Source organism: Ambystoma mexicanum, chromosome 11 (assembly GCF_040938575.1).
Source record: "Ambystoma mexicanum isolate Mex_15411 chromosome 11, UKY_AmexF1_1, whole genome shotgun sequence".
In the NCBI taxonomy this organism is placed as follows: domain Eukaryota; kingdom Metazoa; phylum Chordata; class Amphibia; order Caudata; family Ambystomatidae; genus Ambystoma; species Ambystoma mexicanum.
In genome coordinates, this window is record NC_090934.1 from 1479264439 (window position 1) to 1480215502 (window position 951064).

General features: G+C 48.4%; 2 protein-coding genes across 9 annotated transcripts; one reads left to right on the plus strand and one right to left on the minus strand.

The window, feature by feature from the left end:
- The first annotated feature begins 53476 nt into the window (after positions 1–53476).
- RCCD1 (RCC1 domain containing 1) lies at positions 53477–100949 on the plus strand. 5 transcript variants are annotated; one of them, XM_069625196.1, is made up of 8 exons: positions 53479–53832; positions 61334–61552; positions 69563–69698; positions 70638–70759; positions 80633–80995; positions 85527–85682; positions 89984–90013; positions 100576–100949. In XM_069625196.1, the coding sequence occupies exons 1-8, from the start codon at positions 53631–53633 to the stop codon at positions 100776–100778; spliced, it is 1431 nt and encodes a 476-aa protein (XP_069481297.1). In that variant the 5' UTR covers positions 53479–53630; the 3' UTR covers positions 100779–100949. The 5 variants fall into 5 exon arrangements, with proteins under 5 accessions (XP_069481298.1, XP_069481297.1, XP_069481296.1 ...); XM_069625195.1 differs by having other exon boundaries at positions 53483–53832; positions 69545–69698; XM_069625199.1 differs by lacking the exon at positions 53479–53832 and adding an exon at positions 60364–60694 and having other exon boundaries at positions 69545–69698.
- A 110159-nt stretch (positions 100950–211108) lies between these two features.
- On the minus strand, positions 211109–837940 carry PRC1 (protein regulator of cytokinesis 1). Of its 4 annotated transcripts, none has more exons than XM_069625201.1 (14): positions 837726–837940; positions 756734–756866; positions 733525–733647; positions 673493–673726; positions 631569–631739; positions 631333–631482; positions 600750–600897; positions 552064–552200; positions 525513–525608; positions 428772–428918; positions 376087–376197; positions 375460–375567; positions 270449–270551; positions 211109–212221 (listed from the first exon to the last, which is right to left on the minus strand). In XM_069625201.1, the coding sequence occupies exons 1-14, from the start codon at positions 837734–837736 to the stop codon at positions 212193–212195; spliced, it is 1701 nt and encodes a 566-aa protein (XP_069481302.1). In that variant the 5' UTR covers positions 837737–837940; the 3' UTR covers positions 211109–212192. The 4 variants fall into 4 exon arrangements, with proteins under 4 accessions (XP_069481302.1, XP_069481304.1, XP_069481303.1 ...); XM_069625203.1 differs by having other exon boundaries at positions 270372–270551; positions 837726–837929; XM_069625202.1 differs by lacking the exon at positions 270449–270551 and having other exon boundaries at positions 837726–837910.
- Positions 837941–951064: the final 113124 nt, after the last annotated feature.

Genomic DNA, 951064 nt, shown 5'->3' on the forward strand with positions numbered 1-951064 from the left:
GCTTCTTCCACACAGGCTTAAGCTTGATATGATAGGTTATTTATAACACACTTATTACCCAGAGGTTTCTAAGCGCAAACCGGGGGATCCAACCTGTGTTGATCCATGTCGTCTTGCTTCCAGAGCGAGCATGTTGCCCCTGAGCTATCCTCCCAAGACTCCTTGGACAATGAAAGGCAGTTTAGAATGCCTGTGAAACCTTGAAGAACACCTGTCCGCCAATCGGCTGTCTGTTCCGTCAACACCATGATGGATTGGTGAACTCTCCTTCGGAAAGGTAAGGTTAAGGCCAAACCAAAACTGCCAAATCACCCTACAAAGTGTTTCCTACCCAGAAACTAATAAAGAAACTGTTAATTACCCATGCAGTGTATAATTTACAGATAATCTGGCCCAGACCTGACAACATAATCAACCTTTTGTTTGTTTTTGGCCATTGATATGACTCTACCGCAGAAGTTATTGATTCCATTAACGTTTCATGCAACAAACCCAAGCTCGTTGACAACCAGTATTACTTGTGATGGAGAACTTAACTTTCAGTAGAAACTTCCTCACTTTAGGCTGATGTCAAAGGCATACGCATCAATGGATTTGGCTGCTGTGTTACCACAATTGGAACATTTGGGAGAATACATGGCGTTCCCCAACCTTTATGATTTGATACTCAAGACTGCGCATAGTGGGCAGCTCAGTAATTCATTCGTATTCCTGGAGCCTACGACTCAGATGCAAGGTGAGTACAGACCAGAGGGAAAGCCTGTGTAGCAGTAACGCTGGAAAGGTGTTAAGAACTTGTAAACGTGCAGCCCTACACTAGCTCTTCTGTCACTTCTCAGTGTACATCTCTTATGTATCACTGTTCTAGGTTTGTCCCTTTTAGAAAATGGAACTTGCAGTGCTTCTTATTTTCCATCTGCATCACCTCTGAGATAATCTCTCCCCTTTTGTGTGCAGAGGACTTTCTGAGTGACTGTGAATTGTTAAGCTTTACTGAGAGTGGAACACGGAGTGCAATTTGCACACTAAACATTCAGACTGTAGGAACAGCTATTGTGTTTCAAGCATTACGTTGTCTTTTTGTTATTTCAGCAGTCTTGTAACTATCCATAATAAACCTGTGTTTCATTATACATCAGAGTCTGATGCCTGTTAATTGTTCCTGTCTTGACATAGGGTGTCAGAAGTATGATCAGGCGGGCCTGAGAGGAAAGCCCCACCCTAGCCTCCGAACTCTCTGTTAAAGATTGTAAGGGATACCAGAAGGGTCCACATGCTTTAGTCATAGGACTCTCCAGTTATTCTGCTTTTTGATGCCCCATACAACTGCTTTAGGGACAGTCCGAATTGCTGCCTGTGGTAATACCGCATTGACTGTGTGGAGAGCTGAGCTTCGGTTCTTTATTTGGCAGAGTGAGAAAACATTTGCTTTTGAAAAATGGAGGTTTTACTACTCCACTGAGTTTGTTGCCGAAAGACCAGAGAAAGAAATGGTTGGATCAATGTAAAACCCCAATTTGTATGTATTGTTAGATGAAATTTGGAAGGGTTTGAAATGTTGGATCTCACTTCATCTTTCGCTGATGGATAGAATTTCACTTTCTAAAATGCTCTCCATTACGACACATGCTGTATTTGTTTACTGTGTTACCCATGTCTGTCCCTGCAAAATACTTCAAAAGGATGTCCAGATGTCATCTTCAATTTCTGTGGCGGGGATGAAAAGCAAAAATGAAGTTGGTTACGCTTTTCTGAGACAAGAGCAGGAGAGAAGTGAATGTCCACAGCATTAAAACATACCACTGACCCTCAAGACTCGCTCAACTGGATGAATCTGAAATTGAAGGCAGGGAAACATTGTTCTCTTCTCATTATAAGATTTAATACCTTTAGCACCATTTCCTGCTCCAATGTGACTGCCCTCTGAATGTTCCTAACACATGACTGCTACATTCTAAGAGGGTTTGGCTGCCGTTTACAAAATAGGTCTTAAGTGATGTCTTACTGCCCAAGCCCCACTTTGGCAAAATAGTCACCTGCTGCTGATTGATGAGAAACCCTTCTGCTAGACCAATTGGAATGCCATATTCAATTTGTTTATTTATTTATATGGCGCTCCCAACCCTAAGGTATCTGGGCGCATTACAGTTGTTCGTGGTTACAGATGCTTAGTTCAGGCAATAAAAACATGGCAAAGTACAGGTTGTAAGGTCATACATAGTCAAATAAATGGTTAGGCACAGTAACATAAGGCAAATTACATAAAAGTTAATTAACAGTTCTCGCGATAGGAAAGTTATTTACAGGCGGGCATGATGGTATATCCGAGAGCGTGGGTGTTACTAGGGAACCGGTTAGAGGTCCCGAGAGAGGAGTCAGCTTTTGTTTTTTTTTTCTAAAGCTGAAGAAGGAAGGATCTGATCTTAAGGTTGTAGGCAGGGAGTTCCAAAGCTGAGCCGCCATGACAGGAAGGCCGCTGCCCCCTACTTACTTGAGTTTATATCTTAGGACCTTGAAGCAGTGTAGTTGCGCAGTTCTAGTAGGGCGTGCAGATGTGGTTTTAGTAAACTTGTCAACTAAGTATTTGGGGGCAGAATTCATCAAGCATTTGTGGGTGTAACTCACTGATAGCTGAACAGGCCGGGGCGTTGCTCAACCTCAATGCACAGATGAGAGGGAGCTGCTCCGGATAATAGTTCAGCCCAAGCTGTGGTGTTTTTCGCAAAAGGGAATACACCCAGAACCAGGCCACCTCAACTTGAGGAACTCTTTTTAGCAATATACCCTTCTGCTGTGTAGGATGACAGACAGAATGGTGGTTTACTCAAAAGAGCGGAGATACCCACTCCGCTACGCTAAGACTGTAAGGAAAAAACGACAACAGGTTAGTCAGATGAAAAGGAACTACCTTCAGAACAATTGAGGGTTGAATGTTAATCTACCTGTATGCCCCTAAGCAGAAACTTGGGATTCAATAGGAATGGATCTCTACCAAATAGCCAACAACTGGAAAAAAGGAGACAAAAACAAGAAGAAACCAGTCAACCCCTTAGGTGATAGAAAAATGCCTAAATAAGTACCCTATTGAGTTCTTACCCTTGGTGAGGCAAGAAGGGTAAAGTGGTTGAGAAACGACGACAGGCGAAAATAACAAATAGGAAGGTTATTAGCGAGAAGTACCCCGGACGACAAGCGGAACGCAAACTAGAGCCGGGATGGTGCACTAACAGGATAGCGTCCACAGTGCACAAGGGTTCCAAGGCGTAAAGTTCCACACAGAAAGAGTCACTACTAGGCGAAGATATCAAAAGGTCCACTTGGAAGCAGGCGCGTGGATTTCAAAAGGAGTGCCAAGAAACAAAGGCAAGCCACCCTTTGGTTTGCTAAGCGGTAGTATGAATGTATTGCATGGTTAATACAGGGGTAATACAGCGTTGACAAAACAGGATTGAGATCTCACCTTGAGGCTGACAGGGCTGTGTCTTGAATTCCAGGAGAGAAGTATTGGAGGTGATGTTAGGTTGCCTGTTGCCGCGGGAGGTGAGAATGAATGAAGCGTACTGATGCTCCGAGTGGAACTTTAACAGCGGAAAAGGCAGCATGCAAAAAAAGAAAGTCCAGAACGCTGCAGTAGGCAGGGAAGACTTAAGGAGGAATTACCTCCAAAAGACCGGTACGGAAACCGGAACCAGTTCGACAAATCCAAGGGAGTAGACAAGCAGCAAGGTCGGGTCGAGGTCCGAAGTCTGGTAAACAGGAATCAAGGTTTGTATAAGAAAAAGTGAGGAACGCTAATTAGAAGCAGCTTTCTGATGCGTGATTGGCGTTTATGAATGCCTTGCCGGAGGGGCGCGGCCTCGGTGTGTCGCCGTCAGCTGACTTACACGTGACTCGGCGCTGAGGTGAGAGGCGAGCCCTGCGTCTCCACAGCAACCTCCAACGTTGGAGGAATGGAGACGCACACCGCCTGAATGTATTTAAACGGGCCGTGCGCCTACAGCGCGGGGCCCGAAATGTTACAGTGGGTGAGGGTGAAGGCTTTGAACTGTTTAATTTTTTTCATTTTAGTAACTTTTATTAGAATTTTATAATATAACAATAATGTATCTTTCAACACAGTGCAGTAATCCATTGAGCATCAAAGAAATAGAAGAAAGAGCATCGAGATGCTCCTAGAAACTATTCTAAATATGATGATTAAGGTTAAAAGATGTGTAACCAGATACTGTAGGAAAAATTACAACGAAGGATACTGCAAAGCTGGTAAGTAAATAGGGGGAAGACAAACAAGGAGACCAACAGAGAACAGACAAGAAACAAAGGGAAGAGGGGCGAGGGATAGGGAGATAAATGAAGATGGTTGTCAAGGATGGCACTCTGTCAAGAGTGGCACAGGGCCCCCAGGTAGGGTTTGGGTGGCTGTGCTGATGTAAGGTGACAGATAAGTACAGACACAGCAGGAAACTCATCAAGAAAGAAAAGTAGGCAACTGTAGTTGTAAACAGAAAGGGGCATGAAATACAAAGATACAAACAAACTGGATTCCCTCTTGGGGTGTATGCAGATATGGAAAAAGAGTGTTCCACGGACCTTTGGAAACTCCAGCCTTCTGCACGGATTACTATTACAGAGGCCCACTCTGTCTGCTCATGGCTGGGAACAACAGCTGTGGGTGTCTGTTAAACAGAAAACGCGACAAGGGAAGTGGCAGAGGTTGCCTGCCGGAAACCAACAGTCAAGCTCTGTACAAAGGATCAACATAAAACACAAGAGAGACAAGAACAGAAATAACCAGGGGCAAGGAAGTCTAAGAGAAATCTAGCAGAAGGGAATGAAGGAAGAAACAGTACAATAGAAATGGGTAAACTAAAGGGGAGGACAGCAGAGTCAAGGAAGAGAAGGACAGGGTTCAAGAACAAGGGGTGGCAACAAGGAAGAGAGCAAGGGAGCAGCAGCCAGGAAAGAGGGGGGCTGCAAACAAGGAAGCAAGGCTGCAGTACCAAATGGTACAAGGTACAGAAAAACTGTAGTGGATTGCAGAGGACTGTAGTAGGCTGCTAGGCAGAGAGTCCAGAGGAGCAGGACTGAGAGCTGTAGTAGGCGGCAGACAGAGAGCCCAGAGGAGTAGGGCAGCAAGGAGCGAACCGAAAGGAACAGGGCGTAGAGGCAGAGAGACCCGAGGGTCAGGGCTGAAAGCAGAAGAGAGTAGCAGGCTGCAAGGCAGGGAGCCCAGCGGAGCAGAGCAGCAAGGAGCGAGCTCAGAGGAGCAGAGCAGCAAGGCAGGGAGCCCGGAAGGCTATGGCTGTAGGCAGCGGAGTGTAACAGGCTGCAAGGCAGGAAGCCCAGAGGAGCAGGGCTATGAGGCAGGGAGCCCAAAAGGCTAGGGCTGTAGGCAGCAGGGTGTAGCAGGCTGCAAGGCAGGAAGCCCAGAGAAGCAGGGATGTGAGGCAGGGAGCCCAAAAGGCTAGGGCTGTAGGCAGCAGGGTGTAGCAGGCTGCAAGGCAGGAAGCCCAGCGGAGCAGGGCTGTGAGGCAGGGAGCCCAAAAGGCTAGGGCTGTAGGCAGCAGGTTGTAGCAGGCTGCAAGTCAGGAAGCCCGGAAAGAGCACTGGAACAAAAGCAGGAAAATGCAGCAGCAGGAACAGCATACAAAATAGAGACAAAAGGCAAAAAGGAGCTGGGAGGACTGTTGATGCAAGAGACTGAGCTCCTGCACGCAGCTGCTTAAATACCGCCCTGCCCTGTACTGAGGCAGGCTAATTGGCAGCACCTGGAGCAGCACACCTGAAAACAATCTGCCTCCTCCCTCTCTGGTCCTGAGATGGTGGAAGCAGCACTGATCCCTAGGGCTTCTAGGGATTGTGGTTCCAATGCTGACGAATGGGAATGGCCAGGAATTGATAGCTGTAGCAAGGTGCATTGTGGTACATGTAGTTAGTTGAGTTATATAAGAAGGCACCAAAGTCACGCAAATGGGAATTAAGTACCAAAGTATGAATAGGGGTTGTTCCAAGAGTATTCTGAAGATAAATGAATTACAAATAATCCATGATGGTTGCCAATGTGTGCGCCCATGGCGCAGGCATGACAGTATGCCCCTCTCCAGGCTCCCTGAAGACTGACCAACAAGAAGAGCAAGACCCAGTCCTGCCACACCGTGAAAAAGTCTTGTACCAAAAAGGCACATCATGAAGCTCCAAAAACTGTTTAAAGCTGCAAGGTGAGAGTCTTGAAGGGAGGAGACAATACCAATGTTCTGAACCTTTGAGGTAGAAGTCATAAAGGACAAAGTCTTAAGGGCCCAAAACCCAACAGTGCGTTCATGAACTGAGAGACTGTGAAGATCTGCTGCAGGCTCCATGGCATATATTTCTTTGAAAGTAGTGGTTTTCCTTAGGGCTGGCAACGGTACAGTGCTGAAAGGTGGAACCAGAGATACAGCTGAATAGGTTGCTCTAGGAGGGTCTGCCAAATATTCAGAAGCAGCAATAGCAACATTAAGATTTGCAGCAGGGACTTCAGGAGTCACAAATGTTGCAGGGACTTCAGAAGCCACAGCAGCTGGGAGATCATGAATGGCAGTCGGAGGTTCAGGTGCTGTAGCAGCTGGGAGTATAGGTGCCACAGGAGCACCAGCGGGCAGGGACGCAACTGAGACTGAAGGAGTACAGTCTGGTAGTTTAGGTGCTGCAGAGGCACCAGCAGGAACAACCGGAGCTGTAGCCTTAATAGGAGAGCTGTTAACTGGCGTTGCAACAGGTATTGTTCTTGCAGGCAGAGAGGAAGGGGGTGCTTCAACTGCAGTAAGAGTGATTTGAGATGCCGCTTCAGTAGCAGATTTAGGAGTACTAGCAGGAGGAGCAGCAGAGATTGGGCTTGCAGATTCTGTAACAGGTAGCATGGCTGACAGAGGATCAGGGAAGGGTAGGCTTTCTGATGGCTGCCCTTCAAAGTCTTGTGTGCTCCGGTGGATAGATGGGTCTGGGATATTGACTGTTGGCAAAGCTGGATTCCAGACAGGTACTGGGTATAGTTCAGGATCTGACGCATGGTCTGGTGCACAAATGTCCATAGAAGCAGAGTACCTCTCTGACCTGGTCACCTCTTTAGAGGCTGTAAGTGTGAGTAAAGGACCGCCATCATGGGTAAGAACGGGACAATCCTTTGACTCAGCAGGATCTCCAGCCAGATGATTACACTTGATTTGTGGTGTAAAGGCAGTGTGAGTGATTTGGCCCACCGAAGGAGTTAATTCTTCACTATCTGAGCAACAGCCTGAGTTACTGTGGCTAGTAAGTGAATGAGCTAAGTCAAACTTTAGAAGGTATGCATATGCCAAGTTCAGGTCTTCCATCTGCTCTGTATAAGTCTCTATCCTTTTCTGTATTACCCTTCCAGGCCTTATCATACCAATCTCTAAAGACAGAATGTCGGGTGTTGGGCATAGTGCCAGATGGTCTGGTAAATTGTGTCCCTTTGCTAGATTCTTACTATGCAAATAGACAAATTCATCATAGAGGTCTTTGGTTTGTCTTTTAAGGCGTAAGAGTTGTTCTTGTAACAGGTATGTTCCATTAGCCTGTTCTATAGCTTCAGAATCTGGTGTAGCAGAAAATGTGGGTGTTGCAATAGGAAGACTGACCTTCGAGTTATCATGGTTAGTAGTTACTGGGGAAGCATTAAGACAACCGATGGTCAGTATTGGTCTTTTGTACCCAGGACCAGCTGCACTAACCTCAGGATACTGAATGCCTTGTCCTGTTAAATGAGTATTTCCAGCAGTCTGGGGAGGTTGTGTAGCTTGCCAAGCTGATCTTGAGCATATCACTTTGGCAACAGCGTACTCTGGTTGAGAGTCTGCCAGAATGAGTGCAATATCCTTGGCTGTAGCAGTGTTACGACATTGGTCCTGAGACAGGGTTGCCTGGGATAAAGGAATACAAGGTTTGTGTACCGGCTGAATGTCGAATGCAGTGTCAGAAGAAATGCCAGAAAACGCATGAGTGTTTTCCACTGGTTGGGCTAACAAAATCTGCAGGAATTCATTTTCTTGCTGTAGTTCTTCTACAGATAGAGACTGTGGATCATAGTTGCAAATGTCATAGTAGTTACACATAGAAGGGTCAGCGAGCCAGTGAGTGTAGTACTGTGCTTGTAAACCTTTGTTTACTAGGGCGAGTCTGTCTTTTAAACTAGGGTTTTTGTTTGCAGTCCTTAAGAAAGCTTTAGATTTTTGCAGACGTTTCTTGAATCGAAAGGAAAGCATCCTTGGTCTGTGTGTGCCTGTCCTGCCTATAGAACAAGAATTTTTTAGCTCTTGCATTCTGTCAAGGATAGCACTCTGTCAAGAGTGGCACAGGGCCCCCAGGTAGGGTTTGGGTGGCTGTGTTGATGTAAGGTGACAGACAGGGACGTCATTTGGGGGTCGCCAGAGGTCGCTACTGCGACCTCTGGGTCCATGGGCTGCGACCTCTGTGGTTCCCTTGCGACCGCTGTATTTTCTTTTTTGAAAGCATTTTTTTTTTTACGGACCGAAGCTCCAACTGAAAAACGTGATATTTCAATGATCACGGGCCATGGCGAAGGCAGGCTGCCCTTTCTCATCGAGAGGAAAAAGGAAGAAAATGCCTATTCTTCCGCGTGGTCGTTCTTTTTTTTCCAATTTCACAAAAGCTGTGTCTACAAGTGTCGGACTGCAGCTGCCGGGCTGGCGCCACTGACTGAGTAAACATCTCTGCCCTTCCGGTGACCCTGCAACAAAACTCCTGGGAGGGGAGATGTGAATCCTGGTCTGTGCGCAGCTCATTAAGCTCCTCTGAGTATGTAGCAAGTTAGATATTCACAAAAGGGCCATTTAATCAAGCACGGGCAGGACAGACTTGCAATGAATTTCCTTTCCATTAACAGAGTACATGTGCACATAATGTCCAGGCAGAGAGAGGACACACGGCATGCTGCAGCAGGCAACTTGCAGTGCTTCAGTAAGTACGCTATCTTTTAATACTATTGAATCAATATGTGAACTGTGTCACATCCAAAACAATTGGAGGTTCTTGCGTTGGCACGGACATTGGGAAAACTACACCATGTGCATTCATACCCCACTTGTGTATAGGCGCGTTATAAATAACATATCATATCATACCCAACATACACATGTCCTTTACCATCCCCCATCCCGCCGCTTAAAGTCACACCACACATTCGAGCAGCAGGCATAGTTTGTGAGCGGGCTATTAACGGCTTTTCATAATTGCACAGAAAGACCCTTGATAGCCCAGACAGTCATCATCTGCTCCCACTGCGTGGGGCCGGGCGAGACCCACGGCAACAGCAGTATGCCTGCCCAAGTGGGCCTTGGCCCATTGGAAAACGATGTTGTTTAAAGTGCCCTGTTAAAATAGTCGGGTTTGCACCAGAACTGTGACGAGTGGCACGTGCGTGGCCGCGTTAACGCCCTAGAGGTCACTGTCACCCAAAAAGTGAGGAGTGGCCGAAAGACATGGGCGCAGCGGCTGCGTTGCATTTTAATGCATTTATTTTGCAATGTGTATAGCGCACCTAACCTGAAGGCATCTAGGCGCTGTTCTTACAAAGGATGGCAATAAATACCAGTTGTTTTTCATTTCTGTAAAAGATGGTAGAATGACAATTATTGCAAAAGTATCACTTTATAATTTATCCGATTTAAAAATGCACCAAAACTGCACTTTCTTAGGTGCTTTCAGTTCAAAAAGCGTAAAGTGCTGTGACTATTTCTCCGTTTTTGTCTTATTTTGAATTGAAAGCGGGCATGCGTGCTTTCGATACCTGCGGTGCTCCTGGCTATGCGGGGATGTGGGTCTTGCCTTCAGCTCGGAGTGGGTGTAGTGCCTGGAGGGCGGGATAGTGACAGTGCCCAGGGGATGCCAGGGGAGGGCAGCTCCTCTGACACGTGGGCCACGGGCGGGGAAGGGTGCCAGAGTCTCACCCTTAGCCCCTCGCTGTCTGCCAGGGTATTAAGTGTTAAGCTCCCTGTCTGTCCCTCCAGGAGCCCTGCCAGAAACTCTAGCGCGCCAGCTGCAAGCCCCGACTTGCCCGCAGCACATGGCACAACGGCATCCCTTACACTTCTTCCGCCATTGCGCAACCTCGGGGCGGGGGCGCCTGGCCGGGAATGGAGGGCAGGAATGCCAGGCACGCTGCTGGGCGCTAGAACGGGGGCAAGCAGGGTGAGTTTGCTGAGCACGGGACGTAGGGTGGAGAGATGTGCACAGGGAGTGGCTCTTTACTGTGCAAGCGTTTACGCGGTGAGGTGGACTAGCACCTTGAATCCGGGGGATTCAGCTCGCAGCGCTGCTTTTAATCACCATTCAATAATGCATGCCTGCGAAATGGTTATTCAATGTAAAGGTGTGCACAGAGAGTGGGGGTGCACACAGAGGGGGGTAAGTTGCTATTTCCAGCCCAGGGAGGAAGGGAACAGAGCCACTTATCCACAATTCAATCATTCATCCACTCTCTTAGCAGCTACTCTTGGTAAATCTGCCTGGTGGGAGGATGGAACAGTGCACCCAGGTCTTTTAATTTTGCAAGGAGCTGGGCTAGGGCATGGTGAATGGCAGCAGGGGGATATGCCCGGGCATGTCCCACGATTACTGAGGGGGGTGGGGGGGAACTCTCAGCAACGCGCACAATCCAGGCTCGAATCCCGATCGTGCGCTTAGAGGCCTATCTCCGGTATTAAGCGCGTTATAAAAGAATTATTATAATAATCCATGCGGCCTCCCCTGTGGGTTTATCCCCTCAGAAAGCCCAGTGCTGTGAAAGGCTGTGGCATATCACACAGAAGCACAGCGGTGTGCCCCCAGCTTACCCGCTGTTGGCACTGTCTTATTTGGTTTGCTTATCTCCTACCATCAGGCAATACCAATGGCTTTGAAGGGTGCTGAGGGTGTGATAGTGTTAAAGGGGATAACTCCGTGGTCGATGCTGAAGTCAGCTCGGCGTGGGTTGTGCTGGGATCCCCCAGCTTATCTGCCCTTACTTCCCAAAGAGCCTGCGCTGACCCACACGCAGACAAATGCTTCAAAAATGTATATGATATGATATGGCATTTATAAAACGCCTATACACAAGTGTTTCAAGGCGCGTTATAAATATATTTATATGGAAGGATAAACACATTGGTGAAATGCCAGTGGCACCAAAGTGGAAGTTAGGGGTAGCAGAAGCTACCCCTATATAGCGTCGCTGGTTAGCAATGCCCAAAGGGTTTGCACTGAGTTGCGTGGGAATTTTTATAGGGGTACAACGGTGCATTTTTCGAGTTATTGGAAGGGGTCCCTGCTGGTTAGGTGCAGCGATGTTACTGGTTTGATGGTATTTGGCTCCGCGCTGGCTGAGCACAAGATAGGGTGGTGGGGGGAACTTGCATTTTTAGATTAGTGTGCTGGCCGCCACACCTTAGGTTAAACAGCTTTCCAATGGGGCTTGCCAACTAGTTAAATCTTTGAACCGACGCCGGCATTGTTCCACTCACCTGACTGCCACGGTGCTGCAGGGCTTAGCTAGTGTTTGCAAGGTTATGCACAATGTCCGCGAAGGATGTAAAACTATGTTGTTGTTTGTAATGTTGCTGTGTAAGCTAATGGGGCCTGTAGAGAGTATTCCTGCTGGAACCAGTACAGTGGGCGCTCGGTGCTAGATTACATGTAGGTTTTTTAACGATGGTTCCCGTAATGTCACTTTTTTGGGGGGAGGGGGTCAAATGACATCACTTTCTGTGATGTCATCAGAGGTCGTGTGATGTCACTTCCGCGACCCCTGGCATTTTGGTGAAATGACGTCCCTGGTGACAGATAAGTACACACACAGCAGGAAACTCATCAAGAAAGAAAAGTAGGCAACTGTAGTTGTGAACAGAAAGGGGCAGGAAATACAAACAAACTGGATTCCCTCTTGGGGTGTATGCAGATATGGAAAAAGAGTGTTCCACGGACCTTTGGAAACTCCAGCCTTCTGCACGGATTACTATTACAGAGGCCCACTCTGTCTGCTCATGGCTGGGAACAACAGCTGTGGGTGTCTGTTAAACAAAAAATGCGACAAGGGAAGGGGCAGAGGTTGCCTGCCGGAAACCAACAGTCAAGCTCTGTACAAAGGATCAACATAAGACACAAGAGAGACAAGAACAGAAATAACCAGGGACAAGGAAGTCTAAGAGAAATCTAGCAGAAGGGAATGAAGGAAGAAACAGTACAATAGAAATGGGTAAACTAAAGGGGAGGACAGCAGAGTCAAGGAAGAGAAGGACAGGGATCAAGAACAAGGGGTGGCAACAAGGAAGAGAGCAAGGGAGGAGCAGCCAGGAAAGAGGGGGGCTGCAAACAAGGAACCAGGGCTGCAGTACCAAATGGTACAAGGTACAGAAAAACTGTAGTGGATTGCAGAGGACTGTAGTAGGCTGCTAGGCAGAGAGTCCAGAGGAGCAGGACTGAGAGCTGTAGTAGGCGGCAGACAGAGAGCCCAGAGGAGTAGGGCAGCAAGGAGCGAACCGAAAGGAACAGGGCGTAGAGGCAGAGAGACCCGAGGGTCAGGGCTGAAAGCAGAAGAGAGTAGCAGGCTGCAAGGCAGGGAGCCCAGCGGAGCAGAGCAGCAAGGAGCGAGCTCAGAGGAGCAGAGCAGCGAGGCAGGGAGCCCGGAAGGCTATGGCTGTAGGCAGCGGAGTGTAACAGGCTGCAAGGCAGGAAGCCCAGAGGAGCAGGGCTGTGAGGCAGGGAGCCCAAAAGGCTAGGGCTGTAGGTAGCAGGGTGTAGCAGGCTGCGAATCAGGAATCCCAGAAAGAGCACTGGAACAAAAGCAGGAAAATGCAGCAGCAGGAACAGCATACAAAATCGAGACAAAAGGCAAAAAGGGTCTGGGAGGACTCTTGATGCAAGAGACTGAGCTCCTGCACGCAGCTGCTTAAATACCGCCCTGCCCTGTACTGAGGCAGGCTAATTGGCAGCACCTGGAGCAGCACACCTGAAAACAATCTGCCTCCTCCCTCTCTGGTCCTGAGATGGTGGAAGCAGCACTGATCCCTAGGGCTTCTGGGGATTGTGGTTCCAATGCTGACGAATGGGAATGGCCAGGAATTGATAGTTGTAGCAAGGTGCATTGTGGTACATGTAGTTAGTTGAGTTATGTAAGAAGGCACCAAAGTCACGCAAATGGGAATTAAGTAACGACGTGTGAATAGGGGTTGTTCCAAGGGTATTCTGAAGATAAATGAATTACAAATAGTCCATGATGGTTGCCAATGTACATTGTACGGAAGAGTGAACGGAGCTGATGAATGCAGAACTGACAAGTGGCGGATGAGCATCTGATGCGAATGAGTGCGTAACAGATGAGCCTGGGGAGCGGGTGAACGCACGAAACAAATGAATGAATGGACCAGAGCGCATGATTATGCTAGATGAAGGAGTACGCTATACGGAAGAATTCGCTGACCCGATGAATAGTGCATAAGAGCAGATGAGAAACAAAACACATCGCACGGACCGGACCCCTCTGAATTGCGTAATGTGCAGACTTTGATGTGGAACGCAAGGAACCGTTGTAAGAGCATACTTCATTTCACACCCCACGCTTACTCTCTCCTTACACCACCACTCAAGTAGAACACAGTGATACTATGACACCATTCGGTATAACTGTTCTCATATCAACATCCGCCGCTCACTCCCCGTCACTCTAAGTAAACATTGCTGGTTTCTCACCCCCAGCCAAGCGTTCTCGTCAGGCCTAACGCTGCCTCACTCGGACTGTATAACTCCTGCCAGACCGAACACATACTCCTGATTCCTCAACCACCACACCTATCGCTAGGAAGCAGCTACCACAGAAATTCCGCACCAGCTGCACACATACCTGGTGCGCACACGCACCTTTGACCCTCTCTCTCTCCACTGACCCGAACCTCGGTTCCCAAGGGCGTTCAACCTACCAGCGCCTTCAGACCATACCAATGGTATATAAGGCGCTATATAAATGCAAAATAACAATAACAATAACAATGTGTGCGCCCATGGCGCAGGCATGACAATGGTATGGCACTCAAAGGTTTCATGAACGGAGTCTATGTGGTATCAGGCATAACTTACAAGTAGATATATCCATAGAACATCGGAAGAATTTAATATACATGTGGAGGTTCACATTCCATGTGTAGTTACTTTAAAACAATCCAAATAGCGAATGAAAAAAGACCATTTAGCATTATGCTTAGGAATAGAGTTTAGATTGTTTGCCATGCATAGTTCCATTCTGTGTGTATGGCAGATGTTATTCCACCAACTCCTGACAGATGGGGAACGAAAGTCTTTCCAATTGGCAGTTATCATTTTCTGTGCAATGATGATGAGTAGATCATAAAGTTTGGCAGCGTCAGGTGACAAGTTGGTAGTGATAACAAGGCTTCCCAGGAAAATATTTTTTTTTTTTTTTTTTTTGTATTTAATCACTAAGGATTTTTACAAAAAAGAAGGAACAAGTAGTTGGTATTGAAGGAAGTTTCAAGGACAATGTCTAATGTTCAAGAAAATAGATGTTTCACCATGTCGATGATGGATGAAGAAGGGTCGTCCGAGATGGTCCGATGGGAACGACGAGGTCTCACCAAACGGCACCGTGAAGGCGAGTTCTAAGGTTTTGGCGATTTCGCCAGTTTAGACCCGTCTGTAGGAGGTAGGTGGGCGGGGATTAAGGTTTGAAGCTTCTTAAGGCGGTGTCGAGTTGATGATGTGTTGCATGATGTTAACCGTAGCTAGAGCCCTACCAGGTTTGTCGCCTGCAATCAGCTTGTTCCAACAGTTTCCCTCGTCTAACGATACAAAGTCAGAGATGATGCTCTTCAAGTAAATGGCACGGATGTCACGTGTCTTTGAGCAGTTCAAGAGGAGGTGGCGAATTGTCTCTTTTTCTGTAGTCGATTTGCAATACCGGCAACGATTAGTTTCCGATAGCCCTCTGGTTGCCAAGATTTCGTTTGTTGCCAGAGGATTCAAACGTATTTTCAAAAAGTATAGACGCGCTCGTCTGCTTGGAAAGAGTTTGAGATAAGTTTGCAGTGAGTCCAGCTTGTTGAAAAAAGGGGGAAGGTGGCTGGTGAGCTTATATTTGTTACCGGTTTCTATAGTTTGTATCCAGTCCCACTCTTTTATTTTTTTCAAGGTTTTGGTAGGGTTGGTTATCAGTTCTTCTTTGCTACTTTCAGCCAGATATAGAAGATTGTGCATATTTGATTCCCATTTCTGGAGTGAGTTGCACGATTTCGATTCAAGTTCCTGGTTTATCAGTTGATAAGCGTGGGGCGACCCAGGCGTTATACATTTCCTGTATAGTTGGACTCTGTTCAGTGCGACGGAGGTTCCCAGAGATAGGAGGCCTAATTCTCTCCTAATCGAAGCTATTGGGGTTGATTTAGGGAGGCCAAGAATTTTCCTCCAGAACAGGGCTTCCAATTTTGGCCATAACTCTGTCGGAAGGTTAAGCATGGCGTCAGTTCCATAAGTGACCGAGGGAATCACCTTCTTTTTGTAGAAGTCTCTTACGGGGATTAAGGAGTAGCGACCGAATTTGAGGTCGATTGCCTTTCCCTGTGTAGATAACTTCTTGACTTTGTCAATGAGGGATTCTTGCATTGCTTTGTCCTTTAAGGATGAATCAAACGTGGCTCCCAGGTATTTAAAGCTAGAGACCATTTCGATTCGAGTAGAGCCAAGGTAGAGATGTCGTTTTTCTGTTTTCTTAGATGTTTTTTGGAACTTCATTATTTTAGTTTTGGACTCATTGATTTCTAAGTTGTTTTCCGTCATGTACCTTTGTAGGTTGTTTAGTTGCCGTTGGAGACCTATAGGGGTATGGTCTAATAGAATGAGGTCGTCGGCATACAGCAGGCGGCTAATCTGGGTACCTCCTAGCTTTGGAGGGAACGAACGGATTTGTTTCCCAAAGTCTTGAAAGTCGCCTAGATAAGTCCAGAATAATGCAGGAGCTAGCGGGCAACCTTGCTTAACGCCTCTAGATGTTTTTATCTCTCCCGAAAGTGACCCTTGTTGGTTTAACCTCACCCTCATTGATGTGCCAGAATGTAAAGCTTTGATTGGGTTCAGAATCTCGGGTGGGCGTTTCCAGGTCGTTAATTTCTGCCATAGTCTAGCGCGGTCCACTTTGTCAAAGGCCTGGGTTAGGTCTACGAACGTGATGTAAAGTGCGGGTTTGCCTTCAAGAATCTTGTTTTTCAGCGTATTTAGTATCAAGATGTTGGCGTTCGTGCCCAGGTTCTTCTTAAAGCCTGTTTGGAGGTTATCATGACAGGGGGCGTTGTTGGCCCACTTAGTGAAGTGCTGTAACAGAAGGGATCCGAATAGTTTGCCTATTGAGTCCAGGAGGGCTATAGGGCGGTAGTTGGCTGGGTCGGCCCTATTTCCTTTTTTGTAAATTGGAACTATGTTCGCTTTGGTCCATGATGGAGGTATGGATCTAGATGCTACACAACGGGCAAAGATGATGCTCAGAAGCTGGGACCACGCTTCAGGATGGGTTTTTAGATCTAGGTTTGTTATCCCGTCTGGGCCAGGAGCGCGGGAGGGTTTTAGCTTCTTTATTTGTATTTGGATTTCTTCCTGGTCAGTAATGTCTATCCATGGCGAGTTGGTTTCGATTGTTTTGCCCTGAACGGGATCTGTTTCTTTGAATAGAGCTTCGAAGTGGGTCTCCCAAACTGAGGCCGCAATCCCGTTTAATTGATCGGGGAGGGTGCCTGGGGACGCTGAATGAATGAGGGCCCAAAAGTCTCTCGCGTGATTGCCGTTTATTGCCGTGAGGATGTTTTCAGCGTCTTGTTGGTATAAGTTGTGTCGATGGCCTCTCAGCCAGTTTTTGTAGGCTTTAACAGCTATAGGGACGGCTGATTGTGTTGCGGGGTCTTTGCTTTTTAGGGCAAGTCTTTTGATTCTCCTTAACTCTTTCTTTTTTTCTTGTATTAGTTTGTCAAAGGTGTGAGACCGTTGAGGAGGGTTCTGACTGGTCTTTCCACGTGGAACTCTATATACTGTCAACAGCGGAGTATAGTCAGTCGTCGACTGCTGGTTTCGTGGGGTGAGGTCTTTGTAGGCAGCAGTTAAGGAGGTTATTGCTTTTTTGGTCATTTTCAATCTTGTGCCTTGCGTTGTTAACTCGAGGCTGGTTGGCATCGAGATGTTGTTTGGAGCTATCGAGACCCAGGTGGTTTCTAGAAGGTTGTGGTCACTCTCCTCTGTTCTTTGGACGTTGAATGATGTTATTAAATTTAGCAGCGGCTGAGAGACGAAGATATAGTCAATTGTTGATTTTGAGTTGGCTCTCTCCCAAGATGGATATCTCTTTGGGTCGTGGAAGGTATGATCGAGGTTTGAGAAGGCTCTGGCTTCCATTAACTTCTGCCATTTGGACGCCCTTAGGTCGGTGGAAGGGCCTTTCGGATTGCCAGCGGGGGGATTTTCCGGGTTGTGACACTTAATGTTGAGGTCACCACATATAAGTATGTGGTCTACTTGATGTTTTAGAAGAATCCAATCAATGTCTTGTTCCATTTCTTTGATGAATTTAGAGGTGTTTGTTGTGGCCGGGTTCCAATATACTGTAATGATGATCATCGGCTTTGGTTTAGTTGGAAGGGTCTCTGCAGTCGGGGACCAGTTTAGCTTCATCATTAACGTATTGTCAGACTCTTTTAGTTGTTCTATGTTCGTTAGGCCTCGGCAAGATCGAATCGCTACAAGTAGGCCGGCGGTTGGTCTGCCTGTTGAACCTTTCTTGGCCGCGACTATGTTGGTCACATACCCGTCTATAGTCGGTGGTTGAAGGAGCCAAGTCTCTTGAAGGCAGATAATATCGTATTCGTGCCAGTTTACGGAGCTCTGGGAGAATAAATGGTGAAAACCTCTGGTGTTCCATGAGCACAACTTTATACGGTCGCTCGTCAAGCTGTGCGTGTCTTTGGTGATGTCTCGGTAGGGCTTGGGTTTTGATGGCTATTTTATCCGCCGGGGCTTCAGGGCCTTAGGAAGCCATGACCATACTGTCTCGAGGGTGGAGGCTGGAGTGGGTTTGGCCACGTTAGAGTAGAGCTCATTTTGTACCGTCTTTTGGATTTTCATTGGATCGACCGTTTGTCGTTGTTTAGACTTGTCTCTTTGAGGAGCATGGGGGAGCTGCGTGTTTGAAGAATGGCCGCCTAACATGGTCAAGTGGGCAATTTGTTTTATGGGTGGCGTCAAATGCACTTTATGAGTGGTCAGGTTGGCAGGTTCTTCCCGTGGATGGTTCTCTCAGTCGTTTTTTGTAAGACGATGTTGGTATTGACTAGATTGCTTTGATTCAAGTTCTCTCTTAGAGGAGTTTGCAATAAGCATCGGCGCCTCATTTTTAAGTGTTTTTATTTTCCTTGTCGATTCTCTTAGGCAGTAGCCCAGTGTTAACAAGTCTTCAGCCGCTGATCTAAGTAATTTGTTCGTAGACGAACAGGAGATGTACAGGTGGGAAATCGCCTTGTGGTGAATGTGGCTTGGATCTACTATTCGAATATCCGCAGATTTGACTGCGCGTAGTTTTGGGATATAGCTGAAGAGGTCGATGACTCCTTTTCTATTCAGAGTTACTCTGTCTCGGTTTTCTTGAATTTGCGCTAGCTTGAGGATCCATCTAATTTGAGGTCTTTTTTGTGAAGGATCTCTGATAGTTCTGTTGTTTGTAGGAAATCTGTTTATGGGTCTTTGCGGGTGGTTTGGTAGTCGAACAGGATCCAGGGTAGAGCGTTTGGTGTCTTCGTGATGTTCTTTCGAGTTGCTCGGACGGTTTCCACTTTTTCTAGCTTCTCTCTGTTGATGAGAGGATCTTTTATTAGAGTTGTAGTTAGGGTAAGGAGAAGAGTGCTTTTTCATGTCTTCCTGTCTCCTGATGGCTGACTTTCTACGGTTCGCCAGGGTGAGAAATGGCGAATCGGAATCAGAGTATTCTGGATTAAACCTCGTGTATTTGTAAGTAGGCGACGTAGCTAGGTCTGGTATGTAGGTTTCGTTCATTGAGTTGAGTGTCGACCTCTCTGTTAAGTGCTGTGTTAAGTTCATCAGGTCTTCTTGGTCTAAAGATGCCTGGGCCCCTCTTGGCGAGGGGTTGGTAGGGTCGTTTTCTTCGCGTATCGGCCTTTGCTTTGCTTCGGGTTTGGATGTTGAGGGAGATTGAGTCTTCGGGAGTTTTACTGATGGTGAGAGTTTCCCTCTGGTCGGGTCCTGGAATAGAAATACTGGTTTGAAGGTTGGAGCTGTCGTAGGTCGTGTAGTGCTCTTTGGGGGGTCTATTGTAGGTTTTTCAGTCCTAATTAGTGAGTTGGACGTGATAGTTAGGTCGATTAATGCTGTTGTTTGAGTTGCTGTAGATTTTTGCAGGGTATGATTTGGCCGCGAGACCACTACAGTTGTGCTATCCTTTCCTGTGACTGTGGGTGATGTCGGTGGTTGAGATCTGGAGGTGTACTCCTGCTTTTGTTTCGGGTTTAGGGCCATTATGTACCCTTCAAGGAAAGTCAGTTTGGTTGACATTGCCGCCTGGATTGAGATTTGGTCTTTCAGGGTGTCTCCAATTGTCTCGTAAAGTTTGGTAAAGGGGGCGAGGGCGATTGTCAGGGCCGACATCAGGGTACACATGTCGAGTTTTTTAGGCGGGGGATCTTTTAAGGCTGTGGAACTTTGAGAAGAAGAACGGTTTCGTGAAGGGGATAATAGGCGGGTGGGGGTGGAATCTGTGTTTAGTGATCTGATTGGGTGGTCAAGCGAGAGTCTTCTTTGAGTGTTGTAGTTGTTGAGGTTTGAGTAGAAAGAGTCTAAGGTTCTCTCAATTGGGGGATTTGGTTTAGGGGGTTGAAAGGACGTCTTGTTCCGTAGACTGTCGATTGGAGGTTTGTTTGTTCTGTTGTGGGGGTCCCATGCCTCAGGAAGGGACGTTTTCGCTGGTTGGTTCTTGTTGGTTAACTCCACGACTGTAGGGATGTGGATTTCTTTAGAAATTAAATCCTGAGGTAGGGTTTGGGAAGTCAATGGACTTCCACCGGTGAGGGTTACGCTTTGACAAACCGTAGAGTAGTTTAAGGATGTCTCGTGAAGCTCTCTTTCCGGTTCCCTCGAGTCTGGGGGGGCAGATTCACTCTCGTTGCTGGGCAGTATTTCACTATCTACCCGCTCTGAGACCAGGGCGTCCGTGGTAGTGGCAGTGTTATTTGTGCGCCCAGGCGCTTTGTCAGGCATTATGTCGGGTGCGTTGTTGGGAGCTAGGCCCATGGACTGTGGAGCAGTTGTTAGTGAAACGGTTGAAGCTGAGAGTATGTCTGCGCATGGCCCCTTTTCCTTGGTTTGGGGTTGCGTGGGGCTGTCTGTTCCTTTAGGATTAGACAACAAAGAGGGTTGGTGTTGCCGGCTCAGTCTACGTTGTTTAGTAGGAGGGGAGCATTCGCTGGCCGCTTCTAGGATTTCCTCGTCGGTCAATTCTTGACGTATTCCTTGGAGGACCTTTGGGTGCTTGAGAAAAAAGTCTGTTAAAAGGTTTAATGGTTGTTGGTGTTTCTTTGTTGTCTTTATAGAGGTTTTTGTTAAAGCCAATCTGCTTTTCTTATTTGTTTCACCATGGTTAGTATTGGTCGCTTGCTTCGTCGATGGGTTTGATGTTTTCTTTTTCTGTTTTTGAACTGTGTTTTTTTTGGTAGTTGAGAAGGCACTTGCAAGTCGTGACCTTTTTTTCTGGTTAAGCACTGTACCTTTGCCGTCTGGGATGGTGAGTGATGGAGATTTCAATTCAGCAGCAAGTAGAGGCTGTGAGTTAGCCTCTTGTATTGAGGCTTGCATTGCACTTTTGTGAATCTGGGCTGTTACCGTTAGTACGGTGGGGGGCGGCGCTTGGAACTGTGCTCCCTCCTGGGAAGCCGTGTTGCGCGCTGCTTCGTGTAGCTGTAGTTCTGGAGGCGCGGTTTGAAGGCCCCCAACCATTGAGTCCGTTGCAAACGAGGGCCCGCTCCCCTTCTGGGCGGAGGTGGCCGCTACGGACGTCTCGGCCACGGCATCCGTACCGACGCGAGCGCCCGTCAGTCCGTCCAGAGGTCTCAACGCCATCTCCCCTCCGGGTGACGGCGGAGCTCCGGTCTCGACTGAAGGAGGCTGCGGGCGGGCAGGAGTCGCAGCTGGTTCCGGGCTTTGGCTTGAAGGTGGATGGACGTCGTCGAAAAGCGGAGCCTCAATCAACGCCTCAGAGGGCGGAGGTATGGCCTCGGGCGAGGGCCGGGGACGACTGGAAGGTCGAACTGGTGTTCTCTTTTCTCGAGAAAGTGGGGTTGGTGTTTTAGGTAGTGCAGAGGTTATGATCGCTGCACCTTTTAGGGAACGTTGGTGTGTGTTCTTAGAGGTGGAAGAAGTGCAGGGCTGGTTCTGGGTGACGAAGAAGTCTGTGAAAACTGGTGCTGTGCTTCTTGTGGTGGCCGTTGAGCTTCTCAAACAGCGGCCCAAGTCGACCACTTGATTGACTGGTGTGGTTGGTGGAGTGGTCGTCCTTGCAGGCTTAGCCGGCTTGCCTGGCATGACTGCAGGACTGCCACTCGCCGCCACTCTGCGTCCGTTCCGCGGAGACAATGAGTTTTTATAATAAGTGGCTGGAAACACGCCTCTCAGTAGAAGCTAGCACTGTAGAAAGACTGAAGTGATGATAGCAAGCTGCAGGACTGCCACTCGCCGCCACTCCGCGTCCGGAGTGGCGGCTTTTTTTAATATTTAAAAAATTATCTTTTTTAAATATTTAAAAAAGATAATGGGACATCAACAGAAATTTTACGGTATTTCCATGTATCCTGCCAGAACCTGAAAGTAAAAGAGCAGTTAAAAAGCATATGTTCATATGAGCCTGGAGCAAAGCCACAAGACCAACATTTATTGTTGTTGTCGATCTTGGATTTTGATAATTTTTCAGGAGTAATAAACGCTGTGTGTATAAAGAGGAAGAAATGTTGCGTGATATTATCTGACACAGATATATATTTAATTTTAGAGAAAAGGAGGGACCATGTTTGGTCATCAAAAATGCAACCAAAATCATTTTCACATCTTAAATGCACAGAACATATCTTAAAGGATGAGGTGAGAATGCTGTAAAATTTGGAAGCCTTGATATTGCAGAGCATGGTTAACTGCAGTAATCCCAAAGGGGTCAATATCATGTTTGAGAAAATAGGGGTTTAGAGGCATAATTTCAGATTTGTCTTTAAGTTTATAGCCTGAGACTTGGCCAAATTGATATAGTGCATTGAGTAAGTTAGAGAGGTGCAGTTTAGGATTCTTTAATAAGAATAAGGATGTCATCGGCATATGCTGCAATTTTAATATGTGATGCTCCTCCTGAAATTCCAAGGATATTTTTGTTGGATCTAATTAGTTCTTATAGTGGTTCTAATGAGAGAATGTATAGGATTGGTGAGAGGGGCCGCTCTGTCGTGTACCTCTGAGGAGAGGAAAGAAGGAGGAAGATAGACCGTTGATACATATTGAGAATTTACGGGAAGAGTAGAGTAATTTAACAAAGGAGATCAACTTATCACCACAGCCATGCCATTGTAAGGACCGAAACATAAAGTCCCAGTTGACACGGTCAAAAGCTTTTTCTGCATCTAATGCAATGGCCGCGTAACCCTGCTTGTCCTTTTTATCCTTGGTCGATAAATTAATGGCATCCAATAGTAGCCTTGCGTTGGAAGAGATGTTGCGTCCTTTTACATAGCCCACTTGATGTGATTTTATTAGAGCAGGAAGTGAGGATTCAATTCTGTTAGCTAGGATCTTCGTGAAACTTTTACTCTCAACATTAATAAGGGAAATGGCCCGGTAATTGCCAGGGAGTGTGGGGTCCTTATCATGTTTGGGGAAAAGTATAAGTAGGGCTTCAGAAAATGAACCTGATGAGGAATTTTGGATATAAAATAGGAAAATAGATTTTTAAGCTTGGGACTGAGGGACTGAGATAGGCTTTCAAATAATTCTGTGGAGAGACCATCTGGACCTGGGCCTTACCTTTACCCAAGCCTTTAATGGCTCTGGTGATCTCTAAAAGGGTGATGTCATTATCTACGTGGGAGAGATCTGATTGAGGGTATGAGGATCTGTTAATGTTATCAAGAAATGAAATAATATTATTATGGGTAATGGAGTTCTCAGGGGTGTATAAATCAGCATAAAACCTTTTAAAACTGTTCAGTATATCATCGGGATGATGATGTGATGTGCCAGATGCATCTTTGATATGGGAAATGAGACAGTTTTCTTTTTTTGTTTTCAAGTAAGAGGCTAACGCTTTGCCGGCTTTAGTGGATGTTTGGTAAAAAAATAAAATATATTTAAGAATGGTCCCTGCAGCCAGGTCAGTAATCTCGTTATTGATTTGGAAGCGTAAGGCATGACCTTATGGAGATTAGTTGAGTTCGAATCATGATAATAATGTTGCTCAGCTAGAGTAAGCTGGGAATAAAGGTCATCCGGATGTTTTCTGCGTAAAGTCTTTTTTTTTCCTGAGAAAGCCATAATGTGGCCTCTAAGGGCAGCCTTGAACGCATCCCAATTGTTCACGACTGAGGTATCGTGGTCTGGATTATCTACAAAGAACTGTTGAGCAAGTGATTTAACAGATTGAATAAATTGCGGATCTTGTAATAGAAAGTTAAGTTTCCAACTAGATGATTTGTGCACATATGAAAGACTAAAGGAGGTACATACCGGGGCATGATCTGATTATAATGATTTTAGCTATCTTAAGAGTCAACAATGGAACTTGTAAGGGTTTTGGTATAGAAAATGTAATCAAGGCGTGAGAGAGTGTTATGTGGGGGCGAGTGAAAAGTATAGTCAAATTGAGTAAGGTGGGATAGCCTCCAGGTATCTATAAGGCCCATTTCAGCTATACATCCCAAAAAGGATTTGTGAGATTTGGTAGTTTTGAACATACAGCTGGATTTCCTATCCGGAAAAGGGTCAAGGACCTGATTGACATCACCACACATAATTAAATTAGTGAAGTTATTTTTAAGTATAATTTGTTTAATGGAGACCCAACCTTTGGGATCAGGTATAGTAGGACCATGGATGTTCAGAATGGAAATGTGTGTAGATTCAATTAAGAGTTTAACCCATACCCTCCTCCCATTGATATCAGCACACTGATTTAGAATTTTGAAGGGTAGTGTCTTACTAATTAATATGGCAACCCCATTTTTCTTAGCGACTGCCGCACTAGAAATTATTTCTTTGACCCAGAGGGATTTAAGTTTCAATGCTTCTTTGTTAGATAAGTGTGTTTCTTGTATAAAGGTGTGAGGATGGAAGCGGGGTTGCCAGCGGGTTGCAGGACGCCCGAACGGAAGAGCATGCTGAGCCTCGGGCGAATGCGGCGAAACCACTGCCGTGAGTCGCGCTGACTGGGAGCGCCGGGGAGGCGTCCCTGAGAACAGGGATGCCTTGCCGGCGTTCCGCGGCGGTGCCGGCTTCGTGGCCGCAGCGCCGGGTACTCTCACGAGGATCCAGGTCACTGACACTGCGGCTGAGCAGTCCGCGGACACGACGTGCCTCGGAGGCCTCCGACGGCGAGCGGCGGCAGGGCTTGGGAAGTTGGGAGCCCGGCTCGTGCCGACCGCTCGGCGTCGGAGGAACGCCATACACATGGCCAAGCAACAGCAAGAGGGGGCAAACCAGAACCCCCTCCTTACCTTGAGCGGTGTAGGCCTCCAGGGAACAAGCCTCCAGTGAGACACCAAGTTGTGGGGGCGGGGCCTGTGGGGAAGGCATGTATCAGGCACGACCCAGGTGGGATAGTGACCAGGGAGTGGCTGACGGCAAGGAGGGGGAGCCGGGACCAGGCAACCAAGGGAAAGGAGGAGGAAGGGAGAGGGCAGCTCTCCTTATAGAGGATGGGTGCCTACAGACCCCACCAATCGGAAGGGGTGGGAAGGGAAGATGTCCCTGATTGGCCCTTTTTCCCTCCTAGCACCGGGTATAAAGGGGACTGGCCTAATGGCAGTGTTGTTGTTTTTTGCAGGGAGAAGGAGAGGAGAGTGAGAGCAACTGGTGGGCCTATCCGGGTCCGTGAGAATAGGAGACACTTCAAGAGGAGAGGGAATCCTGGTGCCTTTACTCACAGTGAAGCAACTGTGGGACAACCTGGACTCCGATTATCGTGGTTGAGACAATACATTTAACCAGCGTATAATAAAGGTCTTTCAAACTCCACATCGGCTTCTGTCCTGATTCTCACAAGTGGCGTAGTCGGCAGGATTTATGAGAACGCAATGGAGGAAATAATACAAACGCTGTCAGAGGGGCAACAGCAGCTACAACAGCTCCTCCAACTTCAAGCCCAGCAGGCGGCCGCTGATCGCCAAGCCTTTCAGCAGGAAATACAGATGCAGAGTACCCTTCAGTCCACGTCTCAGGACAAACATCAAGAGACTATAAGACACCTGACGGATGCCGTGACCGGCACCCGAAACCAGCCCATGGTCCCTTCCACAGTGTTACAGAAATTCAAGGAGGGCGAAGACCCGGCCTTCTTTTTCACCACATTCGAGAGGATTGCCCGATACGCACAGTGGCCGGTGGACCGCTGGGGCCAGTATGTCCGTTAACCCAAACGGAACCACCCCTTACGCTGAAATTAAGAAGGCAGTGTTGGACCGGTTGGGACTTGACGAGGAAGCCTACAGAATGAGGCTACGCGACACCAGACTCAAACCCGGGGAGAACCCCCGACAGCTCTTCTACCGCGTTAAGGACCTCACCGAGAAATGGCTGCAAGCACCGGGAACCGGCCTACAGGATGTGTTGGACAAGGTCACCCTTGAGCAGTTTATCGAGGCCCTGCCCCCTCCGATGCAGAGATGGGTCGACAACATCACCGACCCACCTTATCTGAGGCTGTGGACATAGCATCGGCCTACCAAAAGGCTGGCGTAGGGGGTAAACCCTTCGGAGCTGGTTCTTCCAATCGCAGCCCGATGCCACCGTTGGAACCCTTCGCAACCAAGAGCCTGAGAGTAGTGCCACCCAGATGGAGATCAATGGAAGAACGCCCTTCTAGAGTAGAAGAGAAGAGAAGAGAAACAGTCCCGACGCTTGACCCACCCCGTTATCCACAGGATACCGGCAACCACAATGTTGTGACTGTGGTGAGTGGGGCCATATAGCCCGGTTTTGTCCCCAGAAAAGAGGCACCGAGCCGATGGAGATCGGATTCATGAAGATGGAACAAGGACCGCGATGCCAGGGTCTCTACGACATGGACATCCGGGTAGACGGGAACCCGACCACGGCCCTACTCGACAGTGGAAGTCAGCAGACGGCGGTGCTACCAACCGTAAGTGATTCTCCTTACCTCTCCAATGTTAGTATCCCGATACGGTGCATACACGGGGACGTGAGGACATACCCCATGAAAACCATAACGGTAGAGGTGGGCCCTAACATTACAGAGATGAGAGCTGCCGTCCTCCCTTCCTTACCCGCCCCGGTGGTGATTGGAACCAATTTTCCCCACTTCCACCAGGCTCTCCAGGCCCTAGACCAGGGATGGTGAGAAGAAGCACCCTTTGCCAGGGAGCCCATCCCCCCCGAACACCCAGGAGAGGGAGAGAATCAGTAGGAAAAGAAGGGAAGACCGACTTGCTAAATGCGCATCCATGTATGCCACCCAACGGATAGCCTGGAACCCCGAGGACCATGAGGACTCCATCCGGGGAGAAACCCTGACGGACCCTACCTTAAAACTTGCCCGCGAAAGAGCCATCATAGATGGGGACCCAGACCTGACCAAGGGAGCCGGTTTTTCATCTAGACAGGGTCTGCTCTATCGGGTCTACCAGGAGGAGGGACGAGCGTGAAGGGAACAACTACTCCTACCCAAAACACACAGGGGTATTGTCCTCCAACTGGCACACAATCACCCGTGTGGGGGCCATATGGCCTCCCTAAAGACACAGCAAAGTATCCTAAAACTCTTCTATGGGCCAGGGATCTATGGGGAGGTGGCAACATTCTGTAAAGGGTGCAAGACCTGTCAGTTGACAAGTGGGGAGAAGCCAGCCAAGGCACCTCTACAACTGATGTCCTTGATCACCATACCCTTCCAAAGGATAGGTATAGATCTGGTAGGCCCGCTCGAGCCAGCCAGTCGTGGATACCGATACCTGTTGGTCATTGTGGATTATGCCACCCGGTATCCCGAGGCCTTCCCCCTAAAGGGGACGTCGGCTAACCAAATATGCGACCAACTCATCCCGTATTACGCACGGGTAGGCCTACCCACCGAAATCCTTACCGATCAGGGTACGAACTTCATGTCGGCTGTCATGCGACAAGTCTGTGAAAGACTACAGATCAGACAGCTGCGCACCTCAGTCTACCACCCCCAGACGGATGGCTTGGTGGAGAGGTATAATCAAACGATAAAGAAAATGATGAAAAGAGTAACAGGCCCGGAGGGGAAGGACTGGGATAGGATCATACCCCTGATCCTAATGGTATTGAGGGACACTCCCCAATCCTCGACAGGGTTCTCCCCATTCGAGCTGCTATTTGGGAGACAACCCAGAACAATTCTAGATCTGGTCAAGGAAGACTGCAAAAAACACTAAGGAAACGTCCCTCACCGAGTATGCCGAGGACCTTAGGGAACATCTGTCTACCTTGAGGGGTTTAGCAGAAACCCATCTAGGTATAGCCCAAGACCAGCAGGAGAGGGTGTATAACAAGGGCTGTCGTCTAAGAAAGCTAGAACCAGGGGAGAAGGTACTACTGTTGTTACCCACCAGTATGAACAAAATGTTGGCTCGGTGGAGGGGCCCATATGTGGTAAAGGACGTGGTGGGACCGGTGAACAACCGAAAACACCAACCTGACCGGTCCCCATCGCATAAAATCTACCATATAAACCTACTGAAGAAATGGACCGAACCTGCTCCGATCAACGTTCTGACCACCCAAGGTACTGGGGTGGTTTATGCGACAGGCCATTTGGATGCGGTACAGTGGGGGGAATCACTAACGGAACACATGAAGAACGAGATTCAGGAGACGCTCAAACCCCACCGCAACGCCTTCTCCCATTTACCTGGAAGGACCAGCCTAATAGAGCATTGTATAGAAACCCTACGCGGACACATAGTCCAGCTGCGTCCTTACAGGATCCCGGAGGCCGGAAGGTTGATCATCAAGAGGGAGATCGAAGAAATGATCAAACTGGACATCATTGAACCTTCGACCAGTGCGTGGTGTTCCCCAATCGTACTCGTGCCCAAGCCAGACGGGGCTGTACGGTTTTGTATGGATTTCAGACAGCTAAACAGGATATCACACTACGAGGCCTATCCCATGGCCAGAATGGATGAACTGCTGGAAAGGCTAGGTGCTGCCCGTTACCTCAGTACCTTGGACCTCACTAAGGGGTACTGGCAGATTCCTCTACGGAAATCTGACAAGGAAAAGACGGCCTTTGCTACACCCCAGGGGCTCTTTCAGTATAAGGTACTACCATTCGAGTTACATTGGGCTCCAGCCACCTTCCAGAAACTAATGGACGTCCTTCTGCAACCACACGACCAGTATGCCGCAGCCTACCTGGACGACATTGTGGTATACAGTGTATCATGGAGTGATCACCTGGCCCATCTACGCGAGGTGGTCTGTACCCTGACCCGGGCCGGACTTCATATCAACCCAGGGAAAACAGTCCTAGGGGCCCGGGAAACCAAGTACCTCGGACATGTCGTTGGTGGCAATGTGATTCAATCACAGGTGTCCAAAATCGAAGCAATCCAGGGGATCCCAGTACCAACCAACAGGAAACAGATAAGAGCCTTCTTGGGGTTTATAGGGTACTATAGACGCTTTATTCACGGTTTTTCTTCCCTAGCTGCCCCACTGACCGAGGCATTGAAGATCGGAGGTTCCCCAGACCTGTCGACCAATCACGCAGCCATACTGGCCGTGGAGGAGTTCAAGCGCAGTATATCATCCCACCCGGTGTTGGTGTGTCTCGACTTCCAGAAGCATTTCTTCCTGCAGACGGACGCCTCTGGCATGGGGTTGGGGGCAGTCTTGACACAGGAGGTGGACGATTTCCTTCAACCGATCTGTTTTGTGAGCCGGAAGCTTCTTTCCGCATGAATTAGCGTATTCCACGATAGAAAAGGAATGTCTCGCCATCAAGTGGGCGGTGGACACCTTACAATATTACCTGCTGGGGAGGAGGTTTACGCTGTATACCGACCATGCTCCATTGCAGTGGTTGGCGAGACACAAGGACACCAACCAGCGGGTGCTACGGTGGTTCCTGTCCCTCCAGCCCTTCGACTTTGTTACCTTACATAAACCTGCCAGCTTCCAGTTGGTGGCGGATTACTTATCCAGATGTACGATCCGGCCCGACCGGCCTGGATCTGTGGTGGGGGTATGAGAGGATGGAAGCGGGGTTGCCGGCGGGTTGCAGGACGCCCGAACGGAGGAGCCTGCTGCGCCTCGGGCGAACGCGGCGAAACCGCCGCCGCGCTGACGGGAAGCGCCGGGGAGGCGTCCCTGAGAACAGAGATGCCTTGCCGGCGTTCCGCTGCAGTGCCGGCTTTGTGGCCGCTGAGCCGGGTACTCTCACGAGGACCCAGGTCACTGACGCTGCGGCTGAGCAGTCCGCGGACACGACGTACCTCGGTGGCCTCCGACGGCGAGCGACGGCAGGGCTTGGGAAGTCGGGAGCCCGGCTCGTGCCGACCGCTCGGTGTCGGAGGAACGCCATACACATGGCCGAGCAACAGCAAGAGGGGGCAAACCAGAACCCCCTCCTTACCTCGACCAGGGCAGGCCTCCAGGGAACAAGCCTCCAGTGAGACACCATGTTGGGGGGGGCGGGGCCTGTGGGGAAGGTGTGTATTAGGCACGACCCAGGTGGGATAGTGACCAGGGAGTGGCTGACGGCAAGGAGGGGGAGCCGGGACCAGGCAACCAAGGGAAAGGAGGAGGAAGGGAGAGGACAGCTCTACTTGTAGAGGGTGGGTGCCTACAGACCCCACCAATCGGAAGGGCGGGAGGGAAGATGTCCCTGATTGGCCCTTTTTCCCCTCCTAGCACCGGTTATAAAGGGGACTGGCCTAATGGCAGTGTTGTTGCTTTTTGCATGGAGAAGGAGAGGAGAGTGAGAGCAACTGGTGGGCCTATCCGGGTCCGTGAGAATAGGAGACACTTCAAGAGGAGAGGGAATCCTGGTGCCTTTACTCACAGTGAAGCAACTGTGGGACAACCTGGACTCCGATTATCGTGGTTGAGACAATACATTTAACCAGCGTATAATAAAGGTCTTTCAAACTCCACATCGGCTACTGCCCTGATTCTCACAACAGGCTACGGATGGATTGAATTTATTATGGTGAGAAATTATCTTACATCTTTTGATGGAGTTATTGCAGCCTTTGATGTTCCATGTAACACATTCAAAAATCATTTAAGGGTTTGAATAATTATAGAAGTATAGCCTAAAACCATGTTAAATACAGATATTTAGTGCCATAGAAATGTAATTAAAATCACATATATTCAGTGTAAGACACATAAGGAAGACACATCGGGAATCAGTGAGGGGAGTAGGGAGTCTGATCACAGACAGATTATTTAGATACCAGAATTAAAGACAGATATATAGATCAGACTAGGATCAGGGGGGAAAAAAAGAAAAGAAAATGCAGGGATGGGTGACGCCTGCTGAGTCGTCAAAAGGAAAAAGAGCGACTCAGAGTGGAAGAAGGACACTGCAACGACACTGCCCCCCCAGATTATAATAAAAGGATAATCAAGGCATGAAGTGGAATACAGCAGAGCATGAGAGAGGATAACACATTCATGTAATGGAAGAAGTAGAGGTACTAGCAGGAGAAGATGTGTCCATGCCTTCGTATTTGATGGAGCATATAAAAGCTCTTAGGTCAGCAGGATCATCGAACATGGCGGTACGACCTTCATGGGTAACTTTAAAAGAGCATGGGTGGTATAGCCCATACCAAATATTGAGCTGCTTCAAAGCTGTACGAAAGGACAGGAATACTTTCCTACGTTGGGCTGTACTTTTGGCAACATCTTGTGTAATAAATATCTTATTACCATTCCAAATGAGGGATTTGCGTTTCTTGGCAGCAGATATGATGAGCTGAAGTTGGGAGTATTCAAGCAGGTAGAAAATCAGTTTTCTGGGCGATGGATGCAGAGAAGTGGAGACAGGTGATTGACCAATTCTATGAGCTCGTTGCATATTGAGTACTGTTTCCGAGGATAGGTAAAGTAAGGCTGGAAGGAATTTTTGCAAGCAAGCAATGGTATGAACTCCTTCGGAGCCCTGTGGCAGACCTGAAATTCTAAGATTGTTACGTCGGCTCTGGTTTTCTAAATCTTCATTGTGCCTCTGAAGATGTTTGATAGACTTCTCAAGTTGCGCCACTCTGGGGGATACATCTTCCCTAAGAACGACTCTTCTTTCCACCTCGTCCATTCTGTTTTCGAAGCCCTTCCATCTGTCATCTAATTGTTGTAATTTTAGATTTGTCGTCTCAATGAAAGGTTTAAGTAATCTGATTTATGATAATATGGCTTCGATAGCTAGATCCGAGATACTAAGCGATGGTGGTGAGTCTTTTAAGGTTAGCAGATGTGATATTAGATTCTTTTGTAGTAGGCACGCATCTTTGAGTGTTTTTACTGGTGGCCATGCTGGCTACTGAAATAGGTAGGAATATATACAATGTGGAGACACTAATATGAGAATATTGAAGCTTGAGAGCAGAGTAGTGCGTACGTAAACGAGAGCTAAAGGCAATGTTCAGCAACAAAGTGGTACCACCTCCATCAGAAGTAAGGAATAATCTTCAAGAAAGCATAGAATGATGTATTCAATTCAGATCTGACTCTTGGTGATTGGTTGATGTGACGTTATTACCTATAGTATACAATTTTTATGTTCATATTATGCAGACTGCCTTTCTCCTGATAAGGGAGATCAAATGGAAACGACAGAGGATAATAAGGAGTAAACTAAGGGAATGAGTTATGAAGCACCACCAGTTACGTCTTAGCAGTAAAGCACCAAGCCTCCGCACTCTGATGATTAAATTAGAGTCAGTGTAAGTTTATATTGACTTCAGCATAAGAGCACAGAAAAATAATCCAGGTATATTCAGTAATGGCCGAAAAAATTATTCAGGTATATTCAGTAGTGGCTGAAAGGTAGTCTGGGTATATTCAGTAATGGCCAAAAGATAGTAGGAGAAAAAGTGGTAATTTATTGCATTGCGAAATGTCACCATACATCCAACAGCTTGTGTTAAAATACTAATGTAAGTACAGGCTGCCACGTGATAAAACAAAATCCTTAACATGTGGAGAAGCATGTGAATTAGCAGAAATAGTCTTATTCGATATATAATATAGTGAGAGGTGATGCTATGAGCAATGCTATTTTTCTACTTGAGGTGTTGTGAGGAGAAATGGCGCATTAAAGGCGTTTACAATAAAAGCGTCCCGTACCTGATATAGCTTTTATAAGTTTAATATATATTAAGAAGCTTTGTGTTACGAAAAAAACACTCACTTTTTTGTTTGTCTGTGCAGTTGCATCCAAGTACCAATGGCAGTGATGTTGCTGAGGAGGGGCCGACCAGGCTGCGGCCGGCACGTCACAGTGGGTGTGACACCGGATGTCTCCACATGGAGGGCGGACACCTCAGGAAGCAGCTATCAGTGTTGAAGAGGGGGAGAGCAACACAAGTTCAAAAAAAGGCATAAGCGCCAGAGCCTAAGCGAAAGCCAGCATACTCGGTACAGCTCGTTCAGATAAGCAAAGGTTGGAGAAAGAAGCAGCGGAAAGCAGATTTAATGCTGTATATAATTATGAGTGGGACGTTTCGACCACCCCCCCCCCTCTGAACTGTATTCTATCCTTGACTGAGAGCCAATTGGAGTTACATCTGGTCTCAGAGATATGTTGCGTTTTAGGGATGGTTAGTGCAGTTCTGAGAGCGTTGTTTTGTAATGTTTGGAGTTCATTGATATTGCGTTTGCTTGACCTGACATAGAGTGCATTACAATAGTCAAGTTTCGAGAGAATAAGAGCTCTGGCTAGAGTAATACAGCTGGTTGTGGAAAGGAAAGGTTTTACAAGCATGGATTAGCTTGCAGGTGTAGGCTGTGGTGGAGGAGGTGGCATTAATTTGTTTTTCCAAATTCAAGCCTGTGTCTAGGTAGAAGCCCAGTGTTGTAACCTCCTTGGGATCCTTTTATATTGATGCTCTATATGTTGAAGGACGGAAATTGGATGCTTAGTTTTGTTAGTCTAGTTAGAGCTCCTATGAGGAGGAGCTCTGTTTTTCGTTGTTTAAGCAGGGGCCATGTGTGGCCATCCACGCTTGTATAATGTGGTAGATTTTATTCACCAGGGTGGTATCAGTGTCATAATTGCCTGGCTATGAGGAGCTGGGTGTCATCTGCGTAATTAGTATAGATGACACCCAGGTCATCTAAATCGTCGAAGAGAGGCTTTGTGAAAATATTATACATGGTAGGTGATACACCTATAAGCCTTGTGGTACTCCACAGGCAAGTGGAATTGGCGCTGGTGACGCTGAGTTGGAGAAGACTCTCATGGAGCGATTGTCCAAGAATTATTGAATCCAGGATGTTGCTTCCCGGGAGAAGTGGGCAGCTTTGGACAGATGCTTGCAGAGGACTTTATGGTTCACTAAATCGAAAGTGGCAGAGAGGTCTGACAGGAGTGGGAGAGCCAGTTTTCCTTTGTCCCTTAGCTCATCCATCTGGTTTTTCAAGTCGATAAGAGCCGTCTCCGTTCCGTGTTTGGGTCTAAAGCCTGACTGGCGGAGCCCCAAGAGGCTGTTGGCTTCCAGGTTGGTCTGAATCTGTAAGTAGGCTTGTGATGCCGGAAATGCATCTGAGGGACAGGGCCTCTGAATCCTTGTCCTTTTTCTGTTTTTACCGTGTGTTCTGTCATGTTTTCTGCCCAGGAGTCCATGAGGGACTCCTGGCAGTGCAGCTCTCTTTTGGTTTGGTGAACAGACCCATGGGATACCCTTATGGCGCCCATGGGTAGGGGTACAACCCTGTGCCCCTAGTGTATGTTTTTGGGCACCTGTGGGTGGCCCACAGAGCAGGGTATGGGCTGGTGGCAGCTCCATGCTAAACTTGACAGGTGCTCTGGGTGTCCTCCATTTTGGGATACCCAGGCCCTGCCATTGGGATCAGTTGATTCCTGATAGAAACAAGATGGCCCCTGTGGCCTCTTGCTTTCTATTGCCTGTTGTCTTGTTTTTCCCAAAGTCCTGGGAAGCCCTGGCTCTGTCCCTTCCCCCTGGCTGGCTGTTGGGTGGAAGTTCCATATATGGTGTTGTTGTGAAGGCCCAGCTAGACTGACTGGAGCCTTCCCAGTGACTGTATGTTATGGGTACCTCCTGTGGGTGGGACCTGGGTGAATGGAGTGTGTGACCAATATACACTCCTTGTTGTGGTTGTCTGGTTTCTGGCATGAGAGACAAAGACTGAGACAGCCCTGCCCGAAACTGGCCTGAATGCAGTGTGTAGTGTTGAATGGCTGGGTACTTGTCCCAATCCACATTCCTTGTTGTGAGTGTCTGAAAGGGAGGAGTGTGGCCTGAATGCACTGTGTGCCTGATTGGCTGACTGACTGCATGAATGCCCTTCTGTGTGATTGGCTGCTGTGTGTGTGCCAGCAGTGTGGATGAGAGACAGAATAGTATATCTGGGGACCTCTCACCACTGGAAATTGTTCAGAAGCATTCAGAAGCTGAGTCTCCACTCAAGAGTAACTGGATTTGCTGATCCTCGACGTCCAGCTGGAAGAAGAAGACTTGCTGTGGCATTTGCTTCGACGGAACTGAAGGTTGTCGAAATCGTCGAGGACTGACCCGAGAGAGGACCTGGCTAGGCGCCCTCTTCCCGTGCTCCGAGGGACCATCGAGCACCGCTGAATCTTCGCCGAAGCTCCCTGGACGCCAGACCATCGAAAGGTTGCCGACCGGAGAAGGGGACTGCCGAGGAGACCGAAGTAAAGCACCCGGACATCGACGCTGTCGAAGTCCATTGCCGTCGACCAGGGTTCGCAGGTCTGTGCAACCGCTGGAGGCCCGTCGAAGTTGTGTTGCCCAGCCGTGGGAACCACTTGACGCCGAGCCGCCGACGACCGGAGCCGTCCGCTCCTTGCCTAAGAACATTTGACTCGAAGGACTCCCTCGTCCGCACCGTCGACCGCTTTTGTCCTGCCGGAGAAAGTCGAGGACGACCAACGCGCCGAGGAGAATCCGCCGGTGGGTTTCCCGCCACCTCACGACCCCAAAGACTCGAGCGACTCGACGCCCTTGCTGGGCTCCCGTCTCTACAATCTTTGCGGTCCAGAACTATTGTCATCGAGGTGCCCCGCACACCTCCGCCTTGCAGGACGCCGACGCCCCGACGCCGACGAGCACCGCTCGGACGAAGCTGCCGCCTCTTCGACATGGTTCTACCTCGTTTGTCGACGGACGTTCGACGCCCCGTGCCTCCCGCTTGAAAGGGAAGGCATTCAAGAAGGGCCGCCGATTCCCCGTCGCCGAACCCCGAGGTCTTCGACGTTTCTCGACGCCTCTCGACGATCCGTGACTCCTGCTTTAAAGGGGGTCATTCAAGAAGGATCTGTCGACGCCTCTTCGAAGAACTCGACTCCACCAGGTACATTGGGGGGGTAAAAACATTGTAGGAGAGAATAAGACTGTTGAACAATATATGGACTGGGCTTGTGTTATATCTCTTTATTTTACAGGTTGCCCAGGTGGGGGGATCTCCACACAGAACTGTGTCCAGTAGCAAGGGCCAGTCTTCTGCCTATTGTTTCAACCCTCTGGTATCTCTCCTCTCTCTATTGCTGGTTTCCTTCTTATTGATCCGCGTGCCATTGCTACAGTATTGTGAATGCACTGTTATGAGGTCTAATATTAGTGGTACCACTTTAGAATTGTAGATATTTATCATTATTGGTTTTCCTGAGCACAAAGTGCGTTGTTGTGATAAGTGTACATAACCCTTGAATATTAATTATATAAAGACTGTGTTTTCAGTAATACAGTGTGTGGACATTCCTTTGTGGGGGCTTGGGGATACACTGTACTTAAGAACCAGCCTGCATCACCTCCTGAGAAGCTAGGCCTTGATTGCTCGTCCATTGCTACCACAATCGAGAATCTTGGCTGGGGTCCTCTGTGCCTCTCCTCTACCATATAGAGAGCGGAAGTACAGACCCCCCCACCGGTCTTGACAAGCTGGTGGCAGCGGTGGGATGCTTATGGTTTTAAGACTCAGTGTATAACCGTGCCACTTACAAAATATCCGCACTTTATTAGATTAAGGTTTGGGTGTGTACCAAATAACTGCATTACAGGCAATGGAGCCCATTGCAAATGGTAAATTGACTCGGATGAGCTTAGAGGCTCTCCAGAGTGCTTGTGAAGCCAGGGAGTTAGACTTTGTGGATAAGTCTAGGGCTGAGCTGATAGCTGCCCTGGTGGACTACCAGACTGATGGTGAAACCCTTGATGAAGGGGGGGATGCAACCAGTGAGGACTCTGCCCCTGGGGTTGTCGCTGAATCTGTTTCTGGGAATGCCACCATTCCTGCTGCCTCTGTTCCAAACCCCAGCAATTCCATGGAACTTGAGTTATTAAGGATGAAATTGGCCTTTGAATATCGCAAGTTGGAAATAGAAGCTGAGCTTAAGAAAGAGGAGCTGGCACAGCAAGTGGAACTCAAGAATAGGGATCTTGCGCTCAAAGACAAGGACACTGAATGTCAGAGAATCCAGCTAGAGAGAGCTAGAGTGGAGACTTCAGCTAGACCAATTGAGAGTGGCAGGTCCCCAGCCACCAAGTTTATGAAAGATTTGGTTGGTGTGTTTGTGGAGGGTTCAGATATCCTCCAATGGATTGAAGCGTTTGAAATGGCTTGTGCAATTCATGATGTAGATAAAAGAGATTGGGCTAAGTGTTTGTTAAGCAGAGTGCCTCAAACTGGACATGACTGTATTCTGAAGCTGAGTGTGGAAGAAAGGGGTCAGTATGAGTGTATGAAGTCTGCTTTGATTGCCAAGTTTGGCAAGACACCTACCCAATACCTTAAAAGGTTCAGGGATTTTAAGAAAAGAGAGAATGTGTCTTGGGTTGACTGGGTGAGTACTGCGCACATGAACATGATGGGGTGGATTGACGGTTACAAGGTGAAAACTTTTGTTGAGTTGTCCCACCTCTTGTTTTTTGAGCATTTTTCTGAAGCCTGTTCACCAGAGCTGCGTCAGTATGTGGCTGACCAGAACATTTTGGACCCCTTTAAGCTGGCTAGGTTGGCTGACAAGTGGGTCTCCCACCGGGTGTCCCCTAAGGACTCCAGTGGGAAGGACAAGGACAAAGAAAAGGGGACCTCTCAGAAAGCTGAGGAGTCCCAAAAGCAATCACAGTCGGGTAAACCAAAACCTTCCTCTCCTAAGACCCAAAAATCTAGTGGGGATAAGTCCTCTGTGGGTGGGAATAAGAGTAGTGGTCCACCTGCTGCAAAGCAGGTTCCCAGTGGTTCCAGTACCGTACCCCGCACTCCTGGCACTTGTTGGGATTGTGGGGCTCTGGATCACAAAAGGGGTGACCCCAAGTGTAAAGGTAAGGCACTTGGAGTACAGGCTGTCAGCCTGACCTACCCTTACCCCGTGGCTGAGGTGGAGGCCACTGTCCTCCCCTCCTCTACAGGAATCACATTTGGTGCTCCGGTAGAGATTTCCTTAGTGTCCCTTGGGGCCTGGGACCAGTACGCAGAAGTACTGGCAACTATCCCGCAGAACACCCGTAGGTTTTTGAGAAGTGTCCTCTTGAATGGCCAGCCTTCTACTGGTTTGAGAGACACTGGGGCAAGCATGACAGTGGTGGACAGGACCCTGCTCAAGCCAGAGGACTATGTAGGTGCTCCTCTGAGAACCACCAGGTTAGCTGGTGGGCCTCCCAAATTATCGCCTGTAGCCCTAGTCACACTCATGATTGGAGACAAGACAGCAAAGCTTCCTGTCCTGGTTCAGGACAATGTCCCTGCTAACATTCTGTTAGGAAATGATCTAGTAGAGTTGGGGTTGATCTCGGATGGTCTTCCCATGACTGCTGCTGCAGTCACTAGGTCACAGGTGACACCGGGTCTGGCTGTGAGTCAGGTACCCGAGCCAAAGGCGAGGCCTAAGGCAAGAAGAAGGAAGACCAAGAAGGCCACCTCTGTGGAGGGAACACCTTCTCTTCCTGCTGTTCCGACAGCACCCATTGGGATCCATGCTCCGGACGGGCTGGGTCCAGTGGAAAACCCAAACTCAACTCCTGTGGGAGAAGAGACAGAAGACTCTCCTGTGGGAGAGGTTCTCAACCCGGAGGATCATCCCGACCTTCAATGCTTGTTAGCTGAAGGGGGACCCTCCCGGGCAGACTTCTGTAAGGGACAGAGAGAGTGCCACTCTCTCGAGGGCCTGAGGAAACAGGCCCTGTCCCAGGCACAAGGTGAAGTGCCTAGGACATTCAAGATTTATTGGGAGGGTGAGCTCCTTGTTAGTGAGCCCACTAAGCCCGAACCTGGTGCCCGCAAGAGGTTGGTGGTACCCCAGGTTTACAGGCCCTTCCTACTGCAGTTGGCGCATGAGGTGCCCTTGGCTGGTCATCTTGGGACCAAGAAGACTAAGCAGAGGCTCTCTGCCCATTTCTACTGGCCACGGATGGGAGTAGAGGTGGAGTCCCACTGCAGGACCTGCCCAACTTGTCAGTTGTCTGGCAAGACTGGAGGCAGGGTCATTGCCCCACTGCAGCCATTACCAGTGGTTGGCACACCATTTGAGAGGGTGGGCATCGACATCGTCGGTCCCCTTGACCCTCCCACTTCAGGTGGACATCGGTTCATCCTGGTCTTGGTAGATCATGCCACCAGGTACCCTGAGGCAATACCCCTTCGGACTGTTACTGCCAAGGTGGTTGCCAGGGCTCTCCTGGGCATTTTCACCCGTGTTGGATTCCCCAAGGAGGTTGTCTCTGACCGAGGATCCAACTTCATGTCTAGTTACATGAAAACCATGTGGAAAGAGTGCGGGGTAACCTACAAGTTCTCCACCTCTTACCACCCCCAGACCAATGGTCTGGTTGAGAGATTTAACAAAACTCTCAAGGGCATGCTAGGTGCTTTGGAAGAGCCCCTAAGGAGGAAATGGGATCTCCTCCTGCCATGCCTGCTGTTTGCTTACAGAGAGGTACCTCAAGAGGGTGTTGGTTTCAGCCCCTTTGAGTTACTCTTTGGACATCCCGTGAGGGGGCCCCTCGCCTTGATCCGAGAAGGCTTGGAAGCCACCCCTCCAGGTCCCGCCAAGCAAGTGGGGGACTATGTGTTAGGCCTCAGGCGGAGGATGACACAAATGATGGGTCAGGCAACAGCAAATCTCAAGGCCAGCCAGGAATTGAATAAGTACTGGCATGACCTGAAAGCTTCGCAAGTGGATTGGACTCCGGGACAGGAAATCCTTGTGATGGAGCCTACCAAGCCTAGAGCTTTGGCAGACAAGTGGACTGGACCCTTCAGGATCATCTCCAAGATGGGCGAAGTCAATTATCTGGTGGACATGGGAGCCTCTGGGGTAGCCCCCCAGGTATTCCATGTCAACAGGCTCAAGCCTTTCCACAGGCGAGCAGAGGTCTCATGTCTCTAGCTAGCTTCAGGGCAAGAAGAGGATGAGAGTGAGCCCCTTCCTGATTTGCTGCATAGCAACCCTCAGGATGGCTCAGTGGAGGGAGTACAACTCTCTCCAGATTTGACAACAGAGCAGCAGAGGGCCTGCCGGGCTTTGCTCCAGCAGTATGCCCCTCTGTTTTCACTGACACCGGGCCTTACACCATGGTGTAAGCACGAAATTGACACTGGTGACAGTGTGCCTGTCAAAAGCAGGAGCTATCGTATGTCAGATACCGTCAAAAACCACATCCAGGCTGAGGTCGCCAAGATGTTGGATCTGGGTGTTATTGAACCCTCCACCAGTCCCTGGTCCAGTCCAGTGGTCCTTGTCCCCAAGGCAAGTTCCCCGGCGGGTACCAAGGATTGGAGGTTCTGTGTGGACTACCGAGGAGTCAATGCCGTCACCAAAACTGACGCGCACCCATTGCCCAGGGCTGATGAGCTCGTGGACACTATAGGTGCTGCCAAATTTGTGAGCACCTTTGACCTTACCTCAGGCTATTGGCAGATAGCTCTGACGGACCATGCCAAGGAAAAGACGGCATTCTCCACACCTGAGGGACTCTACCAGTTTAGGGTCATGCCCTTTGGGTTGAAGAATGCCCCTGCCACCTTCCAGAGATTGGTCAACCATGCGCTCAGTGGGCTGGAAGCCTTTTGTGTGGCTTACTTAGACGACATTTCCGTCTACAGTTCCACCTGGGAAGAGCATTTGACACATCTGGATAAGGTGTTGCAGGCCTTGAAAAGGGCTAACCTCACTATCAAGGCCACCAAGTGCCAGATAGCTCAGGGGAAAGTTACCTATCTTGGTCATGAGGTAGGAGGGGGTCAAATCCAACCTCTCTCCAGTAAAGTACAGGACGTACAGAACTGGGAGACTCCCACTACTCAAACCCAGGTGAGAGCCTTTTTGGGCCTCACTGGGTACTATCGCAATTTCATGGCAGACTATGGAACCATAGCTGCACCCCTGACAGCTCCAACTTCACCCAAACAGCCTAGGAAGGTTAATTGGACTGAAGACTGTCAGAGGGCCTTTGATGGCTTGAAAGAAAGTCTGTGTAGGGCACCTGTGTTGAGTGCGCCTGACTACAGCCGACCCTTTATCGTCCAGACGGATGCCTGCGACACCGGAATTGGAGCTGTCTTGTCCCAGTTAGATGACAAAGGGAGAGAACATCCTATCATATTCATCAGTAGACAACTCAAGGGTAGAGAACTTAGGTGGGCTACTGTTGAAAAGGAATGTTTTAGTATAGTTTGGAGCCTTAGGCGTTTTAGGCCCTACCTTACGGGGTCCACCTTCAAGGTCCAAACAGATCATAAGCCCCTGAAGTGGCTTATGCAGATGAAGGGTGAGAATCCGAAATTGCTCAGGTGGTCGATTAGCCTACAAGGGCTAGACTTCACCATAGAGCACAGACCAGGGAAGAGTCACGATAATGCAGATGGCCTTTCCAGAAGGTATGTTGACCGTCTGGATGAGGGTGTCTATCCCGTGGGAGATTAGGCACCCTCCACCTCAGTCTGGGGGGGGCGACTGTGATGCCGGAAATGCATCTGAGGGACAGGGCCTCTGAATCCTTGTCCTTTTTCTGTTTTTACCGTGTGTTCTGTCATGTTTTCTGCCCAGGAGTCCATGAGGGACTCCTGGCAGTGCAGCTCTCTTTTGGTTTGGTGAACAGACCCATGGGATACCCTTATGGCGCCCATGGGTAGGGGTACAACCCTGTGCCCCTAGTGTATGTTTTTGGGCACCTGTGGGTGGCCCACAGAGCAGGGTATGGGCTGGTGGCAGCTCCATGCTAAACTTGACAGGTGCTCTGGGTGTCCTCCATTTTGGGATACCCAGGCCCTGCCATTGGGATCAGTTGATTCCTGATAGAAACAAGATGGCCCCTGTGGCCTCTTGCTTTCTATTGCCTGTTGTCTTGTTTTTCCCAAAGTCCTGGGAAGCCCTGGCTCTGTCCCTTCCCCCTGGCTGGCTGTTGGGTGGAAGTTCCATATATGGTGTTGTTGTGAAGGCCCAGCTAGACTGACTGGAGCCTTCCCAGTGACTGTATGTTATGGGTACCTCCTGTGGGTGGGACCTGGGTGAATGGAGTGTGTGACCAATATACACTCCTTGTTGTGGTTGTCTGGTTTCTGGCATGAGAGACAAAGACTGAGACAGCCCTGCCCGAAACTGGCCTGAATGCAGTGTGTAGTGTTGAATGGCTGGGTACTTGTCCCAATCCACATTCCTTGTTGTGAGTGTCTGAAAGGGAGGAGTGTGGCCTGAATGCACTGTGTGCCTGATTGGCTGACTGACTGCATGAATGCCCTTCTGTGTGATTGGCTGCTGTGTGTGTGCCAGCAGTGTGGATGAGAGACAGAATAGTATATCTGGGGACCTCTCACCACTGGAAATTGTTCAGAAGCATTCAGAAGCTGAGTCTCCACTCAAGAGTAACTGGATTTGCTGATCCTCGACGTCCAGCTGGAAGAAGAAGACTTGCTGTGGCATTTGCTTCGACGGAACTGAAGGTTGTCGAAATCGTCGAGGACTGACCCGAGAGAGGACCTGGCTAGGCGCCCTCTTCCCGTGCTCCGAGGGACCATCGAGCACCGCTGAATCTTCGCCGAAGCTCCCTGGACGCCAGACCATCGAAAGGCTGCCGACCGGAGAAGGGGACTGCCGAGGAGACCGAAGTAAAGCACCCGGACATCGACGCTGTCGAAGTCCATTGCCGTCGACCAGGGTTCGCAGGTCTGTGCAACCGCTGGAGGCCCGTCGAAGTTGTGTTGCCCAGCCGTGGGAACCACTTGACGCCGAGCCGCCGACGACCGGAGCCGTCCGCTCCTTGCCTAAGAACATTTGACTCGAAGGACTCCCTCGTCCGCACCGTCGACCGCTTTTGTCCTGCCGGAGAAAGTCGAGGACGACCAACGCGCCGAGGAGAATCCGCCGGTGGGTTTCCCGCCACCTCACGACCCCAAAGACTCGAGCGACTCGACACCCTTGCTGGGCTCCCGTCTCTACAATCTTTGCGGTCCAGAACTATTGTCATCGAGGTGCCCCGCACACCTCCGCCTTGCAGGACGCCGACGCCCCGACGCCGACGAGCACCGCTCGGACGAAGCTGCCGCCTCTTCGACATCGTTCTACCTCGTTTGTCGACGGACGTTCGACGCCCCGTGCCTCCCGCTTGAAAGGGAAGGCATTCAAGAAGGGCCGTCGATTCCCCGTCGCCGAACCCCGAGGTCTTCGACGTTTCTCGACGCCTCTCGACGATCCGTGACTCCTGCTTTAAAGGGGGTCATTCAAGAAGGATCTGTCGACGCCTCTTCGAAGAACTCGACTCCACCAGGTACATTGGGGGGGTAAAAACATTGTAGGAGAGAATAAGACTGTTGAACAATATATGGACTGGGCTTGTGTTATATCTCTTTATTTTACAGGTTGCCCAGGTGGGGGGATCTCCACACAGAACTGTGTCCAGTAGCAAGGGCCAGTCTTCTGCCTATTGTTTCAACCCTCTGGTATCTCTCCTCTCTCTATTGCTGGTTTCCTTCTTATTGATCCGCGTGCCATTGCTACAGTATTGTGAATGCACTGTTATGAGGTCTAATATTAGTGGTACCACTTTAGAATTGTAGATATTTATCATTATTGGTTTTCCTGAGCACAAAGTGCGTTGTTGTGATAAGTGTACATAACCCTTGAATATTAATTATATAAAGACTGTGTTTTCAGTAATACAGTGTGTGGACATTCCTTTGTGGGGGCTTGGGGATACACTGTACTTAAGAACCAGCCTGCATCACCTCCTGAGAAGCTAGGCCTTGATTGCTCGTCCATTGCTACCACAATCGAGAATCTTGGCTGGGGTCCTCTGTGCCTCTCCTCTACCATATAGAGAGCGGAAGTACAGACCCCCCCACCGGTCTTGACAAGGCTGTCTTGGCCAGTATTTTTAAGAGAAATGGGACCGTTGTTATCGGACGGTAATTAGTCGGGTTGTTTGGATCTAGGGAGGTTTTTTTAAGAGCGGGAGCACCCAGGCGCCCTTTAGGTTTGGAAGGGCAGTACTAGAGTGAAAGGAGGCATTAATTAGATTGAAGATGAAAGGGGCTAGGTCAGTGGCTGCTTCTTTGATTATGGTGGCTATGCATGAATCTCCTTGGCATCTGGTTGTTTTGGGGGGGGGCTATAATTTCTTCCACTTCCTTGGTAGAGACTGGGGCGAATTTGAAGCGAGTAATAGATTTGGTAGGGTCTGATTGTGAACCCTGAGTGGGTGGGCTATTGGCGAGGTTTAATTTTTTTGCTTCTATTTTGTCTTGAAGGAGAGAGATTTTGTTGGGTAACGCTGTGCTTTGAATATTGGTGCACCATACTTTGTCCTTGGTGCATGAATCAGTTGGAGGGGTGGGGGGATTCCAGTTCTCTTAGAATTACAAAGAGTTCTCTGGTATTGGAGCTGACTTTGTTAATCCTATCATTATAGAGTCACTTTTTGCTTGTTGGATTGCTGATTTGTATTTGGCTGCAATTTTGGGAAAGTTGGCCTCATTTAACTCTGTAGGGTTCTTTTTCCAGAGGGAATCGGCGTTGCTTTTTTCTAGCTGTAAGGTTTTGAGAGTAGGGGAGAAGCAAGAGTTGAGGTGAGCTTGAGGTTTACCTTTGCGCATTTTTAGTGGTGCAATTTTATCAATCGCTTCATTAATGGTAGCAGTGTACAGGTCTACTAGCTCAGTTGGGTCTAGATTAGCAGGCGCAAGCTGCGTGATAGGGTGGAGTAATGGCAGTAGGTTTTCCCTTCTTATGTTTCCTTTGTTTCTGGTAAGTAGTGGTGGCACCATGAGGGGCATCCTGACAGGTTGTGAGCAGTCTTGAATGGTAAAAGAGATTAGGTGATGATCAGTCCAGGCGCACATTTCATTGCCTGATCGGTTGATCTCACAGTTTAGGTCGGCTAACCAGTCTAAAGTTCTACCTTTAGCATATGTGAGTGTGATGACCCTTTGAGTAAAGCCTAGTTCAGAGATAGTGTCGGCAAGGCATCGTCATCATTGGGGTCATTGAGTCCCAAGTTAAAGTCTCCCAGTACTATAATTTGAGAGATAGGTTTTGTGTTAGTGGCGAGTAGAGAGGTGATGTCTTCCTCGCACTAAGTAATAGGACCATGAGGTCTGTATATAAGGTGCAAGGTTATGGTACGTGAGGCTCAGAGTGGCAATTTGACTGACAAGAGTTCCGCTGATGGGAACGGCGCGTGAGCTGAGACCCTTAGACCTAGCTTAGTTTTGGCTATGAAGGCAATGTCCCCACCTCTTGAGGATTCTCTCTCTAACCTTAGTAGGGAATAATAATCTGGAATAGCGATAGAGAGGGAGGGACCTGCAGCGGCGTGGAGCCAGGTTTCTGTTAATGCTAGAAAATCTAGTTGTTTGGGGGTAATTATGTCAGTAATGTCTAGCGCATGGGCAACCATGGATCTTGCGTTGATGAGGGCACCCTTTATATGTGATGTATTGGTGTCTGGCTGATTAGAGGTGTGAGCAGGGCTATTCTGAACAGCAAGGGTGTTCGTTTTTAGTCTCAGATTGAAGTGAGGTATTTTCTTTGAAGATATTTTTTTTATTTGGTTGGTCATTGAAAGCCGATACGGAGGTTTGGCACATTCTTGAACCCAGTCTGATTTCTAACCTTGGTGGAGCAAGGTAGGTTGGGTAAAGGCCTAGTGGCATCTCGTTGAGACAGTAGGTCTGGTGATGGGGTGCCAGCATGACTATGACTAGGGAGGTCAGTAGTCGAGGAATTGTTGGCTAAATGTCAATATATGTGCTATTGGGTTCTTGACTCTTTTGGCGCGCACACTGCAAAATTGAGTCTACCCAAAAGGGATTTGGGAAATACCGCCAACTTCGATAATGCTTGAAACTGTTTCAGAAAAATGGCCTAGAAGACCTGCCTAAATCTTATACGTATAATAATTTGCTTACAAGATTTTCTACAGCTAAAAGGGCCATATAGGTTCCATTCTCCCTGCTTCAAGAAAGTTGTGGGGAGCAATTCTGCAAAACTTAAAATAGTATGGGGAAAAGAGCTGGACAAGCAAATCAAGAAGGTTCAATGGTTAGAAGCCTTGGGTAGGTGGTCTGTGTGACCCTGTAACTCTGTTGGATATCCTATAAAACTATGCATAGGGCATACTGGGGTATTAGCATACTTGATCGAAAAATATTTGACCTTTTCAATCTGACCAAATTTCTTTGATCTTTTTTTCGGTCAAATTAAATAAATATATGGGGAGGGGTAAGGGAATAGGTTAAAGTGGCGGGGGGGTAGCAGGGGGGTCCCCTCTCCCTCCACCCCCTGCATTTTTGAATAGAATAAAATAGATAAAATTGGAAAGGTTAAATATTTTCGATCAAGTATACCTAAACCGCTTACCGGCACTCTTCCCTTACGGAGAGGGCGAACCAGACCGTGTCAGACCTATGTTGGAGGGGCGATTTCATACACATGATGTGGGCTTGAACTGCTGTCAAACTCAGTAAAAGTCGCACCACCTATAACCCTACCAACAACTTCAACTATATGCTCATGGGATAAAAGCTGTTCCGGGGAGGGTAAAGAGAGCGATAGCCAGAAGACCTTACATATTGCATACACATCCCAAAACATAATGTATTAGCACCTTCAGCTTGAACGAGCGTCACAGGCTTCTAGCCACCCCACCTCTGAAAAAGATAAGTTAAACAGCCAACAATTTACATATGCCTTTGCAAAGGTGCACAGTAAATGCAAACCAGTATATGCGAAGTGTATGATCCACACCCACTGCCCTCTTAATGTCCAGGCAGCAGAAACTGCGGCCTCATTCCTCGTCTCAGCAAGCCAGCTCGTCACAGTCTCTGCTACTAATGGATATGTTTTGGACCGTTTCCAGCTGGCAGATGAACTGATGGCTTAATCCCCGTCTTTGTCTAAATATATTTGTATTAAAGTGTTACTGGTGCCCATTACAGAAGACCCTGAATGTCTCCCCCTCTACAGATAGCGACCACCAAAAGCCGCCTAGAACCCAGAGAAATGATTCCCAGAGCGCCACCCGTGTTTCCGCAGCCAGCTCATGCTTCGTCAATAAAGATTCCTCACCTGCCGCATCTATCATTGCCTCTTTCCATTCCTGTTCCAGGCCTTTAGAGCCTATTTTCTAGTGTTTTAGGATATTTATTTATTGTTCTTTTTAGGTGTGGACTTAGTTCGAGAGCAGCAGAGCACTGTACAGAGTGTGGGTAGCCAACATTTGGGCTGGCATCTTTTAAAAGTAGCCAAGGTCTGTGCGTCCATTAGAATTAGTGCTTGGTCATGTGTTGCTGAAAGAGCAATATTTTGAGAGATTTGTGAAGCTGGAGAATTGTACATTCCGAGCTGACACCTGGATCGAGTTCCTGAGGGTAGATGTATGACAAGAGAAGGATTGTTTGCGGGTCCTCTCTTTGTGGACGAGTTGTGATTCAAGCCGGTTGGTCAATTTGCTGCGCAAGGAGCATGTGCGACCAGATATGTGGAGCTTAGCCGCCAGGTACACTGCTGTGCTACTTGTGACTGCTTTGTAGATGATACATGCAGTCTTGAACAGTATCCTGGCTTGGAGTGGAAGCCAATATAGTTTGCGTAAGATGGGGTTAATTCGTCAAATTTCCATGCTTCCGTAATAAGACGTGCTGCAGCGTGGATAACTCTTCCTGCATTTGCTCTCACTAGCAAAACCCATTTAACGTGCTGATTCAGTATGTCCACTTTTTGCAATACGGCAGCCAAGAATACCAAAGTAGGAAATGTCCCCAGTGTGATACCCAGGGAACTTCCTATAACACATGTTTGCCAGCAAAAACACATTTAGGACTATCCCAAATCTTGCGCGTTAAAGAGCTTCTAGACCTGTACACCCCAGCAATTGTCCTGTGTCACCCGGGTGGTCTTTCAAATACGGATTGGCACCAGTATGTGGATATTAAAAAAATAAAGTGTCTAACCTAGGGAATGTCAAATGCCAAAAGGATTGAAATATATAGTCCTGTGTCTCGGGGTTCTATGTCCATTTGCCGACGTATTGTATTTTTTTTAATCGAAGTTTTGCTGAAAATATTTTTTATATATTTGGGCAGTAGGGGGTTCCCCCCAAGGCCTCCCTTCCCTATATTTGTCTCCCTACCCCAGCCACCTCCCTCTATATTTCAATGAGTTTTTTCAATGTAAAAATTCCATCGAAAAAACTCTTGTCGGCAAAACAATTCTATACCGGGTCTCAGGATGTATATGTGTCCAAGAATGCAGCATACCCATAGAATGAACCATCCTGCAAAAAGCTTTTCTTGACCGGTTAAGGACCTCACGAGGAGACCCTGCTCTGTCCATGGGTGGGTCTATGACCTCATTGCAATCCCAACAACCAGCCGATGGGCTAGAAATTGGACCCGTTTTTCTGTCATTGCTTTGAAGAATTGTATGTCTGTCTAGTTAGACCACGTGTCGAAAGCGGCAAAAAATGCCCACCTGCTAATGCCCCTTCCACTGGGATTCATACAGCATCTGGAACGGAAGCCACATCTTTCATATGAAATGTCGGTTTCTTGCACCATTTTTCTCCTTTTGTGTCGGTGTGCAGAAGCCTTGACCTTTCCAACTGCTCAGTAACTTATCAGCTCCAAAGTGGTCACTTGCTGGGTTTCCTCTAAAAAAAACCATGTCCATGTGTTTCTTTCTCAAATATGAGAAAGGTTTGGTTCTCTGTGTGGGGTTGTTCTGCTGTCAATTAATGGTCCATTCAATAGTTGGTATGGTGAAAAGTGGAATAAGTCTTATCTAAAGCCGGGATCTGGAGACCACGGGATTCTGCTTCATATCCCACTAACCAGAACTTCAAGTGGTATGTTTTTAGCAAACATTTCTGGAATTTTCTAAGATAGTCCCACAGGTCGTGTATTCATTTCACCCAAATTCAACTGGAGACCAGGATTCCTATCTTTCGGAATCTCCATGGTTACAGGAGGGAAAGTAGATGACATGGTTTCTTTTGTTCCAGAAAATTCTGAGTGACATTGAAGAGAAACAAGATGAGTATTTTATTGTCCTTTCACAGGTTCCCTCTTCACCGCTGCAAAAGTCTTCCTCTGGAGTAACATCCCTGGAGCATGGTCTTTAAAATGATCTATTTCGTGGCCATTTCAAGTAATGTTAGGTTTATAAAGGTCCAGTTGCATGAAAGTTTTTCTCACCATGAAGCACACTAATTGTTCGTTGATACGTCTTAGGGGTTTATCAGGTTTGGTAGCTGTCTAGAGACTTTGTGAGCCCTATCCAACTGCGTGGGATCTTCCATCATGATGCCCACGATTTCTCAGAGCAGCTGTAGAAGGGAGGCCTTTATGTACTGTCCTTTAGAGCTCTCTGGGAGCCCTATAAATCGGACAGTATCACATCTGGAGTGGAATTCAAAAGTCATCACTTTGTCCCCGAAGGTCCCTAGTCTTTTTATCAAGTGGCTGGGAGGCTCTTTTTATGTGTGCAGACCATCTTCCAGCTGGGAGATCCTGCTTTTGGCTTCTTCAATCCTCTTAGTTATGACCCCCAGATCAGATCTCGAGTCACTCAAGTCCGCTTGAACGGAGGCCATGTCCTTGGCCATACTTCGCATATGGTCAAACATTTCTTTAGGTGTTGGCTTTTTGTCTTCTGTCATGAAACCAGCAAATATGTTTGACATATTGGCCCTCATTCCGAGTATGGTGGTAGCCATGGAGCAATTAGCTCCATGGCTGCCTCCCATACCGGTACCGCCTCCGGTGTTGTTCAATGGGGATTTACCAGTCCATTACGACCCTGGAGGGACCGGTAAGTTTCCATTGAACAAACCATTCCCATTTGAGCCGCCATAGGCCTCAAATGGGAATGGGGAGGGAGCAAATAACAGGCTCGGGAATGGCAAGCCCGTTATTTGGGCCCTGTTCCCCTAACAGTCCCTTACGGTTCCCGTTAGGGGACCTCGGAATCGGGCGGTAGGGGATTACCGGCACCGGTCTCCTTACCGGTGCCCGGTATCCCCTACCGCCCGACTCGGAATGAGGGCCTTTGTCTTCGAAAACCTTTTTTCTTTTATTTTTCTGTCTCTTTGAATATGTATTCCTTGACTGACTATGTGCCATTCGATCTCGCGTCCTTTGAGTGTGCAAAATCAAAGCAGAACACCCAATAAGGGCCAAGGATTTGGGTCTGTGAGCTCTCCAGTCCAAACAAAATAACATGAAGATGAAAGTCCCACAATCTCAGCACATTTTGAAGCACAGTGAAAGAGCACTCTTTAAAGTCCCTAATGAAAGAGTTGTTAGAAGGTGCACAACCATAGGTTGAGCTAATTATACCCCAGAATTAGTATCTAGCAACTGTGCAGGCCATGCAGAGTGTTCCTCGGGGAGCGGCATAAACCGCCCCCTCCCAGCTGAACCCGAACGCACTTGCAGAACATTGTCGCAGCATCCTGTCTACCACTCATACTGCAGGACACGGCACGCCCACCATGGCTGCCAGAGCAGGGAGTTGGGCTTCATTAGTCCGTGGATTTGAACCGTCATTTGTCTGCCCTATAAGGCAGAGGGGGCCCTGGTGCCAGGAAAGGTTCAGGGTAGGTCACAGTCGTATGCCGACATTCTAGGCAGATACACAGGGAGTCTCTCAGTAGGACCATTGCAGGGCAGCTACGTGGGCCGACCCAAACTCTGTGTTCTGAGATGGACCGAGGGAAGTGGATGGCTGTGGTGTGTTAATGGGGTGTGAAACAGCGTATATTTTGTTTGTGTGGTGTTTCCTAGGGCCTATCATCGCTGTACCTGGTCTTCTCCAAAAGAAAGTACTGAGACGAGAAAGAGGCACATGGAGGTAACACACTGATTACTTATGGTAATCTTCATTACTCCTAGCCCTGTATCCTTGTTAAAGCATTCATGACCTGCTCACATTTCCAGCATAGAGTGTCAAAGGCCATGATTCTATACAGGAAAGGGTTAACTGAGGATTGTGAACAAAGGGAGGGTTGGTATCATAGCGCCAACATGGAGGGGTGGAACCCTTTAATTGGATAAGGTGGGCATGTCGGGAAGGCAAGTAAGTCCTGTGATATGTCGACAACACATACATGCCAACCCTCCCGATTTAGGCAGAAGACTCCTGTTTGTATTGTTTTTTTAATGCTATTTTTTTTACTTTCTCCCTCCTAAAAATGTTATTACTCCAAAGCAACCCTATGGGAGAATTCAATGCATCTGCTTTCTGGGCAAAACAAATCACTCCCACATACATGCCAACATTCCGTGACCAAAAATCTGTAGGAATCTTAAAGTTTAAAAGATAGTAAGTAGCATAATGAAGGCAAACAGGAAATGATATCACATCAATGTTACCCAATGAACTGACAAAGAAATACATCTGGGGGTTAACAGCCGCCGATGATCACTAGAGGGCCAGGCAGCAGGGAGCTGAAATAGGAAATACCCGCTGAAAAGCTATCTGTCAGCATATGCCTGCTGTGGAGGAACCGGTGTGAAAAGGCAACGAGCTGATAACACTTCTGTATACCCCAAGGGAAGTGACTGCCGCATGGCTCCTGCAAATGCAGCCTGTAAAGCAAGCCCCAGAACAAAAGTAACGTAGAGAGCAATATATTGCTGTGTTATAAGACCGCTAACTGGCAACAGGGGGCAGTTGCTGGGGCATGCCTGAGACTCATGGCCCCTTTCAACTGAAAAAGCCCTGATGCTGTCCCTGTCCTTGACACATGAGCTTCTTGTTCCTTTTTCCTGGAGCTGTTCTTTAGCTTAACTTCTTTTTGTGCATCAAGCTACACGCACAGTACCAGAGAGACACTTCTCTGGTGAGTGAGGAACTTGCAAGATGCACAGGAACAGGTCTAGAGTAGGTCTGACTAATGGGGAACAAAGAGCTATAGAGCAGCAGCCCCCCCTTATTTCAGGGACACTCTGCTCTCTTCACTGTACTGGTGGGCTTAGGGTATTCATGTAGCACCTTGAGGATGCACCTGATTCGGTATCACCAGGGTGGGGGTAAGAGGACATTCTTAGCAGTGTCCTTCAGTTAGGTGCTGAGTTCACTTGCTCAGACACACCGAAGGCAGCCATTTGATGGCAAGTGGTCAACAGGGTGGTTCGCAGTTTTTTCAAATAGTGTTAAATGTATTTCTCTCATGGGCCGAAGTGTTTCCATTAAAACCAGGTGATGTATCAAAGTTAAATAACCGCACATACATTGTAAACCCTCGATGTACACAACATGTTTTGCATCATTAGATGTACAATTCCATATGTTATCCTTCACAATGTATCATTTCCATTGCACAATAAAATGTGTTTTACAATTTCACTGGTGTATGTAGTCTTCATTCCGGGCATAACATAAAATGGAGCAGTTTGCTCGTTATAATACTCATATTATCACTCTACTGGGGCCAAAGAAATGAACTATTTTAGTGCTGATTATCATTAATGGTGTTGGAATAATGATCTAGTGGAAAGTAGCATTAGACATAAAAATGAAAACCAGACTCTTCCCCCGATCTAAACTCAAAGGAGATAAAAAAAATAATCACATACAACATTCCTTGACATTTCTAATTGCATACTTCTCAACTCACATGCTTTTGACGGATGTCACCCGCCACTTAGGCACCTCTCTCACCCGCCAAGCCTCTTAACCGCCCATATAGAGCAATGGGCTTTCACCCGCCAAATAAAAATGTGGGTGTTTTCATGCACCACAGGGCCACGAAAGGTTGAGAGCTATGTCTAAATGTTGCTACTAATTTTTAGAAGCACACATGTGCAAACAACATACCTCATGGTGCCCAGGCCATGGACGTTGTCTTTGGTCAGGCATACATCCATCAAATGAATGGGTCATTTAACACTGACTGTTTGTTCTTTCTGTTTTATGTTTTTTGTGGCCCGGTGGATCGCGCCCTGATGCCTGCGGGCTAGGGCGCATTATAAATAAATAAATAATAATAACATGCCCACTTTCTGAATGCTGGGGATGGTTCTCTACTCATGCTGGGCTGGCTGGGCCAGAGGCAGGCAAGCCTGGAAATCGGTTGTATTGGACACTGAATTCTGTAGGCGGTAGGACTGCGTAAAGCGCAGTAGCCTACTGCCGAAATTGTTAGGGTTGGCAAGTATACTCCCAGGTGCTCCAGAATGTTGGCATGTGTGCAAGCAGCCTAAGAAATGAAACATCTAATGTTTCTGGTGTCCCCCCCCCCTATTGCTCCAATTCCATCAGCGTTGCTGGGAACTGTGCGTCACTTCTGGCTGCAGGGACAGGCGAGGCCCTGCTTCATTGCCTGTGATTGCTCCCCTAAGATGGCGCCCAGCACCGGCACATTCTGCGCAGGGATGTTAGCGCTCTAGTTCTTCTAGTGAACGCGAGCCCTCTCCAGCCTGCAGTCCTACTTTTATTTCTACGGCAACAGCCCGTCTGGCATGGCCGCAGCAGTATCCCCTTTGGCGCGCCACATCTTTATGGACTCCAATTCCCATCGGCCCTGGGCAGCGCCGTCAGTGGAGGGGCGTCATGGGAGTTGTAGTCCATCGCTCGCTCCTAGGCTGCAGGTTGCGGCGCCTTGCTTCTGGCCCGGCAGAGGGGTCTGTGGCTGGGACGCCGGTGTCAGATGAGCGGATGGCGGCCGGGGGGCCCCCCTCGGGGGCTGTGGGTCGGCTTTGGCTTCGGGGGGTTCGGCCAGATCGTCTCCGGGGAAGCGCCGGAAGCCTGTGCCCCCTCCCCAGCCTGGCTCCGCCCCAGGGGGGCAGGTGGCCACCCACCCGAGCTCCGAAGGCTCAGCCCCGCCTGGAGCAGCACTGGGGGGCTGACAGGTCAGAGCCGGGGCTGGGGAAGGGGGGGAGGGTTCGGGCGGAGGGGGGCTCTCCAACCTGTGGCTCTAGAGGTTTTGGACTTCAACTCCCAGCATCCCTTGCGCTGCTGGCTAGGGCTGATGGGAGTTGTAGTCCAAGACGCGGAGAGCCCAAGTTTACAGATCTGGGATCATGGCATGGGTTTATGTGGATTCCGAGGCAGCCAGGGTGCAGGAGCCAGCAGAAAGGGGGGGGGATTACCCTGAGGGGGCAGTGCCATAGCAAAGTGGGCTAGACGATAGGGGCCCCAGCAAGGATTGCACTGCAGGGCCTGGCCCTTGCCTGGGGAGTTCCTCGTCTACAGGCACCCCTCGACCATCCACCCTTATCTTTTCTTTTTACATGCTCACTCCCTAGGCAATATTTTGCATATGCTGGTTTTTAGTTCCTATTAATTACACTTCTTATGATGTACTTTTAGTATTTGTCCCTCCTTTGTAAATGTACCTACAAGTATCCGAATGATGCAACGTGATGCAAGTTTAAAATCTAGGACTATCTGAGAGGTTCACACATGAAAGAGGCAACTTGAGATCTCCATCAACTCTCCTCCTCCTAGTAGCACCACAAAGGGGCCTGTGCGATAGCCCCTTCCTGTGGGCATTCCTTCACACTGGCATGTAGTTTGCTGGCATGCTTGATGAGATTAACGGCCCATTTGAAACATTTTTGGAAGCAAGTGCAGGGGTCTGCAACCTGTTGCAATACGGTTCCCGTGACCTCTCACCGTTGACTGTGCTGGCTAGGGCTGATGGTAGTTGTAGTCCAAAACATCTGGCGAGCCAAAGGTTGCAAAGCTGTGATGTAGTGCATGTGGGCATTATTCATGGGACAACCCTTCAATGGCCTGTCACTGTTACATATGGCCCCGCAGCCCTCGCATGCATACTCACACGCACTCATGTAAGGAGGACACGGGACGCGATGTTGCTTGCGACGCGTCCCGGCGGCAACTGCCGCACGGACGCAGTTTATTCTTACTGCGCATGCGCGGGTCCACAACGAGGCCCGCGCATGCGCGCTACCATAAACTGGGACGTCACATCCCTTTTTAACTTTAACCAAAACAGTGTAAACTTTCGGGGTGTGCACACCCTGCACAACTGGTGACCATGTGGGCGGTCGCATTAACAACTTGAAGTCTCACCTCACTTTCTCATGTCAGTCACGTGAGTCCAGGACGTAGTCCTTGAGATGCCCTGGTAGCCTCCGCTCCCGGCGGACCGGGTACCTTGGCGAGGTGGTGGGCGGAGTGGCACACTCCCGTTCAGAGCCAGTGGAGTCCCTGTTCTGCTCACCTTCCTGATCTCCAGGTGGCTCCTCCCGACTCACGGATTCCTCCGGAGCCCCGTTCTCAGCGGGCACTTCGAGTCTCTTGAAGAACGATCGGTTGCGCGTGACTCTTCCTCGGTCGCAGGCTGCCGTCACCATCGTGCCTTTCACATGCGTTACCTTCCACGGGCGCGGCTCAAATGGCAGGGACAGCTTCCCTTCGGGGTGCCGGTTTCTGACCAGCACTGTGTCCCCTACTCGCACCTCCTTTTCCTGCAGACCCCTCCGTTCACTTTCTTTGTCGTTACGCCTGGCCCGTTCATCCTGGACTCCCTCATTGTTGATTATCCCTGGCAGACGGCCCTCCTCTTCCGGTAGCATTCCCCTCGGGCATCGTCCAAACAATGCTTCGGCGGGAGCCACTCTCGTGGACTGGTGGGGCGTCGTGCGATATTCTCTTAGAAACTCCACTAATTTTCTCTCCAGGTCTTCACCGCCACTGGCGGAAATTCTTAGGACCTTGTTAAGAGTCCGCATCATTCTCTCGGCCTCCCCGTTGGCTCGCGGCCAGAGTGGGGACACTCTGCGATGCCGGATCCCCCTTTCCCGGAGGTAAGTTGCGAACTGGCTGCCCGTGAACGGCGGCCCGTTGTCTGAGCACAGGAGGTCCGGGAATCCATGTGTGGCGAACATTTTGTCCAACGCCTTTGTCGCGAACTCCGTCGCCGTCGACTCTACCACTTCCACCTCGGGGTACCTGGACCATTGGTCAACTGCTACCAGAAAGTACATGCCACGACCAGTCGAACCGAAATCCACGTGGACAGTCCCCCATGGTTTGCTACTGCGCTCCATCGACCTTAACGGCGGGGCTCTGTCTCCTGGGGCCGCCGCCTGGCATGCCACACATCTCCTCACGAAGCTCTCCACTCTCCCCTCCAAGTCCGGGAACCATATTTTGGGTCTCAGCCGAGCCTTCGTTTTGACAACACCCTGATGACCAATGTGGGCGAGTTCGAGCACCCTTGTCCTCAGTGCCCGTGGGATGACGATTTGTCTCCCTCGAAGTATTAGCCCATCGTCTGAGACGGAGAGTTCATCTCTCACTTTCCAGAGTGCTTGGAGGTCTCTCTGGGCCTCTGCTTGTCGGCGCGAGTTGTTGCGCAGCACCTCCCTCCAATCACCGCTCCTCACGGCGGTTTTGATGATGCTAAAGACCTCGTCATTGGAGCATTCCGTCGCTATTGTAATTCTTGAGAGTGCCATTGGAAGGGACCCATCCACCACCTGACACAGCAGCCCGTGGCATTCGTTCGCCCCAATGTCGGTGACGGAGATTTCCTTGCTGGGGTGGCGCGACAGGTAGTCGGCCGGGTTGTTCGTTCCTGGTCGATAAATTAGTTTCACCCCATACTCCATCAGGGCCAGCATCCACCTTTCGATCCTGGGGGGCGGCTTAGATGACACGCCTGCCAGTATGGGTAGTAGCGGCTTGTGGTCGGTCACCACCACGACAGGTTTGCCCAGGATGTATAAACGGAAATGGCGACAGCCCCACAGGATGGCCAACGCCTCCCGTTCGATCTGCGAGTATCTCATTTCCGTGTTTGAAAAGGCCTTACTTGCATAGGCTATGGGACGCATGTCCCCGCGTTCATCGGGTTGCAGCAGCACAGCCCCTACTCCCACTGGACTCGCATCGACCACTACCTCCGATTCCACCTTGGGGTTGAAGTATGCCATGGTGTCCCCATCGGATAGGGCGTTTTTCAGGGTCTGGAATGCCTCTTGTTCACCGGCACCCCATTTCCACGCGGCGTCGTTCCTTGTTAGCACTCTGAGCGGTTCTGCCAGCGACGCCAACCCTTTGATGAAATGCCCGCAGTAAGTTACCATCCCCAGGAAGCTCCTTACTTCCGTGGGGGACTGTGGGGGGGCGGCTTGGCTTCCCTAATGTCCTTGACTTTGGCCGGGTCAGGTGATACACCGGCCGCATGGAAGATGAATCCGAAGAAACCAATGCGGTCCTTGAAGAACTCGCACTTTTGTCGATGTAGGGTGAGCCCTAAGTTCTTCAGTCTCTGGAGCATATTCTCCAGCCTCTTCATGTGCTCCCTTTCCGAGTCCGCGAAAACTAAGATGTCGTCGCTCATGTTCAACACACCTTTAAGGCCAGCCAGCGCCCCCCTGATGGTGTTCTGAAATACTTCGGCAGCTGACGAAACACCGAAGCTCAGGAGTTTAAATTGGTATAGGCCGTCATGCGTCGTGAAGGTTGTTATGAATCTGGAGTCCGGGTGCAGTTCAAGCTGATGGTAGCCCGCTCGTAGGTCCAGCTTTGAGAATACTCTTGCCCCCTGAAGCTCTCCGATAATGTCATCTAGAGTTGGAGTAATGTGCCTCTCTCTCTTGATTGCAGCGTTTGGGAGGCGCATGTCCACGCAAATTCTCACTGCCCCGGGCTGTTTCGGCTTGGGAGCCACCACAATCGGTGACACCCAGGGTGTCGGCCCCACCACTCTCTCAATAATGTCCATATTCACGAGTGATCGGAGTTCCTCCTCCACCTTCTCCCTTAGGTGGAACGGAATCCTACGGTGCTTTAGGGCTGTCGGTCTGATGGACTCATCGATATGTAGGCGTACTGGGGGTGCTTTCAGCTTCCCTATTCCCTCGAAGATGCCCGAGAACTTGTCCAGCAGCGTTTCGATGTCAATCTGGTATACTCCATATGCAAAGTGAACCAAATTGAGGGCCTCCGATGCAGCGCAGCTGAGTAGCGAGTGAGGGCTAACGTTCGTGACAAAAAATGTTGCCTTGATGGTGTTTTCCCCTTTCGATACCGGTGACACGAACACACCCTTGAGTGGCAACGGGGTGTCTCCTCCAAAAGTGAATATCTTCGCCATGGACTTGTCCAGTGCCGGCGGGCCTGGGAGTCTTAGATAATGTTCCTCCGCCAGCACGCATACGGATGCTCCGGTGTCGATGATCTGTGTCGGCACGCCCAGTATGTTCACCACACACCTGGGTTGTCTCCTCCGTTTGCTTTCTGAGGCAATGTTTGAAATGAAAAACACTTCTTCTTCGTCCTCGTCCTCCTCCTCCTCTTCCTCTTCTTCTGCAAGTTGCAACCTCCGTACCTCTTGTTCGAGAGCTGCGATGCTGCGCTGCCTTCTGAAACCGCTGCCCCTTGCTCTCGCGGGGCCTCTCTGTGTAGGCACAGGAGCAGGGGCGCGACACATGCGGGCATAGTGCCCCGGTCTATTGCACCATCCACAGGATCTCGTTTTAGCAGGACACTCCTCTACATGTGGCAGGTCATATCCGCAGTCTTGGCAGAGTGATCCGGGAGTTGTAGGATCTCTGTCCTCCGTTGTCTTCAGGACCCACTTGTCCTTCAGCTTTGTCCTTTTGTTTATGGCAAAAGCTTCTTCCCAGGCGCTTGGCCTAACCGCTGCGTCCATGCTCGCTCCTCTGGATTCTGCCAGCTCGTACGTCCGGCCACTATCTAGTATCTGCTGTAGTGCCCACCCCGGCTCGCTCAGCACTTGTCGCCGCAATTTACCTGAGCTGCAGCCCTGGAGGACCTGGTTTCTTATCATCAACTCGTCGTTGTCCCAGCGACATGTGCTGGCCATCACTCTCAGTCTGGCACAGAATTGATCGAGAGATTCTTCCTCCCTTTGCTTCTCTCTGCAGAACAAAAATCTTTCATAGTCGACATTCGACTGTGGAATGAAGTGGTTTTCTAGCGCAGTCTTGACAGTGTTGTAAGTAACTAAAGGCAGGGTGAGTGATTCGTAGATGCGCATTACGTCCAGCCCGGCCGAATACAGAAGGGTCGCCCTTTCTGCATCATCGTTGGTGGTTCCGGTCGCTGTAAAGTACATCTCGAGCTTCTTAACCCATAGTAGCCACCTGGGTCCTAGTTTGGACGGGGGCCCCGACGTGTGAAACTCCTGCATTGGCAACAGCGACCCCTGTTGTGTCCTCACCGCTCTTGTCGCAACTTCTGTATCTTCGTCGCTACTGGCCATCTTCACAGGTTGCACAGGCACCTCTGGGTGTGTTAGAGGCCGCAAACCTGGCTGGTGTAAGGCTCAACGTACCTCCTGCTGTTGTCTGTCACCTTTTTCCCTTGTGTCTGGCTTTTTTTTCTTTTTTTTTTTCCGTGGATTGTCCCCAGGTTGTTGGGGACAGTCAAATGTTCCAAAAATTCACCCTCTCTTCTCTGGGTAGCAGCGCACGAGCACCTTTTCAGGCCGCTACTGCTCTGAGGAGAAAAGGACGTTCACGCTCGGTCCGCGTCGTGTCCTCGCGTAATGATGCGGATTGTGCGCCCACGTACGTTGGGCGAACGCTGTGGCGGCAATCCCGCCTCGTCGCCAGTTGTTACATATGGCCCCGCGGCCCTCACATGCATATGCACACGCACTCATGTAAGGAGGACACGGGACACGATGTTGCTTGCTACGCGTCCCGGCGGCAACTGCCGCACGGACGCAGTTTATTCTTACTGCGCATGCGCGGGTCCACAACGAGGCCCGCGCATGCGCGCTACCATAAACTGGGACGTCACAGTCACTAAAACATGTTCTCTGATCCCCGATGTGTGTGCTGAGAGCCTGTCGTACATTCCTTTTGAGAGTAGCGCACCACATTACTGTATGCAAGGGAGCTGGCTAGAGCATCTTTTGGCTGGCACACAGCCCCCTGCACATGCACAGGTCACCTAGGTGAATCAGGGGGCTGGCACATTTCTTTAAATTGAGCATCTCGACAAAGTGCGTCCACGCTGCTATTTTTAGGCGACTGATTTTCTGTTAATCAAGCCCTCAGTCATTGGAAAGAGCAACTATGTTCCTTTTTGTATACATCCTATGGAAAGGGAATAGACTACTTTGAACGGCTTATTCTTTTTAGTTGATCTTTTCTTTCATCTGAGGGTAATGTGGAGCCAGCTAGAGATGTTTGAGGGTTGGGTTTGGTGTTCCTCATCTCATGCAGCCGTAGCTGCTCTCGGCCCAGTCTTCACATTGGCAGATGACAGCAAGGGCGCCAGTCTGACACCTTAAATTCGCTTCTTGAGCTGATCGAACAGTATAGCGTTCTTTTGACACTCATCAAAATATATATAAGGGGTTTCAAGGGCCTGGGAGGGTGGTGTGGTAGAGATACTAGTATAGGGAAGGGTGTGGCTTAGGGGGGGGTTCCTTGCAAAATATTTATTTAACAAAAAGTTAATGAGTTTTTTCGAAGTAATTTGTTCGAAGAAAATTACTTAGAAAAAAACGGGTGTCGGCAAAGGGACATGGAACCCAACAAACAGCGCTCTCCAGCAAGGTTTGGAGGTTCAATCATTCATGTTCTGTTAACTGGCGACAATCCCAAACTCATGCAACCCAGGGATCTGCTGGCCGGGAACTGTTGACGCCTTCTTCATGGCTGGTCTGCTAAAGGCTGAGCACTTTTTTGCAGCTACAAGATTATCCTTCGAAGGTCCTGTTTGTCCCAGGACGTGATTGTAGAGTGTGTTTATTCTTCGCAGGTGAGCGAGAAATTAGATACTTCTGTGCAGAAGGAAGTGAGGATGGAAGTCCCTGTAGGGCAGTCATTGGCTGCTGTAAATATAGAAAGTGGAATTGAAGGAGACGGATATGTGGCTAGAATTGCCTTAAACTAAACGGTGTTTGGAATCCGTCACCTACCACTAGCAGGACGCTACAGTGGGTGGGGGGGGATTCCAGGTGAAGACTGGCAAGGATTATGGAGGCAAACTCATTGGGGGTTGCTTCATGGGGAAAACCTGAGGAAGGCGTGGGGAGAAGACTGACGGGCGCGTGGAGGAAAAACACCCTGGGGTGGGCTGGTGGGGCTCTGAGGATGGTGGCAGACAGACTGTGAGGTAGGGGCAATCCGTACGATTGATGAGCAGATCGGATGTGGGATGTGGCATAGTGGAGAGAGGGAGACTGACCAGAGAGACTTGATAGGGAAGTCAGGAGGAAGAGATAGAGGCAGCGCTAAAAGGAAAGGTTATAGGAGGGACTGGAGAGCCAAAGCGAAGGAGGAAAGGAGGGCTCTGTATGGATTCTGCAGATCTGTTTCATAAGGCAGTCTATATTACTTGTTGAGCTAGAATAGAGTGCTCTCATTCGTAAACCATGTTCCATTGTGTTCCCCTTAGTCGATGGGCAGCTGGTGCTGTCTGGTTTCCTGGGTGGTTGTCCTCAGCAGTATGTGCAGCTCCCCAGCCATGGCTGTCTGGATATTCTTGCAGCAGAGAAGTACTTGCTGTTGATGTTCAACAACTGCGTAGAATGTTATGACACGGATGCTCTGCGCTCTGGACGTTCCCTTGAAGATCCTGTTTGGAAAATGGATCTTCCAGCAGAGACGGGAAAAGGTACATTCATTCGGAAACCTGCTGTACTGTATCGGGAAGTTGGTAATGATGTGTGGAATTTAGGATTATATAATGGGCAGTGGGACATAACGTATATTAGGTTTGGTGATGGTAGAGGTGTGACCTCAGGGTGGGGGTGAATAGGTGCCAGACGAAGTACATGGATGCTCCCCCTTTCTGCCCTGTCCATCACCAGCTCTACGTCTACTGCTATCTACCTAGACTCTAACAAGTCCTGTCCATGGGTATCTGAAAGTATGGACATTTTCCAATAATCCATGTCCTATTACCATACATGATAAACTAGAGATACTGTGTGAAACAATGCCCAAGCACTCCGCCACGACGCTCTGTGGGGCTTCAAACCCAAATGTAGAGACTTGCTTCACAAGCAGCACTTGTGCGCCTGCTGCTAGTCTACACAGTCGGGCCTCACACCCTGCACAGTTCCATGGCCCCCCTGCTGATCCACCTGGAAACAGCCAGTCCATTGCTCAGTGGAAGACCACACAGAAGGTAGCCCAGTGATGTCTGCATGAAAGATGGCCCCCGCCTCAGAGCCCCTGCTCGCACATCGGGCACATGTGGTGAAGTTCTAGGTCTATATAAAGAACACCAAGGACTGTTTCGGGATTACCTACTGTGGGTTGCCCAGTTCAATAGTCACTTAGGAAACGCACAGTTTCTTTGTTAAAATAGATTTGGATGAGCACATGTCTGTGGCTTGGCTTTCAAGCGCATGTGAGTGCACTGTGTCATGCTAAAAAACACATATTGGGCCACTGTGAGTGGGCCATGTGTCTGCTGCTCTCTAGATGAACAAGACTGAAATCTTTAATAGGTTTTCTCCGTCAAGCAGGTGCAAAAATGTTATAAAAATAAGAAGAAGAATATTCTTTGGTGGATTCCTCTCTTTCGATTTCTTGGTATTGTTGGACCCTCAGGGTTCATTGATACAGGGATCCTTAGTCAGAATACTCTGACTCTGCGCAATCTTGTTAAGCGCTAGGTCAGGTCATTCATCAGACGACCATTTTCTGTGGTACAGGGTGGCTAAACCACGTTCATCAGGGCTCTATCGCGGGCATGTGGATGTGTGCCCTCTTGGTTACTAATGCAGCGTTGTCTGCGTTAGTTTGAATCGTCTACCCTTTCCATGTAGATAGTAGTTTTTGCACAGATGGGTGAGGCGGCCTGAGACCGTCTGGATGAGGTTATCCGATGGGTAGGGGAGTCTGTGTGTTTCCTAAGTGTGACTGAAGTTCTAGGTCTTCCAAGTGAACACCAGTTGCATCAGTTGTTTGCAGGGCACCGTGGGCTGTTCATGTTTAGTGCACTTTGGTGGTCCTGTGTGATTATGTGGAAAGAAAGAAAGAGCGAGAGAGAGAGAGAGAGAGAGATATCGGAGGCAAGTGGAGTTGGGCAGAGCATGGTGGAGTGATAGTAAGGGTGACAGGAGGCCGAGAGGCACAGTGTTTAGGACAGGAGAAGACTAGCATGAGGTGACGGAGGAGGGGGAGCATTTTGTTGGGAAGGAGGACACCATCCAAGGATGTGGAGAGCAACAGTTGAGAGAGGAGGAGTAACCATCACTAGAGGGAGGAAGTAGAGTTTCTACAATTGGAACTCGGAGGAGATGCGCAGAACAGGGAGGATTGGGTGAGAAGACAATAGTAAGGGTGCCATCCAAACGTACAGTGTATTCTAGTTACAAATATAGTTCCTTTTTATTCAAACACATAGCAATTACATATTTTCATTGTGAGCAACAACCAGTCAAACATCTCATTTGTGTAAACGTCTTCTTCATGCAAGACGAGGGGATGGAATAAACGTGCAGCTAAAGGGTGAGGGCTGTTCCCAAACAACATCGACCCAAGTGCCCGCAAGTATCACATGACTTACTACAATCCTAATGACCAGCTAAAAACATATATAGAAAAGTATTTCCAGTTCCTTAACCCAAAAACCAGTACATTAAACATCTACATGCACGTTCGAACCCTAATACGCTACTCCAGGGTCTTCATCAGGACCACTCTCCTTGTTTTATCACAAAATCTATTTTCTAACCTCTTCATTGATATTCAGTCGGCCATGTACATATTACTTTGGTTCAATTTAAATATGCACAATGTCTTCACAATCCTGTGTGTGTTTTGCTCTATTCAAATCTTCAATCATTGTGTTACTTTTCCCATGTTGCTCTCCTCTATGGTCGCTTCTTCTGTTAATGCTAATGTTTGTTCCCCCTAATGACTGTGCACTTCCTTATGCGTGCGCTTGCATCTGCATTAGAATGATCAAACACTTATGCGTGCCTCTCCCTTATAATCATACACATCCTTATGCGTGCCTCTCCATTATAATCACACACTTCCGTATGCGTGCATTTCCATTATAGTGATCATACACTTACGTATGTTTGCGTGCATCTCCATTATAATCGTACACTTCCTTAAGCGTGCCTCTCCATTCTAATCAAACACTTCCTTATTTAGCCAAGCAGCTATTGTTGCTGTATACATTCCTGCAGGCTGCATCTTGGCGCGTCAATGACTGCAGAAGGCATATGTGGCAGATTAGCAGCCTTTGGGTGCACCACTGTGATGCTGGAAATGCCTTGGAGGGACAGGGCCTCCCTGTCCTTGTCCTGTACTCCCTTATGTGTGTTCTGTGTTTTCTGCACAGGAGTCCAGTTGGGACCGCTAGCAGTGCAGCACTTCCTCTTTTTCGTTCCGGTGAACAGAGACCCTTGGGATGTACTTATGGCACCCATGGGTGGGGTACAACCTAGCTTATGTTTTTGGGCACCTGTGTGTTGCCCACAGAGCAGGGTATGGGCTGGTGGCAGCTTCATGCTGATGTGCCAGGAGCTCTGAGTATCCTCTGTTTTGGGATATTCAGGCTCTGCCATAGTAAACATCGGATTCCTGACAGGAGACACGGTGGCTCCTGTGGCCGATTGGTTTATATTGCCTGTTACCTTGTAAGTCCTGGGAAGCCCTGACTCTGTCCCTTCTCCTGACTGGCTGTTGGGTGGAAACACCATACATGGTAATGTGGGGAAGTCTAGGCTAGACTGGCTTGAGCCTTCCCAGTGGCTCTATGTTGTGGTTACACCCGTGGGGTGGGACCTGTGTGAATGGAGTGTGTGACCAATATGCATTCCATGTTATGGGTGTCTGGTTTCTGTGTGTGTGACACAATGAACGAAACAGTCCTGCTTGGAACTAACATGAATGCAGTGTGGTGTGCTGAAGGACTGGGTGCTTGCCCCAATCCACATTCCTTGTTATGGGTGTCTGGGTGGAGTGAATGGCCTGGATGCCTGTGACCTGATTGGCTGCCTGCCTGCATGAATGCCCTACTTTGTGATTGGCTGACTGAGCCTGGCTCAGCCAGAGTGAATGAGGGACAGATGTGTATATCTGGGGACCTCTCACCTACCAATTTGTTTAGAAGCTGAAGTCGAAACTTGAAGCTGATCCTTGAAGCCCAGCTGGAGGAGAAGTTTGCTGCTACATTTCTGTTAGGACTGATTTTCTAGACTCTGGCCTGGTGGACAGATGTATAGAAGGCCAACCTATATTGTGACGGGGACAACTCTGGGGAGCTGTAGCCAAACCAGTTTTGGTAGCAGTGACTGGCGGTCTAGGATAAGTTCTTCAGAGGTGGTGGGCTTGTAAGGGGTCCACAATGAGGTCAGACAATGGGAATCACAGATTACACTAAGACAGGATGCATACAAATACAGTTATTATTTATTGGCCAAAGCACACTATAGAAAAATGACTACTAGCAAGTAGAATTATCACACAACACTAATAAACAATAGATACATATATGCAGTCACTTATTATAGGGCATAATACACAATGGAAACTCCTGCAAAGAAAGGTTAGGTTGGTATTATGCACATAAGGTCCACATAGATGATCCCTAACTAAAATTGTCCAGCCCTAAGTTGTCTGGGGCCTTTTGCCCAATAGTTCAGGTTCAAGTTCCACAGAATCTTTGAAACAGGAAAAAATGCAGGTAGGGTCTCGGAGGTCCAGTGAAGGGTTCTTATGGTTAGCATGCAAATTAAGTAGCCCCAACGTTTAGAGATCTTGCGCAAGCAAGTCATGGCAAAGCCAAAATTGTTAGAATAAAGGTTTATTATAAACCCATTGACTTACAAGTGGAGCATAGAGGCAGGTAAGCAGCTCTGTAACTTACCTCCCATACTCTGATTCTTCCCCAGGCTTGGCAGGACAAAGGAAGAGGGTCAGAGGTTGCTTTTCATGCCGCAAGTCGCAGTCCTCGTTTCACTGGGGTTGCAGGTTCTAGCTGATCTCCGGTTGGTGTCTTTCACTGTTGCAAGGACTCTCAATGGAAGATTGCAGCAAAACACGATGCAGGACTCTTCTCAGGACTGGACTCGCGCCAGGTAAGTGATTTCGGACGATGGTCACCGCTGTATGGCGACGCAAATGGACTCAGCAGGCACAGTCGGACTTTCCCTCCTATCTCGGGACCCCTCGATGCTAGAATGCCGAACTCCGTAGAGGTCAGTCTCGTGGGGCCAGCTGAGGATCCCCCAAGTTCAGATCGAAACGCGGAACGGTGCCGCCGGCAGAAATGTAGCCCAAAATTGAAAGGATGATCTCTCCACTCCAAGGGTTGCAGCTCCTTTGTAGGACTGCTAAAGATCACATGCAAGACAGGGCTCCTCCAGGACAGCAGAAGAAGTTGGTCGCCAGGCCTCCTTCAGTCAGGTCTCAGGTTTCTTCGCGGGTCTTGCAGCTGTATAGGATTCTTGGCTCCTTCAGGTTGCTCCAGGATTTCTGAAGAATGGGTGTAGGGGTCCTCTTCTTTTCCTAAAAGCCAGGTAAAAGCAGCTGCACTCACTAGCCGATAGCAGCATGAGCCCACACACACACCTCAGCACTGGTGGTCCAATCAGGACCACTGGTGGGAACATTCATGCATACCACTCAGACACACCGAAACCAGTTTGTGGATTGGGACCAGACCGTCCCAGCCCACATCCTGCCAGCAAACGCACACATCCCTCCAGCAGCCTGCCAAAAGCTTGTGCTTTCCCGGGCACTGGAAGTGCTTATACAGATTTTTCTGGCATCTCAGGCCAGGGAGAAGGCTAAAGAATAAGATGGAAAAAAGGACAAGTGAAAAATCTCGCGGCACGGCCATGTTTGACCAGTAGCCACAGTTAGTAGCCACACGCGGTAAGAGTAAAATGAAAATTCACCAAAAGTGGGAAAAAGTCACTGCTGCCACCAGCTTATCCTTTTAGCACACCTAGAGTAACCAACAATCCTCTGAGTGTTAGTCTAGGGCAAAACAAAAATGCACCCCATTGTACTGCAGTATAAGCTGTATTGTACAATGATAAAAAGTTAGTACAAGGGTTACAAAACTAACCAAAAGTAGTAACACAGTAACGCGACCAAGGCAAACCAGGTTTCCCAGTACTGACAGCCTGAAGGGCATGTCAGTTTCCCCATGACATATAAGCAAAAGCCAGTGTAGTGAAGCTTAAGGCTTCTCTGCAAAAAGTACAGTTCAGATACAAAAATAAAAGCAAAAGGTTTGGGGGTTCCATAAAGATGGTAGGAAAAGTGCAGTAAAGAGAAATCTTTCCTAACATTTTCCTTCAATGTAATCCACGAGCTGTAGAGTCTGTCGAGGACTGATTCAGAGAGGACCTGGCTAGGAGACCTCTCCCCAAGCTACGAGGGACCATCGTGCAAAAACTGCTGCTCTTCATTGAAGCACCCTGGAAGCCAGTTCTGTGAGTCTGACGTCCGGAGAAGGGGTCTGCCCAGAATCCTGAAGAGAGCGCCTGGACATCGAGGGTCGTCGAAGTCCATTGGTGTCGACCGGGGTCAGAAGATTTCCGTGACCGCTGGAAGCTAAGTCGAATCGTGTCACTCAGAAGCGGGGACACCTTGACGCCATACTGCTTGACGCCCAGAGCTGAAAAAGCTCCACCTTGCCTAAGAACATTTGAAAGAGGGCTCCCTTGCCATCACTGTCAACCACTTTGTCCTGCCGGAGACAGTCAAGGTCGCTGGCTACTGAGGAAAGTTGTCCGGTGGGTTTCCCGCCACCAGAAGTCAACACAGACGTCTTGAGGACACTGACGGAGTGACGATCTGAGGTTCAGCCCGTGGTCTAGTCGCGATCGCTGACGTTATCCTGAGGTAAGTCGAGAGTCTTATTTGCGGCACTGAACATTTTGCATCGAGGCCTACCGCACGCCTCATCTTCCCAGGACTTCCACCATCGAGGGAATGATTCATCGTCAAAGAGAACCACAAAGGTCGAAGCGGCTGTATCACCGCAAGTGTTCTACTTTTCCTTGAGGATCACGATGCCCAGTGGCTCCTTCTTCATGTGGGGTCCATCCTCGAAGGATTCGGTCGAAGAACCGTCGAAGAAACTCTCCCACTTCAGGTACAGTGGAGTGGTTGAACTTCTTAACCAAGAAGCAAGGCTTATTGAGCAACTTTGGACTCGGCTTGTTAAATCTTTTATTACAGTTTGACCAGGTGGGGATCCTCACTCAGAATTGCGTATCTCTCTCCAAAGAAAGCATTCTGCCATTGCTAGATGTTACCCTGCCTTGCCTCCCTAATTCTATACTGTTGCGCCTTACCAAATGATTTGTATGCTTTAGTATAACTGTCAGCAGCTGATGCATTTTAAAGGAATCAAAAGTCTAGGTGTGGGACTACATAGAATTGTACAGATTTCTCATTATAGTATTACCACAGTACACAAAATGTGTTATTGAAATGGATGCATCTTCCTTTGATGGTGCTTGGGGACTCACTGTACTTAAGAACCAGCCTGCATCACCTCCTGAGAGCTTAAGCCTGGGTTGCTTGTCCATAGCTACCCGATAGAGAACTTTGGCCGGGGTGTTCCTTGCCTCTACCCTGCCATATATAGGGCGGATGTACAGATGGCCCCTCAAGTCTTTACAACCATGAGATACCGAAAGTGTAAAGGCTCTACCAAGCTCAACTCTATATATGTCTGGGGAGATCCTTTCAATGGTTTTCAAATGAAAAAAGTAACACATTGAAAAATGTAACCAATACAAGTTTAGCAGAGCCTGTGGCACCCAGGAAAGGAAACGAGCGCATTGTCGGTCAGAGGCAGGAACTCATGGTTTAGGGTCAATGAGAAAGGTCTTTACGGGAGCGTTTTATGTTTGCTCTGGAACAGGGGTGGGGGCTGGCGTAGACCCACGGGCTTTATGCTCCGTATTCTGCTAGTGCAGACCAGGATTGGTGAAGTGTTGGCTGTCATGTGAAACTCCTGGTTGAGGGACATAGACCCCTCCCCCCCCCTCTCACCCCTATTACTACGTTTGGTAAAAGTGCTTCCCAAGAGTCTGAGCTTTTTGGTATACTTTTGTGGTGTCTTTAGATGACAGCTTTGTGCGCTAGGACACAGTGGGCTTAGATGGAGACTCAGTGAAGGTGGATAGGGATGTTGCCATGCCTGGAGTTCAGATTTTGAAGTAGTGGCTGTGTGGAGGTCTGCCCTCATTAGGGAGTGAGTGAGGTTTATGTGATGCCCAGTGTAGTTACGGTAAGGTTTTGATTAGCTGAGTAAGCCAGCTAGGGATGCCCATCTGTATTTCCAGTCACTGCTCCCAGTTGGTTGGTGTAGAACAGGGGTCTGTAACCTTTGCCTCTCCAGATGTTTTGGACTACACCCCCAGCCATCTTAGTCAAAGGTGAGGAGGCATGGAAGTCGTAGTCCAAAACATCGGGAGAGCTGCAGGTTGGAGACCCCGTATGTAGAGTTAAGGCAGTGGGAATAGATTGGGCTTTAGGGGACTTTACATGGCCTTGGCAGGCGCGATCCTTTGCATTTGGAATGCTTCTGGTTTAAGATGTAGAAGACAGAACCTTTACTTTCATTTCCTGAGTCATTACTGCATTGATAATTCTGCTCTTGCAATATTCACAGCGTTCCCTTTGGTTGCAGACGGGCACGTGATGCCAAAGCCGCCTTTCTTCCGGACACTCCCCTGCGATATCAAGGCGCAGAAGCTGTCCCTGGGAACTGAGCACGCGCTCCTGCTCAGCTCCACCTGGGAAGTCTTCACGTGGGGATCCGGCAGGTAGGCCTCTATACGTGTCTTCTCACCTTGTAATAGATTGATCATGGCTGTGCAGTGCTGGACTCCAAATGTATTTTGCAAATAAAAAATATTACAAATTGGCAGAAAGTCAAGACATTGTGATCCGGCCTGAATATCAGCCACACGTTAGTCTCCCCTCGTTTTCAGTGCTTCCTCTGTACACATTTCCTTTCCCTTTCGCAAATGTTTTACCACCTGCTCTGACAATAGTCTCCGTCTGATCTCCCCTTTCCCCTCATACCTTTAGAATCCCATCTCCGGCCCACACTCTACAGCCTGTTGGTGACTTCTGTTACTCAAAGTTTCAGCACAAATCTCTTGTTTTGATGGACTTAACTTAAACGGATGCGTCTTGCTCATCTTCAGACAGCATTGCCATCCCTCCCTTGCTCCATGTCAATGCAATGAGGGAAGTGTGTTTAACGTGCAGAAGAATGCGTCAACTAGAATGAAGGTACAGCACCTTTACACAATATTGTTGTATACTACATATTTGGGTTAAAAATCTCGCAATTGGTTCAATTTCACATGACCAAACATAATCAATAATTATGCTGTGCTTGAATCAATATCTGAGACTTGTAGACGGTCCAGCAGTGTAAATATGTGAGGAGGGGCAACTTATTAGGATTAGTAATCTTCCCATGCAGCACTGCAACTCATTTATCATAGGATATAGGGTGTGGGCATACGACTATTGGCTACGCCACCATGTGTTGTAAGGGGTCAGTTTGATGATGAGTTGGCAGCAGAGAGAGCAAACTAATAGACAGGACAAACACATTGGAACTACTCCGAAACACAGCATTTAGGCACGTGCACAGTGTCTCATAGGTGGCAAAACTATGTTACTGAGCTGATCCATAAGTTTTCACAAAAAGCTAAAAGTATTGTGTTGTACATATTTTCTCTCATTAGACATGGACAACTCGGACATGGCGGACTCGAGGATGTGTCTGAGCCACTGGTCGTAGAAGGTCTGCGGGGGATTTCGATGAGTGATGTGGCAGCTGGAAGTTGGCATTCGGTCAGCATCAGTGGTAATGTCCGTTATTTCCAAGGACTACTTTCTTTGCGAAAAATGTCTGTGAGGGAATGGTTGTGACAAGGATTGCGTTGTTTGTTTGCAAATTAAAAATAATGGGGCTGTCACAAGACTGTGGCAATCCACGGACAGCTCAATCTGAAATAAATGGTAAAACAGTCTTTATTAGTAAAGAAATAACTAGGGATGAATGAATAGGAGACGGTGTACACAAACCATTGTGAAGAATGGCTTTTCCCTTAGGCACTACAGTTTTAGATCTGTCCCCATCCCTCTGCATGATATGAAAAGAGTCACTCACGGTCCTGGAGTTTCAGTGGTCCCTGCACTTCTTTCTTGGTGTCGAGATGCTTCTCATCTGCATCTTTCTTGATTTCCTGACATACTGCCGCCACGGCTTGCATCATCCAACTGAACACTTGCACATCAGACCCTAGCAAATCCTTTCAGGGTTCATCTTTTGGTCGTTGTCCCGGCACAGTCCATTGAAGGTGCTCATTACGTGAGAGACCATCTTAGCCACTTGGCTTTGCACCACTTTTGAGCTTCTGTTTCCTTTCCTGTCTTCTTCTCTTTCTAACTTCTCCCTCATCCTCAATGTTAAACCCTCCTGTGATATTTCTAACACTATTCTTTCCTTGTGTAGTGTCTCCCTAACTTCTTCCTCTCTGAGCCTCCTTCTGTGCTCTACTCCTTGGTTTCTTCACACACCTGTCCTTTCTCTCTCGCTCTGATGCTCCTATTTCCCCCTGATCGGCCCTCTTCTGTATTGCTTTTGTGTTTTATTTGCTACTTCAGCCTCTGCTCACCTCTCCCTTCCTCCTCCTGTTTCTTCTCGTTTCCTCTTCTCTATTTCTTTTTTTCTCTTGCTTGCCTTGACATTTATTTAACCCTCCTCTCCTCCTTTATGTCTGTCCCTCCAGTAAGCCTTGCCTCCTTCAATTTCCTCTCACCCCACCACCTTGCTACCCTCTAACCCCTTCCCTTTGCTCCGCCTCTCTCTCCAACTACTCCTATTCACTACGACTCTGCTGCTTCTCTGCTCTTCCTTCCCAGCAGCTGCTTCTTCTCTCCACCCCTCCTGTCCACCCCTAACACCTTATCCTCCTCGCTGCTCTTCTGTGCACTGTCTCCACCTGCCCCCAACTGCTAACGCCTGTGGTGGTACGTCTGATGCAGGAGTCACACACAAAGGTGGTATGTTGGTGATATTTTAAATAACAAAAACAGCACCTACCTTTCCCTGGCTCTAAACGGAAATCCCTCCCTAAAGTAAAGATAACTGGGTGCTTGTCGTCAGTATGAATGTCCAACCAAAATAACCGTCCTCTGTCCCCAAAATCCTCTTCTATCCCTGCCTCTAAATGAAAACAATACCTAAGAAAGAAAGGTCAGGAGGATGACTCCCTCCTGCTGAAATAGTGCATCATAATCACGTGACAATTAACTAGAGAATAGTTCAAATTCAAATGAAGGGCCTGGAGAATGACTCCTCCCTCCTGGTTTATCAAGTTCCAACCGTGATGTCCGTCCCTAATACACTGCTGGTAGTTCAATCTAAACGGCACACTTCTGCTCTTGAACCTCCTTTCAGGCTTGGCTCTGTATTCTGTTGCTTTAGTGTCTCTCAAACGGGCACTGAGATTCAAAGGCCCACTGGGACTAGAAGGGCCAGCCCTGATGTGATCTTCTTCCTTCCGACTCTTAAACCAGAGAGACCAATCCCACTGCCCTTATATCTTTCTCTCTTAGATCACTTGCATTGATGTAGGCAATCGCTCCAAAAGTATTTGGTACTTGAGGTTCTGCGACCACAGTCTCTCTGAGGAGGGAAGTCGCTCCTGTAGCTTCTCCCACTGGCTTTACATTCACAACCCCCTCTGAGACAAGTAGATCCTTCTTATTCGTATTCACACTTGAGGCACTTTGTTGGTAGTCACTGAGACGAGGAGATTACTCCTGAGGTTTCACAGACTGATCGAATTTCTGTGTTCATCACTGAGACGAGGGAGATTACCCCCCACGTACACTCTCCCCTTTTCATAGCTTAGGCTTGTCTACAGGGGCGAGGGAGATTGCTTTGGATGCTGCTCTTACCTGGCTTCACTCCCTTACCAAGTGTTCCATGTTCCCCGTTACCTGTGTTAGTAGCGGGACATGTCAGGCACCTCTGCAGCTCAATGGTATCGGCACCGTCCCTGGATCAGCCGGTCGACCTCCACGAGGTCACACCACTGTTTTCCAAGTTCAATCTTCCAGGTAAGCTCTCGCTCAGTCAGATGACAGCAGACTCCCTCCGGTTTCCCCTGGCTTCTTCAGCCGTTCGGATCATCTACGCAGCGTTCCATCTTCTCGCACATTTCGAATCTTCTGGGCTCTCTAGGCTTCACACCTGGTGCTTCTCATTTATTTCATGCAGTCCTTCATCTCTTTTTATACATATAGGCTGGGTCGTCCCCAGCGTACGATCACAGTCCTTCCCCCTGTTTCCTTTGGCCCATCTTCATCCTTCCTAGTGGCATTTTTGTCTCAGTACTTAGAGGGTGAACACTCAGTATGCTTCCTTGAGTGCTCTTCCTCATCTCAGCAGCTTCCGGAAAGACTTGTAAATGCCCTGCATCTTTATTGCTTTTACTGCTCGACCTCTGAGTAAATATTGCCTGGAGAGTTACAATCAATAGCAGTAGTGCGTTTATATGGGCTGACCATACTTTCAGGAGGTCTTGAAGTCTCAGGGGTGAGAGGTTAAGGGGGTTCCTGAACAGAATGGGAGTCCCTATCCCTGTGAGGTCCTCCCCCTTATTAGCACCCCTAGGGGGATTATTGGGTAGGGACTCACCCCCCTAGCCTCACAGGGAGGGGTTCCCCTCTGGGGAGAAGTGGCAAAGTCCCGTTAATCGGCAGAACTGTTGACCTTGGCTAGTGAAAGCCAGCGGTGTGGGTTGCACACCCTTAGTCTAGCTAAACAGCCAGAGAAATATACGTCAATGGTGTCAGTGATCTTGTTGTGTTCGTAGGTTGAAAAAAGTACATAACTAAAGATTCTTCTTGAGACAAAACAATGTTGTATTCAATGTGTTGACCGCTATACTGCGGCCAATGCCAAAAAGCTACAATGCCTATGCATTTCGGGCCAGTGGTCCATCGTCGGAGCATATATCTGTGCATGTCATTAAGAAGGCCATCGGGACCCCAAACAAACCCTTGCCGATAACAGAAAGAAACATCAATAGTGAACCGTGTGGAAACGTCGCAAAATGCATATAGTGGTTACATCTCGCCACTGCAATTACATATTCGATATGTCAAATAGCATGGTTAAAGAGACAGAATTTTGCGAACTTGTCAGTGATCACATGGTCCAATAAGACAATATTGTTGTGTAGTGGGCATCAATAAATCAAAGCAATGAGAACAATGGAAATGGGAAGAAAATGAGAAGGGAGAAAAAATAAACAAACTGGAAATAGGCAATAAACCGTGCCAATGTCGGTGCTGTAACTGATTGGAATGAAATGCACCACAACTGTGGCCAATGTTTCTCAGTAACACATATATTGCAAAATTCCATCTACCCGGCACATAGAATACGCATGGTGCTCAGGGTGTCTCAACGTGTCGCAATCATCAGCTGCCCACCTGGCTGCGCACCTAGTGGCGTGTGCTTGCCAATGAGAGCAAAAAGTTAATCAACGCATATGTAGCGGCCAACCGCTTCTACTGGTGGAAGTAAGGTAACAAAATACCACAATGTTATCACTACAGTGCAACCTGCACTCAAAACTAATGACCCATCCCGGGTCTGACGTTGCCTTAACTGTGAAAGCAGTGGGGGTGTGCTCATCTGACTCGCCTAGAGACAAGTGACTCACCTGTAACCTGCTTTAAGTCTAGCATGTGCCTAATCACGTGATGAAGAGGATGACTCGGTGGTGGCTGCAAGGCCCCTTTGAGGGTGTCCTCAGCAGTGACTGCCCTTTGTGCGCATGTAATCACAAGGCTGACTCAGTAGAATTGTCCCACTCCTCACATAGATACTCCCCAGCAACATTTATACTGGTTTGGCCACGCCTCCAGGGTCCCCTGCAGCCCTGTACTCCACTGTGTTTGCTCCTGAGCCAAGTACAGTGAGTGGTGAGCTGCCAAGGACTTCATGATGTTTAGTAATGACTTCTTCCGGGGCACTTGGGGCTGCAGTGCAAGCCTACACATGGGGAGGTGGGGGGGGGCACTAAATTGCTTTTTCTGTCAGTATTGTATGTGCTGCAGAGGATTGCTCAGGTGTGTGCGTGGTTGAAGTGCCCAGGATGACTTTTAAGCAGGCATGGTGTCCCAGGGTCTTTGGCGGTGACCGGCTCACTTGTCCATTCCTGGGCATTTGGTGGACCGTGATGTTCTGCAGGCTGCATGATGAGGTCTCCACATAATTCTGAGTTCAGGAAGGATTCCTACGATTAGCCATGGTCTCCTGGTACTTGTGTCCCACTAATCGGCACCTCTTGGGGGGACTCCCCGGACCCTAAGCAATGTTGTCAGTAACTGGAGCATGTTGTACTCCAGAGCTTAATGGGAATGGATAGGAAGGCCAGGAGGAACCCCAGTACACCACCTACGGGCCAGCGCCACACAGAAGGTGGTGGTACCCGGCACCTGTGGGTTTGCACCCTCATTTCTTGGAATCCGGTATGAGACATCATCAAAAGGCCCATCTGCCAACGTGCTTGGACATGTTACAGACATGCGACAATCAATTCTTCAGCCAAGCATGTTGACACCCATATTTTCAAATGTCTGTGGAAGCAGAAAGTAGTCGGCAACAGTAGCATGTTTACCACAGACAACCCGCTTATACATTCTCTTTTCCATCTGTCATGTCCATGTACTGGCTGTTCCAATACAAAGCTCTCAGACAATATTAGACCATTAAAATCTGTCATTTGAGCTATTCAGAAACGATTCTTAGTCATTAGCGTACACTAATAACCGTTGCTACTGCAGCTACGTCAACTGGACAAGCCTGAAGGATTACAATAGGATTAAAAAGGTATTTTAAGACATTCTGTCTTACCTCTTTAAGATCGTTGAATCGTTCTTCAAGAGGTAAGACAGAATGTCTTAAAATACCTTTTTAATCCTATTGTAATCCTTCAGGCTTGTCCTGTTGGCGTAGCTGCAGTAGCAACGGTTATCTGGTCAGTGACCAACTCCTAACGCCTTTAAGGCAGAAGATTCATCCTTGCATGTTCCAGAGGCATTGCATCATGTCTGCACATCCCCACGAGCTGTACCTGGAGAACTGATGGATTAGCTTTCAAGCTTTAATTCAGTAACCGTTTGGCAGTCTAAACATTTTGATGCTTGTCATTTTAAGAGTGAATTAATTTAATTTTTAATAAATGGGAATTCGGCAATTGGCCTAGGTGGACAAAATTATTTTGCACATTTTGACAGTCCTGTTTGAGAGCACTCTTATGAGACTGAAAGTCCTATCTTGGCGTGAGACGTATGTGTATCTTTGACTATTCTTACCCGGTTTACCCAACTCCCTCCCCTCTCCCCTCCCAGCCCTCATCAGTGACTATCATTTGTGGCCCCTGATGGACTACAGGGCCAACTGGGTACGCTGGTTACGTTGTTTCCCTATGCAAGTCCCCTCGGATGACTAGTATTATGGGTTGCACTGGTAGATGGTTATCTTTTGTAATTCAGGTGAGGTACAAGTTGCTGTACCTGGGGGCGTTCCTGCCAGGAACCTTTGTAAAATCCAGTATCTAGTCCACAACATTTTTGTTGCGGATGAGTGGGAAACAGGCGTGGCTGCATGTGGTGCTAGCTACTGCCTGATAGAATGAGACCTGTTTGCACAGGCGTGGCCGCATGTGGTCATAGCTACTGCCTGCCTCAGAGAGCAAGACCTGTTGGTACAGGCAACCTGTCTGTGAATGAAGACTGTGATTGAAGCCTAAATCCACATGTTTCTTGTCTTGTCTGACCACTCCTCTCTCCTGGAGCAATCACTCCCTCCTCTCATCTCATCTCTCCCTCTCTTCCCCCAAGCCAAGCCTACTGCCACCTACCTTCTCGGACATCCGGCCCATGAAGCGTGTGTCAGTTGAGGCTTTTGCCGCCACTTTCTCCCCCCCCCCCCACACCTTTGGCTGGCTCACATCCTGACAGCCCTTTCTCTGCCCTACTCTTCAATTTCTGATACGCTTGATGCTCTTGCCCCTGTGTATTGCTCTCCCAAAGTGCACGGACGGTCATAAATCACCAGTACAATTATGGAGCCAATACTTGCAACCACACACTCTTAGAAAATAATGAGCACTTATACGGCTATTTATTCAAAGCTTAGAAGCAACCAGTGATAACAGAAATAAATCACAGAAGAAACAGAGAATTCAAAAGAAAATACATCACCTTGAGCCTAACTGGATTCCTCATCTCGCCAGAAGCGGCTGGAAGACCCCGATAACAGCCAGGCCGAGAGCACAACAGCCCACAGGTATGCCGGACAGAAGTGTCCCCTCTCTGGCTGAAGTCTCACCTGACCGCTCAGGGGTTCCGCATATATGCACCCTTCAAAAAGGGGTGGCGATTTCTCGAACCTTCTGGCAACGCACGTGCGCTTTGATGAGCACCCGTTGGTTGCCAGCTGGGTCAACCGACAGTACCCTCAAGGAGCAAAGTGCCTCCCTCCTCTAAAAACAAGCACCACGGAAAACAGTCCCATAGCTCATAACAAGACATAACAAAGTTAGCTTTCCCAGCAGAAATGTCCTTGACTGCATACCAGGTTTGGAAAGCATGTTTTCTTCAGCATCGTGAATCTAGCTCTCAGCAAAATGAGTGCAGCTTTTCACTGCGGCATGAAGTAAATATCCATCATGGCTCCGAGCGCTCCCAGAATGCACTGCACATCAGCGCCATGTTTTAGCTCAAGCATAACACCCTGTCATGAGGATCCGTTTGAAGTCCAAAGCCAAGTGCAATTCCTGGTATGACTCTGACCTAGCTACACTTAAACGTAAGTGTAGGGCAGCTGAGAGGAAATGGAGGACTTCCTGTTCATCCTCTGACAAACTGGCCTGTCGCCTGCTACAAAGGCAATACTGACTCTGTCCTCACCAAGAACAGAGTCCACATTCAAGCTTGTGTCTCTGCGGCATCTAAAAACTCGGCCAAACTCTTTGAAATCTGCAAGGAGCTGGCCAACCGTGCTACAGTCTCTACCCCTCCTGTTGCCTCCCAGGCTCTTTGCAATGCCCTTGCCTCTCACTTCATTTAAAAAACCCGGACATCCTGTCCACCCTCTCCACCCACACCCCTCCTCTCCCCTCTCCATCTGTGCTTGCTGACCCTCCTTTACCCACCCTTCCACCATCCTTCTCGTCCTTTCCTCTTTTCACCCCTGACGAGGTCGCCAGACAAGTCCGATCTATGAAAGCCTCGTCAAAACAGGTTCATCCCTGTTCCTCTAAAACCATCAAGGACCACATTGACACCCTTGCTGCTGCCCTTGCTGATTTTTGCAACCACTCCTTTGCCTCAGGGTCCTTCCCCTCCCCTCTGAAGCACTCCTGTGTGCATCCTCTTCTCAAGAAACCCACAGCTGATCCTTCTTGTCCAGCTAACTATCACCCAATTTCTATTACTCCCTTTCTTGGCAAACTCCTGGAAAAGTTGGCCATCTCTCAGCTTAACCTTCATTCCAATTCTGTTGGCTGTCGCCATGACCACCAGTCTGGCTTCAGAGCTGCCAGAAGCACAGAAACACCTCTCCTGAACATCCGTGAGGATCTGCTCTCCAACCTTGACTCTAACATTCCCTCTGTCCTCATCCTCCTTGATCTCTCTTCTGCCTTCGACACCGTCAACCATACCATCCTACTCAACCATCTCCGTGAAAACCTGGGTATCACTGATCAGGCTGTGGCCTGGCTGACCTCTTTCCTCTCAGATCGACCCTCCCAGGTCCAACTTGGGTCCTTCCTTTCATCTATCTTCCTCTCTACCTGTGGTGTTCCCCAGGGGTCTAACCTTTCGCCCTGGCTTTTTAACCAATACCTGGCAACTCTTGCCCACTGCATTGCCACTTTCTGCTCAAATTTCCAGTGCTACGCTGACGACACTCAACTCATTTTCAGGCTGTCCTCTGTCACCTCCTCTCCCTCTCTCATCTCTGATTGCCTAACTCCCATTCAAGATTGGTGTACCACCAATGATCTTTGTCTGAATGCCAGCAAGACGGAGATCCTCCTCATCGGCACACCTTCACCATCCTTTCCCCTCACTCTCTGGCCGGCCTTCCTTGGCCCTCCTCCTACCCCCACCTGCGAGGCTAAGAACCTCGGGGGTCATCTTTGACTCCACCCTTTCTTTCTCCGCCCACATCTCTGAGGTCTCTAAAAAATCAAATTTCCGACTGCACCTCCTCAGAGGTACTGTGCCTTTCCTCTCCTTCCCCCAGAAGCTCATGGTATCCCAAGCTCTGGTTCTCTCTAGCTTGGACTATTGTAACAGTCTCTTTCTAAATCTACCTGCCTCTACTCTACGCCCTCTGCAACTAATCCAGAACAGGACTGCGAGACTTGTCCTTGGCCTCAAGCCCTGGGATCGTATCTCTCCAGCTCTGAAATCTCTCCACTGACTCCCAGTGGATGCCAGGATTAAATTCAAAACCCTCTGCATTGTCCACAAGGCTTTCTGGGGCCTGGGTCCAAAATACCTTCAGCTATCCCTCTGCAAATACCTCCCCTCTCGAGCTCTTCCCTCCTCTACCTCCAACTCCCTCTGAGTCAGTAGTTTTTCAAAGAAACGAGCTGGGGGTAGATCTGTCTTCGGCTGGGGCCTCCCTCTGGAACAGCCTCCCTGCCACTCTAAAACTTGAGGAGAACCATCTCTGGTTCCGGAAGCACCTCAAGACCATCCTCTTTTCTTCTGACTTCGCTCGCCCTCTCCCCAGCTTATCTGTTCACTCTTGGCACTGTGCACCTGGCCACCCTCTGTCCTTCGGGCCCAGGTACCTGCTCACCCTGCCACCCTCCCGCACTGCCTCCAGGCCACCCTTTGCAATGGGGTCTGTATCTGTACCCATACAGCCCCCCCCTTTTTCTTCCTGCACTTATCAGACCTACCCTGTCTGCTGCCTTAAACCTAGCACTTGCAAATTGCTGGCTGCATTACCACTGTTTGTTGCCTTTATTATTTATTTATTGTTATTTATCTGTTTCTCCTCTGCTTTGCACTTTCCACTTCTCCCTCCTTCCATGCACTTTTCCCCTCCCCCTCTCCCATCCACTTGCACTTTCCCAATGTCACTGGGCCTAGTAAGATCGCTGTTTTGTTCTCCCCTGTTCCCCTCCCTTGCCTTTTCGCTCTCTGAAACACTTGTGTTCAGGCACGATAGAAATAAAATATCAATCAATCAATCTATCTAAATGTGTTTCCCATGTTTTTGTGACAGCCCCTAAGACGGTCCTTCTCAACAGTGGATCTATTTGTTTTTCCAGTAGATTTTATGTTATATGAACTGTGTACTTTTAACAATTAAAGATTTAAAAGTCTTACCCAGTTGGAGATGACCTAAACAAGGGTTGTCCAACTCCAGACCTGGAAGGCCAGAATCCTGATGGATTATTGAGATATCCCTCATTAATATTCATGTGAAGAAATGTCCATACATTTAGAATCATTGCATGCAAATTTATCTCATGAATATGGAGTGGTGTCCCGAAAATCCGACGTGTATCCGGCCATCGAGGCTTGGTGTTGGACAACCCTGACCTAAACTGTCTGAACTTCACAATCTGCTGAAGTCAATTTGTGGATGCTATTAATGACATGGTTCTATTTTCATTCCTTTAAGAGTCTGGCGACATATATACTTGGGGTTGGAATGAATCTGGACAACTTGGGCTCCCATCCAAACGACTAGCAGAAGAGAGCAAAGGAGCATCGAGCTGTACTTCAAAAGAGGCTGGTCAAGGGAACGGCAACCTGGGTGAGAAACCAGCAAAGGAGACCAAGAACTCACCCACTCCAGATAAAGGCAACCTGGGTGAGAAACCAGCAAAGGAGACTACAAACCCATCTACTCTAGAAGAAGACAACCTGGTTGAGAAACCAGCAAAGAAGACCACAAACCCATCTACTCCAGAAGAAGGCAACCTGGGTGAGAAACCAAAAAAGGAGACCAATAACCCATCTACTCCAGAAGACTGCAACCTAGGTGAGAATCCTTTAACACAGTGTGATATACTCAACTTCTCATTGTGTAAAGTATTGAATAGCTTGTGCATATGTCTTTACATATTGGGTGCCTGGGCGTACCCTCTGCGCCAGTAATGCTTGTCTGCTCAAGGTTCCACAGTTACGCCCATCTAGGATTGGTAGCCAGGCTTTTTCAATTACTACGGCAAAAATGTAGAATACTTTGCAATTCACTCTCGGACACACTGACGAGTTTAGGAGCGTATTGAAGACTTTGTTATTCTAGATGCTTGGGGTAGGTTGTAGCTTTGCTCGATTGTCCTAGCGTCAAGATGTCCTTGGGTGGATGTGTGCTCTGTACAGTGTTTACTCCCTCTCTCATCTATGACTGTCAGTCTGCCATCCTGGTGTGTACCGCCAATTATCTCTGCCTTAATGCCAGTAAGACGGAGATTCTCCACATCGGCACACCCACTCCTACCTTTCCTGTCACCCTCGGGCCACCCTCTCTTGGCCCTCTTCCTGCTCCCACCTGTGAGGCAAAAAACCTTGGGGTCATCTTCGACTAAACACCCTCCTTCTCTCCTCACATCTATGATGTCTCTAAGAAGTCACACTACCAGCTGCTCCTCCTCGGAGGTATTCTTCCTTTCCTCTCCTTCCCCTAGAAGTTCACTGTCTCCAGAGCTCTGGTTCTCTCTAGGCTGGACTATTGCAACAGCCTCTTTCTAAATCTGCCTGCTTCTGCTCTCCGCCCTCTGCAACTCATCCAAAACAAGACTGCGAGACTTGTCCTTGGCCTCAAACCCAGGGATCGTATCTCTCCAGGACTGAAATCTCTGCACTGGCTCCCAGTGGCTGCGAGGATTAAGTACAAAACCCTTTGCATTGTCCACAAGGCCTTCTGGAGTTTGGGACCTCAATACCTTCAACTCTCTCTTCCTAAGTATCTCCCTTCTCGAGCTCTTCGCTCATCCGTCTCCAACTCCCTCATGGTCAGTCGCTTCTCTAGGCAACAAGCTGGTGGGAGATCTCTTTCCTCAGCTAGGGCCTCCCTCTGGAACAGCCTCCCTGCCGCCCTAAAACTTGAAGAGAATCATCTCCGCTTCCGCAAGCACCTCAAAACCTTTCTCTTTGCTTCTGCTTTTTCTCCTCCTCTCCCCTGCTGACCTCCTGGCTGAAACTGCACTGGTTACCTGGCCACCTTCTGAACTCTGTGCACAGGTCCCCTCCCCTGCCAGTCGTACCCCTGCACTGCCTTCCTGGCAACCCCTGCACTTGGGGACTGTTTTCTGTATCCTACAGTCCTACTACCAGCGCTTGACACCTGATGCCTGCGCTTACCCCTGCACTTGCCACCTGCTGGCCTTACTGTTACTTATTGTTATTTATTCTTCTTTACCATGTACTGCACTGTCACCTCCCCCTTCCAACGCGCTTGCGCAATCTGAATGACACCTGGCCTAGTAGGATCGTTTTCTGTCTTCCCTTTTGTTCCCCCTCCCTTGCCTTGTCGCGACTTGAAACACTTGTGTATGGGCGCGTTATAAATGCCATATCATAACAATAGCAATTCCTCTGTAGTGCAGCTATGGCTGGCCGATGAGGCTCCCCCCCCCCCTTTCACTGTTTCTTCTCTCGAAGTGGTTGTAGCTTCCTGGTTTATTGCTCCACCGCGGCGTGTGATTCACAGCATCATTTGCAGTCCCACAGTATTGTGCCTCCTTTTTCTCCTCCTCTAATTGTGCTGTCATCTATAACTCGGCTTTCTGAAACAGCCACATCTTCATGGACCCCATACACATGACTCAACAGAGACGACAGTCCCAGGCTTCAGACGCCTTACCTCCAGCGTTGCCGATACACCATAAAAGCCAGATGTATGAAAGATCACATTTCAGTTTTGTCTGATGATTTCTCGCTTGATATCAATAGTTCTCTGCAGATGGGCATATTCTCTATACACTGAACCTGCTAATTACGGTTCCATGTGTTAATATGCCCGCAAAAATATCACGATACAAAAATATCGCCATATTGTTGCAGCGATATTGAGCCATGGACCCTGCGGGGGATACCCCCGCAACCCTTGCTCCCAGAAATTATCCCCCCCAAAAATATTGCGTATGGCGAGACAGACGACCATATGTACGGCGATATTTTTGGTGAGGAAAATATGTAGGGATACCCTAATTACAGGCCCCCTCCATTCCCTGCTTCTCCATGTACTCTACCTGCTAATTACAGGCCCCCTGCATTCTCTGCTTCGCAAGTGAAATCTTGGAAGGCGAGGATAAAGCACAGTTGTCCTGTTATTTGGAGAAGAGCAAATTACTTGCTGGTCCTCATTCTGGGTTTCGTCGGATGTGAAGCACTGAGACCTCAAACTTGCTAATTTGAGAGAAATACTTAAAATATGTCTAGCTGAATGTTGATTCCTCACTGCCCCGCTTCCATTTGCAGTTTCACTGCTTGTGTCTCTGCCTGAAGCATTTGACTCTATAGTGGGGAAGAAACCCTAACTTGCCTGAACAGGGGTTTCCAGCACTATACATAGTCCCCTACATTCCTCTTCCATCGACTGCTTCAGAACTAAGTTCACGCTGGAAAAGAAGCTTTTAGGGATTCGGAAGATGATCAGCCTCCCGTAGACCAACACTTTATAGCTTCTTCAGTTGTGTCAAAAGGTGTTCATAGAGCACCCAAGTGCCCTCCCCCCAAACCCATTGGTGCGTCCTAACATCAAGTGCACTACAAACAATGGAAAATAACTCGCCCTATATGACGAAAGTAACTAGAAGGCAGCAGCGGAGAAGCAACACGTACCATTTTCTGTGCAAGATTATCAATGCAGTCTTTGGCCTGGGTCTATCTCAATGGGGCACCTAGTTCAAAGGATTTAATTCAATCAGGCATTCATTCTAACATATCTTGGAGCATATTCGGGACATATTAATCTTTCTGATTGTGTATGTTCTTTGTTTTCATGAAGTGGTCCATAAATACCTCAAACATGAACCTCATGAACATCGGACCAAAGCCGTAACATTTTCCATAGTTTTTCTCTGCCTTCGAACATGTCAAAGCTGGGAACAGAGAACGAGCGCATGGAAACCAACAGAGCGGTGTGCATGGGAACAGAGAACGAGCGCATGGACACCAACAGAGCGGTGTGCATGGGAACAGAGAACGAGCGCATGGACACAAAACAGAGCGGCGTGCATACGAATAGAGAACGAGCACATGGACACCAACAGAGCGGTGCGCTTGGGAACAGAGAACGAGCACATGGACACCAACAGAGCGGTGCGCTTGGGAACAGAGAACGAGCGCATGGACACCAACAGAGCGGTGCGCATGGGAACAGAGAACGAGCGTATGGACACCAACAGAGCGGTGTGCATGGGAACAGAGAACGAGTGCATGGACACCAACAGAGCGGTGCGCATGGGAACAGAGAACGAGCGCATGGACACAAAACAGAGCGGCGTGCATACGAATAGAGAACGAGCGCATGGACACCAACAGAGCGGTGCGCTTGGGAACAGAGAACGAGCACATGGACACCAACAGAGCGGTGCGCATGGGAACAGAGAACGAGCGTATGGACACCAACAGAGCGGTGTGCATGAGAACAGAGAACGAGCGCATGGACACCAACAGAGCGGTGTGCATGGGAACAGAGAACGAGCGCATGGACACAAAACAGAGCGGCGTGCATACGAATAGAGAACGAGCGCATGGACACCAACAGTGCGGTGCGCTTGGGAACAGAGAACGAGCACATGGACACCAACAGAGCGGTGCGCTTGGGAACAGAGAACAAGCGCATGGACACCAACAGAGCGGTGCGCATGGGAACAGAGAACGAGCGTATGGACACCAACAGAGCGGTGTGCATGGGAACAGAGAACGAGTGCATGGACACCAACAGAGCGGTGCGCATGGGAACAGAGAACAAGCGCATGGACACCAACAGAGCGGTGCGCATGGGAACAGAGAACGAGCGCATGGACACCAACAGAGCAGTGTGCATGGGAACAGAGAACGAGCGCATGGACACCAACAGAGCGGTGCGCATGGGAACAGAGAACGAGCGCATGGACACCAACAGAGCAGTGTGCATGGGAACAGAGAACGAGCGCATGGACACCAACAGAGCGGTGTGCATGGGAACAGAGAACAAGCAAGAGTGGTGAGCATGGAGTTGACAACACAAAATGCATAAATTGCCGACCTAACCAAAAATCAAGTATACATTTCAGGTTCTAAACAAATGATGAGATAACTCATCCTGATGCGGTGGGTGCTGCACGGGTGTGCAGTACTCTCCCATAAGCAATATCTTTGTGCTTCTTCAACCCAATTTAGCCACTTTTGTCATTCTCTGTGACGCTCTCAATTCCTCTCATGTCATTCAGTATTGTACAGTGTCAGACGATGAAGGCTTCATGGCGCACAGACGGGTCACTGGATGGTTTGAATGGTTGTTAAATCTGGTTGAACATGTTTATAGCAGCGTTTTCCCTTCTCTTTGTGTTTTCTCTCAGGTGGTTCTTCAGAAGGAATTGACACTCTTGAGAAGGACGGGGATCCGGTGTCGGACTTCATTTCCATTCAGGCCTTTCCTGCTTTATTAGATTTACCTGAAGAGTCGGAAGTCCTAAGAGTCAGCTGTGGCTCGCGACACACGTCGGCTGTGACACGTAAATATGTTGCATTTTCCCCAATTAAAGATTGTTTTATTTGTAAAGCAGCATCATTTCAAAAGCAGTAACTATTTATAAAATCAAATTTTTCTGGTACAAACTTCTTCTGTGCAATCACTTTTCTTTTAATGTCCCCAAGTTTTTTGTGTGTGTGTGTGTGTGTATATAGAACAGTCATTTGTTGACTGCATAATGGTACAGAGGTATTTGGCTCCGGACGTGGCTTCAGTATGTGATGGGCACCTGGCATTTGATAGTGGCACATAGGCATGCTTGACTGTCCCATGCCATACAAAGTTGTTCCTGATGAAGGATCGTGGTACATGGACATATTTGACTGTCCCTGACCATATGAAGCTGTTCCTGATGGATGATGGTGGCTCATGGGCATATATGGCTGTCCCTGAGCATACAAAGCTGTTCCTCTTGAAGGAAGATGGTACATGGCCATATATGACTGTCCCAGGGCATATGAATCTGTTCCTGATGGAGGATGGTGGCACATGGTAATATATGACTGTCCCTCCTCGATGGGGCAGCGCTGGACCCGACCTCCGGATTCCTTGGTCTGATGACGAAAGGCAGGACCATGGACGGGATCTCTTAGCAACAGTCTCGAGGGAGGACTTCTGGCACGGCTTTCCTCAACTTCTTTGGTCACTGTGCGGTTTTGGTGCCTTTTCTGCAGAACCAACAAAGGACGCGATTCACCCGCTCAATTTTCTTCACTTCTTACAGTCATGCACTCTACTGAGGGGGTCTGTGCGAGTATGATTGAATCTCTGGAGTGTCTTTGAGGGCTCAGCAAAGATTTGGACGGATTCAGCCTTTCCTCAACGATGCACCCGAAATGGGCAGTAGGTCTCCTGGTACTTGGGTTCTGCAGCTCTGGAAACTCGGAAGACCTCGGGAGATGGCTCAAAACAAAGTTAATTTTGGGACTTGTTACCACCAGTCAAAAGGAAGGAGTTGTCCTCTTCAGAGTTCCTCAGTCGCACAGCAAACTGGGTCAGGACAGCAGTGGTTGCTTCAGTGTTGCAAGGGGTCTGCAGGCATCTCTGGTCGTCTTCGGTTATTTCAGCTTCCAGTCATCGACTTGCTTTTCACTCCAGGAGCCTCACCTTTTATACATTTCCATCACTCACTCCTCTGCAATCTTCCTCATCAGTAAGGGGCGTTTGGCTGTCCAATCAGGACAGCCAGTCCCCCAGTGGGAGCTGGTCCCATTCAGGCACAAAGGACAGGGGGGTGGAAAACTCCTACTCAACTTCCTGCCTGCCCAGACACTCTGGAGTCCAGGCAAGGACACCAAATGGTTCCTGTCAAAGGCAAAATGCACACACATGCCTCCCCCTCACAAAATGGTAGAAGAAGGGCTGTCAAAGAATAACCATGGTAGTAATGGTGAAAAAAGAAGTGAGGCCCCAAGTTGGTACTTGGGTGCCCCTATTGTGTATTACCGAAGCTATGGACATTGCCTGCGGTATAAAAACTACACAATAGTTGGTAGAACACATCCACTGCCACCAGCTATAACTCGGAGATTGCCTATGTGACTAGAAAGTCACAGGAGCAAAGAGAAGGGGGCTACTAGGTATCCCTTTGGTACTCCACATAAGGTGGTGTGTCCCAATCTCTCAGACTAAAGTTTTTGGAGAGATACTAAGTATCTCTCTATCCTTAAGAACTGTAGTTATTCTAGGATAAAGAAACAAATCTCAAGGGAGGACCCTAAGGGTCCCCAGCAACACTGCCCATAAGGAGCTCCTGTGCTGCAGTAGTAAATTACAGATGCCTTTAAGAGTTATGGAGGTAAATAGACTCCACAGTGCAGGTAAAAATACAAAGATGGAGCCCATAAGAAATGAGTGGGGAAAAAAGGCTCCACTCATTCAGGATTTCAGATAAAGTTCCAGAAGTCCAGCAAAAAGTGCTGGGGGTGTCACTAGGAGAGGGGATGAAGCACACACATGATAAATCTCCCTAACACTTCAGAATGTAAAGCAGACTTTAAAGGTGCCAATCATGACGCTGGTTGGCCCGACAAAATGCCACTAACACTGTCCATGTGAGATAAAACCCATGCCAGGCAGCTGTATGGAAATCCCTGAGGAGCAAAAAGCTTTTATCTTCCTAAGAAGACTCAGCTGAAATAAACAAGACTGGGATAAGGCAGTAACATGCAACTTGGAAAGAAAGACTCCTGATCACCACCGGGTGCACCTCTAGGTCTCGCAGTTGTTGTCCAAAACATCTGAAGAGCTAGAGGTTGCAGATCACTGGTTGCATGCGTGATGGGTTATGGTTCTCTGGATGAGATGGTGGTAACTTAATTGGTATTCGGGGATTTTAATGAAAATGGTTTGAAGCATTTTTTACCAAAACAAAAAGCACGAAAAATCACCTCATTTTTAAAAATATGTATATGGGGCGGGATAAGGGGCTAAAACTGTTTGGGCGGGAGTTGCAGTGGGCTATTAAGGGGGGGGATACCCCCAAATAAAAAGAAATTCAGTGAATTTTTCCATTATTTTATTTTAGGTAAACACTACTTTGGTTAAAAACAATCTGTAAAATCACATAGAACCAACTTAATAGTATTCACTTTTTGCCCCACCCCCCTCCAGATGTTCTTCACTGGGAGCCAAGCCCTCAACACGCTGGTCCGCTATCTTTATTAATATTTAAATAGGGAAGAACACTGCTCTTCTGATCACTAAAGACCATCCCGTAGATAAGATCTCTTGAAACTCCTCATTGTGCGCCTTCAGGACATCCCTGGAGATGGCAACTGTTCTATGGTCTGCAATCACCTTGCAAACCCAAGTTGATAATCCTGACCCCGTCGCTGCCAATCTCCAAGCCCTGTAGGTCTGCATGGACTCGGGGTGTAGGGGGTGTCTTTCTCTCATGCAGAGAAGAAATTAAAGGGCCAGTCACAGTAGTAGAACTAATGTGGCTGTACTGTCCCCCAGGCATTGTGGTGTCTCGCAGGAGTGCGTAGGGTGGGATTGAGGTTAGGCACAGGTTTTAGCTGGTTAGGTTGCAGACGTGGAGCTCGACGTGCAGGACTAGTAGTCAGCAGCCAATGAGTAGAATCATTTTTTGAATGTTCAAGCAAGCCTGCTGTTCTGTGTGGCTTGTCTAGAAAAACATTTGGTAAAAGCAATTTAATGAGCAACCACAGCAGCACCTTCAGAGCCAACTTTGTTTGAACTGTCCATCTTCTTAAGATTAATACGAGACAGCTCCTTGCCTGCAGTAGAGGTTAATTTTTGAAGAGCCTTAAACTGAGGCCACTGCATCGGAGTGTGGTAAACTGATGTAGGTGGAGGCTGTCATGAAAGGTGTGTAGGTAGTAAGTAAAGAACGAAGCCTCAAAATGAATGTACGCCTCTAGCCTCGGTAAGTGGGTTTCTTTGGTCAGTGAAAAAGACATTGAAGGACCTTTTAAATTCAATCTCAAAATTATGCCGAGTGGTAATTTGGTCATTGTGCTAATGAATTTTATGTGAGTCGAACATTTAGAGTGATTTGAAGAGGGTCAGTAATAATACCTACGTTGGATATAAATGACACTGGCATCTGATCAGTTTGTGAGACAGCACTGACTGATGCCAAGCATAAAGTGGACCAAGACTGAGGTAGACCCAGGCGCGGGAACCTTTGCCAGTCTATCTCCACCACCAGCTGTGTTTTTGAGGCTCAGTGATATTGGGAGCCCTTTGATGGCTTATTCCTGAACGTCACAAGTCAAATACAGAATCCCTGGCTCACGAGGGGGGACTTTCTTGCTCCGAGGAGAGTTTGAAGATTGGAGGGCTCCAAACCTTTTTCATTCTCTCTTTTGCTAGAACATTTTTGTGCAAATGCATTTGATTTCGTACTTTTCAGTAAAGTAAATTTGTGACGCATTGCAGGGCGCTTGACCTCTTTAACGATGGGATTTTGGCAGAGCCTTCTCAATCCCACAAGCAGGGCGGGGGGGGGCACTCTAATAACCTCATCAAATGAAGAGTCCGAGATTGCCCAGAGTCTTAGCCTTGTGACCGAGTCTTTCCCATAGTAATACTCAACTCACACGTAAGAATGGGGTGATTACCTTCAGTAATCACTGGGTACTAGTTAAAGATCCTTGATCTCAAAGGAATTAAAGGATTTCAACCTGCAGCGAATACTCGAATAGTGCAAATTCACGTCGAGAACGCCATTGGATTAGAATGCTCAAATGTAACCACAATGTAGGTGCACTGTTCATTTGTCTGAAGCCTACAACTGATATTTTCCTTCTCTTTCAGGGGATGGATGCCTGTATACCTGGGGATGGGGTAAGAAACAATTAAATGTCATCTTTTTTTAGATGTAAGGGAAGGCCAGGTCTCTAAACAGCGTTAGCAACAAAGCCAGTACGTATGTCTCATCTCGCGGGTCAAGAGAGCAATGAAGCGGTAAAGCCTTCTCTCTACTGACCGTCTTTCTCACTTTGTCTCTGCGTTAAAGACTGCCATGAAGCTGAGTAGACTCTACAGAGAGCGTAAAGCATGCATTAAGTTCCAAAGGTTTTATTTGTGACTTTACACAAAAGTTTGGAAGCTCAAAAGAATTGATCCGGAGGACAAACTAATAAGAAGAAAGTCTTCACTTCAGGTGCTGTAGTCTTGCACTGTCCTAGGGGCCTTGACCTCATTTTGTACCTCCACCCCGCTCTGCACCTCCAGCTCCTCCTGCTCTCCGTTCTTTCTACACCACCTCCTGTTCTTTCATTTCTAGGCACGTCCTCCTGCATCCTCAGCACCTCTCTTCAATCACCCACACACGGTATCGTTTTTCCTGGCTGTGTTTAGAGCCTTGATCCCACCCCTAGTGCCGGACTGGGGTTTGTGGCAGAGGTCTGCAACCTACGACTCTCCAAATGTTTTGCACTGCGATTCCAATGACCCCTCAGTATTGAGTATTCTGCCCAGGGCTGATGGAAGTTGTCTATTAGGTACGTTTTTCTAAAGTCTTAACTGAGGTTAGACTTCATAAGACCTATGTCTTGTTATTAGGAACCTAACTCTTAATATAGGCCTGTACTACACAAGCCGGCAGAGTGGCCGAGCAGCCAGGCTCAGCTTAGGAGGGAGGAATGTGAGCTGTAGAGCAGTACAAAGAAATCAACACATACACAGATCCAAGGATAAACTCAAAGTTATATAAAAATTATTATTTATACACCAGGTACACAAGCGAATCTAAAATGTAGCAACTACTAATAACATTCAATAAAACATGGAATAAGATTGGAAAAGGAACAATAATCCAGGGGATTCACTTTTCATGTTCAGCACAGAGAGTGGCGTGAGTTAAGGGTCAGTAAAAGTACTTAAATGCATCGCCTCTGCAAAATGCAGTTTAAGAGGTAAGTAAAAGTTAGAGGAAACACAGCTAGCAACTGGTAAGTAACAGTGTATACCCTCTGGGATTTAGGCAGTCTGTAGCTTAAATGGAAAAGTGTTCACAGTTCAAGTTGTGGAGGAACAAATATTGCCAAAGCCAATAGGATCAAGAAGATGGACCTTTGGGAAACCAGCAAAGCAACAGTCAAATGGACAGCTCCAGTTCTGATGAAAACCTTAAGAGAACAGTTACGTAACCAGATCAAGAGGAGGCTTCCTGTAGGTATACAGGCTGCAAGGCCTGCACCATGGAGTTGAGGTGAACTCCCAAACCTGGAAAACAGCACTCCCAGAGCAAAGGAGCAGCGAAAATGGCCTACGGTAAGTGTAATCCAAGCCCCACAGTACCTGAAGAGTGTAGTTGAAAATGTAGCTGTCACCTTCCAGATGCAGCGTTGAAGACCTGGTTTTCTGCTCCTTGGTCGTGGTGACAAAATGGGGGTAGTCTTTGAGAGGGGGGGTCGTCAGCAAAGGATTCAGCTTACTCCAGCAGTTGTTTGTGGTTTGGCGCCTTTTTCTTAGCGCCAACAAAGAACAGATATCGCTGGTTGGATTCTCCTCGGTTTCTTCTTCCTGAACTCTAATGAGGGGACTTCTGGAGGGGAATTGCAACTTCTGGATGTCCACAAGGGTGCCTGCGAAGTTTCAGCGAGATTTGTTTGATCCAAGATGATGCACTCAAAAAAGTCCAGGTATTGGTGTTCTGCAGCCCAGGAAAGTCGCAGGACGTTGGGGATGGCCCAAATTTAAGAAGGTCTTGAGGCTAGTTGGTCCCAGTGGCCCAAGGGAGGACGTCGTCCTTGGCGGAGCTTCCCTGACGAGTTGAATATGGGGCTAGGACAGCTGCACGGCTTCACCGGTACTTCTGCGGTTGTTGAAGGTGCTGCTGGTGTCTCTGTTCGTCTTCTGCTTCGGATTTCCAGTTCCAGTGGTCGACTCTGCCTGTAGTCCAAAATTCCTCACCTTATATGCTGAAACACATTAATTCACTCCCATAGAGCTGTCAATCACCTGAGGGTTGAATGCCCTGAAGGACAACCAGCTGCCCAGTTAGAACTGGCTTCAGCCAGGCACACCTACAAACAAAGGACAGTGAAGCTTCGGGACCCTCCCTCAATTCCTGCCTTTCCAGACACACGGCAGCCTGGGTGGGCTTTACAGGAGAAGCCCGCCAAAGACAAATCTCACAAAGGACCCACCCCCACCTGTAATGATGGGAGAGCCCAGAAGGAACATACAAATGAAAAATGGCGAAAAAAGAAGACGGTGGGGGGGGGCATTTTGGGAAAATGGTCACCCATGAGTGCTGTATTACAGCTGCGGGATCGGCCTGCTAGTTCCCTGCACACAAGGTAGTAAAAGGTAAGCACTGCCGCAGCCATTTAAGTTAGTCAGTGATTAGTGGGAGAGGAGTTACAATATAACCCCCAGCATCCTACATAAGGTGGTGTGTGCTGGTCCCACAAAAGAAAAGCTAAAAAGTTACTGTACTACTCTTGGAAACTGTAGTTCACACAAGATAATTGTTCAAGGGACTCCTCAGTGACACTGCACAGAGGGTGCTGTGTGTCACAAAAGTCAATGACTGATGCCTGTATTGAAGTATATGGAGGAGAGCATAACTCAATGAAATTAAAGGGAACAGAAAAGCACTAACGTAAGATTCCCAGTCAGAGCAGCAGAATGAGTGAGTGGTAAAAAGTTCCACTCACTCGGGAGAATAAATCAATGAATCAGAGTCCAGCAAAAGTGCCGGGGGTCTCTCAGGTTAAAGGGAATTAGCACAGAAACTGAAAATTCTCCCTAACATTGTCCAAAACATCTGACGAGCTAAAGGTTGTAGATCACTGGTTGCATGCATGATGGGTAATTGTTCTGTGTGATGGACTGGTTGCATGCGTGATGGGTAATTGTTCTGTGTGATGGGTTGGATGCATGCGTGATGGGTAATTGTTCTGTGTTATGGACTGGTTGCATGCATGTTGGGTAATTGTTCTGTGGTATGGACTGGCTGCATGCATGATGGGTAATTGTTCTGTGTGATGGATTGGATGCATGCGTGATGGGTAATTGTTCTGTGTGATGGATTGGAGGCATGCGTGATGGGTAATTGTTCTGTGTGATGGATTGCTTGCATGCATGTTGGGTAATTGTTCTGTGTGATGGATTGCTTGCATGAATGAGGGGTAATTGTTCTGTGTTATGGACTGGTTGCATGCATGTTGGGTAATTGTTCTGTGTTATGGACTGGTTGCATGCATGTTGGGTAATTGTTCTGTGTGATGGATTGCTTGCATGAATGAGGGGTAATTGTTCTGTGTCATGGACTGGTTGCATGCATGTTGGGTAATTGTTCTGTGTTATGGACTGGTTGCATGCATGTTGGGTAATTGTTCTGTGTTATGGACTGGTTGCATGCATTTTGGGTAATTGTTCTGTGTGTGGATTGCTTGCATGCATGAGGGGTAATTGTTCTGTGTAATGGATTGCTTGCATGCGTGATGGGTAATTGTTCTGTGTGATGGATTGCTTGCATGCATGTTGGGTAATTGTTCTGTGTTATGGACTGGTTGCATGTATGATGGGTAATTGTTCTGTGTAATGGACTGGTTGCATGCATGATGGTAATTGTTCTGTGTTATGGACTGGTTGCATGCATGTTGGGTAATTGTTCTGTGTGATGGATTGCTTGCATGCATGTTGGGTAATTGTTCTGTGTTATGGACTGGTTGCATGCATGTTGGGTAATTGTTCTGTGTTATGGACTGGTTGCATGCATGTTGGGTAATTGTTCTGTGTTATGGACTGGTTGCATGCATGTTGGGTAATTGTTCTGTGTGATGGATTGCTTGCATGAATGAGGGGTAATTGTTCTGTGTTATGGACTGGTTGCATGCATGTTGGGTAATTGTTCTGTGTGATGGACTGCTTGCATGTATGATGGGTAATTGTTCTGTGTGTGGATTGCTTGCATGCATGAGGGGTAATTGTTCTGTGTTATGGACTGGTTGCATGCATCATGGGTAATTGTTCTGAGTTATGGACTGGTTGCATGCATTTTGGGTAATTGTTCTGTGTGTGGATTGCTTGCATGTATGATGGGTAATTGTTCTGTGTGATGGATTGCTTGCATGAATGAGGGGTAATTGTTCTGTGTTATGGACTGGTTGCATGCATGTGTGGTAATTGTTCTGTGTGATGGACTGGTTGCATGCGTGATGGGTAATTGTTCTGTGTTATGGACTGGTTGCATGCATGTTGGGTAATTGTTCTTTGTGATTGACTGGTTGCATGTATGATGGGTAATTGTTCTTTGTGATGGACTGGTTGCATGTATGATGGGCAGTTGTTCTGTGTTATGGACTGGTTGCATGCATGATGGGTAATTGTTCTGTGTGTGGATTGCTTGTATTGTGGTAACTTAATTGTATTCCATTTGTGCCCCCCACATGTTCTTCACTGGGAGCCAAGCCCTCAACACGCCTGTCCGCTATATTGGCTTATATTTGAATAGAGGGAAGAACAAGGCTCTTTTGATCAAAAAAGACCATCCCATAGATGAGATCTCTTGGAACTGCTCATTGTGCACCCTCCTGGTAGAGCACATCCGTGGAGATGGCAGCGGTGCTGTGGTCCGCGGCAGCCGACTGAACACAATCACCTTGCAAGCTCAACTTGATAATCCCGACCCCCTCACTGTCAATCTCCAAGCCCTGTGGGTCTGCATGGACTTGGGCTGCAGGGGGAGGGGGGTGTCTTTGTCTAATGCAGAGAAGGATCTAAAGGGACAGTCGCAGTAGTAGAACTAGTGGTGGCGCCGTCCCCCAGGCATTGTGGGGTCACTAGGCAATACTTTCCATACTGCCCCCGAGGGCACACATCACGTAGCAATTCAAATCCCCCTCATCACAAGACTTAAAAAAACTCTATTCTCCAACTTGAAAAAGAGAGTTTGGAAGATGTTCTGAGCCGCATCAAAGAACTTTATTACTCATTCACAGATTACTGTCCATGATGCAAACGTGTAGTTTATTTCTAAATCTGCAAAAGTGGGTTTTCCAAAGGGTAGCAGGAAGGGCTTAGGGCAGCGCAACATAAATGCTGGTGAAGACCCATCAAGTTGTAACTTACAAGGGTATTCATACAGAGATGCAAATTAATTTTGCAGACATATGTGCACAGCGTGCAGCAATTGTTGTCAGCCTCATTTTCAGACAGGAAGGGAGAAAGGAATTAAAACATTTGGAATTTGGAACATTTAATTTCCTTTTTTTACCCATAAGCTTTGAGTGCATTTTCAACCATACATACCCTTTTATCGGTGTATAGAATTATACATGTAATTTGCTACATGCCCAATTTACACCTAAAAATGGGCATGTTTCTTTCTCAAAGCCATCAAGGCATCTCAAATTTCACAAACTGGCTGTACTTCCATGCCAGGGTTTACTGTTTTTCTGGCCTTATCTAGAATCAATGTATCCCTAATCCCAATCCTCCTTTTCACATCTCTGGCAACCTTCACCTTCCTCTGCAACATCCCAAACGGTCTTAACTTTTGTAGGCTTTTGCTCGTCATTCATCACTCCTATTCACAGCACTTGACTTTTTATCTCCCAGTTAATAAGCAAGGGACTGTACTGGGCCTCCATGACCTTCAATAACTGTCACTTTTGCCTTGAAGCAATGCACCCTATTTCTTTTAATCTGTTTCCTTCGGTGGAAGCTTTGCTCTCACACTGGGAAGTGCTGTGCATTTTCCCAGCATGCCCTGAACTTCCTAACAGCTGGACCCATATTGCGCCAGTCTCCTAATATTTGTAAATTTAATTATCCCTCATCCTGTCCTGTCATTCCACTCGTCACACTCGTAAGACACGACACTTAGGGGTCTGGTAAGACACGACACTTAGGGGTCTGATATGAGCGAAGCGAGTTGCAGCTTATTGGGTTACCTATCACCCGAAGACCATGGTGGAAGGAGGTTAGTGGCTGCTCGCTGTTAAGGCCTAATTTAACTGGGTACAGAACCTACACAGTATGTTGGTGAGGCGCCCGGGGACCCCCACGCCCGGAATCATGACATCCCTCCTTTCATTGCTTCTCTTGGTTAATGATCCCTGTGGGTTTACACTCCTCACTCTGGCTCTCTACAGAATACCTGGCGGCGCCCAGGGACCCCCACGCCCGGAATCATGGTGACCTCACTCCTTCCATTGCTTCTCTTGGTTAACGATCACTGTGGGTTTAAACTCCTCACTCTGGCTCTCTACAGAACATCTGGCGGCGCCCAGGGACCCCCACGCCCGGAATCATGATGACCTCACTCCTTCCATTGCTTCTCTTGGTTAACGATCACTGTGGGTTTACACTCCTCACTCTGGCTCTCTACAGAACATCTGGCGACGCCCAGGGACCCCCACACCCGGAATCATGGTGACATCACCCCTTTCATTGCTTCTCTTGGTTAACGATCCCTGTGGGTTTACACTCCTCACTCTGGCTCTCTACAGAATACCTGGCGGCGCCCAGGGAGCCCCACGCCCGGAATCATGGTGACCTCACTCCTTCCATTGCTTCTCTTGATTAACGATCCCTGTGGGTTTACACTCCTCACTCTGGCTCTCTACAGAATACCTGGCGACGCCCAGGGACCCCCACGCCCGTAATCATGGTGACATCACCCCTTTCATTGCTTCTCTTGGTTAACGATCCCTGTGGGTTTACACTCCTCACTCTGGCTCTCTACAGAACATCTGGCGACGCCCAGGGACCCTCACGCCCGGAATCATGGTGACATCACCCCTTTCATTGCTTCTCTTGGTTAACGATCCCCGTGGGTTTACACTCCTCACTCTGGCTCTCTACAGAATACCTGGCGGCGCCCAGGGACCCCCACGCCCGGAATCATGGTGACATCACTCCTTTCATTGCTTCTCTTGGTTAACGATCACTGTGGGTTTACACTCCTCACTCTGGCTCTCTACAGAACATCTGGCGGCTGCCAGGGACCCCCACGCCCGGAATCATGGTGACATCACTCCTTTCATTGCTTCTCTTGGTTAACGATCACTGTGGGTTTACACTCCTCACTCTGGCTCTCTACAAAACATCTGGCGACGGCCAGGTACCCCCACGCCCGGAATCATGACATCACTCCTTTCATTGCTTCTCTTGGTTAATGATCACTGTGGGTTTACACTCCTCACTCTGGCTCTCTACAGAACATCCGGCAACGCCCAGGGACCCCCAAGCACGGAATCATGGTGACATCACTCCTTTCATTGCTTCTCTTGGTTAACGATCACTGTGGGTTTACACTCCTCACTCTGGCTCTCTACAGAACATCTGGCGGCTGCCAGGGACCCCCACGCCCGGAATCATGGTGACATCACTCCTTTCATTGCTTCTCTTGGTTAACGATCACTGTGGGTTTACACTCCTCACTCTGGCTCTCTACAGAACATCTGGCGACGGCCAGGGACCCCCTCGCCCGGAATCATGACATCACTCCTTTCATGGCTTCTCTTGGTTAATGATCCCTGTGGGTTTACACTCCTCACTCTGGCTCTCTACAAAATACCTGGCGGCGCCCAGGGACCCCCACGCCCGGAATCATGGTGACCTCACTCCTTCCATTGCTTCTCTTGGTTAACGATCACTGTGGGTTTACACTCCTCACTCTGGCTCTCTACAGAACATCTGGCGACGCCCAGGGACCCCCACGCCCGGAATCATGGTGACCTCACTCCTTCCATTGCTTCTCTTGGTTAACGATCCCTGCGGGTTTACACTCCTCACTCTGGCTCTCTACAGAATACCTGGCGACGCCCAGGGACCCCCACGCCCGGAATCATGGTGACATCACCCCTTTCATTGCTTCTCTTGGTTAACGATCCCTGTGGGTTTACACTCCTCACCCTGGCTCTCTACAGAACATCTGGCGACGCCCAGGGACCCCCACGCCCGGAATCATGGTGACATTACCCCTTTCATTGCTTCTCTTGGTTAACGATCCCTGCGGGTTTACACTCCTCACTCTGGCTCTATACAGAATACCTGGCCTATGAGATGTGTCCTGGGCCAGAGGTGCGCCAGTTGTTAGTACATAGATTCTTGTCTCGATCTACCAATTTGTCCTTACAAAAGCAGTTCTCTTCTCTGACCCAGAACCCGTGTCAGCATGGTAGGACCTTTGGAGACTTCTACCTCATCGCTTTGTACTCTGCTACGCAATGCCCACTAAGTCCCTCCCCCACCCCCGTCTCTCCCCGGGATACACACCATCCAGCGGTTTTTTGTGCATGAGCAGACGCTCTTCCTGTACGCGCTTCGCATCCCATGCTTATCCCACTCTCATCACTCCTTACCGCTGCCCCATAATGCATCCACACTCTGGCACTAGGCAACCACTCTAGGGCCACACCGTCTCTATCCCTCCCTGGCCTTATGCGTTAGTTCTAGGGCAGCAAATATAGAAGTCAATTCCCAAAGATCCTCTTGGTTTTCTCCCTATTGCTGCTTTCTTCCCACGGCATCCAGTGTCTTGAACCGTCTGAGTCTCTTTGGCCCCCTTTCACCGGGTGACTTCTCCCAGTCCAAGCTGCACATCCACCTTCTCTTCCTCGTTCTTCTGCTTTGTTCAGGAATCTTGGTCCTAGGCATCTACACAGCTAGAGGCGATCGTCTCTGTGTGTGGTCCTTCCTTCGGAAGCACATTGCTGACCGGCCGCATTCCCCTCTGGCTTCTTGGATTACATTTGTGTCTCTCCAGCCTGGGTACGAATGAGGATATCCTATCAAACTCCCAAGGGACTCTGTGCACAGCTGGTTCCATTACATTCTATAAATAGGCAACAAGAGGGCATTCTAGGTATACAACCAAGACAATTGGAGAAGTGGTGTCCCCCAGGGCTTTGCCCCACTCCCTTTGTTGGCTTCTAATTCCTCGGTTGATGTGGCTCTGTTACCTCTGCCCCAAACGTCTCTAGTGTCTGTCGATCCTTTCCTGACACCACAATGGTTTTGCTGTACGTGTCTAAGCACTCCTATTCCTTCCCCTTAGCCTCGGGTATATTGGACAGGAGATATCATTGGATTAAACAGGTGATTGCACCTTAGTGCTGGCTAGGCTGTCATTTTGGCTAGAGAGTCGGAGGTCATAGTTTGGATTCAGAACTAGTCTCTCACCCCCGGTTTACCAATCCCTCTGTCTCCAAGGTGAAAACGGCACGCCGAAGTGACTGTGGCCCTTTAAATTGGTCCTGCTACCAAGAGTGGTTTCCAACTTTACACGCTCACACTTTGCCTGTAGGAACTAAGGTTTGTCGTGGGAACTGCTATTAGCGCCCAGTCCCATATTGCAATATCTGCCCACTTTGTGTGCCCCACTGATTGCAAGTAAAACCTGCATTGTTACAAGTGTCCAATCGGGTCCCTCCCCCCAGTCCCCTGTTTCCCTATGCTTTTAACTCCACCTGTTTTAACCCCTTACCCCACCCCAAATATATATATATTTTTAAAAAGCAATATTTTTTTCGTTACAATTGTTTTGTTATATAATCATTCTCTGAAATGTTTTCGTTTAAATCACTGGATACCGTTGAAAGGTAATGAGGCTCTGGAAAAGCAGGCAATGTAGCTTGCTTCTGCCAGTCTCCTACCCTGCCTGACTCTTGAGCCCTCTAGTTCTTAGGATGTAAAACGTGGTTTCCCTCGTCTGTTACTTTCTCAGACCCCACCCCAGCATATTCTCTGACAGTGGCCTAGCTGGCCCTGCACAGGTTACTTTCTCAGACCCCACCCCCAGCCTATTCTCTGACAGTGGCCTAGCTGGCCCTGCACTATTAACTTTCATTGACCGCACTCCGATCTCCACGCAGTCTATTTTCTGACGGTTTGCCTCATGAATGCACAGCTTGGGGCAGTGGAGTCTCATCAACGAGTTCACTAGGCCCATTTGACATTTAATCCCTTGAGGGCAAGGACCAGCCTTATCGACTAATTAAAGGAGAGATCTTTTTAGCAGGAAAGCACCTAACTGGTATATGAAGAACGGTGGCGTTCCCCTTCAGAATTGGACATTGCAGAAAGAGCTATAGAAAGTTACACAGCTACTCGTAACACTCAAGAGTCAGGCCATATTGTGCAGGTTTGGTTGTCATTTTTTTCTAAAAAATAAATTTAAAAAAAGCTGAACAGTGGGCTACACTTGTTTGCTAGGTACATCTTTAGAAGGTTTCATGCACGTACTAACACACGGTGCATTCTCTCTGGCCAATCCAGTTCCTGAAGCGAGGAGGGCGGCGCTGCCGATGATGGGGAGGGGCTGGACTCTACTCTTCTGATGCAGTTTGAGGCATTGAGGATGGTTCGGGGTGGTAGGCCTTTTTCTTCTGTCCAGTTGTGGCGCGTTCCATTTGGTAATACTTGCTGTGTCTCTTCATTCCTAGGTGCCTATGGACAGCTTGGCCACAGTGATGCAAACAGCCTCGACCAGCCAAGACTCGTGGAATATTTCTTAGAAAAGCAACTCTTTGTGAAAGACGTTGTGTGCGGCCTTTGGAACACGTTTGTGTTATGTATTCCAAAAGCAAACTCCTTGGACAGGCAGCTGGACTTTGGGACCAGAGACATTCCTACATCTTTAAGCTGACGCCCAAGGAGGGCCAACACATGCTTGTACTGCAGACTCCATCCGCTGCCCTCAAAAGAAAGTGCAAGCCTTGCTTAAAAGATGTTTCGGCTCCGACTCCTCACCTGAAACGATAAGGGAAGTACCCCATCGGCCAGATTGAAAGTAAATAAAGAAAAACACCTAAAGCAATATTATATCCCTTTTTTAGGCTAACGCAGAATTTCTAAGCTTGAATATGCAGCCGGGTCTTCCTCTCTGAAAGAACTTGCGCTAGAAATGGCGCAGCTTCTCCATAAAGGGAATCATACCCTCACCTTCAAAAGATATTGTTGGCCGTCTTTACAAGGGTGGCGGCGCAGGAAAAAGTGGCGGTAATGCTGTTACCGGCACTTTTTGGGCAGAAACAGAATTTCTCCCGTTTTTATTTTAATTTTATTTTTTTTAAACTTTTGTTTATTGGCAGAAAGTTAAGACAGGTACAGCACAGATTACATAGCAATAAGCGAGCAACATAACATCATTCAAAGACAGTACAACGTGACTATATCCAACATCACAGGTTGGGGACGGTGGACGGCTTGGAGAGGCGCAAAAAGAAAAAAGGAAGGAGAGTCGAACTTCACATGGTATGTTGGGCTCTGCTGGTGGGGGGGGTAGACCTCCATTCCACTTTGTCTCTGTTGTTCAGGTAGCTACAGAATGGGCGTGATGACATTGGCAGGGGTCCGATGTATTCTTCTTCGCACATTTGTACCCAAGTAAAGGCTTTCAGCCACATCATGAGGGTGGGGGGGTGGTTATGGCGCTTCCAGCATTGCAATATACATCTTTTGGCAACAATGGCAATTACATTTAAGAATTTTGACATTTTCCTTGCATTTTCCCCAACCCAGATACCAAACAGCAGGGCTAGTGGGTCCAGAGCCACCGGGGGACCAATTATTTCGGAGAGCGCCTCCGCTACGGCCACCCAGAACGTGTTTAGATCAGCGCAGGACCAGAACATGTGTATGTGATCTGCTTCGCTGGATTTGCATTTAGGGCATGTGTGAGTCGGGGTGTGTGTAAATTTCGCTACTCTGTACGGTGTGTAATAGAGCCTATTGAGGAGTTTGAATTGTATGCAGCGGAATCTGGCGCTAAGGGAGACTTTGCGTGTGTGTGCACACATTTTGCTCCACATTTCGTCAGTTATTTCCGTGTCAAGCTCCCTAGCCCATGCTTCTTGTGGTTTGAGAGTCGTGTCCACTGTTTTCTCCAGCTGCATTTTGTACAAAGTGGATATTATGCCCCTGCCGCCTGCGGAATCTGCTATATATTTGAGTTCAGGTGAGTCTGGGGGTTCGTCTGGGTACGAGGGCTACATAGCTTGTACCGCTGCTCTAAGCCTGTAGTACTGTAGCACCTCAAGCAGAGAGTTGGAGTCTTCTGGCCGCCATGTTTGAGGGGTAACGAACGTACCATCGGGAAAGAGGTCAGTTAGGGCTCGATAGCCCAGATTTTCCCAGTGTCGCAAGAGGTGTTTGTCGTGTGTGGGGGGAAGTACGGGAAATTGCCATATGGGAAGCCACTTATAGTATGGGTGCTGCTCTTGCTCGGGGCGCAGGATGCTATTCCAAGCCCTGATCGTGGTGGCCACCGGGTCGGCCTGGGCGTCTGTTTGGAAAGTGCGGTGCAGTAATAAGGTCATGATGTTGGTCCCACCCCCCGCCAGTTTCTCAAGTTTTACATGCGGGGGCGGATTCTGGAACGTGTACCAGTGGGTGGCGTGTTAGGCCTGTGCCGCATTCCAGTACAGTTGGAAGTCTGGGGCTGTGAACCCCCCTTTATCATAAGGTAAAGTCATGTGTTGCCACTTCTTGCGGACCGAACCAGAGTGCCAGAGAAATTGAGCGCACTCCGAGTGGAGCCTCTTAAAGTATTGCTTCCCGGGCCAGACTGGTACGTTAGCGAAGATGTAAAGGAGCTTGGGGACCACTATCATCTTTATTAGGGAGAGTCTGCCCGCAAGGGATAGCGGTAGATTGCGCCATCTGGAGAATTTGGCCCCGACGAGCTGTGCCATAGCCTCGTAGTTGTCCGCTAGTAAGGAAGATTTGGTTAGCGACACTTGCACCCCGAGATACCTGATACCACCCGGGGGCCAGCGTAGGGGGTACTCGCATGACGGTTGTTGAGTTGCTATAGTAAGGGGGAAGATTTCTGATTTAGAATAGTTGATGGTGAAGCCGGAGTACGTGCCTATTTTGGTAATGTCGCTGATGATCGGGTCTAGATATGTGGAGGGGTTTCTGACGTACAAGAGTACGTCATCCGCGTAAAGTGAGACGATTTCCGGCGTGTCCTGTAACCGAATCCCTTCATTGATGTGACGCCCTCTTACATGATCAGCTATGGGTTCGATAGAAAGCGCAAAAAGGATGAGGGAGAATGGACATCCCTGACGAGTACCTCGGTGTAGCGTGAAAGGAGAGGAGGGAACAGAGTTTACAAGCACCCTGGCTAGTGGACCCGTGTATAGCAGTTTTATGTAGGAGATCATATTTGGCCCTACTCCCATTTTCTCCAGCACGGCCCTTAGGTATTGCCATGAGACCATATCAAAAGCTTTTTGGGCATCTAGTGTTACCGCCACTGCATCAGCGTTCAGATCAATTCTGGGCATCACGTTAAATAGGCGGCGGATGTTAAGTGCTGTGGATCGACCAGGGACAAATCCACTTTGGTCAGCATGGACCATATGGGGCATGAATGGGAGAAACCTGTTTGTGATTATCTTGGCAAAGATTTTCATGTCAGTATTAATAAGGGATAGGGACCTGTAGGACCCGTACTCGTCTGGGGGTTTCCCAGGTTTGGAGAGGACTGTTATTAAGGCTTCTCTTAAGGAGGGGGGGAGGATGTTTAATCGAAGTGATTCGGCCCAGACCCTGTGTAAAGCAGGTGCTAGTATGGCCACGTGCTCCTGATAGAACTCAGAGGTGAGCCCATCTGGGCCAGGAGCCTTGTTTTTGGGAAGGTCTGAAATCACCTGGACTATCTCATCCACGGTGAACGGAGTGTCAAGTCGTTCCCTGGTGTCCTGGGAGATAAGGGTCATAGGAATGCTTTCCAGCAGGTCATCCAAGTCCTGGGCTGAGTGTTCAGGCTGGGGACCATATAGATTGGCATAGAAGCTCGCGAATATGTCTAGAATGGATTGGTCCGACCAGTGCCTTAACCCTTTTTCGTCTATAATGCTATCAATTCGGGTCTTACCACCCTCCGCACGCACCAACCTGGCCAGGGTTCTAACCGGTCTGTCTCCCTCCCCATATTTACGGGCAGCAAGAGGGCGAGCATAGTATTGCACCTCACTCGAGGCATGCGACTCAAACTGTTCCAGTTCTGTTCTGATCTTAGCTAGGGTTACTGGGGTCGGTGTGGAGTGGTGCTCCTGTTCTAGGGTTTAAGCTTGGTTTCAGAGTTGGTTTAGGGCCTGCCTTATAGCCTTCAGGACTCCGGCTTCCCTAGAGATGCACATCCCTCTGATGTAAACCTTAAATGCCTCCCATCTGATCCCTTCAGGTGTGTCAGACGCTCTGTTATTTTCTAAGAATGTGGTTATGTCCGCTAGGATCTCAGCTTTGAAGACAATGTCAGATAGGGCGGCAGATTTAAAGTGCCAGGCGGGTCGTGGCGACATTGTGTTGCCGAGTTGGATCTGTAGGAGCACAGGGGAGTGGTCAGATAGCGTGCATGCGAGGATCCAACCTATTCTTGAGGAACTGTCATGTACCGTTGAATAGAAAGTGTAGTCCTTTTCATGGGGATTGTGCGTTCTCCATATATCTTGTAGATTCAGGGATTCCATGTGTATGAGGTGTCGTTTGGCCGCTCGAGTTGTGGCTCTGCGAGTGGTCGTTGTTCTGTCTAGGACATTGTCAAGTATCAAATTCATGTCGTCCCCCCCCCTCCCATATGATGGGGACGTCTAGATATTTCATAAGAATGGCAGTCACTTCGTCAATAAACTCGGGGGAGTCCGTGTTGGGCGCGTATGAGTTGACCAACAAGCATTCTTCGTGAGCCAAAGTACAGTGGAGAATCACATATCTGCCTTCTGTGTCGATGTGGGATGTATGGAATATGAAGTTTACCGACTTGTGGGTGAGGGTCAGAACTCCCCTAGCTTGGGTGGAGTATTGGGTATAGTATCTGTTGAGGTCCCAGGCCTGTGCTACGTTTGATGCTAAGTGTTTCAGGGCGTGTGTCTCCTGCAATAGGAGGACCTTAACCCTGTGTCTTTGTGCATAAGCCGCGATCCTACGAGACTTTGTGAAATTCGTCAGCCCCCGAACATTCCATGTCATCATTTTAATCACCATATAGATAACTCACAGGACATCCCTAGCAAAGGCTCTGTCTCTGACAAACGCAATGTGTGCTGCAGTGGCACAAAAGTGCCTCCCTTTAGAGCCGGTCCAAACTTTCCCGCCATTTTGTATATAACATACCCCAACTTCTTCACCCCCCTCCCTCACCGCCCTGCACAAAATAGCAGTGTGTAGATACCCACCCTTGAAGTAAACAACTGCGTGCCATCCCCAACTCGGCAGCACCTGAGAAATTGCCCAACCGGGGCTAAAACACAAACATTTAGACTTAGAGGGTATTGCAACTGCAGTGGGGGCTGCCGTTCTGCCCACATGTATTAATACAAGTTTCGGAAATGCAACATAAATCTGAAGATCGGCTGATGAAAGTAAGGTTGCAAAGCGAGGATATGCATAATCTAGGGTATCAAGGACATAGCCAGAACTGCTGCGAGCCAGTACATGACGGCAGAGCTTGGCATACAGTGTACAGGCTCCATGTGTGGCATTGTTACCAGGCGAGCTAGAGGCGCCCCCCCCCCCAAGGAGCAGCGTTTCCAATATGTTAGTGTAGGGCCACGGGAGGCTCGCGGTGGGACAATGAGGGGGGACCTTTAGCCACACGGGGGAGTCAATGGCCAGTTCACCACAGCTAATGGGGATTCACGAGAGGAGTCCATGCGTCTGGCATTAGTCGTTATCCATCGGTTCCTGCGGGGGGGTCCACCAGTGGGATCTGCGCTTCAGTGAACTTAACCGCCTCATCAGGAACCGTAAAAAAGTAGAGTTTGTTGCGGTGGGTGAATTTTAGACGCGCAGGAAAAAGCATTGCATATTCGATTTTCCTGTCCCGTAACATCTTTTTCACTCCCCCGAATTGGCGTCTCTCCATCTGCACACCCCCAGAAAAATCCAGGAAAATCCTGATGATGTTTGAGTCGAGCCTTAGTTCCCCTTTCTCTCTGGCCAAGCGGAGTATGTGGTCCCTGTCCTTATAACTCAGCAGTTTAGCGATTATAGGTCTGGGAAAGTCTCCTGGTTTAGGCCGGGGTGCCAGGGAGCGATGTGCTCTTTCTACTGTGAAGAATGGTGAGAGCTCAGAGTTGTCAAGGAGGTCTTTGATGAGTTGTTCGACCGCCGGCTCCATGCGGCCCTTCAGTGCTGCTTCGGGAACCCCAACTATGCAAATGTAATTTCTTCGGGACCTCGATTCAAGGTCGTCGCACTTAGCTTTGACCTGTTTCATGTCTCGGACGAGCTCCGGGACTGTGTTTTGTAGGGCATGAACGCAGTCTTCATTAGTACCTATTCTTTGCTCTTCCTCGGTGATCCTGGCCCCATGCTGGTCAATTTTCGCTTTCAGAGAGGCTACATTCACATTGATGCTGTCCAACTTTTCATGGAAGACTGTGAAGTTTTTCGTCATAGATTCCATCCACAGATGGGTCCAGTTGCGGGTGGCCCGGCAGGGCCCCATCATCCTCATGTGTCGCAGAAGAGGACGCCTGGTCAGTACGAGGGGCCGCCCTGGCGAACCTGTCCATAGCGCCTACTTTAGTGACAGCCCACGCCTTGCTGGGCATTGCTGTGGCAGGAACAGCGATTGATTCGCCAGGGATAATGATGGCCGGAGAGAGGGTCTCCGAGGGCCGGACAAAGGCGCAGCCCGTAGGTAGCTCCAGCTCAGTAGGATAAGTATTGACCAGGCAGAGCAGGGAAGGTTCGCGTGCAGCGCGGCAGTGATGGCGGGGCCGCCGCAGGAAAAGAGGAGCCAGGGGAGCGCAGGACGTTGGGTTCAGTGAGCCCTGTGCAAACAGTCTCTTCGAGGTGTGCTTGGGTGTACAGGACAATGAGGCATTAGGGAGACAGGAGTGGGGCCGTACACCCGCTTGTGTGCACTTTTCTAGAGTGGGGAACTCGCCCGGCGGTGGCCCCCCCAACGTCGCAATTTCAAATCAGGTGGAGCACGGCACATGGATATTCGGAGCCTCATGGGACGAGGCCAGGCTGGATGCTATTTTTCCCAAACGTAAGCTTCTGTGGGGTCGTTCCTTCAAATGGGGAGTGGGTAGCGGGTAGTTCAAGGGCCTCCCTCTTGGGTGGAGGGGCGAAGTTTAGATCACTACACCCACCTTGCAGCCTCCTGGGTGGCTGGGCCCGTATGTTTACCGAGGAGGCTGCGCTCCCCAGGCCCAGATCCGGGGCCAATGAAGGGCGGGGGCCGCAGCCGGCCAGAGGCAGGTCCCGCAATCAGCAGACCGCGGAGTCACGCGGCGGCCCAGCGGCTCCCAGCCCAGGGGCCGTGTTGGCAGGATCTCGGTGGGGGCTGAGGGTCCGCTTCAGCAGAGGGCCGCCAGGGTAGGCGGGAGGGCAGCAGCTGTTGCTGGGGGGGGGGGAAGAGCCACTCCTCATGCAGCATCTCAGAAGCAGCGCGTAGTACAGCATGAGCGGTCCCGCCTCAACGTTCGGAGGGGGCCGCTTCTATGCGTAGGCGCAGGGGGCTCCCCTCCAGCCGACCGGCGGCGAAGGGTCCTGCCCCACAGGGCCCGGCAGGCGAGCAGATCGTTCCGGCAAGGGGCCGCCACAGGGAGCCCACAGCCGGTGGTGCTTGAGGGTCAGGAAAGGCGGCGCCACCCGGCGCGAGCAGCCAGGGCAGGGAGGCCGCGCGGCGATGTGGGCCCAGTCGTTGGCAATGCGGGTTCCAAGCAGCGAAATCCCTTCGAACTTCGAGCACACCAGGGAAAGAGTGTCCGAACAAGAATCGTGGTAGTATTGGTGCAATATCCTGAGGATTAGCGCCGATATTCAGCAGATACTGGTGGGCAGGAGCGGAGCTCTCAGGCTAGGCAGCCATATTCTTCGGCTGCTCAACCGCGCCCCCCAACTGTACATCAGAATTTCTCCCGTTTTTCCCGGCACTGCCGAATGACCGTTTTTTGGCGGAATTACCGTGCACTAAATCCAACTATTTTTGATGGGGAAAGTGGAGCATTTACTACACTTTACTGCCCAGAATCGGCAAATTTACTGCACGATAATTCCGTCAGCAGTAAATCCACCCAAGATTCTCATGGAGTCCATTGATCCAAAAATGGGGAATTACACGGCCCTAGTGGTGTCAACGGTAAACAAGGTTGGCTGTTACCACCAAACTCCTAATAAGGTTCATGTCTTATCAGTGTCACAATCCATGTATGTTAGCAAGCACACAACGTTTGACGCAAAAACAGCTCATCTGTGGGTTTCCCCTATTCCAGGTCCGTTGGCGCTATTCATAATTGTATATTGCTTTGTTTTTGTTTTTTTTTAAACCATTTGCAGTCTCATCAAACATAGAATTTCTTTATTTGCAGTAAAGACGGTGACATTGCAGTATCTTCACAGCAATGTTGGGTCCAAGGAACACTCAGACACCTGTTCCCTCAGAAGCCCTGCACAACTTGCCATAACCGACATGTTGGAGTCCAAACTTTGCCAGTTGTGCATTAGTACTGCATTTGTAACCTTAACGTTCAGTTTTTCTGTTGGCATGTTTTTCTCCGTCCTCCCAATGAGAATTCCATGTAACGTTAGCAATGTTTTCCACCATCAAATGCTTAGGCGGGCTGGGATTTTCTCATGTTTCTAGTAAAGCACCTACTAAGCACGGTATTGCTACAAAATATCGCAGACCATCCCAGCGAAGCCGAAAATGCTGACTTTTAACAGCCCTATTTCTATTTCTGTTTGTTTATTAAGCGCCAAAAGCCATTGAAACAAAGACAGACTAATACTCAAAAAAGGCGGTCAAGCAGCAGCCCCAACATCAACCTACCTAGTCAAATAGCAAAGTTTTAAAGCTTTTCCTGAACTCGAGGATTTCCTTTTGGTTCACATTTTTCTGGGGAGCTCATTCAATGCCTGAGCCATTAAAACTGGAGACGGAGCGACCGATCCCTCTGGATCTCTTAAACTGGCGGATACACAGTATCGGAGGACAGTAAATTACAGACCGGCTTGTACATTTCCAATTTCTCTTTTCGGTAGGAGGGTTCATTTCTGAACAAACATTTAGGTGAGTATCTTAAACTGAGCCCTCTCCACAAATGGGAGCCAGTGAAGCTCTTTCCTGGCCCCAGACACCTGTTCTCTCCGGGCAATGTTACACACCAGTTGGACCGTGTCATTCTGGATCCTCTAACATACCAAGGCTTTCCTTGGCTTGCCCCTCCAAACAGGGAGATGCAATAATCAACCCTGCGTAGGACAATGGCTCGGACCACCTTTTCACTTCTTATTTGAGTGACCAGGGGGCAGATCTGTCTCAAGACCCTTAGATAGTAGTTAGAGTTCTTGACCACGTAGTTCACATGGGCATCAGCATCAAGCGACGCTTCCAGGCAAATATCAAGAGTTTTTACTTTGTCCACCAAAGCCATACGGCCACTGTCTACAATAAAGCTCTTATAGGCAGCAGCAGTTCTCTAGCATGTCGACCCATAGACCAGCCATTCTGTTTTGGTAGCATTTAAGTGAAGCCAGTTGGTGGGCATCCAGTCTTTGATGAACTTCTAGATATTTATTTTTATTTTCTTGATCTATCTCGTAATAACAACATAGCTCCATGGTTAGCTGAAAGTTATCAGAGTAATAACAAAGTTGTATCCCTCGGTTCTCCAGTTCAACACATAAAGGTTTAATATAAATGTTAAACAAAGGTTGGGATAAACATCCACCTTGCGGTACCCTGCAAGAAATCTGAGCAGGATCAGATGAGGCATCTCCCCAAAACACGCTCAAATTCCAACCAGAAAGAAAGGAATCCATCCGTTTGATGGCATTTTCAGAGCAATGCCCAGTGTGAGCCATCACATTTAACAGTAGTTTATGATCAAAGATTGGGATAAATCTTTGATTTCCCCCCCCCGTTCCCCAGCCCTCCCTCGCTTCCCAACTTCTTCCACTGCCTGCCTCCCACCGTCCCTGATTGGCCATCCTGACCCACAACACCGGCCCTGGTTGGCACCTGGATGGAGTCAGCTGGGCCTACCAACCCACGCTGCTCGCGCCTCCTCCGTTTCCAAGCCTGCTGCCCTGGGGAGTAGAATTATGCTTTTAAGCCCCTCTGGGCCTCTGCTCCACCCAAGAAGCAGCATTTGTGTGCGCCCCATTCCCTCTGGTGCCCCTCCTCTGCCCCGTTCCCCAGCCCTCCCTCGCTTCCCAACTTCTTCCACTGCCCGCCTCCCACCGTCCCTGATTGGCCAAGCTGGCCCACAACAACGGCCCTGATTGGCTGCCGACCCGTGCCCTCCCCCTGATTCTCCTTCCCTCCCGGCCCCCTACTCCCATTGGTCCTCTCGGCCCTCATCACTGCTCCTCCCAGGGCAGCCCTCTGCCCGTGCAGCCCTTCGGCTAAGGGCCCCAGGGCAAAGGGCGGCTCCAAGATGTGTCTGCCGGTGTCAGCAGGGGAAGCCAAGGGAGCCAGCAGACACCAACATAACTGAGTGTGGTATGGGTGGGGTGTAGAGCAATTACTCTACTCCAGAAAGTCATTGTCACTCTATCTTACCTTCCATATCGTAGACTGACATAAACCTAAACAATACATACCTAGGAAGACCTGCGACCTCTGTAAATGGATTATAAATGTTCCCTTGTATTGCATATGCTAGTGCCACGTTGAACCCTACGTTGCGTCGCATCTAGATAGAAATGTGACTGTTAGCATGTACCACACCTAGATGGAATCCCGTAATTACAAGGACAGCAATGCCAACTTAGCAACCAACTAACAATTCCACCCCTCTGCATACACCTCTAAAATTCTAACCAAACACAACCACAGGCCTAAAACGCAGCAATCCGCACAACACTGCAACAACAAAACAAACCACATATACACCTACACAACAGCACACGACGACCACGGACCGTAAAACACCCCAAGCCCAGCCAACGGACCCTCCGGCTGAGGCTGCCAACAGCACATCACTGCTCTCTTGCACTTTTCCAGCTTATTCCCACTAACCCACCCCCTCTCCTCCCCTTTTCAGAGCCGCCAGGGGACCACTTCGGTGGTGATAGTGCGCGGTACAAATATCCATTAACATCAAGTAGGTTGAAAGCTGCTGATAAATCCAACAGAATCGGCAGCCCCGACCCACTTCTTTCCAAAGCCGCCAGCATGTGAGTACGCAAATCCAAGAGGACACTCTCTGTCCCATAGTTATGACGGAAGCCAGACTGCTTCTTATGGAGAAGACCCATATCATCCATGAACTGTTAAGTGGTGTTTTATCAATAAGTTTAAAAAGAAACAAAGTACTAGTGATTGGTCTAAGGTTAGATGGATCCTTAGGATCCAAACCTGATTCTTTTAATATGGGGGTCACCCGTACATTCTGAATAGTACCCCCCATAAAGGGGGCGCAAAAATGTCATTGTTCTCCAAAATGATTTTGGAGGGAAGATCATCTCCAGGGCAGTTGGTCGGGTTTGTATCCTTTAACACACCAGCAACATCAAGATTGGATACTAGACCAAGGTTAAAGAGAGGCTGAGGGGTTTGGCAATGGTCCGTCCTAGAGTGAACACAGCGTTTCTGGCGGGATCTGTTTGCACTGATCTATTCTGATGTTGGCACATGCAGTATCACATTTACCAGCAAAGGCACTAAGGCCCTGAGAACAGTCATCCCTAGAAGCTCAAATGTTCTATTCAGAGCATTTGGGTTTCCCAGCTTTTGAAAAGTTTGAACAATTCTTTAGTTTCATTTCCAGCACTGGTGATTTGTTCATTATAATCGTTATAAGTTTATGGTGCTTCTCGGTACGTTTCCAAGCTTCTTTACTTGTCTGTGATCTTTCCTTTGAGCCAGTTTCGCTCTGCTTGTCTCTTCAGCTGTTTTAGCAGAGTGAGATCGGGTGTAAACCAATTTTGCTGATTCGGGCGGATTCTAGAGGTTTTAAACGTAAGCGGGCAGTTATGTTAAAAAAAGCCAATTGACTGAGTATTATATCGCTCGGCCAGAAGGTCAGGAGAATCCTGATCGGCCGTCAGCAACATAAGTTCTGTCAAGCAGTTAGCCAGTCTGCTAGAACAGGTCCTTTTGGAATTTATTTATTTTTAATAACGCACCAACACACCCGAGGGCCTCAGGGCGCGCACAGAACGAAACAAGACATGCCAACATGGAGTGAGCGTCAGATGGAGGAGAAGGAAAGGATTAGTATTTACTTAAAGCAGCTCCTGCTGTGAACCTGGCGGGCGGTACCATGTTTGCACTGGTAAGAAATGGGAATTCTGCCTTACAGGTGATAAAGTGATCCGACCATATACACGGAACAGTAGTCCCGTCCATCACCTTCATGTTCCTTATGGCAAGCCTATCTAGTGTGTGGCCTTTAGATGTGAGGGCCATGAATTGTACACATGGATAGCCATGTTTTTTAATCATCGTTCAGGGTCTATAGCGGGTTTATCTCTAGGATCACCCGTCCAACGAGTGAGATCGCCCAACATAATCGTGGAGTAGTTAGGTTTTTGTAGTGGGGAAAGAAGCTGACAATATGGTCATTAAAATTAGGCATCTCTGCCGGGGGGCCTATAAATCAAAATAAGGTTCGTGTTGTTATGATTAGGTGTAATTTTGGTTGGTAGGACTTCACATTCTTCACAGTCTTTATTGACCTCATACATTGCCAATTCTCTCCTACAAATCATACCAACACCATCCCCTGTGCCCCCTAATGAGTTCTTTCTGAAAAATTCATAACTTGGGGAGGGGGAAGGCTTGTTCTATCTTGGGCCCATGGGAGTCCAGTAACCATGTCGCGGTAAGACACATTATGTCTACCTGGTTTTCCACGATCTAATCGTGGACGTCGTCCACCTGCTTGGGCAGGGACCTTGTGTTAAGAAGGGACAGGTTCATTGTCGTAGAAAGGGACCCTGCTCCTTCCTTTTTGGCTTTGATAGATATACAAGCCGAGATGGAGGGGACTTCATGGCTACCAATTGAACCTTGGTCATGTTGCGTGCATTTCTCCACAGACACGACACTTGTAGGGTGCACATCGGGACTTGAAGTAATTAAGGAGTCAAGCACTAGGGATGTAGGTCTGGATACACCAAAGTCCAGTGGGTTCTGTGCTTACCAGTGGTTGACTCGGGTAATGTTGCCCAATGGCCCCATGAGAGGCCCGCTGGACAGAAAATAACGCTTCGTCCTTGGAGCCAGATCCTTGGACCGTGAAACCTGTCAGGTGTGCAGAAAGCAGCCCAGTGCGTGAAAAAGGATTTGGCAAGCAACTGCGCGTCCAACGCAGACTTGCTGGACCCTGACGCGCCTGGCAAGACATAAATGTAGGATCAGAAAACTGCAAGACTGATGGGACTTGTAGTTTAACCACCGAAGCACGTGAACTGTGCAAAGAAAAACTTTCGGAGTTGCACAAATACTTTATTTAAAGCCCCACTTCCATGAAATGCAATTTAGCAATAAAAATCTGATTCCCCCCAAATTCTTAAAACATTGCCAAATATCATTTATTTTAAAAATACAGCATGAAGTGCAAGTGTTCGTAAATTTGAATCTAGCTGTGCCTAAAGCGTACTGCCTATCAAACAAGTACGATCTGATTTGTAGTACTAACGCTATGTGTAACAAAGCTTCACCACATATATATGTGGGGGGATGGGTTAAGTTAATAACAAATGTAGGGGATAATGGGGTATACAGAGAAATGGGGTAAAAGGAAAAGAAATCAGCTTTTTCGGCTGTGCAGTAATGGATTTGAAATGTTCACATGCATCCGACAATGCATGAAGTGGTATCTGAAGGCTAACGAAGCTCGGGGGCCCAGGTGGTTTCATAATCTGCAAACTGTTTAAAAGAGGACCCCGCCCCAGTCTTAACCAGCCTTTTACAATTCACTCATGTTCTCAGGCAGCAGAATTAAATCAATGCTAGAATCTAAAATATTGACTAGCCAAGCTGGCAAAGACCCAACAGAACATAGATTTTACCTGCCAATGGCGTCGATCAATATCGATGCAAATTTGGATACCAATATTTTAGCTGTTTGGTTGGTGGCAGTCACGCCATATGTGATACACACATGTCAGTCTGTATTTATTCAGTGAAGGCGAACATTGCAAGGGTCATCCATTAGACAGAAAAAACATGTACTAGCCACCTTAGTGGCTCTAAACGCCTAGACCATCGTTCAGCAATCAATGGGGCTGGTTGTTTAGGACACGTTGGGTCATGGCATTGTGGGAGGCCCTTTATATTTGGCCAGCATCAAGGCTGAGACTGGCCAAAACCCTAGATTCTGCAGAATGACCAAAGGCACCAAGTAGAGATGCCCCTTGCTTGCCCACCTCAACTCACACTGGTGCAATTACCTGGCTTTATAGCAGAGGGCGAGAGGATCTAATGTGTGAGCACCGGGTCTAAGAATCTAGGGCGACTCCAAGGTTTAATGGCCTGAATTATGGAAGGAGGTAAAACGATATAATTGATCTTTAACACTTCGCCTAGATCATTCACAGTGTGCACTCAACTCCAGACAAAGCGCACAATGCTGTTGGAGGGTTTGTGGACTGAGGGGTGATGCCCATATCCAGTGGTCCTGTCTGGCAGATTCGGGGGGTAGGAACTAAATGCTTGACACAATGACATTAGTTACAGTCCTTCGCCCTCCCATGCTACACTGCGGTGATCATACTGGGACTGCTCGGTGGAGGATGTCCAAGACGCTGCTAGTTATGGTTCTGCTCTAGAAACTGTGGAAACAGACGACAGTCAAACAAATCGCATATTCCCTGACCTCACTGAGGGCCTTTGGTGGCGTCCCTCCGCAGACCACAATCCATAGAAGTGCCCCCAAATATTGCCCAGTTTGAATAGGAATGTTTGATAATTAGGAAGCCCTTTGTGTGGTGGATCCATCTTTAAGTTTCGTTATAACCAGTGTCACTATTCCATGGTACACAATTTACCAACACAAAAGATTGTTCAATTCATCATAACCTGTCATTGCTCTCAGTAACCCTCCAGACCACTGTTTTTCAACCTGCCATGCAATTACACATGGAGAAAAACCATATGTAAAAGGGCCTTACCATTCTCTAATGCCATAACAAGTGGAAAGAGCATGGTCTCTAGGGTCCACTCAGCAATGCTAGTGGTTATGATTACCTCTAAACATTCCAACCATCAACCTTCAGTTTTCATTTTCACACAATGTTTGGGTCTCAGGAGGCTGAAGGTCTGAGTCAGCCCTACTGGGGCCTTAAACCAATGTTCCATGGTATCGTACCGTACGCGAGCACGCACCCTGTGCTTCAGATAATTACACAACTGTGTGACATAGCAAGGGACACTTGGGCAGATAGGCTAGTTATCTACTGTTGTAATAAAAGTAAAGCAATGGACCTGGACACAGGTGGCAGGGGCCGGGGGAGAGCTTTTAGGAAAGACCGGGTCCCCACGTTGTGAAATGTTCGGTTATATTTTTTTTACCATTGCAGGATCCTTTTGGTACAAAGACACAATAGTATGTAATGCTAGGACAATTGTTATCTTGCATTCCTTTGGAATTGGATAAACTCAATTAAAAATTCAATATGCCTACTTCTAGAAACATGTAAATGAAGTGGTATGTTCCATCAAGTACACAAGTAAACTCTGCACTTGCTGATGTAAACTTCTGTTTCACTATCTGATAAATCAGTTTTCTTCAATTGTAGGTGTTCTATCCTTGCAGAAAGCCATCAGAACCTGACCTGTTTTCTGAGCTCAGCGGGTGTTTTTGAAATGACCCCAGTCATCGGCATAAAATAAAACCCCACATTTCCTGCTAGCAATTTTAAGATCTACATCTCAATTTAATAGTCTTAACTGCTGCATCATTGATATAGACATATAGACATATAGATCTCTCTCTCTTCTAAAAGAAGGAGATAAAAACACATCCCTGTCACACTTGCAATGTGAAATGAAACAGTGGTCTCTGCACTCTGACCGTATTTTTGGACAGCCTTGTTATCCCTGTACAATCTCATGATTGGGTTCAAAAGATTTCGAGACTTATTAGCTTAAACCTCCTTAACGATTTTACAATCAAAACTAGTTTTAAAATTCAATAAAGGCAATATGCAAAATGCCCTTTTTTACAATTGCAGATTTACTTAAAATGGTAACCAAAAGAAAGGCCTGATCGATCTTACTCCACGCTTTTATAAACCCTGCCCGTGCAGCCGCAATATTCCCTCCAGCCAGCCTAGTCACATTTTGCTGTGCATCTTGGCCAGGCTGTCAATCATAAGACAATTACCCGTCACCTTTTTTGAAAACCGAGACAATCTTTGCTTGCAACATAGTTCACATTATTTGTTTTATTAAAACAACAATTAAAAACGGGCCACAAATACAAGGTTCAATAAAAAAAAAAATCTCAACATCAAGGTATAATTTGTCCACCAGTTTTGTGTCTGCAACCAAAGCCGAGTGAATCTCATACAAATCGCCCCCAATTCTTCCAGAGTCATTTGTATTTTAACTGTGTTTATTGATGTCAAAACAGACATCACCAAACCATAACAAAACAATCCGAGTGCCATTGCCACAATAGAAAGAAGAACACAACCACTCCGCCGTGTCCCCGGATAGCCTTGTCCATTGCAATCTTATTAATTTGGTGAGGCCTTAACATCAGGCCTGCTGCTCCCCAAACTGTTCAGAGTGTCCCTCCTGCCGATCGGGGCCTCCCACAACTCCACTCCTCCCACTCCCAATGCTCTGCCAGATGCCACCTGGGTGCCTGATGCCTTCAGTCCAGATTGAATGGTGTTTCAGGTTCAGTTACCAAAAACTGGACGTGCAGACCCCAGATATCTGGAGGGTGTGCGTGTAGCGGTAATGCACAAATATACGCCACATCAGAAGTTTAACAGTACGCCACATCCTCCAGCCATTGCTCCCTCCTCGGTCCCGGCCCCTTCCCCTTCCGCCATGTAATAGCTATCTGTCTGCGAGCCAGAATCCACAACAGCCGTACCAGTCGCCTGCACGGTCTGGCCAGGCCTGAGGTAAGATACAGTAACGCCACCAGGGATCCATCAAAACAGCCTCCCCGACTATGGCCGATAGAGTTACGAACACCTCCCCCAAAACTGCATAATAGGAGGACATCTCCACGTCAGATGCACAAAATCTGACACAGCGGACTTGCAACAAGAGCATTCCCCCGAAACCAGCGCATAGTATTTTTGGAACTTGAATGGTGTGTAATATGTCTGGTGTATATAGTTCAAATGTATGTGCTTATACTGCGCGTTAAGTGACACGTTACGGGTTTGGGCCCTGATGTGGTCACAAGCCTCATCTCCAATCCCCACTCCAAGTGCCCTCTCCCACCTCCGTCTTGACTTATCCTCGGCTTGCGGGTGGTGGCACTCATTTTCTCATAAATTTAGGAAAGCAGCCGCCTTTCAGCTCTTGCCTCCACCGCCTCATGCAGCAGGGGAAAGGTAGACGGCTGCTGCAGCAAGGTGGGGGAAAAAGGCCCTGAATTCGTTCTTAATCCTCAAGTAGAGGAATACATCCAGGGCGATCATGCCCTCCTCTGCTTAAAGTTTTCAAGAGTCAAAAAGGTGGTGTCCACATAAAAATCACTCCCAGTTTATCCATCAGTACCGTATATACCTGCTCACTAGTGACACCCAGGCCAGGAATGTACTTTGCCGGCAGTCCCGGGGAATGCAGCACGTTCACCCCTAGGTAATCTGCCACACACCGGCATGCCATACACGTGCTAGCCACCACTCTCCCATACTCCCTCCCCTCCGGTTGGTCCTTCCCAGGATCGTCGCCCGTAATAAATGTGGGGCCTCTATCGCCCTTTCAATTTGAACTTGAGGTCTACTGGGCCTTTCCTCGTACCAAAATGATAGGAAATGTGCTTGTGCCGCCTAGCAATAATGTTCAAAATCTGGGAGTGCCAATTCTCCCCCCACCCCAATAAGGTTGTGTGAGAACCTCCCATCGCACTCTCGGGGCCTTCCCTGCTCACAGGAACCCCACCAATAATCCCTGTAGCTTCCTAAAAACGCCTTTTGGGAGAATCAACAGGAGAGTCAGAAATAAAGAAACGTGGGTAGTATCACCATTTTCATGGCCACGACGCGGCCCATGCAAGAAAGGGGGACTCCCTTCCACATATTTAGCTGCTCCTGCAACCTGTCCACTGCTCTGCCGTTATTCTCCCTAAATTGGATATCGGGGTCCCTCTAGACCTCTATGCCCAGGTATCTGGCATGAACAGCTCCCACCTAAACCCAAAGTCGTCTTCAAAGGGCTCCACCCCATCCATGAGAGGGAATATCACCAATTTGCCATAATTGATTTTTAAACCTGATATTTCCCCAAAGTGCAATACCCGCTGCATTACCAGGTTAAGGTTTTCTCTAGGGTCCTTCAAAGATAAGGCAAAGTCATCTGCAGATTATGAAAGAATAACCTAATGAGAATGCAATTGCATACCTCTCTGCAGGTGGTACTCTCAGCACCGTGGCCAGCGGTTCTATAGCTTGTGCAAAGAGCAGCAGTGAGAGAGGGCATCCCTGGCTCGTCCCCCTGTCCATCTACAGGGGCGCGGAACGCTCTCCATTCACAGCTACCATTGCCGTGGTGGAGGCATAATAACAGAGCAACATATTTCAGAAACCTTTGTCCCAGGGCCATTTGTTGAGGGTACTAAACATATATGGGCACTCGACCAAGTCGAATGCCTTCTCTGCTTCTAGCAAGACCGCTACCGCAGGTGTATCCTGATTCACACCCTAATTGATCTGCCAGGACTAGCTCATGCATAAAGGGGAGGAGCCTATTTGCAAGCAAATTGGCCAGGATGATGTTATCCACATTAATCAGGGATAAAGGCCTAAACAAGGAGCAGTTCTCCACTGACTTCCCCTCTTTGTGCAAAATCGTAATCGTGGCTTCCCTAAATGTTGGCCGGGAGGGTGCCCAGCTGGACTGCCTACTCATACTTGAAGTAGGTATGGGGCCAGTATATTGCTATAGGCCTTATAAAATTCACCAGTAAGACCATGCGGTCCTGGAGATTCAGCCCCAGGTAGGTCTTTGATCACCTACCTTATTTCTTCCAGTATCACCTCCCTGTCCAAGTACTCATCTGTTCTGGGGACAGCCAGTATAATTCCACCCCATCCAGGTATCGCCAGATATCCTCCTCTGACTGCACTCCTTTGGATGAGTAGAGGTTACTATAGTATGCTCGGACCGCCTCCCTGATGGCTGCTGTCTCGGATACAGATTCCCACTGCGAGTTTCTCATATTCTCCACCTGTGCGGGACGGTGCTCCACCATCAGGAGCTGTGCCAAGAAAGCCCCCGTCTTCTGGCCCTCCCCATATTGTCTAAATAAGCATCCTCTGACCCTTCCTGCCGTGCCATCTATCGCCCTATTTCCATCACCCCTTTCTGGGGAAGCTGCTTGAGAAGCTGGCCTTGCCCAAACTCAACTCTCACACTGAAATTGGTGGCCTCCACAACCATCAATCTGGGTTCCGAGCATCCAGAGGCACGGAAACTGCTCTTCTGAATACCTGTGAAGAACTGCACACATCTCTGGACTACAACTCCCATCTGTCCTTGTCCTTCTGGCTCTCTCCTCTGCATTTGACACAGTTAACCATTCCATCCTCATACAAAGGCTCTACGATACACTTGGTATGACGGAACGGGCACTGGATTGGCTGTCCTCTTTCCTCACTTACTGCTCTTCCTAAGTCATCCTGGGTCCCTTCTCCTCTTCTACTTCCACCTCCACCTGTGGTGTCCCCCAGGGCTGTATACTCTTCCCCCCTGGCTCTTTAACATCTACCTTGCTCTCCTTGCACGCCTCATCTCCTCTTTCTCCTCCAACTTCTAGTGTTATGCAGATGAGACACAGCTCTTCTTCAGACTCCCTGCTGACCCTCTTGCACCCTCCATCATCCCAGACTGCCTATCTGCCATCCAGTCCTGGTGCGCCTCCAATGATCTCTGCCTCAACGCCTGTAAAACTGAGATCCTTCCCATTGGGACCCCTGCTCCCTCCTTCTTCCCCTCCCCCTGCGCCTTCAGCTGAAGCCAGAAACCTTGGAGTCATCTTGAACTCCTCGCTCGCACTCAGGACATTGCCAAGAAGTCCAACCATCCACTCTTCCTTCTCAAAGGAATTTTACCTTTTCTCACTTTCCCTCAGAGGCTCAATGTGTGACCCAAGCCCTGGTTCTCTCTAGACTGGACTACTGTAACCGCCTCCTCCTGAATCTTCCTTCTTCCTCTCTGCAACCCCTCCAGCTTATCCAGAGTAGGGCAGCAAGACTTATCCTTGGCCGCAAGCCCAGGGACCGCATCTCTCCTGCACTAAAAAGTCTTCACTGGCTCCCGGTTGCTGCACAGATTAAATGCAAATCCCTCTGCATCATCCACAAGGCTGTCTGGGGCCTGGGACCATGCTATCTGCAACTTTCTCTTACTAAATACTCTACCTCTAGACCACTTTGTTCCTTTGGCACCAACTCTTTGTGTGTAAAGCGTTTTGCTAAACAGAGGGCAGGGGTTCGCTCACTCCCCTCTGCGGGCTCCCTCCTTTGGAATAGCCTCCCCCTGTGCCTTGTGCAGGATCTTCTCAAATTCCGGAAGCTCCTCAAGACTTTCCTCTTTTCCTCATCCTTCCCTCCTTCTCTTCTCTGCTAATCCCACAGTTGCTGAATCGGTGACTTTGGCCCTTAGGCATGCTCGGGGGCTTGACCACCCACACCAATTCTTCCCACCTCCTGTCTATCCACAGCACTTTGGATCTGCACACCATCCGCTCTGGAGGCTTGCACTTACATGTCCCGTGGCCCAGGCTGTGTAGCACTCAACATTCCTAGCACTTCGTTTATGGCTCATCCACAAGCTCAGACTCCCCTCTTCCCTTCTGCACTTGCACGTTCTGAATACTCACAAGGCATAGTAGGTTCGACCCTCCCTCCCACTGCTCTTAAATATTGTGTTGTAATGCATTTCCCACCCTGGCTCCCTCCCTGCCCTGTGGGTGCTTTGAAACAGTATTTTCTTATTGTATAAGTGCCTAACAAGCAAACAATAAATAAATAAAATAACCAATGCCGATCGATGCAGGTAGCGGACCTCTCTCAGCGCGTTCTCTTGGAACGTGTCCAAATCTTTCTGGAGATCTGCCAATACCACTGTGTCCCCAGTTTCCTGATAAACCTGCTCTAAATTTTTCAAAATGACCTCATTGGCTTCCGAGTCAGCTCTAATATGTTTCAAAATCCCTGCCTCCTTCCATTTTAAAGATTCCCATAATACCCTGGGGGAGTCCACAGTGCCACTATTGGTTGCAAAAAAGGCCTGTATGTCAATGCTGAACTCATCACGAAATTCTGAGTCTTTGAGCGCCCCAGACTTAAAGTGCCAATGCGCACTCTCACAGTTTCCCATGGAATGCAGCATTCCAATGTCACTGGTGAATGGTCTGATATTGTTCTCGGTAAAATCTCACTGGCGCCCAGGTGCATCTTTGTCTGCCTAGAAACCAGAATAAGGTCAATCTTGGAGGCCGTGTGATGCACCCAAGAATGGAACATGTAGTCCCGAGTGGTAGGATGTTGCACCGCCAACAATCAATCAAGTCGTAGACAGTACAAATATCCCCCACCTTCTGGCCAGCCGTGATTGTCGGTGTACCGCCCCCACCCCGCCCCAGCGACCTATCCAACTCATTCAGTGTGGCAGTGAAGTCTCCCGCACAGAGGATCAAAGAATCGTGTGCCGGAGGTAAATGAGATGTCACCTAGTCATAGAATTTCAGGGCATTCATATTAAGGAGCGAATCCCTCACCCCTTCCATAAAGCCAGTCAACAATAGTGCCCTGCCCTCTTGTTCTTTTGAGATCTCCACAAGATAAAAACTGAGGGAAGTGTAGATCAAAATGGCCACCCCCCTCGCATAGGAGTATGATGAATGGTATCTACGGCACCCCCATTGCGCTGGCCACTTTTTCTCATTCTGACCCGTTAAATGGGTCTCCTGGAGAAAGGCCACCCTGATTCTATGTCTCTTGATATATAGCAACATGTTCTTGACTTTATCTGGGCGTTCCCCCCCCCGTATATGTCAAGTAACCATTTTAACGCCCTTCAGCCCCCTCTCCTAAACCTCTCCTGTAATCATTTGGGGAGTCATTCAGATCCACCCGGCCTAGCCCTGAACCAATCTCTACCGGCCTCCCCTGCCCCGGACCTGCGACCATGGCCCACTCTGAAATGAACATATCAAGGGCACTCTGAGTAACGTAAACACTCCCGCAAGCCCCCTCTCCACTCCCCCCAACTGCCCCCCTGCCAAACAACCACTCAACTAGTACGGAATCTCCCCTACCCCTCCCCCAACAACTGAGGGGGTGGACACACAGGGACCCTCATGGTTCAACTCAGCACCAACCCTTAACCAAGTTCCCAGCCTCCAACAACTCTCCTTAATGGACGTATCACCCCCCCCTTCCTCGGCGATCTAATGTGTGGATATTGCAAGGTTCTCCCATCCCTTGAGCCACCGTTCCTGTGAGGGCTGTCCCCCAGTGGCGGTAGCACATTGGCCCACCCTTGGTTCAACCAGCCCGGCGGCGGGAGAAGAAGACACCAGAGCTCCATGATGTAAAATGTCCACCCCGAAGGACTCAACAACAGGTCTCACCGCCAGGTCCATTCTAAGCAAACTCTCCCACATGCCTGCAGTTGCCACCCCCTCTCTCCCCAGCTACTGAAGTCAGTCTTGGTTCTTGGAGGGTCCAGCATGTTACCAGTTGGGGCTCTGAGCCGACCTACATGCCCCCCCCACCCCTCCTTGCGGGGTTGCCTTGTGCAGAATCTGTCAAGGAACGCGCTGCCTTTGCCCAGCGTTGTGAAAAAGTGTGCCTGCCCGGCATATTGAATCCAAAGCTTTGCTGGGAACAACATGGCTTCCCGAATGTCCAAATCCCACAGCCTGCGCTTCATTCCTGCAAAGGTTCTCCTTGCCGCCTGCACAAATGCAGAGATTTTCAGGAATATCTGCACTCTATCTCTGTCAAAGGTAAAGGTAAGGTCTCTTTTTCTCTGGACAACGGGATAATTGTGTCCCGATCCCTGTAGTTAAGGATTCTAGCCATTATGGGACACGGAGGAGCCCCCGGAACAGCGCGCAAGGCCAGCACCTGGTGGGCCCGCTCTACCATAAAGAGTGGCGAGAGGTCCTGTGTACCAAAAAGGGTAGTGCACAGGTTTGCCATAAAATCCTTCATGCGGCCCGTTGCCTGTTGTTCCCGAAACCCCACCAGCCATATGTTATTACTGCGTGCCCGCCATCTAGGTCTTCGTTCTTGGCTGTGATTACTTTAACCGCTGCCTCCCGGGCTGCCAGTCGGGACGGGACCGTTGCTGCAGCATCCGCAAGCCCAGAGATCATGTTCTCTGACTCGTCTAGTCTGGCCCTGTGTTTATCCAGCTGCAATTGTATGAGATCCACCTTTGTATCCAGGGCATCCGCTTTGGTGTTGAGTTCTCTGTTGCCTGTCTTGAGGTACAGTAGGATCTCCCCCATGTCCATCTTGGGGGTCCTCCAGAGTCTCTGCCCCTCCCCCCAACTTTTCCAGGTGGGGTTGGGGGCTCCTCCATGGTTTTAGCCCACTTTCCAGCCGCCTGCCTGTCAAAGGAGAGAGAGTGTGTTGGCTCTTGTCTCCCAGACCCATCCTGACATCCTGGTATCGCACCCAGGGCAGTTCACCACCACCTTGGGGTGTCCCCCCCCCTCTGCTCATGTCAGGCGTATCTTTTATATTTTGGGGCACTGGTCCGGGCCGCGTTCCATGCGCTCTGTCCCTTTCGATGATTCAATGGGCCTGTACCTCTCCTGCCCCGTTCTGCCGGGGCCAACGCAGCTGTGCGCCTGTAATGCAGGGCGAACGTTTGAGCCAAAGCAACTGCGCGCATGTACTGTAGGGCTCGCTCGGCTGGGGCCGATGCAGCGGTCAGTCATCTGATGCCTGCCCTTGACCCCATCGTCCGACTTTTCCAGTTGCGTTGTCCCCGTTCAAACCCAGTATCTCCCACGCCAGCCACAACTGCAATCATTACACTCCGCCACAATGTGGTTTCTTCCTCGGCACCCGGGCCCACCTTAACGCTGCACTGCCTCGGCCGACGCGGCTCCCCACCACGCATTGTCAGGCCCCGCTGCCCGGAAGGCGGCCGCACCAGAAGATGTCTGTGGCATTGGCAATTCCTCCAACTTCACAAGTTATCGCTCGGCCCAGATGTTCCAGAGGCTGAGTGGGGTTGTTGCCTGTACTTCAGGGTCTGCCTGAATGCTGGGACTGCAGGATATTTGTCAGAATTTCGTTATAACCAGTGTCACTATTCCATGGTACACAATTTACCAACACAAAAGATTGTTCAATTCATCATAACCTGTCATTGCTCTCAGTAACCCTCCAGACCACTGTTTTTCAACCTGCCATGCAATTACACATGGAGAAAAACCATATGTAAAAGGGCCTTACCATTCTCTAATGCCATAACAAGTGGAAAGAGCATGGTCTCTAGGGTCCACTCAGCAATGCTAGTGGTTATGATTACCTCTAAACATTCCAACCATCAACCTTCAGTTTTCATTTTCACACAATGTTTGGGTCTCAGGAGGCTGAAGGTCTGAGTCACCCCTACTGGGGCCTCAAACCAATGTTCCATGGTATCGTACCGTATGCGAGCACGCACCCTGTGCTTCAGATAATTACACAACTGTGTGACATAGCAAGGGACACTTGGGCAGATAGGCTAGTTATCTACTGTTGTAATAAAAGTAAAGCAATGGACCTGGACACAGGTGGCAGGGGCCGGGGGAGAGCTTTTAGGAAAGACCGGGTCCCCACGTTGTGAAATGTTCGGTTATATTTTTTTTACCATTGCAGGATCCTTTTGGTACAAAGACACAATAGTATGTAATGCTAGGACAATTGTTATCTTGCATTCCTTTGGAATTGGATAAACTCAATTAAAAATTCAATATGCCTACTTCTAGAAACATGTAAATGAAGTGGTATGTTCCATCAAGTACACAAGTAAACTCTGCACTTGCTGATGTAAACTTCTGTTTCACTATCTGATAAATCAGTTTTCTTCAATTGTAGGTGTTCTATCCTTGCAGAAAGCCATCAGAACCTGACCTGTTTTCTGAGCTCAGCGGGTGTTTTTGAAATGACCCCAGTCATCGGCATAAAATAAAACCCCACATTTCCTGCTAGCAATTTTAAGATCTACATCTCAATTTAATAGTCTTAACTGCTGCATCATTGATATAGACATATAGACATATAGATCTCTCTCTCTCTCTCTTCTAAAAGAAGGAGATAAAAACACATCCCTGTCACACTTGCAATGTGAAATGAAACAGTGGTCTCTGCACTCTGACCGTATTTTTGGACAGCCTTGTTATCCCTGTACAATCTCATGATTGGGTTCAAAAGATTTCGAGACTTATTAGCTTAAACCTCCTTAACGATTTTACAATCAAAACTAGTTTTAAAATTCAATAAAGGCAATATGCAAAATGCCCTTTTTTACAATTGCAGATTTACTTAAAATGGTAACCAAAAGAAAGGCCTGATCGATCTTACTCCACGCTTTTATAAACCCTGCCCGTGCAGCCGCAATATTCCCTCCAGCCAGCCTAGTCACATTTTGCTGTGCATCTTGGCCAGGCTGTCAATCATAAGACAATTACCGGTCACCTTTTTTGAAAACCGAGACAATCTTTGCTTGCAACATAGTTCACATTATTTGTTTTATTAAAACAACAATTAAAAACGGGCCACAAATACAAGGTTCAATAAAAAAAAAAATCTCAACATCAAGGTATAATTTGTCCACCAGTTTTGTGTCTGCAACCAAAGCCGAGTGAATCTCATACAAATCGCACCCAATTCTTCCAGAGTCATTTGTATTTTAACTGTGTTTATTGATGTCAAAACAGACATCACCAAACCATAACAAAACAATCCGAGTGCCATTGCCACAATAGAAAGAAGAACACAACCACTCCGCCGTGTCCCCGGATAGCCTTGTCCATTGCAATCTTATTAATTTGGTGAGGCCTTAACATCAGGCCTGCTGCTCCCCAAACTGTTCAGAGTGTCCCTCCTGCCGATCGGGGCCTCCCACAACTCCACTCCTCCCACTCCCAATGCTCTGCCAGATGCCACCTGGGTGCCTGATGCCTTCAGTCCAGATTGAATGGTGTTTCAGGTTCAGTTACCAAAAACTGGACGTGCAGACCCCAGATATCTGGAGGGTGTGCGTGTAGCGGTAATGCACAAATATACGCCACATCAGAAGTTTAACAGTACGCCACATCCTCCAGCCATTGCTCCCTCCTCGGTCCCGGCCCCTTCCCCTTCCGCCATGTAATAGCTATCTGTCTGCGAGCCAGAATCCACAACAGCCGTACCAGTCGCCTGCACGGTCTGGCCAGGCCTGAGGTAAGATACAGTAACGCCACCAGGGATCCATCAAAACAGCCTCCCCGACTATGGCCGATAGAGTTACGAACACCTCCCCCAAAACTGCATAATAGGAGGACATCTCCACGTCAGATGCACAAAATCTGACACAGCGGACTTGCAACAAGAGCATTCCCCCGAAACCAGCGCATAGTATTTTTGGAACTTGAATGGTGTGTAATATGTCTGGTGTATATAGTTCAAATGTATGTGCTTATACTGCGCGTTAAGTGACACGTTACGGGTTTGGGCCCTGATGTGGTCACAAGCCTCATCTCCAATCCCCGCTCCAAGTGCCCTCTCCCACCTCCGTCTTGACTTATCCTCGGCTTGCGGGTGGTGGCACTCATTTTCTCATAAATTTAGGAAAGCAGCCGCCTTTCAGCTCGTGCCTCCATCGCCTCATGCAGCAGGGGAAAGGTAGACGGCTGCTGCAGCAAGGTGGGGGAAAAAGGCCCTGAATTCGTTCTTAATCCTCAAGTAGAGGAATACATCCAGGGCGATCATGCCCTCCTCTGCTTAAAGTTTTCAAGAGTCAAAAAGGTGGTGTCCACATAAAAATCACTCCCAGTTTATCCATCAGTACCGTATATACCTGCTCACTAGTGACACCCAGGCCAGGAATGTACTTTGCCGGCAGTCCCGGGGAATGCAGCACGTTCACCCCTAGGTAATCTGCCACACACCGGCATGCCATACACGTGCTAGCCACCACTCTCCCATACTCCCTCCCCTCCGGTTGGTCCTTCCCAGGATCGTCGCCCGTAATAAATGTGGGGCCTCTATCGCCCTTTCAATTTGAACTTGAGGTCTACTGGGCCTTTCCTCGTACCAAAATGATAGGAAATGTGCTTGTGCTGCCTAGCAATAATGTTCAAAATCTGGGAGTGCCAATTCTCCCCCCACCCCAATAAGGTTGTGTGAGAACCTCCCATCGCACTCTCGGGGCCTTCCCTGCTCACAGGAACCCCACCAATAATCCCTGTAGCTTCCTAAAAACGCCTTTTGGGAGAATCAACAGGAGAGTCAGAAATAAAGAAACGTGGGTAGTATCACCATTTTCATGGCCACGACGCGGCCCATGCAAGAAAGGGGGACTCCCTTCCACATATTTAGCTGCTCCTGCAACCTGTCCACTGCTCTGCCGTTATTCTCCCTAAATTGGATATCGGGGTCCCTCTAGACCTCTATGCCCAGGTATCTGGCATGAACAGCTCCCACCTAAACCCAAAGTCGTCTTCAAAGGGCTCCACCCCATCCATGAGAGGGAATATCACCAATTTGCCATAATTGATTTTTAAACCTGATATTTCCCCAAAGTGCAATACCCGCTGCATTACCAGGTTAAGGTTTTCTCTAGGGTCCTTCAAAGATAAGGCAAAGTCATCTGCAGATTATGAAAGAATAACCTAATGAGAATGCAATTGCATACCTCTCTGCAGGTGGTACTCTCAGCACCGTGGCCAGCGGTTCTATAGCTTGTGCAAAGAGCAGCAGTGAGAGAGGGCATCCCTGGCTCGTCCCCCTGTCCATCTACAGGGGCGCGGAACGCTCTCCATTCACAGCTACCATTGCCGTGGTGGAGGCATAATAACAGAGCAACATATTTCAGAAACCTTTGTCCCAGGGCCATTTGTTGAGGGTACTAAACATATATGGGCACTCGACCAAGTCGAATGCCTTCTCTGCTTCTAGCAAGACCGCTACCGCAGGTGTATCCTGATTCACACCCTAATTGATCTGCCAGGACTAGCTCATGCATAAAGGGGAGGAGCCTATTTGCAGGCAGATTGGCCAGGATGATGTTATCCACATTAATCAGGGATAAAGGCCTAAACAAGGAGCAGTTCTCCACTGACTTCCCCTCTTTGTGCAAAATCGTAATCGTGGCTTCCCTAAATGTTGGCCGGGAGGGTGCCCAGCTGGACTGCCTACTCATACTTGAAGTAGGTATGGGGCCAGTATATTGCTATAGGCCTTATAAAATTCACCAGTAAGACCATGCGGTCCTGGAGATTCAGCCCCAGGTAGGTCTTTGATCACCTACCTTATTTCTTCCAGTATCACCTCCCTGTCCAAGTACTCATCTGTTCTGGGGACAGCCAGTATAATTCCACCCCATCCAGGTATCGCCAGATATCCTCCTCTGACTGCACTCCTTTGGATGAGTAGAGGTTACTATAGTATGCTCGGACCGCCTCCCTGATGGCTGCTGTCTCGGATACAGATTCCCACTGCGAGTTTCTCATATTCTCCACCTGTGCGGGACGGTGCTCCACCATCAGGAGCTGTGCCAAGAAAGCCCCCGTCTTCTGGCCCTCCCCATATTCTCTAAATAAGCATCCTCTGACCCTTCCTGCCGTGCCATCTATCGCCCTATTTCCATCACCCCTTTCTGGGGAAGCTGCTTGAGAAGCTGGCCTTGCCCAAACTCAACTCTCACACTGAAATTGGTGGCCTCCACGACCATCAATCTGGGTTCCGAGCATCCAGAGGCACGGAAACTGCTCTTCTGAATACCTGTGAAGAACTGCACACATCTCTGGACTACAACTCCCATCTGTCCTTGTCCTTCTGGCTCTCACCTCTGCATTTGACACAGTTAACCATTCCATCCTCATACAAAGGCTCTACGATAAATTTGGTATGACGGAACGGGCACTGGATTGGCTGTCCTCTTTCCTCACTTACTGCTCTTCCTAAGTCATCCTGGGTCCCTTCTCCTCTTCTACTTCCACCTCCACCCGTGGTGTCCCCCAGGGCTGTATACTCTTCCCCCCTGGCTCTTTAACATCTACCTTGCTCTCCTTGCACGCCTCATCTCCTCTTTCTCCTCCAACTTCTAGTGTTATGCAGATGAGACACAGCTCTTCTTCAGACTCCCTGCTGACCCTCTTGCACCCTCCATCATCCCTGACTGCCTATCTGCCATCCAGTCCTGGTGCGCCTCCAATGATCTCTGCCTCAACGCCTGTAAAACTGAGATCCTTCCCATTGGGACCCCTGCTCCCTCCTTCTTCCCCTCCCCCTGCGCCTTCAGCTGAAGCCAGAAACCTTGGAGTCATCTTGAACTCCTCGCTCTCCTTCCTCGCTCGCACCCAGGACATTGCCAAGAAGTCCAACCATCCACTCTTCCTTCTCAAAGGAATTTTACCTTTTCTCACTTTCCCTCAGAGGCTCAATGTGACCCAAGCCCTGGTTCTCTCTAGACTGGACTACTGTAACCGCCTCCTCCTGAATCTTCCTTCTTCCTCTCTGCAACCCCTCCAGCTTATCCAGGGTAGGGCAGCAAGACTTATCCTTGGCCGCAAGCCCAGGGACCGCATCTCTCCTGCACTAAAAAGTCTTCACTGGCTCCCGGTTGCTGCACAGATTAAATGCAAATCCCTCTGCATCATCCACAAGGCTGTCTGGGGCCTGGGACCATGCTATCTGCAACTTTCTCTTACTAAATACTCTACCTCTAGACCACTTTGTTCCTTTGGCACCAACTCTTTGTGTGTAAAGCGTTTTGCTAAACAGAGGGCAGGGGTTCGCTCACTCCCCTCTGCGGGCTCCCTCCTTTGGAATAGCCTCCCCCTGTGCCTTGTGCAGGATCTTCTCAAATTCCGGAAGCTCCTCAAGACTTTCCTCTTTTCCTCATGCTTCCCTCCTTCTCTTCTCTGCTAATCCCACAGTTGCTGAATCGGTGACCTTGGCCCTTAGGCATGCTCGGGGGCTTGACCACCCACACCAATTCTTCCCACCTCCTGTCTATCCACAGCACTTTGGATCTGCACACCATCCGCTCTGGAGGCTTGCACTTACATGTCCCGTGGCCCAGGCTGTGTAGCACTCAACATTCCTAGCACTTCGTTTATGGCTCATCCACAAGCTCAGACTCCCCTCTTCCCTTCTGCACTTGCACGTTCTGAATACTCACAAGGCATAGTAGGTTCGACCCTCCCTCCCACTGCTCTTAAATATTGTGTTGTAATGCATTTCCCACCCTGGCTCCCTCCCTGCCCTGTGGCTGCTTTGAAACAGTATTTTCTTATTGTATAAGTGCCTAACAAGCAAACAATAAATAAATAAAATAACCAATGCCGATCGATGCAGGTAGCGGACCTCTCTCAGCGCGTTCTCTTGGAACGTGTCCAAATCTTTCTGGAGATCTGCCAATACCACTGTGTCCCCAGTTTCCTGATAAACCTGCTCTTAATTTTTCAAAATGACCTCATTGGCTTCCGAGTCAGCTCTAATATGTTTCAAAATCCCTGCCTCCTTCCATTTTAAAGATTCCCATAATACCCTGGGGGAGTCCACAGTGCCACTATTGGTTGCAAAAAAGGCCTGTATGTCAATGCTGAACTCATCACGAAATTCTGAGTCTTTGAGCGCCCCAGACTTAAAGTGCCAATGCGCACTCTCACAGTTTCCCATGGAATGCAGCATTCCAATGTCACTGGTGATTGGTCTGATATTGTTCTCGGTAAAATCTCACTGGCCCCCAGGTGCATCTTTGTCTGCCTAGAAACCAGAATAAGGTCAATCTTGGAGGCTGTGTGATGCACCCAAGAATGGAACATGTAGTCCCGAGTGGTAGGATGTTGCACCGCCAACAATCAATCAAGTCGTAGACAGTACAAATATCCCCCACCTTCTGGCCAGCCGTGATTGTCGGTGTACCGCCCCCACCCCGCCCCAGCGACCTATCCAACTCATTCAGTGTGGCAGTGAAGTCTCCCGCACAGAGGATCAAAGAATCGTGTGCCGGAGGTAAATGAGATGTCACCTAGTCATAGAATTTCAGGGCATTCATATTAAGGAGCGAATCCCTCACCCCTTCCATAAAGCCAGTCAACAATAGTGCCCTGCCCTCTTGTTCTTTTGAGATCTCCACAAGATAAAAACTGAGGGAAGTGTAGATCAAAATGGCCACCCCCCTCGCATAGGAGTATGATGAATGGTATCTACGGCACCCCCATTGCGCTGGCCACTTTTTCTCATTCTGACCCGTTAAATGGGTCTCCTGGAGAAAGGCCACCCTGATTCTATGTCTCTTGATATATAGCAACATGTTCTTGACTTTATCTGGGCGTTCCCCCCCCCCGTATATTTCAAGTAACCATTTTAACGCCCTTCAGCCCCCTCTCCTAAACCTCTCCTGTAATCATTTGGGGAGTCATTCAGATCCACCCGGCCTAGCCCTGAACCAATCTCTACCGGCCTCCCCTGCCCCGGACCTGCGACCATGGCCCACTCTGAAATGAACATATCAAGGGCACTCTGAGTAACGTAAACACTCTCGCAAGCCCCCTCTCCACTCCCCCCAACTGCCCCCCTGCCAAACAACCACTCAACTAGTACGGAATCTCCCCTACCCCTCCCCCAACAACTGAGGGGGTGGACACACAGGGACCCTCATGGTTCAACTCAGCACCAACCCTTAACCAAGTTCCCAGCCTCCAACAACTCTCCTTAATGGACGTAGTATCACCCCCCCCTTCCTCGGCGATCTAATGTGTGGATATTGCAAGGTTCTCCCATCCCTTGAGCCACCGTTCCTGTGAGGGCTGTCCCCCAGTGGCGGTAGCACATTGGCCCACCCTTGGTTCAACCAGCCCGGCGGCGGGAGAAGAAGACACCAGAGCTCCATGATGTAAAATGTCCACCCCGAAGGACTCAACAACAGGTCTCACCGCCAGGTCCATTCTAAGCAAACTCTCCCACATGCCTGCAGTTGCCACCCCCTCTCTCCCCAGCTACTGAAGTCAGTATTGATTCTTGGAGGGTCCAGCATGTTACCAGTTGGGGCTCTGAGCCGACCTACATGCCCCCCCCACCCTTCCTTGCGGGGTTGCCTTGTGCAGAATCTGTCAAGGAACGCGCTGCCTTTGCCCAGCGTTGTGAAAAAGTGTGCCTGCCCGGCATATTGAATCCAAAGCTTTGCTGGGAACAACATGGCTTCCCGAATGTCCAAATCCCACAGCCTGCGCTTCATTCCTGCAAAGGTTCTCCTTGCCGCCTGCACAAATGCAGAGATTTTCAGGAATATCTGCACTCTATCTCTGTCAAAGGTAAAGGTAAGGTCTCCTTTTTCTCTGGACAACGGGATAATTGTGTCCCGATCCCTGTAGTTAAGGATTCTAGCCATTATGGGACACGGAGGAGCCCACGGAACAGCGCGCAAGGCCAGCACCTGGTGGGCCCGCTCTTCCATAAAGAGTGGCGAGAGGTCCTGTGTACCAAAAAGGGTAGTGCACAGGTTTGCCATAAAATCCTTCATGCGGCCCGTTGCCTGTTGTTCCCGAAACCCCACCAGCCATATGTTATTACTGCGTGCCCGCCATCTAGGTCTTCGTTCTTGGCTGTGATTACTTTAACCGCTGCCTCCCGGGCTGCCAGTCGGGACGGGACCGTTGCTGCAGCATCCGCAAGCCCAGAGATCATGTTCTCTGACTCGTCTAGTCTGGCCCTGTGTTTATCCAGCTACAATTGTATGAGATCCACCTTTGTATCCAGGGCATCCGCTTTGGTGTTGAGTTCTCTGTTGCCTGCCTTGAGGTACAGTAGGATCTCCCCCATGTCCATCTTGGGGGTCCTCCAGAGTCTCTGCCCCTCCCCCCAACTTTTCCAGGTGGGGTTGGGGGCTCCTCCATGGTTTTAGCCCACTTTCCAGCCGCCTGCCTGTCAAAGGAGAGAGAGTGTGTTGGCTCTTGTCTCCCAGACCCATCCTGACATCCTGGTATCACACCCAGGGCAGTTCACCACCACCTTGGGGTGTCCCCCCCCCTCTGCTCATGTCAGGCGTATCTTTTATATTTTGGGGCACTGGTCCGGGCCGCGTTCCATGCGCTCTGTCCCTTTCGATGATTCAATGGGCCTGTACCTCTCCTGCCCTGTTCTGCCGGGGCCAACGCAGCTGTGCGCCTGTAATGCAGGGCGAACGTTGGAGCCAAAGCAACTGCGCGCATGTACTGTAGGGCTCGCTCGGCTGGGGCCGATGCAGCGGTCAGTCATCTGATGCCTGCCCTTGACCCCATCGTCCGACTTTTCCAGTTGCGTTGTCCCCGTTCAAACCCAGTATCTCCCACGCCAGCCACAACTTCAATCATTACACTCCGCCACAATGTGGTTTCTGCCTCGGCACCCGGGCCCACCTTAACGCTGCACTGCCTCGGCCGACGCAGCTCCCCACCACGCATTGTCAGGCCCAGCTCCCCGGAAGGCGGCCGCACCAGAAGATGTCTGTGGCATTGGCAATTCCTCCAACTTCACAAGTTATCGCTCGGCCCAGATGTTCCAGAGGCTGAGTGGGGTTGTTGCCTGTACTTCAGGGTCTGCCTGAATGCTGGGACTGCAGGATATTTGTCAGAATGTCTGGGTCGGCCTCAGAGCTCACGGAGGAGCCGCCTTGCTGCACGGGCTCTCAAGCACCTCCCCACCCCCAATTCTTCCAGACTTTAACTGAAGACTATTTGATTGGTCCATATTCCTATTTGGCTATTAAATGCCAAAATAATTATGGTTAAGACAAGCCTGCTTTCAGTACTCCCACATTTCTCTTTCATCTTCTAGTTTCTAATGCCAGATAAGATCCTTATAGGCACAGTATACCCTTGAAATTTCTCTATATTAGGGAGCCTTAAAAAAGACCTTGGTTAGTCATATGGCACCAAGAAGCCGAGGGCAAACTATTTGTCTATTGCTTTTAGCAGGTTTGGTAACAAATTGGGAGATTACAGCAACAGGCTTTGATCCGAAATTCAATGGAATTTTTATCTTGAAATCCTCTGCAGAAACACTTCTCCAAAATATGTACACCAGCATGAAACATTGGGGAGCAGTTTTAGGAAATCCGGATGAACCCATTTGAGGTACCCATTATTTATAAGCCTAAAGAGGAAGTTCTCTCAGGAATTGTATTGGCCCAATCGGGAAAAATTATTTTGAGCATACATCGATCGATTTCCCCCAAAAATTCCAATGCATCTTACATTTGGTTTTCTCACATTTACACATGCAAAACTCATGGGTCGGAAACCGTCATCTTGTGTTAATCTTATCCATTGATCCATCACCCTAAGTTCAAGTGCCCTTGTGGCAGTAAATCGGATCACACTCCCCTCAAGCTGACATCACTAGATGTTTACGCTCCTTGTCACTTAGCCAATGCACGTCTCATGTGAAAGTCGTCTGTGCGCAATCTATTGACATGTCTCCATGGAAATGTGAAGACACCTCTTACCTTGATAACTATGGACAAACCTTTCTGATCAGACAACATTGGAGTTTCTTCTTCCTAGATGTCAGTGTATTTCATTCCGAGCCTCCACAAGTTCTTCTTGCTCTGTTCAGCTATCTACCAACGACGAACAGGTGCTTACACTACCTCTAATGAATGAACTGTGTAAGCGCTTTGCCTAGATCAAACATTTCTCTCTAATTTATAAATGGGTTTAGGCCTATTGCTCTTGTCTTTGCACTATGGGTTTTTGTAACATGTCTGTTACTTCTCTTATTGTTCTTTTACATTGCATTTTAAAGTAAAACCACACTTCGTTACTTTATCCAAACAACAATTTTTTTTATTTTTCTCACTGTTGATTTTATACTTCTTCAATACTTAGGAATTATGGCGTCAACTGCGGTTGCAGAGAAAACTCTTGACTGCTTGGCCTACATAGCCGAAGAAGAGCCTCCACTACTATGCGTTACCCAGCTGCATGACGTCAGAGCAGCCTGCCTTACAAGAGTGTTGCAAATAATGATAGTCCTGGTGCATGAACTTAGAACAGTTTGCCCTCGTAAGCCAAGTAATGAGTATGTTTCCTGTTTATGCCTAGAATGCTAACAGTTTATGTTGTTCTACTACATTGCAACCACAATGGTTCACCGATGATGGCGTTTTTCTTATATTTGAAAAAAGGTCTAGTTCTGATCTCAAGCCAAAGTATTCAACATTATATTTAATGACCTAACAATTATATTTCTTTTACTTTAAAGTTAAACAAAAATATTTCCCTATGTTCTGAACTTTTATTGCTCAAAAGGGCATTCACATTTCTATATCATCCCTGCTTGAAAACAATAGTACTGTCAGTTCTTTACTAGCAAAGTTACTTTTTTTAAAGCATACCAATGCCTTCTATTTTAGACGACAGTCCATAAATGCAATTGTTGGAATCATTAAAGTAAACTATTTCAGTATCTCTTACACAGATGATACAGGCTTGTGGACTAGCAAGCCTTTACACAGTAGATTCATGGAAGACTGGGATTCCGCGTTTGACGAGTAATACCTGCCTGCGTGGTTCGAGCCATTCATGAAAAATTCCCCAGTGACTCCAGACAATACAAGGGATTCATACAGGCAGTACCTAGACTGCAGCAATATCATTTGTAGTTTCAATATGCCATCAACCTTATCTTAAAAAAATTGAATTTTTAATAAAATGTTTCTATTAAAAATATATGTATGTATATAATAATTTTACATTGTATTTTTAGAAATTATTTCAATTGGGAATGTGTTTCATTTAAAGTTTCAATGTTTTCTTTCTAATCTCAAACTGTCACCATCAACATACAACAAGGCACAAACACAACAGTGACATGTATGGTAAGATTTTTCAGCGGGTTAAACGCTTGTTACTGTGATCTGTGTTTTGATCTGCAGATTCCAATCCCGGCAAGGTCAACTCAACCTTTCATCCTTCCGAGGTCGATGAATGAGTACCAATTTCGATTGGGTAATAATAGTAATGTATGTAAATATGTCCTATGTAAGCACTTTAGATTAAAGTGCTATAGAAAAAAACAAATGAATAAACAAAATTAAAAATGACTTGCATTAAGTGCAAATCAAATTCTTATCAATTAACAACATATTCCTTTTTGCCTTCATGTACTCTATATTACATTGCATTCTATTTCTGAATAAACTACTTTTTCAATAAAAATTAACAATCGTTGCACTTTCGCTGACATACTATATAAAATCAATGGGGCAATATGACAAGTGACTAAAACTAAATTGTAAGTTACCAACACCTCGAAGCACATAATATTCTAAAATCTATGCTAGAACATGAAGATCATGAATGAGTACTGTTACTTCCATGAACAGTTATTAAATATCATTCTGTGCATATCGTACTCTAACGAAACAGTTATTCCTTTATAATGCGCTTGTGTATTCAAGGCCTTTTATTTTCTTACACTGTGTTGAGCCTGATGGCCCAATACAATTAAGGGAATGCACTAATCAATGTGTACTAACGTTTGTCAACAATTGTCCCCCTTGCTGTCTACTTACCCACCTTACAAGTCCATGTCCCTGCAGTGAACATATCTCGGTGTCCTTTAACAAGGTTCCTGGGATATTGAACTAGTTTTATCCTTATCCACCCCCCTCCCTTATCAAAGGCAGTTGTAACTTGAGCCCATGCACTCACAAGGGGGTGGTGGATGTGAACGCACAGGGTGCCGAATACCATGTACATTGCAAAAGGGTTCTTTTGCATGTTGACCTTTGGCCACCCCAGACACAGTGTCTCCAGACTCCACTTTTGAAGACCCCCTTCCCACAACCTGCATATGTCTGTGTCCTTTGATTAAGTTCCAGGCATATTGTGCTCGCCTCACCCACATCCACCTCCCCTCCCCCCGGTATCAATGGGAGTTCTCACCCGTCACCATGTGCTCACAAGGCGGATGGAAAAGGACAAGGTGCCAAATACAATTAACACCTCAAAGAGGTCTTTTGCATGGGGACCATTGGCCACATGGCCACCCCAGACATGGTGTCTCCAGTCTCCCCTTTGAAGACCCTGTGCCTGCAACCAGCATATCTCTGTCTTTTGACTAAGTTCTGAGCATATTTCGCTCTACTCACCCACATCCAGCCCCCCTCCGGTATCAATGGCATTTGTCACATGGGAGCACTTTGAGACTATACCAATGGTGAAAGGTGCTATACAAGTCCACATTAATATAACCAAGCATAACCGTGCGCTCGCAAGGGGGCTGGGTGGATGGGAACGGACAAGGTGCCAAATACAATTGATACCTCAAAGGGGCTTTCTCATGGGGACCATTTGCCACATGGATACCCCAGACACAGCATCACCAGACTCCTCTTAGAAGACCCCATCTGTGCAATCAACATATTTGTGTGCTTTGACTAGGTTGCGGTCCTAGTGCGCTTGCCTCATCCACATCCACCCCCCTCGGGTATCAATGGCATTTCACACCTGTGACGATGCCCAAGGGGACTGGGTGGATGGGAACCCACACGTCTCACACACACCCACTTTTGAAAGTGTTTATAAACACCTTCAAACTAAGCAAGAAACATCTCTGCAGTCTACAACGGATAACGTCACTGCACCGCTCATTACCTTGGTTGCTGAATCGGCTCATCTATTTTTCCAAGTACAGGTAAGTGAACTCTTGGTTTATCGCCTGTCGTGGTTTTCAGCTCTGTACATTTCAGGTGATTGTTACTCAATGTACATCCTATTTTTATTTTCATGTATCTCAATGACTTCACCATTATCAACCTTTCTATGTATTTTCATCTCTGGATTTACTAGGTCACATGACAGTGTATTGTTTGGAAATGTAATGTTTCGTAGTCCATGTTTTCCTTATGTGGCTCAAAGGATGATCAATTTACCAGTAATATGTTTCTTCTTGTGATAGACCAATGATTTTTGACTAATTTGATTACTTAGGTGGTTGGACCAGGTTACATGGCATCTTTCAAACTCCAAAAGAAGTTTCCTTTCCAAGCTATGTGATGGTTGAATTACTCACTATGATACTTTATTAATTGTAATCTTTATTTAAATGTGTTTCTAGATCTTCTGGACAGTCAATGCCCCCATGGATTGCTTTGGGGTGCCCTAATATCAGTCATGTCAAACGCAAGGTAGTTATGCACATTTTCCCGAAGGATATGATGATGATAAGAACTAATGATGGTTGTTGAACTGTGGATTTCCAGTATCCAAGATTGACAGCAGAGCCAAGGATGTCTCAGATGACGTGAGGGGCAATCGATTCTGTGTCTCCAGCATGCACTTCTCTGAAGATATGTACAAACCATCACAGTACACCAAAACGCGTCACCCCAGACTCCTTTGCAAATTACTTGCCAATGAGGTTCCAACTGCATTTCAGCACACAGTCAGGTAATTAGTGAACATTGAAAGATTTATGTGTGTTCATATGTACACAATTTGTGTATATACATATTTCGTCAAAATGGGTTACATATGATTTAATCGAATCCCAAAATAACAAATGCAATTACAAAACAACACCAAAATAACAAATTCCTTTTTTGTTTGGGTCCCCTCCCGACCCCACCCCTTTTTTTGCCTAATACTTTTCACCCACTCCCAAAACCACTATTCCCACTCCCAACCCCAACCCCATTTTTAGTTTTTTCCCAAATTCGTTCTTTTCGTTCTTTGTATCCATTGTAATTGCATTGGTTATTTTGGGATTACATATAATCACTGCATACTGTCAAAATAATCGCACAATGTATTGAAATAGTGTGTCAAAAGGTAACGGGATGAAAGGTTTTCTATTGCAACAAAATGTTAAGTAGTTTTTAAATGTAACACTTTCTGCTTGAGTAAATCCTTACTTTAGGGATACACAAATAGTTCATTGAAATGTGAGCCTTTCAAAAAAGCGTTAATAGCGTGAGCTGAACGTGGATTATTTTGGTAAATGTGGTGATTGCCATGTCTGTCCACACTGATGGAAGTCCAGACAGTTACCACGGAGGAAACGACAGACATCTCAAATATCCAAACAGTGAGCCCAACTGACATACATGTAAACGTATTTACAGTGCATGGAATTGTCATTGAAAAAAGGAACACGATTGAACTTCGACAACTAATAACATACTATTCTTCTATTGAAACACTCAGGAGGACGAGGTTTGAGATGTGATACTTTATTGAATGACTAACGATTGTTGATTGATTCATATTTTGTTTAAAAGTAATAAAAATGATAATTTATTTACAATTAATAATTTTGAGAAATCTGAGCGCAATCAATAATCTTTTTGTGTCATTCATCTGCCCACAAGCAAAAATGACAGTAATCCATCCCAAAAACTTGGATTGTAGAAGAATTACATGCAATCATTAATTCGCAGAATGGTCTATGTATGTGTTAATATGCTGGTCTACCTAAAGCACACTAGATAAATGACAACATTGCAATACATCATAGTTGTGGTGGCAATGTATTCACTTTGGTGTGAGAGTTAGCACTACACTGTCATCCTGAAAAACAATTTCCTGTGACGTCTTTGAAGTTCAACAGGTACAATTTCAAATATTTTATTTTTAAAACGTTAGATCTACTTACAGTGTTTGACTTTTTCTTCTTTAAAAAGAATTGGTTACTTTCTTACCTGGTAACGTTCTTTCGATTGGATGTTCCTCTGACGTATTCCACATCTATGACAGGTAATCACCACAGCTGTGCTGCTTCGGAAAGTTTTCTGCGTCGATACGCTGTCCCTCGAAGGTCTCTGTCGAGCTGACGTCAGCCGATGTTATAAGTAGGACGCATGACACCCGTAGCCTCAGTTGTAGTTTTTTTCCCCAGAACGTGTGGCACCAATCTTCTGCCAGTATGACTACAGAAAGCGTTGCAGAAACGTAATAAGAAATTCTGTAGAGGGGCAGGCTGGAAGGGTGTGATGTGGAATACGTCAGAGGAACATCCCATCGAAAGAACGTTACCAGGTAAGAAAGTAACTTGTTCTTCGAAGGGATTGTGTCCTCCGACGTATTCTGCATCTATGACAGACTCCCAAAGCAGTACCAACGTATGGAGGCGGGAAAATAATTTAGAATTTTAGAATGCCCAATTAAATTGCAGAATAGAGGACCGCCTTGCCAAAGGCCAATTCTTGCCCATGGATAGAATCCAGGGAGTAGTGTTTTACAAAAGTATGGACAGAGGCCCATGTGGCTGCTTCACAAATGTTACAAATGGGAACACCCCTCTGCAGAGCAGTAGAGACAGCCACACTCCTAGTAGAATGGGCCTGTAAGCCTACCGGAGGATCCTTACCCGCCAGACGGTAGCAGAGACTGTCAAGATAATCCATCTGGACAAGGTCTGCTTAGTAACAGCTTGACCCAAACGCCTTCCAGCGTATCCTACAAAGAGCTGATCATCCACTCTGACCCGGGACATGCGTGAGATGTAGAAACTTAAAGCTCTCCTAGGATCCAACCTATGGAGCCTCTCCTCTTCCTTACCAGGATGCTGAGGGTAGAACGCCGGAAGAATGAGCTTCTGGCTCAAATGAAAGTCCGACACAACCTTCGGAAGAAAAGGACGATGGACCCTAAGGACAACCCTGTCCCTATGGAACACCGTGAAAGGTGGCTTGGCGGATAGTGCCTGCAACTCACTCACTCTGCGAGCGGAAGTAACCGCAACCAAAAATACAGTTTTAAAGGTCAACAGTCTCAAAGGACAAGAATGTAAGGGCTCAAACGGAGCTCCCATTAGGAATTTCAGAACTAAGTTCAAATCCCAACCGGGCACCTGGAAAGGGGACGGCGGGAACACATTAGTGAGCCCTTTAAGAAACTGTGAAACCAAAGGAATCTTAAAATAAGAACACTCCTCAGACGAGCGCTTAAATATGGACAGTGCCGCTTGGTAACCCTTAATGGTACCCACTTGCAGGCCCTTCTGGGCTAACGAAAGCAAAAAAGACAGAACCACAGGAGTGGCACATGAAAAAGGATCCACATTCTTTACCCTGCACCAGTCGCAGAACTTTCTCCAACTGCAATGGTACATGGACTTTGTTGCAGGCCTTCTGGCCGAAAGCAACACCTCCATCACGTCTTCAGGGAGGTCCCAATCCTTGTACTTGAACCTTTCAGAAACCCATTAGACGCGGAAAAGGCCTTCGACTCTGTGTCGTGGGCCTACTTACTGGCAGTGCTTGAGGCATTTGGTGTTGGCCCTAACTTCATTAAATACGTGGAATTACTCTACGCGGAACCTGGGGCGCGGGTATTGACCAACCAGTCAATTTCGGATTTGTTTTTATTGGGAATGGGCACCAGGCAAGGCTGCCCATTCTCGCCCATACTATTTGCCTTGACAATAGAGCCAATGGCTATAGTGGTCCGACTCCAACACTCTAACAGGGGCATCAACCTTAAGGGGGCTACTCAGCTTATCTCGCTATACGCGGACGACACGCTTTTATATATCCGTGAACCAGAAAACAACTTAGCACCTATTATGGCTGAGATTCAAAAGTTCACCGCACACTCGGGGTACTCCATAAACAGAGACAAGTCAGAGGTTTTCCCCCTCACACCGTCAGCTGGTTGCCCCGGCTCCATGTTTGGTTTGAAGTGGTCTGGGGAGTCCATCCGATATCTGGGGATACTTGTCTCACGTGGGAAACACACGCTGTACACAGACAACTACGATGCCACACTACAGGCCTTGAAGACTAAATTGCTGTTATGGGACCGCCTGCCGATGTCTTTGCATGGTAGGATAGCAGTCCTAAAAATGATAGTCCTGCCCAAACTATTATACCTATTCGTGAACATCCCGATATGGCCGGGAAGACTCCAAGAATAGGGTGGGAAAAACGAACTGAACCATACTCCGCAGGCGGCTTAGCAGCACCGAACTTTGAACTGTATTATGTTTCCCAGGCCATGTTCTCGAAATATTGGTATTCCAAGGACGAGGGTCCCCCACAATTGGAGGTAGAGGAGCTCACCACTTCCCCCACGAACATACAGTCCGTAATCTTTGATGCACACTACAGGGACTCATGCGACTTCAACCCGGTGAGCTGTACAATTGGCGCATGGAAATTTAAAAGACTGGGAGTACTGGCCCCGTATAACCCCGAGGTTTCCCTTTGGAACTACCCTAACATGACACCAACACACAACACCAGCCTACGTGAGGCTTGGGATCCCAGTGGAGAGATGAGACTGGGAGATATGTTTGTAGATGGGAAGTTTGCGACCCTTCAGCTGATCTTGGGGTCTCTTGGCAGGCGCCCATTTAGGACACTGCAGTACTATCGTATGAGACCGGCCTTCCAGAAGTGCTGGGTGTCTTTCCCTGATGAACCCCCTATGCACCCATGCGTGCAGCTGATAACGGCGGGCGACCGACTGGGGGTGTCCAGTCTGTATACTGTAATACAGGCACACCCACTCTCGACCAACCTGATCAAAGGTAAATGGGAGAGTGATCTCCAAATCCCTATAGACGATAAGACCTGGGAAAGGTACTGTTCCCTTACCAATAGGGTTTCCCTGAACGCTGGGCTACGCCTTCTACAATTTAAAATTAAAAACAGATTGCACTACACACCGGCCAAGATAGCAAAGTTTGTTCCAGATAGTCCAGGCAAATGTCCCAAATGCAAGGCGGATCAGGCTGGTTCATTTCACATGTACTAGGGCTGTCCGGTGGTGGCTGACTTCTGGAGGGAGGTGGCGGATATCCTTGAGGAAATTACACAAATCCCCCCGGCATTGACCCCACAGAAATATTTATTCGGAGATATAGGCAAGTGCTCCGAAAAAAACGTAAGACTATTTAATGTCTCGTGCGCAGTTGCCAAAAAATGTATACTACAACAATGGAAGAATGCTGCGCCACCCACTGTAAAGCATTTCCTCTGGGAATTGACATATGTAAATGAGGCTGACGAACAATTTGTCCTCATCCGCCCATCGGCTAGCAGACCTAAAGATATTTGGGGGCCCTTCAGAATGTTTTTGTGTGATATGGTCTCCGATGAAGATGAAACTATGTAGATGTACCACCTCGATGAGATGTATGATATCTGTACCGATTTTCTATTTTGCCATGTTTATTTCTAGCTGTAAGGTAAAGCTGTAACTGTTATGTATCTTCTGGACCACTAATTAAAAAAAAGTGTAAAAAAAAAAAGAAATCAAGCATGAAGGTTGAGAGACTTGACCTCTGGATGGAGAACCCGACCCCCCCCCCCTCCCGGGAGAGCAGATCATCTCGGTAGGGAAGACGGCGTGGAGGGCAGATGGACATGTCGAGAAGGTCCAGGTACCACGCTCTCCTGGCCCATGCCGGAGCAATGAGGATCATTCAGCAACTGAACCTCCGTAACCTCCGCAGCACTTGTGGAATGACAGGGACTGGAGGAAACGTGTACAGCAGTGGGAAGGGCCACTCCACCATGAACGCGTCCCCTAAGGCTCCTCTTGAAGGAAATTCCCGCGAGCAGAATCTTTCGCACTTCCGGTTGACACTGGTGGCGAAGAGATCCACTTGTGGGGTCCCCCAAAGGATGAAGATCTCCAAGAGAACCTCCTGAGCCAGCTCCCACTCGAGAGACAGTGCTCTGCCTGCTCAGAGCGTCCGCCGCCCCGTTTTCGTCTCCGGCCAGAGGAACTTCCGAGATTGAAATTTCCTGCTGGATGGCCCAGAACCAGAGCTGCATCGCTTCTCTGCACAGTGGGAGTGACCCTGCCCCCCCCCCCCTTTTGTTGAGGTAGTGCATGGCCACTGTATTGTCCGTCAGAATCAGGACATTCTTCCCCCGCACAGATGGCAGAAAAGCCTTCTGAGCTAGCCTGATGGCCCTCAGCTCTAACAGATTGATATGGAGTCTGGACTCCGACGGAGACCAAAGACCGCTGACTGTCAACTCGTTGGCATGAGCTCCCCATCAGTCACGATTATTACCTCCGGCCAGGGTAGCCAAAATGAAGCACCCTTCATCAGATTGCCTTTGACGGCCCACCACAGAAGATCCTGGGCGACCGAGGGCGGCACCTGAACGGGATCCGACATCCTGCCGAAGGACTGCGACCACTGCATCTTGAGAGCCCATTGCATAGATCTAATTCGCAACCTGTCCTCTGGCACCAGTAGAATGCAGGATGCCATGAGGCCGAGCAACCTCAAGAACTCAAATGCCGGGATACTCTGGGCACGTTGAAACTTGTCCACCATCTGCAGAATGTGATGAGCCCTCACCTGGGGAGGCGAACACTGCCCCAGGGATGTGTCGAGCACTGCTCCGATGTACTGGAGCCGCTTTAAGTTGAGGGAGAAGCCCAGCCTGTGAAGGGAGTGGCAGGTGACTGACATATCATCCAGGACTTGCTTGGGAGAGCGTGCCCTGATCAACCAATCGTCCAGATAGGGGCAGATGTGAATCCCCCCCTTTCCTGAGATACGCTGCCACCACCACCATGAGCTTGGTGAAGACCATTGGAGCGGAGGTCAATCCGAACGGCAGGACCCGAAACTGAAAATGCGAGTCGCCAAACGCGAACCTCAGGTACTTCCTGTGCTTGGGATGAATCGGCACATGAAAGTAAGCACTTGAGAGAGAGTAACCATCTTGAACTTGTCCTTCCTGAGGAGCTTGTTCAAACCACGCAAGTCCATGATGGGTCTCAATCCCCCATCTTTTTTCGGGATCAAAAAAATATGGGGGAATACCATCCCTTGTTGCTCTCCTCTACAGGCACCAGTTCTACGGCGCCTTTCTCCAGCAGGGATTTGATTTCCTGCGCAAGAAGCGAATCCGGACTCTTCAAAGAGAGCTTCACTGGTGGATTGTCCTGAGGCCTCTGCCGGAAAGGAAGACAGTAGCCGTGGGCTATGATCTCCAGAACCCACACATCTGAAGTAATGGCACGCCATTCTACAAGATGCTGCGCCGGCCTTCCCCCAACCGGCGAACTGTGGGACATGGCCTCATAACTGAGCTGAAGCGGCTGCGACAGTGCCTGAGGGCAAAGAGGCAACTGCCCGAGCGGCCTTGGCACCTAGAGTACCTTTTTTTCCACCTCTGTTACTCCTGCGTTGGCCCCTTTGACTGGCAGCTCCCCTCGATCTACCAAAGGATGAGTAGTATCGAAAGGAACCTCCCCTCCATTGCTGTCCCCTAGGATGAAAAGGCAGAGGTTGGTGACCTGCAGCTCTCAACGACTTTGCTGCAGCTTTGGAGGTCTGCAACCTCGCAAGGCTCTCGTCAGTCTTGCTGCCAAAAAGATGGTCACCATCAAAGGGCATGTTGAGAAGCCGGGACTGTACATCGGGAGCAAACCCCGACTTCTGCAACCACGCAAACCTGCGCATCACGGTGCTCGCCGCCATGCACCGGTTGACACAGTCTGCCACATCCAGACCCGACTGAACGGATTCACACATGGCATTCTTGCCATCCTGAACGAGGGCAAGAAAACCATCCCGTTCCTCCCCTTCGGAAATATGTTTAGCCGCCAAAGATACACAATTCCACAAAGTGTGAGTTTGCCAAGGCACAAACGGAGTTGGCTGCCTTTAAAGCGATACCCCCAGATGAAAATACTTTCTTCACCCAACCGTAGAAGCGCTTGTTGTCCCCATCAGGAGGGATGGTAGGGTACGCCGCCTGCTTCGCTGGGGCTGTAGCCACCTGCACCACCAAACTCTCCGGAGTGGGGTGCAAAGACAAGTAGCCGGGGTCGCCACTGGCTGGACAGTATTTTTTCGGCAATGACTTATTCACTGCCGGGAGACTCTCCAGAGCAGTCCAAGCCGCTGCCATCCTTCTTTGTAAGGCCATATGAAATGGCAACACCGGGTCAGTGGGTGGACCTTGATCCAAAATATCTGTCAGGTCATCCTGCAGAAAGTCCACAGGTGGAGCAGACCACCCCAAGTACTCAGTCACTCTCGACATGAGACGCCTGTACGAAGACTCGGCGTGTGTACCAGGCCCAGGCCTGCCAAATTCAACCTCCGGGGAGGTGTCCAGACCACTGGAGTCATGCAAGGATTGACGCAGGTCTTCCAGCTGGCAATGACCAGACAACAGTTCGTCAGGAACCTCAGGAGGGACAAACCCTTCCACATCTGACCCTTCATTCACCTCTGAGATATAATCCAAAGGCTGGAATAAATCCCTAAATGAGGGTACAGAAAACGGCTCAAACACAGGCCTCACTGACTTATTCAGTGCCTTCCTCAGGGTTTCCACCGGTCTCCAGGGCACCTCCGATAAAGCCTCCTCAAAAGGCGTCGACGGAATCGGCATCGATGGCTTCGATAACAGCTTCGAGGCCAGAGCCCCAAGCGTGTCCTTCGGCCTCGGTGCCGATGACTTCCTCGGAGGCAGAGCCTCGAGAGAGCCCCTCGACGGACATGGCACCGATAGCATCGATGCCTTCTTAGAAGGCCTCACAGGCTCCGAGGGCGTCGAGGACCGGGATCAGGAACGGGCATGGCTAGAGCGATCTGCCTTGTCCGATCAGGGCCTCGATGGCTACTGATGATCGCGCTGACTGCCCAAGCCCAAAGGTGTGCGAGCGGTGGCCCTAGCGCGTTCCTTGCTGGCTTCCCTCGAAGGCGCGGACGGAACGGAGCCCTGCGATACAAAAATCACCATCATCCCCTTGCGAAATGCTTCCCATTCCGCCGGAGATGAATGCTTGCTGGGACAAGCTACCCGCCCCCTGGCGGAGTCCTCGGATGAGGACAGGTAAGGCGACCGGTGATGGCGCTTCCGAGAGTGCCTAGAAGAAGCAGAGGAATGGGGGAACCACTCCGGGACTGAGTCCCCCTGGACTTACGCCGATGCGGAGAGTCACCCCTCGAACCGTTGGTCGAAAGCCCAGTGGATTTTGACTTTCGGGGTTTGGAAACCCTGCCTACAGTCAGCTTCTTCTTACGCTCCCACAAGGCCTTCAACGTCAAAGACTGGCATTCATCACAGTCATCGGTGGCGTGGTCCTCGCCGAGGCACCAGAGGCAGACATCGTGTGGGTCCGTAAACGACATCTTGGAACTGCAGTCCCGACACTTTGTGAAGCCCGACTGCGGGATAGAAGAAGACATGACACTTCGCAAACAACCAAGTTTGAAGAACCGATTCAATCAGGAGAAGAACCGAGGCGCACCGAGATTCCGAAGTGAACACGTTCGCGGAAAAACCAGAACGGAGGCTATGGGCGTTGTGCGTCCTACTTATAACATCCGATGACGTCGGCTCGACGGAGCCCCTCGAGGGACAGCGTATTGGCGTCATTGACGCAGGAAATTTTCCGAAGCAGCACAGCTGTGGTGATTACCGGTCATAGATGTGGAATACGTCGGAGGACACAATCCCTTCTAATGAATGTTTTAAAAGTTGTACTAAAAATGTCTTCAAGTGATTTACCGTCTTTGGGTTCTATGGATAAACTTACATTGGAAAGTAGATAATAAAAAAAAGGGAGTGTACTACTGAAGTGGTTGAGATGCAAGAGACGTGGTAGCAGTGCGCAGTATAAGTCAACTTATCGCAGACTTCTCCTCAAACTCTCACGAAGGGACCGCATCGCTCAAGCGCTAAAGATGCTACACTGGCTGCCGGTCAAAAAACAAATCACCTTCACAACAATGTGCATAATGCACAGAGCAATACACGGCCTAGGCGCGGAATTCATACAAAAGAGAAATCACCATTTACCAGCTGACCAGAATACTCAGATCCAGTGACAATAGCCGCCTGGAACCTCAACCATACACATGGAAAAAACATGGTGGTTCAGCTTTCTCCTGCTTAGCCGCTAAACTATGGAACTTGCTCCCCGGAGAAATACGAACCATGAAGGACCATCTAATATTCAGAAAACTCATAAAAACCTTCAACTCAGAACGGGATGAAAACGAACAAGCAACGCCCATGCATCATGGAATGAACACACAACTGGAAGAGCCGCGGGACAAGGACTGACCGCAGGGAAGTAGAGAGGCCTCTGAATGGGAAGGAGACCCAGGTGTAACCCTTCCAATATAGGGACCCTACTGGAATCAAAGGAGAGAGATCGGACCAACCCAATCAGTCCACAGATACAGGGCATTAGGATTAAAGGGGCAAGAATGGTGACCGAGCAGACACGGGGCACAGGCGCTCAAGGGTGCTGGGAAGAAGTACCCCCTCTTGGAGGGACCTGTGGAGGCGATAGTTGCTGCACACTGGGATGTTCCAGGGGGTAAAGTGATGTGGACATCCATTAGTCAGAACACATGGCAGGAGAAGGTACCACCTCTAAACAGCGAGGTGGTACGACCACACACCTGCACAGAAAATAAAAGTGGCAATCGAATAGCAGCACAATGTACAACATTGGAAGGGATATGTGCCACAGGCAGCCAAAAATGAGGGGGTACGATGAGATATCGCCACTAACCAACCTCATCCCTCTGAATACATCTCTCAAACTCTGAACTAAACACAACCTCTACAGTACAACAAATTGCACACCCATCACTACACTGCAACAATAAAACAAACCACACAGACTCACACAGCAGCACGTGACCACTATCGACTGGAAATGAACACCTCCCTCAGCGAACGGTGTAAACTGAACTGAAGCTGCCAACAGCCCATCATAACTCTCTTGCCCTGCTCAGTCCTGCTAACCTATCCCCCACATCTTACCCTCTTGCTTTAAAGAAAAATATAATTCATCATCTATTTTTCTTTTCATGTAATTTTGATTATGTAAGAAGGGTTTTTCATATGGAAATGATGTACTATGTGTAATTGTACATGTTTCTTGAAATGGAAGAGTAAAACGCTTAGCTAACTTTTTCTAAATGCTCTTTTTCACTTGGGTGATGAAATTGGCAAATCACGATTGACTGTATCAAAGCACACTATGAAAACAATGGTAAATACCATCCAGGCATTTTCTTTTTTTTTTTATAAAGGGATTTTTTTTAGAAATTAGTTAATTGATATTAGATTTTGAGGTTGAAATTCATATGTTCAGTAAGTGTGCAATACATGATGCATGTGTTTTATTGATTAGAGGCCTAGGAAGAAGAGGAGCTGAAAGAAAACCAACTAATGATGTTGCTTGGGGGCAAATCATGTTTAAGATTCAGATTGCTCATCGCAAGGTTCAGAGTCGGGATGCAGATGCCCAGTGGACAAAATATGTACTGAATACCAGTGAACCGTAAAAAGTAATGATGGATCATGGATACAGCACACAATGTCCACCAGATGTGACAGACAACAGAAGATGTTTCTTTGGTACTTGCTGACCCGGACACACAATCTAAATGATTTCAATCATAGGACGACAATGTTCCCTGTTTCCCTAATACATTGTGAAAACCCTGAAATATTACAGATTGAAACCACAGAAGCATCTTTGGAATTGATTGACAACTATATTCAGGATCCAGACTTCACTCTTCCTAGTGCAGAGCACTTATCCACCACCATAGAATCACAAACCACTACAGCAGGACAATTGTCTATCAAGGGAGCCAATATACTTTGTAGGAGGATTTGGTGAAGTTTATTCCTGTATTCAACATCAACCTGAAGATCAAGGGTAGATATGTCCACCAACATGGCACATTTTCATGGTCCCCTCAACCTACCCTTGCAAAAGTACCTGCTGGAAATGTACTTTCTGCTTTGTTGTTCAGTTACTGTAAATTTGTAGGACTGGAGTTCCTTGCTAAAACTGCATACTACAAATATAATTGAAATTTCTGGTTCCCCGCTATTAGTCATGCCTGGAATCTCGAACAGGTATCCATGGACAATGCTCTCACAGGCAAAAGGCTCTGGCTTGCTGGTGATGGGCAGTGCGACAGTCCTAGTTTTACTGTACTTACCACTTCCAGGACATGGAAACCCAAAACATAGTGCGTTCTGTCATTGTGCAAGTGTCTGAATGTACATCTTCTGTTGCCATGGAGAAACACGGTTCCATTAAATCCATTGAACCTCTGCAATCAAGGGGAATACAAATAGAGCAGATAGCCACTGACGGGCACGTTGGAGTAGCAAAGGCCATATGAGAGCAGTTCCCACACAAAGCATCAATTTGATGTTTGGCAATATACCAAAAAGGGTACAGAAGATATTTTGAAATGGTTACAGTCCATCAGCAACCATCTTTGGTGAAGCTCAAGAATTTGTGAGGGATCTGTAGATTTTCTTTTTGAAAAGTGCCGTTCAATGCTGCAACACTGTTCAAACATGCACTATTGGGAAGAAAACAAACATTTTCACAAATGTATACATTACCTTTGAGTAAGGAGCGTAAGGAAAAAGTGGTTGGTGCCAGGCTCCCCTCCTCACAGAGCACTTGGGAATATTGTGTGCAATAAAACACCAGAGACATGAAGGGCCTCACAGAATTGTGGCACACTGGAGATTTGAAGGTGTTCCATAATATGTGCCTAAAGTGCAGGCCTACAAGTTTGCATTTCAGCATAGAGGGTATAGAAGCCAGAACAACACTGACTGTACTTGCACACAACGAGAACTTTGGTAGGGAACAAGCTAAAACTGCAGGCACCTTCGGGGTGCTTTGTTACACCATGGCATTTACAAAAAGAAACAAACAATGGCTGGCAAAGCCAATAGGACAGCCTATGGATTTTGACTCTCAGCCAATGAGGAGGCTCAGAACGGGGCCATTACCACTGGTAATCCCCCCCCGCTCCAAGCCGCCTTGCGGCTGGAGGCCCCATTTTACCCCAGTGAGGAACGTGTACGTGTGGTCCTCCCCCTCTCCCCTTCCTCCTCCCCATCCACAGAATTCACACCCTTCACCCAACTTACCTTCCTTTCAGTCCAGCACTTCTGTCCCCAACGCATCCACTCCCGATCTGCGACAGGCTGTCATGGAAAGGAAGAAGGGACTAAGTGTAGTCCCTTCTATCCTTTCCATGGCAGCCATTTTTTTGTTCAATTTTTTCAATAGGCACCAGGCAAAGGGGGAAAATGGACTTTGTTTTCCTTTCCCCGGAGGCCCTTTTTTAAAATACATTTTTTGTCTCTGTTTGTTTCAGAACAGAAACAAAAATGCTTTTAGTACCCCGGTCTTGCAGGCCAGGGTACTAATAGGAATAAGCTCCTCGCAGGGGGCAGGGGGATTACTGCTTCAAGTTAAGGCCCACGCTTCGCTTGGGCCTGTAACTATGGGCCCCGGGGTATTACCTGAAGCGGTAATCTTCTCCTCCTTGCCCGGGGCTTATTGCTTGGTTAAATTGTTTTTTTAAAATTTCAAAACAGTCTTTTCATTGCATAACCATAAATGTGACTATTAACCACATACCCAGGTGATAACTTGTGTTGCTGTAAAATGGGGGTTATTACAATTGCTGTTATTAGGCATTCGTATAGCGCCTTTTACCATTGGCATGATTCCGAAGTGCTGGGGGTTGCATGCCGTCAGGGACCGTAGTCCAGTCAGTGGAGAGAGTAATGTAGTAAAACGTGCTTTGGTGCATTTGGTATGTGTCAGCCAGTGTGGAATAAGTGGTGTGTAGCTGCACACTAGTGCTAGGTGTGGTGCAGCGACTGTGTGAGACCAGTAGAATGTGTGCAGCAAGGCCAATGGACTTGGGTATCTGCATTCTGGCGGTGCTGGAGTTTGTGAATGAGATTATGTGTGCAGCCCAGCCAATTTTGAGGGGTATAGCTGTGTTCTAAAGACTGTTGAGGTGTTAGTGGAGATGTAGAACTATGTGCACAGCTAGGCCAAATTAATCGAGGGGTATAGCTGCATTCCATAGTTCGTTGGTGCAGAGGAAATCGTGGCATAATGATGTGTTTGAGTGTGTGTGCTTTCCGGGGGGCACCCCGTTGAGCTTCCAGTGCATGTCAATGGGGGTGGTATCTCCCTTTGTGTGTTGAAGATGGAGATTCTGCAATGGAAAAAGACGGGAAATCCTACATTGCAAACCTCCATAACAACTGTAGTCAATACGATATCATGCGCCATGATCACATTAAGATTTATTTTGCACACAGAGTGACTGGTTGATCGTAATTGTGCATTATGGTCTGGCCTTATACAACGCAGAGCAAAGAGAATGACAATGTATGGATTCTTTCATGCAGCAAAGATGCATTTAATTGTAATGTTTGAAGACCATTACATCTCTGTCGCAGTCCAAATACATAGAGGCATTCAATTTGTACTGACTGACTAGCATATGCACAATACGTCTATGAATTAAAAAAAAAAACTCTTCCTTTTTAAATGTGTTCTCAATCCATGTGTCGGTCTCTATATATCCACCCATCTCTTTTTCTCCATCAGTATCCATGCATCTGTATGTCACGCTGTAGCCGTCTCTCGGTCTGTCCTTGTACATCAGTCTTTGCATGTCTCTATATACATGCATCTATATATATCGCTGTAGCCGTCTCTCGGTCTGTCCTTGTGCATCAGTCTTTGCTTGTCTCTATATAAATGCATCTATATATATCGCTGTAGCCGTCTCTCGGTCTGTCCTTGTGCATCAGTCTTTGCATGTCTCTATATACATGCATCTATATATATCGCTGTAGCCGTCTCTCGGTCTGTCCTTGTGCATCAGTCTTTGCATGTCTCTATATACATGCATCTATATATATCGCTGTAGCCGTCTCTCGGTCTGTCCTTGTGCATCAGTCTTTGCATGTCTCTATATACATTGCGCTACATCAATATAATCTATGTACATCGCTATTTATGGTAACCGATGTATATGAATCCATGCATGTCCCTATAACCATCTGTGCCTTTGCATCGTACACATACTTATGTCTCTATCAGTTTACCAAAGTACATTCACACCAAAGGATATACTCGTATTTATATGCATCTATCTTTTTGTTTCTCTGTGTATCCTTGTCTTCAGATAACCATACAGAATATTCAGAAGGATGGGCAGCGATTAACTTGTTTATATATAATGGTCACTATTTACATACATATATTCACATCTATGCGCTCATCATTGTCCATCGATATCTCTATGTACATTTTACAGAATATTTCTCTTTATGTATATCAATGTACTTCTCCATAATTGTCTGTCTATATATTTTGATCCATACGCATGTTTCAATGGCTCTATCCCACTGTACCCACTGAACTGTGTCTTTGTTTTTGTACATATATTAATGTACACATTCATTGATCTTTATCCGTGTACATGTATTCTGCTCCATGTATGCTTCTTTATAGATGCCTCTATCGATAGGTTGGGTTGAATTTCCTGGACCAGAATTCTACTGGGTGCAGCTGGTGGGTTTCTGGATCCCACTACGATAGGACCGCCCCCATAGCAACACTTGGTGCATCGGTTTCCAGCAGGTAATGAAGTTCCGGGTCTGGGTGCTTGAGTATCGGAGTGGTGGTAAATCAGTGTTTAAGCTGAACAAAGGCCTGTCGGCTTCGGCAGACCAGTTGAAGATCTTGTTTTTTCATAGCAAGGAAGTGATGGGATGAACTATGTCCAAAAAGTCGGCAATGAACCGCCTATTCAAAAAGTTGCCAAACTCCAGGAAGCTTTGGATTGCCTTAAGAGAGGTAGGTGAAGGCCATAGGAGTATTTCTGCTATCTTGCGATTATCCATTTGGATACCTTGCGGAGTCAGGATGTATCCTAGGAACTCTACTTGGGTTACATGGAAGGCGCATTTCTCAAGCTTCGCAAACAAATGGTGTTGATATGCAACTTCTCCAGGACCGCACTGACATGGTGTATGTGATCTTTCAGGGTTGCCAAATAGATTAAAGGATAGTTCCGGGACTTTTTTTTTTATTGTCCCTACGGTTCGGCCATGTGTTTTTAAGCATAAATCGGTAGATCGTAGAAAACTTTCCTATGGACCTTACCCGACTTTTCGTCCATTAACGCACTTGAAATCAGCCGCCATTTTGTGATAATCCTATCATTTCCCCCCATCGACCTGGCTCACCTGCGTTTGCGGCACTAAATCAAATCCCCCGCCCCTGAGCCTGACATCAGCAGACGCGTACCGCCCATTTCCCAACGCCAAAGCACGTTTCGTGTCAACAATCGCTGCGCCTCAGCTAATGAAGTGTCGCCATGGAAATGGCAGGACGCCTCTTTCCTCAATAAGTATAAACACACCGTTTCACAACACACAGCAGCAGATTTTCGATTCCATTCCTATCTCTGTGTTACTTTGAGTATTCTGTGACTCGTTTCTGTGCTCTGGTCAGCTACCTTCGCCGCTTCTAGGCCTTGTGAACACCTGTACCATCTCTGTAAATTATTTTACTTTCTTTACCACACAATGGCTACGATAATGCCGTATATGTACGAGCCCGAGTACACCGAGGAGGAACTACTGGAAAGGCAAGCACGCGAAAACGATGGGGATTCGGACGGCAGTTGGGAGGACCAGTCAACGGATGAAGAGCCTGGACCATGTCGCATGGACGGCGTCTCCACCTGGTGCACGTGCAATCGGTGCGAGCTAATGCCAACTGAGGAGAACTGCTGCTGCCGTGAAAATTCCGGGTGCTTGGCCTACATTTCGGAAGGCGAGCCAAGTCCGCAATGCATCACCGAGCTGCCAGAGTTCAGGGAAGCCTGCCTCTCACGGACCGTGTTGAGGATGATGATGGTGCTTATGCACGAACTTCGCGGCACTGTTCGTCCGCGTAATCCGAGTAACGAGTAAGTATACTCTGGTTGTGATGTCAGTGATGCCACTACTATTTCATGGTCGTCTCCCACATATAAAATTACATCTACATATCATTCGAACGCATGTAAATTGGTTCCATATTGTGCATTTTCTAGATAGAATTTTTTTCAAAGCAGAATGACATTTTTTACCTGAATCGACATTCATAATAAAGTTTTGTCATTTTAATACAGTTTGCATCTTTCTTTTTCACAGGTGGTACAGGCTGGTGGCCTATCGTTGCTTCACTTGGTGGCTTCACGGGAGGCTCGGACACCGCGTTCGGAGAGTAATACCTGCCTGTGCGGTACTTGCCATTAGACAACATTTCCCCAGCGACAGTGGACAATACCGCGGATTTTCCCTGGATGTGCTGCAACCGGAACTTTACAATGTGTAATGTTTATTATTTATGTTCAATTGAAATTAAGATCTAAAATAAAACCCAACATATATTTTAACAATGGTTGTTTTGATTTTTTAAATGAATCTAGTGTGTCTCCATTGAATAGTCTTCCTGTGCCTTGTCTTGTCACACCACATGTCTCCGGCCAGCATCCTCCCTCACGCTGGTCGCCCACCTTCAATCCACATAAGTGTGTCTCCATTCACAAGTCTTCCTGTGTCTTGTCTGCACGACCACCGCCCTATCCACCCCCCGCCCTATCAAAGGCAGTTCGCACCGGGGTACTTGCGCTGGCAAGTGGAGCTGTCAGGGAGCGATAAAGGCCAAGAGGTGCCAAAGACCATGTACACTTCAAAGTGGTCTATAGAGCATGGGTTGTTGTTCCCATGTCTACCTCCAGACCCCGTGTCTCCTGCCAAGCATCCTCCCTCACGCTGGCCGCCCACCTTCAATCCACATAAGTGTGTCTCCATTCACAAGTCTTCCTGTGTCTTGTCTGCACGACCACCGCCCCAATCCACCCCCCGCCCTATCAAAGGCAGTTCGCACCGGGGTACTTGCGCTGGCAAGTGGAGCTGTCAGGGAGCGATAAAGGCCAAGAGGTGCCAAAGACCATGTACACTTCAAAGTGGTCTATAGAGCATGGATTGTTGTTCCCATGTCTACCTCCAGACCCCGTGTCTCCTGCCAAGCATCCCCCCTCACGCTGGACGCCCCCCTGCAAACCGCATAATGCCACGACATATACACGTCATTCATTCACAAACACACCCCTGTTTCGAATTCTTTATAACCCACTTCATATTTCTAATGAGAACTTCTTTGCGCTTTGCTAGTCAACCCGTGAAGGTGCTGGTTATCTGCTCTTCGTCTCTGTGAACTTCCGTGACCACTTTGAGCAAACTCGTCAGTTTGCAACCTGTGAACTGCTCCCTGTTCTACGACAAGAAACTACTCTGATCCCTGCATCTAACTGTTTGTTCGTCAAGGTAAGGCCATGTACCATAATCATTTTGCGTCCAATTTTTTAATTTATATCTATTTGCTAGTAGTCATCAAATTGCATCCATGTTTTCTTTTCGTTCACGACAGTACATGCAAGGAACTAGTCACATGTTCTGAGTTTAGTCAAATTATTTTTCTATTTTTTTAAAGTTATTCAAATACTTATCCGCATGTGAATAACGTGTATAGTTCCAAGAACCAAAACGAACCTTGCATTGGACCTTTTATGTGTCATTTAATTTTTTAACACATTGGTATTCATTGAGAATTGTTGATCTTTACTTTTCAGAACTTTCCACAATGCCTGCCTGTTCCATTGGCGGTTGCCCTTCGAAGACCCATAATAAATCTGAAGGTACTATAATGCATGTTTTCCCTAAGACAATAGATCAGATAAGAGAATGGGTCCGATATTGCGATATCCACTGTCTGAGCTTGAAAGTAGAGTCCTAGAAGTCTTTGCGGACAAGAGGGGTGATCGATACCGCATCTGCAGCAGGCACTTTAGCTCAGACATGTACTCCACATCATTGCTAATAAAGAAGAAAACACTGCGAGCGACGCGAAAATTGCTCTCAACCGCTATTCCCACTCTATTCGTCCACATCCCTCCACTGGTGAGTCAAGTTTACGGATTTAGATCTCGGCCTTGCGGTAGTGTGTAGCATTAGCTAACAATAATTTCCCCATTTATGTATCCACTCAATATGAAGGCGGAAGATTCTCCATCCGTGTCGTTATTGCAGTCATCAGCCACTTCAAGCGCCTATCGGGTAATCTTACTTAGCTATTCTGCCACTGACTTGTTTTAGGCATGTAAATCAAAAGTTTTAATTTATCGTGTAATTATTTTACCTAATGGTACACCCTAGTACTCGTCCTCTAGTCTTTGTTTTCAGTTATAATTATTGTTATCCAAAATAATGCAAGTACTGTCTTTCAGGGAGATGCTGAGGAGTCCAATGCATTGACGACAACCGTTGATGTCACTCAGATGCTCGAGATACGTTTCCGGACAGTTCCATCGATGGAGATCATCAGATCTTGCATTCTTGGAGCGTGATTGTTACACACAATGTTTCTTTCGTTTTTAGCCATTGATATGTCCTTCTGTCGTCGCCCTCCTATGTGTCTTCTTTTTTCAATATTGTGTTCATTACTAATGAAAGTCCTATGTTTCAGGGAGTCGATGGAGCATTAGTCCAAGAAGAAGGGGGAGCATGCAGTTACGGGTCGGCGCAACAGCTTGCAGAAGTGTGCACCGCAGTTACAGCGTCCCTTGATGTTCTTATGCATTTCGAGGTATGGATACTGACAGTTCGATCAAGCGAGATCATATGACGTGATTACATCCGCTATACTTCCTTCTTTATTAACGCAAGTACTATGTTTCAGGGAGATGACGGAGCTTCTTCTACAAGAACATCACCCCTAGTAGTTGATGCAGATCTCTGGGTTGTGACACTTCCAACGATCGAGCAAATCGAATCATATTTAGATATCCATTATTTATTTTAGACAACTGATCATTTGTGCAGGTCTATTTAGATGAGCCGTTGACGCCTGCACAAAGTTTATGTTCTTTTTAACAAAATAGAAAACCATACTAATGCAATTACTGTGTTTCAGGGAGTTGCTGAAGCGTCATCTTCAATAATATCATCAATGGAAGTCTATGCGGAGCCCGAGGTATGGATCTTGACAGTTCCATCTAACTAGATCAACAATGCGTGAATAATTGTCGTCTGAATGTTCTACACAATGCGTTCATTCGTGTTTTGCTATTGAGATGTACGTGGGTATTGGTCCCCAAGTACATTTTGTGTTTTCAATATTATTATACATACTAAAGAAAGTTCTATGTTTCAGGGAGTCGATGGAGCGTCAGTGCGTGATGGATGTGCTTATCATGAAAATATAGTCGTTGCAGCGCAAGAGGAAGTGGAGACATGCACACACGAGTCGGAGCAACAGCGTCCAGATGTTGAAGTTCGAGGCAAGAAAGTTTCAAAGAAAAGAAAGCAAAAGAAGGTTAGTGTCCTGGTCACTATATTATGTTGTTTTTCACTGTTAATAGTTCAATACTGTAAGTTGTGTTTAAACTGAACATCCCTTTTCCAATCTGTCCTCTAGTTGCGAGTGGGTGTACGAACTAGATCTACACAGACAGTGAAGCGAACGAGAGATGTTGCTTGTCAAACCTTTTGGCAGGGACTTGAGACTGGAGATGCATTGTGCCAATGGGAAGAATATGAAGTGATTGACAACGGAGCTATACCACCACCAGCCATTGATAGTGAATGTCCTCCTGGTAGTTCGGATGCAGTCAGAGATCAATTCACAGAATCCACACCCGCAAAAACTAAGACCGCGAGAAAGTTGAAGAAATTGTTTTATTCTCCCATCGCCGAAGAAGGAACAGATGTTGCAATGGAAGAGAATGAAATGGACGACAATGAAACACCATCAATATCACTGAACATAGCGGAAGACGATATCAGAGATTGTACCTTTAATGTGAGTGACATGTCCTCAACGTTACAGGCCGAACCAGCTGGGATGCAGAGTGACAGTATAAGGAAAGAGGCCAAATTCATTGTATTCGATAGTTGTTTGATTGATATTATTATTATGATGAAATGTGGGCATTCGGTTGGTGGGGAAGTATGTGGGGAGCCATTGATTAATGTGACTCGTGCAATTCGAGGCACTAACCTTAAAATACATGCCACCTGTACACAATATCATCCGTTCTCATGGTCTGCACAACCCATGCTGGGGCAACTGCCAGCAGGCAATCTACTTTGTGCAGCAGCCGCACTTTTTAGTGGTTCAAGTTTTAAAAAGTTAGAGTATTTCTTTCAGTTTGCGGGAATCCATTTCATTGCGAAAACTCAGTTCTACAAATACCAAACCGATTATCTATTTCCAGCCATTAGCGAAGCTTGGAGAATGGAAAAAATGTCTATTGAAAGTACATTCGCGGGCAAACGGTTCAGGCTAGCCGGTGATGGACAGTGCGACAGCCCAGGATTTTCAGCCAAGTACTGCACCTACCACTTTCAGGACATGGAAAGTAAGAAAATTGTGAGTTTGGTGGTCGTGCAGGTGTCACAAAGTACATCCTCAGTGGCCATGGAGAAAGTTGGCTTTGTAGCATCATTGCAAGAACTACAATCGCGGGGGATGGTGATCGACCTGATAGCCACAGACAGGCACGTTTCAATTGCCAAGACAATGAGAGAAGATTACAAAAATATAAATCACCAATTTGACGTATGGCATCTTGCAAAAACAATCAATAAAAAAATGTCGGCTGCAGGTAAAAAAAAAGATATGCAAGGTATTTCACAGTGGTCCAAATCAATCAGCAACCATCTTTGGTGGAGCTCAAAAACATGTGAAGGGTCGCTGGAAATTCTACTGGAAAAATGGCGGTCAGTAATGCTACACTGTAGCAACGTTCACCGCTGGACCACAAACCAACATTTCCACAATTGTGAACATGGCCATTTGTCCACAGAGGAGGCACGGAAGAAGAAGTGGTTGATTCCTTCATCACCCACTCACAAAGCCATTGAAAAGATTGTATTTGATGAAACTATAACAAGAGATTTGAGGGGACTCACGGAATTCTGCCACACAGGAGATTTGGAGGTGTTCCACAATATGTGCCTAAAGTACAGGCCAAAACGATTGCATTTTGGCATGGAGGGCATGATAAATCGGACTCTTCTAGCGGTCTTGGCACATAACCATAATGTTGGCCGTCAACAAAGTAGGACGACCGGAACTTTAGGGACGCTTCGCTACAATAAGGCCTTCACTAAAAGAAGTAAACAATGGGTGATCAAACCAGTGTTTGAGGATATGCAATATGAGTTTATTGAGAGACTTATTGTTGATGTCCTAGATAGGCACATACATGGAGTTGTGAACGAACCTGTGCAGGGGACAACTGCATTGCCACCCAACATTGCCTCTGTTCCATGTCCACCTAAAGCAGAGCTCATTGAGAAATACACATCACGGTTTAAATGATTGTAATTTGATTGTCTGTTCTCTCGAGTCTCCTCATGTTGCAGGCCCATTGAATATGTGTAGCTATGTATTGTGTAAATAAAAGTGATTGCTCAGTGTACATGCAATGTGTCTCTCCACCCTTTCCCCTCCCTTCACCGTGCAGTAGTGCGAACCACCCGGGTGTCACCTGTGACTTTGCTCTCGAGTCTCCTCATGTCGCAGGCCCATTGAATATGTGTATCTATGTAATGTGTAAATAAAAGTGATTGCTCAGTGTACATGCAATGTGTCTCTCCACCCTTGCCCCTCCCTTCAACCTTGTTCATTTGCGCATTAAATTAAACCAAACAGTAATATAAATCATTTTTCAAAAAATATAGAATGTCTCCGTATTTATGGTTCTCTGGGGCTGCAAAGCACGCAGACAAAATGCAAAGATGGAGTGTAAATTTCAAGTCCTGTGAGATGGCCTTACACTGAATGTAGCTAACTAGGAATGTGTGCTCGTTCAAAGTGAAGGTCAGCTGCTTTGATTTTTTGCTCGGGTGCCGGAATGGCCCACGACTCAGTATAAGGTTCTATTGTTATTTGACCTTGACAGGCCGGGACCATCCCGAAAGACTTCTTTTTGGGGGTGTGGTGCAATAACGTAAGAAACGATAATGAATAAAATTTCAGAAACGAAAGCCATTTAATGTTCGTTCATTAGAAGAAATAACGTCGGCATAGAGGGAGTGGTATTTCGGGGCTGCCCTACGCACAGACACAATGGAAAATGCAAATATAATGTAAGTAACTCTTTAGATGAGTTTATACCGCAATTTAATTACTATACAGTAGCTTTAAAGACGGGTTAAGTTGTACTTGTTCGTTCTATGTGGCATATTGTTTTGTACCGCGCACTATCTTGAGGAAAACCATCTCCTTTTACGGAAGCACCTCAAAACCTTCCTCTTTGCTTCTGCTTTCTCTCTCCCTCTCCCCTGCTACAACTGGTCCACTGTCTGCGACCTCGGTCCTGGGCCCTTCCACTCTCCACCTGCACTGCCTCCCTGTCAACCCCTGCACTGGGGGACTGTCTCAGTATCCTACAGCCCCCCCTTCCCAGCACTTGTTCTGCACTTACCTTGCACTCGCCACCAGCTGTCCCTGCAAATGCCATATTATATCATATCAGTGACAAAGTGGTCCACTGGCGCTCAGGCTCGCCACCAGCTGGCCCTATGTATTTATTATTTTATGCTACTTACCTTGTACTCCACTTCCCCCCTCCCCTTCCCCTTGCACTTTTACCTTCCCCCTACCCCTGCACTTGCGCGATCTGAATGACACCTGGCCTAGTAGGATCGTTGTCCGTCTTCTCCTTGTTCCCCCCCCCTCCCTGCCTCGCCACGCCTTGAAACACTTGTGTATAGGCGCGTTGCAAATGCCATATTATATCATATCAGTGACGAAGTGGTCCACTGGCGCTCAGGCGGCTCTGAAAAAGGCGGAGGAGAGGGGGTGGGTTACTGGAAATTACGTATAATACCCAGTTGCACTGTCCTAGCTATGAAATAATTTCCCGACCTAATATATAAAATGAATAATTTTAATAAAGATCTGATGGTGAGACTAATTTCATTTTTTACGTTTTTAAAACAGGTACATCCTTCATTATTGTCTGCGTCACGAGTACCAGACAACGGCGGATGGCTTTTACAACCGCCAGTTGCTTCTCCGCGTGAACAACGTTACCACCCTGACCATTTTATGGGACGATCGCCAAGTACAAGTATGCCCTTACGCGGTACTAATGGCTAGATGCAACATACATACCGTTGTGGTGGCCTAGTGCCTCGTTGTTGGAACAGCCATGCGATTATCAGTGCGACCGAAGAGCTTATTTTATCGTAAACCAACACCCTGTGTACTGCACACGAACATCGCTTGCCTCAAGACGAACTATTTTGGATCGAGAGCAAAGAAAAATGCAAATCGCTGAATATTCTCTAAACATTTGATGTCCAATAAATGTACTTTGCCAAATGTACAATCTTGCGGTTTGATTTAAAAGTACAGTTTCATATTCCGAATTGTGGCGCGCTGTGTTGTGAGCTGATCTGTGTTGGTTTCCGGGTTCTGTGTGGAGTCGCGTAGAAGACGCCTGGGCGCGTTTGCCTACGCAGCACAGTCACGTCACGGATAGAGGCGGGGAATATGAATGTTTTGATAAAGTCTGTTTCAGGGGCGGGGGATATGATTTAGTGCCGCAAACGCAGGTGAGCCAGGTCGATGGGGGGAAATGATAGGACTATCACAAAATGGCGGCTGATTTCGAGTGCGTTAATGGACGAAAAGTCGGGTAAGGTCCATGGGAAAGGTTTCTACGATCTACCGATTTATGCTTAAAAACACATGGCCGAACCGTAGGGACAATAAAAAAAAAGTCCCGGAACTATCCTTTAAGATGTCATCTATGTACACCATGGCGCAAACATACAGTAATTCTCTTGGGACATCATTCATAAAGGATTGGAATGCCACTGGAGTGTTGCACAACCCGAAGAGCATAACCGTGTATTCAAATAACCCAAACTTTGTGCAGAAGGCCGTCTTCCACTCATCTCCAGCCTTCACACGAACCAGATGATAGGCTCCCCTGAGGTCTAGTTTCGTGTAGATTTTCCCCTCCCTTCACTTAGTCCAGCAAAACAGGAATCAGTGGCAATGGGTACTGTTTTTTTATGGTAATCTTGTTGAGTCCCCTGTAGTTAATACAGTTTCTAAGGCCCCCTTCCTACTTGGGGACAAAGAAAAGAGCCGAGTGACTTGGATGGCCTAATAAACCCACTGGCCAAGTACTGGTCCAGGTAGTTACACAGGTGCTGGTTCTCTTTTTCCGTGAGTGCATATGTACTTGAGCTCCTGGGACCAGATCGATCTGACAATCATAGAGTCTGTGAGGTGGTAAAGTGTTGGCCTGGTCTTGGAAGGCATCCTGGTAGGCTTCATATTCTGGAGGTAATTGTCCCATGATACCGATTGCTACCGTAGATTCTTTAGTCAGCGGTCGGGAAGCAGGCACTTGGGTGTCAGTCTGGCTGGATGTGACTGGGTAACAGGTCTGTGCACCTGCAGCGGAGAAGGTCACTGAGTGGCCCTGCCAGTCTATGACCGGGTTATGACACTCCAACCAGGGCATGCCTAATATAAGCTGCAACTTGGGTGCATTATTGAGGTTGAAGACTATGGGTTCCCGATGGCCGTCGCGGCATAACAATACAACTTCACCAGTACATTGGGTCACTGGTCCAGACGACAGCTGTGTTCCATCCACTGAGACTATGTTTTCCTCCTTTTTCCTATTCTGGATGAGAATGCCGATCCGTAGGGCCACAGTGATGTCCATATCATTTCCCACTACCCCACAGTCAATGTACTCTTCCAGGTCATACCTTCGTTGAGGCGGTTCTGAGCATAGTAGAATAACTGGTGTGAGATGCGAGACAGTTAGCGCCTCCTCTTTTCCCGACAAGCCGATCCTTACTCTTGTCGAGCCATGGAGTTTTCCGACGGCTCTTCTGGTCCTGGTACGCCGACTTCCATGGCTCCCAGTGGTTCTCGGGGTGTCTTGTTTGGGCAATCCTTTAGAAAATGCCTGGCCTTGCAGCAGTATAAACAAAGTTGTTGCTTCCTGCGTCGCTCCCTCTCTTCTTTGGTCAGAGGTCCTTTTACACTGCCCCATTGCATGGGCTTTGGCGTGTTGTCAGTGGTTTGAGTTGGTACATCCCGGGGATGAACATACAGAGGTTGCCCCTCAAAGCGAGACTGGTCAGACCGTCTTTCCTCTAATCGGTGATCCAATTGCAACTCTAGGTCCATGTAATCAGCACAGCACTCCGGTGGATTCACAACCTGTGCCAATACAATGCAGAGGCCCCAGTATTTAAATAAATAAAAAAAAGTGGTTCTCTTCTCCTCAGGCCAATTGGTCTCCACCACTAGCTGGTTGAAAGTGTTGATTATACACTATCAAGTCCTGAGACCCCTTTCGAAGAGCCAGTAGTTCCCCGTCTAGTGCATGCACCAGAGTTCCGCGAGCAAAGAGCTTATCCAACTCCTGCTGTAAACCTGCAAAATTGTACAGAATGGGATTGTCCCGGCTCACCAGCGTTACCGACCAAATGGCTGCGTGCCCCCCCCCCAGGTAGGACGGGACAAAGGCCACCTTGGTTTCATCAGTTGGAAACGCCCCTGGCCGGCACAAGAAGTGCAGTCGACATTGGTTTACGAACACCGCATACTTTTGTGGGTCCCCCTGGAACCTTTCGGGTGGGGCTAAGGGAACTGTAACTGGTTTGGTCACTTGTATCTGAGGTGGCGCAGCTGCAGCGCTGTCCGCAGGGCCAGGTAAGGGGCGGGGTCTGTCCGGCTTGCGTTCTAGTCAGGTGTTTCACCAGTTCTTCTGTTCTCTCCCTATTGACCACCAACTCTTTTCTTTTTTCCGAGTGGGCAGCATGTACCTCTGCAACTCTCCTAGAAATGCAGCTAGCTGGTCGACCTCTGAAGCCATGACACTCGGGCAGGGTGTATGCACGTGGGCTTAGCGTTCTGTAACGCTTACCTCTGGTGCCCTGCAGGAGTGCCTGGCCCGGTTCGCCAGATCATTGGTCCTGGACTGTGGTTCCAAACCACTCCTTCCCCAGCCAGTCTGCTGATGGCAATTGCCCAGCATATGGTTAGGTGGGGAGTGGTTTGGGGTCCTTGGTATGAAGACTCTGGAGTAGGACCCTCAGGATGGACGGATCTACAGGCAACTAACAAAGCAAGGGTTAAGTTACTTGGTCTAGGCTCCCTCCCACCCCCCTCCCTAACCTTCCCCAGAATGTACGTGTCTGGCAGGCTGTATGGGCAATGGCTCACCTTGGAACTCTTATAGCAGGAGCAGGACTTGTGTTCCTGTTGGCACCTGTCTCCCAGTTGCTTCACTGCGAGCGGTGGCCCAGACCTGCTGCAGCGCACTGGATGCCAGTATGTGAGGTTCCTGGTATGGTAATGCACCTTGTAACTGTGTTCAGTGCTTGCGTAATGTCCTACACCTTGTGGTAATGATCTGCGCTTGTAGTAATGTCCTGTGCCTTGTGATAAAGTTCAGCGCTGCCTCTTTGTACTTTGAAGTTGCTGAATGGCCTCAACATGTCCTTGCCTTTTATCATGCAGATCTCCTGCAACGCGATGGTTCCGGTATGCTGCCCACGCAGTCAGGTGCTCTCCGAGGCTTAAATGAAGGAACAGCTGATGGCTGTTGTCAGATAGCAGAACAAGATCGGGGCTGCTCAGGCAGCTGATGGCTGTCGTTGGTTCGTTGTCAGAGGTAAGCTTTAGAGCTGAGGGATGGCGAGAGAGCTCCAAGCACTGTTGCTGCTTACCGTGTGTTGTTTCTTGTTCCCTGGTTCTGCGGCCGTGACAGAGGTGGAAAATGCAGCCATGCAGATGAGAGGAGCCGTAGCAGTTGAGACTCCACGCCGTGATAGCTGGAAGGAGTCGTGGACATGTGGAGCTGCACAGGGCAGAGCAAGCATTACACTGCCTGTCTTTGCAACCGAAGAGTACACTAAGTGCTGGGTGTGACCACTATCCCTGGTGGTCTAGTGGTGCACCGAGCACCACTAGACCACCAGGGATGCTTTTGGAGCGGGTTTGCCAGGGGCCATCTTGGTCCTGCATGGCCACCCAATCTGGGTGCTGTGTCAACTGTTCTGTTGTAGCCTGCGCCAGCTTGCCATCCCCAAAGTCCACGGCCTGCCTACACAGTGGGTTCAGTTAGTGATCGTCACAATCTGTCACTGCCCCTTTTTGGGCATGAAGTGCTGTTGACTTTCCGAAGTGTGACGCGATATGTGCTCTGGCAGTGCTGCCCCATGTGAGGTGCAGAGAAAGCGCATACGGCCACAGTGCTGTTCATGTCCAGCTCCAGTCTGCGGTTGTACATGCAGCCAGACTGGGCAGGAATACATTGTATTTGGTTCCATATATAACTCTTTCCCCATTTGTATGGCCTCTGTGCTTTATGGTTGAAACACCCTCAGTGACTGTAGTCAATGTGCTGGAAAAATTCTAAAAAGTTTAGATTAGGAGATGCATGTGTGCAAAATAAAAGGTCAGGCATGTGGGTGGGCGCTGTTGGTGGTTTGCAGTAGTGCTATTGTTGGGAGAGTCGATGTGTGGCCAGCTACACCAAATCTTCTTTCGTTGGTAGTCGCTGTATGCTAGTGGCAGAGGTGTTGAGGTACAGCAAGTGTTTCAGTGTGGACGGCTATATGTGCTGCTAGAGTGGAAAGCATAGCCACGGCTGTATTGTATGGTGCATGGCTGGTTGGTTGGTTGTGCCTGTGCCCACAGATGTGGTATAAGGTATACATGGCGAAACAGCCGTCCTGGAGAGGATTCCCAAAGGAGAAGACATCAGGACACTGCAAGAAAGTGCTGAACTGGCATCCACTGACAGCACTACAGCCAAGCAACAACACACCATTGCTTGCCTTAAACGCAAGCATGGTACGTGTAACCACCTAGCCCAACTGGAACCGTAGGGACAGACAGATCTGAACCCCCCCCCTCCCCCACCCCCCAACCTCCAGGATGGCCTCCCTTCTGAGCACCGATCACAAACCTTATAGATGCCCAGAAGAAACACTCACAGCACAGACAGCCAGGCAACTTGTAGTAGGTTCCTGTACAGCCCCTATGGCTGTAGACCAAAGCAGGGTGGGATTGCGCACCTTGTAACATTAAATTGGCAGCAGTATCCAGTATAAATAACATAACATGGACACTTGCTGTGGTCAGCTCCCGCTGATTTAACAAGAAGCGGTGCATATAATTGCCGTTCTTCCTGTAGGACAATTTAAGAATTGGGTTGAAATTAGTCAATATTGATTGCAACAAAGTAAATTTGATTTGGAAGACATGTATTTGCATTGAAAAAAATAGTTGACCAGATGAACGCTTCCTTTACTGCATGTATTCCTAGACATTGAAATAATGTTTAAAGTTCACATGGAGAATGGGTACGTTTATACCCATATAAATACAAATGGTAAAGAACAAAGTAAATATTTTTGTCTTTGGAAGAGTTGAAATATTTCCTTATTTCCAATGCACAGCTTGCAACTGAAAGTGGAGGAAAATCTCGTTAATCTTTGTGGCTTTTGTTCCCAAAACCTTCCTTTAGCAATGTGAACGCACAATACTGGCTCTCTGTTATTTGCCCTTGCCCTTGAATACCTCGTACTAATAATTTAAAGGACATAATGTTGCAAATAAGCACTAAAAATTGATAAGATTCACTATAATGCAATCTAACATAAGAAAGTGAAGTTTCTATTAATAAGAGCTGTCAATCAAGACAGTGCTTCAACTTTGCATAGAGAGAATGTAAAGTGAGCCACTAATGTAAGGTAACTTCCATATTTATGCAACTGACGTTGGCAAACAAAAGCGTGCTGTATGCTTGATGATAAACAATGTGCACATTGATGTTCTAGTTGACACAAAGACTAGACATCATTCATGTACACTTTAGTGGAAATTCATATTTATGTACCATGTATATTATTTTGGAAAATGGCTACTGAAATAAATGTTTGCCCTCCCAAATGTACATAGTTACATCATTGGTATGTGCATTTGTCATAGATACAATCTTCCTGTTTTTAGGAGCATGGCTTCATGGGTGTTCAGGAGAGCAGTTTCCGTGCCTCTGGATGCCCAGAATCCAGATTGATGGTAATGGAGACAACCAACAAGTTCAGTGTGGAGGACCAGTTTCTCTAGAAGTTTATTGGTCAGGGAGTGGAATGATGAAGATAGGGCGATAGCTGGGCAGAACGGGTAAGAAGATGGCTTTTTCAATAGAGGGTACACAAGGGATAGAGGAAAAGGGCCAGTGGCAAAGGAACGTTGCAGAAGACTGCAAGACACAGGGCAAGAGAGGAGATGTTGTCCTTAATGGTCCTGCAAGTGCATGGGGAGCACCTGTTTACAGGAGACCTTAGAGCTCTCATCCAGTGATGTGGAAAGAGGGGAGCCAAGGGAGGCAGAGGAGCGGGGTGGGGAGAGGAGAGAGAGAGGACAAGATGTCCCGAATTTTAGATGTGAAATGGGAGGCCAAAGCAGCGCAGAGCACCTGGGAGGGTAGGAGAGCGGTAGAGACTGCAGCTGGATTGGGAAGTTCCTTTCAGATTTGGAAAAGGTCTGCTGTGTTATTAGTGGTTGTAGAAACGGAAGCTTGGATGTGGGGCCGCTTCTTGGAGCAGAACTGAGAGGTGGATGCTTCAGGGGAGTCGAGGTCTATGTTGAAGTCACCAAGGCAGAGGTGTTTTGAAGAAGAGGCTGAGGGGGAGGAGGCAAGGTCAGCCCATTCAGATAGAGAGAGACACAGATAGGGCCAGGGGGCCTGTAGATAGTGGCAAGGGTGAGAGACAGAGTAGGCAAGACCCGAAACCTATAGACAAGGCATTAAAAAGAGGAGTAGGGATGATGGAAGCTGGGACCCACTCATGGGAAATCAGGACCATTCCACCTCCAGGCCGGTTGTGCCTGGGTTTGGAGAGGATTTCATAGCCCTCAGGAAGGAGTGTCAAGAGCAGTGACAGAGCCGGCATTGAGCGAGAACATCAAGTCTTCGAGAAGGAGACAGATGTTAGCAGAAGGTTTGACAGCAGAGCAAGCATTCAGAGTGGCTAGATGGAGCTGGTACCCCCTTTGAAGGTTTTCTGAGGGGGGCAGGGTACAGAGGCATGGTACCCCAGTTGGAGATGGTAGAGGAAGGAGGAGTAGTAGGGTAAGGAAGTTAATGAGCGAGGACAGGCACCAGTCAAGAAGGAGCAGAGTAGGTTGAGTGTCTTGTGCCATTGTGGTAGACATTAATGATGCACCTAGAGGACGCGAAGTATGCCACGAGTATTTCCCCCCCCCCCCATCTAGTGCCGCCATTAATGGGTTAAGAGAGGAAAGAGTGGAGGATCAAGGGACTAGTCCATAAGTCAGGAGAAGGGACAGAAAAGAGGATGTCAGTAATAGTCTGCCTGGAAGTAGCATTGACCTAAATGTTAGCAGGTGGGCCTGGATTAGCATCCAGGAGAGCTTTAACTTTTTTCTTTGTCAGGGGGGTAGGATAGAGTAGCAGTTGGAACAGATCGGAGAGATAAAGTGAGCCATGTGTTTGGGTGAAAGGGGGGGGGGGCAGCGATGGGGTCAGACAGAAGAGTTGCACAGGACACACATAGGTAGCCTAGCAGCCAGGCAGGCACAGGAGACGGAGGTGCTCAAAGACAAGATGGGCAGGAGGTAGCAGAGGGTCAGAGCACCCCTAGATTCACCTTTTAGTAAAATACCGAAAGGCAGGCAGACGGAAGTAAAGGGGGCTTCAGGTATTGGTATAGTTTCAAGGCAAGCGCACGCAGTAGATCAACAGAGGTAGGGCACGATTAAGTGCATCTAGACTTGACCAACGTGTGAAAAGGCAGCAGAGTTCTGGGCATACAAGGTGGCTCACAGAGCACAGCACACTGGCTGCAGTTAGGAAATGCTGCTCTGAAATCGTCTCACATATTACAGCGGCGGCAATTGTAGATAGTGGTCCAGGCACTTGCCCAAGTGGAGAGGAGGCATTCAATTGAGATCCAGGGGGGGGTAAGGCATTTAATTGAGGGCAGTTGTGCATGCAAAGTCATTGGCCAGTGGCCCTTAGAATGAGAGGGGAGCGAGGGGTGGGGGGGGGGGGGTGGAGGGGGTGTCACCTGCAGCAATCCGGTGAAGCAACAGATCAAAAGTGTGCGTGGCATGGTGCTTACTCATAGTTGAGGCAGGTCAGGGTTGTTGCAGGGTGTCCTTTGGGCCCTCACAGGACTGGACAGGGAGAGATCCTGCCACTTTGAGGGGGCCAAGGATCACCTGTCCGCTCTGGGGGTTTGTTGAACAAAAACAAATGGCCAGCCAATCAGGCAGGGCCAGCAAAGGCCCCGAAGATCAGCTGTTGAATCCTCCTTACACAGCGGCCATGATGGAATGCCCTCACATCCTGCAGGGATGTGGCAGAATGCCTCCTGCTCGTGATAACTTCAGCAATCAGACAATACACCTCATTTGCATCAACCGGCAATGAATTCCATGACTTGAGCATTGATGCAGCACTTGGCACAGGCTGCCAGAGACTGGCACTGTAACCTTACAGGTGGAGGCTTATCCCAAGCATATGAGGCTTTATGCTGCCAATACTGGGGCATTTGGCAGATGGGCTTGGCATATGATGGCATCAGCTGGCCATCTGCAGATGCACTTTGTATGTGTAGACAACATGGGTTTATTTCGGATGGCATAAACCAGGATTTGAATAGGTTCGGCATACAATGGTAGCCCTATGAGGATGCATATTGTTTATGGCGACTAGATCATGCATATGAGGTATTATCTGAGCAACAGGCCCGATGAAGACGCAGATTATATAGGGCGACTAGATCATGCATATGAGGTATTATCTGAGCAACAGGCCCGATGAAGACGCAGATTATATAGGGCGACTAGATCATGCATATGAGGTATTATCTGAGCAACAGGCCCGATGAAGACGCAGATTATATAGGGCGACTAGATCATGCATATGAGGTATTATCTGAGCAACAGGCCCGATGAGGATGCATATTATATAGGGCGACTAGATCATGCATATGAGGTATTATCTGAGCAACAGGCCCGATGAGGATGCATATTATATAGGGCGACTAGATCATGCATATGAGGTATTATCTGAGCAACAGGCCCGATGAGGACGCAGATTATATATGGCGACTAGATCATGCATATGAGGTATTATCTGAGCAACAGGCCCGATGAGGACGCAGATTATATATGGCGACTAGATCATGCAAATGAGGTATTATCTGAGCAACAGGCCCGATGAAGACGCAGATTATATAGGGCGACTAGATCATGCATATGAGGTATTATCTGAGCAACAGGCCCTATGAGGATGCAGATTATATATGGCGACTAGATCATGCATATGAGGTATTATCTGAGCAACAGGCCCGATGAGGACGCAGATTATATATGGCGACTAGATCATGCATATGCGGTATTAACTGAGCAACAGGCCGATGAGGATGCATATTATATATGGCGACTAGATCATGCAAATGAGGTATTATCTGAGCAACAGGCCCGATGAAGACGCAGATTATATAGGGTGACTAGATCATGCAAATGAGGTATTATCTGAGCAACAGGCCCGATGAGGACGCAGATTATCTATGGTGACTAGATCATGCATATGCGGTATTAACTGAGCAACAGGCCGATGAGGATGCATATTATATATGGCGACTAGATCATGCATATGAGGTATTATCTGAGCAACAGGCCCGATGAGGACGCAGATTATCTATGGTGACTAGATCATGCATATGCGGTATTAACTGAGCAACAGGCCGATGAGGATGCATATTATATATGGCGACTAGATCATGCATATGAGGTATTATCTGAGCAACAGGCCCGATGAGGATGCATATTGTTTATGGCGACTAGGTCATGCATATGAGGTACTATCTAAGCAACAGGCCCGATGAGGACGCAGATTATAGATGGCAACTAGATCATGCATATGAGGTATTAACTGAGCAACAGGCCCGATGAGGATGCATATTGTTTATGGCGACTAGATCATGCATATGAGGTACTATCTGAGCAACAGGCCCGATGAGGGTGCATATTATATATGGCGACTAGATCATGCATATGAGGTATTAACTGAGCAACAGGCCCGATGAGGATGCATATTATATATGGCGACTAGATCATGCATATGAGGTACTATCTAAGCAACAGGCCGGATGAGGACGCAGATTATATATGGCGACTAGATCATGCATATGAGGTACTATCTAAGCAACAGGCCGGATGAGGACGCAGATTATATATGGCGACTAGGTCATGCATATGAGGTACTATCTGAGCAACAGGCCCGATGAGGACGCAGATTATATATGGCGACTAGATCATGCATATGAGGTATTAACTGAGCAACAGGCCCGATGAGGATGCATATTGTTTATGGCAACTAGATCATCCATATGAGGTATTAACTGAGCAACAGGCCCGATGAGGATGCAGATTATCTATGGAGACTAGATCATGCATATGCGGTATTAACTGAGCAACAGGCCGATGAGGACGCAGATTATATATGGCAACTAGATCATGCATATGAGGTATTATCTGAGCAACAGGCTCGATGAGGACGCAGATTATATATGGCGACTAGATCATGATGCATATGAGGTATTATCTGAGCAACAGGCCCGATGAGGACGCAGATTATATATGGCGACTAGATCATGCATATGAGGTATTAACTGAGCAACAGGCCCGATGAGGATGCATATTGTTTATGGCGACTAGATCATGCATATGAGGTATTATCTGAGCAACAGGCCCTATGAGGATGCAGATTATATATGGCGACTAGATCATGCATATGAGGTACTATCTAAGCAACAGGCCGGATGAGGACGCAGATTATATATGGCGGCTAGATCATGCATATGAGGTACTATCTAAACAACAGGCCGGATGAGGACGCAGATTATATATGGCGACTAGGTCATGCATATGAGGTACTATCTAAGCAACAGGCCGGATGAGGACGCAGATCATATATGGCGACTAGGTCATGCATATGAGGTACTATCTAAGCAACAGGCCCGATGAGGACGCAGATTATATATGGCGACTAGATCATGCATATGAGGTATTATCTGAGCAACAGGCCCGATGAGGACGCAGATTATATATGGCGACTAGATCATGCAAATGAGGTATTATCTGAGCAACAGGCCCGATGAAGACGCAGATTATATAGGGTGACTAGATCATGCAAATGAGGTATTATCTGAGCAACAGGCCCGATGAAGACGCAGATTATCTATGGTGACTAGATCATGCATATGCGGTATTAACTGAGCAACAGGCCGATGAGGATGCATATTATATATGGCGACTAGATCATGCATATGAGGTATTATCTGAGCAACAGGCCCGATGAGGATGCATATTGTTTATGGCGACTAGGTCATGCATATGAGGTACTATCTGAGCAACAGGCCCGATGAGGGTGCATATTATATATGGCGACTAGATCATGCATATGAGGTACTATCTAAGCAACAGGCCGGATGAGGACGCAGATTATATATGGCGACTAGATCATGCATATGAGGTACTATCTAAGCAACAGGCCGGATGAGGACGCAGATTATATATGGCGACTAGGTCATGCATATGAGGTACTATCTGAGCAACAGGCCCGATGAGGACGCAGATTATATATGGCAACTAGATCATGCATATGAGGTATTAACTGAGCAACAGGCCCGATGAGGACGCAGATTATATATGGCGACTAGATCATGCATATGCGGTATTATCTGAGCAACAGGCCCGATGAGGACGCAGATTATATATGGCGACTAGATCATGCATATGAGGTATTAACTGAGCAACAGGCCCGATGAGGATGCATATTGTTTATGGCAACTAGATCATCCATATGAGGTATTAACTGAGCAACAGGCCCGATGAGGATGCAGATTATCTATGGTGACTAGATCATGCATATGCGGTATTAACTGAGCAACAGGCCGATGAGGATGCATATTATATATGGCGACTAGATCATGCATATGAGGTATTATCTGAGCAACAGGCCCGATGAGGACGCAGATTATATAGGGCGACTAGATCATGCATATGAGGTATTATCTGAGCAACAGGCCCGATGAGGATGCATATTATATATGGCGACTAGATCATGCATATGAGGTATTATCTGAGCAACAGGCCCGATGAGGACGCAGATTATATATGGCGACTAGATCATGCATATGAGGTATTATCTGAGCAACAGGCCCGATGAGGATGCATATTATATATGGCGACTAGATCATGCATATGAGGTATTATCTGAGCAACAGGCCCGATGAGGACGCAGATTATATATGGCGACTAGATCATGCATATGAGGTATTATCTGAGCAACAGGCCCGATGAGGACGCAGATTATATATGGCGACTAGATCATGCATATGAGGTATTATCTGAGCAACAGGCCCGATGAGGACGCAGATTATATATGGCAACTAGATCATGCATATGAGGTATTAACTGAGCAACAGGCCCGATGAGGACGCATATTGTTTATGGCGACTAGATCATGCATATGAGGTATTATCTGAGCAACAGGCCTGATGAGGACGCAGATTATATATGGCGACTAGATCATGCATATGAGGTACTATCTAAGCAACAGGCCCGATGAGGACGCAGATTATATATGGCGACTAGATCATGCATATGCGGTATTATCTGAGCAACAGGCCCGATGAGGACGCAGATTATATATGGCGACTAGATCATGCATATGAGGTATTAACTGAGCAACAGGCCCGATGAGGACGCAGATTATCTATGGAGACTAGATCATGCATATGAGGTATTAACTGAGCAACAGGCCCGATGAGGACGCAGATTATATATGGCGACTAGATCATGCAAATGAGGTGTTAACTGGCAGTATGTCTCATTACTGGGCATGTGAGGATGCAGAGGCCATATGGGAGCAGCAACTGTCAAGCTACACACAAGCATCTTGACAACAAAAAACATTTAGTACAACATCCAAAGCTTGGTGTTGGCAATGCTCCTTTTCGTACATTATGTTTGTATTCTCTTACCATCCCATGCCTGGAAGACCAACATATCTGATTTGCCTTGATACCAACTGCAAGGTTGACCTGTGAAATAAAGAATTCTTCAAATATGCAGAGAAGTGCTCAACTCTGGAGGCAAGCCCTGGATCAGCTTCCTTGCTGCTGTGCAGGGCCTGACAGCAGACAGAGCATAGGTGGTGGGGTGGGAAGGGGGTGCTGGGCCCAATAATGCTTTGGAAGTCTCAGGAGTGCATCCAAACATGTTCAACAGATTCAGATGTTTGGTACTTTTAGAACAATATTTGTCCAAAGTGGAAGGAAACATTTTATAATGCAGTGATACAAGTATTTAAAGTAATTTAGTTTTATCTGTTTATTACATTTGCAAAATAACACTCAACAATAATAGCTTTTCAAACAAGTAAACAGCAAAACAAGCACAGAATACATCATCAACTGTAAGCGTTTTCCTACATACAGAGGGAGCCGTGAAGAGAAAGGGGTCTTAAGCATAAAACTCATTAAAATCGTCCCAAATGTCAGAGTACGCATTTACCTTTTTCTTAACCTGATAATTACTCTCCCTCTACAGGAAGAAACCAACACGTCATGCAGCCAGTCATCCGCAGAGGGCCTAAGTTCATTCTTACAGCATTTTAAAATGAGTTTCTTGGCCACTAAAAGAGCCAACAGACAGATGAAACCCAATCGGAAACAAACCCAACACACAAAGTAAAGGGCTACAGGGAACCAAAAGACCTAACACGAGACTCCTGCATTGAGGACATCATGCCAGAAGGACTGAATTATTGGACTTGACCAAAACATATGCAGAATGTTCCCCCACATACAACTTGTAATTCCAGCGGATATCATCCTGAATCAGTTCACACGGTTTCATTTTCCAGGGGGACCAATAAATACAATGCAAAGTCCACTAGTGGCTATAGTGCAGGTCAAGCTTAAACCTATAGGGTCTTGCACCTATACAGTTCCATTCACCATCAGCATCAGAAAGCGCAATCCCCAAATCCGCCATGTTCCGATGCAGTGTTAAGACCTGTTGGAGCAAGAAGCTTGTACAAAAAAGAAGCAGAAAGAGGCGCACTCTTGGCCAAATTTAAAACGGGGGGACATTAAGTAAAGAAGCATTCAGGGGCAAAAACAGTCTCAAAAAGATCAGAGCTCATGTTAACAGTGGACCTCTGAAATTCACAACTTACATTTAACTCTGAGGAATTCACAAGAGGAGCATAGACCCATCATCATAGACTTGTCCCAGTTTCCAAATACCTGTGGATTGCCACGAGGACCAGGAGAGGCTACGATCATCAACTTGCATAGCCAGATTTCTCCACAGAGAAGAATCTAAGCTCAAAAGAAACCTCACGCCACAACTTCCATTCCTTCAAAACATGCTTAATACAATGCAGGGTCTGGTCAACGGCTAGCTTCTGATCCATATTAAGTAGGCAGTCCAAGCAGACACAAAACACTCAATAGACACCCAGTTGGGGCGGTCAGCGGCATCACCCCTCAACCAGAAATGTAAGGTCCGTAATGACAAGGCTCTATGGTATAGACTAATCTTATGGAAACCAAAGCCCCCCAGGTGTACAGACGTCATGAAAAGATCTTTAGGGATCCTTCAGCCCCCACAATCACCCCATAATATTTCATCAAATCATTTGGTGCAAACTTATATTTGATGCGAGATGATTGAATGTGTTGTATTGCCGTAGATTATATATTCTACAGACAAACCTAAAGGCTGGTCGAGAAGTCTTTAGACATTCATCCAACTTCTGCCTGGGATGTCCATATGTCGGACTGAACAAATGTCAACCATATAAAATGAGTAGTGAATTTTAATTTGTATATTTCAATAGGTAGTTGCAGGCTAAACCCTCCTTATTACCAGAGTTGGTGTTTCAATACTGTAACCTGTATACTTTTGCCACTTAATCATAACTGGAAATAAGTTTAAGAAATTATTAATATTGATTGCAAGATACGGATTTTAACATTATAATTTTGTCAAATTGAGGCACCATTAAAGCAAGGTATTTTCTAATTAAATGTTATAGCTAAATATAGCATAGCAAGCATATTAGAGTATTTATAAAAGGCAAAGTATAGATTGTAACCCAGCTGTTAAGCAGGGCCAAAAAGCCCCAGGTATGCCAGAGGTACTGGAATTACACCAAACCATACTCCGTGATGAAGTAGACAATGAGTCAGGCAAAGTTCAGCTTTATCACGATCCAAATAAAGCAGGGACAGCAGACAAGCATTCAAATCTGATCTCTCACCGAATTCATACAAAACAACCCTTCAAGTACCTCAGACGCATCATTAATCACAATTTTACAAAGCCTACGGGGATTGGTTAAGGGATATGATATATATGGCATTTGTAACATGCCGATACAGAAGTGTTGCAAGGCGCGACGAGGCAAGGAAGGGGTAACAGGGAGGACCGAGACAATTATCTTACTAGGCCAAGTGACATTGAGATCGCGCGGGGGAGGGGGGCAGTGCTGTACATGGGATCAAAACAATCAGAAGTGCAGACAGCAGGTGTCCAAAAGTGCAGGTAGGAGGACTGTAGGGTTACAGACCCAAGCGCCAGGGTTGCCAGGGGGCAGTGCAGGTGTGCAACTGAGCGGGTAGGGACCTGGGCCCGAAATCAGAGGGTAGCCAGGTGACCAGTGCAGTAGCAGACAGCAAATCGGCAGAAGGGAAGAGGGAGGTCTTGAGGTGTTCCGGAACCAGAGATGGTTCTCCTCAAGATTCAGGGAGACTGTTCCAGAGAGAGGCCCCAGCCAAGGAAAGATCTACCACCAACTGGATGTGGTTCCATATGGATAATGGCTCCTCCCAAGACCATCCCAATAGTGCTAAAGGAAAAAAAAACATCACTTCTAAGAAAACTAATCGTCAGGCATACTACATGGTGGGCGGCATGACACTAAGATTCAGTTGGTTGTCTTTTTGCTACCCAAGCTTGGACATTTGACAGGTCATCAGGATATGTACCAGACAGGTAGTAAGGGGAAGAGAGGCCAATGAACGATCTCCTATTCATTAAAGAAATGACCATCCCTCATTCCTTAGAGCGTGAGCTCAGCCATCTCCATGTCATTGGCCTTGGGTCTGTGTGTGCTTTCAGGAAGTATCATAGGCGTCGCATCTTCTGCTGGCACCTAATAGCCAATGTTGTCCAATTATAAGTCACGTGTTAGAGGCCAATGTATGAAGTGGAATTACCTTCTATTTATTGGGATTTTAGCTACTATCAATGTGTGCCGTGTTTTCTGCTGCCTCTTGGGACTCTCTCGAGTTATTCTGAATGGGGTCCTTTGGGCTCATTGTGAGGTGGCCTTCAGCTAACAAGGGTCGGGTGCCCACTTGAATTAATTGGAGAGTATCCTGCCTATGTCCTGGGAAACACTATCTTGTGCGTTTGATCCACAGTCTCCATCCAACCCACCTCCTTCTGGCTTCAGCACCAACTGCTTCCCGAGCTCTGCACAGCGCTGTATTTTTGCAGATTCAGCCTTTGGAGTTCTCTGAAGGTCTCGAGGCTTTGGTGTATTTAAAAGCATGCTCCAATGTCCATTTTACAGACAATGGCTGCCTCATTACACTCTGGTTTCTATGTTAGTGAGCTATATTTGCAAGTTGTTTGTGTAGCATCCAGCTTATGCATTGGTTCCGTTATGTTCTTCATATCCTGTGGTTGCTGTGTTAATGTTTTCCATGTTAAAAGGCACTTTTGAGCTAGTGTACATACGGAGTGCAGATCTACTTTGTGTCTGGTGTGTGCACCTATTGACGTTGCATCAGCTTGACCGCTTCGGCCATCTTCAGCTCAGATGGTACCTGCCTGGGATGAGGGCGGTATGGTCATCGGAGTAATGCTTCTCACCTGTGCAGGATTGTATTGGGGCAGGGCATACGCTATGGATGACTTATACATTTACCTCCCATCACAGCCGGCGCAGAGGCCAACAGCTGAATATCACTGCCGTTTCCTGCAACCTAACCACCTTGGAGAGGCATGCAGGATGTAAACTACAGCCAAAATATCATTATAGTAGAAACCGCCTAGCCGCGGTGTGAGAATGCACCCTGGTTAAGCCAGTCATGAGTATGCATTGAATGTGAACGGTGGGATTATACTATAAAACATCGTCAGTCGTTTAGACACTAATCATCAACAGCCCACCCAGGATCCCCTAAATGTAGAGCTTCTGCCAAAGTTGCTGCTGATTCACAGGATCAAATGCAGCCGCATCAACCAAGGCAGCATGCAGTAGGCAGCTTAAAGTAGTGTATGCTTGCTCGCTCAATCAGTATAGACCCTACTACATCGGCGCGGACTGTCATGGAATGAACCTTCCTAAACCAGGTATGACAGATGGGCAAGATGCCGCCCGGTCATCAGTAAAGGCAAAATGAGCTTAGCGGAAGCATGCAACATTGCAAGCAGTTCATAATGTTTGGGGTCAACATTAATAAAATGCTGGGTGTTTAAGTAGTAGGGAATACACCAGTATCATCAATAGAATGCAAGGCATGCAGAACCATGGCCCACCTACTCAGAGATCATTCAAGTAGGGAAATACACATTCAATCAGGGCCAGGAGCACTTGATGTGAGATTGCTAATATATACTGCATGTCTAAATCAGAGGCAGTAGAACACCATGCAGTGTTCCAAGTCCCCAGCTTTATGTTACTATTTGACAACTACGGTACACTCGGTCAATATATTATACCGAAGCGGATTCAAGTACACTGGAAATTAGATGTCGCAGTATATCAGCTCTACGCATACTCTTCCAAAAAAGTTCTGATCATCTATGCTGAAAGTTTAAAGTACTGCGATGAAGCAAGGTTTTTCCTCGCTTCACACAAATCGCATATCTCTGACCCCCTGTGGGAGACTAGCAGCAGCTGACTGGACAAGAGGAGAGGCTGGTCAAGCCAACAGCATGCAACAAGATATGCTCGCAGCACGGCAAGAGAAGCAAACACTTAGGTGTGAGAAAGTCTGAAGCCTTTTTCCTGTAACCAAGTAGCAGCCCAGCTGAAATGGCACAGTGGTAGAGTAGTTACCTCCCATGGAAAGAGACCCAGGTTCAATTCCCCATTAAGGACCTTAGGTAAAATGAATTTAAATGAATAAAGACACGGTGAAAAAAAATAAAAGCTTATTTAACAGAGCAAGAGGAACACAGAGCCCCCCACCTACCCAGGAGGAGCAAACTTGAAAAAAGCCTTATGTAGGAAGGTTAATTGACTCAACTGATTTTTGAACTTACCAATAGGGGATGAACTACCCTGGGAGGCCCATGATGCAAGTACTACTTCCACCAATGGAGAAGCCAGACACTTCAGCCAAGCAGTAGTGCAGAATGGACTGTAGCCAAGTAGCGTCAGTTCAGTGGCAAGCAATGTTCCCTCCAAATTAAGAAATTGTTGCCTTTAATGCACACATTTTCCATGTGCGCAACTGACCAACAAGATAGCTCACTAACTATGCATGCTGCCAAAGTGGCCTATCCTATCTGAAAGGGAATTTCCCCTCCCCCAACAAACCAGTGTCAATGGTGAAACCCACAGCACGTTTTGCAGATCTAGGTTTTTTTTTTTAAAAAAAAAAAAACATCTGACTATAAAGAGCTCAACCAGTCCAAGGCGTCAAGATCTGCCATCGTTCCTAGCAAAGTATTGATGTACAGAGAAAAATAAAATGTCTATGTAACACAAAAGCACTATAGGCCAAGTATAAACCCGTTTCGTCGTAGCCATTCATTTGACACTGTACAGTCAATGCAGAAAACAATTTAATGAGGGGGGGTGTGGGGGGGCATGACATGTGTATGACAAAATCACTTCGTATAACGGATCTGGCTGCCAAACAATTCAGACAGGATCTCCTAATTTGTGTAAGGATGCTAACTGCCCCACAGTATGATCAGAATCCCTATGCTTTGCTTACTATACACATTCCATTAACCCGTGTATAGAGCTGCGACAACACTCCTAGTAACTAACCTTACAGCCAAGACTCACACGCACCACCCACTTAACTCCCTAGAAAAGGAAAACGTGTCCAACAAAAACTGCCAACAAACACACAAGCGCCGGACCTCAGATTCTACCCACAATGCGCTTGATATTTCCAAATCCGCAGCCAGCAGATAAGTGGCATCGGCAGTAACTCAAATAAAAAAAGAAATTACTGCTGGATCTCAAAAGGGTTTTTAAAGTGAAACAACATGTTTATTGGCAAAGCTAATTACTTCTATACTCCCTGAAAAATCACTTGCTTCCAGGTAGGGAGTAAACTATTTTCAGAGCCCTGCTTGCAACCCCGACATAGGAAGTGAAATGACAAGGTACACAATACAGCCTTTGGTTTTTCACTTTCTTGCTCACCACAGCCTTGAAAGAGCCTTACTGAGGTTGCTTATGGAGCTTTGTTGAAGTAAATCACATATTCGCCTCTTAAGTTAATAGCTGCTCAGAGGGACAAAAGATGGCGTGCCTTCTGCAACTAGGAACCCCTCTTCTGCAACTCCCCATCATCAGTTAAACAATATGCATTGGGATGCTAAAGGCAATTTATTTTTACGTTTGTAAAGCACGCAGGCAACTGTGCGCTACTTACATGAGGAACAGTTTAACATGAGGGTATCAAGTATCAACGAAACATCAAGGCGTTGTGCCTGGGATAAAGGCGTCCGCGAAGTGTGATGGCAGGTGGAGAACTAGTCAGTTGAAAAGCCACATCATAGGCATAGTTCTGGGTAAGTTGTTAAAGTTTTGTTCAGTGGTGCCTGCAAGATCAACGTTACAATAGTCCAGTTGTGTGCCAATGACTTGTGCAATAGCAAGGCATGTTAGGAAGGGTTTGCAGGCGGTCAAGTTTGGAGGTGTGGCCAGCAGAAGAGGATATGCCATTTACATAGTGTCATGCGGAGGGTAGCGTTGGGGTAGATGCCTAGTATTGATGACCGGGGATAGTGTTCCTGTCAATCAGGAATGATTAGTAGGCTGGGTCGAGTTTGGAAAGGGTGCTACGACTGCCGACCATCGGGATTTCCATTCTGTCATTCAAGCAGAAACTGTGATTGAGATTGGTGGAATCTTCCATATAGGCACCAGGAAGGGGTAAAATGATCTCAGTGTCATCAGCATAGTTGGTGTAGGCGATACCCATGAGCCAAGGTGGTCAAAGAGGGTTTTGGTGTAAATGTAAAGGATCGGGATACACAAGATCCTTGAGGAACACTGCAAGAGACTGGAGGAGGATGGGGGGCACAATTGCTGATGTAGATAGTGGGAACGTGCAGGAGTTCAAGGAAGAGTTTAAACACAGAATACATGGTTATATTGGAAATCCCTCAGCAGATGAAGCTAGAAAGAATCCAAAGGTGCAGTTTCCTAGACAGTTTGATAAAGGTAAGAAACTCTAGCAAGAAACATTTCCGGCGTGCAGTCTTTCCATCAAAATAATTTCCATCAAGATTCACTCATTGAAATGCATATTCATTGAATGTTTTTCATTGAATTTCCAACTCATACATTTAAAATAGATGTATGGATGTTTGGGTTTTAAAGTCAATGGGTCAAGGAAAGGGTTACATTTTGAAAATGGAGTTTGGGGGCCCTATAAACAATATACACCACAAGTTAGAGGGAGCTGTCCAGTGCTGAAATACATTATAGATTTCAGCACTTGACAGCTCCCTCTAACTTGTGCAGTGTGCACTTTAGTTTTATTTTCTAGGACTGGAGAACTTTATTTTATTGAGGGGACACCCCCCCCCCCCATTAAAAGAATAAAAGTGCATACTACGCAAGTTAAAGGGAGCTGTCCAGTGCTGAAATACATTGCAAATGTATTGAATAGATTTCAGCACTGGACAGCTCCCTGTAACGTTATGCAGGTTTCATCGAATTTCCATGGAAAAAATATAAAGTGTTTCAATAACGAAACCCTATTTGATGAAAGGGTTTTGATGCATAAACGCTTTCCACTTTATGTATAGCAATTCGATGAAACCTCTTTCAATGAAAAAGATTCAATGGAACAAAACCTTGATGGAAAGACTAGTAACCACATTTCCTTCACTGTACTTACCTGAAATGTCTGACTTGGTTTTTGGAAGTTGCCGATTTTTTTACACCCCTGTGCCCTTCCCCAGTATCCGTCCTTGGTTCCTTTACTAGCCTCCAATACTAGTTGACAGGGCTCTGTAATTGAGGGGTTGTAGCAGTAAAACACTCACTGGGATAGTTGCATACCCAAAACACTTTGCAAGCAAAACATCCTGATACTATGGGCAGTTTAAGAAAATGACATGAATGTGCACGTGCACAATTATTTGTGCAGTACATACAGGATTTTTTGCAGCATACCTCATCCTAAAATTAATAGGTAGGAGTAGGATTATACAACTATGCAGAGAAACAGTTTTAGTATATCAGAGTTACTATATAATTAGTTATAATCTATGCCCACTGCAGCGCTGAAAACCTGGAAATGATGCAGGTTCAGTAAAACGCATTCTTGCGATTTGAATTCCTGCGGCCCCAATGTCAAGCATAATCCATACCCACTGTCCCTTGCAGGTCAAGTACATTATGCTGCAACGTTGCTCTGCACTTCTAGACAAATATAAGCAATGCTAAAGTAGAAGACGCAGAGCATGAACTTTGCCTACTCAAAATCCTTAGTGGGCAAATTAATATTTATTATGGTTTTACTTGCAAGGGTACTGCTTCGAAATGCTTGTGTGACATATGTACAACGAATAGGAAGCATCCAATGAGATTACACATCCAAGTAGCCTTACTTACAGTGCATAGCCAATATTTCAGCTGACAATTGGGTTACAGGGGGGCAGGGGTGAAGCTTTTTCAAAGGCACCATGTGTCACAGAAATCTGGTGCTTCAGTGTTATTCATATTACACTTTGGGTAACCCATCGTAGAGCCAAGGCAGGCAGAGCCAAGGTTATCCACTAATAGCTAGCTGTGGCCTGGGGCACAAGGCATAAGGTGTAAAATACCCTGCGTGTCTCAGAGCGGGCATTAGACTGGCTGACCTCCTTCCTCACGGACCATCCCTCCCAAGATATCCTAGGTTTTTCCTCCTCTTTCACCACTTGTGGCATTCCCCAGGGCTAGACCCTCTCGCCCTGGCTCTAACATCCATCTCCCCCCGCTTGCTTACCTTATCTCCCGCTTTCTCCCCAACTTTATCAAACATCCCTCTGAACCTCTTCCTACTGCCTGTTTGCTATCCAATCTTGGTGCGCCTCTAATGATCCATGTCTCAATGCCAGCAAGGCAGAGATCCTTCCCATTGGGACTCCTGCTCCTTCTTTCCTCCATTCACTCGGGCCACCCTCTATGGGCTCTCCTTCCTCTGAAGCCAGAAACCTTGGAGTCTTCTTCGACTCCTCCCTATCCTTCCCCACATCCCGGAGGTTGCCAAGAAGGCCCATTTCCAACTCCTCCTCAGAGATATCCTCCATTTTCCCCAGAAGCTCAATGTCTCTAGAGCTCTGGTACTCTAGGTGGGACTATTACAACAGCCTCTTCCTTGATCTACCCTTTTCCACTCTCCGCTCCCTCCAGCTTCTCCACAATAGGGCTGAAAATGATCCTTGGCCTCAAGTCCAGGGACTATCTTTCTAGACCCAAAATCTCTCAACTGGCTCCCGGTCACTGCAAGGATCAAATTTAAATCCCTCTGCATCATCCATAAGGTTGTCTGGGGCCTGGGGCCACACTATCTACAACTTGCTCTCATCAATACTCTTCCCTTCAGATCTCTCCAATCCTCTGGCTCCAACTCCCTTCTTGTCAAGTGCTTCTCCAAGTAGCAAGCAGCCGGATGATCTTTCCTCGGCTGGCTCCCTCCTCTGAACAGCCTCCACTTTCTCTCCATCTTGAGCCACATCTCAAATTCCACAAGCGTCTCAAGACTTTCCGATTCTCTCCCCTCCACCCCCTCCCGTGCAAAACCCCACTGTCGCTGAGATTGGTGGCCTGGGCCCTTATGCATCCTTCTGGATCCTGTCCAGTCCAGTCTCCTTCAGCCTCCGCCCACCCTCTGGCATGTGTTATCTCACAGTGCTGCACTTCTTGAACTGGCAGGTGACCACGCTCCTACCAAGTGGTCACTGCCTTGCACTTACCTGTTGCCCTGCAACTGGCTCTCTGGCACAGACCCCCCTGTGGAACCTCCAGCATTTACTAACCCCTTCCCTATCCCTTCTCTCACACGTTCCAAATGTTCACAAGGCCTAGTACGACAGCCTCTGCCTTTTGCTCATTGTTAATTTAGCCCATTGTCTTGTTTTGTCCCCCTGTTCCCTCCACGTTGCCCTGTGGGCGCTTTGAAACAATTCCTTGATGTATAAACGTCTTACAAATGCATAGTAAATAAGTATGGTAGAGTCAAGTATAGGAGTCATTGATGGGAAAGGAAGGTTATTTGGTTAATGCGTGCCGGTATATCTTAGTTAAATCTTCTGTTCATAAAGCCACTTCATATTTAACTTCTTGAGGCTGTATTCTGTTTTTAAGGTCACACTAGGGGAATGTAAATAGGGTGCACCAGATTATAGGTACTAGTTAGTGTAATTTAGCTTTATTAAGAGAAAGTAACTTCTTGAGAAGGAATAGTCTGTGCACGCTGCTAAAATTGAGCGGCACCCATGAGGCTGGGCAAGCACACAGCTTCGAGGGAACATTGGCAGCAAAGTGTCTCAGCATGGGAGAGGTTCCCTGGTTTGTGGGGGGGACAGTGAAGAAGCATGACGCAGGGGAATGCAGTCTGCCTTGTGATAGGTTTCCCTCTTCAGCACAGAAGGGTTCCTACCAGAGAGCACAGATGAACCCAGAAGGGGAGAAGCAGCTTCTACCCCTCTGGTCCCAGAGGAGCTAAAAGGCAGCCCTTGCTAGCCTATGGAAGGGACAAAGCAAGCTAAGGTTACCCATTGAAGGAAGGACTGGGGCTGCCTGAGCACTCCTAGAGTGGAAGTGGTGAGCCCAGCGTAAAGGAGTCACGTAAGACTCACCCCCTTCCTTTCAATTAAAATACCCGCAGCGAGGGGGGGGGTGAGTTAAGAGATAAGATAACCCAGGAGAGAGTAAGACACCCTGGAATTGAGATACAAAATACACCGAGTGGAGTGAAAGTGTGCGAGGCCCTAGAGTGGAAAGGAAACACTCCAGAGTGGGGTAAAAAGGTGAAAGTTGGCACCCAGGCGGGTGCAGAGAAGCCAGCCCTCGGTGCACAAAGTAACAGGAATGTCATCCAGGGGCGCCTCAGTGTAAAACCCCAACAATATACGCATGTGCCTACATTGAAGCCTGCTGCGAGTAATCCTTCTATGCGTCTATTGCAGTACTGAGATTCATCTTACACATCAAAGCGATACTATGCCCACCTAAACGTTGACTCCTCATTTAAGCCTTTGGTTTTATTCAAGGAGTCGAGTCTGTAAATCCATCTAGCTTCCTTATACAGCAAGGTCTTTTGTGTATTCATGCTGTTTTTCACAACATCAATCACCCACCATTTGAGATCATCTGGAGAATGCTGTAATTCCAAAAAGTGTGATGCCATCGGAGCTGCATGGTTGCAACATCTGATTCTTGAAAGATGTTCACCAATCCTTATGGAGATGGCGCGAGTGGTCTGGCCTACATACCTAAGGCCACAAGGGCACTCAATGCAATAATTCACATTGCTTGTTTTGCAATTTGACATAAATCTGATGTCCCATTGTTTTGTGCCAATCTGGAAGTTTATAGTTTTGCTCGTGAATTTACACGCTCTAGAGTTTCCACAAGGGAAATGCCCCACAATGGGGCGTAAAACTCGTTGGCTGGTATTAGTCTTCTGTTCGGATTTAGCATGAACCAGTTGGTCACGAAAGTTCTTTGATCTTTTAAAGGCGAACAGGGGCCTACCAAGATTGGCCAGGAAGGTGGAAATCATGGGCCAATATTTCCATTAAGGTCTTTTTAACTGCAAAAGATTCAGTATTGTAGGTAGTGACACAGGCAACCCTCTCGTGTGTTGCAGTTTTAATTTCTGGTGTAAATAAGCTCTCTTGTTGTGAAGAAAGCCCTTAAAAGGGGTAGGTTTACAAGTTTTTTAGGGTAGCCACGTTCTCGCAAGAGATATGCTGTCAGCATGCTATGTATATGTGTTTGTTGTATGATACACTACTAATGGTTTTACATTGGTTTTTATTGATTTTAATATGGTTTCTGAACAAGAGGCAACTGTTTCCAACAGGCTCTATCTATAGAGGGATTGGTTCCTTTCTTATCTCCCTGTTTTCACAGACTCATGAGCCCAATGCCTTGTGGGCTTTGTAGTTGCATGCCCAAAGAGTCACGGGATTCACATTATTTTGTGGTACTCAGATTGTGATTCCGAGATTCTTAGTGGGATTAGGTTTCTTTTTCTCTCTATTATTTTTTTCTGTACCTCAGGGGTCTTGACTTCTACTGGTCCTGAGGAAGGCGGGATTGCCTACTCTGCCGAAACGTAGATTACTTGTACTTTCCGATCCACATTTGTACGAGTACGACACCCTTTAGATCCATCCTGGTGTCACACGTAGACCCCGAGTTCAGCTAGTAGACCTTGAGTCTAGCTAGCAAATTGGAAATGCCCTCAATTCAACTGAAAAAAATTTAAAATTCAGATATATATGGTTTCAACCTCTAAGAAGGGACTTAGCATTTCCAATATTTACACTGTGTTGATTGTTTCGAGAAAGGTTTTTTCCCAAATGTTCTTTTCAAAATGTGTAAATAATTGTATTTTGTTTTACATGAAGAATTGTTTCTGCACATGAATACTCATTTGTTCCATTTTTGTATAGATTGTGCTTGCTTTGAAATGTATTTTTAGCCAATTGGGCTAGGTAATTTATAGACCTAGCTTGTGAGCAATAACAAAAAAATAATAAGTCACTTTTGTAAAAAATTCTTAAACAAGAGTATGAAATGGTGGATTTGAAAGATTTATCCCAATGAAGACTTAGGTGGACACATCAAATTATAAAATACAGACCTAGGAACTGTTTCAGATAGTTTGTGCCATTTTCTTGGCGTTGAGGAGACTACTATAAATTGAATTTATATGTATGTTTAGTGAACCTGTCAGGATATTTCTATGTTTTTTGTTTCAGTGATTTCCCAGTCCTTGACAGAGTAGGGAATTACCCTCCAGTACATTACTTTCACTGTCTTCGGCAGTGGCTCAGGAAACAATCCTCAAGAAGGGGACGATAATAGAAGTATGAATATAGTAATATTGCAATTTGGTAAGAGCTCTGCATAACGCAACCAGCTAGCTGGGAGGGAAAAAAAATAAAAACAATCTGAGGGACCTCAACGTGAGAGAGGGATTGTGGGTACACGTCACGTTAGGGATAGTGTTACAGTCACGCCCATGTCGACATCCCCTTTCGATCCTCGAAAGACAAGATGCAATACTCTGCGGTTACCGATAGACGGACTATATGCACAGCACGTGATTCTAAGTAGATTAACAAGCATCAGAAAGATATTTACACCCAACAAATGTGGATACAAGGCACATACTGGCAGGTTTCACGTCCCCAGCGTTTTATAGATGACCTGGCAATGTTATGTTTTGTTGTTGGGCATTTGTATAGTGCCTTTTAGGTTATGTTAAAAGGTATTTGTACTGTTCACCGTCACCACCAGAAGTGGTCCCCAGGCATTCCGGCGGATCTGAAAAAGGAGTGGTTAGTAGCGGGTAGTTGGAGTAGGCAAGCAAGAGCGGTGATGTTCTGTTGGCAGCTTCTGTTTTCATTGTGTGCTGAGCAGGAGTGCGGTTATTGGATTTTTTTTTATTGAAATTTTATTTCCATCGCGCTCGTACGTGTTTCAGAGCGCAACAAAGCAAGGGAGGGGAACAGGGGAGAACAAAACAGTGACCCAGTGACATTGAGACCATGCAAGTGCATGGAAGGGGGAGAAGTGGAAAGTGCAGAGCAAAGGAGAAACAGATAAATAATAAAGGCAACAAACAGTGGTAGTGCAGCCAGCAAGTGGCAAGTGCTGAGTTTAAGGCAGCAGACGGGGTAGGTCTGATAGGTGCAGAAAGAAAAAGGGGGGGCTGTATGGGTACAGATACAGACCCCAGTGCAAGGGGTGGCCCAGGGGCAGTGCGGGAGGGTGAGCAGGTACCTGGGCCCGGAGGACAGAGGGTGGCCAGGCGCACAGTGCCAAGAGAGAACAGATCAGCGGGAGCGAGGGGGAGCAAAGACAGGATCAAAAAGGAAGGTCTTGAGCTTCTTCCGGAACCATAGATGGGCCCCCTCAAGTTATAGAGTGGCACAGAGGTTGCTCCAGAGGGAGGCCCCAGTCAAAGACAGATCTACCCCAGCTCATTTCTTTGAAAAAGGACTGACCCTGAGGGAGGTAGAGGAGTGAAGAGCTCGAGAGGGGAGGTATTTGCGGAGGGATAGCTGAAGGTATTTTGGACCCATGCCCCAGAAAGCCTTGTGGACCATGCAGAGGGTTTTGAATTTAATCCTTACATCCACTGGGAACCAATGGAGAGATTTCAGAGCTGGAGAAATACGATCCAAGGGCTTGAGGCCAAGGAAAAGTCTTGCAGTCCGGTTCTGGATTAGTTGCAGAGGGCGGAGAGTAGAGGCAGATAGATTTAGAAAGAGGCTGTTACAATAGTCCAACCTAGAGAGAACCAGAGCGTGGGAGACTGAGCTTCTGGGGGAAGGAGAGGAAAGGCAGAGCACCTCTGAGGAGGTGCAGTAGGAAGTTTGACTTTAGAGAAATCACAGATGTGGGCGGAGAAGGAAAGTGTGGAGTCAAAAGATGACCCTGAGGTGCTTAGCCTCGCAGGTAGGTGTAGGCGGGCAGTCAAGGGAGGCCAGCCAGAGAGTGAGGGGACAGGATGGTGAAGGTGTGCCAATGAGAATCTCTGTCTTGCTGGCATTCAAAGATCATTGGCAGCACACCAATCTTGAATGGCAATCATATGGGAGAGGAGGTGGCCGAGGGCAGCCTGAAAATGAGTTATGTTGTCAGCATAGCACTGGAAATTTTAGCAGAAAATGGCAATGCAGTGGGCGAGAGTTGCCAGGTATTGGTTGAAAAGGCAGGGCGAGAGATTAGACCCCCCCGGGGAACCCCACAGGTATAGAGGAAGATAGATGATAGGAATGACCCAAGTTGGACCTGGGAGGGTCGATCAGAGAGGAAAGAGGTCAGCCAGGCCAGAGCCTGATCAGTGATACCCAGGTTATCACGGAGACGGTTGAGCAGGATGGTATGGTTCACTGTGTCAAAGGAAGTAGAGAGATCAAGGAGGATGAGGACAGAGGGGATGTTGGCGTCAAGGTTGGAGAGCAGATCTTCACAGATGTTCAGGAGAGTATTTTCCACGCTTCTGGCAGCTCTGAAGCCAGACTGGTGGTCATGGAGACAGCCAACAGAATCGGAATGAAGGTTAAGCTGAGAGATAGCCAGCTTTTCCAGGAGTTTACTCAGAAAGGGAGTAATGGAAATTGGGCAATAGTTAGCGGGACAAGAAGGATCAGTTGTGGGTTTCTTGAGAAGATGATGCGCAAGGGAATGCTTCAGAGGGGAGGGGGGGAAGGATACTGAGGCAAAGGAGTGGTTGCAAAAATCAGCAAGGGCCGGAGCGAGGGTGTCAATGTGGTCCCTGATTTTAGAGGAACAGGGGTTAAACCTGTTTTGACGAGGCTTTCATAGACCGGACTTGTCTAACGACCTCATCAGGGGAGGAAAGTACGAGAAGGAGTGTCAGCAAGCACAGACAAAGAGGAGGGGGAAAAGAGGGTGGACAGGATGTCCTGGGTTCTTGAGATAAAATGAGGCAAGGGCATTGCAAAGAGCCTGGGAGGCCACAAGAGGGGTAGAGACTGCAGCAGGGTTGGCCAGTTCCTTGCAGATTTTAAAGAGTTCGACCGAGTTGTTAGATGCCGCAGAGACACGGTCTTGAATGTGGACTCTTCTTGGTGAGGACAGAGTTGGTACTGCCTTTGGAGCAGGCGACAGGCCAGTTTGTCAGAGGTTGAACAAGAAGCCCTCCATTTCCTCTCAGCCGCCCTACACTTACGTTTAAGTGTAGCTAGGTCAGAGTCATACCAATAATTACACTTGGTTTTGGGCTTCAAATGGATCCTCATGACAGGGGCAAGAGCATCAAGAGTATCAGAAATTGAAGAATAGAGCAGATACAATTCTGTGTCAGGATGTGAGACAGCCAGAGGTGGGAGGAGGGGGCGGGGGGAGGTCGCGGCGAAAGCCTCAACTGACAAACGCTTCATGGGCCGGATGTCCGAGAAGGTAGGTGGCAGTTTTGGGGTAGGCTTAGCTTGGGGGGGGAAGAGAGCTGAGAGGAGGGAATGATTGCTCCAGGAGAGAGGAGTGGTCAGAGGGATGGCAGGGGGGGTGGGGGTGGTCAGAGGAGATCAAGACATCTATTGTGTGTGCCCTGCAGAGTGAGCCGGGCCAGAGGGGAGGATGGACAGGAAGAGGGAGTCCCAGAGGTCACAGAAGAGTACAGAGGAGGAGCAAGGAAAGTCTAAATGGATATTGAGGTCACCAAGGAGGAGGTAGTGAGTGGTAGAAGCCAGGAGGGAGAGGTCCACCCACTCAGAAATGAGGTGATCTGACCAGGAGCCTGGTAGATGGTAGCCACAATAAGAGAATGGGCAGGAGAGAAAGAGCCTACAGACCAGACATTCGAAAGAGGAGTAGGTCTAAGTGGGAATGATAGAGGCAGGAATCCACTCTGGAAAGATCAGGGCTACCCCTCCACCGGACCAGGAGGATCTGGGTGCAGAGAGGATCTTGTAGCCATCAGGGAGGAGATTACCCAAGCTTGTGACAGGGCTGGCTGTGAACCATGTCTCAGTAAGACCAAGGACATCAAGGTGTAATTCTTCAAGGAGGTGCCAGATGTCAGGAGTGTTTGACGTCCGAACGAGAGGTGAGAGTGGCAATATGAAGAAGGTTGCCAGCCTTAAAGACCTTCCAGGGAGGGGTACAGACCAGAGGTATGCCCTGTGGCGGAGAAAGAACCCTAGGAGGGGCAGAGGAGAAGGAGAGAGAGGGCAAGGTAGCAAAGGGGGAGAGGAGGGGACAGCAGGAGACGAGGAAATCCGTGAGTGTCCCCATGTACTGTTGATCCAGATGCGTTTGTCTGTTGCAGTGCGGTGAAGTACGTGTGAGTTGTTGTGCAGAGAAGGAACAAGTTACTTACCTGTAACTGTTGTTCTCCAGCATGGGTCTGGCATGGATTCACATGCTCATGAATATTCCCCGTCGTCAGGCTGGGAATCCTCGGTAAAGAAAAAATCAGTATCAGTTTCGTTTCTGATCTGTCTTTCGTAGTAGTAGTAACCAATCACGGATCTCTGTGTCATACTGACCACAGCCAATGACTGCCCTCTACTTAAGCCCCGCCTCTGGCAGACATCTTCAGATTTGGTAGCACGTGAAGTGGCAGTATGATCAAGTGAAGAGCCGCAGAGGGGTAGGCGGGAGGGCTTGCATGTGAATCCATGCCAGACCCATGCTGGAGAACAACAGTTACAGGTAAGTAACTTGTTCCTTCTCCAGCATGGGGTCTGGCATGGATTCACATGCTCATGAATATAAGAATAAATAGCAGTACACACATGCACAACCATGGGGGGTGGCAAAAGGCTCAACATTAAGCAATACAAAAACTCAACATTAAGCATCTCTTACCTCCTCACCAGGCTCACCTTAAGCGAACAGGTTGCGCAGCACTGCTTGGCCGACCCTGGACTCCTCCCTGGAATCCCGATCGACGCAGTAGAATCTCGTGAAGGTGTGCGTCGACCTCCACGTAGCAGCCCTGCAGATGTCCAGCAGGGGCACACCAGATAAGAACGCTGTAGTAGCAGCGATCGCTCTGTTCGAATGGGCTCTCGGGCGGCCTGGCAGCGGTCGGTTAGCCAACCGGTGACAGTGCATGATGCAGCCGGAGAGTCATCTGGAAATGGAAGACTTCGAGAGAGCCTTCCCTTGATTCACAGGTCCAAAGTTCACAAACAGCTGTGATGTCCTCCGGAAACTCTTCGTGCGGTCCATGTAGAACTTCAGCGCTCTAGCCACATCCAGCGAGTGCAAAGTCCTCTCGGCCGGCGATCAAGGAGACGGGAAGAAAACAGGTAACACCAAGGGCTCGTTAAGATGGAAGTCCGACGGCACCTTGGGCATAAAGGAGGGGTGCGTCCTAAGCACCACCCTCGAGGTATGGAAAGTCAGGTACAGTGCTTTGCAGGATAGGGCCTGGATCTCTCCCACTCGTCGTGCAGAGGTAATGGCCACCAGGAACGCAGTCTTCCACGGTGCGGAGTGCATCGGCTCGAATGGGGGCCTCATGAGCCTGGTCAGCAGCACGTTAAGTTCCCACGCCGGGGCTGGGGCCTTCACCAGCGGGAACGACTGGAACAGTCCTTTCATAAACTCTTACCAGTCGATGGGACCACAGGGACGTCCGTCCTGTGGTTCTGGTATATCTGGAGATCGCCGCCAGATGAATCTTAATGGAGGCATGGGCTAGCCCAGCCTTTGCCAGCGATAGCAGGTACGGCAGCACTTGAGGGACAGTAATCCGTAGGGGGGGTGATCTTCTGTGCTCGGCACCAGATAGAGAACCTTTTCCACTTATGACCGTAGCATTTGAGAGTCGAGGACGCCCTGGCCTTTGCAAGAACCTCTCTGCAATCGGCCGGTATACCGTAGCCTCCAAACTCTAGCGCTGCAGGAGCCAAGCCTGCAGGTTCAACGACGCTGGGTCGTGGTGGAAGATGGCGCCCCCTTCTCTGGAGAGAAGGTCCGTGTCCGCCGACAGCTTGATGGGAGGGGACGTTGACAAGTCCAGAAGGTCCGGGAACCAGATCTGCCTCGGCCACGCCGGTGCGACGAGGATCATCCTGCACCGGGACCTCTTGAGCTGGCTGATGAGTCGAAGCAGCAACGGCGGGAACGCATACAGGTATAGGCCGTCCCAGGGGAATGAAAACGCATCGCCCATGCTTCTCGGCTGGGGAAACCTGCTGGCGAACCTCTTGCACTTCGAGTTCGTCGCTGTCGCGAACAGGTCGATTTGGGGTTTGCCCCATCGTCGAAGAGTTGATCCACCTGATCCTGGCGCAGTTCCCACTCGTGACACGCGCGCAGCTCCCTGCTGAGGGAGTCGGCGATGGTGTTTCTTTCTCCTGCCAGGTGGAAGGGAACCAGGAACATCCCCTGGGCGACCGCCCAGTGCCACAGATCCTGTGCCTCCTTGGATAGGGCTGGGGATCTGGTGCCTCCCTGCTTCTGTACGTAAAACATTGTCGTGGTGTTGTCCGTGAAGATCCGCACCACCTTGCCCTTGAGCGACAGGAGGAACGATTTGAGCGCTCAGAACACGGCTCGGAGTTCCAGGACGTTGATGTGCAGGAGCCTCTCCTCCGGGAGCCAGAGGCCTCTTGCGTGGAGATCTCCGGTGTGGGCGCCCCAGCCTTCCAGGGAGGCGTCCGTCGTCACTGTCTCCTGGTACGCCGGCGTCTGAAAGTCCTTGCCCGCCGTGAGGTGTGCTCGAACACCCCACCACTGAATCGCCCGCCGGAACCCCTCGTTGAGGGGGGACCCTGTCTTCGAACGTGCCCGTCGCCTGCATCCAACGGGCGTCGAGAAATTCTTGAACAGGGCGCATCCGTAGTCTGCAGAGGCGCACCAGGTAGATGCAAGAGGACATCATCCCCAGGAGGGACTTGATGGACCTCACCCTGGCCACGTCCGTGGCAAGCAGGTGCTGCACCTTGCCTAGAATGGTCTTCGTCCGTTCTTCCGACGGGGCCGCCAGGCGCCTCACTGTATCGAGCTTCGCTCCCAGAAACAGGACCACATGCGACGGCACCAGGTGGGACTTTGGGTAGTTTATGGCGAATCCCAGGTCTGTGAGTAGCTGGACAGTCCTCGCAGTGTGTTCGACGGCGAGTTCCCTCGTCCTTGAGCGGATGAGCCAGTCGTCCAGGTAGGGGTGGACGTGAATCCCCTGCAGGCGCAGCCGCGCCGCCACTGGTGCTAGGCACTTGGTAAAGACCCTGGGGGCCGACTTCAATCCGAACGGCAGTGCTCTGAATTGGTAGTGGCGTCCCTGGACGACGAACCTGAGGAACTTTCGGTGACTTTTGAGGATGGGAATGTGGAAGTATGCATCCTCCAGGTCCAACGACGATAGAACGTCGCCTTCCTCCAGCTGTCCCAGTACGTGCTGGAGGGTGACCATCCTGAACATTTGTGATCTGATGTATTTGTTCAAACGACGAAGGTCCAGGATGGGGTGCCAGCCGCCCGTCTTCTTCCTGACGAGGAAGTACCTTGAGTATACCCCGGAGCCCCGGAGCCTCTTCGGGACAAGCTCGATGGCGCCCTTCCTGAGCATGGCCCATACTTCCAACAGCAGTTGCGGGACGTGGTTTTCCTTCCTGGCCACAGGCGGAACGTGAGGGCACTTCTTCAGGAATTCGATAGAGTGTCCTCTTGCCAGGGTATCCAGCAGCCAACGGTCGGTGGAGATGGACTTCCTTACGCCGACGAAGGTCGTCAAACGGACTCCCACCGGGGTGCTTCGGGGGGGGCCCCCGAGACCATGGCCGGGTCAGTCCTGCTTGGAGGTGATGGCCTTGCCGCCCTGGCCACCTTGCCGACGGCGGCGAGGCGCTCCCTGCTTACCGCGACCCCTGTAGGCCTCCTGAGACGAGGAGCGTGCCGCTTGGCGGTAGGACGACGAGCCACCGCTGGATCCCTTGGAGGCACCCTGTCTGCCTCCGGAGCTCCAAAAGGGCTGTCGTTGCTGAAGGGCTCCTAGGTCGCGGGCCGTCTCCGTGTCCGTTTTTATGGCTTGGAGTGATTCGTCCACCGCCTTCCCGAACAAGTTGCTGCGGTCGAACGGCATGTCCAACACCCTGGTCTGGACGTCCTGACGGAAGTCGGTCGCCCGGAGCCAACCCCGTCGTCGTAGGCAAACACAGTTGCCCAGCTGGCGGAACCCGGTATCGGCAATATCGGTTGCCACCGTTATGGCGTGGTCCGACACCACCTCGCCCTCTTGCAGTATTTCCAGGGCCTCGGACCTCAGTCCAATATGGGGGCCAGCTTAAACCAGAGCTCTGTCGTAACGGGCCACGATCGCCAGGGCGTTGGCCGCTTTGATAGTCGTCGCCGCCGACGAAATGACCCGCCGCCCCATGGCGTCCAACTTCTTTCCCTCGCCGTCCGGCGGGGAATTCGACGACTAGGTTCCTGACCCCGCTGCTTTCTTCTTCGCCGCCGCCGAGACAACCAAGTCTGGCGTTGGCTGGGCCCCGAGGCACAGGGGAGCGGTTTCGGGGACCCGGTACTACTTCTCGTACCGATCCCGTTTGTCCGGAGCCGTGGAGGGGTTCTTGAGACCCGACAGGCCCTCCTCCCAGATGTCATCGATTAGGGGCACCGCGATGACAGTCTTCCTCTTGGCCTCCCGGCGCTGATAGAGGAAACCTTCCTTTTCCTGCTCCTCCGGGCAGAGCTGGAACAATTTGGACGCCCTGGCGATCATGGCGTGGAATGAGCCAATCTCATCGGGCGGCGAGGCCCGTGCGACGGGAGACCCGTTCCGTCGTCGTCGCCCTCAGAACCCGTCGTCGAGCCCAACGCACCGTCATCTCCCGACTCGTGGGAGGATGAGGGGGGGAACTGTAGGCCTTACGGGGGCGAGCGGAGGAGAGGGTTGGGTCCTCCGTCGTTTGTTCTGAGGACTTCCCGACGGGCCAGGTTGCGGGTCCTCCGGCCTGGGCCGTGGGAATCTCGTCCTTATCTCAGAGCATAAGGACTGGATGGCAGACAAAATGGCCGCCGAGCCATCCTGAGGCCTAGGATCCGGCTGCGCCGGAAGGGAAGGCCGCTCTTCCTCACCATCGTCGTCTTCCTCGGTTATCTCCCGAGGATCTTCCTGACGGGATCGAACCTTCTCGAATTGGACTTCGAGGTTCCTCACGGCCTCGGTCAGTTCCTCCTCCGAGGCTGACTCCGAGCTCGAGGAGGGCACCGTGCCCCCCCTCGCTTCTTCCATCATGGCGGCCACGACGATGGGCTGAAAAGAGGATTCCCTCCTTGGCGGCAGGGAAACTAGTCCTGGAGGCGGTCTCCGCTGGCGGTGTCTCTGCCGGCTTGGCCAGAGTCGCCGCAATAGCCTCGATATAGGGCCCTCGCCTGCTGGGTAGGGGCCTTCGCCACCTTAGGTGCGTCCCGGGCCTTCTCCTTCGGGGGAGGGGCGACGCCTCGCTCCCCCTCTTCCGAGATCGGACGGGGCTTCTCCCGAAGCTTACCCGGGGTCTCGGACTTTCTCTTCCCCGACCCGGAGTGTTGGCTCGTGGTTGACGGTGCCGGGGAAGGTGCGCCCTGCCTGGCGACCGAAGAGCCCGAACTTTCGGCGCTCCCGGAGCCAGTGGACTCACGGCGCTTGGCCTGGTGTTGGGCCCCCGTCGCCGGGCGCCCGCACAGGACTTAGAAGCCCGCTCTGACCCTTTCTTCTTCTCACCCGTCGAGCCCTTCTCCAACCAGCTTGCGAGACGGGATCGACCGTCCCTCATGGTCCGCTCCGACAAGTTCTTGCAGAACTGGCAGTCCTTCTCTACATGAGTCTTGTCCCCATGAAGACAGTAGAGGCATCGCGAATGTTCGTCTTCCTTAAACACATTCTGCAGCCCGCATCCAGGGCAGTTGCGAAACAGCTTGGGTCCGGGCGACAAACTCGCATCCTGGGCCATCTCGAAGTAGGCCGCAAATCTTCTGGAATCCTCCAAGAAGTTGATTCGACGAAATCTTCACCCTTGAGGGGCGTAGGAAAATCCCGCAACGGGTAACCGTTAACGGGAGTAGAAACGGTGGAGCTTGAGGCTCGATTAACCGAAAAAAATGTGAAAATTCACCTGAAAAAGCACGAAACACGCAGTAAAAGCTCGAGAGCTAAGCACGAGGACTCTCAACACTTGAACGTGCGGTAAAAATCTGAAGATGGCTGCCAGAGGCAGGGCTTAGGTAGAGGGCAGTCATTGGCTGTGGTCAGTATGACGCAGAGATCAGTGATTGGTTACTACGAAAGACAGATCAGAAACAAAACTGATACTGATTTTTTTCTTTACCGAGGATTCCCAGCCTGACGACGGGGAATATTCATGAGCATGTGAATCCATGCCAGACCCCATGCTGGAGAAATGGTTGCGTCTGTGTGAGACGGGTATGAGAAAGGTTGAGGTTTTCTAGTTTGGGTTTTTTTTTTCTTTACCTCTTAGTCTGCGTTTTTGTTCCACCTCTATGGTTATCCTGCAAGAATGATACTGTAGTCTGCCCATTCAGTTGGCAGGTATGAAGGGGTGGCAGTTTCCTCTGTGCTAGTTTAGTGTTGTGTGTACCTGGGTGGGGCAAGTGTGATCCCCCACCCCGGTTGGCAATGTACCTTACAGTACCCTGCTCCCTTCCTGACCATCATTGGTATGATTACAAAGCGCTGTGGGTTGAGCGTCCTCAGGGACCGTAATCCAGGTCAGTGGAGAGTGTGTAGTAAAGTGCTTGGGTGCACTTGGTATGTGTGCAGCCAGGGCAGATTAAGTGGTGTGCAACTGCATTCTAGTACTAAGCATAGTGCGGTGGTTGTGTAATCAGTGGAATGTGTGCAGCAAGGCCAAATGGACTTGGCTAGCTGCATTCTGGCAGCAGCATTTATGAATGGGATTATGTGTGCAGTTAGGTAGAATTATTTGAGGGGTATAGCTGAATTCTATGGTTTGTTGATGCAGATGGAGGAGTTAGTTGTGTTTTTGTTGATTTGAGGGGATCCTGTCCTTGGAAAGTTTCCAGTGCCTGAGGAGAGGGATGGTATCTCCCTTTGGGTTCGGCTATTAGGCTAGGTCCTCTGTCTCGTTAGGTCTGCAATTGCGATTCGCATTGTCTGTTGGATGACAGCCAAATCCGGGCCAAATCTTATCATTTCAATATAGTCACGGGATAGGCCCTCGGTCAGAAGTTCTGCTAGATACATTCCCAGAAAGGTAGGCTTGGCAAAGATATAAGTGCCTGTAGGCCCTTGGCACGGAGATTTTCTCAAAGATTTCCAGATGAGTAAGATATGCAAGGAGGGCATCTCCTGGACTGACAGCGTTCTACTTACCTGCAAGGCGTAATGATCAAGCTCAGCCATCACACTGGTACAGAAGGGCTATTAGTGCTTGGGTTACGAGTCTAGTACAGTCGGTCCAGATGATTGGAGGTATATATATCTCTCTTGGTCTCAGAGCGTAGCGCATACCTGGTGGAGGAAGGCAATGATTCAACTCTGTCATGGCATAAGTACATAAGTGCTGCTACAATTTGGGTTTCACGTCTAGGTCACTGGCTCCAGACAGTTGGAGGAAGATATCTCCTGTCCTCAGAGCCTATTGAAGGGCACGTTACTGAAGGGTTTACTAACCCATTTCTTGGGCGTGGTGTTAAGTCAGGTGGTCAGGACGGTTTATTAGGGAAGAGTACGGTTTTAAGTGCATTCTGGAAAGCCATGTAATCTTGTCTGTCTCTAATGCATGAGGCAGTGAGTGCCACAAGGTTGGCACGAGAGTTGAGTAGGACCACCCTCCGATCCTGGCCGAATTGGAGGCAGGAGCCACTACGAGGGCGGCTGAGCTTGACTTTGGGGTGCGAGTTGGGTAGTAAGGCATACTTTTTTCTTGTTGCCATTTGGGACCTGCTTTGTGCACCGCCCGGTGAGTAATACACAGGATTTTGGAAGTGGCTCTATGACCTATTGGGAGCCAGTGAGGGTGCAGAGAGCAGGTCTCTGGCAGCTGAGTTTTGGACTTTGTTGATATGACGGTGCAGCCAGGTAGAGCGTTTGCATGGTCACCTCTGAACATAACAATGGACATCATTGCAGCCAGTCTATTGGGGTAAGGCAGATATGGAAGCCCAAAGGTGGAAATTACAGGATTTGGCTGCATTGTTGATGTGGTGAGACAGGATTAAACCAGAGTCGATTGTGCAGCTGAGATTTTTGACAGTAGTGGTGGTGGTCAGGGGGGCTGGGGGAGGCAAGTGAATCCGTTGGAGGAATAGAGCAGTTTTGCCGCTCATAAAACACTAGAAGCTGCCTAGGCACTGTGCATAGAAAGAAACCAACATGGTGTCAGGTCCCAGCATCGAAATTCCTGCGGGAACAGACAAATAGCCCACCAGATCCCCCAAACCAGTTGACCAGACCAGGGGAGGGGGCGGGGGGGGGGAGTGGAGATAAATAAACTGACAGGATTCTTCTGGTTCCCTTCCATCTCCTGACGACTCAATACTCTGGAACCCCTAAAAATAATACAATGACATTTACCTCAACACTTGACGTTTAAATAATTAACTCTTCTTCCAAAACCCCTTTTACCCGTCTGCCTCTGCTAACAGCCTAGAGGCAATCTTTAAAGAGAGCGAGTTCTTCAAACCAAACTTTGCTTTACATTCTTGAAACTGGATAGCTCTGAGACTTCTGACTTTTCTTGCCAAAACGTTGCTTCAAACCCTTTCTTCTTTATTTTTTTATCTGCACTTGCAGTAAACTGGACTTTCTAATGAAATGGACTTGCTGCTCTGGAACTCTTGCTTCAAATACTAAATCATTATTTCTCTTAACTGCAGCATTAACCTTTAACAAGCTATTCTTCTACTTAAGTTTGCTTGTCATCATGCGGCTTCCTGAACTTCCATTACTTTACTTCTACTCACGAAACCTGTTAGTTTGCACCATCTTTAAAAGTACATTTCTGCATTTCTTTTTATACTTGAATATAGTTAAATGCACTTCCAATTTGCAATGACTTTAACCTTTCGCTGATACAAAAACAAAGGTGCGCCTTCACAGTGTACTTGCTGCATCTGCCTGCACTGATGGGAAAATGGCTTTCCGGTCCGAAGAGAAGAGTGCACGTTTGGAGGCTGACCAGCCCACTGCTGACTCCATTGGGAAGACTTCTCGCACGCACCGCGCACTCATCTGCTAACACCACATCTCCACAGCTGAGCATTATTCGGCGTCACAGCTGACTTCGCACTTCCTGCTTGCGGTTGCGCCTAGATCCTTTCCTCAAATGTGGCCTCCAATACTACACGCGCTAACAGCATTGCAATGCTAAACTCACGCGCTTCCCGAACACTGTCTTTGACAACGATTTCTTGCGTGTGCCTTTTCTTTACTCTATTCAACTTAAATTAAATATTTACAGTTCAAATGAAAAACTTTACATTTTCATTAGTAGCCGATGTTTTTCTTCTGACTTCAAATTCAGGTATCCTCTTCAATACTGTTTTTGCAATTTTCACTTAGTTTTAAAATAAGAAAAAGTTCCTTTTAAAAGTTACTTATCTGAAAGTAGTCTCTGGCACTATGTTTCTTCTCCCTGAAGTGTTTTTGTTTTCTGGAGTTTCTGGATTTTTCTAAGGAGCTCTTGAGCGCTGACCACTAAGCAAGTCTGGCATGAAAGGCCGTTTAGAACCTCTCCAGAGGTTCCAAACTGCATCACAATAGTCTGTAGTAGCCTGCAGCCAATTACTGAGCAGGAAGTTCACCATCTTGGGCTGGGAGAATGGCAGCTGTCTAACATGAGGTCAAGGAAGTATTGTAAACTCAACCCAAACACCACCTAAAACAGCAGTATAAAAGCCTCCAGTGCCCAGGGACCTGACACATGGCCACTACTCTGGGCTACCTCCTTTCAAAAGGACCCCGTAAAATGGGTGTTCCCCAGCAGAGACTCTAGGGGAGACTGAAATTAATGTACTGTCATGGAACACCAGAGGATATGCATCTTTTTCCCCAGGAACCAAGGAAATCGCAAATATTTAAATCATCTGAACTAATACTATTTCAAGAGACTTGGTTAACTGGTTTAGTTGGGTTGGATGGTTTTTCCATTTTTCAGCAAATGGCGCGAGGTTCGGAAGGGGGAAGGCCAATAGGGGGTTTGCTTGTGGCATGTAGTAATGAGATTTTTGAGAACTCAAAGATTGTATGGAATGTTAGAGAAGGCATCCTTGCGGTAAGAGTGATGAGGAGGGGGATTACCAAGGGGAATACTTGGCTCATTGTAAAGGTCTACTGGAACCCCAATGCCACCTCTCCCAGATTTTTTGCTTAATCTCTCGAATGCTTTGGTAGACTGCAGCAATATCCTTCCAATGATCTTATATTGCTGGTGATTTTAACTCCCAATGTGTCTCCACAACTGACCCTATTTCAGGAAAAACCCGCCAGAAGACCTCAAATGGGAAGACTGACAGACTTTATGCATGAATTGGGCCTTGAAATGCTCAATGGTAATGTAAGGGGGGACATCCCTAATGCCCCATTGCGGCGTAGAGGTCCTGCCTTCTCGACCATCGATTATCCCTTTGCCTCGCAATGTATTTTTGAATCTTGTTCAAGTTTAAGTGGGGGAAGGGAATATAGATGACCATCAAATCCTGAGAGCACTTTTGCTGTTTGAAGGGGTTCGGGATGTATTATTCTGTGAGCAGGCCCTTACAACGAATAGAGTAGGAAATGTTGTTCGGAGGTTTCATAGGGGGGGCTGGGGGGGAGCATCTAAATTCTGAATTAATGGGCCGGGTGAATCAATCATCAGATCAACAACTTTCACATATCTGTAATCCTGATTTTTTTTCTTTCTTTCTAACTCGGCTCCTGTCGATTCCAACTTCCAGAGACCTCATAGGATCCACAAGCATACTCCGAATGCTGAAATAGTGAAAAGGAAGGAGCTTAGGCAGCAAAGAACGAAGCTAAAGAGTTCCTGCATAGATTTGGTCCAACTCAAGGAGGGTATGAGAATTCTTAAGAACTATAGAAATTGGTATAGGGCTCATAGGTACCTTATATGGCAACAAGATGGAGAGAGAATGTTATCTGCTATCTCGAGGGGAAATACAAGACATGTTTGGACAATGGAAGGAGGTGAGGTAAACAGGAATCAAAAAATTGATGTGATTATTCAAGAACAAGCCTGGTCTGAGCATTTTGCCAGTCTTTATGACTCACCTAATGCCATAATCGGGGAGAGGAACAAATTGATTAAGTGGTCCCTGGACTTTACAGCTATGGATCTGGAAATACTGATAAGGAAATCATCAACTTCCAGAGCGGGGGGACAAAATGGGTTGAGTAATTCAATCCTTAAAAAGGACCACTCCCTATGGGCTGAGTGTTACGCTCACCTGGCTCCCACAGGGGTGTCGGTCGGACCTGGCCTGCTGCGGCCTCCAGCTACGTGACGCGTCGTGCAGCGATGACCGACTGGATCTGCCCTCCTAATCTCGTCTGCTTGGCCCGTAGAAATATTCTCCTTATATTCTTGAAGGATGAGCCCTCCATCCTGCGAAGCACGCAGAGGCGCGTCGATGACCAGTTACTTCACTGGCCTGAAGATATTGGAAGAGTTGTAGACGAATCCTGACTCCAAAAGGTCCTGGCGAAGAGCCGTAAGTATATAGTTCGTAAGAGTTCAAAATGTCTGGAATTCACTCCTGTCCAATTCCTCTTTTATCTTGCAGCTTTGACCCAATAAGAAGATTGACAGCTGAAAGCGCTCCGGTAAAAGTCTGTTACGCAACACTGTCTGGTAAATAATGCCAAGGGTTAAACTTGCTGCTTTCTCCTTATTTTACAGGTGCGGCATAAGATGTGGCGTGCTGATGAATTATACCTCCGGCGGTAAAATCAGATAAGCATATGGCGGCTAAAGAGATTGTCTCCGTCTGTTCTCTCTGCTCACCTTGTTGTTTCTTGTCCCCCTTAGATGCCGGGATTAGGCGATGTAAAGATGGAGACAGCGCCGGATCGAAGAGATGCTGCGTGGAACGGTGAGTATGGCGCTGCGCTGCTGCTGCGACACGTTTAAAACAGTCTTTTTCTCTGGTTTAAAGATGCGAGGAATCCGGAATCAGTTAAGAAATCAGGTAATACTCTTGTTCTAACCTTTGTTTCTTTCCTTCTTTCTAGGTGCTCTAGGTGCTCCAGGTGCACGTGTGCTGCTCTTCGGGCGTGGTTTAAATAGCCTCCAAAGTAGTCCCAGGTAGGTATTCCTCCCCGACCACACCAGAGTAACAAAATAGTCCCTAAGGTAAAGTAGTCCCTTCCAGGCCTCACATGGGCTTGGATCTTCTTGCAGCATGGTCTGCATCAGGTAAGTGTGCACCTATGATCCTGGCGCCTATGGCTCCAAGACTGATGTCCCATATGAGCCTGGCGCCATAGGCCAGGACTGAACCCAGACAGCCCCTAGCAGGGGTTGCTGGGTTTTCTCAAGGCGACATGATGCCTGCTCCCGGGGCTGATGGACGTGGTCTGGATGCCCGGGGGTATGCATCATGACAGACCCTAAAGAAACTTTTTGATAATATAATCAATCAGAAGAGCTTCCCGGACTCATGTTATGTAAACAGTACTTCTAAAGCGCACCGTCACCAACGGAATTGGTCCCCGGGCGATCTGGAGGATCTGTAAATGAGAAGGTGGGCTGGGTTAGTAAGGTGAAGAGGGCGTAGGATAGTGGGAGGAGTGGTGTACTGTTGGCAGCGTCAACTTGGTAGACACCAGGTGCTGAGCTTTGGTGCGAATATTGGATCGGTGTCAGTCCGCGTGTGCTGTGCTGTTGGTGCGGCATGTGTTGTTACAGTGTGGTGAAGTGCGTGCAGTTGGCTGTGCGAGAGATGGTTGTGCGAGATTTTTTTAAGTATGCAGAGAGCTAGAGTTTATATTGGTTAGTGGGTTATGTGACATTTAACATGCAAGCATTCACAGTTCTATCTAAGTGTGGCACTTTCTGCCCTACACTATTGAGTCTGAGTGTGGCACTCACCAATCCTAACAATACCATCCAGATACCACACAGGGCAATGTTAATAATTCTATCAAAGTGCAGGACATGCCAACATTCAATTCCTTTTAAGTGTAATGCTTGGCAATCTTCATAATTCCGTCTAGGTGTGGCACATGCTAATATTCACAATCATGTCTAGATACGGCACAGGCCAAAGTTGGGAATTATGTCTGAGTGTGGCACATGCTAGCATTCACAGTTCTATCTAGGTGCCATGCAGGCTAATCTACACAGTTCCCTCCAGGTGTGGTACTAGCAGACATTGGTAGGTAAGTTGGTATGTATTGCAGGGCAACATTTACAGGTCCATTTGCAGTGGTCACAAGTCTTTCTAAGTATGCATTATGTAAGTCTTTGGCAGTCTATGCTATGGAAAGGTAAGGTAAAGTGGCAGGGGTTTTCTGGAATAGAGTAATTGCTCTATACCCCACCCATGCCACACTCACAGTTTTTGTTGGCGTCTGCCCTCTCCTGGCTTCATTGGCTTCCCCTGCTGACACATCTTGGAGCTGCCAATGTAGGAGCCGCCCTTTGCCTCGTGGTCCTTCGCCACGGGGGCTGCCGGGCAGAGGGCTGCCCTGGGATGTCCTTGATATGGGTTATGTGGACCAATCCGGATGCAGTGGGCGGGTTGGGAGGTGGGCATAAGGGAAACCAGGAAGAGGGTGGCCCCAAGACGCAAACCACGCGCCGAGTGCGCAATGGTGCTTTTAAGCGCCATATAATTATTGTAAAGTTGGCTTTCTTGGAGGTGAGGGTCAGGAGACTCCTTACCTTGGTCGGGGTCCGCTGGTAAGGGCGGAGAGCAGCTGGTCAAAAACTCCCTAGTGATACAAATCTATAAAAAGTGGGATATATTGCTGCCAATTATCGCCAAATTTCCCTTTTAGATGCAGACAGTAACATTTTTACAGGGCTCATTTTAGGGGAATTGGAATCATGGGCAAACAAAATCGGTGTCATCCCAAGACAGCAATCGGGTTTCAGGAAGGGTTGATCTACTTCTTTAAATGGGCTGGTTCCGAGTGCCCTGACCTCCCAGTCTGTCCAAGGAGGGGGCCCACCCCCCTTTGGTGCTTGGTTAGATCTCTCCGAAGCCTTTGATACGATAGACAGGAATCTTCTTTGGAAAAAATTAGATGAATGGGGTCTGCCTCCTACTCTCTTGTCAATACTGAGAGAATTACATCACAATAATTTCATGCAGGTGAGGCTTGGTAGATCAGGCCTTTTGACAAATGCGATTGGTGTAAAGAGAGGGGTCCGTCAAGGCTGTCTCCTAGCTCCCCTTTTGTTCATCTTCTTTATGGCAGATATGGCTGAGGCGATGAAGGGAATAGGTTTAATATCTCCGATATTAGGAAAAAACAAAAATTAATTGATTGGCATATGCTGATGTCATAGTCCTTGATCATTCCAAGTAGGGCTCCAGCGCCTTCTGTTCGCCTTAGAAAATGATGCCCGAAATAATAACCTCATTATCAATCCAGTCAAGTCCAAGATAATGAGATTTAAACATCAGAAAAAGATAATTAAGCAATACGTCTGGACCCTGGATCAACTTCCAATTGAGGTAGTCTCGGAGTTGACAAACTTGGGAGCTTCGATTAGCTCCTTCCCAACGAAAGGCAACTTGGTCCGCTTGTTGGAGTTAAAAGTTGTATAATTGGGAGCACAAATGAAAAACATCAAATCCCATTTTTGCAAATTTTCTATTCTCCCCTTGGTGAAATTCTATATAGGGAAAGTAATCCTGATTCCTCCGTTTGGTCTCGACTATAACATCTTAGCAATGGACCTCGAGTGGGATTCCTGGGAAGCCAAGCTATGGAAATGTACATTGGGACTGCCGGAGTGTGTTCCAATAGTCTCTCTTTGCTATGAATTGGGCTTGCTGTCTCTTAGATAATGGCTTCAATGGAAGTGGCCGATCCTATATAGATCAGCATTAGATGCTCCTAAGAATTCACTTTTTGAGGAAATTGCAGGTGAGCTGAATCATGGTAAAAACCTATTCCTGGCTAAGCTCAAGCAAAGATGCCTGGAAATTTCAGAGATCGTGGACTGTGATTCGACCCTACTGCTCCAAAATCCAGATAGAGTAAAACAAAAGCTGAAACAAAGACTGGATTGATACGATTGACAGTATGAAGAGGACACAAAGACCTGCCTCTTTTTTGTGGTTGATAAGCCCCTCTCTTTGGTTCCCGCCCATCTAAAAAAAAAAAAAAACGCCTGATCTGAGTTTTGAATTATCTCTTCTTAGATTTCGTCTGAATCTACTTCCCACTCAAGAGATTTTGGCCTCTAGAGATAGAGAAGGGAAAATTGACCCATATTGTGATAAGTGTTGTATCAAGTTTTCCAGTTTTCAAAACATCTGTCAGGGTACCTGGAATATGAGGGTCAGAAGATTTAGCAGGTTTGTCCATCAGTTATACTGGCTTGATTATGATGCCTTCTGGGGGAGATTATCCTCCTGCCATAAATCTGCTCTCAATGGAACTTGTTAGATCTTTGCGAGAAATCAATTTAATCGGTGATCCAGTCTCGGTTACGTATGGATTAAGTTCTTAGTAACTAGCGTCATCCTGGTCAAATCTGCTATGGATTGTCTTATAATTAAACTGCTTTTTTATATGGGGGATCTTTCGTTTGTGAAATTTGGATCTATTGATTAATTTTTCTGGGAGAAGAGTTTGCTTTTTCTGAGTTTTTGCTTTCTCTTTTCCTTTTTTCCTTTTATCTTTTTAAGATGAAGATTTTACTGATGTGTATTTTGTAAATTGCTTGAAGAATTTTAGTTTTATTTACTTTTCGTATCATTGTAAATGTGTTAAAAGTCAAATGTTGGCTATTGCACAATAAATAAAACTTTTTTTTTAGAAAAAGGACCCCGTTGCCCTTTGAGGAACCACACTTGTGGGCATGTTATTCCAAATAAGGGATGGTTAGAGGAGTATTAGTGAAAGTCAAACAGACAAAGCTCTTGCCCTTGCAAACAGGTTGCATTTCTAGAACAAAATAGGGTGGGCTTTGTGTATTCAAGCAATGTCAAGTACCTGGTATGAACCATGTAGGTTCCTTACGAGATCCAAGATTAGAGGGCAAGAGTTCAGTGACCTCTAAACCCGCTGGAGTCTGTATTGGGGGAAACAGGAAGTAACACCCATTCAAGTGTTGCCCCAGGCCATGAAAACTGAGTACAGGCCTGTGACCTCCACATTCCAGTGACGGTTTGGAAATGTCAACTAAGTGTCTAGTCAAGGGGGTAGATTAGAGGACTACTCAATTCAAAAGGTACAGACTCACTTCAAATAAAGTAACCAGTGAAACCATAGAGAAATTGCTAAAATGTGTACAGGCAAAACAGGCATGGGTACACCTAGTCTGTCCAGGAGCAGTCCATCCAGCCACTTTGCTGGTGCCTTGCTGAAGTAGGCACCACAGAAAGCATCCTAGTAGAAATAGCTGAAACATTCCCTTTGGATCAGAGATCTGGCACTGACCTGAAAAAATCACCACTTCCCCAAGCGGCCTGAATCAGTCCGCGACTTGATTTGGCACCTGCAGATCAGGAACACTTTAATGAGGTCCCTGCTAAGGGGGCTGCAAGGGTTGCATACACTTCCACTGCTCTTGCCATCCAATTACATTTCTATCGAGTCCACTGGTCTCGTGGAGCAAGGGGCATGCAAGAAAGCAGTGCACCACAAAGGAGGTTACCTTCGCGAGGGGCACAAGTGTATATACTAAACTAGTGGAGGACAGACTCCAGTGGTCAGTGGACTCCATTGGCCGGTTCAATGGAAGTCCCAAAGACTAAGTAGGAAAGGAAAACCTTTGCAAGGACACCAAAAAGCCTATCCAACCGAAGGAGGAGATTCAGACTGGCAAAAGCGCACAAAAAGGAAACATTTCCATGCTTTCCTTTCCGGTCGACCCTCCCAGGTCCAAATGGGCTCCTTCCTCTCTGACATCTTTTTCTCCACCTGTGGTGTCCCCCAGGGATCCAACCTCTCTCCCTGGCTTTTCAATCAGTATCTGGCACTCCTTGCCCACCGCATCGCCGCTCTCTGCCCCCACTTTCAGTGCTATGCGGACGATACCCAGCTCATTTTCAGGCTACCCTCGGCCTCCTCCTCTCCTTCCCTCATCTCCGACTGTCTGTCTGCTATCCAGGAATGGTGTGCCGCCAATGATCTCTGCCTTAACGCCAGTAAGACTGAGATTCTACTCATCGGCACACCCACTCCCTCATTTCCTGCAGCTCTCTGGCCGGCCTCCCTTGGCCCTCTTCCTGCCCCTACCTGCAAAGCTAAAAACCTCGGGGTCATCTTCGACTCCACACTCTCCTTCTCTCCTCATATTTCTGACGTCTCTAAGAAGTCACACTACCAGCTGCACCTCCTCAGAGGTATTCTTCCCTTCCTCTCCTTCCCCCAGAAGCTCACTGTCTCCCGAGCCCTGGTTCTCTCAAGGCTGGACTACTGTAACAGCCTCCATCTTAATCTGCCTGCCTCCACTCTCCGCCCTCTGCAACTTATCCAGAACAGAACTGCGAGACTTGTCCTTGGCCTCAAGCCCAGGGACCGTATCTCTCCAGGACTGAAATCTCTTCACTGGCTCCCAGTGGCTGCGAGGATTAAGTTCAAAACCCTCTGCATTGTCCACAAGCCCTTCTGGGGCCTGGGGCCACAATACCTTCAACTCTCTCTTCCTAAATATCTGCCTTCACGAGCCCTTCGCTCATCCGTCTCCAACTCCCTCATGGTCAGCCGCTTCTCGAAGCAACGAGCTGGGGGTAGATCTCTCTCCGCAGCAGGGGCCTCCCTCTGGAACAGCCTTCCTGCCTCCCTGAAACTTGAGGAGAACCATCTCTGGTTCCGGAAGCACCTCAAAACCTTCCTCTTCGCTTCTGCCTTCTCTCTCCCTCTCCCCTGCTAAACCTGCTAAACTCCCCACTGAAGTTTGCACTAAACCTGCATCTGGGCCACTCTGTGACCTCGGTCCAGGGCCCAGCCACTCTCCACTTGCACTGCCTCCCTGGCTCCCCCTGCACTGTGGGACTGTCACTGCATCCCTACAGCCCCCTTCCTGCACTTGCTCTGCACTTACCTCGCACTTGCCACCAGCTGGCCCTTTTATTATTATTTATTATTTTATTACGCTACTTACCTTGCACTGCACTTTCCCCCCCCACCTCCTCCCCCTGCACTTTCTCCTTTTCCCCTTACCTCTGCACTTGCGCGATCTGAATGACACCTGGCCTAGTAGGATCGTTTGTCTGTCTTCCCCTTGTTTCCCCCCCCTCCCTGCCTCGTCGCGCCTTGAAACACTTGTGTATAGGCGCGTTACAAATACCATATCATATCATATCATGCACTCCGTGAACGGAGCAATGCAAGGTATCAACAAGCGCACACACACCCTCCTCATCCCCCCCTCTCCCCACGCAGACAGAATATTGGGAGAGTTCTATTTTTTGGTGCTGCCCATTATGGCCTTTGGTCCCATGGTAAAAGAAGCACAAACCAATAGTATGGACCGAGGTTCCCTTCAACTTCTTGAAAGAATGGTTTGTGAAAAATGAAGGCGTACATAGAAAACTGAAGCCAATGCAATAAAAACAAAGCACAAAAAGCAACATGATCCAGAAATACATTTAATCGTTTTTTGTCAACAACTCCTGACATTTTATATTTAATAACAAGAACATATGCTTTTGTACAGGCATTGTCGAATACACCCCCACCCCCTTCCGCCCTCTACCCCTCCAGCTGGAAAAAGGAACCTTTGTTGGACCGCTAGACAAAACAAACATGGAGGGAATAATATTAAACTGAAACATTAAAACTGCTGCGACAAAAAAGCTGGGCAAAGCCTCGAGGATCTCGGCAAAGCACAAAGTGATCCCTTGGGTGGATCTTACACACCTTGCTACTAAAAACGGTCAACTGTAAAAGTACCAAAATGCACAATATGAGCAAATGATTAAATAAATAAAGACTTCTAGAATCGTAGTGATATGAAAAAGGTGCAAATTTGTGCATGATTAGATAACCTAAAAAACAAACAAATATGTACACATGAACCTAGCTTGTAGCCTAAGATGTAAAACATGTGAACTTATTCACACTGAGTTTTAAGATACAGTAACAGGAATATACTCAATTAGTAATAGTTGAACAATTTATCGAGTGCAATTCTGCATCCAAGATTTAAATAGTAACATTCTCTAATTTATTGTTTTAGATACCTTGGATTAATACAGTGCATGAATTTTTCATAAAATCTGCAAAAGCTTGTTTAAATCGAAACTAGACTGCATTCAACAGCATTGCTGCCGCCAGTCCAAGTACATATCACCCTTTGCCAAGTAATAAAAGTAGGCACAGTCAAATATAACCCTAAGCATGAGGAGGAACATCAACCTTTCAAGATGTGTACCAGAGGTTCAGAGATCAAGAACACTCATGACGCCAAGGAGTTTGCAGAGTCGTCCGTAAAGATGGCTCACAGGTATGCCTGCCCAAGGTCGGCAGCATAGACAAGTGCAAAGCTTTCTCCCAACAATAGTTCATGGAGACTCCAGTTGCCAAAGAGGAGGAAAATACAGTATGAGTTTTACAGAAGTTGCACCATTGCCTCCAAATCCAGCAAAATGGCCAATTTACAGCCCATATGGTTGAATGTTCATCGTTGTGGAGTTTAGGATCCGAGAAGGCGTGTCAGATCTTGAAGCTTTTGAAAGTTCTCGCTGAAATAAAAGCAATCCTTGTTCACTATTGGCCAGTTTAAAAACATTGCTGCATTTAACAAAACTAACAATTTGAAAAGGATATAAAAATCTGTACACTGGTTAGAACAGAAAATGGGATATTAAACCATTGTGGATCTACAGGAGGCAGGTTTCGAGCATAGACTAATGGCATCTTACCTAGCCAGTCCTGCACGTGGGAAGCTGTTGGAGCAGCTAGGCCGTATACATCACTCCAAAAACGACTTGTCTACAGAGCCTTGGATATCCTGGCAGTGCAGTGCAACAAATACCTAACTGCACAGGCAGACAAATTGGCAGGCATTGAGGCACAGAGGACAAAGGCAGCAGATGTGGCCAAAGAAAACTCAGAAATTACTCACCTCACATAATGTCCATGCCACAAGCTCCACATGTTGAAAAATGGCTCTGGCCACCCACTGGAGCAGGCCATTGTTTATTAGCATCTGGTGCAGCATGGCAATGGTCCACATGAAGTGTACAAGAGTGAGGAGGAACTTTTCAGGGAGGAAGATCATGGTTTCTCTACAAAACATACTCCATCCACACACTGCAGACTTAATGAAAGGTTACAAAAGAAGCACATCACGCAGACTTGTAGGAACAACACAATCTAAACAAAAAACTGCTGGAAAAAAGCTGGTTCTTCACTTTAGTCTCTGCTGTACTAGTCACAATCCTTTTTCTATTGGAACGTTGTCCTGTGGCAGAGGATGGGACAAGAGTGAAACATTAACTTGGAAAATGAAGCCAAGTTGCCTCAATCCCAGGGACGACATCTCTCCAGCCCTAAAATCTCTCCACTGGCTCCCGATTGCTGCAAAGATGAAATTCAAATCCCTCTGCATCATCCATAAGGCTGTCTGGGGCCGGGGACCACCGTAGCTACAACTTGCTCTCACTAAATACTCTCCCCCCAGATCTTTACGTTCCTCCGGCACCAAATCTGTCAAGCACTTCTCTATACAGCGAGCTGGTGGCCTATCTTTCCTCGGCTGGCTCCCTCCTATGGAATAGACTCCCTTCCTCTTGATCTGGATGGACCTCCTCAAATTTGGGAATCTCCCCAAGACTTTGCTTTTCACATTCAAAAAGCTCCACCCACGCCCTCACTCTTGCTAAACTCCTCAGTCGCCGAGATTAGGGACCTGGCCTCCTACCCCCAATCTCCTCAGCCCACTCCCAGCACTTGCCTTGGCGCCGATTGGCCTGTCCCATCACAAGCCTGCACTTATCTATTGGCAGTGGGCCACTCCTACCAAGTGATCTCTGCCAGTCACTTAACAGCTGTCTGCAACGTACTCCCTAGCACTTCCCTCCGTTGTACTCCTAGAACTTACCCACTCCCCCTCATTCCTTCTCTCTCTGCACTTCGGGAGGATAGCTCAGGGGCAACATGCTCGCCTTGGAAGCAAGACAGAGCAAAACAGGTTCGATACCTGGGTCCGCGCTTAGAAACCTCTGTATTAAGCGCGCTATAAATAACCAATCATATCACTTGCACGCTCTGAATGCTCACAAGGCCTAGCAGGACTGTGTGTTTCACTGTTCTATTTGCCTTGCATTCCCATGTTCCCACCCCGTTGCACTCTGAGCGCTTTGAAACACAATTTACTTGATGTATAAGCGCCTTACAAATGCACAATAAATACAAATAAAATACATGTGGCAATGTCTGTGCAGGACTCTCCCCTGAACACCTTTTAACTTGCCCCAACAGACATTGGAGTGAAGAATGGACTTCAAGGGCTGTGGCCTAGCAACAGTCTGTCGGAGTAACCTGTACTTACTCCCACATCCATACTAATGGGTACCACCCAATCAAAATCAGTACAGAAGTCAAAGACTGAAGCGTGGACAGAATTTCCAACGACAAAACAGATTGGGGATTGAGAAGGCGGGCAGATACCGGTATACCGGATCCCCTCGTCGACGACTTGTCAACCACTCGTAGCCCTAGGTCTGCCGGGCCAGCTATTCTCCCGCTCTCGTCCTCCCCCGAGGACAGCGACACAGCCTGTTCTTGCAGTAAAGTATCCAGGGGGATCTGATCAAAAACTTCAGGCCTCCAGGCTTCCTGTAGAACCCCTGTTGACGAGGCCACCGTTGCAGTCGTTGACGGTGAGACGCTGGATACCACATGCGTCAGTGGCAGGGTGGCCGATGACTGGACCGCCGTCGACGGCGGTGACTTAGCAGGTGGTTGAGGCGGTCCCGCCTTTTCCACTCTTAGCCTGCCTTTACTGGACTCTCGACGCGAAGTCGATCTATGGTGATCGCCCGAGGAGGATTTCGGCCTTTCCTTATCCTACTTTTTTGATGACGATTTTTTCGACGAGGACTCTCTAGCTGAATGACTCCGAGATGACTCTTTTTCCGTCGGTCGATATTTCTTCGCCGGTGGTTCCGACGAGGCAGCGCAGTGTGATGTTTTCGCCGATTGTGTGGAGCCTACCTCCGAAGAGGGGTATGCCCCCGCTCCATCATTTAGCCATGCCACCAGCCGACGATTTCGGTCTTTGAGGGTCTTTTGAGAAAACCCTTTGCATATGTCACAGTTATCAGCCGAATGATGAGGGTGGAGGCAGTATATACAATCCATATGTCCGTCCCCCTCGTAAACTTTTTTCAAGCCGCACGTCGGGCATTGACGGAACAGCGCTTTTCCTGCCATGGGAAAACATTTTCCCGAACTCCAACTCCAGGCACACAACCTTGTACAAAATAGTAAGACGACGCGAGGAGATCCCACTACTTTGGAGACGGTTGAAATCTGAAGGGGAACCGCGGGGGCGGGCCTCTTAAACGGTGACGGCCTGCGGAGCATGCATAGGTGGGTCCTAAAAGGACGTAGATAGGACACAAAATTTTCGGACGTTTTCCTATAGGAAAAGGCTATATATGTGTACAGAGGGTCCCAGTCTGACGACGGGGAATATTCTAAGCATGTGAATCCATGAAAGATCGAATGCTGGAGAAACCACCTTCTCCATGTACATGAGCATGGATGCCTTAAAGAGAGGTAAGGGCACGCCGAGTAACAGGGGAATGCAGTATACAACCAAGCAGGCAATTAAACTACAATCTGGATTTGTGTAGCTTTCAAAGTCAAAAGTAACACCTCTGAAGGTTGCCCCCAAACAGGCAACCGTCAACAATGGTACAGGTTCGTCCCAGGGATGGTGTAAGCTTTGAAGAAGTCCCCAAGTTGGGGTACTCTAGAAATAACATTAACGTATGTGCTGCTTACCCGTAAGACTACCACAAAAGAGATATACATTCAACACAACAGTGGATTACAAAATTCTGACTGATGTAGGCATCAAGCATTCAAAACCATGCAAGTCAGCAGCTGCGTGGCATTACAGAAGTGTGGACAAGCCAGGGGGCAGGGGGGGTGAAGGAGGAAAAAAAGAATTGGCAACATGCACGGTATCAGTCTCGCAAAGAGGGGGAAAATAGAATGAATCTGGGCGGGGAGCAGAACATCCATCCATTCATGCACAGGGAATCAGCGGGCATTAGCCCCCAATTTTATTTTTCATATTCACAGTGCACATGTTCACAGACCCACACAGTTTAGGTATAAGATCTTAGTGTGTTTGACAAAAGGTATGAAGGGAAGCTCAAGCAGGATCTCGAGTGACATTGTTTTGCTTTTCCAGCAAAACTAGCCAGTCTGTGGGTTTGAAATGGCATTTCTCTTAGAATGAACAAGGAAAATAAACAAATCACGACTGAGGCTCAATGGGGCAACTCCATTTACCAGTGCACCAACCAGGAAATGTCCATCTGTAAAGCTACTTTGCCTTTTATGTAAAGCTTACATGCCACCCTGACCTCCGGGACACCCAAAGGGATCCCAGTAAAGCTCCGACATCACAGGCGGCCAGATTCGGATGAAGGATTGGGCCATGTACATGGCAACAAAAGATGCTTTAACCGTTGGGCCTCTCAGCAAGAGACAGAATTCTAGAAGCAGAGGAACATGGCCTCTGATGTCTTTAGCCACAAGCACCATGGTTGTCCTCTGCCATTTTTAGAGGCCCTGGCAAGACATTACAGGTCACCTGCTCTGCACAAGGGAATTTACTAACCGTCGGACCCGAGGCAAGTTGAATGGAGGCTCACCTCCTGGTGGAGATCCCACCCATGGCATAGTGCCTAGTTCCCACTGAGGGCGCTTGCAAGTGCTGTCCATCCCAGAAAGCTATGCTGCCAAGAACACCTTTGTACCTGGACTCAGATGGACGGCTCCTTGCACCACAGAGAAGCCTACAGCAAGCACCTTTTTAGGCAACAGCTTGCAGCGGCATTCTTTTAGGATCCGTACAAACATTCTTTGGAAGGACTGAGAAAGGCTCAAGGAAGGAGTGAGAACTCTCTGCTTTAAGACATTAATGTGAAACCTCATTAGAGCCAGTTAATGCTACCCGAATAGGGAGCCAAGTACTACAAATGTGAAGCGGCTAAGATTACGAAAAACAAAAATTACAAACTAATAAAAAACAAACAAAAGAACTCAGTAGCTGCGATTTCTAACCCTGGTTGACACCTGGACATACCAGGACCAAATTGTCACTACTTCCCCCAAAGGCTAGACTATGAGTCCTTCGTACATTATTATTAGCAAGCGAAAACAGACTAGGATTCCCAAAAATGGAAACTCATTTTCAAGATTGCAGAAGAATGTGTGTTTGAAGAGATTCTAAGGAAGGCCATATCTTCAGAGTCTGTCCAGAACTGAATCAATAAGAGCCTTCTTCTCTGGGCACCAATAGGGATTCCTAAAGGTCAGCAAAACAGTCAAAGAACTAGTCACATCTGACCGAGGAGGAGTGGGACCATCGTAAGTAAGCGTGCCAGTGGTTCAGATTGTCCACGTATGGAAAATAAGTCCTTATTCACTCTAGTAGGTGAGCAGCAGCTGCCACCTAGACATATGTAAAGGAAAGACCCTGGGAGATGCAAGACTGAAAGGAAGCAAAGTAAACCAGCTGTAGGTTTCCAATGTACCCCTCCAGCAAGGATATGGTCTAGCAAATACCAATATTCCTCTACCTCCAGGAATCAGAACGACCAGTCCATCAGAAGGGTCTGGAGCTCCAACTAGAACCTTTCCTTTTGCAGGAACGGGCAAGAGAAACATTGTCTTGGGAGGATAGCTCAGGGGCAACGTGCTCGCCTTGGAAGCAAGACAGAGCACCACAGGTTCAAATCCCAGGCCAGTGTTTAGAAACCTCTGTATTAAGCACACTATAAATAACCTATCATATCACATCATTCAAAAAGACCTGCAAACACCTGCTTTTTGAAGCACCAGCCCTCCCTGAGATTGTTCTCTGGCAACTTCTCCAACCTCTCGAATCAGAATCCCATTTTGGGAAGTTGGATGTTATAGGAATGGAGGGCAGTACCCACTTGAAAGTATACCAGAGCCTACTTGTGTGAAGAACTGCTCTGAATAGGTCAAGGTTGAATATGATACCCACCAACAGTGTCCCCTGTATGAAGTCCTCCAAATTAAAGGGTATTTGTGGAAGCTGCCTGTAGATGAGACCATCTGTTCCAAACGATCTCTGGCCCTGAAAAGCCAAATAATTGCTGCTCAATTTGCCAATGACTGAGGCTACTCATAGGAATGATTAAAAAATGAGTTATCTAAAAGTGTTAACTTACCGTTGAATGGGAGAGGAAAGTCAAGACAGACCTGAATGCAGTACCACAGGTATAGAAGTGTAACCTGTGCGCTGGAACAAGAGCTGTGTCCCACCAGTGGACAAAGAGGCCTAAAAGGAGGATTCCCCACACAAGAACAGCTTCGAGACATGGGAATCATTGCCATGCTGCAAAGGAACAGCTGGGGCAGAGGGCAGCCTTCTCAAATACAGCAAACACAGACTCCTCACACTCACCTACTGGGCTGCAACGCTTTAATATTAGGGTGAATTCCTCGTCACAGGAACGCTTGGCCTCAGGTGTCAGAGCCCTACAGTGCCAGTTCTTCAAATAAGATATTCGTTTGGAAGACTTGCTTCCTGAATGGCTCATTAACTGCAAAGAATGGTTTTGGGCACATCATTGCAGGTATGTCCTTAAAGTTATTACAATACACAGTCTCAGTTTGGTGTGGAGAAAAACTATACTTGGATGGCTTTGGAATTCTTGGTCTGGCATGACACATCTGTGTCATAGATCATACCCAAACGACATGGTAGGTGATCAAAAACATGACGAACGAAAAATGCTCAGTAAATACAGATGGCAAGTCCCTGGGGAGGCAACATCGGCACAGTGAAATCAAGGAATGGGTAATCACTTTCGGCACCATGATCACCAATGTCAACAGGACAGCAAGACTTGTAACGCAATGCCGGCATGACAGTTAAGACCTCCAAGTCAAAGTGAAGTCTGCAGCCATGTCCTTTCATTTGATGAGGAATCTGTGGGAGGAAGGAGTACATTACACATTTTACATTACAAAAGATATTGGTTCCAATTCAGGTCTAACGGAAATAAGCATGCAAAGGATTAGTAGCAGGCGGTTAGTTTACGTGTTGGGCCGAAATTAGAAGCATGCAGAGTGGATTAGATGAGTCAGATTTGTCTACAGAACCTATGAGTTGCAGTATAATAAACTCCCATTAGAGTAAAAAGCAAAGTAGGGAAGAAAGATAAAATGGCAGCACACAGTCAAGGTCCCAAATACCTCAGCAACATAAATGGAGATTACAACCAGTGACCATCAGACTTCGAAAGTTTAAGAGTGAATAACTTAAGTGCTAAAACAGCAGACCCCATTTGAATTATTAAAACGGATTGTGCAGGGAGTGAAGGCTGATACATAAAGGCCGACATTCAGACAGGTTTGGTAGCGATGTGAAATTGTGCACTTGCACAACCCCAAAGGAAAATGGAAATTAAAGGCTCCCTGAACACGGTATAGGAAAATCCCTCTGCGTTCATTCAGTCTCAAGTAAGACTCGTCTTGCTGTGAATTTGGAGAAGTCGGTCATTCCTATAAATCAACTTCACTAGCTTCGACCATGTGAGGTCATATCAACTGTAAGGGACTCATTCCTAGTAGTAAAATAACCAGTTCCCAACAGTCCTTTATTAATGGATTTCAAAGCAACATGGGTACTTGCCTCCAGGTTTTCCAGTGAGGTTATCGACCAAAGCATCATAGGTTTGATTAACTGCACATTTTTTAAATGCCGTTAGGACAGACATTCTACTCTAATTAAACCATTTAGGTAATTTCTCTTGTCGAGAAAGCGGGGTATAAAACACGGCTCGTGTTGTGCCTTTGACAAAGCGTTTAGAATAGTTTTTGTTGTGTGTACGCAGAATCAGAAAGTTAAAACAGAGTACAATTGTGGCTACAGAATGGTCTGGATTTGCACTATTATTTGTTACAACTAATGTTGGTTCTTCTCTTGACATTGAACTGGCCTGGTAGAATCAAACTGCTCGATCATGGCGCCCAACGGGCAGTTCGCCCCCCACTCCTTCAAACCAGTTCACTGTGGCAGACTCTGCACTAGGAATATTTGATGTTTACTGCATGTTGTGAAAAAAATCTGCCCTATGTCAAATCACCTTCACATGCGACCCCCCTATTTCCACCACACCCCAGCACTTTTGGCAGGACTTGTGGATTCTTTTTCTAGGTTTGTGAGTGGGATTCCTTTTCTCCACTCACCCTTCCTTGTACTCTTTATGGGTGTCATTTTTCTGACTCTCCATAGTTTTCTTTTTAGTCTATCCTTTTCCTTTACCTTCTTGGGCATCTACATTGTATTATTTGAGTGCACAGCACTTGCAGTGATGCTGGGTTGCCCCTTGGGCTTTGTTTTTATTTTCTCTTGACCTACCGGGCAGAACACATGTTCTCATGGGTTGAAAGGAATTTCCATCCCCTTAATGGTGGGGTGTGCTGGTCTCAATATAAAATGGATAGTGCTGGGAGAGGCACGGTATCTCCTTATCGCTGCTTCTGGAACAATTCTGTAAGTCAAAACCTTACTGTTAGAGATTAGGAGCACTGGGAATAACAGACACCACCCTACTATGGATCAAATCCTTCCTAACAAACAGAAAGCGTACCGATGAAAGCTTTCAAGTCTAACCCGAAAGACTGCACTTGGGGCGTACCACTAGGATCATCTTTCTCCCCACTTTTATTCAACATCTACCTAGATCTCTTAATCAAAAGACACGGCCTCACCTGCTAACAACTACGCCGACGACACATCTTCAAAATACAAGACACCCGAGAAGAAAAACACCACTAGATAACTGCCTTTGTGATATATTCAATTGGATGAACCTGCACCACCTCAGAATTAACCCAGGCAAAACAGAGATAATGATCGCCCCAAAAAACAGAGGAGACATCGACTACATCCCTTGGCCAAGAGAACTCGGTACAACCCTAGCGCTATCGTCGATTGTAATAAACACGGGGGTCCTGATGGACAATCTCACTCTAGAGCCACAAGTAAACACTCTACTCAAGAAATGCTTCTTTCTCCTGCAAGCGGCAAAAAGAATCCTACCGTTCCTGTCATTCGTCAACAAAACACTTACCATAATCGCTCTGGTCATGTGCAGAGTAGATTGTGCCAACAGCCTATACCTGGGTATGCCTGAACGACTTCTAAAAAAAACTACAACCAAAACAAAATGCAGAAGCAAGACGCCTTCTCAAACGAACCCGAAGAGAACACATCACACCAGTGCTAAAAATACTACATAGGCTGCCAATAAAATAATAAAACTCAAATCAATGAGCATTACGCACAAAGCAATACACAACCAAGGTGCAGAATTCCTGAAAGACAAATTACGCCTATACCACCTGACAAGAATGCTCACATCAAGCAACACCATATGCCTGGAACCTAAACTCTAAAACAGATGAAAACTTGTAGGATCCTCCTTTCTCTCACCCGGCACGGAAACTTGGAATAACCTGCCAAAAAATATACGCTACACAAGAAACCACCTAGTATTCAGGAAAATGCTCAAATCCTGGCTCTTCACTGTGCAACTAGAAGACCACCCACAAGAACGCCCACACCCCTAAAACAACGATGAATAAAGACACCGATCCCGGCTCCCACCAAACACAAACAGAATCCAAGGAACGCACTCCAGGACATATAATAAGAGATAGCCACAAGAGGAAAGAGGACACTTAAGACTAAACAGACAGACCAAGACTGAAGCACCTAGACAACTCACCAATAGCATCCCGGCTTGTACCACATCCCGAAGTTCCAGCCAACAAACCCACATAGATCGTAGGTAAAGAGGACACCACAACTCCCGCTCCGACACCCAAGGAGGAGAATAGACACGCCAACCTCACTATACATAGTTCATTAGAATACAACAAGATACACAGTTAGATTAAAACAGGGAGTGCGCCACGCTAATACCTCAATTGCTCTGTCAGGCGTAGGCCTCTCTCACTATGCAGGACACTCGAATCTAGTTGTGTTTTAAGATTGTACTGAATTCAATTATTTCTCAAATCCAGCTGTGTATGGTACTATACCCAATTGTTCTTTTGGGCGTGGGCCTCTCGCTCCACTGTGCAGGACTCAAATCTAGCTACTGTAGCAACATGCAGGATTCCCAAATCTAGGCATTCAGCCACACTGAAGATTAGCTACAAAACATACCCCACTAACCAAAAAGCTCAAACCTTCTGCATACTAAATCACTCAACCAACCACCTCTCGCACTACAAGCCGCATGAACTTCACCACACCGTAACACAAGCCGCACCAACAGCAGACAAGGTCTCACATTGCTCCAATACTCTCACCAAAGCTCAGCACACAGTGTACACTGAGATGAAGCTGCCAACGGAAGACCACTTCTCATTATCCTACTCCCTCTTCACCCTAACCCATCCGGCCTTCTCGTTTGCAGATCCGCCAGAGAGCCTGGGTACCAACTCCGTTGGTGACGGTGCGTGGTACAAATACCTTAAACATTTAACTATTCTGGCTGCTGGCAGAGGACATACTTTACTTACTTTTGCGTGATTGTTACTCGCAGGCTGTAAAAAGCTACCAAGGTATGTAGTACAGGTATATAATAAGAGTTGGCGTTTACTGTATTGTCTTTAGAATAGTTTTATAAAGCCCCTTGGGTGCACTTTAGAAAAACACTCCCAACAGGCTCGCAGCAAAGGATTTTTCTGTGCGTATCGCAGCTCTGGATTTGGTGCACATTTCAAGGTACCAGATGCTGGATGGTCGCCGCTGATCTGATTTGCCTCGCTATCTCGGTCCAGCACTCTTTTGAGGGGACCTCGAGGAGTGGGATCAATTCTCTGGAGGTCCAGCAGGAGTTGAACATTTCAGCAAGATTCATTGTTTGGAAGACATTGCACAGCATTCCAGTTCCAGGTCCCAGCGTATTGGCGGTTTGCAGCCCAGGAAGGTCACAGCTCGTAGTGGTATGGCTCGAAATGCAGGTCTTCAAGACTGATGGGCGTCAACAGTCTGAGGCACCGTCTTTGGGACTACCCCGTCGCTTCGGCACGGGCAGCGGTTACAGAGCAGGCATCTCCGGTCACTGGAAGTAACTATAGCCATCTTCTCGCCATCAGATCTTCTGTTCTAGTGGTCGACTTGTCTTCAGCTCCAAGATCCAGGCCGGCCACAAAAGAACCCCCACACAACCGTTTAGGGAGATTTATCATTTTGATGCTTCATCCACTCTCCTAGTGAGACCCCCAGCACTTTCTGCTGGACCTTTTTTCTGAAATCCTAAATGAGTGGAGCCTTTTTTCCCCACTAATTCATTCTTATGGGCGCCATCTTTTGGACCTCTATTCTTTGTATTTGTACCTGTCCTATGGAGTCTATTTTCCTCCATAACACTTACAGGCATCTGTATGTTACTACTGCAGCACACAGCTCCGTATGGGCAGTGTTGCTGGGCAACCTCAGTGCCCTCCTTTGAGATTCTTTCCTTTATCCTAAAGTAACTACAGTTCTTCAGGATAGAGATACTTTGCATCGCTCCAAAACACGTCAGTCTGAGAAATTGGCACACTCCACCTTATGTGGAGTGAGTGCCAAAGGGATACTTACTATCCACTTCCCTCTGTGCCTGTGACTTGTGTCACAAACTCTTAATTATGGCTTGTGGCAGTGGAAGCGTCCTACCAACTATTGTTTAAGTTTTTTACCGCAGGCAATGTCCATAGCCCCGGTAGTGCGCAATAGGGGCACACAAGTAAGAGGTGGGGGGGGGAGAAGGGGAGGAGGCCTGTGTGTTTTGCCTTTGGCAGGAACCCTTAGGTGTCCCTGCCTAGGCTCCAGAGTGGCTGGGCGGGAAGGAAGTGGTGGACGAGATGTCCACCCCCACTGTCCTTGGTCTGCCAGAGTGCCTGAATGGAACCAGCTCCGACTGGGGGTCTGGCTGGCCTGATTGGACAGCCAAACTCCCCTTTCTGTAAACTGCGGAGGAAGATTTCAAAGGAGCGAGTGCTGGCACTGTATAAAAGGTGAGGCTCCTGGAGTGAAAAGCAAGTTGACCACTGGAAGCTGAAATAACCGAAGACGACCAGAGATGCCTGCAGACCCCTTGCAACACTGAGGCGACCACTCCTGTTATGACCACATTTGCTGTGCGACTGAGGAACTCCCAAGAGGAATACTCCTTCCCTTTGACTGGTGGGAACAGCCAGTCCCAAGATGAACCTCTGATCTGAACCGTCTCCCAAGGTCCTGTGAGTTTCCAGCACATCGTCATGGAACGGGCAAATTCATCCAAGTCTTTGTTGAGCCCTAATGGATACTCCAGAGACACAATCCAACTCGACCAGACTCCCTCATCGGAGTGTGGGACTGCAGGAACTGAAGATTGAGTAAATCGTGTCCTTTGTTGGTGCTGCAGAAACTGTGCCAAAGAAGTTGATGAAAGCCGTGCCAGAGGTCCTCCCTCGAGACTGCTGCCGAGAGATCCCATCCATTTGTCCTGCCTTTCTTCATTAGACCGAGGAATCCGGAGGTCTGGTACAGAGCTGCAACATTGCGGAGCTTCGATCACAAACATTTTCTTCAAACCTAAGACACTATGTGTGTGTGTGTGTGTGGGAGGGTTGAGTTTTGCCTACCGTGTTCCAGAAAGATGCTCCAGAGCATTGGAGTGCATGTAGAGGTGTAGAAATTAAGGGTGCGTTCTTAGCACCACTTTGTCCCAGTGAAATGTGGTATATGGTTCTGAAGCCACCAGCTCCTGTATCACTGATCCTGCACGCTGACTTAAGACCAACCAGAAGAGCAGTCTTTATAGTAACCAGCCTGATATCCGCTGACGCCATGGCCTCGAAAGGCTTGTGGGCTAGGGTGCCCAGCACCACGTTAAGGTCCTAGACTGGATGTGGACGCTTGAGCGGGGGATACAACCTGGTCAGGTTATCTCTGGAGTTTTTGTAAGCCCCTATGGCCGCCAGGTAAGAGCAACAGGTGTCTGCGCCTCTGGATCATTCCAGTCTGCAGGTAGAGAAAGACAACACATCGTCTAGAGTGCATGCCAGGGGATCTATCTTGTTTGCCTTGGCCCTGTGACAGAACCTGGTCCGTTAGCTTCTGTACCGACTCCTTGTGGAGTCGCTTCTTGCCCCCTGAATGACAGCCAAGTTGCCCTGTGACAAGTGCAGATGTTTCAGGGTGACCCGTCAAGAACCATGCTTCCAGTGCTAACTTCTGCAGAGTGGAGTGAACCACTGTGCCCCCTGCTGGGAAATTAGGGGGGTGCTCGGCCCACCAGTAGTGGGACTGGAGGCAGACCTGACAGTCTGAGGAGTTCTGAGAACCAAGGTTTGGGTGGCCACCACAGTGCGATCAAGATGAGTCGCAGATGACCTTGTGAATCAACGGAGTGGGGGGCGGCGTATGCCCACATGTCGTACCACTGAATCTGCAGCACATCCCCTATGGATCCTCTGCCTTGTCCCCTCCATGACACAAACTGTTGGCATCTCCTGTTGCCCGGGGTGGATAATCTGTCTACCTGGCCCCACCTGGTGAAAATCTCCCTCAGGACTTCCTCGTTCAACTACCACTCGTAGTTGTCGACCCCTAGCCTGCTGAGCCTGTCCGCTTCCAAGTTGGATTCCCCTGAGAGGTGGACTGCTGATAAGTAAATGGTGTTCGGCAGTGCCCGCACCCAGATGTCAATGGACAGCCAGCAGAGCGGAGGAGACCTGGTATGTCCCTGCTTGTTTATGTAATACATGCATGTGGCGCTGTCTGTCTCAATACAAACAGACTTGCTGCTGACAATGGGGATGAACACAGAGCAAGCCAGATGGCCATCTCAATCCAGTTTATGTGTTGGTTGTTCCTGCCTTGACCAGACTCTGGACACTAGTTGGGACAAATCTGTGGTAAGGTTTGTTTTGTTTGTTTTATTATTTTTTAATGCACAGGCATACCCAGAGGTAACAGGGCGCAGCAGTTACATGAATTTGCAAAGCTAAGTTACGGCAACAAAATATATACAAAACACAGTCATAGTAATAGCGGGATTATATATATAAATACAAATATGTACAATGTGTACAGAAGGCAAGAATATGAAGGATTTAGCACCTGAAAGGCCTATGAAACAACTTTGGATCGTAAGTTTTGATAAGGCAGGTCCGATCTGAGAGTTGGTGGTAGAGAGTTCCACAGTTTAGCTGTTTGCACTGGGAAGCTGTTGCCCCCTATAGTGGAGCGTTTAAAGTTGGGGACAGAAAGGCAATGGTGATCTCCGGTAGCGGCTGCCTGTACGGTCTGCCCATTAACAGCTTGGCGTCTGCACACCACCGAGGTCCTGGTGAAGGTGCTGTGGTATGCCGATTAGAGCCGCTTGGGAGCATATTACCTGATTCCAAGAGGCCAAGAAAGTTAGCCTCGTGTGTGGCACAGCAGATAAACAGGCCGCCATTATTCGGAGTAGATGCTGGTACCACCATGCCGAGGTTACCGGTCTGCTGAGAAATTGCCCCATGGCCCTCTTGATAGACGTGATTTTGTCCTCCGAGGGGAAGATCCTCTCCGCCCTCGTATCCCAAATTTGCCCCATGAATGTTAAGGATTGAATGAGAAGTGACTGCGACGTCTTGAGGTTGATAGAGAACCCCAAATCGTATAGCATGCGCATAAGTGTGGTAGCTGTGCGCTGAACTACCTCGGGCAACTCCTCTCGTACAAGCCAGTAGTTAAGGTATGGCTAAAGGTGCTGGATCTCCACCCTGAGCATGGCTGCTACAGCATTCATTAAACTTGTAAAAACCCTCGGGACCAAACAGGAGGACCTTGTATTGGAAATTAAAGCGCATTATCCAGAACCGGAGGACGGAACGAATTAGGATGTGCAGGTAAGCATCTTTCAGCTCCAGGGAGCACATCCAGTCTTGCCCACACAGTGTCTCCGCAATGAGTGCTGGCGTAACCATCTTGAACTTTTGAAGGGGTAAGGAAAGGTCCAAGGATGAAAGGTTCAGTACAACTCTCAGGCCAGCCTGGTTCTTTTTCTGTATGGCAAAGATACAGGAATAGAAGGCCATGCCTCGCTGCGAGGCTGGAACCTCCTCCACCGCCTGACTCAGCATGAGTGAGCCAGAAGATTTGCTGTCCCAATCTGTGGGAGTCCAAGGTTGTGGGGCGGGGGGAGAAGAGGCGATGAGGTCTCGGCAGGTGGAAGCCTGAGGAAACCACCAGGAGAATCCAGGGGGGAGCAAACCTTGCCTGCCAGGACTGAGCGTGAAGGGCAAGCCTGCTCCCCACCGGAGAACTGGATCTGGATGGCACAGTCACGGTATCTTTCCTTCCGAGGCTGGTGCCTTGGACGGGGACTGGAGTACCCCTTGTGGGATGATTTGTGCTGCTTGCAACTGTGCTGGCTGGGTGACCTGTTAGATTGCCTAGAGTGGCGCTCTTGAAAATACCTGAAGCCCCCACCCCGCCCACCCCACCGTCTGCCATCAAATGGCAGGTCGAGAATGTGTTCCTGCAAACCAGAGTTAAATTTGGTCACCTTGAACCAAGCTGTCCTCATGTTGGTGGCGACACAGATAGCCCTGCCCGTGGCGTCAATGAGTGCCACTGTAGACGCCATATCATCCTGGGCCACTATCTTCGCCTCACCCAACCCTGACTATGTGGGGAGCTCAGGGAGGAAGCCAGCTATCTCGTATCAAAGCTTTTGGTTCACCACAGGCGATTCTCATTGCATTAGATTATATCGTTTTGCCATAGACCTCCAGTAGCGTTTGATCCTTCAGTAGGAGGGCTGATGTAGGGGCCGATGAGGTTGTCTGCGGCTTAGAGTACATGGAGGCTGCAGCTGTAACAGAGGAATGAGGCTGGGGGTGCACCTATGGTAAGAGGGAGTCACCTTCCCCCTGCCTGTACTTGGCGTCTAGGTGCTTATTTGTAGGCTGTGTGTAATGCGGCTTTACCCAGCCCTTTTTAGCCAAGTATTCTACATCCTTCTGTGGAGGGATGCCAGTTCTTGTAGTTGGGCAGATGGTCCGCACCTCTGCCAGGACCCCTACCTCAGGTTGTTCAATCTGCAGCTGTGGGTTCCCAAGTACTCGGCCACTCCCGCCAGCTTCTTGTGGAAGGCCCTAGATGAGGGAGTATCCTGGTCATCCTCATCGTCCGTGTCCCCCACTGTGTCCTGCAGGGATGGTGCTGCCGGTTGCGTGCTGGGTGCGGGCAGCTGTGGCGTGCTGACTGGCAGTGCCAGAGGCTGTTGTGGGGGCTGTGCCAGTAGCAGAGCTGCGACCACTTGCAACGGAGCACAGGGACCTGGGTCTGATGGGGTACCGGGGTCTGGGCAAAGAATGGAGCTTGAGGTGGTGCAGGGGTGCGGGGAGCATTTCCTTGATGCCCAGCCCTGAGAACGGTGCCTTTCTGAGGCGACTTCATGAGGGTGAGAACTTTTCTAAAAACCTGTCCTCGCAACCTGGTGAAGGGAGTGGTTTCGTGGGAACGGGTCCCTGAACCTGTATCTGCTGCTGTGCTCTCGCCGCCCCCTGTTTCACTAAGCTGGGGTCCGCATATCGCCCCTGAGCAGGTGCAGTTGGATATGACGTGGACAGATAACTGGCGTTGTCCAGTCCCATCTCGACATGCATTCCCATACCTGCGTGCTGGAGTGGGGAGGCTCAGGAGACGTCGCCATTTTGTCTGACCAGACGGCCATTTTATCATGCACTGCGCGCCTGCTGAAATGGGACCAGTCTGTGCCTGCTCACTTGAGCAAAGGCTCAGACCTTCCCTGCACCTCAAGTAGAGTCCTGGGAGGCAGAGTGCCCTCGGCCAGGATGCTGGTAGTGCTACCCGCCGAAGACCATAACCAGGATCTCCCCCACCCAGGACAGCAGAAGGACCAAGACAGTACAAGCACACTAAAAATGGCAAAAAGAAGAGCCACCATTCTAGCATTATAGCAACTGGTTTGACAGCCTACATATAAAAAATAAATAAAAAATAAATCAAAATGAACCAAACTTCAGTCAAGTATGTCCATTAACACCAGCCATATAGTAAGCCCGTCAATAACAGAAATGTTACAGGAGCAGTGAGAAAGGCAATACCATGCATCCCCTGAACTAGACAAGGTGGGGTGTGTGCTGGTCTCAATATAAAATGTAAAGGGGATCACAATCCCTCTGCAGGGCAAGTCCAGAGGGAAAAAAAAGGAAGCCAAGGGGCCCCCCAGCAACACTGCACAGAAGGTGCAGTGTTGCTGCAATAACATGTAGATTCCCAAACAGTTATACAAAAGGATAGATTCAATAATAGACTGGAGAGTCTGAACAATGACACCCATATAAAGAGTAAAAGAATAGGTGAGTGGGGCGGGGGGGATGGAGGGGGAGGTCCCACTCACTCAGGAACATGGGAAAAAGTTCACAGGTCCAGCAAAAGTGCTGAGGGTCTCACATGGTAAGGTGATTTGGCATGCAAAAGAAAATGTATGCCAACTGAGCCTTTCCAGTCGACTGCTGCTGGAAGTTCCCATCCAGTGTCTGTTCTTTCGTCACCACAAGCGACAAACAAGAGACAAACAAGAGACCAGGTCTTGTGCTTCTGCATCAGGAAGGCATCCGTCAGCAGTGAAGAGCTTGCAGAGGTCCTGTGGCTTAGGGTAATACTTACCTGAAGTCTACCCCTCCATTAGGTAGGTACACTTTCTATGCATTACTGCACCTCCAGCGGAACTTGAAAAATCAAAAATTGAAAGAAAAGAAAAACGAAATTTGCTTGAAATTGTTGGAAAAGCACTGTTTTATTGCACATTTTCATCGTGGTGCCATTTGAGCTTTTTAATACCTGAAGCTGCCTTGCTATTTTGAAAGCACAAGTTTTTCCACTATTGCCTGCTTATTTGACAGATTTTTGGCCCTTCCAAGATGGCCACCATGGTTTTCTTTGTTGTGTAGGCAGGCTGGCTGAACTGTCTTTCCCTGTGCAGCACTCCCATTGGTTGCTGAGTGTTTTCTTCCATCCAACCAGGAACCGACAGGCTTTAGCCAGCCCTCTCAGCAACAGCACACTTCTAAGGCCCCCGTCTGCTACCTGTTCGCTTCCGGAACACTAACTGGGGTCCTCCCTGCTCCTTAACCACAATGATGCGGACACCTGACTCCTCAAAGAAATCCGGACTGCCTCGACATGGTCACCTCCAGAACTATGGGTTAGTTCCCTCCTTCTGGACTCACTCCTACCACCTGTACAGGAGGTCCCAAATATTGCCTGCACTCCAGCCACCCATTTTGAGATGCCAGATGCATACTCGCCAAGATATGTGACGTATAAGGAGCAAATAAACCAACAGGGCCACAGTAGGGGTCTGTCCAGTGCCCATCAGAAGGACTTGTATACCTATTGAAGCACCAATAACCAGACAACCATGGGCCGCACGATACACATTGAGACAACCGTACCAGCAGCTGACGCGAAATGAAAACTACTTACAAACTGTCCCGGAAGAGACCCATTGAACGCAAGTGTAGACACAGCATGCGATCTCGAATATCTGGAGCGGGAAGTTAAAAAACCCAATCCTGTTGTAGAATGGGAAGACACTGAAGAATTCTTCCCTGCGTACGATTCAGTACCAGGAACGAGTGGGGCAAATATTGAAGATGACCGACATCAGAAGCATCGGGGAAACGATCGATAAGATATGAGATGGGGTTAGAACGAATATCTCAAGGCGAGGGGGAAGACAAGCGCTTGGAAAGCACTCAACTGTATGACGTGGAGAAAATCATTTGGAGCAGCGGGAGAAGGACACTGCCCTTAGACTAGAAATCAGTAAAACAGATGACGCAAGAAGTTGTGCGAATTGGGAACGATCGACGTCCGACTCTGGAGAGGATACAGAGCGAGACAAATGAAGGGAGACAGCGCGAAAAGCGGCTCCCAAGGGACAAGGGGATGAGCTGGTCAGTCGCCAGCAAGTCCGCACCTAAGGCATCAGAATATACATCACAGTCTGACCGACACGAAGGAACACCCCATGGTCAGAGGGGGGTGTCAGCGCCGGCCTATGGACAGGTTGAGGACATTGCCAGTAAGACGGCGCTACAGGAATATTACCCCAGCGGTAGATAGAACTATGGGGAAAGAGAAGGAAGTCTGAGCGTTCCAATTCCCGCTGTTAGAAAAAGGGGGGCGCAAGACCGCAATAAATTCCATGGCCACACATTGACCGAGAGAACTTAAAAAAACAAGCTTCCAATGCTGACATCGGGAGCTGGGAAGTGGATACACAAGTTCGAAAAGATGACAGGGGGTGTCACGTTCACTATAGGGGACATTAAAGGTCTCCTGATCGCTATACTCCGTGAGAAAGCAGACGATGTGTGGGCACGGGCTGGGTACCCTGGTGTTACTACAATTAACACTGCCCACGACAGAGCGCCATTCAACAACTGGAGAGCAGCAGTATGGAAAGCGCTACGAATGCTTTACCCAGACACTTCTGACAAGGGAGCTATAATGACTCGCAAAATGAAGGCATCAGAAGATCAGCTGATTTATATCCAGAATTTCCAAGACGCGTGGATGCTCGAAACGCATGAATCTTGGACAGAATCCATAACTGTTTTACCACATTTTATGCCAAGGATTGCCAGAACCAGTGCAGAAGCAACTCTAGAAATTGGTAGGAGTTGAGGCCAAACCTTGGGCTGAAATACAGCCGACTATCTCACACTACTGTAGATTGTTATAAGAAAAGAATCGGAAAAAAGAGGCAACTCGAAAAGGTGAGGAAGCAAAGCTGGTGCAAAAGAAATTATCCAAGTACGCTCTTGAAGGAGCCATGCTAACTAGCCCGGCTGAACAGAACGCACAACAGGTGGCTATCCCACAGCAAAATAATCATGGTAGCACTTGGGTTTTACCCCAGGGGAAGAGGATTTAGAGCAAGGGATGGCAGAGTAATCAAGGAGGTTTCCAAGGGAACCAATGAGGTTTTTAAAACGTGCAAATGGGCAACAAAGATTCAGCATACAGACAAATAGCCCGACTACCGCCAGTATGTTGGCTGTGCGGATTGACAGGGCATTTGGTGCGCTCGTGCAGAAGCCAAGGCACGTGGTAAAATGGCCAAGTAATGGGAGCAGGCACAGTGAATCCGCTGCAAACTCCCAACAGAGCAGTGCACAGAATCACAGTGCAGCAAGCGGCAGGCATGCAGCAGGGTGCGCAGCAGGGGGTTTAACCGCCCCCGAGCATGGGGAATTTGGCACAAGGGCAATTCCAACAGGCTCCGCAGGGCACAAGCTCCGCTAGGGGAGGCAACCCCGGGAATGGAGAAAATCCACAAGTATACAGTGGACCGAACTTATACATGAACTAGGGCAGCTCACTGGGGACCCTGATGTGCTCTATCCTATCAGTGACACCAGACCCTAATAGGGAACTTAGGGTGAATGTCACCATAGGAGGTAAAGAATATTCTCTTAGTTGACACGGGGGCAACATGCTTGTGTATACGAGAAGGCAAGCTTTCCTTGTCTGGCGAGGCTATAGATACTCAGTTTTACAGGAGCTCACACTTGAGTTCCCTTTACAGACGCACTCCGTCTCCATAGGAGAATGTGAAATGAATGTACCTTTGTTGTATTCGTGTCAGATCCCAGTAAACATTTTGGGTCGAGCTTTCATTACAAAACTGAATATAACCATCTCGTTTACAGAGGAGGGCATGGTATGCTTTGCTCCGGGAATGCATTATTCAAACATGTGCAAAATAATAAGGGCATACTCAGGGCACATAGCCATGAGGGCCGCGCCTCTTGATCCAGAGGTCTTCGCATATGGCATGTGTGTGCTTATGGCAGGATTGCCAGGCCTCGCAAATAGAACTATGAGAACCCTGGATTAGTTTCTATTCAGGCCAAGAATACCTATGCATGAAGAGGAGGGGCAGGTATTTCCCTTGCTGATGCATACTGCAGCGGTACGAGGGAAGGTAGCATTGGCCGAAGGATACGATGATGAAGGCAGAAAATGGTGTGCAATCGTCCCCATTGAAGAGGGGTATCGAGTGACTGACAGAACAGATGACGATTTGTTTGAAGGACCAGACAAGGGTGGAAGTGAGTCTCATATTTTGGGTGAAAATGATCAAAAGAGAAGTGCCTCAGAGAATGATGTTGGCACTGACACGTCCAGAATACTTTGACGACATGGCCCAGGTGCCCATCTCAGTATGGACCACAGGACCTTACGACGTAGGCCTCCTGAAGGGGGTGGGAGAAGTGAAAATTAAGCTGAAGCCAGGAGCAATTTTACCAAAAGCGCGACAATACCCAATGTCCAGGGAGGCGGATGAAGGAATCGCGAAGACAATTTCGCCATGATGGACCAGGGCATTATAGTGATGTCAGAATCACCCTGTAGCACGTGATCTATCCTGTCAAGAATTCAAAGGGGGGATCTTGGCATTTAATCCAAGATTTGAAAGCATTAAACGATATTGTTGAGGCAGAGTTCCCTCTAGTCCCTAATCCATCTACAATTTTGTGCAACATACCTGTCGTGGCAAAATATTTCATGGTGATTGATTTGAAAAATGCCTCTCAATCCCATTGCACCATGATTCATAAGATCCGACGTTATTCACATTCAGACAAATGGGTATGAAAAGCATGAGGTTGCCACAGGGGTACTGCGAGTCCCCGTCCATCTTTAACAGAGTCCTTCAGATGGACCTGAGCAATATTGCAGTATAAAGTGTTGTCTTGCAGTATGTGGATGACATTCTAATCTGCAGCACAACTAAAGACCAATGCAGGTGCGATTCTGTTCAGCTACTGACTATACTGGCTGAGAAAGGCTACAAGGTTGACAAGGAAAAACTGCAATATTGTCAACAGGAGGTGCTGTACATAGGCCAGTTAATTTTGCATGATGGGAAAAGGGTAACCCCAGAAAGGGCTGAAGCTATCATGAACACGGCGAAGCCACTCACGGTAAAGAAAATGCAGAGCTTTCTAGGCCTATGCAATTATGTTAGAGCATGGGTCTTTGATTACAGCTCATATACCAAGCCCTTGCTCCAGACCCTAAAGGCGGCCCAGGTGACAAAGGAAAAGATTGAATGGACAGACAATGGAAAAGGGGTTTACAGAACTCAAGAGAGCGATTTGTACGGCTCAAGTTCTCGGATTCTCAATTATGCAGAGGAATTATACCTGTTCTCGCACACGAATGGCAGCGTTATGACAGCAGTGCTTGCTCAAAGAACCTCGTTGGGGTACAAGCCCCAGGCGGATTACAGTGGGAATCTGGACCCAGTAATGAGAGGCCAGTTCTCAATCGAAAAAAGCTTAGCTGCTGCAGCGTTCGCCATAGAGAAAGAAAAAACCATTGTAATGGGATGTTCCATGACGTTATAAGTCGAGCACTCATCATTTGCAATCTTAAAGAAACCAAAGGGTACGTTGACACCTCAAAGAGCCTCTGCCTATGAGGTGATCACATCTTATCCATCGATCAAAATAGTTCGAAGTAAAACAGTAAACTCAGCTACGTTCATAGCTGAGCCAGTCACTGAAGTAGAGCTGATACATGACTGCAAACTATGAAGAATTCTATGATGAAATACCCAGGGTGAAAGAAAATGCCCTGGCGGGAGGCGAGAAAGTTTTCATTGACGGTTCTTCAAGAATCGGCCAAGAAGACTGACACAGATATACAGGCGTTGCCATAATGAAACACAGCAAACGGAGAATTTCAAGTACTCGTCAGTGCACGAATACCATCTCATTACTCAGCACAGGCTGCAGAGTTATTGGCGTCTATACTCGCCATTGAGAATCACGCAGACCAGGAAGTAACGGTGTACAGTGACTCCGCCTATGTGACGTCCACAGTGCACACAGGTTTAGCGCGCTGGAAAAGGAGGAGATGCCTCAGAGCAGATGGCACGCCATTGCAGCACGCAGCCTTATTGGACAGGCTGATTAAGGCACTAAAGCTCCCAGTGGGCAAAGTGGTCGTGAAATGCGCTTCCCATACTCGTGGGACAGATTTTGTGTCAAGCGGAAACCACACAGCAGACACGGAAGCCAAGCGTATGGCATCCAAAGGTAAAGCAATTATGGAAGCAGAAGTGGTGTGCATCCATGAACAGATGATAGCACGAGCCACACCAGAAGCCTATAGCAATATGGGGCAGACACAACTGATGGAGCTTCAAGGGGAGGCACCTCAGGACGAAAAGAACCTGTGGAAACGTTGAGGGTGTTCTTTAAACCCCTCTGATGGATTTTGGTGGCAAGGCAGCACTGGTAAACCAGTAATCCCTGTAGCCCGACTAAAAATAGCATTGGAGCAATTGCATTACCCATTTCACATGTCAAAAGAGAATCTAGCAGCAACACTCGCAGAAGACTGGTTTATACCGAATTTAGCTGAGCATGTTGCATTCTTCATAGTGAACTGCATAATCTGCCAGCAATGCACCACTGGGCACACATTAAAAGTAGTGAGAGGAGTCATCCCCCAGCCAAATGGGCCTTTTCTGCACTTACATATCGACTACGTCGACATGATTCAAGTGTGTAATGGGTACAGGTACTTAATTGTAGTGGTGTGTCCATTCTCTAGATGGATAGAAGCAGGTCTTTGTACACACCCAGACTCAACCTGTGCTGCCAAATTCCTGGTGAGAGAAGTGTTCCCTAGATGTGGGGTGTGTGAGGTGAGGTCAGACAACGGGGCTCATTTGGTTAATGCAGTCTTTCAGCATATCAGCTTGTTGCTTGGTATAAAGCACAAGTTCTCATCGGCGTATCATCCGGAAGGTAATGGCATATGCGAGAGGTGCAACGGCTTGTTAAAGGAAAGGATAGCCAAGTTGAAGCTTACTCTAAAGAGGGGATGGTTGCACTGCCTTCCACTGGCATTGTATGCTCTTCGGAACCAACCAGGCTCCGACCATTTTACGCCGCATGAGATAGTCAAAGGAAGGAGTACCCCTCTTACTCCCGAAATAGAGCTAGATGTGATGCCCAGTCAACCCCGAGAGGTCCTGGGAACCGAGTTGCAAGAGTATCTGAATTGCACGACATCCAGCCTTACTGTCATTTCAGACCAACTACAGCGACAACGAAAAGGGTGCAGCACAGCCCAAAACGCAGCAGGAGATGCTGAAACAGACGCAGTTCAAGGTTTACGTCCGCCATTCATCTTCCCTGGAGACTCCGGGTTTGTAAAAAACCACACAAGGAAAAGGTGGGATGAGCCAAGATTCAATGGCCCTTTCATTGTAGAGGACTGCACTCCATCAGCGGTAAAATTTCAGGGCAGGAGAGCATGGATTCTTCTAAATGACATTAAGCCCTATATCGGAGAAAGCCCTCAAGCTGCACCCCACTGCGAAGAGGCCACAGACGACGGGGAAGAACCTCAGCACATGCAGACAAGATCCATGACGAGGAAGGAGGACGCATGAGCAGCAAAGCCAAGACTAAGAACACGGTTGGAAGTTGTGGCTTAAACTGGACATTTCCTCTAAGAAAAAGTGGGGATAAGGACATAACGGACATTCTGTGCATCCTAGTTGCAGGGTGAAAAAGACAATTGCGCATCCAAGCCACAACACGGTTGTTGACACAAACTTGTAAATCAATCACACTGAAGCGTCGTTGAGAAACAAGACTCAAATAGACTCCGATCAAGGACTTTTGCATAAAAAGCTAAACGCAGCATGCTGACTTATCGAAGAGCAAGACGTCGCTTTGCAGCATTTATGGTGTCACCTAGCAGAAATATCACAAGGGATGTACGGTCTTGTTTCCAGTTAGTGTTCGAGACATATCCGTCACTTGTAGCGAGAGTCACCAGTGTCACAGACTTTACCTTCTTGCTGGCAGGATCTTGGATAATCTGGCAACTGCTTACTGTCATCGCGGAAGCCTTCATTGAGTTACCGAAATACAGTGATAGAGACAGATGCTTCCACCGCAGGAAATTAAAGATGAACTTGTCAATACACTCTTCTTTCACATCATAGAGGAGTGCCCAGCTATTGTCGGAAGAACCACAGACACGCTAACCTTCATTCGAGATCCACTGAACATTTGAACCAACTGTGGACTAAACTATTTAGTAGTAATCCACGCAGCAGGAAAGTGCAGAGACTGTTCACATCAACAGAAAGACCTTTAATCCAGAACCCAGCAAAGCAGGACAAATGTCCCTGTCTCCCGAGGACAGCCGACTGGCGCACAATGTCCTGTTTCGCCTAGTCATTGACTTTCCAGAAATGGTGGGAAGACCTGCCGAGGTTGATGTTATCACCTTCATCAGAGATCCAGCTAATGTTGCGCATATGGAAACACTCCTACAAGGCATCATGCTCCAAGTGGAGCTGTCCAACTTTCAAAGAGTATCTGAGGAGATTCCAATGAAACCTTCCGCCGAGGGACAGATCCAGGAGACAGTCAAAGCACTTAATCTTTCCGCCATGGGACAGATCATGGGAGCAGAGACGAGAACTTCACCGTTTAATTTTTATCTTATTTCTTTACATCGATTTTGATTAATTGCTAGTTTTCCATTTCTTCGCATTGAACAGGTTCCAGCATGTCCTCAGGACTGAAGCAAATTCGGGGGGTGGACTGGGAACATATTTTGAGTATGCACAATGAAGGTGCCTCACCAAAGGTGTTAGTCTAATCTTTTTCCATAGTCTAGCAAGGGAACTGTATCCCGTATCCAGAGACAATCGTCACCCGCAAAAAGGGAGGACATTTGCGAAGCACCAGACACTTTATGATACAAACTTTGAGAAACAATAATGGAAAAGTGAAAAGAATAGAACTGACTTTTACTATGATTGAAATGGGGGCCTAGAACAGTAACCTGGTCCTCCCACAAACAGAGGAGCACCCCCGCTTACCTGGAAGGAAATGCTGCCAATTGTCATACCGCACGATTATGTGTATAAGCATAGTGATTATCATTGTCTTTGTCGTTAACAATCAGAACTGCATTCTTTATTGGTGCGCGAAGCGTTCCAATTTAAGTGCACCCACCAGATAATGTACGCATGAGTCCCACAAAGGCACCCAGACCCTATATAGTCAGCCCAGTTCCAAGAAAATCTGACGGTAAGGTACAAAAACTACAAAAGAATGTAATTGGCAGTGATGCACACACACGAGTTAACGAATGAAGAGAAAAGCTGGAGACAGGGTCAGCATGGAACAAATGAAAACCTAGCACGGACCACTACACGCACCCACAAACTAAATGCACACGAAACTGGGCGAGTGTCAATGGCTGCAGAACCTCAAACAAAGGCAGCAGAGAGCACAAGACTGCCTACCAAACCACCCGTCCCAGAAAATAGTGAAGGTGACCGAAAAGCACCAGGTGAAAGGTTAACTGAAGAAGATATAGCAAAAGCCCTTGAAAAGACAGAAGTGGCTACAAGAAAATTCACTGAAAGGACACAAATGTGGATAGATCATTTATTCCCGTTCATAGCCAGAGCGAAGAAATTACATGAGGAACTGAAAACTAAACCCACAAAGACTGGATTGACAAGCACACAAGTCCCAACCCACGGGACAAGCATCAGACCGACCATACAGCCATATGCAGGACCAGTGTCAGACTGGATAACATGGGCACTTGCATGCAGTAAAGAAAAGATGCACGAGGACCAGAAAAGAGCAGACAATCGTGTCCACTCGAATGGCACATGGACTGAAATAGTCACATAGATGCGTTTAGAGATTTAGTTATAGCCAACTACTGGAAGACTCTAAGAATCAAGAGAAGCCCACATGAAGATAACAATGAACTGAACGATTACCTGGACAGCACAGTGCATCTGGGGAACAACATTTGGTACCAGCACATGAAAGAAGCTGGAAACGAAATTCAAAAGGAGAATGCTGTGTGTGTATTCCTACCGTACAGCATGGGAAAAATCAAGATCTTCGTGGCTGTAGAAATTGATGTCCCAACAGCACACTGTCACACGTAGCACTGTGCAACACCAGAGGACAGTTTATGGGAAAAGATGCCTCACTGATATGGGCAACTGAAACAGCATATCCCGATGAAGATGATTATGTCCAGGACATTAAGACACGAAACAGACCTCATACCAGGAATCACATGATCAGGTATTAAAAGCCAGACGTGAAAGGAACAGAAACAAGATGGGAAATTAACCAGAGACTGAACATCCAAGGAAAAACTCTGGAAGAAGCCCACATTTGGAAGAATAGAGGCCAAATGCAGATTTGGGGAACAGGACTTTCACCAAACGGATGGGAAGAAGGAGTAGTGATCTGCCGAGCGTGGATGGTCCTTGGAGCCTGCAAAGAAGCAGTAGAAAACTCAAAAACTGTGCAAATCTCTATGGCCAAAGTTGGTAAAGTTACTAACATGGGTCGAGGACAGAGGAGGACCCTTGCAGATAGTCCCACTGGAAAGCCCAAAAGTATGCTTCAGAAACAATGGCACGCGGATGATGGGTGAGAATCAAAACTGCGGGCAAATCTTCAGAGTGCCAGGAATGACTCAAGGAACTGCAGTAATAATGGATCATTACTGGACGTGTGGATCCAAAGCATACATAAGACTGGCAAGAAACTGGGGAGGTATATGCACAATAGTGAATATCCACTTTCCAGCACTAATGATCCCGAAAAGTGACCTGAACATAGACAACTTCCCGAAGGCAGATGCCCACCTGAGGAAAAGGAGATCTGCAGAACTGGTATCCCAAATGAAGAGAGAAAACTACTTTTCTGCCAAATCGGAAGAGGCATTCCATGCAATCCCGTATGAACACAGGCTCTTCTGCCTCACCTCATCAGTGTTCACAACAATCCTCATGCCATGGATCCAAGTTGGAGTGAACACTAAATGGTTGCAGATAACCAGATGGGAGTTATTGCAGACCATTAACACTACCATAAAAGGAGTCAATGCTATTAAGTAAGAACTAAGAGCAATCCGACTGATGACCCTCCAGAACAGATATGTACTTGACATCATCACAGCGATGGATGGAGGGGTTTGCACAAAAATTGGAGAATCGTGTTGCACATTTATATCTTCGCATGACGAAGAAAATGGAACCTTAACAAAAGCCATAAATATGCTGACAAACCTACAGAACCAGATGATGAATGAAACTGACGAAGTTGATGATAGCTGGTTTGGAACACTATTTTCATGGGTCCCACAATGGATGGAAGACATTCAAGTTTCTGGGAGCTCTGCTATTTATAATACTACTAGGATTTTGTGTTATCAAGATAATCATCACACAATGCCAGAAAAGTGTGAAGAAAGCCATTGGGATGAAGATCATGATTGACGTCAAACCAGGATGGAAGCCGAGAGACCCAACAGATGAAGAAATAGGAGACTTTGTGAAGGTCGTCGAATTTGCACCAGAAGGAACAACATTTTTTTATCCCAGAAGACGTAAGCATTATGAAGGAAAATGGATCTATTGTAGCCCAAATGGTAAGTGTCAGCTTATGACCTGGAACAAAGACGAACATGTAAAAATAGCAGGAAGCCTGAAAGGAGTGATAAAAATATTGACTCCAAAGAAACACGTTCACACCATCATGTACAAACCCAGAAGATGAAGAATTGGATGCAGAAGATCCAAGTAAGAGTAATCTAAAGGAGGAAGAAGTGGTTGATAAACCGACTAGAGGGGGGGGGTGTGTAGAGGAGGTCCCAAATATGGCCTGCACTCCAGCCACCCATTTTGAGATGCCAGAAGCATACTCGCCAAGATATGGGACGTATAAGGAGCAAATAAACCAACAGAGAGCCGCAGTATGGCTCTGTCCAGTGCCCATCAGAAGGACTTGTATACCTATTGAAGCACCAATAACCAGACAACCATGGGCCGCACAATACCCATTGAGACAACTGTACCAGCAGCTGATGTGAAATGAAAACTACTTACAAACTGTCCCGGAAGAGACCCAAAGGGCTCTCATTTGAGGTGAATGCTGACGTCACAATGGTCCGGACAAACTCATAGATGAAAGAAACAACTAAAAAGGTAATAAACAGACGAAATGTTGCAAATAAGGATGCAAAACACAAAAGAAGAAACAATGCTGAACTATGAAGAAACGTGACCATTTAAGCAGAATGGAAGTATGTTAGTTGCTAAATGCCTGTAAATGGGCTTGAAACGCAAGATAAGGAAACAATACTGCTTGCAATGCTTAGTAGGAGGATAGAGCGGCAAGCAACAACTATACATCTACCACAAGCAGCACACTATACAAGTGCGACTCCATTTTACACAAGCAGAAGTAAGCCTAGGATGATAGAGGACGGAAAGGCCAGGATTCATAAGTCAGCTCAAAGTCAGACAGAAGAGCGGAATCGAAACTCAGCAAGAAGCAGCTCATGGCTAGGAATTCGAGGTCAACCCAAGGAAGGGAGGAGAGCAGCAACTCTGAAGAATCGAAACTTAAGAGCATAGAAGCCTGCCCTGTGAAGGTCGAGATAAGGAGGCCCAGGCAGGTGGCGAGGCTGAACAAAGGATCTAAACACACAAATAGAGGGAAATTGAAGCAGATTCGCAGTGAACACGTGACCAGCCTGGCGCGGAGAGGTGCCCACATCTGATGTCATCCAAACCCAGAGGATGCCATAATTTTTCCGGATAAGAAGTTACAGTCCGAGGCCACTCTCAGCCAACTAATTGACACATAGGCCTGAAGGTAGTGATTGAAGGAAGGGAGGCAGGGTGAATCTTGGGCCTTCCCGCACCTGGGTTTCCATTCTGCATGCTGCCAATTAAAATGGAGATTTATGTCTAGGAGTGTAACCGACCCAATCGCGATGGACCAAATAATCTAGTGTCCTATAGCAGGTAGAACCAATAAGAAGTCGTACTTTTAGTGACGTCTATCACGAGTGTTGTAGAGGGATGGGAATAGACGCCCACCCGATAAGAGTTATCCAATCCCCACACTGTTACCATATACAGATATAGTACCTATACATAAGTTACCTTTCCCGACCAATGAGGTTGCATGTCAAACTTATGAGTTTTACACGTCAGTGATGACGAGCATTTGCTATAAAAGTTACTGTTTGCATGAAGAATTTGAAAGTTGAAGCGAGAAAGGCGATCGAATCACTGTGGATTTCCATTTGTTTACCCGTTTTTTGTACTTGTCATTAAACGGACTTCGCTTTGCCAAACCATTGTCTTGTCCTTATTGATTGGTGTTGGAGTAAGAGAATCCTGCACCCCATCCTCCTCAAGATGCAGCTCTCTCATCTTAAAGTACTGGAGGGCGAGCTCTGAATCTCATGGACCCGTTCAGGGGTCGCTCTGTCCTCCTGTACACACCTTTGACTAGCACTGTTCTTTCTGCTTGTTTCTCCCATGTTGTCATCCTGATGAGCAGTGCTTCTTAAAACCCTTTGCTAACATCTGAATCCCTGATTGGAAAGTCAAATCTTGCTGCGTTTGCCTTTTGCTCGAAAGTCACATCTTGCGGTTTGCACGTTTTGCTCGAAAGTCACATTGTGCTGTTTTTGCTCGAGTCACATCTTGCTGTTTCCGCTTTTTGCTCTAAAGTCAAAACTTGCTGTTTTTGCCTTGGGCTAGAAAGTGAAATCTTAAAGTGTTTGCCTTTTGCTCGAAAGTCAAAGCTTGCGGTTTGCATGTTTTGCTCGAAAGTCAAAGCTTGCTGATTTTGCATTTTGCTAGAAAGTCAAAGCTTGCTGTTTTTGCATTTTGCTAGAAAGTCAAAGCTTGCTGCCCATTGCTAAAATCTCTGTATTTTGCTTGTATACTGTTGCTTCTCTAACTTGCCAGCCCAGTGACCTCACCACTCTTGCCCCACACCTACCTGCCTTAGCCCCCCCCACCCAGCTTCTCCATCCTCTCCTCATTCCCACCCCATGGTGCTTTGTTTCTCCCATATTTTCCAACTGCTTCTCCATTGACTATCCTTCCCTTCTTACCAAGTATGGTAGGAAGAAGTTCAAAAAGGATATCTTGGCCTCTAACCCTGGTCTTCCTATCGCCGACACCTACTCCAATACTTCCTCCAGACAGACCCTTACCGACATCCTCGGTCATTCCTACACCAGATCAATGGACTCTTCATATGATCTCTGTGCTCTGTCCTATCACCTCCTCTCCCATTAATGGTGGCACTCGCTGGGAAGTTCTCATGGCTTCCTTCGACTCCTCTAAAGCCATCATTAATGTCTACCTTCATGGCACGGTCATGGTCCAAGGCCCTCAGGCCAATCTCCTCTCTGATAGGCACTTCCCTCGCCTCAATTTCCTCATCTCCTGCTGTCCCCTCCTCTCCCCCTTGGCTACCTTGCCCTCTCTCACCTCCCCATCCTCGGGCTATTTCTCCTCCGCAGGGCATACCTCTGATCTGTACCCCTCCCCAGAAGATCTTTAAGGCTGGCAACATCTTCATATTGCCACTCTCAACTCTCGCTCTGCTGTCAAACACTCCTCTGACATCTACCACCTCCTTGAAGAACTAGACCTGGATGTCCTTGGTCTTACTAAGACATGGTTCACGGCCAGCTCTGTCACAAGCTTTGACATTCTCCTCCCTGATGGCTACAAGATCCTCTCCGCGCCCAGATTCCTCCGGTCCGGTGTGGGGGGGGGGGCGGGTGTTGGTTGGTGAGGGCGGTTAGCCCTGATCTTTCCCGAGTGGATTCCTGCCTCTACCATTCCCACTCAGACCTACTTCACTTTTGAATGCACCCTTTTTCTCTCTCTAGCTCCAGTTAAACGTAAGTGTAAAGCGGCTCAGAGGACATGGAGGGCTTCTTGTTCATCCTCTGACAAACTAGGCAATACCGACTGTCCTCACCAAGAAGAGAGTCCACATTCAAGCCCAGGTCTCTCTGGCATCGAACAACTCGGCCAAACTCTTTAAAATCTGAAAGGAGCTGTTCAACCCTTCTGTAGTCTCTACCCCTCCTGTTGCCTCTCAGGCTCTTTGCAATGGCCTTGCCTCTCACTTTATCTGACCCTCCTTCAGACACCCCCCCCACTCTCCTTCTCGTCCTTTCCTCTCTTCTCCCCTGATGAGGTTGCTAGACAAGTCCGATCTATGAAACCCTCGACAAAACCAGTTCATCCCTATTCCTCTAAAACCATCAAGGACCACATTGACATCCTCGCTGCAGCCCTTGCTGATTTTTGCAACCACTCCTTTGTCTCGGGATCCTTCCCCCCCTCCCCTCTGAAGCACTCCCTTGTGCATCCTCTTAACAAACCCACAGCGGATCCTTCTTCTCCAGCTATCGCCCAATTTCCATTGCTCCCTTTCTGGGAAAACTCCAGGAAAAGCTGGCCATCTCAGCTGAACCTTCATTCCGATTCAGTTGGCTGTCTCCATGACCACCAGTCTGGCTTCAGAGCTTCCGGAAGCAGAGAAACTCCTCTCGAACATCTGTGAAGATTTGCTCGCCAACCTTTACTCCAACATTCCCTTTGTCCTCATCCTCCTCGATCTCTCTTCTGCCTTCGACAGTCAACCATCTCATCCTGCTGAACCGACTCCGTGATAACCTGGGTATCACTGATCCGGCTCTGGCCTGGCTTTTTGTATTTGTTTAATATTTATATTGCGCATCTAACCCTGAGGTAACTGGGCTCTGGAAAGGCTTAACATGTTACAGAAGTACATACGTAGGTAATCACAGTTGGGACGACCAAGGGTACATGTAGGGCAGGCTGACCTCTTCCAGGTCCAACTTGGGTCCTTCCTCTCTACCTGTGGTTTACCTCAGGGTTCTAACCTCTCGCCCTGGCTTTTCAACCAATACCTGGCAACTCTCGCCCACTGCATTGCCATTTTCTGCTCAAATGTCCAGTGCTACGCTGACACTCCTCATTTTCAAGCTGCCCTCAGCCACCTCCTCTCCCTCACTCTGATTGCCTAACTGCCATTCAAGATTGGTGTGCCGCCAATAATCTTCGAATGCCAGCAAGACAGAGATCCTCCTCATCAGCACACCTTCACCATCCTTTCCCCTCACTCTCTGGCCGGCCTCCCTTGGTGGTCCTCCTACCCCACCTGCAAGGCAAAGAACCTCAGGGTCATCTTTGACTCCACACTTTCCTTCTCTGCCCACATCTCTGATGTCTCTAAAAAGTCAAACTTCCTACTGCACCTCCTCAGAGGTACTCTGCCTTTCCTCTACTTCCCCCAGAAGCTCACTGTCTCCCATATTCTGGTTCTCTCTAGGTTGGACTATTGTAACAGCCTCTTTCTAAATTTACCTGCCTCTACTCTCCACCCTCTGCAATTAATCCAGAACAGGACTGCAAGACTTGTCCTTGGCCTCAAGCCCTGTGATCGTATCTCTCCAGCTCTGAAATCTCTCCATTGGCTTCCATTGGATGCAAGGATTAAATTCAAAACCCTCTATATTGTCCACAAAGCTTTCTGGGTCCTGGACCCAAAATACCTTCAGAAATCCCTCCGCAAATACCTCCCCTCTTAAGCTCTTTGCTCCTCTAACTCCCTCAGGGTCGGTAGGTTTTCAAAGAAACGAGCTGGGGATAGATCTCAGTCTTCGGCTGCGGCCTCCCTATGGAACAGCCTCCCTGCCACTCAAACTTGGAGAACCATCTCTGGAAGCACCTCAAGACCTTCCTCTTTACTTCTGCCTTCGCCCCCCCCCCCTCCCCTGCTGTTCGGTTCTCTCCTGGCACCGTGCACCTGGCCACCCTCTGTCCTCCGGCCCAGTTTCCTGCTCACCCTGCCACACTGCCTCCTGGCCACCCCTTGCACTGGGGTCTGTATCTGTACCCATACAGCCACCCCTGCTTTTTCTTCCTGCACACTTATCAGACCTACCCCCCCCGTCTGCTGCCTTAAACCCAGCACTTGCTACTTGCTGGCTGCACTACCACTGTTTGTTGCCTTTATTATTTATACATTTTTTATCTGTTTCTCCTTTGCTCTGCACTTTCTACTTCTCCCCCTTCCATGCACTTTTCCCCTTTCCCATGCACTTGCGCGTTCTGAATGTCACTGGGCCTAGTAAGCTCATTGTGTTGTTCTCCCCTGTTCCCCTCCCTTGTCGTGCTCTGAAACACTTGTGTACGAGCACAATAGAAATCAAATATCAATATCTTGTTACTCCTGTGTGGCAAGGGTGGCGGTTCGTGCGTTTACGATTTCACACATACAGTTCGTCCAGGCCCAACGCATCTAAGGAGCCTTCTACCAAGTCACTGAACACTTTCTACTAACTCTAAAGTCTGCAATTACTTGTTTGACGATTAATCCTCTGGAACTGACTTCAGAATCTGAGCACTGCCCTGCCTACTGTTGCCATCTGGACCAGTGTCCCTTCTGCCTTGGAGATCACTCCCGCCTTAGAATAGGGAAGGACTTGTTATATTTTCTAGTCAGAGGCCTTACACAAGTGTTCCAAAGTATTTGCTTGTAAAGGGGTTAGTGTGTAACTTAAGGGGTAGACAAATTGCTACTGCTCCCTCCCCCGTTTATGGACATGAACAGGTCACTCAGGGCTCTTGCACCGCCCCCGGTCCAGTACTGTAAATATACAACAAGCAGGGGCAGTGCCAAACACTGAGCTAAAGATGGCGAGAATGACCACACATACAAGCAAAACATACATGCATCGATTAGCCATGAAGCACATACACTCACCATGAAGAAACAGATATTAGGTCAAATGTGCATTTATATATGAACATCTGAGCAACCATACACATAAACATAACATACATAACATGATGCCTACGCTCAAGTGTAACACGAAGAATCCATACTTTTATTTTGCCAATATAAACACAACAGAACCCTAGCTGACCTACTCCATGACGAAACAGACCTAACTGAGCACAGCCCACACCCAGAGGAAAATCAACAGGACCACGCAAAGGTATAAGCAAGAACAAAGCACAACACTATAAAGAAAAAACACACTGCAATCTAATCAATACAAGAGAGGGAACAAGTTACTTACCTGTAACTGTTGTTCTCCAGCATGGATCTGGCATGGATTCACATGCTCATGAATATTCCCCGTCAGGCTGGGAATCCTCGGTAAAGAAAAAAATCAGTATCAGTTTCGTTTCTGATCTGTCTTTCTTAGTAACCAATCAATGATCTCTGGGTCATACTGCCCCCAGCCAATGACTGCCCTCTCCCTAAGCCCCTCCCCTGGCAGCCATCCTCAGATTTGGTAGCACGTACAGTGGCAGTATGACCAAGAGAAGAGCCGCAGAGCGGAAGGAGGGAGGGTTCGCATGTGCATCCATGCCAGACCCATGCTGGAGAACAACAGTTATAGGAAAGTAACGTGTTCCTTCTCCAGCATGGGGTCTGGCATGGATTCACATGCTCATGAATATAAGAATACATAGCAGTACACACATGCACAACCACGGGAGGTGGCAAAGGCTCAACATTAAACATTACAAACTCAACATTAAGCACTCTTACCTCCTCACCAGGCCCACCTTCAGACAAACAGGTTGCGCAGCACTGCTTGGCTGACTCTGGACTCCTCCCTGGAATCCCGGTTGACGCAGTAGAATCTCGTGAAGGTGTGCATCAACCTCCATGTAGCAGCCCTGCTGATGTCCAGCAGGGGCACACCAGACAAGAACGCCGTGGTAGCAGCGATCGCTCTGGTCGAATGGGCTCTCGGACGGCCGGGCAACAGTCGGTTTGCCAACCGGTGACAGTGCATGATGCAGCCGGAGAGCCATCTGGAAATGGAAGCCTTCGAGAGAGCCTTCCCTTGGTTCACAGGTCCAAAGTTCACAAACAGCTGTGACGTCTTCCGAAAACTCTTGTGCGGTCCACGTAGAACTTCAGCGCTCTAGCCACATCCCGCGAGTGCAAAGTCCTCTTGGCCGGCGACGAAGGCGACAGGAAGAAAACTGGTAACACCAAGGGCTTGTTGAGGGGTGCATCCTCAGCACCACCCTCGTGTTGTGAAAAGCCAAGTATGGAGGCTTCCAGGATAGGGCCTGGATCTCTCCCACTCATCGTGCGGAGGTGATGGCCACAAGAAATGCTGTCTTCCATGACAGGAACTTCAACGGTGCCGAATGCTGAGGCTCGAAAGAGCCTAGACAGCCCCACGTTGAGTTCCCACGCTGGGGCAGGAGCCTTCACCGGCGGGAACGATCGGAACAGTCCCTTCATAAATTCCTTCACCAGGCGATGAGACCACAAGGACTCCCGTCCCGTAGTTCTGGTGTATCGGGAGATCGCAGCCAGATGTATCTTGATGGAAGCGCGAGCTAGTCCAGCCTTGGCCAGCGACAGTAGGTACGGCAGTACTTGAGGGGCCGTAATCCGCAGAGGGTTAATCTTCTGTGCACGGCACCAGACAGCGAACCTCTTCCACTTATGTCCGTAGCACTTGAGTTGAGGACGCCCTGGCCTTTGCAAGAACCTCTCTGCAGTCAGCTGGGATATCGTACCCTCCAAACTCTAGTGCTGCAGGAGCCAGGCCTGCAAGTTCAGCGACTCCGGGTCGTGATGAAGGATGGCGTCTCCTTCTCTGGAAAGATCACGCCGGTGCGACGAGGATCATCCGAGGATCATCCTGCACCGGGACCTCTTGAGCTGGTTGATGAGTCGGAGCAGCAACGGAGGGAACGCATATGGGAACAGGCCGTCCCAGGGGAACAAGAAAGCATCGCCCATGCTCCTCGGTTGGGGAAACCTGCTGGCGAACGTCTGGCACTTGGGAGTTTGTCGCTGTCGCGAACGGGTCGATCTGGGGTTTGCCCCATCGATGAGTCGGTCCACTTGATCCTGGCGTAGTTCCCACTCGTGGCACGAGCGCAGCTCTCTGCTGAGTGAGTCGGCAATGGTGTTTTTTATCCCTGCCAGATGAAACGGCACCAGAAACATCCCTTGAGCAACGGCCCAATGCCACAGATCCTCGGCTTCCTCAGATAGGGCTGGGGATCTGGTTCCGCCCTGCTTCCGGATGTAGAACATCGTGGTGGTGTTGTCGGTGAAGATCCTCACTACCTTGCCCTTGAGGGAGGGGAGAAAGGACCAGAGGGCCCAGAACACTGCTCGGAGCTCCAGGATGTTTATGTGGAGCGGCTTCTCCTCCGAGAGCCAAAGGCCTCTCGCGTGAAGATCTCCGGTGTGTGCTCCCCACCCCTCCAGAGAGGCATCCGTCGTCACCGTCGCCTGGTGGGCCGGGGTCTGAAAGTCTGTCCCTGCTGCTTGATGAGCGCGTGCCCCACCACCGGATCGCTCGTCGGAAGGTCTCGTTGAGAGGGATCCTGTCCTCGAAGCTGCCCTTCGCTTGAATCCAGCGGTCGTCGAGGAACTCCTGTAGAGGGCGCATCCGAAGCCTGCACAGGCGCACGAGATAAATGCAAGGGGACATCATCCCGAGGAGGGACTTGATGGACCTCACCCTGGCCACATCCGAGGCCAGCAGATGCTGCACCTTGCCTAGGATGGCCTTTGTCCTTTCCTCCGACGGCGAGGCCAGACGCGCCACTGTGTTGAGCTTGGCTCCCAGAAACAGTGCGACGAGAGGGGACCAGGTGGGACTTGGGGAAGTTGGAGAACCCCAGGTCCGTGAGCAGCTGGACGGTCTTCGCTGTGTGTTCTACGGCGAGCTGCCTTGTCCTTGCGCGGATGAGCCAATCGTCCAGGTAGGGGTAGACGTGGATCCCCTGCAGGCGCACCTGCACCGCCACTGGAGTGAGGCACTTGGTGAAAACCCTGGGTGCCGACTTCAATCCGAACGGGAGGGCCTTGAACTGGCAGTGCCGCCCTTGGACCACGAACCTGAGGAACTTCCGGTGTCCTTTTAGAATGGGAATGTGAAAGCATGCATTCTCCAAATCCAACGACGACAGGAAATCACCCTCCTCCAGCGGTCCCAGCACGTGCTGGAGGGTGACCATCCGGAACTTCTGTGCCTTGATGTACTTGGTCAGTCGTAGCAGGTCCAGGATGGGTCGCCACCCTCCTGTCTTTTTCACGAGGAAGTACCTTGAGTATACTGCGGAGCCCTGGAGCCTCTTTGGGACGAGCTCGATGGCACCTTTGAGCATCGCCCTTACCTCCAACAGTAGTTGGGGGACGTGGTTTTCTTTCCTGGCCACGGGAGGAGAGCAGGGGCATTTTTTTTTAGAAATTCGAGGGCGTGCCCCTGGGCCAGGGCGTCCAGCACCCAATGGTCATTGGAGATGGACTCCCACACGCTGACGAACTTTGCCAGCCGGCCTCCCACCGGGATGCTTCGGTGGGGGCCCAACGCCACGGTCGGTTCAAACTTGCTTGGAGGACGCCTTGCCGCCTTGGCCTCCCTGGCGATGACGGTGGGATCCACCCGACTTGCCTCGTCCTCTATAGGCTTCCTGCAACGAGGAGTGGGCCGCTTGGCGGTACGTAGAAGAGCCACCGCCGAATCCCTTGGAGGCACCATGCTTGCCTCTGGAGCTCCGAAAGGACGGCCTTCGTTGCTGGAGAACTCCTAGGGCCTTAGATGTCTGTGTCCGCCTTGATGGCTTGGAGGGACTCATCCACTGTTTTCCCCAAACAGGTTGTTCCCGAAAGGCATCTCCAAAACCTTGGCTTGTACGTCCTGGCAGAATTCTGTCGCCTTGAGCCACTCTTGTCGTCTGAGGCAAACGCTGTTGCCTAGCTGGCAGAAACCAGTGTCGGCAATGTCTGTTGCCACCGTTATGGCGTGGTCTGACGCCACCTCACCTTCCTGCAAGATCTCCAGGGCCTCAGCCCTCTTGTAGTCCGGTAGGAAGTCCAACGGGGGGGGGGCGATCTTGTACCATAACTCCCTGTCGTAGCGGGCCACTATTGCAAGGGCGTTGGCCGCCTTAATCATTGTTGCCGCCGACAAGATAACTCGTCCCATTGCTTCTTTCCTTCGCCGTCCGGCAGGGAAGTTGACGTTGAGGCCGATGCCCCACCCGCTTTCTTCTTGGCCGCCGCTGAGACGACTGAGTCAGAGGTCTGTTGCGCCCTAAGGCACAAAGGAGCCGCGTCGGGGACCCGGTACTACTTCTCGTACCGATCCCTCTTGGCAGGCGTTGTAGACTGGTTCTTGAGAAGGGTGAGACCCTCGTCCCAGATGTCATCCAACAGAGGCACGTTGAGGACTGTCTTCCTCTTGGCCTCGCGCCGTTGGTAAAGGAAACCTTCCTTCTCTTCAGGGCAGAGCTGAAAAAGTTCAGATGCCCTGGCGATAATAGCGTGGAAAGACCCAATCTCGTCAGGCGGGGAGGCCCGGGCTGGAGGTGATGGGAGCTCCGTCCCGTCGTCACCGCCGTCATCATCATCCGTACCCGTCGTGGCCGTGCCCTTTCCCGTGTCATCCCCAGGTACGGGAGACGTGGGCAAAGGCTGAGCAGGCCGCGAGGGCTGAAAAGGTGGGGCTGGATGGGTCCGTCTTCTCTTGTTTGGGGGACTTCCCGACGGGCCTGGTTCCGGCTAGTCCGTCGGTGGTAAGGGTTGCCAACAAAATGGCCGCCGAGTTGTCCTGCAGCTCCGGAAGCGACGGGCGTGACTTGACTAGGAACCTCGCCGGCGCCGCCGGCGCTCGTCCTCTTCGTCGTGATCCCTCCCGTGGGACCGGGCCTCTTCGACGCCCTCGTCGAGGCCCTCCAAGACTTCAACCAGTTCCTCCTCTGAGGCTGTGTCCGTGTCCACAATGGCCACCGCGCCCCCCCCCTTTTCAGCCGGCGTCTTCACGGGGGTCTTCTCGATGGGCCTGAAAGAGGCTTCCCGCCGCGGTGGCAGAGAAACTCTGGGCCCTGAGGTCGCCTCCACTGGTGTAGCCTCCCCAGGGCCGCCGCGACTTCGATAGAGGCCTTAGCCGAGTGAATCAAGGCCTTCACCACCTTCTGCGGGCCTGTGGCCTTCACCTTGGGGGGGGGGGGGGGGGGGGTGAAGGTCACCGCCTCGGTCCCCCTCGGCTGCATCTTTCGAGACCGACCGGGGCCTCTCCAGAAGCTTCGCCGGGTTCTCCGCTTTCCTCTTCCCTGAGCCAGAGCGTTGGCTCGTGGTTGATGGTGTTGGAGAGGATGCGCCCTGCCTGGCAGCCGAGGAGCCTGACCGTTCGGCGCTCCCGGTGCCCGCGGACTCGCGGTGCTTTGCCTTCTGTTGGGCCCCCATCGCCGGTGCGCCCTCACAGGACTTAGAGGACCGCTCAGACGACTTCTCACCTGACAGGCTCTTTCCTTCCAGCCAGTTGGAGAGACGAAGATGTCGATCCTTGATGGTCCGTTCCGACATGTTCCCGCAAAACGCACAGTCCTTCACATGCGTTTTGTCCTCATGAAGGCAGTAGAGGCACTTCGAATGCTCATCCTCTTTGAACACATTCTGCAGCCGGCATCCAGGGCAAACCCTGAACAGCTTTCCGGGCGTCAAGCTTCCTTTCTCCTGGGCCATGGACTCCTCCAAGAAGCGTGACGAAAACTTCACCCTTGAGGTGCGTAGAAAAATCCAAAACGGGTCCCCGTTGATCGGATGTAGACACGGTGGAGCTTGAGGCTCTATTTGACCAAAAAATGAGAAATCTCTTTGAAAAAGAGCGAAAACGCAGCAAAAAGCTCGACAGCTAAACACAAGGACTCCCAACACTTGAGCGTGTGGTAAAAATCTGAGGATGGCTGCCAGGGAGGGGCTTAGGGAGAGGGCAGTCATTGGCTGGGGGCAGTATGACCCAGAGATCAGTGATTAGTTACCAAGAAAGAGATCAGAAACAAAACTGATACGGATTTTTTCTTTACCAAGGATTCCCGGCCTGACGACAGGGAATATTTATGAGCATGTGAACCCATGCCAGACCCCATGTTGGAGAAATATCCAATCTACTCTGCGACTGTCGTCAGAAACCTGGCTAGAGGACTACACAGCCACACTACACAGCTGTCTCCCCGACAACTTCAAATGCATACAGGAAAACAGAAAAGGAAAGAGGGGAGGAGGACTTGAAGTAGCCTACAAAGAACTGAAACTATAAACCGCTGATCCACTGAACATCTGACTGCAAATACCTGATCCTTGACTGGACATCGGACCCACAAACCTCACATTCAGGCTCATCTATAGACCAGCAACGCTACCTTCATAGACACCGTCACAAACCTGGCCATCAAACATGATCAACGGATCATTCTCAGGGACTTCAACATATGGTTCAAGGAAGAGAAAGCAAACTCGCAGAAATCACTAAGCAGCTTGAGACAATGAGACTGACAGATGGTGAAATGAGCGACAGTCGGCAGGACACACTGGATGCAATCTTAGCCGATAAATAAAATCCGATCTCAACTGCGCCACCCACACAAATACTACGGAGCGACCACCTCATTATACCGTTCGTGATCCAACTACCATCAAACGCATCCAAAAAGCCCCAAAAGTAACCCCCGTCTGAAAAAAGATCTGGAATACCGTCAAAAGCAGTAACTTAGAACTAGAATCCACTAAACCATCGATCGCAACAGATTTAGATAAGCAGACCTAATCCATAACTAATTTATGGAAACAATAGACAGCATCTGCCCGGAAAAAACCCTCATCCCACCAAGAAAGAAAAGTGGCAAGACGGTTCACGCCCCACCTCAATACAAAAAAATAAACTGGAAATTAGAACAAGAATGGAGGAAAAATTACAAAGCCAATTACAAAGCCAAAAGAACTTGTCAAAAACAAATCCGAGCACGCAAAAAGGAAACGAAGCAAAAAAAGAAATACAACGACCGGATCACAAAAGTCATCAACTCCCAGAAAGAACTATTCAACATCGTAAATGAGAGCAGTCCCCTTGGATGCAACACCACACGTGCCTTAACAAAAATTATGCAATGATCTTGCAGATCATTTTAAGAATAAAATCACTGAGCCACAGGATGATATGAAGACCAATCAACCAACCAGGCCGCACACCATCCCCTACCTATCCCAGGACCACAGAACATGTTGAACAGTTTCGTCCTAATGTCAAGAGAAAAATTCCTCAGCTTGGTGACAAAAGCAACAAGGCATGCTCCCCAATGGACCCTTGCCCAGCAGACATCTATCAATCCTTGAACAGCGTACACAGTCAGAATGCTACCTAAACCTCTTCAAGCCATCACACTCAACAGGGAAGAGTGCCACGAGCGTTCAAGTCGGCCTATGTCAAACCGCTTCTCAAGGATACAACGGGCAATGTAGAAGACCTTTCAAACTACAGACCAATATCAAATATTCCCTATCCAACAAACTATTAGAGACCCATGTCTACGGACAAACAATGGTACAGCAGAAAAAAAAACTATTAAGGTAGAAGTTGGCTTCAGGCCCATTTAGAGGGATGGTAACGGCACTTCTCTCTATATGGGACGACCTAAAGACCAATGCAGACTCCACACTAACTCAGCACTGATACTACTCCATTTCTCTCTGCTGCATTCAACACAGTAAACCATAGCATCCTCATCAAGAGGTTGGAAGAAATAGGAATCACTGACACTGCTGGAATAAATCTTTCTGGTCTCAAATAACAGAAGCAGAATGGATAAAATCATTTAAATGCACACTGCATGACACCTGTGGAATTCCACAAGGATCCTCGTTATCCCCACTCCTCTTCAACATCTATATAATGCCCCTAATCAACCTCATCAGAAGACAACAACTTCACTTGCAGATCTGGGTTGTTTGTGCACAAATAGTTTGTGGCTTAACTGCCCGCAGTCTAATTGTTCGCCACACCACCCCCAGTTTTCTTCATTCATTGTTTGGGAGAATTTTCATTTCGGTGCAAACTCCCTTCAACCTTAAAGACCCCCAGCTCTCTTGCTGGACTTAGGACCTTCTAATTTTAACTCGTGAGTGAGACCTTTCTCACTCATGTGTTTATACCCGATTTGGATTTTGTGTTTTCACAGTTTTTGGAGTCTGACAAACTCCACAGGCGTCTGCTTTTGGTATGGCGAGACAGCACCTTCAGTGCAGTGTCACTGAGAAAGCCTTTGGTTTCTCAAAAGGTTTAATCCCTTTTCTTGGGTGAACTACTGTTCCCAAGAATAGTAAAGTGAAATTGACTTAACTTTTCTCTTTGTAGGTCCAGCACACCCCATCTTATGTGGGGTGCTGGGGGGGTTACTTAATAGCCCCTTTTCGTACCTATTCATGTAGCATTGTTTATGTTACTCTCACTACTTTAAATGGCTGGTGGCAGTGGTTGAATTCTTCCTACCATTCTGCTTTTCTACCGCAGGCTAAACCCTCAGCTGCAGTACAGTACCCATGGGTGACCATTTCGCCAAAATGGTCCTGGTGGTCTTTTGACATTTTCTGTTTGAGGTCCTTGTACTCTGTGCATCAAGACAGGTTTGAGCCCTTTGTTGGTTCGGACTTTGGTGGGCTTCACCCCTGAAGCCTGCCCCTGGCTTTAGTGAGTCTGGAAGGACAGGATGTGAGGTAGGGTCCCGAAACTCCCCTATCCTTGGTCTCTAGGAATGCTTGAATGCACCTAGTCCTGATCGGCTGGCTGGACAGCCACCCTGCTGTGTGATCGATAGCCTAGAATGTGGATGAATGGGAGAAACCTACTTAAAAAGGCGAGCGTTTTAGAACTACAGGCAGAGTCGACCACTGGGAGAAACACCAGACGAAGAAACCGTGAAAGTAGCCTGCTGCAACCTCCTGGATCTGTGAATTGCCCGGTGAAGCCGTGCTGACCTTTTTCACCTCGACAAAAGCTCTGGACGGAACAACTTCTCCCCATGGGCTAGTGGGACTAGCTAACCCCGAGACGAACGCCTCGTGCACCATCTCCGCCTTGCTGTGACTCTCTGTTGCTGAAAAAGCCCAATGCCAGGGGTCGAGTGTCCATAGTAGAGTGCAACGTCTGCCACGGAATGAATCTGGCTAAAAAGCTCCAGGAACCTCCCAAGGACCCTCCAGAAGCAAGACCTCCAGATCCAGAGTCCTCTCACCAGATTGCAGGACTGAGGGAGCATGCAAAGTGCAACCAGTGTCCATTGTTCTGCATCGGTGCTGTTTGCTAAGTGCTGAAACCGCGAAGTGCCGGTGACCCGACGAAAACCTGTAAATGCTTACAATCCAGAGTACTGCCGCAGGAGCCCTCTAGATGTCCTCCCTCTTGTGCCCACGACTGAGGCTCAGGAACCACGGCCTTCATGGCTGTAGCAATACATCATCCAGCTGGACTTTCTTCCAACTTAAGGTTCTTTTTTAGGCTTGGGGGTAGTTACCTTCCTGTCTTAAGTCATGTGGGCTCAAGTGAGACTTTCACCTGCTTAACTTTGAGTTGATTTCAACTCCCTTTGCACAGGCTTAACAGCTTGTGTCCCTACAAGTGATTTTTCTGAACTCTACCTTTATGCAAGAACCATAGACTTTGTCCAATTGGCTTTGGCTGTCCTGGCTCCATAAAGGCACTCTTCCAAATCCATTGACTGATATGGCTTGTCCCTCGTAGGTTGTAGCTTGTCGTATATGGTTACTGCTAGGAAAGGCTTATCTAGATTTCATTGGAAGGTTTAGTTGTCCTCACATATACTGAGAAACTGTCTAACCTTTTTTCCTTCCCTAACCTTTCCTTTCTGCAACCCAGAATCTGCAAAGTATACTGGTGTGATATATAAATGCAATTACTGTCCTTGTGATTGCAGTCACCTCAGGGTGTAGGAATTGTGTAAGAAGCATATCCAAAGATTATCCACTAACTTGTTTTGATTCTGAAAAGTAATTTTAAAGTCTATTTACATTGTTACAATGAATTGTCTTTTTTAAAGAATGGTTATTTAAAAATGTATGTTAAATAAATAACTATTTATAATTGAAACCTTGAGTGTAAGTGTTACTTGGCTACTTGTATTTACACATCATTTGTACAGCTCTACAGCTCACATTTACCTCTCTTGAGATAGGCCTGGCTGCTCAGTCACACTACCAACTTGTGTAGTACAGACCTATACCAAAAGGTGGGTTACCTAATACCAAGCAGATAAGTGTTGTGTAGTCTCACGCAGTGTGACTGCACCAATTCTTACCCAACACAAACAATGCACTCGAAAACAGCAGCAGTTGCAGAGCGGTAGCCCAAGAGAGCTGGACAGCCCAGGGACACTTCCGAAGGCTCAGAAGGCATCAACCAACAGTGGTTATGGCCACCGGTCCAGGGGTCAAAGCACAGACTCGGGTCTTCTTGAGATCAAGCAGAGGATCAGGATTTCACTGGGACATTGCTGGAGCCGGGAAGTTGCAGGAGTTGTCAAGCGGCTTCTCCTCTTGGTAGAGGTCCTGGCTCCCACAATGACATCTTAAAATGGCTGCAGGGGTCCTCCTATCCAAAATCTGGACTGGAAGCTTGCCCAGGTTATGGATAGCCATGGCCACAACATCTGCCAGGATGTGTTCAGGAACCAGACCGTCCCATCCCCACATCCGGGCTCACACACAAACCGCCTCTTTCCTCGGGAAAGCTGCTGTTTTCACAGGCAAATGGCATTCCATATATGGCATTTCTAGACCTGAGAAGGCAGGATGAAGGGCAAACAACAAGGCCCAAGGATGAGCAAAAACCCTGTGGCACAGCCATCGTAGGGTGCTAGCCACCGCTCCTAGTACTTTACATAAATTGCAAAAGTGCAGGAGTAAAGAGCAAATAACATGGCAGAGCAATAATCCGCTGCCACAAGCTCATCCTGGGGACACGGTAAAAGTAACCAAAAAGCCATTACAGAAAAAGTGGACGACAAAGGTTCCTAGACACTTCACTTTAGGGCGATTGTGAATTTCATTTATTGTCACAATTGCACACAACCATCTCTCTCAGTACTCCGTCTTATGGACCAATTGACCATACGAATGAGCAAGAGGCCAAGAGAAGTAAAGCAGAAGGCTTTACTTGCCTTCAAAAAGTCAGGACAGGATTCAAAACCAAGCAAAAAGAAATCCAGGGCCTCCCGAGTGGCTGGCCCGTGATCTTGTGATTAAGGGGTCGGCTGTGAAGAGTACCTGGGCTACGTTACCTGTAGGAGGGAAAAGGCTGCATATTTAAAGTTGCATCTTGGGATCTTGCCCACAGCTGCCTTATTCCACAAATGGAATAATGCCCACCCCCCAAAATGCACTTTATGTGAAGATGCTGTGGAAGATATCTGCCATTAGTTATTACTTTACCCTGTGAGCAGGCCTATAACTGACTTTATGACACGGCGCACTCCAGCCAGGGACTTCTTCCACTGATCATGAAGGTGGCGTACAATTTTAAAAAAAAAACGCTTTTATTTGAACCCTGGGTTCTTTGTTGAGAAGGCATCAAACCTGTCTCACACCCACCTTAACAAATACCGTTTCGCAATGAACCATGAACCAGGCCGGTGTGTAAATGAAATATTTTTAGAATTCAAATGAAAATCAGAGCAAAACAGAATTTAGGGCAGCAGCCACTTCTGTGTGGCAGTATACATGCAAAAATCCCGCCAATGCAGTTACTTCATACTCCTAAAAGAATATACATAAACCTTTAATAGAAACGGAAACAAAATTACTTTTCTTCAAAAAAACAGATAGCACACTAGTTAAGCACTCCCCCCGCAACACTTCCCCCAAACACCAGCTAGCTAAATTCTTTGTGGATGGAAAGTAGTGGCATGGAGTCAGAAGAGGGGAACATTTTTTTTTTAAATATCAATTTTGAAATTCGACCCACCACCCCAAGATAGGAGGCCAAAGAAGACCATGAAAACCTTAAAAATGGCATACTGCGAGTTTACTTGTTATTTGTGTCTCAGTTTACAATTGCGCTCCGATAGCTATGACAGAACTTCGTGTGGCTACACTAAAGAGACAAGGAACCTTACAGGCTACTGAGCAGAGCACTAAAGCAACGTGAATACAGGTGAGAAAATAGATTTTGAGAGGAAAACAACGCAACAGAAATCACGCGTCAGAAATGCAATTTATTATTTCACACAGGCTTTAAACTGGCAACAGCTAAGAAAATGGACTTAGCAGTCAAAATCGGTTGTGGGATGGGAAACAAAGGCACAGAACCGATAGGATACTAAGGGAAAGGGATGACTTAATAGGATGATAGTATGTTTTTTTATGGCCAATGCAAGTCGGATAAAAAAAAAAAGGCTAAATACACAGGCAAAATCGGTTAACACAATGATTAGTTCTACTGAGACTATTTTAAGGACTAATTGTTAAAGAAAGGCACTTGTCATGAAGTGGTTGGGTTCGAATTGCAACCAGCTCACTGTGAATCTCTTTATAGGGGAATTCATTTATTTAATCAAAATGATACTAAGGATTTACGCAAATAACAGAAGTAGAAATAATTGAACAGATATATATAGGCTAACAGATTCTTCTAGAGAAAGGGTAAACAGTATACTGGCAATTGGGGATAGGACTAGGGTTTATGGGATTTGAATAGGATGCAATGTGAAAGAACGGGACATGCAGTTTTTGGGTACTGGGTGATAGGATACTTACAAGGCAAGCTTGAGTTTGGTCATTTGGACAGCCAGTAAGGTCTCTTGACACCGGGGCCAAGGATCTGGTCACTGGCAGCGGGGTAAAGAGATCTGGTTACTGAGTCAGCTGGGCTCTCCTGGATGGCAACAGCTGGGCAAGGTCTGGTCACTGGACAGCGGGATGGGTCAGGTGGGAAAAAGGTCTGGTCACTGGATTGGAGGGTCAGGGGGGAATAAACTGCCTTTCCTCTTTTCTCCCTGGATTATTGGGTATGCCCGTGTCTGGATAAGTAGTTCTGGATTGGTGGTTCTGCCTGGACCTGGACAGCGGGATGGGTCAGGGGGGAATAACCTGCCTTTCCTCTTTCCTCCCTGGATTATTGGCTATGCCCGTGTCTGGATAAGTAGTTCTGGATTGGTGGTTCTGCCTGGACCTGGATAGTGGGATGGGTCAGGGGGGAATAACCTGCCTTTCCTCTTTCCTCCCTGGGTTATTGGCTATGCCCGTGTCTGGATAAGTAGTTCTGGATTGGTGGTTCTGCCTGGACCTGGACAGCGGGATGGGTCAGGGGGGAATAACCTGCCTTTCCTCTTTCCTCCCTGGATTATTGGCTATGCCCGTGTCTGGATAAGTAGTTCTGGATTGGTGGTTCTGCCTGGACCTGGATAGTGGGATGGGTCAGGGGGGAAATAACCTGCCTTTCCTCTTTCCTCCCTGGATTATTGGCTATGCCCGTGTCTGGATAAGTAGTTCTGGATTGGTGGTTCTGCCTGGAACTGGACAGCGGGATGGGTCAGGGGGGAATAACCTGCCTTTTCTCTTTCCTCCCTGGATTATTGGCTATGCCCGTGTCTGGATAAGTAGTTCTGGATGGGTGGTTCTGCCTGGACCTGGATAGTGGGATGGGTCAGGGGGGAATAACCTGCCTTTCCTCTTTCCTCCCTGGATTATTGGCTATGCCCGTGTCTGGATAAGTAGTTCTGGATTGGTGGTTCTGCCTGGACCTGGATAGTGGGATGGGTCAGGGGGGAATAACCTGCCTTTCCTCTTTTCTCCCTGGATTATTGGCTATGCCCGTGTCTGGATAAGTAGTTCTGGATTGGTGGTTCTGCCTGGACCTGGATAGTGGGATGGGTCAGGGGGGAATAACCTGCCTTTCCTCTTTCCTCCCTGGATTATTGGCTATGCCCGTGTCTGGATAAGTAGTTCTGGATTGGTGGTTCTGCCTGGACCTGGATAGTGGGATGGGTCAGGGGGGAATAACCTGCCTTTCCTCTTTCCTCCCTGGATTATTGGCTATGCCCGTGTCTGGATAAGTAGTTCTGGATTGGTGGTTCTGCCTGGACCTGGATAGTGGGATGGGTCAGGGGGGAATAACCTGCCTTTCCTCTTTCCTCCCTGGATTATTGGCTATGCCCGTGTCTGGATAAGTAGTTCTGGATTGGTGGTTCTGCCTGGACCTGGATAGTGGGATGGGTCAGGGGGGAATAACCTGCCTTTCCTCTTTCCTCCCTGGATTATTGGCTATGCCCGTGTCTGGATAAGTAGTTCTGGATTGGTGGTTCTGCCTGGACCTGGATAGTGGGATGGGTCAGGGGGGAATAACCTGCCTTTCCTCTTTCCTCCCTGGATTATTGGCTATGCCCGTGTCTGGATAAGTAGTTCTGGATTGGTGGTTCTGCCTGGACCTGGATAGTGGGATGGGTCAGGGGGGAATAACCTGCCTTTCCTCTTTCCTCCCTGGATTATTGGCTATGCCCGTGTCTGGATAAGTAGTTCTGGATTGGTGGTTCTGCCTGGACCTGGATAGTGGGATGGGTCAGGGGGGAATAACCTGCCTTTCCTCTTTCCTCCCTGGATTATTGGCTATGCCCGTGTCTGGATAAGTAGTTCTGGATTGGTGGTTCTGCCTGGACCTGGATAGTGGGATGGGTCAGGGGGGAAAAACCTGCCTTTCCTCCCTGGTTTATTGGCTATGCCCGTGTCTGGATAAGTAGTTCTGGATTGGTGGTTCTGCCTGGACCTGGATAGTGGGATGTATCTCCACTTTCCTGGATCTTGGGGTCTTGTTTTCAGTTGCTTGTCCATATTGTTTCCCTGTCTCCCCTTTTTTTTATTATTTGTTTATTGGCATTTTGTTATATTTGCAAACACTGCACCTCTTTCTGGTGCCAACTTCAGTATCAATAAACAAGTCTGCATACTTATACAGCAACATGTCAAACAATAATTTCAAACAACAATGAACAGTAACTGTCTCCAGTGTCAATCCAAGTCCAGTTTCACTGGTGACCGACAGGGTGGATGCTCTTGTCGTGGGAAGGGGAGGGGACATGGACCAGACCAGGGGGTCATTGTGTCTCACTATGGACCTATTGAAGCTGGCGTCTTTTCGCAGTGGTCGGGCGTGCTTCCTGCGGGTTATTCAAGGAGGTTTATCATCAGGGGAGTGGAACAGTTTTGTCATGGTATCTTTCCATGCAACCAGCACCATACTCGAGCCTTCAGTAGACCTGGTTACGCTCTCTTCCCAAGCCTTTGTTTCGGCGTTCGCCCATTTCTCCAGTTCTTTGCGCCACACTGTGAAAATCGGACCTGCAGGTTTTTTCCATGACATAGCCATACTCCTTTTCGCCATCCTGTCGCCCCCTTATATAGGCAACGTGACAGAATTTTACAATCTGGGCGCAAGTACTCTGGACTTACCCCTCGAATGGGATAGGCCAGGCTATGGGTGTCCCCTCCTCCCTCCAGGCTGATTGGTTCAAGGGAAGTGACATCACTTTGTGGGTGCAATGTATGACTCCCTTTGTCTCACCAGCCTATGTTCTACAAAAATTAGTTATGGAACAAAAACGTCATATTTACACTAGTCATCAAAAATGAGATCGGCAGATCCTGAATTTCACAAGGAATTGAATCGTCTGATCGCCAACTGTGAGAGGTAGCATCGCTTTTGGGCACAATCTTTGTTTTTAGGAAAAAAATATTTACAATTCTGCAAATGGCAACTCGTATGCATACTAGTAATTGCCATATTTTCTTTAAGTTTAATATCTGTGCCATTTATTCTTCCCACAGAAATGCATTTTTCCTGCCATTCCAGTTGACCATGTGCCAGAAAGATGCACATGGTCTCCTTGTGCTTCTCCAAAAATCACATGGAAACGGTCATATCATCACATTGCTGCTTATTCAGATGGCAGGGAAAATGTCTTATGTGTAATGTCCTTTATTGTCAATGAGGTAGATTTGCCCTTGATGTGGGCGGTACTACAAATCCCTACAGGAACTGTCTCTGCCAAGATTGGCTAGCACCAAATAACTTTTATGATGTCTTTTGAAGTTGTTGACACTTCCCCTTCAGAGGGATGCTTAAGGAAATCGCACCTCACTGTTATGCCCAGCCCAACTGGCCTCCTTTGTTCATTCTGGCAGGGCTGACGGCCAGTCTGATGAGGCTGCAAACACACACTTTGGGCCTTTCATGTACCCATGGGGTACAGGTTCACTGGTGGAGGCAATTCTGTTCCCATGGGAGGCAGGGCACCTTTGAAGTGCGTGCGTGGGGCAACCTGTTCTGCTGGTTTTCCAAGTTTTTTTTCTTTTCTTTCAACAGAAACCAAGTCTTTTTGGGCATAAATATAATTCACATTTTAGAGCAAGACCCCCACATATTTAATCCCATTTCTGTTTGAGCACAGGTTGTAATTAGCTTTCATTTTGAAACGGCATTCACCCGATTTGCAAAAGCAAAGTTTTACACATGGGTTAATTTTTCTTGTAGGTCACTTTACAAACACGTTTTTTGCCGCACAGTTTCACTTCACTCAATGTTCTGGAAGGCTTTTACTGATACAGTCAGTTTCTGAACACAGATAAACTGCCAAACATCTCTTTGAAATTGACATGGGAAAAAGAAACACTGCATCATTTCTTTCCTTTACTGCAGTTTGTGTGCAATGGTTGATGGCAAAAGAAAACAAGCCGTGTTCAGTGGAAACCCAAATTCTTTGCCTTTCAAGTGATTTCCCAGTACATCAGCTGTTCTGGAAGTGTATTTGCCTCATTTCTTGGTGCTCCACAGAAATAAAGCATACCAGGGTGGGTTGCCACAAAGGGCATGACTTTGATTTCATTTTAAATCACGAGCAAAGTCTTGAATGCTGGTCATGTTCTTGTGCAGCCTGGAGTCTTTAAATGGCAGAACAGCAATGCAGAGCCATTCTTATTTTCCCTGGATTCACGTGAAGGAAAACACAATGCAGCCATTCTTGGCGTGGCTGTGTTAAAATCTCGCCACACATGAGCTAAGCAGACAAAAGCAGAGCCCTTTTTTGGGTGAATGTTGAAAAGCAGTTTTATGATAAAGGGAATTTCTGTTGAGGCTGGTAAATGTGCCCCACAAGCCTTTGAGGTAATGTTACTTGAAGCAGTTATTGCTAAATCATGGCTGCAGGACCAACGGCGAAGCCATGGCCAAATGCCTGAACTCTGAAGCTTTGGTGGTCTTTGCCACTAGTAACTATTTGAGCTGGGCATGGAGGGTCCACCAGAAGAAGTCTAAGGAGCCTGTCTAGCCATTCTTAGCAACCACATCAGTATCTAATGTGAAGCCGTCCATCACCCCTCCCTATCTTAATCACTTTGTTTTATTGATCTACAACTATGAATATTTGTATGAATGCATTTTACTCTTGTGCTAAGTTTATATGATGTATTTATGCTGTGATGCTTTGACTTTTACTGTTGAAATAAATGTTAAAGGTATTTGTACCGCGCACCGTCACTAACGGAATTGGTCCCCAGGCGCTCTGGCGGATCTGTAAATAAGGGGGGGGGAGGGATTGGTTAGTAGGGTGAAGAGGGAGCAGTATAGTGAGAGGAGTGGTGTTCTGTTGGCAGCTTCAACTCTGTGTACACCAGTGCTGAGCTTTGGTGCGGGTATTGGATCGGTGTCAGTCCCCGTGTGCTGTTGCTCCGGCTTGTGTTGTTGGTGTTGTGAAGTGCGTGCAGCTTGTTGTGCAAGAGATGGTTGTGTGAGTTTTTTGAGTGAGATAAGTATGCAGAGTTTGAGCTTATATTGGTTAGTGGGTTACATGACCTTTAGCATGCTAGCATTCACAGTTTTGTCTAAGTGTGGCACTTGCCGGCCCTCACAATCTCATCCAGACGTGGCGCAGGCCAGCGCTCAGAACTCCATTCAGGCATGGGCATGCCAACACCCACAGTCCCATCTAGATGCGGCGCAGGCCAGTGTCCAGAAATCTGTCTAGGTGTGGGCATGCCAACACTCACAACCTAATCCGGACGCAACACAGGCCAGTGCTCACAACTCCAAGCCTATGAATGAAATTAAAGGGGGTCCCGTAGAGGTCTATGGGAGGAAAGCAGCAAAAATACAATCTTTCCCAACACTTGTTCAGTAGAGAAATGAACACCACTTTGGTACTGGACTGTCATCCTTGTGGGCGGGACCAGACTGATGCGCAAACGTGTATTGCACTTACAGTAAATCACAGTGGGCTGAAAACTTTACTGTACATCATGCAGAGTATGTACTTTTCCAAGATAGCAGGCTATTTAAGCATTGTTCGCTCTCAGAAGTGCTTTCCAATTTTCTGAATATTTCTGAGATGCAGGTTACTCCTTGTTAAGTTTTTCTAAAGTCCAACTGTTGTAGGACTTCATAAGACTTCTTGGTATAAGGGACCCAACTCTTAATATAGGACTGTTCTACACAAGTCGGCAGAGTGGATGAGCAGCCAGGCTCATTTTAGGAGGGAGTTATCCGAGCTGTAGAGCAGTACAATAAAACACTTACACAAATCCAAGGAAAGACTTACTCGCTTAATGTTCTATGTATATATAGACACAAGCAAATCTAAAATGCAGCAACTACCAATAACATTTATTTGGAAAAGGAATACATTTGTAAAAGGAACAATAATGCAGGGGGAGTAACTTTTCATATACTTTCATATCCAGCACACAGAGTGACCTCAATTAAGGTCAGTAAAAGTACTTACATGCATCACCTTTGCAAAATGCAGTTTTAGCGGGAAGTAGAGGTTAGACAGAACACAGCTAGCAACTGTAAGTAACGTGTATACTCTCCAAGAGGGATTTAGGCAGAGTTTCCTAACAAAAGAAAGTGTTCACAATTCCAGTTTATGGAGGAACCAGCATTGCCCAAGCCAGTAGGATCAAGAAGATGGACCTTTAGGAAACCAGCAAAGCCACAGTTAGATGGACAGCACCAGTTCTGATGACACTTCAGAGAAAAGTTAAATAACCAGTCAGTTCTTGCAGAAAAAAAACACAGGAGCTCAAGGAGCCTTCATGACAGCACACAGGTTGCAAGAGCTGCACAGTGGATTGAGGTCAAGTCCCAAGTGAACAAAACAGCACTACCAAGAAAAAGGAGCACCGAAAATGGTTGAAGGTAAGTGTTATCCAAGGCCCACAGAACCTGAAGAGTAAAGTTGAACATTTAGCTGGTCAACGTTCTGGATGCAACGATGAAGACCCTGATTCCTGCTCCTTGGTCATGGCGACGAAAGAGGGGACCTTTGGCAGACTTCAAGTGCTGCTGCAGAAGGGGTAGGCAGCAATGGATTGCACTCTGCTCCTTGTGGTTTTGGCCCCTTTTTCTTAGCGCCAAGAAACATATAGCTGGTTGGATTCTCTTTGATTCCTCGGTCCTGAAATCTTGTGAGGAGACGTTTCGTGAAGAATTCCCACCTCTAGAGGTCCACACTGATGCCTGCAAAGTTTCAGCAGGATTCAATGTTCGCAAGACGATTCACTCGCAAATGGTCCAGGTACCCCCAGTATTTGTGTTCCGCAGCCCAGTAAAGTCACAGGACATCGGGCGAAGACCCACATTGAAGATCTTGAGGCTAGTTGGTCCCACCAGCCCAAGGAAGGAAGTCCTTGGCAGAGATGTAAACTGGGTCAGGAGAGCTGCAGGGCTTCACCAGTTCTTCTGCAGTTGTTGAAGGTGCTGCTGGTTTGTCTGCTCGTCTTCCGCTTTGGATTTCCAGACCCAGTGGTCGACTGCCTGTAGTCGACAAGTCCTCACTTTATATGCTGAAACCCATTCATTTGCTCCCATGGAGCTGTCAATCACCTGGGGGTTGGATGCCCTGAAGGACAACCAGCCGCCCAGTTAAAACTGGTTCTACAAAAGGACAATACGGTTCGAGACGCTCCCTCACTTCCTACCTGGCCAGACACTGGAGCATGGGCAGGCTTCAGGGGTGAAGCCCGCCAAAGGCAACACTCACAAAGGACTCAAATTTAATCTAAACGATTGAACAGCCCAGAAGGAACTGACAAACTAATGGTGAAAAAAAAAAAAAGACATGGGCCATTTTGAGAAAATGGTCACCCATGGGTGCTGTACTGCAGCTGAGAAATCGACCTGCTGGTAACCTGCACACAAAGGTAGTAAAAGCAACCACTGCCACCAGTCAGTGTAACAAAAAGTTATATGAGCAGTGGGAGAAGGAGTTACAACGTAACCCCCCAGCACCCCACATAGGGTGGTGTGTGCTGGACCCACAAAAGAAAAGGCAAGGTAAAAGTTACTATTCTTGGGAGCTGTAGTTCACACAAGAGACTAAACATTAAGAGACGTCCAAGGGACTTCTCAGTGGCACTGCACAGAGGGTGCTGGGTGTCAATGTCAAAAGCAGATGGTAAGCATACTCCACAAAAGTAAAAATAAGAACCCAGTCAGAAAAAAAGAATGCATGAGCGGCAAAAAGCCCCACTCATTCAGGAGATTAAAATTTAAAAAATCCAGAGTCCAACAAAGGTGCTGCAGGTCTCAGGTTAAAGGCGTATTAGCACAGACACTGAAAATTCTCTGCAACACTCCTAAAGAAAATGTTTGATAAGAGTACAAAACCCAGGAAATTGGCACAAAATAGCTTTCTTGCTCCTACAAGGATTTCTGAGGAAGGGAAGCAAAGCACATGGTAATTATAGGGGCGGAGCCAAGCAGGTGCATCTTTCCCCCATGCATGGTGGCTTCCATTGCTAATTTTCACCATATCCAGTAAAGGGCACATTTGGAAACCTGAACCATGTGCTGTCCCACCAACCAATACCCCTGAGCCTCTAAGCCCCATTCTTTCATTTTGCCTAGGTTTGTCCACCGACTCAAATGCCCAAGCGTCCTGCTGTTGGAAAAGTCTGTCTGAAATAAGACTTTAGAAAGCGTACCTTGGCTGAACCAGCGGGGGGAGGAGAGGGTTGGCTGGTGGAAAAGAGGAAGCACCCCTTAGGTTCAGCCTGAACTATCCAAAGGTTTGAAAGCAATTGCCGAGTAGTAAGGCTTAGTCTAGGGCGGACGAGGGATGTAACGAGGCACACATTACTCTGAGAAAACACTTACACACTAGGAGTTATATAATACACTAAAGCAGACACATTTAAGCCAAGTATGATCACACAGTAGTATTCAACACAGAATAGTTAGTTATAAGGTAACACAAAGTAGAAGCTTCTGAAACAAGTATGTCAACTTCAGACCAACCTGTATAACTTTAGTTCACCCCTGCTTAACCAATATTAAGAATTCCAACCCTATTGTAGGTGAGTCTCATTGGGGGTCCAGTGACCAAGGGCAGAGGAAAGAAAAGCAGGTAAGCTGCAAACAAGGCAGAGTCTATGAAGAGTTCAAGTCTACAGGTAAGTAGCAGGAGATTTCTTTGGTATAGAGCACAAAGGGTCCTCCACCCCAATGTAGGCCCAGCAGGGGATGTAATTAACAGCTTAACTACAATCCTCAGAAGAACAAGGACAACAAAGCAGGCCCCAGGTAATTATTAGGGACTGAACAGTGAAGACGCTTGTGCAGCAGGGCAGTCCCCAAGGAGAGGCGACAGCAGACCCCGGTTCAGGATTCTTGGCAACTGAAGAAAACATGCAATGGATTTGGCAGTTGTTCCGAGTAGTTTGACGCCCAGCAGACGATTTTCACAGAACTGACTCGTAGGTGCCCTTTTCAAGGCTCAGTTGAAGGACAGTTGTGCAGTAGACATTTCCCCGGTTCTCTGTCCGCTCTCAGCTGAGGGGACCATCAGTAGCAGAGTTCCAGAAAGATGCCTGCAAAGTTTGACGTGCCATGATTCGGTTGATGTTGCACTGCAAAATGGCACAGTTGCAATATCCAAGGGATGCCAATATACACATTGGCAGAGTGGTGGAGGTCGCAACTCTTCCAGGGAGGGCGCACAATGCAGTTAATCTTGGGACTGGTAAGTCCCACCAGTCCAAGGAAGGAAGTCATCCGCTTCAGGGTTTCCCTGTCACACAAGTTGAGGTAGGGACTGGCAGTCATAGGAAGTGGCTGTGGGCATCCTGCAGATCTTCAGTTCCAGTGGTCGACTGAATTTCTGCTCCAGGACCGCCATCTTTTATTCAGGAAAACTGCCTGAGCCCACCAATCACCAGACATATATTCATTCAAACTTGGGGGGCTGCTGCCCCATGGGGACAGCCAGCCTCCCAGCACAAACTGCTACCAGGCAAGCACACTGCAAGAGAACGACAAGCAGTTTCGGTCAACTCCACAACTTCCTGTCCCTTTGGGCACTGAGAGCCTTGGCAGGTTTTCCAGGCCAAAGACTAAAGACCCATCAAGACCTCCCCCACCCAGGCAGGTAGAAGGCGGCTCAAGAAAGACAGTCATCAAAAACAGGGCTTAAAGGACAGCCACCATTTTAGATAAATGGTGACCCTCGGGCCCCTCAACGCAGCAGCAAATGCAGCCTGTGACAAAAGTTCACAAAAAGTCATTCAAAAGGGTACACTGCCACCAGCCTGTCCGGGGAACTTATTAAATTACTGGAACAGGGATACAATGTTTCCCCCTCAACACTCAACTTAAGGTGGGGTGTGCTGAACTCACAAAATGAAACAGGTGGGACATAAAGTGTCCCCCTGCCCTGGTGACATGTGCTAACACAGGTAAAATAAAAGCTGCAAGCAACACTGCACAGAAAGTGCTGTAATTATAACTCGTTGGTGCCAGAAATCATGGAGGAAAACATAACTCCATTAAAAAGTTCCCAATGCTAGTAAAAGAATGAGTGGGTGAGGAAAAAAGGTTCCACTCGTTCAGGAGAATTCGTCCAAAAATCTAATCGTCCAGCAAAAAATGCCGGGGCTCTCAAAGTGGGGAGAATTTCACACAAGATGGAAAATCTACCTAACACCTAGCTAGAGTTTCCAGGTTTTCGTTTCATCCACATAAAAATTAAGGGCGCAAAGATGCAAATTGCAGAGAATTTGGTTTGCAAATAAAGGAAAGTTTAGAGAAACAATAGTTCAACATTGAAATCGCTCTGAATGCTCCTCGAAATCAAAGGACTGTTGAGCCCAGGGCAAGCCTGCTCCAATAGAAGACTGAAGGACCAGTTATTGCACGTCAAGCCGGATCAAGTGCAACAAGGCGGTCTACCATGTCTCCACGGAAACAACTGGAGGCCATGGATTCAAACACTTGAGACAGGAATGGCAAAGTGGTAACTCATGGCACAGGAAGCAGCAACCCATTGAAGAGTTGCTGGACAGAGTTTGCTTTTAAGTAGGGGCCACTAACTAAAAAAGATCAGCAATATCAGAGCTGGATGTTTGGACGGTTAGAAATGCATACAACCATTCAAAGTTCACCAACTGCATCTTCCACAAGGAGCAAACCGGAACGGAGGTTAGCTCTTCACTTGTCAAACAAAAGGTCTGCACCACCAGGGTCCACATGAAACAAGCAAACACAATCCAGGATTCCTACAAAAGCAATAAGCGAGAGTTGTGGAGGCGCATAGGCTTGTTGACATAAGGTGTTCAAGAGGCAACAAAATGGGGTATGCACACAAGCGTTTGAACTTTATAAGAAAGCTTGCCAGTACAGAAATCCTATGCAACTGTGGGACTGGACAGAGCAGTACGGGGAACACAACAGGGCAACTGGCTGCAGCTAGAAATCCACACTCATTGAGCACCCACCCCCTGGCCTCTCCCTGACTGTGTGCTGCCCAGAGATTCAAAGAGGTGGTAAATTACCGCAAACTCAGAATAGGTGCTGGCGACAGAGTTAACGCTGAGGTTACGCGGTGCAGCAGTTGAGTGGATGTACACACCGCTCAGGGTGGTCCCATTTAACTGTGACACATTCTCTTTGATCCTCTCCAGGGGTCCCATCCGGGGAGGCTTCATCATTCGGTTTGGGGTCCTGGCTGCAATCTATTTGGAAGAAGAAAGAAAGCCTAATTAGAGCCCATTCCATACAGTGTGATAATCGGGGCATGCCCCCCCACGCTTCACCTGCCAGTTATTTCACATTTTGAAGTGCACCTTTTTGCTGAGTGGACAGGTTGGGAAGGCCATGCATAAGAAATGCATATATACACTAAGTCTGTGGGAATTCACACTCCTCAGTCCCGGCACTAAAGCGGGATTAGCACGCTAGCTGCAAAAGAATGAATGACATGGAGCACTAAGCAACCGTTCAAACAAAAGGCATCTTCGGGCCAAAAGAAAAAAACTGCCAATTGGGAAAAGGGGGGGGGGGGTAGATCTGTAGCAGTGGACCCACTCTACCACCCCAGTAGCTTTTTCTGTACGCTCTGGATGAGTGTTAGGAATGTTTTTGTTGCTTTCCCTCCATAGACTTCAAGGGGACATCCTACCTTTTTGCCATTGTCCGCTTCCTAACCCAACTTTCTAGAGGCAAGTAAATCCCACAGTTTTACTACCCTTTGCTTTGGTACACTTTAGGGGAAGACAGATTAGTTTCCCAATAATAGCCATACCGGAAAACGTGCCTCCCTTAGTGGAATTCCTGTTTTGTTAAACTTGCACACATCACCTTAGCGTGAAGTGTGGTAAGATACTTCTATCCTGATAAACTTTCCTTTTTAATGTTTGTTGTTGCTTTCACAATGTGTCAAGAATGGGCTGATGACAGTGGATATTTTTCTACCGTTTTTACTTTGACACTTTTGCATTTTACCTCATAATGACATTTAGAATACCAAATTTGTATTTTATTGTGCCTTTGTAAGGCGCTTATCCATCAAGTAAATTGTGTTTCATAGCGCCAAGAGGGCAACGGGGAGGGAACATGGGATGAAAGGCTAATCTAATAAAGAAGAAAAAGGCCGTCCTATAAGGCCTTCTGAGCATTCAGAACGTGCAAGTGCAGAGAGATGGAATGAGGGAGGGGGGGTTGGGAGTACCGCAGAGGGAAGTGCTAGGGAGTACGTTGCAAGCAGCTGCAAGTACCTGGCAGGAATCACTTTGTAAGAGTGGTCAACTGACACAACAATAAGTACAGGCCTGTGAGATAGCACAGGCCAGTGGGAGCCCAACGGCAAGTGCTGGGAGTGGGCAGAGGCTGAAGGCTATGGGGGTATTAGTAAGGGAGAAGGGGAGGAGGTGAAAAGAGTCTTGAGGAGCTTCTGGAATTTGAGGTGGTCCGGCTCAAGACGATGAAGGGGGAGGCTGTTCCAAAGGAAGGAGCCAGCCAAGGAAGATTGGCCACCAGCTTGCTGTATAGAGAAGTGCTTGACAGATTTGGCGCTGGGGGGAGCATAAAGATCTGGAGGGAGAGTATTTGGTGGCAGCCAGTTGTGGATAGCGTGGTCACCAGCCCGAGACAGCCTTTTGAATGATGCAGAGGAATTTGAATTGGATCCTTGCAGCAACCGGGAGCCAGTGAAGAGATTTTAGGGCTGAGAGATGCGGTCCCATTCTGGATAAGCTGGATGGGACGTACAGAGGAAGAGGGTAGATTAAGGAGAAGACTATTGCACTAGTTTAGCGTAGAGAGTACCAGAGCTCTAGAGACATTGAGCAAGCTAGAGACATTGACCATCTGGGGCAAAGTGAGGAAAGTAAGGATTCCTTTGACGAGGTAGAGTGGAAAGTGGGCCTTCTTGGCAAGGTCCTTGATGCGAGAAAGGTAGGAAAGCGGAGTCTAAGATTACTCCAAGGTTTCTGGCTTCAGATGAAGGAGACAGGGTAGAGTCCATGGAGGGTGGCCAGAATGAGGGGAAGAAAGAGTGAGCAGGAGTTCCAATGTGTAAGATCTTTCTTGCTGACGTTGAGAGAGATCATTGGAGGCACACCAGGACTGGATGGCAGGTAGGCAGTCAGGAATGATTGAGGAAGTAAGGAGAGGGTCAGAGGATGGTTTGAAGAAGGAAGAAGTTACTTACCTGTAACTGTTCTCCAGCATGGGTCTGGCATGGATTCACATGCTCATGAATAAAGAATACATACCAGTACAACAACAGACAATCACAGGAGGTGGCAGGGCTCAACAGAAGCAATTACTCTTACCGTGGGACCAGGCTCACCAGCAAGTGAACAGGTTGCGTAGCACTGCTTGGCCGACCATGGACTCCGTCGACGTAGTAGAATCTTGTGATGGTGTGCATAGACCTCCATGTAGCAGCCCTGCAGATGTCCAGCAGCGGCACACAAGACACGAACGCTGTTGCCGCAGCGATCTGGTGGAGTGGGCTCTCGGACGGCCGGGTAGCGGTTGGTTTGCCAACCAGTGAGTGCGTGATACAGCCGGAGAGCCACCTGGAAATGGAAGCCTTGGACAAAGCTTCCCATGGTTCACAGGATCAACGTTTACAAAAAGTTGAGACGTCTTCTGGAAACTTTGTGCGTGCCACATGGAACTTCAGAGCATGCACCACATCCAGCGAGTGCAAAGTCCTTTCAGCCGGCGAAAGAGAAAACAGGCAACACCAAAAGCTTCTTGAGGTGGAATTCCTACGGAACCTTAGGCATGAAGGAGGGGTGCATCTGCAGCACTACCCTCGTCTCGTGCCAAGTCAGATAAGGCTGCTTACAAGACAGGGCATGGATCTCACCTACCCGCCTGGCAGAGGTGACGAGGTGATGGCCACTAGAAAATCTGCTTTCCCACAAAAGTAACTCGATAGGGGCTTGATTCATAGGCTCAGAGGGGGGACCCCCTAACCATTACCACGTTGAGTTCCCACACCGGGGTGGGCATCTTCACCGGTGGGAACGATCTGAACAGTCCTTTGACGAACTACGTGACCAGACGGTGGGACCAAAGGGAAGTCTGTCCTGGAGACCTGGTGTACTGGGGGATGGCCACCAGATGCACCTTGATGGATGTGTGCGCTAGCCCCGCCCACCTTACCCAAGGATAACGAGTACGGAAGAATCTGTAGGGCCCCGGCCCTCAGAGGGTTGATCTTCTACGTCCGGTACCACGTCGCAAAACGTTTCCACTAGTGCCTGTAGCACTTAAGAGTTGACGACACTCTGGCCCTGGCAAGGACCTCCCTGAAATCTGCCGGCAGCTCGTACCCTTCAAACGCCAAGGCTGCAGGAGCCAAGCCTTCAGGTTCAGCGATCCTGGGTCGTGGTGCAGGATTGCGCCTCCTTCCCTGGTGAGCAGATCTGCGACCACTGGCAGTTTGACTGGAGGTGATGTTGATAGGCTGAGAAACTCCGGGTACCAACTCTGCCACGGCCATGCCGGTGTGACGAGGATCGTCCTGCATCTGCACCGTTTGAGTTGATTGATGACTCGCAGCAGGAGAGGCAACAGCAGTTATGCGTACAGGAATGGGCCTTCCCACGTGAAGGAGAACGCGTCATCAATGCTCCCAGTCTGGGGAAATCAGCTTGCGAATCTCCGGCATTTGGATTTTCATCGCCATCACAAACAGGTCGACTTGGGGTCTGCCCCACCTGAGGAAGATGTTGTCCGCTTGATCCAGCAAAAACTCCCACTCGTGCCAAGAGCGCAGCTCCCTGCTGAGGGAGTCGGCAATGGTATTCTTGACTCCCGCCAGGTAGGTGAAAAGGAACATCCACCGGGCGATGGCCCAGTGCACAGGTCCTGAGCCTCTTGAGAGCGCTGGGATCTGGCTCTCCCCGCTTCCCGATGTAGGACATCGTGGTGGTATTGTCTGAAGACCCTCACCACCTTGCCCTTGAGGGACGGAAGGAACGACTTGAGGGCCCAGAACACTGCCCGCAGCTCCAGGACATTGATGTGGAGATCCCTCTCCTCCAGTAACCACAAGCCCCTGGCGTGGAAACGTCCGGTGTGGGCTCCCCAGCCCTCCAGGGACGCATCCGTGCTGACTCTTTGAATGGGGGGACTCTGGAAATCTCTGCCCCTGGTGATTTGGGAGTGTACACCCCCACCGCCTTATCCTTCGACAGAACTCCTCGTCGAGCACATTCCTGTCTGCGAAGCCTCCGGACACCTGGGCCCACTGAGCGTCCAGGAACTCTTGAAGGGGCCGCATCCGCAACCTGCAGAGCCTGATCAGGTAGATACACAACGACATCATGTAGAGCAGCAACTTGGTCTGTACCGTGGCGATCTTCAGTGTCAACAGCCATTGCACCCTGTCCAGAATGACTGCTAGTCTCTCTGCTGAGGGGGCCTTTAGGCAGGCAACCGTGTTGTGCCTGGACCCCAGGAACAGAGCGTGCTGAATCAAGCAGGACTTTGGATAGTTCACTGAGAATCCCAGATCCATCAACAACCGGACGGTCCTGTCCGTGTGTTCGACAGCGGTCTCCCTTGAGTTGGCCCGGATGAGCCAGTCGTCTAGGTACACATGTATCCCTTGCAGACTTAGATGAGCCGCCACTGGTGCCAGGCACTTCGTAAACACCCTGGACGCTGACTTCAGTCTGAAGGGCAGGGCCTTGAATTGGTAATGCTGTCCATGTAGGACAAAGCCCAGGAACTTCAGATGCTTCTCATGAATGGGGACGTGGAAGTAAGCATGCTCTGGATTCAGCGACGTGAGGAAGTCCCCTTCCTCCAGTTGGCCGAGCACGTTTTTCAGCGGGACCATCCTGAATTTCTGGGACTTGAGGTACTTTAGACGCAGCAGGTCTTTTTTTTACTAAGAAGTATCTGGAGTAGACTCCGGAGCCACTTTGGAACCAGCTCCATCGCCCCTTTTCTTAGCACGGCCCGTACTTCCTGCAGGAGCTGTGAGAAGTGCTGCTCCTGCCGCACCACTGGTGGCATCCACCGACTTCTGCTGCAATTCTAGAGTGTCCGTGAGCAAGCGCGTCCAGCACCCATCGGTCAGTGGCGATCTTTTACCACTCACTGATGAAGCCAGGAGGCCTCCCACACCAGGGTGCATGGGTGGGGGCCCGACGTCCTGGCCGGTTCAATCTTACTTTGGGGCCTGCGTGCCGCCTTGGGAGCAACGACAGCAGCCCCTCTGAACGCCTTGAACGACCCCTGCAGGCCTCTTGGGTCATGGAACAGGAGGGTTGGTTTTACGAGGATGAGCCTCCGCCAAAACCCTTAGACGATCTTCCAGATGTGCCTCCTGAGGCACAAAAGTAAGGACAATGCTGCTGCGGCATGCCTAGGGCCCAGGCTGTCTGCCGGTCTTGAGAGCCTGCAACGACTCGTCGACGGCCTTCCCAAAGAGATTGTCTCCATCAAAAGGCATGTCCAGAACCCTCGTATGAACTTCTGGACGAAAATTGGTGGCTTTCTAACAGCAATGACGACGGAGGTAGACCCTGTTCCCCATCTGTCGGACCCCCGTGTCCGCGATGTCCAGGGCCACTGATGGCATGGTCCGATGTCACCTCGCCATCCTGGAGAATTTCCAGTGCCTCGACCAGTTTGTTGTTGGGGAAAAATTCCAGCAGCTGGGCCATCTTGTACCACAGCTCTCTGTTGTACCTGGATCAGGAGAGCATTCGCTGCATTGACCGTCATAGCCGCCGAGTAGATCACCTTTCTACCTGTAGCGTCCAACTTCTTCCCCTCACTTTCTGGGGTGGTATGGGGGGGCGACGGAGGCCGAAGACTATGGATTCGAAGACTTCTTCCTTGCAGCGGCTGAGACCACAGAATCCGGGGAGGGCTGCGACCACAGGCAGTGTGCAGACTACGGCATCTGGTATTTCTTCTGCAGCCTGTTTTTTTGCCAGGGCCGATGCTAGATCCCTCATCTACGCCAGACCTTCATCCCAGACATAGTCCAGGCGAGGCACTGCCAAAAAGGCCTTCCTCTCTGCCTCCTGGCACTGGTAAAGGAAAACCATACTTCTTGGTCTCCTTTGGCATCAGCTGGAAAAGTTCAGAAGCATGGGCGATCATGGCGTGGAACAATCCCACTTTGTCCGGTGTAGAAGCTCTGCGGCAGAAGACACTGCCATCCTTGTCAGTCGTTGCTGTGTCCGTCCCCGTATCCCTTGGAAGGGGCTTGAGAGGGGGTGGGGGGGGGGGGTAGTGGTTATGTGAGGCGGTTGAGGAGGCATGGGATGCCATTTCCTCTTCACCGGGGGGCCAGGTACCACTGGAGCCGGCGGTGCAGTCGGCATCCTCCTCTGGATCTCCAGCGTGTGGAGAGTCGATTATATGTCCAGCAACACGTCTCTAGGAGGTGGAGGGTGGGGGAGTAGGCTTGCTGGCCCAGTGCCTATGTCGTCGGCTCAGCTGTCGATGCTGCTGCCCCCCCCCACCCCCTCGACGATTTCACTGTCTTCTGCGTTTCCGCCATCATCATCGTTCCCCACATCCTGCCGGACCATGTGAATCGACATGTCCTCTTCATCCGAAGAAATATCCGTGCAATGGAGCACAGTAGATGCCTACACTGCCCCCCCACCCCTTTCTCTGCGTCCTGATGGGCCGGGCTCAGGGCTGGCACCCTCTTCTCTGGTGTTTTCTCTACCGGCTTGGCCGAAGCCTCCCGTCTGGGAGGAAGGGCCACTCTGGGCATTGCAGGGGTCCCCTGGACCAGGTCAGCCCCTTTCGCTTTCGAGAGGGCGGCCGCCACCAGCTCGATTGTCAAGGATGACTTCTCCTGGGCCGTCGGGGTGGGTTGGCCACCTTATCCTGCGCCTTGGCCTTCTCTGGCTTCTCCCACAGCTTCACAGGGTTAGCCGACTTCCTCTTCGAGGAGGAGCTGGAGCGATCGAGGTAGATGGGGAAGCAGGACCCGCTTGTGCAGCAACCCCAAAAGAAACAGACTTGCAGTGCTTGGCCTCGTCTTGGACCCCCACAGATTGAGCGCCTTCAAAGGATTTCTCTGTCACTGCACTGAAGGTGCTGTGCGTCCCCATACAAAAAATAGATGCCTATGGACTCACTCACTCCAGGGTTAAAAAGTCCTAAAGTCCAGCAAAAGATATGGTGGTCTCCAAGGTTGAAGGGAATTAGCACAGAAGAACAAGTTACTCTTACCTGGTAATATTCTTTCGATGGGATGGTCTGACGACGTATTCCATATCTATGACAGTAATCACCACAGCTGTGCTGCTTCGGAAAATCTTTCGACGTCTGCATCCTGCGTCGATCACGTCGATACACCGCCCTCGAGGACCTCCTCCGATGGCCGACGTCACTGGATGTTATAAGTAGGACGCACGACGCCCATAGCCTCAGTTGTAGTTTTTTCCCAGAACATGTGGCACCAGTCTTCTGCCAGTCTGACCACATAAAACCTTGCGGAAACGTAAGCTGCAATCGCATAAGAAATTCTGTAGCGGGGAAGGCAGGGAGGGAGCGATATGTAATACGTCGGCAGACCATCCCATCAAAAGAACGTTACCAGGTAAGAGTAACTTGTTCTTCGAGTGGATTGGGTCCTCCGACGTATTCCATATCTATGACAGACTCCCAAAGCAGTACCAACGCAAGGAGGTGGGAAAAGAATTTAGAATACAGAAATTTCGAATGCCCAATCAAATTGCAGAGTAAAGGACTGCCTTGCCAAAGGCCAGATCCTGCCCCCGGATAGAATCGAGGGAGTAGTGACGTACAAAAGTATGGACCGAAGCCCAGGTAGCTGCATCACAGATGTTACGAATAGGAACACCCCTCTGTAGGGCAGTAGAGGCAGCCATACCCCTGGTAGAATGGGCCCATAAGCCAACCGTTGCGTCCTTACCCGCCAAGCGGTGACATTCAGAAATTGCCAGAATAATCCAGCGAGAAAGTCTGCTTAGTCACAAGCTTGTCCCAAACGCTTTCCAGTGTAACCAATGAAGAGTTGATCGTCCACTCTGACCCGGGACATGCGTGAAATATGAAAGCTTAAAGCTCTCCTAGGATCGAGCCTATGGAGCCTCTCCTCTTCCTTACCAGGATGCGGAGGAGGATAAAATGCCGGAACAACCTTCTGGCCTAAATGAAATTCCGACACCACCTTCGGAAGACAGGAAGGACGAACTCCGAGGACAACCCTGTCCTTATGAAACACAGTGAAGGGTGGCTTAACTGAAAGTGCCTGTAACTCACTCAGCGAGCGGAAGTGACCGCAACTAAAAACACTGTTTTAAGGGTTAACAGTCTCAAAGGACAAGAATGCAAAGGCTCAAAGGGAGCACCCATTAGAAATTTGAGAACAAGGTTCAGATCCAACCGGGCACCTGGAAAGGTGACAGAGGAAACACATTAGTGAGCCCTTTCAAAAACTGAGAAATTAAAGGGATTTTAAAATAAGAACTCTCCTCCGACGAGCGCTTAAATATAGCCAGCGCCGCCAGGTAACCTTTGATTGTACCCACTTGCAGGCCCCTGTGGGCCAAAGAAAGCAAAAAAGACAACCATAGGAATGTGTCACGAAAAAGGATCCACATTCTTAACCCTGCACCAGTCGCAGAACTTTCTCCAACGGCAACAGTACAGGGACTTAGTTGCGGGCCCTCTGGCCGAAAGCAACACCTCCATCACGTCTTCAGGGAGGTCCCAATCCTTATACCTCAACCTTTCAGAAGCCAAGCGTGAAGGTTGAGTGTCTTGACCTCTGGATGGAGAACCCGACCTTCCTCTTGTGATAGAAGATCCTCTCTTTGTGGAAGACTTATTGGAGGGCAGATGGACATGTCCAGAAGGTCCGGGTACCACGTCCTCCTGGCCCAATCCGGGGCAATTAGGATCATGTTTCTCCTGAACTTTCTCAACCTCCTGATTACATGAGGAACCACGGGGACTGGAGGAAACGCGTAAAGAAGTGGAAAATCCCAGTCCACTACGAACGCGTCCCCTAGAGCTCCTCTCGGGGGAAATTCCCTTGAGCAATACAGTTCGCACTTCCGGTTTGCCCTGGTCGCGAACAGATCTACTTGAGGGGTTCCCCAAAGTGCAAAGATCTCTTGAAGGACTTCCTGAGCTAGCTCCCACTCGTGGGAGATTGAGCTCTGCCTGCGCAGAGAATCCGCCGCCGTGTTCAGCTCTCCGGCCAGATGAACTGCCGGTAGAGAGATTCCTTCTTGCATTGCGCAGAACCAGAGGTGCATCGCCTCTCTGCACAGTGGATGTGATCCTACAGCTCCTTTTGTTGAGGTAGTACATAGCCACTGTGTTGTCCGTCATTATCAGGACATTCTTTCCCTGTACAGAGGGCAGAAAAGCCTTCAGTGCTAGTCTGATTGCTCTCAGCTCCAAAAGGTTGATGTGTAGTTTGGACTCCAATGGAGACCAACGACCGCCGATTGTCAGATCGTTGGTGTGGGCTCCCCACTCCGTGAGTGAGGCGTCCGTCACTACAGTTATCTCCGGCCATGGTTGCCAAAAAAGTTCCCCCTTGAGGATATTCTCCTTGCGAGCCCACCATAGGAGATCTTGAGCCACCTTGGACGGGACTTGTAGAAGATCTGACATCTCCCCCAAAAACTGGGACCATCGAGTCCTGAGGCCCATTGCAGGGGTCTCATCCTCAGTCGAGCCTCTGGCCCCAGAAAAATGCAGGATGCCATGTGGCCTAGCAACCTTAATAAGTCGAACGCCGGTAGATGTTGGGCATTTTGAAACTTTGCTACCATCTGCAGAATGTGGTGAGCTCTCTCCTCAGGAGGTAAAGCTTTCCCTGAGGTAGTGTCCAGGACAGCTCTGATGATTTGGAGTCTTTGGCACGGAATCATTTGCGACTTCTTGTAATTGAGGGAAAAGCCCAGCTTGTGTAGGAAGTGGCAGGTCATGCCTAGATGTTCCAGGGTCTGTTCGGGTGAACTTGCCCTGATTAGCCAATCGTCCAGGTAAGGGTAGCTGTAAATCCCCTCCCTCCTGAGACTCGCTGCCACTACCACCATTAGTTTGGTGAAGACCCTCGTGGCGGAGGTCAGCCCAAATGGCATAACTCTAAACTGACAGTGAGATCCGCCAATTGCAAACCTCTGGTACATTTTGTGCTCGAGATGGATTGGCACATGAAAGTAAGCAACCTGAAGGTCCAATGATCGCAACCAATCCTGAAGCTGAAGAGCCTGAAGGATCTGAGAAAGGGTCACCATCTTGAACTTGTCCTTCCTGAGGAATTTGTTCAAATTTCTCAAGTCCAAGATGGGCCTCAATCCTCCATCCTTTTTGGGGATGAGAAAATAGGGGAATTACCAGCCCTTGTTCATCTCTGCTACAGGTACATGTTCTATTGCATCTTTCTCTAGCAGGGTTAAAATCTCCTGCACAAGGAGCAGGTCTGGAATTTTTCCAGAGTAGGCTCCCGGTGGATGATCTTGAGGTCTTTGATGAAAAGGAAGACCGTAACCATGGGTCACTATCTCTAGTGCCCAGGCATCTGATGTAATGCCCCGCCATTCGTCCAGATACCGAGTGATTCTGCCTCCCACGGGGGTTTTGTGGGTTAAGACCTCAAAGTGGCTTTGTAGTGGCTGCAGCAGTGGCTGGGGAGGTAGTAGCCGCTGCTGTGGCTGATCTAGCACCTCTCCCTTTTCCACCATGAAAAGGTTTCCTCTGTTGGCCTCTCGGACTGGCCTGCCCCCTCAGTATTCCAAAAGAGGAATAGAAGCAAAAAGGGCGACTCTTCCAGGAAGATGAGCCTGCGTAAGAGTGCTGCTGAGGTTGCCTTATAGCGGCGCCGAGTGATGTTGCTGCTGCTTTTGAGGTCTGCAGCTTCTCCAACCTCTAGTCCGCCTTGCTGCCAAACTACCTCAAGCCATCAAAAGACATTAAGTAATCTGGACTGTACATCAGATGCAAAGCCAGATTTCCTTAGCAATGCGAATCTACGCAAGACCGCGCTAGATGCCATGGATCTGCTTATACCCTCTGCCGTGTTCAGTCCTGACTTGAGGCACTCCTCCATAGCCTCCTTTCCATCCCTTACTATCACCAGGAAACCATCCGGTTCCTCACCCTCCGGGATGTGATCAGCCGCTACATTCAAGCAGTCGCACAGGGTGTAAGTAAATCTACCTAATGTACAAGTTCACATTAGTAGAGTTAAGGGCCATACTACCAGAAGTGAAAACTTTCCTCGCCCAGGCGTCAGTCATCCCTGTCAGGGGGCATGGAGGGATAAGCCGATTGCCTACTTGCAGTCGCAGCCTTAATCACCAAGCTTTCAGGTGAAGGGTGGAGACAGATACTCTGGATCCGAAGGACAAGGTCTGTACTTTCCCACAAATTTCTTATTTACAGCTGGTAAAGACTCAGGGGTCTGCCAATTGGTCATAACTCTCTTTTGTAGAGCTTTGTAGAAAGGAAGGATTGTGTCTGAGGTCCTTCATCAATTATATCAGTGCGGTCATCCTGGTCATACCTTTGAGACACTGACTTCCACCCCATAAACTATATCACTCTTCCCATGAGGTTCCTATACCCCGGTTCTGCGTGGTCAGTGGGGTCAGGCTTTCCAAATTCTACCTCAGGCGAGGTATCTAGGCCACTGGCCGATTGCAGACATTCATAAAAGTCCTCCATTTTTGAACTAGGATCTACTAGTTCCTCAGGGACTTATCTTGTCCCAAATCTAACACCGGCTGATGTAATTGCCTCAGAGGCTTGTTCTTCAAATATAGCAGACATGGATTAAAAAAATCCTGCCTGGGCTGAGGATGAATAACATTTTCTGGTAAAGGTGGCGGCATAGACCTAGATTTAGCCATAGATGTCGCCTTGGGTATCAGTATAAAAGATTTACCTGACAAAGGCGTCGATGAAATCGACGATGGCTTCGATATGCTCGAAGGAATCCCCGAGGTCATCGAGCAAGGCTTCGACACCGAAGGTATCGACGCCATCTTTGGCTTAGACGAAGTCGAAGGATGCGTCGAGTCGATACCCGACTTCGACGATGAGGATGCCATTTTGTCCTCTGTCAACCTCGATTTGTGCACTGAAGGCTTCTGTTTTGTTTGATGAGGCGCTGGAGAATCATCCAGCGAGGACGCCCTTGACTTCTTGTCGGATTTAGCGTGTGCTGTTTTAGATTTCCCTCGTTCACTTTGAGTGGACAGGGGCATGCTCTTCACACAACTTTGAGGGCGTCGGGCCGCCTTCTCAACATTTTTTAGCATTGAAGTCCTAAAGGCCTCCCATTCTTTGGGGGACTCGTGCTTAGGACAAGAAATGAATCTTCTGTCTGGTGAGGAAGAAGAAGAGGACGAAGGCCTGCGACGTTGCTTTTTTGATTTTTTTAGATGAGGAAGACTTCCTCGAGCGACTCTTCGACCTCGACCACCTTGACTCGTGACGAGAATTTCTACTCTCCCGAGTCTTTTAGTCTTTTTGCTGACTTGAAAGACTCCTCTCCCACCACTAGCTTACCTTGGCGTTCCTTAAGAGCCTTGTTTGACATCGCCTGATACGACCCGCACTCAACCCGATGGTCAGGAGTAAGGCACCAAAGACGCTCGACGGCGGCCGTCGAGGGACCAAGCTATGCGGCCTTGTGCACAGCGCCCTCTGTTGAAAACATTTTGGAAAAGCCGCAGCAAGCTGGCGAATATATCTAAGATGAGTAATACGTGGGAGGACACAATCCATTCAAAAGACTGTTTTGAGGGTAAGAAGTCTTAATGGGCACGAATGAAGATGTTCCAAGGTAGTACCCATTAAAAAGTTTAAGACTAAATTTAGATCCCAGAGGGGGACTTGAAAAGGAGTTGGGGATAAACATTAGTTAACCCCCTCAAAAACTATCACCAGAGGTATTTTAAAGTATGATACTTTTTCAGCAGTGTGCTTGAAAATGGAAAGCGCTGCTAGGCAACCTTAGATCGTACGAATCTGGAGTAACAGATTTGCTAAATGCAACAGAAAAGGGAACACCATCGGTGTATTGCATGAAGAATGGTCAAAATTCTTAGCTTTACACCAGCTGCAGAACTTATTCCAACAGCAGCAGTATACAAATCTGGTTGCTGGCCTTCTGGACAAAAGCAAAACCTCCATTACATCTTCCGGGGGGGGTCACAATCTTTGCATCTCAGAAACCATGCGTGAAAGCCGAGTCCTGATATCCGGATGGAAAACCAGACCCCTCTCGTAAGAAAAGATCCTCTCTTTGTGGAAGACTAATCAGAGGGCAGATGGGCAGGTCCAGAAGGTCCGGGTACCACGTTCTTCTGGCCCAGTCCGGGGCAATTAGGATCATGGTTTTCCTGAACCTCCTTATTACGTGTGGCATGACGGAGACTGGGGAAATGTCATGGAGGGGAAATTCCCAGTCCACCACAAACGCGTCTCCTAGAGTTCCTCTAGGGGGGGTGGGGAGGGTGTGAATTCCCTGGAGCAGAACAGTTTACACTTCCGGTTGGAATTAGTCTCTAACAGATCTACTTGAGGGGTTCCCCAAAGGGTGAAGATCTCTTGAAGGACTTCCTGAGCCAGTTCCGACTCGTGAGCGACTGTACTCTGCCTGCTCAGAGCGTCTGCCGCCGTGTTCTTCTCTCCGGCTAGATGGACTTCCAACAGATTCCTTCTTGCATCGCCCAGAACCAGAGCTGCATTCCCTCTCTGCACAGTGGTAGTGACCCTACACCACCTCTTGTTGAGGTAGTAAACGGCCACCGTGTTGTCCGTCATTATCATGACATTCTTTCCCTGTACCGACAGCAGGAAGGCCTTGAGCGCTAGTCTGATTGCCCTCAGTTTGGACTCAGATGGAGACCAAAGACCGCTGATTGTCAAATCGTTGGTATGGGCTCCCCACCCGTGAGTGAGGCGTCCCGTCACTACTGTTATCTCCGGCCACGGTTGCCAAAAAGGTTCTCCTTTCAAGATGTATTCCCGATAGGCCCACCACTGAAGGAGCAGTGAGACCATGTTTGGGATTTATAGGAGATCTGACATCCTTCCAAAGAATTGCGACCACAGGGTCCCGAGAGCCCACTGGAGAGATCTCATTCTCAGGCGAGCCTCTGGCACCATAAAAATGCAGGATGCCATAATGCCGAGCAACCTCAGAAAATTGTAGGCCGGAGGATGTTGGGCATTTTGTCACCATCTATAGGATGTCTTGAGCCCTAACCTCTGGTGGTGAGGCTTTTCCCAGGGATGCATCCATGACTGCTCCGATAAATTGGAGTCTTTGTGATGGTATCATGTGGAACTTCTTGAAGTTGAGGGAGAAGCTCAGCCTGGAGGGAGTGGCAAGCATAACCAAGATGATCTAAGGCTTGTTGCGGGGAACCCGCCCTTATCAACCAATCGTCTAGGTAGGGGGTAGACGGGAATCCCCTCTTGGGAGACTCGCTGCCCCAACCTCCATTAACCTGGTGAAAACCCTCAGGCAGAGGTTAGCCCATATGGCAGTACCCGAAACTGATCGGGAGAGTTGCCAATGGCGATCATCAGGTACTTTTTGTGCTTGTGATGGATTGGCACATGAAAGTAAGTATCCTGAAGGTCCAATGATCGCAACCAATCCTGAAGCTGGAGGGCCTGAAGGATCTGAGAAAGGGTTACCATCTTGAACTGGTCCTTCCTGAGGAACTTTATGAAGTCTCTTAAGCTCAAGATGGATCTCAATCCTCTGTCCTTTTTTGGAATTAGAAAATAAGGGGAGTACCAACCCTTGTTCCTCTCCGCTACAGGCTCTGGTTCTATAGCACCTTTCTCCGGCAGGATTAAAATCTCCTGCATAAGGAGCGGATCCGGAACCTTCAAAGAGTTGTTTACCTGTGGATGACTCAGAGGTGTTTGTATGAAAGGCTGTAACCTTGGGCAACGGTCTCCAATGCCCAAGCATCTGAAGTAATAGCCTGCCATTCTGTCAGATGTTGTGTTAATCTGCCTCCTACTGTTGTCTCGTGATGTAAGACCTTAGAGGGTTTTGGGGCGGCTGACGCTGATGGTAAAGTAGCACCCGCTGTTGTCTTAGTACCTTTACCCTGTCCACCACAGGAGAATAGTCTTTGACCTTTTTGAGCTGGCTGTCCTCTGCCTCTTCCGAATGCAGAATAGCAAAAGGACCTACCCCCTCCAGGGCACACCTGTGGGGCAGTTTGGAGTTTGCCTTATCGCAGCTCCAAGGGATTTGGCTGCCGCCTTGGAAGTTTGTAGCTTCTCCAAACTCATCAGCTTTACTCCCAAATAGATGTGTGCTGTCAAAGGGTCTGTTGAGAAGTCTGGGGCAATCCTGAGGATTACTGTACTAGCTGCCATGGCTCTGCTGATGCCGCCAACAGAGTCGAGACTGGTCTGGAGGGATTCGCACATAGCGTCCTTTCCATTCTTGATAAGGTTCAAGAAACCGTCCCTTTCCTCCCCTTCAGGGATATGGTCCAATGCCATCGAAATACAATACCAAAGGGTGTGGGTAAACCTCGCCAGCGTGCATGTGGCATTAGCAGACTTTAACGCCATACTACTGGCCGAGAAAACCTTGGCCATGGCATCATATTTCTGATCATCACGATCTTGCGGGATTGTGGGGTAGGCATTTTGTTTACCAGAAGCAGTTGCAGCCTGTGCTACCAGGCTTTCTGTTGTTCGGTGCTTTGAAAGATAGAGGGTCCGAAGCCGATGCTCTATTTAGCTGTTAACCTTTTACTAACTGCAAGGATAACCTCCGGTGTTTCCCAGTTGGAAGATAACCTTATGTAGAGCTTTGTGAAATGGGACAATAGGGTCTTCCTGTGGTCCTTTGTCGAGTATATCAGTTAGGTCATCCTGCTCGAAAACAGGTGTGGGTCTAGACCACACTGTACTCCATCACGCAGCCTATAATTGCCTTCAGCATGATCTCCTGGATCAGCTCTACCGAATGCCACTTCAGGGGAAGTGTCAATGCCACTTGCTTCATGCAGTCTCCTGGAGAGGTTTCATTCGGGATTCTTCTGACAAGTTCTTCAGGAACAGAAGCCGTCCCATACTCAAGACCGAACGGTCTTTGCTCTTCAGATGATTCCACATCCTCAGATTGAGGAGAGTGTTTCGAAATATTCTGAACAAGGTTGTGGTGTATAATTTTTCTCAAAGGTGGAAGAAGGCGCTATGGATGTCATAATTGGAGATGAAATTGTCGAAATCGATTAAGTCAACCGCTTCAACTTCTCCGAAGTCATCGATGGGACCAATGTCGAAGTTGTCGACAAAAGCGATGAAGGTACTGTCTTGTACGGTGTTGAGGAGGTCCACACACAAGGCGTCGACACTCTTCGGCTTTGCCGTATGGGACGACAGTGACGACTTTTTGTGCGTCATGGAGGCTCTCGACTCAAGGGTGTTTCATGCTCGAGGGGTTTCCACAGCCAAGGTCGAGGACTCACAGCTCCTGTGCTTCCTGGGTGTTTAGCCTGGGGTATCGCCTCTAGTAATCTTAGAAGGGGGGCAATGGCGCGTTCTGAAAACACCATTTGGATACTTTTTTGGAATTCCTCCCACTGTGCCGGGGTACTGTGTTTCGAGGGACAAATTAACCCTCTCTGGGAGAACTAGAGGATGAGGTGGACGGCAAACCTATGTCGCCTTTTCTTGCCATGCCTTGAAGAGGAAGAATGTGATCCACTTCGAGAACGTGATCGGGAGTTTTTATGACGAGGAGACGAAGGCCTTTACTCATCAGAAGATTTGCGTTTGGGCAGGGTAATGGATTTCTGAGGCTTACCTCTCTCCAACTTCCCTCTGCGCTCCATCAAGGCCTTGGCCGTCATTGACATGCACTTGTCGCATTTGGAACACGGATGCTCTGCCGCAAGGCACCACAGAGACCCTGTGTGGATCCGTCATGGACATCTTAGCCCTGCAGTTGCAGCATTTCTTTTTAAACCGGACCCAGGTGTAGGTGTAGCCGATGAGGAGGCCATCTTGTCCAAGACTAGTAGAAATTTTCAAAGGAAATTCTAAGAAATCCAATTAATATCACGGAACCGAGCGTTGCGTTACCGAAGCTGTGAAGCGCAGAAAAATTGAACGGACGCTGCATGCGCTACTTATAGCGGTGAGGACGTAGACATCGGAACGGAGGCCTCCGAAGCACATCGACAGTCAACGCACAGCACCCTCTACTGGAAAAAAAATGTCAGGCAGCAAGCTGGATATTAGGAAATATCAAAGATAAGGAATACGTGGGAGGACACAATCCATTTGAAATGAGAATTCTCCCCAACAGTTGGCACAAAGACGCCTCGAACAGCTCTCATGGGTCATCGCACGGTAGCAGCCACTATTCAAGTATATCAATGGTAAGGATCTACATCATTTAAACAGGCAGTGGCTATCCAATCATGGAGAGCCCCTGGCCACACATTCTGCACAGCAAGAGACATGTGGGCTGAGCCAGACCGCCACTTTACCCGGGAAAGCAGAAGCTTTCCTGGGAAAGGGCAGTCCATTTGTGGCAATTCCAGACCAGATAGGGCAGGGAGAAGGTCAAAGGACAGGTGCCAATACTGTGCCACAGGGCACTCTCTATGGCATTACGCTGCAAAATATCCACTGCCCCCAGCCCATGCCAGAAACACTTCATCCTAATATTAATTCATTGTGAGCCGACACGTGCAGCGTTAAGGGAGACAGCCTCTCATAGGTCCTGGGGACTGATCATTTTCTCCATAGAAATTAGCACAATGCAAGGGAAGAAATACAAAGCTTTAATTGCCTCCAACAAAATCAGTATAGTAGTCAAAGCACAAAAAAGGAAGGGTGTCAAACAGAAGTATATGAGAGGAAAGCAGCAAAAAGAAAAATCTTTCCATAGACGAATAGCCAGGGGTTCCTTTGTTGTCAATGAAAAGGAGGTCCAACAACAGCTCTACTGAAGATAAATCTGATGGAACATTCCAATGCATTTTCACTTCCAGGTGAAGCATTGATAGGAGAAGTAAATCGCTAACAGACCTGCCACTGCAGGCAACTGCGAGCCACAGTAAAAACGAATGAAGTTTGGCTCAGAGAATTGGAAGGCTGCTTGCAGGGTTAAGCACAGACCCTGCTCGCTGGGCTCTGGGAATAGGTGACCATTTTGTCTTGGGTGATGTAGATGAGGTCACAAAACGAACAGTTGCCCAAGTTCAGCTCACTTGGTGTAGCATGCATCAGTCTCGGATGGCTGAGACGGAACAATTTACTTACCTGTAACTGTTCTCCAGCATGGGTCTGGCATGGATTCAGAAGCTCGTGAATATTCCCGGTAGTCAGTCTGGGAATCTTTAGAAATGAAACTGAAATTTCTTTAACGAACGGTCATTCTACTAACAACCAATCACTGAGCTCTGGGTCATACTGCCCCCCAGACAGACAATGACCGCCCTCTACCTAAGCCCCTCTTTCTGGCAGCAATCTTCAGATTTGGTAGCACGTAAAGTGGCAGTAGTGTTAGGCAGAGTTTGTGTGCAGTACCCTTTGGGACCACTACACACAACTAGGACTACAGGTGTAAGCAAAACCATCCTTTGGTATGAGTCTGTACTACACAGTTTTGTGGTAGTGTTGCTGAGCAGCCAGGCTGATCTCAAGAGGGAATGTGAGCTGTAAGGGTGTTACAGAGGTCTATAATTACCAGTATTCAAATAGACTCTTATACTCAAGGTATCTTGGTAAAACACTTATTAATTTATTTCAGTCAGTTATAAAACATTCACTAGAAGGAGGCAATCTATATTACACAAAAATATACTTCCGTACTTCACAATATCAGGTTCTGAGGCAAACTACTTTGAAGTAGGAGCAAAAAGGCATAAGTTAATAAAACGAATATTTAGTTACTCTTAAACAGTGCAAATAGTTGGAGTTCCCCAGAGGAGTTGATTCAATGTAATAGGTTAGGCCAAAGTCAACGGACTAAAGTTTTTGTATAGGATAAAGCAGTTCTGGAAGTTAAAGGGAAAAGTCATTGCCTAAGTTCTCAGAAGTAGTTCGTAAAAAAGAAAGATTCATATGTTGGGTCACAAGCTGACTAGGCCTGCAAGTTGCCAAAGTTTCAAGCACTTTCGCAGTGAGAGGTTAAGTTCTCTCGGGTTTTCACAGTACCTTACAATGAAGAAAAAGATGCAGCTGAAAGTCTGTACCTGGCAGTTCCAGCAGATCTCGCTGTTCCTGAGCCTCAGTCGTGGGGACAAGAGGGAGGACGTCGGGGGACTCCTGCACTGCACGAGTACTGGTCGAAAAGCTGGCAAAGGCAAATCTTCAATTCCAGTAGCTGTAGTCAAGCACACAAACTGGTGTCCTTCTCCCTGGCTATTCGGTTTTCTGCAGCAATGTGAGGAAAATACAACCAGCTCAGAGAATGGTATCCAGGGAGCTTACAAGTTGATTGGTCCCACCAACTCAAAAGGGAGAGGTTGTCCTTGAAGGGCTTCTCTGTCTAGATGAACTTGGCGATTCAGACCTGCAGCAGGGCTTCACCAGGCAAACCAACGGTCCAGGAGTTGCAGCAGCCGTCTTTTTCCAGCTCGTCTTTGGTTCTTTCGTTCCAGTGGTCGATTCTGCTTTCCAAGCCAAGAGACTCGCCTTTTATTCAGTTCTCTCCCATTAATTCCAGCCTACCTGCCACTCACCCAGCAGGGTGGCTGTCCTTGCCAGACAGCCAGCCGGCCAATCACCCCAGAGTGCATTTGGGTCTCCTAGGAGACCAAGCACAGGGCGTTTCGGGCACCTCCCTCACTTCCTGCCCACCCCAGACACTCGGGCACCAGAGGCGGTCTTCAGTCCTGAAGCCCGCCAAAAGCGTAGTAAAAAAGTGACCAAACCTGGTTTGGCGCACAGAGACAAACTCTAGAAGGACCTTTCCAAAAAGAAATGGTGAAAAAAGACGGCACCCGTTTAAAGAAAGGAGGCTCAGACGCCATCTTGAAAAACATGGCTCTCGCGATTTAACGGTACTGGTGTTCGCGGTCGGGAAACATGGTAGTATGTTGTAAAACCACTGCCACCAGCCATTTTGAGAGGAAAGGGTAGCATTTGACTGCAAAATTAGTTTCTAGTAGGGGTGTACCGACCTTCGGCTTCTAGTAAGTATTCAGCTGAAAAGTAATTATTCGGTTTCGGCCAAATGCATACTTGAAGCTGAAGTTAAAACACCATAAATTCCTTCACTGAAAAGACCTGCTCCCATATAAAAGCAACGTGTTCGCCTTGTATGCAGAGCTTAAATACAGCAGTTGCTGCACAAACCATATGAGCCACTAGATGGCAGTGGAATTGCACACAAAAGAACTTGCATTGCTTGAAAAACCGAGCTGCTAGAACGATCAGCATGAAGGGTGTTCATATCGCGTCCCTCCTGTTGCACCAATCCAGTCACTTTTAATATGGATTTCACTCGGAAACGCCCAGCAGCAAGGCCCCATTGATTTCTTCAAGGTACATCCTGCGCCTGGGAAATCGGATCGGAGGGCTGACTAACATCTCTCTCTCAACAGGACTCGCACGCAACCAGTTCGCATTGCTTTGCTAAGTGGGGCAGGACGGGCATGGTAAAGGAGGGGGTGGGCACTTTGGATTTCAATGGTGTTAGGCAGAAACCTGTGCAGTTCCCTTGGGGAACACTGCAAAAGATTTAAGACTACAGGTAGAGCAGTAAACCCCTTTGGTAGCAGTCTGTACCACCCAGATTTACCTGGTAGCTGTGGCTGAGCAGTCAGACTTCTCTCAAGAAGAGTTAGGCAGTATGTAAAGTATACACAATATGTACCAAAATACAATAGCACAAGCAAACACTGACCAGAGCTTGGTTTCAAAAGTATATAGTTATTTATTTAAAATACACATAAGTTAAAAACACTCTAGCAAAAATATAGTAAAAACTTCAAACACAGTTATAATGAAAGTAGATTCAATCCTTTCTCCTATCTAGACAACTCTAGGTTAACACCACTTAATTAAAACAGAGGTGAGTGCTTAACGTTAGATGACACTCTAGTAGTTTCCAAGAAAGGGAGAGAAAAAGCAGAAATGGGTTAAACACACCACTCTCAGGTCCAGAACACTTGCAATAGGCTTAAAGAAGCACAAAGTCACAGGTGAGCAAAAGTCACTAGGCAGGGCCCACTCTTAGAGTAGCCGGAGCGAAAATGTGCTCCAGATCACACTGTTAGTTAGAGATTCAAAGTCTTGCAAAGAGTCAAAAAGAGTTTAGAGTGGCTCAGAAAGTTTAGCAAAAGTGTCCCAGGCACTCCCAGGTTCGAAAGCCGGGGACTAAATCTACCCCGTACAGTCGGTAGCAAGGGAAGCCAGGCGGAACACAGTACCTTAAGCGGAAAGGATCCTCCAGCGGGGGCAGTTGTTCCAGGCAGTGGCAGCAGGGCTCGACGTCGGTCAGGGGAGAAGAAGTTCTCGCTGAAGCGCAGAAGAAGAGGGTCGTTGCACTGCCCGGGAAGAAACCAGCCGCGGAGTCCTCCGGTTAAAGGGTTGGTACCGACTTTCGCGGTATGGGGGTAAAGTGTGGTATTCCGGTTGCCGGGGTGCTTGGCACAGGCAAGGCGGCCACGAGATACCTCAAAGAACGGAAAGAAGGCGAAAACTGGTTGTCCCCACCAGTCAAGGGAAGGAGCCACTCCGTTAAGAGTTCTCCTCGGTCGTCGGGAAAAAGTGGTGAGACGGTTCAGCAGGGCTCCACCGGGTGGTGTCGTCGAAGCAGGTCGGCTCAGCTCTTCCCTCGTCGGATTCTTGGTCCTGTGGCGACTTCTGAAGTCCCAGTCCCCAAAGCCCTGCTTTTATGCAGCAAACCCCCATTCACCCAGCCTAGCTGTCACTCAAACATGCTAAGTGGTGAGCCGGGCGGCTCACCACTTGGGCCAATCAGGACGGAGTGCGACTTGAGTTACCAAGGTAACTCAGTCCAGGGTGCCTAAATCCCCCTCCCCCCCTCCTAAGTACCCCAGACAGAGTGGCACCACTTTGGAGGGCTTCTGTGGAGAAGCCCGCCAAAAGTGGAACAAAGGGCTCCACTTTGGGTCAGAGTTACAGAGGCGAACACCAACGCCATTTTAGAATCAAGTTTTGGCAAAAAGTCCCAACCGGAGTTATAAAAATAAATATATAAACCGGCGGTATGTTTAAGGCTACCGTAAATAAATAATTAAATGTGTTAGCCTAAAACAATGGGAAATCCCATAGGGAAATATTCGCGGTCGAATATAAAAAGTAGTTTCCACTGCCACCAGCCAAAACTCGATCAGGGGGGACGGAGACGTGCCCCCTCGACTAACAGACCCTGGGGCAATCGAATTGCCCCAGCCAGTACGTCCACAATATGATGGTTTGTACTGGTTCTGTTCAGGATTCAAGACTAGCAAAGTCTTTGGTGACTTTACATGCCCTGGGAGACAGTAGTCAGTCCCAGGGTATGGAGTCTATGTTGGGGAGTCCCTAGGACACCCCTGGGTCACGGCACAGAGGGTGCTGTGTGACCCACATCACAAAAATACATGAGGCCCTATGGAGTAAAAGACCCCATAGCCCATTCAACACAAGGTTTGTCCAAGATAACACACTTCAACATGTCCAAGAGTGAGGGTAAAAGAGTCTCACTCTTGGCAGGAGAAAAAAATTAAACCCCAGAAATCCAGCAAAGCTGCTGGGGGACTCACTAGGTAGGGAAATTCAGCCTAAACAGAGAATTCTCCCTAACACTCGCCCCCCCCAGACTAAGGGACAGGAGGATTTAATCCACTCCTGGATGAACCTCATACCTCTAGTCGATGATATACATCCTAGAGAGTCCATCAGCATTTTGATGGTGACACCTTGACCTATGCTTAAGGGAGAACTCAAAGGTCTTCTTTTGCAAGCTAAAGGACCTACAAACCCTTGGAGGAACATCAGTCGTTTTGTTATAGGGGATCTGGTTGACCAGTCCCTCAGAAGTTGGTACAACTTCTGAACCTATGTTAGGCTTTTTGAAGGGGTCCTTATAAAGGATTCCCTTAGATCTAGAGGGGCCTCCAAGGCTCCTCACCACCTCTCTTGTGGGAGCAGGTTGGGTCTTAGGCCTCTTGGTTGGAGGGGTTGGGGTTAGGCAATGTACCTGCTTCCCCTTCCTCTTAGATCTACCCTTACCTATTTTAGGAGTTTCCCCCCTAATATTAGGATTTGAGTTGGGGTCTTCAGTAGAAGGTCCAACAGTCTGAAGGTTTTTGGCCTTAGACTTTTCTTTTCTGGTTTTCCACCAGCACTGAGAATTACCAGTTCTCTCAGGTCCAGATAGGGGCCTAGTTGGTCTATCCACCTCTTCCTCAGAAGCAGGGGGAGTCAGAGACTCTGAGACTAGGGGAACAATGATGGAGCTTGGTTGGGGCGCCCATGTTCCTAGCATACTATCCTGAAATGTGCCTGGGTTAGAGGTCAACTTACTAACACCAGGGCTTGTAGTGGGGTTCTCAGTAGAGGGTCCCACAGGCTTAGAAGGGTCCTTCAAGGTAGCCTGTCTAGCCAATTTGGTTAAGTTCTGCTTCTCCATACTGGGAGGCCGGGGGGTATGTGACACTACTCCTAGAGTTCTTAGGTCATTCCCTAACAGGACCTTCCCAGGTACCTCAGTCTGAACACTGACAGGGATCCTCACTGTCATGTTGTTACACTGAATGAGGGCTGGTAGAATAGGAACCATTTGGACAGGGCCTCCAGACATCTTAGTGGGACCTTTGGGTGCTTTGGCCACATCCTCAGGTTGAAAGAAGCTTTCATCCACTACTGTTCTGCTGGCCCCAGTGTCTCTCCTGGCAGGAGTATCCTGGCCATTGACAAGAACACTGTCCACATAATACACCTTAGAGTTAACAGGTAGGGAGTTATACACAACCCTATTCTGGGGACTAACCAGACCCATAGGCTCTAAGTTTACAGTGGCTTGAAGACCCAAGGGTTCTTCAGCAAAGAGTTCAAAGTGGGCACTAGCCATCTGTACTTCATCCTCAGGAGTGAAGGCTAAGGAGACTGTGCTGATCCCTGCAGGTTTACCCTTGCACTTGGGATCTCCTTTGATATGGTCAGTACCCTGACAGACATAGCATTGTCCAAATGCTCTCTGGAAGGGTGGCTTGTTCTGACCTCCTTCTGGCTTGTGGCCAGAAGGTACAGTAGCCTGACTAGGTTTCCCATGTGGCTTACCCTGGTTATTTTGTGGTTTGGGGCCCTCTTTGGGATAGGAATTATTAGAATTCTCTTTGGAGTCTTTTTTAGACTGTTTTTCCCCATCCTTCTTCTGAGTTACCCCAGAATCCTTGTGAGTGGCCCTGTTGGCAACCCACAAGTCAGCAGCCTTAGCTAGTTTCCGGGAATCCAATTCCCTGGAATCAGCCAAGTGTTGTCTGAGCTCAGGAGAGCAGGCATCATAAATTGACTCCAACATAAAGAGATTCTTCATACCTTCATAAGTGTTCACCTTGTAACCCTTAATCCATCCCTCTAAGTTTTTCAAACATTCACTCACCCAGGTAGCCCAAGGGGTACCATCATGCTTTTTGAGGTTCCTAAACCTCTTAAGATACTGGGAAGGGGTCTTCCCAAACCTAGCTATCAAAGCTAGTTTCACACATTCATAGTCCTTCCTATCCTCCTCCCCCATCTCCATTACCACATCAGTTGCAACAGGGGGAAGCCTAGAGAACAACCAGGTGAGTAAGTCATTTCCTGTGATGTTCTGGAGCCCATGATTATATTCAAACAGAGACAACCAATCCAACACATCCAACTTAGGCTCATACATACCAACCAGTTCTTTAGGCATCCGGGGTCTTTTAGGACTGGAACTTCTAGAGGAGCCAGAGAGAGAAACATTCTCAACAGATAATTTCTTCATTTCTAAGTCATACTTGAGCTCCATTTCCCTTAGCCTTAGTTCTTTGTCAGTTTGAGCATTAAGTTTCTTATACTCCAATTCTAGCTTCATTTTCTCCAGTTCAAAGTACTGAGGACTAAATGTGGGACCTGGTAAAGGTCCAGTAGGCACAGCAGGTAGAGCAGGCAGAGGCCTAGGGGGGACAGTTACAACAGCCTCACCCTCCTCTTCTGACTCTTCCTCAGAAACATCAACATTTTGCTCCATGTTAACTTCAACACTGTCATCTACAGTTGCTGGAGTGGTAGGTTCCTCTGAACCATCACCCAGACTTTGGTTAGCTAACAATCTTTCAATCAGCTCCATTTTCTTGCCCTTAGTCAGGAGATCCTTATGTTTACAGAGCATTCTTAAACAATCAGCAGTTTTGGCTGCCAGGGACTCTTGACTATAGCTTTCTATAACTGACATGTTAGAGGTTTTACTTTTTCAGTGCTAAGCTTTGTGGTTAGTTGCACTAAGGTATCTAAAGCACAATAAAATGTATACTCAATACAAATCCCACCGCTCTGCCACCAGTGTTAGGCAGAAACCTGTGCAGTTCCCTTGGGGAACACTGCAAAAGATTTAAGACTACAGGTAGAGCAGTAAACCCCTTTGGTAGCAGTCTGTACCACCCAGATTTACCTGGTAGCTGTGGCTGAGCAGTCAGACTTCTCTCAAGAAGAGTTAGGCAGTATGTAAAGTATACACAATATGTACCAAAATACAATAGCACAAGCAAACACTGACCAGAGCTTGGTTTCAAAAGTATATAGTTATTTATTTAAAATACACATAAGTTAAAAACACTCTAGCAAAAATATAGTAAAAACTTCAAACACAGTTATAATGAAAGTAGATTCAATCCTTTCTCCTATCTAGACAACTCTAGGTTAACACCACTTAATTAAAACAGAGGTGAGTGCTTAACGTTAGATGACACTCTAGTAGTTTCCAAGAAAGGGAGAGAAAAAGCAGAAATGGGTTAAACACACCACTCTCAGGTCCAGAACACTTGCAATAGGCTTAAAGAAGCACAAAGTCACAGGTGAGCAAAAGTCACTAGGCAGGGCCCACTCTTAGAGTAGCCGGAGCGAAAATGTGCTCCAGATCACACTGTTAGTTAGAGATTCAAAGTCTTGCAAAGAGTCAAAAAGAGTTTAGAGTGGCTCAGAAAGTTTAGCAAAAGTGTCCCAGGCACTCCCAGGTTCGAAAGCCGGGGACTAAATCTACCCCGTACAGTCGGTAGCAAGGGAAGCCAGGCGGAACACAGTACCTTAAGCGGAAAGGATCCTCCAGCGGGGGCAGTTGTTCCAGGCAGTGGCAGCAGGGCTCGACGTCGGTCAGGGGAGAAGAAGTTCTCGCTGAAGCGCAGAAGAAGAGGGTCGTTGCACTGCCCGGGAAGAAACCAGCCGCGGAGTCCTCCGGTTAAAGGGTTGGTACCGACTTTCGCGGTATGGGGGTAAAGTGTGGTATTCCGGTTGCCGGGGTGCTTGGCACAGGCAAGGCGGCCACGAGATACCTCAAAGAACGGAAAGAAGGCGAAAACTGGTTGTCCCCACCAGTCAAGGGAAGGAGCCACTCCGTTAAGAGTTCTCCTCGGTCGTCGGGAAAAAGTGGTGAGACGGTTCAGCAGGGCTCCACCGGGTGGTGTCGTCGAAGCAGGTCGGCTCAGCTCTTCCCTCGTCGGATTCTTGGTCCTGTGGCGACTTCTGAAGTCCCAGTCCCCAAAGCCCTGCTTTTATGCAGCAAACCCCCATTCACCCAGCCTAGCTGTCACTCAAACATGCTAAGTGGTGAGCCGGGCGGCTCACCACTTGGGCCAATCAGGACGGAGTGCGACTTGAGTTACCAAGGTAACTCAGTCCAGGGTGCCTAAATCCCCCTCCCCCCCTCCTAAGTACCCCAGACAGAGTGGCACCACTTTGGAGGGCTTCTGTGGAGAAGCCCGCCAAAAGTGGAACAAAGGGCTCCACTTTGGGTCAGAGTTACAGAGGCGAACACCAACGCCATTTTAGAATCAAGTTTTGGCAAAAAGTCCCAACCGGAGTTATAAAAATAAATATATAAACCGGCGGTATGTTTAAGGCTACCGTAAATAAATAATTAAATGTGTTAGCCTAAAACAATGGGAAATCCCATAGGGAAATATTCGCGGTCGAATATAAAAAGTAGTTTCCACTGCCACCAGCCAAAACTCGATCAGGGGGGACGGAGACGTGCCCCCTCGACTAACAGACCCTGGGGCAATCGAATTGCCCCAGCCAGTACGTCCACAATATGATGGTTTGTACTGGTTCTGTTCAGGATTCAAGACTAGCAAAGTCTTTGGTGACTTTACATGCCCTGGGAGACAGTAGTCAGTCCCAGGGTATGGAGTCTATGTTGGGGAGTCCCTAGGACACCCCTGGGTCACGGCACAGAGGGTGCTGTGTGACCCACATCACAAAAATACATGAGGCCCTATGGAGTAAAAGACCCCATAGCCCATTCAACACAAGGTTTGTCCAAGATAACACACTTCAACATGTCCAAGAGTGAGGGTAAAAGAGTCTCACTCTTGGCAGGAGAAAAAAATTAAACCCCAGAAATCCAGCAAAGCTGCTGGGGGACTCACTAGGTAGGGAAATTCAGCCTAAACAGAGAATTCTCCCTAACAAATGGGTTGGGAGGATAGCCGAGTCCAGGGGTGGGGGAGCAGTTGGTCTCAGTCTCATTGCAATGCATAACACCTCGGGCTCCCCATAGGCGCTGTGCTCACAGTGACAGTAACCCCCCCCCCTTGCAGGTGCGCCCACTGACAGAACGCCAGCCCCTGCCTCAACGGCACTGGGCAGGCAATGATTAATGGCATCTCTGCGTGGCGGTACAAAGTGGCGGCCCCTTAAGCATGTGTTCCTGGCTGCATTGTTAACGTACGGAGCGTTCTTCAGTGAATGCAGGCTCGCTCTAACACGGCTGCAAAGTAAGTGTACACAATGCTGCATCTCTGTGCATATTGGCATGGCATGAATATGTGCAATCTCCTTGCCTGCCCCCAAATTGTTCGGCCACTTGCAGAGATAAGCACATTAGTTTTTAAATTTTTTTTAAAATGGATACCATGTTACAAAAAAGCTCTGCCAAGTTACACAAATGCAAACACAGAAGTGTGTAACCCAAACACAAAAGGAGCTAATTGAATTCCGTGCCCCCTCCAGGTCCCAACACACAACTGGAACCATCAAGTCCACTTCACATAACTATAGAGCTGTGGGCAGACACCCTTCTAGTGTCCGAAGTGACTAGGGGGGTTGACTTTCCATTGCCCTAACAATTATACTAGATGTGAAAAGTTATTTATTGGCCATAGAAGATAATATCTTTGAAAGGGAAGGAATGGCAAGTCACCCTTGTAAAGGTTTAATGAAAGGTTTGTTTGTTGCAATTACCTTGGAACAATGGGCCTATGAATGAAAGTTCTCATTGGGACAGTTTATAAGCACTATGATATGGCATTTATAACGCGCCTATACACAAGTGTTTGTATACACTATGCAGGTCCTTCACTGAAGTCGCGTTAAAACGAGCATTGGCAAAGCCAACCGTTTTTATATGCCTAGGTACTCGCACCATTTTGCACCTGCAACCATCAATAGCCAGTTAATAACACTACGGCAGTGCCTGGCAAGTGCCTTTCCCATGCCTACACAAAAGCCAAAACGACTATTCGGCTAACTACTTGGTTCCAGCCGAACACTAAATTCAACGATTCGGTATTTGGCTGGAAAGTAAATTTACTATTCCGTACACCGCTAGTATCTAGACATAGGGGATACTAAGTAACCCCGTCCAGCACTCTATAGTAAGATAGGTTGTGCTGGGTCTAGGAATTTGAAGACTAGTAAAGTCAATTTCACTTTACTTACTCTGGGAAACAGTTTATCCCAGAGAAGGTATTTAAACCTTGGGAAAGCATGAAAGGCTTCCCTGTGCCACTGCACTGAGGGTGTTGTGTGACAAATGAAAAGATGATGCCTATGGAGTTGTTTAAACTCCATAACCAAAGAAAATAAACACCGAGAACAAACAGAATTAAAAGTTCAAAGTCCCAAAGTTTAGCAAAAGAGGTGGAGGGCTCCAAGGTGTGAGGAACTGGCACATTTATGAGAATTCTCCCCAACAAGTAGGACCAAAAGAAGAGCCGCAGAGGGGCAGGCGGGACAGAGGGGGGAACGGGGGGTGTTGCATGTCAATCCATGCCAGACCCATGCTGGAGAACTTGTTCCTTCTCCAACATGGGGTCTGGCATGGATTCACATGCTCATGAATAAAGAATACATAGCAGTACACACATGCACAACCACGGGAGGTGGCAAGGCTCAACAAGCATCTCTTACCTCCTCACCAGGCTCACCTTCAAGCGACCAGGTTGCGCAGCACTGCTTGGCCGACTCTGGACTTCTCCCTGGAATCCCCGTCGACGCAGTAGAATCTCGTGAAGGTGTGAGTCGACCTCCACGCTGCAGCCCTGCAGATGTCCAGCAGGGGTACGCCAGACGGGAACGCTGCAGTTGCAGCGATCACTTTAGTCGAATGGGCTCTCCGACGGCCAGGCAATTGTCAGTTTGCCAACCAGTGACAATGGGGGATGCAGCCAAAGAGCCACCTGGAAACGGTAGCACTGGAAAGGGCCTTCCCATGGTTCACAGGGCCAAAGTTCCTAAAAAGTAGCAACGTCTTCTGGAAACTTTGTGCGGTCCACGTAGAATTTCAGCGCTCTAGCCACATCCAATGAGTGCAAAGTCCTTTTAGCCGGCGATGAAGGCGTAGGAAAAAAAAAAAAACAAGCAACACCAAGGGCTTGTTTAGATGAAAGTCTAACGGCACCTTGGGCATGAAGGAGGGGTGCGTCCACAGCACCACCCTTGTGTCGTGAAAAGTCAATTAAGGTGGCTTACAGGACAGGGCCTGAATCTCACCCACTCGTGCAGAGGTGATGGCCACGAGGAACGCTGTATTCCACGACAAGAACTTCAGTGGAACTGTCTGTGCTCCTCCGCCGCCACAAAAGGCTCTTTTGTCACAAGTCCTCCAGAAGAAAAAACTGGGGTCGATTGGAAGTTTCAGCCATTCTTCAGGAGTTTGTTTTGGGTACCCCGTGGCACTACATTAAATCGAGGCTGCCTTTTTATTGAGACCTCATCCTTTTGGTGTGTTGGAAGCAGATCTGGTTCAACGGTTTAACAGCAGAACTGGGAGAGTTGGGTTCTAACACTAGCTACGTCCTTGACTCAACTGTGTGATCCTTGTTTATCATGAGCCTGGACCTCGGTTTCCTTATGTTTGTTGCGCCGAATCTTGGTAGAAGTTTCAAAGCTCTGAATCCTTATCTGAGGCATATTGTGCCACTGGCCGGGGTCTTCTGGGAAGACTAGCATGGGCAAAGGAGAAGAGGGAAGGAAAGTAGGAAAGGAGTTAAGCAGAGGCCAGAGGGAGATGGGCAGTGCTAAATGCTTGCATTAAGATGGATGAGTGCTTGTCCAGTATGCATGGACTATCCTCTATAGAAAGAGAACAGTATTGAGCTAATAAGGCAGTTTTCAGTACTATAAGTTAGAGCGCGAGTAATGTTAGGTGTGTGAGGGGCTCAACAGCGTGCTCTTGCAACCCTGGTAGATATGTAGGCTTAAAATACATGCCGGGTCTATTAATGGTGCCACCGGTAGATTACTAAGTAGTAATTTGGGGACCGCCACACCACACACATCTGATTCGGACAAACTTTAGGTGCCTGGAGACAGTTTACCCCGCCAGTACTAAATCTGGAGACGACATTGAGACCGACAAATTATGTGCACAAGAGTTGAGATGTCTGGGGATTTTATTGAAGCTTTATTCAGCTGCTGTCGGCTTAGCCTTCAGCCAGTACACGTGGTGACCGTTCCAGTGCTTCTTACGTGTGGGGCGGCCAATTGGAACATTCTCACTACTTGCCTTCTGAACATTCCAACTCTTCACTACCTGTGTCCCCCATCCTTCTCGCACACAGGTGTTGCCCGTTATGCTTGATTCTTCTACCTGTTCACACGCACCCCCCACCCCTCCAGCCTACTTCTGCAGCAGTCTGTCCCGATGCATTCTGGTTTCACCATCACCGTCTTGTGACCAATGCTGGATTTGACTTTTATGAACATTGATTCACTGTGCATCACCCTTTCTCAACTCTCGTGCTGGACTTCCTTTGCATCTTGTACTCATGGTCTGCAAAACAGAGGGGGGGGGGTCTGGGAAACTCTACCTGCACAAACACAGCCCATTGACTTCTTCTTGGGTGGATGGCCCCTGGGAGAGTCTCAGCCAAGTCTTTAGCTCACTGTTCTTTTCACAGAAAGAAATGTCCCCACATATCAGTCTTTGTCCTGCCCAGGGGCAGTCCAGCACCGAAATGCTAGGCAATTCTCCCCAATTGTACTCATGGTGGCCCAGAATCATGCTGTTCCCGTCTTCATCTTGTATCCTGGCTTGCAAAATTATGTGTTACTATTGACTTCTGCAATTTGTATGCGCTCTCTCCTCTTGCTTCTCCACTCTGACTGCTTACTGTTCTCGCCTCCCCTTACTTTCATCTATGCACTTACTCTATCAGAATTGTCCCTGACCCTAGTATAATAGCAACCTAGTCTGTCTTCTCCTCTCTCCCCTTACTTGTCCCGCCCCCTCCAGCACTATCAAATGTCGTCAGGCCTAGTACGATAGTAGCTTGTTTTATTCCTCTCCTCCCTTACTGCTCCCCTCTCCACCTTTTTGTTCTTCTCCGGCTCTACCAGAAATGTCATCAGGCTGAGTACTGTAGTCGCCCGTTTCCATTTCCTTCCCACTCTCCCCCTCCCTTCCTTATCTATGTCTTAGCTCTTTCACTATCTGAAATGTCGTCAAGCCGAGGATGATAGTTAATTTCACATCCTTACTGTTCATGGCCTGTAAGAATGTCATTGTATTTTCCCTTGTTCCCTCCCTTGCCTTGAAGCGCTTTGAAACACAAGGTGTATAGGCGCAATATAAATAAACTATCATATCATAAGTTCGAATGAAAGACCCATGAGCCTAGTAAGCACCACATTGAGTTCCCACGCTGGGGCTGGACCCTTCACTGGCGGGAACAAACGGAACAGTCCTTTAACAAACTCTAACCAGACGGTGTGACCATAACGACGAATGTCACGGAGATCTGGTGTAGCAGGACATAGCCGCCAGATGAACTTTGATGCACCAAGCGGTGAACCTCTTCCATTTATGTCCGTCACATTTTAGAGTAGACAATGATCTGGCCATGGCAAGCACCTCCTTGCAGTTCGCTGGGCGATTGCAGCCCCGAACTCCAACGCTGCAGGAGCCAGGCCTTCAGGTTCAGCGATCCTGGCTCGTGGTGTAGAATTGCGCCTCCTTCCCTGACGAAAAGATCTGCGACCTCTGGAAGCTTGACTGCGTGGGACACTGACATAGCTGAGAAGGTCCGGGTACCAGATCTACCTCGGCCACGCTGGTGCGACGAGGATCATCCTGCACTAGGACCGTCCGAGTTGATTGACGAGTCGAAGAAGCAACGGCAATGGAAGAAACGCATACAGAAACAGGCCGTCCTAGGGGAATGAGAATGCGTCCCCCACCCCATTCTTCCCAGCTGGGGAAACCTGCTGGCGAACCTCCGGCACTTGGTGTTCGTCGCCGCAAACAGATTGATCTGGTGATTACCCCATCTGCGGAACAGGTGATCCACTTGGTCCTGCCAGGTTCCCACTCGTGGCAAGAGTGTAACTCCTTGCCGAGAGTCGGCAACAGTGGTCTTTACTCCTGCCAGGCCTCTTGCGTAAAGATTAGGGTGTGAGCTGCCCATCCTTCGAGGGAGGCGTCCGTCGGTACCGTCTGCTGGTGCAGCTGGATCTGGAAATCCACGCCTCTGGAAAGAGGAGTGCGAACTCCCTACCACCTTATCGCTTGACGGAAGCTCTCGTCAAGCATGATCTTGTCCTGGAAGCTTCCAGACACTTGTATCCAACGGTCGTCGACAAACTCCTGTAGTGGACGCATCCGCAGCCTGCATAGTCAGATGAGGTAGATGCTTGACGACATCATGCCGAGCAGGGACTCACCATGTCAACCTTCAGTGCCAACAGCCGTTGCACCTTACCCAAGATGGCTGCTTACCTTTCCTCCGGAACAGTAGGCACGACACGGTTGAGTCGGGATCCCAGAAACAACGCATCCAGGACTTTGCATAGTTCACCGAGAACCCCAGCTATGTCAGTAGGCGAATGGTCCTCGCCGTGTGGTCGACAGGCCCGGATGAGTCAGTCCAAGTAAGGGTAGACGTGGATCCCTGCAGTCGCAGCTGCGCCGCCACCGGCGCAAGGCACTTTGTGAAAACCCTTGGCACTGACTTCAATCCAAAAGGACGGGGTCTTGAATTGGTAGTGCTTCCCTTGAAACAAAGCGCAGAAACTTGGTGTCCCTTGTGAATGGGGGATGTGGGAGTACACATCCTCCAAGTCCAGCAACGACAGTCTACCTCTTCGAGCTGCCCGAGCATGTGCTGAAGAGTGACCATCTGGAACTTTTCGGACTTGATGTATTTGTTTAGTCGACGTAGAGCTCCGGAGCCTCTTTGGGACGAGCTCTTTCACGCCTTTTCTTAAAATGGCCCTAACATGACCCGCACCTCCAGCAGGTATTCAGGGATACTTCCATTGAAGTTCCAGGGTGTGTCCGTTGGCGAGGGCGTCCAGCACTGGTCGGTGGTGCTGGTCTTCCACACGCTGACTAAGTTCGCCAGCCGGCCTCCCACCGGGTCGCACGGGTGGGGCCCCAACGCCACGGTCAGTTCAATCCTGCTTCGGAGGGCCGCCTTGGGGACCCTGGCGACAAAGTCCTCCTCCGAAGGCCTTGGAGCGGCCCCCGTGGGTTTCCTGGGCCAACGAGCGGGAGGGTTGGCGCTAAGAAGCGCAGCCTCTGCTAAAACCCATGGAGTATCCTTGGGACTTGCTGCCTGAGGGCCGAAAGGGCGGCTCTGTTTAAGAGTGCCCAAGGCACACGCCGTCGCCGTCTTTATGGCTTGTAGAGACTCATCCACAGCCTTCCCCCTGGCCTTCGCCGGCAGGTCGGTCTTGGGCTTCGCCTTGAATTTGCCTGGATGGTCCGACTTCCTCTTGGCCGAAGATCCTGAGCATTGATTGGTGACTGAAGCTGGAGACGAACGCGCCCTGGCCGCCGTGGACCCCTTTGCAACGGGGCTCCCAGTGGCAGTGGACTCGCTGTGCTTAGCCTTTTGTTGGACCCCTGCGGGAGGGGCACCCTCCAAGGTCTTAGAAGCCTGCTCAGTTTTCTTGGAACCAGGAGAGGCATGCTGCTGGGACCCACCCAGAGCAGGGGCCTTGGCCTGCAGCCACTCCTTCAGCCGCCTATGCTGATCCTTCACCGTGCAAAGCGCCCTCTCTTGGTAAAACGCAGTCTTCCTCCACGTGCGTCGGGTACAGGCAGTAAAGACACTGGGAATGCTCGTCTGAAAAGATATTCCGCAAGCCGCAGTCATCGCAAATCCTGAACGGGGGGGGGGGGGCTGAATCCTTCTCAGACATGGTCCACGCGGCGTAGGCCTGAACAAACCTCTGGAAGCCTCCACGAAGAAACTTGGCGAAATTCACCCTCGAGGAGAGCTGAAGAATTAGAAAAACTGGTCCCCGTTAATCAGAAGATTGATCGATGGAGCACAAGGCTCGATTGACTGAAAATAGAGTAAAACTTCCAAAAAGCAAAAGAATGCAGTAAAAGCTCGAGAGCTAAACATGAGGACTCCCAACACTTGAACGTGCGGTAAAAATCTGAAGATGGCTGCCAGGAGGGGCTTGGGTAGAGGGCAGTCATTGGCTGGGGGCAGTATGACCCAGAGCTCAGTGATCGGTTGTTAGGAGAAAAACATTTCAGAAATTAAACCGATTCTTTATCGAGGATTCCCAGCCTGACGACGGGGAATGTTCATGAGCATGTGAATCCATGCCAGACTCATGCTTGAGAAGCAGGATTTCCACTAATCATTGTCCGTCAGCTAGGGAATCAAGAGCATGCCGTGACCCTGCCCAATTAGTGCACAATGTGAACAGAGGACCTCACATGGGCACATACACATCCCCAGGGCCCATTCCAATGAGGGGTAAATGGAGAGCGGAGCAAAAGTGAGAGTTAGGAGTAGGGAAGTGCAATTGTAACGTGGGACGGGCAAGCAGGTGAATGAGCAGAGAAAAGCAGTGAGGGAGTAATGGAGGTGAAGGAGAGACAACGGCACTATTGGATTTTGACCGATTCTCCTGAGTGAGTGGGGACCTTTTTGCACACATTCTTTTACTCTGACCATAGCAACAGTTTTTCCCTCTTTTTGGTACTTTTTAAGTTCTGGTTTCCTCAGTCTTTTCTGGCATCTACCTTTTATCATTGCAGTACTATCTGCAGTGTTGCTGGGCGCTTTGTGCGCTTCCCTTTAAATATGTACCTGTGTGGACTCCTGTTACCAGGGCAGGGGGACACACTGTCCCACCTGTAATTTATTTTGATAGATCAGGTCACCTTAAGTAGAGTGCTGAGGGGAAACAAGGTTGCCCTTTACTCGCCTTTGCATCAACTTTTAGTTACTGTTACAAGTTCATCTGACAGGCTGGTGGCAGCGCACATTTTTGCATGACGTGGTGGACTTCTGTCGCAGGCTGCCTTCGCAGCTATGGTAAACGGCACAAAGGCCACAGACGCACTTACACATAATTATACAAAGTATATATTATATTTACACTAGAATCACTTAATACTTTACACGTTTACACTAGAACACTTCAGATTACTTCATAATACACTTCAAATGGCACTTTTCACTTTTGTGTTTGTTCGCGGTTACATTAGAAAGGGAAAAGACAATGCTACTGTATTATCGTTATTGCGCACTCATGCGGTTTTTGACGGTTTATACGGCAATGCATTTACTCTGCAAACACATAGTATAGTCACTTAAAGGGAGGGAAATGGTCAGTGCAACATAAGCTTAGTTCAAGGTTCTAGAGACTGTTTCTTCGCCCGATAGGTCCAAAAACACAACCCTAGCTGAAGGCATTTCGGAGAGGACTTGAAGTCTGGGCAAGCAGCGAATTACCAAGAGTTCCTTTGGATTTCTTCCAGTGTCGAGTTATTGGAGCAGCAAGTTAACTAATAAGACCGACCTTAAAACGGATTTGAGAAGGGGACACAAGCAGCGGCTTGGGTCTGAGGTAAGAGGGCGTGGCCCTGGACACCTCTACATGCACTTCAAAGCTCTGGAGCGACTTCTGGGAATCAGGTAAGCAATACCTTTTTCCCCAAAGTACCTTCGGTTATAACTAAATGTTCGTGCTGGATGCTCCAACTCTGGATCCCACCTGCGGATTCCTTGGTCTGGTGACTGAATGGACAGGATCTCTCAGCAGCAATCTCTAGGGAGAACCCGTAGCAAGACTTTCAGCAACTGCTTGGTTCATTCTGCGGTTTTGGTGCCTTTTGCAGAACTAACAAAGGACACAGATCGCCTGGTCAATCTTCCTGCAGTCTCACACTCTGGTGAGGGGGTCTGGGCGAGTTGGATCGGATTTCCGGAGTGTCCTTACGGGTTCAGCAAAGATTTGGACGTATTGGGCCTTTCCACGACAATGCACTCGAAATGGGCAGGTTTCCTAGTATTGGGGTTCCGCAGCTCTGGAAGCTCCTAGGACCTCGGGAGATGGCTCTTTCCAAAGTTAGTCTTGGGACCGGTTGTTCCCACCAGCTAAAATGGAAGGAGTCCTCTTCGGAGCTCCTCTGTCGCATACAAAACTGGGCCAGGAAAGCAGTGGTTGCTTCACGGTGTAGCAAAGGGTCTGCAGAGGTCTCTGGTCGTCTTCTTCAGTTTCCAGTGGTCCACTTGCTTTTCACTCCAGGAGCCTCACCTTTTATGCAGTTCCAGCATTCACTCCTCTGCAATCTCTCAACATTTTACAGAAAGGGGCGTTTGGCAGTCCAATCAGGACAGCCAGACCTCCTGTGGGAGCTGGATCTATTCAAGCACTCTGGCAGACAAAGGACAGGGGCAGGGTAGAAGACTCCTCCCCCACTTCCTGCCTGCTCAGGCACTCTGGAGCCTAGGTAGGGATACCTATGGGTTCCCACCGAAAGGCAAAACACAGCCCTCCCCATCCCAGAATTATAGAAGGGATAACAAAGAACCACGCTAGTAATGGCGAAAAAAGTTGCTACTCGTGTGTACCTATTCTGCACTACTGAGGCTACAGACATAGCCTGTGGTAGAAATAATACCCAACCCAACTATTCAACTGAGACGATACAAGAGTCCACTCCTAGTATAAGGATGTACCACCTGAGAATATGGTAGCTTAGAGCAGCCAGGTTTATTTTAGGAGGGAGGGGGCTGTAGGAAAGTACACTGAGCCTGTAGTATACCAAAGATCCAATACAAACACTGACAACCAGAAGTATTATGAAAAAGAGGTTTATTCTAAATACAAGTAGGCCCAGTTAGGTCTTGGAATAAGTACTGTTATAGAGTCAAACATAGTAAAACACCACAATGCTTCAAGGTACACAGACCAAAGCATAAGATAGTCTTCAGAACAGTAATTCTAGGGAACTAAATCCTTTTCATACACATTTAGTCTAGGCCAATCCTATTCATGGATAGTAAAAACCATTAGTTACTTTTAGATTAGATTACATAAACCAAAGGTACTACACCCTGTCAGCTAAGCAGCGACACTCGGCAAAGAAATCACATAATAAACCAACCCCGTTACCAGGATACCTTTATGAATAGAGGAAAACATATTCAAGGAACAGTATATACCTCAAACTACTTTGATGACAAGTTATACTAGGTGAGTAAGAACTTTTGGGGTAACATTCAATTCGTTTTTTTCAGCTGAGTGGAACATAGTCTAAGATGAGCAAGAAGTTTTTACACTAATTTAGGATTGCCCCAGGCAGACCAAGGTCCCTCGAGGGCCCCCGTTGAGCGTGACGTCATTGGATGTTAAAAGTAGGACACACGGCGCCCGTAGCCTCAGTTCATGTTTCCCCCCCCCTTCTCACAACGTGTGGCACACATGCCAAGAGTCCTAAGCAGACTGCACTTAGCTTTGCGGGACGTAAGCTGTAATGGCATGGGAAATTCAAGAGGGGTAGGCAGGGAGGGCGAGAGGAACATCCAGTCAAAAGACCGTTACCAGTTTGATAAATAACTTGTTCTTCGAATGGATTGTGTCCAACGTATTACTCATCTAGGACAGACTCCCAAAGCAGTAAAGATGAGATAAGGAGGGAAAAGAATTTAGACATACCCAATTCAAATGGCAGAGTACAGAACCGCCTTACCAAAAGGCAACATCCTGAGCATTGGACGTATCTAGGGAGTAATGCTTAAAGTGTGCATAGAAGACCATATTTCAGCATCACAGATATTCTTAACTGGCACATCCCTCTGGAGTGCTGTCGAAGTGGTGATGGCCCTGGTGGAGTGGGCACGCAAACCCTCAGGAGGGTCCATACCAGCCAACCGGTAGCATTCCGAAATAGTGAGGATAATCCACCTAGACAGGGTCTGCTTAGAAACAGCCTGTCCCAAACACTGTCCAGTATATCCCACCAAGAGCTGGTCGTCCACTCTGAGCTTGGCCATTCTGGAGAGAGAAAAACTCAACGCTCTCCTAGGATCCAACCTATGGAGACGTTCCTCATCCTTTCTAGGATGAGGAGGAGGAACCAAAGCAGTGAGTACCACCTTTTGACTCAAATGAAATTCTGACACAACCTTAGGCAAAAAGGACAGACGAACTCTGTACAACCCTGCCCTTGTGGAACTAAGTAAAGGGTGGCGTACAAAAAAGTGCCTGCAACTCGCTCACTCTTCTAGCAGAGGTAACTGCAACCAAGAAAACAGTTTTAAATATCAAAAGCCTCAACGGGCAAGAGTGCAAAGGCTCAAATGGAGCACCCATCAGAAATTTCAAGACCAAAATTAAGGTCCCAGACAGGAACCTGAACTTGCCACGGCGGGAACACATTTGTGAGCCCTTTCAAAAACTGAGTGATCAGTGGAATTTTAAAATAAGAGCATTCCTCTGAAGAGCACTTAAATATAGACACCGCTGCCAAGTAACCTTTAATGGTGCCCACCTGAAGACCCCTGTGGGCCAAGGAAAGCAGGAAAGAAGCTCCGGAATAGAGCACTGAAAAGGATCCACATTCCGTCCTCTGCACCAGTTGCAAAACTTACGACAACGGTACAGGGACTTTGTTGCCGGCCGTCTAGCCAAAAGCAACACCTCCATTACGTCATCCGGAAGGTCCCAATCTCTATCTCAACCTTTCAGAAACCATGCGTGAAGGTTGACAGTCTTGACCTCCGGATGGAGAACCAGACCTTCCTCCCGCAAGAGAAGATCCTCTCTGAGGGGAAGATGTATTGAGGACAGATGGACATGTCCAGAAGGTCCGGGTACCATGCTTTGCGGGCCCAATCTGGGGCAAGGAGGATCATGCGGGTCCGAATCTTCTCAACCTCCTGAGAACTTGAGGGATGACTGGTATTGGAGGAAACACATACAGTAGCGGAATGAGCCACTCCACTACGAACGCGTCTCCTAGAGCTCCTCTCAGAGGAAATTCCCTGGAGCAGAACCTTTTGCACTTCCGGTTGCGAACAGGTCCACCTGTGGGTCTCCCCAAAGGGCGAAGATCTCCTGAACGACTTCCAGAGCTAGTTCCCACTCATGGGAGACTGCGCTCTGCCTGCTCAGAGCGTCCGCTGCCATGTTCTCCTTGCCGGCTAGATGAACAGCCTATGGGGCCATTCCCTCCTTGATCGCCCAGAACCAGAGCTTCATTGCCTCCCTGCACAGATGCAGTGACCCTACACCCCTCTTTTGTTGAGATAATGCATGGCCACCGTGTTGTCCGTCATTATCAAGACATTCCTCCCCCGTACAGACGGCAGGAAAACCTTCAGTGCCAGTCGGATAGCTTTCAGCTCCAAAAGATTGATGAAGTCTGGACGCCGATGGAGACCAGAACCGCTGATGGACAGGTCGCCGGCATGAGCTCCCCACCCTGTGTTGGACGCATCCGTCACTACCATGTCCTCCGGCCATGGCTGCCAAAAAGGCTCTCCTCACGAGATTCACCTTGTCGGCCCACCACAGAAGACCATGAGAGACCGAGGGCGGAACATGAAGATCAGATCAGACATCCTGCTCGAAAACTGGGACCACTGAATAATTCGAGCACACTGAAGGGATCTCATCCTCAAGCAGGCCTCAGGCACCAGAAAAAAGCAGGATGCCATGAGGCCGACCAACCTTAAGAATACAAAAGGCGGAAGACTCTGGGTTTGTTGAAACGGACCATCTGAAGAATGTGATGAGCCCTCACCTTGGGTGGAGAGCACCCCCAAGTACGCGTCCAAAATGCCCTTATGTACTGGAGCCGTTGGGCTGGTGTCATACGTGACTTCATGAAGTTGAGGGAGAAGCCCAGCTTGTGGACGGAGTGGCAGGTGATGCTTAGTTGATCAAGGCTTGCTCGGGAGAATGCGCCCTGATCAACCACTCGTCCTAGTATGGGTAGACGTGAATCCCCTCTCCTGAGATGCGCTGCCACCACCATCATTAGCTTGGTAAAAACCCTCGGGCGGAGGTGAGCCCGAACAGCAGGACCCAAAACTGATAGTGGGATCCACTGACTGCAAACCTGAGGTATTTCCTGTGATTGAGATGGATCGGCACATGAAAATAAGCATCATGCAGGTCCAATGGCACCAGCCAATCCTGAAGTTGGAGGGCCTGAAGGACCTGAGAAAGTGACCATCCTGAACTTGTCCTTCCTGAGGAACTTGTTCAAGTAACTCAAGTCCAAGATGGGTCTCAGTCCTCTGTCCTTCTTGGGTATCAAAAAATAAGGGGAATACCAACCCTTGTTCCACCCCATCACAGGCACCGGTTCTATAGCGCCTTTCTCCAACAGGGCCAAAATCTCCAGCACAAGGAGCGGATCCGGAACCTTTAAAAAAGTGTTTCCCCCGGTGGATTGCTGCGAAACCGTCAGAGAAAAGGGAGGCAGTAATTGATTGATATTTTATTTCTATCGCGCTCGTACACAAGTGTTTCACAGTAACAGTGGGCTATTGTATCCAGAGCGCGCTCGTACACAAGTGTTTCACAGTAACAGTGGGCTATTGTATCCAGAGCGCGCTCGTACACAAGTGTTTCACAGTAACAGTGGGCTATTGTATCCAGAGCCCACGCATCTGAAGTAATGGCTCGCCTTTCTTTGAGATGCTGCAACAGCCTGGCCCCCCAAGGGAGAACGATGAGTCATGGCCTCATAGCTGCTTATAGGTGGCAGCGCCGCTTGGCAAAGTGGCAGCTGCCTGAGCTGCTTTGACGCCCTACCTCGTCCACGAGTGCCTCTACGGAGGCCCCTTTGACTGGGTATCCCCTTTGCCTTTCCAAACGAGGAGTAATAGCAAAAAGGAACCACCCCTCCATTGTTGCCCCCTAGGACCAAAAGGCAGAGGTTGACTGACAGCCGCGCCCAAACATTTAGCAGCCGCCTTGAAGGTCTGCAACTTTTCAAGGCTCTCGTCAGCACTGCTGCGAAAAGATGCGACCGTCAATGGGTATGTTGAGAAGACGGGCCTGCACATCTCGCAACCACGCAAATCTGCGCATCACAGTGCTCGTAGCCATGGAGTGCGCAACACAATCTGCAGTGTCCAACCCAGACTGAAGGGATTCACACATGGCATCCTTGCCATTCTGCACAATAGCTAGAAAGCTATCCCTTTCTTGCCCTTCTGGGATATGCTCAGCCGCAAGTGATATACAATTCCACAGTGTGCTAAAACTTCGCCAAGGCACAGGTGGCGTTGATTTCAGGGCCATACTCCCAGCAGCAACTACCTTGAGCCCATCCATCCATGCATTTATCGTGCCCGTCTGGAGGGATGGAGGGGTATGCCGTTTGCTTTGAGGTAGCCGCCTGAACCACCAAACTCTCGGGAATGAGGTGGGTGGTTAAGTAGCCGGGGTCGCTACTTGATGGGTGGTATTTCTTCGACAAAGTCTTGTTAACTGCCGGCATAGATCCCGGGGAAGTCCAAGTAGCAGCCACCCTTTTCTGTAGGGCCACATGAAATGGCAACTGGTTAAGTGGGCGGACCCTGATCCAAGATGTCCGTAAGATCATCTTGATCATACTCAACCCGAGTACTGGACCAACCCAGGTACTCAGCAACTCTCAACATCAGTCTCCTATAGGAGGAACCTGAATGCTCACCCGGATCGGGTTTCCCAAATTCCATCTCAGGGGAGGTGTCGGGCCACTGGCATCATGTAAGGACTGTTGCAAATGCTCAATCCTACCATCTCCATCAATGAGACATTCCGGAGCATTAGGTGTCACATAAGGCAGACCAAAAGACCTCTCCCCATCATCCTCCTCAAATGTTCTGGAGAGACTGGGGAAAAACTCCATCCTAGGGAGAGGAAATCACCTCTTATCTGAAAATGTCTTCACAGTCTTAGAGCCTTTCTAGGAGGTCCAGGAGCCACAGAGGCGTCCGACGGCAACTCCAGCCCAGCAGGCGGCGACAGCTCAGACTGCATCGGCGTCGACAAAGGTGCCGAAGATTTCCAAGGCCTTGAAGGTCCGACCTCGAGGGCGTGCGAGTATCGGACCGGGCTCGACCCTCGCCGGATTCAACTGAAGGCACGGACAGGGCTGTGCCGTGAGACTGAAAAATCTAACATCTGCTCCCAAAAAGCGTTGCATTCCTCGGGGTAGAGGACTTATTGGGGCACGACATCCTTTTCTGGTATCGGCCACCCGATGAGGACGGGGCACGACATCCTTTTCTGGTATCAGCCACCCGACGAGGACGGGGAAGGCGATCAGTGACATCGGCTCCGAGACCGCCTCGACAGAGGGCGAGTGGCAAGAACCACTCCGGGACCTAGACCTGCCGGACGGCTTCCGATGAGGAGACTCCCTCGACTTGTCTGTCGACCACCCAGCAGATTTGGATTTATGGGGTTTTGCAACACAGCCTGCCTTTAACTTCCCCTTACGCTCCCGCAAGGCCTTGGCAGTCAACGACTGGCACTTCGAGCAGTCATCTGTGGCGTGGTCCTCGCCGAGGCACCACAAGCAGACACGGTGCGGGTCTGTGATGATATCTTGGACCCGCAGTCCTGACATTTCTTAAAGCCAGACCGCGGTGTCGTCAGGGTGGAAGAAGACAGTCGTACAATGCGAAGTTGAAGACACACGGCGCGCTGAGTTCTCGAAGTAAACGTTTGTGGAAAAAACAGAACTGAGGCTACGGGCGCTGTGCGTCCTACTTGTAACATATGATGAAGTCACCCTCGACGGAGGCCCTCGAGGGACATCGACCAGACGCCATTAACACAAGGGCACCCTCTGCCGAAATAAATTCTGAAGCAGCACAGGTGTGGACATTACATGTCATAGATTAGGAATACGTTGGAGGACAATCCTTTCGAAGTATAATTTCTTTTTTCATCCCCGCTCCTGGTGAGACCCACAACCCTTTTTGCTGGACTTTTGAACCTTTTTCATTCTATCCTGAATGAGTGGAGCCTTTTTCCATTCATTCATTCTCGTGGACTGTCTTTTGGAACTGTTTTCCTTGTATTGTACCTCAACTATGGAGTCTGTCTGCTCCATAGCGCTTAAAGGCATCAGTGTTTTTACTACTGCAGCACACAGCTCCTTATGGGCAGTGTTGCTGGGGACCCTTAGGGTCCTCCAAGATTCTTTTTCTGTATCCTCCAGTAACTACAGTTCTTAAGGACAGACTTGGTATTCCCAACCAAAACTAGTCTGAGAGATTGGCACTCCACTGAAGGTGGAGTGTGCCAAAAGGATACCTAGTAGCCTCCTTCTCTCTACTACTGTGACTTTTTAGTCACCTAGACAATCTCCTAGTTATGGCTGGCGGTAGTGGACGTGTTCTATTGAATCTTTGGTATACTACAGGTTCAGTGTACTTTCCTACAGCCCTCTATCCCTCCTAAAAAAAGCCTGGCTGCTCTGTCTACGCTACCATATACTCAGGTGGCACAGCCTTTTACTAGGAGTGGAGTCTTGTACGGTCTTAGTTCAATGGTTTTACTAAGCCCTTAGTTGGAAGTCTGAAAAACTGTCCTAACACTGGATTATAAGTGTGCTCAAAGGTCTTTGTACTGACTGTTGTGTTAGATTTCCATTTATATTCCAAATCACCTTTGTATGCGAGACCCCCAGCACTTTTTGCTGGACTTGGGGATTTTTTTTTTCTATGGTCCTGAGTTAGTGGGAACCTTTTTACCCGCTCACCCTTTCTTTTACTCTTTATGGTTGTCATTTTTCTGACTCCCCAGAGTTTATTTTTGAATCTAGACTTACCTATAACTATTTGGGCATCTGCATTTTTCCTATTGCAGCACACAGCACTTTGTGCAGTGTTGCTGGGGAGCCCCTTTGGCTTCTTTTCCATTTTCTCTTCGGTTCCTTGTGTGAACCAACGTTAGCAAGCGTACAAGAATACTTTTGAATCCTTTCTACAAGCCTCATTGCGTGATCAGCCCACCCCAAGTTATGTGTAGTGCTGAGGAGATACAGCAACAGTGTGAAAGGGGATACCATGTAACTTTTCTGTTACTTACCTTGCAGAATACATGCTCCAGGGTAGAGAGATTTTTAACATCTACATTTTATATTGCGAGACCAGCACTCTGTATCCCCTTTCTCACTGTTCCTGCAACATTTGTTAGTGAAAAGCGTACCATTATGGCTGGTGGCAGTGGACATGTTCTACAGACTTGGGTCATTTTTACTTGCAGGCTTGTCATTACAGCCGCAGTAATGCACAGAAGGGTCGCCATTCGGCTAGAATGGTGGCTTTTCTTTTTTTGCCATTTTTACTGTGCGTGTCCTTTCTAGGTCCTTCTGCTATCCTGAGTTGGGGGTGAGGGGGATGGTCCTGGTGGTCTTTGGCATGAACCATTAGGCTCCAGAGTGTCTGCGAGGACAGGAAATGAGGGAGGAGACCAAACTTCTGCAGTCCTTGGTCTTCTGGCATACCTGCCTGGAAACAGTTCCAATTGGGAGGATGGCTGTCCCAATGCTTGAATGTTGCATGGCTGTTAATTGGCTGGTTTCCTGTATAAATGGACTGAATCTGGCAGTTGAAGACAAATTTGACCACTGGAGCTGAATCCAATGAAGAGAAGACTGCTGTAGCTACTTCCAGCGACTGGAGATGCCTGCTATGTAACTGCTGCCTATGCTGACCACTTTGGACAGAGGAGTCTTGAAGAAGACAACTCTAACCCATAGACTGGTGGGATGAATAAAGATCTGCATTTGGAGCCATACCACAACAAGCTCAGACCTTCCTCGGCTGCAAACCACCAATTCCCTGGGACCTCTAACCTTATTGTTGGGCAACGTCTTCCAAAGAATGAATCTCGCAGAAATGTCTGATTCCTGCTGACCTCCAGAAAAAGTATTCCACTCCTCAAAGATAGATAGCCAAATCTGTTGCGATGACCGTCCTTCATCTGGTACCTTAAAAAGTTGCCAAAAATCACAAAGCTGCGAAAGCACCAAACAATCCTTTGTTGGGAGCCGTTTCTGTCAACTGCTGCTTCAAGTCCCCACCCACTGTCCGTTTTGTCAAAGTTACAACAGTTTTTCTAAAGTCCAACTAAGGGTTTCATAAAACCATATCTGAGGCAGTACAAAGCTCCACTCTTGGTATAAGGCTGTACCACCTGAGAACATTTGGTAGTATAGACAGAGCAGGCAGTCTCATTTTAGGAGGGAGAGGGCTGTAGCTTGGTACAACGAAAAGGAACGTGTAGCATACACATGGTCCAACACAAACACTAATCATTGTGAAAATAAAAGGGTTTATTTAAATACAATTAGGCTCAGATAAATCTTGGGGGACGTACTAGAACAAATAGAAAAAATATAAACACAATTATAAAAAGCAACACAATACGTATGGGTTACAAACCAAAGGATAACAATTTTCAGATCAGAATAAGCAGTCCAGTTGTGTCAAACCTGGATGGCAGTCTGCTATTCTTGATGAGTAAAACTAGCTTAGTAGACCCTATTGGTCAGAATATGGGATACATTACTCACCGTAATCGTATTTCTGATGCTTGTATCTGCTTAGATTCACATGCTGTGCATAGGCCGACATCTAGTGGAAGCTGCGGAGTATTAGTTTGTTTTTCGAAACTCAAAAATGGGCGTCGACAAAGGGCGTGCCAGTAATACTATCCCTAGTGTGACGTCCACTGTACCCATGATCCCTCACACGTCTAGGACCCTCAGATTGTATTTTTCCTGACATGAGGTAGCATGAGGAGTACCGTGAGTACAGATGATCCAAGCAGATAGAAGATAGATAAGATAAGACTACAAGCATCCATGCGCCTTCTCTCAGAGGGGAGGAAGGGTGGGTCGCATGTGAATCTAAGCAGATACAAACATCAGAAATACGATTACGGTGAGTAATGTATCCCTTCTGAGGCTTGTGGAATCTGCTTAGATCACATGCTGTGCATAGATTAGCGAGCAGTGTTAGGAGGTGGGATTTGAGAAGGGTCATGAGCACATAAATGTCTTAGAACGGCTTGTCCCATTTGAGTATCTGTCTTGGAATGGGTGTCGATGCAGTAGTGCTGAGTAAAAGTGTGAATAGAGCTCCAAGTAGCTGCTTTGCAAATGGTGTCAAGGGGAACATTCGCAAAGAAAGCCAGAGTGGCCCCAATGCCTCTTGTCGAGTGGGCTCTGGGCGTAAAAGGCAAAGTTTTGTCAGAAAGAGAGTAACACAACTGGATACAGTTGACAATCCACTTGGAGATGGCACCCTTAGAGACGCGATCTCCCTCTTTGCCTGTTGCTACGGAGACAAACAGTTTATCTGTTTTCCTAAGCGGTCTGGTCTTGTTTACGTAGTAAAGGACCGCCCTACGCACATCTAGGGTGTGTAGTTTAACCACAGCCGAGCTTTGTGGGTTTTGGAAGAAAGCCGGAAGCTTGATTGACTGGTTTACATGGAATTTAGAAATACTTAGGTGAGAACCTAGGGTGTGTCCGTAAAACCAGCTTATCCTTATGAATAGTAAAGAAAGGATCCTGCACTGACAGAGCCTGAATTTTACTGACCCTTCTTATGGATGTAATGGCTACTAAGAAGGCAGTCTTATAGATCAGGTGTTTGAGACTTGTTTTATGCATGGGCTCAAATGGGGGGCCCATGAGTTTAGATAGCACCACGTTCAGGTCCCATCCTGGTGGTGGGTTAGATATAGGAGGATGAAGTCTTTACTCCCTCCATGAAGGCTTTAACCACGGGTACCTTCCACCACGACACCTTGCTATGTGAGGTGGTGTACGCTGACAGCGCTGCCAGGTGTACCTTTAGTGAGTTGAAAACCAACCCTGCGTCCAGTAGGTGGAGCATGTATGTCACGATTGTGGAAGGAGTGCAATCAACTGGGTTGATTTGTTTATTCTGGCACCAGATAACGAATCTCTTCCATTTGTCGAAGTAGCAATGCAGGAGACATGCTGCTAGGTTCATGGAGTTGGGTAGAGGCTGCACCTTCTGACCTTGGTGCTGGGACAAAAGATTGTACCAGCCCGGGAGTTTGATGGGATCGCACACCGAAAGTCTGCGTAGGTGTGGAAATCACAGTTGTCTCGCCCACATGGGAGCAACTAGGACGAGCGTCAACTCTGTTCATCTTGTTCACCACCTTCCTGATGAAGAGTTGGTGGAAAAGCGTAGGCAAACATCCCTGACCAGTTCATCCACAGGGCGTTCCCCAGGGAGTCTGGTTGGGGAAACCTGGATGCAAATCCTGGGCACTGTCTGTTTTCGCTTGTGGCGAATAGGTCTATAGTGGGGAAACCCCAGAGAAGAGATCTTCTACGATTTCTCTGTGTAGACACCATTAGTGTTCCTCCGGAAGTGGATATCTGCTCAAAGCGTCCGCTAGAGAATTGAGATCCCCAGGAACATGTTGAGATGACAGAAAGATGTTCTGTCTGAGTGCCCATTTCCAAATTTTCTGGGCAAGTCTGGACAGATTTGGCGAACAAGTCCCCCCTTGCTTGTTCAGGTAGAACATGGCTGTCGTGCTGTCCGTCCGGATCTGCACCGACTGGTTCAGTAGGTGGGGCTCGAACGCTTGAAGTGCTCTGAAAACTGCCAGAAGCTCTAGCAGGTTGATGTGATTCTTGGCCACTGTGTGAGATCAGAGACCCTGAGCTGTGTGGTGGAGATGGTGTGCTCCCCATCCTGTCAGGCATGCGTCTGTCGTGACTACCGCCTGTATCTCGGGATCGTAAAAGGGTTTCCCTTGGATAGATTGTCTCTTGTCCACCAGTGGAGGCTTTGTACAAGTGTTGGCGAAACGACCACTAGATCGTCCCACTGACCACTTGCCTGAGACCACAGTTTTGCAAACCATTCTTGCATGGGACGCATGCGCAGGCGCGCGTGGGGGACCAGGTAAATACATGACGCCATCATGCCAGCAAACGCATTGCTTTGCGTACTGTTATCTGGCGACTGGTTTGATATTGTGGAATTTGCAGTAGTATATTCCGAATTCTTTCCTCTGAAGGAAAATTCAACCCCTCTTAAGTATTTAGAACAGCTCCTAGGAACTGCTTGGAGGTGCTGGGCACCAGACTTGATTTTTTTCTCGTTTATTGAGAAGCCCAATTCGAAGAGGAGGTCGATAGTTCTTTAAATGTTTGTCCTGCAAATTACTGGGGTCTCCCCCCGTGATGAGCCTGTCGTCCAAATAAGGGTACACTGGGATTGGCTCCCTGCGTAGGTGTGCCGCTGCCACCGCCGGTACCTGGTGAATACCCTTGGAGCCGAGGCTATCCCGAAGGGCAGTACCTTGAACTAGTAGTGCTGACTGTCCACCTTGAAGCACAGATTTTCTGTGCGCTGGGAACAAGGAAATATGAAAATGGGCATCTTTCATATCCAATGTTGCCATGCAATCCCCTTTTTTAGGAGGGGAATTACCTCTTGGAGAGTAGTCATGCGAAATTTTTGGGGCTCGACATACTTGTTTGCAGGCGGTAAATCCAATACTGGGCGCATTGTCAAATCTTTTTTTTTTTGGCACAAGGAAGTAAGTTGAATAAATACCCTTGTTTACCTGGTGTCCCGGGACGAGTTCTATCGCGTCTTTTGCGAGAAGATTTTCGATCTCTTCGAGTAGGATCTTCTGGTGGTCTAAGGAGTGTATTCTCTGTCGTGGAGGGTGGTTTCAGGGACGCTCTAGGAGTTCTATGCAGAATCCTGCGAACACTGTGGACAGCACACATCTGTCTGATGTGATTGTTAGGCAGAAACTTGTGCAGTTCCCTTAGGGGCCACTGCAAAAGATTTAAGACTACAGGTGTTGGCAGTAAACCCACTTGGTAGCAGTCTGTACCACCCAGATTTACCTGGTAGCTGTGGCTGAGCAGTCATATTTCCCTCAAGAAGAGTTAGGCAGTATGCAAAGTATACTCAATAGGCACTCAGATACAATAATACAAGCAAACACTGACCAGAGCTTTGGTATCAAAGTATATAATTATTTAAAAACACACAGTTGAAACACTCCAGCACTCTTATTGTAAAATATTATAAACACAGTTACTATTATGATATATACACCCCTTTTTCCCTATTAGAAAATCACAGTAAAACACCACTTATTTTCATACAGAGGTGAGCGCTTAACTAGATTGCACTCTAATAAGTTTGTGAAAAAAAGGGGGGGGGGGAGACAGAATATGAAAAGGTACACCACTCTACGATTCCAGAACACTGTTAGCAAAGCAGAGAGCAAAAAGTCACTGGTGAGCCAAAGTCCAAAGGCTGGGCCCACTCTTAGAGAGAGCAGAGCACAAATGCGCCCAAGATCACAGTTACACTAGGCTTAGAAAGTCTTGCAGAGGGTTCAGAAAAGCGTTTAGGGAGGCTTAGAAAAGTTTAGCCAAGGTGTCGCAGGCTAACCCAGGTTCGAAAGCCAGGGGGCTAAATCTACCCCGTACAGTCGGTAGCAAGGGAAGCCAGGCGGGACACGGTACCTTAAGTGGGAAGGATCCTCCAGCGGTGGCAGTTGTTCCTGGTAGTGGGTGCAAGTTGCGTTGTCGTCCAGGGGAAGAGAAGATCTTGACTTGGAGGAAAGCTGAAGGTCGTTGCACTACCAGGGCAGTAACCAGCCGCCGAGTTTTCCGGTTAAAGGTGGTACCTTTGTCTTGCGGTCGTGGTAAAACATGGTATCCCGGTTGCCGGGGTGCTTGACACGGGCAAGGCGGCCATGAGGTACGTCGTGAAAGCGGAAAGACTGTGAAACTGGTTATCCCCACCAGTCAAAGGAAGAAGACTCTCCGGCGGGAGATCTCCTCTGTCGTTGGGAAAAGTGGTGAGGCAGTCCAGCAGGGCTCCACCGGTGGTGGTGTCGTGGCAGGTCGGCTCAGCTTCTCCCTCGTCGGATTCTTAGGTCTTGTGGCGACTTCTGAAGTTCCAGTCCCCAAAGCCCTGCTTTTATGCAGCAAACCCCCATTCACTCAGCCTAGCTGTCACTCAAACATGCTAAGTGGTGAGCCGGCCGGCTCACCACTTGGGCCAATCAGGACGGAGTGCGACTTGAGTTGCCTAGGCAACTCAGTCCAGGGTGCCTAAATTCCCCTCCACCCCTCCTAAGTACCCCAGACATAATGGCACCACTTTGGAGGGCTTCTGTGGAGAAGCTCGCCAAAAAGTGGAACAAAGGGCTCGACTTGGGTTGGAGTCACAGAAGAGAACACAAACGCCATTTTAGAATCAAGTTTTGGCAAAAAAATACCAACCGGAGAATATTAATATTAATTAAATAAACCGGCGGTATGTTCGAGGCTACCGTAAATAATTAAATAAAGATAGTAGCCTAAAACAATGGGAAATCCCATAGGAAAATATTTGCGGTTGAATATAAAAAGTAGTATCCACGGCCACCAGCCAAAACTCGATCAGGGGGGACGGAGACGTGCCCCCTCGGCGAACAGACCCTGGGGCAATCGAATTGCCCCAGCCAGTACGTCCACAATATGATGGTTGGTACTGGTTCTGCTCAGAATTTAAGACTAGTAAAGTCAATGGTGACTTTACATGCCCTGGGAGACAGTAGTCAGTCCCAGGGTATGGAGTCTATACTGGGGGGTCACTAGGACACCCCTGTGTCACTGCACTGAGGGTGCTGTGTAACATCACAAAAACACATGAAGCCCTATGGGTAAAAGACCCCATTAAACACATCTAGATTCAAAGAAACACACTCAAATCATGCCCAAGAGTGAGGGTAACAGAGTCTCGCTCTTGGCAGGAGAAACAAACCCCAAAAATCCAGCAAAGCTGCTGGGGGACTCACTAGGTTAGGAAATTCAGCCTAAACAGAGAATTCTCCCTAACAGTGATCCCTTCCCAAGCTTGGGTGAAGATGGAAATGCGTCCCCCTACTGGGGATGCGTGAGAAGGGACCCTGAACGGAGGGTCACTGTTTTGGTGGAGGCGTGCCCCCTCCTTTATTGGGACTACCTCTACCCCCTACCACAACCTCTTGTTACCCCTGCCATAACTCTGGGTAGACTGCTGGTTAGTGTTCCATGTAATACCCTGGCCTTGGGAATAGTTTGAGCCTCTTTGGGAGTTTTTTTCCGCGAGGCTGACGAAAATTGCCATTCCCTCTTCGATTAGGGGGTTTGTTGGTTAGTTGCCCTAGGGACTTGAGTGTCTCGTACTCGTCCTTGGCATTCTTCAGCGCGTCCTCGACCACCTTTCCAAACAATAGATCCGGCTTATCTATCAATGATGCTTGGGTCTCAGCCTTGAAACCAGACTGCCGTAGCCAAGCATGCCTCTTGATGACCATGCTTTCAGCAATTAATCTGCCGGCGTTATCCGCGGCATCAAAGGTTGATTTTAAAATGCAACCTGACACGGCTCTCCCCTCTGCCGAAACTCGTGCCAATTGGCTTTAAGGGTTCTGGGGCGGAGTCTATGAGAGCCGCGACTTCTTTCCACTGGTGGCAGTTGTAACTAGCCAGCAGGGTGGTGGAGTTGGCAATCCTTGCCTGGTAGGCGGAAGTGGAGGCTACTTTCCTGCCCAAGCCATAAATCTTCTTGCTCTCCTTGTTGGGGGGAGCTTCGGACGATGACAAGGGTGTTCCCGCCCTCTTACGGGTGTTTGTAACATCCAGGGAGTCCGGTTTGAGATGTCCCCTTATGTACAGTGGGTCAGACTGGGCTGCCCTGAAAAGCTTTTCAATTCTGGGGTTCACCGCCCTAGTGAGATTGGGGTTAACAAGGGAAGGGTCTATCCTCCTTTTTATTGACTTAAGGATAGGGATGGCCTGAGCCACAGGTCTCCTCTCTCCCACCAGTTCCTCTGCAAATTCCATCTCTTCCTGAGCACCTTGGGTGTCAATGTGGAAGTACTGTGCCGCTCTGGACAGGACCTCATTCAGGAGAGGCTGGTTCTCGACAGGGGAGTCGGTAACTGCGGGCTCTTTCTCTACCGGGGAATCTACCCTGTATGTATCTGGGTCGTCGTCGTCGTCCTCCTCCTCCTCCTCCTCCTCCTCCTCCTCCTCCTCCTCCTCCTGGTCCTGGTCCTCCTCCTCCTCATAATAGCCTGTCCCAGTTTGTTCTTCGAACATGCCCACGTCTGGATCCTCACCAAAGGATGGATCTTCCGGATATTGAGAATAGGGCTGTGTATAGAAGGGGTCTGAAGACTGAGTTGGTGCTTCACCCCAGGACTTCTTACTTGGGGGTATTGGATCCTTATAGTCTGAGGGAGTTGACCCTTATGGGGATAAGAGAGAAAGTGTTCCGGGTTTTTGGCGTAGAAATCTGCCAATGACGACATCCTTGACATTACTCTGTCTATGTCATCACTGGACCATTCCCTTGAACTGGGAATAACTCTTTCCTGGAGTGCTTTCCCCGTTTAATCCTGACTAGACCTACTGGTTTGAACAGGGGCCTTAGGGACAAGAGACTGAGACTTGTCCGTCTGTTTAGGTGGAGTAGAATGTAGTTTAGGAGTGGAAGTAGGCTGGGACTGCTTACTTCGTTGTTTCCCCCCCCTCCCCGCAGGTGGAAGTGTTTCTCCCCGATTTTTGGGCCCTATCAGAGCTTTTTGATGCCTGGTGCCGAAATTCAGGGGTAGAGTCCCCGTCTCTGGAGAGTGTAAGGGAGCAGACTCCTGGAGTGCGGCCTGGGGGTAGAGGTCAGCGTCGTCCTCCGACGACCGAACCTCAGTCAGTAAGGGGAGCGAGGCACTCTTAGCAACAGTGGAGGGATGCCTGGCGTCATGAGGCGATCTCGAACGCGAACGCCCAGAGGACACTGACTCGCTGGACCGTTCTCTACGTGCCTCTTTCGGAGAACTCTACGTGCGCGTCGAGTCTCGGTTGGACCTTTGTTTGCTGGAAGTGGTGTGGGTAGCGCTTGTGTCGCGCCGGGGGTCTTCCCCATAGCTGCCCTGCCGGACAACCTTCCGAGGTCGGGGACTTGCGCTTGGCTGTTCATCAACACCACATTGCCCTCGCCGTCCGAAAGTACGGCGTCGCTGCCATCGCTGAAGGCACCCTCCGCGGCCATGGCCTCTTGTCGCCTGGCGTGGTGGGCCCAACGCTTTGTCGAACGGTCCTTAAGGGTCTTTGGTTTAAACCGACTGCACGCTCTGCAATTCGCCTCGGGGTGGTCCCTCGGCAAGCAGAGGTTACACGTGGCGTGTCTGTCAACCCAAGGATACTTGCGGTTGCACTTGGGGCAAAATTGAAAAGGGGTACCCTCCATACGCACCCTGTGGCAGCGGGCTGGGAGTGTAGGAATATAAGTAATGTACCTATATTAATCAGAGTGTAGGATATGTGCCACCCCCCACTCTCCCCCTTCCGAGGCCCAAATCCGTCACTGTAGTCCGACGGTTGAATTTTCTCCGATCCGGCGTCGAGTGTCGATGTTCGGAGACTCGACGTATAGATGGAATAAACGGGGAAATATATAACAATATTTGCAAAATCTGACTAAGTCAGGGAACTCCGCTCAGTGCTTCCGACCAGCATGGCGGAAAAAAACAATCCGAGGGTCCTAGACGCGTGAGGGATCATGGGTACAGTGGACGTCACACTAGGGATAGTATTACTGGCACGCCCTGTGTCGACGCCCATTTGAGTTTCGAAAAACAAACTAATACTCCGCAGCTTCCACTGGATGTCAGCCTATGCACAGCATGTGATCTAAGCAGATTCCACAAGCCTCAGAAACCGCGTTATTCAATGGTAGGCACAATTAATTAGACCAACACTGTTACAAGTTTCACTTCCAACACATGTAACTTTATTCTTTCAAGAAAGGATACAGTTACTAGACCAATGTTACTTTTTAGAACTCAGTACAGAGGGACTAACTTAACTTGTATACTTTCAAGAGGGGTTTTAAGCCACTCATTGACTAGTACTTTTCCAACGTACCCTGACCTGTTTTCATAATCTCCAGATCTAGGAAAGGTACTTTGTGCTCATTGCACCCGATGGTAAACTTTATGAAAGGATGTTGTCCATTTAGTCATTTTTGAAAAAGTATGAATTCCACTGTTGGACCGCTCCAGATCATACAGATGTCCTCAATATATTGATGCCATGCAACGATGTTCGTATGAAATGGGTTGTCGTTGATGGAATTCATTTCAAGGTTATCCATATAAAGACTTGCAAGGTCTGGGGCAAAGGTTGCCCCAATGCTTGTCCCATGTTGGTTGAAAAAAAGTCCCCTCAGAGAAAAAAATTCTGCGAGTGCCAATCTGATGCATTCCAAGATAAACGCTGTTGGAACTTTGTCTAAGGTGGTAGTTTGTTTAAATATCCTGCCATGACTTCAATACACTCCTGTTGCAGTATGCTGGTAAGTAAAGATACCACGTCGAGTGTTACTAATGTGTCGTTATAAAAGATCTTGGTTTTGGATGATATTAATCATGCTGGTGGCATCCTTTATGTACCAATGCATTTTGGCTACAAAAGGCCTAAGAAACCAATCTGCATAGATGGAAAGGGTTTCCAGAATAGAATAGCCCACACTATTGGTCTGTCCGGTAGCATTAGGGGATCCTTGTGTATTTTGGGTTGGATATAAAAAGCCGGAATTGTAGGATTCCTATCAGTAAGGAAGGCTTTCTCGTCCACGTCAATCCAGCACTCTTCAAGAGCATGTTTCATAAGGCTGGATCTCTTCCTTCAACCGGTGGATCTGTCAAGTTTTCGATAAAAGGTGGTATCGTGATGATGTTTCAGGACTCCTTTCTCATGGACAGATTTTTCCCATAACACAATGCCCCCACCTTTGTCTGCGGGTTTTATGACATACGTATCATTCTTGAGGCTATTCAGCGCTTCCCTTTCTTGTCTTGATAAATTATCAATATGATGATTGTTTTTTTTTTAGGAGACCTTGAGTTTCATGAATGATTCTATTTTCAAAGGCTAAAATTGCCAGGCACATCACACAACATGTGGAACTTGAGAGATTTGGTTCTCACTTTTTGTAAATAGAATAAAGTTGCCTAACATCAGGGACATGCAGCGGTCACATGACCGCACTCGAAACAGAAGTTGACCGCACTGAGCTTACGTATAATTGGAACACAAAACACAACATACAGTAAATTGCGAGACCTGAGACACTGAATAAAATAAAAAAAGGAACTAAAGCCACCCAACATCAGGGACATTAAATATAATGGATCGAGTGATCTGGTGACATACATCTTAAGCATCATGTCACCACAAAGTACACGAAAGAAGGCGGATGAAACCCGCGAAAAACCAGACAGTTTAGAACAGTTGCTTGAAACGCCGTTGAGGAGCAAATACGGCATCCAGCTCTCACACAAAGTGGGGATGCAAACAACTAATCCTAAGGGAATAAGTAGAAATGGGCGCGAGAATAGAAATGTAACAGCCACCCTATAAACGAGAAAGAGCGGGCAGATTAATTTGACATAAATGAAGGGTAGCAATCACATGGATGTGCCAAGAAATGAAAAAAAATGCAAATAGCTTAAAGATTAATAAAACTAGGAGGCATAAAAATAACGTGCCCAATATATGGTATGTTACAAAACAGTTCTTGCCCCCTCACCCCCCAGAGATTGGGTGCAAGACGAAACTGTTCAGACACCAAGGCCAAATTGGGAAGGCTGAATCAGAGAGAAAAACACGCTGCGGATCAGCGATCACAAAGAAATCTGAAAAACAGTACACTGTTATGTTACTTGGCATTTATATAGTGCTCTATATACCATTGGTATGACCTCAAAGCGCCTGTGGTCAATTGAGAGGTAGAGTCGTAGGGTGCACCAGATGTGTGCAGCTGATGTAATTGCCTGATGGTAACTGCATCCTAGCGTTAGGTGTGGCGCTGGAGATATCAGTTGAATGTGTGCAGCCTGGTTGGTGAACACCCAGACTGGGCTCTGGCAGCGTTAGGCCTGAAGGACGCATATGTGAGCAACAGGGCCGGAATGTGCTCGGCTAGCTGCGTTTTATTAGGGTGATGAGGTGTTCATGGGGTCATATTCATATGTGAACAGCTAGGCTAAATTTATCAGGGCTATAGTTGTGTTCTAATTGTATGATGGTGTATAGTAGAGAGTAAGCATAGTGATGTGATAAGATGGTTATCTTTAAAGCCCCCGAGACCAGGCACGTGAACAGGATGGCGGGGAACGTGGCAACACACTGACACAGACAGGGGGAACAGTACAGCCGGGTGCCATGTTATCGTTTACATTCGCATTTCTATCTAGATGCGATTCAGGATAGTGTTCTCAACTCCACCCAATTGTGGGGCATGCTAACGCTAACATTTGCAATACTATCTAGAATGCTAACGCTAACATTTGCAATACTATCTAGAATCGATTCAGGCCAATGTTCGAGAATTCATCCAAGTGTGGCATATGCCACCATTTGCAACTCCATCCAAGTGCGGCACATGCCATCACTCACAATTCCATCCAATTGTGGGACATGCCATTTACAATTCTATCCAAGGATATACTACCAATCGTAATTCAATTTAAGTGTGGTACATGCTACCATTTGCAATTCTAAGTGAGGGATATGCTACCAAGCATGATTCTATCTGGATGAGGGACATGCTATCATTCACAATTCCATCTAAGTGATGGATATGCTAATATTCAATATCCTATCCCATCTGTGTGGCGCACTTGGTAATATTCACAGTTTCATTTAGGTGTGGCACATGCCAACATTCACATTTCTATCTAGATGCGACGCAGGCTAGAGTTAAGGATTCCGTCTACATGTGGCGCTTGCTATTCTTCAATATCCTAGCTAGATGTGAGGCATGCTAGTTATCACGATTCCATCCAAGTGTGGCACATGCTAACATTCACATTTCTATCTAGATGCGACGCAGGCTAAAGTTAAGCATTCCATCTAAGTGTGGCACATACTAACATTCAAAATCCTATCTAGATGTGACGCGGGCTAGTGATCACGATTCCATCTACAAAAATGTGTATAAAAATCACAGGTGAGATAAGCCAAAGTGCGTTTCAGTGATGCACTTTCATGTAGTTACAGCAATAAAAAGTAACACTATTTGTTAATAAACATGTAGCCAAATGGCCCCTGATGAGACAGACTTCCAGAAACAAGTTGGCCAAATGTCAAGCTCAAGTCCCTAAATAGTTTTGGGAAACAGGTCGGTGGACGTATGGATCTTATAAGACAGATGTTCAGACAGCAACTCCCTGGAAAGTTTTTTGAAATTTTAATTTGTATATTAGTTGATTGATACCATGTTTTTATGCATCTGTTGTAGATCGGTATTGACCACACGATCATTGGGGTTAGAATTGATTTCTCAATTAAAAGCAATTTGTCCTGAAGATGGCCTCTTTAAGGCATAGTTTGTATGCAGTACCCACTGGGAAAACTACAAACAACTCTGACTACAGGTAAAGAAAACCCAACCTTTTGTATAAGCTTGTCCTGCACAGTTTGGTAGCATGTTGAGCAGCCAGGCTTATCGCAAGAGGGGTCAATGTGAGCTGTAGTGGAGTTATACAGAGATTTAGAGTTACAAGTATTCAAATAAACTTGTTGACTCAAGGCTTCTTGAATAAATTATTAATGTATTCATCAGTTAGAGCAAGCCTTCCTCAGAAGGGAGCAATAGAATAGTAACACTCAAAACACTTAATGAAATACACTCTTAATATCTCTAAATCAGTAGATACCCTTTTGGGATTGCCTACAGACAATACCTACACCATCAGGTGACATCAATTGCTAGGGTGCTGGGGACATTAATATATCACTGTTGCATTAAGCATCATATAGTAGTAAGTCAAAGGAATAGATTATTTAGAACATACAAGAGACCACAAATATTCTTAAGCAGGCAAATACTTTTGGATCCCCCCAAGATAGGTCATTCAGTACAATAGGCTAGGCCAAAGTCAATGGGCAAAAGTCTTCTATAGGATGAAGCACTTCTGGTAGGTTCATGGAAAAGTCGTTGCAATGTTTTAGAAGTCTTTGACGAAAAGAAGAATCAAATGTAGGGCCACAAGCTGATTAGACTTGTGAGCAGAAGATGCAAGCAACTCGACCGCAAGAGGTAAGTTCACTAGGACTTTGTACAGTACCTTTAAAATGAAGAAAAGATGCAGCAGATGACTCCTGCTCAGCTCACTGTTCCTGGGCCTCAGGCGTGGGGACAAGAGGGAGGACGTCGGGGGACTCCTGCACTGTAGTGGGACGGTCAAAACTTGCAACTGGCAAACTTGACTTTTAGTGGCTGTTCAGTGTTTTGGCTCCTCGCGTCTACCGCAAATAGCAACACTGCGGTTCCCGGCTGTCGAGATGGACTTTCCTTGCTTCTGGGTTCCCGCACTCTGTTGAGGGGGCTCAGGCTCGGTCAGTCCTGCTTCCTGGAGTGCAGAGTATCTTCCCGGAGCTCTAGGCCAGCTTAAAAGCAACGCACACAATCTGGTGTTCCTCTCCCTCGCTATACGGTTTCCAGCAGCAACTCTGGAAATTCAACCAGCTCCGAGATGGATGTCCAGGTGGCTTACTTTGGAGTTGATTGGTCCCACCAACTCAAAGGGAGAAGTCTGTCGATACGAATTTGGAGTTTCAGCACAGCAGCTGGGCTTCACCGGGCAAACCAACGGTCCATGAGTTGAGCAGACGTCTTCAAGTAGTTTGGTTCCTTCGTCCAGTGGTCAACTCTGTCTTCCAAGCCAAAAGACTTGCCTTTTATTCAGTTCTATCCCATTCATTCCAGCCTAGCTGTCAGTCACCCAGCAGGGTGGTTGTCAATGCCGGACAGTCAGCCGGCCAATCACCACAGAGCGCATTTGGGTCTCCAAGGAGACTAAGCACAGGGAGTTTCAGGCACCTTCCTCACTTCCTGCCTACCCCAGACACCCTGGAGCCAGAGGCGGGCTTCACTCGTGAATCCCGCCAAAGGCAAAGTGAACAATGGGACCAAACCTGGTTTGGCGCGCACAGTAAATCTCAAGGACCTTTCCACAAAGAAATGGCGAAAAAAGAAAACCGGGGCCATGACGACAAAAATGGCACCCTTGGGTGCTTTACTGCAGCTGCGAACGCAGCCCGCGGTAAATGCACACCACAGTAGTTGAAATGAAACCACTGCCACCAGACATTCAGTGAGGAAACGGTAACAAAAATGTTACATGAGAAGCTAGACAAGAGGGGATACTGGGTAACCCCCTCCAGCACCCTATGGTAAGATAGTGTGTGCTGGGTCTACAAAGTTTACAAATGTAAGTAAAGTCAATTCACTTTACTGCTCTGGGAAACAGTTTATCCCAGAGAAGGTATTCAAACCTTTGGGAAATCTAAAAGACTTCCCTGTGTCACTGCACTAAAGGTGCTGTGTGACAATGTAATAGATGATACCTACAGAGTTTGTCAGACTCCATAACCAAAAGAAACAGTTTAAATCACAGTAAAATGCACAAGTGGAAAAAGGGTCTCACTCTCTCCAGGTTAAAAAAAAAAGTCCTCAAAATGCAGCAAAGTAGCTGGTGGTCTCTAAGGTGGAGGGAATTAGTACATTTCTGAGAATTCTTTCGAACAGACTCAACAAATATCACACCAAAAGCACTAAGATCTAGCTTCATCTATTTATGTTGGAATACCACATTAGAGGTTTCCATAAAATCTGATGCGACATTCACTCGATTTATGATCACTAACGAAAAATAGGAGAATCGATTACGATTATTCCCTAACTATATCTATCAATACGCAGTCAAAATGGAGGAGACAAACTAATGTCACTTAGTAACCCCACCTCTTGTACTCCTGGTCATTCGCTGTATCATGTTTCTGATAAGTTGTGCTTTTTAAAAATGTTTTATGATGTACTAATAAAATTGTAAAGTGCTTTGAGTTATTAACTTTCGTGGAGATCCCATCTACTTGATGAAAAGAAAGTAGAAAAACAAACCCCTATTTTGTTGAACGATTGGGGACCAAGAGAGGGGTAGGCAACATTGGTGTGTATTTTGTGTTCCAATGCCCTGCCTATTTTGTCAAGTTTGACCCCCCGTAAACAAAAAAAAAAAATCAGGAAGGACCCAATATCTGTGGATCTTCATCTACTTGGGCCGTGGTCTAGCCCATATCTACTGCCCTAAACACCACCCTTTAGCATGTCCTACACCATTCCTGCCCAACATACCACCTTTCATATCCACACCACAAAACAGCGGGAACACCCCACAGTGCCTCCATTAGGCACTTCATGTCGTTCACATTTATTATCAAGAATGCAGAACACACGCACAGTATCAAAGCCTATGTTAGGAGCTACAAGGAAATCAAAACTCTCCTCCCGCGCACAGTATTGCTCACCAATCTCCAAGACTCACCACCACTTACCAGCAACCTAGTTAGGCACCAACCGCTCAGCTCCCACAAGCCTCCCGGCACTTCCACCCCTCCACATCCCCAAACTTAATAAAAAAAAAAAAAAGGGAACAGGACGACACCTTACCCCATCCACAAACGCCACTCATTCAACCCCCCCTATTGCAAATAAAGCTCCTCTAAAAAGGTGCTTTACTCAACGTAAGATCCTTAGGTACTCACGCCATTGAAGTGCATGACCTCATTCTAGAATTCCAGCTAGAATTCTTAGTAATGACAGAAACATGGATCCACCTAGCCTCAGCAGCATTGCTTACACTAGCCATCCCACCGGAATACACCATACTCTGATCCGACCGTCATGAAGCCATTGGTGGAGGTGTTGCCATCATAGCAAAAACCACCCTTCAATTCAGAGAATTGAAGACCGAATCCTTCCCAGGATACAAACCATCTCTAAAGCTAACCACTGACCCCAAAACCACGCTTCAATTCAGAGAATGTACGACTGAATCCCGACCAGGATACAAACTTCTATCCCTAAAGCTAACGACTGATCCCAAAACCACCATCAATCTCTCAATAGTGTATAGAGCTCCCAGCTCAACCAACAACCCTGATACTGACCTACCGCTACTCATCACCCCCCCTCTCCTAAACCCAAAACTAACTCATCCTTCTAGGAGACATTAATTTAGGCTAGAATGACACCTCAAGACCATAAAGCCACAGCCTTCGATAATGCATTCCCAGAAACGCAATGTACACAACTAGTCAATGCCCCAACCCATTTAAAAAGGTAGAATCCTAGACTGGATACTAACATTGAATACCTTAGTCCTACTTGACGATATTAGAGATATCTTGGAATGACCACCTAATTAGATTCAACATAATCATGATTAATGATTGCAGCCCAGCTACCTCCACTCCGTCTCCCATCCTGGTGAGAAACGCATGAAAACTCACCTCAGAAAACCTGAACCCCCATTTGGACCAAACTAAACACACCCAGTAGATGAAAATCCTGACAATATCACACTACACTACCACAAGTGTTTGAAAAAAAGCCATTGATGAAGTAGCCCCTCTCAGATCCAAACTCCCTAAACCCAAACGCAGCAACCCCTGGTTCAATGATGCTCTCATCGTACTTAGAAGGCAAAAGCGAGCGCTAGAACACCTCACTAGAAAGAAAAAAAAAACAGTGAACTAAAAAAAGAACTCCAGACAATCTCCAAAACGTACAAATGCGAAGTAATCACGCATAAAGCTAACTCACTTAACCAACGTATCTCCAATGCAACCTCTAACAGCGAAGAATTGTTTTCCATTATCAGAGAATTAGAAACACCCTCTCCAGCACCCAGCCTAGCCAACGTAAGTAAAGATTGGTGCACTACCATTCAGGATTCCCTAGCTTCCAAAGTAGTTACTCTACAAAACAAAATTGCAATGCAAAGAAAGCTACTAGCACCCACCTCAGAGCCCTCCCGCCCAGCATCACCAGACACCACACTGAACAGACTTCACATCAGTTACCAACACCCTGGTCCTCAAAACCATAGCGTCTGTTAAACCCTCTAATTGCCAAGGAGACCGCTTCCCCGCCAAATCAGTTAAGGACTGTGCCCCCACCCTAGCACCCATTATCACTAATTTTGTGAATGCTTTGTTCAGATGCAACCATTCCTACTAATATAAAAGCCTGGGTCACACCACTTCTTAAACCCCACCCTAGACCCTACCATCCCCACCAACTACAGACCAATCACCAAAGTTCCCTTTCTTCTCAAAAACAGACATAATTGCTTATACACAAGCTCAATCCCACCTTGAGAACCACCATCTACTATGTGATGGACAATCAGGCTTCTGCCCCAGACATAGCACTGAGACAGCTCTACTGATCTAAAAAAAACAGATGGACGCCATCAGAGATTCCGGTAATCTATGTATCCTATTCGACCTATCCACGGCATTTGACCTAGTGGACCACAACAAATTATGCCAAACCTTAGCAAATAACTTCCGTTTCTCAAAGAAAGTAACCTCCGGGGTCAAATCATTCCTCTCAGACGCCACCTCTAGAATAGCCATAGGAGAGGTATCAGCGGATCCTATAACAGTGCTGCTGGGAGTCCCGCAAGGATCTTGCCTCTCCCCCACTCTCTACAACGCGCGCACTAAACTCCTCTATGCCGCATTAGAGGCAATGCGAGTAATATACACCAACTTTGCAGATGATACGCAAATACTTATCCCAATCACAGGCAACATTGAACAGGACACCATCTTCGTAAATAAAATCTATTCACTTAGCCACAGCTGGATGGCAACAACCAACCTCTGCCTTAATGGAGCAAAACAGATCCTCATAGTAGGGGCCCCCACCCTCTTAAGGAAGCTTCAACCCCAGTACACCTCCGTAATCATAGATGGCACCACAATCACCATCGCAAACCAAGTTAAAACCCTAGGTGTTTATCTCGATTCCAGCCTCACCATTATCCAAACTCATTGCACTGAGCCGTCCCTTCCTTACACCACAAAATTGCATCGCCCTAGCTGGAGCCCTCATCCTAGCCAAAATGGATTACTGCAACATACTAGGGACCTAAAAAAAAAAAAAAAAAAAGCAACTCTTATAGAATAAGGCCTTGAGGGCAGCACTAGGCATAAAAAAACCAGAACACATCACAATGCAGGAGAGAGGCACATTGGTTACTTATACAAGCCAGAATACTCCATTAAAAACTCACACACAACTGTATCTCTGGGAATGCACCTATCTCAGCCAAGATCTTTCACACAAAATCACAAGAACACTTCAATCCAATGCCAACACACCTCATCCCCCCGCTTTAAAAATGTGAGAACAGGCAACTCTAGCTTCCCGGTAGCAGCACCGAGAATTTGGAACTCTCCCAGATCCCCTATACAATGCACCTTCACACACCAAATTTAAAAAACTGCTAAAAACCTGGCTATTCAATAAATTCTGATCCTACATTAGATGCACTGTATAGACCGCGCCCAGATTGTCCTGACCCGGATGATGAACCTTGCTTAATGCCAATAGCCTAGTACATCCATGCACCACTATAACTACCAAGTATACTCAGACTCTGCACACTCAGTCTGGTACCAAGTTTAGCAGCACCACCTCATAACTTTTCAGAATGGTAAACTGTTTGATTTCTACTTTAGAACCTCCAAGTCTAAGTATGACTGTACCCCGTTTTGACACAGCTACCTTTGTAATCAAGCTTCATTCTAAGTCTGTACCCTGTCGCTCTACCATTAACCATTACAATAGTAAGTATTCTTGTATCCATTAAGTCTAAGTATTATTGTAAACCCTTGCCGTGATATCACCGGGTTTGGGCGAGTAATCAAATGTAATAAAATAAAGAATTCCGGCTGAAGACAGAACTTCAACCAAGGTCGTTCCTGTCTAGATTGGCATAAGACCTCTGAAACAGCAAGCAAATCGGAAATGGTAAAAAAAGGAGCCCACCATGCTAGCAGAATGTGACCCTCCTGTGGATTACCGAAGCTGATTTGACAACCTGCAAGCAATAAGGACTAGGTCCTTAAAAGTAGTTACATTGCCACCAGCCATTCAAGTCATCTTGCAATTTAACATTTCATCCAGGAAAAAATGTGATGATTGCATATCCCCCCCCCCCCCAGCACTCCACACAAGGCAGGGTGTGCTAGCCCAAAATGTAAAGGGGATGGAAATCCCACTTTACTTCTTGGGACCAGTAGATCACCCAAGAGGTAAGAGAAATTAAAAATGAAATCACAAAGGGGCAGCCCAGCCTAAGCCCAAAAGTTACAGGAAATCATAATCCCAAAACACTACGCAGAGACATGAAAAGGTCACCCATGCAAAGAGTGAAAGACAAGGTGAGGGGGGGCAAGATTACCACTCACCTAGGGACAAAGAAAAATAATCACCAAATCCAAGCAACACGTTCTGGGCTTAACTCAGGAGAGGAAGATTATTCACATTTATGAAAATATTACCCAACAGATATTTGGTAGCAAAGACAGAGCAGCCAGGCTTATCCTAAGAGAGGGAGAGGGCTGTAGATTGTAGCATATATGTGGTTCAAAGACACAATGATGTATTATAAAAAAAATTGTTTATTTTACATATTCACAGGCAAAGAATTCTTTCAAAAGGTAAGTACTATTGTCAAACAGAATTATGAAAAACCAACACAATACTTATGGTATGCAAAACAAAGTATTAACCTTATTTAGAATCGCAGTATGCAGTTGAAGGTGAGTAAAACCTAGTGATACATTGTTAGGCAAGATTGTAAGCAGTACCCTTTGAGTGCGATACAATAACCTTGACCACCTGGCAATAGGGACTCAACCTTTGGTATAAGTCTGAACTACACAGATTGGTAGTGTGGTCGAGCAGCCAGGCTCATCTCAAGCGGGGTCAATGTGAGCAGTAATGTTGGGACAGAGTTTCACAATACAGTTATCCAAATAAACATTTATACTTAAGATTTGTTGATAAAATAATTATTAATGTATTTCACAGTTATATAAGCCTTCTTCAGACGGGGAGCAAAACATGCAACAAATATACTTTAAAACACACTCAGTTTCTCTAAATCAGATAACACCCATTGGGGATGGCACACAGACACTTCCTACACCCTCAGGTGACTTAAATGGTTAGGACACTGGACATGGATTTATCACTGGTACATTTAGAGCAATACTGAATTAGGTGTAAACTATAGAATAGGGGAATAAAACAAAGGTTAACAAACAATTCATAAACAGGCAAGTACTGTTAAACAACTTCCCCAGCACGCAGTCAGAGGTAAAGAGTAGTCTAAGGGAGCCAGGACAGCCAATGTTAATTTCACAATGTCAATGGAAGCTCAAGATCTTTGTAGGTAGGTAAAAAGTCTTGCACAATGTTTTTGAAAATGTTTGTAGAAAATAGAACATTTGAAGGGCCACAAGCTGAGAGACTTGTAAGGGGCAAAGTTTACACAACTCTGCAAGGTAACCAAGACAGGTCTGAGAGCAAGTAAGGCTACACCACAAGAGGTAAGTTCTTAGACTTTACAGTACCTCTGGTTAGAAGAAATTGTTCCAGCTGGCTTCTGTTCCTGTACAACTCTAAAGATTCTGCTGGGCCTCAGTCGTGGGGACAAGAGGGAGGACGTCTGGGGACTCCTGCTCTGCAATGGGATGATCAGCGGCAGCAATGGGCAAACTTCGATTCAGTGGTTCTTTAGTGTTTCAGCTCCTCGCGTCTGACAGCAAATAGCAACACTGCGGTTCTCGGATACCACTTCAGACTTTCCTCGCATATGGGGTCCAGCAATCTGTTGAGGTGGCTCAGGCTTAGTCATTCCTGCATCAGGCAAGCCCGGAAGATCTTCCAAGCGCTCGGGTCTGACTTAAAAGCAACGCACACAATCTGGTGTTCCTCCTCCCTGGCTCTTCGGATCCAGCAGCAGTGGAAATACAACCAGCCTCGAGAGGATGTCCAGACGGGCTCACTTTGGAGTCGACTGGTCCCACCAACTCAAAAAGGGAGAAATCGTCCTTGCAGGGCTTCTCTAGTCAGTGCAAATTTCGGAGCTTCAGCGCAGCAGCAGGCGTCTCTTCCAAGTTCTTCTTCGGATTCCCTTGTCCAGTGGTCAACTGCCTTCCAAGCCAAAAAGCCTAGTCTTTTATGCAGATTTTTCCTATTCATTCCAGCCTAGCTGTCAATCACACAGCAGGGTGGCTGTCCTTGCCGGCCAGCCAGCCGGCCAATCACCTTTGGGTGCATTCCTTCCTGAAATCAAGGGGATTAAGCACAGGGAGTTTCGGGCACCTCCCTCACTTCCTGCCCCTGCCAGACATACTGGAGCCAGAGGCGGGCTTCACTCGCGAATCCCACCAAAGACAAAATGAACAAAGACCAAACCTGGTATGGCGCGCAGAGTAAATCTCAAAAAGGACCTGCATGACAAAATGATGAAAAAAGACGACCAGGGCCATTTTGACGAAATGGTTACCCATGGGTGCCTTACCGGGCTACAAACGCAGCCCGCAGTAAAAACACACAATGGTAGTAAAAAGTAAACCACTGCAACCAGCCATTAATTGTAGGAAGGGTAACATACAAATGTTACCTGAGAAACTAGACAAAGGGGATGCCAAGTAACCCCTCCAGCACCCTATGGTAAGATAGGGTGTGCTGGGTCTAGAAAGTAAAAATTTGTAAGCAAAGTCAATTTCACTTCACTGCTCTTGGAAACAGTTTCATCAAGAGGAGATATTTAAACCTCGTGGAAATCTAGTAGACTTCCCTGTGCCACTGCACTGAAGGTGCAGTGTGACAATGTAAAGATTATGCCTATGGAGTTTGTCGGACGCCAAAGTTAAAAAGAACACAAATTAAATCACATTAAAATGACATGAGATAAAAAGCCTGAAGTCCAGCAATAGAGCTGGGGGTCTCTAAGGTAGAAGAGGATTAGCACATTTCTGAGAATTCTCCCCAACACTCGCGCCCCCCCCCCCCCCCGGACTAAGGGACAGGAGGATTTAATCCACTCCTGGATGTATCTCCTTACTCCAGTCGGTCATACTTTCTGGAGAGACCATCAGCATTTTGGTGATTACATCCTGAGCTATGCTCTACAGTAAAATCAAACCCGCGAGGGCTGATTGACCATCTTAACAGTTTAGGATTCTCCCCCTTCATCTGCATTAACCATCTCAAGGGTTGGTGGTCTGTTTGAATTACAAAAGTAGAGCCATACAAGTATGGTCTAAACATCTTCAAAGACCACACAATGGCAAAACATTCACACTCTATGGTTGCCCATCTTGTTTCTCGGCCCTTCAGTTTCCTATTGATGAAGCAGATGGGGTGTTCCCTGTCTCACTTCCAGCCGACTCAGAACTGCACCTATAGCTGTATTGGAAGCATCCGTTTGTACAATAAAGGATGGGTTGTAGTCATGAGCTCTCAAGACTGGAGCTTGACAAAGGGCTTTAAGTCCTTCAAATGCCTTAGTGCCCTCATTCCACCTGACCTTCTTGGGGAATTTGGGTGAGGAGATCACCTTCAAGGGAGAAGCTATGGTTCCATAGTTCTCTATGAAGTTCCTATAGTAACCAGTGAGACCTAAGAAGGCTCTCACTTGGGGTCGAGTAGTAGGGGTAGCCCAGTCTTTTACATCTTCCGCCTGCCTCATGTCCAAGGCACACCACTTTACTCGGACATTTACTTGCCTTTATGGTCCGATGGACCTGCTCAAGAGCCTGCAATACATATCCTAGGTGGTCAATATGTTCTTTCCAAGTATGACACGCAGCAGTCCTCCATCCCATTCAGAACATGATCTACCATCCTTTGGAAATTATAAGTTACTCACCGGAGTGACTAACGTACTCTTAGTCCATAGTCCCCTTTCCTCCATACTGTTTGGGCGTCCCTTCCAAGGGACGGGAGACAGAACCTTTTTCATCAGAAAAAACCTTCCCCTCCGGCACCACACCTCAGTCCCCATTGACGCAACAATAGATTTACCATTGCCTAATGACACCAGTATTATTAGGGGGGAGGATGGTGGGACGTATGGAGGAAAGGGGAATATGGACTAAGTATTTTAGTCACTACGGTGAGTAACCTAGAATTACTCTTACGCCCCGTCCCCTTTCCTCCATACTGTATGGACAAGTACAAACAAACAGCCCCAGGGTGGAGAGGAGACCCTCCTTAAGCAAATAAGTTCCCGAGAACCGCCTGTCCGAAAGCTGCATCCGATCTAGAGCTGGCGTTCAAACATCAATGGTTACAGAAAACCGAGGCAGAGGCCCAAGTGGCAGCACTGCTTATGACTTGCCAAGGGACATGGCGCTGGAATGCAATGGTCGTTGCCTTGACCCTGACTGCGTGGGCGTGCATGTTCGCCGGGAGAGTCTTGTGCTAGCCTTCATATGCTTCTTTGATGGCCGAGACCATCAAGCAGGATATGGAGGCCTGATAGCCTGGTCTTGCACCTCCGAAAGTGACAAACAGGGTGTCTGATTTGCGGAAGCCCTTCGTCTAGTCAAGGTAAAATTTCAGGGCACGCCTGACATCCAGGCAGTGCAGAACCCTTTGTGCCTCGTCCTTAGGATAGGCAAAAAACGTTGGAAGGACTATTTCCTCGGTCAAATGGAAAGCAGACGGCACCTTAGGCAGAAATGCTGGGTGTGTCCGTAGGACTAATTTGTCCCTGTGAAAGTTAGTATATGGTTCTGAGGCAACCAGCACCTGGATTTCGCTGACTCTGCGAGCAGAGGTGAGGCCGACTAGTAAGACCGCCTTAAATGGTGATCAGCCTGATGTCCGGAGGCCATTGGCTCAAACGGTTTGTGCGCCTGGCCGCCCAAGACTATGTTCAGGACCCACATAGGGTGTGGCCTCCTGATGGGCAGGTAGAGCCTTGCGAGCCCTGTCAAATGTTTGACAATTTGATTGGAGGAGAAGATCCCCTCCCCCAAATTCCTGTAAGCCCCGATGGCTGCGAGGTAAGTGCAGCAGGTGTCCACCTGCATGCCAGAGTGGTCGAGGTGCCACATCGTCCAAAGTACATGCCAGGGGGTCCAATTCCTTGAAGTCTGCCCAGTGGCAGAACCTGGTCAATTTACTTTTATACTGGGCCCTGGTAGCCTTGCTCCTTGCGCACTGTGAGATTTCCAGATTAGCCTGGGAGGGGCTGAGGTGCCTTAGCGTTACCTGCTCAGGAACCATGCTGTGAGGGCTAGTTTTTGTGGCGCAGGGTGGTTGACCCTGCCCCCCTGCTGCGCCAGAAGAGGTGCTTGGCCTGTTGGAAGGTGAATGGGTGGCATCTCCAAGAGGCTGAGCAGCTCCAAGAACCATGGCTTTGCCAGCCACCAGGGAGCTATTAGAATGATGCTGAGCTGGCGAGACTCCTGATCTTGCAAATCACTGAATCAGCGGAGTGGGCGGGAAGGCGTACGCCGTCATGCCGTTCTACTGAATCTGAAATGCGTCGCCCAGGGAGCCGGGGCCCTGTCCCTGCCCGGAGGCGAACTGGGGCCACTTATTTTTGTGCCAGGTGGCAAAGAGATCCACTTGGGGGAGACCCCATCTGTTGAAGATCTCCTGAATAACGAGGTCGTTTAGCTGCCACTCGTAATTGTCTGCTCCCAACCTGCTGAGCCTGTCCGCCTCCAAGTTGGATTCCCCCGGAAGGTGGACTGCCGTGAGGTAGATGTCGTTTTCCAGGGCTCACTCCCACATGCTGATTGCCAGTCTGCACAGAGGAGGGGATCTGGTGCCTCCCTGCTTGTTGACATAGTACATGCTGGTCGAGGTCTGTCTGGATGAGGGCAACCTGGTCCCTGAGAAGTGTAAGTGTTAGGCAGAAACCTGTGCAGTTCCCTTAGGGACCACTGCAAAAGATTTAAGACTACCGATGTTTGGCACTAAACCCACTTGGTAGCAGTCTGTACCACACAGATTCACTTGGTAGCTGTGGCTGAGCAGTCAGACTTCCCTCAAGAAGAGTTGGGCAGTATACAGAGCATACAAAATAGGTACAGAAATACAGTAGCACAAGCAAACACTGACCAGAGCTTGGGTGTAAAAGTATATCATTATTTAACACACACTTGTAAAACACACTAGCACTAAATTGGTAAGATCAGTTCAAAACACAATCACTATTATCATATGTACATCCCTGATTACTTGTTGGACAAGTAATAGTTAACACCACTAATTTCCAGACAGAGGTGAACGCTTAACGTTGGATGGCATTCCAACAAGTTAAATAAAAAGGGAGGGAAAAGCAGAATTATGGAAGCATACACACTAAACACTTTGTAAAGAACCACAGCAAGTTAGGAAGGCACAGTCTACAGGTGATCAAGGAAGTTTAGGTGCCAGGCCCACTTTCCAGGGTGCCATGCGGAAGATGCCCAAGATCAGACAGTTACAGAGTCTTCGAAGTAATACACCCCGTTCAATCGGTTGCAAGGGAAGCCAGGCGGAACACGGTACCTTAAATGGAGAGGATCCTCCAGCGGGGGCAGTTGTTCCTGGCAGCGGGTGCAAGTCACAGGGTCGTCCAGAGGAAGAGAAGATCTCGTAGTGGAGGAAAGATGAAGGTTGTTGCACTGCCAGGGAAGAAACCAGCCGCAGAGATCTCCGGTACAAAGGTACCTTTCAGTTTGCGGTAGTGGTGAAAACGTGGTATCCTGGTTGCCGGGGTGCTTGGCACAGGCAAGGCGGCCACGAGATGCTCCAGGAAGGCGAAAAGAAGGTAGACTGGTTATCCCCACCAGTCGAAGGAAGAAGACTCTCCGGGGGCTGGAGATCTCCTCGGTCATTGGGAAAAGTGGTGAGACGGTTCAGCAAGGCTCCACCGGTGGTGTCGTCGTTGCAGGTTGGCTCAGCTTCTCCCTCCTCCGATTCTTAGGTCCTGTGGCGACTTCTCAAGTTCCAGTCCCCAAAGCCCTGCTTTTATGCAGCACACTCCCATTCACTCAGCCTAGCTGTCATTCAAACATGCTAAGTGGTGAGCCGGCCGGCTCACCACTTGGGACAATCACACAAGAGTGCGACTTGAGTCACCACGGTAACTCAGTCCAGGGTGCCTAAACCCCCTCCCACACCCCCTGTGGTACCCAGAGTGGCACCACTTTTGGAGGCTTCTGTGGAGAAGCCCGCCAAAAAAGTGGAACAAAGGGCTCGACTTGGGTTGGAGTCACAGAAGAGAACACAAACGCCATTTTAGAATAGAGTTCTGGCAAAAAATACCAACCGGCGAATTAATATTAAATAAACCGGCGGTATGTTCGAGGGTATAAGAATTAAATAATTAAAGTTGGTAGCCTCGAACAATGGGAAAATCCCAGAGATATATTTGCGGTCGAAAATAAAAAGTAGTATCCACTGCCACCAGCCAAAACTCGATCAGGGGGGACGGAGACGTGCCCCCTCGAACAGACCCTGAGGCAATCGAATTGCCCCGACCAGTACATCCACAATATGATGGTTTGTACTGGTTTCTGTTCATAATTTGGGACTAGCAAAGCCAATGGTGACTTTACATGCCCTGGGAGACAGTGGTCAGTCCCAGGGTATGGAGTCTATGTTGGGGGGTCGCTACGACACCCCTGGGTTACGGCACGGAGGGTGCTGTGTAACCCACATAAAAAAAAAACACATGAGACCCTATAGAGTAAAAGACCCCATAGCCCATAAAACACATGGAAAGTTAAAGGAACACCTCAAATCATGTCTAAGAGTGGGAGCAAAAAGAATCTCACTCTTAAAAGGAGAGAAAAAAATAAACCCCAGAAATCCAGCAAAGCTGCTAGGGGACTTACTAGGTTTGGGAAATTAGCCTTACAGAGAATTCTCCCTAACAGTAAGGAACGCCCTGAGCGCTAGCCAGTCGGCGTTCAGCTCCAACCAATTGATGTGGTATTCCTGCTTCTGTCGAGTCCAGGTGCCATGGACCGAGAGATCGTCCAGGGTGGCTCCCCAGCCCTCGAGCAAGGAGTCCGTAGTGATGGTGACCTGCGGGGTGGGAGGCCAGAAGGGCTTGCCCGTCCGTAGGCTGCAGTCCCATGACCGCCATGTGAGGTCCGGGCGGAGAGATGGAGTAACGTTGATCATCTCGGATTGAGAGCCCCGCTCCTGGTTCCATGAGGCCCCAAAGTACAGCTTGTGTGTGTGGACGGCTAAGAGGACCGCCGCCAAGAGACTCTCTGCTGAGGAAGTGGGTGGTGGCCCTCTTGATGGCCGAGATCTTGTCCTCCGGTGGAAACACCTTCTCAGAGCACGGGTCCCAGATGAGGCCCAAGAATGTCAGTCTGCATGGGCTGCAGCTGCAATTTCTTGAGCCCAGATCATGCAATGAGAAGAGTGGTGAACCGCTTCCGGAGATGTAGCCCTGACGAGCCAGTCAAGGTATGGGTAGATGTGGAGGCCCTGCGTTCTGAGGAGGGCAGCCACAGTATTCATGACTCTGGTAAAGACCCTTGGGGCTGAGTTAAGGCCAAAAGGAAGGACCTTGTATTGTAAATGGTAGCCCATGATCCTGAACCGTAGGCAAGAACGATGGGGCTGCCAAATCGGGACGTGTAGGTACGCGTCTGTTAGGCAAAAACCTGTGCAGTTCCCTCTGGGACCACTGCAAAAGATTTAAGACCCCAGGTGTTGGCAGTAAACTCACTTGGCAGCAGTCTGTACCACACAGATTCACTTGGTAGCTGTGGCTGAGCAGTCAGACTTCCCTCAAGAAGAGTTAGGCAGTATACAGAGTATTCACAATAGGTCAAGAGAACACAGTGGAACAAGTAAACACTGACCAGGGCTTGGTGTAAAAGAGATATAATTATTTATTTAAAACCACATCTAGAAAAACACATGCACTAATAGTAAGCAATTCAAAAACACGGTCACTAAAAGATATACACTCCCTTAAAAGAATATTAGACACGTCTTAAGTAAAGCACCACTTATTTTCAGACAGCGGTGAGCGCTTAACGGAGATGGCACTCTAATAGTTCGTTTTTTAAAAGGGAGAGAAAAGCAGAGAATAAGTTGAAACAGATCCCAACACTTTTACAAGAACATAACGAGAGGAAGGCAAAGTAAAACCGCGAAGTTAGAGTTCAATAGGCCGGATCCACTTTAAGAGGATCAAACGAAATGTGTCCAAGGTCACACGGTTGCAGTGCACAAAAGTCTTGTAACGGTTCAAAAAGGAGTTGGACCAAAGAAAGGGACCAGTTAGAGGGTCAAGGCGGCCAGCCCAGTCCAGAAGGTTAAGGGGTTATTACCTTGTAGCAATCTTTAGAAAGGGAGGCCTCGCGGACACGGTACCTTAAGTGGTGAGAATACTCCAGCGGGGGCAGTTGTTCCCGGCAGCGGATGCAAGTCAGTGCTTCGTCCGGGGGAAGAGGATCTTGTTGTGGAGGAAGACAGGAGTCTGTTGCACTGACAGGGAAGAAACCAGCCGCGGAGTTTGTCAGGTACAAGGAGCGGTCCGTTGATTGGCGGTTCAGGGGTGAGTGGCTATCCGGCCGCCGGGGTGCTTGGCACGGGCAGTTCGACCACAAACCGGTCTGGGGTGCGAAGAAAGAAGGTAAAACTGGTTGTGCCCACCAGTCCGGGGAAGAAGCCTCTCCAGCCGGGAGATCTTCTCGGTCGTCAGGAAGTGGTGAGTCGGTTCCGCAGGGCTCCACCGGTGGCGTCGTCGTGGTAGGTCGGCTCAGCTTCTCCCTCGTCGGATTCTCAGGTCCTGTGGCGACTTCTGAAGTTCCAGTCCCCAAAGCCCTGCTTTTATGCAGCATACCCCCATTCACTCAGCCTAGCTGTCAATAAAACATGCTAAGTGGTGAGCCGGCCGGCTCACCACTTGGGCCAATCACACAAGAGTGCGACTTGAGTTACCAAGGTAACTCAGTCCAGGGTGCCTAAACCCCTTCCAACACCCCCTGTGGTACCCAGATAGAGTGGCACCACTCTTTGAGGCTTCTGTGGAGAAGCCCGTCAAAAAGTGGAACAAAGGGCTCGACTTGGGTTGGCGTCACAGAAGAGAACAAACGCCATTTTAGAATCGAGTCCTGGCAAAAAAATACCAACCGGTGAATTAATATTAATTAAATAAACTGGCGGTATGTTCGAGGCTATGAGAAATAATTAAAGTTGGTAGCCTCGAACAAAGGCAAAATCCCATAGGAAAATATTCACGGTCGAATATAAAAAGTAGTTTCCACTGCCACCAGCCAAAACTCGATCAGGGGGGACGGAGACGTGCCCCCTCGACTAACAGACCCCGGGGCAATCGAATTGCCCCGACCAGTACGTCCACAATAGGATGGTTTGTACTGGTTTAAGTTAATAATTTGGGACTAGTAAAGTCAATGGTGACTTTACATGCCCTGGGAGACAGTAGTCAGTTCCAGGGTATGGAGTCAATGGTGGGGTGCCACTATGACACCCCTGTGTTACTGCACGGAGGGTGCTGTGTAACACATAGTAAAACACATTAGACCCTATGGAGTAAAGGACCCCATAGCCCATAAAACACATTAACAGTCAAAGGAACACCATAAATCATGTCCAAGAGTGGGAGAAAAAGAGTCTCACTCTTGGCAGGAGAAAAAAACAAACTCCTGGAATCCAGAAAAGCTGCTGGGGGACTCACTAGGTTAGGAAATTCAGTCTAAAGAGAGAATTCTCCCCAACAGCGTCCTTCAGATCCAGGGTGCACATCCAGTCTCCCTTGCACAATGTCTCCGCTATAAAAGCTAGCGTAACCATCTTGAATTTTTGTGGAGAGATGGAGGGTGGAAAGGTCCAGCACAACTCAGGCCCGCCTGGTTATTTTTCAGAATGGCGAAAGTCCTGGAGTAGAAGCCCAAGCCTTGCTGGGAGGCTGGGACTTCCTCCACGGCCTGGTTCTCTACGAGCGACCGGATCTCTGCCAGAAGAGTTGCTGTCCAAACTTGAGGGAGTGGAGGGGAGGAGGGAGGAGAGGCTGGGATGGGTAGGTGGTACCCCGTGGATACTACGGAGAGGATCCAGGTGTCCGTGAAATTCTGGCGCCAGAAATGTGGATGGAGAGCAAGCCTGCCCCCCCCACTGGAGACATGTGGACCCAGAGGGGCGTGTCATTCATTCTTCCCCTCAGAGGCTGTCGCGGAGGAAGGGAACTGGAGAAAGCCCTTACACCCCCACCGCCCTTTTTTTGGTGCTTGCGCCGATTTAGCATCGGTGAGCGGTTCGGCTGCCTGGATCGCAGTTCCTGGAAGCCGCAGAACCCTCCGTACGTACACCCCTTGTCGGAGAGAAGCTGTGACTGGGTGTACGATTTTGGCGTGGTCTTTGTCAAGATGGCTAAAGACTTGGCCGTTTGTGGGCTGTTTTTCTTTTTGTCCTGCTCCTCGTCCGTGGTGGAGTGGAAGAAGCCCCCCCCACCTCGAACCGCAGGTTTAATACGAGTTCCTGGATGTCCGGGTTGAATTTCGTTGCATGGAGCCAGGCTGTCCTTCGCATGTCCGTGGCGATACAGATGGCACGGCCAGAGGTGTCAATATGGGCCACAGTGGATTCCATGAGGTTCTGTGCAACCAGCTTGGCCTCAGCCAGTCCCGCCTTGAAACATGATTGACTCTGCGTAGGGAGTTCCGGGAGGAAGTCTGCAATTTCCCACCATAACCTTTGGTTAGCGGCAGCCAGCATGGCGTTGGCCTGATGAAGATGCAAGGATGCGTTGGAATACAGCTTCTTCTCGTACGCCTCCAAGATCTACTCCTTGCCTAGCAGAGTCGCTGAGTAAGGAGGGGGAGGACGACTGAGGACTGGAGTATAGTGATGCCGCAGCGATCACTGAGGAGTGTGGCTGAGGATGTGCCGATAGCAAGAGTGTATTCCCTCCATCTGCCTGTACTTGGCGTCCAGGCATCGACTGACCGGCTGGACAGAGTGGGGCTTGAGCCAAACTTTTGGCCAGGGACACTACATCAGTCTGCAGTGGAATTCCCCTTTTGGCAGAGGAGTGTCGTGTGAGGACCTCAGCAAGAACCGCCTATGATGGTTGCCTGACCTCGGGTTGAGGTAGGCCCAGATGCCCCACAAGACGTTTGTGGAAGGCCTTGGATGACGAGGGCGTGCCAGGGTCGTCCTCACCCGTATTCTCTGGGTCAGGGGGATCCTGCATAGGTGGGGGAGTAGCGGGAGCTGGAGTGCTGAAGTCGGAGGTTGTGGAGGAGGCTGGTACGGAACCGCCTGAGGAATCGGCTGGGGGGCCGGAGGCAGAGGCTGAGCCAGGGCCGCCGGCAAAGGAGCCTGTGTTGCCGGAAGATTTTGGAGGGAGCACGTCCCCGATGGCATCCCCGAGGAAAACCTCCATCCGAAGGGACTTCATGAGCCCGAGGAACCTCTCAAAGAACCTGTCTTCACAGGCCTGAGAAGTGGTAGGGGATACAGACAGGGTAGCGGAAGGCTGCTGCATACCCTGCCTGTATGGAAGCAGTGGGAACCTGCCCTGCGCAAATGAAGGATAGGCTGTAGGCCATGTACCTGGTTGAGGCCAGTCCCACCTTGACACTCGTTCCTTGCCGAACTCCTGGAATGGCATTGGACGGGTGTCGCTGTCTGGCCCGGTGGCCATTTTGACAAGCTGCCTGCCGCCATGCCTACATCTTATTGCTCGGCTTGCTGGGCCCAACCTCTTCCAAGACTCCTGCATGTGGATCGCGAGGCCTACCCTGCTCCTCGGGCCTAGACCCGGTAGGTTTGACACCCTAGGCCCGGGTGCCGGTAGAGCTGCGTTTAGGCAGCTCCCCTCCCCCCCTCGGACGTATTTGGCAGTACTAGGGTGTGGCCCCTCGGACATAATGCTAGTACAAGTGCTGAGCCCCTCGGGTGAAGTCCCGGTAAAAGAACCTTCCGGTCCCTCAATACTGTCACCGGGAGGATTCAGGGATTCCCTCGGTGTGTAGGCCGGTAGCTGGAGCAGCCTTGGTGCACGTGCTGGTACAAGGACCCGAGCGGTCCCTCCCACGCGGGCGAGTCCTTGGGAAGGAGTCTCCCTTGCGGGGTGCGATGTTAAAAGCCCTACCATGGGTCTAGATCGATGTTTCACAAAGTTATAGAGGTCCTCTGGAGACGACTTTGGAAGAGCTCCCTCCACCTGGATAGACGTTCTTCAGCGACCTCGATGACAGGGCATTGCACGCTGTACAAGCTTGCCAACCGTGGTCTGGACCAAGGCAACGTAGGCAGAGGGCGTGGGGGTCTGCAGTTGGGAAGAGCCTGTCGCAGGATAGACATCTGGAGAAGTCGGCATGCGCCGGGGAGGAATGTGACGCCTCAGGACCAAGTACCTGAATGATAAAAAAGACAAAGATCAAGTATCCACGTGTGGAATTACATGGCTGAAGACAAACCCAGGAGCGCTGGTAAATTCGGACTGTTCCAGTCGACGCGGAAAAGGGGACTGGGGTGTGGTGGCAGAGTCAGGGCAGCGCCTGCTCCCAGGGCTGCACGCCTCTAAATTTAAAGGGGAAGAAGGGGAAGAAAGTTTTTCTGGTGAAAAAGGTTCTGTCTCCCATACAGTATGGAGGAAAGGGGACGGGACATAAGAGTATGTAGCAGGTGCATTCTTTAATCCAAAAGGCATTATCTTAAACTGGTAAAGACCTCCAGGGGTTGAAAATGCAGTTTTCTCCTTGGCATGGTCTGTCGGAGCCATTTGCCAATAGCCTGATGTTAGGACAAATGTACTGCGGTACTTAGCTGAACCAAGTTTATCCACCAGTTCATCTGTCCTAGGTAAAAGATGGGCATCAGTCGTGGTAACTGCATTAAGAGCTCTATAATCCACAGAATCTCAACTCCTTGGATCCTGCCTTTGGTACTAGTACAACAGGACTAACCCATGGACTGGTAGATGGCTCTATCACCCAGAGATCACGCATCTTGTTGGCCTCTACCTTTATGTGGGTACTTACATGGTCTGGCATTCTGTAGCCCCTGCTTTTGAGAGGTAGACAGTCACCAGTGCGAATATCATGCTGCCTCCAAGGGGTGAAGCCTGGTGTCAATGAAAACAGGGGGGCAAACTGATTTGACAAAACCTTGCACTCATGTTGGTCCAAAGTCAGATCAGAAGGGAGATGAACTCCTATTTTTCCATCTAAAGGCTGTCCCCTTAGAAGGTCAGGCGCATGATCACTCTCCTCCTCTTGATCAGATGCTAAGAGCAAAGATAGAATTGTGAATGTTATCAAGTTCCACACATACATGGAATTGTGAACATTAGCCTGAGTTGCAGCTAGATAGGATTATGAATGTTTAGCAAGCACCACACCTAGATGGAATTGTGAATGTTAGCAAGTGCCACACTTCGAATTAGGAAGGCCAGCAAGTACCACATTTAGATAGAATTGTGAACATTAGCCTCCGTCACAACTAAATAGAATTATGCATGTCGGCCAGTGCTACAACTAGATAGAATAGCAATTGTTAACCAGTGCCACGTCTAGACTGAATTGGGAATACCATTTATCCCAGATTTAGATACAATTGTAAATGCTAGCTTGCTTCACATATAGACAGGATCTTCGAAGGAGGGCCGGTGTGCCATTTGGATACACCTGTGAATATTGGTGGGCGTCATATATAGAAAGGATTGTGAATATTAGCCAGAACCGGAGCTAGACCAAAAGATATTCACGAGCCACCTCTAGAAAGAACATGGAAATTTAGCACATCACTTCTAGACAGTGATTCCAATAACCAACCAACAATTTCACCCTTCGGCATACACCTCTCAAACTAACCAAAAACAACCCTACAGCATAACAAACCGCACAAACTTGACCACACAGCAACAAAACAAACCACACAGACTCACACAACAGCACACAACGGCTACCGACCAGAAAGCACCCTCAAGCCCAGCGAATGGTGTTAACTGGGCTGCGGCTGACAACGGCACATCACTGCTCTCTTGCACTTTTCCCGCTCGTTCCCACTAACTCAGCCCCCTTCCCTTTTCAGAGCCGCCAGAGCGCCAGGGGACCACTCCAGTGGTGATAATGTTAAAGGATATTTGTACTGCACACTAACAAAGCCCCAATTTCTGGTCTGGATACAGATGCATTTAGGCGGTTGGTGTGAAAGACCATGGGTGGCCTCCTTGGAATTGCCCAAGTCCACCAAATAATTGACCTCTCCAAATTTGCCCACAACCTTGAAGGGTCCAATCCATTTGTCCTGTAAGGCCCTCTGCCTTGTAGGTAACAAACTGGTCTTGAGTAAACTCAACCATGTTGGCATTCTGGCCATGCCAATGTTTAACCAGAGCCTGACCTGCTTTCATGTGTCCTGAAGCTTCTGTCATGTGCATCATTCTCCTTCCGAGACCTAACACAGACAGTGACTCTCACTGGCTTGTGGGAAGGAGCAGTCTCCAACCCCTCCTTGATTATGGCCAATGGACCTCTAACCGGATGACCATGGAGAAACTCAAAGGGGCTAAAGGCAACCCCCTTCATGAGGGACTTCTCCATAAGTAAAGAGAAGGGATGGCAGTAGACAGTCCCACTTTTTTCTAAGGGTTTCTTCTAAAGCACCCATCATGCTCTGCATAGTTCTATTAAACCTCTCCACCAAGCTTTTGGTTTGGGGATGGTAGGCTGTTGAAAACGTGTAGGTCACTCCACTGTTTTTCCACATGGCTTGCATGTAGTGGGACGTGAAAACTGGTCCCCCTGTCTGAGATAACTTTCTTAGGAAAACCTTATCAGGTCCCAGCACCAAAATCCTGCAGGATCAGATGAATAGCCCACCAGATCCCACAAACCGGTTCACCCAAAAGTTAATTGAAATATTGAGTTGACCAGACCGGGGGAAAGGCGACGTGGATAAAATAAACTGTCAGGATTCTCCGTTTCCTTCAACTCCTTGACATCTCTGAACTCAGGAAAACCTGTAAATCCTACATCGATTAGCACAAAACCTAAGCACAGGAACACTTGAAAATAAAATGCGCTTCCCCAGAACCACCGATTACCCGACTGCCTCAGAAAATTGCCTTGAGGCAACTTAAAGAAGACTTGGATTCTTGAAGAATTGCAACTGCCCTCTGCTGCTTTACTCCCTGTGACTACTAAGACCCTTTTCTGCTGTAGATGTAAAAAACTCACCAACTTTCCTTTTCTCAGGGACAGTAGTGCTGAGGACTAGATTTCCCTTGGACTGGTAATTCACTTTAAGTCTTATATCTCAGTATTATAAATATATATCTTGCCATGTTTTCCTCACTTGACCGTTTTTACTTGTATACTACAACGTAGCTAGCCACACTTCTCTTCACCTTTTGTTCTCTTAATGCAGAGCGTTACTAAACGTTGCCACTCCTGTGAAAGCTTCACAAGTATGCTTGCGCCTTTTTATCTTCAGTTGAAACGTAGCAAACAACAATATTGCCTTAAATGGATTCGCGCGCACGCGTTCACTTACTGCTGACACGCTGCAGAAAAACTGACAAAGACCGCTTCTCTCGATCCAACACTGTGCACAGAATTAGCTGATCGGATTGCTTCAGCTGATTCTTCTGAACAGCTCAACTCAGCCGATTACTAAAAACACAAGACGTGGCCCTATTTCACACACTGTAGGCTCCTTTCCTTGAAAGCGGCACAGATCACGACACGCTCATAAGTAAAACATTGCAATGTTTACAAACACGCGCGCAAGCCCGCTCTCATTACTAGTACGCTTCAAATACCAGCGCGCACACAGAGATCAGTCCAATTCAATATTTAACAATTTTCTTACTTGAAATAAACTAATACTGGATGCAGGAAAATGTCTTGGGGCTTTTCCTCAGTGAACTTCTAAACTTTATACACGCAACTTCCAATTAAGTTACTGCATTGAAAATACATTAATGGATTTAAATTTTCATTAACTTCAGTCACTTATCTGAACAACATCACTGGCACTTTGATGAATATTTTCTTAGAGGTATGATTTATTTTCTCTGGTTTCACTTGTTTTCACTGGAGCTCTTGAGCGCTGCGATCACACGTGAACTGATCTTGAACGAAAGGCAGTTTAGAACCTCTCCTGAGTTTCCAAACTGCATCACAATATTCTTTTAGCCAATTACTGCTGAGCAGGAAGTTCTCCATCTTGGACTGGGACAATAGTAGCTGGCTGATATGGTGGTTAAGGAAATATTTTTTTGTAAACACAACTAACCCAACAACCACTAATGCCTCCCGTTACCCAGGGACCTGACAAACCTACCCTGGTAAAAATACCAAGTAGGGCCTTAGCCACTGCCTGAGCAGTAACAGTTCTCCTAGGTATTGCTTCAGGATACCTGGTAGCATGGTCTATCACAACCAATATAAATCGTTTGCCTGAAGATGTGGGAAGGTCTAAGGGACCAACAATGTTTATTCCTACCCTCTCAAAAGGAACTCCCACCACTGGGAGAGGCACCAAGGATGCCACGTTCTTAGCTCCACTCTTGCCAGATGTCTGACAAGTGTGACAGCTTCTACAGAATTTATCTACATCAGATCCCATCTTGGGCCACTAGACATAAAGAGAAATCATTTCCTTGGTATTCTTATAACTTAAGTGACCAGCTAAAGGAATCCCAGGGGGCTAACTGTAAAAACTGGGGTCTCCCCTCCTGAGGCACTACAAATATTCTGTAGTCCCTTGGGGTAGACTCAATGGGCTCACTGTAGAGGAAGTCATACTCCCAGTACAACCTGCACTTCCCTGGCTCTTGCCCTTCCAGCTGGGAAGCTGCCTGTTGGCGAAGTCCTTCAAGAGTAGGACACTTTGACCTCTGCTGAAGTCTGCTCTACAGGGGCCACATTCTGCAAGCAAAGTCCGGTGCTCAGGATGGTCTTTAGGATCCAGCAGGAGGGATGTCATCTTCCGTTCTGTTTCACCAGTAACTGTTCCACAATCCTCTGGTTGGTCCTTCCACTCGGCCTCAGCTGGTGGAGGGGTCACAGGTGTGCCCTTGGACTGACCTGTCCTTTTCTTGTTTCCTGAGACCTTGGGTTTTCCCTTTGTCTCTTCTTGGAATTAGAAGTTTGTTCTTCCTGTGGACTGGGTGTTCTAGGTACCTCTAACAACCCATTGAGAGCCATCTAAAGTGAGCTCTCTGGCCTTCCTAGTCTGCTCCCGCTTCCTTTTACTGGGAGGCCTTGGGTGCTTGATACCACGCCAAGAGCTTTTAAGTCATTCCCCAACAGGACTCGCCCAGGCACATCATTCTGAACACTGATAGGTATTCTTACACCTTGCTTCTACGCCCTACCTAAAATCCACAAGGACCCCATAAATCCCCCAGGACGTCCAATCGGGTCAGGATGCGGCTCAATCCTGGAACCCCTGTTTAAGTTTATAGACACTTTCTTACAACCATTGAGCATGCAAACAGATACTTACGCGACACAAAGCACACGATTACAATCTTTGAGGGCAAAGAATTCAACCCAGAAACTGATACTGGTTACAATGGACATAAAAGCCCTTTACTCCAATATTCCACAAGAGGCAGCCATTGAGTGCACACGAGAATGGCTCACTAGAAACCCATTGCAACAAAGGGTCCCAATTAACTTCATCCTCGAGCTGATGACCATAGCCCTTACAAAGAACATCTTTACATTTGATGGACAGATGTATCTGCAAACAAAAGGTGCGGCAATGGGGGCAGCCTTTGCCCAGAGTATGGCCATCCTATATATGGCCACATTTGAAGAAAAATATGTACTATCACAAACAAACCAGTGGAGGACACACGTGAGCTCTTGGTTTAGGTACATAGATGACATCTTTCTAATCTGGCGGGGAGATCAGACCAACCTTGTACACTTCTGTAAGTGGTTAAACACTTGCAACCAAGACATCCGATTTACTATGGAACATAGTACCAACCAAGTTGCCTTCCTGGATTTGATTATCCGACATAAGGACGGAAAACTGGAGTGCGACCTATATCGGAAACCATCAGATCGGAACACCCTACTGCATCATACAAGTAATCATCCCAGCCATACAAGAGCCAATCTACCATACGGACAATATTTACGAGTAAGGCAGAACTGTACAGACCTTACCAACAGGCTCAGAACCAGAGGGTACCCAGAAACAGCCCTCAAACAAGCAGCCAAAAGAGCCCTGAACACAAACAGAGAAACACTACTAGAACAAGACAATCAAACAAGGCAAGATGGAGAGGATGAGGACCAGATGACATGTGTGATCACCCATGGAGTACACACATCGCAAATGAAAAAACTGTATGGAGACATTGGTATATAGCCAAATTAAATTTACCAGATGATCCACCACCTCGCTTTGCATATAAGCGAGGAAAGAACCTAAAAGAATCATTGGTACACTCCCTCTTTCAACCTGATCTAAGACACCAATCACAGAGTTTTACGACCACTACAAGGACATCACCCATGTGGAAATTTTACAGCATGCAAATTCACGAACAAACTAAAATCCTTCAAAATAGGTCAGCGTGAATGGCACCTCCGTGACCTCACTAACTGTAAAAGTGAATGTGTGGTTTACTGTATCCAGTGCCCATGTGGACTTCAGTATGTGGGCCAGACCACAAGGGCAGTCAATTTACGAATATCTGAACACCGCTCGCCGATCAGGTGTAAGAACCTAACCGCTCCACTGGTCTCCCATTACGTTGCAACTAGGCATACACCAAACGACCTCACCTAGTGGGTACTTGAGAAGGTCAAAGGAGGCCCTGACATCTTGAAAAGCCTAATATATCAGGAGTCGAGATGGATACACCCGTTAGATACATACCATCATGGTCTGAACGAGTCCTTCCAATCTAGCCTCTTTTGATCCTGATTTCTACAGGAATATATACCCAAATACATGAGTGGAATGTCACTCCAGGGATGTTCATCGTTACTCCCCTCTCAGCAATAAATTGTTTTCCACATGCACGGGTTGCAGTCTGCACCACATCCTGTTTAATTCTGTTGGGTTAAATGCACCCAGATAGGCAGACTACCCGGCATATTTCCCCCCCCCCCCCCAAACTCACACCCAGGAATAGGCTTCTTACGCCATGGGGCACCTCCGCACTCGGCCTCACTGGCCTCTTCTAGTGACATGACTTCACGGCCATGCCCGACCTGATATACTGCACTGGTCCGCGCTGTTTTACACAGACTGAGGCAGGGAGTGGCTGACGTAACCTGATGCAGCCCTACATACTCCCTTCCCCCGTTTTTCAACTTTCCGCCCCCCCACTGTATGACTATTTACGGACTAATATGTCCACATACCTTCCACAAATCCTGGCTTCTGTCCACAGCGACAGCTCACTGCATTGCTTCAAGCCGCAACACACCCTGGGCCCTCGTGGCTTAGGCATTGTCCGTCACCCAGACAACACAGGGCAATCAATCAGGAAGCACGCCATGCTACGAGCCCCACGACGCCTCACGCTGCACCAACCAACGCACAGCTCCCTCTAGCGGTCGCCATTATTACCCGGAGGCATCCGCTACAGCAAGACTAATGCACAACGCGTGTAAGCAGCAGGAGACCTAGACATGGATTACGAGAAGGGCACATAGGAGCCCCTCGCAAAAGGTGAGAGACGGCCACACAGTGAGAGCTTCCCCACCCCCACGCACGGGATAAAGGGAGGGAGGCACGAGCAGCGCTAGCACCATTGCCCCCAGCCCTCTGGCCTCCGTGGTTCAGACCCATATCACTAAGCAGGCACTTCGCCTAATAAGAGCCTCTCCACCCCCGGGCACGGGATAAAGGGATGAGGCAGGCATGGCACCAACACTATTGCCCCCTTCCCTCTGGCCCCTCTGGGCCAGGCCAACCCCACTCAGCAGGCACTCCCCCGCACTAGGGTATGGGCACGACTCTGTATCCGGGGCACACCGGCCCATATATTGAGGCCTCTTCATCTGCCTGCAATAGCAAGTAACCTGGCTGCAGCAGCAATTTATCCCTAGTCAATGATAATACATCACAGCCGACTAGGACCCCGTCACCTAACACTAGACTATGCTCTCTCCCCTAGACACACGCTCCGACTATCCAGAGGCAAGCGCTGCAGAGAAGTGGCCCCCTTTCTCCTTCCAGACGCTACATCAATTACCACCAGATGGCACCCAAGCCACCATGGAAGAATAGGTCTACATAAAGAGACCACGAATAAGGTAATTGGAGATCATCAGCCCGACGCACACCGTTCATCACTCCTATTCACACCAGGTCTCCGACAGATGCTGACCCCTGTTCTCTTCCCCACTTTCCCTTTCTTTTCCACTGCCCCTCCCTTTCTCCATCGAGGTACTCTCAACTACATAAGGAAGCCCTCCACAGTCTGCACCAGAAGCCGCCTGCCCCCGGTCCTCTGTGAGTGCCCCGCCCACCCCAGACCCCCCAGGAAACTTGGGATCCTGATACCGGCAAAGCTTCAAGCATAGCCGGTAACTAGAGCGACCCTGTTAGATCTCTAAATATAAAGCTGCATTAGCAGCTTCATAAACCTGAGGAATTCTCACATTTCTTTTTGTTGTCTGGTCTTGACACAGGGTCTACCCACTGGACGTCCTAAAGAAGGTGCCTTATACTTTCCAAGTACATAGAAGCACCGAAACGTGTACACACTAGTCAGCGTACTGAAGAGGATTATGGACAGACTATACAATAAATCTTCTCTCTTTTAGTGTGTTTAACAAATGTTCTTTGAACACGTTGGCTAAATTTCGAACTATCCCTAAAGTCCAAAGACCTAGACCTTAAAAAATCAACCTGAACATTTGAGTTGAGAGACCTGTTAATAAAATCCCTCTCAAATGACTAATCCTAGAGGAAACTGTTCCTCAAAATACATATGGTATCCCGGACATGCTCTATAATTGTTTAGTTTGATCTTATGTCACGAGAAATATATGTTTTTAGGAACCATTGAAGCTGAATTTATGCCTTTTTCTACTTTGTGTACTAAATTTTGGCACTGAGAATGTAAAGTGAAACATGGTTATATTGTGTTTGATTCTTGTTGCACACTGTATATATGTGTCACTGTGAACTTGTCGTTATTACACCACACACTTGTACCATATATATTATTTTTCAATACACTTGGTTGTATATGGTCATTTGTCTCCAGTTTGGTACATACAGGGCCTGAATTAATAGAGGCGTGGTACAAACTGCAGAAGCAGACAGACCTTGACCAACGCAGAGAAACGCTGCGAGTTCCTCAGTAGTCCCCTTGTCCAATACTTAGTGAAGATTCAGGCAGGGACAAGGTAGGAACAAGTTTATGCCCCCACTAATGTTAGGAGGGCCTTTAACAATCTGTACAATGGGAAAGGGGACAACATTCTCTTTGTTGGCATAGGTATTCTTACAGTCATATTGTTGCACTGGATGAGAGCTGGTAGTATTGGAACCATCTAGATGGGGCCTCCAGCAAGCTTAGTGGAACCTTTGGGTGCCTTAGCAACATCCTCTGGTTTGAAAAAGGTTTCGTCCACTACAGTAATGCTGGCCCCAGTGTCTCTAATGGCAGGGGTCTCCTGTCCATTAACAAGCACACTGTCCTTGTAATATTCTTTGGTGTTATCTAGAGTTATACACATCTACATTCTGCTGTTCCCAGAGACACTAAAGAAACACAGGCTGAGACTCCAATGGGGTCTTCAGCCAATAGATGAGTTTCCATATGTAAGTCTCCCTCAGGGATGAAGGCTAAGGAGGCAGTGTGGACCCCTAGATGTTCACCCGTGTATCTGGGATCCCCTTTCACATTGTCAGTAGACCCACAAGCATAACATTTTCCAAATGTTTTCTGCAATGGGGGTTTCTGCTGACCCCCCCTCTGGTTTGGCACCAGAGGTCTCACTAGACTGACCTGGTTTCCCATTTGGTTTACCCTTCTTATGGTTGTGGCCCTCTTTTGGGTGGTTGGATTTAGAATTCTCTGTCATATTTCTTGTGCTGCTTCCCCTTATCCTTTTTGTGAGTGGCCCCAGAATCCTTGTGAGTAGCCCTGTTGGCAACCCAGAAGACAGCAGCCTTTGCTAGCTTCTTGGGATCAATCTTTTAGGTCAGCCAAATGCTGTCTCAGCTCAGAAGAGCGGGCATAAAAAAAAAATAGATTCCAACAAAAACAGATTTCTCATTCCTTCAAAAGGTAGTTATTCTGTAACCCTTAACCCAGGGGTGCACAACTGATTTTGACAGAGGGCCGAAAGTACCTTACATGAGGGCTATAGTGGGCCAAAAAGTAAATGTGGGCGGGGCGGTAGGCGGGGCGTGGCAGGAGGCTTTTTAAACCCCCAAGTTGTACTAAACACATGGAAAAAAGAATGTTTTTGAGGGGTAACGATTTTTATTTGCATTTCAAACTTACATTTTGTACTACACATTTTCCATTGTTATAATTTATTTCTATTTAGTTATTGTATCTCGCCTGTTTAAATTATATATATTTTATTGACCCTAGATTGGACATGCCGTTATTTTGGACTGCTACAGTTTGCTATTTGGGTTGCCCAAGAGGAGTATGGCCTTCGTTGAGTCAGGTTTCCTCAAAAAGCCAAAGATGAACATCTCCTAACTGTGCCTGTTTTAGCTTTATTATTGGGTTCACTCTTGGAGTGCAACACTATGCCCCATGGCCCCCTCACCCCCAATCAAGCACTATGCCCCATGTCCCTCACCCCCAACCAAACACTATGCCCCATGGCCTCCTCACCCCCAACCAAGCACTATGCCCCATGTCCCTCACCCCCGACCAAACACTATGCCCCATGTCCCTCACCCCCAAATAAACGCTATGCCCCATGGCCCCCTCACCCCCAACCAAACCCCTCACCCCCAACCAAACCCCCCACCCCATGGCCCCCTCACCCCCAACCCCAACCAAACCCCCACCCCCCCAAATCAGCACACACAAACCAGCACCAATACAGACCCAAACCCCCACCCCCCCAACTCAGCACACACACAAACATGCACCCATAAAGACCCGAACCCCCCACCCCCAACTCAGCACACACAAACATGCACCCATACAGATCCAAACCCCCCACCTCCCCAAATCAGCACACACACAAACATGCACCCATACAGACCCGAACCCCCACCCCCCAACTCAGCACACAAAAAACATTCAAATCAAAACATTCATACACATCCGACACCCCCCCACCCCTGCATCTCAACATACACACAAAATACATTCAAATACAAACATTCATACACACCCCCCACCCCCGCATCTCAACATACACACAAACTACATTCAAATACAAACATTCATACACATCCGACACACACCCCCACCCCCGCATCTCAACATACACACACACACAAACAAAGCAAAACAAACCAGACACACAAACACAAACCGAGCACTTACCGGAGACGTGCTGGAAAGCAGGTAAGCTGGAAGTCGCTGGAATCGTACTACGGCTGGCGCGGTCCAAGGCTGAAATGCCTTCCGACATCAAGCCTTATGGACCACGCCAGCCGTAGTGCTGGCCCTCCATTGGTGCAGCACACACGCATTACGTGGCTCGTAGGAGCGACGTGGTGTGTGTGTGCTGAGCCAATGAGGGCCAGTGTTTTGTCCGGCCCGGAAGACAAAGACTTAGCATGGCGGGCCGCAACTGGCCCGCGGGCCGTATGTTGTGCACCCATGCCTTAACCCATTCATCTAAGTTTTTCAAACATTCACACACCCATGTAGCCCAAGGGGTACCATCAGTCTTTTTGATGGTCCTAAACCTTCTTAAGGTACTGGGAAGGAGATTCCCCAAATCTAGCTATCAAAGCTAGCTTCACATATTCATACTCCAATCTTTCAAGTTCCCCCTCCTCCATTACAGCATCAGTTGCAAGTTGGGGTAGCCTAGGCAAAAGTCAAGGAATCAACTGATTGCCTGCGAGACCCTGAATCCCATGATTGTATTCAAAAGCACTCAACCAATCCAAAATATCAAATTTCACATCATACATACTCACTGCTTCTTTGGGCAGGTGAAGCCTCTTTAGACTGGAAGACTGTAGTGAAATAGCTTTGTGATAAATGTACAAGTAACACCAGTACATTTAGCTTATTAATTAGTTTAATAGGAGGAGCCCCCGAAACGGGCTTTCTCATTCAAGCCACATCTTCGTGTATGATTCCATCAACATTCTGGAATCATACACGAAGACGTAACTATGGTAACACTTAACATTCTTATATCTCCCTTTCTAAACAATCAAACTAACAATTGTAATCAACAAAAATTATCTGTCAAAGTTAACTAAACACTAAACAATATATTTTAAACATCACACTGTATATTAATAACCAAAAAAAAAGGATACAGTTTCTTCCATGTTTTTCCTTTCTCACGTATCAACCCGTCTTGAAACTGTCACTAAGTTGAACTCTTCAATAATATACATAGTCTTGTTTGTAATTCCATACTCTTTTTCTACATTTAGATCCAGACTGAACACTAATTTTTCTCTTCAATAGAACCTTCCTGCGCTTCCTTCTCTTGCAACTTTCCTTTTTCTGCAGCAAAACCATCTTCTTCATATCTCATCACTTCCTTCTCCTTTGCCACCACAATATCATCACATGACCATTTCTTGCCATCTTCCAATATCACACACTTTCTTGAGCACTCCATAACTTTCTGTGGAGCACGAAACTTAGGTTCTCCTTTCATCACACGTGTTGGTTCCCTCACTCTAACCATATCACCTTTCTTGATTTTACTCTCTTGAACGTTTCTCTGCTTGTCATAATAACTTTTATATTTCTCTTGTTTCCTTCTTACTTTGACAACAATGTCATCCATGTTAATTTTTTTACTCTCATTGCTCATCATCCAGGCTGGCCTCAACCTATTGGTGAACAGTCTCCCTCTCATTAAAGTAAATGGCACCTCCTCGGTAATTGAATGTGGTGTGACCTTATATGTTGTGAGAGCTTCCTTAAGTGTCTCCTTCCATGGTAACCCATTTGCCAACGCTAACTGCAATATACCTTTAATGAAACGATTCATTCTTTCTACCAGCCCATTACCCATTGGGTGGTATAACGCTGTAGTATTGTGTTTGATAGATCTGTCCCTTAAAAATCCTTGAACCTCTGACGACATGAACTGGGCTCCATTATCCGACACAATTTCTTGCGGGTCTCCTTCTCTACTGAAAATCTCATCCAAAAATTTCACTACTTTAACAGCAGATACTGACTCCTCTGCTATGCCACATTCCACCCACTTGGATGTATAATCAACCAATACCATTAGATAGATCTTCTGACACTCCAAAGATTCATATGGACCAGCTATATCAATAGCCAATTTAGTCCAAACAGTAACAGGAATGTCCACAGGTTGTAATGGAGTCACTCGTACAGATTTGCTTTTGTCACTTACAGAGCAAGCAGTACAATTTTTTACCAAGGCTTCCATATCACTCCACATGTTGGGCCACCAATAAGCCTCTCGTACTCTTCTTTTCGTCAACATTCTACCCACATGGCCCTCATGCGCAATGTCCATGATCCTTTTTCTTAAAACTGTCGGTGGTATTATACGATCTCCTCTATATACACATACCTCATCACTGGACAATTCATCCTTAAATCTTTCCCAGTGACTCAGCTTATCATCAGTTTCTCTCCAACCAGCTTCAATAGCCTTTCTTAACATCTCTTGTTCAATATCATTGTCCATTGCTTCCATCCAATCTTTTTTTGAAAAGCTAGGATGCACCTGAGCTACAATACAATCCATGCTCTGTTCTTCTCTGAACACTTGTTCATCTTCGACGTTATCTACATCATCCTCACATGGCAATCTAGAGAAACAGTCCGCAACCACATTACTCTTTCCCGGAGTGTACTTTATGGTCACATTGAATTGCATAATAATCAAAGTCCATCTTCTTATGCGTGGAGACATCATGTGGGAATTTTTTGCGTTCAATACATGAACAAGAGGCTTATGATCGGTTCTTACATCTACCAGAATTCCCCAAATAAGACTCTTAAAATGTTCCAATATCCACTTTACTCCAAGTGCTTCTTTTTCTATTGTCGAATAACTTTTCTCAGCACCTCTTAATGTCCTTGATGCAAACGCTATGGGAACCACTTCTCCATTTTGAACTTGTTCCAACATACCACCTAACCCCACATTGCTTGCATCCACTGCTATTCTTGTTCTGGCACTCGAGTCAAACAATTTCAAAGCTGGTGCTTTATTAATCATAGTCTTTATCTTTTCAAACTCCTTTTTACATTCTTCTGACCAAACATATTTCATTCCTTTGCACATTAACTTCCGCATGTTTTCAGTGTTATCAGAGTAGTGGTCAATAAATTTGGAATAATATTCTGCGAGACCCAAAAAACTCCTCAACTGGTCTTTATTATTTGGTTCTGCAATTTTAAGAATGGTGTCCACCAAAGATTTTTTAGGCATGATGCCCTTATCACTTATTCGATGACCCAAATATGTCACTTCATTTTGTTTTATCTTACACTTTTCAATCTTGAGTGTCATACCCTTCTGCTGTAACACTTGCAGCACAGCTAACAATTTTGCATCATGCTCCTCTTGAGAATTTCCTGACACCAAAATATCGTCCTGGAAATAATACACTCCTTGTAGACCTTCAAAAAGATGATGCATTAACCTCTGGAACACTGCAGCAGCCGAAGCTAACCCAAACGGCATTCTCTTGTACCTAAAAGCTCCCAACGGCGTCACAAAAGATGTCAAATGTCTCAATCCTTCCTCAAGTACCACCTGATGGTAGGCCGACGACAAATCCAAAGTCGTGAAAAATTTTGCTGGACTCATGGTGGATAACATTTCTCCAATATTCGGTAAAGGATGTCGATCAATCCATATGTTTGCATTTAAATCTCTTAAATCAACACACATTCTGATGGATCCATCTGTTTTTCTAACCAATACAATAGGCGATAACCACTCCGAACTTTCAATTGGTTCAATGACATCTTGTTTGCATAGTTTCTCTAACTCAGCCTTTAATGCATCTCTGGTGCCGATGGGTATACTTCTCACTTTATGTACAACTGGTGTCACACCTCGTTTGAGAATAATGCGATGCTCAAATCCTTTAAGCAAACCAATCTCGTCATTAAAGACATTTGGAAACGTTTTTGCCAAACACCTTTTCAGAAATGCACAGGATGGGTACACTTTCTCCTGGATGAATTTTGATATTCAATGCAGCTTGCTCCCACCATCCTACTATTGAAAAGCCATCCTCCGCCACATACAATCTGCAGTATGTCTTGCGTCCTTCAAATTTCAATTTCACCCAAACACAACCTATAATATTGATAGGTGTCTTTCCATAACCTGTTGCTCTGGTGTTTGTCATCTGTAAATCTTCCATCTTCTTCTTCAAAACATTTACATACGTCTGTACATCAACCATAGTATAAGGGGAACCTGTATCCACCATCACTTGTAACGTTACACCATCAATATCCATAGGAACCCAAGATCCTACTCCACCATCTCTTGGTGTAACAGTAAGTATCTGGACTCTATCCTCTGCCCGATCTGTTATTGCTACCAAATTACTGGAAGCAGCACTCTCCTCGACTGCTCTCACGCCCATGGTAGTTACACCTCTGCTTCTAAAAAATCGACCAGTATTCCTACCAAATCTGCCATTAAATCTGCTTCTTCCTCTGTTGGTGCGACACATCTTTCCAAAATGTCCAGTATGCCCACACCTAAAACACTCTGCAGAGAACGCTGGACACTCCTTTTCCATATTTTCATGTTTGCTCCATCCACAATATGTACACCTATTATTTTGCTTGAATGCACCTCCTCCATCTTGTCTGTAAACACCAGATGCCTCTGACCTGACCATTCTCTTGACCATGGCAACCAGTTTTTCTTCTTGATTGTTTAGCTGATCATCATCTATCCCTTGGACTGACTTAATTCCCGTGAATTCTGGTTTACTTTGAACCTCTCATACATTTTTCACCCATTTCCATCGACCTGGCTATCTCCACCGTCTTCTCTAATGTGGGATTTTTCGCCTGCCATAGTCGTTGCTGAATGCGCGGGTCAGCCACATGCAACACTATCTGATCCCTCAAATATTCATCCGTGACTCCAGTGAAGGCACATGTGGCCATTAGTCCTCTCAATGCAGCTACATATGAATCAATGCTTTCTTCTTTGCCCTGTTTTCTTGTGAAAAATCTTTATCTTTCCAAAACAATGTTGGACTTATTACCAAAATGTTTGTTCAATTTAGCAACTGCTATATCGTACTTTCTTGACCCACTTGACGCTTCACCCCATGTTTCTTCATCTTGTTCTAGATCAGGTAACGACCTAAATATCCTCAAAGCTTCTGTACCAATACAGTGTAACAACGTTGCTTCCTTCTGATCATCATTGAATTTTGCCCCACCAATCGCTCTCAAATACACATGAAAGTTGTCCTGCCACTGCTCCCAGGGGCATGTTGGATTTCCAGGAGCCGACAAGAATTTTATAGGAGCAGCCGTGTTTTGCATGGCTAAAGCTTGATGATGAATAGTCTGTAATGTCCTACTCATAGGTAGTACCTTCTGAAGTTCATTAGTATACTTCTTATTTTATTTCCGAACTTCCTGTTTTACAGCAAAAAAACGAACTCAAATCATTAACGCCGTGCACACTGTGAGCGTTGGGTTATTCTCCGTTAATTTATCTTCTTTGATACATTGTAACTGTATCAGCACAGCTGATCGCTGAAATCGCGATCATACGAAAAAAAAAAAAATTTTTTTTTCCAAAATGGCCGCACGCAACTCACGCACGAGGGTCCTTTACTCTAACTTCCAGCGGCAGTTGATCCACACCTCTCGCGCTGCCCTCGTTTTCCCTTGTAAGGTGATATTCTACTTCCTTGATGAATTATTACTTTTCCATAATGCAGCTCACCCCTTCTTTGCCACCAATGTATCCTCCGGCACCGCAGCTCACTCTCAAACGACTCTCACGCCATATACTTTCACTTCCTCTCTTTCTCCTGTCCGGGGGCTCCCTCCACTGATCAGCATCCTCGTCGCCAATTGTAGTGAAATAGCTTTGTGATAAATGTACAAGTAACACCAGTACATTTAGCTTATTAATTAGTTTAATAGGAGGAGCCCCCGAAACGGGCTTTCTCATTCAAGCCACATCTTCGTGTATGATTCCATCAACATTCTGGAATCATACACGAAGACGTAACTATGGTAACACTTAACATTCTTACGAAGACCTAGAAGACTCTGGGATAGAAACATTTTCAAGAGACAATTTTTTCTTTTCAAGAGCATGTTGCATTTCTAGTTCCCCCAAGTTTGATGTCCTGATGTTTGGCTTCAGCTCAAGCCTGTATTCTTTTGAATTCCAATCTCATTTTTTTCAAGAGACACATCATGGACTCAGTGATGGATCTAGTGGGGGTCCCGGTGGACACAGGTTGAGGCAAAAGAGCAGGCTGAGGCATAGAGGGGTTCCGATCCTGGGACTCCTGTCCTTCTGACTCTTCTAAGACATTAGAGTGAGAATCTGAATTATCATCCTCAATATCAATTTCCACATTTTCTGGACTAGTAGGAGTTAGAGGCTTACTATCCAACCTTTGGTGATCTAACAACCTTGTAATCCATTCATTTTTCGTATCTTTAATAGGGAGATTCCTGACTTTACATATTTCTTTCAGTTGTTCTACTGTTACAATGAGCAGGGCTTCCTGCTTGAAGTTATCCATAGTAGGCAAGTTACAATTGCCATTTCTAACGGAGCTTAGCATTGTGAAGGTTTTTAGTTTAACGGAAGTAAAGCAAACACTATGTAACAACTCTACAATAGATCCCACGGCTGCCACCAGTGTTAGGCAAGATTGTATGTAGTACCCTTTGTGTGCACTACAATAACCTTGACCTCCAGTGTTAGGACAGTTTTTCTGTAGTCCAACTAAGGGCTTAGTAAAGACATTCAAATGAGGCCATACAAGACTCATCTCCTAGTATAAGGCTGTACCACCTGAGTACATTGTAGCATAGACCGAGCAGCCAGGCCCATTTTAAGAGGGGTCCATGTGGGCAGTAATGTTGCGACACAGTTTCTCAATACAGTTATCCAAATAAACACTTATACTCAAGGTTGCTTGATGTTAGGGAGAATTCTCTGTATTGGCTAATTTCCCAAACCTAGTGAGTCCCCCAGCAGCTTTGCTGGATTTTTGGGGTTTATTTTTTTATCCTGGTAAGAGTGAGACTCTTTCTCCCACTCTTAGGCATGATTTGAGAATGTCCTTTCACTTTGTAATGTGTTTTATGGGGTCTTTTACTCCATAGGGCTTCATGTGTTTTTGGGATGTGTGTTACACAGCACCCTCAGTGCAGTAACACAGGGGTCTCATAGTGACCCCCAAACAGACTCCATACCCTGGGACTGACTACCGTCTCCCAGGGCATGTAAAGTCACCATTGACTTTACTAGTCTTAAATTGTGAACAGAACCAGTACAAACCATCATATTGTGGAAGTACTGGTAGGGGTAATTAGATTGCCCCTGGGTCTGTTTTTCGAGGGGGCACTGTGCAGTCCCCCTGTTAGGGAGAATTCTCTGTAAGGCTAATTTCCCAAACCTAGTGAGTCCCCCAGCAGCTTTGCTGGATTTTTGGGGTTTATTTTTTTTTCTCGCCTGCTAAGAGTGAGATTCTTTTGCTCCCACTCTTAAACGTGATTTGAGGTGTTCCTTTCACTTTCCATGTGTTTTATGGGCTATGGGGTCTTTTACTCCATAGGGTCTCATGTGTTTTTTTATGTGGGTTACACAGCACCCTCCGTGCCGTAACCCAGGGGTGTCGTAGCGAACCTCCAACATAGACTCCATACCCTGGGACTGACTACTGTCTCCCAGGGCATGTAAAGTCACCATTGGCTTTGCTAGTCCCAAATTATGAACAGAAACCAGTACAAACCATCATATTGTGGACGTACTGGTAGGGGCAATTCAATTGCCCCAGGGTCTGTTCGAGGGGGCACGTCTCCGTCCCCCCTGATTGAGTTTTGGCTGGTGGCAGTGGATACTACTTTTTATATTCGACCACGAATATATCTCTATGGGATTTTCCCATTGTTCAAGGCTACCAACTTTAATTATTTCATTCTTATAGCCTCGAACAAACCGCTGGTTTATTTATTTAATATTAATTCACTGGTTGGTATATTCTGCCAGAACTTGATTCTAAAATGGCATTTGTGTTCTCTTCTGTGACTCCAACCCAAGTCGAGCCCTTTGTTCCACTTTTTGGCGGGGTTCTCCACATAAGCCTCCAAAAGTGGTGCCACTCTGTCTGGGTACCACAGGGGGTGGGGGAGGGGGTTTAGGCACCCTGGACTGAGTTACCTTGGTAACTCAAGTCGCACTCTTGTGTGATTGGCCCAAGTGGTGAGCCGGCCGGCTCACCGCTTAGCATGTTTGATTGACAGCTAGGCTGAGTGAATGGGAGTGTGCTGCATAAAAGCAGGGCTTTGGGGACTGGAACTTGAGAATTCGCCACAGGACCTAAGAATCCGAGGAGGGAGAAGCTGAGCCGACCTGCAACGACACCACCGGTGGAGCCCTGCTGAACCGTCTCACCACTTTTCCCGACGACAGGGGAGATCTCCAGTCCGGAGAGTCTTCTTCCTTTGACTGGTGGGGATAACCAGTTTTGCCTTCTTTTCACCATCCTGGAGCATCTCGTGGCCACCTTGCCCGTGCCAAGCACCACGGCAACTGGAATACCACGGTTTACCACTACCGCGAAGAGAAGGGTAGTACCTTTTAACCGGAGGACTCCGCGGCTGGTTTCTTCCCTGGCAGTGCAACGACCATCTTTCCTCCACGGCGAGACCTCTTCTTCCTCTGGACGAAACACCGACTTGCACCTGCTTCCAGGAACAATTGCCCCCGCTGGAGGTCCCTTCCCACTTAAGGTACTGTGTCCCGCCTGGCTTCCCTTGCAACAGATCGTTTGGGGTGACAGTAAAGCCTCGACTTTCTAACCTGGGACAACCTAGCTAACTTTTCCTGACTTGAATTTCATCCTTTTTGTGCGAACTATCTACAAGACTCTTTGGGCATACCCCACTGTGTGAACCTGGACCCCTTCTGCTTGCTCTCTCCAAGAGTGGGCCTGGCAATTGACTTCCTTGCTCTCCAGTAGAACTCTGCCTATCCTGCCTTACTGTGGTTCTCTGAGAAAGTATTGAAACTTGTGTGCTTCTTTAACTTTGCCTTTTTCCCTCCCTTTCTTTACAACTTATTAGAGTGTCATCTTATGTTAAGCGCTCACCTCTTTCTGAAAATAAGTGGTGTTTCTCACTAAGACTCGTCTAATAAGTGAATAGGGGTATATATATATATATATATATATATATATATATATATATATATATATATATATATATATATATATATATATATATATATATATATATGACAGTGACTGTGTGTTGAATTTACTTACCTCGTTTTTGCTAGTGTAAACTACAAGTGTGTTTTTAAATAAATTATATACTTTTACACCAAAGCTCTGGTCAGTGATTGTTTGTACTACTGTGTCTCTGTATCCATTGTGTATACTCTGCATACTGCCTAACTCTTCTTGAGGGAAGTCTGACTAATCAGCCACAGCTACCAAGTGAATCTGTGTGGTACAGACTGCTACCAAGTGGGTTTACTGTCAAACACCTGTAGTCTTAAATCTTTTGCAGTGGTCCCTAAGGGAACTGCACAGGTTTCTGCCTAACACCCCCCTCGTCGAGTTTCTGGCTGGTGGCAGTGGTTACCACACGAAATATTCCACCAGAATATTTTCTATGGGATTTTCCCCATTCATTTTAAACGCACCACTTTTTTGGAGCAATGTTAAAGATACCGCTGGGTTATTTATTTAATATTTATTCCCCGCTTGGGTCTTTTTGCCAGGACTCTGTTTTAAAATGGCGTTTGTGTTCGCCTCTGTAACTCCAACCCAAGCCAACCCCTTTGTTCCACTTTTGGCGGGCTTCTGCACAGACGCCTCCAAAAGTGGTGCCACTCTGTCTGGGTCTACAGGATGTGTGGAGGGGGGAATAGGCACCCTGGACCGAGTTGCCTCTGCAACTCAAGTCGCACTCTTGTGCGATTGACCCAGTGGTGAGCCGCCCGGCTCACCACTTAGCATGTTTGAGTGACAGCTAGGACTGATGAATGGGGGTTTTCTGCATAAACGCAGGGCTTTGGGGACTGGAACTTCAGAAGTCGCCACAGGACCTAAAGAATCCGAAGAGGGAGAAGCTGAGCCGACCTGCAACGACACCACCGGTGGAGCCCTGCTGAACCGCCTCACCACTTCCCGACGACAGAGAAGATCTTCATCCTGGAGAGTCTTCTTCCTTTGAACTGGTGGGTTTAACAAGTTCGCCCTCTTTTCGCCTTCCTGGATTGTCTCGTGGTCGTATCGCCCGTGCCAAGCACCCGGGCGGCCGGATAGCCACGCTTCACCACTACCGCAAATAAAAGGGTAGTACCTTTTAACCGAGAAACTCCGCGGCTGGTTTCTTCCCTGGCAGTGCAACGACCTCCAGCTTTCCTCCACATGGAGACCACCTCTTCCCCTGGACGAAGCACCGACTTGCACCCGCTGCCAGGAACAACTGCCCCCGCTGGAGCTCTCTCACCATTTCAGGTACTGTGTCCCGCCTGGTCTCCCTTGCAACAGACTGTTCAAGGTGTCCCGTAAATCCTGGACTCTATCCTGGGGTGACCTGGGACCTGTTAACTAACTTTTCTGAACTGATCCAACTCCTTTTGAACTATCTGCAAAGACTTTTAAATTGTACTTCAACTGTGTGATCTTGGGCACATTCCGCCTTGCTCTCTCCAAGAGTGGGCCTGGCCTATGAACTTTCTTGCTCTACAGTAGAGACTGCTTTTCCTGACTTGCTTTGGTTCTTTTAAAACGTGTTGGTATGGAGTGCTTTCCTAATTCTGCCTTTTCCCTCCCTTTTTTAAATTATTGGAGTGCCATCTTGGTTAAGCGCTCACCCCTGTATTGATAAGTGGTGTTCTTTTGCTAAGACTTGTCGAATAATTAATCAGGGAGGTGTATATATTTCTAGTGACTGTTTGAACTTGCTTGACATTAGTGCCAGTGTATTTTTACAAGTGTGTTTTTAAATAATTATATACCCAAGCTCTGGTCAGTGTTTGCTTGTGCTACTGTACCTTTGTACCTAATGTGTATACTCTATATACTGCCTAACTCTTCTTGAGAGAAGTCTGACTGCTCAGCCACAGCTACCAGGTAAATCTGGGTGGTACAGACTGCTACCAATTGGGTTTACTGCCAACAGCTGTAGTCTTAAACGTTTTGCAGTGGTCCCAGAGGGAACTGCACAGGTATCTGCCTAACACTTGATAAAACAATTATTAATTTATTTCAGTTATATAAGCCTTCAGAAAGGGAGCAAAACATGTAACACTTAAATACACTTTAAAACACACTCAGTTTCTCCACATCAGATGACACCCATTGGGGATGGCACACAGACACTTCTAACACCCTTGGGTGACATTGTTAGGACACTGGACATTGATTTATCACTGGTACATTTACAGCAATACTGAATTAGGTGTAAAAGACAGACTAGAGGAATAAAACAAAGGTTAACCAATAATTCATAAACAAGCAAGTACTGTTAAACACCATCCCCAGCACACAGTCAGAGGTAAAGAGGAGTCTCTCCGGGAGCCAGGACAGCCAAAGTTAATTGCACAATGATAAGGGGAGCCGACGATCTTTGCCGGAAGGTAAAAAGTCTTGCAATGTTTTTCAAAATGTTTGTAGAAAATAGAACACCTGAAGGGCCACACGCTGGGAGGCTTGTGAAGAGCAAAGATTTAGCAACTCTGCAGGGTAGCAAAGACAGGTCTCAACTGAGAGCAAGTTAGGCTACACGACAAGAGGCAAGTTCTTAGAGTTTACAGTACCTCTGGTTAGAAGAAATGGTTCCAGCTGGCTTCTGTCCCTGTATAGGTGTGCAGATCCTGTTCCTGGGCCTCAGTCGTGGGGACAAGAGGGAGGACGTCTGGGGACTCCTGCTCTGCAATGGGAAGGTCAGCGGCAGCAATGGGCAGAATTAAATTCAGCGGTTCTTCTGTGTTTCAGCTCCTCGGGCCTGACCACAAATAGCAACACTGCGGTTCTCGGATACCACTTCAGACTTTCCTCGCATCTGGGGTCCAGCACTCTGTTGAAGTGGCTCAGGCTTGGTCAGTCCTGCATCAGGGATGTCCGGAGGATCTTCCTAGCGCTCAGGTCCTAATTAAAAGCAACGCACACAGTCTGGTGTTCCTCTCCCTGGCTCTTCGGTTCCAGCAGCAGTGGAAATACAACCAGCCTCGAGAGGATGTCCAGACGGGCTCACTTTGGAGTCGACTGGTCCCACCAACTCAAAGTGAGAAGTCGTCCTTGCAGGGCTTCTCTAGTCGAGGCGAATATGGAGCTCGAGGACAGCAGCAGGGCTTCACCGGGCAAACCAACGGTCCAAGAGTTGCAGCAGGCATCTCTTCCAAGTTCTTTGGATTCCTTCGTCCAGTGGTCGACTCTCTCCAGCTTCCAGGTTCGCAGTATTTATCAGGAACTACAGCACAACATTTGCATTCTCGCCCCACATTTTACAAGAAGGGGTGGTCCGATTGTCCAATCAGGACAGCCGGCCACCCCAATGGGATTTGTCCCCATTCAAGCAAGGTGGAGGAAACAGGCTGTGAAGTTTTGGACTCCTCTCAGACAGACTGGACTCAAGGTAATTCAAAGTAAGCAGACCAGATTAGTAAAAATCTAGTGTTCTTCTGTCTCAGGAATATTATATTTATACCAACATTGATACAAGTATACACCTTGCAACCTCTGTAAGTTATTATTCTCTTCGGAATGGAAACAGTTGCACCAAAATACGTTTTAGAACAAAGCTCAAAGGGAAGTAAATCACGTGCTTTTCAGAGCGGTAGTCAGCTACTCATGGTTAAGAACTCGGGAAACACATTTGTAATGGCAATTGGCTATTCAAGGTGAGTAAAAGCCTATTGGTCATAAATCCAAATAATATTTCCCTTACAGGAGTAGTCAGTTATAGCAATGGTACTTTTCAGAAGAGTGGAACACACGTCTAAGGTGAGTAAAGAAAAGAAATCTATACTTTTCTAGAAATGCACTAAGCAGTTCAGGGTAAGCAGAACGCAACGTTACAATTAGAATGGCAGCAGCTTTTCAAGGGCAGTAAACCCTATTGGTAGACACTTATTCAGTTTCAGGAATCAAGAAATACCAACTCAATTACTTTCTAAAAGAGTGGAACACAATTCAAAGGTTAGTAAATAACTCATACTTTTCACAGGGCCAACAAGCAACTCCAAGGTAAGTAAGAACGTATCTTATTCTGTTTCAGGAATCAAAGTTACACTCACATTTACATGCAAGTAAAGTCAGAGTCCATACTTTAGAGTCCTTCCCTATTCTGAGGCATGAGTGATCTCCAAGGCAGACGATGGACCCTAGTGGTCTAGGAGCCAACAATAGTAGACAGGCAGGGCTTTATGTGGGGTAAGAAATCGATGGTGGGCCCTCATTTGGGGGCGTGGCTTGTGGGAGGGGCATGGCCTAACAAGTACGCAAATCGTAGGGTATACACACAAATATATATAAATGTTATATATTTGTGTGCGTACCCTACTATGGTTTGTGTACTATGCAAGCCATCTTTTATAAACGTAGAAATGTTACATATTTCTATGTTTATAAAAGATGGCTTGCATAGTACACAAACCATAGTAGGGTACGCACACAAATATATAACATTTATATATATTTGTGTGCATACCCTACGGTTTGACTAGTTTTCAGGCCATCTTTTTTAAACATTTCGGGTTTATAAAAGATGGCTTTGAAAGTACACAATTCAAGCCATCTTTTATAAAGCTTTGACTACAGACAAAATTGTCCATCGGCAAAGCTTTATAAAAGATGGCTTGAAATGTTTACTTTCAAAGCCATCTTTCATAAACGTCGAAAAAAAGTCGAGGAATCCCCCAGGTTCGCCGAGGGTTAAAGACGCCTCGGCGACCTGGGGAGGAAACAAAGGGACAGTAATTGCCTCTGGTGACCTCTCGCGCGAGGGGTCACCAGACGCAGTTACTATGACTGACGGAAGTGGCAGCCAGTCACAGCGTCACTGTGGCTGGCTGCCACTTCTGTCAGCATGCCTGACTTCATTGCAGGCGCATCTCCCGTTGCGGCCGCGACAGGATAATGCATCCTGCGACTCCCCCCAATGTTGCGGTAGGACGGGGGCCCCGGCAGGGCGCCGGCTCAGTCCCACTTTTTGGAGACTGCCGGGGCCCGGCCCCGGCCCACTTTAAGCACTGTAGACAGGTCAGGATAGGGCTCAGATGCAGGAAAGTCGGAGTTCAAGAATTTCTCCTTCCACAAGTACAGACTTCTGAGTTAGAAAGTGTTCAGGGATGTCGTAGAAGGCTCCCTAGATCCAATCCAACGTTAGGCCTGGGCGAACGGTTTAGGTGAACTCCCAAACGCAAATCACCCACTCAGCCACAATACTTGAAGTACTATGCAAGCCTAGACAGTACCTCAACAGTGAAGAAGAGCTTTCAACCGACACCTTCACGATGCAGCAGCACAGGACCCGATCTCTGGATTCTTTGTCGTGGTGATGAAAGAAAGGACGCTGGATGGGAACTTGCAGCAGCAGTTGACAGAAGAGACTTCGGTGCTTCTCATGGCTGCGCATTTGGTGCTCTTTTCAAGCTATCAGATGAAGAAAGTTAATCGCCAGTCGGATTCTTCTCACTAATTCGGTCCTGCACTCTGGTGAGGACGAGAGTCAAATCTAGTCTCTGGAGGTTCAGCAGAGCGATAATTGGTCTTCGGAAGTCAATGCACAGTACTCGGGCTCAAGGTCCCATAGTATTGGTGGTTTGCACCCACGAAGGTCACAGGACTTTGTGGGATGGCTTGTTTTGCAGGTCATCTCAAAACTGAAGGGTAACAGTCTCTGGGTTGGAGTCGTCTTCGGGACTCCTAGGTCGCATGGAAGACTAGGTCAGAACAAGCTCTGGTTACACAGCAGGTATCTCTGGCCGCTGGAACCAGCTACCACCATCTTACTATTCGGATTCAGCTCCACTGGTCGCCTTGTCTTCTGCTTCCAAAATCTGACAGTTATACGGAACCCACACAACTTCTGCAAACTCTGCAGTTTACAGAAAGGGGCATGAGGCTGTCTAATCAGGACAGCCAGCCACCTAGTGGGAACTGGTCTCGCTCAGGCACACCAGACGACTAAGGACTGCAGAGTTTCAGATCATCCCTCACTTCCTGCCTTCAGACACTCTGGAAACTTGGAAGGCTACACAAAGGGTACCTGCCGAAGACAGAAGTTCAAACATAAGACGGTAGAAGACCCAAGAAATGACAAGCCCACTACTACAAATGGAGAAAAAAGAAAGCCACCACCATTAGAGCAGAACGGTGACCCTTCTGTGCATTACCGCTACTGGTTTGACAGCCTGCATGTAATAGTAACACAAAAGTCAGTAAAGTAAATCCACTGCCACCAGCCATAAGAGTTAGCTGGTCACAGTAACAGAAGTGTTACTGGAGCAGTGAGAAGGGGATGCCATGCATCACCCCAGCAATCCACATAAGGTGGGGGGTGCTGGTCTCAACATGTGAAGGGGATGTGAATCACTCTACCCTTGGGAATACTAGCTCCCACAAGGTACATGAAGAGACATGGAGACAATAAAATGGGAAGCCTCTTGGCCAGCCGAGCAACACTGCACAGAGAGCTGTAATAAAGAAATATATATGGCCAAAAAGGATATATTCAAAAATAAACTATGGAGAGTCAGCAAAGTGACATGTGTAAAAAGGTTCCCACCCACTTAGGAACATGGAAAAATAATCCACAAGTCGGCAACAAGTGCTGTGGGTCTCACAGTGGGGAGAGCGATGCAACATCAACAGTACCCATCCACCATTCTTCTGCTCCATTGAGTGAAGCATGAATGTTCTGCCATAGCTACCCAAATAGTTTGGTCTGTACTTTTGCTGAAACCCACACCAGAGGGCTGCGGAAAGTTCCCATACACTTGGTTTGCCCCAAATCAAGAAATGTGAAGAAACCGAGTCCAATATCCCATGCCTACACCCTCCCTCTCCCAGCTGCGACAGGCCCATAGTAGCATTCAGCACAACACGAAGGTATTACAAATATACTATTTGTTCATTACGAATGCTTAATAGATCACCTTTTCTTGAAAGAAAAACATAGTACACTAACCGTGCCTCCAGAAGGTGGTGGGCGTGATGGGGAGTGGCAAAGTGTGCCCCCAAACACAGAACGTGTTGTACTGTTGGAACTTGTACTAGAGATGGAAGTACCATTCAGCTGAAGGGAAAAGCAGGGTGGGAGGATTAGTTTGAGCGTGCCAGCAAAGCACAGAAGGGATTATACAAAACAATGATTGAAGCACAGCAGGATGGCATTGTCATGACAAAGCAGCACATGCGATTAGGTGCCAGAGTTAATATTTCAAAGGTTGGATTAATGCTAATGTCCGTAAAACTGCAAAACACTACAGTCAGGAAAATTATCTAGTCAAAGCCGTCAGATCCACAGTTAATCACCAATTTTTTTCTTTATATACAGGGAACTTGCATTCCGTTTGTTTCAAACACAACAGGAGCCAATAGGGACCAGAGTCACCCAGGGTAATAAAATGTGATGAAAGGAACGAAGCAAGAAATTCAGTTCCAATACTAGTCCACTGCTTTCCAGAATACCAAAGTTTCAAACAAAAAAATGCACTCCTTTTTACAAAGTCATTTTCATAAAAGTGAATTCTAACAAGTGCTATGGGTTATAATTTGGCAGCTAACATTTTTTGGGCTCCGATTCATGTCATACCTTGCGGACTTTTCCAGGCGTTTGGGCCAGTAGGACTTTTCGCTTGGTGGGTGTTTTGGGCGTACTGCCAAAATGCATCTCCTCTTCTATTAGACGATTTTTCTTCTGCAGCTATTGAGGGCAAGAAAACGTTAGTACTGATTATTGCTCATGGTTTAATATCCACACAAGCAAACATACTCAAAGACAGGAATAGGGGAACAATGTAGCTTCGATGTCTGCCACCATTGTAGATTTCCTGTCAAGTCACCACTAACCAATATTTTTAAGTGCGCTCACCAGCATCAAATAACTTTATTCGGCCAGAAGGCCATCAAAGTACATCCTAATAGCAAATATTTACATAATTTCATATACATCATTTTCACAATTCGAGAGGCCTCAAACTACATAAACCCAGAATACTTTAGTTCCTGGTTGGCCTTATCCCCAAGGGGGTGAGGTTTGCTCTGGATACAGCATAGTTATTAGATATTGTTCCGTAGTGGCCAACAGGTCCTGGGTAAGGGTGTAAACTAACTGAAATCCCAGACTTCGATATCCGCCCAACACCCCCAGAGCCACCCAAGACTTCCCTGGCCACTCTTCGATCACTGAATTCCAATTTTACAGAATCAAAAGGGGGTGTCGCCCTCATGAGACATTCTATTGCCAGGCCATCCAGAACCGCTTACTCCAACACTTTAATCGTTCCCAGGACACGCAGAGTACGTGCTGGTGGCTCTAGCTTCCCTGCAGTGGCTGCCACCACCTGGAACGCCCTTCCAACGCACATCAGGCAAATTGACTCCCATGCTTCCTTCCACAAAGCAATCAAAACCTGCTTGTTCATGTAATCCTGCCTGCACCTGTAGCCACCTGTGTGAGGCCTAGTATCTATTCGTATGTGAATCATGTACCGTAACTATCAAGTATTCATGGGCGGCTTCACTGTAACCCTCTTAACAAGCCCTCTTATTCTCCAAGCTTTTTCAGCGCCTCAATGCCTGTGGGATTTAGTGTGCGTTACTAATACAAATGAAAAATATTGCAGCCAACTATGGTTTCCCCAGACATAAAGGCATTGCTTCTAACAGAACGGAGCCAATGCAGGCATTTAAGGGGGCATCCCTTGGTTCACATTTACCACCTTTGGTCATAGTTTTTAATCATGCTCCCTCTGAAGCAGGGTCTACATGCTCCAGTTTCCTTTGCCTTGGAGCTTTGGGTTCCCATGGGCTCAGGCCTCGGACTTCCAGTATGGGAGTCATGGCATGAAGCTAGTTAGTGAGGGGAAGCTGGAAAAGTGCAAGAAAGCAGTGATGTACTGTTGGCGGCCTCAGCCCGTTGGTTCCGTTGGCTGGGCCTGGGATGTTTGTGGCCGGTAGTCGTGTACTGTTGTGCGAGTTCATGTGTGTTTTTTGTTTTGTTGTTGCAATGTAGTGAAGTTTGTGCGGTTTGCTGTGCTGTAGGTTTGTGGTTGCGTTTAGTATGAGAGGTGTATGCAGAGGGGGAAATTGTTAGTGGACTTGATTAGTTGGCATTTCTCTCTTGAATGGAGGCGCTGGGTTTGCGTAATCTCCCCAGATGGGGTGTGGGGGCATTTCTGCGCCTCCGTCCTGATCTGGGCTTGTCCGGTATTTACGGTCCCTTTCACATCAGGCCTCCACTTCCAGCAACTTCCTTCATAACCTTACCCGTCTTCCTTTCCCACTCATATGGCCAGTGTACCTGCTAATGTCCACAACTCAGTGTGGTGATTGCTATTTGACAATTCTATAACATTGTGGTACCTGGTAGCAGCTAGGGGCGAGTGAGGAAGTTGGGGGGGATTGGCTGGGGTTGTTGATTTGGTCTTTACGAGTGTCGCTTGTATTCCATTTTACTTGGCGTCACCTGTCTCGGTGTTGTGGGAGTTTTAGGCGGTTCTTGGAGTTGTCAGTGTCCTCTTAATTTTAGTCATCCTTTTTTCTTTGTTGTTTCGGTTTTCAGTTTGAGGCTGGGGTGTTAAAGAGCCAGGTTTTTAGAAATTTCCTGAATTTTAGGTGATCTTTGGCGTTTTATTTCTTTTGGGATGTTGTTACAGGTTTTTGCAGCTAAGTGGTAGAAGGAGGTGCCTCCAAGTTTTTTCTTAAGGTATGTTTTTAGTTCCAGGCGGATTTTGTTGCTTGACCCGAGGAGTCGCGTTGGCTTGTAGATTTTCTTTCGTAGGAATTCTGCTCCTTGTCCACTGAAATGCACATTGTTTTGAAGGTGATGCAATGTTTTATTGGGAGCCAGTGTACTGTTTTTAGGGCAGGAGTGATGGGGTCTCTTCTGGATAGTTGAAGCATGAAGATTATGGAGTTCCAATGGGCTCGGGCCTCGGTCTTCCAGTATGGGAGTCATGGAATGAAGATTACAGATCTTGCTGAGCTCCCTAGTCGTGTTGTGCTGCAATGACTACTCATCCTGGGGTTCCATCCTGTTATAAATACCATTGGGGGAGGGGGCGGGAACAGGGGTGTTACCAAGTCTGAGTTGGAGCAAGCAGTATTCTGATCGGGTAACTGGTGTGGGTGTATCCTGCTGGGGAGGGGTTCCAGAAATAGATTGAGGGGCTTTGTAGCAACAGATGGAAGAGTGGGGAGTCAGCTCAGCAAGCCCCTGGTTGCAGAGTTGGGAAGTGGTTCAGAGGTTGGTGGAGTGCCTTGATTGCTTGATTGAATTGAAGGTGTTTTTGTGGTCCTTAATGGGGTTAAATGAAGGAAGGAGCTAGTCCCTGAACACATGGCCAACAGGGTCTCGCTCCACGTACTGCAGGTGGAGCTGGGGGAAGGCTTAGCCTCAGTAGGTTCTCGTACCTTTGTGTCCATCAAGTCCACTGGGGCAAGTCCGGTAACAGGTGGTATATGGTCACTGGTGGGGCCAGGAGCAAGCATTGGGACAGGGTCCTGGTACATGTTCACAAGAGGGGGCTTGGGTGTCTTACCCTCCCCCCAGATACTAAGGCGGGAGCCACCAACAAGGGGGCCTGGGGTAGCAGTGTCCTCCTCTAGTGTTAGGCAACCCTCCGTCACTGAGCTCGATCAATCAGATAATAGATGTTGAGTGGGCTCAGTTGAGGCCAAAGATGTAGCAATGAATCACACTGGCCATCTTTTAATTTTAAGAGTGTCATTGGACATGCGTAAATGCTGCCCCTTGGTGCTATCATTACTGGCAAGGTCTTTTTGGTTTAATGGTGAGGTCTGTTTTGGGGACTCCGCCGTCAACCCCCCAGTTGCTGGATCCCCATCTCCATGACAATCACTTAATGAGATATCCCCCTCCTAGGAACTCTTGGCCATACCACACAAATTGATGCGTTTCGGCTCAATTAGGTGGCCGCCCCTGCACAGGTTTGCCCCCCATTTTCCCCCTGGAGCAAAGTCAATGTCAGAGCTGCAACCCCTACCCTGGCTCGTTATGAGAGTTGCCAGTCTTCTCCAGACTGCTAGAATCGTGCACAGAGTCTTGTTTTCTGGGTGGGTTTGGGTAGGAGATTGAATGTCAAACTGTACACAGTAGAGAAGTAGGCGAGGACTCTGACTCCTCTATAGGGGATAATTCAATGTAAACATTTTCCAGAGCAGTCAGTCAATTACCCAGCCCCAATCCTAGACCTATGCACAGATATTCAGCCTTGCTGCCCGTCGCCACCACAATTCACTGTCGCAACCACTGTCCTGGAGCCCAATGCCAGATTGACTCCAGGGCTTATATGCGTGGTCCTGGGGGTCCACCCAGGTGCACCCAACACCAGGCGGTGCCAAACACTGCCACTTGCCCCACTGCAGGCTTTACCACTGCAGGGCTCTTCCCTCCATAAACAAAGCAGGACAAACAGATCCCAGGCGGCACCAAACGCCGATCCTTTGCCCAGCCGCTACACACCAGTCACAAAAGCATAAGGACTTGGGTTGAAGAGGAGGGTCGAGGAGGAGTAGGTAGGGGGGGCGAGGAGAGGGAGTGGAGAAGGGAAGCGGGTCGAGGAGGTGGAGAGAGAAAAGGGCAGAGATGGGTAAGAAGGGCCGAGGAGGGTGGGGGGGGACAGAAGGGCATAGGATGAAAGAAGCATTGAGGGGCAAAGCGCAATACTGGTACACAGTACAGGGATGTTCCCGAGAGACCAGCGTAATGGATGAGCATGTGCTTTTCACAGTTGGTCTTGCCAAACTCTGTAGCATTTGTTGAGCAGTAAGGCAGACTTCCACCAGGGGTTTAGCATATAGGTACAGTTAACCGTTCGCGATAACCAATTAATAAAATCCTATATGATATCTACAATATAGGTGGGTCCCAAAAGAGGACTACACAACACTTTATACTTCCAAACACACACACTAAGCAATCAAGGAAAGCAAGGACAGAAATGTTTTAATTGAAGTGGAGAGAGACAGCGAGTACAGAGATCTCAAACCATGTATAACGCAGAAAAAAACGCAATAAGCAGTACTTCCCTAACAAGGTATGCAGCACGTTCTAGTGCCCACAAAAATATGTTCAGTCTAAGTACCTGGGAAGGGTTTTAGGAAGGAACAACAATCCCAAAAACACAAGACTTGGAGAAAAAAAACAGGGAAGTTAATTGAATGTTAATAGGAAAAATAGGTTTGTGAAAAAAAAGGGTGGTCCATCCCCATTCCTACATAGCGATAGGTACCCAGGGAGATGTTAAGCAAAGTTTGCATGTGGTACCCTCTGAGACCACAACACACAACTAGGACTACAGGTGTAAGCAAAACCAACCTTTGGTATAAGTCTGTACCACACAGTTTTTGGAAGCGAGCTGAGCCGCCAGGCTCATCTCAAGAGGGAATGTGAGCTTGTAATGAGGTTACACAGAGGTCTTACAAGTATTCAAATAGACACTTAAACTCAAGGTTTCTTGGTTAAACAATTAATTTATTACACAGTTAGAACAAATTCACAAGGAGGCAATCAATATCACAACAATATCCTACAATACTTCACAGAAACCAGTTCTGAAACATTTAAAGTACTTTGAAGGAGGAGCAAAAAGACATAAGTTAATAAAACGAATAGTAGTTACTTTTAAAGAGTGCAAATAGTTGGAGTTCACCAGAGGAGTTGGTCCAATGCAATAGGTAGGCCAAAGTCAATGAGCTAGAGTCTTGTATAGGTAGAAACGGTTCTTGTAGATAAACAGAAAAGTCTTTGCCATAGTTCTCAGAAGAAAGTTATGTGTCGGGCCACAAGCTGACTAGGCCTGCAAGTTGCCAAAGTTTCACGCACTTTCGCAGCGAGAGGCAAGTTCGCGGTCAGGTTTTTACAGTACCTTATTTTTAAGAAAAAGATGCAGCCGAAGACTTCTGTTCCTGGCAGTTCCTGCAGCTTTAGCTGTTCCTGAGCCTCAGTTGTGGTGACGAGGGAGGATGTCGGGGGACTCCTGCACTGCACGGGGACTTGTCACAAAGCTGTCAAACTGGCAATTCTTCGATTCCAGCAGTTTTCTTCAAGCACACAAACTGGTGTCCTTCTCCCTGGCTATTCGGTTTCCTACAGCACTCTGAGGAAAATACAACAAGCTCCGAGAATGGTATGCAGGTGGCTTACGAGTGGATTGCTCCTACCAACTCAAAGGAAGAAGTCGTCCTTTAAGAAGACCAGGACCTGTTTTTTCCAGAGATGGCTCAGACACCATCTCGATTTAATGCTACCATTGTTCGTAGTCAGGGAAAAATCATGGCAGTTTGTTGTAAAACCACTGCCAGCAGCCATTTCGATAGTGAAGTGTAGCATTTGACTGCTACACGAGTTTCTAGACACAGGGGATACTAAGTAACCCCTCCAGCACTCCATTGTAAGATAGTGTGTGCTGGGTCTAGGAATTTAAAAGACTAGTTAAGTCAATTTAACTTTACTTTCTCTGGGAAACAGTTTATCCCAGAGAAGGTATTTAAACCTTGGCACAGCCTGAAAAGGCTTCCCTGTGTCACTGCACTGAGGGTGCTGTGTAACACATGAAAAGATGATGGCTATGGAGTTTGTCTAAAGCCCCATAATCAAAGAACACAAGAGTAAAACACATCAAAATACAAGAGTTGGAAAAAAGGATCACACTCTCGCCAGGTAAAAGAATCAAGTACTCAAAATCCATCAAAGTTGCTGGGGTCTCGAGGTGAAGGGAATTGGCACATTTATGAGAATTCTCCCCAACAGAAGGAAACCCAGAGCAGAACGCCACTGCCCGTGGGTAGGTAGTAGCGTTGCGAGTGGACTTTAGAAACATGCAACCCTTAGGGATGAAGGGTGGGGGTCGGGGGGGCAACAAAAGTGCTACACACACAAATCACTGAACTCCAATTCTAAAATGAGAATCACTGGAGCAGACTACTCACGCCACTGGTCTGGTCCAGGACTATGGCTTGCCTACTGCCAATCCCGATTTGCGATACATATTGGGTTCTACAGATGCCTCAGCTGGACAAGATCAATGACCTTGGATGACGACCACAGATGCTCCAAAGTTAAAAAAGCCCTGCCTCCCTCCAAGAAAGTGTAGAAATGGAGAGTTGGCCAAGAAACCCCTGTTCGGTTAGCAGACCCCAGCCCTGACAGAGGAGCACCACAGACCCCATACACCCCCCCTCTTCAAATAAAGAGAAGAGCTGCAGCTGGTGACAAGATAAGGGACTGACAAGTCAAGTTTCAAATGGAAACGGTCTCCTGCAGCAACAGTGGCCTGTCAGACACCAGGAGGATCCAGAGACACTTCCAAAGTCCACTCACGGCAGAAAAGCATTGCACAACCAACCACTCTAAGGCAAGAAGGCACCAACTAATGCCTCCTCTGGTCACTGGGAGATTCAGAGAATCCCAGTCAATGGCTCAGGCAGTGTTCGTTCCTTTAGCTGTAATACTCAGTGTGTCTTCAGTACAGTCTTCTCTTTGGAATCTTGGCTCGAGTGGGCCTACTTCTGTGCAGAGTTGCTGGGAAGCTCCATGAGCTTTCTTTTTGACTTTTAAGTGATAACATTTTGTCATCAGGGAAGTGTGAGGGGTCAGAAATGTGAGACGGACACAAACTTAGTTTTCTCAATGCTTGCCATTTATTAAAATAGAAAAAGGAGAGATAAACACCTATCCTTCCCTATCCCAATGAGAATATCCCTACCTAGCAAACTAAAACTAAAGAAAGAGGAAGTGGTGTCCAAAAGGTTTGACCCTCACACTAATAAAACAAATGTTTAGCATTGTTTTGTTGTAAAGTTCAAACTTAATATTTCGAAAATGCTCCTTGTGACGATGGTTAGGCTCCGTTGACCTGCATAAATTCAGGAATATCCTTAGCAAAGTTATGATTCAACCAAGTTGCACACAATGTTTTTTCATAAACTGCGTCCTTCCACTTGATATGATAGGTTATTTATAACGCACTTAATACCCAGGTGTCCAAGCGCGGACCCGGGGATCGAACCAGTGTTACTCTGGGTCATCTTGCTTCCAAGGCGAGCATGTTGCCCCAGAGCTATCCTCCCGAGAGTTGGTAAAGTAACAGTTTTTCAAAAACACTTGTTCCGAAAACCAAAACAACTATTTTCCTCCACACAATGTCCTTGTCAGGATGCAAAGCAAATAGTATATAAAAATTCTTCCAATGGAATACTTTTGCCATGATAGCACACCAACTAATTTTGGTGATACACCAGTTTGTCAAACTGAAACTGGTATCAATGTCTTTCCACAACACCTTTTTACCACAACCACATTTCTTCCAATTTACTGTTTCTTTGCTGGTTCACTCTCCTGCCAGGAAGAAATACTACAGTTGGTCTCTTCTGCTAGTGACAATATGGGTTACAGATTTCCACAAACTGGTATGTCAGGAAAGGAGAATAGAGTCCTTATATCTCTTGGTTATAGCCTCTGTGCTGGTGGCAATGTGGGTTACAGGTTTCCCCCAAGTTGATGTTTCATAAATTGAGACGAGCAATCTTTTTGCCTCATTACTCTCCTTGCTCTGTATTCAATAGTCTGTTTTTAATCAAACGTTCCACTCTGAGCGCCCCGGGTTACCTTCTCTCACAGCTCAAGTCACCTGCTAGGTTTGGAGTTTGTCTATCTCACCGCTACTGTGGCGGACCCTCGGCGGATCAGCTCTTCCGTATCTGCCAACATCTGGCACAGCCTCACTTTTGCCCCGCTGGGTCTCCGCTTCCTCCAGGGAGCTCACGTCTATTCGCAAGCATGTCTCCCACACAGCTGGGCTTTTCTCCATGCTGCGGACCAAGACACTGCTTCCTGCTGCGCATACTCTGAAAAACCGCACACCTTTTCTCGTGCCAGCTTCCGCTGGTGTTCGCACTCCTGTTGCAGCTCCAAAAGCTTCAGTGTCATTCCCAACTGCTTCTGCTGCTTTCCTTATCCCCAGCTGTGGTCCATTTTCAAGTTGAAATGTTCCGCTCAGGTGCCATCAAACAACTAGACTGCATATTCCCTTGAGTGCCATCTTTGATCCTCATTGACTCTTGGTCCTTCCTCGTCCCAGTACCACAGGCATGATGGATCTTCAATTTCACAATGGGTTTGAGCCTTTTAGGTAGATTCATTTCTATTTTGTTGAACTGGATGTTATCCGAGCTTAAAGAGGTTAAGTGCATAGCAGTTACATTGACACTCGTTTTCTCTACTTTACAATATGCCATCACTGCTTCAGGGAAGAATAGGGAATCATGAGTTAAAGAGATCCCCTTGCTATGAGTCTCCTCCCATCTGATCCTCCCTCATAAGACCACTCCAGGGTCAGGATAAGGTAGTGGCTGCCTTTCCCAGGCCACATGGGAGCAGGCCCATACTGGGGTTTTAGAGATCTCACTAGATTAATCACAGCAGGAGGACCCTTTACATCCACCCAGACCCATTTTTGGAATCAGCACAGCCCACCTTATGCAGAGTGCTGAGGGAACACAATATATCCTTTTTTCCAATTATCCTGTAACTTTCTAGTTACAGTGGCAAGTTATCCGAGTGGCTGGTGGCAGTGGATATTTTTCTACCAGATTTCGTGAACTTGTGTTGGAGGCCGTCTTCGCAGCTGCAACAGGGATCACAGTACACAATTCCCTATAAAATGGTTGCTGTACTTGTTTCTGGCCATCTCTTCATGACTTGTCCTTTTTGTGAGGCTGCCTTCTACATAGGTGGGTGGTCTTAATCTTTAGTCTTTGGCAGGGTTCCCTTGTAAACACAGCCAAGGAGTGCATGAAAGGATAGGATCTAGGGGAGGAGTTTGCAACTACCTGGTATTTGTGTGCCTGTCCCCCGGAGGCACAGCAGGACGGGTTCTATTGTCCCTTTTTTTCACATGGCCTGAACCTCTCGTAGCAGCTGGGCCATGTGCAGTTCTTTTCTTGACACAGCTGGAGGTTTGACAGTATGAGCTGGATGTGTAGCCCTTACAGGATCTGCTGAACTTCACTCTAGAGGAAAGGACAAAGACAGTCGCTGTTGCAAGGTCCGCAGCGATCTTGCTGTTACAGTGTCCGTTTTTATAGCTTGTAGTGTTTCGTCTACCACCTTGCCGAAGAAGTAATCCCCATAGACGGGCCTATCCATCACCTTGGCCTGGACATCTGGTCTGAAATGGGTGGTCTTTAGCCAGTCCTGGCAGAGTGCCGCTCAGTTTCCCCATTTGGCAAAAACCTGAGTCCGCAACCTCCAACGCCATTGAATGCATGGCCTGAGGCCACCTTGCGCTTGTGAAATCGGGCTAAAGCCTCAGTCTGTCATCCGACAAGAAATCCAGGATCGGATACAGCTTGAACCACAACTATGTCATAATGGGCCAGGATGGCCAGCCTCCACCGTTGAGGCAGCGGTATACTGGATACGCTTGCCCATTGCATCCAGCTTCTTCCCCTTCTGGTTTGGGGTAACCACGGACATGGAGGATGGGTTTGTTGACCGCTTACTGGCCACAGCTGAAACTACAGAGTATGGGGACGGCTGCAATCTATAGCATTTACGAGCCGAGTCAGGCATCCTGGATTTCTCTCTCAAGTCTGTCTCGTTTTGCTGGTGTAGAGCTTGGAATCTTCATGAGAGCTAGACCTTCATTCCAAACATCGCTCAACAGAGGAATGGACGTATGTCTTCCTGGATGATGCACGCCTCTGGTAAAGAAATGCATCCTTTTTCTTTTCCTTCGTGTTAGGGAGAATTCTTATAAGTGTGCTAATTCCGCTCTAACTTGGGAGACCTCCAGCACTTTTGCTGATCTCTAGGACTTTTTATTTTTCATTTGAGAGCGTGACTTTTTTCCCCACTCATGTATTTCACTATGATTTGAACAGTTTAAGGTTTTGGAGACTGACAACTCCATTTGCATCATCTTTTTACCTTGTGACAGACAGCACCTTCAGTGCAGTGGCACAGGGAAGTTTTACAGATTTCCCCAAGGTTTAAATACCTTCTCTTGGATAAACTACTGTTTCCAAGAGCAGTAAAGAGAAATTGACTTTACTCCAATGTTGTAACTTTCTAGACCCAGCACACACTATCTTACTATAGGGTGCTGGAGGGGTTACTTAGTATCCACTGTATCTAGTTTCTCATGTAACATTTTTATGTTACCCTTTCTACAGTTAATGGCTGGTGGTAGTGGTTTACTTTTTACTACCATTGGGAATTTTTACCGCGGGACGCGTTCGCAGCTGCAGTAAAGCACCCATGGGTACCCATTTTGGCAAAATGGCCCTAGTCTCTCGCCATTTCTTGCTGGAAAGGTCATTCTTGAGATTTACTCTGCGCCCCAAACCAGGTTTGGTCCCTTTGTTAGTATTGTCTTTGGTGGGATTCACGGGTGAAGCCCGCCTCTGGCTCCAGTATGTCTGGCAGGGGCAGGAAGTGAGTGAGATGCCCGAAACTCCGTGCTTAGTTTCCAAGGAGACCCAAATGCACTGTGGTGATTGGCCGGCTGGCTGTCCGGCAAGGACAGCCACTCTGCTGTGTGTTTGACAGCTAGGCCGGAATGAATGGGAGAAACCTGCATAAATACGAGGCTTTTTGGCTTGGAAGGCAGAGTCGACCACTGGACGAAGGAATCCAAAGAAGAACTTGGAGACACCTGCTGCAACTCCTGGACCGTTGGTTTGCCCGGTGAAGCCCTGCTGCTGTGTGGAAACTCAGAATTCGCCTCGACTAGAGAAGCCCTGCAAGGACGACTTCTCCCCTTGAGTTGGTGGACCAATCAACTCCAAAGTGAACTTGTTTGTCCATGCTCTCGAAGCTGGCTGTACTTCTATTGCTGCTGCTGGAACCAAAGTGCCGGGGAGAGGAACACCAAATCGAGTGGATCGCTTTTAGGTCTAACCCGAGCGCCAGGAAGATCCTCCGGACTCCCTGAAGCAGGACTGACCAAGCCTGAGTCCCTCAACAGAGTGCTGGACCCCAGATGCGAGGAAAGTCTGAAGTGGTATCCGAGAACGGCAGTGTTGCTATTTGCTGTCAGACGTGAGAAGCTGAAACGCTGAAGTGCCACTGAATTGAAGTTTGCCCATTGCTGCCGCTGACCTTCCCATTGCAGTGCAGGTGTCCCCAGAAGTCCTCCCTCTTGTCCCCACGACTGAGGCCCAGGAACACCTGGATCTGCAGAGCAGTACAGGAACAGAAGCCAGCTGGAACCATTTCTTCTAACCAAAGGTACTGTAAAGTCTAAGAACTTACCTCTTGTGGTGTAGCCTTACTTGTTCTCAGTTGAGACTTGTCGTGGTTAACCTTGCAGAGTTGGTTACAGCTTTGCCCCTCAAGCCTCCCAGCTTGTGGACCTATATTGATTCTACTTTTTCTACAAAGACTTCTAAAACATTGTTCAAGCCTTTTACTTACCGGCAAGAAGTGCTTCAGCTCACCTAGACTTTTGCTAACTTAACATTGGCTGGCCTGACTCCCTGAAAGACTTCTTTCTTCCGACTTTGTGGGTTTTACCTTTCCTCCAGGAAATGGTTAATTTGCTTTGCATTGGGGGTTCAAAAGTACTTACCTGCTTCAGAATATTTGTGTGATCTTATTCTTAAACCCTTTTCTTTGACACCAACTTTGGTATTGCTCTAAATGTACCAGTGATAAATGTTTTAATGTCCAAATTGCCCTAGCTATGTAAGTCACCTGAGGGTGTAGGAAGTGTGTGTGCCATCTCAAATGGGTATTTTCTGATTTAGAGAAACTAAGTATATTTTGGAGTGCATTTGTGCGTTACTATTATGTTGCCCCTTCTGAAGGCGACTTATTCCAACTGACTGTTAAATTAATAATTGTTTAATCAAGAACCGTGTGTGTAGGTGTTCATTTGGATACGTCACTGTGAATCTCTGACACTCTCCTACTGCGCACAAAGACCCCTCTTGAGATAAGCCTGTCCGCCCAGCCACACTACAAACCTGTGTTTTACAGACTTATACCAAAGGTTGGGTCCCTATTGCCAGGAGGTCAAGGTTGTTGTAGAGCACCCAAAGGTTACTGCTTCAAATCTTGCCTAACACTCAGGCACCAAGTTGAAGAGGGCAGATGCTCTTGAAATCGTGGAGTTGAAGGAACCAAGCTAATCAAGAGGCGATAGCGTGGGGTCATCGGCACCCAGCGGTTCTCCATCCGGTGGCACAAAGTCAAACTCCTGTCTCTGTAGTGCCTGTGTCCCTATGGTGTGGATCCACCACTGGAACAGCCGGAGTGGGGGGTGGCTGTTAGGGAGAATTCTCAAATGTGCCAATTCCCCTTCACCTTAGAGACCCCAACAACTTTACTGGATTTTGAGGACTTTATTTTTTTCTTGGAGAGTGTGCGTGACCCTTTTTCCCAATCTTTCGTGTGTTTTGAAATGTGTTTTACTCTTGTGTTTTCTTTGGTTATTGAGTTTTAGACAACTCCATATGCATCATCTTTTCATTTGTGTAACACAGCGCCCCTCAGTGCAGTGACACAGGGAAACCTTTTCAGGCTTTCCCAAGGTTTAAATACCTTCTCTGGGATAAACTACCGTTTCCCAGAGAAAATAAAGTGGAATTGACTTTACTAGTCTTTTTAAATTCCTAGACACAGCTCACCCTATCTTAAAATAGAGTAATGGAGGGGTTACTTAGTATCCCATGTGTCTAGATACTCATGTAGCAGTCAAGTGCTCCCCTTTCCTCTCAAAATGGCTGGTGGCAGTGGTCTTACAACGAACTACCATGATTTTTCCCGACCGTGAACACTGGTAGTGTTAAATCGCGGGAGCCATGTTTTTCAAGATGGCGTCTGAGCCTCTTTTTTTTTTAAACAGGTTGCAGTTTTTTCTCTCCCCTCTTTTCATTTGGGAAAGGTACTTCTAGAGTTGGTCTCCGCACACCAAACTAGGTTTGGTCCCTTTGTTCCTTCGCATTTGGTGGGCTTCAGGCGTGAAGCCCGCTCTGGCGCCCGAGTGTCTGGGGTGGACAGTAAGTGAGGGAGGTGCCCAAAACTCTGTGCTTAGTCTCCTAGGAGACCCAAATGCACTATGCAGTGATTGGCTGACTGTCCAGAACTGAATAAAAGGCAAGTCTTAGCTTGGAAGGCAGAGTCGACCACTGGAATGAAAGAACCGAAGACTAGCTTTAAGAGGTCTGCTCCTGCAACTCCTAGACCGTTTGTTTGCCCGGTGAAGCCCTGCTGCAGATCTGAATCACCAAGTTGATCTCGACAGACGCCCTGCAAGGACTTCTCCCTTTGAGTTGGTGGGCCAATCAACTCGACACTAAGCCACCTGGATACCAATCTCGGAGCTGGTTGTATTTTCCTCAGAGTGCTGCAGGAAACCAAATAACCAGGGAGAGGGACACCAGATTATGTGCTTGACTACACTACCGGAATTGAAGATTTGCCAGTTGCCAGCTTTTTGACCAGTCTCAGTGCAGGAGTCCCGACGTCCTCCCTCTTGTCCCCACGACTGAGGCCCAGGAACAGCGAGATCTGCAGGAACTGCCAAGAACAGAGGTCATCAGCTGCATCTTTTTCTTCATGTGTAAAGGTACTGTAAAATCAGACAGAGTACTTACCTCTCACGGTGAAAGTGCTTGAAACCTTCCCAACTTACAGGCCTAATCAGCTTTTGACCTAACATATGATTTTTCTTGCTACAGACTATTACTAAGACATTTTGCAGAGTTTATCTACCAGAACTGCTTTATCCTATCCAAGACTTTAGCCCATTGACTTTGGCCTACCCTGTTGAAATGACTCTTCTGGTGAACTCTAAATATTTGCACTGTCTAAGAATAACTAACCTTTCATGTTCCAATAATCTTTGCCTGTTACTCCTCTTGAAAAGTATTTCTGAAATAGTGTTGAAGTGTATTTGTGTGTGATATATAATTGCCTCCTTCGTATGAATGTTTTATAACTGACATATATAAATTAATAAGTATTTATCAAAGAAACCTTGAGTGCAAGTTTATCTGAACACTTGTGATTGTAGACCTCTGTAACATTCCAGCTCACATTCCCTCTTGAGATAAGCCTGGCTGCTCAGCTCCGCTACCATAACTGTGTAGTACAGACATACCAAAAGGTTGGTTTTGCTTACACATGTAGTCCTGGTTGTGTGTAGTGGTCCCAAAGGGTACTGCATACAAACTTTGCCCAACAGTGGCATACGGCCGGCTCAGTGTTGGAGGGCGCTTTGGACCTGCAACACTTGTTTCTCCTTACAATTGCCCTCTCATTCACACAGCACCATACTCTGACCTCAAGCTTCAATTGTAGATTAGGAGCAAAACTCAGCCAGTCATATTAGCAAGAAATATAAATTCAGGTATCCAAAATATATAAACATCTCATACAATTCCAATTTATTTTAAAACAGAAGATCGTGTCTAAACACCTAATGTAGTTAAAACTCAAAGAATTTGCATTAATGCTCAAGTAGTGGGGTTAGAAAGGAACAAGTTACTTACCTGTAACTTTTGTTCTCCAGCAAGGGTCTGGCATGGATTCACATGCTCACGAATATTCCCAGTCGTCAGGCTGGGAATACTCAGTAAAGAAAAAAATCAGTTTCAGTTTTGTACCTTAACTGTCTTTCTACTAGTAACCAATCACTGGTCTCTGGGTCATACTCCCCCAGCCAATGACTGCCCTCTACCTAAGCCCCTCCTCTGGCAGCCATCTTCCGATTTGGTAGGACGTAAAGTGGCAGTAGGACCAAGAGAAGAGCCGCAGAAGGGTAGGAGGGAGGGTTTGCATGTGAATCCATGCCAGACCAATGCTGGAGAACAGTTACAGGTAAGTAACTTGTTCCTTCTCCAGCATGGGGTCTGGCATGGATCCACATGCTCATGAATACAAGAATACATAGCAGTACACACATGCACAACCATGGGGGGTGGCAAAAGGCTCAACATTAAGCATCTTTTTCCTCCTCACCAGGCCCACCTTCAGGCGAACAGGTTGCGCAGCACTGCTTGCCCGACTTTGGACTCCTCTCTGGCATCCCGGTCGACGCAGTAGAATCTCGTGAAGGTGTGCGTCGACCTCCACGTAGCAGCCCTGCAGATGTCCAGCAGAAGCATGCCAGACAAGAACGCCGTGGTAGCAGCGATCGCTCTGGTCGAATGGGCTCTCAGACGGCCGGGCAAGGGTCAGTTTGCTAACCGGTGACAGTGCATAATGCAGCCGGAGAGCCATCTGGAAATGGAAGTCTTCGAGCGGGCCTTCCCTTGGTTCACAGGTCCAAAGTTCACAAACAGCTGCGATGTCTTCGGAAGACTCTTCGTGTGGTCCATGTAGAACTTCAGCGCTCTAGCCACATCCAGCGAGTGCAAAGTCCTGTCAGCCCACGCCAAAGGCGACGGGAAGAAAACAGGTAACACCAATGGCTCATTGAGATGAAATCTGACGGCACCTTGGGCATGAAGGAGAGGTGCATCCTCAGCACCACCCTCGTCTCGTGGAATGTCCGGTATGGAGGTTTCCAGGAGAGTGCCTAGTTATCTCCCACATGTCGTGCAGAGGTGATGGCCACAAGAAATGCTGTCTTCCAGGACAGGAACTTCAACGGTGCCGAATGCAGAGGCTCGAATGGTGGCCCCATGAGCCTGGTCAGCACCACGTTGACCTCCCACGCCGGAGCCTTCACCGGCGGAACGATCACAACAGTCCTTTCATGAACTCCTTCACCAGGCGATGAGACCATAGGGATGACCGCCCCGGAGTTCTGGTGTAGTGGGAAATAGCAGCCAGATGGATCTTGGAGGCATGTGCCAGCCCCGCCTTGACCAGCGATAGCAAGTACGGCAGCACCTGAGGGTCCGTAATCCACAGAGGGTTAATCTTCTGTGCACAGCACCAGGCAGAACCTCTTCCATTTGTGTCCATAGCACGAGAGTCGAGGACGCCCTGGCCTTTGCGAGGACGCCCTGGCCTTTGCAAGGACGTCCTTGCAATCCGCCGGGATATCGTATCTCCCGAACTCCAGTGCTGCAGGAGCCAGGCCTGCAGGTTCAGCGATCCCGGGTCGTGGTGGAGGATGGCGCTTCCTTCCCTGGCGAGAAGATCCTCATCCGTCGGAAGTTTGACTGGTGGGTGAGCAGGGGCGGTGGAGGGGGGGGGGGCACTGACATGTCCAGAAGGTCCAGGAACCAAATTTGCCTTGGATCATCCTGCACCAGGACCATCTGAGTGGACTGCAGCAGCAACGGTGGGAACGCATACAGGGCGTCCCAGGGGAATGAGAAGGCATCGGCCATGCTCCCCGGCTGGGGAAACCTGCTGGCGAACCTCCGGCACTGGCGTTCGTCGCCGTCGCGAATAGGCCGATCTGGGGAATGCCCCAACGTCGGAATAGGAGATCCACTTGATCCTGCCACAGTTCCTACTCGTGGCACGAGCGCAGCTCCCTGAGTGAGTCGACGATGGTGTTCTCGATTCCTGCCAGATGGAAGGGTACCAGAAACATCCCTTGTGCCACAGACCCTGCGCTTCCTTGGATAGGGCTGGGACTCCGATGCCCCCCTGCTTCCGGATATAGAACATCGTGGTGGTGTTGTCGGTGAAGACCCTTACCACCTTGCGCTTGAGGGATGGAACAAACGATTTGAGGGCCCAGAACACGGCTCCGAGCTCCAGGACATTGATGTGTAGTGACCTCTCCTCCGGGAGCCTCTTGCGTGGAGATCTCTGGTGTGCGCTCCCCATCCCTCCAGGGAGGCGTCCATCATCACCGTTTCCTGATGTGCCAGGGTCTGGACGTCCATGCTCCCCGCCAGATGAGCGCGGGTGCCCCACCACCGGATCGCTTGGCGGAAAGTCTCATTGAGTGAGATCCTGTCTTCGAAGCTGCCCGCCGCTTGCATCCAACGGGCATCGAGGAACTCCTGCAGAGGTTGCGTCCGCAGCCTGCATAGGCGCACGAGGTAGATGCATGAGGACATCATGCCGAGTAGGGACGTCCATGGTCAACAGCCGTTGTACCTTGCCCAGGATGGCCTTCGTCCTTTCCTCTGACGGCAAAGCCAATCGCGTCACTCTGTCGAGCCTGGCTCCCAGGAACAGGGTGACTTGCGACAGTACCCAGTGGGATTTCACGAAATTGATCGAGAATCCCAGATCTGTGAGCAGTTGGACGGTGTTCGCTGTGTGATCGACGGCGAGTTCTCTTGACTTTGCTCAGATGAGCCAATCGTCCAGGTAGTGGTAGATGTGGATCCCCTGCAGGCGCAGCCGCGCCGCCACTGGTGCTAGGCACTTGGTGAACACCCTGGGCCCGACTTCAATCCCAAGGGAAGGGCCTTGAACTTATAGTGTCGCCCTTGGACCACAAATCGCAGGACTTTTCGGTGTCCTTTAGAATGGGGATGTGGAAGTAGGCATCCTCCAAGTCCAGCGACGAAAGGAAGTCGCCTTCCTCCAGCTGTCCCAGCACGTGCTGGAGGGTGACCATCCGGAACTTCTGGGACTTCATGTAATTGTTTACACAACGAAGATCCAGGATGGGTCGCCAACCGCCGGTGGTCTTCCAGACGAGGAAGTATCACAAGTACACTCCGGAGCCCCAGAGCCTCTTTGGGACAAGTTCGATAGCTCCCTTTCTTAGCATCGCCCGTACCTCCAGCAGCAGGTGAGGGACGTGGCTTTCCTTCCTGGCCACGGTTGGAATACGGGGACACCTTTTGAAATTCCAGGGTGTGCCCGCAGGCCAGGTCATCCAGCACCCAACGGTCAGTGGAGATGGACTCCCAAACGCTGATGAATTTCGCCAGCCGGCCTCCCAACAGGGGGTGCTCAGGTGGGGGCCCGGCACCACAGCCGGTTCAATCCTGTTTCGAATCGGCCTTGCCGACGACGGGATCCTCCTATCTTGCCATATCCTCTGTAGGCCTCCTGTGACGAGGAGCGGGCCGCTTGGCGGTACGAGGAACCGCAGCCGAATCCTTTGGAGGCACCTTGCTTGCCTCCGGAGTTCCGAAAGGACGGTCGTCATTGAACACCGAAGGCCCGAGCCGTCTCGGTGTCCGCCTTGATGGCCTGTAGTGACTCGTCCACTGTCTTGCTGAACAGGTTGTTCCCATCGAAAGGCATGTCCAGAACCCTGGCCTGCACGCCCTGGCGGAAGTTGGTGGCCTTGAGCCAACCGCGCCGGCAAAGCCAAACGCTGTTGCCCATCTGTTACGCTCACCTGGTTCCACGGGGACGCCACCCAGCAGTTGGGACTCAGGTATCCTTCTCTGCGGTTCCCCGGTGTGACCAGCGGGAGGGTTCTGCCTGGAATACAGGTGGGCAATGTTCAAAACTGGTCAACTGGGGTAAACAGTCCCCCACCACCCCGTATACCCGCGGCACCACTGGACCTCTACTCACCTTGTGTTTAATGCAGGTGTGTTCTCAGTCCTGCCTTCTTGGCAGGGGCGTGTTGCGCTTGGTGGGTGTTTGCGATCGAGTTACTTCACTGATGCCTGCCCGCTTTGAGTCTTTCAGGTAGGTGTTATTGCTGTGCTAGATTATTGTCCTTGCATGCCTTTTTGGTTTAACTAATGTCTTTTCTCTTCCTTAGGTGCGCAGAAGTCCAATATGTGGCATAGACGGAATTCGTTCTCGCTGGCAAGTAATGGCGTTTTTAGAGCGCCTTGATGTGGCGAGTAGGTGCTACGCGCAGCGCTATGATGCCTTGCCTCTTGCTAACCTGTTGTCTTCCCACAGGTCGCGGTGATCGCCCAGTGCATGGAATTCCTGAGGCGATGCTGGTCGAGGAGCGGCTTGCGAGATAAGCTTTCGGCACCGTTCATTAAATTGTAAAATGAATAATGCCTTGTTTCTTCCTTTTTTGCAGATCCGTCAGTTCGGGAGGAGCGCTGGTTCCAGGATGCTGATCTCAAGAGCCGTGGACAGCGAACGATGAAAATGCAGATAAGCTGCTGCTGCTAATGATGTTCTTTTTCTCCTTTACAGATGCTGTTCTTCCGAGGTTCGCGGTTGCAGCTGAACACGGTGAGCGTCACGTTGCAGAATTGCAAAGTAACCCGAAGCGCGCTATCCCAGTCGGGTGTGGTTTAAATAGCTTCAAGAAATTCAAGAAAGTAGTCCAGGTAAAATAGTTCCTATGGCACCAAACCCAAAAATACTATACCGCATACCTTGGTTCCAAGGAGCCAAGCTATGTGGATGCCTCCATGTTGATTGACACTGAAATAAAGTAGTTCCCAATACAAGTCCTTTATCAAGTATGAGCCTGGCGCCAAAGGCGCCAGGACTGGCCCCAAGAAGGCCTAGGCCAAGGATGCCTGGTTTTAGTGGAGACCCTTCCTGGCCCATGGGCTTGCCAGGGGGTCTTCTGGATGGGGGTTGTGACACCATCTGACGGAAGCCAGTGTCGGCAAGGTCTGTGGCCAACGTAATGGCGTGGTCCGACACCACTTAGCCTTCCTGTAGGATTTCCAGGGCCTCAGCCCTCTTGTCGTCCGGGAGGAAGTCCAGCATGGGAGCGATCTTGAACCACAGTTGCCTGTCGTAGCGTGCCACAATCGCGCGGGCGTTGGCCGCTTTAATCGTCGTCGCCAAGATGACCCGGCGTCCAGCTTCTTCCCCTCGCCTTCCGGCGGGGATGTTGAAGCCGTCACCCCCGCCCATTTCTTCTTGGCCACCGCAGAGACCACTGAATCCGGGGACGGATATGCCCTGAGGCACATAGGGGTGGAGTCCGGGACCCGGTACTACTTCTCGTATCGGTCTTAGCAGGAGCCGTGGATGCGTTCTTCAGGAGCGCCAGCCCCTCGTCCCAGATATCGCCCAGTAACAGGACAGAGGACAGTCTTCCTCTTGGCCTCCCGCCGTTGGTAGAGGAAACATTCCTTCTTCTGTTCTTCGGGGCAGAGCTGGAAGAGCTCAGATGCCCTGGCGATCATAGCGTGGAAGGAGCCAATTTCGTCGGGGGGGAGAGGCCTGAGGAGGTGGTGAGAGGAGGTCCAGTCCATCGTCGCCACAGTCGTCAGTCCCCGTCGTTGCCGTCTCCGTTCCCATCTCATCCCTCGGAGGAAGGGTTGGGGGTAAAGGCTTAAAGGTGGGAGGAGGATGGACTTGTCTCTGCTTGTTAGGCGGGATCCCCGACGGACCAGGCCCTGCTGGGTCATCAGTGGGGGGTAAGGGCATCCTTGTCCTTATCTCCACACACAGGGTCTGTATGGCCATCAAGACAGCTCCTGAATTGTCCTGTGGTGCGGGCACCGGCTGCAATGGGACCGACGGTTGGGGCGTGGGGTCCTCCGCGGCCCTATCTTCCTTGTCAGACCCCTCATTGCTCTCCTCGTCGGGATCCTTCCCGTGGGCCCTGGATTCTTCTAACTTCTTGTCCAGGATCCTTTGGACGCTCACCAACTCATCCTCAGAGGTGGTATCCATGTCTGTTATGGCTACTGTGCCTCCCCCTTCTTTCTCCTGCTGGTGTTTCATGGGGCTCTTCTTGATGGGCAGAAAAGATTATTCCCTCCTGGGTGGCAGGGAAACTCTAGCCCCTGAAGTCGCCTCCACTGGGGAAGCCTCCGTAGGTTTCGCCAGGGCCGCCACGACTCCTTCAATCGAGGCCTTAGCCGGGTGAATCGGGGCCTTCACCTTGGGGGTAGGGTTACCGCCTCGCTCCCCCTCTGCTGTGTCCGTCGGGATCGACCGGGGCTTCTCCCGATGCTTACCCGGGTGTTCAGATTTCCTTTTCACTGAGCCAGAGCATTGGCTCGTGGTTGATGGCGTTGGTGATAGTGCGCCCTGCCTGGCAGCCGAGAAGCCCGACCGATCAGCGCTCCTGGTGCCCGCGGACTCGCAATGCTTTGCTGGTCCCCCGTCGCCGGACCAACCTCAAATGTCTTAGAAGACCGCTCTGATTTCTTCTCACCCGCTGCTGGGCTCTTCCCCTCCAGCCAGTTGGCGAGTTGAATAAAACGATCCTTCATTGTCCGTTCAGACATGGTCTTACAAAATGCAGTCCTTCTCCACGTGAGATTTGTCAGTGAGAAAGCAGTAGAGGCACTGAGAGCGCTCATCCTCAAAGACGCTCTGAAGTCCGCATCCAGGGCAGCTCCTCAAAAGCTTGGATCCAACAGGCATCATGCTTCCTTTGTCCTGGGCCATGTCCACGCAGGGTAGGCCTCAAAGATCTTCTGAAATCCTCAGAGAAGTGGAAAACATGACGAAAAGATGCCCTTGAGGGGTGTAGAAAATTCCGAAACGGGTAAAGTTGGTGGACCTTGAGGCTCGACTGACCGAAAATATAAGAGTAAACTCTTCGAAAAAATGCAGTAAAAGCTCGAGGGCTATAGCACGAGGACTCCCAACACTTGAACGTGAGGTAAAAATCTGAAGATGGCTGCCAGAGGAGGGGCTTAGGTAGAGGGCAGTCTTTGGCTGGGGGCAGTATGACCCAGATACCAGTGATTGGTTACTAGTAGAAAGACAGTACAGAAACTAAACAAACTGATTTTTTTCTTTACCGAGGATTCCCAGCCTGACGGGGAATATTCATGAGCATGTGAATCCATGCCAGACCCCATGCTGGAGAAAAAGTGCCATCATTTCACAAATACTTTTTACCAATTTCTTGGCGCGATATTTAAACTTGGGAACACAAAAAACGCAGGTCTCGATTTTCCCCATGTCTAAATTAACACATTTGTCTGGTCAGTCTCTTCCTTGTTGAAGCTTCTTACAAACTCTACTTGGCCAGACCTATTGTAGCACAAGCAGGACTGGGGCTAAAAAAAAACTCCTGAGTGCAAGTTAACATCTCAGACATTTAATTTCATCTAGAGTGCAATGGGATTCAAACAAAAAACATGTCGACACTTGTGTGTTTCGGCCTTTCAATAAGGGGGTCAGCTCGTAAACCACGAGCGCTCCTCACCCTTTTCAATTAGGCCTTCATCAGGACAGATGACAGTATAAAGCCCCAAACAAAAAAATGTCAGACAAAACTTCTGGACAGAGATCCAGCAAGCCTTTCTCTTTAGATTTTCAGCTCTTGGGACTTTTCCTTCCAATGCATTCCATGTTATCACATCTGAAGAAGCTTTCTTCAGTCTGCTGCCGTCCTCCATTCATGGGAGTCTTTCTACTCTTGGCGTTTGGTTTGCCTTTGAGATATATGTGAACAAGTGCCTGGTGGGGCAAAATGTGTAGCTGGCTGCACTTCCTGCAAGGAAATGGTCTGCCATTAAAATGCTTATGTAAACAGATCACCTTGCGTGTCTCAGCAGCCTTTCTGTGCAACCGTGACATACATATACACACACACACACACACACACACACACCCATACATATACACATACACATAGTGCCTTCACAGGATGTCCACAGAAAGGTTAAACGCCACACTGCTGATCCAGCATGGGCTGCCGCTGGTCCCAGTTTGGAGCATGCACGCTCTCCTTTGCATTCCCTGTCCACATTAAGCCTACTGGTGGTTGGTGAATCATCTGAGAGACTGACCCTCTAGCAACCGCGCTGGCGAAACTGAGCATGCTATCTACATATCTATCTCTACATCTATATATATGATACATTACTCACCGTAATCGTATTTCTGATGCTTGTATCTGCTTAGATTCACATGCTGTGCATAGGCCGACATCTAGTGGAAGCTGCGGAGTATTAAAGTCTGGTTTTCAAAACTCGAAAATGGGCGTCGAGCTAGGGCGTGCCAGTAATACTATGCCTAGTGTGACGTCCACTGTACCCATGATCCCTCAGGCATGTAGGACCCTCAGATTGTATTTTTTCCTGACATGAGGTAGCATGAGGAGTAGCGCGAGTACAGAGTATCCAAGCAGATAGATAAGACTACAAGCATCCATGCGCCTTCTCTCAGAGGGGAGGAAGGGCGGGCACGTGTGAATCTAAGCAGATACAAGCATCAGAAATAAAATTACAATGAGTAATGCATCTCTTCTGAGGCTTGTGGAATCTGCTTAGATCACATGATGTGCATAGATTAGCGAGCAGTGTTAGAAGGAGGTGGGATGTGAGAAGGGTCATGAGCGAACAAATGTCTTAGAATCGCTTGTCCCACTTGAGTGTCTTGGAATGAGTGTCAATGCAGTAGTGCGGATTAAAGGTGTGAATAGAGCTCCATGTAGCTGCTTTGCAAATAGTGTCAAGGGGAACATTTGCAATGAAAGCCAGAGTGGCCCTGGTGCCTCTTGTAGAGTGGGCCCTTGGCGTAAAAAAAGGCAGAGTTTTACTTGAAAGTGAGTAGCACAGTTGGATACATTGGACTATCCATTTTGAGATGGCACCTTTAGAGACGCGATCTCCTGCTCTGCCTGTAGCTATGAGACGAACAGTCAATCTGTCTTTCTTAGCGGCCTGGTCATGTCTATGTAGTAGAGGACCGCTCTTCGCACATCTAAAGTGTGTAGTTTCACCTCAGCAGAGCTTTTGGGTTCTTGGAAGGCCGGTAGCTCAATGGACTGGTTAACATTGAATTTAGAGATGAACTTAGGTGAGACCCTAGGGTGAGTTCGTAAAACCAGTTTATCCCTATGAACAGTAAAGAAAGGATCCTGCACTGACAGAGCCTGAATTTCGCTGACCCTTCTTATGGATGTAATGGCTACTAAGAAGGCAGTCTTATAAGTCAGGTGTTTGAGACTAGCTTTCGGCGTGGGTAAAAAGGAGGGCCCCATGAGTTTAGCAAGCACCACATTGAGGTCCCATCAAGGTGGAGGGTTTGAAATTGGGGGGTGGAGTCTCTTTACCCCTTCCATAAAAGCCTTAACCACTGGTACTTTCCACCACAACACCTTGTTATGGGAGGTGGTGTAGGCTGACAGCGCCACCAGCTGTACCTTGAGTGAATTAAATACTAACCCTGCGTCCAGCAGGTGGAGCATGTAGGTGACAATATTGGAATGAGTGCAATCAACTGGGCTGATTTGTTTATTCTGGCACCAAATAACAAATCTTTTCCATTTATCAAAGTAACAGTGTCTTGTGTTGGGTTTCCTTGATTCTTTAAGGTTTAAAAAAAAAAACGACGCGAGACCCTGCTAACCCTAACTACCACCGACCCATAACTACAGTCCCATTCCTCCTGAAAATACTTGATAAGGCCGCCCACAAACAGATTCAACTATACCCTGAATCTAACGCAATTCTAGGAAAAAGACAATCTGGGTTCCGCAAGGGACACAGAACTGAAACCGCCCTTCTAGACTTAAAAAACGAAATTACCAACATCCTAGATAAAGGCAAGCCTGCCCTCCTCCTTCTCCGACCTTTCAGCTGCTTTTGATTTGGTAGATCACACTACACTTACCAGTCACTTGACGCACGCTGCACACTTTTCCAAGGACGCAGCATCCTGGGTAACATCATTCCTAGAGGGTAGAGCTATGAAAGTGATCTCTAACACAGCTCATGCAGCACCCTCCATCATCCACTGCGGTGTCCCACAAGGTTCCTGTACTGCCCCCACGCTCTATAATCTTTTTACCAAGCCTCTCTGATAAACTAGACACGCTGGGGATCACCTACACAAATTACGCCGACGACACACAGGTTCTTCTTCCCCTGACAGGGAATTATCACCAAGACGCCACTACCTTACAGCAAATCTACTCCACCATACAAGCTTGGGTGGCTAATAACGGCCTCTGCTTGAACGGGGACAAGACCGAAATCCTCATTCTAGGCCACAAATCCACCCTCACCAACCTCAACCCTCTGTACACCAACTTCAACATAGATAATTGTATCATCCCAGTCCTATCCTCAGTCAAAACTTGGGGGTTCACATAGACGCTACCCTATCTATGGAAAAACAAGTCAGCACCATAGTCTCGGCCTCTGCACTGAGCACTAAACTCATTAAAGCAATAAAACCATTCCTAACCAAGGATAACTGCCTCTCCATCGCCCGAGCAACTGTAGGAGCCAAACTAGACTATTGTAATGCGCTCCAAGCCATCACTGTGGATAAACTACTCCTACCTGCCCTAACTGCAAGCGCCAATAATCCTGGCCCTAACTCATTAGTCGAGACATTCAACAGCTCTACGGCTAAAGCGCTGGACACCATTGCCCCTATCAAACTACGTAAAAGTAAACAAGAATCACACCTCAATTCCTGGTTTACCCCCCACCTCAAAGAACTACGAATCCAAAAACCTAAACTCCAAGCTATCTGGAGACATTCACCTTCAGAAGAGAATAAAACCCTACTTACCAACTTCGCGAACAAATACAAAAAAGAAACAATCCAAACCAAAACAAAAAAATGCATTCAACGAAAGAATCAGCAAAGCCAATTCCAACACTAAGGAACTCTTCTCCATCCTCAGGGAAATGGAAAACCCTATTGCTCCCACGGACATTGTCCCCAAGGACAAACAGTGGTGCACAAGCATCCAAAATGCATTAGCAAATAAGATAACGCTACAGTCCAAAATTGCAACTAAGAAAGCTTCCTTGAACTCCGTAGGAACGCATACCACCCATCTGATAGTAACACCAAGTACAGATGGACTAGGCAGTTGTATACCATTCAGGTTTACCAACATTTCCATACTGGAAACTGAAAAGGTCATCTTATCCCTGAAACCATCTAATTGCCAGGGCGACAACTGCCCTGCTCAAATAATCAAGGACGCCGCGAGAGACTTGGCACCCTTCATCTCCAAGTAAATCAATGCCTCCTTTAGAACTAGCACTGTGCCCACTAACCTTAAAGAATCATGGGTACTGCCTCGCCTCAAAAAGCAAACCCTCAACCCAGCCATCCCGACTAATTATAGCCCTATCACCACGGTCCCGTTCCTTCTTAAAATCATTGACAGAGTAGCTACCACCAGGTCCAAAAATATCTGGAGATGAACCAACTACTAGGATCACGCCAATCCGGATTCAGACCTCTTCATGGTACTGAAACAGTCTCAATTGACCTTAAGACATTGATCGACGAGTTGAAGGGCAAAGGTAAAACAGCTATGCTGCTCCTCCTTGACTTATCGGCAGCCTTCGACCTAGTTGACCATGCAGTATTATCCAAGCATCTAGCGTCTGCCGCCCATTTCTCAAGTGAAGCTATAGCCTGGGTACAGTCCTTCCTAACCAACCGCATGAGTCTTCTCCCCTTTAGCCTCAGCAGACCCGATACAAATCACCTGTGGTGTCCCACAAGATTCATGTGTCTCTCCTACTATGTACAATATCTTTACTAAGCCACTCTTTGACAACTTGACAGACAGGGGGTAACCTATACTAACTATACGGACGATACGCAGATCCTCATACCACTTTCTGGCAATTTTGTCGCAGACTCAGCCCTAGTAAACAAGATCTACCTCATTCAGGCATGGATGGCCTCTCACGGCCTCTGCCTGAATGATGACAAAACAGATACTGATCTTGGGTCCCGACTCTAGCCTCAAAAAACGTAGCCCTAGCTACTCGGCCTTTAATATAGATGGTAATATAATCAAGGTGGTAACCGAGGTTAAAACCCTTGACTCTACACTATCCCTTAAAAAACAAGTCAACTCCCTGGCCTCATTGACAGCCTACAACTGCAAATTAATCAGAGCCTGTAGACCTTACCTCTCCAAAACTAACTGCATCACCCTAGCCAACGCCTTAATGTCTAAACTAGATTATTGTAATGCCCTATACGCAGGTGCCAATAAAACTCATACGTAAAATGCAAGTAATCCAGAACAATGCTCTTAGAGCAGCCTTAGACATACCCCGTAGAGAGCATATCTCTAACATTAGAAAAGATCACCACTGGTTAAAAATTAGTGATAGAATCCTCCTCAAGACACTATCACCTACAAAGGACTTAACAACTTAGCGCCACCATATATAGCGGCTAGACTGACTAGAAAAACTACCAGCCACCACACCAGAGCATGCAGCCACCTTTTGCTCGACACCCCTAGATTCAGACTTACTAAATTGGGTGGCGCGAGTTTCCCCGTTAGAGCGACCCAGGCCTGGAATGCACTTCCATCTGCACAAAGAGATGATCAACCATACTCTAAATTTACATGTTAAATAAAAAGCTGGCTCCAGACTAATGACACCCACTAAACAGATCCCCGGTCTCAACTGTGGACTTAGGCATGTAAATATTCTGAAACTTGTACCTTTCTGAAACTTGTAACAGACTATCCCCCTGGTGATTTGCTGTACATTTGCACTGTAAATACTGTTATAATATGTATGCATTTACTGTATGTAACCAAGCTTAAGCATTCTTCTACTGCTGCGCCCGGCTACCCCTGGGTTTTGGTGCGCGTTTTGGTGCGCATTATCCAACAATAAACTAAACCGAAGAGAACACATCACACAAGCCAGAAAGACCGCTCATTGGCTCCCAGTCAAGGACCGTATCTTCATCAAAATTCTCACAACCACGCATAAATACATTAACCTCTCAGCTCCCTCCTACCTATCTGACACGATAGGTAGATCTCAATCCACGAGACCGAGACGATCACAATACACCAATCAACCAACGATACCTCGCATCAACAGAACCAAGGCAGGGGTTATAGGCTTCCCCTTCCTCGCACCGAAGCTCTGGAACTCTCTGCCCACTGACCTCAGAGCTGAAATATCTCTTCTCCTTTCGAAACCTCAAAACCGCCCTCTTCAACTAACCTTGTTCTCATGTTCTCTCCTGCTGCTCATCGCATATATGTAAAAAAAAAAAAAAAAAGAATAGATCGTCCAATGTAACTGTACGGACATGAATTGTATGTAACCAAGTATAAGCAACACTAACGCCACGATGCCTTCCATCTGCTGTGCGCTCAACAAATGCGCATAAATAAATGCATCTTTGTGGTAGATTGAGACGCCCAAACTCTGACTTCAGGAGCCATGCTGCCAAGTTCATTGAGCTGGGTTGAGGATGCACTGTTTGACCTTGGTGCTGGCACAGTAGGTTGTGCCAGCACGGGAGTTTGATGGGTTCACACACCGTCAGTCTGTGCAGGTGCGGGAACCACAGTTGTCTCGCCCACATGGGAGCAACTAGGATGAGCTTCATCGACTCTTTGTGCATCTTGTTGACCACCTTCCTCATCAGGGGACTGGTGGAAAAGCGTAGGCAAACATCCCTGACCAGTTCATCCATAGAGCGTTCCCCTTGGAGCCTGGCTGGGGGAAGCTGGACGTGAAGTCTGGGCATTGTCTGTTGTCGCTTGTGGCAAACAGGTCTATAGTGGTGAAACCCCACCGTGGGAAGAGGTCTTCTACGACTTCTTCGTGTAGACACCATTCGTGTTCTTCAAGGAGTTGGTCTCTGCTCAAAGCATCTGCTAGTGAATTGATGTTGAGATGACAGGTAAATGTTCCGTCCGAGTGCCCATATCCAAATTCTTTGGGCAAGCTTCGACAGATTATGCGACCAAGTCCCCCCCCCCGTTTGTTTATGTAAAACATTGCTGTTGTGCTCTCCGTTAGGATCTGCACTGACAGGTTCGATAGGTGGGGTTCTAATGCTCGAAGCGCTCTGAAGACTGCCAGGAGTTCTAGCAGATTGATGCAATTCTTGGCCACTGTGTGAGACAAGAGGCACTGCACTGTGTGGTGAAAGAGGTGTGCTCCCCATCCTGAGAGGGACGCATCTGTAGTGACTATAGCCTGTATCTCTGGATCGTAAAAGAGTTTTCCCCTTGAGAGATTTTCTCTTGTCCAACAGCGAAGACTTTGTACCAGTGTTGGTAAAACGACCACTAGATCGTCCCACTGACCACTTGCCTGAGACCACTGTTTCGCCAACCATTCCTGCATGGGGCGTATGCGCAGGCGCGCGTGGGGAACCGGGTAAATACAGGACGCCATCATGCCTAGCAAACACATTGCTTTGCGCGCCCTTATCTGGCGACCAGGCTGATAGAGTAATATGCAGTAGTAGATTCCGAATTCTTTCCTCTGATGGAAAGGCCAACCCCTCTTGCGTGTTTAGGACAGCTCCTAGGAACTGTTTGGAGGTGCTTGGCACTAGGCTTGAGTTTTTCTCGTTGATTGAGAATCCCAATTCGAAGAGGCGGTCGATCGTTCTTTGGATGTTGGAACTGCAAATTGGGGTTTCCCCCGTGATGAGCCAGTCGTCCAGGTAAGGGTACACTGGGATTGCCTCCTTGCGTCGGTGTGCCGCCACCACCACCAGTACCTTGGTGAATACCCTTGGAGCCGAGGCTATCCCGAAGGGCAGCCCCTTGAACCGGTAGTGCTGACTGTCCACCTTGAAGCGCAAGAATCTTCTGTGTGCTGGGAACATGGAAATATGAAAATAGGCATCTTTCATGTAATTGCCATGTAATCTCCCTCATTTAGGAGGGGGATTACCTCTTGGAGCGTAGTCATGAAAAATCTTTGGGGCTTGACATACTTGTTTGCAGGGCGTAAGTCTAATAGAGCGCATTGTCAAATCTTTTTTTGGCACAAGGAAGTAAGTTGAATAAATACCCTCGTTTACCTGGTTGCTCGGGATGAGTTCTATCGCGTCCTTTGCGAGAAGATTGACGATTTCCTCGAGGAGGAGCTTTTGGTGGTCCAGGGAGTGTGTTGTGTCTTGGAGGTTGGTTGCGGGGGCGCTTCAGCAGTTTGATGCAGTATCCCGGACACACTGGACAGCACCCATCTGTCCAAGGTGATCGCTTCCCATGCTTGGGAAGTTGGAAATGCACCCCGCTACTGGGGATGTGTGGGAAGGGACCCTAAGCGGAGCGTCACTGTTTGCTGTTGTACCGCCTCTGCCTGGGCTGCCTCTCCCTCTACCGCGGCCCCTCTTGTTACCTCTACCGTAACTTTGGGTACCTTATTGGTTGCCACCCCACGATGTACCTTGTCCCTGTCAGTAATTGGAACCCCTCTGGGAATTTTGTCCGCGTGAGCGCCGAAAATTATTATTCCCTCTTTGGTTCGTGGGTTTGTCAGTCAATTGTCCCAGGGACTTTAGGGTATTGTATTCATCCTTGGCAGTTTTGAGTGCCTCCTCAACCACTTTGCCAAACAAGACATTCGGTTCCAGCTGCATGTCGGTAAGAGTAGCATGGGTCTCGGGTTTGAACCCGGACTGTCTGACAAGCGTGTCTCTTTAAGACAGTGCTCTCTGCAATGAGCCGGCCTGTGTGGTCTGCTGCATCAAAAGTCGCTTTCAGAATGCATCCGGACACTGACCTACACTCCAACGCAATCTGGGCTAATTGGCCGTTTAGTGGTTCTGGTGCGGAGGCAATGAGGGTGGCTACTTGCTCCCATTGGTGGCAATTATAACTTGCCAGCAGAGAGGTGGAATTCGCAATTCTTGCCTGGTAAGCGGAAGTGGAAGCCATCTTCCTTCCTAGACCGTATATTTTCTTGCTCTCCTTGTCTGGGGGAGCTTCAGATGATGCTAAAGGACTCCCCGCTCTCTTTCTGGTGGTAGCAACTACCAAAGAGTCAGGCTTAAGCTGACCTCTTATGTAAAGTGGGTCGGAGGGGGCGACCCTGAATAGTTTTTCAATCCTGGGGTTGACTGCCCAGGTGAGTAGGGAGGGGTCGATTCTGCGTTGGATTGACTTGAGAATTGGGATGGCTTGCGCAACTGACTTCTTGTCCCCCATGATCTCTTCCACAAAGTCCATCTCTTCCTGAGCCCCTTGAGTGTCTGTGAAAGTGCTCTGCTGCCCTCGCTAAGACCTCATCCAGAAGTGGCCGATTATCCACTGGAGAGTCATTGACAGGTAGATCTTTGGGGATAGGCAAGTCTAGGCTATCAGCCTCTGCCACATCTTCCTCATCCTGGTCCTAGTCTCCGTAATAATCGACCCCTGTTTGGTCATCCAGTACTTTTATGTCTGGATCTTCAGCATACCGATGGTAGGGTTGCACAGAGAGTGGGTCTGAAATCAGACCTTGAGCTGGAGTTTCCTTCCGAGGTCTTACTAGGAGGCTGAGGGTCTTTGGATCCTGAAGGAGTAGAGGTGACAGGGGTATTCTGATAACTCAGAAAATTGTCTTTTTCATAGAAATTATCCATAATGACATTCTACGCATCACCCTGTCGATGTCCTCAGAACTCCACCCTCTGGAACTGGAATGAGGACCTCCTGCTGAGGCTCCTCCTCTATTCCCATATCTTGTGGAGTGGGAGGGACAATCTTGAGCCTGGTGACCGGGTCAGGAGTTTTAGATTGGTCTTTATCTGAGGATTTATGCTTTTGGCCCTGGGGTGCAGAAGTTTTTTCTGATATCCTCTGCTGTTTCCCCCCCTCCCCTTGAGTAGAGCTAGGTTTTCCTGATTTATGGGCCTTCTCAGAATCTTTCGACGCCTGGCGTCGAGATTTGGGGGTGGTCTGGCTAGTTTCTGTAGCCTTAGCATGTGTGTCGAGACTCGGAGGCAGATGTGGAAATGGCTACCAGAGTCGACTTAAGGGAGCTTCTTGGGGGTAGAGGTCAGATTCATCTCCCGATGAGCCTACCTCCATAACTTTGGGGAGTGAGGCACTCTTGGCAATCGTGGCCGGTTGCCTTGTGTCGTGCGGAGATCTAGACCTCGAACGCCCAGAGGACATAGATTCTGTGGACTGCTCTTTGTGCCTCCTTTTTCCAGTGACTCCCGGCTGGGTTTAGTGTGCTTAGATGCAGTAGTGTGGGTAGCGCTAGTGTTGCCGGGTGAAGCCCCTATAACTGCCCCGCCGGACAATCCTCCGAGGCCAGGGACTTGCGCTTGGGTGTCTTTCGATGCCCCTGTGCCCTCGCCGTCCGAAAAATCGGCGTTGCTGCAGTCACTGAAGGAACCCACCGCCTCCATGGCCTCGAGCTGCCTGGCGTAATGGGCCAACGTTTAGTGGAGCGGTCCTTTAGAGTTTTAGCTTTAAAGAGATTACATACTCTGCAGGTAGCTTCAGCGTGATCCCTAGACAGGGGTCACACGTGTTGCGTTCATCTACCCAAGGAAACTTGCAGTTGCACTTGGGGCAGAATTTAAATGGAGTACTCTCCATATGTTGTCTTATGGCAGCGGGCGAGTATGTTTAGAAAATAACGAGTGAGTGTGTGTCCACCCCCCACTCTCCCTACTTGTAGGGCCGAGGCCAGAGGACTTCGAGGCCCAAATCCGTCGTGCAGTCTCGACGGCTGTTCGTTCTTCGGATCGGCGTCGATCTTCAGATCTTGACATTGAAGTTAAAGAACGGGGAATTTCAGATTAATGACAAAATGGCTGAAAGCCAGCGAACTCCTGAATTATGCTTCCGACAAGTATGGCGGAAATAAACAATCCGAGGGTCCTACACATGTGTGGGATCATGGGTACAGTGGACGTCACACTAAGGATAGTATTACTGGCACGCCCTAGCTTGATGCCCATTTTGAGTTTCGAAAAACAAACTAATACTCTGCAGCTTCCACTAGATGTCAGCCTATGCAAAGCATGTGATCTAAGCAGATTACACAAGATATCTACCCATCTATCTGTATATATATATATATCTATATCAAGTTACTTACCTAGAACTGTGGTTCTCCAGCATGGGTCTGGCATGGATTCACAAGCTCATGAATATTCCCCGTCGTCAGGCAGGGAACCCTCGGTAAAGAAAAAAATCAGTATCAGTTTCATTTCTGATCCGTCTTTCTTAGTAGTAACTGATCTCTGGGTCATACTGCCCCCAGCCAATGACTGCCCTCTACCTAAACCCCTCCCCTGGCAGCCATCCTCAGATTTGGTAGCACGTAAAGTGGCAGTATGACCAAGTGAAGAGCCGCAGAGGGGAAGGAGGGAGGGTTCGCATGTGAATCCATGCCAGACTCATGCTGGAGACCAACAGTTACATGTAAGTAACTTGTTCCTTCTTCAGCATGGGGTCTGGCATGGATTCACATGCTCATGAATATACATGCACAACCATGGGAGGTGGCAACAGGCTCAACATTAAGCAATACAACAACTCAACATTAAGCATCTCTTACCTCCTCACCAGGCTCACCTTAAGCGAACAGGTTGCGCAGCACTGCTTGGCCGACCCTGGACTCCTCCCTGGAGTCCCGATCGACGCATTAGAATCTCTTGAAGATGTGCGTCGACCTCCACGTAGCAGCCCTGCAGATGTCCAGCAGGGGCACACCAGACAGGAACGCCGTGGTAGCAGCGATCGCTCTGGTCAAATGGGCTCTCGGACGGCCGGGCAGCGGTCGGTTTGCCAACTGGTGACAGTGCATGATGCAGCCGGAGAGCCATCTGGAAATGGAAGCCTTCGAGACCGCCTTCCCTTGATTCACAGGTCCAAAGTTCACAAAAAGCTGCGACGTCTTCCGAAAACTCTCGTGCGGTCCACGTAGAACTTCAGCGCTCTAGCCACATCCAGCGAGTGCAAAGTCCTCTCGGCCGGAGACGAAGGCGACGGGAAGAAAACTGGCAACACCAAGGGCTCGTTGAGGTGGAAGTCCGACGGCACCTTGGGCATAAAGGAGGGGTGCGTCCTCAGCACCACCCTCGTGTTGTGAAAAGTCAAGTATGGAGGCTTGCAAGATAGGGCCTGGATCTCTCCCACTCGTCGTGCGTGTAAAGACTGGTAGGGGGTGTCTGTACTTCCGCTCTCTATATGGTAGAGGAGAGGCACAGCGGACCCCAGCCATGATTCTCTATTTGGTAGCAATGGTCGAGCAATCAAGGCCTAGCTTCTCAGGAGGTGATGCGGGCTGGTTCTTAAGTACAGTGTAGTCCCTGAACCCCCACAAAGGAATGTCCACACACCGTATTACTGAAAACAGTCTTTATATAATATTCAAAGGCATGCAAACGATCACAATAACGCACTTTGTACTCGGAAGTCAATAATGATAAATATATACAATTCTAAAGTGGTACCACCAATGTTATCAAATCTCATTAAAGTGCATCAACTGTACGGTTAAAATGTCACAGATCAATAACGAGGAAACCAGCAATAGAGATAGGCAGGAACGTAAGATGGTTGAAACAATAGGCAGAATGCTGACCCCTACCGCTAGGCACAGTTCTGTGTGGAGATTTCCCCCCCCCCCCCACCTGGGCAACCTGTAAAAGATATCGCACAAGCCCAGTCCATATGTTCAATAGTCTCACTTCTTCCTAGTAAGGTTTTACCCCCCCCCCCCCCACCCCCCCCAATGTACCTGGTGGAGTAGAGGTCTGACGATGCGTCGACCGATCCTTCTTGAGTGACTCCCTTTCAAGCAGGAGCCACGGATCGTCGAGAGGTGTCGAGGACCTCGGCGTTCGGTGTCAGGGAATCGACGGCCCTTCTTGAGTGCCCTCCCTTTAAGGCGGGAGTCACGGGTCGAACGTCCGACGGTGAACAGGTTGAACTACGGCCGGAAGTGGCAGCTTCGTTCCTAGCGATGCTCGTCGACGACAGAGTGTTGGCGTCCTGCAAGGAAGAGGCGCGCGGGGCACCTCGGTGACGATAGTTCGGTGACGGCGTCGAGTCGTCGGCGTCTGGTCTTTAGGTGGCGGGAAACCCACCGATGGATGCTCCTCGGCGCGTTGACGGTCCGGCCTTCTCCAGCGGGAGACAAGTGGGTGACGATGCAGACAAGAGCGTCTTCTCGTCCATGGCTTCAAGGTCAAGCTTCAGTTACTCGAAGTGGACTTCAGCTTCTGAACACGATTCATAGCAGTGAGAGGTCCCCAGATATACGGTTGATCTCCCATTCATTCCGCTGGGTCACACTCAGGCAACCAATCGGTCAGAAGGGCATTCATGCAGGCAGGCAGGCAGGCAGCCAGCCAGCCAATCAGACACACAAGGTATTCAGGCCATTCACTTCTCTCCAGACACTCACAACAAGTTATATGTATTGGGACAAGTACCAAGTCATTCAACACTCCAAGCTGCATTCATACTGGTTTCGGGCAGGGCTGTCTCAGTCATTGTGTCAACCACCAGATACTAGACACCCAAAACACAGAATGCATATTCGTCACACACTCCATTCACCCAGGTCCCACCCACAGGGTGTACCCACAACATACATCACCGGGAAGGCTCCAGCTAGTCTGGCTGGGCCTTCACAACAACATATGGCATTTCCACCCAACAGTCAGTCAGGGGGAAGGGACAGTCAGGGCTTCCCAGGACTTTGGGAAAACAAGGTAATGGGTAATAGAAAGCAAGAGGCCACCAGGGCCATCTTGTTTTCCATCAGGAATCAACTGATCCCAATGGCAGGGCCGGGGTATCCCAAAATGGATGATACTCCGCGCACCTGTCAAATTCAGCATGGAGCTGCCACCAGCCCATACCCTCCCCTGCGGTCCACCCACAGGTGCCCAAAAACATACAGTAGGGGCACAGGGTTGTACCCCCACCCATGGGTGCCATAAGGGTATCCCACGGGTCCGTTCACCAAACCAAAAGAAAGAGCTGCACCGCCAGGAGTCCCACATGAACTCCTGCGCGGAAAACACGACAGAACAGACGATAAAAAGCAGTAAAGGACAAGGATACGGAGGCCCTGTCCCTCCGATGCATTTCCACCATCACAGTGCGGAGATGATGGCCACAAGAAATGCTGTCTTCCACGACAGGAACTTCAACGGCGCCGAGTGCATAGGCTCGAATGGGGCCCCAATGAGCCTGGTCATCACCACGTTGAGCTCCCACGCCGGCACAGGGGCCTTCACCGGCAGGAACGATCGGAATAGTCCCTTCATAAATTCCTTCACCAGGCGATGAGACCACAAGGACGCCAGTCCTGCAGTTCTGGTGTATCGGGAAATGGCAGCCAGATGGATTTTGATGGAGGCGTGAGCCAGTCCAGCTTTGGCCAGCGACAGTAGGTACGGCAATACTTGAGGGGCCGTAATCCGCAGAGGGTTAATCTTCTCTGCACAGCACCAGACAGAACCTCTTCCACTTATGTCCATAACATTTGAGAGTTGAGGACGCCCTGGCTTTTGCAAGAACCTCTCTGCAGTCAGCCGGGATATTGTATCCTCCAAACTCTAGCGCTGCAGGAGCCAAGCCTGCAAGTTCAGCGACACTGGGTCATGATGGAGAATGGCACCTCCCTTCTCTGGAGAGAAGATCCCCCCCCCGTCCGTCGCCAGCTTGATAGGTGGGTATGCAGACAAGTCCAGAAACCAGATCTGTCTCGGCCACGCCGGTGCGTCGAGGATCATCCTGCACCTGGACCACTTGAGCTGATTGATGAGACGGAGCAGCAACGGAGGTAACGCGTACAGGAACAGGCCGTCCCAAAGGAACGAGAAAGCATCGCCCATGCTCCTCGGCTGGGCGAACCTGCTGGCGAACCTCTGGCACTTGGAGTTCGTCGCTGTCGCGAACAGGTCGATCTGGGGTTTGCCCCATCGTTGAAAGAGCCGATCCACCTGGTCCTGGCGTAGTTCCCACTAGTGGCACGAGCGCAGCTCCCTGCTGAGTGAGTCGACAATGGTGTTTTTTATTCCTGCCAGGTGGAAGAGAACCAGAAACATCCCCTGGGCGACAGCTCAGTGCCACAGATCCTGGGCCTTCTTGGATAGGGCTGGGGGTCTGGTGCCTCCCCGCTTCCGGATGTAGAACATCGTGGTGGTGGTGGTGGTGGTGAAGATCCTCACCACTTTGTCCTTGAGGGACGGAAGGAACGATTTGAGCGCCCAGAACACGGCTCGTAGCTCCAGGATGTTGATGTGAAGATGCCACTCCTCCGGGAGCCAGAGGCCTCTTGCGTGGAGATCTCCGGTGTTGGCCCCCCATCCCTCCAGGGAGGTGTCCGTCGTTACCGTCTCCTGATACGCTGGGGCCTGAAAGTCCATGCCTGGGGAGAGGTGCGCACGGGCACCCCACCATAGAATCGCCCGACGAACTCCTCGTCGAGCGGGATCCTGTCTTCGAAGCAGCCCGCCGCTTGAATCCAGCGGGCGTCGAGGAACTCTTGTAGCGGACGCATCCCGAGTCTGCAAAGGGGCACAAGGTAGATGCACGAGGACATCATCCCGAGGAGGGACTTGATGGACCTCACTCTGGCCACCTCCGTGGCTAACAGGCGCTGCACCTTGCCCAAAATGGCCTTCGTCCTTTCTTCCGACGGAGATGTCAATTGCTTCACTGTATCGAGCTTCGCTCCCAGAAACAGTGCCACCTGCGATGGGACCAGATGGGATTTGGGGTAGTTGATGGCGAATCCCAGCTCCGTGAGCAGGCGGACAGTCCTCGCTGTGTGTTGGACGGCTAGTCTTGACCTTGCACGGATTAGCCAGTCGTCCAGGTAGGGGCAGATGTGGATTCCTTGCAGGCGCAGCCACGCCACCACCGGTGCGAACACCCTGGGTGCCGACTTTAATCCAAACGGCAGGGCTCTGAATTGGTAGTGACGCCCCTGGACTACGAATCTGAGGAACTCTGCCACCTTTTAGAATGGGGATGTGGAAGTAAGCATCCTCCAGGTCCAGTGACGATAGGAAGTCGCCCTCCTCCAGCTGTCCAGTACATGCTGGAGGGTGACCATCCTGAATTTCTGTGCCTTGATGTACTTGTTCAACCGACGCAGGTCCAGAATGGGGTGCCAACCGCCTGTCTTTCGGACAAGGAAGTATCTCGAGTATACTCCGGAGCCCCGGAGCCTCTTGGGGACGAGCTCGATGGCACCATTCTTGAGCATTGCCCTTACCTTCAACAGCAGTTGAGGGACGCGATTCTCCTTCCTGGCCATGGAGGAATGCGAGGACACTTCTTTTGAAATTCCAGCGAGTGTTCGCGGGCCAGGGTGTCCAGCACCCAACGGTCGGTGGAGATGGACTCCCACATGCTGACCAACTTCGACAGCCGGCCTCCCCCCGGGGTGCTTCGGTGGGGCCCGACGCAACGGCCGGTTCAGTCCTGCTTGGAAGAGGCCTTGCCGCCTTGGCCTCCTTGCCGACAGCAGCGAGACCCTCCTTGCTTGCCACGGCGGTAAGTAGAAGAGACGCCGCTGGATCCCTTGGAGGCTCCCTGTCTGCCTCCAGACCTCCGAAAGGGCCGCCGTTGCAGAAGGACTCCTAGGGCTCGGGCTGTTTCCATGTCTGTCTTGTTAGCCTGGAGGGACTCATCCACCGTCTTTCCAAACAGGTTGTTGTCGAACGGCATGTCCAAAACTCTGGTCTGGACGTCCTGGCGAAAGTCTGTCGCCTTGAGCCATCCTAGTCGTCGGAGGCAAACCCTGTTGCCCAGTTGGCAAAATCCGGTATCGGCAATGTCCGTTGCCACCGTTATGGCGTGATCCGACGCCACCTCCTTCCTGCAGAATCTGTAGGGCCTCCGCCCTCTTGTCATCCGGTAGGAAGTCTAGCAGAGGAGCTATCTTGAAACAAAGCTCCCTGTCGTAACGGGCCACAATCGCTAAGGCATTGGCCGCCTTAATCGTCGTCGCCGCCGCCGAGATGACTCGTCGTCCCATGGAGTCGAAATTCTTGCCCTCGCTGTCCGGCGGGGAAGTGAAAGTTGAAGCCCTCGCTTTCTTCTTGGCCGCTGCCGAGACTACAAAGTCCGGCGTGGGCTGGGCCCTGAGGCACAAGGGGGCGGCATCGTGGACCCGGTACTTCTTATCGTACCTGTCCCTCTTGGCGGGTGTCGTGGAAGGGTTCTTGAGGATAGCCAGCCCCTCGTCCCAGATGTCGTCGAGCAACGGCACCGCAAGGACCGTCTTTCTCTTGGCCTCTCGTCGTTGGTAAAGAAACCCTTCCTTTTTCTGTTCCTCAGGGCAGAGCTGGAAGAGCTTGGATGCCCTGGTTATGATGGCGTGAAAAGAGCCAATTTCGTCGGACGGAGAAGCCCGAGAGGGGGAGGAGGGGAGTGATGACAGGATGTCCGTTGTGTCATTGCTGCCGTCGTCCGTCCCTGTATCCGTCGCCGTATCCTCTCTAGGGTCCGGCTAGGGGGATGAGGGGTCACAGGCCTCGTGGGCACGAAGGGCGGAGCGGGGTGGACTCTCCTCTTGTTCGGAGGGCTTCCCGACGGGCCTGGTTCTGGATCCTCCGTCGGGGTCCGTGGTAACCTCGTCCTTATCTCAGTACATAAGGATTGGATCGCCAACAAAATGGCCGCCGAGCTATCCTGGGGCTCAGGTAATGGCTGCGACGGACGGGATGGCTGCTCCACTGCGCCCATCGTCGCCATCTTCGATCACAACCGTCCCCTGGGATCGAACCTCTGGTTGACGCCTAGGAACCTCTCGTTGAGGCCTTTCACGGTTTCCACCGGATCCTCCTCGGAGGCTGAATCCGAGTCCGTAATGGCCACCACACCCCCTTTCCCCTTTTTCCACTGGGGTCTTCACGGGGGTCTTAACGATGGTCTGGAGAGAGGATTCCCTCTGTGGCGGCAGGGAAACTCTGGGCCCCGAGGCCGCCTCCACTGGCGTAGCCTCTGCCGGCTTCGCCAGGGCCGCTGCGACAACCTCGATAGAGGCCTTTGCCGGGTGGAACAAGGCCCTCACCACCTTAGGTGCGTCCTGGGCCTTTGCTTTGGGGGGAGGGTCATCGCCTCGCTCCCCCTCGGCTCCCTTCGAGATCGACCGGGGCCTCTCCAGAAGCTTACCCGGTTCTCGGACTTCCTCTTCCCCAAACCTGGCTTGTGGTTGATCGTGCCGGGGAAGTCACGCCCTGCCTGGCAGCTGAGGAGCCCGACCTTTCGGCGCTCCCGGTGCCTGCGGACTCGCGGTGCTTTGCCTTCTGTTGGGCCCCCGTCGCCGGGGGGCCCTCACAGGACTTAGAAGACCACTCAGACTTCTTCGCCTTCTCACCTGCTGTGCCCTTCTCCAGCCAGGCAGCGAGGCAGGAACGACGATCTTGCTTAGTCCATTCCGACAGGTTCTTGCAGAACGCACAGTCCTTCTCCACGTGCGTCTTGTCCTCATGAAGGCAGTAGAGACATCTCAAATGCTTGTCCTCCTTGAAAACATTTTGCAATCCGCATCCTGGGCAGCTCCTGAACAACTTGGATCCGGGCGTCGAGCTTCCCTTGTCCTGGGCGGTGTCCGTTGAGGTAGGACACAGATCTTCTGGAATCCTCCAAGAAGCGCAACTCGACGAAAACCTCACCCTTGAGGGGCGTAGAAGAATTCCGAAACGGGTCCCAGTTATCGGAAGTAGAAACGGTGGAGCTTGAGGCTCGATTAACCGAAAAAATGAGAAATCTAAAGCGCGAAAACGCAGTAAAAGCTTGAGATCTAAAACACGAGGACTCCCAACACTTGAACGTGCGGTAAAAATCACAGGATGGCTGCCAGGGGAGGGGCTTAGGTAGAGGGCAGTCATTGGCTGGGGGCCGGATGACCCGGAGATCAGTGATTGGTTACTGCTAAGAAAGACAGATCAGAAACTAAACCGATACTGATTTTTTTCTTTACCGAGGATTCCCGGCCTGACGACGGGGAATACTCATGAGCATGTGAATGCATGCCAGACCCCATGCTGAAGAACTACACACACATACAGAGAGAGACTGTTTCACCAGCACGGTTACTAGCTTCTTACTGCTGGAGGTGCCCCCAAAAACCACCCACCCACCGACCAGAGCCACCAGGGGCGGGAGCTGCTGTTTTATTTAGGACACCAAAGTGTGCAGTGTAGTTAGAATACCCAAAGGCGTGTCTCCAGGGCCCTATTCAGGGACCACTGGGGCTGGAACTGATTAGGGCTAGAGCGCCTTGCTGGGATCGATGGATGGTCCTAATCTACTATGGGGGGGGGGGGGGACTCTTCACCCACAGACCTGTCCCCTCCATGGTCTGAGCAGCACCCTTCCTGCGAGGACACTTCGTCTGAACTTGTGTAGATCAACAGGTTCCCTTGCTACCTCCTTCAGACGTACCATAGGCCTGGGGAGAAAATCTGTTAGTGGCAACAGTTCCCTTGACCTTCCCGCCTCCTTTGGGAAAGAGGAAACGATGGATATTCACAGACTGGGTAGTCATGGTCAAGGCGGTTGCAGGAGTGGTTGTAGCCGTGGTCAGGGAGGCAGTGTAACTCAGTGAAGATTTTGCTGTTGCAGTGGTATTCGACAGGACAGTCAACTAGGCTACAGCAACATTGACGGTGTCCTGGACGAGGCTGTGGTAGACTGGTCTCACAGACAGGGGTCTCTGCTTATGAGGTGCTGGCGGTGTTGCCACTGGCGAGGCCTTGGAAGTAGGCAGCGACAAAGGCCGCTGATCGCCCTCCTTGCGAGTAGGTTTCCTTGTAATATCCTTTGACGAAGGGCCATGTCTGGAAGAGTGTGTCAGTCTCCCAGATGATCCACCAACCACCGGTAGGCTTAACGTGGACAGGAAAGGCAAAGGAGAGCGTGCATGTTCCAAACTGGGACCAGCAGCAGCCCATGCTGAATCAGCAGTGGGGTGTTTCGCCTTCCTGTGGACATCCTGTGAAGGCACTTAGCAGATCTCAACCTCTTTCCTGAGGGAGAACACTCCAAAGGTTGCCCGGACCTGGAGGCCTGTGCACACCCAGAGGCGGCCTGTAGCCCCTTCAGCCATGCCACTAACCTGCGGTAACGGTCCCGCTTTGTCTTGGCGGGGAAACCTCAGCAGATTTCACCTCTGTCCTCGTCATGGTCAGGATGCAGACAATAGAGGTACCTTGTGTGCCGATCATTAATGTATATATTCCTCAAGCCACATCTGGCACAGAGCTTGAAAAGACTCCTCTTGCCTTCTTCAGGCATGGAGAGGAGAGAAGTAGGCCTCAACTAAGCCTTCAAGACTGGAAAAATGAAGATCCGATGATGTAGCAGTCGATCTTCAACAGCAACAAATCCTCCCTGCCAGCACTGACTAACGGTCAGCGAATGAGAAGTTTGGACAAAATATCAAGTGAAAAACTCACAAATAAGAAATTGCTTGAAGAGCAACTAGAGGACTCCCAGCACAGAAGTGTGCAGTAAAAATCCTAAGATAGCACCTGGTGTTAGGTCCTAGGGACACAGCCGTCTTTGGATGGGTGCAGTATGACCCAGACTTCAGGGATTGATTAATGGGAGAAAGGCAGTTTAAGCTTTTAAAGTAAGACTGCTTTTTCTTTACCAAGGATTCCCGGTTTGACGAGGGGGAATATTCATGAGCATATGAATCCATGCCAGACACTATGCTGGTGAACAGTAGTTCACCCAAGGTAAACCTTCCCTCATCTCCGACTGTCTGTCTGCTATCCATGAATGGTGCGCCGCCAATGACCTCTGCCTCAACGCCAGTAAGACTGAGATTCTACTCATCGGCACACCCACTCCCTCCTTCCCTGCAGCTCTCTGGCCGGCCTCCCTTGGCCCCCTTCCTGCCCCTACCTGCAAGGCTAAAAACCTCGGGGTCATCTTCGACTCCACACTCTCCTTCTCTCCTCATATATCTGACGTTTCTAAGAAGTCACACTACCAGCTGCACCTCCTCAGAGGTATTCTTCCCTTCCTCTCCTTCCCCCAGAAGCTCACTGTCTCTCGAGCCCTGGTTCTCTCAAGGCTGGACTACTGTAACAGCCTCTATCTTAATCTGCCTTCCTCCACTCTCCGCCCTCTGCAACTTATCCAGAACAGAACTGCGAGACTTGTCCTTGGCCTCAAGCCCAGGGACCGTATCTCTCCAGGACTGAAATCTCTTCACTGGCTCCCAGTGGCCGCGAGGATCAAGTTCAAAACCCTCTGCATTGTCCACAAGGCCTTCTGGGGCCTGGGACCAAAATACCTCCAACTCTCTCTTCCTAAATATCTTCCTTCACGAGCCCTTCGCTCATCCGTCTCCAACTCCCTCATGGTAAGCCGTTTCTCGAAGCAACGAGCTGGGGGTAGATCTCTCTCCGCAGCAGGGGCCTCCCTCTGGAACAGCCTTCCTGCCTCCCTGAAACTTGAGGAGAACCATCTCCGGTTCCGGAAGCACCTCAAAACCTTCCTCTTCGCTTCTGCCTTCTCTCTCCCTCTCCCCTGCTAATCCTGCTTAACTCCCCACTGAACTCAGCTCAAACCTGCATCTGGGCCACTCTCAGCAACCTCGGTCCAGGGCCCAGCCACTCTCCACCTGCACTGCCTCCCCGGCTCCCCCTGCACTGTGGGACTGTCACTGTATCCCTACAGCCCCTTTCCCAGCACTTGCTCTGCACTTACCTCGCACTTGCCACCAGCTGGCCCTTTCTATTTATTATTTATTATTATTATTTTTTTTTTTACGCTACTTACCTTGTACTGCACTTCCCCCCCCCCACCTCCTCCCCCCTGCACTTCCTCCTTTTCCCCTTACCTCTGCACTTGCGCGATCTGAATGACACCTGGCCTAGTAGGATCGTTTGTCTGTTTTCCCCTTGTTTCCCTCCCTCCCTGCCTCGTCGCGCCTTGAAACACTTGTGTATAGGCGCGTTACAAATACCATATCATATCATATCATATCAAGAGAAAAAAAGGGAAGACGAAGGGGAAACCCAGTAACACTGCACATAAACTGCTGTGTGCTGCAATGATGTCTAAAAAGTCATGGGAAACTATCTTCAAAAATACACCATGGAGAGTCAGCAAAATTACACCCATAAAAGAGTAAAACAAAGGATTGGGGAAAGAGGCTCCCACTCAATGCAAAGGAATCCACAACTCCAGCAAAAAGTTCTGGGAATCCCTCAGGTGAGTAAAATTCATCATAGAAATGAAAATCGAACCTAACAAACCTATACATTGTACGCACAGACCACAAGGGGTACCAGAGCTGATTCTGGGAGCACCAACTCATCCACCAAACTCCGAACAACTGATTGCTTCAATAATCAGATGAAAGCACCCAGAGTCGCTGAGCTACATTGCTCGCTCAACCGTCAGTGAAAGGGAGAGCTCAGATAACCATAAAATGGCATTATGAGGTAAAACGCATAAGTACATGCATTACAAACAATCACGTTAGAAACATCTGCTGCTGCAATCAGTCTTGGAAACATCAGAAGAGTTAGAATTGTTACAAAAAAGTGGAAGGGAGACAGTACCTATGCAGCACTTAATTGTAAGCGGAGGGGGTTCTACATTAAAAGAAATCTCGCAAAGGGGAAGGCGTCCCCCATGCACTGGTAGCTTACTGGCTGGCCAATGTCCCCAAAAGGGATACAGTGAGAAAGGAAAGCAAAAAGTCTTTACTTACCCCCAAAAGTCAGGACAGGATTCAAATAATCGCCAAAAGGGTGGAGGGTGTTCAATGGAGGGAAAACTGCACAAAAAAAAGAACCTCTTTCCTAATACAGAGTTGGGCTGGATCACTCTGATGAAGTTCCTGAGACCAGCGTACATTTGCAGCCCTTTCATCAGGATTTTGGGCGAGGTCTTCATCCATTAGAATTTCATATTGCAAGATGGCAGTACATTTAATAAATAAAACCTTGTTTATCTGGAACGCTGGCGGTTTAACTTTACAAGTGCTGGCTGAGCAAAATCGTGGCGGGCACAGTTGAGAATGTTCATGTCTGTACCAATTCCCTTTAACCTTAGAGATCCCCAGCTCTTTTGCTGGACTCAGGGCTTTTTACATTTTAACTGAGTCAGTGGGACTTTTTTTCTCACCCTCGTGTTTTTTCTGACTAGGATTGTTGTGTTTCTTACTCTTTAATGGAGTCTGGTAAACTCCATAGGCATCTGCTTTTTGTATTGTGGCACAGCACCTTCTGTGCAGTGTCACTGAGAAATCCTTTGGGTTTCTCTTAAGGTTTAAATACCTTTTCTTCTTCTACAGTTCCCAAGAATAGTAAAGTGAAATGGACTTCACTTACCTTTTCTATCTGTAGGTCCAGCACACACCAGTTTATGTGGAGGGTGGGGGTGTACTTAGTAGCCCCTTTATCCTACTACTATCTCATGTAACTTTCTTTACCCTCACTACTTTAAATGGCTGGTGGTAGTGGTTTATGTTTTCCTACCATTGTGCTTTTCTACTGCAGGCTGAACCCTCAGCTGCAGTACAACACCCATGGGTGACCATTTAGTCAAAATGGACCAGTCTTTCGACATTCTGTTTGTGAGGTCTTTCTTGGGTTTTAATCTGTGCATTGAGACAGGTTTAAGCCCTTTGTTCTGCCTTTGGCAGGCTTCAGCCCTGAAGCCTGCCCCTGGTTCCTGTGTGTCAATAAGGACAGGATGTGAGGGAGGGCCCCGAACCCCCGTCCTTTGTCTCTAGGAATGCCTGAATGAAGCTAGTCCCGATTGGCTGGCTGCCTATCCTGAAAAGACAGCCAACATGCTGGGATTGGCAGCCTAGGCTGTGTGCATGAATGGGAGAAACCTGCTTAAAAAGGCGAGGGTTTCGGGACTACAGGCAGAGTCTACCACTTGGAGGAACACCCGACAAAGAAACTGCGAAAGAAGTCCGCTGCAACCTCCAGGACCTTTGAATTGCCTGGTAAAACCCTGATGCTGTTCTTACCTCCCTTTTCACATCGACAGAGAAGTTCCAGACTGAATGACTTCTCCTCTTGGGTTAGTGGCACCAACTAACCCACAACCAACTCCTCTTGTGCACCATTCCCGGCTTGCTGTGCCTCTGTTGCTGCAGAAGCCCAATGGCAGGGGGTAGAGTGTCCATAGTCAAGTGCAACGTCTGCAGTGGAACAAATCTGGCCAAAAGCTCCCAGAGCCTCCTTAGGACCCTAAGACCTCCAGATCCTGAGTCTACGGACCAGAGTGCAGGACTGAGGGAGCACGTAAAGCCCAACCGGTATCCATTGTTCCGCATCAGTGCTGTTTGCTAACTGCTGAAACCACGAATTGCCTCCGACCCAAAGAAAACCTGTAGCTGCCAAAGACGACCGACTACTGCCAAAGGAGCCTTCCACACGGCTCAGGAAGCAGGGCCTGCTTGGCTGTAGCAAGACTACATCCAGCTTGACTTACTTTCTTCCAACCAAAGGTACTTTTTCAGGGCTTGGGGGTACTTACCTTCCCATCTTAAGTCGTGTGATCTCACACGAGACTGTCACCTGCTTAACTTTGAGTTGATTTCAACTCCCTTTGCACAGGCTTAACTGCTTGTGTCCCTACAAGTGATTTTTTCTAAACTCTACTTTGTGCAAGACTTTTATCCAAGAAGGGAATCAATTATAGACTTTATCCGAATGACTTTGGCGGTCCTGGCTCCCTAAAGGCACTCTTCTAAATCCATTGACCGATATGGCTTGTCCCTCGTAGGTTGTAGCTTGTGTTATACTGTTACTGCCGCAAAAGGCTCATCTAGACTTCAGTGGAGGATTCAGTTGCCCTCATTTGTCTGATAAACTGTTCCAACCTTTTTTTTCCGTTAACCCTCCCTTTCTGCAACTCAGAATTTACAAAAGTATTGGTGTGATATATAAATGCAAATACTACCCTTGTGTTTGAAGTCACCTCAGGGTGTAGGGGAAGCGTAAGAAGCATATCCAAAGATTATCCACTAGCTCGACTAATTCTGAAAAGTAATTTCAAAGTTCACTTGAATTGTTACAATCAATTGCCTTTTTAAAGAATGTGCATTTAAAACTGATGTTAAATACATGACTATTTATAACTGAAACCTTGAGTATAAATGTTACTTGGCTACTTGCATTTACTGATGTCATCTGTACAGCTCACATTTACCCCTCTTCGAGATGTGACTGAGCAGCCAGGCCTACTACCAACTTGTACAGAGTTATACCAAAAAGTGGGTTACCCAACACCAAGCATATGGGTTTTGTGTAGTCTCACACAGTGTGACTGCACCAATTCTTAACACTTTTCTGAAAGTGCGAAGCAAGCCTTACCATAGATTACTTGTAGCAGGGTTGGGAGTTTTTATCCTGGCAGGAACTATACCAGGACAGGGATGGTTAAGGAGAATTCCAATTTCTGTGCTAATTCCTTTCAACCTTAGAGACCCCCAGCTCTCTTGCTGGACTTTTTAATTTCAGCCCTGGAGTGAGCGAGACCTTTTTCTCACTCACGTATTTTGATCTGATTTGCATAATGCATTTCCTTTGTTTTTTGGAGTCTAACAAACTCCATGGGCATCTTTGTGTGGTGACACACAGCACCTTCAGTGCAGTCTCACAGATAAGTCCTTTAGATTTCGATTAAGGTTTAACTAACTTTTCTTGGGTGAACTGCAGTTCCCAAGAATAGTAAAGTGAAATCGACTTAACGTACCTTTCCTATTTTTAGGTCCAGCATACCCCATCTTATGTGGAATGCTGTGGGGTTACTTAGTAGCCCCTTTTCCTACTTACTCATGTAAAAAGATGTTACCCTCACTACTTTAAACGGCTGGTGGCAGTGGTTTAATTTCCCTACCATTGTGATTTTCTATCACAGGCTGAATCTTCAGCTGCAGTAGAACACCCATGGGTGACCATTGTGCCAAAATGGCCCTGGTCTTTTTTTTTCACCATTTCTTGTTTGTGATGTCTTTCTTGGGTTTTACTCTGCGCGCCAAAACTCCTTTGTTCGTTTTGCCTTTGGCAGGCTTCAGTACTGAAACCCGCCTCTGGCTCCAGAGTGTCTCGCAGGGAAGGAAGTGAGGTGGTGACTGAAACGCCACTGTCCTTAGTCTCCAGGGAAACCTCAATGCACCCAGTCCTGATTGGCTGGCTGACTGTCCTTGCAGGACAGCCACCCTGCTGTGTGACAGCTAGCCTGTTCATGAATGGGAGAAACCTACATAAAAAGCGAGGCTTCTTGGACTGAAGACAGACGACCACTGGGGAGAACACCCCGAAGACCATTGAACTGCCAGGTGAAGCCCTGCTGCTGTGCTGGAACTCCTTTTTCTGATCGACAAGAGAAGCTCCAGAAAGGACTTCTTCCCATGGGTTAGTGTGACCAACTAACCAAGAGATGAACTCTGCTGTAAGACCTTCCCCAAACTAGCTGTATTTCTTTGCTGCTGCTGGAACCGTGTGACAGGGGTCAAGAAATCCGGAGTAGAGTGCAACGTCTGCAAGCCGGCCAAAAGCTCCAGGAGTCTCTTGAAGACCCTCCAGAAGCAGGACAACCCAAGCTCGAGTCGCCTCCAAGTGCCGGACTCAAGCAGTGAAGGAAGCCCAACTGGTGACCAAGATCCATGGTGGTTCTATTCATCGCGCGCTGAAACCGCAAAGTGAAGCTGAATTGAAGAGCATGTGAAGGTGTCCTCCAGACGTCCTCCCTCTTGTCCCCACGAATGTGAGCCAGGAACACAGGATCTGCAACCAAGATGGAAGACCGCTGGATCCTCTCCTTCTAACCTAAGGTACTGTTCTAAGGTGTACTGAACTCTTGTCTGTAGCTGGCTTTTCTCAGTTGAGACTTGCAGTAAGTGGTTTTCTAGATTTGATTATAGCTCTAACTTTCACAAGTATCACAGCTTGTGGCACCAACAGTGATTTTCTACAACAAACTAACTTTGTGCAAGACATTTTGCTATCTAAGAAGTGCCTCAGCTCCATAGACTGCTCCAATTGCCTTTGGCTGTCCTGGATCCCTGCAGACTCTTCTAGTCCATTGACATTGATTCTTACTGTCCCTCACAGGTGATGCATTGCTTTTCAAAATGCTGGGAAAGGTTGCTAGACTTAATTGGAAGATTTAAAAGTGCTTACATGCTCTGAGAACCTGTTTAACCCTTTTCCTTCATTTAACCTTTCCCTTCTACCAACCTCAGAATTTTACAAAGTATATAAATCTGATCTATAAATGCCAATACTGTCCTAGTTAGTGATGTCATCTCAAGGCGTGGGAAGCTACAGATCTACTTGCTTTGCCTGGATTATGAGAAAGTAATTTGAAGTGCCTTTTTATTGTTGCACACTGCCCTTTTTAAAGAATGCTTATTTCAAACTGTTAAATAAGTATTTTACTAGAAAACCTGGAGTGCTAGTTTTTTGGATACTTGTATTGATACATTCAGATGCTACAGCTCTACAGCTCACATTTACCCCTCTTGAGGCAAGGCTAGCTGCTCAGTCACACTGCCAACTTGTGTAGTACAGGCCTAGACCAGTAGGTGGGTTACCAAATACCAAGAGGACAAGGGGTGTGTAGTCTCCTACAGGGTTACTACATCAATTCATGCCTAACAATGGTTAGTGGTAATGGACCAGGAAGAAGACATTTAAGTACTGCATTATGGTTGAAGGTGGTGAAGGAAAGAAAGTGGCGAGGTCACTATTGTGTTTGATGAATTGTGGTAAAAGCCATCCTGACAAAGGCATTGTTGTGAATCAAGAAGATTTGTTGAACCACCTGTTTTCCAAGAAGTGCTATTGCAATATTATCAGTTTGAAGGTGAAGATTTTTCATTTTGTGGAATCTGTGTCAAGTGAAAGACTTGGAGCAAGAAGAGCTTTATGAATAGGACTTGGCGTTACAAAAGGGGCGCTTTCTTATTTGAGGATTTGATTGAAAATCCTGCTTTTGAACCTACGGAAAGGGATCCGACCCAGGCTACAAGGATACAAAGTCACCAGGTTTATGTTGAATAGAACAGTTTTCTATTAAACCTTGAATTGCCATATTGTACCTTTTTTTGAGTTATGTATACGTGCGAGGGTCAGATTCCTTTTATTAGAGCGTTTCCTTTAGTTTATTTTGATGGGCAGGGAATTCCTCTTCAGTCTAGGGATAGTGAGGGTTTGTCAAGATCTTGAGTTAATAAAATGGCTACTTGTGAAAATCCTTTACCAAGTTGTCTGCCTCGCATAATTCAGTCTTTGACCAAGCTCTACATTCAAGCTCGTGTCTCTGCGGCATCAACAACTCGGCCGAACTCTTTAAAATGAGCTGGCCAACCCTGCTGCAGTCTCTACCCCTCCTGTTTCCTCCCAGGCTCTTTGCAATGCCCTTGCCTCTCACTTCATTTAAAAAACCCAAGACATCCTGTCCACACTCTCCACCCACACTCCTCTTACCTCTCCATCTGTGCTTGCTGACCCTCCTTTAGCCACCCTCCCACCATCCTTCTCGTCCTTTCCTCTTTTCACCCCTGATGAGGTTGCTAGACAAGTCCGATCTATGAAAGCCTCTTCAAAACAGGTTCATCCCTGTTCCTCTAAAACTATCAAGGACCACATTGACATCCTTGCTGCTGCCTTTGCTGATTTTTGCAACCACTCCTTTGCCTCAGGGTCCTTCCCCCTCCCCCCTCCCCTCTGAAGCACTCCTTTTATGCATCCTCTTCTCAAGAAACCCACAGCTGATCCTTCTTGTCCAGCTAACTATCGCCCAATCTCCATTGCTCCCTTTCTTGGCAAACTCCTGGAAAAGTTGGCCATCTCTCAGCTTAACCTTCATTCCAATTCTGTTGGCTGTCGCCATGACCACCAGTCTGGCTTCAGAGCTGCCAGAAGCACGGAAACACCTCTCCTGAACATCCGTGAGGATCTGCTCTCCAACCTTGACTAACATTCCCTCTGTCCTCATCCTCCTCGATCTCTCTTCTGTCTTCGACACGGTCAACCATACCATCCTGCTCAACCGTCTCCGTGAAAACCTGGGTATCACTGATCAGGGTCTGGCCTGGCCGACCTCTTTCCTCTCAGATCGACCCTCCCAGGTCCAACTTGGGTCCTTCCTTTCATCCATCTTCCTCTCTACCTGTGGTGTTCCCCAGGGGTCTAACCTCTCGCCCTGGCTTTTCAACCAATGCCTGGCAACTCTCGCCCACTGCATTGCCACTTTCTGCTCAAATTTCCAGTGCTACGCTGACGACACTCAACTCATTTTCAGACTGCCCTCTGCCACCTCCTCTCCCTCTCTCATCGCCGATTGCCTAACTGCCATTCAAGATTGGTGTGCCGCCAATGATCTTTGTCTGAATGCCAGCAAGACGGAGATCCTCCTCATCGGCACACCTTCACCATCCTTTCCCCTCACTCTCTGGCCGGCCTCCCTTGGCCCTCCGACCCCCACCTGCGAGGCTAAGAACCTCAGGGTCATCTTTGACTCCACCCTTTCCTTCTCCACCCACATCTGAGGTCTCTAAAAAGTCAAATTTCCGACTGCACCTCCTATGAGGTACTCTGCCTTTCCCCTCTTTCCCCCAGAAGCTCATGGTATCTCAAGCCCTAGTTCTCTCTAGCTTGGACTATTGTAACAGCCTCTTTCTAAATCTACCTGCCTCTACTCTCCGCCCTCTGCAACTTATCCAGAACAGGACTGCAAGACTTGTCCTTGGCCTCAAGCCCTGGGATCGTATCTCTCCAGCTCTGAAGTCTCTCCACCGGTGGATGCAAGGATCAAATTCAAAACCCTCTGCATTGTCCACAAGGCTTTCTGGGGCCTGGGTCCAAAATACCTTCAGCTATCCCTCCGCAAATACCTCCTCTGTCGAGCTCTTCGCTCCTCTACCTCCAACTCCCTCAGGGTCAGTCGTTTTTCTAAGAAACAAGCTGGGGGTAGATCTGTCTTCAGCTGCGGCTTCCCTCTGGAACAGCCTCCCTGCCACTCTAAAACTTGAGACCCATCTCCGGTTCCGGAAGCACCTCAAGACCTTCCTCTTTTCTTCTGCCTTAGCTCCCCCTCTCACCTGCTGATCTGATCTCTTGGCACCGTGCACCTGGCCACCCTCTGTCTTTTGGGCCCAGGTACCTGCTCATCCTGCCACCCTCAAGCACTGCCTCTGGGCCACCCCTTGCACTGGGGTCTGTATCTGTACCCATACAGCCCCCCCTTTTTCTTCCTGCACTTATCAGACCTACCCTGCCTGCTGCCTTAAACCTAGCACTTGCAAATTGCTGGCTGCATTACCACTGTTTGTTGCCTTTATTATTTATTTATTGTTATTTATCTGTTTCTCCTCTGCTTCGCACTTTCCACCTCTCCCCCCTTCCATGTACTTTTCCCCTCCCCCCTCTCCCATGCACTTGCGCGTTCTCAATGTCACTGGGCCTAGTAAGATCGCTATTTTGTTCCCCTCTTGCCTTGTCTCGTTCTGAAACACTTGTGTACGAGCGCGATAGAATATATCAATGTTACACTAAAAAAAAAAAAAGGCAGAAGCTGCATTTTCAGATTGCGATCTATAGTCTATGTGGCCCAGACCTTGGAACGAATCACCTTAAAAACATGAACATCTAAACTAGTGGAGGAGATACACTTTGCCAAGATCCAATGGCAGGTATCCCCGCACAGATGTACTTAACATTTGCTTTGAAGCACTTTGGTAACAAATCCAAAGTCAGCACAACATGTAAACAGCCAAAGCCATTAATAGTAAAATGAACATAGGATTTTCACTGCGTGCAGCATTCATACATTGGACGCGGTTGCTTGTTAATCTTACCCTTTCTTGCTTCTCTCGCTCTTTTTCGATGTGAAGCATCTGCCATTGCTCAGATACGTAATCCATGAATTTCTGCCCATTTACCATAAATTCCTGGAATTGCTCTTGCTCCCAAGCAAGAATGCGCACCTTCAACTCTTCTTCCAGCTGTAGGGAGAGCAGGGAGGAAAGAACAGATGAGGGTTCTGAAACTGAAATGAGGAAGCTAGGGCCCTCCCCGACTTCAAAGGTTGCAAGAGGCCTAGGATGGCGATATTTCAGTTAAACAAGTCCCCCATGTACATTTTTTTTGGGGATGCAAATTCAGTCCTTACCTCAGCAAGCGACTAGTGTACACTCTGTATTCTGAAATATTTTATCCCTCAACCCTGACCTAAGCAAATTACGTACCCATGTAGTGTTGTACCATTAGTTTTCGCAATGGGGCCTCTTCTTGGATTGGAGCAGTGTTCCATTTCAGTTTTTTCCTTTACAAAAAAAACACATGTGCATACTTAAAGCACAGGTATTCAAAATGATCACTAAATCAAGCCCATGAGCGAGCACATTCCAGTGAAAGCGACGTACTGCGAGACCGCATAATTGCGAGAAAGCTGAAAGGCGTCCAATGCTCGTAATAACTGTCTCCAGTGCAAGCTATTAAACAAAGCTAATGTTAGGGGAGTTTCCCTAAAGTCTACTAAAGGTGAAACTTTATAAAACTATCCTTGGTATGTTATGTTAATTGCATTTATAGCCCACACGCAAGGAAAAGTAAGGATGTCGCCCACTTCAGTGGCCCTATAACAGGAATGTTTTCAGCACCAGTCTAACCTGTAGATGGTTCACCATGCCTCCAAGGCTAGATGGAAGCCCATTACAGAGTTTACTGGCTGCATATGAAAAAAGCATGTCCACCCACACGGGCCAAGCGGACCTTCGAGATAACCACTAGATTGCATTGCCTTAGCGCAGAGGCCTTCCCGTGATATGGGGGGAATTTATCCTGCAGGTATTCCCACCCCTGCCTAAAAAAGGCAGTGTACCAGGCACAAAGCTTTACATTTAATCCGCTGGGCCACCGGGAGCCAGTGAAGAGACTGAAGCACAGGACTTCTACGAGCTCCATAGGGGGAGTTGGTAGCCACTCTAACTGCTACATTTTTCAGCAGTTGTAGACTGGCTCAAGCCCAAGGGTTGTGCCAGATAGAGTGCATTATTGTAGTAGTTGCTAGTAATTACATAAGGTACTACCAGCGGTCGCAGACATTTCAGCAAGAAAGGCAGAACTCTGCGCAGCACTCCAAGGAGAAAATGTCCAGTCTTAGAGACCGCGCTAACTTGAGATGGATAGGTCAGATGACAAAAAGGATCCCCAAGTTCTTAACCACCTTTACCGGAACAGGAAGAACACCCAAGGTGGAAGACCAAAAGGAAGTAGAACACAGCCGAAGCAGAGTGAGAACCCACCACCAAAATGTCTGTCTTGTCCCCATTCAGCTTCAGCCAGCTCGCACTCATCCAGTTGCCCACTGCCGACAAACACTCCCGCAGCTCATGGGCTGCAGTCACTTGGTCCTGGTCAAGATGGTTCAGGATCTAAGTGACATCGGCCTAGAAGTAACAACGGAAGCCATAGGAACGGATGAGGTGAATCAGCGGCTGAATATGGATGTTAAAGAGCATGGGGGACAAGGCAGACCCCTGTGGAACACAGAATAATGTGCGAGAGGAAGATAGAAAGGGAGGCAGAGAGAGTGACTGACTCCTATCTAAGAGGAAGGATACAAACCAGGACGTGCCCAGAGAGGCCCACTGTCTCCAGACGAGATAACAGGATGACGTGGTCGACCGTGTCGAATGCCACTGACAGATCTAACAGAATCAGGGCCCCCACTTCGCCCTGATCCACCAACATGGTGAGATAAATCAAACACTGACACCAGGACACTTTCGGTGCCCCGTCCCGGCCAAAACCACAACTGAAAGGAGCAAAATAAAATAAATTGTGAAGATTCCAGAAAAGATTAAAGAAGGGGCGCTATCAGAGACTAGCAATTTCATGAAAAAAGGAAGGAGAAAGCTTGCCAGCACCGACGTATCCAAAGAGGGTTTAAAAGTGGAATCACAGTAGCCTGCTTGAAGTTGGTGGGGGTCATACCTGCTTCACCGGTAGAATTCACTGTCTCGACCCCCCAGGGGATCATGGCCTGCAATATCGTTTTAAGGGTGGCCAATGGCATGGGATCAGACAGGGCCGCAGACTTCAGACGCCCCACTGCCTGCAGTACTTAACTGGCCAAAAATTAAGGAACAGTGTTCCATCCCATGCTGTCGTTATCCATCCTTTCACAAATTGGAGCCGTAGCTATGTGCTGCTTACAGCCTAAAATGTTATTGCGAATATCCACTAGCTTAGTGTAGAAAAATCTGAAAGCGAGTCAGAGCTTGAGAAGCCGGCACCATAGGGGAGAACCAGGTGGCCAAAGAGAAAGTTAACCACAGAGAAGAGTTCCTTAGATTGGTTGAGAGCTAACTCAACCTTGCTAGTGAAATAGGTTTAATTAGCTGTCATCACATCCTGATGGTATACTTCAGTAAGATATCGAAGGGAGGCCTTTTGCACAGATCCATATGCACAGCGCCATTTACACTTTGCCTGTCTGACTTGCAGGGAAGATGCTTTAAGAGAATCTGTGAAACATGGCTCAGACGGGCGTTTCCAGGCCTGAGCCACTTCAAACAGGGCTACAGGGTTATCATCAACTAGGATGCCTGAAAGTGAGGAGAGCTCAATAGTGCCTGCATCAGACCACTATCTCAGAGGATAGTGAGCGGAGGAGCAACTGTGTGCCAGTTACGTCTCCAAGAGGTAGCTGGGGGTCCTCTAGCCTGCCATGTGGGGCCCAAAATATAAAAAGAAAGACGTCTGGTCGAACCACAGTACCTGCTTCCCCTGAACACAAGAAATGCTGGTTGCAGACGTGAAAATAAGATCCAGGATGCCACACTGGGTATGTGTTGCGTCAGACAAATTGAGCCAGCTCCAAATCCAGCATTGCCTCACAGAATTGGGATAGTTCCGTGGGCATGGGGGCATTAGGTATCATGTTAAAATCTAATACAGTCAGGTTCCCTTATTTGACCTGAAGGGGCAAAACAAACTCTAAGAAGGGATTAGGAAAGGACACAGGATCCTGGTGGCCGATAAATAACGAGGAAATTCCAAGAAAAGGAAGCAGATACCGTCAGATGTACCAACAATGCTTCCATTTGCAACTCGTGGACCAAGGAAATCATGGAAATGTGGAGAGAAGACTTGAATATCACTGCATCCCCTGCCCACGGATGGACAGAAATCCAATCCAGTTGGACAATGTTATAATGAGCAGGTAGGGCATGAGAAAATATCGGGGTAGATGCCTCTCTTAGCCAGGTCTCAGTCGAGACACCAGATCAGGCTGCGTTTCTAACAGTACCTCAAAGGAAGTGGGCATGCACCACCATCGATCGGGCATTAATAAGTATGGCAGCTAAATGCTCTTTACCAGTAGTCTTAACCGTCTCCCCTTATAATCCCTGCACTGACATGCCTCTAGGCACAATCAGACCAACAGGTTAGAGAGCAAGTAGAGCGTCACGCGAGTAGTGCCTAAAGACTAGAGCCCTCCCCCCCCCCCACCACACTCCCGGACCGACCCAGAGGGGCTTAACTTTGGCACAGCGAGCATGTGCCCGCTGCGCTGTCTGCGCAAGGGTTCCATTTCAACCCCATGGTATTACTGGAGTCAATCTGGTCCTCCTACAAGCGGGCAGTGAGGACAGGCTGCCCATGATGGTGAATGGGGTAAGGAAAGTAAAGAAAGACTGTGCTGACCGAGCACGAGCCTCAGTGCACAGCAGAGTCCAGGCACCCACTGCCACTAGTCAGCTACAGGGAAATCATGTCACCACTAGAAAACGAAAGAATTTAAAATAAATATATCAAAAATGCAAGCGCTAACTAGCAGCATAAATTTGTGTAGGCAGCGCCCAGTCAAGAGTCGTAGCCTGAAGTAGCATCCGGCTAAATTAAAAGGAAATGTCGGATTCATAAAAGCATTATGAAAAAAAGATAAAGCGCACAGCTCGAGGCCGTACCTTCAAATCCCCAACTCTCAGTACAAGTCTACTACCCAAAGGTTTGGTAAAATGGCAGGGCAGCTAGGCTCATCTTAGGAGGAGGATGTGCGCTGTAGTTAAGTATAATGAACTCAGTTAATACATAGGCCCAACAAACCTCTTACAAACGTGTAGTTAAAGTAAAATAGACATTTGATATACACACAAGGCAACTACTATTTTAATTAATCGACAATAGAAACCACCAGCAATACTTCAGGAGAGGGAAGTATACAGCTCATGAACAGTTCAATTGCAAATTAAATGACTTGTAGCAACTCAGAAAATATTGTTGTAGGAAAATAAAAGGATTATTCAGTACCAGCAATAGCAGTACAACACTTTTAATGACTTGTAATACTTTTCAGAGGCCTTAAGACTTCAGTAGTCCATCCCCCACTGGGTATGAGTTCTTCAAAGTCTGTCTGGGCGGGGAGAGCAGGTAAGACGCAGCAGCAGAAAAGGCAAACTTCCAGAGGATTCTTCTATTACAGGTTAGCAAAATGCTTCAAGTCAGAAATTACACACAGCAGTGACTAGAGTACTCAGTCCCCTTTCCTACATCCTTGTGGGTGTCCATCCTGGGGACAGTACCTGAACCTTTGGCAGTGAACAATTGAGCATCCCTTTAAATTTAGCATAGAGCAGAAGGGGGTCAGGGGTGCGCAGGAAAGCCCCGCCGAGGCAGTGCCCTCTGCCACCTCAGTCCCTTTTGACGCTTAGATACCTGGCTATTCTTAATACATATTAGCAGCCCTTGGCATACAAGCAGGGAAAGGAGACTATGGGTAATCAGTCACTACAGAGATTAACTCTAATTACTCATATGTCCCGTCTCCTCCATTCTTGTGGGCTATTCCACCGAACAACATAGGGTGGAGCTGTGATAACCTGCCTCATATCTAGGACGAAAGTAAAACTGCAACGCTCCAGAACATCATGCTGGAATGTCGAGCTCTAGCAAGTCTGAGAAAATACTATTTTGCACACCACTTTAAAGACTACAGACTATTAGACACCAAGACAGTGTAAATGATGTGCAATGCTCAGGTACCTGCATAAAATTCAGCTTGATGAGCCTAGCGATTAATGGGCACCAGGCCAAAATGCAGCCTGAAGATGCTGCAAATAAAGACAAAAGCATAGCCAAATGCTAGAGACGGCATCGATCCATCTATAAAACATCCGTAATAACACAGCTAAGCACTAGGACAATGGGTAGAGCAAAAAAATGAGTATGAGACCAACATCTGCCGCACTAATGTTACTTATACTAACAGTAATGTGAAAAATGTTAATCTAAGGCTTCTGATACACTTTTCTATCTTGGATTTTTCAAATATATGAATTTAGGTGTTTTTTTTTTTCTCTCTCTCATTTCACCGTTTATTATCAATCCCTTTTGTCTGTCAATAACAGTTTAAAAAAATGGTGTACGTATTTGACTGAACTTGTTTTAAGAAATATATTTGTAAAGTTGCATAACTAAAACAAATTAATACCATTTTTTTTTTAAAGTTCAGTACCGCCTGAGCAAACCCTGCATAGTGCCTGGAGCTGGTGTCCAGTGAGTAGTGCTTACAGAAGGCCGACAGAGTGGCCCAAGTAGCCACCTTGCTGATGACATCCCAAGAAGCAGGTCTCTGAACCGCGATGGCCGTGTCCCTAGTTCTGACCGCATGAGCATGAATCCTCCCTGGTACAGGTTTGTCCATGGCTGTGTGTAGGCCTCCGAAATGGCCTGAACCATCCAAAGGGCGATGAAAGCCTTGGAAGCCCAAGAGCCAAGGGAGGAGCCCCCAAAAGTCAAACAATGGCTCAGACTTCCTGAAGGAGTTTGTCAGAGAGAAAACTTGAAGACACTCTTGAGGTCGAAGGAATGTAGGGCACTTTCTGCCTCTTGCTGCGGGTTCGGGAAGAACACCGGCAGGCTGATCTCGATTCAGATGAAATAAAGAGACCACCTTGGGCAAGAAGTTTGGGTGAGTGCACTAGATGACCTTGTCATAAAATGTGGTGATGGGCTCACAACAAAACGCCTGCAGCTCACTAAACCTGTGCGCCGAGGTGAGAGCCACCAGTGAAACTGTTTTAATGTCACCAAGCGGATGTCCAGAGGCCATAAGCTCAAAAGGCTTGCACTGCAAAGCTGCAAGAACCACATTGAGGTCCCAGACCAGGTGCGGCCTATACACCTGAGGAAAAAGCCTAGAGAAACCCTTAAGAAGGGCTTTAACCACTAGGTTGACCACTGATAACATTTTCAGTGGAATTCTTGTAAGACCCAACAGCCAGCAAGTAAGTGGGGCAAGTATCCACCTGGCCTCCAGAGCGAGCCATGTGTGCTGCAAAAGCCAGTACATCATCCAAAGGACAGGTGACAGTGGTGAAACCTAGTCCATTTGCTCTTGTACTGAGTCAAGGGACTCCTGACCTGCTGAATGATATCCAGGTGTCATGAAAATTGAGCATGCTGAAGGCTCTGCTGGTCAGGAACGAAGCAGTGTCTGGATGTTGCACTGCCCCGACCTGCTGAGTCAGGAAGCCCCAACTGGAGATTGGAAGGTGGACGCGACCGTTAAAGCACAACTGCAGCAGATCTGAAAACCAGGGCCTCGAAGGCCAGTGGGGGGCATTAAGGATGAGGCTGCAACCTGCCGAAGCCTGGAACTTGCGGAGGGTCCATTGGAGCAGAGTGGTGGGCGGGAACGTATAACATGCAGCCGTGCCAAAAGATCTGAAAGGCATCTCCCAGGGACCACCGACCTGCTTATGAAGCAAAACTGAGCACTTGGGATTCAGAGGGGATGCAAACAAATCCAGGTCCGCGAACCCCCCACAACATTGAACCAGGGGCAAGAAGGAGTGTGTGCAACTCCCGCTTACAGGTGTTGAACGCCAAGCTGCTCCACTGTCTACTTCTGCATTGCTGTCCCCCAGGGGGTGGATGCTGAAATCCAAACTCCCTCCGTCAGGGCCCATTGCCAGATCGATCCCGCCTCCATGCAGTAGGAGAGGTATTGGGGGGCGTACGGTGAATGAGAGGAGATGCCACCCTGCTTGTTCAGGTAAAACTTTGTATTAGAATTGTCCGTCCTGACCGGAACTGGCTTGTCCCCGATGAGGGTCAAAAACGCCTCGAGGGCCAGGCACAATGCCCTGAGCTTGAGCACATTGATATGCAGGAGGGCTTCCGTCCAGGACCATGCGTCATCACATAGCCCTCCAGCGTTGCCCCCGCAGCCCGAAAGAGGAGTCCGTCATCACCACCGCCTCCAGTTGGTTGAAGGGTGCTCCCACTGAAATTCATCATCCATCATCAACTGGCGAATAACTGGCAGTAGGAGCAGTGGCTTTGGGCACGTCTCCTTATCTCAAATGGCCGCCAGGTGGAGCTGGAGACACCATCTTAAGGCAAGTGTGCTGTACAGTGAGCACGCAGTATGCCATCATGCCCAGAATGTGCTGGAACCACCATGCAGAGGCGGTCGAGTTGGCCAGTGTGTGCCCCACCGCCATGCAGAGGGACAAGAGCCACTCCAGCGTAGGGAACACCTGTTGCATGGTAGTTTTCCAACACATCCCTAGGAAGACCAGGTCCTGAGATGGGCACAACTGATTTCCTCTGGTTGAGGGAGAACCCCAGCTGAGAAATTATATCCCCCAGTCTCTGGCAGGAGTGCAAAACCCATCAGTGACCCCACCCTCACAAGCCAGCGAACTTAGTGGCATGCATCTGCGCCATCCTCATCTTCACACCAAGGCACAGGCATCTGCTGGCTGTGTATGTGGGAGACAGAAGACTCCATGAGGTCCTGCGCAATGACCCGGGCATCTGCCAGACCGGCCTTGAAGGAGCCTTGCTTGTCCTGTACCACAATTGGTGGCACAGGAGGTGCAGTGGTCTGAATAACTGATAGGGCCTGGACCGGGGGAGGGACTGGAAATGGCCGCGCTGGAGAAAAAGGATGGGTACCCAGAGGAGGGGGCACAACCTGCGGAATGACCTTCGCTATATCCTTCAGGAGCCCCTTCATCGGAGGTAACACATGAGGAAGAAGAATCGCTCGAAGCAGTCCTCGCAAGCTGCTGGGTCCTTAGGGGCCCGACACTCTGAGGCGCTAGTCTCTGCGCCTGGTCAAAGCGCCAGAGACATGTAGACATAAGGCTGTGATGGGTAGATGTACCCCTGAGGAGACCAGGTGCCTGTATTGTACAATCTGCTACTGCTTCCAGAGGGAAGGGGACTGGGATCTACGCAGAGCCCATTCAATGAGCGAGAGCACAGGTGGGCCCTGAATTGGATCCAAGAAGGCCGCCAGCCTGGTACGCTCTGCCGCATGCCTCTCCGCCATTTTGAAGCCTTGCACCACGGCCTGGCCGGGAGGGTGTGAAGGTCTTGAACCAGAAGGGGCCTCAGACATGGGACGATACACCTTGGGTCTTGCAAATGCAGTGGAAGCATCGACCTGTGAGATTACTCGAGTAGTCGCTGAGCCCTCGACGGGATAGCCGGTAGTCAGTGCCCTAACTCAAGACCTCGGAGCGAGCTCCGGTAGGCTGGACTCCCTCAGCACCTGTGCATGCAGCCGTGCTGGATCATGCTGAGGACAGACTCTTGGGGGTGGCACGTGATCTATTACCCATTGTGGTTGAAGAGGACAACAAACTTGATCACTCCTTGAGGGCAGCATGGTAGGGCCCCTGAGCCCCTCAGCTGGGGAGCCGGTAGCCTACACTGCCTTAAGGTCTGCCCCCGGAGCACCTGGAAGAGGGCACAGGCCCCTTGGCTTGGGAGCCTTAAAGGCTCCAGGCCTGCCAGAACCTAATCTAAGGAACCCCTCTCCTTGGGAACCACGGGGAAGGAGGTGCTGCACTCTGGAGCCATGCTGAACAGAGGGCCTACCTTGTGTTGACAAGAAGTTCTGGAGAAAAAGTCATTAAGGTGAGGTGGAGAAGTGTGGAAGATCACTCTCCACTGCGACAACCGATTCTTCATTGCGCTGCAAGCCAAAAATGCATTCCAGCGGTGGTCAGGCCCCAAGAATGAGTGCATGGTGGTCTGAGGCAGGGAATGAGCAGTCGCATGAAACAGCTCATGAATCCTCCTGCACCAGACATGCGCCAGGGGAGGCGAGGCGCCAAAGGGAAGTTAAATAAAGATTGAAAAAACTAAAACAGAGCAAGCGGAAAGCAAAAAGTAATGCAATTCGTTTTTTTTAAAAAAGGTGTCTGCGCTCACTGCCAGGTCCGACACTGTCCATGTGGGAAAAGTGCTATACTAAATTTAAGGGGGGGAGGGGGAGGGGAGCTCAATTTTTCGCTGCCAAAGGCTCTGGTACTATCCTCATGTTGGGGGACACCCACAAGGATGGAGGAAAGGGGACGTATGAGTAAGGTTTCAGGGACCTTGGGAAAGGCTGTCTCTAGGCGCACAAGCCTCATGGGCGAAGGGCATGGGTGAACACCCAAACACCAGAATCAGCAATCCAGCAGAGGAGCATCAAAATAGCCCGAGTTAAGAAGTACCCTGTGAGAAACCTGAAGGTAGTCTTACATCTGCTAACCAGGGCGCTTCAGTTCAGGTAGCCAGGGAAGGGTCACTCCTTTTGGATCCCAACCCTGGGGGTGGACAAGCAAGGGAGCATCACCTGAGTGGAGGGTTGTTGGGGAAAGAGAGAAAGTGCCTGAAGGCAAGACATGGTAGCCCCCTTCCCCCCCCTTTCCCGATATTGACCAAACCTCCCCTCCCTTAAGCTTTATGGGCTATTGCCAATCTCAGGTCATCCTCCGCTATAGTTTTCCCTCACACTGAGAAGAGACAACTAGGAGCAGTGCAGATTTCCTACTATAAACACCACCCTAGTAGTGGGACGAAGAAGAGTGGCCTGAAGGCATGTATCAGTAAAGATAAAGCATGTCACACTTAAAGGCTTAAGGAGGGTCAGGCAATTGAGGTACCTCATTACACCTGCAGCCCGTTTGGAACAAAGAAGAGTATAAAAGGTGGAATCCAGAAGCACATGTACGGTGGAGGTGCAGTCGCAGAAGGAACTGCTATGCTGAGGAGCGAGAAGCAGAGATGCTGACATGCTGAAGATCCAGAGTCTTGCTGAGTTGACTGCAGGACTGGGAGCCCCTGTGAGGGAAGGCATACAGCGGGCCCAGTCAGGGAGCAGAGGCGGAGCCAAGCACGAAGGCGGGCATGTGCTGAACGGAGTACCTGGCGCACTGACAAGTTGGTTTACCCGCTCGAGGAGACGCCGCCGAACGAAGCTACAGAGACCTGGTAAGTGTCAGGAGACAGTAAGACCAGAGCACACCAAAGGACCTTGGCATTAATAACGGTCCACGAAAGTAGTGAATACTGAACTGCATAAAAGGTGCATTACAGCTTGTATAACTACTTTTCAAAGCTGAACAGAATGTAAGGTGATAGCTTGATAAATGTAACATTGCATTTCATGATTCTGGAGCGGCAGGAAATTCGTAGTTTGAGTGACACCAAGTAAATGTAACATTTCTGAAATACTGAAAAGAAAGCGGTTATTGATTAAATTATGGAGTGCTAAAGTGCATGAACATTGAGTGAATCAAGTGCATCAAGCAAAACCAGAAAAGCACCTTGAGATAACAAAGGCTTTGGTGAAATGTATGGTTGCGTGACCAGTGATGGGTGGACCATGTGGTCTGACAACTGCGTCTACACCAGAAACCAGTAAACATTGGAAAAGCAACAAAGTGTGTGTTTTTGGTGAAGCTAACCAAAGGATGGGTCAAACGAACCAGGTATTTTCTTGTGAACTTTTGAACAGAGGAAGCAAGTCAACTGTTCAATAAAACTGTTCAGTAAAAATCTTGGGGAAGGGTACCCTGAGAACCAAAGAACTAGAGGTTGCTCATCTTGGGGAATGGAGTCCCAAGATCATAGCGTTGTATGAACTTGGTTACATTTGAACTTGGGGAAAGGAAACCCAAAACCACCTTTTTGATGCGAACTGTGATACCTGTGAAAGGTAACTTCAGAACGTGAGCAAACCTCCTTGAAACAAAGTTATATTGGAACTCTATTGAAGTGGAACAGTTCCATTTGGTTGAGAACATTTCCCCGCTAGTTTTTGTTGTAGTTGCGAGGACAAGCATAGGTTTTGACACAGACTTGATTTGGACTTGTGGACACAGACATTCCTTAGATTTCTTTAGGCAGGGAAAATCCCACCTTAGTATATAGGGTTAGTTAGGCGTTACACCATCCAGATTATTAATCAAGCTTGGTTTAGAAATACATTGGTTGGCTGTCTCATCTCTTGATACCATGCCAGTCCCACACCCCACAGTACCAGAGGAGTGGTGAAGAATATGAAGCTGGATTCTTTCACGGTGCAACAATGGGGGACCCGGTCTCCTGTTCCTGGGTTGTGGTGAAACGGGGGAATGTCGCAGCGGAGAGAAAGGACTCAGCAAAGCATTCTTCATACTCCCAACATCTGCAGATTTTTCAGGTTCCAAGGATGAACATTTATTCCCCACCCGGTCCATCTGCCTCGATTCTTTGGTCCTGTGCTGTGTTGAGGAGGGGAGGGGGGGGTTTAACGAGGGGGGTCCTGCCTGTGGAGGTCCACCTGGGGCCCACCAAAGTTCTGAGTGGATTCGTTCACGGAAAGACTATGCACTGCAATAGGGTCGGAGGTACCCTGGTATTGGCAGCTTGCAGCCCACGAAGGTCACAGCACGCCTGGAGATGGCTCGTTCCGCAGGTTGTCTTATGGCTAGTTGGTCCCACCAGCCAAAGGGAGGAGTCTTCTTTGAATCTGCCAATTCAGAAAAAGGTTCAAGACAGCAGTGACCTCTTTGCGGTTCTTGGAAGCGGCTGTAGGAGTCTCTGGTAGTCTTCAGATCTTCTGTTCCAGTGGTCAACTTACCTTCTTCCTCAGGAAACTCCCCTTTTATTAGGATTTCACACTGGCTGTCCAATCAGGACAATCAGCCCCAAGTGGAAACTGTTACCTTTCAGTTACACAAGACAAAGTAAAGCAGAGTTTCTGGATCCTCCCAGGTTTCCTCGCAGACACAATGGAGCCTCGACACCCAAAGGGTTACCGCCGAGGACCAAACTCAAATCAGGACAAGGCCTACCCATGGTTAACAGGACCAAAGTTCACAAAGAGTTGAGACGTCTTCCGAAAACTCTTTGTGCATGCCACATAGAACTTCAGAGCACAAGCAACGTCCAACCAGTCAGCCGGTGATTAAGGTTTCGGAAAGCATACAGGCAACACCAAAGGCTTGTTGAGATGGAATTCCGAAAGAACCTTAGTCATGAAGGAGGGGTGCATTCATAGCACCACCCTCGACTAGTGAAAAGTCAGATATGGCTGTTGGCAGGATAGGGCCTGGATCTTCCCCCACCCTCCTGGCAGAGGGGATGGCCACGAGGAAAGCAGTAATCCATGAGAGGAACGATAGGGGCCTGATACATAGGCTCAAAAGCCAACCCTCCCCCCGCCCCCATGAGCCTCGTCAGCACCACATCGAGTTCCTATGCCGGGGCAGAAGCCTTCACCGGCAGCAAAGATCGCAACAGTCCTTTGAGGAACTCCTCAACGAGAAGGTGGGACCAAAGAGAAGATTGTCCTGGAGACCTGGTGTAGCGGGAGATAACCGCCAGATGCACCTCGTTAGAGACGTGCGCCAGCCCCGCCTTTGCCAAGGGCAAGTAGTATGGCAGAATCTGCAGGGCTGCGACCCTCAGAGGGTTGATGATCTTCGACTGGCACTGTGAGGAATTAGACCATCTGCACAGGGAAGAGGGCGCTAGCCTAGGCTTTTTTGATAAATGAAAATGATGGGAGACCAACCTCAAACGAGTGCGGCCATTTCATCTGCTTCCCACACCAAAACAGTCACCTGTTCTCTGGGAAGACATCCAACAGGCGCATCTTCCCCTGTCATTCACATGGAATGCGACAGCCCTCGGTCCATCAAAGAATTCCAAGAAGGGGGAAGACACCTTCCACCAGCTATGAGCAGCCAAATAAAAATATCAAAGGCTCCATTTATCTGCATTCCTTTGTTCTCTGGCTGGTGGTGGTGGTGGTGCATACTGAGAGATAATTGAGGCAAGCCTGCCGAGTGGGCTTGGTGGCCAGAGAGAACAGGAAGGCGGGCCCAACACCCCTTTGGTGTGCAAAATGTCAACTTGAAGCTGGTTCCCATCCCTCCATATGAAAGGCAGTGAAATGCATGTCTGAGTCCACTATTTACCATAGGCAAACCCCTGCAGAGACCCCTTTCATAGGGGAGAGGCATGTGGTTTGGGGGAAGACAGGAAGTCTGCTCCCAGAACATACTTCAAGGGACAACCTGCGCTTTAATAGAGAGTCACAGAGGGCTCAATTAACCAGAGAGAGACTTATCTACAACAGACGGGAAGATAGGTGGGACTTCGGAGTATATGTTGCCACCCATTACCTTTCCTGTTGCAGAACACTCTGGTCCTGACCTCATGCATAACAGAAGACTGTTGGTGGGGGACTCAGAATGGGTTCATTAAGGTAGGCTTATACTACACCAATCACTGGGGCGCATTTGGCTTTAAAAGAGGGCTGAACTTCTCACTTAGAAGATCTGAAGACTTTGCAAGCAGCAACGAGGACACATTTGGGCCGCGAGATGAAGGTACAGTCTACCTTACATCTTCCGCCAGTGAAGAGGCAAGCAAGATCCCTCCCCTACATATCTCCCAGTAAACCAAGGGAGATGCCAGAATCAGAGGACCCGTCCAGCAGCTCCAGAACTGGTACCCAGTCAGCACACAGCAGGCCCTGCTAGGTTCAGACATCAAGCTTCCTAGGTGGGAAGTGCTGGAGAGTCTCTGGACAAAAAGGCAAGGCTGTTGCCTGCCAACACTCTCCTGAGCTTTGGGCTGTCCGCCTTGAAAGGACACAAACCCTCTGAAGAAACTAGGAGGAGTGGTAAACAAGCATCAGCCAGCGTCCATCTTTGTAAGGACAATTTGAGACTGAAGTTCTCAAACCGCATCCAGCTGCACCGGTGACTTGTCATGCTGTAGTGAGCAGAGCCGTCCAAGATGCCTTGAACAACATTCCAGGTCCGCCAACCAGCACAGATAACTATTCTTGGCCCAAGCCGCTGCGCTGGACAGCCTGCAGACGTCCGTCCAGCCCCGCTTGCCAAACTGCATGCCGCCTGGTACCCGCAGCGGTCTAATGCCACTAACTCGTCTCAATGGCTGCGAAGCACCCTGGAACCGCCTCAACGCTGTCTAGCACCAAGAACTTCAGCACCAGGTACATTGTGGTTCTGCCCCCCGGTCCTTCTCCGAAGGCCCCTAGAGACAGTTACAACCCTTTGCCCCTTTTGTGCTGTAACCAAATAATCTTGAACAGTAAGACTGACTGCTTTATCAACTTTATCGTGGCAGGAGCGCAACTCCCTGAGGGAATCGGCAATGGTGTGCCAGACTCCCGCCAGGTGAAAGGGGATGAGGAACATCTCTTGGTTGACGGCCCAGTGCCACAAGTCCTACGCCTCTCTGGAGAGCTCTGGTGGTCGGGTGCTGTTGTACATTCTCCAGAATGGCCGCTCCTCTCTCCCCAGAGGGCAATGCCTGGCAGGAGAATTTGTTGAGCATGGATCCCTGGAACAGTGTTCTGCAATGGAGTCAAGCTGGACTTTGGATAATTTATGGAGCACCCCTGATCCGTCAGCAGCTGGACAGTCCTCTGCGTGTGTTCAACGGCTACTTCCCTTGACTTGGCCCAGATGAGCCAGTCGAAGTACAGGTTCATGTGTGTCCCCTCGAAACTCATAGGTACTTCGTAAATACCGTGGGTGCCGACTTCAGGCCGAAAGGGAGAGCCTTGAATTGGTAGTGAATTCCTTGCACCACAAAGCGTAGGAACTTCCATGTTCCCATCCACAGGAAGCATTGGAAGTAGGCATCCTCCAGATCCAGCGACATCAAGAAGTCTACTTCCTCCAGTTGGCCAAGCACATGCTGCAAAGCAACCATCTTGAAATTTTGGTACTTGTCCAGACGCCAGCAGGTCTAGAATAGGCATACAGCCCCAGTCTTTTTTGACTAAGTAGTATCTGTAGTAGACTCCAGAACTGTCTTGGAACTAGCTCCATCGCCCCTTTCCCTAGCTGGGCCTGTACCTACTGCAGAAGCTGAAGGATGTGCTGCTCCTGCAGGATCACTGGTGGGATCCACAGACACTTGCTGAAACTCCAGGTTATGTCCGTGGGCGAGAGCCTTCAGCACCCATCTGTCGGTGGAGATCTTCCAGTCGCTGACTAATCACGCCAGCCGGCCTCCCACCGGGGTGCGTGGGTGGAGGCCCAACGTCCTGGCCGACTCAGTCTTGCTTTGGCACCTGAGTTCCGCCTTGTGGGTGACTACGGCACTAGCCACTTCCACTGAAAGCCTTGGAACAGTCTATGTAGGCCTCCTTGGTCGTGGAACCGGAGGGCTGACAGTACAATGAACCTCCACTGAAACCCTTTGTCGATCGGCGGACTTCCCGCAAGGGGTACAAAAGGAAGAGCAGTGTTGTTGGAGAGCCCAGGGCAAAAGCTGTCTATCAGTCTTGATGGCTTGTAAGGACTCGTTGACTGTCTTCACAAAGGGCATGTCCAGTACTGTCGTTTGGGCCCACTGCCAGAAATGAGCGGCCTTCTGCCAACCTCAACGAGAGAGGGAGGCACTGTTCCCCATCTGTCAGAAACCTATGCCGGCGATGTCCAGGGCCACTGATGGCATGGTAGGATGCCACTGGCCCTTCCTGGAGGAGGGAGATTGCTTCCAGCCACTTGTCGTCGGGAAGTAACTCGATAATCGGGGCCAACTTGTACCACAGCTCCCAGTCGTACCTGGCCAGGATCACCAGTACGTTGGCCGCTATGACGGTCGATGCTAGAGTAGATGACCCTTCTCCCCATGGCGTCCAACTTCTTCCCCTCACTGTCCGGGATGACAGAGGACGATGACTAGGTATTAGACAACCTCTTCCTTGTTGCTGCCGACAGTCCGGTGACGGTTGCGACCCTAGGCACTTGGGTGTGGACTCCAGCACCCTGTACTTTTTCCTCCAACCTATCCAGCTTGGCGGGGCCGTGGCCGGGTTCTTCAAAAGAGCCAAGCCTTCCTCCCAAACGTCATCCAAGAGGAGGCACTGCCATGATGGTTTTCCTTTTGGTCTCGCACCTGTGGTAAAGGAAAACTTCCTTTTTGATGTTCTCGGGCATTAGCTGGAAGAGTCTGGACGCTCTGGCGACCATGCCATGAAACTACCCCATCCAGTGGGGACGCCCTTGGCTGCGGCAACCACCTGCCACAACAATGTCGTAGTCTGCCGCGTCTGTCCCTGGGTCCCTCACAGGGGAAGGCACATGGAATGAGAGTGGAGGTTGATGCAGCAGCGTTGCATGGCGCTTCCTCTTTGTTCCCCGAGGCTGATCCAGGGCCACCAGAGACGGCAGCATCCTTTTCTGATTTTCCATTACTGTGTGCAGGGTCGAAAGAATGTCCAGTGATACATCGGTAGAGTTGGAGCAGTAGGCCTACTAGGCCCCGTGCCGTTGTCCCTGTTGGTATTTCCGCTGTCCCTCACGTCCTTGTGGATTGTGTGTATGGACACCTGGTCTTCCTCATCCGAGGAAGAAACATCCGTGTCGAGTATATCCTTCGCTGAGGCCTCCTCTCCCCCCTTTTTTTGCATCCTGAGTGGGTCGGATTCGGGCTTAGCGACGGCATGCTCTTTTCTGGTGTTCTCTCCAGCGCCTGCAGCTAAGGCCTCCCACCTCGGGGGTAGGGAGACTGGGTGCAGTCGGGGGTACCTTCACAGGGTCAGACCCTTTGGCCCTCGAGAGAGCAGCCTCCATCTCAATCGTAAACGATTTGTCTTGCGCAGCCTGGGCTCTCTTTGGCACGTCAGCTGCCTTTTCTTGCACCCTAGGCTTTTCTGGCTTCTCCTGTAGCTTGGCCGATTTCCTCTTCGAGGAGGAGCTGGATTGATGGCTGGAGATTGAGGCAGATGGTGAGGTAGAGCATGCCATGCTCATTGCGGAACCTGCTTGCGCGGCGTCCCTGACAAACTGACTCAGTGCTTGGCCTTGTCTTGGGCCCCCCACGGATGAGGTGACCTCAAAGGACTTAGAAGCCCGCTCCTCCGACCGGCTGATCCTGGGTGAGGCAAGCCCCTGCTTGGCGCATGGGGCAGAGGCCTTGGCGCTGAGTCACGCCACCAGTCTACTGCGACTATCCTTCATGGTTCTCTTGGTGAACCAGAGGCAGCTCTCGCAATCTCCTCCTCTGCAGTCCGGATGGAGACAGAGGCACTGAAGGAGTTTGTCCTCCACAAACACATTCTGTGGTCCGCAGCTGTAGCAGAGCTTGAAAAGGGAGCTTCACTCTCTTCTCTTCCGACATGATCCAGAGTGCAGAGTAGGTATCAGGTTCCCATTTTGCCTGAACCCCACAATCCCTCACCAGCTGTTCTGTTACCGACCTTTGAGTTACAGGGGGGGATCAGATCAGATTTGGGGGGTGGGGAGGGGAAATGGGACAAAAACACAGGAGCTCGTCTTGCTTATTTGCACCCTGCATTGGAATTAAAAGGTGTTAGAACACAATTACTCTAAATTTCAAAGAAACCGTCTTTCTCCAAATTAAATCTGGTTTCATTCCAGGTAAGTCTGTATTCTTTAACTTGCTGAAAATTCAAAATGTACTTTTTGCAGTAAAAAGGGTTTCTCAGTGCTGCTTCTCAAATGAACCTTAATTGCTACATAGTTACCCATTTCCACTTTCAAACTTGGTAAATTGCGTTGTCAAGCAGTTCCATAAAATGTAATGTTTATTTCCTGTACTATATTCCCAAATACATAAAATGCACACCCAACAAAATTTCCCAGAAGGCTAAAAAGATGGCCGCCAGCTTTTCTAGTACGCATGTTATGCGTTTGGAAATAACCTACTGGTTGTTGTGCTTTAAAATAAGATTGTAATCCAATCCTTAAGAGCTGCGAATCAGGTAAGATCCTTTCCTTTGTAACCGTTCACTGAACCTGTGTCAGAATCTTAAAGATAATTTTTGCCGATGCACGCAACCTCTGAGGTGCTGCGTACTACTGCTGAACTCCTTCATTCGCTTGAAAACGCGAAAACTAACGCGGCTTCCAAGTGGTGAAATAAACATTCCGTGGTAACCCGCATTGAACAGCGAGCACCGGAGGCAAAAATCAAGTCAATTTCACAGTAGTGGTGAAACTTCCCAATAACGCCGCTTTCACACTAATGCTGCTTGCGGCCCCATGCGAGTCATACACTGCTTAAAACAAAGAATAAACAATTTGCTAAGGTCGTGTTGTAACTGCATGCATTCCTTCCCTATTCAGAATAGTTCCGGGTCCAAAGAACATCGTACAAGAAGACAGTCTCACAAACCCTAACTACGCTGCTTCCCCTAACCAAAAACAGAGTTAAGAGTCTTTGCTGACTATTTGCAACGGCTCGCTAAAAAGCTGCGCTCCCACCAGAAAATTGTAGACTGCAGTTCTCTTTAAACTTGCTTGAATCTTCTGGCTTCAAATGTCCAAAGAGGTAGGCCTAAATGGAGCTCATTTAAACTTGACTGGTTACTCAAAGGGAAAATTATTAAAGGCAGTCTACAATGGACTGCCAGGACAATCTTCCCGCAACATTCTACATTGGATCTCGGCTGAGGATATACATCATCTTGGCCTGGGTTCCACCCCAATCCTCCATTTTGAAAACTCAACTGTAGATCTCTGGGAAAAAATATTAAGGAAAACTGACAACCATTTAATATTGCACCCTAAATCACCACCCTCATACTTATGTGCCATACTGACTGTCTCCTAGATCTTAACCTAACCTTTCCCGCATAACACCTGATGTCACTGACAGTACCCCCTCTGCAAGGACCTGTCCCAGGGCCAGACTTTAAGGGAAACCTTTGGTGAAATTTAGAAACAAGCAATGGGGCATGAACATCTTCAGCCGATTCCCAAGACCTCTTCAGGACCAAAACCCTTCTAGTAAATTAAATACTACAATTAACCTCTGCAATTATGAGACTCTAAAATAGCTTTAACCTCAAACTCTTCACCCTCAGATTCAACAATTACTGACAAAGAATGTGGCGATATACGAGTTCCCTCAATCACAGGCTTGATCAAACTGACATGAAAAGAATGATGTTCATGGTACTTAAATAGCGCACAGTTACCAACGGAATTGGTCCCCAGGTGCTCTGGTGGATCTGTAAACGAGAAGGTGGGATGGGTTAGTAAGGTGAAGAGGGAGTAGGATAGTGAGAGGAGTGGTGTACTGTTGGCAGCTTCAACTCGGTAGACACTGGGTGCTGAGCTTTGGTGCGAGTATTGGATCGGTGTCAGTCCGCGTGTGCTGTTGGTGCGGCATGTGTTGTTGCAGTGTGGTGAAGTGCGTGCAGCTTGTTGTGCGAGAGATGGTTGTGTGAGTTTGAGTGAGATAAGTATGCAGAGAGTTTGAGCTTTTACTGGTTAGTGGGTTATATGACATTTAACATGCTAACATTCATAGTTCTAAGTGGCACTTGCTAACCTTCACAATATTATCTAGATACAGCGCAGACTAATGTTCGAAGTGTGGCACATGCTAACATTTAAGTTTCATCTAGGTGTGGCATATGCCAACATACACACTCCTATCTAGATGCGACGCAGGTCAAAGTTAGGAATTCCGTCTAAGTGTGGCACATACATGCTACCATTTACAGTTTCATTTAAGTATGGCACTTGCTAACATTCATAATCCCACCTAGATGCGAGGCAGGCCAAAGCTAAGAATTCCAACTAGGTGCGGCGCATGCCAACATTCATATTTATATCAGAGTTGCCCTGGGAAGGTGAGTATTGAGTCACGATCAGCCAATCATGGGTCAGGGGAGGAGCCGGGAGGCGGGTGGGAAGAAGGAAATGGAGGTTAGGGACTGCGAGGGGAGCAGGCCTGGTCTGCGCCGAGTTTCACAGGCCAAAATGGGGCATAGCCAGGCCCGGAAGGGTCGCTGGCCGTGTGTACTCACCTGAGGCTGCTTCTGATGTGTATGGATTTTCAATTCCCAAGGTAATGTATTTTATATTTGTAGAGCGCAACCGGGCCATTAGGCAACTGGGCGTTGTAGTGATACACGAAATTGCAACCTTGCCAATCAGGGCTTTAGATGACAGCATTAGCCGCTGAAAGCCAATAGTGTATTCAAAGTATGTGCTAAAAATGCTGACAGTAGTCTGTTGTAGCACTTGCATTATGCAGTAGTGAGCTACAAGGAATATGCAGGCCTAGTATGAAATAGGTCAAATTAAGCATTGTTGATAGACAGGCAGGGAGGGCCCCTAGCTATGTAGCTAATAGGTATTTTTGGAGTGTTTGGAACATCATGGCACCTATATAGCGCTTAGATAGCCAGTCTTAAGCGCTATAAACACTAAGCTATGAGTGCATGCCTTTTAGAGCTTGCAGATGGGGTTAATACATCCCTGCTTCCCTTAGAATATTCAGCCTCACTAACGGTAGGCCTGGCTCCAAGCTAATCTTCCTTTTCTCTGGGAAGGTACTGATAAGACATTCCTCAGCCAGCGCAGATGGGAACCAAGGGAGGGGGTAGGAGCGAGCAGGGAGCATCTCAGAGAGAGCTGGGTTTTTTCCATGAACCAGCCTCACAGAGAAAGTTCTGGAACTATGCGTCATGGTGACTGACAGCAAGAGATTATAAAACATCCATGCACACATGGGATCAGGGGGAGATCGCCTGTGGACTTGATTCGTGCAGAAACAGGTGCCCGGCATTGGCTCATACGGTGTCCTTCAGCATTGTCCTCTGAGCGGGGCTTGTTTACAGCTAGCTTATGAGGGCCCAAGGTCTCCCCAGTGCTGATTAAAGGGACGTAAGACTGTGTTTCTCTAGGTTTCTCTATATTTCTCTATGTTTCTCTATGTTTATCTAAGTTCCATGTTTCACTATATTTTGCATTGCTCTTTGTTTTATGCTTTGTAATATTCTCTAACTTGAATACCAAATGTATATGAAATTCACTGCTTAGAATAAATATGCTAAAGCTTTGAGGGTGTCATTTGTCACTAGCATGAGATCACTGCTCAGCACAATAGAACCTGTATTTTGGGCTGAATTGGGTATTTTTGCTCTCAAAGGGCTGGCCCAGAGGAAGATTTTGCCCAATATCAAGACATTTGGTGGCAGCTTTGTGGGATTTGTGAAGAGCAGTGCCATGACATGACAAATGGTGTGAGAGAACACAGTGTAGAGTGGGGAGCAGGCTGTCGCATTTCCTTGATGGTCTCACTGCAGCTCTGAGACTTCAAAAGGCAGCAATGTTGTGTCGGCTTGCCGTGGCCGATAGCTTGTGTGGTTAAGACTCCCTTCAGTAAATCAGTCGTGACTGACTTATTGCATGGGATTGGTGCCAGGGAGTACAAGGCAATAAACGAGCGGGAAATGGCTTTGTTTAAAGCACTCCGATGAATGGTTAAGAAAGATGTATGCTCAATTAGAAAAAGAATTTTATCATGTGGTTTCCCAAGTTTAAAGTTGTAATTTGGAATGCATAATGAGACAGAGTTCTCATCTCTATTCTGTCATGAGGGCAGGAAAAAAAAAAAATAATTGCAGGGATTTGACATGCAAATTGTGAATAGTGATTTAACCATTGACTCAGCCCCAGTGTGCTAGCGAGTGGGGGCTGTAATGTTCGGAGGCGAAGGTTCGTCTTTTTTGATATATGCTTTTGAAGGGTTGGCATTCCTGAATAATGAGGAAGGGGAATGAGCCATGCTTAGGAGAATGAGTAACATCTGTGCTGAGAGCCTAAAGAGTTTTTTCTTTCTTTTGGCAACTGTAAAATTCCATGTGCTAATGGTGGCAAATTCTGTTTAAAGGAAACACACTAAAATGGTTATATTGCATTTTAGGCTGTGCCATGCTTATATTGGGTGAGAGACTCACTTAAAAGGAAAGTGAGTGAATGTTATTTGGATTTTCGATTTTTGTGTACTGATTTGAAATTGCAGAACCAGTTTGCAATGGTTTGGGGGGAAAAACAATTTATATTTTTCTAAATTGCCCCTGGAGTATTTTTGACTGTCCCCATGCTATGCCATGGATTTGTGCTGTTGCCTTATAAGTGATGTATGCTTTGGAAATAGTGACCTGTTGACTGTGATACATGGGGAAAAATGTTGTTGACACATTAAACAGCCCACAAGCAATAGAGTGTGGGTTGTTCTTGCAGAAAAAAAAACGTGCAGGGAGCTGCACTAAATATGGCATTTTTATTTTTTAAATGCACTGAACTGAGTGGTTATAGTTTGGCAATGGTACAACAGAATGAAACATCTGTGTGTGATAAGATAGCACAAAGATTTCATGGGTTGTGAGTTCTCTTGAAAGATCGCACATTACAAGAAAAAAAAGACGCTTTGACATTTTGCAAAATTACATGGAGTAGAAAAATGACAAGAAAAGTGCCGCTTTTGAAAAACAAGAGTCTTGCTGTGTGTGCAGAGCTTGTGCCTTGAAGCTGTCTTGGGCGAGGTGCGTGAAGGCAAACAAAAGCAGAAACAGTACAAGAAAGAGTTAATTTGGATGAACTGTCTGAAACGAGTGAAGCCGCCACAGTATAAGAGTTATAGGCAAAAGAGATAAGCTGCGTGGCGCTGCCAGGTGCACACGAAAGATAAACATGCCTGCATTCCTGAGGAAGGGGGAGCAAAAACAGAGAGCTGTTCAAAAAGTAAAGAATTTGCCCAGTAAACTGTGGTACGGAGCAAAGGCTTCATGCAGGATGGCAGACGGGCACATCACATCTGAACATTTACCTATGCATCTGTGAATGGGCCAAGAAAAGACAGCTGCCCATTCCAACAGACATTACTGTGCAAACCGCATTCCCATGTGATGTGATGTGAAGTGAAGTGAAACGCTATTGCTGTGCAAGCTGCATTCCAATGCTCCATGTGATGTGAACTGAAGTAAAGCGCTGTGCACTGGAGAAGAAACCTCTAGGCGCTTTGAGAAGAGAAAATACACATCTGGCAAACTGCAAGCTACATTGCCAGGGGATGGAGTAACTGACAAAGACATTATGGCATTCCAGATGGAAGCAAAACTGACAAAAAGTGCTTAGCCGGTTTGCAAGAGACAACATGCAGAGCGGGGCTTTGAAGTACAACATGAACACTGCACATTAGCCATGATCCAGAAGCCACACGGCTTAGTGCAAGAATGAATGATTTGTTGAAGCAACAAAAGAAACTGGCTTAGACTATCGCACTCAAAGGGGTGGTTCAAAAACAGCAAACGCCCTTTGAAAAAATGACAAGTGAAAAAAAAACCAGAGGCTTGAAAAGACACTGCTAAGAAAAGAAAGATAAATAAACAAAGCTGCTCGTACAACTGCAAGCGGTATTGGACTGAAAGACTTTACCTTTGAAAAATGGAGTGATGCCAGCAGGGCAAACTGAACCAAGATCATGAGACACTGGAAGCAAGTTGGCGCCTGGCATTGGTGATCGCTTTGGTGAAAAAGAAAAGCATTGTGCGACCTGGGTACTTACTATATGGCTTTGTAAAAGCACAGATCAGTCTGAGGTACCATTGACCAGCTATGATTGCATTGCACAAATGAGTTTGTGATTAGGCAGTTACACCCCGTATGGTTGAGTGTAAATAAGCCCCCAGAAACATGCAGAAAGGTGATAAATAATCGCAGTAGCAATGACAAAGTGTGTAGTTACCTGATGAGACTTTTTGAAGATGGGGGTGGTATTATGGGAAGGGGTGGATAACGCTGATATTGAAGTTTTGATGAAATCCTAACATTTCTGTTTGTATTTTGCCTAGGCAAAGCACAACAAGACATTTTACAATATCAGGAAGTTAATATGCAGTTTGTGGGTGACACTGATCAAAGAAGGGTCAGACGCATTCTCAGAGAAAGCGAGCCACTGCGACATGCTATTTCAACTTTAACGTGCCCTGCACCGCACTCAATGCTGTAACCTGCGAATAGTGTCCAACAGAGTAATAACTTTTGCTGAACTGGCACGATGCAGACTTGGCTAATTATCAAGTATTTGATGCTACACATTTAAATGACATGTTTTGCCCTTTCTTGTTTAAAGGACTATGGACAATGAATTGTGGACTGTAACATCAGGCACCACATACAGCTGTGTGACACAGCAATTGAATGCTAACACATTGAAAAATGGTTTTTAAATGCACTGTTGAGATGAATCTGAAAAAACCAAATGGTTTTACTCTTCCAACTGAATGGCTTTAACCAGAGATGTTTTGTTTTTTTTGAAAAAAAAAAAAATATTCTACATTGCACGTAGGCAGGAGAATGATTTATGAACTGTTGGGGCAGCAGAATTATGCAAGCAGGAGCGTAATTTATTTTGAGATAAGATGAGTGCGCACATCAAAGTCACCTGTGCGTAGGTTAAGATTCTTAATTGAAGTAATGCTGCCAAGTGTATGAGCTATAATTTGAAATGGTAATCTTTGAAACACTGGATACTTTTACAGCCAGCTTAAGGCAGGTAAATGAAACCATGACTGACTTGATGTTTGATTTTATGACACAGAGTGTGACACGGTTTTTTGTTAAACCAACCAGTTTCATGTTTTTGTGGGGACAGCTGTCTCCAGCACACTAATGCAAAGAGTCACCTTTTGATTGTAAACATTTGGAATAATTCTTTGGAAAAGCGCTACAAATGAGTATCCACATGGAATTGCTAGTGTACTGGCCTGGCACATTGTCAGGCATCTTTTGTCACTGAATGGATACCATTTGTTTAATTTGTCTAATGTGATGTTTTTCTGACCAAGAACTGCAGCGAGTGTTCTCGCCAAGATATTATGAACTATAACTTGACTAAATTAATTTTTTCCATGGTGTGATGAAACAGCCACTGCCGGATAGTAGTATGGTGTTTGTGGCTAAAGTTAATATTGTATATGGTAGATATCCCACTTGAAGAAGGGTATTCTCCAAGTCACAGAAGGTAGACACTGTGAACCTGTTAGATTTTCCAGTGGTAAGACAACATGTAAATTGTAGGCTGGTAATGCACACCTTCATTATTACAGTGCTACACTTAGACATAGATTTATCATGAGGCAATGTTTCCTTAGTACTACCAAGCTGCTACAAATGGAGTCCATTTCTATGGCCCATCACTAGAGTGCGCGTAGCTAGGGAGCTAGATTCATTAATTGCAGGAGCTTTATATGCTTGTGACATAGAAACTGTGCACAATAAGCTAGCCACTATGGGTTCTGATGCCAGCTCTGCTATAGAACTTCTGGCCTAGTGGGGCCCATTGATATGCCCAGCACTGCTACAAGTATTGACAGCCAATTGAAGATGACAGAATTTTAGACATGAAGACATTTTTGTCTGCCATAGGGCAGGTCAACAAGACTGCTAAATACACACAATGCATTGTATGGCAAACATTGTTAAATCAGCAGGTGTTGGCTTTTTACTGGGTGGGGGCAACCATCCTCCACACACTGGCACGCATAGCTACAGTTACCAGCATACATATGGATTGAATTGCTTGCTTTTTGATTGCATGAATAACACATGCCATGCTTTGATGTAAATTAGTAGAATTGTTTTTATTTAGACAACCTGGTGCCCATGGGTTCACCTTGTTCACGAAATTAGATGGTTTCTGGTTGGGTTCCACCTACCTGGGGGAAGTGTCTAGTCACACAGCCCATAGTCACGCTTGAATGCCCTGGGATCAGGGGGAGGGTAGGCCCTTAGGGTGAAAGGCTGCCAGGTTTTAGAATTGGTAACCATACATAAATGCAATAGTGCATTGTAGATTAGACTACACTGGATTGCCTTGACATTTTAACTGCATGCTGCTTTTTAACTGACAATCAGTTATACAATATTGATTTAGGTATTTTTGTGTAGGCCAGGTTTTGGCTAGAGTAAATGTCCATGTTCACTTGGCGTAGGTATTTTTGTGTAGGCCAGGTTTTGGCAAGGGTATATGTCACTGTTCACTTTGTGTACATTTTTGTTTAGGTAGTGTTTTACCTTGCATGCCACGCTAACTAACCGCTATAAGATAGTTTGCTTAAACCTCTTGCAAAGCCCCAAGGTCTTTATCACTGCACTAAATACTATATTGATAGGTATTAGTCAGCATTTGTCGCACAAACGTTGAATAGGGGTGGAATGTAGTGATACACGAAATTGCAACCTTGCCAATCAGGGCTTTAGATGACAGCATTAGCCGCTGAAAGCCAATAGTGTATTCAAAGTATGTGCTAAAAATGCTGACAGTAGTCTGTTGTAGCACTTCCATTATGCAGTAGTGAGCTACAAGGAATATGCAGGCCTAGTATGAAATAGGTCAAATTAAGCATTGTTGATAGACAGGCAGGGAGGGCCCCTAGCTATGTAGCTAATAGGTATTTTTGGAGTGTTTGGAACATCATGGCACCTATATAGCGCTTAGATAGCCAGTCTTAAGCGCTATAAACACTAAGCTATGAGTGCATGCCTTTTAGAGCTTGCAGATGGGGTTAATACATCCCTGCTTCCCTTAGAATATTCAGCCTCACTAACGGTAGGCCTGGCTCCAAGCTAATCTTCCTTTTCTCTGGGAAGGTACTGATAAGACATTCCTCAGCCAGCGCAGATGGGAACCAAGGGAGGGGGTAGGAGCGAGCAGGGAGCATCTCAGAGAGAGCTGGGTTTTTTCCATGAACCAGCCTCACAGAGAAAGTTCTGGAACTATGCGTCATGGTGACTGACAGCAAGAGATTATAAAACATCCATGCACACATGGGATCAGGGGGAGATCGCCTGTGGACTTGATTCGTGCAGAAACAGGTGCCCGGCATTGGCTCATACGGTGTCCTTCAGCATTGTCCTCTGAGCGGGGCTTGTTTACAGCTAGCTTATGAGGGCCCAAGGTCTCCCCAGTGCTGATTAAAGGGACGTAAGACTGTGTTTCTCTATGTTTCTCTATATTTCTCTATGTTTCTCTATGTTTATCTAAGTTCCATGTTTCACTATATTTTGCATTGCTCTTTGTTTTATGCTTTGTAATATTCTCTAACTTGAATACCAAATGTATATGAAATTCACTGCTTAGAATAAATATGCTAAAGCTTTGAGGGTGTCATTTGTCACTAGCATGAGATCACTGCTCAGCACAATAGAACCTGTATTTTGGGCTGAATTGGGTATTTTTGCTCTCAAAGGGCTGGCCCAGAGGAAGATTTTGCCCAATATCAAGACAGGCGTTTGAGAACTTCTTAAGTTAGTTACACGAGTATCTTACATTTCTTATGATAGTTACAAGAAGAGGGTTGCATATGTATCTTACATTTCTCATGTTACAGTTATAGGCATATCTTACAATTATAAATATCTTGCATTTCTTATGTTACAGTTGCAGGCTCAACTATACAATTCCAAGCAGGTTTATTAGGATAAATGTACAGATGTCGGAAGAGGAAGGGGCAAGGGGATGGCAGCGGGCGAGGAGAACAGTGTCTAGGAGATCTGTCGTATGAGAAAAGTTAACAGCAGTCATTGGTTAGTCGTAGAATAGGTATCAGCAGTCGTTGGTTTGTAACCAGAGTTTGACATTAGTTTTAAACATATGAAAGGAGGGAATGGCTCCAAGCGGATCAGGAATAGAATTCCACAGATTAGCAGCCAATACTGGGAAGCTTGAACCGCCAGTTCTATTCAGATTGAAATTTGGGATTCTGATACTATTAGTTTGAGCCTTTCTGATAGGGCGGTCCGATGTAAACCTGGTAAATTTCTCAGTGAGGTATGCAGGTGCTTTGTTAAGACAATTGTGTGTGATGTACAGAGTTTTAAGTTTGATGCGGTCATTGATAGACAGCCAACTGATGTTTCTTCTTTGGTCAGATATATGGAAACCTTTGGGGATGCATAATGCTGTTCTGAGGGAATTTTTCTGCAAGGTTTGAAGTTTATCGGCGTTATGTTTGCTGGTGTCTAGTTAGAGTGCATTGCAGTAATCTAGTTTTGATAGGATAAGGGCTCGTGCTATGCTGATGCAACTGTAGAAAGAAAGGGTTTGCATGCGTGAATTAACTTGCAGGTGTAGCTGGTTGCTGAGGCTGTGGCATTAACTTGCTTGTTAAGGTTGGAGCCGAGTCTAGGTAGAATCCTACCGTTTTGACTTCATTGGCTACATTGATTCTAATACCATCAATAGTAATGATTTTGTATAGGTGCGAGAGTTTGTTAAGTTTGCTGGTGGATCCAATGATTAATAGCTCCGTTTTATCGTCATTAAGACAGACCGTGCGTAGCCATCCAAGTTTGAATAAATTGGTACATTTTATTTATATGGGATGTGTATTTGTCGTAGTCTCCTTTGATTGGGATGAGGATCTTGGTGTCGGCATAGTTGTATATGAGACACCCAGTTTGTCCAAGATATCAAAGAGGGGCTTTGTAAAAATAATATACAAGGTAGGGGAGACATGACCCCTGAGGGACATCACATGTAATAAGGACTAGGTCAGCGGCTAAAATAGGCGAGAAGACTTATGGTTCTATTGTCCAGGAAAGAATTTATTCATGCCTTGAACTTGGTAGAGAAGTTGACAGCCGATTTAAGGTGGTTGCAAAGTACTTTGTGATCCACCAAGTCGAATGCGGCCGATAGATCTAGGAGAAGCAGAATAGATTTATTCCCTTTGTCTTTGCGCTCATCCAGTTTGTTTTTGAGATTGAGGAGGGCCGTCTCGGTACCATGTCTTGGTCTAAAGCCAGATTGTCTAGTGCTCAGTAAGTTATTGATCTGCAGGTAAGATTGAATCTGTAGATAGGCAGCTTTATCTAAGATTTTAAGGAGGAATGGAACGGTCATTATAGACCTGTAGTTTGCAGGGATATTAGGGTCTAGGTTAGTTTTTTTTTAGGAGGGGTAATATCCAGGCATCTTTGAGGTTGGTGGGCACCGAACATGATTTGAATGAGGAGTTAATAAAAAGGTAGTGATGAAGGGGGCTAGTTCTTTAGCAGCTTCCTTGATAATAGTGCCTGGACAAGAGTCGCCAAGACATCTAGAAGGTTTAAGAGATGTAATGATATTCTTAGCTTCTTTGATGGATAGCTCTAAAGTTGGATTATGGGGTTTAGTTTGGTTAATCGTAAGTTCCTGTAAGATGGCTTCTTGAGTGGAGAGCGCAATGTTATGGAGGGAGGATCATTTAGCCAAAATGTTGTCTTATAGCATGGTGATTTTATTGCATAAGGCATTTTGAATGTTAGTACACCATATTTTATCTTTAGTACAAGAGTCTATAGGTGTGATAGGGGATTCCATTTCTCTGAGGATAGTGAAGATTTCCCCATTGTTGGAATTGGCTTTTTTAATTCTGTCATTAAAGGTATTTTTAGCCTGAATGATTTGTTGCTTGTAATTATTAGTGAGGTTAGTGAGGAGGTTTTTGTTATGAGGGGGAAGGTTTTTTTTCCCAGTGGGCTTCAGCTTGTCTTTCTTTGCGCAGGGATTTTAAGCTTGGGGTAAACCAAGTGTTAAGATGGGCAAGAGGTTTAGATTTGCTTAGTTTTAGAGGGGCAATGGCATCTATAGCATTATTGATAGTGATGTTGTACAGGTCAACCAAGTCATTAGGGTAGTTGATAAGATTAGCATGGTTAGTGATGGGCTGAATCAGAGGGAGGAGATTCACAACTTATGTTTTTTTAACAGCGTGTGTAGGCTGGAGGGGCCAGTAGTTTAGATGTTTTAGGTTGCGGTAAGTCTGAAATGGTCAGCATGTTCAGATGATGGTCAGTCCATACGCAGGGTCCAATAGCTGTTATGATGGAGGTACAGTTGTTATCTGTCACCCAGCCCAAAGTACGACCTTTGATGTGTGTAGGGCTGATTTCAGATGGTGAGGCCTGCTTCCAGTATAGTGTTAGCTAGAATTGAGGCCTTAGAGTCTTGGGGGTCATTATAGCCTAGGTTAAAGTCACCCAGTAAGATGATTTGTGTCCCTGGTTTAGTATTGGTGTTAAGAAGGGTGGGTATATCTTCTTCAAAAGAGCCTAGTAGGCCAGGTGGTCTATAGATCAGGTGTACAGTGATAGTATGTGAGGCAGAGATTCCTAGTTTGAGGGAGAGTAGTTCTGCTGAGGGCATGGACATATGGTCCATTTCCTCGATAGTAAGGTCGGCTCTACAAATGAAGGCTATGCCGCCTACTGCAACGCTCACCTGGTATCCACGGGGACGTCACTCAGCCTGTTCTGACCTCTTACGACCTCAAACCCTTCCCTGGAATCTACTCGACTGGAAACTGGGCCTGAAACACAGGATTGAGAGAGTTTAACTCCCTATTGTCTGTGTGCTTGAACCCCTTCTTCCCCAGGGTCCAACCCTTCCCTTTGATCCACAGCTCACCTTGTTTTCTTGGAAAGTGTGCTCTCTGTCCTGCTTTCAGCGCAGGGGCGCGTTGATTGATGCAGGCTCGTTGCTGCCTAGTTATTTCACTGGCAAGATTCTGACAGGGAAGTATAATGAGTCTTTTGAACAGTTCTCCAACTTCGTTCCTTTCCTTCCTTAGGTGATGGCCGGCGTCCGGAGATGGTGACGTGCTGCTGAGATGAGTAGCGCTGAAGGTGAGTGAGAGCGCGATGCGACCCTTTCGTATTTGTATTGAACTGAATTCTTTTTGTGTCTTTTAGGTGCCACGACGTTTTCAGCGTGGATGCCGGTTATGAAGAAGAAATGCGGTGAGTAAGCGCAGTATGCGGCGCCTCTAGATGTTTCCACGCTAACCTGGAGTCTCTTTTCCCTCTTAAAGATGGATGAGAATTTCCAGAGACAGAGTTTCCCCCAGAGCAGCTGGGATTCAGGTAAGCGTTTGAAGCTCGTACAGTCTTTAAAAATAAGCGAAGATTTGCTGAATGCTTACTAATGCCTTTTTTCTGTTCTTTTCCCTTACGAAGCGGCGTGCCGGGATGGGAATGACACCACCGAAGATGCCCGCAGAACAGAAGAAGCGATGAATGATGGGTAGAAGTGCCGCAAGGTAAGGCTGTTCCCAACAGTGTTCTTGCAGGAGCTGAGCGCAGAAAAAAGATGTAGGCCTACTGGAGACCGATCCAAACACGGTGAGTGTCACGCTGCAGGTGCAGAAAACACAAAGCATGTTTCTCAGCCTGGGCGTGGCTTTAATAGTCTCTGGATATCCCAGGTGTCTCTGGGATGAACCACATCCAAAAGACTAGACTGCACATGCAGTTCTGGGAACCGTAATATGTGGGGGCATCCATCTTGTCCCCATCAAAACCCTACAAGTCCAATCCCCAATGTTATCCTATGGGAGTGAGTGAGTCTGGTGCCACAAGCGCCAAGTCTGACAACAAGTGGCTCTTTGGAGGGATGGAGAGGCCCTTTAGGGCCATGTAGGTGATCGTGGCCTGGCTCCAGCCTGACATCTTGGAGGGCTGGGGACATGAGGGGCAGGAATCATGACACCTCCGTTGGATGTTTCTCTGTCCTTTCTGAAGATGTTTAAGTTAGGAGAAATGGCAAGCATTAGGGCTGGACCAGCTGCTTTATGCAACCATGTTTGTCACTGCTAGGAAGTCTAGCTGATTGCCAGTTATGAAGTCTGCAATTTCAGAGGCATGGGCTATCACGGATCTAGCGTTGATGAAGCCTCCCTTGAGGTTGCGAGTTCCTTTCATAGAAGCACTAGCATGGTCAGCGTTGCTCCTGGTCTCGGATGATTTGGTATAGAGTTTGAGCCAGGTTAGGTCTATTTAGGATGGTTGTACGGAACTTGTGTAGGTTCTGTCTTAGTGTGGCCTAGAGTTGGGTAGGCTCGTGGTTGATTAGGCGTTCTAGAACCTAGTCTAAGGTTTCTTAGGGTAGTAGGGCAGATCTGACTCTAGTAAATAGGTTCTGATGTAGCTTGGGTGGGAGGCTGGGTATGCGTCTTGATATGCGGTTCCCATGCTGTCGGGAGTCTATAGTAAATAGCTGCCATTGCAGTTAGGGCAGTGAATGCGGCAAGGACGACTAAGGATCGCGTGGGCAGATTAAGCGTGGTTGATGTCATAACAAGGCTGGTAAGGGAAGCTACCTGAAATCAGCACATGTAAATGAGTACCTAATTCAGGATAGTGGCACACAATGAGGGTGCTGGCTATTGCTAGGCTAGTACAGTAGGCACATCAAGCAGCAAAGGGCTAATCTAGTGCAATAGGGCGTATCCAGAGGTCATAAGGCCAAGCTAGTGTAGTGCAGCATAGGGTCAGGCTAATGCATTAGGGCAAAACCAAAAAGTGTAGGGCCAAACTGGAGCAGTACAGCATAGGGTCAGGCTAGTGCAGAGCCTCAGCAATAGAGTATACGGAATGTAACTGCAGGCTTTATGCTAAGGGGCCAGGCCACTGTAGGGCTTGTAGCAGGTAAACTAGGACATTGCAATAAACACAGTAGTAACATGCAGGTTGTTGTAATTGAGAAATGAGCTGGGTATAATGCGCAAAAAGGTTAGGTGCCGAGGAACGGTATAGGAGAGATGTAGGGATTGTGGCCATCGGCTCTGAAGGCTCCTGACAGGTTCAAGACAGGAAGCGAGCCTTGAAAGACATGCCTTAGAAGGCGGGCCGGCTTCTCGCCTGCCGGCGATTGGGCAAACAGAGGTAGGATGGCTCCAGCCAATCCTGTGGAGCCTTTGTAGATGAGGTAAGGAAATTTAAGCTCGACAAGCTACGGGGTTTAACATGTTCTCAATAGCAAATGGGCCAATAAACCTTGGACTGAATTTGTTCCTTCCCTTCAATCGCAAATGTTTTGTGGCTAACCAGACCAGATCTCAAACTTGATACTCGGGACCATCTCTCCTATGCCAGTCAGCAAATAGTTTCATGGTTTCCTTGCTTCCTTGTAAAGCATGTTGTGCACGTTCTAAATCATCCATCACCTGAATTCTCTCCCCTACCTCGGGGCAGGAAACCTCGAAAGAAGGTTCAGCTCTCAACAAATAGATAACCTTGATTGCAAAAGAAGGGAGTCCTCTGAGTGGAATCCTTGGTAACATAACTGAATTCCACCAACCAAACAAAATCAATCCAACTATGAGCAGAACGCAAAAAAAAACTCAAATACTTTAAGCTCTTCATTAACCTTCTCCGAGTTAATTTGAACTGGTAACCCATGCAACTTAACTACATTCTGCAGAAAAGGGTTAGCCAGACTGGTAGCTGTGACCCGCCCCCCCCTTCATTGGGATAAAATGTCCTGCTTTAATTAAATGATCCACCACTGCCAACATGGATGTACACCCCTGATCTTCAGGCAATTCCACAATGCAATCTAGAGACGTGGTGGGACTGGTAAAGGATTCAAGTACCCAGCAGGTTTACTAAATTCACCTTTGACTTGTTCACACACCTCACAGGTTCTCACAAAATTGAACACAAGTCCTGAATTCCTTCCCACCAAAAATGCTGTCTAATTAGTGGAAGTTGTTCGGTAACCAAGATGACCTGCTAGTTTGATCTCATGGCATTCTTTTACAGCAACTTCTGATGTCAGCACTAGGCAAATAGAGACAATCAATCTTGGGTAAGCCATCCTGAATCTTCTAGTGGGATCTCTCCAAACCCATTCCTGCATTTGTTCCATCGTCATCTGACCATAAATCCAAAATCCAACTTTTCAGTTCAGACGATCACAGCAAACTGTTCTGCTACCAATAATGGTACCGAAAGATAATCTTCATTCTTCAGAATTCCTGGAAACTGCAGAGTGTGCATCCGCCTTGCCATTTTGTCTTCCTGGTTTGAAAGTGATGACAAAGACGAACTCCGAGAAAAACAAAGTCCAAGAAAATTTTTTGACGTGGTGTCAGAGTTTTAGCAGATTTCAAAAAGAGCAAATTCCTGTGATCAGTGAGAACTGTCATGTCTGTCTTGCCCCTAAAAGGTAGCATCTCCATTCTTGCAAACCCTCCTTAATAGCCAATAGCTCTCGATCAGTTATGGTACAATTTATCTCTGCAGGGGCCAAAGTCTTAGAAAACTATGCTACGGCATGCAACTGTCCAGTCATCTGATGTCTTTGGGATAGAACAGCACCCACAGCGACATTGGATGCATCAGCTTCCAAATAAAATGGTTGAGCAGGATCAGGATGAATTAAAATCAGGCCCGCAGTGAAATTGCTTTTTAAATCCTGGAATGCCAATTCCACTTGCTCAGACCATTCAAAGTTTACTCCATTACGATGTAATTTTGTGATAGGTGACACCTTAAAAGAAAAATCCTTGAACCGTCGGTAAAAATTGGAAAATCCCAAAAAGCTCTGCACTTCCTTTACACATGTCGGAGACGGCCATTCAGAAACACTTCAACTTTACACATCCATCTCCAAAACCTGGGGAGATATCACAAATCCCAGAAATTCAACCACATTTCTATGAAATTGGGACGTCTCTAATTTGACAAAAAGGTTATTGTCCCACAATTTCTGCAAAACTTTTCACATGCTCCCGATGCATCGTCATCTTGCAAAAAATTAAGAGGTTGTCGATATAAACAATTACAAAAACATCCAAATATTCTCAGAGGACCTCATTAATGAAGAATTGAAACGCTGCTAGGGCGTTGCACAAACCAAAGGGCATGACTAAATACTCAAATAGACCAAATTTAGTTTTAAAGGCAGTTTTCCATTTGTCTCCTTCCTGAACACTTATGAGATAAGCCCCCCAAAGATGCAATTTGGTGAAGATAGCGGAGCCTCGAATCTGATCAAGCATAACAGATTATCGGGAGAGGATATCGGTTCTTGATAATGATACGGTTTAGGGCGAAACAGTCTATGCAAGTTCTTAAAGTTTTGTCTTTTTTTAGGGACGAAAGTGTGGTGACGCTGCAGGAGACTGAGAAGGTCTAATAAAACCCGTAGCGAGATTTTCATCAAGAAGTCTTTAAATGCTAGTTTTTTTCTGTTGGGGCACACATTCGACTACAGTGAATTGGTGCCCCTGCTTCCAAGTCTATTTTACAGTCGTAAGGTCAGTGACGTGGTAACTCCCCTGCTTCTCCCTCAAAAACGCCACAAAACTCCTAACACCTAGGCAACTGCCCTACCGCTGCTCGAATACTAGCTTTCACTGTGCCACCTTTGGCCTACCAAAATGCTTCACTACCCTCACCCTCAGTTGTCAATTCCTCGCTGAATTTGCCCTCTCTCAAAACAATGTGAATAAAAATGTGAAACCAAATTGATTGTCCTCTCCCAATCAACTGACCTATTATGCAAAATAAGCCACGGCATTCCCAAAATCAACAATTGAGGTGCGCTCATCAATTCAAAAGCCATTTCCTCTCCATGCACACCATCCGTTTCCAACCACAGAGGAACGGTCTCACAAGTTATTGGTCGGGAAGAGAGTTGTGTACCATCTACTGCCCTAACCTGTTCAGGGCGAGTCTTTATACTCAATGGAATCGCGAGTGACGTAGCCAAACCCCAATCCATAAAGTTTCCTGTGGCACTAGAATCTAACACAGTGGGTCCTTTACCATTAATCTTTCCAGCCAAAAACATGGATACATTTAAGGTGATTTGAGGAACCGCCGACTGCACTGAATTTGCAACAAGTTGAGGGTTAGGAGATGGCAACAGTTTTGCAAGCAATTCTTGGATAATCCTTAAGTAAATGACCTGCTCTTCCACAATACGTACAAACCTTCCTGGACTCTTTTTCCCCCCTCTTCTTTTGTCAAAGGACCTCTAGGTTTGAAATAACCTTTCTTACTCCCTACCGAGGATCTAAACTCCCTACTCACCACCCCTCCTTTAAGTCTCAAGTCTGAAATTTGATTCAACTTCAAGAAAGACCTTACGTTCCCCTCTGCGTTCAGTATAAAATCCTGTTGCATAACCAACGTAGTTAAGTCCTCACAGGACGATGGTCTATTTACAATAGTTGATAAGGCATCCTTGAGTTCCTCCCACAAACTATCAAACAATGTTGCTCTCTGGCCACTTTGTCTCAAGCAACAGTGACTTATACTGGGTAATGTAGTTAACCAAATCCTTACTTCATTGTTGTAATTCAAGCAATTCGGAGTCCACCTCCTGAGAAACTAAACGCCTGTCAAACATCCTACTGAATTCTCTCAAAGCCTTCAAAATCTTCCAAAATGAGGCTCTGCTGACTAACCAGTAAGACAGACCAAGCTGCTGCATCTCCAGACAGGTATGACAAAATAAAAGCCACCTTCGAAGTCCCTGAAGTAAATGCCTCCGGATGACAAAGGAAATGTAATTGACAGTCACAAACGGAGAATCTTTTTGAATCACCCCCATAGCATTCGAGAGCAGCCAAAGGAATGGGTAAATGACATTCCCTACTCCTAACCAACATCTCCTTCCTGCTACTAACCACTTGCTCATCCATCTGAGCTAAATCCGGTCATCCCAAATCCTCTGCCATGTCAAGTAACGAAGTTCCTGGAACTTGCAATTCACTAACCTTCTCAACTAAACCTTCCACCTTCTCATTCAAAAATGTATTTTCAGGGGCGTGGCCTGCTAGCGAGCGATGAAGATGTGAGCTTCGTCAGGCATCGAAAATATCCTTCACAACATCCTGGTTCCTTCGTGACAAAAAAGAAAAATGGCACAAATCGAGTCTTGAGCGCTTGGTGCCTCCATGGGCCGAGTTATACCGGTGAAATCAGACGGCTGCAGAGAGCCAGGGCCCACCGGCGCCAAGCTTCAAAATGGCCGGCAGCGCCTGAAGACTAGGACCAGGCAGCACCCTGCAGTGCTCTTACCAGCCCGCACCCTGAGGTGTGGCGGTCTTGATGCAGGTGAAAGCGGTACACGAGTGGATCGTGTGAATTCGCCTGGTGGGCGTCCCTGCGAGTCGGGTCGCCCAGCGGCACGTCTTTTGTATCTGGAGGAGCTGCCCGACTGGGGCGCTGCGGTGCGACCCGTGCCCCATGGTGTGCTTCGGCAGCGGGAGGCGGCCGGAACAGCGCTGCACCTTTTGTGCGTGGTGCCCGAGAGCTATTGACCGAGGCGCCATGCAACTGGAGATGATCGGCCATTAACGCACCACGCAACAACTGAGCAAAATACGAGACCCATGAGCAAGATCCCGCGTGGCTGATAGACGTTGGCTGGGAACAGCAGGGAGAACTGCGCTCCATTCCAGGACTCCCGATTGCCTGTGCACCCTGGTGAGAGACCCACCCCCCCCGCAGGAAGGAGCCCCGTCAGCCATCCACCTGTGTGCCGGAGGGAGAGGGACCGATAAAACCACCATACTGCAAGTAAGTTCGGCCCCTGGGGGAGTCCCCAGATCAGTCCCGGCTACACTCCAGGCGTGGTTCTTCAGCCTCCACGGCCATATTGGCATTAATAAGTGAGTTGGGGAGGGGCGGCTATCCCTTACCTTCCCTGCTGGGTACACGGTAGAAATCACCCCTGCAGAAGAGTGGGGAAGCACAGGAGCACAGTGCACAGGGAGAGACAAGGCTGCCAAACTGACTAAACCTCCTGAAATTAACTGGCATAAAGCTCTGCCTATCCTTGCACACCCTACGGTGAGATCACTGGGTGCAGTAACCGGACAGACTGTTACTCGGAGGACCCCCCCCGGAGCCACTTAACCCCCTTGTGGCCAGATCATACGAACAGGGGACCAAGTGATAGGCCACTGCCTGACTAATACCAACCTAAAAAAGGAGGGGTGCTGTCCCGTACAACACCACAATAAAACATTGAGGAGGGGCCCTCCGGATACTGCTACTCTCGACCCGCGATACTTAACGCTGGCAGAGGGCCTGCCTGACACCGGTGTGTAAAGTCCCACCGACCCTGAGAACCCTAACTGAAGGAAAGGGCCGACAAAGAAAGGGACACTTGGTGCCAAAGACCAGACCAAGATCAGGGGGTGAGAGGGCATTGGCACCTGACGTCACCGCAGTTACTGCACCAGCCGGGTGGATCCGGGCTTGGCCAACGGACGACCAGCCACCCTGAACCAACAAACCACTAGACAAGTACCCGGTCACAACAAGGATTAACCCTACAACAGAGGATCACAGGACCTACACGATTCGTAAAATGGGCAAAGAAACAGAAGAAAACATCCACGCCGAGTAGCATGGTTCAATATGCGGTCGACACCACTCCAGCACTGACTGGCCAATCAATGCGACCGACCTCCCCCACAGGTGAGGACAATCTCTCATTAAGGGACGTAATGGCCGCCAGTGCCAACTCACGCTCTTCCATGGAGATCAAAATGGACAGCATTGCGGCGGATGTCTCTTTTCTACGTCATGATCTCCAAAAACTCACCTACTGCACGGGAGAAGCAGAACACTGCATCTACGAAGCAGAAGACAGCATTAGAGGCGTCACCCAGCAATTATCGCAAACCCTGACCCGCCTGAAAACTTTGGAATCCCGAGTGGGGGAGGGAAGAGCTAGTCGTATCAACGTACGCCTTCTCGAACTCACAGAAGGAGAGGAAGGACACAGCATGGAGCTATTTATAGATCAGCGGCTTGCAGATATTTTTGCACCCGACTCCTTTTCTAAATACTTTTCAGTGGAAAGGGCCCACAGGCAGACCAATCCCGGGTGCACCACCCCGTACAGTGATTGCTAAACTGCTCAATTATAGAGACAGGGATGCCCTTCTCCAGATGTCTCTCTCAAAAGGGACAATTACCCATAACGGATCCCGAATCGCATTCTTTCCTAATTACACCCAGGAGGTGCAGCATGCGGGGCAGTCCTTTGAACCACTAAAAAGACAACTGGCCCTCTTGAATGTGAAATACGGGCTGCTCTTCCCAGCACAGCTTAAAATGTATCATAAGGGAACAAAGTACATTTCACTGACCTGCAGGAGGCCTGGAAGTGGGCGGAAACCCGCAATGAAGGCGACTGGAGGGCAAAACCAACGAGACAAAGAGGGAGACCCTGGCCCAGATCAGGTTGCGCCTCCCCCATGAGAGATCCTGAAAGGTTTGAACCAGGGGTCCCAGGACAAGCAGCGAACCAAAACGAAGGATGAACGTGCTACGGGCCCACCACTAAGACACTGTGGACCATTGCGGTGCAACACCGCTGTATCCCTTGAGCTCTGTTCTTTGCTGTATAACCTAATTTAGCACGAAGGACCCAAATAATCGGCGCAGGAAACAGATCCAGGAGAGGCCCCCCGCCCGGGTAGTCCTTTAGGTCTTGTTAGTGTTGGGGTGTTAAACAGACGCCTTAAGTTTTTGAGTGTCAGCAATGTTTGGGCTATAGGTTCGTGTTCGGGTGGAGTATGGGGAGGGAGGGGCAGGGTTGGCATGGTTTCTTGTTTGGGGACTACCACATATTCACATGACGATCCAATCACAGCCCTTTTTACGAACCCCCGCAGCACACATTGGCGGGAAACCGACCCTTCCCTCTGGCCAAAATATCCTGAAAATCCTCCAATACACGATATAGATGGCGTCCGCACAAACCCAGTCATCACCTACTGACCATCCCAGATCTTTTAAACTGCTCACATGGAACGTGAATGGAATGGGTTCTGGAATCAAAAGGCTCCTGGTCACGCAACTTTTGAATAGACATTCCCCTGATATGGCCCTGATAACCGAGACATCTAGCAGGGTCAAATTGCACCTTCTTCCGTAGGACCAACTATCGTACTGCATTCCATGCGGGATATACAATGGGATCCAGAGGCACTCTTATCCCGATACATAAAAGTACCTCGTTTGTTCCACAGGTAGTAGAACAGGACCCTAGGGACCGCTATGTCTAGACTCTAGGGAACGCTCTGGGGTGAGAAACTGGCTATTGCTTCGGTGTACTCTCCACCGTGCCTGGAACAAGAACTGTTAGATGAACTGGCCAATCTTATGGGAAAACACCAACCCGATATGTGGATTCTGGGGGAGACTTCAACAACGTCATGTATAACACCACGGACCGCACTCACCTTAGAGATCACAACCCGGACACTCCCACGAAATTGGCAAACTTTATATCCGCCTTGGGCCCCCGTGATGTGTGGCGGGAACTACATCAGGAATCTAGGGGATACTCGTTCCACTCGGGAGCCCACGGTTCCCTATCTAGGCTGGATTACTTCTTCCTCCCAAACACAGACCTACACAGGGCAGTCTCCGCAGAACTTCTGTCCTCCGGCATCTTGGGCCATTCGCCACCAACGATGGAGAATGCATGGTCCAACACCCCCCCCACCCCCCCACCCCCCAGAACGTGGAGGCTCAACAACTACTACCTTGGGTTCCCCAAACTGGTTGATCGCCTTACGGAAGTAACTAATGAATACTTTGAGATCAATGAAGCTGCAGTGGACAATCCAGTGATAATATGGGAGGCCTACAACAGTGCTGAGGGGAGAGAATCTCCTGGACTGCGAACAAGAGGAAAGAGCGACTCCAAAAGATAGTGGAGGCGGAAGGCGAGGTGAATGATTGGGAAATTAAATATATTCTTGATCCAACCCCCGAAAACCACGGGTCCCTTAACCACGCCAAAGAGCCTTCGGAACACTGGGTTAGATGACGCCAAACAGGCCCACAGATTCCAGAGCGAGGATATACGAATTTGGGGACAAAGCGGGCAAAATGTTGGCCTGGCTTGAAAAAAGACGAGCAACACCTTGTCTGGGAGAATGTCACTCCAGAGAAAAATGCCAGTCAGACGCCGACATAGCAGAGGCCTTCGCTGAATTCTATGCTGACTTATATCGGGCTCCGGCCTCTTTACTGGACCCCTCCCTCTTAGACGACATTACATTTCCATCTCTCTCGGAACAGAAGGAGCAATTAGACGCCGACCTCTCTGAAATAGAAATTGCTGAGGCAATGGCACAATTGCAGGCGGGAAAGACAGCGGGTCCTAACGGATTCCCGGTGGACACCTGGCAGAAGCTGGGTGGGTACACAATGGCATCCCACTCCATAAAATGTTTCTTCGTGCCCGGGAACAGGGCACCCTCTCACCAGACCTCTGCAAAGCCACGATTGTAATCATCCCCAAACCGGATAAACCCGAGAGATGCGCTTTCTATAGGCCCATATCGCTAACAGCAAAGCCAAAGTCCTCGCCAAACTCCTGGACAACCGATGACAATTGGTCGCTCCCACCCTGGTCCACCTGGACCAATGTGGCTTTATGCTACATAAGTCAACCCGGATGAATCTGCGGCGCCTCCATCTGTCATTGGAACGCGCTCCCATTATAGACACCACTTGCCCTATTGGCGATCGATTTTGAGAAGGCATTTGACTCGATCCGGTGAGATAGCCTGTGGGAAATTATGCGCGCATGGGGTTTGGAGACGCTTTTCTGGGGTGGGTACGACTACTATATACAAATATCCAGGCAGAGGTCAGGGTGAATGGGTGACCCTCAACTTTCCTCTAGGCAGAGGTACACGACAAGGATGCCCCACCTTCCCCCTGCGTTGTGGTTACACCAGAACACAATCTGGACAGGATTTAGGTGGTCAGACGGGCACGACGACCGGACGTCTTTATATGCAGACGATCTTCTGATATACTTGGGAGACCCAGCCCGGACCTGCCCCATAGTGACGCAGATGCTCATCCGATTTGGTGAGTTTAGCGGACTGAAGATCAATTGGGGGAAATCGGTTTTCTTTCTGGTAAAGGGTGGAGTGCAGGCAACCCCCCGGGAGTGCCCGTACTGAGTAGAGCGACGAGGCTTTCGATATCTGGGAATTTGGATTTCCGGAGACCTGACTAGTTATGCCGCACAGAACCTCCAACCGATCGTTGACCGGTTTGTCAGCAATGTTCACCACTGGCAACTCCTTCCCCTGACACTTATGGGCATGGCTGCACTATGTCCCTCCCAAGGTTCCTATACGTCTTGCAAAATGCTCCGCTCAGGATTCCCGACTCTGAATTTGACAGTAGACACTCTTCTCAGGGCCCTCATATGGGGCGGAAGTCAACCCGCATCGCATTGACCATGCTCCAAAGATCGATCTAGGAGGGTGGGATAGGGGTGCCCCGCCTCCCAACATTATTGGGCTTCACGGCTAGTGGTGGTCAATGACCTACTCCATGGTGACTGGGAACTACCCCACATAAGGGCCGAAATCGCTACTCTTCATGACACTGACCGCCTCTTATACCAACCTCCTCCGAGACCTATTCCACCCACAACCACAGCACACATTACCACTGTTTGGAGACAAGCCCATAACTTCGTAGGGTGGAAAAACAAAACTGCGGCACAGCCTTTATGGCAAAATAGCAACCTGACCGGGTTGGGGAAACTTCGGCCATGGCCTAGATGGATGGGGGCTGGATTATGACAGTGGGGGGATGTCCTTGTAGATGGCAAACTGGCTTCGTTTGACGCCCTACAACTAAAATTCCAAATCCCCAGTACCGAGCAATATCATATGCAACTGGTCCACGCCTTGAAAACCCACATACCAGCAGATGCCACTATCCATGACTACACATATAGAGCGCAATATGCTACCAGCCTACATTCCCACCAAATGCACTTCCATCCTATACACAGCTATAACATCCTTTGCTACTCCAGAACTGAACAGTTTGAAAGCCAAATAGTAAAAGGATGTGGGAGGGATAGACCCGAAAGACTGGATCCGGGTGCTGATGCATCCTCGGGAGGTTGCTATCTCCTCTAGGCTCCATCTAGTACAGCTGAAAAGCCTACATCGGATATACTAACCCAGGACGACCTTATATGGTTGGAAACGGGCCTCAAACCCGAACTGTCTCCGATGTGGAGAGGGAACTTTCATACACATCCTCTGAACTTGCCCCCGAATCCAAGTCTTCTCGAACGCATGTTGTAATTAACTTGCTAGGGTCCTAACTTGTGCCATCCCACTGGATCCGAAGACCCTACTCCTAGGTATACCCAGTGAGGGTGATGCTAATAAATGGGAAAGACTGTTCCTAACCACGGCAGCGGGACTGATGAAACGTAACATTGCGCAGAAATGGGGAGCACCAGACTCCCCGACACTGGACCAATGGGTAACAGACATGGAAATATGCGCTATGATGGAACCCAGAGTCGACAATGCAAGGGGCTACCCTACCAAAGCTTCAAAAATATGGGGGAGGTGGGAAGATAGGGTGCCCCATGACCCCCTGGTGTAGCTTGTGAGACGTTGAACAACGTGCAAATATGTTTACGTGAAGGGCCTTTCGTGATTGATACATTTACTGATATTTACCTATGAATGGACAAGCTAATCCCCATTTTGGCTTTGTTTTTATGTTTGTTTCTTAAAATAATAAAAGGTTTGATTTTTTTTTAAAAGTGTATTTTCATTCCTGACTGCCTTTAACTCTTGCCTGTTGCTATACTTGTGTATAGGCGCGTTACAAATGCCATATCATTGTACGACACCTCCCCCAACGAGCTAAGCGAGAAACCGTTGGGGTCCATATCAGCTCAGATGAAAAATTCACCTTGGGCCTTTCATACTATCAGGTTCCCGTTTTGCCTTCCGTAGGAGCTGCTGAACCCCACAGTCCTTCACCAGCTGTTCTGTGCCCCACCTTTGAGTTACAGTGGAGATCAGATTGAGGGGGGGAAATGGGACAAAAACACAGGAGCTCTTCTTGCTTATTTGCACCCTGCATTGGAATTAAAAAGGTGTTAGAACACAACTACACTTTCAATTCTTATTAAACTTCCACATCTATTCAGGGATTCTGTATACCTGTGCCGCCTGCGTTACTAGCCTAGAGGAATTGAATATCTTTATGCTTTTGCTGCTTTAACCATCTTCAATTATCTTGAAGATAATTTTTGCTGATGCACGCAACCTTTCTGAGGTGCTGCGTACTACGACTGAACTCCTTCACTCGCTTGAACGCACGAAAACTAACATGCCTTCAAAGCGGTGAAATAAACATTGTGATAACTCACATTGCACAACAACCACTTAGGAGGCAAAAATCAAGTCAATTTCACAGTAGTGGTTAAACTCAACTTTACAATAACAGTTTTCACACCAACGCTGCTCACAGCCTCACGCAAGTCATACGCTGCTCAATACAAGAACAATTCGCCAAGGTCGCGTTTTAACTGCATGCATTCCTTCTCTAGTCAGAATGGTTCGGGGTCCAAAGAACAATATGAGAACACCGTACAGGAAGACGGTCACATTCCTAACTGCGCTGCTTTCCCTAACCAAAAACACAGTTCAGAGTCTTTGCTGAATAAACTTTGCAATGGCTGGCCAAAAAGCTGAGCTTCCACCAGCTAATTGTAGACTGCAGTTCTCTTCAATCTTGCTTGAATCTTCTGGATTCAAATGTCCAAAGGGGTAGGCCTAAAGGGAGCCAATTTAAACTGTGTCCTCAAAGGTAAAATGATGAAAGGCAGTTTAGAATGCACTGCGAGGACAGTTCCCTCAACATTCTAAGTTGGATCTCTGCTGAGGGGATCCACCATCTCTGGGAAAAAATATGAAGGAAAACTGATACCCATTTAATATTGCACCCTAAACCACCACCCTCATACTTAAGTGCCATACTGACTGTCCCCTAGATCTTAACCTAACCTTTCCTGTATGACCACTGATGTCCCTGACAGTAGGCCAGATGGCCTTCTGGAAACTGACGAAACAAAAATCTTTGCCCTTGAGGGGCGTTGAAATTCCCTGACAAACAGATCCCTGCTTGTCAGCCGATGGAGAGAAAGCACACGGGCTCTGTGACAAAAATAGGACTTTCGCAAAAAACAGAATAGCTTACAGAGCAAAACTCGGACTCCCAACATTTGAACGTGCTGTAAAAATCTGAAGATGGCTGCCAGAGGAGGCGCTTAGGGAGAGGGCAGTCATTGGCTGGGGGCAGTATGACCCAGTGTACAGTGATTGGTTTAGAGGAGAAATACAGTTTGTAAGTGAAAGTGAAACTTCTCTTTTACCGAGGATTCCCAGCCTGACGACGGGTAATATTCATGAGCATGTGAATCCATGCCAGACCGCGTGATGGAGAATCCAACTTCTACTTTCTTGAAATCGCTATTTCAAACTACTTCAGTATTGTTAAAATTACCATCTTTATAACGTTGATTCTACCCATCCAGGTTATCGCCAGTGGCTCCTAGTCAATTAGTTTTTTCTTTAATACCTCCAGCAATGGCTTGTAGTTTGCTCAATAGAGCTCGTCCAGGGTTCTAGTCAACTTTAGTCATAAGTAGGTTATAAACTCTGATCCATTTATATGGGAGTGTGCCCTTGAGCTCCTCCTCTTTCGTATTGTGAGATTCAATATTTGTTTCTTGGGGGTTTATTTTTAACCCAGCTACTGACCCGAACCATGTTCATTCTCTCTCCATCACCGTGAGGGAGCCTTCTGGATTCATCAAAGTCAGAAGTATGTCATCTGCAAAGGCAGCTATCTTATGGAGCCTTCCCCCAAATGGTATCCCAACAATCTCCCCGCTCTTATTGCCGCCAAAAGTGGTTCTAGATACATTTCATAAAGCAACACAGAGGGGGCAACCCTGCTTCGTACCCCTCTGGAGCTTAATGGGCTCATTTAACTGGCCACTTATTGCCAACCTTAAGGATGGGTTCTTGTAATTGCCTTGCAGTCTCGTTAAAAATGTCTCGCCAAAGCCCATCCGCTTCATTGTAATTAACAAAAGCCACCACTCCACCCTGTCAAAGGTCTTTCCTGCACCCAAGGCTACTAAAAATGCTGTCAATTTCTTGTTAGCCTTCTCTAAGAGGTGAGCTATCCTCATATCACTTGTCTGCCTACCCCTAATGTACTCCAACTGGACTGGGCCAATTATGTTTGGAAGGATTAGGTCTAGGCAATTTGCCATGACCTTTGTGAATATCTTTGCGTCCACGTTATAGCTTTCGGCCTTTAAGAACCGCATGCAGTCGAGTCTTTGCCTTCTTTTGGGAGTAGGACGACTCTTGCCTTTTCCAAGGTCGATGTGTTATTCTACCCTTATTTCCCATTTCGTTAAGAGGGACCAGGTATGGAAGCAAGGTTTCCATGAAGGATTTATAAAATTCTGTACTAAACCAGTCCGGGCGACTGGTTACTGGGTAAGGTCCCAATGACCCTCTGCGATTCTTCTGATGTAATTTCACTTTCTAGTACTTCCAATTCCTGTTCCCTAATTTGGACCAATTCTCTCGCTCCTATATAATCCTGTTGGGGCTGTTCTGGCGGATCAGCAGAGCTGTAAAGCTCTGTATAAAACCTTGAAAACTCCCGAGCTAGGTCTTTAGTTTCAGTACTGGTCGCAGCCTCCCACCCACCGCACCGCCGACCTTTATTTTTGTGATTTTAGTCTTCTCTTCCTTTCTCAGCATTCTAGCCAGAAGTCCATCAGATTTATTAGCCTTAATGTAGTATTTGTATTAAATACACTAATAATTGTTTCTGCCGCCTTTGCCTGTATAATCTCCAATTGGCCTTTTATAGCGCTATACTCCTTTATTAGTCCACTCGCTCCCACTCTCATCCTAACCATTGTGCGCTTTTCCTCCAAGTGTTTCTGCCAGGCTTAGTGCCCCAACTCTTCTGGCCTTCAATGCAATAGTTTCCCTCCTGATTGTAGCCTTAAAGGCGTCCCACCCCATTTGCACAGAAGTCTCCCCTATGTTATTATCAAAGAAACTTTCAATCCCCTCCTGCAGCTCATTCCATAGAACATCCCTAAACAGGCTACCTGGGTACCTCCATTTCCATAGTCCAGGGCACCCTGGCTTTCTACCTATTTTCAATGCTAAAGGTGCATGGTCTGACAGGGATATTGCCCCCCACCTCTATAGCCTTTATCCATCCCAGGAGCTTCCGGGATGCCCATGCATAGTCCATACGTGTAACGCTCACCTGATTCCCGCAGAGGCGCCGGTCTTGACTGGGTGAATGCCGTATCTTCAAAGGTGATGTGTAACACACGGTTGGCTCTTTGGGCTGGACCTCTGTGCACTGTATGTCTGACTCGAAGAGTAAGATGTCTGCAGATAGAAAATATGGGATTAATGAACTGGGGTTATTGGGTGCCTCTCTCCTCTTCCCTTTCTCTTCTCCTGTAGAACCCCAAAGGTTAACACCCTCACCTTAGGTAAGTGAACGCCGAGCTCTAAATCTGCCTCGGGGCAGGGTGCCGTAACCAGTTTCTTCACTGGATAAGGGTGCAGGCCTCTTGACCTCAGAGGACTGCTGTCCGTCGTTAACTGCACGAACGGTAAGTTCTGGGCACTTCAAATGTCTTAAAAGTCTTTTGTAATGATATCTCTTGTTTTGCAGGGTTCCGGCGATGGCGGATGGCGGGCTGATGAGAGTTGAGGATCGAACCCGCGTGAGGAATAGAAGCGCCTGGAAGCACGTAAGTAAGCGCTTGTAGCCTGCTTCACGATGCGCACTAACTGTCCCTTTTATCTTGCAGGTACAAGTTCGGAGCTTTAGAGAAGCTGAAGGGTGCTGGAATACCCACTGGATTCGGCGTGGGAAGGAGTAATGGCACGTGAGTAATAAAGTTGCCCAATGTCTTTAAACGCACCTTCTTTTGTCTTTCAGATGCGGGATGCAGCGCCGAAGGCCTCCGGAGCGTGCGAAGAGCTGGTAAGCTTTTGTCTTTCAGATGCCGGAATGCAGTGCGAAGACCTCCGGAGCATGCGAAGAGTAGGTAAGCCTTTGTCTTTCAGATGCCGGAATGCAGCGCGAGGCGTTGGTGACAGCCGATGGACCAGGTAAGAGATGCGCTGCCACTGAAGACCGTAGTGCTAACCTGTTCTTTCTTTGTCTTTACAGGTGCTACTGAAGACTGGATTCCAGGATGGTAAGCCTTTGTTCCCTTAGGCCCAGGATCAGAAGCAGAAGACACGATGAGCGTTCTGCTGCAGAGAATACAGAATAACGCAAAGCAAGATTCATCCATCGGGTGTGGTTTAAATAGCCTCCTGTAGTGCTTAGGTATCTCCTTCAACAGCCACGCCTAGGTAAGAAAGGAGTTCCTGCTTTCCAGAAGAGTTCCAGTGTTCTGAACCTAGGGAGTGGCTCCTGCCCCACCCAACAGGAAAAGTAGTCCCAAACAGAAGAGGATCAGGGGTTCAACTGGCAGGTAAGTAAGCAGCATGGTCTGCTGCAGGTAAGTCCACCCAAGCATTATGAGCCCGGCGCTTCCAGCGCTGGGACTGGGCATCTTTATGAGCCTGGTGCCACTGGCGCCAGGACAGGGTCCAAAAGGTCCCAATTGGGACTGGCTGGCACTCGGAACCGGGGTTATGGGTCTGCTTCCAAGGGAGTCAGGCAAGTCCTGATCTTTTGGAAGCAGAGATCATGACAATACGTGACGAGGAGCGATAGACATGCGAGAAGAAAGTGAACTCCTCCTTGTCCCCTTCCCTCCATATGTCAACTAGAGCTAACCTCTCGATTTTAAACTAACAATTCTTTCACCGGATTCCCCTTGGAACCTTTATTTTTCAAAGATATGGCCTTTACTGGATCCCAGGCCAAGTAAAAATCGCCTGTTAAGTGTATGGGACCCTTTGCAAATTTCTCCATTCCTGCCTGGGCACGTTGTATGAAGGCGTCCTGACCTGTATTAGGGGCTTTGATGGTTGCTATCGTGTAGCCCTCCCCCTCCCTTTTAGATTTAAAGCCAGGTACCTCCCTTGGATGTCCCAGTTTATCTCACTTAGTATAAGGTTGAGGTTATTTCGTATGCTTAGCAAAACTCTGTTTCTTATTCTTTTCTGTTGATTTGGTGAAAGCCTTGCAATCGCATGCGTTCCATGCACCTGGTGTGTACGTGTGTCTCCTGTAGTGTTACGTCTGGTCCCTCCCGCCTTATGTACCTCTCCAATGTTTTCCTTTTCAATGGGGAGTTTAGTGCCTTTATGTTCAGGGAAATGATAACCAGACTACTGGGGCTATCCATATTCAAGTAAGTGTTCAGCTTTCCTATGCCACTTCCCACTGTCGTGGTCGGACTCTTCCCAACCCTGCCTCCCCCTCTCTGCCCCCTCCCTGCCCCCCCCCCTTGCCCTCCCTCTGGTTGGGAAGGGCTTAACCTTAACCGACCTCTAGCCCCCGGGAACCCACTCCGAAAGTACTCCTCAGGAGTCAAGCCCCTTGCGCATCCAAGTCAGAGCTTCAGCGGGTCCCCACCACCCCCGCCCCATAGCTTCCTGTGGTAGCCCCTTTGTTCGCCCGCCCCAGGCGTAGTATTACTTAGCCCATTGTACCTCAGTGACTTTTCACAACAAAAAAATCCATTCTTCAGTGACGATAGCCTCTTGCCTCATTCCCCTCCGGTAGCCGGTCCTTTCAGTTGGGGCTGGTAACACCTATATCTGATATCCTTGTCTCCAATTGCCCGGACGACCAGGGCCATCTTCCTCCTCCTGACCAAAGTTACCTGGGACAAATCTTGAAAAAGCATCAGATCAGCCCCATTGTATGTTATTTGCTTAGCCTTCCTTGAAAGATGCAAAATCTGTTCCTTGAGCTTATAATCTTGCAGTGCCGCCAGAACATCTCTTGGCCGTGCCCCTGGGCAGGGGCAGATTATGAATTCTGTCTATCCTTACCTTTGGCTTTTCCCTCAGTAACTATTAGATCTTCAAAAGATGCTTTTCACCACTGCTTCAAGTTCTTTATCTGTAATTTTCCCAGCAAATGTTTATCCAAATGTTTGAGATCCTCAAACTATTCTATAAATCCTCTGTCTGGAGCTATAAGTTCTGGGTCGCAATAGCCAGTTGCTCTACCCAGGTCTCCGTTTTCCTTTAGTCCTCCATCAGTTCATTTATAGCTGTCCCATTTGTGTCGACCCTTTCCTCCATTTCATTCACCAGTTTTATTTCATGAAGCACTGGATCTTCCCTCATGATAGTCACTGGTTTCGGGACTGTTTGATATTCTGTCCCCAAACTCTGAAATATTGCTTAAGATGTGAGTGTCACTGGTTGGTCATGGCCTTCATCTATTTGGGGCTCTCCGTGATCAGTTTTGTCTTGGCCCGCCTGGAATTCCTTAGGGGAGAACATCTTACTCCACATTCTCTGGAGAGAACTCTTGGGAGGGTTGGGTGAGGGGGGGAATTCTTTGGACCCTTCGATGTTCGGGGTGGGTCTTTTCCCCTCGTCTTGGACATTGTGACTTACTATAGCCCTTCCTGTGAGCCTAATCTCACTCTTATACTCTGAGCCCTTCCAGGTGGAGACTCCTTCCCATCTCGCTTATCTTGAGGAAAGTATGTTTTATCCCCCCCGCAACTCTTCTTGATATCTTGTGGAAGGGGGTAAGAGTTTCCATTAGCTTCAAGCCCCAGATATGTTGTGTGTTGGTTTATCTGTTAAAGGAAGTAACCTCTGTGACGCTCTTAACCCAGATGGGGAGAAATGTCTTGCTTTGCTTACTTCCTGGGATAATAGGTGTCCATCTTTGGCCCCCCTCTTACTCCAATTTGGCCCCAAGGGATGGGTTAGCATGCCTCTGTCAGGCAATCTCCTTTCCCCCTTCTGATTATACCTCCCAGAGGGCTTCTGCTCCCCGGCACTGGGCTTGGGGGCTTTCTCCCTGCCTGCGCCCTTATTCACACTCCTCCTGGTGCCTAGGCTCCCCCAAGTCCATTCAGGTTCCCAGGGCGTTCCTCTACCCAGATGCGGACCTTGCTTTCTCCTCTGCTGCGCCCCCCCCCACTCCATCCGGCTCTTGGCTGGGGCTCCTCTTGCACGTTTTATTTGTTGGCTTCACTACTCCCCACCCGCTTGATGGTCAGGCTTATGGCTCTCCCCAGGTGCTTCCCCAGCCGTATATTGAGAGTTTACTACAGACCTGCTCCCAATTGCCCACCGCTGCACGACCGAGGCTCTTGTCTCCTTGGGCACTCCTCTCCCACTACGCTTACCGTTAAACAACTCTGCTTTCAGCGGAGAGGGCGGTCAGCTCCTCCTCCTTCCACTTGGACTTTCATGTCGCTCCCTGAACCGAAGCGCCTATCCTCTTCTGTGGTCTCAGGGGCTTCTCTCCATGCCATTCTCCTGGTGTCCCTTCACGCGCCTAAACAGACCTCCGGCTCTCCTGTCCATCCTCACAGCCACGGTCCTCAAGCTGGCTCTGCCTGCTCCATCTTCTCTTTGTTGGCCTCCTCGGGCTCTGCGGTGCCGCCTCCTGAGTTCTGGTCAGACGTAGCTCCCACTGGGGGAGCTCGTTCCGCTGCAGCAATTTAAGTGTTTAAATCGGCCCCTTTCGATGGGGCACTCATCTCAAAATTCACTGCCCGAGGAGGGCGTTAGTGCACAATCATAAATCAGGAAACCCTGAGGTTTGGGAGAGCATCAATCACGGTGTTCGCCCCACGGCGGCCATCTTAGAATCCCCATAACATTTTTGACCAACAAAAGCCATACGGCATACATTACGCACTGTAATTGTATCTGATACTTGCATCTGCTTAGATTTGCATGCTTTGCATAGGCTGCCATCTAGTGGTATGTGCAGAGTATTGCATGACTGGTTTTCAAAAGTCGAAAAAGGACGTCGACTGGGTGGTTTTATAATACTATCCCTACTGTGACATCTGTAGTACCCATGGTCGTTCACGCATCGAAGATCCCTCAGATTGTTTTGTTTCTGACCTGAGGGAGCATGAAGTGTTTGTGAGTACAAAAGAGGAAGTGTATGTGGATCAGCTTAGAATCACATGCTTCACATATACTAGCGAGAAGTACCTGCTGGAGAAGGTGGAGGGATGTTTGAAGGTACAGCAGCAAATAAGATATTTATGTGGCATTTATAACACGCCTGTACACAAGTGTTTCTAGGAGCGAAAAGACTAGGAGATAAAGGGAGGACAAAATAACGATCTTACTAGGCCTTGTGTCACTCAGATCGCGCAAGTGCAGGGAAGGGGAGTAGTTCCAGGGGAAGTGCAGTAAACTCACAAGTGCAGCCAGCGGGTGGCTCATAAGTGCAGAGAAGTGATTGTAGGGATGGAGATAGACCCTTAAGTGCTGGGTAGCCAGGAGGCGTATATTTATAGAGCACACCGGGACGTCAGGCAAATGGGCACTTACACAAATTTAGGTTACAGTTTAGGTTGTTTACAATTTAGGTTACAGGTACAGAACAAACAAGATAAAAAATATACAGGGATAATTTACACAAATATACATTTATACAGAAGGATGAGGATGTGAGCGGTCACAGGAGTGCAACCATTGTTTGGCACTAGTCTCGAAGGAATGGCGGGAGGGTGATGCTCTTAGGGTGTCAGGTATTGAGTTCCAGAGTTGTGTTGCCAGTACTGGAAAGCTGGATCAAGTTTAAAGTCGGGGATTCCAACACGACTGGAATGTGCCTTTCTAATAGGACGTTCAGATGTATGTTTAGTGAATATCTGTCGGGTACATAGGTGCCTTGTAGATGAGGCATTTGCTGATCTCTTGCAACATTGTTTGTTCAGTACTGACCTCTGCAACTTGATGTGCTCTCTCCACTTGCTTATGTGCTCTATAACACTATTTCGCCGGCTTTGATTCTTTCACCACACTCCCTGGTTCTCAGTCTCATCAACCTCTCCCTATCTTTTCCCTCTCACCTCTCCCCTCCCCTCACTATATTCTAAGCACTTACCCTATCAGAATTGTCGTCAGGCCTAGTATGATGATCGCTGGTTTGTTCCTCTCCCCCCTCACCTTTGGTCAATCTCCAGCACTACCAGAAATGTCGTCAGGCCTATTACGATAGTCGCTTGTTTGTTCCTCCCCCCCCCCCCCAACTCTCTCACCTTTTTGTCAATCTCCAACACTACCAGAAATGTCGCCAGGCCTAGTACGATAGTCGCTTGTTATGTTCCTCCCCACCCCCCCTCACCTTTTGTCAATCTCCAGCGCTACTAGAAATGTCATCAGTCCTAGTACGATAGTCATTTCTTTTGTTCCGCCCCCCCTTCTCTCATCTTTTGTCATTCTGCCTGCACTACCAGAAATGTCATCAGGCCTAGTATGATAGTCTGTCTCATCTCCTACCACCCCCTTCCTCCCCTCCTTGTCAATTTCAAAGCTCTTGCACCATCTGAAATGTCGTCAGGCCTAGTACGATAGTTAATTTCACATTCTTAATGTCTCAAGGCCTTGTAAGAATGTCATTGTATTTTCCCTCGCTCCCTCTCTTGCCTTAAAGTGCTTTGCAACATGTGTAGAGGCGCTATACAAATCAATATCAATGTGTCAGGTTTAGCGTTTTGAACAGTGCTCCAGATAAGATTGAGGTGGGAGTATTTTACACGATTTTTCAAATTAGAGCGTAAATGCAATTTCAAGAGAGTAAAAATGAGTTTTCTCCTCTGCAAGAGAGTAAAACTTATCCAACGCATACCTTATGGGTATGAACACATTTTAAAAGGGTGCATGCTGTATTGTGTTGCTTGCTTAGCGGTCACAGATTTGGTCTTTTAGTTGGAAATTCACCATCATGCATAAGGCTATGTTGCTGACAAAAGAAATGCTACAGTGCCATCTAGTGGTGGAAAGTATTTTTTTAAAGAATAAAACAAAGCGTACACGGTACGCAGTACATAATTAAATGATCCGCATTTGCCATATTTACATGTGTAAAAGGGCAAGATATGCAAGTTAACTGGTAGGCTGGTTTTGAACTTAATTCTGTCTTTAATGGCTAGCCAATTAGTAGATCGTCTTTGGTCAGAGATATGCTGACCTGTGGAGATGCCTAGGGCAGTTCTTAATGCACTGTTTGAGGGTTTGGAGTTTGTTCGGATTGTGTTTGCTGGTGCCTAGGTAAAGTGCATTGCAGTAATCCAATTTGAATAGGATTAGTGCGCGCGCAATCATGGTGCAAGGGCAACTGGACATGCAAGAGCCTGGACCAGAGTTCAGAGGGTGACCAGTGCGCAGAGCAGTCAGGTGCATCAGCAGGGGAGAGGAAGAGAAAGTGGAAGCAAAAAGGAATGTCTCCAGTAGCTTCCGGAACCAGAGGTGGTTCTGCTCAAGTTTGAGAGAAGCAGGGAGACTGTTCCAGAGGAACTGTACTGTACATCAGTACAAAAATCACAACATATGGATCCAAAGAAACACGTACACACAAAGTTAGATCAACATTTATTTATTTTAGATATACACAAGGCAATGAGTGGTAGGACAGTTTCACTGAATTCCAACTAAGGGCTTAATAAAACCATTCAACTGAGACAGTACAAGACTCCACTCTTAGTATAAGGCTGTACCACCCGAGTTTGTGGTAGCGTAGACAGAGCAGCCAGGCTTATCTTGGGAGGGAGGGCAGTAGAATCAGTACAAATGAAAATGTCATACAAATGATCCAAAGAAACACTGAAACACTATGTATGTAAAAAGGAAGTATTTAACCCTTTAACTGCCATGGGTTCCCCCCCCCGTTCCAAGGCCTTTTTTGGAGATTTCGGTATGTCACCATTCAATGCCTTGTAACTTTTTAGTTACATGAGATCTTGGCCAAATGTAGCCCCTTTTTTCCCCACATGTAGGCGATCGTAACGCCACCCAGGAATCCTAGGTTGCTGTAGGGGGGTGAGAGAAAATAACCATAAAGAGCCAAAATGTTTGGTTGTTTCAAAAAATGCCAATAAAATGATGTACAAAGAAGCCTGTGTTTTTTTCGTTGTAAAAGCTAGGAACAAATTGTTTGCTGTGCTGAATTCCCCAATTTCCTGGCTTTCGAGAACAGGTTGAGTGGAAACAAAAATATTTTGATACGGTTATCAACCGCTTTGGGAGATGTAGGCAATTTTGGCCATTTTTGCCAATTGGACATGCGTGGACGGAATGGAAGAAAAGGTTAAGAAAGCCGAATTGGAAGACGGAAAGGCATACATTTCTGAAAAGTAGACCAAATTCAAAGTTTAGGAAGGGGTGATTTGCACAGGTCAGGCAACAACTAGGTAGGGGAAACTTCCATAGTTTGGGGGGAAAGCAGGAAAATGACAAAAAAATAAAAAAAGGTATGTGGTGGCTTGCAGTTAGGAAATCCCACATTTTTTGGAGTGTTTCACAAAACAAGCAATACCACAAGCCAAAAACAGCCATGGTACACAGGAGTTTTATGCTTACAGCCGGAACAAATGTACTTAGCATGTGCAAATCAGGAAAACCAATGTGGTGAGGAAGGGCAAGCATACATTTATTGAAGGAGCACAGACAGACCTGTTCAAGGGTAGCTGAATTATGCAGGTTACAAAAGTGTGTGGTGCCTAAAACAGCGACTAAATGTAGGTCACATTTGGGAAATGAAAGGGTTGTGTGACAAAGGGCAGCAGCAAATGGGTTGAAATTTTATGAAAACCACCCAAACACAAATGTCATACCTTCCCACGCTCCCACAGGTGTCCTGACGAAAATGGTACCTCATGTGTGGGTGCATCTACCTGGGCGCCAAGGGCAAAGCCAAAAACTTGGCTAACCCCGTCTTTTCAGAGAGCCGAATTTGTGGAATTCTGCTGAAGCGCACACCATACAGATATGGGCCTAGGGTGTCCAAGCCACCAAGGAAAACAGGGAACCCCATGCATTTCCGAAAAGAGGACACCGGTGGGAATCCATAGCGGTCCGACTTGCACAAATCGGCCCATAATGGATTACCCAGAACACCCGGCAAAGTCCTAAATGTGGTGGAAAACAAAACCACAATTTCCGCACATTTCACTCGGCTCACCACCGAAACAGGCCGCCAATACATGGCCTACCGTCTCGCGTTCATAAAGGTTTCCAGACAACGGTACCTCACATGTGTGGGTGCACCTACCTGGGTGCAAAGTGAGAAGCCGAAAACACCGGAACCCCAGAATTGCAGGATTTTGACTCATATGCATACCATACAGATTTGGGCCGAGGGTGTCCACGCCACCAAGGAAAACTGGGAACCCCATGCATTTCCGAAAAGAGGACACCCGTGGGAATCCAGAGGTCTGACTTGCTAAGCGGCCCAGAATTTATTACCTAGAACCCCTGAAATTGAAAACTGTTTTTCCCCACCAACTATCAAACTGTCAGGGATTGTGGGTAATAAAAACTGGGGGAATTTCTGTGCAAGGCAGACCTCTGCGGATTCCCACGGGTGTCCTCTTTTCGGAAATGCATGGGGTTCCCCGTTTTCTTTGGTGGCTTGGACACCCTAGGCCCAAATCTTTATGGTGTGTGCTTAAGAAAAATTCCTGAAATTCAGTTGTCCAAAGAGACTTGGGGATAGCTGTGTTTTAGGCTTTTCCCTTTGTGCCCAGTTAGGTGCACCCATACATGTACCGTTTGTCGGCCCCCACCGCCCCCACGTTCAGAACACATCCCTGGCGGTCCCGTGGCATTGCTGGCCACGGATTGAGCGCTCTGCGCCCGACACGCGGCCAGCAATGCTTATACAAAAAAGGGCCATTGGCAAGGGAAGAATCTCTCCTTTCCACCGACACCACCCTTCCATGTCCTAAAAAAAATCTGTGGTGGCTAGTGGTCCCCAACCCCCTCCCCCACTTTGTAATTTTTTCCCCCTTAATATCGCCCACCCATTTGCCCCGAGGGGTCTCCATACCTGTGGCCCCATGTTTTGGGGCCTCGAGGGGGAGGGGGGGTTTGCTAAGCTAGTAAGCAGCCCCCAACCCCCCGCATTCAAAACATATCCCTGGAGGTACAGTGGCATTGGCACTTAAGGGGTTAATTACAGGTAGGCCCAGATAAATTTAGGGATAAGTACTAACACACATGAAATCACAATATAAAAACAACACTATACTTGAAAGTACACAGACCCAAGTATAGACCTTATATGAAGTACCCAACAGTAGTTCTAGGGAAGTTAAAACCTTTTCATACAAATTCATTATAGGTCAAACCTATCCTTGGGGAGTAAAAACCAATGGTTACTTTTTACAATTACATTCAGTAATGCAAGGGCAGCAGACCCTTCAAGTTGTATAATGATTCTTAGCACAAAACACTTAGTCAAATGGACAATATACTTTTGGTGAATAGTGAAACACGTATTCTAGGTGCAGTAAAAACCTATAACTACTTTCGTCATAACAGTTATAGTAGGTGAGTAAAAACGAAGGATGTAATATAAAATTACAGGTGCTTTTGAAATCAGTGAACCACAGATAGAGATGAGCAATAACTCTTGTAACTTATTTTTGGATGGCACATAGCTAACACAAGGCAAGTAAAACCCAAATACTTTAACCTTACAATGAAGATGAAAGTAAAACCCAATGTCACACTTTACTGAATGACTCAGTTATTCTAGGTAGGCAACAACCTGATACAGACTTAAGGACAGGCTAGCAGCAAGTCGGGAGAAGCAAGACAGTTGGGGGACACATACAATTGTCCTCAAAGGACTAATCTGGTGATACCAAAACTTTCCTGTGATTAGGTTGTGACTCTTCCCAAGAGTAAAATACCTTCACATCTACTTTCTATTAGACTGGCTAAGGAAGAAAAGATGTTAACCATACTTTTAAGAATAGTGCATCACACATTCAAGATCAGAAAGAACTTTTATAACTGCACTCTTAGAAATACAGTTACCAACCAACTCTTTACAAGTAACTTATTTTCTTTTCTAGGCCGAAGTCCCAATACCTTGACAGTCTTTCCCTTATTCTTGGAGCATGAGTGTTCTCAGTGGCAGAAGGGGGGGGGGGGGGGGGGGGGTCACTAGGACTAGTGACCAACAGGCAGTGTCAGAATAGGTTCTTTAGTAGCAAAAGTCAGAGTTCCTTAGGAAAACTGGGCAAACTGGTGAGTACTTTACTTTTAGAGTTAGAAGAGGGTCCAGGAGTGCTGGGGAGAATTCTCATAAATGTGCTAATTCCCTTCACCTTAGGGACCTCCAGCAACGTTGCTGGATTTTGAGGACTTGATTTGTTTTACCTGGAAAGAGTGCAAGCCTATTTTCCCACTCTTTCTGTATTTAGATGCGTTTTACATTTGTGTTCTTTGATAATGGAGTTTTAGATAACTCTCATAGGCATCTTTTCATGTGTGTCACACAGCACCTTCAGTGCAGTGACACAGGCATGTCGTTTGACTTCTCACAGGTTTAAATACCTTCTCTGGGATAAACTACTGTTTCCCAGAGAATGTAAAGTGAAATTGACTTTACTAGTCTTTCCAAATTCATAGACCCAGCACACACCATCTTACAATGGAGTGCTGGAGGGGTTACATAGTATCCCCTGTGTCTAAATACACATGTAGAAGTCAAATGCTACCCTTTCCTATTGAAAAGGCTGGTGGCAGTGGTTTTACAAACAAACCATGATTTTTCCCGATCGTGAACACCGGTAGGTAAAATTAACGAGAAACATGTTTTTCAATATGGCGCCTTAAGCCACTTTGTTTAAACAGGTCCCGGTCTTTTTTCGCCATTTCTTCTTGGAAAGGTCCTTCTAGTGTTTGTCTCTGCGCGCCAAACCAGGTTTGGTCCCTTTGTGTGCCTTTGGTGGGCTTCATGACTGAAGACCGCCTCTAGCGCCTGAGTGTCTGGGGCAGGAAGGAAGTGAGGGAGGTGCCCGAAACTCCCTGTGCTTAGTCTCCTAAGAGACCCAAATGCACTCTGGCGTGATTGGCTGGCTGACTATCCGGCAAGGACAGCCACCTTGCTCGGTGAGTGACAGCTAAGCGGGAATGAAGGAGAAAACCGTTTAAAAGGCGAGTCTCCAGGACTGGAAGGCAGAGTCGACCACTGGAACAAAAGAATCGAAGACGACCTGGAAGAGGACGGCTGCTGCAACTCCTGGACCGTTGGTTTGCCGGGTGAAGCGCTGGTGCAGGTCTGTATTGCCAAACTCCATTCAACAGAAGCACCTTCAAGGACGGCTTCTTCCTTTGAGTTGGTGGGATCAACTCATAAAACACCTGGATACCTTTCTCAAGGCTGGTTAGGATTAACCAGGAAGAGGGACACCAGTTTGTGTTCTTCAATCTACAGCTACTGCAACTGAAGTCACTCGATCTTGTTTGCTTTCTTCAACGATCCAGTGCAGTGCAGGAGTCCCCTGACATCCTCCCTCTTGTCCCCAAGACTGGGGCGCATGAACAGCGAGATCTGCAGGACCTGCCAGGAACCACAACTTCAGCAACATTTTTCTTCATACAAAGGTACTGTGCCAACCCGATAGAGCGAACACCACTCTCGCAGTGAAAGTTCTCGAAACTTCACTAACTTGCAGGCCTAATCAGCTTGTGACCCGACATATGATTTTTTCCCCTAAACTACTTCTAAGAACTTTCGCAAAGACTTTACCGTTTGATACCAGAACTGCACTTTCCTATCCATAACACTAGCCTATTGACTTCAACTCTTCTGGTGAACTGAAACTATTTGCACTGCCTAGAAAGTATATATGATCTATTCTACTTAGTTTTGTCCTTTTTGCTTACTGCTAAGTAACTGAACTGCCATTTTGCTCCTATTTTAGGGGAGCTCAAACAGTCTCAAAAACTTAGTTTTGTTTTGAAGTGTATGGGTATATAATATTAAGTTGCCTTCTGCTAGTGAAATGTTTTCTAAATGATTGTGTAATAAATTACTAAGTTTTTACCAAGAAACCTTGAGTGGGAACAAGTTACGTAACTGTTCTCCAGCATGGGTCTGGCATGGATTCACATGCTCATGAATATTCCCCGTCAGGCTGGGAATCCTCGGTAAAGACAAAAAAAATCAGTTTGTTTGATTTCTGAACTGTCTTTCTACTCTTAACTGGTCTCTGGGTCATACTGCCCTCAGCCAATGACTGCCCTCTACCTAAGCCCCTCCTCTGGCAGCCATCTTCCGATTTGGTAGCACAAAGTGGCAGTAGGACCAAGAGAAGTGCCGCAGAGGGGAAGGCAGGAGGGGTTGCATGTGAATCAATGCTGGACCCATGCTGGAGAACAGTTACAGGTAAGTAACATGTTCCTTCTCCAGCATGGGGTCTGGCATGGATTCACATGCTCATGAATACATAGCACACACATGCACAACCACGGGAGGTGGCAAGGCTCAACATTAAGCATTTCAACAACAACATTAAGCATCTCTTACCTCCTCACCAGGCTCACCTTCAAGTGAACAGGTTGCGCAGCACTGCCTGGCCGACTTTAGACTCCTCCCTTGAATCCCGGTCAACGCAGTAGAATCTCGTGAAGGTGTGCGTCGACCTCCATGTAGCAGCCCTGCAGATGTCCAGCAGGGGCACACCAGACAGGAACGGTATAGCAGTATCGATCGCTTTGGTTGAAGGGGCTCTCGGACGGCCGGTTTGCCAACCGGTGTCATTGCATGATGCAGCCAGCGAGCCATCCGGAAATGGAAGCCTTTGAGAGGGCCTTCCCTTGGTTCACAGGTCCAAAGTTCACAAACCGATGTGATGTCTTCCGAAAAACTCTTTGTGAGGTCCATATAGAACTTCAGCGCACTAGCCACATACAGCGAGTGCAAAGTCCTCTCAGCCGGCGACGAAGGCGACAGGAAGAAAACCAGTAACACCAAGGGCTCGTTGAAATGGAAGTCCGACGGCACCTTGGGCATGAAAGAGGGGCGCGTCCTCAGCACTACCCTCGTCTTGTGGAATGTCAGATATGGAGGTTTACAGGAGAGGTCCTGATCTCTCCCACTCGTGCGGAGGTGATGGCCACAAGAAAAGCTGGTCTTCCACGACAGGAACTTCAGCAGTGCCAAGTGCAGGGGCTCGAATGGCGGACTCATGAGCCTGGTCAGCATCACATTGAGCTCCCACGCCGGGCCGGAGCCTTCACCGGCGTGAACGAGCGGAACAGTCCTTTCATGAACTCCTTCACCAGGCGATGCGACCACAGCGACGACGGCCCCGGCGTTCTGGTGTAGCGGGAGATGGCCACCAGATGGATTTTGATGGAGGCATGTGCCAGCCCCGCCTTGGCCAGCGACAGCAAGTATGGCAGCACTTGCGGGGCCGTAATCCGTAGGGGGTTGATCTGTGCACGGCACCAGACAGAGAACCTCCTCCACTTATGTCCATAGCACTTAAGAGTCGAGGATGCCCTGGCCTTGCAAGGACTTCCTTGCAGTCCGCCGGGATGTCGTAGCGTCCGAACTCTAGTGCTGCAGGAGCCAGGCCTGCAGGTTCAGCGATCCCGTGTCGTGATGTAGGATGGCGCCTCCTTCCCTGGTAAGATCCGCGTCTGTCTGCAGTTTGACTGAGGTGGTGTGGGGGGGCGGTGTTTGGGGGGTTGTAGATGCTGACATGTCCAGAAGGTCCAGGAACCATATCTGCCTCGGCCACGCCAGTGTGACGCGGATCATCCTGTACCGGGACCGTCTGAGTGGACTGATGAGTCACAGAAGCAACAGCAACGGTGGGAACGTATACAGGAACAGGCCGTCCCAGGGGAAGGAAAATACATCGCCCATGCTCCCGGGCTGGGGAAACCTGCTGGCGAACCTACAGCACTTGGTTTTCGACACGAACAGATCTATCTGGGGACTGCCCCATCGTCGGAATAGGAGATCCACTTGATCGTGTCGGAGCTCCCACTCGTGGCAAGAGACCAACTCCCTGCTGAGCGAGTCGGCGACAGTGTTCTTTACTCTTGCCAGGTGGAAGGGTACCAGGAATATCCCCTGGGCGAACGTCCCAGTGCCACAGGTTCTGCGCTTCCTTGGATAGAGCTGGGGATCTGGTGCCCCCCTGCTTCTGGATGTAGAACATCGTGGTGGTGTTGGTGAAGACCTGTACCACTTTGCCCTTGAGGGACGGAAGGAAAGACCTGAGGGCCCAGAACACGGCCGAAGTTCCAGGACGTTGATGTGCAGGGACCTCTCCTCCAGGAGCCAAAGGACTCTTGCGTGGAGATATCCTGTGTGTGCTCCCCATCCCTCCAGGGAGGCGTCCGTCACCATTTCCTGGTGCGCTGGGGTCAGGAAGTCCAGGCCCGCCGCAAGACGCGCACGGGTGCCCCACCACCAGATCGTTTGACGGAAAGTCTCGTTGAGTGGGATCTGGTCTTCGAAGCTTCCCGCCACTTGCACCCAACGGGCGTCGAGGAACTCCTGCAGTGGCTGCATGCACAACCTGCACAGACACACGAGGTAGATGCACGACTACATCATGCCGAGCACGGACTTGATGGCCCTCACCCTGGCCACTTCCATGGTCAACAGCCGTTGTACCTGGCCGCCCAGGATGGCCCTCGTCCTTTCCTTTGACAAGGAGGCCAACCACACCTCTGTCGAGCCTGGCTCCCAGGAACAGGGCGTCCTGCGACGGTACCAAGTGGAACTTCGCAAAGTTGATTGAGAATCCCAGCTCCGTGAGCAGGCGGACGTCTTGGCTGTGTGGTCAACGGCGAGTTTCGAGCAAAGTCAAGAGATGAGCCAATTGTCCAGGTAGGGGTATACGTGGATCCCCTGCAGGCGCAGCCGCGCCACCAGACACTTGGTAAAGACCCTTGGAGCTGACTTCAACCCGAAGGGCAGGGCCTTGAACTGGCAGCGCCGCCCCTGGACCACGAAACGTAGGATCTTTCGATGTCCTTTGTGTATGGAAATCTGAAAGTAAGCATCCTCCAGGTCCAGCGACGATCGAAGTTGCCTTCCTCCAGCTGTCCCAGCACGTGCTGAAGGGTAGCCATCCAGAACATCTGGACTTTGATGCATTTGTTGAGGTGCCGAAGGTCCAGGATGGACCGCCAGTCTTCTTTCGGACGAGGAAGTACCGCGAATATACCGGAGCCTCTTTGGGACAAGTTCTATCACGCCCTTTCTCAGCATGGCTCGTACCTACAGAAGCCGCTGTGGAACCTGGTTTTCTTTCCTGGCCACAGGTGGGAAATGGGGCACTTCCTTTGGAATTCCAGAGTGTGCCCGTGGGCCAGGGCATCCAGCACCCAACGGTCTGTGGAGATGGACTCCCACACGCCAACGAAGTTTGCCAGCCAGCCTCCCACCGGTGTGCTTAGGTGGGGGCCCGTCACGGCCGGTTCAGTTTTGTTTCGCCAAGGCCTTGCCACCCTCGGCTCCTTGGCGACGATGGTATGCACTGGCCTTGCTGTGCCCTCTGTAAGCTTCCCTTGATGAGGAGCGGGCAGCTTAGCGGTACGACAAACTGCCGCCAAATCCCTTGGAGGCACCTTGAGATTTGCCACCCGAGGTCCGAAAGGACTGCCGTCGTTGAGGAGTGCCTAGGGCACGGGCCATCTCGGTGTCCGCTTTGATGGCCTGTAGAGACTCATCCACCGCTTTCCCGAACAGGTTGTTTCTGTCAATGGGCATGTCCAGTACCCTGGTCTGCACATCCTGACGGAAGTCGGTGGCCCTGAGCCAACCGCGCCGGCAAAACCTGTTGCCCATCTGACAAAATCCATTATCGGCGATGTCCGTAGCTACAGTGATGTCATGATCCGACGCTACCTCGCCTTCTTGCAGGATTTTCAGGGCCTCTGCCCTCTTGTCGTCCAGGAGGAAGTCCAGGATAGGGGCGATCTTTAACCACAGCTCCCCATCATAGCAGGCCATGATCGCGAGGGTGTTGGCCGCCTTAACGGTCGTCGCTGCCGACGAGATGACTCTACAACCCACAGCTGGAAAAGCTCTATAGCGATCATGGCGTGAAAGGAGCCAATATCGTTTGGTTGGGCGAGAGGGGGAGAGACCGGGCGGGAGGTGATTGGAGATCCATTCAGTCACCACCATAGTCAGTCCTGGTCGTCTGTCACAGTCTCGTCCCTCGGCGGAGGGGGTGAGGGCTGGAAGGGAGGGGGGATGGAATGGACTCCGCTAGCTCGGTGGGCTTGCCGACGGTCCAGGCACCGCTGAATCGTCCGCTGAGGGTAAGGGCAACTTTGTCCTCATCTCCGTACACAGGGTCTGCAAAGCCATCAAGATTGCTCCTGAATTGTCCTGTGGCGTAGGCATCAGTTGCGATGGGAGCAACGACTGGGGAGCGGGATCCTCAGTTTCCTCCACGGCCCGCAGCACCTCGTCGACTCCACCGTTGCCCTCTACGTCTGCCTCGTTGGGATCCTTCCCGTAGGTCCTGACCTCCTCGAACATCTTGTCCCGGATAGCTTTGACGCCAGCCAGCTCATTCTCGGAGGTGGCATCTGTGTCCGTTAGGGCTACCGTGCCCCCCTCCCCCCTTTTCTCGTCCCTGGGTTTCACAGGAGTCTTCTCGATGGGCTGGAAAGATGTTTCCCTCTGGGGTTGCAGGGAAACTCTAGGCCTGGAAGTGGTCTCCACTTGGGTGGCCTGCAGGCTTCGCCAGGGCCACCACGACTCCTTCAATCTAGGCCTTTGTCGTGTGAATCAGGGCATTCACGACCTTGGGCACGTCTGTGGCCTTCACCTTGGGAGTGGGCGGGGTAGGGTCACCACCTCACCACCCCCCCCCCTTTGCTTTCTGTTGGGATCGACCGGGGCTTCTCCCGAAGCTTACCCGACTTCCTTTTCACTGAGCCAGAGCGTTGGCTCGTGGATGATGGAGTCTGACATCGCACCCTGCCTGGCAGCCGAGGAGCCCGAACCAATGGTGCTCCTGGTAACCGCAGACTTGCGGTGCTTTGCCTTTTGTTGGGCCCCCGTCGCCAGAGCGCCCTCAAAGGTCTTAGAAGACCCGTTGGACTTCTTCTCACCTGCTGCTGGGCTCTTCGCCTCCAGCCAGTCAGCGAGTCGTTTACGACGGTCCTTCATGGTCCGGACGGACATGTTCTGGCAGAACGCAGAGTCCTCCTCCACGTGCGACATGTCGGCGTGTAGGCAGTAGAGGCACCGGGAGTGCTCGTCCTCAAAGACGTTCTGCAGTCCACATCCTGGGCAGTTCAACAGTTTGGATCCAGTAGGTGTCTAATCTCCTTTGTCCTGGGCCATGTCCGAATCGGGGTAGGCCTCAAAGGTCTTCCGTAATCCTCCAAGAAGTGTAGTTCAACGAAAATCTCCACTTGAGGGGCGTAGAAATTTCCGAAACGGGTCCCTGTTGATCGGAAGAAGTATCGGTGGAGCTTGAGGCTCGAATCGACCGAAAAAATAAGAGTAAACTCTTCCAAAAAACACAACACAGTAAAAGCTCGAGAGCTACAGCACGAGGATTCCCAACACCTGAACGTGCAGTAAAAATATGAAGACTGCTGCCAGAGCAGGGGCTTAGGTAGAGGGCAGTCATTGGCTGGGGTCAGTATGACCCAGAGACCAGTGATTGGTTAATAGTTCAGAAACTAAACTGATTTTCTCTTTACTGATGATGCCCAGCCTGACTGGTTATATTCATGAGCATTTGAATCCATGCCAGACCCCATGCTGGAGCATGACAATGCATTACTTACCGTAAAAGCATTTCTGATGGTTGTATCTGCTTAGATTCACATGCTGTGCATAGGTCCGACATCCAGTGGTCACTGCGGAGTATTGCATTTTGTTTTTCGTAGTCGAAAAGGGGACGTCGACAAGGCGTGTCTGTAACACTATCCCTAAAGTGGCGTGCGTTGTACCCATAATCCCTCACGCGTCGAGGTCCCTCTGTATTTTTCTGCCCTGAGGGAGCCTTCTAGACGTGAGTACAGAAAAGAGAGATATAGAAAAGGATGTCTATGTTCCTTCCATCCGAGCGGGGAGGAAGGGTGGGCGCATGTGAATCTAAGCAGATACAACCATCAGAAATGCCTTTACAGTAAGTAATGCATTGTCTTCTGATGTTTGTTAATCTGCTTAGAATCACATGCTGTGCATAGACTAGCGAGCAGTACCCAGAGTTGGAGGTGGGTTGTGAGAAGGAACAGTAGAGAAAAGGTGTCTTAATACTGCTTGTGACACCTGGGAATCAGATCTAGAGTGGGCATCTAGACAGTAGTGTTTTGTAAAGGTGTGTACAGAACTCCAGGTTGCCGCTTTGCAGTTGGACTCAAGGGGAACATTTGCAATGAATGCTATGGATGCCCCAGTGCCTCGAGTAGAGTGTGCTCTTGGCTTGAAGGGTAGTTCTCTCTTAGCAAGAGTGTAACAGAGTAATGCATTGAACAATCCATCTAGATATAGTGGACTTTGAGACTGCATCTCCTTCTCTTCCTGCTGCCACCGAGACAAAGAACTGATTAGTCTTTCTCAGTGGTCTGGTTCTTTCCATGTAGAACATGACAGCTCTGCGTACATCTAGTGTATGCAGACTTTTTTCTCCCAAGCTGGAAGGGTTTTGAAAGAACGTTTGTAGTTCTATTGACTGGTTTACATGAAATTTCGAGATGAATATTGGTGCAAACCTTGGGTGTGTGCGTAGAACCACCTTATCCTTGTGAACTGTTACGAAGGGGTCTAGAACAGAAAGAGCCTGTAGTTCACTTACTCTCCTAATGGAGGCGATAGCTATTAGGAAAGCAGTCTTAAGAGTGAGGTCTTTAAGAGTTGCCTTGTGCATGGGTTCAAAGGGAGGGCCCATGAGTCTAGAAAGTACCACATTTAAGTCCCATCCGGGAGCTGGGTTAGCTATCGGAGGGTGTATTCTCTTTACCCCCTCCATGAAGGCTTTGATAACTGGTATCTTCCACCACGACACTTTAAGTTGGGAAGTGGTGTATGCAGAGAGTGCCGCTAGGTGGACTTTAATGGAATTGAATACTAGACCTGAATCCAGTAAATGGGTCAAGTACAGAACAATGTTCGTGGGAGAGCAATCCACCGGGTTGATGCTCTTACCTCTACACCAGATGACAAATCTTTTCCACTTGCTAGAATAGCAGTGGCGAGTATTAGGTTTTCTGGCTTCCCTGAGGATGTCCATACATCTCTGCGGGAGTTGTAGATGTCCAAATTCTATGATCTCAGGAGCCAGGCTGCTAAGTTCATGGTCTGAGGGCATGGATGCAGTGTCCTGCCCTTGTCCTGCGACAGCATGTTGTACGGACAAGGAAGTCTCACTGGGGGAGATAGGGACATCTCCATCAAGTGAGCGAACCAAGGTTGCCGGGCCCACATTGGGGCCACTAGTATCATGGTAACATGCTCCTGGTGCATCTTGTGCACCACCTTGTTGAGAAGGGGAGTCCGGGGAAAGGCGTAAACAAATTTCCCTGACCATTGAATCGACAGACCGTTCCCCTTGGACTGGTTTTGGGGGTACCTGGAGGCGTAACTTTGGCATTGTGAGTTCTCCAGTGTTGCGAACAGGTCTATTTCCGGGAATCCCCATTGCGTGAAGACGTCTAAAACGATGTCTTCGTGCAATTGCCATTCGTACTCTTCGGGCAGGGGGAAGTCTCTGCTGAGTTCGTCTGCTAGCAGATTGAGTTCCCCTGGTACGTGTTGTGACAGTAGGAACATGTTGCGTTTGAGAGCCCACTTCCAGATGTTCTGGGACAGCTTGGACAGTCCTGGAGAGTGAGTGCCCCCTTGCTTGTTGAGGTAGTACATGGCTGTGGTGCTGTCTGTGAGGACCATCACTGTCTTTCCTTGTAGGTGTTCCTGAAAGGGTGTCAGTGCTTTGAACACCGCTAGTAGTTCCAGCAGGTTTATATGCTTGGATGCTAAGCTCAGAGTCCACTCTCCGTGAGCAGTCTGATGGGATAGGTGAGCCCCCCATCCTGTAAGGGATGCGTCTGTGGTTAGAGTGGCTTCCACTGCGGGTGTGGCAAAAGTTTTCCCTAATAACAGGTTTTCTTTTGTCCACCACCGTAGCGAGAGAACCAAGGCCTGCGAGACCACCACTAGATCGTCCCATTGTCCGCTGGCCTGACACCACTGGCTGTTGAGCCACTCTTGCATTGGGCGCATGCGCAGGCGCGCGTGAGGTACCAAATAAATACATGACGCCATCATCCCTAGCAAGCGCATTGCTTTGCATACCGTCACCTCTCGACCTGCCACATAATGGGGTATCTGAAACAGCATGTTTTGGACCCTCTCATTGGAGGGGAAGACGAGGCCGTCCTTTGTTCGAATTAGAGCCCCTAGGAATTTTGATTTGGCTGGGGTCTAAGCTGGACTTCTTTTCGTTGATGGAGAAGCCCAGTTGGAACAAAAGGTCTACAGTCTTTTGGGTATTGGAGAAGCATGTTTCGTAAGAATCCCCTGTTATGAGCCAGTCGTCGAGGTAAGGGTATACCGGGATGGATAACCTGCGCAGGTGGGCCACTGCCACGCCAGTACTTTCGTGAATACCCTTGGTGCAGATGCTATCCCGAAGAGTAGTACTCTGAACTGGTAGTGTTTGTTCTCCATCTTGAACCTGAGGTATTTTCTGTGCGCTGGCAACATTAAAATATGAAAGTATGCATCTTTCATGTCTAGTGTTGTCATGTAATCCCCTTGTGATAACAGTGGGATTACTTCCTGCAAGGTCACCATACGAAACTTTTGGGGTTTTACAAACTTGTTCGCTGGGCGCAGATCTAATACAGGGCGCATAGTTAAGTCCTTTTTGGGTACAAGGAAGTACACTGAATAAATACCTTCTGTTACCTGAGATAGGGGAACAGCCTCTATAGCTTCTTTTTTCAGTAGCTCTTCTACTTCTTGAACAAGAATGGTGAGGTGTTCCGGTGTCATGCGTCGGTTCCGTGGGGGTCTGTACTTCGGGGAACCGTTGAATTCGATGCAGTATCCGTGGGCTATGGTGTATAATACCCAGCGGTCTGACGATATTCCCTCCCATGCTGAAAGGAACAATGTTAGCCGGCCCCCGACCGGTGATGCATGGGAGGGGACCCGAATCTTCGGGTCATTTGTTGTTATTGGGCGTGGAACCTTTGGGGCTGGAGCCGCGACCTCTTCCTTTGCCACGGCGTTGGCCTCTTTGACTGAACTGGGTGTTACCCTGGTTAGAGGGCCAGTTGGTAGCAGAGTAAAATTGCTGTTGGTTTTGCTGCTGGCGTTGGCCACGAAAGGAGCGTCTATTGCCATAGCCGCGTCTGTTAGGGGGCCTAGAAATTTGGTCAAGAGTCTTGATGGTATCAAACTCTTTCTTCGCATGTTCTAGGGCCTCATCAACTTGCTTTCCCAAACAGATGTGTTTGTTCTATGGGCTTATTTATCAGGGAAGCCTGTGTTTCCGGCTTAAATCCCGAATTGCGCAGCCAGACATGGCGTTTGAGAAGTATTCCCTGAACAAGGGAACGGCCAGCCGTCTCTGCCACATCTAAGGAGTTCTTTATGATGCCCTGGTTTACAAGAGTTCCCTCTGAGATTGTAGCTAACAGGCGTGAACGCAGGGGTTCTGGTGCGTCGTCTGCTTCGCTGCGCAGCTTGCTCCACTGTGCATCTGCGTAGCTAGCTAGTAGGGAATTGTTATTTGCAATCCTAGTTGAAAAGGCGGCGGACGTCGTGATTCTCTTCCCCAGAGCATAGAGCTTTTTGCCCTCTTTGTCAGGTGGTGCCTCACTAGTGGATAGTGGTACCCCTGCTCTTTTTCTTGTATTAGTAACCACGAGGGAGCCCGGAATAGAATGGCCCCTGATGTACAAAGGGTCAGAGGACGAAGGGCTGAAGAGCTTTTCTATCCGCGGGTTGACCCCTCTGACTAAGGCAGGATTGGAAAGGGAAGGAGTTATTTTTCTCTTTATAGAAGCCAGGAGCGGAATAGACTAACAGGGGCTTTTTCTTTAATAACGTTCTCTACAAAGTCTATGTCAGGAAGAGTCTCCCCTGTGTCTATTTCAAAATGCGCTGCTGCCTTGCGCAATAGTGCATTAAGTGAAGGTTGGCCATCTATGGGAGAGGTGTTTCCAATAGGTGAATCCTTGGGAGGAGAAGGGTGAAAAGCATCAGGGTCTGAGTGCACTGATGGGGATTGCCAAGGCTGCACTGATGGGGATTGCCAGGGCTGCGAGGTAGCTGTATCTTCTTCGAAAGCTCCTGCACTAGTGTAAGGATCTTCTTCAAACCCCTCTTCCTCATGTTCTTCCTCTCCACCCAAACATTCCTCATTTCCCTGGAGGTATTGCTCCTCTTCAGTGAGGTCATATACATCTGTAGAAGGGAGGAAACAGCCTAGGAATCTTGACCCTAGGGTCATCCTTGGGCCATTCTCTTGGTCTTTTGGGTGTGGGTGGGTTTTGGTTTCCCAAAAACCTTTCCATTTTCTCCATACAAGAATGGAGTCTTTCAAGGGTCTCATGGGGGACCCCTGAATAGTCTAGAGGGGGGAAATCAGTGTTTTCACCTTCAAAACGCTTAGAACGCTCCCACAACGTCAAAGAAAGGTTTCCGTCGCCCTCTGAAAAGCCCTCCGGTAGTTCAGAAGTGCCCTTAGATGAAGGGGGCAGTTCCTGGCTACTCTTGTGCTTTTTCGGCGTTTCCATAGCTTTTTGTGCGGTATTCGACATTTGTTTTGTCGTCCGCTTAAGTTTGTCTTCGGAAACAATTCTCACCAGGCTCTCGACAACGAGTTTGTCAGTAGAGGACTCTGGTGTCCACGTTGCTTGCGTTACGCGTTGTTCCTCGACGGCCGCTCTATGGAGCGTTACGTCGGATGATTTTGGGGTAGCGCCCGTGTTTGATGAAAGCCCAATCGCTGGTCGCGGCTGCGTTTGCGGGTGGGGCTTGAGACCCTTACGGTCTGAGGTAGACGCCGGCGTGCCCTGCATCCCCTTCGGCGCTGATGGTTCCTTCGTCTTCAACGAAGAAGAGCCGTGGGTTGTGTGCTTAGGCCTATGGGGTCTGTGTGCGTCCTTTTCGCCGGGGTGTTCATCCCCATAAGCAGGGCGTGAGCCGAGCTCGTCGGGGCCGGGGACGGACGTCGAGGAGCGCGAGCGCTCCTTCTGGGGGTTAATGACTTCCGTAACGGACGTCAAGTTATCACCCTCCTCGTCACTTTCTGTAACAGCGTCGGCGGGTGAGGAAACTGACTTCGACATAGCGTAGTCCGCCCACCTCTTAACTTTGCGTTCTTTAAGAGTTCTTGGTTTCAAGAGCTTACAGGCCACCAGCTGTCTTCCTTATGATCGAGGGGCAAGCAACGATTACAGAGCTTGTGTTTGTCCTTCCAAGTGTATTTGCCCCTACAGCGTGGGCAAAACTTAAAAGGTGTCCTCTCCATAGCTGAGGCAATAATAACTGGTGATAACCCCAAGGGAAAGATAGGGGAGAAAGAAAGACATTCTCAAAGAAGATAAAAGTTCGAACCGCCACTCTCCCTACTTCGGCAGCGCCGAAGGATCTCCTCCGTCTCTTCCCCTCCGTCGAAAACTTGCTCGGCGGAGAAACAGCTTCACAGCTAACGTCGAGGGGAGGGATCTTTAACAATATAAACAGTATAATTAAGGACCGAGGTCCGTAGTAAGTATTAGCAATGTCTCTCTAGGAGCTCCGCGTAAGGCGACCAGAAGCTGGGCGGAAAAAAACAATCTGAGGGACCTCGACGCATGAGGGATTATGGGTACAACGCACGTCACTATGGGGATAGTGATAGACACGCCTTGTCGACGTCCCCTTTTCGACTACGAAAAACAAAATGCAATACTCCGCAGAAACCACTGAATGTCGGACCTATGCACAGCATGTGATTCTAAGCAGATTAACAAACATCAGAAAAGTGTTTACTTGTACTACTGTGATTGAAAGTCCTCTGTGTAACTACTTGTACTGCTCACATTCACTCTTGAGATAAGCCTGACTGCTCAGCTCGCTACCAACAAACTGTGTGGTACAGACTTATACCAAAGGTTGGTTTGGCCAACACCTGTAGTCCTAATTGTGTGTAGTGGTCCCAAAGGGTACTGCCTGCAATTCTGCCTAACAAGGGGCTTCACGGAAGACACCCTAGCAGGATTCTACAAGTTGGGCTGGGTGCACTGGATGAGAGGCCTCCCATCACAGTAAACAAGTCACAGCTACACAGAAATCCTAACAGGCTTAAAGTATATACCCAAGCCAACACAGTAACTCAGCATTGAAAAAGATTTAGCAGCAGGAGAATTTCAGGGTCTGCAGCCAAATAGCCAGTCAATGGATTCTTTGTTGTGGAGACTGAAAACAAGACCTCAGAAGGGGCTTTGTAGCAGGAATCAATGAAGGCTCTAGGCAAGTTTTCCCCTCGCAGCTGAATGCGGTTCTGGCGTTCTATGCCTTTTCAAGCAGCACAGAAGACAGAAAATCGCGGTTGAGGTCCAGCACTCTGGTGAGGAGACTTTCCAGACTCGATGTGTGTCTCTGGAGATCCACCAGGATGCCCACGAAGTTTCTGCCAGATTCGGAAGACCATGCACTGCACGATGGCTCGAGGTCCCAGGGTATTGCAACAACGCAAGGTTGCAGCAATGCGTGGGATGGCTCAAAATGCAGGTCTCACCAGGCTCTAGGTTGGGGTCATCGTTTTAGGAGGCCCCAGGTCAATTGGAAGGAAGGGCTACAGCAGGCTCTGGTTACTCAGCAGGCTCTCTGGTCGCTGGAAATCGTCTCAGCCACTTTTCCTTCATCTTCCTCTTCGGTTTAAATTCCACATGTCTTCAGCTTCCAGGTTCGCAGTATTTATCAGGAATTGCAGCACAACCTCTGCATTCTCTCCCTGCATTTTACAAGAAGGGGCAGTCTGGTTGTCCAATCAGGACAGCCAGCCCCCGCTCGGATTTATCCCCATTCAAGGAAGGCGCAAGACAAGGGGCTGGGGAGTTTGACTCCTCCCTCACTTCCTGCTCTCACAGACAGACTGGAGCCTGGGCGGGGAGTCCAGGGGACTCCCGCCGAAGACAAAAATCACACAAAGCAATTTCCCACCCTAGATGTCAGGGAAAGGAACAAGAAACACCAAAATGGCGAAAAAAGAAGACAGGGCCATTTTGGTAAAAATGGACATCCTTAAGTCCCTTTACTGCAGCTGTGAACACAGCCCGCGGTAAAGGTGCATCAAATTAATACAAGGTATCACTGCCACCAGCCATTGAAGGTAAGCTTGTGACTAACAGAATTGTTAACAGTTTTAGTGTGAAAGGGGATACATTGCATCTCCCCAGCACTCCACATAAGGTGGGGTGTGCTGGTTTCACTTAAAATGTAAAAGGGATCCAAAGATCCTTTCTACACATGGGAACTGTAGTTCACTCAAGGTTAGAACAAGAAAGTTAAAAGGGGAGCCCCTAGGGCAACCCAGCAAAACAGGCACTTATTGCCAATAAGTTGTTAGAGTATAACTTTTTTTTTTTAAGACTATGGAGCGTCTTAAAAATGACAACCTCAAAACACAACCTCAGCCCTTACTCTACTCGACCTCTCCGCAGCCTTCGACATAGTTGGCCATCACACCCTAACCAAAAGACTAGAAGACATAGGCACAACAGACAGCACTACTCTGGACCAAATCATTCCTAGCAGACAGAACAGAAACCGTATGGATTAAACCCTTCAAATCCACTCCACGAGTTAACGAATGGAGTGCCACAAGGATCCTCACTATCACCACTGTACTTCAACATCTAACAGACTCCGGTTATCAGAATCTTCAAAAAGTACAACATTACATGCTACAAATACGCAGATTATACTCAAATCTACAAAATCAAAGACACCCAAGCAGATCATTCAACCCTAACAGTGTCTAAAAGAAGTCTTCAACTGGATGACTGCCAACAACCTGAAAATCAACCCAGGAAAGACAGAAATCATGATCATATCCTAAGACCAAGAGAACGAAACCGCCATCCCGTGGCCAACGGAAGTGGGAACCGCACCATCACCATCTAAGGTAGTAAAAAATCTGGGAGTCCTGATGGACAACACCCTAACCTTAGAACCACAAATAAATGCAACAGTCAAGAAATGCTTTTTCCTCCTCCACACGGCAAGAATCCTACCTTTCCTCTCCTTCATGCACAAAACACTCACTTTTGTCACCCTCATCACGTCAAGATTAGTCTATGGAAACAGCCTCTACCTCGGAATACCAGAATACCTCCTCAAGAAACTACAACGGATCCAAAACACAGCAGTCAGGCTACTCCTCAAACTATCAAGAAGAGAACACATCACATCACATCACTCCTGCCCTAAAAACACTACACTGGCTCCCAGTAAAACGTTGCATCACCTTCAAAACAATGTGCATAACGCACAGGGCAATCAGTGGACAAGGAGCAGAATTCCTACGAAAGAAAATGACAACCTACAAGTCAACAAAAGTCCTCGGGTCAAGAAACGAAATCCGCCTGGAAACAAAACCATACCGAGGCACCTTCTACCACTTAGCCGCAAAAACCTGGAACATCGCAAAAGAAATAACAAAGATCACCTAAAATTTAGGCAATTACTAAAAACCTGGCTCTTCAACACCACAGACTCAAAATGAAAACCGAAACAGAAAGGGAAAAGGGATGACTAAACTGCAGTGGACACGGACAACTCCCAGAACAGACTGGGAAGCTCCCATGGCACCTTGATGAGTGACGCCGGGTAGAGTGGTACACAGGCGACACCTGTGGAGACGGAGTCAACAACCCCACCTAAACCCACCCAATACCCGCACTCGCCCCTTAGTTGCCACCGGGTACCACAGTGTTGTGGAATTGTCGGGATATTGGTAATCACCACACTAGCCGAGCTATGGACATGGCAGGTGCACTGGCCGTATGAGTGGGAAGGGAAGACGGGTAGAGCTGCGATGGGAGGCTAGGGGGCCAGATTTGAAAGGGACCTTGAAGGCCGGACAGACCCAGATCAGGAGAGAGGCGCAGGGGTGCTCCTGAACCCCATCTGGGGAGATTACAGAAGCCCAGCGCCTCAATTCAGGCTGGAGATGCCAACTAACCAGTTGCACTAACAATTTCCCCCTATGCATATACCTCTCAAACTCCAAACCATGAACTACAGCACTACAAACCGCACAAACTTCACTACAATGCAACAACAAAACATACATACTCGCACAACAGTACACGACGACTACCGGCCGCAAACACCCCACGCCCAGCCAACAGACCTACTGGGCTGAGACCGCCAACAGCACATCACTGCTCTCTTGAACTTTTCCAGCTTCATCCCACCAACCCCACCCTCCCTACCTCCCTCTTTCAGAGCCACCAGGGGACCACTCCGGCGGTGATTGTGCACGGTACAAAAGTCCTTTAACATTAACTCTTTATGGGTTAGGTTAATGTTAAAGATTGAGTGTGAAATAAATTATGGTAAAATATCCCACTAGTAAAGCAAAAAGTTCTGGGGTTGACCAAGGTCAAGAAGATCTACCAGTTCTGTGCAAATCTTACCTAACAATGAGTAACTAAAGAAATCTGTATCAACTAATAACAAAAGCACACCAGGATAAGAGAAAAAGCAGGCGAGTAATTGTTGAGCCGGAACGGCCTTATATTAAAGGACCACACACCAGCGTAATGGAACACGTCCTCTTTATTAACTGACAGAACGTAACTGCCAAACTCCCCACAAACTCCTCGTCACGAGTCTCGTGACTTCCTCACGAGCCTGGTCTCGGTCTTAAAGAGACAGAGGGCTGTGACAACACCCCTGGACAAATGTCCTTACACGCTGTTAACATTCTTCAAGTAGTTGTGGAGGCCTCCTGACATTACTCTGTGGTCGGCGGGCAGTCTCCGGCATCCTGTGTCCATCTGGTGTGTCACACGATTCCTCTGGCTGCTGACTTGGTGGCTCAGGGGGAAGCCATGGGTCGTCTGATTCAGGGTCCTCGGGCTCAAGAGTCGGTGATCCTCCCTCTTCTCTTCTGCTGACATGTTTAAACTGCAAGCTATTTCTCGCTACTTCTTTCTCAGTGTTGGAGGCAGCATCATTGTCCCTTTTACTGCCGTGACCTGAACGGGGGCCGATGCAAACTGGGAGTCAGTTTTTCTCTGCATGGGCTGTTGGACCCATACCTCATCCCCTATCTGGAACTCCTTCGGGCGAGCTCCTGTGCTCATCCGTTGTCAATCTTGTCCGTTCTCCTGGCATCCCTCTTTAGAACGTCCGAGTCTGCAGCAGGCTGGTTTCCTGAGTTGTTGACTATCCTTGTGCGGACTTGGTACCTCATCAGCTCTGCTGGTGTTTTGTTCGTGGCCTCGTGAAGTGTGTTGCGATAGTCTCCTAGCATTCGGTATAGTGCCTGATGTGGGTCGATGCCTTCCACTCGTGCTTTGTAGGACCTTTTTGATGGATGCCCTAAATCTTTCCGCCATGCCATTGGCCTGGTGCCATCGTGGTGTTATCTTTTGATGTTTGAATCCCATGTGTTTTGCGAATATTCCAAATTTGTGGCCACGGAAGGGTGGACCATTGTCCGATTTGATGACTTCTGGAATTCCCCCATTCACTGATGACTTCAAATATGGCGGCTACCTGAGCAAACGCTGTGGATCTTGCTTTCTTGACAATGGGGAACCTGGAGTGTTCGTCTATAAAGAGGAGTAGATAGTCACCTGATTCAAGCGGTCCGTAGAAGTCCACAGCCACTCTTTCCCATGGATGGTCTGGAATTTGTGTTGGCTGAAGTAGGACTGGGGGTTCAGTTCTGGCTGTGCATTGGCAATGTACAGTTTTTCACCCACAGGTCCGCCATTTTGTCCAGGAACGGGAACCATACATGACACCTCAATTGTTTTTTGGTGTTGTCTGCACCTCAATGCCCTTCATGGGCTGTCTTGATTACTTCAGAGCGCAGTGTTGCTTGGATTACTAGTCGACAGCCTCGAAGGAGGATGGATTGGTCTTGTACAGCCGATTCTGTGTGGATCTTCGCTAGCCTTTCGAGTTCATCCCTGCATACTCCTGGATGACGGAGCATCGCACGACGGAAGTCCTTCCACTTGTTTTCAGTTAGGCTGATGGGCAGAGCCAACAACGGGTCTGCTGCCGAGGCTAGCGCTACTGTCTCTAGGGAGATTGCCGGTGGTAGAGCGTTGGATGTGACAATGTATTTGGTGTCTCCTTGGCTCAAAACAGGCTTGCCCACTGGGTGCCTTGACGGGTAGTCTGCTGGATTGTTTTCGCCCCCTGGCCAATGAATGATTTGGAAGTCGTATTCTTGAAGCCTGATGCCCCATTGCTCTATCCTCGGGGGCATTTTTGTCCTGGGGTTTCCAAAGAGCGACAGCAGAACCTGCAGGTCTGTGATGAGGGTGAACCTCTTCCCAATAATAAAATCGTGGAACTGTCCACACGCCCATACTGCTGCGAGGCTCTTTTTCAGCCTGTGAGTACGCGGATTCTGGAGGGTCCAGTGCCCTACTGGCATAGGCCACAATGTGTTTTGGATGTGCATCTGACCCACTGGTTTGGGCTACGATGGCTCCCAGTCCCACTGGGCTGGCATCTACCACGATTTCTGTATGCCATTCTGGCATAAGTAACCAAGCCTCCTGGCTTCCGCTAGTGCCTGCTGGAGTCGATGGCTGATTCGCATTCATTGGACCATGCGAACGCGACGTCCTTCTGAAGTAGTCGCAGTGGGTCTGTGATGGTGGCAAAATGGGGAATGTATCTGGAGCAGTAGCCTGCCATACCCAGGAATGATCGAATTCATCACCAGGCTACGGATCAAAGGGGCACACTGCCAATTCCATGCATACTCGCTCTAGGAAACCATCCGCTTAAGTGTGATTGAAGGGTGTCTCTCCCCAACACTCAAGAAACAACTGCTCAAAAAACCTTTGTCCATTGAGGTCAGTGAAATGGCCAGAATCCTCGAAAGAGTTGACAGACAGGCAACACACGTCTGCCTCTGCGCCCACAAAACCGGAAAAGAGCGAGGTCATAGCGACAATCCATACCAATGCCCAACCTGGGGGTGACAAACAGCCCCGGCCAACAATCGACACCGCAGATGCAACGTCACTGCTATCGCTGTGGGATGGCCTTCCCGCACGCAGGTACATGCCCGGCCCTCACCCAAAAATGTGGCAACTGTGGAAGGGAAGGAACTGCGGCATCAGTATGCCGGGAAGGCAAGCCCTTCTCCACACCATGAGCAGCCACGATGCCTCAGTATAACTGGTGGGCCTTTCATTTTCCCAATCCCTGTGCATAGGAGTGGGACTGCAGCCAGGATTGTCTCTTTCGTGATAGTGGAGCGAGTTAATGTGTTGACTTGCATGGAGCAGATTAGATTCCCTGATTCAGGTGGGGGAGCAGTGGAGAGGATGGTGTCATTTTCCTGCACGTGAATGTCTAAGTCCCAGATCTGAGGCTGTTTTGTGGCTTAGGAGGCACCTCCCTTTTGTTGGGCTTCTAATTACGTGGAAGGTTGATGTTGTGGCACGGCCCTGATGGATGAGGCGACGTCTGAAAAACCCTAGGGAGTGTAGTGGGATGTCGGCGCCCCATCGAAAGATCTTCGATGTCACCTGGGTTAGTCGGTTTATCTTGGATTTGTAAGAACTTTCACCCATTATATTTAAGGTGGCTCCTGAGTCAATGAGGAAACTAAGCAGTTTTCCACAAATGTCCACTGTTATCCGTGGTGCTGCACCAGCTTTCATGTCATCCATAATGAGATTGACAAAATCCTCCGGAGCAAATGGGTCATATTGGGCATTCATGTAGTCATAGCCATGTGGCACTGTAGTGTAGTACTCTTGGCGTTGAGGCAGCCAATCATATTTGTCACGGATGTGTGGGACGGGGTCTTGTTCCTCGTGTTCTTGCAGGTTCTGCCTCTGGGTAGAGTTCTTCAACTACCCTCACGTACCATCGAGGTCCTTGCTGGTATGGTCGCATTTGGTACAGCTGTGTTTGCGGTGGCCTCTGGTATGACTTATACTGCGGCATCGTGGGCGCTCGTGGTGTGGGGAAGGGCTTGCCTTCCCAGAAGACAGACTGGAAGTGTCCTTCCCTTCCACAGTTGCCACATTTTTTGGTGAGGGCCGGGCATGTACCTGCGTGTGGTAAGGCCATCCCAAAGCGATGGCAGTGACATTGCATCCGCGGTGTCAATTGTTGGTCGGGCGGTTTCTGTGACCCCCCCACGTTGGGCATTTGTATGGATTACCGCTATGACCTCATTTCCGGTTTTGTGGGCGCAGAGGCAGACGTGTGTTGCCCAACTCTTTCGAGGATTCTGGACATTTCACTGACCTCAATGGCCAAAGGTTTTTTGAGCAGTTTGAGTGTTGGGGAGAGACACCCTTCAATCACACGTAAGTGGATGGCTTCCTTGAGCGAGTATGCGTGGAATTGGCAGTGTGCCCCTTTGATCCGTAGCCTGGTGATGAATTCGTCCACGGTTTCATCAACCCTTTGGCTGCATTGGTTAAAAGATATATCCTTCATAATCTCTGTTGGGCTCTATAACTAGCCGTTTGTTGAGTGCTGTGATTAGCGTGGCGAAGTCGGGGTGTTCTGCCGGTGGAATTGTTTTAATGAGTGTTTTCACCTCTGTCCCAACCGTGTTGAGAAACATGCTGCACAGCCTTGGTGAGGCTTCTTCTCCCACTGAAGCAATGAAATTATTAAAGTCCTCATGCCATTCTCTCCAACGTGGCCCTTTGTTGGCTTGTGGTGTGAGGGAGAAAGGTGGTGGCATACGCCATTCTGTATTGTTCGAGCTTGCCGCAGGTGCTGGGTGGGGAGGGGGGGGGCTTGTCCACTCTGGTCAAGGGAGCTCATTGTGCCTTCAGGCTGGCTTGGTGACTTGTTTTACAGGGGCTGTGGGCGCCTGGTATGATCACTGGCGCTGTCTGCGTTGTAGTGGGGCTACCTGGGATGGGGCAGCTGTATCCCCAAGCTATCTGTGCGTCTACCTGTTACTGGTAGGCTGGGGTCCTAGGCACGTTGGGGGGGCGGGGGGGAGGGGCACCACCCACCTGTCGGATTCAATGCAGCGTGTAGGCTGTAAGCTTCAGCCGCTGACAGTTTGCCGCTCGGCTCCAGACGGCATGTCTGGCTTTTCGCTCCTTTTGAGGTTTGCCTTTGCAGGGCCTGGGACCAGGTCTCCAGCTGCTGTTGCTGTAGGAGGAAGAGGGTGGCCACGAGATCGGGTCCGTTGTTACACCCTTCGGAGGAGGAGTTGTGCACGACCCGGGATCGGGTCCGCTGGTGATGACAGGGCCTGGGATCGGGTGCCTGTCGTGCGGCGTAGAGCTGAGTACTCATCACACCGGAGTGGAGCGGGGCCCGAGATCGGGTGCGCCGCTGAAGGAGAGCAGGAATTCAGCACGGCCGGATCGCCCGCGCTGTGGAGGACGCTGGTGCGCGAGGGATCCCATCCTCGTCGCCAATTGTTGAGCCGGAATGGCCTTATAAATAAAAGGACTGCACACCAGCGTAATGGAATACGTCCTTTCATTAACTGACAGAACATAACTGCCAAACTCCTCCCCTTCTCGTCACGAGTCTCATGACTTCCTCACGAGCCTCGTCAGTCAAAGAGACAGAGGGCCGTGACAGTAACAAGCAAAGTATTTTTCTAACCACACATGGAGTGACTTCTGTCAACCAAGTAAAAGCATTTGAATTAACTCTGCATTATTGTTCTAGGCAAGTTAAGCATGTAAATAACCAACATTAACAGATAAAACTAAAATTCTTAAGGTTTAGGCAATCTTTGTCTAACTAGAAAAGAGTTCAGTTCAGGTTCTGGAGGGAAAACAAGCCATGCCAAAGTTAGTAGGAATGAAAGATTTACTGTAGGGGAATCAGCAATGCCAAAGACAAGAATGCAACAGTCCCGATGTAAATCTTCTTAGTACAGGCATATAGCAAGTTAGTAGTTCTTTGAAAAGACACAGAAGCTTTGGAGAAGCCTTCCTGTCGAGGCACAAGCTGTTAGGCCTGTGAGACAGGATTTGGGTTAACACCATAACAGTACTCCAAAACACAAAGAGGCTACAAAAATGGCTCAAGGTACGTTTACTAAAAGCCCCCCCCCCCAGTACCTTGAGAATGAAGATGATGCAGCTGGATGCCTTCTGGACACGGTTGCAAACTGTCTCCTAGACATTGGTTGTGGTGACAAAAGGGTGCCCCAGGATGGGCTCCTGCAGCAGTTGTCTAGAGAGGGACTCGCCAACATGGAATTGTTACTCCAGTGCTGGTTTGCGGTTTTGGCGCCTTTATCAGAACCAGGAGGAAACTGTCATTGGCCGTTGGCATGTTCTCCTTTACACTGTCCTGCACTCTGGTGAGCGGACTGAGGAGAACATTTGCGCTTCCAGAAGTGGATACATATGCCACCGAAGGTCCAGCAAGATTCAATCACAGCAAGACTGTTAGGGAGAATTCTCAAAAATTTGCCAATTCCCTCCACCTTAGAGACCCCCAACAACTTTGCTGGATTTTGAGGACTTGATTATTTTACCTGGAGGGAGTGCGACCCTTTTCCCGCCCCACTATCTCATGTATTTTTGTGTAAATTGTACCTCCGTTTCTTTTGGTTATGGGGTCTAACCAACTCCATAGGCATCTTTTACATTGTGTCACACAGCACCTTCAGTGCTATGGCACAGGGAAGTCTTAGATTTCCCCAGGTTTAAATATCCTCTCTTGGACTGACTACTGTCTCCCAGAGCAGTAAAGTGATATTGACTGTAATTAGTATTGTACTTTCTAGACCCAGCACGCCCCATCTTACAATAGAGTGCTCCTCTGTTTATAAATGCACATGTAACATTATGTTGCCCTTTTCCTCAGAGAATGACTGGTGGCAGTGGTTTTGTTTCGAACTACCAGGGCTTGCATTTACTGCGGCTGTTCGCAGCTCCGATAACGCTAACCGCAGGAGTCATCTTTTTCAAAATGTCGCTGCGCCATCTTTGACAAAATGGTCCCTCGTCTTTTTTTCACCATGTCTTTGTGGAAAGGTCCTTCTAGAGTTTCTCTGCGCGCCAAACCAGGTTTTGGTCTTTGTTCATTCTGCCTTTGGCGGGCTTCAGGAGTGAAACCTGCCTCTGGCTCCAGAGTGTGTGGGTTAGGCAGGAAGTGAGGGAGGTGCCTGAAACTCCCTGTGCTTAGTCTCCTAGGAGACCCAAATGCACTCTCTGGTGATTGGCTGACTGTCCGGCATGGACAGTCACCTCGCAGGCTGCATGACAGCTAGGCAGGAATGAATGGGAGAGAACTGAATAAAAGGAGTCTTTTGGCTTGGAAGGCAGAGTCGACCACTGGACGAAGGAACCGAAAGAGAGCCTGAAGAGGACGCCTGCTGCAACTCCTGGACCATTGGTTTGCCCGGTGAAGCCCTGCTGCAGTGCCAACTTGCCAAGTTGGCATCGACAGAGAAGCACCTGCAAGGACGATTTCTCCCTTTGAGTTGGTGGGACCAATAAGTAAGCCACTTGGACACCCATCTCGGAGCTGGTTGAATTTCCTCAGAGTTGCTGCAGGAAAACGTTTAGCCAGGGAGAGGGACACCAGATTGAGTGCATTACTTTCAAGCTGGCCTAAAGCTTTTGGGAGATCTGCTTCATGGGAGTCCTGAAGGACTGACCAAGCCTGAGCCTCCTCAGCAGAGTGCAGGACCCCAGAAGCAAGGACAGTCCACCTCGACAGCCAGGAACCGCGCTTATTGCCATTTGCTGTACCGCAAGGAGCTGAAACGCGAAACAGCCACTGAAAGTGAAGTTGCCAGTTGCGGGTTTTGGCAGTCCCAGTGCCGGAGTCCTCCCTCTTGTCCCCACGACTGAGGCGAGGAAGAGAGATATGCGGAGCTGCATAGAAACAGAAGTCATCAGTTGCATCTTTTCTTCTTTACCAAGGTACTGTAAAACAAGTCGAAGAGAACTTACCTCTAACTGTGGAAGTTCTTGTAATCAGCTTGTGACCCTACATTTGATTCTTCTTTTCATCAAAGACTCCTAAGAACTTGTGTTGTGACTTTTCCATTGACTTACCTGAAGTGCTTTATCCTATCCAAGACTTTGGCTTAGCCTATTGAATTGAATGACTTCTAGTGACCTCTAGAAGTATCTGCACTGCTTAAGAATGTTTGTGGTTTCTTGTGTTCTAATAACCTTTGCCTTTTACCCACTTTGTTAAAGAGTGTTCTGTGTTACTATTCTATTGCTCCCTTTTGAAGAAGGCTTTATAACTGACTGATAAATGAATAATGGTTTATGCATGAAACCATGAGTTTAAGTTTATTTTAATACCTGTAACTAAGAATCTTTGTGTACCTCCCCTACAGCTCACATTTCCCCTCTTGAGTTAAGCCTGGCTGCTCAACATGCTACCAAAACCATAGTACAAGCTTATACCAAAGGTTGGGTTGCCTATACCTGTAGTCATAGTAGTTTGTAGTGTTCCCAGAGGGAACTGCATTCAAACTTTGCCTAACCAAGACAATGCGAGGTACCCAGGGTATTAGGATTCTGCAGCCCTGGAAGGTCGCATTACGGATCAAATTGAAGATTATCTTGAGTCTTGTTATGCCCACCAACCCAAAGGAGGAAGTCGTCCTTGGTGGAGCTTCCCAGTTGATGCAAAACAGGGTGAGGACTGCAGCAGTACTACTGGGGGTACTGCAGGTGTCTTTTCTTCAGAGCTTCAGTTCCAGTGCTAGACTTAGCCTTCTGTCCCAAAAGCCTTGCCTTTCATGCAGGAATCCATTCATTCAGTCCTATGGACCAGTCAATTACCTGGGGGTGGCTGTCCAGCTACCCAGTTCCAACTGGTTCCACCCAGGCATACCCTCAGAGAAAGGCCAGAAATTTCGGGCTCCTCCCTCACTTCCAGCCTCGGCAGACACTGGAGCCTTGGCGGGCTTCACAAAAAAATCCCAAAGGCAAAACTCAACGAGGACCCGGAATGGTAGAAGGGCTAAGGAGGAACACACAAATCAAAAATGTCATTAAGACTAGGGCCACTTTGGGAAAATGGTCACCCATCGGTGCTGTACTGCAGCTGTGACAACAGCCTGCAAGCAACGGATGCAAACATTGTAGAAAAATGTATCCACAACCACCAGCTATTTAGGTTGGCATGTTACTGGAACTGAAGTCACAGGTGCAGTGGGAAAGTAATTACAATGTAGCCACTAAGCACTCCACATAAGGTGGTGTGTGCGGATTCCACAAAAGAAAGTGAAGTAAGATACAAACTATCCTACTATCCTTGAGAAGTAACAAGTTACTTACCTGTAACTGTTCTCCAGCTTGGGTCTGGCATGGATTCACATGCTCATGAATACTCCCCGTCAGGCTGGAATCCTCAGTAAAAGAAAAAAAAACAGTTTCACTTACAAAAGGTCTTTCTCCTCTAAACCAATCACTGAGCTCTGGATCATACTGCCCCCAGCCAATGACTACCCTCTCCCTAAACCCCTCATCTAGCAGCCATCTTCAGATTTGGTAGCACGTAAAGTGGCAGTATGACCAAGAAGCACCACAGAGGGGCAGGAAGGAGGGTCTGCATGTGAATCCATGCCAGACCCATGCTGGAGAACAACAGTTCCAGGTAAGAAACATGTTCCTTCTCCAGCAGGGGGTCTCGCATGGATTCACATGCTCATGAATGAAGAATACAAAGCAGTACATACACAACCACGGGAGGTGGCAAGGCTCAAAAGAAGCAATTACGCTTACCTCTTCACCAGGCTCACCAAGCTAACAGGTTGTGTAGCACTGCTTGGCTGACCCTGGACTCCTCTCTGGAATCCCTGTCAACGCAGTAGAATCTTGTGAAGGTGTGCGTGGACCTCGACGTAGCTGCCCTGCAGATGTCCAGCAGGGGCACACCAGACAGGAACGCTGGGCAGCCGTCTGTTTCCCAATCGGTGACACTGCGGGATACAGCCAGAGAGCCACCTGGAGATGTAAGCCTTGGACAAGGCCTTCCCATGGTTCACAGGACCAAAGTTCACGAAAAAGTGAGAGGTCTTCCGGAAACCCTTTGTGCACGCCACATAGAACTTCAAAGCATGCATCACATCCAGCGAGGGCAAAGTCCTTTCAGCCAGTGACGAGGGCACCAGAAAACACACAGGTAACACCAAAGTATCGTTGAGGTGGAATTCCGACGGAGCCTTTGGCATGAAGGAGGGGTGCGCGAAAAGTCTTGTGGAAAGTCAGATAAGGCTGCTTGCAGGACAGGGCCTGGATCTCACCTACCCTCCTGGTAGAGGCGATGACCACGAGAAAAGCATTCTTCCACAAAACAAACACGAGAAGGGCTTGTTGCATAGACTCAAAGGGCCCCCTTCTCCCCCATAAGCCTGGTCAGCACCACGTGGAGTTCCCGCGCCGGGGCAGGCGCCTTCACAGGCAGGAACAATCTGAACAGTCTTGAGAAACTCCTTGACTAGACGGTGGGACCAAAGTCTCCCCCCCCCCCCACCTTGGTGTAGCGGGAGACAGCCACCAGATGTACGATGGAGGTGCGTGCCAGTCCCGCCTTGTGCAAAGACAATAAGTACAGAAGAACCTGAGGGGCCTGATCTTCTGCGTCAGGCACAAAGCACTTCCACCTGTGACCGTAGCACTTTGACGACACTCTGGCCCAGGTCGACGCCCCTTTTACAATCTTCAATAGAAAGATGCAATACCCACACGATTGCCACCAAATGTCGGACTATATGCTCAGGATGTGATTCTAAGCAGATCCACAACCATCAGAAATACTGTTCCTTGAATCTATGTTCCACTATTCAAAAATGTGTGTGATTTCCTTACTGAGTATCACTGCATAACTGACAGGGTCTACTACCTTTGTATTACTGTAAAGTAACCTGAAAGTAACTTCCAGTTTTACTCCCCAAGAATAGGTGAGCCCTATACTGAATGTATATACAACGGTCTTACCCCCCCTAAAAAAAACTGTTAGCGGTTCTAAATAAGGTCTGTGCTTTGATCTGTGTATTTAAAGCATAGTGTTTGAATAATGTGTTTATATGCTTGTTAGGGAGAATTCTCTGTTTAGGCTGAAATTCCTAACGTAGTGAGTCCCCCAGCAGCTTTGCTGGATTTTTTGGGTTTATTTTTTTCTCCTGCCAAGAGCGAGACTCTTTTACCCTCACTCTTGGGCATGATTTGAGTGTGTTTCTTTGAATCTAGATATGTTTAATGGGCTATGGGGTTTTTACTCCATAGGGCTTCATGTGTTTTTGTGATGTGTGTTACACAGCACCCTCAGTGCAGTGACACAGGGGTGTCATAGTGACCCCCCCAGCATAGACTCCATACCCTGGGACTGACTACTGTCTCCCAGGGCATGTAAAGTCACCATTGACTTTACTAGTCTTAAATTCTGAACACAACCAGTACAAACCATCATATTGTGTACGTACTGGCTGGGGCAATTAGATTGCCCCAGGGTCTGTTAGGCGAGGGGGCATGTCTCCGTCCCCCCTGATCGAGTTTTGGCTGGTGGCAGTGGATACTACTTTTAATATTCAACCGCAAATATTTTCCTATGGGATTTCCCATTGTTTTAGGCTACTACCTTTATTTAATTATTTACGGTAGCCTTGAACATATCGCCGGTTTAATTATTAATTCTCCGGTTGGTATTTTTTGCCAAAACTTGATTCTAAAATGGCGTTTGTGTTCTCTTCTGTGACTCCAACCCAAGTCGAGCCCTTTGTTCCACTTTTTGGCAGGCTTCTCCACAGAAGCTCTCCAAAGTGGTGCCACTGTGTCTGGGGTACTTAGGAGGGGTGGAGGGGGATTTAGGCACCCTGGACTGAGTTGCCTAGGCAACTCATGTCGCACTCCGTCCTGATTGGCCCAAGTGGTGAGCCGGCCGGCTCACCACTTAGCATGTTTGAGTGACAGCTAGGCTGAGTGAATGGGGGTTTTTCTGCATAAAAGCAGGGCTTTGGGGACTGGAACTTCAGAAGTCGCCACAGGACCTAAGAATCCGACGAGGGAGAAGCTGAGCCGACCTGCCACGACGACACCATTGGTGGAGCCCTGCTGGACCGTCTCACCACTTTTCCCAACAACAGAGGAGAACTCCCACTGGAGAGTCTTCTTCCTTTGACTGGTGGGGATAACCAGTTTCACCGTCTTTTCGCCTTCCCGACGTACCTCGTGGCCACCTTGCCTGTGCCAAGCACCCTGGCAACCGGGATACCACGTTTTACCACAACCGCGAAACAAAGATACCACCTTTAATCGGAAAACTCCACGGCTGGTTTCTTCCCTGGTAGTGCAACAACCTTCATCTTTCCTCCAAGTCGAGATCTTCTCTTCCCCTGGACGACGACGCAACTTGCACCCACTAGCAGGAACAACTGCCACCGCTGGAGGATCCTTCCCACTTAAGGTACCGTGTCCCGCCTGGCTTCCCTTGCTACCGACTGTACGGGGTAGATTTAGTCCCCGGCTTTCGAACCTGGGACACCCTGGCTAAACTTTCCTAAGCCTCTCTAAACTCTTTTTGAACCCTCTGCAAGACTTCCTAAGCCTAGGGTAACTGTGATCTTGGGCGCATTTGTGCTCTGCTCTCTCTAAGAGTGGGCCCAGCCTTTGGACTTTGGCTCACCAGTGACTTTTGCTCTTCTGCCTTGCTAACAGTGTTCCTGAACCTTAGAGTGGTGTACCTTTCCATATTCTGTCTTTTCCCCTCCCATTCTCAATTTATTGGAATGCCATCTAGTTAAGTGCTCACCTCTGTATGAAAATAAGTGGTGTTTACTGTGACTTATCTGATAAGGGAAAAGGGGTGTATATATTACAATAGTAACTATGTTTAGAATATTTTACAACAAGAGTGCTGGAGTGTTTCAAACCGTGTGTTTTAAAATAAATAATCATATACTTTGATACCTCAGCTCTGGTCAGTGTTTGCTTGTATTATTGTGTCTGGGTGCCTATTGTGTATACTTTGCATACTGTCTAACTCTTCTTGAGAGAAGTCTGACTGCTCAGCCACAGCTACCAGGTAAATCTGGGCCGTGCAGACTGCTACCAAGTGGGTTTACTGCCAACACCTGTAGTCTTAAATCTTTTGCAGTGTTCCGTAAGGGAACTGCACAGGTTTCTGCCTAACAATGCTTTATGAAGGGAAAAGATTAACAGGTTCTCGGAGCATGTGAGCACTTTTCAATCTCCCAATGAAGTCTAATTAATATTGCTGGGAAAGGTTTTTATCTAAAAACCAATGTATCACCTAGGAGGGACAAAGTTAGAGAGTTTGTTGAAGAAAAATCACTTGTAGCGTCACAAGCTGTTACACTTGTGAAAGTTAGAGCTGAAATCAACTCTGGAAAGCAGTTACTGGAAATCCCAACTGAGAAGAGCAGAACTAAAGAAAGAGTTAAGTACCCCAAGTCAGAACAGTACCTTTGGTTAGAAGAGGATCTAGCTGGGTTCTGTCTGGTTGCAGTGATGCAGATCCTGTATTCCTGGGCCTCAGTCGTGTTTACAAGAGGGAGGACTTCTGGAAGACTCCTGCACAGCAATTCAAAGGTTGGCGGCAGCTACAGGCGTTCTTCGGATCAGAGGCACTTCGCGATTTCAGCACTAGGTAAACAGCACCACCGCCGATCTTGGACACCAGTTTGGCTTCCTTCACGCTAGAGTACAGCACCCTGTTGTGGGGATTCGAGCTCTGTTTGACCTGCTTCTGGAGTATCCTGGGGAGACTCCTGGAGTTTCTAGCCAGATCTCGGTGTTAGTTGGTCCCACTAACCCAAGGGAAGAAGTCGTCCCTGCCGGAGCTTCTCTTGTCGATCAGAAAAAGGAGTTTCAGCACAACAGCAGGGCTTCACCGGGCAATTCAGTGGTCCAGTAGGATGCAGCAAGCTTCGTTCACGTTTCTTCGTTGGGTTGCTTTTCCCCAGTGGTCGACTCTTCAGTCCAAGAAGCCTCACCTTTCTAAGCATGTTTCTCCCATTCATACACAGCCTAGCAGTCTCACACAGTACGGTAGCTGTCCTGCAAGGACAGCCTGCCAATCAGTACTGGGTGCATTCACATTGCCCTGGAGACCAAGGACAGGGGCTTTTCGGGCACCTCCCTTGCTTCCTGCCCCTTGCAGGCACACTGTAGCCAGAAGCGGTTACTGAAGCCCTCCAAACGAATAAAGGGGTCAAACCTGGTTTGGCGTGCAGAGTAAAACACAAGACAGACCTTCCGGCATCAAGCCTTATGGACCACGCCAGCCGTAGGGCTGGCCCTCCATTGGTGCAGCACACGCACTACGTGGCTCGAAGGAGCGACGTGGTGCGTGTGTGCTGAGCCAATAAGGGCCAGTGTTTTGTCCTGCCCGGAAGACAACCAAGACTTTCCTAATGGAGGGCGGCCGATGCTGCTTGCGGGCCGCCCTCCGTAAGGAAAGTCTTTGTGCCTCGCGGGGCGGACAAAAGAGCATGGCGGGCCGCAACTGGCCCGCGGGCCGTATGTTGTGCACCCATGCCCTAGGGGAACGGGTTCCACCGCCCTGAGATCTAGAAGCTTCTGGACCTCTGCTCTGAAGGAGGGCGTCCCAGACTGCTGAAAGGGAGGATTGAAGGGTAGGGGCAAGTGGAAGCCCGTCCGAGCAACGGACAATACCCACCGTCATCAGTGATGGTTTGCCAAGCCTCCAGATGAGACAAGATTCGTCCTCCCACCGGAGTCTTGTGCGAGTGACAAAAAATATAATTTTGCACACTTTTCGGTGGAGAGAATACCGGTCTCTGAAGAGGAGGCTGACGGCTGAGAAAAACCGGCCACATTGCTGCCTCTGGAGGGAGTTACCCGGGGGAGGATCAGTCCTACACGAACTGCGGTCTTCGAACCCTCCGAAGCCTGAAGAGGATCGAGATAGGGACCCAGATCTCTGAGCTTTGACTGGGCCTTCATGAGAAGCAACAGACTTGGCAGAATGCGCGCTCGCCTTTGTCTTGGTGAGCTCATCATCCATTCAAGAATGAAACAACTCTATGCCCTCAAAAGTCAGGTCCAGAACTTTATCTTCGACCTGCTTTGAAAACTTTGTTGCACGAAGCCAAGCCTGACAAGAGGTGTACACCCCCAGCATGAGGCCACGAGCAGCCTCCAGCATATCCTGCGCCAACACCTTGGCGTCTGACAAGCCACCTTTAAAGTCTTCTAACCCGTCAACAGGAATGCCCTCCTGGAAGTCAGACAAATCTCTCCACAGTTTCATATTTTCCGCCACCAAGATGAGCTCTGCGTTAGCCTGACAATTGCAGCGCCGAAATGGCAAAAATATTCTTGCCCAAGGAATCGAGCAATTTGTCCTCCTTGGACAAAATTTGAGCCACAGCTGCGGAAGACTTAGATGCAGGCTTGGATTGCAGAGTGGCGGCCGCTACCACCGTCGAGGATGGTAGCGGGCATGATGCAAAGGCTACTTCCTCGTACGTGTGAAGCATGTAACGGGAGTCAATCCTTTTATTTAAGTGCAGTCCGGTGTGGGGGTTTATCCCAGACCTTGAGGGCCTCAGCCAGACCGTCCCTCTGTAGGACCAGGCCGGTGCACTCCTGTGGAGACAAGGTTAGCACCCCGATAGCACCCCTTCCTGCGGAGAGGGTGCCTCAGGGACTGGTATGTCAAGGAGTGACATGTCCAGTAGACGGTCGTGAAATGCTCGTACAGAGCGGGGCTGGTCCTCACTGTCCTGATGTGCCAAAGGGTCGTCTAGAGCATCCGGATCCCCCGACTGCGACAGAGTCATATCGACATCACGCTCTGCTGGAGTCTTGTCCACCGGTGACAAGGGAGGCAGGAGGAGCGCCAGGAGGCAGAGGAGGTGCTACCGCCGGGGCGTTAGGCGCCATGACAGGAACTGTTGGGGCAGGCAACGGAGACTGAGGGCAGATTTCTCTAAAAAAGGCCCTTAAAGTACTCCCTCATGGGATCAGAATTCATTAGACTATGAAATTTCCCAAGAAAGGCATCCTCTGCCGAGACCTTAGGTTCTGGAGTGGGCAGAGGCCTCTCTTGAGGAGCCTAACCCCACAAACGCAGTGAAGAGGGCTGCCAAGAGGGCCCGCCACCAACTGGGTCTACATAGACCAATGGGGCAGATGTAGGAGGAAGCAAGACCTAATGTGGTAGTGGCATCCGAGCACGCCAGTTATAGTAAGGGCAGAACGGATTCACACTGTCGCGTGGAAAAGGTTGTCCACCGAAAAGAAGATTCCCAGCACCCGCCGACGATGGCGTGGGTGTGAAGGAAGAATCCAAAATGGCTGCCGGAGACCACGTGGGAACGCCCGCCATTTTGTGATCATCTGAGGAGAACTGCATCACGTGTGATGAGGCAGTTACTTCCACAGACTAGTCAGGCGACCTGACTGGAATTTTAGCCTGGACACAAGGAACCTCGGCAGAGGCAGTAATAGGAGTTCCGGCCGACGACCTCTCCCTGTGCCCCCTCAACAGAACCGGTAACACTGCTAGCGCAGGAAAGTTGAGGAATCCACCTTAAAGACAAGACCTTAACAGGCCTCTCAGTTCTGTTGGTACACACCTTAGCCTCGTTAAGAGGAACCTTTGCGCAGAGCCCGGTCTTAATAGCTCCCCCGAGAGGGGTCTCAAACCATGGTTCGGTACAGAAAGCCTCAGGGCGCACCCTGGTGTCTGTGCAGGAAGCTCCTAACAATGAGACCTCAGAGCAAACTCCGGTACCCAACGCGTCAGCACGACTATGCTGGCTATTAGCACCTGATCGGTGAACCTCGGATCGTGATCCGGTACAGGCAGGCCCCTTGCAGAAAACCCTGGTATGCCTATCAGGCCTGCGAGGCACCTCAGGGATAACCCTGGTAGCAAAGCTTTTGAAGCCCCTCCCGAACCTGGAGGACCCTGGGAAGGATTTCCCCCAGCCGGGGTGCCCTGGAAAGTAAGGCACTTACCAGGCGTCTCTTTCCATCAATGAAGAGTTCCAAATGGGATGGAGGAACCTTCTGGAAGATTTCCTCCCACCTACGAAGACGATGTTGAAGTGTCAGACCGAAAGGGTGTCGCAGAAGAAACGAGTCCCAACGGTGATGCGGTCCCAGACACTACAAGCAGAGCCCTAGCAAAGCAACGCTCACAAGAGGAACTGGCAAATCCCAGACGCTGCCGGCATAGATTGTGGACTACGCGACCGCAGAACCGGAGCAGGAGAGGACGACAACGGAAAAGAAAAAAAGATCTTCCCGATGATGCTAGTGTGTCCAGCCCCGACCGCACGGAGAAAAAGACTGAAGGGCGATGCAGAGCTAAGGGCACGGTTACGGCCACGTGTGGTACCCCGGGTAACATTTTTCAATTTCATGCTTTTTTTTTTTTACAAAAAGTGCTCTGTTCCCGTCCCGTCACATAGGACGGAATGTCCCAGAAGTATGGAAGAAAGGGGACGGGACGTAGGAGTAATACAGTTTGTAAATGAAAGTGAAACTTTTCTTTTATCAGGGATTCCCGGTCTGACAGGGAATATTCATGAGCATGTGAATCCGTGCCAGACCCCATGCTGGAGAAATTTACTCATCTGTGAATTGGTTGTGCCTCTTAAAAGTAATGCTGTTGGCTTTACTTAATTTCTTTCAGAATATTAGTGTGTATATTAGTGTGTAAATTCAACTGGGGTTTGCTTTCCCTGGTCTGTTTTATACAGATTCTAAAATGGCCTCACGTTTATCCCTACACCTTTAAGTGGCTGGTAGCTCCTTTAAAAAGTATATGGATTTTACTTACCTTGAGGTGGTGTGCCATCCTAAAACAAGTTAGAGTTGCTGCTTACCGTGATCTGTGTTCCACTGATCTGAAAAGCAACTCTAAAAAAGGTCCTATTCACCTATAATTTATCCTCAACGTAGTTATAGGTTTTTACTGTTCCTTGAATGAGTGTTCCACTATTCAGAAAAGCATATTCTTAAGTTGGTTTACTATGTGATTTCTTTGTTGAGCGTCACTGCATAAATGACAGTCTACTACTCTTGTATTACAGAAATAAATCTAAAACTAACTCATGGTTTTTGCTGCCCAACAATAGGTGAGACCTATACTAAATGTGTCTGCTAAAGTTGGGCGTCCCGGAATTACTGCTAGGTGATCTAAATAAGGTGTTATGACTTGGTCTGTGTACCTTCAAGCATTGTGGTTGGTTTTTATAAATGTGTTTATGACTATGACCAGTACTTACCCCAAGACTTAACTTGGCCTCCATGGATTTATGATAAACCTTTTTTTATAATACTTCTGTTTGCAAGTGTTTCTATTGAATCCTTGGTCTACTACAGGTTCAGTGTACTTTCCTACTGCCCTTTTTCCCTCCTAAAATAGGCCTGACTGCTCAGTCTACCTTACCATATACTCATGTGGTACATACCTATAGTAAGGGTGGAGTCTTGTACTGTCTCAGTTTAATGATTTTACTAAGCCCGTAATTGGACTTCAGAAAAAGGAGCCCCTTGTTAGGACAGTTTTCAGAAGCCCAGGGCTTAGTAAAATGCCATCCGAGATTAACTTCGAGCTTTGCACCCAAGGACTGGCCAAAACAGGTTAAGAAACAAGTTACTTACTTGTAACTGTTGTTCTCCAGCATGGGTCTGGCATGGATTCACATTCTCATGAATATTCCCCGTCGTCAGGCTGGGAATCCTCGGTAAAGAAAAAACCAGTATCAGTTTCGTTTCTGATCTGTCTTTCGTAGTAGTAACCAAACCCTGATCTCTGCGTCATACTGACCACAGCCAATGACTGCCCTCTACCTAAGCCCCGCCTCTGGCAGCCATCTTCAGATTTGGTAGCACGTGAAGTGGCAGTATGACCAAGTGAAGAGCCGCAGAGGGGTAGGCGGGAGGGTTCGCATGTGAATCCATGCCAGACCCATGCTGGAGAACAACAGTTACAGGTAAGTAACTTGTTCCTTCTCCAGCATGGGGTCTGGCATGGATTCACATGCTCATGAATAAAGAATACATAGCAGTGCACATGCACAACCACGGGAGATGGCAAAGGCTCAACATTAAGCAAATCTTACCTCCTCACCAGGCTCACCTTAGGCGAACAGGTTGCGCAGCACTGCTTGGCCGACCCTGGACTCCTCCCTGGAATCCCGATCAACGCAGTTGAATTTCGTGAAGGTGTGCGTCGACCTCCACGTAGCAGCCCTGCAGATGTCCAGCAAGGGCACACCAGATAGGAACGCCGTGGTAGCTGCGATCGCTCTGGTGGAATGGGCTCTCGGTCGGCCAGGCAGGGGTCGGTTTGCCAACCGATGACCGTACATGATACAGCCGGAGAGCCATCTGGAAATGGAAGCCTTCGAGAGAGCCTTCCCCTGATTGACAGGTCCAAAGTTCACAAAGAGTTGTGACGTCTTCCGAAAACCCTTCGTGCGGTCCACGTAGAACTTCAGCGCTCTAGCCACATCCAGCGAGTGCATAGTCCTCTCAGCCGGCGACGGGAAGAAAACGGGCAACACCGAGGGTTCGTTGAGGTGGAAGTCCGACGGCACCTTGGGCATGAAGGAGGGGTGCGTCCTGAGCACTACCCTCGTGTCGTGAAAAAGTCAAGTACGGGGCCTTGCAGGAAAGGGCCTGGATCTCTCCCAACCGTCGTGCGGAGGTGATGGCCACAAGAAACGCTGTTTTCCACGACAAGAACTCCCGGTGCCAGCGGACTCGCAGTGCTTGGCCTTGTGTTGGACCCCAGTCGCCGGGGCGTCCTCAAAGGTCTTAGAAGACCGCTTGGATTTCTTCTTCTCGCCTGACGGGCTCTTCCCTTCCAGCCAGTTGGCGAGACGTTGATGGCGGTCCTTCATGGTCCGCTCCGACATATTGCCGCAAAACGCACAGTCCTTCTCCACGTGCGTCTTGTCCTCATGTAGGCAGTAAAGACAAAAGGAGTGTTCGTCCTCCTTAAAGACATTCTGAAGCTGGCATCCAGGGCAGACCCTGAACAGCTTTCCGGGCGTCGAGCTTCCCTTCTCCTGGGCCATGTCCGAGATGGGCCTGAGAAACTTCTGGAGTCCTCCAAACGTGTAGCTCGACGAAATCTTCACCCTTGAGGGGCGTAGACGAATCCGACACGGGTCCCCGTTGATCGGATGACGAATCGGTGGAGCTTGAGGCTCTTTTTGACCGAAAAAAATCGAAGTTTGAGAAAAAACGTGAAAAAATAGCACTAACGCTCGAGAGCAATAGCACGAGGATCCCAACACTTGAACGTGCGGTAAAAATCTGAAGATGGCTGCCAGAGGCGGGGCTTAGGTAGAGGGCAGTCATTGGCTGTGGTCAGTATGACGCAGAGGTCAGTGATTGGTTGCTACTACGAAAGACAGATCAGAAACGAAACTGATACTGGTTTTTTCTTTACCGAGGATTCCCAGCCTGACGACGGGGAATATTCATGAGCATGTGAATCCATGCCAGACCCCATGCTGGAGAATTTTGGACTTAATGACGGCAATGGAAGGAAGTGTGCGCCACAAGATCGGCCATTCCCTCAATTGATGCAGCAAACAGGACACTCACAGAGGCTGTCAAGGAGATTCTAACAATACATGAGAAGATGAAGGAAACAGGACATTAGGTCAACCACCTGGATGGAGAACCTATTTGTATGGGTGCCAACCTGCCTAGCAGCAATTTTCAGAAAAAATGTCCCTCTCCTCTTCGTGGTGCTCGTCGCAGTCTACATCGGGTGCGTCATCGACTGGTGCTATTGCAGCAAAAAAGAACTGGGCGAATAATGAACGCTAATAAAGCAGAACTAAAAACGTGTTACGCGAGTGTTGGGTAAGATTTGAAGCTTAGTAGAAGGGATAGAAATATCCTTTTTACCCTTGGGAACTGTAGTTCTCACAAGGTTAGCCAGAGGAAATAAAAGGGAGACGAAAGTGCAACCCTGTAAGAATAAAAATGTATATAACTAAAGTTGGCAAAGAGGATATAAACGGTCACTATGGCTAGTCTTAGAAAATGACACCCATAAAAAGAGTAAAAAGGTTCCCACTCACTGAAGTATAGGGAAAAATAATACACCAGTGCATCAAAAAGTTCCGGGGTTCTCACAAATGAGGTAGATTTAGCACGAAGGTTAAAATCTTACAACATGGAGGAAAGCAGGATTTCATAAAATAAAGCAAAAAAAGAACGAACAAGGGTTCCCATAGTCGGAGCAAAAGAATGAAGGGCAAGTGTTCACCCCATTCAGGAGAGTAGACAAAAAGATCAAGGCATCGAAAAAAGTGCTCGGTCTCTCACAGGTAGAGGTTATTTAACAGAAAAATGAAAAATCTCCCCAAAACCTTGTAGCACCACCTCCTGACGTATACCTCAGAGGAAGAGCATGCACTTTAGTGCAAGCCAAATTATTTGAATGAGAGGATTAGTGTCAGACCGATCTGGTGCAAAACAGGCTGATACATACTTTAATCCAGTAATTTGGTTTTAATCACTAGTGCAGTAGCACATTCTGCTAAATTAAAATGCTGTGCAATATAGAATCACCACTAGTAAATAGACATTTTAAATGAAGATCTTGCATAAACACAGGGTTTCCGCAACTGCTGCATGCATATACCCTGGAATTGGTCGATCTTTTACTTTGTTGTATACGACAATGGGTGCAAGCTTACATTCTACAAAGTTAGTGTAGTGGAACATATAGCCTTATTACATCTTATACCTTTGGAAGAGTTTTTTGTAGTTTTGCCCGCTGCTTCTCTTCTTTTAGCAGATTGCCCCCTCGGTTTGCAAACCTATTGGGGTCTCTTGCTTTTTTCTAAAGAAACAAAATAAAGCCTTCATTAGCCAATACCCAAATCCAGGTTGCAGTTCAAACAGGATTTACTCAAGTACATGAATTGTTGTAATATGCAAATTATAATTTTATTTTTTTTTAACAGTCGGCGATAACAGAAATACTGTTTGCTGAGAATATGCATACATATTTGCAACCAACTCCAAGCATCTCTGGCGCTTGTTAGCAAGGCTCTACCTGACATCTTTTTCACCCTTACCACTAGTTTTGTGAAGAATAAACATTTTGTGTCAGGGGCCAACGGATATGCCAACAATCTGTAGTCAATGTGTAGAGTACATTTTGATCAACCCTGGGGTGGATTGAGGAAGTCCTATTATGGTGAACAGGGAGACACTGAATTCTAGCCAAACCCAATAACGGTAAGGGAGCAGGGTAGCAAAGCTCAAGAGGGGAATCAGTGGTCTATAACAAGTCTGTTCGGACATCTTTCTGAAGTCCAACTAAGGTCTTAGTAAAACCATTCAACTGAGACAGTACAAGACTCCACTCTTAGTATAAGGCTGTACCACCTGAGTTCAGGGTAGTGTAGACAGAGCAGCCAGGCTTCCCTTAGGAGAGAGGTCTGTAGAATCAGTACAAAGAAATAGTAATATAAATGGTCCAATGAACACTGAAACACTATACATTGTAAAAAATGTTTTATTTAAATACAAGTACGCCCCGATAACTCTTGGGGGTAATAAGTACTATCACAGATCATATAAACACATAGAAAACCCCAACATTATGCTTCAAGGTACACAGGCCAAAGCATACAACCTTATTTGGAACAGCAGTTCTAGGAAGTCAAACCAATAGTTACATTTTAGATTACTGTCAGTAATATTAGGAAAGTTGACCCTAGCACTTGTACCGTGATGCTCAGCAAGGAATATCACAGTAAACCAACTGGACAATATACTTTTTGCTAATAGTGGAAAATTTAGTCTAGGTACAGTAAAAACCTTTAACTTCTATTGTGATAACCCACAGTTATACTAGGCGAGTAAAACGTAAGGATGTAATATTCCATTACAGGTGCTTTTGAGATCAGTAAAACAGACTGAGATAAGCAATAACTTATTTCTGGATGGCAACAGCTACCTCAAGGTACGTAAAATGTACACACTTTTTAAAGGAGCTATCAGCAACTCAAAGGCAGGTGTAAGACTGTTGGTCTAGAACAGACTAGGGGGACGCAAAACCCAATGTTACACTTTATGAACAACCCAAGGTTATTCTAGGTAGGTAAAACCTAGGGCAGATTTATTCTGGACAGGCAAACAGCAGGTCAAGGGAAGCAAGACCCAGTTGGTAAACATGCACCTTTAAGGCGGCAAACTTCTTAATATTGCCACTCAACTCTCGCTCTGCTGTCAAACACTCCTCTGACATCTGCCACCTCCTTGAAGAATTAGACCTTGGTCTTACTGAGACATGGTTCACGGCCAGCTCTGTCACAAGCTTTGACACTCCTCCCTGATGGCTACAAAATCCTCTCAGCACCCTGATCCTCCCAGTCCGAGGGGGGGGGGGGGGACTAGCCCTGATCTTTCCTGAGTGGATTCCTGCCTCTATCATTCCCACTCAGACCTACTCTTTTGAATGCCTTTGTCTGTAGGCTCTCTCTCGCCCACCCATTCCCTTACTATGGTTACCATCTACCAGCCTCCTGGTTAAATGACATCTCTCTGAGTGGGCAGACCTCTCCTCCTCCATCCTGGCCTCTACCACTCAACTCCTCCTCAGTGACCTCAATATACATTTAGACTTTGTTCCTCCTCTGTACTCTTCCGTGACCTCTGACTCCCTCTCCCTGCCCATCCTCCCCTCTGGCCCGACTCACTCTGCAGGGCACACACTGTCTTGAACTACTCTGACCTCCCCCTCCATCCCTGTGACCACTCTTTACTGGAGCGATCACTCCCTCTGATCAATCCCCCTCTTCCCCCCCCCCCCCCAAGCCAAGCCTTCCCCAACACTGCCACCTACCTTCTCGGACATCCGGCCCATGAAGCGTGTGTCAGTTGAGGCTTTTGCCGCCACTTTCTCTCACCCAGCCCCTCCACCTTTGGCTGGCTCACATCCTGACAAAGCACTGTCTCTGCTCTACTCTTCAATTTCTGATACACTTTATGCTCTTACCCCTGTCATGAGGATCAGTTTGAAGTCCAAAGCCAAGTGCAATTCCTGGTACGACTCTGACCTAGCTACACTGAAACGTAAATGTAGGGCAGCTGAGAGGAAATGGAGGACTTCCTGTTCATCCTCTGACAAACAGAGTCTGAATTGCCTTTGTAGCAGGCGACAGGCCAGTCCTCACCAAGAGGAGAGTCCACATTCAAGCTCGTGTCTCTGCGGTATCTAACAAATCAGCCGAACTCTAAAATCTGCAAGGAGCTGGCCAAACCTGCTGCAGTCTCTACCCCTCCTGTTGCCTCCCAGGCTCTTCGCAATGCCCTTGCCTCTCACTTCATTTAAAAAACCCAGGCCATCCTGTCCACCCTCTAACCCACACTCCTCCTCTCCCCTCTCCATCTGTGCTTGCTTACCCTCCTTTAGCCACCCCCCACCATCCTACTCGTCCTTTCCTCTTTTCTCCCGACAAGGTCACTAGACAAGTCTTGCTCCGGCCCTTGCTGATTTTGCAACCACTCCTTTGCCTCGGGATCCATCCCCTCCCATCTGAAGCACTCCTTTGTGCATCCTCTTCTCAAGAAACCCACAGCTGATCCTTCTTGTCCAGCTAACTATCGCCCAACTTCAATTACTCCCTTTCTGGGCAAACTCCTGGAAAAGTTGGCCATCTCTCAGCTTAACCTTCATTCCAATTCTGTTGGCTGTCTCCATGACCACCAGTCTGGCTTCAGAGCTGCCAGAAGCACGGAAACTGCTCTCCTGAACATCCTTTAAGATCTGCTCTCCAACCTGGACTAACATTCCCTCTGTCCTCATCCTCCTCGATCTCTTCTGCCTTCGACACGGTCAACCATACCATCCTGCTCAACAGTCTCCTTGAAAACCTGGGCCTGACCTGGCTGATTTCCTTCCTTTCAGATCAACCCTCCCAGGTTCTACTTGGGTCCTTCCTTTCATCTATCTTCCTCTCTACCTGTGGTGTTCCCCAGAGGTATAACCTCTCTCCCTGGCTTTTCAACCAATACCTGACAACTCTCATCCACTGCATTGCCACTTTCTGCTCAAATTTCCAGTGCTATGCTGACACTCAACTCATTTTCAGGCTGACCTCTGCCACCTCCTCTCCCTCTCTCTTCTCCGATTGCCTAACTGCCATTCAAGATTGGTGCACAGCCAATGATCTTTGTCTGAATGCCAGCAAGACTGAGATCCTCCTCATCGGCACACCTTCACCATCCTTTCCCCTCTCTCTGGCCAGCCACGCTTGACCGCCCTCCTACCTCCACCTGCGAGGCTAAGAACCTCGGGGTCATCTTTGACTCCACCCTTTCCTTCTCTGCCCACATCTCTGAGGTCTCTAAAAAGTCACGTTTCCTACTGCACCTCCTCAGAGGTACTCTTCCGTTCCTCTCCTTCCCCCAGAAGCTCATGGTATCCCAAGCTCTGGTTCTCTCTAGCTTGGACTATTTTAACAGCCTCTTTCTAAATCTACCTGCCTCTACTCTCCGCAACTAATCCAGAACAGGACTGCGAGACTGGTCCTTGGCCTCAAGCCCTGGGATCGTATCTCTCCAGCTCTGAAATCTCTCCAATGGCTCCCAGTGGATGCCAGGATTAAATTCAAAACCCTGTGCATTGTCCACAAGGCTTTCTGGGGCCTGGGTCCAAAACACCTTCAGCTATCCCTCCGCAAATACCTCCCCTCTCAAGCTCTTCGCTCCTCTACCTCCAACTCTCTTAGGGTCAGTCATTTTTCAAAGTAACAAGCTAGGGGTAGATCTAGTCTTCGGCTGGGGCCTCCCTCTGGAACAGCCTCCCTGCCACTCTAAAACTTGAGAACCATCTCCGGTTCCGGAAGCACCTCGAGACCTTCCTCTTTTCTTCTGCCTTCGCTCCCCCTCTCCCCTGCTGATCTGTTCTCTTGGCACCGTGCACATGGCCACCCTCTGTCCTCCAGACCCAGGTACCTGCTCACCCTGCCACCCTCCCGCACTGCCTCCTGGCCACCCCTTGCACTGGGTTCTGTGTCTGTACCCATACAGCCCCCCCTTTTTCTTCCTGCACTTATCAGACCTACCCTGTCTGCTGCCTTAAACCTAACACTTGCAAAGTGCTGGCTGCACTACCACTGTATGTTACATTTATTATTTATTGTTATTTATCTGTTTCTCCTCTGCTTCGCACTTTCCACTCCTCTCCCCCCTTCCATGCACTTTTCCCCTCACCCTCTCACAAGCACATGCGCATTCTCAATGTAACTGGGCCTAGTAATATCGCTGTTTAGTTCACCCTGTTCCCCTCCCTTACCTTGCTCTGTAACACTTGTGTACGAGCGCGATAGAAATAAAATATCAATATCAATTCTCCGAAAGAAATAGTAAAGCCAGAAGCATTACTTTTGGTAAAGGGGCACAGCCAATTTACATGCGAGTAAAATAACCTTATATCTACTTTGCTTTAGAATGGCTAAACAGTTTCTAAGGAAAGAAAGAGGTTCATTATACTTTTCAGAATGGCTGAACATTTCTAAGGTGAGTAATAACTTTTGTAACTGTTCACTCGCAGTTACCAACCAACTTCTTTTGCAAATAAGAAACTTTTAAAAACACTCTTTTCTAGGCAAATCAGTTTTTAAATAGGTGTCTTTAACAAGGGCAACAGAGATAATATACTTTAAATTACTTTTCCAGAAACAACACAAAGATAGATCCTTTAGAGATGCTTCTTACACACTTCCTACACCCCGAGGTGACTTCACTAACTAGGACAGTCATGGCATTTATATACCACTCGTACACTTTGTAGACTGAGGTTTGCAGAAAGGAAAGGTTAGAGGAAGGAAAAAGGTTAAACAGGTTCTCGGGGCATGAGTATACTTCTATCTTTCAATGAAGTCTAGACAAAACCTTTCCCAGCAATAATAGTTAAAAACCAAGATATCACCTCCGAGGGACAGAAAATGTCAGTCAATTGGAGCACACTATGGAGCTGAGGCCCTTAGATAAAGTGTTTCACAAAGTTAGAGAATTTCTGAGGAAAAGTCACTGTAGGTCACAAGCTGGTACACTTGTGGGAAGTAGTGTTGAAATCAACTCTAGCAATGTAGCTACTGCGAGTCTCAACTGATAAGAGCAAAGTAGAAAACTGAGGTAAGTACCCAAAGTCGGAACAGTACCTCTGGGTAGAAGAATGGTCCAGCTGGCTTCTGTCTGGTTGCAGCAATGCAGATCCTGGGACGTCAGGACAACGCCTGCAGCAGCAATTCAGTGGTTGGCGGCAGCTAACGGCTGTTTTCAGATCAGTGGCACTTCAGTTTCAGCATGCGGCAAACAGCACCACCGCGGATCTGATGCGGGTTGGGCTTCCTTCACTACTTGGGTCCTGCATTCTGGTGAGGGGACTCTAGCTCTGGTCGTCCTGCTCCTGAAGGGTCCTTCGGAGACTCCTGGTGCTTTTGGCGGATTACAGACGTTGCACTAGATTACAGATTTCTCAACCACTGGCACTCTGTTCCTGCAGCAGCGAAGAACTACAGCCAGTCCGGGAAGATGGTCCAGTGAAGTTTGTCTCAGGGTTAGTTGGCCGCACTAACCCAAGGGAAGAAGTCATTCCTTCCGGAGCTTCTCTTGTCGATCAGAAAATGGAGTTTCATTACAGCAGCAGGGCTTCACCAGGCAATTCAAAGGTCCAGGAGGATGCAGCAAGTTTCATTCACGGTTTCTTCATCGGGGTGTTGTTCCCAGTGGTAGACTGCCTCTAGTCCCAAAAGCTTTGCCTTTTAAACATGTTTCTCCAATTTATGCACAGCTTAGCTGTACCTCACAGCAGGGTGGCTGTCCTTTCAGGACAGCCAGCCAATCGGGAGTGTGCATTCAGGATTCCTAAAGACAAAAGGACAGGGGAGTTTTGGGAACCTCCCTCGCTTCCTGCCCTTCCTGACATACTGGAGCCAGAGGCGTGTTTCAATACTGAAGCCCGTCAAAGGCAAAACGAACAAAGGGCTCAAACCTGGCTTGGCGCGCAGAGTAAACCCCAAGAAAGCTCAAACACACAAAAGGGCGGGGGAAAAAAAAGACCAGGTCATTTTGACAAAACAGTCACCCATGGGTGCTATACTGCAGCTGAGAATTTAGGAACAATAAATGTTACATGAGTAGGTAGGATAAGAGGCTACTAAGTAAGCCCCCAGCACTCCACATAAGATGGTGTGTGCTGGACCTACAAAGAGAAAAAGTAAAGTCAATTTCACTTTACTATTCCTGGGAACAGTAGTTCACCCAAGAATAAAGGTATTTAAAGCTTATGAGAAATCTAAAGGATTTCTCTGTGACACTGCACTGAAGGTGCTGTGTGTCACCATACAAATAGTAGACTCCTATGGAGTTAGTCCGACTCTGGAAAAAAAAGGGCAATCCAAATCAGGTCAAAACACGAGAGAGTGAGAAAAAGGACTCACTCCAGGGTAAAAAAATAAAAGACCTAAAGTCAAGCAAAAGAGCTGGTGGTCTCTAAGGTTGAAGGGGAATTAGCACAGAAATTAGAATTCTCCCAAACACTCGCCATTATTTCAGATGCAGTGAGTCTGCCTCCTACCAAGGTCTTGTTAACTAGCCTCAGAGGTTTCGAGGCGGCTGTTGGAGTAGTGGCTGATGGTGAAGTAGCCACTGCCTGGGCGGTCTTAGTGCCTCTTCACAGTCCCCCACAAGGGAATCTTTTTTGGACCTCTTTGATTCGACAGTCCGCTCCCCCTTCAAACTGAAGAGTAAAAGCCAAAGGACTTAACCCCTCTGAGGTGTCCCGATGGAGATTTGGCGGCTGCTTTGGAGGTCTGCAGTTTCTTTAGGCTCTCATCAGCCTTGCTACCAAATAATGTGTGCTGTCAAAGGGCATGTTAAGAAGTCTGGATTGCATATCAGGAGCAAAACTGGACTTAACCAGGCAAATCTGCGCATTACTGTACTAACCGCCATTGACCTGCTGATCATGCCAGCAGTGTTGAGACCTGTGTGGAGGGATTTGCACATCACGTCCTTCCCATCCTTGACTAGATTGAAAAATGTGTCTCTTTCGCCCCCTTCGGGGATATGCTCAGTCGCCGTTGCTATAAATTACCAAATTGTGCAAGTGAACCTGGCCAACATGCACGTAGCATTCACAGACTTTAGGGCCATACTCCCCGCAGAGAAACCGTTCTGCCCAAAGCGTTGCAACGCTTGTCATCTCGGTCTAGGGGAATAGTCTGCTATGCATTTTGTCTTGAGGTGGACGCGGCAGCCTTCACCACCTTAACATTCAGGAGTCGAATATTTTGCCAGATAACTGGAGTCACTACTGGACGCCCTGTATTTGGACGTTCGCTTTTTATTTACTTCCGGAATTCGGACGTCTCCCAGTTTGTATTTACTCATCTTTGCAGAGCCAGAGCCACATGGAAAAGAATAGGATCCTCCTGGGGTCCTTTATCTAGGATATCTGTAAAATCAACCTGCTCTTATATTGATGTGGGTCTTTTCCACCCCATGTATTCAACCACCCTGGGCATTAAATGACTAAGCCCCACCTGCGTGGTCAGTTGGTCCAGGTCTCCCAAATTCTAATTCAGGGGACGTAGCTAGTCCACTTGCATTTTTCAGGGACTCCTGTAGATTAGATTCCTCTGGGATCAAGGGTTCATCGAACACAGGTGTTCCATATTGTAGGCCAAAGGGACGTGAAACAGAGGAATGTTCTACCTCCTTGTGTATAGAAGAAAGTGATTCAAAGAAATCCTTTCTTGGTAGTGGTGTACATGTCTTTTCATCAACCCTCGATGGAGTCTAGGGTGGCGCTGAAATGTAATGGCGTGGACTTTTTAGGGTCTGACTAGGAGTCTTTCGGCACCGATGGGGTCAACTACTACTTCCTCATTGGAGATTTGCCTCGACTCTAGGGATCCTTCCACCGCTCCAGAGGAGATTTTTCCTCGCCTCCTGGGCCCGAGGGCGCACAGGTTTTGCCCTCTTTTCTTGTAGAGTTTTTCGGACCAGGTCATGGCTTTCATGAGTCTTTGAGGGGGTAAATGCTGCATTCTTGAATATTTATTATAATTTTTCCAACTCAGCTGGAAACGCTGTGTTAGGCAAGAATTGATGTAGTAACCCTGTGGGAGACTACACAACCCTTGTCCTCTTGGTATCCGGTAACCCACCTATTGGTCTAGGCCTGTGCTACACCCGTTGGTAGCAGCCAGGTTTATCTCAAGAGGGGTAAATGTGAGCTTAGTGCTGTTGCAATGAAATCCACCAATACAAGTGTTAGGTAAGATTTGGACAGCACTGGTAAATCTTCCTGACCTGGGTCAACCTCAGAACTTTGCTTTATTAGTGGGATATTTTTCCATAATACCTCAGTGAGTGGGAACCTTTTTCCGCAGTCACATAACCTTTAACTTTTTTATGGGTGTCATTTTTAAGACTCTCCATAGTGTCTTTTTAAAGTTATCCTCTTAAAAAACTTATTGGCAATAAGTGCCTGTTGCTGGGTTGCCCTAGCGGCTCCCCTTTTAACTTTCTTTTGAGAACCTTGGGAGAACTAGATGTCATGATCCATCGTCCCTGGAAGTTATGGACTCAATGGAAGCATTGAGTCGATCGGTGGAAGTGTACGCAGCGGTCTAGTGCTTTTCTTACAACCTGACGTATTGAAATACGTGCCGTCAGGTAACGCTCATTGCGTTGCAACACAGCGTTTTTCAGGTTTACACGCTTACCGAGCTTTTCTGCCGTCTGCAGTTACCTGTTCCTCCTTTCCTTTTATGTGTTTTCTTCCCGTTTTTGCCTTCCACTCTGTTTGTCCCGCTCCTGTTTTCCCACGGAGCTTCCTTACCTCCTCTCCTTCGTTCTTCCAGCTCCTGTCCTTTCTGGCTCTACTGCTTTGGAAACGAAGGTTCGTTTGCATACTTCCCTCCTTCCTGGTCCTAGGCCACTGTCCATCAGTGTCTACTTGGGTTCACCGGCATATGCAGAGATTTTATTCCGGAACCAGCACTTCATTCTCTGACCCGGTTCTGCTGTTAAATTCTGGAAGTTGTATTCCTACACAGCCCACGCCAAGTAACATCTTGTCTCTCACGGACCAACTCATCTGAATCAAGGCTTTATCCCTGATCGTGGGGGGCGGCTCACTGGGGGGTCCCCATTGCCGTGCTAGTTGCTTTTAGGCAAGGTGGCCTCCAGAAGGGCTAATCCCAAAATCCACAGAAAAGCCTGATTCTGCCTGGAGAGAGAAGGGAAATAACGACAGAAGGATCCTCTGAGGATTGGTCTACAGGTGAGGAGGAGGAGGTGGGGGATAAGAATACAGTATCGGAAAGATTACCACCAAAGCCTTGAGACTACAGTTCCCAATGGTAGAAAGAATCTTTGGATCCCTTTTACAATTTGTTAAGTGAAACCAGCACAACCCACCTTATGTGGAGTGCTGGGGAGATGCAATGTATCCCCTTTCACATTAAAATTAACAATCGTTACAGTGACCAGCTTACCTTCAATGGCTGGTGGCAGTGATACCTTGTATTTGGCGCACCTTTGCTACGAGCTGTGTTCACAGCTGCAGTAAAGGGAGCCAAGGGTGTCCATTTTTACCAAAATGGCCATGTCTTCTTTTTTCGCCATTTTAATGTGTCGTTTCTTGTCCCTTCCCCTGACATCCAGGGCGGGAAATTCCTTTGTGTGATTTTTACCTTCGGCGGGAGTCCTCTGGACTCCCCCACCCAGGCTCCAGTCAGTCTGAGAGCAGGAAGTGAGGGAGGAGTCCAACACTCCCCAGCCCTTTGTCTTACGCCTTGCTTGAATGGGGACAAAACCCAGTGGGGGGCTGGCTGTCCTGATTGGACAACCAGACCGTCCCTTCTTGTACAATGCAGGGAGAGAATGCAGAGGTTGTACTGTAGTTCCCGATAAATACTGCGAACTTGTAAGCTAAAGAAAAGTTGACCACTGGAACCGAAACCGAAGAGGAAGATTAAGAAAAAGCGGCTGAGACAATTTCCAGCGATCAGAGAGCCTGCTGTAGCCCCTCCTATCGACCCGGAACTCCGAAAACGTTGACCCACTAGACTCAAGAAGGCCTGCATTTTGACCCATCCCACGCGTTGCTGCGATCATGCGTTGTTGCAAAACCCCAATACCCTGGGACCTCGAGCCATCAAGCGGTGCATGGTCTTCCGAATTCCAAAACTACGAGAAACGTCTTGTGCATCCTGGTGGATCTCCTGGTACACGAATCTAGTCCGAAATGTCCTCACCAGTGGGCTGGATCTTTAAAACGACGAGAATTCAACCTGATTTTCTGTCTTCTTCTGTGCTCCTCGAAAAAGGGGCCAAATCCACAGAACCACATTCAGCCACGAGGGAACCCTTGCCTAGAGCCTTCTTCATTGATTCCTGCTGCAAAGTCCCTTCTGAGGTCTTGTTTTCAGTCACCACGACAAGGAATCCACTGACCTGGTATTTGGCTGCAGACCCTGAAGTTCTCCTGCTGCAAAATCTTCAATGCTGAGGTACTGTTTTCGGCTTTGGTTTACTTACCGTAAGCCTGTTAGGATTACTGTGAAGCTGTGGGTTGTTTTCTGTGATGGGGAGGCCTCTCATCCAGTGCACCAAGTCTCACTGCTAGAATCCTGCTAGGGTGTCTTTTTTGCGAAGCCCCTGGACCCTCTTCTAACCCTATAAGAAAAGTACTCACCCATTTGCCCAGTTTTCCGAAGGAACTCTGACTTTTGCTATTAAAGAACGACACTGCCGTTTGGTCACTAGTCCTAGTGACCCCCTGTTACAAAAGATTTCGTAATTGTGGGTAATTTTCCTTCCATGTGGCAACCCCTTAACTTTTTGCTGTTTTCACCAGGATCTAGACTTTGCCAGAGAAGTGCAGCCTTCTGCCGCACTCCTCTGGGCTTTCACTCCATTCTTACAGGGAAACTGACATGCCCTTAAGACAGTCAGTACAGGGAAACGTTTTCCGTAGTTTCTTTATCATGTTGCAGCTTTCGCGCAACATGGCACAAGAGGGCACTGTAAGCTAAGTTACTGCTCTCTTGGGTCTCTAGTATTCTACAGGCCCTAGATACTCTTTGGATTGATAATGAACGGTGCAAGTGAATCACGGACGGACTGGTGGCAGCGATCGTGTTTTTGAGCTCCTTTTGGCGTTTAAGCGCGTTTCGCGCACTTAGCCCAAAATGGTGGCCTGGCTCCCAAAATGGCCAGACCACGAGGCTCTTTGTCCTGTCCGCTGACCGTCTTGCCCCCTTCACCTTCCCCCAAGTCGAGGCGACCCAGGGCCTTCCTTATTTGGGCATGTACTTTCCCACGAAACACAGATGCTTCTGCAGGCTTCTACATGCCTTGTGTGCGCCTCCAGGATGTGGGCTGGGATGTCTGGTCCCAATACACATCCTGGGCACCAGAGAGTCTAGGGTGGTGTGAATGCCTGGGACCTCCGTGGTCCGTGATAGGTCCACATATGGTGTGAGTGTTTTGTGAGCAGATCTCCCATTGGGTCCCCTCCGTTTTGGCGCGAAGGGAACCATGGATAAGAGGGGGCTGGAAACACCACTACCAGGTCGATCTCCTGAGTTCTCACGAACAAAGGAATACAGGAGCCAAGTATCCTGCAACCACGAGGCTGAACCGAGGAATCGTTGGTGACCCGCTGAAGGACTGCTCCTCTGCACTGCTGTCGCTTTGTGAAACCCTTTCTACCTCGGATCGAACGAGAAGGCCTGTACTGGTACTTCAACCCTTGGAATAGTGGGAACTATTCTCGGCATCTTCATCTCCTGCACGTAAGCCTTCGGAAGTGTCTCTGGGCCATCCAGCAGACTGACCAGCCTACCCAGGAGTCTTACTCTAACCGCCGTCAGGTTGTGTTGTATTACGAGTCCTTGTCACTCTCACACGATTCGTACACTTGGCATTCCCAGGTCTGAAGTGAGTAGTGTACATTTGGCTGAAATACACCCGGCCGCTCCGTTGCCCTGCTGTGGTGACAAACTGTGCGGGTTCACTGCGTTTGGGACATCCTCAACTCCTGCTGCTGCGGAATCTACACGACGCCAAGAGGTCCCCTGCTCGTATCTGAACCTGCCAGCACTGAAACTGACGCGGAGAAGCCTGGGTCTGCCTGCATCGGGGACCGGTGAGTAGCATCGCTAGGAACTGGTCGCCCTCCTGCAGTAGCCCATCGCTTTTCCCCGCTGTGTCTAACAGCACGCCTTTCCGTACTCGCGCTCTGCTTCTGCCCCCAGTGGAGGCTGCGCTTTAGTCGCGGAACTCTGTTCATCTTCATTTGTTCATCAAACTAAACTGCCTGATTCTCTCGAAGAGACACTCCTTTTGCCCGTTGGCACCAGTCTGTGCAGGTACTTTTGAGCACAAGGCTCCACTCTTCGTAGGGCTTGGACTTCCTTTTAGTTAGGTGCCTCTGAAGGCGGACTGGGTCTAATTATTATTCGCACTGCCCGTTTTCCTCCCCATCTAGGTGGTCTACACATTTCGTGCGTCTAACTCGTTTGTATTTGTATATATATTGTATTAGATTTGTATGTGTTGGTTTATTAGAGTTTTGTTATTTCTCGCTACGGTCAATGTTACAAAGGCCTTGTAATAAATGTGTATATATTTTTAATATAACACCTGCTTGGAGTAATTTGTAAGTGTCCTTGCTTTGTGTGCTCATTGCGGGCTTTCAGTCACCCTCACCCCTCTTGAGACCTAGTCTTGACCGCCGAGATCGCTACCCTGATTGGTCTGGCTTGTCCAGGGGTTGCCCTGTTCCAGGAAACTAGGCTGGCCTTCTGAACCTCTGCCCCTCCAGGACAGAGTTCAGAAATCCATTTTAACCCCCCTCCACTCCACCTTCTGCCACTGAGAACACTCATGCTCTAAGAACAAGGGAAAGACTTGCAAGGGATTTGGACTTCTGCCTAGAAAAGAAAATAAGTGTTTAAAAGTAACTTACGTAAAGAGTTGGTTGGTAACTAATTCTAAGAGTGAACAGTTAAAAATGTTCTTACTGATCTTGAATGTGTGATGCACTATTCTTAAAAGTATGGTTAACCTCTTTTCTTCCTTAGCAAATGTTTTGGGAGTCTAATAGAAAGTAGATGTGAAGGTATTTTACTCTCCTGTGATTAGGGTGTGCCTCTTCCCAAAAGTAAAGTGTTGGTATCACCAGATTAGTCCTTTGAGGATAATTGTATGAGTGTCCCAACTGGGTCTTGCTTCCCCTGACTTGCTGCTAGCCTGTCCTTAAGTCTGTATTAGGTTGTTGCATACCTAGAATAACAGTCATTCAGTAAAGGGTGACATTGGGTTTTACTTTCCCCTTCATTCTGAGGTTAAAGTATGTGGCTTTTACTTACCTTGTTTTAGCTGTGTGCCATCCAAAAATAAGTTACAAGAGTTACTGCTTACCTGAATCTGGGGTTCCTAGATTTCAAAAGCACCTGTAATTGTATATTACATCATTCAGTTTTACTCACCTAGTAGAACTGTGCATTATGACAAAAGTAGTTATAGGTTTTCACTACACCTAGAATAAGTGTTTCACTATTCAGCAACAGTATATTGTCCAGTTGACTGATTAAATGATTTGTGCTAAGAATTATACAACTGGAAGGGCCTACCGCCCTTGCATTACTGAATGTAATGGTAAAAAGTTACCATTGGTTTTTACTCCAAGAATAGGCTTGACCTATACTGAGTGTATGAAAAGGTTTTGACTTCCCTAAAACTACTGTTGGGTACTTCAAATAAGGTCTATACTTGGATCTGTGTACTTTCAAGTATAGTGCTGTGTTTTTATACTGTGATTTCATATAATGTTTTAGTGATTACTTACCCCTAGATTTATCTGGGCTTACTTGTATTTAATAAATCCTTTATTTTACACACAGTGTTTCTTTGGATCGTTTGTATTACAATTTTACATGTACTGATTCTACAGCCCTCTCTCCCTCCTAAGATCAGCCTGGCTGCTCTGTCACGCTACGATGAACTCAGGTGGTACAGCCTTACACTAAGAGTCGAGTCTTTTACTGCCTCAGTTGAATGGTTTTACTAAGCCAAAAAACTGTCCTAATAAGTAGCCAAGTAACACTTACACTCAAGGTTATTTATCTAACAATAGTTTTTAAATAAGCATTCTTTAAAAAGGGCAATATGCAACAAGTTACTTACCTGTATCTGTTCTCCAGCATGGGTCTGGTATGGATTCACATTCTCACGAGTAATTCCCTGTCAGGCTGGGAATCCTCGGTAAAAGAACAGTTTCACTTTGGTTTATAGGAGCAAGACAGTTTGTAAACGAATCACTGAGCTCTGGGTCATACTGCCCCCAGCCAATGACTGCCCTCTCCCTAAACCCCTCCTCTGGCAGCCTTCTTCAGATTTGGTAGCACGTAGAGTGGCAGTCTGACCAAGAAAAGGCGCAGAGGGGCAAGAGGGAGGGTTCGCAAGTGAATCAATGCCAGACCCATGCTGGAGAACAGTCACAGGTAAAGTGTTCCTTCTCCAGCCTGGGGTCTGGCATGTATTAACATTCTCATGAATAAATACATAGCAGTACATACATCCACAACCATGGGAGGTGACAAGGCTCAACAGAAGCAATTACTCTTACCTCCTCACCAGGCTCACCTTCAAGCTAACAGGTTGCGCATCACTGCTTGGCTCACCCTGGACTCCTCTCTGGAATCCCTGTTGAGGCAGTAGAAACTCATGAAGGTGTGCGTAGACCTATGTAGCAGCCCTGCAGATGTCCAGCAGGGGCACACCAGACAGGAACGCAGTTGTTGCAGCGATCACTCTGGTAGAATGGGCTCTCGGATGGCCAGGCAGCAGTCAGTTTGCCAACTGATGACAATGAGTGAACAAGCCCGAGAGCCACCTGGAAATGGAAGCCTTGGACAGGGCCTACCCACGATTCACAGGGCCAAAGTTCAAAAAAATCGGAGAAGTCTTCGGAAACCTTTGTGAAGGCCACAAAACTTCAGTGCTCGAGCCACATCCAGTGAGTGCAAAGTCCTTTCAGCCGGCGACAAAGGCGTCGGAAAAAACAGGGCTCGTTGAAATGCAATTCTGATGGAACCTTGGGTATGAAAGAGGCGTGCGTCCGCAGCACAACCCTCGTCTCGTGGAAAGTCAAATAGGGCCATTTACAGGACAGGGCCTGGATCTCACCCACTCTCCTAGCAGAGGTGATGGCCACGCGGAAATTTGTCTTCCAAGAAAGGAACTTGATGGGCGCCTGATGTATAGGCTCGAACAGGGCCCCATGAGCCTTGTCAGCACCACATTGAGTTCCCACGCCGGGGCAGGAACCTTCACCGGCGGGAACGATCGGAACAGTCCTTTAATGAACTCCTTCACTAGACCGTGCAACCAACTAGACACTGGTGTAGCTTGAGATAACCGTCAGATGTATTTTTATTTAAAGTATTTGTTGCACGGCCAAACCCAGTGGTATCCTGGCGCAAGTTCCATAATAAGCTTGTCTGGTTACAAAAACTAGTTACATACAGGCAGAATATGTTATAGTTTGTTGCAATACATTCAGCACAATTCGGGATACAAGATTGGTTACAATACTAGCAGAACATTACAGGAAACAGTGATGGCAGTGTGCTCAAAGTGGCATAGTGGAGGCACTACTGGTTTAAATGTGTACTTTGATGGAGATGTACGCCAATCCCGACTTAGCCAACGACAAGTATGGTAGGACTTGGGGGCCCGTGAAGGTTAATCTTATGCAATCCAGCACCAGGTCACAAAATGCTTCCACTTGTGTCTGTAGCACTTAAGAGTCGACAACGCCCTGTCCTTGGCAAGGACCTCGTTGCAGTCCGCCGGCAGCTCGTAACCACCAAACTCCAATGCTGCAGGAGCCAGACCAGGCCTTCAGGTTCAGCACTCCTGTGTCATGGTGAAGGATTACGTAGGTCCGTGTTAGGGAGAATGCCAAGTCCTCCCACCTTCGAGCCCTCCAGCTCTTTTGCTAAACTTTGGGGGTTTGGACTTTTCAATTCAATGTGTCATCTGCGTTTCGTTTCTTGTGCTTATGGAGTCTAACCAACTCCATAGGCATCTTTTACCATTTTGTCACACAGCACCTTCATTGCAGTGCCACAGGGAGGTCTTCCAGATTTCCCAAGGTTTACATTGCTTCTCTGGGTTCAACTACTGTTTCCTAGAGCAGAGGAGCGAAATTGACTTTACTTAGCATTGTACTTGCTAGACCCAGCACAACCTATCTTTAAGTGCTGGCGGGCTTACTTAGTATCCTGTATCTAAATGCTCATGTAACATTTTATACGTTGCCCTTTCCTCAATTGACTGGCTGGTGGCAGTGGTTTTGAACTACCTAGGTATACATTTACCGTGACCGTCTACGGCTCTGGTAAAGTAACCGCGGGAGCCATCTTTTTCAACATGGCTTCCAGCCATCTTTGCTAAAATGGGGCCCAGTCTTTTTCCGACAGGTTTTTGAGGAACAGTCCTTCTAGAGTGTTACTCTGCGCGCCAAACCAGGTTTGGTCTGTTCATTCACCTTTGGCAGGCTTCAAAGTGAAACCCGCCTCGAGCTCCAGAGTGTCTGGGGTAGGCAGGGAGTGAATAGGTGCCCGAAACTGCCTGTGCTTAGTCTCCTAGGAGACCCAAATGCACACTCTGGTGATTGGCTGACTGACTGTCCGGCAAGGACAGCCACCCTGCGGGGTGAGTGACAGCTAGGCTGGAATGACTGGGAGAGCACTGAATAAAAGGCAAGTCTTTTGGCTTGGAAGGCAGAGTCGACCACTGGACAAAGGAACTGAAAAAGAGCTTCAAGAGTGTTAGGGAGAATTCTCTGTTTAGGCTGAATTTCCCTACCTAGTGAGTCCCCCCAGCAGCTTTGCTGGATTTCTGGGGTTTATTTTTTTTCTCCTGCCAAGAGTGAGACTCTTTTACCCTCACTCTTGGGCATGTTGAAGTGTGTTTTCTTGGTTAAACCTTGTGTTGAATGGGCTATGGGGTCTTTTACTCCATAGGGCCTCATGTATTTTTTGGATGTGGGTTACACAGCACCCTCTGTGCCGTAACCCAGGGGTGTCCTAGGGACTCCCCAACATAGACTCCATACCCTGGGACTGACTACTGTCTCCCAGGGCATGTAAAGTCACCAAAGACTTTACTAGTCTTAAATCCTGAACAGAACCAGTACAAACCATCATATTGTGGACGTACTGGCTGGGGCAATTCGATTGCCCCAGGGTCTGTTAGTCGCGGGGGCACGTCTCCGTCCCCCCTGATCGAGTTTTGGCTGGTGGCAGTGGAAACTACTTTTTATATTCGACCGCGAATATTTTCCTATGGGATTTCCCATTGTTTTAGGCTAACACATTTAATTATTTATTTACGGTAGCCTTAAACATACCGCCGGTTTATATATTTATTATTATAACTCCGGTTGGGATTTTTTGCCAAAACTTGATACTAAAATGGCGTTGGCGTTCGCCTCTGTAACTCTGACCCAAAGTGGAGCCCTTTGTCCCACTTTTGGCGGGCTTCTCCACAGAAGCCCTCCAAAGTGGTGCCACTCTGTCTGGGGTACTTAGGAGGGGTGGAGGGGGATTTAGGCACCCTGGACTGAGTTACCTACGTAACTCAAGTCGCACTCCGTCCTGATTGGCCCAAGTGGTGAGCCGGCCGGCTCACCACTTAGCATGGTTGAGTGACAGCTAGGCTGGGTGAATGGGGGTTTGCTGCATAAAAGCAGGGCTTTGGGGACTGGAACTTCAGAAGTCGCCACAGGACCTAAGAATCCAACGAGGGACGAGCTGAGCTGATCTGCTACGACGACACCGCCGGTGGAGCCCTGCTGAACCATCTCACCACTTTTCCCGACGACCGAGGAGAACTCTTAACTGAGTGGCTCCTTCCCTTGACTGGTGGGGACAACCAGTTTTGACCTTCTTTCCGTTCTTCGAGGTATCCCGTGGCCGCCTTGCCAGTGCCAAGCACCCCGGCAACCGGAACCCCACCACTTTTACCCCAACCGCGAAAGTCGGTACAACCCTTTAACCGGAGGACTCCGCGGCTGGTTTCTTCCCGGGCAGTGCAACGACCTTCTTCTTCTGCTCTTCAGCGAGATCTTCTCCCCTGACCGACGTCGAGCCTTGCTGCCACTGCCTGGAACAACTGCCCCCGCTGGAGGATCCTTTCCGTTAAGGTACCGTGTTCCGCCTGGCTTCCCTTGCCACCGACTGTACGAGGTAGTTTTAGCCCTCGGCTTTCGATCCTGGGATTGCCTGGGACACTTTGGCTAAACTTTCTGAGCCTCTCTAACTCTTTTCCGAACTCTTTTGCAAGACTCTGAATCCCTACCTACTGTGTGATCTTGGGCACGTTTTCGCTCTGTCTGCTCTAAGAGTGGGCCCTGCTTAGTGACTTTTGCTCACCTGTGACTTTGTGCTTCTTTGAGCTTACCAAAAGTGTTCTTGACCTTAGAGTGGTGTGTTTATCCTAATTCTGCTCTTTTTCCCTCCCTTCTTTAACCTACTAGAGTGTCATCTAACGTTAAGCGCTCACCTCTGTTTTAATTATGTGGTGTTAACCTAGAGTTGTCTAGATAGGAATAAGGATTGGGACTGCTTTCCATATAACTGTTTGGACTGTTTTATTATATTTTGCTAGAGTGTTTTCAATTTGTGTGTTCTTAAAAATAAATAACTATATACTTTTGAAACCAAGCTCTGGTCAGTGTTTGCTTGTGCTATTGTGCCTGAGTACATATTGGGTATACTTTGCATACTGCCTAACTCTTCTTGAGGGAAGTCTGACTGCTCAGCCACAGCTACCAGGTAAATCTGGGTGGTGCAGACTGCTACCAAGTGGGTTTACTGCTATACCTGTAGTCTTAAATCTTTTGCAGTGTTCCCCAAGGGAACTGCACAGGTTTCTGCCTAACAAAGAGGACGGTTGCTCAAACTCCTGGACCGTTGGTTTGCCCAGTGAAGCCCTGCTGCAGGTCCGAATAGCCAGGTTTGCATCGACAGATAATCCCTGCAAGGACTTCTCCCTTTGAGTTGGTGGTACCAATCCACTCCCAGTAAGCCACCTGGACACCCATCTCGGAGCTGGTTGCATTTCCTCAGAGTGCTGCAGGAAACCGTAGAGCCAATGAGAGGGACACCAGATTGTGTGCGTTGCTTGTAAGCTCGCCTAATGCTTTTGGAAGATCCTCCGGACTCCCAGGAAGCAGGACTGACCAAGCATGATCCCCACCCTCCCACCCCCCCTTCAGTTGAGTGCGGGACCTCAGATGTGAGGAAAGTCCACCTTGACAGCCAGGAACCGCACTTCTTGGCATTTGCTGTACCGCAAGGAGCTGAAACGCGAAATAGCCACTGAAAGTAAATAAAGTTTGCCGGTTGCCAGTTTTGACTGTGCCAGTGCAGGAGTCCCCCAAAGTCCTCCCTCTTGTCCCCACGACTGAGGCCCAGGAACAGTGAGATCTGCATTGCTGCACAGGAACAGAATTATTCAGCTGCATCTTTTCCTCTTTACCAAGGTACTGAAAAACAAGTCTAAGAGGACTTACCTCTTACTGTGGAAGTGCTTGTAACTTCTGCAACTCAAGTCTAATCAACATGTGGCCCTACATTTGATTCTTCTTTTCATCAAAGACTCCTAAGAACTTGTGCAAAGACTTTTCCGTTTGCTTACCTGAAGTGCTGCATCCTATAAAAAGACTTTTGCCCATTGACTTTGGCTTAGCCCATTTGAACTGAATGCCTCTTCTAAGTGCTATCTGAAATTATTTGGCCTGCTTATGAATATTTTTAATTTCTTGTGTTCTAATAAACTTTTTCCTTTTACCAACTTTTTAAGAGTGTTCTGAATGCCAACAGTAAGATATTAATGTCCCCAGCACCTTTGTTACTGAAGTCACCTGTGGGCGTAGGTTGTGTCTGTGGTCCATCCCAAAAGGGTCTGGTCTGATTCAGAAACTCAGTGTAGAGTATTGAAGTATATTTGTGCGTTACTATTCTATTGCTCCCTTCTGAAGAAGGCTTTATAACTGAATGATAAATTATGAATTGTTTATGCAAGAAACCTCGAGTGTAAGTTTATTTGAATACCTGTAACTGAATCTTTGTGTAACTCCACTACTGCTCACATTTCCCCTCGAGAGCCTGGCTGCTCACCACACTACCAAAACTGTAGTACAAGCTTATACCTGTAGTCATAGTTGCTTGTAGTGTTCCCAGAGGGTACTGCATTTAAACTTTGCCCAACAGTCTGCGACCAACAGTAGCTGGACTGGAGGTGCTGCTGAGAAGGTCCGGGTACTAGATCTGCCTCAGCTATGCTGGCACATTGGGGATCATCCTGCTGCAACACCGTCTGAGTTGACTGATATGATAGGTTATTTATAATGCACTTAATACACAGAGGTTTCTAAGCGGGGACCCGTGAATCGAACCTGTGTTGCTCTGTTTTGCTTCCAAGGAGAGCACGTTGCCACCGAGCTATCCTCCTGAGACGACTCGCAGTAGTGGCAACGGAGGAACCGTGTACAGGAACAGGCCTACCCATGGGAAAGAATGCAACCCCATGGTACCCGGCCGGGGAAACCTGCTGGCGAACATCCGGCACTTGGTGTTAGTCGCCATCGCAAAGATCGATCTGGGGACTGCCCCACCTGAGGAAGAGGCTGTCCACTTTATCCTGCCGAAACTAACTTGTGGCAAGAGCAAAGCTCCCTGCTGAGAGAGTCGGTATCCATGTTCTTTACTCCTGCGAGGACAAAAGGAACAAGAAACAGCCCCTGGGCTATGGCCCAGTGCCACCGCTCCTGCGCCTCCCTGGAGAGCGCTTGGGACATGCTGTACCCTGCTTCCTGATGTAAAACATTATGGTGGTATTGTCTATGAAGACCCTCACCACCTTCCCCTGAAGGGACAGAAGGTATGACTTGAGGGCCCAAAATACTGCCAGGACGTTGATGTGGAGCTCCGGCAACCACAAACCTCTGGCGTGGAGACGTTAGGTGTAGGCTACCCAGCCCTCCAGGGAAACATCCATTGTGACCGTCTCCTGGAAGGGTGAGGAGGGGGCTCTGGATGTCCGTGCCTCCGGCAAAATGGAGTGCACACCCGACCACCTAATCGCCAAATTGAACTCCTCGTCAATCAGAATCTAGTCTCTGAAGTTTCCGGACACCTGGATCCAATGGGCGTCCAGGAATTCCTGGAGTGGTGGCATCTGCAACCTGCAGAGCCTGATCAGGTAGATACACAAAGACGACATGCTAAGCAGAGACTCGATGGTCCTCACTGTGGCGAACTTCAGTGCCAACAGCCATTGCACTTTACCCAAAATGGGTGCTATCCTCTCTCCAGAGGGGGCCACCAGGCAGGATACCCAGGTAGGATACCGTGTTGAGCTTGGCCCCCAGGAACAGCGTATCTTGTGAGGGAGTCAAGCAGGACTTTGCATAGTTCACTGAGAACCCCAGATCCGTCAGCAGCTGGACGGTCCTCTGTGTGATCGACGGCAATGTCCCTTGACTTGGCCCGGACCAGCCGTTCGTCGAGGTAAGGGTACACATGTATTCCCTGTAGGCACAGATGGGCCGCCACTAGAGCCGAATTCAGTCCGAAGGAGAGAGCCTTGAACTGGTAGCGTTTACTCTGCACAACGAAGCGCAGGAACTTACAAATGTTTTTCATGGAAGTAAGCATCCTCTAGATCCAACAACGACAGGAAGTCACCCTCCTCCAGTTGGCCGAGCACGTGTTGCAACATGACCATCCTGAATTTTTGGGACTTGATTTACTTGAGTCACAGATCGAGAATGGGCCTCCAGCTCCCAGTCTTCTTTCTTACCAAGTAGTATCTGGAGTAAAGGCTGGAGCCCCGGAATCGCCTCGGAACCAGCTCCATCGCTTCTTTTAACATGGTCCGTAACCTCCAGCAGCAGCTGAGAGATGTGTTGTTCCTGCCGAGCCACCTGTGGCATCTGCAGACACTTCGCTGGAACTCCAAAGTGTCTCCGTGGGCGAGAGCGTCCAGTACCCATTGATCAGTGTAGATTTTTTCCCACATGCTGATCAAGTTGGCCAGGCGGCCTCCCACCAAGGTGCATGGGTGGGAGCCCGATGCCTTGGCCGGTTCAGTCCTGCTTGGAGGTCAGCACGCCCCCTTGGAAGCCTGGACGATGACTGCCAACCCTGAAGGCCTTGGAGCAGCCCCTTTATGCTTCCTGGGACGTGGAATGTGAGGGCTAGCATTAAGAGGATGAACCCCTGCGAAGAACTGATAAGACTTCCCTTCTGAGGAACGTAAGGATGAACGGTGCTGTTGCAGAAGGCCCAGGGCATGGGCAGTCTATCTGTCTTGATAGCCTGAAGAGAATCATCCACGGCCTTTCCGAAGAGATGGTCTCCGTCAAACGGCATGTCCAGAACTCGAGTCTGAACCTCCTGCCTAAAGTAGGTGGCCTTCAGCCAGCCATGACGACAGACTCAGACTCATTTTCCCATTTGGTGGGACCCCGTGTCCGCAATGTCCACGTAGTCTGTCGCCACCTCGCCTTCCTGGAGAATCTCAATCGCCTCAACCAGTTTATCCTCAGGGAGGAAATCCAGTATCAGGGCCATCTTGTACCATAACTCCCGGTCGTACCTGGCTAGGATGGTGTTCACCGCCTTGACCACCGCTGAGTAGATAACCTTTCTACCTATGGCGTCCAACTTCTTCCCCTTGCAGTACAGGGGAACGGAGGCCAATGACGACAGGCTGGAGGACTTCTTCCGTGCAGCCGCCGAGCCCACCGAATCCGGTGAAGGCTGTTACTGCAGACACTTGGGTGCAGACTTTGGAGTGAAAGGAACCTACTTGCTGCGACGTTCCAGTTGTCCGCAGCCTCTTCCGGGATGGTGTGGATGGAAGCCTCGTCCTTCATGTTGGATGAAGAAATATATGTGCCCTTGAGTTCCACTAACTCGCCCCACCCACCCCATTTGCAGGACCTGAGGGGTCAGTCTCGGGCTAAGGAATGGCATCCTCTTTTCAGGGGGTTTTTCTGCAGGAGGAAGAGTCACCCTGACCGCCGTGGGGGTACCCTGGCCCAGGTCAGCCCCTTTCGCCTTTGAAAGCAGCCACCACCATGTTAATAGAAGGACGTTTTAGACTGATCACCTGGGCCTTCACGGGCAGGCCAGATACCATGTACTGCTTGGCCTTCTCCGGTTTCTCCCCATCTTCCCCCGAGGTAGCCGATTTTCTCTTCGAAGAGCTGGAACGATGGCTGGAGACTGAGGCTGCTGGAGAGGAGGAGCTCGCCCTGGCCATCGTGGGACCCGCTTGCGCTGCGACCCCCGGCAGAGCTTAACTCACAGTGCTTGGCCTTGCCTTGGGCCCCCATGGACGGAGCGCCCTCAAAGGACTTAGAAGCCCACTCTGGCTGGCTGGATCTGGAAGGGGCATCCCCCTGTGAACCACACGTGGCAGGAGACTTGGCTTTGAGCCACGCCACCAGTCTGATGTGCCGATCCTTCAAAGTGTGCTTGGTGAAGCCACAACAGATCTCGCAATCATCTTCCTTGTGTGACGGATGAAGACCAAGACACTGAGAATGCTGGTCCTCCATGAAAACATTCTGCAAACCGCAGCTGGTGCAGAGCTTGAAGACGGAGGCTCCGTCCTTCGACTCCGACATGGTGCTGTGTAGGCCCCATGGCCTTCTGGAAACTTCGAAGAAGAAACACTTGACGATACCCGCCTTTGAGGTGCAGAGATAGATGCCGAAAAACTGATCCCCCGTTAGTCGGATGGAGCACATAGGCTCGATCAAACAAAACTAGGATTTTCCTAGCAAAAGCGCACAAAAAAAACGCAAGAGCGAAACACAAGGACTCTCAAAACTTGGACGTACGGTAAAAATCTGAAGATGGCTGCAAGAGGAGGGGTTTAGGGAGGGGGCAGTCATTGGCTGGGGCAGTATGACCCATAGCTCAGTGATTGGTCTATAGGAGAAAGACAGCTTATAAACGGAAGTAAAACCTTTTTTTCTTTACCGAGGATTCCCGACTGGGAATATTCATGAGCATGTGAATCCATGCCAGACCCATGCTGGAGAAATGAAGCCAATACACTTTAAAATACTTTTTCAGAATCAACACAAAGCTAGTATATCTTCAGAGATGCTTATACACTTCCTACACCCTGCAGTGACTTCACTAACTAGGACAGTAATTGCATTTATATATCACTAGTGTACTTTGTAGATTCTGAGGTTTGTAGAAAGGAAAGGTGGAGGAAAGGAAAAATGTTAAACCGGTTCTCAGAGCAAGCGAGCAGTTTAAATCTTCCAATGAAGCCTAGATAAAAATCTTTCCTAGCAATACAAGTTAAAAACCAATGCATCACCTATGAGGGACAGTGAGAATCAAAGTCAATGGACTAGAACTAGAAGAGCCTGCAGGGAGCCAGGACAGTCAAAGTCAATTGGAGCAAAGTCTATGGAGCTAAGGTTCTTAGATAGCAAAGAGTCCTGCACAAAGTTAGAGAGTTTGGTGAAGGAAAAAAAAAAATCACTGTAGGGTCACAAGCTGTTAGACTTGTGAAAGGTAGAGCTACAATCAACTCTAGAAAAGTAGCCACCACGGATCTTGGACACCGGCTGGTTGGGCTTCCTTCACTCCTTGAGTCCAGCACTCTGGTGTGGTGGTTCTAGCTTGGGTGTCCTGCTTCGGGAGGATCCTCCGGAGACTCCTGGAGCTTTCGGCCGGCTTACTGACATTGCACTAGACTACAGATTTCTCGACCCCTGGCACTCTGTTCCAGCAGCAGCAAGGTAGAACCACCAGATGGGGAAGATCTTCCAGCAAAGTTCGTCGCTAGGTTAGTTGGTCGCACTAACCCAAGGGAAGAAGTCATACTTTCCAGAGCTTCTCTTGTCGATCAGAAAAAAGGAGTTTCAGCACAGCAGCAGGGCTTCATCAGGCAGTTCAATGATCCAGGGGGATGCAGCAAGCTTAGTTCACGGTTTTGTCGTCGGGGTGTTCTTTCCAGTGGTTGACTTCAGTCAAAGAAGCATTGCCTTTAATGCAGGTGTCTCCCATTCATGCACAGCCTAGCTGTCACTCAGAACAGGGTGGCTTTCCTGAACACCAGCCTATCAGGACTGGGTGCATTTAGGCATTCCTAAAAACAAAAGGGCAGGGGAGTTTCGGGAATCTCTCACTTCCTGCCCTTCCAGACACTGGAGCCAGAAGCGGGTTTCAGTACTGAAGCCCGCCAAAGGCAAAACAAACAAAGGGCTCAAACCTGGTTTGGCGTGCAGAGTAAAACCCAATAAAGACCACAAAGAAAATGGCAAAAAAAAAAAAAAAAGACTGGGGCCATTTTGAGAAAGTGGTCACCCACAGGTGCTATACTGCAGCTGGGGATTCAGCCTGCGGTAGAAAAGCACAATGGTAGGACAAACCACTGCCACCAGGGTAACAAAAAATATCACATGAGTAGGTAGGAAAAAGGGGCTACCAAGTAACCCACCAGCACATAAGATGGTGTGTGCTGGACCTACAAAGAGAAAAAAGGTAAGTAAAGTCAATTTCACTTTGTATTCTTGAGAACAGTAGTTCACGCAAGAAAAAGATATTTAAACCTTATGAGAAATCTAAAGGATTTCTCTGCGACACTGCACTGAAGGTGCTGTGTGTTACCATACAAAAAGTAGATGCCTATGGAGTTGGTCAGACTAAAACAAAAGGAAACATTATCCAAATCAGGTCAAAAACACAAAAGAGTGAGAAAAAGGGCTCACTCACTCCAGGGTTAAAAATAAGTCCTAATGTCCAGCAAAAGAGCTGGGGGTCTCTAAGGTTGAAGGGAATTAGCACAGACATGAGAATTCTCCATAATAAAAACACATGCAAATGGAAGAAACTCTGCCTGCACTGGTAGCCTTATGACACACGAGTGCCCATCAAAATAATTAAGATGATCAGGTAAGTGGTTTGTCTCTGCGTTGAGCCTTTTTTAGAGTGTCGGGAAAACAGACTGATATGCTGGTGTTCCATTGAAATCAACTGCGGGAAAGTTGCTAAAAGAAAAATGTCACAAACATTGGCAAAATAAAATTAGATGTGATCAAAAAAGGAAAAGCCAATGTATGACCCTCATGGAAGGTTCAACAGAACGCAGTAAATGAAAAATAAAGATACAATAATTTTTTTCCACCCTGGTTTTTCACTTGCACACAGTACCTCAAATTCCAAGAAAAGTTTCCAGCTCTCCTGCCATTTTTGCACACCTTCAAACAACTCTTTGTGAACTTCAAAATGGTCCTTCATTCGCATGATCTCCTCATCGTGAAGCCTGAGCAGGTCCTCTGTACAATCGTCTGCATTAAGAAAACAGTAGAATTCTGCTTAAAATACAAGTATTTAATGCAAAACTGTGTTACAATGTTTTGCTGCTGAACATGAGAACCAAGCAAAAAGCCTTTTAAATGATTAGGTGTATATGTGGCGGAGTCACTCAACGGTGGATCAGAGAGCCAGGAGATCTTGAATCCAAGTCTGAAATAAAGAATTAAATACAGAGCGAGTAATTTATGCTTGCAATGTTTAGTGTCACAATTGGGACCGCCCATGGGTCAGACGGTTAAGTAAGATTTTAACTTTAGAGCTAAATCTACCTCACTTGCGAGAACCCCAGAACTTTTTGCCGACTGGTAATTATTTTTCCCTATACCTCAGTGAGTAGGAACCTTGTTCCAAACGCACATATCCTCTCACTGTTTTTATGGGTGTCATTTTTAAGACTCTCCATAGTGTCCTTTTAATTGTATCCTCTATATACCATTTTATTGTTACAGGGTTGTCCTGTGGTGCTCCCCTGTTACTTTCTCTGGCTAACCTTGAGAGAACTAAAGTTACCAAGGGTAGAAAGGCTATTTCCATCCCTTCTACATTTTGTTGTTAGGTGAAACCAGCACACCCCACCTTATGTGAAGTGCTGGGAGATGCAATGTATCCCCTTTCTCACTAACAATTCTGTTACAGGTACAAGCCGACCTTAAATGGCTGGTGGCAGTGAACCTTTTTACAAAATCTGTGCACACACTGCAGGCTGTTTTCACAGCTGCAGTAAAGGCACCCATGGCTTCTTGTCCCTTCTTGCTCTAAACCCTGCCCTCCAGGGCAGGAAATTCCTTTGTCCAATTTTTATCTTTGGCGGGAGACCCAGAGCATCTGAAAGCAGGAATTGATGGGAGTCCAAAACTCTGCAGCCCTTTGTCTTCCAGCCTGCCTGCGAGAATCCCCCCCCCCCAGTTTGAATGTCCGTTTGATTGGCTGGGTTCTTGCATAAAAGTCCAATCCTTGAAGCTGAAGCAGTAGTCAACTACTAGACCTGAATCTGAAATGGAAGATTAAGAATCCATGGCTGAGCTGATTTCCGGAGAGCCTGCTGTGTAACCGGAGCCTGTTACCCTGTCCCCCCTCCACCCGCAAGCAACCTGGGGAACTCCAAAAAAAGACTGGCAGCCTAGTGAGGTCCATTGGCCTCAAAATCACCTGCATTTTGGCCACCCCACGTAGTACTGCAACCTTACAGGACTGCAAAACCCCAAAAGCCTGGGACCTTGAGCAATTGGGCAATGCATGGTCTTTGGAATAGATTAAACTTTGGTGGCATCCAGAGACGTGAACGATTCTGAAAAGTCCCACCAGAGTGCTGGACCTTGCAATTGAGGAGAATCCGACCAGCGATGGTCTTGTGGCTCCTGAAAAGGGTGCCAAAACCACAGAGCCACATCCAGCCGCAAAGAAACTCTTGCCTCGAGCCTTCCCCGTTGATCCTGCTGCAAAGTCCTCTATTACTGACAAAGGAATCCATCTACCAGGTTTTTGGCTGCAGATCCTGAAGTCTCCCCCGCTGCAACTCTTCTTCTGTGCTGAGGTACTGTGTTGGCTGGGATATGACCTACCTTAACCCTTTGTGATTCCTGAACAGCTTTGGGGTGTTTGTGATTGTGAGTCCTCTCATCCAGTTCACCCAGGTCCACTGCTGGCATCCTCCTAGGGTGTCTTCTCAGAAATCCCTGGACCCTTTCAACCTCTTCAAGTGTAATACTTACCTATTTGAACTGTCTTCCTTGGGAACTTACTGTTGCTACTTCTGTGCCTTCCTGAATTGTCTGTTGCATACTAAAGACCTAGTGTCCCACCTTCTGCCACTGAGAACACTCCTGCTCCAGGAATAAGGGAAAGGCAATTCCAAGGATTGGCCCTGTTGCTGATTAAAGAAACAAGTGTTTAAAAATGTTACTTCCTTGTAAATGAGTTGGTAGTAACTGAATGAGCAGTTACAAAAGTTTTTACTTACCTTGAATTTGTGTTGCTCTATTCTGAAGAGTATACAGAAGGTCATTTTACTCACCTGTGAATTGGTTGTGACTTCTAAAAAAAAAAAAAAAAGTAATGCTGGATTCCAAGATGGCGGCCGGTGAAGGACAACGCGACTGACCGTCTCTCCTCTCAGGGCCGCAGCAACAAGCACTTCAACATAGCGTATCGGGCATATTGGCGGTTACCTGCAGCATGACCGGTTAGTATACTGCTAGCAGTGAGGAGAACGAAGCCTAACGCCATCCCAATGCCACATCGGGGCGCGGCACCAAAGGAGTGGGATCATCGGCGTGGGAGGCCAACCAGCGCAGTGGGAGCGGCAGCGCGGGGACTCCGGAGCAGAGAAGACAGGACACCCAGGCATGCCCAGAAGCCCAGCAGAGCTCGTTCAGCTGACTCTTCCCCCTCCCCCCCACAACCTCCCCAAGCCCCCTCGGGAGCGGCGGAGGGGCCCTCTGAGGACACTGGTGCGGCCGGGAGGTGCACAGACATTACCAGCACAGCAGCCCAGGGGGCCTGCCCCCCTCACCCCAGGTGAATAAATCTGAGAATACGGCGGGGAGCTTTGTGTGCACCGCCCAGGGAACCAGCAACCCCCGGGTAGCGTAGTAACCGTGAGGATGCGCAGTGAGCCAAGAGGCCCGGAGAGAAGGCAGCAGAGGGCACGATACTGGAGGCGAAGGACTCCAAGGGCGGCCAACAGACAGCCGCGATGCGCCTGAAGGACCAGCCCCACAGAGGCCTAATCCCGCCCGCACTGGGGACAAACACCCCCCCCCCCCCCCAACGCAACAGCCAGCACAGATCCAGCGATGACCTGAGGCCACGGCCGGTGGCAGAGGCCATACCAAGCACCATTCCGCAGCGGCTTGGGACCAGTCCCCCCCCCCTCCCACACAGAAAGTGAGCGCGCACTTGGGGGACCCATCAGACGGGGCTCGCTAGAAAGAAGGCGGCCAGTTACAGAGCGTGCTGGCATAGCTGGGTTCCCATATCAAGCGCAGCACCAGGGATCCCTCCCCATATGCCAGAGCGGTGGAACCCAGTGACTACCAAGTAATGACTCCATCCCCCACAGAGCAAATACATATGGCTTGAAGATAAAGAGACAATTCAGTAACTCCCAGGGTTAGAGTACCCTACGGCATGGGCGGCGAGTTGCATGAGCTCCCCAGCAGACTGCTAACATCCCCCCCGCCCCAAATTCCAGGTGCACCCCTATAAAACCTTCTTGGACTTAGCCCTGCCAAGACCAGAGAGGTGCATTAATGTCTAAAACACAGGCAAAATCCACATCACAGTCCTCGCCGCAGAGAAAACAACGAAAGAGCCTGAGGCAGCTCTGAGGGGCACAAGACGACTCTACAACCGCAACTGAAGAATTCCCCCCACTCAGCCATAGCTCATCACAAGGAGATAGGGAGAGAAATGCGATGAGTAAGGAGGACATGCAAAATTGCTTTAAAGGTTTCCAGGCAAAATTACTCAGCTTGGTGCAAGAGCAGTTTAAAATCCTGAGGGGAGAGATGGTACAATCCATTCAGGAAATCCGGCAGGACGTAGCCAAACTTGGAGAGAGGACTGATACCGTAGAGAAAAGTACAGAAAATGGAGGAAGACTCCTTAAAGTCAGGAACTGGTGGACAGGGTTGCGCAGACGACAATGTACTTTGAACAATGCGAAGACCTGGAAAACAGGTCAAGGAGATCCAATGTGAGAATCAAGAATTTGTAAGAATCCATAGGCGAGGCGGATCTAATGACGGTGACAACTGTTTGCTGAAATCCTGGCTGAGTCGGTGGAACCAAGGGTGGGGATAGACAGGCTCCACAGAGTGGAGCCTAAGAGAACACTTGAACCGAGAGCGAGACCCAGAGACGTGCATGTAGCAGTCTCCTCGTACGTGCAGAAGGAGCAGATCCTTTGGAAAGCTCGACAGGCCCCCCAATAAGAGTGAATGGTCAAGAAGGGAATAGTTTCTTACCTGTAATTCCATTTCTCCAGCATTGGTATCTTTCATGGATTCACATGCTTAGAATATTCCCCGTCGTCAGACTGGGACCCCTCGGTACACATATATAGGCTTTTCCTATAGGAAAACTTCCAACACTTTTGTATCCCATCTACGTCCTTTTAGGACCCGCCTACGCATGCTCCATAGGCCGTCCCAGTATAAGAGGCCCGCCCCCGCGGCTCCCCTTCAGATTTCGGCCCCTCCAAAGTAGGAAGGGTTAAACTTAACAATCAAATACATTGCATTCCGGGGAGGTTGGCGGGCGCATGTGAATCCATGAAAGATACCAATGCTGGAGAAATGGAGTTACAGGTAAGGAACTATTCCCTTCTCCAGCATTGGATCTTTCATGGATTCACATGAAAGATCCTTAGAATAGATTGTATAGCAGTAACACCTGAGACGGCAGTGAGAATGTAATATACCCTCACCATACTACACAATGCATATGTACAGTAGGAATAAGTTAACTCATATAACCTTACCCACATAAAGTATACTGTTATCAAAAGGTAGAAAACAGATTCACCACAGCGTGGAGCTTACCTTACTGAAACAGATGGCGCAGGACAGCTCTTCCCATCTGCACCTCGTCCGCATGCTGCCTGGCAAGGCAGTAGTGGCGAGTAAACGTGTGGGGCACTGACCATGCCGCAGCCTGGCATATGTCCGTCAGTGGAATTCCTGCCGATAATGCTGCTGAGGACGACGTTGATCTTGTAGAATGAGCTCTAGGATGTCCTTGCAGTGGCCTTCTGGCCTTGGAGTGACAAAACACAATCGTCGATGAGACCCATCGAGCCAATCCCTGTTTAGAGATTTCTTTTCCTCTCGTCGACTGACCATTTGCGATGAACAGTTGTCGAGTAGACCTGAGTTCCTGTGTACGATGTCGGTAAAATTTCAGAGCATCAGAGCACTCTTAACGTCCAGGGTATGAAGAGCTTTTTCTGCCGTCGATGATGGTGTCGCGAAGAAAGTAGGGAGAACAATGGACGAGTGTTTGTGATACACTGTAGGAACTTTTGGGACGAACGTCGGATTAGTTGCCAGGACCACTTTGTCCTTAAAGAATCTTAAGTATGGCGGGTCTACGACCAGCGCTTGCAGTTCCGAGATTCTCCTAGCTGATGTGATAGCAATCAAGAATGCCAACTTCCACGATATGAATTTTATGTCGGACGTGGCCATAGGCTCAAAAGGCGGTTTCATTAAGCCTGCCAACACTGTGTTGAGACTCCAAGTTGGAGGGAAACGTTTTACCGGGGGAAAAGTTCGAAATAAACCCCTCATGAAGTGTTTCACAAGTCTGTCGCTAAATGGAGGAGACGACTGCCTCTTCCTCGTGAATCTCGAGATGGCCGCCAGGTGCACCTTTATCAATGTGAAGGATAAACCACTTTCCGCCAAGAGGAGCAGGTAAGGTAGAACTTGTTCCGGCATCACCAACGTTTGTAGGCCTTGTTGTCCTCGACACCATTCACAGAACCTCCACCACTTATAGGTGTAAGATTTGTTCGTAGAAGGGGCTCGAGCCGCCTGCAGAATTTGACAATCCTCCGAAACGTCTAAAGCACCGAACTCCGAAAAGTCAGGAGCCAGGCTGTAAGGTTGAGACTGTCCGGGTCGTGATGCCACAACGTGCCTTTGTCCCGGGATAGTAGGTTCGGGACTCTCAGAAACGCTATAGGATGTTCCAGCGACAGGTGAAGCAGGTCGGAGAACCACGGTTGCCTCGGCCAGTATGGTGCCACTAGAATTACCCGGCAATTGTATCTGCGTATCCACTGTATTGTCCTCCGTATGAGGGGCAACGGGGGAAAAGCATAAAGGAACATGTCCGTCCATGGGAAGGAGAATGCCTCCCCCATTGAACCCTCTTAAGGCCATCTGCTTTCGAATTGGTTGCATTTCTTGTTGTCTTTGGTCGCGAAGGCGTCCAGAGGGGGGTGACCCCATTTCTCGAACACTTTCATCAGTTGAACTGTGTCCATTTCCCACTCGTGTATCTGGGCCATGCTTCTGCTGAGGGAGTCTGCTTGCGAGTTCCTCACTCCCGGGAGGTGGTGAGCCACGATGGAAATTTCGTGCTTTAGTGCCCAATGCCATATTTTCTGGGCCTCTATGGAATAAGTTCTTGATCGCGTCCCTCCTGGTTTCCTCAGATAAAAAAATGGCCGTTGTATTGTCAGTCAGTACTCGTAATCTCTTGATGTGTGGTAGGAATGCTTTCAAGGCCCATCGTACTGCTTTGAGCTCCAACACGTTTATGTGTAGGAGTGACTCCGTTGGAGACCAGCGACCATCCGTTTGGAGAGCACCCATGCGAGCTCCCCATCCAGTTAGGGACGCATCCGTGACTATGGTTCGCTGAAAGTCTGGTTCCTGTAGGGGTACACCGTTTTGTGGAAATTCTGCCACCACTGAAGGGTCCGAAAAAGCTTGTCGTCGATGGTTATCTTGTCCGACCACGATCCTTGTGCCTGCGTCCATCGGTCCGCGAGGAATTCCTGGACTGGCCTCATGAATAGGCGACAGTTTGCCACCAGATGGATGCAGGATGCCATGGCCCCTAGGACTGAAAGGTATTTTCTCACTGAGAGCCTGGTGTTTCGACGTAGTCGGCTCGCCAGCTGATTGAGTCTTGAGGTTCTGTCGAGAGAAGGTTTCACTAGCCCTAACTGGGTCTCAAACTGTGCCCCTAGGAATACCAGTGTTCTCAATGGCCGCAGAGAGGATTTTTCTAAGTTTATGGCGAATCCCAGCTGTTGTAGAAGCTGCATGGTGGCTTGTAAACTTGTGTTGGTCGACGCTGGGGAGGATTCCCCTTACCAGCCAGTCGTCGAGGTATGGGTATACATGGTGGCCTTGCTTCCTTAGCCAGGCCGTTACTGGAGCCAGGCATATCGTGAACGTTCTGGGGGCGGTCTCGAGCCCAAAGGGAAGAACCGCGAACTGGTTGCAAGTCCGCCCTATTACAAATCTCAGGAATTTTCTGTGTTTCTGACACATTGGAATATGGAAGTACGCGTTCTGTAAATCCAGGGACGCTAGAAAATCCCCCTCTTGAACGGCACGGATCACTTCCTGCAGAGTGAGCATTTTGAATTTTAGGCTCTTTAAGGACTTGTTGAGAACGCGCAAGTCTAAAATGGGACGCCATTTGCCGTTTGGCTTTTTTACGACGAAGTATCTTGAGTAGACTCCTTGACCTCTGTGATGTTGGAACTAATTCTATCACGCCCTTTGCGAACATGAGTGTTTCCTCTTGTTGCAGTATCCTCAGATGGGAATGAGCGGTGAAAGCAGGTGGAATGTGCGGAGGGCTGTGTTTGAATTGTAGAGCGTGTCCGTTTCTTATAGTGTCCAGCACCCATTGATCCGTCGACATATGCCGACACCCTTCCCCCCCAGAACGGTGTGTTGTATGTCACTGCTGATCTTTATTTTGCTTGTCTCTTGACGACGACGGATAGGATGGTCTTTTCCTGGACGTCTGGAAGTTACGGCGTCGGTTCGCTGTTTGGGAAGCACGCCTGTATCCCTGGGAGGGGTAAGCCGACCTGCCAAAGGATCTGTCTCCAGACGCAGAGAATCTGGAATTACCAGAAGCCCCTCTAAAGGGACGAAAAGACTTGTAGCTTCGGCCACTCTGAAGGGCACCCAATGAACGTGCAGTGTCCGAGTCAACTTTCATTCCCTTTAGGGCTTCGTCCACCTTCTCACCGAATAGAAGGTCTCCCTTAAAAGGCATATCTAATAGTTTGTATTGTACCTCTGGCCTGAAGTAGGTACACTTAAGCCATGACTGTCGTCGTAATACGACCCCATTATTGACTTGCTTGAAACCTGACTCAGCGAGGTCCACCGCGATGTTTATTGCGTGATTTGAGGCTTCCTCACCCTCTCTGACAAGTAACATCGCTGCCTTCCTATGCTCTTCCGGAAGATTATCAAGCAACGGAGCTAGCCTGTGCCACATCTCTGTCGTATCTGGCTACAATCGCCAGAGAGTTTGCGGCCTTTACTGTGGTTGCTCCCACGGATAGCACTTTTTTGCCAAAGGCATCTTGGTGTCCCGCTTCGTTTTCAGGCGGAGTCGTGCACTTGTGCTGGGCCGCTGCCGCCGACACCACCGAGTCTGGCGTTGGGTGGGAGGATAAACACTTGGGGGTAGACTCTGGAGCCTTAAACTTTTTCTTGAGGCGTCCCTTGCCTGCCGGCTCTGAAAAAGGGTGACGCATTGTCTGCAACCCCTCCTTCCACACGTGGTCTAATATTGGTATTGAGAACACAGACCTTCTCTTACCCATATGGTAAGAACAAAAAACAATCCTTTTTCTGTTCTTCCTGGGACAAACCAAATTCTTTACACGCCTTCTCCATCATAGAATGGAATGAAGCAATGTCGTCTGGAGGGGACGGGTGAGCTGGGCTTCTAGGGGTTTCCAACTCCACCTCTGACTCCCAGGTTGGATCCCTGGAGGGGGATGATGAGATATCCGACATGGCTCCGCTGTCGGACTCCGAATCTGGCAGTTCACCTTCCTCTTGTGCCAGTGCTGAGATTGGCGTGCGTAGATGCGTGGTGGACGGGACGGGCCCGGCTCGTCGACGGGTGACTGTGGCAGGTTTGCCTGAGGTAGTCTCTGGTCCAACGACTGTAGCAAGGACTGAAGCGTGGACAGAATTTCCAACGACAAAACAGATTGAGGATTGAGAAGAGGGGTCGATACCGGTATACCGGGTCCCCTCGTCGACGACTTGTCGGCCACTCGTAGCCCTAGGTCTGCTGGGCCAGCTATTCTCTCGCGCTCGTCCTCCGAGGACAGCGACACAGCCTGTTCTTGTAGTAAAGTATCCGGGGGGATCGGATCAAAAACTTCCGGCCTCCAGGCCTCCTGTAGAACCCCCGTCTACGAGGCCATCGTCGCCGCCGTTGTCGGTGAGACGGTGGATGGCGTCAGTGGCAGGGTGGGGGCCGATGACTGGACCGCCGTCGACGACAGTGACTTAGCAGGTGGTTTAGGCGGTCCCGCCTTTTCCACACTCGGCCTGCTTTTACTCGACTCTCGACTCGTGGTCGATCGATGATCGCCCGAGGAGGATTTCCGCCTTTCCTTTTCATGCTTTTTTGATGAAGATGATTTTTTAGTCTCTAGCTGAGTGACCCCCAGATGACTCTTAATCCGTCGGTTGAGATTTCTTCGCCGGTGGTTCCGACGAGGTAGCGCGGCGTGATGTTTTTGCCGATGGTGTGGAGCCTACCTCCGAAGGGGGGTATGCCCCCGCTCCATCATTCAGCCATGCCACCAGCCGTCGACTCTGGTCTTTGAGGGTTTTTTGAGAAAACCCGTTGCATATGTCGCAGTTATCGGCCGAATGATGAGGGTGGAGGCAATATATACAATCCATATGTCCGTCCCCCTCGTAAACTTTTTTCAAGCTGCACGTCGCGCATGGACGGAACAGCGCTTTTCCTGACATGGAGGACATTTTCTCTAACTCCAACTCCAGGTATACAACCTTGTACAAAATGGCAAGACAACGCAAGGAGATCCCACTACTTTGGAGACGGTTGAAATCTGAAGGGGAGCCGCGGGGGCGGGCCTCTTATAATGGGACGGCCTACGGAGCATGCGTAGGCGGGTAATAAAAGGACAGATAGGACACAAAAGTGTCGGAAGTTTTCCTATAGGAAAAGGCTATATATGTGTACCGAGGGGTCCCAGTCTGACGACGGGGAATATTCTAAGCATGTGAATCCATGAAAGATCCAATGCTGGAGAAGTGCAGTTGTACCAGGAACTGGCTCAGTCCACTTATCAAGAGAAGAAAGATGGGACCAGTAGTGTGTCACCTGTCCTCGGCCCAAGCGAAATATAAATGGACATTCCTGTTTGGCCTCCTATTCACTTGGGAGGGAGTGCAACATAGGATAACCACCTGTGAGGATGGCGAAGAGATACTCGGCATATCGAATGGAGGAGAGGCTACCCAAGCTAAACCCCAAAGGAGGTACAGAGGCCTAGATCAGCAGGACGGGTGGACTACGGTTCACAAGAAGAGCAAGGAAAAGGCCCAGATGAGACAATTGGCGTATTAAGCAACCATCGTGTTCAAAACAAGTATGAATAATTGACTTTATGACAACCGGAATTAAACGAAATGGAGGATCTGCCCGATCGACCAGTAGCAGGCCAGAGAGGAGAACATGAAAGAATAAATGGAATCTCTAGTGGGGACTAGGACTCCCCACAATGGTTTAATAAGGGGAAACCCGAACCGGGAGCACTGGGCAATTCGTCCCAGGGCATGTAGTAACCCGGCTCCAACCTCATGGGTTCAGGGAGGGGGAAAGTTGGGAGGGCATGTTAAAACAGAACGGCAGGATGGCGCACTGGTAGAGCACCGGATGCAACAGCAAGGAGCGAAAAGGACACGGAGCACACAACTATCAACCTCAGGACGGACACGATAAACAAGATCCCGGTGACCATGCTCTCGCAGAACGTTAGGGGCATGAACACTCCCATGAAAAGGGCCAAATTGGACGGGCAGGCCCGGAAGCAGAAAGCAGACATTCTAATTATACCAAGAAACGCATATAAAGAAGAGCGACAAAACCCACGTTAGGATAAAGGGGGCGAAGCATGTCTTCCAATCTAATGCCGAAGGTAAGCGGGCAGGGGTCTTGGTGGCAGTGCAGGACACACTGAAAGCACAGATCCACGACCAAAAGGCTGATGAGGAAGGGAGATACATCTTCCTGAACATTACAATAGAGAGGAGACAAATCACCCTAGCTTCCGTTTATGCCCCGAATGTGGGCCAGGAACCCTTTCTGATGAACATGTTAAGAGCACTTGAGGGATTTGCGACGGTAGATATTATATTAGTTGGAGACCTGAACTTTGCTTGGAACCCCACTCGCGACAGAACAGGCCGGACCGCTGACAGATCAAAGTCCCCCTCGGAAGCGCTGCAAGAAGCATTTACATTCCTCTCCCTTCACGAAATATGGAGAGCAAAGAACGGGGAGACACCGGGTTTTACAGATTATTCCCATGTCCATAACTCGCTATCGAGAATAGACTACATATGGGCATCCACAGATCTAATAGGGAAAATTGGAGAGGTGGAGACAGGAGCTATTGCCCTTTCAGATCATGCCCCGATAATAGCATCCATAGCACTCAAGACTGGGAGGGGCGGGGTGTGGGCCTGGCGATTCCCCACGGAGTTACTGCAAGATCCTGTGTTGGGTGAAGAAATCCAGGGGAAAATTGAGGTGTACTTTCCCGAAAATGATAAGGGGGGGCAACTCGCAGGAAACTGTGTGGGACGCCTTTAAGGCAGTCCTTCAAGGAGAGATAATCGCCATGAAAGCTAGAAGAGATAAACTGGCGCAGTGGAAACAAGACCTGGAGGGGCAACTGCGAAATGCACAGAAAGAGTTTGCGGCCAACCCCAGCAGAGTGAAGAACCGGGCGATACAGCCCATTCAGAGTCAACTAGAGCTTCTCCAAACTCTGAGAATTGGTCAAGCATTCCTACGGGCGAAACAAAAGTATTACATTCTTGCCAACAAGGCAGATAAACTACTTGCCCGGCAGCTCCGGGAGACGAGGGAGAGAACCATAGTAGCGCTGCAGAACTCCCTCGGCATCCGGAAAACGACTAATGATGACATGAGCAAGATCATGAGGACCTTCTTCCAGGCGTTGTACAGCACCAGCAATCCAAACGACAGGGATCAGGAATAATATCTTCAGGGCGTAACATTGCCTCAATTGTCGGAAGAAGCCCGAGAAGCATTAGATCAAGATATTAGCCCGGAGGAAGTGATGCAGGCCATTAAGCAATTACCTTAGAATAAAGCACCGGTGTTGGGGAGAATTCTCTTTAGGCTGAATTTCCTAACCTAGTGAGTCCCCCAGCAGCTTTGCTGGATTTCTGGAGTTTGTTTTTTCCTCCTGCCAAGGCTTCTACATTGGCGGCTCCAAGATGTGTCTGCAGGTGTCCGCAGGGGACGCCAAGGAAGCCAACAGACACCAACAAAAACCGGGAGTGTGGCATGAGTGGGGAATAGAGCAATAACTCTACTCCAGAAAACCCCTGCCACTCTATCTTACCTACCAATAACAGAGTGCCATAATACTAGCATGTCCATACTTAGATAGAATTGTGAATGTCAGCATGTCTGCTCTTAGATGGAATTGTGAATGTCAGCATGTCCGCTCTTAGATAGAATTGTGAATGTCAGCATGTCCGCTCTTAGATGGAATTGTGAATGTCAGCATGTCCGCTCTTAGATGGAATTGTGAATGTCAGCATGTCCACACTTTGATGGAATTGTGAATATTGGCCTGCGTCGCATCTACATGGAACTGTGATTGTTAGCATGTGAAAGTTGCATTTAGAAAGTGTGCCCTATAGCCTCTCCGTGAATTTAGAAATGTGCCCAATAGCCTCGCTGGTAAAGCGAATTTAGAAGTGTGCCCAAGACCCTCTGTGAAAGTTGCATTTAGAAGTATGCCCAATACACACTCTGGAAAGTTGCATTTAGAAGAGTGCCCAATAACCTCGCTGTGAATTTAGTAGTGTTCCCAATAGCCACTCTGTGAAAGTTGCATTTAGAAGTGTGCCCAATAACCTCGCTGTGAAAGTGGCATTTAGAAGTGTGCCCAATACCCTCTGTGAAAGTTGATTATAGAAGTGTATCCAATAGACGCCCTGTAAAAAAATGCATTTAGCAGTGTGCCCAATAGCCTCGAGAAAATAGAATTTAGAGCTGCTCCCATTGCCTTTTGAAAATTTATTATACAAGTGCGCCCAGTAGCCTCTCTGTGGAAAATTGAATTTAAAAAAGTGTGCCCAATATCCTCTATGAAAGCTGCATTTAGAAGTGTGCCCAATAGCCTCTCCGGAAAATTGAATTTAGAAGTATGCCCAGTAGACGCTCTGTGAAAATTGCATTTAGAAGTATACCCAATAGCCCTCTGCCCAATAGCCTCTCTGGTAAATTGAATTTAGAAGTGTGCCCAATAAAACTCTGTGGAAAATTGTATTTAGAAGTTCGCCCAGTAGCCTCTCTGGGAAAGTTGCATTTAGAAGTGTGCTCATTGAAAGAGCATATAACCCATCATATCACACCACCACGCGTATTCTCTCCTTACATCACCACTCAACTAGAACACAGAGATACTATGACACCATTCGGTATAACTGTTCTCATACCAACATCCGCCGCTTACTCCACATCATTCTATGTAAGCACTGCTGGTATCACAACCCCAGCAAGGAGTTCCTCAGGCCTAACGCAGCCACATCCGTTCCGGATAAATCCTGCCAGAACGAACACATTCTTCTGATCTCTAAACAACCACATCTACTGCTAAGAAGCAGCTATTACACGTGTACTGCACGAGCTGCACACATACCCGGTGCTCACACGCACCTTTTTGACTCTCCGTTCTCCCTCTACTGATCTGAACTTCGGTTCCCAAGGGCGTTCAACCTACCAGCGCCTTCAGACCATACCAATGGTATGTAAGGTGCTATATAAGTGCAAAATAACATAACTCTTGGACATGATTTATGGTATTCCTTTGACTGGTAATGTGTTTTATGGGCTATGGGGTCCTTTACTCCATAGGGTCTCATGTGTTTTTACTATGTGTGTTACACAGCACCCTCCGTGCAGTAACACAGGGGTGTCAGTGACACCCCACCATAGACTCCACAGAAGCCTCCAAAAGTGGTGCCACTCTGTCTGGGTACCACAGGGGATGTGGGAGGGGGTTTAGGCACCCTGGACTGAGTTACCTTGGTAACTCAAGTCGCACTCGTGTGATTGGCCCAAGTGGTGAGCCAGCCGGCTCACCACATAGCATGTTTGATTGACAGCTAGGATGAGTGAATGGGGGTATGCTGCATAAAAGCAGGGCTTTGGGGACTGGAACTTCAGAAGTCACCACAGGACCTGAGAATCCGACAAGGGAGAAGCTGAGCCGACCTACCACGACGACACCACCTGTGGAGCCCTGCGGAACCGACTCACCACTTCCCGACAACAGAGAAGATCTCCCGGCTGGAGAGGCTTCTTCCCCTGACTGGTGGGCAGAGTTTACCTTTCTTTCTTCGCACCCCAGACCGGTTTGTGGTCGAACTGCCCGTGCCAAGCACCCCGGCGGCCGGATAGCCATTCACCACTGAACCGTGAATCAACGGACCGCTCCTTGCACCTGAGAAACTCAGCGGCTGGTTTCTTCCCTGGCAGTGCAACGGACTCCTGTCTTCCTCCACGATGAGATCCTCTCTTCCCCCGGACGAAGCACTGACTTGCAACCGCTGCCAGGAATAACTGCCCCCGCTGGAGCGTTCTCACCACTTTAAGGTACAGTGTCCGCCAGGCCTCCCTTTCTAAAGATTTCAACAAGGTAATAATAACTCCTTAACCTTCTGGACTGGGCTGGCCGCCTTGACCCTCTAACTGGTCCCTTTCTTTAGTCCAACTCCTTTTTGAACCATTACAAGACTTTTGTGCACTGCAACCGTGTCACCTTGGACACATCTCGTTTCGATTCCTCTTAAAGCGGATCCGGCCTACTGACTCTGAATTCACGGTTTTACTTTGCCTTCCTCTCTTGTTATGTTCTTGTAAAAGTGTTGGGATCTGTCAATTTGTTCTCTGCTTTTCTCTCCCTTTTTAAAACGAACTATTATAGTGCCATCTACGTTAAGTGCTCACCGCTGTCTGAAAATAAGTGGCGCTTTACTTAACACTTGTCTAATTCTTTTAAGGGAGTGTATATCTTTTAGTGACCGTGTTTTTGAATTGCTTACTATTAGTGCCTGTGTTTTTCTAGATGTGGTTTTAAATAATTATATCTTTTACACCCAGCCCTGGTCAGTGTTTACTTGTTCTATTATGTGCTCTTGACCTATTGTGAATACTCTGTATACTGCCTAACTCTTCTTGAGGGAAGTCTGACTGCTCAGCCACAGCTACCAAGTGAATCTGTGTGGTACAGACTGCTAACAAGTGGGTTTACTACCAAACACCTGTAGTCTTAAATCTTTTGCAGTGGTCCCAGAGGGAACTGCACAGGTTTCTGCCTAACAACCGGGCCCAGAAGGGTATACAGAAACATTCTACAATAGGTTCCGTACCTCGCTGGTCCCTAGACTTACGGCGCTCTTTAACACCTTCAAGTCCAGGGGAACCATCACACCGTCTATGAATCTTATAGACCAATCGCTCTGATAAATCTGGATGCAAAGCTTTTCACCAAAATCCTAGCTAATAGACTGACAGCACACCTGTCATCACTAGTGGATGCAGACCAGACAGGCTTCGTTCCTGCAAGGCAAACAGACAATACTAGGAGAGTATGCCACATTGAGAAGGCGGAACACACAAGCACAAGGGCAATACTAGTAGCGATGGATGCCGAAAAGGCGTTCGATCCCAGTTGAATGGTCGCAATTGTTCCGGACGATGGAACGCATGGGCTTTGGGGAATCTTATTTGAAGATGATAAAGTCGAATAATGGTCCTACTCTACGAATCTCCATCAACAATTCCCTGTCTCAGGCGGTTGTACAAACAAGAGAAACAAAGCAGGGTGCCTGCTCTTCCCACTCCTTTACGCCATATTCTTTGAACCCCTTCTGGCGAGGATACAGCAACCACACCAAATAAAAGGAATGCAGATTTGCAGATGGGGGGGCTGGAACAAAGCTATGGCCATCACCGATGACATGCTACTGGCACTAACCGTGCCCACCACATCCTTACCCGCGCTCATGCATGAATTGGGGGCCTTTGGAGCTATCTCGGGTCTCAAAATAAACAAGAGCAAGTCGGAAATACTGAACCTAACAGCCGAGCGAACGACCATCGCAAACCTGGCTCAAATGCAAAGGATGAAACTGGCGCAAAACAGTACAACTTGCCTCGGAGTAAAAATCACCTTCAAGATAGCACAACTGTACACAGCAAATTTCCTGAACTTACTCTCCCAATTGCAGAAAAAGCTGACAAGTATGGTCGCCCCTATCCACCACGCGGTGGGGGCGGATTTCGGTGGTGAAAATGACAATTCTCCCCAAGGTTCTGTACTATTTTCAGGCACTCCCGATAAAGCTCCTCAAATCATTCTTTCGCTCATTAAACAAGATGACATCCACATGTGTTTGACAACGCAAAACACCAAGGGTAGCAATGGCCATGATAGCGTCAAACAACAAAGGGGGCCTAGCACTCCCACATTTCAAGCGGTACTACGAAGCAGCACAACTGCGGGTGATTAGGGAGTGGGTGGCAGAGTTTCCACAGCCTAAATGGACAAAAGATATAGCGGTGGCCCCACTCTCGAACCAGTTATGGTCGCACAAAAAACACAGGAACGTGAACACCAAAATAAGTGAGATTATTGGTGCCACCCTCAATGCATGGGACTCGGCAATGAGGAGGGGACACCTGACGACACATCCATCCCCATTCACGCCACTCTTTAAGAACCACGACTTCCCACCGGGGATGGACCCGAAAGCTTCCCTCTCCTGGAAACAAGCAGGCTGCATCAAGATAATTGATATGTATGAGAACCACTCACTTCGAACTTTCGAAAACTGTTCAGGAGCTGGGAGTTGCACAGACGGAGAAGTTTCGATATGTGCAATTAGTACATTGGCTATCCACCCCGATTAATGCAGAGGCGGGAACGAGAGAACTCACGAAATTCGAGATCTATAGGACCACGGATCCAGGCACCTGCAAACTGATATCCAATCTATACGCGCACTTGAATTCGCAAGGGGAAGAAATGAGGTGGAAATACACGGAGGTGGGAAGAGACATTAGGGGAAGCAATACGGCGTCCCCAATGGGAAGAAATGTGGTGCAATGTCACTAAACTGACGCAGCCAATTCACCCGAGGGAAATGTGGCAAAAAGTACTGCTGCAGTGGCATCTGACGCCAAAGACACTAAAAATAATGTACCCAAACATGGATGGATAATGCTGGTGAGGATGTCGCCAGGAAGGAGATTGGAAACATCTGGAACTCTTGTCCAATCATTGCAGAATTTTGGTGCGAGGTCAAGGCTCAGGCGGGGAAAATGATTCAAGGGTCTGAAAAAGTATACTTGCAGGTTGGTTTACTAAGTGATATCTGAACAGTCACTGCACAACTGCTAGGGTCTACTATCCTTGTATTGCTAAAAGTAACTTCTGGTTTTACTCCCCCATGAATAGGCTTCCTATACTAAGTGTGTTTGTTAAGGTCTGCCTTGCCCAGAAATAGTTGTCTAAAACAAGGTTTATGCTTTGGTCTGAACTTTAAAGCATTGTGTTGCATTTTTATATTGCGTATATAATTCTATGACCAAGTATCAACTTGTATTTATAATAAACCTTTATTTTCCATAATACCTCTGGTTGTGTTTCTATTGAGCCCTTGGTACACTACAACTGTTGTACCTTGCTACAGCCCTCGCTACAGCCCTCGCTCCCTCCTAAGGTAAGCCTGGCTGCTCGGTCTACGCTAACATATATTCAGGTGGTACAGCCTTATACTAAGAGTGGAGTTGTGTACTGTCTCAGTTGAATGGTTTTGCTAAGCCCTTGAACTTCAGAAAAACCTTTCTAACAAACATGCTTAAACATTACTTTTAAAAGCCCCTGTACATGCTATACAAGCAAAGTATGACTACTATGCAGCGAGGACCTTTTACCCTCAGCAATGGGGGAACCTGGGTTGTGGCATTAGAGGCTATTCTCCCTACAGATGGAAGAGCATATCTTCCTAAAATATCTAGCTGCTGGCACCCACTGAATAATGTAGAATTAATTTATATTGCACCACTGAAAAGTGTGTGCCCACTGACAGACGGGATCCGAATGTAGCTGTTTTAGGTCATGTTGGGTAGACTTCTTAACAATGTCAAAATTGTACAGCAAAATAAAACATTCATGAAAACCAGACAAGATTCTACAGAGATCAGTCATTTAATAATTGATACCAAAACCTATGCCACCTATACCAACAAAAAAGCAAAGAAATATTTAAGGTGACCTGTGATGTACCAGAGCAGTGTTAGGTCAAAAACCATGCCATTTTCAACAAAGGATGAGTGGGCGTTTGGTGCCCTGATGCACGTGTGCGCCGGGAAAAACTAAACATGTGCACATACCAAGTGCACAAATCTATACAAGAGTATTGGATGTGTGGTTGGTGACCGGACATTCTGGGTGGGGTCGGTGGGAGAAGCCATACAGTTACACCCGATGCATGCATGGAGAAGGTGTGGAGAAGGAACAAGTTACTTACCTGCAACTGTTGTTCTCCAGCATGGGTCTGGCATGGATTCACATGCTCATGAATATTCCCCGTCAGGCTGGGAATCCTCGGTAAAGAAAAAATCAGTATCAGTTTCGTTTCTGATCTGTCTTTCGTAGTAGTAACCAAACCCTGATCTCTGCGTCATACTGACCACAGCCAATGACTGCCCTCTACCTAAGCCCCGCCTCTGGCAGCCATCTTCAGATTTGGCAGCACGTGAAGTGGCAGTATGACCAAGTGAAGAGCCGCAGAGGGGTAGGCGGGAGGGTTCACATGTGAATCCATGCCAGACCCATGCTGGAGAACAACAGTTACAGGTAAGTAACTTGTTCCTTCTCGAGCATGGGGTCTGGCATGGATTCACATGCTCATGAATAAAGAATACATAGCAGTACACACATGCACAACCACGGGAGGTGGCAAAGGCTCAACATTAAGCATTACATCAAACTCAACATTAAGCAATTCTTACCTCTTCACCAGGCTCACCTTAGGCAAACAGATTGCGCAGCACTGCTTGCCCGACCCTGGACTCCTCCCTGGAATCCCGATCGACGCAGTAGAATTTTGTGAAGGTGTGCGTCGACCTCCACGTAGCAGCCCTGCAGATGTCCAGCAAGGGCACACCAGATAGGAACGCCGTGGTAGCTGCGATCGCTCTGGTGGAATGGGCTCCCGGACGGCCAGGCAGCGGTCGGTTTGCCAACCGATGACAGTACATGATACAGCCGGAGAGCCATCTGGAAATGGAAGCCTTCGAGAGAGCCTTCCCCTGATTGACAGGTCCAAAGTTCACAAAGAGTTGTGACGTCTTCCGAAAACACTTCGTGCGGTCCACGTAGAACTTCAGCGCTCTAGCCACATCCAGCGAGTGCAAAGTCCTTTCAGCCGGCGACGAAGGCGACGGGAAGAAAACAGGCAACACCAAGGGTTCGTTGAGGTGGAAGTCGGACGGCACCTTGGGCATGAAGGAGGGGTGCGTCCTGAGCACTACCCCCGTGTCGTGAAAAGTCAAGTACGGGGCCTTGCAGGAAAGGGCCTAGATCTCTCCCACCCGTCGTGCGGAGGTGATGGCCACAAGAAATGCTGTTTTCCACAACAAGAACTTCAACGGAGCCGAGTGCAGAGGCTCGAACGGAGGTCCCATGATCTTGGTCAGCACCACGTTGAGCTCCCACGCCGGGGCCGGAGCCTTCACCGGCGGGAACGATCTGAACAGTCCCTTCATTAACTCTTTCACCAGACGATGAGACCACAAAGACGTCCGCCCCGTGGTTCTGGTGTATCGGGAGATCACAGCAAGATGAATCTCGACGCGTGCGCCAGTCCAGCCTTGGCCAGCGTCAGCAGGTACGCCAGTACTTGGGGAGCCGTAATCCGTAGAGGGTTAATCTTCTGTACATGGCACCAGACAGAGAACCTCTTCCATTTGTGTCCGTAGCATTTAAGAGTTGAGGACGCCCTGGCCTTTGCAAGAACCTCTCTGCAGTCGGCCGGTATGTCGTATCCTCCAAAATCTAACGCTGCAGGAGCCAGGTCTGCAAGCTCAGCGACTTCGGGTCGTGATGGAGGATGGCGCCTCCTTCCCTGGAGAGAAGATCCGCGTCCACTGGCAGCTTGATTGACGGGGACGCTGACAAGTCCAGAAGGTCCGGGAACCATATCTGCCTCGGCCACGCAGGTGCGACGAGGATCATCCTGCACGTCACCTCTTGAGCTGGTTGATGAGCCGGACCAGCAATGGCGGGAACGCGTATAGAAACAGGCCCTCCCAGGGGAACGAGAAAGCATCGCCCATGCTCCTCGGCTGGGGAAACCTGCTGGTGAACCTCCGGCACTTGGAGTTTGTCGCCGTCGCGAACAGATCGATCTGGGGCGTGCCCCACCGTCGGAAGAGGCGGTCCACTAGATCCTGTCGTAGTTCCCACTCGTGGCACGAGCGAAGCTCTCTGCCGAGAGCGTCGGCGATGGTGTTTTTTATCCCTGCCAGATGAAACGGCACCAGAAACATCCCTTGGGCGATGGCCCAATGCCACAGATCCTGCGCCTCCATGGACAGGGCTGGGGACCTGGTTCCGCCCGGTTTCCTGATGTAGAACACGGTGGTGGTGTTGTCGGTGAAGATCCTCACCACCTTGCCCTTGAGGGACGGAAGAAAGGACCCGAGGGCCCAAAACACTGCACGGAGCTCCAGGACGTTGATATGGAGGGACTTCTCCGTCGGGAGCCAAAGGTCTCTCGCGTGCAGATTTTCGGTGTGCGCTCCCCACCCTTGCAGGGAGGCATCCGTGGTCACTGTCTCCTGGTGGCCGGGGGTCTGGAAGTCCATGCCCGCCGTCAGATGCGCGCGGGTGCCCTACCACCGGATCGCTCGTCCATGCCTGTCGTCTGAATCCAGCGCGCGTCCAGGAACTCCTGCAACGGGCGCATCTGGAGCCTGCACAGGCGGATGAGGTAAATGCAAGAAGACATCATTCCGAGGAGGGACTTGATGGACCTCACTCTGGCCGCGTCCGCAACCAGCATCCGCTGCACCTTGCCCAAGATGGCCCTCGTCCTTTCCTCCGACGGAGAAGCCAGAAGCGACACTGTCGAGCTTCGCTCCCAGAAATAGTGCGTCTTGCGCGGGCACCAGGTGGGACTTGGCGTAGTTTATGGAGAATCCCAGGTCCGTGAGAAGTTGGACGGTCCTTGCCGTGTGCTCCACGGCAAGCTCCTTCGTCTTCGCCCGGATGAGCCAGTCGTCCAGGTAGGGGTAGACGTGGATCCCCTCTCGGCGCAGCTGCGCCGCCACCAGTGCGAGGCACTTCGTGAACACCCTGGGTGCCGACCTCAGTCCGAAGGGAAGGGCTCTGAACTAGTAGTGACGCCCTTGGACCACGAACCTGAGAAACTTTCGGTGTCCCTTTAGGATGGGAATATGGAAGTAGGCATCCTCCAAATCCAACGACAGGAAATCGCCCTCCTCCAGCTGACCCAGGACGTGTTGGAGGGTGACCATCCGGAACTTCTGTGCCTTGATGAATTTGTTCAGTCGTCGTAGGTCCAGGATGGTATGCCATCCTCCCGTCTTCTTCACGAGGAAGTATCTTGAGTAAACTCCGGAGCCCCGAAGCCTCTTTGGGACGAGCTTGATGGCGCCCTTCTTGAGCATCGCCTTTACCTCCAAGAGAAGTTGAGGGACGTGATGTTCTTTCCTGGCCACAGGGGGGACGCGCGGGCACCTCTTTAGAAACTCGAGCGCGTGACCCTGAGCTAGGGCGTCCAGCACCCAACGGTCGGTGGAGATGGACTCCCACACGCTGACGAAGCTCGCCAGCCGGCCTCCCACCGGGGTGCTTCGGTGGGGGCCCGATCCCACGGCCGGTTCAGTCCTGCTTCGACAAGGCTTTGCCGCCTTGTCCTTCTTGGCGACGACGGCGGGGTCCGCCTGACTTGCCTCGTCCCCTGTAAGCTTCCTGCGACGACGAACGGGCCGCTTGACGGTAGGTGGAAAATCCGCCGCCGGAACCTTTGGAGGCCCCCTGTTTGCCTCCGCCGCTCCGAAAGGGCAGCCGCCGTTGCTGGAGAACCCCAAGAGCCCGGGCCGTCTCCGTGTCTGCCTTGATGGCTTGAAGGGAATCGTCCACTGTTTTCCCAAACAGGTTGTTTCCGTCGCACGGCATGTCCAAGACTCTGGTCTGCACGTCCTGACGGAAGTCAGTAGCCTTGAGCCATCCACGCCGCCTAAGGCACACGCCGTTGCCCAACTGGCGAAATCCAGTGTCAGCGATGTCCGTCGCAATCGTAATGGCGTGGTCCAACGCCACCTCTCCTTCCTGCAAGATCTCTAGGGCTTCAGCCCTCTTGTCGTCCGGTAGGAAGTCCAGCAGGGGGCCCAGTTTGTACCACAACTCCCTGTCGTAGCGGGCTACGATAGCCAAGGCGTTGGCCGCCTTAATTGTCGTCGCTGCAGACAAGATGACTCTGCGTCCCATCGTATCGAATTTCTTTCCCTTGCCGTCCGGCGGGGAGGTCGACGTAGAGGCCGCGCCCCCCCCCCCCGCTTTCTTCCTGGCCGCCGCAGAGACGACTGAGTCCGGGGTCGGCTGTGCCCGAAGGTACAAGGAGGCCGCGCCCGGGACCCGGTACTTCTTCTCGTACCGACCCCCTTCTAGCCGGCGTCGTGGATGGGTTCTTGAGGAGGGCGAGGCCCTCATCCCAAATATTGTCCAGTAGAGGTACAAAGAGGACAGTCTTCCTCTTGGCCTTGCGCCGTTGATAAAGGAAACCTTCCTTCTCTTCCGGGCAGAGCTGGAAAAGCTCGGATGCCCTGGCGATCATGGAGTGAAACGATCCGATCTCGTCGGGGGGAGCCCGGGTGGGAGGTGACGACGGCAGATCCTCGTCATAAACCTCATCGTCCGTACCCGTCGCGGCCGTGTCAGTCCCCGTATCATCCCCACGAGTCGTGGACGGGGAGGAGGGCTGAACAGGGCGCAATGGCTGAAAAGGAGGTGGAGGATGAATCCTCCTCTTAGGGCGAGGGCTCCCAGAAGGGCCTGGCTCCGGGTCCCCCGTCGGGAGCGGTTCCTCCGCTGGTGGTAACGGCAGTCTCGTCCTTATCTCCGAGCAGAAGGACTGTATAGCCAACAAAATGGCCGCCGAGTTGTCTTGCGGCACTGGTTGAGGGGAGTCCGACGGGCGGTCAGGGGCCCCGTCGGCACCCTCGACGTTATCGTCGTCTCCTACGTCGGGGTCCCTCCCGACGGGCTGGTCTTCCACGCCAACGCCGTGGCTTAAGACTTCGATCAGCTCTTCCTCAGAGGTTGAGGCCGAATCCACGACTACCTCCTGCCCCCCCTTTTTCTTCTCCGTCGGAGGTTTCACGGGGGTCCTGTCGATGGGCATAAAAGAGGACTCCCTCCGCGGTGGCAGGGAGACTGAGCCCCCGAGGTCGCCACCACTGGTGTAGCCTCCACAGACTGAGCCAGGGCCGCCGTGACTGTCTCGATAGAGGCCTTGGCCGGATGGATTAAGGCTTTCACCACCTTAGGTGCGCTCACCGCCTTCTCCTTGGGGGGAGGGTCACTGCCTCGCTCCCCCTCCGATGGGGCCTTCGAGCTCGACCGGGGTCTCTCCAGGAGCTTCGCCGGGTGCTCGGCCTTCCTCTTACCCGAACCAGAGCGTTGGCTCAGGGGCGATGGTGCCGGGGAGGATGCGCCCTGCCTGGCGCCCGTAGAGCCCAACCGTTCGGCGCTCCCGGTGCCAGCGGACTCGCTGTGCTTGGACTTGTGTTGGACCCCCGTCGCCGGGGCGTCCTCAAAGGTCTTAGAAGACCGCTCGGACTTCTTCGTCGTCGTCTTCTCGCATGACGGGCTCTTCCCTTCCAGCCAGTTGGCGAGACGTTGATGGCGGTCCTTCATGGTCCGCTCCGACATATTGCCGCAAAACGCACAGTCCTTCTCCACGTGCGTCTTGTCCTCATGTAGGCAGTAAAGACAAAGGGAGTGTTCGTCCTCCTTAAAGACATTCTGAAGCTGGCATCCAGGGCAGACCCTGAACAGCTTTCCGGGCGTCGAGCTTCCCTTCTCCTGGGCCATGTCCGAGATGGGCCTGAGAAACTTCTGGAGTCCTCCAAAAGCGTGGCTCGACGAAATCTTCACCCTTGAGGGGCGTAGACGAATCAGACACGGGTCCCCGTTGATCGGATGAAGAAACGGTGGAGCTTGAGGCTCTTTGACCGAAAAATAGAAGTTTTTTGAGAAAAAACGTGAAAAAATAGCACTAACGCTCGAGAGCAATAGCACACTTGAACGTGCGGTAAAAATCTGAAGATGGCTGCCAGAGGCGGGGCTTAGGTAGAGGGCAGTCATTGGCTGTGGTCAGTATGACGCAGAGATCAGTGATTGGTTACTACTACGAAAGACAGATCAGAAACGAAACTGATACTGATTTTTTCTTTACCGAGGATTCCCAGCCTGACGGGGAATATTCATGAGCATGTGAATCCATGCCAGACCCCATGCTGGAGAACTGTATCACCCCTTCCCCCAGACTTCACGTCACTGCACTTGCACAATCCGAATGACAGGGCCCAGTAGGACCGTCTTTTCTTCATCCCCGTTCTCCACCCCCTCTTAATCTTTTTGCACCTTGAAACACGATTTGCAGCATATGTGCATTATAAATCCACAATTAAAAAAGCAACATATTACTTGCATGTAACTTTTCTAGCTTGGGTCTGGCAGGGAATCATACTCCTGAATATTCCCGGTCTCAAGACTGGGAACCCCTAAAAATTACAAAGCAGTCTTGCTTTTAACCCAAAAGAAGCTGCCTTTCCTGTGTAGACTGTCATACTGCACCCATCCAATGTCTCGATTCACTTGCTCATGAATAAGATTACACAGCAATACATATACACAACCATGAGGGGTGGCAAAGCTCAACAGAAGTAAACTCACTTAACCCTGGAACGCAAATCACCTCAAACAAGTTGCGTAGCACTGCCTGTCCAACTCAGGACTCCTCCCTGGAATCCCTGTCCACACTAGAAATTCGTGAAGGTGTGCGTCGACCTCCAGGTAGCAGCCCTGCAAATGTCGAGCAGGGGAACACCATTGTTGCAGCAATGGCTCTGGTGGAATAGGCCCTCTGCCAATCTGAAAGGGGGCTGTTGGCCAAGCAATGACAGTACATGATGCAGCCGGAGAGCCACCTGGATATGGAAGCCTTAGACAGGGACCTCCCCCCCCAACCCCCCTGATTCACAGGACCAAAATTCACAAAGATGAGACGTCTTCCTGAAAGCCTATGTGCGTGCCACATAGAATTTCAAGGCACAAGCAACGTCCAGCGTATGCAGACACCTTTCTGCGGGTGAAGAAAGATCCGAAAAGAAGAAGGGGAGTACCAAAGATTCGTTAAGGTGGAATTCACAGAGAACATTTGCCATTAAGGATGGATGCGTCCTCAGCACCATCCTCGTTGCATGGAAGGACAAGTATGGGCGCTTGCAGGAAGGAGCTGATATCTCACCGACCCGCCTGGCAGAGGTGATAACCACTAAGAAAGAGGTCTTCCATGAAAGAAACTTCATAGAGGTTTGATGTAGAGGTTCGAATGATGCCCCATGTGCTTAGTAAGCAATACGTTTAGCTCCTAAACCAGGGCAGGAGCCTTGTCTGGCGGAAAGAACCTGAAGAGGCCCTACATGAATCCCTTGACTAGCCTATGCGAAGACAACGATGACCTGCCTGGCGACCGTGTGTATCGGGAAATGGCAGTCAGATGATATGGCATTTATAACGCACCTGTACACAAGTATTTTTTTAGGGAGAATTCTCAGAAATATGCCTTCTACCTTAGAAACCACAAGCTCTTTTGCTCGACTTTAGGACCTGTCATTTTTATCCTGGAAAAAGGTAGACCTTTTTCGCACTCATGTATTTCTTTGAGTTTAACACTTCCTTTTGGTTTTGCAGTCTAACACCATAGGCATAATCTTTTTACATTGTGAGAAAGAACCTTTAGTGCAGTGGCACAGGGAAGTCCTTTAGATTTCCCAAAGGTTTAAATACCTTCTCTTGGATAAACTACTGTTTCCAAGAGCAGTAGGGTGAAATGGACTTTCCTTACCTTTTGTAACTTTCTAGACCCAGCACACACTATCTTAAATAGAGTGCTGGAGGGGTCACTTACTATCTCCTTTGTCTACTTTCTCATGTAACATTTTTATGTTACCCTTTCTACAATTAATGGCTGGTGGCAGTTAACTTTCCTACCATTGTGTTTTTAACATGGGCTGCGTTCGCAGCAGCTGTATAGCACCCATGGGTGCCAATTCTGTCGAAATGGCGCCAGTCTTGTCGCCATTTCTTGTTGGTAAGGTCCTTCTTGCGATTTACTCTACGCACCAAGCCAGGTTTGGTCCCTTTGATCATTTCGTCTTTTGTGTGATTTACTAGTAAAGACCGCCTCTGGCTCCAGTGTGTGACAGGGCAGGAAGCAAGGGAGGTGCCCGAAACTCCCTGTACTCAAGTCTCCTTGGTCACAGGAATGCACCCAAAAGTGATGGCAGGCTGGATGTCCTTTGGAGGAAAGCCACCCTGCTGTGTGACAGCTAGGCTACGAATGAATGGGAGGGACTTGCATAAAAGGCGAGGTCTTTTGCAAGGAAGCCAGAGTCAACCACTGGACGTAGAAATCCGAAGAATAACTTGCAAGAGAAGCTTGCTGCAACTCCTGGACCATTTGCCCATTGAAGCCCTGCTGCAGCTCTGCAAGGCACGACTAATCCCCCTTGCGTCGGTGGGACCAATTGACCCAAAGACTAACTCGACTGGAAACCATCTCTGCTTGCTCTACTTCCATCGCTTTAGGATTAAATTCAAAACCCTCTGCATTGTCCACAAGGCTTTCTGGGGCCTGGGGCCAAAATCCCTTCAGCTATCCCTCTGCAAATACCTCCCCTCTCGAGCTCTTCGCTCCTCTACCTCGAACTCCCTCAGGGTCAGTCGTTTTTCAAAAGAAACAAGCTGGGGGTAGATCTGTCTTCGGCTGGTGCCTCCCTCTTGACTCCCTCCGGCTGAGCCCCCTCAACAGAGTGCTGGACCCCAAAGCAAGGAAAGTCCATAAGGTGTCCAAGAACCGCAGTGGTGTTATTCGTGAGAAGCGGAAACCACAGAGTGCTGCTGATCTGAACTTTGCCTATTGCTGCCGCCGACCTTCGAACCGTAGTGCAGCAGTCCCCAGACGTCCGCCCTCTTGTCCCCACGATTGAGGCCCAGGAACAACAGGATCTGCCAGACTACAACAGTCGCAGAAGGCAGCTGGAACCATTTCTTCAGACCTAGGGTACTGTAGGTACTGTAGCTCATCGGTTCTAGAAACTTGTTAACCATTGTTTCCTCCCCTCATCTTTTCCTTTATGCCACAACTTCAGTATTACCAATTTAGTGTGAAAAGTGATATATTAATGTCCAGTGTCATTATGGAAGTCACCTCAGGGTGTAGGAAAATCTGTGTCCCATACCAAAAGGCTATGTACTTACTGTATTGATCCGAAAGATTTTGAAGTGTATTTTTATTGTTGCCAATTGCTCCTTTCTATAGAAAGGCTCATTTAAAAAAAAAAAAACTTTAATAATTATCTAATCAAGAAACCTAGAGTGTAAGTGTTATTTGGATACTTGTCACTGTGAAACTGTTACCACCCTACAGCTCACATTGAACCCTATTGAGATAAGCCTGGCTGCTCAGTCACACTACCAACTTGTGTAGTACAGACCTATACCAAAGGTTGGGTTTCCTATTGCCAAGAGGACAAGGCTGGTGTAGTCTCCCACAGGGTTACTACATACAATTGTGCCCAACATGTTTTAGGCAAGACGAGGGGTAAACAAAGGAAGGACAAAACAACGATTTTACTAGGCCTTGTCATTCAGATCGCACAAGCGCAGGGAGGGGAGAAGTGCAAAAGGGGAGATGGAGAAGTGCAGGTAACAGAGTGCAGCCAGCGGGTGGCTAAGTGCCGGTAATCAGAGGGTACAGCCAGCGGGTGGCTCATAAGTGCAGAAAGAGGAGACTGTAGGGTTACAGATACAGACCACAAGTGCATATGGGAGGTGCGGGGGGTGGGAAGAGGTGCCAAGAGGCAGAGCCTTGTACCAGTGACAGCAAGTATGGCAGGAGCTCTGGGGCTGCAAGACGTAGAGGTGCGATCTTCTGAGTCATGCACCATACCATGAACCGTTTCCACTTGTGACTAGCACGTGAGCATAGAGGACGCAGTAGTTTTAGTCCGAACCTTCCTACAGTCTAGCGGGATGTCATAATGCCCAAACTCCAAGGCTGCAGGAGCCAAGCCGTGAGGTGATGCAATATCGCTCCCCATCCATGGACAGAAGGTCGGGAAGAGGGGGCAACCTGAAGGCCAGTGCTATTTCCATGTGGAGCAGCTCCATGTACCAGATCTGGCGTGGCCATGCCGAGGCGATGAGGATCTTTTTGCTGCAACATCGTTTGAGTGTGTTCGTCACACAACAGCGGCATTGCAGGAAACGCATAAAGGAATAGACTTTCCCCATGCGAGCGAGATTGCTTCTCCCATTCTCCCTAGTTGGTGAAATCTGATGGCGAACCACTGGCATTTTGAGTTTGCTGCCGTCGCAAACAGCTGGCCCCACATGCTGAAAAGAAGCAACGTCTGCTTGCTGTAGATTCCATTCGTGGCAGGATCGCAGCTCCCCGCTGAGAGCGTCTGCAAAGTTATTCTTGATGCCAGCCAGGTAGAATGGTATGAGAAACATGTTCTGAAGAATGCCCAATGCCACAGGGCTTGTGCCTCCATGGAGCACAGGGGAGCGGGTTCCACGCTGCTTCCGGATGTAGAACATCTTGGTTGTGTGGTCTGTGAAAATCCTTACCACCTGGATAAGTGGTAGTAATGACTTCAGCGCCCAGAACACGGCCCATCGCTCCAGGACGTTTATTTGCAGGGATTTCTCCTCTGGAAGCCAGATTCCTTTGGCGCGAGATTGTCTGGTTTTGGCCCCACATCTGTCTAGAGAGGAGTGTGTGGTGACCGTCCCTTGAAATTGATGGGTTTGAAATGGTGCTCCTTGCGTGAGGTGCTAGTGTACGCCCCACCAACAAATGGATTGCCTGAACTCCTTGTTGAGGGCAATCTTGCCCGTCCACTTATACGTGACCTGGAGCCACCTGGCGTCCAAGAAATCCTGCAGAGGTCTCATTACAAACTACAGAACGGAATCAGGGGAATGCAGAATGACACCATGCCTAAAAGACTTGATGCTGTGGACTTCGGTGACCCTTGTCGCCCTCAGCTGTAGTACCTTCCCCAAAATGGGCGTCACTCACTCCTCAGGAGGGAACACCAGGTACACTGCCTGTTTGAGACAGGCGACCAGAAACTGCACATTGTGATACCACGCAGGATTTCCAATAATTGATGGAAAATCCGAGCATTGTTAGGTGGAAGTCTTCTCACTGTGTTGTAGCACCAGCTGTCAAGTTGAGGACCAAACGAGCCAGTCGTCCAGGTATGGGTACACATGTACACCCTTGAGGTGCTGCCACAGCTGCAAGGCATTGGTGAACATGCTCAGTGCTGCCTTTAGACCAAAGGGAAGCTCTTTTAATTGGTAATGACGTCCTAGGACCATAAAGCGCAGGAACTTCCAGTGTCTTGGATGTATGGGGATGTCAAGTAGGCATCCTCCAGGTCTAGTGTTGCCATGAAATCCCCTTCCTCCAGCTGGTCGAGAACCTGTCGTAATGTGACCATCCTGAACTTTAGAGACTTCAGGTACTTGTTGAGAAGTCGCAGGTCCATGATTGGACACCATCCTCCTGACTTCTTCCGAACCAGAAAGTATCTGAGTCCACACCAGAGCCTCAGCAGCGCAGGGGAAAGAGTTCCATTGCCCTTTTAACATAGCTTGCATCTCCCATAGCAGCCGGTCTATGTGGAGCTCCTTCCTTGCCACTGGAGGAATGTGCTTTGTGCAGACACTTGTGGTCGAACTCCAGGGTGCATCATTGGTGTACTATGTCCAGCACCCATTCGTTGTGATGTTTTCCCACTCATTGATGAATTTTATTAAGCGCCCCCCCCCACTGGGTTGTAAAAGTGGGGGGTCCAGGCCCTGCCTCTGGACAGGCTTGCTTGGACTTTTGCACCTTCGCTTGTGGGCAGACAGCATTGTCCTCTGCCAAAAGCCAGCGACCAGCCCCTGTAGGACTCCTGTCAAGAGGATCTAGAGAGCCAACAGTAGGAGGTAGCTGCCTAGCCTTTAGAGAATATGAATTTTCCTCTCGATGACCGAAAGGATGACGTTTGCCGTTGCTGTAAGGTCCCCAGGGACCCAGCTGTTTCCATGTCTGCCTTTGCCTGTAATGTCTCATCCACGACCTTGCCAAATAGATTGTCTAAGGGGATATCCATGACCTTTGACTGTACATCCAGCCTGGAATTGGTGGCCATAAACCATCCTAGCCTTAGTGCCACTCCATTACCGAACTGGCGAAAGCCCAAGACCGCCACATCAAGGACCATCGTCAAGGCGTGATTGGAAGCAATTTGTAATTGGTTATTTATAACGCGCTTAATACCCAGAGGTTGCTAAGTGCGGACCCGGGGATCGAGCCTGTGTTGCTCCGAGTCTTGCTTCCGAGACGAAGCACGTTGCCCCCGAGCTATCCTGCCCAGACAACCACCTCTCCTCTTTGAAATAGGGCTAGGGCTTCCATCTTGTCCGCAGGGAAGAAATCTAGGATTGGGCCCAGTTTATACTACGGCTCCCTATCGTAGCAACCCAGTATTGTCATTTGCAGTCTTAACTATGGAGGTGGCCGTATAGATGATGTGGTTGCCCATGGTATCCAACTTCTACCCTCCTGATCCAGGGGAACCAGGGATTTACAGGACAGGTTTGCGGACTGCTTACTTGCTGCGGCCAAGACTAAGATTAACCAGTCTGGAGATGGCTGGTATCTTAAATACCAGGACGCCGAGTCCGGCGGTCTGCAATTCTTTTCCAGCCTGGCTGGGCAGGGCAGGATTTGGGGGCTTCATAAGGGCTAGGCCTTCTTCCCACACATTGTACATGAGTGGAATTGAGGTTACCGTCTGTTAGGCAAGAATTGATGTAGTAACCCTGTGGGAGACTACACAACACTTGTGCTCCAGGTATTAGGAGCCACACCTTTTGGTATTGGCCTGTAGTACACAAGTTGGTAGTGTAACTGAGCAGTCAGTCTCACCTCCAGAGGGGTAAATGTGAGCTGTAGCAATGAAATTCACAAATACAAGAAGCCAAGTAACACACTCAAGGTTTCAGTTATTGTTTCCTCCTCATCAGGCACACCTTCAAGCGAACAGGTTGCATAGCACAGCTTGGGCGACCCTGGACTCCTCTGGAATCCCTGTAGACGCAGTAGAATCTAGTGAAGGTGATTGCAGCCCTCCTTGTAGCAGCCCTGCTCTGACAGCCAGGCAGAGGCTGGTTTGCCAACAGGTGACAATGGGTGATGCAGCCAGAGAGCCAACTAGAGATGGACGCCTTGGACAAGGCCTTCCCATGTCGCAGCACCAAAGTTCACAAAAAGTTAAGGTGTCTTCCGGAAACTGTGGGCCACGTAAAACTTCAGAGAAGGCGCCACATCCAGCGAATGCAAGGCACTTTCAGCCGGCGACAAAGGCGTCGGAAAAAACAGGCAACACCAAAGGCTTGTTGAGATGGAATTCGGATGGAATCTTTGACCTGCAGATGGGGTGTGTCCGCAGCACCACCCTCATGTCGTGGAATGTCAGATAAGGCTGCTTGCAATACAGGGCTTGGATCTAACCTACTCTTGTGGCTGATGTGATGGCCACGAGGAAAGCAGTCTTCCACAAAAGGTACGAGAGGGGCTTGACGCACAGGCTCAAAGGGTGCCCACCCCCCTCCCTCTTAGCGTAGTCAAACACAAAGTTCCAACGCCGGGGGTGTGCCTTCACTGGTGGGAGCGATCGAAACAGTTTTGACGGCGAGACCAGAGAAGACCGTCCTGGAGACCTGGCGTAGCGGGAGACAACTGCCAGATGCACTTTGGAGGCGTGGGCCAGCCCCCGCCTTTGCCAAGGACAACAAGCATGGTAGCACCTGCAGGGCCGTGACCCTCAGAGTGTTGATCTTCTATGTCGGACACAACGTCGCAAAATGCTTCCGAGTTGAGCCGAACCTTCAGGTTCAGCGATCCCGGGTTGTGATGTAGGATCGCACCTCCTCTGGCGAGCAAATACGCGACCACTGGCAGCTTGACTGGCGGTGACGTTGACACGCTGATAAGATCCGGGTATCAAATCTCCCTCGGCCACGCCGGGGCAATGAGGATCATCCTGCACCGGCACTGAGTCGATTGATGACTCGCAGCAGGAGGGGCAACGGAGGGAACGCATACAGGAACAGCCCCTCCCACGGGAAGGGGACCGTGTCCCCCATGCATCTTGGCTGGTGAAACCGAAACTTGCTGGCAAATATCAGGCCTTTGGAGTTACTCGCCGGCAGACAGGTCGATCTGGGGCCTACCACACTTGAGGAAGAGACTGTCCACTTGATCCTGCCGAAGTTCGCACTCGCGACAGGAGCGTAGCTCCCTGCTGAAAGTCAGCGATTGTGTTCTTTACTGGCGCCAGGAGAAAAGGAATGAGGAACATGTCCTGGGTGACGGTCCAGTTCCACAAGTCCTGATCTTGTTTAATATTTACATCTGGGCACTTATATGCCTCATCCGCGCCCACGGCCTCAATTGTTACTCGTATGCCGATGACACCCAAATTCTGGTCCGTTTGGATCAGGAGCAAGCTGAGGTGTCGTCGTGCCTCCGTGACTGAGGGCTGTTGGCGACTGGATGGATCAGAACTGGCTCAAGCTCAACGGCGACAAGACCGAGGTGCTGGAGGTGGGCTGTCCCACGGATCCCTCACTGTGGACCACTGCCTTTTGGCCCTCTTCCCTGGACCCCTTCCCCACCCCAGTAAACAAAGCGACAAACCTGGGCGTTATTCTCTCTGCCTCCCTTCTCATGTCTGATCAAGTAACGGCTGTGTGCCAAGCTGGTCACCACCAACTCAGGATTTTGAAGCATGTTCTACCTTTGTTACCCGAACCTTTGCACCCTCCAGTAGTCGCAGTGCTAGTTCTCTCCCGCTTAGATTACTGTAACTAGCATCTGTTACAGCTTATTGGCTTGCTACAGCGTATACAGAATCTGGCGGCTAGGCTGGCGACGGGTACCCTGTATGGGAACCATATCGCCCCAGTGCTGCGCTCTCCATTGGCTGCCAGTCTGCCAGCGTGTCCGCTTCAAGACCCTGTGTATTGTCCATCAGGCTATCCACGGTCAAGGAGCCAAGTTCTTGCAGGTCAAATTCTCCCGTTATCTTCCAGAGCGGCACCTACGCTCATCCATCCCAGCCCTTCTTGTTGTCCCAAGATGATATCGTACTAGGTTTGGAGGCAGGGCCTTCTCCATAGCCACCCTCTGGAATGGTCTCCCCTCCGCAATGAGGAAAACTCCCAATCTTGCTTTTAGAAGAGCACTCAAGACCACTCTCTTCTAGCACCTTATTTCATGTGTCTGTGTTAATTGTCAGCCCTCCCTCCTCAGCGCCATGCTGCCTTCAGGTGACCGTGCGCTCTACAAGTGCATATAACATAACCTCCCTGGAGAGGACCAGGGATCCGGTGCCCCCTTGCTTCCTGATGTAGAACAATGTTGTGGTATTGTCCGTGAAGACAATCACCACCTTGCCCTTGAGGGAAGAAGCAATGACTTGATGGCCCAGAAAACTGCTCACAGCTCCAGGACATTTATGTGGAGATCCTTCTCCAGCAACCACCGGCCTCTGGCCAGGAGACATTGTGTGTGCACCCCAGCCCTCCAGGGAAGCTTTGGTGGTGACCATCGCCGGGTGGCTCTGGAAGTATGTGTCCCCAGCAATGTTAGAGCGCACACCCCACCAACTTATCGCTCGATGGAACACCATTGAGTACAACCTGGTTGGGTGTCCAGGAACTCTGCAAAGGGTTGCATTCTCCGATCAGGTAGATACACAGCGACATCATGCAGAAAAGCGACTTGATAGTCCCCACTGTGGCGATTTTCAGTGCCAACAGCCATCCCACTTTGCCCAGAGTGGACATTATCCTGTCCGACAGATCCTCCAGGCAAGAATCCGTGTCGAGCCTAGACCCCAGGAACAGAGCATCTTGCAATGGAATCAAGCAAGAAAGTGTACAGAGAACCCCGGATCCGTGAGCAGCCAGACAGTCTTCTGTGTGATCGACTGCGATCTCCCTGGACTTGGCCGGATGAGCCAGTCGCTGAGGTACCAGTACATATGTATCACTTGTAGCTGCAGATGGGCTGCCACTGGGGCTATGAACTTCGTAAAGACTCTGGGTGCTGACTTCAGTACAAAGGGGACAGCCTTGAACTGGTAGTGCAGGAACTTGCAATGTTTTATGTGAATGGGGACGTGGAAGTAAGTCCTCCAGATCCACCTCGCCCTCCTGGAGAATTTCCATCGCCTCGCTTGTCCTCTGGGAGGAAATAAGGACCATCTTGTACGATAACATCTGATCGTCCCTGGCCTTGATAGCTAAAGCGTTCGCCGCCGTCACCATTGCCAAATAGATATCCTACCTCCCTACAGCGTCCAAATTCTTCCCCTCGCCATCCGAGGGAACGGAGGCCGACGGGTTGGATGACTTCTTCCGCAGTGTCGCCGAGACCGGCGATGGCTGTCATCGAAGGCACTTGGGTGCCAACTCTGGGTCCCGGTATTTCTTCTCTAGTCGGTCTCTTTTCACTGCGGCTGATGCGGGGGATCTTCAGCAGCACCAAACCATCACCCCAGACATCGTCCATGAGGGGTAACCTCTAAAATGGTCTTCCTTTTCGCCTCCCAATACTGATAGAGGAAGCCCTCCTCCTCTGGTTGGAGTTGGAAAAGTTCTGATTCACAGGAGATCATTGAGTGAAATGAACCCACTTTGTCGGGGGAGAAGCCCTTGGCGGCGGAGAGAAGCTGCCGTGGTCGGTGTCTGAAGTTGTAGTGTCCGTCCACGTGTCCCTAGGAGGGGAGGGGGAGAGAAGAGGCACTGGTGGCTGGAGAGGTGTCGTGGAGTGCCTTTTAATCTTATTTGGTGGCGATGGCCCCAGTGTCAATGGGGTCGTCGCAGGCGGTGCTGTCGGTGGAGGCCTTCTCTTCTGTATCTCCGACACCAAAGTGTGGAGGGTTGCAGAATGTCATGCAACATCTCTAGGAGGTACCCAGGGAGAAAGGACGAAGACTTCCCATATCTTCCTGGATTGTGTGGACGGAACCAAATCCTCTCATTTGGAAGACCTACCATCCGTGCCCTGGAGCTCTTCCACCCCCGCCCCCCCTTCTTCAGGTTCTGAGGGGTCGGTCTCGGACTAAGGGCCGGCATCCTCTTTTCAGGGAGTTTTTCCCACTGGCTTGGTCGAAGACTACCACCTGGGTGGAAGAGTCACCCTGATGGCCATCAGTGCACCCTGGACTGGGTCCACGCCTTTTGCCTTGGAAAGGGCAGCAACCTTTCAAATCGAGGAGGATATTTTCGCCTGCATCAGCTGGGCTTTCACAGGCAGTTCGGACAACTTGCACTTCTCCAGTTTCTCGCACAGCTTCCCCAGGGTGGCTGACTTTCACTTTGATTAAGAGCTGGAGCGGTGGGTGGTGACTGACGCTGCTTGAGACTAGGAGTGCGCTCTAACCGTTGTGGGACCTGTTTGCGCGTCGGCCCAGATGACACTGGACTTGCAGTGCCTAGCCTTATATTGTGTCCCCATGGATGGAGCGCCCTCAAAGGACTAGAGGCCAGCTCTGGATGGCTGGATCCAGAAGAGGCATGCCTCTGAGGCAAGGGCCTTGGCTTTAAGCCATGCCGCCTATCTGCTGTGCCGATCTTTAAGAGTGATCTTAGTAAAGCCATGACAGATCTTGCAATCTTCCTTATGCGACGTGTGAAGAAAATGAAGACACTGGGAATGCTTGTCCTCCATGAAGAAGTTGTGCAGGCGGAGCAGAGTTTTTAAAGGGAAGAGCAGTCTCTCCCCTCAGTCATGGTGTAGGCCCGATGGCTTTGCAGAAGTAGAGAAGAAACTCAGCGATTCTGCCCTTGAAGGGTGACGAGATATCGAAAAACGGATCCGCATTAGTCAGATGTAGAAGCGAAGGAGCACAATGGCACGAACAAAAATGGGTTTTACCTAGCAAAAAGCACGAAAAAAATGCAGAAAGCTCAGAGCAACATGAGTACTCCTAAAACTTAAATGTGTGGTAAAAATCAGAAGATGGCTGCCAGAGGAGGGGGTTAGGGCAAGGGCAGTCACTGGCTGGGGGCAGTATGACCGAGCTCAGTGATTGGTTTATAGGAGCAAGACCGTTTATAACCGGAAATAAACTTTTACTGAGGATTCCCGGCCCAACAACAGGGAATATTCAACAGCATGTGAATCCATTCCAGACCCCATGCTGGAGAAACACTCTTTAGAGATGCTTTTTACACGTCCCACACCCCAAGTTGACTTCACTAACTAGGACAGTAATGGCATTTATATATCACTTGTACACTTTGTAGATTCAGAGGTTTGTAGAAAGGAACGTTTAAGGAAGGAAAGCGGTTAAACAAACTCTCAGAGCATGTGAGCACTTAAATCTTTTAATGAAGTCTAGATAAAAACCTTTTCGGAGCAATATCACCCCTGAGGGACAGTAAATATGAAAGTCAAGTGGACTAGAAGAGAACCCCTGGCACTTGCTTCCTGCAGCAGCAAAGCCAGTCAGGGAAGGCAGTCCAATGGAGTTCGTCTCAGGGTTAGTTGGTCCTACTAACCCAAGGGAAAAAGTTGTCTCTTCCGGAGCTTCTTGTCGATCAGAAAAAGTAGTTTCAGCACAGCAGCAGGGCTTCACCAGGCAATTCAAAGGTCCAGGAGGATGCAAGCTTTGTTCAAGGTTTCTTCATTGGGTTGTTCTTCCCAGTGGTCGACTGCCTCTAGTCCCAAAAGCCTTGCATTTTAAGCAGGTTTTTCAAATTCATGCCCATCCTAGCTGTTACTGAAACAGCCAGGTGGCTGTCCTGAAAGGACAATCAGCCAATCCGGACTGGGTGCATTCAGGCATTCAAGACAAAGGACAAGGGAGCTTTGGGAACCTCACTTCCTGTCCTTCAAAACACACTGGAGCCAGAGGCGGGTTTCAGTACTGAAGCCCACCAAAGGAAAAGCAAACCAAGGGCTCAAACCAGGCTTGGCGCGCAGAGTAAACCCCAAGAAATACCTCAACCAGAAAATGTTGAAAAGATGACCGGGGCCATTTTGACAAAATGGTCACCCATGGGTGCTATACTTCACCTGAGGTTTCAGCCAGCGGTAGAAAATCATAAAGGTAGGAAAATTAGACCACTGCCACCAACCATTTAAAGTAGTGAGGGTAACAATGTTATAGGAGATTAGGTGGGAAGAGGGAGGGGCTCCTAAGGGGAACAGTAGTTGACACAAGAAAAGATATATTTAATCCTTAAGAGAAATCTAAAGGTGCTGTGTGTCACAATACAAAAAGTAGCTGCCTATGGAGTTTGTCAGACTCCAAAAACAAAAGGAAAAATAATCCAAATCAGATCAAAAACACATGAGAGCGAGAAAGGGCTCCCTCAGTCCAGTGAAAGAGCTGGGGGTCTCTACGGTTGAAGGGAATTGGCACAGAAATTAGAATGTTCCCTAACACCCGGTTTCCGGGTCACTGGTTGTGGTTTATAGTGGGTTGTAGGGTAGGATTAGGCAGGAATTTGATCGGACAGGCGGTAACCCGCACCAGTGATGCTAAAGCATAGGCTGGACAGAGACATTGTAGAGTCTGGGTGTTTTAGCGTCGATCTGGGATCGTATTTTAGGTATGTAGTTGGGCATGGTAAGAAGTGAAAGGTTATTTATCAACATGGAGCAAGAGGTTACTAGGCCTGTGTAGCAGACTCGGGAAGCCGAGAGTCAGCAGTTGCATACCCTAGAACCTGCTGGACGTTACGTTAGTCGTCTGTGGTATCCATTTCCTAATTCTGTCCTGGTGACCTACTGGTCGCTTTCTGTGGTCTCTTCGCTCGGTATCTCCCTGAACATTTGTCCGCAGGCTGTAATTACTTTCCAATGTAATGGCATTGAAGTCATGGTCCATGATGTTGCTGGGTTTCAGCGGCCCTAGATTGTCCCAATCAGGTTTACGGAAAAACAGGTTTTTAAAGCCTTGCAGGCCATGTAGTCTTGGTTGTGTCGAGTGTGCGGAGGGCGCGAGTTCCACAGAGTTGGAGCCAAGGTTGAGAAGGCGGATCCTCCAATCCTGGCTGAATTGGAGGCTGGAATCACTATTAAGAGGGCAGTGCTTGATCTTCGGGTGCATGATCGGTGGTAGGGTTTAATCTTCTCTTGTAGGTATGCTGGTCTTGTGCACTGCTTGGTTGGTAATGCATAGGGTTTTAAAAGTGACTTCGTCCCACAGGGAGCCAGTGAAGGGTCCAGAGAGCAGGGAGATGTGTCCCAGAGCAAGGAGTCTGGCGGCAGCGTTTTGTGCCCTCTGGAGTTAAAGTTGGCATGCCGGTGCACCCAGGTATAAGGCGTTGGCATAGTCCAGTCTCGACTGAACAATGGACATAATAACAGCATGTCTGTTGGGATAGGTGAGGTAGGGGAAAATGAGTCTTAGGAGTTTGAGGTGTTAGTGACAGGATTTTGATACAGTATTGATCTGACGGGAGAGGCTTAGGCCTGTGTCCATAGTGCAGCCAAAGTTCTTGACTATTTGAGGAGGGGGGTGGTTCCAAGGGAGGGGGCCATGGGAATGGTTGCGGGAGAAAGGCAGTATTGCTGCACCCCATGATCTCAGTTTAATCTGGGTTCAGAAGGAGGTGGTTTGTCATCCATCGGTCAATATCTCCGAGACAAGCTTCAAGGTCGGCACGTGGGTTGGAGCTTGTTTTGGGAATTAATTTGGGTATCATCAGTGTAGTTGTAGCAGGTGAGGTTGTGTGTGCGGATGATTCCTGGTAGAGAGGTCAGATAGCGGTTGAAAACGAGAGACGAGTGTCATGTCCCTTGGGGTACGCCAGTGTTCACGGAGCAAGTGGTGAGACAAAAAGGGAGAGGAGAGATTTGTTTCCTGTTGAGGAAGGAGGCAATTCATTTGAGTGCCAAGCCTTGGAATCCTAGGGAGTGGAGACGGTCAATAGAATGGTTAACAGTGTCAAAGGCTGCTGGCAGATCAAGGAGAATCATCGCTGCGCAAACCTCCGGGCCTGCCAAGACCTTCAGATCGTCCCAGATTGAGATCAGGGTGGTTTCTGTTCCATTGTGTGGTCTGAAGCCCGATTGAGTGGGGTCAAGTAGTTTGTTGGATTCTACAAAGCGGTTGAATGGAAAGTACACAACGCGGTCAATAAGTTTCGCCAGGAACCGCGTGTTGGAGATGGTCTGTAATTCTTAGGGTCAATGGGGTCGAGATACCTTTTTTAGAAGCGGTTTGACGTGCGCCATTTTAAAAAGGCCCCTGGAAAGATGCTAGGTGAGGGAGTCGTTTAGTATGGACCTTGCTCGTCTCCTGCCCAAGTGGAGGAGAATATTTATTTAAGAAGAGAGGTGGGATACGGGTCAAGTTGAAAGTCTAAAGATGGCATTGTGGTAGTCGGGGCGATGAAGTCAGGAGGGGCACGTGGAGAGGTTGGTATTAAGGGTTGCCATCTGGCGGCTGTGTTGTAGAAATGTAGCGAGAGGGAGTTGCTGTGCCTTTGCGTGGGTGTGGTCTGGGCAGAGGTGCAGGTGGGTTTCACGAATTCGGAGATGTGGAGTTCTATGCTGCTGCGGCGACAGTTCAGGGTTCGTTTATTGTAATAGGCCTTCTTGGCCTTTCGGATCTCGGGCTTGTAATCACGATGGTGCAAGGCGAACAGATCTGCTGAGAGGGGTTTTAGATGTTCGCCATCGTTAGCCACAGTTTGTATGCAGTACCCTCCAGGACCACTACGCACAACTAGGACTACAGGTGTAAGCAAAACCAACCTTTGGTAGATGTCTGTACCACACAGTTTTTAGTAGCGAGCTGAGCAGTCAGGCTCATCTCAAGAGGGAATGTGAGCTTGTAAGGGTGTTACACAGAGGTCTATTATTACAAGTATTCAGCTACACACTTATACTCAAGGTTTCTTGGTAAAACACTTCTTAATTTCAGTTCAAAAACATTAACAGGGACAGCCACCCTACTGGGTGAGTGGCAGCTAGGCTGGAATGAATGGGAGAAAACTGTATAAAAGGGGAGTCTCTAGGCTTGGAAGGCAGAGTCGACCACTGGAACGAAAGAACCGAAGACGAGCTGGAAGAGGACGGCTGCTGCAACTCCTGGACCCTTTGTTTGCCCAGTGACGCCCTGCTGCAGGTCCGAATCGCCAAGTTAATCTCGACAGGGAAGCCCTTCAAGGACGACTTCTCCCTTTGAATTGGTGGACCAATCAACTCGTAAGCCACCTGGATACCATTCTCAGAGCTGGTTGTGTTTTCCTCAGAGTGCTGCAGGAAACCGAATAGCCAGGGAGCAGGACACCAGTTTGTGTGCTTGACAACAGATACCAGAATTGAAGACTGAAATGAATTACTGAGGCGGAGCTAAGTTTTCAGACGAGCCTTTATTTACGGCCCCCGGAGACGAGGATCATTAGTTGGGGAATGGCTCACCACGTTCCTTAGTGGATCGTGGTGGGGGGAAACGTTCTCCCTTCTAAATGGAGCTGTGTGACAGAGATAACATAACATCTTCTTACCTAAGGGAAAGAGGGGCGGAAGGGGGGCGGGGAAGGGAAACAAGGGAAGGATAGGGTGGAATGGCTGGCTAAGGTTAAATGCAACAAGAGTGGGCAGCTGCTGGTCAATAGTAGACGTAATCGCTCCTGAAGTTTCGGATGATCCTCCGATTTCTTTGACAATTTCCTGGCAGAGGTTTCCTCATCGTCGGAACGGGGCTCATTGTTTCTTGCGTGCTTGTGGTATGATGTGTCCTCAGGATTGTGTTCATTTCTTGACCATACACCTTCATCTGAATCTTTAGATGCACTGGTTCTGCATGTGTCGTTGGTTGTTCCCGATGAATCTCTTGACCATGTGTCATTGTAACCGTCTTTGGAAGTGCTTGGTCGGCAGGTGTCGTTGGTTATTTTCGCCAGATCATCTTGGGACCATCTCTTTCCATCATCCAATGTGACAGATTTTCCATGGCAATGTGCGTCTCTTTGTGGAGACCTGAATTTGGATTCGCCCTTGAGTGTTTTCTTCGGTTCTTTGACACAGACCCAGTCTCCTTTCTGAAGTAGCATCTGTTTTACTCTGTTCCTTGAATCGTAATATGTTTTGTATTTCTTTTGTTTCTCCTTTACAGTTTCTTGGATTTGTTCCATATTCATTCTTGCCTCACCGGTGTTCATGAAGATCCATGCCGGTCTCGGTTGGTTGCAGTTCTGCCCCGCATCATGGTGAAGGGCTCTAAGTTGGTGGAGTGTGGTGTTCTGTATGCGTAGAAAGCTTCCTTGAGGGTTTCCCTCCATGGTAGGGCATTGGCTGTGGCTAGTTGGATTACGCTTTTTACCAATCTATTCATTCTTTCCACTAGTCTGTTGGACATTGGATGGTATAGTGACGTGGTGATGTGGTTGATGGATTTGTTTCTGAGGAATTCTTTAAATTCTGATGATGTAAACTGGGATCAGTTGTCGGAGACTAGGTCCTTGGGGTCACCTCTGTTAAATATTTCAGTTAGGAAGTCTGACCTTTCTTGTGGTTATGTTGGATTCCATCACTCCCCATTCGGTCCATTTGGAAGTGTAATCCACGATCACGATGAATATTTTCACTGCCTCCAGGTTTTCGAAGGGACCCATGATGTCTATTGCCAATTTTGACCACACTGTGTGGAGGTTCTATGGGTTGGAGTGGAGTTTTTCTTAAGGTTTTCGATTTGTCACTGGAGGCGCATGCACAGCAGTTTTTGACAGCTTCTTCCGCTTCTCTCCACATGTTGGGCCACCAGTAGTTCCTGATTCTGTTTTTTGTCAGACTTCTCCCCAGATGTCCTTCGTGAGCTAGGTCGAGTAGTCTCTTCCTGAGTGCTACGGCTGGGATTACTCTGTCGCCTCTATAGATATGCCTTCCATCCATGGATATCTCGTCTTTAAAAGGTGTGGAGTTCTTTAATCTTTGCCCTATGCTTACCCAGTCATTCGCCACAGCTCTCCTGATTTCCTGTTGTTCTGTGTCATTGTTGGTAATGTTCATCCATTCGTCAGGGGAAATGGCAGGATTTACGGTGGCTATGATGTCTTCGTCAAAGTTCTCAATGTCCTGACTATCTTGTTTGGTAGGTAGTCTGGAAAGGCAATCGGCTACCTGGTTTTGTGGACCGGGAGTGTGACAAACTTGGAGATTGTATTGCATGATGTCAAGAAACCATTGTCTAATTCTTGGTGATATAAGGTGTGGCGTTTTGGATTGCAGAATGTTTACCAAGGGTTTGTGATCGGTTTTGAGGAGGATGGGCAGGCCCCAAATTAGGTTCCTGAAGTGTTGCAGAGTCCATTGTGTGTAGAGTCCATTAGTGTTTTTGTCTTGTTGGCATAATTGCTCACAAATTTGGAGTAATGCTCCGTCATTCCTAGAAAACTTCAGTTGGTCTTTATTGGTAGGTTCAGCCAAACCCAATATCGTGTCCATGAGTTTTTTCTTGGGACGGATGCCCTTAGCGTCAATGGAATGGCCAAGATAGGAGACTTGGTTACACTTTATATTACATTTCTCTAATTTAAGAGTGAGCCCGCTCTTTTGGATCACCTGTAGGACACCCATGAGTTTGGCATCGTGCTCTTCCTCAGTTTTGGCTGATATGAGGATGTCGTCTTGGAAGCAGTGTACTCCATCAAGGCCTCCAAAAAGGTGTGACATAAGTCTCTGGAACACTGCTGCCGCTGATGCGAGCCCGAAGGGCATTCTGTTGAACATGTACGCTCCCAATGGTGTGACAAAGTAAGTGAGAGCTTTTGAGCTGTCGTCCAATGCAATTTGGTGGTATGCGGAGGAGAGGTCTAAGGTGCTGAAAAAACTTGCTGGCTCCATGGTTGACAGAAGTTCAGATATGTTAGGAAGTGGGTGCCTGTCGACCCATATGTTTTTGTTCAGGTCCCTCAAGTCAACACACATTCTTAAGGCGTTATCGGGCTTTCTTACCAAGACGATAGGGGCGAGCCACTCAGAACTCTCTATGGGTTCGATGTTTTCGTCGCATAGGCGTGTGAGCTCGTTTTTCAATGCCACCTTAGTCCCGAAGGGGACTCAACGCACTCGATGGGCCACGGGAATGGCACCTCTCTAATACAATCTGGTGTTTGGAACCGTTGAGGAGTCCAATTTTGCTGCAGAACACTTTGGAGAATTGTTCGGCCAAAGTAGATTTAATGTCGGTACTGCTTTTGAACACACTTAGCACAGGGATTTCCTCCCCAAGGTGGATTTTCACCTGTAGAGCTGCTTGTTCCTCCCAGCCCACCACCCAGGATCCATTCCTGGCTACGAACAATTTGCAGTAAGTTTGCCTGTCATGAAACCTGAGTTTAATCCAAGTGAATCCAACGATGTCAATGGGGGTCTTTCCATAGCCTGTGGCTTTCACCAAACAGAGTTCTGCAGATCATGGACTTTACCAGACAATACCTTTACGAATGTTTCAATGTCCACCATGGTATAAGGAGACCCTGTATCCACCATCACCTTCAGGGGTATGTCATTGACATACATGTTGACCCAGGGGCCTTTGGACTCCTGCAAAGAGGCGACAGTGAGGATTTGTACTTGTGGGCATGTTTGTTTGATTGACGGACAGCATGTTGTCTGACATCTGATCGTAATCTACTGTCTTCACAGAACCATACCTGGTGAAGGGTCGTCTGGTGGTGTTGCCAGATTTTCCTAACCTCCCTCGGTTGTTTCTGCAGACCTTGGCAAAATGACCCAGCAGGCCACATTTGTAGCACTCAACATAAGTCGCAGGACACACCTTCCCAGCGTCATGGCGTTTATACCACCCGCATTTTTGACAGCGTGTGGGGTTTTGTCATACGCTGAGACTCTCCCTCTTCTGGAGTTTAATCTTGTGTTTTGAGGTGCATTCTTCACAGTTGCCACTGTGTACTCCACTTCAGAGTTGCTTTCTATGGACTTCACTTCAGCGCCCTCTTTTAGGACCAGTCTTTCCTTCATGCAGCGGCCCCCAAACTCCATACTCCTCACTATCTCAGTGACTTGGTCCAGCAAGGGATTTTTTGTCTGCCATAGTTTTTGTTGTATGCGGTGGATCAGCCACATGTGAGCACGAGTTGGTCTCTCAAATATTCATCCCCAACACCGGTGAATTCACATGTGGACATGAGCACCCTGAGGGAAGCTAGATAAGCATTGACTGATTCGCCCTTTGTTTTCTAGAAAATAACTTGTACCTCTGTAGCACCACGTTTGTCTTACTACCGAAGTGCTTGGTGAGCTTGGCCAAGGCAGTGTCAAACTTTCGGTTGCCGTCACCCCCGCCCCCCCCCTCCATCATCCGGCTCTGGGAGTGCCCTGAATAACCTCAGGCCCTCTGTCCCTATGCAATTCAGGAGGGTCGCCACCCTAAGATCGTCGTTGAACTTGTTTCCTCCAATGGCCCTGAGGTAGATCTGGAAGCCGTCTAGCCATTGCTCCCAAGGGCACATCGGGATTCCAGGGCAAGGGAGAAACTTGGCAGGGTGCGGCACGTTCTGCATGGTTGGCCGGCGTGTGTGAGCAGAGCGGAGAAATGGATGGGGTGGTGTAGGGCAGCGAAGGTCGTGTAGCTCTGCCAATGAAATGGTCTTTTCCCAGGACAATAATGCAGTCTGTATTACTGAGTGCACAACTTGGCAGTTCTTTCCTTCACCAGTGTTCACAGTCACAGTGTGCTTTGGTAATCTGGACCTCTTGGCAGTCTAAAATGCTACATAGACTGTGGTCTCTGTATTCAGTGTGTGTGTCAGTACATAGTACACAGCACTCTTCAGTGGATGCAGAGTCACTGCAATGTTTCTCCCTCAAAGGAGAAGAGGCTCTTGAAAGTGTTGCGGCGCAGTGATATGTTTCTTTTTATGGAGGCTGTGCGGAGTCTGCAAAGTGACAGGGCTCAGCGGCTCCATCGCCGTAGAAACGAGGGCTGGGCCTAACAAAATGGCTGCATGCACGGGACGTCGGAAGGTCCTTTCCTCTAATCACCGTTGGCCGGTGATTCGTTTGATGCGCTACGTGCGCTGCGCCATTAGCCCAAACTAAGAGGAAATCAATATCAGTACCTCTTATTGCCGTGTCCTCGGAGATATGCACTGCCGGGCAGCCCCTTCTACCCTATGGCAGGGAAGGTGCTGGGCAGGGCGGCGGGGAAAGCCGCGGGGGCGGCGGTGGGGAGGCCGCCGGGGCCGTCGCTGCTGCTGGTGGACGGCAGGGACGCGGTCAGGACGACTCGGGGGCCTGGCCACGCTGTGGAATGCCTCGTCGCCAAATGAAATAAATTACTGAGGCAGAGGTACGTTTTCAGACGAGCCTTTATTTATGGCCCCTGGAGGAGAGGGTTGTCGGTTGGGGAATGGCTCACCACGTTCCTTAGTGGATCGTGGTGGGGGGAAACGTTCTCCCTTCTAAATTGAGCTGTGTGGCAGAGATATCATAACAAAGACTTGCCTTTGCCAGCTTTTTCAACCAGTCCTTGTGTAGTTCGGGAGCCCCCAACGTCCTCCCTCTTGTCCCCACGACGGACGTTCAGGAGCAGCAAGATCTGCAGGAACTGCCAGGAACAGACGTCTTCAGCTGCATCTTTTTCTTCATTTTAAGGTACTGTGAAAACCCGACCAGGAGAACTTACCTCTCACTGCAAAAGTCCTTGAAACTTTGGCAACTGGCAGGCCTAGTCAGCTTGTGACCCAACACATGAATCTTTTCTTCTACGAACTACTTCTGAGAACTTTGCCAAAAACTTTTCCGTTTAACTCCCAGAACTGCTTTATCCTATACAAGACTTTAGCCCATTGACTTTCGCCTAATCCATTGTATTGAATCAACTCCTCTGGGGAACTCAAACTATTTGCACTGTTTAAGAGTAACTATGCCTTTTTGCTCCTACTTCAAAGTAGTTTAAATGCCTCAGAAACCGATTGTGAAGTACTGAAGTATATTTGTGTGATATAGAATGCCTCCTTCTAGTGAATGTTTTATAACTTACTGAAATAAATTAATACGTGTTTTTACCAAGAAACCTTGAGTGTAAGAGTCTATTTGAATACTTGTAATTAAAAACGTCCAACTTCCGTACAGCACACATTCCCGCTTGAGATAAGCCTGGCTGCTCAGCAACGCTGCCACAAAACTATAGTACAGACTTATACCAAAGGTTGGTTTTGCTTACATCTTTAGTCCTAGTACTGTGTAGTGGTCCCATAGAGTACTGTATACAAACTTTGCCTAACAGCAGAAAAATTAAACCACTGCCACCAGCCATTTAAAGTAGTGAGGGTAACAAAAATGTTTACTTGAGTAGGAAAAGGAGCTACTAATTAACCCCCCTCCCCCCAGAACACTTCATAAGATTGGGTGTTGTGGACCTACAAAGAGAAAAAGGTAAGTAAAGTCAATTTCATGTCACTATTCTTGGGAACTGAAGTTCACCCAACTAAAGATATTTAAACATTAAGAGAAATCCAAAAAAACATACAAAAGACAGATGCCTATGGAGTTTGTCATATTCCAAAAACAAAGTAAACCCATAATCTAAATCAGATCAAAATACGAGTGAGAAAAAGGGCTCACTCTGCCCAGGGTTGAAATTAAGTTTTAAAGTCCAGCAAGAGAGCTGGGGGAATTAGCACAGAAATGAGAATTCTCCCTAAGAATCTTCATCGGATCTCCTGTTCCAGTGGTCGACTTGCCTTCTCCCTCATGAACCTCACCTTTCATCAGGATTTCAAACTTATCCTCAACTCTCCCTGCAGTTCACAGAAAGGGGCAGGTGGCTGTCCAATCAGCACAGCCAGAACCCCAGTGGGAACTGGTTCCTTTCAGACACACCAGAAGACAAGAGATAGAGTTTCCGATCCTTGCATGCTTCCAGTCCTCGCACACACTGGAGCCTCGAGGGGCTACAAAAAGGGTTCTTGCCCAATACAAAACTCAAATCAGGACCTCTCCCTCCCAGGACAGTAGTAGGACCAAGAAACAAAAAACAGGAAATGGGCAAAAAAAGAAGCAACCATGTTGGCGCAAAGGTGACCCTTCGGTGCATAGCCGCAGCTGTGAATACAGACTGTAAGCAAAAATAGCACAAAAGTCGGTAGAACACGTCCACTGACACCAGCCATACTAATATGCTGGTTATTGTTGAATTGTTAAAGGAGCAGAGAGAAAGGGGATACTAGGTAACCACATAAGGTGGTGTGTGTGCTAATCTCACAAAAGGAAAAGCTAAGAAAGATTAGAAAGTATCCCTCCAACCTTGCGAACAGTAGTTAAGGAAAATAAAATAAAAAGGAGAGCCCAAAACGCCACCCAGCAAAACTGCACAGGGTGCCGTGTGGTGCAAGAGTGAAACACAGATGCCTTAAAAAGAATGGAGGAAAGCAAGACTTCATAAAACAAAGTAAAAACACAATGAACAGGGTTCCCATGGTCAGAGCAAAAAGAATGAATGGGGGAGTTGGGGGGGGGGGGGCTTTTGAATAAAAGATTACACTCATTCAGGAGCACAAGAAAAAGGCCCAGAAGTTCAGCAAAGTGTGCTAGGGTTCTCACAAGGAGAGGGGATTTGGCAAACAGATGAAGCTCCCTAACCGCAGGGGCTTCCAATATAAAGCAATTCCAGACTAGAGGGGGCAGTAAGCAGGCCAAAGAACAAGCAAAATACTTGTGCCACGTCCACTATAGGGTGCTTCGAGAAATATCCACTGCCACAAGCCCATCCTGGTGCCTTTTTAGTTATATTTCTAAAGTATCCTAATGGCCCTTCACTTTAGGGTGACATCTCTTCTGGCCTGATCACTTTCTGGGGGTTAGTAAAGCAGAATGCTTGATTTGCCCTCCAACGCGTCAGGGGTCAAAACTAAGCAAAATACCTTTTCTAGGGCTGGTTATGAAAATACATCTTAACAGTTTTACTAGAAAGTGGGGTAACAGGCAACTGCCAAAATACAAGTGCTCAATGCAGGTTTTCGAATAATGAATGGGGAAGGTGTTAAAGTTGGCAGTTACAGTAGTTACTGTGACAACAGGATAGGATACACAACCCAACCTTTTTAACGAAAGGTAATCATTATCCACGTGAAAAACCAACAAAACCGTTCGGACGAAAAAAATAAGATTGGATTGACATACACTGTGCAATGGTGACCTATCAGCATCTTAATATTTAGCTCTACGGACACCATCAAACTAAATTTGGTCAGCAAACCAAACATTAGCATGGAGTTTCTTTACTTGCATAAATCATGTAGCAAACTAACACCCCGCGCCCCAAAATAAACATACCATCATGGAACGGTGCAAAGGCACGCCTCTGCTCAGTGCTGTAGAAGCACTTGTCCCAGAGAGACACCAATTCAGATCGAATTGCTTCTATGACATGATGCATGTTTTCCCGCTTCAGTTCTTCCAATCGTTCCACTTCCGCCTGCAACTGGAAAGAGATTGAATAGAAAGAAACTGATTCATACAAAAAAATAAAACATTAAGTTACTCTAAGACTTGTACTGGTCACCCAATGTTAGGCTGGGTTCACAAAGTCTCCTACCTGTGGTAAGATTTTGAGAAGCCAACCTGGGACACCAGGGTGGTTTCAGCATTTACCCCAATCAGTCGATGGTAGCAAGTCTGAGCAGTCAGACTCAAGGTGGGAAGAGAAACTGTAGTACCAAACACTCCAGAAGATAAAGACAACAAGCAGGTATAAAAAAAATATTTAAAAAAACACTTATTCACACCAAGGCACTTAAGAAAAATGTAAATAAAGAAACCCATATATACAGACCTTTTTGTACACTTTACTGGTTAGTGTAAAAACAAAATCTATAATTTATTTTTTGGTGGGGTGTATAGCGTGAGTATGCCGTATGATGGCTTTTACCGGGTGGCAGTTATTTATAGCTCCTGCAGGCTGCACACCCGGGGAGGTACAAACGCCTCTTGAGGTATGGTAATTTTCATTTATAAAGCGCCTATACACAAGCAAGTGTTGCGGGGAAAACAGTCACTCAGAGCCCTTGAATTTCTGAGACGATAACTGTCTGCACAGGCAGATTAAGTGAATATGGTACATTTAAGAGTTTAGATACAGCAAATAAGCCTGACAGCGATTCTGCTGTTTTTTTCAAGTGCACATTAAGGGGTTAAGACAAGGAAGGACAGACAGAACGATCTTCAGGCCGGGCTGTAACAGACCGTGCAAGTGCGGGAGGGTAAGGCAGGGGAGCAAGTGCACCCAGTCAGTAGATACTGGGGAAGTGCGGAGAGAGAAGCTCTAGGATTTATTGCAAGTGCAGTGAGTGGGTGGGTTGTATTTTAGCGCCCTGAGGCAAGTGCAGAAGGACTGGCAGGGGTGCCTGGGACCTGCGAGATTCTGAGGTACACCAAGCAGCCAGTCAGTAAGCTGCATTGAAGGAGGGAGAGAAGGAAGAGCAGAGAGCTAAGTTAGGGTGAGAGAAGGAAGAGAAGAGTAAGGTCTTGGAGCTTCCGGAACTTAAGAATATCAGGCTCAAGACGGAGGGAGCAATGGCCTAACAGAATGTGGGGGCCCCCATGCAAGCCCTGCGGTGGGTCCCCCACTGCCACTGGGCTCACCCTGCTAGGCATGAGCAGCATGGGGCCCCCTGCACGATGGAGGGTGCGGGGGGGCCCCGTTACGCCAGAGGCAGGCAGGCTGTTCCAGAGGGAGGTACCTGCTGAGGAAAGGGATATCCCCCAAATCTCTGCTTGGGGAACATGCTCCCACACAGAAGGTTGGAGGTAGATGAGCGGAGGGCTCGGGAGGTACAGCATTTAGGAAGGCAACGTTGAAAGTAAGTAGGTCCCTGGCCCCAGAAAGCTTTGTGGACAATGCAGGGGGGTCTTGAATTGGATCCTTGCCGCCACGGGGAGCTAGTGGAGGGATTTCAGCACCAGAGAGATGCGGTCCCTGGGTTTGAGGCCAAGGATATTGTTAAGTTCATGAATCAGGGTAACTTGGGAAGGATACTAGGGTAGTCTGCAGTAATCTTCACATTGCTTTAATCTGGCTACATCAGGTACATGACGAGGAGATGGGTGGTATAGTCGCAGGGGAGCCCACTGGTTTCCACCACCCAGGCTACATCACCAACTGCCCTGTGTGGAATCTCACACACCCAACATTCCCTTCATTCCAATCATGACCTCATACCTGCAGTCACACACCATGCATTCAGAGGGAAGGATTAATCAGGAGAATAAACCGATCATAAGAAAACACCTCCCTTCCTTCCACACACCCAAACACATTTCAACAAATCACCACTACACCTAAAAACAAAAATATGCACTCAACCAAATCAAATTCTGAAGAAAAGAAATGGGTATATCTAACCCACTGGCAACAGGACCACACCAACAAAACTACCCACCAAACCAGCAAAACAATACCAGACAACTTCCGCCCCCGCTGCCACCGGAGAGCCTCAAACAGGCCACGTTTGAGCACTACCTGCCCCACCAATCACACACAACTAGTGCCCCAAATAAATACAAAACACCTTCTGTCCACAACTGCCACTCGTGGATCTTGGGACTGCCACCCCCAAGCACATGCTGTCCGTATATAAACTGGCACATGTCCCACTGCACCAAAACGAGAAATGTAACCTCTGGATATACCCAATCCAAGCAGATCTAAACGGGCACTAATGGAACATGCAACCCATACGCACGCATCACACATACGCATCCCTGGTAACAACCACACGGCAGGCTTCCAGTCACAAGAAAAACCCTCACAAACCCCAGTTTACTGGCCAAACAAACTGGGCCAAAAGAACAAGTTCTCACACAGAATCCAACCCTTCACCACTGCACACCAAAAGGGCCTCGGGCAACCGGATGGAAAGAAAATAATTTTGCCACATTCTCACAACAAATGCACAAGTTTATTGGCATTCTCTGTGAACAAATTGAAATATAGAAAACCTGCATTGAGATGGCAGGGCCAACACTGCTCCCCAAAAATGAGATCCCCCACATGGGACAAACTCTAGCCATCTCACTTCTGAAATCTCCATCCAGTACGCCCATCACTGCAACTGGATAGTTACTACCACACTTGGGAGACACTTCAGTCCAGTAAAACCCAAAAGACGCTTCCCACCGAAAACTAAAACAAAAAAAACTGGATGTGGAGGTGTCCTAACCACAACAGTACTACAAATAGCATGTGGGCAGGGACCTGCCGCAACCTGTTAAGGCCACTAATCAATGGGTTTATCTTCTCGCCCATACTAAAACAACAAAGGCAAGCAACTCATATCCTACACACAACATCAATGGGCTCCTATTCTCACCTGTACTCATAACATCAAAGGCATGCAACACACCTTACACGCCATCACATGGGCTACCATCCTTGCCCATACTCAAACTTGAAGGTATGCCCATTGAATCCACTTCATGCCATGCTAGCCACCACGTGGAACTTAAATTACAAAATATATTAATAAACTAGGCACAATACCCCAGCTTACGTCTTCTAAGAAAAGGATACCTTTTCTAAAGCACACTGAAAAGACACATTTTGTTGCACAGATCGCATTAAACGAGGTACCCATAGCATTTCATAACGCCCCAGCATACATGTTTGAAAACCACTGCACAGACCAAGAACAATTAGCCTATCTAAATATCCAAGCACGCTTGGATGTGCACACCTGCTATTAAATCCTCATGCATTTTAATGCATCTTGCTGCTTTGGAGTTACCATGTGCAAAGGCTCAAAATATTATCTATGTCTTGCACATAACAAGGAACACGTTATTTACCTGTAACTGTTCTCCAGCATAGGTCTGGCATGGGTTCACATCCTCATGAATATTCCCTGTCAGGCTGGGAATCCTCGGTACAGAAAAAATCAGTTTCAGAACGGTCTTTCTACTAGTAACCAATCACTGGTCTCTGGGTCATACTGCTCCCAGCCAACGACTGCCCTCCACCTATGTCCCTCCTCTGGCAGCCATCTTCAGATTTGATAGCACGTAAAGTGGCAGTAGGACCAAGAGAAGAGCCGCAGAGGGGTAGGAGGGAGGGTTTGCATGTGAATCCATGCCAGACCCATGCTGGAGAACAACAGTTACAGGTAAGTAACTTGTTCCTTCTCCAGCATGGGGTCTGGCATGGATTCACATGCTCATGAATAAAGAATACATAGCAGTACACACATGCACAACCACGGGAGGTGGCAAGGCTCAACATTAAGCATCTCTTACCTCCTCATCAGGCGCACCTTCAGGCGAACAGGTTGCACAGCACTGCTTGGGCGACTCTGGAATCCCAGTCGATGCAGTAGAATCTTGTGAAGGTGTGCGTCGACCTCCACGTAGCAGCCCTGCAGATGTCCAGCAGGGGCACGCCAGACAAGAACGCCATGGTAGTAGCGATCGCTCTGGTCGAATGGGCTTGGACCGCGGGGCAAGGGTCGGTTTGCCAACCGGCGACAGTGCATGATGCATCTGGAAATGGAAGCCTTCGAGAGGGCCTTACCTTGGTTCACAGGTCCAAAGTTCACAAACAGCTGTGATGTCTTCCGAAGACTCTGTGCGAACCACATAGAACGTCAGCGCTCTAGCCACATCCAGAGAGGGCAAAGTCCTCAGCCGGCGACGAAAGCGACGGGAAGAAAAAAAGGTAACGCCAATGTCTCATTGAGGTGGAAGTCCGACGGCACCTTGGGTATGAAGGAGGGGTGCGTCCTCAGCACCACCCTCGTCTCGTGGAAAGTCAGGTATGGAGGTTTACAGGAGAGGGCCTGGATCTCTCCCACTCAATGTACGGAGGCGATGGCCACAAGAAACGATGTCTTCCACAATAGGAACGTCAACTGTGCCGAATGCAGAGGCTTGAATGGCGGCCCTATGAGCCTGGTCAGCAGCACGTTGAGCTCCCACGCCGGGGCCGGAGCCTTCACCAGCGGGAACTATCGGAACAGTCCTTTCATGAACTCCTTCACCAGGCAAGGAGACCATAGGGATGACCGCCCCAGAGTTCTGGTGTAGCGGGAGATAGCTGCCAGATGGATCTTGATGGTGACATGTGCCAGCGATAGCAAGTACGGCAGCACCTGAGGGGCCGTAATCCGAAGAGAGTTAATCTTCTGTGCACGGCACCAGACAGAGAACCTCTTCCATTAGCACGAGAGTCGAAGACACCCTGGCCTTTGCAAGCACCTCCTTGCAGTCCGCCGCAATATCGTATCCTCCGAACTCTAGCGCTGCAGCAGCCAGGCCTGCAGGTTCAGCGACCCTGGGTCGTGGTGGAGGATGGCACCTCCTTCCCTGGCGAGAAGATCTGCATCTGTCGGCAGTTTGACTGTGGTTGGGAGGGGGGGGGGGGAGAGAGGACTCCGACATGTCCAGAAGTTCTGGGAACCAAATCTGCCTCGGCCACGCAGGTACGACGAGGATCATCCGGCGCCGGGACCGTCTGAGTTGACCAATGAGTCGCAGCAGCAATGGCAACGGTGGGAACGCATACAGGAACAGGCCGTCCAAGGGGAATGAGAAGGCATCGTCCATCCTACCCAGCTGGGGAAACCTGCTGGCGAACCTTGGCACTTGGCGTTCATTGCCGTTCTGACGCTGGGGCATTCCATTCGCAATAGGAGATCCACTTGATCCTGCCGCAGCTCCCACTCGTGGCACGAGCGCAGCTCCCTGCTAAGTGAGTCAGCGATGGTGTTCTTGATTCCTGCCAGATGGAAGGGTACCAGAAACATCCCTTGGGCAACGGCCAGTGCCACAGGCCCTGCGCTTCCTTGGCTGGGGATCTGGTGCCCCCCCTGCTTCCGGATGTAGAACATCGTGGTGGTGATGTCGGTGAAGATCCTTACCACCTTGCCCTTGAGTGACGGAAGGAACGACCTGAGGGCCCAGAACACGGCTCGGAGCTCCAGGACATTGATGTGTAGTGACCTCTCCTCCGGGAGCCAAAGGTCTCTTGCGTGGAGATCTCTGGTGTGCGCTCCCCATCCCTCCAGGGAGGTGTCCGTCATAAGTTCCCTGATGTGTCGGGTTTTGGAAGTCCATGCCCGCTGCCAGATGCGCGGGTATCCCAGCACCGGATCGCTTGGTGGAAAGACTTGTTGAGCGAGATCCTGTCTTCGAAGCTGCCCGCCGCTTGCATCCAACGGGCGTCAAGGAACTCCTGCAGAGGTCGTATCCGCAGCCTGCATAGGCGCACGAAGTAGATGCACGAGGACATCATGCCGAGTAGGGACTTGATGGACCTCACTCTGGCCACCTCCATGGTCAACAGCTGTTGACCTTGCCCAGGATGGCTTTCGTCCTTACCTCCGACGGCGAAGCCAATCGCGCCAATGTCGAGCCTGGCTCCCAGGAACAGGGCGACTTGCGACGGTACCAAGTGGGATTTCACAAAGTTGATAGAGAATCCCAGATCAGTGAGCATTTGGACGGTCGATGTGTGATCGATGGAGTTCTCTTGACTTTGCTCGGATGAGCCAATCGTCCAGGTAGGGGTAGATGTGGATCCCCTGCAGGCGCAGCTGCGCCGCCATTGGTGCTAGGCACTTGGTGAACACCCTGGGCCCGACTTCAATCCGAAGGGAAGGGCCTTGAACTGATAGTGTCTCCCTTGGACCACAAAATCACAGGAATTTGCAATGTCCTTTTAGAATGGGGATGTGGAAGTAAGGAACAAGTTACTTACCTGTAACTTTTGTTCTCCAGCATGGGTCTGACATGGATTCACATGCTCATGAATATTCCCCGTCGTCAGGCTGGGAATACTCGGAATATTCCCCGTCGTCAGGCTGGGAATCCTCGGTAAAGAAAAATCAGTATCAGTTTCGTTTCTGATCTGTCTTTCGTAGTAGTAACCAATCACTGATCTCTGCGTCATACTGACCACAGCCAATGACTGCCATCTCCCTAAGCCCCGCCTCTGGCAGCCATCTTCAGATTTGGTAGCACGTGAAGTGGCAGTATGACCAAGTGAAGAGCCGCAGAGGGGTAGGCGGGAGGGTTCGCATGTGAATCCATGCCAGACCCATGCTGGAGAACAGTTACAGGTAAGTAACTTGTTCCTTCTCCAGCATGAGTTCTGGCATGGATTCACATGCTCATGAATAAAAGAATACATAGCAGTACACACATGCACAACCACGGGAGGTGGCAACAGGCTCAACATTAAGCAATACAACAACTCAACATTAAGCATCTCTTACCTTCTCACCAGGCTCACCTTAGGCGAACAGGTTGCGCAGCACTGCTTGGCCGACCCTGGAATCCCGGTCGACGCAGTAGAATTTCGTGACGGTGTGCGTGGACCTCTACGTAGCAGCCCTGCAGATGTCCAGCAGGGGCACACCAGATAGGAACGCTGTGGTAGCTGCGATCGCTCTGGTGGAATGGGCTCTCGGACGGCCGGGCAGCGGTCGCTTTGCCAACCGATGACAATACATGATACAGCCGGAGAGCCATCTGGAAATGGATGCCTTTGAGAGAGCCTTCCCCTGATTGACAGGACCAAAGTTCACAAAAAGTTGTGACTTCTTCCGAAAACTTTGTGCGGTCCACGTAGAACTTCAGCGCTCTAGCCACATCCAGTGAGTGCAAAGTCCTTTCAGCCGGCGACGAAGGCGACGGGAAGAAAACAGGCAACACCAAGGGTTCGTTGAGGTGGAAGTCGGACGGCACCTTGGGCATGAAGGAGGGGTGCGTCCTGAGCACTACCCTCTTGTTGTGAAAAGTCAAGTACGGGGGCTTGCAGGAAAGGGCCTGGATCTCTCCCACCCGTCGTGCGGAGGTGATGGCCACAAGAAACGTTTTCCACGACAAGAACTTCAACGGAGCCGAGTGCAGAGGCTCGAACGGAGGTCCCATGAGCTTGGTTAGAACCACGTTGAGCTCCCACGCCGGGGCCGGACCCTTCACCGGCGGGAACCATCTGAACAGTCCCTTCATGAATTCTTTCACCAGACGATGAAACCACAGAGACGTCTGTCCCGTGGTTCTGGTGTATCGGGAGATCGCAGCCAGATTAATCTTGATGGAAGCGTGCGCCAGTCCAGCCTTGGCCAGCGTCAGTAGGTACGGCAGTACTTGAGGAGCCGTAATCCGTAGAGGGTTAATCTTCTGTGCGTGGCACCAGACAGAGAACCTCTTTCATTTGTGTCCGTAGCATTTAAGAGTTGAGGACGCCCTGGGCTTTGCAAGAACCTCTCTGCAGTCGGCCGGTATGTCGTAACCTCCAAACTCTAAACGCTGCAGGAGCCAGGCCTGCAAATTCAGCGACTTCGGGTCGTGATGGAGGATAGCACCTCCTTCCCTGGAGAGAAGATCTGCGTCCACTGGCAGCTTGATTGACGGGGGCGCTGACAAGTCCAGAAGGTCCGGGAACCATATCTGCCTCAGCCACGGAGGTGCGACGAGGATCATCCTGCACCGTGCCCTCTTGAGCTGGTTGATGAGCCGGATCAGCAACGGCAATGGAGGGAACGCATATAGGAACAGGCCCTCCCAGGGGAATGAGAAAGCATCGCCCATGCTCCTCGGCTGGGGAAACCTGCTGGCGAACCTCCGGCACTTGGAGTTTGTCGCCGTCGCGAACAGATCGATCTGGGGTGTGCCCCACCGTCGGAAGAGGCGGTCCACTTTATCCTGTCGTAGTTCCCACTCGTGGCACGAGCGCCGCTCTCTGCTGAGAGCGTCGGCGATGGTGTTTTTTATTCCCGCCAGATGAAACGGCACCAGAAACATCCCTTGGGCGACGGCCCAATGCCACAGATCCTGCGCCTCCTTGGACAGGGCTGGGGATCTGGTACCACCCTGCTTCCTGATGTAGAACATGGTGGTGGTGTTGTCGGTGAAGATCCTCACCACCTTGCCCTTGAGGGACGGAAGAAAGGACCTGAGGGCCCAAAACACTGCACGGAGCTCCAGGACGTTGATATGGAGGGACTTCTCCGTCGGAAGCCAGAGGCCTCTCGCGTGCAGATTTTCGGTGTGCGCTCCCCACCCTTCCAGGGAGGCATCCGTGGTCACTGTCTTCTGGTGGCCGGGGTCTGGAAGTCCATGACCGCCGTCAGATGCGCGCGGGTGCCCCACCACCGGATCGCTCGTCGGAAGCTCTCGTCGAGTGTGATCCTGTCCTCGAAGCTGCCCGTCTGGATCCAGCGAGCGTCCAGGAACTCCTGTAATGGGCGCATCCGAAGCCTGCACAGGCGGATGAGAAATGCAAGAAGACATCATTCTGAGGAGGGATTTGATGGACCTCACCCTGGCCCCGTCCGCAACTACCATTCGCTGCACCTTGCCCAAGATGGCCCTCGTCCTTTCCTCCGACGGAGAGGCCAGAAGCGCCACTGTGTTGAGTTTCGCTCCCAGAAACAGTGCGTCTTGCGAGGGCACCAGGTGGGCCTTGGCGTAGTTTATGGAGAATCCCAGGTCCGTGAGTAGTTGGACGGTCCTCGCCGTGTGCTCCGCGGCGAGCTCCCTGGTCTTTGCTCGGATGAGCCAGTCGTCCAGGTAGGGGTAGACGTGGATCCCCTCCAGGCGCAGCTGCGCCGCCACCGGTGCGAGGCACTTGGTCAACACCCTGGGTGCCGACCTCAATACGAAGGGAAGGGCTCTGAACAGGTAGTGACACCCTTGGACCACGAATCTGAGAAACTTTCGGTGTCCCTTTAGGATGGGGATATGGAAGTAAGCATCCTCCAAATACGACAACGACAGGAAATCGCCCTCCTCCAGCTGACCCAGGACGTGCTGGAGGGTGACCATCCGGAACTTCTGTGCCTTGATGAATTTGTTCAGTCGTCGTAGGTCCAGGATGGGATGCCATCCTCCTGTCTTCTTCACAAGGAAGAATCTTGAGTAAACTCCGGAGCCCCGAAGCCTCTTTGGGACGAGCTCGATGGCGCCCTTCTTGAGCATCGCTTTTACCTCCAAGAGAAGTTGAGGGACGTGATGTTCCTTCCTGGCCACGGGGGGGACGCGCGAGCACTTTAGAAACTCGAGCGCTTGACCCTGGGCCAGGGCGTCCAGCACCCAACGGTCGGTGGAGATGGACTCCCACATGCTGACGAAGTTCGCCAGCCGGCCTCCCACCGGGATGCTTCAGTGGGGGCCCGACCCCACGGCCGGTTCAGTCCTGCTTCGACGAGGCTTTGCCGCCTTGTCCTCCCTGGCGACGACGGCGGGGTCCACTCGACTTGCCTCGTGCCCTGTAGGCTTCCTGTGATGACGAACGGGCCGCTTGACGGTAGGTGGAATATCTGCCGCCGGAACCTTTGGAGGCACCCTGCTTGCCTCCGGTGCTCCGAAAGGGCGGCCGTCGTTGCTGGAGAACACCAAGAGCCCGGGCCGTCTCCGTGTCCGTCTTGATGGCTTGTAGGGAATCGTCCGCTGTTTTCCCAAACAGGTTGCTCCCGTTGAACGGCATGTCCAAAACTAGTCTGCACGTCCTGCCGAAAGTCCGTTGCCTTGAGCCATCCACGCCGTCTAAGGCACACGCAGTAGCCCAGCTGGCGAAATCCAGTGTCAGCGATGTCCGTCGCTATCGTAATGGCGTGGTCCGACGCCATTTCTCCTTCCTGCAAGATCTCTAGGGCCTCCGCCCTCTTGTCGTCCGGTAGGAAGTCCAGCAGGGGGGCGATCTTTACCACAACTCCCTGTCGTAGCAGGCTACGATAGCCAAGGCCTTGGCAGCCTTAATCGTCGTCACTGCCGATGAGATGACTCTGCGTCCCATCGTGTAATTTCTTTCCCTCGCCGTCCGGGGGGGGAGGGGTGGGGGAGGTTGACGTAGAGGCCGAAGCCCCCCCTCCCCCGCTTTCTTCCTGGCTGCCGCGGAGACGACCGAGTACGGTGTCGGCTGTGCCTGAAGGCACAAGGGGGCCGCGTCCAGGACCCGGTACTACTTCTCGTACCGATCCCTTCTCGCAGGCGTTGTGGATGGGTTCTTGAGGAGGGCGAGACCCTCATCCCAGATATCATCCAGTAGAGGTACAGCGAGGACCGTCTTCCTCTTGGTCTCGCGCCGTTGATAAAGGAAACCTTCCTTCTCTTCCGGGCAGAGCTGGAAAAGCTCGGATGCCCTGGCGATCATGGCATGAAACGATCCAATCTCGTCGGGCGGGGAAGCCCGGGGAGGAGGTGACGACGGAAGTTCCTCGTCGTAAACCTAGTCCGTACCCGTCGCGGCCGTGTCCGTCCCCGTATCATCCCCACGGGTCGTGGACGGGGAGGAGGGCTGAGCAGGGCCCGATGGTTGAAAAGGAGGTGGAGGATGAATCCTTCTCTTAGGAGGAGGGCTCCCAGAAGGGCCTGGCTCCGGGTCCCCCGTCGGGTGCGGTTCCTCCGTTGGTGGTAACGGCAATCTCATCCTTATCTCCGAGCATAAGGACTGTATAGCCAACAAAATGGCCGCCAAGTTGTCTTGTGGCACTGGTTGAGGGGATTCCGACGGGCGGTCAGGAGCCTCGTCGGCACCCTCGACGTTCTCGTCGTCTCCTACGTCGGGTCCCTCCCGACGGGCTGGTCTTCCACGCCAATGCCGTGGCTTAAGACTTCGATCAGCTCCTCTTCAGAGGTTGAGGCCGAATCCACGACGACCTCCTGCCCCCCCTTTTTCTTCTCCGGAGGTTTCACGGGGGTCCTGTCGATGGGCTTGAAAGAGGACTCCCTTCGCGGTGGCAGGGAGACTCTGGGCCCCGAAGTCGCCTCCACTGGTGTAGCCTCCACAGGCTGAGCCAGGGCCGCCGCGACTGTCTCGATAGAGGCCTTGGCAGGGTGGATCAAGGCTTTCACCACCTTAGGTGCGCTCACCGCCTTCTCCTTAGGGGGAGGGTCACCGCCTCGCTCCCCCTCCGATGGGGCCTTCGAGCTCGACCAGGGTCTCTCCAGGAGCTTCGCCGGGTGCTCGGCCTTCCTCTTACCCAAGCCAGAGCGTTGGCTCGTGGTTGATGGCGCCGGGGAGGATGCGCCCTGCCTGGCAACCGTAGAGCCCGACCGTTCGGCACTCCCGGTGCCAGCGGACTCGCGGTGCTTGGCCTTCTGTTGGGCCCCCGTCGCCGGGGCGCCCTCAAAGGTCTTAGAAGACCGCTCGGACCTTTTTCTCTCTTCCAGCCAGTTGGCGAGACGCAGATGGCGGTCCTTCATGGTCCGCTCCGACATATTGCCGCAAAACGCACAGTCCTTCTCCACGTGCGTTTTGTCCTCATGCAGGCAGTAGAGGCAAAGGGAGTGTTCGTCCTCAAAGACATTCTGAAGCTGGCATTCAGGGCAGACCTTGAACAGCTTTCCGGGCGTTGAGCTTCCCTTCTCCTGGGCCATGTCCGAGATGGGCCTGAGAAACTTCTGGAGTCCTCCAAAAGCGTGGCTCGACGAAATCTTCACCGTTGAGGGGCGCAGAGGAATCCGACACGGGTCCCCGTTGATCGGATAAAGAAACGGTGGAGCTTGAGGCTCTTTTGACCGAAAAAAGAATTTTCCTATGAAAAAGCACGAAAACGCACTAAAGCTCGAGAGCAATAGCACGAGGATCCCAACACTTGAACGTGCGGTAAAAATCTGAAGATGGCTGCCAGAGGCGGGGCTTAGGGAGATAGTCATTGGTATGACGCAGAGATCAGTGATTGGTTACTACTACGAAAGACAGATCAGAAACTAAACCGATACTGATTTTTCTTTACCGAGGATTCCCAGCCTGACGGGGAATATTCCGAGGATTCCCAGCCTGACGACGGGGAATATTCATGAGCATGTGAATCCATGCCAGACCCCATGCTGGAGAAGCATACTCCAAGTCCAGCGACGATAGGAAGTCGCCTTCCTCCAGCTGACCCAGCACGTGCTGGAGCATGACCATCCGGAAATTCTGGGACTTTATGTACTTGTTTAGACAACTAAGGTCCAGGATGGGTCGCCAACTGCCGGTCTACTTCCGGACAAGGATGTATCACGAGTACACTCTGGAGCCTCTTTGGGAAAAGTTTGATTGCTCCCTTTCTTAGCATCGCCCGTACCTCCAGCAGCAGTTGAGGGATGTAGTTTTCCTTCCTGGCCACAGGAAGAATACGAGGACACTTGAAATTCCAGGGTGTCCGCAGGCCAGGGCATCCAGCACCAAACAATATGTGGAGATGGACTCCCACACGCTGACGGATTTCGCCAGCCGGCCTCCCACTGGGGTGCTCAGGTGGGGGCCCGATGCAACAGCCTGTTCAATCCCGTTTCGTCGCGGCCTTGCCGCCGACAACGGGGTCCTCCTATCTTGCCGCATCCTCTGTAGGCCTCGTACGACAAGGAGCGGGCCGCTTGGCGGTACGACGAGGAACCGCTGCCAAATCCTTTGGAGGCACCTTGCTTGCCTACGGAGTTCTGAAAGGACAGCCATCGTTGCTGAAGAACACCCAAGGCCCGAGCCGTCTCGGTGTCTGTCTTGATGGCCTGTAGTGACTTGTCCACTGACTTGCCAAACAGGTTGTTCCTGTCGAAGGGCATGTCCCCGTGGCCACCGTAATGGCGTGGTCTGATGCAACTTCGCCTTCCTGTGGGATTTCCAGGGCCTCAGCCCTCTGGTTGTCCAGGAGGAAGGCCAGCAAGGGAGCGATCTGTCGTAGCGTGCCGCGAGGGCATTGGCCGCTTTAATCATTGTCGCTGACGAGCTGACCCGTCGTCCCATGCCGTCCAGCTTTTTCCCCCCCTCGCCGTCCGGTGGGGATGTTGAAGTTGAAGCAGTCGCCCCTGCTGCTTATCTCTTGGCCGCTGCGGAGACCACTAAATCCGGGGACGGTTGTGCCCTGAGGCACATAGGGGCGGAGTCCGGGACCCGGTACTTCTTCTCGTATCAGTCTCTTAGCAGGAGCTGTGGACGGGTTCTTCAGGAGCGCTAGCCCCTCGATGCAGATGTCGTCCAGTAACAGGACTGAGAGGACAGTCTTCCTCTTGGCCTCCCGCCGTTGGTAGAGGAAACCTTCCTTCTGTTCTGCGGGGCAGAGCGGGAAAAGCTCAGATGCCATGGTGATCATGGCGTGGAAGGGGCCAATTTCGTTGGCAGGGGGGGCACAATGAGGTGGTGAGGGGAGGGTCATTCCGTTGTCGCCACCATCGTCGTCCGTCCCTGTCGTTGCCGTCTCCGTTCCCGTCTCATCCCTTGGAGAAGGGGGGTTAAGGCTGGAAAGGGGGAGGAGGATGGACTCGTCTACCCTTGTTAGGCGGGCTCCCCGATGGACCAGGCCCCACTGGGTAGTCTGTGGGGGGTAAGGGCATCCTTGTCCTCATCTCCGCGCACAGCGTCTGTATCGCCATCAAGATTGCTCCTGAATTGTCCTGTGGTACGGGTACCGGCTGCACCGGAACAGACGGTTGGGGCATGAGGTCCTCTGCGCCTTATCTTCCTCTTCGGCTCCCCCGTTGCTCTCCTTGTCAGCCTTGTCGGGATCCTTCCCGTGGGCAATGGATTACTCGAACTTCTTGGCAAGCGTCCAAAAGATCCTGGACAACTCATCCTCAGGTGATGTCTGTTATGGCTACCGTGCCCCCCCCCTCCCTCTTTCACCTGCTGGGGTTTCACAGGGGTCTTCTCGATGGGCAGAAAAGATGATTCCCTCCTGGGCAGCAGGGAAACTCTAGCCCCTGAAGTCGCCTCCACTGGGGAAGCCTCCGTAGGTTTCGCCAGGGCTGCCAAAACTCCCTCAATCGAGGCCTTAGCCGGGTGAATCAGGGCCTTCAAGACCTTGGGCGTGCCTGAGGCCTTCACCTTGGGTGGAGGGTCACGGCCTAGCTCCCCCTCGGCTGTCAGGATCGACCGGGGCTTCTCCCGAAGCTTACCCGGGTTCTCAGACTTCCTCACCGAGCCAGAGCGTTGGCTCGGGTTGATGGCGTCTGTGATAGTGCACCCTGCTTGGCAGCCGAGGAGCCAGACCGATGGGCGCTCCTGGTGCCCACGGACTCGCAGTGCTTTACCTTTTGTTGGGCCCCCGTCGCCGGAGCGCCCTCAAAGGTCTTAGAATACTGCTCAGATTTCTTCCTCTTCTCACCTGCTGCTGGTCTCTTCCCCTCCAGCCAGTTGGTGAGTCGAATACGACGATCCTTCATTGTCCGTTCGGACATGGGCTTACAAAACGCACAGTCCTTCTCCACGTGCGATTTGTCGTCGTGAAGGCACAGAGTGTGCCCATCCTCAAAGACATTCTGAAGTCTGCATCCAAGGCAGCTCCTGAACAGCTTGGATCCAACAGGCGTCATGCTTCCCTTGTCCTGGGCCATGTCCATGCAGGGTAAGCCTCAAAGATCTTCTGAAATCCTCAGAAATGGAAAACACGACAAAAAGCTGCCCTTGAGGGGCGTAGAAAATTCCTAAAACGGGTCCCCGTTGATGGGAAGTAAAGTCGGTGGAGCTTGATGCGCGAATGACCGAAAATAGAAGCGTAAACTTTCGAAAAAAACGCAAAATGTAATAAAAGCTCGAGAGCTACAGCACATTTGAATGTGCGGTAAAAACCTGAAGATGGCTGCCAGAGGAGGGGCTTAGGAAGAGGGCATTCATTGGCTGGGGGCAGTATGACCCAGAGACCAGTGATTTGTTTCTGAACTGTCTTTCTACTAGTAACCAAACAGATTTTTTTCTTTACCGAGAATTCCCAGCCTGACGGGGGATATTCATGAGCATGTGAATCCATGTCAGACCCCATGCTGGAGAAATAAACTTCACACTGATGGTCACACTAAACCACTTACACACCACAGGAACATTCCAAAGGGATGTACAACTTTGCCATCAAGATCTGCAAACTGCATCACATTTAATAATTGTAACCCAAACGTTAAAACTCTGTTAAATACAAAACTTGACACGTGAGGTTTGCTCAACCACGTGCGCGCCAACATGTCAGCCCTTCCCAAAGCTGTAATACTCAGCAAGAAAGCAAAATAAACAGTCAATTCCACCATGACACATTGAGAGTTGCATTAGCAAAGCCTCACAAAATGCAAAAGGTTTCCCAGCTGCATACAGCTGCCACAGCATTGCGGCAGGCAACAAAAAAAAAATATCACAAGCCTCAGTTGGACCTTTAAGTCGGATCAACACAGAGTCCCTTATGGACAAAATATGCGCCGTTGCAGCCCCTGTTACAATATCTCAACGCAAAGACAGTCTCACAAGGCCACCTTTGTCCGTGTTCATGGGCTGCCTCCATTCCTGTTGGAAGACTGCCTGGTCAGTCTCCCTTCACCTCTTCCAGAATGAAAACTGGCTATCCTATTCATGCTGGGACACGTCACTGGGTGCTTTAGTCTGAAGTCTGACTTTAATATTCACACAGTTAACTGCTCTCTGGCCGCACTGAGACCCAAGCGCTGATCTCCCTTGCGCGGCCCTCCAACATTCCAGATCACCATCACTGCAGGCCGACCCTCTGATGTCACCATTTCCACAGCAGGAGCGGAGTAGCAACGAGCTCTGCAACTCCAACCGCCACTGCAGGTGCCCACCCGAGTAATGTAGGTCATTACACCATATGCCAACAAAACAGTGCAATAAAAGCTTTCCATTACTTCATGTAACTGACACTTTCCGTTATGGTGTCTTAAATGTTGGCTCATCATGCAGCGTTCTGGAGACACCTTGCACACTTCTACAGTGCCCCTCACTCCGGTACTGCCTTTGGACTATTGACAGGGTGGAAACACCCTCCGGTCCTCCCTTTGGACCCCACTCCTTTCCTGGTCGCGCTAGAGTCACAGCTCTCTGGGGAAAACTAGCTCTTCAGCCCCTCTAGGTGCATCTCAGAACTGGCTTGCACCTTTGGTAAAACAATCTGTAGTCTCTGGCACCTTTACATCCCCTGGGTGCCTAGCATGGCAGCATCCGGCACATTTACTTCCCCTGGGTGGTGGGACTCATGGGGGCAGTGGGTCCCCTCCCTGTACCTTAACTCTCCGCTTCCTGTTCTGCAACCCCCCCACCCCCCGCAGCAGTCTTTCTCCACTCTGGTACTCATGCACACAGGTAGCTGTCTTTTCCTGGGTTCGCCAAGGCCCTCACAGGCACCAGCTTGTCGCCAATTATGTTTTTGAGTCAGGGTAACTTGTAAAGGGTAGTCAGCAGTAATCTTCAAGTTGCTTTAATCAGGATATATCAGGTACATGACAAGTAGATGGGAAGTATAGTCACAGGGGAGCCCACTGCTCCCACCACCCAAACTACATCACCAACTGCCCTGGGTGGAATCTCGTACACACAACATTCCAGTCAGCCACATAGGCATTACATTGTAACATATCTGCAGTCACACCATACACTCAGAGGGAAGGATCAAGCAGGACAAAAACAGTTCATAGGAAAACCATTCAGAACAGATACGTCTTGTGGTTCTGGATGAGTTGCAGAGAGCAGGGCAGAAGTGAGGTTGAGGAAAAGGCTGTTGCTGTAGTCCAGCCTAGAGAGAACCAGGGCTCTGGAGACAGTGAGCCGCTGGGGATAGTGAGAGAAGGCAGAGTGCCTCTGAGGAGGTGTAGTTGATAGTTAGACTTTGAGCTGTCAGAAATGTGAGGCGAAGGAGAGAGTTGTCGAAGATGGCCAAGGTTTTTGGCCTTACAGTTGGGGGTGGGCGCGGAGCCAAAAGAGGCCAGCCAGTGTGAGAGGTGGGAAAGCAGGAGCGGGGGTCCCAATGCAAACCATCTCAGTTTTACTGGTATTGAGACAAAGGTTGTTTGCAGTACACCATGACTGAATAGTGCACAGTCAGGTATGAGAGGGGGTGAAGGCGGCTGAATGCAGCCTAAATGATAGTTGTGGGTTATCTGCATAACACTCAAAATTAGAGGTGAAAGTGGCAATCGCACATGCCAGTGTGGCCAATATATGATATGGCATTTATAACGCGCTTATACACAAGTGTTTCAAGGCGCAACGAGGCAAGGGAGGACAGACAACGATCCTACATGGCCAGGCGTCATTCAGATTGCGCAAGGGATGGGGGAAGGGGGAAAGTGCGTCATGACAGTGCTGCGCATGGAATAATGAGTAAACGTAACAGCCAGCACGTGTCAAGTGCTGGTCGTGGGACTGTAGGGATACAGGAACAGTCCCCAAGAGCAGGGAATGTGCTGAGCTCTCACCTAGGGAGGCAACGCTTTCCCAGGGGAAGTATCCAGGACTGCTCCGATGAATTGGAGACTTTGGAATGGTATCATATGAGACTTCTTGTAAGTGAGGAAGAAGCCCAGTCTGTAGGAAGTGGCAGGTAATCCTCAGATGTTCCTGGGGCTGTTTGGGTGAACAAGCCCTGACGAACCAATCGTCCAGGTAGGGGTAGACGTGCATCCCCCCTCTCCTGAGATTCGCTGCCACAAAAGCCATCAGTTTGGTGAAAACCCTCGGGAGGAGGTCAGCCCGAATGGCAGAACTCGAAATTGAAACTGAGCTGCCAACCACAAACCTCAGGTACTCTGTGCTCGAGATGGATTGGCACATGAAAGTAAGCATCCTAAAGGTCCAATGATACCACCCAGTCTTGGAGTTGGAGAGCCTGAAGGATATGAGAAAGGGTTACCCATCTTGAACTTGTCCTTCCTGAGGAATTTGTTCAAGTCTCTTAAGTCCAAGATGGGTTTCCATCCTTCTTGGGAATGAGAAAATAGGGGGCATACCAACTCTTGTTCCTCTCTGCTGCAGTTACATGTTCGACTGCACCTTTCTCTGGCAGGGTTAAAATGTCCTGCACAAGGTGCGGATCTGGAATTTCGACAGCTGTATCACAGTGGATGATCCAGAGGCCCTTTCTGAAAAGGATGGCAGTAACCCCAGGCTACTGTTTCCAGTGCCCAAGCATCTGCAGTAACGCCCCGCCATTCCTTCAGCTGCTGAGAGATTCCGTCTCCCACCGGGGTCTTGTGGGAGAAGGCCTCAGAGTGGCTGCAACAGCGACTGAGGGGACAGTTGCCGCTGCTTGGGCTGATCTAGCACCCTTTCCTCGTCTACCAAGTGGGAATCTATTTGGTCCTCTTTGACTAGCCTGTCCTCTTCCCCTTCCAAATGGGAAATAGAAACGAAAAGCATGACCCCCTCCAGGAAGATGAGCCTGAGTAGGAGTGTTGCTGAGTTTGACGTATGGAGGCGCTAATTGACTTAGCCGCCGCCTTAGAGGTCTGCAGCTTCTCTAGACTCATCTGCCGAACAACCTCAAGCCATCAAAGGGCATATTGGAGTAGCCTGGGCTGCACATCCAGTGCAAAGCCAGACTTTCTCAGCCATGCAAAACTGCAAGCAGGGTGCTAGAAGCCATGGACCTGCTGATGCCATCAGCAGTGTCCAGTCCTGACTGGAGCCATTCCCCATTGCCTCCTTTCCATCCTTCACAATAACCAGGAAGCTGTCTCGTTCCTCGCCTTCCGGAATGTGGTGAGCCGCCATGTTAACAGTCCCACGGGGTGTAGGTAAACCTCGAAAGGGTACAAATAACATTGGTTGACTTTAAAGCCATACTGCTCAAAGAAAAATCTTGGGAGACCAGGCATCAATTCTCTTGTCATCCCTATCGGGGGGAATAGAGGGATAAGCAGACTGTCTTGTGAATGTAGTTGCTTGGACCACTAAGCTTTCAGGTATAGGGTGCTTCGTTATATAGTCTGGATCAGAGGATGAAGGTCTATATTCTCTGGCAACATGGTTTACAGCAGGTCCAGATTCTGGGGTTTCCCAGTTGGACATGACCTTCCTTTGAAGGGCTGCATGAAAAGGCAGTACTGGATCCTTCTGAGGACCCTGGCTCAGAATATCTGTCATGCCATTCCTAGGTAGGAGAATTCCTGCCCTAGCCCATGAACCCCACAACCCTATTCATAATATCCCGTAAGTTTAAACAGCATGATCAGCTTGGTCAGGATTGTCAAAGTGGCAAAGTGTCTATTCCACTAGCTGATTGGAGGCAAAGATCAGACTTCTTGGATTCTGGGGCAACCAGCTCCTCAGGAGTGTTCTTCGTTCCATATTTTAACCCAAATAGGGAAGAATCCTCCTCATAAATGGAAGTCAGACAGTCAGACTTGAAAAACCTTACCCATGGGTTGAGGCCATGAAGGCATCTGCATTGGTTTCGCCAATGGCTATGACGCTACAGGAATCGACGCCGTCTTCGACAGTCGTCTATGGCGTTGATGTTGCCGATACTGAGTTCTATAAAGTCGAAGGTGCCTTAGACAAAGGCGTCGTCGTCAAAACCTTCGGCTGTTGTGTCGAAGGTTTGGAACCTGCCGCCATTTTGTCTGGCGTTGCCTTCGATTTATGCACCGAGAGGCTTGTCGACTTGCTCTTTTTCTGGAGGTATCGGAGAAGGTTCTCTAGATGGTACCCTCGAAGATTTCTTGCCAGAATTAGAGCGTTTAGTAGTGTGACCTTCCTCTGTCATCCAAAGGATGAGCTGGGACATGGTCTTCGCGTGACTTCGAGGGGGTCGTGCCGCATTCTCAAAGATTGTCATCATTGAGGCTCTGAAATCCTCCCATTTTCTAAGGGAATCATTTTCAGTTGGACAAGTGATAACCCTTGTAGAGTCAGAAGACTTAGATCAGTGACGTCTCTTTGCCTTCTTCGAAGATTTTCTCAACCGACTCCTCGATCGAGGCTTCGACTTACACCAGGACGAGTCCCTAGACTTCCCGGCGTCTTTATTCCTCTTTGAAGCCTTCGAAGTTTCCCTCCCCAACGCCAATTTACCTTGTTCCTTGAGAGCTATTCCGGTCATGGCCCGACAGGACCCGCAGTCATCAGCCCGATAGTCGGGAACCAAGGCACCACAGGCAGACGCGATGGGGATCAGTGATGGACAGTTTCTTCCCGCAATCCTAGATTTTTTTTAATAACAGTTTTTGGGTTCAAAGGATTAGAAGATGAAGACACAATCCATTTGAAGTTATCTTACCTCATGTGATGATCGTGGGATACATTGGGAAGTACGGAATACCTTGCAGAGGTCGGGGAGACCAGATGGATGGCTTGGAGAAGGTTTCCTTGTGAAAGCGGCATGCAGGAGATGGTCCAACACCCCTGCCATGGACAGACAGGGCCAGACAGGATCTCAAAAGCCTTAGAAGGGGCCTTTAAAAGACTGCCGGCAGAGCTCCATGGAAGAAATTAATAGGAGTCTGGCCAATCGGGAGGCCTGTTGGTGGGATGCCTGGCTACAAGCCACTCCAGGGCACAGATGAGCCTGCAAGGAACGAGGAAAGGTCTGCAGTTATGTCTGCACTCACCCTGCACTTGCCACCAGCTGGCCGTTCCTTATTTTATGTTATTTTATTATACCATGTACTGCACTTTCCCCTGCCACCCGCACTTTTCTTTTCCCTCTTCCCTTGCACAATCTGAATGACACCTGGCCTAGGTCTTCCCTGTGTACCCCCTTCCCTTGCCTTGCCTTGAAGCACTTGTGTATAGGCGCGTTATGTCAGATCATAACTTAAGTGCACCTTTGTACCTCAATGCAGTAGATGTTCTGCTCCTGCAGCAAAGGCCCTCGCCGGTGTATATGTATATATTTCAGAATGGCAGCAAGCAACTGAAAGTTAAGTATAACTTTGTAACACTTTGAAACTTGCCTGTTTCAGCTATCAACGTTACAACACCAACAGTTAGCTAGTAAGTACTTTGCAACACTTGTTATATTTTCACAGAGGCCTAGCTTTTGGAAGTCCGTCACTATTCTAGGGCATGAGTGTTTCCAGAGGCAGAAGGGAACCCTGGTGGTCCAGGAGCCAGCTGTAGGCCGGTCAGGTTATGGCAGAAGTGTAGGAAAGTCAGTTCCAGAGGATTTCTCATCAGAAAATTAAGTCTTCAGGGTTAGAAGCATTCAAGGAATTCGTAGAAGGCTCCTATAGGCGCCAGTGTTCAGCCTGGGCGAACTCCCAAACACACATGACCACTCTAGCCGAGCGGCAAGACTTTAGGTACCCTCAGCCACACAGTAGCTAAGCAGTGAAGAGCTTACAGACGCCTTCACGATGCAGCACCACATGACCCACATGAACTTGCAGCAGTCAACTGAAAAGGCTCCCAACAAAGGATTCCTCAGTGCTTCTCACAGCTCTGGATTTGCCACACTGGCAACTACCGTCCTTAAACCAGTACCTTGAAAACAGATTCACCTCGCCATCTTGGTCCAGCACTCTGGTGAAGACTTCAAGGAGTGGCATCTTGCTTCTGGCGGTCCAGGAGGAGACCAAAGTTTAAGCAAGTCTTTCTTCAGAAGACTTTGCACAGCACTGGCTTGAAGTCCCAGGGTACAGGTTCCCATTTAGCATTTCACACAGATGGAGATGCAGGATTAGGCAGAACAGTGCTTGGCGCAGGCAGGTGGAGAGCCTTTAGTTTAATAAAGGAATCCAGGGGAAAAGAATGTATTTCCTTAACCTTTCATTTCAGGACACTGGAGTGGTCCCAATCCAAGATGGTGTGACAATGATTGGCTGTTGGGAGTTAGTTTGGAATGTTCTTAGCAAAATTCTAAACTGCCTTTTATTCAAGTATTTGTATATTTATATTGCACAGCCTGCCCACGGGCATCAGGGCGCATGTTTAGAAAGTTGGTTACAGTAAAGAGTTACAGAGGGCAGTTACAGAATACAAGTTATATATACATAGAACAAAGATATATACATACATTTAAAAGGGGGGTCAGTCAGCTCAGTATGTAAAAGGTAATCGAGTGGGAGCAGCATGCAGGAAGGTCCAAGGAAGGTCACCGCTACTTGAGGCTCCAGAGAAAACCTAAAATTACCAAGGTTTCGCAGTAATCAGGAACGAAAACTATTGCCCAAGAGATTCGGTGAAAGATGACTCATAAGTGATGTTTGAAATAAGAGAAATGTAATGTCTTTAAAACCAGGTTATGGAAACAGGAAACTGAAGCGTTTCCTAAAGGAATAGCCCTTGGGAAAGAAAGATTTTGAGACTGTTACATGACCCGTTTGAGTTAATTTCTCCAAAGCGAAATGTAAATAGTTTCTGAAGTTCGAGAGGCAAAGCAGGCACGTGCACCGTAGCGGGATAAAGATTACCTCCGTTTAAGTGGGTACATAGAGAGCGTGATCACCAGCGCTGCATACCCTTCGTAGTAAGAAGAGGCGGGAGCTGGCGGTTGAGGAAAAGACCTAAAGACATGCCGATGCATCATCTGCATCGATTTAGAAAACCGCATAGGTCGTAAACGCTTGTTTGGCGTCAGTTGGCAGAAGTCGGAGAACTCTTGCGTGTTTCAATTCAAATCGTTTTTGAAATCATGTGGCGCAAGGAAAGAAACGAAAGACATTTGCACAGTGTTGTGAAAGAACAAGTTACTTACCCAGGCTGACCTTCTTTCAATTGGATGTTCCTCCCACGTATTCTGCATACTTATAATAATCATCCTTCCAGCTTCGGCCGCTTTGGAATTCTTTTTTCTCCGACAGGGGGGCGCTGTGTTCCCATCTCATCGAGTCAATGTCCCTCGAGGGCCTCTGTTCGACTGCTGAAGTCATCACAGTAGAAGTAGCGTATGCAGCACCCATTGGCTTCAGTTCTGTTTTTCCCCCCGCCTGAAGATGAATTACCAGTACCACCATCGACCGTAGGCTCCAAGAAAGCGTAAAGTGTAAGAACATGTAAATTCTATGGCAGGGTAATCTGGGAGGAACATCCAATCGAAACAACGTTACCAGGGGTAATTAACTTGTTATTAGAATGGATTGTGTACGCCCACGTATGCCTCATCTTATGCTAGACTCCCAAAGCAGTCATAATTTGGTGGTGGGAGCACAAATTCTCTTTTATTGTCGTCATGGACTGAATGAAGGCCCACTTTTGCAAATTGTCCTTGACTGGAAAATGAACCCAGGCACTAATGTCACACAAACGTGTGAATAGACGACCAAGTGGCTGCTGAACAAGTGTCTGATCCGGACACCTCTTTGAAGAGCAGCAGAGGTTGCCATGCCCCTTGTGGAATGTGCTCAAGCCTTCCGGCGGGTCTTTGCCCATTAACCTGTAACATTCCCCAATACTAAGGATGATGCATCTGGATATGGTATGTTTTGTAATCGCTAAACCCAATTTAGGGCCTGTATATCTGTAAGGGATACTTCTAATTCCCTTAAACCTTAGAGCCCCCCAGCTCTTTCGCTGGACTTTAATTTTAACCCTGAGTGAGCCCTTTTTCTCACTGTCATGCGTTTTGACCGGATTTGGATCACGTGTTTCTGCTGTTTTTAGAGTCTGAAACTCCATAGGCATCTACTTTTTTATGGCGACTCATCGCCTTCAGTGCCATGTCACTGAGAAATCCTTTGGATTTCTCTTAAGGTTTAAATACCTTGTATGAACTACCGTTACCAAGAATAGTAAAGTGAAATTGACTACCTTTTCTCTTTGTAGGTCCAGCACACCCCATTTTATGTGGAGTGCTGGGGGGAGGGCGAGGTTACCTAGTAGTCCCATATCCTACATTCTCATGTAAAAAAATGTATGTTACCCTCCCTACTTTAAATGGCTGGTGGCAGTGGTTTACTGTTCCTACCATTGTGCTTTTGTACTGCAGGCTGAACCCTCAGCTGCAGTACAGCACCAATGGGTGACCATTATTTCAAAATGGCCCCCGACTTCTTTTTTTTGCCATTTTCTGTTCGTGAGGTCTTTCTGGGTTTTACTCTATGCGATTCTAGCCCTTTGTCCTGCCTTTAGGGGGCTTCAGCCCTAAAGCCCGCCTCTGGCTCCAGTGTGTCTGGAAGGACAGGATGTGAGGGAGGGCCCCGAAACTCCAGTCCTGTCCATAGGAATGCCTGAATGCAACCTGTCCTGATTACTATGTGACTGACAGCCTAAGCTGTCCATGAATGGGAGCAACTTGCTTAAAAAGCAAGGGTTTTGCGACTAGAGGCAGAGTCAACCACTGGGAGAAATACCCGACTAAGAAACCATGAACAAAGCTGCTGCATAATCCTGGACCTCTGAAATTGCCCGGTGAAGCCCTGCTGCTGTGCTGAAACTCAATTCAACAAGCTCCGGAAGGGACGACTTCTCCCCTTGGGTTAGTGGGAACAACAAACCCCTGAGAAGAACTCCACTGGGCCATCTTCCCGGACTGGCTGTACTTCTTCGCTGCTGCAAGGACAGAGCGCCAGGGGTTGAGTAATCTGTGGTCGAGTGCAACGTCTGAAATCCAGCTAGAAGTTCCAGGAGTCTAGTCTCCCAAGGACCCCCCAGAAGCAGGACGACCAGAGCTCAAGTCCCATCAGCAGAATGCAGGACCCAAGGGGTGAAGGAAGTCCAACCGGTATCCGGAACTGTGCCGTTTGCCAAAAACTGAAACAGCGAAGTGCTGCTGAACCAAAAAAGAGCCCATAGCTGCCGACAACCTCCCAAGCACCGCCGCATGAGCCCTCTAGACTCCTCCTTGTTCCCACCACTGAGGCTCAGGAACACGGGGTCGGCACCGATGTAGCAAGACAGAATCCAGCTGGACCACTTCTTTTATACCAGAGGTACCTTTTATACTTGGGGTACTTGACTCATTGCCGTTCGTAGCTATGCTTTTCTGCGTTGGGAATTGCAGTGGCTTTCCTTTAGAGTGGATTCCAACTCTCCTTCACAAGTGATTTTCTAACAAACTCTCTAACTTTGTGCAAGACTGATTCTAAGAAGTGTCTCAGCTCCATAGACTGTTTCAAATTGACTTTGATAGTCCTCCCTGCAGAATCTTCTAGCCCATTGCTGATAAGGTTTGTCCCTCATAGGTGGTAACTTGTTTTAGACTCTTACTGCTGGGAAAGGCTTGTCTAGATGTCATTGGAAGATTTAAGGGTGCTCACATATACTGAACCTGTTTAACCTTTTCCTTCCTTAAACCTTTTTGCAACATCAGAATCTGCAAAGTATAACGTGTGATATATAAATAACATTGCTGTCCTTCTGAATGAAGTCACCTCAGGGTGTAGGAATTGTACAAGCATAAAAAGAGTATCCACTAACTTGTTCAGATTCCGCAAAGTTATGATAAAATATATTTACCTTGTTACATGAATTGCCTTTTTAAAGACTGCGCATTTAAAAATTGATGTTAAATAAATATTTATAACAAACTCTGTGCAAGTGTTACTTGTAGTTCCAAATTTCATTGATACAGCTCACATTTACCTCTGAGATAGTCCGCTCAGTCACACTACAAACCTGTGTAGTACAGACCTATACCAAAAGGTGGAGGAGACTGGATCTGGAGGTCTTGCTTCTGGAGGGTCCTTAGGAAGCTCCTCGAGCTTTTAACCGGATTTGTTGCGCGGCAGACGTTGCACTCTATGGACACTCAACCCCTGGCATGGGACTTCTGCAGCAACAGAGAGGCACAGAAAGTCGGGGATGGTGCACAAGAGGAGTTAGTCTCTGGGTTAGTGGGACCAACTAACCCAAGGGGTGAAGTCGTTCCATCCGGATCTTCTCTGTTGAGGGGAAAGAGGTCAGCACAGCAGCAGGGCTTCACCAGGCAATTCAAGGTCCAGGAGGTTGCAGTTGGCTTTTCTTCTCAGTTTTAGTCAGATGTTTCTCCCAGTGGTCGACTGCCTGTAGTTCCAAAACCCTCGCCATTAAGCCGGTTTTACCCCATTCATTGAATGTCAATCACAGCAGGGTGGCTGTCTTTTTAGGACAGCCAGCCAATCGGGACTAGTTTAATTCAAGCATTCCTAGAGACAAATGACAAGGGAGTTTCGGGACTCTCCCTCACATCCTATCCTTCCTGACACACTGGAGGCAGGGGCAGCCTTCAGGGCTGAAGCCCGCCAAAGGCGGACCAAACAAAGGGCTGAAACCGGTCTCACAGTAAAACCCCAGAAAGACCTCACAAACAGAAAATAGCGAAAAAAGAAGACAGGCCAGTTTGACAAAGTGGTCACCCATGGGTGCTGTACTGCAGCTGGGGGTTCAGCATGCGGTAGAAAAGCACAATGGTAGGAAAACGTCAACCACTGCCATGAGCCATTTAAAGTAGTGAGGGTAAAAACAATGTTACATGAGTAGGTAGTATAAAGTGCTACCAAGTAACCCCCCCCCCCCCCCAGCACTCCACAAAAGACTGTGCTGGACCTACAAAGAGAAAGGGCAAGTCAATTTCACTTTTAATATTCTTGGGAACTGTAGATCATGCAAGAAAAGGTATTTAAACCTTAAGAGAAATCCAAAGGGGCCGTGTGTCACCTACACAAAGCAGATGCCTATGGAGTTTCAAATTCGAAAAAACATGAAAAAATCCAAATCAAGTAAAAAGCACATGAGAAAGTGAAAAGGGACTCACTCACTCCAGGGTCAGAATTAAAAGTCCCAGGTCCAGCAGAAGAGCTGGGGGTCTCTAAAGGTTTAAGGGAATTAGCACAGAAATGGGAATTCTCCCTAATGGAGACTGTGCTCTGCCTGCTCGGAGCATCCACTACCGTGTTCTCTCCGGCTAGGTGAACTGCCGATAGAGAGTCCTACTTGAATTGGCCAGAACCAGAGCTGCATTGCTTCTCTGAACAGCGGTAGTGACCCTACACCCCCGCTGTTAAGGTAGTACATGGCCACTGTTGTCTGTCATTATCAGGACGTTCTTTCCCTGTACAGAGGGCAGACAGGCCTTCAGTGCTAGTCTGATTGCCATCAGCTCCAAAAGGTTGATGTGTAGTTTGGACTCAAGACCAGCGACTGCCGATTGTCAGGTCGTTGGCATGGGCTCCCCACCCAGTGTGTGAAGATCTCTCCGGCCATGGCTGCCAAAAAGATTCTCACTTCAGAAGTTTGTCCTTGCAAGCCCACCACAGAAGGTCCTGGAGACTTTGCTCGGAACCTTCCGGAGGTCTGACATTCTACCTGAGAATTGGGACCATTGAGTCCTGAGAGTCCATTCGAAGGATCTCATTCTGAGGTGGGCCTCTGGCACCAGAAAAATGCAGAATGCCATGAGACCGAGCAGCCTCAAGAAATCGAAGGCCAGAAGATGCTGGGCATTCTGGAATTTGGTGACCATCTGCAGAATATGTTGAGCTCTCCCCTCGGAAGGTGAGGCTTTCCCTGAGGAAGTATCCAGGACTGCACCAATAAATTGGAGTCTTTGAGATGGCATCTTGGGGACTTCTTGTAATTGGAGGGAGAAGCCCAGTCTGAAGAGAGTGGCAGGTTATGCAGAGATGTTCCTGGGCTTGCTCGGGGGAACGTGCCCTTATCAGCCAATCATCTAGGAAAGAGTAGATGTGAATCCTTCTCCCGAGACTCACTGCCGCCACCATCAACGATTTGGTGAAAACCCTGGGGCGGAGGTCAGCCCGAATGGCAAAACTAAAAACAAATAATGAGAACCGCGAGCCTCAAGTACTTTGTGCTTGAGATGGACAGGCACATGAAAGTAAGCCTCCTGAAGGTCCAATGATACCATCCAGTCTTGAAGTTCCTGAAGGATTTGGAAAAAGGTAACCATCTTGAACTTGTCCTTCCTGAGAAACTAAGACCAAGACGGGCCTCAATCCACTGTCCTTTTTTGGGAATCAAAGTATGGGGAATATCAACCCTTGTTCCCTTCCGCTGCAGGTACATGTTCTATTGCACCTTTCTCTAGCAGGGTCAACATTTCCTGCACACAAAGCGGATCCGGAACCTTGAAAGAGTTGTTCCCCAGTGTGGATGATCCAGAGGCCTCTTTTGGAAAGGAAGGATGTAACCTTGGGCTACAGTTGCCAGTGCCCAAGCATCTGAAGTAATGCTCTGCCATTTTTTTCAGATGCTGAGTAAGTCTGCCTCCCACCGGGGTCTTGAGTCAAGGCCTCAGAGTGGGTTTGAGGCGGCCGAGGGTAAAACTGCCACTGCTTGTATTAGCACCTCTCCCTAGTCTACCACGAGGGAATCTTCTGACCTCTTTTACCGGCTTGTCCTCTTCCTCATCTAATTGAGGAATAGAATGGAAAGTACTTACCCCTCCAAGACGATAAACCGGAGTAGGTGTGTTGAGGCCGTCTAATTGCGGTACTAAGGGATTTAGCCGCCGATTTTGAGGTCTGCAACTTTTCCAAACTCAGCCTTGCTGCCAAACAGCCTTGAGCCGTCAAAGAGCAGGTTTAGACAGCATATCTGGTGCAAATCCAGACTTCAACCACGCAAATCTGCGCAACACTGCTAGTTGCCATTCATCTGCTGATGCGGTCTGCAGTATCCAGAATTGACCCATTGCCTCCTTACCATCCTTAATGGTTCCCAGGAAGCTGTCTCTTCGCCTTCTGGGATGTGGTCAGCCGCCATAGCTACGCAACCCACAGGATAAACAAAACTTGACTTTAATGCCATACTGCTAGCAGTAAATATTTGTATCGCCCAGGCATCCATCCCCATCAGGAGGGATGGATGGATGGGTAGGATGACTGCTTTGTAGATGTAGCAGCCTGAACCACCAAGCTTTCCGGTGTTGGACGTTTTGTCAAGTACTCTGGGTCGCTACTGGATGGTCTATATTTTCTAGCAACCTTTTTATTCACTCGCCATAGTCTCTAGTGTCTCCCAATTTGCAGAGACCCTTTTTTGCAGTGCAATGTGAAAAGGCAAAATGTGATCTTTTTGGGGACCCAGATACAAAATATCTGTCAGGTCATCCTGCCAAAGGAGTAGGCCTGATCCAACCTAAAAACGATCACCTTCCTTCCAGTTTCCTATATGAGGAGTCAGTGTGGTCAGTAGGATCTGGTTTGGCAAATTCCAGTTCGGGAGAGGTATCTAAACCACTGGCCGACTGAAGGTTATCGTACAAGTCTTTTAATCTAGACTCAGATAAATTTATCTGGCACATTAGGGGTGCCATATTGTAACCCAAATGGTGGTATGTTATCTGAAGGTCAATTATTTTCATAGATGGAGGTTAAAGACTTAAAACAAATCTTTCTTGGGCAAAGGTTTAAAAACCTTTTCCTGGGTTACCACTAGCTTCGACAATTTCAAAGTAATCATCGGCAACGACGGAGTCTACTTTAATACTGGTGTCAACAGGCTATAAATAAATAAAAAGGGGAGTTAATTGTGAATGTGAAAATAACCAGTAGATGTATTTATTTGCCGGTTTCCAGAAAGTGCAAGGTTCTAGAGAAGATGCTTTCGGAGGAGACCTGTCTCGTTATTTTATCCACTCCCTTTCCCCCCCGGCCTGGTCTCTTCAGTAGTTGTAAATAAAGAACTGCTGGGAACACCAGATTAAGGGGTCTGGAGGACTAATTGTCTGCTCCTGCAGGATTACGAACTGGGTGCTTCTAGTTCCTTGCAAACACAAAGGTACAACCAGGACCACCCCCACCAAGGACGGCAGGAAAAGGACCAAGAGGACAAGTACAAGTAAAGAAGAAATAAAACTCGCCATTCTAGCAGAATGGTGACCCTTCTATGCTTTACTGCGGCTGTAAAAAGATGACACTTATGCCAAATCTCATTCACCCGAGACCACCCTCTTGCAACTCCTTCCCCTCCTCCCCCCCCCCCCCATTTGCTCCCCCTGCCCGCCTCGCCCCTTCCTCCTCTGCTATAGCTACCCTTCCTTGAGTGGTACAGAGCTGGAGTTTTGTATTGCCAAGTAGAGAGTCAAGTCCTAAGTATATGGACTTTAGAAAAACTCCCATAAACGGATAGTGACGGGAAAATGAAGGACTAGAAAGTTACGATGGTAGCTAATGACTAATGTGCACTGATGCTATAATACTCTATGTCTATATGTGCCCGTTAAACATATATACATTTTTTTTTAAAACATTCACTAACAGAAGGGCCCTGGTATGTACAATATAGTCATACAAAACTAAGGCTTAATAAAAAATTTTTTTAAAAAACACACAAGTCTGCATATCTTACTTTTCTGCGGGTTTTGGCTTTGGACCCAGTCATGTGCACAGAGAAGGCTTCCTGTTCATCTGTAGGGATCTGCAGCCTGGTCCACAGATCTGTGATTCTAGAGCGCAGTTGAATACACACAGATTCATTTTGAGCCCTCTGCTCCTCCAGCTATGAAAATAAAAAAAGGTTAAAACAATCGAAAAAACACATGACAGCTGACCACTTCGGCAAAGCCTTCAAATAAATAATTCTACCTGTAACAGCAACACCTGAAGGGCAGCTATATTTTCTGTTGAAAGGCAGAATGACTCTTCATCCTCACAGACAACGTCCCGTTCAAAACTGGTATCAGGAATGCGGTCCAATTCTTCCATGCACAAAATAATTTGCTTCTTTGTATTCACAAACTCTGCCCTGCGCCGATCCTGCACAACAGAAATCCAAGATACCCATAAAAACCTTTAAAAACGAGGGAACAGATTGAAATTGGAGTTCAGGGGGGGCAGGCAGTCAGCATTTGGTATCAATTTCAATCAGAAATGGCGAGAACAGTTTAAAACACTAGTGAATCATCTTAGAATCGCTCCTTCCCAATACTTTTGTAATGTGTGTGTGCGCGCGCGCTTTACACTGGGGCCAAACAGCAACTTAGGGGTAGACAAAAAGGGAACTCTCTGGCTCAAGATAACAAATAGCTGAGCATTGAACCCCCCCCTGCCTCCTCCCTCCCCCACAGACCCACTTACAACATTTCACATCCAATGGCTCCTACTGGTAGGACACTTTAGGAGGCAACAAAATCACAAATGGACATGGGTATGTAGGAGAGAGGTCTTCAACTAGGAGAATAGTAGTCCTTAAGTGACTAGCTCAAGTTCTTGACCCTAGTCCACTCATGAGAGCAAGCATTTAATTGCACATCAGATAGTGTCTAGCAAATCTTGATATCAGATCAGTAGGGTGGGTCAGGACATTGTCATGCATAAAGAAACTGGCCTTTGAAGAGACATTTTTCTAAAGTCGAACTAAGGTACTCAGAAGCAGACATCTGAGGCAGTACATAAAGCCACCCTTAGTATAAGGCTGTACCACCTGAGAATATTCGGTAGAGTACACAGAGTAGCCAGGCTTATCTTGGGAGGGAGATGGCTGTAGTTTGTTACAAAGAAAATTGTAGCATACATATGGTCCAAAGAAAGACTATGTATTGTAAAATTAAAGGGTTTATTTAAATACAATTAGACCAAGATAATTCCTCGGTTAAGAAATATAACAAACAATCATAAAAACCAACTCAATACCTATGGTATGCAAACCAAGGTATAACATTATTTAGAGGAGCCAGAAGCAAGTCAAGGTGAGTCGAACCTATGGTTATACATTCAGGATAGTGATCTATTATTATTGGGGAATAAGACCAGGTTAGATATACTCAGACTACAATCAGTATTTCAAGGATAGTTGACCCTGTCAATCATGCAGCAACGCAGTTATGAAAATCACCTAATAAACCAAAACTGTTGCACGTATACACCTTGCAACATTACTTTTGAAAACTTGTTTCAGAGCTAGTAAAATCAACTCCTACTTTCTGGAGGGGGCCTTAAGCTACAAGTATACACTAACTATTTTTGAATGTACCAAGTCATTCAAGGAAAGCCAAACCCAGGGTTACAAGTCCAGCAGCTAATCAAGGCAAGTAAAACCGTATAATTTTAAGAGGGGCTACAAGCAACTCATAAGAAAAGTATTAACTTCCAGGCGGTTTTAGATCTGTATAGAGCAGGGAAAGCAAAAGCCACTGCTACACTTTAAGAATCACAGTGTTATTCAAGGTAGGTAAAACCCCATCGGTAAGCTTTTACACTCATTCAGTTCAGACTATAAAAAAAGCCAGTACCAATACTTTCAGAAGGGGGGAAACCATTCAAAGTTATTATACACTTTTTAGAGGGGCAGAATGCAACTCAAAAGGTAAGCATAAACTTAAAGGACACTTTGTAACTTCTTTCACAGAGCTAGTTACCACACTAACCTCCTCAGCAAATACTTTTACACTTGTTCTACTTTCAAGGCAGAATCCTCATCTTAGCAAGTCCTTCCTAGTCTACAGCATGAATTTCTCGGATGGAGAAGAGCGGTCCTAGTGGTCTAGGTTCCAGCTGTATGCAGGTCAGGACAGGTTTCCATTGCAGGAAAGTCAAAGTTTCAGAGGAGATTTTAAACAAGTATTAGCATCCGAGTTAAAGTGTTCAGGACTTCACAGAAGGCTCCCTATACCCGTTCCAGCATTAGACCTGGCATTTTTCCCATACCACTTGCACAACCACACAAATCACCCACTCCGCCTCACAGGGTGCACACCAGACTTAAGGTAGTATTGCCCAAGCCCACAAAGTACCTTGGGAGAAAAGAGCTTCAGGGTGGATGCCTTCAGGATGCAACAGCACAGGACCCCGGTCCCTGCATTCTTGATCTGGAGAAGACAGCAATTGACACAGGATGGGAACTTGCAGCAGCGGTCAGAGGAGGCTTCCAGCAAAGGACTCGTCACGCTTCCTCACTGCTCTGTGGATATGGTGCCTTTTTATAGCAGCCAGATGAACTAATATCGCTGGTCTGAGTCTCTTCACTCTCAGTCCTGACCTCTGGCGAGGGGACTTCAGGAATTAAAATCGTGTCTCTGGAGATCCAGCAGGAGTAAAGTTTCAGTGAAGTTCAGACTTCAGAAGGCTGTGCACTGCAGTCAGGTTCGAGGTCCCAGGGTATTGGAGGTTTGCAATCAAGCAAGGGGGCAGCACGTCATGGGATGGCTCAAAATGCAACGTCTTTTCTTAATCTTCCTCTTTGGAATCAGCTCCAGTGGTCGACTTGTCAGCAGCTTCCAGGATCGGAGTCTATCAGGAACTACAAACCAACTTCTGCATGCAATGCAATTTACATAAAGGGGCAGTCTGGCAGCAGCCCACACGCCCCACCCCACCCCACTGGGACTTTGTTCATTTCCTGCAACGTGAAAGAAAGGGCTGTAGAGTTTTGGACTCCTCCCTCGCTTCCTGCCTTATCACTCTGAAGCAGAGGTGGGTAATCAAAAGAAATCCAAGCTGAAGACTAAACCTCCACCAAGGTCGTTCCCGCCAAGAATGGCAGATGACATCAGAAACAAGTAAACGAGAAATGGAAAAAAGGGAGCCCACCATTGTAGCAGAATGGTGGCCCTTCTGTGCATTACTGAGGCGGATATAACGTCCTGCAAGTAATAAGACTAAAAAGGGTGCCAAGGTAAAAGCACTGCCATCAGAACTTCAAGTAAACTTGCAATTGTAACAAACGTTACCAGGTAAGTATGAAAGGGGATACATTGCATCTCCCAGCATTCCACATAAGGTGGGGTGTGCTGGCTCACTTAAATCAATCTAAAGCCAGGCGAATCCCATTTTACTTCTTGGGAACAGTAGTTCACCCAAGAAATAAGAAAATTAAAAGTATTTAAACTGTGTGCTGCCATAGTACATTACAGTTAATCCAAACTTCTAGGAAACTATGGAGAGACAAAAATGTCACCCATAAAAAAAGCAAAAAACTAGGTGAGGGGAAAGCGATTCCAATTCTCCTAAGGACATGGTCAAATAATTACCAAGTCCAATCAAAATGTTCTGCAGTTGACGGGTCAGGAACTTTCATCACTGAAATGAAAATCTTACCCAACATGGGAGGGAAGCAGCTTCCTTTGAATTTCATAGATGCCAAAAGTCAGAAGGGAGCGGTGAGCAGTCAGCGGACAGTCAGCCATGAAGTTACACTCATTGTTATATCATCTTGGATACTGGAGATCCTATAAGTCAGCCCCCCTCCCCTGCCCACAACACTACTATGTCTGCACCTATATCAGAGATGTCTACTTCAGCCACTGATAGCTAAGAGGAGCACACAGCACACGAGACCCCCTCAAGCCACACCCAGACTGACTGCCAATCTTAATTGTGCACTGGTCAATGCACGATCGCTACCAGCCCACGCCCTGGATAGCCATGACCTCATTATCAAGGACAACCTTGACATCTTGATAACATCAGAACCCTGGCTCAATGAAGGCTCTGGTCCTGAACACTCACGCACCATTCCCACAGGGTACAAGATGTTCAGACGAAACCGTACTCCGACGCGGTGGAGTTGCCCTTATCGCTAGTGAAACCCTATCAGGGACTATCAGGGAGGTCGAAGGGCAACATGGTCACAACTGTGACTAGCTCCTTCTCAAAATCAACCTCTCCCAGAACTGCACCATTACCGTGCACATTATCTATTGACCTCTGGGTCCCATCGCTGAATTCCAGGAGACCCTCGTGCTCTCCCTGTCGACAACATTAAAAAGACCTCAAGTCTTGCTCCTGGGCGACCTGAATCTTGGCCTTCAACCCAAGGACTCCCATGCCAACTCCCTGGATAAAGCCCCATCCACCTTGGGTTTCTCTCAATCTCTGGACCTACCCACGTCCAAGGATACACCTGGGACTGGATCAGTCATCACAACTGTACTGTCCAAGTAACTGCCAACACCACGATTCCATGGTCTGACCACCACTATATTCAATTTGACCTTAATACTAAAAAAGGGTCGTCGAAACCTGTAATTGCCATGTCCAGCGGCCCTCGCTAGAAGCTCACGTCAACTGACTGCAGAAAACATTGCTCCCTTTCTTATGATTTCTGCTCTGCAGCCTCCCTTCCCTAATGACCCTGACTTTCTAGCTAGCACCTTTAAACACATCGTCCCCCAAGCTGTTGACGCGATTGCTCCTCTCTCCCTAAAGAACGCCAAAAAAGTTACACTCCAACACCTGGTTCTCCCGGAAGCTGCTTGAACCAACGATCCAAGAAAAGGTCTGCACTCTCTGCCTGGAAAACCAACCCCTCTGAAGCCACTAGGAGTGCCTTCAAGGCCATTTCCAAAGCCTACAAAGCCAACATAATCCAGGCCAAAACTACCTCATTCAATTCAGGAATTAATAATGCCAAATCAGGGTCTAAAGAAATCCTCACCATCTTTAGAGAGTTGGAAAAACCATCCACTCCTCCCCCCACTCTTCATAAGGACGAAAGGTGGTGCAACAGTATTCAGTCTGCCATGCTGGATAAGCTCAATACCCTGCAAACTAAAATCCGTGGCCATCAAAAAGCACTTGCCCTCCTCATAGCCAACCTGCACAGGAACACGCCCACGGTCACCAAATCGAATCCCTCCATGCCATTCGACTTTAAAAATATGACTGCATTAGAAGTAATTTCCCTGCTCAAATCCATCAAACCATCTAACTGTAAGGGTGTGGCCTGTCCAGCCCAACCTCTCAAAGACTCGGCCCCCATCCTCACCCCTTTCCTTACTACCTTCATCAATTCATCCTTCCAGTCTGGCCACGTCCCAACTGGACGCCTGGGTATGCCCGCTCCTTAAAAACCATCCCTTGACCCAACGGTTCCGGGGAACTACAGGCCCATCACCACAGTCCCATTCCTTCTAAAAAAAATGTGGATAAAGCAGCCTACCTGGAAGTCCAAAAATGCCTAGAAGACAACCGTCTCCTCGGCCTGCGACAGTCTGGCTTCCGCCCACGACATGGCACCGAAACGGCTCTTCTAGAGCTAGAAAAACAAATAGACGATCTCAGCGACACAGGCAAACATGCGCTCCTTCTGCTCAGACTTATCTGCAGCTTTCGACTTGGTGGATCACAACACCCTTTGCCGCCATCTCGCTACTGCGGCAAACTTCTCCTCGAAGGCATGTGCCTGGATCACATCCCGTCTTCAAGAGAGGGCCATGAAAGTCTATTCTGACTTAGCAAGTGCTACGCCTAGCCACATCAAATGTGGAGTCCCACAAGGATCCTGCATTGCGCCCACTCTCTAACCTTTTCACGAGGCCTTTGTTCAGAATCCTTGACTCCCTGTGCATCTCGTACACCAACTATGCGGATGACACAGGTGCTTATCCCCCCTTACTGGAGGCTACGATGCACATATGAACACCCTCACTACTATCTATTCCATGATCCAATCTTGGATGGCAGATAATGGGCTATGCCTTAATAGTGAGAAAACAACTTCTGTAAATCGGTTCACCCACCACCCTGGGTAATCTTGATAAGCAGTGCATGTCCTTCACTGTCAATATACCCATCAAGGTAACCCACAACATCAAGAACCTTGGAGTCTACCTAGACTCGGATATGACCATGGATGGACCGGTCAATGCTATTGCCTCCTTGTCGGCCTACTACTCCAAGTTCTCAACGCAGCTAGACCCTTATCTCCCCAGAATTGCCTTACCATTGCTAGGGCAATAATCAGATCTAGGCTTGACTATTGCAATGCCCTCCTCGTAGGGACTTCATATACAAATTTGGCTAAACTCCAACTGGTTCAGAAGAACGCCCTCAGGGCGGCCACAGGAACATTGAGGAAAGACCACATCTCTGAATTGAGGAGGCAGGCTCATTGGCTCCCTGTCAAAGAGAATTGTCTTTAAAACCCTCTCCCTCATGCATAAATGCCTCCATGATCTTGCACCCGCCTACCTGATCCAAAGAATTGCCAAACATACCGCCCCATAGACCTCTGAAAAAGGGCTACTCTAACATGATTACCACTCCCAAGACACGAAGAGTCCGTGCTAGGGGCCCTTGCTTTCCCACGATGGCCTCTTCTCACTCACCTAAAGGATGAGCGAGTCCCACCTAGCATTCCACAAAGAAATCAAAACTAAGCTTTTTGTCTGAATGTTGCATTACTTTCATCTCTCCGGATTGTGGTCGACGCAAGCTGCTGGAGAAATGCTGCACGCTAGCCTGTTAATGAAGACTGTTGTAATGACGGATATTGTTGAATCGATGCGTTGTATGTAACTGTGAACCTCATCTGTCACCTATGTTGTCATTACTAATGTAGCTTGAATCAAGAGGCCACCTTGGTCGCATGTAACCACCTAATCAAGTTTCTTACCAACTTCATGCAACAGCGCCTCGATGCCTCTGGGCTGTAAGTGCGCTATACAAATAAAGAAATATATGAGGGCCACACAAGGAAATGGCCCTGTTGAGGCTATGAATGTCTGCTCTGTCTGAAAGTGAAGTTCTTGGACCTCTATAGTTCAAGTCGATGGCTTGGACCTCTTTGAAAAAGCAGCTTTTTGGATGGGTTGCTCGGGTCTTTGCAGTTGCTCCATAAGCACGTTTGTTCAAATGTGTAGGTGTTAAACATAACTGGCCATGGCAACTGTACATTTTTAGTAACGTAAGCTATTAAGAGGGTGGTGCGGGTCCAAGGAGACCACTCAAGATATGGTAAGCTTGAACCCGATCAAGAACTTTTGCAGTAGACTGTCCTTCAGAGGACCATTAAGCCCTTTAGCACAAAGTACTCTGAAGAGCCATATTGGTTCCTCTGTAAAAGGTATTCTACCCACAAACAACCCCGAGTGTCTGAAGAGGAATGCATCCGCTTTCTATCCCCATCTTACCCCTTGATCATTTTCTTCGAAGGAACCTGGGATTTAAAACCAAAAAGGTGGTACAAAACGATTGTTAAACTTAGTAGAGCAGTCTTGGCTGCATTCGGGGAAGAAGGCCGGAGGATAGGTAAAGTTAGTCCCAATAGCTAACCAAGGAAATTACAGGAAGGAAACTCACAGGTTGGTCATATTTTTGGTAAAAGTCCCCCACGCCCCCCCCCCCCCCCAAATAAAGTGGGACAACGCCTCTCTGACCCTGCTTTAAGAGGATTTTCCATTCCTAAAACCAAAAACGAAGGATCTATTTTCAGGATGTCAAAATCAAAACCGTCCTGTGTCCAAAAGTTCATTTCTGACCCTGCCACTATAAACTAAGGTGAAAAGGGAAGCGCCTTTAACCTTAGGCGATTGAAGAAAGTTTGTAAATGAAGAATAAACGGCTCCAACAAAAAGTTCTCAAAGGGTGAAAAGCCTTGTCTCCAGGGGGTGGCCTCCTTACCCTGAAATTCTCAATACAAATAATTTGGTCTAACAGGTTTGTGTGGGTGCAAATTCACCCCAGAGTGATAGAAATTAAAAGGCCATGCAAGGCCCCGATTGTGAGAGTAAAACTGGTTAATGGGCAAGACCCATTAGAACATGCAGGCCTGTTCAAAAATTTGTTTTCAAACATGAAGCCTAGTGAATTAACGAAATTACACCTCCCTCAACTTTACCAAAATGGAAAGGCACTCTGCTGAACGAGAGTGCCTTCGAACGGAAAACTACTCAAGGTGCCCAATGCATTCCAAAAGATGTGTTGCTGCAAATCTCAACTCCATAGACTGGGAAAAAGCACATTTGGCTGAGAAAAGACAGATAACTGCATGTTTCATAGAAGTTATGCAATACAAGACTGATCTGTAAATCTAAGTGAATCCAAGTGACATTTCATTGACACGAATAAAAACACGTTGTCCAACAAAGAAACTGACATTAAACGGAAAAGCTTATTTGGAGTTTTAACATTGACACCAGTTTGCCATGTAAAATTGCAGCCTATGTGTGAACAATACAGAAGGGAGTCATGTCTTCAACTATTATATTAAGGAAATACCTTATATATGTGGACAGAAGGCCCAGAGGCAATGTACATCTTATTCCTCATAACTGTGACTGCAGCTTGCTGCTGCAGCTACCCCCACTGAACTGCTGGGCCGTGTATCTGGATTTCTGACCCCCGGTGACCCTTGGCTGAGGCCCACCAAAAAACAGGCCTGTTCCAGTCAAATCCAAAGAAATACAACAGTTTTTAGATCATAACTGTGGAAGGGTCAGATAAGGCAGCCAACAGAACAAGCCTTTCTAGACTGTCATGGCCCCAATAAACTGCCTCTCAGAGAATCCTAATAGAACTTCAAAGACTGTATGAACCATCAACATAGATAAACAGATATCCAAGCTAGGTCTTGGGAGGATCGCTCAGGGGCAAACGTGCTTGCCTTGGAAAAAAGAGGACACTGAGCAACACAGGTTCGATCCCCGGGTCTGTGCTTAGAAACCTCTGGGCATTAAGCACGTTATAAATAACCTTTCATGTGACTTGCAAAAAATGAAACCGTTAGGGGGTGATCTTAATGGGAAACCGGATTCTACTTTATTAATGTATTGCCATTCAAATAACATGGGACATGTTTTCATTAATAGGAAACCTGTGCACCGTATTGGGCTCATTCAGAACTCATTTCTTAACGTCAGTTCTATGTATATATTAACAATATGCAATGCGTGCGATTTGAGTTAGAGATGGAAATGGGGTTGTGACACTCGTATAAATCAGACAAATCAAAGCTTGGTGAACTGACAGAGGAAAAAAATGTGTTTTGTGAAGTAAGAGGTTAATAACTATTTCAGCTCATTAATAAACTACGATAAATGATAGATCCACAGGAAGGTCGTGCCGCGATCATATTAATGTCCCTAGACCCGTCAGATTATAGAATCCCAAAATATGTACTTTGTTGTAGTTATCTGAAAATTGCAAAAAGTTGTCATGATTTTCTGAGAAAACTAAAATGTAACTTAATGTCATTTTGAAACGATGCATTTCGCTCCTTCCCTTATTATCCATAAGCCAGACCTCCTAAACCCCTTGCCCTATAGGTTGGCAGGGGCCAGATTGGTGGGAGGGAAAGGAAAATGAATGTCCAATCCAAAGCGTGGGAAAATTCATAATTTGATGTGTCATGATGTTAGGGAGAGTGCTCAGAAATGTGCCAATTCCCCCTACCTTGGAGACCCCCAGCAACTTTGCTGGATTTTGAGGGCTTGATTTTTTTTTTTTTAAACCTGGAGAGTGAGACCCTTTTCCCAATCATGTATTTTAATGCGATTTCAGAGCAATGGGTTTCTTTTGATTATGGAGCCTAACAAACTCCATAGGCATCATCTGTTACATTGTGTCACAGCACCTTTAGTGCAGCGACACAAGGAAGTCTTATATTTCCCCCAGGTTTAAATACCTTATCTGGGATAAACTACTGTTTCCCAGAGCAGTAAAGTGAAATTGAGTTTACTTACATTTGTAACTTTCTAGACCCAGCACACACCATCTTACAATAGGATGCTGGAGGGGTTACCTAGTATCCCTCTGGTCCAACTTCTCTTGTAACATTTTTATGTTACCCTTTATTCACTGAATAGCTGGTGGCAGTGGTTTCGTTTTTACTAGCGTGGTGTGCATTTACCGTGGGCTGCGTTTGAAACTCCCTGTGCTTAGTCCACTAGGAGACCCAAATACACTCTGATTGGCTGGGTGACCAACAGCTAGACTGGAATGAAAGGGAGAGATCTGTATAAAAGGGGAGTCTTTTGGCTTGGAAGGCAGGGTCGACCACTGGACAAAGGAATCGAAGAAGAACAAGAGGACGCCTGCTGCAACTCCTGGACCTTTGGTTTGCCCGCTGAAGCCCTGCTGCTGTGCTGAAACACCAAGTTCGCATCAACAGAAGCCCCTGCAAGGAAGACTTCACCCCTTGAGTTGGTGGGACCAAATCAACTCCAAAGTAAGCCACCTGGACATCCTTTTCGGAGCTGGTTGAATTTCCACAGAGTTGCTGCAAGAAACAGAGCCAGGGAGAGGAACACCAGTTTGTGGGCGTTGCTTTTAAGTTGGCCAAGAACTCCAGAAAGATCCTCCGGACTCCCAGGAAGCAGGAGGACTGACTGAGCCTGAGCCCCCTCAGAGTACTGGACCCCAGAAGCAAGGAAAGTCCATCTCAACAGCCAGGAACCGCAGTGTTGCTATTTGCAGTAGACACAAGGAGCTGAAACACTGAACAGCCACTGAAAGTGAAGTTTGCCAGTTGCAGGTTTTGACCGTGCCGGAGCAGTGCAGGAGTCACGACGTCCTCTTGTCCCCACGACTGAGGCCCAGCAACAGTGAGATCTGCAGAGCTGCACAGCAACAGGAATCATCTGCCACATCTTTTCTTCATTTTAAAAAGGTACTGTATGGAGTCTAAGAGAATTTACCTCTTGCTGTAGAGTTGCTTGCATCTTCTACTCACAAGTCTAACAGCTTGTGGCCCTGCATTTATTCATCTTTTTCTTCAAAGACTTCTGAAACATTGTGCAAAGACTTTTCTACTTAGCAAATAAGTGCTTCAGCCCATATAGACTCTTGCCTATTGACTTTGGCTTAGCCCGTTTCAACTGAATGATTGTTATTGGGGGATCTGAACGTATTGGCGTGCTTAAATATTTCTGGCATCTTGTTTCCTCCAATAACCTTTCCCTTTTGACTTGCTCTTAACTATTTCTGAATGCCAACAGTAATACATTAATGTCAACAGCACCCTAGTAATTGAAGTCACCTGTGGGTGTAGGTCTCGGCTGTAAAAAGCAATGGAGTACCTGGCCCAGGAGTCCTTCAGGACAAACTGCTTAGCACCCCAAAAGGGGAAACGAAGGGAAAGGAAAAGAACAAAATGGTTCCTGTGGAGAAGACTGTTGGTGGTTTGTTTCTCTAAAATTAGTCAAGGCTGACCTACCATTATGTTTTTGCATGGAAATGTCAAATTGAGATGCTAAAAAGTGTATGCCACCTATACATGCCAATAAACACTTAAAAATAAATGCCATCCCAAATGGGTATTTACTGATTCTGAACTTAAGAGTGTATAATTTTGAGGTATGTGTGTGGTGTTTTACAGTGCGCCATCTGAAGAAGGCTTACATGAACTGACTGGTAAATAAATTAACCATTGTTTCATCAAAACCTTGTATGTAAGTGTTTGCTTGAATACTTGTCACTGTGAACCTCTAACTCCCCTACAGCTCACATTACCACTCTTTAGATAAGTCTGGCTACTCTCCTCCACACTACCAACCTGTGTAGTACAGACTTATACCGAAGGTTGGGCTGCTATTGCCAGGAGGTCAGGGTTATTGTAGTGCACCCCAAGGGTAGATGCTTAGAGAAAAGAGAATTGCGATAGGAAAACTTTAAAAACAGTCAAAGGTTTATTTATGTGTTAATATGCAGAGAGATACCACGTGTTCTGATTTGAAATTCAATCCGTGTTGTTGCAATTGATAGTTTAAGACATGCATGTCAGTCTATATATGCCAGTCAAATCCATATGTGATTACTGTGTTGTGCCACAGAGTTGGTGAAGCCATTATCAATTGTGTATATTTAAATAAAAATATATTTCTATGCACTGGGCTGGTTCCCGGCTTATTGGTGACAGGGGGTACAAGCAGAGTGGTATTATACAGGTTGCCAACCTGTCCAAGTTTGAATCGGCTAAGCACTTTGTTCTGCGACACCTTGATTGAGAGGGGTGTGGGAATTCCCAGAGTTGAGTGACCGCAATAAAGCCCAGAACAACAATATTTTAGAGTTAAAAGAGCCAAGAGCATCATTGAACAGCTAAACAATGAGTTGGAAACACAGCAACAAGAAAATGCAGAGCGTGAAATGCCGTTTCCTGCACTACAAGATGAGCATAGTGTGCAGAAAATATGAGCACACTGCAACACAAGCAAAATGACCCGGCTGCTCATAATAGTCTGTTTGGAGGACATTATCGCATTCCAATCACAAATAAAAATTGAAAACTGAAAATAGTAATTTATGAAAGGGATTGAATCCCAAGGTGATTTTGATAAGATGCACCAAGATCTAAACACCTCGAAACAGAAAAAAACATTTAAGGATGAAGAAAGACCTATTGAACCAAAAGAATAGTGTCTTTTCTCAGGAAGTGCGTCAGTTAAAGATGGATGCAAAGAAAAGGGAGTCACGTTCTCAGGAACGGACTGGCATTAAGCGAGAAAATGCAGAATTAATGGAGCGTGTGAAGCAAGCAGAGTCTAACCTATTGTAGGCAACAGTGTAGAAATGCACAAGAAATTTGTTTTTGAAAATAAAACGATCTGAATATGCACGCAAAATGCAAGCCTCAAAATGAAAAGGAGTCTAACTACAAAGAAATCAAGGGACACAAAAAAAAAGGAACAAGTTACTTACCTGTAACTGTTGTTCTCCAGCATGGGTCTGCATGGATTCACATGCTCATGAATATTCCCCGTCGTCAGGCTGGGAATCCTCGGTAAAGAAAAAAATCAGTATCAGTTTTGTTTCTGATCGATCTTTCGCAGTAGTAACCAATCACTGATCTCTGCGTCATACTGACCACAGGCAATGACTGCCCTCTACCTAAGCCCCGCCTCTGGCAGCCATCTTCAGATTTGGTAGCACGTGAAGTGGCAGTATGACCAAGTGAAGAGCCGCAGAGGGGTAGGCGGGAGGGTTCGCATGTGAATCCATGCCAGACCCATGCTGGAGAACAACAGTTACAGGTAAGTAACTTGTTCCTTCTCCAGCATGGGGTCTGGCATGGATTCACATGCTCATGAATAAAGAATACATAGCAGTACACACATGCACAACCACGGGAGGTGGCAAAGGCTCAACATTAAGCATTACATCAAACTCAACAATAAGCAATTCTTACCTCCTCACCAGGCTCACCTTAGGCGAACAGGTTGTGCAGCACTGCTTGGCCGACCCTGGACTCCTCCCTGGAATCCCGATCGACGCAGTAGAATTTCGTGAAGGTGTGCGTCGACCTCCACGTAGCAGCCCTGCAGATGTCCAGCAAGGGCACACCAGATAGGAACGCCGTGGTAGCTGCGATCGCTCTGGTGGAATGGGCTCTCGGACGGCCAGGCAGCGGTCGGTTTGCCAACCGATGACAGTACATGATACAGCCGGAGAGCCATCTGGAAATGGAAGCATTCGAGAGAGCCTTCCCCTGATTGACAGGTCCAAAGTTCACAAAGAGTTGTGACGTCTTCCGAAAACACTTTGTGCGGTCCACGTAGAACTTCAGCGCTCTAGCCACATCCAGCGAGTGCAAAGTCCTTTCAGCCGGCGACGAAGGCGACGGGAAGAAAACAGGCAACACCAAGGGTTCGTTGAGGTGGAAGTCAGGCGGCACCTTGGGAATGAAAGAGGGGTGCGTCCTGAGCACTACCCTCGTGTCGTGAAAAGTCAAGTACGGGGCCTTGCAGGAAAGGGCCTGGATCTCTCCCACCCGTCGTGCGGAGGTGATGGCCGCAAGAAACGCTGTTTTCCACGACAAGAACTTCAACGGAGCCGAGTGCAGAGGCTCGAACGGAGGTCCCATGAGCTTGGTCAGCACCACGTTGAGCTCCCACGCCGGGGCCGGAGAACTTCACCAGCGGGAACAATCTGAACAGTCCCTTCATGAACTCTTTCACCAGACGATGAGACCACAAAGACGTCCACCTCGTGGTTCTGGTGTATCGGGAGATCACAACAAGATGAATCTTGGACGCGTGCGCCAGTCCAGCCTTGGCCAGCGTCAGTAGGTACGGCAGTACTTGGGGAGCCGTAATCCGTAGAGGGTTAATCTTCTGTGCGTGGCACCAGACAGAGAACCTCTTCCATTTGTGTCCGTAGCATTTAAGAGTTGAGGACGCCCTGGCCTTTGCAAGAACCTCTCTGCAGTCGGCCGTTATGTCGTATCCTCCAAAATCTAACGCTGCAGGAGCCAGGCCTGCAAGCTCAGCGACTTCGGGTCGTGATGGAGGATGGCGCCTCCTTCCCTGGAGAGAAGATCCGCGTCCACTGGCAGCTTGATTGACGGGGACGCTGACAAGTCCAGAAGGTCCGGGAACCATATCTGCCTCGGCCACGCAGGTGCGACGAGGATCATCCTGCACCGTGACCTCTTGAGCTGGTTGATGAGTCGGACCAGCAATGGCAATGGAAGGAACGCGTATAGAAACAGGCCCTCCCAGGGGAATGAGAAAGCATCGCCCATGCTCCTCGGCTGGGGAAACCTGCTGGCGAACCTCCGGCACTTCGAGTTTGTCGCTGTCGCGAACAGATCGATCTGGGGTGTGCCCCACCGTCGGAAGAGGCGGTCCACTAGATCCTGTCGTAGTTCCCACTCGTGGCACGAGCGCAGCTCCCTGCTGAGTGAGTCGGCGATGGTGTTTTTTATCCCTGCCAGATGAAACGGCACCAGAAACATCCCTTGGGCAACAGCCCAATGCCACAGATCCTGCGCCTCCATGGACAGGGCTGGGGACCTGGTTCCGCCCTGTTTCCTGATGTAGAACATGGTGGTGGTGTTGTCGGTGAAGATCCTCACCACCTTGCCCTTGAGGGATGGAAGAAAGCACCTGAGGGCCCAAAACACTGCACGGAGCTCCAGGACGTTGATATGGAGGGACTTCTCCGTCGGGAGCCAAAGGCCTCTCGCGTGCAGATTTTCGGTGTGCGCTCGTCGAGCAATCCGCTCCTCGAAGCTGCCCGTCGTCTGGATCCAGCGCGCATCCAGGAACTCTTGCAACGCGCGCATCCGGAGCCTGCACAGGCGGATGAGGTAAATGCAAGAAGACATCATTCCGAGGAGGGACTTGATGGACCTCACTCTGGCCCCGTCCGCAACCAGCATCCGCTGCACCTTGCCCAAGATGGCCCTCGTCCTTTCCTCCGACGGAGAGGCCAGAAGCGACACTGTCGAGCTTCGCTCCCAGAAACAGTGCGTCTTGCGCGGGTACCAGTTGGGACTTGGCGTAGTTTATGGAGAATCCCAGGTCCGTGAGAAGTTGGACGGTCCTTGCCGTGTGCTCCACGGCGAGCTCCTTCGTCTTCGCCCGGATGAGCCAGTCGTCCAGGTTGGGGTAGACGTGGATCCCCTCTCGGCGCAGCTGCGCCGCCACCGGTGCGAGGCACTTGGTGAACACCCTGGGTGCCGACCTCAGTCCGAAGGGAAGGGCTCTGAACTGGTAGTGACGCCCTTGGGACACGAACCTGAGAAACTTTCGGTGTCCCTTTAGGATGGGAATATGGAAGTAGGCATCCTCCAAATCCAACGACGACAGGAAATCGCCCTCCTCCAGCTGACCCAGGACGTGTTGGAGGGTGACCATCCGGAACTTCTGTGCCTTGATGAATTTGTTCAGTCGTCGTAGGTCCAGGATGGGACGCCATCCTCCCGTTTTCTACTTCACAAGGAAGTATCTTGAGTAAACTCCGGAGCCCCGAAGCCTCTTTGGGACGAGCTCGATGGCGCCCTTCTTGAGCATCGCCTTTACCTCCAAGAGAGGTTGAGGGACGTGATGTTCTTTCCTGGCCACAGGGGGGACGCGCGGGCACCTCTTTAGAAACTCGAGCGCGTGACCCTGAGCTAGGGCGTCCAGCACCCAACGGTCGGTGGAGATGGACTCCCACACGCTGACGAAACTCGCCAGCCGGCCTCACACCGGGGTGCTTCGGTGGGGGCCTGATCCCACGGCCGGTTCAGTCCTGCTTCGACGAGGCTTTGCCGCCTTGTCCTCCTTTGCGACGACGGCGGGGTCTGCCTGACTTGCCTCGTCCCCTGTAAGCTTCCTGCGACGACGAACGGGCCGCTTGACGGTAGGTGGAAAATCTGCCCCCGGAACCTTTGGAGGCACCCTGTTTGCCTCCGACGCTCCGAAAGGGCGGCCGCCGTTGCCCAAGAGCCCGGGCCGTCTCCGTGTCTGCCTTGATGGCTTGAAGGGAATCGTCCACTGTTTTGCCCAAACAGGTTGTTTCCGTCGAACGGCATGTCCAAAGACTCTGGTCTGCACGTCCTGACGGAAGTCAGTAGCCTTGAGCCATCCACGCCGCCTAAGGCACACGCCGTTGCCCAACTGGCGAAATCCAGTGTCAGCGATGTCCGTCGCAATCGTAATGGCGTGGTCCGATGCCACCTCTCCTTCCTGCAAGATCTCTAGGGCTTCAGCCCTCTTGTCATCCAGTAGGCAGTCCAGCAGGGGGCCCAGTTCGTACCACAACTCCCTGTCGTAGCCTTAATTGTCGTCGCTGCAGACGAGATGACTCTGCGTCCCATCGTATCTAATTTCTTTCCCTCGCCGTCTGGCGGGGAGGTAGACGTAGAGGCTGCGCCCCCCCCCCCTGCTTTCTTCCTGGCCGCCGCGGAGACGACCGAGTAAGGGGTCGGCTGTGCCCGAAGGCATAAGGGGGCCGCGTCCGGGACCCGGTACTTCTCGTACCGATCCCTTCTAGCCGGCGTCGTGGATGGGTTCTTGAGGAGGGCGAGGCCCTCATCCCAAATATCGTCCAGTAGAGGTACAGAGAGGACCGTCTTCCTCTTGGCCTCGCGCCATTGATAAAGGAAACCTTCCTTCTTCTCTTCCGGGCAGAGCTGGAAAAGCTCGGATGCCCTGGCGATCATGGAGTGAAACGATCCAATCTCGTCGGGCGGGGAAGCCCGGGTGGGAGGCGACGACGGCAGATCCTCGTCGTCCGTACCCGTCGCGGCCGTGTCAGTCCCCGTATCATCCCCACGAGTCGTGGACAGGGAGGAGGGCTGAACAGGGCGCGATGGCTGAAAAGGAGGTGGAGGATGAATCCTTCTCTTAGGGGGAGGGCTCCCAGAAGGGCCTGGCTCCGGGTCCCCCGTCGGGAGCGGTTCCTCCGCTGGTGGTAACGGCAGTCTCGTCCTTATCTCCGAGCATAAGGACTGTATAGCCAACAAAATGGCCGCCGAGTTGTCTTGCGGCACTGGTTGAGGGGAGTCCGACGGGCGGTCAGGGGCCCCGTCGGCACCCTCAACGTTATCGTCGTCTCCTACGTCGGGGTCCCTCCCGACGGGCTGGTCTTCCACGCCAACGCCGTGGCTTAAGACTTCGATTAGCTCTTCCTCAGAGGTTGAGGCCGAACCCACGACGACCTCCTGCCCCCCCTTTTTCTTCTCCGTCGGAGGTTTCACGGGGGTCCTGTCGATGGGCATAAAAGAGGACTCCCTCTGCGGTGGCAGGGAGACTGAGCCCCGAGGTTGGCACCACTGGTGTAGCCTCCACAGGCTGAGCCAGGGCCGCCGCGACTGTCTCGATAGAGGCCTTGGCCGGATGGATTAAGGCTTTCACCACCTTAGGTGCGCTCACCGCCTTCTCCTTGGTCTCTCCAGGAGCTTCGCCGGGTGCTCGGCCTTCCTCTTACCCGAACCAGAGCGTTGGCTCGTGGTTGATGGTGCTGGGGAGGATGCGCCCTGCCTGGCGCCCGTAGAGCCCGACCGTTCGGCGCTCCCGGTGCCAGCGGACTCGCGGTGCTTGGCCGTGTGTTGGACCCCCGGTGCTGGGGCGTCCTCAAAGGTCTTAGAAGACCGCTCGGACTTCTTCTCGCCGGACGGGCTCTTCCCTTCCAGCCAGTTGGCGAGACGTTGATGGCGGTCATTCATGGTCCGCTCCGACATATTGCCGCAAAACGCACAGGCCTTCTCCACGTGCGTCTTGTCCTCATGTAGGCAGTAAAGACAAAATGAGTGTTCGTCCTCCTTAAAGACATTCTGAAGCTGGCATCCAGGGCAGACCCTGAACAGCTTTCCGGGCGTCGAGCTTCCCTTCCTGGGCCATGTCCGAGATGGGCCTGAGAAACTTCTGGAGTCCTCCAAAAGCGTGGCTCGACGAAATCTTCACCCTTGAGGGGCTTAGACGAATCCGACACGGGTCCCCGTTGATCGGATGAAGAAACGGTGGAGCTTGAGGCTCTTTGACCGAAAAATAGAAGTTTTTTGAGAAAAAACGTGAAAAAAATAGCACTAACGCTCGAGAGCAATAGCACGAGGATCCCAACACTTGAACGTGCAGTAAAAATCTGAAGATGGCTGCCAGAGGCGGGGCTTAGGTAGAGGGCAGTCATTGGCTGTGCTCAGTATGACGCAGAGATCAGTGATTGGTTACTACTACGAAAGACAGATCAGAAACGAAACTGATACTGATTTTTTCTTTACCGAGGATTCCCAGCCTGACGACGGGGAATATTCATGAGCATGTGAATCCATGCCAGACCCCATGCTGGAGAAACAAAAAAAACAAAAACGATTGATGGCCCAAACCACTTGTGTTAGAATTAAAAACTCAGCTCTCTGCGTCCCAGCAAGAGATAGGGACCAAAAAATATAGGTGTGAGGTTTGCAGATAAAATAGCAAAAGACAAACAGGCTTTGAGGCACCCTGATCAGTCAGGGTATGGAAAAGCACACTGATCAGAGCAGTGATCCCTCTACCAGAGGTCACAATCCAATTCACCACTTCATATGTCCAGAGTGCAACTGACCACCTGCACACTTATCAAGAACAGGGAAACATGAGACAACTGGACTCACCTAGGCCTAGTCAAACTGGGCCAGAAGGCCAGTCCTTATCGGACATCGATGAGTACTCACCGTTACCAAGCAGACGGTAAGGTGGCCGGACCAGTGTGTCCTGGGAAATCAAAAATACCCCAGCATGTACTTCTGACCACGAGGACTCCTATGATGAAAAGATCGGGGGTTGGACTGGAAGAAAATGAAGCTACAAAAAGGGACCACTTCGTCCGCTTTGCAGAAAGAGAACACGAGTTTTGGTCTACAAAGAGCCTCTTGAAAGCCTGCACACATTCAGGGAGATGGGAGGGGGGTGGGGGGGTGAGGGGGGATTTCCCCACCATACCTGGAAGAAGGGATGAGGAGGACGAGTACTCTCCTGTGCAAAACGGCGATTACAACCGATATGACCCAGAGAGTTCACGGCACCACAGGAGATGCAATTCTGTGAGGCTTTCTCAGTCTCGGGTAGAGCGCGCCTAGAGGACAGGGATTGGACCAAACAGTAGCAGCTCCGAGTCAGTGTGAATGGACTCGGTGAAGCGGGACAGGAAGTCTGCCAAAACAGAAGAAAGGTCTTGTGAAACAACCAATTTGACAGATGAAGGCCATAAAAGCTTCATGACTCCCTACCATAAAGAAAGCAAAATATTTGGTATGGGGCCATTTAGAGCTTTATGAACAAATGAAGACATCATTTGGAATTAATGATGGGAATTGTCAACTGGACATTCTCCCCCCGAATACTCCAGCTTCATGCAGGGCTGAAGGATCAAGATCACTAAAATGGTCAATACAAGGCAGCCACCTTGAAAAATATTCTACTCACAGAAACCCACAGGAGGCCCGCAAGACCACATACAGCCTGCTGTGGTGGGAGGTTGAGGGGGGAAGAACAGAGACTGGGCGAGACGAGGCACCTAGAGTTTGTGCAGGATTTGAAACCAGCTTTTGACCAGACTTCAAGGTGGGTGAACAATAGTAGTGAGTTAATCACTACATAGGTTCATGCGCTCTTTAAAATAAGGAGGACTCAATTAGTGCGACTTTCATGAACGTAGGACCGTGGATTGGGTGATTGAACAGGCCACCAGGATTTAGGAGGTCCAAAAGCCCTAAAAAAAATAACCCAAAAAACACCAAACCATCGAACACCTGCTGCAGAGGTGAAAAATACCCCTCCATTGGACTTGGGGACGGGGGCCTAAAAATACTCCTCCTGCCACGATGCAGAAGGAAAGGCAGAGACCATCTTTCGGATCCAGCGCAATCTAATGGGAGTCAGGCAGGATACCAGACACTACCCATATGTAAGCCTGAGAACCAAAGCTACAAGACCCATACCCAGATATGCATAAACTTCCGGCACAAAGTGTGCAATCAGGTAATACCACCCCAGGACATTTCCCTCCAAACGTCCCTCCCTAGGAAAAGAATACTCCATTCCCAAACTGATCTTTTCCATGTACTCCCAAACAGAATTTCCAGAATGATCCTCGTCTCCCCATTTCCAAGACAACAGATTCCTGAACCTGGGAGAAGGGAGACCTAAGATGGAAAATTATGGGGGGAACTTCCAATACCAGAGCTACTTCGGGAGAAGGGACAGTTGCCCTTTCAGGGAGCAGCCAAGGTATGAATCAAGACCTCCCTACCAACCAGAAATGGTTTCACAACTGGAGCGACAGGTCCAACAACTAACCCAAGACCTGTGTTGCATGCGGAGGTCTGTCGAACCACCAACTGGCACCTGCTGCCCAGAATAACCCAACACCCAGGTCTGATGCCGCAGGGGGACGGGGGCTGGGGGAATGACTGCAAGAAAATTCCCAACAGGTTCCTGAAGAGGCAGCCAGGGTGGAGGGGAGATGCACAGCCTTTCGAGGAACTTCCTTTCCCACCGGAACAAAACCCCTGGAAACCCGAGCCTGAATATGAATCTGCTACCCCCAAACAGCTGGAACCTAAAAACCGAGCATAAGTAGCAGAGGTCATTAGCTACTTCCAAAGAAAATGTTCGGCAGAGGGCGCTGTATGTCTACATAATCGACCCAATGTCGCTCGAGGGCTTACATCTCGGTTGGCGTCATTGTCTAGTAGATCAAAACCACATGAAGTCCCTGTTGATTTAACTTCTGTTTCTGCGACTGAGATAGCTTCGAGAATTACGGTGCGCTTCAGTTTGTCAGAAAACGTTTCAATATAGCCTCGTTCGACACCCGTTACTCCGAATACGGGCTTTAAAAAGTGCCAAAAATGCAGCACCAAAATATCCATCACAGACCAGCATAAAATATGCATCTGGTGCCTGGGCGTCAAGCATGAAAACTATCGCTCTTGTCTGTCGATTACAAGTAAGGGCATAAAAGACTGTCAAGCCAAATTGTCAGTGGGTAGAATTGGCCAAAACCCCATTCTACTCCATCGAAATGTGGGTTGTTGCATGAGTCGAGAGATCTAAAAAAAATGTTTTTTTAAAAACGATTCACTCCAGGAGCAGACACTCCTCTTCATCGTCAAAAAAGTAAAAGAAAGAAGGCACCATAGATCACCTTCTTCCAAAGATACTCCTTAGAAAAGAAGCTTAGCCTGCCCGACTTAATCCTCGATTGAGGCCTTGTTCTCCTAGAAACACAAAAATGTAGTCATGCTCCAGTCAACAATAAACATAAGGCCAAGAGGCAAAACACTGCCTGCACTCAAGCCCTGGTCTTAAGCCTAAAGCCTCTTGATATTCTTTGAGTACTCTATGGGACGAGAAATCATTCAAGACCCTGTCGGGTCGAGTCCCTCGAAGAAGAATTCGAAGAGTAAGTAGTTGATACCACAGACGCCACTGAAGTAACACCGAAATAGTTGACAGTCTAAAACCAAGACATTGACGCCAGCAGTGGCGTCAGACACCTTTACCACAACCTCAGGAAAAGACCTGTAGCTAAAAAGGACTTTCAGCTCTTTAACCTCAATATATGAGGGTTATGAGACATCAGATGACACGCCACATTTTGGCCTTCAATTGGATACTCCGAATATACATAAGGATACTCCTAATGTCCCAGAAAGTTTAATCTGAGGAAACCAGGGAGCTATAGCTTAGCCTACAAAAAGCAAGTGGTGTTTACACCGAGGATTAGACTTTAGGAAGCCAGTCCCGGCTGATCATGCTGATGCATTATACTGAAGTCTGATGACTAGAGTTATAGACTGAGAATGGAAGAGACCTGCTCCTTCATTTGAGTAGGATGATCTCATGGACATTGGACAAAGTTACACAAAATGACCAAATACTACCCTTTCATGTGGCACTCCAAAAAAAGAGTAATATCAAACTGTGAGGCTCCAGAATTTAGTTTGGATGTTAAGATTCACATGCTCATGAATTAAGAATGCATAGCAGTACATAATTACACAACCACAGAGGTGGGAAGGCTCAACAGAAGCAATTACTCTTACCACTGGAACAGACTCCCCCCTCAAGCGAACAGGTTGCGTAGCACCGCTTGGCTGACTCTGGACTCTTCTGGAATCCCTGTCAATGCAGTAGAACTTTGTGAAGGTGTGCGTGGACCTCCACGTAGCAGCCCTGCAGACGTCCAGCAGGGGAACACCAGACCGGAACACAGTCGTCTCAGCAATCGCTCTGGTGGAGTGGGCTCTCGGACGGCAAGGCAGCGGCCGGTTAGTAGTGCGTGATGCAGCCTTAGAGCCCCCTTGAGATGGAAGCCTTGGACAAGGCCTTCCCATGGTTCACAGGACCAAAGTTCACACACAGTTGAGGTCCTTCAAAAAAGTTAATGCGTGTCACGTAGACATTCAGGGCACACGCAACGTCCAGCGAGTGTAAGGCCCTTTCAGCCAGCAACAAAGGTTTCGGAAAAAACACCAGCAACACCAAAGGCTTGTTGAGGTGGAATTACAATGGAACCTTCAACATGAAAGAGGGGTGCGTCCGCAACACCACCCTAGACTCGTAGAAATTCGGATATTGCTGTTTGCAGGATAAGGCCTGGCTCTTACCCATCCTCCTGGCAGAGGTGATGGCCACAAGGAAAGAAGTTTTCCACAAGCGGCTTTGATGCAGGGGCTCGAAGTGGTACCCCATGAGCCTGGTCAGCACCACGTTGAGCTCCCATCCCGGGGCAGTAGCCTTCAACGAAAATTGAAACAGTCATTTGAGGTACTCCTTGACGTGACTTCGACCAAAGAGAAGATCTTCCTGAGACCTGGTGTAGTGGGAGATAGCTGCCAGATGCACCTTGATAGAGGTGTGCGCCAGTCTGTCCTTGGCCAAGGATAACAATTAAGGAGGAATATGGAGGGCTGTGACCCTCAGAGGGGTGATCGTCTATGACCGGCACTATGTCGCTAATCGCTTACACTTGTGACCGAAGCACTTCAAAGTCGACAAAGCTCTGGCCTTGGCAAGAACCTCCCTGCAGTCCGCTGCAAACTTGTATCCTCCAAACTCTAGGGCAGCAGGAGACGAGCCCTCAGGTTCAGCGATCCTGGGTTGTAATGCAGGATTGAGCCTCCTTCTCAGGTGAGAAGAGCCTGGACTACTGGCAGTTTGACCAGGGGCGACGCTGACAGGCTGAGAAGGTCCGGGTACCAAATTAGCCTTGTCCCCGCTGGGGCGAAGAGTATCATCCTGCATGGGCACTGAGTGTGTTGATGACTCGTAGCCGGAGGGGAACCGGAAGGAAAGTGTACAGGAACACACCTTCCCACAGGAAGGATAACTCGTCCCCCGTGCTACTTGGCTGGTGGAACCTGCTGGTAAACTTCTGACATTTGGAGTTTGCCGTTGCAAACAGATCTGGGGCCTGCCCAACTTGATGAAAATACAGTCCACTTGGTCCTGCCGAAGTTCCCACTTGTGGCAGGAGCACAACTCCCTGCTGAGGGAGTCAGCAATGGTGTTCTTGGCCCCCGCCAGGTGAAAAGGGACGAGGAAAATCTCTTGCCCGACGGCCCAGTGCCACAAGTCCTGCGCCTTTTTGAAGACCGCTGGGGATTGAGTGCCCCCCTGCTTGCCGATATGGAATATTGTGGTGGTGGTGGTGGTGTCTGAAGATCCTCGCCACCTTGCCCTTCAGAGACGGGAGGAATTACTTGAGGGCCCAGGACACTGCCTGCAGCTCCAAGATATTGATGTGTAGATCCTTCTCCGGTAGCCACAGGCCTCTGGCGTGCAGACATTGGGTGTGGGCTCCCCAGCCCTCCACAGAGCATTTGTGGTAACCATTTCCTGGTGTGGAGAGTTTTGAAACCCTGTGCCCCCATGCGACAGAGGCAACGCCCCACCACCTCATCACCTGACGGTACTCCTAGTCGAGCGGGATCTCGTCTGCAAAGCTTCCGGACACCTGTATCCAGGAAATCCTGAAGGGGTCACATCCGTGCATGCAGAGCCAGTTAAGGTAGATGCAAGGACATCATGCATCCTAACAACTTGATGGTCCGCACCGTGGCAGTCTTCAGCACCAGCAGCCATTGTACTTTTCCCAGGATGGCCGCTTCTCTCCCCCCTGAGGGAGACGCTAGGCAGGAGACCGTGTTGAGCCTGGCTCCAAGGAACAGAGCGTTCTGTGATGTGTCAAGCAGGACTTTGGATAATTGACAGAGAATCCCAGATCAGTCTGTGTCTGACAGCCAACTCTTGTTACTTGGCCCGGATCAGCCAGTCAAGGTACGGATACACGTGTATCCCTTGTAGTCATATGGGCCACCACTGGTGCCAAGCACTTGGTGATCACCCTGAGGGCCGACGGAGGGCTTTGGACTGGTAGTGCAGTCCCTGCACCACGAAGCATAGGCACTTCGGTGCTTCTTCTGGATGGGGATGTGGAAGTAGGCGTCCTCCAGATCCTGTTACCTCAAGAAGTCTCCCCGTTGGCTGAGCTCGTGCTGCAACATTACCATCCTGAATTTTTGGGACTTGGTGCTTGTTCAGACATCGCAGGTCTAGAATGGACATCCAGGCCCCGGTTTTCTTTTTGACTAAAAAGTATCTGGAAAAAACTCTGGAGCCAGCTCTATCCCCCCTCTTGTTACAGCATGGCCCGTACCTCCTCCAAGAGCTGATGGATGTGTTGCTCCTGCCGGGCCACCGCAGGGGTCCAAAATACCTGCAGCTATCCCTCTGCAAATACCTGCCCTCTCGAGCTCTTCACTCCTCTACCTCCAACTCCATCAGGGTCAGTCGATTTTCAAAGAACCAAGCTGGGGGGTAGATCTGTCTTCAGCTGGGGCCTCCCTCTGGAACAGCCTCCCTGCCACTCTAAAACTTGAGAACCATCTCTGGTTCCAGAAGCACCTCAATACCTTCCTCTTTTATTCTGCCTTTGCTCCCCCTCTCTTGGCACTGTGCACCTGGCCACCCTCTCCTCCGGGCCCAGGTACCTGCTCACCCGCCACCCTCCCACACTGCCTCCGGGCCACCCCTTGCACTGGGGTCTGTATCTGTACCCATACTGCCCCCCCCCTTTTTTCTTCCTGCACTTATCAGACCTACCCTGTCTGCTGCCTTAAACCTAGCATTTGCAAATTGCTGGCTGCATTACCACTGTTGCCTTTATTATTTGTTATTTACCCGTTTCTTCTCTGCTTCACACTTTCTACTTCTCCCCCTTTCATGCACGTTTCCCCTCCCCCATTCACTTGCGCGTTCTCAATGTCACAGGGCCTAGTAAGATTGCTGTTTTGTTCTCCCCGTTCCCCTCCCTTGCCATGTCGCGCTCTGAAACACGTGTGTACGAGCGCGATAGAAATTAAATATCAATTTGGCAGTCGCCTTCGAGGTCTGCAACCTCTCACGGCTGTCTGCCTTGCTGCCAAAAAGGTGAGACCCCCCTGTCAAACGGCATGTTGAAAACGAGCCTGCACATCCGGTGCAAAACCTGACTTTCGCAACCACGCAAATTGCGTATCACAGTGCTCGTGGTCATGGACCTGCTGATGCCATCCGCAGTGTCCAATCCAGGCTGAAGGGACTTGCACATGGCTTCCTTGCAGTCCTTAAGAGCAAGGAAGCCGTTCCTTTCATCCCCTTATGGAATATGCTCCACGGCCATGGATATGCACTCCCACAGAGTACAATTGTCCTAAGGTACATGTGGAGTTGGCAGACTTCAGGGCCATACTCCCAGCTGAAAAGATCTTTTGTGGGGGGCGCTGTTGAGCAGCCGAAGAAAATGGCTGCCTAGCCAGTGAGCTCCGTCTCTATCCACTGCAATCTGTTGGACATCGGCAGTATACCGTATACTTCCACTACGAAACCACAGCGATTTTAGTCACCCTATCATCCTGTGCACCCGAGTGAAATTTGGGCGAGAAACGGTGCTGGGAGAGGGAGTTACGGGCCTCGGGCCCTGTGGTGCGACGTCCCCTCCTCGCCAGCCCCGGAGGAGGCGGCCTCCTGACGCGCCGCCCTCGCTGGCCTGCTGGGCTCCCTGCTCCGAGGCACCCCCGGACGGCGCAAATCCCCCGTGGGGGCCCAACAGTCGGGGCCTGCATACTGTGCGACTCTCACCCCGCTGCCGTTCCGGGGACGGTTACGGGCCCCGGACACCTGATCTGCTCCGGCTTCCGCGGATTGGGCTCCCGGCCATCGGCGCCCCATCTCCTCCTGGACACTCGCCGACCCCTGCGGTGACAGACCGCGGCCCCCTGACGGGACTCGGCTCGGATTGCCTCCACTTGCTGCGGTCTGGGCAGCCCTGCCCCCGCACCTGTGTGTGCTCGCGGCTGCCACATCCGATCCTTGATCTCCAGGCGGGAGACACTCCTGGAGGGCCGCGTTGCTCCGGCGCCGCATTGAAATACGAGGGCGGCGGGGATCCAGCTGCAAGGTGGGTGAACAAACCTGGACTGGGCCTCATTCCCTCTCGACTGGCGGGGCCCCCAAACACTCCCCTGCATTGTGTTGGTGTACACTCACGAACGCTGGCCCTGCTTCCCCAGCTCGGCCTGTCTAAGGCCTCCCAGCCCTCCAGGGGTCAACACTTTGCCACTACCTTCCATTGGACGCCTCATCGGGGTCTGTAAAATGTGATGTAACACCTGGGGTGCGGATAGATCTGGGACCCCCCCCATCCAGTCAAACGGCGCTGCACAACGTTTTGACCTGCTCCGCCGGCGGACCCTAGGCACATCTAGATGGTACCATTATAACTGGCGACTACCTAGCCCTTCCTGGATCACCCCCAACAGTGCCTCTGCCACTAGTGCCCTCACATCCTGGCTACATAATACTGTGCCTACTGCTCTCGTGCTACTTAAGCGCTACAACTGTGGTCTAATCTCCGTCCCATCAGCGACGAGCCATCCTAAAGTAGTCCTCGGGCAAACCCAGGCGGGAGCTCCCTCCGCCGCAATGCCCAGTAAGCCGAGGCCTAACGGTAAACCAGGCGCCATGGACAGATTCGCAAAGTTAGCGCCTAGAGCAGAGCACGCAGCGTCCTCTCCGCCACCTGAGGAGGAGGAGGAATCCACCCAGGACCCCCCTCAGGCAGACCTTTCCACGATGATGGAATCCATGGCTAAGAACTTTGCTGCCTTCCATGAAAAGCTGGACGACCATCAACGCAAACGTCGCCTCAATGAGAGCAAAGATCGATCAGCATGGGACCAGAATTGCCGAGACTGAGCAGAGGATCGGGGCTAATGAGGACAACGTCCACACCCTACAAAACACGGTCTCACAACTTGTCCGCGACATGAAGCAGGTAAAGGCTAAATGTGATGACCTAGAATCGCGGTCCCGGAGGAACAATGTCCGCATTGTGGGGGTGCCCGAATCTGCGCTGAAGGGCCGCATGGAAACTGCGGTCGAACAACTACTCAGACCTCCTTGACAACCCGCCACTCTCACCGATTTTTACTGTGGAAAGGGCACACCGCTCCTTGGCATCTCGACATAAACCTGGGGATTTCCCTAGACCAATCATTGTAAAACTTCTGAGCTACAAGGACAGGGACCATATCCTCCGATTGGCCAGGGAAAAAGGGGAATTTAGGATGGATTCACAAGTCATCAGAATCTTTCCGGATTTCTCGGTGGCAGTCCAGACGGAAAGGCGTCAATTCAACGGAGTGAAGAAGCTGCTGAGAGCGGAAAATTGAATGTGCAATGCTCTTCCCTGCTCGCCTCAAGTTCACCCACCGCAACAAACACTTTTTCACTATCCCGGATGAGGCCGTCAAGTTTGAGGCGCAGATACCGCCGGCTGACCCTCCTGGGGGGCGGATGGAAGACATCTAATGTCTAGACCTATGATATCCCGTAATGGGTGCTAGGGATGGTGGTGTAGGTACTATGAGCTGCCCTGGTGGGCTCTGATCTCCCCCCCCTCTCTGTCAGATAGCGGGCACCTAGTGGCCCTGCAACACTGCAGCGTAAGCATATTTAAGTGATGAAGGGAATGTACAGGGAGATCATTTATCTGTAACACCACACACTGAGCCTTGATCCGCAAAACTGTACAGCATTGTGTAAAAGCGGACCTTAGGGATGTAAGACATACTTTTGCGGCTATGTACCAACTGGGTTTGTCCCATGGAATCTAAGTGCTCCAGTATCCTCTCTCTGAAATTGTTTGCTTGTCAGTTGAATGAAGTCCAGTCAGATATGATGTTATTGTAACTGATTAGTAAAAGTGGGTAGAACGGCAGCGGCAGCCCCCACTGCGGCTGCAATTCCTTCTGAGTCTAAATGTTTGTGTTTTGGCCCCGGTTGGGCTAGTTTCCCGGTGCCGCCAAGTTGGGGAAGGTGTGCAATGGGGCAAGGTTTGGGTGGGTTTTCACACACTGCTGGTTGGGGCAGGGCGGTGAGGGAGGGGGTGGCAGAAGTTGGGGTAGATTGTATACAAAACGGCAGAGGAGTTGGGACTGGCTCCAAAGGGTGGCAACTGTTTTCTGGTACGGCACACATCATGAGAATCAATGTTAGATGCTTAACCTGGGATGTTCCGTAAACCGGTGATATGGCGGTCAGGATGATGTCCTGGAATGTCCGGGGGCTGACAAATTTCACGAAGACACAAAGGATTGCGGCATATGCACAGAGACATGGGGTTAAGGTCCTCCTACTACAGGAGACGCACGCTCGGAAACATTTATCGTCCACTATAGCACACACCTGGGGTCTCAATAGGTATTACACTCAATATTCCACTAAAGCTAGGGGTGTCGCGACACTTATCCATAAATCTTTAAACTTCATACTCCACACGTCCCACATTGACACAGAAGGCAGATATGTTATTTTACACTGTACCTTGGCTCATGAGGACTGCATACTGGTCTACTTATACGCGCCCAACACTGATTTCCTCTCCCCCCCCCCCCCCCCCCCCCCCCCCCCCCCCGAGTTCTTCGATAATGTGGCCTCCATCCTAATGAGATACCCAGATATCCCTATCATGGGCGTGAGACATGAACCTGATAATTGATAATACCCTAGACAGAACAACAACCACTCGCAGAACCACGACGCGAGCTGCAGTTGGACTCGTGCACATATGGACGCCCTTAATCTGCATGATCTATGGAGGACCCTCCACCCTCACAAACGGGACTATACATTCTATTCCACTGTACACGATAGTTCCTCACGAATTGATTTGTTTTTGCTTTCTGGAGGGCTGGTGGGCAGGGTCTCGGACGTTAAGATCCTGGCACGCACGCCGTCTGACCATTCCCTGTGCTGCTACAGATCCTGATCAGCAACGTGGGCCCAACATGTCCCGCGTGGCGCTTTAAGTCTGCCGCCCTGGCAGACATTGTATTCAAAGCTGAAATATTAGCGGACGTTACCACATTCTTTGACAATAACAGTACGTTGGAGACATCGGAGGGGGTCAGGTGGGAGGCATTCAAGGTGTACATCAGGGGGATGTGCATCTCTAAAGAAGCAGGCATCCTGAAGGCCATTAGGCAATCCCTAAACACCTCGGAAACTAAGCTCAAAGCTCTTGAGCAGAAATACCTTGCTACACCGTCCCCAGAGATACTAGCAGAGATCAGATCTGAGTTAGAACAGTTCGAGTCACATGCTATAAGGGAGGTGCAATACCACGCCCGTCCAGTTGCCGCCCGCAGATATGGAGAGGGGAACAGGCCGGGTAGAACACGGGCCAGACTGGTGCGAGCGGAAGGCGGCAGGACCAGGATCGATTGTATTTTAGATGAGAAGGGACTGAAACACTGGTCTGACCGCTCCATCCTTGACATATTCGCTACCTTTTATGCCGAGCTATATGGCCCCCGGCCCAGACACTCAGATCAAGATCTAGATGACCTCCTAGAAAGCATCCCTATGACGGTTATCTCCCGGGATACCAGAGAGTGTCTTGAAGCCCCGTTCACACTAGAGGAAGTAGTCCAGGTGATATCAGACTTTCCCAAAAACAAGGCCCCTGGCCCGGACGGACTCACCTCTGAGTTTTACCAGGAACATGTGGCAGTTTTAGCACCAGCACTACACGGGGTCTGGACCGAAGCACTTCGGTTACGCATCCTCCCCCCCTCCTGACGGGAAGCCTTAATAACAGTCCTCTCATCCGGACCAGAGCGGGTTCATCCCTGGTAGGTCCACGGCACTCAACATCCATCGTCTATTTAACGTGATGTCCAGGATTGACCCGAGCGCTGATGCGGTGGCTGTAACTATCGATGCCCAAAAGGCCTACGATATGGTCACATGGCAATACTTGTGGGCGGTGCTACAGAAGATGGGTGTGGGCCCAAACATGCTCTCCTACATAAAGCTCTTATATACTGATCCGGTAGCCAGGGTCCTTGTAAACTCTGTTCCTTCCCCCCTCTTTAAACTACACTGTGGGACCCGCCAGGGCTGCCCATTCTCCCCCCTCCTTTTTGCGCTTGCCATCGAGCCCATGGCAGATTATGTTAGAGGGAGTCACTCCAATAAAGGCATTCGGTTAATTGATGTTCCGGAAGTAATCACGCTTTAAACAGATGACGGCCTCCTCTACATCAGAAATCCCTCCACATACTTGAGCCCGATTATTCGAGACGTCACCAAAATAGACACTTTGTCTGGGTTTGAGATAAACTACTCAAAGTCTGAAATCTTCCCCCTCACTGCAGCGACACAACAGCCGACCTGTGATTACCCCCTGCGCTGGTCTCCGAATGGGGTCAAGTACCTGGGGGTGCAGGTGTCGCTGTCCAAAAAGACCCTACTAAAGGACAATTATGAAGCCGCGGCTCAGCTCATCATTTCCAAGTTCTCCAAGTGGCGACACTCACCACTATCCTTGGCAGACAAACTATCCTTGATAATGATAGTGGTCCCCAAGCTCCTTTATGTTTTTACTAATGTCCCAATCTGGCCCGGAAAGCAATATTTCAAGGAGCTTCATTCGGAGTGTGCCCAGTTCCTCTGGCACTCTGGGTCGGTCCGCATGAAGTGGCAACACATGACAGCTCCATATGATAAAGGGGGGTTTACGGCACCAGACCTACAACTGTACTGGTACGCGGCCCAGGCCCAGCATGCCTCCCATTGGTATGCACTTCAGAAACCCCCTCCGCATGTAAAACTCGAAAAAATGGCCGAGGAGGGAACTAACATTATGACCCTATTGTTGCACCGCGGGCTCCAAACGGAAGCCCAGGCATACCCAGCGACTGCCATGATAAGGGCTTGGACTGCCACCTTACACACCGAGCAGAAGCTGCCCCAGTACTATAAGTGGCTCCCCCTGTGGCGGTTTCCAGGACTCGCCCCCCACACACGACCGGCACCTCTCACGATACTGGGAACAACTTGGCTAGAGGCCTGACGGACCTCTTCCCAGAGGGAAAGTTTATCACCCCCCAAACATGGCGCCCAGAACACACTAACTCCCTCCTTGAGATGCTTCAGTATTACAGGCTCCGAGCCGCAGTTCGTGCGATGTGGCCCTCGTATCCAAACGAACCCCCAGTACATAGCGAACTCTGTGGGATCCAAGGGGGTGTTATCCAATCTGTACAAAATGCAGCTGGGGAAGAAGGTGTTTGGGTCACTCAAACCCCGTGAGGCGTGGGCTGGGGAGCTCGCAATAGAAATACCTGAGGGAGGAAGATGTGTGCACATACACGCACAGTCTCTCTAGGCGCCAGATTCCGCTGCATTCAATTTAAATTCCTCAACAGGCTTTACTACACACCGTCTAGGGTGGCGAAATTTGCTGGCGCCCTGTCCTGTGCATGCCCAAAGTGTAAATCTCCTGAAGCTGACCACATTCACATGGTCTGGACATGCCCTGCAATTCACGCTTTCTGGGTGGCTGTGGCGGAGGCGCTCTCCGAAATAGAGACCCCGGTGGATGTGAACCCACTTGCACTACTGTTTGGAGTCTGGGAGGGGGAAAGTGCAACGAAAATGTCTAAGTTTTTGAATGTTGGAGCCATTGTCGCAAAAAGGTGTATATTGCAAAACTGGAAGAGGCACAGCGCCCCTACCTTCTCGATGTGGCTTAAAGCCCTTACTTGGACTCAATTGTGTGAAGAGGAATACATTGGGTCCTTGCCTCCCACATCTTGACCCAAAAATGTGTGGACAGAATTCCGCAGCTATCTGAATAATAGAGACGAAGTGGAGCGGCCGGCCTCCCCTCCCCAAGCACGCTCCGCCACACCATGTCACTGACTCGTGTCCCTTTTCGCCCAGGCTGGGCTGCTCCAAAAGCTAATTGTTCTCTCCAATGAGGCAGCACCCTGCCGTTGTGTTGCTGGGTGTTGTGCAATATTACCTGATAACTGTAATGTACCCTGTTCTATGCCTGTCTTAACTTTCTGCCAATAAACAAAGTTTTAAAAAAAAGAAAATATCTTTTGTGCCCATCCATCCACGTGCTTGTCCTCATCAGGAGGGATGTTAGGGTACGCTGCCTTGTTCGAGGTAGCCGTGGCTGCCTGAACCACCAGACTCTCTGGACTGGGGTGTTTGGGCATGTAAACAGGGTTGCTACTGGAAGGGCGGTACTTCTTTGTAAGACTTGTCCAATGCTTGATTGGTGTCAGGGGTCTCCCAATTTCTGGCCACCTTTTTTGCAGAGCCAGATGGAAGGGTAATATAGGAATTGTAGGTGGACCTAGACCTAGAATATCGGTCAGATCAACCTGATGAAACTGTACCGGGGGTCTAGCCCAGCCTAGGTACTCCACTACTCTGGACATCAGCTGCCGGTATGAGGAGTCAGCGTGCTCCCCTGGTTCTGGCCTGCTGAACTCCAACTCGGGAGAGGCATCAATGCTGCTGGCATTATGCAAGATCTTCCATCTTGCTCTCTCCTGATTCGAGGTATTCTGGCACATTGGTGGTTCCATACTGAAGACCAAAAGGGGCATCCTCCCCATCAGATCTCTTCCTCAAAAAGGGAAGATGGGGATTTGAAAAAAAATCCTTTGGCAGAGGCGTGAAGCTTTTTTCAGGATTACTCACTGGCTTTGAAGGCATCGATGTAGATTTGGTTTACCCTACAGGTTTCGATCTCAAATGCTTGCCATGTCTCGAGTGATCCTTGTGAGGCCTCGAGGGCTCTTAATGCGAATCATGCCATCCACCCGGGCTCAAAGGCGGCCAAGTTTCGGGTCGAGACAGCTCCTTGCTGGCTTCTACAGGAGGCGCGGACGGACCCTTACCCTGATTCTCAAAATGTTTTAGCATCTCTACATGGAATGCTTCCCACTCCGCATGCGACGAATTTTTGGAGGGGGATCTTACCCTCTTGGGAGTACTGCCTAACTAGGATGAAGAGGAAGGTGACTGATGGTGCCTCCACCTCGATCGCTTGGCCGAGGATGAAGAATGTTGGGAGCCACTTCAGGACCTTGAACTTTTTATCCTTCTTACGCCGAGAAGAGTGGTCTATCGACTCGGCGGTCAAGAACGATCAGGTCGGGTCTTACGGGGCTTGGATATTTTGCCTACAACTTTGCCTTTTGCTCTCGCAAGGCCTTTCCTGAAATAGCTTGACACTTGGTACAGGAATCAGTGTCGTGGCCTTAACCCAGACACCACAGACACTGTGCAGATCCGTTATGGACATCTTGGAGCCGCACTCCTTTCATTTTTAAATCTGGAATGAGGGGTCGGAGTTGAGGATGAAGACATTGAGGTAACTACGCAATCAAATTGAACGAGGCACGCTGAGTTTCAAAGCAAACACGTTTGCAGAAAAATGGAACTTAGGCCAACGGGTGCCGTGCGTGCTACTATCACCCTCGACGGAGGCCTTCGTGGGACATCAGCTTGATGACATCAACGTAGGGCGCTCTCTGCCGAATATTTTCCAAAGCAGCCGAAGCTGGACATTACATGTCAAAGTTAATACGTTGAGGGCAATCCATTTGAATTTATATTTCGTAATAAATTATGCTTTTTTTCCAGTGAAAGCCAACCAGTATTTTTCAGAGTTCCGGTGCTGTGTGCATAATCATGCAGAGGCAGATCATTTTTACACTTCTAATTTAATTTACACTAATTATAAAAACAGTGTAAAATGAATATGCACGGTCTAGTTTCCATCCAACCTTGCAGTCAATGGGGTACATTACTATAAATGGTCAGTGGCAGCAGAGTCTTTGTTGAAGGGCGAGCGATTGTCACACCAATCACAAGTGTTAGACTTAAATCTTCAAGACTACAATCAAACCACCCAAAACCTGACTCTCCAGGAAGTGGAAGCGCTGTTAAAGAAAAAGAAAATTAAAGTTACTTTTGTAATTGAAATAGAAACTCAGCAAAACCGGTCTCTGTTATAATCCAGATATGTATTTAACTTTATGTAGCGCTTCATACATGGTTCGCCCAACATCTAGGCACTTTGATTAACCGACCTACGAAGGATGTTAGCCAATAAGATAGCTCAGATGGTTGAGCACTTGTTGCTGTGGACCCCTTGCTCACTGTGCTCAGAGAAGCACAGCTCCACCTCACTGATGCCTAACAAGGCCTAAACACGTGTATTGGGTTGCTGTTGGAACTCTTGTTCAGAAGGGAATTGCCATAGCATTTCGGTGCCGACTGCCCATGTGGGCGGGATAAAGACTGATATGCAAATGGATATTTCCCATCTGTGAAAGGTACAGTGAGCTCAAATGTGGCTGCGGACTCAAGGGGGTAACATCCCATAGAACAGGCTATTTTTGCTGTGTTCGTTCTCAGAGGGGTGTCCATGAGTGATTGATACATTCAGAATATAATCAGCTATTCTTGGGGAGAAAAACCGGATTACGTATTGTTGGGTAAGAATTGTTTTATTCACACTGTGTGAGACAACACAACACTTATCTGCTTGGTATTAGGTAACCCACCTTTTGGTATAGGTCTGTACTACACAAGTTGGTAGTGTGACTGAGCAGCCAGGCCCATCTCAAGAGGGATAAATGTGAGCTGTTCGAATGAAATCCGTAAATACAGGTAGCCAAGTAACACTTACACTCAAGGGTTCAGTTATAGTTATTTAATTATCAATTTTTAAATAAGCGTACTTTAAAAAAAGCAATTCATGTAACAATGTAAATTGACTTTAAAATATCTTCAGAATCAGAACAAGTTAGTGCATAATCTTTGGATATGCTTCTTACACAATTCCTACACACCCTGAGGCAACTTGATTCACAAGGACAGTAATGACATGTATATATCACACTAGTTATACTTTGAGGATTCTGTGGTTGCAGAAAGGGAAGAAAAGGTTAAACAGGCTCTCAGTAATTGTGAGGACAACTAAATCTTCCAATCAAATCTAGACACGCCTTTCCCCGCAGTAACAGTTTAAAACAAGCTACCACCTATGAGGGACACACAATATCAAAGTCAATGGGCTAGACGTCTCTGCAGGGAGCCAGGACAGCCAACGTCAAATGGGAACAGTCTATGGAGCTGAGACACTTATAATCAAAGTCTTGCACAAGCTGTTAAGCCAGTGGAAGGAGTTTGAATCAACTCTAAAAAGGTAAGCCAATGCATTTCCCAACTGAGGAAAGCACAGCTACGAACGGCAATGAGTCAAGTACCCAGAGCCTAAACAGTACCTCTGGTTTGAAGAGTAATCCAGCAGGATTCTGTCCTGCTACAGCAGTGAAGCCACTTGTTCCCGAGCCTCGGTCGAGAAGACAAAAGTGAGGACGTCTGGAGGGCCCATGCAGCAATACTTGGGAGGTCGTCTGCAACTACCGGCCCTTTTCGGTTCAGCGACAGTGTTTTCAGCGCCTAGCAAACAGCAGCATGGGGGATCTCGGATACTGGTTGGGCTTCCTTAACTCCTTGGGTCCTGCACTCTGGTGAGGGGACACAGGATCCGGTCGTCCTGCTTCTGTAGGGTCCTTAGGAGACTCCTGGAGCTTCTAGCCAGATTTGTTACCGTATCAGACGTTTCACTACAATACCGATTACTTGACCCCTGGCATTGGGTTCTTCCAGCAACGAAGAAGCACAGTCAGGGAAGATGGTCCAGTGGAGTCCATCTCAGGGTTAGTTGGTGTCACTAACCAAGGGGAAAAGTCGTCCCTTCCGGATCCTCTGTCAAATTGAAAAAGTTTCAGCACAGCAGCAGGGTTTCACCGGGCAATTCAAAGGCCCAGGAGGATGCAGTTAAGAATTCTCATTTCCATGCCTATTCCCTTCAACCTTAGAGACCCCCAGCTCTTTTGCTGGACTTCAGGCGCGAGCTAGACCTTTTTCTCACTCATGTATTCGATCGGATTTGGATTATATGTTTCCTTTGTTTTTGGAGTCTAACAAAATCCATAGGCATCTACTTTTTGAATGGCGACACATCTTATGTGGAGTGCTGGGGGTTACTTGGTAGCCCCATTTCCTACTTATGTAACATTTTTTATGTTACCCTCACTACTTTAAATGGCTGGTGGCAGTGGTTTAAATTTTCATACAATTGTGCTCTTCTACCGCTGGCTGAAACCTCAGCTGCAGTATATAGTACCCATGGGTGACCATTTTGTCAAAATGGCCCCAGCCTTTATTTGCCATTTCTTGTTTGTGAAATCTTTCTTGGGTTTTACTGTGCGTGCCAAACCAGGTTTAACCCCTTCGCTCATTTTGCCTTTGGCGGGCATCAGTACTGAAACCCGGCTCTGGCACCAGTGTGTCTGGCAGGGCAAGAAGTGAGGAGGTGCCTGAAACTTCCCCGTCCTTAGTCTCCAGGGCAACCTGAATGCACCCAGTCCAGATTGGCTGACTGTCCTTGCAGGAGAGCCACCCTGCTGTGTGGTTGACAGGTAGGCTGTGCATGAATGGGAGAAACTTGCATAAACGGTGAGGCTTCTTGGACTGAAGAGTTGACCACTGGTAAGAACACGGCTAAGAAACCGTGACAGATGTCTCCTGCCATCTTCACGGACCTTTGAATTGCCTGGTGAAGCCCTGTTTCTGTGCTGAAACTTTATGCTCGACGAGAGAAGCTCCGGAAAGGACGGCTTCCCTTGGGTTACTAGGACCAACTAACCCAGAGACGAAATGTGCTGGAAGACCTTCCCCAACTGGCTGTACTTCTTTGCTGCTGTTTAACAGTGCCAAGGGGTCAAGAAATCCATAGTACAGTGCAACGTCTGTAAGCCGGCCAAAAGTCTGAGGACCCTCCCGAAGCAGGACAACTCATGCTCAAGTCACACCAGCTGGACTCGAGGAGTGAAGAAAGCCCAACGAGTGTCCAAGATACACAGTGGTGCTGTTTACCGCACATTGAAACCGTAAAGTGCCACTGAACTGAAAAGAGCTAACAGCTGCCGCCGACCTCCAAACTGCTGAGCAGGAGTCCGAGGTGTCCTTGCTCTTGTCCCCACGACTGAAGCCCAAGCACACAGGATCTGCAACAAAGACAGAAGTCAGCTGTATCCTCTTCTGCTAACCCAAGGTACTGTTCTAAGGGGTACTTACCCCTTTGTCTGTAGCTTGCTCATCTCAGTTGAGACTTGCAGTAGCAGCTTTTCTAGAGTTGATCTCCGCTCTAACTTTCACAAGTATAACAGCTTGTGAACCAACAGTGATTTTCTTCAACAAACCCTCTTTGTGCAAGACTTTTTGCTTTCTAAGAAGTGCCTCAGCTCCATAGACTTTGGCTGTCCTGGCTCCCTGCAGACACTTCTAATCCATTGACTGGTTCTTACTTTCCCTCATAGGTGATACATTGTTTTTTTTTTAACTATTATTGCTGGGAAAGGTTTTTATCTAGACTTAATTGGGAGATTTAGACGTTCTCACATGCTCCAATAACCCATTAACCTTTTTTTCCCCTCCCTATAACCTTTCCCTTCTACCAGCCTCAGAATTTACAAAGTGCAAAAGTGATATACAAATTCCAATACTGCCCTAGTTAATGAAGTCCCCTCGGGGTGTAGGAAGTGTGTATGAAGCATCTCTAAAGAGTATCTACTTGCTTTTCCTAGAATCGGAGTACCAGCAGGCTCCAGTTACACAGAAGGCTCCCTGGTTGCTGGAAATCACTACAGTGGTCTTCATCTTCCTCATCGGTTTCACCTCCAGTGGTCGACTTGTCAGCTGCTTCCAAGCTCAGAGTATTTAACATGAACTACAGCACAACTTCAGCATTCTCTCCCAGCCTTTCACAGCAAGGGGCAGTCTGGCCGTCCAATCAGGACAGGCAGCCACCCCTGCCCAACCCCTAACCCCCATTGGGAGATGGTTCCTTTCAGGCAAGGTGGAAGACAAAGGACTGCAGAGTTTGATTCCTTCCTCGCTTCTGTCATTCTCGAACAATCTGCAGCCTGGGCAGGTAATACAAAGGATTCCCACCAAAAACAAAATTTCCACCGAGGTCAGTCCCTCCTAGAATCGTAGGGTGAGGGGGCCTAAGAAACTACAAGGAACCAAGAAATGGCGAAAAAAGGAGCCCAGAAGGCCAGATGAAAGGCGGGCACCACCATTTGTCAACGTATCTTTTCTTTTGGTACAAATAACTAAATTCTGTGCGGGGCAACCAGTCTGGGTAGGTCCCAACGACACCAGGACCATGTGAGACTAAACAAAAATGAAGAGGCTGGATGAACCATCCAGCCAAGACTGGTGCTCACGCTTCTGTTCCGAGAACTGAATGATATAATTATTTTCTAAACAGGAGCCCACCGTTTTACAAAAAATGGTGGCCCTTCTGTGCATTACTGAGGCTGATTTAACAGCCTACAAGTAATGAGACTAAAAAGTCACTAAGGTAAAAGCACTACTAGCCATTCAAGTAATCTTACAATTGTAACAAAAATGCTACAGGTAAGTAAACAAGGGGATACACGATCCCCCCGCACTCCACACAAGGTGGGGTGTGCTGGCTCACTATAGAAAATGTAAAAGGGGAATGAAAATAACTTTACTACTTGGGAACAGCGGGTCACCCAAGAAATGTACAGAGAAGCCCAAAGGAGCAAGCCAGCCTAGGCCCAAACGTTATAGGAAACTAACTCCAACCGTACACTATGGAGACACAAAAAGGTAACCCATAAAAAGAGTAAAAGATTAGGCGAGAGGGGAAAAAAATCCCACTCCCTAGGGACAAGGAAAAATAATCAGCAAGTCCAATCAAAAGGTTTTGGGGCTGACAGGTCAGGAAGATTTTTCACAAATGAAAATCTTAACCAACAGCAGGCATCACAGAAGGAAAAGAAGAGCAGTGTTTCGGACTCCTCCCCAGCTTCCTGCCCTCGCAGACACTGGAGCTTTGGCATGCTTCACAAAGGATTCAAACAGAAGACAAAAGTCAAACTAGGACCTCACCCACCTAGGATAACAGAAGGACCAAGAAAGGACAAACGCACAAGAAATGGCAATGGTGACCCTTCAGTGTATAACCGCAGCGGTGAAGAAAGCCTACGAATAAAAACGCCACAAATGTTTTTAGAACATATCCACTGCCACCAGCCAGGCAGGTATGCCCGTCACTAACATGTTACAGTAGCAGCGAGAAAGGGGATACTAAGTAACCCCTCAGCACTCCACATAGGGTAGTGTGCTAATCTCACAAAAGTAAAAGCCAAGATAAAAAGGTATCCCTCCAGCCTTGCGAGCTGTAATTCTTAAGGCAAATACAATATAAAAAGTAACCCACAGAGCTCCCAGCATCACTGCGCATATTGTGCAGTGTGCTGCAAAAGTGAATCACAAACTCCTTACAAAGTATGGAGGAAATATTCCACATACTAAAGTAAAAGCAGAAGATTAAATAAGGTACAAGGATTTCCCATAGAGCAAAATGAACAAATGGGGGGGGGGGGGGGGGGGGGTCCCTCACTAAGGAGAAAAGGTTAAATAGGTCCAACAAAAAGTGCTGGGGAATCACAGCTAGAGGGGATTTTGCATAAATATGAAAAATCTGACCAACACCCTCTTTGGTTTTATTTGTATTCCTGGCGAGAACTACTGTTCCCAAGGATAGGAGGGCACTTTCTATCCTACCTGCACTTTTCTTGAGATCAGCAACCCCCCCCCCCCCTCGAGAGGCCGGTGGCAGTGGATACTTGTACTACCAATTTAATGAAACTCACAATACAGGGTGAATTCACAGCTATGCTAAGGGACACATGGGACAACATTGATCCAAAATGGGAAGTCTTTTTTCGCCAACTCACAATGGTTTCTTTCTTGGCCCTTCTTCCTTGCTGGGAGGGGGAAGCCCTTGTGTCTTTGGTCTTCAGGCAGGCTTCAAGGCGCCACAATATCTGGGAGAACTCCTGAACTCCACAGCTCTTTGTCCTAGAGTGTGCCAGCTTAGATCCAGATCCAACTGGAAAACTGGCTATCCTGAAAGGAAAGACCCACCCCAAGTTCGATTGACAGGTTGCATGTTGAAAGGAAGGGATCCTGCATAAAAGCAGAGGTCTTGATGCCGAAGCCATAGTCTATCACTGGAAGACCTATTCCGAAGAGATGGATGTCTGCAACTACTTGCAGAGCCATCCCAGTGATCACTGCTGGTCTAACCCTCTATTCCAAGCGACAGGGAAGCTTTGTTCCAGACTACTTCCTCCCTTAGTAAGACCAACCAGTCTGAAAACATCCCACGACAAGCTGTGACCTTCAACGGCTGCAAACCACCAATATCCTCGGACCTCTGGCCAGTTCACCGCCTTCCAAAGATGGAATCCCCCGGAAACTTTGGTTGCCTCCTTCTGGACCTCCAAAGGCAACATTCTGCTCCTTGAAGCCCCCTCATCTGAAGGCTGGGCCGAGAGCAAGCCGAGCCAACGGGCTGTAACCGTTCTTCAGCGGTGCTTAGAAAAGGTCGCCAAAACCACAGAACCGCAAAAAATCCTTTGCATGGAGCCTCTCCACTCGACTGCTGCTGCAAAGATCCCTCCAGTGTGCTTCTTCAGTCTGCCTGAGAGAATGGAAGCTTTGTCCTGCATCATCTTCCTGCTTACTGTGAGACTCTTGGTCAAAATATGTAAGTTGCTTTGCTGCTCATGTGTTGCTGGAGTGCCAATTCGTAGGTTTGGGAATTTGCCCATACATTTTCGCCCAGGCCCAATGCCTGTGCGCCTACAGGGAGCCCTAATCCCCCCCCCCTCCCTCCCTCTCCAAACAAAGAAAGCATTCTTACTTGCTGCAAGTCTTTTGGAACTCTTTACTTTCAACAGCTGGGGCCTTACTTCTTTTGCACCCCCAATTGGACTGACTCATATCTATATAAGGATGGACTACTAAAGCCTAAGGCCTCTGAATTTAATGCAAGCCTTACCCGCTTGGTGCGCATTCATTCATGAACCAGTGATTGCAAGTATTTAACTTTGCCTTTAGGAAAAAGTTTATTGTAATTTTATGTCCACGGGTGACGCTTTGAATTTGGTATTTTTGTTCTCGATGTTGTATTCGGATGTGTTCACACCCGTTTTATGATTGCATTTTCCGTATGCATTGCAAACTTTTTATGGTGCAACTATGCCAAAATAAAGAAAGCCTTTAAAAAAGAAGCCAAGCAACTTTGAACTTGATCAACATCGGGCATCAGAAACGTGTGCGACACCTTACCTTTTCTTCAGCTAGAGACATCAAGTGCCGTCTGAAATGATCAAGCTCTTCCAAGGTCGGTACAGTGTCATCATCGATGAAGTAAAGCGGCGTGCACAAAATATCGCAGAGATCTTGATCTCGCTCTTTTAAAGATTTCAACTCGCTTTTTCTCTCCCGCTTCTGTTTCAGCAAAACCTCCACCCTGGTACGCAGATCTTTCTCCAGCTGGAGGATGGTAGGATCATCTTCGCTCTAGGAAAATCACACAAGATCTTGATTTAACAAGAAAATCACTCATCCATTTGGTTGACTATTTAGACTCCTTTTTTGGGTTACCCGGTATATGCATATTAATCACTCCATCTAAAAATAAAATGTCTAAAAACTGCACACACACTTTGATAATGTTTTTTCATCCATTTAAGAATCAAAGCCAGCTTCAACGTACACAAGCTTTGGCCAACAGACTACTTGCTTTGACAAGTCCTGGATGTGGTTAACCCAATTCCCTCAGTTTGAACTATACTGTTATGTTACTTGGTATTTATATAGCACCTTATATATCATTGGTAGGACCTCAAAGCGCTGGTAGGTTGAACGCCCTCGGGAACCGTAGTTCAGGACAGTAGAGCGAGAAAGTGTCATATGTTGCGTGGGTGCACCGGATGTGTGTGCAGATGGTGTAGTTTTCAGATAGCTGCTTCCTAGCGATGGGTGTGGTGCTGAAGATATCAGTTGGATGTGTGCAGTCTGGCGGGTGGACACCCAGACTGGGTTCTGGCTGCGTTAGGCCTGAGGAAAACCTATGTGAGCAGCATGGCCAGAATGTGCTCAGCTAGCTGCGTTTTATTAGGGTGATGAGGTGTTCATGGGGTCGTATTCATATGTGGACAGCTAGGCCGAATTATCAGGGGTATAGCTGTGTTCTGGTTGAATGATGGTGTACAGTAGAGAGTAAGCGTAGTGGTATGAGATGGTGGTTCTGTAAAGCGTCCGAGACCAGGCATGTGAACAGAACGGTGGGACATACATAGCGACATATGGATATATAGCGACAGGGGTCAATACAGGTATATATGGGGATACAGATAAATAAGGGGATACAGATCTATGGCAACACGGGAGCATGTGCAGTGTGATACAACGCGTGGGGCGAATTTCAACAGGTTCCACTCATTCTATTCTGCCCCATTCGTTCAGTCCACTCAGTTCATTTTTTCTGCTTCATCTACTCAATCCATTCCATCTATGTTATCTAGGTCATCTATTCCACCAATTCTATTCACTCCGTTCATTATAACTATTCTAGTGCGGTATATGCTATCATTCACAAGTGAGGGATATGTTGCCAATCGTAGTTCAATCTAAGTGGCACACGCTACCATTTACAATTCCATCCAAGTGTGGGACATGCATTAATTTACAATTCTAAGCGCAGGATACGCTATCCTTTACAGTTCTGTCCGACTGTGGCACATGCAAACATTAACAATTCCGTAACATAACATAGGTCTGTGAATGAATGAGAATGAGTTCAAAAGGGCAAGATTCTTGGGACTAGAGGCAGAGTCGACCACTGGAAGAAATAACAGAATAGGAAATTGTGAAGAGAAGGCTGCTGCAACATCCTGAACCTTCAAGTACCCGGTAAAGCCCTGCTGCTGTGCTGACCTTTTTCAAGCTACGGACGGAACAACTTCCCCGCTTGGGCTGGTGGGACCAACTAACCCTGAGACAAACTTCACTTTGGCGCAACCCCCAACTTGCTGTGCCTCTCCAGTGCTGGAAAAGCCCAATGCCAGGGGTCGAGTGTCCATTATCGAGTGCAACGTCTTCAGCGGAACAAATCTGGCCAAAAGCTCCAGTAGCCCCCTAAGGACCATCTAGGAGCAGGAAATCCTGATGCAGAGCCCCCCTCACCAGAGTCCATGACCAAGGGAAGTCCAACCAGGGATATTCGTTCTCCATCAGTGCTGTTTGAAACGCACTGACACCACGAAGAGCCGCTGAATCTATGAAAATCTATAGCCGATTAAATCCTCTTCAGAGTACTGCCGCAGGAGCTCACCAGTCGTCCTCCCTCTTGTCCCCACAACAGAGGCCCAGGAACAAGGATCTGCTTGGCTGTAGCAAGGCAGAATCCAGCTGGAACACTTTCTTCAAACCAGAGGTACTGTGGGGGATTGTGGTATTTACCTTATTGCCTTAAGTGCGAAGTGCACTGGCTTTACTTTTGGAGTTGATCTCAACTCCCCTTGCACAGGATTAATGTTAGGTTATATACATTTCTAAAGCGCACATACACTAGGAGGTATCTTGGCGCTAGGTGACGCATGAGAGCAGTAGTAATTGGAGAAGAAAATAAAGAAGTCTTTATGGCATGGCGAAAGGACAGATTGTCGTCAACCGCACAAAGCTTGTGATGCTCCAGTGATTTTCTTGAACTATCTAACTTCGTGAAAGACTTTATCCAAGAAGTGCATCAGAACTATTGACTTGGTCCACTTGACTTTGGCTGTCCTGGCTCCTTAAAGGCACCCTTCCAAACCCATTGGCTTTGGCATTACTTGTCCGTTCATAGGTTGTAACTGTACTGCTGGGAAAGGCTCATCTAGATTTTATTAGAGGACTCAAACTGTCTTCACATTATAACAATGTATATTCTAACTTTTCTATTTCCCTAACCCTTCTTTCCAGAAACAAAGTCTAAAAAGTATCTGTGTTTAAGATCAATGCAATACTATCCTTGTTATTGAAGTCACTCAAGGGTGTAGGAGAAAAGCATTAGCATGACCAAAAGGTACTCACCAACTTTGACTTTGTAAAGTGATTCAAAATGTTGCTTGACTGTTACAATTGCCCCTTTAAGAATGCTTAAATAAAACTGATGTGTAAATAAATATTTATAACTGAAACCATGAGTGTTACTTATATCGACTGATTTCATCTGTCCAGCTCAACAGCTCACATTTACCCCTTGAGATAGGCCTGGCGGCTGCTCAGTCACACTACCAACTTGTGTAGTACAGAGCTATACCAAAAGGTGGTTTACCTAATAGCAAGCAGATAAGTCTTGTGTAGTTTCACCCAGTGAAATTCATACTGATATACAGACAACCAACCTACGACGCGACTTTCATAGACGCTTTCACGGACGCAATCACCACCCTAGCCATCAAGTACAACCATCTGATCATCCTCCGAGATTTCAACATCTGGTTCGACGAAGAAACCACAACCACACAAAAATCCCTAACCGCCCAACTAGCAGCCACCAACCTACAACAACTAGTCAAAGGAGCAACCCACTCAGCAGGGCACACACTGGACGCAATCTTCGCCAACAAGGATCTCATCACCACGGCACCCCCAATTCAAATGCTTTGGAGCGACCACCTCATCATTCCATTCATAATCACAATGACCGCTCCAACAAAAAAGCAACAAGAAAAACGACCCATCATGATGAAAAGAAATTGGAGCACCATAAAAAACTCCAACCTAACTGAACTCCTAGAACTCGGCAAACCACAAGCATCAACCATGGAAGAAGCAGATCTAGACAAAAAAGTTGCCCTACTTCATACCTGGTTCGCAACAACCCTAGACGACATCGCCAAAGAAAGGCCCTTTACCCCATCACGTAAGAAAACTACAGCAAAGTGGTTCACCCCACTACTCAACGCCATGAAAAGAAAAAAACGAAAACTAGAATCTGAATGGAGGACCAACAACACCTCCGCAAACAAATTGAAATTCCTACAACAGATCCGCTCATATAAAAAGGAAATACAAAAAGCAAAGAGGAAACATTAAGACAACCGAATCTTCAGAGAACCAAACGCCCAGAAAGAACTATTCAAAATCCTAAATGAAATAAAAAAACCCACCGGGCTGAAACATGCCAATTCCATCAATGAAACTCTGTGAGGACCTTGGAGACCACTTCAAAAACAAAATAACTTCCATCCAGCACACCATTCAAAACAGACCAAGCGATTACAGCGCAAACCCCACCGACGAACACGCAAACAAGCTACGAAACGTCCCAGAAATATCAGTTGAGGCTTTCGTCAAACTGGTAAACCAAAGCAACAAATCAGGCTCTCCTGTAGACCCCTGCCCCCAGACATATACTAAACAATTCTCAAACAAGGAACCCCCATGGAATACCATAGGAGCCTCCTCAACCTCTCAATCGCAACAGGTAAAGTACCACAGGCCTTCAAATCAGCCTACATCAAGCCGCTACTCAAAGACACAACAGGAAACGTAGAGGACTTAACTATAGACCCATCTCCAACATACCTTACATAGCCAAACTGCTAAAAACTTATGTCTATCAAACAACCCAAGAATTCATAGAAGAGCATTGCCTACTAGACCAGGCACAAGTTGGTTTCAGACCCATGAGAGGAACAGAATCAGCTCTCCTCTCAATATGGGACGACCTAAAAACAAATGCAGACTCGGACAACAGTACCGCTCTGATTCTCCTTGATCTGTCTGCAGCTTTCGACACTGTCAACCACACCATACTCAGAGATCAGCAGGACTAGGGATAACAGACACTGCCCTACTATGGATCAAATCCTTCCTAACAGAACCGAAACAATATGGATGAAACCTTTTAAATCCAAACCCAGAGAATCCACGTGCGGAGTACCACAAGGCTCATCCTTCTCCCCGCTGCTATTCAACATCTACATGCACCTACTGATCAAACTCATCAAAAAACACAGCCTCACATGCTACAACTACGTCGACGATACTCAAATAATCTTCAACATACAAGATACCAGAGAAGAAACCACACTAGAGAATTGCCTTTGTGGCATTCAACTGGATGAACCTCAACCATCTCAAAATCAACCCAGGCAAAACAGAGATAATGGTCATTTCAAAAAAGGGAGGAGACAAAATACATCCCCTGGCCAAGAGAGCTCGGCGCCACACCAGAACCATCATCAACTGTAAAAAACCTAGGGGTCCTGATGGATAACAATCTCACTCTAGAGCCACAAGTAAACTCGGTAATCAAGAAATGTTTCTTCCTCCTGCGAGTAGCAAAAAGGATCCTACCGTTCCTTTCGTTGGCCAACAAAACACTCGCCATCATCGCTCTCATCATGTCCAGAGTAGACTATGCCAACAGCCTATACCTGGGCATGCCCGAACGACTTCTATAAAAAAACTGCAACGCATACAAAATGCAGCAGCCAGACTCCTCAAGCTACCCCGAAGAGAACACATCACAGCCGCACTAAAAATACTACACTGGCTACCACTAAAACAACGAATAAAGTTCAAGTCCATGTGCACCACGCACAGAGCAATACACAAACAAGGCGCAGAATTCCTAAGCGACAAACTACGCCTACATCAACCGACAACAACACTAAGATCAAGCACCGACATACGCCTGGAACCAAAACCCTACAACAGAAAAAACTCAGAGGATCCTCTTTCTCCCACCAGGCACCCAAAACCTGGAATACCTACCTAAGAATATACGGAACACAACAAACCACCTAGCATTCAGGAAACTCCTCAAATCATGGCTCTTCACAGGGTAACCACAACGGAGACGCACCAGAATGCGCAGACATTAAAACAATGAAAATAACTCCAATCCCGGCCACTCTCAATCTGGACAAACACTCAAACCAAAGAACTAACCACCCGACAGAGCATAAGATATCATGGAAAATAGCCACAAAAAGGAAGGCTCCAGAGACAGAACACATACTTTGACACAGACGAAAGCCCTCTAGTGACTCGCCCACTAACATGTACCGGACGCACCATATCCAGACCGGCAGACGCATTTAGATAGAATTGAGAATATTAGCATGCCCGCCCTTGGATGGAGCTGTGAATATTAACATGTCTACATTTGGACAGAATTGAGAATGTCAGCCTGCATCGCATCTAGATAGGATTTTGAGTGTTGGCATGCCCGCACCTAGGTGAAAGCTGAATGCCAACATACCCACACCTAGATTAGTGAAATATAAGCATGCGTCGCATCTAGATAGTACTTCGAGCGTTAGCATGCCCGCACCAATGTGAAACCTGAAGACTAGCACAGGCCACACCTAGAATTGTGGACATGGCCTGCGTCGCATCTAGATGGGACTGATTGAAGGATAGCAAGCCCGCGCCTAGATGAAACTTGAAAATTGGCGTGGGCCACACTTGGAATTGTGAACACCAGCCTGTGCAGCATCCAGATAGCGCTGCGAATGACAGCATGCCCAAACCTGGACAGATTTCTAGACGCTAGCTTGCGCCGCATCTGTACAGGACTGTGAATGTTGGCTTGCCCACGCCCAGATAGAATTCTAGACATTGGCCCGCGCCGCATCCAAATAGAGTTGTGGGGGTCAACTGGTGCCACACTGGGACAGAACTGCAAATGCTAGCATGCCAAAGGTCAGGGAACCCACTAACCAATATAAGCTCAAACTCTGCACACTTCTCTCACTCAAACTCACACAACAAGCCGCACGCACTTCACAACACTGCAACACCACATAAGCCGGACCAACAGCACACGCGGCCTATCACTTACCCGATACCCGCACCAAAGCTCAGAATCTAGTGTATACCGAATTGAAGCTGCCAACAGAACAACACTCCTCTCACTATCCTACTCCCTCTTCACCTTACTAACCCACCCCCACCTTATCATTTACAGATCCGGCAGAGCGCCTGGGGACCAATTCCGTTGGTGACGGTGCGCGGTACAAATACCTAACAGTGTGACTGCACCAATTCTTGGTTAACAAGGACAGCCACCAGGGGGCGCAGAGACTAGCATGCGCTCTGTGAACTCAGTACCCAGCACCCCGAAAGATGGCATGAGCCCCCATTTCTTGGAACCCCCCCGTGAAACTAACATGAAACCCTGCTGTGGTAACGTCTTCCCCACCCCTGGGGAAAGTCCCGGAGGAAATCGATCCTCTACAACCCCAGAAAACGAAGAGAAGTGCAGACCCCCAGAGCCCTGGCGAAACCGAAAGTACCAGCACGTCTTTGCCCGCCCTGGAAGACACTTAAGCCTTGGTGCGGACCCCGAGGCACAACACTCTCACTCTGGGAAAAGACACGCCAGCCAATCGCTGGATCACGAAGAAGTATGGCCCGGGGGAGTGGGCTGCAGATCGTAAGGAGCAAAACTCCCAGCAGAGCGACATCAGAAAATACACCGAGCGGAGCCCTCCCGGATGGACAGCTTGCAAAGTAAGCCCGCTACCTGAGCTGCGAATGGCCACTGTTTATACGCAAGCCCCATTGTGGACACACGTGAACCAACGGGCAACTGCCCCCACTCCAAGGGCCGGCTCCCTTGCACAACTCGCCGCCCGCTCACTAGGGCATTCCGTGCTCTCGCCAGGCCCTGCGCCGCTTCACTGGAGGCCCACCCACAGCGGACTGTGATCCGAGCCCGAAGGCAGCAGAGCGTTCTAAAAATAATTAGACGAACGATCATTCAGCGCCCGGCGCCCATCCCAGTGCAGACGCTCGAGCCTGCAGAAACGCCGCCCGAGAATTCCCAATCTACCCGACGGCAAGCATTTGGAGGTGAACGCGACCCCACCGAACCACACATCCGTGCACACTGCTCCCACAGGCGGGAGCGTGGTACCACATCCAACCCCGAAGAACCCACCTGCAACCCCGAAGAACCCACCTGCAACCAACAGACACAGCTGACCCACCAGTGGAGAACCTCGCCCCCCTGAAGTGCAAAGTGTTCCAAGGCTGCATCGCAACTGGGAAGCTCCAGCATCGGTGGCACATAGAGGTGAGATGACCAGGAAAGCGGCCTAGTAAGCACACTTACACCTCTCCCTGGCATAGCTGCTCGCACGGGTACCATCCACTCCACCCATCGGCAGCATATGTGCCCCCCTCTCCACTCTAATGTGAGTCAGCTCTCACCATATCAGACATGGTGATTGTAACACTATGGGGGACATATATCCGCTCCCTTCCAACTGCAAAGAGGCGACAGCAGTGAATACGGAGACCCGCACAACAATCACAGTTAGCCTCACTCACAATGGGGAGTTATTAGTTGCCACATACAACTGGACCCCCATTGTGGTACGACACCTTGGACTTCCCCAATAGTGCACACATATGGACATCCTAACGCGCTGTTATCTCGCAGCAGTACATACCGCCTCCTAAAAGCCTTTGGACGGAGAAAAAGACAACGCACATACTTCAACACAGGACATAGATGAGCAGGGGTGTCCAGTCCGAGATACGTACTGGTCCCTTTGCGGCCTTAGCCAACACTCCACTGTAGCACTCGGGTCCGGCTGGCATCATTACCCAACCTCAAAGTGATAACGGTACCGGTCGCCACGACTCACGCTGTGCCCATCCGATACCACCAACGGTTAACTGTATGAATAGACACAAACTAGGTCCCTCCACCTTGCCTGCAACCTCCGAATCCAAGATGGCAAATAGCCTCACCACAGGAAAGGACCTTGCTGCAGCTCTGAAAGGAGATATAGCAGCCCTACTGGATGAAATCAAAAATCTGGGCACCAACATAGGTGGCAAAATAGACAATCACCCAAAGGCCTGACAGCGTGGAGGATAGGCTTGACGGAGTCGAAAATAACCAGGTCTCCATTGACACGCTAGAGGTTCAACTCGAGCAGAGAATGACAGAGCTAGAACAGGAAGACTATTTCAAACTCAAACTCGACGATTTGGAAAACAGAAGGAACAATATACGTATTTTTGGAATTCCTGAGAGAGAGGGAGGGGGAAACAGAGGCGGACCTGAAGAAAACACTCCACAACATTACTAAACTCCTTACAACAAACGATGAGGTGGATGAACCAATAACAGAACGAATCCACAGGGCAGACGGTCCCGCGGGTGGACCACGATCGGTTCTTGCCCGATTTCACCGCTTCAGGGATAAAGCTAGAATTTTTGAAAAAGCCAGAAGGAGCGAGATGATTACACTGGGTGGAGCACAAATTTCAATTTACCAAGATCTTTCCTCCTTGACCCTAGCTCTCAGGAAAATATGTGGTCCTCTTACAAAGAAACTTAAAGAAAAGAACGTTCGATACAGATGGGGCTACCCCTTCTCGCTCACATTTGAATATGAGGAAACCAGATTCAGGCTGCGATCCGAAAAAGAAATAAAGACATGCATATCCGATCTCCTTGGCACTTAGGGAGAGGATACTAACCAGGAGGCAACGCACAGAGAAGGACGAGACTGGCGAATCCAAGGTCCCCGGAGAAAGAAAGTGAAGAGGTCATGAAAAATCGAGAGGCAATCTTTCCCCAGAGGCTAACTGAAACCAAGCAATACTGGTAAGACGGTTCCAATTAAGTATGTAAACTGTGTATGGAGGAGGTATTAGCACATGCACATTTCCCTGACTAATAAAGAAAATTAGGGGGGACCACAGAGGGGCTCATTTTGGACAGAGATGACTAATTTGGTCAAGGGGCGTGAAGTAACTGCCCCCGGAAATGGTCCGATGCCGACCTGGAACAAACCGGGCTCGATCGGACGCCTTCAATTAGGATTGGGAAAGGGTTGGGGGGAGGGTGAGAGGAAGGTCAACGGACTGAGTAGGGTCAAAGCAGCGAACATAGCGAACCAAAACAGCGAGCAATTTATGAGTAAAGAGTAATATCGATTACACACAGACAATTCCCCGTGAGAAAGAACAATGACCACAAACACTAACACAGGGGAAACTTGTCTCCTTAGGAGTCGGGACACTTAATGTAAAAGGACTAAATTCACTGACGAAACGGTCCCTTGTGGCTGGAGAATTTTGTAGAGCCGGATTAGATATTCTCCTGCAGGAAACAAAGTACATAAAAGGAGAGGAGCGACGGATCTTTGGGAAACGAGTTGGTAGCGAATTCTGGGGTTCTGGCCCACTTAGAAAAGGAGGGGTGGGAATCCTTGTCAGAAAAGGCATAGAATTCGCTCTTACCAAGACATGGTCCGATGTAGAAGGACGAGCTCTGCTGGTAAATGGGCAAATAGGTTAGGTGAACGCTACAATTGCTACCCTGTATTCCCCGAACACGGGTCAATCTAGATTCCTCTCCAGAACGATCCCTAAAATACTATTAGAAGCCACTGGGCACATTATTTTGGGGGGAGACTTTAATCAATGGGCAAACCCGGCTAAAGACCGAAAACCTGGGAACCCTAACACGAATCACCAGAACAGACTTTAGCTAACTGAGCTCGCACAAATGATGGAAATGTATAACATGAGACGCATGGAGGGCCTACCATCCTGAAGAACAAGGCTACACTTTCTATTCAGCCCCTCATAATAAGTACACCCGAATTGACTACATATACCTCTCCAGAGAGCTCGCCGAGGTTGTATCACAGGCAGAGATAACCCCGATCACATGGTCTAACCATGACATGGTCCGCACAGACATTAAGTGGGCGAATCTGCCAACCAAGGGTGGGAAATGGCGTTGTAATCAGAGCCTCTGGAGGGATGTTTTCAGAGCCGAAATGGAGACAGAAATCTCCCAATTCCTCAAAACAAATGGCAATGGCGAGGTGTCCAAGCAAACGGTGTGGGAGGCGGGAAAGGCCACCTGGAGGGGGATTCTAATAAGAGAGGGCTCAAAGACGTGGGAGCGTAATCTTATTGAACAGAGGCTATGAACTGAAATCCACCAGTTAGGGAGCCAAACCTAAATGGACACAGTTAGATCCTACGAAAATGAATAGGTCCAGAGAGAAAAGAAACAAACTATTGGAGCATGAACAGGTAGTGAGCAAATTTAGATTTTTAAAACAAACATTTTATGAAAAGGGAGATGAGGCAGACGCACTTCTCGCTGCCAGGCTTCGAGAGCAAAGAGCTGAGCGAAGAGTAAATAAATTTCTGCGGATACCCTCTATATCACACGCTCGCACCACTATCCCGGAATGTTTCGCCAGCTTTTACCAGGCACTATACTCCTCTGAAGTGAACCCCGAACAACCAGAGACAGAGACTTACCTGTCCTCAATAAGCGTCCAACACAATCCTGCCTTTGATGCCAAACTATTGAAATCCCCTATTACAGATATGGGAGTCCAAGCTGCTATAAAGAGATTAACCTTAAGCAAATTCCCCAGGTGAAGACGGCTACACAGCCAGATTTTATAAAACCTTCAACGCCACACTGACCCCCTTTCTCACACTCCTTTTCAATGAAATAATGGACACAGGGAAACCCCCAGACTCCTTTACCAGAGCACCGATTACAGTTAATCCCAAGGCCGGGAGGGATCCTACGAAATGTGCTTCGTACCACCCCATCTCCCTACTCAACCTTGATGCAAAGATCTACACTAGAGTTTTGGCGGCAAGGTTGGAATCACTAATCCCTCAACTCGTACACCGATCAAGTTGGGTTCATCCTTGGGAGATAGGGGGCCGACAATGCGCAAAACCCTACACCTTATCCACGCGTCCCAGACCATGGATAATGACAGTCTTACTCTCCATTGACGCAGAAAATGCCTTAGATAGGGTGGAATGGGGATTTCTAAAAGCAGTATTACTTAAGGTGGGAATAGGCACTAGATTCAGAAAGGCAATACATGCTGTATATACAGACCCTAAAGGCTCTATATTTGTGAATGGTCAATACTCTAGATGGTTCAACTTTCAGCGTGGGACCCGACAAGGGTGCCCCCTCTCTGCAATTCTCTTTGCACTCTCCCTAGAACCCCTAGCAACAACGAGAGCAGACCCCACACTAGAAGGTATTCGACTGGTGACAACGGAATACAAAATTGCCCTCTATGTAGATGATATCCCCTTCACATCACTAACCCCGCTTCTTCCATCCCCCGAGCTCTCGGTCGGTTAGAAGAGTATGGTAAACTTTCAGGGTTTAAAGTAAACAAAACAAAGTGGACACCCTTTCCCCTCCAGGGCCAAGAAGATGAGAATGCCACTAAATTCTCTCCATTGGGTCTTAAAATTGAACACTCAAAACTACAATACCTGGGGATACAAATCGCGAGAAATCTGAGTGACCTATACGAGGCAAACTTTCCCCTCTACTAAAACAGTTCCTGTTAGATCTCACAAGATGAGACAAACTCACAATATCTTGGTTGGGTCGACTTAATGGGATAAAGATGGTATCCCTTCCTCGGTTCCTATACCCCTTCTAGAAGTTACCCATTAGGATCCCGAAGAGTGTTCTTTACTGAGACCAAAAAAGCCATGCTCCGATTCCTATGGCAAGAAAAGAAAGTGAGGATCCCATATAAAACCTTAACACTCCCTAAAGACAAGGACTTCCCAACCTACAAAAATATTATGAAGCATCTCAACTTCGAGTACTAATCCCACACCTGCGTAATCAAACAGACATCCATTGGGTCAACATGGACAACCATTACTTTTCACCAGCCACGGTATCTTAATGGCTCTGGGCTCCCAAGAAAAGATTTTGTAGAAAGCTCAAAGACCATCCGATACTAAACACCATCTGGGACATCTGGACACATGGTAAGAATATGCAAAACATTACCACTTGGCCAGCTCCCCTGAGCCATTTATGGTCCCCCGGAATCAAGAATCGCATTCCAAACGTAGGGAGGTTCCAAGCATGGTACGAGGCTGGCCTGGAAAGAGTTGGGCAACTACAAAGGAAAGACTCCTTCATCCCACTCCCGGAGCTAACTGAAGCCCTCGGAATAGGCCCATTATCCACCTTTCAATATATACAAATAAAAGGTGTATTGACAAGACCCATGTGGAAGCCCAAATTAATGAGACCTCACTCCCTTTGAGAAAATATTGGACTCTAGAACTGAAATGAAGGGCCTAATATCCGAAATGTACAGAGCACTGATAGGAGAGGGAGTGAATACGGACGCATTGAAAGGCAGATGGGAAAAAGATTTTGCTGAACAGTTCACTACTGAGCTATGGGACACCATAGGTCAAGCAGCCACACAAATATCTCAAACCAATGCAAACTCCACGCAATCAAATTACTGCATAGATGGCAATATGACCCCGTCAGACTATCCAAAATGTTCCAAACTGCCAGGCCAGAATGCTGGCGCGGATGTGGGCAGAAGGCAGACCACTGGCACATGTGGTGGGGGTGTCCCCGAATAAAAGTCTTCTGGTCCGAAGTCTTGGGCTGGATTAAAGAGGTTGATGGTACTACCAGAACAGCTAATCCCTACTCATTGTTTGGCCTTGAGAAGGATGAGGATGACTGGGTCAAAATAAAAGATAGCTCCACAATTGCTACGGGCGGCACAGGCACTGCTGGTAATGAGATGGAAAGCCACCACAATCCCTACAAAAAGCGAATGGATCAACGTTGCCACTAATATATGTATAATGGAACACATAACAGCATCACTCCATGAAAAATCATCACAGACTGAAGCCCTGTGGATGGAATACGAAAGTACATACTTGCCCAACTGACTATCTCGCACCAAATTTCCTACCCTGGTAACAGGAGCAAGAATCGACCTAAATAACATACAATCTGATCCCGACAATATATACTAAATCTGATCTTCACCCGATGAAAGCTGCATGAACTAAGCTAAAGGCCACAGACCACAGGGGTGGGGGGGGTGGCGTGGGAAACGGGGGTGGGGGCCCGAGAAGTCATGTTTTCATGCAAATTCTATGTATGAGAACGCGTCTGCAGGACAGGGACGAAATACATGGAGTTCTATGGGTTTGCTCTTATTCTAAGATGTGTAATGGTTTTTTTTTTTCTTGCTTTGTTTCATGACTTACATTTGTAAACTTAGTAAAATAAAATCTACAAAAAAAACAAAACAAAAAACAAGGGTACACAAAGCCACAGTCACCCTGTAAAAGACCTCACTGGGAAGGGTAGAGATGCACAACGTGCACCTTGAGATCCAGAGATTTTTTTTTAAATGGCACAAGATTGGGAAACAACTATCTTTGGGAAAAACATTTGGTGGGGAAACTGAGGGCAGGCCCAGCCCAGGAAAACCCGATCTGAAACATGACCAGCACCCTGATGCCAAGGAGGAGGGAGACTAGCACAAGATGCTCATCACAGTCAAATCGAAGCAGCTAGAACACTGGGTGATGTAATTACAGGGCAAAAGCCAAGCCAGCAGTCACTCTGGGTGGAAAGGAAATGGATTAGTCACATGACCACCAGTGCCTATCGGGACATGGACAAAGGCGTTCCTGGAAGGACCAATCAGATGGTAAGTCACACTGCTCTTCCTCAATTTTCTTCATTTTTCTACAAAACAACAACAAGTTACTTACCAACTGTAACGTTCTTTCGACTGGATGTTCCTCCCACGTAATCCTCATTTTATGTTATTCATATCCTGCGAGCTTCGCTGCTTCGAAAAAAATAAATAAACCCCCCCCCCAAAAAAAATGTTGAGGGCGCTGTGCACGAGGTTGTGGCATCGATGTCCCACGATGGGCTCCGTACTGTGTCAACGTCACCATCAGTATAAATAGGTTGTGCCGTTGGCTTCAGTTCTGTTTTTTTGAGGAAATATTCAAGGAACACCCAGGTGTGCCTCATGGCCGATACTCTTCATGAGAGGAAAGTGTAAGAAACGCAAACTGCACTGCTGAGTAGGATGGGAGGGGCGATGAGGAATACGTCGGAGGAACATCCAGTCGAAAGAACGTTACAGTTGGTAAGTAACTTGTTCTTCGAATGGATTGTGTCCTCCCACATATTCCTCATCTTATGATAGACTCCTATAGCAGTGGTAATTTTGGAGGTGGGAGTACTAGTTATTGTTTTCATGGATGGAATGAAGTACGGCCTTGGCTAATAAACCCTCATTGGAGGAAGAAGCATCCAAGCAATAATGCTTGATGAAGGTATGCATTGATGCCCATGTTGCAGCTGAACAAATATCTGCTGCAGGGACTCCCCTCTTCAGAGCCCCAGAAGTAGCCATCCCCCTAGAAGAATGGGCTTGAAGCCCATCTGGGGGGTCCTTTCTCGCCAATCTGTAGCACTCAATTATAGCCAGAATGATCCAGCGGGATATGGTTTGTTTTGTCACAGCTAATCCCAATTTATGACCAGTATAACCTACAAAAAGTTGGTCAACTTGACGTAATTATGACATTCTTGAAATGTAAAAACTGAGCCTTTTGGGGTCTAATCTATGCAGTCTCCTCTTTGCCCAAATGAGGAGGATAGAATGTTGGTAATATGATTTTTTGTGACAAATGGAAGTCAGAAACTACTTTTGGTAAGAAAGAGGGTTTAATTTTCAGAACCATCTTGTCCTTGTAAAAATTAGTATATGGAGGTTTACATGAGAGAGCCTGTAGTTCATTAACCCTGCGGGCTGATGTTAAGGCCACAAGAAGGACAGTCTTTAATGTTAGAAGCCTCAAGGGGCAAGAGTGCAGAGGCTCGAAAGGTATACAAGTTAGAAACTTAAGTACTAGATTTAAATCCCAAGTTGGGACATGAAAGGGGACTGGAGGGTACACATTAGTGAGCCCTTTCAGGAATTGCATTATTAATGGAATTTTGAAGTAAGAAACCTCTTCCGAAGAGCACTTGAAAATGGACAGCGCCGCTAGATAGCCCTCGATTGTTCCGATCTGGAGCCCCAGATTGGCTAGATGCAATAGGAAAGAAAGCACCATTGGGGTGCCACATTGAAAAGGGTCCACATCCTTATCTTTGCACCAGTTACTGAACTTGTTCCAACGATACCGGTACAAAGATTTTGTTGCTGGGCTTCTGGCCGAAAGCAAAATCTCCATTACGTCATCCGGAAGATCCCAATCCTTGTAGCTCAACCTCTCAGAAACCATGCGTGAAGGTAGAGTGTCTTGACCTCTGGATGGAGAACCCGACCTTCCTCTTGCAAGAGAAGATCCCCTTTGCAGAAGATGTATTGGAGGGCAGATGGACATGTCTAGAAGGTCCGGGTACCACGTCCTCCTGGCCCAATCCGGGGCAATTAGTGTCATGGGTTTCCTGAACTTTCTCAACCTCCTGATTACTTGAGGAATCACGGGGACTGGAGGAAACGCTTACTGATGTGGGAACTTCCAGTCCACCACAAATGCGTCTCCAAGAGCTCCTCTCGAAGGAAATTCCCTTGAGCAGTACTGTTCGCACTTCCGGTTTACCGTGGTCGCAAACAGATACACTTGAGGGGTTCCCCAAAGAGCGAAGATCTCCAGAAGGACTTCCCTAGCTAGTTCTCACTCCTGGGAGACTGCTCTGCCTGCTCAGAGCATCCGCCACTGTGTTCTGCTCTCCAGCTAGGTGAACTGCCAATGGAGAGATTCCTTCTCGTATTGCCCAGAAACAGAGCTGCATTGCCTCTCTGCACAGTGATAGTGATCCTACGCCTCCTCTCTTGTTGAGGTAGTACATGGCCAAGGTGTTATCCATCAGGACATGCTTTCACTGTACAGAGGGCAGAAAGGCTTTCAGCGCTAGTCTGATTGCCCTCAGCTCCAATATGTTGATGTGTAGTTTGGACTCCGATGGAGACAAACGACCACCGATTGTCAGATCGTTGGTATGGGCTCCCCACCCCATGAGTGAGGCGTCCATTACTACTGTTCTCTCTAGCCATGGTTGCCAAAAAGATTCTCCATTGAGGATGTTGTTGCAAGCCCACCATAGTAGATCTTTAGCAACTGCGCTTGGGAATTGCAGAAGATCCGACATATTCCGAGAACTGGGACCACTGAGTTCTGAGGGCCCATTGAAGGGATCTCATTCTCAACCTGGCCTCTGGCACCAGAAAAATGCAGGATGCCATCAGGCCGAGCAACCTCAGAAAATCGAAGGCCAGAAGATGCTGGGCATTCTGGAACTTGTTACCATGTGGAGAGCTCTCATCTCGGGAGGCGAGGCTTTGCCCGAGGAAGTGTCCAAAACAGCTCCGATAAATTGAAGCTCTTGGGATGGTATCATGTGGTACATCTTGAAATTGATGGAGAAGCCCAGTTTGTGAAGGAAGTGACAGTTGGATAGATGTTCCTGAGCTTGTTCGTGCTCTGATCAACCAATCATCCCGGTAGGGGTAGACGTGAATTCCACCCCCCTCTCCTGAGACTCGCTGCCACAACCGCCATCAATTTGGTGAAAACCCTCAGGGCTGAGGTCAACCCGAATGGCAAAACTGGAAACGGATTGTGAGAATTGCCAATAGCGAACCTCAGGTACTTTCTGTGCTTGAGATGGATTGGTTAAGTAAGCATCCTGAAGGTCCAATGATACCAACCAGTCTTGGAGTTGGAGAGCCTTAAGGATCTGAGAAAGGGTTACCATATTGAACTTGACCCTCGAGGAACTTGTTCAAGTTTCTTAAGTCCAAGATGGGTCTCAATCCTCCATCCTTCTTTGGGAAGAGAACGTATGTGGAGTACCAACTCTTGTTCCTCTCCGCTACAGGTACCTGACTATTGAACCTTTCTCTAGCACGGTTAGAATTTCCTGCAAGAGGAGCGGATCTGAAATGTAGACAGTTGGTTCCTGGTGGAGGGTCCTGAGGACTTTTTAGGAAGGGGAAACTAACCTTGAGCTACTGTTTCCAGTGCCCAAGCATCTGAGTTAATGCCTGCCATTCTTTCAGATGCTGAGAGATTCTGCTTCCCACCTGGGTTTTGTTTAACAAGGCCTCAGAGTGATTTGGAGGCAGCTGCAGGAGCAGCTGAGGGCAAAGATGCCGTTCCTGAGGTTGGCTTTGCAGTCTTTCCTCGTCCACCACGAGTGACATGTCTCTTGCCTCTTTAAAAGGCCTGTCCTCTTCCTCTACCAAAAGAGTAGTACCGAAAATGAACGACCCCTCCAGGAAGATGAGGCCGAATAGGGTTTCTGAGGCGGTCGCATGGAGGCACTAAGATTTAGCTGACGCTTTTGAGGTCTGTAGTTTTTCAAGGCTTTCATCAGCCAGCCATACTACCAAACAGCCTCAAGCCATCAAAAGGCATGTTGAGAAGTCTGGCTTGCACATCTGGTGCGAACCCAGACTTCCTCAACCACGCAAATCTGCGCAACACTGCTTGCAGCCATGGATCTGCTAATACCATCAGCAGTATCCAGTCCAGATTTGAGACATTCCCCCATTCCCCCATTGCCTCCTTTCCGTCTTTGACAATATTCAGGAAGCCTTCCCTTTCCTCGCCTACCGGAATATGTTCAGCCGCTGCTGAAGTGCAGTCCCACAGGATATGGGTGAACCTGGCCCGGGTACAAGTGACATTAGTTGACTTTAGAGCCATGCTACCCGAAGTAAACACTTTACCGACCCAAGCATCCACCTTCTTATCCTCTCTAACCGGAGGGAAAGACTGATATGCAGTCTGTCTTGAATTAGTTGCAGCTTGAATAAGCAGACTTTCTGGAGTGGGACGCCTGTTTAAATATTCAGGATCAGAACTAGAAGTTCTATACTTCCTAGGAAACTGACTTTACTGCAGCAATGTTGTCAGGAACTTCCCAGTTCCTTTCCACTGTTCTCTGAAGTGCCCTATGGAAGGGGAGAACTGGATCCTTCTGGGGGCCCTGATCAAGTATCTGTCATATCGTCCTGATCAAAAGTGGGTGAGGCTCTACCCTAGCCCATGTATTCCACCACTCTATTCATTAAACGCCTGTACCCTGAATCTACATGTTCTGCAGGGTCAGGTTTTGTTTTTGAAATCACTCCCATCATGCATTGCTGTTTCCAATTGTTTTTTTGCCGATTGGGTTCCTGGCGCGGAAGTGCGTTTTTTCAAACATGAAAAGAGTGGATTGAGAAAGTAGTGGAAAACTGCGAGACTGACATCTTAATCCAAGGGAGACATTAGACGGGACAAAGGCGGTCGGAAAGCAGGCTGTCGGATGGGAACTAGACACTGCCCGCCTTAGCACGAGAGAGGAAACTGCGAGACTGACATCTTAATCCAAGGGGGACATTAGACGGGACAAAGGCGGTCGGAAAGCAGGCTGTCGGATGGGAACTAGACACTGCCCGATTTAGCACGAGAGAGGAACTTGAAGAGAAGCCTGATTTCACTGGATCTGGGAGCACGGGAGGAGGAGGCTGAAGTTTGCAGAGAATGGAAGACAATCGGGCACGGGAGGAGGAGGGAGCAATTTGAGGACGAAGGACTTGGTTTTGTCTTGAATGACACCCTGAGGTTTACCTTTTTGGGAACCTACTGAATTCATGAACCGCTTTTGTACCCAAGGCCGTACCACAGATTAAGTAAACATCATTTGATGGTACCCTATTGACAGATCCTAGTTTCGATTGAAGATCAAATTCATTTGAGATCTGTCTCTGGCGTGGCCGGACTGCTATTTCCTGGACTCCTTGTCAGGCTTCCAGGCCCACCCCCAAATGCTTTCAGATCATGGCTTTATTATTATCTCGGTTTAGAGATATTACCTTTTAGTAAAAAGTTTTTTTATTAATGTGTAACATCTGTGTACATGTACCAAAGACACAGATGAATTTCCAAGAATGCCACGTCCTGAAGAAGGACATCATCTGCAATTCAGTTAGATGTGTTTTCCATCAAAACTAGTTTTTCCACGGTGCCATGCTCACTATACTGTTCTTATGTATCTGTCAATTTATGCATGCCTCCTCAGTAGTCGACGTATAGCATCCCATGTCCGACTTTTTAGAGTATGGGTTTAGCATTGTGAGGTTCTCTAGTTTCTTGTTTTTCAAACTATTGAACTGCTATATTTGGAAATGATGAACCTTCTTTTTTCCTGCCATTTGCCATAGAAGGATTTACTCAGTTTATGAATTTATCTTTAGATCATGCAGACTTGTTCAGTTGACCAGGATTTTCCCTTCTCCTGAATGAGTTAAATCACCTGGCACTGACTTAAGCCTATTCGGGGACGATTGCCAAATCACAAGCTGAAGGGAAGTCACAGTGAGTTTCCAGCAGTCTCTCCTTGAAACTAGCACTTTCTTCACACTATGCACTTTATTTTTGTTATATAGTTGTATGTCATATTTACTCTTATTCATGTATGAGCTCTAAATGATTTAATAACTATTTTAACGTTTCTAAAAGAAGACATTTATTTAGAAAAAAAATGTTTGATTCATGTGCAGTGATCTGAGGGGTTGATTGAGGGACCGTTCCCGACATTGCTGGTGGGATCGTGCCTTTTTGAGTGTACTTGTTTGCACATCCGCTGGCCTGACTTTTGTTCTTTATTGCTAGTTGCTTCCCCCGTTGCCAGCGACGTAGGGGTCACCCATCTACTGTATTGCTGCAGGGTCAGGTTTTGCAAACTCTAGCTCAGGTGACGTATCAATACCACTAACAGAGTGAAGGGTGTCACACAGGTCTCATTTTCAATTCTGGATCGATGAGTTCTGGGACCCCTCTAGTACCATATTGTACTCCAAAAGGAGAATCCTCTCCTTCAGAGCCACTTGCTTCAAAAATTGAAGACAGACTTAAAGAAGTCTGATTTTGGTAAAGGAGTAATCTCCTGTCTTGTTTATAAGTTTTGGTCGAAGGAACCTTCGATGGCATGGAAGGAGTCTGAGGACATCGATGATGTCTTTGACACAGCCGTCGAAGATGCTTTTGGCGTCGAAGCCGCAAATGTTTGAGGACTTGTTTTTTATATGGTGTATATATGGCCTTGACTCGAGTTTTACGAGTTTCATCCATACTACTGGGTTTTACCACAGTAGTTCATCACTTTCCTGTGTCGTCCGATGGAGCTAACGGGGTCTGGCTTTTTTGAGGCTTCTTTGAGGAGGGTCAAGGCCGCATTCTCAAAGACCTAAATCTTCCTTCTAAAATCTTCCCATTTTCTTGGGGAATCCGACTTAGTCGGGCATCGTACCAATTCGGTAGATGAATCGGATGATGGAAGAGGGAGAACTACGTCTCCTTTAATTTTTTTGAAGAGGAAGATGAAGAGCGCCTCGATCTACTACGAGATCGGGATCTCTTTAGTATCTAAGTATCTATGACGTTCGAATCGCTTGATTTTTTATGTCTTTACGACGAGGCCGTCGAGGAGGCCTTAGAAGCTTCCCGCCCCAACGCCAGTTTACCTTTCCTCTCACGAGGGGCCTTCTCCGTCATCGACTGACAGGAGCCATAGTGCCATGATCACGGGTAAGAAGCTTAATTCTAGTTTCCAAAAGAAAACATCTTCCAAGAGGTGGTCTGTAGCCTGGCACTCTTGGGTTATTACTCTAGCTAGATTTTGACTCGGTTGACCAATGTAGAAAGATACTTCCTTGTTCCCAAAACATGGCCACCAGTTAGATCCATTAAAATTAACCTTGTAGGTCTATGCATTTTAACATTGTCCCTTTATTAGCCCCCCCCCCTCCCCAGAGGTCTGTGATTCGCCTTCCTTACTGCACCCGCAGTGCAACGTTTACCGCGTTCCACAGTTTCCTCTGTATTTATAGCGTTTCCCCTTCATTTTCACAGCCCCTCATTTTTCTTCATTCCTCCTTGTGTCCATACTCCTAGCCCATCTCCGATAGTTGTGTTAGAGTTCTGTTTTCCTCAGCAAGTCGGAAAACATTCCTGTCAGACGCTCCGAGAAGTTTCTCTCAGGCGTATTTTTCGGAGCGGCCTCTGCTTTCCCCTACCTGGGCTCACGCAAGTACAAGTTACCATTGGTATTTGTTTGCCGTAATTTTTTTTGAATGAACATTTGTTTTTTCCTGAAGAGACGTTATCACAGTTAGCATAGTTGTAATGTTCCCAGGATTTACAATTTCTGCTTAGTTGCGGTTATTTTAGGAGCATAAATTAGCATAGAAGGGTTAGAGAAAAAAAACATACGTACCAGTATTAAGGGTTAGTTCCCATTCTCTACCCATGTCTTGCCTTTGTTAGCGCATAGGTAGCTTTCACCTTAGGGAATATTTTCTGTCACCACATGTTAATCATTACGTCATTACAAACCTCATTAGATTGGCAGAGTTTTCCGTTAGCGCCAACTGCATCATTTATCCTTAATTAGATATAAACCATATTGGGGCTATATTTTTCTCCAAGGGTTACAACTAGATTCCACTCCGGAATTCTCTCAGTTCTAGTTGCCAAATCTTTTTTCTTTTCCATTGCTACCTATTACCTTCCCGGTTACTTCTCTGACTATGGATAGTAGGCCACAAACAACTCTACAGAACTAGCGCCCCTGCACCAGAGCAGGATGGAAAGCTCATTAAACCAAAAACAGAGGTGAGCGGTTTCCATTTATTAATAAGGAGACTCATTTTATGACACTATAAAGACTCCATGCATTGTGTTTAGAGAGAAAGACAGCAAGAGTCAGATAATAAGCCCTTATTCAATTATTAAAGAATTCTCCTGACTCGCTCATCCAAGGAAATACAGAGAATAACCAGAACCAGTCCTGGGCGTCCCTGCAGAGTACACATAAGCGTTACAGCCGCCGGTTCGATGGTTTGAACCTAGAGGCACCAGAGACAAACACTGAGGATCTGTGATCAACATCTTCAACCCGCAGTCGATACACTTTTTGAACCCCGTCTTGGGGGTACAAGACATTTTCAGAAGAAAATTTCAAAGCGTGCCATTCTAGAGCGAAGCAATCGGAAAAAACTTAACTGAAGCCAACGGCCGTGGCACATGTTATGTATACTGATGTGACGTCGACACAGTACGGAGCCTGTTGAGGGACATTGACGCCACAACCTCGTGCACAGCGCCCTCTGCCGCAAAAAATGTTTGCCGAAGCAGCAAAGCTGCCAGAATACAAATATCGTAAAATGAGGAATACATGGGAGGACACAATCCATTCGAATGTCTTGTTTGGGATCCATATCTTAGTCACCCGCCTTAGGTCACCCACATTCTTGATGTGTTCATCTACACATGGCAGCACTCTCCAGTTGGTTGCCAGAACACCCTACACCCTACATAATTCTTATGATCCTTTTTGTAAACAAACTTTGTTCCTAGGGTAGCCAGGGTACTTCCTTTTAGATGCTCATGGGTGGTATTTTCAGTCTGTGTGCTCATCAGTCATGGCATTCACATCAATCATTGTCTTCATCCCAATTGCTTTCTTTGCCCTTTTCCTGCATTGTCAAAATGAATATTCTTATAAGGCAGAATCTTACTAACGCTAGTATTGCGCCAAGTAATTTGAAGGTATTTGCCAGTCAAGTTGGAACCCAAGAAAAGGGACGAAAACTAATCTTCATCCTCTCATCTACTTCATCCACCATTTTCATAGGTTGGGTTGACAGTATAGTTATTGCTTCGGTCAGGGTTCCATTTTTTCCATCATGGGCAGGTATGAATGTACAGCAGTAAAGCACGATCTTTCTGCACATGCCTCCTTCCATTGCAGTATGAAGTCCATGACATAGCTGTTCTGGATAGTCATGAGCCAGATTGCCTACAGTTAATCTTTGATCGCATTGAACACTTTTATTGTTGTGTTGATAGTTTGTAGCAACACCCACCTAGTGATCTGTAACCAATTGGTGTTTACTGCAGTCTGGATTCCTGGCATGCATATAGCTGTATAATATCACTGACATTCTGCTGAACAGTTTATGCTCATCTGGAACGTCATAATAGGCATCTTGATTTTGCTGAGAAATTGTTCACCCTAATGTCGTGGGAGACTAAACCATCTCTTCTTCCTCAAGTGTGCATCAAATTTTGGGGAACTGTCAAGATGGAGATCACCAATGCAGGAACATGCATCAACAAAGACCATGTTCCACCCAATTTTTAGGCAGCTGCATATAAGCATTGGTCCAATAGCGATCCATTAGCACAACAGTTCCTTCATTCATTCCTGGTACTTCGAGTGTCTGTTTGCATCCTTTATTTTCTCAAACTAGAACCAGGCCTTTGTTATTGAAGCAGGTTGCTGTATTTTTTTTAATTGGTATTATGGACACCGGTCCTGCTATATTTTCAACCCACGTTAGTAATTAGAAATACTTGGCCCATGACTTTAGGCATCCGTAGTTTACAATTTGTCGTCCGATTCCTTCATCAATAAATGCACATTGCACGCAAACATTCCTTCCCCCCCATCCTGTGCTGGTAGCAACTCATCCATATACCAGTAGCAGAGTTCTCTCCCAGCATCCTAGTGTTACCTGCACATCCCAACCTCTTCTGTCGAGCGATCCCAATTTCTCCAGTTATAGCACCAAATTAATACGAGCATTCTGCTTGTCCAATCTGGCTCTTTTTCCATCCTCTGCGTTTTTATACAAGTAGCTTCATATGGAAATGATTACTTCGACTGCCATAGGGTTGCCCATCGTCCTTCGAATTGTCCTCTTGTACACGCCGCTAGATGGCCGAGGCACTTTGCATCATGTGCAGGTATTTCTTTTGCAATTAATGTTCTGGCTGCGTTTATGGCATAAGGGTTGAGAGCACGCGTAGCAGCATTCAGACGTTCTCTCCCCCCCTCATGTGTTGATACCACATGATATTTTTTTTTAAATGGGTCGAATTGTCAAGATATGAATTTATACCTTCATTGTCTTCCCCAACATCCCTTTTAGATCGGGCAATTTCTTCAGAAATTGCAGAAAAAATATCACTTGTGACTGTCAGGGATAGAAAGATGTCTCATTCGCGGATATTTCACTTTAAAAATAAACCAATATGCTCTATACATTTCGAGATAGGAAAATACAAACATATGGCAAAATGTAGCTGTAAGTAGTATTGCCATAGTATTGAAATGTCACATGATCTCTTGGAGTATCTGGTTTTGTGAACGCAAGTTTTATATAATGGGAAATTTCCCATTGATTTACTATGTTCACCTTTCAATTACTTTCAAAATTGGCATTTTTGTTATCACAAGAACTGAATAATGATGGCTATAACTGTGCGAATAATTGGACTGTTTAAGAATTCCAAAAAAGGCAACATCTACGTGTTGTGGCACAAAAGCTGTAAGGTTCGTAATATGTAAACAAAAACAGCATGCCAAAATTCATGCAACATAGAATGTGTTATACTTTCTTTTGTGTGTGTCATGTTTTCAATGTTCAAATTTACTTTTAATTCAAATGACGAAGTTCTGGAACAGTGACAAGTTGAGTCACTCTTTTAAAGTTAGGGAAGGTTAATTTTGCTCCAATTTTTTTATCCCTTGCTTCTTTATCCTTGCCATTCGTGGCCCATCTGGTCTGTGTAAGGCCTGGAGGGGGGTGTCTGTACTCCTGCTCTATATGGTAGAGGAGAGGCACAGAGGACCCCAGCCAAGATTCTCTGTTGTTGGTAGCAATGGTTGAGCAATCAGGGCCTAGCTTCTCAGGAGGTGATGCAGGCTGGTTCTCAAGTACAGTAGTACCCAAGCCCCGACAAAGGAATGTCCACAACATATTGGTTAAAACAGTCTTTATACAAGTTCAAGGTTATGTACACAATCCCAATAACTCACTTTGTGCTCAGTAAATTTACAATGGCAAATATATATAGTTATAAGTGGTACCACAATTATTATCAGATTTCATTAAAGTGCATCAACTGTACTCTGGTTAAATGTCACATCACTTAAAAGGGTAACCAACAATAGACATAGGAGGAAAAGAGTTGGTTACAACAATTGGCAGAATACTGGCCCGTTACCCTAGAGACAGTTCTGGGTGGAGATCCCACCCTCCCCCCCAAACCTGGGCAACCTGTAAAGTAAAGATATATCACAAGCCCAGTCCATATATTAAGTCTTATTTCCTTCAATAATGTTTCTACAACCACAATGTACCTGGAATAGCAGAGTTCGCTGAAGAGTCGCCGAAGGATCCTGCTTCAGCGGCTCCCTTTAAAGCAGGAGTCACGGATCGTCAAGATCCCTCGAAGAAAGTAAACTGTGCGTCAAGGCGGCAGCTTCGGTCCCAGCGGCGCTTGACTGAGCGAAGACGTCCTGCAAGGAAGAGGCGTGCGGGGCACCTCGATGTCGATAGTTCAGGACTGCAAAGAGTTTGTGAAGAACTGTGGCCCAGCAAAGGCGTAGTCTCATCGGTGTCTCTACGGTCTTTGGGTGTCGGGAAGCCCACCAGTGGATGCGCCTCGTCACGTCGGCGGCCTGGCCCCCTCCGGCAGGATAAGGCGGGCGGCGGCCCGGATGAGCGCGTCCATGAATCAAAAAGTCTTAAAGGAGAGTGCAGCTCCGGTCGTCGACGGCACAGCGTCAAGCGGTCCCCTCCTCTGGGTAACACTGCTTCGACGGGCCTCCAGCAGTTACAGCAAACTTGCAAACCCTGGTCGACGACTGGATGGAATGTCCGGTGCTCATCTTCGTTCTCCTCAGCGGTCCCCGTCTCCGGTTGGCAGCCTGTCGAGGGTCCAACTTCCAGGGAGCTTCGGTGAAGGTTAGCAGTGCTCGATGGTCCCTCCGAGCACAGGAAGAGGGCGCCTAACCAGGTCCTTTCTTGGATCAGTTTCAACGGCTTTCGGATTTCGGAGAAGGGAGACAGCAGTCAACCTTCTTCAGGCTCAGCTTCGAGATTCAGCTTCAATGCTAGTTTCAAATCCAGCTTCTGAACGATTTCTAGCAGCGAGAGGCCCACAGATATACTAGTTGAGCTCCCATTCATTCTGCTGGGTCACACCCAGGCAACCAATCACTCAGAGGGGCATTCAGCAGTCAGCCAATCAGGCATACAGTGCATTAAGGCCATTCTCCCTCTCACTCACAACAAGGAATGTGTATTGGGACAAGTATCCAGCCATTCAACACTAGACACTGCATTCAGGCCAGTTTCAGGAGGGGTTGTCTCAGTCACTGTGTCAAACACCAAATACCAAACATCCACTACAAGAAGTGCATATTGGTCACACTCCATTCACCCAGGTCCCACCCACAGGGTGCTCCCACAACATAGTCACTGGGAAGGCTCCAGCCAGTCTGGCCTGGACTTCACAACACCACCATATATGGAACTTCCACCCAAGAGCCAGTCAGGGGGAAGGGACAGTCAGGGCCTCCCAGGACTTTGGGAAAACAAGGTAACAGGCAATAGAAAGCAAGAGGCCACAGGGGCCATCTTGTTTCCTATCAGGAATCAACTGATTCCAATGGCAGGGCCTGGGTATCCCAAAATCGAGGATACTCGGGGCACCTGTCAAATTCAGCATGGAGCTGCCACAAGCCAATACCCTGCTCTGTGAGCCACACACTGGTGCCCAAAAACATACACTAGGGGCACAGGGTTGTACCCCCACCAATGGGTGCCATAAAGGTATCCCATGGGTCTGTACACCAAACCAAAAAGAGCTGCACTGCCAGGAGTCCGACAGACTCATGGGCAGAAAACAATACAGAACACACGAAAAAGACAAGGACGGGGAGGCCCTGTCCCTCCAAAGCATTTCCAGCAATACAGTCCACATGCGTGGAACTTCTCTTGCTTCACTATCACCAGGTGCCGCAGGAGTCAGGGTTTCTCCTTTGTAGAGCTTTACATCATTCAGGTGCAGCCAGGCGCTTCCTTGGATTTTAAGTGATGGGGCAACCTTGACTAAATATAGTCCTTCGAAGCTGGGCTTATTCGAGGTTCATACGAAGCTCTTCACGAGCACCTGGTTCCTTGGATACAAAATAGGCTGCATAAGAGAGTGGATTAAAAATCGGTCAGTTGGTTAGCTTCATCAATTTTCTTTGAGCCATCCCTCCGATTGTTGATCTGTTGAGAAATTAAAAACAATAGCGGTCATACATGCTAAATCATACATCTCATCACCTAATGTTTTTGCTACACTGTGGGCATCAGTTTTTAATTGAGTGGGAGGAGTCCAGTCACCAACTCAAGAGGAGCTGGGTGATGTTCTGAGCCAGGCCGTTTTCTTATGGCAAATAAAGGGTTAGGCAATGTAGCCATCCCTTCTTTAGGGACATCTTGGCAATCCTTTCTTTTAGTAGCCCGTTTAACCTCTCAAACACCCTTCACCTGTGGATGATCGGAATAAAACATATGCTTTCATCAGACTAATAAGAACTATCTGCTCAAACACCAAATTTACAAAATGCTGACTATTGGCAGACAGCAAGATTTCACACGCCCCATCTAGGAAACACCTCAGGCACAAGAAACTTGGCAGCGCATGTGGCATCGGGTGCGTGAATGGACCGGCCTCGATCCACCTGAAAGGGGACATACCATCAGCATGTACCTATATCCATTGCACATGTCAAATATCCACATAATCTATATGTAGATGTGGAAACTGACCATTGGGCCTAGGAACTTCTCACTGTTGGCAAGGTGTGCCCTGCTGTAAATGTCTGGCACACAATGCAATTTACAATAAACTGTGCCATATGTTCTTATAAATTTGGTGTGAACCAGTCTTCAGAGATTGTTGCAGCAAGACTGATGGTGTGTGCAGGTTAGTGAAGCTAACTGGCTTTCCAGTGCTGTCCTGTCTCCATAAAGCCTTGGTGAGGGATAAAGAACACCCGTGTTTTCTATAGGTCCTGCTCTGGGGCTCAACTAACTGTACAATGGATAACATTAAATCCTTCCAGCATCAGCATGCATCGCTCCAATCCTTGCTTAACATCTTCCAATTCAAATTCAGAAATATTTGAAAAGTATGCGTCTTTTTGCCTCCAAGTCTGAGGCTCTTCCCTTGAGAAATTGGGTCCGCCCCTTTAGTATGGGCGGCGCACTTCACCACAGCAATAGCCAAATGGGAGCTCTAGTACTTTAACCCAGTGCCAGGATATTATGCAAGTCTATGCAAAAAGGACAAGCATACTCGTCCTTTGCACTTATGAGCTTGCCGAAAAGACACATGTTGCAATGGCGTGCCATCTGCGCTGAGGAAATTCCTCCTTTTCCAATGCGATAACCCCGAGTGTACGATTGTTGTGTCATATAGGTGGAGTTCGAATACACCGTCACTTCCTCATCTTCAAGGAGAAGAGCACCACTAATTCTGCAGCATGCCCTGAACAATGTGAAGGCAATCTTGCATTGCTCACTACTTCAAATTCACCATTCTTTTTTAACTTCACTACTGCCATCTAAGTATGCCTTTCACCAGTCATTGGTTCAATGTTCGAAGATCCATCAATAAACTCCAAAGGCCCACTTGCCCCCGCATGCCCCCAACCTTGCCAGAGAACACTTTCTCTGAAACAGGAAACATTTACATAGAATTCAGTATACGTTGTCCAGTCATGTACATGGTCCTCTTTTCTTACTGGTTCTGCTATGAATGTCGCTGGATTTACAATTCTACATTAACAATTTTGACTGCTGGATTCGAAATGATCACTTCATATCCAGATGCTCTGTATAGTTAATGTACTTTTGGGGTTCTCAAATGGCAAATGGGGAGTGCTCAACAAGGTTGAGCATCCCATTGTAATACTTTTAGCTTTTTGAATTGTGAAAGCAGCAGCTGCTAAAGCTTGTTGGCAAGGGTAATGTACTTTAATTACTGGTCCCACTATAATAAACTAGTGGTTTGTGTCCATGTCCTAATGACGTCTATGTGAGTACTGCCGTCATCACCTCTACATTTGAATGCGAGAATAAGTCACTCTTCACTATGGTCTGGTATTCCTAACACTGGGGCTGTACAAATCACCCTTTTTAATTCTTCAAATCCTTCAGGTCGTATCTTACTATACCTTTTTACTTTTGCCGATCTGTCCTTCCCAGGGTCCTTTTAAAAGTGGTTGAATATATGTGCCGTAGTCAAAAACCCAGGACTTGCAAGGATTAGATAGGCACAGAAACTTGCATTTCCCTTACTGTTCTCAGGTTTTGGAGTTCATGATCGCCTCTGCTCTCTCAGGTGTCACTTTTCTCCCCTCATGAGAGAGGAGCTGTCCTACGTACAGGACCTCTTCCTGACAATATTGCATCTTTTGTCTACCTAGTAGCCTTTCTCTGCTAGGATTAGTCATACTGAGTCCTCCCTGCACCTTTCCACAGTCTCATTGCACACCAATATTTCATAAACATACCTCGAGTTGTACATTGCCCACGTCCATCTGAAGTACTATTTAAGATTTAGGGGGACTTGCAGATCCCCTGAGGCAGCCTTGTGTTTTTCATGCGCTGGTTTCTATACGAAAACTAAGTCCAATACTGTGAGTCTTCATGAAGGGAAATTGAATCTATAACAGTGAAATATTTGGCTTTAGCTGGGATGTTACATAATATTGTAAGTGGGTTCGGGACCAAAGGAAACCGCTTCAACAATATTTTTCAGGGACAGAGATCCTGAATAAATCGCCACAAACCCCTCCCACCCCCCCAGTCGATTCCTTCACTGGGTACACATCTGCGATACATGGGGACTCAGATGGCGCCAATATTCCCAGCTTTATTAAAGTGGAAAATGTCTCAAATATGCCTTCATCTGCTTCTCTGGACATGGGATACCGTTTTGCTTGAGGCAGAATTGCTCCAGGTTTAAGCTGGATCTTCACTGCACCTGCTCCACTCAGTAGACCCACATCATATGGACCGTTAGTCCACAAAATGCTTGGCACCTTCTCCAAGTCTGCCTGGAAAAATGACAATTTACCAATGTCATTCTTCGTGGTATTTCTCAATTCTCATCCAATAGGTGAGAATTTATGAAAAATACTACATCTGATTTTCTCTGAACACGTCTGTCGGTCTATATCCTTCCTTAAGAGCCATTACTGTTCTCCATGCCCTTCCCTCATCAGATGTCCCATGAACTACCCTTTCTTGATTTGCTGCTGCCACCTCTGGCATTATGGGAATAACCTGCCCATCCTCAACCATGGGTATTTCTGGTCTGAACAAAAACTGATCAGGTATTTTGAATATTTCCCCCCCCTCATCCAGGAAGCCATGTTAGCAAAATATTTACTCCATACAAAAATATTTCTGGTTCTAAAAAGCAACCTCTCGTAATTTTCTGGCCTTTAAAGGCCAATATAAATTCTCTCATGTAATGTATCCCTGGAATTGAACACACCATCCCTCTGGTCAGTAAAAGATATGATCTTAGTTTGGTCATCAAATCAAGTCCTAATATGTTAACGGGTGTCTGCCAAGAGTATAGTAGTGGCATTGACAAGTCATGTTCAGCTATAGAAAGTGGTAATTTGTCAGTAAAAGCAAACCAAACTTGTGGCACCAGAGAATCCCTGTGCATTCATGGTATTTTCCCCTCGAGCACAGCTCCCGTGCCCACAAGGAACGAAAATGTCTTGCCCGCCCCCTGCCCACATAGTCACTCTGACCCTTGGTTCCTCTTGTGGGTCTGGTGTCACAGATGGTACTGAACACGTTGGGTCGCCTCTCTGGGCCTTCCTATTATGGATATAAATACATCCCTGTACCCGCAAAAGGATTCCCTCCCACTACTGCCTCACTCCCTATCCTGGGTGTGAAAGCCTGAGGGCTCCTGTGATGCTTTCCATTGCAGCAACATTACTTGTTGCACTGGTGTGTACTGGGGTTGCATTTGCTGGTTGCCTCTGCAAGGGCCCTTGGAGATTGCATTTGCTGTGGGACCTGCTGTGCTTGCTGTGTGTGGCGCACTGGTCCGATACTGGGTGTGATCTTGGACATAATATTCCTATGGTTCCGTGTTGTACTGCAGAGAACAGCCCACCCCCAAACCCCTTTGGAGCTGGTCAGTCCAGTTGCATGCCTCCTCTACTTCTACACATTTGCGCTCTATGTCCCATTCTCCCACAATTACAAGATTGCTGTGACTGTCCCACACTGAATCCTCCCACCCCCCCCCCCCCACCTGAGGGCTTTGAAATACTCCTCGTCCTCTAGGTGCACTCCCTCCAACCCTTGGCTAAAAGGTATTCCCAGCGTGATTCATAGGGTGTTCTACATTACTTTGCTGCACTTTGTGTGTGGCGCACCTGCACCACTGGTCTGTACTGCTCCATCTATGGCGATTGACAATTTCAATCTCTGCTTTCTTCTTAAATTTCTCTTGTAACAATCGATGTACAATAGTCGGCTGTCTTTCTTGACATGGCTTTGCTTCATCAATACCCATTTCTTCATCTGCCATTGCACTGGCACAGGCAATCCTCGACAAAATATGATCGAATAATGCCACTGTTGTGTCTCATGGTTCTCTCGTCTCAATGCCATCACTCTTGAATAAAAGGCAACCAGATTTCTGTCCTCTCCCATTTTCCTAGTCTTAAATTGCACCTATATCTGATGTGTCAGGACATTTAGCGCCCTACATAGATTTGTCCTGCAATTATTAAATGGCGCATCCAGCATGTATCGTGTTCTGTGCATTTACACTCATATCCTGCTAATCTCCAAATGTCATAGGCTCTCCCCTAGGATAGCTGCCATTAGGCCTTTTATGTAGCCCACCGCCAACGTCATTCCCACCGTCTCTCCAACTCCTGAATCCATTTTCCCGCACCCGCATATATACACTATTCAGAGGGGCAAGTCAGTTACTCATGGATACGCAAGAACATTGCAAGACTATTTTAGAAAGGCACTACTAAGCGGTTCAAGGTAAGCACAACCCAATATTCCACTATTAGAATGGCATTAGCTATTGAAGGCGAGTAAACCCTATTGGTAGACACTTCAGTTTCAGGAATAATAAAGTAATAGGAACTCAATTACTTTCTAGAAGAGTGGAACCCAATTCAAAGGTAAGTAAGTAACATACTTTTCAGAGGGGCAACAAGTAACTCATGTCAGAACTTTAGGACACCAATTCCTGAAACAGAACAAGTAACGAAAAGTAACACCAACACAGTTACAAGCAAGCACTTAACACTAGTTATATTTCCAGTCAGAGGCCTTACCTTTTAAAGTCGTTCCCTATTCTAAGGCATAAGCGACCTCGGAGGCAGAAGAGGGACCCTAGTTGTCTAGGAGCCAACAGTAGGCAGGTCAGGCTACGGCTCAGATGCAGGAAAGTCGGAGTTTCAGAGGCTATCTTGTTTAACAAGTAAAGACGTCAGAGTCTTCAGGGACTTCGTAGAAGGCCCCCGAGATGCATTCCAGCGTTAGGCCTGGGCAAACAGTATGGGCGAACTCCCAAACACAAATCACCCAACTCAGCCACACAGGATCAACAAGACTTTAGGACTTGGTGAACCTTACCCTGGCAACTTCCATGGTCAACAGCCGTTGTACCTTGCCCAGGATGGCCTTTATCCTGTCCTCCGATGGCAAAGCCAGGAGCAACACTGTTGAGCCTGGACCCCAGAAACAGAGCGTCCTGCGATGGCACCAAGCAGGACTTTGCATAGTTTATCGAGAACCCCAGCTCTGTGAGCAGTCGGACGGTTCACGCTGTGTGCTTGACGGCGAGTTCCATTGACTTCGCTCAGATGAGCCAATCGTCCAGGTAAGGGTATACGTGGACCCCCTGTAGGTGCAGACGCGTCCCCAGGCACTTTAAGGCCCTTGGCACCAACTTCAACCCTATGGGAAGGGCCTTGAATTGATGATGCTGCCCCTGGACCACAAAGAGTAGAAACTCGATGCCCCTTATGGATGGGATGTGAAAATAAGCATCCTCCAGGTCCAGCGACGACAGAAAATCCCCTTCCTCCAGCTGCCCCAGCACGTGCTGAAGGGCGACCATCCGAGAATTCTGGGACTGGATACATTTGTTGAGGCAGCGGAGATCCAGTATGGGCCACCAACCACCGGTCTTTCGGACAAGGAAGTACCGCGAGTACACTCAGAGCCCCAGAGCCTCTTCGGGACGAGTTCTATCACGCCTTTTTTCAGCATCACTCGTACCTATAGAAGCAGTTGCGGGACGTGGTTTTCTTGCTTGACCACTGGTGGAATGCATGGACATTTCCTTTGGAACTCCAGGGTGTGCCCGTGGGCCTCTGCCCTCTTGTCTGAAATAAAGTCCACGAGAGGGGCGATTTTAAACCAAAGCTCCCCGTCATAGCGAGCCACAATGGTGAGAGCATTGGCCGCCTTAATGGTCGTTGCCGCCGACGAGATGACCCGTCGTCCCCTCACCGTCCGGTGGGGAAGTGGAAGTCTATGCCGCCGACCCTGCAGATTTCTTCTTGGGCGTCGCCAAGACCGAGTCCGGGGCGTGGCTGAGATCGGAGACACTTCGGTTCAGAATCCGGCACCCTGTATTCCATCTTGTACCGTTCTCTTTGCCGGAGTCGAGGATGGGTTCTTCAGGAGGGACAGTCCTTCGTCCCAAATGTCGTCCAACAGTGGGATAGAGAGCACGTCTTTCTCTTGGCCTCAGCGCTGATAAAGGAATCCCTCCTGTTCCTCGGGGCTCAATTGAAAAGGCTAAGAGGCCCTAGAGATCATGACATGGAACATGCCGATCTGGTGAAGAAGCCCTGGGCACTGGCGACAGGAGGTTCGTTCCGCCGCCGTCTCGTCCCTCGGCAGACGGGATGGAGGTGAAGGATGGCAGGATAGAGGCGGATGGACTTGTCTCAGCGTCGGTTCCCCCATCACTATCCACGTCCGCCTCATCGGGGTCCTTCCCGTAGGAGCTGGCCTCGACAAACATCTTGTCCAGCACTGTCTTCAGGCCCGAGAGCTCCTCCTCTTTGGAGATAGAGTCCGGCAGGACTACCGTGCCCCCTCCCCTTCCCGGCCAAGGGCGATGGCCTCGGGGAGAAGATCGGCATAGTCTTCACACGAGTCTTCTCAATGGGCAGGAAAGAAGATTCCCTCCGACTGGGCAGCGAAACCCTCGTCTTGGGGGTCGTCTCCACTGCAACTGCATCTGCAGCTTTGCCAGGGACGCCACCACGCCCTCAATAGATGCCTTAGCCTGGTGAACCTGGGCCTTCACGACCATGGGCGTGTTTGAGGCCTTCACCGTGGTGGGAGGGTCAATGCCTCACTCCCCATTGACTTTCTTCGTCAGAGTTGACCGGGCATTCTCCAGAAGCTTACCCCGGGGGGTCCGACTTCCTTCTCTTCGCTGAGCCGGAGGATTGGCTCGTGGTTGATGGTGTCAGCAATGCAGCGCCTGGCTGCTGCAGAGCCCGGTGCTTTGCCTTATGTTGCCCCCCCCCATTGCGCCCTCAAAAGGTCTTAGAAAACTGCTTAGATTTTCTCTTGGGAGAAGCATGCTGCCAGGGCTCACCCGCCACTGGGGTCTTCGTCTGCAGCCACTCCGCGCGCCGCTTGCGACGGTCCTTCATGGTGAGTGGCACCATGTCCTTGCAGAACACACAGGCCTCCTCCAGGTGTGAGCCGTCCGAATGTAGGCAATAAAAGCACAGGGAGTGCCCATCGTCCAGGAAGATGTTCTGCAGCCCGCATCCTGGGCAGATGCTGAACAGAGACGTCGAGCCTACTTTATCCTTTGCCATGTCCATGCAGTGTAGGCCTCCAAGAATCTTCTGGAATCCTCCAAGAAGTGAACTCAAGGAAAAAAAAAAAAAAAGAAAAAAAAAAACTCCATTGAGGGGGTGTAGAAAGTTCCTAAAAAATGGGTCCCCGTTAGTCGGATGATGGATCCATGGAGATTGAGGCTCGATTGACGGCAAAATAGAGCAAAACTTGGGGGGAAAAAAAACAAACAAAAAAAATAAAATAAAAAAAATCCCAAAACGCAGTAAAAGCTCGAGAGCTACAGCACGAGGACTCCCAACACTTGAACATGCGGTAAAAATCTGAAGATGGCTGTTAGAGGAGGGGCTTAGGTAGAGGGCAGTCATTGGCTGGGGGCAGTATGACCCCGAGACCAGTGATTGGTTGTTAGGAGAAAGACAGTTCAGAAACGAAACAGATTTTTTTCTTTACCGAGGATTCCCAGCCTGACAGGGAATATTCATGAGCATGTGAAGTCCACGCCAGACCCAATGCTGGAGAAATGCACTTTCAACCAATAGACCATCCCTAGCAGCTATTGTCAACTAGTAACCCCTGACCTTACGCCTTCTGCCACCCAGGGACCCGACAGTGGGAAGCGTTATTGTGAAAAGCTCTCTCAATTTTAAGTTGCGCTCCGGTGGCAGGCGAGCACCAGTGTCTCTGGACTGGCACAGGCCACAGGGAAGCAGCCTGCCGTGCAGAAGGAGGAGGAAGCAGAAAGCACTGTGGCAGCAGAGCAGGTGACTCGTATGCTGCAACCTGCGAGTTCACCATTGGGTAACGTGGTACACTCTGTAATTGCCCATAAATGCCAATTTTGAATAAGAAACTGATTTAAAGTGGCAGAATAAGAACTTTGTGAACAGACAAGGTGGTTATAATTGTTTTTATAAAAAGGCCAAAGTCATTGACAAAGCCAAGAGAGGGCAAGCTGATTATAACCCCTATTGCCAGAGTGAGAAAGAGGCAATAGTTGGAAAGACAAAAGGGATGCAGCTTTCCGACTCCTCCCTCACTTCCTGCCTTCACAGACACTCTGGAGCCTCAGCAGGATACAGAAAGGGTTCCTGACAAAGACCCAACTTCAACCAGGACAGGTGAAGGACAAGCAGACTCAAAATGGCGAAAAAAACCACCATTCTAGCAGAATGTTAACCTGTGCATCACTGCAGCTGGTTTGACAGCCTGCCACAAGACATTAACTCTTCTGACTGTTGGCAGTGGACATGCTTTAGACTGTCACAGTAAGACATGCATTACTTACCATAAAAGCATTTCTGATGGTTGTATCTGCTTAAAGCCACATGCTATATGGTCCGACATCCAGTGGTAACCGCGCTGTATTGCATCTCGTCTTTCGAGAATCGAAAGGGGAGGTCGACATGAGCATGCTTCTAACACTATACCTACGTGACGTGAAGCGTACCCAAGATCCCTAACATGTTGAGGTCCCTCAGATTGTATTTTTTCTGCCGCGAAGGAGCCTTAGGACTATCGTGAGCGAGTACATAAGAGAGAAAGTAGTAATACATCTATGATCCTTCCAGCTGAGCAGGAAGGAAGAGTGGGCGCATGTGAATCTAAGCAGATACAACAATCAGAAATGCTTTTACAGTAAGTAATGCAGGTCTTATGATGTTCGTTAATCTGCTTAGAATTACATGCTGTGCATAGACTAGCGGAGCAGTACCCGGAGTTGGAGGTAGGTTGTGAGAAGGAACAGTAGAGAAAAGATTTTAGTACTGCCTATCCCACCTGAGAATCAGACCTATGAGTGTCCAGGCAATAGTGTTTTGTAAAGTTGTATACAGAACTCCAGGTTGGGGAACATTTGCAATGAATGCTATGGAAGCCCCAGTGCCCCGAGGAGTGTGCTCTAGGCTTGAAGGACAGTTCTCCCTTAGCAAGACTGTAGCAGAGTGTGATGCATTTGACAATCCACCTAGAGATGGGGCTTTGGAGACTGTTGTCTCCTCTTCCTGCTGCCACCGAAACAAAAAACTGAGTAGTGTTTCTAAGTGGTCGAGTTCTTTCCATGTAGAACATGGCAGCTCTGCATACATCCAGTGTGTGAAGGGTTCTCTCTCCCAGGCTTGAAGGATTCTGAAAGAACGTTGGTAGTTCCATTGATTGGTTCACATGGACCTTGGGAATGAATTTAGGCACAAATATAGGGCTAGTGCACAGAACCACCTTATCTTTGTGAACTGTTACAAGGGATCTAGGATCGAGAGTGCCTGTAGTTCACTTACCCAGCTGATAGAGGTAATAGCTATCAAAAAAGCAGTCTTAAGGGCGAGGTCTTTAAGACTTGCCTTGTGCATGGGCTTGAAAGGGTCCCCCATAAGCCTAGTCAACACCAAGTTTAGGTCCTATCCGGGAGCGGGGTTAGAAATTGGAAGGGTGAATTCTCTTCACTCCCTCCATGAAAGCTTTAATAACTGGTATCTTCCACGACACTTTGTTGTGATGCTGTGTACGCTGAAAGTGCAGCTAGGTGCACCTTTATGGAGTTGAAGACCAGGCCTGAGTCAAATAAATGAGTTTGGTTTAAAACAATGTGTGTGGGAGAGCAGTTAATCGGTTTAATGCTCCGAGTTGCACGAGATGACAAACGGTTTCCATTTACTGGAATAGCAGTATCTGGTGTTCGTTTTTCTTACTTCCCTGAGAATGTCCATACATCCGAGGGAGTTGCAGGTGTCCAAACTATGACCTCAGGAGGTAGGTCGCCAAGTTCAATGTCTGCAGGCATGGGTGAAGCATCTCCCCTCTGTCTTGTGACATGTTGTATGGGCAAGGCAGTTTGACTGGTGCACTCTCTTGTTGAGAAGGGGAGTTGGGGGAGATTTAGAAAGCGTTGACAAAATTCCCTGACCATGTTATCCAGAGTCTGTTCTCCTTGGAATGGTTCTGGGGGTACCTGGAGGCGTAATCTTGACATTGAGCGTTCCAGAGTTGCGAACAGATCCATCTCTGGGAAGCCCCATTCTGCGAAAACGTTGGAGACAATGTCTCTCTGTAATCGCCATTCGTACTCCTTGGGCAACGGAAAGTCTCTGCTGATTAAGTCTGCCAGAAGATGGAGTTCCCCTGGAACATGTGAAAACAGGAACATGTTGCGTTTGAGAGCCCACTTCCAAATGTTCTGGGAATGTTTGTACAGCCCTGGAGAATGAGTGCCCCCTTGTTTTTTCAGATAGTACATGGCCGTGGTACTGTATGAGGATGAAGATAGTCTTCCCCTGCAGTTGTGCCTGAAGGCCTTCAGTGCTTTGAACACTGCCAACAGTTCCAACAGGTTTATGTGGTTGGATGCTATGTCTGACTACCAAACTCTGTGCGCTGTTTGTTGAAGCAGGTGAGCTCCCCACCCTGTAAGAGACGAGTCTGTGGTTAGAGTGGCTTGTACTGCAGGGGTGGTAAATGATTTCCCTTTCAGGAGGTTGTCCCTCGAGCACCACTGCAGCGAGAGAACGAGGGCCGGTGAGACGACCACTAGATCGTCCCACTGTCCGCTGGCCCGACACCACTGGCTGTTGAGCCACTCTTGCATTAGGCGCATGCAAGGAACCAAATAGATACATGAAGCCATCATTCCTAGCAGTCGCATAGCCTTGCGTACAGTCACCTCATACTGAGGGATCTGAAACATGTTTTGGACCCTCTCGCTGGAAGGGAAGACGAGACTGCCTTCTGTTTGAATTAGAGCCCCTAGGAACTGTTTGACCCGACTGGGGTCTAGGCTGGATTTTCTCGTTGATAGGGAATCCCAGACTGAATAAAAGATCAATCGTCTTTTGGGTATTTGACAGACATGTTTCTAAGAGTCCCCTGTTATGAGCCAGTCGTTGAGGTAAGGGGATGGATTGCCTGCGCAGATGTGCTGCTGCCACCGCTAGTACTTTTGTAAATACCCTTGATGCAGATGCTATGCCGAAGGGTAGTACTTTGAACTGATCATGCTTGTCCTGTATCAAATCGGAGGTATTTTCTGTGCGCTGGCAACATTGGAATATGACAGTATGCATCTTTCATGTCCAGTGTTGTCATGTAATCTCCCTGTGATAGCAGTGGGATTACTTCCTGCAGAGCGACTATGCAGAACTTTTGTGGCTTTACAAATTTGTTCGCTGGGCGTAGTTCTAAAACAGGGCGCATGGTTAGATCCTTTTTAGGTACAAGGAAGTACACTGAATAAATACCCTCTTACCTGTGACAGGTATGATTTCTATGGCTCCTTTCTCCTATAGTGTTTCGACTTCCTGCAGAAGATTGCTAAGACGGTCTGGTGTCATTCATCTTGCTCGTGGAGGTCTGAATGTTGGGGACTGTTTGAACTAGATACAGTACCCGTGGGCCACGGTCTTTAGCACCCAAAGGTCTGTAGTTATTCCCTCCCATGCCTGAAGGAACAATGTTACCCGGCATGAGAGGGAACCCGGATCTTTGGGTCATTTCCAACCTGAGGCCGGGGAGCCTCTGTGTATAGAGTTCCGGCCTCTTCCTTTGCCACAGCGCTGACCCCTTTGGGGGTACGGGGTGGTGTTTCCGCTATTTCCCTATGTAGAATGCAATTGTTTACCGATCAATATGGTTGAGGGAAGCATTGGCCAAACAAAAGCAGTTTGGACCAAGAGCCTTTTCTTGTAGAGGGTCTGAGTAATCTGGTCCAGTGTTTTTAAGGTGTCGTACTCCTTTTTTGCAGTTGAGGGCCTCATCGACCGCCTTCCCAAACAGATTGGATTCTTCCACTGGTTTATCAGTGACACTTGCGCCTCTGGCTTGAATCCAGAGTTCCGTAGCCACTCATGTCTTCAGGAGTGTGCCCTGAGCAAGGGATCGACCAGCCGTTTCTGCATATTCTTAAGAATGCTTTGGTTCACCTGACTGCCCTCAGGGACAGTGGGGAGAAGAGTACGTAGGGGTTCTGGAACCTCCTGTATGCCTTCCTGTAGTAAGGCCCACTGGGCATCGGCATAGCTGGCCAACAAGGTATTGTTGGCAATGCGCGTTGAGAATGCTGCTGCGACCGTGATACTTTTCCCAAGGGCGTAAAGTCGTTTACCTTCCTTATCAGGTGGTGCCATGTCTGTTAAAGGAACCCCTGCCCTCTTTCGTGTAGTAGTCAGCACCTGGGAGTCTGGGGTGGAATGACCTCCGATATACAGAGGGTCTGATGGAGAAGGGCGAAAGTTTTTCTATTCGTGGGTTGACACCCCTTGTGAGAGCAGGTGTTGATAATGAGGGCGCCAGACGTTCGTTTGAATGGAGATGGGGAATAGCCTGGCTGGCCGGCGGTTTCTCCTTAAGGATGTCCTCCACGAAGTCAGCTTCGGAGACCGCTTCATCTGTAGCAATTTTAAAGTTATCAGCTGCTTAATGCAACATTACGTTAAAAGGCAACTGGTCATCCACTGGCAAGGGTTGTCACCTAGTGGGAGTGGACTGGGGAGAGTCCAGACACAGACCATCAGGGTCTTGATGATTCGGTGACTGCCATGGTGGAGGGTCACCCACATTTGGGTTCTCTTCCCAGCCCTCTATGGGATCATGCATGTCCTTGGTTGATTAATTCCTCATCCTGGGTGTCAGCAGGAAGGTAGCCCCAGGAGTTGAGAGCTGACCAACCATATCCACTCTTCAGGAAAAACTTAAAACACATCACTTCCACCAATCCTTCGCTTCCCATCACCTTCTCCCCTGAGGACACTATCCTGCAATCATAAAACAGTATATCTTGCTATATTCTCTCTTTATGTAAATACTGCAGCCTATGTATATGTAACCATATAAGATGTATATCCTTGGTGCATGTACCCTTGCTTCAGTACTTGTATATATATCCTATAATCATGCAAAATTGTTCATCTTGCTATATGTAAATTCTGTAACCTGTGTATATGCAACCATGTAAGCCTTGCATTTCCTTGTCGTTGCGCGCTTTTACTTACGAGTCTGGTGCGCTTAACAAATTAATAAACAAACAAGGTCATCCTCAGTTAGGTCGTAATTGTATATATCCTCTTCTAAAGAGGGGTCAAAAAGTCTTGGAACTTTAGCTTTGGGGTCCATAGGGCTCTCATCCCTTGGCCTCCCTTGGTGTAGGTTGTTCTGAACGGGAAAAAAAACCTGTCCAGCCTTTCCATACAGTTCTCAAACTTTTCTCTAGTCCGAACTGAGGACCTAGAAGGGTCTAGGTGGAATAAGGTCTTGATCATGTTCATCCGTCGGAAAGCATTGAGATTTGTCTCATCGTCGAGAAAAGCCCTTCTTCGCCCTCAGAGAACTCCTCCTGAGGTACCGATAGAGGTGAGAAGTCTGTGCCTCTTGACTTCTGGGTGGGTTCCGGTACCCCCCTTAGGGCATCCTTGGACCTCGGCAGTTCCTTGGGCCTTTCCGTGGGCCTCAGCACATCCCTAGGTTGCTGCTTCTGGGAATCGGCAGCAACAATCCTAGGTAAGCTGTCGGCGACGCCCTCCGCGGTCGGGAGGCGCATAGCTTCAGCCTGCGTTTGCGAGGGGGTGCTCTTTGCCAGTGCCTTGTACTTGGCGGCTGCTTTCGGCAGTGCCTGGACCTTATCTTCTGCCAACGCCTTTTTTGGCGTAACCAGAACCCTATCGCCGCCAGACGCCTTCTTGCGATGAGTCTTGACGGAACCTGGTATATATGGGGTAGCACCCTTTGATTGCCTGGTCGCTAGGCAAATTTGTGGCTGCGGGAGGGCTGGCAATCTCAACAGTGAGCGGATACCGCCGGAGCTTCCGGTGTACCCGATGGTGCTGAAGTCTTCTTCGACCTGGCCGAAGATGGAGGTTGTGTGCTTTGTGCTGTGTACATGTTTGTCTTAGGGGTGTGACTTCCCCAGAGCAGTGCCTAAACTGTGCCTAGCGGGGCCGGGGACAGACTATGCGGAACACTAGCCGTCGAAAGGTCAACAATCTCCAGTTCGGAGGTATAATCGTCACTTGCCATCATATTCGGTGGCTGCGGCAGCAGGAGAAAATTCGGCCTTCGACATACTGTAGGCCGCCCAACGCTCGACTCTACACTCCTTTAATGTTTTAGGATGGAGGAGCTTACAAGCCATGCATCTTTCCTTGTGATCGAGGGGCAAGCACCGGTTACACCGTCTGTGCCCATCTTTCCAAGGGAATTTGCTCCTACAATTAGGGCATATCCTAAATGGAGTCCTCCATAGCTGAGGATGGGTAGCGTGACGAAGACCAAAAAGGAAAAAGGAAGGAAAGGGAAAGGCATTCTCAATTTGTATAGAAATGTCCACCCTGACCTCACTCTCCCTACTGTATAGGCCGGCAGAAGGCCCGGCCATGTGGTCAGCCGCGCCGACTGGATCACCGTCCGTCGAGTTCTTGAAGGTCTTCGGCGGAAGTCTAACAGCCGTCGAAATAAGGGACGGATAGGGCGATATGTATATTTTATATAATTATTGTCCCGTCAACCTTTCGTCAAATAAGCAAAGTCTTGACGAGCTCTGCATCAAGGGGACCAGTATGCTGGGCGTAAAAAAACAATCTGAGGGACCTCGATGCATGAGGGATCTTGGGTACACTACACGTCACGTATGGATAGTGTTACAGGCACATGCCCATGTCGACGTCCCGCTACAGTTCTTGAAAGACAAGATGCAAGATGTTGGACCATATGCACAGCATGTGATTGTAAGAAGATTAACAAACATCAGAAGAGATGTTACTGAAGCAGTGAGAAAGGTTATAGCATGCATCTCCCTAGCACTCCACATATGGTCGGGTGTGCTGGGCTGACAATATAAAATAGAGGATACAAATAGCTTTCTATACCCTTGGGAACAGGGGTTCTGCAAGGTAAATAAGTAACCCTAACAGGAAGGTTACAGCACCAGTGAGAAAGGGGATACTATGTATGCCTCATCACTCCACATAAGGTGGGTGGGATGATCTTGGGGATTGCAGAAAGGATTAAAAAAAAAGTATCCTTCTATCGCTTTTAAAGTATACATTAGGGGGGTGTCCATATCGGGGGAGGCAGGAGTACTGAAAACTATAAGAAATGACCTCAGTCACTCTGAATCGAAGGTGCAGGAGTTGGAACTGGACTGCACGACCACAGCTGACCCTGCTAAACTTGTACAAATAAGTGAGGAACTAAAGTCTTTTTTCCAACTTTTTATTTTCATCAAAATATATGTAAAAAACACAACCAAGCAAGAAGAACATGGATACCCCCCCCACACAGCACTGTTAGCCCATTTCCCCCAGGCATTGCCCTTCCCGCCCATTAACCGTGAATGTCGAATAGCTTGAGTCTTTGAGGGCACCATTGTTCCCTGAATTCCCCTTTCAGTAAGCCAGTGTCTCTCCCCACTCCGTTCAGAAGGTCTCCAACTTGTTATTGGCTGCATACGTAGCCCATTCCATCGAGACAATGCCCCACATTTTCCTTAGCCAATCTTGTTCTGTCAGGATCGGAGACTTCCATCTGTGCGATGAGAGCCATCGCCGCCAAAGTAAAGATCACTTTCGCCTTGGTGCTGCCTTGCCTCTCCTTACCCCCCCCTCCCCCCGTCGACTCCTACCCTTCCCCGAAGTGGACAGACATATCTCATGTAAACTGTCCGGTGTGTAATGCCAGCTATATAAATATTTATACCAAGCCTCCTGCAATTGGGCTGCTTTTGCCACCTTCGGGATCTGTCTCCACAAACTCTCCCAGCCCTCATGACCCAAACTGATTCCCGATAGCCGTTCCCAGTTTCTCATACGGCCAGGAGGGTTCCGAGACGGTGAGCTCTAATTGCTTATAGAGGTCGGATATTACCCCCCCCCCCTCGACCCCTCATGCGTTAGTAGGAAACGTTCAAATTGGGTTAAGTCCCGGGTCGCAGACTCTCACCTCTACCGATATTACCCAGTGCCTAATTTGGAAGTAACAGAGCCTCTCCCAACCCGAACTCCCGCTTACATTGCTCAAACGTTTCAACCTGTGCCCCATTAAACATGTCCCTCAGGGTGCTGCAGCCCCCGCTCTTCCATATTAAAAAGGCCCCTCCCTCCAACCCGGTGAAGTCCCCATTATTAAAGATTGGAGTGAACAGCGAGGGGAGAGGTCGTAATTCCTCGCCTCTCCACGGCCCTATCCCAGCTATGCACCACTCCCTTCGTGATCGCACTCAAGTAAAGGTGGGGCGGTCTCAGCCTTCGTGGAAGCCACAATACTTCCCCCAGGTGTTGTCGAGCCACTGCTCTGTCCATTTTCACCCAATGCTTGAGATAATCTGCCAAAAACCAATCTAATTACTCCGAGTTGCACTGCTTCGTAGTAGCGGCGAAAATCGGGGAAAGCCAGTCCCCCCGTTCCCCCTGGACGCAGTTAGTAAGCGCTTGGATAGGCGCGGCTTCTTGCCCTCCAAGACAAAGTCCTTAACTGCTTGATCTAACTTCTTAAAGAAACTCTCCGGGACCGGCATGGGAATGGCCTGAAACAAGTAGAGTAAACGGGGGAGAACCACCATTTTTAAAACAGCCCCCCTGCCCAACCAGGATATCCTCAGGGTGCTCCATTTCCTCAAATCTTTTTTGATTGCCAATAACATGGGTTCATAGTTTGCCCCGAACCAGCCCGCCAGTGAGGGGGTTATCCTAACTCCCAGGTTACGCAACCCAGTCGGACTCCATTTAAACGGGGAGAGCGCCCTGGTCTCTCTCGCTTCACACTCCCCTAATGACAGGGTCATTAATTCTGACTTCTGTAGGTTCACACGCAAACTGGACAGCTCCCCAAATTTAGTAAGCAGATCTATGCTGGCGATGGACACCTTTGGATTTGTCAGCTGAGCAGCATGTCGTCAGCAAAAGCCGCTACCTTATGCTGGGTCCCCCGGAATGGTATTCCCTGAATGTCAGCCGCCTCCCGTATTGCCTGGAGAAGTGGTTCCAGGTATATTGCGTAAAGCAACGGAGAGAGGGGACATCCCTGCTTCGTTCCCTGCTGCAGTCTAAATGGTTTGGACATTTCCCTGTTAACCAAAATACGAGACGTAGGGTTTTTATAATTAGCAGCAACCATGCTTATAAACTCCGACCCCAAACCCAAACTCTCCATCACCTGAAATAAGAACGACTACTCCACCCGATCCAATGCCTTTTCAGCGTCGAGCGCCAGAAGTATCGCCGGAGTGGCCGTCTTTTGGGGCTTCTCTACCAGATGAGCCACCCTCCTGATGTTATCGGCGGTTTGCCTTCCCAGCACAAATCCCGCTTGGTCTTGATGAATTAAGATGGGTAGATGCCTTTGCAGGCACCTCACCAATATTTTGGTGACAATTTTGGCCTGTGTTTATAAAAGCAATTGGGCGATAGGAGGCAAACTCCTCTGGGTCTTTCCCCGCTTTATGAATAAGGGAGATTTTAGACTCTTCCATAGTAGGGGCGATCCCGCCCCCACCGCGGAACGTGTTGAATAATTGTTAAGTGAGGGACCAAGAGGTGTGTATAAGTTTTATAAAAGGAGGCCGGGAAGCAGTCAGGACCGGGAGCCTTCTGCGGGAGTGATACAATGATGGCCCTCACTTCGTCCTCTGATGGGACGGCCCAGCTCTTCACCCTCCTCCCTAGATAATTGCAGAAGGAGCAGGCTCTCCAGGAACTTTTTGGGGATGCGGGTGTGGGCTCTGAAGAGTACAGTGCTTCATAAAACTCCACTAATCTCCCCTTATCTCCTCAGCCCGTGTGAGTTTCCTACCCCCGTCGCTCTTGATGGCCGAAATAACCACCTGCTCCCTCTGCCCTCTCAGGAGGCGGGCTAGAAGCGAGTCCGCTTTATTAGCCTTTGCGTAAAATTTTTGCCTCACCCTCAACATGGCCTCTTCTGTTTTTTTAGTCCTTCCGCCAGCCTATACTCCCTGTAAGCCTTCCTTGTAGGTGTCTCCCGTTCCCGCACCCTGGCGGCCTCGACCTCTTTCCAACTGAGTCTACAGCCCTCGCAGCTGCCTGCTTCTCCGCCTTAAGCGCGATGAGCTCCCCCCTCAAGATCGGCAAAGGCGTCCCACCTAGTGCTCAGACTCGTATCCGAACCATTGTTCCTCTCAAAGTAGTCCCGGAACTTGTCCCCAATTTCCTCCCTCAACACGTGATCCCTCAGGAGTTCCCCCGGGAACTTCCAACTCCACACCCCCCGGCCAACGCCTCCCGAGACGCATGGACATCTGGACTACCTTGTGGTCAGCTATCCCCAGAGGGCCCACCTCCACCGCCTCCACCTTCCCCAGCAGGCTGGCAGACACCCAGATGTAGTCAATTCGTGACTGGGTTTTGTGGACATCAGAGAGGAAGGTAAACCCCTCGTCCTCTCCCCGAAGAACTCGCCATACATCTCTCAACCAGCCTCCTCCCATCTCTCTTAACCAGGGAGACGCCACCGCGCTTGCCCCCAACCTCCTCATGCCTAGACCGGTCTGCCAGGTTGAAATCACCCATCAATATCACTTGTCCCCTCGCAAAGGTTTCTAGGGTGCCCAGGGTCTCGCGCAGGAACTGATCCTGGCCCACATTGGGGCTGTACACGAGGCGATGGTATAACACAAGCCCATCATCTCCCTCCTGACCATGATGCATCTCCCGTCACTATCCCTAAGGATATCCTAGAGTCTAAAGTTAATCCCCCTCCCAAAGGCCAGGGCTAACCCCCCCATCTTCGTTGGGCCAGAAGCAAACAGTAACTGCAGGAAGCCTTTCAAGTGCAAGCGACTCTGGTCCTGCCGAAGCAGGTGGGTCTCTTATAGCGCCAGCACATCCGGCTTAAGAGAACTGGTGAACTGCTCCAGTTTTTTCCGTTTGAGGGGGGAGTTTAATCCCCTCACATTATGCGTTAGCCACCTAAATTCTGCGTTATGGCCCCGGTGTTACGCTCACCTGGTTCCCACAGGGGCATCTATCGGACCTGGACAGCTGAAGTCTCCACCAACGTGATGCGTACTGGAGAGGACAGTATGGCCCGGCCCGCCTAATCTTGTCTGCTGGACACGTAGAAGTATTCTCCTGCCAGTGGAGAAAGGGATTTAGCCACCCGTGGACTTTAGTGATGGGCCCCCCCAACTGTTCTCGTTCTCCCCACTAATCACCTCCAATATCCCCTCTTGGTAACCTCACCTTATGTTTTTAAATGATGAGCTCTCCTACCTGCATGGCATGCAGGGACGCGTAGATACCAGTTACTTCACTGGTTTGAAGGTACTGGAGGAGTTCCGGAGGAATATTGACTCCAGTGTCTATAAAGTTCAATATGTTCAATGTTCACTCTTGTTCCATTCCCTCGTTAGGTTGCAGGTGGGTCCAAAAGAATATTGCCTGGAGGCAGCTGATGGCGTTCAGGTAAGTGTGTATTACCAAACACTGTCCGGTAAAAGTTGCATGAGTTTAACTTGCTGTTTTCTCTCCCTTTATAGGTGCGGCATAGAAAGATGCAGCGAATTAAAGTATACCACTTCCGGTGGTAAAGCAGGTAAGCCTATGGTGGCAAAGAGATTGTCTTTGTCGGTTTTCTCGGCTCACCTTGTTATTCCTTTTGTTTTCCCCCCAGGTGCTGGGTTTCAACGAAGAAAATGATGGAGGCAGGGCCGAGTTGAAAGATGCGGTGGACTGGTGAGTATAACGCGGCGCTGCTGCTGGCGAAGCGACACGTGCTGAAATAATGTCCTTTCCAGGCTCGGATATGTGCTGGGTCCGGAACCAGGTAAGAAATCAAATAATGTCCGTGATCTAACCTCTTCTTTCTTTTCCTTTTGTCTAGGAGCTCCGGATTCGAGGCAGGCATGGCAGAAGACTGGATGCTGATTTGCAGACACGGTGAGCATTACGCTGCTGGATGCAGAACACCACGAAGCATGAGCTGCTGTTCGGGCGTGGTTTAAATAGCCTGCAAAGTAGTCCCAGGTAAGAAGTTCCCCAGAACCACACCCGAGTAAAAAATAGCCCCTGTAATAAAATAGTCCCATCCAGGCCTCACGTTGGCTTGGACTCATTTGCAGCATGGTCTGCAAAAGGTAAGTAAAGTATGAGCCTGGCGCCTATGGCGCCAAGACCGATTTCTATGATGAGCCTGGCGCCTAAGGCGCCAGGACTGAATTCAAACAGCCCCCAGCCGAGGCTGTTGGGGTTTTAATGAGTATCTGGATGCCTGCTCCTGGGGCTGATGGACTCGATCCGGATGCCCGGGGGTAGGCATCATGACACCCGGGCCCCTTCCTCCGCCTGCCCACTCGCCCTATCCCTGGATGGCCCAGTAGGGTGCCTCCCCTCCTGAGGAGGGTGCCGATGTCCTCCCCTTCTACCTCTCCCATCTGTCCCGCCATCCTCCCAAATTCAAACTCTTCCGTTGGTAGCTGTGGTTCCCTCCCTACCCCCTTCCCACCCTGCAACCCCAAATTAGGGTGAATCCACCCCTTCCCCCTCTCCCCCCCTACCCCTCCCGGACACCTCTGCCCTTATTTGCCCCAAGATGGCCTGATCACAGATAGCTGCTCCTCTCCTCACCCCTCTTGTTCCATTGATCCCTTAAGAGGCCCACCACCCCTATCACACCCAACTTTCAGGGCCCACCCTGCACCCCGACTGCCTCTCTGTTCCTCGGTGGGAGGAAACTTGACCCCCTTCTAAGCCCTCCTTTTTTCCCCCACCGTTGACCATTCCCAAGGTCTCGACCTAGGTCTGAGATCATTTGTTTGAGGGGAGCTCCGTTCCGGATTGCCCTCCAAGTCGATTTGCATCAGGTCAGCTCCTTCCTGTACTGTTGTAATGCGCTTTGAAGTTCTCTCCCATTCAAACACTAGGCCAAATGGAAAGGTCCAATTGTATCTGATGCCTTTTCCATTAAGAACCTTCAGGATGGGACCCATCAGTTTCCTTTTTACTAATGTGCTGTTCGCTAGATCCTGATAGAGAGCCATCTGTTGGCCCTGGTATGTTATCGGTTCCCTCTGCTGTGCCTTCCGAAGGACTGCCTCCTTCTGAGCGTACCTGGCGCAGGCAGCCAACACATCCCTTGGTCTTGGTGAAGCTCCTCTCGGAGCCCTACCGACCCTGTGGACACGATCCAGCTCAATCAGTCCCGGGGAGTCCAACCCCAGTTTATCCGCAAAGATGGCCTGGTCACTTCTTTCAACTCCTTGTCCTTAACCGATTCTGGCAACAGTTTCACCCTGATGTTAACCCTACGAGACCAATTTTCCAAATCTTCGACCTGTGCCTCCAGGTTCCGAGTAGCCACATCTAGTCTTTCGATAGCTTCACTATTGGCGGTTGTATCCTTATCTACATCCTGAAGGCCTTTCTCCAATAGATCAGTTCTTTCACCCAGTTGTCGCATCTCCTGCCGGATCTCTCCTAGGGCCTCGTTCAGGTCCGCCCGCATGAGCTGAAATTGGTCCTGAAACGTTTTAGTGAGGTTGGTCTGCAAGTTATGTACCTCGCCCAAGAGGGGATACCTCGTCTTGCTTTGACATCAGGGCGGCCCCCTGTGCAGTTTCCAAGGGGGTGCAGTACGTTGCCCCCCCTTGATCAGTCGTAGCGCCTTCTCTAGTGTCCTGCGGGGACCACATGGAGCAGAGGGTGCCAGACATGTCGCTCGAGTTGAGGGCCACAAACTCCTTTTCCCTTGGCCTTCGTGGTCATGGCACCCCCTGCCTCAACAGTTTTCCTTCCCCAACTTCCTGAGCTACGCTTCGAGAAAGACTCATGCCTTTGCACCAGGACTATCCGTCCCCCTGCACTCCTGTTTACCTTTGGGGTAGCCTCCGAGTGCCCCCCCCCGGCTGGCTGAGGTACCGGCGTCCGCCACCCGAGTCCTCCCACTCTTGCTTCACACCCCCTGGGGCCCCAGGGTCACATCCCAAGACCCCACGAATATCCGGGCCAGGGGAGTCAGGGGCTGTTAAGGGTCAAGTCTCTGCCGTTCCTAGTGCCGTGGCGCCTCGCCGCAACCCCTCATTTTAAATCTGGGGGTTTCCACTCGCCGGGACAGACCAGCACCTGGGGAGCACCTGTCCTCTGCTTTATCTGCTACCTTCCTTCGATGCCTGCTGAGGAGGCAGTCTCCCGGGTCGCCTGAGTCTGCTCCTGTGTGCTCCTCCTCCCGGTGTCCCGCTGGGGTCCCCGATCCTCCACAGGGGGTGGGACCAACAGCCACCCGCAAGCGGCGCCTGCCCTTGGGGACCCACTCTGCCACCCTCTGGGGCACCCACAAGAGACTGCAAGGGGTCAGCCCCAGGAGAGCCAGCGCCGCTCCGGCTCCTCTGCCGCTCTGATGGCCTCTCAGCGAGACCCTCTGCCCTGCCAGTGCCACCAGAGGACACCTAGCTCCAGGTCCGCCGTCAGGCAGGGGGCCGCCTCCACTGCTCCACCTCCTCCACGGGAGCCAGGCCCGGGGAGCCCCAAAAGTCGAAGGGCGTCGGCTCGGTTTGCCTGAGGCCGGGCCACCCATGATCCCCTGCCTCCACGTCCCGGCCGCTGCCTCACTCCAGTCGTCTGCAGCCAGACCGCCGATGCTGCTCGCCTCTGTGCGCCTCGGATCTGCGCAGGACACCCCCACTGCCGATCGCAGGGACAGCAATCTTCCTTCCCAAAATGCTTTTTTTTAAAGTTTTTGCCCCATGGCGGGGTGGTGGGCACCTCCTTGCCCTTAGGGTGTGGGGAGCTCCATCAGCGAAGCTACCTTAAGCTGGCGGCCATCTTGGAATCGAACAAAGTCTTTGAAACACATGCCATGAGAGTGGTTCGCTACTTTAGACGCCCACAGGCTGCTCGGAAATACGGGGAGGACGAGGGACCAGGAAATACAATGGCAAAACTAACGAGAGGTGAATGGGGCCAGACCCCAATTGTGTGTCGAAAACACGCATGGTATCCCCCAATGGGCGGACCAGCACATATTGGGGACCTTCGCTGAGTTTTACACTAACCTGTACGCACTGCCCCCAGAACACAGTGAGCAACACATGAGACCTCCTTGATCAGATCCCCACAACATGCATCTCATTCGACAAGATACCAACTGCATTCCCAGATCTTGTTAGAAGAGATTAGGGCCATCTCGGATCTCCCGAAGGGCAAGGCGCCAGGTCCTGACGGACTCTCTCCTGAATTTTACCAGTAACACGCTGTGATTCTTGCTCCCAAATTATTGGAGGTCTGGGATGCATCACTCCGGGAGTCCATCCTCCCTCCTTCCTTACGCAAAGCTGTCATAACAGTGTTTCTTAAGACCAACAAACCTGGCGACGAGTGCCGGTCGTACAGGCCTCTTTGGCTCATGAACATTGACACCAAGATCTTTGCAAAGGTGAAAGCAAACCGGTTCCTCCCGATCATGACCCACTGGGTACACGAAAATCAAGGGGGCTTTGTTTCCGGGAGATCTACTTCCCACAACATCCGGCGGCTTTTCAATGTGATGGCTGGAATTGACCAGGACTCAAATGCCATAGCAGTCACACTCTATGCTCAAAAAGCATCTGACATGGTCTCGGGGTAATATATGTGGCTGGGCCTGGAGACAATGTGGATCGGTCCCAATATGATTGATATATCAAATTGCTATACACTGCTCCTGTGGCGAGGGTCCGGGTCAATTACCTAACATCCACACTACTTACAATTTTCAGGGGCACCCAACAGGGCTGCCTGTTCTCCACGATCCTCTTAGCACTAGAGCCAATGGCAGACCATGTCAGACCACGTCATGCCCATAGAGGGGTACGAGTGAAAGACACCTCCGAGATCATATCCTTATACACAGATGTGTTATTATACATTAGAGACCCTGCCACCCACCTGGACCCCATTTTGCGAGATCACACGTGGGCACCTTTTCAGGTTTCACAATTAATTACTCCAAGTCGGAGATTCTTCCACTCACCAACGCGACCCAAAAACCTGTCTCAGAGTATCCACTTCGCTGGTCCCCCGTATGCTCTGCTAGCAGATAACTATGCACCTGTGTCGGATTTCGCGGATTCAAAAATGAGATGGCGCTCTCCTCTTGTCACTCACTGGAAACTCTCCCTCATCAAGATGATCCTGGTCCCCAAACTGCTTTACATCTTTAGCAATGTACCCGTCTGGCTCGGGAAACAATACTTTGCGAGACTACACAAATCTTGTGCACAGTTCCTATGGCACTCGGGCGCAGTTCGTAAGAAATGGTCATACATTGCGCACCCATATGAGAAGGGGGGGGGATTCACTGCCCCTGATTTGACGCTATATTGGATAGCCGACGGAGCCAAAAGCAAGGACAAAACGCAAGCCAAGGAAATGGCCGCCGGGGGTGCGAACCACGAGGTCCTCGCTGCGATCGCAGACCTGAAAGCGACCTGGGAGACCAAGCTCCAGCTCGCTGTGGCTGAACTGAAGACCGCAATGGAACTCCAGGTTGGGGCAGTGCAGGAGGACGTGAACCTCCTAAGGCAGGACGTGCGTACCCTGGCAGAGCGTACAGAGACTTTGGAGAAAGAATTGAGCCCTACCGCGGCAGACTGCGCTGTGCATAAGCGTGAACTCCATGCCTTGGTGCAACGCGTGGGCAACTTGGAGAGTAGGGCGGAGGAGGCAGAAGGGCGCGCCCGGAGGAACAACATTCGTATCGTAGGCCTGCCGGAGGGAACTGAGGGCCACAATCCAACGGAATTTATTGAAAACATGCTACTGCAGGAGATCACGGGAGGCACCCTGTCGCAGGGTTTTGCGGTTGAGAGAGCGCACAGGGCCTTAACTAGGAAGCCACCACCGGGAAACCCGCCCAGGCCAGTGATAGCTAAGATCCTTAATTACCGGGACCGAGAAAGGATCCTTGAACACTTCCGCAAGGGAGGCACAATACAACGAGGAGCGGCGAATATAACGGCCTATCCCGACTACACCCTGCAGGTACAGCGCAGTCGTATGAACTTCGGAGCGGTGAAGAGGAGATTGCGGGAAGCGGGGCTTAAATACATGTTGCTCTATCCGGCCAAACTGAAGGTTTTCTTTCAGAGCAAGCTACTGTTCTTTGTCACCCCGGAGGATGCTATGGAGTGGTTGGATGCACACAACTGCCCTCAGGAGTCAGATGTCCAGACGGCCGGTGGAAAATAAAGGACGAGATAAGTAACGCTGTAGGCCCGGTCGGGTCATGAACATTGGGACTAGATTATAGTCACTGAACTCGCTTGAGAACATGCGCGCGTCAGGGGGTATGAAACGTGGTCCTTGCGCGGACATGGTTGCGAAGATGAGGAGCCACCTGAAGCCACCCTTCACACCCCCTTTTTGTGTTTAGTTTAGTCACTGTTAGTGGGGTGACACCCTGTCGGGTTCTCTATTTGGGTTTCCAAGGAGGACCGAACACAGGGATGCCTGAGATCCAGGGATGGAGCTGGGCAGTGGTTGGGGGTAGGGGTTTGGGGGGGAGTTTTAGTTTTTGTATGAGCCTGGGGGTGAAACCGGGAGTGGGTGTTCGCAAAGTGGGGAGGGATTGCCTCGGATGGGGGGAGGAAACTACTGATAGACCATGGGAGACCTCAGGATATTAACGTGGAACGTTAGGGGGCTTAACAGTTATCTTAAGCGAAATAAAGTCATGTTGTATCTTAAGAGGCAGAAGATAGACGTAGCCCTGCTACAGGAGACACATCTAAAGCGAGAGAAACTGGAGCTGGTAGGGAGGAAGTGGAAGGGAACAGTGGTAGGATCAACATACTCCGCCTATGCCAGAGGAGTGCTGGTGTGGGTGGCGCCACACGTCCCATTCAAGCTAATTGTGGAGGAGGATGGGAGGTTGGTTATGGTGAGGGGGATGGTAGAGAACAAAGTAGTGTGCATTGTAAACACATACGCGCCTAACCAGGAAACGGCGACATATTTTAGGACGCTGTGCACCAAGCTCAGTGTTGGGATGGGGGGCACGGTGATATGGGGTGGTGACTTTAATTGCGTGTTGAACCCCAGGGAGGATAGGTCGGATGACAAGATGGCTAGGCCCAGTCCGGCGGCTAGGGTATTGCAGACGCTGCTGGCGGATTTTGGCCTAGTTGATGTGTGGAGAGCGAAACACCCGAGCGCGAGACAATACTCGCACTATTCGGCTCCGCATCTACTGCACACGAGGCTTGATTACTTTTTCACTACGCCAGACATAGTCGCGGAGTGCGACCATATAGACTACAGGGCGAGGGTCCTCTCTGACCACTCACCCCTGGTCATGCGATGGCAACTGTATTCCCCACGAGCGCGTATTCCAACATGGCGCCTAAGGGCGGAGGCGCTCAAAGACCCCGCCTTCAGAGAGGATATTAGGGAAGAGATAACTGCTTATTTTGAGGTGAATAAAGGGAGCGTTAAGTCGGCTGGCACCTTATGGGAGGCCTTTAAGGTCGTAATGCGGGGGATCGCCATTGCGAAGTCTAAGGGATTGATGGGGGGAGTCCTGGCGGATTTGCATAGAGCTGAGACTGCGCTGGAGGAGGAGTTGAAAGGTGGTGGGACAGATGCGGAGGCGGTCTCCAAATTGCAACAAGAGTGTGCGGAACATTGGGACAGGCTCTGTAATTTGAACTATAGAAAGTATATTGAAAGACTGCATGCGGGGGGAGATAAAACGGGCCGACTCTTAGCTTGGTTGTACAAGAGTGAGACCCCACGATCCCCGATCAGAATGGTAACCAATGAAAAGGGGGAGGAGGCAGACACCCAAGAAGGCGTGAACAGGGCATTCGTGGAATACTATAAGGTCTTATACGAAGATTGCGAGGGGGGCAGCCAGGAGGAGATAGACGAGGTGCTGGAAGATGTAGGCTTGCCCAAGGTCAGCGACGAGGAGCGGGAGGAGCTGGATGCTCCGATCACCCTGGAAGAGCTGAAGGAGATTGTGAGACAGTTGCCCACTAGTAAGGCCCCAGGGGCAGATGGGATCCCCAGTGAATTTTATAAAGTTTATGCAGAGGAAGTGCTCCCGCCCATGTTGGAAATGCTCAACGAAGCGTATGAGATGGGACGGTTGCCGGAGTCACTTAGGGAGGCAATTATAATACCGCTCCCCAAGCCAAATAAACCGGGACATGATTGTGGCTCCTACAGGCCCCTGTCGATGCTGAACCAAGATAGTAAGATCCTGACAGCTGTCCTGGCTACTAGAATGCGTAGAGTGATCGGCAAGTTGATCCACCCTGACCAGACGGGCTATGTCCCCAATAGGAACATCACTCACAACCACAGGCGCCTCCACAGGGTGGTCGAGTGGGGTGGTGGCGAGGACGGCGAAATGGCGATAGTAGCATTGGACGCGGTTAAGGCGTTCGACTCTGTTCGGTGGCCTTGGCTGCTAGCGGCTCTGAAAGGGTACGGGATGGGACCAGGTTATGTTAGGTGGGCCGAGATGTTATACAGTGCACCACTGGCCAGGGTCCGTACGGGCGCAGTGGTGTCAGAGAGATGGCAGTTGGGCAGAGGCACTAGGCAGGGGTGTCCTTGGTCCCCAATGTTGTACATCCTGGCCCTAGAACCCTTAGCGATTTACCTCCGGCAGCAATATGACCCGGTTGGCATTGATGTGAGAGGAGAGTGTCACCTCATATCCCTGTATGCAGATGATATGCTGTTATACCTAAGATACCCAGAAGAAAATTTGCAGTATGTCTTAGAGGTGATGGGGAGGTATGCCTGGTTGTCCGGTATAGCGGTAAACCCTCAGAAATCCATTCTATTTCCGCTGGGGGGCTATGTGGGGACTCCAGTGGAGAGGTTGCCAGTGTTGCAGATCCCGTGGGCGACGAGATCCTTTAGATACTTGGGGATTGATGTGTATCATACGACCGTGGAAGAGCACAAGCATAACACCGAACTTGCTGTGGGGAAGATCGAGAAATGTATGAGGTTCTGGGAAAGATTACCACTAGCGATGATGGGCCGAGGAGCCATGCTTAAAATGGTAGTGCTGCCCAGGCTTCTGCATTATTTTAACAACATCCCCTACATGATTCCTAAGAAGTTTTTTGTGAGGCTACATAGTGTTTGCAGAGAATTCCTGTGGCACGGCATGCGCAACAGAGTCGCACTGTGGAAGCTACAGAACTTCTATGAGAAGGGCGGAATCAAGCTGCCGAACTTTGAGGCATATTATGTGGCAGCGCAGCTACAATATGTGTCCAGGTGGCTCTCTGATGAAGAGACCCCTGAACACAGGCTGTTTGGGAAGGATTGCTCCCCTTTTTACTTGCGAGAGGTGATCTGGGTGGCTAATGCATGCATGAGGGAGCGGCCTAGTATGCTAGCTTTGGGACGGAACATGTGGAAACGGGCCTGCCGGATGATGGGCAACCCTTCGCCGTGTGTGTTGCAGTTCCCATTGGTCGCACTGGCGAAGGGAGACGGGCAGCTCAGGGCAACCATTCGGATATACTGGGAGTCAGTGGGGTTGGTCACCATGGGAGATATTTGGCAGGATGGGACCATCTTGGAGTTCGAAGAATTAGAGGCAGGGTCGGGACTGCACAGGGGTCAATATATGACATATCATAGGATAGTGCAGGAGATCCGGAATAGGTGGCCCGAAACTACCCTGGCCGATGAACCGGATGTCCCGGTGGAGATACTATATGACACATCGGAGGGCGGGCATGAGGTCTCTAGGTTGTACGAGATGTTGATGACGAAGGCTGGGAGCGATTTAGAGCACTTGAGACTGGAATGGGAAACGGAGATGGGGGCCCCGATGGCAGATGGGTTGTGGGAGCGAGCCCTTGGGTATCATAAAAAAGTATCGAGAAATGCCAGGTTTAAGCAAATACAGCTTTATATAACGCACAGAGCATACCCGACCCCTTTGAGAATATCCAAATTTCGGGGTGTTGGACGCCAGGCGTGCCCCAAGTGCGACGAGGAGAATGCAGACATGATACACATGTTTTGGGCGTGCCCAGTAATTGCAAGCTATTGGGGTGAAGTGGCGCAGAGGCTGGCAGGAAAGGGTGTTACGCTCAAAGTGGATTCAGCCTGGGCCTGCTTACTGGGGGGATATCCCAGAGCGCGTAAACTTAGACATGTCGATAAATTGAAAGATCTGGCTTATGTGCTTGCTAAACGTAGGCTTGCCATGGGTTGGAAGGAGTGTCATAAGCCACGAACGGAGGTCTGGTGGAGGGATCTCCAAAAATGGGCGGAGGCCGAGACGGCTGTGTGGCGAGATGCCAGTATCGCGGGGGAGGACGAGGAAATGTGCTCTCTCGCGGCATGGAAACTGTTGATAGCTGAACTGTTTGGAACGGGGTCAGCTTCAATTGACTCTGAGAGTGATGACGCCCCCTCGCCCACAGCGGATACCAAAGGCGAACACCATACAGGCTCATAGGGGGGAGGGATGGGGATTGCAGTGTTGTTTGTTGTTAAACGTGTTTATTTATGTTTAAGTTGTAATGTTGTGTGGTTTATATATATAAAATAAAAATATATTTTAAAAAAAAATATTGGATAGCCGCACAGGCCCTATACGCCACGTATTGGTACCAGAGTCCTCTGACTCATCCACACGTCAAGTTGGAAAGTGTGGCTGAGATTAATATTAGGACCCTGATATTTCATCGGGATTATGTGCCAGATTCCCATCTTGATCCAGTAGCATCCACCCTACTCGCCTGAGACCGACTCCTGAACACAACAGCGGTATCCTACCCCCTACTACACATGGCTTCCCATCTGGAGGTTGCCTGGGTTGGAACCCACACCGACCGCCTTGGCCTGACACTGGGAGGCCTTGGCTTACCGGGCATTAACCGACTTCTTTCCCCGATGAGAGGTTCATCGATCCGCAGACATGGAGGCAGGGTCACTCTGGGTCTGCACTTGATATTACAAGTACTACAGGCTCCGCGCTGCCTTCCGCGATAGGTAGACTACTTTTCCTGATTAATCTCCCGACACTCCGGAAGATCCCTACATAGCTAACTCGATTGGCGCCCGCGGCGTTGTCTCCTTATACAAAATGTTGCTGGCAGGGACTCCGACCAAGCCATCCAAAGCACGTACTGAATGGGCAGACGAATTGGGCCTCGAAATCTGACCATCTCTGGAAAAAGATGTGTTCGCACACAAAAAGGGTATCCTTTAATTTTCGTTACCGAGTCATGCAGTTTAAATTACTGAACAGATTGTACTACACTCCCCGAAAAATGTCCAAGTTCACTTGCATGGGCACACATACCTGTACCCGCTGCAAGGTGGAGGGTGCAGACCATCTACACATGTTCTGGACGCGTCACATATTGGGAGATTTCTGGGATGGGATCTTGAAGGCCCTCTCTGATACCACTGGTACGGTGATCGCTCCTAGACCACTGGGAATATTCTTTGGGGTGTGTAATACTGATGACACTAGACGGATGGCTAAGTTCTTAAACATAAGTTGCATGGTAGCCAAGAAATGTGTGATCAAGTGCTGGAAGAGCCCCTCCATCCCCCTCACCCCCCACAACTTTCAGAAGTGGCTCAATGCACTCACCTGGTCCAGGACTTGTGAAGAATACTTAACTATGCTCCCAGTGCACTCTCGCCCCAAGAACGTATGGGCTGCTTTCAACAGTTACCTTATCAATCAAGCTGAAAGTGCATCCGGAAGGGACTCACCTGGGACCACGCAGGGGCGAACCTGAGGGTCATGGTATCCTACACACGTGTCTCCTCATTATGATGTTCTAATATATTTACTCATGCAAATTGTGTCTTACTAGTGTGCAGCTCATACGTTATGCTCCGACATGTGTCTTTTGCTGTAAACCTCTGCCAATAAATACAAAATGTTTAAAAAGGTATCCTTCTACCCTTGGTAACGTTAGTTCACACAAGAAACCAAAGAGAAAATAAAAACAGTGATTAGCGCTGCAATAGTAAAATGTAGATGCCCAAAAAATATTTATTTATTCTTGTCTTAACAGTCTTAATACAATTTTTACAAGATTACGAAGTTCATTGGGTTTAGTTTTATTATTTGTAATGCGCAATTATACCCAGGGGTATCAGGGCGCAGCATTTACAAGAATATGCGAAGCTTGGTTACAAGTGTAGAATATACAAATTGGCATAGGGAGAATGTACAGAGCAGCAGAGGAAAGCAAACAATATATACAATATATACAAATTAAAAGTGGCACGCGAGGTTACACAGTGTGCGGATCACATGAAGAATCGCCTTGGCACTTACCTATCTTGGATGTCCTTCAGTTTCAGCCATGAGATTACCTTAGAGGGGAAATTCAGGTAGGGCATCTCTACTCTGAGGTTGGGAGGCAAAGAGTTCCATAGTTTGGCTGCCTTTACCGGGAAACTGTTACCTCCTATGGTGGCAGGTTTGTAGTTAGGGACAGAGAGGCAATCTTTGTAAGCAGTTCTAAGGGGTCTTGCGGAGGCTTGTCTATGGAATCTGTTAATCAAGTAGATCGGGGCGGCATTGTTAAGGGATTTGTAGTTTGGGTAAAATTTGTTTGATTGTGTTGCCCAAAAAAAAATGAAAGTATGGAGAGTCAAAAAAATGAAACCCATTAAAATGAGCAAAAGAAATGGGGGGGTGAAGGAGGGGGGAGGGGGGCGGGAGATCCGGGGGACAGAAAAAGAATACCCAAGTCCAGCACAAAGTGCTTGGGGTCTCACGTGAAGGTGATTTGGCATATAAATGAACATGTAACCCAAAAGTGCTTACTTCAAATGGTGGCAGGACAAGCTCACGGCACAGTGTGTCGAGCTCTTTACGGCATACAGCGATGCTCTTGAGGAGGCGCTCTCTTAAGCTCTCTTCTTCAGCAATCATCATATCTAGAAGCCCCTACATACAAATAAAAAAATAAACTTAGAAAGGAACATAGCAATACTAAAATGGTATTATAGAGACAAAATACAGGGTTCGAAATGGAAGGAAGCTGGAACCTATGTATCTCCACCTTGTAGCCCATAAGAGCCTGGCTAGCTACAAGGGGCTACATTTGGCTCCCCACACCCGTGTGGATTTTACTCTGGCGTTTGTGCCAATCTATAAGAAGGCATTAGGATACATCTACATAACCTTTACAGCATAATGGGGCATAAATAAGCGACAAAGTGTTATGTTCGCATCTTAGGTGCAAGTTAGATTTGCCATCCAACTTACACGGATTAGTTGAGTAGAGGTTAAAAAGAAGGCAAAGAAAGTGTACCTCATTGTGGCCGGGGACCTCAATGCTACCTGTGTCCCACCTCAATCTACAGGGGGACTCCACTGCGCAAAAAGGATTTCTACCCAAACGGTGCAGCATGTATTGGAGGATCTGGGTTATCCATGTGACCCTTTGGTGAGGGGGAGACGCCCTGGGCAGTGATATTACCCTATAATTCTGTCATGTGTTTACCAAATTCAATCTACCATCTGCAATATGGTGCAGCATTTATTACACAAGAGGGGGGGGGGGTCCGACGGTGAAATGGAACACCAAAGCGTGCTGAATTCTCACCACTATATTGTATTGGGTTATTTATATAGCGCCCTTTCCCTCATTTGTATGGCCTCATTGCGCTTTGTCGTTGGAACGCCCTCAGTGACCGTAGTGATGTGTTGGAAGCTCTAACAGTTTTAGATTAGGAGATGCATTTTTGCATGACTAGCACTTGGGGATGGTTAGGCTCGACTAAGCAGCCCAAAAGGGTCAGGCACGTGGGTGGGCACTGTTGGTGGTTTGCAAAAGAGTGCTATTGGAGAAGGTCGATGTGTGGCCAGCTATACCGAATTTCTTCTCATTGGTAGTCGCTGTATGCTAGTGGCAGAGGTGTTTAGGTACATCAGGTGTTTCAGTGTGGACGGATATGGGCTGTTCGGATGAGCATAGCCGTAGCTGCATTCTACGGTGCATGGATGTTTGGCTGGAGCATCTTTGTCCAGTCCGGACAGCGTGGTCTCGTTATTTGTGGTCTCTGGTGCAAGGGTCTCGGCGGGTGAGTATTGTGGTGTGCCACAGCAAAAGCTGCTGGCTTCCCTGGTGTATGTTAGGTAAGGAACGTTGTGCATGGGGCGACAGTATATCAGGCGAGCCGCTGCAAATGCTGCTGGACTCTTGTAATTGGTGTAAGGGAATGATTGGGTTCAGTAGTGTCTCGATGGGGTAGGATTCAGGGGGATATTATGGGAAGAGCCAGGATTTTAGGGTCTTTCTGAATTTCAGGTGGTTTTCCGTGGTGCAAATGAGTAGGGGTAGAGAGTGTCAGATGATTGGCGCTTGGACCAGCCTGGAGGAGTTGAAAGATGGGACCACTAGGCTAAATGCTGTGCGATAGATTCCTTGAGGGCTGGTAGGGAACAATTTTCTGAGGAATTCTGGTCCGGTGTTGTGGACAGCGCAGTGGGTGATGCACATGGCTTTAAAAAAAGTAGTGAGTCGACCAATCAGGAGCCAGTGAAGGGCTGATGTATTCTCTGGCGGGTAGGTTAATTAGCAGGCGTGCTGCTGCGTTTTGGATTCTCTGGAATTTCTCTAGTTGGGATGCCAGAGTGCCTAGGTAGAGGCAGTTTGCATAATCTAGGCGGGACAGGATGAGTTGATGTCCGAGAAACAGTGGGGATAGGTGAGGTAAGGGAATATACACCTCAGAATCCGTAGATGGAAGAAACAGGTTTTGGATACGGTGGTGTGTTGGGCGAGAGGACAGGTCAGAGTCCAATGTGCATACCAGGTTTATCACGTTGGAGATTACCGGTGCATGTCCTAGGGGTTGAGGCTACAGAATCGGTTCAGTGGAGGAGGGCTGTTTTCCCACAAACTAGGATTTCAGTTTTCCCAGGGTTGAGGATGAGGTGGTTGGTAGTCATCCAGTGGTCCATATCCGAGCGGCACGACGACCGGTCCGGACTGCTAGTGCCTTGAGATTTTGAGGATGATCTGGGTGTCTGTGTAGTTGTAGCAGGTAAGATTGTGTGGGCAGGGATTTTAGGTAGAAGTTGAAAATTAGGGGAGATAGGGCTGCTCCTTGTGGGACACCTTTCCTTACTGGTCGTGATGTGGATGTGAACTGGTGGAGGTGCACAATTTGTGATCGATTTGAGATGAAAGGAGACCCATGAATGAAAAGAGATCCATGAGAGGGCTGTGTTTGATTCCTAGTGTTTGTAGCCTGTCTAGTAGGATGATGTGATCAATGGCATCGAAGGCTGTGAAGAGGTCCAGCAGGCTGAGTACAGCGCAGCCTTCTGCATCGGCTTTTCTTTTCAGATCACCCCAGATGGAGACTAGGTAAGATTTCCAGTCTGTATGTCCTGGTTCTTGTTAGGGCAGTTTTGTTCTGGGCTGGAGGGTCAGCTCTCCTCTCCAGGTCCATTACAGACGGTGCTTGAGAGTTTTGAGTGATTCGAGACTGGCGGTGAACCACCTGGGTGTTGGCCCTGATCTCTGGGAGGTCCGTCTTATTTGAGTGAGGGGTGTGCGGGCATTTGTAAGCCAGAAGTTGAAGGTTTCAATTGCTTGAGATCCTTCCTGGAAGCAAGTGTATGGAGAGAGTTGACGAGTGAGTGTTCTAGATCTGGGGTGATGAAGACTTTGTTCCATAGTGGAATGATAGGGGGGGTTGGTTGGCAGCAGTCGTGTGGCATTGAACGCCAGCGGCCACACTCAGCGGTATGCAGAAGTAAATTGCCAAGTGATTCCATGTGAAGGGGTGGGTGGGCTGGGTAGATAGATTTGTAGTGCTGAAAATCACATCGGGGTGTGGAGATTGTGAGGTTGAGTGATTCTAGATTGAGTGATCGGGTCATACGGTTTGAGGGCGAGTCAAACCATATGTTGAAATCCTCTAGGATGGTAAGGGTTGGATGTAGGTCGTCGGTGGCCAGTGCCTCACCAAGAGCGCCTCCAAAGTTTGTTGTAGCCCGGGGGGGAGGGGGTGGGTGTCTGTAGATGACATGGAAACTGAGAAGGGGAGGGTGAGACTTGCAGTTTTACCAAGAGATTCATAGTCGTGGTGTTGGTGGATGTGCCCTTGATTATTAACTTGAATTGGTGTTTGTGTAATATTGCAAGCCCCTCCCACCCCCCCTTTCAGGATTTGTTCCCAACAGTGAGGTTGTAGCCGGGTGGGAAGGTCTTGTGCGCGATTGGCTCGTAGTCGTCGAAAATAACCAGGTCTCAGTAATGAAAATGATGTCTGGGTTTTCATTTGTGAGGAGGTCAGAGATGTGGAATTTATTTATGGAAACTGACCTGGCATTTATGAGGGTGCAGGATATTTAGTGGGTTGCCCTAGTCTGTGCTGGACGGGTAGGGTTATAGGGGATAGTGTGGGCCGAAGTGAGGGCAGGCAATGAGGAAAGTGGGGCACGGTGAGGGGTGGAGATGGCGTGGTAAAAAAACAAGAGGAGAGGGAGGCGAGAGGAATAGGGCTAGGACTGGGTTGGGTGCGGGTGGGGAGGTTTGGGTCCTATAAGGTGGTGACAGTGTTTGAGGGCAGGGATGGAAGAAGGGTGATGCTAGGAGAGGCATAAAGTACCTTTGGTCTCAGCCTTTGACTTTTGGACGGTCCTGGGGTGTGGACGAGAGTGGGAGGAGCTGTGGGGCGAGATTTGTGGGATAAGGCCTAGGTTTTCGAAAACAGTAGGTTTTACAGTATAAAGACAGGTATTGGGGGTCAATTTAGATTTGGGACCATTTACAGTGGGTTTCAAATGTAATTTGGGTAAGGGACACCTACATTTGAGAGTCATTAGGATATATATTTTATTTATAACGCGCCTATACACAAGTGTTTCAAGGCGCAACGGGGCAAGGGGGGCGTACAAGGGAGGACAAGACAACAATCTTACTAGTCCCAGTGACATTGAGATGGCACAGGGGAAGGGAAGGGGGAGAGTGCAGGGACAAGGCGAGGAGTGGGAAGTGCTGAACAAGGGATCAAGACAACAAATTTTGCAGCCAGCAGGTGGCAAGTGCAAAAGAACTGCAGACAACTGGTGTCAAGTGCAGGTAAGGGGACTGTAGGGTTGCAGATACAGACCCAAGTGCAAGGGTTGTCAGGTAACAGTGCAGATATGCAGCTGGGTTCCAAGAACCTCGGCCTGATTTCAGAGGGTAACCAGGTGCCCAGTTGCAGTAGCAGACAGATCAACAGGGGAGAGGAAGAGAGAAGGCAGAAGCAAAGATGAAGGTCTTGAGGTGCTTCGGGAACCAAAGATCGTTCTCAAGTTTCAGAGAGGCAGGAAGGCTGTTCCAGAGAGGCCCCAGCCGAAGAAAGATCTACCGCCAACTTGTTGCTTGGAGAAGTGACTGACCCAGAGGGAGGTGGAGGAGCAAAGAGCTCGAGTAGGAAGGTATTTCCAAAGGGAGTGTTGAAGGTATTGTGGGCCCAGGCCCCAGAAGGCCTTGTGGACAAAGCAGATGGTCTTGAACTTAATCCTTGCAGCCACTGGGAGCCAATTAAGAGATTTCAGGGCTGGAGAGCTACGATCCCTAGGCTTGAGGCAAAGGACAAGTTTCGCTGTCCTGTTCTGGATGAGTTGCATAGGATAGAAGTAGGCAGATTTAGAAATAGGCTGTTGCATTAGTCCAACCGAGAGAGAACTGAAGCTCTAGAGATAGTGAGCTTCTGGGGGGAGGAGAGGTACCTCTGAGGAGGCACCGTTGGTGGTCAACTTCTTAGAGACATCAGAAATGTGAGGAGAAACAAAGAGTGGAGTCGAAGATGACCCCAAGGTTCTTAACCTCACAGGTGGGAGTAGGATGAGGGCTGAGGGAGGCCAGCCAGAGAGCGACAGGAAAGGAAGGTGCAGGTGTGCTGATGAGGAGGATCTCCATCTTACTAGCGTTAAGGCAGAGGTCACCGGCGGCACACCACTCCTGGATTGCAGACAGTCAGATGAGAGAAGGGGTTGCAGAGGGGAGCCTAAAAACGAGCTGGGTATCATCCACATAGCACTGAAAGTTGGACCACAGATCAGCAATGCGGTGGCCGAGCGGTGCCAGATATTGGCTGAAAATCCAGGGAGAGAGGTGGAAAAGAAGGACCCAAGTTGAATCTGGGAGGGTCAGTTGGAGAGGAAAGAGGTCAGCCAGGCCAGGGTCTGATCAGTGATACTCAGGTCATCACAGAGGCGGTTGAGCAGGATGGCATGGTTGTCTGTCAAAGGCAGAAGAGAGATAGAGTAAGATGAGGACAGAGGAGATGGGCAGCTTTTCCAGACGTTTGCCCAGGAAAGGAGTGATGAGATCAGGCGATAGTATGCCAGGCAGGAGTCAGAGGGTTCCTCGAGAAGAGGGTGAACAAGGGAGTGCTTCAGGGGGGGAGGGGAAGGCTCCAGTGGCAAAGGAGTGATTGATTGCACAAGTCAGCCAGGGCAGGAGCAAGGGTGTCAATTTGGTCCTTGATGGTTTTGGAAGAACAGGGAAAAACCTGTTTTGATGACTTTCATGGAGGAAAGCCGCAGGGGGGCCAGAGGTAGCAGAGAGAAGCAGGAATAGGAGGAGAGGGTGGACAGGATGTCTTGCGTTTTAGCGATGAAATGAGAAGCCAGGGCCGAGCAGAGGGCCTGGGAGGGGACAGGAGAGGTAGCGACTGCAGCTGGATAGGCCAGCTCCTTGCAGATTTAAAGAGTTTGGCCGAGTTGATAGAATCCCACAGAGATACGAGCTTGGATTTGGGTTCTCTTCTTAGTGAAGACAGATTGCCTTTGGAGCAGGCAGCAGGCCAGGTTTGTCAGAAGATGACCAAGATATCAGCCATTTCCTCTGAGCCACCCTACACTTGCGGTTGACTAGGTCAGAGGCGTACCAAGATTTGCATTTGGCTTTGGGCTTCAGACCCTCATGACGGGGGAAAGAACAAAGTATCTGAGTTTGAAGAGTAGAGCTTGGAAAGGGCTGTGTCAGGATGCGAGTCAGCCAGAGGTGGTGGAGGAGGGGGAAGAAAAAGTGGCACTGAAGGCCTCAACTGAGACACTTCATGGGCCGGATGACAGTTGCCTTGGCCTGAGGGGTAGAGGGGGAGAGATGGGAGGAAAGGAGGAAGTGATCGCTCCATGAGAGGGAAGTGGTGCGAGGGTTAAAGGGGGCGGTCTGAGGAGATGTCCTGCAGAGCGAGTTGGGCCAGAGGGAAGAATAGACAGATTCGCAGAGGTCTCAAAAGAGTCCACAGGAGGGACCGGAAACATCCATGTGGCTGTTGAGGTCACCAAGGAGGAGCAGGAGTTCAGTGGTCGAAGCCAGGCGGTAGGAGGAGAGGTCCGCCCACTCAGAGATGGAGTAAGTCTGACCAGGTGGCCGATAAATAGTAGCAATGGTGAGAGAATGGCTAGGCAAGAGAGAAAGCCTGCAGACTAGGCATTCAAAGGAGGAGTCGTCCTGCATAGGAATCAGAGGCGGGAAGATCAAGGCTATTGTGACAAAGTACAAACAAACCCTCAAACACATTGGTTGGGAAGGACTCCTAAAACAAAACCAAGAGCTAAAGACCCTCATCCAAAAAGATGTGTAAACTTTGAGAAAAATGGGGGGCATCACTAAGGGTGTGCAGAATTCTATCGAATGTAACATCACGGCACAGTAGTGGGTAAGTTATATCACCAAAACAAAAACCTCTGCCACATGATGGTGATGAAGGTCAATTACCTTTAGCCACATTGGGGACGGAACAGAGTGACTTTAGGTGGCAGATTGATGATGTATTATGGCAAAGCAAAACCATTGAGGGCTCCTGGTCCTGATAACTTCCCTTCCGGCTTTAATTAAAAGTAAACCAGAGGCCTGGCCCACACCCCTGTGGGATTTATTCAATCATGTTAGCCGAACCCTGACTGTTCCTTGTAGTGGAGAGATTCCTCCATCATCCCTATTTTTAAGCAAGGAGACAGGAGAGATTCTAAGAATGTTAGACCCATGGCCCTCTTTGGCTCCTCCAGTAAAATATTCAGAACTCTCCCGTTAAGGGACCTTAAGGCACAAATTACTTCACAAGGCCTGTTCTCTCAATATCATATTGGATTTCTCGCAGGACTGGACTTCCCTAAATGCCTTGACTACGTCACATTTGCTAGCAGCTGTTAAAAAAACAAGCAGTGGGTCAGTCTATATGGTATCAATAGATATGTCCCATGTCTTTGATCCAGTAAGCAAAGCGAGACTCTGGAAGAAACTCCTAGCTATGAATCCGCCACCAAGTCTCGTTCAGCTTTTAGAATTATACAACACCCAGGGTGAGGCAGAGTAGGGAAAGGAGCCATGACGGAACCTATCGCCACATATGTGGGTTTGCGGCAGGGATGCGTCGTAGCAGAGTGTAAACTGCAGACAAATGGCCAAAAGTCGACTGTTCTTGTTTTTCTACTAAAAGGTGGCCTAAAACTGATATGGCACGCAGGAGGCAATCCCCTAGAGAAGGTAGAGTCCCTGAGATACCAAATCACTAATACGAGTTCCATGGAAAGCTGGAAACAATTAAGGGGAAATGTGCGCCTCTGCTGCTTTAAATGAAGCGGGTTCACTCTCGGTTGTGTAATTTCTAGCAAAAACCTCTGTTGCAGTACTATGTCATGTAGAAGCGGTACTGCTGTATGGACTGGATCTTTCCTTGAACGATTTGGGGGAATACCTCAACTCTGTTCAGGGGATGCTGTGGGGAAAAGAAAAAAAAAAATACACTGGTACTTAAATTTTATCCCAAACTCCATTATCAGACAGGAGTTTGGCTTAATCTCACTGGCAACTGGAGCCAGGTGGAGAAAGCTGACTAAATTATTAAACCCACCTCCTACGTCCCTTTATCAGAGTTGGGGTGAGGAACAGACTAGAGAATCTGGCGCTAACATAACAGAATTTAAAAAGCAAATGACTGAAAGACTAATTAATCAGCTCCTCTTTAGAGATTACCTTTAATTTGGTCAGAGTAAATAAACTTTAAATATTACTGGGCAGTCTCTTCAGACCAGCTGGGGAATTTGCGCTCTGTATGGGGGGGTAAGCTAAATTACTCAATAAAAGGGAATCGATTGTAAATTACATCTTTATCTTTCCCTATCCAAAATTAAGGCCAATTTACCTTTGTTTCCGGCTAAAGCAAATTCTCACGCTGGAAAGAACAAGCAAGTAGGATTTGGGTCTGAGTTACCAGACCTGTAGGTTTTTTACTAATTTGGTTGTTAAAGAGACTAAACATCAACTGTCCGGCACTCAGCAAGGAAAGAAACGGACATCCGGGGACTGCAATAGTAAACAATTTCATGTTAATTGGTTTGATTGTAGGGTAACAGCAGAGTCCGATTCTCGCATTGTGGGTTTTCCTTAATAATGAAAAAACTTGCAGAGTTACAGCAACAATAACTTATTTTGTATTCTTTTTGTACGAACTGCTTGATGCAAATTTAACAATCAATTTGAAGATACAAACCTTTGTCTTTCTGCCAAATCCGCAGTCTCCACACCACTGCACTCCCAAGCTCAATCTGCAGACCTTACAGCAAATCCGATGGGGACCTGCTCTCAAATTTCCCACTGCCGCCGATACCAATACGCAAACCACCACCACATACCAGGAATCTACCCAGAGCCTGTACCACAGAACGTAAAGCACTATGGTTCAAACAGTGTTATGTCACCCTCGCCTGGTATACAAAGCGGTACATGCTCAAGTCAGGCAAGCAATAAGGCTACCAACTACCCTCCTGAGGCTTAATCCCAACTATGCAGTACTGCCTCCGCCCAATCTGGTCTCTGGCACCCATGCCAAGATGAGACCACATTCCAGCAATATGATTTCACAACAAGTCAACCCTGCCACCTGCAATAAACCGTGACAAAGGACCCAGAATATGCCCCCCCTGACACCTAAAACTGAGTCACAGATTTCAAGGACCCGGCAACTGGGTGAACCCAACATACCCGCTCCAACCAGAGAATCCAACTCAAAGATCCTCCACTGTTGGGGAGAATTCTCAGAAATTTGCCAATTCCCTCCACCTTAGAGACCTCCAGCAACTTTGCTGAATTTTGAAGACTTGATTTTTTTAACCTGGAGTGAGACCCTTTTTCCCACTCTCTCATGTATTATGTGATTTTTTACACTTTCCTTTGGTTATGGATTCTGACAAACTCCATAGGCATCATCTTTTACATTGTGTCACACAGCACCTTCAGTGCAGTGGCACAGGGAAGTCTGATTTCCCAAGGTTTAAATACCTTCTCTGGGAGCAACTAGTGTTTCCCAGAGCAGAGGAGCGAAATTGACTTTACGTAGCATTGTACCTTTCTAGACCCAGCACACACTATCTTACCATAGAGTGCTGGAGGGGTTACTTCGTATCCCCTGTGTCTAAATACTCATGTAACATTTTTATGTTACCCTTTCCTCAATTGACTAGCTGGTGGCAGTGGTTTAGAACTACCATGGTTTGCATTTACCGTGACCTTTAGCGGACACGTTAACGTTTAACCGCGGGACCCATCTTTTTCAAAATGGCATCTAGCCATCTTTGCTAAAATGGTGCCCAGTGGTCTTTGCCAGGTCTTTGTGGGAAAGTCCTTCTAGAGAGTTTCTCTGCGCACCAAACCAGGTTTGGTCTCTTTTCAATCGCCTTTGGTGGGCTTCAGAAGTGAAACCCGCCTCTGGCTCCAGTGTGTCTGCAGGAAGTGAGGGAGGTGGTCAAAACTCCCTGTGCTTCATCTCCTGCACTCTGTGATGATTGGCTGACTGTCCACAAGGACAGCCACCCTGCTGGGTGAGTGACAGCTAGGCTGGAGTGAATGGGAGAGCAATGAATAAAAGGCAATTCTTTTGGCTTGGAAGGCAGAGTCGACCACTGGACGAAGGACCCAGAGAAGATCTTGAAGAGGACGGCTGCTGCAACTCCTGGCACGTTGGTTTCCCTGGTGAAGCCCTGCTGCAGGTCCAAATCGCCAAGTTCGCATCGACAGAGAACCCCCTGTAAGGACGACTTCTCCCTGCCAACACCAGATTGGGTGTGTTGCTTGTATGCTGGCCTAAAGCTTTTGGAAGATCCTTCGGACTTCCACGAAGCAGGACTAACCAAGCCTGCCCCCCCCCCCTCCCCTCAGTCGAGTGCGGGACCCTCAGATGTGAGGAAAGTCCACCTAGACAACCGTGCTTATTGCCATTTGCTGTAGCGCAAGGACCTGAAACGCAAAAAAGCCACTGAAAGTAAAGTTTTCCAGCTTTGACAGTGCAGGAGTCCCCCCCCCCCCAAAAGTCCTCCCTCGTCCCCTCGACAGGCCCAGGAACAGTGAGATCTGCAGAGCTGCACAGGAGCAGAAGTCTTCAGCTGCATCTTTTCTTCTTCGCCAAGGTACTGTAAAACAAGTCGAAGAGAACTTACCTCTACTGTGGAAGTGCGTGTAACTTCTGCAACTCGCAAGTCTAATCAGCTTGTGGCCCTACACTAGATTATTCTTCTTATCAAAGACTCTTAACTTGTGCATAGACTTTTCCATTTACTTACCTGAAGTGCTGCACCCTATACAAAGACTTTGGCCCATTGACTTTGGCTTAGCCTATTGAATTGAATGACTCTTTTAAGTGACATCTGAAAGTACTTGCCCTGCTTATGAATATTTTTCATTTCTTGTGCCTTTGCCTTTTAGAGTATTCTGAAAGCTAACAGTAAGATCTTAATGTCCCCAGCACCCTTGTTACTGAAGTCACCTGTGGGTGTAGGTTGTGTCTGTGGGCCACCCCAAAAGGGACTTGTTTGATTCAGAAATTGAAGTATATTTGTGTCTTACTATTCTATTGCTTCCTTCTAAAGAAGGCTTTATAACTGACTGATAGATTAATTGTTTATGCAAGAAACCTTTTGAATACCTGTAAGTGAATCTTTGTGTACCTCCACTACTGCTCACATTTCCCCTCTTGAGATGGGCCTGGCTGCTCAACACCCCACCAAAACTGTAGTAGAAGCTTATACCAAAGGTTGGGTTGCCTATACCTGTAGTCATAGTTGCTTGTAATGTTACCAGAGGGTACTGCATACAAACTTTGCTTAACATCCAACACGAATGTCTAGGACAGACAGCATGCACATTGAGCTTCAAAATTAATCTGAATCAGAGGCCTCCTAGCACTAAGCACCATCACTCATACCAATATGCTCACTCTCCACTTTACACCAACAAACAATAGTACCCCTCGAACAATTTCGGCCTAGCAACACACCTACACTACTACTCTACGATTCCATGAACTAGAGCACAGCTATACCCCATAGAGAAGAGGGGGGAAAAAAAAAGCCTAGCTGCACATGCCATTGGCCGACCAGAATGCAGATTCGGACCATCTTCCTTGCTGCTCACATTCGACTGAACTCACAACCACTGCATCTTGTTAGAATGCGGGTACCAACGCAACAACCACCCAGGCTGCACACACAGTGCACCCAAGCACTATAAACTACACCAACTCTCTCCACTGCACTACGGTCCCCAAGGGCGTTCAACCCACAAGCGCTTTGAGATCACACCAATGATACATAAGGCGCTATGCAAATTCACAACAATCTAAAAGCTCCTGGTTCCCCAGTAGAAACTCCTGAGTGCTGGATACACGAGAGCTGCTTTCAGCTCCTGCTCATCAGACCTGCATTTCGATCCCTGGAATAGATCATGCGTTATTATATTGCACACATTGAGACAGCAACACCAACAAAAGGCAAGGTTTATTTACTTGTAAAATACCACAAGGATCCCTACCCATAGCTAGCAGTCAGTAATCACTCACGTCCTCACCTGCAAGTACCCAATCACGTTTTGCTTGACTCCAACTGGGACACTTTTTCCACACGCACTCAGGCTTTTACTCTATTTGGGAACCTATATCATCTTTTTTGGAGTGGTTTTCCTCGAACTTTATGGCGTCTGCAATTTATTGCAGCACACAGCACTTTCTGCAGTGTTAGGATACTCCTTGAGCATTCATTTTCATGTTATCTGGGCGGGTGAGGGGGGAGACATGTTACTTACCTGTAACTCTAACTGTTCTCCAGCATGTGTCTGGCATGGATTCACATGCTCATGAATATTCCGTCAGGCTGAATATCCCTGGTAAAAGAAAAACAGTTTCACTTACAAACCATATTTCTCCTTTAAACCAATCACTGCCCTCTGGGTCATACGCCCCCAGTCCTCTCCCTTAGGCCCCGCCCTGGAAGCCAGCTTCTGATTTGGTAAGCACGTAAAGTGGCAGTATGACCAAGAAAAGCTTCAGAGGGGACAGATGGAGGGTTCGCATGTGAATCCATTCCAGAACCATGCTGTAGAATAGTTACAGGTAACATCGTCCAGAAGGGGAATTGCCATGATGGTCTTCCACTTGGCCTCATCCGGTGAGGATGCCCCAGGGGGATGCCCTAGGCTGCGGAGACCCGCTGCCCATTGCGATGATATCCTCCTAGTCGTCCATCATCATGGCTGTATCCGCCATGGCCGTATCCATCCCTGTGTCTGGGTCTGCTGGGGGGGAGGGGGTCTGACGCGGATTTGGAGGCTGATATGGGTGTGTCGGATGACGCTTCCTCTTAGCTGGCGGCTGAGGGTTGACAGGATGTCCAGAGACATCCCTTGGTGGAGCTGGCGTGATCGGAAAACTAGGCCCAGCGTCGTCATCGTCCTCTTCCACATCCTCATGGATCATGTGCATGAACTCCAGGTCCTCCTTGTGCGTGGACGAGACCTCCATGGATTGCGCATGGCCTGAGAGCTCCTTGCCCCCCCCCCCCCCTGCACCCCAGTCTACTGTGCCTATCCTTCATCGCCTTCAGATAAACTGAGTCCTATCTCACGCCCTCACCCTGCTAGCAGTTACTTGAGTTTTATTTAGTAACCCTCTCCCCCCTGATCGCGCTCTCCTCTCCCAAGAGTCGCTTCCCTTTTTCCCCCTCCCATCTACTCCCTGATTTGTCACCGGAAACCCACTTAGATCACACTTCCAGGGCAGCCCCTGCACGAGCAGCACCCAAGGTACAGACGCGAGGTAAAGGACAACAGCTCCTGAAGAGGCAGGCCCAAACCGTGTTTACCCATGCTAGCCAGTGGTACCAGCAGCCGCCAAACAGCATCTACCGACAAGGTGGGCGATGAGAACAGCATGGGTTCAGCAATTACTACTCCTCGGTAAGTTGTCCAATCCCAATCAAAATAATTCTAACCTTGATTCTCAACTAGATATGACCGGCACCCAAATACAGCCCCTGCGTAGTTTATGGCAAACAGCCATATTTTGCTGCTAGATAACCTTTCTGCCATAGCTATAGATTACTCTAAGGAGAGATGGTCTAATCCAGCAATATATTGCTTCGTGAGCACCCAGGCAACACATTGCTTTCAGCAGATTGTGCCTCCAATCACAATGGCCACACAACAGCTTCTCACATTTAGACAGACCATGCCAGATAACCTAAATGTGCTAAATAGCAACCCTCCAAACACAACCCGACTGTCCCAGCCATCCTGATGCGACTGCCATTTATCAGAATTGACCAGATTGTGCCAGCTAGCAACTGGGCCACTCACCGTTCTCGGTCCTTGGTCCGACCACTCTCCCCTGCACTGCATTACTTAATGCATGTTGACCTCACCATCTAGTATGTGTATTCACTACTAATTTGGTGGTCTACGTCCTGATTAGCCTCAATCTTGCATTACCAACCAAAATGGCTCCATATTTATCCAACCTGCCAGCCTCATCCAGATCAACCAAGTACTTACTATACCTAGACCAAAACGACCCTCAAGTACTGCTTCTGTCCAATCACCCACGGACCACTATACAAAAGGAACCTAGGACTCTGGGCCAGATTAGCAAAAATCTATGAGCCTCCTGCCCGCTCATTGCCTTTCACACAAAATTCTAGAACGTCACCATTCCGACCTAATCCCTCCACACAAACTAGTAACCCATCACAAAACTTCCACCCTACACCCCTCTACAACTCCCTCATCCAGGGCACTCCTGAACCTATACAGGAAAAGCGCCATACCACCATTCCAAAAAACTCAGTCACTACTCCAAAAAACCCAGCCTGTCCTAAAATTAAGGGAGCCCTAATCAATGCAAGCTCGCTAGTAGCTCATGCTATATAAATTGCAGACTTACTCCTTACTGAAGACCTCCATTTCCTGGCCATCACCGAGACCTGGTTATACCAAGCAGCAGGCCCCATGCTTATGCTGGCAGTCCCAGATAACTTCTATTTTAAGACAAGACCGCCCCAATTCCAGAGGAGGTGGTGTCGCCATCATCCATAAGTGCAGTCTCGCCATGAGACTAGCTACCTCTACTGATGCCCTCTCCTGTGAAACACTAGCAGTTGAGCTACCACTCTCTAACACCCAAACTCTCAACATCTAACTGATCTACCGCCCACCAGGCCCCATCGGCACCTTTGAGGAAGACCTTAACTCTATTTTAACAACCTTAAAAGTTCCACTCAAGCTCTCACATTAGGAGACTTCACCCTGGGCTACAATGACCCGGGTGACCATTGCGCCAGCGCCATAGCCAACACTCTCACAGAACTAGGCTTTGTGCAAAGATGCTCGACACCTACGCACGCAAAAGGCAGAACACTCGACTGGGTGGCTGACTACAACTGCCTAGTGAATATCATAAATACTTCACCTTTAGCCTGGACGGACCACCACCTGGTATCATTCATGCTTTCCACCGACAGACCCTCACCTACACCCATCACTAAGGCCCCACCCACTCTCACTAGAAACAAGAACATGACAGTAGAAAGACTTATCCCCAACCTACTTCCCACACTCAACACTTCCTGACAACCTGGATCCAGAGTCCCTGGTCGAAGAATAGAATAAGATTATGGCCACCTCGCTGGACCGCATCGCCCCCCCCCTTAAACTTAGATCCAGTAAACCAAAAACGCACCTCAACAAATGGTACACACCATTCCTCAAAAATCTAAGGCAGCAAAAAAGAAACTGAGGCCATTTGGAAAAAATCCCCTTCAATCTCCAACAAAACCAAATTCTCTAAACTAGCTGCACTTTACAAAAAAGAAATCTACCTGGCCAAACAAGCTTCCTTTGATTCTCGTATATCCAAAGCTAAATCCAACATGAGAACTTTTTTCCATCCTCAAAGAAATAGAAACCCCCATAGCACCCCTTGACACGTGCATCAAAGATAAAAACTGGTGCTCAGAAATACAAAGTGCCCTAGCGAATAAAATCGTGACACTTCAAAGCAAAATCTCCAACAAAAGAGCCACCTTGAATGACACCCTTAACTCAAACATTACAGATAAACCCATGCCCATAGACCACACCCGCTTCCAGTTCTCTAAAGTCAACATATTGGAAGTTGAAAAAATTATCCTGTCCCTGAAACCGTCCAACTGCCAGGGCGATCTGTGCCCTGCGCAGCTCATTAAAGATGCTGCCCGTGATCTCTCCCCTTTCATCACAAAATTGATAAATGCCTCCTTCATTTCGGGATCCATCCTCTCCAACCTAAAACAATCCTGGGTACTCCCACTACTGAAAAAACCCACACTTGACCCAGCCATACCTACAAACTACCATCCTATAACGACTGTTCTCTTTTTACTAAAAATTCTGGACAAGGTTGCCTATGTACAAATACAGAAGCACCTAGAAGAACACAACCTTCTAGGATCTAGACAATCTGGATTCCATCCACAATATGGGACCGAAACTGCTCATTGACCTGAAAGCACAGATCGATCTGCTCAGAGACAATGGACAAGCGGCCCTACTCCTCGACCTAGCTGCAGCTTTTGATTTGGTCGATCACTCTATCCTATGCTCACACCTCCACACCTCAGCTCACTTTTCCACTGAAGCCATCACCTGGATCACATCCTTCCTTAACGGTAGGACTATGAGGGTCTTTTCTCCCATAGCGGCAGCTAACCCTATACCCATCACCTGCGGTGTTCCTCAGGGCTCCTGTCTCTCCCCCACACTATACAACATATTTACCAAGCCCCTTTTCAATTATTTGGATCATCTTGGTATCACCTACACTAACTATGCAGATGATACTCAGATCCTCCTTCCGCTTTCAGGAGATTATGAAAAGGATTTGGCCTTGCTAAATAGGGTGTACATCATCCAGGCATGAATGGCCACTCATGGACTATGCCTGAACGATAAAACAGAGCTCATCATCTTAGGTACCACATTCAGTATAAAGAAACTAGGCCCTGCCTATAATTCCTTCATGATTGCCGGGAACAAAATCAAAGTCGGACAGGAGGTCAAAACATTGGGATTCTACCTAGACTCTACCTTTTCCCTCAAAAGACAAGTGAGCTCTCTGGCATCCGCCACAGCCTATACGTGTAAATTAATACATGCAGCCAGACCTTTCCTGTCGAATTCCTGCTGCCTGACACTTGCCAGAGCCCTCATTGTCTCGCCTCGACTATTGCAATGCCATGTACTTGGGGTCCACCAAGGCTACCACCAGTAAATTGCAAACCCTCCAGAACAATGCCCTCAGAGCAGCTCTGGGCATTTCCAGAAGAGCACATTACAGGATTCACCCAACAGAACTGGCTCTCCACTAGAGATAAAATTCTCCTAAAAACAGCATCACTAACCCACAAGTTCCTTAACAATGCTGCCCCAATCTATCGGATCAACAGATTCCACAGACAACCCTCCCGAAGACCCGTCAGAACTATATACAAAGACCATCTGTTCCCCATTACAAATGGGCCACCATAGGGGGTAACAGTTTCCCGGTACAAGTTGCCAAGCTCTGGAACTCGCTGCCTCCAAACCTTAGAGCAGACCTACCCTATCAGAACTTCCGATCCAAGGTTGTCTCCTAGCTGAAATTGGAGTCCCATTAAGACAATGAAATGCCCGGCGCTACCCGCACACATTGTAATCACGTGTGCCTTTCTTGCTTACTTGTTTATTACGGTCCTATAATATGACTGCTGATTTGTATATAACACTATGTACCTATTTTTGTATCATGTATTTTCTCTGTGTATTGTAACTAAGCTTTGAAATTTCTTAAATGCTGCGCCCTGATACCCCCCAAGTACGCTTGCGCATTATAAATAATAAAAACAAACTGCCTCCCTGGCACCCCCTGCACTGCGGGACTGTCTGTATCCCTACAGCCCCCCTTCCCAGCACTTGTCTGCACTTACCTCGCACTTGCCACTAGCTGGCTGTTTTTTATCCTGTATGCCATTAACCCTGTACTGCACTTTCCCCTCTCCCTTTCTCCCCTGCACTTTTCCCTTTCTACCCTTGCACGCGGGATCTGAATGTCACCTGGCCTAGTAGGATCGTTGTCTGTCTCCCCGTGTTCCCCTCCCCCCCCGCCTCGTCGCGCCTTGAAACACTTGTGTATAGGCGCGTTACAAATGCCATATCATATAGCAAATTTAAAACTTGATTTCTGCCTGCCATTCGAGTTTACTACTGTTATTGCATTTACTCTTGTACCCCTCTGGTAGGTCCCATCTGCGTCTATCCAGGTGTCCCAAATCTAGGCGCTGCTATTGCACTTCGTGTTATTCCATCTACCGCCATTATATTTACTGTTACTGCTTCCACTGTCACTGCATTTACTGTTGTACCCCTCTGCCCAAATCTAGCTACTGCTATCGCTCTTCAGACTCCCTCTATCCTAGTCTTAAGTGCATTGAACCAGATACCTTCCGTCCTAGCCCCTCTGACCTCCTCCCCCCACCTACCCACACTTTATGCACTACCCCCAACCTCAACCATGACTGACTGATATTCACTACATCAGAGCGACTCCTATGAATAAGGACCCTCTTGCCGAGCGCAAAGTAACTTACCATGGTCATACCTGTGAATCTAGCTCAGTGACGCTACCGCGAAACCCAAGGGCAACCACTCCCAGCTCGTCCAGATCCAGATTGCAATCCTGGAACAGTGGGCTCCTAAGAGTGAATCATTCACTCCAGACACATCTCCGACCGCTAGGCTCACTCTCTACTTTACACCAACACACAACAGAGCGGAGCTATACTCAATCAATTGCGGCTTAGCTGCACACATGAATACTCTATGAGCACCTCAACATCCTGCTAGAACGCAGCTAAACCCCATGGACTAGCTGCACACAAACGTCCAACACAGGCCTAATGCCACCAGAACACAGTCTTGAAGACCAACCACCTGACTGCACACATTCGACTGATCTCTCACCATCACCCCACACAATGTTAGGATGCAGCTACCATCAGGCAATTACACTTGTGGCACACAGTGCACCCTGTGCTACCGTACACTCGCAACTGACTTGGACTGCGGTCCTCAAGGGCATTCAACCCACAAGCGCTTTGAGATCATACCAATGATATAAAGGGTGCTATATAAATGCTCATTAACAATAACTCTCCTTCCACATGGTCGGGATGCAGGCAGTAGAGGCATTGCAGGTGCTAGTCCTCAAACACATTCCAAAGCCCGCACTTGGTGCAAGACGGGGAGGGATCTTCCTTCTCCGCCATGATCAGAGGGCGCGAATTAGGCCCGATGGTCTACTGGAATTTGACGAACTTCGTCTGTGAGGGGCGCTGAAATTCCCCAACAACGGATCCCTGCTGTCGGCAGATTGAGAAGAGAGCACTGGCTCCTGCAGTAACAAAAATAGAACCTTTTTCCATCGAGAACACAAAAAACATAGAAGTAGCTCGCAGAGCAAACCAGGACTTCCACGATGAAGAGTGTGGAAAAAAATCTGAAGATGGCTGCCAGAGGAGGGGCATAGGAAGAGGACTGTCATTGGATGGGGCAGTATGACCCAGAGGACCAATTGGTTTAAAGGAGGAATACAGTCTGTAGGTGAAATTGAAACTTTCTTTTACTGTGGATTCCCAGCCTGACTGGGAATATTCATGAGCATGTGAATCCATGCCAGACCCCATGTTGGGGAAGGTGGGTTCTTATCCAACGACTATTTTGTGGAATCAGTACAGCCCACCTTATGTGGAGGTCCCAGGGGACAATGTATCCTTTTTCCACTTATCCTGTAACTCGAGAGCTACAGTGGCAATTTATCCAAGTGGCTGGTGGCAGTAGATTTTTTTTTTACCAACTTTTGTGAACTGTGTGTGCAGGCGGTCTTCGCAGCTGCAACAGGTAATACCATTCCCTTAAAATGGTGGCTGTACTTTTGTCACCATGTCTTGATGACTTGTCCTTTGTGAGGCTGCCTTCTACCTAGCTGGGTGGAGGTGGTTGCAATTAGTATGGTCTTTGGCGGGTTTCCATTAGCAACCCTGCCAAGGCTCTAGGAGTGCCTGAGAGGACAGGAAGTCTAGGGAGGAGTCTGAAACTCCACTGGTCTTTGTTTTACATTGTGCCTGCTTGGAAACAGTTCCAATCTGGAGGTCAGGCTGCCCCTTCTGGGCAGCACCCCCTAACCCCCAGATTTGCATGAGGCTTGTGGTATGATTGGTGGGCTTAGCCAGTTCTTCTCCATAAAAGGTTAGACTCTTACAACTAAACCCGAGTCGACCACTGGACTGAAGATTCGAAGCAAGATGACACCTGCAGCCACTTCAGCAACCACCAGTGCCAGCTGAGTAACAGCTGCATCCTGATATCAGCTTCTGGATGACAGGAAAGACCCGAACAGGAATACTTCCTCCCCTAGACTGGTGGGATCCCCTAGACTGGTGGGATCCCCAAGACTAACTTCAATTTGAGCCATCCCTGGAAGAGCACCCCTCCCACCCCCATACCTGCAATTCAACAATACCTGGTGCCATTTTGCGGCGTAACGTCTGCCGAAGGCCGGATGCGTCTATATCTTGGTAGGCATCCTTCTGGACCTCTAGTGACTAAATCCAGCTTCGTAAAGTCACCTCGACGAAGACTGAGAAAGGACACGAACTCCGCTGCATAACCGATCGGAATCCAGAGCCTGCGAAAAGCTCCAACACACCTGTGCCTCAAAAATCCACTGCTGGCGTCTCATTGCTAGATTGCATCCAGCTGCTCCCTCCAAAGTACCTTCAGCCTTCGAGGCCTCGAAACCCGAAAAGGGGATATTCGTCACCTCACCTGGTGGCCCAAACTGCTGCATGGAATTCTCCACTGAAAAATGACTGACAAGCCTTGGTAATCACCTTGGTCTTGCTGTGCGATTGTGTACTAGGAGGGCTGCAGTTAAGCAGTTACTTGCACCCCTCTCTAGGGGAGTATGTCCTCTTGGGGTGAACAACCCATTGGTGCAGTCCCCTAAAACTATTTTGCTTCCCTGCAATCAAAGAAGACTTTCATAGAACTTTGCTCACCCACTGCTCACCCACTACTCACCCGCTTCCTTGCTCCTCAAACTTGGTCACTGGACCATCCGGTGCGCCCCCACCCTTTTAATCTGAGTGTAGCACCTAGTACAGGGTTGGACTTCTGAAGCCTGGTTAAGAAGTGGTTAATTTAAGTTACCAGAGTCTTTTAAAAGTTTGCTTACCCAAAGAGTTTTAACATGACACTATTGCTACGTTGATTTAAAGTGTGCCTTTTATTATTTTTATTGAAATGATACAACCCTTTATTCTACTGTGAATACTTACCTTGCTCAATCTTAACGTACATGTAATACATTTTATTTTATGAATTACCAGTGTCAGTGTTTCTTTCAACCACCCTGTATGCCCCAAGTCATGCGAGTACCTATAGTACCTCATCACTCCTCGACTAAGCCTAGCTGCTAAGTCACTGATACCAAACCTTTTGGGTAGTTCAGGCCAAACCCAAGTATTCAGAATCGGTACACAATGTAAAAGGCAAACCTATGTCGAGTCACTGCAGCTAAGCGCATGTGTTGGGAAAGATCTCTTTTCGCATTGCTTTGTTTTTGATCCAGTCCAGACTTTTTGAAAGGAAGTGAACACTTCAGCTTCACTTCCCTTTTTCTCAAAGGCTATGGGGAATCAGTCCTTCACACTATGAGTACTGGTGTGTAAAATTAGTGAACATTAGTGGTCTTATCAGTTGGTGTGTGCACACGACTAAAGTGTGCTTGCCTTGCAGAAAACCCTTTTTTGGTTTGCACGTTTTCATTTGTTCTTTGAGCAGGCTCCAGGAGAGAAAATAGCAGGTCAACAGCTGCATTAGCAGTAAGCGGTTAGCCTGTCACGGTTTGCATTTAGCCTGGCGATGTAATGCCCGGCATGAAGCAATGTACCAGCAAGTGTATAAAGGGTGTTTGTTCTAATAACCAGAGGCACAGACAAAGCCAGTTGCTTCAAGCCCCGCTTAAGCGCATTATGAATAAAATATGACTGAAACCTTCTGTACCGACATCTCATTCTGCTGGTTATGGGCACAGGCGGGTATTATAAGTATTGCTCAGAGTTGTCCTCTTCCGAGCTCCTGTGTCAATATGAAAACATCAGGACAGCAGTGGTCTCTTCATGGTTGCTGAAAGGGGCTGCAGGAGTCTCTGGTAGTCGTTGGTTCCAGTGGTCGACCTGATTTCTGTCCCAGGAACGCCACCTTTTTTTAAGACGTCACACTCGTCCTCTGCAAACTCTTCCTGCAGTTTACTTATCGGGACGGGTGGCTATCCAATCACAACAGCCAGCCACCCCTGTGGGAACTGGTTCTTTTCAGGCACACCAGAAGACAAAGGATAGCAGAGTCTCGGGATCCTCACTTGCTTCCTGTCCTTCCTGTCCTTGCAGAGACACTGGAGCCACAAAGGGTTCGCACCAAAGACAAAAGTCAAACCCGGATCTCACCTGCCCATAATGGTAGATGGGCCAAGAAAGAAAAACCACCTCAGTAGTGGCAAAAAAAATAAAAACGCCACCATGTTGGAACAAAGAGGGCACTTCTATGCATAGTCACAGCTATGCATACAGCCTGCGACCAAAAACAGCACAAAAGTTGGTAGAACGCGCCCACTGCAACCAGCTATACCTGTATGCTTGTTACTCTAACATACTTGCAGGAACAGAGAGAAAGGGGATGCTAATTATCCACTCATCACTGCACATAATGAAGCGCCAAGGAGGATAAAAAGTATCACCCTAACCTGGAGAACAGCAGTTCTTAAGGAAAATAAAATCTAAAAAGACGAGCCCAAGTTACGGAGGAAAGCATGACGCCATAAAATGAAAGATCCCGAAGTCAGAGCAAAAATAATGAATGAGGGGGGGGAAACAAACCCTCCCCTCATTGGGGAGAACAAGGAAAAGGTCCAGAAGTCCAGTAAAGTGCTAGGATCTCACAGGGAGAGGGGATTAAACATAAGATTGAAATCTCCCCAACTGGTCGCTCACTGGATTAGAGTTATTGGGGGCCCATTTTTGTAAGTTTCCGTCTTGCCCTTTTAGAAGAAACATCATTTTGCTTTGCCTTTTTACAAAAAAAGGCCAGACAGATACACCATTTATTTCCCTGCAAGCTTAAATTGGGTGGATAAGCACCAAAAAGAAAATCCAGAGAGATTGGCACTTTATAAAGCCCATACATACCAAGCAAGCAACCTCCTGCTGAGGAATGGTTATGCACCCGAATTAATTCGCACTAAATTGAATGGAGGTGAATTCTCTGTATAGGACAAAGAATATTGAAGTCATGAAGGGGTCGGTGAGAACGTTGTGCTGTCCTTCCCAGGCTGCAACATGAACTCACGTTCCTGCCAGCTCTATGGATAAGCAGCAGTCTGCTCAGCCCTATGAACCAGGATGAAAGTGAAAAATAAAAAACACTTGCCACCCTCACCCCAAAAAAATAAAAAACTGTAAAAAGGAAAAGGAGCCATCCCTGCTTTCCCCGCATAGCTCCATGACTATGTTGCAGTTCAGACCGTGCACCGCAGCAGGGCAAGGACACTGGAAGGTGCCCTGTTATTACGGCCTGAATTTAAGGGAACTTGTAAAAATGCATCTATGACCGCTTTACACTTACCTTGATGTGCTGCCTCACGACATCGGTCCTCTGCAGTCGCTGGTCCTCGGGGATGCCAATTTCCTCCCAGATGTCCTTTAAGCGATGTAGCGCTTTATTCAAACACTGCACAGATTCTTCAGCCAACACTTCACTGAGGAATAAAATGAACGTCAGGATATTGGACCAATTTCCTTAATGACAGTTTGAACATGCAGTACGATAACTAAGCAGTAGTCTTGAGGCAAGCTATTTATGGTGCTTTATGCAGTGTCTCATGCATCTTTCAAAAGCTTCAGTGAGGGTAGTGAAAAATAAAGAGGTTGCAGTCAAGAGGAATCTCTGGCTTGTCCACCCATTACAGACTTCATGCAGACAAGCAACAGGCTCTTTCCAGAATATAAAACTTGGATGGAACCCTACAGAGGCTTTTGACCACAATTGGTATCAGTCCCATGCAGCAGGATCATGCGAGTTGTAGTCTAAACTGTCTGGCGAGCCGCAGGTTGCCCCACCCCATCTAAGTGAACAGTGGTCAAGCAGCCAAGACAGCTCCCAGGAAAGGAATAGGGCATTTAATAACATGCTCTCCCCACTAGGTACAGTTACAGATACTTTGTCTGGTTTCAGATGGATAACTGGGAGGTAACTGCTTACTTTTGGCACTTGGCCAACATTGTTAATAGGTGCACTGTTTTCATATGGACCAGCAGTTAAAGCTGTGTTCGCTCACGAGGGGTTTCTACACTTTCCAGCCACTGCCAGAATCTCAGACACCAACGGCCCAATGTATTCCCATGATGACCCGAAGTCCACTCAGAGTTCTGGCGACTTCTGGGGAAATTTACCAGGGGCAGCTGGTGGTGGTGGTCCCTGAAGCCCCAGACAAAGGCTTCTCTGGATGGAGGGCACAGGGCCTCAGCATTAAGTTCCGCTTCTGTTGGAGCATTGGGACCACCTAGCACACAAGAACAGCAGCTCTGGGGACAGACCGCTCAAAAATGGTTCCACGGCAGTCGTGCATTGAGGCACAATTCTCTTGAGTCTTTGCATTTGTCTTAGCTGCTGGAACCCCCCCTCTCCCCCCCTCCCCCCCCAAGGCAAGCGTTTACTGTCCAGGGAAACACTGCTTATACCCTCTGTTTTGCAGGAGCTAACAATTAGGGATGTAACGGTATTACGGTATACCGTTAAAGATACCGTGAACCACTTAATTGAACAATAATAACTTTCACATTGTTTATACCGGTATACCGTTCATACCGTTAAGTGTGCTTTTCAATCTGATTTGGAAAGGCTGCAGTAAGCAAGTGCTGCACAGTCTTGGTCTTACACCGTTGGATGTGCCGTCTGCCAAGTAGTTTCAGTTGGAGCAGTTTTTAATGCCATTCCATAAACCACACGTGCCTGACACAAAATCAATATGTTAGCAATAGGAAGAATAAATACAGTGCCAAGAAAGAAAAGGGTTTACTTTGGGTTGGCGGCTTTGGGTTTTACATATTTATAATGGATAATGTTTTCTAAACATATGACAATGGGGGCTTTCCCTGGTTCTATCATTGAATTTACATATGATAAGTCACACTGCGAAATTTACTCATCTCTGTGGGTATTCCCTGCTGCCATACCAAAGGGTAACATGTCTGTCATTACTGAACACCTTTTGGCCCGCAAGTAAACTAAAGGCTGTAACCTAAAGAGAGAGTGGGTGTGTGTGTGTATGCGCACAAGCATATACTACCATCAGGCTCCAATGATCTGTGGCATGCAGGTTATCAAGATGGCAACATGTTCATCTTCACCAGTAGCCAGTGGGGGAGGTAAAAGCCTAAAGGACCACGTAAGAAGAGCTATTCAGTTTGCTTTGCCAGTCGCAGCAGGGCTGCCCGCCCCCCCCTCCTCCTCCTCTCCACACGTGTGTTTGTGTTTGGTGGAAGCAAGGGGTGGCATTTCAGTGGAAAGTATGTTGAAAAGCCCAATTCTGACCCGGGGTGCCTGGTTTTGTTTGTGATGATAAATCTGACAATTTATGACCTTTTAGAAAATATTTGTTAAGATTAGTTAACTCCACCTGCAATACCGTGATAATCATGATATACCGTCATTTGGCAAGGAGGTTATTGTACCGTCATAAAACTAATACCGTGACACCCCTACTAGCAATCAGACAATTGCCCCCATCAGTCCAGTGGCCAAGCCCCTTACCTTGTTCTTAGAGGCGAAAGATGGCTTCCTGTAAAGCTTTGTGTTCGAGTGGTCTTGGACAAACTGCAACTGAGCAACAGTGTGCGGAAGCTCAGGGTTTTCCTCTTCTGTCTTCAGGGATGAACAGACAAAGCAGGCCCCCCTAATGCATCTTCAAAGCGGAGATGCAATCTAAGCCTCCAATAACAGAGGTTCAACTAATCCAATAGTAGGCACCTTATCCACATGTGGCTGTCTTTCAAACTAGGCAGGTCTGCTCCTGGGTCTGGGGTTGAATGAGTATTCCAGACAAAGCCCCAGACACTGGCATTCCAGTCCTATTGGTTCAGATTCTGCACAGGTACCCAGTCAGCGAAAGATCACTCGTGTCCATGCTGTGCTTGCACAGCTGTGTCCATACCTACTGTTCAACTGGTGACTCCTGTTAGGGCAACCCATGCCTGCCACCATCTGCATGCACGCACAAGGCAAACAAGCTGCACTGGATTTTAATGGGATGCTCATAACCATCACTGGGGTACAGCCTAAACCCTCAAACTAACAATTGGAACTCGTTCAACAACATTCACACCAGAAGAAACCAGAAGGGCCTCCAAGGGGCACAGGTTTATTTCCCTAGAGAGCACCCAACCAAGGGAGACAGGGGAAAATGCAAACCATTACCCAGCATCCTGCGCCAACGCTCAGTAGGGGCTTTCAACTATCATGCACATATCTAGGCAGACGGCTCAGCAAATGGTCAGCCAACACTTGGCAAGTTGTAAGTACGGCAAGGCTGACTCCGCTCAATCCTCGAGGAGGATTAATAGAATACCATTGAATATTCATAAGCATGATGAACCAGTCATGAAGCACACATCCTCTAGATCATGATGTTCCAATAGGATCATGTGTTGGAGTTACGGGATGATGTGCTATGCCTTCTGTGGCAAGGTTTTATATTGCTATATATTTCTGGAATATTCTGTGTTTTCCTGCAGGTGGAGGTAACATGGGGCCTAAGGAATCAAGAGTAAGACTCGGACACAGTAACAGGTTTTGGGAAAATCGCCTGTCCCCAACTCTGAGGTTTCCCTAACTCAAAACTAATGAAGGTTTGTCAGGATGTCTAAATCAGTTGTGTCCAAAAAACCTAAACTGACCCAAACACACGGAACTCAATATAATCTGACAGGGGAAGGTCTTTGGGCAGGACACCAAAAGCTTCCTCCCAAAGTACCAAACAAAAGTCTCGCAAGGAAGAGAAGAAAAGGGGCCACAGTCACAGTGGAAAGGGGGCAGGGAGCTGGGGTATCTTCCCTTCCCCTAGGATTTCTATTGTTACCAAAAGTTATCTTTCTAGTATTCCACTGCCCCAACAAGGATGGCGTTGCTCTTCAATTGCACAATACTCTGGTCAACCAAGTGTTGAAAATCTCTTAATTATGCACAGATCGTCAGCGGAGGGCTTTCTCTTAGGGGAGTTGACAGTAGTAAGCTATCCCAGTGGTTTGCAGCTACCCAACTCTTAGTATCTGTCTGTACTTGCTCAAGACATTGGTAGTGTGGCCGAGCAGTCAGGCTTATCTAAAGAGGAAGATGTGAGCTGTAGGGAAGTACTCAATCCAAGACAGTCACAGCAAAGAAGTATTTACACATTTATATAAAAGATATATTTATACCAGAATCATGGGTAATACATCAGACGTTTACGGTAGAACTCTCGGGAATACTAGATAATAAACTACAACGGGCGCTTTCACTGGTGTTTGTTTATGGTTACAATTTTAGCAAAGTTTAGAAAGGGAAAAAACAAGGTTATTGTATCATCGGTAATGGCGCACTCATGCCGTTTTCTACAGGTCATACGGTAATGCATTTACTCTGCAAACAAATAGAAAAGTCACTTAAAGGGAGGTAAATAAGTGGTTAGTCCAACATGAGCTTAGTTTACATTTCTAGAGACTGTTTCTTCCCCTGGCAAGTCTTTAAAGCCCAACAACGCAACCCTAGCTAACGGAGAGGGCTTGAAGTCTTGGCCAACAGTGAATAATGAAGAGTTCGTGTGGATTTCTTCCAGTGTCTAAGAAGCAGCAAGTTGGCAACTAAAAAAAGGAGACCCAAAAAACAGTCTTGAGAAGGGGACACAAGCAGTAGCTTGGGTCAGAGGTAAGAGGGGGTTGCCCTGGACAACTCTACGTGCACGCCAACGTTCTGGAGCGACTTCTAGGAATCAGGTAAGAAATAACTTTCTGCCCACTTTACCTTTAATTTGAAGAAAGGGTTTGGGTTGGCTTCTCCGAGTTGTGGCAGCTCTGGACCCGACCTCTGGATTCCTTGGTCTGGTGACGAAAGGCGGTACAATGGACGGTGTCTTTCAGCAGCAGTCTCGAGGGAGGACCTGTAGCACGACTTTCAGGAACTTCTTGGTTCACTGTTGGTGCTGCTGAAGAGGCGCCAAAACAGCAAAGGAGACGGATGGGCCATTCAATCTTTCCTTCCTGCAGTCCCACACTCTGGTGAAGGGGTCTGGGATGTCCATACAGACAGCACAGACTGATGGATTCGGCCTTTCCACGACAATGCACTCAAAATGGGCAGCAGGTCTCCCGGTATTGGTGGGTGTGGTCCTCTTAGGAGCTCCTCTGTCGCATAGAAAACTGTCAGGACAGCAGTGGTCGCTTCAAGGTCTTGCAAAGGGTCTGCAGGCGTCTCTGGTAGTCTTCGGTTAGTTTGGTTTCCTGTGGTGGACTTGCTTAACACTCCAGAAGCCTCACCTTTTACACAGTTCCAGCACACGCTGCATTTTACAGAAAATGGCGTTTGGCTGTCCAATCGGGACAGCCAGGTCCCCTGTGGGAGCTAGTCCTATTCAGGCACTAGCAGACAAAGGACAGGGGGGGGGGATGCAAGACTCCTCCCACACTTCCTGCCTGCCCACACTCTGGAGCCTAGGTGGGGATACCTGCTGCAGGAGACACACACAGACCTCTCCATCCCAGAAGGGTAGGAGGGCTAACAAAGAACCACACTAGTAATGGTGAAAAAAGTAGTGACACCCCAAATTGGTACTTGGGTGCCCCTATTGTGCACTACCGAGGCTATGCACATAGCCTGCGGTATACAAAAAATACACAATAGTTGGTAAAACTCACCCACTGCCACAAGTGTGTGATTATCTAGGTGACTTAAAAGTCAAAGTAGGAGGGAGAGTGAAGGGGGGGATACCAAGTATCCATTTGGCACTCCACTGAAGGTGGTGTGCCAATCTCTGACCATACAGTTTTGTGAGAGATACTAAGTATCTCTATCCTTAAGAAATCTGGATATAGGGAAAAAAAATCTTGAGGAGCCTAGGGGTCCCCAGCAACACTGCCTGTAGTGGGGCAATTGTTAGCTGGAGAGCAGGAGCCCCCTTTCCTTCCCCAGAAGAAACGGAATTACAAAGTCAGAAAGGACCCATTTGAAACTGCACTTTAAATCCTCCTGGGACTCAACACTAGTAGGGCAGTATGTCTATAGGTAGGGATGAGGTTGCAGCGTACCTATATGTAGAAATAATGTGCCAGGCATGCACCAGGTTCATGGTAGGCAGCAAATAAATGCAGAGCAAATGTGTCTTGCAGAAGAAACATAACGTGCCATTTCAATACGGAGAATTCAGCTTGCTGTTTTAAGTCAATTCCAGTTAAGCACGCTTGAACAAATCAGGGAAATAGCTGCAGCCGGCTAGATGGTAGCTATCTCGAGGAATGTCAAGTCGAAGGCTTTGCAAGGAATGCACATGGCGGTACAAGATCTTATTGTGTGCGGTCATAAGCAGTTGGCAGATTAATGTTTCTGTAACTGGCTAGGCATGAGAGAAGGAGCAAAAAGCGACTAAAAAGAACTAAAAAAAAAAACGAATTACAGCAATGAAAGCAGGGTAAAAGTAGGATGACAAAATTATTCATAAATGTCAAGAACAGGATGGCGATCATGGATTGCGAACAAGGCCCTGAGCCTCGCCGACTCATGGCATGGAGATAACATAGGCCATTTGATTGGCAACACGCTTGTGTCTCCCTCTCACTTACCTGTATAAACCGGTCATATGCAGCCAGTTCATGGATATTGTTACTGCATTGTACCCGATGAGCACTTTTTTTTCTCGACCACAGAAGTTAGGGCCTACCAATTAATTTCCAGATGTGATGAGGTGGCACGTTTTAGGGGAAGGTCCATGGGTGGGAGTTTAGAGAACGATTGTCCAATCCCTAGTTGTGCACATATAGGTTCCATATGTAGCTTAGTAGAGGGAGCCAATAACCAGGAGCGATAGGTTTTCATAACTGCATCACAATGACTCATGTGTACTATAAAAACTCCAAACATTGGAGAATTCTGGAGGGATAGCTTGGCTTTTAATCTTGATTCCCCCCTCCTCCCGTCTAATGCAATAAACTGGTTACCTTGCATTTGGCATACCACAACCACTCTGTTGTCTCTTTGACAAATACCAGTAAGAGGGCAATTTGGCTTTTGGTGACCCTCTTATCATGCCCACAAGGAGCTGTGTGCTGTAGTAGTAAAACACAGATGCCTTTAAGAGCTATTGAGCAGACAGACTCCATATTACGGGCAGATTTACAAAGGATAGAGTTCCAAAAGATAGCCCACAATAATGAATGAGTGGGAAAAGGCTCCACTCATTCAGTATTAAAAGAAAAAGGTCCAGAAGTCCAACAGAAAGTGCTGGGGGTCTCACTCAGAGAGGGGATGAAGCACAATAATGATACATCTCCCCAACACTTTCCCCTTAGTCGCTTTGTTCACACAAATATTCACAATTTCACTTCTATATTTCACAGCTTTTTCTTCAGACCCGATATCTTGTTACAGAAAGACAGGGGTATAGCTCTTCCCCTATGATCCACAAACACAAAGTGGGTTTGGTGGGGCTGGGGGAAATCTCCCCCTCCCCCCTCAGCCCCCCAGTCCTCATCGTTCCACAATTTCAAAGGGTGGGATCTCTGCCTTGGTTTTCCAATTCCTGGTTTACTCTCCAGCCAGAGTTGTTGCTTTGCTACTTGGGTGCGAGTCCCAGACTTGCTGTGCGCCTGGTTTACACTCTGCCAGAGCTTTTACTTTTCTGCTTGGGTGCGGTTTGCAGACACTGAGTCTGGTGCCCTCTACTGCCAGGGCTTTCAGCTGCTCGACTTGGTTCCAGTTTACTCTCTTGGCAGGCTTTTTAAAATCAATTTTAATATTTGCATGCAAATGCTAGGTTTCCTTTCTTTATTGGCATTTGCTCGTTTTTGTATCCAGGTAATTAGCCCTTATATTTTGGGTCACCAACCCATTTCCAGTAAAGCTCTAGAACCAAATTCCCCTGTACGGGCTTCCATTAGCTGCTAATGCTACACAGCATTCATCACCCAGTGTCCCATTCTCCTTCTCAGGGCTTACCGATTGCCTTTGGCAGCTTCAGCATCCATCGTGTCTCTTCTGCAGTCCATCTCCTGACTGGCAGCATGTATTGTCTGCCCATCAGTGTTCGCCTTGCTCTTTGCTCTGGGATTGCAGTTGCCCCTCCTGGCAGCGCAGTGAACACTTCTTGGCCCAAACTCTCTGGACGCGGTCTTCTCCAGTTTCTATCCCTCGGACTGCTTCACTTCCTCTCATGTCCCAAAAAGCAGTAGGAGGCTCAAGACCTGTAGTCTGCTCAGTTCTGCTTTTGAATGTCCCATCACCCGTCAGTAACTTCCAACGACTAGACCGCAGCGTTGGTTTGCCGTTCTTGGTGATCATCACTCCACTGCCTCGTCATGGTTGTAAAACGGGGGGGCGAGTCTCTGCATTTGTTGCTTTCATATTGGTAAAGGGAGAGGAATGTATACGAGTTCCAGCATTTACTGTCCTAGTGTTACTAATGGGAATGGAACATCCATAAGTTAGCATACTTTGTGTCTTAGTATTATACAAAGGTGGGAGGGTGGTTAGAAGTTCCAAGACTTGTTAACAACCTCTGACTACAAAGTGGAGTTGGTTTTCTGCTTCCAATGATATTAACTCGATCCATCTTTCTCGTCTTAGTGGTAAAGCGGGAGACATTACATAAGGTTGGCGAGCAGCAAGTAATGGGGATTCTTAACCCATAACACAATATGCCACGCGGGGCAAGACAAATTGGTGTAGTCCAGGAATCCAGATAAAGAATTGTTCTGGCTCAACGTTCTTACTCTGCCTCCTAGCAGTTTGTCCTCTCCCACGTGGTCCTCCAGCAGACAGCCTGTGGCCGAGTCCGGTAGCTTTTGCCTTTCCATGGCCACACAAGTGAAGCTTCCCTTGAGGGAAGCCGCAATATTGCTAAATTCGTCACAGGTCCCACAACCAGGATTACGAATATTTCACCGTTTTGTTCCATAACTAAACGTTTGGCATAGTTATCAGTCTCATCATTGCCAGGTACAAGCAAAACCATGTAGCAAGCATAGCTAGTTTCCATTCTGCTCTGACAGTACGCCTCCTAAGCACATTGTGGTTACTTTATATTATGCAAAAATTTACCCCGCCCTCTACTTGGAAACACCACTACAACCTAGTCTATGGGTTGGTTCCCACTCTGGGTCTACAGCCACGCTTTAGCTCATTGACCATGTGTGTGTGCCTGGTCACACCCACAAGGGCAGTCTAGCACCAAAATGCTGGCCAATTACCTGAACCGGCGTAGTAACTGCACATGTGTTTCAGCATGGTTGGGCATTGGTGAGGTGAAGCTGTGCGACTCGAAGCACAAGGATTAAAGGGTGTCTGCACTGCCCTTCATAACCTAGGGTTTTCAAAACATACAAGTGTGAGCCACTGAACTGTAGATTTTGGAAAAAGCCATTACGTATCCTTCTCAGGGGGAATGTCTTACAGTGAGGTTTGGGGTGATCACGTAAAGCAGACGGGTACATCCTGCAGGAATCTGATCAATGCAATATAAAAAAGGACATTTCGCAGGTTAATGCCCAGTGAACACACCAGTGGCATCCTCTTTTGGCAATACATTAGGAGCATTTGGCTGCCCACAACTACATGTCCGACAAGTTACTTGCCAAGTCCCCTAGTACTGTGCCCCCTTCCCCTCCCCATACATGGATTAGGGAAAAATATACTACCACCCATCATGAGACTTTAGGCGTTAAGTAATGCTAGGTCAGAGAAACAATCCAGCGACCCCCCCCCCACACACCCCACCAGGGGTTGTACTCGACTCAGAAGGCAGCTCAGGGGACATTCAGGACCATCGTACCTTTCAAAAGGCAGGAGGGAATATGTGCAGCAAAGTAAAAGAAGACTTAGATTGCCAGCCCCCATCCCATGTAAAAAGGTTTTTCATGTTTCTGGGTGGCAAAAAACAGCCAATAAGGGTAACCTCATTCCCTTAACGTCTGATGGGGTGTGAAGTCTGCAGTTCAGAAGGCCCCGGTTAGTGTGTGCCGAGGGCAAAACTCCATTTTTAATGGACCACATCTATAACTCTTGGGCTAGCCTACACAACCGACAGAGTTTAAGTAGACAATGGCTGCTTTCTTGTCCATTACAACCAACACTCAAACGCCTTTTGCTAAGGATTTCATAGCAACAAAAAATTATAAAAGTGTTAAGATGTTTAAGCAAAGTTTATTCTTGAGATGACCAGAAATCCGCAAAGTTTCCATAATGTCCTCCACATCCATGAACCCATAAGGATGGACCCTTGGTAAGGAAAGCATGGGACCCAATTCAGTTTATGTAGTCCCGGCTTGTAAGGGACGAGCCTGCCCAGGACATCTTTTCCACAATTTATCACATTTACCAATCGACTGCGACAGGGTCTCCTGTGCTCAATCAAAAGGTATTTTGGGTGTCCCTCACATGTAGCAAGTCACAGATACAAACGCCACACAAAAGGGCAAGATTCTTTAAGGCTTCCGAAAATAGCACTGGGGCAGTCTGCTCTGGCACCATCTGGGAATTAAGCATCACAAGGTTATGCCATCTTGTATTTGTATATAGCGTCTCCTACCATAGATTATGGCGTTGATGCGCTTTTGCCCAACAGAGGCAAATGAGGACTATGAGAACATTCAATAGTGGTAGGGAGGAGCAAAGATGGGGTAGATAGTTGGGATTAGGCAAGGGATAAATAAGATGCTCAGAAGGCAAAGGGTAGGATCATGGTGTACAACTGGACCACATTATGGTCCTAAATGTGCTCAACTGTGGAAGAACCTCTCCAGTCAGGAGTCTCATGGGAAACCTACACATTTCCGTGCGGGTGCAAAGTTTGAATATTACCAGTTCACAGAAAAATAATGCCAAGTGCTCCTTCCTGAGTAAACGCTGCCATTTCTGGACGACAGGGGTGGATCGTTCAAGTAATTATGAAAGTGGATCCTTCCAGAGGATGTAATCCATCACTGTGGATATCACCCACCAGAAAAAAACTGCTTTCAGACCCAGAATTGGAAGCAGCTCTTTCTTTTTAGATCTCTGCTACTTCCAGTGAGGGACTGGTGAATTCCTTCAATTGCCCATGAAGACGTGCAGGTGAGCTGCGGGAGGGAGCAGGCCGCTCAAGGAATTCTTTGCCGGCCGAAGGCCTGCTACTTGTCCCAATACAAGACAAAACGGATTGCATGAACTAGGAAACCCAGAGGGTGCACTCAATTCCATAATATAGAAATTTACCAGAACACCCAAATCCACCAAACACCAGTAGAATATGAAATGTTATCTGAAGAAAAATCATGTAGAGTCCACAATGAATCAAAGCAACAAGATGGGAGAAGCACGGTCTCAAACTTTCATGAGAAAAGGAATTCTAAGAGCCGAATGGGATTAACCTCAATTACTTGTATAGACTCATTACATACAATTCGTTTAGAGCAATCGAGAGATAAACTGCTCAAACAAGGGGGCGCTGTTGAGCAGCCCAGGAAATTGCTGCATAGCTTTCGTGCGACATTGAATTGTATCCAGCTCCAACAGCAGAAATCTATCATCCTCCTGTATGTCTTGCCACTACCTAACCCAGGAGTTCGAGGCATGTCCACCTCCAACCACAAGTGAAATCGGTGCTCTGGGGCCCAAATACTGCCAAACAAATTTTTGCCTGCAGTGTGGCCTGGTTGTCGGCCATCGCGGCCAGTGCTGCGTGGCCCGTCGGGTCACCGACACCCTTATTGCCTTTCTTCCATGCTCCACTGCCGATGTCAGCGGCAGTTCCCCCTCTGAGGAGGGCCGTGGAGTTGGTGCCTTAGGTCCTGCTGGCCTGGAGCGCAGAGCCAGGAGGGCGGACAATGCCTCAGGCCGCCTCCTGCACTGGAGTGAGCAGATTGCCCAGTGTTGTGTGCCTGACCCGGGTGTGCTCTCGGCGCCACTGGATCTGCGCCTGGAGCGGATGCCCGAGTGCGCCGTGTGGGGCCCGGCTCAGGCTGGAGGCCCCTGCAGCCGTCCGGACTGCATCCACCTACAACTACCATCGACCGTGAGACGCTGAGGCAACCGCCCGCCTGTGATGGTGGTGCGGCTACTGGAGCCTACCTTTCCTTGTGGGATTTCTGGTGCACTGGCGGTGGCCCTCCCTGACTCCAGTTACAGACGAGCTCGCTGCCAGGCCGGAACCCCACGCTCAGCTGTCCCAGTGTTTTCTGGGGGTGGGCAGCAATGGGCCCGCAATATATTGATCCCTGCCTCTGCGGCTCCCTACGCTGAGCCCAGTGCCGGCACTTCGATTGCTACGGGGCCGCCAGCCCCTCCATTAACTATTGCTTTGCTGCTGGGGTCTGTTTTGCTGCTGGGGTCTGTGCGCTGGGCCCCTCTGAGTCCTGTGGGCCCTGGGATCTCTGCAAGGCGTGGTTCTGCTGTGCTCCATAGTCTTGCCCATTGTGGCCCTGCACTCTTGGTGGGCAACTGTCCCACTTACCTATAAAAATCAAGTCGGCTGTCTTGTGGCGGCCCCATGCTGGCTCTGTGCAGCGAGTTATGTATGTTCACACACCGCCCATTCTGCGGACACACATCATAGATGTCACTGAGCTGCCTTGCTCACACACATACGCCCGGATCACTGTGGCAGCTCCTACTGTGCCATCACGCTGAGTCTCTGCTCTCTGAACTGCTGTCCGGTTCCAGTGGTAGCATAATCAACATCCCTGCCCTGCTGCACCTCCACCCTGGTCTCCCATCACCCCATGAGGCAACCACTGTGTATTAGAGGACCCCAGCTTTAACGCCCTACACTCACGACATCTGACATTACACAACTAAACAGATGTCGAATCGATCCCGGGGTACCAGCAAAGTGGGGTTATGGATAAGTTCGCTAAGATGGCACCTAGGGCAGAGCCGGATCACTCATCCGTCCATGAAAAACTTGTCTCGCCTCCTGGCACGCCTGCCCCGGTTCTCACCACAATGATGGCGTCCATGGCTAAAAACTTTGCTTCCTTCTACGAGAAGCTCGACGAAAGAAACGCCAACGTGGCATCACAAATCCCAAATCATTTACGCTGGCACCAGGATCACTGAAGCGGAGTCTAGAATAGGAGCCACCGAATAACCAGGTTACTCACCGTAGTGACCACCTTACTCTTAGTCCATAGTCCTTTCCTCCATACTTATGGGGACATTCCTCCGTCCTGTGGGACGGGACCGGAGCACTTTGTAAAAGCATCAAAATTTTGCAAAATGTTAGTCCTTCCTCTTTTACACGGGGTACTGCACGCGGCTGTAACCCCGCCCATCTTAGCTCCGTCCCGCGCATCGCCCATCAGACCTTTTCTATCGCCAGGTGAACCTTATTAGAGGGGACGGCGGGCGGCACATGGAGGAAAGGGGGCTATGGACTAGGAGTAAGGCGGTCACTACGGCGAGTAACCTGGTAATACTCCTACGTCCCGCCCCCTTTCCTCCATACTTATGGGAGATTCCCAAGCACTCCTCAAAGGAACTACGAGTGGATGGAAAAATCCCTTATTTTTTTTTATTACGAGTATATAAATCCCTTATTGAAAAAGGTTCTTCAGCACAAGCCTGGCCAAACTGAGCATCAGATCTGGAGCTCAGGTCTAGACAATGTATACAAAAAGCCGATGGGGAGACCCAAGTAGCTGCTTTTGTGATGGTCTTCCAAGGGACATTACTGAAAGGCAACTGCGGCTGCCTTGCCCCGCACCAGGTGTGCATGAATACCTTTTAGGAGGCTGCAGTCCTTGGACAGTGTAAGACTCCGTAATACAGGCAGCGATCCATCTGGAGATAGTCGCCTTAGAGGCCCGTTTACCTTGTGGATTACCAAAGGTCACCAACAGTTGAGAAGAGCTCCTAAATTCAGATGTCCTGTCCAGATAGAACTTAAGAGCCCTTCTAACATCCAAACAATGTAGAACCCTTTCCGCTTCTGAAGCGGAGGTGGAAAGACCGGCAGGGAGATTGACTGATTCCGATGGAAATCAGAGACCACCTTTGGCAGGAAAGAAGGATTTGTCCGTAGGACCACCTTATCCTTGTGGACAACCAAAAAGGGATGCTCCACCAACAGAGCTTGGAGCTCACTCACCCCCGCCTTGCTGAAGTAATGGCAACCAAAAAAGACTTTCCACAAATGGTACTTAAGGGCCACCGTGGCCACTGGTTCGAACGGCTTATGGCACAACGCCCCAAGGACCACATTCAGATCCCACGTCGGGTGCGGCTTGCGAACCGGATGATAACGACGCATCAAACCTGCAAAGTGCCTCTTAACCACTGGATTTGACAGCAAATAAGAGCACTGATCCGTGGACAGGTAGGCGGCTACCGCCGAAAGAGAAGATCTGCATGACAGAACATGAATGCCTGATTCTGCTAGGTGAGACACCAAGGACAGCACTGTCAATCGTAGCCACCCAGGGGTCTAGCTGTTTGGCTAAGCACCAGTGACACAACCAAAGCCACTTGCTCTTATACTGAGACCTCGAAAGGCTTCCTGGCTGCATGAATTATTCGCATGTCAGACAGGTTGAAATGCTCTAAAGATCTGAACTCAGGCACCATGCTGCCAGGCAGAACGATTGTGGGGAGGGTGCCACAGCTGTCGATCCCTCTGGTGAAGCAGATCGGGACTCACCGGTAGCCTGATCGGTGCACACACTGTCAAGTGTTGAAGTTCTGAGAACCAGAACCTGGCCGGCCACCACGGGGCTATGAGCAGAAGAGAACAGTTCACCGTGTTCCTCAGCTTGCAAATCGTCTGATTAATCAGAGACAGAGGCGGGAAAGCATAGGCCCTCATGTTGTACCAAGGAATCTCGAGAGCATCCCCCCAGAGAGGAGGCTCCCAGACCATTTCTGGAGGCATACAGAGGAGGTTGCTTGTTTGCCAATGTCGCAAGGAGGTCCACCTCCAGAGTGCCCCAACACAGGAATAACAGTGAGGATCTCCGCTTTCAATTCCCATTCATAGCTGAACATTGTCTGCCGACTGAGGGCATCCGCTGTGACGTTCAGCTGGCCCGGGATGTGCACTGCTACCAGCAAGACAACATGCTGAATCGCCCATTCCCAAATCTGGATGTCAGATCCACAAGAGGGGGAGACTTTGTGCCCCCCTGCTTGTTGATTATAGTACATTGACAACACATTGTCCGTGCGGATACAGACCACTTTGTTGGCAATGACCGGCCTGAACGCCTTGAGCGCTAGGAAAATCACCAGAAGCTCCAGATTTATGTGAAGGAGCTTGTCCTGAGGTGACCAAAGGTCCGAGACCTGAAGATCCAACGTCGCACCCCACCCCAGAAGGGAGGAGTTCGTCGTGAGCGTCACCCCCGGGGATGGGTCTTGAAACCCCGCACCCACCAAAAGGTTGCTGAGAGATGACCAACACGCCAGGTCCGCTCACATGGAAGCCGGAATCCATATCAACATGGAGTCCGGATCCACAGCCTGATGCCAAGGACTCCGAAGAGCCATTTGAGTCCGCCTCATCTTGAGGCAAGCAAGAGGTAGAGCCAATACGCATGAGGCCCAGAGGCCTCTGGAACCACCAGGCCAACATGCTCTCTGACTGCGCAAACATCTGACACGTGGCCAACAGATCGGCCATTCTGTCCCCGGTCAGGTAAACTCTGCAGCCGATCGTGTTCCAGCGAAAACCCAGGAAAATCAAGACCTGAGAGACCATCATGGAAGATTTCCACCAGTTCACCGACAGCCTGAGGTGGAACAGGAGCTGAGGAGAGACTGAAGATTGCACGCGGCTTTCAACGGGCAAGGGCTGCGTAACAGCCAATCTTCCAAATATGGATACCATGCAGACGAAGATGGGCTGCAATCACAGACATCTTCGTAAAGATATGCGGTGCCGAGCTGAGGCCAAAAGGACGCACTCGAAACTGGAAATGTTCCTCTCCCACAGAGAAACGCAGGTATTTCCATTGTGGATTCCAGATTCGAATATGAATGTACGCATCCTGGAGGTCCACCACGCTGAGCCAATCGTCCATCTGCAAAGAGGACTTTATCTGACCAGACGTGATCATCTTGGAATTCTCTTGGGGTAGGAAAAGGTTGAACTGGGAAAGGTCTAGAATGGTGCGCAGGCCAGCTTGGTTGGATTTGGGCACCATAAACAGTCGGGAGTCGAAGCCTCCCTCGTTCCCCTAGGGGAACGGGTTCCAAAGCCCTGAGATCCAATAACTTCTGAATCTCGGCCCCGAGGGAGGGCGAACCCGACTGCTGGAAAGAAGGATCAATCTGTGGATTAGGGGAAAGGGGTAAGTGGAAACCCGCCCGAGTGACTGACAAGACCCACCGGTCCTCAATGAGTCTGCCACGCCTCCCAATGAGACACAATGCGTCCTCCCATCGGGGTCTCGTGCGAGCACAGAGAACCCTCATTTGGTAGGTTTTTCCCGTGGCGGCACCACCTGAACCTGAGGTCGAAGAGTAGGAGAAAAACCTGACTCCGTTGCTGCCCCTGGCGGGAGTTTCCCAAAGGGGTATCGAGACTGCGGGATTTTCGATCAAGAAAACTCCTGAAACCAGAGGCGGGCTCGGATTGTGACAACAGTCTCTGCATCCTAAAAGGTGGTTTTACCAGGACAGACAAGGATTTGGCTGTCTGGGTGCTATCCTTCGTTTTGGTCAGCTCCACATCCATTGAGGAATGAAAAAGCTCCTTGCCGGCAAACGGCAGGTCCAAAACCTTGTCCTGCACCTCCTTGGAGAACTTGGTGGCATGCAGCCAAGCCTGCCGAGAGGTATCCACTCCAAGCATAAGAAGTGTCAACATGAGCCGCGGCCTCCAGCAGATCTTGAGCCAGAACCCCGGCATCCACCAATACCGCCTTAAAGTCCTCAAGTTTTCAACAGGGATGAACTCCTCAAACCTTTCCACATTTTCATATTCGCCCCTGCTAATACCAGTTCTGCATTAGCCTGCCGTAGTTGCAGGGCCGAGTCAGCGAAAATCTTCCTCCCAAGGGAGTCAAGAAGCTTATCCTCTTTCCCCAGGACCGGAGTAGCCATCGTAGAAGAGGATGCTGCAGGCCTGGACTGCAAAGTGGCCGCAGCCACCACTGTGGAGGAGGGGCCTGGACATGATATTAAGGCCACCTCTTCCAAAGAATGCAGCCTGTAGCACGCATCAATTTTCTTATTGACGAACAGTCCAGAGTGTGGCCTCTCCCAGACTCTACGGACCTCGGCCAAAACGTCCTTCTGCAAGAACACACCGTTACGCTCCGAAGGAGACAAGGTGAACGCCCCCGAAAGCACACCCTCCTGTGGAGCGGGTGCCTTGGGCACTGGGACATCCAACAAACATGTCCAGCACCCGGTCATGAAAGGCTCCGATAGAGCGGAGCTGGTCTTCGCTGTCCCGATCGCCCTACGTGTCACCCGACAGGTCAGGGTCTGGCTGAACCACATCAGGCACCACAACAACCTTGTCCACTGGGGACAACGGAGGCAAGGGTGGAAGAGTACGTGGAGGCCCCGCAGGCAAGGGAGGCGCCGGTGAAACCACTGGAGACGCAGGTGGGACCAACGGCGCAGGCAGGCATATCTCCCTAAACAGACCCTTAAAATACTCCTTGGGGTCGGAATGCATACGTTTTTGAAACTTGCCGAAAAAGAGGTCCTGCGCCAACGATTTTGGAGCGGCCGGAGGAGGTCTCATGAGGGTAATTCCAGGGACGCTGGGGAGAGGGTTGCCAAGAAGGTCCATCCCCAGAGGTGTCCACATAAATTCAAGGGTGCCGACGCCGCAGGCAGCGAGACATTGTGCAGAAGGGGCATCTGAGTGTTCCAGTCAAACTGGACGAAACGGATGAGCACAAGGAAACCGATGTTCACCTACTAAGCCAATCCCTACACTTGAGGCCGATGGCATAGTAAGGGATGCATCCAACATGGCCGTTGTGGTCTGGGTGGGAACGGCCGCCAATTTTGTCGGCACCCAACAACTGCGATACGTGTGGAAGTGAGGCAGGGGTCCCCACAGGTGGGTCAGGGGTCTTCATTTTAGCCTTTACACAAGGAACTCGGCCGAGCCGGTACGGTGCGGCCTAGGATGTTTTTGTGACATGCTAATAGCCAAATTAGCCTTCTCAGGAAGGACCTCAGCACTGCCGGTAAACGAGGAATTATGGTTCGAAACCTCCCTCCTTGCCCCCTCAACAGCTCTGGAGTCACTGCAAGAGCGGGGACAATGAGGAACACCTTTCACCAACAAGGTGAAAACAGGCCTCTTAGAACTGTTCGTCACCTTAGCCTCTAAACGAGGGTTCTAAACCGTAGAAGCCTCTTCACGCTGGGCCTCAAACTTTCGTTCGGTATGAACAAGCCCAGCCAAGGCCTTGGGGCGCACCCCGGTACTTTTGTGGGAAGCTCCAATCAAGGAGGCCTCGGCGCGAGCTCCGGTACCACACAACTCCGTAGAACTGGGCCTACAAACAGCCCCCACAGGAGGGGCCTCGGATTGTAATCCGGTGTCTATAGGCCCCTTACGGAGACCCACAGAGAAAGCTCTGGTGCACTTTAGGCCCAGAGGGCACCTCAGGACTAGCCCCAGTAATAGAGCTTTTGACGCTCCTCCCGGTCCGGGAAGGAGTCCCCCGGCCGGGGTGCCCAAAAAAGTAAGGAACTTACCAGGCGTTTCTTCTTTTCATCGATGGATTGAAAATGCATAGGAGGAGTGCACTGAAACACCTCCTCCCACCGTTCTAACCGACGTTGAAGTGCCCGGACCAAAAGGGAATCGCAATAAAAACACGAGTCCCACCGGTGGTCAGGACCCAAACACTCTAAACAAAGAGGATGGGGATCCGCACTAGCGAAGCGTCGCTGACAGGAAGAACAATTTGGGAAGTCTAGCTGAAACGGCATAGATGGACTATCAAGCAATCGCTAGAGAGCCAAAGAGGAGGAAATTGGAAGAAAAAACCTTCCGCAGATGCAAGTGCGTCCAGTCTCAAACGAACGGAGAAAAGGACTGATGGGCGATGCGCGGGGCGGAGCTAAGGTTGGCGGGGTTACGGATGTGTGCAGTACCCCGCGTAAAAGAGGAAGGACTCAAATGTTTGCAAAATGTTGATGCTTTTACAAAGTGCTCCTGTCCCATCCCACAGGACGGAGGAATGTCCCATAAGTATGGAGGAAAGGGGACGGGACGCAGCAGTAGATGTGTTGCACTCCCTCCAGGGCACAGTCACCTCTTACACGTGACATGAAGTTCGTAAAGGCTAAATGTGATTTAGAGTCCAGATTGCGCAGTAATAACATACGCATCCATAGGTGTTCCGGAAAATGCACTTAAGGGCCGCATGGAATTGGCTGTCAAAAACCTGCTTGATCACCCTGATCTGTCCCCCTTCACTGTTGAACGTGCACACAGCGCTCTAACCCCACGACCTAAGCCCAGAGACTTCCCTAGGCCGGTCATCGCCAAAATTCAGAACTATAGGGACAGGGAGCTTATGCTCCGCCTTGCATGCAAGAGGGGGGAGGGGGGGGGGTTCTGCGCCTTGGCTCCCAAACAATCCAGATTTCTCCCGACTTCTCTGTAGGAGTTCAGCAGGAGAGGTGGCAATTCCTTGGTGTGAAAAAGTTGAGAGAACGCAACATCGCCTAAGCAATACTGTTTCGGTGCGCGCCTCAAATTTACCTCTAGGGAAAAACTACTACTTTACGGTCCCTGATGAGGCAGTGAAGTTCATAGAGCCGAAGATACCACTCAATCCTGCCAAAGATCTCATGGAAAATGACTGACCTACTGTGGGTCTACACCGGAGTTGCCTAGTAATGACTAATGGTTTATTTGCCTCCTTGTTACCCACGTCTGTTCATTAATATTCACCAACTAATGTGATGGTAATATCGGCTATACCGGCTCTCCTACAGCATATGTGCTCGGTTCTTGTTAGCTATGGTACACCTGGTCAATTGCTTCGGCTCTGCCATTTCCTGATCATTACTCCATTAGTCTTCATGTGACTCATGTTTATGCATGCACCAGTGACCGGGCCACTTGTTCGCACGCTGCTTGATACTGATGGACCACATTTATTCATGCTCTACTGATGTTTGTCTTTGTTGCACATAATGGTAAAATGTAACTGATTGTTATGTACACCACCGACGCATGTACAGCCCTGGTACTCTATTGCTCCTGTTTTTTCGTTGATGACTCCACAGCAACAGCTTGCCCCACTGTGGTTGCAACGGCCAATCTAGAGGGTTCGATTGTTGGCCTCTGTTGGGCCCACAAAGCAGCTGGACCAAGTTGTGATTGGTCCGCTGAAACCTGGTTAAGGAGAATTGTTGGTAATTATGGGTGGGGGGGGGTGGATGTGGGCACTGCCGGTTGTTGGGTGGTGAGGGGGGGGGTTGTGTTTGGGTTGAATCTTTAAAAAAAATATTTTTTTAAAAAGTCGCAGTAGCAAGGCAGCATTTGGTACTATGTCGACTTGGACAGGACAGGATTGGCACCTAGGGCATTATCGCGAGCAGCATGGAAATTGCATTCACGTTGTGCTGCGCTCGACATCCATGACGTCTGGATGACTCCATCCCCAACTGTGAGAATACAACTATTACTCAACCGTGCACATAGTTTTAAAAAAATTTTTTATTAGTTTTACATCAAACAACCAAACAACCAAAACACAACCAATCTTGCAGTACATATTACAATGTCACATTTTATACATCACAATCCTCGTTGTCTGCTTCTCCCCCCCCCCCCCCCCCCCCGAGCCTACATCTTTCTGCGATTTATTCCTATAGTTTCCAAAGAGGTTTCCCTTCCTGCAACCTCCTCCCAGTCCTGGTCGCTTGACCACTCTTGTATGGACCCAAATAGTGTAGCTATCAGGTGTCTAGGTGTCTGCAGTTAATCAGGGTTTCAGCTTCATCATCGCCCCCTATGTTGCTGGCCTCCTGCCATACCACAGTTTCGGCTTCTGCCCATTTCTGGAGTTCTCTCCACCATATTTCAATCCTAGGCCTGTGACACGCCTTCCATCCAAAGGCGATTCTGCGCTTCGCCAATATATAAGCCACATCCTTAAGTTTGCTCACACGCTTGATTTACGTCATCCTGGGAAGGCCCCAAGCAGGCATGCCCACGCCGTCCCAACCAATATCAACCCCTTTTCCTCCAATCAGTGTGCTATTTCTCCCCATAATTTCTCAATTTCCAGGCACGCCCAGAACATGCGTCATCCCAGCGTTTTCCTCACCACATTTGAGGCATATCTGCACGATAGTTCATCCAGAATTGACTCTTCTCGTTGATCGGATTTGTGAGGCCCATATACTGGCCCGTACGATATCAGACCATGTACCCATTACCCTGCTGTGGAGCTTGGATCACCGGTTCCTACCTGTAGCACCTGGAGTTTTAAGTATGCTGCCCTCCTTGACATTGTATTTAAAGCGGAAATACCCGCTGACATTGTGACCTACTTTGAATGTAATTCCTTACAGTCCACCACCGCTGGCGTCCGTTGGGACGCATTCAAGGTATATATCAGGGGGATGTCTATCTGCAGGGAGGCTGGTGTGTTGAAAACCATAAGAAACTACCTTACTCGCTCCGAGTCCAAGCCTCGTGACCTAGAGCGTGACTGCACCACTGCGGCCAACCCCGCTAAACTTGCGCAAATCAGCGAGGAACTTGGTGTCTTCAAGGCGCATGCCACCGGGGAGGTCCGCTACTTCAGTCAGTCGCAAGCAACGCGTAGGTACTGGGAGGGGGACAGACCTGGGAAAACACTAACCAGGCTAACGAGATGGGAGTGGGGCCAGACCCAGATAGTGTCCATTAAGGACGGAGGAACACCGCAATGGTCAGACCAGCAGATACTAGACATTTTCACTGATTTCTACACTAACCTCTACGCATTGCCCCCAGAGCATAGTGAGCAACACGAAAGACCTCGCGCAGATCCCCATGACACTCACAAGGGATCGACTTGATTCTCCGATCTCACTGGAGGAATTGGTCGCGGCAATCTCCAACCTCTGGGGCACATGGCCCCGATGGGCTTACCCCTGAGTTTTACCAGGAACAGGTTGCCATTCTTGCTCCCAAACTTCTGGAGGTCTGGGATGAATCACTTCGTCTCGCCGTCCTTCCCGCTCTCTGCGTGAGGCTGTCATTTTGGTGCTGCACAAACCGGGCAAGCCAAGTCTCGAGTGCGGCTCATACACACCCCTTTCACTTATGAACATTGACACAAAGATTTTAGGTAAGGCGATAGCTAACCGCTTTCTTCCGTTCATGACCACTTAGTACACGAGGACCAGGCAGGGTGTATGCCGGGGAGGACAACTTCCCAGAATATCCGGCGGCTTTTTAATGTAATGGCGAGAATTGACCAGGACTCCAATGCCATTGCACTCGATGGCCAGAAGATATGGTTTCGTGGAAATATATTTGGCTGGTTCTGGAGACTATGAGGGTCCCAATATGATCGATCCATTAAATTGTTGTACACAGACCCGCTGACCAGGGTGCGGGTCAATTCTTTGACCTCTGCGATATTCACACTCTTTAGAGGTACCCTACAAGGCTGCCCGTTCTCTCAGATAATCTTCGCACTTGTTATAGAGCCTATGGCACACCACGTTGGAGCTCGACACATTCACAGAGGGGTTTGGTTGACAGATACCCCCGAAATTAATATCCCTGTACGCCGATGATGTATGGATCCAACCACCCACCTTGACCCCCATCATCCAGGATATCACGCGCATTGGCACCTGCTCAGGATTTAGAAATTGACTATTCCAAATCTGAAATTTTCCCACTTACCGCCAATACCCCACAACCTGCCTCTGAATATCCACTTCGCTGGTCCCCCGGCGATATCAGATACTTGGATGTCCAGATGTCCCTCTCTAGGTCCACTCTGCTGGCGGATAACTATGCGGCCATTGCGGGCGTGGCTACGAGGGCCATGTAGGAGGACGTGATCTGGAGGAGCTCCCGAGATCCTGAAATCCTGAAATGATCCGGGCGTAAAAGTGCGCAACGATGGGCCGACTGCTGAAAATACACATGTCGGTGTGTGAATGATTGGGCCACGCTTAGTGAACTTTTGGAAGGTGTAGGAAGAACGGCGGCAGATATCTGTGCGGAAAGGATAAGGAGTGCTGGAGACAAAGACGAGACAAAATGGCTGACCAATGTCCGGAACAAAGGAAGGAGCAGGCCGCACGGTGATCGAGCGAAAGAGGCGTACTGGGTGCGCTGTTGTCATTTGTGTAGAACACAGGTCCTCTGGGTCATGTCGAATAGAACGGTGAGGCCGAAGCTGAAACAGCCCATCCTGGACGACTTCGCTAAGACGTCCCCTGGTCAAGACAATACCAAGAGCAAGGATAAGCTGCCTGCAGGCAGCATGACGACAAGACAACGGGCGCTAACCAAGAAGTCCTAGCAGCGATTGCAGACCTAAAGGCGGCCTGGGAATCTAAACTCTAATTAGCCGTCACTGAACTGAAAACGGCACTGGACCTTAAGGTCGGAGAGGTGCAGGAGGATGTTAATCTACTCCAACAGGACATCAGGACCTTGGCGGAGCGCACGGAGTCCCTTGAGAAGGAAGTTAGCCCGAATACCGTGGATTGTGCCTCCCATATGGCCGAATTGCATGCCCTGATACAGAGAGTAGGCAACTTTGAGAGCAGAGCGGAGGAGGCGCAAGGACGTGCCCGACGAAACATCCACATTGTGGGCCTGCCGGAGGGATTGGAGGGCCACGATCCCACAGAGTTTATTGAGTCCATGCTACTGCAAGAAATACCCAGAGGAGCCCTATCTCAAGGATTTGCGGTGGAAAGGGCACAGAGCTCTAACCGCCAGGAAACCCGCCTAGGCCGGTGATAGCCAAAATTCTTAATTACCGGGACTGGGAGAGGATATTGAAACACTGCCGCAAGGGAGGAACGATTATACGAGGAGCGGCAAACATCACGGCCTACCCGGACTATACCCTGTCTGTGCAGCGTAGCCGCATGAACTTTGGGACGGTAAAGAGGAGACAGAGGAGGGCCACAAATACATGTTACTGTATCCGGCAAAATTGAAAGTCATACATAAACACAAAACTTTGTTTTTTGAGACCCCGGAGGATGCCATGGGATGGCTCGATGCGTAGGGATGTCCCCAGGAGTCAGAAGTTCGGACGGAGAGAGAGCACGGAAGAGATAAGTAATGCACGAGGAAGGTGCCACAAGATGGCGCGGCACGGACCCGTGGGATTTGAATATAGTCATTTGCACAGCCTTCAGTAGAGAAGGTCAGACTATTGCACTAGATGTTATGAGCACTGTAATTATTATTGAAGTAATGGGAGCCTTACAGAGCGGATCTCTTTACCCCACAATAATCTTAGTTAAGTGGCCATTAGGGCAACTTCACCCTACTGAGCTCTGTGCATTGTTTGGTGCTTGCAGGGTTAGATGTGGGGGTGCCTGAGTTCCGAGTACGGAGCTGGGCAGCAGTTGGGGTGTGTGGTGTTGGGGAAGGGACGGGTGGAGGGAGGGAAGTTGGGAATTTGTTGTGTACATAGTTATGGATAGTTTGAGCTGGTACAAGAAGCTACAAGTAAAGATGGAGAGCTGTATCTGTATCGCGTGGGCAAGGGGGATTCGCTACACGGAAGGCAAGAAGACACTAAGGAGCCATGCGGGACCTTAAGATCGTAACATGGAATGTCAGGGGACTCAGTTACTTAAAGAGAAACAAAGTCATGATGTACTTGAAGACAGAAGATTGATATTGCGTTGTTGCAGGAAACACATTTGACCCGGCAAAAACTGGATCTGGTGGGGAAGAAGTGGAGAGGTACTGTAGTAGGCTCTCCGTATTCTGCCTACGCTAGGGGAGTGCTGGTCTGGGTGGCACCGCACGTTCCGCTCCAACTTACACAAGAAGTGGTGGACACGGAGGGGAGGTTGGTCATATTAAAGGCTTTGGTGGAGAATAGAGAGGCGTGCATTATAAATACGTATGCCCCCAACCAAAATACTGCGGCATATTTTAGAACCCTGTGTACTCATCTGGGCGCGTGTATGGGAGGAGCGGTTATCTGGGGAGGGGATTTCAACTGCGTGCTCAACCCAAAGGCAGACAGATCTGATGATAAGATTGATAGGCACACCCCAGCAGCCAGGGTATTGCAGACATTACTAGACGACTTCGGGTTGGCATATGTTTGGAGGCTGAAACACCCTAATGAAACAGTACTCTCATTACTCAGCTCCGCAGCAACTGCACACGAGACTGGATTACTTTTTTGCCACGCCAGATGTGGTTTTAGAGACCACCCAAATAGACTATAGAGCGAGGGTCCTGTCGGACCACTCGCCTCTGGTTCTGAGTTGGCAGTGCTGCCGCCCCAGGGCGCGGATACCGACATGGCACCTCCGGGCGGAGCCGCTCCGGGACCCGGTCTTCAGGGAAGATATCAGGGATGCGATCACACAGTACTTTGAGGTGAACACAGGCAGCGTGGACTCAGCGTGCACGCTCTGGGAAGCCTTTAAGGTGGTATTGCGGGGTGCTGCTATTTCTAAATCAAAAGTCCTACAGGGTGGGGTCCTCACGGAGCTAGAGGAAGCGGAAAAGAAACTGGAACGGGAAAGCAACAGGGCGGGAGGGGATGCAGAACTTGTACTCGAACTACAGCAGAGGTGTGCAGAGCTTTGGGAAAGGCTCTGCAACCTTAACTATAAGAAGTATGTTGAGAGGCAACATGCAGGTGGGGATAAAACTGGCTGCTTGTTGGCGTGGTTATATAAGCACGAAACCCCCAGGCCCCCGATTAGGACAATAACTAGAGAAGACGGGGAGGTGGTTGACACCCAAGAGGGAGTCAACGAGGCATTCTTAGATTATTATAGGACAGTATACGAGGACAGAAGAGGGGACAATCGAGAGGAGATTAGAGAAACTCTAAAAGACATGGAATTACCTAAGATTAGTGCTGAAGAAAGGGAGGAGCTGGACGCACCGATTACCTTAGAGGAATTGGAGGAGGTGGTGAAGCAGCTACCCACCTGTAAGACCCTGGGCGCGGACGGATTCCCTGGCGAGTTTTATAAAACAGAGAGGAAGTACTCCCCCCTATGCTAGAGATGCTCAATGGGTCTTTTGAGATGGGCCGGCTGCCGGACTCGCTTAGAGAAGCGTTAATTGTGCCGCTTCCTAAGCCCAACAAGCCAGGGCATAGCTGCGGCTCCTATAGGCCTTTGGCAATGTTGAACCAGGATAGCAAGATATTGACGGCGGTCCTAGCCGATAGGCTGCGTAGAGTTATTAGAGAACTGATACACCCGGACCAGACAGGTTATGTCCCCAGCAGAAATATAACCCACAACCATAGGCGACTCCACCGGGTGATTGAAGAGGGAAACAGGAGCGAGGGGGGAAATGGCGGTGGTGTCCCTAGATGCAGTCAAAGCTTTTGACTCAGTGAGGTGGCCATGGTTGCTGGAGGCCCTGAAAGAATACGGGATGGGGCTGGGCTATGTTAGGTGGGCAAAATTACTATACAGAGAACCACTGGCCAGGGTGCGCACAAGATCGGTGATATCTGAGAGATGGCAACTCAGTAGGGGCACCAGACAAGGGTGCCCCTGGTCCCAGAGGTTATACATTCTAGCCCTGGAACCCCTGGCAGTGTACCTCAGACAACAATATGACATGGTTGGTATTGAGGTAGGGGGAGAGAAACATCTAATATCCTTGTATGCTGACGATTTACTACTATACTTGAAATATCCGGAGGAAAATCTTCAATATATTCTAGAGGTTATGGAAAGGTATGCAGAACTGTCCGGCATAGCAGTGAACCCCCAAAAATCGAGCATGTTCCCATTGGGGAGCTACAGAGGAGCCCCTCTGGAGCGGTTGCCGGTGTTGTCTGTACCATAGGCGGTTGATTCCTTCCGCTACCTCGGAATAGATGTGTATCACACGGTAGAGGAGGAACACTTGCATAATACCGAGGTGGCTGTGGGAAAAATCCAAACAAGTATGAAGTTTTGGGAGAAGTTGCCGCTGGCGATGATGGGACGGGGGGCGATGCTCAAAATGGTGGTTCTGCCCAGGCTGTTACATTTCTTCAGTAATATACCATACTTGATACCCAAAAAGTTTTTTGTCAAACTGAATAGCACGTGCAGAGACTTCCTATGGCATGGCACTTGCAATAGAGTGGCGCTATGGAAGCTGCAGAACTTCCATGATAGAGGGGGCATTAAGCTGCCAAATTGTGAGGCCTATTATGTAGCTGGTCAGTTGCAATATGTAAGCAAATGGCTTTCTGATGAGGTAACTCCTGAATTTAGGCTGTTTGGACAGGACTGCACTCCGTTTTACTTAAAGGAGATTATCTGGGTGCCTAGACTTGAAATGAAAACGCCCGGGTATGATGTTGCTTGGGTGGAAGATGTGGCGCAGAGTATGCCGACTGATGGAGAACCCGTACCCGTGTTCCCCACAGGTGCCGCTAGTCGCCTTGGCTGGGGGAGACTGCCAACTCAGAATGATAATCAGGACCTATTGGGAATCGGTCGGGCTGGTCACATTGGGAGATATATGGCAAGAGGGGATCTTTAAGGATTTCGAAGAACTGGGAGAAGAGGCAGGCTTGCACAGAGGCCAATATGTCACGTATGCTAGGCTAGTGTAGATTATTCGTAAAACCTGGCCAGAGACTGTACTGGCGGAGGAGCCAGACGTCATAATGGGAACAATATATGACATATCAGAAGGAGGGCATGAGATCTCTAGATTGTATGAGATGGTGATGACCCGGGTGGGGAAGGATTTGACTCATTGGAGGCTGGACTGGGAAGCGGAGGTGGGGGCACAGATGACCGATGGGATGTGGGAGCGTGCTATGGGATACCACAAGAAGGTGTCCAGAAACGCCAGATTGCAGCAGATACAGTTATACATAACGCATAGAGCCTATATGACCCCAAAGAGAATATCTAAGTTTGTAAACACAGGAAGACAAGCATGCCCAAAATGCAATGAAGAAGATGCTGATATGACACACATGTTCTGGTCTTGCCCAGTGATTGAAGGTTTTTGGCGGGGGAAGTGGCACAAAAACTAGCAGATAAAGGGGTCACGCTCAACATAGATACGGCCTGGGCCTGCCTGTTGGGAGGGTTTCCCAGACCACGGAATACTAAACATGTTGGGAAATTGAGGGACCTGGCATATGTGCTTGCAAAAAGAAGGATTGCCATGGGCTGGAAGCAGTGCCACAGGCCACGGGTTGAGGTATGGTGGCGGGATTTGCAAAAATGGGCGGAGGCTGAAACGGTAGTATGGCAGGAGGCATGTAGCAAGTGCGGGGAAGAAGAAGTGGGTAACCTGATGGCATGGAGAGTGTTAATAACAGGACTGTTTGGCACAATAATGGATTCTGCAGCTTCGGAAGGAAGCGATACCCGGCCACACGCAGCAGATACAGAACGAGAAACGCAAACAAGCTCTTGAGGGGGGGGGGGATTTGGGGAGCAGTAATGTACATTAATTGATGTTCACGAGTCTGTTGTAAAAAATGCTGCAAGTTTGGTTTGTATTGTTCATTTGTTTTCAAAATAATAAAAACTTTAAAAAAAAAAAAACACTATGTGGCCATTGCACAACACTGAGTCCAAAATTGTCAGATGGCGCTCCCTTCCATTGTCACTTGTCGGGAAGCTCTCCCTCATCAAAACGATCCTGGTCCCTAAGTTGCTGTAGGTTTTCTACAACATACCCATTTGGCCCGGGAAACAATATTTTACGAGCCTACACAAAATATATGCACAGTTCCTGTGGCATTTGGGCGCAGTCCGCAAGAAATGGCTGGAAATGGTGCTCCCGTATGAGAGAGGAGGATTAAGATTGCCTGATCTGATGCTTTATTGGGTAGCTGCACAGGCCCAATACGCTACATACTGCTACCAGAGTTCTTTAACCTGCCCGCACATCAAGCTGGAAACACTGGCTGCAGCTGGGACTAACATGACCCTGATACTCCAGCGAGACTACTCGCCTGACTCCCCATTTGACCCAGTTGCGGCCACCTTGCTTGCCTAGGCCTGCCTCCTCAACACAACAGCCGACACATGTCCCTATTAGAAGTGGCTTCCCGATTGGAGATTTCCCGGGCTGGAACCCACACATGACGCAGTTTATGCCCGCCACTGGGCGGCTCTGGGATATCAGGCCACACCGATTTCTTCCCTGCCGGGATGTATATTGATCACCAGTCATGGAAGCAGGGCCACATGGGGTCTGTGCTTGAAATGTTACAGTATTAAAGACTACACGCTTCTTTCCGTGCTAGGTGGCCCGCCTTCCGTGACAAGCATCCCGATTCCCCTGAAGTTGCCTTCATAGCCAAGTCCATCGGCACAAGCAGCATTGTCTCCTCCCTATACAAATTGTTGGCTCGGAACCCCCCCACCCCTGCCCCCTTTCCCCAGGCACGCTCTGAGTGGGCGGATGAGCTGGGCCTAGAGATTTCTGACCATCTATGGAAGATGTGTTCCCAACCAAAACAGTATCCCTCAATTTCCGCTACAGCCTCATTCAGTTTAAGCTGCTGAACAGACTACTATACTCCTTGCAGACTTTCCAAATTTTCTGGCATTGACACGTGCTCGCTGCAAGGAGGAAGCTGCAGACCACTTGGACATGTTTCGGTTATGTCATAAGCTGGTGGACTTTTGGATGGGGGTCCTGGGGGCTGTTGCTGACATTACAGGTGTGGTGATCGACCCTAACCCATTGGGTGTCTTGTTGGAGTGTGAGAATACGACACCAGGCGACCAGTTACATTTCTCGACATAAGCTTCATGGTGGCCAAGGAATGCGTGCTACAGTGCAGGAAAAGTCCCCCCCGCACCTCTGACCTTTCAGAAATGGCTCAGTGCACTTACCTGGTCTCGTACCTGTGAGGAAGAATATCTGGCAATGCTCCCGGCACACTCCTGCCCCAAGAATGTGTGGTCAGCCTTTAATAGTTATCTTATTAATCAATCTGAAAGTGTGTCCAGTGGCAACTCTCCCATGGACCTAGTTGCATTCTTGTATACTATGCACCTGGCAGCTCCTGTTTTCTCCTTAATTGATGCATTGCCTGCTCTCCATGTGTGCTGTATATCGTTAATGCATTTACTATACAATGTGCTCTGACATGTGTGATTGCTGTAAACTTCTGCCTATAAATAAAAACTGCTCAAACCTAATATTTGTTTATTTGAATTTGTATTCAGCGCTGGCACTACCTAGAGGGTGTCGCAGCGTCTTACACCCTACATAAGTGCAAAAGGTGGGAGGTAGAACAGAAGAACAAGTTACTTATCAACTGGTAACGTTCTTTCGATTGGATGTTCCTCCAACGTATTCCACATCTTTGACATGTAATGTCCACAGCTGTGTACTTCAGACTTTCGGCAGGGGGCGTCCTGCCTCAAAGGCATCGGGTCAATGTCCCTCGAAGGCCTTCGTCGAGGGCGACGTCACTGGATGTTATAAATAGGACGCACGTGTACGCAGCCTCAGTTTGTTTTTTCCTCCATAACGTGCGACATGCACATATCCAAAGCAATCTGCAATCGCATAGGAAATTTTTCAGAGGGGTAGGCTGGGAGGGCGACGTGGAATAAGTTGGAACATCCAATCGAAAGAACGTTACCAGTTGGTAAGTAACTTGTTCTTCGAATGGATTGCGTCATCCAACGTATTCCAGATCTTTGACAGACTCCCAAAGCAATACCAGAAAATGGAGGAGGGAAAAGAAGAGTACCCAATCAGATGGCAGAATAAAGAACCGCCTTACCAAAAGCCATATCTCGAACGTGGATCGTATCCAGGGAGTAATTTTTAACAAAGGTGTGGATAGAAGCCCATGTGTCTGCATCACAAATATTCCCAATAGGAACACCCTGCTGCAGGGCTGTGGAAGTAGCCACTCCCCTAGTAGAATGAGCTTGCAACCCTTCAGGGGGGTCCTTGCCCACCAAACGGTAACATTCCGTAATGGTGAGGATAATCCACCGGCACAAGGACTGTTTTGTAACAGCCTGGCCCAATCGGTGACCAGTATACCCCACAAAGTTGATTGTGCACTGACCCTGGACATCCTAGAAATAAAGCTCAGATCTCTCCTAGGGCCTAACCTATGGAGTCACTCCTCTTACTCACCAGGATAAGGAGGATAGAAAGAAGGAAGAAGCACTTTCTGGCTCAAATGAAATTCCGACACCTTAGGTAGAAAGGAAGGACGTAGTCTCAGAACAACCCTATACTTGTGGAACACAGTAACGGGCGGCTTAGAAGAAAGTGCCTGCAATTCACTCACTCTACAAGCGGAAGTAAGCGCAACCAAGAACACTGTCTTGAAGGACAATCTCAAAGGTTCAAACGGAGCACCCATCAGTAATGTCAAAACCAAATTCAGATCCCAAACCGGCACCTGGAAAGGGGACGGTGCGAACACATTAGTGAGTCCTTTAAGAAATTGTGAAATCAAAAGGAATCTTAAAGAGCGAACATTCTTCAGACGAGCACATGAAGCGCCACCAGGTAACCCTTTCTGGTACCCACTTGAAGGCCCCTGTGGGCAAAGCAAGCAAGAAAGACAAAACCACTGGAATTAAACACTGAAAAGGATCAACATTTTGTCCTCTGCACCAGCCGCAAAACTCACGCCAACGGTACTGGCCTCCTGGCCAAAATCAACACCTCCATCATGTCATCCAGGAGGTCCCAATCCTTATAACTCAAACTTTCAGATACCAAGCGTGAAGATTGCAGGTCCTGACCTCTGGATGGAGAACCGGACAGCTGTTGGGGAGGGAACAAGTTACTTACCTGTAACTGTTGTTCTTCAGCATGGGTCTGGCATGGATTCACATGCTCATGAATATTCCCTGTCATCAGGCTGGGAATCCTCGGTAAAGAAAAATCAGTATCAGTTTCGTTTCTGATCTGTCTTTCGTAGTAGTAACCAATCACTGATCTCTGCGTCATACTGACTACAGCCAATGACTGCCCTCTACCTAAGCCCCGCCTCTGGCAGCCATCTACAGATTTGGTAGCACGTGAAGTGGCAGTATGACTAAGTGAAGAGCCACAGAGGGGTAGGCGGGAGGGTTCGCATGTGAATCCATGCCAGACCCATGCTGGAGAACAACAGTTACAGGTAAGTAACTTGTTCCTTCTCCAGCATGGGGTCTGGCATGGATTCACATGCTCATGAATAAAGAATACATAGCAGTACACACATGCACAACCACGGGAGGTGGCAACGGCTCAACATTAAGCATTACATCAAACTCAACATTAAGCAATTCTTACCTCCTCACCAGGCTCACCTCAGGCGAACAGATTGCGCAGCACTGCTTGGCCGACCCTGGACTCCTCCCTGGAATCCCGATCGACGCAGTAGAATTTCGTGAAGGTGTGCGTCGACCTCCACGTAGCAGCCCTGCAGATGTCCAGCAAGGGCACACCAGATAGGAACGCCGTGGTAGCTGCGATCGCTCTGGTGGAATGGGCTCTCGGACGGCCAGGCAGCGGTCGGTTTGCCAACCGGTGACAGTACATGATACAGCCGGAGAGCCATCTGGAAATGGAGGCCTTTGAGAGAGCTTTCCCCTGATTGACAGGTCCAAAGTGCACAAAAAAGTTGTGACGTCTTTCCGAAAACACTTCGTGCGGTCCACGTAAAACTTCAGCGCTCTAGCCACATCCTGCAAGTGCAAAGTCCTTTCAGTCGGCGACGAAGGCGACGGGAAGAAAACAGGCAACACCAAGGGTTTGTTGAGGTGGAAGTCCGACGGCACCTTGGGCATGAAGGAGGGGTGCGTCCTGAGCACTACCCTCGTGTCGTGAAAAGTCAAGTACGGGGGCTTGCAGGAAAGGGCCTGGATCTCTCCCACTCTTCGTGCGGAGGTGATAGCCACAAGAAACGCTGTTTTCCACAACAAGAACTTCAACGGAGCAGAGTGCAGAGGCTCGAACAAAGGTCCCATGAGCTTGTTCAGCACCACGTTGAGCTCCCACGCCGGGGCCGGAGCCTTCACCGGCGGGAACGATCTGAACAGTCCCTTCATGAATTCTTTCACCAGACGATGAGACCACAAAGACTTCCGCCCCGTGGTTCTGGTGTATCGGAAGATCGCAGCAAGATGAATCTTGATGGACGCGTGCGCCAGTCCAGCCTTGGCCAGCGTCAGAAGTTACGGCAGTACCTGGGGAGCCGTAATCCGTAGAGGGTTAATCTTCTGTACATGGCACCAGACAGAGAACCTCTTCCATTTGTGTCCATGGCATTTAAGAGTCGAGGATGCCCTGGCCTTTGCAAGAACCTCTCTGCAGTCGGCCGGTATGTCGTATCCTCCAAACTCTAACGCTGCAGGAGCCAGGCCTGCAAGTTCAGCGACTTCGGGTCGTGATGGAGGATGGCGCCTCCTTCCCTGGAGAGAAGATCCGCGTCCACTGGCAGCTTGATTGACGGGGACGCTGACAAGTCCAGAAGGTCCGGGAACCATATCTGCCTCGGCCACGCAGGTGCGACGAGGATCATCCTGCGCCGTGACCTCTTGAGCTGGTTGATGAGCCGGATCAGCAATGGCAATGGAGGGAACGCGTATAGAAACAGGCCCTCCCAGGGGAGCGAGAAAGCATCGCCCATGCTCCTCGGCTGGGGAAACCTGCTGGCGAACCTCCAGCACTTGGAATTCGTCGCCGTCGTGAACAGATCGATCTGGGGTGTGCCCCACCGTCGGAAGAGGCGGTCCACTAGATCCTGTTGTAGTTCCCACTCGTGGCACGAGCACAGCTCTCTGCTGAGCGAGTCGGCGATGGTGTTTTTATCCCTGCCAGATGAAACGGCACCAGAAACATCCCTTGGGCGACGGCCCAATGCCACAGATCCTGCGCCTCCTTGGACAGGGCTGGGGACCTGGTTCCACCCTGCTTCCTGATGTAGAACATGGTGGTGATGTTGTCGGTGAAGATCCTCACCACCTTGCCCTTGAGGGATGGAAGAAAGGACCTGAGGGCCCAAAACACTGCACGGAGCTCCAGGACGTTGATATGGAGGGACTTCTCCGTCGGAAGCCAAAGGCCTCTCGCGTGCAGATTTTCGGTGTGCGCTCCCCACCCTTCCAGGGAGGCACCCGTGGTCACTGTCTCCTGGTGGCCGGGGGCCTGGAAGTCCATGCCCGCCGTCAGATGCGCACGGGTGCCCCACCACCGGATAGCTCGTCGGAAACTCTCGTCGAGTGTGATCCTCTCCTCGAAGCTGCCCGTCGTCTGGATCCAGCGCGCGTCCAGGAACTCCTGCAACGGGCGCATCCGGAGCCTGCACAGGGGGATGAGATAAACGCAAGAAGACATCATTCCGAGGAGGGACTTGATGGACCTCACCCTGGCCGCGTCCGCAACCAGCATCTGCTGCACCTTGCCCAAGATGGCCCTCGTCCTTTACTCTGACGGAGAGGCCAGAAGCGACACTGTGTCGAGCTTCGCTCCCAGAAACAGTGCGTCTTGCGCGGGCACCAGGTGGGACTTGGCGTAGTTTAAAGGAGAAACCCAAGTCCGTGAGTAGTTGGACGGTCCTTGCCGTGTGCTCCACGGCAAGCTCCTTCGTCTTTGCTCGGATGAGCCAGTCGTCCAGGTAGGGGTAGACGTGGATCCCCTCTCGGCGCAGCTGCGCCGCCACCGGTGCGAGGCACTTGGTGAAAACCCTGGGTGCCGACCTCAATCCGAAGGGAAGGGCTCTGAACTGGTAGTGACGCCCCTGGACCACGAACCTGAGAAACTTTCGGTGTCCCTTTAGGATGGGAATATGATATGATATGATATGATATGGTATTGTATTTGTAACGCGCCTATACACAAGTGTTTCAAGGCGCGACGAGGCGGGGGGGGGAAACAAGGGAAAGACAGACAAACGATCCTACTAGGCCAGGTGTCATTCAGATCGCGCAAGTGCCGAGGTAAGGGGAAAAAGGAGAAAGTGCAAGGGGAGGAGGTGGGGGGGAAAGTGCAGTACAAGGTAAGTAGCGTAAAATAAATAATGAATAAAAAGGGCCAGCTGGTGGCAAGTGCGAGGTAAGTGCATAGCAAGTGCTGGGAAGGGGGCTGTAGGGATACAGTGACAGTCCCACGGTGCAGGGGGGGCCAAGGGAGGCAGTGCAGGTGGAGAGTGGCTGGGCCCTGGACCAAGGTCGCTGAGAGTGGCCCAGATGCAGGTTAAGTGCAGAATTCAGTGGGGAGTTAAGCAGGTTTAGCAGGGGAGAGGGAGAGAGAAGGCAGAAGCGAAGAGGAAGGTTTTGAGGTGCTTCCGGAACCGGAGATGGTTCTCCTCAAGTTTCAGGGAGGCAGGAAGGCTGTTCCAGAGGGAGGCCCCTGCTGCGGAGAGAGATCTACCCCCAGCTCGTTGCTTCAAGAAGCGGCTGACCATGAGGGAGTTGGAGACGGATGAGCGAAGTGCTCGTGAAGGAAGATATTTAGGAAGAGAGAGTTGAAGGTATTTAGGCCCCAGGCCCCAGAAGGCCTTGTGGACAATGCAGAGGGTTTTGAACTTAATCCTCGCAGCCACTGGGAGCCAGTGAAGAGATTTCAGTCCAGGAGAGATACGGTCCCTGGGCTTGAGGCCAAGGACAAGTCTCGCAGTTCTGTTCTGGATAAGTTGCAGAGGGCGGAGAGTGGAGGCAGGCAGATTTAGATAGAGGCTGTTACAGTAGTCCAGCCTTGAGAGAACCAGGGCTCGGGAGACAGTGAGCTTCTGGGGGAAGGAGAGGAAGGGAAGAATACCTCTGAGGAGGTGCAGTTGGTAGTGAGACTTCTTAGAGACGTCAGATATATGAGGAGAGAAGGAGAGTGTGGAGTCGAAGATGACCCCGAAGATATGGAAGTAGGCATCCTCCAAATCCAACGACGACAGGAAATCGCCCTCTCCCAGTTGACCCAGGACGTGTTGGAGGGTGACCATCCGGAACTTCTGTGCCTTGATGAATTTGTTCAGTCGTCGTAGGTCCAGGATGGGACGCCATCCTCCAGTCTTCTTCACGAGGAAGTATCTTGAGTAAACGCCGGAGCCTCTTTGGGACGAGCTCGATGGCGCCCTTTTTGAGCATCGCCTTTACCTCCAAGAGAAGTTGAGGGACGTGATGTTCTTTCCTGGCCACAGGGGGGACGTGCGGGCACCTCTTTAGAAACTCGGGCGCGTGACCCTGAGCTAGGGCGTCCAGCACCCAACGGTCGGTGGAGATGGACTCACACGCTCGCCAGCCGGCCTCCCACCGGGGTGCTTCGGTGGGGGCCCGACCCCACGGCCGGTTCAGTCCCGCTTCGACGAGGCTTTGCCGCCTTGTCCTCCTTGGCGACGACGGCGAGGTCCGCCTGACTTGCCTCGTCCCCTGTAAGCTTCCTGTGACGACGAAAGGGCCGCTTGACGGTAGGTGGAAAATCCGCCGCTGGAACCTTTGGAGGCACCCTGTTTGCCTCCACCGCTTCGAAAGGGCGGCCGCTGTTGCTGGAGAACCCCAAGAGCCCGGGCCGTCTGTGTCCGCCTTGATGGCTTGAAGGGAATCGTCCACTGTTTTCCCAAACATCGTCCAGTAGAGGTACAGCGAGGACCGTCTTCCTCTTGGCCTCGCGCGTTGAAAAAGGAAACCCTTCTTCTCTTCCGGGCAGAGCTGGAAAAGCTCGGATGCCCTGGCGATCATGGAGTGAAACGATCCAATCTCGTCGGGCGGGGAAGCCCGGGTGGGAGGTGACGACGGGAGATCCTCGTCGTCAGTCCCCGTATCATCCCCACGTGTCATGGACGGGGAGGAGGGCTGAACAGGGCGTGATGGAGGGTGAATCCTTCTCTTAGGGGGAGGGCTCCCAGAAGGGCCTGGCTCCGGGTCCCCCTTCGGGAGCGGTTCCTCCGTTGGTGGTAACAGCAGTCTCGTCCTTATCTCTGAGCATAAGGACTGTATAGCCAACAAAATGGCCGCCGAGTTGTCTTGCGGCAATGGTTGAGGGGAGTCCGACGGGCGGTCAGGAGCCCCGTCGGCACCCTTGACGTTTTCGTCGTCTCCGACGTCGGGGTCCCTCCCGACGGGCTGGTCTTCCACGCCAACGCCGTGGCTTAAGACTTCGACCAGCTCCTCCTCAGAGGTTGAGGCCGAATCCACGACTACCTCCTGCCCCCCCCCTTTTCTTCTCCGGAGGTTTCACGGGGGTCCTGTCGATGGGCATGAAAGAGGACTCCCTCCGCGGTGGCAGGGAGACTCTGGGCCCCGAGGTCGCCACCACTGGTGTAGCCTCCACAGGCTGAGCCAGGGCCGCCGCGACTGTCTCGATAGAGGCCTTGGCCGGATGGATTAAGGCTTTCACCACCTTAGGTGCACTCACCGCCTTCTCCTTGGGGGAAGGGTCACCGCCTCGCTCCCCCTCCGATGGGGCCTTCGAGCTCGACCGGGGTCTCTCCAGGAGCTTTGCCGGGTACTCTGCCTTCCTCTTACCCGAGCCAGAGCGTTGGCTCGTGGTTGATGGCGCCGGGGAGGATGCACCCTGCCTGGCGCCAGTAGAGCCCGACCGTTCGGCGCTCCCGGTGCCAGCGGACTCGCGGTGCTTGGCCTTCTGTTGGACCCCCGTCGCCGGGGCGCCCTCAAAGGTCTTAGAAGACCGCTCGGACTTCTTCTCGCCTGACGGCTCTTTCCTTCCAGCCAGTTGGCGAGACGTTGATGGCGGTCCTTCATGGTCCGCTCCGACATATTGCCGCAAAACGCACAGTCCTTCTCCACGTGCGTCTTGTCCTCATGTAGGCAGTAAAGGCAAAGGGAGTGTTCGTCCTCCTTAAAGACATTCTGAAGCTGGCATCCAGGGCAGACCCTGAACAGCTTTCCGGGCGTCGAGCTTCCCTTCTCCTGGGCCATGTCCGAGATGGGCCTGAGAAACTTCTGGAGTCCCCCAAAAGCGTGGCTCGACGAAATCTTCACCCTTGAGGGGCGTAGACAAATCCGACACGGGTCCCCGTTGATCGGATGAAGAAACGGTGGAGCTTGAGGCTCTTCTGACCGAAAAAGCGCAATTTTCTTTAGAAAAAACGTGAATAGCACTAACGCTCGAGAGCAATAGCACGAGGATCCCAACACTTGAACGTGCGGTAAAAATCTGAAGATGGCTGCCAGAGGTGGGGCTTAGGTAGAGGGCAGTCATTGGCTGTGGTCAGTATGACGCAGAGATCAGTGATTGGTTACTACTACGAAAGACAGATCAGAAAAGAAACCGATACTGATTTTTTCTTTACCGAGGATTCCCAGCCTGACGACGGGGAATATTCATGAGCATGTGAATCCATGCCAGGCCCCATGCTGGAGAAGTGTCAGATACGACTTCTTGAAATTGAGGGAGAAGCCCAGCTTGTGGAGGGAGCGGCAGGTGAGACCGAGATGATCCAACAGGATCGGGAGAACGCGCATGGATCAGCCAGTCGTCCAGGTAGGGGTAGACATGAATCCCACCTTGCCTGAGGTACGCTGCCACCACCACCAACAGCTTGGTGAAGACCCTCGGGCGGAGGTCAATCCAAATGGCAGGACCTGAAACTGAAATTGCGAGTCGCCAGCGGCAAACCTCAGGTACTTCCTGTGTTGGGATGAAACGGCACATGAAATTAAGCATCCTGAAGGTCCAGAGACACCAACCAGTCCTGAAGTTGAAGGGCCTGGAGGACTTGAGAAAGAGTGACCCATCTTGAACTTGTCCTTCCTAAGAAGTTTGTTCAACCAACGCAAGTCCAGGATGGGTCTCAATCTCCCCCCCCCCCCCCAGTCAGTCTTTGGATTAAAAAATATGGGGAATACCATCCCTTGTTCCTCTCCGCAACAGAAACCAGTTCTATAGCGCCTTTTTCTAGCAGGGTCAAGATTTCCTGCACAAGGAGCTGGGAGAGAGATTACCCGGTGGATTGTCGGGAGGCCGCTGCAGGAAGGGAAGGGAAGGCAGTAGCCGTGGGCTATTGTAGCCAGAACCCATGCATCCGAAGTAATAGCTCGCCATTCGAGATGCTAAGACAGTCTGCCCCCAACCGATGAACCAGGGGACATGGCCTTGTGCCTGGCAGCGCCCGAAGGCAAAGAGGCAGCTGCCTGAGCTGCTGTGGCACCTCTATCCCCCCCCCCCCCCCGACCACCACAGGTACTTTTACGCTGACCCCTTTGACTGGCAGCTCCTCTCGTTCTACCAAAGGAGTAGCAACAAAAAGAACCTCCCCTCCACTGCGGACTCCTAGGACGAATAGGAGGAGGTTGACGCACAGCTGCGCTTAAAGATTTTTGCTGCAACTTTTGAGGTCTGTAACCTTTCAAGGCTCTAGTCAGCCTTGCTGCCAAACAAGTGCGCGCCATCAAAGGGCATGCTCAAAAGACTGGCTTTCACATCTAGAGCAAAACCAGAGTGCTCGCAGCATGGACCGGCTAACACTGTCGGCCGTGTCCAAACCCGACAAGGGATTCGCACATGGCATCCTGGCCATTTTGCACGAGAGCAAGAACCCATCCCTTCCTTTCTCCTCGGAAATATGCTCAGCTGAAAGAGAAACAGTTCCACAGAATGTGAAAATCTTGCCACGGCACAAGTGGAGTTGGCCGATTTCAGCACCATACTCCCAGCAGAAAACACCTTGCGTGCCTAACCGTTTAAGCATTTGTCGTCCCCATCAGGAGGGATGCTAGGGTACACTGCTTGCTTCGAGGTGGCCTTAGCCGCCTGAACCACCAAACTCTCAGGAGCGGGGCGAGATGAAAGATAGCTGGGTTGCTACCGGAAGGGCAGTATTTTTTAGTTAACGATTTGTTAACTGCCAGAAGAGATTCCGGGGTTTGCCAAGCTGCCGCCACCCTCTTCTGCAAGGTCAAATGAAGTGGCAACACTGGGTCAGAGGACTGGTCTTGATCCAAAATGGCTGTTAAGTCATCCTGAATAAAAGCTTCAAGAGGACTGGACTAACCAAGGTATTCAGTTACTCTAGACATAAGTCTCCAGTATGACTACTCAGCATGAGCCCCAAGCTCAGGCCTGCCAAATTCCACCTCAGGAGAAGTGTCCAAGCCACTAGCATCACGGAGAGGTCTTAAATCTTACAATTGGCTATCCTGTGAAAAGACAGGCGCCACATCAGGCTCAAAAGAGTCAAGATCTAAATCTGACCTCTCCTCATAGATGTCATCCAGAGGGAGGTAAAAGTCCCATCTCGGAACACCCGAGGGCCTGGAGTCCGTAACAGGCCTTACATGCTTAGAAGTAGCCTTCCTCAGAGGATCCACAGTACCAATGATCTCCGACGGTAAATTTCAGCCAAAAGGCGCCGACAGCTGGTACGAAAGCAAAGCTTCGAGGGCAGTCTCCGACGGACACAGTGCTGGCGGAGTCAACGCTGACCTCAAGCCCTTAGCAGGTTTCTGCGGTCTCGCTGGGGATAAGGACCGAGACCTTGAAGCACTTCTCTTGCGACCATCCTTAGTCTTGTCCGAACGGGACCTCGAAGGTTCCCGATGAGAATCGCGCAGAGGACCCGAGTCTGAAGGCACACGAGCCAAGACCGTTCCTGTCCAGCTTCATCAGAAGGCACGGACGGAACCACACCCTGCGATTGAAAAATCGCCAACATCTGCTCGCTGAAGGCAGTCCACTCATCCGGAGTCGAGGACTTTGTTGGACAAGCCACTTTCCTCGCGGATCCATCCTCCAAGGAGGACAGGGAAGGCGACTGCTTCCTAGAATGCTGAGTCAAGGACGAATGGCGGGAACCACTCCGGGACTCCTTCTGACGGAAAGTCGCCCCTTGAATAGTCAGTGGACATACCCTTGGACTTCAATTTACGGGACTTACTGAGTTTAGAACCCCTACCTACCTAAAGCTTTGCCTTACGCTCCCGCAAGGCCTTAGCAGTCAGCGACTGGCATTTGGAACAGTCGCCAGTGTTGTGACTCTCACCCAAGCACCACAAACAAATGCGACGTGGGTCGGTGATCGACATTTTCGACTTGCAGTGGCAGCAAGTCTTGAAACCAGACCGCGGAGTCGGAGGGGCCAAAGAAGAAGACCTTCATGAGGAATACACGAGGCGCGCCAAGTCTCCGAAGCAAACAAGTTTGCAGAAAAAAAAACGAACTGAGGGTGCGGGCGCCATGCGTCCCATTTATAACATCCAGTGACGTCGCCCTCAATGGAGGCCTTCGAGGGACATCAACCCAACGCCACATCGACGCAGGAAGTCCCCTGCCGTAAAGGCTTCCGAAGTACACAGCTGTGGACATTACATGTCAAAGATGTGGAATACGTTAGAGGACACAATCCATTCGAAGTTAAATGTTTACAGGATAGGAAAATGTGGATAGGCAAGCAGTGGAGCTAGAGGGGCTGAATTGTGTGAGGAGATTACTGTAGTCCAGGTTGAACAGACCAAGTGCTTGGACTGTAGGAGGGGTTGGGGAGCAAGTGCCTCATCTTGCAGTGGTGTAGTTGTAGGTTGCATGTTTTGGAAACAGTAGCGGTGCAGTGTCCAGATATATGATGTGGCATTTATAACACGCCTGTACACAAGTGTTTCTAGGCATGACAAGACAAGGATGGGGGCAAACAAAGGAAGGACAAAATCTTACTAGGCCTTTTGTAATTCATATCGCGCAAGTGCGGGTGTGATGCCGGAAATGCATTGGAGGGACAGGGCCTCCCTGTCCTTGTCCTGTAGTCCTTCATTGTGTTCTGTATTGTTTTCTGCCCAGGAATCCATGTGGGACTCCTGGCAGTGCAGCTATTCCTGTTTTTGGTTTGGTGTACAGCCCCCATGGGATACCCTTATGGCACCCATGGGTGGGGGTACAACCCTGTGCCCCTAGTGTATGTTTTTGGGCACCTGTGGGTGGCCCACAGAGCAGGGTATGAGCTGGTGGCAGCTCCATGCTGAATGACGGGTGCTCCGAGTATCCTCCATTTTGGAATACCCAGGCCCTGCCATTGGAATCGGTTGATTCCTGATAGAAAACAAGATAGCCCCTCTGGCCTCTTGCTTTCTATTGCCCGTTACCTTGTTTTCCCAAAATCCTGGGAAGCCCCGACTCTGTCCCTTCCCCCCGACTGGCTGTTGGGTGGAAGTGCCATACATGGTGTTGTGAAGTCCAGTCTGACTCGAGCCTTCCCAGTGACTATGTTGTGGGTACACCCTGTGGGTGGGACCTGGGTGAATGGAGTGTGTGACCAATATGCACTTCTTGTTGTGGTTGTCTGGTTTCTGGTATGAGAGACAAAGACTGAGACAGCCCTGCCCGAAACTGGCCTGAATGCAGCGTGTAGTGTTGAATGGCTGGGTACTTGTCCCAATCCACATTCCTTGTTGTGAGTGTGAGAGGGAGGAGGATGGCCTGAATGCACTGTATGGCTGATTGGCTGATTGACTGCATGATTGCCCTTCTGTATGATTGGCTGCTAAGAGTGACCCAGCAGTGTGGATGAGAGACAGTATAGTATATCTGGGGACCTCTCACCACTGGAAATTGTTCAGAAGCTGTGTCTACACTTGAAGAGTAACTGGAACTGCTGATCCTCGACGACCCAGCTGGAAGAAAAAGACTGCTGTTGCATTTGCTTCGACCTGATCTGAAAGCTGCCGAATTCTTTCGAAGACTGATCCGAGAGAGGACCTGGTAAGGCGCCCTCTTCCCATGCTCCGAGGGACCATCGAGCACGGCTAACCTTCGGCGAAGCTCCCTGGAAGTCAGACCCTCGAAAGGCTGCAGACCGGAGACAGGGACCGCTGAGGAGAACGAAGTGAAGCACCAGGACTTTGCCGCTGTCGAAGTCAATTGCCGTCGACCAGGGTTCGCAGGTTTGTGTAACCGCTGGAGGCCCGTCGAATTTGTGTTGCCCCAGAAGAGGGGACCGATTGACGCTGTGCTACCGACAACCGGAGCCGCCCGCTCCTTTGCCCAAGAACATTTGAATCGAAGTACTCCCTTGTCCGCAACGTCGACCACTTTGTCCCGCCGGAGAAAGTCAAGGCCGCCATCGCGCCGAGGAGAACCCGCCGGTGGGTTTCCCGCCACCCAGAGACCACAAAGACTTTGACGACTCGACGCCCTTGCTGGGCCAGAGTACTTCAGAAACTATTTGCGGTCCTGAACAATAAATCGCTGAGGTACCCCGCCAACCTCAGCCTTGCAGGACGTCGCCGACGAGCACCGCCTGGATCGACACCGTGGTCTCTGCACCCTCGAACTCATCAACGCCAAGTTCACCTTCTTTAGACGCCTCTCGACCTTCGTGACTCCTGCTTGAAAGGGGGTCACTCAAGAAGGATCAGTCGACACCTCTTCGAAGAACTCTACTCCACCAGGTACATATGGGGGGGGGGGGGTAAAAACAGAAGAGAATAAGACTATTGTAACGCTCGCCTGATTCCCGTAGAGGCGCCGGTCTTGACTGGGCGTATACCGTATCTTCACAGGTGATGTGCAGCACACGGCTGGCTCTTTGGGCTGGACCGCTGTGCACGGTATATCTGACACGAAGGGTAAGATGTCTGCAGATAGAAAATATGGGATTAAGGAACTGGGCTATTGAATGTCTCCCTCTTCTTCCCTTTCTCTTCTGCTGTAGAACCCCAAAGGTTAACGCTCTCACCTTAGGTAAGTGAACGCCGTGCTCTCCATCTGCCTCGGGGCAGGGTGCTGTAACCAGTTTCTTCACTGGATAAGGGGAGCAGGCCTCTTGACTTCAGAGGACTGCTGTCCGTCGTTTACTGCACGAACGGTAAGTTTCAAATAATTCTAATGTCTTTAAAGTCTTTAGTAATGATGTTTCTTGTTTTGCAGGGTTCCGGCGATGGCAGATGACGGGGTGAAGTGAGTTGAAGATGGAGCCCGTGTGATGAATAGAAGCGCCTGGAAGCACGTAAGTAAGCGCTTGTTGCCTGCTTCACGATGCGCTCTAACTGTCTTTTTATTTTGCAGGTATAAGTTCGGAGCGGCTGCAGGGTGCCGGAATACCCACTGGGTTAGATGTGGAAAGGAGTAATGGCACATGAGTATTAAAGTTCCCCAATGTCTTTAAACGCACCTTGTTTTGTCTTTCAGATGCGGGATGCAGCGCCGAAGGCCACCGGAGCGTGCGAAGAGTTGGTAAGCCTTTGTCTTTCAGATGCCGGAATGCAGGGCGAGGCGTTGGTGACAGCCGATGGACCAGGTAAGTGAAGAGCTGTCACTGAAGACCGTAATGCTAACCTGTTCTTTCTTGTCTTTATAGGTGTTGCTGAAGACTGGATTCAGGATGGTAAGCCTTTTTCCTTAGGCCCAGGATCAGATGCAGAAGACACGATGAGCGTTCTGCTGCAGAGGATGCAGAATAACGCAAAGCAAGATTCATCCATCGGGTGTGGTTTAAATAGCCTCCTGTAGTGCTTAGGTGTCTCCTTCCACAGCCACGCCTAGGTAAGAAAAGAGTTCCTGCTTTCCAGAAGAGTTCCAGTGTTCTGAATCTAGGGAGTGGCTCCTGCCCCACCCAACAGGAAAAGTAGTTCCAAACAGAAGAGGACCAGAGGCTCAACTGGCAGGCAAGTAAGCAGCATGGTCTGCTGCAGGTAAATCCACCCAAGCATTATGAGCCCGGCGCTTCCAGCGCTGGGACTGGGCATATTTATGAGCCTGGTGCCACTGGCGCCAGGACTGGGTCCAAAAGGTCCCAAATGGGACTGGTTGGTACTCGGAACCTGGGTTATGGATCTGCTTCCAAGGGAGTTGGGAAAATCCTGACCTTTTGGAAGCAGAGATCATGACAACTATTGAGCAATATATGGACTGGGCTTTATCTTTATTTTACAGGTTGCCCAGGTGGGCGGGCGGGGGAGGGGGGGATATCCACACAGAACTGTGTCTAGGTAGCTGGGCCAGTAGTCTGCCAATTGTGTCAACCATCTTGCTTTCCCTCCCATCTATTGCTGGTTTCCTCGTTATTGATCTGTGTGACATTCTAACAGTACAGTTGATGCACTTTAATGAGATCTGATAATATTGGTGGTACCACTTTAGAATTGTATATATTTGCCATTGTTGATTTCTGAGTACAAAGTACGTTATTCTGATGGTCTACTTACCTTTGAATATTAATTATATAAAGACTGTTTTCAGTAATACAGTGTGTGGACATTCCTTTGTGGGGGCTCGGGGACTACACTACTTAAGAACCAGCCTGCATCACCTCCTGAGAAGCTAGGTCTTGATTGCTCGTCCATTTCTACCTTAGAGAATCTTGGCTGGGGTCCTCTGTGCCTCTCCTCTACCATATACAGAGCAGAAGTACAGACACTCCCCACCGGTATCTTTACAGCGGGGAAGGGGAGAAGTGCCGGGGGGGTGGGGGGGGAGTGCAGCCAACTCAGCCAGCGGGTGGCTCATAAGTGTAGAGATAAGGGACTGTATGGTTGCAGATACAGACCCTTAAGTGCTGGGGAGCAATATGAAGGCAACTGGGCATGCAGGAGCCTGGGACTGAGTTCAGAGGGTGCCCAGTGCTTAGAGCATTCAGGTGCATCAGCAGGGGAGAGGACGAGAGAAAGCAGAAGCGAAAAGGAAGGTCTTGAGTTGGTTACAGAACTGGAGGTGGTTCTGCTAAAGTTTGAGAGAAAGTAGGTCAACCAGACCGGGCCTGATTAGTAATACCAAGGTTGTCGCGGAGACCACTGAGCAGGATGGCATGATTGAATGTCAAAAGCAGAGGGTAGATCGAGGAGAATGAGGACAGAAGGGAGATTAGTGTCAAGATTGGAGAGCAAGTCTTCACAGGAGTTTAGGAGAGCAGTTTCCATGCTTCTGGCAGCTCTGAAGCCAGCCTGGTGGTCATGGAGGCAACCAACAGATTCAGTATGTAGATTAAGCTGGGAGATGGCCAGCTTTTCCGAGAGTAGTTTGCCCAGGAACGAAGTGATGGAGACTGGGGAATAGATAACCAGATAGGATCGGCCGAGGGCTCCTTTAGAAGGAGGTGCACAAGGGAGCACTAAGGGGGTGGGGAGAGGGAGCAGGAGTTCCAGTGGCAAAGGAGATGCAGAAATCGGCCAAGGCTGGAGCAATGGTGCCGATGTGGTCCTTGATTGTCTTGGATGAGCAGGGGTGAACCTGCTTTGATGAGACTTTCATAGATCGGCTGTCTAGAAACATTGTCGGGAAAAAGAGGAGAGAGAGCCTCAGATGGGCCAGGAGTGGAAGAGGAGGAACAAGAGGAGTTAGAGGAAGAAAGGGTGGACAGGATGTCCTAAGTTTTAGTAGTGAAATGAGAGGCCAAGGCCGTGCAGGGGCCTGGGAGGGAACAGGAGAAGTAGAGACTGCAGCAGGCTTGTCCAGAATCTTGCAGATTTTGAAAGGTTCGGCTGAGTTGTTAGAAGCCACAGAGATGCAAGCTTGGATGTAGGCTCTTCGAGAAGACAGTCTGTACTGCCTTTGGAGCAGGCGGCTGGCCAGTTTGTCAGGGGGTGCCCCTGATGCCCTCCACTTCATCTCTGCCGTACACTTGCGTTTAAGGGACAGCGGGGTCGGAATGGTACCAAGAGTTGCACTTGGATTTGGGCTTCAAGCAGATAATCATGACAGGGGCAAGGACATCCAGAGTGTTAAAGAGATGGAGAGATTAGCCTTCAAGGGAGAAACCCGATGAGAAAGCACAAGTAGGTTCCTACATTGAGAGAAAAACCTAGGACCACCACCAGCAATCACAAGAGCGAGGAATAGAACTAACCCAAGGCGGGAGAGCATTAAAATAGTGTGTCTCGCAAAGGCCCCCATAAGAAGAGTGTGGAGGAATACCCAATATAATGTTGGACAGAGTACCATGGACCTGCCAAAATGAAGTTCTGGAAGGAAGACCTGAAGTTAACCCAAAAGTTAAGGCAGACAGTCTTTCCAGAGCATTTTATTTGGTTGCATTCGCTTTTTAAGAGTATGTTTTGCACTATTGTTTGGGCCAACCCTAGGATGGTTTGTTACTAGAGTGTGACTAAGAACTCATTAAGACTAGAGATGCACAGTTCAGTTGGCCACGCTTGGAGCCATTCCATTTCTAGGACAGGGAGTCTCAATTCCTCACTTAGCCAAGCGGAGTTCATAGTTCTCCAAGTGTGGCAGGTGCAAATCCAACCCTATGTAGAGCCATGAGAAAACAATTTGAAAAAAAACATTGTTCAAGTTTTGTGTTTCGCTGCTCGCCCAATCGCATGGACCCATATCAATATACACATAACAGCTAGAAGTGCAGGTGGTGAGGCTATGACAACACTGAGGCCTCCTCCACCAGAACCTTAAGGATCCGAGCCAGCAAACCCAGTTTATACTTTCCAATGGAAGGAATGTGCAAGGTACGAAGAGTCAAAGATATGTGCAATTTCATTATAAGAGCACAATGTAGAACCAAAAGGGACCCTCGCTATAATATGGAGTAGGTAAGAGTTTCAGAATGTTGCCAAGCAGATGCAATACAATTTTAAGTGGAGAAAATCAGTAGTAGTGTTACTACTCAAAGGACAGAGATCCGCCCCCCCCTCCCAACACCTCCTCAAAGCTTTGATTAAAAATGCCATACTCCATCCACAGGAGCTCCATTCTCCTGGGTTAGGGACCAGTTAATTTTAGCCTTGGCTGAACCAGGAAGGAGTACGGTGTGGCTAGAGAGCCTGCGGTTTACGCTTTGTCGCACCCCACCCCCCCACAAATCAGAGCCCGAACAGTCCCTGCACTCTTCATAGTCCATAATACAATTTCTTGCAAGGACCTGCTCTTGTCCTTGTAGACGACGAAGGGGACCTGGCAGCAGTTTAGAAATCAGATCGATTTGACTTGAAGGGGGCTTTCCTGCTTTTGCGAAGGAAGGAAACCGCTTTCTGGTGTGAAATGTGGACTGCATACTTTCTCCTGCACCTCCAATAGGAGCTTCACGCTCCTAACCCAAGATACAGAACTTACTTGGCAAATCGGAACGCTCAATAGTGGGGGCAACCATGTAGATAGTCTGTTTTCCCACTTTTTAATGTCACCCCGCTGCAAGGAGATTCTGGTCTGCGCATGCTTTCCACCAAGGACTGCTGCCAAGAACCCAATAAGCCAGTATTGAAGCAATTTTTTGGAATTGTTTTATTGTTTAAAGCACAGAGCTCGAGAGCAGCAGAGCACCGCAGAGGGTGTGAGAAGTACGGCGTTTGGGCTCAAAGCTTTTAAAACAGTATCACAGAACAGTTACAGCCTGTGCGTCCATTGGGATTAGTCCTTGATCAAGTATTGAAAAAGCCACGTTTTGCAGGATTTGCAACACAGAATTGTGTGGGCATTCTCAGTTGATACTGGGATAGAGTGATGCATATTACAAAATAATTGTTTGTGGGTCCTACATTTACAGACAAGTTGTGAATCAAGCTGCTTGACTTGCTGCGCAAGGAGCTTGCCCCACCAGTCATTTGCAGTTTAGCAGCCAGGTGCAACTGCTGTCGAGGATACAACTCTTGGAGTTTGTGTCACTATGCCACTGGGTAGGGTAAGTGCAGAGTGCAGCCAAGAAGATTCTCTGCATAGCTTTATTTGCATTTTTAAAGCGCTCGCTCAGCCTGCGGGCATCGAGGCGCTGTTACGGGATTTTTCTTAGTTGTGCAATTGTTTTTTTTGTTTCGTTTTAGTTGTGTATTTATAACGCGCTTAAATACCCAGAGGTCTCCAAGCGCGGACCCAGGGATCGAGCCTGTCTTGCTTTGTGTCGTCTTGCTTCCAAGGCGAACACGTTGCCGCTGAGCATACCTCACAATGTGTACCAATGACTAGCCATTAGCTAGTGGTGGACTCTTGGCGTACTCTATATGTGGAGAATCGAGTGCTACAGGAAGAGCACACTAGCTATGGCTCCATCGGTTGCCTCAAGGTACAGTCACCTGTGATGCATGCTGTGACTGCATGCCAAGACAAAATGGGCATTACCTCCTCCAGACTAATCCTGTATAGGGCGGACCCTGCTCAATGCTGCAAAGGCCTTATTTGCCTTAGGATACATGCTCATGCCCACTATTTATCGGAGCCTTTGAGCACACAACCCATTTGACTACCATTTTGCAGACAGTTACAGGGTGGGTGCTGCTTGAGAAGGTGATCTTGGCACACCCTCAGCCCGAGGACCAGAATTAAACATACCCGACAGGGCATGGTTGCAACTGGTTTCCTAGTCAAGAAGCCGGTGAAAAATAAGCATTTCACAGTGTCCTCTTTGCAAAGTGCCAGCAGAAGAGTAGCCGGGCATCGAACAATGGGGCTAAAAATGTAATGCCCGAGGCACAAAAATCAAGGCGCATGCAGGTGCATTAAAAGGAAAGGTCTGTCACTGTACACAAAGCCTGAACTTCAACACCCAGGGCATAAACTACAGAAGCAAAAAACGGGAAAGTGTAAAGCAGGGTGTAGAACGTACAAGAGGGCAAAACGAGAATCCATTGGTCTTTCCCTCGAGTCTAATAGGCGATATTTGCCCCTCATGAAACTGGACATTATTCAGCTCTGACATATAGCAATAAACTGATCGTTGGGCACTGATAAGGGCACGCTTTACTCCTGCTGAGACACATTAGGAAGAAATGGCAGGGCATGAGCAGAACTCAGTTTGCCCAGGCTGTGAATGAGGACCTTGTACATTGTGCCTTGTTTTGCCCGTGCTATCATTAGGAAACAAACCATTCATCCACGAAGCCAATTTTACACAGCGCTGACCGGCACTTGTGTTTTTATTGAGAGCTTAACCTCCGATTGCTGCCTGGAGTCTTTCGGAATATTTGAGGAAGGCTTGGAATAGAAGTAAATGCACTGTGGACGATTTAACACAAGGTTTTATGTTGATTGATTTTAATATGTTTGTAGAAATTGTATGTTACTCTGGACCGTGCTTTTTATAATGTGCATGTAAACAGTAATTGTTTGACTGCATTTTTGTGGGGTTGTATTGGCTTATAGATTTTATCAGAATAAACTATTTCACAATGAATGTAAATACAAATGGTTGCCACTATTTCGCATACTCAAGCCCCATCTGTGCAGAGACTAGGACTGGCAGTTGGCACCAGTAGCCTGCATACTCCAGCCACACACCCCCACTCATGCTGAGCCTAGAACTGGCAGTTACGACCAGGAACCTCTGAAAATTATTTCCAGAAATTGTAGGCACTTTGCAAATGAATGCACCCAAGATCCAATTGGCTAGCTTTGCACACATCTGAAGACTGCTTGGGTTGCACAAAACAGAAAGTCCTTGTTTGGCTTGGACCGTTCACACGTGTTCGTGAAGCAGACCCCATTAAGTTAAATTAGCCAAAGTGATAGCTGGATGTTGCAAGCCGAAACCTTGGCCTATGTTTACGATTAGCGCGTGATTTAATGACCTGTCATGAAGCAATGTGTACTGAATGTATAAAGCGGTTTATTCTCATGAGTGCAGAGAGAAGGAGGCTCAGATGAAGCACATTGCATGTCGTGCTGAGCCTGCTTAAGCTCAGCAAACTGTTTCTCTAAACTTTTAATCTTTGTGCTGGTGCTATTCTTTAAGTTACTTGTGAACGCAGGTGGGCATGGTGAAAGTATTGCCCACAAATTGGCTATCCCAAAGGGAACCTCATTGCAGTTATCCAGTTGGACTAATCTGCCACAGTCGGAGAACGGGCAGAGGTCGGTAGTGGGTCGTGGAGTGTACTACACCATTTTGACAAGAGTTTTCAATCACCAGTGGGTCTCTTCGACAGGATTGATCTCTGCAACTGCGGGTCGCCCCTGTGTGTGAGGAAGGGAGATTTAAACTCCTGTTGATGCATCAGCACAGAAGGCTGCAGAAAAAAGTGGGAGACTGTTTCATGCACAGAGTGATTTAATTCAGAATGATGGCATACGGTCTGATGTTATAAATACGTAATGTATTTTCTATGTGAGCATACTGTTAATGAGCCATAGGGATATACACGAGTTGAAACCATGGGATAGAATCAATCATGAAATGAGCGTGTAGTTTGCATCGATTGCTTGCAGCCCTCCAGATAAGGTGCATACGAGGCCTTTTCATGCACAGAAATCTTGTCAATTCGACCCTTTTAATTTTTCTTTGCGTACCACTTACACAGGCTATTTATGGCAGCACCCAAGTAAATCATGGAGCTCACCGACAGCCTGGCTAGCAGCAGTTTGCAAATCCACCATTTAATTTAGCAATCCAAAGCAGCAACTAGGAGGAGTCCTGGTCTGTTTATTTTTGTCAAGCTAATACTCTGAGTAATATAAAAGGGAATTTGTGTTTTGTTCAACTGCTTGCATTTTGTTGGTTACAGTGTTATTAAAGCATCATGAACATGCTTTTCTCTTTAGGACACAGGTAATATTAGGTAAAACGAAAGTGGTCTTAAAAAGGGCTGTATTTCTGCTTCATTTTCCTCAGTCTTAATCCGCTTGAATAGAGACAGCAGCATGTGAATTTCATACTTTGCTTTCTTTTCATCACAGAAGCACAACAATTGCAATTAATGGCTTGGGCTTCTTGATCTCTTGACGTTTTAAAAGAGCCTCCCAGCAAGCAGTTGTTTGGCTTTCGTGAGAAGGTACATTTTTGGGTGTTCTATATGAAGATGTGGGTTTGTCTTAAGATTGCATGCATTTGCGTGCATGAAAGGGCACATAGTTTGTTTTCTTAGAGGGCAACAAACAGCTAGATATATGGTCTGAACTAACTCCCTTTCTGACCACCCACCGCAAGCTGGTAGAATGGATCCAGATAACTGCTGTATGTATTTTCAGTGGCACAAATTGTACCGGTACCCCACAACTGGACTGCTATATATACATGCTATACACACACAAGTCATGGCAAAATGCCAAATTTTCACTTTGTTTAGCAGCACGCAGAATGGTCGGCCAGGTGCTGGGTGCCCCTTAAGTTACCCAGCCTTCCTCCAGTTATTGTTGCAATCAATCATCACTTTAGGAGCCATGTGTCAATTATTTCACTGTGGTTGGCCTTGAGACTGCATCTTCTGTCTGGAAAAGTTCTGATATCGTCATCTGGCCTGGTGCCATGCGTAGTTGCGAGCTCGCGCTTCTTGCTCTGCTTGTCACGTGATTCGCACACCGTTAATTTGCCTCTTTTCCACATAATTTGTAATTTGATTTTCATTTTACCCACCACCTGCCTTCGTCTTCTTATCTTGACCTTTCAGAAGCAGGATATTCTGTTAGTTTCAATTAAATGTAGCTACTGTTAGTCTCTTCCACTGATACAACCTTAGCTTTCCTGGCACGAGTTGCCTCTACTGAGTTTCGTTTCTGCCATCTCTTCTCGAATTTGCTAAATTAAGTTTTTTCTCGTGTGGCCTTTAGTAACCTGGTTTGATTCTGCTTCTTGTGCAAAGTGGAATTACACTTATATAACATACTTTCTTTGAGGTAGATTATGTATAGTGGTTCTTGCCGCACTATCGTACTAAGCATAGTAAGCAGCACAGTTTTCTTAGCTTTCTTGCGGTTCCAAGGATATGTAAATGCGTAAACTGGTTGACTATCTTCATCTTGCTTACACCTTACAAGATCTTACATTTTGACATTGTCCTTTAACTTTAGGTTCACTATAGCCTTGCTTGTTCATGGCGTTTGTCAATGTCATTTTATGGTCATCATTTCTTCTATATGAGTCAGTCCGGGTTCTCGTGACATCACCATTCATCTTGCATTAAGACCTTTTTAGTTTCCTCATGGACTGTACTCAGACCATCTTTGTTTCGTATTTGTTGATACGGTTTTCTTAATGGATACCTTACTGTCCATGGTTTTCTTGGTATTGGTACTTCAACAGGTGCTGTTCTTCTGATAGGTACCGGACAGAGCCCTACTGCGGCTCTGTTTATTTGCTCATCATACGTCACATATTTGGGTGTGAACATTCCTGGTACTTCAAAATGGACAGTTGGAGTGTAGGCTTCATTTGGGACCTCCTCTACACCCCCCCCCCTTTGCGATTCATCGATCACTTTCACCTTCTTTGGACCCATCTTTGGTTCCTTTGTATTCACCTTCACTTCATCGCCTGGGTCCATTCTTTCTTCATCTTCTGGGTCTATACATGATGGTCTGAAGAAATGTCTCTTTGGGGTACATATCTTTATCACGCCTTTTAAACTTCCTGCTGTTCTTACGTGTTCGTCTTTGTTCCATGTCATTAGTTGACACGGTCCATTTGGGCTACAGTAAACCCATCTCCCCACATCATTTCTGTGCTTCCTTGGCTAGAGAAACGTTGTTCCTTCTGGTGCGTGAATGCTGGCCTTCACAAAGTCTAATTTCTTCATCAGTCAGGTCTTTGGGTTTCCATCCTGGCTTGACATCAATCATGATCTTCATTTCTATGTCTTTCTTCGCAATTTTCTGGCACAGAGATTATCTTGATAACAGAATCCTAGCAATATCATCACTAGCAGGGCTCCTAGGAACTTGAATGCATCTGCCATCCATTGTGGAACCCATGAGAACAGTGATCCAAACCAACTGTCTACTTCGTCAGTTTCATCAATCATCTGATTCTGTAGTTTCATCAGCATACCGATGGCCTCCGTTAGAGTTCCATTCTCTTCCTCGTGTGATGGTATGAATGTGCAATATGATTCTCCAATTTTGCACAAACTCCTCCATCAATAGCTGTGATCATGTCAAGTACATACCTGTTCTGGAGAGTCAATCAGATTGCCCTTAACTCCTCCTTGATTGCGTTGAATCCCTTTATGGTTGTGTTGATGGTCTCCAGTAACTTCCATCTGGTTATCTGCAACCATTTAGTATTTGCTCCAACTTGGAATCTTGGCATGAAGATTGTTGCAAACACTGATGAGGTGAGGCTGAACAGCCTGTGTTCATATGGGATTGCATGAAAAGCTTCCTCTGATTTGGCAGAAAAGTAATTCTCTCTTCATTCGATTCAGTAGTTCCACAGATCTTTCTCAGGTGCGCATCTGCTTTCGGGAAACTCAATATTCAAGTCACTTTTCGGGATTACCAACTCTGGAACGTGGACATTCACTATTGTGCATATACCTCCCCAGTTTCTCGGCAGTCTGATGTATACTTTGGATCCACATGCCCAATAATGATCCATAATTACTGCAGTTCCATGCACCATTCCTGGAGCATCAAAAACTTGTTCACAGTTCCGATTCTCTCCCATTTTTATTGTGCCATTATTCCTGAACCAGAATTTTGGCCTTGCCAGCAGCACAATCCATCTGCAAGGGTCCTCTGTCTTCGACCCATGTCAGCCGTTTTGCAAGCTTTGGCCATAATGGATTGCATCCATTTCGCACTATGTTGATGGTAGGCTCGTATTGACCTATGACCATCCATGCTCTGCATATCACTACTCCTTTCTCCCATCCATCTGGTGAAAGCACTGTTCCACAAATCTGCATTAGGCCCCTGTTCTTCGAGCCTCTTCGGGGGTTTTTCCTAGGAAATTTAGTTTCCGATTCACTTCTCTTCTGATTTATGCTCCTTTAACTCCAGGCTTCTCGTATCTGATCACAATGTGTTTTGTTTTTCCATCATTTCTTGTCTTTATGTCCTGGACATAATAGTCTTCATTTGGATCGGTTGCTTCAGTTGCCCATTTCAGTGAGGCATCATTACCCATGAACTTGCCTGTGGTCTTCCACATTGCTACATACGAAAGACAGTGCTGTCTAGACATCAATTTTTACAGCTACAAAGATCTTGGACTTACCCATGCTGTACAGTAGGAGTGCGCAAAGCATTCCCCTTCTGAACTTAGTCTTCCAACTTCTTTCATAAGCTGGTACCAACTGTGCTGTCCAAGTTATCGTTTAGTTCGTTGTCTCTGTGCATGCTTCTCTTGATTAAGGTTTTCATGTAGTTCGCAATAACTACATCCCTGAATGCATCTGTATGTCTCTTTCTTGCTGGAGGATTCTCAGGTATCCCGGTCCATGGTGCAGGTCTCCTCATTTGTGCCATTTGAGTAGACAAAAGTCTGGCAGTTCTTTCCTTGTCCTCATGTATCCTTTTCTTTCTGGTTAGAAATGTCCATCTCCACTCCGGCATTGGTTCAGTATGTGGCTGTATTGTAGAACTTGTACGTTCCACTGGAACATATGCTTGGCAATGTTGCATCTGTGGGTCGATTCTCTAACTCCTCTGGTCTCTTCAGGAGTTCAACTTCTTCCATTTGTCTTTTCACTTCGCTTGTAGTGGAATTTCTCATAGCTGGCAGTCTCTTCTTGCATGCTTGTGGTTCGGCAGTTATTGACACTAGGCCTGGGGTGTGTGCATTCAATGTTTGCATGCGTGTGGTTGTCAGTACTCCTTTTCCATTCAGACTCTGCCGACCCGGTCTCCGGCTTTTCACCTTGCTTGTTACCATAAGAGTGTGTCATTGCTAATCACATCCATCTCAAGTTCATTCGACCATCAGATCTTCTAGGGACTGGAATGACTATGTAAGGTCTGGGTGCCTTTGTAGGCTTCATTCTTGCATCATTAGGTGGTTGCACTGGAATTGGAACGCTTTGTGCACCAATAAAAAATGCAGTTCTGATCGTTAGTGACAGTAGGACAAGGATAAACATTCTGCATAGATACATTATTCATCTGTATGTCAACTGGCAGCATTTACTTCCAGAGAAATATGAAAGTCTTTGCTCCTCCGGGAGCACAAGATTGCTACTCTGGATCCCCATCTCAATCATTCGTTAAAATGTGTTAACTTTTAATACAAATTCTGAACTTTATCTCTGGATTCTGTTGGTTCAGTTTGCAGGCTGTAGGAACTAAACAATTGTCTCCCTTAGTCTGAACACTGGATTGTCTATTTCTGGATACAGTTCTCTTTTTTCTAGGTGTATGTCAAAAACAGGCAATAATCCAACAAGTCTTTCTACTGTGCATGTTCAAAATATACTAACTCCCAGTCTGTGCCTCTGATTTGCTTCATTCCCTAAAACAGTAGATCTCTGGCACTGTCAATCTGTCCCTCGGTGGAAAGTTTAAAATATTCTCAAATAGTTCTGTTGATTGCATCACAATTTCATGCAAGAGCATGCCCATCTGTGTAGAATTAGCTGGGTCTCCGATGAATGCGAGGACGTCAACATCTACAGGTCTCCCTAAAAGCTCTGGGAAATGTGATTAGGCAAAAGAAAAGGTTACCTGCCAATCTGCTGTCTTCTGGCGACAGGGACATTTGTCCTGTCTTGCTGAGTTTCAGGGCGGTAGGCTTTCACTTCACTGTGAACAGTGTCTGCACTTTCCGTGTGCGTGGAGAGCTATTTGCATAACAATACTGTTTAGGATCATGCTCAGGCGTTCTGTATTTGCTAGATCTCAAAGAAAAGTTAATACATCCGTCATTCTCCCGACAAGATCTGGACAGTTTTCAATTAGGCGAAAGAACAGTACGTTGATAAGCTCATCCGCTTCCTTCTCTGCTTGGGACATTTGGTTTTTCCTCACTGTGCTCAGGAAGTAGGAGGAACTGTTCAGCAATTAGTAAGCAATCTCGTTATAGTCTCTTCGTTTTCAGGATCTTGAAGAAAGTCAGGGACACTGGTGAGCCTCCCCACCAGTGACGGGTACGATCTTAGCACTAGATCGAAGTATGTAACCACATCTTAAGTGATACCGAACAATGTCTGTGGGGAAGGAATCTGGATACTGTATTTTCTTCCAATTTATGTGTCCTCGATCAAAATTTGACATTTTTTTCTAGTCAAAGCTTCAGTGTGACTCAGTCCAAATTTCAAAGTTGACCGACTATATTGTGGTTTATAAATGCAATTTTCTTCTTCACCCTGTAACTAGGATGCACAGAGTGTGTTTTAATGTCCTTATCCTCTTTTGCTCAGAGGAATGTCCAAAGTGAAACCACAATTTTTTCGCACAAAAGTTCCTTGCCTTTACTTTGCTGCTGATCATGCGTCATGGATCCCGTGTGCACGTGCTGTGGTTCTTCCCCGTCTGTAGTCTCCTAGTGCTGGGGTGCAGGCAGGGGGCCTTCTCTGATGTATGGTTTGATGTCACCCAAAAAGATCCAAGCTCTCCTTCCTTGTAGCTTTACTGCAAAAAAAGTGCAGTCTTCCACTGTGAAGGGACCGTTAAACGTTGGCTCGTCCCACTTTTTCCTCTTATGGTTCTTTACCAGGACGGTATCTCCAGGGAAAGTGGATGGAACACAAAGTCCTTGAGCTGTGCCTTTAGTAGTATCTGTGTTCCATGCTGCCATGCACCCCTTTCGTCGTCGCTGCAGCTGGCTTGAAATTACAGTAAGGCAAGACGCCATGCAATTCAAGTAATTTTCCATTTCAGACCGTAAGATTTCTCTGTTGGCTGGGAATCACATCTAGCTCTGTCTCGTGGTGTCAGTGGAGTGCGCATTCTACTTCCTGTGGCCATTTCGTGCAGCGTAAGATGGTCGGAACTGGGTTGATTCCGGAGTGCATACAGTGCCAAAGGAAGGCAGTGCAACCATCACTTTCTTAGAATAAGCTTCAACTTGGCGATCCTCTCCTTTAATAGGCCGTTGAGCTTCTCACATATCCCATTACCTTGTGGGAGATACACTGACGAGAACTTGTGATTCACACCAACAAGCTAATCTGTTCAAAAACTTAATTTACAAAATGGGTCCCGTTATCTCATGACTTGACATACCCACCAACTGGGAAATACCTCCCTCACTAAAACTGTGCCTGCACAAGTAAAGTCTGGGTGTGTACATGGACCTGCCTCTATCCATCTAGAGGATGGACACACAACAATTAGGTATCTGTACCTGTTACATACTTGGATCATGTCGATGTAATCGACATGCAACGTGCTGAAAAGGTCCATTTGGCCTTGGGATGACTCATTACTTGTGTGTCCAGCTATGAACTGTTGGCAGATTATACAGATCTCTATAAAAAATGCAACATGCTTGTTTAAGTTCGATATAAACCAGTCTTCCGTGAGTGTTGCCAATAGATTCTCTTTTGGCATGTGTGCTGCATAGTGTAACTGCTCCAGCGCCATTTTTAAACAGGGCTATAGGCATTACTGGTTTACCAGTGCTGTCTTGTCGCCACAAGCTTTCAGAGGGGTTTAAAGAACACCCTTGCCATACGTTTTTTTCCTCCTGTGGTGCCTCCCCTTGGAGTTCCATCAACTGTTTGTCCCAGCTTACTGTAGCTCTCAGGTGCACTCCATGCAACGATCATTTTCTCATTAAGTAGTACTCAAAATTCTCCATTTGCGGTGTGCTTCACCACAGCAACCCCTGTATATCTTTGCCCATCGTTTTGATTGATCCTAGAAGAACCGTCAATGAAGACAATTTCTCATGTCAATGCATTTTCTTTCACTCTGGGGATTTAATAATAGAATTCTTCATAATTCACAGTCATGTATTGGCTCTCCTTCAGCAACTGGCTCTGCTATTAACATAGCTAGGTTCACTATTTTGCATCGGACTATCTTGATTGAGGGATTCGATATGATCACTTCATAAGCAGAAGCTCTGAGATATCATGTGCCCTTCGGTTTCTCTAGAATAGCAAGTGCTCAACGTACAATGTCATCGAGCATCCCATTACAATGGTTGTAGTTTCCTCTATGGCAAACTCTGCAGCATCTAAACTTTGTTCGCAAGGGAAATGGCCTCTCATCACGGGGATCAAATTTCCACTATAATATGCCAGGGGCTTGTACCCCAATGTGGTTCTCTGGGTGAGCCCTGCCATCATAACTCTGCCATTCGTGTATGATCTAGACCTAAAACGTTTACTGAGGTTTGTCGTGAATATAATAGAGGCACATTCATTTCACATTCTCCTATAGCGACTGGAAGTGCGTTTGTAAAGGGAACACGACTTGTAGCTCCTGTGAAACCAAGTATTTATAGCATCACCAGACAAGGAAAACTTGCTTTCACATATACACAAACATGTTGCACCTGTGTCAACGAGGAAGGAATATTCTTTATTCCCTATAACCACATCCAACCTTGGTTCCCGATGAGGGTCTGGTGTCACTGATCGGATAGAAGACATCAGGGTTCCCAGTGAGCTGTCCTAGTCCATATTCTGTCGCACCTTGTGCGACTGGACTCTTTCCTCCCCCCCCACCCCCCCCATCACCAGTGTTACTACTCATTCCAGGATTCGCAGTCTGTCCTGTACTTACGGTCCGACAGTTGCATCAGTGACTGTTAGGACTGTCCTTGTGGAAAACTCACTGAATTCTGAGGGTACAAGCCTTGTTGCGCTCCTGGCGTTTGTTGCACTGTGATTTTGTGCAACTCCCTGCTGTAAAAACGCAGATGGATTCACTGTACCTGCTCCTATTCCTTGGCCATTCTGCATCATGCCTTGATTTCTGCATGTGCGCGCTAGATGTCCTGTCATCCCACACTACCAACATACTGGCAGTGGTCTGATCATTTGCCCATTTGACATATCTTGATTGCCATTTTGCATGTTTTGAAAGCCTCCTTGATTATTCTGGAAACCTCCCTGATAACCGCCATCCTCTTCCTCTAAATATTCTTCCCCCTGGGGTAAAACCCTGTACTGCCCCGATTATTCTGCTGTGGATTGACTGGAGGCATGCTCGATTCAGCTGTGCTAGTTATCATTGCACTAATTTTGCCTCTTCAACCTTTCATGCAGCTTCCTTTTTGCGATTATTTTCTTGCAGCAGCCTGCAATAGTGTGCAATGGTCAACTCACCATTTCGGACCATGGCTTGGCCTCGATTCCTACCAATTCAATGAGCCGTTTCTGTACCGGTTGTGGCAGCCCGTGGCACAATATATGGTAGAACACGGGTATAGACTTCCCCCAAGATTCCAGAGTCTCGAGTACCCATGCGTCTTGGAAATTCTGCATGTAAATCAACAGATCTTCTGGCGCTTTCATTTTCCGAGTCATGATAGCTCAAATGCCGGAAGTATCTGGGGATAGCACTCTTAGTGCTTTCCACACTGCGGCTCTGCAATTGTTAATGGAGCTCCGTCATGCGCGGTATTAACTGTGGTCACAACAGGGTAACCCGCCTGTGTCCATACATCGTCTGCTCTATCACCAAGTATGGCGATTAAGAGACCTTTGATATCCCTGATAGCTAACGTGTTCCCTCCTGTAATCTTTTCTAGCTTGTGTATCCATTTTCCGGCTTCCAATGTCTCAGTCCATGTGTGGCCATGGAATATACAGTGGTCTTGCTCCACCTTTCTCGAGCTACGGAAATTGGGATGCATAGTCCTCGCTTTCCTCTCTCATTATTCTTCTGTCTATTGCAGGAGTAATATTCCCGCATCGCCACCTACCAGGCAATGTCCTTAGCCGGCTCACATAGGGTGTTGATACCCCCCCCCCTTCCCAACCGTGAGATACTTTGTGTCGGTCTGTGTGGCTGACTGATGCCCTGGGTGCAGACTCACTAGAATCTAACCATCTTATCGCTTTCCCTCCTGGGAATAGTTTTTCGCGTCTCCACTCTTCCTCCTTTTCCTCATGTCCCTCTTTCGATGTCGGACATGGTCTGCGCCCAACTTGTGCAATGACTTCCATCATTTTTATTCCCATTTCCAACCTGTCTAGGGACAGTTTTCTAATTCTACTATTTCGGGAGATGTCCTCAGCATCGTAACAATGAGTGCTCTCTAGGCACTCGTCTTCCCCTTCCCCCTTGGGGTACTGTTCTAAGTCATCCTCAATATTTGCCCTAGACGTACCTGGTACTGAATCATGACTCAGGAAAGAATTCTTCTATGTCCTCCCACTCTACCAATGGATCAGGTTTTTTAACCTCCCTTTCCAGATATTCAAGATCGCGTGCTCCGTCTTCGCTTATGTTCTACATAGTCATTGAATTCTCTGCGCTTCCTCGCTTCTTCTGACCTCCATCTTCTTCCTCTTTCTTTGCATCTCTACGTTCATTTGCCCTTCGGATCTCTTCATCCCTTTGTCTATTCTTTTTTCTTGTTCCTTTGTTCTTCTATTCTTCGCTGCTCTTGTCTGTTTTGATCATTGGCTACTCTGTTTACGATCATGTTGCCTTTCTTGCTCTTCACAATATAACTGTTCTTGTCTCTGCCCATCTTTCTTTATTCTTTCATCTCAATCCTTTTTCCTTTTCCCTTCGCTGTACATCGTCTAACTTTTGTTTTGCGGCATCAATGCCTTTGCCATTGAGTTTCAAGAAAATCTGCCCTCCTATCCATTCGTTCTTTGCAAATGCCACCTCATCAGTTCTATCCTCGCTTCCTTTCTATCTTTTGCCTTCTCTCTCTGCCTCGAGAGATGTGCTTGCCTGTGTCTGGTCTCTTCACTCGTGATCGCGTCTCTCCTTGTCCCTCAGGACTTGAGGTAATATCTCCATCTCGATATGGATTTTCGTCACTACTCTGCGCAGTTGACTCATGCTGGGTTGCTATACACCGTGGCTGCTTTAAGTTCCCTGAGCGGGTATAACCCTTCCTCATCATTTTCAATTTGTTTCAGATGGGCAGGTGGCGCTGAGGGCATCTCACCCCCCTCTGTGCAAACGTTAAATATCCAGTCTAATAGCGGTTCCTCTTTCTTGTCTTGTTGATACATTTTCCACAACACTAGACTAGCTAGGCGTTTGTCTAACTTTTTTGCCCGTTTATGTGGCGTGCAAGTACGTCGTCATGTGTTGTAAAACAGCTTTAGATAATGACCCGCCCTGTGGCCAAGGCATAAACATTGTGGGCGGTTCCTTTAACCCATTCTGCACTGTATTTTTTCAGCTTATGTGCATGTTTCAGCAACTGTTTGCACAGGTGTGCTAAAGGAGTTAGGTCTTCCATGCTTAAATCTGTTCCCTTTCTCTTTATATAACACTTGATAACGCTTTACGTGACTTAAACAATTCCAACAATGTGAGCGAGCACCAATCACTGCAAGCTCCAATCCCGTTTTTTCCACAAAATGTTGTATCTTCTATTTTACTCAAACATCAATTTGTATACTACAATACCTCAGTTATTTAATCGCGTAAATCTTATGTCAGTTCCTCTAAGGAAAATGTTCAGCTTATGACGTCACAACAAAACAACACATAAGACAGACGTTAACAGACTAGACGAACTCCAGCTGGCCACATATAACTGCCTCTAATATTACCCCGGCATGGAGTTTAAACCCATCCCTTTCACAAAAAAGCGTCTTTAATCGCTGTGGTGGCCTATTTGTTCCCCTTTATTTGGGACTCTGGATGCAGGTTTCTTCTAGCCGCTTATATTAAAATTGTAGGAATTAGGCAAATGCTCTCAATTCTTGGGTGTCTTCCCCAGTATCCTCTCCGTCTACTTAATTATTCTAGAGTCATTATTTTTCTCCATGTATATATACATTCTTCTCTACTTCTGACTAGATTTTGTTTTCCCGCCTCCCTCTGTTACCTTTTCCCTTACTTGTTCTAAGGTATAAGCTTTTTGCCAAAGTATCAGTTTTTCACTCACCGTGCGCATGTTTCCTCTCTGGATGCGCGGGATCACCGCCTTAGTCACTGCCTTCTCCAGCTTTTCTCCCGCTCAGCTGCCCGTAGGAGTGGGAAAGGGTTATGTGGGGAAGCACAGGTCCCTTCAGACCTCGTTCTACAGATTTTATTTTTACTCTACCACCGTCTACGGGGGGCTTCACGGTCTACTCAGCCAAATGGCAAAGGACTTGTGATATTACTGAGGACCTAAAGTACGTTATGTCAACAGTCAATGGGTGTCTTGTCTAATCGATAACCATCCTCTACCACCAAGTGTGCTCCGAGACCCCCAACCGGCCTATAGAGCCGGGGTTTGCACAGAAGCACTTTAAGACAAGATAGATGCACCCGTGAGATCGATGGAGGTGTAGGTGTATACTTCCAACACCAATCAATAAGGACAACTCGGTTTGGCAACGGGAGTCAGTTTAATGACGAGTACAAAAAACGGGGAGTCTCATGAATCAGTGGATGCGTGATCTTCCTTCTCGCTTCACAACTCCAATGAACGTCATAAAAATCATGACATGTATACTGAAAACTTATCATTGACGTGTAACACTCAAAGTTGACATGCAATTCTATTGGTTCGGGAAAGGTAACTTTAGGTACTATACCTGTATATGGTAACGGAGTGAGGGGATTGGGTAAACAACGTCAGGTGGGCATCTAAGCCCTTCCTTCAAAAATGACTACTGCAGACTGTTGGGCTAACCGCCTAAAGCGTACACCTCTTAACTCCACTATGGGCGTCCTCAAAACACCCTCTTGGTATCCCTTAACACCAACATTGGCACAACCTTAAATGCAACACAGACATTACTAAAAGTAAGACGTCCCATTGGTTCTACTAACTATAGGACCCTAGATTATTTGGTCCATTGTGATTGGGTTGGCACCATCCCCATGCATACTCTTCCACTTTGCTTAGCAGCACGCAGAATGGTCGGCCAGGTGCTAGGTGCCCCTTAGTTACCCAGCCTTCCTCCAGTTATTGTTGCAATCAATCACTTTAGTAGCCATGTGTCAATTATTTCACTGTGGTTGGCCTCCAGGCTGCATCTTCTGTCTGGAAAAGTTCTGGTATCCTCGTTTGGCCAGGTGCCATGCGTAGGTGTGAGCTCTTGCTTCTTCTTGCTCTGCTGGTCATGTCGGACACTGAATTTACCTCTTTGCCACATAATTTGTATATTTGATTTTAGTTTTACCCACCACCTGTCTTCGTCTTATCAAAGTTTGAATTACTTTCAATCTGTATCACATTAAAGTATTATTATTATTAGAAGCAGGATATTCTGTTCTTTGTTTCAATTAAATGTAGGTACTGTTTTCTCTTCCACCGATACGACCTTGGCTTTCCTGGCACGAGTTGCATCTTCGCTTCAGCCGCCTCTTCTCGATTTTGCTAAATATGAAGCTTTTTCTCTTTTGGCCTTCAGTAACCTGGGTTGATTCTGCTTCTTGTGCAAAGTGGAATTACACTTATATAACGTACTTCCTTTGAGGTAGATGTATAGTGGCGCTTGCCGCACTATCCTACTGTGCATAGAAAGCCACACGGTTTTCTTAGCTTTCTTGCGGTTCCATGCATATGTACATGCGTAAACTGGTTGACTATTTTCATCTTGCTTACAGCTTAAGATGGCTTACATTTTGATATCGTCCTTTCCTTTTAGGTTCACAATATCCTTGTTCATGGCGTTTGTCTCTTTATGTCATTCACTGGTCGTCATTTCTTCTATATAGGAGTCAGTACGGGTTTGCGTGACGTCAACATTAGTCTTCCATTAAGACCTTTAGTTTCCTCAGGGAGTGTACTCAGACGATCTTCGTTTCGTTTGTTGATACGGTTTTCTTAATGGATACCTTACAGTCCATGGTTTTCTTGGTATTGGTACTTCAACAGATGCTGTTCTTCTGAAAGGTAGCGGACAGAACGCTTCTTTCTGTGGCTCTCTGCTGGTTTATTTGCTCATCATACGTCACATATTTCAGTGTGAACATTCCTGGTACTTCAAAATGGACGGTTGGAGTGGAGGCTTTATTTGGGACCTCCTCTACAGCAGTTATTCTAACCTGGTCTTGTCTTTTCAGTAATTCAGCTTAGTTGGAATGACGACCGCGGTTGCTACGTCGTCGAGATCAACCCCTGTGTGTGGTCAGGAAGATGGACTGCTGCCGTATAGCTGAGCGCCAGTGTCCAGGTAAGCAAGCGGTTGCAGCACAGGATTCAATGAGGTAAGTCTGCTGCTGGTCCTGGCGGCAGTGAGTGTCTCGTTGCATTACCCCACCCCCTCACCCAACCGCAGCATTGCCCTCTCGTCCCCATTGGCAGTTGCAGAACCTGGGGAAAAGTCTCACGAAAAAGGAGTATTTTATGCTTGGTTAGAGTATCTGTGAACCGAACAGCAGATTTAATAATTAAGCTGAATACCAAATAGTTTGTCAAATATTCGGCCTGAGCAGAAGATTTCCATTTTTAATAATTAAAGTTATGTAGAAAACTACTTGTTAAATTAAAAACATTGTTCAGTGCCTGGTGTGCTGAGCGCACAGTAGATGCATGCTGGCCTCTCCTTTTGTTCTGCCGGGTGGGCCCTAAAGTAGACATTATGTGCACTGCGGAGAAGAGGGGGAGAGTGCTGTGGCAGCCCCTACTACATTTTGTACCAATCCTGTGATGTTTTGGGGGAGGTCACCTGGTGGGTGTGGTGCTGTCCTCCATGCGCAAATTGCATCTGGTGGGGGTGGGGGATCCAGTCAGAGCTCAGTTATTGAGGCGGGAGAAAAGGAGCAAGGGGAAGACGGCTACCTGAAGATCCTGAAGAGCATATCCACACCAGTTTTTTTAACCTGCGCCAAGAGTAAAACCAAAGGGGCGTGCATACTACTGCACAAAAGAGTCCAATTCCAATAGAGAGAATTCAAACTGACCCGGGGAGGTAACTTCATTGAAGGATGGTTAAAGGGAGCGCTCCACTATAGCCACAAATGTGCACCAAACGAATGTCAAAATGAATTTTGCTATGCAGTACTTAAAGAACTGGTATCGTTTGCATCAAGGGAGAGAAAATTGGCCAGGGACCCAAATCTGACCTTTGACTGGAACTGGGAGGTCTCAAGAGTCATATATATGGGAACACCACAACCCATCTAAAGCACTCTTGGAGGAGCTAGATGAGATAGGGTTAGGGGATGGCTAGCAGTAGTGGAATCCCACCAGGTGAGACTTCACATTCTACTTGCACGTGCATAAGGTTTATTCTGGAATAGACTACATCATGGTCGGCAGCAACAACACACTAGAGGGGAGGTCAGCAGAGATGGGTACGATTACCTACTCCGATCATTCCCCGTCGTGATAAAGAGGTAGCCGAGGTCCAAAGAACGCACAATCTTCTATTGGAGGCTTAACACATCCATTCTCAATGACCAGTGTGCAAGCAACGAAAAGGAGATTGAGCACTTTCAGGAAAACGTGCAGAGAGACGAGTGAGGGGACACGTTGGGAGGTCTTCAACACATATATAAGGGGCTTGGTGATGGCTAAAGGGTAGGGCTTCTGGAAAGCACGAGAGTCAGATATAAACCGTGATCGCTCAAGTGAAAGAAACGGAGGTTAAGTACAGGGAAACAGGCTCACAAAAGGACTAAAGACCTGCAAGCACTCAGGAGGCATATTAATTTGATCCAGGGAATAGACTGAACTCACCCTACTAAAGACAAAACAGCTTTATTATGAGCACAGAAACAAGGCGAGCAAGCTGCAGGCCTGGAAGCTTTAAGTGCGCTCAGAAAAAGGAAGGGTGGGAAAGTTGCTCGTGAGGGAGGCAAGGCTAGCAGAAACGGAGAAGAAGCGGCTGGTATTTTACTTCTATAGAAAGCTATATGCGTCCGAGTCCCCCTAACCCTCAGAATGTCACAACCTTCAGGATTAAATTCATCCTCCCGAAACGGACAGTGGTGCAGAGAGAGTGGTTAAATGAGGACATAACGAAGGTGGAGATCTGGGCCATTTGCTCCCTCAAAATCCAAAAGGCTCCAGGGTTGGATGGATTCACTACTGAATTCTACAAAACATAACGCGAGGGAACTGTAGGGACCACTCCATGTGCTGTTCAATGGGATATGGAAGGAGGATGTGGTCCCGAAAACAATGGAGGAAGCAAGGATTACAGTGATCCTCAAGGAAGACAAAGATCCAACCCAATGAGCATCCCATCATCCTATAGCTGTATTAAACAGACTGGAGACTGTATGCGAAGATGCTCGCAACCAGGCTAGATAGGGTACTTTACTTCCCTGGTAGTGGCGGATCAATCTGGTTTTGTGGCTGGGAGACAGCGGCAGAACACTTGCCGTGTTGTGGACCTCATTGACATTGCCCACAGGACGAAAACTCCTGCAATGCTAGTAGCATTATATGCAGAAAAGGCATTCGACCAGGTGAAGTGGGGTTGTCTCCAGGAGGTGCTACGCAAATTTGATCCGGACAGCCAATTCATTAGGGGAATATTCACCTTATACGAGACACCAATGGGTAAGGTTGCAGTCAACAGAGCGATCGCAATGGTTGAGTGTATGCAGGGGGAAGCGGCAGGGATGCCCACTGTCCTCATTACTCTTTGCATTGACTGTAGAGCCCTTAGCAAAATTCATCAGGATGGAGGAGGGCATCACGAGATCAGGTACGGGGACGGAGCACAAACCCCCCCCCCCCACCCCCCACCCAAAACAAAAAAAACTAGTACTGTATGCAGATGACATCCTCCTAGTCTTATGGAAACCAAAAGAATCACTTGTGCAGATACTCGAGCTCTTGGAAAGGGCAGCATCAGGATTCACAGTCAACATTGACAAATGCAGGGCACTGAACATCTCCCTATTCAATGCTGAGCATCGAGACATAACATCTCCATTTAAATGGGCAGAGCGAACCGCCCAGTATCTGGGGATATACCTACTGGCAAGAGCAAGTTATGAGGCAAACTACCCTAGCACCATAAGAGATTAGAAAGAAACTTTCGAAATTGAGCTTGCAGGAGCTCTCCATGGTCATGGTGGGCAGAATAGCATCAAGATTATGGTATTGCTACCCATAGGAATCCCTAGAAAGGTGTCAGAAAACCTCCAAAAAGGACACCAGAACATTCATCTGGATGAATCGCCCTGCAAGGCTTGCACCCCCCACGCTATACAGGCGTAGACAGGAGGGAGAGCTGGCCCTCCCCAACCTTTGGAAATTCTTTCAAGCGACGCAGTTACAGGGCCTGCGCGAATGGGTGCACCTGCAGTCCTCCAAGCAGTGGAAGCAGGTGGAGGAGCATGTAGCAGGGTGGCCCCTGCGATGTATGTTGTGGGTACCACGTCGAGATCACCCCATTAGCCTCCACGAACTGCTGTCTACAACCAAGTTTTTTTTAAGTGCGGGATGCAATTGCACAAAGGTTCATTCCCGGGCCCTGCCACTCCCATCCACCACAAAAAACGGTTTCTCGCCAGCATACCACGTTTAGGAAGTGGCAAGACTGAGGATGTGAAAATATAGCACATGTTCAAGAGGAGAAACATGTCCTTTCCGTAGTGTAAGGATACATTCGGACTCTCAGAGGGCGAGAGGTTTACCCATTTACAAATGAGTCACTGGGTGTTACAAGTGGACATTAAAAGGAGGTGCAACTAGAGCTCTCACCGCCTTTGAATCTGATCGCACGGAGGAGCAGCAGGACTGATAGTACAGTTATATCAATGTCTGCACGCTGCCCACTTACACTAAGGGATGGCATAAAGAGTTAGGGCTAGAGATAAAACGAACAATGGGTAGAGATTTGGTGAGGAGCCGCAAAGCTGACAGTGTGCAGTATGCAGAGCATAATTTTAAAAAGTCGCCACGGTGGTACGTCTGTCCAGAGAGGCAAGTGCACATGGGTCCCACTGGTTCGGAGTTGTGCTGGCGAGGCTGCAGTTACTTACATACACATCTGGTGGCAGTGCTGCAAATTGGGAGGGGATGGTTTACACAGTGAAGAGTATAATGGGGGCCCTGTTACAAAACTGTGTAGAGCTCTGTCTGTTGGGCTGGCAGCCACCTCAGCGGACTGAGCCAACAAGCAACCAAAACTCAAACCGATTAGACTGATACTGGTAATGGCTCGAAATGCCGTCGCAGTTAAATGGAAATCCACAGATTCCCATATTGGACGACTGGGTGAGTGGAACGTGGAGATACCCAGATGTTGCATGGTACGGTGATGGTTATCTTTAGTAAGTGGAAAGCATTACTACAATATATTAAGGACTCAAACAAGGACTGCACCTGCTCCCCACAGCTCAGAGCTGTAGGACTCCTGAACGAGGCATAGCGGAGCCCTCACATTGCCTCAGTATCATACCGTGGTAGGAGAACTACCAACACAACACAAGAATTGGTGCTGGCTATGGACAAGGAAAGATGGTGGCGGGTTGTGGGAGGGAGGCAAGGGAGAGGGAGAAGAAGGGAGGGCTAATGCAAAGTTAACCAGTTGAGCTGAATTGAATACTTTAAGAAGCAACATTTATACCACTGGATTTTGGAACGTAGCAGACTCTTCTAAATCAGTGTTATGGGGTATTGTTGAAACTACCAATAAAAAGAGTTAAAAAATAATGCATTCCAATAGTAGAACACAGCAGGCAATTATCACAAACATCCCCAATTCGAAGAAATAGGAAAAACACAAATGCAAATTCCAACCCGTAGACAAGACACCAAACACACACAACCAACCCCCCCCTCCTTGTCCTCCTCCCCCACAAAGTTCCCACCAATAATTCAACACAGACTATCTCCTCACAGCCATACAAATCATTTAAGGGCACCCAAATTTCAAAGTAAACGTCATCTCAATTCTGATTCAGGCGCATGACTGGACAAAACCTGTAAATCGGCCAACCAGTCTTCCACCCTCTGCTTTTTCCTTGTCTCAATATCACATCCATTCTGTCCAATACCTCCCCCCAAAAGTCACTGACTCTAGAACAATCACACAACATGTGCAGCAACGTACCCCTTTCCCTACCACAACACCAACATAAATCATCACCCAACAAACCTAGCTGGTGAATCCACACTCAATTCCAATATAGCCGCCTTAAGATCCTCTGATGGATGAGTCATACTTTCAAATCCAATCTTGGCCTAGCACCCACGTTCAATATACAATTCCATTCCTTAACAAACATCCTGTCGCAGCTGAAGGCTTCATAGGCATCTTAAGGGAGTCAAATAAACTACAAGATACCGGCCTGGCTTCCATCTGGGCTTCCAGCATACCCCATCTATGCGCTAAAAGGGACTTTAAATTCATATACCTCAACTCCCTTCTCCCAAGTTGAAACTTACTACTTTGTTGTAATTGTCAGATCGTGGCATTGATCGATATGGCGATGCTGGCGTTTCCAGTGACGTGTTGTACCGCCACACCATCTCGGTAGCGGTCTAGTTCACCAAGATGGTGCCCATCACTGCTTGTACACTGCTCAAATCGGGAACATAACGCCGGAGATGAGTCTCGAAAGTACAGACTATGTTTAACCCATTTCGCTTGCTTCCAGTTCGATTTGGAATCTCTTCTGACTCATGCCTTTCAGGTTATTAGCCAGCAAACTGCCACTCCTGTCACCATGTTTCCAGCATTTGTCTCACTTAAAACAAACCTTTTTCCACCTGTACATCAACTTTACTCTTAGAAGCATCTTTCACCCTTTCCATCTTCAATTTGTCCTCTATCCCTGGTCAACTCCAACCTTTGTCACCAGCGTGTTGGCTCATCCTCCAATGATTTCAATTCTGCTAAACCAGACTTGCTTGAGTGAGCCATCATTGATCAGTACCCCCATACTGTCTCCTTAAAGCTATCCTCAACCATTGAACTATCTCCACAGCCTATATTTCCAGAAAAAAGGATGCAAAGAACCCCCTGATCCTTCAAAACAAAGCCGACCATGCACCAATCAGATCTAGTTGTAAATCCAACATAGCATGATCAGACAAACCAAGCACTCCAATATCAATAGTCTTACCAATAAGCCTGTCCGATGGCAAAAAAAGTAAATCCTAGAATAGGAATCATGTACAGGTGATTGGAAAGTAAACTCCCTCACACAACACTCCCCATATATCCACTGTGCAACTCTCCAACCACAACGTGGCCAAACTCTCCAACCACAACGTGGCCAAACTCTCCAACCACAACGTGGCCAAACTATTCTCCCCGGCACCTGCGTACCTATACGAAGCTGACCGAGTCAAACTATGATCAAAACACAGTTGAAGTCACCTTCCAGAATGATCATTTCCCCTTGCAATTAAGAGGTCAGATCAGCAAAGAAAGACTCCTGGCGAACACAGGCCACAAACAGATCGTATAGTGATCATTTCCCATCATCATACATAGCCATTCTTTCCACTCAACACTCACACCCCTTTGGATCAAGATACCCACCCCCTAGACTGACTTTGAGGCATAACAATTAGACATTTTCTTGGGAGCATCTCAAATTAAGCAAGAGGTCATGTGAACCATCAAGCAAAAGTTCCCTTTAAAAAATAAATTTAACAAGAAAAATCACGTCATCCCTTGCCCTCCATATCCTGGCCATAACTGCCGTCCTCTTCTCTGGGCAATTCCAGCCCAAGTAGCGAAATTTAACACACCCATTCAATGATTAAAGAAATTAGCAAAACAAATGGAAACTTACATGTATGCCATAAACCACATCAAGAGGCAACCACACCAGGTTTGCTTTTTAACATTGCCTGTTGCCAAAATGTATTTTTCAGCTTGGCAACAACATACAGGAACCACGCAGGATACAGCAAGTACAAACAATAAATGTACTCTTTAATGCATTGGTTACAGGCGAGGGTTAGACAAACACAGGGTAAATGCATCCTTCAATGTCATGGTCCCATGCTGAAGTCCCGGGCAACAGTCACCCAGAAAACCTCCAGCCCCTTTCATTCTATATTCCATCACACCTTCTCCGAGCATCTCCAAAAACAAATGCAGGCAAGATACCACATCCCCCAACATGTCTTTAACAATTGCCATGTGTTCTGATTGGACACACCAAAACACATTCATGTTTTGCAAGTTGGCCTTTCCACAAATGTTTCTTTTGTTGCGAGTTGAAGTCTTGAAAGTACATTTCCAAAGGGCATTTTTTAGCCGAATATAAATGTTGATCATAAACTTATGTTTATATAAGTTCCATCATATAAATATCAACCGACAGCTGCCTATCCTTAGCAAGAGCGCTCATCCTGTCGAAACTAGATTACTGTAATATTCTCTTGGCTGGCACAGCGACCAGCAGTATCAAACAACTTCAGGACTCAAAACAACGCCTTACGGGCGGCCCTAAATATACCAAGAAAAGAACACATCTGAGATCAGACGCAAAGTGCGCTGGCTACTGGTTCAGAACCGAATCAAATTCAAGGCAATCGCTCACATATGCCTAACTAATATAGCTCCCAAATATCTCACAAACTTGCTCATGCCAACCCAAACCACCAAGCCTACACGCTTCGCCTCAGCCTTCCTTCTCACGGTTCCCAAATTCAAAAGAACCAAGGCAACCCAGTTGTGGCATCGAAAGGCTGTAACGCCCTACCTCTAGCTATTACAGCTGGCCCCTCCCACGCCTCATTCAGCAGAAAACATAAGGTATTGTTCCTCACATCCAACCTGAAGTCCCCCTTGAGCAAGAGTATTCACCAGACCCTGTCTCCATTTCTACAGATCACCACTATACAATACGGTTTCTCTAAATACTTATGGGACTGGGACTATCTGTAAATAAGATTATGGGATTACTGTATATGTAAATACCTATTGACTGTAAATATGCTCAACCTGGCTACATGTCAAGCCTAGGTCTTCCACTGTTGCCCGTGGTAACACCTGTAAATTGTACTACCTGCTTTCCAGCGCACAGATACCCACGGGTTAGGCGCGCTGTACAAATGCTAAATAAATGGGGGCTGGTAGACCTTGATCTTCCAGGCGAACAATCACATCAAAAAGCAGTGATCAGGGCCTGTAAGTCACACTTCAATTAATTTACATTAAATATTTTCTGGTTATTTTACCAAAATATAATTTTTATTCATATTACAAAAATCGTTAAAACAATCCTCATATCCACATTTAGACATTCGTGTTACCCACATTAACAATTCATTTCATTTATAAGACAAAACAATCCAATGAGTAGAGTCTTGGGACCGCTCGTCCACTTAAGTCCAACATCTATATGTTGTGTTTAAAACATTGTCTAAATGTGGATGGGCAAATGTGGATATAAGAATTGTTTTAACAATTTCTGTAATGTGAATAAAATTATATTTTGGTTAAATAAACAGAAAATATTTCATGCAAATTAATTGAAGCAGCAGTGTGTGACATGCAGCCTTGATCATTGTTTGATATAGATGATAAATGTACTAAGTTGAGATTATTAAGCAATGAAACATTTAGTGGCAAAAGAATTCAATGCTAGTCAAAACTAAGGGTCAATACCAATGAAATATCAGCAATGTGTTTACTGTATTGTTAAAAGCCATCACTGGGATGGGGAGAGATTTGGGCAGGTGAATCGTGAGGGTGTGCCAGGGATAGGGCAAGAGGCAGAAGTCCTGGAGTGCTCATTTTCCTTGGACCTTGCAGATTTTGTTAAAACATTTGAAGTCCCGTGAACCTGCTCACTCAACAGGTATAAAGGCTATACTTCAATCCCACTGGAAGGCAATCCTGCAGCAGAGGCACATTGCCCTTTCTGCCCCAGGCCCAAAGCCAAACCCTGCCCTGACTTCCACAAACCTGCGGTCACAGCAGGAGATATAGGTGGATATTTCTTGACTATTTACAATTTATTTTTATTTTTTTTTATTCACTTTATTTTCATTTTCAATTACAGAAAAACAAGTAAATACAGAACAATGACTAGGTCAATGGTGAAATGTGCATAGAACATCATTTAAGAGATATCAATTAAGGAAAAAGGAACCACAAACTATAAAACATCCCAATAAGACGTACAATCGACGACCACACATACAGGACCACAAATGACAACATAAAACAAAACACCCACAACACACAACATATATTGTAAACTAGACCAATCTGAAAATTCTCAAATGAAGCACATTTCACCCATAAAGATCAGAGAAATTCCCCCATTGTTCATCATAGCATCCTTCCTTGTGCAACTTACAAAACAGTCTTCTCATAATGAGAAAGAACCTGCACATCAAAAATCCAATCCTCAACTATTGGCTTCTTCCTCATTTTCCACACCTTCAAAATCTGCTTTGCAGCTACCAACAAAACCTTAGTTATCCAACATGATGTTACCCAATTAATTATGTAAGTGCTACTCGGTAATAGTAAAACAATTGCCAATGGATTCCTAGGAAATGCAATATTCCAAACCTGGTCGATCCTATCAACTACATCACTCCAAAATGTCCTCACCCTCTCACAGTTCAACATGTGAATCAGTGTACCTCTCACTTTCCCACAACCCCAACATTTACAATCAACCAGACCCAAATCACATGCGAGCAGGGGTTCAGTAGATTTTACCCAAAATCCTCTGATGTATATAACGTAATTGCAAATCCATTTTTGCCCGTACCTTTACTCTCCAAACCTTATCCCATTCAACCAATGTCAATTCTCTACCCAACTCCTCTGTCCATGACAATCTCAGCTTGTCCCACAAATCGATCCACTGCACATCCAACCGCATAGCACACAGATAATCCGAGACTTTCCTAGATCCACAGATCAATAGATTAAGAACCCCAGGCTCCCGCAATAGCGGTGCATCCAGCATCCGAATCCTTTCAGACATCAAACACGACAAATCATCGTATCTACTCAACTCTATTTCGTAATCCAAATTTCTCTACGAGCCCACCAAAAGGAACCATTCTGTCATCACCCCAAATAACCCCAATTTTCAAGATACCTCCACTAATCCAACTTCTCCAATTCAACGGTCTATTATTAATCTGGAGACCAGGGTTGTGCCAAAATGAGGCCTCTTTATAAATGAATAACCCTTGCTCATTTCCCACAATTAGACACATCAATGCCACTTTCGTCGCCAAAACTGTCCTCAACAGGCGCATTTTCCTTGGCAACTTTCCAAACGAATATAAACCCTTAATGTCATATGGGAGGAAGTTTCGCACCTCAATCTGCACCCACCAAGGCAGCTGGTGCAGATCACTAACAGAATAGCTAGACGCCCTCTTTAAAAGGAAACCATTAGCATAGTTTTTAAGGACCGGATAGCCAAAACCTCCATCCTTGACACTGCGAGTCATATTGGAATGTTAGCCTTCTTCCCCACTCCCCAGAGTAAATCTTGAAACAACCTATCTAGCCGCTGCAACACCTTCCTCGTGAAAAGTAAGGGCAAAGACTGAAGAACATACAAGACTTTTGGTAATAAAATAATTTTAATTGCGTTAATCTTAGCCCAAATGGTCAACATGAAACGTTCCCACCTCCTAATATCCTTCCGAAGCACCTCCACAAGTTTGTCTACATTATACTCAACCAATTTCCCAACATCCTGGATAAAATGTATGCCCAAATATTTAACACTCACATTTTCCCATTTACAATCCCAATCCAACTGTTCATGCCTAGGTGAGCTTTTTACCGGAAACACCTCAGTCTTCCCCCAATTAATCCGATAGCCAGACATCCTACCTACTAACCTCAAAAATGCCCTTCAACAAGACTCCTCCCTCAGCAGGATTACTCAAAACGACAAACATCATCAGTATATGCCAGCACCTTACACACAAACCTCTAATTCCTCCATGTTGCCGAATATACGCCAACAAAGGCTCTAACACCAAATTAAACAGCAGAGGGGACAAAAGACATCCTTGTCGTGTGCCCCTAAACAGTGTTAATGACTCTGAAAATCCACCATTCACCCACACTTTCACTGTTATTCACATCTGTAAAGCCTGAACTGCCCTAACAAACAGAGGCCCAAACCCCAATTTCAACATGTAATTTAAGAACATCCAGTTCACCCTATCGGGTGGATATTTCTGAGAGGAAAAAGTCATCTGCAGCAGCGTGTGAAGTAAAAGCATTCGCTTGTTGGAAGTGGGGAAAAGATCGGATATAGATTTGTGCATAGTGACACTAGACGCCCACAAGGCTTTTGACAGGGTGGACTGGGGCCAACTTCGGGGGGTCCTGATTGAGGTTCGGGTTTGGGACAGGATTCACCAGCAGGGTCATGGCGATCTATCAACACCAATCAACTAGCCTCAGGTTTAACCGGGCTCTGGTATCTAGACTGTTAATCACTAAGGGGACGAGGCAGGCCTGCCTACTATCACCATTGATCATCTTGTGCATGGAACCGTTTGCCAGCCGTCTGAGGACTAAGGGGGTAATTGGGGGAACCAGGTTCGGGGAGGTGGCTCATAAGGTTTCTTTTTATGCAGACAATATTTTGCTCACCCCGAGTAATACTCTATCCTCTTTAGCTGCAGTGCTGCAGGAATTGGACAGATTGGACCGGGTTTCTGTGTTCAAGGTAAACTATACAAAATCGCATGGGTTGGATGTCTCCTTGAGGCCCCAGGAGAGGCGTATGATCGGGGCTCTAGCCCCTATAATGTGGATATGCACCCCTTGTAAGAACTCTGAGGTCTTCGGGGCGAATATCCCCATCGCTATTCTAGGAATTTGCAGAGGACTTGCTGGTGTGGGGACGCCAGGGGATTCCTGGTTGGGGTATTGTTGAAACTACCAATAAAAAGAGTTAAAAAATAATGCATTCCAATAGTAGAACACAGCAGGCAATTATCACAAACATCTCAGCAGTCAAAATGAACCAGATTCCGTGACTGCAATACGTAGGTGCGGCTCTGCCGGTGAGGATTCTGACCCCGATCTCTGCACGGTCCAGAGTAGGATATTGAAATTCATCTGGGGGAATAAGCGTGCCAGTATATCCAGAAAAGTGTTGAGTCCAGTGAGTGTGTCTGGCCTGGGGGTCCCTGATTACTTCCACAACAATTTAGCTGCATAGCGGTTCCATAGCTGTATCTGGAGTGACTCCAACCTATCGAGCAAGACCAGTCGGTGGTAGTCTTCATGCACTTATCCTATATGGATAGAAGACGTTTGGGGCGGGAGTGGGGTTTCTTCCTACAAGCAACTACAAAGTGCTCAATTTACTACATGGGGAGTGTCAGTTGGGATGGGTCCCCTCATACTTGTGTGGAACAATCCAAGCTTTCAGCCAGGGTGGGATTGGGAGGTGGGCAGGGGCGTCACATCACTGTTACAAAGGAAACCGCCCAATGACGTTTGAGGAATGTAAGCACGCCTTTTGCCTACCAGAAATGCTTGCACTATGCCCAACTGCAACACTGGGCTTCTCACTCACAAAAAAGTGGCTAAAGCACTACAGGGGGTCTTCCCTGGGTTCAATATCAAAGCTGTTCCAATTGGATACAGGGGACCCAGTGGTGCGTACACAGTATATGGCTACACGGGGAACTGGCCTCGGGGGCCCATCCAACACATTATCGCACAATCCATACCTAAATGAACCAACCTTGTGGTTACAACACTTCACCACCAAGCCCACCCCGAACCAACCATGCCCTACGCGCATCAGGAATGCCAGGCTTTGCTCTCGCTTCGATTACTACTCAAACACACATCTCACATCACGGAACGGCATCTCTCATCATGATTATACTTCATCCTTGCCTAACACTGCCAGGTCCAAAATCACCTCAGATGAACCCTCACCACTACGCTTACTCAGTTGCAGCAAACCTTGTGCCACTCCAGTCCGGAACCAAAGACTAGCAACTAGATGCCACCACTGGTCCTACCACCTGAACACAGACTCCAGGGACAATTCGACCAACTTAACCCACACCCCAGATACCTCACTATCGGGTGAAGCCTCCCCAGCCAACACTCCCAAGACCCAACCTAAACTCAAAGGGGCTCTCATTAACGCCCGCTCTGTTTCCGCTCACGCGCTTGACATCGCTGACTTCATTGTGACTGAAAACCTTGACTTTCTGGCTGTTACAGAAACCTGGCTACATGCGGCATCTGGCCCTGCCCTGACCCTCGCCATTCCCAATAACTACTCCATCATTAGATGTGATAGGGACACCAATCAAACTAAGGGGGGGGGATTAGCGTTTATATTCAAGAGCTCTCTTAATTTAAGAGTCGCTAACAGTCATCAGCTACCCTCTGCTGAACTACTCTCAATCAAACTCCCTATCTCTCCCAATCATACTGCCTTAGTACACCTCATCTATCGGCCACCTGGTCCTACGTCCACTTTCATAGAAGATATCTCTTCTATCCTAGCATCCAGCACCAAGCCTAAATCCCAAATTATCTTACTTGGGGACCTTAATCTAGGCTATTTGGACACGAATGACACTAAAGCCGGTGACCTAGCCAATGTCCTATCTGACTTTGGCTTCACTCAGCATGTCAACGTACCTACCCATATCAAAGGACGTACACTGGATTGGGTTTCTGACATGAATTGTGCACTAAACTTAATCTCGGTGCTACCATGTGCATGGTCCGACCATCACAAAATAACATTCTCTATCAAATCTCGCCCATCTTTGGATAAACCTTGTACGGCGCCACCCACACTTACTCGTAACAAGAAGGATATCACAACTGAGAAACTACTCCCACTCATCCTACCACTATTAAATTCGGTCTCCACAACCTGTGCTGACCCTACCGCCCTGGTGGACACCTACAATCGAGCTATGTTAAAAGCCTTGGATTCCATTGCCCCACTTAAACAGCGCAAAGAAAAATCACGCAACCATCTCAACCCCTGGTTCACCCCACTTCTACGAGAACTTCGCAAAGATAAACGCAAAGCTGAGTCTCTCTGGAGAAACTCACCCACACCAGAAAATAAAATTAACCTTCTATCCATCACCCTCTCTTACAAAGAAGCCATACTAGCGGCAAAAAAAGAAGTCTATAACAACAGGATCACACAAGCTCAATCCAATACTAAGGAACTCTTTAGAATTCTGAAGGAATTAGAGTCCCCAGCCGCCCCCATTGACACCTATACCCCTGACACAGATTGGTGCGCCAACATACAAAAAGCATTACTCAACAAAATCACGACACTCCAAGCTAAAATTAACACAAAAAAAACCCATCTCCGCGACTCAGCAGGAAACCCCCAACCCTCCAACATCTCTTCCCCCATTCATCCATTCAAACCTTTTAGCTTCTCACCGCTTACCACTAGGGAAGTGGAAAATATCATCAAGAAGCTAAAACCCTCTAACTGTCAAGGCGACGCCTGCCCAGCACCAATCATAAAGGAAGCAGCACCTGAGCTCGCTCCCTTCATAACATCCTTCATCAACTCTTCGTTTAAATCTGGCATAGTACCTAACAACCTCAAGGATGCTTGGGTAATCCCCTTAATCAAAAAACCTAACTTAGACCCTAATAATCCCACCAACTATAGGCCCATCACCACGGTACCTTACCTCCTAAAAATCCTGGACCGTGCTGCATATCTCCAAATTCAAGATTATCTTGACAAAAATAACCTATTAGGACTCAGGCAATCTGGTTTCCGTCCGAGACACGGCACTGAGAGCTCTATTAGATCTAAAAACACAAATTGAGGATCTAAAAGACAAGGGCAAACAAGCGCTCCTACTCCTCTTAGATCTATCCGCCGCCTTCGATCTGGTGGACCACCAAATCCTTTGCCAGCATCTCAAAACGGCTGCCCACTTCTCCGATGCAGCCACCTCTTGGATAAGCTCATTCCTCGCCAACAGATCCATGAGAGTCTTCTCACCTCTGGCCGCGGCTGACCCAGCGCATGTCCCTTGCGGAGTCCCACAAGGCTCATGCGTATCACCTACGCTCTACAATGTATTTACTAAACCACTCTTTGATATTCTTGACCATCTGGGTGTCACCTACACAAATTATGCGGATGACACCCAGATACTCATCCCTATCACTGGTGACTATGTAACTGACGTCAAAGCTCTTAATGCAGTCTACTCCGTCATTCAGGCGTGGATGGCCCACCACGGTCTCTGCCTAAATGATGAGAAAACCGAGCTACTCATCCTCGGTTCTCAATCCAAACTTGCAAAACTTGACAGCAAATATGATGCCTTCATCATTGATGGTAACATTATCAAGGTCACTAAGGTCACTAAAACACTCGGTATTTATCTAGACTCGACCCTCTCTCTCACTAGACAAACCAACTCAGTAGTCTCAGCATCTGCGTACACGTGCAAACTAATCACTGCTTGCAGACCCTTCTTATCTACGGACAATTGCTTGATCCTTGCCAGAACTCTCATCTTATCCAAAATTGATTACTGCAATGCCCTTTACTTGGGAACCAGTCAAAAAAACATTGACAAACTTCAGGTAACCCAGAATAACGCCATCAGGGCTGCTCTTAACATACCTAGGCGCACACACATCTCCTCCACTAGACGCAACTTACGATGGCTCACCATCTCACGGCGCATTGCCCTCAAAACTCTGGTTCTTAGTTACAAAGCACAGAACAACGCTGCACCAGCCTACCTGTCAGAGCGCTTCACACAACACACAGCCCACAGACCCCTAAGATCTGCACAAGCTAATACACTCATCATTCCTAGCTTCAAGCTCCAGACTGCCAGTGGCTCGAGCTTCCCAGTCCTGGCAGCCAAGCTCTGGAACTCACTTCCCAATGATCTCAGGAATGTCCCCTCCCTTCAATCCTTCAAAAATAGAGCAAAACAATGGCTTTATGAGCTAGACGAAGCTTCAGCCTCCTTGTTGTAAACATTCACTGCACGCTGTACCAATCCTATCACCTCTGTATATATTGGGTCGACTAACAACCTTGTAAATATATGTATATTTCTTTGCCTTATGTATATTTATATTTTGTAATATGTAACTGCCTTCCTGTAACTGTCTCTCTGTAACTCCTCATTGTAACCCTTCCAAACATGCGCCCTGATGCCCTTGGGCAGGCTGCGCAATATAAATAAACAAATACAAATCCAGGACCAGGATGCTTAAGTCCTCCAGATGTGTAACAGGGAATGGTCCTATAAGTTGTGTTATAGGTGGTACCTCACTCCAGGAAGGCTGCCTCATCTGCTACTTGCTGGCGCGGCTGTGGTTCTCGGGGCGCGTACTTTCATCTGGTGTGGTTGTGTCTTAAAGAGGTGCTGTCCAAATAGAAGGACATTACAGGGTTGCCTCAGCCACACGCATTCTGCTCACACTGCCCACTAGTGCAAAAAAAAACCCCTAAGGCATGCCATGGCGCATTCATAACAGTGGCCCTTCACATGCTCTGGATTTACTCCTGGCAGCCAGGGGCCCCACTGATCCTGCGGCTCTGGCCTCTTAGTGCTGCTGGACCAGGGGCATTCTGGGAGCTGTAGTCCCAGAGAGCGCCAGCTGATGCCAATGAAAACACTGGGGCTGCCAGCAGTTGGCGTGGAGACAGCTGAGGGTGGGAGGTCCCCCCAGGGCACGGGGGTTTAGGGGTATCCAGCCCCGCCCTCCTTCCTGGCAGGTGCGCGGGGGGGCGGGGGGGGGGGGGAGTCACATTCCTCACCTCTTCCTCATCGCAGCTCCCGGGGGCTCTCCGCAGCCAGGTCCGAAGCCGATCCTCTCGCTGATCTCCGGGTCCGTGGCGCGCGCGGGGGGCTGGGGGGTGAGGGGGTCCTCGGTGAAGCAAAGCGGCCCCGGTGCCGCAGCGGCCGTTTTATCTCCAGCTGCTGATTTCAAATTGAACGGCAAAAGCCCAGAGACGCGGCGCCAGTGGAGGAACGCGGTGACGTCACGCGTCGCTGCGCGGCGCCGCGCGGAACGCCCCCTCGAGGGACTGCCTGCTTAGCGCCTATGTGAAGGACGGCCATGAGGAGGTCAGGCGGAAGCCACCCGGCCCCAGGACGCGGCCTATCGCCGCTTGCAGTCAGTGATGACACTGGGAACGCTGCCAGCACGCGTTCACCCTGGTGGTGGTGTAAAGATTGCCTCCCTGTGTACTGTACAGGCTGCATGCCTACCGGCACCACACTGCTTACTTTATTAGGGCTCTTCATTGCCCACAACACATTTGGGGCAGCTGTTCGTGAGGGGGCAAAAATGCCTCAGAAATGGTCCCCAATCAGGCAACCTCCCCCTTATCACAGTTCTTTACAAGTGTATTCTATAACCAGGGCTTTAAGAGGGGTAAGAAATCGAGGTGGGCAGGGCCTAATTTGGGGGTGTGGCTTGTGGGAGGGGCGTGGCCTAAAAAGTACACAAATCGTAAGGTTATATATATTTGCATGCAGACCTTACGGTTTGCTTAGTTTTCAGGCCATCTTTTTAAACATTTCGGGTTTATAAAAGATTGCTTTCAAAGTACACTATTCAAGCCATCTTTTATAAAGCTTTGACTACGGACAAAAATGTCGAGGAATCACCAGGTTCACCGAGGATTACAGACGCCTCGGGAACCTGGGGAAACAAAGGGGCAGTAACTGCCTCTGGTGACCCCTCGCGTGAGGGGTCACCAAAGGCAGTTACTATGAATGACGGAAGTGGCAGCCAGGCACAACCTCGCTGTGGTTAGCTGCCACTTCTGTCAGCTAGCCTGACTTCATGGCAGGCGCATCTCCAGTCGCAACAGGATAATGCATCCCGCCAATGTTGAGGTGGGACCGGGGTCACTGGCAGGGCCCCGGCTCAGCCCCACTTTTTGGAGACTGCCGGGGCCCAGCCCCAGCAGGCCCCAGCCTACTTAAAGCACTGTCTATACCCGCTTCTTTTCAGTAAATACCGGAGGATCTTAGATTTTATGAGTGTAACCCTTAGTTCTAACCGTGTCACCTCTAGGTTGCATTGCTCTCAACCAGTGGTGTCGCTAAGGGGGATCTGTGGGAACCAGTGCCCCCCTCTGAAATCCTGTGCCCCCCCCCACCTAAGACAAACAGTGACTGTGTTCTCTGTTTGTGGTGTTATTTGTGACTCTCACTGAGCCAAATGTCTGCAGATCACACAGCAATACTCCTTTTGTCTCAAAGCAAGTGGTGATCATGCAGCTTGCAGCCCCTCCCATCAGAATGTAGTCCATAAAAGTGCTAATGATGGGTCACTGAATGGTTTTGTACCTGCATTCTGATGGGAGGGATGTCACACATTACCTTTCATAGGTGCCCCCCCTACTTTTGTCCCTCCTAAATTTGAATCCTGGTGATGCCACTGCTCTTAACTCACGCTTTTGGCGGGTGTCACTGTTATATAATAATGAGGATTCAGGCTGCCTGAAATAACTTTATTAGTGGTAGTAAAGGAACAGGTAAGCAAACACAATAACTGAGTCCATTCAATGTTCATGGGCTGTAGGTTGGGGAAGGTGCAGGACTTAGGTGTCCTGGGCTGTTCAAGGGTTCTGTGGCAGTCTTTAGCCCCTTATCAGGAGGAACACCGGAAGCGCAAACTGCTCTGTGGGTTTGGCGCCTTCAACTCCCGTTTGCCACATTGCAAAGCTCTCTCACTTTCTGTAGGAGGTCTTGCGAGACTATGGCAGTGCCACGTCTCGCAAGCTCCCTACACACCTCCCTTTGTTAACACCGCAAAGGTTATTCCATAACAAAGTCATCATACTTCACCGGTCTTCTGTGCTCTCTTCTCAGACGACCTTCCTTGGTACCAGGCGCGTCCGGTGCTTCTCACTTCTTGAGACACTTCCGGTGTCTCTCTTTCCATCTCGTTCGCCATGACCTCCCTCGCTGAGGTTTCTAGTTCTCGCTCTCTCGTGGCATCCCTGTCAGGGCTTTTGCCAAGGATGAACTCCTCTTGTCTTCTCTCTGTTGTGCAATGCTGCTCAAATATTGTCACACGTTCCATGTTGCACGAGCAGTCATCCTCTGTGCGAACCTAATTTGTCCCTCTGTGTATGACTTTTATGGGTCGGCTGAACGTGTCGTTTAGTTTCTACAGGGTAGGAGTATTTTGATCCAGTTGCCTTCTTTGACTTTACGATCGACACTTGGGTGATGCATTGGTGGTTCATCTGTAGGCTGCTATGGCCTCCATGACGGTTTTAAGGGGATCCATGCCTGATGCTGTTAACTGCATAGCCCCTTTGATGAATCTATTCACCCTCTCAACTAGTCCATTGGCCTGGGGGTAATACAGCGCTGCCTTTCTCTGTTTTATGTTATGTTTCTGCAGGAATTACTCAATTTCCCGTGATACTAGTTGCACCCCATTGTCTGTGACTAAGTCTCTGGGGAGGCCGTCCCTCTGAAAAATGCATGTGAGGACTTTATGACAGTAGCTGTGGTAATGTTGGGCACAAATTCTGCTTCTACCCATTTAGAGAGGTAATCACCATCACTATGGCATACCGATGCTCGGGAGTCGTTGCCTCTAATGGTCCAATGAAATTCAGCCCCACTTTGTGCCATAAAGCTTCAGGGATTTCTGTGGGAATCATCAGGGCTTGTCTGGTCTTCAAGCGTTTGTCACTGTTTAGACATTCATGACATCTCTCTATCATGGAGCGTATGTCCTGGTCCATGGCAGGCCACCAGTACGCCTCTCTCACCCGTCGCCATGTCATAGTGTTTCCTAAGTGCCCTGAGTGGGCCCTGCACAGGATGACTCTTCTCATTCCCACTGGCGGTATTACTTGGTCTCCCTTGATGATCAATCCTTCTGCCTCTGATATTTTTTTCCGCCATCTTCCAATACGGCCTCATGCTTTCTAGTATGGCACTTTCTTCTAGCCATCCGCTCCTGCTCCATTCTCTAAGTTTCACCATGGTGGGTCTTTACTGTCCTTGTCGTTCCAGTGTCCTTCAGTCAACTCTAGGAATTCTGGAGCCCTGAGGTATTGGATGGACGCAACAATGCATTAATCTTGCAGAAATGTGGTGGCTCTCTCTTTCCAGGTAATCTTGACATGCAGTCCGCCTGAGCATTTCTCCAGCCGGCTATGTGGATTATTTAAAATGTGTATTCCTGGAGCCTGGCCACTATGTGCGCTAACCAGGGTATCAATGACTTTGTCCCTCCTGGACTGAGCATATGGATGAGGGGCTTATGGTCGGTGACCAATTTAAACTTGGTGCCCCATACATAGGTCCTGAAATGCTCTATAGCACATGCAAAGGCTAACATCTCTTTTTCCCCGTGGAGTAATTTCTCTCAGCCATGGACAGGGCTTTAGATGCGAATGCCAGTACATGTTCTGTATCCCCTTTCTTCTGGGTGAGTACGGCCCCTAAACCACAGGCGCTGGCATCTGTGGTGATGACTGTATCCCACGCTGGGCTGAACGCCTGTAGGCATGGTGCTTCTACTATCTGTCCTTTTATGCTCTTTACAGCCTGATTCTGGGCCTCAGACCAAATGAACTCTGCACCCTTTTTGAGCAGGCCCCTCAGCTGTGTAGTGACTTCTGAAAAGTTCTGAAAAGTTCTGGATAAACTTGGCATAATATTCTGCAAATCCAAGAAACAACCTTACTTCCTCCTTGTTGGTTGGCTCCAGAGCCTTGGCAATGGATTGCACCAGGTTTTACTTGGGGCTTATACCACAGGCAGAAAAATTGTACTGCAGATATTCGACCTCTTATGCCCTCAGAACGCACTTTTCGTATCTCAGCTTAACTTCGGTATCCTGTAATTTGGTGAGGACCCTTTTCAACGTAACATCATGTGTGTGTGTTCTTCCGCGGCATACACGAGTATATCGTCCTGGAAGTAGGACATGTTCCAATGTGTCGCAGTAGTCATCATGCGTTGAAATGCTGAAGCTGCAGACGACAATCTGAAAGGCATCTTGGTAAATTGGTACGTGCCGAATGGGGTGATAAATGCAGTGAGCAGCCTGGATTCTTTGTGAAGATGAATCTGATGATATGCATCCCTTATATCCAGCTTGGAAAATACCCAGGCTTCCTTCATCATGAGGATGAGTTCATTTATGTTGGGGAGGGGATATCTATCTGAAATTACTTCCAGGTTGAGGCTGCGGAGGTCTATGCAAACCCTTAAGTCTGGTGAGTTTTGTTTTTTTATAAGGACGATGGGGATCAGCCACTCTGAGGTTTCCACTTCTTCAATGGTGCCCTCCTTCACCATTTTGCTGAGCTTGCTTCTGAGTATGTCCCTGGTGGTCGCTGGAACCAGCTGTACTTTATGCTTAATGGGGCCTACATTGGCCTTGAGCATAATTCTGTGTAAAAAGTTTTTGATTTTCCCCGGCCCTTCAGAAAACAGTTTTGGAAAATCTTATTTTACTACCAGCACTCCTACTGTATTGACTGTTAGTACCTGATCTTCCGTGCTGGGATCTAATTTAATCTTGAGCTTGGCTTGGTTGTCTCATCCTAGGACTGCTGGGCCTTCTTTTGCCAAGTATACTCCCGCGGTGGTCTCTCTTCTCTTGAACTCCACAACTCCTTTAATATACCATAGTAGATCCACTGACACACCTCCAAATAATGTGGGTTTGTGGCGCGTGCTGAGGACTTTGACGCTATCGGTGCCCATCATTTCTTTGTAGGTACATAGCAGCAGTTTGGTCAAATCGGAGCCTGAATCCGCCATCACTATTGTCTTCATACCGTTCACTTTGATAGCGCAGTGAGGCTTTTCCCTCCTGGCTCGTGAGCTGTTCACCATCAACACTGTGGGTCTCCCTTCTTCTTCAGATGAGGCTCCTCCTTCCACATTGTGTTCTGCATTGATAGTTGCAAACTTTTTATTTTGCTGTAGGATCAACAAGGAATATCGAGGCTTAGTAACACCAAAAATTGGATCTGCCAGTTACGAAGTCAAAAGTTATGAATATAACTTTATTCTGTACAGATTCAAATATCAAAGCAGATAGCTATCTGGCTCCCAACACCTCGCAGTGCATACCAGAAACACTGTGAGGGGAGTGAGTCCTGGTCATCACAAAACATGCAGTATTTATACACAGTCCTGGTCATAGCCCAGCCAATCTCCAAACTAATAGGTTACAAATTTGGGTTTGTGCCCAATTCACATAACAAATATACACTATTGGTTTGTACTTTTGACATGTTGTCCGATCCTTGAAGATTCAATGGTGTTGTTGGTTCTCCAGCTTAGGTTGATCCTAGTTTCAAGAAACAAATTCAATAGCTTATTGCTAAGGCACATAGTTCTCGTTTGTCTACCATTCAGTTCTGGTGTTTGAATATGGCTGAGGCTATTGATGCAGACAACACTTTGAATTGAAATTCACTTTGGCTCCAAGGTTCCTTAAACATACTGACAAACTTTGTTGTAGTTAGCTGTGTGGATCTTTAGTTTTTAGAGTAAGTCTTGTTTCAAGAAATGTACAAAGGATTCCTTCAAAAGCACACATCATTAGTTTACATGCATTGTATATCACTGTTTGAGGGAGGATGAGTTTTGTAGACATGGATAACACTTTGAATGAGAGTTCATTCTGACTACAAGGTCTGTTTGCACAGGACAAATAGTCTGCTCTGCCCGCCCCAGTGTTGACATTGGCTCAAATGTTGTTTCTGCTCTGGCAGCTGAAAACATGGTTAATCATTACTGAACAGATAGGAGAAGTTAGAATCAAGAGGAGGATATTTTCCAAAATGGCGTTTGAAGTCAATTCTAATTAACTGCAGGTTTTAAAACAAATGTGAAATGGCTTAGGACAAAATTCATAATCAGACAATATTTATGCGAATATGCTTTAACATTGCCACCTGCAAACTAGTGAAAAATGTCTGATATTCTTACATACTGAACACTCCTTGTCTCCTCCTGGGCATTCTCGGTCATTGGCCAACCCACACAAGGCTGTCCAGGATTTTAACAAAAGGCTACATGTAGAAGCTTTAAGTTTGTCTTGTAATGTTGTAATTACTCTGACATTTTGAATGCAATTAATGTTTTAGATTACAGATTTCTGTAAACCCATTTTGTTTCAGAAATGCACCAGTGAACTGTCACTTAGCACTACGAGACCTCTGAGGGGTCAGTAATAAAACACGACTCTTCAACCTAGACAGGTAGGCAAGGCACTCTTCCTTCCTGTGTCATAAGAAAGATGCAGCCCCTTTGCCTTATCTGTCTGTCTTGCAGCTAGCACTAGAATCTGCCTGGCTTCTACACTGCTTCTTTCTCTCAGCTTCAACAGTCTCAGCTTTACAGATTGTTGATTCGTTCTTTTAACAAGCACCCAGCTCCCTTCCCCAGCTTTATGCACACCTTTGTGGTTCCAGCAGCTACCCCAAAGCTGTATTGCCACTCTTCCAGCCTCGCATAACCTTGTCACACTTGTATCAGAGAACACTGTATTTGTAACAACGTTGACAACTTCAAAATATAGGTGGTTAGATCTTAATAATGCTGGTTTCACGTTAGAAAGGATTTTACCTGGTGGTTTGGTTATTGCTTGCTCTTCTCGCTACTTCAGCAACTTCTACAATTACAACATACTTGTTCTGGATGTTACAAGATTCAGGTTTCCCAGGGGAAAGAGAATTGGGTACACGTGACCACAATTTGATAGAGAATTCCACTTCAAAGAACTATAAAGTCTTGCGTTGCCTTTCATTCACACAGAATGCCGCTTTAACGTGGATCAGGAAACACATGCATTTGTACGCAACTTTTCTTTGATGTAAGAGTTCCTGTAACAATTGGGGAAAGTCACCTGCTACCATTCGAGTGATTACAAATAGCATTTTCCCTCTTAATTTGGAGACACGTGACCACTCCAGTAAGGTTATTTAATGTAACAATGGAGAATAAAAGGGTTTTCTTATACACAAGCACTTTAACTTGTGTTAAACGTGCATGTGATACATTTCCTTTGTTCTGAAGACTTCCCACGGCAACGAACAACTTTTGCTCACTCTTACTTCTATGCAGGTTCTAATTGAGCTGGTTATAGTTACTGGCAAGGAGTTTTTAGTGAATTGGAGTTACAGAGCTCCACTCACCGGCTCCAAAAACACTGTGATTGCGGGCAGCTTCCACTTCCCGACTTTTCTCCCTGCTACTATTACTTCAAGCACTCTTGCGAGCCACATTCCTCTGCAGCACGGGTGTCTCTGATCCGGCCTTGACCACAGAGAGTCTCCTTCTCTCCTACTTCCCTCGGCTTGCTTCTGCACACAGTACTCAGGTATCTGCACAACTTCAGCTCTGCAGTCACAGCTATCAGACGCACCTGGCGAAACTGTTAGCTTCTCCAAGTCTCATCCAGTGCAGCTACAGCCAGACAGGATTTGTGAACACAGGACCAACTCGGAATCTGCAGGTGAAATCTGCTCTTCTCTCATCCCGGCGTCCCTTAAGTGGTCACACTTCCTCCTGAACTGCCAGCCTCGTGCTCTTCTCCTTCTTTTTCTACTGCCAACCTTCCAGATCCTGCTCCAGCTCCTTTCTACTGCCCTTTCTACTGCTCGAGCCTTTTATGCCTCTCAGGTGAGGTAAATGGCTTCAGGTGCAGGCCCTTAATGTTAATTGCCTGACCCTGGCAAAGCCTGAAAGGCCTACTTGCCTGTACTTTCCTTCTGCATGCCTCCTCAGCCCCACCGCCAAGTTCGGGATCAGAGAGCGCCTGCTTTTACCTGGCCACATGAGAAGGACCCTAGACCACGTTCCTGGGTAAAATCCCATTTCCTTCTCCACAGACCCCACACGTGGCAGGTAAGTACTTTATAATACTGAATGACATCGGCACATGCAGAAGTCATTTGGTTTCTGGATTTATTACAGGATGGCCTCACCACGCAGGCTGATATGGCACACCTTGGAGTACTTATGAATCATATAGTGCCTGTCTGCTCCAGCTTTGCTGTGTTGCGTGGGGACTATTTCCATTCCTACGTCATCCTGTCTGTAGATCCTCATGAGTCTGTATCTTCACAGGTACAGCGCAAGTGTGCGTTGGCGGCCACACCCTGTCCCTACAGAAACAATCTCAATTGGTCTAGGTGCAAGGAGGCAGGCTACACAGTTGGGCAGAATGAGTGACAGGCTTTGAGGCGACAAAAAAAAAACAGATTACAATGGGAAGCAGGTCTCACTTCCTTTCCTCTATTCCAAGAAAAACACTTTCCCCCAATAAATGCATAAAACCAACCTACCAGGAACACAAAGTTCTTTTTAAAAAAAATGTTTTGTTTTGTTTTTTTCCAAGTTTGTGGTGGTGGTGTTGGTGGTGGAGGAGGCAGTGGTGGAGGCAGTCATGGTTGCGGTGGCGATGGTGGTGGTTGCGGCAGAGATGGCGGTGCAGGTAGTTGGTGTCAGTGGTGGTGAGTGGTGGTGGTGATAGGAAATAATTGGAGATGGAAAAGCGGAAAAAAAGAGGTCTGTAAGCACCACAACCAAAGCGCAGGCTTCCTACTAAGAGTTCAGCTTCTTCATAAATTGTCCTTAAATGCCAGATGTTGTCCTTATGCATGAACCTCGAGCAACAGTTTGCCACCGTAATACAAGTAATGAGTACGTTTACTCTAGATCTGTTGTATGTTTGACAACTGAGACAGCTAACATTGTTCTCCTACATCCTTGTAACTTCAATCGATCATTGACAAATGTTTTTTTCTGTGATTTTAATACATTTCTTGTACTATCGTAAAACCAGAGTATTCATCACTAGATGTAACGTCCGAACAATTACATACAGTTTCAAACTAAATAAGTACAGTTATCTGGTTCTTTCTAGTAAAATATTTCTCTTTCGCAGGTGGTACAGGTTTGTGGCCTATCGTGCGTTTACATGGTGGATTCATGGAAGGCTTGGATTCTGCGTTTGACGAGTAATACCTGCCGGTGTCGTTCGAGCCATTTGCGTGAAATTCCCCAGTGACAGCGGACAGTACAAGGGATTTGTACACACAGTACCGAAACCACATCAATACAATTTGAAGTTTTTTTCGCCATCTACATTACCAAAGCTGCCGTCTCGAAACTGTTGTTTTCTCGTGTGCTTTGCCTCGCTCAGAGTGTGCTCTCGTGCTCCTCCTTTTATCTGCATGGGAACGTGTAATGGAAGTCAGTTGTGCGTGATTGTTGATAATTGCCTGACCCCGCCTGATCATAGTATTGGGACATGTCAGGTACACAGTTCGGGTATTAGTCTGTTTTCCCTTAGAGCGGTCTGCTCGTGAGAAAGTGTTTGGGTTGTAAAAGGGGGGCGGGGTAGAGTTCCTAAATATCCTACCCGGTAGGATGGGGTAAAGGTGTTACGAGGAAGGGGATACCGTGTCTCACCATCTGGTGTCCCATTCCCACTCCCGGAGGACCCCACACCCAATTGATCCTCCCGCACTGGTCCACCCCAAGGAACTGGATCCAAAAGCGATGGCCGTGTCCTGGCCACCTAGATGACAGATCCCCGGGACTAGTGGGTGAGATACCTTCTGGTTTCTCACACTGTGTCCTGGCCACCTGGATGACAGATCCCCGGGACTAGTGGGTGAGACACCTTCTGGTTTCTCACACTGTGTCCTGGCCACCTGGATGACAGATCCCCAGGACTAGTGGGTGAGACACCTTCTGGTTTCTCACACTGTGTCCTGGCCACCTGGATGACAGATCCCCGGGACTAGTGGGTGAGACACCTTCTGGTTTCTCACACTGTGTCCTGGCCACCTGGATGACAGATCCCCGGGACTAGTGGGTGAGACACCTTCTGGTTTCTCACACTGTGTCCTGGCCACCTGGATGACAGATCCCAGGGACTAGTGGGTGAGATACCTTCTGGTTTCTCACACTGTGTCCTGGCCACCTGGATGACAGATCCCCGGGACAAGTGGGTGAGACACCTTCTGGTTTCTCACACTGTGTCCTGGCCACCTGGATGACAGATCCCACGGACTAGTGGGTGAGATACCTTCTGGTTTCTCACACTGTGTCGTGGCCACCTGGTTGACAGATCCCTGGGTCTAGTGGGTGAGACACCTTCTGGTTTCTCACACTGTGTCCTGGCCACCTGGATGACAGATCCCCGGGACTAGTAGGTGAGATACCTTCTGGTTTCTCACACTGTGTCCTGGCCACCTGGATGACAGATCCCCGGGACTAGTGGGTGATGAGACACCTTCTGGTTTCTCACACTGTGTCCTGGCCACCTGCATGACAGATCCCCGGGACTAGTGGGTGAGACACCTTCTGGTTTCTCACACTGTGTCCTGGCCACCTGGATGACAGATCCCCGGGACTAGTGGGTGATGAGACACCTTCTGGTTTCTCACACTGTGTCCTGGCCACCTGGATGACAGATCCCAGGGACTAGTGGGTGAGATACCTTCTTGTTTCTCACAGAACACACTGCAATGTTACAAAAACCCATAGTGCAAAGACATGAACAATAGGCAGAAACAATGAAATTTCGCATTCACACATGGAAAAAGTAAGCCTTGTAAAAGTACAATTTAAATATGGTTTGGCAAAGCTATTTGCACATAACATAAGAAATGTTTAAACTAAAAGCAACTACTGATTGAAATCAGTTCTGATGGTGTAAGTACCTGTTCGCAGGGCGTCGAACTAGGAAGATAGCTGAACAGAGCAGAAACAAGTCACGGAGGCTCGAAAGGAAATACACTGATGAAAAGCATCTCTTTGATTCCAGTGTTACAGCGATAATACTAATCGCAAGATTGTGGATGAATGGTCAGGTGATTGATACTCCAGCCAGGGGAGGGGGCTGGGATTAATTTAAAGGGAACGTGTTGACTCTGTTTCCCAGACATAACACACCGTGATATGCTTGGGACTCAAACTCTGAAGAGTAAGGATTGCTGGCAGCCACACACGGGTAATGGTTCCATGTGTTAAAATAATGGTAAAAATGTCTGTTTACACAAAAAATCGTGGCAGAAAGGCTGTGCCTTTGCTGCCGCAATACATGTAAAGGATGCATGGGACGGCCCCGCAACCCCCAGATCCATTATACAATTTAAGGGAGAGGGGGACACCCCCACAACCCCGCTCCCCTTAAATGGTATAATGGGGTACACCTTTACCGGGTCAAACCACAGCATTTTTGCTGGGTTTTTTTTGTAAAGGCGAAATTTTTGCCGCAATTTTATTACTGCATACCATGGGTAATTCCAGCATTGGGGTCCTTCAATGATATGCACAAGAGGCCTGTTGACATCTTTGCCAGGGAGGGTAATACGAAGGAGGCCCCCACCTCATCGAGCCCCAGAGCCATTCTGATGACCTACTGTTAGGATAGGTTTTTCCCGGTTTGCCTGTAATGGTCATCCTTCCAAGACCACCATGCAGCAATCCACAAGACACTGTGTATTTCTGGAGCACAACGTTGACTCGAGGGGGGCTCTTGGTGCAAAAGACTGCCAGCAGGTCACTGGTACTCCTTTTATCAACCTCGGAAGGATGAAGGGCTGAGTGGACCTGCTGCTGGAATTGGAACCTGTGACAATGAGGACAAGCAAAGGTCCCTATAGTGGGTGGGTGGCCTGAGCCCAGACCTGCTCACACTTGATGTCATCCCCCCTCACCCGCCCTGTTGGGGGTGACTGGCGCCCCCGCGCGCTTTGCCGCAAGCCCCGGCCCCAAGAACACAGACCAACACGTCCGTCTTGGTTCGGGCTTCCCGGTCGCTCTGATGCGGCCGGGAAACGCCCCGTTTATTTATACTGCATGCGACGGCGTGCAACGTCATGCTGCAGCGTGCACACCCGTCATCGGGCAGCGCCACACTCCTCATTTTTCGGGGAGAACCAACAACCATCATTAAACTCTTCACTGCAAACCACAAAACACTGCAACTGAAACAAGTCATGATAACAATGGGACAACACAAACAAATCACACAAACCCTGCCCCATGAGCACCCCTTTATTAGCATCCACCCGGGTCCCCTTAACTAGACTTTCTCATCCTCGGGACTCTCAGCCAATTGTCCCAGCACGTAATCGGTGAGGCGAGCTGGTTTCCCTCGCCCAGTCCTCTGGGGGTACCTCCTGCTCGCCTCTGGCACGGGTGATCGGTCCGCCGACGGACCCCGCACTGGGGACTCCGGCATGCAGGGTGGGTCTCCCTCGTTCTCCAGGACTCCTCCCAGGTCCTGGTCAGGAGGTGGGTCAGTTCTGGGGTCTCTGATCTTTTTAAAGAAACTCACGTTCCGCGTCACTTCCGACCGTCCATCCGACGCCGTCACCATGGAGCCCCGGACGGCCACGACATCCAGCGGCTCAGGCTCATACGGCAAAGAGAGTTTCCCATGCGGGTGTCGATTGCGAATGAGCACCTCATCGCCCGGCTCCAGCTGTTGTGGGCGAAGCCCCCTCCGCACGTTTTCTTGCTCAGTTCTTGCTTGCCGGTCCATCTCGACCCGTTGGTCGTCAATCACCGCAGGTTCCCGCTCTCCGACCTCCGGCAATAGCCCTCGCGGACATCTCCTGAACATCGCCTCTGCCGGGGCCACTCCCGTGGACGCATGTGGCGTGGTGCGGTATACTCTCAAGAATTGGTACAGGGCTCTCTGTAGGGACTGCCCCTGGCCTTGGGCAATTCTAAATGTCTTATTGAGGGTTCTCATCAGGCGTTCTGCCTCCCCATTCGCTCGAGGCCACAGGGGCATGATCTTTCGGTGCACCACCCCGCAGCTCACCATCAGTTCAGCAAATCGTTCACCCTGAAAAGGCGCACCATTGTCCGAACACAGCGTGTGAGGGAATCCGTGAGCCGCAAACAATTTCTCCACCGCCACCACCACGTGTTCAAACGCCACGGACTCCACGAACTCCACCTCGGGGCAGCGGGAGTACTCGTCCACCAGGACCAGGAAGTGGGTGCCCATGGTGGTGGACCCAAAATCGGCATGAACCACCTCCCACGGATGGGTCCCCTTCGGCATCGCCTCGATGACCGGGTCCCGCTGTAAAGGCGATGCTGCCTGACACCAGACACAGGCCGCCACAAACTCGTCCACCTTGCGTTCCAGCTCAGGGAACCACACCTTCATCCGGAGGCGGGCCTTGGTCTTGGCGGCCCCTTGGTGGCCCCGGTGTGCCAGCGCGATCACCTCACCCACCTTTCACTGGGGAACCACAATCCGGTCGCCCCGAAGCAGCACGCCCGACGCCGAGAAGGACAGTTCCTCACAAACCTTCCATAGTTGTTCTAGACCAGTCCGGGCCTCCTGAGTGCGTCCCGCCAGGGCCTCAAGCGCAGACTTCCAGGAGCCCTGCTGCATGGACTGCCTCAGTACTTTGAAGCACTCATCCTGTGCCGCCACAGCCTCCAGCTCCTGGAGAGGCATGGCATTCGGCGTGGCAGCCTCTACCACGACCTGGACATGCTCCTCAGCTTCTTGCTCACAGACGTCACGATCTCCTTCTCCAGGCGCTCCGGGGTGTCTGAATAGATAGTCAGCAGCGTTGCTCACCCCTGGCCGGTAAACCAGGTTCACCCCATACTCTAAGAGAGCCAGCATCCACCTCTCAATGCGTGCCGGCGGTTTGGATGACGACCCCGCTAGGATCGGGAGCAGAGGTTTGTGATCAGTGACCACCGTCACCGGGTGTCCAAGTACATAAAGCCGGAAATGGCGACATCCCCACAGCACCGCCAGAGCCTCGCGCTCAATCTGCGAGTAGCGTTGTTCGGCGTCTGACAGCGCCTTGCTGGCATATGCGACTGGCCGGACGCCGCCATCACGGTCAATCTGTGTTAACACTGCCCCCAGGCCGAATGGGCTAGCATCAACGATGATTTCCGATGGTAGGGCGGGATCGAAGAATGACATCGTGTCCTCGGCCGTTAGGGCGTCCCTAATGTCATCGAAGGCAGCCTGTTCCAGCGGACCCCAATTCCAGACGGTGTCCTTTCTTGTCAGGGCTCGGAGGGGCTCAGACCTGGATGCCAGGTTTTTGATGAACCGGCCACAGTATGTGACCATGCCCAAAAAGCTTCGCACCTCCGGTGGTTGGGCCTTCTGTATGTCCAGTACCTTTCTGGGGTCAAGAGACACCCCCCCTTCCCTGAACACAAACCCGAAGAACTCCAGGGAGGGGCGCAGAAATTCGCACTTCTCCTTATGTAGTGTGAGTCCCAGCGAATGCAGCCTCTCAAAGGTTTTCACCAGACGCCTCAGGTGGTCCACCTTGGTCCTCGCGAAGACCAGAATGTCGTCGCTTATGTTTAGGACGCCCTTGAGGTCGGCCAGGGCACCCCGAATGATGTTCTGGAATACTTCCGCGGCCGAGGACACCCCAAAACTCAACCTCTTGTAGCGATACAGTTCCCAGTGCGTAGTGAAGGTGGTAATGTACCTTGAGTCGGGGTGGAGGACGACCTGATGATATCCGGCCCTGAGGTCGAGCTTCGAGAAGAACCGAGCACCCTGCACCTCCGCAATGATGTCATCCAGTGTCGGTGTGAGGTGCCTCTCTCTCCTGATGGCCTTGTTGGGGATTCTCATATCTACGCAGATCCTGACTGCGCCCGGTTGCTTGAGTTTCCTTGCCACCACTATGGGAGACACCCAGGGAGTCGGTCCCTCCACCTTCTCGATAATGTCTAGATCAACGAAGCTGTCCAGTTCTCTGTCTACCTGCTCACGGAGGTGGAACGGTACCCTCCGATGTTTGAGGGCCACCGGCTGTACCGACTCGTCAATGTGCAGCCGTACCGGCTCTCCGACCATCTGCCCAATCCCCTTGAATAGGGCCTGGGCCTGAGGCTTCTCTAGCAAGTCATTAATGTCCTCCAGGTAGACGGAGTACGCAAAGCTTACGATGCCGAGAGCCTCCGCCGCTGCACAACTTAACAAAGTGTTCTTACTCACTGGCGTCACGTAGAAGCGGGCTGTGATGTGGGAGCCTTCGTGTTCTACTTTTGTCACAAAGGCCCCGTCCAGAGGGTTGGGCTCCACACCACCAAACGCGAAGATGCGGGCCTTTGGCGTGACCAGCCTGGGCGGCCGATCCATGGCGTTGTAATGTTCTCGGGCCATGACGTTCACCGATGCCCCTGTGTCCACGAGTACAGGTACCGGAGACTGGTTCACCTCAACCACGCACCTAGGTTGCCGTCGATTTCTGCCTCTTAGGAGCTCCACACTTGATACAAAGAAAATGTTCTCTTCATCTTCTTCCTCTGCTTCTTCTGCCTGAGCCTCCTCCTCGCCCTGGTCCACCTGGGCGACTTTGGATGGCCGACCCTGGCGAATGGCGACCGCTCGGCCCTGACCCCTTGGCACCAGTACGGGCAAGGCCGCCCTACACACTCTTGAGAAGTGGTCTGGCAAACCGCATCGTCCACATGTCTTTCCAGCTGCAGGGCACTCCGCTGTGTGAGGCAGGTCGTATCCGCATTTTTGGCAAATCTCTCCTGCCCTCCCAGCTCTGTCCCATGTGCCACCGCCATACCTCCTAGCACCTCTTCCCCCTCGCCACATCGCGCAGATCTCTTCAGTCTTTATGGGGCGTGACCCGGCTTCCATTCTTGCCGCTCTCGTCTCTGACACCTCGTGGCTCCTTCCTAGCTCAAGGATGCGCTGGAGCGTTATTCCCGGCTCCCTCAGCACTTGGCGCCTGAGCTTGCCTGATGAGCACGCCTGGATAAGCATGGTCCTGATCATGTCCTCCGCATCGCCCCAGGCGCAGGCGAGCGACAGACGCCTCAGGCGCCCGTAGAACGTGTCCAAAGTCTCATCGTCCTTTTGTTTGGCAGAGAGCATCACGAACCGCTCATAGTCCGCGTTGGCTAGGGGCAAAAAGTATGCCTGGAGGGCGGCCTTTGCATGATCATAGGTTCCATTCCCTTGTGGCAAAGATTCGAAAATCTCCTGGACAGAGGGCCCTGCCGAGTACATCATCACCTGCCTGGTGTCATCATCAACCACTTGCGCAGCCCTGAAATACATGTCCAGGCGGTCCACCCACCTTCTCCATCGGGGCCCCAGGCTGGATGGCGGGCCCGACACATCAAATTCGGGGATGGGCTGCAGGGCAGCATGCGCACGCACCTGCGCCATGGCAGGCGCTGCCTGCTGAACACCAGGAGCAGCAGCAGGTTGAACTGGGGGTTGAAGGGCGGGAACCGCTGCCTGACCATCTACTGGAGCTGCTGGTTGCTGCATTGGGGGTAGAAGACCCTGCGGGGCCACTGTTGCAAGAGGATGAAACTGCGCCGCCACACCGTGTGCTCCGTCCTGGTCCTCGGTGTCACTCATGAGCTTGAGCGCACAGGCACCCCCATAGTGCTGATCGGGCCGCAACTCAAATCTTCAGCCCACAGTGACTCTCAGCATGGACCACCCCTGGATGCAGTGACTCCTGCCACCTCTGTGATGATGAAGAGGATGAAGATAGATGGAGTCACCAGGATGATGATGAAGGGGACAAAAAAGCAGGATGCCTTTCAGTGTTCCAAAAATTGGTAGCAAAATAGTAACTGGATGCAGCAGGCCCAGTCAAGATAGGCCTTCTCCTAGCTTCCACTCGACGTAGTAAAACCAAAATTGAGTTAATGCACTAAATATGCATACCTCCGTGTAGATGTAGCTGTCAGCTACTGAAATGTCTAAAAATTAGGCCTGGGGTCGTTTCAGGGCCCAAACCGGAGCTCCTTGAAGTCCCACAGCCGTTGCACAAAATGGCCGCCAGCCGCGTGGGCAAACGCACTACCCGCGGCATGAAACGAAGTCTGTCCTTCGACCTCGTTCCGGTGAAAAATTGTTCAAGTTGTCACCGCCGGGCCCGGGCATCGTTTCCCCCACTCGTCGCCACTGTTGGGGGTGACTGCCAACCCCCCGCGCGCTTCGCCGCAAGCCCTGGCCCCAAGAACACAGACCAACACGTCCGTCTTGGTTCGGGCTTCCCGGTCGCTCTGATGCGGCCGGGAAACGCCCCGTTTATTTATACTGCACGCGACGGCGTGCAACGTCATGCTGCCGCGTGCGCACCCGTCATCGGGCAGCTCCACACCCCCACTGCGACCCCCATCCAGCACTCCCCACTAGAGCAGGCAAGAGGAACAGCCATCCTCGCGCTAAGGCGGCCCTACCCATTTTTATGTACATATATACTTTTTTCTTTAAAGGAGAAATGTTGACAGCAAGTAAAACACGTGTACAAAGAAATGCACATTGATTGGGCGCAGCCGTGCAACATATGTTCCCTTTATAACTAGTTAAGGATTCCTTCCGGAGTAAAAGAGGTTTCTTTGGGGTTTCTTGCTCGACGAACAGTCTTTAAATTGCTTTACAGAAGAAGTCGGAATCATTTCAAGAGTGAAATCTGTCCCGCAAAGCCGCGTATTTGCAGTGGCAGCACGTGAGTTTAGGGAAAGACCCCGAAGACACTGGACGGCAGCAGGGGGCGTGTGCCTGTTTCTAATAGTGCCTCTGCCGGCTGTGCACGGGAGTCTGACTTCATGGCGCTTCATGGCGCTTCATGGCGCACAGCAGTTTAGTGCTACAGGCGGCCTGCAGCCTGGCAGCCCCACCCTGGCCCCAGTTCAAGCCTGCATTCCTAGGGCGGTTCCTCCAGCACAGGCTGTCCAGGAATGCCAGGGTGTGCGACTCTGTGCAAAGGAGCTTTTATGAAAGCGTTCACTGCATTAACGCCTGAAATCTGCAGCAACTCGTTACTGCCATGTGATGGCATTTAGCCAAGCCAGTGAACTGGCACAGACAGGATATGTGGGCTGAAACTGTGGCTAGGGCCTGGCGGCAGCATTGAAGCGTAGCTCACAGGTCTGAAGTCTTAGCCAGTTCAACCTTTAAAAGAACACATGAAATGTTCAAAGTAAGGGGTTCTACCCCCAGGCGCCTCCAAGGGGAAACCCAGTGCATGCCCCGCTTTTTGCAAAGGCCCATCTGCCACGTTATGACTTCCCAGCCTGCTTTGCTTCCCCAAGGACATCCGGTGAAGCCTAACCTTACCTGGATCTACTTGAATTATTGTGTATCCTCGCATACTTGCCAACATTCTGTGGCCAAAACGGTGTCGGATTTTTCAAGTTTCAAAAATAATAATTGACATAACAATGACATCACAGGAAAATACAAAACATACATTGTTGGCACCACTGGCGCATTCTAAAATACACAACCCTTCAAACAGCACAACATGGAAAGATGTTCAAATGTTTAAAATGTATAATTATGAATGGTAAGTTAACACAAAATTAGATTACCTAACTTCACAGAAGGTAATCACATAGAGCTGGTAGGCAACGTTTGCCACTGCTCTGTACCGGCAGCCCGGGCAATATGTATGTATTCCTGCAGTGCAAGATAAATAACTGAACGCCATGGAGACTGATACCCCCTCAGTCTGATAGGCAGATGCTGTGTGATGGTGGTACGCTCTGCCACTGGCCTTCACTGGTGGTTACCCTAAAGGTTGTACCGGCAAGAGTGCAGGACAGAGTCAGTGGACTGGTCTGAGCCCATCACTCAAAGTAATCAATTACCCGCCCACCGCACAGACATACTAACTAATGCCTCGCATGCTTTGTCCTGGGCCCGTCTCAAGCAGTTTGCCTTAGAGTTACATACATTACCAGCCCCTGTAAAAAGCAGTAGGATCTGTCACCCAAATCTGTAGGCGGTAGGACTGCTTAAAAAGCAGTAGCCTACTGCTTAAATCAGATGATATGACCATAATTCTGGCCAACCCAAAAGATGGAAGGGGGAGACTAAAGACTATGTTTGAGGAAGTAGGTCTTCTATCAGGCCACAAAATTACTTGGGAGAAGGCAGTGGTTTTTCCAATAGATACTTCACATTCACACAGTAACTTGAATGCTTGGAACTGCCAATGGACCAACACGAGAGTGAAGTACTTAGGAGATCATCTTGTCCGGGATTTGAAGAGGATAGTGGACTTTAATATAGTCAAATTGATAGAGGATCTTCAACGAGATGTGCAAAAATGGGTTTGCTTAACTCTTAATGTTTGGGCAAAAATTAACACAATTAAAAATTGGACTTTTACCCAAAGTCCCCTAAATTATTTATTCGCTCCCTCGTAGATTCTCAATGAAGGTCCTCAGACGTATTGACAAAGTCTTTCAGAATTTCCTATGGGGAGAGGGCAGAAGACCTGGGATTCCGCGGTACATTTTAATGCGCGCAGTGCGAGAGGGGAGTTTTGGGTATCCGAATCTGGAACATTATTATAAGGGGTTTATATTGAAAAAGTCGCCTCCTTACTTCATTGCGAGATATATTTTTCTTTGAAGGAGACATTGGTGTTACCTACCTGCACGCTTGGAGCTGCAAAGCGACCCACAGCACTGCGAGTCAGACACGACTCTTGCTGCTCGTTGCTTCGTTCCCTGGAGGGGGCGGAGCCTGCTGGAGCCCACGTGATCCATCACGTGATCTAACTTCTACTCATAACGCAGCCGCGTTCTCCCTCGCGGCGTTGAGCCCGGCAGGGGTGGAGGGCGTTGGCTGTTGTGCGGCTGTTCGGCGAGCTGGGCGTTACAATTAAGCACACAACATAGCCCAGAGTCGTGTGGGAGGCAGTCCGCGGTGAAACTGAGAGGGAAGAGGTAAGTCCTCTAAATGGCCGATCAGGGCCCACAAACACGTGCCAAACTAAAGCATTCACTACAAATGCGAGACTTTGGGCCTCATCACGACCCTGGCGGTAAGTTACCGCCAAGGCCGTGACTTTACCGCCATGGCGCAAACTAGGTTTACGCCATGGCGGTAAGGGGATTTACCGCCCCATTCCGACCTTGGCGGGGCGGTAAATCCCCAATCCCCATTTACCCTTCCCCATTCCCATTTTTGCCCCATAGGGCATAATGGGAGTGGGGAAGGCGTTAATTACGCCACCGTAAATTACGGTGGCGTAATTAACACCAAGTTCCCTTACCGCCATGGTTTTTTACACCCGCTAAAAGCAGGTGTAAAAACCGCCATGGCGGAAAGGGAACTCGTAATTGGCGGAAAGGGGTTGGCGCAGCTAACGCTGCCGCAAACCCCTTTCCGCCAGGGTCGTAATGAGGCCCTATAAGGCTAACACGAATTCATTATGTGTGCTTGGGGGTGTACATGATCAAACAGGGTCACTTGATGGATATGATTGGACAAGAGGAGGGCTCGATGAGCGTGTAGAAGGACAAACACTTTCATGTAAATCATCCGATGTGTCAAACCAGAAAGCCTGTAATATATCAGCACTGCACCTAATATGCGAACAACCAAAAACTTTAGTACACATTGTGTCAGAGAGACTAAAGATTTTAAAAATAGACACCAGACTAGCCGATGAAATTGATATGTCCCATAAACGCCCATGGATAAGAAATGTGCACCCTCTCGGTCCACTAGCGGACGCCGCCACTGGCGTTTCGCCGGACGAGGCGGAGGCATCGCCCCGTGTAGCAGCCGTGGAAGCTGAGCTTGGCGTTACCGCAAAGACAACGATCGACGGCCGGGCTCTTTGGAACTCGGAGAACAACAGGGAAAGTGCCACAAACGTGATTGAAGTGAACATAACGGCCTTCCAGTCGCCGTTTGATGTAACTGACATCGAATTACTAGAAATAGAAGTACCTGCAAACCATAACGACTCAGGCCTGGTTAAATTCACTTCTCCCTGCAATGTCCATGATGCCAGCTCTAGCTTGTCCAACCCTGCACACTTTACATCTACCACACGTGATGCAAACCGGGCTCAAGAGCAAATGCCTAAAATGCCGCAATTGATAAGTACACTTAATCTAAATCAAGAGCCCCTGTTGGAAGCAAATAAACTAAAACCAGAGAGAGGAAAGGATGTGTCTGGCACCCTAATACAAAACACGTCGTCAAGATCAAACTCCAAATTGGTAATAGCGGAGACCAGTATCCCAAAGCTAAACACTTTTGGAGTGGACTTGGCAGGTCGTGAAGCCAGGCTGACTGAACGCCTAAAAGCCGACTTTGAAAAAATGAAGGAGCGCCTGTCTGAGAGCTTCATAACTGATAAAAACAAAAAAAAAAATAGTGTGCTCCACAAATGTCAAATCTTTGATGGATGATGGGACATATGCTCATCAGAACACAGTTTCTAATATTACAGCCCGACAGTGTTCAGATGACCAAACGTTGAATAAAAACGGCGATGCTAACTGTGGCGAGAATCTGTTACCGCGGAATCAAAATACCATCAATCAAGCAAACACTCTCCACTTGAATCGACTTATAAATTCATCGGCAGCAAGGATTTCCTCTCACTGCTCCACTCCAAATATACAACAACACATGAATGGAGTATCGAAGTCGTGGAAAGGGACTGTAGACCATGGAGTTCAAGGCATCTCTGACTCGAGCATATTGCTCGATGAAAACAACTCAGCCCATCACCACAAGGAGGCCCCTTCATTTTCGAAATCAAATCTGTCAGCTGCTGCCGCGATACAGATACACAATAATGTCCTCGCAGCAACCTCGCTAGCATTAATTCCATTCACAAAACTATATGAGAATCTCCACGAAGCAGTTCAAAACAATGGTGCATACTTGGTCCAGCTTAACAACACGCTCACAAAACTAGAAACCATGAATTTAATGCTGCAGGATCGTCCGGATAAAGAAGCAGAAACCTCTAAATCGTGGCATAACTTATTGAATGAAATCACAGCAAAAGACACTGCGGAAAGAAAAACAATGATGGATACATTAACTACATGTACGAACCACCTCATGGAAACTAAGAGTGTAAAGCAAGCAAGTTCGACTGAAATGAGTATTATGGAATCTAAAAAAGCGAATTCCAAACAAAAATCGCCCGAAGCGGATGTGGCTTTCACCTTGAGCGTTGGGGGATTTCAGCCAAACTTTGGAAAGGGCATCAAGATCCCTGGGGTGATTGCGACTCCTGCAGTCCAGAGTGTCGCTATTTCGAACGATTCCCCCTCCGTCTTAACTGCTAAATAACTCCATAGCAGTTTAAATGCAGTACTTGTTCCTGATTCAATCGACAATGTAGTAAAAACAGCAAGCAAACAGCTTCTTGAAACAACTGAAATACCTCATTCACCAGTTGTTGCTCAGTGTTCATCAGCAAAAACATCATTTGGAATTTTCAATGGGCCTGCTAAAACGCTGACGACTAAGATCCCCATGCAGAATTTGCAAGGGACCAGCTTTGGTCCTACTAATAAGAAACAAAAAGAAAAAAAGAAGCATTGCACAGTAAATAAGCAAACCAGTAAATCAAAGAAGTTTATAAGAAACCTGACTACACCTGCCAAACTTGGACTCTTCGAAAGAGGTAAAAAAGACGAGTCAGCAAAACCAAGAAACACAAAAGAAATGAAACTGGTGGAATCCAAACCGAATACACCTCTAAAAAACAACTTTAAAAAACGTCAAAGGATAGACTCGGATGTCGAATCTGTTCATTCAGAGTCGTCATCTGATGACTTATGCAATCTCTCTACATACTATGACGAGAATGAGGACGAGCCAAGCGGTGAGGATCAGTTCGATACTATAATCGTTCAAAACAAAATAGAAGGCAAGGTCGAATTGGTCGGCAAGTCAACATTAAATCCTTGGCTCGCTATCCCGAGGATTGGGAAAAACGATACTGTGCATGAATATGTGAAATCGAGAGCTTCTGAAGGGCAACTGACGGGTAAACCAGTAGCCCCTCGTCAAGCAGTTAAACAAGTACAATGCCCCGTCAGCGATGAGCGGAACCCAGTAATGAAGGAGACTCTGAACCCTAAACAAAGGGCCGCACAGAGACTTAAAGTACAAAAACACATTGCACAGGAAATGCCCAAGGAGCATAATGCCCTGGTAGCAAAAATTCTTATTGAAAATGTTTTTGTAGACGAAAACGAGGTTAATCTGAATAGAGGAAACGTCATTCGACTTCTTCACTCAGTTCCAGCACTAAGAACGGTGTCCTCTCAGGCCATCCAAATCGTTGAGTACATCTCTGAGATGTATGCAGACAGAGTCTTCCTCCGTATAAAATCACAGGCGGTGCGTAAGACAATTCTATCGGTAAAAGATGAACTCTTGTTCCTGGGCTTCGAAGTCTCTGAAGTGCAGACTGAAAAAACTCACATCCAGTCAGAAAACAGACAAAAAGCCTTGAATGAGTCGGTCTACGCTAATCGCCATGAGGAGCTACGTCAGCATCTAATGTCTGCCTCAGGACCACAACCGTCAACCAGTAAATGGAAATCAGGAAGGACTAATCATTAGCTATGCCAGAGTTGGGAAGGAATCCCGCTAACATTGATTTCCTGGAACACTCGAGGATTCCATCACTTGTATGCTGACTTCCCGGATGATTTGACCAACAATTTAGCAATTTGTCTACAAGAAACATGGATGAGGACTATACCGAAGAAAGATGGATACGTGACCCTGTTAAATCCGGCAAAGAAAAATGCACAGGGCCGCCCGTTTTCTGGACTCATAACCATGATCAAAATTGGAACCGCCTGGGAAATTCTTGAAACGGACAACCCAAATATCTTCGTACAAAGTACGTTATTACAACACCAAAACGGGAAAAACTCCAACAACCAGTATATCCTCCTAATCAACATATATTGGAATCCTGCCCAGATAACCCCAAAAAAATTCATATCTTCCGTAACGAAGATCATAGATAAATATCAACAAATAGATGGTGAAATTTGTACCCTTGTTTGCGGCGACATGAACACATCCTGGTTTGACTCAAACAGATGTTGTATTGTAGAGACCAGGAAAGAAGTGTCACGCCAACATTCGAGAAGTGCACTATGGTCACTCGCAATGGACTCACGAGATTGCGAAATGATAAATGGACCTGTAGAGGGCGACATACCACCGAAATATACCTGGAATAATATGGGCCACAAAAAAATGTTGGATTATTTCTGAATCTCAAAGCACTCATGGCATAAAATCAAGAACTTGAGAATTTTGGAGACAACAAACAGCGACCACAATGCTCTAGTTCTAACTATGACTCTCCCTTCAAAACCAGATGGAATGAAAATGAACCAGAGCTTAGAGATAAATAATGGGCAAAATAGACTAAGAATAAACAGCAAACAAATAACTAGGCTGGACAAAGACTTCCAAAACTCGACATGGTCCAAGGACACAGCGTTAAATTATTGTGTGCTCTTACCATGCAGGAAAGAAATTTCTATCTTGAAGATGCCACCAGACAAAATACACGCCCATGATTGGAGTCTCAAAGTCAAGAAGGAAAAAAAGAAATTGCATAAAGACATACATAGATTAAAAATAGAGGGAGGGGTGGGTACTGATGCAAGGATAAAAAAACGCAAACAAAAATACCGAAATTGGGTGAAATCATATGCCCATATGCGCGACCAAGAACGTGGTGAAGCCATGTTAAACTTTATAAAATCAAATAACTGCAGAGAAATTTGGCGAATTATGAACAAATATTCTCGCAATCAAGCCGACACAATGGCTAGTGGAGTCGCTGAGAGTGACTGGAAAAGCCACTTTAGCAAAGTGTTTGCGATTGAAACCAACCAAATGATTCCAGCACAAATAGAAACCAAAGCTAAATGGGACTGTAACGAGAATATCGAAGATATCATTGCGGCCATACTAAAGCTTAACAACTCTCGTGCAGCGGGTCCTGATGGCATCACAAATATGATGTTGAAAGCCAATAAACAAGAATGGGCGATCTTCATTGGTAACCTGTTCGCAAAGATCGCAGAGCTTAGAAAAATCCCGCCCTCTTGGACAACAGCGATTATAGTACCCATCTTTAAGAAGGGAAATCGGGCGGATCCGGCAAACTACCGCCCAATCGCTTTACTCGATACAATCGGTAAGGTGTTTGCTGGCTTCTTACAAAAGAAACTCTCTGCTTGGGCTAAGTCGAAGAATATCAATGATTGCCGTCAAACCGGCTTCACTAAGGGAGTCGGCACAGAAATCAACTTGACCCTGGTAACCATACTAAAATTGAACTCCATAGAAAAACGGTCAAAGTTATTCATGGCCTTTATCGACATGCATCAAGTATTCGATACAATAAACCGTACAAAACTATGGCAGAAGCTAACCACGTGGGGCTGCCCAGACAACTTATTACAACCCATTAAAGCTCTACACACGACGACATCCATACAGATCCGACTAAACGAAAAAGGAAATTTGTCAGACTCAGTGATGACACATAGGGGCGTGAAACAAGGCTGCCCGATTGCTGCGTGCCTATTTAAACTTTACATCTCGGACATGCCTTTGGCACTAAGAAATGTAAAGTGTTTTCCGCCAAAAGTAAATGGACAGCATATCAATTGCCTCACGTATGCTGACAACATTGTTCTAGTTGACACAACCCAGATAGGACTGCAACGTCTCTTAACTAAAATACACCAATATATGACCACAAATGACTTAAAAATAAATGTAAATAAAACTAAAATAATGCAAATTGGATCGGCCAAAGGCTCCAAAAATAAAAACTTTGTGTGGAAGATCGACGATAATCCAATTGCTGAAATCAACGATATCCGATATCTTGGGATAACGATAAATAAGTCGATCCGAGAATGGAGCTGGGTACAGGATGTCACACAACGTATGAAAACGCTGGCACTTCAAGGTCGTCGAATCCACAATCTTTATGGCAAATTTTCACTAATACCTGTCAGAACATTCTACTATCAAAAGGCAATACCCGCCATCACCTTCGGGTCAGAAGCTGGGTGGAACTTAGACTATCAAATTTGGGCCAAGCTTGAAAGCATGTTTTTAAGCAACATTTCAAGCAACATTTTAAGCAACATTTTAGCGACAGCACCAGCTTTATGCGAATTCTACCTTTTTGTAAAAATCTGTTGATTAAACACAAAAAAAAAAAAAAAAAAAAAAAAAAAAAAAAGCATGTTTTGGAAGACAGTGTTACAGCTACCTAAACATGTTTCAATTATTGCTATTAGACACAAGTTGGCTCTAGATGAATTATACTCTAGTGTCCTTTGGAAATCTCTAGCGCTCCTACGAAAGATGCAGATACCAAATCCGGAACCAGCGTATGAAATATTTGCCACATCAATCGGACATCCGCACACAGATGTAACTTTAAAATGGGTCCAAGGTGTAAGGGAGATCATGCTTGCTGCAGACATCAAGATGGAGCTGCTTTTTGCGCAACCCCAAATTGCAAAACGCAAGATATATGAATGGGCCTGGATGACAAACTTAGAAAAACTAGATGGGTTAGCATCTGCACTAAAACTTGGACCTATAAAAAATAAACGGAACGTAATGCCAAGCTACTTGGTGCAATTTCCATCACGTTACCATCGAGATAAATTTCTCCGCCTGCGACTAAATGTCATTAAAGTAAAGGAAATGCTATTCATGAGACACGATCAGTCCACTTTGGATAATATCTGTAGACACTGTGGCGCTGCAGTAGAATCCACTAGACACTTAATAGTAGAATGTACAAGCCTCAAAGATCTACGAACACTCCACCTAGCGAAATTCGTGCCCTTGAACATGAATATGGATGATTGGTGGCTTCGCATCCTAAGTGGAAGCTCGGTCCACTTGACATGCGCAGTCATAAACTTCATGGATTCAGTGATATACTGTATCTGAACAGAAAGAGATGTCGATGATAGCGATGAGCTGTGAGTCCATCGGACTATAAATAGAGATGGGAAAGAGAAAATGGGAATAGCGGTGAAGTGAATGTTTTGTAATAAAAGTGAATGTTTTGTAATAAAAGTTTGTAATAAACTATAACTTACAAAAAAAAAAAAGATATATGGATGTCTATAGAAAAAACTACATTTTCACAGTATTCCTGGCAAGATACATATTATATGGGCAAATACCCTACTTAGCCACAAAACTACCAACTATAGAGGCGACTAGAGATGAACTTATTTCATGGATGGGCAGTTGTGGAGAAAATGTATGGATGCATTATGGAGTATCTTTATGGTAGAACCAGAGCTACAAATTGAGAAGAATGCATTACAGAAGGGGGTGGCCGCCAATATTTATTTATTTATTTACATTTATATAGCGCGCAAGCAGCCCAGGGGCATTGAGGCGCTGTTACTTGCAATAACTTAGTTACATGGTACAGGCATGATAGCGATTGTTAACACATTATGAATACTACAAGATATCATACTGTTGTTACAGATATTGCATTGGGACGTATATTACAACATATATGATAAGGATTCGTGCTGGTGTGTCGGGCCTTATGTGAAGAGGGTGGTCTTCAGCGTTTTGCGGAAGGTGGTGAGGGAGGCCTCACCACAGATAGTGGGTGGTAGGGCATTCCAGTGAGAGGGCGCGAGGTAAGGGAAGCTGGATCCGCCCGCTTTTACTCTTTTTAGTAGTGGCACAGAGAGCATGTTGGTGTATGGTGATCTGGTTGGCCTGGTAGTGGAGACGGGGTGTATCCTTTGAGAGAGGTATGCTGGAGCAGTAAGGTGAATGCACTTGTGGGTCCGTGTCAGGGCTTTGAATACGATCCTTTCCTTTATTGGGAGCCAATGGGCTAGTTTTCTGGCCTCAGGGATGTGTTCTCTTTTAGCAATGCCTTGGGCTGCCCGGAGAGCGTTGTTCTGTATGACTTGTAGTCTCTCTAAGTTTTTATTGGAGGTTCCTAGAAAGAGTACGTTGCAGTAGTCTGGCCTAGAGCCGGTGATGGCTCTGGCTATGTTGGTGCAGTTCTCTTTGGAGAGAAAGGGTCTGACTGCGTTGATAAGTTTGGCATGATATGCAGCTGCGGAGGCTATTGCATTGACTTGTCTATCCATGGATAGGCTGGAGTCCAGGTAGACTCCCAGAGTTTTGACAGAATCTGAGACAGGAATTTGAATGGTGTCGATGGTGAAGTGGCTGAATTGTGAGTGTAGGTTTTTTAGCATGTCGGGGGAACCTACCAGGAGGAGTTCAGTCTTGTCGGAGTTGAGGCATAGTCCATTGTCTACCATCCAGGCTTGATTGGTGTTGAAGAGGTTGTTGAGGGTCAGGGAGTCTGTGTCATAGTTCCCAGTGAGGGTGAGGAGGATCTGTGTGCCAGCGTAGTTGGTGTAGGAGATGCCCATAGCGTCGAGTATGAGGAAGAGGGGTCATATGAAAATGTTGTAGAAGGTGGGGGAGAGGCAAGAGCCTTGGGGCACGCCACAGAGTATCAGAGTATGATGGTTGGTGAGGCGGAGGCTAGGTCAGAGAATACTTGCATGGTTCTGTCTTGTAAGAAGGAGGTGATCCACGCTGTGGCTTCTGGGGAGAATTTGGCAGTAGAGGAGAGGTGGTGGCATAGGATGCCATGATCCACGAGGTCGAAGGCCGCTGAAAGGTCGAGGAGTAGGAGAAGTGCTGGTTTACCCAAGTCTCTTGCATCGTCCATCTGGTTTTTCAGGTCAAGAAGGGCTGTTTTGGTCCCGTGTCTGGGGCAGAAGCCAGATTGGCAGAGTCCAAGGAGTTTGTTCTCTTCAATGAAGTGTTGAACCTGCAGGTAGGCTGCTTTGTCCAGTATTTTGAGGAGGAAAGGGACAGTGGTGATGGGTCTGTAGTTGTTGGGGGAGGTGGGATCGAGCGTTGGCTTTTTTAGAAGAGGGCGGACCCAAGCTTCCTTGAGGGAGGCAGGGACTTTCCCTTTGGTAAAGGAGGCATTTACAAAGGCTGTTAGGAAGGGAGCTAGCGTTTCCGTGCAGTCTTTGATAATGGAGGCTGGGCAGGCATCGCCTTTGCAGTTAGAGGTTTTGATGTTCCTCATTATGTTGATGATGTCTTTTTCCTGAATGGGTTTGAAGGAGAAGGGTAGGGGGGATCAGGGGCAGGCGGTGGGACAGGGATGTGCTTGTTCGGTAGGGCTTGTTTAGTGGCTAGTATTTTGTTTTTGAGGAGGCTTAGTTTGGTTTGCATGGCCTTTTGTATTTCGTCACACCAGTCTTTGTCTTTTGTGAAATTCTGGGGGGCGGGAGTGGGTGTCTCGAGCTCTCTGAATATGAATTAGAGCATATTGTTATTTCTATATGCTGTTCTGTTCTGGTGGGATGATCTTGATGTTAACTATGTCACCTATAAGCAACATTTTTCATTAAGTATTTAAAAAACATTAAGTATCAAGACTATCTGTGAATCAATAAAATATTAGTTCATAGTCTCATTTATAAAGCTTCTACATGAGTTTAATTCCATGTTTCTCATCAAATGGGTTACAAGACAATCAAGGTAGTACATACCAATTCATTTGAGGTTAATGACAAGATCAGAGCATGAGTCTCAAATTAGTATTAAATCAAACATTTTCAGGAAAACATAAAAAACATTACTGGACACTCAGTAACCAATACCGTGTATGTTAAAAACGAACAACAACTGCATTGCAATATTGAAAGTCAATCCCAACAGTAATAGGAAATCAAACAACATGGTGATACAAGTATATATATTTGTTACAACAAATTAGTGCAGTGAAATAAGAAGCAGAAAGAATTAGTGGGGTATACAGGAATAACTGTCCTTTTTAGCCCCTTCTGAAATGAGTTTCTCTGTGGTTGGGGAGGATGACCAATCCTTGGTCTATGTCGGGAATATGCTTCCCAGGGTTGAGGTAAGACCGGCTGGTGATATGCCTAGTGCCAGGACGTTTCGGCTTCCAGATATGGTGCCTTCTTCTGGGCCTCAGGATTGTGTCTCCCTTGTGCTTCAGTCGGGGAGGGTGAAGGGATGGGGAAGGAGCACAGCGACGGTAGAAGCTGTGGAGGAAAGTTTGTCAGTTGTGTCAGCAGATAACTAATTTGTGCTGCTTTGAGATGCACGGCAAATGGGCTGGATGGTAATTCAGGCTTCAATTCTTTTGATAATGCGTGTAGATCCTAAGGTTTGATTGGGAACAGAATTTCTGTGAATGATAAACAGTGTGGCTGTAGCCCGTGGTGTTCACAAGGAGGCAGCATGCTGCATAGGGTACTGCAGAGAGGTGTAACCCAGTTCTGCAGTATCCTCCCCAGTAGTTTGCATGTACTTGTGGGTTAGGTAGGTTCTAATCACTGGAGTGCGTGAATTCTCCAGAGTGTGGAGACCCGAGCTAGTACGCTGGATCCTGAGAGCTGTGTATATGTATGAGTGCACCTGAGGTAGTGCGCATGCTCGGATGCGACACTTCGCAATTAACGATGCACATTTCTATGAAATTGGGTAAAATGCCATACAATTTACAACTTGTTCTGTAGGGTTGCACGTGAAAAAATCCCAAGATGCCAGCTCACCCGCCGTAGTATTGCATGATGGTGGGCATGGGCACAACTTAGTTCAACAGGTGAGAAGAAAATGAGAGTACATTAAAATGGAAATCCAAGGAGCAATACCCGAAAACCTCCCAACACCCGCAAGGAAACCAAACTGTGAGCAATGGACTGAGAGACAACTCAGTCTTGAGGTGCACACGATTTATAAATGTTTCCAAACATAAAAAAATCAAATCAACAGATTGATTAACTGTTTTGATTGATTCAAAAGATTTACATACAGTGGGGGTCATTAAGAGGTAGGAGGTAACCATGCCACTATTAGCGGCATGGCTACCCACTTACCGGGTACCGGGTTCCTTAAATGAGGAATTATCGGGCCATTCCGACCTTGGCGGGCCCGGTAATTCCTCATTTAAGGAACCCATCCCCATTCGAGCCCCCATAGGGCTCAATGGGAATGGGGAGGGTGCTAACAACGGGCCTGTTAATAACGGGCCCGTTGTTAGCACCCTGGTCTGCTTGCGGGACCCGCTAAGGGCGCCTGGTAAAGTCAGGCGTCCTTAGCGGGTTCCCGTGAGCAGACCCGTAATGAGGCGGTAGAGGTTGACGGCTCCGGCACCTTTACCGGCACCGTTAACCCCTTACCCCCTCACTCGTAATGACCCCCAGTGAGTTCCTCGAGACTGCAAAGTGTCTCTCATTCCAATATTCCCAAATTCAACAGTATACAGGTGCATTTCATATTTTCAAGATGCATATAACCACAATTTATGCCAGCATCGTCCCATAAAGCACATCTTCACAATGCCTGCATTCACCACGTATGTCAGCACTGCCTTCTGAAAAAAGCATGTTCACGATACATGTGCCCACTGTGATGAATCTGACCATCACTCCTTTCCCCAATCCCTTAACACCATTACCGCCGCCTGATATCCCGGTGCCACCAGGATATCACAAGTGGCAACTGTAACGGTGGACTCCATGGAAATGGGGACACGGAAGCACCAGCACCGTTGCTAACAGTGGCAGTGCTTCTGTGACAACCATTCCAGTAGGGGCCTAAACTCCTGGCAGGTCAGGCCTGCTGGGGGATCCGTGGCCCCTATCAGCATCGTTGTAGTATGGTGATCCAGAAAGGGTGCAGGTACGTTGCTAGCGGCACCCTTATTTCCGGTCTGCCATACTTGTAATGAGGCCCATGGTATCCCCTTTTCCCTTTTAGGGATAACCCCTCCATTACTCATGCCTTGATGGCTTACTCTGATAATCCTCTTCAATAACCCATAAGGGAGTAGTTTCTTACCTGTAACTCCATTTCTCCAGAGTTGGTATCTTTCATGGATTCATATGCTATGAATATTTCCCGTCGTCAGGCTGGGAAACCTTGGTAACTTTAACTTAGCGTTTTCCTATGGAAAACTTTCACACTTTAGTGTCCTATCGACGTTCTTTTTGGGTGCTTTAGGCCACGCCAAAAGGACGTTTGCTATAAATAGCCCCGCCCCTGCAGCTTCCCTTAAGATTTTAACCTCCAACGTAGAGGAAACCCGAACCCCAGGTTAGCCTGCAGGGGCAACCAGCGGGCGCATGTGAATCAATGAAAGATACCAACGCTGGAGAAATGGAGTTACAGGTAAGAAACTACTCTGTTCTCCAGCATTGGATCTTTCATGGATTCACATGCTGTGAATAGATTACATAGCAGTACAACCAATGTGTGGCGGTGTATCATAGTCAAACCAACCAATAGCATCATATCACATGCATGAGACAACAAACCCAGCAAGTGATAGAGTAAAATAGAAAACCCCCAAAGCTGCGGGGCCTACCTTACTGAAACAGGCGTTGGAGGACCACCCCTCCCACCATGTTGATGCCCCAGACAGTAATGCCTGGTGAAGGTATGCGGAACCGGCCAGGAAACTGCCTGGCATATGTCCACCAGCCTTATCCCAGACCATAGTACCGACGACGACGCAGTGGACCGCGTAGAAAAAGCATTCAGAGCACTTCTCAAAAGCTTGCCAGCTTTTGCGTGACAAAACGAAATTGTAGAGGACACAACGAGAAAGTCCTTGTTTGGAAATAGACTGCCCCTTTTTGGAGGGCCCAAATGCCATAAACAGATGCTTCGATTTACTGAAGTCCTGTGTACGGTGCAGATAAAACTTGAGTGCCCTGTTAACGTCCAGAGAATGGAGGGCCTTCTCTGCCGGCGTGGATGCATTGGCAAAGAACAAGGGTAATGCAATAGAGGCAGGTTTGTGAAACGCCAACGGCACTTTCGGGATAAAGTGCGGGTTAGTAGCCAGGAGAACTTTGTCCTTCATGAACCTCAGGTAAGGCGGGTCACTGACCAGTGCCTGCAATTCAGACATCTGTCTGGCTGAGGTAATCGCCACCAGAAATTCTACCTTCCAGGGGCTCAAACTGAGGTTTCATCAAAGCTGAAAGAACTACATTGAGGCACCACACCAGTGCAAACCGTTTCTTTGGGAGAAACTTCAGAAATGGCCCTTTCAGAAAATGTTTCTCCAAGCGATCACTAAACAGAGGAGCAGCATGGCGTCTTCTCGCGAACCTAGAAATCGCTGCCAAATGCACCTTGACGGAGGATAACGCCAGGCCCCCTTTTCCAAGGTGTAACAAGTACGGAAGAACCTGAGCCAGGGAGACGTCCAAAGGCTTCATCTCAGGGTGACCCTCACACCAGGCACAGAACCGCGCCCAGTTATGACCATACAAGACATTGGTAGAAGGGGCCCTTGCCACCTCCAAGATCCGGTGACACTCCCGGGAGATTCCTAGATGACCGAACTCAGAGTGGTCAGGAGCCATGCCACCAGGCTGAGAGATGCCAGATCATCATGCAACACACTGCCATCGTCCTGGGACAGGAGATCCGGATCCGCTCCTAACCAAAACGGCTCTTCCACCGCTAGATGAAGGAGATCTGAAAACCACATCTGCCTGGACCAGAACGGGGCCACCAAAATCACCCTGCACCGGTACTTCCACACCCAGTGGATGGTCCTCCGAATCAGTGGAAACGCACACGCGAAGAGGTCCGTCCATTGGAACGAGAACACGTTCACCATTGACTCTGGATGAGCCGCTCTGCTGGCAAACTCCGGACACTGTTTGTTTTCCATCGTAGCGAACAAGTCTACTGGGGGAGACCCCCATCACTGTAAGATTCTTGCCACCTGCTGTGCCTTCAGCTGCCACTCGTGCAGCTGACGGGCGTCCCTGCTGAGCGCGTCCACTTGAACATTCAGAACCCCCAGCAGATGGAAAGCAACAATACTGATCCCTTGAGCTAGAGACCGATGCCAAACGTCCTGCGCCTCCTTTGACAGGTCCCAGGAATGTGTGCCGCCCTGCTTCCTTAAATCGAACATTGTGGTGGTATTGTCCATCAGCACCCTCACCAATGCTCCGCGGATGCGTGGAAGAAACAACCTCAGGGCCCAGTGCACCGCCCTCAACTCGAGTACAATGATATGCAATGAAGTCTCCTCCTGAGACCATTCCTTTTAAAAAAAAAGTCTCCTCCTGAGACCGTAGGCCCCGTACCTGAGACTCGTCGAGGTGTGCACCCCCACCCTATCTGGGAAGCGTCTGCCACGATCGTGAATTTTAACTCCGGTTGCAGCAAAGGCATGCCACTTACAAGACTTTGCATGCAAGTCCACCACCGAAGGGCGTCCACCAAGCCCTCATCGACCACCAGCTTGTCTGACCACAATCCTCGACTCTGCGACCATCTGTCTGCGAGGAACTCCTGCAGAGGCCTCATGAACAGGCGGCAATTGGGAAGGCTAGGGATACACAACGCCATGGCCCCCCAACAGCGACATGTGGCCTTGGACCGAGACCACTGAACCCCCGCTCCACTCACCTGCCTTGGACCACAACTTGTCCACGCGCTCGCTGGAAGGTTTCACCAGATTGTCCGGGATAAGAAACTGCACCCCGAGAAACACCAATTCCCTGGACAGCATCAAATATGATTTGTCGAAGTTGACGGCGAATCCCAGCCATTGCAAAAGGTCGATGGTCGCCATAAGAGACTCCCTCGCCCGTTCCTGCGACAAACCCCTTACTAACCAATTATCCAGATAGCGGTACACATGATGGCCTTCGCCCCCGGAAGAAGGCAGCCACTGGAGCCAGACAGTTCGTAAACGTCCTGGGGGATGACTTTAGCCCAAACAGGAGGACCCGGAACTGATAGTGATCCTCTCCGACCACGAAACTAAGGAACTTGCAGTGTTGTTCCCTCATTGGGATGTGAAAGTAGGCATCCTCCAGATCTAATGACGCTAGAAACTTGCCCGGTTGCACCGAGCGGATGACATCTTGAAGGGTCAGCATCTTGAACTTCAGGCATTGCAGATACTTGTTCAACGGCCGAACATCTAGAATAGGCTTCCATTTGCCATTGAGCATTTTCACAACGAAGTACCGGGAGTACACCCCCTGGCCCCGCTCCGCAACCGGAACTGGTTCTATCGTCCCTTTTTCCAGCATGAGCACCACCTCCTGCCGCAAAGCTGCACCACATACACTGGCGGAATAGGGACCGGAGGACACCGAAACTCCAACGAGTGGCCGAGACGTACCGTGTCCAGCACCCAGCGATCTGATGTTATCCGTTGCCACTTGTCGACATAGAGCGGCACCCTGCCCCACAGCAGATTGTCCATAAATCAGCCATTGTTGAGCTTTTGACTGCCTTCCTTTAGCAGCCGGCGCCTGTGAACCTTTCTTTCGCTGAGCCTTAAAGTCTCTGCTCTTCTGAGCTGAATGGACCAAACGCCGATAGCCTTGGGACGAGTAGCTGGAGCGTCTGTAACTACGATCTCTGGAGGAGGCAAACCGGGCATTACCCAAGGCTCCACGAAAAGCTCGAAAGGAGCGAAAAGAACGACCACCTTGCAGGGAACCCAAAGACTTAGCGGTCTCAGTATCCTCTTTCATACCTTTCAGGGCCTCATCAATCTTTTTGCCGAACAAGTATTCACCCTCACAGGGCATATCGATGACCTTATACTGGACGTCTGGGCGAAAAATCTGTACACTTCTGTCTTGATATGGGCAAAATCTTCCTCGGGGCCAGCCCTTTGAGAGCAAAAATACCCAATTCAGCCCAAAATACAGGTTCTATTGTGCTGAGCAGTGATCTCATGCTAGTGACAAATGACACCCTCAAAGTTTTAGCATATTTATTCTAAGCAGTAAATTTCATATACATTTGGGATTCAAGTTAAAGAATATTACAAAGCATAAACTTAGAACAATGCAAAATATAGTGAAACATGGAACTTAGATAAACATAGAGAAACATAGAGAAATATAGAGAAACATAGAGAAACACAGTCTTACGTCCCTTTAATCAGCACTGGGAGACCTTGGCTTTTCATAAGCTAGCTGTAAAAACAAGCCCCGCTCATAGAAAAACAATGCTGGAGGACACCGTGAGAGCCAATTCCGGGCACTTGACCGTGCATGAATCAAGTCCACAGGACGATCTCCCCCCGAGTCATGTGTGCATGGATATTTTATAATCTCTTGCTGTCAGTCACCATGACGCACAGTTCCAGAACTTTCCCTGTGCAACTGGCTCATGGAAAAAACCCAACTCTCTCTGAGAGGCACCCTGCTCGCTCCTACCCCTCCCTGGTTCCCATCTGCGCTGGCTGAGGAATGTCTTATCAGTACCTTCCCAGAGAAAAGCAAGATTAGCTTGGAGCCAGGGCTACCGTTAGTGAGGCTGAATATTCTAAGGGAAGCAGGGATGTATTAACCCCATCTGCAAGCTCTAAAAGGCATGCACTCATAGCTTAGTGTTTATAGCGCTTAAGACTGGCTATCTAAGCGCTATATAGGTGCCATGATGTTCCAAACACTCCAAAAGTACCTATTAGCTACATAGCTGGGGCCCTCTCCCTGCCTGTCTATCAACAATGCATAATGTGACCTATTTCATACTAGGCCTGCATATTCCTTGTAGCTCACTACTGCATAATGGAAGTGCTACAACAGACTACTGTCAGCATTTTTAGCACATACTTTGAATACACTATTGGCTTTCAGCGGCTAATGCTGTCATCTAAAGCCCTGATTGGCAAGGTTGCAATTTCGTGTATCACTACAACTTCACAGCCAGGCCTGCCGTCGGAGCACCACTCCATTATTAATTTGCTTAAACCCAGACTCCGCCAGGTCCACTGCAATATTGATGCTGTGGTTGGAGGCCTCCTCCCCTTCCCTAACCAACAGCATTGCCCCCTTACGGTGTTGCTCTGGAAGATGATCAAGAATCGGGGCCAGCCTGTGCCACATTTCCCGATCATATCTGGCCATAATTGCCAAGGAATTTGCAGCCTTCACAGTCGTAGCCCCCACCGTCAGGACTTTCTTCTCAAATGTGTCCTGTTTCCTGGCCTCACTGTGCAGGGGCGTAACACATTTGTGTTGGCTTCTGGCCTTACGGCTGGCTGCCGCCGAAACCACTGACTCGGGCGCGGGCTGTGATACAAGACATCTAGGGGTAGACTCCGGAGCCTTGAATTTATTTTCTAGGCGACCCTTCACTGCAGGCTCAGAAAAGGGGTGGCGCATCGTGGGCAGGCCCTCCTGCCACATGTGGTCGAGAATCGGAACCGAAAAGACCATCTTCCGTCGCTTTCCCATATGGTCGAAGAGAAAGCAATCCTTACGTTCCTCTTCAGGCGCCAGCCCAAACTCCTGACACGCCTTTGCCATCATGGCATGGAATGCCCCAATATCATCTGGCGGAGATGGTTGTGCCGGACTACTGGGCTGCTCCACCTCAGGGTCTGTGTCCCTGGCCTCGTCCCTCGTCGGCGACGAAGACACCGTCGACAGGGTATCACGCAGAGCACTCCCCTTCCTCTGGATGGCTCAGAGGATGGTCCAACACCACCAGCAGCGGCAATGGCAACCACACCGGAGGCGACTTCCTAGGGGCCTCACCAGGCAAACCACCAACCACCGGCACCTCCAGACACGGAGGCGGTGGCAGCCAACAAAGACTGGAGCATATTTAATACTTGTAAGGACAGCAAAGACTGCTGATTAACCAATGGGTAAAGGTAACCCAGCCCCCACCCCACACGACGTCGACAGCCTCGCACTTTGCAGACCCAGAGCCAATGGATCAAAAAGCAGCTCCTGCTCCTCCTCCATCCCAAAGGAAACAGAATACGCAGCTGGATCTTGTTGCAAAATGTCCACAGGAAGCACAGGCCCAAAGCCGGTGGACTGCCACGGCTCACCCATCAGCAACAAGCCTTCCGACTCCATCTGCGTTAATGCCCACTGTCCATCAGAGTCGTGGACGGTGCTGATGACACCACCGTCGACGACGGAACCGCAGGTTGAACTGCCACCTTCGACGAGGGAATATCCGTCGATGATCTCGTCATCTGAACCGCAGCCGCCACGGTTTTAGCCTTCACCGGAGACCCAGATTTTCTGGAAGACGAACCGGAAACGGTGCTTCGAAGACTCCCGGCTGGACGAAGACTTATGATGATCTCTAGATGACGAGTGCTTTGAGGAAGACTCCTTCGGCTTCGCGTGTCCTTTGTCCGACACCACAGACGTCTCGGGCCTACCGCCAGACCCCTTGGACTTGTCAGGCTGATCCGACTTGGAAAGCGAGGGGCCACTCGCCCCCTTTGAAGGATGCGACTTGGACGTAGAGGACTTGCCTCCTCTCCCCACATCCAAGGCAGGCAACTCCGTCCGATGCTTCTTAGCGGAGGGTTCCGCCGATGCCGCTCGGCGCTGCTCAGAGGCCTTCTCCACTCTCCCAGAAGACTGGCTCCCCCGGGCGAAACCCACCTCAGAAGCCAGGAAAGTGCCCTCGTTGAGCCAACATATGAGCCGTCGGTTACAGTCTTTCAAAGTCTTCTGCGGAAACCCCTGGCATATCTCGCATGCATCCGCCGAGTGCTGGGGGTAGAGACAGTATAAACAGTCCGTATGGCCATTTCCGTCGAATACCTTCTTAAGGCCGCAGGTAGCACAAGGCCGAAAGAGAGATTTCTTCTAGGCCACAGAAGACATACTGGGCCCTACAAAACAAGCATGTGCAAACACGGAGAAACACAAGGTCATCCCAACAGTTTGGAGACGGTTGAAATATGAAGGGAAGCCGTGAGGGCGGGGCTATTTATAGCAGACGTCCTATTGGCGTGGCCTAAAGCACCCAAAAAGAACGTCGATAGGACACTAAAGTGTCAAAGTTTTCCATAGGAAAATGCTAAGTTAAAGTTACCGAGGATTCCCAGCCTGACAACGGGAAATATTCACAGCATGTGAATCCATGAAAGATCCAATGCTGGAGAAAGCCTTCTGACAGTAACCCTCAATATTCTGTAGGAAACAGAATGACAAAGACTGAGACAAGAAAGAGGACTACCCAAGTGAAGACGACTAGGCTGAACTAGAAGGAGCAGTCTAATGTTTAGAAGAAGCTGATTGGCTCCAAGTAACTCCCTTCCTGGAAGTTGGAGTTCGAAGGTGGAACAGCTGAGAGCAACGGGGGGATCCGACCGGCTAGTCACTGTCAGAGAAACCAGGCTGCCAGGTGGACAGGCGAGCAAGGAGATGTGTGAGAACAGTGGAGAAGACTCCCCAGCTTGGGCTTGGAATGCAGGAGACCGCAAGCGGGGCAGAGAAGTGGCACAAAGAAAGGGGTAAGTGGCGTCAGGAGCGAAGATGCTTTCTTGCAGGCAGGGGAGATGCTGATCCGGGACACAAGGCATAGGCGGAGCTTGGCACCAGCAAGGGAAGCCAGAGCGACGTGCAGACTGCCACCAGCCGCAGAGACGTGCCACCCAAAGGAGAGAGAGAGAGAGAGAGAGCGGAAGCAGAGAAGGACCTGAGTGGGGTCAGAGAAGCCAAGGAAGCGGCCCTAAAGCCGGTGAGCCCTTAGTGGAAAGTCAGGCCGCGGGAGGCATCTGAAGAAGGCATCCCCTAACTGGAACAGGAGGCATATTTCCTATGGCTTACACAGCAAACTGATTTTCATACATCCCAGCATTTGAAGAGATACAAATACACCAGTGATAAGAGGTAACTCACTAAGGTTGTATTCTTGCTGCTTTGGGAGACATCTGCCCTCTCGTGCCTTCGTTCTCTATCTAGTAACTCACTAGGGTTGTATTCTTGCTGTTTTACGAGACGTCTGCCCTCTTGCGCCTTCCTACTCTATCATGTAGCTCACTAGGTTGTATTCCTGCTGCTTTGGGAGACATCTGCCCTCTCGTGCCTTCGTTCTCTATCTAGTAGCTCACTAGGGTTGTATTCTTGCTGCTTTGGAGGATTCCTGCCCTCTCGTGCCATCCTGCTGCTTTGCAGACCCATCCAGACGTTTCTCTCTTACCAGCTGCTGGCACTGTCCCTCTTGCCACCTCCATACTTTCCACCTACCACCTCCTGATGTTCCTTCTGACCCTCTTCGATCTAGACTACTCCACTCTTTCTATCTCCCTTTCACCACACTCTCCTCTTCTGAATCGCCAATTCTCTTCTAACTACACTCGCGACTTCCTTCAAATGCCCACACGTCGCTCTTTTGGCCAGGTTCTTATATAACCTAGCAGTCCCTTCCCATGCGCCAGGTTAAACAGGAGGGTGTGCATCTGTGAGTCCGATTGTGATTGGCTATGCGCAAGTTCTGAATTGGAATCAGCTGCCTCTGATTTGGTAGCATTTCTCTGCCTTCCAATAAAGATGAGATGACCGCTTTAAAAGCCGGGTCTGCAATTTTGAAAAGGTGTAAATGGTCAGATTTTGTGAGCATGCGCCCAAGTAGATACCTTCCAAAGCAGAGCTGAGTCTGTGATCCTATGCATGGTCAGTGTTTATGGGGGCTATTCGCTGGAGTGATATTATTGTGAAGCTTGGCTTCCTTCAACCCGGGGTGTTTATGCCTGACCCATTGGCAGACTATGTTGGTGGACACAGTACTCCATTTCTTAAACCTCCAGTAGCGTTTTGGTTGTGCATGTGGCATCCTTCTGTCTGCTGGCAGGCACCAAGTGTGGGTGACCAGGAGATACTCTCCAGGCCCTTCACCCACAAACTATCTGTTACTCATAGTGGTTCACCTCACCCTAGAGAGTGGTGGTGGAGAGTGGGCTTCCTGCTGTGAGAAACCTGAAGTTGTCTCCCTAGCTAGTCCCTGGGGATCGGTCATCAGATGGCCAGTACACGGCCATCACTATTGAATCCAGTTCCTGGGGGTGGACCAGTGAGGGAGGATCACCTGCATGGGGGGCCCTTGGGGAGTGGAAGTGGGACAGTGATGAGTGAGACACGGTATCCTCTTCTTTCAACACCTTTTCCTCCTCCTACCATGTAGGATATTCAGAAACACTGCCCCCCTCTTTTCCAACACAGACACTTTCGGACACAGACTAACGCACAAGCCATTTACCTAACATGTCCCAACACAAGGGTCAGGCATGGTCAGGCAATTGACCAGAATCACACACACCTGATGGCCCTTCCCCACAGAGATAAAAGGTGGAGGATGAACGCTCACTACGAGCAAGGCAGACCGCATGATGAGACAGCTATCCAGGCACGGCAGTCTAAGAGGAGGAGAAAGGCGGCGAATATCGACAAGCCTGACAAGGAGAGACGCGACCTTGCCCTTTCTGACCCAGACCCACGAAACCTACGCAGAAGGAATCGTAAGCCCGTGGACAATAGCTCAAGTGTGTTGCAGCAGATGTCAACAGTACACGGAGTGTGCCTACGCTGATAAGCACGACAGAGGGAGGCACCTGCTACTGCGGTACCGGCCTTGACTACAGATATGCTGAAAAGCCAATCGGCTCATCACAGCCGGTGAGTCGAGGGGAGAACCGATAAATAAAACGAACTGTGTTGAAAGAAAGCCGCAAAGTTACAACGTAAGGGAAGTTCAAAGAACTGTTAGAATAAAGGGGAGTCAGCTGCAGAGGGATCCGGCACCATGTGGGTGCTTATTTGAGACACTCTGGTCAATCCTATGTTTTGTTGAAACTGCTAATACAAGAAGGCCTTGGTAACGCCGTAAAGGAATGGTTAAAGTGGTCATACATGGGTCCAGCAAACTCTTCTGTACATTCGAAAATCTTTGACGGACAGGTGATCGAGAAAGGCACCATTGATATAGTTGGCAAGAGTGAACCTGGTACAGGGATGTCAACAGAAAGGGGCAAAGCCTGAAGAATTGCTTAAAAAGACATTAAGATTCGTGAATCAAGAAAAAGCCATAGTGAACCCTGGAGGGAGGCTGAGAATCAAGAAGGGTCTATGCCCGGAAGAGAGGGACCCAGGGGTGAGCCAGTATCACCCTAACTACTGTATGAAAGGAACTTTAAGATTTGTGAACAGCAAGGAGAAAAATATCTTTGCAAAAGCCAGAGTGAATCCGACAGTGAACCCGACAGGAGGGAGGCTGATATTAGAGACGGGTCTGCACCCAGAAGAGAGGGACCCAGGGGTGAAGAATCCCCAACGCAAGTGCAAAACAGAAAGAAACTTGTTTATTATTTTGTTATTTTGCGACCCTCGAAGGCAAGACACTTTTTGCAAGAAAAGAGACTTGGCCATTGAGGTTCTTTAAGGTTAAGAGCGGAACCGTCGTTACGTACTGTGGAAGCCCAAGTGTGCTGTGCTCAGAGGTTCCACCTTATCCCGTGCTTAGAACGTGGGGGAAGGGAGACCCCGACTACTGCATCCTGACACATTATTTGTGATCACTTCTTTCTTTCTTTTGAATCCTATACCACACTCTTTTTGTAATTAGCGTAAGTGCTGGCAATAGGTTTTTCTTAGTATAGGCCCTTTTATTTGACACAACACCACTAGGACTGCCTTATTTTAATTTGATGGTCAATGCTTGCTCCCATATTAGATTTAGGTTTAGATTAGACGTTTATCTCACCCACTGTTGTAGTTTAATAAATACCCTCAAACTGTGATCACTTGTGTCTGTCTTTACTGTTGCCAACATGAGTTTGTTACATATGGTGTCAGTAATGGGATGTGACTCAATTGACACAAATTGGGTAACCCTACAATTTCTAAAACTTAGTCAGATAACCTCTAACCCTTCCAACACAACCAAGGAATCAATAGGGTTTAATATCTGTAGCAGTAGGGAAGCTATTATTCCTGCTGGGAAAAGAGGAATGATTCCTATAGACATAGTTTTGTTACCCCCACAGGGTGTTACATCCGATAAGGCCCAAAATCTGGCTTAACATGGAAGTTTGGGATAGATGTTTTAGCAGGCAATATTGATCCCAACTTCCGGGGAGATGTGAAGGTTCTCTTACAAAATCATGGTGAAACCCCTTTTGAGGTACGGCGGGGATCAGATTGCTAAGGGAATTTCGGAAAGAGCTTTTTTCCCTCAATTTAAAGAAAGTGAACCACATAAAACTGAAAGTGGTACCTTAGGCTTTGGGGAAGTAGGGAAGCTGATAAATCTCTTAACATCGAAGAAAGGAATGGGGAAGAACCTACCATCTATCCCGACCTAGCCTTTGCCCAGGGAAATGATCCAGCCCTCGCTGAAGCTTTTTTACAAGTAATTCCGGAAGAAGGAGGCAGAGAGAACGGTTGAGTCATGACACACCCAAAGGCGAGTCTGACTTAGCCGTCTCCAGCTGCAACCATGGTAATTAATGAAATCAGCTGTTAGAAGACAGGTGCGCGTTCTTCACAGCACAGAGGTACTGGAGAAAGAAGGAAGGTAAGATGGAGGTTCCGCTACGAGAGGAGCTCATTATCTTTAGATACACTCAAAGGGTATAATTATTGTCACACCTGTAACGTTACATTTGTATATTCTTTAAAGGTTAAAGACCTTAACTTGATTACTTCCACCGCATAGCGTGTATGACAGGCACGCCAACGTTGAAGTAAGTGTTATACTGTCTGTGTTTAGACCCCATGTTACGCCTCGGCAGGCCCGCAGGAAGGTTATTGCCCTCCGTAAGAGTATGCATCATATTGCAAACCCATTCTACGCCCGCTGGCAACTGCCCTGGAAAATAGTGGCTTCGGCTCACTCCGCAGCACTCTGCGGCAAGTTTGGACTACAATTCACAGCTTTCCGCCTCCCGCTGTCAGCTGAGAGGCGATGATGCGTGAGCCTCGGTTTCGTCCAGTTCCGCCTTCTCCTTCCCGATTTAAACCTCGGAACCGGGCGAAACGCTGCTTCTGATTAAAGTTGCATCCCGGTATTTAGAAGTTCCGTCTTCAATCCTGCTTTACTTACCCGTGTACCAGACCTGTTTCCTCTTTCACGGACTGCTTTTGCCTGCCGCTTTTTGGAAAACTACTTACCCGTGTACCAGACCTGTTTCCTCTTTCACGGACTGCTTTTGCCTGCCACTTTTTGGAAAACTACTTACCCGTGTACCAGACCTGTTTCCTCATTCACGGACTGCTTGTGACTGCCGCTTTTGGAACCTTGTGATCACAGCATTGGTAAGACTCTTCTTTTCACCACTTGCTAACAAGCATATCTCCTGTACTCATTGTACCTTGCCGCTGAACTATATCACCTGCAATACTCCAACTCAATTGTGTCCTTTATTGTTGCTGTTACCATCCTTTCCACAATCAGACTTCCATTGGACATTCTTCAGTAGTGCACATGGACGCTTTGAGGATAGTGCACCTACCCGACTCTAGTGTGGCCCTCGTTCCGCCCGGGTTCAGTTTCCCTAACTAACTTACCCATTTGTTATTTTGCACTTCCGTTTTCATGAACTCTTTGGGACAACACAGACTCAACAGCACATCAGTGGTAAGGGTTTTCTTTTGTATGATTATCCATTCTCCTTAGCTAATTGACAACTATAGTCAGGATAGGTTACATTCTCCTCTCTTACTTGTAGGTAGTTCCGGTTGCCTTGAAACAAGGGGAGGGCATAGTTCAGGTACTACTAGAAAGAAGTATCGAGGAAAAGGGATCTTTCTTAAATTTCCAATTGCTCACCTCTTGTTTTTCCTTTACAGCTGGGTTCTTGGCGGCGTGTCCTCCCCACCCGTTTGAGCGATCAGTCCCTCTGCCTGGTCCTACCCAGCAGAGAGTCATATCGTTAAAAAGGTCTTGTGCCCTCACAGAGAGGAGGCTAGGTTGGAGGCCCCGACCTAGCTCTTCAATCAATAGTTCAGTCCTGTGCCTTCCGGCCACCGATTTGGTATACTTCCCGTCCGGTGAGCAACAAAATCAGAAGCCATGGAAGAAGCGGATCCGTTGGCCACTCTGGTTCATTTGGTATCCGAACTACGGGCAGACATGACTGCCGCGCATGATGCCTCACACCAGCAGATTGACAACATGAGGCCCTTTCCTGCACCCCAGACTCTGGGGATTGATCCGTCCAGTGCTACTGCCTCAGGCTCTGGAGCCCATTCAGCCTCCGCCTCTGGGTTCACCTCTGGCCCTGTTCTGATGGCCACCCAATTCCCATTGGCCCCTCCGGAACGTTTTACCGGTGACCCAAAGCAGTACCGGACATTTATCAACCAATGCGAATTGCATTTTCTTTGTCGCCCTTCTGCCTTTCCCAATCCCACCACGAAGGCGGCCTTTGTCCTTTCACACCTTGGAGGGACGGCGGCAGCCTGGGCTAATCCCTTGCTTGAATCCAATAGCTATGTTTTGTATGACTGTGACGCTCTTATCACAGCCATGAATAGGGTGTTTGATACCCGGTACAAGTCACAGGCCACGGACCTAGAATTCTTGAATTTACGTCAGGGTACGTCTTCCTTGTTTACATACCTCACTAGGTTCAATCAGTTGGCAGCCGAGACGGATTGGCTAGAAGAGAAGAAATCTGCAGTATTCTACAAAGGATTGTCTGAGGAGTTAAAAGACATCCTGGCTACTGTGCCAATAATTCCTACCACATTCGGGGAGTTGCTTGATTTGGTGTTACAAATAGACGCTAGACGATCTGAAAGGAAGGGAGAACGGAAATCCTCCTTCCTCTGCTTCTTCTGAACCTATGCAGATAGGGGCAGTGCGTGGTCCGTTGTCTCCTGCACTACGTGAACACCGACGATCCAACAATTTATGTATGTACTGTGGTTCGTCTGAGCACCAACTCAAGGATTGTCCAAAAAGACCTGTCAAGAAGGCGGAAAACGCCAGAACCTGGCGATAGCAGGAGTCACTACGCCAGGGGTATTATCTTTGGACTCGAATGTGGCAATTACCATACCTGTTAGTCTGCCAGTGGTATTTACCACTACAACTGACTGTTCTTTCTCTTCTCAGGCTATAATTGATTCTGGTGCTACTGGGAATTATATGGATTATGACTATGCCATGAGCAATAACGTTCCTGTGGTTTCTAAACCACAACCTGAAGCCGTACATGCGGTAGACGGCTCTTCTCTGGTCTCGGGTCTGGTTACTCAAAGCACGTCTCTCGTCCGTATGCAGACAGACGATGGACATACTGAAACACTCACATTTGACCTAATTAAGGCCCCAAAGCTTCGTGTAATTTTGGGCATTCCGTGGTTACAGCACCACAATCCTGACATCGACTGGGCCAGGAAGGTGGTACAATTTCCTTCCTCTGTCTGTAACGAAAGGTGTTTTCAGACCAGTAGCATTTCCGGTACTTCCTGTCAAGCCCTGGTGGCCTCAATGGCCTTGGTAGGTGCCATTACCAATGCCATCGAACCTCGTATCCCTGTGGAGTACGCTTCTTTCCGGGACGTCTTCGATAAAGGTGGCGCAGACCAGTTGCCCCCACACAGGCCATATGATTGTCCTATCGACCTGGTACCGGGGGCTAAAATACCTGCTGGCAGGGTTTATTCGCTCACACTGCCAGAAGACAAAGTGCTAAAAGAGTACATTGACAAGGCATTGGCTACAGGGTTCATCAGACCATCGAGATCATCGGCAGCGTCTCCTCTGTTTTTTGTTCCTAAAAAAGAAGGCGACCTTCGCCCTTGCATTGATTACAGGGCATTAAACGCAATCACAGTTTAGAAGTTCCGTCTTCAATCCTACTTTACTTACCCGTGTACCAGACCTGTTTCCTCTTTCACGGACTGCTTTTGCCTGCCGCTTTTTGGAAAACTACTAACCCGTGTACCAGACCTGTTTCCTCTTTCACGGACTGCTTTTGCCTGCCGCTTTTTGGAAAACTACTTACCCGTGTACCAGACCTGTTTCCTCATTCACGGACTGCTTGTGCCTGCCGCTTTTGGAACCTTGTGATCACGGCATCGGTAAGACTCTTCTTTTCACCACTTGCTAACAAGCATATCTCCTGTACTCATTGTACCTTGCCACTGAACTATATCACCTGCAATACTCCAACTCAATTGTGTCCTTTATTGTTGCTGTTACCATCCTTTCCACAATCAGACTTCCATTGGACATTCTTCAGTAGTGCACAGGGACGCTTTGCGGATAGTGCACCTACCTGACTCTAGTGCGGCCCTCGTTCCGCCCGGGTTCAGTTTCCCTAACTAGCCTACCCATTTGTTATTTTGCACTTCCGTTTTCATTAACTCTTTGGGACAACACAGACTCAACAGCACATCAGTGGTAAGGGTTTTCTTTTGTATGATTATCCATTCTCCTTAGCTAATTGACAACTATAGTCAGGATAGGTTACATTCTCCTCTCTTACTTGTAGGTAGTTCCGGTTGCCTTGAAACAAGGGGAGGGCATAGTTCAGGTACTACTAGAAAGAAGTATCGAGGGAAAGGGATCTTTCTTAAATTTCCAATTGCTCACCTCTTGTTTTTCCTTTACAGCTGGGTTCTTGGCGGCGTGTCCTCCCCGCCCTTTTGAGCGATCAGTCCCTCTGCCTGGTCCTACCCAGCAGAGAGTCATATTGTTAAAAAGGTCTTGTGCCCTCACAGAGAGGAGGCTAGGTTGGAGGCCCCGACCTAGCTCTTCAATCAATAGTTCAGTCCTGTGCCTTCCGGCCACCGATTTGGTATACTTCCCGTCCGGTGAGTAACACCCCAGGCTAAAATGGGTTTGTTGATATTATTTCTAACCAGAAGCATATTATACTTTAGGAACTTTTGCTTTGAACTTGGCACAGGTCAATGGACTCTACACGAGTGGCATACATAATTAAGGTATTTAGATTCACATACACCTTGAAAACCAATGCTTGTAAGCTTAATTAGCAATGCTGGTAATGCTGATTTATTTCTTGTTTTTTCTTTCTTTTTTTTTTCTCTCCTTTTCCTACTTTGAATGATTTTCGCATTGACAATTGGAATTGTGGTATGTAATATAAAACCAACATTTACACAATGGACATGTATATGTGCAACTTATGTTTTGATATAATAATATACCTATTTTTGAAATTCAAATGTTGAATGTGAATAGAGAGCACAGCCCTGACGAAGGAGAAAATGCTCTCCGAAATACATTGGCAAAATTAAAGCTCTCATTATTACATCAACCTAGTTTGGTTATTTGCTATCTTCCAGGCAATAGTAAACCTAAGTAACAGTGGGAATATACATCAACTTCAAATTGAAGATATAGCTACTCTCATGCCAAGAAAGCACAAAATTTGGATATACTTTTACCTTGCATGTTGCATAAATATATATATAAATATATTTTTTCACCAACCAAAAGTAAACTCTAATAGAGGTACAGGAGAGAGAGCAACCGTCTAGTAGGGTGTGACACACTATGCTTTCTGCATATAGAGAGAAGGGAAGTCCCTTTTTCTTCTTAAAACAAGGGTTACTCTACAGAAGAGAAACCTCCACTGAAGGTTTAGTAAAAACCTAATTGGTAATACCCAAGAGTCAGCGGAAGGTTGTGCTAGAGATCGCGCATTCCCATTTTACCGGGGGGCATTTAGGACAATTTAAAACACAGGCGCACATTAGTAGGAAATTCTATTGCCCGGGTATCCACGCCGATATAGAAACGTATAACCAGAAATGTGAAATATGTCAAAAGACCAGCACGCACATCCCATTACCTGCCTCTCTAATCCCGTTACCGATCATAGAAGTCCCCTTTTCAAGAATTGGCATGGACATAATAGGACCTCTAGAGACATCTAAACTGGGCAATAAGTATGTCCTGTTGATCGTAGATTATGCAACGGGATATCCCGAGGCATTCCCAATGCGAGATAACACCACAGAGCAAATCCTTAAGCATCTTCTACCGTATTTCTCCAGGGTTGGTTTTCCCAAAGAAATACTACCAGACCAGGGTTCGAATTTTATGAGTAAGTTTATGGCCGAAGTCAAAGAGCCACTCCACATTACCACCTTCTGTGTACCACCCCCAAGTAGAAAGATTCAATAAGAGCGTAAAGCTAATACTATGGAAATTAGACAAGGACGGGAAAGACTGGTATCGCATTATCCCATGGGTATTATTTACCATGAGGAACCCCTCCCACCCCCCCAGGCTTCCACAGGTTTCTCTCCCTTTGAATTGCTCTACAGAAGAGAACCTTGAACACATGAAAATGGTCAGCGACTTAATTTGTAGTGACATGGGGAAGGCCCCTGGTCAACAAAAAGCTGCTTATGACGAAAAAGTAGATTGAATATCATTCTCCACAGGACAGAAAGTACTGGTCCTTTCACCCACCTCAGAAAACAAACTTGTCTCTAAGTGGCACAGACCTTATGAGATAATAGAACAAACGAGAACCTGTATGTATAAAATAGCCCAACCAGACAGAAAACAGAAAGTCCACCTATACCATATAAATCTTTTAAAAGAGAGGAAGAAGAATCCCTCAGCCACCCATGCCAAAATACTAGCCTGTCTGATTCCCGAAGATATAGATAACTTTGACTTAATTCCTTCCGAGTTATCTATCCAACAAAGATAGGATCTAAAAGATGTAGTGGTCTCATTTCCTGATGTATTCTCAGAAAAACCAGGAAGAGTAAAAGGTACATAGCACTATATCAGAACACCTAAAGGTAAAGTGGTTCATCTAAAGCCATATCGACTACCGGAAGCCCGTAAACAGAAAGTGATTGAGGAAGTCAACAAAATGTTGAAAGCCAATATTATTGAGCCTTCCTCAAGTCCATGGTCCTTTCATATTGTGTTGGTCACTATACCTGACTATTCCTGGAGATTCTGAATAGAATTCCGTCAAGTTAATTGCATCTCGGACTTCGATGCCTATTCCATGCAACGCATCCATGACATAAATGTTAAACGCGGAGCAGCTACCTATCTATCCACCCTAGATTTAACAAAAAGCTACTGGCAAGTTCCCGTATATGTGCCAGGTAGAAAAAATGCGCTTTCAACGCCTTTAGGTTTATTCCAGTTTAAAGTCCTCCCCTTTGGCAGGCACAGTGCGCCAGCCACTTTCCAACGCCTTCATGGATAGGGTCCTACAACCATATTCCAATTTCTGTGAAGCTTACATTGACTATATTGTCATTTATAGCAAGACTTGGGAGGACCATCTCTTCCATCTTTATACCATCATGAAAGTCCTCAGGAACGCTGGCTCAACTGCTAATCCAGCTAAGTGCAGATTGGCCCGATCAGCTGTAAAATATCTCCGCTTTTTTGTAGGAAATGGAAACGTACTGCCCAAACATGAAAAGGTAAAAGCTGTCTTAGATACACCAACCCCTAAAACTAAAAGAAACCTTAGAGCTTTCCTCTGGTTAATCGGATATTACCGTAGGCTTATTCCCAACTTTTCGGACAAAACAGCCCGGCTATCAGATAAACCTAACAATGCCGAACCCCAGAAACTGTAGTGGAATGAGGAAGACGAGATATGATATAACATCTTGAAACGAACTCTGTGCCAGAGCCCAATCCTGAAGGTAGTCGACTTCTCAAAGGAGTTCGTGTTACAGACGGATGCTTCCCTTACAGGATTAGGAGCATCCTGTCCCAAATTTCCGATGGTGTAGAACATGCTATACTATACACCAGTCACAAGTTGTTCCCATGTGAAAAAACTATTCTGTGGTAGAACTTGAGGCCCTAGCCATTAAATGGGCCATTATCCATTTTACGTACTATCTATTAGGACAAAAGTTCACACTGGTCACCGACCACTCAACCCTAGTTTGGATTAGCCAACGCAAAGACTCGAACCCTCGGGTCATGCAATGGTTTCTAGACCTACAACCCTATTGTTTCACGGTGGAACACTGAAAAGGAAAAGACCAGGGAAATGTAGATTTTCTTTCCCGGTTTCCCTTTGAAACAAATGTGGCAACATCGTATGGAGGAAGAGTGTGTGAGAAACCTGAAGGTGTCTCCCTAGCTAGTCCCCGGGGAGCTGTCACTCCGGTGGCCAGGACAGGCCATCGCTATTGGATCCAGTTCCTGGTGGTGAACCAGTGAGGGAGGATCCCCTGGACTGGGGGTCCTTGGGGAGTAGATGTGGGACACGGACGGGTGAGACATGGTATCCCCTTCTTTTAACACCTTTTCTTCCTCCTCCTACCATGTAGGATATTGCAAAGCACTGCCCCCCCTCTTTTCCGACACAGACACTTTCACACACCACAGACAACGGACTAACACCCAAGACATTTACCTAATATGTCCCAACATAAAGGTCAGGCAATTGACCAGAATCACACACACCTGGCGGCCCTACCCCAAGGGATAAAAGGTGGAGCATGAAAGCACACTATGAGCAAGGCAGACCACATGACAAGACAGCTATCCAGGCATGGCAGTTCAAGAGGAGGAGAAAGACAGTGAATATCGGGAGGCTGACAAGGAAAGACACGTCATTGCCCTTTCCGACCCAGACCTGCGAAACCTCTCTAGAAGGAATCGTAAGACCGCAGACAATAGCTTAAGTGTGTTGATAAGCAGGACAGAGGGAGGCGCCTGCTACCATGGTACCGGCTTTGACTCCTGATATGCTGAAAAGCCAAGCGGTTCATCACAGCCGGTGAGTCGAGGGGAGAACTGATAAAAAAAAAACAGTGTTGAACAAAAGCCGCAAAGTAGCAATTTAAGGGAAGTTCAAAGAACTGTTAGAATAAAGGGGAGACTAACTGCAGAGGGATCTGGCACCACATGGGTACTTATTCGAGAGACTCTGGTCAATCCTGTGTTTGTTGAAACTGCAAATACTAGAAGGTCTTGGTAACACTGCAAAGGAACGTTTAAAGTGGTCATACAGGGGTCCAGCAAAATCCTCTGTACAGTCGAAAGTGTTTGACCGACAGGTGATTGAGAAAGGCACCATTGAAAAGTTGGCAAGAGTGGACCTGACAGAGGGTTGTCGACAAAAAGGGGCGAAGCCTGAAGAATTGTTTAAAAAGGCATTAAGATTCATGAACCAAGGAAAAGCCATAGTGAACCCGGCGGAGGGAGGCTGAGCATCAAGCAGCGTCTGCGCACTGAAGAGGGGGACCCACGGGTGAGCCAGTAAACCCTAAATACCGTATAAAAGGAACTTTAAGATTTGTGAAAAGCAAGGAGAAAAACCTCTTTGTAAAAGCCAGAAAGGAGGGCCAGAGATAAGGGAGACTGATATTCGAGACGGGTCTACACCCTGAAGAGGGGGACCCAGGGGTGAAGAATCCTCACCTCAAGTGTAAAACAGAAAATAACTTGTTTATTTTGTTATTTTCTGACCCTTGCACGAAAAGAGACTTGGCCATCGAGGTTCTTGAAGGTTGAGAGCTGAACCTTTGTCTCGTGCTGGGGAAGCCCGAGAAGTGTGCTGTGCTCAGAGGTTCCACCTTATCCCGTGCTCAAAACGAGGGGGAGGGAGACCCCGACTACTGCATCCTGACACATTATTTGTGAACACTTCTTTCTTTCTTATGAATCCTATCCCACACCCTTTTTGTAATTAGCGTAAGTACTGGCAATAGCTTTTTCTAAGTATAGGCCTTTTTATTTGACACAACGCCACTAGGACTGCCTTATTTTCATTTGATGGTCGACGCTTGCTCCCATCTTAGATTTAGGTTTAGATTAGGCATTTATCGCATCCACCTTTGAAGTTTAATAAACACCCTTGAACTGTGATCAATTGTATCTGTCTTTACTGTTGCCACCATGAGTTCCTTACACTGCCTACTTCTTTTTGTGGTAATAATATACAGCTTAAGGGCAGGTCTATCCAGTGTTTTTTGGCGCCTCCACCCTTCTGCATTGATTGTCTTAAAAATAAGGCAGGGGACTTCAACACACACACACGCACACGCGCACACACACACACACACGCACACACACACGCATGCACACAGGCACACACATGCACACAGGCACACACATGCACACAGGCAGACACCCACACACATCTTTTGTTTTACTTCCTTGTGTGCTGCCTGACTCTGCGCTGTCCTGGAGATCTGCCTTTCATTTAGCTTTCCAGGAAGGACCTGCACACCACAAGCAAAGGGCAATATTGAGAAGGTAAAGATTCATAGCCTCAGGCTCTTAAACCTTAACCCTCCCTGACACTTCCATCAGCCACCCTGCAAAGAGGCGGCAGACGAGTTATTCCTCTACCTGCAGGGGCCAAGCCTGGCTGGGAGATCTACATGTCCCCACCCGGTCTAGCCCATGTGGCATCCACAATAGCATATGATTTCTGCAGGGAGAGAAGGTGCTTCTCTACCTGCACTTGTTCTGGGACAGTTTCCTCCACACGGGTGGCAGGGCGCCACCCGTTATGAATAAGCTGCTCCCTTCTAGTAGGCAGACCACATTTTCGCAGACACTGGAAGGAAGCTGCCAGGCACCTATTTTGAGCAGTCGCATTTTCTGCATATGAACTACCAGGTTCCGTACAGCGTCCTGACCTTGGCTTCCAAAGACATTATCACAAATATACAATATCAAATCAAGGAAGAATTCTTGAAAAATCATCTTGTTGGTTCCCTAAGAATAATCCCATCAGTATGTGTAGTTTGTTATCTGGGTGGACCCAAGAAGAACAATGATCAGACCCGGCTCTCTTCTACCAACACTGATATTCCCGCGTCACTCCCTACTTGTACCACGTCTTTCTTACACACCCCTTGTCCTTCTGGTCTTAGGAGTGGACTGAGTATTCTTTGTTGTTATACATTCTCTGTTGCCTCTCTTTCTCTTCTAACTTTCCCATCTTTTGCGTACTTAATTTAATAAACTGTACTCTTTATTTATTTTTTCTCATCTATCGCCCCCCAGGCTTATTGGTTCTTTCTCTGATGATCTTGATGCTTTATTATTTGCTATTTTACCTTCTTCTATCCCACACATTCTTTTGGGGATTTCAATCTTCATCTGCCCTCTGTTCATGCATCATCTCCTTTTTTCTCCATCCTTGACTCTTATCTCCATTCTATTCCTTCTAATGTCTCTAGCTCCAGCCTTGCTCTTATTCTTTCCTCCTCACTTACTACTTCTTCTGTCTCTGCGGTTCCGCACCATTTTACTGACCATTTTTTTTACTTTGTTCTATTCTCCCTCCTTTTCCCATTTCTTCTATTCCTGCTTCTATGCTATTTATTTTCATTGCGATCTATGCGCCTTTAACACTCCTTTATTCATTTACTCTTGTATTTCTAGTCTTCCTTCACATCCTTTGTTCTGCTGATGATGATGCAGTCTCCTTACTTTTCTCTTACTTCTTCACTTTATTCTTTGTACCCTGCTTGCCCTTTTGTATCTACCTGGAAATCATTGCAACCTTGGATTACACCAGAGCTTCGCTCTATGCGAAACATTCTTTGCTGTCTGGGGCGTTGGTGGTGTAAAACCCACTGTGATTCTGATTCCTTCTCTTTGTCTTCATATCATTCTTTCGATGATGAAGCTCTGCTTGCTGCTGAGCATTATTTCTATTCTGATCTTCACTCTCAGTCCTCTCATTCTCAACGTTAGTTTCCGACTTTATCTCACTTACTTTCTCCACCCGTTTTCTCCTCTAATTCTTCTGTCTCAGCCTCTGATTTAGCCTCCTACTTTTCTTCAAAAGGTACTGCCCTTCGTGCATCTATTATTTATTCTTCTTCTTCTATCCCTACTTCTACCTGATGACTCTCATACTCTGTCTTCGTCCCAACTACTACCTCAGATGTTATGTGGTTGATAGCTCAAGATCACCCCACAGCTGTTCCTGCTGATCGGATTCCCTCTTCTCTTATTCCTAAGGTCTATCCTTTTCTGGTTTCTTATGTAACTTCTCTTTTCAATATTTCTCTTCTTACTTAGACCTTTCCTTCCTCCTTTAAGCAAGTCACTATTCTTCCTATTTAAAAAAAAAAGCCTTCTTTTCCTTCTAATTTTAGACCTATATCTCTTATTCCTTATGTTTCTAAGCTTCTTGAAAGCCTAGTCTATTCTCAGGTTTCTTCTTTTGTCTCTGATAACTCCATTCTTCCTCATTTTCAATCTGGCTTTCGCTCATTCCATTCTACCGAGACGGCTCTCCCTTCTGTTTGTGACTCTTTACTTTTGGCTCATTTTTCGAAACAATCTCTTTTAATTTTAGTTGATTTATCTGCTTCCTTCGATACCGTTGACCACGCATTGCATTCTTCTTTTGGGTCCCCTAGCTCTTTCCTTTCTTGGTTTCGTTCTTACTTATCTAACCACACTTACTCTGTGTCTTGGGCTGGTAAGTCTGTCTTCTGTTTCTCTTCTTCATGGGCCCCTTTCTTCTCTTTATACTTATCCTCTGGCTTATATTATTTCAGCATTTGGGAAGTCTCACCAATTTTGTGTTGATGAGACAACTTTTCCCTTTCCGTTACTCCTGCAATCCATGACACTTTGTCATCCTGCCTTTTGCCCATTAAATCCCAGATGGCTGATCAATATCCTGTTTTAAATTCTGCTAAAACAGAAGTTCTCTTCCTTCCTGCATCTACTATGGCTTCTCCTTCTCCTTCTGATTTTGTTTCCCCCTTTTTCACTTCCTATTTCCTTTTCTGTTGTAATCTGGGTCTTTATCTCGAGGATGAGTTTTCATTTATTCATCACATTTATCTACTTTCACGCTGTCGATTTCATCTCGTCAATATTCAAAAGGGTAGGCCATTTTCACCTTTTATGCTGCTAAACCTCTAATCTTATCTCTTATCTTCTCTAGCTTATTCTATCCTTTTTGGTCTTCCAGCTTCAGGCCTGGCTCCTCTTAAGTGTATTTCTAATTCCTCTATTCATCTCATGACTAGCTCTACATCACTATTGTCTCTTGGATGGTAGTCTTTCCATTCTAGTTTGAAATGTAATTTTCGCTGTATAGGTTTTAAAATCGCTTTAGAATCTGGCTCCTCATCTCTCACTGCTTGTCTCTTATTATGCTCCTTCACGATCACTTCGATCTCAGTTTCTCTTTATTTGAACCATTCCACATCCCCCTTGTATGAAGTATCGATTCCGTTCTTTCTCTCTATTGGCTCTGTTACATTGGCACACACTCCCTCTTTCTTTACGCTCTATGATCTCTTGTTAACTTTTTCTCTCTGCTCTCAAGGCGCATCTTCTTTAATGTACTTCTTGAAGTGTATCCGTTGCATTGTACTGTGATGTTTGTACGGCGCTTAACAAATAAAAAAAACACACACATTTTCTGATAAGTACAACATACCCACCGTACAAGTACTTTTATGAATTTTGAGTTATAGGTAAATTAGAATTATATACCTAGAACAAGAAGACACTGGCACTCCCATGGCAGCTTCGCCAACTCAACCTTCCCAACACATCGCTAATCAGCATTCAAGCAAGCCCGACATAGGACCAGGAAGTCGCCATCTGCTGCAGATGCCAACTTCAGTAAATGCTTCGCCAGTTGCATCATCAGCTGTTTCAGAGCTGGTATCTTTTTGGGAGAAGGATGTACTCATTCTCTCAGAGGCTTTGCCACCAGTTTCGCCACTTAAGTATATTTGAGACGACAGAGCTCTCAGCTTGATATTTTATGAAAGTCGTATGCAAAATTATAAACTGAAATTCAGATTGTGCTTTTTAATTTTGGCTTCAAGCACCTACTGGGGCAATAATATTGATGGCATGTTTTGAGAGAATGATGGCCTGGTGAAGGCAGAAAGATCTCCAGTGTTAGGTTTCTAAGTTTTGGTTCATAGGTGACACAATACATTTGGGCTTCAGTCCATCCGTTGTAAATTCTTTACCATCAGCCAACATGATGGTCTTCACAAAGAGGTATTCAGTTTTCCCCTCACACCAGTGATTTGTTTCCACAGGTCACTTGACTTTGGAGGGACTCTTGCACACCATTCCACTGCTGTATTGGGGGCAATCCTGAGTCAAGCTTATTACGATGCCCTATGCATGGACTGCTCCCACAGGCCCTGCATCGATGGCGCTGACATGCCATAAAGCTATGCTGGCTGGAACTAATACCTGGATTCGCTCTGATGGTGCATCACCGGATTACTAGAGGGGCTTCCCACTTGACCATGCTCAAGGGGTATCACAAGGTCATGCAAGAGGAAGTTCATTGCAGAGCATGTGATCATGGCAACCCCATCACCAGTTACACATGTGGGTCGTTGTCTGCATTGCTGGAGTGCACAGAGGAGGCTCCCACCACCGGTTTGGACGCAAGCTCCATCCATCCATCCATCCATCCATCCCTCCCTCCCTCCCTCCCTCCCTCCCTCCCTCCCTCCCTCCCTCCCTCACCCAACTCCCTTGGAAGCAGACCCATAACCCAGGTTCCGAGTGCCAGCCAGTCCCAATTGGGACCTTTTGGACCCTGTCCTGGCGCCAGTGGCGCCAGGCTCATCAATATGCCCAGTCCCAGCGCTGCAAGCGCCGGGCTCATAATGCTTGGGTGGACTTACCTGCAGCAGACCATGCTGCTTACTTACCTGCCAGTTGAACCCCTGATCCTCTTCTGTTTGGGACTACTTTTCCTGTTGGGTGGGGCAGGAGCCACTCCCTAGGTTCAGAACACTGGAACTCTTCTGGAAAGCAGGAACTCTTTTCTTACCTAGGCGTGGCTTTGGAAGGGTTTACCTAAGCACTACAGGAGGCTATTTAAACCACACCCGATGGATGAATCTTGCTTTGTGTTATTCTGCATCCTCTGCAGCAGAACGCTCATCGTGTCTTCTGCATCTGATCCTGGGCCTAAAGGGAAAAGGCTTACCATCCTGAATCCAGTCTTCAGCAACATCTATAAAGACAAGAAAGAACAGGTTAGCACTACGGTCTTCAGTGACAGCGCATCTCTTACCTGGTCCATCGGCTGTCATCAACGCCTCGCGCAGCATTCCTGCATCTGAAAGACAAAGGCTTACCTACTCTTTACGCGCTCCGGAGGTCATCGCACTGCATTCCGGCATCTGAAAGACAAAAGCTTACCAACTCTTCGCACGCTCCGGAGGCCTTCGGCGCTGCATCCCGCATCTGTAAAACAAAAGAAGGTGCGTTTAAAGACATTGGGTAACGTTAAATACTCACGTGCCATTACTCCATCCACGCCGAACTCAGTGGGCATTCCGGCATCCTTCAGCAGCTCCGAACTGGTACCTGCAAAATAAAAGGACAGTTAGTGCGCATCGTGAAGCAAGCAACAAGCGCCTACTTACGCACTTCCAGGCGCTTGTATTCCGCATACGGGTCCATCCTCAACTCACTTCAGCCAGTCAACCGCCATCGCCGGAACCCTGCAAAATAAGAGACAGTATTACAAAAGACTTTTAAAGACATTTGAAATATTCGGAACTCACCGTTCGTGAAGTAAACGACGGACAGCAGCCCTCTGAAGTCAAGAGGCCTGCGCTACCTATCCAGTGAAGAAACTGGTTACAGCACCCTGCCCCGAGGCAGATGGAGTGCTCGGCGTTCACTTACCTAAGACATCTTACTCTTCGAGTCAGGCATACAGTGTACAGAGGTCCAGCCCAAAGAGCCAACCGGGTGCTACACATCACTTTTGAAGATACGGTAGTCGCCCAGTCAAGACCGGCGCCTCTGCGAGAATCAGGTGAGCGTTACAGAACGCAAAGCCTACCACAAAACTCTCGCCCAGGCGCTATGGAAACCTCGGATACCGACCACCTAGCCCGGTTACTTGGGGAACTAAGGGCAGAAGTGCATGCAGCTCGTCAGGAAACGAATGCTCTAAGAAGGGAACTAATTATTTCCAAGGAGCGAACAGACGATCTTGCTAGACAATTGCTACAGTCACAAGCCGGACAGACCCCGTTACCCGCATCAGGGGCAAATCTTCCTTCAATATCCCCTATGAATCCAGTGCAGATCAACCTACCTGGGAATGTACCTCTGGCTCCGCCCGAACGATTTTCTGGTGACCCAAAGAGGTTTGCAGTATTTATCAATCAGTGCCGGTTGCATTTTTTATGCCGGCCAGCAGCCTTTCCAACTGATCAAGCTAAAGTAGCTTTTGTGCTTTCGTACCTTAGTGGCAATGCGGCAGACTGGTCGATCCCTCTAGTTAATCAAGATGATCCGGTTCTCCATGATTTTCAAGCCTTTCAGCTTAGTATGGAAAAACTGTTCGCAAGACATTCACAGGGGCAGGCCTTGGACAATGAGCTTCTTTCGTTGCGACAGGGTAATCAAGACCTTTTGGCTTATATTGCATCTTTCAACAGACTAATAGTGGAAACTCAATGGCCCGAGGACAAAAGGATTACGCTGTTTTATAGAGGTCTAATTGGAGAGCTCAAAGACGTTTTAGCCCAAGTAGTGAATCCCCCACAAGACTGTTCGGATTATATAGACTTAGTCGTTCAAATAGATCACAGACTGCAGAACAGGAAGGCCGATCGTTCCAAGTTTGATGCTCGAGTATTTTCCAAACCACCAACTCCTTCCAAAGGAGTAGACTTCGGGGAACCCATGCAAATAGGGGGCCTGAAAGGAACACTAACACAAAAGGAGCGGGAAAGGAGAAAACAGTTGCAATTATGCCTCTATTGCGGAAACTCAGGGCACTTTCTTCGAGACTGTCCGGTGAAACCATCCAAGAAGGCGGTAGGAGCTGCAGTTACCAAGGTCACAAACTCTGAGCAGGGAAACGACCTCGCCCGACAAGAATAGAGGTCCTCTTGCCGAGCGTTAAAACCAGTTCCGTGACCTCGCATTTCGTGATACCTATGGTCATCATTAGCCCTGATCATCCGGATCGATTACATGCGATTGAAGCTTACGTCGACAGCGGTGCCATCGGCAATTATGTGGATCAGGAAATTGTTTTGAGGATGAATCTAACTCTTTGTCCCAAGGCTGTAAAGGACGTCATTACTACGGTGGATGGTACGGAGATAGCCTCCGGACCAGTAACGCATACCACTCAAGAAGTGACGCTAGTAAGTCAAGATGGACACCATGAGAAGATCGTGTTCGATGTGATCAAGGCCCCTCAGTTCCAGATTATTCTAGGGATACCTTGGTTAGAGAAACACAATCCTCGGATCGATTGGCGAGCAAGAACGGTTCAGTTCCCAGAATGTGTCTCTACTTGTCACCCTCCACCTGGTGTTGCTCTAGCAGCAATTTCTTCGGAGACTCCCCAGTTACCTCCCGAATACCTAGAATTCCAAGATGTTTTCCGGAAGGATCAGGCTAACTCTCTACCTCCTCATAGGTCCTATGACTGCCAGATAGACCCGATACCTGGATCTACTCCTCCGTGTAGCAGAATTTATGCCCTCACCGAGCCTGAGAACCTTCACCTCCGACAATACCTGGATCAATACCTAGCGAATGGGTTTATTCGTCCTTCTAAGTCCCCTGCTTCTTCAGCTTTGTTATTCGTTCCAAAAAAAGAAGGGGACCTTAGAACTTGTATAGATTACCGCGCTCTGAACCAGATCACCGTTAAGAATAGATATCCGTTACCTTTAATCCCTGAACTCCTGGACCAAGTCAGAAGAGCATGCATATATACAAAGCTGGATCTTAGAGGAGCCTACCACTTGGTACGAGTAAAAGAGGGCGATGAATGGAAGACGGCCTTCCGCACCAAGTATGGGCTATTTGAATATCAGGTCGTGCCCTTCGGACTTTGCAATGCCCCGGCCGCCTTTCAATATTTTATGAACGATGTCCTCAGAGAACTCATAGATGTATGTGTTGTCGTTTACATTGACGACATCCTCGTTTATTCTTTATCAGAATCTGAACATCGGAAACACGTGAAAATGGTCCTCGAGAGGTTGCGTCAACACAGACTTTTCGCTAAATTGGAAAAATGTGTTTTCAACGTGACTGAAGTTGAATTCTTGGGATTCATATTATCACCTAGCAGAGTGCGTATGGATTCAAGGAAGGTCGATGCAATTCTCAAATGGCCATCACCATCCTCCGTAAAAGGGGTTCAAAGCATGTTAGGCTTCGCCAACTTTTACCGCAGGTTTATCCCCGAATTCTCTCGAATAGTCCAGCCCATCACCGCCTTGTTAAAGAAAAACAAACGTTTTGAATGGTCTACTGAGGCGGAACAAGCTTTCCAGAATTTGAAGACAAAATTTATCTCTGCACCAATTCTAAAACATCCTCGCCCCGAATTCCCATACATCGTTGAAACTGATGCTTCGAGCCTTGCCATGGGGGCAGTTCTATCACAGAAGGACCCAGTAACCAATCAGTTACATCCCGTGGCATTCTGGTCTCGCAAATTCTCGCCTCCTGAGATCAATTACACTATTACTGATAAGGAACTTCTGGCTATCAAGTCTGCCTTTAAGGCTTGGCGGCATTATCTTCTGGGGGCCCGACACACCGTTACTGTGATTACGGATCACCGAAACCTGCAATATTTGAAAACCGCAAAAGCCCAATCCTCTAGACAACTCCGTTGGGCACTATTCTTTGCCGAGTTTGACTTCATAATTACCTATCGACCTGGTACAAAAAACGGTAAAGCTGATGCCCTTTCTCGGATGGGAGTGGAGGAACACTTGACCAACCCTAAACCTGTACCTATCATTCCCGAACAAAGAATTCTGGGTGTAATAACCACACAATCCATAGAGGAAATTAAGGATAAAACCAGGCAACTTATAACTCCAGCAGAAATACAGAATTGGCATCTGCAGGGAAAGGACTTTGCAGTAAAGGACAACTTATTGTATTTCCAAGAACGATTATACCTGCCCAGCACAGATTTACAGAAAAAGGTGATCTCTTGTTATCACGAGTCTCTAATGGAAGGACATCCCGGTATGGCCAAAACCTCAGAAAAGATCAAGCGCTACTTCTGGTGGCCGTCTTGGAAAAAAGATATCAGAGACTTTATAATGTCCTGTGGAGTATGCGCCCAAAACAAGAGTCAAAAGGAAAGACCAGCCGGCCTCTTACGCCCTATTGACATCCCACCTCGCCCTTGGCATACGCTTTCTATGGACTTCATCACCGACCTACCTCCATGCTCCGGATACAATACGTTCCTGGTAATCGTGGACTTATTCTCCAAGATGGCGCATTTCATTCCACTCAAAGGCTTGCCAACAGCAACAACTCTGGCCCGAGAATTTCTCGAAAACATCGTCCGACTGCACGGTTTTCCTTCAGTGCTAATTTCGGATCGAGGTAGTCAATTTATTTTTCATTTTTGGCGAAGTTGTTGTCGGTCGGCTCAAATTGATGTGAGATTATCGACCAGTCACCACCCTCAAACCGATGGACAAACCGAGAGGACCAATCAAACTCTGGAACAGTATTTACGCTGCATGCTGCAACAAACTGAAAAAACTTAGAAAGATATCCTTTGGATAGCCGAATATGCCTACAACAACTCTGTCCACTCAGGAACTGGGAAAACCCCGTTTCTTCTTGTATACGGCTGTCACCCTCGAACCTCAGAGTTGGATCCACCCCAAGATCTTGGAACACCAGCAGTAGACTACCTGCACTCTACTATCACCCAAGCTTTTAAGGAAGCCGTTTCTCACCTTCAAAGGGCTAAGGAACAATACAAGAAAGGAGCAGATCAACATCGGAAGGAAGCCCCCCAATATCAAGTAGGAGATCAAGTCTGGTTATCCACCAAATATCTACCTCTAAAAGGACCACGCACATTCAACCCAAGATACCTTGGTCCCTATTCCATCACTACCATAGTAAACCCAGTAGCGGTCAAGTTGGACTTGCCCCCTCACATGAAGATACATCCGGTCTTCCACGTCTCTCTTTTAAAACCCGTGCAACCTCAAACCCGACTAACTAAATCCCCAAAACCTATCCTAGTTGATGGAGAACTCGAGTTTGAAGTCAAAAGCATCCTGGACTCCAAGATCTCCAAATCTAAGCTATTTTACCTAATTGACTGGAAAGGCTACGGCCCTCAAGAAAGATCCTGGGAACCTGCAGAATATGTCCACGCTCCTCGTCTAATCAAAAGATTTCATCAAACATTTCCTGACAAGCCAAAACCCCCGGGGAAGCCCGATTTGGGAGGGGCCTTGAGGGGGGGTACTGTCATGATCTCTGCTTCCAAAAGGCCAGGACTTACCCAACTCCCTTGGAAGCAGACCCATAACCCAGGTTCCGAGTGCCAGCCAATCCCAATTGGGACCTTTTGGACCCTGTCCTGGCGCCAGGCTCATAAATATGCCCAGTCCCAGCGCTGCAAGCGTCGGGCTCATAATGCTTGGGTGGACTTACCTGCAGCAGACCATGCTGCTTACTTACCTGCCAGTTGAACCCCTGATCCTCTTCTGTTTGGGACTACTTTTCCTGTTGGGTGGGGCAGGAGCCACTCCCTAGGTTCAGAACACTGGAACTCTTCTGGAAAGCAGGAACTCTTTTCTTACCTAGGTGTGGCTGTGGAAGGAGACACCTAAGCACTACAGGAGGCTATTTAAATCGCACCCGATGGATGAATCTTGCTTTGCGTTATTCTGCATCCTCTGCAGCAGAACGCTCATCGTGTCTTCTGCATCTGATCCTGGGCCTAAAGGGAAAAGGCTTACCATCCTGAATCCAGTCTTCAGCAACATCTATAAAGACAAGAAAGAACAGGTTAGCACTACGGTCTTCAGTGACAGCGCATCTCTTACCTGGTCCATCGGCTGTCATCAACGCCTCGCGCAGCATTCCTGCATCTGAAAGACAAAGGCTTACCTACTCTTCACGCGCTCCGGAGGTCATCGCACTGCATTCCGGCATCTGAAAGACAAAAGCTTACCAACTCTTCGCAAGCTCCGGAGGCCTTCGGCGCTGCATTCCGGCATCTGAAAGACAAAAGAAGGTGCGTTTAAAGACATTGGGTAACGTTAAATACTCACGTGCCATTACTCCATCCACGCAGAACTCAGTGGGCATTCCGGCATCCTTCAGCAGCTCCGAACTGGTACCTGCAAAATAAAAGGACAGTTAGTGCGCATCGTGAAGCAAGCAACAAGCGCTTACTTACGCGCTTCCAGGCGCTTCTATTCCGCATACGGGTCCATCCTCAACTCACTTCAGCCAGTCAACCGCCATCGCCGGAACCCTGCAAAATAAGAGACAGCATTACAAAAGACTTTTAAAGACATTTGAAATATTCGGAACTCACCGTTCGTGAAGTAAACGACGGACAGCAGTCCTCTGAAGTCAAGAGGCCTGCGCTACCTATCCAGTGAAGAAACTGGTTACAGCACCCTGCCCCGAGGCAGATGGAGAGCTCGGCGTTCACTTACCTAAGACATCTTACTCTTCGAGTCAGGCATACAGTGCACAGAGGTCCAGCCCAAAGAGCCAACCGGGTGCTACACATCACTTTTGAAGATACGGTAGTCACCCAGTCAAGACCGGCGCCTCTGCGAGAATCAGGTGAGCGTTACACATCCATTCCTCCCCAGCCATAAGCAGAGAAAGATGTAAGAGAGGCTTAGACTAATCCAACATCAGAGGGGGGGGGGTCTCAGAACCCACACTGCAGGTGTTGGTGGAAAGAAACTCTAGGTCCCAGGAAAGTTAAGGGTTTATTCCCCCCCACTCAAACTATTAAAAACCTGTTAGGCAGCCACCCCACCCTTCTGCCATTACCCAGAACCAAGAGGCCACATTCCTGGCAGCAGATTATAGTTGGATTGTATAGCATTTGGGAATATACTAGCACCTCCTCCAGCAGGTCTGGTGAAGGACCACTCTTCTAATTCCAAAGTCTTATGAATTTGCAGGCCATGAAATTGTACCTGGGGGTAACCCGAAAGGTGCATCTACTCTCCTGCACCAACAATGATGTGCAAACAGAAGGGACACAACAGTCAGATGGTCTTGGGCTGGTTCTGGAACACCCAGTTACACAGTCCTCCAGTGCACTGTGCAGACAAGCGTACTAGCCTCGGCTGATCATTAAGGTTATAGACCATACTGAAAAGCCATTACAGCAGCTTGTGTTGATGGATCTCCAATGCCCCCCCCACTCTGCTTTGCTTGACATCAAGAACATTGTTGTTAAATATAAGGCACTACGATTGGAAGAGATGTACACCCTCACACAGCCACATGCTCAGTCCTCTGTGCTTGCAGTAGCTATGCAATGTGGATAAGGGGATGCTACCTCGTCCCAGCTGGGAAAAGGAACTGTTTGTAGACTCAATGGATAAGCGATTCACTATAATTGTTCCCTGTGCCCCAAGCTCCAAAATATAGAATGTGTGGGGATAGTATTATTGTATTTGGGAAGTTCAAATAGGGTCTTTTAGAAAGTGAAAAGTAGTTGGGCCCCACTGCGCACATTTTTAGGCCAGTAAAAATCTGTTTTACATTTATTTTTTTGAAACCTTGTAATCCAAGAATTTTCTTTGCAGATATCAACGTCCATAAATGAAAAACAATGATTAGTCTCCACATCAGACAGCAACATAGCAGAGTTATGAACACATCACCTGAGCTAGAGTACACATAAATGGACTGACACATGCATCCGTTACCCTCTATTTTTCTTTGTTGGAATTATTGGGCTGATTTTAGGGAGTAAAATTGGCAGGTCCGCCACTTATCTGGGACCTTCATACACCTGCACCTGGCCAATGCTTTGTTCACCGTGCAACCACCGCCTTGCGATGAATCTGCATGAGCTTAAGATCTCACAGCAGACAGAGGGAGATGGGGTGCTACTGCCCGGCGGCAAGATGGCCACTGCCTGAAAATGCTCCGACCGGAGACCCGAATATCCTTTAAAATACTCCTGATTCTCTAGTCTAGCAACCAGTGCAGAGGTAGTGGCACGTTTGCTGTTGATGGTGGGCGCCTGCTGGGTCAGTCGGTTGGCAAGGAGCTCTTCTCAGAGCACATTTCATCCTGTGCCCTGAAACCGCAGTGCGACCAGCCTGTCAGCTCCAGGTGCTGGAACTGTGGTGGGGGCAACGAGGGGAGCAGTCGCGTTTCCCCGCTCTGCTCCAGCTAAGCGCTGCCCCTGACCGGGTGTGCCTGGAAGAGTAGTGCAGCCGGGCCCCCATTTGGAACTGTGGTGAGGTGAGAGCGTGATACAGCGGCCCGCCGCGGTGCAGACAGTTCTGTCCCGGCATGGAGGTGCCAGCTGGGAGCTTGTGCAGGACCACTGTGTGGCTAGGGAGAGCAGTATCGGTCCGCTGCAGCGGCTGTCCATGTTGTGGGCAGCAAGCTCCTGCCCGGTGGAGACGAACAGGGGCCGCCTGAGATGTGCAAGGAACCACATTGGAGTTGATTGCGGCATTCCGCTGCATAGAAAACTGGTGAGCTTCTGCTTGGGGGTGGCAGCTCGCATGGCGTGTTGGCCGGATTGCAGGCCTGTGGCTGACATGCAGACTGTACAGGCTCTGGAGAGAGGGGGCAGACGTGCAGATCCGTTAAGTACCCCATTTTAACATCTGCTGTGCTCCAGAGGAATACGTGGCCTGCAGGGACGGTGTGGGATGTACAGCTTGTGGCACTTCTTCTTTGGTGGCGAAGGGGTCCCCTAGCACGACGGAGGTGCCCTGGCTTCATCTACATTGATCCCTACATTTCCCTGTAGCCTAGGAGAAATAAGGAATAGGTTACTTACCTGTAACTCCGGTTCTCCAGCATTGGATCTTTCATAAATTCACATGCTGTGAATATTCCCCATCATCAGGCTCGGAATCCTCGTAACAGAGCAGTTTAAACTTAAACTTTGTCACTTTTTTGCTGTAGTACAGTCATTTTTGGGGTCATACGGCCCACAGCCAAAAAGAACTTCTCCCATAACTCCTCTCCTGCCCGCCAAATTCAGATTTGGCAAGCACACGTGAGAGGCATTAAGAGCCAAAAGAGTAGCCTTGCAGGGCAGGTGGATCTATGAAAGATACCAATGCTGGAGAAGTGGAGTTACAGGTAAGTAACTTACTCCTTCTCCAGCATTAGATCTTTCATAGATTCACATGCTGTAAATAGATTACAAAGCAGTATTAATAAACAATACATACAGGTGGAGGTAGGCTCACAGCACAATTTACCACTGAAGACTTACTAACCTCACGCAAAAAGGTTCCACAGAACAGACTGGCCAACTCTAGATTCTTCTGCCGAACCTCTGTTGATACAGTAGAACTTGGTGAATGTATGCACCAATCTCCAGGTAGCTGCTCGGCAGATGTCAGGCAGCGAGATCCTGGAGAGAAAGGCAGTGGTAGCAGCCACCGCTCTGGTGGAGTGAGCCCGGGCCCTGCCTGGAAGAGGCCTGCAAGTCTGTTGATGGTAGAAGGAAATGCAGGACGCACTACACCTTGATATGGAAGACTTCGACAAAGCCTTCCCCGGTCCAGTCGGACCAAATGGCACAAAATAATTGGTCAGTGACATGGAGTGACTTATTACGTGCAACATAGTACTTAAGAGCGTGAACAACATCCAACAAATGTAAGAAAATGTCTGGATTTCACCTACCAGTCTGGCCAATGTAATGGACACCAAGAAAACGGTCTTCCAGGAAAGATGTTTGGTGGATGCGCTGTGAAGGGGCTCAAAGGGCTGTTTCATGAGCCTTGACAGCAGCACATTTAATTCCCAACCTGGAGCCAGGCGCCAAACGGGTGGAAAAGACCTGAACAGCCCACGCAAGAACTCCTTTACCAACTGCTGGGACCACAGGGTTGGCACACCTGCGGGACAGTTGTACCTGGAAATGGCAGTTAAGTGTACCTTAATTGAAGAGTGCGTCAAGCCTGACTTAGCCAAGGATCACAAATAAGGCAAGATGTTTTGTCGCCAGACAGCATGAGGCCGCAATCGCTGACTTCTGCAGCACACTTGGAAACATTTTCCATTTGTTATTGTAGCACGCCAAAGTGGAGGGTGACTTAGCCAGATCGTGGCAGTCTTGTGGACGGGACAAAGCTCTGAACTCTAAGAACACAGGAACCACGCCGTCAGATTGAGTGAGTCCGGGTCATGATGCAGCACTGCCCCTTGGTTCCTGCACAGGAGAGTCTGGTGTGAGCTCAACTTGAGAGGAGTAGCTGATGAGGGCGAGGAGGGCGGAGTACCAAAATTGTCTCGGCCACGCAGGTGCCACAAATATAATTTTTCACTGATATAGTCTGAACGTGTGGATGACCTCAGGCAACAGCGGGTCAGAAGAAATTCATACAGGAACTTCCCCTCCCATGGAAATGCAAAGGCATCCCCTCAAGCTCTAGTGTTCCCCAAGTATGGAACAACAGATGAAGTTGATCCCTGTGCAGCTCCCACTCGTGGCAAGAGCGTAACTCCGTGCTGAGCAAGTCCGCTAGGGTATTCTGAATCCCTGCTAGAATGAGGAACATTTGGTGTTGCAACGCCCAGAGCCAGAAGGCCTGAGTTTCCTTGGACAGCTTTGGGGACCTGGTTCCCCCTTGCTTACGGACCTAAAACATTAATGTCTTATTGTCGGTGTAGACTCGTACCACCTTCCCCACTAGTAGGGGGAGGAAAGACTTTAGGGCCCAGAATATAGCTTATATGTTGGTCCTGACAGTGGGTGCCCCAACCTTACAGTGAGGCATCCGTTGTGACGGTGGCCTGATGGTCTGGCAGCCTGAATAGGGCTACCTTCACAAGATTGTCCCTCACTGACCACCAGAGAAGACTCTGTCTGAAATCTTGTGTCAGAGTGATGCGATCGTCTCAGGTTCCCGACACCTGTATCGATCGGGCGTCCAGGAATTCCTGCACCGGCCGCATGCACAACCTGCAAGGAGTGATCAGAGGAATGCATGATGACATCATTCCCAGTAGCGACTTGTACATGCGGACTGGGGTCACCTGGGCACTGCTGAGATGATGCACCTTTGCAAGAAGCATTGCCACCCTCTCGTCCCCGGCCGTGGCAGTGCAGGCCTGAGTCGCGAGATTTGCTCCTAGGTAGAGCACCTGTCTTGATGGCACTAGGCACGACTTTGGGAAGTTGATGCGTAGGTAGCGCCGGTTTGAGCGGAATCTCCTTGCTGCAGCTGGGCAGGACCTGCTGCAGCATCACCATACGGAAAGACTGCCCCTTTAGGAATTTGTTGTGCATCCTTAGATCTAGAATGAGCCTCCAACCCACTGACATGTTGTGCAGTCACTTTTATTCTTACCAGGAAGTAGCAGGAGTAGACTCCTGTCACCAATTAGTCCTTTGGCACCATCTCCACCGCCCCTTTCGCTAGTAATGCCTGCATTTCTTGTGGCAGGAGGTGCCACAACTCCTCCAGCTTGCATGCAGATGGAATGTCTGGTGAAAAGTGTATGAACTCCAAACTGCAGCGAGTGGCCCTGCTGGAGAAGGTATAGCACCCATTTGTCGGATGTGATGGTTCTCCATTCCCTGACTAATAGTGACAACCGTCCTCCCACCGGGGTACTGAAGTGGGAGGACTGGGCCCTGGGCTGGTCATGGTTGCTTGCCGAACTTGCCCCTGGATAGAGGAGCAAAGGTGGCACTGAGAACCCCTGTAGGACAGACTTCTTCCTGTAGGACTCCTCTGAGGGGTATGGTGACTTGTACGAGGAAGACTGGTATGGGGAACGTTTGTCCTGTGAAGTTCTACTGTAACATCCTTTTACAGAGCGAAAGGACTGGCACCTTTGCTGCAGTGTCTGCAGGGAGCGAGCAGTCTCAGTGTCCGTCTTGATAGAGAGCAAGGCCTTGTCATCTTTTTTCCCAAACAGGTCTATGCTGTCAAAAGGCATGTTGATGACTCTGGATTGGACATCGGGCTGAAAATCTGTGGCCTTGAGCCACCCTCGTCTGTGAAGGGCCGCCCCATTACAAAGCTGGCAAAATCCAGTGTCTGCGATATCCACTGAGACTGTGATGGCATGGTCTGATGCCAATTCGCCCTTGTGGAAAATGTCCATTGCCTCCTGTTTCTTGTCATCAGGCAGAAAGTCTAAGATGGGGACCAGTTTATACCATAGCTCGCAATCCAATCTTGCGAGAATGACATTTGCGTTAGCAGCCCCGATAGTCGTGACTGCAGTGGTTATGATTTTCTTGGCGAAGGCATCTAGGCATTTTCCCTCCTTGTCTGGAGGAATGGAGCAGGAAGACAACAGGTTGGCGCAGCTGCATAGACCATCAAATCTGTTGTAGGCCGAGTGCAGAGGCAGGCGGGAGCGCTGTCAGGTGCTCTGTTTTTTTTGTCAAAACAGTCCTTTTTTGACAGAGCCGTTGCGGGATGTGCACAGTGACAAGGCCACAATCCCAGACATCCTCCAAAAGTGGACTGATTTCCTTCGCTGCAAGACACTTTCCTTGAGTTACTCCTCCGGGGTGACTCCGAACATCTTGGCTGCTCTGCGCATGAGCGCATGGAAAGCCCCCACTTCATCTGGTGGAGAGTCCCTAAGTGGGACCTCATCGGGTTCCCCATCAGCCGGGACGAAATCTAGAACTCGTCAGTGTGAGACAAGTGTGTTGACGCCTGTCAGGAAAAAGGGCTGGTGCAAGAAAGGAGTGTGCAAAAGGTGGTAGAGGTCTGTGGAATTCACAAATTTAACTCCAACTACATTTCCCAGCAGCCTTTGGGAAAAATTGTAGTTGCGGGCCGTGCAGCCGTTGACACAGCTGGTAAGGATTAACAAATGTTTATAAGGAGTAACAGAGCCACGTCAGGTGTGGCTTATTTTGTGTATCGAAGCAGGAACAGGCGAAGCTACGACACAGGCAGCAGCATGTGAAAACTCTCTACGGGAACACGGACTACAGGCGGCTGCAGAATCCACTGTAGAAGCTGAAAACTACTACGTCCGGGAAGGCTTGCGGGCCTCCCGGACTTGAGTTAAGTACAGGGCGAGTGGCAGCAGGCACAATCACGCTCCTATGGGTGTTATTTGCTGTGTGTGGAAAACGGCGTGCTTACCGCTTGGACATAAGTAGTTTGTCCTCGTTTCTAGTACCCTGCCGCCTTGAAATCCAGTGCTAGAAGTTTGCTCGCTCGCAAGTTTATTGATCAATGTGGTGAAAGAGCCATTACTGAATTGCATGACAGCAAATCACGTTCTAAAATCAAAAGGGGCATATGTATTTGTTTTTTATGTTGCTGCAAATACGTTCCATGTTTCATGTTACGTGTTCATATTCATTGTCTTCTGTAAGCCCACGGGCCATGTGTTTGTTCATTCATTGTGGGATTTTCTCCCAAGCATGACGTGCAGGGTATCATCTATGTTTATGAGTTCGTAGGGGCAGGTTTAAGACTATGGTAGATGCACGTATTAAGGTGTTTCAAATCTCAGGTCTATATTCTGTGTATGGTATGCTGGATACAGGTGTAAAGTGTTCAGAGGAAAATAGGTAGGGTTCTTTCCCGTTGCTCCCCTTGTCCTATCCAACATAGGTTTTCCCTAAACCTCTTACCGGTGTTCCTAATTTCCCCCCCACCCTATCCACAACCTCTTCCTAACTCCTCTTCCCCCCATTGGCTGCCACGTGGTGTCCTGTTTATTCTATCAGGTGCCTGTGCCAACCACGGGTGGAGGGTCGACTTCATTCGGCTTCTGTGGTTCGGGAGAGAGTGTCGAATTCTCTTCCCTTATGCAGAGTATTATTGACATAATAAGCCACCCCCATATTGGGATACTTACAACCACCCAAGCCAAATGGACGCGACACCTCAGTCTATAGCCGATGTGCTAAAGGCTCTTCAGGATATTCAGTTGGAGTTGGCACATGCCAGACAAGAGTCAGATAATCTAAAAACACAAGTTCAGAGTTTGGTAGCCCAGGGAATTCCTTTGGAAGGCAACAGACCTCAAGGAGCATCCGCAAGTCAAAATCCAACAATCATTGTGAAACCTCCGAGCAGTGTTCCTCTAGCAGCGCCGGAGCGGTTTGCGGGAGATCCTCGCAAATATATGACGTTCCTCACACAATGCAGATTACATTTTTTGTGTAAACCCACAGCTTTTGAGAGTATACAGGCGAGAACAGCTTTTTTAATCTCCTATTTAACTGGAGATGCAGCGGCTTGGGCCATGCCTTTGGTACAAAAGGATGATCCATTGCTATATAATTGGGATGGTTTTTTGGCAGAATTTGGCAGACTATTTGATAGAAGAGAGAGAGGTGTCCTTAGCACAGGACAAAGAGTTGTTGGGATTGAAGCAAGGAACAAGGGATTTGGTCACCTATGTCACACAATTTAATCGGCTGGTAATCGAAACAGAGTGGCCAGTGGCTAAACAAACAGTGTTATTTTACCAGGGGTTACGCAAAGAGCTCAAGGATGCTATTGCTCAAGTAGAGCCGCAACCAAGCACTTGTACGCAATGATTGACTTGGCATTACGATTGGATCATAGGATGAATGAGAGAAAAGGGGATAAGAAAAGACCGGAAGTAGTACCATTTGCGAGGCTGGATCGAGGTAGAAAACTGAGTGAAGCGGAACCTATGCACATTGGCAGTATTAGAGGACCATTATCAGCCTTAGAAAAGGAACAACGTAAAATGAATAAATTGTGTCTTTATTGTGGGCAGGCGGGACACTTTATACGTACCTGTCCCAACACCCCGCAAAAGAAGGTGGGTGGAGAAAAGAGTACTAAGGAGTCGGGAAAAGAGTTGGGCCGACCTTAGGGGGAACAAAGGTGTCATGCCCGAACAAATTCAGGTTCCCAAGATTGGTGGCAAATACGATGGGAAGTAAAACTTCTCATTTATACATTCTGGTAACACTATATTTTGCGTGTACTAAACAAGAAGTGAAGGCCATGGTAGATTTTGGGGCTACAGGCAATTTTGTGGATATTTCATTTGCTGAAAGGTTAGGATTGCCCTTGGTTGATAAACAGAAGATGGAGGGAGTGCAATCTGTGGATGGTTCACCACTAATATCAGGGCCTATCCGGAAACAGACACAAGTCATGGAGATGATTTGTACATCTGGGCATAAGCAGGAAATCACGTTTGATTTAATTGCAGTCACACAGTTCGGATTGATTTTGGGTATGCCATGGTTGGTGCTACATAACCCTCGAATTGATTGGGTAAGACAAGTCTTGTGGTTTGAGGAGGAAAGTTGTCAGGAACATATGGTACCAGAAGTAGGACCTGTCCAATTTATGGTAGAGAAAGGATTGGACAATCAGGTGGTGGGGGCCATGAGTGGAGAGATTCCGTCACAGTATCAAGAATTTGTCCAGGTATTTGACAAAAGGGTAGCAGAGCAGTTACCACCTCATAGACCATATGATTGCGTGATTGATCTTGAGGAAGGAGCAAAATTACCTTGCAGCAGGATTTACGCTCTTACTGAAAAAGAAAATAAGTATTTACGTGACTATTTGGATGAGATTTTGGCTAAGGGGTTTATAAGACACTCTACGTCCCCGGTCTCCTCACCATTGTTTTTTGTTCCAAAAAAAGAAGGCACTTTACAAACTTGCATAGATTACCGTGCATTAAATAAGGTGACAATTAAGAACAGGTTTCCATTGCCTCTGATTGCAGTCCTTTTCGATCAAGTAAGGACAGCCAAGATTTATACTAAGTTGGACTTGAGAGGAGCATATCATTTGATAAGAGTGAAAGAAGGTGATGAGTGGAAAACAGCTTTTCGGACAAAGTTTGGGTTATTTGAATACTTGGTTATGCCTTTTGGTCTATGTAATGCCCCAGCGGCTTTTCAGTTTTTTATGCAAGAGGTATTGCATTACTTTCTTGATGTTTTTGTTAGTGTACATAGACGACATTTTGATTTATTCAGAGTCTCCAGAGCTGCATGTGGAGCATGTGAAAGCTGTGTTGCACAGGTTGCAAGCTTATCAACTGTGTGTCAAGCTAGAGAAATGTGCTTTTCATGTAACTCAGGTGGAGTTTTTGGGCTTCATTCTGACGGCAAAAGGAATTGTGATGGATCCCAAAAAAGTGCAGGCCGTCAGGGATTGGCCATCTCCACAATGCATAAAGGATATTCAGTCCTTTCTGCGTTTTGCAAATTTTTATAGGCGGTTTATTAGTAATTTCTCAAACATTGTTACCCCTATTACACAATTACTCAAAAAGGCAGTGAGATTTCATTGGAGTGCTGAAGCAGAAAAAGCGTTTCACGAATTTAAGATAGCCTTTACCACTGCTCCAGTACTAAGACATCCAAACACGGAGAGGGTCTTTCAGGTGGAGACAGATGCCAGCAATGTGGCCATAGGAGCTATTCTTTCCCAAAAGGATGAGAATGGAGTTTTGCATCTGGTGGCATTTCTCTCTATGAAATTGTCTGGATGCGAACAAAACTATTCCATCACCGATAAAGAACTATTGGCTATCCGATCAGCATTCCTTGAGTGGAGGCATTACTTACTGGGAGCAAAACATCAGGTTGTGGTAGTAACAGATCATAAAAATTTACAATATTTCAAGGCAGCTCAATCTTTGAGTCCAAGACAATTAAGATGGTCTCAATATTTCAATGAATTTGATTTTGCGGTGACATTTAGGCCGGGAAAGAAAAACGGTAAAGCTGATGCTTTGTCCCGGCAACAGAATTTAGACAATACAATCAGTGAAACAAAAACGATCATTGCACCCGATAGGATTATTCGGACTATTACCACGAAGTTGATTGAACAGGTAAAGAAAGCAGTATCATCTAGACAACTGCAAGAGTGGCAAAGGAGTCATTCGACTAGGACAGTACGGAATGGCTTACCATATCATCAGGGTCGATTGTATTTACCAACCAAGATGTTGCAAGAAAAGGCTTTGTTTTGGTGTCATAACTCTCCCTTGGCGGGACATGCAGGTCAGAAAAAAATGAAAGTGATGTTGGAAAAGTACTTTTGGTGGCCCACATTAAGACAAGACATTATGACTTATTTGGTACGATGTGAAAATTGTTTAAGAAATAAGGCAGATCATGTTAAGAAAAGAGGTTTGTTACAGCCATTACCGACTCCTGAGAGACCCTGGACTCACATTTCGATGGATTTCATCACAGATTTGCCCCCTGACAATCACTTTGATACAATATTGGTTGTAGTGGATTTCTTATCAAAGCAGGCACATTTTGTGCCGTGTGTTGGAATACCGGGAGCAGGCCCATTGGCTGAGTTATTTCTACAACACATAGTGGGATTACATGGTCTACCTAAGAGCATTGTTTCAGACCGAGGTTCTCAGTTTACTTCCAGGTTTTGGCGTGCTTTTTGTCGACTATTAGGAATCAACTGTGCTCTATCCACCAGCTATCACCCTGAAACAGATGGTCAAACGGAAAGAATGAATCAAACACTTGAGCAATATTTGCGAGGGTATTTGGGGGATGGAAGAGGATCCTGGGTGCAAGCTCTTTGGTTAGCAGAAATCACATACAATAACACCTTTCACAGTTCTTTGGGAATGGCACCTAATGAGTGCCTGTATGGTCAGGAGCAGAATTTGATACCTGAACATTTGCCCGAAATAGAAAGTATACCAGCATTGCAGGAGCGCAAACAGTTGCTTTTGGAAGTCAGACAAAAAGCACGAACCAATTTGGAACATGCCAAAAGACAGTATAAAACACAAGCTGATAAGCATAGACAGGAAAGTCCTAAATATCAAGTGAGAAATAGAGTGTGGCTCTCAACTCGAAACCTCTTCATGATAGGATCACGAAAATGTATGCCTAGGTTCATTGGGCCTTATACCATTATTCAATGTATTTCTGAATCTGCTATGAAATTACGTTTGCCTAAAAATCTAGCGATACACCCAGTATTCCATGTATCTCTTCTTAAACCCGCAGCTCCTCGGATGACAACTAAACGACCACCAGCAATCATGAAAGAAGGACAGGTGGAATATGAAGTGGAACGAATTTTGGATGTCAAGAAACGGGGCCAGAAGATGTGGTATTTAATCCAATGGAAAGGCTATGGACTGGAGGATTGTTCCTGGGAGCCAGCGGGAGCAGTGCATGCTCCTAAGTTGGTGAAACAATTTCACTTGCGCCACATGTCCAAGGCTGGTGTGAGGAAGGGCCGTGAGAGGGGAGGTAATGTCAGGAAAAAGGGCTGGTGCAAGAAAGGAGTGTGCAAAAGGCGGTAGAGGTCTGTGGAATTCACGAATTTAACTCCAACTACATTTCCCAGCAGCCTTTGGGAAAAATTGTAGTTGCGGGCCGTGCGGCCGTTGACACAGCTGGTAAGGATTAACAAACGTTTATAAGGAGTAACAGAGCCACGTCAGGTGTGGCTTATTTTGTGTATCGAAGCAGGAGCAGGCGAAGCTACGACACAGGCAGCAGCATGTAAAAACTCTCTACGGGAACACGGACTACAGGTGGCTGCAGAATCCTCTGTAGAAGCTGAAAACTACTACGTCCGGGAAGGCTTGCGGGCCTCCCGGACTTGAGTTAAGTACAGGGCGAGTGGCGGCGGGCACAATCACGCTCCTATGGGTGTTATTTGCTGTGTCTGGAAAACGGCGCGCTTACCGCTTGGACATAAGTAGTATGTCCTTGTTTCTAGTACCCTGCCGCCTTGAAATCCAGTGCTAGAAGTTTGCTCGCTCGCAAGTTTATTGATCAATGCGGTGAAAGAGCCATTACTGAATTGCATGACAGCAAATCACGTTCTAAAATCAAAAGGGGCATATGTATTTGTTTTTTATGTTGCTGCAAATACGTTCCATGTTTCATGTTACGTGTTCATATTCATTGTCTTCTGTAAGCCCACGGGCCATGTGTTTGTTCATTCATTGTGGGATTTTCTCCCAAGTATGACATGTGCAGGGTATCATCTATGTTTATGAGTTCGTAGGGGCAGGTCTAAGACTATGGTAGATGCACGTATTAAGGTGTTTCAAATCTCAGGTCTATTTCTGTGTATGGTATGCTGGATACAGGTGTAAAGTGTTCAGAGGAAAATAGGTAGGGTTCTTTCCCATTGCTCCCCTTGTCCTATCCAACATAGGTTTTCCCTAAACCTCTTACCAGTCTTCCTAATTTCCCCCCACCCTATCCACAACCTCTTTCTAACTCCTCTTCCCCCCCATTGGCTGCCACGTGGTGTCCTGTTTATTCTATCAGGTGCCTGTGCCAACCACGGGTGGAGGGTCGACTTCATTCGGCTTCTGTGGTTCGGGAGAGAGTGTCGAATTCTCTTCCCTTGTGCAGAGTATTATTGACAACGCCACATCATCCAGGTGGTCTGGATCTGTGTCTGTCCCAGTCTCTTGACAGTTGCCAGGGTCTTGCCTGGCGTTCAACCCTTTGAGGGCCATGGGTATCTGCAGGAGGCTGTTATGGCAGAACCGGGGTTGGTGCCAGTGCTGGAAGCCTTTGTTGCAACGTAGCCACCAGTTTAGTCAGGGTGGATAAAATGTTCAGACACATCCTTCAGTGGAGGCGTCTACAGAGCTGGCTGCACCAGAGGCAATTTGTCCCCTGCAGGGGTTGGATGCAAGGGTGGCAATACTGATAGCCTTATGAGGCTTGCCTTACCATTCAGTGAACTAGGCTGCTTCCGAGGAGGTGGTGGCCTGTGTTGCGGGGAAGAAGGAGGTGACATGACAGCCTCCACATCCCGTTCTCCAAATCTCCAGAGGAAGAGAAACTTGCCTCCACTATAATGGTCCCTTCTGAGAGCACCCCAACTCTGGGTTGTGGGTATGATGGTCGAGGGAGCACAGCTAGCGCTGACACCGTGTTGGTGTGTGGCCAAAATGGTCATCACAGTCAATGGTGCAGTGGTCATGACCATGCGACAAGATAGCATTTTTGCCATCGACAAGAACTTACTGTGCAGAGACTTCGAGTACATCAACGGGGTAGACTTGACTGTCGACAGCGAAGAGTGCCCACCAGACTTTGACGTGGATTTGCTTGATGGGGTTGCCTCCATCGGGCAGGGGAAAAGGTCTTGACTGGGGACTGACCACAGGCAATGACTGGTCTTTGTGCAACGATTTTGGCTCGTCGTCGTAAGTTTACCTGTGCCTCTTCTTGCTGCTGGCATGGACTTCATGCAACCTCAACATCTTACTGGAGGTGGTTCTCTGGGCCGTACTGCCCTGCCGTAGAGTCATGGCTCTGTCCAGAAGCACAGTCAGAAGCCCCGCTGTTGTCCTCATGTCACGCAATAAGACGCCAGTGACAATCTTGCAGCATTTCTGTGGAGAAGCACTGGCAGATCTCGCAGTCCTGCATAATGAGATGCGGGTGAAGACATGGATAGTCGTGTTGGTCTTCGATGTAGACATTGTTCAGCCTCCACATCCCGTTCTCCAAATCTCCAGAGGAAGAGAGACTACCCACAGCGGGCACAAGTATTGTACAGGCATTTCCTCATGGATTCAGTCATGATGTAGGCCCAAACTTCACAGATGATGAAAGTCAAAGTTTACCGTCGGTGGGAACGGTCCATGGACCAGTTGTCAATGAGTCATCGAAAAAAAGGTGATTTATTTAATTGAAATTGAAATCGTGATTAAAGTTTATTTTTAAAGAAGATTATCTGTAAAGAAAAAAATTGAGGACTCCCAACACGAACGTGCAGTAAAAATTCGGAAGATGGCAAACAGGGAAGGAGTTAAGGGAGAAGTTCCTATTGGCTGTGGGCAGTAAGACCCAAAAATGACACTACTAGAGCACAAAAGTGACGGGAAGTTTCAGTTTTAAAAACTGTTCTATGTTACCGAGGATTAGCAGCCTGACGACTGGGAATATTCACAGCATGTGAATTTATGAAAGTTCCAATGCTGGAGAACCGACAGTGCTCCATTAGGTGCACCTGGAGGGCCCGGGTGGTGAGACCTGAGGAATCCGGACGACAGACAGGGGTATACCAGGTCTGGTGGACTGGTGCTGTGACTCGTCGAGCCCCTGTGAGGCCGCCTTTTGGGTCTGTGAGCAACCTGAGGGTGTCCTCACTCCCCCCCTCCTCTCGGTTGGCCAGAGAAAAGCCATTACTTTTGGATCCTGACCCTGGCTGTGGATATGTGAGGGAGGATCACCTGGGAGGAGGAGACTTGGTGAGTGGGGAGAGGATGTTAAGTGAAACATGATATCCCCCAATCCCTTTTCACAATAAACCCTCCATCCCTCAAGCCTTTATAGGATGTTGTCAGCCCTTTCCATGCTCCTCCCTCCAAACTTCCCCCAAGAAACACCAGCTCACCACTGGGACGAGGAAGAGACCAACTAGAAAGGCACATCCTCGTTTTGTTGAGACAAACACATATAAGCTTCAGCTGTTTACTGGGATGAAGAGGACAGAACGAGTAAGGCAGAACTGCTGTTCTAATGATGAGCGGTCTAGTCTTTCCCAGACTCCTCATGGTGGCGAGAACTTTACAAGCCAATATCCTTTTGTAAATGGAGTCAGCGGTGGCTGCATCAGTTGGGAAAGCAACTCCAGATCAGCAGTGTGCCAAGCAGAGAGTTTATGCAGCAGGAAGTGAAGCCAACGAGTGCTGGAAGCCAGTAGGTGTCTGCGAGAGGGAGATCAGAGTGACCAAGCGAAGCGGTCGCAAGAACACCGACCTGCAGGTGGAGCATCGCTGGGGAGCCACGCCATGAAGAGCTGCTGGGAGATGAAGGCGAGGTACCGTACGGGAAGGCGAAGACCCGTGGCAGCAAAGACCTCACAGCACTGTAAGCTCCGCCCATTGAGTGAAGGGAACACCGGGCTGGCAGGCGTATATGCGAGGAGCCTCATTTTGAATACTGCACGAAATGAAAACCTTTACAAGTGTTTTTTAATACCGCACAGAGCAATCAAAAGTACTTTTGAAGAACAAACTAAATGGCAAATACTTTTGTATGCTGAACTGACTAAAAGAATGAACAAACTGAAAGTCATTATAAATACCTTTGAACGCCGAACAGATTAAAAGCAAGGTTTGAACACTCGTGAGTGGAGTGAAAGAAAGGTGGTGAAATTAGCCGATACCACGAACTGTAGTTTCTGAAACACAAGTATTGGCAAAGTCAGGATAATACCCAGATGGGTATGGTATGAGAAACTAAGTACTGGCCAAAGCCAAAAGAGTTCAAAGAACTGCATGTTATTAGGAAACATGCATTGGCAAGAGCCAGGAGAATACAATACGGTGTAAGAAGTGCATGGTGGCCAAACAAGCCACGGTACAGTGTCAGAAGAGTGTTTCACCCTGTATGGAAATATTGTTCATGGAAATAAGCCAAAAAAGGGGTATTGGTTGCGTGACATGTAATGAGTGGACCATTTGGTCCGACAACTGCACCTAGACAGAGTGCCCCCCGTACAGAGAAGCCACTGAAAGTATCCATAATGAAGCTCGTGTTTTGCAACAACCATTTATGTGACTTTGAAATCGAGATATTGAACTGCCTATGTGAAATAGTGAAAAGAACCAATATGAAAAGAGCTGAGAAGAGTCCCTAGGAACTGTATTGTTTTAAGAAAGCTGGAAGATTTCAACTCTTGTGGAAGGGAACCCAGTGTCTTGTGAACTGTTTTGAACTTGGGGGAGGGGACGCGGATTACAAGCCTCATTCCTCTCACAGGCAACCATGAACAAGACTCCCTCCTGGTTAACCAAATCTACTCACTCATCCAAAACTGGATGGCTAACAACAGCCTCTGTCTCAACGACGACAAAACCGAGCTCCTCATACTAGGCTCTTCCAGCAAAATCAACACCCTTGAGCCCGCCTTTAAATCATTCACCATCGATGGAACCATAATCCCTGTTCTTAAACAAGTCAAGACCCTCAGCGTGTACTTAGATGCCACACTTTCCATGTCTAAACAAGTAAACACATTAGCCTCATCCACTTCCTACACCTCTAAACTCATCTCCCTCAGCCGTAAATTCCTCTCTACCAACAACTGTGTTACTCTAGCCAGAGCACTCATACTGTCTAAGCTAGACTATTGTAATATCCTATTCCTTGGCACCTCCAAAGCCAACATAGCTAAACTTCAACTCATGCAAAACAAAGCCCTCAGAGCAGCTCTAGGCATCAAAAAATCTGAACATATATCCAACACCAGAAGAGACCACCACTGGCTCCCCATACAAGCCAGAATTATATTTAAAACCCTGAGCATCACCCACAAATGCAGGGCTAACAAAGCGCCCAAATACCTCAACAACACAGTCGTGATGAAGCCCCAGACCAGACTCCTCAGGTCCAACAAAAACGCCTTCCTTGAAACCCCCAGATACAAGAGAAAAAGCAGGGGGCAGCAGCTTCAAAACACTGGCCCCCAGACATTGGAATGCGCTACCTACCCACATTATGAATGAAACATCATTCCCCAAATTCAAAAGCCTTTTGAAGACTTGGCTTTTCAACAAGTTCTAACTGAACCAGTGCACTAATCCCCTCCAATCAACTATTTTACCTGACTGCTTTGTATATTAGTGTATATTATTGATTCCTATTATTGTACATTTTCGATTGTTCTACTTTTACACCTCTATGTTTATTCTAAGATTGCATTATCCCATTGTCTGTAACTACGCCGTGATACCTCCGGGTCTGGGCGTATAACAAATGTAATAAAATAAAATAAGAGCTAGAAGAACCTCTGAACTGTATTTTGACACTACTCATTTTTATGCTGACATCCCTACACATTGTATACAGTTAGTTGTGAGGGCAAGTATAGGTTTTGGACATAGACAGACATTTGATTTGGACTTCCTCACAGACTATCCTTCGTTTTCTTTAGGTAGGGAAATCCCACCTTAGCATAAAGGCAAGTTAGGCCTTACTCCATCCTGCTTTTTAAGTTAATAAAGCTTTTTTGTGAATCAAACTTGAACCTGTTGTCTTGAGATCTGCATTGTGGAGAGCTGCTGAGCAGAGGTCCTGTGCCTAGAGTGCGTGGAGCGGGGCCCTCCGCGTTCCAGAAACCGTTAGGGCCCAGCATGGGTAACCAGAAAAAACAGGCAAAGATGGATCAGTATGTTAAATCAGACCAGCCAGTGCCCCCGATGGCTGCCTCCCAGGGCCCCCCACAGATTGATGTGGCAGCCTTGAATCACACCCTCCTTGCGCTGAAACCCAGCACAGATAATTTGGGTACTAAGATCTACGCCCTCACATGTAAGGGGGAAATCTCAGCGGTCTAGAAGGACAAACTGTGCAGGCATATGACTGAGGTAGAACAACCGATCGGGAAAGATAAAATGGCAGAATTTCAAAGAAGTCGCCCTGCTACAGCAGACTGTAAAGAGTTGTGGGCGAGAATGTCGACCTCAAAGGAAGCTCACGCAGGAATAATTTGCATATACTGGAGTCCACCCCTATTGAAAATATGGAGAAATTACTTATATCTTGTGGGAAAAGGAGGGTCGCCATGCTATGTTGTTTTCAGCGAAATTAAGAGTGGTGCATAATGGGAAAACAAGGTGCTTCACATCTCCTGAGGTGACGGAGCGATCTGCAACATAACTACCAGACCCGGGGGGGGGGAGGGGCACATGGACCCAAGCGCTGAACACTATCAAATAGTTGTAGATCCATCCTATGCAGTCTATTCTTCGCTACCCATTTTGAATATTAATATGAGCGGGCCTTTGAGTGGCCCTTAGCTTTCTGCATGCGAATGGTTGTTGCAGAATGGTGCAGACTATGAATGGGTCGTCAGTCACATGGAGTTGTGCCTAGAAACCAATGGCTCTCCAGTTTTTGCAGTAACTGCGTATCAGGGTGGCTATTAGTTTTTCACCAGTTGTTGGGGGGGCAGAGGGGGGCCCGAGGGGGGAGTTGTAGCCGTTATGTTGGAGTGTTACATACGGGCCACGGAATGCCGCATTTTTCAGTCCCGCGGCTTCCCTGCTGAAGAGAAAGCATTCGCAAGCTCCCTTATGGAGCAAATACAGGTTACCATGGCGCCTGGGCACGCGTCGGAGGAACTCGTGTCAGCTGACACGTTCCGTGCGTAAAGTACGCATATTAAAGTTACGCCCTCCTGCAGCTTAAAAGCGCCATTCCCCTGCCGGCTCATTGCTGCTAATTTCGGTACTACGCTCTTACGGTTTTCGTACCATCTCTCTTGTGAAATCTCGTTCCGAAACGCTCTTTGTTTACCTGGTTACCGACCCCGGAACGCCTTCCTGGACTGCCTTTGTTTACTCCCTTGGCGTGTTTTTGAGCCCGTTACATTTTCCGATTCGGACTGCCCTTGGACTGCCTGCATTACTTCCTCTGAGTTTCCTGCATCTCCGGCTGGCACGGTAGTTCGGGGTTCTCCCGCCTCCTTGCAGCTCCTCGCCTTACCTCGTTCTGGACCTTCAGCCTGTTCAACGTCCGGTCCAAGCATACAAGGTAATCTAATTCTGGGTTCTTCAGTAGGGTATTTTCTCCAACCCCCGCTGAACTCCTGTGCACCTCTATTGAACTCCTTAAACAATATCTACACTACTGAACGCTGCTGCCCTTTGTGTCTCCTTTTCTCTGTGAACATTGGTACGTTATTTCAGACTCCCAATACCATCTGAATAAACAACTCACCAAGTGCATAATTAACGCTTACCTGGTTACCGACCCCAGAACGCCTTCCTGGACTGCCTTTGCTATACCATCTGAAAAAACTCATCAAGTGCATAAGTGACGCTTACCTGTTTGCACCAACCCGTCACTAGTGCGACCCTTGTGCTGCCCGGGTCTAACTACCTGTACTAACCTCCTCCTTTTGTTATTTTTTCCTGTTGTTTACCGTCTGTTGTTGGACGCCATTGATCCTCCAGAGACACTTCATTCAGGTCTGAATACGGGGTTATTATTCCATTACTTACAACTATCAGGGTGCCTTATTAATTGTGGTAACAGGGGTTTCTTTTCTTGTAGGTTCTTCCCTATAGTGAACCAATCCATCCCTTGCCTAGGTATTCCTTTACTTATTGAGATCATTATTTACATTTTTCACTCAAATTGCATATCTAATAGCTTTGCATTCCTTTTTAGCATTGGGTCTTGCGGTGTGTGTTCTCCCCGCTCTTTTAGGCGATTGGCAACTCTGTCTGTTCATATTGAAACAGCAGAGGAGCACATCGAAGAGAAGAGCCCCTCTTTCGAGGAAGCCTTAATCATTGAATTCAGGGGAGCTGGAATTGCGACTGTATTCACGAGTCCTTGCTTAACACCCGTCTCCAAGGTCCTTTGCCCAGATACAGCGACCTACCTACGGAGCGGTGAGTAACATGGAGTTGCTGGCGTGGGTGGATGGGAGGGACACGGTAGGAATCTTACGTTTGATTTACTTATGTAGTAACGGTCTCGTGGGGGCAAGACACTCCCGCTTAGATCACTGTCAGGGCTCGTAGTGGGCAGGTAACATAGCAATGGTATGTTTGTAGGATGGGGTGGGTGAGTGACTCACAATAATGACCTAGATCATTTGTGGCTGACAAATAGGAAGACATTTCGCTTGATTATGAACCAGGCAAAGTGACATCAGGTAAATGGGTTCCATGTGTTAATATCCATTCAAAAATATTGGCATATTTTTTATTAAGGCATAGAACCTACGGGGGACACCCCCGCAACCCTTGTATTATTTTAAAAGGAGCAGGGGACACCCCGGCACCCAAAAAACCCTGATATTATTCCCACTAAAAATATCGCCTAGTGTCGTTCCCGACGACCATATATACGGCGATATTTTGGGTGGGGATAATATTACCTGATACCGGTAAATGTGCTATGCCTACAAGAAACACTTAGCTAAAGGAGGTATACTCCCTGGGGCCTCAGTGGGGTGGGGGTCCATAGATAATGCTCATCGTATTCCTCCCATTCTAGAGGGGTCACAACATATATTCACAGGTCCCTGAACATTCAACTGCATGAACAGTTTGCTGATGAGGAGGGGCATTTTCTTCTCTTGGCGGGGAATGTATGGGCACACCACTTCTAATTGTCAATATCTATGCCCCAAATGTTGATTCCCCATATTTGTTCCATGGGTCTGTATCCCACATTCACAAATTCCCCTCCTACACAATTGTGTGGGTGGTGAACTTTAATAATGCACAGACCCCGTCGATGGACCGCTCAGCCTCAACTCAGTTGTTTCTTCAGAGGGCTACAGTAGCGTAGGGGGACAGAGTATCACAGCATTGTGGATGCTTGGCGGCATCTCCATACTGAATTGAGGGAGTATTCATTCTATTCAGTGGTGCATGACAGTGCATCCAGAATTGATTAGGACATGATCATGGCAGACCTCGCCAGGTCTGCAAAAACCACCAGAATATTGCCTCAGACAGTATCGGACCATTCCTCTGTGGTGGTGGCGCTGACTGGGCTGGATCAGGAGTCCTGGAAACTTCAGTGGCATTTTCAGGTTCGTGCCCTTTAGGACACAGTGTTCAGGCATGAAATAGCACAGGAAATACAGGTCTTTCAGACAAATGTGGATTACATCAACCCTAGTGTGATATGTGAAAACGTTCAAGGTCTATATACGAGGTTGTTTTATCTCCAGGGAAGGGGATGGGGTTGAAATCACCATGTATATCCATGTATATCCATGGCTGTATTGGAAGGGGAGATTAAGTAATTAAAGAAAAGACAGTTGGGTAACGATCCAAATGTGGGTAAGATCCTGCCAGAGAAAAGGGGGGGGGAGAGAACATGCAGAGTTGGCATGTAGCGAGGAGAAATATCTAGGAGATCCAATTGCCGCGACCTCATATGGAGAGGGATAGGCCTAGTCGCACCCTGTCAAGGACGATAAAGAAAGAGGCACCAGGGCTCTATCCTGGAGATTATAGACCCCACAAGGGACCTAGTAAGGGACTCTAGGCAGATTAATACAGTTTTCCACAAGTATTACGACCGGTTGTACTCCTGTCAGGCACAGGTGACGTGGAATGAGATTAGTAATTTCCTGGATTGTGTGGCTCTGGGTTGGCTTGACCCGGCACACTCAAACTTATTAAACGCACCTTCGTCAGAGGAGGAAATCTGCCAAGTGACTATGTCCCTTCCAAACAGGAAGGCTCTTGGGATGGATGGCATAACTGTAGAAATGTAAAAGAATAAACACAGTATCTGGCCCCCCACTTACGCAGTATGTATGAACACTGCATTTCTTCAGGGGTGCTGCCAGTATCTACGAGGACGGCATTGGTGACATTACTGCTAAAACCGGATTAATAACTTTGTCAATGGGCCTCATATAGGCCCTTATCCTTTATAAATACTGATAACAAGATCATTGCTAAATTATTCACCGATAGGCTTCTCCCACATATGCAAGGTCTAGTCCGCCTCTAACAGGCTGGGCTTATCCCCGGGAGATCCACTCAAAATAATTATCAACATCTATTTACATTGATGCAGAATATGGATGAGGGGGTTCCTATTGTAGTAGCATTATTAGATGCCAAAAGGGCCTTCGACTGTCAAATCGCCATACCTATTCGAAGTCCTTCGGTGCTCAGGGTTGGGTCTGATGCATCTTCAATGGATTCAGCTATAGTATACTGCTCCCGGGCCAGCGTGTTAACCAATCAGACGTCGTCTGCCTGCATCAACCCCATTAGGGGCACTAGACAGGGGTGTTCCCTACCCCCTATACTATTCACCTTAGCGACTGAACCTCTGGTCTGTAGCATTAATTTCGGGAGGATAGCTCAGCGGCAATGTGCTCGCCTTGTAAGCAAGACGACACAGAACAACACAGGTTCGATTCCTGGGTCCGCGCTTAGAAACCTCCGGGTGTTAAGCACGTTATAAATAACCTATCATATCATAAGGGGGTACCATGGCCATAGAGGAGGTAAAATATATTTGCATGTCTCAACCATATCGTTATATGCTGATGTTATGTGTACGCTTATAACATGCCGAAAGCCCACGGGCATCATGGTGCGGGAAGCCAGAAAAGCTCAAATCACATCATATTCTCAGCTAATGTTAGAAGGGTGGACAATGTTGACTTGTCTCTTGTAAGGTGCTTTATTGAAACACATTTTTTTCAGTGATTTCCTAAAACGCTGATCATTGTCCTCTTTCCGGAGAGCAGCGGGCAGCTTGTTTCAATGTTGTGCTGCCTTCACCGGGAAAGATCTGCCTCGACCTGAAACGCGATTCATGCGCGGTATGTTAAGTAGGCCAGAATCGGCTGATCTTAAAAGTCTCCGAGGAGTATGGATAGAGAATTGTTTAAAATAACTTGGTGCATTGCCAAATAGGCACCTATGGTCTATTGCCATAGCTTTGAATATAACTATCTTCCACTCTGAACCAGTGTAAAGATTTTTTCCCTGTCGTGATGTGCTCCGTTTTTGATCCCCTTTACTATGCGAACTGCATCATTTTCCATTACTTGGCACCTCCCTATTTCTCTCTTGGTGGCTCCAAGCAGTAGGGCATTACCATAGTCTAGTCGCAACAGTATGATCGCTCTCGCAATGGTAGCTGTATTTTCTTCGTTGATAAATGGTCTGATAGCTCTTAATAGGCGCAAATGGTAGGCATTGTATTTGTGCAGATAGTTGACCTGTACTTCTGAGTCCACTGATGCTTCGACCATCATCCCGAGTGTTTTAACTTGGGACATTACCAGAATATTAGCTTCTTTAATAATAAAGGCTCTATATTCCTCACCAAGTTTGGATCTAGCCCGTCGTGTTCAGAAGATAAGTTTGGTATTGGTGTTGTTGTGATCGCCTTTTAGTTCAAATATTGTGTATCATCGGCATAATCCGTAAAGAATCTGCCAATGCTTTCTAACAAGTCACAGAGGCTTCTCCTATAGAGGTTAAACAATAGGTGTGATAAATTTGCTCCCTAGGGAACTCCAAAGATAATGGGAGCAGCCTCAGAATGTATCACCCCAGTGTACTCTGGCTCGCCGGTCTTTCAAAAATGAGGACAGCTATGCTAGTGCCACTGGAGAGCAACCTGATATGTTATCCAACGCTAGTTGTAATACCCGGTGGTCCACCAGGTCGAATGCTGTGCTAAGATAGAGCAGCATAAGAATCCCGGTTTTACCTTTATCAACCAATTCCAACATGTTATTCTGTAAATCCAGCATGGTGGTTTCGGTATTGTGAGATGCCCGAAAACCTGATTGTTGTTCATGTAAGGTCCCCAGAGTTTCCACATGTTTTTGAAGTGGATTAGTAGTTATCAAGAATCTTCAAGATAAAATTAGAGTTGGTAATTGGTTGTAGATTACTAGGATCTTTTGGATCCAGGCCCATTTTTTTTTTTTTTACCAGTAGTCTTATCGTCACATCCTTGATCTCCCTTGGCATTATACCCTTGCTAAAGGATGCATTAATTATCCTAGTTAGGATTGGGCAGAAGAGTGCTTTATTGTCCAAAATAATTTTTGTTGGCAGGATTTTTTCTGCACATGATGTGGGTTTCATTTTGGACATAACAGAGCATAGCTCTTCCTCTGAGATAGAAGAAAAGCAGAAACCGCCTCTTTCTTCCTGTTTGGGGGTGTCTAAGTTTGCTAGCGTGTCTGCAGCTTCTCTGGCGATATTAACTCTCGCCTTCTGGATCTTAGCTGCGAATGCTTCTTGAACGATGCCACAGTCTTCCTGTATGTTATGAACCCCAAAAATAATCTGCAGCCTCTGGTAGAGGAGATTTCAAGCTATGGAGAGGACTCCGGGCTGAAAATAAATTGGTCAAAGTTGAAGGTACTGCCCTTAATGCCCGCAGTGCATGCTGGGGATATGGGGAAGGGTTTCAGAAGGTGCCCTGAAAGCATACAGTATTTGGGTGTGAGGATGTCTATTTCCCCAACCTCGCTTTACGTTGATAACTATGTGGCAACACTGGAGCTTTCAGAGCGTAGGCTTGAGGCGTGGATTCTCCTTCCGCTCTTGCAGGCTGCAAGGATTTCTCTGGCTAAAATGGTAATAGTTCCTAAGCTATTATATGTTTTTAACAATGTAGCAGTGGTGCGCCCACCTCTACGTTTTGGATGTGTGTTAAGAGCCTGCTGGTGAGGCCGGTGTGATATTCCCCCGTTTCAATATGTGGTGAAGCCAACTGGAATCACTAAGATGGTGTCTTCATTATACAAACTCAAAAGGCACAATGGGGTCACACCAGGTTCAGAGCGAAGTGGGAGTTGTCACTAGGGAAGGGGCTCTCTGTCATGCATGCTGGACATAGTACCCTTGGACCTGGAACAACATCTTCACGCAGAACGAGTTATGCTCATAGAACTGCTAGACCGTTCTATTCTAAATGGAGATTGTTTGATGCACTGCCGGGAAAATGACATCTGCATTATTCACGTCGTTAAATTCACGTGATTTAGGTTAGTCACGTGTGTTTTGGCAGTACGTTCATAAGCAGCGTGAATACGTCGCTCGCTGTTTCCGATTGAACCATTATGACGTTTGGTAGCTTAAACCCTTGATCTGCGTCCTCGCATTTTCTTCAGTTACTTCCTTGGCTTCTTCGGCGTGTTTCCTTCCACATGCAAATTCCTGGAGCTACTGTCTGGAAGTCACAGGTTGGCCGCACTGTCTGCATGCTCTTCAGTTACGTGTATTCTGACACGCGGGTTCCTGATTTCTTCGCATGCTGCTTTCCTGACTACGTGAAGTTGGTCGTGTGGAAATCCCACACGGACGCTGTTTCCAAGCGCGGCTGTCCTGGGCTGCGTGTACTTCGTTCGCGGGTAATTCACACGCGGATTTTGGAACTCTTCAGGTACGGCTGCTCCGACTGCGTGAACTTTTGTTTGCTTATCGCACGCGAGCTACTCTACTCTTTACACGCTGTGGTCCTAGTTGCGTGTCCTTGTGTTGCGTGTGAATCCTCACGCTTGCAAGAGCGGCTGTCCCGGCTGTGTGAACTCTGTCAAGTGTAAACCTACACGCGGGCTTTTTCCTCACGCTTGCAAGAGCGGCTGTCCCGGCCGCGTGAACTCTGTCGCGTGTAATCCTGCACGCAGGCTTTTGAACTCTGTTGAACGTGTTGAACCACACGCATACTATTCTTTGCTTTGGAGTGAATCCCTGGCACCTGTGAGGAGATAACAGGTGGACTCAGTTCATCTTATTTCTGTTTCTATGTGGGAAAGGAAGTATTTCTTTTGAAGGTGATTGTGCACAGTACTTTGGACGCTATCCTGTGGTGCACCAACCCGGTATCTAGCGTGAGCCTTGTGCCGTTCGGGATAAGTCTCCCTTACTCACCTTCCCTTCCTTTTCGTCGTTTCAACTCCTGGATTTCTTCAGAGACTTGGTGAAGACTTCAGTTCTAAGCCCACAGGTCAGTGTTGTTAACTAGTGATATTGCTGTTCTATAGTCAGTTGATTTGGGACAATTTCTTATGATACTTTATTTATCCTAAGCTGACTTCCTATAAAGCTCCCACGCCCTTTCCAGTGATCCCTCTCTCTGCCTGTTTCATCGGTCAGAGAGTGGTATCATTTGGAAGGTCTAATTTGACTTCACTACTATCAAGTCGTGTGAATAAGGATCCGGAAGAGCCCTACCAATTGTATCCTTTTTGGTTACCGTATCCTTTTCAAAAGATACCTTGGTGATTTAGGACACTCTGATTCACAATGGAGGCAGATCTGTATGTTATCCCAAAGAGTTTCTCTAAATAACAGCCATCAAGTTTCTACACCAGGTATGCTAAATCCCAGCCCAGTTGAAGAGGTATTATCCAGATCGGTCCGCGAGATGCATTAGATGTCACGTGGACCCACAGACTTTATGCATATAGTTTGGGAAAGCATACACATATGGCCCTTCTGGGAGCAAATTCATAGGATTATGGGTCTGATGACCCCTGACTGCCCCCCACACCCTCAGCCTGGCTCTTAGTTTGGTTTGATACTGTAAAGACGGGGGGGGGGGTGTCTGTACTTCTGCTCTCTATATGGTAGAGGAGAGGCACAGAAGACCCCAGCCAAGATTCTCTATTGTGGTAGCAATGGACGAGCAATCAAGGCCTAGCTTCTCAGGAGGTGATGCAGGCTGGTTCTTAAATACAGTGTAGTCCCCAAGCCCCCACAAAGCTATGCCCACACACTGTATTAGTTAAAACACAGTCTTTATATAATTAAGTTCAAGGTTATGTACACAATCACAATAACTCACTTTGTGCTCAGTGAATCTACAATGGCAAATATATACGGTTCTAAGTGGTACCACAATTATTATTAAATTCCTTTAAAGTGCACCAACTGTACTCTGGTTAAATGTCACACAAATCAATTAATAGAGGTAACCACCAAAAGACATAGGAGGAAAATAGTTGGTTAGAACAATTGGCACAACACTGGCCCCGTTACCTAGACACAGTTCTGTGTGGAGATCCCCCCACCTGGGCAACCTGTAAATAAAGATATCATACAAGCCCAGTCCATATATTGTTCACAAGAGTCTTATTTCCTTCTAAAATAGTTCTACCACCCCAATGTACCTGGAATAGCAGAGTTTGTCGTCAGGTCGTCGACTGATCCTTCTTGAGCTGCTCCCTTTAAGGCAGGAGCCATGGATCGTCGAGATCCCACAAGGAAAAGGGTTGAACGGCAACAGTGAGGTGGCAGCTTCGCTCCTAGCGGTGCTCGTCGATGCCAGAGCGTTGGTGTCTTGCAAGGAAGAGGCGCGCGGAGCACCTCGGTGACGATAGTTCAGGACCACAAAGAGTTTGAAGAACTGTGGCCCAGCAAGGGCGTCAAATCGTCGGCGTCTCTGTGGTCTTTAGGTGGCGGGAAACCCACCAGCGGATGCTCCTCGGCACATCAGCGGCTTAAGGCTTTCTCCGGCGGGACAAAGCGGTCGACAGTGCCGGCGAGAGCATCCTTGGATCAAATATTACTTAGGCAAAGGAAGCACGGCGGCTCCGGTCGGCAACGGTGTTCGTCGACGGTGATGGACAACAGTGTCCACGCGCTTCTTGTGATTCCGCGGTGGTCCCCGTCTCCCGTCTGCAGCCAGGGAGCACAGGGGCACAGCAGCTTTCAGATTGGTGAAGTAGAGCAGCAGCAAGACTTCTCTTCCAGCAGGGCTTCAAGGTTAAGCTTCAGTTTCTCTTCAGCTTCTGAACACGAATTCTAGCAGTGAGAGGCCCCCAGATATACTAGTTGATCTCCCATTCATTCTGCTGGGTCACACTCAGGCAACCAATCGGTCAGAAGGGCATTCATGCAGGCAGGCAGCCAATCAGGTGCATAGTGCCTTCAGGCCATTCACTTCTCTCCAGACACTCACAACAAGTTATGTGTATTGGGACAAGTACCCAACCATTCAACACTCCACACTGCATTCATACCAGTTTCGGGCAGGGCTGTCTCAGTCATTTTGTCAAACACCAGAAACCAGACATCCACAACAAGAAGTCCATATTGGTCACACACTCCATTCACCCAGGTCCCACCCACAGGGTGTACCCACAACATACTGGGAAGGCTCCAGCCAGTCTGGCCTGGACTTCACAACACCACCATATATGGAACTTCCACCCAACAGCAGGTCAGGGGGAAGGGACAGAGTCAGGGCTTCCCAGGACTTTGGGAAAACAAGGCAACATGCGATAGAAAAAGCAAGAGGCCACAGGGGCCATCTTGTTTCCCATCAGGAATCAACTGAATCCAATGGCAGGGCCTGGGTATCCCAAAATGGAGCATACTCAAGAGCACCTGTGAAATTCAGCATAGAGCTGCCACCAGCCCATACCCTGCTCTGTGGGCCACACACAGGTGCTACCCCCACCCATGGGTGCCATAAGGTTATCCCATTGGTCTGTACACCAAACCAAAAACAGGAAGAGCTGCACTGCCAGGAGTCCCACATGGACTCCTGGGCAGAAATCAATACAGAACACAAATGAAAAAGGACTACAGGACAAGGACAGGGAGGCCCTGTCCATCCAATGCATTTCCAGCATCACAGATACTCCTTTTAGGCTGAGAGGAACCTGTTGGGACTGGCTTCTACGGTGGCGCATTGATTAATAGCAAAGACTTGGGGGAAACCAAGGGTGCCTAAAGTACATGAATGGCTAATATTTTTAACCTCTTATGAAAAACCCAAAAATGTGTTCGCCTCTATGTTGCCTAGTCGGAGCAGGCCACTGGACTATTGCGCCCCCCGCACTCTTATATGTGCAAGGGCATGATGTATCTGGCCAAGAGAGGCAGCTGGAACTGCTGGAGGAAGGGGTAGAGGCATACTTTGGGGGTTGGAAGGGAGGACTGGGTGGGAGTGGGGAAATTGCATTTCTTTTCCTATTTTTATGTCCAGTTTTGGATATGTCTTGCATAGTGATGGTGGGTTGGTTTTGGGGGAAGATTAGTCAATCATATGTTGGCCACTACGGCTATGTTATGTGCTTTCCTTATGGATGTACCATGTTCTTCTTGGGGGTTTAGGTGGGGGGGCAGGGGTTGGATTGGTTTTTGCTGTACACGCAAATGGTATCAAAACTTAATAAAGAAAGTAAGAAAAAATGATCTCACAGCAGATGGAGACCATGCACACCAGGCCTCAAGAATGCAAGGCATCCTATAGCTACCGCCTGGAGTCTACCTCCTACCACATGGACATGGCCACGTAGGGAATGAATGTAGGACTGAACAGCTACACGCAGGAGTGGTCACATGCAATGATCAAGTCAACAGACAATTTCCTGACCACCCATTTCAGAGGAAGATTTTCACTCACCAACTGTCCAATAGCTCAAAAACAAAAACTCTCACAATAAACTCTGTCCTTATAAAGTAGCCCACAGTGTCTTTTCTCTGATCTCATCACCCCAAATGAACGTCTCAGCTCGTTATAGTTCCAAGAGCTCGATGACCACCAGCAAGCAGGCAGAGGGTCTACTTACTCACTGTGCTTACATAGCAGAATTACCTGCTTTAGGGAATTAATTCATTTCTACGTCTAGAACGTTTTTGTCATACACAATATCAAAGTAATGGATGAAATTGTCCAACTTTTCAGTCCAAGTCATATTTTATAGATTAAATCGGGTCCACCAGGAACACTATTTTACGTTTTGACTGTGCTCAGAGAGGCACAGCTTCACCTCACCAATGAGGCCCAACAAGGATGAGACATGTCTGGGTTGCAGTTGGTACTCTTGTTCAGAGGATTGCCTAGCATTTCGGTGCTGCACGTCCCAAGTGGGTGGGACAAAGACTGATCTGCAGATTGACATTTCTCCTCTGTGAATGGTACAGTGAGCTAAAACATGGTTGTAGACCCTCCCGAGTGGGTACTTTCCCAAAGAACAAGTTATTTGGCCATGTTAATGCTCGGTCGAGGGGCTCCCAGACACCTGAGTCTACTGGCAGTCAGCACTGCAAACACACCTTACCCACCACACAGTTCCTTCTCCCAAACATACCCATCAGACCACAAGCTTTAGCAATTAAAGTTTGATGCCAACGCATTCTACACCTACGGAATAGAATATTTCCTGCCTTCCCATCCAAACCTCTCCTCAGTCATGCCACGCCCAACACTGAGTTCCAAGGAGGTATCCATTATCCAAAATATTTGAAGAACAGGGAAGTGAATATCAATAGGAAATAGCTCCCACTAACATTTACAGATGTTGAAAGCCTACTCTGGTCAGGTGCCTGTAAATAGTACAAAAATTAGAACAAGATCTGGCAGGGTTTGAAAAAAGTCATGCATATATCAGGGACCAAAAAAAATTAAATCCAGGTGTCCTAGAAAGGTAACATCAACCTAGGCCTGCAAATAAAAAGGAGTGCTATACAAATATGATATACATTGCACACTTGTAATCGTCTTTCTGATGCACGTATCTGCTTAGATTCATATGCTTTGCATATGGCAACATCTGGAGGTTGGTGTAGAGTATTGTATGACGTTGACTGGGCGTGTTTGTAATACTATCCCTAGTGTCACGTGTACTGTACCCAGGGTCCTTCATGCATCAAGGTTCTCAGTTTTATTTCAGACATGAGGGAGCACAAAGTATATGCGCAAGTACAGGAAAGAAATGTGTAAGATGCACCTTCAGCTCCAAGAGGGGGGGAAGGTTGAGCACATGTGAAATAAGCAGATCCAAGTGTCAGAAAGACAATTACACGTATGTAATGTAGGTCGTCTGAGGCTTGTGGATCTGCTTAAAATCACATGCTTTGTATGCCTGGAGAAGGCGGCGGGTTGTTAGAAGATACATCGGCAAAAAGAGGTCTTAACGCCACCCGTGAATCACTTTTTATTTATTGTTTATTTATTTCTCTAGCGCCGAAGCCCACAGGTATCAGGGCGCATTACATGAAGACAAGGACAACAGAAAAGTGACGGGACAGTAGAGTAAGATTACTGGTTCTGATTAGATTACATCACATGGACATTAGTATTTATGCAGGCCCTTTATTTGAACAACAGTGTCTTCAGTTTCTTCCAAAAGGATAGAGTCTAGTCTTAGGCTGTTTGGGAGCTCGTTCCACTTATATGCCACTTTGGTAGGGAATGCCTGTCCAAGTCCATTGGCTTTTTTGGAGTGAGTTACTTTCACAAACCCTTGTGCCTTGGATCATACGGTGTGGCAATGTTTGTACGTGGTTATTTGGTTTTTTTAGGTATACGGGTGCTCATCCATATAGACAATGGTCATTGCTTTAAAGGTGATCCGGTCTTCCAGGACTAACCACTAAAGGGACTTTGTCTTCTGCAATATGTTCATCCCTTTTTTTCTTGGTAATTGTCCTTACTACATTGTTCTGTATGACCTGGCATTGTTTGATGTATTTTTTTATTGGCCCCCATAAGTAGTGCATTCCCGTTGAATGTGCATCGAAGCAGTAATGCTGTGTGAAGGTGTGAACAGAACTCCAAGTAGCTGCTTTGCAAATAGCATCTAAGGGCACATTTGCAATGAAGGCTAGAATCACCCCGGTAGCTCAAGTTGAGTGTGTCTTGGCCCTGAATGGTAATGTTCTTTTGGACAAAGAATAACAGATTTGGATGCAATTGACAATCCATTTTGAAACAGCAGACTTGGAGACAGGATCCCTGTCTCTTCCTGTGGTGTGGGAAACAAAGAATTGATCTCGTTTCCTTAATGGTTTTGTTTTGTGTAGGCAATACATTACTGCCCTCCTGACGTCTGGTGTATGGAGGGTTCTCTCTGCTGAATTTTGGAGGAAAGGCTGGAAGTTCTTTCGATTGATTGACATAGAACTTCGAAATAAATTTAGGAGAGAAACGATGATGTGTACGTAACACAACTTTGTCCTTGTGAATAATAAACATTGAGCTGGTCCTACTGCTTTTGGGGGATGAAATGGTGTTGGAACCTGCTCTGCATCGGCTCAGACTACGGCTAATCCAGGGCAGGGGTAACAATCCCTAATTACGCATCTGTTGGGCAATGGGGGGCAATGGGGGGTTTCAGGGTTGTGACCTGGCTGTCCATGTAAAGAAGCTGCTGTTAAAACTGGATGCTGAACACGGTTTGGACAGTCGTACGCTCATTACTCCGGCAATAGCAACACATCAAGCATCAATTGCTGTCAACATTTAGAGCTCATCGGGAAGCCATGGTAATTATTTCATCCGATGTCATCCAAACGTACTTATTGTGGGCAAATAATCCATTTGAAAGAAATCTCCCGACAAGAGCTAGATTGAAATTGCCTCCCTGTTAGTATTAGCGTGTCTCTATGGTCTGGTGGGAGGAAGGGCAAAGGGTGTCCCTTTGGATGTGATGCAGAGGAAGACCATTTGTATTTCATTCTTTGTTTCTCACTTTTCAGACTCTAGTGCCAGACCGCTGGTTCCTGTCCTGAAAGACAGACAGTTTGTGTCATCTCGGCCAGCACTACTATATTTACTATGGGCAGAAAACCCACATGTGAGTTGGTCGATGCTGTTGTTTTTAAGGCAAGCTTCGGCCAGAAGGACACTCCCTGCTGTCTTTGTAATCTTGCTCAATGGCTGCTATTTAGACTGAGCTAATTTATGTGTATAGCACTCCAAATTTTATTAATTATCTTGAATTTGTTCTGAAACTGCTGATTTGAATTAATATTTTGGTGCATGTGTGCCCAAGGACTTTCACTCCACTGACTCTGTAATTTATTTTTTTGTAATTACTCTTTTTTATTGTGGTTTTGGATCATTTTTGTGTTTGGATTTTTCTATGCTTGTATGGCCAAGGGCTGAAATAAAGTTTTGCTGTGTTCAATAAATGGATCTTGAAAGGAAAGAGCTTGGAGTTCGCCGGCTCTTGTTATTGAAGTGATAACTGCAAGAAATAAAGTCTTGCAAGTGAGATGTCTAAGACTGGCTTTATGCATTGGCTCAAAGGGGGGCACCATGAGTTTTGTACAGACACCATTTAGATCCCAACCAAGAGTTGGATTTGAAATTGGAGGATATAGTCTTTTAACCCCCTCCATAAAGGCTTTCACTACTGGAACCTTCCACCATGATATTTTACTTTGAGGGGTGGTGTATGATGAAAGTGCTGCTAGATTAACTTTAAGTGAATTAATGATTAATCCAGAGTCCAAAAGATAAAGCAGATAGCGTACCATATGTGAAGTTGAGCAGTAAATGGGGTTGATGCTGCGCGCTTTGCAACCTAGGACAAAGTGTTTCCACTTGTTAAAATAGCACTGTCTTGTGTTGGGTTTACGCGCATCCTTTAAGATGGCCATACATCTTTGGAGCAGGTTTAAATGTCCAAACTCTATGACTTGAACCAAGATGCCAAGTTCAGTGTTTGTGGACATGGATGGAGTGTTGTTTCCTGATGCTGGGATAGCATGTTGTAAGGGCATGGTAGTTTGACTGGCGGGCAAAGTGACATTTTGAACCAGTGTGAGGACCAGGTTTGACATGCCCACATTGGCGCTATTAGGATCATCTTGACATGTTCCTGATCAAACTTGTGGATTATTTTGTTTAGAAGTGGCGTGGGGGGGGGGGGGGTGGAGGCGTACAGAAATCTCCCTGACCAATTCATCCACAGTGCGTTCCCCATTGGACCCTGTCTGGGGGTTACCTGGATGCGTCGTCTTGGAATTGTGTGTTCTCTTGCGTTGCAAAGAGATCTATGTCAGGACTGCCCCAATCGTTGTGTAGCTGCCATTCACCTGATGGAAGTTTTCTGCTTGGCACGTCTACTAGACAGTTGTTTTCCCTTGGAACATTTGGGGGCCCAATTCCAGATGCTCTGGGCATGTTCGGACAGACCTGGAGAGTGTCCCGTTCGGTTTGTTTATCAAGAAGTGAACAGTCTGAAGTATGAATGCGTGAGCTGCACAGGAAACGCATCCATGATCACTACCAAAGAAACCATGTATGAATGACTGAGCCAGTGGAGGGAACTCAAACTCATCCAGACGCCATTGACAAGTCAGAATCCAACAAAGCAGAGTAAAGAAATTAAGTAATGAGTCTGAAATATGCAACATTACAGACATACTGGGTAAATCTCAACAGCAAGTACGTTTTCCAGCTATCGCCAATCATCAATGCACGACCTAGAAACCTTAAAGACAGCTTGTAAACTATGTGAGGGCTCAGCAATGCAAGACAGACGCAAAAGTGTAGCTTTCTCACAGAGCACAGTTTTATTAAATAAAAAGGGGTGAGACAAACGCCCATCTTTCCCTAACCTAACAAGGTGGTCCCTACCTAACAAATGAAGGCTAAAGAAAAATGAGCTAATGCCCAAAAAGCATATGACCCTCACACTAAAACATACAACAAAATTATACAAGGTTGGTTTGGCAATTTTAAATCCCAAGAAATAATATATTAGTGCAAACTCAAAACTGAGAAGTACTCCTTGTGACCAGGATTGATTTCCCTTCCCCTGGATCAATTCAGGAATCTCTAAAGCAAAGTTTGATAAAGTGCTGTGCAATAAGAAAGTGCCACTCAGCGTAGCATACAAAGTCTTTTCCATTCAATTTCCTTTCACTTGGCAAAGGGAATCTCCCTTCCAACTGCTTGCCAAATGATGGTTCATAAATCAAAGCAATTTTAAATGTTCCACAATTTCCTGCTTGGCAAAACAAAAGTCTCTCAAACCAAAAATTCATAAATCAATGCAAATACTTTTCTCAAAAACCAAGTAATTGTTAGCACATCGCACGTCTTCAAATGTATGTGTGTGTTTTGGATTCAACAAAACCTTTCACACATTTAAAAGCAGCAGTAGTACATACAAATAGACAATCCCAACTTCATCATAACATTTTTTCAACAGGTATCATACAATACAGGAACAGAATAAAACTCATGAAATCTCCAATAGCTTTTTGAAAATCTAAAGTTGCAATTGTTAGAGAAATTGTATTCATAATACGAACACAGAGTTGATCAATCTTGAAATCCTCAGAACCATGTAAAAATCTATTCAGTTTGTCAACCCATAATTCCATTAAGGCTGCGCAAACACAGATGTCTGTGTGAAGACCACAATAACGACAACCTTTGGATCGGTAGAACCTTCGATCTTAAACCTAGAGCATTCAGTGTTGGTAGCAGATTCAGCTTTAATCTCAAAACAGAGGATCTGATGGGCGTTTTAAAAAGAGATTTATGTACAGTGCCAAAGTGTTAAACATGTTATACTCCATTTAAAATGATCACAACATCGATACCCCATTAAAGTGTCTCTGGCCTTAATCCATTTGTATCTATATAGCTCAAGTTTAACTTTGTTTGGATTTGTGATAAGCTCCTCAAAAGTGGAGTCTTATTCAAAAGGTTGTCAGTTATTTTTCCACTTTACGAGGGACTTGCATGACCCTTTGCACCAGGATCCTTCCCAACTTGACAAATAGCGAGTCCTTAGGAGGCAGCAACAATGAAGCATGCAATTGCAGCCTCTTCCAATCTACAAACGTGCCCAATTCTTGCCATGAGCACCGAGTCTGGGAGTCTCAACACCTTTCTCCATAATACTGCCTCCAACTTAAACCATGGAAACTGCCCAGCACCAAGAATTAGTTTAGGTAATCATTTTTGTCTATACAATTTAATCATCGGAGCAACTGAACATCTTCCAAATTAATGATCAATTGGGCAGTGGTGACTGGCAATAACACTGTCAATGGTATGCAGCCAGTTTTTTTTCCCCCATTAAATAAAACTCCCCAAATACTTGAACCTGTTAACAACCTCAAGGTTTTGATTCGCAAACGTCCAATTAAAAGTTTTCCATTTGGACTTTCCTGCATTCAAAATCAAAGTTTTGATTTGGAAATATTTAAATTGAGCGCCAGACCCAACAAGTAATGATTTATACCAACTAGGGCCTGTTGCAAACCAATAGGCGTCCTATCAAAAATTATTGCATCGTCCACATAGTTAAAATATTGTATTTTATTGTGGCCTTAATGGGGCGGATTGGGGATCAATAAATCCCAGCTCGCCCCCATAGCTTTGATCTAAAAGAAAGAAATAAGAGGGGCCAGGACACAGCCTTGGTGACGACCCTGTTTGTATTGATTCATTGCGAGCAATTACATTGATGTTCAGCCTGACCCTGATTTTTGTCTCCCTAGAAGGGCCACAAGAATTCCAATTAGCGGAATTGGGCACCCAAAATCAAACATCACCTTCCATAGGATTGCTCGATTAACACAATCGAGTGCTTTACTTTAATCTTAGGAATGCGGGGTAAAGTGCCCTGTTTTGCTCCCTCGCATGTATGTCCAACAGAGAACAGGTACCCACACCCTTCTTTAAACCAGCCTGATGCATGTCTAAATTGTCACATTGTAGCCCAAATTTGAAGTTCATGAAGTAACATGTTTAGCAAAAATGTTGTTCAGGGCATCGAGCAGTGAATTTGGCCTGTAATTCAGGGGGAGAATCTGTTGCCACCTTAAATATAAATATCGCCACTGCCAGAGGCGAAGACGGTGAAAGCCTCTGAGTTACTAAACAAGTTTGAGAGAATCTCAGCTCCCAAAGGCCCATTAGACTTCACGGTCAATGCGGTCAGCCAGTCAGGCCCTGGTGCATTTGATTTTTTACTCCGCACAATTAGTTTTATTTTATCGCCCAGGTCCCAGGACATAGCTCCACACCTGTCCCTCTTCTTTGCCATAGTAGAGTTCGTTATGAGTTCTGCAATCTTTTTCCGTGATCGGTTGCGTCTGCATGTAGGCATATGCACCTGCCAGTTTAAATCAAACTCCAAAATCTATTTGAAGCGGTCCCGGAAATACAGGCCAGCATCCCCTCAGCATCATTTATCATTTGAAATGTAGGACTTGGAATCCATGGTTTAAAGCATGCTTTTAATACATTAACCTTTTTTTTGTAAAACCCTTATTTTTGATTGTAGTTCTTTATTACGGTTTTGCACCTCTGTCAAAAGTATGCCTATGTGATGTAGTACGAGTCCCCCTTAAAAGAGACTCTGAAGATGTTAATGAACCTAGCATTGAGGTCAGATTCAAAACTCAAAGTATCACATAAGGCCTTTTCAGAGCCATTTAAAAAGATTCTCAATCGCTTTATTAAACACAGGGGCAATCTTGTGGGTCCATCTAACACTACAGTCCCTTGGATTAACAATCAGTTACATTCAAAGGTTCACTAGTTTGGGGAAGCATACGATACCATAGAGTGGTCACTACCTGCAGATCGCCCGTGAATGTACCCCCATTACTTTGCAGAGCCGTTGATATGAATATATAGTAGAGGGTCAATCTCTACTGTTTATTGTGTCATGAGAAGTTTGAGGGATGCCCCCCTGGGTTAAACCATTCAAAAGGACAAGGTCCAAATCAGCCATTTCATGCTTTATCAGGTGACCATTACCTCTATTTTTACTCGAAGCATCTAGCCTATCTGCCTTACAATACCCTTCATCGTTCATATCACCTGCCACTATACAATATGCTCCTCTTCCGGAGTTTCACCGAGCATAAGGAATGAGAATTCCTCCAGAAACCTGTATAGGGACACTACCAAGGTTAAAATATACATTGAATAGACATTTCCGACTCATTTGACACCACATCTTTCCACGTCCAAATCGTAACCTAGAGGTCAGGGCTTCTGGAGTTAATACAAGTCCATAGTTAAGCTTTACAGCCGTTAACAACCCAACATAAGGCCTCCCCTTTGTGCCACACTTAGCTTCAATGTCACAACCATCCATTATAGGCGTTTCAAACATAAGAGTTTCCAGCAAACATATTATGGTAAATGACGAATACCTCCTTTTTGTGAATGATATTCCATTATAGTATCTGTTCGGGGACCTGCATAGGTCTATGTAAGGAATCAATGATACTGTGTCAATCATAGGAGACTTCTCTTTTTAAAACGTTAAACTGTACCTTACTTCCTTCCTTTAATGCCTCTCAATCATTTTGTAGCCTGATCGTAATATGATTTACCAGATCGTTATCCGTGAATTTTACTTTTGAACTACACATAATAGGAGTGGGGGACTCTTGACGCCAGGTGCTTAAACATTTCATAGCCCAACGAGAGCAAAGCTTCACCTTCTGCTAAGATTGTGTTTGATTATCTGCAAGTGAAAACAGATTTTAACTAAATCGACACAATCATACACAAAATCGACTTGTTGAATATCGCTTGACTCCACTAGCCACAAGCTCTGGACTTCAAACAAAAGGGCTCAAATGTATTTACGATAGAGTGCTTTTACCACGATCTTCAAAGAGTAGACCCAGGCACAACCAATTGCAAGCTTCCTCCCTACTAGCTTTCGCCTTCCATCCAAGGCTATTGCCACCCAATCCCTTGTTCAAATGCTGGGATCTAGATACTCCCTTTTTCCTGACCTAGCAGGATAGATTTTTTTTCGATTGGGTTTGACCCACGTTGTGAGGCCACATTAGTTGGCAGTATTTTTTCCTCCAGTTTTCTAAATATGGGGTAAACCCTCGCAGGGACCTCCCTCTTATGAAAGCAAGGGGCATTAGGGCTCAGCTCATTCATTGGCTTTAAGGTAGACAGGGCATTGCTCATACTTCGACACTTGCCTGTGCCCACTCTTGCCCAGCTAGTGTCTTTTTTGAGGTCACTTGGTTGTGGGGAGCACTAAATATGGGATAAACCTTCCCAGGGGATCCCTTGGATGAGAGCATAGGGCAGTAGGGCGCAACTCATGTCTTAACTTCTTAACTCATTTCTATTTTTTTTTACCCGATTGGCTAGTCGCTACTGATTTTAACACAATCAGTACATCAATCGTGCTACTATTTGATAGAGTAAAATCAATAGCATCTTTCAATGATGGGGACCTTGAGCCCAACTAGAAACTATTGAAAATATTTCACGACATGCAGATGCCTGCGCCACTGGGGACTCTGTTCTAACAGCAAATGATCTCAGACTAGGCAGAAAGCTAGGATTAGGCGGTAAACTATAACTTGGGAGAGGGGGCCACCAACCAATCAATCACTCACTTACCGGGGACCAATACACCCCCCACCCTAGACAATTTTAAAATGTCCTCTACTGTCAACAACTGGCAGCATAGCCTTATAATTTAGATCATTATTTTTCAGGGTAAAATTTGATGCTGTAATAAAACCTTCAATAAAATGCATCTTTGCACATAATTCTTTCAGAGCCGGTCATAACTTCCTCATTTCAAAATTTAGAGCATCATACCTTCTGTCCATTGTGGTCAATAAACGAGAGAGCACTGGGAACAATCATCTCTAGGTGCTGTGTCTAAACTGCATTCCTTACAACTCCTATCTTGCAAGGCACCCAGTGATGGCTGCGTCACTTTCATCCATGACCAATACCTCTTGCATTTTACCCTTAAACCCCCCACCCTGCTCCTTGCAGATCGGCACAGCAGCAGTGAAATACCCGGGCAGAGAGTGCAGTACATAATGTACTGGTGGTGGAGCAGGCTGATATAACAAAATTCTGTTCCGATCTACCGCCTCAGAGGGCAAGCTGGGGGATTGTCCACTGGTTCGATTTAAAATACAGACAGGCCAACACGCTTACCCAGTTCATGTAAACAACTGGGGCCAATATAAAAACATCGGACACCAAGTGCATTGTTATTTATTTCTTTTTGCTGAGCCTTACAAGAATGTTTAGGGGTTCCACATTGAGCAGTCTCTATACTTTCAAATTGCGTGCTGCAGGGTAGAAATAGTCAGGACGGTTGGAATTTTGATTTTTCATTACTGTTCTCCTCACCCGCCCCCCACCTCCCTAAAATCTGTGGTCTGTTTTAACACATAAGTAGAATCTTCCACCACATCGCCAGACTTTATAGTGGGCGTAATCATGAGAAGCCCACTCCCACCCACAGTAGCCTCTTGAAATTCTTGGTTAAGATTGGCCAGGCAGAGGCACAATTTGTCATATCGTCCACTGCCTCACAAATCCAAAACCAGGTCAGGTTAACTATTTGATTAGGATTGCAAGCCCTTGTTGAATTGACTTACTTCTTAAAGTAGCCACCATTTCTTTACGAATATGTAGGTTTCACTGTGCGGACTTAGCGGTAGCTCCCCTATGTAAGGACTTGCAGACTCTGGAATTTAAAAACTACAGCAATATTGCGCACCAAAACAAGCTCAGCTTTTGTGCACAGGCAGCCAACTTAAGGTGGGTAGCGGACACAGGCTCAAAGGCTAGTTGCCCGCTTTCACCGCCCCACCTAGCCTTTCAGAGGTTAATGGCCCGATTTACGGTCAACAGGGAGAAGTCCCATGAAGTGAGGCACTTCAACAATTTTCACACCCGCCAATTTAGCAAGTGGGCACAGCCTGCCACCATAATTGCACAAAATAAAGAGCACAAGAGTTGGCTTGATGAGTTTTGGATAGTAAAAAAATAAGCAGACAGCCCAGGAGAGTCAAAACAAGTGCTGAACAAGCAGCTTGGCAGTCAGACCACTAACCATAACTGTCAGCTGGTCCTCAATTAAAACAAAAAAGGGAGCTCGACTGTCGTCCACTGTAATCGTTCAATAGTTAAGGACAACCCAGATTCAGAAGACTGATAAATTGGTTTTGGAAAGTAACCGGCTCCCAGAGAATTTTCTGCAACTGCACAGTACTTGCAGGGGGCAAGCCGGCTGGGCCTCAGCGTCTCACCAGGCCAGCTGTAATTTGTCGAGTCGCATCACAAAAGGGAATAGTTGGTCACTAGCTGGAACTAGATGTTAACAGCGGTGTCACACGGCACTCGTAAACTCCCACAATCCAAACCTACAAACATGCTCCGCTCTGCTTGGGGAGAGGCCAATATTGGAATAGCTACCTACTCTTCAATGGACACTGAAGACCGACTCAGCTTGCTTGCTTAGTACCAGTGTGATCATCGGTCACAAACACTGCATACACCACAAGTCTTCTTAAAACGTCAGTCAGGATGGCTCAATTATCACTTTCTGCAACAACTTCTTCAAAAGGTAAAACCCACTTTCTGAAATGTAGCAGTTCATCTAGACAGGGTGATGGAATTAACACTTCTTCCACCACATCTTTTTACCACAACCACAGTACTTTAAAATCATCATCATTTTTCCTGGTACACTCGCCTGCCAGGATCAACTATAATTGGTCCCCTTTCCTGGTTTACTTGCCTGCCAGGAAAAAACACCTACAATTTTACTTTGTGGTAATGCTTGCTCCAAAACTCTCCACACTAGAATGATAAATGAGGCAGTCTGACCCAACAACTTTCGCTTTAGTCTCTTGACTCTTAAAGTATTACATCTGGGGCGTGGCCTGGAGCGCCACTGATGAGGCTGCTCTGTTAATGGCCTCCGTAAGGACCCGCGGCTCCAGCTGAAATCTAGCCGGCTCCAGCGCCGCCGCCGCTGTTCCTATGGCGGGAGAAGCCGGCGGAATCTCTGAGGCATCCACCGCTTCAACCTAGGAGAGCGATCGCAGCGAGAACACCGAAAACGCGGCGACGGAGCGCGACGCGGGTGCCTCTCCACGCCGAACCAAGATGGCGGCCGCAGCCCAGGCCCCTCCTCCCCACCGACACCCAGTGACGAGACGTCCGTAGGGCCCCCTGCTCTCGCCCTCTGCCCCGATCCTAAGCTTCGCCGGAGGGGCGGTCGCTCCGGCCCCTGGAGCCCTTCCTCCTGAGGCCTCGGGTGCTTCTCCCAGCCGTCTCCCCCCTCCATTGGATCGGAGGCCGGGATCGGCGTCAGCCTTCACCGCCAGCTATACCCCCCAGTCCAGTAGACTCTCCGGCCTCGGAGGTGGTCCCTCCTGGAGGAGGGACCCCGTGCAGCGGACCAGATCGCGGAGAGGACGACCAGACCCCCGAGGCCCCCCAGCTTCGAAACCTGCGGTGGGGGCCCTTTCACCGCCCCCCCCGCCTCTTATCCTGCCAACGATCTACCCGGACGGCGGAGGGGGCCGCGGCTTCTCCCTACAGCCCAGCACCCTGGAGGCGGTGTCGGAGGTCTGACTGGGTGGGTGCCCGCCGTCCCCCCGCGGTCCCCCCCCAGCCTGGACCCGGAGTCCCCCCCTTCCAGCTTCCTGGGGCGCCCCGGCCCACCAAATACCACGCCAGCCAGGAGAGTGTTCGGGTGGTCCCCCCCCCCTGACCACTCAGCCTTCCCAGACCTCCTGAAGACACCCCCCACGTCTCCGACCATCTGAACATCCGGGGGCGCTCCTGCCCACCTCATCCACCAGGCCTATCATCCTGGATAGCTCCGGCCTCTTGGCTGGGTGAATACCTACCACGGGCGGAGCCGACCCCCCCCCTCCACTACATCCAGGAGTGGGAAGACCCAAGCATAACCACCGCAAAGCTGACACCTAACACGGTAGACGGATCACTCGCCATGCATAGCAGATTCCTCCGAAACTAATCATCCTCCCCAAAGCGCCCCCCACCAGGAGCGTCCAGCTAGAAGAAGATCCCCTGAATCCCAGCCCCGGCAAAATGTCGAGACTCACCAAGCCAGCCAAAACCACGGACATTTCCACCATGCTCCTAGCAACAGACAAGTCAAGAAAACCGGACCCCTCACCTAAGCTTACCCCGCAAAAGCCCTCAGAAGAACAAGGTAACCTCGCCACCAGAGATGACCTAATGGCCTTCATGAGAGATATTAAGGCCGAAATTCGGTCCTGCATGACCGAGCTCACCACACGACTGGAACAAACCGACCAGCGACTCACGGAAGCAGAACAGAGGATAGGAGAAACCGAAGACCTGACCCAGAACCACGATGCGGCCATAATAGAAATGCGTCGTGAGATCCGAGCGCTTCAGTCCAGCAATGAGATTCTCGCATTCAAGCAAGAAGACTTAGAAAACAGGGCCCGACGGAATAACTTGCGCATCCGTGGGGTCCCAGCAACGATCCAAGATAAAGAGCTCCCGGAGTATATAGGCAACTTCTTCCAGGCTCTCCTTCCATCAACGGACAAAGCCCAACTCATCCTGGACCGAACCCACAGACTACGCCCGAGACGAGGTGTAGATTCAGACGGCCCTCCGGATGTGATCACGAGAATACACTTCTACGCGATCAAAGAAGCCATCTCGGCAATAAGCCGCTCCAAAGATGAACTGTCGTTCATGAGCACCCCCTACAGATATATCAAGATCTCTCCCCGATCACTGTACAGAAGAGGAGAGCTCTCAAGCCCTTGACCCTATTCCTCCAGAGCCAGCAAATCCGTTACCGTTGGCTCTTCCCCGCTACTCTACAATTCTCGTTCCAGGGAACTCTACGCAAAATTAGCCATCTAGAGGATGCTAAATCGATCCTCCGCCCAAACTCTCCAGAAACCTCGCCCACCCCTAGTCCACTCCTCCCGCCAGAGGAACCAGATCAATCACCTCAAGGACAGCAACAACCCTGGTCTAAATCGCAAAGACGCCGAAAGGTGAAATGATCTAGAGGCCAGCGGTCACGATATTTGGTCCGACGCTGAAGCCAAAACGAAGCATGGCAACGCTGCGGGCCCCGAACGGTCCAGTCCCCCCTCTCCAAGGAGTATGCCACCTACCAACCCTTGGAGCCGAGCGGATCTCAATGGTTCGTCCCCCGCCCCGTTGGAGAGGAAAACTGTTTGGGCCACGTTGGCCGTAAGGGCGGCTGCGCAGAAACCTCCAGCCCCCCGTACAGTTGGGAGTTCTCCCACCCGTTTAAGTTTGCCCACCCGTTGGTGGCCCCACTCAGACAAAATATTACCCTCCCGTTGGAGGACACAGAAAACCCGGCTGCAGGAGAACCTAGCTAACTCGGAATCTCGATATGAAGACTGAATACCCCCAACCCACCCACGAGGAACAGTATCCCACCCCAGAAGGCACCCAAGAGGCCCCCCCGCTGATCCAGAAGCTAAGGTTCCTAACACTGAACGTTAGAGGCCTCAACGCCCCACAGAAGAGGAAAACAATCCTACAACGCATCCAGAATGAGAAAGCCTCCGTTGTCTTCCTTCAGGAGACACACTTGATCCCAGCGGACTTCGCAAGGCTCAGAGACCGGCAATTCCCAACGCAGTTCTTGGCTTCGAACGGAATGAAGAAGGGTGGCACAGCTATTTTAATCGCCAAAGATTTGAAGCCTCAAATCCTGGACTCTAAACGGGACCCAAACGGCCGCTTCGTAGCGGTGAAATCCCGAATCCTCGGCCAAGTATACACATTGATTTCAGTATACGCACCAAACCAAGAACAAGAGGCATTCTACTCGACCCTGGAAAACTCCCTGCTTCCGTTTGTTGAAGGTCAGACCATCATCGGGGGAGATTTCAACGGAGTCCCCAACCCACTGGTAGATAGATCACACCCCCCTGCCCGCGGAGACTTTGGCTTGGCGATCGCCCTACTTAAATTGTTCCGAACCTTCGAAGTGGTGGATACCTGGAGGATCCTCCATCCAGAGGAACGAGACTACTCATGCTATTCTTACGTGCATAGGACTTACTCACGTATCGACCTCCTACTGGCATCCCCCCAGATCCTGTCATACACAGACGATGTCCTCATAGGCCACAGAAACCATTCAGATCATGCCCCCGTGATGCTAACGCTAAGAGCCTATAACCCGGACCCGCCCCCAAGACGCAGATGGTCTCTTTATGACCCGATTCTAAACGACATGGCGACGAGGGACGTAGTAGCTAAAACCATAAAACAGTACTTCGAAGACAATAAAAACGAAGACACCTCCCCAGCAACGACATGGGATGCAATGAAGGCCGTAGTACGAGGGGTGCTGATCTCTCGAGGGGCAGCCTACCACAGGCAAAAGCAACAGACCCGCCGCATCCTAGAAGACAAGGTTCTAGAGGCAGAAACAGCATGTAAAGCTAAGAACTGGTCCCCGAGAACCTACCGAATCCTGCAGACGGCACGGAGGAAACTAGAGGCTCACTACGCGGAGGACACAGCCCAGCTATTAACCAAGACGAAGCAGAGCTACTACGCCAGGGGAAACAAAGCTAATAAATTCCTGGTGGAAAAACTCGCAAGAACCAAGAAAAGGAACACTATTCTAAGCCTCCGAGACCCCCAGGGTGCAGCCCAATTCGCGGATTGAGATAAGCTGAGAATTGCAGAAGCTCACGTCACCGAAACCATGACAGCTACCCAAAAGCCCCAGGAAGAGCAGCAGTCCTACCTACGGGAAGCCGCCTTGCCTAAGCTCTCAGCTACGAGCAGAGAAGAATTGGAGGCCCCGATTACCAGCGAGGAGATCGACGAAGCCGTTAAAAGCTTAAGAACAAGAGCCCCGGGCCCGGACGGTTTCTCGACCCGATTCTACAAACTCTTCCGGCCTCAGCTACTAGCCGCAATGACAACCCTCTTCAACTCCTTCGCCACCTCTGGATCAACAACCCCGTCAATGAGAGAGTCAATAACAGTATTAGCTCTGAAACCAGGAAAGGACCCCAGCGACATAGCAGCCTATCGACCCATCTCACTACTAAACCTAGATGCGAATATCTACTCGAAGGTCTTGGCAAACCGATTAGCGAGGCTTCTCCCGGACATCATAAACCCAGACCAGACGGGATTCATCTTAAACAGAGCCACCACAGATAATACACGCAGAGTCCTCAACCTGATCGAAATAGCCAGACAAGATTCGGAAAAACTCACCCTGCTAGCCTTCGATGCGACCAAGGCTTTCGACAAAGTGGACTGGTCGTTCCTCCGCCTCACTCTGGAGTCATTCGGCATTGGGCCCTCCTTCCTAAAGCTCACCCTAGCGAACTACCAAGCCCCGACCACCCTGCTCCGAGTGAACGGCCTCCTGACTCACCCGATCTCCCTGACATTCGGCACCAGACAGGGCTGCCCCCTCTCCCCCCTGCTATTCGCTATGGTAATGGAATCACTGGCCCAGCGGATCCGACTTAACCCTAGAATCAAAGGCCTCCAAGTGGGCCCTACCCAGCACAAGATAGCGCTCTACGCCGACGACGTGATGATAACCATCACAGACACCTCGCAATCCTTAAAAGCCGCCCTAGCGGAAATCCACAGATTTGGGAGAGTATCCGGATTCGCCATTAACTTTATGAAATCGACAGCCCTGGGGATAGGGTTGAGCCAGAGAGAGAAGGCATCCTTCAGAGCTCAATGCGCGGTCCCGTTAAATGACATCTCCATCCCCTACCTCGGGGTGCAGATCCCTGCTAATCCAGGAGACATCTATCGGATAAACTCCCCCCCCCTGATGAAAGCCCTGGAAAAAGACCTAGACTCCTGGCACAAGCAGGAAATATCCTTAATAGGCCGTATCACAGCCTGTAAGATGAACCTGCTGCCACGATTCCTGTACGCCTGCTCGGCTCTCCCCATCATAGTCCCTCGCCCACAACTACAGAGACTGCAAAGGAAGATATTTGGATTCATATGGAGGAGGAAGAAGGCCCGCATTCCCCGGAGGACAATGCTATGTGCTTCAGACCAGGGAGGTCTAGGGGTCCCTGACCTCCAAAAATACCAAATGGCGGCGCAGATAGCGCATACTAGGGCTTGGACTATAACGTCAGGGCGCCCCAAATGGATGGACATAGAGCAGTCCAGATTACCCCTCCCATTACGCTTCCTTCTACACTTGCCAACCGCACTGCGCCGGACATGGCCAGCTATATTATCCTCAACCAAGCAAACATTGAAGGCATGGGATTGGGCCCGCAAAGCCAGAGGTATCCCGAGAGCGCTGGGCCCCTCAGCCCCAGTCTTCCACAACCCGGCGTTCTCCCCGGGAGCTCACCCCACTAACTTTAAGAAATGGATCGCCGGGGGACTCTCTTCCCTAAGCCAACTATTTGAGGGAACCCAGCCGCTGACATTCGCCCAATGCAAAAGTGCGTTCAACCTCACTGAGTCAGACAGATTCACGTACTGCCAAATCAGACACTGGTGCACACACCCCCAGACGCGAGAGGCGGCCACCCGGACCCTGGATGCCCTGGAACTAACAGTAGCGGACCCCCCCTCCCGAGGACGGATCTCGACACTACACCGACTATTCCAAGAGAACCTCCTGTCCAAGAGAGCGACATATATGGCGCAGTGGGAAAAGGACCTAGGACACGCAATCCAAGATCAAGGCTGGATCGATATATGGGCCCGCACACGCTCCTCATCCTTCTGCATCACCAACCGGGAATGTGCATACAAACTGCTCATGAGATGGTATTTCCCACCACTACAACTACACCACTTCAACCAGTCACTGGACCCACAATGCTGGCGTCGATGCGGCGCGCCAGGCTCCTATCTACACATGTGGTGGTCATGCCCGGTGGTGAAGAGCTTCTGGACCCAATGTATAGGGACCATCACAGACATAACCCAAATTCCACTGCCACTGGAACCGGAGCCGCTACTGCTGGGGACCCCGATCCCGGACACCTACCCGAAAACGGGCGCTCCCGCGGCCCTCATCACGCAATTACTCCTAGCCGCTAAAATCACAATAGCCCAGACATGGAAGACCCCGGAGGGCCCCCTACCGGTGCTATGGTGGCTGAAAATCTGGGACATCTTCATTGCTGAGAAAGTGATGGCAGCAAACAGAGGCCGCCTCCATCAGTTCACAAACATTTGGTCGCCTGTGATTGACTATGACTTACGCTTCCCGGCCATGACATACAAACCGCGCCTAGTGCAATTGGCCCAGCAGGCGGCGGACAGGGAACGGTCCCAGCTGATGGAGGAGCAGGCCCCAGAGGATAGCCAAATCCAGGACTTGAGGACGTAAGCTGGGAGGGGAAGGAGAAAGGAGAACCGAGGTGGGAAGAGACAGGAGCGAATGAATCAGAAATCGGACCTTATGGGGAGGGAAATAGACAATCCACGGTAGACCCCCGAGACCAAGAAGTGGGGTTGGGTGGGGGGGATGTAAATAAGCGGATTATAACTCCGAGATAAAGTGTTAAACTGAGATGTCAATGCTTTCTCCTGTATGCCGACTGAAAATAAACAAGTTAAAAAAAAAAGTATTACATCTCTTCCCAAAGTGGTATTACTTAAAAGGCAAATTGTTCTCTTGCTAACCTTTTGGCTGTAGGCAATGCAGGTTACAGTTCTCTCCCTTTAGTCTCTCATACAAGGAAGGCTTTTGCTCCTGCAGCCTTTGTTTTCTGGTTATGCAACCTCTTGGCTGCTGGCAATGCGGGTTACACTTATGCCCCAAGTGGTATCCCGTGTTAGGAAAATTGCACCCAGTTTGCATTTGTTCAGTGTCCAAAACAATTACTTTCACCTAGCAGTCTCCTTCAGAGCACCCCAGGGTCATCCGATTTAGGCCAACTCACTGGTATGCCTTGGCGTCTGGCTCGCTGGTGTTGCTGTGAGTCTCTTTGGGGCCTACTCTTCTTCTGCCAGCTCTGGTTTGACTGCTGCCATGCACGCAGTCCTTCAATGGAGCCCCAGCAGCTGTGTGCGATATCCAGTGTGACTTAAGTAACAGAGCAGTTCACGGCGTGTCTGGAGCTCTGGCTTGCTTCAGAACGGCTTCCCGCGGCACATTCTCTGCATGGCCACTCTTCCCCAGCATCTATTGCATCTCTCACACAGCATCCTGCTGTCTCTACAACTACACTATCAGCTTCTCTCTGCCTCTGCACCTGAAGTCCATTTATATGTTTAAAGGTCCTACTCGGGTGCTGTCTCTCCCAAGACCGCTCATGATACTTCATTTACTCAGTCCCTCTTCCTCGTCCCAGTGCTATGGGCATTATGGGACTTGAAGTCCATAATGTTCTTGTTTGTTTTATGATCAGTTAACTCAATCTAATTGGTTAACTGAGTATTTAAACTTATGGGAGGTTGTTAAAGGAGCTGGTGGTTTACTCTTGGGTTTAGGACCTTGATGTAAGGCAGAATCATAACTAGAAGTTGTGATATTAACTTCCTGAACCCCCAATGTAACACTTTGAGGCTGGTTACAACAGTTTAAGTTCTGT

What these genes read in the sequence shown, in the direction of transcription:
- RCCD1 (XM_069625195.1), top strand. Translation starts at nt 53,631, where the DNA reads ATGAGCGGATGGCGGCCGGGGGGCCCCCCTCGGGGGCTGTGGGTCGGC. An exon ending in CAGCACTGGGGGGCTGACAG is followed by an intron (nt 53,833 to 61,333) that starts GTCAGAGCCGGG and finishes TGTTCCCCTTAG; the next exon opens with TCGATGGGCAGCTGGTGCTG. An exon ending in TTCACGTGGGGATCCGGCAG is followed by an intron (nt 69,699 to 70,637) that starts GTAGGCCTCTAT and finishes TTCTCTCATTAG; the next exon opens with ACATGGACAACTCGGACATG.
- PRC1 (XM_069625203.1), bottom strand. An exon ending in TGTCTCTAGCTGAAGAAAAG is followed by an intron (nt 631,740 to 673,492) that starts GTAAGGTGTCGC and finishes TCTGTTGTGCAG; the next exon opens with GATCGGCGCAGGGCAGAGTT. An exon ending in CGCCTGGAAAAGTCCGCAAG is followed by an intron (nt 375,568 to 376,086) that starts GTATGACATGAA and finishes TTTTCCCTTCAG; the next exon opens with CTGAATGGTACTTCCATCTC.